This window comes from Pleuronectes platessa, chromosome 15 (assembly GCF_947347685.1).
Source record: "Pleuronectes platessa chromosome 15, fPlePla1.1, whole genome shotgun sequence".
In the NCBI taxonomy this organism is placed as follows: Eukaryota; Metazoa; Chordata; class Actinopteri; order Pleuronectiformes; family Pleuronectidae; genus Pleuronectes; species Pleuronectes platessa.
In genome coordinates, this window is record NC_070640.1 from 11,729,796 (window position 1) to 12,669,058 (window position 939,263).

Sequence of the window (939,263 nt, forward strand, 5' to 3'; positions counted from 1 at the left end):
ATTTACACTTCTGAGAGGTGTTATCATAACAGAGATTACATCTCCATACATTATTTAATGATGAAAAACAACCCACTCACAAAGTGGTTATCTGCATTCAGGTGGCAACTCCTCATAATAATTATTAGCTCAGGCTTTTAATATGAAATTGAGGTTTCAGGGGAAAAAAACATGAGTTTCTGTTAAGATCTGTATAATTTCAGAAAAGTAAAAGCATACAGACTTTTTTTTTAGGTCAGTCTAAAACAACCCAGCAGAGGTCAGTATTAGAGACCTGTGTTTGAGGGCCTCATCGTGCACCACACCAGATAGCACACACAGTTCTCTGTGACATGCATGGTTCATATGTAACAGGTGTCATATCTACAGCACTTACATTATAAAATACTAATCTGCTATAACAGCTGTGTTTAAGAACTGACCCCATGAACCTTGTTCAGAAGTGAGATAAAGACTAATACTGAACAGTGTTTTAACACCAGATGTTGCTGATGCAACACCGTATTCTGTACAAAAGCCTCCTGGAGACATCAATTATAAACCTGTATTAATATTATCACATGATTTCTCAGTCAATTCTTGATCATTTCCTCTCTTCTTCACCTTATTTTACCCAAATAAAGATCTATTTTACAGTAATAGATAGATAGAGATAGAAAGATAGATAGATAGATAGATAGATAGATAGATAGATAGATAGATAGATAGATAGATAGATAGATAGATAAACAAGTAAAAAAGGAATGACTTAAATGTGCATCTTGTCTAAATTGTGGGCCCCCTATGGCCCCCAATTAAGAAAAATCCTAGATCTGCTACGACTGAGAAGTGATATAAAAAAAGAACTGTAAACTTTAACTTTACATTTATTTTAGTTTTATGCCTGTTCTATTTTTTTCCCGTGTTTGTCTTGAATGGGTTTTTCTGCTCCAAAATTAGAAGTACTTTGCCTAGACAATGTTAAAATCTTGATAGATAGATAGATAGATGGATGGATGGATAGATAGATAGATAGATAGATATATGCTGTATACAGCTGAGGAGACAGAGGGATGATGATAAGCGCCTGTTGGCAGACGGATACAGATGCGCTATAAATACAGCAGCAGTGCGCTGTTACGTAATTTTAGCCACACACGAACACGCACACGCATCACATCCTGCGATCCTCAGGACGTGGGACTGGATTAGAGACCTGTGATGCCATCAGCATCACGCGCCAGCACAGTTGTCACAGGGTCGAGGTGGTGGAGAAAAGTGTGGCCATGCAGGGGACCACCAGGGGTCGTGTAGATAAAACGACAGGTTTATACGAGGATGTCCGTCTTCGCAGTGGTTGTAATGTAAAACAATCAGTCAGTCAGTCATCAGTGTGGACACGAGTGGGCTCGTGTGTATTTTTTTGGAATGCAGATAATCACATCCGTTGCGGAGATTTTGCTTAAAGGGCTTTGCAGAGCTGACGCACCGCGTCCGTGCCATGGCTGGTGGTCCCCGTGCCATGCCCATATATATACTCTGACGGTGAGTAACCACGTTTCTACGTCACTATCACTGCGATGACGCGGAGGGTGTTGCACACTCACAAGAATAAGGGTGCAGATAAATCCATTGGTCCTGCACCACATCACAGCTGTGCCATTCCCTGTTACTATTGGTTTATTTAGACGATATTTGTTTAGTCTAAATATTAGTATCGTACTATAGTATAGTATAGTATTTTTTTTTTTTGTATGTGGGCTTTGTGGCATGAGTTTACGTTATCATGATATTAAGTGATCCCCCAGCTAAATCTGTAGTGGTAGAGTAGTAGGAACAGATACAGGGTCGGGTCAGAAGGGGCACTGGACCTCAATCTGATTGGCCCCTATACTCCAACTTGTGTAAAGTTGGAGTATAGGGGCCCTTTTGGCCCCCAATTAAGAAAAATTCTAGATCTACCTCCGCTGAGTATTAGCTTTGATGAAAACATTTCAAATTTAAACTAGAAAATGTATCATTGTTTTATGCCTATTAAATTTTTCTCCCAAATTCTATGGTATTGGTTGTCAGTATGAGCTGCTCCAAAATTGGAAGAATTAGGCCGATTTGCCTTGTCATTGTTAATTCTTATTTAAAGATGACCAAAGTCTACAGTAGGAATCCAGAGACAAACCTCTCTGTCTGGACAAATTTCAGAAGGAGCCAATGTGAGAACACAACAGGAAATGCCCCAGGATTCACCGCAAGCGAATGAGTGTGTGGATGATGTTCCTAACATGAGACAGATGCAAAAAGGATAAAAACAAAACGAAAACAAATATGTCAGGATGAAAAAGCAATATCAATCACATAGACGACACTGACGAAAGATGCCAGGGGTCTTTTGGTCATATGAGTTCACACCATTGTCGATGTGCTCTGGACAACACACTTGATTTCTGTGGCAGAGTTTATACATTACAGAAAATGCTGAAAAACTTGTTCATGTGTGAAAGACAAACCCTGGAGAAAGTCTGTACCCAATTCTCTGGAGGTCATGTCTGAAATCGGTTTTACTTTTATTGTGTGTGGATGTTGGACATACAAATGAGGCCTCTGCGTAAATTGTGGCCTCTTTATGGCTCAGATTAAGACAAATACTAGATGTGCGATAATATAAAACTATAATTGCAAACTTGAATTTGAAAGAGATCATTGTCTTGTCTCCTATTTGTACTAGCTGTCTTTACATTTGTAACCAATTCATATTTAATCTTTTGTCACCAATGAACGGCTCCAACATTATCTCGGCAGATTTATCTTTTTACTGTTAATTCTTATTAAAGGGTAGCCTATGTCTACATTTAGCTATGCTGTATTTAAATAAAAAACTGAATGGATCAGCTTGGTTCTCTGGGATGTATGGACCCACCCAACTGAACCATCATTTTGTGGGTGTGCTCTGCGCCGCACAGGCCTCGGTGGCTCTGCGCGCAACAGCAACGCATCGCCGCTGCCCCGATCAGGAAGTGGATGTGAAGCAAATAAGCGACTGTGGAGGTAGGATGACATAGAGGGGGAGAGGTGTAAGCGAAGCGAGCAGAAGGAAAGAAGAGACCGTCGGAGGGAGGGATCGACCCTGTTTCTGGACCTGCACTGAGCTGCTGCCCTCTGGGATATAGTCCACTGCGCCGCCAAAAGATGCTCATAAAGGAATTGTAAGTAACTGTTTGTGCATGAGTGTGTGTGTAGGGGAGAGAGAAAGAGAGCGATAGCGAGGGGGAGAGAGGAGAGAGACTGTGTTAGCGGGTCCATCCGTCTGGTTACGCAGCGTTGACATTGTGACCAGTCGCCCTGGTGTGGAATTACCAGAGAGCGGCCAGGGTGATGTCGACATCCCGTATCTGTGTGACTCCATGTCCGTCATCATGGTGCACGCACACGGGTCTCCTCCAGCCCGACGTGCTCCATGCTTAAAGCGAGGGAATGTGAAGAAGCAGCGGCTGCAGTCGCATCAGCAGCCGGCGCAGGCGGGCATGGCTGTGCCCTTCACATTGAGCGCAACCAGCCCTCCAGTGAAATCGGGAGAATAGCCTTTCACTGTGGGGAATCACATTATTCCTTTTCTGCCGTGGTGTTAAAATGACGGACGGTGTGATAGGAGTGTTGGTGCATGAGGGAGGGACGGCTGGTGTGCGCCAGCGTCCATCCATGTAAGCAGCCGTGGCCATGTTATTGATTCGCGGTGAAGGTGAAACGACTGAAGGAGCGTTTACCTCCGGAGGAATGGGGGATATGCGAGGTGGGTGGTGCACCAAGGGTGGAGGGATGCTCGAGGGGAGCGGGGCAGGTGTCGGGGAGGCAAAGCTTTGGCACAGAAAAAGGCAAACGGCGAGGTTTTGACGCACCAGTCGGGCATTTCTGAGAATCTGACAGCTGGGCCGAGGGAACAGGATGGAAAGATAAAGTGGGATCTCGCGTGCAAAGGGAGAGATGTGGGGATTTTTGACACTAGTGCTGTAACACGTTCCCTCCGCAGGCCCGAGTGTGCTGTGAGGATAACTGACAGAGGCCTACCCATGAATCAGCTGGTGGTCAGAATAAAGGTTAAGGCCAATATCCCACTTCATCTGCCATTCATGGGCATTATACTCTTATTCCATAACCATTAGCTAACAAAGTGGGATGTTGTTGGCCTTCAGATGAAAAACCACACGTTACTAAGGCTGTTGACTCCAGACATGATGATGGTTCCATCATTTTAATGCTCTTAGCCATTGTGCCTCAATGAGCCATAGTGACACACCTGTAGAAACAGAGCTGTTTATTTTCCCTTTCATTTTTGAGGCTTCAGTATACTGCCAGACATATTTGTCAAAGTTTTCTATACATTTCTTGTATAAAAAGTAATTTCCCCCCATTTATTATCATATTTCCATTGTATATATTTGAGCTATTTGAGGTCATAGGTTACTGCACAATTGTCACCACAGGCAGCTTCTACAAACTATCTGATCTTGAAAGATCGATAATGATTAGAGTCGGCATGGCTTAAATGGGCTTAACATTTGTCAACATTGATTATTGTCTTGATTTCTCACCACGTGTATTAAATCAATAAATGGTTCTGCACCAAAAAATGCCCAGGAATCGGGGGTGATGGCATTGGCTGAAGATCTGGAATGATTAGGGAGAGTGTGGGCCTCAGCGTTCCGCCTGGAGATTAATTAAATCGGTCATGATTAAATGCTGAATTCACTACCCTGTCAACACATGGGTACAGAGAGACGTCCGTGAATGCACACACATACACTCACACCAAGATACCATCATTGGGGTCAAGAGATAGGGAATCGATCCATGTCCACAGGTTTGTTTTTCGACTCGGTAGTGCTCACCTGAACCACTGACCTAAATAACTCCTGATCCACTTTTTTCTGCACTTCCATAGACTTTGTCAGATGTTCAGCAATACCCTGTACACTGTATGATGTGATGAACAGAATAAATGAATGAATAAAAGAATAGCAGTCAAAGAGGAAGTACGGAGTGAATAAATGGAGAAGAGGAGAGGACAAAAAAGAGGAGTAAGTCAGTCGAGAAGAGGTGTGCCCTTAAGCAACAGGAAGACACCTGATATTTCTGTAGAGACGAGACAGAGCAACCAGGGGAGTTAAGTCCTTTAGTCTAAGTTCAGCAGCAATTAAAATATCCTCAGTATTTACATTTTCTCTGTTAAAACTTGACCATGTGCTACACAATAGACTCACTTTGCGGAATCCGAACATCTTGAAAGTTGAAGCTGCAGTACAGTCATTTTAATTTTGTCATTGGTGGTTTTCACTGTCGACCCTCTAATGCCAGACTGGGACTGAGACCCAGGTTACATTCAGTAGTGACTGGGACGCAGGGTTATAAGAATTTGGGAAATTCATTTCAAAATCTCAAAACAATCAACCCAGCTTTATTCTGTATATGAGTGTTGTGGGGTATAAAAGGAGTTCCGCTCACACTTTCTTCAATCAGTGCACACTCTGGATAGTTTGTCTCTTTAAAGCTGATACCACAGCACCTAAGAATAAAACCATTTTTTTTTTTTTCAATTGAACTTGAACCACAGCATCTTTTTTAAAGTATAATGTTCTCAACAAGTTATAATATCCATATTTCTGCATTGTAGCAAGTTGTTTAATGTTTATTTTACTTTAAACAATCTTAACTAATTTCAACTTGGAAATGAGTATTTATAAGTTTCAATTGGAATATTCAAAATGAAATCTGTGACGTTATTTAATGATTCATTGTTTCACTGCTGCCTCTCTGGCTCAGTCAGTGCAGGCATGGATGTCATTATATTGTGTGGTTTACCGACTTATGTGTCAGTATTTCCTGTTTGATTTCCCAACATCCTTTTTCTGGAATGAAAGAATGTTGGAGACAGACAAAATATGGCAAAAGGAACTCATGAGCCACAAAATGCAGATAACATATTCATAAACTTATTTTTTTCCCCCGTGTGATTAGATTTTATATCGGGTAAACATCTTTTGCAACCACATGCATGGTTAGTTTACACCCATTGTGAGGTGCTGGTGTTCATATGACCTGCAGATACATTCAAACATTTTCTGTAGCTTAAAAGAATTTAAGAAGTAAAGCAATGAAACACAATAAAATGTAGGACATAATGAGTACATTGGTTTCATGTTAAAAAAGCAGAACACAGATAATGTTGGAAACATCAGGATAATGACCAAGACCTGCAGTCGAGGGGCAGACCGATAGTTGGTTAGCGCCGAGCAGAGCAGCTTTTATAACCCTAGAAAATGTTAGCTTCAATTTATAAAAATTAACAGCTTCCACTGTGGTTACAAAAATATTAAAAAAATTGCATTGGCCCTGACAAAGATGTAGTCCAAAGTGCTGCATTCTACACAATCCCTAAACAAAAAGTAACAATCTTGCACTTCATCCAGGCCTTGTCTTTGTTATATAAATATTTTTAAATAACTAATTAAAAATCAATGTGTATCTCAAACACAGCATCCTCTCATCTAAAGTGACCTTTGTCATAAACCTTGTTAGATGAACAGCTCAGACAGTCGATGTGAAAAGCAGACCTCACACCTCTGCAGCTTTTCAATTTGATCTCGGCTGCTTTGCTGCTTCACTGAAGCAGATTCTCATCTTCTCCTCCGAATAGCAAAGAATAAATCATCTATTCTCTCCTGATGACTCAGTGTCACAGTGTCAAAGTGAAATATGTGAGATCCATACGTAATTGGCTGCTTTCTCTGTTAAATTTGGAAGCTGTGTTTTAATTTATCATCCCGTTATTAATAATAACAAAGGATAGTGTGTCCTAAAGTCCACTCTTTGGTGAAATCTATCACAAAATGTAACTTGTGAAGTGCTTTTCTGCGTTGCCATGACTGTGTGATCGTTATCTAGTAGAGTGTGTATAGCTCACAGGACATGTGCTGAGTCCCTGTAGCTGTACTCCAGCTCTTCTGACATAGTGTCCGATAACTGATCTCCAGATCTGTATTGAGCTGAACGGTTAAAGATGTGGTCAGTGTGTCACTCACAGGATTTCTTCAGGCTAATCCAGTCCACAGAGCATGAGTGTCATAATATAATGTCAGTAATGAACTTATCACAGTATTTGGGGATTTTTGCTGACACAGTACCATTATCAGTCTTCAGGGAGAGTAATGCCAGAGTAACTGGGTCTGAATGTCTGGTTTCCTTCACTGTATTTAATGGTGTGAATGAGTTTAACAGAATCAATGCCACTGAACTTCAAAACACAAATGACTACATCATGTAGAGCTCAGTAAAGGAACAAAGTTTCGGTTGATTGATTCATTTTGATGTTTGAGACTAACTTTCTTTTCTCTTCTTTCTAGTCGAGTGATTCTTCCCATCTCTGTGGAAGAGGTAAGTTTTATTTCAGCATATGTAAGTGTGTGTGTGTCTGTGTGTGTCTGTGTGTGTGCTTGTTTTTGATACCTTTTTTAAGACCTTTTCCAGCATAAAACTGACCTTGTCAGGACCAGTAGACCTCATGGGGGCCAAAGCCAGGTCCTAATGAACAAAAGATCCTTTCCAAGGCCCTGGTTAAGGTTAGTTGTAAGATGTGGATTGTGTTTAGTTCAGGATCAGGATCAGGGTTGGCCATGAATTGGTCATGGTTAAGGTTAGGGGTAATGTTTGATTAGGCTGTGTGTGTGGTCCAGGTATTACTCATACCTAAATCTGTTTATATGGTCACATTAGTGGGCGTGGTCTGACTTATGGGTGCAAAAATCAAGTACCTATAACGTAAATCATTAAAGTTAAAGCTGAAGATATGTTCTAAGATTAAGGTTAATGTAAAGGTTAGGGTAAGGTTTGTTTAAATTTAGATTAAGGATAGATTAGGTTAGGTTTAGGTTTATGGTAAAGTTTAGTCGAGGTTTGGGTTTATGTTTAAGATAGGTTTAGGTTTAGGTTAATATTAGGGTTACTCTAAGGTAAGCCATCACGTACCTGCCACCACTTAAATAGTTTTTTTTCTGGATAATGTTTGAGGTTTTACACGTGTATACATATTTAAATTATGCACAACTATAGGACTTTTTATATTTTCAGGAGTGGTATATCGCCAAATCCATTACATATGGAAAAATGCAGATATGATCACCTGGAGAACAACTTGTTATCTTGATATTCTGCATCTGATGAGCTTCCATCGTATCAAAATAGATTGCAGAGTGTTTTGAATCAGCACACTCAGCAAAGTCTTTCACCGTCCTCGTCCTCTTTTTCTCTGGCTGTCCCTCTGTCCCCTGTTATCCTCACTTCCATTGCACTTTGCTGTTCTATTCAGGCCTGCATGTTAAATGAGTCACCTGAAACTACTTGCCTGACACTGTGTGTATGCGTGTTTGTGTACCGTCCTCGCCCTGTGGATTATGTGCATTTACATGAGACACATTTTTCTTTCGGTGGAGACATATTGGTAGAGACCGGATAAATGTTTGAAACAAATAATCTGCTCTTACACACACTGAACTGTCTCAGGTAAGAAAACCTGTTTGCAGTCGAGATTAGAATGACACATGTTTTTACAAATATACAGTACGTGTGTATACAGGGAAATACAAGAAATACTAAGTATATGAACTGTAAATAAAGATGGATGACATGCCAGCTGCCTTAAAGTGAAGCCAAAGTGTCTCCATCGCCCCCTAGTGACCAGCTGGCCTCCACCATGTTAGTCGATTGGACATGGACTAAACCAAAGATTAAAGTAAATTTGGTCAAATCTGTTTTTGTGATTTTTGACTGGTCAAACGTTTGTGATGGAGGGACCTCGCTACCACAGCTCCATCCCCCAATCGCTACTGCGTAGACTCAATTATGCAAGATGGCAATGTGCGTATCCGTTATATTTTGGCTGTATTTCTGGATAGTGGGAGGAAGAGACGTGTCGTCCGTCTTTATATACAGTCTATAATAAAAAAGACATTTCGTACATGTTTCTTTTGAGCTGCATCCAAAGCAGAGTTGGAAACAGCCCTTGGTCTTGTACATGTTCCTTTTCAATCTGCCTCAAAACAAAAAAGTAGTGGACAGGGCAACATATCCTGATTCCCTCGGAGGCTTTAGATCTTCACGTGTTGCTTCTCATCAACGGTGGCGATAGCGTCGTCATATTTCTGCATATTAGGTCCGGTTGTGTCTCAGTTGTGTCGTCAGCGTGGTGTGTCACCATCTAAAAAGCTTTTTATTTGTCTGATATGTGATCTACAAAGCCTGAAGACAGCTGAGTAACATCCCACTGTCCCTTGAACCACATGCGCCCCCTCTGCCCTTCACATCACATCCCAGCACAGCCTCGTCTTCACCGCTCTTCAGTTATTTGCCTCCACATACTAGATATGGAAATGTGTTATTTGCTCAAAACACTAAAGGAATATTGAAACCATCTACCATTTTTTTATTTGGATTCTTTCTTTGATTTAGATTCTTTTACCCTTTCCACAATGAAATGTTATTCTTTAAAACGCATCACAATAGGTTAATGCCTTTTGTCTGGAAGTGTAATTGTCAAGTGAGATTGTTCCAGCTGTCGATAATTCACTGAATTGAATTTACAGTTTCTTAACTGAACGTGAACTCGTCCCACAAAGCAAGGGGGAATTATATTTGTCCGACACTGTAACTGTGGAGGCTTCGCTGTTCCTGCATCTCATTTATTTAGCAGCCGGTTGCGGCTTCTGCAGCGGATTTAAAGGGAACTTGCCTCCAGTTTGCACCTGACTTTCTCTTTGTTCCACAGTATGTGAAGGTCATTTGAACCAGCTCCGCACAGATCATCTAGGCCTTTGCTATTTTTGCCTTTCCTTGATGTTGCTGCAGAGGAATCCCTTTTAAAATGCACACTGAAGGTCACAATTAAGAGGGGCGACATCAGTATAGAAACTTTCCTGTTAATTTATGCTTTTTTTTCTTATTCATCTTCTTAATGTCATTATTATTCAGCAAAGTTAAATCATCTTGTCCCACTGCAAATACATCTAAGGGCCTTTAACTATCCCTGCTATTATAATGATATATGGGTTGCCAAAGTCTAATCAGTTTTTTGTCTATGGTCTGAAGAAAAAATGCCTTTCTGGAGAAACATTTTTACAGGATAAATTGATATGTAAATAGAATTTTACCACAGACAGTAGGTTCGGTATATATCCATGTCATCCATGAGATGTATTTGTGTTACAGTTTATTGGTAGTTTTGTTTTTGCAACATTTGTACATTTACTGTGCTTCTTAAAAACACTAGATCCAATCACCTCCCATATTTTCTCAAAAAAAAAAAAACAGTTGTGACTGGATAATTATCTTTATCGCTTCAATAAAGATCTAGATGTTGACAATTAAACTAGTTCAGATAGTTCTGTTTCAAATCAACTCTGGTTCCTAGTTTGGTGAACAAATCGACCACAAGAGGAACTGATGCTTCATTATTATACTTTCTTATTATCTAATGTACACGCATGTAACCTGTTATGTTCTCGTGGTTTGATTTTACAGAAGAATAACGGTAATCTCTTATTTTTAGAATCTGTAGAAGAAAAAAAAATTCTCACTACATCAACTTGTCCCATGTCTATGGATGTTGTAAGTGTGGCTGTGCTCTGGTCCAGCTTTGTGCAGAGGTTACATGGTGGATTAGAGGTGATTAAGAAATGAAAGGAGCCATTGTCCTGTGTTTAAAAACTCACGTGCACACATCGGGATCAGTAAGATGGGGGTTGAGATTAGGAATGGTATGACCGTTTGTGGTGCGGGTTGTGAATGTGGAAATAAATTGGGCGCAACATAATTAGACGTGACAAGAAGGACCTATGTGGAACAATAGTGTATGGAAGAGAGATTACGAGGATTCAGGGACATGGTGTGGTGAAGGTAGCGATCAGGGACAGAAGAAAAACTAATCCATCCCTTGAGATTGCAAAAGATGAGCTGGTATGAGAAGAAGGATTTTTTTTCTGTGTGAATGTGAAAGCTCACTAATCTTCAGGATGCTACATGACAACTCTTAAATGCATTCATTAAGGAAAGCTTGAAGGGAACGTCTACTTACGTCTCCCTGTAAACACTCACACTGTGTGTGTGTCTGCCTCAGTCCAACCTCCTTCTATTTCTCTCTTTTGTTTCCAGTACCAGGTTGGCCAGCTGTACTCTGTGGCTGAGGCCAGTAAGAATGAGACGGGTGGAGGAGAGGGAGTGGAGGTGCTCAAAAACGAGCCCTACGAGAAAGATGGAGAGAAGGGACAGTACACACACAAAATTTACCATTTGCAGAGGTAAGTTCATTCATATGATTCAAAGATGACCTCCCAGTTCAGTCTATGTGATGTAGTTGGCTGTAAACAAATACTTGAAGAACATTATAAGAAATATATTGTTATTAAACCAATATAAAGGTTAAATAAAGACTGAAATGTATAGTGTTGTGTAACTGTTTCTAAGATGTTTAATATCAGGGTTAAAGAAATAAAATACATTAGATTACTTCACGATAACAGTTGACTGAAGGTCAGGTAAAGGTAGCCTACATATGAATCGAGTCTCTCCTGATTCAAATCGAGTTAAATAAGTCGACATATCATTTTTAAAATAATGTTTTGTCGTTTTTTTTTTCTCTCTTTCCTGCTGTGCAGTAAAGTGCCATCATTCGTCAGAATGTTGGCTCCATCCTCTGCTCTCAATATCCACGAGAAAGCCTGGAACGCATACCCTTACTGTCGCACAGGTAACTCAAACTCACACACACACACACACCATTTACTAACACAAACTACACACTAGCACACATGCATCTTCTTCAGAATCCTTTTTTTTCATTATATTCATAATTGCGGCACCTGTTATAATTAGCTAGTTCGTTTTTTCTAGTTTTTTTCGCCACATCTGACTCACCGAGCTTTTGTGGTGCACCAAAAATAGCATTTATATAAGGGTTTGCGTATTTCATGCAAGAAAACCCTTCTTATTATTTCCGGTTACAGCAGTAGACACTATTAAAAGACATAGGTGATGAATTAATGAATAAAAATGAATAAATAAACTATATGTTTCTTAGAAGTGGGATCTTCTGTGCATAATGCAAGAATGTCATAGTAGCAGTAAAATCCTTAGTTATGGTTAAAAACAAAATCCTGACATCTTTGGAAAGGTCCCCGGAGGAAGTCCCACCCGCCAAACTTTTAATTCGTTCATGTTTTGATATACTTGTTATCTGAGATCTGTCCCCTAATATAGATTAAACAGGAATCAGAGGAGGCTCATTTTTTTTTTTAACCAAACCAGGAACTTCTTATCTGTTGTCATCACATTTGATTTAAAGGGAAATGATGATGTTCAACTTTATCATGTGCACTTTAATCCTGGAATTGTGTCAATGCAAATGCCTCAAATTTTAGAGGTGACAAAGATGCAGATCTGTCAATGGAGTTAATTCCACCCCTCTCTCTATCTCTCTCTCTCTCTCTCTCTCTCTCTCTCTCTCTCTCTCTCTCTCTCTCTCTCTCTCTTTCTCTATGTCTCTGTCACCTTGAAGCAATAGTTGAATAATTTACTGTGTGTCCAGTGAGAAGAGTCATGCAACCATTCGAGCCTTTCAGGCTGAGATCACACACGCACAGACATACAGACACACACACACTCACACACACACACACACACGTGCACACACACACGCGCGCACACACACACACACACACACACAAATGTTTGTGCTTCTATCTTAGTGAGGACACTCATTGACATAATACATTCCCTAGCCCCTTAACCTAAACCTCAACCTAATTCTAACCCTAAAACCGAGTCTTAACCCGGTCTCAACGGTTCATCTTTATTAAACCACACTAGTTATTATATAACTCATGTTTTCCAAACTCTTGATATTCTTTCTTTCTCTTTTTGCTCCTGCACATTATTTCACCCTGCTCTGCAGTCATCACTGTAAGTATTTATTTTACCTTTGTGCTTTAAATGTCATGTATGTCGACAAACAGCAAACTGTGATTCACATAGTGGCAGCAAATTAACCTGAAAGTGGAGAAAGAAATCTGAGCCATTTCAGTGATATAGTAGCCGGAGCAGAGATAGTCAGGCACCATTACTTTTGTGTGTGGTTGTGTATGTGTGTGTGTGTGTGTGTGTGTGTGTGCGTGCGTGCGTGTTGGGCGTCGGTGTTCCTCTTCACTCCAGTTCACTTCTCTTTTCTCTGCAGAACGAGTATATGAAAGATAACTTCCTGATCAAGATTGAGACATGGCACAAACCTGACACAGGACACCTTGAAAATGTAATTACCAAAGACCACCGAAGGTTTATATGTGTATGAGCTGCATCTGGAATCGGGAATATGTGTTGGTTTGGGCTTCATTGTAAATCATTCTGTATCTCACATTTGTATTTTGTTTATTACCATTTCCCACAGTCTGTTTACTTGTCTCCTAATTACAAAATTACTTTCTTGTCCAGAACACATAGACACAAGCCCCTTATTTAGGCTCTCATTTTCACTTGCGTCATCAATGCTTTCAAAAACGTTTTTCCCAGAGTCTCATGTTCTCGTTTCTGTCGTATCGTGTGTGTGCTGCCTGCAGAGACTTTGGTCTGTATCTATAGCTGAGCTCTGTGGTTCTGCTTCAGGTTCACGGGTTGGACCCAGAAACTTGGAAAAAGGTGGATGTAGTCTATATTGATATTGCGGACTCATCCCAAGTGGAACCCAAGGTAAATATGTTTAGCGTAAGATCCATATTCAGATGATTGCAGGAACTAGATCTCTGACCTCTTGTCGTCAGCTCATCCACGTGGTTCACTCTGGTTTTCCCTCTGTCGCTCAAGGACTATAAGGCAGAAGAGGACCCACGCAGGTTCAAGTCAGTGAAGACCAGCCGAGGCCCTCTAGGACCAGACTGGAAGGTACAGTGTTTTGTTGTAAATGTTGATTGAGATAAATGATAAACTAGAACTCGGTAGAGCGCATATCTCTACCAAGGCCAAATAGCCCCCTATTATTCAATTATGAAATATCTCCTCGGAAAACGTTGAATATGTTGAAAATTAAAGAAAAAGGATGTGATATCAAATTCCTGGATCAGATCCGCACCTAAATGTAATGTTTTTCTGGAATTCTGTCTAGTAGTTTTTGTGTAATCTTGCTAACAAACACACAATCAAACCAACAAACAAAGAAGGGAGGTAACAGAGACCTCTAACTACATTAGTTTTAACTATTGATGAACAAAAACTAAATTAATCACTTTCACATATTCTTGTTGCTTGGCAACTGCATCATTTAATCAGTATTGAAGTACTTAACACAAGACAAACATTTCTGTATTATGTAACCTGCGCCATAACCAATCTGGGGCCTTTTGGGTTTTAACGACCTGTGGGGGAGTTAAACTAAATTACAAACAGCCACTTGCAGTTTGTTAAGGTGAATATATTCTAGGATTTTTTACCTTGGTATATTTAAGTTGAACTGTTTTAGGACCACAAACAGAAAATAAGTGGATGAATAAATAAAGAATATATACCTGTCAATGTAGTGTACAGAAAGCTTTGAAAGACCATTTAAGTCGTCATATGAGCTCAAATCTACTGACAATAGAGCCAAACTCCTATCAGAATCTATGAAATATGAAAAAGTCGAATTATTTAAAACCTTAAGAACATTTTGCAGCTGTTGTTTCATCAAAATGTATTGCTGAATATTTATGAAATACATTCACGGAGATTGCCCTTAAATATATGAATGAAAAATTTAGCTTTGTGTACGTTTGTGTACTTGCAGAAGGAACTTCCTAACAAGAAAGACTGCCCACACATGTGTGCCTACAAACTGGTCACCGTCAAGTTCAAGTGGTGGGGTCTGCAAAATAAAGTGGAGAGCTTCATTCAGAAGGTTTGTTTACAGCTCAGACTGTGTTGTCAGCTTATGATCGTCATGACATCCAGGTGGCCAAAGCTCAAGGTCAGCTGCTGAGCAGGGATTATTAACAACCTACTGTTTAACATGATGATGTTGGTGTCACCGGAAACGCTGGTGTAAGTACGCTTCCTGGACAGTACTGTGTGTTGAGGACTGTTGAGCCACTGTGTGTCCTGTGCATGCAAACATAAGTGCTGTACCAGCCTCTAGTGGATAAACAGGGTAGAGCAGGATGGAATTGAACATCTCCGATAATCACACAGCTTAATTTGATTGTTAGTGCTTGAAGATTCACTTTCTCCAAATTACTATATGACTTTATATTTCATTTCCTGTTCTTTTCAGCAAGAGAAGCGTTTGTTCACTAATTTCCACCGTCAGCTGTTCTGTTGGATCGACAAGTGGATCGAACTGAACATGGAAGACATTCGCCGTATGGAGGAGGAGACGCGCAAGGAGCTAGATGAGGTTAGCAAAAAAAAAATTTCAATTTTAATTTCCCAGTAAGTGCATATGAACACATGAGTAGAACTAAGTTAAAAACATTATCTCTGAGTGATGAGCCAGGACAGGATGTGTGAACACTCGTGTGGCTGTGACAACATGCCAGTGTGCTGCATATGATGTGTTTGTGCTGTGTCTGTCAGATGAGAGTTAAGGACCCGGTGAAGGGGATGGTGGCTCTCGAGGACTGAGGTCGCGTCAGACTGTGAATGCTGCTGCTCATCAGGTGAGAGGAAGAGTTTTGTGAACCGTTAGTGTTTATTTGTATGTCAGTATTTTCAGGCTATTTCCCTGTTTGCTATCTTTAAGTTGTTTGTGTTTTTTGCGACAGTATGATAATCAATGTTCACTGATATTAAACATTAAAAATAAGAAGGTACTCACATTCGAGCATGGCGGATGTCTGTATCACTGTATATAGGTTATGTTGGCTGATAGGTAAGAGGATATTGCAGCCCAGAAATGCTCATGATATTCTTGATGTTAGTATTTGTCAAATGTGACGCTTACTACATGTCATGACATGTATTCAATATCCCAAGTTTTGCCCAAAGACCAAAACAATGACCTGAAAGAAGTTAAAAAGCTCTGTACAGTTGGATTGCAATGATCTGTGGGTTCATCACATGGTCTATTGTTAGTGTAACAGTATTAATTAATGCTGCGTTAACAGATCCGGAGTGAAATATACGTGCTTAAAAATATTAATAATAGTTTCAGCTACTAAAGTCATGCATGAGATGTGGCTGCATATTAGAAAAGCATATTGATGAGGGGTCAAAAGATTCCAGCAGTGTAGACGATGGCAGTGTCTTGTATACTTGCTCTCACCAGTGTGTGTCTCTTTCAGACCAGAATACCCAGACACCAGCGGATTCACATCCTCCCTCTCCTCCAACTGATACAACACCTGACCAGTCGCTCCAAACTCTTCCTCTCCCCGGTGCAATCTGGATTTTCGGGGACCTGGACCCAGTAAACTCCCAGTTTTTCAGACGATCTCCTCCACCCCATCCCACCTCCCCCGAGTCCCATCCGTCTCTCTTTCTTTTTTTCCATCCAGCGTCCCCATCTTGATAACTGCTCTGAGGCCTCTGGTAGCAACACTATAGATTTTGTCGGTCGGTCTGTCCTCTCTTTCTCTCTCAGTCTCTAAACCGTTCTAAACTACAGAGAATAGTGTCATATACTCTGCAATTTAGGATTTATTTCTACTTAAGATATCCCAATGTGTACATATACAGTATATCCGGGAGCTGAATAATTGTATTGAAATATATATATAAATATATAAATATATATAAACAGGGTTTTTAAAAATGATTTTGTCCCTCAGTTTGTCTGTGGATGTGTATTGTTCCAGACCAAGCTGTGTCTGCTCAGTGTTGCGTTCTGATCCTGTGATAGTTATTTTTTCTCGTTTTACTTTTATTTCTTATTTTTTCTGGATTAATCGTAGTACCTCCCTTTGCTCCATTCGTGTCATGTTTTATGCAGTGGGGATTTTTCGCCCTTTTTGTTGCTCAAAGTCAATTTGCTAAATCTACAAAACCGCAGCTGCACGGTCGCAATTGTGCTCAGAGTGTTATGTTGTGTCTGTTGTGCTCCTGGCCTACCACATAGGATTTCTTCGCTGTATATCCCTTAATATGTTGATGCGTTCATTAGGCTTTTCTGCTGCTTTGTGAGTTTGTGTGTGTGTGTGTGTGTGTGCGAGTGTATGTGTGTGTGTTTCTGTAGACATTGTAGGTCTTAAAGGTTTCCATACATATCTTTTTATAATTTTTCCTTCACCAGATCATTTCTAGCTCGAGGAACATTTCTAGTCAGGCTGTTCAAACAGTACAGTAATGCACACACACACACACACACACACACACACACACACACACAAAGAAAGACTCTCTTCTACAAAGTTAGAAGATGAAATGTGTGTAACGCTACAATGGAAAATGCACAGTAGACATTTAGACAATTAGAGGGAGTGTAGGACTGTCTCTTTTTTCTCTTAGTCTGACTATCTCTCCGTCCACATCATTCAAAGAGGTCAAATGCAAAACTTGTCAACATGGTGGTGATGTTTAAACGAACAGCCATCCAGGATATACAGTGCAGTAGAAAGAAAAAAACTAATGTTATTTGAAAACTTTACGTCCTCTGCATGATTTTATTTTTGCCCTGTCAGCCAGTCTGTCATTCCTCCAGTGGATAAATGGTATTATCCAGTGATAGCAATAACTACCATGACGCATTGGTTCTTACCTTTTATCATCGCAAAATCCATTTCACAGTTTGTTTTTATCATGACAACCGCTGTAGTGAAACAGTGTCCGAGCTGAGAGTCAAGTTGTTGGTGAAATATTAAAATGCTGGTTTTATTGTGATTGGATGAGGTGTTTGTTTTTTTTCTCCCGCTGGAATCTGAATCTGTTGTTTGTGACGGTGTTGGTTTTTTCGGTATATGCATGAGTGTACATGAGTGATGTATGGTGTCTTGTTGAAGAGATCTGATGCTGGCTGGGTAAAGAAAGGGAGGACGTATAGTGAAGCTAGAGGAGCGATCGCAACATGCGTTATACCTCTTCCTCTTGTTGATGTCTGTTTGGCCTATTTTGTCCTCAGTCACTTTTATTTTCCTCTTTTCCATCATTTCCTTCACCTCCTCCATATGTTCGTACAGTGTGGGAACTTCAGAGAGAAAGCAACAGAAAACCATTGGTATGATGCTGCTGACACAGGTATTCACTCAGAGTTAATACAATGGGATTGGATTAAGTGTCATGGACAAATTACTGCCATCAAAACATGTATTTATAGTTGTAAGCACTTGACATTTATAATCAAATAGATTACATTGAGATTTGTGGATATAAGAAAAAAATGATATTTTGCATTAATGACTGAATCACATACTGTATATCCATATTCTCATGTTTTTGAGCAGAGGTTTGGCATTTTACTGGATCAATTCAATTTACCCAGAATTCTAGTCAAGACTACGAAAGATAATTTCAATCGCTTGAGGGAAAAAAATCTTCTCTTTAATATCCATCTCATGACACTTCCTCCCTGTCTTGATGGAGTATCTGTTGCCTCCTCTTTGAAGAAGACCCTCTGTCCCCCCCGGTCGTCCCCCCTCCTTTCCCCTCTCTCTGTGTCCATCACGCATCTCACTCACTGTCAGTGATGGGGCTACCAACTGAATCATGGAGATTTTGTGGACGTACTGTATGTACTGACTTTGTAAATAGAAAATAAAGTAATGTAGATGAACACATAAATATATATATATAGACCAGACTGTCCTGCCAAAAACCTACAGCACCCCCTCTTGGCACTTGATCCTCTTATTCCGTCCGTCCGAAATCTTCAGCATCCCACAGACCAGAGTGACCAAGTTGCTCACAGAGGTGTTGTGAGGATGTGTAGAGATATAGTCGTAGTGCTGATAAGACCATTTCGAGGAGTACTGTCAGCTGTAGACATAATTAAATGAATTCTTACATATTGTTAGTGATTTTTTTTTCTTTTTCTGCTGGCTGCAGATTTTTAGGATGCGCCAGCAAAGCAGTGGAGAGAACAAAAATAATGAAAAGCAAAAAGCCTGCTCACTACTCCCTCTCCTCACGCTCTTCCCTCCTCACAGGGACCACGTCTCATTGACAGGACAGTGTATAGATATATATTTTTGTTCTGGGTGTTGTTGTACCTCTGTTGTCGGTCTCTGAACTACACTCGCCTCTCTCTCACGGGACGTATTCCATAACGGCAGCTTGGGTCAGGCCATTGATCCACATTACTCGCGGATGATGTCGGCACCACAAGTGGAGCCTGGGTTAGATTTGGATCAGTTTTGCCCCTCTTGTGATTCGTGATGGAGGGAAATTACTCCTCTGAGCAGAAAAAGGTAGATCCATTTTAAGAGCCTGACACACCACACCAACCGGCGAGAGAACGTGGTTTAACAGAGACAATCTCATAGATATCTGTTGTTAGATTCCTCAATTCATAATCAGAGTATGAAACCAGATGATTCCAAAACTGTTTTGAAATTATTAAATCTCTCTCTCTCTCTCTCTCTCTCTCTCTCTCTCTCTCTCTCTCTCTCTCTCTCTCTCTCTCTCTCTCTCTCTCTCTCTCTCACTCCTGTTGACCTGTCTCCTGTTTTCTTTCTTTTATTGTGAATTTGTGCCTTTTTGTCATCTTATCTTCCAATAACACTACTGTACATTGGAGACGTAAGAAATGAATAAAAAGAAGCAGAGCAACTGTACAGACGTTTTGATGTGAATGTTGTTGTTTGTTTGTTTTTACACAAAAACAATCGATGCAGCGTGTACAATGATACTTGTTAGGCTCGTGATAAAACCTGTGCGTCAACTATCCCACAATTACAGAAAATTATGAAAGTGGGAATTAAAAAATCATATTGCAATATATACATATTTTACACACATATGTATATTCATTTAAAATATAATTAATATATCAGTAAGATTGGTAATTCAACAATTTACTGGTGAAAAAACTGACTGTGGCAGGCCGTAGGTCCTATATGCATAAACCAGTGTTGTGCAAGTTCACACCTCTCATGAACTAGTTCAAAGTTCAGTTCATACAAGTAACCATGAATAGTTCACGTTCATAGTTCCCCATTTAAATTCTAAACTATTTCATAGTTCAGTTAATTTCATAGTTTGAAGGTGGAAAGTGAGAATGAAAGACTTGTTAAACTTGTTGTGTTAAAGAAAACCTTTACTGTCAGAATCTTTATCACACAATGTAAAATCCCTCTCTGCTTTCTCTTGCCATCTGTATATGAGACCGAGAGCTGTTGTGTTGCAGGTATGGCCTGCCCCTTTAAGGAAAGTTTGTAGTGTGTGACGTAGTGCACCTGGGTATTGTGGGAAAAGACACTAAAAGTGTGTTTATAACGAGAAGTTACGGAGCACCTAGAGGTGATGCGAGTGTTGCTCCTGCTGTATATTTGAGAAATAAAGTGGCCGCATTCCAAGTAAAGAAACATCTCCTCCTCCTTCTTCACGGAGCGGTCCGGACGGCTGGTTACCGGCCAGACAGCGAGCCAAGATAAGCAGTGACAGGGGCGGCTTCTGGTACAGGCGACATAGGAGACTGATTTATCATGACGTGACACATGCAATGTAAAACAATACATTAACATCACACCATCATCCTCTAACCCCGAGGATGCACCGGAGGTAGAAGCGTTGTGAAGGGCAGTCCGCCTGCTTTCCTCGCCCATGTTAAATACTTGGGCTGTTCGCACCGGCAGTGTAGTGCCGTGAAGAACCGGGAGGTGCCGCGGCCACACACACACACAAGCACATAATCTCCTGTCCCCTGTGAAGACCAGCATAATTTAACCCTGAACCAGCGCGGAGAAATAATTTTGATGATGAAAAATTACATATAAAAGAAATAAATATAAAATTTATTAAAAAAAATTAAATTTAATTAAATTAAATTAAATTAAATTAAAAAAAATAAAAAAACTGCGCGCGTACATCCTGCGCAGAAGCCCAGTGCGCACATTCTGCCCAGAAGCCCACTGCGCACATCCTGCGCAGAAGACCACTGCGCACATCCTGCCCAGAAGACCACTGCGCACATCCTGCCCAGAAGCCCACTGCGCACATCCTGCGCAGAAGACCACTGCGCACATCCTGCCCAGAAGCCCACTGCGCACATCCTGCGCAGAAGACCACTGCGCACATCCTGCCCAGAAGACCACTGCGCACATCCTGCGCAGAAGCCCGCTGCGCAGGAATTGCGCGCGCAATTTTTTTTAATTACATTTTTTCCTGTTTTTGTATTTAATTAATTTAAATTTACATAGTGTATGATATTTTGCAAATAATAGGAGAAATCCTTCCGATAATAAGAAAGCAATATATTACCAGCTAGAAGATAGTGACGTGTGGGATTCGAACCCGGGTCTTTCATATTGAAGGGCGAACGCTCTACCAACGGGGCCACACAGCAAGACTGCTGCTAGGAAAATGGATGGATAAATTATCGTCTGTGTGTCGGTGTCATTTTATGCTGCTTTAGATAAACACTTCCGAGAAAATATTTTCTACTTTACTACATATATTAGCCTTACTTAAAAGTTACTTTTATATTTTTGGCTTTTAGATACTGGATGATTTAACATACTTTAAGAACCTATTCTTAGAGACGGACGCCTTACAAGAATCACAGTCTGCTGTGATGTCCTGAGGCTGCCCCCTGCTGGCTGCTGGGTTCCTCTGCTTCTCTAGCTTGGTTTGTGCAGCTTGTGATTAACTAAAGTTGTCCAGAAAAGAAAATCTTAAATATCCTTCAAGGACAATTGGATGTACAGCATCAGTGCACGACAAAAATAAACCAATATATACAATGTAAATAAAACACACTATAAAAACCCTATAGACTTAGTAGCAGGGGGAAATTCGCTTTTAATAAATGAATTGATAAATCGACCAACAGAAAATTACCTGTCAACTATTTAGATATTCTGAAACATTTCATTCTACTTTTAATTTCTGGTTGTGTTTCTAATAATTATTAATGTTGGTGACATTTCCTTGATAAATGTGTGGAGGTTTTATTACCTCTGCTAAGGAGGTTTTGTACTCATCTCTGATTTGTCGACTGACAGGTTCATGTAATAAACTACTGGACCAATAACCACACAACTTGGTAAAAGGAAGCTGCATGGATCAGAGATGAACCTATAGGACTCTGTTGATCTCTACTGAGTGCCACCCCCCCCCCCCCCCCCACAGGGTTTGTAGTCTGAAGCTAATGAGGCGTTTTATAAAGATGTGATCGAAAACGTCAGACCAAGTGAATCCACTTTATTTCAGCATGAACAGAAAAAAAAGAAGGGAGTTTCATTTCACTTCACAGCAGTTCCTCATAGCAGCATGATGCATACAAAGAGATGTATAAAACCTACTTTTTTCGGCAGCATAGTAGGGACATTTGCTGATGTCACCACCCGTGGCTCCGTGGACAGGCAAGCCAGCATCTAAAACATCCTCCTGGATGGCTCCCTGTGTGAACAGTCAGGCGGCGGCTCGCACAGTATTTGCGCTTCCGCCTCAGGTGTGTCCCTGACGTACACGCTGCGGAGATGAAACAAAAAAAGATTAAATTATCAGGTGCACAATTCAGAAAGCACCGCAAAGTAGAGGAGGAGAAGAAAGAACAATATAGAGGTAAGAATCACCCCGAGTGTGGACATCATTAATGTTTATTTGTGTCAATATGACATGATATGCTATCAGTACAGGACTCTTTCGATATTTTTTATTATATATTTTTATTGTTTTTTATAGCTTACAGATTTGTCTGCCTGTGTGTGCATCTGTTTACAGTCCAAAAGTTATTGGGTGAGTTTCGGAGTTACGAACAAAAAGTGTGTCGTGTTCGCTGGACTTTAATAAAGTTACACATAAAGAGAGAAGTTTCCTGTCGTCTATACGCGAGGACGCTACAATATGAACGTGTTCACCATTCAAATTCATTATTTGTCATTGAGTTGCATTCAGTTCATCGTTCTCATAAAAGTAAACGTGTTCAATGAACGCATTCTTTTACGTTCGTTCATGCACAACACTGGCACAACACACACACCGACACACACACACACAAACACACTGTAGGCAGGGTAAAATTAATCAGGCTTTGGATGGCAAAGATTACTTTAAATCCTGATTGTGAGGCCGGAGAGGAACCAAGAGTGAGAACTGCTACATGTTTAGAGAGATGTTGATGAGACTCTTCCCAGTTTGTGGGTGTTTGAAAGAGAATCTTTCTCACAGCAAGAAAGTTCAGAGTCTGAGCTTTTCTGTGCTGAGTTTTTTCTCATGTTCTCCCCATGTACGCATGGGTTTTCTTAAAATGTACTCCGGCTTCCCACGATCCAAAGACATCCAGTTTAGGTTTATTTGAAACATTTAAATGCCTGTTTGTTTAAATGTGAGTGTCTCTATATGTCGAGAGTGTATCGCAGGTTCAACATACACACACAAACATTCACACTCATGGCTAATTTGGAGTCTCTAATGAATCTAACCCTCTGTCTCTGACCTGTGGGTGGAAGCTGGATCACCTGGAGAAAACCCACACATGGGGGTTTGAGGTCTTCTCAACTGCTGCTCAACTCATTGAATTAGGTTTTTCAAACAACACTAGCTTATTACCAGCTCTCCCAGCATGCATTGTTAGATGTTCAAACCTAATATTTATCTTTTCCCCATGACTGAATTGTCCAGAATCATGCCCTTTAAAATACGTTCTAGGTTGTTTGCTGTATTTATGTTGAAATGGCACACAGAGCGATGCAGAGCACATTCCATATGTTAAGAGAGTGAGGGATTATTTCTGAACATACAAAGAGGGCTTTAATGCAACAAACACCATGCGTCATGGTGACATTCAATAAACAAACGTGTCCATTCAAGAATAACATAATACTTTCTCACTGGATTGTCGGCCAACCTGGGATAAGAAGCTTGATCCGATGTTCCGCTTTAAGTCCAGAGCAGGTTGTGTGTGGGACTTTGCACTCGGGAGGAGAACAGCAGAGCGCAAAGTGAAGGCAACCGAAAAGAGAAGAAACAGTCAAACAACGGGACTCACCATCGGAAAGCAGATCCAGTCTCTCGACTCCCCTTTGGAGATCTTCATCATCTGTGCCCAGGGCGTCTGCGGCTTCTTCCCAACACCACAACAGAGAGTTACAGATAAAGGTACTGCCATGAATGGATGATGGTGGGGGTTTATTCTCAGCAGGTTCTTGAAAGGAAAGAAAGAAAAAAAACATTTAATACATTTTAAGACCATGGCTTGATTACACCAGAGTAAACATCTTCTTAAATAAATTAGAGGGTAAGGATCTTCCTGAAGATAAAACTTTTGAAGAACAAAGTTTTTAAGACAATCAATGGATTTGAGAAAAAAATCCAACAGATATAGAAAATGATCGGTTCCATTTGATGCAAAATGATTGGAGCCATTGTGTTACTTTGATAACCAAAAGATGCCAGCCTTTATAGAATCCACTTCCAGAAATAGTTGTATTTGCCAGTGATAGTGTGTGTGTGTGTGTGAGTGTGTAGTTTGTGGCATTAAAGTTTAGGTGATTAGGTTTAAGGAAAATATCAGTTACAACTTTACCAAACAATGTTTATTTTGACAGTGACATCAATATGTCAATATATACGTTAGCCTTAGCTACTTGCTGGCTTTCTAACATAGTGGAGCATTTAGCAGTTAAAGAGCCACGTAGCGTTTTCAGGTTTTTTGGGACATAAACAGAACTGAGGTGAGTGACTGATACATTTCTGTAGTGGCCAGAAACATTAGTTCATGCCAATGTTGCTAAACTGTCTACTGTTTACTGTTTGCAGCTTGCTATGATGCCCCCAAGCGGCCAAAACATAAATTAATGCAACTTTAACACAATGTCGTCACAAACGTGAATATTGTGTTTCCATGTGCGCATTGGATTTTAATCAAAAATGTTGTAAACTTTGGTTTTTCCGTAATCAGCCTGTCAAAATTGTCTATGGTGCAAAAGCCTCAAGATCCAAGCTGTTCTAATGTGGATTTTAATGGAAAACAACCTAATGGTATTTTTTTCTAAATATTTAAATGAATATCATATATAGTGCTCTTTTCTGAGACCTTTTGCTGTTTGGCCAATAAGCTTCATGACCCCAAAGCCAAATATTTATCATGGACAAAGTATAAAAATTAAATCTCTTTAAAACATCAGGAACATTTTCTTCCAATATAACTAAATCTATATAAAAAATAAATAAGTAATGTGCTTCTACATGTGACCTTCAGGGCGCTGTCACTTTCACGTGGAGGAAGTTAAGCGTGATTTGACATGATTACAAAGCCATTTCAGAAATGGCTTTCAGGCATCCCGGTCAGGTTTGGCTTTTGTCTGATTTATTGGGCTCTGGCTCTATTATTGTGCTTATGTATGTCCTGTTTGTTCTCAATTTGTTTGGGCACGTGTGTGTTTGTGTATCCGCAGGGGAGGAAATGAGCACTGGAAGATTTCGAAGTGGTGGGAAGGACAAGTGCAGGTAAGATACACATTCACCTTTTCTCCCACTGAGATCTCTTCTTTTTCTTCTTCTTCAGAGAGAAAGTAGCGATGAAAGTAATTGTGATAGAAAGCACGGACTTTAGGCAGAACAGGCTTTATACGTGAGTACAGAAAAAGAAGCTGGGACCCTCCTGTACATTTGCCTAACTAGTACAAACTTAAACCAAATATAGTCTTTTCAGGGCTCCGTGTTAAATCTGAAACAGTCTCCACTTCGTCACTTCTCACTGGACAAGTGAACCCCGGTCTGTTATCCACTTAACACTTCTGCTTGCTAAAGAATGTGTCCTAATTCTCTTCATGTGACACTGTTACATGATGTGACAGGGAGAACTGGGGCACCCAAGATTAGCACTTTATGTATTTTCTCCAAGCTCATTTCCACTGCTGTTTTCTTTTTCATCATAACACTATTGTCCACCACAGTGAAAACCCTGACATAGATAACTCATATAACTATGTTTTTAAAATGAATCCGTTAAATGCTATCAGGAATTTAATTGAATGATGCTTTGTGGTTCAGTGCATAGTGTCAGAATCAGATGTTTCAATCATTGATGGCAGCAAGTGTGCCAAAAAAACAAAACAGATAAGGATAAGGATCAAATAAAATGTTACATTAAAATTAATAATTAATAATTAATAAAACAGAGTCTATAAAGAGTCAGAGGCTTGATTGAACTTTCTCGCTGTTTCTAATCCCAGTCATTGTTCACAGAGCGGCACGTTTTCTAATTCTGGTTACTAAACTCTGGAACTAAACGTCTTACCTACAGCTGAAGGTATTATCCACATTCTTGTTTTTGACCTCTTAAATCGTCCAAATATATATTAACGTTTTAGGCTAAATATTCAGAGTCACTGATGGCTTCATGTATTACGACCTTCCAAATCCGTTATGTAAATTCACCCACTACTAACTGTGGCGCAAAAATAAAATTAGACTTTTAACTATTATATAAAGAAATTAAGCATCTGTGTCAGAGCCACATCAACTCCGTTTAACCCCCACCTCAATCTGGGTTTACAAAGATAACCTTTCACCTACATGCGGAGGGGCTGGATTGAGGCCAAAAGAAGCTAATGCTATTGTGCGCTGATGTCCCGTCACTAATACATGGCTGTAGCTGGGGCGCAGTGGTAAGTGTACTCAGCTGATGGGGAGAATGCTGGTTGAGTAAACCTCTTAGAGATCTGACCGGTTGCTCAATTGTTGCAACAGTACCCGCAAGGATGGAGGATCAGCCCCTGGTCCTCCTCTTCTATCCCCCTGTGACTCAAGGACAAACACACATTCACATGCCAGCGATTATGGTCCAAATCGGACTCGTTCTTGCCCACATTCCTGAGTCGACCCCACTGCTTTGTGAAGCGTTGCTCCATCGCTGCCTGATCACACCGGACTCTGCCACAGAAAGGATTACACCAACACGGAGGCGCAGAGTTTTCTTTCATGCTGGTCAGTTTGGAGGACCTGAAACAGACGCTCCCTGAAGCACCTGCAGAAGGATTTGACGAACGGGGGGGGAAACGAGTCACGTTACTTCCACTGGTCTGAGCAGAACGAAGGCCCTTCTCATCAAATGGCTGCAAACAAACCAGCTAGAGAAGTCTGAGGAGGAATCAAAGTCTGAGGAGGATTCAAGCCAAGAGCATTTGGTTCACTGGATTTGGCTCGTTTCCAATAAAGCGTTTTTTATTTGAACAATCCAAAATAACTTATAGGACAGAGAGGTAACAAAGCTCTAATAAGGAAGACCTTAGTTTCAGTCTAATATCCAAAGATGGACATCTTCACAGGCAGCATGCGTCTGCGCTCAGACAGCATGAGCACCTCGGCATCTCAGGGCTCGAGGTCCAAGGTGCTCCTCCGCCAGCGTCTGGCCCAGCTGCTGACCTGCATCGAGGACCTGAGCTCTGACGACGAGGCCAGCGAGGAGGTGTCCCGCTCACTGGACGAGGCCTTTCAGCTCTGTGGAAGCTACATTCCCACAGACGCATTCAGGTTGACACATGCATAATGGATGCTCACACAAACACACAGACATAGGGTCGAGAACTTGTTTTTACGATTTTGAAAAATGTGGATATCAAAAAAGTGAATCATTGATGCCTCTACTTTATTTTTACAAGTCATGTATTTAAGGAATTGTGACTTAATTTAAGGGATATTTGTTATTTTCTGTATTTCCATCACTTTGATTAATTAATGTCATTAACCAAAACCCAAAACTTCCAGGATGCACATGGTGACCTGGAACGTGGCCACAGCAGAGCCTCCTGAGGACATCACCTCTTTGCTGCAGCTGGATGTTCAACCCCCCACAGATCTCTATGTGATTGGGTCAGCAACAAAATATGGAACCTGGCACTTAATTTGTCACATTGGATATGACAGTATGCCAGTAATTGTCAATGTTTGTGTGTGTGTGTGTGTGTGTGTGTGTGTGTGTGTGTGCGTGTGTGTGTGTGTGTGTGTGTGTTTCAGCCTGCAGGAGGTGAGTGCTTCACCTGTGAGGTTCATCTCAGACCTGTTGGTGGAGGACTCCTGGAGCCACGTCTTCATGGACACGCTGGCCCCCAGAGGATTCATCAAGGTAAGAGCAGACAAAGGCAGGAAGAGGGAAACTAGTGTGTGGGCTGATATAAGTGAAAGAGTATGAAGAAAATGGTGCACGTGAACAACTGATATAAATAATACTAACCGGATTCCCTACTGTAAAAATAACAAATTCACATGTTGTGAGTTTTTTTGCATTTCATTGTACTTGGGTGTCTGTATTGCAATTGTTAAATAAACTACTCAAAGAACAACCCCAGTTTTTCTTAATCATCAAGCCATAGAAAGTGTACAGAAATAAGCATCACCTCTTATTCATCAATGTATATACAGAACACCAAATTAATATCATAGTACATTTCCCCAAAAAGCCTGAAATTTACATTAAAGATACATCCAAATCCAATCAAATCCCGAAAAATCTAAATGTAAAACTCACAGCTGCAAAAAATTTAAAAAAAATGATTCTCCAGACTCTGTTATGAAATTGAGAATGAGTTTAATTTCTTATTCTATTGTTCTCTGGTGTCTACGAGGATATACAGGTTGTATGGATAAACTTGCTTCCGTTGAAGACCGAGTTGTAAAACATAATTACACAATACTTTATTTTGTAATCAAACACTGCGCATGTACTTTGTGGTTGTTTGCTTGTATACCAATTAGGGTTAATAACATATATAACACATATATAACAAATAACAACTCTCTCTCTCTCTCTCTCTCTCTCTAGGTGAAATCAGTGAGGATGCAGGGTCTGCTGCTCCTGGTTTTCGCCAAACAAGTCCACCTCCCGTACATCCGAGACATCCAGACCACGTACACTCGCACCGGCGTCTTCGGCTACTGGGTAGGAAATCACAAGGCGCTGGTTAGCACTGAGCCTTAGAGATGACGACAACACGGTTGAGCCCTGCACACCAGGAATCCCACTAGCATGAGATGCGGTGGAGTTTAAAGACACTATGAAAGGCCTATTGTGTTTGTTCAGTGGAACATCAACAGCTTTGACTGAATGAAATCTCAAACAAAGAACACTCAGTGCTGGATCTGGTAAATCCGAGGCAAACACCTCCAACGCGAATGATCGAATGCATGATTCAAGTTAAAGGAAAAACTTTAGTTAATCAGGAATTTATGGAGAAATGGGAATTACTTAGTGTTCTTAAAGATACCATGACTCTGTATTCATGATCCATGAAACATTGTGATCTACTTCACAGACTCCTGTACATTCCTCCTCCTCTGTTTGTCTGTGTTAGGGTAATAAAGGAGGAGTGTCCGTGCGTTTCTCTTTCTACGGCCACATGGTGTGCTTCCTCAACTGCCACCTGGCGGCCCACATGAACTACGCCCTGCAGCGCGTCGACGAGATCGAGTACATCCTGGAGACGCAAGATTTCGACATCAGCGAGAGCCCAAACGTGCTGGACCACAAGTCAGCGCATTCACACTTGCACTGTGGAATATATGCACTGAGGGTTTGTTGGAAAGCACTGACAAACGTTGCTCCATCCCTCTCTCTCTCTCCCACAGGTTGGTGTTCTGGTTCGGTGACCTGAACTTCCGTATTGCCGACCACGGCTTGCACTTCCTCCGCTCGTCCATCAACAGTGACCGACTCAATTTGCTGTGGAGCAAGGACCAGGTGATGATGAGCACAAAATGAGCACAAGCACACTGACACACGAACACCATAATCCTCACTTGCCAACTGTCTGTCGTGTTCTTGCAGCTCTCGATGATGAAGAAGAAGGAAGCGTTCCTGCAGGAATTTGAGGAAGGCCCATTGAATTTTAAACCCACCTACAAGTTTGCCCGCAACTCTGACACCTATGATACCAGGTAACCTGAGCTTCTAGCAAGTCGCTAAAAACAGACACACACTTTTCAAACATGTATCAGAACTTTATCTGTGCTCCTCTTCCCATTTGAATTTTTTGCACAGCTCTCCGAAGACATGGTTTGGTTTTAAGTAAGACTCCTTTCGTGTTGCATGCCCCACGTTCCCTTATTTCTTAGTCTCTGCACCATCTTTCCTTTTTCCCCAAAGCTTCAGCCACCACATATCCGGTTGATATTGAACATGCACCCCCCTGAGAGGCGCAGACAGAAAACCCTAAGCAGCACACGCAGTGAACCCTGATGCTTAGAGGCAATTGGGAGCAGCTCCTTCTGTGAGTCATATCCGTTCCTGACATGAGCGCCGTGTATGTGTCTCTCTCAGAAAGAGCACTGTGGCGCTGCCTCTAACCATGTACAGACCCAGGCCCCTGCAGCGCTGCAGCACCACCCTCCTCTTCCTCCTCACCTCCCTCACATGGGGGCTGCTCTCTGTCTGGTTGGGGGCCTGGTACAGGGAGCTAGACCCGCCAAGGTGGGTGTCTCCATAGACATGCCCTGTTTTTTAAATTGGATAGGTTGTGTAATCATAAAAAACCTACGATGACAAAATAAGTGTAAATGACAAGACAAAAAGGGGATTAGTAAACTAATCACCACGAGGAATTACAGACGTGATCTGGAAACTCATGAGACCGGAGGCCGCTCCCTCCTGCACCCAGCACCCCACTGTTTGTTCACTGCATAATGTATGTGTCGCTTTTTATAGTGAAAGTGCTATTGACATAAGCTATATGTCAAATGCTATTGTCCACGCTCATCTGTCATTTCTTCACTGCTCTGCACCGCATGTGTGTCTGTTTTTTGTTTCCAATATTTCTGTATAAAATAATAATTGTTAGGTTGAAACGGACACTTGACACATGTGGAAACCAGTAGAAACACAGAATTATTTTTCAGCCTGTGGTACCAACACTTGTCTTTTGCGTTGCTCAGTGGCAAGAAGAGGAAACCAGCTTGGACGGATCGGATCCTCTGGCGCATCAAACCCAAAGACCTGCCATCGGAGGATGATGAGAAAGCATCCACTTGTACCGACGATGGACAAGATGAATATCCAATCATGGTCACCCAGGATAAGTACACCAGTGACATGAGCTATGGAGTCAGTGACCACAAGCCGGTCATTGCAACCTTCAGCCTGGAGGTGAGAGCAGACCTAAGACTCAGTTAATAAATCATATAAGCTTGCCTCTTTCATTCCAATACTTCCACTAAGTGAAGTTTTTTTTTGTTCATTGTCTAAACTCATCCTCCTCTTGTTGCTCCATCAGCTGAGGAAATGCTTTGACACGCCGATGGTGCACATCTCTCCTGAGGGTGTATGGAGCGCCGACCAGGATGCAGTTCTTACCTACACCGTCCAAGAGGACTTCATGTCCTCCACATGGGACTGGATTGGCCTGTACAAGGTACTGAGACCAACTTATATGGCAAAAGAAAACCAATGATATAAGACAGATCTGAACTCAAGAGGTTTATGTCCTGCAGGTTGGATTCAAGAGTGCGTCCGACTATGAAACCTTTGTTTGGGTGAGGGAGAACGAGCTGCCAGAGACAAATGAAGTCATCCAGGTAAATCACAAATGAGACTTTTCTAATTATATTGTATATAAGAAAAATAAGTTATGAGTGCAGGCTTCATTATCAGACACGCGTGTGTTGTGGTTGCAGATATCTGTGGATAAGGATGCGATCCCTCTGCTCGGTGGACAGTATGTTTTGGGTTACTACAGCACGAACATGCAAAGCATCCTCGGCCTTAGCTCAAACTTCCAGGTGAGTCATCTCTCAGTTACTTATTATCATTTCTCCACTGATGTAATAGTTGTATTTTTAGTAATTAAAGTAATTAATATTAACTAGTAGAATAATGAGAACTAGATGAAGGCAAAATATGGCTCCAGTAATAAACATATAACAGAATTTCCTATTTCAAGAAAAACTATACATAATTGGGCTTTACAGGAGCGGTTCGGCAGATCGTATAGAGGCCACTGTATTTTCAGTAGTAAGTGTGCATGGCAGTGGGCTGGTTGGTTCAAGGATCCCATCTTTGTTTTGATCTTGCAGATCCTGGAGTCAAAGCGTGCTGTAATGGAGGGCCTCATTCCTGAGGGCATTAACGGCATCAACAAATAAGAACAAATTCACAGCAGTGCCACATCGTGTTCCTCTCGCCAGCAGATCTACAAAGAACCGAACTTTCATATGCCTCATGATCAACTGGATACACGGATACAATCTTGTACTGGATAAGCTGACTCATTAAATAACTGCCATCACGTGTACTGGAAACTTGAGTTGTTGTTGAAATTTGCATGTTAGGAATTCACTTTAAGTCAGATTCACTCTTGCTGGAACAGTTCATTAATCGATGTTATGAGTTTATGCCTGTTAGAGTAGAAAATACTGTAATAAACATGTCAAGTGACACAGTTCATTCAAATGCAAAAGGTGTGCTTAAGTTTGGTCTTGAAAGTCGTGCAGAATGACATGCAATACAGGAGGAGGCTGTCCTGCTATCAGTTGTTTGCAGCAGCTTTTAGACCTTAATTTGTTGGGGTGGAATAAGGAAGATGGGAGAAAGATTAAAAATATAATGTACACATGAATCCCTCGAAGAACATGAAATGTTGATGTGGACTTTCACACTGAGGTGTTTTGAGTCATATATTTCTTTACAAACCGTTATCTGTGTGGTAATATAAAACGCGTGTGTATCATGAGGATAGACAAAAAATAAAAATATTAATCAAGTTTCTTGTCTTCAGTTCCTGCTTTTTTTTTTCTTTTTAGGGCCCGAGCACTGACATGAACGGTCAGGTGAGACCCTATTGAAATTGTAATGATTATTATCATTATTATCATTATTCAGGCAAATGAATTGGCTTTTTGAGGGTTTTAACATGCTCAAATTCTTACCAAAATTGGCAGAAAGTTAGAAAGTTGTTTAAATGTATGTATTCTGGAGGAATATTCAATGGGCGTCGAAAAATGGCTCAATGGTGCCCCCCGAGATCCCTGGAACGTGTTCACATTGACCGATCTTCTCAAAAATCGATACACAGGTGTATTTAGGGCCCGAGCACCTCTGGTGAGAGGCCCTATTGAAATTGAAAGGATTATTCTGAGCATTTTTCAACATGCTCAAAAAGTTGTAAAACTTTGCAGTAAATTAGAAAGTGGTGAAAATTCACGTATTCTGGAGTATTTGGAAATGGGCGTGGCAAAATGGCTCAACAGCGCCACCTACGGAAAAGCCCCTCATTTAGCATTCACTGATCCTCACGAAAATGAGGATAGTTGTGTATCATGACCAGATGCACAAAAAAGCCTCAAGGTCCATTATGAATTACGCAACAGGAAGCCCGCCATTTTGGATTTAGTGGCCATTTTGGTCATATTCCATATTTTACTTTGATGTACTTGTCGTAGAGCTTTAATCAGATCAACTTAAAATGTAGACGAGTGTCATCACAACAAAATGGAGATCCAAAGTTATTGAAAGATCGATTTTTTGTCATACCGTGTGACCGTGGCGTGACGTCAAAGTTTGATGAAAAGCCATCAAAACACGAGCTTATGTATCTCAGACATATTTGGTCCAATCGGCTCCAAACTACACATGTAAGACAAGTGTCGCGACTTGAAGACATCTAAACAGAAATCGTGACTTAAAATCCCAGCGCCCCCTTCTGCAAAAACTAAAACCTGAGAGCCCGTCCTATGTGGACTTGTGGTGCAGATGCTAATGTTGATAGTTGGGAGTAAAAAATCCAATATACCCATATATTGGCAAATATATATATATGAACATTAAAATAATTCAGACATAGCTCAACATAATTAAGACTTTGTATGTAATAGTTTTGCATATTTAAGACTTTTCCAACCAGCAGTAATTGTGGATTCACAGTTTTATTTCATTGTCTTAAACAATGTGAGTCAAAAGATTTATTTTACATTGTGCTGAAATCCACGATTATTAATCTAGATTTTTGCATTTTGTGATGAAATATGACTATTGAATGGAAACATGTAAAAATAAAGAAATCAAGGAATAAATGGAATATTCCAGAAGAAGAGAATTGGCGGCCATTTATGCATGTGCTCCCCCATTCTCTCTGTTTCCCTTTCACAATAAAGCCTATGTCCTATAAATAAAAACAACATAAAGGTTATAACGACCCAAAAATACAAGCAAAGGAAAAGGAGTCTTTAAGATCACAAACATGTTTAATGTTAAAGATTAAAGACACGTTCAATGTTCTATATATCGAAGGCTCATGCTCCTTTATCTTAAAGGTTCCATTGATAGGTCCTTTATAGCAAAATAAGATGAAGGGAATAAACTTTAACTTACTCAGAAATCTCTCCATAATAATTCTAACTTTCTATTTAAAACTAATAGAATAAACTAGTGATGGAAGGTTTTTTTCAACAAAACGTAGGGACTATTCAAGGCCCAGCAACGATTCTGCAAAACTCTATTTGTATGTCCCAACAAATAAGGTACCTCATAGACCTGCTGGCCAAGAAGAACACAGAGATCCAGGAGGAGAAGACTAAAAAGAACGTTCTCCAAGAAGAGCTGGATAAGCTAACAATTTCTCATCACAAGGTCTACCAAAGTCATACAACTGACCAGGAGGAGTTAAACCGTGAGCTCCAGGAGGAGAAGAAGATGAAGAACTCTCTCCAAGAAGAGCTTGAGAATCTCAAAGCTTCTTGTCAAGAGGTCTGCCAAATTCATGCAGCCAATCAGGAGAAGTTCGACACCGAGCTCCAGGAGGAGAAGAGGATGAAGAACAATCTCGAAGAGGAGGTGGAAAAGCTCAAAGCGTCTCATCACAAGGTCTGCCAAAGTCATACAACCACCCTGGAGATGTTAGACACCGAGCTCCAGGACGAGAAAAAGAAGAAGAACGATCTCCAAGGAGAGATGGAGAAGCTCAAAACTTCTCACCACGAGGTCCGCCAAAGTCATGCGACCAATCAGGAGAAGTTCAACAACGAGCTCCAGGAGGAAAAGAGGATGAAGAACGATCTCGAAGAGGAGGTGGAAAAGCTCAAAGCTTCTTATCACAAGGTCTGGCAAAGTCATGCAACCAACCAGGAGAAGTTGAAAACCGAGCTCCAGGAGGAGAAGAAGAAGAAGAACGATCTCCAAGAAGAGCTGGAGAAGCTCAAAACTTCTCATCACGAGGTCTGCCAAAGTCATGCGACCAATCAGGAGAAGTTCAACAACGAGCTCCAGGAGGAAAAGAGGATGAAGAATGATCTCCAAGAAGAGCTGGAGAAGCTCAAAACTTCTCAACACGAGGTCTGCCAAAGTCATGCAATCACCAAGGAGAAGTTAGACACCGAGCTCCAGGACGAGAAGAACAAGAAGAAGAATCTCCAAGAACAGCTGGAGAAGCTCAAAGCTTCTTATCACAAGGTCTGGCAAAGTCATGAAACCAACCAGGAGAAGTTGAAAACTGAGCTGCAGGAGGAGAAGAAGAAGAAGAATGTTCTCCTAAAAAATCTGGAGAAGTTCAGGGTTACTTCTGATGAGGTCTTCCAAAGATATAAACCTTATGCTTCCACAACTGAGCTCACTGAGGAAGAGGTTCTCTCCAATGTTCTCCCTGATCCCAAACCCAAGGAGACAGGGCTGCCTGAGAAGACAGAGAAACCTAAGAAGGCTTCATTGTGTAAGAGAGTCCGCCACCTTTTGGGGTTGTGCAGGAAGCAGAACAGGTCAGCGGTGCCAACATCCCCCAGCAACTGAGCTGACTTTACCTTCTTCACCTGCTGTAGGGACTGTCAAGGTTAATGGAGGGATTTACAATTTCATTTCAAAACATCCTAAAAAAAATATAATGTCCTCACAATGAAAGTATTTCACCAAATAAAACGATAAAAAAATAAATGTCTTGCACAAGTTGATGTACTTAAGATAAGGTAAGATAAGATGAACCTTAATTTATCCTCCATGGAGGAAATTCACAAATGACACAGCAGCACAAGAAAGTGTATCAGATACATCCTCCTGCAGAACCGGAGAACGGTTCCACATGTTCACATGCAAGAGTCTTGGAACCACAGTTTTAAGAAAGAAAGATTGCAAGTGGAAGATAATGGAAAAATAGAAACATTTATTCTCTCCAATGCCTTTATTTAAGTAATACAATAATCTTGAAATTCAAGGACGGCTATTTCCTGAGCTTTTACTTTTTTTTATCCTAGTGCTGTTGTTTGATCCGTATTGGAAATGTGTCAGCTTGCCAGGAAACTCTCCTCCTCTGTAGGTGTCCCTCTGATCCTGGTGTGTTGGCAGATCAGAATCGAGGCCATCATGGCTCTTGTCTCGGCAAAAGTTTTGTAAATCCAACTGAACTCGCTAAAGGCTGAAAGAATTGAGCAGGACAGGGGTGGGAGTGCTTGGTGCAGTAAAAGACTTGCGCTCCTGTTTGTCAGTAAGCCATCATAAAGTAAGGTGTCAAAAACTAAACAAAAATGTCAAAGTACAGTAAAGTATTGTCAGTTATATAAGAAGGAGCTTTAGCTGGAAAGCTAACGTGGGTATTCTATCATGGCTTCTGATGGCGACAATGGCTGCAAGTCTGCAGAGATGGTCAGGTAAGGAAGTGGGACGACAACTGTGAGTGACAGTGAATTTTGGATTAACAGTAAAACTGGTCTTACTCAAATCACTTAATGATTTTCAAAGTTGTTGATGTAAAGAACAAAAACTACTTGTAAACAAATTGTGCAATTTATTGTAATGTGAGGCATCAACATTTTGAATATAAAACAATAATTTTTTATTAACTACACATTTTTTGTTATTTGTTAAAAGACAAATAAAATCATCCGTTTAAATTATGAATATAATAACTAATATTAAAAATGCTTTCATATATTTTATTATAGGCAATTATGATCCCATGTTTTACCCTTTATGGGGTAAAATGTCCTTTGATGCATTGATCTGATCCTTTGATACTTTGATGCATGATCTGATCAGGACTCATAGAGAATAAACCTCTCTATGAACAAATCGCTTTGCTTCTTTGATCTTGAGATGAGCAGCTGCACTTTTCAAGACTCTGGAGCAAACTCTGCGATGGACAAAAAACACAGCAAGGTGAGATCATTTGACTTTACAATCCGTTGCACTGTAATATGTTATAATATATTCATGCTTGGGCTAAAGCTCAAATACATTTTCATAGAGTTTGTTGAGATAATGCATCACAATTTGTACTTCTGATATCCAGTGAGCTATATTAATAATACTGTACTTCTACAAATAAAATATACATCGTGGGATTTTTTTTATTTAAACTTTGAACAAACACAAATACGTAGTGTAGAGTAGGGATTTTGTGGTAGCAGGTGTTTTATTATAGGCACAAATGTTTAAAACAAAGCAGATATTTTAGAATTGTAATGTTTCTACCGAAGCTAAAAGGTAAACAAAAAACGACATTTATCGAAATAGCTTGTGAGGTTGGCGGCTAATATGTAGCAACTTCCGGTGTAAACGAGTGTATTTCCGGGCCAAGACTGTCGTTTAGCTCGTCGCACAGAGTTTTTTCTCCGACTGGTTTATTGTGTCACACGAGTACGATGTTTCTCCACAAAAAAATGAACTTTAAAAACGACACTTTTGTTGTTGTTTAAAACTAGGCGCCATTTTGTCTAAGCTGTCTACTAGCTAGCATCAGCCCATAGCAACCACATTCAAATGACAACAACACAGCTCCAACACCAAGCGGCTAATTACCATGTATCAAAAACACACATGGTGTCCATAACCGAAGCTCCTGCAGCTAATGATCATGCTAAGTCATGCTAACGACACAAATAGATACAGAAATAGATATCAAATCTCACCCTTTTCTGTTTTCTCCACTCGAATTTTCTTCTTCTTAGGGGGTTAACGCTAGTTCGCATCCATGGTGTTGCATTACTGCCCCCTCCTGGACTTATTTAACTCCTACAATGTCAGGGTGTCAGATTTGTCTCATCTGCCCTGTTCACTTATACAAACATTGAATAAGTCCTTCCTGCCTTGCCCACTTCCACCATCTTCATTTATTTTGACCCAGTAACATCTACACTGATGCTCTCACCTCTGCAGGAATCCATTTAGATACCAAGATTATTCATATAGACCCTGTAATGGCAGAGATGTGCACTATTCATTTTACGGTTGAGGGGGAAAGGGCCGTGTCAATAAGAGGATAATAAGCTGATTAGTAATGAAGATAGCAACAACTGTTTAACAGAGTTCACAGTTAAAAACCGGTGTATTAAAGGGCATTTGGTGCAACCAGCTCTCACTTCCTGTTTCCTGTATGGCGGATTCTGTATCGTGCTGGCTGATCGTTATAATAATGGCGGGTTCCTGAATCGTGCTGGCATCTGTTAATGGACTATGATTACAACAAGCCTGATGAAACTGCCTGATATATAATATTTCTCCTCAGATACTTGACCATTACTGACAATAATCGATCAATTCATTGACCTTCGGTTTTGCGACAAAGTGTTTATTCTTATCAATGCTGCAAATTCCCTTATCTTGCTGATGTTCTCCTTTACCTTGACATCTATTGCACTGCTGTCTGTCCTGGGAGAAGGATCACTCACATGTGGCTCTCTCTGAGGTTTCTACATTCTTTTCACCCTGTTTTTTTGTATAGTTTTCCCTTACTCTTGTTGTCGGGTTAAGGGCAGAGGATGTCACATCTTGTTGAAGCCCTATGAAACAAATGGTGATTTATGAATATGGGCTATACGAATACAATTTGATTGATTGATTGACTTCACAGTCAGGATTGACTCCTACAGTTAAACACTTGCCGCATGTTGTGTTAAGGTGGGACTGGAGTTTAAATCATGAATTCTATGTTTCATGTTTCAGGCCCTTGACGGAGCCCGAAGATATTCTATTGAGATGTCGCCAGTGGCGAAAAGGAAGTTCCTTCTGAGATCTGCTGGCACCAAAGCTCTAGGAGAGGGGACTCAGCCTGCTCTCCTTCCTGAAGAGCTCAAGAGGATCTGCCTGTCCTATAATACGCTGGAGAAATGGTGCCACATGCCCTTCTTTACCACCACTGTGACCGGCTGCTTCGTCAGGGTACTTACTGAAGCCGGCATCAGCGACCCAGCTCACTGTGTTGCTGAAATTGTATCTGTGATGGAGACGAAGAACGTCTACCAGTTTGGATCCAAACGGACAAACCAGGTATTCAAACTCAGGCACGCTGGTAAAGACCAGATTGTGACTCTCGGCTCTGCATCCAAGCAGGAATTCACAATAAGGGAGTTCCTGCAGTGGAAACTGGAGATGATCGCGGCTGGGATGAAAATTCCAACACCTAAAATGATCGCGAGTAAGGAGAAGTCCATCGAGAAAGCACTGGATCACACCTTCACTGAGGAAGATATGGACTTTATTGTCGCCCAGCAGAACCGATTCCGAGCAGCACGTCTAAATGTGGCCAAGAGGGAACTCCAATTACTTGATAAACAGAGCGCTGCAAGAAGTCACAGAGATGGCGACCTGGCGAAAAGGAAGTTCCTTCTGAGATCTGCTGGCACCAAAGCTTGTGGGGAGGGGACTCAGCCTGCTCTCCCTCCTGAAGAGCTCAAGAGGATCTGCCTGTCCCTTAACACTCTGGAGAAATGGTGCCACATGCCCTTCTTTGCCACCACTGTGACCGGCTGCTTCGTCAGGGTACTTACTGAAGCCGGCATCAGCGACCCAGCTCACTGTGTTGCTGAAATTGTATCTGTGATGGAGACGAAGAACGTCTACCAGTTTGGATCCAAACGGACAAACCAGGTATTCAAACTCAGGCACGCTGGTAAAGACCAGATTGTGACTCTCGGCTCTGCATCCAAGCAGGAATTCACAATAAGGGAGTTCCTGCAGTGGAAACTGGAGATGATCGCGGCTGGGATGAAAATTCCAACACCTAAAATGATCGCGAGTAAGGAGAAGTCCATCGAGAAAGCACTGGATCACACCTTCACTGAGGAAGATATGGACTTTATTGTCGCCCAGCAGAACCGATTCCGAGCAGCACGTCTAAATGTGGCCAAGAGGGAACTCCAATTACTTGATAAACAGAGCGCTGCAAGAAGTCACAGAGATGGCGACCTGGCGAAAAGGAAGTTCCTTCTGAGATCTGCTGGCACCAAAGCTTGTGGGGAGGGGACTCAGCCTGCTCTCCCTCCTGAAGAGCTCAAGAGGATCTGCCTGTCCCTTAACACTCTGGAGAAATGGTGCCACATGCCCTTCTTTGCCACCACTGTGACCGGCTGCTTCGTCAGGGTGGTTACTGAAGCCGGCATCAGCGACCCACCTCACTGTGTTGCTGAAATTGTATCTGTGATGGAGACGAAGAATGTTTACCAGTTTGGATCCAAACGGACAAACCAGGTATTCAAACTCAGGCACGCTGGTAAAGACCAGATTGTGACTCTCGGATCTGTATCCAAGCAGAAATTTACAAGAGGCGAGTTCCTGCGGTGGAAACTGGAGATGATCGCGGCTGGGATGAAAGTTCCAACACGTGAAATGATCATGAGTAAGGAGAAGTCCATCGAAGAAGCACTGGATCACACCTTCACTGAGGAAGATATGGACTTTATTGTCGCCCAGCAGAACCGATTCCCAGCAGCACGTCTGATTGTTGCCAAGAGGGAAAACCAATTACTCGATAAACAGAGAGCTGCAAGAAGTCAAGGAGAAGCCTACATGGTGAAGAGATCTAGGATAAACAGAAAACTTTAAACGAGGAGACAAAAAAACTTGACCAACTGAGGACGACAGAGAGCGGCCTGAAGATCACATTCCATCCCAGCACCGAGTGAGGATTATCACAATATGGACCCTTTCACCCGGAGAAGGACCAGGCCCATCATGTTCGCATGATGGGCCTGGTCCTTGATATTCTAGTCCGTCTGTAAAGCTGTTTACTCTGAGCTGGACTTGAGGTACGGCCCTGGGTTTCAACCAGAGTCCACCTGAGGACTGCGCTCCCCCGCCATCCGTCCACCACCTCCCAAAAACAAATATTTTCAGAATCAGAATCAGAAAGTATTTATTGCAAAGTAGGTTTACACCTACAAGGAATTTGCTCTGGTTATTGGTGCAAACAATGAACATAGAAACATAAAAACATAAAAACATAAAAACACAATAAATACAACACATAAGAAAAGCAATAAAAAGAAACAATATATATTTACTCAATATTTACTTCTTAAATACTCCCTTTTTCTAATATTTATACAAAGTAACATTTATTTAGACATAAACATATCTAAATAAAATATATATAATAGATAAAAGATATAAAAAGTGAAGTAAAAGGTGAAATGCAAGATGCAAGACAGTGAACAGTGTTAGATTGCAATATGCAGTGTAATGCAGTATAATATAATATAATGTGTTAATTTAACACATCCTTGAGGTGTGGGGGCAGAATAAAAGTCAGAGTCAGGTGAGGGTCGCGGGCCTTGATAGAATATATCACTTGATTTACACTATAAATAAATGATGTTAGATAACATATCGTTGTGATTCATTCTTTGTGATTCCTGCGGGTGATGGTTCACTCTGACAACTGAAAGTTTCCAAAAAGTAATTATTGGTCCAAAAAATCCAGTACCAGACAGACTGTACTTCATATGAAGAGCAAAGTTATCATGGTTTATTCAACACTCAAGAGTTTTTCCAATTGCACCTATACACTTTTTTGTTTGTCTGGTCAAGAATTTGAGCATGTTAAAGCCCTTTAAAAAGTAAATTCATTTGCCTGAAAAATTTTAATAATAATAATAATCCTTACAATTTCAATAGGGCCTCAGTGTCTGTCAGTGCCTGTCAGTGCTCGGGCCCTAAATATCATGATTGACAGCAGAGACTAACTCACAATTGGTCAAGCATATATATCTGCTGGACCTCGCTACGGCAGCTCCATCGCCCGATAGCTTGCTGGTTCCAAATGTGTAAGATGGCAGCGTTCCTATCCAAGATGTTTTGACTTTCTGGATGGGAGGTAGTGGAGACAAGGCATAAGGGGTCTGGAGGACCCTACATCGAACCACATCTCTAAAATTACAAAGCTTTTAGCACAAAGCTAGTGTCCTGGGCACGGACGTAATTTGGGGGGGGGACACGGGGGACATGTCCCCTGCGCTTTTTCAAAAGGCCGTTCTGGTCCCCTGCAGTTTTCACCGTCCGGAAACCATGTTACGCTATGGTAAACAGAGACTCGTCAGGCACTAGGACCAAGCGGAAACGGCCGCTCGAGCTGAAGCCAGTTTGCTTTCGTTTAGACCTGCCCACAAGCTCCTCCATTGGCTCTGCATTCCTTGTGTGATTGGCCGTCCCCGCTGTCACTCCATCAGGTTATAAACAGCACCAGGACGCACACCGGTCTGCCAGTTGGGGAGGAGGCCGTGTTAATCTTCCGCTGTAAATTGGGCGTTTGTTTTGCCTGGGCCACGTCAGCTGGAAGGATTGTAATATCAGAGGTTTCATTTACATTAACGTTTGAATCGGTGTATGTGTGTTTGGTAATTAGGCGCAGCCAGGATGTCTAAAAAAAGAAAAGTGGACATAAGAGACTTCTTTCAAAGTCAAAGTGTAAGTTACTCAAAGAAATGCGTTACACCATCCTGCGACACCTTCACTGGCTCCCAATAAAGCAGCACGTCCACTTCAAGATCCTCCTCATCAATTACAAAGCTCTCAGTAATCTTGTAAAGTGTATTTGAGTTTTATTGAAAGTGCTGATAAATAAAATGTATTGTTGTTAAAAAAAGGCGCGAAAATTTCTGGAGGAAAGCAGAGGTACCAGTTTCTATCAATCGCTCTAAAAACCCCATTTCCTAACTTTAGCCACATAAAATATATATGCAGACGTTCAGGAAGAGCTCAGGATGCTCACAGTGAAGCCGGTTCAATGATAGGAACTAACTACAGTTTGGCCAAAAATGCTTCGGTTTCAGTGGTTTGACTCTCAGCGGTGTCAAATGTCACAGGAGCCGCTGCGGGTGACTGCTCTGCTCTGATTGGTGGGCTCCACCAGGCCCTGACAAAATTTCTTTAGAAATGTTCTAGTTGTTGTTGTTATTATTATTATCATTATTATTATAACAGTAGAGCCTCAACAATGCAACGGATTTTAAAAAGCTTATATTTAATGCCAAAGAGATACACTTATTTTCATGTATTATTTTTTATGTTGAAAGGCAGCAACATGTTATGTTGTAAAACACTAACAATGAAAGATTTAGGGAAAAATACAATAAAACCTCCGAAGACAACATGTGTTTGGAAGCTTCATGTAGCTGAGAAGCCAATTTTACATTAATTTTAAATAAATTTGATCACTTGACTACTTACACTGAATTATGGACATTTTATTCAATTTCTCCCCACCTGTGATATTCCTGCCAGTTTGACCTGCCCACCACTGGGTAGTGCTATGTAAATGAGGTCTGTTTACCATATATTCCAAAAATAAGTGTAAAATTGGTGCTACTGAGATGGAGTGAAGTTGACTAACAAGGTGAAACACAGAATTGGGTGATAATGTTTTGCTACATGCTTTACAACCAGACAAACCAAAAAAGGGAACAGTAAACTTAAAAGTAGCAACAGAAAACTAGAAGAACTAGTAGAAAACACAGTGAACTGAAGAGTTTTATAAAAAATATTTGTGTCCCCCCCACCTCTGAAATCAAAGTTTCGTCACTGGTCCTGGGGCATCGTGAGGTTTTGTCCGACCCTGGTGTCATTGCAGTTTCCCATAGGTGATCATAGAATTTAAGGGGGTTCTCACAAATTGACTTTGCTGCGGACTTATGTCATGAACCGTTCTTAGGCACCCCCTCTCAGCTCGGGGCCCCTGGCAGTTGCCTGCTTTGCGTTCCCTGTTGCAATGGTCTTGCATGCGGAATACTAAATCATTTGAAATCCCAGTGCCGACAGTGTCAAACATTACTGCATACAAATACATTCTCAGAGCTGAAGCGGCAATTAGACCCTAGTGACTGGTTGAAGGTAATAGTTGCGTCATCACCGACCTTTACCGAATTTGCAAGATCACCGGACTGAGATAGTATTCAAGACCCTTGTTGTTCAATAAATTAGAGAATTGAACTGTTTCTCAATAAATGTTACCATGGACAACAGAAGACAGAGGCCCACTTGTAGCAAATGTAATCAGTCATTTCTCAGAGAACTTCGTTTTAGTGTTATTATATTACACTACTTTCATCCAAAAATCCATTTTAATGTATCTCCCTTCTCTGCTTATTAAAAGGAGATTGAGATGTTACTTTTTTACTATAGTTTGACGATAAAATTATGCATTCAGACCTCCTACAGAAAGATCAGAGTCACGTGCACCGAATTAAGTTTACTCACCAGATCTCAACGTAAGGCCAAGGACATATTGTATATTCAAACAAGAAAAATCGTTCACCAAGGACGGCAATCTAAGCAATAATTACTTTGCATCATAGTTTATAAATGAAATGTATAATAGCAGGGTCACCCTGACTGTCTTGTTAGCAAAGTTTAATTTGCAAGGGCGAGAAAATACCGAGATTATCAATCCACATAAGCAGAGGTTTGTTCAGATACAGAGAACTAACTAGAGGAAATGTGTGTGTGTGTGTGTGTATGTCGACTTCTAACTCTACTATTGAACATCAAAGTGATATTTTAGATTGTGCTTGCAGATGAACCTTTGCATGCTACATGTAAAGTATTATTGGTCTTATGACATTCTCATTATACAATATGTCCTTGGCCTTACATTGAGATCTGGTGAGTAAACTTGCTTCAAATAATTGTATTTATAAAAGACAGAATAAAAAAAAAAAAAAAATACAACATCGACACATGCAATGCATAACAAAGGATAGAAAACAAATGGTCCTGGGATACATAGAATACAATAATTCATAGGGAGACGACAAGGCACTCAAATTGAATTATAAATCAAAGAATTATAAAAGAACAGTTCTCTCTAGTTATGGTCTAGGTTTAGAGCCACTGAAAGACTTAACTCGATGCCCCCTCCTCTAGGACGCGTCCTTCTTCGTACTTCGCCCCTGAAACTTGACGTAGAAATAGCGCGCAGAAAAAGTTACCGAAACATTACTAGGATAAAGATGCGCAAAGGGGCAAACCACCGATAACCTCTTCCTGGTCTGCTTTCCCATGATCCATTGCGAGAATCCGTCCCCTCACTTGACTACCACTACCTCCGGGGCATCTGTCACTTAAAGGCTCCTCGGTGCTACACACGTGGGGAGTGTTAGCACGTCGCTGCGTTCCTGAAGGTAAAGTTTGATTTATAAACTAACTTGATATCAAACAAACCTGGAGACTGTTGTGTAAACAGATGACGGTACTCTTAGTGTCACGTGTTCGCTGCTATAAACGTGTCTGAAATGCTAGCTAGCAGCAGACTAGTGGTATTAGCTTAGCTGGTTGGGTTAGCTAAAGGTAAACACCTCATGGGTTAAGTTCATGTGGGACGACTTGGTCCAGATTGTTACAATAACCATTTTAAACATGGATCTATTGTGTGCCGACACTTTAATACTTTAATGAGCGCTAGTAAGCTAACTAACATGCTGTCAGCTAGTTCAGCTAGCTGTACTGTTGCCTTCAGGTCAACCAGGAAAACTCCACATCTTGCAGTGAACTCTATTAAATCTTCATTATATTTTGGCAACGTCAAGGTTTAGGGGTTAAAGGCATTCCCTATCCACCATCCTTAACTTTTAAAACATTGTCTGTCCACCTTTTCTGTCGTTGTAGAGACTACTGATGTATCATTTAGATGTTTCCCAAACCCCACAAGAGACTTCACTTTATTTACAAACTGTAAATCAACATAACATAACACAACACGTGATTATACCTCCAACTAAATAAATCTCCTGTTTTTATTAGGGTTGTATACAAACCAGATCGAAGATGTCGAGTGAGGACGTGGAGCGGCTGCTGATCCAGTTTCAGAATGAGGAAGGGGAGATTCTGGCTTCACCTTTCGATGTTTCTCTAGACATCACCCCAGACAAACTCCAGCTGGTCTGCAATGCCCTGCTACAGCAGGTAAGCATGTGGCTTTATGTACCTTCACCAGGACTTAAGGTGTGATGTTCACATGAAAGCCTGCCAGTCTTTCAAGAATTATGAATCATTGAGCTCATCCAAACATAACAAGAAAAAATACACATGCTGAAAATGCATCATATGTAAGTATGAAACACATAGATAATATCCAAGCCTTTAAATGGGATTAAGTAAGAAATTATAAAACTAGTGTCAAAATATGTTAAATATATAAAACATCAACTAAAATGCATAGATAAGACACTAGCATCTGTAGGGCTGGATCAAATACAAAAAAACTCTGCTTTACTACCCTTTATTAAAAGTATACTCACTGGTGTAGTACTGTTTACAGGAGGTAGACAGCTTTGGGATATGTACTATTGCCGAATCTGGTTCTTGTCTTAAAACTTTTCAGTCTCTTATGGGAAGGGAACATTTCACCATTTCAACTGGGTGGGACGGGTCCTTCAAATATCTAAGCCTGTCTTTTAAAGTCTGCCCTTGTACTTTCCCTCTCCCACCCAGTTATAGTTTACATGCTTATATGTTAATCCTGTTGTAGTCTTAAACACAGATCTCACTCTTCCCATGATAAGTCCCAATTACGAGTAATGATATTGCGGTAGCTAATGCAGATGTAATTATTACTCAACAGTTTAGATATACTATAAAAAGGCTGGGTTCTGTTTTCACCGTCTTAGCCAAACTTATGAATGTCGCATTTTGTGTTACATTTTGTGTAGGATGAGCCAATACCACTGGCATTTTTTGTGCGTGGAGAGTCCGAGGTGGTGTCCAACCTGCGGACTTGTGTGAAGGCTCTTTGCATCGAGACAGAGCAGGTCCTTCCAGTTGTGTACCAGCCCCAGGCTGTGTTCAGGGTCCGAGCTGTGTCCCGCTGTACCAGCACACTACAGGGACACACAGAAGCGGTCATCTCAACTGCTTTCAGCCCCACTGGCAAGTGAGTAACTCTGATAGAGAATTTGTTTGCTATTTTTCAGTCTTTTGTTCTGTAGAATTATCTTTTAGCCCCTTTTGATTTAGCAGCATCTTTTTTCACACCTCATAGGCTCAGATATGTTGGTAATTAAGTTGTCCTTGTTTGTGTCAGATATCTGGCTAGTGGTTCCGGTGATACCACAGTGCGCTTTTGGGACTTGTCAACTGAGACGCCTCAACACACTGCCAGAGGTATAGTCTCCACTGTGGTGCATCATGATCTGTAATGATTTAAACATACAAATTATAAATCCATGAATTAAAAAAACAATGAGCTTTATTCTGCTTAATTAAAGGACACACTCACTGGGTGCTGACCATTGCCTGGTCACCTGATGGCAAGAAACTGGCTTCAGGCTGCAAGAACAGTCAGGTATGTCTCCAATACACGTATATCTGATCTCTGTTAGAGGTGTCACATGACCCATAACTCTAACCCCAACATGCATTTATTCTTTTGTGGTTGTGTGTTTCTGCAGATCTGTATTTGGGATCCAGTGACAGGTGCACAGATTGGGAAGACTTTGACAGGACACAGCAAGTGGATCACCTGGCTGTGCTGGGAGCCTCTCCATCTGTAAGTAATCGTCATAACTTTCTCACATATGTATATTGCCTCCTATTAATTTGGCCAAATATATGGACATGCAGAGCGTGAATGCATGCCGCACAGAACACCATCTATCGCAGTTTAAGCCATCTATTGTGATATGTATATCGCGCACGTTGACATAGCAAGGACGAAACATTTCCGATATATATTGTGCAACCCTAATTAAAAATGTTTTTCAGTTTCAAAATGTTCTAGTTCTCTCTCTACTCCTCCTCTCTCCTCTTTCTTCAGATAGAGAGGCAGTAAATTACTGACAGAGATGCTAAAAACTGTATAAAAAAAATATTCGCAGTCCAAGCATGTATGAGAAGACTCCAAATTGGAGTGGCCTTAGTAGTTCTCCCTGGATGTGGCCGGCTTTGCGCCCTTCCCCAGCGGTTGAGCTGTCGTGGTCTCTGCATCTGTAGCCAAGGACTGTTAATGTTTATTTATAGCAAGTCATATCGCTATTTTCAACATTATTATCGCATGTTTTCCTAATATTGTGCATCCCTAGTTTTAATCGATCTGTCCTGATTTAATGTTTTTCTGATCAGTATCTCCCTTTCTCTTTCAGTAACCCAGAGTGTCGTTACCTAGCCAGTAGCTCGAAGGACGGCTCATTACGTATCTGGGACACCGTGTTGGGACGCTGTGAGAAGATCCTGACTGGACACACCCAGTCAGTCACCTGTGTGAAGTGGGGAGGAGATGGACTTCTGTATAGTTCTTCTCAGGACAGAACGATCAAAGTCTGGAGAGCCGAAGACGTAAGTGTGTGTGCATGCGTGTATGTATGACTGAGGAGAAAAGAGTGAGGAGACATCTGTATGACAGAGCAAGTCATAATGTGTGTAATCTGTTGATACAGGGTGTCCAGTGCAGGACTCTGCAGGGTCATGCCCATTGGGTGAACACCCTAGCTCTCAGCACAGACTATGTTCTGCGCACTGGTGCTTTTGAACCTGCAAATGCCACTGTGAACCCACAAGACGTCAAAGGATCACGTAAGGCCTTAGAGTTTAAAGTTTGAACTCACGTTTTCAGTTCAAAACATGTTTCTATGGAGGATTGTTTTCATGTATCAAGTATTATTTTCCCCCAGTGGAAGAGCTGAAAGAGAAGGCCTTGGAGAGATATAGTCAAGTCAGGGTAAGTTATTATCTGTTGTGAAGTATTGATGTGTAGAAGACTGTGTCCACTTTATATCAGTGCCCTTACTCCTGCTCCTCTGCTGCAGGGTTCCGCCTCAGAGCGCCTGGTGTCTGGCTCGGATGATTTCACCTTGTTCATGTGGAACCCTGCAGAAGACAAGAAACCTCTCGCCAGGTTGACAGGCCACAGCGCTCTGGTCAACGAAGTCCTCTTCTCCCCGGACACCAGGCTCCTCGCCTCTGCCTCCTTCGATAAATCTATTAAAATATGGGACGGACGCACTGGAAAGTAAGAAAATCTCTCAACCACAACATCTGGCATTTATGAGATGTCATAAATTATCTGTGTGTAATACTGCTGTTGTCCAGATGATGGGGCTGTAAGCCTGATAATGTTTCTATCACAATATAATGCCTCTGCCTGTTTATTTACCTGCAGGTACTTGTTGTCCCTGCGTGGCCATGTGGGATCTGTGTATCAAGTGGCGTGGTCCGCAGACAGCAGATTACTGGTCAGTGGCAGCAGTGACAGCACTCTAAAAGTTTGGGATGTGAAGACTGGAAAGCTTAACATGGACCTGCCTGGCCACGCTGATGAGGTGAGCAAAGATGTCACAGGAATCATGGTGGTTGAGTTTTTATTGTATTTTTCCCCCCTCATAGCAATGTTTGTTGTATCTGTAGGTTTATGCAGTGGACTGGAGTCCTGATGGACAAAGAGTGGCCAGTGGAGGGAAAGACAAATGTCTCCGAATGTAAGTGAAAAGGGAAATCTCTTTTTATCGGTTTAGTTAATCGTTAAATACCCGTGTTTCCTCTAATCTTGTTGATGTGTTGTGTGTTCCCAGATGGAGAAGATAGTCAGACCCCTGTTCTCCCGCCTGATGCTGGCTGAGGATTCACATCTTCTAACGTCAAGAAACCCGACAGCTGGAGCGAGGTTGACTAGACTGTTCCTAATCCACCATTTGGCTTTATTACACTGTCTGTCAAATGTGGCATTGTGTCAAGGAACTGTACTCTGGTCCCGATGCAGACGTCACAGGAATACTGATGAGTGTAAAGGTGTTCAGCTCAATGGAACTGAAGAATTCTTTCCATCACAACAAATAACCATTAAGATAATTTGAAAATAGAAGCTTTACTGTGCGGATTTCAGATTTGTGCTATGAGGATTTATATTCATGTACATACTGTTCATGTACCTACTGAATATACAGAAGCCACAAACAAGGACTTGTATTTAAAAGTGAATACATTTCACCTGCAAATTAGGAAACTTATTTCTCAGCAGCATGTTTGTCCCCTCCCTCACCTTAAGCTTCACAAAATGACCTATATCCTGAAGGTGACAGGTGGGAGCGCTAATACCTTCCTCTGTGATGTTAATGCTGACAGAGCTCGCCGTGCTCCGTCAGCCTTTAATCTCCTCAGTCTCTGGGTCAGTAAAGTCGCAACCAACTGTATTTTCTGCCTTTGTAGTGAAGCCAAGTTTTACCAACTCTGAACCATACGATTCTCATCAATGAGGAAAAACCAGGTTCACCATTCCAGCTACGAGATGTTTTATAATCTGTACCAACTTGCTTTGTGAATATTTACCACCAATAAATCTAAATCACAGCATTTGTCAATTCCAGTTAATTTACATAACTCATCTATGTAGAAAATTAAAACCTATAAGACAATAAATAGCATAAGTTTTCAGGTTCCATTCATCTTTGAATACAAAATTTGGGAAGGTTATAAATATGTTTGCGGGTTAGGGTTGTTTACAGCTTCTAGATGTTGCACAAGCAAATCTCGGACATAAACTAGAATGTCTCTGAGTTGAGCACATATTTCCACCAAGGGCCTACAGTCCTCTTCAAATCACCAAATTGCCGACACGATATATCAGTTCCCTAAATATGCCTGTATTTGAGGGCAATGAATTCCTCCTTAGAAAATTGGTGAAAATTTCAAAAGAAATAACCACCCCATCTCACAATGTCAAAAGTGAAACAAAAATCCTGGATCATCCCCTTTTTTCCAGATCCAGCATCTTTTCAGAGAGGGATACACGTGCACTGACGAGCACATGCACGTACATAAACCTGCTCCTCACGAGGCCATTACTCTATACCTTATGTTTAGTATCACTTTTACATTTTAAGACGTTTTCTACAATACTGGAGGCAGAACTTACCCAAAATTCCATATAATCATACACAGCCTCACAGTACATCCCATCATATTGTTAAATTATAATACTTAATTTTATTAATCTGATGTCTTGAAGCACATTTACCTTTGCTCAAATCATTTTGATACGTTTCAAGTATATTGAGACCAATGTAACCACAGTATTTCTTCAGAGGTTTCCACATCTGAACCTAAATCAAACTTTGAGCACTGAGTTTTTTTTTTTTAACAATATTCTTTATTGATGTTACCAACATGTTTGTTTCCCTTCAACTCAAAATGTTCAATATCCCTCACAGGATCTTCTGAAATGGCAATGATTACACAATATGAATATGCTGTATAAAGAGGTCCACATGGTGTTAACCTGCTTATACAAAGCAGTAAAGCAGAAGCACAAAGTTGGTAACACTGTAAAAAATGTGCTTTGGTGGATAAAACCAAAGTGGCAGCGAGATATTTTAGAAGTAGTTTGGCAAAGAGCAGGAAAAGGCTTCAGTGCGAGGCTGTGTAATTCAACTAGGTCCACAAAAAGCCTCACTAAAATCCTTGCTTTGCTATCAAGCCTCTGACACATCTACATTTCCCCCTGCTGGGGTTCAATGCATGTAAACACTATGTTAGACAAGAATAAGTGCATTCAAAGATGGCTAATGAACAATGTCATCAGTAAGCGTACAAAATACTTATTTTAGCTTGATGTAAACAAAGGATACTTAAGTGACGTAAATCTTGACTAAAGGACAGACTCTGATGTTTTAAACAATAAACGCAAGAAAACAACTGAAGGCTCAAGCGTGTCGGAGTCGTATGTCGGACATTTTCCCATCTTGTTATCTCGTGTGGAGAAGGGTTAGGGTTAAGTGGATCCACTTGTACATTTCCGGCAGCACACCAGCACATGGTTGGAAATACCAAAGAGTCTGCCTGACTAAATATGACTAAATATTAATAGTTATATGTTCCAAAAAGAAACAGTACAAATATTCATTTGTAGAGATCACACCGCCCACTGAAAACTTCAGGAACATAATTGATGTTGAGAATTTAGTCATTTTTCCAAGATGTGGACAACGAGTTCAAAAACAGACTCTTGACTCTTACTATTATAAGACTGCGTGTGAATATTTTGCTACATAAGATTTTTGCATCCCAACAATATTCTTTAATGTTGAGTCATGTCTGGTTGAAACTCAGGAGAGTTACACAGAGATGTGTTGAAGAACTGCACGCAGGCTGGTTTAGTGTCCGGTAGCATCCCGGCTCTTCCCTCAGTATTCAGTAGTAAGTACGTAGTGAATCAGAAGACACATTTATGGTTTCAGTACAAAGTGGTCACTCTACAACATGTACAGTAACAACAGTCATAGAAAGCTAAAACAATTTTAAAAAAAAACGAATGCCTCTTGAAATCTACTCAAGTAATTTTGTGCTGCTTCTCTAAATACTATAAAGTTATTTATCTTGTAATACGACTCAACAAACTGAGTCTACAATTTGGTCAGAGGCAGAGAATAACTCATCACCTACTTCATTTCCTTCTTTCCCTTTCCTGTCTCCTTCCAAACAAGGTGATCCCTCTTTATTCCCAAACCTGACCACTAGAGACAAAGAGAAATGCTAAACTGAGCTGTTTGTCCTGCAACTACACAGTCTCCCTTCTTTACTATCACCGTTTGTAGCTAGGTCCTGCAAAATGAATTGATTTATGAGTGGAAGCTGCTCACGATGAAGTGTCGTCTGTTCTCGGCGAATGCAGTGAGCTAGTATGAACTAGAGTAGAGGTGTTCAGTTGTGCGTAGCATGATGCACTGCTCCGTGCTTCCCTCTGGACCTCAGCCACTGAGTGGCTCGGTCTACTGGGTCTTCCACATGTTGTTGAGTAGTTTGACCACCTCCTCGTAGATGACAAACACTATGGCCACGTCCAAGCACACGCGGCCAAGCCTGGGGACTGTCCCTTTGTAGAATCTGCAGGAAGGACAAGGTGAGATGAGAGGGTTTGTCTGAAGCACGGAAAACTGATACAATGCAAGCCATGGATCAGGGTTACTCACGCTTGTGGTCCTTCGTGCTTCAAGATCTGGAAGGCACAGTCCATCGTGTTTTTGTAGCGGTGAGCCTCCAAACCCTAAAAAAACAAACAAGCGTCTTAAAAGAGGCCAACCTGCCGACAGTAAAATCACCAGTGGGTGGACTTCCTACCTGCATTCTGGTCTTCACCACATCCAGAGGTGTATTTCCAAAAACACTGGCGGCTCCAGCTGTTGCGCCGAACATCGCTGTGACAATCGGGTGCATGTCTCGTCTGGGATCATCCCCTTTGAGGCCAAATCCAGGAGTTGGATAAATGGAGGGTGAAAAGATGATATTGGGATTTCTTTAAGTGAAAGGACTTGGATCTTGGAAAAAATAGTTGATCGACATTGGATTTTGTTATTCTCACCTTTGTACCAATTTCTTAATGCATTCATCACATAGAACCGAATGGCCTGATTGCTTCCTTGTTTCAGCACTGTCGCTGTCAGGCCTTGATACGTCCCCCGCACACCTACAGTCAAACAGATGAGGTTTCATTACGGAGCACATAACATTCACATACAAATTGCCAGTTAAAGATGGAGTTTGTAACAACTGCTTCAATGTTTTTAGATTCACTGCTCTCTTTACCCTGTTCTCTAATAATCTCGCTGACGCCATGGAAGAAGCCTCTGTAGCGAGGTCTGAGGGAGCACTGGTCGTGGATCAGCTTAACCTGGAGCAAAAGGGGAAAATTTTTGAATTCACGTCAATGTTGATTAACAGACACTGGAAAGAAATCAGCAAATGTCAGCTCCACCGACCTTGAGTGTCTCCATGGGACAGACGACCACGATGGCCTCTGCTATCCCTGCTCCTAACCCACACAGGAGGCTCCGTGTGTTATCCAGCCGACCTGTGGCATCTCGCATCGGGTTGCTGAGCATCTCAAACGTTCCAAACCTGAGAGAAAGAAGGTGAGGAGACTCATTCAAGGATAAGAAATATCAATATAAGGTGCTATGTAGGTTTGCAATCAGTAGCATAGTTTCTTTAAGGAGCTAAGGTTTTAACCACTGTCTAATATAAAACATTTGGTAGTTACTGTATCAAATGTGATATTTGCTTCTTTTTTCTTAACATTGCATCTTTGTGTTTAGGATGCATCATTACATTTGATAATAATAACTTGTTTTATATAGCACCTTTCAAAACCAGAGTTACAAAGTTCTTTACAGTGTTAAAAGACGCAACATTCACCAAATCGTGCAATATGAAAATGTTCAAATCAAATCTCAACGGTTAAAAATATGACATTGGATAAAAGTGAGTCTGAGGAAGAGATTTCGAGGAAGACACTGAGTATCTAAGTTCTCCAAGCAGGGAGTTCCAGAGATGAGGAGCCTGGACAGCAAAGGCCCTAAAGACTTGCACAAAAAACACAATAAATAGATTCTAACAGAACTAATTAGTTGAAGCCCTTCACATTTGGCTGGCCTTACATTTAAGTACGGATAAATGCTGAGTCTGCGCTTTGACACAAGTCAACTGTTTGAGTAATTAATAGATTACAACCAATGAAGGAGCCAAATGCTGCAGTGTTGTTACACATAATCCAGTAAATAACCTGCTGTGTGTCATGTGTGCATCTTTACCTCACAGCAGATTTTGGTATTGATCCATAGAGCAGCGAGCTGAGTCCTCTGTACAACCCTCGGAGTCCATGATCCTGAACAGTCAACTTCACACAGTCCCCTGCGCGCACACACACACACACACACACACACAGCATCCAGGAGTGAGTAACCCGGAGCAGAGGATGAGCACACATCCCAGCAGTCAGTCACACACGGCCCAGTGACCTACCTATCCCTCTGTAACGCGGCGGGTTGGCTCTCTCGTCTAGCTGCAGCTGGGTCTTGACGTACTCTGTAGGGAAGGTGATGCAGATCTCGATTCCTCCTGCGATGCCACCTGGGTGAGGGCGAGGAGAGAGAGACAGAGAAGCACTGCATGTCGATATTTGTTGAGTCACTGCAACATGCACATTGTTTGTGCATGTTGCAATCAGGAGAAACCAGCATCTCCATTACAGTAGCCTATATGTAAAAAAAAGATTAGATTGATTAACTGCACAGTGATGCTGGGGATACCTCACTGCTGGATCTTTGTTTTAAATAAATGCTGATGTGACTATACAGCAGAACTGGGAGGAATGGCCGGGCTACTGAATGTAGCTGCCTCCATTCAAAATACAACTTTCAGCATTTGAATGTGTATTTAAAATAAGAAGGAGAATGTGAGCATGATGCTAAATAAATACGGAAGAGTAACACAACTAGACAATGCAACTGCTTGCCCAGTGCGTTTTGACCCAGTTCTGCATGGATAACCTTAATGGGCGACAGATTTGAGATCAGACTGCTCTAAGGGGGGAAATCCTGCATGCAAGATCCACCTGCAAGAATAGCCTTCCCGGGATGCGTCACTTTCCTCCCCCCGACCGCCGCCGCCGCCAGGTTCCTCCTGTCCGGGAAGGAGCGCTGGTGGGCCGGCAGAGATCCGCCCAGCCCCGCCGCGGCGCTCAGACGCCGGAATGGAGGCTGCTGATGCGGAGCCGGACTCGGGCATCCTCTCCTCACCCCACCGCTGCTCTCGCACGGCCCCTCGCACACCGCGAACGGCTTCAGCAGCGAAGACATGGCTGGTCGCTCGGCGGATGGTTCCAGAAGATCCTCCACTGGGTTGAAGGTCCCAGTCAGACAATGTCACACAACAACAACACGGGGAGGGCGGACCGACAGTGCCGGCAGAGACAGCATCAATATTCAAAGAGCGGTCAGGTGATGGATCAGGCCATTGGCTCACCACGCTGCCATCCTGTCATTATTCACGTCATGTGACCAGGCATGACTTTTGTGGACCAATCAGGTGCAGGATGCTGATGCGTTGATGTGTCAGACTCATTTCCAGTCTGACCAGAGGGGTGTGATCCTGTTGACAACCACTGTAATCAATCTGCTGCTCTGACCACTGAGGTTCACTAATGTTATATCATTTATGCATTTAGCAAACGATGAAATGATGCAATTTAAACCGGTCCGATACTGTAGGTTCTGTGTGGTGCGCTAGAGCAGTCATTAAAGATGAGATCATCCTTTATCAGTCCCACCATGGGGAAGTTTGCAATATTGCAGGAGCAAGATTCAAAACTAGCCATCAGTAAGTAATCATATTTAACATGCAGTACTTAATTGTTAAGATAATAATTACTAAGTTTACGGAAATATAAAAAAAATAGAAACATATGAATGGAATAAAAAGAAGAATAAAAGATACTGGTCATATCACATTAAATACACACATTTAGAAACGTAGGTTTATTTACTCGGTTTTCACCTGTATCCCTACATCCATTTATCTTTCATATACGATATTGATAATTCAGTCATAGATATGTCTACACATGCATACATATTGGAGGTCTTAATTTCAGACCCAGACATGTCTATCTACATGTACACATAGGATGTGTGGAAATTTCAGACATACTAGCCTATATCTAGATGTGCATGGTCCATGTAGATATTTCTACATACGTACATGGTAGGCTACATGTGCTAGCATGCAGAAATATATATTTGTCTACCTGTCTGAAATTTCAATATCTTATATATGCAAGCTCTTTTCTATTTCCTCTTGTTTCTATTTGTTTAATTCCATTGTATCTTATACACACACATTTAGTATGCAGGAGTATTTATTGTAGATTGTGAGCAACTATGTAGACATAAAATAAAAGACATTAAATATCAACAGTTACAATATCCTATGTTATTATAATGTTGAAACTATAAAATGTACAAGATTGAGACATAAAATAGACTTAGCTTCCTTGCTCATGTGTCATGAGCCGTGCTATCAGTTTGGTTTATTGCTCTTGCCTCTTAATCCCTGTTCCCTTTAAATAGTGCTCTCCCCATGCCAGAGCGTGCCCGAACACACACATACACACACACACACACGCACACACGCAGACACACACGCACAGAGAGAGCCTCCCCCATCCCCCTTTACAATGAAACTAGGTCAGTGTTTTCACTCACGCTCATACCCCCAGCCCCCAGCCCACAGCCCACAGCCCCCTGAGAAAAACAGTCAGAGTGTGTGACTCAGCCAAAACTCAACAAACTCAAATGATCAGTAATTGATCACTATGTCAATTAATCTGTAAAACAAACTGATTTCATGCTTCATTAGTTTCATTTGTTTGCACTTGCCATCTCTTCTACAAGCTCCAGTGCATGTGCTCAGTGTTCGTAAACAGTGTTGAGTTCATGGAGAGAAAAAAACCTTCCAGGAGGTAAAAAGTCAATATTTCCCCCAGATCCTCTTCCAGTCATTTCCTAGACGTGCTTGCAGAAGCCTCTTTACTTCCCTGATTTCCGAAAAAGCCCATGACTCTATGTCTCTGGACCTTCTGCGGTATTGAGGTCAAGGCACATACTTAGCCAGTAGCCAGTCAGTTTCAGCTGTCAATCATGACGTTTCACTTGTGGATCAAATAACTTCTTAAGATCAAAATCATGAACACTTGAACAAACATTAGTGTGATAAGAACTACCTAAAACAAGAGAAACTAAATTTTTAATGCATTTTGTCTATTTTGTTTGGTCCGTGACCAATTCACTTGCATTGAGGAAGGGTTTATTACTTATACTGCCGCCAGCCACTATGGCGGGCGATTTAGATGCTTTGCTTTACTTTGGGGAGCTGTCATGTCATCCATCTTTATATAAAGTCAATTGTCCTGAGCAGAGAATAGTTATTCTATCTCTTCACTGACTTCCAGTCAAGTCCCAGATAACTTACTAAATCCTTGTCCTCTCTTATAAAGCCCTTCATGCTCTGGTCCCTCAGCACCTATCAGACCTCTTCACGACTTTTACTCAGTCCAGGGACCAATGGTGCTTGGACACAGGTCTGCTCACCTTCCTTTGCATTAGCCCCCCCCCCTGGAATTTTCTCCTGGCAGATATCCACCATGTCCCTTATTTCAACACAACTTCTCAAAGCCCATTTATTCACAAGTTTTTGACCAATAGATGTATTATCTCCTAACCCTAACCCTAAGCAATATTACTTTCTGCTGTTGGTGTTTTACTTGTGTTACCTCTTCCAAGGAGGTTCTGTTTTTGCCCCCTGACCATTGGTTTGGTTGTTGGTTGGTTGGTTGGTTTGTCAGCAGCCAGGCAAAATCTAGTAGATGGGATTCCCATGAAACTATATGGAAGGACGGGACATGGGCCAAGAAAGAACTCATTAAATTCCGTTGCAGATCCGGACAAAGGGGCAGATCCAGGAATTATTTATACTTAATTTAACATAGTGACATGCTTTGGTGGCCATTCATGTCCGTGCACATGAGGCCCTCCCTGTGAAACTGCTGGCCCTCCCCACGTTCATATAAAACGAAACTGACCTACAGAAACCATGTTCTCTGACAAAAGCCCTTTTGCACTTTCCACCAACACATTAACATGCAATTTACGACACTGGACAAATTTATAAAATAATAATAATAAATGGATGAACAAAATTGTGTACAGTTCACAATCAAGTAATAAAATCGGAACTAAAATACGTTTGCAGGTTAAAAGTGATTGTTACTGTCACAAGCCGAGGTTGCATTATGAAACGAGGTTGTCCTGGAGACAGTGAAACCATTTTTAGCAACGAGTCACATCTGAAATATGAGACATGACTCAGGTCTAAAGTTGTTTTGCTCTGAACCACAGACAGTCATTGGTGGAGGAGTCTGTCAATCCCTTTAATACAAGATGTGATTGGACTGCCCTTCAGTGCAGTAAACAAAAGGCTAAGCACAGGACATATTTCAGACCATCAGTGTCAGAGTATTTGATTTTGATAATGCTGCCAAAAATCCTATGACTCGCATCTGTGTGGCCAAATGTCTGAAGAGTAAGACCAGCTGTATGACCAGATCTGGTAGTCCAGTCTGCATCAGGAGTGCAAGTGACGCAGCATTTCAAAACAAATATTCCCCTTTTCAAAACTTAAGTTACAAAGTTTCATAACCTTTGTTCCCAACGTATGCCCTCTAGTTTAAAGATCCCTATTTACAAGGTTTACTACCATGGCAAACACTGATGCCCTGAGAGAACAGTGAAGAAGGAACTGTCAAAGAAATCAGCCTAAAAACATCATGCAAGCATTTCAAATTCAAATTCAGAATATAGTGTATTCATCCCATATCTTTCTGGTACACATGCAGTTTATTTGTATGAACACATTGAACATATTACACAAATTAAACATGAACTCTACATGAAATAAGGAATGAACATGGCTTTGAGTAAACAGGCAGTTTTCACCAGCAGAAACAGATATTGAACATTTTGGTCCAAAGTCCTGGGTGCATTAACACAGCGAGTCGACAGGCCTGTTATTTTGTATTTATTGCAGGCAGCGTTTCTCTCTGACGATGACTCAGTTTATGCGTTTGAGTTCCTCTGCCCGTCAAACAGCACACACTTAGCCTGTGCACGGAGAGAGAGAAAACAGTCAGAGGCCCTCAAGTTAAACACAGTAACACAATCTGTGGTATTTTTTGGCGGGGCTTGTGCATCTCTTTTTATGTCGGTGTGTGTTTACAACCTCATGCCACCGCAGGGTATCCGGAGGCAAGCCCAGATGGCAGTGAGGACACGTGTGCATCTGGTTGGGCGCGTCCTGGTGCCGCTGCCCCCAGCAGGGCCCCTCGCTGCCCCACAGAGGGCGACACGTGGAGTGGGATGACCAGGCCACACCAAAGTGAGGGCGAGGGTCGGTCTGGTAGCTCACTTTCTGGCCACTAGAGAGCAGTGGTGACGAAGGAACCGAGTCTTCCTGCAACATGGGGTGAGTTGGGTCACCATAAAGGGAACTGCTCCAGCATAGAAATACACAGTATATTTTACAGCTCATTTTATGCCCCACATTCAGGTAAAACCAAATTGGACGGGATTTATCAAGTAAAATTCAGAAAGTCATGACTTGTCCTCAGAGAACCGCCTCCCAAAAGGTGCTCAATATCATCATGATTTCATGTCTTCATACTCAGCGCCCCGACTTGAAGGACTCAGTTTTCTCTTTAATGACTGTTTTGAATTATTAATGAACTGTAGAGAACTGTTTGACTTTTAACCTTGAAAACAATAACACCATGTTCTAATGCAAAAAACTGTCTCAGTGTTATTATGTAGGCTATTGAGTCAGAAATGTGGAAACCTGTTCCGGAGTTTCAGGACGATACTCTGAGTCGAGAGACCTCATGCAATACCAGCAGGGCTCGGAGGAACGATCTGTGAAGAGACAAACTGTAAGAAGTACACACACAAGGTCACAACTGCCCTGACCTGAGCACGTCCGAGCCTTGTGGCTTACTCTGTTTGTCGGAGGGATGAGATGACACTGAAGGGGGGGTCACCTCCTCGTCGGCTGGCAGGGGGGACGATGGGAGGCCGTCAGCATTGTCATGTGTCTTTGTGGGTGTCAGTCTCTCCTGTGGCGGGGTGTCTGTGACATCGATACATAGATCCTCCCCAACCTCCTGTCAATCATACAATACTGAAGCTCAACCTTGAATCTTGAGCATAAATTTGTGCCCATTTCCCCCTGGAAACTGTTTCCTTTGAGTTAAATAAATATACCTTTAAAATATACAGTAAAATACACAAAAATTAAGGTGTTGTGGTTAAATGGATAATTTTTTCTGCCAAACCTGACCTCCACGGGGTCAACGACTTCATCGCAGGCTTCGCTGTCGACCCTGTTGTCTCCGGTTGTCTCCTGGACGTGTTGGGCGCTGTCCTCGCCGCAGCCCCGGGTCAGTGTGTCAACCTGGGTAGAAGTCGTCCCACTGAGGTTCGAGAGAGAAGCGGCGGAATTAAAAAACATGCCCTCCTAACTGCCTGACGAGAAGGTTATCAGCCAATCAATCTTCAGCTGATTGCACCGGCTCAGGCTCTACTGTTACACTCAAGGAGGCTACCTGATTAGTCAACAACAATCAGTCTCTTCTTGCCTCACCTCTCCGTACTTTCTCCCCGGTCCTCCCTCTCTCCCTCCATCCCCGCTCATCTGTTTCCCTCCCAGGGTGCCTGATGAGTTATTTCCTCTCAAACCCACTGTTCTTGGACTTTTGCCTCTCTTCCTCAGCCCCCTGTGTGTGTGTGTGTGTGTGTCTGTCTGCCTCACCGCCCTCTCCCCCCCTCCCTCGTCGTGTGTGAAACGGAAACTCCAGGCTTTCAATAATTGATGTGTCTGAATAGCTCACAAGCAGGTTTCTGTAAAGACTAATCAGGTGAGGGCTCTGGTGACTCTGTGGTGGAATCCACGTGAACATAAGCAGGCCTGCAGAGACCGAGACTGAAAACTAGTTGAGTAGATTCCGCTCAGTTTGCATTGTACAACATCTCCATCCCGTTGTATGACATCTACTTGAAGGACTATTACTTAACTCAGCACCACAAGAACAGTAAAATTAAAATAAATCCTCTGACATTCAAAAATGTAGCTCCTCGCAATATTCTTTATTTGGATAATCGCTGATCACTGGTCTTTAATTCAGCAGGATTTCTAAATGTTCCCTATAGTTCCCACCTCATGAGCTTTGTGGAATTTTGCTTTTCTATGTCGCATGTCTCACATATTGACAAAATATATCCCTGGACATGGACATGTCAACTCAGACTGATCGAATGGCACTTATCAAAGCACATTCCTCCGCTAAGGCTCGACAGATATATTAAATTCACTAGATCCAGATTTTTTATTTTGGATCTGCAACTAATTGCACACACTTATAAACATCAGTCCTCTGAACGGATCTATGATTTATTCCCATGAGAAATCAATCTTGCAATTTGAAAATGTTATGGGTTCTTCTCTTGGTCATTCCCCACCTTCCCACCTAAATTCATGGAAACTGGCTCAGTAGTTTTTGTGTAATCTGCAAACGAACAAAACATAACCTCCTAGTTGGAGATTAATATTCAAGTTGCATTTGCTGGTTTATTGAAAAGTATGAACATAGCGTACTGTTGCAAATGTTACACTAGATAAAAAAATCAGAAGTACATTTACTCAACGCAGTTTTGAGGTATTTAGACCTAAGAGTACTTCTACTTTCGATGAGGCAAATATTGTGCTTTTTACCTCACTATACTTGTAAATGATTGTCATAGTAACTAGTTACATTTCATATTAAGATTGAACATGAAAGCATCTTGTGTGATTGAGTAGGTTTCTCTTTGTTGGATGAGGCGTGATTTAAATATTGTGTGCGTCACTCTGTACATCATGTTCATTCAGGACTTCCATCTTGTGTCCACATCAGCACCGTGACTGCAGTGTAAGTGACTCACCCTTCCAGCAGATGGAGGAAACACATTTCTTTTCTGGTTCATCATCCGCAGATGGACAAATGAGACCAGAGCCTCATCACTAACCCATACAGGGAATTTCTGTCTCACTCTCTTCTTCCCTTTGCTTACCTTGTACTCACCTAGTTCAAGAGCATCTCTTACATGAGCAGCTCCACATTTAGCTCTCTATTCACGCATATTCACCTCCTCATTAACATGAGAATGCCTTTACAAACTGGAAGTAATCTCATTAGATATGATAGGCAGCGCACATCAATGAACGCCATTTTTGACCATAATTATCAACTAAATGATGTGACTTGGGTTTTAATTTCAGGATGGTGTTGAGGAGCTGTGGAATGTGTGTGTGTGTACATTCTTCCATGTCCCTAAAGGGTGTGTGTGTGTTATGTGCCATTGCACACACTGATCTGTGTGTGTGTGCGCGTTTGTGTGTGTGTGTCTGTATGTGTGTGTTTGTGTGTTATCCTGTAAGTGCATGGCAGGTAGGGAGTAATTTGAATTTTTTCTCCTGTATATGTTTTTTTTTGCAGGAGGTGGGAGACGGGAACATAAGTGGCGATGAGTCACCAGTCTTTTGTGACAGTGGCGCAGGGAGAGTGCTTTTCACCCATTTGCCTCCCTTGGGGCTTGCATACAAAACAAGAAATGGAGAGAGGAGAAAGGAGAAAAGGAGAGGAAGATTGTGTGTTGGGGAGCATTAAGGGGGGAGAGGGGGCATGGATAACTGGGGGGGAAAGGGGAGAAGATGGGGAAGGAGGTGAGGGGTGGGATAAAGAAAGGGAAAGAGGAGATGAAAGGAAGGAGCAAACAGAATAAAACAAGGGGTTGCAGAGATCACAAACAAAGGACGGCGTTTCGAGGGACCGGCCTTTGTAGCTCGGCTTGCTTCGTCCAAATGGCTGGTAAAAGCATTTCTAATGAGCCGCATTGTGAGTTCAAAATGGTCGTTTAACAGACAAGAAAATTAACAAAGAGCAGGATGACGGGACCGAGATGAGCATCTTACCAGAAGGTTCAAACATTTTGACTCTTTTACTGGCTTTTACCTACTGCATAAACAACTGTGTCACAAAATGGATGTTTGCATGCTTCAACTGTAAACAGGTCTAATAACACTTCAAGCCATGTTGTGCTTCTAACACAAACTCTATACGTTTGCCTGGGGGTATTTATTGAAGTTATTTGACATGCGTAGTTTTCAGGGAATTTTTCCCCCAAAATCTCAGGTTTCTATTCTCGTAACAGCTTTGTTTCAGAACGCCGGACGAATGAGCTGCAAAATGTAAAATTGAAACCCTTACAGTGGATAAACCTCTTAGATTTAGAGCAGGAGAATAATTTCATACTTTGCTTAACAAAATCAAGAGTTATAAAGTAAACTACAACATCACAAAATCAGTGCGCCTCACACTTCTCACTTGGCGCACCAAAGCACCAATTTTTGGTAATGGCTTAATTAAAAGGACTAAAGAGTTCACTGGGTCAGATAAGGCATCCTGACTCGCCTCGTTGGTCTTTCACTAGAAAGTTATTTAATCACAGTTACAAATACTGCAACAAACTCAGGTCATGTTTCAGGTTAAATGCCAATTAGCAGCATTTCCCAGTGGCAAAAGAGGAGTGGAAATCAGCCCTCTGGGATGTGAGCGTTTTCAAAGCAACATGAGAAACTCAAACTCAACGAGGGCCAAATCATCTTGAGTCAAAAACATGGCAGAGCTAGAATGACTCTCAGTAGAGCATAGACCTCTTCCAAGGCCCAACAGTCCCCAATGAAATCACACTAAGATTCACAAGATCCTGTTGACAAACAAACAAACTAGAAGTGCATACAAAGAGTGGATACATCTGCCGTGCTATCAAGCCATGATCAAGAAAGTGATAACAGATTCCTGGATCGGCCCCCTGATCCGGATCCACTCCAAAATGTAATGTGTTCTTCCTTGCAATATGCAAATCATATCAAAATCTCAGTTTTAATAAGAGTCTTTGCCAGAAATAGCTGCAAAATGATGCTCAACACAGAGGCAGCTCACAGAAAAAAACAGGACAAAGAACACAGGAAATCCATCATCATCCTTTTACTGAACAAAAAATCGAGGCAAGCCAGTTATCATGCAAACAAACACGATCCATTTTTGTGTCAGCGTTTCCAATGATGATTTGGTCCCAGTTCATGTGGTGTCCATGCATAAACACATCCATTGCACAAACTCTTGCCGAGCCTGTGTTGGTCACTTTGTGTTACCACTTGTTATGCATTCAAAGTTAAAGGGTGAACCAAAGACCCACTACTAGAGCTGTAGAAATGTGTGATCATTATTTAATCAGATTTTGAAGGTCTTGTCGCTGTATTAATTCACCATTCATATTACTAATGGAAGCATTCTTTCTGCTTCCGTAAATGCTTTGGCTTCTTGGGGCCATTACTGATGAATGGCTGCGCTGTCAGACTCTTTTGTGCCAGAAGCTGGATGTAAACCAAATTTTGTGCCTGAGAGAGTTGGAAGCTTTTGAAAAATTCAAATTGCATTTTAATTATAGCACCCCCACCAGGCAAAAATATAAATGATTACTGTAAGGACATAATGTGATCTAAAGCGAGACACACAATTATGCTATTGTGCTGGCATTTTTTTATATTTCAGATCTCAATTGTGTTGTAAGTCACAGGAATACGAATGTGGGAATGTAAATAGCAGCATCTCAACAATGCCGTTTTTGTCCTCAGCTTGGCAACAAGGTGTAAGAGACGACTTAACAGCTCCTTTTCATCAGCTTCCTCTGCATCAGGTGTTAAGACCGACTCAGCCACTGTCACGTCTCCAACCTGGTGAATACACAGTTTGTGGGATAAATCCATCATGTAGAAAATAAAACAAGCTTGAAATCTGAATGAGGTCATTATTCTGCCAGGATCTCTCATCTGACAGGTCATATTTTTCAAACATCAATAAAAACATCAACCTATCATGAAAAAAGGATTCAGGATGTCACATTCGTTACTGATAGTATACCCTTAGGTAAATTTGAAATATTACATACGAGATATTTTGCCATATTAACTAAAAACTGACTGACCCACCACAGTTATTGAAGACGTCCCAGTCTCAGCTCCTCTGGCTGCTGTCTGCTCGAGGACAGACATCACCTGGTGGACGGCAGAGACCTGGGGCAGGGTGGACCCCTGTTGCCATGGAAGATGTCTTGTTTCTGAATGAATGCACTGACGTCCACGGTGATGAGTTGACAAGTGAGCAGTGTGTCGGTGCCTGTGAGATGAGATGTTCATCAATACACACTTTTGTGCATGAAGAGGAAGTAGATTGGATTCAATGTTTGAAAATGAAAATGACTTAATTTAAATGAGCCAAATTAAATAATCAACTGAATTTATTAAATTGTAAATATTGTATTTGTCATATCCTTATATTAAAAAAATGATTCACACTTATTTACTGTAAATAAAAAAGAATGGAAATTGAAATAATCAATTTGACTTGTATTAGGAATTCAATTCGTTTTTATCAGTAAAATCTATTTTAATAAAAAAATGAATTCATGTCAAATACCATTATGTTACAGTAAATCACAGATCAATTAATACTTAAATTACACATTAAATCAATAATAACTGACATGCTCCTAATTTTCATGTTTCTCCACTCTTAGCCGATACCTTCAAACTCCAGCTCTTTTGGGAATGCAGTCTCAGAACTCTCTGATCTTGTTGTTTGATCACCTCAGTGCAGAGGTGCCTCCAGAGTCCAGAGCCATAGATGTTTGCACAGTGTCCTGTTAGATCTGCAGAGATGAAAGCTATCATAATAGCGGATGGCGACAGCTGAGCATTTGGATAAAAGCATGTTATTTTGTGATGTTACTGATGGAGACATTATTCTGGGAAACATCCAAACACCAGCAGATTCGCTTCAACGTGTCAGCCTGTATGGTTCTACTCAGACTTGGTGACGGCAGTACAACTGTTAACTTGTTAACTTCTCTGTGGCTCATCTGCCCTGTCTCCCTGATGCAGGTATCTCTCGTTGTAATAAACCTACAGACAGAGATGATTTAGTAGGGCGCTAACGTTGTTGGACACAGTGGCCAGGAAGAAAAATATGTAGAGAACCAGAGATAATCTTGTCCTTTTAACTGTCAATACCTGCTGCCTACATTACCCATACTGCAACTCAAACCGTTCAGCTAGCCGCAAGCAGAGGTGAGAACGGATGTCGCTTCTTTCTAAATTTGCACCCCTAGATTTTTTTCATTTTCAAACCTTTTGTCCTCAGACCCAACCAATGAGGACTCAAGTGATATCACTTCAAAAAGGGGCTCAGCAAGAGGTGAGAAATTCCACTTTAGGATGAATACCAAGGCAATTTCCTGTATGTGCAAATATACATGGCAATACAAATAATTCTGATTCTGATTCTGATAAAAGGAGAAACTAAATATTCCATCCATCCATTGCCTATACCGCATATCTGTTGAGGGTTGCCGGGAGCTGGAGCCAATCCCAGCAGGCACTGGGTGAGGGGTAGACCCTGCACAGGTTGCCAGTCCATCACAGGGCCAACATACAGAGACTAACAACCAGCCACACCTACAGGCAATTTATTGTCACAAGTTAACTCTAAGGTTCAGTGTGTTTTAGGTGAAAAGGATCTATTTACAGAAACTGGACATAAAATAATCCTAGTGATATTTGCACTAGTGTGTTATCCCCTAAACTGTTAGAATTGTTGTTTTCTTTACCCTATAATGCATCGTTTATATTCAAATACTTACAAATATTTACATCGGGAGCGGGTCCTCTCTATGGAGGCCGCCATGTTTTTTACAGAAGTCCAAACTGGACCATTTGAGTTTTCTATGACATCTTAGGGTTACCACAGGTTGTCCTTCGTGTTTGGAAGGGGAAGGGGAGATGAGGGCTATTCAGCTGCAATATGCAACTTCACCACTAGATGTCACTTAATCTCACACACTGGACCTTTAAGGTGCATGTCTTTGGACTGTAGGAGAAAGCCAGAGTACCTGGATCAAACCCATTCAGACACATGAGAACATGCAAACTCCTTATAGAAAGGCCTTGTTTGGCAGGTTCGAATACAGAACCTTTCTTGCTGTGAAGGAGCATTGCCGCTGCACCACTGTGACCCTGAAACTACACTTTAAGAAATTAAATATTATTTACTATTAGCTAAAATAATTTTACGGGCTATAGATATGACATTATTATTGATCTTGTCTTGTAAATATCTGCAAAATGTTGAACTATTCCTTTACTTCTTCCCACGAACAACACAACCCAAGAATCTGTCATATTATTACACTTACATAGACTGTATGAATGGTACAGACAGGGTCACTGTACTGGCAGCTGCTCTGACAATCCTGCTGTTGCTGGCTGCTGTATCTTTTTCTTTATCGCAATGGCTGATGGTCACAGTTGAGACCACAGCGAATTAATATATTCATTCTTACAGTCAGCCGGTGAATGTCCAGCTGGGCTCTTGACAGAAGGTACATGGTGTGATTAAAAGTCTGAATTCATAAGATGGTGCTCAGGCATCGCTCAAGATACAGCAATGAAAGGTACCTTTCCAATCAATGTCGAGCAACCGGGCAAGATAGCATGCAATTAGGCCGTATTGACGGGCCGCTAATCGCTGTCAGTATTTGTACCACATCGGCGTGCGTAAGGTTCATTTGATACCAAATGAGCGGCAGCCAGGTGCACTTCAAAGAATTATAACTGGAGGGCATATTGCTCGTGTGAAGTAAGAGTGAGGAGGAGGTGTGGGAACAAGATATGGCAAAAACCTATCTACCAAACACCTTTCCAGCGGCCAGTCGGCTGGCTCCAGTCAGGAGGGAACACGACTCAATCTTTATCTTGAATGCCAGCAGCTAAATTACTATACAGCTCAAAGAGAATGTGTGTATGTGTGTGTCTGTGTATATGTGTGTCTTCGTGTGGGGGTGTGTGTGTGTTTGAGCATGTGGTCCTGCGCAGTAAAGTGTACAGATGGATGACTCATCCAACAATCATGTGACTCATCAATCACTGCAGTTACTGTTTCCCACCCTCCTTCAGATTTTTTTCCCCCCTTTCTTTTGCTATTCTTCCCTCTTTTCAGTCCCATTCTCGTGTTCATTTTGATCATCTGGGACTCTGATATACTCGGTCTAAAATTGTTCTTCTGCATTCGTCCCTGTATTGATGTAACAGTGACCAACGTGAGTCATATGAGCTGCAGCTGACTGTCTTTCTCTTTTGTGCATTTTGATTTGTTCCTCAAGAATCCTGTGTTCTTGTTATAGTTGCAAGTAAAAACATAGCACTCTCCAAAAAGCCATTAAAAAACTGAACTTTAATAAAATAATTGCTTTTATTTTTTATCATATAGCAAAACTAGTAATCATCATGCTGTTATTTACACATTGCACGGGCATATTTATTTCACACTGTACATCTTACAATGCTAAAGGTGACATCAACAACAACACTCTCCTTTTACAAGACAGATGGCTTCACTGCGGACACAGTGGCCCTCTTCCTTTGAGATTTCTTTTTTTATGTTCACAGTTTATTCAGAGAAAACACCCATCTTGGATTCTCCACACTGTTTTATTATTCTCCTTTTTTTTGTTCTTTTTTTTTGTTCATTTTTAAAGATGCAAGTAGAAAGACGTGCATTTAACCCTTTTTTTTTTTAAGCACAATCCCTGACTTCCCGGCCTGAAGCTCCTCAATGAATTTCTCCTGAAAATGAACAGAATTCTTGTAGCCTCTTGTTGGAGATCTGTTTAAAAAAGGCTGCAAACACATAGTGTCGTTTCAAGTTTTTTTTTCTTCTTGAAAAGAAAAGGAAAATGAGATCACGGATATGATACAAGAGTAAAAGTTTTAACTGTGGATGAGCAATCAGAGAAAATATATACGAAGGACTCCTCAATGGTTGAAGAGTGCTGTGTGGTGATTGTGGGTCTGCTATAAATACGTTGACACAATAACTTCTGGATCCCAAAATGGTTGAAAACCCTTAGTCCACCAGGTTGGAAGTGTTTAGTGTTTAAGTTTGTGCTTTAGGAGTCCGCAGGGTTTCCACATTGGGTCAGGCAGTGATGATAAAATTATGCATTATGATATTTCCCTTGTAGAACCATGGTGCTTGTAAGGCAAAAATCAGAATCTTCACTTTAACAAACTGAAATGTGTGTATCTGGCACCTTTGCAAATTGCAGCTGTTTAAAGTGGATCCGATTGAGAATAAGAAAGGCAACTACGCTACTGGTCAAACAGCTTAGAACACCTCCAATTCTTAAACTTTACTTTTTAAGTTTTCGTTTAAGGATAGAATGGATAAAAGTCAAGGAATCTTTAATCCTGAATTTAATCTATTTTTGTACCCATCTATCTTGGATGGAAATCAAAAAATGTTCAGAAAGTTTGTCCCAACACGGCATCACAAGCTCTCACAGATATGTTCCCAGTTTCGTCCAGTTCATCACAAACCAGCCTAATGGGGTTCAAGTTTGGAGACTGTGCTGGTCGTCCATCATGTGGAGACCCAGTCTAGTTTTTCCTCCATTATCCTGCTGTAGGATGAACCTCTGACCAACGAGTCCGTCTTCCTTTGTCACTTGTCTTTTTTCTCACTATTCTGATTGCCACCTATACAGCTCTACTTCCTGCAGTCCACTGTGACGCTGGGCCCATTGGCACAGGCATTCTTCTGTTAAAATGTACTCTTTTTTTTAAGTAGTTTGGTGTTCTTACATTTTTTTTTTGCCTAAGACATTTTTTCACTGGGTGTGTTGTCAAACCTTTGACCAGTGGTGTACGCGCACCACATACAACACAAATAAACTGTCAAATATTGTCACCAGTGTTTAGTTTGTTTATATTTGTGTAGATAAGAAGTCATTGAACTATTTTAGTTTGACATAAAGAGAATATAAAACAAAAAAAATACAAAATGATGTTGTAAACATGGTTCTCTTACAATGGGCACAGCAGCTTGTGAATGTGTCAGAAATGTGACTGTATGTAGGCATGTTGGTATGTGTGTGCACATGCGTGTAATTATGTGTGTGTGTGTGTGTGTGTGTGTGTGTGTGTGTGTGTGTGTGTGTGTGTGTGTGTGTGTGTATGTGTGTGTGTGAGTGCGTCATCAGGCTCAAAACACATATCTCATCTCAGTCTTTTTTTTCACCTCTCTTTCTTTTAGCTTTTCTCAAGCCACTGTATAACTATCCCACCTGTCTGTCCCTCTGATCTGACAAATGTCCAAAAAGTCTCTCAATACATTCTGCGCTTCATGTAGATCCTCTCAATAAAGTTCTCCAGCTCCTCCTCACTGTCCAGCTGAGGCACCAGCCCGTCTTCCTCATAGTCTTCTCCTGGTGTGATCTGTGGATAGTAGTACGGAGGACGCCTGCCTCTCCTTGGCGTGGTAACTGGTTTGGGGGGAGGTAAGGATTGGTAGGTCCGGGGGTGAGGAAGGATATAGTTAGAGATATAAGGGGTGAGAGGCAGGCGTGGTGGTGGCTGCTGCCTCCAGCCCTGTCCACGGTTCTTACCCCCGGCCCTGTGCCTGCGCCTTGGGGGCTGGAGGTCAAGTTCCTGAGGGCCGAAGGGCTGGTCTCTGGAGGGGGAGGGCTTGCCATAATATTGTGCTTTGGGGTATGGGAAATAAACAGGGTAGTAGGCTCGATATGGCTTCTGGTAGTATGGATAGGAAGGGAAGGCTAAAAACTGTTTCTGGGGTTTGTACCAATAATCAAGCTGCTTCTGAGGCTTATACCAATATTCCTGTTTGTATGACTTGACTTTGTCCTTGTGCCATTTCTTGTTGGACTTGTTGTACTTATAGGGGTTCTTCTTGGGGTTTTTTGAGGCTGTGTAGTGGTAGATAGGGGGAGCTGCCAGAGGAGGAGGTACCAGAGGCCTGAAGCGGGGGGCGACAGGGTTGCTGTTGATTGGCTGCTGTTGCAGCTCTTTTCTTTTCTTCTTTTTCTCCTCCACGTCACTAATAATCTCAATCACGTCATCAGCGGGCAGGTGCAGCTTGCTGCTGATCTCAATTAGCCTGTCAATCATTTGCTGGTCTAGGTCGTCTTCATCTGGGAGGACCTCCTCGGAGCGCTTGTCCTCAGCTGTGTTTCCCACAGCCCCGAAGCTGCTTTTCTCACGGGGCTTCATGTAGGACTGCTGCTTCCTTCCCATGTACTGCAGCAGCATGTCAGAGGCGATGTCTGCCAGCCTCTGCTCCTCTTCTCTGGCTCGCTCCGCCTCCTCCTGCTGCCGGAGCACCTCCTGCTTCTCTGCACGTGCTCTCGCCTCCTCCTGCATGTGGGAGAGGCTCTCCTCTTCTTCCTCAACCTCCTCCTCCAGCTCCTCTCCCTCATCCTCAAAGTCGTCCATGAAGTTGCCCCCCTTCGTGGGTCGGTTGCTGGACTGGTTCTCCTGCCAGTGCTGCTTCTTCCCGGCTCGTGCCAGCTGAGTGTTATATGCCTTGTAGCCCTTCAGTGGAGGCAGGATCTCGTTATCTTGGAGGCCCAAGTCAATATTTTGGAAGTAGCCTCTTATTTTGCGCTGCAGAGAGGATTCATCTCCTTGTGACGTGGAACTCAGTCTGGCTTTGACTAAGAGACTTTCTAAATCCTTCCCTTCCTCCTGCACCTCCTTTTCATCTTTCCTTTCCTCCTCACTTTCACTATCAGGTCTCACATCCTCCACAGACCACCCTGCATCCTCCTCTGACCTTGTGTTTTCATCCTCCTCCTCCCCCCTTTCCTGTAAGTCATCACCCTGAGCAGCTGTCAAATGGCCCACAATTAGCTGTTCAATAGCCTTATCAGCCCTTCGCCGCTCTCTCTCCTCCTCCACCCCCCTGTCTCCCACTGGCTGTCCTCCTCTCCTTATCTCACCACCCTCAAACCCTTCGATGGAGGCCAGCTCCCGACTCTGATCCTCTCCCCAGTCTCTGCTCGCCTGGATTCCACTCTCCCCTGGGTGGTCCAGGGCCTCCAGAAGAACGGCGAGCACCTGCACAGGGTCCATCACCTCATCTGACTGGCTATCATGACCCGGGCCCTGGTCCAGGGACCCGTTGTCGAGGCTGGAGGGACTCTGGGTTGGGGGCGAGAGAAAGGGGGCGAGGCTGTCCTCTTTGTGGTCTGTCCGGGTGCGCCCCTCCACCCCTCCCTCGCCTCCCTCGCCTCCCTCACCCCGCACAGGGGCGGTGCCAGCCAGCTGTGGAGTGACAATGAGCAGGACCAATAGGATGAGGTGGGCTGTGGAAGGGGCGTGATGACAGGTCATGACCATGCAGAACTGGCAGGAGGGAGGTTAAGCACCTGAAGAAGAAGAAGTAGGCAGAGGGGAAAGACAAAAGACATGAGAGATGATTTGTACATCATTCGTTTTTCTGAAATAATTATAATTTGGATTTTTAGTTATGATATGAGCCAATCAGGATCATTGAAATATACAAAAGGCCAATCTAAAATACTAAATTATGATTCATAAATACTGCACTTACATTAAAACACACAAAATGAAATATCCCTTAGATGACCAGTCTCTAATTTACAAACAATATATTTTCACCTCGAGGCAACCGAACAAAAGCACTTAACACTGTGAGCAATTTATATGCACGCACGTATGAGGACAATGCGCGCACCCATAGGCAATCTAATGAGCCGTGCCAAATGCAACAAAGAAAGTTGCGCGCTTCTGCTTGTCCTCTTACATTACAGATATTTTTATTCTAAACGTCTTTTGTGGAAAATCAAATTCTAGTGTTGTAGTATATGTTTCAATGTAATTTTTGCCATTGCTGTGTAGCCCCAGAGCGTCTGCAAGCAGAGATGGACGTATACGATGTGACCACAAAAACCACCCCTGATTGTTTAGATATTTTCTGCATGAATTCCCCGTGTCCGTCAGGGGGAAGGTAATCATTTGCATGCAGAAAATTGCGCTCCGATCCTGCACATGAGCCATTTCCCCTGTCTGTAGTCGTGCGTCAACCCAGTCATTATCTCCCCAGCCTGAATTTGAATTGATTGAGGAGAAATACTCTGCTGTTCTGTTTTGTCTTGTCACGAGATTTAACAAAACAAAACTGAAATAGTCAAGAAATGCACGTTAATGAATTGAATTTTCAGTCTAATTCTCTGGTTTATAAAAAAAAAAGAAAAAAAAAGCCTCACCTCTTTCTCCAAGTCAACCCAACCAAAACGCGCGCTCCTGCCATTTTAAACGTGTCTTTCTTAAACAGACAAAAAGCGAAACACAAACTGGTCCGAGGTTTGTGTCTGTACCAGCTGGGATTTGTGTGGTATTCCAAGCATCGAGCGATGTGAACGGGATACTGGAATAAATAGAGACGGCGCGCACGGGGATCTCATGCGTAAAACCGTCGGCTGCGGTTGGGTTATTTAACCCTGCGGTCCCTGAGTGGTCCATCCAAATTGTAAATGAGCTGGATGTTGGATTTCTGGGGGGGATGAAGTGGCTTTTTTTTTTTGCAGAAGGGACCGAGGAGCAGTCAGTGAGGAACGCGCCTTTGTGTCCTCGTGTGGTGGGAGCATGTTTTCCCCTCGGTGGCAGTGGTGGAATGCAGACGAGCGCAAATTTGGGCATCACCGGGAGCAGCGCAATATATCCCATTTTTACAAACCGGAGCTGGAAGGTGGGAAACGAACAAATCCTCTTAATAAGATAACCAACCCGCAGTTCATGACTGAGACTCTAATTTAATTACAAATGAATAGCTGGAAATTGATTCTTCCGATCCTAATGTGGCTTAAAAAGAGATTTTTTTCTTACATTCACGTCTAAAAAAAATCTGGAGCTTCTTTACAGCAACTGCAGACAGAAATATTTATTAAATATAATTGTCTACGCATTGTAGTGGCTTTATGCGTCACCCACATCAAAACAAGCAGGGAATCACGGATTTTTTAACATATATTAATTATTTCAGTACAAGCCTTAATACATTTATTTTAAAACACTTGATTTGTTCATAATTTTTTTAATTTTTTAATTTTGGGAAAATCAGATAAGAAATAAAAGATTGGCCCTTTCAACTAGACTATTTCTTATTATCTAAAGTTTAAAAATGTATTTCGTTTCACCTGATGATAAAAAGTCACCTAGAAACAGTCCTGGTTCACATCACTACCTTATAATCAGACCACCATCAGCTGCAGGAGTATGATCAATTATCATGATCAAGTTAAGATTTTATAAAAAACAAATAAAAACAATCTCCCACACTCCACAAACCTAAACCAAGCCTAACTCCACCTTTAAATCAAAAAATAAGCATCAACTAAATAAAAAGACACAAAGTAAAAACATGTCAGCAGCAATCAACAATCAACAACTGATGAATAATATGAGAAAATGAGATTTGGTCTCACTTACCTGGGGTCCCACTTTGGGGGTGGGGAAGTGGTGAAACTCACAGCGCGGGTAAAGCCAAGATTCTTTTTCATGAATAGCGGAGCACCTGAGAGAAAGTCTTGTCTTTTTCTTTCCTCCACCTCTCTCTCTCTCTCTCTTTCACTGTCTGTCTCTTTGTCTCTCTCCCTGTCTCGTCAGCTTGTGAACAACATTAGGAAGAAGAAGAAGAAAAAAGAAAAAGAAAACACACGCACGCACGCACACACACTGGCGCTTCTTTATTTCAGCTGTGTGCTGTGTTTTGTATGTGGCAGCAGCAGCGGCAGCAGCACTGGCGCTAATGTGCAATTGAGTGAATGTTTTCAGCACCACGGCCAGCGCAACTTTATTGTATATACCCTCACCGGACCACGTGATCATCACCCCCCAACCCCACCCCCCCAGCTGCAGGCACTGCTGACGTCACATCCATTGATAAGAATGTTGGTGTGGTGGAGATGGCACCGTGAGTCTGGGCTGGCCCCAGCTGATGAATGAACGGAAATGGCATGAATGAAATAGTACTTTTCCCTCAATGAAAAGAGAAAATTGTAGAGATAGAGCTGGTACGCCGCCATTTTCCTCCTCCCTGTATTAAAGGTTAGCATGCTGGTGCTTCTTAACCCCCCCCCCCCAACCCCTGTTGCTTCCTTCCTCTGCTCAGATTCACGAACACGAAAAAATACAGAGTGACCCTCCTCTCGCAGGGTATCAATTAGAATCATTTGGTGACGCGTTCCCTGAGAATGAGTGACTGGCATGTGCGGACAGACTCCCCGCCCCCCCTGCAGCAGTGGTTGTGACAGGCTTTTGTCCGTGGTGCCCCCCTCCCCCGGCCCTCTGTGCTGGCTTCATGGCTCACGGGCCACGGGAGCGGCCGTGCTCTGCTGATCAATGTTTGCTCAATTTCCAGGGATTGCACAATTTTCCACTGGCCGTCTCGCATCACTTCTGGCTGCCCTCCATCTGTCAGCACCACATTGTGCTCTTAACGCGGCCTCTCATCGCTAATCATCGTGTCATCACGGAGACACAATACAACAGTGTATAATAGGGCCCCAAAACACATGCTCGAGCAGTGTGTGATGATTTAATGCAGGGCTTACGATGAATCCCTGGAATGATAAAGTGGGTAAGACTTTATGTGATTAGTTAATCAACCCACAGTTGCTTTGTGCAATAATTCATATGCTGCCATATTCGCTGGAGTGCAGTTACGTGCAGATAAGAGCCTTGCATTTGACAGAGATCCCTATTCTCGTGAAGATTTGACCCTGGTCTTTCTTTATGCCGCATTTCCGAGCTGCAGCATGGAGGATGAGAGGTATATTATTGATATCTTTTGTTGTTGTTGAAGTGAGTGTTGAAAGCAGTAAAGTACCACTAGAAAGAAGAACTGGGTGTTAATGTCGTGTCAGGAATCTGAGCACGACTTTGTCAAAGTTACTCAGGGTTTTGAGGTGTTGGGTCCTGTAGATTACCTATGGTCACCAGTTTGATTAAAGTAAGTTTATTCCAGCTATGGTGTCTCTCCGGCTTGTGAAGACTGATGCTCAGTGAACACAGGTAACCAGATGACAGACAGGTACATCAGCGAATCATGATCAGTCGTCTATCAGGACGAGAAGAGGAATACAGCAAATAGGATTAAAAAGTGTTTCAGATACAAATCACCAACCTTACCTTTAATGTTGTGTCAGGAATCTGACAGTGACTTGGGTCAGGAGATTACATGTGGTTACCAGTTTAATTCATTCCAGCTATGGAGGCATGTGTACTAAATTAAGTAACTGTGGGATAACATACATTTAATGATGATTATTAAATATCAAATAATCAAATAAACCCTTAGTGACATGACAGATCCTATTAGGGATCAACAGGAATTCACGATACATCTCAAGCACGTGATTCAACCCTTTATGATAAAGTGTTACCTACAAATCAACCTACACTACATATTAAACTGTACTGATGGCAAATAGCTTTTTCAGAATAATTAGTTTTATGCTCACCGGCTCTAATTCTGATCACTATAAATGACAAGTGAAGGATAAAGACTTAGCCTTGTGGAAGAGAAAAAGTCCAGTCGGAGGTTGGAACCCTCCCTCGTCCTGCCTGAAACATCAGGATAAGAGTTTGAGGTTTGCTGAAGTAAATAACCCTGTGGTGCGGGGGGGGGGGGGGGGGGGGGGAGCTTTGATTACATGATCCACTCATGTGCACTCACCTGTGCACATGATTCAACTTCCCCTCCGTTGTGTTTACTATAACATAACAACAACATCCACTGCCAACCAGCCGGTCCCGAGGTCGGCTGTAACGTAGCATGGTCTAAATTACGGTTCAAGGGCTAATAAATAAATATGCGCTCATGTCTGGCATTCGGCCTTCTTGTTGTACTAAAGCTCCAGCTGCCGTGGCATTCCTGTGCTGGGCAACGTGGAAAGGAGCTGATTCACAAGCTCAGCGCCGCTCGATTCATTTGTCAATGCCAGGCCTCCGCTCTGGCCTTATGTGCCACTAAATTCAGCTGTCAGTCCTCATACGGGTTCGTTTCTCACTGCATTTCTATTTTCACACCTTTTTTTTCCCAGGCTGGATGTGTGAGTGCTCATGTCTGTGGTTGTGTTTTCTTTGCGTGCGTGTGTCGCTGTTTTCCTAAATCAGGGGCCACAATTTACACAAGAGGGGCCAATTTTATTTCCACAGTGCAATTCCTGATACAACGAGGAGCACGTTTGAGTTATTCCTTGTGTAATGATAGCTACACAGCGTTGAGGAAAGCCTCTGGTCATTTAATATATTTTCCACATTGTTCCTTGTTCAAGCACATTGTGTACTTGTACTGAACTAATGTCATATTGGTTCAGTACTAACAATATATTTATCGTTAGTAGTGTTCGTAAGTAACTAGTTTTCATTTGTTAAAAGACTACAGACCACCCCCCTGTCCCCACCCCTGGATCCGCCCCCCTGTGTGTTAATAACTGCACTGTTCAGTTGACCACAGACAGGGACACTATATTATCTGTGGTGTTCTAAGATTAATGGGATGGTTGCTGTGGAGATCAGAGTCACACAAGGCCGACTTTATTACATTATTATTGTGTGGCTGATTCAAAATGTCGTGCTCAGCTGTGGACGAACATAAGAGGATTTAATTATATATTTAATATAAAAGAAACTGGTAGTCACACTGCAGCTATGATACACTCCTGTTTTTTTCTGAAAGACACTTGCTCCCTCCCTACCCGGAAACTCAAATGGTGCTTTGTTTCTGTTCTGAGGCCGGGCTCGACTTGGTCTCCGTGTGCAAATATGTGTTTTGTGTTTGCAGACGAGATATGCACATCAAATGAAGTTGTAATTTGTTGCGATGGCTTGAGGCACCACATAACCTCTGTTTGATTAGATTTTGTGCAAGGGACTGTTTGCTGCAGAATGCAGAGTGTTTGCAAGGCAGTCAGGTTATTGTGTGTGCGTATGTGTGTGTGAGTGTTTTTGTGTCCGTGTGGAAATGCTTGATGGCAGCAGCAGGCTCGGAGAGGTAAGCATGGAGCCGGAGGGCAGATGCTGATATAACGGTCTGGCATTATCAACTGCCACTCAGCATTAGTTGGCCCTTTACCCTCACTCCATGTCCACACCCCCGCACTGACTCACACTCCGCCGCCTGCTTGGCCACTCACATAGATTAACACTGCTTGCATTTAATGGAATACACACAGTGGAGATCACACACACACGCACACACACACACACACATACAGATTTGTTGTTCCATTTCTTCTTCGGTAACGTCCCTCACACACACACATGCACTGAAACAAACACACTTCCCCTCTCTTACTGTAATGTACATTACCGACAAATGAACCTCGGTTGAGGCTACCGTGTGCAGTCGCTGACGGGTCCCTGTACAAACCGCTAAGACAAGAGGCGGTGACTGTATGTGGATGGCCTTTTGTTCCGTTTAATTAACTTTCTCTTTTGCACTGTTGGCGTTGAACTGAGGAGGGCTGCGGGGTGACATGCCTCCAACAAGGGGAGATAGTGGATGATGAATTCCTGGGATTTTGCTGACATTTTGGCCACAATTATGGTAATGCAGGCTGGGGATCTTTCGGCGAGTCTGCTAATGCAGCTCCCTCGCGCGGCGAAGGGGTCTCTACCTGAAAGTGATAAAATAGAGCTCATGATTAACAGAAGCTTTTCCGCCCACGCCACTTTGTCAGGGGGAGGGAAGGACAAGTAATTGCGCCGTAAGGTTCCTACAACACAATGCATAGCACCCACATGATAATCTACAGTTTCATCTGGGGTTTTCACAAGTTGCCTGCAGGCTACATTAACCTACACACATGTCTCTTGTGTATATTCAGTCAGAGGAAGCAGGAATGTTTGATGGTGTAATAATTAAAGGCTAATATGATTATCATTACACCGATTATGCTTTGCTTATATTAGGGTCTCTTACAGCCATCCAGCCCATTTGTCGGTGCTGAGAGACAGTAACAAGGTAGAAGTTGTCGGGGGCTTTTTTCCCCGGGTTTGTGGAAATGTCTATTTTCTGCACCAGAGCTCGATCAGTCTGTCCCTGTGAGTCAAGCGCTCATGTCCGTGTCAGAGGGTGAAAAACAGCGTTGCACAAAAAAAACCTGCTCCACTTGGTGAGGCTTGTTTGTTGGTGCTGTGTTACATTGTTATTGTGTGTGTTTTATAGTTCAGCTGCTCTTTACATCTGGAATGTGCTGTGGCAGAGAGGCTAAAGAGAATGTTTTAGATTGATATCTCCTTAAATGGTGAATGGTCCGTGCTTATAAAGTGCTTCCCTAGTCTAGATCCCCACTCAGAGCGCTTCACAATGCAGTTTTGCCATTCGCGCACATTCAGTGCATTTATGTGCAGCACTTTCTCTGTCATACATCAATCACACACTTGACCAAGGACACTTTGGCAAATGGAATGGGGAATACTGGGATTGAGCCGCTGACCCTCTGGTTAGTGGGCGCCCTGCTCCTGGGTCCCCAGCTGCCCACATGCATTATTGGATTTCCTTCTGGCTGATAGATATAATGTTGCAAACTAAACAGACTCTTTACATTACTTTTATAATTCTGAACTTGGTATTCGTTGTAATAGGTGTCAGTGTTCTGGGTGTAATGGAAGAGCGGAGCTTTGCCAATTCCCCAATATCAGACCTTTAACACCAGAATGGGTGAACCTTCAAACAATGTTATGAGAAAGTCCACATTCAATAAATTACTCAGGAGCCTGTATGGAACATTCGGTCTCCTGGTATTGTGCCCTGTGCAAGGATTAAACTGGGCTGTTGTACGCTGTAAAAAGATGCACTTTAACAGGTAAAACTCGTACAAATATAACTGAGCGCAGTGTATTTTTAGAAAGTCTATACTGTGATCACAAATCAAAAGCAGGGAACCTAATAAATCAATAACTGTCAAAGATATTTGTGACTCATGGGAAAATAAAAAGTCTTACAAATGATACCGACTCGTCTGTTCCAAGAATTTGTGCTGCCTCCCTCCACTCTGCACCTCTAAATGCTTTACTGGTGCTGCAAAGAAAAATGCCTCTCTGTCCGCATAGTACAGCACCGTGAACCCTTCATAAGTAATCTGTGATGGCTGAGCATCTCCATCTTGATGAATATGGTGTTAAAACTAATATTTGAATCCATCAGCCAATATAAATGATGTGAGAAAATAGGCTCTGAACAGCCACTGAATGCCAAACCTCTATGGCATAAATTAGATCGGGAGGAAGAGTTATGGTGGGAGTCGATGGACCCCTAGGGAAGTGGATCCTGTGTGAATAATGCGTGCGCATTGTGCCGATTGTTGTCCTACTCTCTCATTGTCTGCTACTCAGAAATTATTTACCCCCGTCGAATATTAGCTGTGAAATGCGCTCTGCAACCTTTGAGAAACCGGTGGCGTCGGTGACGGATGGCGTTGGAGGCCAGGAGCAGGCAATGAATTTGAGGTTGATGAGGCGACTCATATCAAAGCGTGCGACATCAGCGCTCACCATCAATCTCTTCCCCACACCACTGTAGACACCTGGCACATGCATCAGCAAACACACTATTTGAAATGAATAGAAGCCAAGCCTGACAAAAACACACATACATCCGGCTTCAGAGGCAACGCTGCACACCAAGGCCTCGGGACAAGACAGCCGGCCTGCAGCCAGATGCCTCTTATGTACTACAGTAGAACCTTGCGTGGGACTTTATTAGAATAATCGCTTGCATCCACATCATTTGTAATCACTGCACCAGAGAGCACAGATGGCAAAGCCACACACTGCAGATGTATTGGCAGGGACACCACACTATTGCAAACCTCCGTAATGTGCCAACTTTTCCCAAGCCAATGCATCCCTATGCATTGATGTGGTCACGTTCATTACCTCATGATTGTACTGTCATGATGCTGTCAAAACAACAGCTTTAATTTTCTATGGCAGCGACTCAGAGGTCTTTTATCTTCAGGGTGCGGAGTCAAAGAGATTTATAGTCCTACAAGTTTCAAGGAGTTATGTCACCCCGAGGCAAAATTATGTTAACCATTTTAAAAGCGCATACTTTTATTTTTATGATCTGTAAAATGTAGACCTAATTTATTGTATTTGAATTTATTCTAATCTAATTAATATGGAAGAGAACAGTTGTCAAAGTCAAAGTTTATTCATATATAGCAAGCTAAACACAACCACAGTTGACTTATGTGCTGAAAACGCTTAAAATATGAAAATAAAGGAATATATAAATATATTTAGGGGTTAAAGGGAAGAATAAATTACTAATACAAAAAGCAATTAACATACAAAATTATTAATTAAATAAGAGTTAAAATATTGCTCAATATCAGATTAAACAAGGTTTCAAACTCAACTCAATTTGAACGCCAGTCCGAAGAGGTGGGTCCCAAGGGATGACTTAACGTTTAGGGTCTGAGGGGCTCTTATACAAATACGCTGTACTCGAGTTTACAAAGGTCCAGTCACCTCCAATTTTGAGCCAAAAGCTTGAGGCTGGTCAACCTCAGTGCTCAGGATGGAGAAGGTGCAACAGTTCAAATAAATAAAGTTGTGCCAGCCCATTTTATATCTTAAAAACAAGTGATGAAAACAAAAAGCAGTTGATGTGTGCAAGTGCTGTTGCAAAATTGGCCAATATTTATGAGAAAAAGTCCCTTTGAAATGTTTTCAATGCTCTTCTACTCTAGTATGGTGAGGTAATAATGTTACTTTGAGCTTTCTGGCCTCCTGGATCATGTCCTACTACAAAAAAATGAAAAAATACAAGAAAATACAGAAAGACATTTCTACTTGGACAACACATACGTGACTTTTTTTTTAATAGCAGCGAATAAGTGTAAAACCTTAAAAATGTTATTCGACAGGGACACTGTGCAATAGCCATACAATCATTGCATCACATAGCCTATCACTACGTGACATTAAAAATAACAGCTAGCTTGGGGGAATTTAAACAGGCTGAGCAAATAGTCATTTGTAAAAGGCTGACACAAGTTGCATGGGTTCAATAATATTTAAATTGAGAATAAAATACACTCTCTTATCTCAGCTTTGATCTAATTTAATTGACATTGATATTTTGTATGATTTGTGTAAATATTAATTTCTTTATATGACACACACGTGTTGTTAAATCTGTGTAGGCTTCATCTTTCTTTCTATGAGTTTTACTTGAGCTTCTTTGATAACTGACAGATGTGATGTGACTTGTTTTGCCTGTTTCCTTAAGGTGCAGTGTGTTGTGCTCTCAGACTCATTGTAACTCGCTCCACCAGGCTTCTGGGATGTTACTGTGAGCAAATTAACATTGGAGGATTTGCTGCACACTGTCGTCAGATGCCTTTATAGGTATAAGCTACTGGGATGCCCTTTGCATCGGCGATAATCGTTACTCAGCTTAAATGAGCTGTTTTATGAAGTAAGACTAAGTAGGCTGTACCCTCCAATGTTTTCCCACTCGTCTCTTTAGTGGCGGATTCCTCCACAGTTTTGGTTTCAGCAGCACGAGCAGTGGCGGACGTATACCTCTGATGATTTCTTCAATCAACACTAAGCTTGTCTGTCTGTGTCGCAGAACTCCTCACTGTACTGGAGGCCTAATGCAAAGAGACACAGGCTTAATACCTCCAGTCGGACAAAACAGATGGAAACAGATGAGTCCTCCAAAACTCCTTGTAGAAATGAAAACTGTTATCAGTGATCAGCACGCCACCAACTGGGAGGAAAGTAATTTGAAAGCCGTTTGAAACGCGGTAATTTGCTGGAGTGAGTCATCGGCAACACCTACAGCGACAAAACCTCTGATCCTCTAAAGGATGAACAGAGCAGGGTCGCACGACTCGTGCAATAAACCGACAAACTGTTGTTTGAGGTTTCGTGATAATAAAAGCTATAGGAGCATATGAAGCTCCCATTGCATCAGTATAGATCAGACATATTAATTAGGATAACATTCTTATAACCTTCTTTTCATTTACTAATTAAAGTGTCTGAGATCGTAAAGGGGAACACGGTCTCTTTTATTTTTCCCAGATGTCGACAGATGTTTCTGTTGACAGCTGTGATTAGTTGTCCCGTGCAGAGTAATTTACTCCTCATAATACAAGACCACAGGATCTCTGTGGGCTGGGAAGGAAATCAGGAGGCTGAGATAAAATATACACTGTCTACATTTTGATATCAGACAGGAATCTGTGGTCCAGTTAATTTCATTTTTTATGAGAACCTGATGGTATCGCAGTAAAATAGGGCAGGGACACTTGAGATGTCAGGGTGAGGAAAATGATCATGATTAATGCAAGGTTGTGACTAGGCAGTAATGCATTCAGTCTCTCACTTGTAAATCGTTATCGCTCCCTGATTAATTTCAAGATTTAAAAGAAGATATCAAGCCTCATCGTGCTGAGCAGAGACCTGAGGACGTTCCATGGACACAGTTTGAAAAAAACATTCGTCACACATGAGCTGTAATTCAGTGAGTCATGAGACATGAAGCCCTAGAGTGAGCAACTCTTGCTAAATAACGTGTTGAGGATTAAATCCTTTGAATAAACAGAATTACCACTGTGCCGAACAAGATGGAAATAAGTACAGTTACATTTTTCTGTCGGTAAGAAGCTTTATTCGTTGTTTCAAGTGCCAATCAACCTCTCAGTCATCACCTTTCTTATGGTTCTGTCTGGCACTATAGCTACAGCAGATCAGTCAGCCAATCAGAAGACAGGCTCTGGGCCTGCAGCTCACACACAGCCAATGTCAGTATCGGGATTTCAGTCCTAGTGTAACTCACAAAAAACAACAATTAATAACTCTGGAAACTTCAATAAAGCCAGATTAACAAATTATACATCAACAGAATATAGTATAGGTAAAATATAGAGTGTAGGGACTGTATAGTTGTAACATCAGTTGGGGAAGTCCTGTTGGCTTGTATTACTTCATTATTATTATTGTTTATAATAATATTATCATTTCAATTTTTAGATAACTGGCCAATGTATTTCTGTTGGTTCTAAGGATGTTAATGCTGTGGAATTGTAATATGACTAAACTGTGTGAATTAGGATAACAGTTAAAAAGGTAATAAGAGGAAGACAGTTTTATTCTAAAAGCATTTTGAGATCATATTATTCCGGTTTCATTCATCCTAATTAAACACTAAATTGCATTTGAAGCCGAAGACGGTGCTTTAACTTATTACGTGTGATCTATTGTGGCCTGAGGCTGCGATTATGATCTCTAAACTGGACTTGGATTTGACTTTTGTTTTTGTCATGATTTGAACTGTAAGAGAAGATGATTTAAGTTAAGAGATAACGACATACTTTAGGTAAAAACTGTCAGTCAGGAAATGAGGGTAATCACTATAATCCTTTAGCTAATTAGAGTTTAACAGAAGTGTTTTCTCTAAATGTGGTGAGAATTCACTAAGTGAAGAAAACACAGGGAAAGTGAAGCGGTTCTCAGAAGGTTTGTGCTGCATGTTACACTTTAAAGTAGAATTAAACACTCACAACGTTGTCATTTGTAAACGGTGATGCTGCATTAGCTTTTACAGTGTCTGGAAGAGTGCTGTTTAAATGGCTTCAACATACATCAAACATTTACGTGTCATCTGCAAAATCTGTTCATCTGCGTCTGACAAGGCTCTTAAAAATGTGCACTGACTTTACAATGTAAGAATGCGTGGGAGTCGCCCAGATCCTGACAAGCAAATAAAATCCTAAATTTGGTCCAAAGAAGTCATAAAATCTGTGAAAATTATTTGTGTACTAGCTAAATATATTTATTTCCATATGATGTTTTTCTGACGTCGTTAATCGCATTGAAGTGTGTAGCAGCCTAATCCTCATATCCAACACATTTTGTTTGTTTTTAAATGGCAGAATTAAGCAGTGGGTTCAACACCTTCCACGTGTTTTTATGTCAGAAAGATGATCTGTTACAACCTCTTACATTTATACTTTGGCTAAATACGCTTATTTACTCATTGCTGGGAGTAAATAAGTGAGAAAATACAGGCTTCTGATTGGAGTGGAGTCAGTCCAGTGATGCAGTGTTAGTGCAGGGGGCTGCAGCAAAAACAACACAGCGTCAGCCTGGCAACAACAAAAAAAAAGTTGAACCTGGTTAAACTTCTGCTGCAATGCAATTAAATCATTGGACTATACGTTGCACTGGCCGATCAGATACAGTACATGCAAGTTCCCGGTGGATGTACAGACGAGTGAAATCATTACAACAAATAAGCCTTTACACTTCAATCTTTTCCAACTGGACTCAGTGGATCATGTTTCATCATCTCCAGAGCCACCTCCAACGTAGCCCCCAGCAACGTTGCTTTGTTATTGGTCTGAATCCCAACCTGGGGTAATTTGTCCTCTAAGTGCACAGAGCCAGGAGAGGGTTAGTTTAGCTTAGCATAAAGACTTATGACCAGGGTAATAATTTGCTATATAACCCCCCATAAAATCACCAGGTGGCGTTTATGCTGCAGTTTTTATATGGATGAAACAATGGAGACTAAGTCATAATTAGTGGCATTTATTGCTTCCCCCCTGTTCCCAGCCTTTGTGTTCAGCTAAGCTAACAAGCTGCTGGTGGTAGCTTCACATATCCTGTACAGTGTCTTTATCAGTCTTCTCATCCTACGGTTGGAAAGAAGTGTATTTTCAACTATGCCAAAAGAAATGCTCACATGTTCTCAGACACAATGTTCTCTTTCTTTTATATTCAAATTATTATAATGTTGGACTTTTCACGATGTTAGCTAATAGTTAAGGCTAAGCAGAGAGCAAGCACAGGAAATGGTGCGTAATGTAAGTGTGTATAATCACACTACAGCGGATGGACACAAGACCCTTTTTCAATGTGTACACAACAAAGACTGTTTATAAAGATGGACGACGTTGTCTCCATTTCCTCCCTCTGTCCAGAAATAAAGCCCAAATACCCTGGACACAAACGCTGCCAATTTACTCTGATCACATTATTTGGAGCCAAAACAAGTGACCTAGTGGTCGCTGAGTGGAGCCGTGGCAACAAGGTCCCGCTGATACACACCCTCGACCAGACGCCAGTCGCTCTCAGCCGTCAATGACGCTTCACCTCGTTTATGCATCATCAAATAACTAATGAAAACCAAAGTACGCAGAAGATAAGTTCTTTAAAAAACAACAGTGTGACAAGAACAACCTAAGATGACAGACCCTCTCTTTGGGAAAAACTAATTTCACATGAACTTTGACCAAGGAGGAGGCAGGGTGTATGACCTTTTCTTCCGCCAGCCACCAGGGGTCCATCTAGATGATTTGGCTTCAGTTTTGGGAAACAGTCGTCCATCTTTATATGTTGTATTCAGAGAGAACTCAACAAGATGGAGATTGTGGAGCAACTAAATCTAATTACAGACCAATAACCACATAAGGTAACCAAGCTGAGTAAAAATCAGGGATAAATAAACTGCTCATATAATATACATACAAATCCATTTGTGGCATTCACCTGTTTTTAAACTTCCTCTCAGTTTTTCAACATACGAGAAATTTGCTCATGTGATTAGGTTCAGTGAAACTGCCCTGGATCCCTGGTATAACAGGCAAACTTCTAGCAGGAAAATAAAAAGATATTATTGAGCATACAAACATGCAAAGGATCTTGCCCAAGGTCCATAGAGGTGAAGGGATGTGCATTCTGTTAATGGATGTAGATGCTTTGTCTCTTGTACATAGGATGTGTGGTCTGTAATATTTGTCTCTGTATTATCACAGAGGGAGTTAATGTGTTCAGTGTAGCCAGTGGGTAAAACCTGAGCTTGTAAACGTAAGAGGATTCAGGCGGTAAAAGGCTGAATAAAAGCTTAAATCCAGCCAGCTCAGTATTCACAGAATCCATTTCCCAGATAGCGGCATTCAATGAAATTTTCCCATTTCTTTTTCTGTCACTTCTGCTAATCAGACACTGATCTCCCTGAAACAAAGCTATGTTTTCTATATGTAACTGAATGTCATAAACACTTCCCTTGTCTCCTCTATCATTTCAACTCATCACCTCCTCCATTTTTGCGGCATGCCTTCATTAGAATTTCTGTTTCCCCACTTTTCTGTATCTCTCCTCTATATGTTTTATTTGCGGGCATGAGCAAGCTTATCTGTATTTGCCTGAGAAAGAGCAAGAGACAGCGTTGACAGCAGAGAGAAAGCAAACAAGAAAAGGGCAGCCTAACCTCTAAGAGGGGGGGATTTTCAGGCTTTATATGTAAAAAAAATTCTGATATGAAACCAGAGGCAGTGCAGTGACAGCAAAAAAGTTATTGATTCTAATCCCAGTTCATGATTCACAGGGCCATTTACATGGTACTCCAGCTTCCTCCCACTGCCCGAACACTTGCAGTTTGGGGTTAGGGTCCCCTGGAGACTCATTGACGTAGGTGTGATTGTGAATTTGTCTCTGTATATCAGCCACGCAATACACTGGTGACCTGTGCAGGGTCCACCCCACCTCTCGCCCTATGTCAGATGGGATTGAATCCCTGCGGTTTAGATGATGGATGGATGGATAAATGACACCAGTGTTGCCTTCCAGCTGCTTGTTCCAGCATTATTTTCATGCAGAGTTACTTCACATTTGAAAGTTTACTTTTAATGGATCCTCTGTGTCACAAAAACTCGGGAAATTGTCACTATTAATAAACGTATCTCTTGCTACAGTGGAAAGTACGTCAGCTAAAGTACAGCATAGCAAGAAGCCTGCCAAGCTCTCAGTAACAAAACTATTGTCACCCAATCGAATGTGGACAATGTCAACACAAATATATACAAACCTGTTTTTTTGTAATGTGCTGTGGAGAAAATCGCCTCTTTTACACCCAAATTAGTGGGTCTTGTGCAAAAAGGGCTATAGAGTTAAATAGCACTCAAATGTTGCAAACAGAGGGAAGAAGAAAAACCTTTTTATTGACGAGGGAGAATTTCTTGGTCCGATTCCAGTTATTTTACATGTGGAAATTCAAAAAGCTGCAGCATCAGAATGTTCACTTGTTTTCTGCTCCATATCTCTTTATAGTAAAATTGTTGATGAGCGTTACAGACCATAAATTTGTTTTGAAAAGGTCTTCGGTCAGCTGCCTCAGTCCCAGACTTGCTGCGTTCAGGCACCTCAGTGATGTATGTATTGATCTGTTCATAAAGAGAGGGAATCGGACAGAGCTGTAATTGAAACATTTTGTCTTGTGCTCTGTCCCCATCTGGACAGATGCCTGCCTGATAAACTGCTGCATTTTAGATTTTACCATGGAGAGGACCAGTCTCCTTCAAGAGAGAAAACACTGCCGGGTGATGGCTCTGAAACTTTGTTACCCTGACGTACCACCGGCTCACTTTCTATTTTTCTAACGATTAGTTCGAATTTATTATTTTTCAAGATATGTTGACTGAAGTTTCTGATATTGTCAAGACCTGTAGCTCCAGAGTTACCATCGAGTCTGTGATGTTTACTCTTCACTTGTATTTTCAAACCAAAACCAGATGTTTGTGGTCAGAGTTTGTTGTTTCTATTGTCAAGTCAAATTAATTTATTGAGCCCAGCTGAAGTCAACAAATTCAACTACACACAAAGTCTTTCAGCATGAGCCAGATTTGCCAACAGAAAACTGGGTTGGATACCTTGCACACATGCATGCATGCTATACACCCCACACTCTATTTTCTAACACAGTAATTAAGCCCTGACACTGAATCCACATTATCTCAGCTACACGTTGGTCGTAGCTACAGGTTTAAATACCCATTTGTTACAGCACAGCAGCTGAAAAGAGCCAACCCCTCTAAATGAAACCACATTTAAATCATTAGATTTGGATTTCTATTCACATCTGCACTACATTGCACACACTCAGTCCCCTAAACATGCCTGATTTCCTTCATGAAGTCCATCTATTATACCGCATGGGGAATCTGTGCACGTATTCATGCAGCACTTGCCATTCAGACGCGGTCGGCACACCCATTAAGGAAAATTTGGGGAATCTTGCCCAAGGACACTTCAGACTTCAGGTGCCAGGGATCTAACCAATGATATACTGGATAGTGGACAACCCTCTCTACCTCCTGGTCCACCCCTGGAACTATATGGGGTCTTTCTTGGCCCATGTCCCACCAACCTTGATGGAAATCCATTCAGTAGTTTAACCTCATCCGTAAACCAAACCAACCAACAAACAATTGGAAAAGGGTGAAAACATAACCTCTTCAGCGGAGGTAAAGACGAGGACAGTAGCTGAATAACTACATCATGTTAAATCCGTGCTTCAGTCAGCACAGTAAGTGCAGTGCTGCTGGAAACTTCATAATGATCTCTGCAGGTCAAACAGAAGTGTATGAACTCCTCTGTCAGTGAGATTAGCTATCCAAAGATATTATTATTATGAATCGAAATCAGTCACGAGTTACACAGCTGTAACTGCAGACATTCCAGTCAGTGTTCTGTCGACTCACTCACCAGTCTCCCCTGCACATGGCACTTCACTGCGGAACAGTTAAGACCTTGATTGTTTTCAAACATGAATAATTACACGCTTGAAAGGGATTAGGAGGAACCCCAATCAGACGAAATGTAAGAAAAAGTGGCAATTGGGCTATTTGTTGTAGAAACAGTAAGCAACAGGGAGAAGCACAAGGTCAACTTTATTTGTAATGACTTTATTTACAGCTTCACAGGGCCTACGTTATATTATGTAATACAAAGCATGTCTCATAAACCTTGCCTGGGAGAAACTTTGATTGAGCAATGAAGAGAACATTCAACATCATCTACAACAATGTGTTTTGATTAGCAAAAGCAAAGCAATTACTTGAAATGCCTCACTTTGAACTCACTCACAATTGGCTGTTTGTTTATCTGAAGGTCAACTTGGGATTGCAAAGCCTGTCGGAGCATGAGCAGTCACTGTGATCAACAGCTACCACCAGAGGCGAGGAGGCAGGACGAGTCAAGGACCACAAAGGGAACAGATCAGTACCCGGCTGCAGCCATGATGTGGAATGGAAAGAGGTAGGGGAAGGCATTATTTCAATTGGCAGACCCTCACACCAACATGCATCAGGTCCTTGAGGTTCATTTAGAGTAAGTACGAAGCCCCTATAGCTGAATCAATGGACTTGAGCAGTGGATACCTCTATACGTGTACAATGTCCATGTATGTCAGAACCCAAGTACAGAAAAGAAAGGGAGTTGGAGGGCTTCAAACATATGGCAACCAATCTTTCCTCTGGTCTAAGCCCGGATAATAGTGCTTGTTATTTAGGGGGCGTTCACACCTACCGGTACGAGTCAGGATCTTGGAACTTTCCAGTTTCGTTCCAACCAAAATACCAGATGTGAAAGGTGCCTCTCGCCACGGTCCACACCATTGGACCAAAACTTTGTACGACCAATTGAGTTGGTCTCAGTCCAGCTCATTTTGCTGGCAGCCAAACCTCGATGATACTACAGTGGCAACAAAATTAACTAAATCATGTACTAAACACTTTTTTCAAAAGGTCAGGAAATACAATGGCCAAATTGACAACATGCCAACGTCAGATGCCCCCCTGTCTATTAACAACATATGTCATCTTAGGTTTTTAGTCAGGTCTCTAAATTGTAATGTGAAGCCAAAACAAATCAGGTCAAATCTATGTGAAAACAATCCAATTCTACAGTGTCAAGGTATGTTAGAACCGAAGCATGAAAAGAGAGGGAGTTAGGAGGCATACAGCCAATCGTGCTTGTTTGTTCTTTAAAGTCAGGCCCAAATTTAAAGAGTCATTCAACTTGATTTCAAAAAGCAAGGAGAGGTTAGTGTCATCATCCAGAATACATACACCAGTTTCTATAAAGGGACAAAGAGTCTTAGTAAGGCAGTTGTTTTCATTGAATCAAGCTTCATCGGCATTAGATACACTCCATGTAGAAAATCAGTAGGACCCTGAACTGGTCAGATTTTAAGCCCACATTAAACCATTTGGAGAATTAGCTCCACTAATCCCAGCATGGAGACTACTTCAAAAATCATTAAACACAAACGACTGAGGACTGGTGGTCTGCAGTTTTTTAATTTTGACAGCAGGTGGATAAGTAGCCGTCATCGTGGGATTCAAGGATGCGCTGCAATATGTGGAGGGCGATGAGATTTGCAAAATAGCATGGTGCAAGCCCATGTAATATCACATCTGGCATGAATCAGGGGCCGGTGGGCGGACAGGCTGGACAGAATGGCCCTAATGCGGTTAGTTTAGAATTTGAGAAGCAGTTTCTTCGTAAGAGATTTAGGGTTAAAAAAAAAACTGTTGTATTAATCATGTGTTTTGATTGTTTGTTGTTTCTCCCATTGTAAATTATAGGTTGGTTTGAGTAGGGGGAAAACTTTGTTCGATGTGCACTTGAACAAAAAAGCGGGAGTGAGTCAGATCTCTGCTGTTTAAAACGTTGGGTGGTATTTTAGCCTCAGTTGACAGCAGATAGAGAAAGACAGGGAACAGACAGATTGGAACCACATGTAGCAAATGTCCCTCCCTCAAAATCAACTGGGGAGACTGCTATTTTATTTATAAGCAGTTTCACACCTACCTTGTTTGATCATGGACATTCAGAATTCTCAGTTGAGACCAAACCAAAATATGAAGTGTGGAAAGGCCAACGGTTTGGATCAAACTGATCCAGGCTCTGATGATGTGATGTTTGAATGGCGAGGTCGTTCATTAGGGGCAACTAATGTCGGGTACTGCGGTTGGATTTGGTGATGCTGGTAGTAATAGCATCATGATATAACAGTGACAACAACATTAACTGAACAACAACATTAATCTCATTAAACTCGCCAACATCAGACTCGTGCCGGTCAATGTCAAATACAGGGAGCTACAAGTGTTGACACCAGGATTTATAAAGTTCTTTAGTTTGCTCGATAAATTACAATATGAAACCAAAACTAACCAGATCAAATGTTATATAAATATATATATATATATATATATATATCATAACAAAGACATGGATCCTGGTTCAGACAAAACGTTCTTTATCGCTCGGCTTCCAAAACTCCCTTAGCTGCACTATATCGTGACACACAGGCAAAAATAAGAGACTGTGGTACAAAACCTTTTATTCAATGACATTCAGAAGTGAATTGAAGGTTTTTTTTGGCTGGTTCTTTCATGTTTCATGTTTATATAATCCCTTTCTTACAAAGACAAACCATACCAGTATTTTCCAGACTTTGAGCAGCGACAGCAGGCTGCCACCTCCCAGCAAGAAGGTTCTTGGTTCGAATGACCAGGTCCTTGTGTTTGTGTAGTCAATGTTTTGGTGAGCGTCAGTGGGTGAGGGTCTTCTCTGGGTTTTCTGAGGATACTCTTCCTTCCTCACGCACTCCACAGCCTAAAGACACAGAGTGTGCTTAGGCTTAATGGCATTACCGTTATAGGCGTTGCTAGCTGAAATGATGTGTCCCTGTTTTCCAAAATTGCCGACATTATGTTGTATTTTTGTAAGTTTGTGACTTGGGGAGAAGCTATTTTGTCTTTCAAGTCTCGAGATGACAAATGTTGAGAACCTCTGACTTATACGAAGGCGGAGAATGACAGATGAAAGTTGAAGTGACTCAGATCCAGGGGACGTCACCAAGACCTCAGAACAGGCAGAATCCTTAACAGAGGGAACGAAAGGCAACATTTGTCTGATAATGTGCTCATTATGGAACTCTCATCTGCCTCCACATCTGCAAATATTAATCATTTTTTCCACGCACATATATTCTAAGGATATAACTTTGTTTGTGCAGCTACTCTGACAATCTCACAGAGATATGTTCAGAAATTAGGCGACATGGGCTCCAGGCCATCATTTAAATCCCACACTATCAGATATCATCACTGTCTGACAGCGTTTGCTTTTTTTTTTTATGTGAGCTCGACTCTCGTGGGCTATTAAAAGTCTGTATTCTTCGATGTCTGCTTTAGGCAACAAGAAAATCAGGCCATAAATATTTCAGATGTTTGAAATAAATGTGGGGTACTCCAGTGGAGTAGTATCTAGTGCTGTGACGTTGAGTCATTCGCCCACTGCAAGGCTCAGGATTATCAGCGCCGAGGCGAGAGCTGTGTCGTCTGTTCACTGCATATGTTTAAAAAACAAACAGTAAGAAACTGAAAAGTTTCCTGTTGGTTTTTTTAAGCTACAGAAAAGAGGTGTCACACAGTTTGTTATCAACAAAGCACTGTCGTCTTCCAAAGCTCCAGAGCCACAGTTATACATTTTCCTGTGTTGGAGCAGAGGGATCTGTGTGTATTATTTATATTACTATTATTATTTGGGGTTAAATCACATGGTGAGAGGGAAGGTGGCTTTATCAGGAACGTCCAGGATGTTTAATATGCTCATGTTGGAACAAGATAAAAATAATACGTACACTTTGGGAAACCCTTGAACAATCAAGCCACGCGGCTTTGTTAATGAACACAGAGCTTACGGCATCTGTGAGCAGAATACCTTGAATTATCACTGTCGGCTCAGAGGATAATAGTGCATGATCCCCTCTGTCAAACCGAAACTACTGAGGCCAAATACAAAAACTATTGCAGTCGAAATGTAATATTTCATCAGTCAGCTTTGCCACGTATTTGCGCGTGCTCTCGCGGGGATAAAACATCTATGAGAAACACAAGCATATTGGCACACATCCGCTTAGCCACATGTTTTGTGTAACTAATTGGATAACCACACCAAGTAAAGCACGAAATTGCCTCTTCTTTTTTTTTTTTTATCCCTCCTGCAGCTGTGGATGCAACCCTCTCCGCAGGGCGTTGGTGGGGCACAGAGTCACACACACATTTATGAGTCATACATTTAATGTGCTCTCCCTTCCTACTCATATCATAAACACTCAGGGAGATGGAAAATGAAAAATTCCCCCCTGTTTTTTTCCCCTCTGCAACCACGTTGACGACTTTGTCAAACGGTCGAGAGAGATTCTCTCCTCTCTTTTCCTTTGAGTGTTTCTCAGCCTTACCCTCCTGTGCCCCCGACTCCTCTTCTCTTCCGCTGTCTGATACTCAAACATGCTGCTTGTGCTAATGTCCTTTTGCGGTATTGGTAGTGTGTGTACAGTGTGCATGGTGTGTCTGAGTGCGGGCTTGTGTGTATGGCTGAGGAGATAAGAGATTAGCATGAGTCAGGTAATGATTCAGGACGCCAGGTGGCCAAATGTCTGAAATCATGCTCTCTCTCTCTCTCTCTCTCTCTCTCTGTCTCTCTCCATCTCTTTTTCTCTTGTTTTGCTCTCACTTCTCCTCCACTCCTCGCACCGCACACGCTGTCAATCCCGCTCCTCTGCGTCGCCGTCTCCTCCTTTGCCTCCTGATGTCACCTCCTGTTCTCCCTAACGCCCCGCGACTGTGGCAAGCCTAATAACCGGCCGGTTCACGGGTGGGCGTGGAGAGGTTAACAGGGGGAGATAAAAAGGGTAAAGACAGATGGAGTGAAGAGGGAAGGTGGCGTGGCGGCGGTGGTAGGGGGACTGCTGTAGAGAGAGTGAAAGAGAGAGAGAGAGAGAGAGAGAGAGAGAGAGAGAGAGAGAGAGAGAGAGAGAGAGAGAGAGAGAGAGAGAGAGAGATGGCCAGATGTGGACAGATAAACGGCAGCGTGTCGGATCGAGGTGGAAATTGAGCACGAATCTCAAGGAGTGTATAGAGGGAAAAGGCGGCTGCTTGCATCGTGTGCGTGCCGTAGGGGGGGTGAGAAGGATGGTGGGTAATTTAGAAAGAGTGGGACATAGGAATGTGTAGTGAGCGGCAGAGAGGGTTATAGAGAGCCGTGTAGAGGTGGATGGAGGCAGGGATGGAGAGATAGAAGGAGGGGTGGTGATCCTGGGGGCCTGATGACTCATGGCTGTGCTGCGGTTTGTGCGTCACTGGCGCTGGCTGGAGGAGGAGATAGTGGAGAGGTCTACGCATTTAATTACAGCCTTCCAATTTAGACACACTGTACACACACACGGACGCACGCACACACTCACACTGACACACACTCGCGCTAAATAATATCACAAATAATAGTCTTACAAGTACACTAATTTGCATCACACGTACACAAGTGTTTTGGACATGCAGGGACCGAGGTGCACGCTGCGAGCACTCGGAGATGTTTGCAACGTCTTTGGCTCACACTCGCAAACCGAATGTAAATGTTTCTATTCTTTTTTTTTTTTATCCTTTTCTCTCATCACGCGGGCATCAGGCTGAAAACGTTAGTGAGCACGAGCCGGTTGAGCTTGCATGCTCTGCGCGTGCATCCATCCCATCCCAGACACACCTCAAGGCACAAAACTTATCAAGCCCCCCCCCCCCCAAAAAAAGGAGAATTCCAAAATACCAAATCGCACGGTTTGAGAAGTTGCACCACGAGGCTTGTGACTGGAATATGAAACAGAGGCACAGACATACAGAGGGACGTGCAGGACTCGCTTTGATGACGCAGTAAGGCAAAACTCTTCTGTCGGATTATTGCGCACGATCCAGAGTTTTGACAATACAACCTGTGCCACGTGATGTGCCACGTGATGTCATCCCGCTGGTTAAAGGTCATCCTTGTCGGAGCGGGGGTTTCTGCATCACCTGTCTTTGTGTTATACTGATTATTGATGCTCGTCTGGTTTTGAATAAGACATGCAAGGCTTGTGATTTCAAAATACCTCATCTGGCCTCGGAAGTTGTTCCAGATTTATCTCTGTGGCACGATATCACTTTAAGCTAAGCTCGCTGTTTTACCGCTTCTTCAGAAATTACTTCTCCTCAAGTCGAGTCAAGTTTATTTGAAAAGCACTTTCAACACCTGCTTCCTGTCGAGCGCTCGCTCCAAGCGTCTGACAGGGAAGAAAGGACACATGCAGATAAAACTGAGGGTAAGAAACATCGTGAATGCCAGGAAATGATGGCAGAGCTCGCGCTCCAAAAAGAGGAACAAAAGAAAGTGTGACAGCTGTATTAGACCGTGATGGCGGTGTGTATTTTGGGCCATGTATATTTCAGGCAGTGAAATGTATAGATACTTCCCACATGACCCCGAGCTAAATGTGAAATAAAAATATAACATATTTGCTTTGCAGGCATCCAGTATGATTTACTATTTCTTAAACTGCCGTTTGGAATTCAGTCCATGTTTACAGTATTCAAAACATTTGTTTTTTTTTGACAGATGCAATTACAAGCAGTGAAATGTTGTATTGAATTTATATAGGATTAGTTGTGACTCTCGTATGATCAACTAATAAATCATTGAATTAGGCTTTTAAATCAAGTTTTCTCACATGCGTTTTTTATTTTGTTTGATTTACTAACCTGTAAAAATCCAATGTGTTAAATCCAAACAGGCCTCAAAATGCAACATTACTCAAACGGGTTATTTACCTTTTTCAATATCCTGTGGTATTACTCTTGCAATCAGCTTTCCTTTGCAGGTTTTTATTTACATGCAGTGCCATCTGATTTGTGTGTAATCACATTCTATATTGTGTTGTTTTATTTTAGGAAACTGAAGGGTTGTTAGATTTCAAGAGCTGAATTTGCAGTTGATGTGACTTTAAAATAGCTCCAGGAAACAGAATATAAATCAAATAAAACTGAGTTTAAACACAGGCTTGATTTCAGAGCATGTTGGTCTCTTTAAATGCTCAAATTCAAATGATCCACAGCATCCCTCCCCATGTGCCCTTTTACCACCTCTCTCTTTTAATTTCTCTTTCTTTGACTTCCCTGTCCCTATTCGAACACATTACCCTCCTTGTGTGCCAATTATCCCCTGCGAGGCTGCAAGCCTCACTCTTAAACAATAGGAGCAATCAGTTGCCCTCTCTCCCTCCTCCCCCCCCACCCCCCCCCCCCCCCCCCCCTTTAAGCCACACTCTCCTCCAGTGGAGAGTGCAAAGGGAAGATAATTTTTCCAAACAACGGCGTGGGGAGGGAAATGGCAGAGGGAGGGGGGAAGAGGAGAGGCAGCGAGAGATAAAGGAAGAGAGAGGGGCCACTGATTGGCCGGGTCACGTCGGTACAGAGAGTCTAGAGGCCCATGTGACAATACCACACCGCATGCAGATGTTTGCTGTCCTAAGCCGCGACAAGCAAACACACAGCTGCTCTATAACCCTTGACACGGTTCCTCTAAACCCTTAAATACACACCAACACACATTATGATCGTGCAGCAAGAAGCTGAGGGAGAGCTTCTGCTTTTAGAAAAGTCTACACACGATATTTACACACAAACAAAGGCTGGTGGATTTCATTCATTTCTGACGTTAGAAATGTCTGACCTAATGTGCTTCAACTTGTTCATAAAGACTAAATAAGATGCACAAAGGATTTAGTTTATTACAGTGTAATTTCATTAACCTTCAAAATAAAAGAATCTCACGTTTCATTACAAATTGATAAAACAAGACAACATTAATCAGGTTTGTTGATTTATAGAATAAAGAAACAATAATGATTTAAGACTAAAAGATTTACAAAAAATATTGCGGATGCTTTATTTTTTTTAATTAATTCATGGGTGTTTCTTTACCCTGCAGTTTTCCAGGTCTTTCAATTTAACGCCTATTTCCCTTCTCATTCATGTCGGCTATTATGAGTCGTCAGTGGCTCCGTCCCTGGGGAGGGAAATCCCAGCTGTCACTAAATAACTTTTCAGATCACACCAATAAAGCTAATGTCCACGGACACTAAAGGCCGTGGAGTCCATTTAACAGCCAGTTAACGCATGAACACACAAGTGACACACACACCCACATACATATGTATGCCTGTGCACACACACACAGACAGATTGTTGTGGATTACTCTAACCAGGCTAATGATCTCCTCAATGGGACAACTGGGACTCTTCTGAGACCATCTTCAGCCTGAGGCCCCACAGGGACTTGGAGAGAGGCTCAGGGGTAATTACAATGTAAATGCTTTGTATGTGTGTGTGTGTGTGTGTGTGTGTGTGTGTGTGTGTGTGTGTGTGTGTGTGTGTGTGTGTGTGTGTGTGTGTGTGTGTGTGTGTGTGTGCGTGTGTGTGTGTGTGTGTGTGTGTGTGTCTGCGTACGCCCCAATGTGCAGGTCCAAGATTAGGTTTATCTACAATCTGACACTTTTTTCGAGCAAGTTTTGATTATGCCGGCTCTGGAAATCAATGACTATAGAATTTATTTGCAGCTAAATGAATAATTTTATGCATGTTAACAGATATGACCCTGATACGGTGCATGGATTTAGAACATATCATGTTATTTTCCATAGCTCTCCTCAACATAGTACATACTGAGATATCGAAATTAGTAACTGTAAATATAAATAATGACAATAATGTTGTTTTTCAGCAGATTTTTGGGGATTTTATGTGAGTTTTAAAACAGTAATGGACGAAATGTAGAAGCGCAAGCACGAAATATAACAAAGGAAAATAGTTTCTTTATATTTTCAAAACAATACCTTTTTAATCAAATCAACAATTCTCAAATCAATCAATTTTGATCCCAAATTCTTCAAATCAATTGTTCCGGGCGGCAAAGTGTATTGAAACAAGTTCCCAGTAAAATGCTTCCAAGCTCACTTACATATCACGTGAGTGCAAATGTGGGTTTGTGCATGTGTTTGCTCTGCATCACCTCTTAGAACGATTTTTATCGTTCGACTTAAGCTTCAGCTCCTGCTCTGTTAATTTTATCGCCACCTGCTCTTGGAGAGAAAACGCATTTGAAATGATGTCAAACATTCAGAATCAGTGACACTGACTGTGACTGTGGATGCAGATGACAGGAAAGCAGAGGACAAGAAATGGAGGGGAGAGTGTAATTGACAGAGAGGGAGAGAGAGAGAGAGAGAGAGAGAGAGAGAGAGAGAGAGAGAGAGAGAGAGAGAGAGAGAGAGAGAGAGGCTGTAAATGGCTGTATGATTGATGTGAGTTTTACGCTGGGAGTGAGAGGTGAGGGGGGAGAGGTGAGTTAGAAAATGAGGTGGCAGGCACAAATTGATCCTCACCTCTTTTTTTTCTTTGTTTCGACTCATGGCCCATCATCATCATCATCATTATCCCCCCCCCCCCCCCCCCCCCTCCCTCTCTTTCTCTTACTCCCTCTGTCACCAGCTTCCTTTCCCGCCCCTCTCTGCCAATCAGATGGTAACATGACATTATGGCTCATTATACCTGGGCTGGATGACGGGTCTGCTGCTGCTGCTGCTGGTGACCAGCCCTCTCAGGCGCAGCGTGCCTCACAAAACAGAAAAGCCACGTATGACATGTTCTCCAAACGTACACGTCCTGCGTCCTTTTGTCTCTTCATTTGTTGCGTCTCGTTTTGGCAGCGTGCGGACAGATTTGGACGAGACAGGGCGCGTTATGTAATCTGGGGAAAGAAAGCGGCAATGGGAAGAGATAGTGAAGAGGGTGTAAAGAATCAAATAGAAGCAAAGGGGGGAAAGGGGAGTGAGAAAATGGGAATCATAGGAGGGGTGGAAAGGTAGAAAGAGAGCCATGAAGGCTTAAGCAGGAGAAAAACATTGTGGTCATCTGCAGTGCGATGAGTCACCTGTAGGCAACACACATACATACACACACACACACACACACACACACACACACACACACACACACACACACTCACACACACGCACACACACATATACACACAAATCCAAAAGAGACAGGCTTTGCAATCACAGCCCACAGCTGTGTAGTTACAATGCCATATTGTCTCATAAACTGCATTCACTGGCAGCGTTGCATTGTCAAATCTTGTGCTGAATGAACAAGGGACAGTGTAAAAAGACTGAATTTAAGATCAAAAGAAAAACGACAAAATGATTCCACCTTTTTCAAGGCTCCCTGGTCAGGATCAAAGCCATTGACCCGATGATTGACATAAACGCTTCGACTCAATGTTAATGAAAGAGAGGAATCAGTGTGTAGATGGTTGTTGTAATTATTTAGAATGGAAGCCATGGACTGAATCCACCAGCTGTCTCCTGCATCCATACACATGTCCTCCTGCGGTCCTTCTGCTCCTCTTCTGTTTGGTCACTTTTGAAAAGGCTGTGTTGAATGATCAAACACAGCAGATACACACTCTAACGTTTTCAGGGCTGCGACCGATGCTTGTTTCTATTATTGACAGAAGGCGTTTTTTACACCAGAACTAAGGTTAGTGACTAAAGAACATCGGTCGTCCTATCGTCATCACCTACGTGGACGTCTGCCTACACTGGACATTGATTGGTTTGTAGACGGTCTTTCATTGTGTTGTGAATTCAGCTTGTGTATTAACTAACTTTATGGAATAAAGTGCATTGAAAAAAGGCAGTCTTTCCATTTGAATGGAGAATATGAATGAACTGCTTTATGTGAATCATTTCATTGCCAACGTAATCTGTAAAAGCAAAATCTGTTTCTATAATATTTCTCTTAACTATGATTCATGGGTTAATACAAGGTCAGAGAAAAAGGTTAAAAACGCTCATCAGCTTAAAAAAAACTACTTAAAATATATATATTTGAACGTCCTTTAAACCAAGAAAAGCAGCAAACCTTCGCTTGGGAAAACCACAATTAATTGATGATCAAAATCGTTGGCATTTAAATTACTTTTCATTCAGCTAATTTATTAACTAGCTCCCTCTAACAGCTCCTAAAGTTGTTTAAAAAAGCTTTTTTACTCAACTAAAAGGATCATACTTCTATATTTACCTCCCTCACTGTCCCATGTCTGCCCATGTGAGACTTTTATTAAAAACAGCTCGGTGCAAAAAAAGCAAAGAAGCAGACAGATGAACTGGGAGACAGAAAAAAAAAAGTGAAATGCCACTGAGAAAAGAATCAAACCGTAAAAGGTCACAAAGAAAAGAAAATAGCATCTGATGTAAATCACTTTAGCATCACTGTTACAGAGACGTTAACCAAAAAAAACTATAAATACCAGCAAAGTCAATCAATTCACACGGTTCATCAGGAAAGAAACTGTATGAAATTGCTATGAGAATATGATTTATTCACCAAAACATTACCTTCTACACTGTACAGTGAACTGATATAGATTATCTTGGATGTTTCTGTGAATCCGAAACATTTGTGCTTGTACATTGTCAATTTTGGTTTTGTAAAGTCAATTTAACAGCTTGGAGAGAAAAATCAATCCATGCTTTTCCTGCACAGTGTGATCAAACTTTTGCTTGGATTTAATATTGAATGCGTTGATTCCTTGGTCACAAAAAGTCTGCCTCATCTTCTGCATGTTCCTTCCTTTGACTTTGCAGCGAGGCAACATTTCAAACTGACCCATTATTCACCGGCTGTCCGATAGCACAAGGTTACTGTAAAACAAAAACACGGCCGCGTTTCTGCTGCCGCCTGTCAGAGAGTCAGGTCAGCTCGCACAACAACACCATTCCATTTATTTTCCAAATGTCACTTCATCCCTGAGAAGCAGCACAACGTTACATGTGCTCACATGGAGACAAGACGCTGCTGCTTCATGTCCCCTCCGTCTGCCTGAGTCCCACAATGAGGACAAAACGACGGGAGCAGATCTTGTCATCATTCATTCTAATTCTCCCTGCATTTAACTCACACTCTCCAGTCCTCCCCCTTGTCCTCCCCCGCCCTCCCTCCCAGCTTCATCTCTTTTCAAGCCTCATCACCAACTCACGGCGCCCCACCAACCATCCCACTCCCCACCCCCCCCCCCCCCTCCCCAATTTCTCTCCATCCTCTTTCATGTCCCCTCCGAACAAGAAGGACGTTAATTCAGTCTATTTGTGTCAGTAGTGGCTGGTCGTGCTGCCTTTAAGGTTCCCTTCCCGAGCCGGAAATCTCTCTGTCTGCAGAGGGAGCCGCTCCTCGTCCTCCATCTCCCTGCACGGCGTATACCTCACTGGTGTGTTGTCACGCTCCTGCCTCTGCAAATATGTGTGTGTGTGTGTACGCAGCCGTGTGTGCCTGCGCCCACATTCATACAAACCGTTCCCGCCACTCCTCACGGAGACCAACAATCTTCTTTCGGGAACGTTTTCCCGTGAAGTGCTCTAGTCAACTTTCAGGCGACGGGGGAACATTTCAGACGGGAAAGATCCCGGAGAGTAGGTATTTAGCTTGTTCAACGTTGTTGCCATGGCAACGGTGTCAATGAGAGACGTAGTGATTATTCATATTTTCCACTTGAGTCGGAAAGTTTGTTCTGTCGAGAGGCCGACGGGAGACGAGTGGAATCAGTTTCTGTCCAGGCCTCTTTTTTTTCAAGTCGTCAGTGTATGACCTGGCGACAACACTTTTTTTTTCGCACTCTGTGGTTTGTGACCTTTAACTGAGTCCGACCGCATATTTGACCAAACTCTGTTCAAATACAACGTGTAACACAACGGCAAACATCCGCTTTAGAAATAGTCCTGCCCTGGCCCCGGGACAATTGTGAAAATTCAAATGAGTAGTGGAGGTAAATCAAAGAGAAAACATCAACCTGCTGAAAGGCGATTATTAGTCCTCTCCTCCAATGTCCTTGTGTGAGTACGTAAAAGGGAGTGAGTGGAAGAAGAATGATGCCGTGGTTTCTTGAAGCATCACATTGTTCTGTAATAGATGCGATTACTTCTCAGTCCGTCACAGAGATTTAAAATGTTGTGTCGTCGGCAAGAATGTGTGAGAAGTGACTAAACAAAGCAAAGAGATTCATCGTTTGTGATTTCACTTCTTTGATGTGTAACTTTCACAGAAAAAGGGTCCAACACGAGCAGCAGATATTTTACACTGTTGTTGTGTGTCTGGACTCGGACATACCTGCTAAATCAATATTTTTTATATATTTTTCGTCACTTAAGTGATGTTTTATGTAATATAAAGTTTTTTAAATCACCGAATGAAAAAAACGAAACAAACACACAAACTGAGCGACTATTGTGTGCTGTTTATCTTTTTTTCTACTGTCGTCATCATCCTCCTCTCTCATCCAGTATGTTAATATCCTCTGGCTGCAGTGACACTCTGCTGATGTCATATTTGAGCTCTCCACATCTTTTATTTTTAATTACGTCGTTTTGCCACATGCTTCCTTCTAATGAGGAAACTGTGACAGTAAAATCCCGGAAACTTCGACAGCCGTGAAGGCTGGATATTAAGTTTAATGCTTCAGAGTAACGGCTGCCTCACAGCAGTTAAATCTATAAATGTTTACGCACGTTGATGCAGTATATGAATCATAAAGGGCGATAAGTTGAAGGGCTCAAAAATCTAATTTATGTTTCACAATCACAGCATTTCCTCGTTGTTATTTTCATATTTGATTTCATACCAAGACTTAAGACTTATAAAAACGCCATTATTTTTGAAATAAATGGAGAAGCACAAACTCACCCTTGCTGCTTTGGAAACTGGAAACTTTTTAGATTGGTCTCTGATCAGTTAGGGTTTCATGGAAGTTCTGTGTGTGTAGCCGAGCTGAATCTGGATCTGAAACAGTGCACACAACCGTACTTTATGTGTAAATTATGTATCTTAAATGGAGTTTAATACTCATTTTGCATTGTACCTTCACATTCTGTCATATCTACACTTCAGGTAGGTTTCCCCCAACCCCCAGCTTTTTGTTGGTGTTCATGCATATGTAGGATTTATTGTAGAAGTTCACAGTCCGGATTCAAGAGATAAAATGTAATTAAAACCTGTTTATCTTGACTCGTACTGTTCTATTGTCCTTCGCTAAGTGTGTAGATGGAGTCGATCCAATAATTCCTTCGTTTTTAATCGATTTCTAAAACCAGACCAGGTTATTTCCAGCTTCTCGTCAGGGCGAGCGAGGATCGATACTAAGAGCTGAGGGACTTTCAAAGTGTCACAAGCTGCTGTTGTGTGTGGGGCCCGGTGCACTGTGGGTGAGCCCCGGTCTCGCTCCTCTCCTGTGACTCTCATGTCGGCTTGTAAATCTCCTGCTTCACTTCCTCCGACGAGAAAGAAGCGGAAATAAAGCTCCCGAGGGTAAAAAGTGAAAGTGAGAGGAACAGGTTGCCTTCTCTCCAAGGTCAACCAGCCGCCACATCAATGAGCCTCTTCGCTCTGAGTCAACAGTGCACGGAATCACTTCCATGCAGGAGTTTGTCATGTATAATGCCGTCTTGTGACCCCCATCACGCCACAGGAGAACACACGGTCACACACAATAACACTGCGAGCCTAATGGCAGGCTGAGTCATACAAGACCTCCTCAAACACCTGTGTATTTACCATAATACTCCTGGATTTGTCCCCCTGGTCGTGTCCTTGCGAGCGCTCCCTGAGACACCCTTTGGAGCTGTCGGCTCGCGTTTACTCCTGCGGACCAACCCGCAGCTTCATCAAGGGTGCAATGGAGAGGACAGTGTGTCATGAGGGACGGAACAGCGCCGTGCCGCATTGTTTTAGAGGCTGGATGAGTCATGGAAGACGAATCGGGGCTGGTGGCATTTGAGAAGGCTCGCCCATCGCATCAGGGCAGCTCTGTTAAATTAACAATGGAATCTGCGCCGCGCTCCCACGACGCCTGTTTCAGCAGATCAGACAAGGAATTTATTAAGGCATAATCTATCCTAACAACCTGAGAGACGCGACGTTTACATGTTGCATGTCACGCTGGTGATTTGTTGTGGAAGAAGAAGAATATCTCTCCTCCGCCGTCTCTCGTCAGCCCTCCTCGTAAGAAGAAAAAAAAACGATGAAGTTAGAGCGTATTTATAGCACCTAGTACACAATGTGAGCGCGGCATCGCTGTGACTATTTCAAGTAATTTCTATATGACTCACCGAAGAGAATCGAAAGCATCGCACAACATCAAAGGAGCAGACATTTCCCCCCCCCTCCCGCTTTAGTCATGCCTGAATGACTTTTAATCTACAGCGTCAGTTTTGGCGAGATGAGTCCAGCAATATTCAAACGAAGGCCTCGACATTGTGGTTTTAAAAACAGGCTAGAGAAAAAAATATGTTCGACACCAAGTGGCCCGCCCACTCGTCCCACACGCACGCTCCCCCCTCCACCCCCACCCCGCCACTCCCGCTCATTCAGGTTTTCGCCACGTTTCAAAGATAATCCTTCTCAGTAGGGTTCGTCTTTTTTCCTGAGTGGCTGCCTTTGATTTATTTATCTTTCTCTCCCCGTGGTGATAAAAGCAAAATTACCCAAAATTGCTCACGTACAATTGGGGCGGCCGCGAATGCGTTTGTGTTTTGACTTCAGCTCACATCGCATACGTTCGTCCTGTACGTGAAGGCACCGCAATCGCAGGTCACAAGACTCCCCAGCATAATCCATTTTCCTCCTCCTCTTCCTCCTCCCCCCCCCCCCCCCCCCATCCTCCCCTCTGTATTTCCACCTCTGTCTCTCTTTGTGTCTCGCCCTGACCACCCTCACACACACTGCCAACGTGAGATAGCCATGTCTGTGTGTCCAGTGCAGTGTGTCATGTGGGATAATCTCTGACGTGTGCGTCACGTGCCAGCGGTTTTTAGGGTTCCACGAGAGGCTGCTTATTGTTGTTATCGTTTTTAGACATCATCATTATCAGCTGGAGCAGATGCGACGTGTGCCTATGCGTCATTGTTCCCTCCAAAGCCCCCTAGAGCGCCCGCCGCCAAAAAGCAAACCCTCAACCTAACCAACAAAGGAGGGGAGAGAACACGTCGAAAAAATCACCCTGGCTCTCTTTCAGCGCCCCCCCCCCCCCCCCCCAATCCATCCATCCTCTCATCCCCTTTTTTTTTGCCTCTCTATCAAATGTTCAGTTCTTTTGTCTCATCCACTCTTGTTCCCTTGTGCCATCGCACTCTATCTTTTCTGTGTGACACGCTCTGCCCTCGTCTGCTCTCTCCGGCCGCCATTATCTAAACCACCCATCTCCTCATCTTTCTTTCAATTCCCCACTCTCCTAGTCAGGAAAAGAGATTCACAACCTGCACACACACAGATAAACACACACCCAACACACACACACACACACATACACTGTGACACTATGCTTGAAAATACTCTCACCCCTCCCAAAACCTTCTTCCACGCACATGCTCACCCCCTCACCGCCACCCCCGCCACCATCATCACCACCTTCTACGCTCTCCAAACCCTTAACCCCCCCCACCCCCCCCCACCCCACTCACCCACCCTAATCCTAATCACACCACCACCACCGTCATCAGCCCTTATCTCACTCCACCAAATCTGCTGTGACTCAAAACAATTTCCTCTCATTTGCGATTTTTACTGCCCGCCCCCGCCGCCTACACCTCCATCAACCTGCCTACCCCCCCCTCCGGTAAACCCTCTCCACCTCCTCAATACCCCATCACTGCCCATCCGGCGCAAACCCCACCCAGGTGCACACGCACACTGACACAAACGCATATACAAATGCACTCACGTACACACACACACACACACTCTTGAAGCAGGCGCCGTTAAGAATGACGGCTCGTCATGTGTAAGCGGTGACTTGCCACTGTCATCCAGTGGAGCCCGAGAAGAACTGCAGTGTGACGTCACGGCGGACGCCAGCCCCTCTGATTGGTGGAACATATTTACGTGGACGTGTGGGTGTGTGTGTGTGTGTGTGTTTGGGATGGGGGAGCCAGGAGAATACAATTTGGTGGGTGGGTGGACCCGGTGGGCCTTGCTGCATCAATGAACCAGCAAAATGAATGAGAGCCTACACTAGGTGTCACCCCCCTCCTCTCCCGTTGGCCTCTGTTAATTTCCCTTTCTCCTTCCTGTTCTCCTCTTGTCCCCCTGACCCCAAGGCGATCAATGCAGGTGAAACTGCAGAAATCAACCGAGCGTTAGACAGTGTGTTCTACGGCGTGTCGCAGTTTTGCACGGCCGTGTGTAATGGCAGCTGAAGGAGAAGCAAATGCTTTTGCGATGGGGAAGCTGGTCAAACTTAGATGAAGCAGCATTTGTATTTCAACAGGAGCAAAACAGCACCACTCGATGGGAGCTTCTCATAGCCACAGCAGAGAGGAGCACATCACTGAGGGAAGCAGTGGATATGAGTGTGTGTGTTGTTTAACAGTGATTTATCTCAATGTGGGGGAAAACACAAATCTGTTTGACAATAAGATACATTTTAAAGATCTAAGTGCACGGCCTGAGGTGCAATTACTATGCTTTCAAATCCACTGTTGCTGGTTTGACAGCAGAAAAACATGCCATCGTGCCAAAGATTCACAATCTTTTAATTGATCCTGGGTGTGATATGGGTCTAACCTGCAATAAACCATCCAGCCTGTCATCTTCCATTCTCTTTAAAACCCAGGCAATGAATGCTGCGCCGCCTGATTTGAAATGATCTATCTGAGTTTGGAGAGGAGGGTTGTCCTGGGACCGGGGGGGGATCTGCCCGAGTATTCCAGACGTACGGCACATTCCGGGGCCCGGGCCATTTAGAGCTTTATAGACCAGAAGCAAAATGTAACTTTGAAGCAGCGAGAGACTTTTACAAGAGTTATGGAGATCACCTTTTAACTCGTTTCCCCTCCACTGTAGTAAATTGTCACCATCATAACTTCCAGCTCCCATCAATGCCCTGTTAATGTCAGTATGAAAGTGCTGCTGCTCAGACAGTTTTGTATTGACTGCAGATTTTTTTTACACTTCTACTGAAAACATTCAATCCTTTTACATTTTGGCAGCCGAGAGAAAAACGACCAGCTCTGTTTTGGCAGCATTTACAGTGCGCAGCTCATTGGTGGGTTGGGCGTGGAGAGATCTGACTTATAGCAATGCCCCGTCGTACTGTACCTGCCCACTCTCACAGGCAGAGAGCTCAGTGGGCAGGCTCTGCAGGCCTTGGTTATTCATTATTACCCAGGTAATTGGTTATTGATTGCTCCCAGCCTTCTTGTCCCGTGTCTGTGGGGTTTGTACTGTACGAACATCACTCAGTTTTTCAGGACTGAGTTCTGTTTTCCTCCAAAAGCTCATTTCAGAATGGAAGATTTAGCGACAGAAAAGTCATGTAAGGGAGTAAATGGACAGTCCCAAAAAGACAAATCACCTCCCGCTGCGGCTGCGGCTGCGGCTGCTCCCAGGGTTGACTCATGCTGCGGCTCCTGCCTGAGAAGGATCAAGCTCTGGATACCTGTGGACTACAAGAATGAGACTGTTCACATTTTAAAACTGGCAGGACCTGTGGTAAGATTGTGTTTGGATAAGAAAGTTGACAAGTTGAGTGAGATTTGACTCCAACAGACTTACACATTTTCAAAGCTGGGGGTTGTCAGGCTGCTGCGATATTCAGAGAGACTGAGTCGGAATCATATTTAGACATGGGAACAGGAAAATGTTATCTCATTGAGGATGATAGGACTGCCTTTTTCTATAACCAGGAATAGTTAGAAGTAGTTTGCCATGTATGCCATTTGGTACCAAAATAAAAGCAAATCATTGTGAGCTGCTTTTAATTTGAAAGGCTTAAATTTATGTGTAAATACCAGTAATTCTTTGCAATTTGCCACTAATTATCAACATATATTTTAACAGCAGTTGACAGATCAATATTTCCAAACCGGGATGATTTAGAAAAGTAATGGATATAAATGTTTAATGGTTAGATATGTTGCCATGATGAAGGCCTTGAGGCTGTACCAGACAAACACAATGCAATATGTTGGGTAACAGACCGGAAAATTGTTTAGTCGCACTCTATTAGCAGTTGAAGGTGTTCTGTAAAAACCTAGACATTTAAGAAATGAATCTAAATTATGTTCAAATTAATCAAATCACAGTTGAATATCAGATTTCTCTCATAATGTCCCAATTATACACTTCCGTGTCAATTTTGTGGCGCAAATATTAGCTCAAACTAGATTTTTTCAATATCCCTCAGAAATAAGGTGTATTTGCAAGTGTCTCCTCAACTGAAATCTCTATGTTTGTGCAAGTTTCCTTTTGTGGAAATGCTTGATAAAGCTGTCAAAAACCTACACCCGTAATTACTAGAAGAAAAGAGAAGTAGTGAAGATGTTAAGAAATACAAAGGAGCCGCAGAGAAACACCACAGCAGGGCACGTCAGCTGCCACAGCAAATAAGAACATTTCCTTAACTCAAGGCCTTTTGAAACAATGATTTTTGATATTTTTTCATGAATAACAACTTGTGCAAACGTGTTAAGTTTCATTCATGTTTGCTGAAGTTCATTCACTGCTTTGACGGTCATTAGATACACGGAGCATGTTTGTGTTTCCCAGTTTATTTCCCAGTTGATGAGCTTCCTGATCGGCTTCGTCAGCATGGTGTTCTGTGGTCACCTGGGGAAGACGGAGCTGGCCGGCGTGGCTTTGGCGATAGCGGTGAGCGGGTCCTGCTTTTGTTTCTATTGGCCAGGACCACTGCTCATTCTTTTTCATAAAGCACTGCTTTTAAATTTCACCATTTGTTTCAATCAGATTTACTTATTTGTTAGTGTTTTATTTTCTGTCTTTACTAAATTAATATTTATTATAATTTGGATATTTAATCTGACTACAGGTGATAAATGTCACGGGTATTTCCATTGGCTGTGGTTTGGCGTCAACATGCGATACACTCATATCTCAGGTATTCCACTCATCTTATTTATACAACCAGGTCAGACCCGACCAGATGCTGCTGTTTTCACAATATGTTCTTTCACATCTGTTTCCCTGGGCCAGTGTTGCTCTTTGTTTCTTGCACATGAGCAGGTATTACTTTGTTTTCCTGTTCCTCTGACCCGTTTCCTGCAGACCTACGGGAGTGGTAACCTGAAGCGTGTAGGGGTGATTGTCCAGCAGGGAGTGTTGATTCTGCTCTTGGCCTGTTTCCCCTGCTGGGCCGTGCTCATTAACACTCAGCCCATTTTGCTGGCTGTCAGGCAGAGCGCAGAAGTCGCCAGGTGATCGCTTCCCTCTTCCACATCACTGCGTCACAGATGCTACTTCAGATGCTACATATACACTTATTGCTCATGAGCTCCTCAGTTCAATTTTTTGCACTTATTTATCATTTCCTTTTTTCCATAAAGACTCTCACAGCTGTATGTGAAGATCTTCATGCCGGCTCTGCCAGTGAGTTCAGCTTCCTCCACGTTTCATTCTTTTGTATCTGTAGTGAATGGTTGTTGTGTGGCATTATTAATCTAATCAATCCCATTCACTGCACTGTCTTGGTTTCTGCAGGCTGCCTTCATGTACCAGCTGCAGGGGAGGTATCTTCAGAATCAGGTGCGTTAGCATGTGTGTAAGACCATCGGTGTGAAACTAAGTAATGTCTGAAAGTTTGTCTGTAAATAGATCATTTTGAGTGTGTGTGTGTGTGTGTGTGTGTCAGTGTGTGTGTGTTGGAAACAGTGAGAAAGGAACAAACAGCGGGTGCACTGTTGGGTTTGAAACACCTCGCTCTGGTTCACAGGGCATCATGTGGCCACAGGTGATATGTGGAGCCGTGGGCAATGTTTTAAATGTAATAATCAACTACGTCTTCCTCAATCTTCTAGACCTGGGGGTCCTGTGAGTATGAATCCATAACAGAGCCCATCATTACACTCCCTATATTTCAGACCTTTTATACCACTATGCAAGCTAGGACACATGTTGCCATTCCAAAAATCTTGGAAACCAAAAGAGACTAAGCCTCTGCCAGGAGGGCCCCTACACTTTGGAATGATCTGCCAGAAGAGATTAGACTCGCAGAATCAGTTACCTTTTTAATCTCACTTCTTAAATGGATAGTTCACCCAGAAATGAAAATTCACTCATTATGTACTCACCACTATGCCAATGGAGGCGGGTTAGAAGTGTTTGAGTCCACGAAACCCTTTTGGAGTTTCAGTGTTAAACAGCGTAGCAGCCGAATCTAATACAATTGAAGTAATTGGTGACCAAATCTTCAAACGTATGAAAATAACAGACAAAAAAATCGCCTCAAAACGAGGTAATTTCCACCGTGTTTTAAGCCTTAAAGTCCAACAGAAGTAGCTAAGCTAGCAGACGTTAGCAATTGCAACGGTCCCTGATCGCACCTCGTAGGAAGATCAGGGGACATTTAGGCTTAAAACTTGGTGTAAATGATTCCGATTCGAGTTGAATTTGATTGTTGGGGCTTCCAGACCACACAAGCAGTATGGAGGCATGTTATATTTATTTATGTTGTTTCTTTACGAATAAAGATAGTTCTTGGTGCAATGCTTCTTACCGCTGAAACTCCAAAAGGGTTTTGTGGACTCAAACACTTCCCCCACCCTTCCATCGGCATAGTGGTGAGTATATAATGAGTGAATATTCATTTTTGGGCGAACTCTCCCTTTAAGGCACATCTCTATAGAAAAGCCTTTATCACATGATGTCTATGACTATTATTATCTGTATTGACATTTTTATTATCTTTTACTCTGTGACTTTCAAACTTTTGTTAAACACTTTTACTGTTACTTGTATTTAAAAGAGCTACACAAATAGAGCTATTATTAATATAATCTTTCATATTTGAAACGATTCATTCAATCAGAGTAAGGATGCATAGATCATTCTGTTGATTATCAATTTCAAAAGTCAACTGAACTGATTCATTTATATGAGTTCAGTTTTTAATATTCTACTCCTTGCTTAATCCTTTTTACTCCACTAAAGTGGATCAGCAGCTGCCAATGCCATCTCTCAGTATTCCCTGGCTGTGTTCTTGTTTGTGTATATCTGCGCCAGAGGCCTCCACAAAACTACATGGGACGGTAGGTTTAGGGTATTAACTACTCTACTAGTCATCCCTACACTTTTATTTTGTCCACTCCATTTATATCAATAAATTAGCAGAAATAAATATCTGCATAATGCACTGTAGTGATAACCTTGATGAATGCAGAGTTTATTGCAGGACTTTTGTATTAAATCTGAGATGGAAATTATAGATGTGAGTCTTTAGTCTTCTGGTCTTAAATTTTCCACCTGCCTGTAGATGAAATTCACATTTCATGATGTTCAGCTGCATTTAACAGAACACTCCCTAGCTTTGTAATTAATTGGACTTAACTGAACTTACAGATATTATTACTATCTCTATTTTATCTATAATGGCCAATTGACAAGGAAATTCCCCCCAAAAATTAAAAAGCAATTCAGGTCCGTTTAATAAAGCGTTAGGGTAATTCAATATTTGTAATACTCCCACTGAAATGAAAGCATCCCATTTCTTAATGGGTACAACCACATTTTGCTGAATCCCCCATACTTCCTATATTCTCCCAGGTTGGTCTCTAGACTGTCTGCAGGAGTGGGGGTCTTTCCTCCGCCTGGCCATTCCCAGCATGCTGATGCAGTGTCTGGAGTGGTGGCTCTATGAGATTGCAGGGTTCCTGGCAGGCATCATCAGTGAGGATGAGTTAGGGGCTCAGTCTATAGTTTATGAAGTGGCTGTCATCGCTTACATGGTAACTCCTCCACATTGTTTTTCTGAAACTTCGTTTTAGTTAAAACCTTTTTCTTGTTTTCTGTGGATCGTGCTCAAATAAGATTTGTGGGATTTGTCCTGGAAGTGACGGTGTTTTCATTTCCATCATCCTGTCCCACAGTTCCCACTGGGTTTCTCTGTTGCTGCCAGTGTTCGGGTCGGAAATGCTCTCGGTTCTGGGAACACAGAACAAGCCAAACTGTCCAGCAAGGTCTCCGTCATCTGTGCATGTATGAACCTAATATGTAGCTTGACCATCACCACAGTGAACCAAAAGTGTCAAGTGATGTGGTTATCCTCATTTGTTCTGATCTACTACCCTATTCACCAAAAATCGTTTCTTTTCTCTTTTTTCTTTTTAAAATATTCTGCCTGGGGCTCTCATATGTTTTCCACCGTTCCTGAATAACACGCTGTGTTTTTAATGCCCAGGCATCGCCTCATGTTTCATTGGAGCCTGTGCTGCTGCGTCCAAGGATGTGATCGGTTACATTTTCACCACAGAGGAGTATGTGCCGATTCTGACACTTGTTTAACATTCGTAGGTTTGTGCATGTCTTAGCTTAAAAAAACAATAGCTAACAGCCTTGTGTAATATTAACCAGCGAAGTAAGCTCAGAGTTTGTTCTGTCAGCGTCTTATGCATGATAGATGCAAGTTATTTCATTGTCTAGGTTGGTATTTGATTCTCACACCTGTATTTTCCTTTCAGAGACATTATTCAAAGGGTGGCTGATGTCATGCTGATGTATAGTTTCATCCATGTTGCTGAGGCCTTTTCGGTGAGGCTCTTGGCTGTAAAGGTCATGTTATCCCACCGCTGAGCAACAGAAACCTGACTTCTCAGCACAGATTTTAGATTTCTCTTCGTTTTGCCTCCACAGTGTGTGACAGGAGGTATTGTCAGGGGAGCAGGGAAGCAAAAGATCGGTGCTCTGTGTAACCTGGTCGGTTTCTACTTCATTGGGTTCCCTATCGGAGTGTCTTTAATGTTCCCTGTCAAAATGGGGATAGTAGGTGAGACAGGCTGACACATTGTTTAGTAAGTCAGAGGGTCACTGCATTTTGTCCCTTTGAACTAATATACTTTCCTCTTTGTGTCTGTGTTGCAGGGTTGTGGTCAGGGTTTTTAATCTGTGTCGTGATACAGTCCCTATTCTTTCTAGTATTCCTGTGCAAACTAAACTGGAAGAAAGCCACTGAGGAGGTGAGTCACTCTGCATCTGGTTCGATGAATAGACAGATATCAATATATTTATAGGCAATGTTCACATGGACAGCAATATTCTGACTATTCACCTAATTCTGTTTATTATTAATTATTTTGATTATGATGTTAACATGTGTTTACATCCTGTTTATGTGTGAAAGAGCAGGTTTGATTATGACTCAAAATGTCATCAAATCACAAAAGAAAAGGAAAACACAACAACAAATTATAACGCACAATGGCAAATTTGTTAAATCCTAAATACAGACCATGCGTCTGTCCAATCAGCGAAGAGCTTTGTCCATAATAAGTACCCTCCTTCTCCATTAGAAGTTTATGCTATTGTGTTTTGTGATTACTCATGTCTACTTCTTTGCTGGTATATATTCTTATTTGTTATTCAGTTTTTGTATCCGTCGTCGTGCTTTCTTATTTGCTGCTGTTTCTTTTTCACTTGTCATTGTGTTTTGCACCTCAGGGCTTCAGGACTAAGTTGGGAATACTCCACATGTCTAAATGTGATTAGAATCAGAATCAGGGTTTATTGCCAAGTTGGTTTAAACACATACATACAGGGGCGGTGTGGCCAAGGGGGTAGAGTGGGTGTACTCCAACAAGAAGGTTGGCGGTTCAATTCCCCATCTGCATGCCGAAGTGTCCTTGGCAAGATACTGAACCCCTAAAAAAAAATGTAATATATAGAATATGCTGTTTACATGGCGGTGTCTTGTTCAGACTGCACTGATCTGGTTACTATCAGAACATTGTTGTCCATGTAATCACGTCTAATACCCACTCTTGTGTTTCTCATTCTTATATATATATATTTTTTTTTAATGATTTTTGACATGTCTCTGAACAGGCGCTGGTAAGAGCAGGAGTCCACATTACAGAGCGGAACCAGAACTTTGGGATAGAAAATAACGGTGAACACAAGCTACCAACAGATAACATGTGGACTTCTTTGTGAAAACTATTCCACAAACAGACCCTTTCCATTTTTTAAATCTCTGCCTCACAGCCCAGGAGTGTGGTGAGAAACAGACCCACATAGAGACGTGTGGATCCAGTTGTCTGAGTCCAGGAGAGGGGAGGCTGGAGGCGCTCGATGCAGGTCAGCAAACCTCACATGACAACGGGGCTCTATCTGTCAGGCAGCTGGTGGTGCGACGTGGGCTCACCGTACTGCTCATGTTCATCATCCTCGCTGCTGGAGTCTGCATCAGTGAGATGCTCGTCAGACTGCTCCAATTAGACGAGTGACCACGTACATGCAGCACCAATCAGAGCGCCGCGATTCTGCCTTCCAGATTACCGACGTACAGAATGTTCGTGTTTAGTGGTAAAGCATTTAAGGGGGGGGGGGGGGGGGGGGGATTTAGGAACACATGTAGTGAGCGAATCAACAGTCATCAGAGTGTAACACAACAAGTCCATGTTTGTGGGTAGCAATAATCACAGCTTACTATCCCCCCATCTAAAGCAACCTCTAAGGACAAAATTCTATTCCATACAAAATGTCAGATGTGTTCTAATAGAAATAAAGGTATAGCTGGCATTAGAAAGGTGCAGGTCTAACAATTAAATAAATATAATTTTATTGTATTAAATGAGTGGCATCTTCATTTTTTTGGAGCTTGAAAAGTTCATTCACCCTTTCCCTGATTCATATTCCTGAATCTATAAATGCATCTATTCAACAGTTCAACCCACTCACTTATGCAGCTGTTCCATTTTTGTCATCTTTTGGAAGATCTAAAGAAACAAAGCACGAGCTGAACTGAACAAATGCTGTAAAGACATGTCTCCTTTAGAGAAAAGAGACATTCTGCGTACCCAGTCAAGACACTGACAGAATATATGTCCTCATCCTGCAGAATATAGACGGAATAGATGCCACAATTAGAATTAGGATGATTAAATGCTATATTTAGGCTACAGCGCGTCTGTGGGTGTGTTTTCATCATCCAACACAGAAGAGCTGCTCTTTTCCTTCGGTTTATTTTCCTTTTGCTTTGATCTACGTCGCCATTTTTGGTTATAATGAAATGTCTGTGCGCTCCCACTGCAACAAGCCTGCTGGATGGAGACACGTCAGACCGAGCCAATCAGCCTCCTATTGCTCACTCGGAAATAGATAATTCAATCCTGCAGAAGAGCAAACTTTATAGTTTGAGAAATATCCTCATTCCTTTTCTTCTGGGCAATTATATAAGGAGATCGATCCATTTTCATATCTATCAGTTAATTGGGTTTGCTTATCTTAGAACAAAGACTAGAAACTCCCAAATGTCCTTTATAATTTAATCAAAACCAAATTTACACAATCAGGTATCAGTTCTCAAAATATGACTACATTTTCAGACCAATACACTCGGATTATTTCCTGGGAAAACCTTTGGCTTGTATCTGCAAAGGCTTTCAGGCTGGCTGCTTCCTGCAGTCCTAGCTAAGCTAACAGAGAAGTAGAAATCCCATCTAACTCTAATAAGAAAGCAAATTAGTTTATTTCCCAAAAATCGCTGACGTCATCACTTATAAGCCAACTAACGTGACTTTACAGTCAGCTCTAAATTAGTATTTTATTCATGGTAACTTGTTCAATTGTTGCTTTTGTCACTATCAAACACCACTGTTAATTGCAAACATTAACATTTTTTATTATTTATATGCCTGTCACACCTTTGCTCTTCATTACTAAGTTAAATATTGGAATGAGGTGTCGAGATGTGGTTTAAACAAACATTGTTTTTCAACATTCCAACTTCCAAGCACATTGAAGTTCAAGGAGCAGGTGAAAGCACAATAACCTTTGTACAGTATCTTCTGATTTATTCATTTCAACAGCTTTATAGGTCTGTTTCCATAAATATTTTTAAGCCAGTGCCCCCACAAGCCACTGCTCTCCTACCCCAAACCAACACCAGCAACAGATTGATTTCAGCAGTAGTCACATAAGAAGCTGCATATGAATTTATCATTATTATATGTAAATCAGGCTTGATTCATACATGGTTAAATCGTTGTCTGAGCCTCCGTCTTGCTCATCAGCGGAGACACTGACTCACAGAGGCCGGCTCCTCACAGAGACCGTAATCTTGGCCTGCTCACCTCCAGAGGCTGCAATCAGTAACATGCTGTGGCGTCATTAACAAGTGACTGTGTAAAGATCTCCTGTCACTGTTATACAACGACAACTTGTGATACAGTCAAGGAATCGCACATTAACTTCTGGGTTTTGTTGCTACGTGGTACAATGACAACTGGAATTTAATCAAGTTATGGCTGCAGTTAAAATAAAAGATTTGCATTTACTGCCATTGGATAGTGGACACATATATGATGTCAACAGCAAGGCCACAATAATTTGTGGTTGTATTCTTTATATTTTACCATAAATCATTTTTATTGATTGCAATCAAAGTGCATTATATCATTAGCCCTAAATATACAGTAAAAAAGAACTCTTATTATTTAACAAATACCTGTGTTATGGAAATATAGCATTGACAAAAGAAAAGACAAAATGATTTAAGAGAATATATGTCACAGTGCAAAATTTTAATCGAGACAAGAAATCAAAGAGTGTCTGTGGAAAAACCTTTGTTCCTTGATTCCCACATGGTCTCTTAGTGACAGGTTTATAACTAATGTGTCCTCTTTCTGAGCAGGTTAAAACATGATCTTTGTGACAAGACCTTTGTTCAAACTGTCACTTTCAGTCTCTCTTGATATTTCCTCGGCTGCTTCTGTGCTATATCTCAGCAGTGCAGAACGGACACATCTTTTTCTCTGTGTGTAAAAGAGGCAGCAGCCCCTGTGGAGCTTATGTTTTACAAAATGACAACCTGAGCTTTTTTCAACATGAGTTGTCATTTTGGGCAAAACTCAACACTTTTTTCACTTTAGTTGTGAATTGCCAGTTTGTCAGAACTGTATTCAGCTGCCACAGTCAGAGTTGAAAGTCGGCTCAGAGGCTCGGGGTCAGGTCCAGAGGAGCCGACGGGGTGGAAGTGGAGACATTGGCCCAGTTCAGGGTGAAGTTGGACATGCTCTGAGTCGAGGGCTCTGGAGCAGGGAACGCTATGTGGAAAGCAACACCTACGGCCAGAATAAGAACCATAACCGAGACTATGAGTCCCCGTCGCAAGATCAGCTGAGTGACGGAAAGAAGCTCTTGAGTTTTGGTGTTTGAAGTGTGTTTGCTCTGCTCGGCATCGCCACCAGCGCCTCGCGTGCTGGTGTTGTTGCCCTCGTTCTCGTGACCTGCTTTCAGCTCCTGATCCTGGGTGTTAACTGGACTGTAGCCATCTGACTCCTGAACGACTTTTCCGTCCGACTGGGCCTTCAGGGTGCAAAAGTGTTGCTGTTACTCGGTGTGCATGTGGAGTGTGATAAAACACACACATACAAAGAAGTGAGAACAATCTGCATGGTCTCTTACTTTGTTAGGGTCGTCAGGTACGTCAGATATCATCGCTTCACTCAGCACTGTACTCACAGGGCGTTTCGGTATCACCACAACTCTCCTTCCAGCTCGCTGTTGAGCCTGAAATCACATTAAAGGTAAATTCATGACACACTTTTTTATTTAGGTAGAAAAAACAATAAAATCTCTTTCAGAGGTTTCAGATTTGTCACTAATAACATCCGCTTTTCCTTTCAAAAGCCTTTATTAAGATTCATTTGTGACAAATTTGAGTATGTTTGTGTCTGTATACAAAATCATGTAAACAAAAGACTTTGGATCGATAATAATGTTGTAGAAAAAAACAAAGCTGTGACAAATTCAGTGGATACAGTGAAAGTGCTGTAAGGACGTAATGTAGTGATGGGACTGCCACCTAGTGGCCACAGAAAATTTACCCGATAAGACATTTCAGTTAATCCCATTTACACTCCTATAGTCAGTCTTTTCTGTCCAGATGTTTAAATACTGCAGTTTACAGGATGATAAGAAGATCCTACCTTTAATGTGACTTTCTTCCAATTTAGTTTGAAGATGAGAACGAGGAAGAAACCCGTCTGAAAGAAAACACATATCAGGAGACCCAGCCACAGGCCTAACAGGAGAAGCACACAAATGCAGATGATTTGAGTAAATATCTCCAGTGTTTTCACATCATAAATACAAGTAAAAACTGGATAACAAGAGAAAATGTACATAGTATTTTGTTTAAAAAGCTCCAAGATACAACCACTCAAGTAACTGACATGCAGATTTTTAGAATTCTAACATAAAATAAATAAATAGAAATTACAGTTGAAGTTAACGGTAATATCATAAGTTTTGTGACTTTATAAATATTCAAATTTAGATTTGATGATGGAACGGGGGGAATAGTGTATAGGTCAACCGGATGATTATAATACATCCTGAACATCCTGAACAAAATAAATATACATAACATAATGTACCAAATTTCATGTTATTCAATTAAGTGGCCACTGAGGCTCATTCCTCACTAATGTGTACTGAATAAAAACATATTGCATATCTTATTAGGATTATGATTATTTTTGCACTCTTAACTACTCTGAAAGATTAATTCAGATTCAGGTCTCCTCATGGAACAAGCACAAAGGTACACACCTCACAAGGTCAAAGCTTAAATGCACGTTTTGTGTGTGTGTGTGTGTGTGTGTATGTGTGTGTGTGTGTGTGTGTGTGTGTGTGTGTGTGTGTGTGTGTGTGTGTGTGTGTGTGCTCAGTGTCAGCTCCTGCCTTTAAGAGTAAAATGATGTATGTGTGAAACGTTTGTTTCTTCTTAATGGAGCGACGCTTGCGAACTGGTTCAGGAAGCCAACTTGAGCTGCGCTGCTCCAATCATCTGACACACATCATGTGACATACCTCACTCTCCACAATCATCTATAATACACACCCACTAAAAAAGTTAAGTGATCATTTTTCATCAAAATCCATAACATAAATAATAAAATTTCCAGAAACCGGAATCCTGAGCCCAAAAAGGGTTTGGTGTAAAATCGCAGTAATTAATAGCTCAATTTAAATTCTCACAGATAGAGTGAATATTACCTAATATTCTGAGCTTGGCAGCAAACATCAGAGCTATTCCCACTGGCAGACCGATGCAGTAGTAGCTCACCAGGTTGGACAAGGCAGCGATTTTCTGCATCCCAGATCCGACAATAATCCCGCAGCAGACGCACTGAGAACACACACAGTGAAACATAGAGGTATAGAGCTGTATGTGTGCTACTCGACATGAGGGTTCAGTAATTAGACCAGATCATCTGTTGTGTTCTATAATAATAACCTACCAGGAGAGAATCAAAGAATTGTAGAAATGTGTAGATCGTGAGGATCTCTGAGACAAGCTTCACAATATTCCTAAAAAAGAGTAGAAGATCGTCAGAAACAGAGTTGTCGTCACACGGTGCAGAATTGAATGGATGTTGGTGTGAAACTCACTCGTCAGAGGTAAATATGCAGCCAAGGTAGGGCTTACAGACAGCCACGAAGATGCCCAGGAGCACAGAAATCATTCCTGCAGCAAAGACATAGGATACAATACGTAAGACCTCCAGATTCACATTAAACATAACTGGTTGCATTGGTGTACACTGTATTTTAGATCTTTAACTAAAGCCATTTTCAGACATGAAGTCCGGAAAAGTTGGTCAAGATCAGATTCTTTCACATGTGAAGAACGCAGCAGGAGATGGTCCGGGTCAGACGTGTTCACAACAACAGGAACATTCAGGCGTAGGGTGGCTTCTGTGGAGAGCTTGCACTGACAACCTTGTCGGCGTGTTGATCATGTGTGGCAACTCTTTGTCATTTTTGTATTCTTAAAAAATATTTCAGAACAATTTCCTGCTGTATTCTCACATGAGCTCACTCTGACATTTTCCAAACATTTTATTCAGGCGCTGGCAGGACAAGTTCTGGGAAATGTCCAGAGCAACTGATTCAATCTTCTGTGTTCTCACATTTATCCAACGGAGAAAATTTGGGGGAAATGTTTGGAATTCAGTGCATGTTTGAAAGCACTGTTTTACGTGTATTATTATAAATTATACACCTGGCCATAATACAATTCTGTCTCTTCATACCTGTTAGAACCAGGGCCACTTTGCAGGTGACTACAGCCCTGGCGGTTTGTCCGGCCCCCAGAGTATTGCCAACTCGCACACAGGTAGCTGCATGAATACCCATAGGGAACTGCAAAGAACCGGCTTCAGTGTCATTTACACATTCAGGAAACCATTTGATAGAAATGCTTATTCTTCCAGAGAGTGTTTATCAACACTATTTTCAAGCCATGTGAATAAATCTTCAAACAAACAGACATTTTATATTGTTTTATATTGTTTTAAGCTAAGATAAATCGACTGGCTCCTTACAAGAGTTTTTATCAACAGTAAATAATTGCAAAGTAATTGGTAAATGATATAACTAATGGGTGATACATACCATAAATGTTATGGCTCCTAATTCCACCATAATATGCTGGGCAGCAAGATCCCTCTCACCAAGTACACCTGATATGATAAAGGTCAATTTAGTTTTTACTACAGTCCAAAACCAGAACTTTAACGTTTTTAAAGAAAACACTAACCTGAAAAGAAAGTAAAAATTTCCCAGATCCACCATTCAAAGCAGATCATAAACACACTGGGAATAGCCAGCTTCATGTAGGAGCCCCACTCCTGCAAACAGTCAGTGCTCCAGCCTGCAGATGGTTTCACAGAGAGAAAACATACTCAATATGGCCTGTAGAGGACGGCAGATGACTAAACACTGCTTACACGTTTCTTATGCCTTTTGACCTAGATGGCCAAAAGGCATGTGGGAGCGGTGCGTTTTGTTCCCTAATACAACAGGTGACGACATGTTTAGCCGCATGTTATCTTTTAACCGCTGGCTGTCGAGGTGGTGTCCTGTAAACGGTGTGGGCTTTGTAGATAATTGGCTAACTTTTTGGAGAAAACCTGGTCTTGTTAGGAGAGACGGCGTTCATCCCACTTGGGATGCAGCAGCTCTCTTATCTAGGAATATTACTCAGTCTATAACATGACAACCCATAGTTGGGACCAGGAAGCAGAGCTGCAGTGCTAAACACTTCTCTGCGCTCCCTCTGGATCAGTCACACAACCCCATAGAGATTGTGTCTGTTCACCGTCCGATTAAATTATTGAAATTAAACAAAAACAGAGCGAGAACTCCACACAAAAATCGAATACAAATTAAAACAACCTCTGAAACAACACAGGAAACCCAGACTTTGAAATGTGGTCTTTTAAACATTAGATCACTGTCAAAAAAGGCTCTTTTAGTTAATGAAATAGTCTCAGATTACAAAATAGATTTATTGTCCCTTACTGAGACGTGGCTGCATCCTGATGAATATGTCAGTCTAAATGAATCTACTCCCCCCAGTCATATAAATTTACAGGTTCCCAGAGAAATTGGGCGAGGAGGTGGAGTTGCTGCCATTTTTAACTCCAGTCTATCAATTAATCCTAAACCTAAACTCAGCTACAAATCATTTGAATGTCTGGTTCTTAGTCTTCCACGCCAATCTAGGAACCACCAACAGCCAATCATATTTGCTGTAGTTTACCGTGCTCCGAGGGCTTATTCTGAATTTTTAAAGGAATTACCTGAGTTTTTATCAAACTTAGTCCTAAAGACCGATAAAATTATTATTGTTGGTGACTTTAATATTCATGTTGACAATAATAAAGATTGCCTTAGCGTAGCATTTATTTCAATACTAGACTCTATTGGTTTCAGTCAGTGTGTGCACAAACCTACTCATTGTTGTAACCACACACTTGACTTGGTATTATCGTACGGTGTCGGAATTGAAAATTTAACAGTGATTCCGCGCAATCCAGTTCTCTCAGACCATAATTTAATAACCTTTGATTTTTCAATAACTGAATATATGCCACTAATAAAAAATTAATTTTCTAGATGTCTACATGATAGTGCTGTAGCTAAATTTAAGGAAATAATTCCAATTACATTTAAACCCATATTAGCAGTAGATATAAACAACAAATTCTTTAAAAACCTGAGCTCCATTGAGATCGACCACCTCGTTGATAGCTCTGCAGACTCATTACGATTAACATTAGACTCAATTGCGCCTCTAAAAAAGAAAAATGTAAAAAATAATAAATTAGCTCCGTGGTATAATTCCCAGACAAATGAGTTAAAACAATTATCAAGAAAACTAGAAAGGAAGTGGCGCTCCAGCAACCATGTTGAAAATCTAATAGACTGGAAGAATAGTGTTAAAGAATATAAAAAGGCTCTCCACAAAGCAAGAGCCGCCTACTATTCAAAACTAATAGAAGAGAATAGAAACAACCCCAGGTTTCTCTTCAGCACTGTAGCCAGGCTGACAGAGGGTCACACCTCCACCGAACCCAGTATTCCTGGGGGTCGCGGTGTTGGATCCAGTGTGGCGGATTCTGAGTTATGTGGGCTGATTGTGGTGCTGGCGGCGGATCCTGTGTCGCGTTGGCATTGGGCACGGGCGGTGGACCAGGACCGCGGTGGTGGCTCGTGATGGGTCCTGGTGGGCGGCGGTGGACGGTGACTGAGGACTGGAGTGGCGTCTGGTCTGGATGGTGGATCGTGGTCTGAATGGTTGCTGACCATAGACTGTGATTGCAGCGGGACTGCTTGGCATGTCATGTTGGGGTTGTCCTTCGGGATGTCTACCCTCATCAAATGCTGCTAGAGACTTTAATCTTTAATCTTGAAGACTTTAATCTTGATGATGTTTTCCTGCACGTGGCATCTATTGCACTTCTGTCCGTCCTGGGAGAGGGATCCCTCACATGTGGCTCTCTCTGAGGTTTCTACGTATTTTTACCCTGTTAAAAGGGTTTTTAGTAGTTTTTCCTTACTCTTGCTGAGGGTTAAGGACAGAGGATGTCACACCCTGTTAAAGCCCTATGAGATGAATTGTAATTTGTGAATACGGGCTATACAAATAAAATTTGATTGATTGATTGAGATGCATTTCTATAAATGTCAATTCTGACGTGGTCGCTTAGGATTTGGTATTCACGTTCGTGTGTATGAATTCACCTCCCCACGTCTGCAGATGGAGCTTCTTCCATCTGATGAAGCCAAACAACAGCAGGCAGAGGCTGATTTGAGAGAGGCTGTTGGCGATCACCGATCCTCTGCAAACACACACGGCAGAACATCTTTACATATTGGAGAGGTGTCTGCTGACGTCTCACTGTGACTCCATCCCTCTCTTCAGGCAAAGACAGGGGGAAGGAAGGAGTCACAGTACATCAGCACGGAGAAAGTTGAAGTTATAGTGGTTTGAGCACACTTCATGTCTGAGGGTCTTATCCTTGAAGACTAAGAGGAAAAACCAATGAATCAAATGTTTGTCCAGCTGGACTTGGATCCACTCCTGTCAAAGCTCACCCTCCTTTCTTTACTCGGGCTCCCTCTCTAAATAAAGTAAAGATAATAAACATCAGTGTCGGACTGACTCAATTTTATCAGATTTTTCTCAGATCAACATTCAAGTCTAATGAGCTCCGTGACCTCCTGTCCCCTTCTCTCCAAACCCACCCACAGGACCTCTCCTCTCTGAACAACAGTGAAATGATCAGAGTGAAATGATAAAAGGCTTAACTACTAGATTTCATTGGTCAGCAGAGAGGCAGCACTTACATGACGCCCCACTGGAGGCTGAAGATTAAGACGTAATTGACCCCCAGGTTTAAAATGTTTGCCGCTGCTGCGGTGTACATCTGAGGAAGAATAATCCCCTGCCAAACAAAAAGGACACACGATCAACTGCATGAACAACAAACTGAAACTTATTATTCCTCAAAGCAATGTCAGGAAAAAATTCCATTAACAAGACAAACACAGTCATGCTAGCACCTTGGTGAACTATGATGTTGTGAGGAGGTACAGAGATTTAAGATCAGCGCCGACATCAGCATGCTTAAATACTCACCATGTGACATGTTTTACTGATTGGCACTTAACACAAGTACAGCTGAAGCTAATGGGAATGTAATTTGACTTGCAGGTAAAAAAAATGTACTGTATAAAGATGGACAGCATGACTGCTCCCCATAAGTGAAGCCAAAGCGTCTTGATCGCATATATATATATATATATATATAGGTAAACCCCTTCTCTGTTTTGGATGACACTAAAAACTAAAAAAGTCAAAGTACACGTCAAAAAGATTTTTTTCAAAGATGTCCAGTTCTTATCGTCCCACTGATGAATTAAAATTTAATGTCTTTTATAAATCTTACAACAAATGTTGTTTACAACCAATGGATTGATAACCTATTAAGCGCATCTCTGATGCAATTCATGTGACTGATCATGATGTCAGCAGATTCTCATGTTTTTGTCCCAGAGTCCGACCTTTGCTTCGGGGACACAAACTCTTTGCAGTCTTTTTTTATTGATTTTTTTTAAAGGGAGAGCGTTTGCGGAATTTCAGTGCAGCGGTTTCGTAGACTTACTTGGTTTTGTAGGTAGGCAACCTGCAGGTTATACAGTAACATGGCCTGGAGCAGGGAGACACAAAGGGAACAATTTACAGAAAAGAAATGGCACAACTCTCAGATATCACGACTGTCTACATGTCCAATAATTGATATGTTGTGTGTAAATCATGTTAACATGCTAACAACATGATGAAAATATTAATGGGGAATTTTCAATTACGCCTCCTGACTTTTACTAGATTATCTGGGTCAAATGAAGGCAGTAATTGGAATAAATGCAACATGATGGATTACTCGTGTTGATTTTGAATCACTCTGGCATTCACACAACTTCATTGGATTACAAGAATTAAACATTTCACGATTCAACACACTTATCTACAGCTGTTGTTATGCCCTGCATTGCAGAGATACAGTTGCTCGCATTTTTCCATTATTGCTTTTAGAGAGAAATTAATTAAACAGGATTCAAATTTTGTTATGCCATTATTTTGTGTTTCTGTATTTATGCTGCAGTTCCAAAGATATTTCGGTTTAGCTGCCTCACATCCTTTACACAACATCCAGAGCATGTTCTAAATTCAGGTTATTGTTGAACTTAGGTCACGTCAAAGCTTTAAGCAAACATTGGTCAGATTATTAACAGTGGTCGGGTGAGAGAGTGCATGGTTTGAAAGGAGGCCAGGGAGTTTTGTGTTTTGTTGTCTTAACTGAACAGCACTGGAACACACATCAGTCTTTTGATGAGCTTAAAGACTTGATCGGAGTTGATTCCTTGCCTCATTTGCCACTTTGCATATTCTAGGGTTCTCTTTACACCTAAACTTGATTTGCATTTCTCTGTTTAGTACCGAGCCTCCGGCTGATTCAAATATGCCAATGCTGTGGCTCAAGTAACTGCAGAAATATAACATTATACAACATGTATTGAATACGGCAATAGAAGGTACGATCCCCTGGGAGAACAACACTTTCCGGGAGTGTTTTAGTTTAGTACACTTACTGGAACAGCTGGTAAAAAGGCCATCACGTAGAGCTGGGCAATTCTGAAGGAAAAGGAAGCAACATTAATTTAGTGCAGTGAAAACTTTGACAATCGGTCTACAAGTCTATATGAAAGCTTTGTTTCTAACCTACTTTGTTCCCTCAATATAAAATACAATGACATGAATCAAATTTTACTGCCTGGAGATGCATGTGTAATATTCACATATTTTTTAATATAGGGAAACTACAAATGCAATGCATGTTATGGATGTTTACATATACATTTATAAACGCCCATACAAAGGTGAACTTATACACATCCACACACGATACCTCTGTAAACACTAACCTTGAATAACGTAGATATCAGAGATACAGAAGAGAGTCAATTACATAATAAAAGCCAAGGCACCAAAGATAAAGGTAATGATGGCCTTTTTTTGTTCTATCCTTAAACAAACTCAATGGATTATGAAGGCGATGTGGTCAGTGTACCTCACCACTTCGGCCTCTTGGTGCAGGATGAGTAGTAAGTTGTGAGAGTTGATGAGAATAGCCCAGCAGGGCAGACAAAACAGCAGCATGATGAGTGAGCTCCTCTGTAGGATTACTCCCACACGTTTCATGTTCTTGCCGCCAAATGTCTGCAAAGCACAAACCACAATTATAACTGATTACACGTGTTCAAACGCACAACAAAAAATAATAAGGTGGAGATACGGCGGTTTGCTCACCTGAGAAATCAGCGTGTCACAAGCCACGGCAAGGCCAAGGCCTGTTGCAGTGGTGGTCATGTTAATGGTCTGACATGCGGGAAAATCAGACACAAACAAAATCTGCACATTAGGTTTTAGTTGTAACAATAGATTTCCTTGTTCTCCTTTTTTGTCCATGTCTTGAGTAATACATACATTTGTGTAATGTCTAGACACCCAGCTTTTTTACACCTCCAGTGTTTCTGCAGCTAATGTGAAGGATCCAGGCAGAATAGTCCAGCAGGCATTATGTTCACACACATCAATGGTATACGGAAAGAGCAGACACGGGGCTAAAGCTGTGCATGATGGTGATATGCTGACATAAAAGCAAAACAGCAAGGTAATGGGAAGTCTGCCCATTAAGTTTTACCTACTCTGACATACAGTATGATGGGCTTAATTTTGTTGATGGGGGAGAAGTGCTGTGTAAGTTGTGTTTTTTTTTGTTTTTTGGCTGAAACAACAGTATAATTGGTATTTTCCTGGCTGGGCACAAGCTTTGACGCAGTGTATGGACTGGACAGGCAGTAGCAGGTCTATCATTTGTCTAAAACAGGGGCTATAGGTTGTTTACGTTTAACTCTATGAGCACATTGTGTTCCTCCAAAAACGTAGAAAATTTAAATCTGTGTTTATTGTGAGTGTTGTTAGTAAGTGATTTCCAGGGTCAATCGATTTCAATGGGTGCCAGTCCTCCTCGGGCCTCACCCCTGGATCCATCCCTTGCATACAGGGCTTTTTGGCTTGCTTATTTACTCCACTGTCAGTGTGTCCGACCTCAGACCACCATGCTCTTACAAGTGGACATGGACGCCACACTCTGGGAAGTCCAGGAAGATCCTCAGACCAACTTTTCCAGGATATCGTGTCTGATCTACTGTATTTGCTCTTCACACATCCCAATTGGTCCGGCACCTGACCAGATAAGCGTTTACAGCCAGTTGGAAGTAAGAGACACCATGTCAGCAAGGCCTCTTATCTGTATTCACTCACTCAAATCTTCCAGCATTCAGGCATGACTGTCATAAACTGCTGTTGTGGCAGCTCAGGCTAACCTACAGCGATAAGCACATGGTTCGGTGTTTGAGGGCTTCTGTGGACAGTGACCAGGCAGTACATCAGAGCTTGTCCACAGATGTTGTGCAAACTGTGCACCCCTCTGGCTCAGCTCATTATGCTCTTATGTTGCCATGGGAGAGACAATTAAGACTTTTGCAGTCATGTGGTGGTTTAGGGGTTTAGCAGCTCGACCATACATCACAACATCCCACATTTAGAACTGCATTACATTTTCATTTCTCACAGCCTTTCCTGCCTGTGACTCAAACTTCTAAGAAAGGCATAAAATACCTCAGAGATTTGGAAAGGAGATTACTGAATTGACTCTTTCCCTGTACATGACTTAAATACCCCTGAGAGTAAACACCTTGTCAAAGTAAAAGGTGGCTCGATTACATGCAGAAACCCAGGGGGGGAGTTGCATAATTTGTTCCACATTACAAGTACAATGGCTTGTTTTGCGATAAGCTCAGATTGCCACACACGATTTGATTGTTCAGTATAGACTGGAGCTTCAGTCAAGCACAGGTTCGGCAGACAGTGTACAGACACACTGTGGCTGCCACCCTGTCTGTTAGTTAAATCTGCTGCATGTGTTGCTCTTATTCTTGGTAGTCCGTGTTTGAATTTGCACCTTTAATGTGAAAGTGTTGATACACTCCATTCCGCCGGGAGTCAACACACCCCCACACTGCAGCTTGTTGCAATTCTAAACTCCCTGATTTGATTTTCAGGTGGGGACCATAAGTCTCAGACATTTGAACCTCACTGTGGTTATGTTCTGCTCTCATAATTCCCTCATGCGAACTGTCATTATCACCTACATGGGTTTCTTTGACTTATACTTGACTTTGATTGGTTTGTTTGTGTCTAATTATAGAGTTACAACCAGCATCACCAAACTCAGGTACAGTACTCAACACTAGTTTAAATGTGCCAAATGAAAGCCCTTGTTGATTAAACTTTATATATTGGAGACTAAGACTGTTAGCAATCCTGACAAACGCTTCTGCCTCTTTTTCTTCTTCTATTGGAGTGAATCTGCTCAACTCCATTGAATTACCTTGTTGTCATATCCTTTGCTCTACATGTTTCTGCTGCCAGTCTTGGGTCTCGCAAAAGAGACATTTCTATTTTAATCTTAAAGAAAAAACCTACTTTAATAGAAACTAAAATTAAAAATATAAATGACAATTGGAGCAAAGGACCTTCATGCTACTTTGTTTTCAGGATGTGTACTTTGGCGACTCTTTGCCAACTCACAAGTGGTGGCCGTTAATTGTGAGCTCCAATGCTACGAGGAATAGGAACAAATCCAACACTCAAAAGGACTGACATTGATGTATGTACCAAACCATAAGCAGCCTGAGGCAGCTAAAATGGAGCCAGACTTTTTATTTGGACATTAACACATCATTCCAAGGTGCTGGCTGTAACCTTGCAGTCACATTAGATAAACAGCTTGAAGATGTTGTTTTTGTTCTGCTACACGGTAATTAGTTACCAAGCTGAAGTAGATGGATACACATCGTTAACGGTTCAGTTAACTGCTCTTCACAACCGTTGCCTCAGCTTGTGTGTCGCTGGAAGGTTGCTGATTGGTTAGGACAGCCAAATGCAGCATTTCAACAACGGAGTATCCTCCATTTTGTTTCGTATATACATCTGGTCCTCTTTTAAGACTCTGGACTTCTGAGAGGAGGTTTGAATAAGTGTTTCATTTTTTTATAGGTTTAATTGACAAAATGTGTGCTGAGTTAAAATACTTTTATTCTGCTTGCATAACAATTAGTTACGGTTTTACCTGTGTTCTCTGGTCTGTACCCCATGTGGCATGGCAGGCGTTGATTATAGCTTTTCTTTAGTTTACTCTCTGTGTTTTATGTTTTGTTTTGTTCCTAGTTTTTATTTTTGTTTCTTTTTCTCTTTTCTCTTTTTTCTTTTCCCTTTACCTAGAGGCAGATAGGGGTGGGACCTCTACAGGAGAAGGAGGTGTGTGTGGGTATGCGGGAGAAGGGCTTGGGGGGTTAATGTAAAATGTAAAAAATTGGAAAAATGTGAGCATTGTAAAATATCTATTTTATGCTCTCACTTTGTATCATTGTTGCTCAATAAAAAAATGTATGAAGAGTATTGTTTATGTATGATGAGGTAAGGACACAGAATCACATCAGTTATTGAAGATCTGTGATCTCAGTATGATATTGATAGCAACTGTTAGTAGATTTGCTATATAGAAGAAATTATAGCAATATCAATGGCAGCAAGAGAAGTATAAGTAGTGGTTTTATATGCAGAAGAATTTATATACTTAGAATTACAATTTGTCTATATGCAACAAAGGAGTATAGGTCGTACCGCTGAGGCCAGTGCAAATCCTGCCAGTTCTGCATTGCCAATGTGACCACAGAATATAGTGGTGACAAACGACTGGAGGAACCAGAGAATCCGAGACAGCAGCTGTAGAAATAAAAAGAGATGGTTTCCAAACAGCACATCTTTGATCAGGGGAAGCTGAACGAAGCAGCAAAGCAGTGCCGATAACTGTGTTCAGACAGCGTATCTGTTAACGTGAGTTAAAGAGCAGTGTTGTGCAATCAGCGCTGACTGACATGCAGCATAGAACCCATGTTATTTCAGCTTTTGCATACTGCATATACATTTCAGACTTGCTGAATGGTTGAACTGATCAGAAAAACATACCAATCCCCCCACCAGCGCTTCAACTTTCCCCTACTCACCAGTGGGCCCGTGAGTTTTAAGAGGTGGTAGAGTTCCACTCTGTAGGCCAGTGGCAGCCACCTTCTCACACATGCCAACTGACACAGTTTGGAACTGGCTGCTGCCGTGTCTTCGTCTCCCTCAGCCTCGGCCGCCTTTGCCGCAGGAAGCCCAGCGACGGGCGCTGCACCCGGCGAGGGTGGTGCAGGTTCCGGGGAACCCAGCTTCTCCATTCAATCACAGAGAAAGAAGCCAGATGAGTGAGAAGGGAGAACAACTACGGGACAGGGGGAGGGAAGGAGGGAGGGAGGGAGGGAGGGAAGGAGGGAGGGAGGGAGGGAAGGAGGGAACAGAGAGAGCTACGGTAAGAGGGTCAGTCGGCCTATCTGGGTTTAGAAACACAACACATGCACTTCTTCAATGTTATTGATTAAATAATGTGGTTTGGGGGGAGGAGAGAGTTGAGAGAATGAATGCAGGAGGTGTTGATATGAGACAAGGGGGATACAGAGGGTGAGTGAGTGAGTGAGTGAGTGAGTGAGCGAGTGATCCAGTGAGTGATCTTAATAAGGTTAGTTGTGTGTGTGTGCAGGGTTCAGCAGTAATCTGACGAGGAATGCCTGTTCGCACGCTGTACACAAGCAGCTCTGGCATCAACACTAAAAAAATTACCATTACAGTCATCCAGACGATTTAATTTCCCTTCGGGGATGAATAAAGTAATCTAACTATCTATCTAATGGCTTTGATTAGTACCAACAGGTTTTATGGTTACATTTGTGTGTTTGTGTTGGCAAAAGTAGTATCCACTTATCATATCTGCCCCTCAGTGTACTTTGACCACTGACATGGGGTTGCCAATCCTCAACACAGTCACATGCTCACCAGCTGCATTCGTAAATTTGTTTCCCCCCGACAGAGCTTATAACTTAGAAAAAGGCAGAACCAGGAAGTGCAGAGTTGATCATGTTTCATTTGGAAAGACAGCATCGGCCCAATTCCCGTCAGTCTAATTCAGTTGTAAAGACAAGGCGATCAAACACTTGTTGACCTTTAGTATAAGGGAGGACACAAGCAGCGATCGGCGTAGATAGTAAAGCTGAAGACACTTTAGGTGTGTATGTGGAGGGGCGGGTTACAAGCTCGACACTTGTGCAACATCATAAGGAACGCATTCTTCCGACATGTGCTGCAATAGCTGCAAACCTTTAATCTTTGATCCCACAGATTTGATTTAAAGAGCAGTTAGTAGAAGCTGTCCAAGGCTGAATATTACCAACAAACTTTTTTTTAGATCCTGTGCTTCTAATGCTTTAAAATTCACTTTTGAAGGAACCCTATGCTCAGTCAAGAGAGCAGGTATAATAAGCTGATAAAGACGGAAATCGGGGGAGGTAGGTACAGGCCTTACATTTTAAAGCCGTTTTCAGACATGAGCTCTGCAAGAATCCAGAAAATTCAGTCTGGACATTTTCACATATGTGTGAATGTCTGTTACAATGTGATCAACATTCCCACTCACTCGCTGTGAATTTCCCAGACGTTCCCCTGGTGTATTCTCACATTGGCTCATTCGTATACATATATGGCAGATATTCAATAACTAAATTAATGAAATAAAGGGTGTGAATACACATCACACCGAGATACGCTGAAGCATGAATGATTAAATTCATATCTTGTGAGACTCATTAAAGGTGCAGTGTGTCGAATTCAGTGACATCTAGTGGTGAAGTGTGTCATTGAAGCATGTCAGATACCCCTCACCTCACCCTCCCCTTCCAAACATGAAGGATATAAAAGGTAAATTGGTGTTTCGTTTTATAATAATAATAGTAATAATAATAATAATAATAAACAAGTATTTAAATACAATGGGCCCATTCTAGAGTAAAAATTCCAGAAAACAACCGATCGTACAATTTAGATGATTAAACACTAGTGAAAACATATACAATTTCTCTCAATAGCTCCCTTTCACCTAAACCTTACACTCTGAACCTACAAGTGACTGCAGCTGAAGAAACTGTTTTCACTTGATCAACGTCTCTCTCTAGTGGGGGAGAGAGGAACGGCTGTTGTACACAGTCACTACATTCCTACTGATCATGTGTGTGAGGCAGCTCGCTCCTTTGCTCTGCAGGAAAACTTTTGATGTTAATAAGGTTTGGTACGATCATGATGCCGCATGTTGCTGCTGATGGTGAAACCCAGCTGTTTAATTCACATTTGGCCAGAGTGAGACAGCTGCTGAGATGATGCAGAAGGGGACTGAGCTGATCTGACATGTCGGTTTGGGTTGTCAGGAGGCAAAGCACTGCCCCAGTGGGCTTCAAGGCCAAATATACCCAGGTTAACTTTTAATTATCTGGCTTCATTATAACAGACATACCAAACGTACACAATCCCACATTCACACATCGACAGCAGAACGGCGTGAGTCACAAACTAGGAATAAACTACATTAGACAAACAGAAATAATCTAAAGTCTAAAAGCATCAGCTGCAGCTGGAGGGACATCTGGAAAAGAAAAACACAAATGAATTAATTTCAGACCATGTGGAGGCCTAATAGTTAATAGGCTTTTAATATCACTGCCCCATTATCAAAAAATGAGCAGATCTGACTATAATTATATTTTTATAATCCATTAAATTTGCTCAGATGTATTCCTATGACCATTTAAACCTCATTCTAAAAGCTGCAGTCAAAGTGGTGTAGAATATTGCTTCCATGTCACTTGAGGCATACAAATTTGAACCAGTGGACTATCGGAGGACAGTGTACTATTTTATGTATTTCTAAATACCACAATTCTACCAATATTGACATGGATCATTATTCGGCTTTGGGTCGGAATTTATCATTTGTGGCCTCAAGTAGAATAATCTTTACATTAAATAGACTTTTCACTCTAAATATAAAATGCAAATTTAAAAGCACATATCATTTTAAACCAAAACTATCAATGCATTATACAATCATTTAACAACTGAAACTATAGATAAAACATTTAAATAAATCCTTTCCTCAACAACCAAGACATTATACTACCATTATTATGACTACAGCCAATAAAAAAAAACATTTCCTTGTGCTTACACATTAAACTGGGAGAGCGAGAGAAAGACGGGACGTGAGAAGATTAAAAGGGTGTTGACAGGGGCGGGCAACTGGAATGATGAGAAGGCCATTTAACAACGAGCGAGGGAAGTTATAAAAGTGTCCTCATCGACTTTGTGAAGCATATAAGAGCGGCTGAAGACGTAGAAAGTCCTCCACATTTTCATATTCACACTGAGGGGACATCAGGCATAACACGCAGACAAGAATTAGGAAAAAGTAACACTGTCAGGTAAGAACCTCTCAGCCATTTGTATGATCTTTATATATGAATACAAATAAGGTGTCTTATATCATTAGTTTTATAGGTACTTTTTATAGTCTAGTTTTATCAATGTAGCGCATTTATGAGTCCAGAGCGTTGGCAGTGTGCTGTTAAATAAAACGTATAAAAGAGGAACAAGTTACTCGAATGATATCTTAAAGAAAACACCTGTTATTTTGATATTGAGTCTGTCTGTAGAATACAAACTGTGTCTTCGTAGAAAAACAGATGTCTGAATTAATTGAAACACTGGGGAGAATTTAATCGGTAGGACTGTGAACAAAAATCTCAATGACAAGGATTGTCACAAATCCTGTGGTTTTTAACTGCTGTTTGGTAATCTTGACATATCTTTTGTCATACTTTGAATATTTTAAATACAGAAGAAGAATGATAGCCTTTTTTATTTTTTGCAAACCTAGTCCATTGCTTAGGTTATTAAAGGAAGGCACACGATTAAGGTTGGACTCAACTTCGATAAACTGAAAGAGAAATATAGTTTATTAATTCTGAAAGATGAAAGAAAACGTATTCACTGGGAAACCATTCAACACACAACCGGACAGGGATGAAGACATAGCTTCCTTGGCGGAGGTAATGAGAATTTGACATTAAATCTCTGTGAAAGCTCTTTCTGATCATCTGTGCTTTATTAACAGGTTCATCCGCACAACAGTAAAATGAAGCTGATGTCCATACCCCATCTTTTCCATTTGCTCCTCTTCTGTGCAACGCAGACATTAGGTAACTGTTTCTGATTTGCGATTCAGGTCACCTACAATTAATCTGACTCTCATTTAAATTATTCCCAGTCCTTTTGTGTAAATTGAGTTTTTACAGCTTCACGTATTGACCCCTTAAACTTCCATCCCTGCTAAGGCGTCAGGATTCAGTCTGACTCAGTTGTGGGCAGTGAGGGTGTGATTCAGATCGAGCTGGAGGGGACTGTGTCTCTGCTCTGCCTGTCTGACGGCGACTCTGAGCCCGACGAAGGCCTGGTGTGGCTGAGGAATGGCGCCATGGTCAGGTTGATGGAAGAAAATAAAAAGAATGGCAGCCGAGTATGTGTGACACCTGCCATCCAAGAAGATAACGGCGCCACGTTCACCTGCCACCTGAGCAGCAATGCCTCCGATAGTGACTCAGTCACCCTGAACGTCACATGTGAGTCCCTCTAAATAAATGCAGAGATTACTAATTTAAATAACACATTTCTTATTGTTAAATGACTTGTTGCTGTGCAAGGGATGCCAATGCAGGGGCGGATCCAGGGGTGGGGCCAGGGGGGCACCAGCCAAAGGGGCAATCTGATTAGCCCCTGTCAGTAGTCTTTAAATAAAACAAAAAATTGTTGTCACTCAGTATTACAACAGATATTATATAAGATATACCAGCACGTGGAGCCATGCCATTAGCGGCTAAAGATGTTACAAGATACACCTTCACTTATCTTTAAAAACAAAAACTATAATCAAAAGTGTTTCTAAGACCGCACTTTATCTGTTTTGACCTTTTCCCTGTTATGTTCCCATTCAGACCCCCCGCCGATCATGGGGTCCGAGGAGCTCGTCGTGGAAGAGGAGTCAGTGCTCGTCCTGCAGTGTGACATCCTGGCCAATCCACAAGTCTCCTCCGTGGTTTGGACAGTAAATGGAAGCACAGTGGATTTATTAGCAGGCGGCTTCACGCTGACCGATGACGGCGTTACGAGCCAACTGATTGCCAACAGCGTGGACAAAAGCCTGCACGCGGCCTCGTATGGGTGCCTGGCGAATTCTCCCCTCTATGGAGAGTTCAACAAGACCTTCCAAGTCACAGTAACAGGTCCGTTCACACAGTCAATAATGATGTCATTTTACTGAAATGATGAATTCGACCAAAAGTGGGCTGATGATCTCCTGATGATTCCTCATCTGCAGACAAGGTCATGAAGTTCCCGCTGATGCCCATTATAGCGGGGGTGGTGGTGGTGTGCCTCACAGCCATTCTTGCCGTGATTTCACGATGGAGTAAAATCCGACAGGTAACAGACAAAACACATGGAGTTATGACTCAGTGATCAGCTCGTGCCTCATTACAAACTGAACCCACTGATACGTGTTATCTCTTGGCAGTGCTGCAAGTAGTGTCCAAAACAGCTGGTCTTCTCGACTTCACCAAATGAGGCCCTGAAGACGTCGCACCTCTCCACAAATACCCATCTACGTAGGCCTAGTATTTAATTTTAGATTATGTTTGACATTGTTAGAGGAAAGGTTGAACATCATAGGAAATGCACTTATATTCTTTCTTGCTGAAAGTTTGGAGACCAATGCATTAGAGCCAGCATCAAGCATAAATACTAGAATCAAAGGGAAACAGCTAGGGAGAAGAAATCCTCATTAAAACCATGTGTAGTTTTCAAACTAGAGATGTAACGTGTTGATAAGTGATGCTGTCAACTGTAATGTTTGTCATGAAATCATTGATAATGACAGTGGAATCCAGGAAATGCTCAACATTGAGCTTTGAGATGATTCTTTTGTGTTGGTTACTTGTCATACTGTGATGATCCCTGACCCTGTGATGCAGAAGGGAGCTTTTAAGACTCCATCATCTTTATCCTTATTCACATCTTTGCAATAAAAGTACTTTTGTTCCCACACCAAGCTTGAAAGCTCCCTGACAATGTGGAGACCCCACTGGGAACAGAAAAGCAGTGATTTCAGAGATTGAGGATATAATTTGACGGCAGTGAATTAAAATTGCAGAGCAACATTATTCGACACTTGGCAGGATATGTGGTGTTACTGTTGCCCTCAAGGCTTATTTTAATTGAGGGGTTTAATTTACAGATTGACATACATATTCAACACTGCTGTTTTCTGATTGCTAATGTATAATAGATGCATATATCCTGCCCAAGTGTATTGGTCATTTTTCTCCACATGCTGTGTCTGTCTGCTGTGCCTCAATCTAGCTTAACTCATATTATAATCCAAAAGAAAAGTAGTTTCTCTTTTAAAAGAATAAGAACTTTCATTGTAAAAGTAGGGGCAGGTTTCAGAGACATATCTCAAACTGTTACAAATTAACAGTTTTGTCCTATGCATGTTCATCATAGAACATACAGAGAGACAAAAACTCTGTGTGTAGTTTTCACATCTGAACTTTAGCTCCTGACTCAACAATACAATCGAGGCTCGTTAAAATCATGTTATACATTTACTCTTAATGAGACAAAAAGGACCGGGACTACCAAGTCGTGGAGGTCAAGGTCTAGGTCTTTGCATTCTTAACCAATAAAATAAAAACACATAAAACAGAGCAATTCCCATCAGGGATGAGAGCACATTTGACAGGATTGCAGATGTTAAGTCAATATGAAGTCAGGCTTATTGTCTGAGTCACAGCTTTTATTGTGAAAATAAAGAAGCTGCCAGGTAATGCCTGGAGCTGTAAATCGAACACACCTGCAGTGGGATAATACGACAAAATGAGGATATGAAGGTTTGACTAATGACTTTTTTGAACAAACTCAAACTAATGACTGTGAAGACATGGATAAAATGTCCGTCTTTATTCATCTCAATACACTGATCTTTGCTATGTGTAATTAAGCTCTGCTGTCATGCTGGGAACATTGTCAACACTGTCTAACACCAGATGTAGCGGCCCATTTTGTCATGTTAAAAGTTGTTTTCCACACACAGGGTCATCACGATATTCATGAGACAAAAACACTTTTTTTATTAAAGTACCTCAGACTAAAACAAAAAAGAGGACATAGACCAAATGTACTTGTTCTCTGAAGCGGTTCACGTGCTGGTCTACAGTGACCTCTGTTGGACACTTTACTTTAAATCCTTTCCTCTCCATGGTGATGATATTTTAGTGTAAATGTGCAGAGACATTATTAAATATGAATGTGAGTGAATGACAAAGCTTCACTGTCTGTGACAATGGACAAATAATCTTTTTTCTATGTAAATGGTGTAACATATGAGCATGACTGTCTCTTTCTTTATTTAATGATTTTATAGTGAGTGCCATGATAAGAGAGGGAGATAGAGTTGAACAATAGACAATAAAGACATGATGAAATATTAACATATTGTTGATGACATCAGTATCAATGTATCTAAATGTAATTTGGATTTGGTGATATGCAGTGGTACTTTTGGAGGAAGATTTCATATGTTTTTGTTTTAAATAAAAGGAAAGTAATATAATGAATAACAGGAAAGATTATTCAGACAATCCCACACAGTAAAATAACAATAGACATGAACCCCTTGACTTGGGGACTCTGCTGTGTTGGACCATGTGAGATTGTGTTTGCCACATTGTGTCTCCCTTATGAATTGTACACACAAATTATTTGTAACATTTCTCAGTAAGCTGAAATTCAAAAACAGAATTACTTGGCCTCGAGCCAATTTTAATCAACATGTTTCTCACGTCAAGCCAATAAAGATGAAACATAATAAACTTCCCAATGATAAGCTTTATTGCTGGACTGTAATTTTTTTTGATTTATTTTAAGACACACAAATTCATTGATACGATAAAATTGTTTGTCCAAAATAAGAACATGTAGCCTCATTACATTCTTGCAATAAATTGTGTTATTATCAAATGAGGGGGAAATGTTAGTAACATCATTGCATGCGTATACAGTACAGTAAAGTGTATCTTCCCTCAGTCAGTGAATTTAGTTAGTTTATAATCTGTAAATTAGAGAACAAAATGAGTTTAATCACATTATATAATCAGACACTTTTAAGGAACTTGTCCTCATGGTGCCTCCGAGACGTAGCGTATGACGTCACTTTGGGGGCCTTTGCGTGACGGGCGTGGTTAATGCGTGTGTGTGTGTGTGTGGTTTTGCGAACCTGTGTGTGTCCGCCGCCAAATTCAAATAGAGAAAGAAAGACAGAGCAACAGGCAGAAGAAGCAGGAGAAGAAGAAGAAGACCAGCCGAGCATCATAACTTCGAGGTGAGCTAACGACACACGACGCTGTTATTTAACCGCGTCTATTTATCTTATTTTCACTTATTCAACGTTAATCCAATTTCGCGTTATCGTCAAGGAGCTAACGTCGTTACTTCTGATCGTCGTGTTTTCTCAGGAACAAACCTCCGTTTGTTTATCGACGTTCTTTCATTTGCTGCCGTAAAACTTCGTTATCGCTTAATGTGATTTAAGTTCAGTAATACCGTTAAATCACTGCTACTCTCGGTGTTTTTCAATGGAGACGTGTTGGTTAAGTTCAAACGGGCAGAGCATGAAAACCTCATCTAACAATAAACACAGAACAATAAAGAATGAATTCAGTTTGTATTTTTCTTAATATGTAGCTGTTTCTGCTTTGCATCTACTTTTATACATGTAGTGTGACGTGTTATCACCTCGTGTTTAAACGCAGTTACTTTTATACATCACATTTAGCTTATTTTATTTCAATAGTTCCCTCAGTGATGTGCAACGCTGTGGCAAACATATCAATAACATGTCTTTGAATCGTTTTCGTTGATTCACTGTTACTTGTTATTTCGTGAACTTTCAATAGAAAAAAAATAACATCTCAATTTGTTTTAAACCCCAACCCTTTCATACAAATGCATGTTGTAGTTATTTCTTTAATTTATAATTTATAACTCATCATAATTATCACTGATGAATCTATCGTTGCATTTATGGTCAGACCATATGTTTTAAAAAAAGGGAGACCATCAGGATTGGAATGTGAGGTTTTGAAATGGTGGCTCCCAAACTAGGGGTCGCCATGCAAAGAGGAGGGGCTGTCAAATTATTTTCCTAAATCAAAACCAAATAGAAATCATATGTTTGAGCCATCATACTCCTACACACTGTTTAACTGTTTGTGATTTATTTGTGATGTTTGCCTGATGAAGGTGTACCACCGCAACCTTGTAAACAAACCACTGCAAACAGTTAACTTTGTGTCCACTCCCCTTTCTCTTACAAGTGTGCCTCTCAGTAGATGTGCAACGGATCTTTCTGTTCAGCCATAACTGTAACAAAAGCTTAAAGGGAGTTCACTTTAAGATAAAACCACACAAATTAGATTAGATCAAATGAGTCATAACATAACAGGTTCATTATAGCACCATATAATATGTTACAGCATGAGCACAAATCAATACCCCCTCTACTTTTATTATATTATTTTGGGGGGCTGAATCTCAAAAAAATATTATGGATATTTAGTTTAATGATAAACAGAGAGAAACTAAATATCTCTGAAAGTGTAATTGCTGCACATCATTCAAGTCCTCTGTTTTCAAATACACTGTCATAGACTCTATTTTTGTGCTTCAGTTCAGTCGGCATGTCGTCCTCGGTCATGGATGGAGTTGGTAGAGCCGTGGTGGGAGTGTGGCGTGCACATACAGTCCTGGATGAGTCTGACGAGGCCGAGGGCTCCCCCGATGCCCCGGACCGCTTCCGTAAGCTTCGGTCCTCGTCTTCACTCAACTCTCTGCGAATGTCTCTGCGTAAGCGGCTCCCGCTACGTACTGTCCAGGCCGGCTCCCTCCCTGAGAAGCCCACGTGTGAAACCCTGAAGGAGCTTCCAAAAACCGGCACGGTTCGCAAGCTTACCCGCAGTGCCCGGAACTCCATCACCGACGTGTACCAGGTACATGGGCTGTGTGTGTTAGGATCCACGTCAATCAATTATTTTGTCCTTAATTTTGATGTAGTGTTGATCAACCGCTGTTATCAGTCATTTGCCTCCTCCTCAATATCATCTTTCCTTTGTGTCCTATTTCCCTCCCTCTTAGAGGCTGCAGAGGACTAAGGAGTTTTCAAGGGAGGAGTGTTTGGTGTCAACCCCTGGTCAGTCCTGCATCGAAGAAGAAGCTGGTGTGTCAAATCCTCGCACTCCCAGGTGTACCCCTCGCAGGGGTGCGACCCCCAAACGCACCCCCAGGGCATCAGCCACCCCTGGGCGCACTCCAGGCTCCAAAGGGAGAAAGACCCCTGAGGCTGGTGTCCGCGGGGTGAAGACGGTAGGAGGCCGGAGGCAGCTGGTCCGAATGGCTGCGTTACGGAGTCCCTTTGCCTCCCCAAACACACAGAATCAGAGGCAGTGAGTCCTTTTATTATTTACCTGCTGCAATGTCACATGTATACATATTGTTGTAGCTTTAATTCTTAGCAGATTTTCCTGCTCTGAGCGTTTTTTTTCCTCTGCTGTAACAGAGCATTTGACCAGGACTTAGAGTCTGTGTCCAGTGGACTCCGGAGGCTCAAACGTCTGTCCAAGGCCTTTGATGACATGATTGGAAGAGACAACAGGTAAATGCATCCTCATGATGTATAGAAAGAAATGTTGTCGTTCAAAATAGCTGTGTTGGTTTCTTGTACTTCTCAGAAGTGTTGTTGTTGTTGTAGAGAATGCATGATAAGTAGTAGCAGGTCAAACACTGTTTAACTGTTTCTGCATGTGTCGCTCAGACTGTCGTGTGTTTGAGGAAGCCACTGGGCCATATCCCATCGTTCAAACATATTCTGCATAGAGGCCACCACAGGAATCCAACGGCCTCCTCGCCCTCCCACCCAAAGAATCCCACTCTGCTGTGCAGCTTGTGGGTCTTAAGGACCCCTCCCCCCGAAACACATTCTTCCCGCCTCGGTTTAAAACTGGGTCCCTGTTTCTGGTATTCGGATGAGGAGGGAGTGAGCGGGGGGGAGTCGACAGGGAGAGGGAAGGGGTGTGGGAACTGGAGCCAGATGAAATGACGAAAATGTACTGTGAGAGCTAGTGGGTAGTTTCATCACTTCCTGTGTTGACATTTAAAATGTTCAGGAATCGATAAGGAATGGGATACTCTGCTAAAGGCAGGAAGGCTCATGATCAGTGGCCTTGTCTGTTATCAGTGGGAAAAACCTGAAACCACATGCTTCCCTCTCTGTATCCACACCTTATCTCCTGGGTATTTATACACAAGTTTGTTTTCCTCCTACAACAGGCAGTTCAACTATTCCCATATTGTGGAGTAGGGAAGAAGGTAAATGCAAACATCAACACAAACGTGCGATATGGAAGCATATGTTCTGAGTCTAACTAATTTTGTGGCATGAGAGTGTTGGCTTGATGCATGAACTTCTGTTCGTATGAAACCGTTAAAACCTCTGACCCGTTGCGATGAAAAGCTTTTTATGAATAACTGGCTTTGTCCAAGTGAAGGCTGCTCTTCTCCTCTGCCAGGCTCACATTTCCTTCTTCCTCTAATACCTTTTGCTTTAGGTAACGACTCGTGTTACCTTGCCAGCTCTTAAATACTTATCTGGGTGTCTGCAAATTTTCGAAAGCCTTAGAAATAGGAAATCGTAGTAAACACCAATCAAAACCATACATAGACTTTAAAACTGATAAATGTTGCGTTGTTTTAGAAGTTTTGTATTTTAAACTATGATAATATATGACTGAGCAAGAATATTATATTTCTTATTATCTAAATATAATTTGTATTCATAGCTAAATAAAGAAAATGTATCAATATAAACCATTGTGCAAACACAATGTGTTTCACTGTTCATCACATGTTTTTCATTCACTGCTCATAGCTAAAAACTAATACACAACGTACACTTACAATCAATAATTATTATTGTTTTAACTTAATATAACAACTTTCTATACACAAAAAATCAGTTCTGGCTAAAGGTCCATGGCAGTTATATAACCAACCATAAACCAAAAGGAAAGAATAGACAGATTTAACATCGGTGAAATAATTTAATACATTTGACAGGAGGAGAGAAGTGCATAGGTGCATGATTTCATTTCACATTGGTATTAATGTCCATGAGAAATAGTCCCCTCACCCTCTCTCTGTCTCTCTCTCCCTGCAGGACCGGTCCAGGGGGGCGCAGTGGAGGAGTGCTGATCAGAAAGTTGGACCCCAGTGGTAAACTCAGCTGCTCAAACCTCAACCGTCGAGCCAGCAACCTGTCAGACAAACTGGGAGGTTGGGCCCACACAGCCGTGAACACCATTCGCAAACCCAACTGAGCTGCGTGTGTGTGTGTGTGTACGTAAAACACAGGACCTTTTGTAGCCATGTTACACTTTTTGAGATGATACTGGGAGACTGTTACATGGCCTCTTTTTATATTTAAGCTGTGTGTAGTTAGCAGCACCTTTTGTATCTACAGTATATCTATAGTATGTAATTCTTGAGTTTACATGTCTCAGGTTAGCTAGCTGTGGGTAAATAATCCTCATTGTAGCTACCAAAGAGATTTCTTTATTGTGTATGTACGTGTCATAGCTGCTACAACCAAATGTCTTTAGTTACATTTTCACTAAACTAATAATGTCATTTGTGTTCAAACTCTGCATCGAAACTGTTTTCTAGTTTCTGAAATCTACTTTTAAAGAAACGCTGCATGAGACCAAATTTGTATCTGCAGAACAAACACTAGATTCACTGACTGAGGGAAGATCCACTTTCCTGTACTTTATACATATGCAATGATGTTACTAACATTTGTTATGCCTTTTTTTATATCTCATTGGATTATACCAAATTGTGAAGTGTATTTTCTATGAAAGGGGACATTGTATATAAGCATAGACAGATTTGAATTGTATGTTTCTTTCCCTTTTATATTCTTTCCCTGAGGTAGAGTTCCACACTATTGGTGGCCTGTGGATGATTCATGCACCAACAGTATTCGTATAAATCATCTTGTAATGTGATAAGAAAGATGTAATGGCTCATTATCTGATGATGATGATGATGTTATGAAGCCACATCCAGCAGGTCAATTATGTAGAGACTGTCAAGCAAACAGCCTCAAGAGAAGCAAAACGTCTCTTCTGCCATAGAGACAGTGTTTTAATGTGAAAAATAAAATAAAATCTGTAATCTTCCATCAACATAAATGTGAATGTCCTTATTTTCTTTATTGCAACATGTGTAATCTGAACCATTTACACAATTCCTGTCAACAACATTGCTGATGAAACTCTTGGTATTTTTTTCACAAAATGATGACACAGAAGTTTTCATTCAATATTAAATCACATGAATGGAAAACATTAAATATATGATGCATTGATATCAATAAACAATAAACTCTAAAGTGCATTTAAACTGCTGCCCTAATCATTGCCGGACACATCCGTCCAGGCCCTGGGGTATAACGTTTTTGTAGGGGCTTCTAATGATTTGTTGATTGATATCAAATTAATTAAAGTAGTTGAGGCTTCAAAACACATTTCTTTTAAAGGCTACAACACCAGGGCCACAGTATGGCCGATGAAGGACCCAACAGTGGAGTAAAGTTTTGACAAATTGGCAATCAATCCAATTATTTCGGCTAAAATGAAATGTAGTCATCCTTGGACTTACATACAGTATGGTCTCACCAGATGTTACTATAGACTGTAACCAACTCAGCTTTGGCCTCAACAATCATCTAGTGATATAATATATTTATACATAATCAAACTTTCTACAAATCTGCATTCAACATGATATATAACTTCTCTTTTGATCCTTTAATTTGCAGCATTTTGTTAATTATTGGTAACGCTATAAATAGTCTGGATACCTCCATCTATGGAGCCAACCCAGGGCCAATTATTTAGAAAAAATATATTTTGAAACTGAAAGTTCAATTTTTTTTGTCGAAGTTAGAAAAATGCAGGATGTGTAGGAAAAGTGTGTCGATTTCAATAAGAGTTTATTATTTAGATTTACTGGAATTCTATATTTACAGTAATTGTAAAAATAATAACCTCACTTATTTTTTTATTGAAATAAATAAGTGAGGTTATTCAAATTCAATTCCTGATTTTACATTATCGGATACTTTGTTTCATTGCTGAAAATCAAAGTTCTTTTTTTGTTTCAAAATCACAGTTTTATGTCACTTTAAGTATTTATCAAATCGACAGCGCCCCCCAGTGGAGCGTCTTCGTCCCCGCTGGTGAAACGCGAGCGACTCTGTTTATGAGCCTTGCTGCTACCCGTCCTTCGCTCCACGCCTCGCTGAAGAAGCTCCTCCTCGGTCTCTCAGGCTTTGTACCCAGAGCTGAACCCACGCCGCCGCTGACTTCTCCAGAACTCAGGGGCTGTTAAACATCAGAAAATGGCTCTCCACGTCCCAAAAGCACCGGGCTTTGCCCAAATGTTGAAGGATGGCGCCAAGGTGAGAATCAACCAGCGCGTCCGACCACTTTGTTAGCTCCCGGTGAAGCAATGTGGAGTTAGCATGCTAGCTAGCATTAGCACGTTTATTCGCAGTCATGTGGGAGAGTTCTAGAAAGCAGCAGGCCGATCGCAGGGGCTGGACCCGCGGCTGTTAGCATGGACCAAATAACGGATCTGCGTCTTTAAATGTCCACTACAGCGCTAAGTCCTATTCTATATATAAGAAAGTGATAACAGTCGCACTTAGTTAGTTTTTAGCTAACTGTCAGAGGCTTTGATGGCTGCCGCAGCTCATGGATGATAATGATGCTGGTTCCTGTTTCCTACGCACACATGCCCTTATAAATCCATTTCATTTTCTGATGGGATTTTTTTTTTGTGCTTTACTTATGGGTTAGGATATCTAGAGCTAACTGATGACCGTAAGGAAGTTGAATATTGAATTATAATTCTGATGTTTGCAGCACTACTCAGGGCTTGAAGAGGCTGTCTACCGTAACATCAAAGCCTGTAAGGAGCTGTCTCAGACCACACGCACCGCCTATGGGCCGAATGGTAAGCACCACCACTTCCACTAGCGATATGTTTTTTTTTTTATTAAATCCTTTTACCAGAGTAATCAGTGAGGGCTAAACTTCCACATTGTTGCCTTTCAGGTATGAACAAAATGGTCATCAACCACTTGGAGAAGCTGTTTGTCACCAATGACGCAGCAACGATTCTCAGAGAGCTCGAGGTGAGGGCAACTAACAGTAAAGAAATCATACTGGAAACTGGAATGATATGTACATGATGGAAGTTAACCACTTTATTTTCTCATAGGTGCAACATCCAGCAGCCAAAATGATAGTGATGGCATCCCACATGCAAGAGCAGGAGGTCGGGGACGGCACAAACTTTGTCCTGGTGTTTGCCGGAGCTCTGCTGGACCTGGCTGAAGAGCTGCTCAGGATGGGCCTGTCCGTGTCCGAGGTAAACACACATGACCACTGCTCGTCATCGTCCCCTCTATGTTGGGAAGATTATTCAGAAATGTTGAGAGCTGGTCACAGTCGGCCTAAGTGTACATGTGTCTTTGCCACAGGTGATTGAAGGCTATGAGATGGCGTGCAAGAAGGCGCTGGAGATCCTACCAGAGTGCGTATGTTCCTCAGCCTCAGACCTCCATGATGTGAAGGAGGCCACATCACTGATCCGTACTGCAGTCATGAGCAAACAGTACGGCAATGAAGACTTCCTCGGCGGCCTCATCGCTGATGCCTGCGGTGAGTCAGCCGTCCAGGCTACCTAAACCAAACTCAGGCTACGTCCATACTCCTGTTCTTATTTGTAAACCGCATTTGCAAACTAAAAGAATCCCTGTTCACACAAGCATTTTTGCTCTGTAACAGTTTTAATCCCCATCCAAAGTAACAAGCCTGAAAACACATCAGGTGACTACTCTGGTACACTGGGCATGCCGGTGTAAACAGGAAGGATTTCCAAGGTTCCAGATTTAGCGGCTCTATAATTCTTTAGTAGTATAGACACCAGGTGTATCAAACATGGTTTATTTTCAAATGAAGGCGTTTTATTAATCGAGCATTTCAGCTGTCAAAAATAATCCACTTGATTACAATATTAACTTTCCCCTTCTTTGAATGTCTTTTTCTTTACCATTATGTGCCACAGTGTCCATCTTCACAGAGACCGGCAATTTCAATGTTGATTGCGTCAGAGTCTGCAAGATTCTGGTAAGCAGCCTTATCAGTCAACTGGTTTCTTTCTGGGAGTGTGTTGGCTTTTGTCTAAATTGATGTCTTTGGTGTTTTCAGGGTTGTGGAGTGACGGCGTCCACCATGCTACATGGCATGGTTTTCAAGAAGGAGGCAGAGGGAGATGTCACATCTGTCAAAGATGCAAAGATTGCTGTCTACTCCTGCCCCTTTGACTCCATGGTGACAGAGACCAAGGTAATGAATACAGTAATGAAAAGATTCTTAAGAGACCTCTGGAATTTTATTCTCTGGCGTGCTATAATTTCCAGTTCATTTTGACCAGTGTCGCATGATGTGAATCTGTTTATAGTGTTATCTTGATAGCAAAGTATTATTATTGATTATGTATGTGTTATGATGTATTCAATAAAACATCATGCAACTAAGAACAGGTTTGTGAGCCACATTTCAGGGTTTATCACTGTAGTGGTGCTGACATCGATCTTCTGTGTCTCATAGGGCACCGTTCTGATCAACAGTGCTAAGGAGCTCATGGACTTCAGTAAGGGAGAGGAGGATATGATGGAGGCTCAGGTGAAGGCCATCAAGGCCTCAGGTGCCAACCTAGTGGTCACTGGAGGGAAGGTGGCTGACATGGCGCTGCATTATGCCAACAAGTACAAGCTCATGGTTGTGAGGTAAGACAGAGAAGACTTTTGATTATCCCAGTGAGTGTTTGTTACGTCCGCTCTGGAAGATATGTTTTCACCCCTTTTTGTGTTTTGTTAACAAGATTACAAAAACAGAGATTAGCAAAACATGGCAGAAAGGTGTCCCGGGGTGGGGAGAGAATACATTTAATTTTGGAGCAGATCCGGATCAGTGTGCGGATATATTTTGATTTGTTATCATTAACAATATACTTCAACACTACCATTTTTCCCAGGGAATCATTTATAGGCCGTGAAGGAAAAATCCAACACATTTTGTGGACTGATATCGATGATTGTGTGAGATTTGGTGCAGCTTGATTTATTTAAAGGGACTATTCGGCCCAGGTGGAGCCTGATATCGTTGATGGCTCTTTATTTAATAGAAACTAAAAAGGCAGGAAAGGTTCCCTGTAGTATTGGCAGTGATCTTATAAAGTGAGCTAAATGGATGCCTCCACACTGTGTTACTGACTTGAGTTCATGATGGTTTGCATTTTTTAAATAATCACAATAGATTGAATGACATGAGGAGATATTTCTGCATGTAAAACACTGGAAAATCTGCGGGATATTCATTCTATGGCTTTCTTTTTTGTGTAAAACTTTCAGATGAAGTGAGATCTAGATATTTGGTCAGTCCTTGTAATAAAATGTCCCGAAGACTATTATCAGATATTGTCAATATAGTTTATGGTTTCTTCATGTTATTCATTTAGGATGAACAATTGTTTTTAATGTTGTCTTTCTTTTCTCAGTATTGTACTGTTTCTCACAGTGTTCTTCCCGTCCTTAAATCGTCCTTTTCCCTCCCAGGCTTAATTCCAAATGGGACCTCAGGAGGTTATGCAAGACTGTGGGAGCTGTAGCACTGCCCAGGCTGGTGAGTGCAGACATGTTTTAATCAGGTCACCTAAATGAGACATTTGTTATATCTGTCATTTATAAAATTATTTTTCCTAGATCCCCCCAACCCCAGAGGAGATGGGTCACTGTGAAAATGTGTACCTGAACGAGGTGGGCGACACGCAGGTGGTGGTCTTCAAACATGGTAAATCCCTGTTTGCTCCAGTTTTGTGAATTTTCATTTTAATTCAGTGTTTGGTTTCTCGTTGCGTTGTAGGATTAACACATTGTCTGGTCTTGGTTGTTTCAAACAGAGAAAGAAGAATGCGCCATCTCAACAGTGGTGATCAGAGGCTCCACTGACAACCTGCTGGACGACATCGAGAGGGCCGTAGATGATGGAGTGAACACCTTCAAGGTTCTGGTCAGGGTGAGTCAGCACAATCAACCACTAAAGTTCTTTCTACCTCTGCTGGTTTTCACTCCTGTTTGTTTGTTGGTTGGTGTGTGAGCAAGATTACACAAAAATAACTGAACAGATTTCCACAAACCCAATTAGTTTTGTGGTCAGGATTTCTTCCCCCGTACTTTAACTTTGCGTGTCAGGGCTTTTTCAAATATTTGGCTCATTTCCCAGGGAATGATTTATGGATATCGATCAAATTAATCTGGCATGTTTTAGGGAACATCTGAATTAAATTTAATTAAAGGGTCTGCTGGTTCCTTGTGGATGTATGTGTTCTACAGAGGGCCATTCTAATTTATAACTTGAATAAAACTATAATAAGAAATGTTGTGCTACAGAAATCTGGAAATACAAGAGTCAAGAAGAAAGTTATCTACGTGTATTTAATAAGGGGCTTTCTGCAGAAAGGATCAACACAGGGAGTCCCAAGGATCTCAGAGTGAAGATAGAGAACAGTCAAATACAAGGATCTTATATAGGAGGACTGAGGGCTGTCTCTCTGAACCAATCCAGACTGGTTCTGTAGGCGCGGGAAGGAGAGGAATCTAAACACAGACAGCTGATTCACGTGTGTTTCCTAAGGTGATAAGCAGACATGCACTCCTTCCTGTGGTTGGTAAACAAGTGGCAAAAGGCTCTGGCAGCTTTCAGGTCATAAACAGTTCAGACCATAAAACAGCTGAGGTCATAAAAGTCTTTAGACAGGGCTGCAAAAGCTTACTTTCCAAATACAAAATAGTTTCAACCACTTAGTTAATTTTTCCAATACAGACGCTGAAGATTACTTATACTTAAATCAATAATATTCATATGTTGGAAGGTAAAAGTGGTTTGTTCTTAAACATAACATGAACATAAAACTATGAGTTAAAGATGAGAACTTATTTCCCCTTTTACTGTTTATCCTGCACAACAGCTGAAGTTTCTTTGTGATTCACTCTCTAGGACAAGCGACTGCTGCCTGGAGCAGGAGCCACTGAGATCGAACTGGCCAAGCAGCTCACCTCATATGGAGAGGTATGCAGATTGTACTACATTATATGAGACGGGTTTAAGACCGTGTCTCCTTGGTTTTGCTGCTCACTGGCTTACAAAAAGCAGAGTCATGACTTCTTCCTCTCTCTGTAGTCCTGCCCCGGTCTGGAGCAGTACTCCATTAAGAAGTTTGGTGAAGCCTTCGAGACGCTGCCCCGTGCACTGGCTGAGAACTCTGGTGTGAAGGGGAGCGAGCTCATCTCCAAGATGTACGCTGCACACCACGAGGGAAACAAAAACATGGGCTTTGACATTGAGGTCAGTATGTTTACAAAAAATGCCTGGAACACATTTAATAATGCATTCATCATGTGTATTGTCCAGAAAATATATCTTGAATCAATTAAGTTTTTCTAGCAAGCTTTAGCATAACAGTCAAGTTAGAATCAAATCTTCAGAGCAATGTTCTTGTTGTGCAGCATATCTTGATCAAATGACTAATGACATGTACATATGTGATGACTTCAGGGAGAAGGCCCCGCAATAAAGGACATGCTGGAAGCCGGCATCGTGGAGCCTTACCTGGTCAAATACTGGGGCATCAAACTGGCCACCAACGCTGCCATAACAGTACTGAGAGTTGACCAGGTGCGTACACAAGCACACAAATACTCATTACACACACATTATCAACACTATTCCCCACCAGGGCATAAGAGAGTTAACCAAGTCTTTAAAGGTCTTTAAAATATAACGCATAGGTACTTAATTATGTTATCACCTTACCGTCTTAAAAGTCCTCTGGAACCTGCAGAACCCCTCGATGTTTGTTTCTGCATCTCAACTGCACAAGTTCCTTTTTTGTTTTATCTAGCAGGATTCCTGATGGTGCCAAGGCTTTTACATTATGTTCATTTGAGTTTATAATGTCCTAATGTTCTTACATTCAGCAGGTGAAGTATCGTTTAATGTATTTATAGCTCAGGTAGTTAATGTTTGTGTGTGTGTACATATGTACGAACCAGATCATCATGGCAAAGGCTGCAGGGGGACCCAAGGCTCCCAAGCAGAGTGGCCATTGGGACAAGGACGATTGGGACGAGGCCCCAGAGAATTTTGATACTCACCATTAAAGGGTGCACACACACGCCCTCTGTCAGTAGGTCCTGGAATGCGTGTGCGATTTTTGACTTGGAAAAACTCACACGGATGCCCTCAACCTCTCACAGGCCACTGAAGCTGTGAAATGTGTGTCACTGCTAAGCCACTTCAGTTCACGTGTGTTTTTATTATTAATACAAAGCGTGTCACTGACGGCAAACTAAACCTGCATCGAGTGGATACAGTGTGGTGTGTTGGCATGCTGCATGCACTCATGAACACTTTTCCTTACAGTGAACGTCCTCCGGCTGCATGGGAAATTGAAGAGAGCATGTTATTAAGATGAAATGCGGCGCTCCAGAGGCTGAGGTGGCCTTTTGTTCCAAAGGGCATCCTCCTAATCAGATGTACTCCCATCACAATGAAGGCATTCTACTTCTTTAGTAATCTGTACTCTTTGGATCGCAGTCCATGTCTCGAGATACCAGTAGAATCTGAGCTTATTAAAGCCACATTCATCTTCCTGGATGAGAGTATTTCTCATTTATAAACTATTGTCCCTCTACCAGAGCTTCCACTGCCTGTCCCCTGTTTTCTTACTGCGGAGCTTTAAAGCTGCTCTGGTTACATTGAAGGCCTCTGTGGTGTTTCCATCAATTTTTTTCAGCATAAGTGAAAACGAAGGTTGCTCTTGGATTCATAACTTTGTCATAGATTTTTCTAATATGTAGTGAAAGTGCTGTTAGTTCATCACTGAACATAGCCGTCCGATCGCCCTTTTTTTACCCCCTGTAAATACTTTGATTGCCTGTGCTGCATAATTTCTCCTTGAGTAGCAAATTCTTATATATGCTCATGAATATTTCATCGCCATAAATGGCCTTTTAATGGAATCTCCAGGGGTTGAAATCACCTATTTTACTTTTAAATATAGTGAACGCCTTTTTTCTTTCTTTTTCTTTTGTGTGCGAATATTCTCTAATCACATGTAAAGAAACCCATCATCTGTCACATTGGCTAAACTGAGTCATTGTTGTCTACAAATAACACTTGATGCTACCTTCTGTTTGACAATTTTGTTTTAAAATGTCCGTCTGTATCCTCAGAGCCCGCAACCTGCGGCTTGTATCTCAGTGCTTAGCCAGGAGGGATTGACTGACTGCTGTTTTGTGTCCTTTCAGATCATCATGGCCAAACCAGCAGGGGGACCAAAACCTCCTCCCCAGGGCAAGAACTTCGACGATGATGAAGACTAAAAGCAGACGACGTCCAGTTGATGCACCTTTTCACCCTTAACGCTTCCACGTGGATTCACAAAACCCTTTTCTACTTGTTTATTTAAAGTTCAACAGTTCGGTTTATGTTGTTTAGATGACCATGCATTGGTTAACAAATACATATGTGAAAGTAAACTGTATGGATAGCACTGTTCGCTTTTTATGTTCCTAGGCCCAAATAAAAGGCACTGCTGTCATGTCTTGGTTTGCTCGTGGGTTTGTGCCTTTCAGCCTTGTTCTGTGATTGTAGTACTTTGTGTGTTCACTCACATTGTTAAATCCACCGGTGAGGTTGTGTTTGGTTGTTATTTAGCCAGCCACATTAACCAAACACTACTTAACCAGTTTTCATGAAGATATGTGGAGGGTTGGGACATGACCTGGGAAGGAACCCTTTAAATCTTAGTGTGTTTCCATTTAATGGGGCACATCGAGGAATGTTGCTTGACGTTCCATAAAGGGGATTTTTCTTGATTTTTCAGACAATCCTTCATGGATCTAAATGAAAAGAATCAGGCATGTTTGTAATTTGATTTAGATCCCAATAGGAATTTGGATCTAGCGGAATTCAATTTAGTGTCATAAGAGGACTTAACAGAGGTATGTGCTCTACTGAGTGCCATTCTAGTTTCATTACGGATTTCAAATTTTAATCTTATCGCGCTATCAGGGTTTTTAAGCTGTTCAGTTTGGACGAACATAAGTTGTCACGTTAGAATAAGTTTAAAGCCGTCATAAGGCAAGACTGTTTGTCATGTGCACAATAATTACATACAGCAGTTGCTGGCAATTAAATACTTGAGTCACAGGCTCCCTCGGACCATGCTCAAAAATATTTCGAAAGAATCTCGCAAGCAAAAATATAATAAATCTAAAATAGATATAAGAAATAATCAAGTAAAGTAGCCACAGCTACTTTAGATTTTCCTGCCATTTGATTCCACAATAGGTTGCACCTCCCGTAGAAGCTCATCTATCAGCTGCAGGATGCACTGACATGCATGAGATGACTTTACCCATGAAGCTGCCCTGTGGGGTTTCACTTGACATGTTGTGGAAGCAGAAATTATGCATGCACTGATTTATTTTTAGACCAAAGGGAAGTGAAGATTTGAATCAAGGGGTCGATTGAAGATTCATCCTTATGCACCGCAGCAGGAAGGATTGTTTTATTGATGCTTTATTTTTTTCCTTTCTGCAAATATATACGACCACGCAAATAATGACAGAAGATAAAAGACACTAGTGTAATTTCACTCCGTAGCTGTGTTCGCAACAGGAGCAGCAGGGGGCGCTGCACTCCCGCGGTTTTCATTGGATGGCGGGATGTGGGCGGATTTGCGCTGACGTTGAACATACCCGGGATTAACTTGTGTGGTTCTGTTATGTCGCCATATCTGTCAGGTTTTGCGCAGGACATCCCGATCACAGTCTGATCACAGTCCCGGTCTGTCGATAACAGAACGCCTCTTAATGCGTTAAATCCTTAAACTCGTCCGTGTGATGTGTATGTGAGTGCGTGTGTGGTGCCGTGAGGACGCGCACGACAATGTGAGGACGCACGAGGAGCGGATCCCGAGCCGATGTCCTGACGGGCTGATGGGGGCCGACGGCAGCAAACACAGGAAGGTGAGTGATTCCTGTTGCCAAGGTGTGACGCACTACAGGGGGTTCCGTGTTTCCATGGCGATGATGATGAGACCTAAAATCTCCAGGTAGTAACCATGGTGCCAGACATGGACGGTTCCTTCTGCAGTGTGTTGAACATAAAATAGTTTTTCCAGATAAATTCCTTATTTATTATTACACTGGGTGTCATCCCTCAACAGACTTTCTATTAGTGTTCCAAAGAAGGCTACTTTTATCTCTTTTGTACTTTTGTTATGCTTTTACTTTGAAGATAATATCACGCTTCCTGTATCGACATGTAAATCGATAGGGAATTGAACCCCTTACTATAAACCAAATTAAATCCTCACACTGGCTCCCTCTGGTCAGTTGTCAGGCGATGTCCCACTGAACAGTCTTTTTTGTTCCATCTGAGTGGGTATAGATTGGTCCATGTGTCCCATTTCTTTGGCTCAGATGATAATAACATCCTGCATGGTTGGTTGCTCTGCACATCTTGCACCACAGAGCATCAGATCTGTCGTGGAGCACAGGACCCTGGGGGAGAGGGCCTGTGTGACTGTGACTGCAGAATGGAGGGTGTTGTTAAATCACAAATGAGAGTAGGAACAGTCAGATTATTCTAAGCTGTTGGTCAATGAGCTCCACCGATTCTGTCTAGGTTGCATAAGTTTTCCTTTTCACCGTTTGCAACAAAGGTTTAGCACAGTTTTCCTACTGCAGTTCACAGTGTCATTAACAGGCCTGTGGAAATCCGAATATACATAACACAACTTAAATGACTCTGTATGAATTAAATGATGTCTGTTTAAATGATGAATGACATTTATGAGTTTTTTCTGCTAGACACATGGGTTTATTATTTATTTTTTTCTACAGCCGGTAGAAAGTGCATTACAAATAAAAACAAGAATACAAAACATCATGGAAACAAGAAAAATTATACCAAATCTAAAATAAAATAATCCAACATCATTTAGAAATAATGGTCAAACAAATTGGAGAAACATGAGTAATAGCAACAAAAATTGAAACTAACTGAAAACATTTTCTTAAAATACTTAAAAAATACTTTATACGGCCCCGATCTGAACATATTATATTAATATATATAATATATAATACAGCCCCAGTACTGTTAAATAAATAGTCACTTAACACGGCCTAGGGGTTGTCTCCTTAGAAATCACTGTAATAATCATATTCAATCAGGGAGTAACTCAACAGTGCGACTCGTTCTTTTTCTGGTTACCTGCAGCACCATTTACAAACCTGTACAACAACTTCTCCTCAGTGCCTCCATCTCCCCTGTCTCCCCTGCAGAGGCCCACTGAGGGGCAGGAGGACGAGCCCTGCCCATCTGGATGGCGTGGCTTCCTCTCCAGCATGGGCTTGTCAATCCCAGCAGCACTATGTCGCCTGGCCCCACCTGGCCTGCGCCTGGGCCAGCACCGAATGCTCCAAGGCAAGTCCCCTGACATCCCGGAGCACGTCCTGAGGTTGGCGGGAGTCGGCCCAGACAAGCTGAGAGCGGAGTGGAGCCTGCCGGGGTTCATTAGTATGTTCCTGCCCGAATATCCCCACAGAGCCCTTCCTGGGCAGGAACACTTTCAGGTAAACCCCCACTTCCAACAGCAGATGCCAATAATGTGTATGGCTTGATGTGATTGGATAATACATCCCGTGTGTTTTTCCCTTCACCAGGTGTTGGGTTATATCGCCAAAGGTTCATTTGGACCCATTCTGAAAGTAAAGGACAAGTCCAAACGGAAAACATATGCTGTCAAAGTGAGTCTTCTGTTTCAGTGAGTTATTAATTCCATTAAATACCAAGTCAGTTTAATATTTCCTGAGTCGTATACATGTGCACATATAGCATATACAAGCTTTTTTATAACTTAATATACAATATACGACCTTTGCTGAACATTTTTAAAGACTAATGTATCCTTAAAATTAACCAGAAATTCAATGTTGAAAATTGTAATCAAGTCAGGACTTGTTTATTTAACTAAGAGCATTGACACATACACAAAATCATTAAAGTTCCAAATGAGTCCTGTGTATTCTTATTTCATCTCAGTATTTTTGTTTGTCAACAGGTTATTCCTAAATCAGAGATACTGAGACTCGGGGTCTTAGAGCAGTCAAAAGAGGAAGTAATAATCCAGGTAAGCAGGACAGGCCTGGAAAATCATAAAGTATAAAGTTTTTGACCTTGCCTGTGAAAAGATGATTTTGGAGAAAACTCTTTGTTCTTAAGTATTAAAGCAATTAGAAGATTAATTATGTATCACTGCTTTGTAGTTATTTCATTTTTAGATCTAAAATACACTCAACACTCATCTATTTGGCCAGAGAAGAGAAAGCAACACTTCCTCTAAATATTTTTCAATGTCCTCGGTTTTCATGAAAGCTACATAGTTATATTAGTATGAGGAGAGAAATGAAGACTGCCCTTCAACTATCCCTCTATATGTAATCAACATTGAATAATTCATCTCATCTAAGGTGTAAAAATAGTTGACAGTCAACTTAAATGTCTTTATGCAGATGATGTATTATTATATATCTCAGATTAATTGGTCTAAGAAAGTGATTTTTGTTTACCATCTCTTAAAAAGTGATGTATCTATAAAGTTGAATTCTAGTTTTATGTCAGAGTTCTGGACCCTAGTTATCTGAGGAAAACTAGTCAGATGAATAAGAAGAACAGGACTTCTCTTTGTTCGAAGGCCAGAAGTGAGATTTTCCAGGTTGACCTTTCACCTTTGCCCGCAGCGTCAGGTTCGCCACCCATTTGTCCACGACCTCGAGGACTGCTGGCAGACACAGCGCCACCTCTACATTAGTGAGTCAGCCAGAGAACCAGTGACCCAACCCAACCCAGATCCCACTATCCAAAACCCCTCACTCCAATTTCTCCCACCTCAACACTGGTAGTCTTATACAGGATCTTCCCACAATCCCCATGCAGCACCTAGAATATATATAAGAGGAATTAAATACAAAGAGCTTCCTGTCAAGTATTTGAATTCTGGGTGTTTTGCTTGAACAGAGATAGAACCTTTACCCCCACAACCCCAATCTCCCACTGCCTGTGTTCCTCGTGGCTGATCTGCCCCCTTTTCTTCTCCCTCAGAGCATTTACCCTTTTTTCCAAATCAGTCACTGACTCAGAAAGTGTGACCCAGTTTGTTTGCTTCCCCACCCCCTGTGAAGAGACTGCATTAGCCCGCGGACCTGATGTGGAAAAAACTGCTGCAGCTCAACAATAATACGTGTGTCACATTCCAAAGAAAAGATGCCCCTTCTCACTATAATGATGACTCATCACTGAATCACAAATTTCAAGAGTATAAGTATGGAAAAGCAGCGTAAACGCAGCAGAGCATTTTGCTGTCTTCTCTTGTCGCGGCACCATTATTCCACATTCACACATATTCACTTCAGCATCCCAAACACACCTGATAGAACACGGACGGGAAAACAGGGGGCCGAAAACCACTGTTAGTTGATTTGTAGAGGAAGATGGTTGTTCACTGTCCTCACTTCCAGAGCTCACTCCTTTTTCCTCATTTCTCCTACCAGTGTGTGTTGCACATCCTGCTGACCTTCACTCCCCCTCTGCCCCTCACGTCACACGACACAGGCATGTCATAACGCTGTTTCTCCTCCTGCAGTGTGCGACTACTGCAGCACGGGAGACCTGTACACCTACTGGCAGATGATTGGTCAGTTCACAGAGGACACAGTACGAGTGTTTGCAGCGGAGTTGGGATGTGCGCTCGGTGAGTACGCTCAAAGGACTATTGCAGAAAGGGTTCAACCTACTTACTGTTTTATACACCTCACCTTTCCCCTTAAATAAGAACTAGATCTGACTTATCCAAGTGAATGTTTTAATTAATTGTAAGGTATTACAGAGAGGTCTAATTAAAATGAGATTAGCTCTCAAAGGACTTTCCACAGCACCAAGATGGGGCCAGTGTTTTTTTTAATGCCCTGTAGCACGACACAGGGATGGATTTGAAGAATGTTGACTAAGTTGTATATTTTGGGTTCCTCTCTTTTACAGGCTTTCTGCACGACTTTGGGATCATTCACAGAGATGTAAAGGTAAGACAGGGAAGAAAACGACAAAGAAAAGTTTATTCAGATTAAACGTACAAAATGAAAATAAATAAATGTTTATAACATTAGTCCTTATGAAAGAGGTAATGAAGGCAGTTTTATTCCTGTTGTGTCAAACTGCTGATTCATCCTACATGATGAGACACAAACATACATAATTTTTTTTAAATCCCATTAACACAGATACAATACCCAGTAAAAACCCAGGGGGGGTTTTGCTCATACCTCCGCCAAGGCCCGACAGTCCCCTCATGAAACCACATTTTAATCCAGATTATTATATGGATCTGCACCAAATTTCACACACATTCATAAACATCAGTCCCCTAAACACGGCAGATTTGTTTTAACATCAAGATCCATAAACTACTTTTCTGACAAATCAAAAACACCCTACCCGCAACGTCAAAGAAAATCAAACCAAAGAGTCTCTGACTCATACCACATCCTTCCTAAGGAAGTAATAACATTAAGTCGACATATCCGCATATAGTCTCAGGTAACAAGTCTATGTCCTAGATAACTTGTTCACCATAAAGCCTCCTCCACTTTAGCTTCCCCACTTACATGTTCCACATGTGACTGACTCAGCAGTGTCCATGTTGCAAAAATCTATTTCTGTTTTTTGATGAAACTATTTTCCATGGTTCCAAAACTTATAACTTATGATGTGACATGAATAACTTTTATTAAGAAGTTTGTTTCTGTGTGTGAGTGTGTGTGTGTGTGTGTGTGTGTGTGTGTGTGTGTGTGTGTGTGTGTGTGTGTGTGTGTGTGTGTGTGTGTGTGTGTGTGTGTGTGTGTGTGTGTGTGTGTGTGTATGTGTGGGATAAAAAATCACTGGCAACTTAATAATGACAAAAGGAAATCCAAGGCTCAGGAGAATCAGCTATAGGCCATTTATGCCATTTCGATAAAATACAGATGGTGTCTAATTCAGTCTGCTTGCTATTTTTTGTAGATGGAGAATATTCTGCTGACAGACAACGGTGAGTAAAAAGAGCCTGTTCCCAGCAGAGAGCAGCACAGCGCTGCACACAGACGCTCACATGGGAACATCCTGACTGTGCAGCTGTCAGTAATACAGATTAATGCAAACAGTACATCTGTTGTCACTGAGAGGGAACAGCCTGTATCCAATCATAAACACTGATCAGAACAGATTATGATGGGAACATCTAATGTTTCTGCATCAGTTGTTTTTGGAATCTGTATCCAGGGTCTCATGTAACATCATATTGATGTAGAGAAAATGGTCTGTTCCAGGACACCTCCGCTTAGCTGACTTTGGTTTGTCCCGTCGCCTGGAGAGAGGAGGACGAGCCTTTACAATCTGTGGAACAATCCAATACATGGGTGAGAAATGTGTCCGGGCTGATTCCTGACCAAGCTGCAGGCACTGGGACACATTAGTGCATTTTAATATATAACACCAAGAAGTGAATTATTCATGGTACAAATACACATCATGTCCAATGTGCTCTGTCTGTTCTGCAGCCCCAGAGGTGCTGAGTGGTGGACCCTATAACCACGCAGCTGATTGGTGGTCGCTGGGCATTTTGCTTTTCTCATTGGTTACTGGGAAGGTGAGCTCCTGTTGCCAGTAGGCTCACGATGTCTTGCATAATAATGTGATATTACACACAATTAACACTTCCAGTGACATAGCTGAGCTTGGATTTTGCTGTTGATGTAGTTGATGCTTGTTTCATGAGTTGAGTTGAGACCGTACCTGGCATTTTAATTCAACAATGTTATTTTTATTAAAAATTTTAATTGTTTATTATTGTATGTTTGTTGTTATTCCTTTTCTTTAAATAACTTAAAATGAAAACAACTTTTCTTCTTCATACTCCTCCGACTCTCCACAGTTTCCTGTGCCTGCAGAAATAGACCACTGCAGTATGCTGAGGAAAGTGCGGGGTTTCCCCTATGAAATGCCCCTGAGCTTCAGCTCCCCATTTGCCTTGCTAATAACCGAGGTAATATCACAAAGTGTAATACTTGTACTACTTGCACCAGGATCTAGGTGTTTGTCTGTTTTGATGTAAGATCATGGCCATCACCTGTTTGTCCATCCAGCTTTTGTGCAAGACTCCCGCCCGCCGCCTCAGGACCATCGATCGTTTCAAACGACAAACCTTCTTCTACGGATCAACCTTCGACCTCGCTCTGCTGCAGCGCCAGCCCGTAGAGGTAACTGATGAATGTCTGGATGTGTAGTCACTGTTGCTGTGCCCTTGCAAAACTTCAAGATCATGAGTCAGGCAGTTGAAGTGATGTTCAATGTGCAATCAAAGTGAAGTGACTTTTCTCCTCATCGTCATTGTTCCAGGTGATTCTGGAGCTGAGAGAGAGGCCTGACCGAGCCGCCAAAGCTCGACGAGGCCTCACTTTGTCTCTGCAGCCACTTAAAGGCTTCGACTATGACTTCCTGCTCAGCCCGCCAGCCACACCGGACACACAGCTGGACGCCGACACACAAACTCACGCTGTTGCACCGCTGCCCGGCCCGGCACTCCCACTGAAACCCACTCAGGAAAATGTCCCACACAGAGAAGTGTTTGTGTGATGGACTGAGAGTTTATGATTATTCACCACACTAAAGATAAAGGCCAACAACAGTATACTTCTGCACACTTCTTACTCACCCTGAGACACTGGTGTGGTGCGCCTTGTAAAATGTCTTATTTAGTAAAAGCCAAAATAGCTGATTACAATTTTATTGTATCTATGGTTTTAAAAGGAAAAGATTCAGTTCAGTAAAAAACAGTACATTCCCATTTGTATCGGCAAGTTCTCTTTTTTTTTGTGCTGTACTGAACACAATTTTTTACTTGTTTGCCTTTCTCCAACGAGCACCTTTTCACGCCTACAGTGGTTGCTCAACAAATGTGCAAGAAAGATTACACTATTGTCCATCTTCTTTCAGTTTTTACAGCTTTCTGGTCACAGTCGCCCTGTTAGGACATAATGTACGACTGCTCTGAAGTTCACTCCACAATGCACAACACGTCTTTTCTTTCTTTAAAAAAAGGGAACAAAATTAGGTAATTCTGAATAAGCCTGTCCTCTATGCGTTCTTCACACTGCGATACAACCTTTTCATAAACTTGACGTTTTTACTGCCTAAACTCTGTCGCAGCAGAAATGTCTCTCCTCCTCTTCTGTACTTTGTAAAAAATCAACTACTTTATCATTTACAACGTGTCTCAGGGGAGCACTTACTGGTTTTCTCAAGTCAGCCTTGACTCTGACTCCAAGATGGCTGATGCAGACCAGAGCTGGGACTGTAAGGGTTGAATGAACAACAATTGTTTACCTTCACTGACCATTTTGATAGATACAGGGCTTTTTCTATTGTCCATTATGAACCCTAGCCAGTAATCACACCTTCATGCACTTACCTGATCATCAGATTATGTAACTGTTCTGTAAAGCATGCCCTGATGTGTACCCAGAAGGCCTCACGGTGATCCCGACCTCGCTATTAATGGCACAAAGATCCTTATCTATAAATTCCTCTTTACAAAGTTTATATGAATATTTTGGATGCTATTTGATGTTATATGTTATGTTACGATGTATTTTTTTAATTACCATGTAGCACAGATGGAATATTAAACTCTTAATATACAGGGATTTTCTGGTTTTTATCTGCATTTAATAAGCACTGTGAATAAACACGCCCTGATACACTGGTGAACTGTGCATGGTGTAGTAAATAGTTGTTGTTATATCACAGTGAAATAATGTGTGGATGAGCACAGAAAGACTTATTCACATTAACCGACATCTTTTAGTTGATTTAGAATAGAAACTTTGTAAAAGACACTATTTGTTTCTTACAAACATGAGTCACAATACTACGAACATAATTCAGTTTTAAATCCTATACATTATCACATTAAAAATCCGCACAGATGCTGCAGATGTGATGTTTTATCCAGTGTCACGTCATTGAAAACTTGCAGAATCATGCTGCATGCACACGCCGGGCAGAGGAGACCCTTCCCCTGCGCATGCGCATCGGCTGTTCTTGCGTCGGCTCGTAACGATGACGCAGTTACGTCCGCCCCGCCCTGGTCTCGAGCACTTTAAATGAGTCACGTTGCGCTGCTGCAGTGAAACAGGAGATTGTCCCTCATCCGCCGAGCAGCACTCACCTGATCTCTTCACAGCCCGACAGCCATCAGCAGGTAACACACACACACAGACACACACACACTTTCTCCTAATCCCTTATCTATCCACCTACAAAGATTATAACAAAATGGACGAGGAAGATGAGGATGAAGAGGATGCTCCGCTCAACCCAATCCTAACTTAACCCTCCTCTCTCGTCGCTCGTGTACGTGGTGGTACATTTAGTACCCGCGACAGTAAACGACGTCGTGTGCTTTCTTTTTTGACGCAAAAACTATTACGACTCTTCCACCTTTTCGACGTATCTGTTTAAAGTGGCGCGTTTTGGGCACATTATCGAAATACGCAACCGGAAGAGCACCACCAAAAAAAAAGAAAAGAGGATGACCTTCAAGGGCGAGCCTGTTGCGTCAGTTCGGCTTGCGACCGCACGACAAAACCTCCAGTTTTACACGGTTAAATATGATGTAAGGCTAAAATAGATTATGTTCTTTAACATGGTGAGTGGTGTGATGGGGAGGGGGGGTGAGGAGGGGTGTCTGTCTGTGTGTATCTGAGCCGAGGCACGTAGACCTCCCTCCTCCTCCTCCTCCTCCTCCTCCTCCTCCTCCTCCTCCTCTCTGCTGTGATGGGAGGGAGGCGGGTGTACGTGCAGCAGTTCCTGCCGAGTGACACATCTGTGTAGTTGCAGCACATCCCGGTATATTTCCACAAGCAGACTTCATCCTAGAGAGATTGTCAGTGTTTGCTGTAGAGCTGAAATGATTTGACAATATCTGCAAGCTATATGTGCATTATTAATAGTATGGTGAAGAGATCATTGGAAACCTAAATAAGTTATATATATATATATATATATATATATATATATATATATATATATATATATATATATATTATAAGCACTGAAACTGTAACAAATACTTTATTTCCACCGTCAACTAATTTTCCAAGTATTTTCCTCACTAAGTGAATATTTAGGAAAATACTAAAAACTCTAAGAAGACTATTACCATTCATTTTTAGGCAGGAAGTAGTGAATATTTACAAAAATGGTGATTGACTGTTAATCAATTCATGATCATCAAATCCATTATTAAATAATGACATCAGCTATACAGGGTATGCAAATTTGTATAAACGAATATAACAGAAGATCCCGATTTTTATTTGGATCGGCACCAAATTACACAGACTCATACATTTTTTTAAATCAAGATAAATAAATTAAATTTGTGAAAATCACTCAATGTTAAAGATAATTAAAAAATATATATATTCCTGTACTGTATATAAATATTATAAATGAAGAATCATGTTTGTACAGACAGTACTAAATGTACTACTTTGTACCCTTAACCTAAAACTAGCTTTTCTTTATCTATATACTATGGAATTGAAAACATTTACCAATGTTCATGTAAATTACAATTGAAAAGAGTTAAGTTTAGGGTTGTTAAAGAGAGAATCATCACACTACTTTGTAACCCAAACATTGTTATCAGTATCAACCTCTCTCTCAACTGCATCGCGACTCTGACGTGATGTCTCAGAGAGCTGCATTGGAAACAGTGCTCTGGAAGCGCTGCAGCACCACGTTCTGAAAATACAAAGAGTCCAAACACAGGGACGTGCATCACTCTCAAGGCCAGCAGCTGTGTGGTAACAAAACGCTGCACAGCAAGCAAGGCTTTTCACTTTTGACTATCGTGCTGCTGTGGGAGCCATTTTACCTCCTCAAAGCTCTAGCAGCTTGCAATGTAGAGAAGAGAAAAAAGAAGGTGGGTCAATCTCCAGCTGGTGATGATACAGACATGGCAGCAAAAACGTGATCCTATTTTCCCTTCAAACGCTCCCATCCTCTCCCTACATCCTTATGACTATAATAACTACTACACTATATACTATTTACGGAGATTACCCACGCTGAGTCCCTGCCTGCAGCCTTACCAGTACTACATATTATAGTATGCAAGCTTCAAACACCTTGCAGTTCAATGCTTCAAGAAATGAGCTGCAGCAGGATTTCTAGAGATGCAGATTGAGTTGTTATACACACAGTATATTTGTGATCTCTTAGTGCATCCTTGGTTGGTAAGTGGACTGACAAGTAGACAGAAGCAGTAGGTACACTAGCCGGAGTGTGTTTCAGACAGGGAACATATGTATCTATTCTCCTCTTGTCTTAACCAGTGTCCAAATAAACCTTAAATTGAATTGTTGTTAAAATGTGAATTTACATATAAAGATCGTGATGCCAGTGGTACCGCATGACGCCACAGGAGGGAGTTGGGCATTACATCCTGATGTCGCAGTGCAGAAATGGCGTCTTGTGTTGGTCGACCACTGTGCAACAGGCTGAAGGGAAAACACCAGATAAAGACAATAAATAGTGATCTTCTCAGCTTTCTCACTATTATATCTCGTGGACATTTACTATTATATCTCTCACTATTAAAACTTGCTAAATCAAACAAATTTAAATGGATTTTTTTCTATTTTTATTTGTTTAATTAATAACGGCTTACATTGTGTTGTGTATGTCAAAGCAGTTTTTTATCAAATAATGCAGTGATGCTCTTTGTCCCAAAATAGCTCCTCCACACTGTATGAAAAGTGGAAGATAAACCTCGTCACCAGTGTTGCTGCGTGACAACAGCCACTTCAAATCATGTCAAAGTGACTTTTTTGTTGCAGGCTGCATTTCTCTTGATAAGGGAGATTATTTTCATGCCCTTGGAACAAATACAAACATGCATTCTCTCATCAGAGATCAAGAGGTTACCAGAATACGGTTGAAAGTTGTGAAACTTGAATCTCACTATATAAAAGCATTAAGCAAAAGTTATTGATTGATTCCAAGGATCTGTGTAACCACGACTGCATTTAATCAACTTAAGCAGCGTGGAGTGACCAATCTCAAGGGCATACACGGAAATCTATGAGGCCTGTCGCTATTTTTTTAGATTACTCCAGGAAATTAAGTCTCGGCCAGAATACTCGAATAAACCCATTAACCCAATTAATCGCTGTAGACAGCAGCTTATCAGACAGTATCTCTAAAGGAGAAGAACTCTCTCGCTTCACTTGACTGAATCCTTCATGTTGTTCCCACGTTCAAATTAAGCTCTGCTTGATGGCGTCACATTCTTCTGGTTGTCTTACCTCTGGTGCTCGTCCTAAAGCAGGTCTATTGCTGAGCACGCAACATAAACTGGATCCTTCATAGTGATTTTGGAGACCATTTCATTGAGACACATAAGGAGAGTGAAAGATAGAATAAACTAAATCAATGGACATTCAGCAAATGATGCTGTGTTGTCCCCCATCCAAATCTCTTTGCGAATTTACAGTTGCAGTAATCAGGTTGTAGACTTGTTGATAAAAGAGAGAAATTCAGAATGGGAGACAGGCCTGGTCAAAGTTTCAAAGTTAGATCATTGCTGGTTTCAGAAACTATAAATATACAGGCATATAAATAATACAATAAATAGATATAGAAAAGTGTCATTCCTGTGTAGAAAATACTTATCTTGTCTTGGACAGCATTGATGCTCTTACACTTACACAACTAATACTGACAAATGCAATATCTCCTCTACATGTGAAACATCCTGCGATGAGTCTGTTGCTGTCACTGCTTCCTCTTTGTTAGATTTAACCTCATATGATCATTTTAATTTTCAGAAATCTAAATAGCTGAATTTTTCTACATGTTTGGTTTTGCCATCATGTTTGGGTTTTTAAACCATTGGATATATTTGCAAACCAAATGGCAGAATAGTTAATAAGTAGAGCGGTGGATACTATATGTATGTCTAAGTATTTTGTACACAATATGTGTTCAGCAGTGATTTGTCACCGAACCGGCTGCAGGCGGATCACATGTCAGAGGAAAGTCTCTCTGTCCTTCAAGGTTCCATTTCACGCTCTCAGGTGATTAACAAACTTACCCACATATGGCATCATTGTGTCTTACAGCTCGCTGTCATTTGGTTCACTCAACATTGCGTAAAACTTAGACTTGATTATGCAAAGTTTGCAACGTTTTCTCAACACAAACCCAACCACACTGTGCCAAGAGTCAGCGAAACTGTATTGACGAAGCATGCAGGAACTCACAGAAGATAGCAGGTATTTGTTAGTGTGAGTTTCGTCAGGCTAATAGTGGTGCAGGGACATGCCTGCACTCTTCACTATCACGTTTAGACACTCTGCTTTAGATATTGAAGTAGTTTGTCTGCAGTGTAAACTCCCGCTCTAGCTCTTTCCCCTCAGGAGACGAGTTGTACCCTGCAGGTCGGGACGCCTCCTTTCCACCTGCATGTAGAATCTAACTATCAACAGCGAGCCGCGCTTGACATTTGTGTTGTGGTAACCACTCACTGTTTTCATTGACTGCCTTTGTGTGTGTGCATGTGCTCCAAAGGTTGTTATCTCATCTATCTTAAGCTGAGGATTAACACAGAGGATACCGGGAATGTCGGTCAGCGTCCAAACCAGCCTTCGTTGGGGATTTAAATGGTCACAAGAGTTTATAATTTAAAAGTGTGTAAAGAATAGAATGGAGGTGGACTCGCAGTTAAGACTCCATAGCGTCCTGCTAAGCCTAATTTTAACCTTCGCCATGAAGGTTATGTTTTCTTTGCTGTTAGTCTGTAAGCAGGCACGCAAATACTACTGAGCCGATTTTATTGGAACTTAATGGAGGAGTGCGATATGGGCCAATGAAGAAGCCAACAACTTTTTAAGCGGTTTCGCTTAAGTGAGTGAAACAGAACAAAAACCTTCAGTTTCTAACATTGTTCTAGCATTGTGAGATAGGGTGTTAGACTTCATGAAGGGATGCGCTCTATATTAACTGTGGTCAAACAATTATGTTGATTTCATTGTGAATAGTTCGGGCAGCAACACCTCAATACACGGCTGCGTGGGGCTGTCCATGCAAGCCTCAGTAAAGGTGTCACCTCCACCCATCAAACAGAGTCGTCTATAACTGATCCAGTATTGTGCACATACTCTGCAGCATACAGTGTGGCCGGGAGTTGGGATCGCCTTGGCAACTGGTGTAGTCGACCAGAAAGATAAGTCACAACTTGTTCCCTGGCACAGTGTGTATTAGTGGGAGTGGTGCGTTTAAGGGGTGGGTGAAAATGGGAATTTTAAAATCCCTTGTGTTTATCGTGTATGCATCCCTTTGTAGTCAGGAAGCAGAAGCAGCATTCTTCAGTGAGGAGGTGCAAGTGTGATATAAACTTAATGAAAAGATGTAAAAGGCATGTGTACGTGCATTGCATATAAAGGGGTCTAATGTCATTTGTGGGAAAACAGGAGAGGGCACAGTGTTGCTGAGGAGAGAGAAACTGGCCTCTGTGCATCCAGTCCTGCAGCCATAATGAGGACTGGCAGCAGGGTACACAGGAGCCGTGTTACATAATCGCTCCCTCTCTGTCTTCTGCGGATCAGAGGGGGCGGGGTTGGGTTATGCAACTGCTTATTTACGACAGAGTGGAGAAGGGAATAGGGAACAAAATAATCCGGTTTGAGGCCTTGTCGTGTGCGTGTTGGCACGTCGTGACAGCGTGGTGGCTGCTGCCACCAAACGGATCCTGTGTGACTGAGACCTGACAGCGCATCAAAGAGACATTGACTTCAACACAGTAATATTCAACCTTGGATGATGTAAATGCAAATGAGGAAGCTTTATGTGTCTATTCCTATCTGGCTCTTATTTTTTTCTTCGGCTCAAAGTCACTGGTATCACTCGCACGTTTTCGTCCTTGCCGCCCATCCCCCCTGCCCTCAGAGGAGCTCAGTCCTGCAGTGAGGTGGCCATGTTGGGGGACAACAGAGCGACATGAAATGAGGCCTGCGCCGGGCAGTCGTCCAAACCAGCACACCGTGAAACAATGCAACCTCTCACTCTCTTCCTCTTCCTCTTTCAGCCACCATGACTCACCAGTACCCCGCACTGACTCCTGAGCAGAAGAAGGAACTGCAGGACATCGCTCTGAGGATAGTCGCTCCAGGAAAAGGCATCCTCGCAGCCGATGAGTCCACCGGTAGGTGCAAGAGAGTCTGTGGTTGCAAAAATGTATAGGTTTTCTTTTCTTTTCAAGAGCTGGGATCCCCAGTTGCTTCAGGGGTGCTTCATTGTCCCAATTTTACTTAACTGAATGAATTATTTGTTACATCAACATTGGATTGTACATAATGTTCATCTTTTTTAAACCTGGTACAATATATACTTAAACTCCTCATGATAATGTGCCACCAAACCTTCTATTCATCATTAACAGAGCAAGATACATGGTTCAGCTTTGATTGTTAGTTTTACAGCATCACTATAAAACTAACTTTGGATAATTAATTAGTAAATTAGGACCCTTTCACATAGATTTTCATCTGAACAAATTTGGACACATTTTAAGTGATCACGATCGGTCAATATAGTATTTTATGATTACATTACATTACATATTGAAAAATATTTTTACAAAGCCCAATGTCATCTGGGAATGGCTTCAGCTGCCAAACAACCCTTGAATGATAAACAATACCGATATTTATGGAGCCCCTAAAGTCCTGACAGGGGATTTTTCCAATCCTATTGATAAAAATGTGTTCCAACATGATAAATATCTTGTTCACACTAAATATAAACATGTTTGCACCAGATAATGACCTTGTTGGAACAAGTTAATATTGGTGCAGCAACAATTCCTGCTGATGATGTCTCTGTACAATAGCCGCAAGAAATTTTTGATATGCTTAGTTGAAAATAAAACTTGATTAGCCGAGTTCTCTTCATCCTGGTGGCTGGGTGCATATGAAGTTATTATATAATATAATAATGCACATTACATTAAAAACCTGTCTGGACCTAGGGGCTCCGTAGTTATTGGATAGATGAATAATAAAAACTGCAGGCATTGTAAAACTGTAAAATTAACTCTTCAGTGACTGTATATCACACACGAATGACCTCTGTCTTCATTTGAACATGCATGAATCATTGTACCATTTACAGGCAGCATGACCAAACGTTTCAACCCCATCGGGGTTGAGAACACAGAGGAGAACAGGCGCCGCTACCGCCAGCTGCTCTTCACAGCTGACCAGCGCATGGACAACTGCATCGGAGGGGTCATCTTCTTCCATGAAACCCTCTACCAGAACACAGACGACGGCACATGCTTCGCCAAGCTCATCCAGGACCGCGGCATGGTTGTTGGAATCAAGGTAAAGTTGGCTAGGGGGTGTGGTCTCACAGTCCAAACCTCATCTTCTCTTTGTTATTTGTTGGCTGTTTGCTTGGGCTCTTAACGTACCCACATCCACTGTGTTGATGTTATACTGCAGCCTAGGATTTCAGTTAAGCTGGCAGAAAGACAGTGATCATGTGTTTGACAAGTAAAATGAAAAAGGCTCTGTATATGAAACACCGAATCACTGTCAGCATGTTTAGACAATCACACAGACCCAAAAGGAGAAGATCAGGTTTTGAGGACAGGCTGTGTCAAAGAGCTTTCAGGTCCTATCTGCAGTAGGTTGTAGAAATATTTTTTGAAGAAAAGATTGATGCAGTTGAGAAATTGGTGTAATTTCACCTGTACACAATGTAATTTTATAATAATTACTGTGTCTGTCTTTACAGGTGGACAAAGGTGTCGTGCCCCTTGCTGGAACAAATGGAGAAACCACCACTCAGGGTAGGAACCTTTAGAGAAACTCAGTTTAAAAAATTGAATAAAACCCACTGCTGCTGTGTTTCTGATGGAACGGCTCTGTGTACAGGTCTGGACGGGCTGTCTGAGCGCTGCGCGCAGTACAAGAAGGACGGCGCCGACTTTGCCAAGTGGCGCTGTGTGCTGAAGATCAGCGACACCACGCCGTCTGAGCTGGCCATCCTTGAGAATGCTAACGTACTGGCAAGATATGCTAGCATCTGCCAGCAGGTTGGTGTGACTAAGCATTTCAGTCAGTTGACTTACAGATTTATTCCCATAGGTTTTTCAAAAGCATTCCCCAATCCCAGTTCAAAATTGGAAGTGTATCTATGTAGAACCTGTCAAATAAGTATATAACATTAAAGCTATTCTTAATAATGTCTCCTAGAATGGTATCGTTCCTATTGTGGAGCCTGAGATCCTTCCTGACGGAGACCATGACCTGAAGCGTTGCCAGTATGTCACTGAGAAGGTAATTTAAAGAGGATTATATATGAAAAATGTCTGTGTCCTCATTTGACTACATATATGCTGCTACAGTCTTTTAACAATCAGTATATATATATCTGTCTTCTGCTGTTAGGTTCTAGCTGCTGTGTACAAGTCTCTGTCAGACCACCATGTGTACCTGGAGGGGACACTGCTGAAACCCAACATGGTCACAGCCGGACACTCCTGCCCCACCAAGTACAGCGGCGAGGAAATCGCCATGGCTACTGTCACCGCCCTGCGCCGCACTGTGCCTCCAGCAGTCACAGGTCAGAGACAGATGGATGTTTTAAAGATATATAATAAACTAGGGCGTAATTTAAAGGGGGAATGAGGTTGTAGCCCCCCCAATAATCGCCCTTTCACACTTAATGGAAAATACCGACAGTTAATGATAAATTGTTTGTTTTCTCGATTCAATTTATTTGTAGAATGGAAAGAGAAACACTTTTTTTTTGGCCCAATTATATTGCAGCTACTTTAGCTACTAGCTAGTTGGTAATATCTGGCAAGTATAATTTATAAATATCAAGAATGTAAAGGTACATTCTTGATATTAAAATTGGGAAAACATTTTTATAATAAACTGGCTAATCAGTTTATTATAAAATGGGAAAATACATAAGAAATGATTGATATTATTGGTTATTTATTTATCCATGAAATAAAGCATCAGCATATATGCGTGCATGTTTTGCAGTATATATTCTGTATTTATTGTTATCTATTGTCACATTAATTACTTGTTCATCCCATGCTCAGAAAAAGAGAGTAACAGATTAACATTTTCTTAAATCTGGTTCGAACAGGTCGATAATGTTCGTATTTCTTTGTGTCTGTCTTTTCAGGAGTGACCTTCTTGTCAGGCGGCCAGTCTGAAGAGGAGGCCAGCGTGAACCTCAACGCCATCAACACCTGTCCGCTCGCCAAGCCCTGGGCCCTGACTTTCTCCTTCGGCCGCGCCCTGCAGGCCTCCGCCCTCAATGCATGGAAAGGAGAGCTGAGCAACGAGAAGGCCGCCACCGAGGAATACCTCAAACGCGCTGAGGTCAGACAAAACAATGAATGCACGCCACACTCAGTCACATCCACTTAAACTTCCATCGTGCCTTATTCTTTTTTTCACTTTTCTTGTCTCTTCTCTGTCTTCTTCAGGCAAACAGTCAGGCTGCGCTCGGCAAGTACGAGTCTTCTGGAGCTGGTGGAGCATCGGCAAAGTCTCTCTTCGTGGTTGATCACGCCTATTAAAACATCGATCGTCCACATACTACTGTGGACTAGTTAAAGTCTATACCTGCTCTGCTATTTCCCCTCACGCCTCCATAAATCACAGGCCTGCGCTGTCTACTGTACTTTAGAGTTGTCATAGTTATTAAAATGATTAGGTATGTGTGTTAAAAAACATATTGTGAACCAAGAATACTAAAAGTATGAGATTTATGAGGAGAGGACAACTGTTTTTAATTTCTTGTCTGTACCTGTTTCACCGGGCTCAGAGACAGGAAGTTAGACTCTGCTAAATCTTATTATAGGATCAGATAATCAGTCAGTATTCAGTTCCTGCCTCCTCTGAACTGCAGCTGTCTCCACATCTTGTGCTTTCCGACTTCATCCCCCGCTCACGACAAATCTTGAACCAATCTTGAACCACTCCAGAGCAGGACAGATCAGCTTGTGTGTTGTCGCTTGTGTCTGAACAAAGTGCCGGCTTCAAATTCTCAAAATGCCTCACTAACCATCTCCCCAACACTGGGACCAAACGATCATTAGCAGCATCAGCACTATCCGGTGAGAGACGAAACAAAAGAGCCAGCGTGGAGTCATTTCCTACCCAGTTGATCTTTTGAGCGACTGTGGGTTGCTTGTTGTACTGTCAGACAGATGTAGCTCCAGCAGAGGTCAGTAGAGGCCCACGTTAACAACATTACACACCAGGATGCGTCCGTATGATTCAGCCTAACCTATCTGTTCTCACACTCCCAAGCCCAACTAACGTCTGCTCATGTCAATTCTAAGTATAACTTTCGCTTTAAATCACATACAGTACTCAATGTATTCAGTTGTGTGTGAGTGTCGATATTATGTGATGCTTGTGTGTCATCCCCCCTCCGCCCCTCTTCCTGATTCCCCTCATCCAGCTCCACGAGAAGAACACGTGGTTTCTTTTGACGTACGTATGATGTGGACCAACTCGTGGGGTCGGCGGCGGGGGAAGAGTTCACTGCTGTGTTGGATTTCTGTGATGTCTGTGATGTTAATATTGTTCTTGAAGCACTTGGTGTGTCAAATAGTGGAGACAAATAAACTAAAAATAAAAAAAGATGCAGAGATCCCTGTGTGTGATGTTTTGGCTCTTATGCTTATGAACACAATGTTATGATATATTCTATTCAGTGACATAATCCCAGCTGTAGTTTCAGTCAGTAGTGGAAAGTAACTTGCTCAGGGACTGTGCTTCAGTATGAATTTGAAGTAATTGGGTATTTCCTTTAAATGCTACTTTTACTCTTCTCCTTTCCAGTGGTAGAGTTATTTTCAGGAAGAGTTTTTCCTTTTAAGAATGACATTAACTACGCTTAGAAAAATATTAAAAATAATTGGTGTCCAAGTGTTCTGGCTTCAGACCCTTTTTCCCTTTTTATCTGGTTGCGGCCGCTTGTCAAATATGAACTGCTCTCCAGAGAACACAAGTATCTGTGAGAGCAGGATCCAGTGAAATACCTGTTTCATACAAAAGTAAAATCAATATCAGTAACTCCCTATTGAGGTGAATCTACATTTTTGTTTCCTCTCATGTTAATCCCCCCTCAGATCCCTCAGATTTATCTTGTGATCGCTTTGGACACAACCCACAGTTAAAAGGTTTTTTTACCCAACCAGCTTTAGCATTGAAATGCTATCTATGCATTGATGAATCAGTATTAACAGCTTAATAAACTAAACTTCAAATTATGCATCAGCCACAAGGATAAATGTTTTCCTTTTGATGCAAGAAAAATATTCCTCGGCTAACTTTTACATGTAATAGAATATTATTATATATGTTATATATTTAGACAAAGTATTTTAATTTCATGCTTCTTTGTGCAGCAACTCCGCCACATTTCACTGGTAAATATTGTTCTTTTTACACCACCACATTTATCTATTTGATCACTTTTCATATACAAATGATCAATTTAAACAGAATGATGCCTTGTTAAATAATAAAAATACCCAACTGTAAATGAAACAGGCTAAATCAGCTTCACTCAGGCCAACTAAAAAAATTCCCTGAATGTATTTATAATATATAATGTGTATATATATGATTACATCTATGATACTAATAACATCAATTAGAATCAATCTACACTAAAGAAGTTTCACAAGTAATACTGAGGTACTTGAATGATATTTTGAAAGCAGGATTGTTGTTGTTATTTCTACTGCTACTACTTGTGTCTTTATATCAAGCTGTTGTGTTTAGATTAAAGTAATAGAATTTTCCATGTCAGTTCTTATGCTGCTATGGCTGAAACGACCACACGGGGCGCTAGTAGACAAAATGTCCCAACGTTATGTTTGTGCGCTCCATATTTACACCAGTGAGGCCCGGAATGGCTCCGGATTGGGCGACGGTTACAGAAAGATGATATTAATACATGACATCATAGATTCCTCGGATCTATGAGCACTGACACTGTCACTACAGGAGTGGAGTTGTCTGTTGACGGCTCATTATCGAAGGTTTTCATGGTCCTTGTATGTCCTACAGAACATCCTGTTTGATGACATTACCGGTTTCTATGTGGGTCACGTGACTCCATAGCTCAAAACCAAACACACCTCGCCCAGTTCACTGACAGAAATGGCGACCGCGGAAGTAGGTGAGTAAACTCACATCTGCATTCTGTACGAGCTGTTTCTGTAAAAGAGGAATAATTAAAACCAATTCCGTAACTAACCACAGCCTCTTTAACGCGTACAACAGTCGTAGTGACGTAGTGGCTTGATGCAGCTGCTTTCCTCATGTAATTGTGAACCTCTGAAGCTAAATGCTAACTAGCCGCAGTAGCAGCAGTGATGTCCTCCCTATGTCCACTGAGGACACTGCAAGAGGACCTGCTGGTGTTTTTGTCATTTATTATCTTCCCTTCTTTATTACGCCCCGGTTGTCTCCAACATCTGAACTCTTAAACACCTGGAAACACATCAGTCCCCTTCACTCTTTGCTTGTGTAGCTTTAAAGCAAAAGCCAGGGCTTGCAGAGGTTTCCTGAATGTTGATAAAGTCGTCAGCAAATCTGCCATGTATCTTTATAAATGCAGCATCTAGCTAAGTCTAATGGTATAAACACATTGATGTAAACATATTGTAAGTGAGTCAAACGAGAGGAATCAATCTTCTTTGCTAATCTAGTGTAAAATCCAGGTATGTCACATTATAGTGCAATTCTTTTTTGTTGGCCACAATGTCATAATACAGCAAGGGATATTACAGGGACAACGGTAAATAGGGCTAATCAGACAGGCTTGACGATTCACAGGCTTTTAGTGATATACTGGTTTTTAATAACCCGAAATCACAACACCATCAGCAGCCGGCAACATGGATTCAGGCAGTTGATGACTAATTTGAAACTAATTAAATCCAGCCTCAGCAGAAATCCAAATAGATCAAAAGAAGTTAACCCCCCCCCCCCCAATCTTAAACCCTCAACTTTGCTGAGCATGTTCCTACCGCCTCACAGCCTCAGATTTCTGTTCTTGTGTGGCAGGAGTAATGTCCTCTGCTGTTGTTGCACATTTGCCTCATGTTTTGAAGTGTAATACTTTCTAAGATACTTTGTTATCCGTGTTATGGTCTGCTTACATTCAGCCTAAACCAGTGTGGTCATTCTCCTCTGATCTCCATTATTAGCCAGGCATTTGCTTCTTCAAACTGAGGCTCCCCAGATGTTTCCAAGCACCAACAATCATGTCAAAGTCATTGAGATCATGTTTTTTCACCATTTGGATGTTTGGTGTGCACAATAAAACTATTTTAGGCTGATCTGTGTGTCTGTATCTCTCAGAGCGTCGACGAGGCCAGCTGGCTGCTGTGTCCATAGCAGTGGTGGTCATCATCGTGGGAGTCCCTCTGTGGTGGCGGACAACTGAAACATACCGCGCATGGTTGCCTGTCAGTCAGATAAATGAGTTGGCTAAGCTGCAGGTTTGTTTGTTCATCCAATAATTACAACCCCCCCCCCCCCCAATCTTATTTCACTTTATCTTCCATGTGTAATACATGTGTACCTTTAATTAAATGTTTCCATCTTCATTTTTCTTTCTTCGCAGCTCCAGTTGAGTGCTGATGTGGAGGTTGTGTTTGCACGTGGCACTGTAACACCAGAACAACAGAAGAAGGTCCCACTGACGCAGACGCAGGATGAGGAACACAGAGTAGATGGTGATTTACTAACACTGTCTCTGATCTTATATGATGATGTCACACGTATATGAGGGGTGCAGTGTCATTATTGTGTCAAATTTATTTGTTTACAGAGGACACAGCTTTGAGGTACAGATATGAAACAAAGTACCGCACAGCCACAGTCATGGAGGAGGATGCCCTGAACCAGCCGACAGCTGCAGGTGAGATGCTGTCTGCCTGTAGAATCAGCACATGTAAACATTTAGTTATTTCAGTCAGACCTCAGATAGTAACCTCTCTCCGTCTCTCTTGCTTTTTCATGTGTAGAGGCAGATCTGGCTCTGCACACACTCAGCGAGAGTCCGTGTGGTTCTTTGGTTGTGTACGTGATCCCAGAGTCCTCTTCACTGCTGCCTCAGGTAGAAATTCCTCTAGATGTCCTGGAATTTTTCCTGCATTTCTGTCAAGAGCGTCCTGTTATTTATTACCTGTGGTGGTGAGAGGCCTTCACTAGATATTTCCTAGTTGCTTTTGCTTTTCATTAACATGTATTTGCTTATAAAAGGGTTGATTAAAGTCTGCGTATAGTTTAATGTTTTGATAAATGGATAAGTTGATTGATCTGTGTGGTCAAGCAGCATCTCCACATAAAAAATTATGGAAACTTTCAATGGTGCTTAATGTTGAAATATAGTTTAATATAGTACCTTATGCACTGATTGCAAATATAAATAGGAGTAATTTAAGAGAAGTTGAAGAAAATACAATAACCACCGGTCCCTTCATTCTTCTCAGGATGTTGACGTGTATATCGGTCAGAGACGGACGGCCTTGCTTCGTATTGGTGCTCAGATGAGAGTGGGCAAGACTCTAAATCAACTGCTGACTCACATGGAGCCTCGAGTTAAGCAGGTGCTGCAGGTGATGTCTTTCAGCCACACCGACATCACCGCTGCCCTCAGCGACCGAGTCCGTCTCAGCCCTGGCAGCAAGGAGAGCATCGCTGACAGTATGAGGGCCTTCAAATCCAGCCCAGGTTGGTATTTGTTTCACCACGGCCACAAAATGGGCCCACTTAGTTTCTGTTCTACTCAGTATACACCTCAAATCTATGGAGACTCATGTTATCTGCTTGTTCTTCTCTTTAGGTTATGAGATAACTTTCAGTCTGTTGAACCCAGACCCAAAGTCCCACCGGCTAAACTGGGACATAGAGGGTGCTGTGCAGACCTACATCCAGCCTTTGCTTACAAAACTGGCCCCTGTCGCCAACTTTAGCATCGACTCTCAGGTACTGCGTGTGTGCATGTGTGTTCATTTTAAGCTACTGCCAAGATACTCAGCCACTGTTCGTTAAAGCGTGTATTCTCCTTACAGACCTTATATTATGCCGTGCTTGGCGTCAACCCTCGCTTTGACAGCAGTCTCAGCTCCTACACAATCAACGCTGACAGCCTTGCACACGTCATCAACCCCGTGGAGGCCAGACTTGGTAATAGATAAAAGTCACACTGAATCTTTTGCAGCAAAGAGGAAACTTGATGTTTATTTTCTGGTGTTTTCATATATAAGAGTTTTTTTTTTTAACATTTGCAATCAAGGCTCGAATGCTGCATCTTCCAACCCAGTGTTGAATTTTCTCCTGTACGTCCCGGATGCCCACCATTCACCTCTTCACATCCATGACCGCAAGAAACAACAAGTGAAGTCTAATGCTTTTCACTCTCCTCGGTGGGGTGGAATCATGGTGAGATCCTCTTGTAATAGAGGAATTCGATTTTGCACTTGCACTATGTGTTGTTTTGGGTTTCACTCAACAAAAATGGTCGTATCAATGTTTTTACAGGTTTACAATGTAAATGATTTCTATGGACCAGAGGCTGCGTTCCCTGTTGACATCAACATCAACATGGCTAAAGTTATGGGAGTCTTCCTTGCTCAGCTTCGGTAAGTGGACACCACCAGGAGCCAGTTGTTCTTTTATACTTTTCCTGAAGACACGAGGTAACTTAGCTGTCCTGCATCCCGTCAGCCTGCTGCTCGGCGTGCAGTTGTCCTCCCCTCCCCCAGGCTTCCTGGTGGCACCGTGTGGCAGCGCAGGACTCGCTGATTGGGAGCTGGATCGCCTCATGTGGAGTCGGAGTGTGGAAAATATCGCCACAGCAACGACCACCATCACCTCACTGGCACAGCTGTTGGACCAGATAGGCAACATCGTGATCAATGACAACATTGCTGAACTGGTAAGATCCACACGCAGCTACATTTCTGGGTTGGCAATATATGTGCATTTCAGTGTGAGATGAGCTTCAAATATAGTCTTTGTGGAAATATAGTTTAGTATTTAAAAATCAATTGTGGATGTTCATATCAGGCGATGTACAGCTCCGTTCTGGGGGATCTCAGTCTAAAGTAGAAACTGACTGGCCTGGTTCCTCTGAATCAATGCTTACAGCTCATCCTTGTTCATGATCAAAAAAAGGTCTGGGGCCTCAGAACTGTTGCATAAACTCAAAACTGAGCATGAAATATGCGTACAGCTCCTCCCATGAAAAAGCTAAGATTAACTAAAACAGACCTGTTGTATAATTTGTGTACCTGTGCGGAAACTTGCTTCACGGAATAGATGTCGATCCTGTGAGTGGCTCTCTGGCAGAAACATGATTAGTGTACTAACGGCTCTGCGATAATTGGTATGTAAATATATAATAAAAGAAGAAATAATTGCTTCTCTTTGTTGCATCTGTTGAATCATTGTTTTTTTATTTTTGTATCCATCTTTCAGGTGTCCAGCGCTGTCACATCTCTGCAGCTGGCTGTGGCTGAGCTAGAGTCTGGGAACCTGGGCTTCGCTTTGCAGTACAGTAAAGAGGCCATCTTGGCATCAGAGAGGGCGTTCTTCGACCCGTCGCTTCTCCACCTCCTCTACTTCCCTGATGACCAGAAGTTTGCTATCTACATACCACTCTTCCTACCCATGTGTGTGCCCATCCTGCTGTCGCTGCTCAAAATATTGTCTGATGCTCGACAGAGACGCAGAGAAAAACAAGCCAAAAAGGACTGAGAAACACATAATTAGCTGTTTTGTGAGTGGCCTTGACATTTAGGTACAAAGGAAGCATGAAGAATGGCTTGTTTACAGCCTTGAACTGTTTGGTTTACAGTTGTGTATAATATTTATTGTTTCATGTGAGGGATGTGAGGGATTGTGTTTATCATAAGCTTTTATTGAAAGAATGCTGTGGCTGTCCGACACTGTACTATTGAAAGCTTGAATTGTTGTAAATTTGCAAACGTTTTATATTTGAATTCCACTTTATAAGTTATTAACAAATAAAGACCAAGGTGTAACTCGTTTTTGTGTTTTATACCTGACCGGTCTCTCGAAATACCTTGAAATGAGAATACCAGATTTGATATATATATATATAGATCCATATATCTATATATAGATATATATATATATATATATATATATCAAATAAAAATGGGAGGGACTTTTTTCAAAGCTGAGTGGTAAACGTTTTTTTTACATTGGAAAAACTAGTTTTGACAAATACAAGGTCAATTTACTGGGTATTATTTGAGCTTTTAATGGGATCTCACTGTTTTAGTCTTTTGATTGTTTTTATCACTTGGCAAACTAAAGCACTTTCTGTGTTTGTTAATCCATTATGTATACATTGAAGTAATGTGAATCTCTATTTAAACACAATTTAATTGCACATCTTGAACTTTTGATCAAATCACATTTTTTATTTATTATGTGATAGTCAGGTTCTTCATAAATATTTGTAGATGAACTTTGCTTTGTTGTATAGAATAGGGGTGTTTGATTTTCCATTTGTATATCCCGATAAAGATAACGTGATTTAGTCGAGAGCTCTGGAACACAACCCAACTGGATGTCGAGGTTTGACTTTGCTGTATCCAAGAATCCCCTCTAGTGATGAACCTGCTGTGCACCTCTGCTAGAGGATGTAACCTAGCGCTCCAGCTGGTGGCGCTGTGCGCATCTTTAAAGCCAGTTGCTGCACGCCATTTAGCACAAAGAAGAACACGTGTAGTAGGCGGAAGGCGCTGAACCACAACTCGCAACTTTGAGCCTTTGTTATCTGAATGCTTTGTCGTTTCCCTGGAAGATCCGCAGCTTCCAGTAAGACGCAGCCGTAACTAAATAATCAACGTGCATTCCTACGCGTCTCTTTGCGACCTAAGCGCCATTTTGTCGTCTTTTCGCGAGGAGAAGTGCTGTTAGCCGACTTGCTAACTTCCGTACATTAGCGAGTTTGTTGCGATCATGTCCGGCGTCATCCGTGGACCCGCGGGGAGCAACGACTGCCGTATCTACGTGGGGAATCTCCCGCCAGACATCCGCTCAAAAGACGTCGAAGACCTGTTCTACAAATATGGGGCGATCCGTGATATCGATCTGAAGAACCGGAGAGGAGGACCACCGTTCGCCTTCGTGCAGTTCGAGGACCCGAGGTGAGCCTGCGGTGCCCCGCCATGTCTCGGCGCTATCTCCCGTGTAGTTTCCCCCAAAGCCGTTTTACTAAAGCTGCAGCCACACACTCATAAAAAGAAACGGTTCATCTGGTAACCAATGCATCATATTTAAATGAATGGTGTTCCTTTTTTTATAAAGACGTTTATTCAACCGGATGGTCGATTTAATGGCGGGAAGTATATGAATCGATTACACTGGTGGTTGGCTAATCAGTTATAAACACATGCTCCTCAAATGTAAAAATCAACCACTTCCCCTGGTTTACACAGAATGAAACCAGTTTGACTGCATTCTATCTCTCATAAGACTCAAATAATAATGGCTATATAAAATATTCAGTAATTTATGTTCAATAATATTCACATTTTAACTATAAGCAATCTTCTAAATAACAAACGGAATAATTTAATCACTAATAACATTGTTGCTCTCTTGTGCATTGCGATATCGTTTATTTGTTATATTTCACCCCCTTACCTGCATTTCAATGCGAAATAAACCACTCTTGTGTAACGTGCTTTGATTCTGGTGCCAAGATTCAGTGATGGATGTTTTTACACCCTTCCCTCATACAAAGACGATCGTATTTCAAACAGCAAAGTCACTGAGATCGCTCAGTTCATCAAGTACCATTATAGGATGAGTAAAGCCCTTTCCCTGGGTCTGATACCATAAACTATTAAATTATATCAAGTAATAGTTTTATCTTCATACGAAGCTTTTCTAAAAACTGTATTATAATAAGCCCATTTGCACTGATACAGACTCTTAATTGTGAGATTAACTGGCTGCTGCACTGGCTTCCAAGCTAGAAATTACCAATATTTTGCAGTGCCAAGAGCGAGACACCATTTTAGCTCAGAACCACTTCACAATCTTTTTGTAATTTTCGTGTCATATTATACTCTTCAACTATTTCATTTTCAACAGCTCAATTTCTTGTAATCAGTATAAAATGAATCGTATAAGTTTAGTTTCTCCTGGGTTTCATAAGCCAGTTGGGTTGAATGATATCTTGGCTCTGTGTTTATTAAGCTCATTCAAGTTTGCTGATCTGTAACTGTCTGTTTCCACAGGGATGCTGAGGATGCTGTTCATGGGCGTGATGGTTATGACTACGATGGATACCGCCTGCGTGTTGAGTTTCCAAGAGGAGGGAGGGGAGGCGGTGGTGGTGGGGGCGGCGGAGAAGGAGGAGGAAGGGGAGGAGGAGGTGGTGGTGGTGGGGGTGGTGGTGGTGGTAGTGGAGGCATGGGACCCCCGAGGGGAAGGTACGGTCCCCCGTCCCGACGCTCTGAGCACAGGGTTATTGTGTCAGGTGAGTGTTGTGTTCCTCTCATTGCAGATTGTTCTTGAAACTAAAGTTTAAGAGTTGAATTTACAAATTTATACCCCATCTTCATGTCAGGTCTTCCCCCCAGTGGAAGCTGGCAGGACCTGAAGGATCACATGCGAGAGGCAGGTGACGTATGTTATGCTGATGTTTACCGTGATGGCACCGGCGTAGTGGAGTTTGTGCGGAAAGAAGACATGGTCTACGCTCTCCGTAATTTGGATAACACCAAGTTTCGTTCTCATGAGGTACGTAAAGTGTTACAGCGTTAAGCTATCTTGATAAGGAATGGCCATGGAACGCCGAACTGGAAGTTTTAATATTTTCTCAAATGAAGAAGGCAGGAGTGTGGAGTGACAACAACTGGGCAGTAAGTAAAGGCCAATGTTAAGTTTGAATGGTGAGATGATGTTGCTTTGCATCATAATTCTGCCTATGTGTGTCATTTGTCGAGTGATGGCGACAACAATGGTCTTTTGGGGTAATCAAAGTCTTGGGTGATTTGCTTATTTTTATCAGAATATTATGGCCAAAGGAACTTTAGACTTAAGAATATATAGTTGTGACGTCCAGATACGGTAAATGTGCAAACAAAAATGTATCCCGTTTGTGGCTGCAGGTATTTCTTTCTCATGTTGTAACTTGCACGTGGAAATTAATATTCCCTAATGTGTGTGTGTTCAGGGAGAGACGGCCTACATTGGGGTGAAGGAGGACGGTCCTCGCAGTCCCAGCTACGGGCGTTCGCGCTCTCGTAGCCGCAGTCGAAGCCGGAGCAAGAGCGGCTCACGCGGCTACTCCCCCCGTCGCAACAGGGCATCTCCACGTTACTCTCCCCGTCGGTCCCGCTCCCGTTCTCGCTCTCGCACCTAGACTCACCTGACCGTAACCAAAGTAATGGTGTACCTCGGAGCTGGAGAGGAAATCTTCACATCAAATTACAGATCATGTATACTGACCACGTATCATCTTGTTTGTGACCCCTTCATGCTGTTGTGTTGTGTGCTCGCTTTTCCCAACTTTCTTTTTCGCAGTTTTTTATTTTCGTTTTTTTTGCTGACCACAAGTACACAACCCATCTGGTCTGTGTACATGGCATTATTCACTATGCCATGCTTCCCTTTTTTAAATTCTCAAAACTATGTCTCTGCTAGCCATCTCTCCCCCTCCTTTCCACTTCTCCTGTGCTGATTGTGCTCGTTGTATGCTTCATGTTTAGTTTCTTTTAAGAATTTACTTCTTCAAGCATTTACTATTGTCCTTTGACCTTCTTGTGTGTCTCTCTGTAGAGATCAGAGGAACAGGATAGGATGGGAACAGAGGAAACAGTTCATATTAGGATAAACAGGAGGAGGAGGAGTCAAATATGGCACCAATGGTATGATGGCTGTGCCCTGTCATCTATGAAATCTGCATTATAAGGCTGTCCAGCTTCTTTTTTTAACATACACTTGACAGTAGAGCGCATTATTGAATGTTTTGAATATTGGCACATTCTGCTCACCACTTTGTATTTCAAAACCCAAAGCTTGTGTTCTTTGCTTTTGCTCATCTTTTACTATCTTAAGTATACCTTAGTTTTTGGGATTGATCATGGAAGTGTCCCTTGTTTTTCTCAACGTAAACTCCCTCATAGATGTATTCATTGACATTTTTAAGTAATTTGTGAAGGTGTGATTCTAACTTGCCTCCTTCTCTTTGGTTCTGCTGGTATTCTGAAGGTTTGGACTGGGCTCATGTCTCCCCATTCCGGAGCTGGATCAGGATTCAGGATCAGATCAGGATTAGGATTAGGCTTCGGGATGGATACATGGAGCAGGAGCATGGGAGCATTTTGCAGGGAGAGGATCCCGACCCCTGGCCCTGTCCACATAAACGCACAAACCGGAATCATAGTCGGCTATTCGAAGTAAATTGGCTTTCAAATTATCCAAATAATTTTTTCCAATTTCCTTTTGGACCTCAAAGACACAATTACCGACGGCGACATGACGAGCGAATTATTTTTTCGGATTTTTAAAAAGTGAATTAATAAGAGCAAAGCTTGGATCAAAACCAAGAAGCGGGCTGGGAAGTGCAGGATGGATCAAGACGCATAAGAAGTGGTAACTAGTGGGCAACCATTAACATCGGTGGAGGGAGGGAAGAGGGAGGCGACAAGGGATTGTGACCTTAACGTGGTTTGTATCTTTTTCTTAAGTCAGTCTTTCCAGAGAAGGATGATTTCTGGTTTATTTTCTTAGGTATGATCTTCAGTATCTCAAAGCTTTATTCTCTTTTAATAAAAGTTTCGATAACACAAGTAAATGTTAGTGTTTTTCTTGTTCAGTATTTTGGATGCCTCAAAGGGCTTTACACAAAAGCCTACAAAATCTGTATGCATGACATGCAATTGTGTTTTTACATTTTGCAATAATGTGTCAGTATTTAGGTCATTTAGGAAAATGTATTTTGATTTTAGTATTAAATATCTTTACAAAACTCATGATGCAGACTGAAGGTGTTCACACTGTTCTCATTATTACGTTCAACGAGCTTTAAGTCATTTTTTAATGTGCGAAAATAAGGATCTAGCGCTATAATAGTTGCCAAACAACATAAATGGGGTATATATATATATATTTGGTTCTTGTTTTTCAAAATATTAATTGACCATTGCCCTACAAAATAATTGTACGGGATCATTTTTTTAATAAATGTTATTCGGAATCTGGATGGGTATCCATAATAGTAACTGCTTCAGAAACATATTGACAGTTTTTTCTGCTAGGATGATTTCCCCTCTACCTTTGGGCATGGGATTTCTCAATTTGAAATGAGTAAGTTGGCATTAAACTGAACTTATATTATTTTCTTCATAATATAACAAAATGCATCTCGTACGCAAACATTAAAAGCCAAATTACAGATAATGGTTGAAATAGTTCGTTCAAACCGATAAGTCAAGCTTTTTTTTTTTTTTAATGTCCGTGGAATCCTAAGAACGTAGGTTGAATGGAATCAGGGGCGGCTCCTGGTACAAGCGACATAGGCGGTTACCTAGGGCGCAAAATGCTGGGAGGGCGGTACAGGAGACTGATTTATCATGACGTGACACATGCAATGTAAAACAATACAGTAACGTCACACCATCATCCTCTAACCCCGGGGACGCACCAGAGGTAGAAGCGCTGCAAAAAGCAGTCCGCCTCCTTTCCTCGCCCATGATTAATACTTGGGCTTTTCGCACCGGTAGCGTAGTGCCGGGAAGAACCGGGAGGCGCCGCGGCCACACACACACACACAATCATAATCTCCTGTGGGAGGAGGGCGGGCGGCTACAGTAGTGTAGGTCAGTCACCTGTGAAGACCCGCATTATTTACCCCTGAACCAGCGCGGAGAAATGATGACGAAAAATGTAATATACAATTTTAATTAAATTAAATATAAAAAAATAAAAACTGCGAGCGCACATCCTGCGCAGAAGACTACTGCGCACTTTCTGCGCAGAAGCCCATTGCGCAGGAATTGCGCGCGCAGTTTTTTTTTTTTTAAATTAAATTAAATAAAATTTTTCCTGTTTTTATATTTAATTAGTATACATTAGTAAGACATTTAGCAATTAATAGGAGAATTCCTGACAATTTTAAGAATTAAGTATATTGCCAGTTTGAAGATGGGAAAGTGTAACTAAGCACACAGCGTTACCTAAAAGTTACTTTTATATTTTTAGCTTTTAGATACTGGATGATTTAACATACTTTAAAAACCTATTGTTAGAGAATAACCCAGTACTTTTCAACCTTGTATCCGGACACCTTACAATAATCACAGTCTGCTGTGATGTCCTGAGGCTGCCCCCTGCTGGCTGCTGGGTTCCTCTGCTGCTCTAGCTTGGTTTGTGCAGCTTGTGATTAACTAAAGTTGTCCATAAAAGAAAATCTTTAATATCCTTCAAGGGCAATTTTATGTACAACCAGTATCAGTGCACGATAAAAATCAATTGTAAAACCAATATATACAATAAAAATAAAACACAATATAAAAACCCTATAGACTAAGTAGCAGGGGAAAATTAGCTTTTAATAAATGAACTGATAAGTCGACCAACAGAAAATTACCCGTCAACTATTTAGATATTCTCCAAATATTTTATATGTTTTCTACTTTTAATTTCCTGTTGTGTTTCTAATAATTATTAATGTTGGTGGCATTTCCTTGATAAATGGGTGGAGGTTTTATTACCTCTGCTAAGGAGGTTATGTTTTCATCTCTGATTTGTCAGTAAACAGGTTTATGTAATAAACTACTGGACCAATAACCACACAACTTGGTAGAAGGAAGCTTCATCGATAAGAGATGAACCTATACGGCTCTGTTGAGCTCTGCTGAGTGCCAGTCTAGTGAATGAATCTGGAATCTTCTCTCAAAAAACATTCCCCCCCCATAGGGTTTGTAGTGTGAAGCTAATGAGGTGTTTTATAAAGATGTGATCAACAACGTCAGACCAAGTGAATCCATTTTATTTCAGCATGAACAGAAAAAAAATAAGGAAGTGTCATATCACTTCACAACAGTTCCTCATGACAGCATGATGCATACAAAGAGATGTATAAAACCTACTCATTTTGGCAGCATAGTAGGGACATTTGCTGATGTCACCACCCGTGGCTCCGTGGACAGGCAAGCCAGCATCTAAAACATCCTCCTGGATGGCTCCCTGTGTGAACAGTCAGGTGGCGGCTCGCACAGTATTTGCGCTTCCGCCTCAGGTGTGTCCCTGACGTACACGATGAGGTGATAGACTGCGGTTAGAGTCAAAGATGAATCAAAAAAAGATTAAATTATCAGGTGCACAATTCAGAAAGCAGTAGAGGAGAAGAAAGAACAATATAGAGGTAAGAATCACCCCGATTGTGGACATCATTCATGTTTATTTGTGTCGACATGACATGATATGCTATCAGTACAGGACTCTTTTGATATTTTTAATATATATTTTTATTGTTTTTTTATAGCTTACAAATTTGTCTGCGTGTGTGCATCTGTATACAGTCCAAAAGTTATTGGGGATGCATGACAGTTTGTGTGTATGTTGGAGGGCTACTCTGGACTTCAGCCTGCAGCGAGGAACAAACAAGTTGGCCTTCACACATCCCAAACAGGAGTGTTTCCTGTCTTGGACCTCAAAGACACAGTCTCTGATGACATCCCGATGAGTGATTGTTTTTCAGATAAGTCTGTCTGTATTGTGGAGCAAATCCAGAAGGAGGGATCCATGCACATGAGGAGCGTGGGAATCCATCAACGGTGGAGGAAGGAGTGAACAAGGGAATGTGACCCTAGTGTTCTTTTTTTCTCTTAGGTCAGTCTTTCACTCCAGAGGCTTCAATAAAAGTTCCCCTTTATAGTTTCATATAATCTTAGTTTTCTTGTTTTAGTAGTCGTACATTCATAAATTACACAACCCACTGAAACGATTGGGATGAGGACACAAAACTACTGATAAGCTGTAAAGAGAAAGTGATTTTATGCAACTAGCCTGAAGGTTGTTATTAGAATGTTTTTATAATCATGCTGCAGGGCCGTTGTTAGTTTCAGTCATTCGATATTGTACATTTTTACAGGTTGTTGCTGCTGTTTGTGTTTTAACACCCATTGGTACACAAATGCTATTGGAAACAGGATGCCATTGCTGTTGTGTCAGGGTTTCAATTCTTGTCACCAAAAATGAAATGAAAACTGATACTCCAACCAACGTTTGTCTTTTATCCTTAAAAGAGAAAAAGTGCCCTCCTTTTTTTTCTGTTTGGGACATTACAACCAGAAGCAATGAACACCATGGCTGCTGTGAAGTTCCTAGTACAGTTTGTGTATCATTCCCACAACCTATCAGCTCCAAAACCTAATCCTATCCCCTTCGAAGTAATATTCCTCTGATGTCTGTTAAAAGTCTGCCCGTGTGTTGTGATGTAATTCTAGACACACACAACTTTATTGTCAATTCTGCCGTAGTACAGGACATAGACGGGATTGAAATGCTGTTTCTCTGTGATCCCCAGTGTAAACATAAGCATGCAGCATATTTGATATACTCAAAACATAGTATGCAGTTGTTAATGGGATAAGTGCAACCATGTGTTTAACCAATATTACATATGAAGTTGATTTGTGAGCAGGAAGTGTATTCAGTGTCTCATTTATCCACAAATACTTTAAATGACCTTGTTGGAAATAAATCCATGCCTCCCCCCCTTTGAAAAATACAGAATTTACAAATATGCCTCTTTTTAAATTAAAAGCTTTTCTGCTAGACCCAGGTTCCCTCTTGCTTCATTGTAGTGTTAATTCTCAGGTGTTTTGCAGACTGGCATCTAAACTCTCCTCTTATAGTAGGTGAGTGGAAGAACAGCCTCTGTATCTGCACATTTCTCAAACTGAGCCCGACAGGCCCTCTGTGACACAGGGTGATAAACCATTCACAGGTTTTCTTTAAAGTCATCCTACTGCCGGAAGGTATCAGAGTTTTATCTCGAGTGGGAAAGTCTTGAAAATCCAGAAAAGGGACATAGTGACCTGGAACTGTGAGCTGTAAATATGTCTGATCCTGGGTTCCTTCCGGGCTGCACTGACTATACGTTTAAAAACAAATGATTCAGAATGTTAACGCTTCTAACACTGCACCATTCGGGTGTAATCCAGCCCCTCACATCTTCTCAGTCATGTGGATCAACGGGATCAACACGATCGATCGACCTGATCACCTGGATCGATAACGCCCACACAGGAGGGGGCGGTTGCGTGCATAAATATGGATGCGTGTGCGTGTGTGTGTGAAAACAGTGCATTCTGGGTGGACATAAGATGCGGGCGTATTATCCGCGAGTAAAAAACGCCCACGAGCAGGGTGGAGGCTCGGCTCCGGCCAATCAGATTAGCGGCTGTGATTTGAAGGGCGGGGCGAGGGCGCACGCGCTCCATCCATAAAGGAAGTGCAAACTGCAGCTGCCTGTGACGCACACGTCTGATCACTATAACAGCACAGAGACGGTAAGAATCAATATATGTGTGACAGAGAGGAGTCACGGTTTGTTTGTGTGATAGAAGCTGTGCAGGAGGTGAGTGAACATCGAGGCCTCTGCTGCTCTCCTCTTGCATTTGTCCTGAGAAGGTGTGTATGTATGTATGGATGCATGCGTGTGTGTGTGTTTGTGTGCTCGCGTGCGTGTGTGTGTGTGCGTGCGCGTGCGTGTTGCTCCCACTTTCTTTGCACTGTTTGCAAACCTCCGAGCTTGATTAAATGATGGTAGCTAGTTGATTTCAAATATTGAAGCATTAACTCGTTGCACTACTCTCAGGCAAGCAGGTAACCAGATAAGCAAATTGCAACTAATGAGCATCTGATGTGGCTGAATTACATTGTCTTGTTTGTCTCGTCAACACTCTTCTTTTATTGCTTGCTTAGTGAGTAGCTTACATGCACATCAACTACATCTTGAGCGGGGATCACAGTTTTTAACTCCGTTATCCAGATGACTTTGTTAATCTGGTTTTAAGATGCCATTCTCACTATGCCCCCAATTTTTTTTAAATCATGAAACCAAGGTACGACTAAGTAGACTCCTCATAAAGTGACTTTCCTGGATTATATTGTTTTTAGCCTGTATTTATAGGCCTAGGATTCTGTTTATTGTTTGGAATCATTCTCACTCAGGCACTTAATTGCACTTTTCTTTGTAGAAATGCTGCATTAACAGATATGGGTCGAATGACCTAAATAAACTTGAGACTTCAATGCAGGTGCCATGGGAGTGCAAGGACAAGTGTCACTGGATGTATGAGCTGGAATTTGTGTGTGAGCTGTATGGAATAGTCTCAAAAATTCGCTTTTTCTTGTGCAGTTAAGAAGCCAACATGTCTGACAAGAAGGCAGTGATAAAGAATGCAGACATGTCTGATGAAATGCAGCAGGATGCTGTGGACTGTGCCATGCAGGCCATGGAGAAGTACAACATTGAGAAGGATATTGCCGCTTATGTCAAAAAGGTATGTTGGATCAAACATAATTATCACCAACATGAAACATTGATTGAAAGCCGTTTTTAATGGCGTCCTATCTGTGTTGTGCTCATCATCACCTCCCTTGCAGGAGTTTGACAAGAAGTACAACCCCACCTGGCATTGCATCGTCGGGAGGAACTTTGGTAGCTATGTGACACACGAGACGAAGCATTTCATCTACTTCTACCTGGGCCAAGTGGCTATTCTACTCTTCAAGTCGGGCTGAAATCCCAACGCCCCCTCCGACAACTACTTTTAAATTCAGCCTTTAATTCTTCTGTGCCATGCTGTACATTCGCTACCAACTTTCTGCAGACATGCCCACCTCATGGTTCCCTACTTTCTGCCGTCTGTTATTGTTTACCACCTACGATGTTACCACTGTTCTGGATGGTGCTTTAGTCCTGCCTGAACTGGTGGTGTGCTGTTCCAAAAAAAAATGTTAAACTAAGAGCGCCAGAATCCAGGCAGCATTTGCACGTCCGACAGACTTGACCATGAATCATAATTTTTGGATATAATTTCTGCTGTGCTTGTATGCACAGACCTTGTACATTATTTCATATGAATATGTTGTATAATAACTTATTTTTCAAGACATTAAAATGAGCAACAGAGTTTTTGTTGATGCCTTTTTAATTTTCAGTGTCAACTCAGATTGAATTAAAGAAGGAAAAATAATGCAGTTACTGTTGCTCACACTTAATAAAGAATACTGTATGCTAAGATTGAAGGCTTTTGTACATGTTTGAACATTCCTGTTTCCACTTCTGCTCCAAGTATTTGCAATGTTGCCGCTTTGTATCGCTGGACTGTAATTTAGTGTACACTTGGGTGTTGTGATATTTTCAACATGTTGAGCACAAAACAATTGAGACAGTAAATTGGTTCGACTACTTTTGTGTACCTTGAATTTTCTTCAGCTGCATTTACTTTTATCTTTATATAATTCCTCCTGTATTCTGACCTTAATAATACAGTACGTACTTTGAGGCAACAAACCAGTGTTGTTTTTTTGTGACATATTTGTAATGGCTAACTGGTAATATTAATTATTTGAGGTTAAGCAGAGGAAAGTAACATTAATAGTGTATTTTATGCCTATATTGTAATTGAAATAGTTTAGTCTTAATCCTTACACTTGCCTGATAGCCAGTATTAAATTTGGTACAATATAGTACGAATGAAATATAACCTACCTACCTACCTGTATATAAATGCAGAATTGGGTCCACCTTAACTAGCTGCAACAATCTATCACGTTAATTATTCATCATTAAACTTGAGTATATAATATGGACCAATACCACAGCTATCTTACAATGCCCATGTCTCTGTAAGAAAAAAAAGAAGGTTGAGTCTGTTTAAAAAAAGACAAACTTTTGATTGTTAATTAATGCGCTTTAAAGGGCCCATATTTAACATCTTTCACAGATTTAATTTGAGGTATTGGTTATCCTAAGATGATATATCAGTGGTTTAAAGAGAGAAAAAAAACCCACTGCTGCAATGTGTATTTCCATGTCCTCTCTTCTGCCTCTCTCTGGAGATGCAGACAGAACAGGCTGTTTTCACCTGCCTCTTGAACCCCTCTTCTGATTAACTGATCACTGGTCTCATTCTTGCCAGTGACTCTCTCTCTGGAAAACACAGCTGAAAGTCCCGTTATGTTTGGATACTTCTACTATAGAAGACCAGCCACATATTTACAGTCGGTTACAACAGGATGTTAAATGATAAGTTACACCATCCTCATGTTTGTTCAAGTTTCAGGTCAGTCGGCCAATGTAGGTGCAAGGTCCCTACTGATCCCCTTCAAGTATCGCAGTGTTGGATCCAGTGTGGCGGATTCTGAGTTATGTGGGCTGATCGTGGTGCTGGTGGCGGACCCTGTGTCGCGTTGGCATTGGGCACTGGCGGTGGACAAGGACCGCGGTGGTGGCTCGTGATGGGTCCTGGTGGGCGGCGGTGGACGGTGACTGAGGACTGGAGTGGCGTCTGGTCTGGATGGTGGATCGTGGTCTGGATGGTTGCTGACCATGGACTGTGATACCCTCATCAAATGCTGCTAGAGACTTTAATCTTGATGTTTTCCTGCACGTGGCATCTATTGCACTTTTGTCCGTCCTGGGAGAGGGATCCCTCACATGTGGCTCTCTCTGAGGTTTCTACGTATTTTTACCCTGTTAAAAGGGTTTTTAGTAGTTTTTCCTTACTCTTGCTGAGGGTTAAGGACAGAGGATGTCACACCCTGTTAAAGCCCTATGAGATGAATTGTAATTTGTGAATACGGGCTATACAAATAAAATTTGATTGATTGATTGAAGTAATTACGGATAGTAAAAGCCCAAAAATGTATTTTACACAATATGGGCCCTTTCATGATTATTGTAAAGGTGAATATCAAAATTTGGGATAGAGCATCAGTAAATGTATAAGGTGGTGTAAAAACATGAAAGGTGGGAGGAGGACCAGGAAGGAAGGAGATTTAAAATACAAAACTCAGTCACAGCCAAGAGCTTCATAGAAAGGAACAGAAGAGATGGAGTTCTTATAACAACACTAAGATTTGATCACACAGCCCCAAATGACACCTTGTTTATAATGGGGAAGAGGAACAGTGACAGATGTAATGATTGTGAGGTTAAAGAAAACACTGAACATGTAATCTCCCATTGTAATAAGCAGAACGACAAAGCTTCCAGGATAAAGTCTGGAAAGTGGGACAGGAGTGGGATCTATTGGGGAATTTGGGGACAGAAGGAGGAGGAATAAGAGACATCAGGAGGCACTCGTTATGTTTTGAAGACACAGGGCTGATCCATAGAATTTGACAAAATCTGTTAAATTACATGATATTACACACTCTTGTACAGTAGGGGGTGGTGTGCACCTTACATTGTTTGCGATCCGCCAGTCAATCAAGCGAGGAAGAAAAAGACAAATAAAAAAAATATTTTCCTCCCCTTTTGAATGGTGCCTGTGTTTCTGGTTTTCAGCGTTAGAGGCAGTAGTGAGCCTCCCAGTTTGGTGTCGAGCTGTAAATGCAGCGCGAGAACCACAATACAAGTGGTTTACTTCCGGGTGTGGAAAACATGGCTTCAACAACTGGGATGTCAACGCCGACTTTCGGGCGTAGCGGTGTCTCTGCCTCCCCGCCAGCGGCTGATGACGGCGAGCGGTTCGCCCCGGCGGGCTTGGATCGTTGGAGGCTCGGGGTCGCGTCGGACGCCGAGAAACAGTTTTCCCGCAGCGCCGCTAAACTCCGATCCGTGCGAGCGGACTCGGGCCAACTCCAAGAGGAGCTCAACCTGGTGTTTGACCAGCTCATGTCCGAAAACTACAACAAAACCATTTACCCCAACATCGACATCCGACCAGAGGTAACACACACTCCTCTGTCTGGTGGAGACGCCAGACAGAGACACCCCCCCACCCCCAAAATGTTGTTTTTTATTGATATGACAAGGTGCACCTGGTGCTATGGTAACAGGAACAACAACCAAGCCTTGACCAATGTAAACCCAGTGTGTGTGTGTGAAACTGGCAAGTTCAGTGCAAACCCAATCCTTTAACGGGTTTGACATACATTCCACTTTATTCTGAACACCTCAATAATACAGAGAAAGGCCTCAGCTCTTAATGTGATGGAATCAATGAGATGATCGAAACACTCATCGCTTCTGATGGAGAGATTCCACAGTCTTCCTGTGGGTCATTAGAAGCTGCCAGAACTGCACTTGGTATTCTATTGGTTGGTGAACTTTGAAAGACCCAAGAAATGTCCAAGAGCAGAGGAGAAATCTGAGTGCAGAGGAAGTGCCAGGAATCGATCAAAGCAACAAATCGTCTGAGTGCAAGCACATAGGTTGAGCACAGGCTGAAGAAGTCGAATCCCAAGCGGGGGCTACTTGAGTGCGAGTGCGGGGATTTGAGTGAAAGCTTTTTGAAATTTGAATGTGAAATCAATACGTTCTGTTCTCAACTGAAAGACAAAACTCTTAAATAAAAAAAAAGGGGGGGGGGGGGGGGGACGCACAGCATGAGTGCATCATATGGTGCATGTACACCATGCTTTGAGGCAGGACCGAATCATCTTGCTGGGCGCCGCCATTAGAGGATGGTTTTAAAGGGATGCAGAGCACATTGTCATCTACAACACTCTTTTGTTGTTGAGTCTGTTGCTACTGCAGCCTCAGACGTCTGTTATGGCCGACAGGAGTGTAACATGGGGACCGTGGTCTTGTTGAAAATTTGTGTATCAATAAGCAGATGTGTATATTTGCCAAATGTCCTGTATCTGTTCCAGCAACAGAATATCGACGGGATTTATGTGCTTTTATGCGGTTGTTGGACAAATAAACCCTAGCGTCTTTATTTATCCATTTCAGGATGTGTGTACGCTGCTGAAACGTGCCGTTTCTCTTGTGCCGCTGACTCAAGAACATTTAGTCATCAAACTCTGCCAGTTAATACATCATCTGCTCTATCAGCTCAAGGTAACAACTTTCCTTTCAGTAATAGTAGAGCTTAGCCTTCAAGTCCATCAATTAGCTATCAGTTCTTCTCACTCTTCTGTTCTCACTGATTTTTCTTTCAGGTCATAATGGATGAACAGACATTGGTTGTCCTGCTGAAGTATACATCCGGTGCATTGAAAGTGTGCAGTACATGGACACACTCCGACGTGCTCCTGGCACTCTCCACAGTAGTGTATGGGAATGGACCTCAGTGCCACCAGGTGTGTATTTGAAACCAGTGTTATGAAATTGTCTTGTAAATAAAGATAACCATTACATATTAACATTGAGATTCTTCTCATTCACAGCAACTCAGTGAACTTCTGCTTGAAGATGGCGTCCTTCTTCTGTATAGTGCGCCATCTCAGCCAAATCTGGAACTACGTCGTGTTGCTCTTACCTGTTTGGCAAACATGTTTTACAGGTACATTTTTGTCGACCTTTTAATTGGCAGACAGTTTGAGACGTGGCGTCTGTGATCTGATTTCGAAAAAGTTGTTTAAAATCTTGAGAGTCGTGGTTCCCCTCTTCCAATCCAGAAGCCAGAATTAATAAATATGTTGGTTTTGGTGTAGCTAAGGTGAAACAAGCACGCTAAGCATAATCCCTTTTTTTTAATTTTTTAATTTAATAACCTTCAATACCTCATCTAGATGTCTGGTACAATAACTAGACTAGTACTCGGTCGAGCAAATAACTCCACCAAGGCCAAACAGTCCCCTCAAATTCAATCCACCTGCATCACATTTAACTCATTTAAAGATATAAGTTCCGTAAATATATGTCTATCTCGCAATTTTAATGAAAGTGATGAAACATTTATGCAGCTGCCCTCTGGATTCACATTGTATGGGTTCTGCTGTGACCCATACCACACCCTTCCTCCAAGTTTCATCGTTATTCGTCAAGTAGATTTTGCCTTACCTTCCTTATAAACAAATAAACCAGCAAACAAAAGGACAGGGGTGGCGTTTAGATTTAAAGACCTTGTATTAAAATAGTTCTCATTCTAACAAGGCCAGTTGGTACGGGGCTGTGAAAAGTGGCATTAAAACAACAATTATGTATATTTCCTTATTTTCAAATTTGTTTTTACTCCAACAGTTGTCCCAGAGTTACTACTATCATACTATGTCTGAAATCCATTCATAAGGAATATCTATTAGCATTCTATCACAAACTGTCTTTAGTATTGTATTTTCATTTCTGCATAAGTGTTGCTTCTTCTTGGCTATAAATGTTTCTGTGCTTGGTTGAATTGTTTCTCTCCAGGATCCCTGGTCAGGCCCCTCTGGATGACCAATACAGAAGTCTATGTTTCAAAGTCTTTCTGGAAAATCTGCAGTCACCCATGCCCCCCGACACCGATGAGCTCTTCTACTGCATGGTACGGAGTATGTGTTGTAACATATAACATTTTGAAGAAAAAGCACTCTATCACATCCGACCCATGCCTGCCCCTCTCTCCCCTGCAGGTGATCCAGTCAGCACTGAAAGGACTTCATTGTTGTCTGTCTGGTGGCAGGTGGAAATTTGGTGGAGTGGAGGAGCTTGGATCTGTGCTGGCCACTATTAAGGTGCAAAGCTGTACCACACTTGTAGATTTTTTCATTTGCTCTATCATTTTTGTCCTTTTCCAGGAACACACGCTACACAACAGTTTTAATGTTATAAACCGGAGAAATGTACATGTATTCTGCAGAGGCTCATGTTCCAGGGAGTTCCAGGGGTGAATGTCGAGTGGCCGGATGTGCTTTACCCAGCTCCTCTTCCTCAGTATGAAGGTCTTTCTGCTCCAAAACCTGCTGAACCACCAGAAACCCCTGAACCAAAAAAGGATGCTGCTGTGCCGGGTAAAACCTCAGGGGTAAGACAAGCCTTTTTTTGTTGGTCTTATTTAAAGAAACGACCATATTCAAATCAGTTGTTTCTCTCCTAAGAGTAAAAAGAAGAAGTCCAGAGGAAAGGCGAAGAAGTTGAGCACCGAGCAGAGCAGAGGGGATGATGGAGAAGAGGGAGGCCGAGGTGAGGGAGAGTCGTTTACTACACCCTCCGATCCATCTTTCTACCCGTCCTGGAAGCTAAAGAGTTCAGACTCTGAGTTTTCCGATGCGGAGGGCAATGCACAGAGCAAATTGAGGTACATAAAGACACGGCATGTCCATTCACGTCACTACCTTCTCATTCCAGAGAATGAGCATGTATGTGGTTGTTGTTTTTTCATTGAATGTTCATTTGACTGAACTTAGGACGTCTTGAATTTATGATTCAGAAGTCCTGTGCAAACGAGCGTTGCATTTTTCTCTTTCAGGTGCCATCATGGTCGTGTGCGTCAGGGAGCTGTGCAGTGTCTGATAGCGCTGGTGAAAAGTGTAGAGAAACGGATGCTGTATGGCTATTGGTTCTCCTTCATCCCTGAATCTCCTATTGGCGGACCACCACCTCTCACTCTGCTCACGATTATACTGAAGGACCCATCACCAAAGGCACAACCCTAACCCTAACCTCACTCATCTTATAATTCTTATTAACTTATAGGACTGTAACATCTCTCTCTCTCTCTCTCTCTCTCTCTCTCTCTCTCTCTCTCTCTCTCTCTCTCTCTCTCTCTCTCTCTCTCTCTCTCTCTCTCTCTCTCTCTCTTTCTGCAGGTACGTGCGTGTGCACTTCAGGTATTATCAGCCATGTTGGATGGCTCCCGTCAGTTCCTGGCTGTGGCTGAAGATACGGCGTCTCCTCGGACATCTTACACGCCTTTCTCCTTCTCCCTGGCCACGACCATCAGAGAGCTGCACCGTGCTCTGAGTCTCGCGCTGGTAGCTGAGACCGCTACTCAGACACTCATACAGGTCTTTAAGGTACGATAAAAAAACTTCAATAATAAACCTTACTGTCATATGAGATGCCACTTCTGCTCTGAAAGTTACAGGAGAATTGCACTGTATTTACTGTCAGCAATCGTTCTGCATTGATCAAACTAAAAGCCAACAGCTGCCCTGTGAGGTTATGATGCTTATTTTGCAAAATAATCTTTGCTAAGAAAATAAGTTAACCTTAAGTCCATTTACTCACATTAGATCCTTACTACGTACAGTGGGAAAGGTCGTTTAGAGGGTAACCACAATAATAATCATTTGTATTGTTCATCCTATGAAAATCATATCTATGCTTGACTGACAAAGATATAGCGGTCACAGACTAATAATTACACCTCCCAGAATTACATCATATAGCATAAAAGGGCATAAAAGGTATTGTGCCTAGACAATGCCTATCTATCCAGGTTTATCATCCTAACAGTAACTCTCCTCGTTCCCTGTGTGTTAGTGTCTGGCCTGTCTGGTGTTTAACGCTCCCTACCACCGTCTCAGACCTGGTCTGCTCAGCCCACTCTGGAAGCAGATGCGTCCTTATTTGGGCCACAGAGGTTTGTCTGTCTTCTCCACATGGCTTCAAGTTACACGTCAGTACGTAAAGCTTTTTTAACACAACTGTTCTCTGTCTTTAGACGTGAATGTGCGTGTGTCCGTCCTGACCCTTTACGGGGCTCTGGTGCTGACTCACGCTCCTTTCCCTGAGGTGCAGCTCCTCCTCCAGCAGCCAGAAAGCAGCAGCGGCTCCTTCACACAGCATGACTCGGCACTCAGCTGGAGACGTAGAGACGGAGAGTCGTCCCCATCGCGCACACCTCTCACACCCTCCCCCCGCGTGCTTCATACACCAGGGGAGGAGGAGAGCTCACCGCCGTGGCTGCTGCAGCTCTGTATGTCGCTGGTGACTCAGCCCAGAGAGGACCACCAGTCAGACAGCGAGGGAGCAGGAACAGGAGGAGGTGTAGTTTTAGAGCCAGCCCCTATCCTAGTGGAAGCTTTACAGGTTGGTGAGACGGTACAAACAGAAATCCCCCTAATAGACATTTCTGAAATCTGAAGGTCATTTTTTATGGTGTTTCAGCTCCTGGCCCACCTGGTACGCGGCTACTTTTCTCTAGTCCAAGCAAGTCTGTTAGATATTGGGCAGATGTGCGCTCACTGCCTTGGGGAGTCAAACCCCTTCATGCAACTGCACGCGACAAAGGTACCTCTATTCAAGCTTTATTTACAGATGCTGAAAATATTTAGAAATTACATCATCAACAACTGGAAGGTCAAGATCTGGGCGCTGATATCTATGTCCTTGACTTTTGTTTAGCTACTAGTGGAGTTGGGGACGGGAATAATCCAGCAGTATTCAGCAGAGAGCAAAGTGCCTGAGAACTCGCGGGTCCCAATGAGCCAAGTACGTACAAACTGTCAATATCGAATATACTTATACTGTCAGACCTGTTTTTATTATTAAGAAAGTTTTTCCTTTTTATTGAGTTGGATTCTTCAATCTCTACTGTTGAAAAACACTGATGAACATGCCAATACAATAAAAAAGACATTTCTGAAATAATGTCAAAACTGTTATTTCTTCAGTCAAATCCTGAAGATTGTGATTATTGTAATATTTCTTTTGTGTGATCGCAAAACTTTCACGGTTCTGTAAAGCATTAAATGTTAATGTGTTTCCATTCATTTCAGGTGGTACAGTTTTGGTCTGAGATATTGAGTGGTCCGCTCAATGGTCCGCTGCAGAACGAACAACACACCATGCTGCAGATGAGCGCGTGCGACTCGCTGTCCTCCATCCTGCCGCAGGCCTTCGCACAACTGCCCGTGAGTTTCAATGTGACTGAACTCTGTCCGCAGCTGCACAGCTCAGACTGTGCTCCGTGAAATCTGTGTATGTGATCGTGTCACGTGGTTTTTAGGACAAGACCCAGATGATGTGCGTCACTGTGCTGCTGGGGCTGACCTACAGTGAAAAATATCTGGTGAAGAAGTCCGCTGTTAGGGCGCTTGGAGTCTTCATCCTGTTCCCTTGTCTGAGAGAGGTAAGGATGGGGCCGAGCACATATGACCACCAACTTAATATCTTATAACTTCTGTCAAGAGATTCAAGTCTGGAAAAACCCAGAAAAAATGAAAACGTGTGTCTGAGGTGTTGATGTCTTTGCAGGATGTGATGTTCTTGGCAGATACAGCAAACACTGTCCTCGCCGCCCTCAACGATCGATCTCCAAACGTCCGTGCCAAGGCGGCCTGGACTTTAGGAAATCTCACAGACACGCTTACTGTCAATATGTAAGAAAACATACAGAGTTGGGAGTAAATGCCATTGAAATCACACTGCTACTGCTACTGTTTATAATGCTACTTTGACATAATTTGATGTTGAGCCAGGTTTCCGTCTAAAGAAATTGGAATTAGGCCCTAAGAAACTTAAATATGTAAAAGATTTACGTAATAGGACTTGAATCGGTTAGCTATTTTCTTATGTCTTAAGGTATGTTCATTTAACTTTTCTTCTGTTGAGCTTTAGAATTTGTGGGATACATTTCTCTGCAGCCCACATAGTTTCAATGTCTCTGTGTTGAGTTTTTTGTCAGAGATACAGATAAATACAACCACAAACAAGAGCAATATGGACCTGATAACTACACTCAGCTTGTCTGTGGGAAAGACTATGAATACCTACCGTGCCTGAATGTAGATTGAGAGATAACGTGGCGTATTGAGGGCTATTCTGTACTGGGCTACTTCACCTTATCTGAAATTAAAGGGAGGTCTAAGTAATTATAGGACTCCTTCATATCTGTGATACTTGACACTGCTATTAAAATGTATTCTTTAGGATCTTAAAAGTTTTTGATATTCATAATTATACTTTTCATCATCAGACAATCGCTTGGAGCTAAGAATCATGTTTTTGAAAAGGAGGGGTGGGATATTCACTTGGTTGCAGTAAGCATCCTCACCACTAGCTGCCAAATCCTACACACTGGCCCTTTTAACGTGGATCACTTGCTTTTCTTTATAAATTAAATCCAGAAACCCAAACTAAATGGTTAAGATAAAACTGTATGTTATATTGTTATAATTTGTTTAGAGAGATTTGTTTTGTGTTATCTGTTTATCAGTGAGAGTGTTGGTGTTGACTTCCAAGAGGAGCTGTCGGACATGCTGCTGCTCAAGATGTTGCAGGCAGCTACTCAAGCATCAGATGACAAGGACATAGTGAGTGCATTCACACTTTCACTCGCACAACACTAAGCAGGTTGTTGACAGATCTCATGTTATTTCAAGATGTGTCTGTTCTGTCAAGAGTAAAAAATCTAGGAATGAATGAAAAGTATCTTCTCTGTTTTACCAAGCTCATGAATACAAGACCATGAAAAAGCCAGTTTTCCAAAACTTTCTATCGAAGTAGAATGTCACCCTTTCCTCCGTCGCTCATAGTTACAAAACGTGCCTACATTTTCTTTTTCATAAAGACCCCTGAAGTTTTCTCAGGGAAATGGTGAAAAGGTCCAAACACCCAATCTCCAGATATTGAAGCTAGTGTAAATATATTCTTAGATTCGCCCCCTGATACGGATTCACATCAAATTTTAAATGCTTCTTCCGTGACACGTTCCCTTCCATATTCATAACCTCCTTGGTGGAGATGATCAAACATATGCCCTGTGATGACATCATCTCCATATCTTCTTTTTGATTGCCTCTCATCTCCTTCCAACTTACGTCCTCTGCTCAACCCTCTCAGGTGAAGTCTCACGCAGTGCGAGCGCTCGGGAATCTGCTTCGATTCCTGAGAGAGAGTCAGCTGACCAAGTCGGCCTTTCAGCGCCCACTGGATGATGCCGTCCGTGCTCTTGTAAAAACTGTCCAAGCAGAGGCCATTATGAAGGTCAGATGGAACACCTGCTACGCCTTGGGAAATGCTTTCAGGAACCCCGCCCTGCCACTCGGTAAGTCTTTATTCCCGGGGCGACTGTCACTACTCTGATGTTTTTATATGTAGTTTATATATATATATAAAGAAAGTAAAACAACAGGATTCAAAGTGGAGGGTTAATCAGTAAGATGTATCTCTCCTATTGAACTTAACAGTTAATTTTGTTTATTTCTCTCAGACTCTGCCCTGTGGTCTCAGGACGTCTTCTCTGCCCTCTGCCACGTTGTTACTTTCTGTAAGAACTACAAGGTGCGCATCAAATCGGCTGCAGCGCTGGCAGTTCCCGCCCGCCGCGGCTGCTACGGGGACATAAAGCAGTTCAGTTTTGTGTGGCATTCCCTGGCCACAGCGCTCGAGAACAGTGAAGACACAAACGACTTCTTGGAGTACCGCTACTGTGCCAGCCTGCGACACACACTCTCACAAGCGCTTCTGCACCTGCTCGGCGTCAGTGAGTCTCAGGACATGCCGGCCCTCGGGGCATCGCTGGACAGCGAGGAAGGGTGTACCATCAAAAAGCATTTGACCAGATGTATCAGAGCAGAGGATGGAGGAGGAGAGTTGGAGGGAGAGAAAGAAATGGGGGGAAACAGTTTTAACACTCAGCAGAGAATTGAGCATCTGCAACTGACTCTGTCCAAAGTAAAGGAGTTGAGGGCTGAAGGGGACGGACGGAGAGAGGAGGAGGGGGGTAAGGACATAGTCGTCAGTTTTCTGGAGGATTGTTTGAAGACCTGTGAAGAGCAGTTAGAGCTACAGCAATAGGTTCTGGAAAACTGAAGTCTGGAGTCACAAAGGCTCCTGAAGGACAGAAGATGTTCAACCACACACTTAATCAGTGTGTAGTGACTGAAATCATCAATGAATGTGAACGTGTGTTATTATTCCACAAAATGTACTACATCATGTAAGCCAAAGGATTACTGAAGTCCTTGCTATACCCGGATATTTAAACAGAATGATGGTCCAACTGGAATTACAAATATTAAATAAATCTAAGTGCTCCATATAAAGCACATACAATGCATATTGATGGAATAGAGTTCTGTCAAGATTAACAAAGAAAAATTCACAAATTTGGTGAATGGTCTGTATTACTGTGACTTCTTTTTTTTATTAAGACATTGAAATAAGTCACTATATATCTGAAATATATACATATACATATATATATATATATATAAATTTCAGATACATTTAAAAATGAGATTATAAAGATATTAATTTATATTTATTTATATACTGCAGACAAATATAAATAAAATGACATGAAAGATTATATTTTATATATTTGTGTATTTCAGACATTTAAATAAGACAAAATATTGAGTTTATCTAGTATATATTCAGTTTATATATATACACAAACAAGGCATAAAATATCACATTTATTTAAGTATATTTTTCAGATCCTTTCAAATGAGACATTAAGTATTACATTTATATTTTTTGCAGACACTAAGACATTCAATATCACATTTAAATGAAAATACATGAAATATGGTTTTATTGTATATTCCAGACATTTAAATAGTAAGACATAAAATATAAAACATTTATATATATATTTTACAGACATTTAAATAGAAAGACATGAATTGTTCATGACATTTATTATTATAATTCTAACAGTCTGTGATTTGGTGTTGGGTGTAGCCAGTGGGGGGCGCCAGGGTTCAGTGGTGGACGATCCGGCTTGATTAGTGATGTCTGATCAGTGAAGACCACGCTGCTTCAAGAATGGACGCCTTCGATTTGTTTCGGAAACTCGGAGCTGGAGCTAAGTTTGACCTGAAAAGGTTTGGACAGGACGCGAACCGGTTCAAGGTAAATTTAACACGTGACGCAGATGTCGTATTACATGGAAATATCGCTCAATAGCAGCAGCACGAGCCATGGTTCAGACTATTAGCTAACCCCTGTGAAAGTGTGCTACGTGAAACGTGTTTGTTTTTACGGTATTTAGGAAGTTAAAGTTAGATTTGGTGCCTCAATACCGCAGTTCATTAGAGACATGGTGGAACAGGATGTTGTATTTACACATTCGGTGTTTTCTTCTCTGGTTTTCAGGTTGTCAAACCTCAGGGAGGAGAAGCTTCCATAGATCCCCTCTCTGCCATTGATTACTTCGGCGCAGGCCTGGCCAATGGAGCGCAGAGCAGCCCCACAGAGCTGGAGGAGCATGGAGAGGAGGATGAGAAAGAAAGTGACAGTGGAGATTCTTCTGCAGGAGTCAAAAGACAGAGAGAGGAAGAAGAAGAGAAGAGCCTGAGGACAAAGAAGAAGAAGAAGAAAAAGACGAAAATTAACCAGGTGGAAGGTAAAGAGCGTGTCTGACTGGCTACATGTTTGTGTCTTGTGTGTGTATCTATCCACAAACTGTGATACACGCACAAAAACATGAAAGAATACAAAAAGTTTCAGCCACGAGTTGATTGGTATTGTGAAACGGTCAACATCTGCTCTGTGGGATGTGGACATACAAACAGCTGGTGAAAAACATTAACCCCTCTGATAAAGCAGAATGATAAATAAATCTGTAAAGCACTGGACCGATTATCAACTCATGGTTTTACAAAGTCTCCTTGAACTTTTTAGAGGAACTCTGTGATTTTGTCTGGTCATTACTCCTTGTGTATATGTCACAGAGAAATTCCTAGAATGGTGTGTGTGTTGCTGTTTAAAATGAATGTGATGTAGCTGTGCAGCTCAGAGCCTCACTGCTGTTTGCTGTGTTCTGTCTGACTGAAGCTGGGGCCACAGAGGGAGGTGGCATCACCTGGACGTCCTCACAGGAAAGAAAGATCCTGAATTTGCCGACCGACGCGAAGGAGAAAAACTCTATGAAGAGGCTGAAACACCTTCATCAGCAAAAGGTTGCAGCAGTGACGCAGCTCACAACACAAAGAAACACAAAGTGAAATGGAATCTTGTCCCTCCTCTATCTATATGTAAAGCTCCTTTTCTGTTCTATTGATTTCAGGTGAACCATATTCGCTCCCAGCACCGTATAAACGTCCACGGCTGCGATGTGCCCGACCCAGTGTCCACATTTGACGAGCTGCAGTCCGAGTATCGTCTCCACACATGTGTCCTTCAGAACCTCAAAGACGCAGGGTTGAATTCCCCAACGCCAATACAGATGCAGGCGATACCGCTCATGATGCATGTGAGCACGCACCCACACGCCACACAAACCCGCACACGTTCAGTTTGTAAACAACGGCCTGTGGGTTTGTCAGGATCTAAGTGACTGGTTTGTCTGTCAGGGTCGGGAGCTCCTGGCCTGCGCTCCCACTGGATCAGGGAAGACGTTGGCTTTCTGTCTCCCGCTGCTCGCACAGCTGCAGCAGCCGGCCAACCTGGGCTTCAGAGCGGTGGTTATCTCCCCGACCAGAGAGCTGGCCAGCCAGGTACACATACACACACATCTTTTTTACTCTGATGGATTTTTCTAATACAGCTGAAGATTCAAGTAGATCACAGTCAGTATTTCTGTTTTCCTACATGAACTCCTAAAAATGTCTGGACAACAGGTTCTGGAATTTGCCCTTTCACACATGAAAAACTTCTGAATTGTACATAACAAAACTTTCTGGAGTGCTCAGGCAGTTGTTGGAGCAGGAGGCAGAACATATAAATTCCATGGTAGAGATCCTGTGTTTAATTTACAGCGCATCGAAAGTCTATAAGCTCTGAAATCCTCTTTCCAAGTTGACATCTTAGTGGATCTTTTTTTATCCTGTGATATTTATATGCTTTTTTCCTTTTTGTGTCTGTCGCATGTTAGAATTGTTATCAGCCCTCACACTTTCGTGTGGCGAGTCCTCTTGATAATTTCCTGCTGTATTCTCAGATGGGCTCATTCGGACATTATCCAGAGTTTTTACTTTGCACTGGCTGGAAAAAACATTTATTGTTGTTGTTGTTGTGCGTAGACCTACAGAGAGCTGCTCCGTCTGTCAGAGGGAATCGGATTTCGAGTTCACATTATTGACAAAGCCTCTCTGGCAGCGAAGAAATATGGATCACAGTCAAACAAAAAATATGGTAAGAAGGAAAAACTTTGTTTACAGAAGAATAAAATGTGATTGGTGAAATCCTCGCTGTTTACACCCTACTTTTCTATACACAGACATACTCGTGAGTACTCCGAACAGACTCGTCTTCCTTCTCAATCAGGATCCTCCAGCTCTCGACCTCAGCAGGTCACATGTTCCTCCTTTACTCTCACATTCTTAGATTGTTTCTATCCTCTGATATTTGCCCATTAATTGCAGTATGTTTTGTATGTGACCTTGATGGTTGTGTTGTGTTGCGGTTCAGTGTGGAGTGGCTGGTGGTGGACGAGTCAGACAAGCTGTTTGAAGGGGGTAAGACCGGCTTTAGGGAACAGCTGGCCACAGTGTTTCTGGCCTGCTCGGGGTCAAAGGTGCGCAGGGCGTTCTTCAGCGCCACCTGCACACCGGATGTTGAGCAGTGGTGTCGTCTGAACCTCGACAACCTGGTGTCGGTCAACATCGGACACAGGTAATAATCTACCTGTAACACTAATACTTACTTTGATGGAGGTATATGGGCTCTTGTTCTCACGTAAATCATCTATCGTCCTCTCAGAAATTCAGCAGTGGAGACGGTGGACCAGCAGCTGCTGTTTGTGGGCACAGAGAACGGCAAACTGGTCGCCATGAGGGACATCATCAAAAAAGTAAGGGCACATTAAGGAGGTAACCTTTCAAGGGTTTGAAGAAGACATTTTTTTCAGTCATTCTGTGCTTGAGATTATCCCACATCGTTAGTTTGATGAGCTTTTTCTGCCTGAACACAAGCTGTTCAGTATTATTTTGTGGAATCCTACTGACAAACAAGCAAAATAACAAACAGATGTGCCGGGGTAAAAACATAGTTCAAATGTGTATGGTTGGTAATTTCGAACACAATCTCGGAGCCCATCGGCTGCTCTCTCATGATAAATTAGTTTCTTTGGTTAACAGCCTTTATTTTAGGGTCCAACGTTTTTCCACATAAAACACAAACAGCGATCCTTTTTTTAAAGGTGCTTTAGATCCACATTACATTTTAGCTCATATCTGTTAACAGCTACCTGCATAGGAATGCAGATAAATAAAAAAAATCAACAGCAGATACATTTCAGTCAATGTGTTCTGCCTCTTCTTCTCACCAGACGGACTGTTTACCTGATCAAACATGATAGGTCAAACTACTAACCAAAACCAGAAGCCCTTCAACCCCAAATACTTGTCGCTCACCAACAGATTCTGCATTTTCACAGTCAGATTCAGTTTATAGTGACGAGTTCATTCATTAAATTCAGAAATGGTAATTACAAATGAGACTAACTCTCTAAAGAGAAACGACATTAACATGAAAGCATGTTCTTCTTGCTTTATTCCAGGGTTTCCTTCCTCCCATGCTGGTGTTTGTTCAGTCTATAGATCGAGCACGCGAGCTTTTCCATGAGCTGGTGTATGAAGGCATCAACGTAGATGTGATCCACGCAGACCGCACACAGCAGCAGGTACAAACAGACTCTCTAACAGATCTCAGTGTCGGCCCTCTATGTGTCACTGAAGTGCAGCCTGGTGATTAACCTCCTCTTCTGTTGCAGAGGGACAATGTGGTGAGCAGTTTCCGCTCCGGTAAGATTTGGGTGTTGATCTGCACGGCGCTGCTCGCCAGAGGAATCGACTTCAAAGGGGTCAACCTCGTGCTGAACTACGACTTCCCCACCAGCGCTGTGGAATACATCCACCGTATTGGTTAGTTCAATGTGATCATTGAGATGATTAACCAAATAGATAATGGAAAAATTTAGAAATTAGAGTCTTAATTAAATGTTTTATATGTGAAAATGAGATTTGAAACATTAATATAGCAGCTGACAACTGTTCAATAATGTGTATCTTTGTTATGCTCATTGATTCTGCCTTTATGGATGATAAGGGATGCGTCCGTTTCAAACAATGTAGCTGTCACTGCACACATGTGTCCTTTACGTTGGCTTGGTTTTAAGCAATGTCAGTAGAGACAAAAATGTCAACGGTTGAAGAGGTTGTGAAAATGTTCCTCAGAAGAAAAAGTTAAAAAGATTGTTGTCCCTTTTCCAAGGGGAATTTACTTCATATAGATTCATGAAGTTATGTACCAACTTCCGCCATTGATGAAATGTCTTCATCTTGCCCCCCCCCCGTTTTCTGCTGGTGATTCCATTGTATCCATAAGCTTTCAGAAAACGTGCAAAAATATGGCTGAAATGAAGGCAGAGTACAAACGGAAAGCTTTGTCCCTTTCCATATCTAACGCTGAGCATAAATTTGCCTTTTTAAGTAGTTGCTCGCATTCCTGTTTTTTCTTATCCCTCTGCTCATCTGTTCCTCACTTCTTCTCCTGTTTGCTGTTCCTCAGGTCGAACAGGCCGAGCTGGACATCAGGGGAAGGCCATGACCTTCTTCACAGAAGATGACAAACCACTGCTCCGAAGGTACAGTGATGCAGCACAAAAATATGAAATATTCAAACAATTCATCTGCAGTACTTTGACGTTACAATAGTAAAATATTGGATAGTGTTGGATTTGGTTTACTTTTCTCTTTTCATGAATTTGAGTCAAAGGGTGTTTGCAGAAACATGCTTCTTCAGCCTGTACAGTTTCCATGCCTGTTTATGTATGTGATGTTATCTATGATTCACTTTTCCCCTGAATATATTTCTGTCTCCATCTCTTTGTAACAGCATCGCTAATGTCATTAAACAAGCTGGCTGTCCTGTGCCCGATTACATGATCGGCTTTAAGAAGATTCACAGGTAAGAAGGATGATTATTAGGAATGTTTTCAATATTACTTAAATATTTAAAGCTGTTATTTGTCACTAAATGAATCAGTTGAAGTTTTGTTAATTTGGGTCTAACATTCTGTCTTCTGGTTTGTGTTTTAGCAAAGATAAGCGCAAACTTGAGAAGAGGCCTCCAAAGAGAAGCACCATTTGCACAACCCCTCGTTTCTTAATGAAGAAAACGGGCAAAGAACAAGGACAGAAAGAACAGAAGAGAGCAGCGGATGGAGAGCAGAAAGGAGAAAAGAAGACCAAAGGACTGAAAGTGAAGAAAAGAAATGAAACTCAAAAAGAAAGGGGACCAAAAAAACAAAGCAGGACGTCACAGAAGATGGGATCAAATTCCCCCGCGGCTAAGTTTAAGAAGTAAGTTTTTAATTTCCTCATGTTTTAAAATGGAACCATTGAGGAAACAGTCTTAAATAATTATTAAAACTAGATCATTTATTATGTTGTGAGAGTGGACCTGTCATCTGATGTTGTGCTTCTCAACCTGAGTTTTTGTTTTAAAAATTAGAACCATGGAATATATAAATCTGACACCTGGAATGAGTTTTTCTTTTCTTTCTCTTTTCTTTTCAGCAGGAAAGGAGGAAAGAAGACTAAGCCACAAAAGGAATAGAAGAATTGGTACAAACAGCCTGATATGAACTTGGATGTCAATGCTTTTTTTTTTTTTTCATTTTACGGTTTTATTTTACTGCAAATTTTTTTGTCTGTGCTTTGTGTTATCAGAGTATAAAATAAACTGTTTTATATATACATATATATAAATATATAGTTGTGTATGTTACATTTGCTCACCACTGAAAGAAGATGTTTAACAAATATTCTTCAATACAAAATGAAGAACGGAATAGATGGATGTTGTAATAGAATACAACAAAGTTGGTAGTAATCCACAGGTGCACTCACACATAACGGAAAATAAGTAAAACACTTTAAAGTACTAATTGAAGGGCAACTATATAAATAAAGCTTATAAGATAATACAATATGAGACTTAAGACAATGAGATACGAGCTGAACTATTGCATTTGGGGTGGTGCATGTGAGAGTTGAGAGTAGTATCAGATAGCAGTATAAAATATAAATTAGCGATTGCGTGATGTATGATTAATTTTAACAATATGGACCCAGTTACACTGAAGAAGGAAAAACATGATTATGAAAAATATAAATGTACCTGTTAATGCAGGTAATTCTGGGAGAGACGGGGAACCAAATTCCCTTCAATGTGTTTTATGTCCATCAGTCGCTCAACAATGCAATTTGTATCAGGCAATTCGGGAACAAATTTGAGACCGGTGTACATTTATATCATTTAAACGATAGATTGTACTTCATGTGCTTGATTGATGTTATTTGGATTATTGATGACCACACAACCACGTTGGGGAAATATTTTTTTTGGGGGAAAAAAGTAAGATCTAGACAAAAGTGACACTGCACAATAAACCAATATATGGACAGGACAACCTCACATACAGTAACACAACAGTGCAGAGTGTTTAAAGTGGGTGTGATTACTGATCGCAAGGCCCTGCAAAAGGTGGTGAAGACAGCGGAGCATATCATTGGCTGCCATCTCCCTTCCGTGCAAGGCATGTACAACACAAGATGCCTGAGAAAAGCACAAAACATCATCAAGGACCACAGGCACCCAGGCTGTGGACTGCTCACACTGCTGCCGTCTGGCAGACGTTACCTGAGCATCTGAGCACGGACTACCAGACTCAAAAACAGCTTTTTCCCCAGGCCGTAAGGCTTCTGAGCCAGCAACACTGACCCAATGAACAGTTACCATGCACATTGTGCTCCCCCACTCATACAACCACACTTGCTACTTACTTATTACATATATATTCATATTATTTAATTTAATATTCCTCACTCCTTCACCCTGTAAACTGCTGCTTCATTTTACTATGTTATATGTTATATGTTACAAGGTTATACGTAGGGATGCACCGATAAGGAAATTATTGGCCGATACCGAGGTTTAAAACAACAATATAGCCGATAGCCGATACCGATGTTTGTTTATTTTGTTTTTGTTGTTATTCATTCATCCTTTTGTGCCGGGAAAAGATTAAATCATTATTTAAAAAGCACTATTTAAAATTATTTCAGCCCTTTATCAAACTTATCTTTTAATGAGCACAAATTCAATCCGATTTATGAAACAATCTTTGTTTTAACTCAATTTTATTTAATGGAGACATATTATGCCCATTTTACCACAAGTTGATATGATTCCTTGGGGTCTTAATGAAATGTCTGTAACATATTTTGGTCAAAATACCACTAGGATCATTTGAAACAGCACCTTCTACCCTGTATAAAACAGCCTTCCTCAGATTGACCGGTTTTGAGTCCCAATAGTTACTCCCGCTGTTTACCCGCGCTTCATTGAATTTCTTCACTTTGACATTAAGAGCACTGGGCAGAAATCACATCGCGTCAACACCCACCTTGGGCCTTCGCGATGCTTTGTTTTAATTAAAGTGTTTTTATAGTACTTGGAAATATCCAGAAATGAACTGATTTGATTGGACACATGTTGGACCTTACTTTGAAAAATATCTTAATCTATTCAGTAAATATGTTTGATATTCAGTATGTAGGTAGTCAGAGAGGTCCTGAACACAGGCATGTCCGTCTCTCTCTGAACTTATTGAGCAAAGTGTTTTTACAGTACTTTGAAGTATCCTGAAACGATCTATTCCACAGTGAAAATATATATCATTTTTTTTTTTTATATATATTTTTTAATTTACAGTGTAAAAAATTGGGCAATGAATAAGGTGGTTGAAGTCCTGCCAACAGGACAGCCAGCTGAGAGCAGTTTGTGAATGTGACTAATTTGTACATAGACCGTGTAAATATAATTTTTAGCGAGATTCATAAACTCATTCCCTCAAGATAATGCGACTTGCTTTGCTATCGCGATACTTCAGTCATTAGTTCTCGCCCATGCATTATACTGCAGGAAACCCCGTTCAGTCTTCCTTTCTCAACATGGCACCGAAGGTGAAGAAGGAAGGTTCGTCAATCTGATCATTTTCTATGAATAAACCGCAGTAATTTCATAAATATCGTCTCTTAGCTTCAATAGCCGGGTCCGACATGAGACGATGAAGCTTTAGCGGGTTTAATTATATCAGTGTGTCACCGTCAACTGTTTAAATACGCCTGTAATTTAGAGAGGGGCTCCGGCATGTTAGCTGCAACGCGATGCCAAGCTAATGCTAATGCTAGCCTCTCTGGATGATCGTCACACTTACACGTAGATTTACGCTTGTTCTTGGTTTCTTCCGACACTGTTCATTGTTGAATCTAATCCAGTTAACCTCATTGTGGGGTCTCGTGTTAGATTTTGTAGGAGCTTACTTGGCATGTTAGCTGTGATTGTGGCGATGCTAAAGTCGCTGCTCACGTGAAACGTCACAGATCCCACATGTGAAACCTCACCCTCTGTTTTACCGTGAGCACGATTATATATTAAGAGTTAAACTTAACTCATCATATTAGCTGTCGATGATGGCTAATCCTGAGGTGTTTTAATGGCCACCAGGTGAGTCAGTAACGTGATAGTTTGCTGTTATTCTGCTAAATGCTAAAGTTGCAGTGCTGCTTCTGGCTAAATGACTATTTAGGGTATGATTAAGTTCATGTAGATATGATATCTTAGTATGCGGCCTCAGTGGTAAAACAAGAAGCAGTGAGCTGTTAATCATTATATTGATCTATATCGATTCATCTTTGTTGGTTAAGTAACAGTTAAAGATATAGGAAGTTGTTCTGGAAGTGTAATTGAGTGCTGCTACAACACTAAGGCAGATGTCATGCACAAGTGAAGCTTGGATCATCTTGTGACTCTAAACACTTGGTGAAGGCCAAAGGAGATGTTATTCTGTGGCCTATGACAAACTGTTAGAGCCCAAACAGCTCACTGACAAATGGTTCTCTCTGTTTCAGCTGTCCCGGCCAAGACTGAGGCCAAGTCAAAGGCCCTGAAGGCCAAGAAGGCTGTGCTCAAAGGCGTCCACAGCCAGAGGAAGAAGAAGATCAGGACTTCTCCCACCTTCCGTCGCCCCAAAACCATGCGTCTCCGCAGGCAGCCCAAGTATCCTCGCAAGAGCGCACCTCGCAGGAACAAGTGAGTTACAATGACTGCATGCTGCCACCAAAAGTGTGAAAAAAACAGATTCCAGCCTTTTAACTCACTGATGCACCCAACTGAAAATATTTTACATTTTCATAGTTAAGATAATAAGCAATCATCGGGTAGCATATTTAGAACGTTGAGGGTGTTTTGTTGACTCAATATATATGTTTTCCCTACAGGTTGGATCACTATGCCATCATCAAGTTCCCCTTGACGACAGAGTCTGCCATGAAGAAGATTGAAGACAACAACACACTTGTGTTCATCGTGGACGTCAAGGCAAACAAACACCAGATTAAACACGCGGTCAAGAAGCTGTACGACATCGACGTCGCCAAAGTCAACACACTCATCAGGTAGCCATTTTCACCCAGGCCGAGCTGAAGACTGGTTTTATGTTGTGGGAAACTAAGTCACTGGACTGATGGCATTACACCTTTGGTTTAGACCAGATTCTTTGAACAGCATTTTAGTCTCGCATTGTAAATATAAACTTTGCAATAAATTGGTTGTACCAGTCTTTTCATTGTTTCATCTTCTGATCTGTTTCCAGGCCTGATGGTGAGAAGAAGGCGTACGTCCGTCTCGCACCAGATTACGATGCGTTGGATGTTGCAAACAAGGTGAGTCTTCAAATTGTTTTATTTAGGTTAAACCAAATGGTTGCTTTCAGAAATTCAATCCTCTGCACATGATGTAAACTTAAATTTATCTGAATGTCTATGATGCATTCAAAGGAACCACTGATGCCAGATGATGCAGGCTCAGCTCTTCTCACTCTGTCTATGAACAGTGTGTAATTTTTGTTTTTTCCCTCCACAGATTGGCATCATCTAAACTGGCTGGAGAGACTAGTGGAAGAATAAATTTGTATAAACTCAACCTGATTTATTGTCCTGGTTTTTTTTTTATTTGAGTTTTCCATGTGATTGCAACTACTGAGAGTTAACCATTCAACAATCCCAGCTGCATAAAGTTAATTCCTAGTCTCCATCTTGCGAGTTAATCTGTATAGTTTCCTCACTAGTATTAATCCAGAAGAATTGGGGGGGGGGGAGAGAAGCATACGTTTCCAATAATAGTACCAATGTGTAAGTCATGCTCACATTCATGTAAACACTGGTCTTCATCAGTGTTACATTTTCTGGGGCTGTGATCATGACTAATTTAAAATTATTAATGGAGTTTTTTTTGTGTCTGTATGTAATATATATTACTAATAACCATGATTTGGATCAAGTTGTCTGGCAGTATTCAGACAGATTTTTAAGTTTATCCATTATGCAAAAAAGGGAACTCCTGGTGATGTTTTCACTGTTGATTCATCCTAATTGTACAATTTTTTGTCTTTTTTATATTTAAATACTTTTAATCCTCACAATGTAGGCAGCCATGTTTTGTACTGTAGCCCAGACTGGACAAACACCTTTTGAGTTTTTATGATAACTGAAGGTGTCAACATGTTTCATGTTTGGAAGGTCAAGGTTTATTCAGCTGCAACATGCAATTTCACCACTAGATGTCACTAAATTCTACCAAACCTTACCTCTTATGTCCACAACCTGATGAATTTCTTTCAGTACAAACGGTTCAATTCAAAGGGCCTTAAACCACACAAGATTAACTGAAGTCATGCTCACTGACCGATACAGGGTTTGAATTATGTTTATTAATATAGGTAAAAGTACCTACATTCACTATATGGTAACACAACTGACTGATATTAGTGCTGTCAGGGTAAATGCTGCTTTATCACCAAATGTCTGAGAAAAGGAGTTAAATGTTTAATTTGAACACTGGAATATTGTTTCCTATCAACAGTTTACAGTAAATGTTAAGCCATCACTGCTTCTCTATCCTCAGTTTTGGATATGACCCTTTGCTTGTTGAAAAGTCCAAAATTCAGCTTCTCAGGTCAAAAGAAGCAGAGTTGAGTAGCTATTGTAGGTGCGTCAAACCATGATTTAGGAGCCGGTCAGACACGTTTCAGTCTTGGACCAAAGCCAAGGATGAGAATGAAAACATTAAAATGGCAGCAAGTTCAACTTCGGTGATCTTTTATATTCACTTCACATTGACGACTGCGCCCTCACTGTAGTTGCTGCCTGTGCTTGACCCTAAATACATAAAGACCATCTCATTGATATTTATACCAGACAGACGAGTAAAAAAATTAAGCCTTACCATTGATTGTTTACTTCATGGCAGCAACAGCAAAACATAAATCATTTGATTACTTTGAGATTTTTCATATGGTTTACATATTGTGACATTTATGGATTCATATTTTTGATTCCATATAAACCAGCCCTACAATAAAAAACTGATTTATTGATACATGTAAAAACTTAAATAATTAAGGTGTATGGGAAAGTCATAGGAGAAGAAAAAAAGCAAAACCTTTCCAGGTAAAAACGTATATTGTATTGCTTTACATTCAATCACATCATGGTGAAACAAGACTGAGGGAACACAGCTCAGCCTCCTGGTTATGAGAGGAAGGTTCGGACAGTGCCTTTAACCAGTCCTCTGCAGATTGGGCACTTCCTAAGTGACGGTGCACACTCTTTGCACACCACCAGATGTCCACACGGGATGAAGACGATGTTGACCTCTTTATCCATACACACCTTGCAGGTACGCTCCTCCTGCAGGCGTCGCAGCTGCTCCTCCATGGGAAGGTCTGTGAAGGGAAAGAAAAATGTCTCCATTTTAACAATCTGTATTCCCGTTAGTTCCCAAAAACCGGACCTTGTGTAAAAGCTACAAAATCTCAGCAACACAAGTATCAAATTTTTCTAAACATCTACAGGAAGACCCTTGTGCTCAAGATGTCACTGGCAGATAAAACCTTTAACGTGAGCTTAAGTTGTGTGAAAATATTGCATTACTCTTTTGACAATACTTGGATTTAGAAATTTCAAACAAGAGCTACAAAGTGAATGATACAATGTCGAACAAGCCCACAACATTCATTTTGGCAGGACATGACATTCTCGGGTTTCTTCATACCTGAAAGATCTTGGCTCGGTGACGCAGCTTCATTTGACTGGGCTGAAAATGTGAAAGACAACATGGAGTTAGCTCTTAGACTAATTCTCCTTTAAGACCGAACACTTTTGTGCTGTGGGTTTCAACCTGGGCTTGAGTTCACTGAGCTGCAGTTTGATAGCTATGTGATTTGATTACATTTAAAAAAAGTCAAAAATGATGGTTTCTGTACAAGCTGATCCACAAACCCAACCCTTTGTGGCCAAAACATGACAAACTTCTTATTTCAATGTGAGTAAAAAATTACCCAAGAGATCCCTGAGTAGGTGGACATCATTTTTCTGGATCCAGTTGCGGAAGACTTCAGCCGCAGCGTTGCCCTTGGTGAGAACGAGCTCGATCAGCTTGGCAGTTTGCTGCTGGGCCGTAGTCTGAGCCTGGAGGCTGCTGTACTCCTCGGCAGCTGCAGGTTATCAGGGAAGAGTTACTCCTAATCGAGGTTTCACAACTCTTAGTGCTACAGCTGCATGATATCGGCTAAAATAAAGACTCAAATAATGATCTTAAATGCATAAATATTATATTGTTGAATAATATATCTGCATTATCTCAATTTGTATACATTTAGGAGGAAAACTGATATACTGATAATAAATAGTTTCAACTCCAGATACTGTCCTTAAATTACTGCTGAGGGATTAATACGTTGCGGCGGCACTCCTGTTTTGTTGTTGTTCTGACTGGAGAGTCGTCTGACAACCGTTTAACTCAGTGTAAATGTCAATCTCAGACTAAACCACAAAAGAGATGAGCTTACATAAGACATTTTGGTCTCTCAAATGCTCCAAGACTGGCTCGACACTCTTGAGACGCTGGATCAAAGCTGCCTGGTGTCTCTTCACAAACGTGAAACCATCTGAAAACAGAGAGAGACATAATGATAAGTTCATTTTTTTTTTTTTAAATAGTTCATCACTTTCATAAGGGTCCGAGGACAGCCGATACACTGGAATTTATGTCTGCTCCATTTTCATGTACCTGATGCCATCGCCTCAGCCACCATCTCGCGCTCCTCTTCCCTCTTCTGGTCCTCGGCACTCAGCAGGTCCAACACCAGCTCCTGGACCGTTCTGTAGTTCTCTCCGCTGGTCAGGATCTTGCTCTGGACTGTTTGCTTGACTAAACTCCGCTCAAAGCCCATCTCCAATGCAGACTTAATCACTGGGGTGTTCATCATGACGGCATCCTCAGACCGCTCCTCTCCTGGACCGAGGTGGACCACTGAGAGGAAGAAAGAGGAGACACTTCAGATTTGATTCCTCAGCTTCACATTTGAAACATTACATTTCACTCTGGGATACTTTGTATCCTTCACAATGTTTCATTTGATTTGATAAGGCCAATTAAGGCTCCAAATCAATGACAAAATGTATCACCGGGTGTTGTTGCACGGGATAGTTCAGCTGATTCTGATGTAGAGAATCTAGATATCTTGCCTAAATTCTGAGATTTTATGTAACTTCATGCTCACCAGGTGGATCCACAAATTCTCTGGAGTTGGTGTCTCCATTGTTTAAAAGCTTGAGGAAAAAACGGAAGACATTTGTAAAGGACTTGTTCTTGGCCAAATGTTGGAACTGAGAAAATCTTTCCTGCTATCGACTCACCTGCTCGAACAGCCGAGGGAAGCGAGCCTGGATCTGGTGAACAAATTCTTGTCCCTTCTCATGGAGTAAATACTCACACCTGAAATGAACCAGAGAGACAGGAATACATCCAGGTCAGCAAGCCGCTTCATGTGTATTTAGACTATTCAAATATCTGTTTAGTGGCTTTGAATTGCTGATACAAAATTATTAAATCAGCATCAAAATATCAACATAAATGAAAGAGTAGCACCTACCGAGGAAACCATTTAGCATGCTCCACCCAGGGATCATCTCCAGATTCCCAGCACCGAAGGCCTCCATCGCAGCAGAAACACTTGACGTCATCGTTACGACCTTGCGGGCAAACAAAGAGCTTTAAGTGTGACAAATGGTGTTTTAGGGGGTTTCAAGGACGGAAAAAAACTAAAAATAAAACCGTCCTTCCACAACACGTGACTGTTTGAACACAAATGATTACATTGTTTCCTATCGTTGTTTTTGTACTAGAGTTACCACGTTTGGGCCTAATGTTTAGAGATCATGAGATTGTGATGTTTATAACCAGGTGTCACTACCAATATTACTGACAAGGTGACACTGACAAATAACTGTTTGCAGTGGAATCCCCCCTTATGAGGGGGAAAAATCAAACTACTATCAAAACAGAAGAAATTACTTCATTTCAACACTTGATAGCATATTATGAATACATTCAGTGTGAGGTGTTCATAACCTTTAAATGGGAGCTTTCCGATTTTTATTTGAATTTTTGCATGAATGTTTTATCTGGGTTTTCCTATGTTAAGCACGTTGGAGCTGTTTTTGAAAAGGGCTCCATTATTAGAACTCCTTTTTATTTTTCATTGCCACTTTCGGAGAATATACACATGATGACATAATAAGGGTTATATTGGAAACACGCATACAACCACCTGATTAAATCCAAGTCCAATATTCAGATTCCCTATGAGGTCGATGAATAACTGTCTCTTGGACATAGTCCTTACCTACATAGTAGAAGCCAGCCTTAGCCAGCTGGTCTGGCCGGACGGGTATACGAGACGGCCAGTTGACGAAGGTGAGCCGCCTCTCCTCGCACTGCTGCATGGCTGGATTGGAGACGTTACTGAGAGTTGGGCCTCCTGCAGACAGCTGGGAAGTCGCTGCTCCGGCCAGCGACACATTGTCGGCTCTGTCTCCTCGGACAAAACGACAGTTGGGATAATGTCTCTGGTGTTCGGACACAGCTCGGTCACCTGGCTCCCAGTTACTCAACTGCCAATACAAAAAAAAAGACTTCTGTCACATCCACTTTTCCACTCGGATGTTAGTTATGCCTGTCATACAATTTATTAACACAACATAGAAGACAAGCAGGTTAAGGATACTAATCAATCCCATTAAAATGACAGCAAATCTTTTTGTATTTGAATATGACAGTGATGACACAGACACACACCTGTCCTCCGCAGCTGAAGCACGCCACTCTGTCACCCTGGCCTAAATAGTAGAAGCCCGCCTTGGCAAGCTCTGCTGGGGTGATGATGGAGAGCGTCCATGAGCTGAAGGAGTCCAGGCGATCTTGCTCTCTGCGCATGCCTGGGTTGTGGCATGTTGGTCTCTGGTGGGACATGTCCTCTACACCCCGAGAGGTCAGTGGGCTGGAGGGCGGCGGAGCAGAGAAACCCATATTTAGGTATACACCTGGTTCTTCACCTGGGTTTACTGTTGGGTTAGGAGCGGCTGGACCTGGACCAGAAAGCTAGAATAAAGAAAATTACAGTCAAAATATACTCAGTTAGCTAAATGCTACTAGTTTGGGCAACTACAGTTTTCAAATAATTTTGTTGTCAAGAAGGTTGAGTTCTTCAGCTATGATTTTTTCTAGATATAGGAAATATTGGAATGCCTTATTCTTTAAGAAACTACCAGTAAACTTACGGCTGGGGCAATGCGGAGTGGGGAAAAGGCAGAGTGAGACGAAGAGAGAAGGTTTGCTGTGGACGGGAGGCTCTGGATGAAGGAGCAGGAGGGAGAGAGCTGCCTGTGTTTCTCTGTCGGACAGTCTCCGGCCTGCCATCCGTCTGCCGTCACGTTGCACCTGAAACACTGCACGCGGTCGCCCACCCCTGTGTAGAACCACCCTGCCCTCGCCAGGCTTCGCTCTGTGACTCCCGAGGTCGGGAAACGAGCAAAGGTGGAGATGCGAAAGAGTTCTGCAGAGGAAAACGACAAATGATATTAGCATGTTATCTTAAGATTGGCAGATTAATACGACAATAAATTATAAATATATGTATCTGCTGAAATGAAAGAATAAAAAAGATTGGTACCTGAGGAGTTATCATACTGTAGATCAGATGGAGGTCCGTTACGACACAATCCCATCAAAAACGGGTTGTTTTTGAGTTGAACAAGAGTTTCCATTTTTTAGATTGAAGTATAGCTATATAAGGGAAAAGTGATGTCCTTTAAAGGGAGAGAGGTTTGAGAAAACCCAAGGTCTTTCCTTCACATGCACACTCAGTCACACAAAAACTGAAAATAGCAAGTGGGAGGTGCAACTCAGAAAAAGAAAGCTAAGCCGAAAGTCTATGTTAGTGTGAAACTAATGATTACTCATCACGCAGCATATTTATGTCCCTCAAACATCCTGTTCCCTGCATAGGATCTGGAACTTGGACCTACATTACCCGAAGCGCTTGGAGAATACCACCAATAAACATTTAACTGGTGAAACTACATTTATGTTTTAATTACAGGCCCATTCGGTGTAAGTCGAACAAAACATCCTGAGCAGTCAAAAAAAGATGAATTATCTTAAAAAGTGTCTTCCCAGGATCACCCAGGTTCCATGTAAGCTTTATTATCCTTTGCATTTATCAGAGACAAGTCTAAAACATAACCTGACCAGCTCAACCTAAACATGCGTGTGATTATATATAAAAACATTATAAACTAAATGATAAAGTAAATCAATGTCTCAAGCACTCACATTCACACAGACCAAGGGATGCGTGATCTCAAACCCCTCCCCCCATCATGGACACCCCTTTTGTAGGTGATTAAGCCTCCATTATTGAATATTTAAAGCCTACTAAGAAAAACGAGATCCTCCTTTGGTAGAGATAATGGGATCCGCTCTTTAGTTTTCTTGTTAGCAGCACCTGTAGGTATATACAAAAAAAACACAAGAGACAAAACAGAAAACAAAGGTTAAATTTAGTCAATGTAGAAATAATTTTTGGGGAATTTTAATCTCTATAAATTGTCTGTATTAGTTATAAAAATCGATCTTTGGCAGGTCCATCGATACAATAATCAATGTATGAATCTATGTAACTACTTTTTATTTTATTCTACTAATTCTAGTATAACAAACTATAGTTTAACATCTGACCCCAATGCAACATCTGTAAAAATGATTATGATCTCCTTGGATTAAATATTGGGAAGGAAAATCTTGTGCCATCATTTACAACTAAGTTATTACAGCGTGAAAAGTGATTCAACTAACAGTAATTTTCCACAGAAGTACATCCACCAAATACAATTATTCCTGGAATCATCTGTTAAATCTTCTAGATCTGTATGACCCAACAGTTTTGGAATGTTGACAACAGAAGCAGTGAATTCTAGCATTTGAGAAGCAGGAAATATTTAACAGATTCCCTTTACAAATGTCTTGAATGATTATCAGTTAAAGGATTACTCCAGAGATTTAGAGATACACTTCCATCGAGCTGGGAAAGACATAGTAGGCAGATATTAAAAGGAGTGGTCAAGATTGTACCAACAGATAACCTGATAGCTACTCCATAGTACGAGTCTTAATTCAAGGTACTACAATTCCCACAATGAAACCCAATAGCACATTCCTCATAGATAGAAATAACCCGGATGACCTCCGGGTTATTTTCTAAAACCATAGAGGTCTCCTTACAGCAACTCTCACAGAGAAATCCACAGCAACTACTTAGTGACAGATTCATAATTTGTTATTTTTTAAGCAAAAATGGCAAACACTGAACACATTCAAAATTAGAATAATTGCTCCTTTTTCTAATCTTCTATGATTATAAACTCAATGCATCTTGTTTCTTGCTGGCTAGTTAAGACTAAATAAGTCATTGCATTGTGTTAATATGGGCTTCAGGTAATAATGATTGGCACTTTCCCCATTTTTTTAAACTCTACGACCGATGCATTAATAAAAGGAAAATGTCTCACATTTATTGATAATGGAAATTGTGGCCTTGAAATCATATGATGGAACAAAATGACCGTACTTAAGATTTTCGGTGGCATTTTAATTTAATACATTTAAATGTAATTGAATATACAAAGCCCCTCTCTAAGAAGGAAAGAGGACCCCGGCCGAGCAGATGTGATGTTCCACTTCAGGTTTTACACATTTATAACGAAACCGCAGTTAATCCAACCCTGCACACAGATGTGGAGTAAAGCTGGCGGTCCGAGCTTAGTGGAAATTTGCTGGAATGCCCCATAAACAAAACGGCCAAACAATGTCTTCACCAGTGCTTCAAATTACAGCTGCTGACAGTCAAATAAAGAGTGTGTAGTCAATTACAGTTGTTTCCGTCAGGGGAGCTCGGTACTTTCCGCTGTGGGTCACTCTTCCTGTTGCTGCTCTGATTAATTTAAGGTGGAATTTAGCTTTAGCGGCTAACGTTAGCCGTGTCGTAGATATATTTAATATCAAAGACGAGTTCACGTGTTGAGTCAAACACTCGTCTATCGTGTTACGTAACTTCCCCCCCCCCCCCCCCCATAGAAACCGGTTTTTATAATACTATGCGATAGCATTAGCTTAGCGTTAGCAGGCGCTAGCAAAACAGACACGGAGTGTACATGAAACAGCTGCTAACGCTAATAACAGCGAAACTTTGCTAATGCCAAGCTGCGCGGCGACACGGGGAAAGGAAAACGAAAGTGCCAAACAGCCGGGACGACCCGGGGACAGGTCATCTGTCTCCTCCTCAGAGGCTGGTTCCACTCACCGCTTCACAGCCTCGCCGAGACGCCGTGGAAAGTCCCGGTGTTCACTGCGTAGCACCAGCTACTTCCGGCTGTGAAGGAACAGATATGATTCACCTGGTTGGAATTCCTTCATCTAAATACTCCCTAACGTATTAATAAATATATTGCATAACTATCAGAGATCATATGGGTCTGAATCAACCATTTAAAATGACTTGTTTTGGACAGCTGATCTATAAAATGTCTTTAATGCCAGCAGTCCAAAGTTGTAGAAAAAAATACTTTCATAAAATGAAGATCTACACTGCTCATTTTGTCACTTTTAACACATCATACCATACACATGTGTTTGAGAGCAAATGTTCAAGGAAAATACGATTTAAAGACACATTTCTGATTCATTACAACATAGATCTACCTCTGATAACTATATATTAACAACACATGATACTGTCTCAATTATTCAACAACAGTATATGTGTTAAAAAATGCGAACTTCAAGATTAATTCAAAAATAACCTTACAGGGAATAAAAGAGGAGAAGATACTTACAAGTGGAGGCCTTTGTGATTCAAGTCAGGAGGTTACAGATACCATGAGCTGTCATTTAAGAAGATTAGTTTCTGGTATTTCCACTCACTTCCTCCACAGACTCCGCCTGCTGCTATGTGTCACACCCTCCAGCTTGCCTCATTTTTAAATACCACATATTTATTTTCAAAAAGTGGTTGCCATGATTATCTCTCAGCATTTTTTTCCCACGTTCCATCAAGGCTAATGATAAGCTTTATTGAAACACCTTTCAAAACACTGTTACAAGAATTAACTAAGGGAAAAATTGAAGGCAAGCAATAGGTTAATAATAATTAAAAACCAATAATATGAGTTAATAGTGCTCTAAAGTATTAATGTAGGGGTACACAATTCCTTAAGAGGGTAACCAGAAATACACATTTATAAAGAGACTTAATCTTCCTTAATTAAATTTTTGGACCCCACATCAGCGAAAAAATTGTAATTGTTCTTCATGTCTTTTCTGTCTTATGCTGGTGAAGCACTTTTGTAATTGTGTTTTTCTTCACAGTGCTATAAGGAGTTTATTACATTATCATCATTCAAATAAAATATGAATGTTATAGGTTATGTAATAAGGTATGGTGACATTGAGTAACAGTACACATAACTGCTTCTGTGCTGTTCAAATTCAAATAGCCTTTAATGAATATAGATTTCTGTTTGAGAATCGCATTTCAAGATTTTACAAAAGGTTTAGTTAATTTTTAATCTTTTTTTTTAAATATACTGACAACCCAATGTTCCAACTGCTGCTCAAAAATCGAATGACGAGTTAAAGACTGGAGTTTGAAGCTTGCACATTTACAAGCAGTGCAATTCATTTTTTGCTCATCATACAGTCTTTGTGAGATATGTAAATAAACCTGCACTCCAACAAACTGATTGATGGAAAGGGTTGCAGGGTTGCACTTTATCAAATAATTGAACATTATTGAAGTATTTGCATATCTCAAGACACATTTTCCATATAACTGCTTTCAAATAAAGTTAAACTTAAAAAAAACTATCACGATATAAAGCAGTTTTATATAACACAAAAACATGAGAAGCAATGACTAAAGGTCAAGTGTATTTGAAAGTTTATTAAACAGAAACTTCTTTAAAATGATTACAGTGAGAGTATTTTATATAAAGCACATGCATAAAAAGGTATAAAACAAGTGTGATTGCCTCCAAACTCTCTGTAAATAACATAATGAACAGTATATGGAACATACATAGCGTCATGCATGCTAAGATAAATAATAGGCTAGGTAGTGTGTTGCATTATGTGTGTATGAGCCCATGGAACTTTAATTTATAATGAAATTACAAAAAAGATGACGTGGCTCTTTGTTTGGGGATGTTGTGATATCATTCTTTACCTCTATATACTGTGTGTATATATATATAAAAAGGAAGCTGGTTAGAAATAATGAGCTCACCAGTAATAAAACAGCTTCAAAATTAGATTAAATATAAACACACTGCAGAAAAAAAAACAGATTATGGTCTGTGCTTATATAGACCATATACTCAAAACTACATAGTTTAACTAAAAGTGGAGAGTTACAGCGCTCTCCCATATTGATGATTGCCCTCTGTATTACAGATAGCACTTGTTGTTAAAGCAAAATATAACAAGAACACAGCATCCACAATTAGTAAGTTGTGTTTCTGAGGAGGCGGAGCAGACTCATGCGAACCTGACGCCCATTTTTAAAGCACAATATTTGTTGTCATTCCCGCTAAAAACAACGCTCTACACTTGAGTCAAGACAGATTATTTAAGAGCAGGACGATGATGATTGGTATATGTGGCATTTATGGGGAGTTCTCATGAATATTAATATAAAATATTTATGACATGTCTTAATTTTGACCTTGAGATGAATCTTCATCTCGCTGTGTCTCAGAGTAAGAAACAATTCATTAAGACAGTGAGAATAAAAACTGTCCTTTTTATATCAGAGTTACATTATCATTGTTTGGGAATGCAATTTAGACTCTTCAAATCAATCTGCACCCAAATTGCTTAACTACAGCTGAAAAAGAGATGTAGACTTGATGCTCACTCTTAATGATGACTTTACTCGAGCAATTTTCAAGGGTTTGGTAATTAATTTAGGAAATTATTGGAAACAAATGATGCCTAAACCTTTGAGAAAATACATCTGAGTATCTAAATCTTTCCTCCATTCAGCCCCCCAAAAAATCCGCAATGGTATCAAGTGCAGATGATTTGTACATCACAAAACTAAAAAACAATACTTTGACTGGTTTTTATGTCATCCTCTGGGAGACAGCAGGTTTTTTATGACTGTATCAAACCATTAGAGGAAAAAGTGAGAAAAGGGAATAAAATGAAAACCAAGCATCCAGGCCGTGATGAAAATGATATGGCCCCATTTCTAAAACAAGGGGTGGACATAATAATATTACAACTGTACAATATAATGCAACCTGATAAAACAATTCTCCAATAAATACTACCTTTGTGACGCTTATATTCAATGATTGAGTGGGCAAAACAACCAGAACACTGAGCAGTAAAATGCAAACCAATACAAACTAAAATCCAGCATTAAAAAAATCTGGATATGAGTAACTTCAAGGACGGGGATTGTTTTGGCGCAGATGCAGGCGATTATTCTAAAGAAGAAACAAACAAACACTTGAATATAAGAAAACTAACCAGAGGGTAAAATATAGCTATTTCACACAGCATAGACTATATATTGTTTCTAATGAGTGGGGCTACTGTTGAAGTCGTCGTCTACCATCTAAATTGATCACAAGACCAGATGTGTGGGGATTACAGTTTCCTAGAGGAAACCCTGTATTGTGTTGGATTGCTTTATACTGACCACGTGTTCAATGACAGGAGACGTCAACAATACATTCCAGTGGTACCGTCTACCACGAGACACAAGAGATACAAACACACTTTCATGTTAGTTTCAATATGGAGTTCCTCGACACAGCCTCTACTTCTCTAAGTGCTTTGATTAGTTAGGAATGAGGCTTTTACTGTGACAAAAGACAAAGCTTATTCTCCTGAACTTTATTTTGAAAGAGATATGATTGGAGGATATTACAATCTTGGTTGTGAGCAGCCCCGAAGTCTTCAACACTGTGTTATAAATGACTCAACTAAAGAATGTTAAGTCATTTATTTAATACCTTTTTTGGATTGCGAGCACAATGGTGCGTCCTCTTCCTCCTCATGTTTCTGTGTCATTATAGTGTGTCTCTTTGAGCAGATATTTATGGTTTTGTGGAACCAATGTAGTGTTAAATAGTGTAGTTTCTTTGATTCGTCTCTCGCAACTCTGTTGTTTTCTGACCACTGTGAGCATGTGCATTGGAATCAGAGATCACAGGCTGCTTAGAGGTAGTAGCACTACTGCAGATGTCTAGTCTTTTGTCCCAAAGGCTTCTATGTCCTAAGAGTTAAATGTGATGCTACTTTTCTGTTACACTTAAATAAATATCTTTTACATGATTTCTTTGCATTTCTGTAACTTTTGCATGCAGAGTTTTTTTTTTAAACTTGACACTGTTCTGTAAAGGTTTGCTGGAAACCCTATTACCCATGTGGGGATAATAAAAGATCTTCTCCCCAAAATTAGCTACTACTTCACGAGAGATTTGGGGAGAATCAACTGAGGCCAATAACTAAAAATAAAAGGAGTGTTGTGAAAATTCTGATGCTCCGTCATGCACCTCAGCAAAACCAGGCCCCAAAAAAAGAGGAAAACACTGCAGCTTACCACCTTCGGTCAGAGTCAGGTATTTATATTCCTCTGGGTGAGTAGGGTTAGGTATCCATCACACAACAGTAGTGTTTTCTCTCAGTAATCTTGTTCTGTACCACTTCTGAAGCAAGAAAAAAAAAAGAAGATCCTCCAAAGTTCTCAGTCATGTTGTGACGTCAGACCACACGTCGGGGGCGGCTGGGCGTGTCTATAGCCAGGTGAGCAGGCTGTCCCTGTCCATGTGTGATCCAGAGAGAACGGTCTCCATGTCCATCAGAAGGTCTGAACTGAGACCCTCCGGGATGCAGGGCATAAGCTCCTCGCCCTCAGACAACGGGAGCACGGGCAGCGACTCCTGTAGGGACATCGAGGAGTTCTCACCAGAGTCACCTACACGAGTCAGAGAAAAAGATAAAATAAAAAGTCTGAACTGCGTTGAGAATTCAAAAGATTAAATCCATTAAGCTGTTTGGCCCAAAATTGAGGACTGTGTCTTTAATAAAGCTGCACATGGATCAAGTAGTATTTATATACAGAAATAAAATGTGCAATAAATGTTTTGTCTTGTGTTCAACAAACAAAAAAATCAATACAAGAAATAAGAGAGGGGAGCTGCTGAAAGCACAAATGTAGATAAATAAATAGATTATAGAGGCATCATTTGGATGCCACTTGATAAAAAGAGCAACTTGGTGTAGCTGCTGCCAGTCAAGTTGTGTTCTTTATATTTGTGCACACAACATACAACTTATTTTTGTGCTCTTGGCGATTTGTTTGGGAAGTCTATTCAATAGGGTTTTTTTAACACACAGTGATTGCACAACTAATAATAAATAAATAAAATGAATATAAATCTCAGGAGGTGTCATACACAAGCCATTTTTTCGGAAACTCTGGAAAATGTCCTGACCCAATTTTCTGGACATTGTCCCGAGTTCATGTCTGAGAAAGGCTTAAAATATGGAAAAATAAACATTAAACTGAAAAGTCTGCTCTTCCCCAGCAGAAATCCCAGGTCTATCTTTATCTATGACATTGTTGTTGTATGGTTTCCCCCTGTCTGTGTGTGTGTGTGTGTGTGTGTGTGTGTGTGTGTGTGTGTGTGTGTGTGTGTGTGTGTGTGTGTGTGTGTGTGTGTGTGTGTGTGTGTGTGTGTGTGTGTGTGCATTACCAGTGTCCATGTGATCCACAGAGCTCAACATGTGGTCCGATGTGCGGGGTAAGCTGCTGACACTCAGACCACTGTCAGTGCTCTCGTTGCGAGAGTGAGCGCTACACAACAACACATGCACATATAAACATTCTTGTATTTGTGATCATTATTAGCTCTTTAAAAAGGGAATGCATATTAGAAATGACATGGACATTTCATAGAAATTATATATACATTAAAATTTTCCTGGAACTGCGTATCTCTCACTAAACTGTGACAATGTTTCTGGAAAGACTTCTGTTAATATTCATGTGATTAGCTTCCTTGATTATTACATTAAGATACAGATTTTACTTTGATAAAAAGGTTAAAGATTTACTACAACGCTTTAGAAATCAAGACTGCAGTTATAGAACATGACTACATTCAACTCACCCGTTAAGAGTAGGTTCGTAGTTCGGGGCTCTGATCCTGATATCCAGAGATGGGACAAGCGTCTGAGCGTTCCTGTCATGGTCCATCCCACTGGTCATCTGGTTTCTTCCTCCTGCCTCCTACAAGACACACACACACACACCTCAAATTGTATTTACGTGCAACACCATTTTTATTACTGGTTAATCTCAACCGAATATCATAATGCAACCAGATAACAGTAACTTTAAAAAGCTTCTGTAGATTTTAATGCGATTTGAAATTGAACGAGTTTGAAGCAGCACATCCAGCTTCAGTTTCCTTTGACCTCTGACCTGTGGTGTGGTTTGCGGTGGGAGGCCTTGTTTGCACCTGAGCCTCTCCTTTTCCTGCCTTTGCTGCAGTGCCAAGCTAAGGATGCCAGGGTTCATCTTTTGTGCTGCAACATAAATATTAATAGAAAAATTTGCTTTTTTTTTTACAATTAAATAAACATTTCAAAGAGATAAAACAATTCAGTAATGGCATATATGAGGAAAAACATGTGAAAACTACTTTGGGATCTTTCTTCAATTTGTTGCCGCTAAACAGAAATTTGAGATGATGGACATTGGAACAATATGTTTCTCATTGACGAACAAGAATTGTCAATTTAGGAGACACAAATTTGATAGTGCGCTACCTAGACGCGGGTCGACCCATGCGGTGTTCTTATTTATGTGATCGATGAAGAACACCTCTCCATCAGCAGTCACAGCCTGTTCCCAGCCTTCAGGCATTGGACCTGAACAGCAGTGAAAGTACACAGTGAGAAGGCAAATGGTGGCTGGAGTGCATGGGGTGTTGGGAGGAAAAAGTAGAATAGCCCACGTCCTCTAATGTCTGTGTAACTTCTAGTTTGTAGAGATTTTAGAATAGAGGTGAAGGTTAGAGGGTAAATAGTTGAAGCATGTTCCTAAGAGTAAAACTGGTCTATGTGCACCAGGCCTAAATGCAGTTGGTGGGAGATTTTGTAAAAGATTAGTGTCAATACTAAGAGGGTTAATGCTCATTGTCAAAAAAGAGGGACTATTTTATTCTTTAAGGGTCTGTTCAACCAAATTACAACATCAAAATTCAACAACTCCGTTATTCCAGAAACACTGTACCCATTATTCTGGACAAAATATACTGTTTTTGGTCTCTACCACCTCCTGAGCGAAATGTGTGGCTCTGCAGCTGCTAAATGCTCTGCTGTTTACCCCAGCTTGTCTTTTACTGTGTTGCATGTTGCATTGAGGATTATATTTGCTAAAAACCCTTGTTTCTTTGTTGTTGTTTTGTAATTTGGGTGAACCGACTCGTTAACAAATTCACATGGATGGAATATATATTCAGAAGACAACAATGAGCAAACAATAAAAATGGCATATATTAATAATAAAAGTACATTCACCCATCTCTCTTTTAAATGCGGATTCCATCGTGCACTGTCATCAGGGAGACACCACTATAATTCTCCCTGGGTGTAAGCCATTAACATGATCGCTCCCAACCAAAGTCACCAAAAAACCACAGATGTTGACACCAAGAACTGAATCCCTGAAGAAAACACACCCAGCAAAGAGCTTGCCAGCTGGAGATGGAGTTTAACCATGAAAGGCAGGAGGGTTCTCTAGAGAGAAACTGGATGGGGAGACGGGGGGGAGCAGAGTGATACCTGTCTCTGGATTGATGTTTTGTGCTTGCGTAGCGGGCGCTGGGTTGCTGAGGGAGTGGGCATGGATCGGCGTGCCGGCGATAGGATGCTGGGTCGCAGCCGACTGAAGCTGCGACAGACGAGGGTCATGCCAAGTGGTTGTCTTATCCAGGTGACTGCAAGCACACAACAAGTCCAAACGTATCTGCATTTGTCAAACCATTGTAACCTGACGGATGAGATGCAAAAGGCTCATTTTGCCTCTGACCTGATTTACCTGTACAACCAGATGTGCACGTACATCTACACTTGCACAGGCAAAATGTCACTGCTCGTGCTGGTGTGGCCTTTGACACGAGTGTGAGCTGTCAGGCCATGTGCTCTCATTAATGACACGAGCTGAAACGGTTGCAAAACTAGTTGGAACAATTTCTGTCAGCATGCAACTGGTCGGGTTTGAGTCCTGGTGACATCTACACAGTTGCATGTGTCTCCTCTCTTTCCAGTCTTTCACTCTACTGTCTGTAGCAGGACAGAAATCGAATCATCTCAATGCTGGAATGTTTGTCAGTTATCGTTTATAATGATCTAGGTCAAATCAAACAAACAATTTTGACAATTTAATCTTAATCTTTTAAGTTAATAAGTTGGTTCCATGGGAGAATTCGCAACTTGTCAATCATTCAGAAGAAAACAATATTGATTTGGGCTTTTGGGAAATACTTTGCAGTGCTTTTCAACAATATGACATTTTTTTTAATTAATTAAAAGACAATTAGATACGATGCGTTCAATTGCAGAAATCTGTTTTGGGGGTTTTCCAAACAGAAACCCTTCGAGTAACCTGCAGAGCAACAGATCAAAGACGTTGATCAACAGAAGATAGACCTCTTACTTGAGGAAGTATCGTTGGCCAGTGGGCGTTTTTGCCATTTCCCAGCCGTGGGGGAGCGGCACGTCGTCAGGTATGATCGGCGTCGCTGCTGCATCCGCTGCTTGAGTGGAGAGGGAGTTGACGGGGAGGGAGGCTGGGGAGGAATGGGCGCGGACGTGATGAGGAGTGAGGGAGCCGCACACACCTCCATCCGAACTGGCCTGACGAGAAACAAACAGGGTTTACAAACTGCCATGACGAGCGGGGATCAGAAATGCAATGCGAGGCAGAAGGAGGAAGAAGGCTGGACGAAATAATAATAATTATAATAATAACTTTATTTGTGTAGCACTTATCTTAACGAGGTTACAGAGTGCTTCACACAAAAGTCCATGGCAACAATGAAGAATCGATTGGAATAAAAGATATTCTGTTCGGCCCAATTTAAGAGCCAAATCATGACATAATAAGGTTGAGACCTTAGGTTTGTAGAGAAATCCCAACAGTTCCCACTGGATGAAAACCAGAGTGAGAGAAGATGGAAAAACAAATGTTTAGAGGAAGAAGAGTGAAATTGGACATTCGCACGTCCGGTTGTTTTACTCTAAAAGATGGTTTGTGCAATGTAACAGAAAAGCAGTAAATCCTCACATTGGAAAAGCTGGAACCAGAAAATGATCAACATTGGTGCAGAATAAATGACATAACATACTTATTTATGATCAAGCTATAGCTGGAAGTATTTTACTTGATCGCAGACACTTACCGGCAGCTAATTTGGTTAAATTGATTATTTTATCAGCTTCTCAAATGTGAGGATTTTGTCCTCTCGTGTACGGCTGTATGATATCACCCTTAAATATATCAAGATTGAAAATATCAATGATATGTCCCATTCGTATTTATTTTAAGTTTAAAGACAGTTATTTTGCTCCTGAGTGAAGGTTGTGGTTTTAAACTCTTTTTTATACAAATATGATGTAGCTCAAATATGTTTACACCTCCTCACTGTATTTGCACAATGTATGAGCATTATATCAATATATAGTGGCCTTTTACCATATTGTTCTTAATGAAAACTATATCGCATGAGGGGTGAATTTGGGTAATCTGGGACATTGGGTAATCTGGGACACGTAAACTTTAGTCTGTTTATTTCCTGTTCCAACTAAATCCAGTCAACAGCACTTTTACTAAAAGTAAGCATGGATATCATGTGACTGAAATCACATCACTTCTTGGGGGTGATGTCACAGGAAGGGGCTGGGACAATGTTATTCAGAAGGATTGCATGACAAGGTCAATGACATAAGAATCTGATACGATTAATGTTAAAGATGTATATCTGTAATAAATAAGAAAATGTCCTGATTGTCATCAAATTATGATTGCGACATATTCAAGCAACAAAATGCGGAAAATATGTTTTAAATGTTTGTTTTTCCAAACTTTTTTTGCTGTCCCACTTTATCAACTATGATTAATCAGGTGGGACTGCATGCTTCTGGGAATCTGGGACAGTCATTTAAGATCTATAAATGGGAGAAATATGCATTTAGTGACTTCCTTAAGTGATTAAGAAAAATATAAATAAAGAGATGTTGCATGTGGTCTGCAGTTATCAGACAAGAGTTAAGGGTAAACACTGCCTGTCCGTGTCTGTTTGAACTGAGTGTCTGGTTAGCTAACTAGCACATAATCAGTTTTCTCTCTAGGACAGAGATGATCCAAAAAGCACAGAAGAGTGACTGTCCTGTGGTCTGCAGCCACTGGTTTCACCAAACATAGGGAGAAGACAATGGGCTGATCGTTGATGATGGACTCTCACCTGCAAGACTGTTTGTTTTTATTTTTTGGCACAAAGAACAGTAACAATACTCCTCGGAGTAAGATATCTCCATTCTTTCTGCTTGTGTTGTTAGAAAACATCTCAAGGAATACAGAAAGGAACAATATTTTGATCTAATGTGTACAACAGATATCGGAATAAGTCAATATTGCAAACAAATCTCCCAGATAACCCGAATTCACCCTCTTAATCATATATTATATCCATATATGTACATTATGGTGTATACAGCAGTACCTCTGTGCACCACGTATAGCTGCTGTTGTGTATCATGAATGTGGTGCCTATTTATGAAGCTGGTATCGATACTGGTATTGATACTGGCATTGATTCTGGTATTTTTAATGGCATTAGAACTGATATTGGTTCTGGCATTGATACTGGAATTGTTACTGGTATTGGTAATGGAATTGGTATCAGTACTTGTCTGGAGTGGCCCCGGGGGTCCGGCTGCCTGAAGAAGGAGTCTGGCAGCTTCCTCATCCTCATGGGCAGGGAGGCCTGCTGCTGTGTGGCCTTGCTGGGGTTCATCACGGCGCTGAACAAGGCCTCCAGCTCCGTCTGCGAGTCCCCGCGGACGTGCACGATCTGCTGCCCGGCCGGAGGCGCGCCGCGGTGCGCGTCCATGTCGCCCAAAAAAAAGTTTTGCTGGTGTCGAAGCAGATCTGGAGGAAAAAATAAAGTTCAACTAACAAACAATGACAATCCAACACGACCGGATGCGTGTGCGCGCGGTTCTAAAAGTAATAATGATCGGCTGTGTTTACACTCTTCGCCCTCAGACACCCCCCCTCCTCCCCTCCACCCTGATTTCTCCCGTCTCGTCGTTCAGTCTATTTCAAGCCGCAACAATCTCGGAAGTTTAATCGGCTCCGAAAACACGAACACTGTCCCGGTGTGTGAGTCGAAGTTGTGCGGTGTAAAGCGCCGAATCGCAGACAAAAAACAAAACCAAAGCTCCGCGGTGTGCAACACGTTACGAGCCTCCCACATACCTTCAAGCAGCCAGACCGTTTTCCTCCGTGTCTGCCTCCCTGTGTAATCCTGCAGGAAACTCGACCGAAGAATCACAGCCGAGCGAAAACACGCAGATCAACACTGGCCTCCGATGATTTCCCTTTAAAGCCTCCCCACGTAGAAAAAAAAGTATGGAGGTAGTTGGAGAAAAGTGAGAGCTCCAAACTTTTTTCTTTTTTTTTTCTCATCCAGTGTTGAGTCCAGATTCATGTGATAGTGCTGAGGGGCGGGGCTGTAGGCTTTAAAGCTGCCGCAGCTGCGGGGGAAATGTTTCACTGCAAGGACACACACGCAATCCCTGCACAGGACAACACTGCAAAGGACAACACACTAATAATAAGCCACACAAGTTGTTTATTATATTCACTGGCTCTGAAAATGTCCACTCACCCACCAGACGCTACTGCACAGGACAATATCCGGAGAACAAATTGTTTATCGAAGTTTTGTATTTTCACGTGCTCCGAAAAATGTCCACTCACCCACCAGACTCTACTGCACAGGACGATATCCGGAGTAAAACGAGTTGGATAGTGTTTTTATTTTCAGAGGCTCCGAAAAAGGTCCACTCACCCACCAGACTCTACTGCACAGGACAATATCCGGAGAACAAATTGTTTATCTAAGTTTTTTACTTTCACGTGTTCCGAAAAATTTCCACTCACCTACCAGACTCTACTGAACAGGACAATATCCGGAGTAAAACGAGTTAGTTAGTGTTTTTATATTCAGAGGCTCCAAAATACCAACTCACCCACCAGAGTCTCCTGCACAGGACAATACCCAGAGAACAAGTTGGTTATTAAAGTTTTTATATTCACACCCTCCGAAAAATGTCCAGTCTTCACTGCACAATACCCGGAGAAAAACTTGTTCACAGGCTCCAGAAATGCCCTCTCACCAGCCATCACAGAATAATACCTGGCTAACAAGCCAACAAGTGGCTGATCAGTGTTTTTTTATGAAAGATACTTTAAAACAGAACCATCACCCACCAGCCTTCACTGCACAGGACAATACCAGGAGAACAAGTTTTTTACGAATGTTTTGATAAATCAGAGTCTCAGAGCAGTTGATTTAGTCAAGCTTTATTCCAGACTCAGAGCCGTATCAATTTAAAAATAAAATAACTGCAAAAAAGTTACTAAATACAGCATGAAATATTGATGACAATCGTCACACATTCCAAGTACACAGGGATTAAAAAAACATATACATACGTTAGTTCCAGTGTTTCAGATAAGAGATAGGATAGGTGTATATAAAGTACATAGTCAGCATTTTTTCTCAATTTTTTTTTTCTCTCGTCATTCTGACCTGCCTGCTGCTGTAACCACTTAATTTCCCTAGTGTGGATCAATAAAGTTTTATCTTACCTTATCTTATCGTCCATGTAAATATCGGAAGGAGGTTTCAGGGGCCTCGTTCACACTTGGAACTTGTGGTTTTTTAGATCTGATCACATGTGAATAGCTTTAAGTACAGGTGTGAACACACTCAAATCGCATATAGTTCACGCCAGACCACATCCGGTCCAAATCTGTCCACATTCTTTTAGCAGTGTGAACTCAAGTCAGTACTGGGCCACATATGAAGGACCTCCTACTGAGCTGACCTCCTCTGACCTGCTGCAGTTTCAAACGTTTTCTCTCATGACTCGTCTCTCCACCTTTCTTTCACTAGCTCGTGCTGACACACACACACACACACACACACACACACACACACACACACACACACACACACAGAAATGATGCACTTATTTGTTTATATAGAAAGGGGAGGTGTTATATCTGAGATCCGATCATGAGACGCATGTGGGGCAACATATTAATACCAGCTGGGTTGTTGTTTAGACACATAAATACAACTCACATTTCCACTTCGAAGCACACAAACAGGCCTATGAACAACTCTGCAACTCTGGGACATGGGCCCTTCTGAGGATCAGTTAATGAACAGTCTCATCTGTCTGTGGGCCTGAGTCAGGCCTGCTGCATTTGGAGGAGGTGGGGTGGGGGCGGGGGGTCATTGGGACGTTGTATTGAGAAAACATCCGTCCCTGGTGGGCCAACCCCAACCGCGGCAGCCGCAGTGTCCCGCCCTCTAGTGGAAAACATGTGCAACGACGAGCCAGAACTCAGCTGGCCCACAAATTGAGTTCAATAATATAATGTCTGGTTCTATGTGGGACTATTATCTATTGTGTTTCCAATGACTCATTTAGTTATTTCTAATAATCCTAATTCACCCGAGTTTATATATAAAACTCTACCGGACATGGAGATTAAAAATATAGATCAATACTTATTGATAAACATTAGCTCTAATTAAATGCTCCATTTTTTTAATTTTAAAAATAAATAAATATCTCATATCACAATTTAACATACAGTTTGAAACACCCAGTGGATGGCTGTGGCTCATGGGATATAGAGTGTCGTCCACTAATCAGAAGGATGGTGGTCCAATCCCTTCTAGTTGGGCAAAATACGAAACCCCAAATGTCTCCTGTATGAATTATGTTAGCAAAATAAGCACCACTGCATTTGTGGTGTATGAGTGTGTGTAAAAATGGTTGAATGCAACTTGTTCAATCCATTTTGTCCATATGCTTGATAAACACACTACCAGTGGGCATGATTTTAAACATTGTTCAATCCAAGACATCTGCTTGAATGAATGGTGCAGGCATGAAAAACCTAAATCTTGTATTTAAATATAGTATTTCCCATTGTAAACAGAGTAATGCTAACACTCTGAGTTGCAATAAGATGACACTTAATAAGTATGAACTTATACGTTCTACCTTTCTCCTACTATCTTAGATTATTGCCTGTTTGGTCATGTGTATTTAAAGTAATAGGTTTTCAGGGGCTAAAACATAAACTAAATGTTAAAGAGTGAAAAGAGATTTTTTATTTAATAAGTTAGATTTCTCCACCTAATCATACAGTTTTCATGCACAGTTTCCTTTTACTGACTTTTAACAAAACATTTTGATGGTCTGAGGTCAAGAAAGAAAGTTTCCTTCCTACCTGTCAGCAACAAAGAGAGGATGACAACACAGAAAGCGCGGTTTAACAAAACCTGTCCACGCTGGTTAGTTTTGGATTACCCCTGAAAAGTTTGTTTAACAGCAGTTTCTTATGTGATGTACAAACACAATTTCTTCGCATATTTTGTATGCACCATGGCATAAAGCAAACATATATAAATGTAATGTAATACACGCCAGTGGGCTTTAGATGGCACTATCTCACCTTAACGCCTGCAGCATAATTTGTTTATTGTTACTGTCATAGTGATGTAAAGTAGGTCCACAAATACAATCCAGCAGCAGTTTGAACACAGAGAAGATCTGATTGTTTATTCTCTCTGCAGGGTTTAATCTATGTTCAGCAAAATCCTATCCACACTGCTTTCAACCAGCGGATGGTGCCCGTTCATACAATCAAAGCCATTGGGATAAAAAATATTGTTTCTAGGGCATCCCCCTCAATTTCATAACTAATCAAAAAGTATTTTTACACTTCTTATAACAACATAAAAGCTCTCTTAATGTAGTGTTTTGCACCGTTCATTTTTTATTGATTTTATTTTTTAATATTGATTGATATCAGGACTGAGATATACAGAGACTATTGAACAGTTTTTTTTTTCACGATTAATACAATAATACTGACTGATTGTCCAAAAAAAACTAAAGGATTGAGGTTGTGTATTTTGTCTGTTGTAGGAATAATTAGCATTATTTCAACTCACCTTATCAAATGTTTATTTTATTAAGTCAAGTTTATATTCAGTTACAAACAGCTCTCATTTTTTTAATCAACCAACACAGGTTGAATTTTTGTTTAGGGATATACATTTATTCACAAACATGAATTCTACATAAACATAAATTGTTCATCTTAACTTCTATTATATTTGAGGTTTGTGTCATTAGTTGGGTCAGTTTTGTTGTGACCAGTTTCTGTTGTGGTTCTGTTTGCTGTACGTTGGGTTACATTTTGTTTTGTTAACCTCTTTTAGGGCCTTTTCACTGGTAAATATATTTTATTGGGTTCAACAGTTTTTATTCCACAAAAGAAAGAGATACAAACCATATATATATGATTTAATAATCCCTCAAGAACAAATAAGCAACATACATCAAGTAAGTTGACAGATGTAAATCCCCATCCTCAGCACCCTGCAACCCACCAACCCACGCACAGGGTTACATGCAAATAAACACATATGGATGAAATTATTATGACATTTTAGAAGTAAAAAATAAATACACAAAATTTTATAAAATAAAACAATTTTGTAGTAACATCCAAAACAGAAAGGGGAGGGGGTGCTCTCTACTGTAATAGGACATTAATGGTTCCTGTAAAGGGTCACACAAATCTGTGAAGGGCCACGTCAGATCGAACATCTCGTATAAGGAGTGAAGTGGAAGCTATGACAGCATAGGGTTCAGGATTCTTTGGATAGAGGGCACACACTGAATCAGGTTTAAATCGGACTTCAAACATCTCAGTCAAAGCCTTGAAAACACCAAAAATTGGAGAGATGCAGACACAGTTAGATCATGTGCACTTGGTCAGTATGTCAGCTTAATATTCAGATAAATCCTTGTTTGGGGGACTTTAGTTTATTAGTTCACATGGACTTGTCTCATTTTTGTGGGTAAATAAAACCCCAAACCCGGAGTTGTGCGTCATGTTGCTGCGTCCATAAAACTTGAAACCAATTGTGGTTTTTCAAAGGTTTAAAATCTTAAACCGTTACAAAGACACAAGACGAGCAGATTAACACACTGAATATGTGGCCTGTTCAGATATGATGTGTCATTCACATGCATAGGTGGCTTTATAGGGCATGTAACATAGGACAGATGTGGGGGCCCCAGGGCTGAGGCACCAGGCTTTTCACATTCCTCTCTGACCGTGGCTGTAAACTCACACAGGTTCAGAACAACAGCGAATCTTTTCTTTGGCATTAGCGGCACAGTTTTCCGAGGAAGCAACAGGCTGGCTGGCTCCAGCTGGACCCCTGACTGGAATGTTCTGTAGCTCTCCATTGCTTTCCCACTTTCTTCACCTCTTAACGGCCCTGTTAACTGGCCTAATTGGTCTGACCCTCCAGGAGGCTGTTTTGAGATGTATGAGTCAGTGGTCATAGGTAGAGGAGAGTGGTGTAACAGGGAGGAAATATGAGCAGAAGATGCAGAGACACTCTACCTTCAGCTGCAGCTCCCACGCAAAGACCAGCCCAGAGAAAGTGTCGTACTGCATTAAAATGAGCTGCCCACTTCCCCTCTTTCCACATCTGTTTCTCATGCTGCTGGCAGGATATAACCTGTAAAACACAGACGGCTGGCAATAGACACGATGAGGGGGAAGGTAATCACCCCTCACCACAAATCTGGAATAAGCACATTCAGCAGCTTGTCAGAAACATCCAGACTTTTATCGCCGGCCTGTTTACGAATCTGACCTCATCTCATAGAGCATGTTGTTATGAGTGTTTACAAGAAAAAAGAGGGAGTGCCTGAGGGAGGTGGAGGAAGGTAGAGGGGAGAGAGTAAAGGTTGATAAGTTGGAGGGAGGAGGAGATGCAGGGACAACTCTGGCAGATGAGAGAGACAGAGGGATGGACACGTGAAGGGGAAAGTGCAGACTCTGTGGAAAACTGAGCCTGAATGGAGGAGTGGCTGCTGCTGCTGACGGAGGGGACAGGGCTCAGCCCCCTCGCTCCTGGAGGAAAGAAGCACAGTCAAACACGTCTGGCATGATGTGGACAACAATTGTCCTCCTGCTCCTTTTGCCTCATCCGCTCTCCTCCACAGTATGTACAATATGCTTGTCAAAAATGTTTTTGACTCTGGTCAGTTGTCTGTCTCGTCACTGTCAGGAATTATTATGGTGACGTTCTTCAGGAAACTCAGAGAGATTTAAGAGCTTGGATTTTGGCTTCGTGGATGGATGATAGGTCATGATTTGTCTTTTCTTTTACATCAATATTATATGTTGTGTGTAGTATGAGAGGATTGTTATAACTGATGCATTTAAGTTAAAGGAGCGCTTTTGTTGTTGTTGGTCAAGGTGGAGAAGACTCATGCTATGTGTACTGCTGTTTGAGCTCAGAAATCTCAATCGTATAATGACTTTTTTTTTACCAATAATTAATTCTAAACACTCCATTCTGCAGGCACAGAGTTATAATATTTCAAACTGCTCAAGAAATAAGTGTCTTTATCTTGAAAAACTCAAGAAATTACACAGTTTTTTGAAAGTGCTGATTCTAGAGTTGTTTTGTATTGAAATAAATATCAAAATATTCCTTCCTTTGCAAGAATATAAAACATACTTAATTCAGATGACAAATAAACATAAAGCAAAACAAAGAGAACAAAATGCTCCACTTTATGTCAACATTTTAATACATATATAATTTTTTTTAATTCAAATGTGGATTTTCTTCTCATTATGTCAATCTATCCAGCCTCAGTTGAAAAGAGAGACTTTTCAAGAGCTGACACACAAAGTTTAAGGGGAGTTCAATCTATGACAAAACATCACATGAGTGTGTCATATTTCAAGTATATGAAATCTGAATTTGTAAAGTACCTTCTGACAGATAAATACAGTGGAGAAAAAAAGTACAACAATTTGTAAGTGTGAAGCAGTTGACACAAGTTTTCTTCTACTGTGCTTAACCCGCCATGACAAGACCAGCAGACAAGGAAAAAACAAAAGAATAATAGTTAAATCTGTAATCGTCCATGCACCTGAAGTAACATATCCCAAGCTTCTCACAGTTATACATCACAGAGTGGTTGATACAAATTTCACTTTGGTTTTTCTCTTTATTTCCAGGACACAGAAAATAGCACAGGTTTTAACCAATCAGAAATAGATAGTGAGGACTTCTCTGACGCTTCTGTCAAAGGCCAGACACCTGTCGGAGGGGTCAAAGGTCGGGATACATGCTCCATTCCGTGTGATATCACAGTCAAGCTGCTGCGGGATGAGAAACATTCAGTGTGTGGTAAAAAAAATCCATCTATCTATCTATCTATCTATCTGTCTATCTATCTATCTATCTATCTATCTATTAAATATCTATCTAAAATGATTGTGTGTGTGTGTGTGTGTTTTTTTTTTGTGTGTGTATGTGTGTGTATTTGTGTGTGTGTGTGTGTGTGTGCAGGCCAGCTGCAGCAGTCTCTGTTGTCGTTTGGACGCAGCACCAGGAAGCTGATCAGGGATGTGATGGAGGAGCAGCAGAGGGCTCTGGACATCCTCAGCAGTCAGGTAAGGTCTAAGTCTTCTTTTCTCCTGTTAGCGACATGAGTTTCAAAGCACCCGATTGGCCGGCCTCGTATACAGTAGTGTCACACATTTCCAGGTCACGGAGCTGATGACCAAAGTGCAGACGCTCAGCTTCGAGGTTCAGAGGAGCAACAGTGAGATCTACTCTGTGAGACCTGTGCAGTCCCACGGTAACTCACACACAAACACATACAGCGGTTCAAGATTCATACAGTTGAGTCTTAAATATAAATATACGTTTTCCAGTGATGGAAAATAACTACATGGATTTACTGAAATACTGTACTTAGGTTTTTAACTTGAGCAAGTTTGCTTTGATCAGGACGAGACTGCAGCGACATCAAGGACAGTCTTGTGTCAGTCGTCCCCAAGATCCCCAGTGGGATTTACATCGTCCACCCAGAGAGCACTGACTCTTCATTTGAGGTACATGCTTCATTCAGTCATTCAGAGTCTGCCGCTCGCTCATCAGTCATCGTTATGTAGCTAAATCAAAGCTTGTCCTCCAGGTTTTCTGTGAGATGGACTATATGGGAGGTGGATGGACGGTGGTGCAGAGGAGGACTGATGGTTTGACTGACTTCAAACGGCCGTGGGCTGACTATGCCGATGGATTTGGAAACCTTGCAGGTTGGGCACTGCAGCACAGTAACCAGGGAATTTTTCCTGTCTGATCCATTTAAGCTACAGCAGCCAATGCAAGCTGTGCCACCTGAAAGTTCATCAACAGCTTTTGGGTGAATGATGACTGTGCAACCTTGATAATTTCCGATAAATATCATCACAAAGAAATAAAAAACACTTAAAACATTATATTAGTGAAAGAAACTTCACTTGCTGAGATGCGCTAATGGCAAAAGCTTGATTAATAAGCAGAATGTAGCAGTGTGTCAGAAACTATAGCTAAAAAGAGAAGTTTCACATCAGTTAGATGTTTGGCTTCCTCCCTCAGTGTTTCCCAAACTCCTGGAAACCTGCAACAAATTGCACCCACTTCAAAAAACAGTGCCTTAGATATCAATCAATCAATCATCTCAATCATCTCATAGGGCTTTAACATGGTGGGACATCCTCTGTCCTTAACCCTCAACAACTAAGTCTAACAGTTGGCAACCAGCAGGATGCTGAAGACATGTGTGTTTTAGTGCATTATGGAATAAATTAAACACAACTGCTTGTAAGATTATTTCTATGTATGTGTGTGTTTATGTGTATTTAGGAGAACACTGGTTGGGCCTAAAGAAGATGTTTTACATAATAAACCAGAAAGAAACTCGGTTCCAGCTTCATGTTGCTCTGACCTCCCAGGATGATGTGACTTCTTATGCATCATATGATGATTTCAGCCTGGACAGTGAAACCCAGTTCTTCAGTGTACACTTGGGCCGATATGCAGGCAGTGCAGGTAGGGTATGACTGAATGAATCAAGAAACACCCTCGGACAAATGTGGTCCCACTGTGAATCACGTGCTTTCTCCATACCCAAGTGCCTTTCAGTATATGTTTTTGTGCAGGCGATGCATTTCGTGGCTATGAACAGGAGCAGAACCAGGACACGGCTCCGTTCAGCGCCTCAGACGTGGACAACGACGGCTGCAACCCTTTCTGCTCTATCGACAACCGCACGGTGGAGAGCTGCAGCACTCAGCACAACCACACAGGATGGTGGTTCAACCAGTGCGGACTGGCAAACCTCAACGGCTCTCCTGAGGATGCAGAGCAGAGCCAAGGGCAGAGGACAAACATTCTGTGGGACACCTGGAGACAGAACGGCGTCCCTCACACCATCAAATCTGTCACGATAAAGATCAGGAGGATTGCAACCAACAACTGACACATTGTCAGGCACAGGTTCAGAACTGTATAAGTTGCACTGCATCTTTGTACAGCACAAAGTTTTAATAAAACCTTTTCTGAAAAAAAGTGGGTGTGTCTGGGTTCGCAGAGAGCTGTGTCCTTTCAGGACCCACATCATGATACATTTAGACTGCACCCTGCACCTGCAAGTATATGTATTTAGACAGAAATTAACTTGAAAAAACCTGTCTCCCATTAATATAAAGTTTTATTATCATATAAGATATTAAATATGAGTATTAATTTTATAGTAAAATTACAAACTTAAATATTAGATATCTGAGTATCAATTTAGCTAACAAGAGACTGAACAAACTGCCAAGTTTATTTTAAATGTCATATTTTCAAGTATTTAAAAATGTATAAAAAGGTAATCACTGATGGGAAATATATGTAGGCCAGTATCCATGTATACATTTATTTAATTTGTATCTATAGAATATATTACAGTCATTTGTTTTCTAAATATGTATCCATTGTCACCTATTCTATATATACAACCTGTTTAAATATTTGAATTACTTTTAAAGTGTGTGCTGCTGGAGTCACAACTTGTAAAATACATACACACATACATACATACAAATGAACAGTGTACTTACACACAATGTGGTACTTTTATATGAATGATGACTAGTTCTTTAGTCAACTAAAGATGAAAAACAATCTCCTCTTAATTGTGCTGAGATATTTGCATATCACTCAATAGTTTCTTCAGGCAGGCTCCATAAGGGCCAGTCTTGTTCGTTGCTGCTGTGGTCCTGAATTGTAATGATTTTGAATGTTAGAGCATGCTTATGCCTGGACCACTCAGGGAGGGAATTAGAATTCCTCAACTGAAATCTCATTCAGTTCAGACCCTTCACTGCAGGATCAGGTAATTGCTGATACAGGCCAAGCTAGGGGAGGTTAACCTTCTTTCACATTTAAACACAGCTTTAAACTTTTCCGGTGTCTGTAGGATTCCCCAACTGAAATCTCCATCCGTTCCGACCCTTCACTGCAGGACAAGATCATTCCTGATCTACATGCCGAGTCAGTGGGAGCTGAACCTTCATTGGACTTTAACCAGTGCCCTACATTTCTCTTATGGCGTGTCTCTTCATCCTATTGAGAGTTATTGGCTGATTCGTCTTGGTTTGGTGAATCGTTTGATTTTTCCAGATGTTTGGTTTCCTCTTCATAAAGCAGGTGAACCCCTGTTATAAAACGGTGATTAAGAGCATCCTTGGGACTAATTCTATGTGCAGCTGATGTATGCAGACAGCATTTCAGGAAGTCTAAAAAGGCCATATCTTCAGGCTTGTTTACTTTTTGCATCATCCAAATACTTGGCCAAGTTAAAACGTGTCCAGGCAATGTTTGTACGGCCAGGGTACTCCTGTTGTGTCCTTAGTCTCCAAACTCCAGTCTGATCATCACAGATGAAATACCTCCGGCTGTATTTTCCAGCAAGTAACTGTTGATCATCTGGCTGGCCCAGCAAGTGCACCACAGTTTCCATCCAATGATACGTACAGTGCTTAGGGAAGAGGTTATTGCCAAAGTACATATATGCCATGACACAGCCTACTCCCCACATATCGACAACCTCTGACAAGGGGAGGCCCAAGACTACTTCTGGAGCCCTGAATGCAGTAGCCTGCATGGTCATTCCAACTCTCAATTGGCTCACTGGAAGAGCCAGTCCTAAGTCGATCAGCTTGATTTTGAAGGGCAGATTTCTGTGATTGACAAGCATTATGTTGTCAGGTTTCAGGTCCGTATGAAGTATCCCAATATTCTTCAGGCCATCAAATGCCACCAGTAGCTGTTGAGTCACGTAACCAATTTCAGGGATCTTCAGGGTGGACTTATTCTCTTTCATCAGGGCATGAAGGCTCCTGTCAAGCATTTCAAAAGCCAGACAAGACACGTTTTTGAACGAGAAATTTTCAATTAATTTCACGATGTTGTTTTGGTCAGGGTCAAGAGCCTTGATCTTTTTTAACATCGCCATTTCTCTCTGAATGCCTTCCCCTTATACTTTTGTGTGGATTTTTATCTACACATGTTCTTTCGTGTATAGGTTGACACATTGGAATGGACGACTTTGCCAAACATTCCCTCTCCATTAAAGCCATATACTTTATAGCTGAAAATATTGCTGTGGAGTATATCCTCTATTTTTACTGCCTTCTCCATGCTGGTTCTCAATGTTGATGCTGTGTAAAACACTTTTGAAAGTAAATATTTTTTCCAAATGCTGTTGACTGAAAATAACCTGCCATTAAACATTCCCGCTGTTATATTTGATATCAATAGCGACATTGATCTCTTTGTTCAGTCATTGACATCATACAGAACAAAGTGGAAGATCAAAAATGATCAAAAGATCAGCCTAGCCTCAACAATTGAAATGCAATGGACAAATTAAAGGAAACACTGAATAATTTATTCACTTTTTAAGTTAATGATAGTATTTGTTTCTCTCTGTCATTTTGGAGATTTTTAGGAAAACAAAAAAATGCACTTCCTATAAATATTTGAACTAAGTGGTTTACTAGCTGAAATGTCCTCAAGCTGAAAGTTGTGATGATAATTAAAATTGTCTGAGGCATGTTTAAGTGGCGTTATTAAAGAACAATCTAAACAGTGACTGTCCCCATACAGGTATATGAAGCTACCTGTGTGTTATATTATTTTCGCCTGCGGCTTTGATCGAGTTCCTGCGATACAATAAAAAAACTGATTATAAAAAATAATAAACATTTTGACATTTTCATACATGTATATTTCAGATATAAATATCCTCCAACACTTTTTACACTTAAGACTCACCCACCCCACCATAGTGGTCAGTAGCTAATGGGGGAATTAAACATTAATTCATCACCACTGGAGGGAGCCAGCAGCTCTGTTCTGCCCTGCCATGCAACTTCCTGGCGTTAAAGATCCAGAGTGTGCGAGTGTGATGCAAAAGTTAAATAACATTATTACCTTTGAGGAAAAATTCAGCCAAGAGATGTAGCTGAGGTGTGATTAGCAAACACAGCTTTGTGTGAGTGTGCATGTGTGGATCCATTGGCAAAACGCAGACAGAAGACAAGACCACCCAAAGAGCCAGAGTTCCACCAATGTTATCACCAGAATCTGTGGTACTAAAACACACACACACACACACACACACACACACACACACACACACACACACACACACACACACACACACAGAGAGTTGCGCTTATCCACTCACTGCCCCCAAATAAGAGTGTGTATGTTTGAGCTGACAGTGTTTACATCCAAATCTTAGGTCTGTTCCGTTCCGAAGGGGAAGTCTTAACAAACTATTGCTGGTGTCATTTATCAGAGATTAGCCCTCTTACCCCTATTCTCAAATATGATGCGTTTACACCTTGAAACGTCCAAAGTGACTAAGCTTCAGCAACGAGGCCCTTAAAAGGCAATTTTCAGGGCCACAAACATAAATCAGAGACTCTGCTTTATCAGTTTTTTTTATTATTGTTGAGATAATCCTGTCATATAATGTGAAGTTTTTTTGGGGGATATTCATATTAAAACTGGGAAGGCGAACGAGTGTTGCAGGGCGCAGTGTACTATCAGACAAGAAAAGCTAAATTAAAGGTTTTTACAAGTGTGTGTGTGAGTGAGAGTGTGTTCTTGTCATGTTCTTGACTCACCTTTAAACTGCTGATGAGGTTATGCATGTTTGTGTTCTTAAACAGACATATATGTATACATATTGTGTTTGCGTGCCGAGTAAGACGTCGTTTTCCCACAGTGGACAAGGATCAGTGGAGAGTGGGAGCACACAGGAAGCAAAGTCTCCTAAGAATTTGAACCCTGGGGAATCTCATCTGCTGTTCATCAGCCATCAGTCACGCCACACACACACACACACACACACACACACACACACACACACACACACACACACAAACACACACACTGACACAATTGAACATGTACTCTAAACACTGCAGTTTAAAATAACGTTTTACAGCCTGAGCTTTGAAGCAGCTGCTGAAACCCAATATTTGGAGAATGCTCCACTGCTGAAAATGTATGTACATTTTTTACTGATTAGACGTCAGTGTGTTCATTCATAGCACTGAGCTGCCCTCCACATCTGTCCAGTTCAACGAGTCACGTAAATAAAAGTATAGTGGGACCCAGAAGGGAGCATTCTTTCAAAAAAGGACATAGAAAAAAAAAAAGGGGGGGAGGGAGACGGAGGGAGTGTCATTCCACAGGCACTTGATTACTCGCTCGCATCAAGCTGGAGCAGACCCTCAATTGTTGACCACTTGCAGGATGAACCACAAACCACTGGAGGCTTATTATAACAGCCGGCCTGTGGGTTACACTAACAGCCCGCGGGCCAGGAGCCGTGATAACCTATTGACCCACGATGATTTGGGAGAGGACAACTGCTGCACTGCTGGACGAAGCTTTGGGTAACTCTTTGATTTACTTTCCCTATTGAGGGGCAGATGTTCATGTTTTGGTCTAGTGTGTTTCTGTGCTTTGTTATCAGTATAAAGTGTAAAGTCCTTTTTCAAACTTATTGTTTTCAGCATACATGGTCCAAAGCTGTTCTGTCTATAAAAAAGATTCTAGATTCTTAAATATTAATTTAAAAGCCTTCAAAGAGATGGGGAAAAGGATTTTGTCCAGCATGTCTACTACATGTTCCCTGTATGAGACACATACTTCATTGTTTTAACACTGAAAAAACTGAATATGGTACATGATCCAATGATTCTAAAGGATCAAAATGTAACTTGGTGTTATCTGAAATAACGGTTTAAAACACATAATTCTAATAAGCTCTACTGCTTGAATACTTAATCTCTCTCTAGTAGTATATATACAGTATATTTATTTCATTTTCATTTAGATTTGGTCAACTATGTGGAAGTTTGTAGTCTCTCTCGTATTATGTTTAACGTGTAACTTGGAGATAATTTATTTTTATTTTAGAGCTACAGCTACAACCTTTGGATTCATGCAGTTTCTCTGTTTAGATTTATATTTACTGTAGTTAAATAAAAATAATTTATCTAATTTCATAAACTCTGGTTATTGTTGTTAAATGTGAAACTGAGATGAGACAAGCTCCTGATGAGTGGTTTCCAAAATGGCTTCAGTGTGTGTGTTTTTCATGTGTGTGGGTTTGTGGGTATGTGTGTATGTGTGTGCGTGTACAGGTCTCATGTTGTGGGGACATAAATATGTCACATTTTGGGGACTTTCCTTGTGGAGACAAAATGTCCTCATAACATAAATCATAAAATGTATAAAGGTTCAGGATTGGATTCAATTAAGGTTAGGGTTGGGTTTAGTTTGGGGGAAGTATTAGGGTTAGGCAACTATGGTCAAGGTTAGAGTCTCCGGGAAATCAATGTAGGCCAATGTAATTACCTCTGAAGTGATGAAGTCATGTGTGTGTGTGCAGGCCTATAAGCTACCATGTGGACCTTATATACTGTGTGTTTCTACAGCTACAGCAGCTCGGAGATGCAGCTCATGGCTCGCCTCAGTGCCGTTAAACGACGCCAGGCCCTTCGTGGTCCTTCCTACATGTTCTCTGCACCTTCAGTCAGCCTGTCTGAGGTTGAGCAGCGTTTCCTGGAGGCAGCCGAGTACGGCAACATACCAGAGGTGCGACGCATGTTGCTCGGCATGCCCAACTTGAATGTCAATGCTGTGGACTACATGGGCCAGAATGCATTGCAGCTGGCTGTGGCCAATGAGCATCTGGAGGTGACAGAGCTGCTGCTGGGGAGGGCGGATTTGGCCAGAGTGGGTGACGCCCTTCTGTTAGCCATCAGTAAGACGTGTCCATTTGAATGAGTCCAACTGCATTCTGCATTCTATTGGCTTATCCTTATATAATGTTGTCATGTACATCAGTCATATATTAGCACGATATAAAATGTACATACTACTTGTATAACAATTCCTCAATGTTTAGCTATTTTAATGTATCCAATAGCGCTTGTGCTGCATAAAGCTCCACATGCTATTTCACTGTTACAAACGGCTTCGTGCTGCAACTCAAAACCTATTAGACTGAGCTGAAACTGTAAAGTTGTGAGACCTAGAACAGAAATAAGAATGCTCAGAATACTCCGAGTTGGGTGATATTCCAATAACATGTTGCCCTGTGTCTGTCTGTGCGTCCGCGTTGTAGGTAAAGGTTATGTTCGTATCACAGAGACCCTGTTGAGTCACCCTGCATTTAGAGATACCCATCGTCAAACAGCGAGCCCTGCTCAAGTTGACATGTTGGATGACTTCTACGCTTATGATGAGGACGGGACGAGGTAAGACATTGGGAAGGAAGATGTGCGACAAAAAATTGTACACCAGTGACATGAAGATCTAAATTCTCTGCCATGTTGGGGAGTCCTGAATATATTGTATAAGGGGTTCGACTTACCTTTTTGTTGCTTTGTAAAATGTTCTTTGTGTTGATTCCCATAGGTTTTCTCATGATGTGACTCCAGTGATACTTGCAGCACACTGCCAGGAATACGAGATAGTTCACACCCTGCTGAGTAAAGGCGCTCGCATCGATCACCCCCATGACTACTTCTGCAGCTGCGACTCGTGTAACTACCAGCAGCAGTTTGACTCCTTCAGCCACTCGCGATCAAGGATCAATGCCTACAGAGGCCTCGCCAGTCCTGCTTACCTCTCCTTGTCCAATGAGGACCCAGTGCTGGCCGCCCTGGAGCTCAGCAATGAACTGGCCATGCTGGCCAATATTGAGAAAGAATTTAAGGTACACATACTAAAGATCATACATGACCACCAACAACAATTGTGCAAACACAAGTCCTCTAAGATGACATTGCACATTCGTTACTCCTACAATTTCCCCTTGTGGTGTTTGTAGAACGACTACTGCCGCCTGTCGAGCCAGTGTAAGGACTATGTGGTGGGCCTCCTGGATCTGTGCCGCAGCACAGAGGAGGTGGAGGCCATACTGAGCGGGGAAGAAGACTCTGAAGACAGCTATGGTCTCCCAGGCCGGCCCTCCCTCACAAGGCTCAAATTAGCCATCAAATATGAACTTAAAAAGGTTAGTATGCTCACAAACAGGGAACAACAGTGAGGTAAGGTAGAGTTAATGTATTATAGTCATGTAAGAGTTTTAATACAGACTAGAAACACAGTGAAAAAATGTCACTTTGTATTGTGACTCCGTGCTGACAACAGGTGGCAGGTGGCATTATATTTTCAGGTTGTCGAATGTCCTATTTCTTTTATACGATATCTCTGGAACACCTTGAAGGAATTTCTTCATATTTGGTACAAATGTTCAGTTGCACTCACGGATGAACAGATTCGATTTCGGTGGTCGAAGGTCAAAGACACAACGACCTCATGTAGACTTAGTTTGTTGACAACTGTAGGTGTTTCTGCTCTGAACCACTGTGTCCATGTGTCCTTCTCTCTTTAGTTTGTGGCTCATCCTAACTGCCAGCAGCAGCTGCTCGGTATCTGGTTTGAGAATCTCCCCGGCCTGAGACAACAGACCACTGCTATCAAACTGCTGGTGGTGCTGGCGGTGGCTATTGGACTTCCTGGACTGGCGGTGGCTTACTGGATCGCTCCGTGCAGCAGAGTAGGACCCTCATATTAACTCCTACACATCCAAACCTGACTTCAAGTCCCCACTGGAGGTTTTCTCTCATCCCACGGGTGTTCCTTCTCTCTCATCCAGGTGGGGAAAGTAATGCGCAGCCCCTTCATGAGGTTTGTGGCCCATGCCTCGTCCTTCACAATTTTCCTGGGTCTTCTCATCATGAATGCCGCCGACCGTTTCGCAGGCACCACCCATCTACCAAACATGACCCACCATCAGCACCCAGGAGGAGCACATCTCAAGTCGGACCCACTGCTGCTCTACCGCATGACCACAACGCCCTTCACATGCATGGAGATCCTGATCATTTCATGGGTCATCGGTGAGCATTAGATGATCGGGATCATTTAAAACGTCATGTCTTTCAGGGTTTAATGTTTTCAGAACTGCAGATGAGAGAGCAGGAACATGACTCTGTCATCATGTACTTTGTGCAGGTATGATCTGGGCTGAGGTGAAGGAGATCTGGAGTCAGGGACCGGGGGAGTATCTGGTCGAGCCGTGGAACTTCCTGGACTTTGCGATGCTGGCGATCTTCCTCGCTTCCTTTTTCTGCCGCTTCTCTGCTTTGAGACAAGCTGACTTAGCCCAGACCTATGTACACACACACTACACAACGCTGATTAATGTCACACTGCCCCCCGAGATACACTACTTCACACTGGGTGAGCATGCTCACACACCTGCAAAAATTAACAACCATCCTTTACTTCCTGTATAAAAGTACAAACAGCAGCAGTAAGTTAGCACATGAAGGTCCTGTACACAAAGGTGAAAGAAAAACTGCTTTTAAGGAAGAGCTGGGGCAGGCAGACGACAGGCTGGTGGCTGGGTGAGAATGTGCAGAAGATCCTGTGAGCTGGAGAAAAGGCAGGCGGGTTGGCCCTGGCGATCCCGAGGCACAGGAGGAAAATAGCATTAGGAGATTCACCGAGTTCAATAAAAAAGAGAATAAAACAGATGAAACGTTTACTAATCCCATTTTGAATTTAAAAAAATTGGAGGTGACCCTAAGTAGCCATTGTTTAGTTCAGTTGTTTCCATCATTTCATTTTGAGAGCCTGTAAAATAGACACACTTTACTAAGTCACAGATGGAACACACGTCTTTGACAGGAACTAGAAGCCACAAGGACCAAATACTATTCACCAATTTACATGAAAAGCTAAATTTTATATTTTTTTCGGGAAATGCATATTTGTGGAAAAGTATTTGGACTACGACATTTCTCTTTGAACTTCAAGAACAAAGTTCAAAGACTATTTTGTTTAAAGAGTCGACCGACAGCTATGTGAGCTGCGAGTGTTCCATCTTTACACACGTCCCTCTTCTAAACAGACAATGAGTTAATGTGCAAAAAGAGAAAGCATTTCCTTGTTACCAAAACTGGTTCTGAAGAACAATCTCAAAAATGTATTTACACATGGTGTTTTGTTAAAGCAGTCAAGCGCTAACGTTATTAGTTTGTTATATTCTTAAAATGTTGACTTTTAATACAACATTTTAAGTTTATTCTTTCTTTTTTGTTAGGGTTAGGTTTGTTTTTTTCCACCTTCTGTTTAATCCCTCTAATCATGATGAATTGACATGGACTGGCTTTATTCATATTCCTTCTCTGTGTCCTAATGGAGTTGTATTTATTAAAAAACCTCCTCAATCTGCAATGAAAGCACAACTACATGCCTGAAAAAGAAAATAGTTTTACAAAATTGATTTGCTGAAATTCACTAACATGTCCGAGCTTTGTTTTTGCAGCACGTATCTACTGGCTGCCGTCAGATCCCCAGCTGGTGTCGGAGGGCCTGTATGCAGTTGCAGTGGTGCTGAGCTTCTCTCGGATTGCTTACATCCTCCCAGCCAACGAGAGCTTCGGTCCACTGCAGATCTCTTTAGGGAGGACGGTCAAGGACATCTTCAAGTTCATGGTCATCTTCCTCCTGGTCTTCCTGGCGTTCATGATCGGCATGTTCAACCTGTACTCCTACTACCTGGGGGCAAAAGAGAACGACGCCTTCACCACGTGAGACCTTCAGATTTGTACACCACAATATCAACCTTAAGATAGGTCATACACATTTTATTTCCCGATCTGTTTTGTCAAAATCTAGCTTTAATGTGAACTCAGTCATAGCTTTAATTCATTTTTATCTCCACCATGGAGTTCATGTTTTCCTCAGCGTTTGTCTGTTTGTTTGCAGGCTTTCACAAAAGCTATTGAGCCCATTTTCGTGAAGCTTGGTTGAGGGATGTGGTTTGAGTCAGTGTAGGACGAACTCAATTTTGTTGCAGATCTGGATCAGGGGACAGATCCAGGATTCTTTTTCACTCTGTTGGCATTTATCAACATTTTTATTCATTTGCCAGAGAATAATTCCTGGATCTTGATGACACAAAATAATCTGACATGTTTAGGGACCTGATATTTATGAGTGTCTGTACTTTGGTGCGGATTTAAATATAAACCCAGACCTAGTAAATTTAAATGTGGTTTCATAAGGGGACTTTCTGGCCTTGGTGCAGGTATGCACTCAACTGAGTGCCATTATTATTACACCAGATGTGACAAGCTGGCACAAAAAGGTTGTAAATGCATGATTTACAGATGAATAAGAGCGTGTCTGAAAGTGAATCCACAGATATTTCAAAAGAGTGAGTTCCAACTTAACCAGGGACTGCTCCTCATTGGTCATGGATTAAATGTTGACACAGGTAGTCAGCAACATAACCTACTCAACCAAGGAGTGATTTGTCCTTCTCAAATTAATTGATTTGATGGATTTTTAAAGTCGGCGAGAAAAATAAAGCTAAATCCTAGTTGTATGTGTGAAATAAATTGTCACGTTAAGCTGGGAGGGCCCAGATGCAGGCAAGTTAAATTAGGGTGGTGAAGTTGAATGTGAAAAAAAAACAGCCACGGTCTCCAGTTGGCAGGAAAACAGCACCAAAACATTAGATATATTAATTAATGAAATCTGAAGTTAAACATGAGGAAACATTTTAAAAGACAAAGGGGAACCAGAGACCATATTCCCACAAAATATGCAGAGATACCGAACACAGGTGAAACACATTCAGAACAGAGGCAGACGATTATAAGAATAAAAAAAAAAGGACAAAGACAGGAAGTACAGAAATAAAAATTCAGCACACAAATCCAGAACTCCAATCACAAGGAAAACGAGGTGAACATCCGCAACAGAAAAAGTCCATAAAAAAGGAAACCTTTCGAAAAAGTTCAAAACTGTCTCTCAAAAGATCACAAGAGTTCCCTCTGCTTTACACAATGCATGTTACTGCATTTTTACACAGTTTATTATTGTTCATGAAAAAATAACTTAAGTAGGATTCTTCTTTGTGTGAAAGTTATGATGAAAGTCAAAAAAATGTATAACAGCTTTGATACGGTTGTGCAGCAACACAAACATCGTGTTAAAGACTGCAAGGATTTCACTGTGTGGCCTTTTTCTCACAGAGCGTCTTCAGCGTCTCCTTCATTATGATTAATGGTTGTCTGAACTCCAAAATAACTTTTCTCTCATCTCCCTCCATCTCCCTCTCTGTGCGTCCCTCTAGCCTGGAGGAGAGCTTCAAGACATTATTCTGGGCTATATTTGGTCTGTCTGAGGTCAAATCCGTCGTGATCAACAACGGACACAAATTCATCGAGAACATCGGCTACGTGCTGTACGGGGTCTACAACGTGACCATGGTGATAGTGCTGCTCAACATGCTCATCGCCATGATTAACAGTTCCTTCCAGGAGATTGAGGTGAGTCAAAGAAATGCTGTCCACATAATGACGTCATCATGTGCTTCACGTGCAGGATACATATACAGCAGGGTGCCAAACAAGAGGGGAGGTCAGTGGAGTACTAAGGCCCAACAGTCAATCAATCAAGCTGCATAAAACAAGTTCCACAAATGATTCCCTGGTAAATCAATGAAAAAAAGCCCTATCTCACAAAAAAAAGTTCCTGGACATGCACCAAAATGTGACTGGTTCTTCCCTGAACCATACGGTATCCTTCAAATAAAAAAATTCAAAACCACTTTATTTGGCCAACCATTCCTGGAGATACTGCAACACCAGGTCAATGTGCCAGTGGAATGAGCAAGCCCCTATTTCATCTTCCTGTTTCAGAAATCGAGGGGAGTATCATACATTGAACTGATAGCAACAGATACTACACTTGATCTTAGCCAAAAGGCCTAGAAGGGATTTCACAAACTTTTATGGAAATCAGTTAATTTGTTTTGGTGTAATCCTGCTGAAAAAACAAATGCTGATGAAAACATGAAAACCTCCTTGGTGGAGGTCAAAAGGAATCCAGGCCATAGATCCTTGTCAAAAAATTTGAAAGGAGGGTGTAGAGTTATATTTAAGCCATTTGAAGGCCATGAATATGTATTTTTTAGGGAACAAAGGGTTTGAGGGGCTTTAATAATCTGCTGGAGCGTGTGTGTCCAACGTCATGTGTTGCAGCCGGTGTGTTTTTCTCTTTCATCTCCAACCTGTTTTGTTTTCCCTTTTTAGGATGATGCCGATGTCGAATGGAAGTTTGCTCGGGCCAAACTCTGGTTCTCGTACTTTGAGGAGGGGAGGACGCTCCCTGTGCCCTTTAACCTGGTGCCCAGTCCCAAGTCCATGCTGGGAATGGGCAAAGGTATCAAGACCCTTCTGCTGTACTATGTGGCAGGACACAGAGAGGAGGAACCTGAGTCACAGCTTAATCAGGTACCACATACTGTTCTCATGTTGTGTATAATGCCTGTGCAGCCATTAAGTCCATGGAACCACAGTGGAGCTAGAGATGCAAAAGCCTGAGCACCTCCCAGTGGTTTCTCTGCTGCACTACAAGCTCTAGACCTGACGATAACAAGAAATTAATTTAACTTCAGCTTAATCTTCCAGCTCGGATCTTCAGGATATGGTGCTTCAACCAGCTCGACCAGGTATCAGGTATGTGTTTGTGTCCAGGTATTACTCATGTTGTGGGGACCTAAATCTTTCTACACAGTTTACGGACTGTGAAAGATCAAATTATTTATCAAAATTATTGTTTTAAATTGGGAGCATCTTAATGTTGTTAATTTTTTTTTCTTCCCTACACTGTTTGCAGAAGATCATGAAGCGACTGATAAAACGTTACATCATCAAAGCCCAAGCTGACAGAGAGAGCGACGAGATCACTGAAGGTAAAATCAGCAGAATTATCCCGAGACTGAACCGGTTTTTAATTGTTAACATTCATTTCGGGAATAAAGGTTTCTAAATGTTTTTGTCAGTTTGACTTTAATGTGAGAAACCTGTCATGAATTTTGAAATCTTCTTTTTTGACATGAAGCACTGTGTCTGTTGTTCACTCAGGTGAGCTGAAAGAGATCAAGCAGGACATCTCCAGTCTACGCTATGAGCTGCTCGAGGAGAAATCCCAGAACAAGGACACGCTGGACGGACTGCTGAAGAGAATGGGAGAGATCAGTTCAGCTTCATAGGAGGCAGCACACAAACGAAAAGGGCCTGTTCTGCATCCCTCGATGTAGATAAATAATAATAGCTTTAAAGCTTTGATATAAGAATGTATGTATGTGAATATAAATTTAAAAAAATGTAACTTATCACTTTATGTGGATAAATTATAAGTGGCAGCACATTGTTTAAAGAGGAGATTGTGACGTTTTCACTTACCTACGAAAAACACAGATCAATTTTAACTTAGACATTCACACAAATGGACGCATGTACTTAAAAAATTGTATTGTAAGTACTCGATTTTTAGATTAGTTTCAGGGAATATTTCGTGTAAGCTAAAGGGCAAAACTAGATTGGCCCAACGGTATTATTAACATTTAAATTCAATCAAGCTGCTGTTTAACACACTCATAGATATCAATTTGTAACCCCCATCGTTAATCGAAACAGACTTTACAACACAATAATCCTGCCTGCACACTGAATGAGAAATATTGACTGTTATAAAAAATGATTAAGCTGTTGGTTTTGTCACATCAATTTAATTTGCAGCACTAACAAAGACACCCCTATTTCTTTTGTAGCAACTTTGGCTACAAGCTAGATTGTATTATCTGGCAAGTATGATACATAAATATTGATTTTTCTTTCCTAATGTATAAGAAGTGATTATTCATTGGTAAGAAATGATAATATAGAAATTATCCAGAGAATTTGACTTTAACCTCATGTTCAACTCAAAGCTATGACCTTAGTAACATATTTGTGAGGAACCCAAAAACCATTAATGAACCATTTGCCATGTTTTCTTGAAAACAATAAACACACTCGCACACATTATGACTTAACATGAACAGAATCTACAAACATAAAGGGGCATCGTTTAGAAAAATAGTCGTCCTTTATTTAGACAGCATGAAATCTGACACACAGCCGGAGGAGGGCGTTATGGCAGGATTAATTCTGCTGCAGCACAGACAAGTGGACACTTCAAGTTATAACATATATAAGATTATTTACAAACATAAGTTATCAAGATTAATAGAAAAAATACTGTTTACAGGTACAGTACCTTACATGTAGCTTATAACATAAAAGACACTGATTAACATCTACTGTATTATAAGCTGCTTAATAACAAGGTAAGATTATAGTAGTCAGATACACACATCCTCTAGATACAGCCACAGTAGTCTGACATACACTCTGTCACAGTTACAAGATAAATATATTATATTATCTACAATCATCAGCACAGGGTCACTGGACGCACCCTGGATCCCTAAAGGCTACGCTAGGTCTTTATTCTGTGATGTGGGGATGACATCATCAGCTCCGTCAGAAGTAGGTGATGTAGTTTTCAGGTATGAGACCTGTTCTGCCATTGTACGTCGCCTGAAGCCAACCTGGTTCCACAGACGGGTACACTGCGCCAACAAACACACATAACTCAGAATGTAATGAATCACAATCGTCTCAACACACGGAAATGTCTCAAACACATCTATGTGACAACAAGAACACCTAGTAAAATGTTAACTTGGCATTAAAACATGATCTGTATCTGGATACATCATGTGGAAGAACACATGTTAATGGAACCCAAGCTTCCTGAGGAGATGAGACGTGAGAGTGGTTTTCTTACCGTTTGAGAACAGCGCCCCCTGTGGAAAACTGAGCTCATGGCTGTGCTCTGCTTCACAGGAGTAAAGAGCTTTTGCTTCCCTAAGAAAGCAAAAAACATTATCAGTAAAAACAGCGATTTTAAACATGAGTTAAAGGGGAACTTTAAATGATTTTTACTTTGTGTAAACTTCACATATCAATGACAACTTCAGAAAGTTGAAAAACAACGTCATAAATCAACGTACCTTCCTGAAGAACAAATGTCTAATGCTGAGGAGAAGACTGAGCTCTCACGCTGTGGCAGTCTGACTGACAGTCTGTGACACACAAACAGTACAAAGCTTCAAATACTGCGAAAGTACAGGCAGGTGTTGAGCTAATCAGAAAGATGTAATCACTCCTGCAATCAGACCAATGATGTCACAGTTTAAATCTAGTTAAAAATCAAACGATGTATTTTTCTCTAGTCCAACACATTTATGTCGATTCTCAGAGAATCACAGGACTGTAACAGAGCACGTTAATGTCCGACACTCACAGGGATCCAGGTCTCTGGTAGCCATTGCTGGATATGGTCGCAGAGTGTTTGGCAGTCACATCGGAGCCATAGCGGACGTGTGAGGGTTTGCGTGCAGGTGTCGTGCCTTTTGGGTCTAGCGACATGAGACTCTGAACCGATCCATGACAGCTTTTGTAATCTGCAATAAAACAGGATTAAATCAGACCTGGACATGCAGCTACATAATAGATGTTTAAACTCTTCACCCCGTCAGCACATTTAATACAATTGCCTAATTGCAGCGTTTCAGCAACTTCATCAGAATTGTACGCACCCTCGGAGATGTGCAGGGAGGTGAGAGAGGAGGAAGTGGAAAGTTGGTAGGGAAACAACGAAGAGGAGGAGGAAGAGGAGGAGGAGGCCATCCTGTAGGCATTCCTGCGTGAGGTAGAGTCCGTCACTTTGGTTTCTGTGAGGGTGGAGGAGTTGCTGGGTGCATTTATTTCATCAACTGAATGGACGCTCTTCAGAGAGGAGATGGAGGATGCCCTCTGAACAGGTTGACCCGGCCTGAGAGAGGAGGCGCGCTCCACTGACGCGTGCTGAGTGGCGGCGGTGGATGTGGAGGCTCGGGAGGGAGATCTCGCCTCTTTGACAGAAGACAAGGATGCAGTGGAGTTTCCTTTGACAGACAAGGTCCTCTCTGCAGAGACTAAAGAGGACATGGAAGAGGACACAGAGGAAGTCTGCTGGGCAGGAGTGAGCTGCGAGGACGTCCAGGAAGAGGAAGGAGTGAGGTGAGGGGATGCAGCACTGTCTGCCTGACGTTTCTGCTGCTGCTCGTTTGAGGAAATGTGGACATGGGAATCGGTGGGAGCTGCAGGGGGAGATGCAGGGGGAGAAGTAGGGGGAGATGTAGGGGGAGATGTTGGGGGAGAGGTTGGGGGAGATGTAGGGGCCGGGGAGGATGAGCTTGCCTCTGCAGCAGGAGAGGACGGAGGAGAGGTCTGAGACAAGCCGTTCTTTTCAGAGGAGTGTGAGGACAGAGACTCTTGGCTGCCCCTCGGCGTCGTGCTAGGGCTGCTGCTAAACGTGTCACCTGGAGGGAGACATGAAAACACATCATATAATAAAACTCCTGCTCTCTAGCCCATTCAGACATTTGTGAGTTGATTATAGTCAAGCATTTGAGGATTTTTTTTAATTACACTTAATAGAGCTGATGGAAAACACTTTAGGCAAAGGCTGGAAAACAGTTAGAACATTAATAGAGTACTGTATTCTATAATATGTCTCTTGATATAAAATCTTTACATGTCAATTAAATGTAAAGGAGTAAAAACTACAATATTTATCACTGAAAAGTTGCAGAATCAAAGTTAAGTTAACGTACAATTGAAACACTAAGTCAAGTACAAAAAAAATTTCAGCACAGTACTTCAGTAAATGTACTTAGTTACTATTCACGACTGATTTACTCACTGTCATTGTCAGCCAGGCAGAGGGCAGGAGAGTAGAGACGAGCCTTCCTCTTTCCTGATGACAGGCAGATGGCCTTGTTCCTCCGAGGAGTCGCTCGAGAGGACGAAGCCTGAGGTAGCGGCACTGACAGGTCCGGGGCCTCCCCAAATATCTGGCAGGAGCATACAGTATGCATGCCTGTAAGCGGTTTGTGTTTGAGCACATACCATAGAGTGTATCGGTGCATACGTGTGAGTGTGTGTAAAGGGTGTCAAAGTGCAAGCGTACCTTGTCATGGTTTTCAATGATTATCTCCACCACAATGTTTTGAAACTTGATATTCATCATGGCGGCCACGGTCTCTTCCTGTGACCTCATCAACGTGGGGCCAAAGATCATTCCCAGGTTGGACACGGTCATCAAGTTCTGGTCACTATGAGAGGAAACCCTGGACACAAACACACACACATTTTAACGTGTGTCATTTTAACGGTGACATGTCACCGGGAAATAAGAAAAAGCATTTGAATAAATTGTAAATTAAAACTGCTTTTACAATTTAACATGAAATCGCAACGTGTGTTTCCCCACATGTTAGCCTTATTTATCTATAGGCGTGTTAATAGACTTCTGATCATGCTTTGATTTGCTCAGCTAAAGCAAACTTCACCACACCTTGTACTAAAAAGGCTGTCTGAGAACCTTTCATGTATGTTTTTCATTGTTTCATTGTAATATAGTACTGGTCTGAAATTTGCCTGCTCACTATACCAACAGCTGTCAGATGTACTATAAACAAAAAAGGATAGGAGCTCTCTCCATAATATCAATATAATCATATCTGGGGGAGTCAGGAGGTTGGATGTCAAACTCAAACTATGTTCTGCCGCTGCAATAAACATTTATTTGGATTGTCCGACTATTGTGTACTTACTTGCGGAGGTGTTTAGTGAGGAGGTCCAACATCACTCTGTTTTTTTCTGGTAGTTTGTGAACAAGAGCATGAATAGCTCTCACTCTGTATTTATGATCATCATACTCTGTGAAAACAAGGAGAAGGTTATGATTTAGAGCTGAAAGGGCGAAAGGCTTTTGTCATTAAGTATTAACTTTGTGTTTTTAAAGTGTAAGATCTTACTTGCAGCCTTGATGAACTCTTTATGCAACCTGTAGGTCAGTACTGGTTCTGCCAGACACCTGGATTTACAAAATAGAAATCCTAAATTTAGAATTGAGTAGAAGTATTTAAAAAATGGACAATTTAGCACTGTACAGTATGTAACCTGAAATAGTTCTTAAGCCCGCTGGTGATGGTCTTGTTGTCCCAGGCGTCTGCGTCCAGCTGCATGTCAGAGGGAGCCGAGGAGGCTACAGGAAAGTGGAGACTTCATGATTCACCAGCAGTGACACATTTTAAATTCACAGTTTGAAACCTGTCATCAATCCTCTCACCGAACACACTCGTCATCAGCCGCTGCACTTTGGAGTTGACTCCTCCGGTTCTATACAGTCCCAGCGTGGTGATGCCTGCAAACACATACAGACATGTTTTTACACACCAGGTAAATAAACAGCCTGGAAGCAGAACCAACATGAATTGACCATTGATCATTTTACCTCTGCTTTCCACCAGCTCAATACACTTCTTAACAAAGTTGAAGCCCGCTGCATTGAGAAATGCTGTTAAAAACACAGACAAACATTACATTAATTTCCTGTGCATTTAAGGAATAATAATAGATGATCGATAAATTTATGAATATCTTCTGTGCTGAATCGAATATACAATTTAAGAACAGAATAAATCCGGGTACTTACTCTCCTCCTTTTTGCTAAGTAAAGAAGGAAGAGTGTAGATCTGCAGAAAGAAATTCAAATTTGATTGTGTTAAACATTAAAACAAATTACAAAATGTAAACTAATGTAATCTACTTTCCAATGCAGTAAGGTTTCATTGACAAACAATAAATGATGACGCTTAGCTGCAGAGCAAGCCTGTTGCACCTTTTTTGTGCAGCCTACATTTCCCTGATACAAAATTATTTAAAAATGCGTATAGTGTTTTCATACAGGTTCTTTTCCATCCATTGCCTCCATCCACAGCCGCCTGTTGGCCTCAGAGACCGCTTGCAGGGTGATGACGCCATGTCTGCAGAGAGAGAGAGAGAGAGAGAGAGAGAGAGAGAGAGAAACTTCAGTAGTAACGAGAACTTAGGTGTGCTATAGACACACAGACTCTCAGTCATCTTCCCCTCTCACCTCTCCACCACCTCGATGTCGAAGCAGAAGCGCTTGTCGATGGACTCGGTCTTCCTCCTGACACACGAGCGCAGCCGGAACATCTCTGGTGCGCCGTTAATCACGCCATTCTGTTATAGAGAGACGTGTTTTGGAAAATGTGTTTGGTATTTGGTATTAATAGATTATATTGTAGCAAAGAAACTGGATAGATGCAACTCAATGCTTTTAGGATCATTAGTATTAGCTCATCAGCTACTGAACTAAGTACTAAAACACTACAAAACTATCAGTTAAAAACCCTAGCTTTGTTGTTCAATTAAAAGTTGCATTGATAGGACTTGTCTATTCAAATGCTTACGAGAAACTGCAACACGTTTTAAGGCCAGTTGTATTCCCACACATTTTTAGAATGTTCTTTAAACTACATTAGCGTAGGACAATAACATACCTCAGGTCTGCTCAAGACTATTTTCAAAGTAAATAATTACACACGATTTTGGGGCTAAAAACATTTATCAACACTGGTGTAGTCGTTCGTCTGTGCAGCCAGCTCACCTGTCGGCTGGCTGGTCTGGTCTCTGTGTTGCTCATGGTGAACATCTTGGAGCTTTTCTCATACGTGCAGTAGTATCTGGTCCAAACACTGCCCAACGGACCTGGAATACGTGACACACGTTTTCACGCAGAAGCACTTGAGTTTGCGTAAGCGGGAAAAGAGACATAGAGAGAGAGGAGACACAATGACTTCTGTGTATCTCACGTTTCTCCTGGATGTACAGATATCCCTCTATGGTGAAACAACTGGGGGCTTGGAAGTCTTCTTCTGCTGATCGGATCCTCTTCATCAGCCTCTCAACCTCAGCACGTGTACTTTCAAAGTTATTGCGAGCCTGAATGATAAACATATACATAAAAACTGCATTTAGGGGATGCTTTCAAACATACAAGCAGTGCAGTTTTTACCTTCCCCAAGGAGATTATGTTTGTCTGGCAGTTATTTAGCAGGAGTATGCAAAAACTACTTTATGTATGCCCACAAAACTTGGTTAAAGGATGGGGTATGGGTCAGGTAGGAACCCGTTAAATTTTGGTGGCAAACCCAGGAATTTAACCATTAATAAAAAAAATGTAAAAGTTAAACAGTGAATGGTTACTTAGTCAAGCTGAGTAAGTTACTCCATTGTAAACGGTAATGATGGATATCTGAGACAATATAATGTAAATCCAAGCTGTGCATCCTTTTCTCATTTGCATTTTTAAAAGTGTCTGCTTTCATCCAAAAAGAAAGGCAAAAAAACTTGAGTCCCCAAACCATGATTGTGCAAAAACCTAAATGCGAAAGTAAATAAATTTCCCAGAAATTCTTAAAGAAAAAAATGAAGACCTAATACTTTCTCATAAGAAGCAGATAGACTAAATAAAAGCATAATCTCAGTAAAAAAAAATCCTCACACGTGATATAAGACCCAGATTCAAGCTTGAAGTTTGCAGTAAACACACACTCACATTCTGCAGGTTGAACTGAAGCTGCTGCTTGTAGGGTTCAAACTCACTGGCCAGCTCATAGCCCTCGTGGTAGAATGTAAACAAACCCTGCAGGAAGGCTAATAGCTGAAGAGCAAAGGGAGAAATCAACAGGAAAAAATGTTACGTGCTGAGATGATTACAAAAGAATGATCATCAGTCATCGGCTCAATCAGTCAAATTAGTCTCCGTCGGACCAAACAAAACCAGACGCTGCTGATTGTTTGGTTTTTCTACCCTTGTTTACTTTACTACAAAGAGTTTCCCTCTCTGTCTGGCGGAAGAGGTCTCAGAGCGGGAACTGCTGCAACAGCAACAGGAAGTGGGCTTTACTGATATGTATCAATATAACATTTTGATCACAGGCCAAATACTGTTTGTAGCATGTAGCTGCCTTTCCATGATCTTGTCTGCATGTACACACCTCTCGGCAGGAGGAAAACTGCTGATACTGACCAAACATCATGAACTGCCAATTAAATCTGTATCCCAACATGAAAATACACTTTTCACCTGCACAAAAGCAACATAAAAACATATAATGATAACAGATATTATAATATTGTTTGCATATCTGTGAACTTACCGGCTCCACAAATTCAAACTTCTTTCTTTCCTGCACTTCTTGGATCTTGAACACATACTGCAGTGATGCATCATAAAAAACCTGCCTGTCCTTACTCATCTGTATGTCAGCCTGCAACAGAAACAGCCACAACACACATACACTACTTAATGTTATCTAACACATGCGGGAGGAACTAGGTGTGTGTGTTTAGTAGGAGCTGGACAGTTCACCTCGTGCAGCTGGGATTCCTTCTTCTTGGAGGACAGACTGAGGTGTTTCTCCAGGACAGAGTAGTACCTTTCTGTCTCTTTGTCAAACTGCTTCTTTCCATCCTGGTGCAGACAAGGGGGGAGGACATGAGCAACAGATAACAGATGGCTTGTGAACTTTTACATCTGATAATAAACGTCTTTTACTGATAGTTATTTATGATTCATTTTATTGTTAAACTGTATAATATCAAGCCTGAATCACATTTCCCGGTTATAAGATTTTGATAATGACATCGCAGTAATCATTATTCTGTTTATATATCAGTCAACATATTGCTATTGAAGATCTTTTACTCAATATGGGCATCGGCATCTTTCGGGATCTGTTCTCTCTGATCTAAATTCAACTATTAGCATGAAGGGAATCCATCTCATAACTGTCAAGATATTTCACTCTGAGTCACAAACGTCAGGGGAAACATCACAGGCTCAGAAACACAGCCAGATTTATCCCGTGGGGACACCAGTGGCCACAAACAAATTTCATGTGAATTCACACACATTTTGTAGTTTGGACCACATCGGTGGTGTGACCCGCTGTCCAAGAGACTCGCTGCTGGTCTGCCTCAAAATATCACATTTCCACAAATCTGCAGTGGGATCACCGCATTCCTCCAAATATCCACCCACAACGTCCTGTATCTGATTCTTCACAAGTTCCCTAGAATTTTGGACTGAACAAACATTCCAGATCGGAGTTATGACTTAATGCAGGGGGACCATTAATAATCTAAATGAAGAGACTCTGACAAAATACTTAGGACAACAGCTCTTTTCCAAGACTGCACATGTCCAAACTCTTCCTTCCTGTTCAATGACGTCAGTGTGAGGGTTAACTGCTCACACTCTCCTGCTACATTCTGCAGGCTGAGGAGTCGCTTGCATAAGCAGGGGCCTTTGATTTTATTAGTTTGAGCTGCGACCAGTTCTATTTACCAAACGCTGCCTTTGACTCGAGACGGATATCTCTGCTTCAACTTCTGTAAGTGTATAAAAATACAGAAGTATACAAAGAAAAGACAAATGAGAAAAATGGAATCATTAGATCTGAGACAGCTGCTGAAACCAGACACCAGACTCAGTTTGTATTTACACTGCCTCACCGAGTTCAACTGTGTCTGTCTGCAACGCGGCCCCTGTCTTGTCTCCCAGCGTCCGTTCCCATGACCCTGCTACTGACACCGGACTGAGATGCATCATTTATCTGAACAAATTGGATTCTCTGACCACTGACTGAGAGGCTGACTGGGACCAGACCAGAGCGGGATAATCTGTCTGCTCACCACCCACAGTGTTAGATAACTAATGAATAATGATGTTCACAGACCGGCCTCGGTTAAAAGCTGAACAGAGACAGTGTGAAGTTTTGAGAATCAAATGTGCTCCTTTTATTTAAAGTGCAGATATATACCTTAACAGCTCCAATCTGCTCCTTACGAAACCTCTCGAGCGGTGAGATCAGCACGTCATCCGCGTTCTGGATCTGAGCCGAAAAAAACAAGTCAGGTCAGGGGGGGAAAACAGTAAATACTAAAACCAGCAATGAAAAAGAGATATTAGTTCAGTCATAGGTGATGACTTTAGTGACATTAGTTTCCTTCATGGGCAGATGTTGACACTGAACACTCAAATTCAAGGTCCATCTTCCTATGAATCACTCAGGGTTTCAAAACATTTCAAATGAGGACATTCAAACGTAAATTATATAACTGGGTCTCTTAATCAAAACATTAACAAAATACCTAGTTTGATGATGCTGGGAAGCAGCCTGGGATCTTGGGAGTTGATGTTGTTTCAACCATTGGGTTTATGGATGAGGTAATGTATAGAGGTTTTATTAATGTTAAGCAGCAAATGGCAACAAAATAATCCGGATCCATTGTGAGTAGCTACTACAAATAGTGGAAGGGAAAAAACTAAAGAAACATCATATTATCTTAAATAAAATTAGGGATTTAAAGTAAGTACACAAGTCAACAAATATATGACATACGTCAGGTCGCATTAAGATATTTTAAAGAAGGATTGTTACATATTTTATCTCTAACAAGATTTTAATCCATCATGAAGTTGTGTATTGGTACAAAGGCTAATAAAAAGATTTACTTCTATTTATCTTGTCTAGTATTTGAGTTAACTGGGAGCAAGCTTCATGCCATTAAATGCTCTAAATATTTTTTTAATCAAATTATCAACCAGCCATATCAAGAACAAAGCAATTGCAATAATATTTTTGGAACGGACTGTACGATGTGTATTAAAAACATGCGGTTGATGTTGAGGTTTGACAGAGATGTTATCAGAAGTCTGGTGTTTATATTTAGCCTGGGTCCTCTTTAGTCATGAGTCTACATACTGCACGTCTTGGTCATGTCTTGCTTTGTTCTGTCCTGTTGATTTAAGCATTACAGTTTAAATAACTTCCCAGCCCTGCATCATTACTTTAGTTTAGTGCTGCACCAGTAGCGACAAAAAGGCTTGATTTCTTTGTATGTTTTTTTTTAAAGCACATAACAATAAGCAGGATGAAACTGAAACTAAAAGAATGAGGGGCATTGTCAAATCTCTACAATAGTCCTCTCAGGTCAAACAGGTATTTCAGAGGAACCCATTTGCTGGAATTGCCCTTTAACTTAATAAGACGTATCAGCGGTGCTGTAGCAGTGGTGCCACTCCAGCAGACACACAAAGAGAGGGAGAGAGAGAGAGATAGAGAGAGAGAGAGTGAGAGAGAGAGTGAGAGAGTGAGAGAGAGAGAGAGAGAGGGAGGGGGGGAGCAGACAAACACACACAGGACCCTTTTATGGACTTTCCCAAGCAGTCAGAGCAGTACTCAGTCTCACAGGGGAATTGGCAGAATAGGTTCCACATGGTTCCTCTGTAACCAGACCATACACACACACACTGCGCACCACATACTTAGCCCAGTTAGCATACCTGCACATACATTGCACATGTATGGGGGTTAGCCTGCACAAAGGCTGTGCCAGAGTCCAATCACTCCCACACACAAAGGCCTCTCTGGGTGCTGGAGTGGCTCTGAGTCAAAGACGTTTTTCACAGAATCACTATGGAGACTCACTGCTGGCACAAGATGTTGTTTCTCTACTAAATGCGTGAATCAGACTTGTGGGAAAACCAGTTGAAGGCACAGGCATGAGGAAGCTGGTGTGATTCATGGAGTGAGGGCTACTGACAAAAACTATTACTTTCACTTGTTGAGAGTTGAGGCAGATTCATGCCGATAAAGCAGAGTTAAAGAGGGTGCACAACTACTGGTGGACAAAAGGAACTGTTGGGTCAGACTTCGTTGACAACAATGTGGGTGAGAAGGGTTTTGGGTTTAATGGTATACTCAGATCAACAAGATACGATTCCTTGACTAAGGAGAATCCTTCTCCATGTAAAGTTTTAAACAGATAAAAATAGTGTACAGAGGACAGTCTAAAAAAGTTTTCAAATTAATATATAGTGTAATCTGCTTAATTATTAATTAATTACGTTTTGAAGAATTAAGAAGTATTAGAAGAAAAAAGTTGTACCAATAGCCCTTTAAAATGTACAACACAAAGACCTCTCTCTCACACACACACACACACACACACACACACACACTTGTAGTACACAACGGTTTAGTCTTACTAGTCGTTTTCTCTCCTCTTCCATGGTGCTCAAGAGCTGAGAGAACTCCTTTAAGGACTGAGCTGTAAAAGACATTTGACACTTCAAATCTGGGAAGACTAATCATATTTTACACATTTCAGCTCTTAGTGTTTTATTTTCAACTCACCAATATTGACCTCATCATCGGTCTCAGCATCCCCAGTACATTCAAACTGGAACTCCTGGAGAGACTGGGAGAACCGCTGAACAGCAAGAGAAAGACCTGGCAGAAACACAGAGAGGATTTCAATCAGTCACTAAAAGCAGGTACAACAAGTTATTTCCACCACTCATTCCCTCATAATGGACAATAATGCTCTTTAAATGAGATTGCACTACATTGTGGCTCAACACAATCTAGAACTACTATTTGTCATAGACTGCAGATGCAGCTGGAAGACACGTCTCCCCTTCTTCCCACAGTACAAAATTCAACTCAAAATGTTCCAGATGTGGGGGCCACCATCTTGCACTTTCAACGTCATTTGGAGTGATTCTGTGGAGGTGCTGCCAATACACACATCAAACAATAGTGAGTCGGTCTAAGCTGTCGATTATGTTTCAACCCATTTCACAGCATCATATTACATATTTAAAACAAACTTGATTTAACAAATTTGATGTGTTGTTTGAGTTTTTTGTTTGGTCCAATTCCCATCCACTAACATGGAGGAGGCAGGGTTTATTACCTATACGCAGCCTGCCACCAGAGGGTGATCCACTTGATGTGGCTTCAATTGTGGGCGTTCTCCTGTTATTCATCTCTATATTCAGTCGATGCCATTTTCCTACAAAGCTAAAGGCGACATCACTTTTTCCCTCCTGTAATAAGCTAACACCACCGCAGGGACATGAGGTGTCAGAGTCGCATGTAAACAAACCGACACACCCTGCAGTAAACGCCACTTACACTGACTCGCCAAAATCTGTGTTTATGTGTCCAAACAACACTCCAATAACAGTTTAACACGCCCTTTCACTCTGTGGTGCATCAACACTTGGCACCACAATGCCGCATTATCTTACTCACACACTCATAACTCGTTTGCCAGCTGCTGTAAGGCACTATTTTAATCACACTGCGGCATTGGGCACTTACACTTAAACCATTAAAATATGATTCAGTTACAGTTTAAATAAAAGAACACAGCCTGGAGATCAGTAAAAAAGAAGTGCATACAAGTCCGGTGCATGAAAGTAGACACATGGGGAAGCAGAGCTATACTTTTTGATAGCTTTTCACTACTTTTAAATAATAGCTTAATTGCTATCAATGAGAACAGAGCTGTTGTCCTTTATTATTGATATCTAAAATATGCACTGCATGGAGTTCTTATGCATCTAATGTACAGCAGACTACATACTGCACTTTGCTTGGTTCAGTTTCGAGATGCTGAACTATTTTAGTTGGTGTAATTTTTATGTCATTGTTGGTCGATAGAATTGAAAAATCCCCTTTACCGCCATAACACAAACACATGTGAGATGAAAACACTGACAACACCAGATCTTGAAAAGACTTTCCAATGACAACAGAAATTCCAGTCAGTAAAGGTAATAAATATTGGCCTATCACAAATAACAACAGCACAACATAATGGCTGTATCATATCTCTGTGGCGATGGTGTATTAGTGTGACACGGCAATTTGTGTGTACGGTACACGCTAATGTATTCAACCAGCAGGTGAGTCAAAGGAACCACAGGCTGCGTGTCTGAGCTTAAACCTGATCAAAAGAAATAGATCAGGTTGAGCAGCAGTTAACAGCTAGCTCTACAGGAGGTACAGAACAATCTATGGTCTCTGATACATTTCAGATCCATCCCTGGCATTCCTCTGCCAAGGCCCAACAGTGCCCTTAGATTCCATAAAGCTTTACCAAATTGTTATTACCAAAACATACTGATGCACATGTCTTTACTCAAACAACCAAATGGCAACTTCTGAACTTTAACATTTTCAGTGATACATTTAACATTTACTGTTCTTTGTACAACTTTGTTGAGTCTTACGCACAGACCAACAGTTAGTCAAACTCTATGTATAAATTATAAATCTGTAGTTGTAAATGTTGATAAGAAACTAAGAAACCAGGCAAAGTGGGATGCAACCCGTACTCCCTTCTCGATAATTGGTAATAAGAAAACTCTAAAGTAAGTTGGGAAATTAAACTGCAGCTTTGTAAACAGGTCTTTGTCAGACAATGGCCCCCAAAGCCAAGTGCAGTTGTGATATTGTATGTTTAACACTGTAACTGTGTCATTAACAATGCTGTTCACATCATGAAGCACAGGTCAGTGTGATAGACTTTCAACAAGTGAGTAGACTAAACTCAGCACCCTGTCTGAACTGATGGCCTCGGGCTTCCCTCTGTTATCAGGCTGAGGGCAGTGTGTAATGCAGCGTGGATTGAACAGATCTCTACTTACTTCTCAGAGCAGATATGAGCATGTTTCCGTCTTTGATCAGGTCTTTGATAAACCTGTTGGTTCGCTCCAGCTCTATCTCGTGGCACTGCAGTCGCTCCCTGAACTCCGGACTGTCCAGGAACGAATCGCTGAACTCCAGCGTCGGCAGACCCATCGCTCGATCTCACTCTCCCCGGTGTCTGATGAATAAAGCACCGACTCCTCTGCTGTGGGTTCGCGGGAGGATGAGCCGGAGGTTCACTGCGCTCGGGGACGTTTGGTCAGAAGTTGGTTCCAGCTCCTTCTTTTCATGCCGCTCTCACTTTTTTCCGAACTTCCGGACACTGAATCTCAGCAGAGCCCCGCACACAGACGCTTTCGCTCGGCCACATACACGACGAGCCCCGCGCGGCTCTCGTCACCTTTTAAATGAAGTGTTCAAGTATAACGTCGCGTTGACTTGTAAGAAACTTCCCGGGAGACATGCGAAACCTCCGCCGCCACAAACAAAGCAGCTGCAGCCCGGATCATACGTCACACAGCTGTGGACCGAGGCTCCACACAAGGCTCCCACTGTAGCCCTGTTACTATGGGAACGGGAGACTCCTGCTGGCGCGCGATAAAATAAGTTTGCCAAATAAATAAAAAAAACTTTCTACACAGAGTGGACTGTACAAATGTCACAACGACAATTTCTCTCTCTATTAACATATTTATATGTGTATGCGTTTAAACATGTATCCACGTTTATTATTTATATATAAATATATATGTATATCCATATATGCATAGTGTGTGTGTGTTATCGTTTTATTACCTGTAGGACTAATCCAGTATAAACATTGACATTGTTAGGATCAGCAGACCTCATGGGGACCAAGGCCCCCATGAGATCGAATGTCATTTTTGAGGGTTGGGGGTGAGATGTGAGTTGTGGTTAGCTTTAGAAATGAATTGGTCATTATTAAGGTTAAGCTTTTGGTTGGGCTGGCTACAATGAATGGAAGTCAATGTAAAGTCTTAAAAAGGATAGATATGCAATCCTGTATGCGAGTGTGTTTTTTCCTGTACCTATTCCTTTGTGGGGACCATTTAAAGCATAGATGCTTAGAGTGAGGACATTTTTGGAAATTGAGGACATTTTGGCCGGTCCTCACTTATCAAAGAGGTGTTTGAGGGTTAAGACTTGGTTTTAGGGTTAAGGTTAGAAAAGGTTTAGGTTAGTAAAGTTTAGGGTCAAGGGCTAGGGAATGCATAATGCCAATGAGTGTCCTCACTAAGACAGAAGTACAAACATGTGTGTGTGTTATATGTACATACAATTTATTGACAGAGGAAGTGAAAGTGCTGAAAGGAAGTGTGATTGAATGATAACTCTACGTCCTCAAAGTCCATCAGTTCACGTACCAGTTAAGAATAGGACGATGTGAGTTTAAACACTATGATTAACTTACAGTAAAGATGCATTTATTCGTCCCAAACACATGCACAGTCATGCAAAGGCACACTCATGCAGGTAGGGAAATGTAATCTCTGCTTTTGACCCATCTGGTGCAGTACACACAGAGCAGTGAGCAGCCATGTACAGCGCTCGGGGAGCAGATGTTGGGGGAGTAAGGTGCCTTGCTCAGGGGCACTAGACAGGGTAGGGTACCTTACTGACCAAACTGACCATTCGACAGAGAACTTTTTTGAAAAGGAGGCAATTGGATTCCCTTATATGCTGCAAAGATATCCAATGACGGAAGATGATGATACTGCTCACATTACAAAGAAGAAGAGGGTCAATCAAGAAATCCGACAGCTGACCTTACAACAGTAATCTGTTGTACCTCTTTTGATATACAAAATAATGCAGCAACACCACAATTAATCAGATCAAATTCACCTACACATATGGTACCCATGTGTGTAAGTTTAAAATGTCGCAAAGAATTTTTACATTGGTTTTAAAGTTCAGTGTGTAACATTTGGTGACATCTTGTGGTAAATGTGCATGTTGCAGCTGAATACCCCTCACCTCTCCCTACCTTTCCAAACATGAAACGGAACCTGTTGAAACCTTCAGTAGTCATACATACTCAAAAGGTGTTGAGCTTGTCCAGTCTGGGCTGAGGACCCGCTCCCTGTAAATATCTAAATATAAATGGCTCATTCTAGGGTAAAGAAAACAACAATTTTTACAATTTAATTGAAACCCACTAGTGAAAACATCACTAGGATTATTGTATATAGAATTTCTGCCAATAGATCCCTTTCACCTCAATCTAACACACTGGACCTAAATAAGTGATATAACTTATAAACTGTTTAAAATATAGACATATAAACCATTTCTTACTGTTATCTGACTGTGAACTGTCCTTGTACAAACTACATAGCAAGATAATATAACTATGTGCACACACGATTGTGAAACTGTGGTAGATAAGGTTGTTACTCCCCTTTTCACAAGTATAAGGTTCCCTGCTGAGAAGAAACAGGCTCAACCATAGCCTCCGATGAGAAAGAATTATAGTTGGTATTTGTGCCAATTGGAAACCAGGCAGCTCAGAGCATTACTGAGAGCTGCCCCAATGCTTCGGGGCAACCACTTAATAAACATGTCTTCTCTCTTTTCTGACAACTTGGCGTGTGTTTGACTTAACACAACTGCAGTCTGATTTACTTTATCAGCGCTGTACTTGCTACGGTACAAACTGTAGATCACTGATGTGTTTAGACATGTTTCCTCAGATTAAGGCTCAGCTCAGTATATCTTTCTCTCTGAGAAGTGCCAGTCTACCTTTTTTAAAGCTGAGCAAGTGGCCACTGCAAAGCTTCAGCTCTCTGTTGGTGCTTTATTGTCTCAGTTGGTAACCACTGTCTGTGCGCTGTAGAAGAATAGGATGCCATGACTACTGTAGTAAACAACTTTCCACTCTATATAATGCCTGTCACACATGTTCACACATAGACGGTATAGGGAAACTGCAGAAGTATACCTCGTTTAAGGTAAGCAATACAGTCGATTACTTTTCTCATTGTGCCATTTTTAAATACAACTACTATCTCTGACTGAATACAATAAACCTCTGGTCATTTTTACAGTATTTTCTGCATCGGACATCAAAGATTGAGAGCTGCTGGCGATGCCAGTGAGCAAACAAGACATTCAGGAGCCGAGAGACAAAATGTTCATCCAAAATGCCAACCCACAGCAACCACGTCGCCACGATTTCCTTCTGCGTGGTCGGACCTACAGAGGGGAGCTGCCGTCTGTGGCAGGTAAAGGTCGGCTGCATTGCTAGTGATGTTCTGGGATCAGTAAACAAGATATATCCAATCAATATTTTATTTTGTCAAAGATGTATAATGACCTTTCATGTTGTACATATTGTGTTGTATTGGACATTATTTTCTGTCTGATCTATCTTGTTCCTAGTCTGCTAGTGTATTTGTGTGAACTATCAGTTGTTCATCACGTCAACAGACCTAAAACATTGTGATCTGATATGTTGTGGATCAGGTTTGTTCACAACCTCAATAATAAAAGATAATTAGACAACATAAAGAATATAGAAAGAATGTAAATAAGAGAAAAATATCATTTTTGTTCTTCTTTAAGTTTAACTAATATTATAAACATTCTGAATAAAAAAGTCAGATTGGAAGCATTTCAGTAAATATTAAGTGAGATTATACAGCGGGGACAAAGTGTAAATTGGAAATGGTATTCAATATAACTAATTTTGAAAATAACAATAACTTATTAGAAGTTCCTAATACTGTTTTGTGTTAAACATGCACACTACTTAAAAACAGAAAACAGTTTTTCCCCTTACGAAAGCACTTATTAGCGTCTTTGTTACGTCCTGACCTCCCCAGGATTCCTCCTCTATCCGGACACTCCTGCTAAGATGGAGACCACGTCACAAGAGGCGTTCTGCTCCAGGCCCGTCCCACGACCAGACAGAGGCAAAGGTCGCAGTGTAAACTCTATCATATCATATCTGTTTTGAGATGAACAGCGACTATTGTTTAAGTGTTGACAGTAAACATGCCGGGTAGCGTGTTGGGTGTCATATACATGAGAGGGTGTTTTGGAGAAGTTCATGTGAGTTAAAATGGTGTGACAGTGTTCCATTTAACAACTGGATATATAGACAAACATGATATGAGATAAATAATAATGTTAATATTTATGAATAATAGGGTATTAGGATCATCGAAGAAGAAAAGATTTCTGCAACTAAGTGTTTGAATTTTTATAAGTTTTAAATAAGTGAAGTTGTTATACATATATTTTTATGGATGAGGTTTCCTTACACAGAAAGACTTGCTGTTTCATTGCACATTTCAAATCTGTGTTGAAATGGAAACCCTTTAACAAGTTCACGAATACCTTCAGGAAGCCATATCGCACAGAGCACACAGCAGGAGTCACACTGTCCTCATCCCCCAACCTCGAGACAAACAGGAAGAGGAAACAGCAGCGGGGACAGGGAACCAGGGGAGGGAGAGACAGCCGTGAAAAATGAACAAGATACAGCAGAGATGCAGTCTCAGTATCAGACGGATTTCCCTCCTCCGTCCTCCTGTCGCAGGAGGCGAACACCCGCCCTCCCGCAGCCGGACAACATTGGCATCAACCCGGCCTTCAGGTGGGAGAGAGCTTTACTAAAACCACAGTGTACTTTAGCATTGTGTAGAGAACAGTTTATTAGAGTCTGTGTGTTTTGGTTCGCAGGATCGAGTTTAACACAGTTCAAAGAGAGACGTATGCTGGTTGGCCCGTCATGAACCCCAGGTATGCCGGGCCAGCGGACTGAAAGCAGCCCCCATCCTGACAACCCAACATGGCTTCTGAAAGAAAGTCTCTACCATATGTAAGAAATCAGCTCGTCACCCCAGACCGCTTGTAATATTTTCTGTTTGCTATTATTATTGTAAAATGTCATTGTATTGCCATGAATCCAAGATTGTCTCGGTGATGATGTCATAATCACATACCACCTTGCACAACAATAAACTGGATTTTACTAAGAGGTGAAAAGCATACCAGTTTTATGAGCTATTTTTTAGTTTGTTACCGACTCGTGAACTATGCTGTAACTTGTGATTTGTAATCTTACTCAGCTGTGACATGATTGGGGTGAAAAAGAAATGAGGTATGCGTGTTCTTTTCTCTGTTGCATCAGTTCTTCTCAGAATAAACTGTTTTCTCAGGATCAATTTCCTTTCGGGGAAAAAATGATGAATTTCCCAGCAGTGAGATCAATCTGAAGAGCTAATGGACCAATGATTCCACAGCCTGGTGTGTGCGTCACTGGATAAGACCTAATGCTGATAAAAGACCTTTAGAGTTAATATTGATGGGTTCAGACATACCTGCGGTCAGCTTGAGAGAAAACAATCCTCTTGATGACCCATACCTGAAACATGAGCTGCCTCTGTGGGCAGGATCAGGCATCAAACAGCTGCAATAAAACTCCACAGCACTGAGAGTTTGATGAGTTTTATATCACACTTTAAAAGTGACATCCTGCACATTCTTGTTCAGCTTTTGTCTCTACCACAGGCTGTAAATAAAGAGAAACAACACGTCTTCACATGTTATACAAAAAAATAAAGGTAAAATGTTCCACATATGGATGCTGTTTTTTCCTTGTCCAGCCAGCCACCAGGGGGCAATCCATCTTTTTAATCAGTCTATGGTCTAGACATGAGTTCTTGTATTTTATAGCTATACGTGTTGTTGTTTTCGTTTTCAAATGAGCTGTTTGGAACATGTCCGATAAACAACCACCTCCATTGGCTAAGAACAAAAATCCAACCTTAATTGTAACTAATGCAGTTTCCCCATTAATAAACAACATTGCTGGTGCAAGAAATAGCAAAAGATTACAAAAAGTGAAATGCCAAAAATGAAAAATAGAACAATAGGACATTTTTAGTAACTTAAACTAAAGTAACAATCTCTTGAGCATAGAACAAGTGTAGCACAAAATCCTCATCAGTGGGTTCTACCACATATGATGCCCTTCAAATGTCCTCATCGGTTTAAAGTCTGTATGACACAGAGAAGTTAAACTGTTAACCTGCCATACGTGTCCCAACCTGTGCAAACCTCATCAGTACAACTTTCCTACGCTTCCTTCTTGGCTTCACATTCGAGGAGCTGCAGCAGCTGGGCTGAACATCTGTCACAGGCTGCACATGAACCAGGGGAGAGTCTTCTTCTGCGTTTGGTTTTACTGCCATCAAGGTGGGAGTCACGGTTTCACCTCCTGTCCCGGTGCCTGCTCCTGTCCCGGTACCTGCGGTCGTCCCTCTCTCTGCCTCTGTCCCGGTCATCTCTCCTCCCTCTGCCGCCCCAGTCGCCCTCCCTGTGTCGGTCCCGGTCCTCCCTGTCTCTGGCCCCATGTCTCTCCCACTCCCTGCCTCCACCACCCCATTCCTGCCCCAGACCCACGGCGAGGTTGATGGGTTTACGGAAGGGCCTGTCCCTGCCCCCGAACCGCAGCTGGCCGGACTCCTTCTTCCCTCCCTGGCCGCCGCCGAGCCGCCGCGGGACCCAGCCCTTGAGGGTCCTCTCCTGTTCGAAGTCCACGAACAGTTCGTACTGGTCCACCACCAGTTTGTTGGCGTCCCGGCGGGCCCGGAGTACAGAGCGCTCCTCCTTGTACTCGATGAAGGCGTATCTCTTAGAGAAGCCCGTGACGATGTCCCGGACCAGCCGGAGCCGCTGGATGTCACCGTACTTGGAGAAGACCTCGTGCAGCTTCTCCTCGGTGGTCTCGGGGTTCAGACGAGACACGAAAACAATGAGAAGCGGATCTCCGACGACTCCCTTGTTGGGCTTGTATCGGGCACTCATAGCCCTCCACACCGCCCGGTCATGCGGCTCCAGGTCCGTCCCGTCGATGCTGCCAGCTTTGAGCGGGTCGTACACCTTCGCTATGGGATTCCAGTCAACCATGTTTACCCGAAACGAAGTTACAAGCGTTTCCTTTCGTACATGAGTTCTAGAGTGTTCCCTGAGAGTAACCGGGAGCTGTGCGTCCGTCCACAATAACACCGCGTCGTGAAACAAGCCCTTGTCCATCGCATTATAATGGTTCCTACTCACGCGTTGTGAGTTGAAACCAGTTTAACCACCAACGCTGTGGAAAGACGGCGTCAAAATTATTACCTGTATGGTAACCAATTCGCAATAATACTCAATTAAAGATATCTCATCATTTGCCGTATTTGTTGATATATCTTATATATAAAGTAACAACAAAAACATCAAATTTGTCACGTAGTAGTTCAAATCCAGAATTGTCTTGATAAAGGCTCTTTAAAATTATTTCATATTAAATAATCAGAACTCATGGCAATCTACAAATAATATACACTCCATATATACCTGCCTTTTCACCAAAAACTGTCCTATGACCCACATACAATATAATCAAAGGTTTGCACATGATAATTTGAGTTACAAAGTTGTAATGACATTTCCCATAACCATCCCAACTCAAGCCTCTTGCTAGTTGTTATGAGGATGGACCTCCACACGAGAGCTAAGAAGCTGTAAGGGTTTCATCTCCGACACAGTTGATATTTATTATCTGCATCTGCTGAAAAGTGAAGTGTGTAGGTTCAATCTTGACTTTGGGCAAAGTAATTTATTTTCAAATGTGTTACTTAAAAAACAAGAACTGATGTTTAAATGTCCCCAATGAAGTAATTGTGTGTACTTTACTGCTGCAAGTAATAGCATGTTGGACTAATAACCCCTGTTAGATTATTTGGATTTAAGGCAGGGACTTAAGTTATTTAGTAAGTAATATTAGTTATTAGCAATATTGATGATGGTTCCGTTTCATTAAAATGTTCCAGCTTTGGAGTCCTATCCATGCAAGCATGCTTAAAACCAAATGACAACACTTAAATGTCATCTTTTGAGGTTATTACATGTCAAGGCAGCATTTCCTGTTTAACCTGTGGTTAATTCTGGGGCTTGTTCGTCTGGTATGTGCGATCTGCCATTTTGATTTAGGAATAACTCAATAACATTTGAGACAGTATGGAACACCTTTCTCACAGTAAATTTGACCTTCACACATTTATAAAAATAAAATCATAAATAAAATCAAATATAAAGCTCGAGGGCATCACTTTACAAAAACGATTTTTAATAAAACTGTGAAAACACATCTCTTTTTCCTCCACATTGAATCAGTTCTTACGAAGTCATAAAGATACCGTCACCCTTCTGCTATGTACAATAAAGTTTGTATTTTACCAGTCTGTAGCTGTTAAAATAACAACTTTTCACTAGCACAGATTTTCTGTGTCACCTAAAAGCTCAGCAGCCCTGCACCTCAGCTCTGCTTGTAATTCAACAGCTTCAGATTTCCATTACATGTCCTCCACGCTCCATTTATAAGCCGCGTCCTGCATAGCTTTTTTATCTGATATCCTCGAGTAGCGCTTCTTCTCAAAACCAGATGACCTGCAAGAGAAATTAAATTCTGTCGTTAATTATGCAAATCACACCCTGATCTCCATCTTTAATTTGATGCACCCCAGCAAACTTTCAATACGGTGCCCAATCTTGTTCAACGTAAAAGCCCAAAAAGTGACCTGGACACAATTAGATGTAAGAGATTCATTTGAAGTTGTGGTCACATCAATCCAATTACTAATGCATCCCATTATTCACTCTCTTACAGAAACACACACTGTACCTGTCAACTCCATCCCAGCGATATCCTGGTGGAAGATTGAATCGGTTTGGAGGTGGTGGCGGTCCTTTATACTGAGGTTTTGCTGGCATATTTGAGCTCCGAACTTTTTTCCGTCTGAGCATCGCAGCCATCGGATCTCCATCCCTCTCCTGCTCTCTCAACATACGATCAAGGTCCTTGTCATCGGAGTGACGTGCCAGCGGCTTCTCGGATTCATGCAACGCATCCTCAAGTTTCTGCTGATGCATCTGGCCCTGGGCCAACCTATAGACATACGTTGACTTTAATTTACAGAAAACAAGTCAGAGCATAACATATTTCAATTTTAATTGACATGGCCATAATCACTCTCTGTAGTTTTCTCTGGTGTAGTGTAAGTAATAAGTGTTTGCAAACTCACCCTCTCCCCCACTTGGCGTATTTCTCATCCTTTGCTGCTTTTTCTCCAGCTTTCTTCTTGTGTTCTTCTCTCTCCGATTCCAGATCTCTCCTTTTACCTCCTTTGTCTCGGAACACGGTCCGGGCATTACGTGATTCATCTATTCAAAGCAGGAATACAGGTAAAACATAAATAACATTTTATAAGAACAAAGCACAGCTATTACCAAAGTAATCAGTATACTCTTGGAGTATCATGACTCATTTGAATGAAATATCCAGGGAACTTTGTAGTCAACAGCTGTGAAGGGTAAAGTTCATTAAAAGAGAAAAGCTGAGCCAACCTTCCAGCGGCTGGGGTACTCCGTCTCTGCGGCGCTTCTCTTCCTTCTCTTTCCGTAAAACATCTATAGAAAGCAGACCTGCCTGTCCACCAGAAAGTATCCCATGAAAGCAGACACACACTGTTAACACAGCTATCTGAGAATTAAAAAATGTATCTAGAATTTATCACATTTTTCTTACCTGTGACTGGCCAGGCCTACGAGGAGGTGACAGATCTTCATCTGAGACCCTTTCACTCTTTGGCCGCCTCCTGGGTGGAGACTGATCAGTATCGGGTTCTGGTTTTCTTTTTGAGGGCCTCCTTGGAGGAGATTGGTCGAGGTCTGTAGCTTCCTTTACTGGCTTCTTCCTTGGAGGAGACTGATCAGAGTCTGAATCATTCCTGTTCTGATCCCTCTTTGTCAGTGGTGAGCCACGGGGATCAGGTGAGCGTTTTTTACTAGGCTGTCTTCCAGTGGGTGAAGAATCTGACAAAGACATAATTACTTGTTTAGACAATCGTTCATATAAATGTTTATATCAATAAACACTTGTTGTACTATTAGGGGATGACAGGAAGGTAAAAGGTTGACTGGACATATAGAGATATATGCAGATTCCTAGGTTATCAAATTTTATTGTTATTTTATTTATATAGCATCATATACAATGTTGTTATCCAAAATTAGACTCCAAAGAAATTTCGAACTTTAAGTTATTTTTTACTAAATGATTTTTTTCAGCAATTCTGTTTTAGTTGGACAAATTCATCAAATGAGATGGATGTAAACGCGACAATAACTTAACCACGTATGCTGATGTCTTCTGGTTATCGTGATGTTGTTATTTTTGTTCATATCATATTGTCCAATGCAACAATAAAATAGATTTAGCCTAATATATTACTTCTCACCTTTACTTTGTACCTTCCCTGATTTCTTTGAGTGTTGACGTGAAGGCGACATGTCTGGCGAGTCATGGCGATCTCTCCTTGGAGAAGATTTGTCCGGAGAGTCGTGGCGACCTTGCCTGGGAGATTTGTCCGGAGAGTCGTGGCGACCTTGCCTGGGAGATTTGTCCGGAGAGTCGTGTCGATCTCTTCTGGTTGGAGATGCATCTGGAGAATCATGTTGACTCCCGCTTGAGTCGTTATCTTCATCAGCTATAAGAAGAGGACACTCAAAGTGAACAATGATCTTTACCACACTGGCAAATGTTCTCTCTGCCACTTTTACAAACAATTATTACCTCCAATCACTTTCCATCTATTGCCGGTTCTGAAGGCTTCCAGCTGTTTGACCTCATCTGGACGATCATCAATCATCTCCGCAACCTGAGGAGAAAAACAAGAGACTAAGATTAAAGAAAACATTTGTCAATACGGCGAATCAATTTAATAAAGAGGATATATTTTGCCAAAACAATCTATAGCATTTGTAACAATATTTTTTATAATCTCTGGTTGCACAACTATCTCATGGCAGTAATGGATATGATTTACCATCAATTTTATGATCAACCAATAATATTATCACAATTTAAGCGGAAACAATCAGTTCTTAACTGGCTGAATGAAAGTTTGAAAATTTCCCTCAGTCTAGCTTCTCAATTGTTACTTTTGATAGTTTAAAAAAGCCAAGGTAATATTAAAACTGACATAAATGGGATTAGAGAACCAGAGTTTGTGATCATGATCTCTCAGAGACTATTAGGACATTATTGATCAATAGGCAGATTATTTTATATATACTTATTGTATAATGAGTACTCTCTGCAGCTCGAGTTTAAGGTCCTAATCTCAACGTGTTGATATCGTGATGTGAAAAAAACACTTGCCATGTGACAGAGGACTCTTATCTCAAGACATGTTTGTTCTGGCATGATTTTCTAAATTTGATCAAGTTTTATTTATTTTTTCACAACAAACCATAAAATGAATCCCAGAGGAAAACAACAGAAACACGGATCTACATCATGGAAATGAATGGACTCCGGTTGAACAGCTAGTGAACGTTAGCAGTAAGTGAACTCACCACTGGAGCCTCCTCTTCGTCTTCTTCATCCTCCTGCTCCTCTGCCACCATCTGTTTCCAGTCTATATCGTCGTCTACTATTTTCAGTCTGAAACAAAACTTTTGCAAGTTAGTTGGGTGACGCTGCAAACACGATTCCATTCAGAACGTGGATTTGAAGAGATGAAAGCGCAAACACACGAACTAGCTTAACACCGATACGTTAGCCGGAAACGGCTCGTTTTAATGCGCCACTGAACTCACCCTCTGGCCGGGACCTTATTTCGTTTCTTTTTAAGCTTCCCTTTCGATTTTTTGGCATCTTCATCAGTAGATAAATACCGTTTTAAGTATTCCGCTCTCGAAAGTTCTGATCCCTCACCCCGTACAGCGGAGGCGGCCATTTTTGTGTTGTCGGAAACTACGGAGAGCATGGAGGTTCAAGCACGTCTATTGCTGCTCAGTCAAACTCCAGACGGAAGCTGGTTTGTTTCCCCTGCTGGCGAAATGTTTCAGCGATGATTTATGTATCTCATATTCACTATACTTATACAAACAAGTATTGTCTATCTTAACTATGCAATATTTATTCTGTCTGTGCAATACAATGGTCCATGTGCAATCAATTTATTCTACATATTCTCACAGTGCACATATTAACATGTCTGTACATATATTGTATATATGAGTTTTATTCTATTCATATTTTTCTATATTTTATTTATATATCCTTACACTTAAATCTTGTATGTTACCTATTATTACTTAGGTAACGCCTCCATCAGCATAGTGGTTGGTAGATAATTCATACATTACATTTTTTTGATGAACTATCCCTTTAAGGAAAGTACAGATACACACCAAAAAGTACAACACCTAAGTAAATGTACTTTGTTGCAGAGCCCCAACTATTGTCTGTATTTGTTTTGTTAATATCTGGAAGCAACATCACGTACCCTCCAGTTTTTTAATACAGTCCTTTAGTGAATAGTATGAAGTGCTCATTAAGGTACACATGTACCTATGTCTGCTTCTAACTTGCACATTCCCTTCTCAAAGTGCGGGTGTGTGTTAACGAGTGTTTGGTGTTACAACAGCGATGCGATTTAAAGAAATGTAACGGGACATGAGAGCACCTTCCACAACTCATAATTCACTTTATAAGTCTCTTTACACATGTGTATTTTTTAATTTTCTGCATCCCTGTACCTCCAAATGTATTCCTGTGCTGATGTGATGGAGTCAGTGTGAGGCTGCAGGGTGTAAGTGAGCTCTTTTAATGACTAGCAGGCCTGTGTTGCTCGTGGCCATCGAGAAAATGTTTATTTTGATGGATCAGTCCAGAGCGGCCAGGTGATTTCAGTTGGGAACAATACTGGAGATTCAGCCTGCATATGGTTTTGATAAAGCGCTCCCTCCTCCTCCGATTCTCAATCCCCTCGCTCCATCATCCTCCTTTCTCCATGACTCAAAGATGTGCATCATGTTTTATTGTTGAAGATTAAAAAAACAGAAAAAAGTTGGATAATCCCTGAATTATGGCCCCTGGGCTCCATTGTTTGCCCTACGGGAGATCAGAGGTGCTTCTTGGCCTCTGGTGCATATTAATCCTGCATTTGTCAGTATTAGAGCTAATGAAACTCAGAATAAAAAGTGCTCATATAAAAGACGTTGCATCCAGTTAGATAGAGTGGCTTGTATCTGCACAGGCTGCTGTGTTTGATTGTGTGCAAACAAGAAGGCATTTGTGAGCCACATGAGACATGCAAGAGAGTGTTTATGCATTTCCCATGCTATCAGTATTGTTGCACAGATCTTTTGTTTATTTTATTTTCACACTGAAGGACCCATGACTCTGAAATAAAGCTTAATTGACTTACTCTGATTTGATATTGTAAGAGAATAAAACACAACTGCTCCAAAAGGGCGTGTGCATTTGTTTATATGCAAGGTCGATCAGCTTGAGAACTCTTTAACCATTTTATTTGAAAACATTCATCAGATGTTCTAATTCTAATGCTGTAACAGATACGGCCTCATTATTGCCTCTCGGAATTGGTTATGTTTTTATTTGTGTTTGTTTGTTTGGCAGTTAGCAGAATCACACAAAAACAGATTTCCATGAAATTCTGAAGATGGGTAGGGCATGACGGAGGAACCCAATACATTTTGGTGTGGATCTGGACCAGGGAATTTTTGTCCACTCTCTTTAACATTTCAAGATAAGATATTTTTTCTATATTTTCCTTTATTTTTCAGAGAATAATGGATCTGGCACACACTCGTGAAAATCTGCCATGTTTTTAAGGGACTGATATGTATGAGTGTGCGCAATTTGGGGCAGATTAAGATAAAAATCTGTATGTGGTGAAACTAAATGTGGTTTCATAACCCCACTGTTGTGCCTTAGAAGAGGTATAAGCTCTACTGTCATTCGATAAAATTAGTCTCCAACAAAATGAAGGGTGTGTGCATGACTCAGCTTTAAAAAAAAAGAAGTGTAATATCCTATTTGACCTTCTTTCCCATGAGGAACATGGAATTCATAGCAAGTCTGACTTTAAACAGCAAATATTCTTTATTGAAAACAAACACTGCAGCTCACAAAGTAATATTTACTTGACACGTTACTTAGTGCAATTTTATACACATTCAATACAGTGTGTCCCTGCCGCAAAAAAGCGCATCTGGATACATTTCTGTTCAGTCATCTTCATTCATTCTAAAGAGAGTGATGAAAACAGATGGATACTACTTCAGTTGCCTCACAGGAAGAATACAAGGGAAGGAGAGTAGCTGCAAGCTGTTGACATCTTGTTAATGTGTGGTGTTATTGTCGGGATGTTGAAGGATGCAGAGTTTTGGTTAAGTGTGGTTAAGTATGGGCGTATGTGTGTGTTTCTTTAGCTCTGTGTGTGATAGAAGAGCAGCAGACAGGCGATCCAGGAGCAGGATCTCTTCACAAACACGCTTACAGCTGAACACGGGAGAAGTTGATCTGCAGAGGATGAAAAGTTCTCTGAAGTTTTCTCCCACTCACTTAGTCTCAAACACACTCCAACAAACAATCAATCCACCTACCTGCCTCCACATTGATATTGGCATTCTCCCCCGATATTTTGCATATGTAGGTGGTGTTGTGTGGAAGTGTGTCCGTGAAGCCGCTCAGGGTCAGTCTGTATCCCCGGGGCTCCAGCTCCTGCACGTAGCTCTTATCCTTGAAGACGCTGTCTGCAGACGAGCCGGACACATTGGTGTTAATGACGGACTCTTTGGTTCCAGGGGACCAGGAGAACTCATAGCTGTTGTACTTGTTGGATTTGAGCTGGATCATGCAGTCCACTCTCAGGTCCCTGTCATCCTCAACACACACAGAGATTTGATCGCTGCACTCTGCTGGGATCAGCAGCACTGGGGCAGAGCAGAGAAGGGCACAGGAAAAAACACAGAAGTAATTAAATTACTGTATATTTCCTTTCATTGCACCAGAAGCCTTTACGTAACTGAGCAGGATTCTCACCTCCCAGCACTCCACACAGAAACAGAGATTTGAGCATGATGGAAAAGCACCCATCCAACTTTTAGAACAAGAGAGGAAATGTGAGAAAGAAAAGCACATTACAAAGATCATCATGTAAAACTAAAACGTAAGCAATCCATGGCTTTACAGTGATACGACTAATCGAGTTATAATCCATTACTGCTTCTCAACCAGGCTCTCCAGGAAGTTGAGGTCACGACATCATTTATAGTAAAGGGATTAAAAAAGAACAAAAGGAAAAAAAGTATACAGCAAACACAGGTTGGTCACTTGGTTGGAAAAGGCTCAGATACTCTGATCTAATTTGTAAAACATTGTCTACAGAACCACCTGTGGGAAAATCGAATGACTGGACAGGATTCAAAGTGAAAGATGACATCGATTTTTTCTCTCTTCTGTTTAATCTCATATTTTCCCACTGCCCTTGGCCCAGTTTTGCTTGTATCACTATCCCGAGCCTTAGTTAATTTAAATGTCAAGTAAAAAACTTCTATTTCTTGAACTTGATTGTTTTCTGTTATACCCCCCCCCCCCCCCTACAAATATAGATGATCTAGCACATTCTTTGTCGTCCAGATTTAACCCTAGTGCTCACACAACTTCTCTGATCTGCAGCGGAACATCTCTCAGGGATCTTACCTCCTTTCAGGACTGGATGATGCGGGAGCTCTTGCCTATGTGCACTCGTCCGGTGATGGTATTTTGTGCCTCAGTGTGCAGCACTGCAGAGCATCTGACTTCTGAGGCGAGGTAGTTGCGACACGTTTCACAGAGAGGTGGCGAGAGAGTGGGAGGGCTGAAGGTGGACCGGAGAGCGCTGATTTGTCTCTCTCCTCTGCAGTGTCTGACGGAGGACACATGGGCAGGCTGGCGGAAGAAAACACAGCGTCAGCATCATTGTGTAATGACCTTGTCTCCTTTCCTCTCTGGGCCTCTCCTCACCTTTTTCCCTTCACAGAGCGACCCTGTTCTGCTTTGCCATCACATCTCTCCAAGTGATGTTCTCCCTCTGAATTCCATTTTGAAAGCTGCTCTGATAGATCATAGATGACTTACATGATGATTTAATCTTGTTTTTTGCTGTACATAACGAGCATGTAACTGTACACTTACTGTGGGGTAAAGATTTTGAAAGAGAATATAGAGCGATTTTACAGAAAGCATGCTTTCACAGTAGAAATACACACCATTACAGGGGGAATTTTTTATCCCTTCCACATCACTAGAAAAATTCTAGCACTGTCATTCCAAATGACTCATGCACAAACATGGCTCAGTGTCTCCACCTTAAGGCCAGTAAAGGGAACAAAGTGGGTTGGGTGCACGTTCACAGCCTGTATCACTAGGTGCCAGTGTTCGGCCATGTGAAGTTAAATAGGCTGCTGTTGTAGGGATGGATATGACCTACATTGCTTAAAACTACAGGAGGGTATAGAGTTTCACCTCATATCCAGCTCACTTTTTAAATGTTCACACTGATAAAATAAATATAATGTATGGATATAATCAACATAATAAGAAGTTAGATAATGTAGGATGAGCTTGCAGGTGAGCTTGTGAATCCTTTTTACTCCTTTTACCCATTTCATGATCTCGGTAGTAGGACGGTGCTGTTCCCAGCATGCACTGCAATGGGAAGGAATCTGGACAAGTCACCATCTCATGTAGAGAATAATTGGACACATTGATTGATAATCAGTCTGCTGTCCAAATGAGCAATGTGTGTATGAATGAGGGAGTAACCCCAGAGAAACATACACATAAAGGGTAAATTGCACATGGAAATAATAAGCAAAGAAGAGTTTCAGCACAGTGAGCACATGTTATTGAATACTGACTAAAGGCCTAATCACTGTGAGCAGTTTGTCTTGACAATAAAACAACATAAAATTACGGTGAGTTCTTTTAAAAAAAACAATTGATTAACAACAAAGATCTGTGTGATTTTCTAAATTGACATTTTCTTGATCTCTGGTTATAGATCCCAACTTAATATCTACACAAATACAACTACACAAATCTGCTTGTTGACAAATAATCATTTGAATCCTTTGAATTGATGCCATAAAGGAATTCATTTCTCTGTCACGATGCCTCCTACATCATCTTCCTGGTTCATTTTCATCATCAGACACTGTCTCACTCTTTCTTCCTGATCTCATTTTCAAGCTTCACTCATTTCTCACCTGCCTACAAAAGGTTTCTCTCCTGAGCTTCCCTCCTCTGCAAGTCACCCTGGACATGTAGATATGGCTAAACCATTAAAAGTCATCTCAGCAGTGTGTTAGTATATTAAATGCATGTGGGATATTTTTTGAGTGTTCTAACATTGTACTATACAACTCCCTGTACACGTACAAGTCTTTATTTTCAATTAATAGATTTATGTAATTTTTAGTGTGGTCCAAATGAGACAATATGACTTCCTGTTCGGGCAGCAAACAAAATAAAATAAGTTTTCTACATAAAATGCAAGCACAAAAAATACTAACATACTAACTAAATGAAACAAAAAACACACAATGAAAGCTTTAGACATCCCAAAAATATTACACAACAAAATGTGTAATGATTTGGTTGCAGATGTCATTCAGTTCATAAAATCAATATTTGCTAAAATGGAAGGAAACAAAATAAGAGTACAAATTAAGCTATTAGAGATCACAAATTAAGAAACGATGTCCATTCATTTGTTTTCTCCCACCACAACAATTTCCAAGCCCTTTAATTATCCATTTATGACCTCGAACGAGGAGATTATGTTTTCACTTCTGTCGGTTTGCTGGTTTGTTTGTCAGCAAGATTTTGCTAAAACCACTGAACAGATTTCCATGGGACTTGTTGGAAGAATGGGACATGAGATAATCAAGGATGGGCTAAGAGGGAACCCATCCAAATTTGGCATGATTCCAGACAAAGGCCAGATCCATTTTTACCCTCCATTTTATCAGGGAATAATTCATGGATCTTAATGAATAACATTAGCTAGAGGACTGATATCTATGAGTGTGAAGTGTTTGTTGCAGCTTGATTTAATTTTAGGGGAGTGTTGGGCCTTTCTATTCACCCCCGACGAGGCGGTTATGTTTTCATCTGCATTTGTTTGTTTGTTTGAAGACCAAATAAAAAATTGGTGCGGATCCTAAATATCGTTTACTGATTACACAGGGGGGAAATATATGGATCTTGATGAAAGAATCTGGCACATTTATGTAGCTGATATTTTTGAATGTGTGCAATCGGGTGCAGATCTGAATAATGTGTGAATCTAAAATCTAGTGAATTTAAACATGGTTGGACTGTTGGTCCGTGGTGGAGCTTTGCTCAGGACTGAGTGCCATTATAGTTTAGTTAATTCATACCCGGATCCACTCAGGGATCAAATCTCAGTTTTGTCAATGGATGATGGATCAGCACGGGGGCCTTCACTGGTCCACGGGATCCGATTCCTTTATGTAGAGTACGCCCCTGTCTGCAGTCCTAATTGAGTCTGCTCGTTTAAAACATGTTGACTGCGCCTTTTTGTTTTTCTGTAAATGTGCACACCATCCAGCTGAGCCCTCACACACTGACAGGGCTGACAGTGGACTGAACTGGGGAGGTAGGCTCTCTCTGAAATAATCTGCCCACGCGTTAAGCGGCTTTATCCCCGCCAAGCCTCAGCCGGACACTGCTGCCGCAGCCCCGTCACCAGTCGGCGGGGAGTCGGACTCAAAGCGGGAGAAAGAAAAAGTGACACACGCGCACAAACAGGCGGGGAGATAAGTTTGAGAGACATTTGTTGTTTTTGTGCAGTTTGCGGATCCGGAGTCAGCGGGAGCTCGGTTGGCTTTTTGGAGCGCTGAGGGGAGGAGGACTCACGGGGCTGAAGCTGAACCTGCAACCTGCACTCAGTCCGGGAGGCAGGAGGTAGAAAACAAGTGCACGCTGGGAATCGAACCACACAGAGAAGCTGGCACCGGTGGCATGGGCATGGAAAACACTGGACTGTGGATATTCCTGATAACAACCTGTGTTGTTCCAGGTATGGCTGCACTGCTTCTCTTCTTAGCGCCTGGCGGGTCTAGGATGGGTCTGGGGATGTCAGGAGCAGGACATGGTCGATTTATCTGTTTCTAATCTATAGCTACCGATCACTCACGAGGAGATCAGACACAGGGCAGAGACTGAAAGTAAAACTGTGCCAAAGAACAATTCAGAATCAGGATCAGCTCCAGCATGTTGTATATTCACTGTTCAGTAAACATTTCTGACATTAGGAGGTAAATTAAATTCAAAGTATTAATCATTGTGAAGGCCTGATCACCTGTTTAATTCCTATGTTCACAACCATCATGTATCTGAAACATTGACACTTTTAGATTCAGGTAATCTACTTAATATTTATATTACATGAATGATTAGAAATTCATAAAATATTTGATCTATTTTAGATTAGTAATGTGTAGCATATGCATGTTTAATGAATCAAACATTAATGAGTCTGTTAACTTCTATTATCTTCATCTTCACAATATCTATATCTTCATTATCTTCATTATGTGGTAAAATATAAATAAAAAGATCACCACTTTATACTTTACTATACTTTATACCACACAACTGAACTCAGTAAAAGTCCCCTTATATTCAATCAAGCAGCACCAGATTTCACACACTTATAGAAAACCGCTCCTTAAATACTCCTGAATCTACCTCCAGATACTGGTACACATCAATCATCAATATTTAATAGGTTCTTCCTAAGCTATAAAGCATCCTTCCACAATTTCATGAAATTCTGTCTGTTGTTTTTGTATAATCTTGCTCAGAAATGAAAAAACAAACACAAATGGATAGGGTTGAGAACGTAACCTCCTTGGCAGAGGTAATGATTGACTTATGTTTTATTTATATTTATAAACCATTTTAAATTGAAATAAGTGTATCACCTGCTTGTGGAAAATCCTTTTGCATGATAATCTTATCTGAATGTGGACAATGTGTTTCCATCTCCTCCCATTATTCATATTTTAAGTTTAAATATTCTAGATATGAATGCCGCCATCTTGCACATTTGGATCCAGAGTCTGCGCTGTAACTTTTAGGTGATGAGTCATGGTAACGAGCTCTTGTCAATACACGCGTTCATCCAATCACTGTTAGTCTCAGCTGTCAATCATGACATTTAACCTTGTTTTTATGACTAATTAAACAAAATTTATCAGAAAAATTTACATTTGAACAGACATCAATGTGATAAAAACACCCACATTTTTTAAAAATTGTTTTACTTCTTACTCTGGTCCATGTCCATAACGCTAACATGGAGGAGACTTGATTTATGATCCATACTGCAGCCAACCACTAGGTGGTGTCATGGGAATTTCTCAATAGTCAAGCACAAGTCATTACAATGTCTTTCTGGAAGTTTATTCTACATCTGCAGATGGGCATCAATGTACAAGACCATGGAATAGATTTCATACAATGAGCAATGACATACAAGAATTAGGAACACTTTATACACCTCCAAGCCCCTCCTAGTGAGGGAACAAATGTTATACATCAACCTCTTTGATGTATAGAATAGGTGATGAATATCCTGTCTTCTGCTCTATCTCAGACCCCTGGAGTGTAACATCTTTCTTAATGTCTACAACCACAACAAATCCCCCGTGCTGTAAAGTCTCTGTTAGGTGAATGTGAGGGTGAGAAAGTAACATACATCATATGGTGGATCAACACCCTGGTTTCTCAGAGAGACATTTGTCTTGTCTAAAGATCAAAGTTGTTCCTCATATTAATCATTGCCCTAATAGTAACATTTATATCACAGTGGCAAGCAAAACGCTTGAAATCTAACAACTTATCAGCAGTAAATGGTTTAATAAAACTATCACTGAAGGGATTTGTAACCGTTATTATACATTTTCAAAATTAAGTTTATTCTTCATGTGATTTATTCTGTAGCTTCAGGGATTTTCTTGTTTTCACTGATGTTTGATGTTGTATTTGATGCTCAGTATGGTAGTGTCAGTTTTAATCGTTTTCATCTGCAAATCTTAATGATTTACTTTCTGAAACTAAACAACTTTATTCTTGATCAATGCAAATTAGACAGCCTCAGCGGACTGGTGTGTATTTTTCAGTCGGTCCAAACTCCACTATGAACAACCTCGTCTTTGGCTGCTCCGGCAGATGGCCTCTGCATATTTTCCAGAGTTCTGTGTGTCTAACTCTTGCCTCATAGTAACAGGTGCATTGGTGTAATCACACTAAGCTGGGGGCCAAACATGCAGCTGGCATCAGAGTTGTAGCTGTGTATTACAAGGGGGGTGGGGCAGGGGTAGTACACAAGCTACGTCATGTCAAAAACGATTGTGGCAGCATACGGAAGTGTTCAGCTGCTGCATCTGCTGGGATTGCTTTTTTCATTCAGTCTGTGGTAACCCCCCATCCCCAGTTGGCCAGTTGAGCAGTAATTTGCTGGTGTGCAATACATGTGTGTATGTGTTATTAGCGAGTGTGAGGTCGCACCATGTGTGTAGGATTGTCATGTTGAAGGACAGACCAGTGGATTAGAGCGGCACAGGGAGCAGCAAGAGTGTAACTACGTGATCGCTGCCAAGTCCCATCAGCCGGCTGACTGTCGCTGCAGCGTGTCTGTCTGCTCCTACTCAGAGTGGCTCCTCGGGGCTGGCAGCGCCCTGTGAGGTTGCCACTAAATTGATGAGGGAGCTGTCACGGGGAGACACTAATATGTTTTTCCCCTGCATAGAAAAGTTCTCTGCGGAAAGACCCAGACAAGGCGGACAGACAGACATCCTCATGAATTTTAGCATAATCCACTGTCCACAGCTGGATCACACAGACGCTGCTCCACAGAAATAATCCAGCAGAAACACACAGCCCTTCTACCCCCCCCCCCCTCCATTTTGTGTCATTCACTTTTTTGCACCACAGTCTGCTCATTTGAAGCCCCATTTCCCCCTTTTCTCCCTCCTCTTCTCTCGTCCTCCACACACTTCTTTCTTAATTTCTCTCCATCTTTTATATTCTCCCTTCATGTCCCAAAACCCAGATGCAGCAGTAACAGTCATCGTAATCCTGTGAGCTGCCCGCTGAACACCGGCCAAACACACACTCCGGGTTCCTGTAGTGTCACAGAGATTACACACCCACGCAAACATGCAAACATCTACATGCATGCGTACTCGTCTGTGTGTGTGTCTGCACAGATACCAGTCATAAACAATGAGAGATTACAATCGTTTTAGGGACGGAAAAAAACGAGGGGAGAAGAAGAGTTCTCAATTTCAATCAGGAAAAAATGGGCAGCAGTGCATATCATTTGGTAAAGTGGATATCCAAATGTCAGAGTTCATCTTTGGTAAAGTTGCTGGTTTGCTGTGATGCTACGCAATCTGTTGAGAGATGCCATGTAAAATGTGAAAATATTTGAAGAGTAAAGTTGCAGGTGGTGGTGTAGAGTAGTCATATCACATATGAGTCTTTAGTTTGACCATTGTGTGTTTTTTCGCTCATTCTTCATTCTGCCTAAGGTTTCCCTACATTGTAAGTCACAAGGCCAAAGACACAAATACACAGTGTAATCCCAGATCAATCACAGATTTGATGGCCTAAAGATTAAACAGTTAATCTGTCCTCTACTCGTTCTCCCTGGGTTTTTCATTTTCTCGTCTGTTGCATGAGGTCAGAGGTTCTCTGTATCTGTAGCCGTCTGGTAGCCTGGTGAGGGAGGCTGGAGGTACATGTGGTTCGATGGGCCGTGAAGCATTGCAGTGTAATGTGATGATTTTTAGCATCACTGCAGACAATGATGTCACCTTCTTATTTTTAATCTGGACACATACTGCAAGCATGAAAGATCTGTTAAGACGTCCAATTTAACAGTACTGGCGATTGTCATTCCTCCTTATGGCTGCTGATGTTATGTAGTTTTTATGAACCTTAATGTGTGAGGAGCCTTTTCTTGAACTCAAATCAGTGTGATGCATGAAGTCCTACAGGGTCAGAACAATGCATTTGTCATTGTCTGTGCAGTGCCCAGTTGTTTAACTAGCAAATGCACTTAATCCCATGAGTGTGGTCAAATGCATTGTACACACACTAATCCCATTTATATTGGCAATCCACCAAGGTGAAAGCGCAACTGGGGTTTAAAGGGATTTGGTGATGGCATTCTGAATGGTTTATAACATAAAGACCATATATAATTAAGGATAACCCTTTGAACTATGCGTCTGGTGTAGTAATTTAAAAAAACAATTTAGATTGTTTAAATAGAGCCCTTACACTTAGTAAAATCTGTATCATTTTACATTGGTCTGTACAATTTTAGCCATACATTCATAGTCCCGAGAGGATTCATCTAGTGAATCCTGCAGGTTAATGTTGGTGGATTTGAGTGACTTCTGGATTGTTTTGGATGTGTGTGCTGATTTTATATAGAAAAACTACTTAGTATTTACAGCTACACTTGTTCACCAATCTCGAGGAAAAAGTGATATCACTTCTTTTCCTCTGGGCCGTGCTGCTTCTTCATCCTTTCATGTTGGATGCTATCATGTCACACTATCTCCTCTTGAGGTTAGGTTGAGTCGTGTTATAAAGCGAAACAGGCCAGGGATAGTTAACATGGTAACTTCAGTAAATATCTGTGTGACACAATACATGGACATCTTTGATGTAATGTCAAACGGTTATTTCATCACATTTTGTCGATAGTTAAAGATCTTTTTAATTTGAATATTTTAAATGAAAATACTTACACATAGCACCTTTAATGTTCCCTTCAGGTTATCTCTCGAATTCAATAATTTATATGACAACAAATACTATTGTCATATAAATTTTAATTCGGTGTATATTGTGATGTCTGTCTTATTTTTTGTAAATTTGTATTGCTGCATCTAGCTTACATTTCATCGTTGTGAGCTGAAATGTGAAACAGCCATCAGAGAGTGTATGTGATTGACATTACATTTTACATTACACACAAGTGTTTCTCCCACATTTTTTCATAATAACCAGAAACATCTGCCACTGTCTCTCCATTGCCCTCACAGAGAGACAAGAAAAGGCTGAAAATAGATTCACTTAATGAAGAAAGATGGGAGGATATCCTTTGCAGGATATAAACAAAAAGCCCAGCAGCATGCTGTGAAGCCCTTGCTGTTCCTACATGCTGAACATTCAAGTGTGAAACAATATTGCCATTGTTTTGGTTACGTTCCCATGATCGTCTCTTGCCTGTGTGCTGCTGTTTATGTATTATTGACCTGTCGACTGCTGAGCTCATTTCCTATAGTCTAAACAAAAGAAGAATGTGAATGGACCCAGCAGAAAAGAGGAAGGTGGGCAACGAGATATAAACGTGTGTGTGTGTGTGTGTGTGTGTGTGTGTGTCAGCTGTGGGCTCTCTTTCTGCTCTGCCTCCACCTAAAGCCCCTAATCAGCTCAGCCACAGAGCTCAGTAGGGGGACGACTCTCAGGCCACATCTACACTAAAACCTTTTAGTTTTCAAAAAATTCACTTTTGCTACATTTACACTTGCCCCACACTACTCCGGAGTTTTGGTGTCTCTAGATTTAACGTTCTGGAAACACTGCTGCCCCGTTTAGTGTGTAAACTCCGGTCCTGTATTAGGAACACATCCGCACCAATACATTTGGATTTTAAAATGTATTGGTGCGGATGTAGCTTTAGAGTATTGAGTATGTGACTTTGATGGGTCGTCTTTAGAGAAAAGTCCCATTGGTTTGGTTTTAACTTCACATGTGGACAGCTGTAAATTCAGGTGTGAACACAATTAAGAGTTATTGACCCATTTGAGATCCGATCACTGAGACTACATCCAGAGGGGTTGTGGGACATAAACAGCCACATTCTGGGCTCTGGTCTCTGGAGACACATGAGGAGACACATGCTAATGCCAGACGTGAACTGATGAACACAGAGCTGTCTGCTTGTGATGGAATCATTTCAGAAGTACACTCCTGATCAAAATCTTAAGACCAGTTAAAAAATTGCATGAATTTGCATTTTGCACTGTAGAATCTTAGGAAGGTTCTAAGTAGAGTTTCAAAATGCAAAAAGAAGAAATGGGAACAAGAGCCCAAAAGTAGTGAGCAGGCAATTTATTGAAAACAACAATTTAACTGAAGTAGGCTGTTCATCAGCTGATCAAAAGTTTAAGACCACAGCTAAAAAAAAAAAAAAAACTCCTAAAACAGAAATTAAAGTGTCAAAAACTGACTCAGTAATGAGTAGCTCCACCATTATTGTTGATCACTTCAAAAATTCGTTTTGGCATGCTTGATGCAAGTGTTTCCAAAAGGCTAGTGTGAATGTTGCGCCAAGTGGTGAAGATGGCTTCACGAAGGGCATCCACTGTCTGGAACTGAAGTCCATTTTTGTAAACTTACCTTGCCATCCATCCCCAAATGTTCTCAATTGGATTAAGATCAGGGGAACGCGCAGGATGGTCCAAAAGAGTGATGTTATTCTCCTGGAAAAAAGTCTTGGTCAGACGGGCATTGTGAATTGGAGCGTTGTCCTGCTGAAAAACCCAGTCGTTCCCACACAGACGAGGGCCCTCAGTCACGAGGGATGCCCGCTGCAACATCTCCACATAGCCAGCTGCTGTTTGACGCCCCTGCACAACCTGGAGCTCCATTGTTCCATTGAAGGAAAAAGCACCCCAGATCATGATGGCGCCCCCTCCACTGTGCCGCGTAGAAAACATCTCAGGTGGCATCTCCTTGTCATGCCAGTAACGTTGGAAGCCATCAGGACCATCAAGGTTACATTTTTTCTCGTCAGAGAATAAAACTTTCTTCCACCTTTGAATGTCCCATGTTTGGTGCTCCCTTGCAAAGTCTAAACGGGCAATTTTGTGGCGTTGAAGGAGACGTGGCCTTTGAAGACGTTTCTTGTTTTTGAAGCCCTTCCTTCGCAGATGCCGTCTGATGGTTATTGGGCTGCAGTCAGCACCAGTAATGGCCTTAATTTGGGACGAGGATCGTCCCGTGTCTTGACGGACAGCCATTCGGATCCTCCGGCTCAGCGCCGGTGAGCTTTTTTTGGGTCTACCACTTGATTTTTTTGTTCCATAACCCTGAGGATCTTTTAAGAAATGCAAAATGACTGTCTTACTGTGTCCAACCTCAGCAACCTCAGCAGCGATGGCACGTTTGCCTTTGCCATCAAGAGATCTTCACAGTGTGATTACTTGACAGGAAATGACATGGAATCCAAATTTTTGCACAGATTTTGGCTTTTAAAGGCTGTGGTCTTAAACTTTTGATCAGCTGATGAACAGCCTATTTGAGTTAAATTGTTGTTTTCAATAAATTGCCTGCTCACAACTTTTGGTCTCTTGTTCCCATTTCTTCTTTTTGCATTTTGAAGCTCTACTTAGAACCTTCCTAAGATTCAACAGTGCAAAATGCAAATTCATGCAATTTTTTAACTGGTCTTAAGATTTTGATCAGGAGTGTATGTTAATACGGGGTCCGAACAAAGCCAAAGAAATTGGTTTATTTCAGTGAAAGGTATTTTATCTCCTCATTGTGAAAGAAATATTTCAGTGGGATAGAATACATATTTTTATGGAGACAAATTATGTCTTAAGCTGAAGTATTTTTTCTTATTGCTGGAGGTGGATGCATCAGGGAAACCAGGCTGATGAGTCGTACAGAACAGGTCAACAGTTGTGTTGCCATCAAATCTGAGGAGTATTATAACTCCAGTAAATTACTTTTCATGTGGAGCTTCTCTGTTGGACAAATGTACGTAAACCCTGGCTCATCTCACCAAACCATTGTTGTGTCTTCTTTATCTATCTCAATGAAAGTCAGTGAATGTCCTCCTGTCCTCCTGGCATCCTACGGCTACTGACCCAGTATTAACACATGTTGTGTATAATCCTCTTCTGACTTTATTCTAGGTTCTGTCATACTGGGTTACAGAGGGGCACCAAAAAATAAACTAATGAAGTGAAAAATTATCAAAATCAAATTAACAAATAGACTTAAACCATCAAACCTTCATTAGAAGACAGGGCTAAAATTACAAACTGACTTGCTCGTAATCCATAATCAAAGTCCTGTCATCAATCTACCATAATAAGGTCAGTGGAGTTCAGAGTGTGTTTGACCTTAACATGAGATGGTTAAAGCTGATGAAACTGAGCCTGAGTTAATCACAGAACATTCACATAACATTAAACCAAGGGTTCTTCGTCTGCAACAGAAGCTTAAAAATGCACAAACAAATTTGTAATGGTTAAATCCACAATATTTCCGGCTAAAACATTTTGCAATCGTGATCAGCGTACATGTACACCATCAAATGGACCACAGAGTTTCCGATGCAGATGCGGTTTATTATCCTAAATGCTGTAATCTATTCCCACTGCTGGCCTTCTCCCCTCCCATTGACCCACACAAACACACAATGGGTTATAAAATACCACTCCAGTGCAAAACTATAAAACTCGTGGATGTCAGCAGTGCAGGTGGAGGAAGATAAAGGCGTTTCCAAGCTTTTATATGCATGTTTATATTTATAGAACATGCACAAACACACCATATACCAAATATTTGCATATTGAATTATTTCTTCTAGGATTTATATTGAAAACAAGACCAAACAAATGTAGGAATAATATTCTCGCTCTCTGATGATCTTCATCTAATTGAGGCTTTTGTGTTTTTTATCTTCAGCTTGCAGGTAAATAGTTACGTACTTATAATGTAACATGGTGTTTGTTTCCAATGTGAATTCGTGCTCTATCAGTGTATCATAAATCAACTTTAAATAAAGCACAAGATTCTGTCTTTCATCAGTCAAATTTATGTTTTTGTGATTTCGAATGAAACACTGATTTTGTACCTCAATTTAACCAATACTATAGTCAATACATTCTCTAAAATTGTGCAGGTCTTAAGTGACCTTGTGCAGTTTTAAAAGTGCAGTGACACTTAAGCTTCGGAGAATATGGTGTTGTCTATACTATTTTATATATATGTTTATATATATATAAATAGGATGTTTGTTGCTATCATTAATAACATATTTACGCTCTAATTGTTTTCATTATAACTAGTCAGAGCTGAAACCTGATGGTGCACAACTGTTCCTGGTCTCTCTCTCCTCTTTCTACCCCTCTCCTCCCCCTCCCCCTATCTCTCTCTCTTCTCTCCCCTCTTTTCCACCCATCTCTCCTCCACTCAACGGTTTCTCCGCTCACCCCATCCGGTCTAGTCTGGTCCTGCTAGAGGTTTCTTCCAGTCAATGAGAGAGTTTTTTCTCTCCACAGTCACCAAAGTGCTTGTTCATTGTGGGAACTGTTGGGTTCTCTATGATTCTTAAGGTCTTGACCTCCTATGTAAAGTGCCTTGAGATAATGTATATTATGATTTGGCGCGGTACAAATTGAATTAAATTCAATATATATAAACTGTACTATCGCCCACACTTTAAAACAGCTACAAGTATAAGAAGTTATACCTTTCATTGAACTTAATAAGCCTTATGTACAGTCTTGTTAGGTAATTTTTGTTGATTTAAATTAAGATCAAATTATCTCTCTACAGGCACATGACCTCGATTCTTCACTGTATTTCAGGGCTGATTGCCTCTCTATTCTCGTACAGAGACATCCTGTGCTTGACCTTTATTTGGGTTATTGTTGAAATTTTTTTTAAATGTCATCCAGTATAGTGATGCAATTTCTTACATTAGATGCTAACACCCTTACCACACCCCCACAGTCTTCAGATCTGACACTAGATGAACTCTTGCTCTTTCTATCATAACAAAGTGTGTTTTTGCAGACTTCTCCTCTGTCTCTGGTTCCAACTTGTTCTTTTAAAGAAGATTGTAAGATATTGTTTTGTCCTGACTTTAAATAATTGAATCTAATGCTAATAGAAAGCTAGATGTAAGAAAATATGTGCGCATTTCTAGAGGAAGCTGTAACAAAGCTGAGCCTACTTCATGGAGAACACTCTGGTCAGAGTGGTCAGCTGTAGTTTTGATGTCAGAGACTAGATCACTAATGGACTGATCAATACTCCATCAATAACCTGGAACTATTTTTCCGCAGGATGAACTCTGACTTATCGTATCATTTTTTTTTTTTCAAGCACAATATTTCAAACATATGAGTTACATTCACTCTTTATAATTTAGCAGCAGAAAATCTATATTCATGTTCTGGTTGTCTGGGTCGTGGTCTTATATGTTTGAGAGAAGTAACCGAAAGAATTTGTTGCAGCCAATGAAACCTTATCAAGTTTAATTTCCATAACAAAACCTAGGGTGTCCTTTATACTATTGTGAGGAATGGCTTTTTGCCATGATGACATTCTTTGAGACATACAAAATAAAATAATAGACTTTTGTGGTACTTTTTAAGATTCTTATTACATTATATTTGCACTGTCTTTAATTTTCTGATGAAGGACTTTTTTGGGCATTATATGTTTTCCATATAAGTAAAAATGCATAAATAACATAACAAATCATTACATTTATAATACATATGGGATAATACTTTCAGGCAAAGTTATACGTCTTATAACAATTTGAAATGGTTGAACTGTCCCTTGAGCATTTCCCCTTTATCAGCACGTATTATAAACTGTTTGCCTGCTGCCGCTTTATAGAGGTAAAGGGTTTTCAAACCGATTAACCAAAAAATAAACCATTTTTTATTTTTTTAAGTTTGTAAATATATTAATGAAAAGATGAGATGCACGCAAAGATGGCTGAGAGTCATTGACTGACGTTGAATGAGGGATATTGAGAATATTTGTGAACCTGTCAGATTGAGTATGATGCTACTTCAGCTGACAGACACACACGTGACTCGTGTACATTCAGGAAGCGGTTGTGGCTCTGCGGTGCTCAGTAAGTCAGTGGGAGCAGTAACCAAACAAATCGTGCTTATTTATACCTCACTCTAATCCACGACCTTTGACCTCAGCTCACCTCTCACGCTGCTAAAATGTACCATCTTTGACAGCTTAGCTCACTTTATAGGCTCAACGTGCTGCGCTGACTGTGAACAGCTTAGAGCGTGCCAGTCTGATGCTGCCAACGTGTGTGTATGCATATTTGTATGTGTGCCCAGTTTAGGTTAGCAGGTTTTCAGGTCTTTAACACTCAGGTTTCTCCCTCAGGAATAAAAACCCAGACTGTGGAGATGGATGACGGGAAGGCCGGGTATGTTGGGTCGAAGGTGGATCTCCGCTGTCGGTTCATCAACAGTTTCCCCCCTGTCAAAATCTCACAGGTATTCAGTTGTCCTCTTGAACGTATGGATTACTATACATTAAATAGAAAAACTCCCAAATCCGATGATACCATAGACACTCAGAGCACAGATTCCATGTTTCAGCATAAACTCTGTCCATGTGTATATCTGCTCTTAAGTTATCTGTTGAACCTACGTTCTTATACATTGAGTGAATCATTTAATTTAGCCATATTTTTGCATCAGAAACCGGATTTTGCATTGCGTATTAAACTGGATTATTAATGGTCGTTTCACTGTGTCACTGTGTGAAAAAGGCTTCGGGAATATGTTCTGAAAGTGACTGATCCTGAAATGATCCTTTGACTAAAACAAATGAATACAATTACATTTTTAATTCTAACATGCAGATTTTGCTGTTTTTTAAGACAGTCCTCAATCTAAAATGAGTCTAAACTCAACATTTTCAGTCTTAGTGAGCATCGTTTCAATAAATGTAATAGAATAAAAAGTTGAGGTTGTCTTTTTAGTATAAAGTCAAAGTCTTCTTAGCCCATCCTTAACTTACATTGGGTCCATCTCAGGTAACATGGCAGAAACTGGTGAATGGCACCAAGCAGAACGTGGCGATTGCCAACCCCTCCCTGGGTGTGTCCGTGGCCCCGCCCTACAGGGACCGCGTCACCTTCAAGAATGCGGCAGTGAGGCGACGAACTCCGACCCTTGAAGACACCACCATCACCTTCTCCTCGCTCCGCCTCACTGACGAGTCCAGCTACATCTGCGAATACACCACGTTTCCCGCAGGGAACAGAGAGAACGCTGTGAACCTCACAGTCTACGGTAAGACACACATGGGTGATGATCTGAGGAGAGGTTGTTGAATATTTGGATTTGTTGTGTTTATTATTATTATAGCATATTGTGGAGGTGCCTCAGTGAGCACCTCCAGGTAAACCATGGAGATTTGAGAGTAGATGGCCAATTAGCTCTCTCTGGATTCAAAAGGCAGCAGCAGGAACTTGAGAGACAAACACGAGGAGAGACTGAGGGAGAAGGACTGAACTAACCTGAGCTACAAAGCCCAGGTTCCAGCTGAAATAGCTGGCACTTTAAGTTGAGCTGTTTTTATTTATTTGGTTGTTTAAAGAAATAAACACAACTGGTTTGTCTCTGGCTGCTGTGCTGAGACATCATCATTTGCCACACATCTAAATATATGAACCATTGCTACATACAACAGGATTCATTGGCTAAGCTCCTTTGCAATGTCTGGCCATTCATAGACTTTTAAAATACATAATAGGAAACAATACAAAACAGAAAAGCTGTATCTTAATTCAGGGCCACATCCTTCAGAGCCTGTATTTGAAGACCGATTGCGTCACAGTGGCGTGACAAGACTGTACCATTTTGAAGGCTCCTTCAAATGTGGTCTATAAATGCATCCTTCCATCCCCTAGCAACAAAGGCTACAATAGTAATGTGGTAATTTTGCCAGCAAGCAAGGACACGACCAACGCCTGAGTATCACGCTTAAACTCAACTGCACAACAAATGGTACACAAACCAGGGGACATTCATACTCTTTCGAAATGTCCAACTTCATATCTGTTGCTAGGCAGCAGCAATAAGGACAGAACAAGCCAGTGCAGGGAAAGCTTTAACCTGTCCGCACCCTGGACGGGCTGTAAATTAAACATCAATACACCTTCTCATGTCTGATCATCTCTGTTCATTTTAATCCCCTCAGTTCGCCCGACAACTCAGATGAGTCTGTCCACCCCGACGCTGGTGGCTCGTTCGTCCAATCTGAAAACACCTGTGGCCACCTGCATCTCTGCCAATGGAAAACCAGCGGGTATCATTAGGTGTGTGTGTGCGCGTGTGTGTGTTTTTTTGTGTGTGTGTGTGTGTGTGATTTAGAGATGAGGAGTGTTTAGCCCTGCCTTTATCATGGTTGGCATTGCTACACTGTCCTAGATGTTTTTTTACCACTTCTACGCTTTTGTCTTATTGAATTTTAAATCTTCTGCTTCTTCTTCTCCTACAAGCCCATTAAGGAAACCCTTGCCTTTTATTTAGAGTTCATACATTTACAATATCTATCTACATCTGTGTTTGATTGGTTCCTCGTGGGTGTGAGCAGTTGGGAGACGAAGGTGCCGGGAGAGGCGACCACTCGAGAGTACAGGAACTCAGACGGGACGTTCACTGTTCAGAGTGACTACATTCTGGTGCCAAGCAGAGAAACACACAAGGAGACGCTCACCTGTGTCACCAGCTACAACGAGGAAGTCTATACTGACAGTGTCACCCTCGACATCCAGTGTGAGTCTCGCTCATTTGTAACAGTAACCTCATAACTACACAGTCTCTGAATCAAAATGAATTTTCCATTTGTGTGTTTACCAGATGAGCCAGATGTTTCAGTGGACGGGTTTGATGGAAACTGGTATCTAAACCGAGAGAACGTCCAGCTGAGCTGCCAGGCTGATGCCAACCCAACCGTCTCTCTGTATCAGTGGAAATTGTGAGTACAACTCTCTGTAACTCATTTGCTATTTCTTACTTTTAAGAACACAGAGTGAAATGGAGACGTGTCACACGTTTCCCCTGCACACACCTGCCAAATACAATGTTTCTTACCTTCACCACGTTGGTGTCTGAGGCTGTTAACGATGTGTGCAGGTAAAGAATTTGTTTCTCAATGTGTTTCCAGATTGCTTTGGTGTAATATTTTGTGTTCTGCAGGAATAATGGCTCCATACCGAACAGTGCTGAGATCCGTGACAACGTCCTCAGCTTTAAGGGGCCGGTCACATATGACCTGCAAGGTACATACGTGTGTGATGCCACCAACAGCATCGGCACACGATCGGGCTCTGTGGAGGTCAGCGTCATAGGTACGTTCACTTATGCTCTGGGGTCATTTGTTTTGATGATAAGTGAACAAGTATTGCTGACAATATTATTGCATCTGATCCTGCTGTTGCTTTGTGTTATACTTTTCTTTGCGCTCCCATGTATGTTTGAATTTTTATTATTGTGTCTTTCTCTGCAGAAAAGCCTCTACCGCAGATAGCATCAGGTGATGTCATCAGTGTAATCGCCTTGTTGCTGGCTGCCGGAGTGCTCATGGGCATCACTGTCACAGTCCTGGTGCTCAAAATCAGAAGTAGAAAGGACAACTCCTCGTATGTAAACACCACATTATCTTATCTTCCCTTTGTTTCCCCTGCTCTTTGTCCCTTTATGGTTCGTGTCCTTCAATACCATCCTCATCATCCATCTTTATTCTGTTTTCTTCCTTGATCAGAAATGATTCTCAGTCAGGAAAACCGTCCCAGCCGATAAGGAAAAGACCAGGAGACGATATCCAGGTACAGTGTCTTGTATCTATAATTCATATACAGCTGTGAAAAATATTTTCCCTCAGATTTTTATAATTTGTGATGGCAGTTCCACACTACCTATTGTTATATTTGAGTGTGAATTATAATGGTCGTATAATAATGTAGTTTTCAATTGAATTAATGCTGGCTGGTAATAGTAGAGTCATTGGCAGCTGATGCTGAATAATACATGAAGCAGCTGCTACAGAAAACACTTCACCCTCTCCCTTCAGCTCTTCTCAAAAGTTTTGTCACAAAAAAAAGAAGCCACTACAATGCATCACTTCACAAATTGCAAGTAGTCTCTACTCTACATCAGTCCTCATCTCTAATATTACAGTGAGAGGTTTCTGTTATATTTAGTTTCCTCACCAAAATGCATCATGTGTCAATGTGTTAATTGTGTTGAATGCACTATTTAGAACATTTTGAAACCTGTGGTATATACATCTATGTTTACTTGCATGTAGTTTTATTTTTCTATCTTTGTTGGCAAATTGCTGCATTTCCTGAAACAGAAACCGCAAACCGTAGGTCAGTGAAAAAGCCTTAAAACCTTTGGCAGGAAAGTTTATTGTGTCACAGATGAGCTCATCCTCATGAGCATGATGAGAAAAAACACTAGGGGATCAAACAGCCCTCTGTAGTAACGCTACAAGCTCAGAATCTTTAATAATAATGTGATCATAACAATAGGCTTTTAATCTTTTCTTTACCAAGTTACAAACGTGCTTCAAAATAGGATAAAACGTAAAAAATGAAATGAACATAAACAACCAAACAATGAGTAAGTAAGTAGAATATAACGAAATTCATCCAGAAACGAAATATTTTATGAAGGGATTTAAAAGCAGTAATAGATGTAACATTTCTGATCTCAGCTGGGAAGTTGATTTCAGAGTTTTGGGGCCTGTACTTTATCCTTTAGTCCCCAATTGGGATTTACCAGAAGACAATCAGTTGATCTAAGATGGCGTGCAGGCTCACAAGGAGTTAGTAAATCCGTGATATTCACAGATGCTTGGTTGTGTAAAGTTATCAATAATGTTTTAGGATAAAAGGGAAAACAAACAAGAAGCCAATGCAGCGAGGCCACAATCAGTGTTAGGCGGCCATGTTTTCTTAAACCAGTTATAATCCTCGCAGCATTTTGTGCCAACTGAAGGTGATGCAGGGAAGCCTATGTAAAACTATATGTGTAAATGTATTGTATAGATTTTGAGCTTTAACGTATAACTCTCATGTCTCCACAGCATTCAGGACGGTTTTATGAAGAGCTTCCTAACACAGCAGATTATGTGAGCTACAGACTGGCCTGTAACAAGGAGGACTACCCCGAGCCCTACTCCCCTCCCATCAACCCCCCGCTGTCGTTTCTGCCCCAGCACCCCTACCACTCCTCACTACCAACCACCGCGACCAGCAGCAGCAGCACCGACACGTCGAAAAACACCTTCTCTCCTCCCTCACACACCATGGCCATCTTTAAATACCCCCCAGTCCCAGGCCTGTCTTCTCCTCCCCCGGGAGTGGCGGCATACACTTTTCCTAAAGAGCAGTACGTCTGAACCGGCGCCTCGTCACAAACCTTGCCAAGGAGGAGGAGGCTGGAGATGTACGTTGAACCCTGGACTGTCAGGAGTTGTCTCTGCACTTGTCTGCACCATTGTGGACGGCTCTGGAACTCAAAAAGACAATGACGCTTTTGTTTTGAAGCATTTTCTCTTTTGTCCTGTCTTTTATTGTGGCATCTTATCTTTGAAAAGGGAAGATTGTTGAACCATGTTTTAGGTTAGGGAAAGTGGATTTGACTTTTCTGTGGAATGATTATGCAATATATTGCATGGACGTATTATTTATGAATGAGAAAAAACTTTAAACAGAATGTATGGGATTATCTCTTGATGTGACTGACTCTGTACTTTATCCTCCTTTGTATCATTTTGTAAAAAAAACAAAAAAAACAACAACAAATAACAAAAACCTATTATGGTTTACTTCTCTATCTCTAAAGTCAACATTCTCTGTATCCTAGCTGTGTTGTGCACTCTGACAATCCCAGATCTCATCTTCTGGTTGTACCTTCTGTCCTCATGTTGTACTTTTACTGTGCTTGTATTTTGAATGATTTATGTTTTTCTTTGCAAAGAAATTTTTTTATTTACAGAAGACATTTTTGTGATCTATGACGTTGATGTTTTTGTTTGTTGTATCTGTGGAATTTAGTATTCATTGACACTGGCTGTTGGATGAACCGTTACTTTTTAGCATTTGCTATGAATAAAAGTTATCATGTGAACTTGTATCAGTGGTGTACACTGGACTGAGAATTTTAATTTAGGCTGTTACTTGAAAGGGTTGAAGGCTCTAAGGTTCAGAGAACACATCACATTCCTCTGCTTTCCTCAGACTGTCCATTACTGCAGCTCCTCTCCTCAGCCTCTGTCTGAAACACTTGGTTTTCTGTCTCTATAAGGCCCCAGTCTGCTCTGATTGGCCAGCTGACCCACTCTGTTATGATTGGTCAACCACTTCCAGCACATGTAGGAAGTAGGACACTTTGAAAATAAATACCGGGTATGTTGTTCTTATCAAATACTTAAAGAAATATGTTTGATACTTAAAAATGGCAAGATACAAAATCCATCAAAATGTGTTACTGGATTACTGGATGTTATTATTTTAATCAATGCATTTCTTCTGAAAATGTTTTTTTTAAAATAATGTATGATTATTGATATGACTTATTTGTTCTAACAAATCATCTAAGCTGTGACACTATCTCTGTATATTAACCTAGGTCAGCTCTGACAACCTTCTTCACTCTTGCAGTCACTTGGGCAAATAATGGAAATCGCTGAATAAGCACTTAAACCATTTGCTAATAACACAATGGTTATTGGCACAGATCCAAAGTCATCACCTCAGACATAATAAGCTTCCCTCTGTGAAGTGCTGGGATACATTGTAGGTCCAGTTCACTTTTAAAGTGCACGTCAAGACCAGATCAGATAACTATTGAACAACCTCAGGAGAAACGACACACATAGTGTATAAAAGCATTGACGGCTGAAGTAAAAGAGGTGAGTGGCTATTTTCAGTTTGATTGTCCCCTTCCCCCGCTACACACGTACGCTCACTGGCCTTAACCCTTACAGCTTTAGCGAATTACTTCTGTTTAGTTCTGTCTCAACAATAACAGGATCAAGTGTCAGCTGAGAGTCGTCACTGTAAAAACAATCAGAAACGACAGGACGGCTGATCACTGCTGGAGACAAGCCAAAGGAAATTTGACTCTTGGACTAACTAGAATATGGAGGTAAAATATAACTGATGGTTACAACTTACAAACCACTAATTAGTGAGGAACAAAATCCTCCTTGACTCCATTAAAGGCTTTAAAGAGAAAAAGCTCTCGTGAAGTTAAATGTGGTTTCATAAGGGGGACAGTTAGTGGAGATGTGTGCTCTACTGAATGATCAAGGTTCTCCATGTAGTTTCACTTGATTGTTTGTTTGTGTATGGACATGGAGGAGAGGCTAAAACCTTCTTGCACTGTGGCCCCCAGTCGTCATCTCTGCCAGTCGAGGGAAACTGATCTCCGTCCTTTGTTCATTCATTCATGACGAACCTCTCACATTACACACTCACGGTTCCACTCACACGGTCTCTCCTCCTTCTCTTTCTCCCTTGAGAAACTGCTTCTCAAACATAAAAATTACCCCTCGTCTTTAAAAAACACAGAATGAGCGTTACAGAGATGAGATTGTGTGCAAGTGCAGGATCAGCATCTCATTAACTGAACACTGCAGTTTTTTGTTTTTTTTACGTCTTTAAATTGCGGCCTGCAAAAGGGGTTGGGATCACAGCATGTTCTGAGGATACCCAGAGCATCGCTACAAGATGCCAGAATTCTAAATCTATTTTAATCCTAATCTCATCAGTAGAGTTCACTCTGCTCTCTGGTCCCCACATGACCTCTGAAATTAAAATCTGGAGCTTGTAATTTTACAACTTGCCCAGACGACTGGAAGCAGAGGGAAATATCTTCTTATCTCGCTTTTGCTGCACAAAATAATTTCTTTGCTGTCTCCTCACCACCAGAATGAGTTTGAAATAGTATGTGAAGCATTCACAGTTTTTTTTTGTCCTTAAACTCGTACTGAAACAACCAAAGGGCAAAGAAAGAAATAAGATATAAATCCTTTTAATCCCTATTTTTATTGTGTGCTTCTACTGTAAGGCTGGCTTTATATATCCATGAGGGATTCATCAGTGTTTTTAAGTTTCACACATCACAAGATCAGAAGGATGACAAAATAAAATTCCCCACCACACATATGATAATAAAACTCCATCACAGCAAAACCTTTGAGAGACTTCCCCTTTTATGGTTTTTCATCGTTGACAGCACAAATTGAAGTCCTGTGTGGAGGAATGTTCATGTTGAGATCCTGGATATCACCAGTGTTTGCGTGAGTGTGAGCGAAAGACTAACCTGGCCACTCATGAGTCTCTCATGTAAAATAGATGAGCTCAGTACGACCGTGTTATTCTAACCCTGCGGGAGAAAGAAAGAGGGATGGAGGGACGGAGAGAAAGGAACAACACATGAATAATTGAGCCCAAATCAGTTTAGTGACCGTCTGTCCCTTCCTACTCTCAGTCTAATGAAGTCAGTGCCGTCGACTGGATTCTCCTACAAACTCCTGCAGTGAAGAGACAGAAATACGTGACCTAGGCCATCTAAGGGGAACCTTTTTTTGTGGTGAAAACTTTTGATCATCTCTTCTACATTTTGGGGATTGAAGAGGTTGTTAGACTCAGGATCATCATGATACCATGGTGGCCAAACTGCTAGGCCTGGCTTTTCTGTTTCTACCTGTCAGCTTGGTCACCTGTGCAACTCATGGTAAGTGTTTTACAGTCTTTAGATTCATTTGTACTTTTGTGATAGGCAGTAAATAACTGGTTTTATAACCTGATTTGATTGGCTTCAGAGGAATATGTTGTAGTTTTGTTGAACAAATTGAGCATTTGATGTAACCTACAGTATGACACTTGACACTGGGAGCAGGTTTTGGTATTTCAAACTCGTTTCAGAACAATTCATCCTCCAATATTCTTTTCATGTAAGTAAATACATAATAAACTAAAACCTTTGATAAAGATAACTTAAGTTTGGTATCATTATTTATACTAAGAAGAAAATGTGACAGTTAAACAAACCAAACAAAAACATTGTCTCTTTGGAGGCAAAAACGACAACACTGTTTTGAAGTTTCTTCACTTTCTGGACAACAAATTTCTTGTTTCTTTTTCAACACATGCACTGATACCTACATATCTATAGCTGGACACAAACCGACAGCTTTATCAGCGTGGTCAATTTAATGGACCTGCAGAAATTCTGAGCAACAACAATTAAACGCTGAAAAGAATTGTGGTATTGATTGTTTGACATGTGATGAGTTGTTTCTGATGTAATCAATAACAGTGGAACATTGCCCTCAAAGTCATTATTTATTGCTTTAAGCCATTCTGTAAATTTTTCATGCTTACCTACATAAATATTGAATATTGTGACATTTATTTCAACCATATCACCCAAATCTATTTCTGCTGAGTGCTTGGTAAAATGGTTACAGAGAAAGAAAATAGCTATGAAAGCAAAAGATGGTTTATAGACTGAATATGTCTGGAAAAAATTATTTGACTTATCCCTTATTAAACCATTAGAGCGGGTCTGTAACTTGCTGCGTAATCAACCCTGTAATTGAACACTGACAGGGCACATGACCCGACCATCTCCTTTTCCATCACGTACACACACACACATTTGGTTGCATGATTGTGTGTCTCCTCTTCCTCCTCCAACAGTGCAGATCAAGTCCAACTGGGAGGTGGTGTATCAGGACATCAGTGTGTATGGCGTTGTGGGAAAAGCGGTGATCCTGGAGTGCGGCACCACCTTACCCGATATGTACATATGGAGCTTCACCAAGCCCGGCACTGAAGCTATCAAAGCTGTGGTGTATGATTTGGGGAAAGGAACGAGGATCCAGAAGTTGGCCGTGACTCTGGGACAGTTGACGGTCATCTCAAACAGTGCAGCTGTGAGCATCGAGAATCTACCTGTGGCTGCACAAGGCCTGTTCACCTGCCAGGCCTTCTATGATATAGAACAGGAGCCCAAAGTAGTCTACCACTACGTGCACCTCACTGTCCGAGGTAAGACTTCACTTCTTCAGACAGGGGTGTAGCTAGGAAGTTCTCACCTCTTTTACCCCAATATCCCTATTAATTAGTTATTCCATCTTTTATTAACATCTGCATGTTTCCAAATCTAAAGGTCAACTAATTCTTGTCGGCCATTTTGGATTTTACAAACAACTATATCCTTAAGTAACAAAACCAAAACAACTTTGAATCAAAAGAGTAAACATCCTGGACAGATTCTTCCTCTGTCAGCTTGTAGTCCAACAGGCTACAGTAGAAAATGTAACATCTAACACGATCTGCTAAATACATACACAATACAAATACATTTGCCAATACATTTACGGGATAATGGTAATCTAATCACACCTCCATGTTGTATGTCTATGTCGGGTTTTCAGTTCCAGTCAGTAAGCCTTACCTACTGATGAGTGATGTGTCTCCAGTGGAAGGATCGACCATGTGGATGCGCTGCAATCTGGAAAACGGAACTGGACCGATCCAGTATGTGTGGCAACACGAAACCCGCACAGGCAACATATCCACCTTTGCACAGGGGAACACCAGCTTGATCAACGTGACCGATGTCAACCGAAACCACACTGGCTGGTTTCGCTGTGTGGCCAGCAACAACGTCAACAGCGAGCGCTCTAACCGGCTATGGCTAGACACAATTTGTGAGTTTTCTTTGGATGCTTTGGGGTTTGCCAACTACTTTTAAAAACACAACACATGTTCATATGTAATATAAATTGACCACTGAGCAAAATTAGTCTCTAATAATGTTGAATGGTGAATGTTTATTCACCAGGTTAATGCACAACTCCAATTGTTGAATTGTAGAAAAGACCAGGCTGAAGTTGCTCACCCGTATCTTACATGACTGTGGCCATCATTAATGTGTCGTGCTCATATCTTTTCTCCTCAGTTGGCCCAGACATTCCTCAGATAGACGTGACCCCGTACAGTATGACAGAGCGGGGATACTCAGCCCTGGAGAGAGAGACAGTTGCTTTACTCTGTCAAGCCCAGTCCAACCCGGCCAGTCAGTACGTCTGGTTCTACAACAACTCCCAGGTCTACACCGGGCCGCAGTTAACCATCACCAAGATCCTCCGCATGCACACTGGCGACTACGCCTGCTTGGCACAGAACACGTACCTTAACACCCGCTCCAGAAAAACCATCAGCCTGACTGTCTACTGTGAGTCTGATATCTAACCTTGGTCCACGCTGTCAATGCTTTGACTCCACCGCTGATCTCTCTACTCAGTCCTAACCTGTGTTCTTCTGTCTCGGTATTGCAAATGGCAAGGAGTGTAAAACAGTAATGACACCTATCCCGTTAACCAGAAACCTCCTTTGCTTCCTCTGTTTTTCTGTTTTAAACATTCAGCTTCGTCAATTCTCTTATTTCAAGCTCTGTTCTCACAAGTTTTCCAAACACTCCCAAATATCTTGCAAATGTACACACACTCGTACACTTACACAACGAACGCGCAGCAGAGTGTGGAGGTACTGCAGACCTATTCTCCTGATCGGGCTGTCTGGGATGTTGACGGGATTCTCTGTCAGGTACCTCGCTGTGATGTCACAGCCATGGCAAGCGCTGGCTGGCTAGAAAGCCGGTGCTTGCCATTTTTCTCTAATGTTTGATTTTTGCTGAGTTTCTGCTGATTTGTCAGTTACTCAGATGATGTATTTGATTTAATACATCACCCAAGAGAGACAGAGTACATTGCCTACTCATATGCATCTTTCGCAACCGAAAAAAAATATAGTTTAGGTTCATACCAAATATTCAAACTTCTATAGTCCCACTTGCCCTGTCTTTGGCCCCGATGACCTCATGCACCCCCGCTTTGCATATCACTAGCCTGTCATGCTGCACTTTATCTCCACAGACCCGCCCGATGGCTCCCCCTCCTGTTCTGTGCAGCCGGCTCTGAATCACACCTCCCTTAGACTGCTCTGCTCCTGGCCCGGTGGTTTCCCCTCCGCCTCCCTCCACTGGAGCGAAGACCTGAAACGACTGGGACAGGAGGAGGCAGACACGAGGCAGCAACCAAATCCACTGACCAACACTGCCATCTTGCTGCCAGCTGAAGGCCTGACTTCCAACAACAGCTTGTTTTCATGCATGGGTTCCCACCCAGCTCTCAAGCAGTCGATAGCGTGCAGCACGCGCTCATGTAAGAAACAAAGAGGAAAAGTGACACGTTTTTTTTTTTAAAGCTCCCTGATCACCAAACATGTGACAACTCTCAACTCTTTTCCTCCATCAGATGTTCCCCCTGCAGAGCCAGTGTGTTTTGCCTATGTGACCAACAACAAGCAGTATCTGATGCTGTCCTGCTCCTGGGATGGAGGGGCCCCAAAGGCCTTGGTGTGGTGGGAGGGCCCAGGTGACCAAGGCAAAGGCGGAGAAGAAAACTCCAACATCCTGATCCTTCGATATGGCACCGCTCGCAGCGAGAAGCCCTACACCTGCCATGCTAAACATCCTCTCCTGGTGCAAACCAAGACCTGCAGGCTCACACTGGGTCAGTAAAGATTGTGAATATCCCCTCACAACAAATGGGAGACATGGCTTGATCCTTGATTAATTTAATATTCATTCATCACATGCAGAGGCTCCTGTGTTGCTGACACAGCGCAGGGTTGTGTCTGTGTATGAGGGGAGTGATGTGCAGCTCACCTGCAACCTGAGAGCCAACTATCTTCCGGTCAGTGAAATCACATGGTTCAACAATCAGGGCGCGGACACCCACGACACCTCCAAGTACAAACTCCTGCGAACATCTGCATGGGCCAATCTGACTGTGAGAGACACGGATGAGACTGGAGACAGTGGAGAGTACAGATGCACCACCTCCAACGCAGTGGGAGGAACTGAAATCAATGTCACTTTAGTGGTCAAGAGTAAGAAATCCTTATATTTGTCAATCAATCACTTCACCACACAGTTTGACATCCTGGGAAATGCACTTATGCATTATCTGCTGTCTTCTGGGAGGTTAGATTAGTGGATTGAGACCGCTCAGTTTAGCATATTAGACAAGAGGAAGACTGGCATACAAACCTTGATTGTACCAATGACAAGTTTTGGTAAAAACACAATTTGCACTTTTTTTGTATATTTCTATTGGATTATATAAATAATAATTAATATGCTAATAAATTAGATTTAAAGGTGCTGGTAGGTCGATTTGTTTGGAAGGAGCAAGGCTGTAAAGCCTTTATGGTAAACTAAGCTAACCAGCTACTATCAGCTTCATATCTACTGCACAGACATTATCAATCACTCTTCTAATCTAAATTTTAGCTTAAACTTGAAAAAGCATTTTCCCAAAAAAGATACAGAGCTTACAGTGAAGGTTGGAGTCTGAGCACTGTCTGTCACAATCCAGCTGTATTCACACACATAAAAGCTCACAAAGGTTTAAACTTTTATGTATGACTTCATGGTGGTGCTATAATAAAAATGAGGACACCAAAGTCCATCCAATAATGATGTTGGCTGCCATCCGTCTAATGTATATTGTGATAGACCATATCAACATGCACAAACTGACAGGTCATACAGAAGTGCATATTTTTGTTTGGTTATGTTTTTGTTCTTCCTCAGGGCACCCCATGCCACCCAATGCAACCCTTATCAATGCGATGTACAACAGCCGTCAGCGTATCGAGGTGGAGCTGGAGTGGCAGGTGCAGAGCGAGGAACCCGGAGGGTGGACGGGTTTCCTCCTGGAGCACAGATGGGTGTCAGAGCGACCCGGGAGGAGAGGCAGCAGCAACGACTCCAAAGACGAAGCCGAGGACAGGATCGGTCCACCAGCCTGGTACCATAACTTCATCCAGGACCCCGATGTCAGAAGTCACACAGTACTAAGACTAACTCCCACCACCACCTACCAGTTCCGTGTCACACCTGTCAACCATCGCACCATTGGACACCCTTCGGCACCAAAGACTCCAGGTATAGTACGTAAACATAATGAGGAAAATGTAGTGAACTGAGCAAAGACAGGTGCCGTGGTTGGGGATTCCTTTACAAATCAATGATTTAAACAAAATGATGCTCTGATTGCTGTTACTTTGACTTTGATGACAGTCTAACCTTTTTTGTTTTCTTTTTTGTGTTATCCACGTAGGTGAAAGACTCATACACAAACAAAAAATCACACTAACACAATCACACTTGACCACTTCACTCCCTCTTTACCTACTTCCTTAACTTTCCTCAAACTGGCCCTGTGTGCTTCTTCCTGTAATTGCTTTGTGGAAATTTTACCATGTATAGAAGGATCTGATTAATTCAGGCCAAATGATTATTTAGGATGGATAAAGGCTTGTAAGTCAGGTTTAGGGTGGGATAGGTCAGTGGTTTTCAACCCTGCAGGAAAACAGACAGCTTTGGAGACTGGCTTGACTTTTGTGGAGCGGTCATGTCTTCATCTTTATATTCAGTCCATCAACCAGGCCAAGTGAGGCTGCATCAAAATCATAGAGAATAAAACTGACCATAGGTCACTCAAAAGCTTGAGCGGATGTAAAATGTCCAAACAATTGTGAATTAAGTGCATTTTGTGCCCCAAGACAAACAGACATGGGTTGAGAACCACTTGAAGGAGCTGAAATGTGATAAATCAAACACACTGTGCGTTATGTCAGAGGTGTACTGTTTTGCAATGTGTAGCTGTGATGTGTTGCAGCGGAGCCACGCTCCAACATGTACCCTGCTGTGATCGGAGCAGCTATCGGCGGAATGCTCTTTGCAGCCCTCCTCACGGCTCTGCTGCTCGTGTACGTAATCCGCAACCGCAACAACAATCCTCGTGAGTCCTGCACAAAGACACCAGCATCCATAATGAAGCATTTGTCCCTTAATGTGGCATTGATCTTCTGTTTTTCTTCTCCAACAGGGCTTCATGATATGCTGTTTGGCTTGTGAGTAGCTGTGTATCTGTCTGTGTACTGTATGGATATTAAGCATATTGTACTGGTGTTGACAGCTTACTATGTGTAGACATGCTGTAATAAGTGTTTCTGTGTGTACAGGCAGCACAGCCAGTCGAGGGAAAACATCAACTTCCCAGAGGATGACGTTGTTGGCGGGTCGGAGGGAGGAATAGAGGAGATTGGTGGATTTTCCAGTCCAGGTAGATGAACCCCCATCCAACACACATTCATATTACTGTTGGGGTAGGTAGCTAGCCAGGTAATGTGGCCATGACTTTAAAGGAGTGAGATGCAAGATTCGCAATTAACACCCAGAGTAGCTTGGATCAGCCAAACAATGGAAGGTGTACTTTTGTTACGCACAAGCAACCTTTAATAAATAATCATTCTTTTAGCTGTCCACTATTTCAGAGTAAAGTAAGTCATCCTGTCATCTCATCGTTTATGAGAAATCTGATTTGAACTAATAACCGTAGGACTCGTCTGCCTGATGCTAAACCTTGATGCTGGTCTCTTGCAGGTCCTACCATGGCTTTACCCCGGGCGGCTTCACCCCTCACCGCCTCGCCCATGAGTGCCACCCCCTCTGCAAGCCAAGGCCCTCCCCCCGGAGACGATAACGAACCTGTCAGCGTCACCATCACCGTCAACGCCACGGGCTCATAATCATTTATCACATACTGCCCCGAGTTGAGAAATTATTTTTTGTTGATGGTTAGTTTGAGACTTACCTGATCTCCACTAGAATAACATGACTTCATATATGTCACTACAATTGGTCACACCATCATTTGAAGCATCAATTAATTTCTGCATTAAAAAATATATATAGCGCATAGCAAACAGAAATGTCCTGCATGAGGTGAACAACTTCTGCTGTTTCCTTATTTAATAATTTTACACTGGGGCTTTTATATTCACATGGATACATTTTGAGATCATCACATATCTATCCTTAAAATGATTCTATACTTTGTCACTGGTCATGCTCATTGTGCACATTTATCATAGATCCTTTAGTGTACAGAAGCTCATTGTTTAATAATTTATTCAAGACCTTGGACTGTATCATGTCAAACATAACCAGAACAACTTAGTCTTCTCAAAGGCAGAGCATGGAGAGACAGACACCCCTGCTTATCCACCCACAGCTTCTTCTCCAAAACAAGTGAAACCTGGCTAATATGACAAAATACTTCTACAAGAAAGAAAGTACGACATAAAGACACAAGCAGGACACGTTTAAAAAAACGACACAACAGCTAAATATGTACAGGTTCTCTGTAAAGTCCATGGCAGTTTGTTTGTAGTCACAGGAAACTTTGAGGCTGACGCTGCTCATGTGAGTAAAATCTTCTGAGTGCTGATGATGTCACCGAGCTTCTGTTTTATCTTCACAAAGAGTCGTTTAAACTCCAGACCATCGCCCTGGAAAGACACAGACACACGTCAAACTGGTAATAACATATACTGGGGTGTTGTGTTTATGCTAGGTAACAACCAAAAAAAACTTTTCAAACAGGACGTTGCTGTGTCCTCAGTGATTCTTTTGTGGTTTAATAGCACATTTTGTGTTTCAACCTTTATGTCGAATGGAAAATTCACATTAAAAACACTTTGAAATGCTAAAAACCAACCTTAGACAGCCTGAAGTCCAGCAGCACTCTGTTATTCATCTCTAGCAAATGGACTTTGAAGATGAGTTTGTTATTGCGCTTGTCGAGTGTGCTCACAGTCACCTGAGGAGCAGAGACAGATTCATTAGACTGTGCTTGATGGTTCTAAGCAGCTGTAGGATCTGTGTGTGTTTGTGTGTGTTTGTGTGTGTGTGTGAGTATATGTCCCAACTGAAACAGATATTTTGCTTGTGTGGTGCACAAGGTGTTATTTTACTCAATTTCAAAGCATGTAATGATTCTACAATTATCTAAATCCTGTGAGGGCAGCTGTACCTGTTTGGTGCAGGTGAGTTTGAAGCCAAGCGCCAGGCTTTCACAGGCCTCTTTCAGGGCAGATAATGAAGCGTCGGCATTCACAGCGGTGAAGAAACGCGTCATTCTCCGCACTAATCTCTGCCAAGGAGACTACACAATAAAAAATAAGACAAGTAGTTAAGACATGAAATAATTGGAGGGGAAAAGATCCCGAGCCTGTGATGTTGATACAGATACAAACTGATATAGCACTGAGCATCTGATTTACCTGACTGGCTCCCGGTGTGCCCAGTAGCTGACTACCCAGCAGCATGTGCTCCGGCTTGGTCGGCTGGGAGAAGCTGACTTGTCCGTCGGCCTGACTGATTAACAACATGGCTTCCCAGCCACCTGCTGCGAGATCAGGCTGAGAGCTGGAAAACTGCATCCTGTCATCACTGCAGAGGGAGGAACGTGGTGTTGAGATGATGCAAACAAAAGTAAATACAACCTTGAATTATAATTTTTTTTTTGTGAAAGCTCCTGACCTATTGGTTCTGGATTTAAGTCCCACATCGGTTCGGAGAAGTTTTTTCCCTCCTGAACCCAGAGAAGCTGGCGGGTGCTTCACACCTGCAGAGAACCACACCGAGAAATCAGGCGATTGAACAACAAACTTCAGATTCAGTGGAATCTGTTTGTCCTGATACAAAAACTTGCCTTGTGTAAACCAGCGATCTTTCATTATGTCTGTGATGGTGATGCGTGCATCTGGACTCACCAGCAGTAATTTGGACAACAAACCTGTGCAGAGCGGATACATGTTAATTAAATGAACCTCAAAGACCCTCCCCAAAAAAGTAGTTTTCACAAGATTTACTTACTGAGTGGCATTGGTTGTATTTTCTTCCAAGGAGACAGATAAGTTTTCTTTTGAACCCAGTCTGAAAACTCTTGACAGCTCTCAGAGGGCTGGTCCCATGGTAACTCTAACAAAGAAGCAACATAAAGAAAGCAACAAAACTTATTTCACAGCCACAAAAATCTCCCTTCTGTAGTTTGGTATATAAATATAATTTACCAAAAGGTTTTGATAGTTTGACAATGTTGGTGACTACCAATTTGAAACTAGATCATCTTGGAGTCCAATTTGAAGAGGGAAGAACAGGATGGACAGATGAATGAATCTGTCTGTAACCTTCACAGTATCGAGGTTCTTACTATCGGAGCACAGAAGTGGGTATGATGCTGTGTCGACCCCCTGTAAACAAAGACTTTATGGTTGTACCTCCAGCCAGCATGGCAGTGAGGACTATCCCACAAGCCCAAATATCCGCGGGCTGAGCTTTGTACTCTGGTCGGCTGAGAAGCTCCGGGGCCACGTAGGGAAGCGTCCCACAGAGTCGATTCAGAGAACGCTCTCGTCCTTTGAATCGAAACATGGTGGCCAGACCAAAGTCTGTCAGCTTCAAGTTATCTAAGGTAAAGAAGAGCAACAGATGATGGTTTTAATACATTTTTTTTTACAAGTTATTTCCATGTAATGTGATGTAATATTTCTCATTGTGAAGACATTGTGTTTCCTCACCTTTATCATCCAGCAAGATGTTCTCTGGCTTTATGTCTCTGTGGGTGATGCCAATACTGTGGAGGTATTCCTGCAGGGGGGTGACTGTGAGTTTAATAACACCAGAAGCATGCAGGAGATAACATCATGGCACAGATTTGTTTCACTCACCACAGCTGCCATTAGCTGCTGGAAAAACCTATGAGCGTCGTTCTCTGCCATCCCCACGTCAGGCTCTACAGTGAGAGCAGGAGGACATTTCAATAACATGAATCAATAAGAGCATTAATAGATAATAGCAACAGATTGGTGATCAGGCTGATATTGTTAATGAAGCATGGGCTATCAAATATCTACTGCCGCTGTGTAGTTTTTCTATTTGGGTCATGTGCATTTATTATAATATAAAGAAAAGAAAGGCAACGATTGTATTTCCGCCCATGTGTCCAGTAAAGTTTAGATTAAATCAGTTCAAAGAAAAAAATTACTATAATTAGTCGGGAGTCAGGTATGAGAATAAATAGATATTTTATGTAGCTTTATAATCTCGTGATTCTTTGAATTATCTGTAATGTTTAAAGAGAAGTTTCAATCTGTCAGAGGTTTGGTCAAACCTAAATGAAAGTAGTCCTATGTTTGCCCCCATCTGTCTCACCGATTCGGTCGAAGAGCTCCCCTCCGGTGCAGTACTCCAGGAAGAGGTAGACCGTCGACCCTTCCTTCCGATGGCCAAAAAAACGCACAATGTTGGGGTGGGTGAGGATCTACCAAACAGCAGCAAATAGCGTTAGGTGCCCAAACAGTTGGCATAAATAGGTGCTTTCAGCCAATGTTTCTAGCTAAAATCAATTAGTTTTAAAAGTTTAATGAATTTTTTAAAAGCTTTTTAACCACTTAAAAAACACAGTAACTGGTCAACACACATTACATGTTCCCACTGCAGCCAGTAACCACAGACTGCACTGACCTACCTTATGGACGCACACCTCCTTCTTGACATTTTCAGCGCACTCTTTAGCCTGAGAGGTATCGATCACCTTCACCGCAACCGCCTCCTCCGTCTGCCGGTTCACCAGCAGCTTCACTCTGAGACGCAGGAACACAAAGAGATAAGACGGGTTCCATCACAGAGGACCAGGCGGAAAAGGAGACAGATAAAGGCAGCGGTGGAGAGTAAACGTTACCTTTGATTGAACAGTGTGAGTGAGTGTCAGCAGCTCAATTTGTTAACTGACTAACTAAACTGTGTATTTGTTTATGTCCACCAAGGAGGGTATGTTTGCACCCCCTCTGTTTGGTTGTCAGATTTCCACATACATGGGTCAAGGAAGAATCTTTTAAATTTTGTGAGGATCCAGATAAAGCCAGATCCAGGAAACTATTTTCCCTTTCTTAAACAAGATAACAATAGATGTGGATGAAAAACTTTGTGATTAATATTGTTTTATTGCCCAAACATGGTTTTAGGTAAACAAAATCAGTGTTTCTTAGACAAAATGCAGATTTATTCTCACTTTAATTTGTGAATATATATTAATTATCCCTGACCCTTAGAAGCTATTCTGAAGGGTCAGAGATAATTGCAGACAGCAACTGATATCTTATTTTGCTGCTTTTTCAAAGCTCCAGGGATTTATTTATGTAATAATCCTACACATCCAATAAAACACATTGACTCTACCGGTTGGATATGTGCTGCTATGAACAGTGGAAGAGTAAATAATGTTGTTATTGATAATAACAGAGGAGGATTCATACTCTCCGTAGGCTCCTTCTCCCAGTGTCTGCACCAGGTCCCAGTCCTGCACAAAAGGCACCGCCATGCTACAAACACAAACACACACTCATGTATTTTCCTCATATTTCACTTCCTGCGGACCTGTAAGCTTAATAGAAATTCACGGTTTCCTCAGTCAATGCGTTAAATGTCCCGGTCGAATCCACTCAGAGTTAAACAACCGACTCACCTGTTGTGTCAGAAGAACTTTCTCATGAGTCTAAGGCAGCGACTCTCAACAATCAGCCACAAATTTGGCGCCTTGTTTTTTCCCTGTTGATGACTTCCGACATCTTCGACACTTCCGGTTGTTCCTCTTCTTCTCTGAGGTTTAACGGCAGCTGCCCTCCTCACTGCCCCTCTACCGCCACCTAAAGGTGACTCCGACAGGTTTTTACAACGTTCATTTACACATTTTTTTTGTCATTTTGCTTCAACGAAATCTTTAAATAACAAAAAAACTGCATCTAAAATACAAAAATATAAAATTAAATTAAACTAAAAATATTAATTAAATTAAAGCCTTCAACAAGCCAATTAATTTGCCTGAATAATAATAATAATTCTTACAATTTCAATAGGGCCTCACTGTCTGTCAGTGCCCGTCAGTGCTCGGGCCCTAATAAATTAAATTAAATTAAATTAAATTGAATTAAATTAAGTGCACAGAAGTGGACATTTTTCTTATGTCATTTAATACTAGAAAATATCAAACAATTATTTTCCTTGGTCTACAGATGGAAACTATCTACTATTAAGTTAAGATTGTTAATATATCAAGCTTAAACAGGCCTTATATTCTATATTAACACATGGCACAAAATGTTGGATAACTAATTACCATTTTGAATACTCTCTTAACAGTGGTGTGGTTAATCCAATTGGAGGCGCTAGAGGAGAGACCATGTTATTGATCTTAGAGTCATGAATAAATCAAAGCAATAACTCATGGACAGAAAGCAGTTAAATGCAAGTGGAAAATGAAATCCCTATGGAGAATGATTGTACTATAAATCTGAATAATTACAAAGGAATTAGAAATCTTCCATACCACAAGACAAAACAAAAGTAGACGTACAAATCAGCCCATCTGAGTCAATACCTTCCACCTGGAACATTCAACAAGTGTGAGTCACAAGGTGTATTAAAAGAAACAACAACAACAGTGTCTTTGTGTAATATCCTGCATCAACACAGTGAGAAATCCAAACTGTCTGGTCTCTATCAGATGTGACGTCAGTTCTGTGAGATGCTGGAGACACACCTCACACAAACTGTGAAATCCTTACCACCATTTACATTTCTTGAAAACACACAGATATGGATGTGGTCCACTTCAGGCAATGATGCGGATCTCCTGGCCATTTTGTGGCTTGTTCAGAATGGATGTGAGCTTGAAGTGGCCCATTTGTAAAAGAGCAAATGTGGACCAATTATCCCAAAACATGTTTAGGACCTTTTTATCAAACAATCGGTGATCCAGGCAACTTGTAAACTGGATGTGAAGCTAAAGTGGCCCATGTGGTAAATTGTGAATACAGCCCGAATAGCACAAAACAAATTCAGGCCACCTTTGGTTGTCATACAGTATTTCAATCCCTTATTTAGGACCGATATGCCCAGGTGCCACGATTCCATGTAGTATTTGGGCCTGATGCGGGAACTGGGCCAAATCTGGGCCCAAACTATTTTGTAATGTAGTAAACTTCTGAAGGAAACACTTCAAGTAACTTATAAATAAGACGATTAAGAGTGAAGACTAGCTGAAAACTAGAATGGCAGTTGGGGTCCTGCACAGGCTCAGGGGGCAGAGTTCCAAGAGCAGCTTTGTAAGTGTTCTTGACATTTCAGTTTCCAAAATGTGTTTATTTATTTTAACAGTAAGTCTTTCACACCTTAAATGGATTATTAAAAATAAATAATTGGAAAAGTAATGAAAGGAAAGGGGGTCAATAAGATATCAGAGAGTGCGTCACCTTAAAAACGGCCCAGGGATGACGTCATTTAAATTGATGAATCAATGTGTGGGTGTGTGATGCTCGACAGTGCCTCTGGATTTTGGGAAATGATGAAGCAACTATTTGTACTTTGTCTTGGTTTCACAATTTCTTTGTTTTTTCATGCAGCATGTGACTGTGTGTGTACACATGGTGGAAAACCCTGGATCTCTGTCCTATTTATGGTCACACAAACACCCCCCCCCCACAAACACACACAAACACACAAACACACACACTCTAATAATCAGAATAATGTTTGGACTGAAATAAACAAAACCTAAACTGCACTGAATTTTGTTAAGTCTTCTCACTGTTTGGAGTAGGAGAAATAAGATTTTTTTCTATTTCTTTTTCATGAGTTTTAATATTGAGTATCTACGACAAGTTACAGTAATATATTTAAGAAGATACACACTAAATTATACTTGTTTGTCTTATTGATTATAACTCTTATTACTACTATTTATATTGTGTGTTATTGAGGTCTATACTCGTTTATAAAAAAAATCTCTGCAATATAAACCGTTAAGTGCAATTCCATTTACTCAACATATTTCTTTACACTGTATATACTGGTTTAATCACATTTATATATTTTTTCGATATATTATGTATATTTTTATTTCTTTATATTCCTCACCTAAGTACTGCATGCTCTTTATGTGTTGTCTACTGCTGCTATAACATTGCAAATCTCCCCATTGCGGGAATAATAGAGGACTTCTTATCTTATTCTATCTATAATGAAATGGTTAAAACTTTTAGTGGAAAAAAGTTGTCTTTGACATTCACTTATGATCTCCTTTTATTTGTCTGGAAGTTAATAAGTAGCCGGACAATCTGTGTTTGTACAGCCTCCTCTCTGTGAAATAAATGTGCATCCCATGAAAACCCCCCTCATTTTTATACCTTTCCCGGTTCAGGCTTCAACATGGGAATTCCTCTCCGCTGGAGCTGGTTTGCTGTTTTTTCATGTCTCCTCTGCATGGGTACGTTTATTATTACCTTAGATTTCAAAATACACACATAGGTAAATATTAGGGATGCACTGATATGGAAATTCTTGGCCGATACTGATACCGATATTTAAAATAACAATCTGGCCGATAGCCGATACCGATATTTGTTTATTTTCTTTTTGTTGTTATTCATTCACCCTTTTGTGCCAGAAAAATAATTAAATCATTATTTAAAAAGCACTATTTCAAACAATCTTTGATTTAACTAAACTTTATTTAACAGAGACATATTATACCCATTTTACCGCAAGTTGAAATGGTTCCTTGGGATCTTAATGAAATGACTGTAACATATTTAGGTCAAAATACCACAAGGATAATTTAAAACAGCACCTTGTTACCCTGTCTAAAACAGCCCTGTTAAAGTATCATAATAGAGAACGCTCTTCTCATTGATTTACGGTAGCAGTATTGCCCGTTTATTAGATGTGTTACGGCTTCTGTGTGTATGACGTATGTTGTCAATTCCCTTGTTACCTGTGCGTGAGACGGATGAATAGAGCCGATGCACATGCGAATAAAGTATTTAAATAAGTACAGACGCTACGCTCATACTTTTTACGCCAAGTTACACTGCGTGAGTCAAGATAACTTAACAAGCCCTCCTCAGTTTTACCTGTTTTTAGTGTCGGCCAGAAATCACATCGCGTCAACACCCACCGTGGCCCTTCACGATGCTTGTTTTAATTAAACAGTCGGATTCCCCTGGTCCGCACCAGTCAGCTGTGGCCGCAGGGTGCCCCCCCCGCGCGAACACAGGGTTCCCCCAGCGGTCGCCGTAGCTGAGGTGATCCGCGAGAAGAGCCCGACACGCGTCCAGAGTGGCGGTCAGCCTTCGGCGCCGGCGATGGACACCGCCCCGCGGTCCAAGAGAAAGAAAGCCCCCGCACCAGTGACGCCGTGAGGCGGCACCGGATGAGGACCTCCCGGTGCTGCACACTGAGCCTCCGGCGGCGCGGAGAGGAGGGCGACGGAGCGACTGCTCCCCCAGCCGCGGCACGTGCCCAGCGGTTTTACCACAAATATGAACATCGGCCAATGATATCGGTGAAAGTCAAGTTTATTACCGATAAGCCGATATCAGTAAACGAGGCGAATATCGGCCGCTACCGATGTTCGGCCGATAAATCGGTGCATCCCTAGTAAATATTATATATGGATAAATAGATAGATAGATTGAAGGAAATATAGGCATCCAGTAACTTCAAACACACGTTTAGACGTGAAAGGCACAATATTATATGTAATTAAAAAAATACTACTTTGGAACATAGATTATAGTAAACTTTCAAATCGATTTTTTTTCAAAACAGTTATATGTTATTTTTAAGTCACAACCGTTTAATTAATGATATCCATTGCTGTTACAATCCTATTTTTAATAGAAATGATAATGATGACATTAAGATTCCAGTGTATAAAAATATTTGGATATTTCTTCAGTAGTCAGAACGTTTGCTTTCTGAAATCAGAATGTTTTAACTGAAAAGGAATTTATTCATTGTTTGGAAGGACTTGTATTTAAAACATAAAATTAACAATTACATAATATCAGGTTCTGGAGGCAGCTTCCTAAAATAATAGAACCATGTAAATGATGGGCCCAAGAGGAACGGCTTTGTGGATCAACTTGTTTGATGGTTGTTTTTTGTGGAGAAAAAAAAGTACACAAATTATGTTTGAGTACTACCAAGTTATACTTCTTAGACATAGAGAAGGCAAGGGACATTTTCTTGTAACATAGAACCTGAACCTGTGACGCATTTTTTTTTACATTGCACATATCGAAACTCCTTTTGGTCTAATTTAGAAAATAAGATATTGCGTAACACAAATAATAATATTAACAGTGAGAATGTACTTGTATATTTTAATACGGACACTAACGACTTTGTTTTTGTTGTTGATATTCTATGGTAAATTAATTTACACAAAATTTTACCAAAATTACCCCGAATGTCATACGCTTATTTCGGAAGAAGATAAAAAAATAAAAAAGACTTGCGAAAGTCTAATAATCTCTTCGAGGAGGAATGGTGTGAGAATTATATTTCCTTCTTTCCCTCCCACATTTTCAATAAAGTCTATTCTCAATGTCCTTGTAATGGATTCTGTTATTTATCTATTTTAACTTAAATTAGCATTTAGCTAAATGTAAACAGTACTTGTCTGGTATTTTGTAAAATTTCCCTTCAACAAAATGAGAGCAAAATAATATAATATGAGTACCCAGCTAGATCCTGGCCGCCAATAATGTTTCTCTTCTTCTCAGGATGTGGGGTTTGGTGCAATTGCACAGAGGAGGGCATGCAGATAGAAGGAGGTCACTACACACTGACCAAGCAGATGAGGAGGGGCAGCATGATGATCTACCACTGTCCTGAGAACTTTTATCCATTTCCTGCCCTGACCCGTCTGTGCCAGCTAGACGGCAGCTGGAAACCCAGACCCCAAAGATTTAAACCTCAGAGATGCAGGAGTGAGTAATGATGATGATGATGATAATGATGATGATGATGAAGGTGTGTGTCTCTTTGCCTCAGGCCTCCTGCTCTACACGAGAACTCAGTTTTTTTGTTGTTGTTTTGCAGTTGTTGAATGTCCAGACCCCAATGTGCTGGTCGAGGGGAACGTCTTGCCTCCTCAGGAGAAGTACTTTGTGGACAATGAGACCACATATGAGTGCTACACTGGATACACAATGCGAGGCTCAAGCAGGCGTGTGTGCCTACCAAACGGGAAATGGAGTGGCTCCACTCCCATCTGTAGCCGTGACTGTGAGTCCTGAACACCAACCTGCTTCCCCACTCACTCTCCACATATGCACACATTCACATTCATAACAGTTGTGTGAGGGGCCTTTGTTGTTTACGTTTCCGCAGCAGGAGCTAACTGTGCTGATCCTGGAGTCCCAGCTGGAGCCTCAAGGATCGGAAACGTGTTTGGAATTGATGACACAGTGAAATACAGCTGCAATGGCAAACTGTTTCTGGTTGGGTCGAAAGAAAGAGTGTGTAGGGAGAGCGGCCAGTGGACGGGCAAAGAGCCAGCATGTTACTGTAAGACACCTACATACATGCTACTGCATACATGTTACTGCATGGTACAGAACATTTGTAACATTTTGTAAAAACTATAATAAAGTCAGTGAGGGAGTCATAGACTACAAATATGTTGGGATCTGGGTTGGGTCTGCTCACGTTGCACGCTGAGCAACCAGTAGAAATCACTATTCCAGTTAAATATACCTGATCCCTTACCTGAGAGATGAGTTCCGGTCCCTGCAGTGATGGGAGAGATTCTTTTTTTGTATCAATCCAACTCGTCACGGTGACTGAAAACTTCTGTCCATTTTGCTTCTTCCAGACAAACACACCTATGACAGTCCTCTGGAGGTTTCAGAGGCATTTGGCAGTGCGATCGAACAAAGCCTTGCCACTTTAGATCCCCTCGGTAAGTCTCAGGATGTAATGTTAATATTATAATTATATAAAGGGGACATATTATGCTTTTTCAGTATTTCCCACTCCTCCAGTGTGCTATATACAGTGCCTTGCATAAGTATTCACCCCCCTTGGACTTTTTCCCATTATGTACTGTTACTAACTGGAATTCAAATAGACTTAAATAAACTTTTTCCCGTTTGATCAACAAAACATGCATAGTACTTTGGAGGTGCAAAATAAATTTTATTGTGACACAAACAATAATGAGAACAAAAAAGTTGACATCTGTTGGGTGCATAAGTATTCACCCCCCTGTGTCAATACTTGGTAGAACCCCCTTTCGCTGCAATTACAGCTGCAAGTCTTTTGGGGTATGTCTCTACCAGCTTTGCACATCTAGAGATGGAAAGGTTTGTCCATTCTTCTTGGCAAAAAAGATGAAGCTCAGTCAGATTGGATGGAGACCGTCTGTGAACCGCAATCTTCAAGTCTTGCCATAGATTCTCTATTGGATTGAGGTCTGGGCTTTGACTGGGCCATTTTAAGACATTAACATTCTTTAATCCAAACCATTCCTTTGTAGCTCTGGCTGTATGTTTAGGGTCATTGTCCTGCTGGAAGATGAACCTCCGCCCCAGTGTCAAGTCTTTTGCAGACTGCATCAGATTTTCTTCAAGGATTTCCCTGTATTTGGCTCCATCCATCTTTCCCTCTATTCTGACCAGTTTCCCTGTACCTGCTGAAGAGAAGCATCCCCACAGCATGATGCTACCACCACCATGTTTCACTGTTGGGATGGTGTGCTCAGGGTGATGGGCAGTGTTGGGTTTTCGCCACACATAGCGTTTTGCATTGAGGCCAAAAAGTTCAATTTTGGTCTCATCTGACCAGAGCACCTTCTTCCACATGTTTGCTGTGTCTCCCACATGGCTTCTGGCAAACTCCAAACGGGATTTTTTTATGGATCCCTTTCAACAATGGCTTTCTTCTTGCCATTCTTCCATAAAGGCCAGATTTGTGGAGTAGACGACTAATAGTTGTCCTGTGGACAGATTCTCCCACCTCAGCTGTGGATCTCTGCAACTCCTCCAGAGTAACCATGGGCCTCCTGGTTGCTTCTCTGATTAATTTTCTCCTTGTCCGACTCTTCAGTTTGGGTGGACGGCCTCCTCTTGGTAGGTTTGCGGTTGTGCCATATTCTTTCCATTTTCTTATGATGGATTTTATGGTGCTCAGAGAGATGTTCAAAGCTCAGGATATTTTTTTATAACCTAACCCTGCTTCATATTTCTCCACAACTTTATCCCTGACCTGTTTGGTGAGCTCCTTGGTCTTCATGATGCTGTTTGTTCAGTAATGATCTCCAACAAACTCTGAGTCCGTCACAGAACAGGTGTATTTATACTGAGATTAAATTGCAGACAGGTGGACCCTATTTACTAATTATGTGACTTGCAAATGTGACTTGTGAATGCAATTGGTCGCACCAGATCTTTGTGAGGGGTTTCACAGTAAAGGGGGTGAATACATATGCACTTAACACTTTTCAGATTTTTATTTGTAAATAATTGTGAAATCCATGTAATATTTCCCCCCACTTCCAAATGATGCACTATTTTGTGTTGGTCCATTACATAAACTCACGATGAAATAAATTTTAATCTGTGGTTATACCATGACAAAATGTAGAAAAGTCCAAAGGGGGTGAATACTTATGCAAGGCACTGTAGGTCTTTTGTGTTGGTAAAAGGTGTTCAAAGGTAAGAGAACCAGCAGAGAGAGGTCTCTCTCCCACTGAAAACACTGCTCCTGAAGCTCCTGAAACATCTCCTCAACAGTCTCGTTTTTAGTTCCATGCCATAGTGATGTTTACGTCAGACTCAACGCACTGCAAATTAAGAAAACATCTTCATCAATTTTACGACACATGCGCTGCATTTTTATTAGCGTGTTTTCAAAATTTGCAGTTCGTGGAGCTCTCTTGTGCAGACGCTGTAATCTTAAACCCAAGAATATATTCAATACATGACTTTTTCATTCATTCAAACAAAACCCACTCATGTATACAATGATAATACTGTAGAAGCTCTCAATATATAAATCGTAGAATATTTCCTCTCTGTCAAAATACAGAAGACACAGTTCTGTCTTCTGTGACGCTTTTTTCTCTGTTGACAAAATAAAAAATGAAAACGTAATGACATGTTTAGGGAAAAATAAACATAATTTGCTTTGGCTTTTTCAGATGAAACACAGGAGGAGAAGACAATCAGGATTTTAAAAAATGGGACTCTTAACATCTATATTGCTCTGGATATTTCTGAGAGCATCAATAAGACACAATTGATGGATGCAAAAGATGCTGTCACCAAACTTATTTCAAAGGTAAGAAACAAACACAGTTAAAACGAAACAACGTAGGTTTTATGTTAAAGTTTTTGTGTTTTAAAAAAATGCTGAATTTGCAGTCAGCATCATTGTGCTGGAAGTAGGGACCTGAGTTATATTGGGATCGTGGGCTCAGTTTAAAAGATGCACATGAGGTGAAAGTACGAGCTGCTGTTGATGGATGTTGGCAATACATTTGCTGAGTTGTTAAAACATGTCACAATACAGCAGTTAGTGTGAGCCGTCTGGACATTTAATCAATCACTTGCTCTCGTGAGGAATAAAATGAAAATGTTACAGCTCATATTGTGCATGACACAGGAAGCCATTAGCCTATTAGTTATGGGTCAGAATGTCATGTAGCTATAAAATGCCTCCACATTCACATCAAATCAACAATCGCTTCATTTAATTTTTCTGTTCCTCTTAATTGACGAGAGAGACTTTTTGCCATGTTGCATTTTGAACTAAAATTATAATTAAGGAAAAACTGTGTCGTAAAAACATAAATAGATTTTATGTTGAAATGAAAATATGTTCCTTTGCTTTGAGAAATGATTGTGATGAAACAAAAACTGCTGAAAGGAAAAATCAATCAAAAGGTTTGCAATAAAGGTTATTGTGTAAAGAGGCTAAATGAATGAACATTTCATGATACATTTGGATTTGGACAAGTGGATTGGATTATTTCATTTGTATCAATATTTTGTATATTTTTATCTAGATTTATTTATTTCATTAAATATTTCTTACTCTCTTTGTTATTTATTTGTCAATGTTATTATCAACAGGCCGCCATATCTGCAGTGAAAGATTTGATATAGCTTTTTTGTAAAAAAAATTCGAACGTACATTTTTTGACTACTTAAAGAGTCATTAACTTAGTGCGTCTACCCCATTCTCTCTTGCCATTTCACCCTTATGCTGTCCTATGAGTAAAGGTACCCCCCCCCCCCCCCCCACCCCCACCAATCCCTCACCACAATTGAAGCCAAAGCGTCTTGATGGCCCCCTGTTGGCTGGCTGCAATAAAGGTCATAAGCCCTGCCTGCTCCATGTTAGCAGATGAGATGTGGCTCAAAGTGAACATTAATATTTCTTTCTCAAAGATTGTTCCTGTCATTTTATGTACAGTATGCTCAAGTGTTAATTTTCCCAGTCAGTTTGATGTTAATAAGTTATTCTATATAAATGAGGGGAAGTGGTCAAATGCATGTATCATCGGTAATTGGCTACCTTGGCTTGCCAATACACCGACTATGGCTCCAAAGGCTCGAGATAGCAGCATTCATATGCAGGGTATTTTGGATTCATTTCTGAACAGCTGGAGGAAGTGCAGATACATTGTTCATCTTTATATATGAATTTGAGGCAGCCGCTTGTTATCGTAGCTTAGCACAACGGCTATAAACAGGGGGTTATCACAACTACCTTGATTCCAGCTTGACTTTTAACTATATAAAACAAAACATTTGCATAATGTTGGACTGATGGTTTCAGTCAAGTTAGGTAGTTCTTATCACACTGATGTACGTCCAAGTGTTTATATTGTTTATGGATGTGACTGTCATAACACTGATCCCATTAAGAGGACGAGAGGAGTCGATTTCACTATCTGTAGTTATATGAATGACCATATGTTTGGTGTAAGCTGACATACGAGGCCTGACACACTTTTAGAATCACATTTGACCCGCTGAACACTCAACATGTACAAACATAATCTCATCCCATTGGACTGCCAGGACAACAGCCCATTAGAATGAAATTTCATTATGAATTACACATCATAATCTTGATTGATGCCTCTTGGCCAGAGTCCCCTGGCTTGAAGTCAATGCACACTATGGGAAAATCTTTCTGCTGATAAATGAGTCAATTACTCAACAAAAAAAAACAACCATAAGCAGTTTGATATATATGGAGGTGTTGCATTGACAAAATATTTCACAGAATGTGCCACGAGTTCGCATGTGCTCACAAAACTCAGATAACACTAAACTTCACAGACACGATATTTACGGTTTCACTTATGTCTCCTCAGATTTCATCCTTTACTGTGACTCCAAATTATGAAGTCCTCTTTTTCTCCTCTGAGATATACAAAGTTGTCGACATAATTGACTTCTTTGACGGCAAAATGAAGCACAAGGACAGCGTCAAGCAAGAGCTGGATAAGTTTGAAGTAGGCGGTGAGTAAAACAGATCAGAGAGTATTTTTTGATCAAACACAGCTTGAGCCTGATGTTGTGTTTTACTATGTGCTTGGATTCCCAGACAGAAACACTGCTGGAACTGATCTGAATCTCGTCTTCAAGACCTTCCTGGAGCAAATGGCAATGATAAAGACACGAGTGAAAGAGGAAGCTTTTAAGGAACATCGTCATGTCATCATCCTTTTTACTGATGGTAACATTCTAGATCACCGTCATGGCGACAACATTTATTTGTGTTGTCTTAGTTGTCTTAGTAAAAAAGTAAAGTTGTCTTAGTAAAAAAGCACAATATTTGTTTTGTTGCTACAATGCTTTATATGGGGCTGAACTATAGGGCTTTTATTTTTTATCGATGCTGGTGATTGCGCTGTATAACTGCTCCTTGACCTTAGTGCCACATTTCACACCAATGATCATAACATTTTGATCAATAGAGTAACGCAATGTGTCGGCATATCTGGAACTGCCCTTAGACGGTTCAAGTCATATCTCTCAGATAGACAAATCTCAGTTTCCTTTGGAAATAACACCTGATCCTTGGCCCCACTGATGTGTGGAGTGCCACAAGGTTCTATTCTTAGTCCCATACTATTTTTCGCTCTACATGCTCCCATTAGGAGACGTCACCAGCCATTTTAATGGGATATCATATTATTCCTATGCTGATGACACCCAAATATACTTGTCCTTCAAGCCAGACAATGTCAGCTGTGTTAATGTCCTAAATGCCTATCCGCCATTAATGAATGGATGTAACTTTACTTTCTTCAGTTAAATAAAAAACAACAACATGGCAGCCTACATAGTGAGGACCCTCTACCGATGTAAATATAAAGTATTTAAATATAAAGGGCCCATCTCTGCCGATAGCTCCCTTTCATCTAAATCTTACACACTGAACCTTTATATGTCCTCGGGTACACATAGACTTGTTGAACATCATTTAAACATATTGTCTTCCTTTATTGCAGGTGGATATAATATGGGCGGCTCACCTAAGCCCAATGTGGAAAGAATAAAGCAAATGATTTACATGAACCACACCAGTGAACCAGGGACTCAATCAAGAGAGGAATTCCTTGGTGAGTTTTATTTATGTGTTGCTGCTTTTAAATTTCTGTTGCTGTGCTGATGTTTGTGTTTTAACTTCTCATGCCATGCGCCCTCCTGCTACAGACATTTACATTTTTGCCATTGGAGCTGAGATCTATGATGAGGACCTGCAGCCGCTCACAGCAGGCATCGGTCTCCAGCATTACTTCAGACTGAAGGACATAAAAAATTTGCAGAAGACCTTCGATGAAATAATTGGTGAGTGATGTCAGAAGGATAAATGAATCTCGTGACACGTTTCCATTTTTTCAGTTCAATGATGCATTTGCGTGTTAACATACACCCCAGCATTCATCCCCATTCTCCTGTTTGAACCGCAGGTGATATATGATCATAACTGGTGGGGGGGGCACAGCTCTGTCTTGTTTCCTAAAGTGCTTAGGAGCAGGCGCAGTCATCACTCTTGATCTTGTCGTGTCTCTCTATGATACACAGCCTGACACCACTGCATGGACAGATGTGATCAAATCTCCCTCTGGATCACATTTAAACTTTACACGGGAATCATGTCTCTATCCATCAAGAGCATGGACCATTAAAAACTAAACAAAATTTCACATGAAGGAGGAATTGCACTCATGATGAAAACACCCAAATATATTTTTTCAAAGGCGTTTTCTGTCAGTTTCTGATGACACTGATCTTTCTTCGTGAACAAATTATTTATATTTTGCTTATTTGATGCTTTAAATAAATGTGTGCGATAACACCATAAGATCCACACATCTTTGAATCTACATATAATCTTGAAATGCTCGTTATCTATTCGCCTCGAATGCATAATTCCTTTCTAAATCAGGATTTACTAGTTACTGCTAAGACCTGTAACTTTAGTTGTGCTTGCTTTAAACTGACAGGATGACAGGGGACAGGTCACCTTTCAACTTGATGGGCAGATCTTATTTCTTTAAGATGTGGTCATACGGTTCAGATTGCATTTACCCTGTATAGATTCTGTTCACACATCTGGTGCAAATCCTGAGTATTTCGTCCACTGAACAATTTATTCCCAGCTCGAACATGTGTCATTGAAACATTGAAAATGTGTCTTGCACTTACAGTTTTTGTTGCAATTGAAAACTAATGCAGCTTCAGAGGTTAAATGCATTTTACTTAAGGTTGCTTTGGATGAGACCATCTGCCAAATGAATGTAATGTAATTTAATGATGAAATGGGTTCAAGACACTGAATCCCAAATGGTCCCTAATGTATGTGGAAAAATACGTCACGTTGGAATAAAAACCTTGTGACAAATGACTGCAATGTTTAATCTAATTGTTGAGTCTGATATAACCAAGAATGTTTTTGTATTCAGGAACATTATCTCCATTTAATTTATTCTCTATGGATTTCTTTAATACAGATGAAGGCGACGTTAAGGGCCTATGTGGTCTTCACAAGGAATATGACTTAGAAGATTCCAGAGAGAGCCAGAGGAAAATGTATCCATGGTGGGCGTACATCGTGGTCCAGGTGCATGTTTCAGTATTTTATTTAACTTCATAAGAGTGTCAGAAATGTTTGCAAGGCTGAAAACATGAATATTTACAACCTTATCCCAATGAATCTTTTTAATTATTCAAATTTAGAAGATTCTACTGGTTACTTAGAAATATTTGATGTAATGAAAACAGAGTAGGACATATTAGAAATTGCCTCCTGCTATAACAACTGAACTGTATTTATTTATCATCTAAAACTCAAGAATCAAGGAACAAGGAGGTGCCTCGGCTCTCTGGTGACCCCCAAGTTCATTCTGACCGCTGCTCACTGCTTCAAATTTGGTGATTTACCAGAGCACATTACAGTTGAGATGGATGATGGAAAGCACAAAGGTAATAGATTTTTATTTAATGTCTTAATGCATAAGCCTGCCTCTCATCTACAGGTTATCATCATTGTAGCAATTATATGAATTAGAATTAGAATTAATAGTTTTGCTTTCAAATATGAGTTTGACTAAGTTTTCTGCTCTCTGCATGAAGACAGTAAAACCATTACTAACATGTGACCTCATCTCTTTTGCAGCACACAGAGTAAAAACCTATGTATTACACCCAAAGTACAATATTAATGCTAAGGTGATGGAAGGTGTGGCGGAGTTCTATGACTACGATGTCGCTCTCATCCAACTGGAGGAATACGTTCAAATCTCCTCCTCCATCAGGTAACACCTCGTGCTGTCGTTTGTGCTTAAACTTGATTCTTAGTCCTGCCTGGAGATATATTGATAAAATAGTTCTTCTTACCATCTCACACATAAACAAATATCATGTGTGGAGTAGACTACTGCACTTGTTCTTTATTGCTAAATGTCCCATGTGACGAGTTCTTTCATGTCATATATTGTTTTTGCTGTCTCCATCAGACGTATTTGCATTCCGGGCACCCAGGAGACCAGTGACGCTCTGCAACTGGTGGGTAAATCCACCCTCAAGCAACAAGGTGTGCTACTTCCACCCACACAATGTCACAGTGTCACACAGCTCATTTGTGATTAAAAGCTAATTTAAAACAGGGTGACTTTTTGTGACCTTTATCAGCCCATTCCTGAGCTGCAAGTCACTCATCTGTCAATTCTCACACCACTTACAGTATATGCAGTTTTATTTATAACATTGATGGACGATTTACTCAAAAGCAGTGGGTCCTTGATATCAGACACATAGGGAGTACTCTTATTTTTCGCAGTCAGTCAGTCTTTGGCGAATTTTGATTAGGTTTTGCTGACTAGCTGATTAGGCTCATGGTCCATCAGTTGGAGAACACAGTATCTGAATTAATTTTAATGTTTCCAGTTCACTAGTTTATATTGATGGGGAATTTGTCTCTTTTGGTTCTGCTCCTCTCTGAGCGTTGGCATCCTAACAGTTTCTTTTTTCATGTGTGGACGAGGTTTAATAGCACTAAATTCATCTTTAATTTCAACTTTGTTAATATAGCACTTTAATTTCCAGCTTTCCAAAGTGCTTTACAATACATAAATAAAAGTCAAATTTAAAACTGGACAAAAGATATATCACTACCATCACCAATAAGAGTAATAACAATAATAACAATACAAACAACAATAATAATACTCACAACAATCTGCGCACATTGAAAGATTATGAATAAAAATGTGTTTCTCAGATGATTTTTGAAAACTTCTATCGAGGGGGGAAATCGTATAATGGTAAGGTAGCCAGCGATGGAGAGGGCCCTGTCCCCATTACACTTAAATTATGTATTGCTCAACCTAATGTCATGTATCTGCTGTGTGTACACAGGGTGAAGCAAAATGAATGGAGCAGCTCATGACTCGGTTCTCTTTAATGTTATCTTTCAGATTTTGGTTGTTGTTTTATTCCCATATATTTTGTAAATCACTAAGTAACCTTGTTTAAATACGTACTATGGGTTTAAAGTTAATATAAGTATTATTATTACTTCAAAAATAAAATAAATAGCAACAATCCTACATGGCCTCAAAATATAAATTCTGAATTCGAATGCAGGAGGTGAGTTGATTAAGAGAGCTCCTTGTCATCCGTCTTCTCCGCCTGCGTGTTAACTGTTTCTCGTGGTTCATAAGTAGTAGTTGTAATGTTAATATTATTGTTTTTATTTGAATTATTAGTATTATTCATATTTTAGCTTCAATGAGGCCAAAGCTTGACAGGCCGCAGGAGTCGGGTCAACAAAACTATAATGAGATGTTGAAGCGGTCTTCAAATCAAAATGCTTAAGTTTCAAATTTTTCTTACATCACAATGTCTCACGTGTAAATATCCTCAGACCAAAGACCCCTCAGTGAGTGTAATGTCATGCAACATAATTTCCCCTGTCATTTCAGTGGCCTTGCATCTGTTGAGCCTCTGTCTTTTTGTGTGTCTCTGCAGAGCAGCAAGTGCTGAAAAATCATCTGGAAAACCTCAGTTTCTTGACGAAAGTGGGCAGCAAAATCAGGGAAAAAAATGTCCACGCTAAACTTGGCGATAATGTGAGTTTAAAATCCTTGAGCTGTGATGTGCGTCTAGATTGTTCAACTCAAATCCTAAAGCTGTGGTTCTTCTCCCATGCAGAGGGAAGAATGTATCAGCCATGCACTACATGCAAAAGGCATAACCACGGATAATCCAAAAGTCGCTGTGACTGACAACTTCCTGTGCACCGGTGGTCGGACTCCTTTTAGAGATCACATTGCATGCTCAGGTATGTGTTAAGGTTATTGCTCTACTTCACAAGGAGCAGGTAGTTATCCCATAGACATCCTTGAAATGAGCTAAGATAATTTCATCGACACACATAAGGGGAAAATGACAGAAGAAGCAGTTTATACACTAAAGAATTGCCAGAATCTTAAGTCTATTATTCTTATTGTGACCATATGTGTGTGTGTATTTTTTGTGGACAGGCGACTCTGGAGGAGCTGTATTCAAAAACTACGAGCATCGTACGATACAGGTGAACAGCTGTTGTTATCCACGCACCGAATGTTATGCTGAGGTAACAGTTTGACCGTGTGAGTTTCTGAAGATGTAAAGTAACCAACGACCTCTTCCACAGGTTGGCTTGGTGAGCTGGGGAACCCATGATCTTTGCAAGTTGGAGGAAGTCGCTGAGTCGACTGACATCTCCAGAGATTTCCACGTTAATCTTTTCAGAGTCGTCCCTTTTCTTAAATCTGTCCTGGCTAATGACGCGCAGGACGATTTTGCACCACTTCAGTTTTTGGAAAACTAAATTCATATATTTGCTGCAGTTTGGTTCACCTTTTCATTTATATGATTTATTTTTTCAATAACATTGGTTTATATTATTTAGCTGGATGATTGAAAATGATTGAATTCATCCAACACTCAATCAATCGGTATTTTCAGACTGTGGGCTAGAATGGAAAGAGGCAAATTATAAATGTTCTTATCAAAGACATACATGTTCACAAATCTACATCATGTTATAAAACATTTTGGCATCACTTCTCAAAAGGATCCATCTTTGTCAGTTCTGTTTATCAGAGCTGTATCTTGTCTGCACATTAATTTATTCACAGTTTGCAGTGGTTAACCAGTTTGTAAACAACTCAATAAATCTGTATTAACCTGGGTCTTCACTTGTCTTTTTAATGTCACTGACTGACTTTATAATGTGTTGCTTATGATCATTTCATTTTGTTTTGTCAGGTACATTGTACATATTATCATGAATCATTGTATTTACTGTCTAATGAAACACTGAATTCATCCATGTCGTTATCTCTTAGTACAAATGCTTTGTGTCTGGTTTAAAGTTTCATTTTGACCAAGTCAGACACAAGTACCAATTTGTTAAACAAACAAATCAATGGCCTAGAATGGCCCTGAGCAAAGTACACAGCATACCTCAACGTAAGCCCAACAGCCAGCACCAAAATTCACACAGATTAGATCAAGAGATGAGATTAGTCCCTAAAATGAGAGATTTAAATATCAAGATCCATGAATTATTCTGGCTTCTCCATATCCGGATCTGCATGATTGAGGTTTCATTTCATATTTACACTTCTGCCTTGTTCTACTTCATGGGGTTTCAAATCTGCTATTAAATTAATTGGCAATAATCAGAGTTAAAACCGGAGTGGCACCTTAAATTCAATCAAGCTGAACCAAATTTCACTCACTCGTAGATATTAGTCCTCTAAATGAGCCCGATCTCACAACTTTAAAGAAAATGGATAAACAAAATTGTTGGATCTTCCTCTTCATCCGGATGCGTCAAAAACGTCATCAAAACGTAAAGTTTTTTTTTGTCTGATCCTTCGAACCAAAAACATAAACTCCATGTCGGAGGTAAAAAAGAAAACAGCAGCCTAAAATAACAGCGACCAACATTAAAGGTCCCTCAAAACCTTGCATGAGAGAGATAAAATAAACCAAACCTCAGTATTTCGTAAGTTGCACATTGATCATTGTCTCCATGCAGGGGAACATTCAGAGAATGATTTGAAGTAGAATTTGTTATTATCATAATTTACATGACGTACAACTTCAGCTTGTTTTATAGTTTTCTTCTGTCAGGCCTTTTCCACACATGCATCAAAAAGGGGAAAAAGAATTACTACAGCACTTAAAAAGGTTTCATTAAAACTCTTTTATGGACGCTGCTCTGCTGAGGGAGCCGTCCTGCTCCCCCTCAGGTCAGTGACTCAGGGCCCATTTCCAGCTCTCTGCGCCGCCCTACGCAATGCGGACACTCGGCCTGGCAGTGGGCCGAGTCAGATCATTCAAATTAGATTTAGTGGAAAGTTAAGTTCTTGTTTTGGTGGGTGATTAGGTTTTTTTCTTCCCCTCTCTGGCCTTCAGATGGGGATGAACTGAGTTTGACGTTCATGGCCCTGTTTTTACAGCCCACAAATAACTGTCCACGGAATGATTCATTTTACTCCGAGCCAGTTTATGGCTTCAAATCGTGTTATCTTACTCTGTAACTGGGATCGGTTTGACCATTACGCATTTGCCTCAGTGAAAACTTACATTTAGAAATTCTCTTTACCAAGGCATATTGGCTAAATGTCAGAACAGTGGGGAATTTTCAACATTAATTTTCTGACATGGTGAACCTCTTGTGTGCGTGTGTGTCTGTGTGTGTGTGTGTTGTGGTGGTGCGTCGGGTCAGTGATGTAGCGGCCTCCCATGGGAGCATTCATTTGGTTTCCCTTTAACTAATTGGGAGAGAGGGAAGAGGGGGTGGACGGAATGAGGAAGGGAGGCAGAGACAGAAGAAGACAGACTGTGTGAGAGGAGGGACGAATGGGAGAGGCATAATTGAATGAAACCTTCTCCTGGTCTCAGATGCTGTAAACCGAGGACCACTCCTTATTAAATCCCAGCGGGGGGTACTCATGAGCCGCTCTGTCTTTTTATTGTTTGGAGCATCAGCTGATAATGCAAACGTCCTGTCCCGGGCCTTCAATTTACACAAAGCTGAAACCCTTTCGACTTGAATCAATCTACACCTAAACGGATTAGTGTTTGGATAAAGCATCATCAATGGAGACAGCGTAAATATATATATATATATATTCAGGGTAGCCTCACTGACCCCACCCCCCCTCCCCCCTCCCCCTTCTTCCTCACTCCCTATTCAACGCAAGCACACGCAGCATATTCCTGATGAAGCATCCTACTGTTTAAACTCTGGCTGATCCGTCTCTCTGCAATCCCTAAATCAACCTTATGGGCCATTTTAGAAATTACTACCATTAGGAACTGCATACATACACTTTTCCGGCAATTTGTGCTCAGAAAAGCAGGTCACGCTGACATGCAAGGTTTCTGCTGATCCTGAAGCTCCGCTATCAAATTACAGACGGGGGAGGAGGTTTTCCTTGTTATTAAGCTGTAACGTCAAATATCCTTCTGGGTAATTTGTCCAAACTGAGTTTATGAAATACATCAAACTTGTCAACAAAGCCCCCCTGGTGGATGGCTGCAGTATAGGTCACGAATCCTTCCTCCTTCAAGTTAGTGAATGGGACATGGACCAAACTAAAAAGAAGGTTTCTGTAATTTTTGTCCAATCCACTCCATTCCACCAATTGCTATTGTGCTGACTCTTACTCCAAGTGTGAAGGAATGGCGGCGTTCATACTCAAGATATTTCGGCTTCATCTCTAGATAGTGGGTGTCCATCTTTATATAAAGTCTATGGTTTAATCTGAACTAAAGCATATTAAATAGTTGCTTAAGATTTAGCTAATTCACTGTTTTCCACCTCTCAAATCATTATTCTAAGATAATGCATATACTGTGATATGTCTGATTGTTGTAGAGACATGCAAGTGGTATTCATCAAATTATCAGCAAGAAAGCAAATAAGAGTATTTCCCCTAAATGGTGAAATTATATTATTCAAGTTTTGTAAATCAAAAATATTTTAAATGCCGATAATAATGGCAAATAGCCATTCATTAGATTAACAATCCCCTTAAATTAGATTGAGGCAGCACTAAATTACACACATTCATAGTCATCAGTCCTCTAAATATATCAGATGTTTTTCATTCAGATCCATGATTTATTCCCTGAGAAATCTGGAAAATATTTTAGACAAACGGAAAAGACCACACTTATCAAACAAAGTGATAAAAAAATGCCTTGATCCACCCATTTGTCCACATCCAGGTCAAATGTAATGGGACATTTATTGGGCCATGTCTCCTTCTTCCATCATGTTTCGCTGAAATCGGACAGAAAAAACAAACAGACAAATGGACAGGGTGAAAACATAACCGTCTTGCATGGCGGATGTAACAAGGACTTATATGATTGTAATTTGCACCATAGCAATTAATGTTTAGGTATTGTCTAATACATTTATACATTAGCCACTTCAGCCCCTGAAGAAAAATCCAACACCAACACATCCTTGAAAACAAACTACACCGTCTTGGTTTTTGTGAGAATCTCAATTTCTCCATTTGTGTTTCCGTCTGTCCTATTTTATGCAGTTTGAAGTGAATGAAAATTGATTGGTAGGAAGGTGATGTCATGACAGTTGTGAGAACGTTTGTTTTGCTCCAATGTCTCTGCTAATCAAAGCCGATGAAACCACACCTACACAGTCCAGATCAGATAGAAGATAAGATATTAATATCTGAACTTCAATCGAAAGATCGTTTGATGCAGAGAAACATTTAAGATTCAAAATCAAGCTTCAATATAGCTTGATTGAAGCTATATTGGAAGATCCAGCACTCCTCCTCATTGTCAGCTATCGCTCTCTTGCTCTGTCCTGAAACCTAATAAGCTACAAAACGAGGGAAAATATTTTTAAAACATTCCTGATTGAGTTAGAGGGGATCATTTTCATGTAACACTTTGGTAACGATAATACCCAGAGCTTAAGTAATAAAAGAAGGAGTGAAATCTGCCTCTTGTCAGCGTTTACGATGAGAAGCACTTGCATGATTAGATGTCTCCCAATCGATGCAGCCTCTTCTCCCAATCATTAAGACTGCTCTTAACAGATTACAGCCCCCTCCCAAACATGCACAGTCGGCTCTCCTCCTCCTCATGCTCCTCCTTCTGTCTCACAGACTCCTTCCCCCAGCAGACACACAAGGAGACTTGCATCTTTTGCACTTCTTTTGCTTTCTCTCTGAGTTTCCACCTTTTTTTCGGAGCATTTTTCGTACACCTGAAGCAGCAGCAGCAGGAGCAGAGTTTATGTCCCCTGAGCTCCACAGATGAACAGACAGAGGCATGAGAAAGACTAAACTGAAATACAAGAGGTGGTGGTGAACTGGTGACTACGACAGATCCCTCCATCCTACCAATGGATCTGCTCACAATCGTCATCTGTCACTTGCTGCTTTTGTTTTTTGATCCATCTGCAGCCACAAGCCTCATCACAGGTACGTTTGCACGCACAATACACACAAAAAGACACAAAACACAGCAGAAAAACACAACTCTGGATTGACTTGTGGATCTGTCTTTGGTCTCCTGATGGACATGCTGCCTTCCTGACTCTACACTGGATTTCTGCCCATGAAGCTGATATATTTGAAGCTAGAGGTAGGAGACATACTGCTACAAATAATATATTAATACAACTTCCAGAACTAATCCCGTATCTTTAGTCGTGTGTATGAAGTTCCAATAGATCAGTGCACATCATGTGTAACAAAGTGTGTGTATGTGTGTAGGTCAGCGTGTGTGCAAGGCAGGAAAAGGGAGGCCCTGTTACAAGCTGGCCTATTTCTCCGAGCTCCGGCGGAGGCTGAACTTTGTCGAGGCCGAGCTCGCCTGCAAACGGGACGGAGGGCAGCTGCTGAGCGTGGAGTCGGCGTCCGAGCAGAAGATCATAGAGCAGCTCATCACAGAGCTGCGCCCGACGGATGGAGACTTCTGGATTGGTCTGCGGCGCAACGGAGGAGGCGAGGACAGCAACTCGGACTGCTCCTCGCAGTACTACTGGCTGGACAGCAGCAAGTCCACATTTAGGTGTGTATAGACTAGAGGGTCAAAGAAATTGAAAGGGGTCAAAATGACAGATCTTTAAAACAATAAAGTAAAATGTCAAATTTACTTGACCAATGACGAATTGTGTTGAGGAGAGGCTTTCCTCATTTGTGTGGACCCCTGAAGGGTATAATGAAGGGTCTCATTACCAGCAAATTGGAGATAGATTCTAAATATAGCATTCTACAAAAATCGAGTTTTTAGATAGTAATTGTTGTCTATACCCTTACAAGATAGAACATATTCCGGGGGCCCCCTCATATAAATCCCTTTAAACAATTTGACATAACATATTTCTTTACACTTGTACTTAGTTAAAAGAGCAACACAAGATAAATGTCTTAGAAAGATAGTAGACATGTATTTCAAATATACCCCAGATATTGAATACCAATATAGCATGATAATTGTAATTGGTCTGCAGACACCATTTGACAACCACTGGTCTGAAGAATTTTTTAGACCTGCACTAATTTGCTTTTGAGAGTTAAAAAAAATCTAAATTTGTCTGACATTGTTTTCTTAATTATATGCATAATGTAAATAAACATGTTGGATTAGGATTCCTTGGAAGAGTTAGTACTTGTCTATTTCTTAATGGCCCACTTTTGTTCAGATGTAGATGTGTTTCTGTAATAAGCTAATTTGACTCTGATGCAGACTACCTCTAATGCTTTGCAAACACGAGCATCCTTACGACTTGGCCTTCATTATACAGTGGGAATGGATTTAAATGAGGAACCATTTGATCAAGAATATTTGAATACAAAATCAGACCAGGTTCGAGACCAGCTGTCAGCTCTTCATTACACGATGAGCAAGTACTCTTATTCTTATTTTCTGTTCTTTGTTAGTAAAATGTATTTATTAGGCTCTATATAAATCCAAATCATTATTAATATTATAAACATTATTAGTTCCGGCTTTTGACACTAGGTGCTACAGATCTATTTACCGACATTTCGAAATTTGAAAATGTAAATTCTGTACAGATGTCCATTGACAAAGCTTTGAAACAAAGGGACTCTGTTCATGTGTGTGATCGTTGTAGGCACTGGCACTGGGACGAGCCTTCATGCGGCTACGAAGTGTGTGTGGTGATGTATCACCAGCCGTCTGCACCCCCGGGTCTGGGCGGACTCTACATGTTCCAGTGGAATGACGACAACTGCGAAACCAAGAACAACTTCATCTGTAAATACACTGCAGGTACTACTGCTACGACTTGTTCAGAATTATGTTTCTTTGAAAATGCTTGAACTTAGTTGACTGGGATTCATGTTCTTCTCAGAGAATCCACTGGATCCATCACCCTCTCCTAACTCCACTCAAACAGGTAAGACTGCTCAGTAGAGGTTTTAGATACTTGCTGAATATAGAGTCATAGTCTGACCATCAGGATGACTCTCGTTACAGATGTCTTCCCTGCATCTGTGCTGCCATTGAATCCAACTGACCAAAACCAGGACAGAAGAACAGGTTGATTGCTATTGGTGACTTTTTCTGCAGAGGAGAGATGATCCAAACACCACGTCGGTCACTAAATCTCCATCTCTGTTCTCCATCTCTTTGTTTAAGCTATGAACTTGGTTTACATCATCATTCCCACCATCCCCTTGATACTGCTGTTGCTGACAGTGACTGGAGTCTGCTGCTTCAAACTGCTTGGCACACGGTGAGGGTCCGAAACAAGGCAAAGGACTACAGACAAATACAAGTTTTAATTCAACATAAGTTGAAAACAATTCCAACAACCACTAATTGAAACGTGAGCTTCGGTAATCTCTGTTCAATCATAATTCAAATATGAATCCATTCATCAGTGAACAGATCGGCTGCAGGCATTATGTTATCATATGTGTAATGCAGTTGTCATGTGATTATTTTGTTACATAGGAAACAATAGTCACAAATATTGTGACCTCATGTTAAACGTAAAGGATCAGTCTGGGGTTATTAGATATTTGACTTACGTGTGTCAATATTTTCCTGATCTAAAAACTGCAGATTTATAAACACTAGGTCATATATGCAGTAGAAAAAGAAAAGAAAAACACACAATATTTTCTGACCCAAAACCTTGTGAAGTTAAAATAGACACCTCTGTCTCAGATCATGAAATCCATCTGTTTGGATTCACATCAGGAAAACAGTTAGTAAACATCTTCTGTTAACCTTGTGCTTCTCTCTGTGACACAGAAGGAGAAAACAGCAGAAATCAGAGGTTTGCCAGACGGACCCGGGCCTCTGCCCCAGCCCAACCCCGACTGATGTCTACAAGGTCATTCACTCCCAGAAGGACGATGACCTGGTTTCAACTCGCCCGCAAACCAAAAACACCTCCTTTCTCTGCTCCTCTCCTGATACACCCACAGGCGACTACGACAACCTGGGGGGTCGGGACACAGAGAGCGGCTTTGTGACTCTTGCCAGCACGGAGAGCTGCTTCCTCAACTTCGACATCAATGACCTCAGCCTCGGACGCCGTGGCACCCGCGACTTCTACGACACCAGCTTGGGCCGCTCAGGAAAGAGGGAACTGAACGACGGCAGCCTGGGCCGCACCGGGCACAGAGAGCTCTATGACAGGAGTTTGGGTCGTCGTACGACAAAGAGCGAGCATTACGGCAGCAGTTCGTACGGGGACCACGGACTGTATGACAGCAGCATCAGAGGAGGGAGTGACCTCTATGATCCCAAACTGAGGCCTGGAAGTCAAACAGTGAAAGCTGACCTCTATCAGACGTACATCAGCAACGGCAAGGAAGATAGTTACCAGACCTGCCTCGGTACGTACGGAAACCGAAAGTCCTTCCAAGCCAATCCGGATTCCTACAGGAATGGCCTGAATCTTGACGGTGGGAGAAGATACTTCAATGAACAAGAATGGATCAACAGAGAAAGCTACTGATTCTCTCCAAGTCCTTCATTGTGTGTGTGTATGTAAAGTTGTGGACTGGGACATGAGCAAAAGACTGCATGTACGTGGTTATCATTGTTTGTTTGGTATGTTTCTAAAAACTTTTAGGTCCCGTACGAGGTGTTAATATTACATTTTGAGGCTGTATCATTTTAAATGATTTTGTGAATGTGTGTGTGTGTGTGTGTGTGAGAGTTTAAAGCAGCCTCTTTGCATGGCCTTGTCATGCTGCCCTTGTTCTAGTGAATATCTATGGATGTCTTGGACCATCACTTGTGCCTGAAGATACTGTGTTAATCACACCCTAGTTTGTCTGATATAAACAGGGTACCTCTTACAGAATGAGACACAAGTGTGTTCTGACATGGCCTTAAACTGAAAGATGTCCTGAAGTTATATTGTTAAATACACGCATTCCTTTATTTTTAATAGTCTTGTATCTCTTTTAAAGTAAATCAAACAATGCTATTGAGAGTAAAGTTGGTCATGCAGTGAATTAAGCTCGAGCGCCTGCAGCACGACCACAGTAACGGCATGATATCGAGGAGAATGATCAAATATATCATCATACTGATATTATTTATTCTGAATGTCTAATGCCTTGACATCTCTCCTGTAAGTGAGAGTGCTTTGTATGTTTGTTACATCTTCAAATAAAATGAGATTACGGTGGAAACGAGGATTGTATTCACAGTCAGTCGTGTTTTATTCATGTCAACTTAAATTAAGAACAAACTATTGACTCTGTTCATCTAAACGCTCACACTCAACAGCACACACAGGAAAACACTGTTCAACTGCAGATGAGCAAACACTACAAGATTTCACAGACACATTGTTCAGAAAAATTCTTCCAGGCCGCGTTTTCAAGTGACGTATAAAAAAAGGACATTTGTGTGTAACGGCCTGTCCTGGGCAAAAATCTTGTAGTTTGCGTCAACTATAATGCATTCAATTACACACACAGACGTAATGTCCTTAAAGGGTCCGATATCTTCGATTGTTTCACGAGACAAATACTTCCAAACACGTCCAACAATCACACACAAATACCAGTTTTGTCGAGGGGAAGTCATTGATTTCTGTGGTCAGGATTTGGGGCGGGGCTGAGGTTCAAAGGTCAGCCGTGTGTACGCTTACGAGGCTGCTTTTGTCGCCGGGGTTTCAAGATGACGTAGCGCCTGTAGGTGGTGTGATGGTCTGATATAAATGGAATGTAGAAGGCCCTGATGAGAGGAGAAGACCTGAGAGAGAATAAAACAGTGTCAGTCTCAGGATAAAAGGAAGTGAAAAGGAAAACAATAGTGGGGATGCTGAATCAGAATTGGTTTTATATTCATTGTTGTCAGTTAATGTGCTCGACACTAAAATTCTCCAAGGATATAGCTGAATTTGATCAGTTTCTCACCCTTTACTTTTTTACTTTTTTTTTTAAACCTTAAAATCTTTAAACTTCTTTGTGTAAATGTTGTGTTTGGGAAAACACCTTGATGCTTGAAGAAAGGGCTTAAAGGCGATGACGTTCCACTCCTCTTTGTTGGCTGAATAGCGTGGCTCGAGTGGTGTCTCTTCTTCCAAGTCCAGGTCTACTAGGTAGTGGCACTGCCGGATATCCACCTGCACAAAGCACACATTCAAAAATATCATGCAAATGCTCTTAAATACATTGTCCAGGCATCAAAAAACGTGGCCGTTTCTGAGTGACTTACATATCTACTTGGCTCCTCCAGGTTCTGGTCATTCATATTATCTGGGATGAGCTGCGTGGCCTGAGGACCGGAGGCGTATGGCTGAGGCAGCTGCCCCTTAAACTCAGACTGTATGAAATGCAGTTGCCAGCTGGAGATTAGAAACAGTATCTATCAGGAATTGACTGACTCTGAGTATACAGTTAAATCTGGGGGGAAAAAAGGTAATCTCTGCTTGGATGTGTTTGAAAAGCATTTATATGTCAAGTCCCAGTAGAAGAAAAAGGACTGAGAAGGATTTCAAGATTCTGCGCAAATGCAATATCCTGGATACTGACTTGTGTGGCAGTAGGAAGCTGCTCGGGAAGCGGTGCCACTCTTTGCCCACACACACTGTGACAGGTCTGCCTTCAGGGACTGAGTGAAGAGTCGGATCCTTGGCAATGCGGTGAAACTCTGGGTACAGGTCCAGAGGGGCATGGTAACCTGTAGACATAGAGGGCAATATCTCATTTCATCCATCTTAAACTCTTGTTTTTGTTGTCCGACACTGGGTCTCAGGAGAGCAGAGCTTTTGTGCACACGCACCTTTGAAGAGAGCGACGGAGCGAGACAGCGACAACACTGCAAAGACCACAACAGAACTTAGAGCCAGCCAGTTGGAGGAGACCGTGTAATGCTCCAGCCGGTATCGCTGGAACAGGAAGTGGTAGCATTTCTACAGGGAATAAAAAAAAAAAGTAAACTGACTTTACCGGCACATCTATGACTCAAACAGATGATGCCAATGATTAGACTATTCTTTTGTGGTTTAAGCTTAAATATGAAAATGTCAAACCCCACCTGTAGAGAGGAGAGGGCTACTGCCCCGCTGAGACAGATGAGAGGGTAGATGGGGAAGAGGAAACGTTCTTCTTTATGAGATCTGGTGAAGAAAACCAGCATCCAGAGATACATGGGAGACAGAGTCAGCCAGTAAGGACGGCCCAGGTTCTGCACTGTAGAAAACATATAAGTCCACATGAACATGTGATCACAAGAGATGCTGCTCAGAAGATTAGGATCTCAGCCAGAATAATCTCTTAACGCTGAATTAGATTTGATTCAATTCTTGTTTTTTCAATATACATTATATGAAACAGTATTGAAGAGGACTTGGGTACAGAAAAGCATCAATTGGGATGGGGATCATTTTAATTTAACAGTTGGCATCTGTTCACAGTTAGTGACAGGAAATAATGAACAGAGTACTTCTAATCAATTCTTATAAAAACTCAGTCTATTTCCCAGGTATACTAACATGCATTCATAGTTTTGCTAAGGGTTAGGGCCCCTCTCCTCCCTGAGTTCTCACCATTGAACCTATGTAACAGTGTCTCCATGAGAGCGGTGAGTGGAAGTGAAAACAGCGCCAGAGCAAACACCAGATTGAAGTTCAGGATCCCATTTACAAAGTAGAAATGCCACGGCTCGGTACCTGAAAATGAAACAACACACAACATAAAAAAGGTCACAACTGGTGTAAAGGCTAGCACAATAAAAACAAAATAATAAGTGAATAGTTACTGCATGATTTACTTAAAACATATAACCATACATTTTATTAAGATAAAACACTGAATACTGGTGGAAGAGACAAAGTTTCCTGTATTCAGTTATTTAGATATTTTGTGAGACTGATTAAATAAATAAATAAGTTATTAAATGAATAAAAACTTAAACACTAAACTCTATAACAAATTAGAAGGAAAAAAAATTCGCCAACGTGATATAAATAAACCCTTTCATTACGTCTGTGCTCTTGTGTATAATTACCATAAAGATCAGGTCCATGAGATGTGAAGACATTGTACAATAGAATGTTGAGTGGAGCAATGACCAGTTTTCCATAGAAGAAAGAGTCGACTACCACCAGTGGAACCTTAGAAAGACACACAGGATAAACAGAGGGGAAGGTGGCTGAGCCAGTTTTGTTGTAAACATTTACATTTAGCATAATATAAAAAAATGAATGATGAATGAGAAATACAGATTTAGTGGGGCCTTACTGCTGTTTTGGGGGGGGGGGCTTATGCCAATATCGATATTAGGGAGTAAAAAAATAAGCTCTACTAATTTGTTATGAAGCGTTTCTAAAAATTCTCTCACCAGCAGTAGAGTCAGAGCAATGAACGACCAGGTGATAAAACCTTTCCACTGCCTCTTTATCACCAGCAGGTCAAAGGCAATTGGAATCCTGCAGATCAAATAAACCAGAACCAATTTAGGAGCAATACATTTTGACAGCTCTATCTGGAAAAAGCATTGCGGACAACTCTGTATTTTAGTTTACAACCCTACCCGATCAGAGCAGAGAACGGCCATCCGACAATGGCACCGGCAGCCACACCTGCAATGGCTAACGGCGTTGAGTCCTGAAACCACCCGGTCATGGCAACCAGCGTTGTATACATACAGAATGAGGAAGGTAGGAAGGCTGAGGCAAAAGAGCAAAAGACAAGGGGGACAAATTGTAAGCAAAAATACCTCTTTCCGTGTACTGCAAATACCATCACAGGCCGGAAACGCCTCTATGGTAAAGGTTAATGTTAAGAACCACAAAGGGCTGGAATAGAGAAACAAGATACACAACATACAGAGAAAGACAGTATCAATAAACTATGTGAATAAATGTGACCAACCTGCAGATGAGCAGAACATTCCTGTGCCGAGGACAAGGAATGCCAACATCAGACGGCCCACGTGCAAGCCGAACTTCTTACAAACTGCCCTGTGTCACATACACACACACACGGGTCAAATGGTTCACTTTGTCTTTGTATACTGTATCAGACCGCCAAGGAAGTGAGTAGGACGTCAACTTTCATATTAGAGGAAGATAAAACTCACTTGTAGAAATAGAGTTCACAGACACAGCAGGTGAAGGCCAACACACATCGTACAAAGTAGAACACCAGCACCTACAACACAATTATACCACAAGCTTGAAACCACTGCACACGTTCCAGAATAATGACCTGTGGGATTCAGATATGGTTTTCAGTCACTGATTTTTACTGATACAAATATTTTATTCTTAACAAAGACTATATACTGTTACAAGTATAAGGCAGATTCATAGAACAACAAATGTTGAAATGATAGGAAGTTTGGAATTGTTACCTTGTTTGTCTGTAGAACATGGGCATGCAAACAAGCAGGGAGAGCATGTAGCCATAAGTAAGCATACGATCTGATGGCGTACAATGGAGAATATTCCCACGTTTGCATCCCTGTGCCGTACAGCAGGTAGTGCATCTGCAAAAAACAGTGAACACAACAGTTACAGACATGAGCAGTTGAAGAAGGGAAGTATGAGATGAAAATTATAGACAGATATTAGAAAATCCCAGGAAGGGACATGTATGACGCCATATTGTGGATTTCTTATACTAGTGGGTTGTACTCACAGGCTCCCAGTAGTTGAAGGTTTCATCGCAGTCTGAGATGTTGCTGAGCAGAGCTGCACAGAAACGTGCAGAGAGCAGACACTTAAAAGCAGTGGAGCCCTCCGGAGCCCAGACCTGCCCCCCGCGACTGGTTGACCTGTTACAGAAATACACACAAAGCACAATCAGCCAGCAATAACAAATGCATAATGAAAATCCATTTCAGTATCAAATGTTATAAAAACATCAAAATATTCTGGTCTTACGAGACCTGAAAGTACATAAATGCTGTGGTGCATAATGTGCCGGAATGAATGAGAACAAATAACTTAGAGAATGGTACTTAAATTGTTATAGTAAAACTATAGTGATGGATGGTCCGGGCTGCACAGTACAATAGCATGTGAAATACACAAGGAGAATAAGCTGTATATTGGAAACACTCATGACTAACACCATAAAGGTAAAGTATGAACACAAGTCACATGATTCTATATGATGGGAAGTTATGCAAAGAAGAGATGATGAAATAAATATTTAAATACTGTATAAATATGCAGAGAGGAAGGATGTGCACATTGTAAGCTATACATACACATACACATACATATACATAGAGATGTGTTTGCATGAGCAGTTTGCTGAAGATAATCATTTAAAATAATACCACAATAGTATTATTTATCGATAATCATTATAATCCCCTCCCAGATGTGGACAGCTGTGAGCTCGGTCTTTAGATAGGAATGTTTCAGAGCCAATTCCCTTCATGTTTATAAATACTGTGATAATCTCAGATCTGTGTCTGCCAGTGTTTCCTCCGGTTCACAGCCACCATCTGATTAGTTCGATGAGCTGCAGCTCAGCGTTGATCCTCACACTCCCTGTCACTAAGACACGTCACCTTACACACTGAACACGTCCCTGAAAACACTGGAGCGAATCAACAACAGAGATCCCTGCTGAAGAGTGAACCTGAGTGTGTCCGAGGTCAGGCTGAACTGGGGTCAGCTGTGGGAAGTCTGGCTGTGGACGGGTGGGAGAATGAATGACATGGTAACTTAGCTGCGATGTGTCGCTTTATCAAAACATAAGCGATGCAGCTGAATATTAGTATTGAGGAGGAAACCCAACCGAGCAGCCATTGCAGATGAAGGCGCTGTGCAAACGCATCCCTGCAGGATGTCAGCTGAACGTTTCCAGTCTTTGTTTTCGGGGTTTTAGAGCCACAACTTCACGGTAGCTAGCTAGCTAGCTGCAACCGGCTCAGGCTGTCAGCCAGACCGGGCAACGGAGCCTGTCGCACCGGGAAGTCTCGCGCCTCTCCCCCGGGCTCGTACTCACTCTTGCCGGGTCTCTGTGGTTTTAGGGTCGTCGCCGCCTTTCTCCTCTTTAGGTGTCCGGGCTTCGGCGGAGACGTTCACGCTGTTCGCGTCCTGTCTGCCGCCTCGCCTGCTGCGCTGCCGGAGCGCCTTGGCCGCCATGTTCACCGACGATGCTCCCGAGGCGGACTTCGTTCATTTTCGTCTCTGTCCGGTCACTGACAGCGCACCAGGCTCTGAGGGACATTTCTGTCTGTATTGTTTAGCAGAAGGCATGAAGCTCTGGTCATATATATGTACTGTATTAATAAGTATCAAACATATATATTTAACCAGCTACAATTCAACATATATAAAGAAATGTTGGATCACAAATAAAAAATTCACTAGGGTTAAAAAAAAAAAGTTGTTCTTTAAATTACACAAATTCTTCTTATAAATAACGCACAATTAAACATCATTAACAATTTCATTACTTTGTCTTTATTTTCCTCATCATTCCAGGAAAGTTAATTAAATGCTAGGGTATTAAGTCACCTTCATGTCACAATTACATAACATCATTAAAATAACTTGCTTTGCTTATTTCAGATTATGTTAAACAGAGCTGCGTCAATGCAAAACTACTTTTATTCTTCGTCACAACACGTACAACATATATGATTATGACTATTAGGGCCGAGCACTGACAGGCACTGACAGACAGTGAGGCCCTATTTAAATTGTAAGGATTATTATAATTATTCAGGCAAATTAATTGGCTTTTGGAGGGCTTTAACATGCTCAAATTCTTACCAAATTTGCAGTAAATTAGAAAGTGGTGAAAATGTATTTTCCTTTATTTTCTGTTATTTATTTATTTAGTTATTCATAATTGTGTTGCGCGGAAGTGGCGCACTTACTGCACCGAAGCGGACTGCGCAGGATTCATTTAATTTGATAATTTTTTTCAAATTTCTTGTTGTATTTAAATTAATTAATTAGTTTATTAAATTAACATAGTATAAGATTTTGTGCAATGATTAGGTGGTTGAAGTTCTGGCAAATTTGAGTTCAGTAAAGGACACTTTAGCATGCAGATGGGGAAGAGTGAGATTTGAACCGCCAACCTTCTTGTTGGAGAACAGCCACTCTATCCCCTAGGTTTCACAGACTGCTCATTCCCATGAGAAACTATGCACATTAAGAAGATGGACACATTATTGTGAGTGTGTGTCTGTGTCATTTTATGCTGCTTTTGATACACATTTCAGAGAAAACCATTGTAATTTCTAATTTACTACATATACTGACAGCCTTACTTAAAAGTTACTTTTATATTTTGGATTTTAGTTACTGGATGATTTAACATGCTTTAAAAACCTATTGTTAGAGAATAACCCAGTATGGCTTCTGACGCCTTACAAGAATCACAGTGTGGGAAACCTTTAATTTAATATAATTATGAAAATTCATGCAAAACCTTTTATTTAATGTTCGGTGATCAAATAAATGACATTTTAACAATGATTCTTGACGGACCACACGTTCATGATAAATTACTGGTTTATTGTACGATAATTTACACAAACACAGAAACGTAGAATTCCAATCACTTTCAAATACCATCATCAATGCCTCAGCTATTGTAAACAACATTCTCAGTTTTGTGGATTAGATGTTTATATCTGTAGTAGCAGTCATAGACAGACATGGACCAGTAATGATAATATCTCTACTAATAATAAAAATAAGAGATCAAATCCCTGCTCATCCTACTGATATGTAACTACCTGATGGTGACTTTCAGCCGAGATAAAAGTAAAGACTCCAAGTGTTTGTGAAACATTAGGGCTTGTGTGTGAGATAGAGCATGTGTGTGTGTGTGGTAGATGAGTCTGTAGCAGTAACTGGTCTGGCTCAGGTCGGGATGAGAGAACGTGTCAATGAGTTTAACTTGCTCCACAGTTCCCTGACTGGCCTCTCTGACTACGGCATGGAACTTCTTCTCTTCCCATGTCGGCCCCGTCCAGAAGCTGATGTCAAAGTTGTAGTGCTCGGGGAAAAGGGAAAATGTCTGGAAGGATGTCCCAGGTGGCGTGCGAGGTCCAAATTGTTTCATGAGGCGTTGGTCATGTGACCACAGCAGCCGCCAGTCGGGAAGGGAAAACAGAAGCACGGCCAGAAGGTCCAAATTTAGGGACAAAGTAAAGCTGACATGACTTGTGTTGTCATCTGCATTGCATGCAAACGCCTTACCAACCAAACCCATTGGTTGTGCCATCAGGCGCAGACCTCCCTCCTCTGTTATCAGAGAGACCCCATACGGTGCGAGCAGTGTTTCTAGCCTTTGTCCAAGAGATCTGATTGGCTCACAATCCGATGGGAAAACGCCTCTGAAGAGAAGCTCGTGAAAAACAGGCAGGGCCCAGAGGTTGATGGGGACGTTCCTGAACACCAGGCCGCTAATGCCAAATAACAAGCTATTTACACCATTAGAGACACCACAGGGCTCCTCCTGCTTATTTCCTTCAACACTTTTACTGTTCGACTTTGTTTCCCTATCATTCCCTGCGTTGTTAATCAACTTTTCTTTTTTAGTCAGAATCTCCTCTACGTGAGGGAGCAGGGATGGGCGCAGCATATAAGGACCATTTTCGCCTTCAGGATCCACATCATGATCACATGCAGACCTTAAACACTCAGCACCTTTACTCCTCTTCTTCTCTGAGGTGACAGAGGGGGCGGACACTAGAGTATCTTGTGTGTCTGTGCCTCCTTGACTGTCGGAACACGTCGACGGATCTTTTTCCTTGTCTGCAGAGATAGGAATGTCGGTGTCTTTCCGAAGTAGGTGGATCGAGTAGCAGTGTGAACCGTCTATATCACGGCAGCTAGTCTGCAGCTGTTTGGCCTGGATGAGAAAAGGAACCGTCTCTGTCATCATGGAGACTGGCCACTTCTCCGTCAGTCCTTCGAGAAGAAAATCTTGCACCAATCTGACCGGGTGGACGGAATCCGAGCAGAGAAATCCTCTGATGAAAGGGAGAAGAGAGTGAGCATGTGGTTATGTCACTTTCTTTGCGTTGGTGTGCTTTTGTACGCAAACAGCATGAGTGCTTTTGCTATACTGTACCTGAACATATAATCACTGAGTTCAGCTGGCATGTTATAGTGGACTTTATCCCCTTCAACCACCTCCTCCACCTTCAGCATCCCAGCAGAGACGTAAGGGAGGCTGTGAGTAAACACATGCAGCAAAGCTTTCGCCACATGAAAGCCTTTATCCTGGCTCCTGCACGACACCAACATCCTCATTAGATGATCTGAGTATGCAAACACACATCAAACACGCGCGCGCACACACACAAAGGGCTGTTTCTATTTGTACACTGCAACACTCAACTTTACTGCTTACCTGTATCCAGTGCATTTGTAGCTCTGGTGTTTCTCACTGTCAAAAGGACGGATGTCACTTAGGATTAGGTGTGCTTCTGCTGCCATGGCAGCCACCTGCCAACTGTTGTGCCACTCCCGCCTCGGCTGGTCCGCTGGTGTGCCGCCCTGTCCGTTACACAGGGCAACATGAACCTCGCCGTCTTCAGCCAACACCTGAACACAACTGGAGGAACGTAACAACTTTTATCAGTTCATAAAAGTACGGAGACAATTCGGACATCAACAGCCCTCAGTCATATTTTTTCAATTAATCTATTTATTTATCTATATTCCACATATGTTTTACTTTCAGCTTAGCAGGCATACAGTACTTCATATTTATGATCTAATATTTAACACAGGTAACTTTTTAAATAATTTAAAATGACTTCTCATTGTTCTGAAACTTTATTCCTGACGTTTTCTTTTCTTTTGCGTGCCATACTCTAGTGAAAGACACATTTCCTTTATGCCTGCATTATTGCACAGTAAAGTTTTGAATCCTAATAGTTGTCAAAACTTGGTATTGATACTTTTCAATCAAAAAAAGCAATAGAATATTGTATATTGTTTGTTTTTTTAACAGACAGTGTAAAGGTCCTTTGAAAGGACTGAGTCCTGAGGCATGATGCAGTTATACCTGAGGAAGAAGTTTCTCAGGAGTTCTCGGTTCTTTTTGACCCCGCTCTTTCTGCCTCTGTGGGGGAAGTTGAAGAGCACACGGTCAAACACGCGGCCCTGCAGGGAGGCGCATTCCCCCAGCTTCGTGCAGTCCACCCCGAAGAGCACGGTTCCACCTGAGCAACACAATCACACCACTCGAGTTAGAAAAGACAAGAAGTGCAGCCAGTGGAATGAACGAACGCGTCCAAGCAGCAACAGGCGTGTACCGGAGTCCTCGATGATCCGGACGTTAGCGGCTGCACCTTCATGCCGCAGTGCCTCGTCCTCGCGCTGCAGACAAGTGGCCGTGACGCCGGTGTCCGTGTCAGCGTGGCTCTGACTCATGGACGCAGAGAACGAGAAGTTCCCTTCTCCCACCAGAAGAATGGACCGTGAAGGAGACATGTCCACTGCGAATAGAGATGGGGAGAAAACTCCCTGTAATAATAAAAACAACCAAAAACGTGCTTCTCCTTCAGCGGCTCTGAGAGAGAAATGAGGAAAGATGGGACAGTGGGCGTCAATCTCCCTCACCGACGCAGTAAAGGCTTATTAACGATATGTCCGGGTGTGGTGTCAGTGACTGTCTCGGCTCATAGACACGGAGGGTGAGGTCGATTAGAGATGTTGATCCTCTCCTCTGCTCCGCTGCGGAACATGAGACGTGACTCTCACCTGGACACGGTGGCGTTGGTCGCTGTGTCTCACACTCATTCGTCCGGGATGAAACAACACGCGAGGAACGTTGCGGTGCTCGCCCGGGCTCACAAACATGCACCTGTCCCAAATACAAACAAACGCATTTCACGTTAAAAGCCACGTAAGTGAATTTGTTTTATACGCATCTCTTTAACATATTATAAATGAGTTGATAAATAAGCGCAGGAAAATCTGAGTGTTTGTTTCACTCGTGTTTCCGGGGGGACGTGATGCAGGGTGGAGCGTCACATCTGGAGGAGGGAGCCCCACTCACAGCATCACTTCATCCCAGCATCACCTGCCATCGTTTACTAAAGGGTTTATTGAAGAAGAACGTGCGGCTGACAGTTTATCTGATGTGCAGCGATCAGTTCCTCCCGGAATTCTGAGGCGTTTTGATCGCATCGGACGTAGGTAGCAACGTGTGCGTACATGCATGTGATTTTGCTGTTGCTAAGGTCATACTAGCTAACGGATGTTGCTGCACCTGCACATGAAAACAACAGACAGCCTGACATGATGCAGTGTAGCGACTATCTCTGTTAATCAAGCTTCAAATCTAATGCAGACCAATTACAAATATTATGTTTGAATATTACATTTTCTTTGCATCCTTGAGGATGTCATTAACTTATGAGTAGCTGTCTCTAGGTGTATATGTTGGTGCAGCAACAGACCTGTACATATGCTATTCATAACTATACCTATATACCCAGGTTATTTATATATATTAAACTGTCTGCGTTCAATATATATATTGTGTGTAAGATGTCAGGCTTGAGTAAAACCACAACTAGCCAAGGAGAAACTGGATTTTCTGTTCTGTTTTACATGCTTTATGCTCGACCTCTGTTCTCTTCATGCAGGGACAGAGTCTGGAAGATCCAATTGCAGACGGTCATCTTAAAACTGTCCTTTGTGTATTTTTTTGTGTGATGTAGGAAGTGTTACACCCACATGGGCAGCGTCCTGGCTTTGACCTGTGGTCCGGGCCATCAGAACTGGCCTTTCTCCACGGACCCCCCTCCTCCTCGCTGGGACACACATCCTGCTCACTGGGACAGTCCACCGCGCTGGGAAAAGAGAGATGGCCGCCTGCCCAACCCAGGCAGCTTTCACTCTCTCCACAGAAGCTGCAAAGGTACATCTTGGATAAACTGCATGAGGTGTGATATGTACACTTGAAAAACAGAGTCCCAAAACTGAACACTCGATGCAGAAGGTCAACATCTTTTTTGATGGTTCATAGGCTGCCAGATGTGTCAAAAGCTATTCAAATATAATTGCCCCTTAATATAGAATATATTTACATCTATCGCAAAAGTGTACATGCACTTTATGCTCCTAAAATAATGTGTAAAAAGTAAAAGAAATTCAGCTGTAGCTGTGTAAATGTCAGTTTTGTTATAATAATGCTGCACCAGCCAAAGAATTTGTAAAGTCTTACTAAAATCAATCACCATTATAAGTGCAGAATAATCAGAAGATAACAGTACCTGTACCTGTATGTATTTGTACCACAAACCTATGATTAAAACCCTAACCTAGTTAAAAAATCAAAGAATAAAATCATTCTCCTTTTCTTCTCAGATGTTTTTCCTCAACAAATTGAAGGAGTTAAGATGATCATTAATAAAACTCTGAGCAGCTTCTTCAAGGTGACTCTTCATCATGTGACATTCATTTACATGCAAACCATTTGTTGCAGGTAAAGACGTAACGAGTATAAATGTTGTAATACCCGATGTTTACTTTGTGTATGTTTGTGTCCAGGCCAGTCACACTCTGCATCTCAGTGCTGTTAGTCCTTCGCACTATCGGTTCCACGTGGAGCATCTGCAGTCTGATGATTACAGCAAAGACAAGGTCAAGCACGGGTCATCAGATGATAAATATTTTACTGCGGTTTTATCAGTCATGTTTTTAGCTTCTATATTGGAGAAGAAAGAACTTCTTCCTTTATGAGTTGTCGGGTTGCACACTGATACCTCCTCACATTTCAGGATGCCCCAGCACTGATCGGTGAGGTGGACTCTTCAGGTAGCCTGAACGCTCACGCTCTCGTGCATCTCACTGAGCGCGTACGAGCCAGGTCCGTCTTCCAGGTGAGGTCCAAATGTCCAACTCTTTCCACATATGTATCTATCACAAAGCACATTCACTCTCCATGTCTAAAAAAAGTCAGTTATTTTACACTAAGTTCATGCGCTTTGCTGAAAAACATCTCAACAGTCAAACTCTTGTGTTATAGACTCAGCAGTCCCAATTTGTAACGTGGCAGTTTGAGACCGAGTACAGAGGGAATGACTTCACTGCCGCTGTGACAGTAGCCAACCCGGATGTCCTCAGAGAGTCAGGTGATAAATGACACGTGGAACATTTAGAGCCTCACCTGAGCATTACAGTAATTGCTCAATTATTTTGCACCTGCAATTGTTTGAAGACAAACATTTGCATATCAATGTTGGCTGATAGGTTTGAGGAAATTATATTGTTTCTCCTGATATGATATGTTGATATTAGCTTTTAAAACTCAGTGGAGCCTGACATATTTATTAGTTGGCATATATGAATTATGATAGCTTGCACAAACAAACAATGCAGAAAAGATGTGCATTTATCATTTAAATTTTACAAGAAAAGTACATTTATTTTCTTAATTCAAGCTCTACATTTTTTGGTTGTACTGGTGTTTTCGTTATATTTAGAATCCTTTATAATGAAGTATATGGTTAGACTATGAAATATCCCAACCTCAATTACATTTCTCTCTCATGAGGGTTTGATAATCACATCTAAGGAATCATTGGCAACATTTAAAAAATGTATAAACTTATCAGCTGATATATCGATCATGAAATCTTTTTACACCCTAATCTCGGTATTGGTCCCCAGAAATCCAGATCAGTCGGGCTCTAGTCCTTCCTATCTGCCTTCAAACTGATTTATGGTACCACTTTACCTAATCTAATCTACTCTGTGTCTGCGATGTATCTGTGTGTTACTCTGCTACAGTTATCCTTGTGGCACACTTCCTGCAGAGTGTGTCTTCTGGGCTGGTGTTGGGAGGAGAGCTGGTCTACCATCGCGGCAGATCGGAGGAAGGAGGAATTCTCACTTTGGCTGGACAGTACTCTCGTGAGAATTTATTTTTATTTGTGAATCCACTTTTAGGCGTATGACTTCATTTAGATGGCTCATTCTCTGAACTTTTCTGATTCATCGAGCAGCAGCATGTTTCTTCCTCTTGACGCAGGACCAAACTGGGTGGCGACACTGAATGCGGGAAAAGGAGGTGCCCACGCCAGCTACTATCACAGAGCTAACAAACAGGTACAGCAATTACCACCAGAGTGTATAAATACAACATATGCTGCATTTTGCAAAAATGATTTTGCATGTTCACCAGATCCAAGTGGGAGTGGAGTTTGAAGCCAGTACCAGGACACAAGAGACCACAGCCTCATTTGGGTATCAGATGGAACTCCCAGAGGCCAACATGGTGTTTCGAGGTAACTTTCTTTCTGATGTCATGTTTAAAGAAAATAATTTTGAAAACATACACAGACATTTTTCCTGTGTGTGTGTATCCAGGTATGATAAACAGTCGGTGTATAATAGGAGGCGTGTTGGAGAAGCGCCTGACCCCGCTCCCTGCCACCTTGATCATGGGTGCCTTTGTAAATCACAGAGGTGACAAGCTACAAGTGGGGCTCGGTGTCAATGTGGGATAATCCTCCACTAACCCCTGCTGGTTATACTGCCCAACATGGGGAGGACCGTCCAGGGACCCGTTCGAGAGGCTTCTCAATAACCCAACCTTCAAAGTTTTATCTGCTTTGGTAAAACACTTGGAACCAGCAGAGTATTGTGGATTTTTTTTGGCCGTTGAAGCCCAAAGTGTTTCCGTAAAACGATGCATCTAATCTTGCAACCTACCTCTTGAAATGGTGATGATGTTCTCTGATCGTGACAAGAGGATTACACTTGATTAACATTTGAGGTGCTCCACATATGTGACTTGAGATGAGTTTTCATCTCTCCCTGAAACCAGACTGGACAATGTGGACAATGGAAACAGAAAGGAAAAGAGACATACTGTACTTTCAACTGAAAATAAAATACCATTTTATACTGTAGCTAGACATAAAGAAAATATATGTTTAAAGATTGCATTCAAAGCTATGTATGTTTTTATGTCTTTGACCATTAACTATGGTTTGTGTATACCCGACTTGGATGTTGACACATTTCTCCAGCACATTATTGTGGTATGTAAGAGCAATACATAATCTTCCCCATCATCCATCAGTTTGATTCTGTGCAATTGCCATTCTTCCTTCTTTGCCAGGGTATAAAAGTGTGTGAGTGCTCCCCACAGGAACAATTGAACCGTTGTGCTGCGCATCATGTTAACCCCAGGTGAGGGTTGTGTGAGCAACTGTGCTCTGTGACTCCATTGAACCAGAACTCTACTGTATGTGTATAGATGAAGGTCATGTGGAAACACTGACCTGTATGCAACCTGCACTACCCACGCTGCTTCTGGGCATTTCCATTCCTATTTAAAAAACTCAATGTTTTTAATGTATCATTTATACATAATGTATTATAGGCACGGAGAGAGTTGGAGGGGAATGACTGTATTTTTGGGCTTCATTTAATAAAGATGTTATTTCTATTATAGTTAAACTGTTTTTTCTTCAACATATTGTAGTTCTGTACGTATAGTGCTGCACATTCATTGAGTTTTAAAGCCGCTATCAGCAGTTCTTTATACTGTATTAACTGGACCAATAAATACATGTGTCTTGATGGGGTTTGTTCTAAGTGACAAACTAACAGAAAACTTTCTTAACATAATTAAGACATAATTCTTAACTGAGCTTCTAAGCCGCCTTCAACCTATTGTTTTGTCCTTGGTTTGAATTCTAGTTTGGAGTTGGCATGTTCTCCACTCTTCTGCATGGGTTTCGCCAGGGACTGCCACCCTCATACAATCTAAAGACATGCAGATTGGGGTTGGGTAATTTGAAGACTGTCCCTGTGATATGCTGGCGACTTGTCCAGGGTGTTCCCCGCTTGCTCATTGTCAGCTGGGATTGACTCCAGGTAGATAATGGATGGATGGATCTTTTTGTCAAACTTGTGCTTCCCCGTGCTTAACATACAAATATGATACAACATTTTCTCTATTAGAACTAAACCAGACATTTAGAAAATACATGATTAAAACTGCAAAGCAACCACAATATTGTAAAACCCATTATTCGTAAGTGGGCTTTTAAAACCTTTTAATACAAAAATGATTAAAAAAAAGTGATATTACTGTACATCCATCTACTGTATATACAAATATATTCATATGTAAGGTCTGTAAACATTTGACTTGTTGATTCTGATAACAGCACATGTGGTGACATCAGCTTCCAGTGGCAGAAATAAAAGCTGATTCTCAGTCCGTTTAAACTGCTGGCAGTTATTTGTCTTTGAAAAAGGAGAAGAATCTCTTCCCTGCCTCTCCCTTCACTCTCAGGGATTTGCTTCGTTGGAGTCCCACTGTCTTTTCTCTCTCCTGCTCTTTGTCCTTCTCTCTCGTCTCCTCCTGTTGCTGCACCTGCTGACTGATCACCAACCGCATGTCCTCCTGCAACAAGGCAGAAAAGAAGATCAACCTCAATGTGTTTGCCAAAAATCATCAATTAGAATTTTGGATCCATGAACAAAGACACACCTGCCAGGCTTCCAGCTCCTGAGACAGCGCCACCTTGTGTTTGATGGTGTTGAGAAGCTGCTGAGTAAGCGATTCTTTCTCCTGGCGCACTGTGGCCAACTCACTCTCCAAGGAACTGAACATTGATGACCATGGGAATTAGTTAAACATACGTCACTGTGGTTTCTAATGCAATCAGTTCATATCAAATCAACACATGTGATGCTCTGTATCATCACCTGTAGCTCGGCTTTTCTTTACTGCCTCCGAACTGCTTGACTTCTTCCATCAAAGTCTCCAGCTCTTCTCGCTGGGACTGTAGCTGCAGAGTGGGAAAGAATAAGGAATAAAAAAGTCATCATAATATTATATTTTTCCTTTTTCAGCTCCTAAGCTCCAAGACACCCTTTAAAATAATCTCCTTTGAAAACTGCTTTGTTGTTTGATGAAGACAATTCACTTCTTATTCGCTGCTCCAAAATCTACAAACATGCATATATCTTCTTGAGTACTGGACACAAGAACTGAAAAGTCTATTATCAGTGTTTGTAAGTTCACTTGATAGTGGACCACAGCTTTTTCTTTAACTTTTCAGCAATTTCCCAGAAAATATTTCATGGATCTTTATGAAGAAAATAAGGAATATGTATAGGACTAATATGTGTGTTTGTGCAATATGGTGCAAATCCCACCAAAATCGGGATCTAGTGGATTTAAATGCGGTTCCATGGAGGGCTATGCTTTTTTCAGACTCAGTTTGATAATGAATGTGTAGCTTTAAGATAACGAAATGTGGCCTTAGCTAAAAGCTCGTTTGAATATTAGGTCACTGTTGGGCCTGTATACCGCTCTACTGACTGCCTTCTAGTTTCTATTGTAACATTTGGTAGCGAAGATTTCACTTTTCACAGGTATTCATAACCCACTTAAATGGAAACCAGCAACAACTCATTTTGTTTCCTCCACTCAGTCAATCACCATTTTACATTGTGTGTGTGTGTGAGTGTGTGTGTGTGTGTACAGTTCGACAGACCTCCTCTTTGAGTGTCTGTATCTCTTCGTCTCTTGCTTGGAGGACTGTGGAATGAGCTAGAAGAGCATCTTTAGCCTGAACAACAGGAGAAACAGACAGAAGGTTCACAGCGGTCACAACATATATTAGTAGCTTTTTGTGCTTTTGATGCATGATTTAAAAAAAAAAAAAAGACATGTAATGATGCAATGACAAAAAAGCAGTTCAGTATCAAAGTAGTTAAGTGCGGATGTGAGTACAGGGTCAGAGTTAGTGCACAAGTAAGACGATGCAGTTATTGTGCAGATGCCGGTGTGTTGTTTGTGTGTCTCTCTTTTGTGAGTACCTGTGATTGCTGAATCTCACTAAGCAGAGACAGAGGTTGTGTGTGAGCACTGTCCAGGAAGCTGTCCTCTCCCAGGCCCAGAGCTTTTTGCTGCAGAGAGCGATTCAATGTACGCAACTCAAACACCACTCCCTGCTCCTGCTCTATCTACATGTAGACACACAAACACACATGCAGTGAGACACAGCCAGACGAATCAAGAGCTGACAGCTAGTCGTGTTAGTGTCTTATTCTGTTAGTGGTGAGTGACACCTCCTGCAACACACGGTTCTCTCCCTGCTCCCTCAGCTTTGTGTTTCAGTGCAACACCTCAGTGACTGATCCTCACCTCTGATTCTTTGTCCTTCAGTTTCATCTGCAGGTCAGACATTCTCTCTCTCTGTCCCTCTCTCTCCACTCGGAGTCTGTCGCCGTCCTCCTGCGAGGCTTTGAGTTGTGCCTCCATGTACGACAGCCGCTCCAGCAAAACTCGATTCTGTGCAGGAGGGAGGGAAACATGGATGGAGATAGGAGACTTGGCACTCATGAGACAGGCACTGGCTGTAGGATTGTGCTTCTGATCAACATTCAAATATAATTTAAATTAACATATTCGAAGCTTTGACATATACACACTTGCATAGTGAGTAATGTGTCTGTAAAATCTTAAGGCATTTACTCAATATTGTGCTTTTATATCCTCGCCCCGTTCCTTTCTTTTTGATAGGGGTGCTTTTTGCAAGGATTATTTAACGGATTTCGATGAAACTTTGTGGAAGGATGGGACTTTGGCAAAGAAACAGCCCATTACATTTTGGCACAGATCTTAACAAGGCCGCAAATCACTCTCTTAACATTGCGACATGGTGCGTTCTTTGAGATTTTCATTGGTTTCCCATCAGGGAATAATTCATGGGTCATGAAGAAAATAAAATTAGGCACATTAAGAGGACTGATATCTGGGAGTTTGATGCAGCTTGATGAATTTGAAGGGACTGTTAGGCTATGGCAGAGGTATGCACTCACGTCAGAATGAAGCCACCCAAACCATCAAGAAGCTTGAGACGTCAAAGCAAAAATCTTTGCATTTTGAGAAACATAATTACTTGGTTTTCTTTCATAACAAGCCATATATTACAAACAGGTGCATGGTCCCTACAAAACGCTGCTAGTTTGAAATGTCAAGTATACCTCTGCTTGAATATTCTGTATCTGTGAGAAGCTGATATTTCTGCTGAAAGACGATTCTTCCATCTCTTCCCTGAGGGAACGAAGCTCAATCCGCAAGGAATGCTCCAGTGTTACAGCCTGGATGGGAGGGAGATGGAAAGGTTTTAAAAAAGGCTGTTATTCAACGAGTGACAAAGAGAGGACTCCCAAAACCTGCTTGTCTGCATTGTTCTCGCCTGTGAGAGTGTGACGTGACACCACAGCGACGCAGACACTTCCCACACACAGACACACCATACACATACACCTAGATTCTCTTCATTCTAACTGCATTACAACAGAATCATGACGTCTCTCTTAGGCAGGTATCAAGGCTACCCTCAAACTGACCTCTGCCAGCTGCTCCACCAATCGCTGGTTGTGATTGGACAACTGAGTCAGTTGCTCGCTGTCGTCCTTCCTGCGGTCTCTTCCATGGCTGTGATGGCGCTCCACCTCGGCCCTCAGGGAGAACAAATCCGCCGTCAGTTCTGCCTCTTTCTGTCCAGAGTCCATTTCATTCATCTCCAGCCTCCTCTGAAGAACATGCTTCTCCTGCTGTAAAACCTGAGACAGTGAACGCAACATGAACTGACTTTGAGGCACCATGAAAATATCAGATACTGAAATAGATGGATCATTTTATTTCTGCCTTCTTGTTGCTTTGAATATGAAGTAAAATAGTAACATATGCTGGTTTCTATAGGCAGGTTACTCTTGGCTTAGGGAAAGCACAAGTATTACATTTTGAGTGCCCAAGGCTCTGTTCTATTCTGCATTACAGGAAGCTATGAGAGTGAGTCTGAAAACACAATGACATGTCCCTGAAACTGAGACAGCTCAATGGAATCCAGCCAACAATAATGTTATAATTGATATCTGGTTTCCTACTGTCACAGGTTATATTGACTCATTATAATAGGCGTATCATAGTGGCAGCTTAACACTGACAAAGCAATAAATGTATATGAATGTGTCAATCTTTTACTCAGAAAAAAATTTAAAGAATAAACAAGCGTTCAAAACTGTTGCAATAACTAATAATGTTTCTCCTCATTAGCTATAGTCCTTATTCCGATATATTTTCTGCGTAATTTGCAAAAACAAAAGTAGCGTAAAGTAAACTAAGGTAAAATGCATTTGAAAGATGTAATGTTTTTTTTATATTAGTTTAATATTCTATGTTTTTTAAACCTATTTGAGTGCATTAGATGGAATTAATATAAAATGGAATGAGGTGAGTTAATTTTAGAGAAATAAATAAATAAATTCCACACAAATATTCCACTGCAGACTCGAGTCACTAAGGTGTGATTTGCTTGTTGGTAAAAGTTTGCAGTTCCCACCTTCCTATGTTTTTTTTTATGTTAGAAAACTTGATTATAGCCGCCTCATCCTTACCTCCAGCTCCCTCTCCCTCTGCTCCAGAGAGGCAGCCAGCTCCTCATTCTTCTCCAGCAAGGCCTGTCCCAGCTCCGCAGCCAGGATCAGATCTGTCTCTATCTCACCTGTGCCATCGAGACATCCAGGAGAGGAGGTAGACGAAGGGAGAGCAAAGGAGAGAGACATTGAGGAAGATGAGGACAGAGGGAAGAAGGAGTCCTCCATGCTGGGGGAGGGCAGACTGCTTTTCCGCGGGGTGAACATTGTTAACAGTTGCAGGTTTGTAGGTCTCGGTTAGAAAAGCATCATCCCAGTTCTTGTAATCCACTCATACAGGTGGCAAGAAGGCAGCCATGATCTTTGTTTGTGTACAGTCAGGAATCCAATTGTGTAGTCCAATATGTCTCAGGCAAACTCCCTCACTGGGATGCCAATGGTCCTGATGCTGGTGGCAATCAAATCTCTGTCTTCACAGATAACTCTGTGGGCAAAGGAAAGACCTTCAGTAACACAGAAGAGCACAATAGACATATTTGTCAAATTTAGCAGTGAAAATCAGGACATGTACCAGGATGATGTGAAAACCATACGAGTGGTTTTCTAGTAATACAATCACACATGGCTTTTAAGGAGGTCTTTTGTCTGAGGGGCGCTTTTGTTACTTTGACCGAAATACCAGCTCCTCTGTTGTGTTTGGCCCCCTCCCTAAATTCCAAAGGCATTGTGCTCCACAGTTTCCTACAAATACAACAAAGTAATTAACTCTTGTCATTACAGTCTCTAAAATAGTCAATATTAACCAAATCACTTAGATGTAATGACCACCACATCTACCTTCTAAGTCAATAGTAAGTCTCCATGAGAAGTTAGTACCAGGTTGTATAGTTTCCTGTCATTATTCTCTTTAAATAGAATTTCATTCTGAAGTCTCCTCAGTTTCACCTCAGTCATTTCTGTCTTGACGCCTGATGTCCCCATATGTGTCCTCACCTGTTATGGTAACACCCCATGTAACCGTGCTGTCAACCAACTTAAAATCATTATGAAAACAAAATAATGAACTTGTTCTTACTCCAGTTATAATTAGCATGTTTTCATCATCTGAAATGAAATAATAAATTGTAACTCACATGATTAAAGAACAAATGTTAAAGCTGTCTTACCTGCCAGTTCCCAGCCAACGCGCAGTAAACAGGTACAGTCTTCCTGTTTGGTGAGTGTGCGTCTGTGTGTGTGTGTCTGTGAGTGTGGGTGTGTTTGTACAAGAGAGGCTCAGCTAGTTTCCTTGGCAGTGGAAACATACAGCATGTAAATACAGCCAGTGGCTCCACCTCTAAAGTAAAGGTAAAGGGAGCGAGCAGAGGGAGGAATAATCAGTGAGCAGGGAAGAAGTGGAACAGAGTAAATTAGCCATTGCTCTGACACCTAGTGGTTGAATAAGGTCGGGGGAAACATACAGTAAATTAACTCTGAGGAATGTGTTGTTGGAAAGTCCGACATGATGCAGTTTGAGAGGGGGATAAAACAGGGTGGAGGTGGGGTGAGGGGGAGGATAGGAGACAAACCAGGGTCTGTGTAATCTGGCCCTCCTACTCCTCCTCGTCATCCCCCCCATCCTGTTTACCTGCTTGTAAGTTTTGAAAGGAGCTCTGTGTGACTGCATGTGTGTGTGTGTGTGTGTGTGTGTGTGTGTGTGTGTGTGTGTGTGTGTGTGTGTGTGTGCGTGTGTGTGCGTGTGTGTGTGTGTGTATTCATTTAGGGGGTAGGGAGAGCAGAAGAGGGGACTGCTGTCATTACACCTCTCGCTCAGAGACGGCGAACAGACAAAAAAAAGACCACAGGATCAGTCGCTGCGTTCACCTACAGTCATGACTTGCAAACTCTTGGCCGCTTTTTCCATCTGGCTTTTGCTGGCAACATGTGAAGCTGGAAGGCAGATGCCAAAACTCTCCGAGAAGAAACTCTGCACTGATTCTGACTGCAGCCGTGAGTAGCACAACTTCCTTTTACCTCACATGTTGCACGCAACAGTGCTGCAGCCACTGTTGCATGCAGACCTAAATTTGCACATAAATATCATGAACTGCAAAAGTCCTTTCTAGGATGCCTTCTATCGTAACAGACATCACTCTCTTGCATCTTTTCTGCTCAGATCCCATCTTGATAGCTCGTGCAGTCCAGGACTACTATCCTGGAGACTGCAGGTTCATCCCCATCAGACAGGGCCAGCTGGTTTATGTATATGCAATGCTAAAAGACAGAGGGAACCTCTTCTGGGCTGGCAGTGTAAGTAGAACAAACATTGTTTATACGGGATAATAAGTAGAGTACATAAAACACCCATGTGGAGCAATAACATCCAGTGGTGCTGTCAACAATGTTTGTCTTTTTGCAGGTTCAAGACTCTTATTATGGACAACAGGAGGCTCGCATTGGTCACTTCCCCAGCAGCGTTGTGGAGGAGACGCATCCTCTCATGCCGGCCAGCACTGAAGTCAGAACTACTGTAGGTGGACACACACCTACACACACACACACACACACACACACACACACACACACAAGTACATGATATTTTCATCTAATTCTACCTCTCTTTTTGTTTCAAGAAATGGGACTTCTACTGTAACTGATGATGCATTTACCAATGAAGAGGTCAACCTTCAAATACAGAATGGCTTTGTCACATGATCTTACACACAGGGTTGAGGGTACAGTTGATGTATAGTGTAGGTCCACAGCGGATTATCTGTAGGGAAACATGGGCAGCAGCTTAATTTAACTACAAATAATTGCAGAACGCATTTATATTTTAACTCTAGTTACCATTAGCTTCATTCAGTTATCAGTGCTGAATTATGAACCATTGCTGTTGAATTCTTTGTATTCCTCCTCATTATTGAATTCATAGAAAATACTCACAGCCTGCATTCTTTGTAATACTCCCTCATACTGTTTATGTCTGTTTTGCAAGTATTAAATGTGTTTAAAAAATTTGAAATTGTGTATATTTTTTCTCCACTACTACAGTACTTGTCTTTTCTTGATTGTGTATCACAGAAAATCTGAATCCAACTCATAATGTTGTCATCAAAGAAGTGGTAGTCTGCGTTAATCCCCCAGTATTGAATGAAGGAATTATGGGATAGGGATATTTTCAAGACAAGCTACTTGTGCTTATACAGTATATTAATTCAGAAATTGGAAGTCTAGACCCGACAAAAACAAATAAAAACTGAATGCATAACGTGATGGTTATTCACATGAAGCAACTTTATAGAAAACCTTTGTTCTTTTGTTAATAAACAGACAAAAAACACAGCAGGCCCGTTAATTTAAGTTTCAACGTTTATTCTATTTGGTATATTCTGTAATAACATGCCAAAGGGTTTTTGCCGATATAAAGGGGCGATAGAGCAAATCATTTCTGCATCTACAAACAAATATGCGCACACACCTACACAAACACATACACACACTTTTCGTTAGCAGCTCAGAGTCCATGCTCCAGTCCTCGCCCTCTGGAAAAGGAACCCAGTGATCAGTTCCAAACATTAGTTGATTCTTTCACTGTGCTCTACTTTCCCTCCGGCTCATTCACCCTTTTCCTTCCTCTCTACAGAATACACACCTGGTCCCAAGTCCTTTGGTGACGTTTTATGTTCCTACTGAAAAACCATAATATTTCTGAATATGCCTCCAGAGAACTCCTTCCTCATGACACACACTGAAACCAACACTAATCTCATACAACGATCAAGTTGGCATCTTACTCATACCCACACTGACACTATTGTAAAAACAATTCATTCTAAGAATTTCAGTCTGTTATCATCTTTAGTTGACAATTTTGACAGGAATTCACATTTCATCTCCTTTAAATTGACTGTTTAGCATTTCCAGTACAACTAATAAATGCTGAAAGATGTGTTAGGTTAGAATAAAAACAATTACTTTTACTTTGTCACCAAAGTGCAGGTACGGTTGAGACATGGCATGTGTTTTTTATGTAAAACTCTTTGAATTGCCTTGTTGTTGAAATGTGCTGTACAAATAATCTTGCCTTGCCTTACATGCATGGTCGATGTGATTTTTAATCTAAAAGTTATTTTGATAGAAAAATAAACTACAAGTCACCACAGTGTGTCTCTGGATAACTTCAATATGGTGTCATCTCAACTCAACATGTTAGTCTTTTATTAAGGCAACAATTTGTCTCGCTGTGACACCATCAGGAGTTACTGATTTATCAGAAGCCAAACACCTGCAGACATCTAGACATGCATGTCCCACCTACACGTGTCTAAACTGAGACAGGTTAAACACAACAACAGGCAGCACTTTTGGTTAGAACTGAAACAGCACCGGCCGTGTCAGGTTTTGCTCTACATTTTCTGTTTCGGTGTCCCATCCTCACAGGAGATGGGAATATTGCGCTCTTGTCCAGGAGATGACCGAGGTGCAGTGATTGTCAGCAAACCATCAGATGACAGACTGGAGGTGACATCAGCACCCGACACGCCTGCAGGAAGCCTGTACTTCCTGATAAACTCTCTCGACACAAAGCCATGGTCGTCCTGGAAACAGATTTAGAGTCATGCATCAGTAAGGTGTCACCGAATCTGTAGGATTATTTCTGCAGAGCCGTGCAGTCCCTCTGACCTGTCTATCCTCGTGTTTGCCATGTATTGTGATGAACTCGTCACTGACGTTGATAGAAAGCTCGTCAGGGGAGAAGTGCTTCACATCCAGATAAATGACAAAGCGATCCTTTTCTATGCGCATCTGTAAAGACAGCACAGCTGTTAGGACCAGGACTGACAAATGAGTCAGTCTGCTGTATTTTGACTCAGTCATCATCAATGGTCTGTTACATCATGTTCCGTAGTATATATAGGATAAGAAGTTATGTTGGCAATACATTTTCAGCAAGCTGTAATTTCACCAAAGATGTCAGATTGCATTAGGGACACATTCATTTTACTTTACCTCACTGTGTCCATTGTCAGGCCAGTTGAGCCAGCGCATGGCCGACGGGCGCATCCAGGGCAAGGACCAGGAAAAGGGCCACATGTGGGGCCAGTCAACAAAAGGCTCTGCCGGGGGGAGGTCAGAGAGCCGATGAGGGAAGGCCCGGCGGTACCAAGGATACTGGATGGGGATATCCATGATGAGATTTCAGGAGAGGTGAAAAAAACAATGGATCTGAGCGAGGCTGAGTCTTGGTTTGATTTGGTTTGACATGGGTGGTGTTGCACCTCATTTATAGGCCTTTGCCCGAGCCTCTGTCTGTGGTCACATCCTCTGCATGTCCCCTCCCCTCCACAACCTCCCATCCACACTTGCACAGTGACTCTGCCAACAGGCTGATTTTTCTGGAACAACGATGTCAATGTTTTATCCCTCAATCGCCCTCATTGTTTCATCTGACCGCCTGTGACTGGTTGTCTCTCCCTTCTCCGGGTCATGAGGTGACACTGGCTCAGAGTACTGCTGATGCCCCCATACTCGTTTCCCAGGAAATGCCCCTGTCTGGTGTGGGTGTGATTTGTTTGAGGAATAGCTGCCAGAGCATTAGCTTGCTGTGCTCCGAGTGCCAGAAGCTTTAGGTTTGTGAGCAGAGTGGAAGTGTGGGTTGAATGGGAATTGATGAGTTTGTAAGGGGCAGTATTAGGTGACACTGAGCATCATTTTGCCATGAGCTCAGATGAAAAATATGAAGTCCCTTCCTACCATGGTTCAGTTGTGTCAACCAAACATCTTTCAACGACTGCTTCGTTCTCCCAGTCGTGTTCTCAACCACCAAGTGTTAGTTTATGTGACTTATTCTATTAACACATATCATTTTACTTTCCGTGCTGAGCCAGGTTACCATGCAATGGAACCTACTATAAATGGGCTGTCATTTGGACAGCCAAAAGATGATTCATCATGACAAAGCAACCCAGTTATGTTACAAAAAGCCAGCAATCACTATTACAGGATAATAGCGGGAGTAGTCAAAAGCCTAAATTGCATGTATCTATTTATAGCTGTAACCACCTATCTGACAAACCGGAACTGTCATGAAGTGGAAGTTGTGAAAACTAAAAGTTGTCCTTTATTCCTGTGTACACTTTTAGTAAAGCTCTACGACACATAGGTTACATCGGTTAAAACAAAGGTAATAATCTAGAGTACACATAATGATCACACATCGAAATATAAAATGCACATAATAAATACATATTAAATATAAAATACACATCACAATAATCACATATTAAAATATAAAATACATATAATCGCCCGTTAAAATATAAAATACACAAAATCATGAATTACAAGTTGTGAAGAGACTGCCTGCCAGTTCCTGTGCGTCGTTTCCATGGTAACAGGCTCAGCCTCAGTTTGTTGTTGGGCACGGGAGCTAGCATAAACACGTTAGCCGGTTCAAGTTAACTTCGCGGCTCCAGAGATGGAGTTTCCGGCTTCATATTACGGGAAACTTGATAAAAGAAACCCAGTGGTCTCAGCGTTTGAACGGGACATTAACTCGTTTATGACTCTGATGAAACGAGTCGCCTCTTCCAGCAGCAAAGACAACAGCGACTCGTATGTTAGAGGGTAAGACGCTAGAGGTAGAGCTACCGTCAGGTTCAGTTAGTTACTCTACTTGCTGGTTAAAGTTAACTCTAGTTACCATTAGCTTAATTCAGTTAGTTACTCTACTGACTGGTTAAAGTTATCTTTAGTTACCATCAGGTTCATTCAGTTAGTTACTCTACTGACTGGTTAAAGTTAACTCTAGTTACCATTAGCTTCATTCAGTTAGTTACTCTACTGACTGGTTAAAGTTATCTTTAGTTACCATCAGGTTCATTCAGTTAGTTACTCTACTGACTGGTTAAAGTTATCTTTAGTTACCATCAGATTCATTCAGTTAGCTACTCTACTGACTGGTTAAAGTTAACTCTAGTTACCATTAGCTTCATTCAGTTAGTTACTCTACTGACTGGTTAAAGTTAACTCTAGTTACCGTCAGGTTCATTCAGTTAGTTACTCTACTGACTGGTTAAAGTTAACTCTAGTTACCGTCAGGTTCATTCAGTTAGTTACTCTACTGGCTGTTTAAAGGTAACTCTAGTTACTGTCAGGTTCATTCAGTTAGTTACTCTATTGACTTATAACTTTGACTCATTTGCAGGATTAAATTCTTAGTGGATATATGGAAAAAGTTCAAACATCGACTGCCTTCGAAGATGTATGAGGAGCGTATGTTGCAGGTTGCCGACTTTCTCTTTGGAATAAAGGTAATTTCACCTGAGTCTATTCTATTTTGTTGAACACAAGTTGATACAACTTTTACATTTAATCAAAAACTAATTCAAACTTAGCTTCGTTATTTCAACACTTAACACGTTCAGGTTGGTGAAATGAACCCAAGTAAGTGTTGTACAAAGTACACAGTATGCATGATGTATATGTGTGTCTATATTTATATGCATATATATACACACAAAAACACTATATAAAAACACCAAATATATGTCTGCTATTGCTCAGGTCTTAGCTCTCCTCAGAGTCCATGTATAGATAACTGCTGAGTGTTGGTCCCTTTATTAGCCCAACTGACTGCAGCCATTCTAAGGAGTTTTCTGCCCAGCAAACATCCTTACTTTCCACTAAGTCTTTCTTCTCTCTCCTCTTCATCTTTAGTTATACCAGTTAGCTCTTTGGCAGGGCTACAGTCACCACCTGCAACAGTTCAACTCAGTGTCAATAACTGACATTACAAGTGTGGACCACTTCATGGCCTCCTTCTTCCCTAAAGGTTTGGATACAGACCAAGATGTCTTTGCCATGAAGGTACGCTGTGATATGTCAGTTTCTCTGTTTTTGATATGTCTGACTTCTGACTAAAGTAAAAGGGTGATTGTTGATACTAAGAAATGTGGCCATGTGTGGAAAGGTCTTTGCTATTCTGAGTTGTTTGTACCTGAATCTTGATGTGTGTATTTGTGCCTGTGTGTTTGTGTAGATTCGTGCAATGCAGGGTTGTGCGCTGTGTTTATTTGAGCTGGAGAAAAGACACAGCGTTCTCCGGCAGGATGGACTCAGTAAACTACTGCGTGTGCTGAACTTCACCCGGATCATGATGCAGGCTCTTCAGCAGCATGAGCACCTCTGCTGGCATATATATAATGGTATTATTATTATTAAGTAGTTTAACTTATATGATTTTGCCCATAGAAAAATGAGGAGTAATATTCACTAAGTAATATTCACTAAGTCAATAAGGCGAACAAATTAAAATAAAACAAATGTTTAAAGGATATATTAGTATTCCCAGAAGTTTTATCAATCCTGCTGTATTTAATTTCATATTGTTGAACTAACGTCATACTGTCCATCTGTATTATTCTCTCTAATCTTTTCCAGGTTCAATACAGATTTACACCATCTGTCGTTATCTGATGACCATGAACTATAGCTCACAGGTACTTAGATGAAGCTTGTGACTCTATTTCTTGCTGCAGCTGTTACAGACATCTTACAAAGAGTCTTTTCCAAAGATTGTTTTTGTCATGTCTAAAATTAGTGTGAGTTGGAACTGTCACAATGTGTGATCCTATTCAGGCTCTGGAATATCTTCTGTGGGCCAGCATCAGTTTAGAGCTGTCCGTCCCTCTGATGACTGTTAAGTATCTGTCATGGATTGTCACACTCTACAGTGCTGTCTGTCACTGTTACTATGACAACCAGGCTGCAGTACAGGCAGAGGTGAGAGACGCACGTCATCAGCATTCAGACACTTACAAACACAATCATCCAAATGTCAACAACTCGTCACAGGCCAATGAAACAAGTTTTAAATATCTAACTGTCATCTGCACTCAATCTCCCTCAGGGTTTTTGTTAGCTGACTTGCTGGTCCAAGATCTAATCTATCAATACTAAATTATCTATGACTATATCCTACAATTCGGCGTGAGTGTTTTGATATTTGCTGTATCGCTTTTAATTAGCTAAAATAAAATACTTGTAACTTGTTGGCAAAATATGCATGTATAAATATATATCGATGTGACATAAAAAGGGTTCGTACGATAAATTTCAAAATTTTTCTGAAAGTCCCATTCCCCTTTTTTTGTCTTATTTGTGTGTCTCTTAATGCTTTCAGAAATTTGCAAGGAGAGCCCTCGGTAAAATCAATGAGCTAGCAGAGTTCGAGGGGAAGAGTGAAGCTCCTGCCACTAGAGAGACTCAGAGAGCTTATAAAGAAGCCTCAATCAAGGCAGGAGGATCCTCTCATCCACATATACTCACAATATTGTTGCTATGATGTAAAATTTTCACTCTTCTCACTTACTGTGTGTTACACATTCAGAAAAATCTAAGGCCAAAATAACATTATTTTCATCACGCTTGTTTTGCAGCTGGGTGCCATGATGTTCAAGCGGGCAGTGCATGAGTCTAAAAGGAAACCCAAATTTGGGGTTAAAGTCAAACCTAAAAGCAGCCTCAAAGACATCCCTAATGTAATAAGATCTGCTTAAATGCTGTGTCATCATATTCAATGTTAAATGTCATACTTAAATGCTGCTTTAAAGGGCATTGCATAGTTAAGACCTTCTTAACAAATTCTAAACTCTGTATCAACGGTAGGTGCCATGGCCCCGAGATCCAACAGAGCGCCTGCTAATGGCCCAGTTTGACAGCAGCGCAGCACAGTTTTTTTGCATCTTAGAAGCACTTTGGGACAGCACCACTCACCTGCTGCAAAAAAGAATGCCGGAAGAACCAGAGCTTCAGGAAGTGATTGTGGAACTTCTGTCTGCTGGCATCAGTATCTTATCTGGTTTGTAAAACAAACACGTAGCTAAAAACACTGCTGTTATTTCAGTGAGTTCATCACCAAGAGCAAATATACAGATGCAGGAAATGAATAATAAAAATGTAATTGTGGGTTTAATTGTGGATGGTGTGGAATCCTCACTTTATATTGAATGTTGAGCTTGTGTCATGTGTGTATTCCTATGTGCTAAGGAGTTGCAACAACTAAAGAGCAAAAGAGTGATAGCCAACCACCTGGCTGTCTCAGTGCACTGACACCAACATCCACTCTAATGGATTTAGCCATTACAGGTAAGTTCTGGGTCTTTTTTTCTTACATCACAATCAGCATGTTATACACCACTTTATGTTGTCATGCAAGACGTTTAATGTGTGCAGTGCTCTGGAAATGCTGTGCTACAATGATGTGATCTGTTGTGTTAACAGGAGAAAATAAAGTTCCTGTCATGTCTGCGGTGAGGTTTATCAAGCTGTTATTTCTCTACAAGCAGCCAGACGCATTCACCGAACTTTCCAGAGAGATGCTGCAGGTTTTGTCTGTGAGTAGCAAACAAACAATCAACTGGAACTGTCATTATTCAGAAAAGAGGGGGGTTATTCCAGCTCTATCGGTTCTCACTTGTGCATTCTTGTGTTTTCAGGTTAAGTTTAGTATGTTTCTCTGAATGATCTTGAATATGAGTATATCTTTGTGTCTCTGTGTCAGGGTGTGGAAGGTGTGTCCTTCAGGAAAGCAGAGATTGAGCTTGCTTTACTTGACGGTTTCAACAGTCTGATGTCTTCCGAGAGGAGCCGTCCCAAAGACAGCAACATGACCGATGGTAGCGAACGTTTGGAATTGTGCCACAAATGGACCTGTTATTGCTGGCTTCTTTTCTTGATTGCTTGACGTTACTCCCTAAAATAAAGTCCACAAATTATGAGGACCAATGCTTTACTGTGTTGCTAGGCTAGGTTTCTTAACCTACTTACTGCCTGCTGATTATTAGCTGATAAACATTGAAATTGGTTTCCATGGTCGTAACTAAGCATTGTTAAGGTTCTAGTATGGTTTCAACACTGGGATATAATTACTTGTTCACAAATAATCTAAGAGAAATGAACTATCCCTGAAATTATACGTTATATTGGTGTTTAATGTTTCCAACAGACAGACACAAGGCCTCATTGTCAATGAGTGATGAGTTTGTTTGCCTGGTAGACACCCTGCACAAGTTGGCTTGTGGATCTGCCCTGGTAAGTTCCCATTTTGTGTGTGTTTGTGTTTGTATTGATTTGGTAAGGATGAGGGTTTAGATTAGAATTATGACTTTTTCATGTTTTTATGTTTATACTGTGTGTGTGTGTGTTTTTGTAGGAGGTGCAGCCAGATGAAGACCTTGTTTTGGATGTCATGTTATTTCTCTGGGGTAGAGTGAAGGTGGTGATGCAGAGGGATATCATTGAAAACCCAGATTTAGCTAGCTACCTTGAGAAGGCAGATAAGGACAACAAGGTACTCATTTAAATTTATTTAAAAGAAAACATTTCTTAAAATGGTAAACTGAGTATACATTTTCGTATAAATGCAGTATTTAGAGTATAAGACTGAGTGTGACTTTGTATTTACCTAAAAGTTTTACTGTGTGTTTAAAGCACACATCCCACTTATTTCTGTTAATTTGTGTGTGCTATTATTTTTGCAGTGGCTGTGGTCTCTGTCTAGACTGTGTGAGGTGGCTTTTGTCCATGACCTGGCAGCTGTTGACTGCATAACGATGACCGAGATGATCCACACTTTGGTCATATTGCTGGAGAGTGCAGCTGAACGCAGTAATAAAACACCACGTCCAGGTGAGGCATTAGGGAACACACATGCATATACACATGCACACACACCATAGCTATGAGATTACGATTATTCTCAACTTTTCTGTGCAGAAGCTCCTGAAGCAGTCTGTGGTGGTGTGACGGCGAGCTCCTTCTCTCTGCCTGAGGTATTTTAATGATTAATATGTATACCAACCATCAAATTATATTTTGGTTAAAAACAAGGACATGTTCTGTCTCAGGTTGCAAACATAAATTCATTTTGTTAAGTGTGTGGGTTTGTGTGTGCTCGCAGACTTCGAGTTCAGATTTGCTCCAGAAGGTGTGTGAGATGGCGAAGAGAGGTCTTACAGCTCTAGCAAAGGGTATAGCTACACTGATGCCACCAGACTCCTCAGCTATCACAGATTCTGTCTTCATGCAGGTAGGCAGTCAATCTGTCCAACACTTATGTAAAAGAGTTTGATGAATGTTCAATGGGTAATTTACTGATTCTACACCAGGTGTTGTCTTGAGCTTTAATCTTTGTTGTCGTTGTATGGCGTATAGGAAGAGAAAAGTTTAAATAATGCAGATTGAGAATTGGGAAATGGTACTGAAACCTATTTTTTTCTTCTTCTGATAGAAATGTTGTCCCCTCCCTCCATTGTCTTCCCGCCTTTCTTCTGAGACACGGTCAGAAAAGGGAAACGAGGATGATGGAATTAGCGAGAAGGAAAAAGAGCAGATGGAAACCAAGACAGAATCAGATATTAAAGACTCTCGAGACATTAGTTCAACAAGTGTGCTATTGCTGGCCAAAGACCTTCATCAAAAGCTAGACATCATCTACCACCGAGCTTCCCTCAAGTTACTGCAGCTTAATGCAGGTCAGACTCACTGCTGCATTGATTGATTTGGCCTACATTGAGTTTCTATTGAATTTTATATTAATAGAAATGGTGAAAACTCTTAATGCTGGTGTATGTTCATACTGATGTATAAACAGAAGTTGAAGTAATGGTTTGTTAGCTTAAATATTTGATTTCCCTATTTGATGTGTACCAATAATTCACGCTTATTTTTTGGGTCTAAGTAAGGTGGCTTGTATCGATTGTTGTGTTTAGTTGCAGAGTCGGAACTGATGGATCGGATCAAAAAGAACAAGGTGTCCAAAGCTCTTCTCCTGATCCAGAAAGCCTTGCTACTGTACAACAGCATGGAAATAGATAAGAGCAGAAAAACAAAGAATCTTCTAGAGGTGACACACACACTCACAAACACAAACATTCATGGCTTCTCAGACACACTCACAAAGGAAGTTTAAATACTTCATGTCATTTATTGATTAGATATATATAGAGCCATTATCCTGGTAATTGTTGAAAAGCTTCAGGTTCCTAAAAAGTAAAACTTAAAATTGTCAATTTTTTTTTAAAACCTTTTCCTAGTGCCTTCAATTCTAGAATTTGTATTTCTTGACATCCTGTTAGCGCTGGCCAGCTACTTTTACTAAGGACTGGAGGTGAGCTTGTAATCAAAATGTAATTTGTTTGGTCTGTGTGCTTTTGCCAGGTGGCTTCCTCCTTGATAGAGAAAGCAGAAGTAGAGGAGAGAAGACTCTATATCTCCACCATCTCTAAGACTCCAGCTGAAGATTTAGACAAAGGACTAAATGAAGAAGAGGAAAACACTCCTCCTCCCCCCATCCTTCTCTCACGCACCGACCATGCCTTGACCTTTGCCCCAGCACCTTATAACTTGGAGGGACAAGTGAGATTTGCCTTTAATTATGTTGATAATTTACTAATCTAACAAGTAGTAAATCATCCAACACAATTGACACATTATCCATCTTTAACTTTGTACTTTTCCCCCACCAGGTGTGCTGGTACCAGCTCTGTGGTCTTGCAGCTGATGGCATTAACAGGAAAGTCCGCCTCAGAGACTGCTTCCTGCCAGGAACTGGAATTTTGGTAAAAAAAAAATCTTTTACAGAAAAGACTGGTTGATTTTTTTTTTTTTTATCAAACCTCTATAACCTGATTTGTCTCCCTGACACTGTCTGTTTCCAGGTACCAGCAGTATCTTGTGAGTGCGTGCTGAGAGTGGAGGGACTGGTGCCCAACCAGAAATATATATTTGCTGTTGCAGCCTACGACAGCAATGGCAAGCTACTGGGCAACAGCATTGGGCGGGCAACATTCCCATTGCTGGCAGCTATGCCTGTTCCACTGCTTTCTACATGGGCTCACCTGGCTCAGGTACACCGAGTCAAAACTCGTCCCAAGAAGTATCTCGATACTAGTTTGTCACCTCACCACACTTGTTGCTGTGTACAAACTCAGAGCAGAACCTTTGTTAGACACTTTTGCTCAAACAAAATGTCAGCAGAGCATTGATTCACATTGACTCACACAGCTGTATGTTGATCTTGGGGATTTGGTCGAATGGGAAACTGACAGACACCTTAATACTGACGCCCACAGAACCAGTGAAAATAATTATGGGTGTATCTTTTGTGACTCCCTCTTCAGGTGGCTTTTCAAACAGAGCAGTACACCATAGCCAAGACAGCCTGCAGGGAACTTTGGAGCCACTTCACCTTACCTGACCCTGGGACTCACAGTTCACATGATAGCCTGGCCACCAAAAGGTAAAAGAAGAGAAAGACATTCAAAGTTCATGTAAAAGAGTCTGAATTTCGTGGCATCCACTTTTCTTCTTCTACTCTGTTCCCAATTTTCATGGTAAAGGCTGTGTGAACAGACCCTTGAGCTCTCCTCGCCCCACCTGCGTAAGTTGTTCCTGATTTCCATCTTCATTGAGACAGAGATCAACATTCAGCAGGGATCGCTCTACTATGGCTGTAAAAATGGACCGTTCATCTGGGAACAGGTGACAGCTCGATCTGGATAAGAAGTATCTGTATATTTGCCAGATTTAATCACTACAACATATAAGAGATAGTTTCAAAGTTATTGTTGATACCAGCATTACACTGTTGTCCCTTGTGTTGATGTGAATAAGGAGAACTTCAATAACATGCTGTACATGAGTGGTATGTGCTTATGTGTATGCAGGAAGTCAGACTGGCAGAGTGTGAGCGAGTGCTGGTGGCGATGGACTTAGCAATGTATCTGGAAGATGGGCTTGCTGCCGTGCAAGCTGTAGTAAGCTGCTATGGCCTTTTGGCACCTCTAATCTTCCATCAGATTCCTTGCAAACCTGTCGTACGAGTATGCAAAAACTACATCCATACTGTGTTTATAATCTAACATATAACAAATTACAAATAATTCACTACTATGTGTGTTGATGCCTGTGTCTGTGTTCTGATGTTCAGGTGCTGAAAAAATGCTTGATAGTTTTGGAGAATTCAGATCGTCTCAAGCAGAAATGGACAAGAAACATCTCAGAGGCACTAATGCACATGATAGCCTGTATAACTTACTATCTGTCAAAGGTGTGTTTTGCATGTGTATACATATTTGTTATTTATTCTATTTACGACATTGTGTTAAAATAATAGTTCCTGTGGCCTTAAACATGTTATTCGTCACAACTGTAGCTGGTCATGATTGTGATAAAAAAATCTATTCCATTGAAGCAATTTCTCATTTATAAACAGTATAATCAGTCAACATAACTCTTGCTCTGCATTAAACCACTCTTTCAAATTCAATGTTTACTACATTAAACAGCTTTTTTACAGAAGATTTCAAGGGGATTACAAGCATCATTACTTTTTCAAATTTGATGGCAACTGTTATATAGTATTACCAGTACTTACTTGATTTACATTTTACATGTTTAGCCAACCATCTCATCCACAGTGACTTTTGATATTTTACTGGGAGCTTTGCAGAAAATAATTTATCTCTCTGCATCCTTCCTGAAAAGGCGTGTCGTGCTCTCAGGGAGCCTCCCATGGCCGGTTCCATGATAGACTGTGGTCGCAGGCTGCTCAAGGAGGTTTATGATGTTCAGCTGCAGATCAGGAGAGGAGATCGTGCTATAGTCAAGTTTGAAAGAAAGTCAAGTCTTCAGTTAAAGGCACTGCATGTAAAGAACCAGAAAAGAATCCTGTCTCAAGCAGCTACCAGCACAGACAATGGTAACACACACACACACATGAGTAGTGCGGTAATTCATTTTTGTTTTAAATGTGACAATGTGGAAGAGATTGTGCTGTGCATAGCGAGAAGTTAGCAGTCGCTGACTTTTAACTAATTTATTTTTTTGTAATTAAAGCTGTATTGTTTGAAAACGTGTAAACATTATTTTATTTCAAAGCTTTGGGAAACTAAATAATATGGTACGCTCTTTTATTTTATATATACATATATATTATAGATATACTGTATATCTATAATATATATATTTCTATATTGTAAATTTGAGGTTACTATTGAATGATATTAAATCTATAACATATGCTTGCTGATACTGCGTCGTGATCAAAATAGTGTTTTTTCTGTAGAGATTTCAAGCCCACTGACAAGCTCTGAGGATCCCACCATTTTCTACGAGGTGATCTTCTATAACCCATTAAGAGATGCCTATGAGAATGGTAAGTACCATGTAATCACATGTATGCACACATATCTCTTTAAATAAATAATGAATGTTGTTAATGCACATGTTTCTGTTTGTGTGATTCCTCGACAGTGATGAGGGTCAGACGCAAGGCGTACTTCCCTGAGTATGCGGCGTTACTACTACAGAGAACCCTGAAAGAAGGCTGCCTAGACCTTGTATTAAAATGGGGGCAAAGCATATTTGAATACCTTGCCAGGTAAATGTTCAACATACAACTCCCTGCTTTAGATTCTGCAGTAAGTTATTGAGCTTATTAAGGATATTTGGTGTTTTGCTAATAATACAGTTTGTGAATGGTTCCCTCCTTCTCAGACGTGACAAAGTGATTTTGGAAGCTTTGGAAGGAAATGGTCACATTAAAAGTGATCAGGTTCCAAAAGAAAATGAATCACCCCAGGTAAAAATACACATTTGCACATATATATGTACATATAGGTACAGAAGGACATATACCTTCCTCAAAATATGTGCTACACTCAACATAGATCAAGCTTGAATGCACATTATTTATTTTATAAGGAAGTAGTCTGGTTTCTAAATCTCTAAAGTGATTATACAGTGTTACTTATGTTCAACAAATTCTTTGTGTAGCGCTCTTAATTTTAGAGCTGTATTTTTATTGTAGACAATCATAACAACTACTTAAATTACTGCAAAAATGGAATGTACAATTTTTTAAGTTATTTAGGCTGTTTGTTGTGTTGTTTTATTATTAAACTCACGTGAAATACTTTGCCCTGCTTTTTGAAACAGAACAAGAACACAACTAAAGATGACACAAGAAATAAATTAAAGCAGAAAAAGCTACACAGCATGTTTCAAAGAGTCATAACTAACAGGTACTGTGTGTGTGGATATTTGTGTGTCTGTGGCTTTGTGTTATTTCAGCTGTACGTGTGGGTTCATGTAACTGCATGTTCATCGCCCTTTTTGTATATCTGTGTAGGGAGTTACAGTCTGTGGAGAACCTGCTAACAACAATGTCGTCTCTGGTACAACGCCGCAAGAAGCAGCTTAAGCTGAGGAACCTGTACTGTGAGGAGAGAGTGTGGAAGTCACATATTAACTACAGCATTGCAAAGGCACATCTGGCTCTATTTTATCAGGGCCTGGATCAGCTGCATGGAAGCATCCTGCAACAAAGGTTTACACAACACTTCACTTTTCCTGTGTTTTTCTGGTAATTCCTCATCAGCTTCGTCAGTTGCATGAACTGGCCCAAGTGGTTCCCACAATTATTTGTCAACAGAGATACTGTTGCTCATTGCTGCTAAGCAGGATTGGAAGATGTTGCTTTTGTTATCTGAAGTCATATATTTTAATTTGTAGCCAATTTTGTTAATACATAGTGCATAAACAACCGAAATTATTACGTATATATTGTATACTCATGTTTGTATGGCTTTAATATTGTTTGCTGTTTGTGCTTTGCTTAGGTTCAGTCAGTTAAATCCACTGTATTTCTCTCTGGCCTACTCTGGTGTCCTGCTGCGGAGGAACTCACAGCAACAACCGTCTACTGAATATGGGATCGTCTCAGAGAGAGACTCATCGCATCCTGTTGTGCGGGTCCATGGGGTTGCTCGCAGAGGGAAAGATGAGGGTGAGAAAAATGGCACGCTAGAAAATTGTAAGAAAAAACATACTGTACTGAGATCATCACTTGTCCCTGTCATTTCTTTCAGCTGTTAGAGTTGATAAAATTGCCAAAGAGGAGAACTGTGAGGAGCAAGATACCTCCTCTAAAACTGCAGAACAGCAGATTGAGAGGAAAAGACGAACTGCTTCCATGATGCTGGACTCAATTAGCAAATCTGCTTTACATCTCAAAAGGGCCATGGTGCTGTTCACACATACATACACACATACATTCACAGTTTACTACATGTCACAATACGTTGTAACTCCAGACTGGATTTTGCGTTTGTTGTTTTGCAGGTGTTGGCACATCGTGGCAGCCACTGGACCACTCTGCAGCATGTGTGTCACACTGTTTGGGACCAAAGTTGCAGAATAGCTTCCCTAGCTCAGACAGCTTCGCACCTTGAACCTGACTCCCCTTTAACAGCAGAACAGCTGCACACCACCATCACCCAGCTACTGTCACTGGCTACTGACTTAATCATGGACATGATGAACAGCCTAGGGGTGTGTATCACATGTTGCTATTTATACACACATCTAGCTACTTGTTTAAAAACTCACAACTTTCTTATGTATAAAAACAAAGAGCAAAACCTCTAGATTTCATTTGCTGCGTCAATGTGCATCTTATGAAGGAGACACTGTCCTGTTTGTGACATTGGTTTTTCATCTTCATCTTTTTCTCTACCAGCTGTGGAGTTTGTATGACAGTGACTTGACTGAGGAGGAACTCGAGTCCAGCCTTCACTTCTCAGCTTCAATGGATGACAGCACCCATGTGGACCTGCGTTGGGTCTGCACCTTGGTGTTGCACACTCTGGAGCGGCTCCATGATTGTGGCAAATGGGAAAGCCTGGCCCATTTTGCCTTACTTTTCAACTCATACACAAAGTAAATAATACAGATTTCTTATTTGTAAAACACATAGATTACAGATTACAGAAAAGTTTGATTATTAATTGGTTCGTATAGCAACAATTATAGACAGAGAGGATATAGTATTAAGAAACAGTTATAATTCCAGATGAATGAGTCACTCCGAGAGTATATGCCCATGGTTTTATGTTGAGGGGACATGAATCTGTAAAAACAGTTACACTGTTGGGACTCGACTTCCATTTTGGGGACAACGATTAAGTCCTGTAAACGTTAGGTCATCAGGAAATGTGCGTAATACAATGTAATTTTGTCTGAACATGACTATATGTGTATATGCATGTGTTTCAGGGAACGCTATGTGACGGTCACAACTCCTTTGCTCGTTCATGCTCAGAGGAGGCTGCTTAAAAGGATCAGCTGTTTTGGAGGACCAGCAGCTCCACAACCACATCATGCCAGGACACAGAAGGTCACTGGAGAGGAGGTAGTACACATCACAAACATGTTCAAGCTCCGTATGATACCATTGGGAATCAAACCAAATAAAACTCTATGATAAAAACAGAATGGTATTACATTGATTGATTACCTTGTAAGATAAAATAGATACACAACTGATATGTTCCTAACATCTGCTGGTGGTTGCTAATTTTAATTAGTGCGGTAGACCTTCAAACATACAATTTGTCCTTTGTTCTAAAATACCATAAATACATGCAGTTTGAAGAAAAACTCTAAAACTAAAGTAAAAGGGTCATTTAGTATCATAGAATCTTAAAATATTCTCACATTATGTTTTTTTTTCATAATGACAGTATAGTAACTAGTGTGGTGCTTTCTTAATTATATTTCAGGTGACTTACAGGAGCTATGCAGGCTGCCAGCTTCTCTGTGGGTGGACTCCTCACCATGCACAGCAACAGCCCAGTAACATAAATTCAGAACCCGCAAACGCATCTCGTCAAGAGGCAGTCGAGCTGAAAGGTTTGAACAGCCATCTTCATGTCATGTCAGCATATTTTACTCACACAAACAGTTACGTGTCTTAAACAATTCAGCCTGCTATATAATTGAAATGCTTCAAATGTTACAAAATAGCAGAAATGGTGGAAGGGTCAGGTGCAATGATTAAACAAAACATTGTTTTCATGCATATATGTTTTATATCTAAGATGCAGAAATGCAGAGCTCCATGTCCCTGGTGTGTGTTCCACTGGATATAGAAGACACACTGAGCTGTTACCATCAGGCTTTTGAGAGAAGACCAGATTGTCTTCGCGTCTTTCAGCACAGTCGCTCCTTACTGATGAGGCTTCTGGCAAATACACAACCCTGTGAGTTCAGTTCTGATTGAGTGGACAAAAACTCATACGACATCTGTTTCTTACCCCTCATCATTTCTTCCTAGGCTTTGCAGCACAGCTGCAGGGTCATTCTGAAAACCAGGTGGATTTCAATCCCAATGTCATGCCCACTCCAAGCGTCCAACCCTGTGAATTGACAGAGGAGGACTACAGTAATCTAGATGCTCTCTACGGCCTCCCTATCAGCGCTGACCACTTGCCAACTGTCACTGCTGCATACTCCTCTTCCATTAGTAAGGCCCTGTTCAGACCTTTCATTAACTTATGCCTTGGGTGATGCAATCACAAGTGGACAGGTCCAGGTATAAATGTGAATGCACCAGAAATGGATTGAGGTATTGAGGTTGCATTTGAGATCCAATCACTCAGACCACATTCAGAGGCGGTCTGGGCCACATGTGGCCACAATTTTCTGGCTGTGTCCTGGGCCTCAATGAAGGACTACCTAGGTCACGAGAAAATACTCATATGTCATCATTGGCTATAAACAGCATTGCATTTGGTCTTTGCAAACAGTAATGGTGTAGCAATAATAGGTGGTCACTGGACACAGAATTATGTGGAGGCGAATTTTAATGATAGCTGAGAACTGACGTACTTAGAGCTGTCCACTTGCCCTTAGATCACTCGAGACAAATGTTAATGTTGTATGAACAACACCCTGTTACTTTAAAATTTGTATGATCTGATAATAATATGGTATATCTGGATAAATATGTGTCAGGCTCTCAAGGTCAAAAAGGTTTAACTTTTCTTTCCATACCATCCAACTTGTCTTCAGAGTATCTCCAGGCCAACAGTCAAGACTCCCTCAGAATTCAGGCGCTGCATGAAATGGGAAACATACATTTCTACAATGGAAACATACGGTTAGAAATCAGTTTTATACCCCCCCCCCCCTCCCCCTCCCAGAGTGTGTATGTGTGCCTTGTATTGTATGCATTCTTCTGCAATTATATAGCAAACATTTTGAGCTTTTCATGATTTTTCATACATTCTTATAATAAATAAATTCCTGTCCCTGTTTCATCTCCAGGGCAGCACACTTGTCCTGGAGTAAAGCTGTAGATTGTGCCTTGCAAAGCTCAGGGGCAGTAGAGAAATGGGATGGTTTGTCGTTTGGGGGTTGCTCCCTTCAAGAAACCTTGAAACAGGCTGGCATCTGGGGATGTCTACAGGCTGCTGCGCTCACTGCTAAGATTGCTCAGTAAGTCTCAGTAAATTGATATTTTTGATTTGTTGGCTTTTATGCTCATTGTAAACATGCCTAAATGTACTTGCTTATGAGGCTTTTGCTTTGATCCACAGGCATATCCTGACCTCTGATATCTGCCAGCGAACCAAATACTGTCTTATTTCAGCTCACCTCTTCAAGGTAATACTTCCAGGGGATATTGATCCGTCTCCTCACAAACACCTCAACGATGCACGAACAAATACTATATTGTAGAGCAAATAACAATACAGCATGCATTGTAACTAATGTCTCCTAGTTTTAGAGTTAACAACCTGTAGCTACTGTTACTGCTGCACATGCATACACAGAGCGGACAGCAAGTGACTGTGACGAGATATGTTGCTGAATTTGCCCAAAAAGTAAATTAGAATAGCGGATTATTCCTTTAAGGAAAGGTGAAAGGAGTTGTTTTTGCTTCAATAACTGTCTGCATCTGCACTTATTCTAACATGCCTGTGTGTTTGATGCTTCCTTAGTGTGTGCTGTGCTGCTCCATGACCCAACCCCAAGATGACCTCCTGTATGCCTCCTACAGTATCGGAGATGAACTGCTCCCTGGGGTTGACCTTTTCTCTGAACCTCACAGAGTTCACCTTGCTACCACTGTAACCAGCCTTAACTTTGTCTGCCACTGGCTTTTCACCACAGGCTACTGGATGACGGTATGCAAATAAATACTGTCTATCTCTCCTCATTTTGAACTGAAATAATCAGGATACATTATTTACTTAGTGTTGAATTATGTTTGTAATTTCAGCTATTGCCCATGCTTGCAATTTACCTACATTTTGTGGGGACCGTTTGCAGAGATGTCGAACGTTTTGTTGAGGGCAAAATACTCAAGGTTAGACATTTTGTGCTGTCTTCTATACGCACATGTTAATGTTTTTCTTGTTATGGTCCTAACTGAGTTTTTAATCTGGATGGGTGTTTTCTGCAGATACATGCCCTGACTGAACTATGTCTTTACACTGAAGCTGTAAAAGAGGCCGGACAGCTTACACAGGGAATAGGCATCCTTCTGCCTGATGGACGCCACATTGCCAAAGATGAGGATCACCAAGTATGAGTTCACACTTAGGGGCACACACACATTCCCTGTTTTTCCCTCGTAGCCTTTGTCAACTGATATGGAAAGGTGTAGCATCTCACTGTTGTTTGCACATCTTTCGACTTTTAGTAAAATAATCAATGCAATGAATTTGACTCTTTTAGGGTATTTTTGAGTGTTTTCCATTGGCAACAAGTACTTGTGATTTCAGAAATTCTGTCATTTTGACTTTAGAAAAACATATGTTTGTTTATACATGTCACAATCTATATAGTTATAAATGTTGTGATTTTTCTGCAGCCTATGAAGACATTCTACAGCAACAAGTCTGTAATGGAAAATGCTGAGGTAAGTTCTATATCAGATTGCTTTAGGTTTCTGAAGAAAATATTTTGTTTGTATTCTAATTTTAAGTAATCTCTGTGTCCGTGGCACCGTTTCATAAATTAAAAATGAAGACATTTTTTCCCCAAAGGATGCTTTCTAAACTTGCTTACTTTTTGATTTTATGAATGTGCTTTGTGGTTAGGCTTTGGAAGAACTAATGAACTGCCACTGTGCACCAGTGGTCCGAAAATTGTATGGATCCACATTATGCCTGCGATTCAACCTGGCTCGAGTTCAACTAGTCCTGGCTCTCACTAACACCGTACCTGGGCCGTCTGTCTCAGGTCTGTGAGAAAGATCTATGTCTTATTGATATAAACATGCCTTGATACACTTAAAATATAGAGAAATGTATCTTCGTGTTTGTTTATTCAGTCGGTCAGTTTCAATTAACTTTAGTTTCATAACACAAAATGAGAGTCAGTCACATCTGCATATTGGCCTGACTAACTATTGCATTATATTCATAACTTTTATTATATTTTGCTGTAATTGTGAACTAAAGCATTCACATTAACTTAAAATACAACCCATTGGATTTCATTCTAAAGGATTCACTTTGGATACAAATTTGTATGAATGTATTGGGAATTTCTTTCAGATACTGCTGTAAGCGAAGCTTCTGCCAGTGGAACAAGTATTTCAATTAACTCAAAAAGCAGTGAGAGTGGAGATGCTGAGAGCCACCGTCCGAAGACGAAAGAGACTAAAGTGCTGGATCTTGTTACAGATAAGATGCTCACTCCAGGAAGCATGAAGGTGGGGATATTTCATTCGATTTTTACATCAGATGTTTGCAACCTCGAATTTCTGGATTAAACTATTTTATTTATTGCATTGACTCCAACCTATTTTTGTGTAACTTTTGCATATATATAATATCATCTGTTTTAGTTCCTTTTGTTAGAAGGAGTATCCTCCTTGTTGCAGTCCATATCACAGCAGCTCACAGCACAGGGCCGTAGTGAAACAGAGAACCTGGAACTTGCAATAGAGACTAATCTTCTGAAAGCTAACCACTACCTGCAGCAAGGACATGTTGAACTAAGGTACATTGGAATTGTGTATGTAATCTTTGCGTGTGTTTGTGTTTGTATTTCCTGACTATCTTAATAATTGTAACATCTTCCTTCAGTTCTCAGATGGCAGTGTCATCCTTGGCATTGCTGCAAACCTCTCCTGGAAGATCCATATTTGACTCTAAAAATGCAGAGCCTGAGCTCCCACATCCCAGGACTGGAAGTGAACAGGTAGCATGCTTAACATTACAACCATCAGACCCACATGAAGTGAAACTACTGAAGACACCAACATACTGTAAAAGTGGTTTTATTCTAAGTAAGACTTTTTTTCTAAGGTGCACATGGTTTGTGTGTTTTTACTTGTGTGTTATATTCCTGTCTACAGGGGATTAAAGATTGCTGTGTGTCAAATACCCTGCAAGGAGACTGTCCAAGAACAATAGAGGCTAGTGAGAAAATAGGAGTTTCTCTGTGGCTGCGTTGCCGCTTGGCTCTGGTCTGCAGCCTCACTGCTCAAAGCTGTGGCACTGCGACCCTTTTTTCAGGTCTGGTCACGTGCTGTTTTGCTCTTTCATTTTTTTCTCAGGGATATATTTGGGGCTACAATAGTATGACTAATGTAATAAACATCTCAAATATCAAAACAAATGATTAATTTTCGCTGGTGCACAATGTAGTGTGAGATGCACATGTGGAAGATTTCTTTACAATGCTCCTTTACATTATATGACATAAGAAGGCTTGGTATATTATGCCCAACGTGCTGCATATAGTTTTTGAAAGAATAATGAAGTATGTTTAATCTCTGTGTGTTTTTTTGCAGGTATATGTCCATACAAATATTTCTAGATGTTGTATGCACTAATTATAAGTCTCTTTTGATAAAAGTGTCAGCTAAAAAAACATGCAATGTAATGTAAAGTGTGCTTGTGTTTTTTTAAGGTAAGAACATGAATGAGGAGGCAGCTCGGATGTTACATGAGGGTCTTAATGAATGTGCTCAATGGGGAGACACTGAAAATCAAGCCCTTTTGATGGTCGAAGCTGCAGAGCTGGAAGCAAAGAGAGGCAACACTGATGACAGCATGGCACTACTTCAGGTAACAGTAATCACAGACATACACACGCAAAGATACACAAACACAAACACTCTTAAACAACATTGGTTTTAAGCGGATGGTGATTAGCCATTAGATTCAAAGACAAAGTTTGTCTGGGGAAACAAGATGAGTGTGGCAAGAATGGCAAAGAACAACATTGGTTTAATGAAAGCTGTAACAGAAATGGAAAATTAACATTTTTAAATTGAGTTGAGACAGAGATTTGGAAAAGTGAAAAATTAAAGTTTGTAGGAGTAGGAAGAAGGCCCAACAACAAGATTGAGTGAATGATGGCTTTTAAATAAGGGTTCTTTGTCGTTTTTATCTTATGGCAACAGACCTTTAAACTATCATTTGGAGAGGTGACTCAAATACCCGGTACAATTTGAAGGTGACTGAATAGAGACAGAGATTTGGACAAGTGAGAAATTGAATTTTGTTCCGAGCTAGCCATGAGTCGAACCTTTGAATCTTCTGATCCGTAGTCAGACGCGTTATCCATTGCGCCACTAGCCCTTGTTGATACGTGAGGTTTGGGAACACACTACATGATCAAGAGTTGCATGGAAAAGGTTGTCGTCCTGTACTTTTCGAAAAAGGGAGGAGAACGCTGGTCGACTGACCTGTCAAGTTCAATACAGGATTTCATTCAGAAAGCTATGTTGGCTCTGGTGAGTTGAAAGGTTTGGAGATTGAAATAGGGCCTAGAGTACCTTAAGCATTAAAATAAAAAGGGAAGCCCTGTCTGTAGTTTTGCCGTGACCCGGATTTGCTGCGGCCACAACGCAGAGTACTAACCTCTATACGATCACGGCAGGTTGGCTTGATGAGGAGGAGCTCTTTATTTCTGTAGTAAACTAACTAGTTTGAATTGCACAAATTCTATTATTTAGCCTGTTTGAGATATTATATCTCATCACTCTTTTATTGTTTTAAATGAATCAAAGTGAAAGCCCAATAACAAGATTGAGTGAATGATAGCTGTGAGATAAGGGTTCTTTGTCGTTTTTATCTGATGGCAACAGACCTTTAAAGTATCATTTGGAGAGGTGACTCAAATACCCGGTACAATTTGAATGTGACTGAATAGAGACAGAGATTTGGACAAGTGAGAAATTAAATTTTGTTCCGAGCTAGCCAGGAGTCGAACCTAAAATCTTCTGATCCGTAGTCAGACGCGTTATCCATTGCGCCACTAGCCCTTGTTGATACGTCAGGTTTGGGAACACAATACATGACCCAGAGTTGCATGGAAAAGGTTGTCGTCCTGTACTTTTCGAAAAAGGGAGGAGAACGCTGGTCGACTGACCTGTCAAGTTCAATACAGGATTTCATTCAGAAAGCTATGTTGGCTCTGGTGAGTTGAAAGGTTTGGAGATTGAAATAGGGCCTAGAGTACCTTAAGCATTAAAATAAAAAGGGAAGCCCTGTCTGTAGTTTTGCCGTGACCCGGATTCGAACCGGGGTTGCTGCGGCCACAACGCAGAGTACTAACCTCTATACGATCACGGCAGGTTGGCTTGACGAGGAGGAGCTCTTTATTTCTGTAGTAAACTAACTAGTTTGAATTGCACAAATTCTATTATTTAGCCTGTTTGAGATATTATATCTCATCACTCTTTTATATTTTTAAATGAATCAAAGTGAATAACAAGATTGAGTGAATGATAGCTGTGATATAAGGGTTCTTTGTCGTTTTTATCTTATGGCAACAGACCTTTAAAGTATCATTTGGAGAGGTGACTCAAATACCCGGTACAATTTGAATGTGACTGAATAGAGACAGAGATTTGGACAAGTGAGAAATTAAATTTTGTTCCGAGCTAGCCAGGAGTCGAACCTAGAATCTTCTGATCCGTAGTCAGACGCGTTATCCATTGCGCCACTAGCCCTTGTTGATACGTCAGGTTTGGGAACACACTACATGACCAAGAGTTGCATGGAAAAGGTTGTCGTCCTGTACTTTTCGAAAAAGGGAGGAGAACGCTGGTCGACTGACCTGTCAAGTTCAATACAGGATTTCATTCAGAAAGCTATGTTGGCTCTGGTGAGTTGAAAGGTTTGGAGATTGAAATAGGGCCTAGAGTACCTTAAGCATTAAAATAAAAAGGGAAGCCCTGTCTGTAGTTTTGCCGTGACCCGGATTCGAACCGGGGTTGCTGCGGCCACAACGCAGAGTACTAACCTCTATACGATCACGGCAGGTTGGCTTGATGAGGAGGAGCTCTTTATTTCTGTAGTAAACTAACTAGTTTGAATTGCACAAATTCTATTATTTAGCCTGTTTGAGATATTATATCTCATCACTCTTTTATATTTTTAAATGAATCAAAGTGAATAACAAGATTGAGTGAATGATAGCTGTGATATAAGGGTTCTTTGTCGTTTTTATCTTATGGCAACAGACCTTTAAAGTATCATTTGGAGAGGTGACTCAAATACCCGGTACAATTTGAATATGACTGAATAGAGACAGAGATTTGGACAAGTGAGAAATTAAATTTTGTTCCGAGCTAGCCAGGAGTCGAACCTAGAATCTTCTGATCCGTAGTCAGACGCGTTATCCATTGCGCCACTAGCCCTTGTTGATACGTCAGGTTTGGGAACACACTACATGACCAAGAGTTGCATGGAAAAGGTTGTCGTCCTGTACTTTTCGAAAAAGGGAGGAGAACGCTGGTCGACTGACCTGTCAAGTTCAATACAGGATTTCATTCAGAAAGCTATGTTGGCTCTGGTGAGTTGAAAGGTTTGGAGATTGAAATAGGGCCTAGAGTACCTTAAGCATTAAAATAAAAAGGGAAGCCCTGTCTGTAGTTTTGCCGTGACCCGGATTCGAACCGGGGTTGCTGCGGCCACAACGCAGAGTACTAACCTCTATACGATCACGGCAGGTTGGCTTGATGAGGAGGAGGTCTTTCTGTAGTAAACTAACTAGTTTGAATTGCACAAATTCTATTATTTAGCCTGTTTGAGATATTATATCTCATCACTCTTTTATTGTTTTAAATGAATCAAAGTGAAAGCCCAATAACAAGATTGAGTGAATGATAGCTGTGACATAAGGGTTCTTTGCCGTTTTTATCTTATGGCAACAGACCTTTAAAGTATCATTTGGAGAGGTGACTCAAATACCCGGTACAATTTGAATGTGACTGAATAGAGACAGAGATTTGGACAAGTGAGAAATTAAATTTTGTTCCGAGCTAGCCAGGAGTCGAACCTAGAATCTTCTGATCCGTAGTCAGACGCGTTATCCATTGCGCCACTAGCCCTTGTTGATACGTCAGGTTTGGGAACACACTACATGACCAAGAGTTGCATGGAAAAGGTTGTCGTCCTGTACTTTTCGAAAAAGGGAGGAGAACGCTGGTCGACTGACCTGTCAAGTTCAATACAGGATTTCATTCAGAAAGCTATGTTGGCTCTGGTGAGTTGAAAGGTTTGGAGATTGAAATAGGGCCTAGAGTACCTTAAGCATTAAAATAAAAAGGGAAGCCCTGTCTGTAGTTTTGCCGTGACCCGGATTCGAACCGGGGTTGCTGCGGCCACAACGCAGAGTACTAACCTCTATACGATCACGGCAGGTTGGCTTGATGAGGAGGAGGTCTTTCTGTAGTAAACTAACTAGTTTGAATTGCACAAATTCTATTATTTAGCCTGTTTGAGATATTATATCTCATCACTCTTTTATTGTTTTAAATGAATCAAAGTGAAAGCCCAATAACAAGATTGAGTGAATGATAGCTGTGACATAAGGGTTCTTTGTCGTTTTTATCTTATGGCAACAGACATTTAAACTATCATTTGGAGAGGTGACTCAAATACCCGGTACAACTTGAATGTGACTGAATAGAGACAGAGATTTGGACAAGTGAGAAATTAAATATTTTTTCCGAGCTAGCCAGGAGTCGAACTTAGAATCTTCTGATCCGTAGTCAGACGCGTTATCCATTGCGCCACTAGCCCTTGTTGATACTTCAGGTTTGGGAACACACTACATGACCCAGAGTTGCATGGAAAAGGTTGTCGTCCTGTACTTTTCGAAAAAGGGAGGAGAACGCTGGTCGACTGACCTGTCAAGTTCAATACAGGATTTCATTCAGAAAGCTATGTTGGCTCTGGTGAGTTGAAAGGTTTGGAGATTGAAATAGGGCCTAGAGTACCTTAAGCATTAAAATAAAAAGGGAAGCCCTGTCTGTAGTTTTGCCGTGACCCGGATTCGAACCGGGGTTGCTGCGGCCACAACGCAGAGTACTAACCTCTATACGATCACGGCAGGTTGGCTTGATGAGGAGGAGGTCTTTCTGTAGTCAACTAACTAGTTTGAATTGCACAAATTCTATTATTTAGCCTGTTTGAGATATTATATCTCATCACTCTTTTATTGTTTTAAATGAATCAAAGTGAAAGCCCAATAACAAGATTGAGTGAATGATAGCTGTGAGATAAGGGTTCTTTGTCGTTTTTATCTTATGGCAACAGACCTTTAAAGTATCATTTGGAGAGGTGACTCAAATACCCGGTACAACTTGAATGTGACTGAATAGAGACAGAGATTTGGACAAGTGAGAAATTAAATTTTTTTTCCGAGCTAGCCAGGAGTCGAACCTAGAATCTTCTGATCCGTAGTCAGACGCGTTATCCATTGCGCCACTAGCCCTTGTTGATACGTCAGGTTTGGGAACACACTACATGACCCAGAGTTGCATGGAAAAGGTTGTCGTCCTGTACTTTTCGAAAAAGGGAGGAGAACGCTGGTCGACTGACCTGTCAAGTTCAATACAGGATTTCATTCAGAAAGCTATGTTGGCTCTGGTGAGTTGAAAGGTTTGGAGATTGAAATAGGGCCTAGAGTACCTTAAGCATTAAAATAAAAAGGGAAGCCCTGTCTGTAGTTTTGCCGTGACCCGGATTCGAACCGGGGTTGCTGCGGCCACAACGCAGAGTACTAACCTCTATACGATCACGGCAGGTTGGCTTGATGAGGAGGAGCTCTTTATTTCTGTAGTAAACTAACTAGTTTGAATTGCAAAAATTCTATTATTTAGCCTGTTTGAGATATTATATCTCATCACTCTTTTATTGTTTTAAATGAATCAAAGTGAAAGCCCAATAACAAGATTGAGTGAATGATAGCTGTGAGATAAGGGTTCTTTGTCGTTTTTATCTTATGGCAACAGACCTTTAAAGTATCATTTGGAGAGGTGACTCAAATACCCGGTACAATTTGAATGTGACTGAATAGAGACAGAGATTTGGACAAGTGAGAAATTAAATTTTGTTCCGAACTAGCCAGGAGTCGAACCTAGAATCTTCTGATCCGTAGTCAGACGCGTTATCCATTGCGCCACTAGCCCTTGTTGATACGTCAGGTTTGGGAACACACTACATGACCAAGAGTTGCATGGAAAAGGTTGTCGTCCTGTACTTTTCGAAAAAGGGAGGAGAACGCTGGTCGACTGACCTGTCAAGTTCAATACAGGATTTCATTCAGAAAGCTATGTTGGCTCTGGTGAGTTGAAAGGTTTGGAGATTGAAATAGGGCCTAGAGTACCTTAAGCATTAAAATAAAAAGGGAAGCCCTGTCTGTAGTTTTGCCGTGACCCGGATTCGAACCGGGGTTGTTGCGGCCACAACGCAGAGTACTAACCTCTATACGATCACGGCAGGTTGGCTTGATGAGGAGGAGGTCTTTCTGTAGTAAACTAACTAGTTTGAATTGCACATATTCTATTATTTAGCCTGTTTGAGATATTATATCTCATCACTCTTTTATTGTTTTAAATGAATCAAAGTGAAAGCCCAATAACAAGATTGAGTGAATGATAGCTGTGACATAAGGGTTCTTTGTCGTTTTTATCTTATTGCAACAGACCTTTAAACTATCATTTGGAGAGGTGACTCAAATACCCGGTACAACTTGAATGTGACTGAATAGAGACAGAGATTTGGACAAGTGAGAAATTAAATTTTTTTTCCGGGCTAGCCAGGAGTCGAACTTAGAATCTTCTGATCCGTAGTCAGACGCGTTATCCATTGCGCCACTAGCCCTTGTTGATACTTCAGGTTTGGGAACACACTACATGACCCAGAGTTGCATGGAAAAGGTTGTCGTCCTGTACTTTTCGAAAAAGGGAGGAGAACGCTGGTCGACTGACCTGTCAAGTTCAATACAGGATTTCATTCAGAAAGCTATGTTGGCTCTGGTGAGTTGAAAGGTTTGGAGATTGAAATAGGGCCTAGAGTACCTTAAGCATTAAAATAAAAAGGGAAGCCCTGTCTGTAGTTTTGCCGTGACCCGGATTCGAACCGGGGTTGCTGCGGCCACAACGCAGAGTACTAACCTCTATACGATCACGGCAGGTTGGCTTGATGAGGAGGAGCTCTTTCTGTAGTCAACTAACTAGTTTGAATTGCACAAATTCTATTATTTAGCCTGTTTGAGATATTATATCTCATCACTCTTTTATTGTTTTAAATGAATCAAAGTGAAAGCCCAATAACAAGATTGAGTGAATGATAGCTGTGACATATGGGTTCTTTGTCGTTTTTATCTCATGGCAACAGACCTTTAAACTATCATTTGGAGAGGTGACTCAAATACCCGGTACAATTTGAATGTGACTGAATAGAGACAGAGATTTGGACAAGTGAGAAATTAAATTTTGTTCCGAGCTAGCCAGGAGTCGAACCTAGAATCTTCTGATCCGTAGTCAGACGCGTTATCCATTGCGCCACTAGCCCTTGTTGATACGTCAGGTTTGGGAACACACTACATGACCAAGAGTTGCATGGAAAAGGTTGTCGTCCTGTACTTTTCGAAAAAGGGAGGAGAACGCTGGTCGACTGACCTGTCAAGTTCAATACAGGATTTCATTCAGAAAGCTATGTTGGCTCTGGTGAGTTGAAAGGTTTGGAGATTGAAATAGGGCCTAGAGTACCTTAAGCATTAAAATAAAAAGGGAAGCCCTGTCTGTAGTTTTGCCGTGACCCGGATTCGAACCGGGGTTGCTGCGGCCACAACGCAGAGTACTAACCTCTATACGATCACGGCAGGTTGGCTTGATGAGGAGGAGGTCTTTCTGTAGTCAACTAACTAGTTTGAATTGCACAAATTCTATTATTTAGCCTGTTTGAGATATTATATCTCATCACTCTTTTATTGTTTTAAATGAATCAAAGTGACAGCCCAATAACAAGATTGAGTGAATGATAGCTGTGAGATAAGGGTTCTTTGTCGTTTTTATCTTATGGCAACAGACCTTTAAAGTATCATTTGGAGAGGTGACTCAAATACCCGGTACAACTTGAATGTGACTGAATAGAGACAGAGATTTGGACAAGTGAGAAATTAAATTTTTTTTCCGAGTTAGCCAGGAGTCGAACCTAGAATCTTCTGATCCGTAGTCAGACGCGTTATCCATTGCGCCACTAGCCCTTGTTGATACGTCAGGTTTGGGAACACACTACATGACCCAGAGTTGCATGGAAAAGGTTGTCGTCCTGTACTTTTCGAAAAAGGGAGGAGAACGCTGGTCGACTGACCTGTCAAGTTCAATACAGGATTTCATTCAGAAAGCTATGTTGGCTCTGGTGAGTTGAAAGGTTTGGAGATTGAAATAGGGCCTAGAGTACCTTAAGCATTAAAATAAAAAGGGAAGCCCTGTCTGTAGTTTTGCCGTGACCCGGATTCGAACCGGGGTTGCTGCGGCCACAACGCAGAGTACTAACCTCTATACGATCACGGCAGGTTGGCTTGATGAGGAGGAGCTCTTTATTTCTGTAGTAAACTAACTAGTTTGAATTGCAAAAATTCTATTATTTAGCCTGTTTGAGATATTATATCTCATCACTCTTTTATTGTTTTAAATGAATCAAAGTGAAAGCCCAATAACAAGATTGAGTGAATGATAGCTGTGAGATAAGGGTTCTTTGTCGTTTTTATCTTATGGCAACAGACCTTTAAAGTATCATTTGGAGAGGTGACTCAAATACCCGGTACAATTTGAATGTGACTGAATAGAGACAGAGATTTGGACAAGTGAGAAATTAAATTTTGTTCCGAACTAGCCAGGAGTCGAACCTAGAATCTTCTGATCCGTAGTCAGACGCGTTATCCATTGCGCCACTAGCCCTTGTTGATACGTCAGGTTTGGGAACACACTACATGACCAAGAGTTGCATGGAAAAGGTTGTCGTCCTGTACTTTTCGAAAAAGGGAGGAGAACGCTGGTCGACTGACCTGTCAAGTTCAATACAGGATTTCATTCAGAAAGCTATGTTGGCTCTGGTGAGTTGAAAGGTTTGGAGATTGAAATAGGGCCTAGAGTACCTTAAGCATTAAAATAAAAAGGGAAGCCCTGTCTGTAGTTTTGCCGTGACCCGGATTCGAACCGGGGTTGTTGCGGCCACAACGCAGAGTACTAACCTCTATACGATCACGGCAGGTTGGCTTGATGAGGAGGAGGTCTTTCTGTAGTCAACTAACTAGTTTGAATTGCACAAATTCTATTATTTAGCCTGTTTGAGATATTATATCTCATCACTCTTTTATTGTTTTAAATGAATCAAAGTGAAAGCCCAATAACAAGATTGAGTGAATGATAGCTGTGAGATAAGGGTTCTTTGTCGTTTTTATCTTATGGCAACAGACCTTTAAAGTATCATTTGGAGAGGTGACTCAAATACCCGGTACAACTTGAATGTGACTGAATAGAGACAGAGATTTGGACAAGTGAGAAATTAAATTTTTTTTCCGAGTTAGCCAGGAGTCGAACCTAGAATCTTCTGATCCGTAGTCAGACGCGTTATCCATTGCGCCACTAGCCCTTGTTGATACGTCAGGTTTGGGAACACACTACATGACCCAGAGTTGCATGGAAAAGGTTGTCGTCCTGTACTTTTCGAAAAAGGGAGGAGAACGCTGGTCGACTGACCTGTCAAGTTCAATACAGGATTTCATTCAGAAAGCTATGTTGGCTCTGGTGAGTTGAAAGGTTTGGAGATTGAAATAGGGCCTAGAGTACCTTCAGCATTAAAATAAAAAGGGAAGCCCTGTCTGTAGTTTTGCCGTGACCCGGATTCGAACCGGGGTTGCTGCGGCCACAACGCAGAGTACTAACCTCTATACGATCACGGCAGGTTGGCTTGATGAGGAGGAGGTCTTTCTGTAGTAAACTAACTAGTTTGAATTGCACAAATTCTATTATTTAGCCTGTTTGAGATATTATATCTCATCACTCTTTTATTGTTTTAAATGAATCAAAGTGAAAGCCCAATAACAAGATTGAGTGAATGATAGCTGTGACATAAGGGTTCTTTGTCGTTTTTATCTTATGGCAACAGACCTTTAAACTATCATTTGGAGAGGTGACTCAAATACCCGGTACAACTTGAATGTGACTGAATAGAGACAGAGATTTGGACAAGTGAGAAATTAAATTTTTTTTCCGAGCTAGCCAGGAGTCGAACTTAGAATCTTCTGATCCGTAGTCAGACGCGTTATCCATTGCGCCACTAGCCCTTGTTGATACTTCAGGTTTGGGAACACACTACATGACCCAGAGTTGCATGGAAAAGGTTGTCGTCCTGTACTTTTCGAAAAAGGGAGGAGAACGCTGGTCGACTGACCTGTCAAGTTCAATACAGGATTTCATTCAGAAAGCTATGTTGGCTCTGGTGAGTTGAAAGGTTTGGAGATTGAAATAGGGCCTAGAGTACCTTAAGCATTAAAATAAAAAGGGAAGCCCTGTCTGTAGTTTTGCCGTGACCCGGATTCGAACCGGGGTTGCTGCGGCCACAACGCAGAGTACTAACCTCTATACGATCACGGCAGGTTGGCTTGATGAGGAGGAGGTCTTTCTGTAGTAAACTAACTAGTTTGAATTGCACAAATTCTATTATTTAGCCTGTTTGAGATATTATATCTCATCACTCTTTTATTGTTTTAAATGAATCAAAGTGAAAGCCCAATAACAAGATTGAGTGAATGATAGCTGTGACATAAGGGTTCTTTGTCGTTTTTATCTTATGGCAACAGACCTTTAAACTATCATTTGGAGAGGTGACTCAAATACCCGGTACAACTTGAATGTGACTGAATAGAGACAGAGATTTGGACAAGTGAGAAATTAAATTTTTTTTCCGAGCTAGCCAGGAGTCGAACTTAGAATCTTCTGATCCGTAGTCAGACGGGTTATCCATTGCGCCACTAGCCCTTGTTGATACTTCAGGTTTGGGAACACACTACATGACCCAGAGTTGCATGGAAAAGGTTGTCGTCCTGTACTTTTCGAAAAAGGGAGGAGAACGCTGGTCGACTGACCTGTCAAGTTCAATACAGGATTTCATTCAGAAAGCTATGTTGGCTCTGGTGAGTTGAAAGGTTTGGAGATTGAAATAGGGCCTAGAGTACCTTAAGCATTAAAATAAAAAGGGAAGCCCTGTCTGTAGTTTTGCCGTGACCCGGATTCGAACCGGGGTTGCTGCGGCCACAACGCAGAGTACTAACCTCTATACGATCACGGCAGGTTGGCTTGATGAGGAGGAGCTCTTTCTGTAGTCAACTAACTAGTTTGAATTGCACAAATTCTATTATTTAGCCTGTTTGAGATATTATATCTCATCACTCTTTTATTGTTTTAAATGAATCAAAGTGAAAGCCCAATAACAAGATTGAGTGAATGATAGCTGTGACATATGGGTTCTTTGTCGTTTTTATCTTATGGCAACAGACCTTTAAACTATCATTTGGAGAGGTGACTCAAATACCCGGTACAATTTGAATGTGACTGAATAGAGACAGAGATTTGGACAAGTGAGAAATTAAATTTTGTTCCGAGCTAGCCAGGAGTCGAACCTAGAATCTTCTGATCCGTAGTCAGACGCGTTATCCATTGCGCCACTAGCCCTTGTTGATACGTCAGGTTTGGGAACACACTACATGACCAAGAGTTGCATGGAAAAGGTTGTCGTCCTGTACTTTTCGAAAAAGGGAGGAGAACGCTGGTCGACTGACCTGTCAAGTTCAATACAGGATTTCATTCAGAAAGCTATGTTGGCTCTGGTGAGTTGAAAGGTTTGGAGATTGAAATAGGGCCTAGAGTACCTTAAGCATTAAAATAAAAAGGGAAGCCCTGTCTGTAGTTTTGCCGTGACCCGGATTCGAACCGGGGTTGCTGCGGCCACAACGCAGAGTACTAACCTCTATACGATCACGGCAGGTTGGCTTGATGAGGAGGAGGTCTTTCTGTAGTAAACTAACTAGTTTGAATTGCACAAATTCTATTATTTAGCCTGTTTGAGATATTATATCTCATCACTCTTTTATTGTTTTAAATGAATCAAAGTGAAAGCCCAATAACAAGATTGAGTGAATGATAGCTGTGACATAAGGGTTCTTTGTCGTTTTTATCTTATGGCAACAGACCTTTAAACTATCATTTGGAGAGGTGACTCAAATACCTGGTACAACTTGAATGTGACTGAATAGAGACAGAGATTTGGACAAGTGAGAAATTAAATTTTTTTTCCGAGCTAGCCAGGAGTCGAACTTAGAATCTTCTGATCCGTAGTCAGACGCGTTATCCATTGCGCCACTAGCCCTTGTTGATACTTCAGGTTTGGGAACACACTACATGACCCAGAGTTGCATGGAAAAGGTTGTCGTCCTGTACTTTTCGAAAAAGGGAGGAGAACGCTGGTCGACTGACCTGTCAAGTTCAATACAGGATTTCATTCAGAAAGCTATGTTGGCTCTGGTGAGTTGAAAGGTTTGGAGATTGAAATAGGGCCTAGAGTACCTTAAGCATTAAAATAAAAAGGGAAGCCCTGTCTGTAGTTTTGCCGTGACCCGGATTCGAACCGGGGTTGCTGCGGCCACAACGCAGAGTACTAACCTCTATACGATCACGGCAGGTTGGCTTGATGAGGAGGAGCTCTTTATTTCTGTAGTAAACTAACTAGTTTGAATTGCAAAAATTCTATTATTTAGCCTGTTTGAGATATTATATCTCATCACTCTTTTATTGTTTTAAATGAATCAAAGTGAAAGCCCAATAACAAGATTGAGTGAATGATAGCTGTGAGATAAGGGTTCTTTGTCGTTTTTATCTTATGGCAACAGACCTTTAAAGTATCATCTGGAGAGGTGACTCAATTACCCGGTACAATTTGAATGTGACTGAATAGAGACAGAGATTTGGACAAGTGAGAAATTAAATTTTGTTCCGAGCTAGCCAGGAGTCGAACCTAGAATCTTCTGATCCGTAGTCAGACGCGTTATCCATTGCGCCACTAGCCCTTGTTGATACGTCAGGTTTGGGAACACACTACATGACCCAGAGTTGCATGGAAAAGGTTGTCGTCCTGTACTTTTCGAAAAAGGGAGGAGAACGCTGGTCGACTGACCTGTCAAGTTCAATACAGGATTTCATTCAGAAAGCTATGTTGGCTCTGGTGAGTTGAAAGGTTTGGAGATTGAAATAGGGCCTAGAGTACCTTAAGCATTAAAATAAAAAGGGAAGCCCTGTCTGTAGTTTTGCCGTGACCCGGATTCGAACCGGGGTTGCTGCGGCCACAACGCAGAGTACTAACCTCTATACGATCACGGCAGGTTGGCTTGATGAGGAGGAGCTCTTTCTGTAGTCAACTAACTAGTTTGAATTGCACAAATTCTATTATTTAGCCTGTTTGAGATATTATATCTCATCACTCTTTTATTGTTTTAAATGAATCAAAGTGAAAGCCCAATAACAAGATTGAGTGAATGATAGCTGTGACATAAGGGTTCTTTGTCGTTTTTATCTTATGGCAACAGACCTTTAAACTATCATTTGGAGAGGTGACTCAAATACCCGGTACAACTTGAATGTGACTGAATAGAGACAGAGATTTGGACAAGTGAGAAATTAAATTTTTTTTCCGAGCTAGCCAGGAGTCGAACTTAGAATCTTCTGATCCGTAGTCAGACGGGTTATCCATTGCGCCACTAGCCCTTGTTGATACTTCAGGTTTGGGAACACACTACATGACCCAGAGTTGCATGGAAAAGGTTGTCGTCCTGTACTTTTCGAAAAAGGGAGGAGAACGCTGGTCGACTGACCTGTCAAGTTCAATACAGGATTTCATTCAGAAAGCTATGTTGGCTCTGGTGAGTTGAAAGGTTTGGAGATTGAAATAGGGCCTAGAGTACCTTAAGCATTAAAATAAAAAGGGAAGCCCTGTCTGTAGTTTTGCCGTGACCCGGATTCGAACCGGGGTTGCTGCGGCCACAACGCAGAGTACTAACCTCTATACGATCACGGCAGGTTGGCTTGATGAGGAGGAGGTCTTTCTGTAGTAAACTAACTAGTTTGAATTGCACAAATTCTATTATTTAGCCTGTTTGAGATATTATATCTCATCACTCTTTTATTGTTTTAAATGAATCAAAGTGAAAGCCCAATAACAAGATTGAGTGAATGATAGCTGTGACATAAGGGTTCTTTGTCGTTTTTATCTTATGGCAACAGACCTTTAAACTATCATTTGGAGAGGTGACTCAAATACCCGGTACAACTTGAATGTGACTGAATAGAGACAGAGATTTGGACAAGTGAGAAATTAAATTTTTTTTCCGAGCTAGCCAGGAGTCGAACTTAGAATCTTCTGATCCGTAGTCAGACGGGTTATCCATTGCGCCACTAGCCCTTGTTGATACTTCAGGTTTGGGAACACACTACATGACCCAGAGTTGCATGGAAAAGGTTGTCGTCCTGTACTTTTCGAAAAAGGGAGGAGAACGCTGGTCGACTGACCTGTCAAGTTCAATACAGGATTTCATTCAGAAAGCTATGTTGGCTCTGGTGAGTTGAAAGGTTTGGAGATTGAAATAGGGCCTAGAGTACCTTAAGCATTAAAATAAAAAGGGAAGCCCTGTCTGTAGTTTTGCCGTGACCCGGATTCGAACCGGGGTTGCTGCGGCCACAACGCAGAGTACTAACCTCTATACGATCACGGCAGGTTGGCTTGATGAGGAGGAGCTCTTTCTGTAGTCAACTAACTAGTTTGAATTGCACAAATTCTATTATTTAGCCTGTTTGAGATATTATATCTCATCACTCTTTTATTGTTTTAAATGAATCAAAGTGAAAGCCCAATAACAAGATTGAGTGAATGATAGCTGTGACATATGGGTTCTTTGTCGTTTTTATCTTATGGCAACAGACCTTTAAACTATCATTTGGAGAGGTGACTCAAATACCCGGTACAATTTGAATGTGACTGAATAGAGACAGAGATTTGGACAAGTGAGAAATTAAATTTTGTTCCGAGCTAGCCAGGAGTCGAACCTAGAATCTTCTGATCCGTAGTCAGACGCGTTATCCATTGCGCCACTAGCCCTTGTTGATACGTCAGGTTTGGGAACACACTACATGACCAAGAGTTGCATGGAAAAGGTTGTCGTCCTGTACTTTTCGAAAAAGGGAGGAGAACGCTGGTCGACTGACCTGTCAAGTTCAATACAGGATTTCATTCAGAAAGCTATGTTGGCTCTGGTGAGTTGAAAGGTTTGGAGATTGAAATAGGGCCTAGAGTACCTTAAGCATTAAAATAAAAAGGGAAGCCCTGTCTGTAGTTTTGCCGTGACCCGGATTCGAACCGGGGTTGCTGCGGCCACAACGCAGAGTACTAACCTCTATACGATCACGGCAGGTTGGCTTGATGAGGAGGAGGTCTTTCTGTAGTAAACTAACTAGTTTGAATTGCACAAATTCTATTATTTAGCCTGTTTGAGATATTATATCTCATCACTCTTTTATTGTTTTAAATGAATCAAAGTGAAAGCCCAATAACAAGATTGAGTGAATGATAGCTGTGACATAAGGGTTCTTTGTCGTTTTTATCTTATGGCAACAGACCTTTAAACTATCATTTGGAGAGGTGACTCAAATACCCGGTACAACTTGAATGTGACTGAATAGAGACAGAGATTTGGACAAGTGAGAAATTAAATTTTTTTTCCGAGCTAGCCAGGAGTCGAACTTAGAATCTTCTGATCCGTAGTCAGACGCGTTATACATTGCGCCACTAGCCCTTGTTGATACTTCAGGTTTGGGAACACACTACATGACCCAGAGTTGCATGGAAAAGGTTGTCGTCCTGTACTTTTCGAAAAAGGGAGGAGAACGCTGGTCGACTGACCTGTCAAGTTCAATACAGGATTTCATTCAGAAAGCTATGTTGGCTCTGGTGAGTTGAAAGGTTTGGAGATTGAAATAGGGCCTAGAGTACCTTAAGCATTAAAATAAAAAGGGAAGCCCTGTCTGTAGTTTTGCCGTGACCCGGATTCGAACCGGGGTTGCTGCGGCCACAACGCAGAGTACTAACCTCTATACGATCACGGCAGGTTGGCTTGATGAGGAGGAGCTCTTTATTTCTGTAGTAAACTAACTAGTTTGAATTGCAAAAATTCTATTATTTAGCCTGTTTGAGATATTATATCTCATCACTCTTTTATTGTTTTAAATGAATCAAAGTGAAAGCCCAATAACAAGATTGAGTGAATGATAGCTGTGAGATAAGGGTTCTTTGTCGTTTTTATCTTATGGCAACAGACCTTTAAAGTATCATCTGGAGAGGTGACTCAATTACCCGGTACAATTTGAATGTGACTGAATAGAGACAGAGATTTGGACAAGTGAGAAATTAAATTTTGTTCCGAGCTAGCCAGGAGTCGAACCTAGAATCTTCTGATCCGTAGTCAGACGCGTTATCCATTGCGCCACTAGCCCTTGTTGATACGTCAGGTTTGGGAACACACTACATGACCCAGAGTTGCATGGAAAAGGTTGTCGTCCTGTACTTTTCGAAAAAGGGAGGAGAACGCTGGTCGACTGACCTGTCAAGTTCAATACAGGATTTCATTCAGAAAGCTATGTTGGCTCTGGTGAGTTGAAAGGTTTGGAGATTGAAATAGGGCCTAGAGTACCTTAAGCATTAAAATAAAAAGGGAAGCCCTGTCTGTAGTTTTGCCGTGACCCGGATTCGAACCGGGGTTGCTGCGGCCACAACGCAGAGTACTAACCTCTATACGATCACGGCAGGTTGGCTTGATGAGGAGGAGCTCTTTCTGTAGTCAACTAACTAGTTTGAATTGCACAAATTCTATTATTTAGCCTGTTTGAGATATTATATCTCATCACTCTTTTATTGTTTTAAATGAATCAAAGTGAAAGCCCAATAACAAGATTGAGTGAATGATAGCTGTGACATAAGGGTTCTTTGTCGTTTTTATCTTATGGCAACAGACCTTTAAACTATCATTTGGAGAGGTGACTCAAATACCCGGTACAACTTGAATGTGACTGAATAGAGACAGAGATTTGGACAAGTGAGAAATTAAATTTTTTTTCCGAGCTAGCCAGGAGTCGAACTTAGAATCTTCTGATCCGTAGTCAGACGGGTTATCCATTGCGCCACTAGCCCTTGTTGATACTTCAGGTTTGGGAACACACTACATGACCCAGAGTTGCATGGAAAAGGTTGTCGTCCTGTACTTTTCGAAAAAGGGAGGAGAACGCTGGTCGACTGACCTGTCAAGTTCAATACAGGATTTCATTCAGAAAGCTATGTTGGCTCTGGTGAGTTGAAAGGTTTGGAGATTGAAATAGGGCCTAGAGTACCTTAAGCATTAAAATAAAAAGGGAAGCCCTGTCTGTAGTTTTGCCGTGACCCGGATTCGAACCGGGGTTGCTGCGGCCACAACGCAGAGTACTAACCTCTATACGATCACGGCAGGTTGGCTTGATGAGGAGGAGCTCTTTCTGTAGTCAACTAACTAGTTTGAATTGCACAAATTCTATTATTTAGCCTGTTTGAGATATTATATCTCATCACTCTTTTATTGTTTTAAATGAATCAAAGTGAAAGCCCAATAACAAGATTGAGTGAATGATAGCTGTGACATATGGGTTCTTTGTCGTTTTTATCTTATGGCAACAGACCTTTAAACTATCATTTGGAGAGGTGACTCAAATACCCGGTACAATTTGAATGTGACTGAATAGAGACAGAGATTTGGACAAGTGAGAAATTAAATTTTGTTCCGAGCTAGCCAGGAGTCGAACCTAGAATCTTCTGATCCGTAGTCAGACGCGTTATCCATTGCGCCACTAGCCCTTGTTGATACGTCAGGTTTGGGAACACACTACATGACCAAGAGTTGCATGGAAAAGGTTGTCGTCCTGTACTTTTCGAAAAAGGGAGGAGAACGCTGGTCGACTGACCTGTCAAGTTCAATACAGGATTTCATTCAGAAAGCTATGTTGGCTCTGGTGAGTTGAAAGGTTTGGAGATTGAAATAGGGCCTAGAGTACCTTAAGCATTAAAATAAAAAGGGAAGCCCTGTCTGTAGTTTTGCCGTGACCCGGATTCGAACCGGGGTTGCTGCGGCCACAACGCAGAGTACTAACCTCTATACGATCACGGCAGGTTGGCTTGATGAGGAGGAGGTCTTTCTGTAGTAAACTAACTAGTTTGAATTGCACAAATTCTATTATTTAGCCTGTTTGAGATATTATATCTCATCACTCTTTTATTGTTTTAAATGAATCAAAGTGAAAGCCCAATAACAAGATTGAGTGAATGATAGCTGTGACATAAGGGTTCTTTGTCGTTTTTATCTTATGGCAACAGACCTTTAAACTATCATTTGGAGAGGTGACTCAAATACCCGGTACAACTTGAATGTGACTGAATAGAGACAGAGATTTGGACAAGTGAGAAATTAAATTTTTTTTCCGAGCTAGCCAAGAGTCGAACTTAGAATCTTCTGATCCGTAGTCAGACGCGTTATCCATTGCGCCACTAGCCCTTGTTGATACTTCAGGTTTGGGAACACACTACATGACCCAGAGTTGCATGGAAAAGGTTGTCGTCCTGTACTTTTCGAAAAAGGGAGGAGAACGCTGGTCGACTGACCTGTCAAGTTCAATACAGGATTTCATTCAGAAAGCTATGTTGGCTCTGGTGAGTTGAAAGGTTTGGAGATTGAAATAGGGCCTAGAGTACCTTAAGCATTAAAATAAAAAGGGAAGCCCTGTCTGTAGTTTTGCCGTGACCCGGATTCGAACCGGGGTTGCTGCGGCCACAACGCAGAGTACTAACCTCTATACGATCACGGCAGGTTGGCTTGATGAGGAGGAGCTCTTTATTTCTGTAGTAAACTAACTAGTTTGAATTGCAAAAATTCTATTATTTAGCCTGTTTGAGATATTATATCTCATCACTCTTTTATTGTTTTAAATGAATCAAAGTGAAAGCCCAATAACAAGATTGAGTGAATGATAGCTGTGAGATAAGGGTTCTTTGTCGTTTTTATCTTATGGCAACAGACCTTTAAAGTATCATCTGGAGAGGTGACTCAATTACCCGGTACAATTTGAATGTGACTGAATAGAGACAGAGATTTGGACAAGTGAGAAATTAAATTTTGTTCCGAGCTAGCCAGGAGTCGAACCTAGAATCTTCTGATCCGTAGTCAGACGCGTTATCCATTGCGCCACTAGCCCTTGTTGATACGTCAGGTTTGGGAACACACTACATGACCCAGAGTTGCATGGAAAAGGTTGTCGTCCTGTACTTTTCGAAAAAGGGAGGAGAACGCTGGTCGACTGACCTGTCAAGTTCAATACAGGATTTCATTCAGAAAGCTATGTTGGCTCTGGTGAGTTGAAAGGTTTGGAGATTGAAATAGGGCCTAGAGTACCTTAAGCATTAAAATAAAAAGGGAAGCCCTGTCTGTAGTTTTGCCGTGACCCGGATTCGAACCGGGGTTGCTGCGGCCACAACGCAGAGTACTAACCTCTATACGATCACGGCAGGTTGGCTTGATGAGGAGGAGCTCTTTATTTCTGTAGTAAACTAACTAGTTTGAATTGCAAAAATTCTATTATTTAGCCTGTTTGAGATATTATATCTCATCACTCTTTTATTGTTTTAAATGAATCAAAGTGAAAGCCCAATAACAAGATTGAGTGAATGATAGCTGTGAGATAAGGGTTCTTTGTCGTTTTTATCTTATGGCAACAGACCTTTAAAGTATCATTTGGAGAGGTGACTCAAATACCCGGTACAACTTGAATGTGACTGAATAGAGACAGAGATTTGGACAAGTGAGAAATTAAATTTTTTTTCCGAGCTAGCCAGGAGTCGAACTTAGAATCTTCTGATCCGTAGTCAGACGCGTTATCCATTGCGCCACTAGCCCTTGTTGATACTTCAGGTTTGGGAACACACTACATGACCCAGAGTTGCATGGAAAAGGTTGTCGTCCTGTACTTTTCGAAAAAGGGAGGAGAACGCTGGTCGACTGACCTGTCAAGTTCAATACAGGATTTCATTCAGAAAGCTATGTTGGCTCTGGTGAGTTGAAAGGTTTGGAGATTGAAATAGGGCCTAGAGTACCTTAAGCATTAAAATAAAAAGGGAAGCCCTGTCTGTAGTTTTGCCGTGACCCGGATTCGAACCGGGGTTGCTGCGGCCACAACGCAGAGTACTAACCTCTATACGATCACGGCAGGTTGGCTTGATGAGGAGGAGCTCTTTATTTCTGTAGTAAACTAACTAGTTTGAATTGCAAAAATTCTATTATTTAGCCTGTTTGAGATATTATATCTCATCACTCTTTTATTGTTTTAAATGAATCAAAGTGAAAGCCCAATAACAAGATTGAGTGAATGATAGCTGTGAGATAAGGGTTCTTTGTCGTTTTTATCTTATGGCAACAGACCTTTAAAGTATCATTTGGAGAGGTGACTCAAATACCCGGTACAATTTGAATGTGACTGAATAGAGACAGAGATTTGGACAAGTGAGAAATTAAATTTTGTTCCGAGCTAGCCAGGAGTCGAACCTAGAATCTTCTGATCCGTAGTCAGACGCGTTATCCATTGCGCCACTAGCCCTTGTTGATACGTCAGGTTTGGGAACACACTACATGACCCAGAGTTGCATGGAAAAGGTTGTCGTCCTGTACTTTTCGAAAAAGGGAGGAGAACGCTGGTCGACTGACCTGTCAAGTTCAATACAGGATTTCATTCAGAAAGCTATGTTGGCTCTGGTGAGTTGAAAGGTTTGGAGATTGAAATAGGGCCTAGAGTACCTTAAGCATTAAAATAAAAAGGGAAGCCCTGTCTGTAGTTTTGCCGTGACCCGGATTCGAACCGGGGTTGCTGCGGCCACAACGCAGAGTACTAACCTCTATACGATCACGGCAGGTTGGCTTGATGAGGAGGAGCTCTTTCTGTAGTCAACTAACTAGTTTGAATTGCACAAATTCTATTATTTAGCCTGTTTGAGATATTATATCTCATCACTCTTTTATTGTTTTAAATGAATCAAAGTGAAAGCCCAATAACAAGATTGAGTGAATGATAGCTGTGAGATAAGGGTTCTTTGTCGTTTTTATCTTATGGCAACAGACCTTTAAACTATCATTTGGAGAGGTGACTCAAATACCCGGTACAACTTGAATGTGACTGAATAGAGACAGAGATTTGGACAAGTGAGAAATTAAATTTTTTTTCCGAGCTAGCCAGGAGTCGAACCTAGAATCTTCTGATCCGTAGTCAGACGCGTTATCCATTGCGCCACTAGCCCTTGTTGATACGTCAGGTTTGGGAACACACTACATGACCCAGAGTTGCATGGAAAAGGTTGTCGTCCTGTACTTTTCGAAAAAGGGAGGAGAACGCTGGTCGACTGACCTGTCAAGTTCAATACAGGATTTCATTCAGAAAGCTATGTTGGCTCTGGTGAGTTGAAAGGTTTGGAGATTGAAATAGGGCCTAGAGTACCTTAAGCATTAAAATAAAAAGGGAAGCCCTGTCTGTAGTTTTGCCGTGACCCGGATTCGAACCGGGGTTGCTGCGGCCACAACGCAGAGTACTAACCTCTATACGATCACGGCAGGTTGGCTTGATGAGGAGGAGCTCTTTATTTCTGTAGTAAACTAACTAGTTTGAATTGCACAAATTCTATTATTTAGCCTGTTTGAGATATTATATCTCATCACTCTTTTATTGTTTTAAATGAATCAAAGTGAAAGCCCAATAACAAGATTGAGTGAATGATAGCTGTGAGATAAGGGTTCTTTGTCGTTTTTATCTTATGGCAACAGACCTTTAAAGTATCATTTGGAGAGGTGACTCAAATACCCGGTACAATTTGAATGTGACTGAATAGAGACAGAGATTTGGACAAGTGAGAAATTAAATTTTGTTCCGAGCTAGCCAGGAGTCGAACCTAGAATCTTCTGAGCCGTAGTCAGACGCGTTATCCATTGCGCCACTAGCCCTTGTTGATACTTCAGGTTTGGGAACACACTACATGACCAAGAGTTGCATGGAAAAGGTTGTCGTCCTGTACTTTTCGAAAAAGGGAGGAGAACGCTGGTCGACTGACCTGTCAAGTTCAATACAGGATTTCATTCAGAAAGCTATGTTGGCTCTGGTGAGTTGAAAGGTTTGGAGATTGAAATAGGGCCTAGAGTACCTTAAGCATTAAAATAAAAAGGGAAGCCCTGTCTGTAGTTTTGCCGTGACCCGGATTCGAACCGGGGTTGCTGCGGCCACAACGCAGAGTACTAACCTCTATACGATCACGGCAGGTTGGCTTGATGAGGAGGAGGTCTTTCTGTAGTAAACTAACTAGTTTGAATTGCACAAATTCTATTATTTAGCCTGTTTGAGATATTATATCTCATCACTCTTTTATTGTTTTAAATGAATCAAAGTGAAAGCCCAATAACAAGATTGAGTGAATGATAGCTGTGACATAAGGGTTCTTTGTCGTTTTTATCTTATGGCAACAGACCTTTAAACTATCATTTGGAGAGGTGACTCAAATACCCGGTACAATTTGAATGTGACTGAATAGAGACAGAGATTTGGACAAGTGAGAAATTAAATTTTGTTCCGAGCTATCCAGGAGTCGAACCTAGAATCTTCTGATCCGTAGTCAGACGCGTTATCCATTGCGCCACTAGCCCTTGTTGATACGTCAGGTTTGGGAACACACTACATGACCAAGAGTTGCATGGAAAAGGTTGTCGTCCTGTACTTTTCGAAAAAGGGAGGAGAACGCTGGTCGACTGACCTGTCAAGTTCAATACAGGATTTCATTCAGAAAGCTATGTTGGCTCTGGTGAGTTGAAAGGTTTGGAGATTGAAATAGGGCCTAGAGTACCTTAAGCATTAAAATAAAAAGGGAAGCCCTGTCTGTAGTTTTGCCGTGACCCGGATTCAAACCGGGGTTGCTGCGGCCACAACGCAGAGTACTAACCTCTATACGATCACGGCAGGTTGGCTTGATGAGGAGGAGCTCTTTATTTCTGTAGTAAACTAACTAGTTTGAATTGCACAAATTCTATTATTTAGCCTGTTTGAGATATTATATCTCATCACTCTTTTATTGTTTTAAATGAATCAAAGTGAAAGCCCAATAACAAGATTGAGTGAATGATAGCTGTGACATAAGGGTTCTTTGTCGTTTTTATCTTATGGCAACAGACCTTTAAAGTATCATTTGGAGAGGTGACTCAAATACCCGGTACAACTTGAATGTGACTGAATAGAGACAGAGATTTGGACAAGTGAGAAATTAAATTTTTTTTCCGAGCTAGCCAGGAGTCGAACCTAGAATCTTCTGATCCGTAGTCAGACGCGTTATCCATTGCGCCACTAGCCCTTGTTGATACGTCAGGTTTGGGAACACACTACATGACCCAGAGTTGCATGGAAAAGGTTGTCGTCCTGTACTTTTCGAAAAAGGGAGGAGAACGCTGGTCGACTGACCTGTCAAGTTCAATACAGGATTTCATTCAGAAAGCTATGTTGGCTCTGGTGAGTTGAAAGGTTTGGAGATTGAAATAGGGCCTAGAGTACCTTAAGCATTAAAATAAAAAGGGAAGCCCTGTCTGTAGTTTTGCCGTGACCCGGATTCGAACCGGGGTTGCTGCGGCCACAACGCAGAGTACTAACCTCTATACGATCACGGCAGGTTGGCTTGATGAGGAGGAGGTCTTTCTGTAGTAAACTAACTAGTTTGAATTGCACAAATTCTATTATTTAGCCTGTTTGAGATATTATATCTCATCACTCTTTTATTGTTTTAAATGAATCAAAGTGAAAGCCCAATAACAAGATTGAGTGAATGATAGCTGTGACATAAGGGTTCTTTGTCGTTTTTATCTTATGGCAACAGACCTTTAAACTATCATTTGGAGAGGTGACTCAAATACCCGGTACAACTTGAATGTGACTGAATAGAGACAAGTGAGAAATTAAATTTTTTTTCCGAGCTAGCCAGGAGTCGAACCTAGAATCTTCTGATCCGTAGTCAGACGCGTTATCCATTGCGCCACTAGCCCTTGTTGATACGTCAGGTTTGGGAACACACTACATGACCCAGAGTTGCATGGAAAAGGTTGTCGTCCTGTACTTTTCGAAAAAGGGAGGAGAACGCTGGTCGACTGACCTGTCAAGTTCAATACAGGATTTCATTCAGAAAGCTATGTTGGCTCTGGTGAGTTGAAAGGTTTGGAGATTGAAATAGGGCCTAGAGTACCTTAAGCATTAAAATAAAAAGGGAAGCCCTGTCTGTAGTTTTGCCGTGACCCGGATTCGAACCGGGGTTGCTGCGGCCACAACGCAGAGTACTAACCTCTATACGATCACGGCAGGTTGGCTTGATGAGGAGGAGCTCTTTATTTCTGTAGTAAACTAACTAGTTTGAATTGCAAAAATTCTATTATTTAGCCTGTTTGAGATATTATATGTCATCACTCTTTTATTGTTTTAAATGAATCAAAGTGAAAGCCCAATAACAAGATTGAGTGAATGATAGCTGTGACATAAGGGTTCTTTGTCGTTTTTATCTTATGGCAACAGACCTTTAAACTATCATTTGGAGAGGTGACTCAAATACCCGGTACAACTTGAATGTGACTGAATAGAGACAGAGATTTGGACAAGTGAGAAATTAAATTTTTTTTCCGAGCTAGCCAGGAGTCGAACCTAGAATCTTCTGATCCGTAGTCAGACGCGTTATCCATTGCGCCATTAGCCCTTGTTGATACGTCAGGTTTGGGAACACACTACATGACCCAGAGTTGCATGGAAAAGGTTGTCGTCCTGTACTTTTCGAAAAAGGGAGGAGAACGTTGGTCGACTGACCTGTCAAGTTCAATACAGGATTTCATTCAGAAAGCTATGTTGGCTCTGGTGAGTTGAAAGGTTTGGAGATTGAAATAGGGCCTAGAGTACCTTAAGCATTAAAATAAAAAGGGAAGCCCTGTCTGTAGTTTTGCCGTGACCCGGATTCGAACCGGGGTTGCTGCGGCCACAACGCAGAGTACTAACCTCTATACGATCACGGCAGGTTGGCTTGATGAGGAGGAGCTCTTTATTTCTGTAGTAAACTAACTAGTTTGAATTGCAAAAATTCTATTATTTAGCCTGTTTGAGATATTATATCTCATCACTCTTTTATTGTTTTAAATGAATCAAAGTGAAAGCCCAATAACAAGATTGAGTGAATGATAGCTGTGAGATAAGGGTTCTTTGTCGTTTTTATCTTATGGCAACAGACCTTTAAAGTATCATTTGGAGAGGTGACTCAAATACCCGGTACAATTTGAATGTGACTGAATAGAGACAGAGATTTGGACAAGTGAGAAATTAAATTTTGTTCCGAACTAGCCAGGAGTCGAACCTAGAATCTTCTGATCCGTAGTCAGACGCGTTATCCATTGCGCCACTAGCCCTTGTTGATACGTCAGGTTTGGGAACACACTACATGACCAAGAGTTGCATGGAAAAGGTTGTCGTCCTGTACTTTTCGAAAAAGGGAGGAGAACGCTGGTCGACTGACCTGTCAAGTTCAATACAGGATTTCATTCAGAAAGCTATGTTGGCTCTGGTGAGTTGAAAGGTTTGGAGATTGAAATAGGGCCTAGAGTACCTTAAGCATTAAAATAAAAAGGGAAGCCCTGTCTGTAGTTTTGCCGTGACCCGGATTCGAACCGGGGTTGTTGCGGCCACAACGCAGAGTACTAACCTCTATACGATCACGGCAGGTTGGCTTGATGAGGAGGAGGTCTTTCTGTAGTCAACTAACTAGTTTGAATTGCACAAATTCTATTATTTAGCCTGTTTGAGATATTATATCTCATCACTCTTTTATTGTTTTAAATGAATCAAAGTGAAAGCCCAATAACAAGATTGAGTGAATGATAGCTGTGAGATAAGGGTTCTTTGTCGTTTTTATCTTATGGCAACAGACCTTTAAAGTATCATTTGGAGAGGTGACTCAAATACCCGGTACAACTTGAATGTGACTGAATAGAGACAGAGATTTGGACAAGTGAGAAATTAAATTTTTTTTCCGAGTTAGCCAGGAGTCGAACCTAGAATCTTCTGATCCGTAGTCAGACGCGTTATCCATTGCACCACTAGCCCTTGTTGATACGTCAGGTTTGGGAACACACTACATGACCCAGAGTTGCATGGAAAAGGTTGTCGTCCTGTACTTTTCGAAAAAGGGAGGAGAACGCTGGTCGACTGACCTGTCAAGTTCAATACAGGATTTCATTCAGAAAGCTATGTTGGCTCTGGTGAGTTGAAAGGTTTGGAGATTGAAATAGGGCCTAGAGTACCTTAGTACCTTCAGCATTAAAATAAAAAGGGAAGCCCTGTCTGTAGTTTTGCCGTGACCCGGATTCGAACCGGGGTTGCTGCGGCCACAACGCAGAGTACTAACCTCTATACGATCACGGCAGGTTGGCTTGATGAGGAGGAGGTCTTTCTGTAGTAAACTAACTAGTTTGAATTGCACAAATTCTATTATTTAGCCTGTTTGAGATATTATATCTCATCACTCTTTTATTGTTTTAAATGAATCAAAGTGAAAGCCCAATAACAAGATTGAGTGAATGATAGCTGTGACATAAGGGTTCTTTGTCGTTTTTATCTTATGGCAACAGACCTTTAAACTATCATTTGGAGAGGTGACTCAAATACCCGGTACAACTTGAATGTGACTGAATAGAGACAGAGATTTGGACAAGTGAGAAATTAAATTTTTTTTCCGAGCTAGCCAGGAGTCGAACTTAGAATCTTCTGATCCGTAGTCAGACGCGTTATCCATTGCGCCACTAGCCCTTGTTGATACTTCAGGTTTGGGAACACACTACATGACCCAGAGTTGCATGGAAAAGGTTGTCGTCCTGTACTTTTCGAAAAAGGGAGGAGAACGCTGGTCGACTGACCTGTCAAGTTCAATACAGGATTTCATTCAGAAAGCTATGTTGGCTCTGGTGAGTTGAAAGGTTTGGAGATTGAAATAGGGCCTAGAGTACCTTAAGCATTAAAATAAAAAGGGAAGCCCTGTCTGTAGTTTTGCCGTGACCCGGATTCGAACCGGGGTTGCTGCGGCCACAACGCAGAGTACTAACCTCTATACGATCACGGCAGGTTGGCTTGATGAGGAGGAGGTCTTTCTGTAGTAAACTAACTAGTTTGAATTGCACAAATTCTATTATTTAGCCTGTTTGAGATATTATATCTCATCACTCTTTTATTGTTTTAAATGAATCAAAGTGAAAGCCCAATAACAAGATTGAGTGAATGATAGCTGTGACATAAGGGTTCTTTGTCGTTTTTATCTTATGGCAACAGACCTTTAAACTATCATTTGGAGAGGTGACTCAAATACCCGGTACAACTTGAATGTGACTGAATAGAGACAGAGATTTGGACAAGTGAGAAATTAAAATTTTTTTCCGAGCTAGCCAGGAGTCGAACTTAGAATCTTCTGATCCGTAGTCAGACGGGTTATCCATTGCGCCACTAGCCCTTGTTGATACTTCAGGTTTGGGAACACACTACATGACCCAGAGTTGCATGGAAAAGGTTGTCGTCCTGTACTTTTCGAAAAAGGGAGGAGAACGCTGGTCGACTGACCTGTCAAGTTCAATACAGGATTTCATTCAGAAAGCTATGTTGGCTCTGGTGAGTTGAAAGGTTTGGAGATTGAAATAGGGCCTAGAGTACCTTAAGCATTAAAATAAAAAGGGAAGCCCTGTCTGTAGTTTTGCCGTGACCCGGATTCGAACCGGGGTTGCTGCGGCCACAACGCAGAGTACTAACCTCTATACGATCACGGCAGGTTGGCTTGATGAGGAGGAGCTCTTTCTGTAGTCAACTAACTAGTTTGAATTGCACAAATTCTATTATTTAGCCTGTTTGAGATATTATATCTCATCACTCTTTTATTGTTTTAAATGAATCAAAGTGAAAGCCCAATAACAAGATTGAGTGAATGATAGCTGTGACATATGGGTTCTTTGTCGTTTTTATCTTATGGCAACAGACCTTTAAACTATCATTTGGAGAGGTGACTCAAATACCCGGTACAATTTGAATGTGACTGAATAGAGACAGAGATTTGGACAAGTGAGAAATTAAATTTTGTTCCGAGCTAGCCAGGAGTCGAACCTAGAATCTTCTGATCCGTAGTCAGACGCGTTATCCATTGCGCCACTAGCCCTTGTTGATACGTCAGGTTTGGGAACACACTACATGACCAAGAGTTGCATGGAAAAGGTTGTCGTCCTGTACTTTTCGAAAAAGGGAGGAGAACGCTGGTCGACTGACCTGTCAAGTTCAATACAGGATTTCATTCAGAAAGCTATGTTGGCTCTGGTGAGTTGAAAGGTTTGGAGATTGAAATAGGGCCTAGAGTACCTTAAGCATTAAAATAAAAAGGGAAGCCCTGTCTGTAGTTTTGCCGTGACCCGGATTCGAACCGGGGTTGCTGCGGCCACAACGCAGAGTACTAACCTCTATACGATCACGGCAGGTTGGCTTGATGAGGAGGAGGTCTTTCTGTAGTAAACTAACTAGTTTGAATTGCACAAATTCTATTATTTAGCCTGTTTGAGATATTATATCTCATCACTCTTTTATTGTTTTAAATGAATCAAAGTGAAAGCCCAATAACAAGATTGAGTGAATGATAGCTGTGACATAAGGGTTCTTTGTCGTTTTTATCTTATGGCAACAGACCTTTAAACTATCATTTGGAGAGGTGACTCAAATACCCGGTACAACTTGAATGTGACTGAATAGAGACAGAGATTTGGACAAGTGAGAAATTAAATTTTTTTTCCGAGCTAGCCAGGAGTCGAACTTAGAATCTTCTGATCCGTAGTCAGACGCGTTATCCATTGCGCCACTAGCCCTTGTTGATACTTCAGGTTTGGGAACACACTACATGACCCAGAGTTGCATGGAAAAGGTTGTCGTCCTGTACTTTTCGAAAAAGGGAGGAGAACGCTGGTCGACTGACCTGTCAAGTTCAATACAGGATTTCATTCAGAAAGCTATGTTGGCTCTGGTGAGTTGAAAGGTTTGGAGATTGAAATAGGGCCTAGAGTACCTTAAGCATTAAAATAAAAAGGGAAGCCCTGTCTGTAGTTTTGCCGTGACCCGGATTCGAACCGGGGTTGCTGCGGCCACAACGCAGAGTACTAACCTCTATACGATCACGGCAGGTTGGCTTGATGAGGAGGAGCTCTTTATTTCTGTAGTAAACTAACTAGTTTGAATTGCAAAAATTCTATTATTTAGCCTGTTTGAGATATTATATCTCATCACTCTTTTATTGTTTTAAATGAATCAAAGTGAAAGCCCAATAACAAGATTGAGTGAATGATAGCTGTGAGATAAGGGTTCTTTGTCGTTTTTATCTTATGGCAACAGACCTTTAAAGTATCATCTGGAGAGGTGACTCAATTACCCGGTACAATTTGAATGTGACTGAATAGAGACAGAGATTTGGACAAGTGAGAAATTAAATTTTGTTCCGAGCTAGCCAGGAGTCGAACCTAGAATCTTCTGATCCGTAGTCAGACGCGTTATCCATTGCGCCACTAGCCCTTGTTGATACGTCAGGTTTGGGAACACACTACATGACCCAGAGTTGCATGGAAAAGGTTGTCGTCCTGTACTTTTCGAAAAAGGGAGGAGAACGCTGGTCGACTGACCTGTCAAGTTCAATACAGGATTTCATTCAGAAAGCTATGTTGGCTCTGGTGAGTTGAAAGGTTTGGAGATTGAAATAGGGCCTAGAGTACCTTAAGCATTAAAATAAAAAGGGAAGCCCTGTCTGTAGTTTTGCCGTGACCCGGATTCGAACCGGGGTTACTGCGGCCACAACGCAGAGTACTAACCTCTATACGATCACGGCAGGTTGGCTTGATGAGGAGGAGCTCTTTCTGTAGTCAACTAACTAGTTTGAATTGCACAAATTCTATTATTTAGCCTGTTTGAGATATTATATCTCATCACTCTTTTATTGTTTTAAATGAATCAAAGTGAAAGCCCAATAACAAGATTGAGTGAATGATAGCTGTGACATAAGGGTTCTTTGTCGTTTTTATCTTATGGCAACAGACCTTTAAACTATCATTTGGAGAGGTGACTCAAATACCCGGTACAACTTGAATGTGACTGAATAGAGACAGAGATTTGGACAAGTGAGAAATTAAATTTTTTTTCCGAGCTAGCCAGGAGTCGAACTTAGAATCTTCTGATCCGTAGTCAGACGGGTTATCCATTGCGCCACTAGCCCTTGTTGATACTTCAGGTTTGGGAACACACTACATGACCCAGAGTTGCATGGAAAAGGTTGTCGTCCTGTACTTTTCGAAAAAGGGAGGAGAACGCTGGTCGACTGACCTGTCAAGTTCAATACAGGATTTCATTCAGAAAGCTATGTTGGCTCTGGTGAGTTGAAAGGTTTGGAGATTGAAATAGGGCCTAGAGTACCTTAAGCATTAAAATAAAAAGGGAAGCCCTGTCTGTAGTTTTGCCGTGACCCGGATTCGAACCGGGGTTGCTGCGGCCACAACGCAGAGTACTAACCTCTATACGATCACGGCAGGTTGGCTTGATGAGGAGGAGCTCTTTCTGTAGTCAACTAACTAGTTTGAATTGCACAAATTCTATTATTTAGCCTGTTTGAGATATTATATCTCATCACTCTTTTATTGTTTTAAATGAATCAAAGTGAAAGCCCAATAACAAGATTGAGTGAATGATAGCTGTGACATATGGGTTCTTTGTCGTTTTTATCTTATGGCAACAGACCTTTAAACTATCATTTGGAGAGGTGACTCAAATACCCGGTACAATTTGAATGTGACTGAATAGAGACAGAGATTTGGACAAGTGAGAAATTAAATTTTGTTCCGAGCTAGCCAGGAGTCGAACCTAGAATCTTCTGATCCGTAGTCAGACGCGTTATCCATTGCGCCACTAGCCCTTGTTGATACGTCAGGTTTGGGAACACACTACATGACCAAGAGTTGCATGGAAAAGGTTGTCGTCCTGTACTTTTCGAAAAAGGGAGGAGAACGCTGGTCGACTGACCTGTCAAGTTCAATACAGGATTTCATTCAGAAAGCTATGTTGGCTCTGGTGAGTTGAAAGGTTTGGAGATTGAAATAGGGCCTAGAGTACCTTAAGCATTAAAATAAAAAGGGAAGCCCTGTCTGTAGTTTTGCCGTGACCCGGATTCGAACCGGGGTTGCTGCGGCCACAACGCAGAGTACTAACCTCTATACGATCACGGCAGGTTGGCTTGATGAGGAGGAGGTCTTTCTGTAGTAAACTAACTAGTTTGAATTGCACAAATTCTATTATTTAGCCTGTTTGAGATATTATATCTCATCACTCTTTTATTGTTTTAAATGAATCAAAGTGAAAGCCCAATAACAAGATTGAGTGAATGATAGCTGTGACATAAGGGTTCTTTGTCGTTTTTATCTTATGGCAACAGACCTTTAAACTATCATTTGGAGAGGTGACTCAAATACCCGGTACAACTTGAATGTGACTGAATAGAGACAGAGATTTGGACAAGTGAGAAATTAAATTTTTTTTCCGAGCTAGCCAGGAGTCGAACTTAGAATCTTCTGATCCGTAGTCAGACGCGTTATCCATTGCGCCACTAGCCCTTGTTGATACTTCAGGTTTGGGAACACACTACATGACCCAGAGTTGCATGGAAAAGGTTGTCGTCCTGTACTTTTCGAAAAAGGGAGGAGAACGCTGGTCGACTGACCTGTCAAGTTCAATACAGGATTTCATTCAGAAAGCTATGTTGGCTCTGGTGAGTTGAAAGGTTTGGAGATTGAAATAGGGCCTAGAGTACCTTAAGCATTAAAATAAAAAGGGAAGCCCTGTCTGTAGTTTTGCCGTGACCCGGATTCGAACCGGGGTTGCTGCGGCCACAACGCAGAGTACTAACCTCTATACGATCACGGCAGGTTGGCTTGATGAGGAGGAGCTCTTTATTTCTGTAGTAAACTAACTAGTTTGAATTGCAAAAATTCTATTATTTAGCCTGTTTGAGATATTATATCTCATCACTCTTTTATTGTTTTAAATGAATCAAAGTGAAAGCCCAATAACAAGATTGAGTGAATGATAGCTGTGAGATAAGGGTTCTTTGTCGTTTTTATCTTATGGCAACAGACCTTTAAAGTATCATTTGGAGAGGTGACTCAAATACCCGGTACAATTTGAATGTGACTGAATAGAGACAGAGATTTGGACAAGTGAGAAATTAAATTTTGTTCCGAGCTAGCCAGGAGTCGAACCTAGAATCTTCTGATCCGTAGTCAGACGCGTTATCCATTGCGCCACTAGCCCTTGTTGATACGTCAGGTTTGGGAACACACTACATGACCCAGAGTTGCATGGAAAAGGTTGTCGTCCTGTACTTTTCGAAAAAGGGAGGAGAACGCTGGTCGACTGACCTGTCAAGTTCAATACAGGATTTCATTCAGAAAGCTATGTTGGCTCTGGTGAGTTGAAAGGTTTGGAGATTGAAATAGGGCCTAGAGTACCTTAAGCATTAAAATAAAAAGGGAAGCCCTGTCTGTAGTTTTGCCGTGACCCGGATTCGAACCGGGGTTGCTGCGGCCACAACGCAGAGTACTAACCTCTATACGATCACGGCAGGTTGGCTTGATGAGGAGGAGCTCTTTCTGTAGTCAACTAACTAGTTTGAATTGCACAAATTCTATTATTTAGCCTGTTTGAGATATTATATCTCATCACTCTTTTATTGTTTTAAATGAATCAAAGTGAAAGCCCAATAACAAGATTGAGTGAATGATAGCTGTGAGATAAGGGTTCTTTGTCGTTTTTATCTTATGGCAACAGACCTTTAAAGTATCATTTGGAGAGGTGACTCAAATACCCGGTACAACTTGAATGTGACTGAATAGAGACAGAGATTTGGACAAGTGAGAAATTAAATTTTTTTTCCGAGCTAGCCAGGAGTCGAACCTAGAATCTTCTGATCCGTAGTCAGACGCGTTATCCATTGCGCCACTAGCCCTTGTTGATACGTCAGGTTTGGGAACACACTACATGACCCAGAGTTGCATGGAAAAGGTTGTCGTCCTGTACTTTTCGAAAAAGGGAGGAGAACGCTGGTCGACTGACCTGTCAAGTTCAATACAGGATTTCATTCAGAAAGCTATGTTGGCTCTGGTGAGTTGAAAGGTTTGGAGATTGAAATAGGGCCTAGAGTACCTTAAGCATTAAAATAAAAAGGGAAGCCCTGTCTGTAGTTTTGCCGTGACCCGGATTCGAACCGGGGTTGCTGCGGCCACAACGCAGAGTACTAACCTCTATACGATCACGGCAGGTTGGCTTGATGAGGAGGAGCTCTTTATTTCTGTAGTAAACTAACTAGTTTGAATTGCACAAATTCTATTATTTAGCCTGTTTGAGATATTATATCTCATCACTCTTTTATTGTTTTAAATGAATCAAAGTGAAAGCCCAATAACAAGATTGAGTGAATGATAGCTGTGAGATAAGGGTTCTTTGTCGTTTTTATCTTATGGCAACAGACCTTTAAAGTATCATTTGGAGAGGTGACTCAAATACCCGGTACAATTTGAATGTGACTGAATAGAGACAGAGATTTGGACAAGTGAGAAATTAAATTTTGTTCCGAGCTAGCCAGGAGTCGAACCTAGAATCTTCTGAGCCGTAGTCAGACGCGTTATCCATTGCGCCACTAGCCCTTGTTGATACTTCAGGTTTGGGAACACACTACATGACCAAGAGTTGCATGGAAAAGGTTGTCGTCCTGTACTTTTCGAAAAAGGGAGGAGAACGCTGGTCGACTGACCTGTCAAGTTCAATACAGGATTTCATTCAGAAAGCTATGTTGGCTCTGGTGAGTTGAAAGGTTTGGAGATTGAAATAGGGCCTAGAGTACCTTAAGCATTAAAATAAAAAGGGAAGCCCTGTCTGTAGTTTTGCCGTGACCCGGATTCGAACCGGGGTTGCTGCGGCCACAACGCAGAGTACTAACCTCTATACGATCACGGCAGGTTGGCTTGATGAGGAGGAGGTCTTTCTGTAGTAAACTAACTAGTTTGAATTGCACAAATTCTATTATTTAGCCTGTTTGAGATATTATATCTCATCACTCTTTTATTGTTTTAAATGAATCAAAGTGAAAGCCCAATAACAAGATTGAGTGAATGATAGCTGTGACATAAGGGTTCTTTGTCGTTTTTATCTTATGGCAACAGACCTTTAAACTATCATTTGGAGAGGTGACTCAAATACCCGGTACAATTTGAATGTGACTGAATAGAGACAGAGATTTGGACAAGTGAGAAATTAAATTTTGTTCCGAGCTATCCAGGAGTCGAACCTAGAATCTTCTGATCCGTAGTCAGACGCGTTATCCATTGCGCCACTAGCCCTTGTTGATACTTCAGGTTTGGGAACACACTACATGACCAAGAGTTGCATGGAAAAGGTTGTCGTCCTGTACTTTTCGAAAAAGGGAGGAGAACGCTGGTCGACTGACCTGTCAAGTTCAATACAGGATTTCATTCAGAAAGCTATGTTGGCTCTGGTGAGTTGAAAGGTTTGGAGATTGAAATAGGGCCTAGAATACCTTAAGCATTAAAATAAAAAGGGAAGCCCTGTCTGTAGTTTTGCCGTGACCCGGATTCGAACCGGGGTTGCTGCGGCCACAACGCAGAGTACTAACCTCTATACGATCACGGCAGGTTGGCTTGATGAGGAGGAGCTCTTTATTTCTGTAGTAAACTAACTAGTTTGAATTGCACAAATTCTATTATTTAGCCTGTTTGAGATATTATATCTCATCACTCTTTTATTGTTTTAAATGAATCAAAGTGAAAGCCCAATAACAAGATTGAGTGAATGATAGCTGTGACATAAGGGTTCTTTGTCGTTTTTATCTTATGGCAACAGACCTTTAAAGTATCATTTGGAGAGGTGACTCAAATACCCGGTACAATTTGAATGTGACTGAATAGAGACAGAGATTTGGACAAGTGAGAAATTAAATTTTGTTCCGAGCTAGCCAGGAGTCGAACCTAGAATATTCTGATCCGTAGTCAGACGCGTTATCCATTGCGCCACTAGCCCTTGTTGATACGTCAGGTTTGGGAACACACTACATGACCAAGAGTTGCATGGAAAAGGTTGTCGTCCTGTACTTTTCGAAAAAGGGAGGAGAACGCTGGTCGACTGACCTGTCAAGTTCAATACAGGATTTCATTCAGAAAGCTATGTTGGCTCTGGTGAGTTGAAAGGTTTGGAGATTGAAATAGGGCCTAGAGTACCTTAAGCATTAAAATAAAAAGGGAAGCCCTTTTGCCATGACCCGGATTCGAAGCGGGGTTTTTGCAGCCACAACGCAGAGGATTAACCTCTATACGATCACGGCAGGTTGGCTTGATGAGGAGGAGCTCTTTATTTCTGTAGTAAACTAACTAGTTTGAATTGCACAAATTCTATTATTTGGCCTGTTTGAGATATTATATCTCATCACTCTTTTATTGTTTTAAATGAATCAAAGTGAATAACAAGATTGAGTGAATGATAGCTGTGACATAAGGGTTCTTTGTCGTTTTTATCTTATGGCAACAGACCTTTAAAGTATCATTTGGAGAGGTGACTCAAATACCCGGTACAATTTGAATGTGACTGAATAGAGACAGAGATTTGGACAAGTGAGAAATTAAATTTTGTTTTCCGAGCTAGCCAGGAGTCGAACCTAGAATCTTCTGATCCGTAGTCAGACGCGTTATCCATTGCGCCACTAGCCCTTGTTGATACGTCAGGTTTGGGAACACACTACATGACCAAGAGTTGCATGGAAAAGGTTGTCGTCCTGTACTTTTCGAAAAAGGGAGGAGAACGCTGGTCGACTGACCTGTCAAGTTCAATACAGGATTTCATTCAGAAAGCTATGTTGGCTCTGGTGAGTTGAAAGGTTTGGAGATTGAAATAGGGCCTAGAGTACCTTAAGCATTAAAATAAAAAGGGAAGCCCTTTTGCCGTGACCCGGATTCGAACCGGGGTTGCTGCGGCCACAACGCAGAGTACTAACCTCTATACGATCACGGCAGGTTGGCTTGATGAGGAGGAGCTCTTTATTTCTCTAGTAAACTAACTAGTTTGAATTGCACAAATTCTATTATTTAGCCTGTTTGAGATATTATATCTCATCACTCTTTTATTGTTTTAAATGAATCAAAGTGAATAACAAGATTGAGTGAATGATAGCTGTGAGATAGGGGTTCTTTGTCGTTTTTATCTTATGGCAACAGACCTTTAAAGTATCATTTGGAGAGGTGACTCAAATACCCGGTACAACTTGAATGTGACTGAATAGAGACAGAGATTTGGACAAGTGAGAAATTAAATTTTTTTTCCGAGCTAGCCAGGAGTCGAACCTAGAATCTTCTGATCCGTAGTCAGACGCGTTATCCATTGCGCCACTAGCCCTTGTTGATACGTCAGGTTTGGGAACACACTACATGACCCAGAGTTGCATGGAAAAGGTTGTCGTCCTGTACTTTTCGAAAAAGGGAGGAGAACGCTGGTCGACTGACCTGTCAAGTTCAATACAGGATTTCATTCCGAAAGCTATGTTGGCTCTTGTGAGTTGAAAGGTTTGGAGATTGAAATAGGGCCTAGAGTACCTTAAGCATTAAAATAAAAAGGGAAGCCCTGTCTGTAGTTTTGCCGTGACCCGGATTCGAACCGGGGTTGCTGCGGCCACAACGCAGAGTACTAACCTCTATACGATCACGGCAGGTTGGCTTGATGAGGAGGAGCTCTTTCTGTAGTCAACTAACTAGTTTGAATTGCACAAATTCTATTATTTAGCCTGTTTGAGATATTATATCTCATCACTCTTTTATTGTTTTAAATGAATCAAAGTGAATAACAAGATTGAGTGAATGATAGCTGTGACATAAGGGTTCTTTGTCGTTTTTATCTTATGGCAACAGACCTTTAAAGTATCATTTGGAGAGGTGACTCAAATACCCGGTACAATTTCAATGTGACTGAATAGAGACAGAGATTTGGACAAGTGAGAAATTATATTTTGTTCCGAGCTAGCCAGGAGTCGAACCTAGAATCTTCTGATCCGTAGTCAGACGCGTTATCCATTGCGCCACTAGCCCTTGTTGATACGTCAGGTTTGGGAACACACTACATGACCAAGAGTTGCATGGAAAAGGTTGTCGTCCTGTACTTTTCGAAAAAGGGAGGAGAACGCTGGTCGACTGACCTGTCAAGTTCAATACAGGATTTCATTCAGAAAGCTATGTTGGCTCTGGTGAGTTGAAAGGTTTGGAGATTGAAATAGGGCCTAGAGTACCTTAAGCATTAAAATAAAAAGGGAAGCCCTGTCTGTAGTTTTGCCGTGACCCGGATTCGAACCCGGGTTGCTGCGGCCACAACGCAGAGTACTAACCTCTATACGATCACGGCAGGTTGGCTTGATGAGGAGGAGCTCTTTCTGTAGTCAACTAACTAGTTTGAATTGCACAAATTCTATTATTTAGCCTGTTTGAGATATTATATCTCATCACTCTTTTATTGTTTTAAATGAATCAAAGTGAAAGCCCAATAACAAGATTGAGTGAATGATAGCTGTGACATAAGGGTTCTTTGTCGTTTTTATCTTATGGCAACAGACCTTTAAACTATCATTTGGAGAGGTGACTCAAATACCCGGTACAATTTGAATGTGACTGAATAGAGACAGAGATTTGGACAAGTGAGAAATTAAATTTTGTTCCGAGCTAGCCAGGAGTCGAACCTAGAATCTTCTGATCCGTAGTCAGACGCGTTATCCATTGCGCCACTAGCCCTTGTTGATACGTCAGGTTTGGGAACACAATACATGACCAAGAGTTGCATGTAAAAGGTTGTCGTCCTGTACTTTTCGAAAAAGGGAGGAGAACGCTGGTCGACTGACCTGTCAAGTTCAATACAGGATTTCATTCAGAAAGCTATGTTGGCTCTGGTGAGTTGAAAGGTTTGGAGATTGAAATAGGGCCTAGAGTACCTTAAGCATTAAAATAAAAAGGGAAGCCCTGTCTGTAGTTTTGCCGTGACCCGGATTCGAACCGGGTTGCTGCGGCCACAACGCAGAGTACTAACCTCTATACGATCACGGCAGGTTGGCTTGATGAGGAGGAGCTCTTTCTGTAGTCAACTAACTAGTTTGAATTGCACAAATTCTATTATTTAGCCTGTTTGAGATATTATATCTCATCACTCTTTTATTGTTTTAAATGAATCAAAGTGAAAGCCCAATAACAAGATTGAGTGAATGATAGCTGTGACATAAGGGTTCTTTGTCGTTTTTATCTTATGGCAACAGACCTTTAAACTCTCATTTGGAGAGGTAGGTGACTCAAATACCCGGTACAACTTGAATGTGACTGAATAGAGACAGAGATTTGGACAAGTGAGAAATTAAATTTTTTTTCCGAGCTAGCCAGGAGTCGAACCTAGAATCTTCTGATCCGTAGTCAGACGCGTTATCCATTGCGCCACTAGCCCTTGTTGATACGTCAGGTTTGGGAACACACTACATGACCCAGAGTTGCATGGAAAAGGTTGTCGTCCTGTACTTTTCGAAAAAGGGAGGAGAACGCTGGTCGACTGACCTGTCAAGTTCAATACAGGATTTCATTCCGAAAGCTATGTTGGCTCTTGTGAGTTGAAAGGTTTGGAGATTGAAATAGGGCCTAGAGTACCTTAAGCATTAAAATAAAAAGGGAAGCCCTGTCTGTAGTTTTGCCGTGACCCGGATTCGAACCGGGGTTGCTGCGGCCACAACGCAGAGTACTAACCTCTATACGATCACGGCAGGTTGGCTTGATGAGGAGGAGCTCTTTCTGTAGTCAACTAACTAGTTTGAATTGCACAAATTCTATTATTTAGCCTGTTTGAGATATTATATCTCATCACTCTTTTATTGTTTTAAATGAATCAAAGTGAATAACAAGATTGAGTGAATGATAGCTGTGACATAAGGGTTCTTTGTCGTTTTTATCTTATGGCAACAGACCTTTAAAGTATCATTTGGAGAGGTGACTCAAATACCCGGTACAATTTCAATGTGACTGAATAGAGACAGAGATTTGGACAAGTGAGAAATTATATTTTGTTCCGAGCTAGCCAGGAGTCGAACCTAGAATCTTCTGATCCGTAGTCAGACGCGTTATCCATTGCGCCACTAGCCCTTGTTGATACGTCAGGTTTGGGAACACACTACATGACCAAGAGTTGCATGTAAAAGGTTGTCGTCCTGTACTTTTCGAAAAAGGGAGGAGAACGCTGGTCGACTGACCTGTCAAGTTCAATACAGGACTTCATTCAGAAAGCTATGTTGGCTCTGGTGAGTTGAAAGGTTTGGAGATTGAAATAGGGCCTAGAGTACCTTAAGCATTAAAATAAAAAGGGAAGCCCTTTTGCCGTGACCCGGATTCGAACCGGGGTTGCTGCGGCCACAACGCAGAGTACTAACCTCTATACGATCACGGCAGGTTGGCTTGATGAGGAGGAGCTCTTTATTTCTGTAGTAAACTAACTAGTTTGAATTGCACAAATTATATTATTTAGCCTGTTTGAGATATTATATCTCATCACTCTTTTATTGTTTTAAATGAATCAAAGTGAATAACAAGATTGAGTGAATGATAGCTGTGACATAAGGGTTCTTTGTCGTTTTTATCTTATGGCAACAGACCTTTAAAGTATCATTTGGAGAGGTGACTCAAATACCCGGTACAATTTGAATGTGACTGAATAGAGACAGAGATTTGGACAAGTGAGAAATTAAATTTTGTTCCGAGCTAGCCAGGAGTCGAACCTAGAATCTTCTGATCCGTAGTCAGACGCGTTATCCATTGCGCCACTAGCCCTTGTTGATACGTCAGGTTTGGGAACACACTACATGACCAAGAGTTGCATGTAAAAGGTTGTCGTCCTGTACTTTTCGAAAAAGGGAGGAGAACGCTGGTCGACTGACCTGTCAAGTTCAATACAGGATTTCATTCAGAAAGCTATGTTGGCTCTGGTGAGTTGAAAGGTTTGGAGATTGAAATAGGGCCTAGAGTACCTTAAGCATTAAAATAAAAAGGGAAGCCCTGTCTGTAGTTTTGCCGTGACCCGGATTCGAACCGGGGTTGCTGCGGCCACAACGCAGAGTACTAACCTCTATACGATCACGGCAGGTTGGCTTGATGAGGAGGAGGTCTTTCTGTAGTAAACTAACTAGTTTGAATTGCACAAATTCTGTTATTTAGCCTGTTTGAGATATTATATCTCATCACTCTTTTATTGTTTTAAATGAATCAAAGTGAATAACAAGATTGAGTGAATGATAGCTGTGACATAAGGGTTCTTTGTCGTTTTTATCTTATGGCAACAGACCTTTAAAGTATCATTTGGAGAGGTGACTCAAATACCCGGTACAATTTGAATGTGACTGAATAGAGACAGAGATTTGGACAAGTGAGAAATTAAATTTTGTTCCGAGCTAGCCAGGAGTCGAACCTAGAATCTTCTGATCCGTAGTCAGACGCGTTATCCATTGCGCCACTAGCCCTTGTTGATACGTCAGGTTTGGGAACACACTACATGACCAAGAGTTGCATGTAAAAGGTTGTCGTCCTGTACTTTTCGAAAAAGGGAGGAGAACGCTGGTCGACTGACCTGTCAAGTTCAATACAGGATTTCATTCAGAAAGCTATGTTGGCTCTGGTGAGTTGAAAGGTTTGGAGATTGAAATAGGGCCTAGAGTACCTTAAGCATTAAAATAAAAAGGGAAGCCCTTTTGCCGTGACCCGGATTCGAACCGGGGTTGCTGCGGCCACAACGCAGAGTACTAACCTCTATACGATCACGGCAGGTTGGCTTGATGAGGAGGAGCTCTTTATTTCTGTAGTAAACTAACTAGTTTGAATTGCACAAATTATATTATTTAGCCTGTTTGAGATATTATATCTCATCACTCTTTTATTGTTTTAAATGAATCAAAGTGAATAACAAGATTGAGTGAATGATAGCTGTGACATAAGGGTTCTTTGTCGTTTTTATCTTATGGCAACAGACCTTTAAAGTATCATTTGGAGAGGTGACTCAAATACCCGGTACAATTTGAATGTGACTGAATAGAGACAGAGATTTGGACAAGTGAGAAATTAAATTTTGTTCCGAGCTAGCCAGGAGTCGAACCTAGAATCTTCTGATCCGTAGTCAGACGCGTTACCCATTGCGCCACTAGCCCTTGTTGATACGTCAGGTTTGGGAACACAATACATGACCAAGAGTTGCATGTAAAAGGTTGTCGTCCTGTACTTTTCGAAAAAGGGAGGAGAACGCTGGTCGACTGACCTGTCAAGTTCAATACAGGATTTCATTCAGAAAGCTATGTTGGCTCTGGTGAGTTGAAAGGTTTGGAGATTGAAATAGGGCCTAGAGTACCTTAAGCATTAAAATAAAAGGGGAAGCCCTGTCTGTAGTTTTGCCGTGACCCGGATTCGAACCGGGGTTGCTGCGGCCACAACGCAGAGTACTAACCTCTATACGATCACGGCAGGTTGGCTTGATGAGGAGGAGGTCTTTCTGTAGTAAACTAACTAGTTTGAATTGCACAAATTCTGTTATTTAGCCTGTTTGAGATATTATATCTCATCACTCTTTTATTGTTTTAAATGAATCAAAGTGAAAGCCCAATAACAAGATTGAGTGAATGATAGCTGTGACATAAGGGTTCTTTGTCGTTTTTATCTTATGGCAACAGACCTTTAAACTATCATTTGGAGAGGTGACTCAAATACCCGGTACAATTTGAATGTGACTGAATAGAGACAGAGATTTGGACAAGTGAGAAATTAAATTTTGTTCCGAGCTAGCCAGGAGTCGAACCTAGAATATTCTGATCCGTAGTCAGACGCGTTATCCATTGCGCCACTAGCCCTTGTTGATACGTCAGGTTTGGGAACACACTACATGACCAAGAGTTGCATGGAAAAGGTTGTCGTCCTGTACTTTTCGAAAAAGGGAGGAGAACGCTGGTCGACTGACCTGTCAAGTTCAATACAGGATTTCATTCAGAAAGCTATGTTGGCTCTGGTGAGTTGAAAGGTTTGGAGATTGAAATAGGGCCTAGAGTACCTTAAGCATTAAAATAAAAAGGGAAGCCCTTTTGCCATGACCCGGATTCGAAGCGGGGTTTTTGCAGCCACAACGCAGAGGATTAACCTCTATACGATCACGGCAGGTTGGCTTGATGAGGAGGAGCTCTTTATTTCTGTAGTAAACTAACTAGTTTGAATTGCACAAATTCTATTATTTGGCCTGTTTGAGATATTATATCTCATCACTCTTTTATTGTTTTAAATGAATCAAAGTGAATAACAAGATTGAGTGAATGATAGCTGTGACATAAGGGTTCTTTGTCGTTTTTATCTTATGGCAACAGACCTTTAAAGTATCATTTGGAGAGGTGACTCAAATACCCGGTACAATTTGAATGTGACTGAATAGAGACAGAGATTTGGACAAGTGAGAAATTAAATTTTGTTTTCCGAGCTAGCCAGGAGTCGAACCTAGAATCTTCTGATCCGTAGTCAGACGCGTTATCCATTGCGCCACTAGCCCTTGTTGATACGTCAGGTTTGGGAACACACTACATGACCAAGAGTTGCATGGAAAAGGTTGTCGTCCTGTACTTTTCGAAAAAGGGAGGAGAACGCTGGTCGACTGACCTGTCAAGTTCAATACAGGATTTCATTCAGAAAGCTATGTTGGCTCTGGTGAGTTGAAAGGTTTGGAGATTGAAATAGGGCCTAGAGTACCTTAAGCATTAAAATAAAAAGGGAAGCCCTTTTGCCGTGACCCGGATTCGAACCGGGGTTGCTGCGGCCACAACGCAGAGTACTAACCTCTATACGATCACGGCAGGTTGGCTTGATGAGGAGGAGCTCTTTATTTCTCTAGTAAACTAACTAGTTTGAATTGCACAAATTCTATTATTTAGCCTGTTTGAGATATTATATCTCATCACTCTTTTATTGTTTTAAATGAATCAAAGTGAATAACAAGATTGAGTGAATGATAGCTGTGACATAAGGGTTCTTTGTCGTTTTTATCTTATGGCAACAGACCTTTAAAGTATCATTTGGAGAGGTGACTCAAATACCCGGTACAATTTGAATGTGACTGAATAGAGACAGAGATTTGGACAAGTGAGAAATTAAATTTTGTTTTCCGAGCTAGCCAGGAGTCGAACCTAGAATCTTCTGATCCGTAGTCAGACGCGTTATCCATTGCGCCACTAGCCCTTGTTGATACGTCAGGTTTGGGAACACACTACATGACCAAGAGTTGCATGGAAAAGGTTGTCGTCCTGTACTTTTCGAAAAAGGGAGGAGAACGCTGGTCGACTGACCTGTCAAGTTCAATACAGGATTTCATTCAGAAAGCTATGTTGGCTCTGGTGAGTTGAAAGGTTTGGAGATTGAAATAGGGCCTAGAGTACCTTAAGCATTAAAATAAAAAGGGAAGCCCTTTTGCCGTGACCCGGATTCGAACCGGGGTTGCTGCGGCCACAACGCAGAGTACTAACCTCTATAGGATCACGGCAGGTTGGCTTGATGAGGAGGAGGTCTTTCTGTAGTAAACTAACTAGTTTGAATTGCACAAATTCTGTTATTTAGCCTGTTTGAGATATTATATCTCATCACTCTTTTATTGTTTTAAATGAATCAAAGTGAAAGCCCAATAACAAGATTGAGTGAATGATAGCTGTGACATAAGGGTTCTTTGTCGTTTTTATCTTATGGCAACAGACCTTTAAACTATCATTTGGAGAGGTGACTCAAATACCCGGTACAATTTGAATGTGACTGAAAAGAGACAGAGATTTGGACAAGTGAGAAATTAAATTTTGTTCCGAGCTAGCCAGGAGTCGAACCTAGAATCTTCTGATCCGTAGTCAGACGCGTTATCCATTGTGCCACTAGCCCTTGTTGATACGTCAGGTTTGGGAACACACTACATGACCAAGAGTTGCATGGAAAAGGTTGTCGTCCTGTACTTTTCGAAAAAGGGAGGAGAACGCTGGTCGACTGACCTGTCAAGTTCAATACAGGATTTCATTCAGAAAGCTATGTTGGCTCTGGTGAGTTGAAAGGTTTGGAGATTGAAATAGGGCCTAGAGTACCTTAAGCATTAAAATAAAAAGGGAAGCCCTGTCTGTAGTTTTGCCGTGACCCGGATTCGAACCGGGGTTGCTGCGGCCACAACGCAGAGTACTAACCTCTATACGATCACGGCAGGTTGGCTTGATGAGGAGGAGGTCTTTCTGTAGTCAACTAACTAGTTTGAATTGCTCAAATTCTATTATTTAGCCTGTTTGAGATATTATATCTCATCACTCTTTTATTGTTTTAAATGAATCAAAGTGAATAACAAGATTGAGTGAATGATAGCTGTGACATAAGGGTTCTTTGTCGTTTTTATCTTATGGCAACAGACCTTTAAAGTATCATTTGGAGAGGTGACTCAAATACCCGGTACAATTTGAATGTGACTGAATAGAGACAGAGATTTGGACAAGTGAGAAATTAAATTTTGTTCCGAGCTAGCCAGGAGTCAAACCTAGAATCTTCTGATCCGTAGTCAGACGCGTTATCCATTGTGCCACTAGCCCTTGTTGATACGTCAGGTTTGGGAACACACTACATGACCAAGAGTTGCATGGAAAAGGTTGTCGTCCTGTACTTTTCGAAAAAGGGAGGAGAACGCTGGTCGACTGACCTGTCAAGTTCAATACAGGATTTCATTCAGAAAAGCTATGTTGGCTCTGGTGAGTTGAAAGGTTTGGAGATTGAAATAGGGCCTAGAGTACCTTAAGCATTCAAATAAAAAGGGAAGCCCTTTTGCCGTGACCCGGATTTGAACCGGGGTTGCTGCGGCCACAACGCAGAGTACTAACCTCTATACGATCACGGCAGGTTGGCTTGATGAGGAGGAGCTCTTTATTTCTGTAGTAAACTAACTAGTTTGAATTGCACAAATTATATTATTTAGCCTGTTTGAGATATTATATCTCATCACTCTTTTATTGTTTTAAATGAATCAAAGTGAATAACAAGATTGAGTGAATGATAGCTGTGACATAAGGGTTCTTTGTCGTTTTTATCTTATGGCAACAGACCTTTAAAGTATCATTTGGAGAGGTGACTCAAATACCCGGTACAATTTGAATGTGACTGAATAGAGACAGAGATTTGGACAAGTGAGAAATTAAATTTTGTTCCGAGCTAGCCAGGAGTCGAACCTAGAATCTTCTGATCCGTAGTCAGACGCGTTACCCATTGCGCCACTAGCCCTTGTTGATACGTCAGGTTTGGGAACACAATACATGACCAAGAGTTGCATGTAAAAGGTTGTCGTCCTGTACTTTTCGAAAAAGGGAGGAGAACGCTGGTCGACTGACCTGTCAAGTTCAATACAGGATTTCATTCAGAAAGCTATGTTGGCTCTGGTGAGTTGAAAGGTTTGGAGATTGAAATAGGGCCTAGAGTACCTTAAGCATTAAAATAAAAGGGGAAGCCCTGTCTGTAGTTTTGCCGTGACCCGGATTCGAACCGGGGTTGCTGCGGCCACAACGCAGAGTACTAACCTCTATACGATCACGGCAGGTTGGCTTGATGAGGAGGAGGTCTTTCTGTAGTAAACTAACTAGTTTGAATTGCACAAATTCTGTTATTTAGCCTGTTTGAGATATTATATCTCATCACTCTTTTATTGTTTTAAATGAATCAAAGTGAAAGCCCAATAACAAGATTGAGTGAATGATAGCTGTGACATAAGGGTTCTTTGTCGTTTTTATCTTATGGCAACAGACCTTTAAACTATCATTTGGAGAGGTGACTCAAATACCCGGTACAATTTGAATGTGACTGAATAGAGACAGAGATTTGGACAAGTGAGAAATTAAATTTTGTTCCGAGCTAGCCAGGAGTCGAACCTAGAATATTCTGATCCGTAGTCAGACGCGTTATCCATTGCGCCACTAGCCCTTGTTGATACGTCAGGTTTGGGAACACACTACATGACCAAGAGTTGCATGGAAAAGGTTGTCGTCCTGTACTTTTCGAAAAAGGGAGGAGAACGCTGGTCGACTGACCTGTCAAGTTCAATACAGGATTTCATTCAGAAAGCTATGTTGGCTCTGGTGAGTTGAAAGGTTTGGAGATTGAAATAGGGCCTAGAGTACCTTAAGCATTAAAATAAAAAGGGAAGCCCTTTTGCCATGACCCGGATTCGAAGCGGGGTTTTTGCAGCCACAACGCAGAGGATTAACCTCTATACGATCACGGCAGGTTGGCTTGATGAGGAGGAGCTCTTTATTTCTGTAGTAAACTAACTAGTTTGAATTGCACAAATTCTATTATTTGGCCTGTTTGAGATATTATATCTCATCACTCTTTTATTGTTTTAAATGAATCAAAGTGAATAACAAGATTGAGTGAATGATAGCTGTGACATAAGGGTTCTTTGTCGTTTTTATCTTATGGCAACAGACCTTTAAAGTATCATTTGGAGAGGTGACTCAAATACCCGGTACAATTTGAATGTGACTGAATAGAGACAGAGATTTGGACAAGTGAGAAATTAAATTTTGTTTTCCGAGCTAGCCAGGAGTCGAACCTAGAATCTTCTGATCCGTAGTCAGACGCGTTATCCATTGCGCCACTAGCCCTTGTTGATACGTCAGGTTTGGGAACACACTACATGACCAAGAGTTGCATGGAAAAGGTTGTCGTCCTGTACTTTTCGAAAAAGGGAGGAGAACGCTGGTCGACTGACCTGTCAAGTTCAATACAGGATTTCATTCAGAAAGCTATGTTGGCTCTGGTGAGTTGAAAGGTTTGGAGATTGAAATAGGGCCTAGAGTACCTTAAGCATTAAAATAAAAAGGGAAGCCCTTTTGCCGTGACCCGGATTCGAACCGGGGTTGCTGCGGCCACAACGCAGAGTACTAACCTCTATACGATCACGGCAGGTTGGCTTGATGAGGAGGAGCTCTTTATTTCTCTAGTAAACTAACTAGTTTGAATTGCACAAATTCTATTATTTAGCCTGTTTGAGATATTATATCTCATCACTCTTTTATTGTTTTAAATGAATCAAAGTGAATAACAAGATTGAGTGAATGATAGCTGTGACATAAGGGTTCTTTGTCGTTTTTATCTTATGGCAACAGACCTTTAAAGTATCATTTGGAGAGGTGACTCAAATACCCGGTACAATTTGAATGTGACTGAATAGAGACAGAGATTTGGACAAGTGAGAAATTAAATTTTGTTTTCCGAGCTAGCCAGGAGTCGAACCTAGAATCTTCTGATCCGTAGTCAGACGCGTTATCCATTGCGCCACTAGCCCTTGTTGATACGTCAGGTTTGGGAACACACTACATGACCAAGAGTTGCATGGAAAAGGTTGTCGTCCTGTACTTTTCGAAAAAGGGAGGAGAACGCTGGTCGACTGACCTGTCAAGTTCAATACAGGATTTCATTCAGAAAGCTATGTTGGCTCTGGTGAGTTGAAAGGTTTGGAGATTGAAATAGGGCCTAGAGTACCTTAAGCATTAAAATAAAAAGGGAAGCCCTTTTGCCGTGACCCGGATTCGAACCGGGGTTGCTGCGGCCACAACGCAGAGTACTAACCTCTATAGGATCACGGCAGGTTGGCTTGATGAGGAGGAGGTCTTTCTGTAGTAAACTAACTAGTTTGAATTGCACAAATTCTGTTATTTAGCCTGTTTGAGATATTATATCTCATCACTCTTTTATTGTTTTAAATGAATCAAAGTGAAAGCCCAATAACAAGATTGAGTGAATGATAGCTGTGACATAAGGGTTCTTTGTCGTTTTTATCTTATGGCAACAGACCTTTAAACTATCATTTGGAGAGGTGACTCAAATACCCGGTACAATTTGAATGTGACTGAAAAGAGACAGAGATTTGGACAAGTGAGAAATTAAATTTTGTTCCGAGCTAGCCAGGAGTCGAACCTAGAATCTTCTGATCCGTAGTCAGACGCGTTATCCATTGTGCCACTAGCCCTTGTTGATACGTCAGGTTTGGGAACACACTACATGACCAAGAGTTGCATGGAAAAGGTTGTCGTCCTGTACTTTTCGAAAAAGGGAGGAGAACGCTGGTCGACTGACCTGTCAAGTTCAATACAGGATTTCATTCAGAAAGCTATGTTGGCTCTGGTGAGTTGAAAGGTTTGGAGATTGAAATAGGGCCTAGAGTACCTTAAGCATTAAAATAAAAAGGGAAGCCCTGTCTGTAGTTTTGCCGTGACCCGGATTCGAACCGGGGTTGCTGCGGCCACAACGCAGAGTACTAACCTCTATACGATCACGGCAGGTTGGCTTGATGAGGAGGAGGTCTTTCTGTAGTCAACTAACTAGTTTGAATTGCTCAAATTCTATTATTTAGCCTGTTTGAGATATTATATCTCATCACTCTTTTATTGTTTTAAATGAATCAAAGTGAATAACAAGATTGAGTGAATGATAGCTGTGACATAAGGGTTCTTTGTCGTTTTTATCTTATGGCAACAGACCTTTAAAGTATCATTTGGAGAGGTGACTCAAATACCCGGTACAATTTGAATGTGACTGAATAGAGACAGAGATTTGGACAAGTGAGAAATTAAATTTTGTTCCGAGCTAGCCAGGAGTCAAACCTAGAATCTTCTGATCCGTAGTCAGACGCGTTATCCATTGTGCCACTAGCCCTTGTTGATACGTCAGGTTTGGGAACACACTACATGACCAAGAGTTGCATGGAAAAGGTTGTCGTCCTGTACTTTTCGAAAAAGGGAGGAGAACGCTGGTCGACTGACCTGTCAAGTTCAATACAGGATTTCATTCAGAAAAGCTATGTTGGCTCTGGTGAGTTGAAAGGTTTGGAGATTGAAATAGGGCCTAGAGTACCTTAAGCATTCAAATAAAAAGGGAAGCCCTGTCTGTAGTTTTGCCGTGATCCGGATTGGAACCGGGGTTGCTGCGGCCACAACGCAGAGTACTAACCTCTATACGATCACGGCAGGTTGGCTTGATGAGGAGGAGCTCTTTATTTCTGTAGTAAACTAACTAGTTTGAATTGCACAAATTCTATTATTTAGCCTGTTTGAGATATTATATCTCATCACTCTTTTATTGTTTTAAATGAATCAAAGTGAAAGCCCAATAACAAGATTGAGTGAATGATAGCTGTGACATAAGGGTTCTTTGTCGTTTTTATCTTATGGCAACAGACCTTTAAAGTATCATTTGGAGAGGTGACTCAAATACCCGGTACAATTTGAATGTGACTGAATAGAGACAGAGATTTGGACAAGTGAGAAATTAAATTTTGTTCCGAGCTAGCCAGGAGCCAAACCTAGAATCTTCTGATCCGTAGTCAGACGCGTTATCCATTGCCCCACTAGCCCTTGTTGATACGTCAGGTTTGGGAACACACTACATGACCCAGAGTTGCATGGAAAAGGTTGTCGTCCTGTACTTTTCGAAAAAGGGAGGAGAACGCTGGTCGACTGACCTGTCAAGTTCAATACAGGATTTCATTCAGAAAGCTATGTTGGCTCTGGTGAGTTGAAAGGTTTGGAGATTGAAATAGGGCCTAGAGTACCTTAAGCATTAAAATAAAAAGGGAAGCCCTTTTGCCGTGACCCGGATTCGAACCGGGGTTGCTGCGGCCACAACGCAGAGTACTAACCTCTATACGATCACGGCAGGTTGGCTTGATGAGGAGGAGCTCTTTATTTCTGTAGTAAACTAACTAGTTTGAATTGCACAAATTCTATTATTTAGCCTGTTTGAGATATTATATCTCATCACTCTTTTATTGTTTTAAATGAATCAAAGTGAATAACAAGATTGAGTGAATGATAGCTGTGACATAAGGGTTCTTTGTCGTTTTTATCTTATGGCAACAGACCTTTAAAGTATCATTTGGAGAGGTGACTCAAATACCCGGTACAATTTCAATGTGACTGAATAGAGACAGAGATTTGGACAAGTGAGAAATTAAATTTTGTTCCGAGCTAGCCAGGAGTCGAACCTAGAATCTTCTGATCCGTAGTCAGACGTGTTATCCATTGCGCCACTAGCCCTTGTTGATACGTCAGGTTTGGGAACACACTACATGACCAAGAGTTGCATGGAAAAGGTTGTCGTCCTGTACTTTTCGAAAAAGGGAGGAGAACGCTGGTCGACTGACCTGTCAAGTTCAATACAGGATTTCATTCCGAAAGCTATGTTGGCTCTTGTGAGTTGAAAGGTTTGGAGATTGAAATAGGGCCTAGAGTACCTTAAGCATTAAAATAAAAAGGGAAGCCCTGTCTGTAGTTTTGCCGTGACCCGGATTCGAACCGGGGTTGCTGCGGCCACAACGCAGAGTACTAACCTCTATACGATCACGGCAGGTTGGCTTGATGAGGAGGAGCTCTTTCTGTAGTCAACTAACTAGTTTGAATTGCACAAATTCTATTATTTAGCCTGTTTGAGATATTATATCTCATCACTCTTTTATTGTTTTAAATGAATCAAAGTGAATAACAAGATTGAGTGAATGATAGCTGTGACATAAGGGTTCTTTGTCGTTTTTATCTTATGGCAACAGACCTTTAAAGTATCATTTGGAGAGGTGACTCAAATACCCGGTACAATTTCAATGTGACTGAATAGAGACAGAGATTTGGACAAGTGAGAAATTATATTTTGTTCCGAGCTAGCCAGGAGTCGAACCTAGAATCTTCTGATCCGTAGTCAGACGCGTTATCCATTGCGCCACTAGCCCTTGTTGATACGTCAGGTTTGGGAACACACTACATGACCAAGAGTTGCATGTAAAAGGTTGTCGTCCTGTACTTTTCGAAAAAGGGAGGAGAACGCTGGTCGACTGACCTGTCAAGTTCAATACAGGACTTCATTCAGAAAGCTATGTTGGCTCTGGTGAGTTGAAAGGTTTGGAGATTGAAATAGGGCCTAGAGTACCTTAAGCATTAAAATAAAAAGGGAAGCCCTTTTGCCGTGACCCGGATTCGAACCGGGGTTGCTGCTGCCACAACGCAGAGTACTAACCTCTATACGATCACGGCAGGTTGGCTTGATGAGGAGGAGCTCTTTATTTCTGTAGTAAACTAACTAGTTTGAATTGCACAAATTATATTATTTAGCCTGTTTGAGATATTATATCTCATCACTCTTTTATTGTTTTAAATGAATCAAAGTGAATAACAAGATTGAGTGAATGATAGCTGTGACATAAGGGTTCTTTGTCGTTTTTATCTTATGGCAACAGACCTTTAAAGTATCATTTGGAGAGGTGACTCAAATACCCGGTACAATTTGAATGTGACTGAATAGAGACAGAGATTTGGACAAGTGAGAAATTAAATTTTGTTCCGAGCTAGCCAGGAGTCGAACCTAGAATCTTCTGATCCGTAGTCAGACGCGTTATCCATTGCGCCACTAGCCCTTGTTGATACGTCAGGTTTGGGAACACACTACATGACCAAGAGTTGCATGTAAAAGGTTGTCGTCCTGTACTTTTCGAAAAAGGGAGGAGAACGCTGGTCGACTGACCTGTCAAGTTCAATACAGGATTTCATTCAGAAAGCTATGTTGGCTCTGGTGAGTTGAAAGGTTTGGAGATTGAAATAGGGCCTAGAGTACCTTAAGCATTAAAATAAAAAGGGAAGCCCTGTCTGTAGTTTTGCCGTGACCCGGATTCGAACCGGGGTTGCTGCGGCCACAACGCAGAGTACTAACCTCTATACGATCACGGCAGGTTGGCTTGATGAGGAGGAGGTCTTTCTGTAGTAAACTAACTAGTTTGAATTGCACAAATTCTGTTATTTAGCCTGTTTGAGATATTATATCTCATCACTCTTTTATTGTTTTAAATGAATCAAAGTGAATAACAAGATTGAGTGAATGATAGCTGTGACATAAGGGTTCTTTGTCGTTTTTATCTTATGGCAACAGACCTTTAAAGTATCATTTGGAGAGGTGACTCAAATACCCGGTACAATTTGAATGTGACTGAATAGAGACAGAGATTTGGACAAGTGAGAAATTAAATTTTGTTCCGAGCTAGCCAGGAGTCGAACCTAGAATCTTCTGATCCGTAGTCAGACGCGTTATCCATTGCGCCACTAGCCCTTGTTGATACGTCAGGTTTGGGAACACACTACATGACCAAGAGTTGCATGTAAAAGGTTGTCGTCCTGTACTTTTCGAAAAAGGGAGGAGAACGCTGGTCGACTGACCTGTCAAGTTCAATACAGGATTTCATTCAGAAAGCTATGTTGGCTCTGGTGAGTTGAAAGGTTTGGAGATTGAAATAGGGCCTAGAGTACCTTAAGCATTAAAATAAAAAGGGAAGCCCTTTTGCCGTGACCCGGATTCGAACCGGGGTTGCTGCGGCCACAACGCAGAGTACTAACCTCTATACGATCACGGCAGGTTGGCTTGATGAGGAGGAGCTCTTTATTTCTGTAGTAAACTAACTAGTTTGAATTGCACAAATTATATTATTTAGCCTGTTTGAGATATTATATCTCATCACTCTTTTATTGTTTTAAATGAATCAAAGTGAATAACAAGATTGAGTGAATGATAGCTGTGACATAAGGGTTCTTTGTCGTTTTTATCTTATGGCAACAGACCTTTAAAGTATCATTTGGAGAGGTGACTCAAATACCCGGTACAATTTGAATGTGACTGAATAGAGACAGAGATTTGGACAAGTGAGAAATTAAATTTTGTTCCGAGCTAGCCAGGAGTCGAACCTAGAATCTTCTGATCCGTAGTCAGACGCGTTACCCATTGCGCCACTAGCCCTTGTTGATACGTCAGGTTTGGGAACACAATACATGACCAAGAGTTGCATGTAAAAGGTTGTCGTCCTGTACTTTTCGAAAAAGGGAGGAGAACGCTGGTCGACTGACCTGTCAAGTTCAATACAGGATTTCATTCAGAAAGCTATGTTGGCTCTGGTGAGTTGAAAGGTTTGGAGATTGAAATAGGGCCTAGAGTACCTTAAGCATTAAAATAAAAGGGGAAGCCCTGTCTGTAGTTTTGCCGTGACCCGGATTCGAACCGGGGTTGCTGCGGCCACAACGCAGAGTACTAACCTCTATACGATCACGGCAGGTTGGCTTGATGAGGAGGAGGTCTTTCTGTAGTAAACTAACTAGTTTGAATTGCACAAATTCTGTTATTTAGCCTGTTTGAGATATTATATCTCATCACTCTTTTATTGTTTTAAATGAATCAAAGTGAAAGCCCAATAACAAGATTGAGTGAATGATAGCTGTGACATAAGGGTTCTTTGTCGTTTTTATCTTATGGCAACAGACCTTTAAACTATCATTTGGAGAGGTGACTCAAATACCCGGTACAATTTGAATGTGACTGAATAGAGACAGAGATTTGGACAAGTGAGAAATTAAATTTTGTTCCGAGCTAGCCAGGAGTCGAACCTAGAATATTCTGATCCGTAGTCAGACGCGTTATCCATTGCGCCACTAGCCCTTGTTGATACGTCAGGTTTGGGAACACACTACATGACCAAGAGTTGCATGGAAAAGGTTGTCGTCCTGTACTTTTCGAAAAAGGGAGGAGAACGCTGGTCGACTGACCTGTCAAGTTCAATACAGGATTTCATTCAGAAAGCTATGTTGGCTCTGGTGAGTTGAAAGGTTTGGAGATTGAAATAGGGCCTAGAGTACCTTAAGCATTAAAATAAAAAGGGAAGCCCTTTTGCCATGACCCGGATTCGAAGCGGGGTTTTTGCAGCCACAACGCAGAGGATTAACCTCTATACGATCACGGCAGGTTGGCTTGATGAGGAGGAGCTCTTTATTTCTGTAGTAAACTAACTAGTTTGAATTGCACAAATTCTATTATTTGGCCTGTTTGAGATATTATATCTCATCACTCTTTTATTGTTTTAAATGAATCAAAGTGAATAACAAGATTGAGTGAATGATAGCTGTGACATAAGGGTTCTTTGTCGTTTTTATCTTATGGCAACAGACCTTTAAAGTATCATTTGGAGAGGTGACTCAAATACCCGGTACAATTTGAATGTGACTGAATAGAGACAGAGATTTGGACAAGTGAGAAATTAAATTTTGTTTTCCGAGCTAGCCAGGAGTCGAACCTAGAATCTTCTGATCCGTAGTCAGACGCGTTATCCATTGCGCCACTAGCCCTTGTTGATACGTCAGGTTTGGGAACACACTACATGACCAAGAGTTGCATGGAAAAGGTTGTCGTCCTGTACTTTTCGAAAAAGGGAGGAGAACGCTGGTCGACTGACCTGTCAAGTTCAATACAGGATTTCATTCAGAAAGCTATGTTGGCTCTGGTGAGTTGAAAGGTTTGGAGATTGAAATAGGGCCTAGAGTACCTTAAGCATTAAAATAAAAAGGGAAGCCCTTTTGCCGTGACCCGGATTCGAACCGGGGTTGCTGCGGCCACAACGCAGAGTACTAACCTCTATACGATCACGGCAGGTTGGCTTGATGAGGAGGAGCTCTTTATTTCTCTAGTAAACTAACTAGTTTGAATTGCACAAATTCTATTATTTAGCCTGTTTGAGATATTATATCTCATCACTCTTTTATTGTTTTAAATGAATCAAAGTGAATAACAAGATTGAGTGAATGATAGCTGTGACATAAGGGTTCTTTGTCGTTTTTATCTTATGGCAACAGACCTTTAAAGTATCATTTGGAGAGGTGACTCAAATACCCGGTACAATTTAAATGTGACTGAATAGAGACAGAGATTTGGACAAGTGAGAAATTAAATTTTGTTTTCCGAGCTAGCCAGGAGTCGAACCTAGAATCTTCTGATCCGTAGTCAGACGCGTTATCCATTGCGCCACTAGCCCTTGTTGATACGTCAGGTTTGGGAACACACTACATGACCAAGAGTTGCATGGAAAAGGTTGTCGTCCTGTACTTTTCGAAAAAGGGAGGAGAACGCTGGTCGACTGACCTGTCAAGTTCAATACAGGATTTCATTCAGAAAGCTATGTTGGCTCTGGTGAGTTGAAAGGTTTGGAGATTGAAATAGGGCCTAGAGTACCTTAAGCATTAAAATAAAAAGGGAAGCCCTGTCTGTAGTTTTGCCGTGACCCGGATTCGAACCGGGGTTGCTGCGGCCACAACGCAGAGTACTAACCTCTATACGATCACGGCAGGTTGGCTTGATGAGGAGGAGGTCTTTCTGTAGTCAACTAACTAGTTTGAATTGCTCAAATTCTATTATTTAGCCTGTTTGAGATATTATATCTCATCACTCTTTTATTGTTTTAAATGAATCAAAGTGAATAACAAGATTGAGTGAATGATAGCTGTGACATAAGGGTTCTTTGTCGTTTTTATCTTATGGCAACAGACCTTTAAAGTATCATTTGGAGAGGTGACTCAAATACCCGGTACAATTTCAATGTGACTGAATAGAGACAGAGATTTGGACAAGTGAGAAATTAAATTTTGTTCCGAGCTAGCCAGGAGTCGAACCTAGAATCTTCTGATCCGTAGTCAGACGCGTTATCCATTGCGCCACTAGCCCTTGTTGATACGTCAGGTTTGGGAACACACTACATGACCAAGAGTTGCATGGAAAAGGTTGTCGTCCTGTACTTTTCGAAAAAGGGAGGAGAACGCTGGTCGACTGACCTGTCAAGTTCAATACAGGATTTCATTCAGAAAGCTATGTTGGCTCTGGTGAGTTGAAAGGTTTGGAGATTGAAATAGGGCCTAGAGTACCTTAAGCATTCAAATAAAAAGGGAAGCCCTTTTGCCGTGACCCGGATTCGAACCGGGGTTGCTGCGGCCACAACGCAGAGTACTAACCTCTATAGGATCACGGCAGGTTGGCTTGATGAGGAGGAGGTCTTTCTGTAGTAAACTAACTAGTTTGAATTGCACAAATTCTGTTATTTAGCCTGTTTGAGATATTATATCTCATCACTCTTTTATTGTTTTAAATGAATCAAAGTGAAAGCCCAATAACAAGATTGAGTGAATGATAGCTGTGACATAAGGGTTCTTTGTCGTTTTTATCTTATGGCAACAGACCTTTAAACTATCATTTGGAGAGGTGACTCAAATACCCGGTACAATTTGAATGTGACTGAAAAGAGACAGAGATTTGGACAAGTGAGAAATTAAATTTTGTTCCGAGCTAGCCAGGAGTCGAACCTAGAATCTTCTGATCCGTAGTCAGACGCGTTATCCATTGTGCCACTAGCCCTTGTTGATACGTCAGGTTTGGGAACACACTACATGACCAAGAGTTGCATGGAAAAGGTTGTCGTCCTGTACTTTTCGAAAAAGGGAGGAGAACGCTGGTCGACTGACCTGTCAAGTTCAATACAGGATTTCATTCAGAAAGCTATGTTGGCTCTGGTGAGTTGAAAGGTTTGGAGATTGAAATAGGGCCTAGAGTACCTTAAGCATTAAAATAAAAAGGGAAGCCCTGTCTGTAGTTTTGCCGTGACCCGGATTCGAACCGGGGTTGCTGCGGCCACAACGCAGAGTACTAACCTCTATACGATCACGGCAGGTTGGCTTGATGAGGAGGAGGTCTTTCTGTAGTCAACTAACTAGTTTGAATTGCTCAAATTCTATTATTTAGCCTGTTTGAGATATTATATCTCATCACTCTTTTATTGTTTTAAATGAATCAAAGTGAATAACAAGATTGAGTGAATGATAGCTGTGACATAAGGGTTCTTTGTCGTTTTTATCTTATGGCAACAGACCTTTAAAGTATCATTTGGAGAGGTGACTCAAATACCCGGTACAATTTGAATGTGACTGAATAGAGACAGAGATTTGGACAAGTGAGAAATTAAATTTTGTTCCGAGCTAGCCAGGAGTCAAACCTAGAATCTTCTGATCCGTAGTCAGACGCGTTATCCATTGTGCCACTAGCCCTTGTTGATACGTCAGGTTTGGGAACACACTACATGACCAAGAGTTGCATGGAAAAGGTTGTCGTCCTGTACTTTTCGAAAAAGGGAGGAGAACGCTGGTCGACTGACCTGTCAAGTTCAATACAGGATTTCATTCAGAAAAGCTATGTTGGCTCTGGTGAGTTGAAAGGTTTGGAGATTGAAATAGGGCCTAGAGTACCTTAAGCATTCAAATAAAAAGGGAAGCCCTGTCTGTAGTTTTGCCGTGATCCGGATTGGAACCGGGGTTGCTGCGGCCACAACGCAGAGTACTAACCTCTATACGATCACGGCAGGTTGGCTTGATGAGGAGGAGCTCTTTATTTCTGTAGTAAACTAACTAGTTTGAATTGCACAAATTCTATTATTTAGCCTGTTTGAGATATTATATCTCATCACTCTTTTATTGTTTTAAATGAATCAAAGTGAAAGCCCAATAACAAGATTGAGTGAATGATAGCTGTGACATAAGGGTTCTTTGTCGTTTTTATCTTATGGCAACAGACCTTTAAAGTATCATTTGGAGAGGTGACTCAAATACCCGGTACAATTTGAATGTGACTGAATAGAGACAGAGATTTGGACAAGTGAGAAATTAAATTTTGTTCCGAGCTAGCCAGGAGCCAAACCTAGAATCTTCTGATCCGTAGTCAGACGCGTTATCCATTGCCCCACTAGCCCTTGTTGATACGTCAGGTTTGGGAACACACTACATGACCCAGAGTTGCATGGAAAAGGTTGTCGTCCTGTACTTTTCGAAAAAGGGAGGAGAACGCTGGTCGACTGACCTGTCAAGTTCAATACAGGATTTCATTCAGAAAGCTATGTTGGCTCTGGTGAGTTGAAAGGTTTGGAGATTGAAATAGGGCCTAGAGTACCTTAAGCATTAAAATAAAAAGGGAAGCCCTTTTGCCGTGACCCGGATTCGAACCGGGGTTGCTGCGGCCACAACGCAGAGTACTAACCTCTATACGATCACGGCAGGTTGGCTTGATGAGGAGGAGCTCTTTATTTCTGTAGTAAACTAACTAGTTTGAATTGCACAAATTCTATTATTTAGCCTGTTTGAGATATTATATCTCATCACTCTTTTATTGTTTTAAATGAATCAAAGTGAATAACAAGATTGAGTGAATGATAGCTGTGACATAAGGGTTCTTTGTCGTTTTTATCTTATGGCAACAGACCTTTAAAGTATCATTTGGAGAGGTGACTCAAATACCCGGTACAATTTCAATGTGACTGAATAGAGACAGAGATTTGGACAAGTGAGAAATTAAATTTTGTTCCGAGCTAGCCAGGAGTCGAACCTAGAATCTTCTGATCCGTAGTCAGACGTGTTATCCATTGCGCCACTAGCCCTTGTTGATACGTCAGGTTTGGGAACACACTACATGACCAAGAGTTGCATGGAAAAGGTTGTCGTCCTGTACTTTTCGAAAAAGGGAGGAGAACGCTGGTCGACTGACCTGTCAAGTTCAATACAGGATTTCATTCCGAAAGCTATGTTGGCTCTTGTGAGTTGAAAGGTTTGGAGATTGAAATAGGGCCTAGAGTACCTTAAGCATTAAAATAAAAAGGGAAGCCCTGTCTGTAGTTTTGCCGTGACCCGGATTCGAACCGGGGTTGCTGCGGCCACAACGCAGAGTACTAACCTCTATACGATCACGGCAGGTTGGCTTGATGAGGAGGAGCTCTTTCTGTAGTCAACTAACTAGTTTGAATTGCACAAATTCTATTATTTAGCCTGTTTGAGATATTATATCTCATCACTCTTTTATTGTTTTAAATGAATCAAAGTGAATAACAAGATTGAGTGAATGATAGCTGTGACATAAGGGTTCTTTGTCGTTTTTATCTTATGGCAACAGACCTTTAAAGTATCATTTGGAGAGGTGACTCAAATACCCGGTACAATTTCAATGTGACTGAATAGAGACAGAGATTTGGACAAGTGAGAAATTATATTTTGTTCCGAGCTAGCCAGGAGTCGAACCTAGAATCTTCTGATCCGTAGTCAGACGCGTTATCCATTGCGCCACTAGCCCTTGTTGATACGTCAGGTTTGGGAACACACTACATGACCAAGAGTTGCATGTAAAAGGTTGTCGTCCTGTACTTTTCGAAAAAGGGAGGAGAACGCTGGTCGACTGACCTGTCAAGTTCAATACAGGACTTCATTCAGAAAGCTATGTTGGCTCTGGTGAGTTGAAAGGTTTGGAGATTGAAATAGGGCCTAGAGTACCTTAAGCATTAAAATAAAAAGGGAAGCCCTTTTGCCGTGACCCGGATTCGAACCGGGGTTGCTGCTGCCACAACGCAGAGTACTAACCTCTATACGATCACGGCAGGTTGGCTTGATGAGGAGGAGCTCTTTATTTCTGTAGTAAACTAACTAGTTTGAATTGCACAAATTATATTATTTAGCCTGTTTGAGATATTATATCTCATCACTCTTTTATTGTTTTAAATGAATCAAAGTGAATAACAAGATTGAGTGAATGATAGCTGTGACATAAGGGTTCTTTGTCGTTTTTATCTTATGGCAACAGACCTTTAAAGTATCATTTGGAGAGGTGACTCAAATACCCGGTACAATTTGAATGTGACTGAATAGAGACAGAGATTTGGACAAGTGAGAAATTAAATTTTGTTCCGAGCTAGCCAGGAGTCGAACCTAGAATCTTCTGATCCGTAGTCAGACGCGTTATCCATTGCGCCACTAGCCCTTGTTGATACGTCAGGTTTGGGAACACACTACATGACCAAGAGTTGCATGTAAAAGGTTGTCGTCCTGTACTTTTCGAAAAAGGGAGGAGAACGCTGGTCGACTGACCTGTCAAGTTCAATACAGGATTTCATTCAGAAAGCTATGTTGGCTCTGGTGAGTTGAAAGGTTTGGAGATTGAAATAGGGCCTAGAGTACCTTAAGCATTAAAATAAAAAGGGAAGCCCTGTCTGTAGTTTTGCCGTGACCCGGATTCGAACCGGGGTTGCTGCGGCCACAACGCAGAGTACTAACCTCTATACGATCACGGCAGGTTGGCTTGATGAGGAGGAGGTCTTTCTGTAGTAAACTAACTAGTTTGAATTGCACAAATTCTGTTATTTAGCCTGTTTGAGATATTATATCTCATCACTCTTTTATTGTTTTAAATGAATCAAAGTGAATAACAAGATTGAGTGAATGATAGCTGTGACATAAGGGTTCTTTGTCGTTTTTATCTTATGGCAACAGACCTTTAAAGTATCATTTGGAGAGGTGACTCAAATACCCGGTACAATTTGAATGTGACTGAATAGAGACAGAGATTTGGACAAGTGAGAAATTAAATTTTGTTCCGAGCTAGCCAGGAGTCGAACCTAGAATCTTCTGATCCGTAGTCAGACGCGTTATCCATTGCGCCACTAGCCCTTGTTGATACGTCAGGTTTGGGAACACACTACATGACCAAGAGTTGCATGTAAAAGGTTGTCGTCCTGTACTTTTCGAAAAAGGGAGGAGAACGCTGGTCGACTGACCTGTCAAGTTCAATACAGGATTTCATTCAGAAAGCTATGTTGGCTCTGGTGAGTTGAAAGGTTTGGAGATTGAAATAGGGCCTAGAGTACCTTAAGCATTAAAATAAAAAGGGAAGCCCTTTTGCCGTGACCCGGATTCGAACCGGGGTTGCTGCGGCCACAACGCAGAGTACTAACCTCTATACGATCACGGCAGGTTGGCTTGATGAGGAGGAGCTCTTTATTTCTGTAGTAAACTAACTAGTTTGAATTGCACAAATTATATTATTTAGCCTGTTTGAGATATTATATCTCATCACTCTTTTATTGTTTTAAATGAATCAAAGTGAATAACAAGATTGAGTGAATGATAGCTGTGACATAAGGGTTCTTTGTCGTTTTTATCTTATGGCAACAGACCTTTAAAGTATCATTTGGAGAGGTGACTCAAATACCCGGTACAATTTGAATGTGACTGAATAGAGACAGAGATTTGGACAAGTGAGAAATTAAATTTTGTTCCGAGCTAGCCAGGAGTCGAACCTAGAATCTTCTGATCCGTAGTCAGACGCGTTACCCATTGCGCCACTAGCCCTTGTTGATACGTCAGGTTTGGGAACACAATACATGACCAAGAGTTGCATGTAAAAGGTTGTCGTCCTGTACTTTTCGAAAAAGGGAGGAGAACGCTGGTCGACTGACCTGTCAAGTTCAATACAGGATTTCATTCAGAAAGCTATGTTGGCTCTGGTGAGTTGAAAGGTTTGGAGATTGAAATAGGGCCTAGAGTACCTTAAGCATTAAAATAAAAGGGGAAGCCCTGTCTGTAGTTTTGCCGTGACCCGGATTCGAACCGGGGTTGCTGCGGCCACAACGCAGAGTACTAACCTCTATACGATCACGGCAGGTTGGCTTGATGAGGAGGAGGTCTTTCTGTAGTAAACTAACTAGTTTGAATTGCACAAATTCTGTTATTTAGCCTGTTTGAGATATTATATCTCATCACTCTTTTATTGTTTTAAATGAATCAAAGTGAAAGCCCAATAACAAGATTGAGTGAATGATAGCTGTGACATAAGGGTTCTTTGTCGTTTTTATCTTATGGCAACAGACCTTTAAACTATCATTTGGAGAGGTGACTCAAATACCCGGTACAATTTGAATGTGACTGAATAGAGACAGAGATTTGGACAAGTGAGAAATTAAATTTTGTTCCGAGCTAGCCAGGAGTCGAACCTAGAATATTCTGATCCGTAGTCAGACGCGTTATCCATTGCGCCACTAGCCCTTGTTGATACGTCAGGTTTGGGAACACACTACATGACCAAGAGTTGCATGGAAAAGGTTGTCGTCCTGTACTTTTCGAAAAAGGGAGGAGAACGCTGGTCGACTGACCTGTCAAGTTCAATACAGGATTTCATTCAGAAAGCTATGTTGGCTCTGGTGAGTTGAAAGGTTTGGAGATTGAAATAGGGCCTAGAGTACCTTAAGCATTAAAATAAAAAGGGAAGCCCTTTTGCCATGACCCGGATTCGAAGCGGGGTTTTTGCAGCCACAACGCAGAGGATTAACCTCTATACGATCACGGCAGGTTGGCTTGATGAGGAGGAGCTCTTTATTTCTGTAGTAAACTAACTAGTTTGAATTGCACAAATTCTATTATTTGGCCTGTTTGAGATATTATATCTCATCACTCTTTTATTGTTTTAAATGAATCAAAGTGAATAACAAGATTGAGTGAATGATAGCTGTGACATAAGGGTTCTTTGTCGTTTTTATCTTATGGCAACAGACCTTTAAAGTATCATTTGGAGAGGTGACTCAAATACCCGGTACAATTTGAATGTGACTGAATAGAGACAGAGATTTGGACAAGTGAGAAATTAAATTTTGTTTTCCGAGCTAGCCAGGAGTCGAACCTAGAATCTTCTGATCCGTAGTCAGACGCGTTATCCATTGCGCCACTAGCCCTTGTTGATACGTCAGGTTTGGGAACACACTACATGACCAAGAGTTGCATGGAAAAGGTTGTCGTCCTGTACTTTTCGAAAAAGGGAGGAGAACGCTGGTCGACTGACCTGTCAAGTTCAATACAGGATTTCATTCAGAAAGCTATGTTGGCTCTGGTGAGTTGAAAGGTTTGGAGATTGAAATAGGGCCTAGAGTACCTTAAGCATTAAAATAAAAAGGGAAGCCCTTTTGCCGTGACCCGGATTCGAACCGGGGTTGCTGCGGCCACAACGCAGAGTACTAACCTCTATACGATCACGGCAGGTTGGCTTGATGAGGAGGAGCTCTTTATTTCTCTAGTAAACTAACTAGTTTGAATTGCACAAATTCTATTATTTAGCCTGTTTGAGATATTATATCTCATCACTCTTTTATTGTTTTAAATGAATCAAAGTGAATAACAAGATTGAGTGAATGATAGCTGTGACATAAGGGTTCTTTGTCGTTTTTATCTTATGGCAACAGACCTTTAAAGTATCATTTGGAGAGGTGACTCAAATACCCGGTACAATTTAAATGTGACTGAATAGAGACAGAGATTTGGACAAGTGAGAAATTAAATTTTGTTTTCCGAGCTAGCCAGGAGTCGAACCTAGAATCTTCTGATCCGTAGTCAGACGCGTTATCCATTGCGCCACTAGCCCTTGTTGATACGTCAGGTTTGGGAACACACTACATGACCAAGAGTTGCATGGAAAAGGTTGTCGTCCTGTACTTTTCGAAAAAGGGAGGAGAACGCTGGTCGACTGACCTGTCAAGTTCAATACAGGATTTCATTCAGAAAGCTATGTTGGCTCTGGTGAGTTGAAAGGTTTGGAGATTGAAATAGGGCCTAGAGTACCTTAAGCATTAAAATAAAAAGGGAAGCCCTGTCTGTAGTTTTGCCGTGACCCGGATTCGAACCGGGGTTGCTGCGGCCACAACGCAGAGTACTAACCTCTATACGATCACGGCAGGTTGGCTTGATGAGGAGGAGGTCTTTCTGTAGTCAACTAACTAGTTTGAATTGCTCAAATTCTATTATTTAGCCTGTTTGAGATATTATATCTCATCACTCTTTTATTGTTTTAAATGAATCAAAGTGAATAACAAGATTGAGTGAATGATAGCTGTGACATAAGGGTTCTTTGTCGTTTTTATCTTATGGCAACAGACCTTTAAAGTATCATTTGGAGAGGTGACTCAAATACCCGGTACAATTTCAATGTGACTGAATAGAGACAGAGATTTGGACAAGTGAGAAATTAAATTTTGTTCCGAGCTAGCCAGGAGTCGAACCTAGAATCTTCTGATCCGTAGTCAGACGCGTTATCCATTGCGCCACTAGCCCTTGTTGATACGTCAGGTTTGGGAACACACTACATGACCAAGAGTTGCATGGAAAAGGTTGTCGTCCTGTACTTTTCGAAAAAGGGAGGAGAACGCTGGTCGACTGACCTGTCAAGTTCAATACAGGATTTCATTCAGAAAGCTATGTTGGCTCTGGTGAGTTGAAAGGTTTGGAGATTGAAATAGGGCCTAGAGTACCTTAAGCATTAAAATAAAAAGGGAAGCCCTTTTGCCGTGACCCGGATTCGAACCGGGGTTGCTGCGGCCACAACGCAGAGTACCAACCTCTATACGATCATGGCAGGTTGGCTTGATGAGGAGGAGCTCTTTATTTCTGTAGTAAACTAACTAGTTTGAATTGCACAAATTCTATTATTTAGCCTGTTTGAGATATTATATCTCATCACTCTTTTATTGTTTTAAATGAATCAAAGTGAATAACAAGATTGAGTGAATGATAGCTGTGACATAAGGGTTCTTTGTCGTTTTTATCTTATGGCAACAGACCTTTAAAGTATCATTTGGAGAGGTGACTCAAATACCCGGTACAATTTGAATGTGACTGAATAGAGACAGAGATTTGGACAAGTGAGAAATTAAATTTTGTTCCGAGCTAGCCAGGAGTCAAACCTAGAATCTTCTGATCCGTAGTCAGACGCGTTATCCATTGCGCCACTAGCCCTTGTTGATACGTCAGGTTTGGGAACACAATACATGACCAAGAGTTGCATGTAAAAGGTTGTCGTCCTGTACTTTTCGAAAAAGGGAGGAGAACGCTGGTCGACTGACCTGTCAAGTTCAATACAGGATTTCATTCAGAAAGCTATGTTGGCTCTGGTGAGTTGAAAGGTTTGGAGATTGAAATAGGGCCTAGAGTACCTTAAGCATTAAAATAAAAAGGGAAGCCCTGTCTGTAGTTTTGCCGTGACCCGGATTCGAACCGGGGTTGCTGCGGCCACAACGCAGAGTACTAACCTCTATACGATCACGGCAGGTTGGCTTGATGAGGAGGAGCTCTTTATTTCTGTAGTAAACTAACTAGTTTGAATTGCACAAATTATATTATTTAGCCTGTTTGAGATATTATATCTCATCACTCTTTTATTGTTTTAAATGAATCAAAGTGAATAACAAGATTGAGTGAATGATAGCTGTGACATAAGGGTTCTTTGTCGTTTTTATCTTATGGCAACAGACCTTTAAAGTATCATTTGGAGAGGTGACTCAAATACCCGGTACAATTTGAATGTGACTGAATAGAGACAGAGATTTGGACAAGTGAGAAATTAAATTTTGTTCCGAGCTAGCCAGGAGTCGAACCTAGAATCTTCTGATCCGTAGTCAGACGCGTTATCCATTGCGCCACTAGCCCTTGTTGATACGTCAGGTTTGGGAACACACTACATGACCAAGAGTTGCATGGAAAAGGTTGTCGTCCTGTACTTTTCGAAAAAGGGAGGAGAACGCTGGTCGACTGACCTGTCAAGTTCAATACAGGATTTCATTCAGAAAGCTATGTTGGCTCTGGTGAGTTGAAAGGTTTGGAGATTGAAATAGGGCCTAGAGTACCTTAAGCATTAAAATAAAAAGGGAAGCCCTTTTGCCGTGACCCGGATTCGAACCGGGGTTGCTGCGGCCACAACGCAGAGTACTAACCTCTATACGATCACGGCAGGTTGGCTTGATGAGGAGGAGCTCTTTATTTCTGTAGTAAACTAACTAGTTTGAATTGCACAAATTCTATTATTTAGCCTGTTTGAGATATTATATCTCATCACTCTTTTATTGTTTTAAATGAATCAAAGTGAATAACAAGATTGAGTGAATGATAGCTGTGACATAAGGGTTCTTTGTCGTTTTTATCTTATGGCAACAGACCTTTAAAGTATCATTTGGAGAGGTGACTCAAATACCCGGTACAATTTCAATGTGACTGAATAGAGACAGAGATTTGGACAAGTGAGAAATTAAATTTTGTTCCGAGCTAGCCAGGAGTCGAACCTAGAATCTTCTGATCCGTAGTCAGACGCGTTATCCATTGCGCCACTAGCCCTTGTTGATACGTCAGGTTTGGGAACACACTACATGACCAAGAGTTGCATGGAAAAGGTTGTCGTCCTGTACTTTTCGAAAAAGGGAGGAGAACGCTGGTCGACTGACCTGTCAAGTTCAATACAGGATTTCATTCAGAAAGCTATGTTGGCTCTGGTGAGTTGAAAGGTTTGGAGATTGAAATAGGGCCTAGAGTACCTTAAGCATTAAAATAAAAAGGGAAGCCCTGTCTGTAGTTTTGCCGTGACCCGGATTCGAACCCGGGTTGCTGCGGCCACAACGCAGAGTACTAACCTCTATACGATCACGGCAGGTTGGCTTGATGAGGAGGAGCTCTTTCTGTAGTCAACTAACTAGTTTGAATTGCACAAATTCTATTATTTAGCCTGTTTGAGATATTATATCTCATCACTCTTTTATTGTTTTAAATGAATCAAAGTGAAAGCCCAATAACAAGATTGAGTGAATGATAGCTGTGACATAAGGGTTCTTTGTCGTTTTTATCTTATGGCAACAGACCTTTAAACTATCATTTGGAGAGGTGACTCAAATACCCGGTACAATTTGAATGTGACTGAATAGAGACAGAGATTTGGACAAGTGAGAAATTAAATTTTGTTCCGAGCTAGCCAGGAGTCGAACCTAGAATCTTCTGATCCGTAGTCAGACGCGTTATCCATTGCGCCACTAGCCCTTGTTGATACGTCAGGTTTGGGAACACAATACATGACCAAGAGTTGCATGTAAAAGGTTGTCGTCCTGTACTTTTCGAAAAAGGGAGGAGAACGCTGGTCGACTGACCTGTCAAGTTCAATACAGGATTTCATTCAGAAAGCTATGTTGGCTCTGGTGAGTTGAAAGGTTTGGAGATTGAAATAGGGCCTAGAGTACCTTAAGCATTAAAATAAAAAGGGAAGCCCTGTCTGTAGTTTTGCCGTGACCCGGATTCGAACCCGGGTTGCTGCGGCCACAACGCAGAGTACTAACCTCTATACGATCACGGCAGGTTGGCTTGATGAGGAGGAGCTCTTTCTGTAGTCAACTAACTAGTTTGAATTGCACAAATTCTATTATTTAGCCTGTTTGAGATATTATATCTCATCACTCTTTTATTGTTTTAAATGAATCAAAGTGAAAGCCCAATAACAAGATTGAGTGAATGATAGCTGTGACATAAGGGTTCTTTGTCGTTTTTATCTTATGGCAACAGACCTTTAAACTATCATTTGGAGAGGTGACTCAAATACGCGGTACAATTTGAATGTGACTGAATAGAGACAGAGATTTGGACAAGTGAGAAATTAAATTTTGTTCCGAGCTAGCCAGGAGTCGAACCTAGAATCTTCTGATCCGTAGTCAGACGCGTTATCCATTGCGCCACTAGCCCTTGTTGATACGTCAGGTTTGGGAACACAATACATGACCAAGAGTTGCATGTAAAAGGTTGTCGTCCTGTACTTTTCGAAAAAGGGAGGAGAACGCTGGTCGACTGACCTGTCAAGTTCAATACAGGATTTCATTCAGAAAGCTATGTTGGCTCTGGTGAGTTGAAAGGTTTGGAGATTGAAATAGGGCCTAGAGTACCTTAAGCATTAAAATAAAAAGGGAAGCCCTGTCTGTAGTTTTGCCGTGACCCGGATTCGAACCGGGTTGCTGCGGCCACAACGCAGAGTACTAACCTCTATACGATCACGGCAGGTTGGCTTGATGAGGAGGAGCTCTTTCTGTAGTCAACTAACTAGTTTGAATTGCACAAATTCTATTATTTAGCCTGTTTGAGATATTATATCTCATCACTCTTTTATTGTTTTAAATGAATCAAAGTGAAAGCCCAATAACAAGATTGAGTGAATGATAGCTGTGACATAAGGGTTCTTTGTCGTTTTTATCTTATGGCAACAGACCTTTAAACTCTCATTTGGAGAGGTAGGTGACTCAAATACCCGGTACAATTTGAATGTGACTGAATAGAGACAGAGATTTGGACAAGTGAGAAATTAAATTTTGTTCCGAGCTAGCCAGGAGTCGAACCTAGAATCTTCTGATCCGTAGTCAGACGCGTTATCCATTGCGCCACTAGCCCTTGTTGATACGTCAGGTTTGGGAACACACTACATGACCAAGAGTTGCATGGAAAAGGTTGTCGTCCTGTACTTTTCGAAAAAGGGAGGAGAACGCTGGTCGACTGACCTGTCAAGTTCAATACAGGATTTCATTCAGAAAGCTATGTTGGCTCTGGTGAGTTGAAAGGTTTGGAGATTGAAATAGGGCCTAGAGTACCTTAAGCATTAAAATAAAAAGGGAAGCCCTGTCTGTAGTTTTGCCGTGAACCGGATTCGAACCCGGGTTGCTGCGGCCACAACGCAGAGTACTAACCTCTATACGATCACGGCAGGTTGGCTTGATGAGGAGGAGCTCTTTCTGTAGTCAACTAACTAGTTTGAATTGCACAAATTCTATTATTTAGCCTGTTTGAGATATTATATCTCATCACTCTTTTATTGTTTTAAATGAATCAAAGTGAAAGCCCAATAACAAGATTGAGTGAATGATAGCTGTGACATAAGGGTTCTTTGTCGTTTTTATCTTATGGCAACAGACCTTTAAACTATCATTTGGAGAGGTGACTCAAATACCCGGTACAATTTGAATGTGACTGAATAGAGACAGAGATTTGGACAAGTGAGAAATTAAATTTTGTTCCGAGCTAGCCAGGAGTCGAACCTAGAATCTTCTGATCCGTAGTCAGACGCGTTATCCATTGCGCCACTAGCCCTTGTTGATACGTCAGGTTTGGGAACACAATACATGACCAAGAGTTGCATGTAAAAGGTTGTCGTCCTGTACTTTTCGAAAAAGGGAGGAGAACGCTGGTCGACTGACCTGTCAAGTTCAATACAGGATTTCATTCAGAAAGCTATGTTGGCTCTGGTGAGTTGAAAGGTTTGGAGATTGAAATAGGGCCTAGAGTACCTTAAGCATTAAAATAAAAAGGGAAGCCCTGTCTGTAGTTTTGCCGTGACCCGGATTCGAACCCGGGTTGCTGCGGCCACAACGCAGAGTACTAACCTCTATACGATCACGGCAGGTTGGCTTGATGAGGAGGAGCTCTTTCTGTAGTCAACTAACTAGTTTGAATTGCACAAATTCTATTATTTAGCCTGTTTGAGATATTATATCTCATCACTCTTTTATTGTTTTAAATGAATCAAAGTGAAAGCCCAATAACAAGATTGAGTGAATGATAGCTGTGACATAAGGGTTCTTTGTCGTTTTTATCTTATGGCAACAGACCTTTAAACTATCATTTGGAGAGGTGACTCAAATACGCGGTACAATTTGAATGTGACTGAATAGAGACAGAGATTTGGACAAGTGAGAAATTAAATTTTGTTCCGAGCTAGCCAGGAGTCGAACCTAGAATCTTCTGATCCGTAGTCAGACGCGTTATCCATTGCGCCACTAGCCCTTGTTGATACGTCAGGTTTGGGAACACAATACATGACCAAGAGTTGCATGTAAAAGGTTGTCGTCCTGTACTTTTCGAAAAAGGGAGGAGAACGCTGGTCGACTGACCTGTCAAGTTCAATACAGGATTTCATTCAGAAAGCTATGTTGGCTCTGGTGAGTTGAAAGGTTTGGAGATTGAAATAGGGCCTAGAGTACCTTAAGCATTAAAATAAAAAGGGAAGCCCTGTCTGTAGTTTTGCCGTGACCCGGATTCGAACCGGGTTGCTGCGGCCACAACGCAGAGTACTAACCTCTATACGATCACGGCAGGTTGGCTTGATGAGGAGGAGCTCTTTCTGTAGTCAACTAACTAGTTTGAATTGCACAAATTCTATTATTTAGCCTGTTTGAGATATTATATCTCATCACTCTTTTATTGTTTTAAATGAATCAAAGTGAAAGCCCAATAACAAGATTGAGTGAATGATAGCTGTGACATAAGGGTTCTTTGTCGTTTTTATCTTATGGCAACAGACCTTTAAACTCTCATTTGGAGAGGTAGGTGACTCAAATACCCGGTACAATTTGAATGTGACTGAATAGAGACAGAGATTTGGACAAGTGAGAAATTAAATTTTGTTCCGAGCTAGCCAGGAGTCGAAACTAGAATCTTCTGATCCGTAGTCAGACGCGTTATCCATTGCACCACTTGCCCTTGTTGACAGGTCAGGTTTGGGAACACACTACATGACCAAGAGTTGCATGGAAAAGGTTGTCGTCCTGTACTTTTCGAAAAAGGGAGGAGAACGCTGGTCGACTGACCTGTCAAGTTCAATACAGGATTTCATTCAGAAAGCTATGTTGGCTCTGGTGAGTTGAAAGGTTTGGAGATTGAAATAGGGCCTAGAGTACCTTAAGCATTAAAATAAAAAGGGAAGCCCTGTCTGTAGTTTTGCCGTGAACCGGATTCGAACCCGGGTTGCTGCGGCCACAACGCAGAGTACTAACCTCTATACGATCACGGCAGGTTGGCTTGATGAGGAGGAGCTCTTTCTGTAGTCAACTAACTAGTTTGAATTGCACAAATTCTATTATTTAGCCTGTTTGAGATATTATATCTCATCACTCTTTTATTGTTTTAAATGAATCAAAGTGAAAGCCCAATAACAAGATTGAGTGAATGATAGCTGTGACATAAGGGTTCTTTGTCGTTTTTATCTTATGGCAACAGACCTTTAAACTATCATTTGGAGAGGTGACTCAAATACCCGGTACAATTTGAATGTGACTGAATAGAGACAGAGATTTGGACAAGTGAGAAATTAAATTTTGTTCCGAGCTAGCCAGGAGTCGAACCTAGAATCTTCTGATCCGTAGTCAGACGCGTTATCCATTGCGCCACTAGCCCTTGTTGATACGTCAGGTTTGGGAACACAATACATGACCAAGAGTTGCATGTAAAAGGTTGTCGTCCTGTACTTTTCGAAAAAGGGAGGAGAACGCTGGTCGACTGACCTGTCAAGTTCAATACAGGATTTCATTCAGAAAGCTATGTTGGCTCTGGTGAGTTGAAAGGTTTGGAGATTGAAATAGGGCCTAGAGTACCTTAAGCATTAAAATAAAAAGGGAAGCCCTGTCTGTAGTTTTGCCGTGACCCGGATTCGAACCCGGGTTGCTGCGGCCACAACGCAGAGTACTAACCTCTATACGATCACGGCAGGTTGGCTTGATGAGGAGGAGCTCTTTCTGTAGTCAACTAACTAGTTTGAATTGCACAAATTCTATTATTTAGCCTGTTTGAGATATTATATCTCATCACTCTTTTATTGTTTTAAATGAATCAAAGTGAAAGCCCAATAACAAGATTGAGTGAATGATAGCTGTGACATAAGGGTTCTTTGTCGTTTTTATCTTATGGCAACAGACCTTTAAACTATCATTTGGAGAGGTGACTCAAATACGCGGTACAATTTGAATGTGACTGAATAGAGACAGAGATTTGGACAAGTGAGAAATTAAATTTTGTTCCGAGCTAGCCAGGAGTCGAACCTAGAATCTTCTGATCCGTAGTCAGACGCGTTATCCATTGCGCCACTAGCCCTTGTTGATACGTCAGGTTTGGGAACACAATACATGACCAAGAGTTGCATGTAAAAGGTTGTCGTCCTGTACTTTTCGAAAAAGGGAGGAGAACGCTGGTCGACTGACCTGTCAAGTTCAATACAGGATTTCATTCAGAAAGCTATGTTGGCTCTGGTGAGTTGAAAGGTTTGGAGATTGAAATAGGGCCTAGAGTACCTTAAGCATTAAAATAAAAAGGGAAGCCCTGTCTGTAGTTTTGCCGTGACCCGGATTCGAACCGGGTTGCTGCGGCCACAACGCAGAGTACTAACCTCTATACGATCACGGCAGGTTGGCTTGATGAGGAGGAGCTCTTTCTGTAGTCAACTAACTAGTTTGAATTGCACAAATTCTATTATTTAGCCTGTTTGAGATATTATATCTCATCACTCTTTTATTGTTTTAAATGAATCAAAGTGAAAGCCCAATAACAAGATTGAGTGAATGATAGCTGTGACATAAGGGTTCTTTGTCGTTTTTATCTTATGGCAACAGACCTTTAAACTCTCATTTGGAGAGGTAGGTGACTCAAATACCCGGTACAATTTGAATGTGACTGAATAGAGACAGAGATTTGGACAAGTGAGAAATTAAATTTTGTTCCGAGCTAGCCAGGAGTCGAAACTAGAATCTTCTGATCCGTAGTCAGACGCGTTATCCATTGCACCACTTGCCCTTGTTGACAGGTCAGGTTTGGGAACACACTACATGACCAAGAGTTGCATGGAAAAGGTTGTCGTCCTGTACTTTTCGAAAAAGGGAGGAGAACGCTGGTCGACTGACCTGTCAAGTTCAATACAGGATTTCATTCAGAAAGCTATGTTGGCTCTGGTGAGTTGAAAGGTTTGGAGATTGAAATAGGGCCTAGAGTACCTTAAGCATTAAAATAAAAAGGGAAGCCCTTTTGCCGTGACCCGGATTCGAACCGGGGTTGCTGCGGCCACAACGCAGAGTACTAACCTCTATACGATCACGGCAGGTTGGCTTGATGAGGAGGAGCTCTTTATTTCTGTAGTAAACTAACTAGTTTGAATTGCACAAATTCTATTATTTAGCCTGTTTGAGATATTATATCTCATCACTCTTTTATTGTTTTAAATGAATCAAAGTGAATAACAAGATTGAGTGAATGATAGCTGTGACATAAGGGTTCTTTGTCGTTTTTATCTTATGGCAACAGACCTTTAAAGTATCATTTGGAGAGGTGACTCAAATACCCGGTACAATTTCAATGTGACTGAATAGAGACAGAGATTTGGACAAGTGAGAAATTAAATTTTGTTCCGAGCTAGCCAGGAGTCGAACCTAGAATCTTCTGATCCGTAGTCAGACGCGTTATCCATTGCGCCACTAGCCCTTGTTGATACGTCAGGTTTGGGAACACACTACATGACCAAGAGTTGCATGGAAAAGGTTGTCGTCCTGTACTTTTCGAAAAAGGGAGGAGAACGCTGGTCGACTGACCTGTCAAGTTCAATACAGGATTTCATTCAGAAAGCTATGTTGGCTCTGGTGAGTTGAAAGGTTTGGAGATTGAAATAGGGCCTAGAGTACCTTAAGCATTAAAATAAAAAGGGAAGCCCTGTCTGTAGTTTTGCCGTGACCCGGATTCGAACCCGGGTTGCTGCGGCCACAACGCAGAGTACTAACCTCTATACGATCACGGCAGGTTGGCTTGATGAGGAGGAGCTCTTTCTGTAGTCAACTAACTAGTTTGAATTGCACAAATTCTATTATTTAGCCTGTTTGAGATATTATATCTCATCACTCTTTTATTGTTTTAAATGAATCAAAGTGAAAGCCCAATAACAAGATTGAGTGAATGATAGCTGTGACATAAGGGTTCTTTGTCGTTTTTATCTTATGGCAACAGACCTTTAAACTATCATTTGGAGAGGTGACTCAAATACCCGGTACAATTTGAATGTGACTGAATAGAGACAGAGATTTGGACAAGTGAGAAATTAAATTTTGTTCCGAGCTAGCCAGGAGTCGAACCTAGAATCTTCTGATCCGTAGTCAGACGCGTTATCCATTGCGCCACTAGCCCTTGTTGATACGTCAGGTTTGGGAACACAATACATGACCAAGAGTTGCATGTAAAAGGTTGTCGTCCTGTACTTTTCGAAAAAGGGAGGAGAACGCTGGTCGACTGACCTGTCAAGTTCAATACAGGATTTCATTCAGAAAGCTATGTTGGCTCTGGTGAGTTGAAAGGTTTGGAGATTGAAATAGGGCCTAGAGTACCTTAAGCATTAAAATAAAAAGGGAAGCCCTGTCTGTAGTTTTGCCGTGACCCGGATTCGAACCGGGTTGCTGCGGCCACAACGCAGAGTACTAACCTCTATACGATCACGGCAGGTTGGCTTGATGAGGAGGAGCTCTTTCTGTAGTCAACTAACTAGTTTGAATTGCACAAATTCTATTATTTAGCCTGTTTGAGATATTATATCTCATCACTCTTTTATTGTTTTAAATGAATCAAAGTGAAAGCCCAATAACAAGATTGAGTGAATGATAGCTGTGACATAAGGGTTCTTTGTCGTTTTTATCTTATGGCAACAGACCTTTAAACTCTCATTTGGAGAGGTAGGTGACTCAAATACCCGGTACAATTTGAATGTGACTGAATAGAGACAGAGATTTGGACAAGTGAGAAATTAAATTTTGTTCCGAGCTAGCCAGGAGTCGAAACTAGAATCTTCTGATCCGTAGTCAGACGCGTTATCCATTGCACCACTTGCCCTTGTTGACAGGTCAGGTTTGGGAACACACTACATGACCAAGAGTTGCATGGAAAAGGTTGTCGTCCTGTACTTTTCGAAAAAGGGAGGAGAACGCTGGTCGACTGACCTGTCAAGTTCAATACAGGATTTCATTCAGAAAGCTATGTTGGCTCTGGTGAGTTGAAAGGTTTGGAGATTGAAATAGGGCCTAGAGTACCTTAAGCATTAAAATAAAAAGGGAAGCCCTTTTGCCGTGACCCGGATTCGAACCGGGGTTGCTGCGGCCACAACGCAGAGTACTAACCTCTATACGATCACGGCAGGTTGGCTTGATGAGGAGGAGCTCTTTATTTCTGTAGTAAACTAACTAGTTTGAATTGCACAAATTCTATTATTTAGCCTGTTTGAGATATTATATCTCATCACTCTTATTGTTTTAAATGAATCAAAGTGAATAACAAGATTGAGTGAATGATAGCTGTGACATAAGGGTTCTTTGTCGTTTTTATCTTATGGCAACAGACCTTTAAAGTATCATTTGGAGAGGTGACTCAAATACCCGGTACAATTTGAATGTGACTGAATAGAGACAGAGATTTGGACAAGTGAGAAATTAAATTTTGTTCCGAGCTAGCCAGGAGTCGAACCTAGAATCTTCTGATCCGTAGTCAGACGCGTTATCCATTGCGCCACTAGCCCTTGTTGATACGTCAGGTTTGGGAACACAATACATGACCAAGAGTTGCATGTAAAAGGTTGTCGTCCTGTACTTTTCGAAAAAGGGAGGAGAACGCTGGTCGACTGACCTGTCAAGTTCAATACAGGATTTCATTCAGAAAGCTATGTTGGCTCTGGTGAGTTGAAAGGTTTGGAGATTGAAATAGGGCCTAGAGTACCTTAAGCATTAAAATAAAAAGGGAAGCCCTGTCTGTAGTTTTGCCGTGACCCGGATTCGAACCGGGGTTGCTGCGGCCACAACGCAGAGTACTAACCTCTATACGATCACGGCAGGTTGGCTTGATGAGGAGGAGCTCTTTATTTCTGTAGTAAACTAACTAGTTTGAATTGCACAAATTATATTATTTAGCCTGTTTGAGATATTATATCTCATCACTCTTTTATTGTTTTAAATGAATCAAAGTGAATAACAAGATTGAGTGAATGATAGCTGTGACATAAGGGTTCTTTGTCGTTTTTATCTTATGGCAACAGACCTTTAAAGTATCATTTGGAGAGGTGACTCAAATACCCGGTACAATTTGAATGTGACTGAATAGAGACAGAGATTTGGACAAGTGAGAAATTAAATTTTGTTCCGAGCTAGCCAGGAGTCGAACCTAGAATCTTCTGATCCGTAGTCAGACGCGTTATCCATTGCGCCACTAGCCCTTGTTGATACGTCAGGTTTGGGAACACACTACATGACCAAGAGTTGCATGGAAAAGGTTGTCGTCCTGTACTTTTCGAAAAAGGGAGGAGAACGCTGGTCGACTGACCTGTCAAGTTCAATACAGGATTTCATTCAGAAAGCTATGTTGGCTCTGGTGAGTTGAAAGGTTTGGAGATTGAAATAGGGCCTAGAGTACCTTAAGCATTAAAATAAAAAGGGAAGCCCTGTCTGTAGTTTTGCCGTGACCCGGATTCGAACCGGGGTTGCTGCGGCCACAACGCAGAGTACTAACCTCTATACGATCACGGCAGGTTGGCTTGATGAGGAGGAGCTCTTTATTTCTGTAGTAAACTAACTAGTTTGAAATGCACAAATTATATTATTTAGCCTGTTTGAGATATTATATCTCATCACTCTTTTATTGTTTTAAATGAATCAAAGTGAAAGCCCAATAACAAGATTGAGTGAATGATAGCTGTGACATAAGGGTTCTTTGTCGTTTTTATCTTATGGCAACAGACCTTTAAAGTATCATTTGGAGAGGTGACTCAAATACCCGGTACAATTTGAATGTGACTGAATAGAGACAGAGATTTGGACAAGTGAGAAATTAAATTTTGTTCCGAGCTAGCCAGGAGTCGAACCTAGAATCTTCTGATCCGTAGTCAGACGCGTTATCCATTGCGCCACTAGCCCTTGTTGATACGTCAGGTTTGGGAACACACTACATGACCAAGAGTTGCATGGAAAAGGTTGTCGTCCTGTACTTTTCGAAAAAGGGAGGAGAACGCTGGTCGACTGACCTGTCAAGTTCAATACAGGATTTCATTCAGAAAGCTATGTTGGCTCTGGTGAGTTGAAAGGTTTGGAGATTGAAATAGGGCCTAGAGTACCTTAAGCATTAAAATAAAAAGGGAAGCCCTTTTGCCGTGACCCGGATTCGAACCGGGGTTGCTGCGGCCACAACGCAGAGTACTAACCTCTATACGATCACGGCAGGTTGGCTTGATGAGGAGGAGCTCTTTATTTCTGTAGTAAACTAACTAGTTTGAATTGCACAAATTCTATTATTTAGCCTGTTTGAGATATTATATCTCATCACTCTTTTATTGTTTTAAATGAATCAAAGTGAATAACAAGATTGAGTGAATGATAGCTGTGACATAAGGGTTCTTTGTCGTTTTTATCTTATGGCAACAGACCTTTAAAGTATCATTTGGAGAGGTGACTCAAATACCCGGTACAATTTGAATGTGACTGAATAGAGACAGAGATTTGGACAAGTGAGAAATTAAATTTTGTTCCGAGCTAGCCAGGAGTCGAACCTAGAATCTTCTGATCCGTAGTCAGACGCGTTATCCATTGTGCCACTAGCCCTTGTTGATACGTCAGGTTTGGGAACACACTACATGACCAAGAGTTGCATGTAAAAGGTTGTCGTCCTGTACTTTTCGAAAAAGGGAGGAGAACGCTGGTCGACTGACCTGTCAAGTTCAATACAGGATTTCATTCAGAAAGCTATGTTGGCTCTGGTGAGTTGAAAGGTTTGGAGATTGAAATAGGGAACTAGAGTACCTTAAGCATTAAAATAAAAAGGGAAGCCCTTTTGCCGTGACCCGGATTCGAACCGGGGTTTTTGCAGCCACAACGCAGAGTATTAACCTCTATACGATTACGGCAGGTTGGCTTGATGAGGAGGAGCTCTTTATTTCTGTAGTAAACTAACTAGTTTGAATTGCACAAATTCTATTATTTAGCCTGTTTGAGATATTATATCTCATCACTCTTTTATTGTTTTAAATGAATCAAAGTGAAAGCCCAATAACAAGATTGAGTGAATGATAGCTGTGACATAAGGGTTCTTTGCCGTTTTTATCTTATGGCAACAGACCTTTAAAGTATCATTTGGAGAGGTGACTCAAATACCCGGTACAAATTCAATGTGACTGAATAGAGACAGAGATTTGGACAAGTGAGAAATTATATTTTGTTCCGAGCTAGCCAGGAGTCGAACCTAGAATCTTCTGATCCGTAGTCAGACGCGTTATCCATTGCGCCACTAGCCCTTGTTGATACGTCAGGTTTGGGAACACACTACATGACCAAGAGTTGCATGGAAAAGGTTGTCGTCCTGTACTTTTCGAAAAAGGGAGGAGAACGCTGGTCGACTGACCTGTCAAGTTCAATACAGGATTTCATTCAGAAAGCTATGTTGGCTCTGGTGAGTTGAAAGGTTTGGAGATTGAAATAGGGCCTAGAGTACCTTAAGCATTAAAATAAAAAGGGAAGCCCTTTTGCCGTGACCCGGATTCGAACCGGGGTTGCTGCGGCCACAACGCAGAGTACTAACCTCTATACGATCACGGCAGGTTGGCTTGAAGAGGAGGAGCTCTTTATTTCTGTAGTAAACTAACTAGTTTGAATTGCACAAATTATATTATTTAGCCTGTTTGAGATATTATATCTCATCACTCTTTTATTGTTTTAAATGAATCAAAGTGAATAACAAGATTGAGTGAATGATAGCTGTGACATAAGGGTTCTTTGTCGTTTTTATCTTATGGCAACAGACCTTTAAAGTATCATTTGGAGAGGTGACTCAAATACCCGGTACAATTTGAATGTGACTGAATAGAGACAGAGATTTGGGCAAGTGAGAAATTAAATTTTGTTCCGAGCTAGCCAGGAGTCGAACCTAGAATCTTCTGATCCGTAGTCAGACGCGTTATCCATTGCGCCACTAGCCCTTGTTTATACGTCAGGTTTGGGAACACACTACATGACCAAGAGTTGCATGTAAAAGGTTGTCGTCCTGTACTTTTCGAAAAAGGGAGGAGAACGCTGGTCGACTGACCTGTCAAGTTCAATACAGGATTTCATTCAGAAAGCTATGTTGGCTCTGGTGAGTTGAAAGGTTTGGAGATTGAAATAGGGCCTAGAGTACCTTAAGCATTAAAATAAAAAGGGAAGCCCTATTGCCGTGACCCGGATTCGAACCGGGGTTGCTGCGGCCACAACGCAGAGTACTAACCTCTATACGATCACGGCAGGTTGGCTTGATGAGGAGGAGCTCTTTATTTCTGTAGTAAACTAACTAGTTTGAATTGCACAAATTATATTATTTAGCCTGTTTGAGATATTATATCTCATCACTCTTTTATTGTTTTAAATGAATCAAAGTGAATAACAAGATTAAGTGAATGATAGCTGTGACATAAGGGTTCTTTGTCGTTTTTATCTTATGGCAACAGACCTTTAAAGTATCATTTGGAGAGGTGACTCAAATACCCGGTACAATTTGAATGTGACTGAATAGAGACAGAGATTTGGACAAGTGAGAAATTAAATTTTGTTCCGAGCTAGCCAGGAGTCGAACCTAGAATCTTCTGATCCGTAGTCAGACGCGTTATCCATTGCGCCACTAGCCCTTGTTGATACGTCAGGTTTGGGAACACAATACATGACCAAGAGTTGCATGTAAAAGGTTGTCGTCCTGTACTTTTCGAAAAAGGGAGGAGAACGCTGGTCGACTGACCTGTCAAGTTCAATACAGGATTTCATTCAGAAAGCTATGTTGGCTCTGGTGAGTTGGAAGGTTTGGAGATTGAAATAGGGCCTAGAGTACCTTAAGCATTAAAATAAAAAGGGAAGCCCTGTCTGTAGTTTTGCCGTGACCCGGATTCGAACCGGGGTTGCTGCGGCCACAACGCAGAGTACTATCCTCTATACGATCACGGCAGGTTGGCTTGATGAGGAGGAGGTCTTTCTGTAGTAAACTAACTAGTTTGAATTGCACAAATTCTGTTATTTAGCCTGTTTGAGATATTATATCTCATCACTCTTTTATTGTTTTAAATGAATCAAAGTGAAAGCCCAATAACAAGATTGAGTGAATGATAGCTGTGACATAAGGGTTCTTTGTCGTTTTTATCTTATGGCAACAGACCTTTAAAGTATCATTTGGAGAGGTGACTCAAATACCCGGTACAATTTGAATGTGACTGAATAGAGACAGAGATTTGGACAAGTGAGAAATTAAATTTTGTTCCGAGCTAGCCAGGAGTCGAACCTAGAATCTTCTGATCCGTAGTCAGACGCGTTATCCATTGTGCCACTAGCCCTTGTTGATACGTCAGGTTTGGGAACACACTACATGACCAAGAGTTGCATGTAAAAGGTTGTCGTCCTGTACTTTTCGAAAAAGGGAGGAGAACGCTGGTCGACTGACCTGTCAAGTTCAATACAGGATTTCATTCAGAAAGCTATGTTGGCTCTGGTGAGTTGAAAGGTTTGGAGATTGAAATAGGGAACTAGAGTACCTTAAGCATTAAAATAAAAAGGGAAGCCCTTTTGCCGTGACCCGGATTCGAACCGGGGTTTTTGCAGCCACAACGCAGAGTATTAACCTCTATACGATTACGGCAGGTTGGCTTGATGAGGAGGAGCTCTTTATTTCTGTAGTAAACTAACTAGTTTGAATTGCACAAATTCTATTATTTAGCCTGTTTGAGATATTATATCTCATCACTCTTTTATTGTTTTAAATGAATCAAAGTGAATAACAAGATTGAGTGAATGATAGCTGTGACATAAGGGTTCTTTGTCGTTTTTATCTTATGGCAACAGACCTTTAAAGTATCATTTGGAGAGGTGACTCAAATACCCGGTACAAATTCAATGTGACTGAATAGAGACAGAGATTTGGACAAGTGAGAAATTATATTTTGTTCCGAGCTAGCCAGGAGTCGAACCTAGAATCTTCTGATCCGTAGTCAGACGCGTTATCCATTGCGCCACTAGCCCTTGTTGATACGTCAGGTTTGGGAACACACTACATGACCAAGAGTTGCATGGAAAAGGTTGTCGTCCTGTACTTTTCGAAAAAGGGAGGAGAACGCTGGTCGACTGACCTGTCAAGTTCAATACAGGATTTCATTCAGAAAGCTATGTTGGCTCTGGTGAGTTGAAAGGTTTGGAGATTGAAATAGGGCCTAGAGTACCTTAAGCATTAAAATAAAAAGGGAAGCCCTTTTGCCGTGACCCGGATTCGAACCGGGGTTGCTGCGGCCACAACGCAGAGTACTAACCTCTATACGATCACGGCAGGTTGGCTTGATGAGGAGGAGCTCTTTATTTCTGTAGTAAACTAACTAGTTTGAATTGCACAAATTCTATTATTTAGCCTGTTTGAGATATTATATCTCATCACTCTTATTGTTTTAAATGAATCAAAGTGAATAACAAGATTGAGTGAATGATAGCTGTGACATAAGGGTTCTTTGTCGTTTTTATCTTATGGCAACAGACCTTTAAAGTATCATTTGGAGAGGTGACTCAAATACCCGGTACAATTTGAATGTGACTGAATAGAGACAGAGATTTGGACAAGTGAGAAATTAAATTTTGTTCCGAGCTAGCCAGGAGTCGAACCTAGAATCTTCTGATCCGTAGTCAGACGCGTTATCCATTGCGCCACTAGCCCTTGTTGATACGTCAGGTTTGGGAACACACTACATGACCAAGAGTTGCATGGAAAAGGTTGTCGTCCTGTACTTTTCGAAAAAGGGAGGAGAACGCTGGTCGACTGACCTGTCAAGTTCAATACAGGATTTCATTCAGAAAGCTATGTTGGCTCTGGTGAGTTGAAAGGTTTGGAGATTGAAATAGGGCCTAGAGTACCTTAAGCATTAAAATAAAAAGGGAAGCCCTTTTGCCGTGACCCGGATTCGAACCGGGGTTGCTGCGGCCACAACGCAGAGTACCAACCTCTATACGATCACGGCAGGTTGGCTTGATGAGGAGGAGCTCTTTATTTCTGTAGTAAACTAACTAGTTTGAATTGCACAAATTCTATTATTTAGCCTGTTTGAGATATTATATCTCATCACTCTTTTATTGTTTTAAATGAATCAAAGTGAATAACAAGATTGAGTGAATGATAGCTGTGACATAAGGGTTCTTTGTCGTTTTTATCTTATGGCAACAGACCTTTAAAGTATCATTTGGAGAGGTGACTCAAATACCCGGTACAATTTGAATGTGACTGAATAGAGACAGAGATTTGGACAAGTGAGAAATTAAATTTTGTTCCTAGCTAGCCAGGAGTCGAACCTAGAATCTTCTGATCCGTAGTCAGACGCGTTATCCATTGCGCCACTAGCCCTTGTTGATACGTCAGGTTTGGGAACACAATACATGACCAAGAGTTGCATGTAAAAGGTTGTCGTCCTGTACTTTTCGAAAAAGGGAGGAGAACGCTGGTCGACTGACCTGTCAAGTTCAATACAGGATTTCATTCAGAAAGCTATGTTGGCTCTGGTGAGTTGAAAGGTTTGGAGATTGAAATAGGGCCTAGAGTACCTTAAGCATTAAAATAAAAAGGGAAGCCCTGTCTGTAGTTTTGCCGTGACCCGGATTCGAACCGGGGTTGCTGCGGCCACAACGCAGAGTACTAACCTCTATACGATCACGGCAGGTTGGCTTGATGAGGAGGAGGTCTTTCTGTAGTAAACTAACTAGTTTGAATTGCACAAATTCTGTTATTTAGCCTGTTTGAGATATTATATCTCATCACTCTTTTATTGTTTTAAATGAATCAAAGTGAAAGCCCAATAACAAGATTGAGTGAATGATAGCTGTGACATAAGGGTTCTTTGTCGTTTTTATCTTATGGCAACAGACCTTTAAAGTATCATTTGGAGAGGTGACTCAAATACCCGGTACAATTTGAATGTGACTGAATAGAGACAGAGATTTGGACAAGTGAGAAATTAAATTTTGTTCCGAGCTAGCCAGGAGTCGAACCTAGAATCTTCTGATCCGTAGTCAGACGCGTTATCCATTGCGCCACTAGCCCTTGTTGATACGTCAGGTTTGGGAACACACTACATGACCAAGAGTTGCATGTAAAAGGTTGTCGTCCTGTACTTTTCGAAAAAGGGAGGAGAACGCTGGTCGACTGACCTGTCAAGTTCAATACAGGATTTCATTCAGAAAGCTATGTTGGCTCTGGTGAGTTGAAAGGTTTGGAGATTGAAATAGGGCCTAGAGTACCTTAAGCATTAAAATAAAAAGGGAAGCCCTTTTGCCGTGACCCGGATTCGAACCGGGGTTGCTGCGGCCACAACGCAGAGTACTAACCTCTATACGATCACGGCAGGTTGGCTTGATGAGGAGGAGCTCTTTATTTCTGTAGTAAACTAACTAGTTTGAATTGCACAAATTATATTATTTAGCCTGTTTGAGATATTATATCTCATCACTCTTTTATTGTTTTAAATGAATCAAAGTGAATAACAAGATTGAGTGAATGATAGCTGTGACATAAGGGTTCTTTGTCGTTTTTATCTTATGGCAACAGACCTTTAAAGTATCATTTGGAGAGGTGACTCAAATACCCGGTACAATTTGAATGTGACTGAATAGAGACAGAGATTTGGACAAGTGAGAAATTAAATTTTGTTCCGAGCTAGCCAGGAGTCGAACCTAGAATCTTCTGATCCGTAGTCAGACGCGTTATCCATTGCGCCACTAGCCCTTGTTGATACGTCAGGTTTGGGAACACACTACATGACCAAGAGTTGCATGTAAAAGGTTGTCGTCCTGTACTTTTCGAAAAAGGGAGGAGAACGCTGGTCGACTGACCTGTCAAGTTCAATACAGGATTTCATTCAGAAAGCTATGTTGGCTCTGGTGAGTTGAAAGGTTTGGAGATTGAAATAGGGCCTAGAGTACCTTAAGCATTAAAATAAAAAGGGAAGCCCTGTCTGTAGTTTTGCCGTGACCCGGATTCGAACCGGGGTTGCTGCGGCCACAACGCAGAGTACTAACCTCTATACGATCACGGCAGGTTGGCTTGATGAGGAGGAGGTCTTTCTGTAGTAAACTAACTAGTTTGAATTGCACAAATTCTGTTATTTAGCCTGTTTGAGATATTATATCTCATCACTCTTTTATTGTTTTAAATGAATCAAAGTGAATAACAAGATTGAGTGAATGATAGCTGTGACATAAGGGTTCTTTGTCGTTTTTATCTTATGGCAACAGACCTTTAAAGTATCATTTGGAGAGGTGACTCAAATACCCGGTACAATTTGAATGTGACTGAATAGAGACAGAGATTTGGACAAGTGAGAAATTAAATTTTGTTCCGAGCTAGCCAGGAGTCGAACCTAGAATCTTCTGATCCGTAGTCAGACGCGTTATCCATTGCGCCACTAGCCCTTGTTGATACGTCAGGTTTGGGAACACACTACATGACCAAGAGTTGCATGTAAAAGGTTGTCGTCCTGTACTTTTCGAAAAAGGGAGGAGAACGCTGGTCGACTGACCTGTCAAGTTCAATACAGGATTTCATTCAGAAAGCTATGTTGGCTCTGGTGAGTTGAAAGGTTTGGAGATTGAAATAGGGCCTAGAGTACCTTAAGCATTAAAATAAAAAGGGAAGCCCTTTTGCCGTGACCCGGATTCGAACCGGGGTTGCTGCGGCCACAACGCAGAGTACTAACCTCTATACGATCACGGCAGGTTGGCTTGATGAGGAGGAGCTCTTTATTTCTGTAGTAAACTAACTAGTTTGAATTGCACAAATTCTATTATTTAGCCTGTTTGAGATATTATATCTCATCACTCTTTTATTGTTTTAAATGAATCAAAGTGAATAACAAGATTGAGTGAATGATAGCTGTGACATAAGGGTTCTTTGTCGTTTTTATCTTATGGCAACAGACCTTTAAAGTATCATTTGGAGAGGTGACTCAAATACCCGGTACAATTTCAATGTGACTGAATAGAGACAGAGATTTGGACAAGTGAGAAATTAAATTTTGTTCCGAGCTAGCCAGGAGTCGAACCTAGAATCTTCTGATCCGTAGTCAGACGCGTTATCCATTGCGCCACTAGCCCTTGTTGATACGTCAGGTTTGGGAACACACTACATGACCAAGAGTTGCATGGAAAAGGTTGTCGTCCTGTACTTTTCGAAAAAGGGAGGAGAACGCTGGTCGACTGACCTGTCAAGTTCAATACAGGATTTCATTCAGAAAGCTATGTTGGCTCTGGTGAGTTGAAAGGTTTGGAGATTGAAATAGGGCCTAGAGTACCTTAAGCATTAAAATAAAAAGGGAAGCCCTGTCTGTAGTTTTGCCGTGACCCGGATTCGAACCCGGGTTGCTGCGGCCACAACGCAGAGTACTAACCTCTATACGATCACGGCAGGTTGGCTTGATGAGGAGGAGCTCTTTCTGTAGTCAACTAACTAGTTTGAATTGCACAAATTCTATTATTTAGCCTGTTTGAGATATTATATCTCATCACTCTTTTATTGTTTTAAATGAATCAAAGTGAAAGCCCAATAACAAGATTGAGTGAATGATAGCTGTGACATAAGGGTTCTTTGTCGTTTTTATCTTATGGCAACAGACCTTTAAACTATCATTTGGAGAGGTGACTCAAATACCCGGTACAATTTGAATGTGACTGAATAGAGACAGAGATTTGGACAAGTGAGAAATTAAATTTTGTTCCGAGCTAGCCAGGAGTCGAACCTAGAATCTTCTGATCCGTAGTCAGACGCGTTATCCATTGCGCCACTAGCCCTTGTTGATACGTCAGGTTTGGGAACACAATACATGACCAAGAGTTGCATGTAAAAGGTTGTCGTCCTGTACTTTTCGAAAAAGGGAGGAGAACGCTGGTCGACTGACCTGTCAAGTTCAATACAGGATTTCATTCAGAAAGCTATGTTGGCTCTGGTGAGTTGAAAGGTTTGGAGATTGAAATAGGGCCTAGAGTACCTTAAGCATTAAAATAAAAAGGGAAGCCCTGTCTGTAGTTTTGCCGTGACCCGGATTCGAACCGGGTTGCTGCGGCCACAACGCAGAGTACTAACCTCTATACGATCACGGCAGGTTGGCTTGATGAGGAGGAGCTCTTTCTGTAGTCAACTAACTAGTTTGAATTGCACAAATTCTATTATTTAGCCTGTTTGAGATATTATATCTCATCACTCTTTTATTGTTTTAAATGAATCAAAGTGAAAGCCCAATAACAAGATTGAGTGAATGATAGCTGTGACATAAGGGTTCTTTGTCGTTTTTATCTTATGGCAACAGACCTTTAAACTCTCATTTGGAGAGGTAGGTGACTCAAATACCCGGTACAATTTGAATGTGACTGAATAGAGACAGAGATTTGGACAAGTGAGAAATTAAATTTTGTTCCGAGCTAGCCAGGAGTCGAAACTAGAATCTTCTGATCCGTAGTCAGACGCGTTATCCATTGCACCACTTGCCCTTGTTGACAGGTCAGGTTTGGGAACACACTACATGACCAAGAGTTGCATGGAAAAGGTTGTCGTCCTGTACTTTTCGAAAAAGGGAGGAGAACGCTGGTCGACTGACCTGTCAAGTTCAATACAGGATTTCATTCAGAAAGCTATGTTGGCTCTGGTGAGTTGAAAGGTTTGGAGATTGAAATAGGGCCTAGAGTACCTTAAGCATTAAAATAAAAAGGGAAGCCCTTTTGCCGTGACCCGGATTCGAACCGGGGTTGCTGCGGCCACAACGCAGAGTACTAACCTCTATACGATCACGGCAGGTTGGCTTGATGAGGAGGAGCTCTTTATTTCTGTAGTAAACTAACTAGTTTGAATTGCACAAATTCTATTATTTAGCCTGTTTGAGATATTATATCTCATCACTCTTATTGTTTTAAATGAATCAAAGTGAATAACAAGATTGAGTGAATGATAGCTGTGACATAAGGGTTCTTTGTCGTTTTTATCTTATGGCAACAGACCTTTAAAGTATCATTTGGAGAGGTGACTCAAATACCCGGTACAATTTGAATGTGACTGAATAGAGACAGAGATTTGGACAAGTGAGAAATTAAATTTTGTTCCGAGCTAGCCAGGAGTCGAACCTAGAATCTTCTGATCCGTAGTCAGACGCGTTATCCATTGCGCCACTAGCCCTTGTTGATACGTCAGGTTTGGGAACACAATACATGACCAAGAGTTGCATGTAAAAGGTTGTCGTCCTGTACTTTTCGAAAAAGGGAGGAGAACGCTGGTCGACTGACCTGTCAAGTTCAATACAGGATTTCATTCAGAAAGCTATGTTGGCTCTGGTGAGTTGAAAGGTTTGGAGATTGAAATAGGGCCTAGAGTACCTTAAGCATTAAAATAAAAAGGGAAGCCCTGTCTGTAGTTTTGCCGTGACCCGGATTCGAACCGGGGTTGCTGCGGCCACAACGCAGAGTACTAACCTCTATACGATCACGGCAGGTTGGCTTGATGAGGAGGAGCTCTTTATTTCTGTAGTAAACTAACTAGTTTGAATTGCACAAATTATATTATTTAGCCTGTTTGAGATATTATATCTCATCACTCTTTTATTGTTTTAAATGAATCAAAGTGAATAACAAGATTGAGTGAATGATAGCTGTGACATAAGGGTTCTTTGTCGTTTTTATCTTATGGCAACAGACCTTTAAAGTATCATTTGGAGAGGTGACTCAAATACCCGGTACAATTTGAATGTGACTGAATAGAGACAGAGATTTGGACAAGTGAGAAATTAAATTTTGTTCCGAGCTAGCCAGGAGTCGAACCTAGAATCTTCTGATCCGTAGTCAGACGCGTTATCCATTGCGCCACTAGCCCTTGTTGATACGTCAGGTTTGGGAACACACTACATGACCAAGAGTTGCATGGAAAAGGTTGTCGTCCTGTACTTTTCGAAAAAGGGAGGAGAACGCTGGTCGACTGACCTGTCAAGTTCAATACAGGATTTCATTCAGAAAGCTATGTTGGCTCTGGTGAGTTGAAAGGTTTGGAGATTGAAATAGGGCCTAGAGTACCTTAAGCATTAAAATAAAAAGGGAAGCCCTGTCTGTAGTTTTGCCGTGACCCGGATTCGAACCGGGGTTGCTGCGGCCACAACGCAGAGTACTAACCTCTATACGATCACGGCAGGTTGGCTTGATGAGGAGGAGCTCTTTATTTCTGTAGTAAACTAACTAGTTTGAAATGCACAAATTATATTATTTAGCCTGTTTGAGATATTATATCTCATCACTCTTTTATTGTTTTAAATGAATCAAAGTGAAAGCCCAATAACAAGATTGAGTGAATGATAGCTGTGACATAAGGGTTCTTTGTCGTTTTTATCTTATGGCAACAGACCTTTAAAGTATCATTTGGAGAGGTGACTCAAATACCCGGTACAATTTGAATGTGACTGAATAGAGACAGAGATTTGGACAAGTGAGAAATTAAATTTTGTTCCGAGCTAGCCAGGAGTCGAACCTAGAATCTTCTGATCCGTAGTCAGACGCGTTATCCATTGCGCCACTAGCCCTTGTTGATACGTCAGGTTTGGGAACACACTACATGACCAAGAGTTGCATGGAAAAGGTTGTCGTCCTGTACTTTTCGAAAAAGGGAGGAGAACGCTGGTCGACTGACCTGTCAAGTTCAATACAGGATTTCATTCAGAAAGCTATGTTGGCTCTGGTGAGTTGAAAGGTTTGGAGATTGAAATAGGGCCTAGAGTACCTTAAGCATTAAAATAAAAAGGGAAGCCCTTTTGCCGTGACCCGGATTCGAACCGGGGTTGCTGCGGCCACAACGCAGAGTACTAACCTCTATACGATCACGGCAGGTTGGCTTGATGAGGAGGAGCTCTTTATTTCTGTAGTAAACTAACTAGTTTGAATTGCACAAATTCTATTATTTAGCCTGTTTGAGATATTATATCTCATCACTCTTTTATTGTTTTAAATGAATCAAAGTGAATAACAAGATTGAGTGAATGATAGCTGTGACATAAGGGTTCTTTGTCGTTTTTATCTTATGGCAACAGACCTTTAAAGTATCATTTGGAGAGGTGACTCAAATACCCGGTACAATTTGAATGTGACTGAATAGAGACAGAGATTTGGACAAGTGAGAAATTAAATTTTGTTCCGAGCTAGCCAGGAGTCGAACCTAGAATCTTCTGATCCGTAGTCAGACGCGTTATCCATTGTGCCACTAGCCCTTGTTGATACGTCAGGTTTGGGAACACACTACATGACCAAGAGTTGCATGTAAAAGGTTGTCGTCCTGTACTTTTCGAAAAAGGGAGGAGAACGCTGGTCGACTGACCTGTCAAGTTCAATACAGGATTTCATTCAGAAAGCTATGTTGGCTCTGGTGAGTTGAAAGGTTTGGAGATTGAAATAGGGAACTAGAGTACCTTAAGCATTAAAATAAAAAGGGAAGCCCTTTTGCCGTGACCCGGATTCGAACCGGGGTTTTTGCAGCCACAACGCAGAGTATTAACCTCTATACGATTACGGCAGGTTGGCTTGATGAGGAGGAGCTCTTTATTTCTGTAGTAAACTAACTAGTTTGAATTGCACAAATTCTATTATTTAGCCTGTTTGAGATATTATATCTCATCACTCTTTTATTGTTTTAAATGAATCAAAGTGAAAGCCCAATAACAAGATTGAGTGAATGATAGCTGTGACATAAGGGTTCTTTGCCGTTTTTATCTTATGGCAACAGACCTTTAAAGTATCATTTGGAGAGGTGACTCAAATACCCGGTACAAATTCAATGTGACTGAATAGAGACAGAGATTTGGACAAGTGAGAAATTATATTTTGTTCCGAGCTAGCCAGGAGTCGAACCTAGAATCTTCTGATCCGTAGTCAGACGCGTTATCCATTGCGCCACTAGCCCTTGTTGATACGTCAGGTTTGGGAACACACTACATGACCAAGAGTTGCATGGAAAAGGTTGTCGTCCTGTACTTTTCGAAAAAGGGAGGAGAACGCTGGTCGACTGACCTGTCAAGTTCAATACAGGATTTCATTCAGAAAGCTATGTTGGCTCTGGTGAGTTGAAAGGTTTGGAGATTGAAATAGGGCCTAGAGTACCTTAAGCATTAAAATAAAAAGGGAAGCCCTTTTGCCGTGACCCGGATTCGAACCGGGGTTGCTGCGGCCACAACGCAGAGTACTAACCTCTATACGATCACGGCAGGTTGGCTTGAAGAGGAGGAGCTCTTTATTTCTGTAGTAAACTAACTAGTTTGAATTGCACAAATTATATTATTTAGCCTGTTTGAGATATTATATCTCATCACTCTTTTATTGTTTTAAATGAATCAAAGTGAATAACAAGATTGAGTGAATGATAGCTGTGACATAAGGGTTCTTTGTCGTTTTTATCTTATGGCAACAGACCTTTAAAGTATCATTTGGAGAGGTGACTCAAATACCCGGTACAATTTGAATGTGACTGAATAGAGACAGAGATTTGGGCAAGTGAGAAATTAAATTTTGTTCCGAGCTAGCCAGGAGTCGAACCTAGAATCTTCTGATCCGTAGTCAGACGCGTTATCCATTGCGCCACTAGCCCTTGTTTATACGTCAGGTTTGGGAACACACTACATGACCAAGAGTTGCATGTAAAAGGTTGTCGTCCTGTACTTTTCGAAAAAGGGAGGAGAACGCTGGTCGACTGACCTGTCAAGTTCAATACAGGATTTCATTCAGAAAGCTATGTTGGCTCTGGTGAGTTGAAAGGTTTGGAGATTGAAATAGGGCCTAGAGTACCTTAAGCATTAAAATAAAAAGGGAAGCCCTATTGCCGTGACCCGGATTCGAACCGGGGTTGCTGCGGCCACAACGCAGAGTACTAACCTCTATACGATCACGGCAGGTTGGCTTGATGAGGAGGAGCTCTTTATTTCTGTAGTAAACTAACTAGTTTGAATTGCACAAATTATATTATTTAGCCTGTTTGAGATATTATATCTCATCACTCTTTTATTGTTTTAAATGAATCAAAGTGAATAACAAGATTAAGTGAATGATAGCTGTGACATAAGGGTTCTTTGTCGTTTTTATCTTATGGCAACAGACCTTTAAAGTATCATTTGGAGAGGTGACTCAAATACCCGGTACAATTTGAATGTGACTGAATAGAGACAGAGATTTGGACAAGTGAGAAATTAAATTTTGTTCCGAGCTAGCCAGGAGTCGAACCTAGAATCTTCTGATCCGTAGTCAGACGCGTTATCCATTGCGCCACTAGCCCTTGTTGATACGTCAGGTTTGGGAACACAATACATGACCAAGAGTTGCATGTAAAAGGTTGTCGTCCTGTACTTTTCGAAAAAGGGAGGAGAACGCTGGTCGACTGACCTGTCAAGTTCAATACAGGATTTCATTCAGAAAGCTATGTTGGCTCTGGTGAGTTGGAAGGTTTGGAGATTGAAATAGGGCCTAGAGTACCTTAAGCATTAAAATAAAAAGGGAAGCCCTGTCTGTAGTTTTGCCGTGACCCGGATTCGAACCGGGGTTGCTGCGGCCACAACGCAGAGTACTATCCTCTATACGATCACGGCAGGTTGGCTTGATGAGGAGGAGGTCTTTCTGTAGTAAACTAACTAGTTTGAATTGCACAAATTCTGTTATTTAGCCTGTTTGAGATATTATATCTCATCACTCTTTTATTGTTTTAAATGAATCAAAGTGAAAGCCCAATAACAAGATTGAGTGAATGATAGCTGTGACATAAGGGTTCTTTGTCGTTTTTATCTTATGGCAACAGACCTTTAAAGTATCATTTGGAGAGGTGACTCAAATACCCGGTACAATTTGAATGTGACTGAATAGAGACAGAGATTTGGACAAGTGAGAAATTAAATTTTGTTCCGAGCTAGCCAGGAGTCGAACCTAGAATCTTCTGATCCGTAGTCAGACGCGTTATCCATTGTGCCACTAGCCCTTGTTGATACGTCAGGTTTGGGAACACACTACATGACCAAGAGTTGCATGTAAAAGGTTGTCGTCCTGTACTTTTCGAAAAAGGGAGGAGAACGCTGGTCGACTGACCTGTCAAGTTCAATACAGGATTTCATTCAGAAAGCTATGTTGGCTCTGGTGAGTTGAAAGGTTTGGAGATTGAAATAGGGAACTAGAGTACCTTAAGCATTAAAATAAAAAGGGAAGCCCTTTTGCCGTGACCCGGATTCGAACCGGGGTTTTTGCAGCCACAACGCAGAGTATTAACCTCTATACGATTACGGCAGGTTGGCTTGATGAGGAGGAGCTCTTTATTTCTGTAGTAAACTAACTAGTTTGAATTGCACAAATTCTATTATTTAGCCTGTTTGAGATATTATATCTCATCACTCTTTTATTGTTTTAAATGAATCAAAGTGAATAACAAGATTGAGTGAATGATAGCTGTGACATAAGGGTTCTTTGTCGTTTTTATCTTATGGCAACAGACCTTTAAAGTATCATTTGGAGAGGTGACTCAAATACCCGGTACAAATTCAATGTGACTGAATAGAGACAGAGATTTGGACAAGTGAGAAATTATATTTTGTTCCGAGCTAGCCAGGAGTCGAACCTAGAATCTTCTGATCCGTAGTCAGACGCGTTATCCATTGCGCCACTAGCCCTTGTTGATACGTCAGGTTTGGGAACACACTACATGACCAAGAGTTGCATGGAAAAGGTTGTCGTCCTGTACTTTTCGAAAAAGGGAGGAGAACGCTGGTCGACTGACCTGTCAAGTTCAATACAGGATTTCATTCAGAAAGCTATGTTGGCTCTGGTGAGTTGAAAGGTTTGGAGATTGAAATAGGGCCTAGAGTACCTTAAGCATTAAAATAAAAAGGGAAGCCCTTTTGCCGTGACCCGGATTCGAACCGGGGTTGCTGCGGCCACAACGCAGAGTACTAACCTCTATACGATCACGGCAGGTTGGCTTGATGAGGAGGAGCTCTTTATTTCTGTAGTAAACTAACTAGTTTGAATTGCACAAATTCTATTATTTAGCCTGTTTGAGATATTATATCTCATCACTCTTATTGTTTTAAATGAATCAAAGTGAATAACAAGATTGAGTGAATGATAGCTGTGACATAAGGGTTCTTTGTCGTTTTTATCTTATGGCAACAGACCTTTAAAGTATCATTTGGAGAGGTGACTCAAATACCCGGTACAATTTGAATGTGACTGAATAGAGACAGAGATTTGGACAAGTGAGAAATTAAATTTTGTTCCGAGCTAGCCAGGAGTCGAACCTAGAATCTTCTGATCCGTAGTCAGACGCGTTATCCATTGCGCCACTAGCCCTTGTTGATACGTCAGGTTTGGGAACACACTACATGACCAAGAGTTGCATGGAAAAGGTTGTCGTCCTGTACTTTTCGAAAAAGGGAGGAGAACGCTGGTCGACTGACCTGTCAAGTTCAATACAGGATTTCATTCAGAAAGCTATGTTGGCTCTGGTGAGTTGAAAGGTTTGGAGATTGAAATAGGGCCTAGAGTACCTTAAGCATTAAAATAAAAAGGGAAGCCCTTTTGCCGTGACCCGGATTCGAACCGGGGTTGCTGCGGCCACAACGCAGAGTACCAACCTCTATACGATCACGGCAGGTTGGCTTGATGAGGAGGAGCTCTTTATTTCTGTAGTAAACTAACTAGTTTGAATTGCACAAATTCTATTATTTAGCCTGTTTGAGATATTATATCTCATCACTCTTTTATTGTTTTAAATGAATCAAAGTGAATAACAAGATTGAGTGAATGATAGCTGTGACATAAGGGTTCTTTGTCGTTTTTATCTTATGGCAACAGACCTTTAAAGTATCATTTGGAGAGGTGACTCAAATACCCGGTACAATTTGAATGTGACTGAATAGAGACAGAGATTTGGACAAGTGAGAAATTAAATTTTGTTCCTAGCTAGCCAGGAGTCGAACCTAGAATCTTCTGATCCGTAGTCAGACGCGTTATCCATTGCGCCACTAGCCCTTGTTGATACGTCAGGTTTGGGAACACAATACATGACCAAGAGTTGCATGTAAAAGGTTGTCGTCCTGTACTTTTCGAAAAAGGGAGGAGAACGCTGGTCGACTGACCTGTCAAGTTCAATACAGGATTTCATTCAGAAAGCTATGTTGGCTCTGGTGAGTTGAAAGGTTTGGAGATTGAAATAGGGCCTAGAGTACCTTAAGCATTAAAATAAAAAGGGAAGCCCTGTCTGTAGTTTTGCCGTGACCCGGATTCGAACCGGGGTTGCTGCGGCCACAACGCAGAGTACTAACCTCTATACGATCACGGCAGGTTGGCTTGATGAGGAGGAGGTCTTTCTGTAGTAAACTAACTAGTTTGAATTGCACAAATTCTGTTATTTAGCCTGTTTGAGATATTATATCTCATCACTCTTTTATTGTTTTAAATGAATCAAAGTGAAAGCCCAATAACAAGATTGAGTGAATGATAGCTGTGACATAAGGGTTCTTTGTCGTTTTTATCTTATGGCAACAGACCTTTAAAGTATCATTTGGAGAGGTGACTCAAATACCCGGTACAATTTGAATGTGACTGAATAGAGACAGAGATTTGGACAAGTGAGAAATTAAATTTTGTTCCGAGCTAGCCAGGAGTCGAACCTAGAATCTTCTGATCCGTAGTCAGACGCGTTATCCATTGCGCCACTAGCCCTTGTTGATACGTCAGGTTTGGGAACACACTACATGACCAAGAGTTGCATGTAAAAGGTTGTCGTCCTGTACTTTTCGAAAAAGGGAGGAGAACGCTGGTCGACTGACCTGTCAAGTTCAATACAGGATTTCATTCAGAAAGCTATGTTGGCTCTGGTGAGTTGAAAGGTTTGGAGATTGAAATAGGGCCTAGAGTACCTTAAGCATTAAAATAAAAAGGGAAGCCCTTTTGCCGTGACCCGGATTCGAACCGGGGTTGCTGCGGCCACAACGCAGAGTACTAACCTCTATACGATCACGGCAGGTTGGCTTGATGAGGAGGAGCTCTTTATTTCTGTAGTAAACTAACTAGTTTGAATTGCACAAATTATATTATTTAGCCTGTTTGAGATATTATATCTCATCACTCTTTTATTGTTTTAAATGAATCAAAGTGAATAACAAGATTGAGTGAATGATAGCTGTGACATAAGGGTTCTTTGTCGTTTTTATCTTATGGCAACAGACCTTTAAAGTATCATTTGGAGAGGTGACTCAAATACCCGGTACAATTTGAATGTGACTGAATAGAGACAGAGATTTGGACAAGTGAGAAATTAAATTTTGTTCCGAGCTAGCCAGGAGTCGAACCTAGAATCTTCTGATCCGTAGTCAGACGCGTTATCCATTGCGCCACTAGCCCTTGTTGATACGTCAGGTTTGGGAACACACTACATGACCAAGAGTTGCATGTAAAAGGTTGTCGTCCTGTACTTTTCGAAAAAGGGAGGAGAACGCTGGTCGACTGACCTGTCAAGTTCAATACAGGATTTCATTCAGAAAGCTATGTTGGCTCTGGTGAGTTGAAAGGTTTGGAGATTGAAATAGGGCCTAGAGTACCTTAAGCATTAAAATAAAAAGGGAAGCCCTGTCTGTAGTTTTGCCGTGACCCGGATTCGAACCGGGGTTGCTGCGGCCACAACGCAGAGTACTAACCTCTATACGATCACGGCAGGTTGGCTTGATGAGGAGGAGGTCTTTCTGTAGTAAACTAACTAGTTTGAATTGCACAAATTCTGTTATTTAGCCTGTTTGAGATATTATATCTCATCACTCTTTTATTGTTTTAAATGAATCAAAGTGAATAACAAGATTGAGTGAATGATAGCTGTGACATAAGGGTTCTTTGTCGTTTTTATCTTATGGCAACAGACCTTTAAAGTATCATTTGGAGAGGTGACTCAAATACCCGGTACAATTTGAATGTGACTGAATAGAGACAGAGATTTGGACAAGTGAGAAATTAAATTTTGTTCCGAGCTAGCCAGGAGTCGAACCTAGAATCTTCTGATCCGTAGTCAGACGCGTTATCCATTGCGCCACTAGCCCTTGTTGATACGTCAGGTTTGGGAACACACTACATGACCAAGAGTTGCATGTAAAAGGTTGTCGTCCTGTACTTTTCGAAAAAGGGAGGAGAACGCTGGTCGACTGACCTGTCAAGTTCAATACAGGATTTCATTCAGAAAGCTATGTTGGCTCTGGTGAGTTGAAAGGTTTGGAGATTGAAATAGGGCCTAGAGTACCTTAAGCATTAAAATAAAAAGGGAAGCCCTTTTGCCGTGACCCGGATTTGAACCGGGGTTGCTGCGGCCACAACGCAGAGTACTAACCTCTATACGATCACGGCAGGTTGGCTTGATGAGGAGGAGCTCTTTATTTCTGTAGTAAACTAACTAGTTTGAATTGCACAAATTATATTATTTAGCCTGTTTGAGATATTATATCTCATCACTCTTTTATTGTTTTAAATGAATCAAAGTGAATAACAAGATTGAGTGAATGATAGCTGTGACATAAGGGTTCTTTGTCGTTTTTATCTTATGGCAACAGACCTTTAAACTATCATTTGGAGAGGTGACTCAAATACCCGGTACAATTTGAATGTGACTGAATAGAGACAGAGATTTGGACAAGTGAGAAATTAAATTTTGTTCCGAGCTAGCCAGGAGTCGAACCTAGAATATTCTGATCCGTAGTCAGACGCGTTATCCATTGCGCCACTAGCCCTTGTTGATACGTCAGGTTTGGGAACACACTACATGACCAAGAGTTGCATGGAAAAGGTTGTCGTCCTGTACTTTTCGAAAAAGGGAGGAGAACGCTGGTCGACTGACCTGTCAAGTTCAATACAGGATTTCATTCAGAAAGCTATGTTGGCTCTGGTGAGTTGAAAGGTTTGGAGATTGAAATAGGGCCTAGAGTACCTTAAGCATTAAAATAAAAAGGGAAGCCCTTTTGCCATGACCCGGATTCGAAGCGGGGTTTTTGCAGCCACAACGCAGAGGATTAACCTCTATACGATCACGGCAGGTTGGCTTGATGAGGAGGAGCTCTTTATTTCTGTAGTAAACTAACTAGTTTGAATTGCACAAATTCTATTATTTGGCCTGTTTGAGATATTATATCTCATCACTCTTTTATTGTTTTAAATGAATCAAAGTGAATAACAAGATTGAGTGAATGATAGCTGTGACATAAGGGTTCTTTGTCGTTTTTATCTTATGGCAACAGACCTTTAAAGTATCATTTGGAGAGGTGACTCAAATACCCGGTACAATTTGAATGTGACTGAATAGAGACAGAGATTTGGACAAGTGAGAAATTAAATTTTGTTTTCCGAGCTAGCCAGGAGTCGAACCTAGAATCTTCTGATCCGTAGTCAGACGCGTTATCCATTGCGCCACTAGCCCTTGTTGATACGTCAGGTTTGGGAACACACTACATGACCAAGAGTTGCATGGAAAAGGTTGTCGTCCTGTACTTTTCGAAAAAGGGAGGAGAACGCTGGTCGACTGACCTGTCAAGTTCAATACAGGATTTCATTCAGAAAGCTATGTTGGCTCTGGTGAGTTGAAAGGTTTGGAGATTGAAATAGGGCCTAGAGTACCTTAAGCATTAAAATAAAAAGGGAAGCCCTTTTGCCGTGACCCGGATTCGAACCGGGGTTGCTGCGGCCACAACGCAGAGTACTAACCTCTATACGATCACGGCAGGTTGGCTTGATGAGGAGGAGCTCTTTATTTCTCTAGTAAACTAACTAGTTTGAATTGCACAAATTCTATTATTTAGCCTGTTTGAGATATTATATCTCATCACTCTTTTATTGTTTTAAATGAATCAAAGTGAATAACAAGATTGAGTGAATGATAGCTGTGACATAAGGGTTCTTTGTCGTTTTTATCTTATGGCAACAGACCTTTAAAGTATCATTTGGAGAGGTGACTCAAATACCCGGTACAATTTGAATGTGACTGAATAGAGACAGAGATTTGGACAAGTGAGAAATTAAATTTTGTTTTCCGAGCTAGCCAGGAGTCGAACCTAGAATCTTCTGATCCGTAGTCAGACGCGTTATCCATTGCGCCACTAGCCCTTGTTGATACGTCAGGTTTGGGAACACACTACATGACCAAGAGTTGCATGGAAAAGGTTGTCGTCCTGTACTTTTCGAAAAAGGGAGGAGAACGCTGGTCGACTGACCTGTCAAGTTCAATACAGGATTTCATTCAGAAAGCTATGTTGGCTCTGGTGAGTTGAAAGGTTTGGAGATTGAAATAGGGCCTAGAGTACCTTAAGCATTAAAATAAAAAGGGAAGCCCTTTTGCCGTGACCCGGATTCGAACCGGGGTTGCTGCGGCCACAACGCAGAGTACTAACCTCTATAGGATCACGGCAGGTTGGCTTGATGAGGAGGAGGTCTTTCTGTAGTAAACTAACTAGTTTGAATTGCACAAATTCTGTTATTTAGCCTGTTTGAGATATTATATCTCATCACTCTTTTATTGTTTTAAATGAATCAAAGTGAAAGCCCAATAACAAGATTGAGTGAATGATAGCTGTGACATAAGGGTTCTTTGTCGTTTTTATCTTATGGCAACAGACCTTTAAACTATCATTTGGAGAGGTGACTCAAATACCCGGTACAATTTGAATGTGACTGAAAAGAGACAGAGATTTGGACAAGTGAGAAATTAAATTTTGTTCCGAGCTAGCCAGGAGTCGAACCTAGAATCTTCTGATCCGTAGTCAGACGCGTTATCCATTGCGCCACTAGCCCTTGTTGATACGTCAGGTTTGGGAACACACTACATGACCAAGAGTTGCATGGAAAAGGTTGTCGTCCTGTACTTTTCGAAAAAGGGAGGAGAACGCTGGTCGACTGACCTGTCAAGTTCAATACAGGATTTCATTCAGAAAGCTATGTTGGCTCTGGTGAGTTGAAAGGTTTGGAGATTGAAATAGGGCCTAGAGTACCTTAAGCATTAAAATAAAAAGGGAAGCCCTGTCTGTAGTTTTGCCGTGACCCGGATTCGAACCGGGGTTGCTGCGGCCACAACGCAGAGTACTAACCTCTATACGATCACGGCAGGTTGGCTTGATGAGGAGGAGGTCTTTCTGTAGTCAACTAACTAGTTTGAATTGCTCAAATTCTATTATTTAGCCTGTTTGAGATATTATATCTCATCACTCTTTTATTGTTTTAAATGAATCAAAGTGAATAACAAGATTGAGTGAATGATAGCTGTGACATAAGGGTTCTTTGTCGTTTTTATCTTATGGCAACAGACCTTTAAAGTATCATTTGGAGAGGTGACTCAAATACCCGGTACAATTTGAATGTGACTGAATAGAGACAGAGATTTGGACAAGTGAGAAATTAAATTTTGTTCCGAGCTAGCCAGGAGTCAAACCTAGAATCTTCTGATCCGTAGTCAGACGCGTTATCCATTGTGCCACTAGCCCTTGTTGATACGTCAGGTTTGGGAACACACTACATGACCAAGAGTTGCATGGAAAAGGTTGTCGTCCTGTACTTTTCGAAAAAGGGAGGAGAACGCTGGTCGACTGACCTGTCAAGTTCAATACAGGATTTCATTCAGAAAAGCTATGTTGGCTCTGGTGAGTTGAAAGGTTTGGAGATTGAAATAGGGCCTAGAGTACCTTAAGCATTCAAATAAAAAGGGAAGCCCTGTCTGTAGTTTTGCCGTGATCCGGATTGGAACCGGGGTTGCTGCGGCCACAACGCAGAGTACTAACCTCTATACGATCACGGCAGGTTGGCTTGATGAGGAGGAGCTCTTTATTTCTGTAGTAAACTAACTAGTTTGAATTGCACAAATTCTATTATTTAGCCTGTTTGAGATATTATATCTCATCACTCTTTTATTGTTTTAAATGAATCAAAGTGAAAGCCCAATAACAAGATTGAGTGAATGATAGCTGTGACATAAGGGTTCTTTGTCGTTTTTATCTTATGGCAACAGACCTTTAAAGTATCATTTGGAGAGGTGACTCAAATACCCGGTACAATTTGAATGTGACTGAATAGAGACAGAGATTTGGACAAGTGAGAAATTAAATTTTGTTCCGAGCTAGCCAGGAGTCAAACCTAGAATCTTCTGATCCGTAGTCAGACGCGTTATCCATTGCCCCACTAGCCCTTGTTGATACGTCAGGTTTGGGAACACACTACATGACCCAGAGTTGCATGGAAAAGGTTGTCGTCCTGTACTTTTCGAAAAAGGGAGGAGAACGCTGGTCGACTGACCTGTCAAGTTCAATACAGGATTTCATTCAGAAAGCTATGTTGGCTCTGGTGAGTTGAAAGGTTTGGAGATTGAAATAGGGCCTAGAGTACCTTAAGCATTAAAATAAAAAGGGAAGCCCTGTCTGTAGTTTTGCCGTGACCCGGATTCGAACCGGGGTTGCTGCGGCCACAACGCAGAGTACTAACCTCTATAGGATCACGGCAGGTTGGCTTGATGAGGAGGAGGTCTTTCTGTAGTAAACTAACTAGTTTGAATTGCACAAATTCTGTTATTTAGCCTGTTTGAGATATTATATCTCATCACTCTTTTATTGTTTTAAATGAATCAAAGTGAAAGCCCAATAACAAGATTGAGTGAATGATAGCTGTGACATAAGGGTTCTTTGTCGTTTTTATCTTATGGCAACAGACCTTTAAACTATCATTTGGAGAGGTGACTCAAATACCCGGTACAATTTGAATGTGACTGAAAAGAGACAGAGATTTGGACAAGTGAGAAATTAAATTTTGTTCCGAGCTAGCCAGGAGTCGAACCTAGAATCTTCTGATCCGTAGTCAGACGCGTTATCCATTGCGCCACTAGCCCTTGTTGATACGTCAGGTTTGGGAACACACTACATGACCAAGAGTTGCATGGAAAAGGTTGTCGTCCTGTACTTTTCGAAAAAGGGAGGAGAACGCTGGTCGACTGACCTGTCAAGTTCAATACAGGATTTCATTCAGAAAGCTATGTTGGCTCTGGTGAGTTGAAAGGTTTGGAGATTGAAATAGGGCCTAGAGTACCTTAAGCATTCAAATAAAAAGGGAAGCCCTGTCTGTAGTTTTGCCGTGACCCGGATTCGAACCGGGGTTGCTGCGGCCACAACGCAGAGTACTAACCTCTATACGATCACGGCAGGTTGGCTTGATGAGGAGGAGGTCTTTCTGTAGTCAACTAACTAGTTTGAATTGCTCAAATTCTATTATTTAGCCTGTTTGAGATATTATATCTCATCACTCTTTTATTGTTTTAAATGAATCAAAGTGAATAACAAGATTGAGTGAATGATAGCTGTGACATAAGGGTTCTTTGTCGTTTTTATCTTATGGCAACAGACCTTTAAAGTATCATTTGGAGAGGTGACTCAAATACCCGGTACAATTTGAATGTGACTGAATAGAGACAGAGATTTGGACAAGTGAGAAATTAAATTTTGTTCCGAGCTAGCCAGGAGTCAAACCTAGAATCTTCTGATCCGTAGTCAGACGCGTTATCCATTGTGCCACTAGCCCTTGTTGATACGTCAGGTTTGGGAACACACTACATGACCAAGAGTTGCATGGAAAAGGTTGTCGTCCTGTACTTTTCGAAAAAGGGAGGAGAACGCTGGTCGACTGACCTGTCAAGTTCAATACAGGATTTCATTCAGAAAAGCTATGTTGGCTCTGGTGAGTTGAAAGGTTTGGAGATTGAAATAGGGCCTAGAGTACCTTAAGCATTCAAATAAAAAGGGAAGCCCTGTCTGTAGTTTTGCCGTGATCCGGATTGGAACCGGGGTTGCTGCGGCCACAACGCAGAGTACTAACCTCTATACGATCACGGCAGGTTGGCTTGATGAGGAGGAGCTCTTTATTTCTGTAGTAAACTAACTAGTTTGAATTGCACAAATTCTATTATTTAGCCTGTTTGAGATATTATATCTCATCACTCTTTTATTGTTTTAAATGAATCAAAGTGAAAGCCCAATAACAAGATTGAGTGAATGATAGCTGTGACATAAGGGTTCTTTGTCGTTTTTATCTTATGGCAACAGACCTTTAAAGTATCATTTGGAGAGGTGACTCAAATACCCGGTACAATTTGAATGTGACTGAATAGAGACAGAGATTTGGACAAGTGAGAAATTAAATTTTGTTCCGAGCTAGCCAGGAGTCGAACCTAGAATCTTCTGATCCGTAGTCAGACGCGTTATCCATTGCCCCACTAGCCCTTGTTGATACGTCAGGTTTGGGAACACACTACATGACCCAGAGTTGCATGGAAAAGGTTGTCGTCCTGTACTTTTCGAAAAAGGGAGGAGAACGCTGGTCGACTGACCTGTCAAGTTCAATACAGGATTTCATTCAGAAAGCTATGTTGGCTCTGGTGAGTTGAAAGGTTTGGAGATTGAAATAGGGCCTAGAGTACCTTAAGCATTAAAATAAAAAGGGAAGCCCTGTCTGTAGTTTTGCCGTGACCCGGATTCAAACCGGGGTTGCTGCGGCCACAACGCAGAGTACTAACCTCTATACGATCACGGCAGGTTGGCTTGATGAGGAGGAGGTCTTTCTGTAGTAAACTAACTAGTTTGAATTGCACAAATTCTATTATTTAGCCTGTTTGAGATATTATATCTCATCACTCTTTTATTGTTTTAAATGAATCAAAGTGAAAGCCCAATAACAAGATTGAGTGAATGATAGCTGTGAGATAAGGGTTCTTTGTGGTTTTTATCTCATGGCAACAGACCTTTAAAGTATCATTTGGAGAGGTGACTCAAATAGCCGGTACAATTTGAATGTGACTGAATAGAGACAGAGATTTGGACAAGTGAGAAATTAAATTTTGTTCCGAGCTAGCCAGGAGTCGAACCTAGAATCTTCTGATCCGTAGTCAGACGCGTTATACATTGCGCCACTAGCCCTTGTTGACACGTCAGGTTTGGGAACACACTACATGACCAAGAGTTGCATGGAAAAGGTTGTCGTCCTGTACTTTTCGAAAAAGGGAGGAGAACGCTGGTCGACTGACCTGTCAAGTTCAATACAGGATTTCATTCAGAAAGCTATGTTGGCTCTGGTGAGTTGAAAGGTTTGGAGATTGAAATAGGGCCTAGAGTACCTTAAGCATTCAAATAAAAAGGGAAGCCCTGTCTGTAGTTTTGCCGTGACCCGGATTCGAACCGGGGTTGCTGCGGCCACAACGCAGAGTACCAACATCTACGATTACGGCTGTCTTTGTAGTTCTGCCGTGACTCTGGTTTGCACAAATTCTATTATTATGCCTTTTTCACTTATACTATATAGTTTCAGATAGTGTTATTTTGTTGTTTGACATGCTTTGTCTTCTGTGTTTTCATGCATGCATGTAGGAGGTGGTGAGTCTGCTGTCAGGACGACCAAGCATACCCCCAAGGTCTTGTGTGACTCTTGCTCGGGCTATTTTGCTTTTCTCTGACCTGAAAAGTGCAGAGAGCACCGCACTTCTAAAAGTGGCGCAGAAACTACTGCAAAACCAGGTACACAAAGAAACAGACACATACATATTCTCATATACATATATTCATAGTGCAAAAGGACAGGCAAAGTTAAAAAAAATGATCATGTAATGTTTGATTTTTTCTTTCAGCTGTGTGTTTTTGGTGAGAATGTGGTGTTGGAAGATGGAAATTTGTGTTTCCCTCCTCCTGGACCCTGCAACATCTACCTCCCGTACCGTAGCATCTTGGAACAGATCACTTTGCAAATCACTAAATGTATAACTTGATATTTTTTCATCAGTTTTGGTGGGAACAAGAAAACGCCAGGCGAGAACATCTATGGCTGTCTGTTAACAATTATTTGAGTGTTAGTAGGTCTTATTCTCTCAAGTATGTGATCTTGCATATGTCAAGGGTGATGACTTGAAATTGCTTGTTTTTTGTCTGACTCGTAATTCATTAAACTGTCATTAAAGACCAAGAAAATCAGCATGTTGTCCTCCTTTTAGAAGCTGTAATTACTGAACCTTTGGCCTTTTAATTCTGAAACAAATAGCATGATCAACCACTCTGTCAGGAAAGGAGTTTGTAAGTTGCCGTGCATACATGCAAAGTCAACACCCTGTTCTTGTTGCTATGCTCTATCCTGCACTGGATGTGACCTGTCACTACTCCGCCAATCCCAGTGCCATGGAGATTCCAGTCTGTGCACAATCATTACGATCCACTTCAAGTCCAGCAATTTGAAAGTGACTCCAAAGCACCAGTGTGATCTCTGAGCAACCAAAGCACTCATAAGATGTTGCTGTTAGATAGCTGGATGCTGAAGGCCACATTCAGGTGTCTGTTTCTGTTCCTGGGAATGATTGTTTTGATGGAGATAAAGAGTGCTATGAAATCTAATGTACTGTATTTGTTAAGAGGGCATTACATGTCTATTTTTTATATTCATGAGCATTTAAATGCATATTATATCTGGACATGCAGACAGCTTGATCAGCAGAGCAATGATACTTATGTTATGTTATGGTTGTTCTCAGTTACTGTAAGTTGTTATTGTCTGGAATATACCTGATAGATGGTAGCGGAGGAAGCCACAGGAACCATCAAGTAAGACTCATGGTACACTCATGGTACAGCTATTTAACACATTCTGCTTCTTTTTTAATCCTTTCAGCTGCTGGTTATAATAATAAACAATATGGGAACCCCAAAAAAGGAAAAGTGGCATTATTTATTCACAATACATTTATAAAATAATACAAATATAACATCATATAAATATAAAATTGTTCTTACAAAAGGATATGTGGCAATATCAATCCCGGAAGTCTTCCTGTGTGGTATTTGCATTATGAAAATTGAAACCGGAAATGGTGTAAGTCTGTGTGACGGTGACTTGACTCCGGTTTTCAGAGTAACGGTAGCTGCTCGCCGGTGAACCTGCAACTGTCCCGGTGTGTTGACGTTTGTTGCAGCGGTGTTGTAGAGGGGGCGGAAGGGACTGTTGTCTCGGGTGAGGCTAACCGGCTCGCTAGCTTAAATGGGTGCGCGAGTGAAAAGATGATCGCCTCACTCTCGAGAGGAAGTTTGCTGGACGAGGTTCTTCACGGGAGCTCCAACGAGGTAACGTTCAACCGGCGTTACTAATGTCCCCGTTCACTACGGCAGGTTAGCTAGAAACTACTCCGCCTGTCAAACCTGCGAGCAAACTACTGGTCAAACGGGCAAACTACTCCGCACCAGGGTTCCATGTAGTAATAAGTCACTTTCTCCACATCCGTTGGTGGTGTTTTCTTCCGCTAGCACACGTCTATGTTCATTTTAAACCAGAGAAACTCACATGAATTCTGACTGTAGTGTTTTCATACGCGAACTACCACGTTAAGAGCGATGTTGGAATGTGACCACCGACTGGTTGTAATGTGAGTTTTTTTAAAGCTGTAGTAATGTCGCCATCACCTTGAGTTCAGCGTTAAGCGAGTTGTTCTGTTGTGTGGAACGGGGCGCGTTCTCTGTAACGTATCCCGGACGACGGGCCGTCACGTGACCGGGAGGTGAAGGTGGGTGCACGGTGTGAAATCCGTGCGCGTACTGAACATGACATGAGATGTTAGAGCTGTTCAGTTAAAGTGAAATGTAATGAGCAGCGGGACAATGGGCTGACCCTGCACCCCCCCCCCCACCCCATCCTGTCCCAACATAATAAACAAAGGGACTCGTTTGTCATGCCCTCGTCTGTCAGCCTGGATTTGGGCCCCTGCTCTAAGCTGTGTATTTGTGTATGTGTGTGTGTGGTTTGCTTGATTTGTGCCTGTGTCTGATTTGGTGAATTGCAGCAGCAGCTGGCAACGTATCTTTCCTGGGTGAACTGTCAGCTGAAGAGGAAGCCGGGCCTGAAGCCTATCACTAACCTCAGGCACGACCTGCACGATGGGGTGGTGCTCACACAACTCATAGAGATTGTTGGTAAATAAACGCATGCGCGCACACACACACGCAAACACATTCACAAAAAACTACTCTGTACCTTAAAATGTAAGGATTTAAATCATGGGGACTTCATTGTTGTCCCCATGAAAAAGACAAGTCCCCATAATGTAACTGTAAACGGATTTACGTCCCCACAACATGAGAAATACCTGGAACATTCACACACTTACACCGACACAGTTGTTTCTCCATGAGTTGGCATTGCCCATCTGGTACTATAAAAATACCTAACTAATTGCTGTATAATCATTTTTAATCCATTAAACTGGCAGCTGGAGAAGTGCTGGAGGGAGTATTCGTGACTCCTCAAAACAAAGATGAAAGCAGGAAGAATGTGGAGCAGGTCTTGCAGTTCATTTCCTCCCGACACATACGCATGCCCCACATATCCGCAAGAGGTAAATCACACACATCAGTTTCACGCTCCTTCTCCTTACATTTTGAGAAGGGTTGCTCTAAGGTTTTTTTGTATGCTCCTTTTCTGTCTGCAGACATTGTTGATGGTAACCTGAAATCTGTTATGAGGATAATTCTGGCGCTGGCTGCTCACTTCAAACCTTCAGCCAACCACAGGGCTGCTACTGGAAGGACCTTGACAAGAGGCCATGCCAGTCACAACCCTCTCTCGCCTGTGGCATTGGCACAAGGGGCCGCTGCTGCACTGGCGACCGCACATTTTGATGCCTCACAGCCTGCACGAGTCACACGTATCCACAGGTACATCTGGTTGCTACAACCTTAAACAGCTATACACACCGTTGTCCACCGCAAAACCATTTCCGTTATATTCAAATGTTCTGCAGCAATTCTTTACATATATGTGTGGTCTTTGCTGGCCTCTAGTGGACAAACAGAGAACAGCAAAGGACTTGCATACTTTTGAAATATGACCTGTCCCTGTGCATTTGTCAGAGTTGTAGAAGCTGTAGAAAATAAATGAGTAACATCTGCTTTGTCTGCCATCTCTCAGTGACTGGGGGTTGGACAAGGAAAAGATTGTTTGTGTCCGTGCACTGGTCAAGCAGTATGAAAGAGAGCAGGACAATCCTCAGCCCAGCAGGTAATCTGCTTTTACATCATCTCAAGCCTCTCATAGCAAGTCCAGAACAAGTCCAGCCATGACTCCTTGAATTTATAAGTTGGTATTTATTGATCTATTGCAACAGCAGTTCCTGTACATTGCCTGGATAGTGAGATTAAACAGCATACAAACATACATACTGCCCATACATGATTGGTTTTGTGTACCTCTCTGTCATGTAAAAGGCAGATTTGATTCAGGCAAGCATCATACCTTCAGAATAAAAGTAGATATCTAGCCTTGTGGTGCTCTTAAATGCAGCATGTAAACATATAACAAGCTTGCTGCAATATCAACAATTTGCAAGCTGTCAATCATGATGTTTCACCCCATTTTTATAGCATCAAAAAACTAATTTATAACCAAACATCAGCTTGTACATGAGGCGATTGAGACGTATTGGCTTTACTTTGGGGGGAGATGTAATTCCCTCCATACTTATATAGAGTTCTATATTCTCATACATCATATGGGCTGGATCCTGCCAAGAGATTGCATCATTTTAAGAAATGGTAATAAAGTCACAGTAAAACAAAAGTTTAAAACCAACCACAATCTGGTCTAAATACATCAAGGAGTTTACTGCACTGTTTGGCGGCCTGAGGACAAATGCTACAATTATGTCATAAAAGCTGTTTTTTGTAAACAAAAATGTGTATTTTTACATCAAATTGTGCAGAAAACAAACTTCATTCTGTTGCTATTTATACTGTTACAGTTGATTCAGTTCAGGTCTATGCTGACAGTTCATTTTTTTTCTTTCTGCTATCTGCCATCTTTAACACTTTCTTTCCCGCACTTTGCAATACAGTAGAGTACATTCTGTGTGTCTGTGAGCATGTGACTTTGGTTTCTGTGTGTGTGTGTGTGTGTGTGTGTGTGTGTGTGTGTGTGTGTGTGTGTGTGTGTGTGTGTGTGTGTGTGTGTGTGTGTGTGTGTGTGTGTGGAGGCTGATTATGTGGATGATAGAAAATAACACAATCACTCTTTATCTTCTCCAATCACATGTCCCATTTATAGTTAGCTTTTGTCGTGTTCGTTCACCACAGTTACAAGTTTGTATGTTTATAGTAACAGAGAGAAGTGCATGCATTAATTATTTATAGAAAGAAGATGGGGTTTTCTCTCTAAGACATATTAGACAGAACTGCCTGATGCTTCAATCACACATGTAGCTTCATAAAGTGAGAGCTGCTGAGCAGTGTCGCTGAGTTGGTTGGCGTGTTAATATGTAAGTTAGCTGGAGGGCAAGTGATGGGGGAGTGTCAGAAAGAGGAAAATCATAAACTGTCCCGAGCTTGCCGAGGCGCTGAGGCCAGAGACCCACATGCGGGTGTGAAAGTTAGAAACCTTGGAAATAATATGCACTTAAGCTTGTGATGGGGGGGACGCAGATGAAATGGTAAGATACGATGCTGCATGGCAGCTTGAGTGTGTGCAAGTGTGTGGATCGATGTGTAAGTGTGCGAGTTAATGCTCTGTTCACTATGCACGTAACAATTCTACAGTCCTACAGTGTGAAAGATGTTAAATGAAGTGCAGTGACTGTGTTCACTGTGTTCACCGTGCAGCATGTAAGTGCTTGGTTTACAAAAGGCATGCCCAACGATTTGGGCTTTTCATGCCAAGTTTCAGAACGTGGGTCGTGATGATAGGTTGAATTTGTGTGTCCCCTCTCTTTTCTGACAGCCCATCCGTCAAACTTGAGTCAGAGTTTCCGCAAATAAGAGTTTCTTTCCTATCTTTATTCAAGAGCATGGTCTTTTATAAAAAACAGCATTAGTTATTTATTTCAGATTCAGATTTTCTTACTCTGTGCAGGACAAATTTCCAGTGCTTCGGTTTGAGTCCACCTCCTCACACTTCGGCTGCCTCCTCGCGCTTAAATTTCTGCTCTTAGTGAATGAATCCAAAATTCCTGTCACACGAGCTCCTTGCAGGCACATTTGCTTTACTTCTCACAAGAGTGCGATCGATATGGATTATTGTGGGTTGATGCCAATATAATATAGTGGAGTAAAACATTCTTAGTACCAATACATTGGCTAATATGTATTGGCAATGATTCTTAAGATGTCGTTTTCAAACCATGATGACAAAGGAATGCAATTAAGGCTGCATACACTTTATTATAAATAATTATAAATAAAAGAAAACAAATACAATCAAATAATAAATACTTGAGTTAGGATGTTTTTAATGTAAAATATTGTATTCATTGTTTATTCAGTAAAATAAAACTTTTCTTGTTGGCATTTATCCAGAAACATAAACACTGTCTATGATATTTCTATGAAAGGCTCATATCGGCCGAGTTTATTGGCCAACTGATAAATCGTCGGGCTTTCTTTCTCATCCCTTATGGTGGTTACTCGTTGAACACGTGCCAGCAAGGCCTCTATGTTATAGAAGGTTTTGCTCACACATGCATACACCCCTGTGCCTCTCTAGAATAAATCAGTGTCTTTTTCTTCTCGAGCCTTAGCTCCGTCAGTCCAGTGTCGTGTCCAAAAGCTCCAACCAGCAGCCACCCAGACAGATCTGAAGATGACCGCCAACAACCGCAGAGCAGCGGTGAGTTCTGTCTCGCACTACAAGCCGACAAAGCATTTCGTTAGCAAGCCCCGAAACATCCAGTGGAACATGTGCAATAATGTGTGTACATCTGTGTGCCTTCAGTGGAGTCATCTCATGCTGTAGTGGAGACGGCGTGGGAAGATTCTCTTAATGAAACTTTGGAGAATGACGTACAGGAGACAAGAAAAATGGTGTCGGCTCTGCAGGTATATGATAACTGTGGTTCTAATTTAATTCAGGTAATGTTCTATGTATAAATACAGAGGGTTTTCTTTGTTTTCATCAGGAGCTTTTAGTTGACCTCCATGTTAAAGATAGATTCCCGGTTGTGTTTTCTATATTTTCCCCCAACATAAGAGAAATGGGATCTCAGAAGTCTGAATGGTGCTAATGTTGCATCAAGGTTATACAAAAAAAGAAATCTACATTGGTGAAACAACACAGTAGAGTCCAGTGTTCCATTTGTGACAGACAGTTCATCATGCACACGCCCACTCTATATGCATCAGACAACCTATCAGCTACTGCCTCATCTGGTCAGAGCTTTTCTGAACACGGCAACTTCACTTCAAAATTAAAACCTGGTCTCACATGTTTGTGTTATTCAGGCTCTACTGCTTCATGGTTCTCTGCCTGAGGATGAGAAGGACGTGTCTTTGACTTTGGACCAGTGCAACTCGGAACAGCAGCTGGTAAAGAAATCTTCTCCTTTCATTTTTCAGTTTTAACCCCTACATTTATTCTTGATTTTACATTCTGTGCTTGCCGGCTCTCTCTCTCTCTTTACTGTGTCCCTCTCTTCTCTGCTCGGTTACAAAAGCTCTCTGTGTTCAGATCAGATCACATTTCTTTTGCTATACTGTGTGGGTTTGTGTGTGCGCGCGTGTGTGTGTCAGGAGGGGACACGGGTATCAGTTTCTCTTCTTTCTCAGGCCATTGTGGTTTTTACACGTATCCTTTTGTTCCGCTCTCTTTCCAGGTAGTCATTCGAAGTCGCTTGGATCAGAGTATGGAGGAGGCACAGGAGTTAAAGGTAAAAAAGACACGTATCATTTATCTCTTTTCAAACTTCAGGAAAAACATGATCTCTGTTGTTATTAGTAAACATCTCTTATTACTGGGAGAATAAACTTCTTAAATATTTAATTCGGACTGTGTTGTTTGCTGTTTGCTTCAGAAGGAACTGCTGCACTGTAAGCAAGAGATGAGAAACCTCCAGGGAGTCAAAGTAAGACAAAGAATACGATTATAACTGCTTGGTAGAAACCTTTCTGGCTGGTAAATGACGTTCTGTTGGTTTGTAAATGCTCAGGGCGCCCAACAGCAGAGGCTGTGCACTCAGGAGGCTTCAATCCTGCAGCTGAAGCAGGAGCTTCTGCGAGCCAGCATGACAAAGGATGAGCTCAACAACCGGAATGTATAAAATATATAATATTGGCTTTTATTAAAGTGAATGTAAACTGTGTTACAAATTGGATGTTTTGTAAATTCCCCACTTGTATTGAAATGTGTTGCAGGCGGAGCTACAGTGGAAGATGGAGGAAAATAACAGACTGTGGGGCGAATGCAAGGTGAGGAACTTCAATGCCTCTCTGTTAGTGGGCTGTTGTAACTTAGTCTAATCATATGCGTTATGTGGCACAGCATGTGTTTAATGTAACTACAGTCAATAATGATGTTTTCCTGTTCTCACTGGTGCAGAAAGAGATTGGACAGAAGGACAGACTGCTGCAGCAACTTAAACACATGCTCGAAGAAAGCCAGAAACAGCAGGTCTGTCAGTCTCAGGATTTTAGTTGGAGTGGCCACAACATGTTCTGTCCACTTTCATGCATGGTGTCAAAATATCAGACCAAACGTTTAATCATTAAATTAAAAAGTTTTCTTTCAACTTTCACTGCGTCTCTTTGACAGAATGAGTTGCAAAGAGAGTTGGAGCATAAAAACAACTTGCTGCAGGAGTTAATGGGCAGAGATCTGCAACAGGTACAGAAGTGCTCGGTCTTTACTCTTTTTTTTTAAGTTAAGGTTTTGTTTTCAGTCTGCTCCACACGGTCATACATTCAGATATACATTACCTAGCAGATACTTTTTTCTTGTTGCTTGTTTAAGATTCCCTGCGGCACAGAGAACAATGGATGTTCTTACTCTGGAAATCCAGCTCCCTCTGTGTCAGGTGTAAGTATTGTTTCTGTGGATATGTCTGTTCTGTGTATGTTTACATTTCTACATGCTCAGGTTTTAAAAAAGCATAACACAGCCACCATGCATTATATTGTGTTACAACATTAAGGCTACACAGTATAATTTGACCACATGAGGAACTAGCAACACTATACTAACTATAAAGAATCAAGCTTGTGAAATGATTGTGCTGGGACTGTAATGAGTTGTACGTTGACTTTTAAAATATGGTTTTAGGACAGGTGAGGGTTTAATAGTTACAAAGCATGGTGTGAGACTTAAAGGAGGTGGAGAGTGATCAAATGAGCTTCCCGTGTTTAACAGGGTTGTTTTGTTTGTGCTCTGACAGCAGGCAGATGAGGTTCAGCTGCTCAGAGACGCACTCCGGAGTTTGAGGAACAACTTCAGGGACCACGACCCGCAGCACCATACACTGGACACCCTGGAGCAGGGCATAGTGTCACTCATCGACAGACTGCATGTTGTCCACACAGACAGGGTACACATGTTTTACAAGCATAAACACACCTGAGTGTCATGTTTGAGGCCATCACGGAGACTGATTTGATAACTACTCACTTTTTGGACAATGAGCTAATTCCCAGATTTGATCAGAGAGTGAGCACCAATGAAAGAGTGTCCTACGATATTTATTTTAAAATCTTCTTAGTTAGAGTTACCTATGACAAAATGCATAGATGTAAGATCACAAGAGGTTTTTGTCCAAATACTGCAGGGAAGAGGGAAGTCTCCAAGACGCAAAGGTCAACACACAGACTCTGACCCCTGGTCCTGCACAAGTAAGTCGTTCACCACCCACGGACCTACTCCTCACGCATGCACACAGGGAATATGTATGTTTTTACAAATGTTTCTAATGGTCATTACAGAGATTGGTCAGTCCCACAGTGGCTCCTCTGCCTCGACCAAAATCCTTTATTTCACTGGAAAATCCCCAACGCCTTCCATGATCAATATTCAGAAAAGGTTGGTGTCTGTTTGTTGGGGTATTTTCTTTCTCAAATATTTGAAAATATTGCAGTTTTTTAGCTAAATTGGCCTTACTATTTTGTATTTGGCCACAGATGCAGATAATTCTAATATATAGTTTTAAGATATTTGGTGAAAGGCTAAAACTAAAAAAGTGTTGAATTTCACAAGATGTCAAGGTGAATCATCAACCTTGTAATCATCCTACAGGTTGGGTGAAGTAACTCTGAAGGACGTTAAAGCAGCTGTGGATCAAGAGGGAAACTACAAGTATCACTTCAAGGCCCTGGACCCAGAGTTTGGCACAGTGAAGGAGGAGGTAAGAAAAGACAACGATAGTATAATAGGACAGTAACAGGAAACACACCAGTCCAAATGAAAGAATGTTGTTTTTTGGTGACAAATAGTTATACGTACTTAATAGTTATAACACTTAATTATCCGAGTTTTGGTCAGAAAATCTGCGGATGTTAAATAGTCATAAACAGCACTGAGTTCAGTTCCTTCTTAAAAGGTTTATAAGGTATTTAAAAGGCTTAAGTCTCATTTACAAATGTCTTTGTTATATCTCTGCCTGCTGTACTCAAAACATTAGTTATAACTTTTCATGTATATTAATGCAGGCTGTTGCGAAAACATTATAGCTCCAATAACTACAAGTTAGACTGACAAGTCAATAGATTGTGCATGCAGGAATTACTCTTTAATTGCTTTTTGTGGAGTTATTATATGCTGTTATTAGCTGGGGAGTACTGACAAAATTGGGATATTAATGTATTTGATAAAACCTTTTTTAATCTCTATTGTCTATGCCATGTTTCTGTAATTGTTTTACTGGTATGATAATATACAAAAATATACAAGATTGCTTTCTACTAGATATTCATAAATTCTTAAACAGGTCTTAGATTGAATTTTTGACAGAAATTATACCTATTTTGTGCTACACTCGAAATCATTAATAGAGCAGAGTGGCCGTACCTTAACATCTTGTTTCTGTGTGCAGGTGTTCCTGGATACAGCAGTCGTTCCAGGCTGGGAAGGTAAAATCGTGGCATGGGTAGAAGAGGACCATGGAGACGACCGGTAACAACTACTTAATCAAATAAGTGTCATTCTATTTATTTTCCTGATTCTCCGTTTTAAACCAATCATTCTCTTTTCTGTCTCAGGCCATTGTAGGTTCGGGCTGAGGGGAATTGACTCTGTCTGTGCACCTGGTTACTGTGATCCCAGAGGCACATCAGCACAACATTTCAGAAAAGAGGCACAAGTGGACAATGTTGTTTATTTAGATTTGACCTTTAAGCAAAATACTGTAAGACTATACTGTATGAGATTTAGGTCAACCATTCTGAGCCCGACCTGCTTTAGAGAATGTGGGAGATCTCTACAATATCGTAAAACTCAGTGCCTAACAAAGGAAAGCTATTTCCATCTTATTGCCAGGCTGCATCTGCAGCATTAAAACTAGACTCAAAGAAGAAACCTCATGCAGAAGAAACTTTCTAAAACCACAGAGTGTTGCTCACCCTTCAAAGTTTTTCACTGTTCACTGTTACATTTTTGTTCATTGTGAAGGAAGGTTGTAGTTAAAGAAACATCAGATATGTATTATTGAATATTCTTTAGCCCAGTTACACTTCAGTCTTCACTGTGAATGGGATATTTTCTAGCTTAGTAAGGAATAGAGAAATACTGAGTTAGAAAGAAAAACTATACTATTGTAACACAAATGTGACAAAAAGAGAAAAAGGACAAACTGTGTAAACAATTCATTTTGTTCTTGTACTCCACAATGTTTCAATAGATACAACAGCGGAAAACATATTGACCACGTACCAGCAGCTACATTACTGAGTATTACGTTTTTTATTAATTAATTATACATAACGGTTAAAAAATAGGATGATGGTGATGCTAAAACAAACTTGAATATATTCCAGTGGGACAGCAGCAGACTTATGCACAGAACAGGCTCTTACTGAACTGCTGTCAGTGAATAGCAATGATGCTGGAATGTTGACGTTTATTGGAAATGCAGATAATCAGCACTGTTACTTTTTTTTTTACTTGTTTTGTACATTTGTGTAAAAATAATTTCACTGTCTTCTTATATATTTTAAGAATATGAGAGAGACTCTTGTGATATGAATGCTCTTGTTACAAAGATGCAGTGGATGTGAGGTTTAAAGGGGACTTTGGTCCGGAAACATGGACCTTCCAAGTATTTATGGTGTGTGTGGGATTGTGTGTGTAGGTGTGTGTGTTCACATTTTCTTTCAATCTGTCTCTTACTTCCCATTGGGGAGCAATTTGTTTGCCTTCACTCACAAGCCAGCTAAAATATGCACCTTCATCTTCTTTCAAACTTAACCCATTTGAATGCCATAACTGCCTGTACTGTAAAATGTACAATTTGCTGATGAGATGGTTGTTTAGCATTTGTTTGTTTACTTTACAGAATATGGATACTGTCTGTTTAAAGTACTTGTTTCAATGTTAGAAAGACATATTTTGTAATAAAACATGAGTTTTTTTTAGAGATGAAATGTCTCTGCTCCAGTTGTTACGGTGATTTGAAGACTGTGATGACAATAAATGACAAAAAACAATTGTTTTTAATAATTTTTTAGAAATCCTTGATCTGCTTAATTAATGGTTGAGGTAATATATTATTTATATCTTAGAAATAAATGTCATTACATGCTTCTTCTGATAAACCACTACCGGTTTTAAAATCATTCATTATTATACATCATGTGGTCACGTTAACATTGTATTATTAGTTTTAGGGCCCGAGCACTGACAGGCAGTGACAGACAGTGAGTCCCTATTGAAAATTGTAAGGATTATTTTTTTTCAGGCAAATGAATTGGCTTTTTGAGGGCTTTAACATGCTCCAATTCTTACCAAAATTTGCAGAAAATTAGAAAGTGGTTAAAATTTACGTATTGTGGAGAATGAAATGAAATTAATTTTGAATGTGAGTGGCAAAATGGCTCAACGGTGCCCCCGAGACCCCCAGAATGTGTTCACATTGACCGATGTTCACAAAAATCAATACACATGTGTATCATGACCAGGCCATATTCCACATTTTGCAATAGTTCCTAAAATGTCGTTATCGAACTCTGAAATCTAATTGAGGCTGGATATTTTATAAATTAACCATAAACTTGACGGATTAGTTCATAAACTATGAATACAAATAGAATAACACTAAGATAACATTAATATATGTTTATTTTTTGGATTCATATATATTTCAAATTTATTTCAAAGGTAATATGCATCTAGTTAAAGGAGCTGCTGCACAGATTGAAATGAAGTATGAAATGTTGTACTGCCATCGTGTGGACACTAATACATTTGCTATAAAATATTACCTTTCCCCTGTTGACTTTCATTGTTAATAAAAAGGGTATTTGTATCATCACGTGTTTTAATTTCACTACCTTTGATTTGCTCAGTTTTATTCAGGACGGCGGTTATTTGGTGAATACGTTTGAATAACCACAGTTTACGACAGCTCGGTGCGACAGCCGGCAGCAGAGGGAGCAGTGCCGTAAACCGCAGTGTTTTGGACAGGAGGAGGTCATTAGAAAGTGAGGAGAAGGATCAGCACCTCCTCAGAGACTCCGGCTTCCAGCTTATCTCTGATGTGAGGATAACACACAGGTCATCGGCTCTATCAAGTGTTCCACCCGCTGCACAATGCTCCGTCTCATCCTGCGGCTCCGGCCGTCCTCCGGGCTGCCATGTCCCCGTGCCCTCCCCACCGGGCCTGCTGCGCTCGGCTCCCGCTCCGCGCCCGGAACCGGAGGTCTGCGGCGGCTCCACCGTGGAGCAGCGTACCGGGCCGCCTCCCTGAGCTCCGGCCTCGGCCACAGAGCGATGGTGCTGCGGTGTCCCCCGCTGTCAGGCTCCTATCAGGCCAAGAGGTTCTACTGCCTCCCGCCCCACCAGAAGGTAACGTCCCCTCACCGGGCTCCGGCTGTCACTACAGCACCTGCGGTTACAGCTAGCATGACCTCCCCCAGCTAGCATGAGGTAGCCCCGGTGCGAGCAGAGCAGCTGGTGCCTCTGCTTCTAAATGTTAAAACCAGGATCAAGTCAATGTGTTGACAGAGGTTTTAAACTGTCAGTGATTTTTTCTCAGCCGGAAGTCCCAGATTTAAGTTGGTGTCATCAGGTGTCAGACTTTTAACTTTTGAGCTAAAGTTAAAGGGAAATCCCATTTCTGTGAATTAAAGCGTTCAGTCGTTCAAACCACTGGATCCAGTGACCTCTGGGAAATGGAGATGTGCCAGGACACTCAGCTCCTGTATCCAAATGAGTGGGGGGGTCCCAGGAATGTAAATCAGGCATATTTCATATTTATACTTTCTTAGACGTCATGTCAATGAGTGAGGAAATACTATGATCCTTTATTAAAGTATAAGAAACAATGTGGAAATGGAGAAGTCCTGCATAAACACAGAAAAAGTGTTATTTGCTAAATCTAATGAAAGAACTGGTTAAAATAGATCTCATTACACGTGACATAATTAGATAATAAATACTGGAGCATCAGTGTGTGAGCAGCTTGTTGCTGTTGGAGCTACTTTTTTTTTTATCTATAAACAGCTTATATGCACTGGGACAGGAAAGAAGAGAAAACAATCAGTTTTTAGTGTTTGGACTTTTTCATTAAACCTAAAGTTTTGGTGAGATATTGAAAATATACCGTGTGAGATATAAAGAGGGAAAAATCATTTTCATCATCAACTCAACACAGACACCTTAAAGGTCTGATGTTTGGAATCAGAAGCCCATATTCACAAATCACAATTTGTAGGATTGAAACCTCTGAGTTCATCTTAAAGAATATATTCTATTTTAAAAGCATGTTTTACAATTTTGTAATTCATTCAGTGTCAAATCTTCATCTTGAACCTAACTAGTAAATAAAGCTGTACAATAATTGTAGTGAAGTATTGTACAACATTTCCCTCTGAAATGCAGTGGAGAGGAAATATAGCATAAATGGAAATCCTATAGTAAATATATGAAGTAATTTTCCACTGTTATAAATGAGATGTATGATGCTGTGTATCATGTCTATACTGCATACTATAAGTATAAATAAGGTTATACTCAAGTTAAATTGTACTCACTTGCATGAATGTGGCAGCATACCTATTACAATTCGGAAATTTGATGTAAACCTGTTAAAGACGGAGGAGCTGACATAGAAGGCACACATTTATTTCTTGTTTACTAAATTCAAAAGCTTTCCAAAAAAAGATGTACAAGCTGTTGCATTCAGCAAGCACCCTCTTTTGACTCAGGGGACACTAGAGGGTTCACTCTCTCAGCTGTGATCTCTCCCCCTCCTCCGGTCGGATGTAGATCTGTCTGAGATTCACTCTTTGTCGACGCATATCCCTCCACTGCTAGCACTTGTGTATGTCTGCTACATGTTGCATAACCTTGAAAGCGACCCTCAAACATCCCAGACGTGTGTAATACAGCTGTGTGTGTTTGTATTGAGCAAGAAAATGAGGTGATGATGACTCAGCAACTGTAGAGACTACACCTGATGATCGGTCGTGTTTGCTCTGCCCTAAAGGCCAAATGACTGAAAAAAGGTTTTTCGGATTAAATATGGCACTTTTCTCATGTCTCCTTCATTCTTCAACTCTTGTTCCACAGGTGGAGCTCCCTGCGCTGTCACCCACCATGCAGACCGGAACGATCGCTCGCTGGGAGAAGAAGGAGGGAGAAAAAATCAGCGAGGGCGAACTCATAGCTGAGGTGAGGAGAAGCCACATGTTTGTGTGTGTGTGTGGGTTACCAGATTATTATTTTAAGAACTAATCAATTAAAAAATTTGTAATGTTAATATCTGTGCAGGTGGAGACTGACAAGGCCACTGTGGGCTTTGAGATGCTGGAGGAGTGCTATCTGGCAAAGATCCTGGTGGCTGAGGGGACCAGAGATGTTCTTGTTGGTTCAGTAATCTGCATCACGGTTGAGGAGTACGTTTCTGACAGAGGACGACTTCAAATACAATTTGTCAAACCTTTTCTGCTTCTCTAGTCTAGATGGGATTGTGTTTTGAGTAAATTTGTGTGCATTTCCCCCGCAGCCCTGACCTCATCCCAGCCTTTAAGGACGTAACGTTGGACTCACTTAAAGCAGCCGGTGCCACTCCTTCCCCAGCTGCCTCGGCTCCACCTCCTCCTGCTGCTGCCGCTCCTCCTGCAGCCCCCGGCAGCTCGTATCCCACACACATGAAGGTCTGTTTATAGCCGTAGTGTAGCTGAAGTATTATCCGGGATTGTTCACTCGGATCGTAAGCTCGTTCTGTAGAAACAGGATCATCCTTTATCAGTTTTCTGCTGTATTTACCACTTCTACCTGAGAGCACGAGTATCGTCACACATGCAGATGTCCACTTAGTTATTATTGCAGTGAGTAAAAACAAAATCAGGTCATTATTATTTTTGGGCGGTAATTTGATTTAATAGCTTTATTTTCTCAGACATTGCTCAAACCGAAGTCCCCGAATCAGGAATATCACAGTATCAGGATTTAGACATCTTTGAGTTCTCAAGATCTTAGATATCCTCCAACCGCAAGTGTGTGTAACCAGTTTCCTGTACAAAATGGTCAGCCGGGAAGCTACAGTGATGATGTCTATCCTCCTTGAATAAATGTTTGTGTGTCTGACGTGTGTGTTACAGGTCACACTCCCCGCCCTCTCTCCCACCATGACGATGGGAACAGTGCAGCGCTGGGAGAAGAAGGTCGGAGAGAAGCTGAGTGAAGGAGATCTGCTGGCTGAGATCGAGACTGACAAGGCGACCATTGGTAAACTCAATCATCTTAGTCCTGAAATATAGAATTCTTGTTTTTATTTGATGATGCCATGTGTCATTGTAGTGTCACCCGCCTGAGACAAAACTGAAAATGTAATCTATCCTGAATTGAGTCATCACAGCTTAACCTCAACATGGTTCTTCTCATGTGTCTGTGTCCAGGCTTTGAGGTGCAGGAGGAGGGATATTTGGCCAAAATAATGGTGAAAGAGGGAACTCGGGACGTACCCCTGGGAATGCCACTCTGCATCATTGTAGAGAAAGAAAGCGACATCGCTGCCTTCAAGGATTACGTAGAAACTGGAGTGGCAGAGGTTTCCACACCCCCCCCAGCTCCAGCGCCCGTGAGAAACAAAAAGCTTCTACTTTCACAAGTGATCTTTGTACCTGAATACTCAACAGTCACCTAGGGAATATGGTCTCCACTCAGCTTTAAGACTGCTCGTACAGTTTCTACCTGATTTGTGAGCATTTAGTTTTATTTTGTAGGCGGCAGCTCCAGTAATTGCAGCAGCCACTCCTGCAGCCGCTGCCCCAGCAGCCTCCAGGAAGGGGCGTGTGTTCGCCAGCCCGCTCGCCAGGAAACTGGCCTCTGAGAAAGGAATTGACCTGGCACAGGTCGGCGGTAAGTGACGAGATGACAAAGATTTGTGATTGCTTAAAAACTAAATTTAACGTAATAAAAAAAAAAAAAGCAGTGTCAATTTAGTGTACTGTAAATATGTTTCTTATATTGAAGTGTTTTCCGTTTAGGTTCTGGTCCTGATGGACGTGTAACCAGGAAAGACATTGAGAGTTTTGTTCCACCAAAGCCTGCACCTGTAAGTGAAGATCCTACTTTTTTCAATTTATTCTATAAATCTTATGGAAGAAAGACAATGTCCATACCTAGTGATTGTCTTAATATGCAATAGTGTTCTAAATGTTTGTATTTAATATTAAATGTAAAATGTTCTCTTTCACTTTATTATCTAAAATGCCTTAAAAGTTCTTCACTGTTTTCTCTTCTGTTCTATCAAATTTCTTTTAATAGTGGATAAAATCTAAAAACCTTGAATCGTGTGAAATAGTGAAAAACAATTGTCACAACTTTTAAACACTTAATAGACTTAATCATTTTGTAATGACTTACACGTGTTACACAAAGATAAAAAGGTTTTGATTTTTAAATCCTTCATTCTCTTGAAATACATCATCACGGTCTCAAAACCTCTGTGTTGCACTCTTTGTTTTGTTGTGATGCGTTTCGATGCAAATTGAATCATTTCCGTTTGCAGGTTGAAGCTGCTGCTCCTATTCCAGCCGCTGCCGCTGCCGCTCCTGCTCCTGCTGCTGCTCCTATGTCCCCAGCTGGAACCTTCACAGACGTCCCCATCAGCAACATCCGAAAGGTAAGAGCCAACACACGTCGTAGCTTCCTCTCCTGCTCCAACTCCTCAGACAGCAGTCTAGCGTCACTCCTTATCTCTGAACTGTGCTTCCACGTTTTTCCCTCGAAGCTATGAACTGAAGTAACACTCCTCATCTCTCTCTACAATAATTTTGGGGTCAAAGCTGGAGTTCATATGTTTGTCTGTCCTGCAGGTCATTGCTCAGAGGTTGATGCAGTCCAAGCAAACCATCCCACACTATTATCTGTCTGTAGACGTCAACATGGACCAAGTGATCGAGCTTCGGAAAGAGCTCAATGTTGTGAGTTTATACTATAATATACTAGGAAAGTTTTCTTTTCCTGAACTATTTATTAATTATTTCCTCTATGTCTGTGCAGGAAGTACACGCCCAGAATATCAAACTTAGTGTGAATGACTTCATCATCAAAGCCAGCGCTCTGGCCTGCCTCAAGGTTCCAGAGTGTAACTCCTCCTGGATGGACACAGTCATTCGCCAGTAAGTACATTTATATAAACAATATCATCTTAACAGAGATACATGTTGTTTTGCTCCAGTGAACAGGAAACATGTTCTCTAGGTTTGTAGATCAACTTTTCTTTTGAAACCTTCACAATCTTCACATATTCATGGCAGCACCCAGAGTCATTTGAAGAAGGATATTAGATATCGGTCCCCATAAGTGTAGCTGCACTATTATACCACTAGGGGGCACCCTGAATACATTTTTCAACTCCTCTCTGTTAAGAGGTAAAGTCACATTGACCAAACTTGTCAACTTATTCCATTACTTATACCAGTTTATTTTTCTTTCCCCCAGGAACCATGTGGTGGACGTGAGTGTAGCAGTGAGCACAGCCAATGGTCTGATCACACCAATCGTGTTTAACGCCCACACCAAAGGACTGGCCTCCATCTGCTCCGATGTTTCTGCCCTTGCTGCCAAAGCCAGAGAAGGCAAACTGCAGCCACACGAGTTCCAGGTACAGCACAAGAGGGTGTATGTAGTGGTTCTGGTGTTTTGATTGTGTCATAGTTATTGTGTTCATCTACCAGGAGTACACCAGCAAACTGTAATGTTCCTCTTGACTGTGTTTTTCACACCAGGGAGGCACGTTCACAATCTCTAACTTGGGGATGTTCGGTGTAAAGAACTTCTCAGCGATAATCAACCCTCCTCAGGCCTGTATCCTCGCTGTGGGAGGCTCAGAGAAACGATTGATGCCTGCTGATAACGAGAAAGGGTCAGTGTCTTGACAAGTGTTACAACAAACTGGACATACTGCATTTAAGAACTCTAATCTGACGTTGTGTGTTTGGGTTTCGCAGGTTCGACGTAGCCAGCATGATGTCAGTGACACTGAGCTGTGACCACCGGGTGGTGGACGGTGCAGTCGGCGCTCAGTGGCTCGCAGAGTTCCGCAAGTTCCTGGAGAGACCTGTCACCATGCTGTTGTGATCGGACTGTTCTGTCATTCAAAACTGCAGCCGCAGGCTGAGGCCTCTCGCCGAAGTGATTAGATTTGTCTGAACCTCCTGCGATCCTCCTGTGATTGGCCAGCCTGCCACCAGGTCACTCCCAGTTACCCTGAAGAGGAAGAGGCAGAGCTCACTCCACTTACCTGTCTGTCTCGCTGTCTGTCTCTCCTCTTCATCTTTCTCTCCTCTCGCTGCCTCACTCATTCTATTTATTGAGGCCGCATCTCATGAGAGACCAGAATTAGGTTTAATTTATCCTCGAATATAGAGACTGGCCACATGTCACTAAAACATCTACAATATTTTTTAAAGGGAAGTGTTACATGAACAACCAGCGACCACAGTTATCCCAAAACGTGTGTGTGTGTGTTTGTGTGTTTCTACACACATTTATCTTTGACTTTGTGTGGATGTGAAAAGAGGACAGGAGGTGCAGTAATCTCTGGACTCCAGTTATTTAAGTAAAGGATAGTGGTTTTTGTCTGAAAGCAAGAAAACAGACCTAAATGTAAGTTTGTTAGAGTCCAGATGTACACACACACACACACACACACACACGTTCAGTAGTCCCACTCACACACACATGAAATGTTTAAGTAGGCTTTTTGTGAGTTGATGCTACAGTGTGTGTATATCCTTCACTGTGGGAAGAAAACAGTTCTGTATATATATATGTATATGGTGGTGAGCTTCTGAGGAGGCCTCACCATGTAGTTAATATCTGTACAGACCTGAACGAAAACAAACCATCTTAAAAGAGAAACTCAACGGTTTTGCCCATTCTCTCTCTTCAGTGGGGATGTTTTATTTCCTTGTCTCAGAGTAAAACACAATATTGTGTACTTAACAGCTTAAACGCACAAAGCTGGTGCTGGATATTATTTGTTCTTTGAATAAAGTGGGAGAAGTCAACCGTGTGCCAGAGGCTTTTCAGTTTTTAAAACAATAATTATTATAAGAGCCCTAATTAAAGCAGACCTTGATAGAAAACAGTATTTATAATGTGATCACAAAAAATCTTAAAGGTTTATGGGAATAAAAAAATAAAGTGGAATCTAAAAGTCCAAGTTACTACTGACTGACTTGTATTATACGTGCTGCAAACCAAAAAGCTGCAGTCAGCCTCCTTGTGCATCTTCTTTTTTTTTTGTGATTTCTGTCTTTACTTTTTTTCCCCATTAGTAATTTATAAAATCACCATGGTAACCTGTGTTTAAACGAAATAAGGGAAAGAGAAATATGAGTTCAGGTGGAGAAGGAAACCAGATTGTATCGGTAACAGGAGGATACGGACATCATTGAGGCAACACAATAAAAGGTCAAATTCAAGAACTTGAAAAGATCACGTACTACATTTTGTTTATGAACCAAGTTTTGGTTCAACATAACTTGAACCTCCATCTTGTGTTTGTGTGTGTTTGTTCATTTGAACTTACTTTGGTTCGGTGAATAACACCATGAACCATTACATTACTGTAAACTTCAACAACCAACATCACTTTTTCTAGTTCAGCTTCTTAACATTCTCTAGTTTAGTTTCTTAACTCATCAAGAAACCAAAATCATCCAAGTCTATTTGTGTGTGTTTACCCATGTTGTGATATGAGACGGCATTACATCTGACAAATGTTTTGACTGGTGTGAATTTCGGCCCTCGTGGCCTGACGGGAGCAGCATGGGACATTTGGCTGTGACTGCTGGCGTGCACTCAACTCTTGGACCATCAGATTAGAGCTTGGCAGGCAGACAAATCCATCCAACCACTAAATGATAACTATCACCAGATGATTTCAGCTGTAAGAAACCAGACTGAATGTTTTCTTGCACCACTGACAATCTTGGGACTCTACTGAGGTGATAGGCTTCTGATGATAAATTACATTTTTTCCCAGATTTTTTTCCTCCAAAATCTGTATTTACATGTAATGTTGTCAGTGTGTTACAGACAAATAGTTATTCCTCTAGAATTGTGAAGCAGCTTTGGTTCTCAAGCTTCATGAGTCCTCTTAACTTCTAACATTCACAATAAAATGGAGAAAAGGCTCTGAGGGTTTTCCAGGGTCTGCAGGTCCCTTGAATGAGGATCATTTTGTTCATCTCTATCTATCTATAAATGTCAACTGATTCAAAGTAGGCTGTGTATCTACTTCAGTTTTTTTTTGTATTCAGGCTTTTGACATTTCCATTAAGAAAGTACTTGTGGAATTTGAATTTAGATTAATGATTCAGATCAAAGTAATTGGTTGAAAGGTGGATTTTCAAATGCCGGAAGCAATAACTTTATGCGTTCTCGTGAAAAATTATATTTTCAAACTAGACATATTTTTTTAACAAAGCTACTGTTTGTGCAAAGGAAATTTGCACATTTGAATCTGAAAACTTCAAACAGGAAGCCTCCACGGTTGAACAGGAAACCTTTTATTCTGAAAGTGTTAGCAGAAGTCCCTTGTTGAGCTGTCGGTGATGTCAAGCTTGTCTCTGATTCACTTCTTTACCTTCCCCTGTGAGTCACTGTCCGACATGTTGACGTGTTTCTGTCCCTCAGATCAATAAAGATATCTGAGTTTGTATCACAGTTTTAAATATGAGTTCTCTCGCTGCTCACGTAAGCTACTCAGTGAGCTAGCGTTAGCCAGCTAGCGTTAGCTACCGGTTGCCTGACAACGAAGAGGAAGCCAAACAAACTGGGGCTAGCTAGCACAGGCTAACGAGCTAGCTGGATGAGAGTCGAGCCGAACCCCGGTGTCTCTTCAGTGTCGAGGCCGCCGAGCGGCTGGTGAAGAGGAGCACACATGGCGGAATACGGCCGGCGGGGAGAGGAGGATGAGCGCGGCCCCGGAGCCGCTCACCAGGTGTTCGTGGTGATGGAGTGTTTACTGGAGAAGCTGAAGCTGTTGAGTTACGAGGAGGAAGTTTTGGCCAAACACAACATGAAGAATCTGACCAGGTAAGAAGGCAGGTGGGAGAAGCAGGTCCCAGGTTTCCATGTGATGTGGGAGTAAAGTGAACTGGGTCTTCAGGTGTCAACATTTAAACCTGTTTCCTTTTGTTTGACCACAAACTGTGCAGCAGTGGAAGCAGTTTCCACGATCATGTCCTCGTGACACTGACACTTCATCATGGCTCTCATTTAACACCAGTAGAGGAAATAACATGTTAACAGTCCACATAGAATTAGTTATTGACGTGTACATGTCGACATGTGATCTGAAAAGGTCTGGACTCTGGACCACTGATGTTGAAGAACATCACATCAGATGTTGGACATTTAAGACACATGAGTCATTTGGACACAAACTAGTGAGTAAGCAAAGGGAGCAGAACCTCCATTGGGTCATGTGACATGTTTGTTTATGTTCTTTATCATGTCAAAATGGCTGCTGTCATGAAGGAGGATTGATGTCACCTCCAGTCCAGTGGATGGGAATTTTAACTTAAACCATAGTTGTTGGGTTGTGTATTTACATTTTCCCCAAATGACTCCAGTCATTTGAGAACCTGAAGAAATCTATAGTTTCATTCATGGTAACACTCAGTGGCACAGTGGCATCATATCCCCTGAGTGCATGTATCAGCATTGTGTTTGTCTTCCAGGAGAATCAAAATGTACGTTTTATCCAGTTTGAAGTCACATTTGTACTTTTAATGTAACTATATATATATATATATATATATATATATATTTTGACGATGAGAGATTCTAGCCCCTCAGAGACATCCTCCTGTGTCTGCTGAGCAGCGTCAGAGAAATACTTGGGAGAATCTTCCTGGCTGTTGCTTTCTTTTCATCTCATCTCTGTCCCCTCAGACATTATTTTGTCTCCAGTCCGTATCTGGATTCCAACCCTGGCGAGCAGTTCTACATGTTCACCATCATCGCAGCGTGGCTCATCAACGAGGCAGGGCGGCCGTTCACCGAGCCTCAGGAGTACGACGAACCCAACGCCACCGTCTCCAACATCCTGGCAGAGCTCAGGGCTTTTGTAAGTGATGTTGGATTTAAAATCGAGGCTATTAAATGTCAAAGTAAAATCCACCTTGTGATAATAACACCCACATAGTTGCTATCATTCTGCACCTGTGAACCTTTCTCATATTTCAGTGTCACTGGTTTTAGAAAGGTTACAAAAGTCTTATTTGCAGACACTCAACGATAAAGCAGGGCTCTCAAAAAGCTCTTTAACTTGACAGATGAATTGGGATAGAAACGAATATATAATATATGAATGAAAAATGTAACAATTAATAATAATTAATATTCCAGTGTGCTTTTGAGCCTGACATTGATCCGTTATTGTCAGTCTCTGTTAAACTGTGAGACTTATCTGTCTCGTCTGTGTTCATCAGGGTGTGAAGGTGGATTTCCCGCCCTCCAAACTGAAATCAGGTTCTGGCGAGTTTGTCTGCTTTGTGCTGGACCGACTGGCGGAGGAGGCTCTGAGGAGGAAGGGATTCTCCTTCAAAAAGTACTTGTGACCTTCTTCCTCTAATCTTATCTTTGTGAATCAGGCCGACCTTGAAAAAGTCAACTATGCTGTTATTCCATCACGTCTGGATTGGTGTTCCACATTTTGGCCAAAAGCCGCCTCTCGTCTTCAGTGTGTTCAACATTTTGCTGCCCTTGATTTGCAAATCCCTGTTTCCTCTTTTAAGTCAATCACCAGAGCTTAGAAATAGGAATATTTTGCTGCCAAAAGATCCATTTCCCCTATATCTTAAAATTTAATTTCTTTACTAACTCTGTGATCATTTATACCTTTGTTGTTTTTTTACCCTCCTCCATGTTTTTTATTTGTGTTGTAAGTATGTAAAACTCTTGTTCTGTAAAATACTATGTTAAAACACTTACTGATGTAGTTCTTATTAAATCAGACTGAACAGTACATAGAGGGAGACCTCTGTTAACTGTTTTGACCTCCTGACTTTGTTTCTTTCAGACCAACCTACCCGACAGAAACCACAGAAGAAGAGTCTGTGATGGAGGATGATGCAGAGCTCACACTCAGCAAAGTGGAGGAGATGATCGTAGGCGTCCTGACTTTACTAAACCTGTCTCTTTATTCCTCATGCCAAGTGCTGATCGGCTGTGTTTGATGCTTTTTACCATTTTAGTTCACATGTTTATTTATCTGGTTTTAACCTGCTCAGAGTTCAGTGTTGGCTGCAAGTTTTGTTTTCATGACAGTGCTTTTACAACTTAACCTGTGAATCATAGGATTCTTTGAAGTGATGACAGTTAAAAAGGATCTGGTTGTGCATTTTGATGTTATCCAGAAATGATACGTTCAAAAAGATCCGTGTCACACTGAGGCCGAACTAAAATAAGAATTATATAAAAATGCTTTCGTTGACTCGATGTTTGATTTGTTGTGTGTTTGTTTGGAACATGTTGAGTGAACTTTATTGACATTGCAGGAGGAGCCTGATGATGATGATGATGAGGAGAACATGATGGATCTGGAGGCTCTGAAGTTACGGACGGCTCACACCGTGAGTTCACCTGCAAATGTGACAATTTAGATTCTGACCGCTGGACATTTTAGTGATGCTGTCATTTTCAGTTGAAACCTTGAAGTGTTTTTTTCAAACACTGTTCTGCTGTTGGTTCTCAGGATGCAGAGCTGTCCTCGAAACCGGACGAGATTCTGGAGTCGACGGTTGATGCAGCGGAGTGGAACCTAGAGGTGGAGAGAGTCCTGCCTCAGCTCAAAGTCACAGTCAGGACCGACAACAAGGTACCAACTCACCTAAGCTCCGCCTCTTCTCCACCTTTTCTCTGGAGATTAAATAATGGAATTATTTTCAGTGTTTCACAATAAAAGCATTCCTTTGAGTAGAGGCTTTTATTGTAAAGCCTTTGCAGAAAGTTACAGTCACTCAAATTTAGTATAGTTTAAATGAAATAAAATAATAATTGACATATAACTACCATTTTTCAGTGGATGAGCTGCTAAAGAGCTACAGTCTTTGTTTTGTTTTTTAACTCAAACTAGAAATTGTGTTTGTTGTGTATCAGTAACAAAAGATGAGTCACTAAAAAGAAAATAAAAACAAAACCCATAAAAACAAAAGAGAATTGAGTTAAGATGAAAAAATTCAAGAATATTCACACATTGTAGAAATACATATTATGAGGCATATCTTTGTTTAATGGAAAAGCCTTTCTATGTAGATATAAAACTATCAATGACAAACTTCATTGTGGCTGTAATTTCTCAGCACATTCCCAGCTTGGTTCTAATTTTGGTTGTAACGTTGTTTGTTGGTCGGCAGGACTGGAGGATCCACGTGGACCAGATGCATCAACACAGAGACGGAATCAAGTCTTCGCTCAAAGAGGCCAAGGTGTGTTCACTGACCAAGAGTATGAGCAGAATATGTCTCCTTTAAAAATGAGGTTTCATTCAGTTTTGTGTCCTCGTCTGTAGAGCTACCTGGACAAACTGCAGGAGGATATCGGTAAAACTCTGGAGAAAGTGAGCAGCAGAGAAAAGTACATCAACAACCAGCTCGAAAATCTGATTCAGGAGTACCGCAGCGCTCAGGCCAAACTCAGCGAGGTAAAGACCAGACACTGTACACCTGTATCTGAACGGGACGCAACTCGACTCAGAAACACAAGCATCTTGAAGAACGTTGTTATTTTTATTTTGTATTATTATTATGACCTTCTTCTCTCCTCCAGGCCAAGGAGCAATACCAGCAGGCCAGCGGAGGGGTGACAGAACGAACCAGAGTCCTGGCTGAGGTCAGTGAACACATCACACAGCAGCATTTTAATTCCGGTCACGTGACCAGATATATCCCACGAGCAGACACCTCTTCACAGTGTGTGTGTGTGTGTGTGTGTGTGTGTGTGTGTGTGTGTGTGTGTGTGTGTGTGTGTGTGTGTGTGTGTGTGTGTGTGTGTGTGTGTGTGTGTGTGTGTGTGTGTGTGTGTGTGTGTGTGTGTGTGTGTGTGTGTGTCTTTGTGTTTCCCTCCGATCAGTTGTCTGTCTGGAGCTGAACTTTCCACTGCACCCGTCTGTCGTCTTAGGTCCTCGTCCTTGTATTGTTGCCCTCACATGTTCATCACACTTCTCCAACAATACAGATTCCTGATCAGATCGATAGGCTCTGTCTTGGGGCAGAAAAACATCACTACACTACTGAGTTCTTTCCTGCTCGTCTATTATTAGACACTGGAGTGGTTCAAAGTTTTTGTGAACAGTGAACATGAAGAACAAAAATCAAGAGAAGAACAGCATCAGTAAATTAAAACAACTTTTAATAATAGCACATGTAGAGGAATAATAAAGAGTTTAGGTTGAAATTAAACAGCTGAATAACAAAATGAGTGTAAAATGCAGTAGGAGTAGAAGCCGTCAGGGATTCATTTCAAACCACGACTCGATACAGACAAGTTTCTGGAAATGTCACCTGCAGACGACGCAGACCGGCTGTGAGCTCCTCCTGTTCTTTGTGCCTGTGTTTCAGATCAGCGAGGAGCTGGAGAAGGTGAAGCAGGAGATGGAGGAGAAAGGCAGCAGCATGTCTGATGGGGGTGAGACTCAGGACCTGAACTGTCACAATCTGACGTGCGCTCGTGCATAATTAGTTCTCACGTTCCCTTCCTCTGTTTCTGTCACACAGCGCCAGTGGTGAAGATCAAGCAGAGTTTGACAAAGCTGAAGCAGGAGATCGTTCAAATGGACGTGAGGATCGGCGTCGTCCAGCACACGCTGCTGCAGGCCAAACTCAAAGAGAAGTCCAACATGACGCGCGATATGCACGCCACCAACATCCCCGAGCCCGCCGCCGGGCCCTTCACGTAGTCGGAGGCTCCAGAAACTCACTTTAAATCCTGGTTTACTAATCCTATCTTCACAGTTTTCCTGTGCTGACCAAGAAAAACAGCAGGATCTTCCACTGAGATGCTGGAATCAATAAAATCTTTTATATTTATGCTTAAAAAATAACTCGATTGATGAATTATTTGTTAAATTTAATCAATAAATCGATTAAAAAACTGCTACAATTGTTGCATGTCTGGTTTTCTTTAAATTAATATTCAACCCTTCATCAATGTGACACCAGAAGTTCCATAAAAAGGAAAGATGGATTCAATAGCAACATTACACTCACACAAGCAAGACCCTGTGGCTGGCTGCAGTGTTGGTCATAAACCAAACCAGCCTCCTCCATGTTAGCAGATGGGACATGGACCAAACTTAAAAGTCCACATTAAGTACATTGCTTTCCCAAAGTTGGTTTCTGTCATTTAAGATCGTTCTTATCACACTGGTGAATGTTAAAGTGTTCTTGTTCCTAATGAATACAAAATTGTATTAAATTATTTGACGCTATAAAAATTGTGCAGACACATTGTGATTGACAGCTGAAAAGGACTCAGGGTTGAGTCCAGTCCACTGCAGAATCAGGCTGCAAATGAAATCAAAAGCACAAGTTGGCGGCACCGGCATCAAAGATGTTTCGGCTTTATTTTTGTGAGGAATGGGATTCGTCCCGCTTTATTTACAGTCTAAGATCTTTTCCCTTGCTCACTTTAATTACACAACTGTGGATATGAACTTTGAGGTTTCATTTTGTCAATATCTTGGCAGGTTGAGAGATTTGGAGCAGATGGGATCAGCAGTCAGACGCAGGAAGGAATCTACAGTCGCTCGGTGCAGCGGCTGTTTGGAGGGCAAACCTGCAGAAAGGATGTCTGTGTCCATGGCAACCAAAGCTATAAAGCTGCTCTACATCACATTAACATCTTCTAGGGCAGTGGTCCCCAACCCCCGGGCCGTGGACCTGTTATAGGGGATGTTTTCAACAGAGCAGCAGCAGCAGTGGATCTTTACGTCTAGCTGACTAAATAGGCCACAATCTGACTCCTTCACACATATCCTCATCAATTAGAGTTCCACAGCCATGTGATTCAAACAGACAATGAGACAGAGATAATGAAGGGAGAGTGACAATAAAGGAGGGTGGGGTTGGTTGCGTCGCTCAATAGATTAATCACGCATGCCTAGTTTTTTTGGCCACGGCCGAGGGGAGCAGGGGCCGCCGCGGTGCTTCCTCTCAGCGATGGGTTCTTGTGGAGGATGGATGCTGTGGACCCTGTGTGCGAGCTTCACTGCTCTGGAGACCGGTGAGTGGGCCCGTCGAATTAGTTCTGCACGCAGAGTTTTGAGGGATCAGTGAGAATTGTCTCAACTTTCTCACATGGATTTGTAGTTTTTGTTTTTGTTTATTTCAGTGCTCTTGTGAAAACGGGGATCACAGATCCTTTAAATCTACAGTCTGGAGTGTGAGTTGAATCTCAAGCCCTCAGTTTCGGCTCCAAACGATCAGACACAGGTTTGACTGTGAGGTTGCAGATTTCTTTGAAAACAGAGACTGTAAAATGTGTTGTAAAGTGTTGTATAATGTACAAACCTTTTAACTACAAATGAAATCATTTCAATTTGTAAGAATGAAGAGCTTCACTAAACTTTTGGGCTGAAGAGATTTAATTTGTGTTTACTGAACTTATTTCTCAACTGCGAGATCGATCAAACCCTTTTTTTATATTATACACAAGTAAACTTCTTTGATGCACTGAAAGTTTAGAAACTGGTGACAAGGTAACGATGCAGTGAATCGACAGAATAGTTTCACGAACGGCTCCCAGTGAAATGAGCTGTTGTTCCACTTCCAGTCTGTGATCGGTTTGGCTCAACCTCAGAGCTGTCAAGTGTAATTAACAACTAATATGCAAACTGAGTTCCCACACACGCACAAACACACACACACACACACACACACACACACACACACACACACACACACACACACACAAAAGGCCTGGGGATGACCGGGAGGTGGGGGACAGCATCATTAGTAATGAAGGAGGGTGAGGCGGTGCAGTCTGCACGTCAGCATTGACACTGGGGGAAGTGAATATTTAGACAGTAAACATGAGGGAGTTGATTGAATTGAAGCTCCTTTACTTTTAAATCGTGACAGCTGCACTCAGGGTGACCATGAGGGAGGAGAGTGTGGAGGTGGTTCGGGGAGATTTTGTCGTCCTGCCCTGCTCCTTCTTCACCTCCAGCCCCCTCTCCAGACTCAACATCATCTGGACCCTGGCCCCCGTCTCCAGCCCAGAAACACCAATACAGGTCAGAATGGCAACACACACACACTCACACACACACGCACACACACTCGCACACACACGCACACACACACGCACACACACACACACACACACACACACACGGTGGACAGCAGGTATTTCATTATACCCTCAGTGAGAGGTGGTGAAATACTTTGTCCTGAAAAGTGAACGTTTTGCTGAGACTTGCTGTTGTTCTGTCCTCTCTGTATTTTAAAATCATTTCTCCAACTTGGACTTCACTGCAGTTATTCGGTCGCTGTAAAAACAACTAACCAGATAAAAACTTTATTCTAAGGGAAACATAATCCTTAAACCCACAGTAAAATAAATGTTATTTTGCATTTATTTTTAAACCTACTGACTCTCTCCCAGGTGATTGTGTATGACCATGGTCAGGTGATTGAAGACCCCGCCCTCACTGGCAGGGTGGGTTTTACAGGTATTATCTCCTTTCTTTAACCAAGTTGGTAAGTTTTTCTCATTTAAAAACACATGACAGCTTGTGTTTTGCATGTACATTTCTCCTCCCGTGCCGCAGGAATCCCCTGGAGTGCAGATATTGTCCTGAATGACACACGAGTATCAGATGCTGGTGTTTACCGCTGCATGGTCAATAACCCCCCCGAGGCAGCAGCTGCTGGCATAGGAGAGCTGGTGCTCAGTGTTCTGGGTAAGGTACTGAGACTAAAGGAGTGTACAGAATCCATGTAGTATTTGAGTTTGATACTCATTTCACTGGATCATCCAAACTGGTAGATATAATCAAGGACTTCATTTAGCCAAAGCAGCAACATTGAAATAGTTCATGAACTGTCAGATTTATCGCCATGAAATGTTGTACAGATATTTACCAAACCTCCATTTGTAAATATTGTTCTGTTAATTCAACAGTGAAATGTTGCAGTCCCAGAGAAATAACTGAAACTAACTGAAACATCAACAGCTTGATATTATGGGGTGTGTGGATCCGTCTGTTCATCCCTCCATTTGTCTGTCTGTCTGTCCTTCCCTCCCTCCCTCCATACAGTTCTTTTACATATAGTTGTTCAAAAATCAAATCCAAAATTAGTAAATAATCATCAGGCTCATTTTAAAACTTCTTGTTGTCTCTCTGTAAAGAAATACAACTATGTTTGTTATAGAGAAACAATGAGCTAAACAAATACGTAATTTCAGGTCTGATATCTGACTGTGGAACATTACCAAGAATTATTCCTGAAAAAAACTAAAAACTAAAAAAGAAGAAGAAGCTAACATCTGTGAGAGCTCCAGTGCATTTCATCCTTTCTGCTAATTGACCTCTGCAGAGCCTCCGTCTCTGCCCATGTGCCAGTGGGACGGAGACATCGACCTGGGAGGAAGCGTCACGCTGACCTGCTCCGTGACAGAGGGCGTCCCCACTCCTGAGATCCACTGGGATAAACTGAACCCGGAGGAAATCTCGCTGCCCATCAACATGGAGGGTCTGTGCCACACACACGCACGCACGCACGCACGCACGCACGCACGCACGCAGGCAGGCAGGCAGGCAGGCAGGCAGGAACTAGAAGAAGTAGAGTGAGTATTGATTTTAGCTGGAAAGTCAGAGGGGATTTGTTTAAAATAAGATTGAAGTCAGATCTTTAGTCCCGTGTTCGGGTGAAGATAAAAACTAATAAAAGCAGGATTCTTCATTTCCCATTATAGATATCTAACCCTGTGATCCGTTCAGTGTCATTAAAGTGACTCTCTCTCTCTCAGGGGATCTGTCAGGCTCCGTCCAGATCATCAACGTGTCCTCTCAGACGTCCGGCCTGTACCGCTGCTCTGCCACCAACGTCCTGGGCACAGAGAACTGCTACGTCAACCTGTCCATCTACAGCCGTGAGTCCACCCGTCGTCCCTCTCACTGCAGCCGACCCAACGGTTTCATTTCTTCATTCCTGGTTGTCTTTCCTCCTGCAGCCCCGGAGAGGCCGTCTGGCATCCTGCAGAGCGTGCTGCTGACCTTGTCCATGAGCCTGGTGCTGCTGGCGCTGCTGCTGCTCGTGATGTGGCTCCACCGCACGGGGCAGGATGGGAGGTGGAGGGAGGGCAAAGAAGAGGAGGACGAGGAGTACAACGAGATACGCTACACGCCGTCCCTGATGAAGCGCTCGTTTGTTTGATTTCTCATCGTCAACAGGACTTTCAAAACAAAGAGAAAAAAACACAGGTGTCCAGCAAACAACTGCCAGGACTCTTTGTTTCATGTTGATCATGGGTTTTTACAGCCTGATAAGCATTTCTGTACAGCATTAACCATTCTGAAATAAATGCCCTGGTTCTGAGAGGTGTGGTATTTCCTTCCCTTTTAGCTGTTGGTTCTAATATCTTAAATCAAACCCCAAAACCTTGTCATTAACTTTTAAATCCTTACGGGTCAAACTGAAATGATAAATCTGCCATGAGGCACCAACGGTCATCTTGTCAAGTAAGCACGCATATGTAGAGATAATACATAGAAGAGTATGATCATATAATTTTCCATTACAAAATTCAAATTTAACATAATATTAAAATCATTTACGGATAGTGGCTTGTTGACTACATTTGTATTTTTCTTTTATAAATCTTGATTGGTCTGTATTGAAAATTAACCAACCTCAAATATTGTGGTCAACAATTCTGAGGTGTACTTTTCTTGAGTATTTCCATTTTCTGCTTCAGATATTTATTCATTATACTATATTATATTACTTTTATTTATTCAAAAGGGGCAGTGCACATTACAAACAAGGAGACAGCGAACAAACCACCGACAAATGGACAAGAAACTTACATAAATATTATATTATAAATGTATTTCATAGCTTGTTAGGCCACTGCTAAATTTACCAATTCAGAATTTGAAAACACATACAATACAAAATATTATGCATTGTTATAAAGTCAATAAAATCAGTAGTATATGATTACAACATTAAATAAACGCTAATTTTCTAGTCTATTTTTATACTGTGTTTTATTAACATTGTATGTATTGGTTTATTTTTGTCGTGCACTGATTGCTGGTTGTACATCAAATTGCCCTTGAAGGATATTAAAGATTTTCTTTAATGGACAACTTTAGTTAATCACAAGCTGCACAAACCACGCAAGAGCAACAGAGGAACCCAGCAGCCAGCAGGGGGCAGCCTCAGGACATCACATCGAAACAAGCAGCAGCTGACTGCTTAGAAATTAAGCAGCAAAGATCCAGGGATTTGTTGTTGTTGGGTTAGGGTGCAATAGTGAGGCCTCGCCTGGTCTGGGCATGAAGTGGAAGTCAACCTGAGACAGGCCCGGGCACAGACATTTTGGGGGGCAGGTGCTCAAACCAAAAAAAAGGGCACCCATCGCCAAAATTATTTATGAACTTAAAAATAATAATAATAAATAAATAAAAAACACAGTAGGATATTTTCAACTTATATATATATTTTTTTAACAAACTAACTCAAATTATCAATTTGAATAAATAAATTAATAACAGGCAAAAACAGACAAAACAAGGCCATATTGAATAACCAAATAATATGTTAGGGTTAGGGTTAGTGATGTGATGGGCTCCTCTTGACCAGGTAGGGTTACTGATTCTCCCTCATCTGTTTTACTAGTTCATGGCCTGATCCAAGATAAAAGAGAGCTGCTACTCTGACCTGCTTGCTGAAGCTCCCTGTACTTCTGCTTTTGGAGTCTCTCTTTTCTTGGCATTAAGCTGCACATTTTGTAAATGAGATAAATCAATGTTGTGCATAATTATCAAGAGTGACTTACATAATCTCTATAAAGCTGACAACACAGTACACACACATTTTTTTTTACTGTTTTCTGACAGAGTTGAAGCATAAGCAACATTACACTAGTAATATACCACAATATACATCACCAGACTGTCATGTAGCTCAACTTAAGACCTACCTTTCATTTCAATAATTACAACAAAAGCAGTGAAATTGTCTAATTTGTAGAACAGTAAAACTGCCTTTAAATTATCTGTCTGTCTGTCTGTCTAACTGTCTGTCTGCCTGTCTGTCTGTCTGTCTGCCTGTCTGTCTGTATTTCTCTCCCTCTCTCTCTTCAGTAAACATGACAAACGTCAGTAAACAGCTGGACAAGGCTTTGAAATCACAGAGTTTTTTGTTTGTTTATTTTTTAAGAAACGTCGGGCCAGTTGCGACGTAATGTTTCAGCAGCGCTAATGTTGTGGTTCATTTATAACCAACAACGTCGGGGGATTGCACAAACACCGTCATTACCTGTTTGTTCATGGAGAAGCGGTAGACTAGAATGGACTCCACGGAGTGACAACCAAAAAAACATACCTGGATGGAAAACACTTGGATATGTCCAAAAACGTCCAAGAGAACTCTCCCTACCCACTGTCTAAGTGCCCCTGAGCAAGGCACCTTACTCCCCCAACATCTGCTCCCCGGGCGCCGTGCATGGCTGGCTGCCCACTGCTCTGTGTGTCCTGCTGTCTTCACCAGATGGGTCAAAAGCAGTGGACACATTTCCCCCTATTTGCAGTGTGTCTGTGTGGGATTAATAAATGTATCTTATCTATCTTATCTTATCTTTGTCTGATGCTGCAGGCAGTGTTGTGCAAGTTCACACCTCTCATGAACTAGTTCAAAGTTCAGTTCATACAAGTAAACATGAATAGTTCACGTTCATAGTTCACCATTTAAGTTCTGAACTAGTTCATAGTTCAGTTCATGTCATAGTTTTAAGGTGGAAGGTGAGAATGAAAGACTTAACTTGTTAAAGAAAACCTTATCCATCACTATCCCTTGCCTTTAGTGTCAGAATCTTTATCACACAGTGTGTAAAAATCCCTCTCTGCTTTCTCTTGCCATCTGTATATGAGACCGAGAGCTGTTGTGTTGCAGGTATGGCCTGCCCCTTTAAGGAAAGTTTGTAGTGTGTGACCTGGGTATTGTGGGAAAAGACGCTAAAAGTGTGTGTATAACGAGAAGTGACGGACCACCTAGAGGTGATGCGAGTGTTGCTCCTGCTGTATATTCGAGAAATAAAGTGGCCGCATTCCAAGTAAAGAAACATCTCCTCCTCCTTCTTCACGGAGCGGTCCGGACGGCCGGTTACCAGCCAGACAGCGAGCCAAGATAACCAGTGACAGGGGCGGCTCCTGGTACAGGCGACATAGGAGACTGATTTATCATGACGTGACACATGCAATGTAAAACAATACATTAACGTCACACCATCATCCTCTAACCTCGGTGACGCACCGGAGGTAGAAGCGCTGCGAAAAGCGGTCCGCCTCCTTTCCTCGTCGACGTTAAATACTTGGGCTGTTCGCACCCGCAGCGTAGTGCCGTGAAGAACCAGGAAGCGCCGCGGCCACACACACACACACACCAGCACATAATCTACTGTGGGGGGTTGGCGGCTACAGGCTTGCGTAAGTCAGTCACCTGGGAAGACAGGCATCATTTACCCCTGAACTAGCACAGAGAAATGATGATAAAAAATTAAATATAAAAAAGAATTAATATATAATTAAATATAAAATAAATTAAATTAAATTATTATTATTATTATTTTTTTAATTAAATTAAATGGGGGAAAAAAAAAAGAATGCGCGCGCACATCCTGCGCAGAAACCCAATGTGCAGGAATTGCGCGCATTTCTTTTTTTAAATTTAATTTTTTCCTGTTTTTATTTTTGAATTAATTTAAATTTATATAGTGTAATATATTTTGCAAATAATAGGAGAAATCCTGCCAATTTTAAGAGTTCAGAATATTGCCAGCTTAAAGAAGGGAAGGAGTGGAATTCGAACCCAGGTCACTCTTGGTGGAGAACGAACACTTCACCGACTAGGCCACACCGCCTGATGATTGCCATGAGGAACAAAACCCACTAAGAAGATGTACAAATTAACGTGTGCGTGTGTCCTCATTTCATGCTCCTTTTGATAAACACTTCAGAGAAAATATTTTCTACTTTACTTATCCATATTTTTGGATTTTAGATACTGGATGATTTAACATACTTTAAAAACCTATTGTTAGAGAATAACCCAGTACTTTTCAACCTTGTATCCGGACGCCTTACAATAATCACAGTCTGCTGTGATGTCCTGAGGCTGCCCCCTGCTGGCTGCTGGGTTCCCCTACTGCTCTAGCTTGGTTTGTGCAGCTTGTGATTAACTAAAGTTGTCCATAAAAGAAAATCTTTAATATCCTTCACGGGCAATTTGATGTACAACCAGCAAAGAGTGCACTACAAAAATAAACTAACATATACAATTTAAATAAAACACAATGTGAAATGAGATGAGACAATATAAAAACCCTATAGACTAAGTAGCAGGGGAAAATTAGCTTTTAATAAATGAATTGATAAGTCGACCAACAGAAAATTACCCGTCAACTATTTAGATATTCTAATTTGAATTTCCTGTTGTGTTTCTAATAATTATTATTGTTGGTGACATTTCCTTGATAAATGGGTGGAGGTTTTATTACCTCTGCTAAGGAGGTTATGTTTTCATCTCTGATTTGTCAGTCAACAGGTTTATGTAATAAACTACTGGACCAATAACCACACAACTTCGTAGAAGGAAGCTGCATGGATCAGAGATGAACCTATACGGCTCTGTTGAGCTCTACTGAGTGCCAGCCTAGTGAATGAATCTGGAATCTGCCTGTGTGCATCTGTAAACAGTCCAAAAGTTATTGGGGATGCATGACAGTTTGCGTGTGTATGTTGGGGACTTGTGAGCATGTTGGGGCGACATTCTCACAAGAACTCAAATAAATGCCCTGTCAGATATCAAAACACATTTGGGGGGAATTGATGACACAGAGAGTAATTTGTATTCTTAAATATTGATGAATGAAGAAAAAATTGGGCTCCAGCAGAAGGGCACTTTTGTCATCCATGGCAAAAAGGCCAGTGCTTGAGCACCACTAGGAGTCTATCTGTGCACGTGCCTGACCTGAGAAGCTAAACTTGAAGGAGGACATCCAGAGGGGGACAGAGAGACAGCTGACAGCTCACCTTCAAAGTAAAAGTTCAGGAAGCCGGAGGTTTGATTTGATTAATGAGTAATGAGTGACCCTTACTCCTTGTGCTAGTTGATGGGAACAATGTCATTTATTTGATCACCAAATATAAACTGGAAGGTTTCGTATGAATTTTCAGAATTATATTAAATGTGTCCCACACTGTTGATTTCTGAGAATCAATGGATCGATATCAAGCGTGTGAACGATTTGGTGCAGCTTGACTGAATTGAAGGGGACTGTTGGGCCTTTGTGTTGTCTGCTTTTTGTTTCCATCAACTCCTGAGGAAAATATTTGGATTTTTAACCGCTACCTGTTAACTTTGTCTGTGATTGGCCATTTTCTAGGTAGTGGGCTGTGGGTTTTTCTGGCTGCTGCAGATAAAAATGAGAGTGGAACAACAAATTATATTTAGGGTCAGATAGATTATAGTCCAGCAAAGTAGCGTTTTACGACCGACCAATTGTAAAATAATTTTTTCCAGCATAGATCATTTCTATTAGGTGTTGAAATCCTAGTTTAGGAAATATATTAACTTCTCATCAATCCGAGATGTGTGCCAATAAGGCAAGGCAACAATACACCCTAATGGAGCTATTTTTGCCTTTACTCCTATAAAAATTTCAAACTAAAGATCATCTCACAGAAACCACCAGGACAAAGTCAAAAAGAAAATCACTCGGAGCAGCTGATTTGCAAACAGACACAAAAACCTTTAATTTAAATAGGAGAAAAAAAAATGAAAAAAAAGAAAAGAAGTCACATAAAAAAAACTGTACAGAACATTTAACATTGACTTAAAGTTCTTAAATAAAAGACCCCCCTCCAAAAAATATTGCTAAAATAACAAAAAACAATATCGGAGTGGGATGGTGTATGATACTTTTTGTGCAAAAGAAGTTTGAATTGATTCTTCCCAAACTGCACATTTTGATGTGACGTTTCTCTCCACTGCTCAGCTCTGCCCTCTGATGGGTAAACACAGGAGTCCCTCCCCTGAACCTCAACATAGTGTCTTCAATTTAAAAGAACCCAAAATCCAATAATAATAAAATAGATTTATATTTTAAATATAGATTTATATACGAAACATGCTGTACAGAATTTCAGAGATAAGAAATCCCTTTTTTATTAAGACCCAGGTCTGTCCGTTAACTTGTGCTTTCCTCGCTGCCAGCAAAGTAAAAATCATAATATTTAAAACAACCTTAACTCCCTTGGTTACACGATGGATGAGGAGAAGAGAAAAACAGAAAACAGCACTGATCACAGTCTGTTTTTCCCTGAGTCGAGGAAGTTACTATCGGTTTTGTTTCAAGAGGGAAGGTGATTCACCTTTCACCCGTTTTAACTTCTTCGCAGCCGAGACAGAAAGAAATGTCAGGGCTGCGGAAATATTTTTGAAAAAAGGGGGTGAAAAGAAAGAAGCTTTGTGTCCCTTGTTCAAATCTAAGCAGAGAAGGTGGAAAGAAGGACAGAGTAACTGAACAGCATGCAGTGTGTAGAACGTACTTTAACCCAGAGAGAATAAAACACTGTAAAAGTGGCATCTTTTGTTAACATTAGCATGACCCAGTATTCAATGCATGTGTCACACTTTTTTTTTAAATCCCCCTTTCAGTTCTCTGCCTTTGGACAAAAAGTCTTCCCGCAAAAAAAGTTGATTTCTTTCCCGTTACAGACCCTGAGAATGCTGGCCTGCTGTCAGGTTTCCTACTGAGGAACACTGCCTCTGAGTGTTGGTGAGAAAACAAGAACACAGGTCGATTTCTGATACGCAGATTAACCCTATGGCATCAGGTTGTTTCCGAATCTTGCCGCAGACAACTGGGCACAAAGCCTCAGGAGCTGGGGAAATGTTTAGGGTCAAATGGATTGAACTGCCGGCTTCTTCCTTCTGTTGCATGATGTACTTCAACCATCAGGGTTTTCCTTTGCTTTTCACAGAGTGCACGAGTGGGAAAGAAACCAACCTAAAGTGACTTCTCAGGGATACTTCCAGTTCTACTACAGGTGTAAAAATAAAAAAAAGACTCAGCTATCGTTGAGATGATACAAATGTGATGACACCAAACAAATTGAGGGAGGGGAGGGGTATACAGTCGACAGAAGGCAGAGTTCCAACTCGATATAATCAGCACACCATATAGACAAACCCCGTTAAAGATATCTGTAAGACAATATTAAACAATAAATATTCCACCTTTGCTTTTCAGTATTTATTCAGCTTTTGTCTATTTCCAACTAAAACGCTGGATTTAACTGTGGGAGGAGCAGTAGTAGTGGGTATATTAGTAGTAGCAGGAGATGCAGAAGCAGTAGTATAGTAACGGGAGGTGCCGTTCTGCAGGCAAAGAAAACAGAGCTCCCCACACAGAGAGGCCTGGATCCCTGCGGTTGAGAAAGTCATAAGCTGACTGAATCTGATCGAGGAGTTTTTTTTTTTTTTTAAATCAAGAAAACAAACTCAGTGCCCCTTAAACACAGAGGAACTCGTGGTTCTTCAAGTAAAAACAATAAAAAGGACATTCCACTCACGAAAACAAAAAAAGGCTTTATGTTTCTCACACTACAAGTTTGTCGGTTTGTGATCAACACAGTCATCCTCCAATCCTTCCTGATCCAGCGGCGCCAGCTCTGTCCGACATTGTCCCACATCTTTGTGTCGCTCATCAGATTCAGGACTCGCACATTCTAAAATGAGGTGAAAGTAACACGTGCTGGCTGGGATGGAAGGGAGTTTTTTTTTTAAAATTTTGATCCCACCTGAAACCTGCTCGGTGACAGAGCTTCTGAGCGTTGATGTTGTCAGGCACCTCTGTAGGAAACAGGCCAGAGGACAGAGATAACATTTGGGTGGGAAGCTTTTTCCCCCCTTCCTTTCCTTGTTGAATGTTGCATGTATGATGTGCACGGGGGAATAAGTGGAGCCTGTTGAAACTGTTCAATATGTATTAATAAATATTATTATCTCTTCACCTGCACACACAGCGACATACTGGTCCTTTTTTGATTTGATTGGTTATGCAAAAAAGGAAGAATAAAATAACCCTGCTGGTTCAAATGTCAAGTGAGAGAAAGTCAGAGTTGATCCTCTGTTGTCCAGTATAAAAAATAAACAATCCTCAAGCAAAAAAATCCCTTTTAATTGCACTGGTCTTTCTGGCCTGCCACTTCCAACCCAAAGGTTGTCCATAGAGACACGGAGTGCCTTTATTTGGAAAACCAAAAGTTAAAAGTGAGTTCATCATTGGAACTTGTGAGTCTCGATGAACGCTGACTTTGGCTGAAATCATTTCATTATCCGACGAGCGTCAGCTCAGCACTCTATTAAACGTTTGACTCCTTTGGCTGCAGAGGATAGGGGTGATGTGTATAGAGCCAGACCAATACAGTACTGTAGAGGGCCATTACATTACAGGATTTTAGTCACTTAAACAAGGAGTTGATGGAATGAGTGCAGAAGGCTGGAATGAGTCCAGTCTGGGCGGCGCTGGACCAGGTTCAACCGCCGTGTGCTTTCACTGCAAAAAATGTCTGTCAGGGTCTCATCGCAGATGCTCAAGTAAAGGCAGCTCTGTGGATTCCTCCCGGGGGGTGGGGGGGTCGCTGGCACTCTGCAGGGTGGGGTCCAAAGTCTGAGTGGCGCCCAGAGGATCTTGTATTGAACTGAGCTCTTGTAGGGGAGCAGGAGGAGTAGGCTGTGAAAGACCAGACAGACAAAAAAAATATTTATCACAGAAAATCAACACAGCCATTTAAAAAACAACATCACTAACCACAGACTGTAAATAAAGATTAAGAACATATCTCCACTTCCTCCCCCCTTCAGAAATGAATTCAAAATATGCTAGTCATGAACACTGTTGTCTTACGTCTATAATGTGCTTTGAGCCAGAGTCTGTGCAATAGAGATCATGGGATTGAGCCGCAGGATAAAAGTCACACATATACATGCACTTGACCAATAATGAATCAGTTTCATGACATTTCACCCCATTCAAAAAAGCCAATTAAAATCAAAATGAACCAACAAATGTGTGATAAATAACATTTACATTTCCCATTTCATGGCTTTTTCATTATATTTCATCATTTTTAATTTACTTTATTTACCACATTATTCTCTGGGGTGGAGTCAACGGTAAACACACTGTCAGTCTTCTCACCTGTGTGCGTATGGTCTGTACTGTTCCTCCTTCTCCCTCCACTGCAGCTGGTCCATTGAAGCCCTTTCTGCCTGAAAAACTCCACTTGCCAAAGTGGCTCTCGTAGTGTAGTGCGCTGCCATGACCGAGGCCAGCCCGCTGGCCCGCTCTGTGCCCCGAGTTCTCCAAGAGGCTCGCCGGGCAGAAGCGCTCTGAGCCTTGCAGAGGAGTCGGCATCATGGAGCTGCTGAACGAGAGCTGGGAGCTGGACAGCTGCTGTCCCAAGAGCCCCTGGATGGAGGATGTACGCTGTAGGGATGTGAGCAGGCCCGCCTCCATCCTGCCTTCTGATTGGCTGAGCAGAGCTAGTGGAAGAGGCTGGGGGTGGTGAGGCCAGTTCTGTGTTGGACCTACAGGGTTGTCTGTGCCTGAAATGCAAGAAAAGTCTCTTTATTTACACACGAGTACCTCATACAGGTTCCAAATAAAAAATGTAGTTAAAAATGAACTACAGGATCAGGAAAGCAATTGTGTCTTTGAGGTCGTACCCATGGAGGGCTGGATAGTGGTGATGTGTGGCTGAGGAAGGCTGGAGGCAGGTGTACTCTGCGTGGTGTGAATGGCTGGGTTGGTGGAGATGGAGGTGGAGCCGCCTCCACAGTCAGAGTCTTCGATGTTTCCTCCGCTGTTGCAGCCTGCACCACAACCTTTCTGTAACCTGCAGGAGACACATTATATACATTAGAGTTTAGATGTTCAGATACACCACTGTCACTGAAAGGTTCGTAAGTTGTACACAGATGAAGTCAAGATCCCGTACCTGTCCCAGCTGCTGATGAGCCACGTGTAAATGTTGTGTGGGCTGATGGGTCCTCCCCACACAGAACGGAGCTGGCTGTGGCCCCCAGCGTATGAGGTGGTGAGGGGGGACACATAGATGGGGTAACCAATGGGCTGGTCGCATGAGGAGTTAATCATATTCCTCAGCGCCTGCTTGGCGTTTTGAATGCTGCCACGCTCTGGGTTACGATTGCGTAGGAAAACCAGCTCTTGCTGTTGCCCTGCCCACAGCCCACGAACACACTCTCTGTTGACCTGTGAGGGGCGACACAATGAGGGGTCAGGAGTGGAGTGCAAAGATTGACAAGCTGGATAGAGATATCATAAACGCACAAACTGTCGAGCGAGACAAGTGTGATGTTTCCACACCGTTAGCAAAGAGCCAGAATAACAACTTGAGCAATTTATTAGTGGGGGGAACTTCTAGTGGACAATTTGTGGACTGTTGCAGTTTCCCCATAAGATTGCATTGAAGCTTCTGCCACTATGTTACCAGCGGAGATGATCTACTCGACCGATTTATGCTGATTGTGTCCTTTGCTTACTAACACATCCGCAGTAAACATAGAGCCCAGGTTGAAAAATACTGCAATTCACCTTTAGATAAGATGTGATTCAAACAGACCCAAGATAACAGGAGCCAGAGTTATAAACAGAAAGAACTGCTACCTTGATGACTCTGAAGCTGAGGAACCTCTTGTTAAGCATGATGATCTTGTACTCGTCGCTGCCGTCATCCATGATGTGGCGCAGTGCCAGCAGTGAAGGCATGTTTGCTAGAATGGCGCTGCGCCACACCGGGTCACCCTCGTGTGATATCAACATCTTCTCCTCGTTGGCAGTGATGGCGTCATACAGAACCATCGGATCCTCATACTCATCCGGTGATGTAAAGTGGTCCTGGAGGGAAATGCAAATCACTGGGTCAGTTTCAATACAGTGACAAAAAGAAGAATCATTATGGTGTGTTAAAGTTCTACCTGATGCAGCTTGAGGGACATGCGCACTCCAGGTGCCACGACTCGATTCAGCAGGTCCATATCTGCAAACACCCACTCATCCCGAGGAGACGTGATGCGAAAATCTCCCTTGAAGAGTGCGTGGAGGCCATAGAGAAACGGCTCCAAGCTGTCACATAGATAAACAAATATAACCCTTGTATCCTGCTGGCACATATTTGGGTAATGATAGGTGCTGTTAGCCACAATTGTAGAGATTGTTGCCTGGTGGCCTTACCTTGCAGACATGCTGTGAGAGGCTGTGCCCAGAGCTCTTCTTCCCAGGATACACAGGCCAAAGCAAAGGTTGACGAGTGGAGAATCTCTTTCACAAGTAACCGACTACAACATAGAGAATTTAAGAATTACAAAAAAGAATACGTTAAATGTATTTTCTGTGTTTTATTTTAAATCAACTAAAGACAAAAGCCCCTAAGGAGAAGTATGAAAATGGACGATACAAGCTGTTAGTATTAGAAAGGGAAAAAAAATCAGCTTCTGCTTCATTTAGTATAACCAGTTGTAGGTAAATGCAGAACCCCCATCTTATTTTTTTCAAAATTCCCCTTTTCTGTCCTCAGGTTCAAAATAATTTCTTGTTTCTTGCAGAGCAATGCTGCATGTTGTTTAACATTTGGTTACAACTCAGCCAAAGTTTAGAAAGTGGGCAGCTAGCAGAGGAATAAAAGATAAAAACAACCACATCAAAGTAGGATACGAATTTGAAGAGGGTCTAACCATTTGACGCCTGCTGTTGCAATACTGAATCCAGTCCAGGTAAATCATGCAGAATGAGGAGAGGGTAATGCCTGAGGCCCTGTGGTCATAGTCCTCATCGATGTTCAGGTTGAAGGTGGGGTCACTGTCCACATAGTTCGGACTGAGACAAGGCAGCAAAGCCTCCTGAACCGTCTCGTTGGTCAGCCACTCTTCCAGCTTAGAAGATCGACTCACGTAGTAGATGATACTCTGTACGAAGAAAAAAATATGATCCAAATTAATTAAGACAAAAAAAGTCTTCTGTAGCTGAAAAAAGGGGGAGCCTCTGTGATCAGTTACTCACTTTGACATAATATGTGATCAGGATCTTTCGAAGGTCAAACACTTGCAACATGGAGGCTGCGTTGTTGTCGCTGATGCTGTAGCCCTCTAGTACGTACTTGGTGGCGGCCACTTCCCACGCCAGCCAGCGCTGTCCGAAGGCAGCGTTGAATGACAACATGTGAGGCAGGTGACCTGGTTCACAACAGCAGCAGCCCTCGTCCTCCTCCACTCCCTCGGTGATGGCCTCTACCTCCCTCTGCTGACAGTAGGTACCTGGATACATGTGATGCACATGAGCTCAGCTCCATAAGCACTTTACTTTATGTGGTTGTAAAGTGTGGATCACTGACAAAATAATGTAAATAATGTATAAACACTTTCCGTGTGTGCATAAATAATAGCCAAATAATAAAATAAGGTGGCAACCTCGGCAGAGTGTGCCACACATCGGTTTTACTAAGCCCTGAATACAAATAAACCTGCAGCCATACACACAGAATAAAAAGATAATATAACAGGCAAAAAAAAATTACAAAATAAATAAACAATGATTATGGGAACAGATGAGAGCCATTTACATATAAAGGTTGTTGGTGAGATTCTATCATATTTTTCAAGGTTCACAGTAGCTTGACCTCGTCAGCTGCCAGTCTTTACATGACTGAATGAGCTTTAATAGCGTGATCTCTAAAAATAAATACTACTCTGTAAAATGTTCTGCCCCCATCATCCCTTGCTGCTGACCTCTGAACTCGAGACCCCTCAGCTGGAAGGTGACAAGGCCATTGCCGATCTCGATGATGTGCACCAGGGCGTTGAGGTAGTCCGATGCGAGGATGAAGCAGTCGCCCGTGCTGTAGTTACCCCAGCGGCCGAGTAGCAGATCTCCGCACAGACTGTGTTGCAGCGAGCGTGTCAGGTGCTCGTAGAAAATCGAATTCAGATTGTTGTCGTCCGCACCTTCAGGAAAAGAAAAGACCATATGTCACCATAGCTACAGAACAAGAGGAAAAGTGGGTCAAATTGAGATGATTCGATTGTGAGAGAACATTATAGCGTTACCTGGGTTGCGGTCTAATTGAGTGGCAAGTCTGGTGTTTGAGTGATCGACCCGCTTGGTGCTGCAAACACGACACAACAGATGTTTTAAGAAAGAGACAACTTTAAAAGAATCCTAAAACAGAAAACATGCCAGAGATGACACATACTGAACTCATACCCCTAATATTACACTTTTTTACTCTATAACGGTCGAAAAGTGAATTCATTCAGACAGGGGCCATGTCTTGTTAAAATAATTCACAGGGAGCGTAGTCAAGAGGGCTGCAGAGTGGCAAGATTTGTCATTAAAAATGTGTCGAAGGAAATACTGGATTGCACGAGCTGTAGGGTGACAGTTACACAAATAATTTAATCAAAAACATACTTGTAGTCGCGCTCCCAGAATTTCACAGGTCTGGTGTACGAGGTGACAAATACAGCGCTGCCTAGGACGGGATTGAGAGGGGTGGAAAATACAGCAGAGAAAACGGCCTGGACGAAGAGCACAGCAGAGTCTGAAGTAGCATGAGTTAAGGACATTTCATACAACAAAACAGAATCTTGTGAGATGTCTTGAAACCAGACAAGGGGGAAATACTGTACATACCAGAAGAACTAAATAAGAGAAACATGCCTAATAAAGTCATGTAGTACAATAACCCTGCAACAAAAAATAGGTTAGAATTTTCATCATTTTGCTGCTAAATTATGGGAAATGGGAACTTGTGTATTATGGCTGTCACAACATTAAAGATCCTGAAGGATACGGGGCACAGCAAAGGGTTGGGCAAATGCGTGGAACGCCGACCCCCACGTGATCTGCCAGGGGGCGATGTAAGTCAACACAAATCGAAGTTTGTAGAGCAGGTCCCACATCTGAGGATTCAAAGGATAAATCAAAATCACAGAGAAAACCAGCTGTGTTTATACACAGAGACTGACACACACACACTACTGTGGAACCACTTCTAAAGGTAGAACACAGTTTCATCTTATTAAGGCTGATATAGTGTGCATTCTAACCTTGCTGAAGAGGATGGACATGAAGTAATAGTCGATCAGGAAGGTCTCTGAGAAGTGTGGATAGTCAAATTGGAAGAAGAGCGTGGTGAAGCACAGCGTGACGTACTGCTGCGACGGTGCACAGAAGGACGAACGCAGCAGCTTCATGCCTGCTACTGAGATGAAGAGAGCTCGGCTGCTGGAGGTGATGAGAAAGACAGAGAAAGAGACAGATAATCAGCGTCACACAACGACTTACACATAACGTAAGTGTTCTACAATATGTTTTAGATTTGTCTGTAGGATCTTGATCCAAGTCACATTTATGAACAAACACTGTTTTTTTTTACTTGACGCCAAAACAAATCAGAGTACTGTTTTTATGCATATTGTCATTTAAACATTCACATTGTAGGTTGGATAGCAAATGAAACTAGATTGGAGGTGTTTTCACATGAAGCATCTCCTGATATCAAACACGCCTCACAGGAAATGGATCTCAGAAATATGACAAACGAGAATTTGTTCACTTTCGTGAAACTGGAAAAGATTCAAATGGTAGCAGTAAGACAAACTGAAATGGTTCAGCACTTTGGCCACACTCACTTGAAGTGAGAGTTACACAAAAAAATGTAGACAAAAATGCAGAATATGCAGAGAGGAGAAACCCAGAGTAACATCTGAGGCTTCACTGGAGCTGGTTAACGTCTCTGTGCAAGAGTTATCTACACTCAATCATCTAGGGAAAAAACATCACTGCATGCTTGAGGTTTGCTGAACAGCACTGACACTTCACAGCACTGCAGAGAAATGTTTAGTGGACTGATGAAATTAAAGTTGAATAGTTGAAGAACAGACAGAAGTAACATGGGAACAGTGTTAATTTCGTTGACGAAGACGATGACGAAATATATTCGTTAACGACCTTTTTTCCATGACGAAGACGAGACGAAGACGTAACGAAAACGAATCTTTGAAAATAAAAACTATGACGAAATCTATTTTAATTTTCGTTGACGAGACGAGACGAAAATGTTGGTGGTTGACTAAGTCACAATAATTTTTAAAACATCATCGTATCAGGCCGTCATGAAGTATCAGGAGCGGGCGAGTGAGTGTCTCTGTGTGTGTCTGTGTGTGTCTGTGTGTGTGTGCGCCCCAGATAGCGCTCCGGTCCGTAGCTCCGCCCCCCGCCTCGCGCACTCGCTCAGAGAGACACAGTGAAAGCAGAGCGCGTTCTCGTGGAGCAGCCTCTCAGTGACCGACTGCTTCTTAACTATGGAAACAGTGAAAACCAGAGTTTCTATGGTCTCAGCTGCTCAGAGATCAGCGCTTCAGCTTCTTCATCAGAGCAGAAGCTGCAGTTGGTTTGTACCGATGTTCAGTTTCTGTGTCCGGCTCCAGTCTGACCTGCTCTCCCTTTTTGTTTTCACATTTAAAATTAAATATATATATTTAAGCTATTAGGCTGCAGCTATATGTTTTTATAGAAAAGGAGTTTAATGTGGCTATGAAATGTGACTAAAACTAGACTAAAATGTAATTAGTTTTCGTCGACTAAAACTAGACTAAAATGTAATTTGTTTTCGTCGACTAAAACTAGACTAAAACTAAGAAGGATTAAAATGACTAAAAGGTGACTAAAACTAATATGCATTTTCGTCAAAAGACTAAGACTAAGACTAAATCAAAAATAGCTGCCAAAATTAACACTGCATGGGAAGAAATATGTAATATATTTTACCTGAGAGTTCTGGTGTGCATATTTGTTTGAGGTTATCATTGCCAAAGTGAGTTCAATGAGAAATTATATCCAAGTATTCACTTACGTATTCAATCAACGATGTGACTGTTTAGTGGTTGTCTTCAATAAAAGGGACTAAATATTAAATACTTTTTCTTTTTTAAAATCAGCTTGAGCACATTGTTGTTTGTCTATTTCTTTGACTCTGACAAAGATCCGATAACATTTTATGACCAATTAAAGCAGAAAACCAGGGGGTATGAAAGGGTTCACATGTCACTAAAAGCTTAACCTACGGAGAAATTAGAAACATGAGATCTTAAATGAAAATGTATTCCTTTACCTAGATTACTCTACAGACTGCCTGGTTTAGGAGGAGAACAAAGGGAAACAACTGGGAGAATATACGTTCTGCATCTTGTGCACCTGGGGTGTGGTTCAGTATATCCATTAATTTTATGTTCTACGGTTCCAAGACACAAAGCTAAACAGAATATTTCCCCAGGGAGCAGAGATGGGAGTGTGAAATATGGATGTGAGATAGTATGCAGACAGAATGAGGAAAGGCTTACTAGATGTCCAGCTCCTTGTGGTTCTGACCCACAGTTCGAGCTTCAGTCGTCAGGGAGTTGAGCACCACGGCCGGGTAGATGAAATACTTCTCCACACACTGCAGCCAAGCATAAAGCTTCTCAAACCACATTAGCTGAGCAGCATCTGGGGGAAAGCAGAAAGAACATGTATCATACTTCTCAAGGACATCCAGATTCTAAAGTCAAATGTTCCCTCTACAGCTTTTTCCACATGTGAAATTAATGTGGCAGACACTTATTCAAACAAAAGATTCGGAAGATGTTTAAATAATGAGTGTTATGGTATTCAATTGCTATTCTATTCCTGACTTGCATAGCTGTTATCAAGTACTGAAAATGGATATGTTCAGGATGATATACGATGCCTGGGAGGAAGATGTACAAAGGGGCACAGGCTGCACCATCATGTACGCACAGGGAAGTTATTTTACTCTTCTAACAAACTTTAAATTGCATGAATAAAAAGTTCTATTGTAGCTCTTCCACTTTATTTATATATTCTTATTGTACAAGTGATACTCAGAATATGCATGCTTGTAAAAAAAAACTACACCACTTGATGATGCCTCTGTAAAGCTTCCCAAGACATGACCGAGATTTGTGTTTTTATCTAGAGCACTTCAATGCGAGATCGTAGTGTTTTTCATTTACTCCATGCAGCTTTTTCCAGCGGGGATACTTACAATGTTCCACGTGTTCATATAATAGCTTTTCTTCTCACTTCCACATGCGTGTTTGCGTGAGAAGATAAAACAGCAATCAGACACTCACCTCGAACCTCAAACTGACTGTACTCTCTGGAGCGGAGCACGGGGTGAGCCAGGCAGAACCATGGCAGCTGTTTGCGGAGCTGCGGCAGGAGATAGTGTGTAATGAAGCCTATAACTCCAGCCAGGATGTACAAGACAAAGCTAAGAGCAGGCTGTTGATCAAGAGCAAAGAGAGGAGATTAACATAATAGGTCTTATGCCATTTGTCACTGAAATCCTGTGAGAAATGTTTTGGAAGAATAGGATCGTAAACTCTGCTCCAACTAACTTGTAAAGCGATGAAAACTGTGCTGGCACTGATGGCAAAGGTAATCACAGCCATGAGGGGACACATGACGAGGTCAGAGTGAAGAATCTCGTTCTGCAAAGAGAAAGTGAGAGAGATCAAGGGTATGATTTTAAATTTGAAGACGCTACAACATCACAAGTAAAAATGTAAGTCTGTGCAGGATGCGAGAGAGGAGGTGATATTTACCACAGAATTACGCAGCTTCTCAGGGAGAGGGTCCTTGATCTCCACAGGGGGGTCTTCTGGTGTTCGGTTCTCCAGCTCAGGGAATAATTTAGATCGGACCAGTGACCTGATGAAAGACGTAAGGGGGGAAAAAGAAAATAACCATGAGAGCTACAGCAAAAAGCTCAGGTCCAACCTCAAAGTCTACAACGTCAGTGTAGTGAAAGCAGCAAGTCAGCAGCAGAGGAGCATCAATCAGATTTAAAACACTCCAGGTCAGTTTAATGCGTAAAAGCACAAATAAAGGCAATATGTAAAACATCCTATGCAGTATTGATTAAAAATGTTGTTTCGTCACTTTAGCTGAAATGCTGTGTGAGTAATCAGACCTTAAGCCACTACTTCAAAAGTAAGAGTTGCAATATATGTGTTGACATCAATAAAAGAGAATAATATGGAAAAATATACTGACCACACAATGGTGGGATCACTGCTTTGGCGGCTGAGGTGGTAGGATAAGGCCAGGAGTAGGCCACAAAACACAGAGAACAGTACTGGCACATGGGCGTCCCCCCACGGTGCCTGATCAAGAAACAAACAAACAAATATTAAGGAATCTTCTATGAATTCCTACTCTAAAACAGAGAGACGTTCATGCAGTGTCTTAGTTCCACTTACATTGATAGCACCGAGGCAAAATCCATACAGCAGAGCAGCCACCAACATGCTGCGTATGAGGCTGAAGAGAGATGAGAGGGGGCTGGTAGTGGCTGACGAAGGAGACATGTAGAGAAAAATTAGGAAGAACCTAAACACGAGTAATAACATGCAGTTTACACATGCACTTACACATACACTTCCCCCTATTTCCCGACAAGGAATTACATAATCATCATCATCCTCCTGTCCGTGTAGAAATGTTCTTACCAGTTCCACCAAAAATGTGCATGTCTATCTGCTCCAGCAGACACATCACAAAAGTATTGACCTGAGGTAGCAACCCAAAGAGGAAAATGACCGGGAAACACAAGGCAAAGACTGTAGGGAAAAGAGAAGGAAATATTTATAATTTTTTTAATGTTATTCTGGTGGAGACAAACATTTGAAAAACTCTGCAGTTTTCTTCCAACTAAAACTCTCCAACAAGTGTAAAATCACTAATCTATCCCATGCATGTAAAACTATGTATGGGTGTTCCCTTACTAAAGTACAACTCAAAAGGATATGCCAACATGTCACGGTAGGAAAAGCACAGGTGTAAATAACGATGATGAACTTTTTACTTGAAACAGAATAACCACATTAACACAGATGTCAAAATAATCAAATTTATGAAAAAGGGTTAAAGCCAGGTTAATTTTATAATAAAAGAAAATATATGATTGAATTAATTAAGGCTCAAGTGTTACCAGAGGATGCATCTCTAATACGTAGTGGGATATTGTTCCAATTCTTTGTTGTATAATTACTAGTCATGTGTAAGAACTAACCAATTAGCATGTCCCTGACACAGAGCAGGAAGTGTCCAGAGAAGAAGGTGATGCCGTAGAGGGAGAAGGGTTGAAGACTTCCAGAGCGCCCAGATAGGTCAAAGATCCAGATCATCACACAGCATAGGCAGAAGTAAACCGGCCGACTGTACACAATGATCCAGTTATGGCCCTGTCAGGTAATACACAACAAACCACAGTCACAAATAATTCACAATAACACAATCATAACTTACTTGGGGTTTGAGCTTTGAGAAATGTTAACATACAAAACAGTACTCACGTGCATGGGAGAAGCTGCATCTGGTTGTACGCTCTAAAAAAATAAATGAAAGGCAGGCAGGCAATTTAAGTTTCCACTAACTTTTTCCATAAAAAACATTTTTTTTAAAAGAGGAGGAGCAACACAGAGATGATGGGGAAATCACACTCAAGATAATGTGATACTTACATTGTGTAGCATATTGCAAACATTAGAAAAAAAACTATGCCTTAAATACTAAGTGGAGGAAAAATACTTAAGCCTATTAAGCTGGGAAGACTATGAATTATGTACACATTGATTATTAATGGAAATCGATCTCTACAACAAGAACCATGGTTTGATTGTTGGATGGCGATCAACGCCTGACTGATTTGCCAGAGAGATCAACAAGTATTTTGCATCTTGTGTCTTCACAGAGGCTGTGATACCAATAAAACGGAACTTCATGACAGAACGGACAGAGCAGGTCATCTTCAAACATCTTCACAACCATCTGTGGGTTGATTTTGTGTTAAACTAGCTTTCTCTTTTCTGACATTATTTGACGATGCAGCTGTTTGGAATAAAAAATTATTTTCATTGTCATGGGTTCTTTCTACAGCACTCATGTCGTTGCTGGCAGAGAGGTGACTAAAATGTCCTACCATCAATACAATCATTCAGTCTCTGCCAAGATTATGACATATGCAACACGAAGAAGATCAATATAAATAATGTACTTCAGCGGATATCTACCTTCAGTAAGGAGTACTGGCAGCTTGCAATGACCAGGCAGAACTGGAAGACCCAGATGTCCCTGAAATAGCCGTGAAGCAGCAGTATGAACCCCAGGAAGGCCACCAGACTGGCCAGCACCACAGCAAACACGTTCTCACCCACACGACGGTTCCTGGCAACAGAATTCAGAGAAAACTCAACAATAATATTTTCACTGTCATCTTTTTACATAAATATCATATCCTAAATGTAATATGATCATGTTTAAAGTAAGTTACAATGCTTTCGGACATCAGACACAAAGGGTTATCTTTAAATACTAAAACAATCATGCTGCATTAACATAATCTACTGTAGGAGCATTAGGCCACACACAAAGCTGTTTTGAGCCATGCACTGAACTCCAGACATTTTCCTGAAATTATCCAGAGCAGACGTATGATAGAATACAACGCAAATAATATGTTAAGTTGGAAAGACAGTTCACATAATATGTCTTGCCTCCTTTCCTGTTGTTGTGAACACATCTGCCACGCCCAATCTGGTGCGGCATTCTTCATATGTAAAATGCAAAAGTCTAGACCCAATATTCTTGCCATTGTCTAGATTTCATGTTTGAAAATGGCTGAAGAGTAGAACAATACATTCAGTAGGAGAAGACGTTTTATTTACATGGCTAACAATTGTCACGATCCTGTTTAGGTTTTAGCTTTTTTCCCCTGTGAAACTTAAGATCCAGGAAGTGATGAGGTTAAGAAGGTTATGACTGTATTTTGCATGAGCTTGTGGTGGAGTGTGCAGCTTCCAGGAGATAAAATCCCTAAAGTCACACTGAGGAGAAAACCACCGTCACTCAGATGCTTTTAGTCGCATATAAAAATATAGTATCTTCTTATTTAGGAGGTGGTGTTAAAGCTGTATATTTAGATTACACCCACATTGAAGAATTTAGTTTTGCCTTCAGGACTGAGAGACGCAGATACAAACCCGATATACCAGAAATATTAATATCCCTTGATGCAGAGAGTTCCGATGGATTGGGATTATCTTTTATCTACCCTTAAACTATATGAGATTTGTGTCTTGCATAAGGCGGCTCTATTCTTACTCACTATTGGCTGTCCAAATTTACACCATATCCCACTCCGCAATAGGCAGGGCTACCCCTTTTATTCACAGTTTTAAACTGTTAGCGATGGCATTGCACAGTTACAGCAGTATTAACAGTTTACTTTGCCGATAATGTCTAATGCTATTTGTAGTCAGACTATTACAATTTGCCAGCGTGCGAGAGGGACGTTGACAACAAAGCAGAGAATCAGAGAAAGAAAATGTTATATTCCAATCGTTTCACTACAGTTGTGTTGCAGCCCAGAAACTACCCGAACAAATGTTCATCAAAGAAAAATAAAAACAGAGGGAAGGGTCTCTTTAGATAAACAGACACCAGACCCAGTGGGACATTAGTGATGATGGGGAAAGAAAAATGATTTCTGAGAACATTTTCTTTTCTTATGGCAATGACAGACAGAGATTCTATTTCAATGCATTCATGTCTGGATTTATAAGTAATACAAAAAGACTTAAATAGGTCAAAACATGCTACAGCGGCACCATCAACTCAGACTCTACCAAAGCAAAGAACAGAGAAGCTCAAATCCCAAAATACTCAAAGGAAGTTTGACTTCATTCTCTGCTCAGTTCACCATTTCTCCACCATAGCTTCACCTAGAAAATGTTGGCTGCAATGTTAATGTTGAGCTGTCGTACAATTTTAGCCATCAATAAAATACTATTCTAGCAAAAACAAAGAAGATCCAAGATACATAGGTGGGATGTAGATCTAGGATGCATTATCTGTCATTATTCCTTATCTCTGAGCTCCCAAACATTGTCTCATCATAGATAACCACTCAATCATCAATGAGCAGCTGCCTGTCCACAGATAGACTGGGGTTTTAACTGTTCAACTAAGTCAAAAAATATACAAATGGTTGTGCATGTCTCTTTGGCTGGTTTGGGTCTGGAATAGTCTTTATGCTCCACATATAAAATGATTCGCTTTGTTCGAATTTAAATATTACAGTTTTACAAAAAAAATTGTAATCAAATGGACTTAGTGTATCAGTTGTTGATATCTGGGTACAGCAAATAGAAAATGCTTTGCTTTGTTTTATAGAACATGGTAAAACAAACAGAGAATCATTCTTCCTCTACTCAGAGTCTGTCTTACCTGTCCAATAAGGCAAGGAGAGCCAATCGATCATATCGAACCCTCAGCCACTTCCCAGGGAGCACCCAAAAGCGATAGTACTGTTTGGGTTTGGCTTTCTCCTCAATCATCAGAGTGTTTTCCTGGGACTCCTGTAGAGACTCGTGATCCAGATCAAACTAGAGATGAGGAGAAATAAGCAATGAATTCAGAGGGAACTACATGGACAATCTGGGGTAGTTTCATTTTGTATAGGGACTAGACTGATTTATGTGACATTCTGCCCAAGATAATCTACCCTTTCAAACATCAAACTCTGCTAACCTCAGGCATTTCCAGAGGCACCCTGCGCACCTGCATGCCCTGTAGAACCACTGGTCTGGGCTGCAGCATGGACAGAACCGGTGCTCCTTCCTGGACCTCAGTGGAGGTGAAGCTTGATGACTGGGACTGCCTTTCCCGTTCTCTTTCTCTCTCTCGCTCTCTTTCCCTTTCCCTTTCCCTGCAAAGACAAATATGTGTATGGTATTAATTGTCATTTTTCACTTGGTTTTATAAAAGCAAATAAAGCAAATAAAAACTATAACTTACTGAACTGGGTCTTCATAACCACCTCCACCAGTGCCAAACGTGTAGGACCTCTTCACCCCTGTTAAACAGTTAGACGACTGAAATGAAATACTTTAGGAACCAACATGACATAAAAGATGAATCTGTGTTATTTGATTTGCATTCATTCAACACATATCTAAATAAAATGAAAATGCCTTGTTGGAGAAAATAAATCTAGTAAGTCTATTTCCCAAAATTCAGAACTAGTCATTTAAATGGACTGGCTCACCACTCTCGTCAAAGAAATAGTGCACTGCTCCCTCTGTTGTGTCGTCGAAGGTGGAGGCCTCATGGATGCCACCGCGAGGCAGTAGGAGCGAGGAGGCAAACTGTAAGGCTGAGGGGAGTGTGCGAGTCCGCGAATGAGAGGAGGTACGAACCCGCTGGAGGTCTTGCAGACTACAGGGGGGGAAAAACAAAAACATAATGTGTTCAACAATGTTGTCTAATTTTAGCTTTAGGATATCATTTTGGCAGTCTAAAGCCTAAAATCAATCAGTCGTGTTAAAGCTTACATATTTTGTAATTGGCAGTTTGAATGAATTAACTCATTATCATTCATTTCTCCTTAAATTGCAGATTTTTTATTTTGTGGCAAATCCCCAGAAATATATCCCCTAAAGAACTATTTAAATCAGGATTTCTGATTCTTGCAATAGCAATAGCTTTGACTGCTGCAGGCTTGATTAGAGAAATTGAAATTCATAGTTGAGATAAGGATTTAACTATAAACTTTTACTCAGGTTTGCTTAGTGGACTGACCTGGGAGGGGATCCCATAGTGGACGGGGGCGGTGTAGGGTTGCTCCCAGCATTGTGTCTCCTGCGGATGGCCTGGGTCCTCTTTACACTGCTGACCGAGTCGTGTTTGTTCCCGTCCTCTGGAACCATGGCTGTAGAAGGGTTATTGGTTACATTGGTTTATAGTATTAATGTTCAACCATACAAGGCATCATTTGGACACAATATTTAAATGAACCCGTTTGATTTTCCTTTTGCCATTGTAAAATATGCATTTAGATGTATGCATGTCAAATACCCTGAATTACTTATTGATGGACGATCAACCAAGCTGATCCCTCTGCATTTCTGCAGTCATAAAAAAACCTCAGTCCATGTTGACAACTAAAACAAAGCTTAATGATGCATTACTGTTCATGGTCATCTGTGGCGTAAAACAAATAAGCTCCATTAGCGTTTTCCTCAAATAATTAGAGGTTACAGTAAATGAGGCACATCACAAGCTATGGGCAATATTTTAGTGTAATAAGGCTGGTCTTTATCTTCATCTCGAAATCCACTTTATATTTACTTCATGGTTTGTAAATGATGAGGCCGAGTCACAGATATAGAGGTCAGCACTGATCTAAGGTCAGTAAATTAAGTTAACTTTTGCATTAGTGACTCAGATGAGCTTTGAAAAGATGGCAAAAAAATATCACCCTCTTTCAAAGAACTACATTTGTTGAGGATCAAGGTCTGCGTCATGCAGCAAATTCCATACTGTCAGATTATGCAGGGTTAAGATCTGACAGTGCCGGAGCATTTTTGGGCAAATCCTAAACTGACTTAACAGAGAAAAACATGCTGAAGGTTTTCTACTGGAAAAATGGATTGTCCCAAAAATAAGACAACATTTTTTTCAATAAAACTTTAGTTAAAAAAAGTTTTGGTTATTGATTTGGAATAATGTTGCAGTATGGGCAGTTTGTAGCCATATCATATTACTAGGCTAATTGCTAGTACTGAACATTTTGTAGCATAGAAGTAGACTTTGTGAGCCCATCAATAAAGTCATTCATATCAGCCTTAAAAGTGTTTGGTCAGTCCTGCTGCCACAAAGGAAATAAATTCACGACGAGTAAAAATAAGTTACTAGTAGGGATGCACCGATATGGAAATTCTTGGCCGATACCGATATTTAAAATAACAATCTGGCCGATAGCCGATACCGATATTTGTTTATTTTCTTTTTGTTGTTATTCATTCACCCTTTTGTGCCAGAAAAATAATTAAATCATTATTTAGAAAGCACTATTTAAAAAAATGTCAGCCCTTCATGTGTGGGCCCTCTTATCTTTTAATGAGCACAGATTGAATCAGATTTATGAAACAATCTTTGATTTAACTAAACTTTATTTAACAGAGAGATATTATGCTCATTTTACCGCAAGATGAAAAGGTTCCTTGGGATCTTAATGAAATGTCTGTAACATATTTTGGTCAAAATACCACAAGGGTAATTTAAAACAGTACCTTTTTACCCTGTCTAAAACAGCCCTGTTAAAGTATCATTATAGAGAACGCTCTTCTCATTGATTTACGGTAGCAGTATTGCCCGTTTATTAGATGTGTTACGGCTTCTGTGTGTATGACGTATGTTGTCAATTCCCTTGTTACCTGTGCATGAGACGGATGAATAGAGCCGAGGCACATGAGAATAAAGTACTTTAACAGACGCTACGCTCATACTTTTTACACCAAGTTACACTGCGTGAGTCAAGATAACTTAACAAGCCCTCCTCAGTTTTACCTGTTTTTAGTGTCGGGCATAAATCACATCGCGTCAACACCCACCGTGGCCCTTCGCGATGCTTGTTTTAATTAAACAGTCGGATTCCCCTGGTCCGCACCAGTTCTCAGTCAGCTGCTAGGCGCCAGCCGGAGGGTTCCCCCAGCGTTCGCCGTAGCTGAGGTGATCCGCGAGACGGGCCCGACACGCGTCCAGAGTGGCCGTCGCTGACCGCGTACCCTCCAGCGCCTTCCGCGCCGGCGATGGACACCGCCCCGCGGTCCAAGAGAAAGAAAGCCCCCCCACCAGTGACGCCGTGAGGCGGCACCGGATGAGGACCTCCCGGTGCCGCACACTGAGCCTCCGGCGGCGCGGAGAGGAGGGCGACGGAGGGACTGCTCCCCCAGCCACGGCACGTGCCCAGCGGTTTTACCACAAATATGAACATCGGCCAATGATATCGGTGAAAGTCAAGTTTATTACCGATAAGCCGATATCAGTAAACGAGGCGAATATCGGCCGCTACCGATGTTCGGCCGATAAATCGGTGCATCCCTAGTTACTAGCATCTCCTCACGTCTTCACTAAAAAAATTCACTAGGGAGAAAATCGGCCAGTCTTCTTGCAAACACAGTGAGAGTATGTGTCACGTTACCATGTGTAAAAATTGTAAAAGATTCTGTGTAAAAGTTGTATGTGGGAGCAACCCGGTAGCCAAACTGTTAAAGCACAAACCTTATGGGCGCATATTCCCTGAGAAGCAGGTCCCCAGTTCAACTCTCCGCTGCACTGACAATTTATTAAATATCATTCTACTATTTTCTCATCCCGTTTTCTGTCTCTCTGTCACTTTTTCTATCAAATATTTCTAGAAGGGTAGAAAGCAGGGGTTGTGCAATTCATAAAGCTCTAAACTAAAGCGACGAAGGCCAACCTTCATTGGCTATTCATAGTATGATAAAAAAGCTTCTAAATTAAGCAATCTACTATATTTGATATCAACCTAAACATTTTAAAGTTCAATAAATTAGTTTAAGAAAATAATATCCACATAATTTTGGCTTTTTTGTTTCATTTGAGAGACTCTCCATGTTGGCTATTTTTCTTCATTAAGAATGGGACATCTCTAAAACACAACTCTGCACCATTGATGATATATAACTCACCTCCTCCCACAGCTCCCTCTTCAAGCAGCTCTCCTACCCTCCATCCCATCTGGTTGCCAGTCCAAGAGCCGCCCAGAGAATCAAGTCGATGGTGAAGAGTTCCAGGGAAGCCATCGGTATGAATAGTGCGGGCTTCCAGATCAGACTTGGAGATGGTTAGAGTCCGGGGTGCAGGGGTGGAGGTGGAGGGCATCGTAATCAGAGTAGAGGGCTGAGCTGCCGTGTTGCTCTGGCCACCACCGGCACCGTCCATACTTAGCACTCTTGCGTGAGTTTTAGCACTAGCCGTGCTAGAAGAGCGTTGAGCGGCACGAGAATGAGAGGGGCCAGCAGTTTCAGGTAAATCCCCTTCCCTTGGAGTGGGCAGTTGAGCAGTAGGGGAGAGTGGGGATGTCATGCCAGTGTTAGCGAGGTCTGGGGAGTAGCAGGAGGTAGAGGAACTTGAATCATCGTCGTCCTCATCGTCGTCTGAGCTATATCGACGCTGGGAGCCCAGACTAGAACCAGCGCTCATGTCACTGCCATCATCCTCATCGCTGGAATCTTCAAACAGACTTTCACTGTACGCCTTGGCGCCCAGTCGGCTGCGCACAGGGATGTAATCTCTGTGTTGTCTATGATTGTGATGACGCCTGTAAGAGCCACAGTCAAAACTACTGCTTCCTGCTCCAGCTCGCCTTCGTGGAGCTTTCCTTCGGCCCGGCCTGTGCCCTACACTACTGCCGCTGGCCCGCAGCAGCTTTAAGTCTTTCGGGCGCACAACCTGCTGGGCTTGCAGAGCAGGCTGGTCAGACAGCAAGAAAGGGGTAGAGGATATGGGCAAAGCAGGCTCAGAGCACACTAGACCCAGGGCCAGCCCTGAGGGCACTGAATTGGCCTGCCGAGGTGGGGGTAAAGGAGGAACTGGGAAATTTCTGTCTAAATCGCAAACCTCTGATTGGCCACTACTTGAAGGGGAAGAGTTCTGGAGAGGAGGGGGCTGTGCAATATCAGAGGGTGCAGGGGTCAAATCCTCTCCTTCAACAAGTGTCCTGTCTAGCCCCTGGCTAAGGGAAAACTCTTTGGAAGGTGAACGCAGTAGCACACTGTCTGACAGGTTGTCTGTGTCACTGCCACCCTGTCCTGCTGGATCTTCCCTAGGCCCAGGGATGTAGGAGCCTATTGCTTTTGCTGAGGCAGACAGCTGTCCGTCTGCAGGTCGTGACTGGCTGAACGAAGGGCTTTCCAGCTGAGTAGAATCAGTTTTTTCACTGCGGTAACTACTAACAGTGCTCAGCGTTTCACGGTCTGTGGTTGTGCCACCTGCACTGAAACAGCTGTCCGTGGATCCGGCAGCTAGTGCCACCCCGCTGCGGCTGCCTGGGTGCTCAGTCCCAGGTGCAAAAGCCACAGGGTCAAGGCCCAAACCCAGGAGGTTTTCACTCAGCTCCTCGCTTAAGCTGCTCTTTATAAGGGGGCTGAGGGGAGTATCCCCCAGGCTTTCAGATTCAGCAGAGGGGCCAAGGGGATAATAAGCCACCAACCCATTGTCCTCTGGACTCCGTTGTTCCTCCACTTCCTGCAACTGCTCTTTCTCACCCCCATCTTCTTGACTGGAGGGTGAAGGGGGGATAGACAAGCAATCTCCATGTTCTCCAAATACAGCAGACACACCAGATACTCCCACAAGACCAGAGAAATCACCTCCCAGACCAGCAGTAATGCAGGACTGGATGACACAAGGAGCTCCTGTACAGTAGAACAGACGAAAATGATATTGAAAATTACTTTTAGGCTGTAACACAGAGGTTTCATATTGTGCTTCTGAAGACCCAATGCTTTTTTCATTCTTTCATGTTAATCCATGCACTAACCTTAATCCCAACAGAAAGAATTAAGAGAAATGCTAACAATAGAATGTGTACAATAGTTTTATGCTAATTGACTGGACTCCATATTGCGACTCATTTACATACAGGCACAATTAGGCGTTCAGTTTGAGCAATGCTCTTTCTGGTCAGTGATTAATAGCAGACTTACGAATGGTGTCCTGGGAGCTCTGTCGTAGGATATCCCTGTGAGCTGACGTAACAATCACATTATTGCTTCCTTGTTCCCGCATTAGTTCTTTGATATCTGAGGTCAAAATTCAAAAGCAAGAATGCATATTCAACTCATAGTGATGTGGCACACAGACTTGATTGTGTAATGACATTGTGCGGAAGCATTTGAAATTAAACATTAACCCCTGTTTAAAATAAATACCACTCAATTTTGAAAAGCAATATGGTATTAAAAAAAAAAGGAATTGAGGAAACGCTTACCCTTAGTGCCCCCTGTATCCTCCAGCTGGGGCAAGAACTCCTGAAAATAAGGACAATTAAAAAAATGGAGTCAGTTAACAAAAATAGCAAATTCACATCAATATAAATTGTAACAAAACCATTACAACACTTGAATATAAAGAGAAAAAAACATTTTAAACATGTTGAGTTGGGAAAATGATAAAGAAGGGGAAAAGGGAAACGAAACAACACTGCATGCTGCAATGAAATACAGTTACTCTCACCGACACTTGGTTCAACCCAAACAGCGAATGCTGGGAGCTACAGCGCACCGGGGGTGTTGAGTTGACCTTCCGAAACACAGTCATCTCCACACCAACATGACTATCCCTGTAGAAAAGTTATACAAACCGAAAATTTAAAGCACTCCCCACTGTAGAAAATTGTGATTTCTGCATTAATAGCTAAATAGTGACTACTCATTTTTCATCATGACACATATTTTTGCAGATATAAAAAAAAAAACACTTAAAAGAAAAGTAAAAAACATAATAAATCAGACAAAAACTATAAAACTGTCTGATTTCATTAAATTAGTCAGAAAACACCTTCTTACCTGCGGTGATTCCCATCATGGACACCTGAACCTTCATCTCCCTCTTCTGTTCTTGGGGCTTCAGCTGTGAGTGAGGCCTGCTTCTTCTCTATAATCTCCCCAAGGTCGAACATAGTGTGGAGCCGGTAATTCACCACCTTAATGGCGGTGAAGAAAACTGCCACCACAGCAGAGTAGACGCCTGCTACTATCAAGCTTGGGGGTAGAGCCTGAAAAAGAAAAAAAGAAAACAATAACAGAAACTGAAACTATTCATAATAATGTGGCAATGAAATCCATTTCAGGGAATGAGTGCAAGGAATAATGATAATGGCTGGCAAATAATAAATTCTAAAAAGGCACTGAGAAAATCTGTTATGTACTTATCGTAATGAATGAAAATCAACAGTTTACAGGCACCTGTGCTATAACACAATTACTTATTAAAGATGGTAGGAAAGCGAGGTTTACCACAATTAGACATTCAAACATTAGACTGTATCAGTTCAATTTAAAGGTATTTTAGATATTCTTTTTAAACGAGGTTGTGCACAGAGAAACCACAAATATTCAGACTGATTTTAAACAAACAGTTTTCCCAGTTTCAAACTCTGTTACTGAACTAAGGAGGGACATGTTTAATCGTTTACCCCCACTGTCAGGTATGAATGTATGAGATCCTCCAAACTCTTATTTCTGATAACGATCTAACTCACTTGCTGCTGTTTTACATGTGCACACTTTTACAGTTGCAATGGATCAGTGAAATGTACATTTTGATGCATCCACTTTCACTGTCAGTTCTAATGAAGCTGGGAAAAATGATTATGAGAGTGTGTGTCTGTAGTAGTGCCATCATTTATTATTGAATGTAACCTGCTGTGTAAATGTGCTTACCATGAACAACAGAAAGGGGAAGGTCAGAAGAAATATCCAAAGGTAGAGGTGGAAGCAGTTGGAGAACGTGCTCTGATGGGGGTCCACATACCAGCCTCCACTGAGCGAAGCCCACACCCCCTGCCGCAGTATCTGAAGAGCCTGGGAACCCATCTCCGCCTTCAGGTTCCACCAAAAGCTGAAATGCTTCTTTCAAGGCTGTAGCCAAAAAAACTGTGCAGCAATTCAAGCCACAGTGTCTTGTGTCTACGATGGCACTTCCATTGGGGATGGCTTGTTAACCAAGACTGTTTCATCAAGGACAATAGTTCTGGGTCTTGGATATGTATACTTCAGATGAGGTCAAGAGTCCTTGCACATTCTGGTGCCGGTGTGTTCTCCCTCCGTGCGCCAACGTTGCCACACTCTAGCCTAATCCCTGTTGGGTAATCTGGAGAGTGACTTTTTGGCACATTGGTAACCCACTGAATGTAAGAAAAAACATTCATCTGCAAGAAAGATCAAACCTGGATAAGTTCCTTATATGAAGCTAGACTTCAAACATTGCATTCAGTAGGGATATAACATGCTAGATAACAACCCACTTGTAAAACTACACTGGAAATCCCAAAGTAATTTGAAAAACTTAATAAAAATCAGTCTATAGGCACATACTAGTTATGGAGCTGTGCATCTTTCAGTGGATTTCTAGTCTGTGTCACTTTTAGCTTTTTCTTAAATCCCATGATTATGAAACCATATATCACAATTTCCACTTGCCCTGAACACCTTTAGCTTAAGATAACAAGCGTGTTGAGTCTAACTTTAACTTGATCATGTATCTTTTAAAAATTATACATTAGTTCAGAGTAATAATTATTTAATAAACCGAGCTGTAAAATATTCCAACTGAGCACTCAAAAGGAAAGGTGAGATTCATATGAAATAACACAGGCAGGCACTAGTCACTATAACACCTTCTATACAAAAACAACGCAACATAGAAGATAAACAACATCGTTCCTAAATGTCCACAGATTTCAGGGAGGATGACAGAGCTTAAAACAGCCTCCTTTAATGTCCAGGCCAGATCTGTGCCAGCTAGATTAAGTTTTCTGGCTGACATTAGCAAGCTAACACACAGTTTAGCCTAGCTCGCGAACATGTCGGTGCTTATCTAATCGGTGAAATGTGCCCCGTTTAAACCATTAACACCTTCGGTCACCCCGTCAATATGAAAACATGACCCACAGCAGCGGTACACTTCTCCAAACCGGCTGACAAACGTTTAACACCTTCAGATAGCGTGATGCTAGTCACCAGCTAATGCTAGGCCGCACATATCAGCACTTGAGCCGCGGTGATGTCCCTGTCGCTAGCTGGGTGACTAACAGCAGCCTGCCGACAACAAACTAGCTTCGCCGAGGGTCGCTAAGTGAGCATTAGTTCAGCCTGTCACTGGCTAACGTTAGCGGAGGTTAGCTCGGTAGATTTGACAATGGTGCTCACTGTGAACTGTGAAGCATCGCTTACAGTTAGCATTAGCTGTCCAGCTTGTCTCATATCCTCCTTCCGCATCCAGTCATTAGCGGAAAAAAAAATCTCAGAGCCTTCCTTCCTTCCTTCCTTCGCAGGAAAGCAGCAGCCGCCTGTCCAGAGAACCACTCGCGTCCCTCCGTGTGGGCTTTAGCTAACTTCTCATCGTTCTCTCACTGCCCCTCGTCCTCTCTGGCATCAGGGGCTGCGGGCGGACATGCAGTGGCAGCGGGGCTCCTCGCTCATAATGAACAGCCGCTGTGTGTTGGCACAAGCGGTGCCGAGAAGACCATGTTTCACTGAGCTAGCTCACTGTGACCGGGCAGCTAGCGCTAGCTAACAACTAGTTGGCACGCGCACACGCACGGAGCGCAATAAAGCGAGAGCGCGACATATTTATATTTACAGAGAGAGAGAGGGGGAGAGAGAGATTCCCATGACGCCGATTGGCCGAATGCGCTGACGTAATGGGGAGGGCACTTTTCTCTTTTTAGTTTTAAATTTATCCCGAACATCATCACATTCAGCCCTGTGGAGAATTTCTTAGCTTTTAATTGATCAACTAACTTCATACCAAGTGCAATCAATAAAAGCAGTTCTCCTCAGTGCACACATGTCACCTGGCAGGTTGTTCCATGCACCCGGGAGAAGATGTCACATGATTCCCTAAGGCTGTCACAGAGTCTTCTTTCTCCTCATGTCACCTCATACTGGCTTCATCACGTCGAGACCTCTATGGTTGAGACCAGGACTCTGAAGGGACCGAACCACCTGCTGCAGGACTCCTTGTCCTTCTGGATGAAGATATGTCTTCTTTAAAGGGATAGTTCGCCCAAAAATGAAAATCCACTCGCCACTATGAATTCATATAAAGTGTTTAGGGGAAAAATGATTTGCAGCCAAATTAAATACAATTAAAGTTAACGGTGAACACATCTTCAAACGTAAAAAAAAAACAGAAAAAAAAACAAAAGGCCTCCATGCTGCTCCTGTGGTGTCATCCAAGTGTCGACAAGTCCTGACATTCAATTAGACTGAAGATGGGCTCATTTACACTGTGCTTTTTGCCCAAATGTCCACTGTTATCAACTAAAAACAATATCATGATTACCACAACAAACCTTTAATCAATATCAATATAACAAAAGTCCAACATATATCAATATAAGACGATTGTATTGTGCAAGCACAGTTAGCCTGGATTGAGTCGAACACAACAATCTGTAAAGTCAATGAAAGAAATTGAAAAAAAGTGCTCTTGAATACACAATGCCAGATTTCCACAACTAGCAGATTTTATGAAGGTATGTGACCCCGGCCTTTTCAGGTATCATTCAGCAGCACCTAGTCATTTTATTTACAAGAAAAAAGGTAGAAAAACAAATTCTGTTATATAGTAAACACTGTACAGTTCCAACCTCTTGAAGTTTAACTATTACTGAAAATGAGTGGCCTTAGAACAACTCAAAGGAAGGCTGATGAATAAAGTCACCCTTTTTGTGATCTACAGTGTAGTTCCTGTTGTTTGTCCTCCTTTTGTATGTTATCACCTTCTCTTCTGTTCGTTGAACAGTGTAATCACCGTGAGCAAGATTAACAAACACATTGATCATTTTGGCCCAATCCTCTGGGCTTTAAAGTTCATCCAAAAATGCACTCATTATCAACTCACCACTCTGCCAACGGAAGGGGTGGCTGAAGTGTTTGAGTCCAGAAAAAAACTTTAGGAGTCTCAGGGGTAAACAGAGTTGCAGCCAACTCCAACACAATTTAAGTAACTGGTGACCATATCTTCATATATATAAAAACAACAGGAAAAAACACAAAACTCCTCAATACTGCTCCTGTGGTGTGAGCAGGGTAGTGAAGAGCAATATATAAGAGTGAACATACAGATAATCTATAAGGCAAGTACTGACAGGATGAAGAAAACCTGGCTTGGAGGAACAGGGGCAGGTCAGAGCAGATATGACGTGGTGGTTTTTGTTGAATTAGACTTGTGACATCTCAGCAATGCTCAGCAGCAGCGTATCACATCCTGGAGCCACCCTCCTTGATGCCTGATGTCGACACAGTTCAGACATCACCTACTCCGCACCTGACTTAGCCCACACGAGTATTCTCTGCTGGATTTGAAATACAATGCCTCCCAATTCTTGTATTTGTATTTACGTCATAGAAAAATTTATGGCTGCTTTAGTGAGCGCAACTAAGGCCTGCATATCTCAACACTGTGTTGGCCTCTCTCTCTATCCTCCAGTTCCTTATGTTCTCAGCAGGGGGTAGTCAAACAACACAAACCCTGTAACTGCTCACAGCAAATATTGTTCACATTGGGGGAACCTTTTTGTAGAAAAAATCTTCAAGTCAGGAGACAAAGTACAAAACAGGACTTTGTTCTTTCATTATTAGCCATTGTGCATATGGCATTTCTACACTGTTACTGTAAAGAACGCATGTGTTAATAGTGTAGCATGTGGGGTCAACTAAATCAATTTCAATTTGAAGTTATAAATTCTGTCTTTATTGGTATTATACGTGAATGTAATAGCTCATATTCAAAACCGTTACATTATGCTGAGAATTTAAAGGAGCACTTCATCCATTATCTGTGCCTCACATACTGTCCTTGTATAGTCATATTTGGCTGCCGGTTACAGGCATCCATCTTTTATCCTTACTACTGATCGTTTGAGGGTTGCGGGGGGGGGGGGGGGGGGGGGGGGGGTACACCATGGCCATGTCACGTGTGTATCCTAGGATCAAAAGGGCCATCAAATCCCGAAATGGGATTCGAACCAGGAACCCTCTTGCTGTGAGGTGCATTTCCATTTCACCATATAGAGGCAAATGGAAAAGTAAGAAAGTCAGTGGTGCAGAGGGTGAGATGATGAAATGTGTTAGTGACGCTGCCTGGTGGGCCCCCCCCCAACCTTCACACTTTGCTCCAGATTCATGATGCAGGCTCTGTGTTAAGCGTTTTCTGCAGATTTCAAGTCCAGGCCAAGTTCAACACTGATAACTTTAATCTGAGTTCATGAACTTAAGTCTGAACCTATTTCTGTGTGTTGTGAATCACCAGTGACACCAACAGGAGTTCAGCTGGTGTAATATTTTGTTTGATATGAGCTTCAAGTTAGAAAAAAACTCATAACTGACATCGTGTACGGCGCAGAAAAAATACTTTAACAGTTCATTAATGAATAATGGACATGATACAGTGACACACCAGAGCTATGTTCTGCCAGAATGAGACAGAGAGAGTCAGAAAGACAAAGAGAAAGGGGGAAGAGAGACAGAGAGAGCGAGAGAGTGAGATAGAGATGATGAAACTCATCGCAAGACACATTTTTAAAACATACTGCAATTTATATGAAATGCTGTTTCTTCACGTTAAACATGTTAACTTATCTTGTTGGCAAAATGTCACCTTGGTAGGATTACATCATTGTGAGTTAATTTCGTTTCTTTGATCTCAAAAGACTCAGAAATCTCAATGGCTGAATCACCCAAAAATGCTGACAGTACATAACATTTATATTCAAAGTTTGTGGCCAGTAGAGCGCCACTTGTGCTGATTTATACCAGAACTTTGGCCTGGAATTCTAATTCACCTCTGTATTTGTTCACCAATAAACGTCAACAATGTCTGCATCCAATGATGAACGGCAATTCAAGCGAATTGTCTTTGTGCATCCACAAAAAGCAACACACAACACGGGTGTGTACAAAGTATATAATCAAGTGTATTTTCATCTCCACGTTCTGTACACATATTAAGATCAATTTCACATGAACACTATACAATAGCAATGAGTGAGGAATGGTATATTTTCTGAGTGCTGAGCAGCTCACGTTGAATGGCACTTTCATAAAAAAAAGAATAACTGGAAATCACAGCATGAATAAGTAAATGTAGACATAACTCAACAGAGAAAATGGCTTTATATTATCAGATCCATTGAGTAACAGATTCAGCACATATATAAAATGCACAATGCAACGAAATCAAACGATTTGTTCCGTCCTTGTGTTGTCTCTGCATAATCCCAACTGTAAATAATGCAAACACAAAGATATATTTGCAGCTATCAGAGTAAAGTGTGCTTCTTCTCTGGATTGAAGTAAAAGGCAATCTAAAATGTAACATTTTAAGAAGAGTGGTAACAAGATACATCGAAATATCAGAGAAATATCAATACAATTCACAAACCTTCAATTAGTCATCTCATAGAATAGTCTTTTAGTAACCGATAGAATAAAAAAAACAATACAGTTTTGGCTGATTAACAAGGAATATCTATGTCTCCGAGATATGTTTACATTTCATGTGTGCTTTTTGAATTTTCCCATGACAGTTTGGAGGAAAGGAGAAGATCAAGAGTGAGCCAGACTGTTGAGGAGGGTCGGTTCTCCCTTTCCAGGAAGCAATGAGAAAACCTTCCTCAAAACGTGATTCTGTGTTCCCAGAACCTCCTGTGATGTTTTTTTTTTGGGGTGTGGGGGGTGGGCTGCAGCGGTTTTTCATGTTTCTGTGAAAGCTTTTGGAGGGGGGGGGGGGGGTTATCGACACCTACTCCCCCTGCGTACACAATGCTTTTTCAATCCGCCAGCCTCTATATGTACATACAAACAATGTTTACAGAGAAATACCTTCACTGGTGTAGTCAGACTTGTTCACAATTACCCCTACTTGGAATGACATGGCTCAATGACTGGGATGTCTCACATATAAAATATTCCATCATGATATATGCTTCACTGACAGGAGTGTGTTGAGTGATTTAGTAATTCATTTAAAATTGCTGTATTTTTATTTTTTTACCAAAGCGCTTGACATGCTTCATTTATGATACTGCACTGGCAACATAATACCATCTTCTGTGATCAGAGGCAGGGTGACTGGGGAGTTTTAAAAACCACACAACATAAGATGGAGGCTGCGGAGATGATGTCTTATCCAAAAAAAGGGCTTTCTTTTTTACTGTTGTCAGAAATCCTGGGCTTCTCTCTGCTCATCTACCATAAAAACTCGATAATTGGCCTGTTCTGCCTCATATATCATAATGGGGACACTTGTTGAGATAGAGCATTACAAAGAACAAAGAGAACATTTAGGCAAACCTGTCCATTTCTCAGCACTTTCTCCACTGTACCATATCCATGCTATATACAAAGCCAAAGTGGATATGCTTCTTCCAGCTTGTTAGAAACATAAAAAAAATGATACACTAACAAAGAATCTGTGAATGCAGATTGGAGCACACCTTAGAGCACGGAGGATGAGTCAGATCTCGTGTTCTGGATGAAGATTTCATCGGTAATAGGCTGCAGCTGTTTTTATGTGGCCCGTGAAATTTCACTGATGGTCGACCTGACAAAATCGGGGAGCGAAACGAAAGCACTCTCTCTCTCTTCCTCTTGTCTCAGTCCAAACTACTCGCCCTCCTCTGCGCTCTCAGACGTAGTATTCTTTGTCTTTGTTCTTTTTGCCCTTTGTGATTGCCTTGGCCACAGAGGCCGTCGCTGTGCTTTTGTCTTTGACTGCTCCGTTGCCATCCACAGTGGAATTGTTGGCAAAATTGTGGCTCTGGTCCGTCTGGTAGGAGCCCTCATCCCGGTTGCGGTACTTGTACATGGCATAGAGGAGGATAAGAATGCAGAGAGCAGCAGCAGCCACGATACCCACCACCATCCCTGTGGTGCTACTGGACTCCCTGATCACCTCCACGGCACCGGGTTGGCTCTTTTCATCAGAGACTGTGGGATTGGCTGTGGGCACATGGGGAAAATTGGGAGGGTAAGTTAGTCCTGGTGTGTTTCGGGAGGAGGGAGGAGCAGGGGGCAGAAGCACCTGGTCACGGGTGTTCATTTTGCCTGCGGGGATGTGGAGCTGGTCAGGGTTGGTGGTGGGAACATAAGGAGGTAGGGGGCGGGGTTTCTGGACTCCACCCTCACCGGCGGCGGGAGGTGGAGGAAGGACTGTCCTGTCAGTGACCATGGGGGAGTTATTTTTGTAAAAGTCCTCGTCGTCAGATTCCGTCATCTCCCCAGAGCCGAAGGCCGAGACCTCCACAGGGTCACCACAGTCCTCCTGGTCCGGGGGGCAGGAGGGATGAGGGGGGAGCATGAGGGACTCTTTGGTGGTTTCAAGTGGGGAGAGGAGGGTGGGGGGAGGAGGGATGACAGGGTAACGGGTGGCGATGGATGGGGGCTCAAGGGAATCCACTGTTATAATAGGCAACACTAATTCACCTCCTGGAAAGGAAACAGAAAAGGTAGGGGATCCTAAATTAGAACAGAATAAAAACAAAAATCCTGGCTGAACAAGCTGTGCTCATAAACGTGGAGCAATAATCGGCTCATTATGTCGAAAATATTACTACGGAATGAATTTAATATTAGCTGGCTTATCACTGGTATTATTTATTATGATTGCACATAATAAGCAGATTCCTTTAATACAAAGTTATTTACATAAACATTTGGCAATCGCAGGGGAACAAAATAAACCACCATGATGCTGAATTGTATATGCAGTTCTTGATTCTTCAATACAGATTTTTAAGTTAGTGGAAACAAAGAAGAGCTCACATGTAGACACAAACACACAAGATGACCCATGAAAGGCGGCAGCTGAATGAAGAGCACATAACAAACAAAAGCAGTGCATTAAATTGCCATGCCACTGAAGTCACATCTGTAGGCAGGGGTTCAGGGGTTGACAAGAGAGATCACAAGGTTATTTAATTTAGGAGTCACACATGGAATATTGTGGCTTATTGAAAGCAATTAGTGCGACCTGTATATCACCACATGGACTAAATCCACTCGTATATATAACTTTATATGTGCTCTAACATCATGCATTGGCGATTGACTTTGATTGAGAGTCATCTGGTCCTCCAGTCGGCAGTTTGGCTATTTACGGCTGCAAGGTTCTCTTTCATCATTATTTGAGGCACACTTCTTAGGGCCAGTCAACAACACACAATTCTGATAAGGTCAAATTAATAATTGAGGCACCCCCGATAAGGGCAGAGTCCTCCTTAAGTTTCACAGCTGGTTTCTGTCACAGGCCTGATGTGCCTTCTACTGTCTTCCCCTCTAAATGACTGCCACGCACCTCATTAAGATGTCCTCAAATCCAATCTAATGAGTTCCAGACATGACTCAGAAGCTGATACACAGTTTGAATTAATGCTTCTTGAGTCTGTAACGACAATTCAAATGACGGCAGCTGTTTGACAGTGACCCTGAACAGATGAGTGTAAGGCAGATGCGGAAACATGACGCTGGGAAGCCACTGAGAATTTTGAAACAACGATGGCTGCCTGATGTTGATGCCTTTATCTAAAATTTTGGGTAAAACTATTACGCCCCTTTCAGTCATTCACTGAACTCTCGATAATCTCCTGACGTTATCTGGAGGGGCTGCATGTGAGAACCCAAATGTCCAAGTGAGAGGATCTGGACTTTCTGCGGAGCTTCTCCAGGCAGCCCTCTGGTAAAAAACTCAGGATAATGTCTGAATGTGCTCCACGTGCCCAGCAGGAGATTCTGCGCGGGACTCAGCACGAGCAAGTGCGTGAGTTGATCATGTGTCTAACACGCGACAGAAGCTAAAATGAAAAAAACTAAAAGAAGACAAATATCTCAGGATGAAAAAGTGGTGCCATAGATGTAGAAGACACCAATAAAAAATGTCAAGATTTTGGTGATTGGCCGACACTGGTGTTGATGTGCTGTACACAAAAACATGCGTTCTCAGCAGCTGAATTAACACGTTATGTCTGGCCTCTGCTTGCAGTGCCATCCCTCACCTGAACCCTCCTGTGTTGTTGTGAACATGTCTGAGCAGAGAATCTCCTGTTGGGTTGTTCATTTGTTTAAGGCAAACTCCGGAGAAAGTCCGGACCCACTTGTGCGGACATTCTCCGGAGTTAATGTCTGAAAACGCCTTTAGTGGGATAAGAGCTGTAAATTCCCATCTTTTTTGTCCTGGCTGACCCACCTGTTCCTGGTTCACACTCCTCCAGGTCCTCATCGTCACTCGGACACTCGGCTGAGGCCACCAAAATATCATCAGAGTTCTGGGGCTGAAATGAAAACAGAGGAAATGTTGTGTTTTAGTTTTTTTGGGATAAATCTAGCTTTGTTCTCACTCTTTTATGAGCATGTTTACAAGCAGACTTTTTGCATCCCATCTGAGGAATAGCTGCTGCACTGTATCACTTTAGTGCTTTGGCTCGGAGCAACACTAGTGAGACTACACATCTGAAATGTGCCTATATGCAGTTCTTCTTTACCCCTGTGGCCGACTTCATGTGTTGATAAAAAGAAAAGCAAGAGCACCACTAACGGAGGGGAAAAGTCTCAGTGGGCTAAATGTTGTACATGTTTTTATTTGATCTATTTCCATGTAAATTTGCAAAGACAAATTCTCACACGCTGCATCAGTACTTCAATATGTCTACATTTGATTTTAGGGCGCACAGTGTCGCAGAATATTGAAGCAGAGCGGGGAATAGATGGTCCACTAATGGATTACTTGGTTAAATTGAAAATAGCGAGATGCCAATTTCAGGGAAACTGGACAAGAGAAATGTGATGAAAATGCACTATGTATTTTTATTAGGAGAGGCAGTGGTTTTGTTTAAAACCGTAGGACACCAAGTGCTGCTGAAATCCTTCCAATTTGGCAGGTCTGCTGCATTTGGATTAAAATCCTCTCATTTGAAATGGTGGTCGGTATCACTCACCACTCTGGATGCAGGATTGTGACTATACTATACGAGTTCAAAAATATATTGAAGCATGAATCTAACACACTTGAAGTCAAGTATGAGATCATTTTCAAAACCACATGATCGACCAAACCAGTTATGAATATTAATGATGTAAGACGTACGAAAACATTTATTATCATTTTATTATTATGTTGTGGAATATGGAATATTAATTTATTCGACTTTTTATTGCCCTAATGTTCTCTTCCGTCAAGGAGGTTATGTATCCATCTGCGTTTCTTAGTGCAGATCCAGAACAGGATTTTTTATCGCACTTTCTTTACACTACCATTTTTGTTGATTTCTCAGTAAATAAGTCATGGAAATCAGGCATGTTTGGGACTGATATTTGTGAGTGTGTGAAATTTGGTGCAGATTAAAAAAAAAATCAGGATAGTGAATTTAAATTAGGTTTCATAAGGAGACGGTTGGGTCCTTTAACTGTAGGTATTTCTTTTAGAAATTTCGGTTAGTAATATATAAAGTCATTGTGTCAATAGACGTTTGTTGCAAATCCAGAGGGACACTACTGTGTTTTCAGGTTGAGACTCTCTCACACCCTAACACACGCACGCACGCACGCACGCACGCATGCACGCACAAACGTGTGCTATATATTACACAAATATCCCTTTATAGTTTCTGACCTTTGAGATGCTCTCCCTCAAGCTGGGTGATCGCTGCCTGCGGGTGGTGGTGGTGGCCATAGTGGTGGTGGTTTCCATGATGGTTGTGGACATATCGGAGACTGCCAGCGGGGTGCCAGACGTTGTGTCGGTGGTCAGCACAGAGAGTGAGTCCCCGACCAGACGCAGGTTCCCATCCACCTGAATACTGGGATCATTTTCTGCTGCCAGTTTGAGCACCTGGAGACCATTGTAATACAGCCCTGAAATCTGACCCTGGAAGGGCCGACCCTTGTCGTTGCCGCCAATTTTAATGGCCGCCTGGCTGTTAAAGATTGTCAACTGTCTCCCTAAAGATAGACAGAGACATAGAGAGAGAAAAAGGTGGGGGAAAAAAAGGAGAGAACGATAGAGAAGACATGGAGAAGTCATATGGGAGAGATTTCACATCATTTGAACCAAGTGGACTTTATTAATTATAGCATTAATAGTTTGTAAATTAACTTGATTTAGATATGAACTTTAAAGTGTCAATGTTAATTAGTAGCAAGTCTATAATTTAGTATTTACACATGCAGGTTAAAATCATCAGAGGAGGTTTAAAAATCGATTTAGGTTCCTATTTAAATGTTTGACAGTAATCTTTTGTAATATCATCAAGTTAGCAAATGTATATCTCATACTTTTGACAGAGATGGGCGAATTATTAAAAAGGAAGTTTACAATCTGTGTAACGCTATCAGTCAATAAAAGCTAAACACTCCACCTTCCCTTGACTTCATCAACCATTAAGCCATTCAAAAATACTCCGCTCTGGGTTCAGCCAGCTCCTTTCGTTTCACCTCCTTAAAGGAGCAATGATATTTAACAGCACTACTGTCAGCAGCTTCCCCTGATAAGTGGTGTTACGCCGGAGGAGGAGGCCCGTTGTAATGGGCCCATTTCCAGAGAATACTTATTAGCAAAGTTAATGGATCCAAACAGGGATCTACTTAAACAGCCGGTCAGCGCCGTTTTGTCACAGCAGAAGACTTAAGTCTGGGGAGTCTGTAGTCGTTGTAGTGCAAGGTAACACAGTACAAGGTTGGAGGGGAGACGGAAAGGGGACGGAATTTGGTTCATGATTTAAAATGTTCAGTTTAAGAAAACAAGACATGGTCAGCTTAAGGCGTTAAAGTAAATGTGACACAGCATTTTAAGGATTTTTAGTAGAATCATTACACACAGCAACTAATTACACACAGTGGTTAAGAGGGACAATGGAGGGTTAGACAAGGGTTATGTGTTTTTAGTCGATTGGTTTAAAAGGTTGTTAAGGTGCAGCTTTTCCACAAGGTGCAAGGATGACAAAGAATAAACGGCAAGTCTGCCATACCCCTTTGCTTTGAATTCCAGTTTAAATGACATCTGTGGTCATTGAAATCCACAGTGCAGCCAAGCGCCAATTAAAATGGAGGCATACATCAGGGTTACTTGTCACACTTGTCTTCTGGGACTGCACCTCTCATGGGGAATGGTTATTCACTAGTTATCTCAAGGGTTAATTATTAATCAATTAATTTTTACCTTTATCGAGTAGCCACTCGTCAACTACCCGACCAAGTCTGTATGGGATTCTTTGTCTAGCAATAGCCAGTCGTTCATTATCATAGTGTCCTTCAAAGAATTTGGAGAGACAGATTAAAGGTTAAAGTCTGCAAGCTGAAAGATCAAATGGTTAGAAACAGTGTTAGAATGGCTAACAGGTTTAACAAGTTGTCAATTTTAACCCTGCTGCGGGTTAAAAGAAACTTGTGCTTTACGTATCTAGTTATTCATAGTAACAGAGTTAATGCTTATTAGAGTTACGTTTAGGCTATTTATAATGTACTACACTAGTTAGTGTTATTTAGCGATTTTAAGCAAAACAAACCAATTAAAGTAAGGTCTAACATATTTTATGCACTATATAAAATAAAGGTTAATTCAGGTTAACAAAAGAATTAAAAGTCAAATACAATGATTAAAACAGTGGTTTCATTTAAACATCATAAACAAGTCACAGCAGTTTATTATCCGTTTCACTTCTGTTCCACAATGAATTTTGTTTTAAATATACATGAAATGCAATTTGTCTGGTTTTTACTGCAGCTCCCACAAGATATTGATAAAATGTCCTTATCAAAAACTAATGGGATTAGGACTTTCAAAAAGGTCAATGAAATAGTAAGTAAACATTAAGCTCTAACCCCAATACCTAATTGCAGTTTTCTTTGGGGGGTATGAATGAATACATCTTTAATACGCAAAACTACATTGTGGAATCAGGGCTAATAGGACAAAAGCTGCTCCCAAGTGGGACTTAAGCTCTTTATTTAACTCATGCAAACACAGAGGAGTAATTTGTCCAGTGTGAACTTTTACAGAAAATACATCATACAAACTACAACAGCTTGAATTATCAGCTTCTGGAAGATAGCAACCCAGAACATATTAGTGCCATGAATACTCTTTAATCATTCTAGTGTAGAAATCGTTTCTATCACCAGCCACAAGGTTTCCACGAGCTTCGGACTTCTTGTTGACACTTTTTTAATAAAGGACGTCATGCGTACAGGCACCATGGCCCATGCATAGTTTGTTACAGACAGTTAATCTGTAAACATGTTTAATCCACACATGAATACAAATGTAAATATGTGTTAAACCATGTTCGAGGACATGGGATCGTGTGAATGGATAAAAAGGATTAGGATTAAAGAACAGCATGGAGGAGGTGGCATGGTAAGTGGAAGTGCATGGCAGCTACAGTGACGCTAACCTACACAATGTTTTTACTTTAAGCTTTAATATAGAGCTGGTTGTAATATAAATATTTTCTCTTCTAAATAAATATATATTCAATGCCACAACAAAAAAAGTCAGTTTCCTCATACTCTTCATTGTCACCACTGACACCTGAGTGAGAAGTCTGTGCACCAGAATGTCCATCACTATCACACAGTTCAGATTTATGCACGACAGTGGGGTGTGCATGTGAGCCTGCAGCACCAGCTGGAGGCAGAGGACTGGGTTTGATGGCAGCTGGTGCACCTGCTCTAACTGAGGTAAATTGGTTGATTGCTACAGGTCTAAGCAAAGCTGGTCGTTATCAGATTGTGAACGGGATGTGTTTGTGTAACTCTCTCTTTGGATGTTTGCCTTCGTGCATATGCAGATTTAGTCAACATTTAAGAGGGCATGACTTAAATTAAATATGTGTGTGTGTGCGTGTGTGTGTGTGTGTGTGTTGTTAAGAAAATGTTGATGCAGTACTTTACATTGCAGTAGTTATCTGGACAACATTCAATCGAAAAAGGAAAACATGTGATGTGGACATTATAGAACTGTGCTTTTCTGTATTAATTTATTCAAATCCATTCATTTGTCTATGAAAAAAATACGACCTTTACATGTTGTGAGTGTTCAGTCAGGAGATGAAAGTAAATGTCGGCTGTGCAAGATCACTGCCAAGTTCTCAATGTCAACAAGAATTCCTCAGCTGAATAAAAAATAGACTCTCTTAACTATTAATCAAAAAGAAATAAATAACTAATATATTAGAATTAGGACAAAAGTGGAAATGTCAAAAAAAAGAATCACACTTTGACCACGTATGCATATCCTCAAAACGTATGCATGAAAGAAGAATATTGTTTTCCTTTCTTTTCCTTTTAGAGGCTGATGAGAATTAGATATCAACTGAGGCCGATGTATTAACATCAGATTATTAAATTGTTTTGGCAACACGGCACATCCGGTTGTTTTTTTGTAAACAATACATTTCACAGCTGCACATTGGAAGATTTCTGCTTGTTGGCAGACATGCAATCCTCTCTCACTGATCCAGATGCTCAATGCCATCTGTCTACACGTCATTGTTCCATTAGTCTTACCTGGCGGATAACGCTCAATGACTGGATGGTTGTCCACCTGGAGAGTGGCATTGCCACCACTGCGTGTGAAGCGTACAACATGGTACTTGCCGTCATTTACTATGACAGCAGGCTCGTCGATGGTGATGTCATCTGTCCCCACATTGAAGATGACACAGATTTTCCCTTGATCCTGTGGGTGACAAACAATGACTAAATGTGACACGGAGAAGAAAATGACAAACGTGTCATCATAAACACTTTAAATGTGCACAAAGCGTATTTGCACCAGTGTCAGACATGTCGAGTCAGAAACCTTTTATTTAGGCAGTAAAAGCAAATCCTTTGTGACACCAACAGTGTGTTTAGCTCTTTCTTTAGGATTCAGCTCCACTCGCCCTCAGAGGCAGGCCAGGTTTCCTGATGTGAATCACTCTTGACAGAATCCTGCTGTTTCCCTTTTGGTTGACCAACTTCTCTCCCTGTCAGCCTTTCCACGCTCCTGCCAACCTTCCCCAAAGGTCAAAGCTGCTTCTCGAGACAGCCTTTAGGTGGCACTGATAAGAAACACTGGAAACAAACTGCGTGGGTCTCAGTGTCTGCATGGCCTCAGTGCATTTGCTGCCATCTGTCAACGCTGATATTGGTGAAATAGACATTTGTGAGGCATGGCACATGGCTCTGCAGGAAGACACAGTTTAGATTTTACTTTTAGATTGCAATAACCATATTGACAGTGATCATAAATGCTTAAAACATATCTTAAAATATAAAAAGGAACAGACTCTGTCATCCTCAAGGGTAGGAGTAGAAGTAAAGTTTTGACACTGAATTACAATCGGTTTTTGTTCCTCATGTGACAGGCAATGGCGAAAGCAACCCTGCAACCCTCAAAGGCTAAACGTGTAGATAATGGATGGATGGATGGATCAGTTTTGTTCTGTGTGGAGTTTGCATATTCTCCCTGTATCTATGTGTGTTTCTCTGGGTGCACGGCTCCATGCAGGCTAGGTTAATTACCGACTCTAAATTGCCCATGTGTATGTCAACGGTTGGTCTCCATGTATCAGCACTGTGATGGACAGCCTGTCTGTCAAGGGCGTCCCCCGCCTCTTACCCAATGTCAGCTGTGATTGGCTCAAGCTCCCTCCAGCGACCCTCAGCGGATAAGCGGTGTTGATAAAAGACGGATGGACGTGACAGGCAGTTGAGTGCTTATGCAACGAGTACCTGTTGTATAGTATGTCACGTGTGCTCAAGAGCATGTTGTCTACACACGGGCAGAACCTCATTATCATTACGGAACAATAATGACTCTCAAGCTGTGTAGTTCCTCCTCGTATCATTTGTCTCTCAGCTGTGAACCATCGAGCACCAAGAGTCTGCAGGTTTTAAATCAAACTACCTCGGCCCCAGCAGCTGGCGGCACTACATCACACCTTCAACCAGAGAGAGGAGAGAGAAGGTAGAAAGAGAAAAATACAATTCTGCAGTGTGCTGCTCCTGCACGGCACACAACATGCATATTATAAATTTCCGGCCATTCAGACCTAATCTAAATATCTTCCGCACTGGATTTGTATTGCTTTTGAATTTTCTGTCTTCACTATCAGAGTGTACTCCTTGACATTCTCCATTTAACATCAGTAATGATTGTTCTCTTTCTCGTACCTCCAATATTGCATTGACTAAAAGACCATCAATTCTATATGTAGAAAGAAATACATATTTTTCTGGCCTGCTTGATGTTGGCCATTGTGTATAAAGCCTGTCTCCAAGATTGCCCCCCCCCCCCATAATTGCAATCACGTAAAACATTCCAGGAACCTTTTAAATTTCAACATTTATTAATGCTGAGATGGTTGGCATTAAGTGCCGAAGTGTTAAGTATCCCCAGAGACCTTGAACGTCCCATTAATAATATAATATTAAGCTTGACAAATCAAATTTCAAGTCACTTTATGGTATAAAGGAGCTCTATAAAGCCTTCACTGTAAAACTGTAAAGCTTTCAGTCGCAGCCGTCAAAGGGTCATTGGATTCTTATCTCCCTCCATTCACTTGCAAGTTGTCCTGAACCGAGGACTGATTCATCACGCTTGAACTACAGCTGATTATTAAATTCACACAAATCAAAAAGACTTTCATGAAGACTCCTTTATGAAAAAACGTCTGCCCACTCACTGCTACTCACCGTGAGCCTGGGAGCTAATTACAGTCAGTGTTAGGTTAGTAGGAATCTACAGGGTGTTCTGCTATAAAAGACACAAGTTGCATTTTACCAAATTATGTCAAGACACCAAGTTATCACCATTTTGTCCATAACCCTTGTACTATCTGTAAGAAGGATCTCTCCCATTCCTTGTTTACTTATATTCTGTACACGCAGAGCTATTAACTTGTCCAAATTTTAATCATGCTGCCCAAGAAGCAGAAGTGATGAGAATTCATTAAGTAACTACAGCGTTGTGTGGCCTCGGGTCAAATTCAGCCGATGTCCTCTAGACAACAATTAACATCTCCGGGGGCCGGCCGAGTCAGCCAGCGGCTCTGTGTGGCTCCGACACAGGCATTTCTATTTTGCTAACTCGGGTCTTTGAGTGCAATTACAGAACAGCCCCAAAGCTCTATTTGACAGCTGGCCCAGCAACACTCGTACGTTTTAGTTTCAGTAGAGTTTGGCCTTTCCACTCTCCATGTTGTCTCTGCAAGAAGCTGCTTAGCGCTCACGTGTTTCAGTATAAAGCCAGTCAGGCATAACCTCATGAAAGGCGGCGCAGTCTCCCACCTACTATGTTGACATCAGCTCTGTCGGAAAAAGAGCGTTTCCTTTAAGTACTCCCTGCTCGCTGGAGCTTTGCAGTGGGATCTCAGATCTCGTCTCAGCTGCAGCCTACTCCAATTCATCTGAGAGGCAAAGGATTGATTATTATAAGGACGTGGTATTATAAGGAGTTATCTTTGATGGGGTGCAAAGACGAGAGGACTATAAAACTGATGATTCCTCTGTGATACGGCTCTGCTGCCCCCTGATACATTTTTAAACAAGCAGCGCTTAGATTGGACAGATCAGATTCTTTTAAGAGGGTCAGCATATCTGTCTCTGTATTAAAAACCTTGAGACTCTTTGCTGAAGCTTTCTCCTCAGAGGCAGATGGGAGTTTGCATCAATAGCCTCAGATATTATACTTACTATCTCTTTTAATATAACAGTGACAAAATATCTCCCGTCCTCATACTCCTCAGCTTCTACGTGAAAATATCTAGATAAAATCTATTTGATCCCTGCAATACTTAGTGACAAAGGTGCACACGCGTCATCAGATTTGTCCCAAACTTATCTTTACATTTCTAGAGAAAACTCACAGAGAAGAAGAGTAGGAAGTCAGTTTGAGCTCTGCCTTTCAACGTGCACTAAAATATACACATACATAAGTTTTGTGTGAAGCATTACCCTCCCTGCATAAAATAAGATAGAATATTTATGAACAAAGACTTTCCTATTCAGAATATAATTTTGCCCAACTGATGCATTATGTAAATGCATAAGAAATCGACTCATGGAACTGGCGAGATCCACGTTCAAAACTCGACATCTTCATCCATTCCTCTGTAATTTAAATCTCGGCCGTGCAGCGACACCTCTCCCGCATTTCTAATCACTCCGCACAATGAATCCTCTGGTTTTGTTTTATCTTTTAGTCACTCATTAAAAACATGACCATTTGAAAGTAGAATCAGTCTCTCTAATATACTCCCTGGTGACTTTGGTGATGCTTTGTCTCTTTTGTACAGCGTAATTGGCCTTTGAAGCCCGTGCGCGCAATCCGCAGTTTACTGTGCAGTTTCAAATGGCCATGTCACCACTTTAATGCAGAATGGAGTCGTGTCTGGAGTTATCTGGATTTGAAATGTTTTAATAATATCGAGCACTGACTATGTATGCTTCATTTGCACCGGTTAATTGAGTTTATTACAAATGCATGGAAAGTTTTTACCATTTCATATTTTAGTTTTGAATGGAAAGCTTTCATGTTATTGGAAGATGACCAAAATTGAATTCTGTTGGAAGCTACCGCATCTTAAAACCCCCCAAATCCCTGGGACAAGAGGCTTTTAGGGCCATATTGAAGGAAAAATAATCCTGAGATTTCGAGAATAAAGTCATAATATCACTTGAATGAAGTCATAATCGAAAAGTAAGTTGTAATATCATGGGAATAAAGTGGTAATTGAAAAGAAAGTCATAGTATCACAAGAATAAATCTTAATTTATTGAGAAAGTGGTTGTAATTTAGGGAGAGAATGAAGATTTTTTTAAGGAAATAAGCTGGAGTCCTTCTGGATCCAAAATCCTGATAATGAATCTCTTCTTGAGAAACAACAAATCCACTTTAAATATTACGCAGATGTACCAACAACAACCTCACAGTCGACCACTACCAAACATTTCCTCCTCCACAAAAGAGACAATTTTGTATTTCATTATCTGTGAAACTAAACAAGATGCTCCATATTCCTAAATTCAAGGCTAGGCGACAGAATGATCCTTTGACCTCCAGCGTGGCACATTGCCTAAAAGTATGATTTTATTCCTGTCGTCTAAGATTTCTTTTCCCTTTAAATGGCCCAAATACTCAGGCCTCCTGAAGAAGATAAAGGTCATATAGTTTGTTTCCTTTACTATTTTCAACTATCCCTTGCGGCCGGGGTTTTTTCAGACCGGTTTTTCTTGTGCTGCTCCTGCCTGTCATCTTCCTCAATGGGCAAACATTTGAAAACAGAATCTGGTCTTAAAATGTCGTATTAATGACAGATCCAAATAAATGATGTGAACTGGCAGCGAAGGTCTATATAAAACAAGAAGGTGTGATTATCAGGCTTAGTTAGACGAAGGGAAAGAAAAAGACAACCCTCAACACCCTCTGAACTCCTTTCGATTCCCCTCTGCTGAGCAGTAACAAGGTGTCAGAGTAAGCAATCTGTCAGGGTGCAAGGACTTGGCAGCTCCTGGAGAAAAAAATATTTTCAGCTGGCTCTGCACCCAGGCAGCAGTCTTTGCATTTACTAGCAACAGGCCACGGCTGGTGAGGTCAGTTTCACACGTTTAAAAATGGAAACGCAATTTACATGAGATGGTTCTGAAAATCATCCGGGGGAGGATGTTTGTAGCCGACATGTGGAATAAGTGTAAACTCTCAAAACACACACGCAAATACATGATACTTCAATTACAAATACTTGATGTCAGATTTAGTATAAAAGGTTGTTTTCACTCTTTGTACCTATTTGTACCTTTCTTGTTCTTAGACGATTTTTTTTCTTTTCGCGAAGGCACAACTCTGAAATACTCGGGGTGCCGTGGAAATACTGTTCTTTTATCTCTCTCTCTTTTATCATTACCATTATTACACATTACAGCTGTCATTTATAAATACAGTACCTAATACTGAAAATAATTTATCAGTATTGTTCATATGAAGAAAAACTCAAAATCTGTCCTGACAAAATCTTAAATGTTTTGTTTTTATGACAGAAATAGCAAATTTCTGAAACTTATTTTATGTGGTACAACAAAGTGTGGGCTAACAACACTGGACCCACACATTTGAATTGCATTAACACATTGGAGAACCCAACACTCTTGATGACTAGAATGAATAATTTCATGCTTGGGACACACAACATAGTCAACTAATTTATTATTTATTTTAAAATCTATTCAGTGGAATCTTATTGTTTCTGTTTATTGTTTGGTTTATTCTTAAGAGATCAGTCAATAGTAAAACAGTGCACTAACCTGTGTGAAAGGTGCTATACAAAGAAAGTTTGCTTTGATTGATTAACGTGATGTGATGCGTACGTGTGAGTCCTGCCTAAGAGTCTCCCACCCCCACTTCGGATTCTGGTCCCGTGCTTTGACAACAGGTGGGATTTTAATTATTACACCGCTCGCAGACGTTTGACAGATCTCGCCTCAGCTTCTCATCGCGCCACATCTGTCCTGTGGCTCTGAGCTGAAAAGACTGATTTCCCTCCAGAAAAGACGGCCGCTGACAGCTGCTGAGGAGCCAGTGTGCTCCACCAACACACACACACACTCGCACGCACAAACCTCTCTCATGTCTGACTCCACTGACTTCTGCTCTATCGTAGCTGCTCCTCCAGGTCATTATTTTCCTGTTACCATGTTATTTTCGCATTTGGATTCAAATCAGCGAACAAGCTGTGAAAACGTGAATTTAAACATCGACCATTAGATGTTGATTCATATTCATTTATGTTCCACTTCGTTAAATAAAACATTGTGGCATCAGCAGTCAACCAGACGGCCTTTTTTCTTTTGCTCAAGTGAGATCATTTTTTGTGCCTTCATCAACATATCAAGGGAAGAGGCGGTGATATCCTCATCATTTCTGATGAGGCAGCTTTTTGTCACCGTTGCATTTTCCTCTCCCCTTTCCCAGGTTATACAACGTCTTCTTAATTGCTCCCAGAAATACTTTTCCGCTTGTCTGCCGCGGAGCCACTTTAATATCAAGTGAAGAAGTGTATGTCTTTTTTGATGATGTGCTTTTTTTTTTTTTTTCACTTAAAAACAATCTTTCGTTGCAGCTTCTTTCTATGTCTGAGTGGACTCATTTCAGTTGGACACCCATTTTAAATGGCCATGATCTTGACTTTGAAGTCTTTATTCACAGAGTAAAATGCTACTAGTCTAATAAAAAAATTGCCAATGTGAGCCTCATCCTAGGGAGGAGGTTGAATTGAAGCTTGTGGATACAGGATGCAGTTGGTGTGAGTCCGTTGTTTTTTGTTGATACATGTAAAAGAAACTATAATCTATGATACAAATTATCTGTGAATCTCACAGATTATTGCCTATTTACCTACAAGTGCAGAAATATTCACCTGTTTGTCTTATAATGTCTTATAATCACATGAATGAAATATTTAGATTTTTAATCTTCTTTACATTTTATTCCAAACTGTTCCGTGATACTCCACCCGTCTTCCGGTGTTACATTCACGCTTAAAGCCCCCGACTGTGCTTCCCATCCTTACTATATGCAGCTGAAGATAGTCTCCGAGCCCATGGGTGCTCTCCACTCGCACCAAGATGGCGTCCTTCTGCTGGGAGCTGAAGCCCACAGCCAACCGGTCGGCTCGGGTGCTCGGCCGCTCATTGGGAGCCCAGGTGAAGGTGATGAGAGCGCCCCCTTTCCCAAAGATGTACGTGGTCCCAGCTGAGAACAGAGACAGGAAGAGAAACAAGAGGATTAGACATTAGACATTAAAGACCAACTTATGTTTATCTGTTACCGGGTACTATCGATGCTTTCTGATTAAATCCCATGTTAGTCTGTGGTTTTGCTGTTGAAATGATTATGCGTTGTTCATTTGGAGATATCGACGTCTTCAAGGGCAAGCGTTCTAATATCACTTGTTATTTTTAGTTTTTAAAGTAACATGAGATGGGACGAGGTTTTCATTGGTCCTCTCACCAGCTCACAGTGGACTCAAACCCTCTAAAGCCCTGCTCGACAATATCTTTATTCCAAAATCATTCAGTGGATATCTTTAACTAGGAGGGAAGGAGCAAAGAGTTATTTAAGAGGTTTATTTAAGAGCTTGTATCTTTTATATTCCTGTTTCTACTGCAAATCCTGAGTATGGGTCCAACACTATGTGAGGGGAAGAGGGGTTTAAGGCAATGGTTTCACAATATTTATAACCAACTACTCATGTGCAGTATTACTATGTAACTATGTTTTACTACTGTCTCACGTAACCTATTCTCATTTCTATTGCTATTTCTATAGGCACTGGTTCTGCATTTACTCTGTATCCACTTTATATTTTTATTTTCACTTATTTTATTTCATTTTATTTTTCATATATATATATATAGTATATATATACATAGTATATACTTTATACTCTTTCATTTTATTCTGCTCTATTGCATATTGTGCTGCTAATCTTAGGGCGAGTTTGCACAGTAATTTCATTAAGCATTATTAAAGTCTATTTATCTTATTAAAACAAAACATAATCCAGGATGTATGCAGCTTTGTACGATTATTTTGTTAATTAATTATTTGCTGTCTATTTCACATAAATCTACACTGATCGCAGAACTTATCAATCTAATATATATGTTTATAATTAACATTTATTCTGGTTCCAAAGACTTGCTTTAGGCTTCAAGTCGCTGATACATTTGTGTGCTTGTCTGGGTATTCCATTCATAATTTTTATTATTTTTTGCAGGTTTGCAGACCTACTGATATTCATAATGCATGAATAATAGAGATGGCCTTCACCGTCCTGTTCAATTTAATATGAAACAATGTGAAGGGACTGTTAAAAAAAACATTGATTTAAATCTGATACAAATTCTTCCACCTTCTCATACAGTGTCTCGGCTGCACTGCAAATCAATAGTGTCTGGTTAAACTTTTATCATGTGAGTTATTCATCTGCGCTCAGAGAGACTCATGTCTGCTTCAGACGAATGAGGCACATTGGCGTTGATTTATAATTTACAAGTCTTGCTGGAATTACCGAGATACCTGAGAAAATCCATGAAGATTTGGGCTTAAATCTATTTGCTGATTAGCGGGTAAATCAAACTCCTCTTCGTGATATGATGCGATTTATTCCGAGTGTCTAAGACAGCTCAGACAGTCAATTAAATTGACTTACAAAAAAAATAATTGTAATTTCTGACGACAGTTGAATCTGAAAAGTAATTCAATTTTGTATAATGCAAGCAAATGAATAGTTTCAATCTAGGCTTTCTCAGAGGGACGCTGTTCTTTTCGAAGATTTAGGATTGCAGGTGTTGACTGCAAGTAGGGAGGGAAAGTTGACAGCTATCTGTGATTGTTCAGCAACAACATGCTGTTCTGGGTTCCTTTTAACGCCTGAAACCCGATTGTTGTTTCTACAACTGGCCCTTTTCAGCGCTCAGATCTCTTAAGTGAAGGAGAGGAGCACTTGAAACAAAATTGTAGCCTCAATTTCAACCACGCACCAAGACTTGAGTACTGCTGCGCTTGGCATAATGGTTGCTCCCACGATATTGACAGGAGCTCGCTGCTGCCCGGGTGCGTTCTTATCGCTGAGCACTCACTGCTTGGAGTTGAAACCACCTTGCCCCGACTTTGAATTTAATTAAAAGGGCAGGTTTGTTTCAAAGCAATTTTTTTCCCTTCCTGCAGTAATCTTAATGTCTGGGATTTGCATTCAAATGTGACTCTGTGACATTAGTTACCTCAAGGAGCCTCAGTGAATGGGTTTATTGGATTCCTCCTTTCAGCGAGCGTTATCTGTGTTTGGCCTCTTATTTGCCCTCGTTTCTGCTAAATTAAATCACTTTTTGCTCTATTTGACGATCTTATAGTGTGGACCTCATCAAACAGGAATTTGGAGGGAGAAACTAATCTTTTCCTGTTAACTTACAGACCCAGTGAAACGGATGTCAGGGCACTTTAAATTCTGCATGAGAAAGCACTGGTTGCAAAATTAGTAAGTGCAGGATGAGCCATAAAAGAGTTTTGACTGTTTAACAGGTAGAAAAAAGAAAGATATTGATATAAGATATGATGATATTTTTTTTATTAACATATTTGGCATATATCAAGAGATAATTAGCACAAGGACACATGGTTGAAACTGGGAAGACATTATTTTCATAATTTCACATTCATTTAACTTAAAATGTACTGTTTTGATTTCAGACCACGGCAGGACTTATAAGCACAAGTTGTTCCTAAGAGTTGGACTTGAAATGATGAGTTCGATGAATGAGTTCATTATTCTCAATAAATGAAGCTTTGAATGAAAAAAAACAGGCATATTAATTGACTTCAAAGCAAACTCATCAGTGACTTTTCCCTCTTGAAGTTTGAAGAAAACACACATCATGTAAGCTTCCTGTGAAGGTTGATCGTGGCTGTTTCTTTTCATGATAATACAAACAATATTTGTTTTGAATTCAGTCCATATGAACACAGTTATTGTTAAAAGCCAGTGTTGGCTTTTGACTTTGTAATGACTGTCTTACAAATTAGCCTCAGCAGTTTCAGTTGTATGTTTGTCGAATCAAATGAACAACAGACTCATTACTCTCTCTCTCTCATGAGGCGATGTGAGAAGAAACGAGTCTGTAATGACTGTCAAAACGCTTCATTTGAAAACTTCAGTGCAATTTGCTTCGGTAAAAATGGGAGTAAACTTGAAATGGCAGCTGACATCTTAACTCGAAAGTGGAGAAAATTGTGTGAAATGTTTGATGAAGAAAAACCAGTTTCTTTGAATGGATGATGTAAGATTTCAAACAATAAATTGAAACGAAACCTATATTTTCGGATTTGAAACAAATCTAATCTTCAAGTTGGGCTAACTAAATGTTTAAGGCAGCAATTGAACTCAATTTATTTTATTTGTAGGTTAACCAACAAGAATTATTTTTAGTGTTTGCTTTTGACACAATTTACTGGGTGGTTGGTGTTACGCTTAAAAAATGTCTGTATTTGCCTCTGTAACAATAGTCTGTACTATAGTGGAAATATACAACATAATGAAGACACAAGCCAATAAACTGTAATATAGTTATACCAGACCTGCATAAATACCACTGATCGTGTATGTATATATTATATGAATTTCCACATTACAGTTCATAAACACCTCAAACTGCAGCGATCTAACTTCACACTTCACACTCTGGTGGTCTTTGCTGAAGGGCTGCTCCCGGCTTTTCATTATACCCTAAAACGCTTCATTATTTATGGCCTATATAGCCTATAGCTTGTTTGTTCTTGTAAAGCCAAACAAACAAGCACGTAAACCATGCTGTGGTTAATCAATATAGTCTGAGAACCACTTTCACAGCGGGTCTTATTTATCTAAGTTTCACTGTGCAATATATCCTTGAACACCAATTTAAAATGTACTCAAGAGACTGAAACCTGATGAACCTTATTCACCCACTTTCAGGTGTCATGGTAGATCATTGCACACTTTACATTCAACAATGTAAAACAGAATGAGACATTCATGTGTAAAACGGAGTGATACGTATTCTTAAGTCACGTAAACGTGAAATGTTGTTTAAAACATTAGCTAATGGAAAGATGGATGAAAACTGATGTGGTTGATTCCACTGGTTTGTGAGTGATCATGTTAAGCTGTATGAATACAGAGATCTTCATGTGAGAACTAAAACAATGTGCAATGGCAATATAACAACATATAGAATACATTTGATTTTAATAACATTGTGACATTTTTATCTTTTAGCAGATTTGGGTAGATTACAAGTCAAACATATAACTTTTAGAAAAATGATTTCCCTGTTGTTATATATAACGTATTGAATAAGGGCATCCGCGATACATATCCCCTGATGTGCACTATGAATCACATCAAAATGGCAGCATCCACACAAACGAAGAATAGCTTCTTTGTTTGCTGTCGTCTTTTCAAATGGAGTCCATTTTTGTTTCCCATCTGATACACACAGTCGGTACCAGTCGTGCGGACACAAGAAATTGGTGAACACACGACATTCTCGCAGAGCTTCGCTTCCGCCCACTGACGACGTGCTGCACGTCATGCGAACCCTCATGCCCCCAGAAGACAGAACACTGGCTGCAGGTGTAACGTGCACCGCTGTGATGTACATCATGAAATATGGAATACCAAGGCACTTGTCTGGAGACAGCAGTAAGTCCTGCATTAGTCATACGTCAGCATTAAAGCATGTCATTACACCTTTCTGCCTTCCTGTTCTGTCTTATTCCGTTTCCTGTCTTCTCTGTGTGATGGTGGATCTGCATCAATTTAAGGCGGGCAGTAAATCGGTCTTGTTACGATTATTTCTATAAACATCCCTGTTCTCGTGGAGCAGCTCTGCTCCTTCTCTGCTGTCTCTCTCTCTCTCTGGGGAGCGCTCGGCTCTTCTCTCATGGCTGTTCGATGCATCTGTGCATGAATAATAGGCCTCCCTTGGAGATCTCAACTGCAAAGGGTGTGCTGAGCATCACATCATTATTAGTAAGGAGCCTTGATAATTAATTACACTGTACACGGGCATTGAAATACTCCTATTATTTATGAATATTATATTGGGGGTGTGGTCGCATATGCCCTGAAAACGTTTAGTTGTGAGGCCTTTTTGTTGTTAAGTGATATTTACACATTCATCTGCTTTTCAAAGGCGCTATAATTGTGTCAGTGACGCGCTCGGATTGATTGATTGGTTGTCGAGTCTTAATATATCCCTGCACAATAAATAGTATCAACAGCATGGATTGTTTGTTTGCACCAAGATGCACGCAACCCACTCAAACTTCCTGTCCTTCATTTGTGCTCTCAGCCAGCTGCTCATAGGACTTGCAAATACACCAAGAAGCTGGTGAAAATTTGCATCGCACACAACCGCTCAGATGTGAAAAGTTGTGTGGAATAACACATTTCCTGAGCTTGCACTAGGGAGGAAAGTGGGAAATTCCTGCAGCCCTGAGCTGCATGCGGCAACTATTACCTCTCATTATATTACTAATCATGACTTCTAAGAGGCTGAACAATAATTGTGAATCAAACGAATGGCAACTGGTATCGGCTGCTACCTTATAAATAAGCGGTGTAAAGGTGAATTACTCCCGCTCGCCATTTCGACCATTTGTGGCGATTATGAATCCCACTGGCAGGGTGTATGATTGCCACAGTTAGGCTGTGTATGGATGAGGATATTCACTGCACTTTTCTGGATGCCGTACAAGCTTCCAGTAAAAGGACAAATGTGTTTGAGTGCAGCACAGTAAAGTCTGATCTGCTGTGTAGAGTTCATGTTTGTATTAGGGTCCCTTTAGGAAAACTAAGGTGATAGATAGAGGACGTAATCTTTGCAGCTCTGCAGGAATGGAGAGTTATGGAGAGATATTAAGTTCTGAATTTGCCTTCTGACTTATGTTGACTGAGGCACAAGTCTCCCACAGTCTATCAAATACGGCTCAGTGAAATTATGAAATTGAATAGTAAATCCTGACAGAGAGGACATATGGTCTTCGGGTTAAAACATGGCGTTTGAGTTAGAAAGTGGCATCGCACACTTAGCACGGTGAACACAGAGCCTGGAATCAAATCAATTACACTAGATGAATTCAGAGCCATATTGAAAAGCGAATGAAAAAAAAAATGACTGCAGCTGGCACACATAGACGTCAGCTATATAATCGTTGAATTGCTCTTTCTGCACCTATCAGCAGCATGTATCTAGACTGTCGGTTTTAAAATTGAATGTCTTCAGCTCCCAGCGCCTTGAACCACCATTTTCCTCCGTAATAATGTTAAGGTTTTTCTCTCATTCAATTTCCAGATGAGTTGGGTCATGGAGAAGCTGTTTCGAATCAGTTGCGTCTCTGAAATATTGCATTAATGCTTCATCTCCATCAGAGCGCTGCAGGCTTCCAGTCCTACAACCTGGAAGTAAGTTAGCATATTCACACTTCTGGTTCCCTCATCTTGAAGGTGATGGGTTTTTAGAGTAGAGGGGGGGTTTGGTTAGAGGCCAGAAATCAGGTCTGCGGTCGACAGAAGTTCAAGATTTGTTCATGTTTTATTCTACGACATACAGTGTGTCAGTTAATACAGAGTTTTTAGGCTTTTACGTGTTTTTAAAGAGGCGGTTGAGAGCAAGTGGCTCAATAAAACCACTGTGGTTGTCAGGAACATTAAAGATCATCAGGCTGAACACGAAAACCAATCGACTCCCTGGTCTGTCTGTACAGCCCGGTGTTTGTACTCACACGCTTGCAGACCGACTATCTTAGCAGAAAGGCTCTTGCAGAAGAGTCGGAAGTTGGAAGCGTAGTGTTGGTGACGCTCAAGTCTTGCAACCATGGTTTAGTTCATTTATAGACTAAGGTTAGCTTTTTAGCTCTGGTGATTTTAATAGGCCCTAAAAAAAAACACCACCTAACCCAAACATGTAAACTTCGTAAACCTTTGTCAGAGCTGATTTTCTGCAGTAAATTAAAAGCCAATGGAAATACCCCATTGGCTGTTTATCAATCTAATCAGGCGGATGCTAACTTCTGCTTGGCCCAGAAATGTACAAGTATACCTGTATCAGTCTAATGAAAAAGACACTTCTCATAATTGCACAATCATTTGTAATGAATACACCCACAGATTTCCATGACAATGTTATTGTGGCCTTTAGTTTTCACAAATTAAACAGGGATTTCCTATATTGCCCCATTAGATCTGTAATTGTAACAAAATCAAACCAAATTCTGATTGTAAATGAATGGCGTTTTTTTCTGCTTTTAGTGTATACCTGCAGTAATGAGCTGATACTGTTGAAGTTTCAATTGGCAGTTGCAGTCACAATTCCAACGCTTGATTCAAGTTGCTTCCACATTGCGGTTGCATTATGGGTAGTGTAGGCATTAGGTTTTAACACAATCTCTTGTTCTGGTGAAATGCAAACACGTGACTCTAACACGTCGGTTATTCTTTGAATAGAATACTGTTACTGCCTGCACTGCTTGGGTGTAAGTATTCTTTATGTGAAAACCTTGAGTCTGTCCTTCATTCTTATTGTTACTGCATTTGTTAACAGTATTCATGCTTGTTAGCATTTTGCGTATGTGCAGGTTTACAAGACTATGCTGATCTCTCATTCCCCATTCACATCTGCAACCACACTCAAGGCTATGCTTCTTAATGGGTTGGAGAAAAATCACACACACAAAAAAAATAAAAAATTCACACCACTGCTGGCTGTGTTGGGTGACTGGTGATGCTCTATTTCTATTTCCCTATATTTGCTGGTTGATTTAAACACAATTCACAGATGCAGTCATCACATCATATCCTGTTTTTTTAACATTCCAACATCTGATTTGTGCCACTACATATTTTAGAAAAATAATTTACACCTCTTCAATTGCATTTAGAGTACAGAGCAATTCAATTATTACACACATAAATATATGTGATAAGATTATTTTGCAGGGAATTTAGCCCTTGCATCTCTTCTATGACTTGGTTTAGCCATTACAGCGAAGGCTTTCTGCTCCTCAGTTCAGTTTCCATTCTCGTGTTTATTCTGCTTTGCTGCAGATCTGGAGCAGAGCAGTGTTAACCTTGGACCCTTGTTTCTGTTCTTACATGTCGTCCTCCGCCTCATCCACTCGTTTCACCCTCAACAAAACAAACAGATATGATGAAGATGATGATGATAATAATAATAATGATATAATCATACCTATAGCATTAAAACTCTCCAGCGGCATTTGGGCAAATCCTACAGTACATGCAGTGGGAGAGATTGGTAGTTTTTGTGTTTATGATAGTACATGCGGTGCAAGTGAATGTAGGCCTGCCTCACTATCATCCTTGAGGGTAATGTAATATGTGACCTGGAGGAAATTGAACTTTCTCTGATAGACCTTCTGATGCCCCGGTTCCTTTGCTTTCCCTTTCTGTCACTCGTATGATACCATTCATTCTGTTTAATTCTGTCTTTAAATACTGCATGTTGCTCGACGATATCATCACTGAAAGAAGCTCGCTAAACAATTCCCCCCACTTGAGACATCTCTCTGGAAGCATTAGCTGCTGTTTGTATCGCTACAGTCAGACAGTTCCAACACCAACATGGGGGCCCCGGAGGACGGAGCACGGCAGTTTTTCCCCCCCAGATTTTTTCGGGAGCATCACGAGGGGTCAGCTACAGTGCAATTTTTCTATCATTCCACTTGAGAGCACACAAGGTTTTTGGCACTGATGATCATAGCATTAGCGAACAAGCTCACTACTTCAGTGGTCAGAGGGGTTGAACAAGGCAAGGGTCTGAAAGAGCACTGCATTTAAGATGCATGGATGCAACTACTTCAGGATGGGTGGAAAAATCACTGCAGAGTCGGAATATGAAATGTGTGGATGTTAGTTGTTTAATATCACAAGTTGGAAAATCAATTTGTTAACAATTATGTGATTTTAATATCTGGTGCACTCAGGCAGCGTTTCTGTTTCCTGGAGAAATAATTTATTATTTAGATACAGGGCCTGTACTTTCATAAATCCATATTAACGAAAAACACAATACAAAACTGAGTTTGCTGGTTGTGTTTTTTGAAGACTTCATCTGAGGACTACACAGAAAGGGTAGAAAAATGAAATTACACCAATGCATCAGTGTGGCCTTCTGAATTAATTATCTTGATGTATGTTTTTACTGTAGCTATGTTTCCATCAAACTGCCAAACAAATGAGGGAGGAAGATGCTTTTTCATGAGATGGCTTGTTGTGAATATGGAGTTTATACGATTTAATCAGATGTTTTATAAAGTGATTAAGTCATTAAGTGTCAAATATCATTATGTTGAATATCATTCAAAGTATATTAAATTCTTATCAATGGCTACCCAGCCAAGCAGTGACTTGTCCTTCAAGGCAGAGTTCTCATGGTGGTAATATGGTAATAAAGGTACTGAAATCTTAAATTTGTATTACACTTTATCGTAAAATGGCAAATAGTCTAATCAATTACTGATAATTTAGAAAGATCACAGAAAAGACGTAGCAAAAACTTAATAGACCATGATGATGGTTTCAAGTTGTCTAATGAGATGGCATTGATTTAATATAAACACTGGAGAAGTTAGAATCACAGAATGTCATTGAGGCAAAATTATAGTAACTTATAGTTTGAATTTTTATATTGTTGCAGTACTAAAAACTCACCTCTGATCAAGTACTAATTGAACGCCATCCAATCCCATTATTTCACTTTGTACTTTTTTATGCCCTGGATGACTCCTCATAGTCATATTGTCATCATCGTGATTTATTTAAACACAGTAATGCTGTGTGTAAGAGCCTGTCACATACTGTAACCAGTGCACTGAGACAATACATGTAATATAACCTGTGTTTAGGATGAGGAGTGTGAGGCATTGCAGCAGGGTAGGTGGCCTATAAATAGCCATAGCTCAGGGACCTCTAGAAGTCTTTGACTAGCCTTGACACAAACACACACTTATCTGATTAGATTAATGTAAGACCCCCAAAAATGATCATAGTTCAGCTGATGCAATTGTTGCATTTGTGACAGTTTAGGAATTAAATTTTTCAAATGCTTTCATGCTTCTGTGATGACGGTTACATAACAGAGTACCATAGTGAACATTATGCCAATCAATGTTAATCTGTATGCACTCTTCACTCTGCATTATAGACATGACTTGTAAATCATAAGTACTGTCCGCATGTTGCAGTAAATTAGATCAGCTGCTCGGAAGCACACACTCCAGAACAACCTACAGTACAACATCCACAATGGAGGTTATTGGAAATTTATCAGTGGCTTCTTTGAAGTGTTTTCTTTTTAACGGGGCCTGTTTGATCACAGGCTTTGCTGTGCCTGTAAAAATGCCTGGTCCAGAATGATATGGCTTTAATAGCGCAGCAGTAATTCATCACATTTTAGACCCTTTGCAACTGACAAAACTGCGGCGCTGGAGAAGACACTACAAATCCATTGGAGCCCCTTTTTATAGGGCAGAAAAGGGAGTCTTGGGTCAGAAATGTCAAAATGCGGTATGTATGGGATCTGGTGTCTGTGCTAGGAAGGAGCTAATTTAGGTAGCGTAGCCAATTTAACGTCAAGTGATGACTCTCGACTGTTAATACCCTATATCCCTGAACACAAGGAATATCCATCTTAGAAAGCTGAACATTTAATCGAGAAAATATATTCTCCGCACCAGTGAAGAGAAGCGTCTGTCTCTAACTCTTAACATGGTTAGCGCCTGCTGTTATGTCCCACTAAATATAGTACAAATCACCTTTGAAAGAAATCAGTTCCCTGACAATGAGTGCATCACGCTGCTCTAACAAACAAGACCCTTGCACGGAGAGATAAAGAGATTTGCAACAATGATTCATCACACCATTAATGTGTGTTTGCAGCTTCAAAAAAACGCAGGTCTTCTGAGGATGTAGCATCTTCAAACGAAACATGAGGAAAGGGCCAACCGCTACTGATACTGATGGAGTGATAAAGGGATTAATGATGCACTGAGGCTGCAGCACATTCACAGTTGGTGAAGAATCTATCAAGCCACACTAGACCTCCAATGGGGCCACCAACATAAAACCTGTCTATCTCTAAATTGCCAAAAACGACAGACAAAAACAAGTAAAGCCTATTCATCCCCCCTGACATTTCCAATGATGCAGTAGTGAGGAAGCAAACAGAAGTTGAGGAGGTTAGAGGGAAACGTCTTACCATGTCCTCCTCTGGTAAGAAAAGGCATCCGGTTGATGGCAATAGGAACGGTGCCGTGCTTATTGTGGAAATGGTGGACATGGTGAGTGGTGCTGAGACTAGAAGACACACGTGCTGTTCCAGTCTGGATGGGCAGTAGAGTGAGCAATGCAAACCAGAGTACTAGCCTGGAACAATAACTCAGGCCCATGCCTATGCTAAAGTGTGAACAGCTCCTCCGCTGTCCGAGCACAGGGGCGGCTGCAAAGAGTCGACCCATGTGTATTAGATCCTCGTTGGCCCAGGACAGACAACTTGGCCAAGCTTTGGCCTCTGATAGCTCAACGTGCAGACCACGGGGCATCTCAGAGATAATCTGGGCCCATTTCTTTCATAATCCCTCTGGTTTGGTCGACGATGCTGCAGAAATATCCATTAAAATTGGTGAGAAAAAAATCTGCAAAAATGTATTTTCTAGACGAAGCTAAAGAGCCACCAGCTTATCTAGTCTAACGTTTTGCCATGACTACTGCTCAGAGAAGCCAGTGTTAAGAACTGACTGAAGACCATTCCAGATCACATTCTTCAGAAACTGTTTTCCAAAAACGCAGGAGAGATACACATCCAGACGAAGAGCGGAGACGAATCCACAGCTGATTTCAAACCGGCATGTTGCTGGACCATGGTATTCAGGCCTGAAAAGTGGCAGGACTGGGCTTCATGTGACAAGAATTCTGATAAGAGTCTCCATCGCCCACAGGTAGAGCTTGAGGACTGCTGAGCCTGCCCACTAAGAAGAAGAGTGCCGCTCCACCGCAACAGCAGAAGACATCATCACACGCTGCTGTGGGAAACCGGATCATTTCATTAAGCAAAAACGACAAGGAGATAAAAAATACGCACGAGGGAAGATTTTCAGCGATGAAGGGTGATGCAGGAAGCTGCTCTTTTGTTCCCCTTTAGCCAGGGTAATGGAAGAGAACAGAGATAGGGAGGTGGGGGGAGAGGAGAGAGAAACAGAGAGAGAAAAAGAGAGAGAGAGGGAGAGAGAGAGGGAGCGGGTATCTGCAGCAGCGCAGTAAAGGAGAAAATCCAGAAAATAAATAAATAATTTCTCAGCAGCGCCTCAGTCACTCTCTCACAGGCGCAGCAAATCCGGCGAACGGTAACCTCTGGTGAAGGCAGAGATCCCACCACAATGCAGCCGTGACACGAGTCTTTCTATTTCAAATGATCCTCCCCTCGCCGCTCCACCTGCTCAGTCTCATGCAGTAAAAAGACTGCTGCTGCATCCCCCTCACTGCTGCTCCTTTTTTTCCATCCCTTTATCCTCTCCTCTCCTGTCTCCTCTCCTCCAGATCTGCTGTGCCGCCTCAGACCGAGCGCGGTGGACGTGACAGTTGCCCCTGGAGGAGGGCAGGTGATTCTCCTCAGCTCTGCCAGAGACCGAGATGTTGCCTTGGACTGCTGCACCAAAAAAAAAAATTATGCTAATCAGAAAAGGACTACCGCTCCGTTATGAAATCCCGGATGGATGAAATTCCAGAAGAGTGGTGTATCCCAAAACAAAAAAAAATAACCTTGGCTTGGAGGTGTGGTCTAATGAAGGCCAGATAAAGGAGGTCTTCTATAAAGGCATACTGTAGTCAGAGGCTCTGATCCAGCGATGCACAGCATGCGCCTCCAGCGTGTGTTTGTGTGCGCGCGCCCGCGTGTGTGCGTCTGAGAGAGAGAGTCTGAGCAAATGAGTGTGGGGGTAGATGGGGGGGGGAGTTTGAGTGATCGCAGCAGGGAGGGAGGAAGGGGGGGAGACAGGAAGAGACGGCGAAAAAAGAGAAAACAGGCAGCCACGGAGCAGGCACGCAGGGGAAACGGCGAGGCAAGAAAATGGGCTGTGTGAATAAATACATGTTACGGATTCACAGCACACGGGCTTGCAGGGTCCTGGAAGTAACACGCAGGAATCATACTGCAGAGGAGGAGCCTGATTTAGGTGAGCTGTCAGAGCTGTTACAGAATCCACACAAGGGGTTATTGGTATGGACGTGCTCCTATAACATGGCAAGCTACAATAGGCATGAATGGCAGAAACACAAACTCCTGTCAAATTGATATCATACAGCTCACTAACCCAGGATGAGGAAAGCCACGCAGGCCGTGGTAGGAAATCCATTTTGAGGATATCGAGAGCTTGCATCAAAATTCAATCTAAAGCTTCTCTTTTCCAAGCCTGTCTCTGCGATACCTTTGCTGTTTTAACACTCCAAATCACTTTCCTCTAATCCGTGCGCCTGACGTGTTCACCTTATATCAGTATACAAGTCACCCCCCTGTCAGGGAGCTCAGCAGCTCTCTGCTCTCATGCTGCCTAACCATGCAGAACTTATTCCTCTGCTGTGAGTGATACGAGTTCGGAGGTATCCTGACAGTTTGCCGCCTATTGGGGTGGGGTGGGAACGTGAAGATGAATCTGAATGTATTGACACTTGAGAGGATGAGCACGTTATCGGAAGTGGGGAGACAAAGTGGAGGTGCGGAGGAGGTGGAGCGAAAGAAACGAGAGAGGAGAGAGATTGCAGGGGAGCGGCGGAGGGAGAGGAAGAGGAAGAGGGACTGCATCTGTATCAGCTAAATCACGGTCGATAGAGATATCAGCTGGGATTGCCGAGTCGGTTGAAAGGACACGCGTGGAAACAGGAGGACAGGGGCGACCCATGCAGCACCACCTCTCATAGTGACAAGAAGTCGACGCAGGCCATTACTCAAGCAGTGGAGGAGGATGGGGTGTGTATGGGGGGCAGCACAGCTGATTGAACAAAAGAGAACAGAGGAGGGTTGAGTGCAAAACACTCCGGAATGGCAAGTGCCCCGACCACACGTAGACATTCGTCTGCTGGAATTATGATCAGCAATAAATTGAAGAATCGGAGTCAGAGGGAGATTTCCCTCCTAGAACCTCGTCTATTCTGTATGTGCTGGACGCCAGCTTAATTAAACTGTGCAGCTGCAGATCACATGCAGACACATTCACAGAGCTGACACAATTACACACAATAATCCTCTGCTCGTGGTTGTGTTTATGTGTTTTGTTCCGGATACGCGTCTTTATTTAGTTTTAGCAATGACTTGTACTTCTGTGCCTTCGATGTGCTGCACGCCTGTACTTCAGTGTTCATGTGTCAAACAGTTATGTTATTGATTTGTTAATCATCTATGCTGATTGTCTGTGTGTGTACTTCTGATTTCGTTTTCACAACAAATCCTTTTGTTTGTTTGATGGTTGGTTTGTTTCTTTGTTTGTAAGGAGGGTGACACAAAAGCAGCCAAATGAATTACAACGAAACTTCCAGATGCAGGATTTCGACACAGGGTACTTTTTGACATTTTTGTGGATTTTTCACATAATAAATCATGGATCTTGATGAAAAAAAGAATCTGGCATAATTAAGGGACTGATATTTATGACTATGTAATAAAATCCAGTCATGAATTTAAATGTGGAGTCAAAAGGGGGCTCAGCAGACATGTGTACATGTGTTTAATGTATGTATTTTTTATTATTATTTTTTTTTACCACCAACCTGTCGGGGACTGCAGTTGAAAATTAGCCTGCATGGCTAAATCCGGGACATTCACATGTTGGTTTTAATAATGAATGTTAGATAATGGCATTAATTGCATTCTCTCCTTTCAATTTCCATCCATCCATCATCTATATTGCTTATCCCTTGTGGACCGCGAGGCGAGAAGGAGCCGCTCACTGCTGACATTAGGCGAGAAGCGGGGCACACCCTGGACAGGTCGCCAGCCAATCACAGGGGGGGAAAGAGAGAAAACAACCACTCACACTCACGTTCATTTTTAGAGTCAGATCAGCCTGTCTTTGGTCTTTTAATAAATAAACTTAAACACTAACAATGGAAAAGTGTGTTTCATTTTTAGCTTTAAAGTTTCAGCCTTTTTAGCTAATACACTCATAGACTCTGTATATGAGGAATAAGAAGGGGATGATTTACGACCAGTGACTTGTTCAGTCAGAATCTCTGGTATGAGCACATCTTTGGAGGCAGAGGATATCTCGATATCACGGTGAGAGCTGTCGAGAATGAAAGAGTTGCATTCATCAGCTGACGTGCTTGAGGGTTGCTCGACATGATGAAAGCCGCCCTATCTGGACAACAAGGGGGAGGCTGGGCCACGGTAACCTTGTGTTGTCCTTGGTTACTTCATAAGTTGGGCATCCCACGCAGCTCGTCCTATCAACACACACCTCATAGAGCATACATCAAATGCACGTTTGATGTATGATGATGTATTTGATGACGGGCTTTATTCTTAAATTAAATCAAATAGATTTCTCTTGGATTTTGAAAAGGAACGACTCTCCTATATCAGCTCTTCCTGCAGCTTCAGTTCAATAAACCTTTGATTTGCATTTTCATATCTTCCTGCAGGCTATTTGAAACCTTTCTTCCCCCCACTTATAGATCAGTTTGGCAGATCTCTCTGAATTTACATAATCACATTATTGTTGCCTATATGGAACAACGTATAGCCTTCGAAGTACAAACTGGTGATGTTTAGATTCCTTTGTAGGAAAAAACACGAGAGATTTTTGCAAACTTGCAAATGACATGATGTGAGAAGACGTGCACAGCGTTTTAAAGACCTAAGAAACCTAAATGTGAACTGTTTGTTCTCAGGAGGATTTGTGAGAGAAGACTTTTCACAGACATCCAGTCTCGCCCCAGGGGGCAAAGTAGCAGGATTAATCATAGCACTTTCAGATTAATTACTCATAATATGAGCATCCTCTGAAAGGCATGGCCTGCAGTTCTGATGTTTGGTTGATTTCATTAGGCTCAAAGCACCAACACCTAAAATAAGCCTGGCCTTAGATGGTGCAAGGAAAGGAGAGAGAATGGAAAATATCAAAGTGGGAGGAGAGGGTTGTTGGGTGAATTCTTGACAGAGGAAAATATCAGAGAACTCATTTGTATTGCCAGGTGGAACAAAACAGAACAGAACCACCCAATTTTTTAAGATTATTAATTACACCCTGTCAACATGAACGCAGACATTCTGCAAAACAAACCTTTTTCTCTACGTAATGGCCTCATGTGAACAAGCAGAGAGCATTTCTGAGGCCACTAAAATGGAGACACCATCCAAAGTGCAGATTTTCCAAAACTTGCCAAAACTTGCTTTGTGAAACGAGGTTGCGCCAGAAACAACAACATCAACAGCGGCCATACCGGTTTCTCTACGTTGGGTTAGCAGTGCTAGGTCTGATTCAAAATGTGCAGCCAAATCTAGCCTGACTGAAGCACATTACTGGTGGCTTCTATCCAACATTAATATTTTGATGGATAGTTGGCGTAGACCTCATCGCTACCTCCTGGCCCAGCTTGTTTGTTTGAGTGTTTGTTTGTGTGTTCTTGTCTGGTTTGGAGATATTTTGAAAAATTAGGTCATGTAGATGAAGTGGAAAATATCTGCAGTTGCGTAGAAAAAGGCCCGAATGATTCTCTGATAACAATTGCAAACACTTGGAGGTTTCAGTTGTGCAATTGTAAACAAAAAGCGAGACACAAATACTAAAGGGCGTCGGGTGACTACACAACAGGCCCAGAGCGCAGTGGAATAACGGGGGGCTCTCACAGAGTTACTCTCACAGAATTTTCTCCTCTTGATTCACGTCTGAATCAAACGCGATCTTCCTCATTGTCTTAACCCACTTTAGCGTCTTGGAAGGCTCTGTGCAGTCTCCTCTGAGATGACACTGCATGTGACAGTGGGTTGTACATTGTTGGCTGCACATTGCGCCTGGGCAAAAAATAGATTCTGTTTGCCTGTTTGCTTCAGCATGTCTCCATTGAAAGGAGGAGAGCTGCAGGATTCCTTGCAATGCATTATTAATGCAAGTATCCCCAACAAGGAGGAGAAAAGGCAGCAGTCTATTCACTTCGATCAGGCAGATACATTCCTAAATGTTTTGCTATGAACTGATGCAAGTGAGCAAGAGGAGCTGTTTCAAACGTTGTCCCTCGTCCACATTTTAGCTTTGGCCTTCACAAATAAAAAAATCAAGTGCAAAAGAAAGCTATCAGCCGTCGCCACTGAAGAAAAATAAATATGAATTTGCTTGGCCGAGTCGTTGTTCCACCCCACTCTCAGCACTAATATTCATTTTGACTCTAAAAACACATTAGCAGGACACTTTGCCATAGATGTGGTCCGGCCTCCGTTATTTGCCTGATGTAGGTTTGCTGATTGGCATGTTGGTCACAATATTAACTTTAATGAAAGCACTAGCAGAAATGCATGGCTGATTTCGCAGTTGCCATGGCTGCAAATCTTTAATGGAGGCCTGAGTTGTGTCCAACATTGAAACCCCTTTAGGAGATCTATAAGATGTGGAGAGTGATGTACGGCCTCAATTATGAACATTTGCAGGCCAGCCTCTTTATATTCATGATAAGATTATATATTTTTTATTCATTTTATTGCACATTTAGGCCTTGTAGTTTAATGTGTCTTGAACAGATTAAGAGTTGTTCCAGTTGGAAGCGGTTTATTTTGCACAGAGGACTTCCTGTTGGGACTCTTGTACGCGATCCACTCTGCAGAGGCTTGGCTTCATTTTCAAATCCTCTGGTCGGAAACTGTGCATCAAGTTCTTGCCTTTTTTCATGTCCTTCTAGTATCAAGTTTCCTATGGTTACTACACAATGATATCTCAGGCATTGATATTTCTCTGAAGTAATGAAAATGTGTGATATTCCAAGTCTAGATATCTCAACACTCAGTAGGTCAGCCATAGTTGAGAAAAGCCGCGCTGCCGTCACATCTTGATAAATCAGCTGCTGGCAGTGACAAAACTGTAATGGTTTGTTTAAATCACTGTAAAACAACCAAGGACAAAATGTACTCCGCTCTTCTCTGTAATAAACAGAGTTTAGAACCATTCATTTTGTGTTTCTCGTTTCTGATAACATAAAGTCTATGAGTCACAGTGAAAAAATCTTGTTCAAAATTCAGCAGCGTTTTTATCTAAGAGCAGAAAAGCTGCCTTTTATTTAACACCTTGTTATTTATTATTCATGGTATTGTTTGCAGTGAGATCCCAATGCAAGATAGTCTCCCGTACCTCAGATGTATTTCTAGCCGTTCTATACCAAGATAAGAGGGAACCGTGTAAAGCGCCTATAAATTCAACTGTATGAGCGTTAATGTTGGATTTTAGTTGGACGTATGAGCAGTAGTACATTTGGAGCCATGGTGTTAACAGCTCAATTTGTTGACATGTTCATTGTGTTTTTATTTCAGGGGGAGATATCGTTGATGTCAGAAATTCTCATGATGTGAACAGTTTTTCCTATATGGCTGCATTTAGTAAAAAGAAGATGAGATGAGTGCAGCATTATCTGGAGATTACCCAATATGTAATAACAATATGTTATAAACATAAATAAACACAAGAAGCAACTGAGGAACTGATTCATTATTATTGAGAAACACAAGGTGTGGAGAGAAAAAACCCCACAAAGAAAAGAAAAATAATTAAAAAGTGAGATGTGGAAAAAATTAAGTAAAAATGATGGTATTAGAATGAAAAGAGCCCAAAAATATAAATAGAATAAGAGTACATACTGAGTGGAAAACAGAATAAAATGCAAAAGGGAAAAATAAATGAACTCCATGGCAATGACCCGAGTAATTAAAAGAAGCCTAACTGTGTTTTTTTGTTCTGGGTTCAGGTGAAATTAGTGTCTAATAAACAGGTAGGATCAAGACTGATAAGACCTTTATACACCAGTAAAAGGATTTTAAAATCAATTGTAAATCAGATAGACATTAAGAGCACTGACTGGGTGTGATGCTTGATCTCTTACTGGTCTTAGTCAACACTGGAGCAGAGTTATGAAGCAGTGATAGTTTTTGATAAAAAATAAAGTGCATTTCTGTTGCAGAAAAGCAAGAGTCCTTGTTTAACTGCAGTAAAATAAAATGATAGAGTGTCCAACATTGAGAGGGAACATTTGTTTCTGACTTTTAAATTTTAAAGAAAACAAAAATTACCATAACAGTTAACTAAAAATGTTTTTAGTTCTTTCGAATTTAAGTTAGAAATTGTGTTAATAAAACTTGTTGTGTGTTACCAATTAAAGTGATTTTTTTTAGAGGTTGGTCCAACAATCATCTTTTTAGTAATAGATTTTACTAAAGGGTTCGCTAAGACAAATTCTGATACTGATGGCAGAGATTGAAAGTGAACTATAAATCTCTCCAACAGCACCTTAGCCACCTGAAACAAAGTGGTGATACTTTAAATTCAATAGTCGAGATTGGCTAGCAACCATCTCACCACACCTCACCAAACAGCCACCAGACCGTAGCAGAAACCACTGATGCGGATCTGAACGTGTTAGTAACATGTGTCCTGAGAGATCCGATCACGAGAGGTCAACGCTAAGTAGATCTGTTCACACCTGACATTACAATGTGTCATGCATGTGTCTCCTTTGACCCTTTGTGATTGGATCTCACATTCTCGCCCTATATATGCAAATAAACACCACTGTCATTTCTATTGAAGGAGGACCTATAGGACATACGAGGACCACATGATGTGCCCGATGAAAATGTTTGTGAGTGTGTGTCGGTGTGTCAGGGCGCACAAGAGAGATGGAGAGGGAGGTGTGAATGAATGAATGAATGAATGATTTTGACCAATCTAGGAAAAGTATCAAACATTATGTGGTGTTGATATTGTGTTGGCGGCCACAAGCAAATCAATACAAGTCCACCAAGGAGCATAAATCAGTTTAAACTGTAGCGGTTCTGAGACGTCAGCTGAACAGACGTCCTTCATTTGTGGCCACAGGACGAGTTTCCCTTCACACAACAGAACAAATGTGTCCACAAGCGTCCTGGACCACCAGTGAGCGTGGTCTGAGTGATCAGCTCTCATGACACATTCAGGATGCATTTAGGTGCGTTTAGACCTAACCTCAGTTCTGACTATTTGTTCACTCAGGATGGTTGGCGATAACAGGTCTGAATGGGGTCAGTGCTGCTGCTGCAGGAGGCGGAGTCTAATGTTACCCGCACACTCAGATTGGATCAGTGAACCAGTTCCCCTCTTGTGATTTGTATTTGTACAAAAACACCAATGTTACGGAATGCATCATAAAAATGTAGTGGAGCAGATATTTGCTTTATATGTAGCGGACCAAAGATCTACAGAAGTAACATTCAGATGTATGGCTAACAAACCTAAGTAACGTATCAAAGAAAACAAAAGGACTTTGTTCCATCACAGCCACTGGAAATAGTCACAGTTGTGCTTCTTTTCAATAGAGAATGTATCATCCCTCGACAGAATGTTTTTCAAGATAACAATTTGCTTTTTCAGAGCGTCTGAACACTGTGTTGAATTCATACCGTGAAAGCCCACATGACAGTAAAACGACAAACACGTCTCCGACTGTTGTAAAGATGTGAGACGTCCTGCTGGGAAATGACTCTCGTTGCAATGGGCACAGATCAGCATACTGTTGTATTGATAGGTGTGTGAAAGATGCATGGAACTCCTTCAGGCGTCGAAACATAGCGTCACCGCTGTCAATGATTGTCATGATTCAACAATGGTGCCCGTCGTGCATTGAAAACAGTACTGTATGGAATCAAATCAAATAAAGACACGTGTGATGAATATAACATTTATCGGCATTACAGTCGAATCATAGGATAAATTGTATAAGGGACGCTTCATAGCGCCACCATAGGACCAGAGCTGAGCAGATCTTTTTGTTATTCACTGAGCATAGTGGAAAGTGAGAGAACAATCTATCAAAATGAATTGGGAGCAAAGAAGAAAATATAAAGGTTTTCTTTTGCTGAGCGAGCAGAGGCTGCCGCTTTGTTGTACAATGACCAGAGAGGGAGCCAGGAATAGAGACGAGGTGACAAAGAGAAGGGGGAGATAGAGAGAAATGAAAAAAGAGGCAGGGAATTGAGGGTTTGTTTGCGTCTGAGAGAGAGAGAGAGAGAGATGGGAACAGAGAGATCACTACTACATTTGCAAGACACACAGTTTATATCAAAGGCAGGATTCTGTGACCTGCAGCCAAATATGAGCCAGCTCACGCACAGTATTAGAAAATTAACTCCATCTAATGTATGTGCAGACAAATTTAGTGGGTTACAAGTTCCTAGATGAAGTCGCACCATTGGACACTTCATTCTCGACTACACACCAGAGAATAATGAACCAACTGACAAGACCATCACACAACAATTTTGTCTTTAAAATGGCTAGAATGCTGATGATAAATCACAACAAATAGGGGGTAATCATAGGCCAAATTGCCTCATTAAATCTTTGGGTTTGTCGTTATTTGCACAAGCACTGCAATGCAACACACCCTGAGTTCACTCACATTAAAATGTGGTGTATAATGTCAATTAACTTGCTGAACATGACGTCAATAATTGTCATTGTACATTTAAGATGGACAAGACTTTGTAAAGATATTTTTGATCAACTATCTGCTTCACATTTTCAAGTCCACCAACATGAAGGAATCTCTATCAGCAGCTGTGACAAGGACAACCTGGACAACCCCAAAATCCTGCAAACTAACAAATCCAGGTGAAAACTTTTAATAACAACATCATAATGAAGGAACACACTAGGAGAAAACCTTGGTAAGAATGGAGAAGAAATAACATACATTACGATTACAATAATAAAATAGATAAAAGAACAATAATGACCTCGCACCTCGAGAAAATTCAAGAATACGCCTTCCGTAAAAATCACGTTTCAGCCGAGGTCAATTGAGGCTGAATGTGGATCACATGACTCCTCGTTCCTTGAGGTGGGTTTTCACAGAACAGAAGTTGACATTCAAGTCAAACCATCCATTTATCTATAATTCCTCTAATAACATGGGTTAGTTACAACGACTTTTACCATTAACGCTGCGCAGAACGCCAAGGCTGTAGGACTTGCCTTGTTATGACCCGTTTCAATAAACTAATCTGCCCAATGGCAATCTTATATGGATGGTGAGTTTTAATAGGTTACACAAGTGGGCTGGGGAAAGTGAAGGATTAGTACATGGCTCTTTATCAGGCCACAGAGGAAGCTCCAGCAGCTGAAGACAGCAGCCAGTTGCTCAGGCTGAGTGGGGGAGACGGCAGTCGTGACCTCAACTATATAAAATCCATCTTATGTTGAATCATATCACAAGTGATGTATAGTCTGCACAGTTTGCCACAGTCCCTTCAGCCACTGCATGTGAGCCTGTTTGGAGCTTGTACTGTTTGCGTCAGTATGTACAGATAATCCAAGGTGACATCTCTTTGGAAACGTAAACACTTTATGATACTAAATATCACCATGTATCATAATTTAATGAGCAATTTAAATTATATTTTCATTTACATAAATTACCCCGGGTGCTTTTCCCTGAATACATAGAGAAAACTTTGAGACAATCACCCATTAAATGTGAGCTGGAACTGGCTGAATATTCACTTTTCCTGTTATGTACGTGTTGGATGTGTTTCTGTTACATTTATTATGATCCTCGTAAGTGATGCAGTTTGGTGACTTTCTTCCTGATATCACATTAAATAGTTCTGCAGTTTCATTGCATCTGTAAACTGAGCACATATGGTCTGTCTTCAAAGGCCCGTAAATCCTGTCATGTTGCCTTAAAAGCAGAGCTGAGTGACAGCTTCGTTTTATAGCTGCAGAACCACATCTTGATTTTTGATCAGGGCTGTGCTCGTGAAATTAATTCACAGGAAAAGTCCTGCACATAACATATTTAATCAGATCTAAACAATAATGATGGTTATAATGTTGATGAATGCACTCATATGCATTTACTACAAGTTGTTGCTGATGTTGTGCACTAAAGTCCAGACACACTGGAGGGAGTGTATGTGAGAACACAATGTTATTTGCTCCGGACATATTCCAGAGCTTCTCCCAACAGCCCCCCCCCCCCCCCCCCCCCGTTAATGTAATGTAAACAAATACATGATTTCCGCAGCAGAATGTTGACATCATGTCCTGCTTCTTTATCGACTCTTCTCATAAAGGCAAACGGCAACCTCCAGAAAATGTCCGGACGCAGTACTCTGCACATTTTCAGAATGAGGTGATGTCGTGTAGACGCAGGCTTGCCACAGTGAAGACGCCCACAATGACATCACATCATTGCATGCAGCTCTGTCTTCTTCAATTCTTCATTAGGTTTTTTATAATTGTATCTCCCACCGAACAGACTGAGAGCTCCGACTCTGCGAGAGGAAGAGTGAGTGAATGATGTATAAGTTAGTGTGTGTGTGCTGGTGAGTGTTAGCGAGGATGACAAAGACAGAAACGAAGGCAGAGAGAGGCAGGCTCTGAATGTGAAGGCCTCTTTGTGTGAGTGTGTGTGTGTGTGTATATGTGTGCGTGTGCGTGTGTGCGTGTGTCTAGCCTTTATGATGTAAACTGAATGTAACCTTTCTTCACTCTCGCAGCCCCTGCAGTAGGGACTTGGAAGCCCCCCTCTCCACCAGCAGCCAGCATAGACTACCATTCATCTGAGGCTCAGCTGCTGCGTGGTCTGGGTGTGAAGTGAAACCCACCGTGTTCCCATACAGAGCGGGGCACAGAGGGACAGTCAGAGCTGGGTGGGGATTCACCATTTTGGAAATCGAGCCTTGCATAGTGTCAGGCCCCAAACTGGACAGTGCCCGGGAGACACTTTAGGGAATTTCGTCCTGGAAAAATTGCACAATGAACAGAGGCACTAACTGCCAAAGTGAGACAATTCATACTTCATCTTGTATCTCCACACACCCACAGCACTCACCGTGTGCAGAAGCACCGAGCCGCTTGGTGAGCCGCTGACCCCACTCTTACACCGCTTATTGCCGTAATTATATGTGCTCCTGCTTACTTCACCTGCAGGCATATTATGATTGCTGTTACTTCCTCGGTTAGTGAACAATCCATTTTGAAAATGCATTGTTTTAATAAATAGCCTTCAAATGATTATTGTTTCCAAATATCCTCTTTAACAAATTGCCCGTTATTATAAAAGAAAACGCTCCTCTCTGATGCAAAGAGAGCCTCTGCGGTCACAGCCCTGCAGCCTCCTGGCCGCCTCTTATCTCTGTCTGCAAACTGCCTATGGGTGTTTAAATCGGTCATCACACCGAGGCTGGTTCAGGTTGATTTACAGCCATCTGGTAGCTCTTTTAAGGGAATATTTCAGTTTTATTGTTCACTTATGATGCTGCAATAGAGGCCTTCCCCTCAGTCTACCTCTGACACACATAGTGGGATGAAGCTGGGGCAATATAGCTATGCCTGTATTCCTTTTCTTTTACATTATTTTTCTTCGAGGACAAAACTGAAGTAGCTTGAGATCTTTGTTCTCAGTTTCTATATGAAGTGTTAGTGTATTATTGACATTTTCACCCAGCCATGCCCTTAAGCATCTGTTATGATCTGTTATGACCATATATATATATATATATATATATATACTGTTTATAGATGGATGGATAGCTACTGCAAACACCAGTGGATAAAAATAGTATAACACACCATATAGGTTAACCAAGACTTGATATAACTATGTCTTAAACCACTACTCAAGTTCTACATCACATGATCTCAGCTATTAAATAATAAAAAACTTTTTCCAATCACAATCACATATTGTCTCGGGTATCTCTGAGCCAGTAGCCTAAATTACCGGGCCCTGCTATGAACTTGCTGTTGTTAGCATATTTTCATCTTAATTATTTTTTTGGCTTGAATTAGAAAATTAATTCAGTTAACTGTGAGCTGCTGAACAGATGTTGCACTCAAGGTACCTTTGCATTTATTGTTGTTTTAAACCATAGAGATGGAGGACATGTTTACGCTTCCTCCCACTATCAAGAAATAAAGGAGAAATATCCTGGATACGGACGTTGCCATCATGTGTATTTGAAGCCACAGCCTGTGGAGTAGCACTCTGTGGATTGAGCTGCAGTAGCGAGGTCCAGCCAATATGTGCTCAATCAATTGTGAGTGAGTGTAAGCTGTCAATCAAGACCTTTCAACGCATCTTTATGCATCTAATGACTAATTAAAAACAAACTTACCAGAAAACACTAGGACAAACATCAGTGTGATAAGAACTCCCTAAAATGACAGATCCCATCTATGGGAAACATGTATTTCCCATACTCCAGCCAGCCACAAGGTGGCGATCAAAGGTGTTTCGGTTTCACTTTTGGGGGAGCAGTCATGTCGTCTATTTTCATATACAGTATGTTTAAAACACAGTTACACTTAAAAGAGAAGAAGGGAGTTTTACAGTATAATATGATTGTTATTGATAATTATGAAGCCTATGTACAATATGAAACTTCAGCCACTAGGTGTCTCTAAATCAAAGAAATAACAAAACAGCTATTTTGATGATGTCGTTAAGCAGCATGGGTTCACCGGGGTTTGTCTTCAATGCCACTGCCAATTTAAATCTACCTGAAAAGACTCAGGCACAAATCCTGTTCATGGATGAAGTAATATATTAAAGTGTAATTCATGCTAAGCAGTGACCAACACAAACAGTGGAAGGACGCAAAAGTAGACTGGCTAACTGGCAGCTTGAGATGTTTGGGCAGAGATGAATAAAGTAAACATGACCCAATTAAACCAAAATGAAACTTGTCCTTGGGTATTGGATGATTTAGGAACACAAGTCAACAAAATGTAACATGGTTCTGGTTGTTTTTAGACATTACACTGAATAATAATTACATATATTATTTAACAAGCATAATACTGATATAGTTTTAGGTCTGTTTAAACCATTTGGAAGGAGAGAGGAAGCAGCTCTATCATAAAATAAGCTCATATTATTATAAACATTATAAACAAGATGTCCAGGCTGTTGACACAAGCGAGACGAGCGCCACAATGTGTTGGATTGAGTTTCAACGATGCAGCTGTTTACATGCGACGTGTGATGGTAACAGATTGCAGCCACAAATGGAGGAAGTCTCTCACGGATGCTCTCAGTCAGTGCGCGTTGGCTTCGTGGCAATAACACGTCAGCTCAGCAGCAGTGAATTCTCCTCTGTGAAGTATTTTAATGTTATTGAATGAACTCCATATGAGACCAAGGAGAGGAATGATTTTCCTGCACAATCTAACATATCTGATTTAGCTGTGCACTGGCATTACTGTTATTTCAATAACTACCAAAGTTAAATCATCCAGTGTTTACCGGTATATGAGGATCTGGGTTCCCATTATAATAAAGAATAATGATTATGAATGGGCTTCACATGTGAGTCGTGACATGGCTAATTAAATAGCACACGAGCAGTGATGATAAACTGCAAAGTCTAACTGTAGAGAGATCTTAGAACAAATCAGCTGCACAGAAGCTGAGAGATGGTCGGTTGTTAGGTTGTTAGATTAGGTCGATGCATGTCCGGTCTCCAGCCTGCTGACAGTTGAAACTCTGAGGTGGTATATATAATGGAATGGCTCTGGGGTCAATGTAATTATTATTTACTGTAAGCTCAGCAAAACTCCCATTAAGTTCACAAATCATATTTGGCACATACGGACATGCTATAAAAGCCATCATAACTCATAAAAGGTATGAGAGTATGTCTCACACAGTGAACAGTGACTCTCGGCTCCAGCGTCTGCAGGGCGATGTTAGATTGCCTCCTGTGTCTTGCAGTCTCATACACTTTTACCGTGTTTTGAAATCCTTGGTGGACGAGTGAGTGAAGTGTGTGTTATGGCGGTTTGGATATTTCTCCTAACTCTGTTAGTCAGTGTGACATTGGCAGCAGATTGAACTCCCTCTCCAGCAGTCAGTCTTTGCCGGGTGAGTCATAAGAGACCATGACTAATCATGAAATAACCTGTCGCATATCTGAGTGAAGCTGGCAGCGTGGCTTGTATTTTCCAATCTGTTAAACATAGCTGAGCACAACCCGCGTCTGTTTGCATCCTAATGAGCTATCAACTCGCATTAAATTATCCCCGATACGTGACCCCTCGCCCAGCGGTTACGAGAGGTCAGGGAGGAAGTCTGGTGGCTTTAAATAATGAGCAGGTTTATTTGTAAAGAACAAATTACTGATTACTGACGATGTCAATACTGGGGGCTAACGAGCGCGTGGAAGTAGCCTACTGGGTACGATTGGACTGTTTTCAGTGAGAAATACTGCTTCAATCGTTACCCTGAAAACAACAGCGAGCCTGCAGCAACAAGAACAGGACAAATAGAAATGAGTGGTCTGCACCATATTTCCATGGCAATCCATCTAGTAGATTATTTCAGACTCAAACAAAGTGGTGGACCAGACAGACAGAGCCATAGAGCCGGCTGACTCACGTTGCTTAAAAAGCACATTCACTACATCAGCGGTTCCCAAGCTTTCAGCCCACGACCCCCCCAAAACAACTTGACCCCCCATTATCCCAAAGGATACTGACTACATTTACATGGACACAAATACTCCGATATTAACTAGAGTAAGACAATAGTCTGAATAAGACACTGACATGTTAACAGCAACATGTCCTCCTATTAGGACATGTGGAGTTTTCTGACCTCAGTCACATTATGTAAACATGAACATCTCTTAATCGCTTTAATAAATACTATAAGAGTATTAACAGCCTTTTGCAACATAGAAATACGGCAGTTACCAACATGGGCGTAAACAAGATGGAAAAATGTTCATAGGAGCTATTTCAGAATTAGAAAAAAGACACTTAAAATATTTAATGGTAGCATCCTACATTAAACTATTTCAGATTAGGGTTTTTAAACTGGCAGAATAACATCGGACATTACAGCTTAGTGGACGTAATGATGTCTGTCATAATCGGGGCTATGCCCTTATTCCAAATAAGGTCAATAGTCTGAACATTGGTATCTATTAAAAACAGCGGTGCTCCCTTATAATTCATCTACATTCATTTATTGAAATGTTTCCTTTGGTGCTGTAAATCCACCTGCTGTACTTGATGCTGTCATTAATCTATCGTATTCACCTCAGTGGTTACACAGAGATTAAGAAAATGTATTAATTGATTAATTATCTTAAATTTAACTAGTATGTTTAAGCTTTGTGGCTCACTATGATCATGAGAATTGTGTCTGATTTGATTGAATTACTGGGAATCATCTTGTGAGCCTCCTTCTGTGTCTCACGATCCCCCGGGGGGTCCTGATACCTATTTTTCTAACCACTGCACGACATGATGGTTAGGAGAAGGCAGAGAATAAGTTATTATTAGATAGAAATGTACGGAGGTAAAAGAAGAGTTGAGAATACTGATATAGTGCCTCTGATATATAATATGATCATTTCCATGCAATGCAACAAGAATAAGAAGACTGTAAAATAGGGGGAAAAACACATTACTATTCTGTGCAAAGACATAAATCCCTGGTGACAGCGTTATTAACTTCAGTGTGTTCTGTTTGAAAGTGTTGTGCAATATAGAAAGCACATCTTTTTAACCGGCTTAACAGGTAAACAAACCCAAATCAAAAATACTGAAACGTATTTTTACAAATGTGATTTTGAATCTGTGGAGCAATAGAACTAGAAGCTCCACCATGAGATATTTTTTGATACATACAACTGACTCAAACCAATCACTGTTATGTGTGAATGGGTTACAAACTCGGTTGATCCCAGAGTGAATCAACACCCCTATGTTCTGCCGTCACCTGCTTTCATCCAATCAGCAGAACGTTACAAAACTGTAACACAGGTTAAGCTGCAAAGAGAGTAAAAAAAACAACAGATCCTGGAAATCAGGGCTTTGCTGCTCCGTTCATCTTGCTGCACATTACGCGGAGGGATGTATGTTTAAATAACGAGCACAACATGCTCCTGCGTACTGTATTAAAAGAAACACAAATATATTTGGGCGCATGAAAAAGTGAGCACTCCCAAGCAATTTCCAGTCTAACAGAAATCCATTCAGTTTAAAAACCCTTCGCTTCAGCCGCAGTGGAGAACATTGCGGTCCAAACAGCACACATCAGCGGGCAGAGAGGAGATGATTAGACCATGGTTTTCACTGTGAGTAACTTTGTGAGTGCTGTATTAGTAATACATGTTGTGAAAGGCTGTAATTGCATCTTTCTAGTGTAGCCTCACGCAGGTTTGAGCGAGCAAACTGTGTATTTCCTCTACCCTGCGGTCTTCCGCTGTTACATGGTGTTATGTTAAAGCAGTAGACAGCGAAAATGGATGACTTTGACATTCCATTGAGTCTGTTAGTGGGGGTGTTTTGAATCACACCACCGTTAATACAATTACTTTGGTCTTCTGCAGACACACAAATGGAACCGAGGAAGCTGGAGGCAAATTTCTGCCCCTTGGAAATATCTTAGGAGACGTTGAACTTTTTCATGTCAAACGAGAAAGGCAATCAGAAGAGTGCATTCCTCCACCGAGACCCAAATGTCCCCTTAGGAAACTTTATATAAATCCACCCGATCTGGATCTTTATTTGGATCTGCAGTAAATTGTCTGTTTTTTTGTCATCAAGATTTACACATTACTGCCTGGGAAACTGGTGAAAAAAGTCCCTATTTTCGCAATGTTAAAGAAAGTAGTTCTTGGTCTAAGTCCCATCCATCCAACAAAGTTAAAAACGGACAGGAGCCGAAACAGAACTTCCCCGGCAGAAGTGAGAAACTATACCGAACCTAAAACACTACTAGTAGTCAAATTTGACTTGACAGAACAGCAGGAGGTGTTAATAAGGCAATCAAAAAAAAAAGTATAAATGTTGACTTATTTTCATTTAAAAAAAGTTTAGATATCCCTCTCATAATAAACTGAGTAATAATAGGCTGTACACTTTGTGATAACCATAACTAAACTGTCCATTTTGCTCACATGCAAACGAAAACTAATTTCATGAAATCGGAAGGATGAAAGGAACAAATTAGATTAACAGAAAAGTTCAGCCATTGCTCTTTCTTCCAGACGCTTTTCCCTGGTTGCTTATCTGTGTGTTAAATGAACTGAACTTTTGAGTTTCCTCTGTCTTTTACCTAATAAAGTGACGATTGTATAATTTAGCAATCTTTCATTTCTTTTAGTGCCATCCTCTGATATTTGTAGGGATGTAATTCTCAAAAGCATGCGGCCTGATTTGTTTTCTTTTTCTGCCTCAACTCTCTTTCTTCCGTTAGCACATCTTCACCCTGGTAAATATAAGAATAGTTGATAAACAGAGTATTTCAATTAATTCAGCTTTAACACATTTTAAATATCGATATATCTGTATTGCATCAGCCCCTAAAGATCCAAGTCAATCGTTTTGTGTTTTTGTAAACACATTAATTCCTTAACAGCTTAGTAAACAATATGAATGTGTCACACTAATCATTCCACGTTGTGTAATATTTGGTATTTGGACATTTTCTTTGTTATCTGCATCCTAACTCTGATGACAAAATAATGCCCTTTGGAGAAAACCCCCCTGAAAATACAACACATAAGACAACAAAGACGTTTTTTTTTTTAATGTGAGAAACTGCGACGACAGAGAAACACAAATAAGCCAAACGGGACATTATTCCCTCAGGTGCTCGACTTCGTTTCACATCTATGTAAATGTCAAACGTCCCCCACTCATGCCTGAAAGGCTAAAAAGCTGTAAATATGCTGTGAGTGGTGAGACAACGACCTGTGGTGTGTTTCAGTGCAGGGCTGGTTTTTGCCTGATGTTTTAGCTTCCTGTAAGTCCCAGGTTAACTCTTATAACTTCTTCTAAGCTCTGGCAGTGTCTGACAGATTGCTCGAGCTTTTCTACCTCTGTATTGCAGCTGTGAGGAGCTGTGCCGGCAGTCTGGAGCTCAGGTTCCATATGAGTCACAGCGAGCAGGGATGTGGCGGAGACGATCATTTGTGGGGAGACACTGTCTTAATGTTGAACACAGCTGAAGTCGGGAGGCTGAACTGAGGGCTATGTCGACTGCAGGAAAAATCTAAACATCTTGGGATGTCTGGGAAAAAGTACTTGAGCAAGGAGGATTTCTATATAGAAAAATGAATCACGCACGTTTATGTGAATGTTTTCAAGTTATTGCCTTTGCAGAGGAGGTTATGTTTCCACTGTCTGTTAGTCAGCAGGAATCTGTAAAAACTCCTGGACGGATTGTTACAAAACTTGGTGGAAGGATGCATTATGGGACAGCAAAGAACTCATTACATTTTGGTGCAGATTGAAAGTAATGGGATTCTTATTTCACTTTCTCTGCAGCGTTTCCAACAAAATCCATTCAATCTGTGGCGGTAGCAGCGGTTCTCACACATTCGTCCCACAAACAGGGTGAATCAGCACGAGCTGACAAGAGTCACGGCAAACCGGTCGGAAAGGATGCACAGTGAATAAAGCCTCCGCGCTTGAGTGCAATTTCCACTTATCAAGAGAATCAGTTGGCGGTTGCTTCCTGAGGAGGACGATTGCCTGTGATCCTAGAAATGTCTTGTTTGAAAGTTGAAAAGCAGCAGAGACTAATGCGTCTCTGCAGCCAGTGGACACAGAGATCTGTTAATTGCTCTCCGAGGTCTCGCGGATGCTGCTGCAGACACACAGCGCCGTTACCTCAGAGCGGCAGGTAACAAGGTGAACGGGGCCACCGGCGGCAGAGCTCTGCACAAGCAGCAGGCCAGACGTTTGCCCTGAGGAGGTTGAGACCTTTTCATAATGATAACATCTCTCCACCTGAACTTCACTACATGGTCGACGGATGTTTTCTCAATTCTAAACGCAGCGGATCATGTAGGATGTTGTGTAAAAGGGTGGGTGGGATTTTTGTTATGTGATGTTGAAGCAAGCGGGAGGCAGAGCTCAGTCGGGACGTGGACTCGACCACCTAAAGGTTATTGTGGGGAAACAATGGAAGGTCAGACTCCCTTTCAATTTCAACGCCTACATGGCTATGAGAACGGTGAAATACTGTTGGCCTGACTTGTTCAAGATGTAATGTGACCAATGTGCTCGGCCCTAATAATTTGCATGATTATTTCTACAGACGGCCGTCTCATTTTTACAAAGGCTCAATCAATGTTACACTGTGCGAGCTGCACTGAACTTGATGTTTTAGTGGTTGGCAATGTGGAATGAATGTCCCTGTGGGAGGTGCCGGCCTCCTCCTCCACTCCTCCACTCCTACGTACCTCCATGAAATGGCCTCTTGTATGCTAACAATTCATAGAGTGAGTGTATATATATTAAAATGCAATCTGTTGGATATGTCAGTCTTAATAAAATGAGTCATAAAGTGGACATAATGTTACAGAGAAATGTTAATCTTGAGATCATTTATGTTTTCATATTGTACTTTGGTAACATTTAATATCAAGTCTCATTAGTATAATGTGTATATATGTATTAAATGGTTTATTTACAGTCAGTAAGAAAATATAAAGATGTCTATAAGTGTTCATTCATATACAGGCAATGTACCCCTTTTTTCTCCAACTCCAAAATTTCTCAAACATATCCTTGATGATTCTGTCGCTAATAAGGGAATCCAGAAATCCTTTCGTGTTTGCCGGAGGAGTGGCAGTTTTTTAAACAAATATAATCATTGAAATATAATCAATAAAACTACATTCACTCTGCTGGAAATCTTTTTATTACAAGTCTATATATCGGTTATAAATAATTAGTTACCCTGTACTTCACGTAATCCCTGTGTAAAGTGCCCGTCATGTCTGTCTGATCCAAGCTTCTCCAAACACAATCCATACCATTGACTTTATATAGTTCAGACCTAGAAGTGGCTCACCAGTCTATTTCGGGTAGGTCACCATGTTATGAACAGCAATATGTTTTCTTGAGCCTCGGTCCCGGGGCACAAGATTAAGTCTGAACCTCTATCCTGGATTATCCTTGTGGCCTTTTGGGACACACTCATAATCGAGGATGACTCCACCTGACGTGAAGGTCAAAGAAAAATTGGGATTTGATCGAGCACTTTTTATACAACTTTTGTCACAGTTTGTACGACATTACAACAGAGTACAGGCCACTTCCTGCACACAAGTGTTTTACACAAAGATCTAAACCCAAACATTTCCCAAAAGTTGGAGAAGAGATATCTAAATGACAGTTTCTTTGATCTTAAAATTATACATGTACTCATATATATATATATGTTTAGAGGAGGATAAATATAGGTTCTGCTGGATAACGCTAAACCTCAGCCAGCTCTCCTGAGGAAACGGAAATCAATTTGTTTTGACAAATGAAATGGAGTCTGAATACAATGCTTGCTAACTGGCATTTGAAACAGGAAAGGAAGACAGCTGCTGTCTAGTGCCATGTTACTGTACCTTGCCTGCGTGCCTGCAAGCTATCAGCTCCAGTCTGCCTCGCTTCCCTGGGAATTCAAAGGAAATATTGACTTATAAATGAATGGCGGATGTTGGTTCCACTCGGCAGATAGATGATGCTAGTGTAGTTACGTAAAGCCATGTCAGGTGGAATGCCATGTGTTTTACACACAAACACACACATATATATATATATATATATATATATACATATATACACTAACCCTAAATCTTAATCTCAGGAGGCACCGATTACGCTGGAATGATCAAATCATATGATCAGTCTTACAATTTCATTTTCATTACTGTACTTCATTAACAACCGGTATTTAAATTTAAAATCCTTTGTTGTTACTTTATAATTAAAAACACAAGTTTTTGGTTGGTCTATACTTTATCAAAGTAAACAATTAAATGCCTGGTCATATAGACAAAGTTATGTTGAAAAATAAAATACCAAACAATGGCATGGTTAACATTTTCTAATGTCTTTTAAAACGTGAAATCAACAGAATAAAATAAAAAAGTTAGTTCATACAGAAAAGTAGCAAAGCTTCGGTTGCAAGGCTTCATAGAGAGGTGCAAAAGTTTACATTTATACTTATTAGGACATTGCATTTACTTCCATTCATTGTAGACAGTCCAACCTAAAACCATTTCTCATAACCTTAACTGGGAACAATTCATACCTAACCCTTACCTAAACACATTTCATATCTGACCACTAATCTTGACCAGAACCAAATCCTGCCTAGCTGTTACCTAAATCCACACATATCACACATGCACACATGCACACACACACACACACACACACACACACACACACACACACACACACACACAAACACACGCACACACACACAGAGCCAGCAAATGAATTTGCCAAAACCATCATCTATAAACGGCAGAGGTTAACCAATAATTACACTCTCCATATGTTTACAGAAAGCAGAGCTGAAAATTGAGCACAGAACATCATTGGTGACTTTGGTGATGAAACGGTGACCTCGAGGTAAATGAGCACAGATGTCTGAGGCACACTGGCTAAATTGCTTTCTGTATATGAATATAAATGTAGTGGAGCACAGGCCAACAAAGGAATATTCGTTGTTAAACAAGCTCCTATACACTTTTATGAGGTTATAATATTGAATGATGCTCAAGCACCAGGAACACTCGGCGATTGCATTTCTTTTTCATGCTGGTTTCTGGGAGTTTTCTGGAGCGGCAGACGGACACGGGCTGGATTATTTGTGAGGCGAGATAAGCGAGGCAGCAGATTGTGCATGAGCCCGACACACTTTACCAGCAAACACTGACGGCCGCGAACCCTTTGTCCTGTCTATAAATTTGTCTGTGTTTTATTTTTTATTGTCACTTTTCCCATTTATTTTAATGACTCTGATGATGTCTCAATGTGAGGCATGGGGCTTGTTATTTCCTTTCCAGTCAGACTGATGTATTGGTTTGACCTTTGATATCGGCCAGCCGTGCCATTTACCACCCACATGATTAAGAGTCCTCTCTGAACACTACTAGATTAAAATGGAAAATGTTGCAATGACTTGTATTTTCTTTGAAAACTGTTGTTTTTGCTGTCAATTGCGTAACAATAGGCTTGTAAATGCAGGGATATATTTTGGGTTAAACCCTCATTGTGATTCCAGACGTTAAACCTATCTGAATAGAGATTTTGATTATCAGACATAATATAGAAACCATCCAAGGCAAACTTCCCTCAGCCACAGGATTGTGAAACAAGTTTATATGCTCCCGTAGAAGCCACAAGTCTGTATATGATTTCAACGTGTTTTATTTGCAATGTCACGAGAAGGAGAATCACTGCTCTACCCACAATCCTCAGGGTTAATAGTGACATCTCTGATTGGTGGATCTCACTGTTACCATGGAAACGTTCACCAAAACCACAAAGATCCTGTCGGCTGCATTGGACTAGGATCAGATAGTTCAGGGTTACTTCACAAACTAAAATGTATTGCAACACTATGTTAACAACAAGGTTAAATGCAAGAGGTAGCACGCTGGAAGTCGTTGTTGGTTTCTGGGATGTTCAGTTCCTTCAGTCTCAAAATATTTTGCACAGAGTCTTGTACCTTTGCCTTTTTTTCTGTTTAGAATGTTTTTTGTTTTGTTCTGAATAAATTGTTTTATGGCCACAACTCATCTCAGAGCTGGTCGGCCTTTTTTCCAGGATTAAAACTCTTTTAATACGGATTTTCTGGAACGTCAATGGAAAAAATTACTGGGAATTTTACTTCTGGAACCCGAGCCATTCTCAAAGCGATCGCACTCTTTTACGCAACATGTGTGCAGCTCCTGTGGTTCTTAAAGCACATTTTGATTTGACTCAAAATACAGATACTACACATGAATCCTGTCTGTGTTCAATGTTCTTTAAACAGCCTCTCTCTGTGACAACCAAGTTTTACTGTAAATGCTTTCATGTCAAAATCCCCTGTTAGAAATAGTCTTGTAGAGGTTTAGCCTTAGGCGGTTGTTTGAAACTCTCACTCAGAAGATGTGTGAAAGACTCCAGGATGGTTTTCAAGGGCTGCTGGAAACTGATTTTAATGGCGAGGCCTTTGGAATGCATGATTGAACAAGTGCATACCAGCATCTCACCGGAATCTTTATCAGGTTTAATAAGGATCAACATGCTCCTCGTCCCACACATTGCTTTGCCAAACCGCTATCTGCCTGGAAATAGACATGAAGAGTTTAAAAAAAGCTGCACTGTCTACAGCACTTAGTTATAAAAAGTGTAGAAAGTCAATTTTAAGAGATACCGAAGTGAGGAGGAAAATCAATACACAGAAGTCCTGCGGTCATCAGACAACACAGAGCATTTATTTTTTACTTAAACAGAATGTATTAATAACTGTGTTAGACCTTGGTTGACTTCTTGGTCATGCAGACAGCAAAAATCAGCTCGAGCAGCGTCCTGTGGTATATGTTCTATCTGGGTCCTTGGACAGGGCAGTGCAGAGGACGAACTATTGAACTGCGGGTTAGATCGATAGCAGTGAGCTGATTTGGCCATGTGAGTACATGACGCTAGAAGGAAGATGGAGGAGGAGAGCAGCTTGTGGATTTCAGTCTAAAGTACAGAACTTCCACCAAGCCTCCTGGTAAACCGTTGAGTCGTTTTTGTGTAATCTTACTTACAAAAAAACACTAACAAACCAGGTAAGAAACAAGAAATCCCCAAATAAGACACAATAATATTTGTTGGTTGATGCTCATGTGCCTGAATTTTTTCCCATAAAGATGATGAAAACGGTGAAAAAGGCCTCATCTCATACTCTTAAAGAAAGTAAGTAAGTAATTCCTCGTTCATCACCAACATTTAATGGGTTCTCTCTAATGTGGAAATCTGTCCAGTAGTTTTTGTGCAACGTTGCTTTAAAACCAACCAACCAATAAAAAGGACAGGGGTGAAGGTTATAATTAGACCACTACTTAAAACTGTCCAGCTAAAATAATGACACCGATCAGTGAGGAAAATGTCTTCAGTGTGCAGGAATTACAAGATGTCTCCTTCTGGGGGAACGCAACTTTCTGGCAGTTATCCACAAATTATCCTCAAATAACCCCCCTGCAGAGTTTACACAGTGTAATGTCCTTTCCCCTCTAAAAACACTACTGCGAAAGCAGCACATTTCAATAATGATTACCACAAAGGCACAATTGTTGCAGTTATTCTAAATGACTCTGCAGCAAATGAAGCTTAACTCGCCATGACCACTGGACCAATGAGCTTAATGTTAATCTCTTGCTATTATAAGTATGAAAAGCTTCTGGTAAAAGTCAGGCTCCATTATGCTGGACATAGAGGACACTTTATAGTGGAAGAAAGCAGAGCAATCAGATTTGAGATTTTCTTTTTGAAATGTGGTGATGTCTATGGGTCGTGGGGCAATTGATGTGAAAGTATCCACTCAGTTCCTCGAGCTAGAAAGACAGTACATCACCCTGTGGTCTAATGCATGAGGTGAACAGTTAATGTCAGTCTGTGTGTGTCAGTCTGTGTGTGTCTTTGTGTGTGTGTGTGTGTGTGTGTGTGTTTGTGTGTGTGTGTGTGTGTGTGAAAAGTTAGAGTGTCACTTAAAACTTACAAGTTATTGTTATTGGAATACAAATCAATCAAATACAGCAAAAAGGTGGTCAGTAATTGATGTTGACTTAATTATTATCATACAATAGTACTATTATTTGGGGTTCTCTTGCATTTTAGTATAAAAAAAGAGCGATCATGTTCTCCTGCTGTCTGACTTACGTCAGTTTTGTGAGAGCAAATTAATCTTGAATGTTGCTTAACTGCATTCAGGCCACATATGTTACAGGAGTAATGAAGAAAAACGAAACGCAGCAGTCAGTTCTGCTAAATGTTCCTTTTGCTTTTGAGACATTACATATGGTCAGTTCTTCATAACAGTAATAATCACAGATGATAATGTATCCTGGCCATAAGTAAAGATTTCCTATGCAAAAGCTTTGGAAACCAAAGTTGGAGAAACTTAGATAGTTTGATGTAACCTCGATATTAATCTCTCAATACTACAGCCTTAATATATTTAATTGTCGACCATTTATTTAATAGTGCGATCTGATCATTATCAACGCTTCCATTGTGTTGATATGTTTCCTATTAAAGAGTAAAGAGTCCCCATAGGTCCAACCGCTCAGAGGTAATAAAGCTGCACTTACGGTCACTGCAGAACGGCCCCCCGTAGGTGGTCATGGTGCAGTCGCAGGAGAAGCCCTCCCACAGCTGCAGACACACTCCCTGCTGGTGGCAGGAGTCCTCTGTGCAGGTGGTGCTGGGACCTGCAGAGTGTGGGCAACAGGATTAACATACGACATCTACTAGGTAGCAAAGCACAGCAGATCAGGAGGTAAAGACAGAGAACCAGATTGTCAGATAATTATTGGTGCACAGTCACACTCTCAGGAGGAGCATTGGGAAAACTCCACTCGTGGTGGAGAGCCTGAAAGCACCATCGGGCCACAGTTATTTTCCACTTATCAAATGTCCTCACTGATACTGGTATAAAATTGACTTTGCCCATTCCTATTCCAATGTAGAAGAAGCCTTTTCATTTTGGAGACTCCGTGAGTCGGACCTTTGGGTGCTCTCATGTAACTGTTGTTTCTGTTTACTGTTGAATGAGCGGCGACCGGCAGAGATTATTTGAGATTATTAGGATTTGGCAGAACTCAGTGCTTCACTGATGTCTTTTGTTGTTTGATTACGAGACAACAAAAGCAGCTGGATTTCTTGACTGCAGAGTGATATTGTTGCATGTAAGCCTGTGTAATGAGAAAAAAAGAAACCACAAAATGTGTTTACTGGCCAATCATGGTGGAGTTTTCAGCAAAGTAGTTTCATTTCATGTGAGGTTATTAGTTTTCAGTGAATCTGGTTCCATCTATGCCCTGGATGCTGGGTATATTACGAAATCAGATTAAAGGGATGATAAACGGGTGTTTCACACTTCCTCACCTCCGCAGCCGCGCTCCACCTCCCCCACCTTGTAGAGGGCGTCTGCCAGCAGGTCGGGGAGTCTTCCGTTCAAGTCCACAGATGCCAGGCAGCCCTTGTATCCTTCCCGTGACGCTATCAACCTGGGCAGGCTGCTGTACATGCTCTTCCCAAGACCACCGACGTACAGCTCCCCTGTGACACAGGAAAAATCACATGTTGGTGATTGTTCTAAAACACAGGCCGGTTCACATAGTAAAGGGATAAAATAATTATGTGTCATGGTAATATGCTAATTCTAGCATTAATACTCAGAAACTAGTTTATTAGGTAGACCTGAATACATTTATACAGATTATTTTAACTGTGCTGCCTTAAAGTCATGGATGGGTAAATATAGTCTAACCCACATGTGTTTTTGGGAGGAAGGTGCTAATACTATTAGTAGGTAGTCAAGAAGTTCCAATATATATACAATACATATATACATACATTTTTTGGCAATGATTCCTAAGATGTCCTTATCAAACCCTTATGAAAAGGAAATGTAATTGAGACTTGATATTTAACAATTTAACCATACATTTTTATTATAAATAAAAAGAAAACACAAATATAAAACCAAATACTTAAATCTTAAAATTAACAAATAAAACATTTCTTTACGTAATATGTAAACATAAATGCACAAGTGTTAGGCCTATGCCTTTTTTAATCTGTAAAATAAAAGTATTATCTGCAAACGCTGATACAGATATGTCTGTTAAAGGCTCATATCAGCTGATCTCTTATCAGCCAACCGATAAATCAACTGGGATCCAGAGTTAATATAATGATATGGTTAAAATATCAAGGTCATACTTATAGTGAGGGTGTTGTAATGGCCGGGATTACATTCAGAGGTGTTCCTTATATTCTGTCCTCCTCATGTATGTAAGGACAAATAATTTAGAAACACTCATTAATTTAATATATGGTCCAGTGACCTCAATAATAAACAGTTAATTGAATTTATGCATTTCTGACAGAGTCAGCAAAACTGAACATTATAAATTCCAGAGCCCATATCCCACTTAATGTTGGTGCATATTAAATATAAGGAGTTTAAACCTTTACAAAGTTAAACGTCAGTCTGTGTGTGTATTCCTTTTAGAGCGATATTAGAACACTAATATAAAATCAAAACTCCACAACAATGTCAATTGATCATTATATCCGCTAATGAATTGGTTTGTTCAGAGGTTCAGATGAGTTACCTTTTAAATCCAGGTTGCGTGCTCCGTTGGTGTGTTGTGTGACAGTGCGGGCATCAATCTTCAGGATGTGCATATTGTTGTTGTCGCGGGAAATCACCACATTGTGCCACTGGTTGTCGTTGAGAGGCTTGTCTGAGTTTCCCTTCATTAGTGACGGCCCATTTCCCAAGTCAAAAACGTAATGGATGTACCTGGAGAACAGGACAATACAGATGTAAACATTCAGTATTTCTCACCTAGTGTCATTTCTCCATAGTTAACATGACATTTACAACACGGCATTAAGGATGATTGATGACATAATGTCATGAGGATAGAAAAAGAAAACTTCTGTCGTGATATGCATGATTATTACCTCCGACAAGATGGCTACATTTTCACTGGCTTTGTTTGTTACATTTTTAGCAGGATTACGCAAAAACGAAAGGACACATTACCACAAAACTTTGAGGAAGGATGCATTATGGGTCAGGTCCAAGTTATTTTTTTACTTTCTTTAACATTATGAGATACCGTTTTTCCACATTTTGGTTGATTTCTCAGAGATTCATTTATGGATCTTGATGAAAAGAAACAGGCATGTTTAGGGGACTGATTTAGATTGCCTCTGGATTCAGAGGCAACGTCCTTGGAAAACCTGGTACACTTCACAGATCGAAGCATTGCACAGCCTCAACACTATGACACAAGCGTTTGAAGAATCATCATTTATTAGTCTGTGCTGTGTGAGAGCTTCTCGTGAAGCAGAGCTCCCGAGCTGAATGAGGCCCGCCGCTGACTAGTTACTGAGAGGACAACGAGGTTTGACTGTGGGATGCTCACATTTATTTGTGACTGCGTCAAGTTGGCAAATGTGCTCGAGTCGGTCTGAGTGTGAGAGCGACACTGGTTCAGTTGTAACAGTGTCTACTGTGCACTCAGGCTTCCACTCCGTGCTTCTCTCCTTTTAACAAATTAATTCAAGATGAACAAATGTTTTTTTTGCGTTTCTCTTCAGTGCTGCGGGCTGACGAATTCAAGATATAAATCATGATTATGTAATTTTAAGCCCAAAAAAGAGGATAAGCTCATTTTCAAGTGGCTCGAGTATTGCACTGAAATAAGATTATACGAGTACAAAACGAGGTATAATTGTTTTTGCAGCAAAAAGTCCCTTGTATCTTTCCTCAGCCCCAGCCTGGTTGCACTGCATGCACATTATAACCAGCCCTTACCCTTTCACCATCTCCACCATGATGAAGTCACTGCCATCTCCAGTGTTGTAGAGGATGAGGCCGTCAGGGCTGGTGGTCCTGAACTGGAAGAAAAGATGCATGGAAGCGTAGGCCTGCAACGTAGAGAAGGCCAGGTAGCTGGCCTGGGTCACAAAAGTTACAGGATTGGCCACAATGTGCCTCATGCCGAATCGAGCATTCAGCTCGCAGAAGGAGATGTCTCCGTTCTTGCACTGGTCCAGGTACAGCATCCCATTGAAGGAGAGGGCCTGCAGATGGCCGATGAAGTTGGAGGGCACCACCGAGATGAAACGCCGCTCCGACATGATCCCCGTCTCGATGTTGTTGAACTCCAGGCGAGTGTGGGCGCCGGTCATGTGGCCTGCGGAGCAACACGTGAAGGTTAAATCACAAATACCTTTCAACATCTTAACTCCTGCTACCACAGCCCCTTCATTCCCCAGGTACCTTCCACAGTGACATTGTCCACAGAGAGCTGCAGACTCTTCCCACGCCGCGCCACCTTGACCGCGTGCCACTCGTTGTCGTTCAGCTTGTCGCCAACCAGGAGCACCTCCGGTCCCTTGCCTGAGGCGTAAACAGCATCAAGTGAGAATCGTAGCTAAATCGGCTCAGAGCACTTTTTCCACACGAAGCTCTCAACATGAGCCGCAGTCTCTCCCCAGGGTGCACAGCCTACATTCACCTGCTTTCAGAATCAAACACACACACACACAGCCATCAGGATTTGTATGCAGCTATTAATTTGCATTCGTTCAATACACACTTAAAGGAGAAGTGCGACACGTAAATTAGACGGGTAGCTCTTATTTCAAAATGATTTTTGTTGTAAAATCGTATGATGCATGCTTCTCTTTGCAGTGGCATTTTATTGATGTCTGCTGGGGGGATTATATTAAGTCTTATCTTGAGGCTTGGCCCCTACATACAGCTTTTCTGCACCATCCTCTGCATTTTTCTGCCGGTTTCAAAATAGGTCACAGTGCAGAGGCTTGCCACTGCTGCACCGTCATCCCGAATCAGTGGCTATGCAACAGGCCGACACGGCAGTTCAAAGGAGTTCTGACATCGCTTGGGAAACTAATTGGCCATGCCTAAGCTGACTTCGCCTTTAGGGGTTTGTCTGTCTAATTGAGCTCAGGGTGCAGGAGAGTTACAGGGGACGCACAGAGGGCAATAAATGGAAAACATCAACGGGTTTCCAAACACTTCACTGTTCCTTCCTTGGGGAAATAAAGCGGCAACTGGGGAGGGGGGCTTTGTACTGGGCTGCATTTCAAGCGTCTTTACAGAGCACCGCATGACACCACCATCCACCTGCTGAATATCGACTACGCACACCAGACAGATCAATGACAGCCAATCCCCTCCACATTTGATGGGTTTTACTTGGGTAATGAAAAAAACTAAGCAGTCGCTGGAATCATGTCCGACAGTAAGACAGAAATGTTTAGCTTGTAAACATCACCAAAACACAGGTACGGACAGGATTTACTCCAATGAAAGAGGAGAATGTGGGATCACTGCTTGTTATCTGTGTTTCCGGGGGAGCTACTTAATGTCAGCGTCTAAACCCAAACACCTAGATGAAAACAGAGTGAGGATTCTTCTAAGGAAAGTGGGGGATTTCTTGTTTGTGGTATGTATATATATTACATTCCTCACATGAAAATCTGTTAACAAATCTCATGGAGAACTGAGGCCCATGTAAAAAATCGGCCTTTTGTGTCTCCTGAGGGGGTCTGGCAAAAAAAACAGGGGCAGATCTAATGGTGGGGTAAGGGGGGCACTGGCCCAAGCGGAATTAATAATCCCCTGAAGTGCCCCTGTTCTGTTTTTATGAACAGAAACTAGTCACTTCCTAACAATACATTTATGCAGTTTTATCCAATCAGGGTTTCATCTGCATTGTATATCCGATCTGGTCTAGTGTGCCTTATTTGCATGGGTGGAAATATGAATAGCCCCACTAATGCCTCTGTACTGAGGCCAAATAATATCATCGGGGTTCAGGACTAATCCTTGAATTAAAATAAAACATACATAATTATTTGATTGTGATGTGTATTTCATATTTATACATAATAGTTTTTATTTTTCTTTCTCGGTTATTTTTTTAATCCTATGTAAAGTGTCTTTGAGAAACATTATAGTTTGGCCCCTTAGAAGTACACATAGTAAAGCTGACTTCCTGCTGTGTTCACATTGGCGCAGTGTAGAGTAGTGGGCAGTAAAATGGTGGATTATAATATGTATTCACACAGACACCTGACTGTAAACCTTTTGAAATGTGGGCTCCATTCAAAGTATGTGCACTTTTCAAGTTCTCTGGAGAGCGAGCTTTGCCTTTAAAGGATCTATTTTGTCCAGTTTGATCTCACATTATTATTGAAACAAATAATTTTTTTCAAACAAGGAGAATTTCAAGGGGCCCGGTGCTCAAACAGGTCAGCAGTACGGGTGAGCCGAGCCATTGAATGCAGAATGTGCGTGGTAATCTAAGCATGATATGGTAATTGGGGTAATTTTGCACAGCGTACGCCTCATTTCCAGAAAGTGTGCCGTGTACCATTATTCCCCAGATTCCAGAGAATTACTCATGAGCACCGCAGCAACATTTGTTCTTGCAGCTATTACCCTCCCACGGCGGATCCAGCGGTGGACGACTTCCAAGCAGCTGCTGCAGACGCTCTACCTCTTACCTTCATGAGATCTGCTACTGTACCTGTACAGGAAACGTCCTCGGTGAAACCTGAAGACTTGATCCTACACTCGAGTTGTAAACTAATCCTGATACTCATAATGAGTCTATGGTGCAAAGTGTAAGTCTCCCCAATGACAGCGCTCACTAAATAGTGACTGTCTGAATCGTTTAGGCCGATAATCCTGCAATTTTAAATTTGGCTCCATTTGCTGTTAACCGTTATAAAATCCATTAACAAGCCATCCATCATCACATCTGCAGTATTAAGCTCTTCAGAGGCCACTGACGCACCACGTATAGTGTAATTGATCAGGAAGGTGATTCATTTTGACACAGGAAAGTGGAGATACAGTTTGCATTTTCTGCAGACTGTGCATGATGGTACAATGCCATCTGGTGGCAGAGGAGGCAATGAGTTGTCAGATATTTGAGGAGATAAAGGATACGAAGCCTTTCTTCCAATATATTTTTTATCTTTGCTATTAATTCACTTATTAATCGGCATATTTTATTTTCTAATTAATAAAACAATGCTATAAATCGCAGGTTGGACATTGAATTTACGGAGACAACACTCTCTTCTTTCAAAACATTCCATACACACACATGACCCCACACACACTACTCACCTTGATCAGAGAAAAACAGTGTCATCCATTCAATTTAATGGACGCTTGCTTGGGCTCATACATGTGTCGTAAATCTCTAGTAACAGCTAAAGTGTCCCTTTTTGCTTTGCAGCCTCTAAACCTTCGGATCAATAGATTGAGATGAGACAAATTTACAGTGTAGACTGTTGGTTATAGATTTTTCCACACGTGTAAAGTTAAAATATGTGTGAGAGAAACAGTCGCTGCAGCGATCATAAATACGATCTAACGGCTCCAATATTCAAGCGGCTGGAAAAATGAGCAGTTAAATGTTTTATTTTAGAGAAGCCAGGAAATATTCATTCATGAGGAGTGGAAACAAGCTTTCAGCCAGCACTCGATTATAGCGATAACTTTTCATAAGCCTCCTCTGTATTGGATGATCTGTATCAGAGAGCCGCTCACCTCTCCACTGGCAGCAGCTTTTTATCTGTTTCTCACCCCGAAACCTAAACTCAAATTGCCTGTCGCTCGCTATCAGGTGAGAGCAACAATCTGCATCATAAATTCCCACATCATCACGCCGCGACCCCAAAGTACCTCTCCATTTCACCAGAGCGTAGGAAACCAGTAAAAATCCATCCCGCTAATACGGAGGAAGATTTGCCGCTGGCGTTCATCTGCCTTTTAATCAATCGAATTATGTTTGCTCATTTAAATTCATGAAAATGCATTTGATGGATGCTTTTCACTTTATGGTCAGGTTTCCCGGACTGTTCTTGAACTAAGCCATTTTTCATGTTGAAGGATTTTATACATTTCATACATTTACACAGTTTAGTCGATCTGCGTTTCCTCTGCATTATCTGAGCTGGTATAGGGGGCTTTTTACACAGGGGCGGATGCAGAGGTGGAGCAAGGGGTCTGCTAGGCTCCTGTCCTGTCTTTCTTTTTGTTAATAAAAAAGAGCAGTTACAATACTAACAATAAATATATGAATTTGCTCAGAATTGTTATTTCCTATGACAGGGAATGATTTACAGTAAATGGGCATCTCATAACAGGAGTTGTACATGGATGTCAGAAATATAATTGTCTTCTCTTTGTAAATTGTGGTACCGTTATGGCCCCGATTCAAAAAAATCCTCTGGTTCTTCGATTAAACCCTTTAGTGCATAAGAAGGAAGGATAACAGCGACTGACTTCAAAGATTCCTCATTTAAAACATCTGATGTTTGGCTCTTCTTGAAGAGAACATACCCTAGAAAAAATCATCTGCAACAAACTATTTGCTCTCACACTTTTCAACACACTTGTCTCGTACTTACCTATCGATCAGATATCAGGCTAACCTTTAAATGGATCTCCGCGCTGCCACCGCACTGTGATTAACCACTAATGAAATCCATTTTTCCCTCCAAACTGAGACCAAGCACTGCTTCTCTGCCTACAAATTACTGTTGATTGCACTTGAACTGGATTGAACCAAATTATCAGATGTTCGTCAAAGGCAAATAAATGATGGTGTTATTGGCAGCACTACAGCATGTCAGATTTGATTAGAACATTATTACATTGCAATTATGAGACAATGTGGAATTTAGATTGTTGCTGAAATGTGCTTTCGATGAGCGCAGTGCGGAAGTATGCAATTATATTGTGGCGTACAACAGTAAAGGATTATTCTTGTTCTTATCTTTGAGATGAGCAGCGGAGCAGCAACAGTAAACAAGGAGAATTGTGGGGCAGAGTAAATTAATTATGTTCTGTTTCATAAGGGAATAGAGCAAGAGGCACATGGTTACACCACAGAGCATGTTCTCGAAATCACGTTAGAGTAAATAATCAGAGGAGACACTTACTGAGATTACAGTCTATCCTGATACAATCTGGTGAGAGAGAGAGTGAGATGGTGAGATTAAAGGAAAAAAGAAAGAAACAGCACAAAAAGAGGAGAATATTTCACATCCTTCAAGGTACATTCTGCAGACACTTCAGTGCTTTTCAGAGCCCACCATCCGGGGACAGCCTCGAGAGTCTAAACCGCCACTTTCCTCCCCACAGCGAACATAACATTAGAGAAACCGGGGGGACGTCGAGTGAAAGAAAAAACCTCAGCATGTGGTACTGCTGGCACTGCTGGAAGGACAATAGAGCGGATTGAGTTTGGATCAATAAGAGTTATGTTGGCCATAAAAGTAGAGGTGCACCAGTAAACGTATCTTAGCGTCGGTATCGACTCTTGACACGGCTGCATACGTTTCAACAGGAGCAAATGGATTTGACTGTTTCTGATAGTCTTTCTGATATGTGCTTTGGAGTAATTCGGCAAGCGTGCACTGCCGTGAGGAAAATTGTCTGGCACAGATAACGGCAACGAAAAAAAGAAAACCTCTGCCGGCTCTGCGCGAGGTAATGATGAAAATTTAAACATCTGAAATAGAATAAGAAGCAGCACATTGATGTTACTGCAAAGAGCAGGTGTGAGTGGCGACTGAACAACACGGCAATTACAGGAATTATGCACAATCTGCAATAAACGGTTTCTCAACAGATATAATCATCTCAGCTTCGAGACAGATCATTTTCTGAGTGTGTTTTCTTTCAATATTGTGTTGACGTCTTGTTGACTCAAGTATGAAATTCTCGAAATGAATAGAGTGTATCTCTCATAAATGAAAGATTTTATTTCGGCAGAATTTACAATTTATTTAATATCCTCTATGAAATCGCACAGTTGTAGCCCCAAGTACCTCTGGCAATCCATAGCACAACATTTAAACATTATCGGTGCCATATTTTAATACGTCATCTCCAAATGGCTGATATTTGAGATGTCTCAACATAAAACTCCTTTATTTCACTATATATATGAACTTGATCTAAATACAACTGTCTATCAATGAAAGCGATGTAAAATCTCTCTGAATAGCAGCGTATTCACAGGGTCGTAGTGGCAGCTGAGCTCTCACTCACCCAACACGTCGGATTGCCTCCATAACATCATTAGAGATGCATAGATTCATGCGGGTGATCAATTTCACTCAGATCTAGGGAGAAAGTCCAGAATGTGTGACTTTATACGTCTGATCTACTTTACTGGAGAACCTCTACTCAAATGGCCGAACCTTGTTATTCCCTCTTGAACTCAAACCGCTGTTAACTGAAGTCTCCTGCTTGTTCTGCAGGCCTGATGTTAACACATTTCCCACGTTAAATACAGAGGAAAGAGGCGATTTGCACAACCTGCAGCCACAATGAGCCTTACACCATGAAACACATGACAACAGCCGCTAGCGTTTTCTCGTGTCTGCAACAGCTAATATTTTCCAAACCCATCTGCAGTATTTAATTATTATAGCCTTAAAATGGATTCTTCTACCCATCAGTTCCATGTATCTGAATAATGCAATCAATTTATTCAGCTGTACATGAATATATTGGTGTAAGTCGTGTGGCTGAGGAGTGCTCTCGAACTGTCAACCATCACAGAGCAGTGGATACAGACAGCCAGAGACCAGAGTGACTTTCTAATTCACGTGTGTGTGTGTGTGTGTGTGTGTGTGCGTGTGTGTGTGTGTGTGTGTGTATGTGCGTGTGCGTGTGCGTGTGCTTGTGCGTGTGTGTCCTATGTTCAGGGAAGCAACTTTAAAGTGGACAGGGCCGTGAATGCGAGGTGAGGGAACTACAATGGCCACATCCACGGCACGAGCAGCCTAAGTGGTTATGTCTCAGCATAATGGCGGATCTGGTCCCTGACTGCCTTCTCCTTGAACTGCAGACAAGCCATTGAAGGGCTGAAAGAGCTGAGATGGTCAGGTGGGACCTGACCAGTGGATGAACTGAGAGAGAGAGAGAGGGGGCACATAGAGAAAAGGCAGAATATATATACACACCTACAGTTGCTTAAAAGGGTACTTGAGTTTGAATACACCTCCATATAAATTGTTTGTAAAGATTAATGTTTTCTTGATAAGTTGAGTTTTGTATGGTACCTACATGTTTTTATTTTCATTAAAGAAAGCACAGACTGTAAATGAAGATGGACGACATGACTGGTCCTGAAAAGGGAAGCCACAATGTCCTGATCACCACCTGGTGGCTGGCTATACTATAGGTCATTAACCCCGCCTCCTCCATGTTAGTGGATGAAACGATTACCAACCTAAAAAGAGAAAAGGTTCTCATCCACATTTTGACACACCACAGTAGATGAATGCTCAAAGTGCATAACATATAACAACGGATGTCCTTATTTGTATTCCGGTTGTGAATCTTTGCTACATCTCCTCCTCCTCCCTCTCAGTCCCTGTCAGTTTCTATCTGTCTCTATATGGTCAGATTTCCAATAAAGACAAAACTATCCTACATAAAAATAATTCTACTAGACGTTATAATATTATCTATAAACTAACCTAAATGTAAAATATCAATATGATTATTTTGTATCTGTTTTTCTTATGCATGATGCACGTCAGACCTCAGTGTGTTGTGGTGATTAAAATAAGGAAATCCTTTATTGATCCCCGGGGGGGAAATTTGGGTATTAATTAACACTGCATATAAACATAACTTGTTTCACTACAAGGACAATCACGCAGTGTCCTTGAATTTGTCATTTAAGAGTAATATTTAATTTCGGGATTGAATCCAGAAGATATCAACATTTTTCATTTTTTAATCAATCATTTTAATTGTTGATACTCTGCAAGCATCATGATAAACTGCTGCCAGGGAAAAAGTGCGTGTCCCAAAAGGACTAATTATATCTCTCAATCCCATCCATAAATGAAGCACTTGTGAAATCCAAATATAAGTTGAAAAAAATATTAATTTAAATGGAAGTTCAAGTTCTAATTGATAAAAAAATTTCATCTACCGTTTGCTGTATTTAATGTTGTATGGAAATTATTAAATTAATCAATACCGAAGCTGTATTTACTTTAAAAAAAATATCTGTTGGGAGCAGAATATGCTATCCAGGGAAATAGGCAGATTTTAATTTTAGTTTTAAAAATTGTAATTACTTTATTTCTTATAATTAACTAACCAACGAGTAGCTGATAGAAATAATGTTGAAAATGAAAATTAAATCTTTGTTATACAATAACAACCTAATTGACTAATTTCCAGCTCTATAGATTTAAATGGGATACATTGGAAAAAACCTGGGGTCTTTTATTAAAGATATTTGCTTTGCTTTAATTTTTTTAAGCAACTGTAGTTATTGTATATGTGTGTATGGGTATGAGAGAGTCTGAGTCAGAAACGAATAGGATGAGAACTCTTGCTGGGTCACACGTCCTGAAAGGTCAAGTAGAATTATCTGCTGGCCTGTGCAGCAGCAGCAGCATTACCCAGGTTCACAGTGAGTTTGACTCTGCCTCCGTCCAGCTCCAAACGCAGGGTGTCCGCTGACTGGTGAGACGTGGTGGCCATCAGCAACCCAAAGGCCCTCTGGGACATGAAGCGCAGGGACACGTCCTCGGCCTCCGTGTGCAGCGTCCTTGGCAGCACCACCTTCAGATACATGCTGCCGTCATAGCTCACCGTGGTGGCCTCTGCAGGTTTCAGAAAACACGAGGCATTAGCACACAGTGAACACCAGAGGGAATCACAACAGCAAATGAAAACCACAAAGTGGCATTTATGGTGTGAAACCTAATTTCTCTTAGAGCTTATCTCAGGTACACCGTGATATAATTTCAGATTGCAGTTTTCATCAGCCGCACCAGATGGCAGAAACAGCCTGGAGCATGCAAAGACAGCAGCAAGATTGCAGCAGCAATCAAATTTCTGAAGGATTTATACCCATCATAGCGCAATACAAGAGGGATTTCCATATATCCCTCATGCTATTAGCTGCCAATAGATCTGCATAATTTGGCCTCACTGTGAGAAAACCATCTGCATGGTAAATGCAGAGTGATTCCGGCCTGAATCACTCTGCCAGAGCGGCACAGCATTTCTGAAGAAACACACATCACACTCATAACCTCATGATACTGACACTTCATTAATGAATCGCTGCACTGTAGGAAAATACTGTAATTTATTTTGAATCAAACACTGCTGAATTTTCTATTGTCTGTATAATGTCTCCTCGACTGCTTAGCACAGGAAAGAAGAGGTTGTTTTGTCCTGATATCATGGTTCTCATTTGAATCGACATGACATCATACAGCATGTGGATGATCGTGCTGCAGTTGCAAATAAAATAATCATTGTTGGCAGGTTTCAGCATTAAGGTTTGATAATGAAATGTCTTTGCATCCACATCTTTTCATCTGTGCAGGCACTTTAAAGCCACTATGCTGCTGGGTTGATAAATAAAACACTGGCCAAGGTGTGTTAAAAGGTTTGCAGCAGCAATTCACCATCACCTATCATCCCCCTCCACCACCACCACCACCACCATCCTTCTCATGAAATCTCACCCTTATCACAGCTCAGACCGAGGTACCCAGTGCCATTGCAGTCACAAATGTGGCGGTTCCAGCCTTCTCTGCAGTGACCGCCGTTGGGACACGTGTCTTTGGCACACCGCGTGTGAGTCTCTCTGGTGCAGAAGCTGCTGACACCTGTGGCGCTCTGAACCTCCGCCAGCCTCCACAGGTTGCGGCTCTGTCCGTCAATGAAGAGGTCCCTCACGCAGCCAACGTAGCCGAGGCCGAGGGAGGCGGTCCACACCTCAGGGGGCAGCATGAGAGCTTGGCGGTCCTCGGGTAATCCTCCGAGATACATGTCCCCATCTAGGTCGAGGATCTCGCTGCCTTCATTAGTGGCGAAGGGGATGCTCTGGCTGTTCACGGAGATAAAGCCTGTAGGGCGGGCATCAGCAGTGAGTCAACCTGGACTGATACAACATTTTTGTAGCTGAAAATGTAGACAGGTGTGTGTGGGTTGTGCTAAGTGAAAAGTGAGAGCACACTGTGAGAATGAGGAAGTGGGCACCGGCCTCCGCTTCTTGAAAAAGACAAAGAAACTGCACTGCCAGTCTCTGGGAACTGACACTGCAACTAAAGCTCTCTCTGGAAAGTTGAAGAATTAAATGACAAATGTGCATTGTCACATCCGCCTGAGAAGGAGGGAAACGTATTTATAGAATTGTGAAGGAAGCAGGCGAAGACAATGTGTGTAATCATTTTTTGCCTCCAACTAATAAGGCAGACATTTGGATTGCACTAATAAGGCAGACATTTCCTAAGTTGAGGTGTGTGACCGCGTAATTGGCCACTTGTGAAATAGGTTAACACAGATTTCAAAATGTCATACATATATTATAGCAACTAAAATATTGTTCTAATTAAATCCTAATATGCAACCACATTTTTGCAAGGATGTGCTGATGTGACTGTATCCGTGATAGCATATGGCAATTTCACAGACTGGAAGCTTTTCTGCACCACAGCTCAAACTGGAGACACGGTAACAGAAGCAGACAGGAGGCTCCTTCTGCCTCCACAAACAGCCTGGATTATCTCACCGTTGCGCCCTTTCCTGTGGAACTCCACGTGGCACCACTCGCCACCACTGAGCCTCACGTTACTGGCTTTCATCTTGATGCTGCCAGAGCCCATGTCCATGACCAGGTAGAGCAATCCATCCAGCAGCTCTATGGCGAAGAAGTCGGCCCTGGGCTTCTTGTCGGGCTGCGTTCCCTGCAGGCTGCCGTGACTGAACAGCAGCAGGCCGCTGGGCTCTGTCGTGCGGAAGTCGAAAGATATGGCGCCCGTCTTCTTCGTGTTCCACCTGGGCAATGTCAAGTAGGCCGACGGCGTGTCGAAGGTGACCGGCTCCAGGGCCTCCACGTTCTCGCAGCTGAATATCAGGTCCCCATGGATGCTGATCCTGGAGTCCTGCTGCTCCGCCAGCCGTGACAGTTCCAGCCTAAACTCATTGTTCTTGTAGACCACCTGATAAATGAGAGAGATGTCACAGTGAGAAGACAGTTGGAAAGAGCAATTGATTCAGTGCAAAGGTTGACTATGGCTCATTAATGCAAACCAGGATCGATAGGACACAGTAACGTCCACAGGGACGAGCATCTGCAAACACGTCGAATCCTCCTCTCACTCAGAGCTGTGACACAAATGTCCTGAGGCTTTAATTCCCAGAGATGTGTTATATAAACCGGCATCTTTAATTATAAAGAGGAAGCTTGTAAAACTGAACACTTTGTATTATACTGCTACTCAAAGTCCAGACATTCTTCTTCTCAGCATCTGGGTTGGTTGTTTCTTCTGGACATTTCTGCTTTATCACACAATACTTCAAAACTGTCACGAGAAAGAAAAGAGCTGAAAAGTTTAATAAATTCAGAAAATGCATTTAGATTAAGACGCAAACATTGCAGGCCTTTAGCTGACTCACTTCTGTTTGAGTGATGTGGAAGGGAGAGAGGTGGAATCGACAAGCGTCACACAATTATTTATGGTCGTTATTTAAAGAGGTTAATGTAAGAGGGCACACGTTTTCCCTCTTGTGTGTTTTTCTTTTGGAGCTCGTGATGCAGAAGCAGCTCAACAGTGAAGGAAAAATCTGATTTAACTGCAGCGGCTGAACAACAGACCTCCCACTGCCACAGTGTCTGTTGTGGCTATTGATTTGATATTCGAGATCAATCACAGGAAGCGCAGAAAGCCCCAACCCCCATTTAAATATACATACTTAAACCAAATACATGATATATAATACCCTGTTGATACTCAAAGCATACTTCAATACAACGCCCGGCCCGGCTTTTCTGTGCCGACGTCGTGTTATTTCCCACTTCCTATATTCCGGGCTCATCAATATGCACAGCAGGAGACAGCAATCCTTGTCTCATTTTCTATCAGTGGTAAGTCACCCCGAGCCCACTGTTATCTGCCACATCACTCTGCGACCAGCCACTGCCCGAGGTGACGCACCACACTGCACGGAGGACTAACAGCGGAGCCGAGAGGCAATTTGAGCCAATATCACACTTCACACTGGCTCAGTGTGACTAATTAAGCAGTGAAATCAGATGGTGAAACCGACCATCGAGAAAAGGGTGTAACACGCCGTTTTTCAACCGGGAAGACGGCCACTCAAAGCATCACAGGCATTGTTTAGAAACTACAGGAACATTGCGTCTAACAAAAAATGCATCGATGGCTACAGAACTGCAAGCTGTGACCTCCACTAGCATATTCTATAATCCAAAAGGACAATACAGGAAGTGGAATCCTATTTCACCACTTCAGTTGGCTCAGGACCACGAGGATAACACACGTCCAATGTCGACTGACAAAGTCCCAAAGAGTCGCGCGTGCTCAAGAAGTGAAGAAAACAGCAGCCGGAGAACGCATGACCTTCTCTGCTGCTCACACATTCTTCTTAGCCAAATTGAGAACCATCTCTGAAGCCTTAAAGCAGAGGAACCTAATGATGTTGTGTGTGGGATATCCTGTGGGCACACACACTGCAGACCAGGACGACTTCAGAGACCAATTCATCTCTCCCCGCTCGTATTCGTAGTCTTGACATTCGTCTGAAAGTGGCCATTATTTTTTATGTACCTGATGAACCTGATGGCCTCCACCCAGCAGCACTCACATCTATTATCATGTGACGTCTAAAGAGATTAGTCATGGCCCAAGCTCTCTGCGTGCAATAAGATACGTCAGTTATCCCGCTAAATATATCCACTGCTTATACAATAAATATGTTAGGAGCTTCTCACTCATTTTAAATGAATATGTATGTCTTTAGAGTTTTGTTCCCCTGGTTAACCAGCACACTCACGGATCGGGCTGGGACTAACCCGCCTTTGAACCGGGCTCCTGGATTTTAGCTGGCGGGCGGATCACATTTGATCATCTCTGCCCCTGCCGCCGCTCACCCTCTGTGGCGGGAGTCCTCCGGTTTGTCATCCCTTCATCGTCACTCGATATCCTGTCATACTCCGCGTGCCCACAGCGAAATCTGTGTGACACAGTAGTAGTAAGTCTGAACACCACCACCAGCAGCACCGCCGCCCACAGAGCGGAGGTTGCAGCGCGGAGACTAACAATAACCTGTCCGTAAATAACAACTCATTTTCATTTCAGTGTATTCACGCTGCAGAGTAATTATGCAGCCTCTCCATGTAAGAATCATCGAGCAAATGCTTGAGTGCTTTCATATGTTAATTTGCTTAATTAACAAATTCTGCTGAAAGTGTAGCACACAATACTAATTACCTCGATGTATTTACTGGAGAGTTTAATGGACACAATTATATCGCTGCAAACTTCCATGCTCACTATGTGCTACACATTTACATAATGCTAACTAGCTCATGTTTATAGCACCTCACCACTCAACTTTAAGTCTGTTAGAGCATGTTAACTAGAGTCACAATCTGTAGAGCACATTCCTCCACCAAGGCCCAACAGTCCCCTTATAAAACAACATTTAAATTCACTAGATCCAGATTCGTATTAGGATCTGAATTTTTTTTTTGAAATATCAGTCTTCATCGAATGAATTATCATCTGAGACATAAGTGAAAAGGTTGAAAAACGCTTAATATCACAATGTTAAAGTAAGTGAAAAAAAATTCTGGAAGCGTCCTGTCATCGGGATACAAACCAAAGTTTTATGCATTTTTCGGACCCCTACCACATCTTTCCACCAGGTGTCCTGGTAATCTGTCCAGTACTGTTTGCATAATCTTGCTAAATGAATGATAACAGACAAACAAATGCAGACTAAAACCTAACCTCACTGGTAGATGTGATCTACACATAATTTTTCCAGCGCTTTGGTTATAGGCCAAAGAGAAGTTTTAACCTGAAGATGATGGAGGAAAATTCCAGGTGAAAAAGTCCTTAAAATATTATTAAATAATAAACAGTTTTTGAGCCATGTTATTTAAAACCACAAATGTCAACCTCATGGTGGCGCTAGAGGAATTATTAAGGGATAAAGTCTGCATTATTCATCCCTAGGGCACCACAAACATTTGTCCAAATGTCATGACGATCCATGTGATAATGGCCTAGACATTTCAATCTGGGCTGAAGTGGACATTAAAACTTTCTATTAATGCGTCATCATGGGTCTGAACTTTGAAACACACATAACTTGTTGTGAATAAGATTCACCACTCTAAACACATTCTGTTCCATTCAACGATATTCAAACGTGTCATCAATCTACTTTTAACAGGGCAACATGACCGTGTCTTCGTAATGCGTCAAGCTCCGACTCTCACACACATTGAAGCCGCTGTTCGTTATGCTTCGCTCTACAAGCCGATGCTGTTACTAGCTTACTCAGGTTATTTCTACTCTGTGCATTGAGCATTTTGTGTATCCCATTTCTAAGGGATGCGTCCGTTCTGTCCTTGGCACTTTATGCTCACGGCTGAATCCCATGCAGCCGGCCAATGGGCTTCAAGTGCAGAGCTTAATACCGGTTTATAAGTGTTTACGGAATGAATGGCTTTAACTCTTTTGGTCGCAAGTGTCTCTGAGGTAAGAAAAGTTATTTGTTTAAGTCGGGTATTGGCCCTAAAAAAATGATATACACTGTGATGTCCGTGCACTTAAGTTCCACCTCATTGAAACATCAAACTACAGCTTTTTTTTATTGATGTCTCCTCCAAATCCCTCTTCAGGAAGGGGAAAGAATGTCTTACTTTTTCATGCACACAGCACATCATTTGCTTTTTATGAGATTGCTCACTTCATTAAAAATTTGTGAGACCGGGCTGGAATTGGGCATTAACCCATAATTCATTGCTTTGCCTACACTAATTTTATTGCAAAGTACATGATCTTAACTTGCTTGCTCAAGATAATCAATGTGACAGGAACAGGCCGGTGCTGAAAAGCTTCTAAAATGTGAAAGTGGAGATGGAAATTCAGTTCAGACTGTTTCAGGGATGAACCTGAGAGGATATATCTGTTTCTAACATATATTAGGTGCTACGCTCTCAAAGGGATTCCCACAGGAATCCATAAATGCATACGCTCAGCCTCTCAGCTAAATGTTTCTCCTTCAAACAACCTACAACCGGGGAATCAATACGAATGTGAGGGGGGGGGGGATTTCAATGCGCAGAGCATGCTCTGCAAAGAGGAAAGGGTTAGGGGAGGGCAGGATAGTATTTCCAGCGAGACCGAGGTCAAATCTGTACTCACGTCTTTCAGACAGCCCATGAAGTTGTTGCTGACTGGGGAGCCTGGCAGGTCAGCTGTGTTTTGGCTGCCCCCTATGTAGAAGAGATCATCGGAGCCCAGCATGGTGTAGTCCTCCTGGGTGTAGCCCGTGGTGGTGAGAATGCCGTCCACCAAGATCGTCACCTAGAGGATCCATGTGGGGAGTGCGAGGAAAACAAAAAGCGAGACATGAAGAGACCTGAAGTCAAACAGAAATAACTGCCCTAATTATTTCATGCTTTAGTTCAATATTCTCTGCAGAACCAGGTTTCTGATTTACAAGCAGGGTTACAGGCGAGGCAGTGTATCATGAAAATGACTTCAAATGGCTCCAGAGCAATATCAATGCTACGAGTTTCTCAATTTATTTAAGATTAGAGATATGAAGATGGCAATCTACATTACTTATATTTGCAGCAACAAAAGACGATTTAGTAGCACGAGTCTCATTAGCACAAAGGCACAAAGGAAAGGAAGACATTAGTACACAGAGACAATGGGAATGAGCAGGGCTATATAGGTAAAAAATGATACGCCTGTTGCCATGACAATGAGCCTACAGTTATCGAGTATTGCTGCAAAAACATAACAGCTCCCACTTTGGAATAATGAGTGAAAAATTATGATTATTTGTGTGTGGGGGGGGGAGATATTCAGAATAATCTACTGTAAAATTATTTTTTAAATTGGATGGCCTGTGATGAATTGTATTTTATTTTAAAATGAGAAATAACAGCTCTTACAAGACACATGCACATGCTTGTTCAAATATTCAGTTAATTGGTCTCAAGCCATTCACCATAATTTTTAAAACGGCAGGGCGTGAGTGGAGAAATGTCATTAACACAATTCAAAGTCGAAATCAGGGCAGTATCAAAGAAAACTAAATATCAGAGAGCAATTTATACGTAAGGAGAGGGTCCTTTTGTTGTCTGGTAAAACAGCCGCTGCACCTTCACTACACATTATTTAGTGTTGAACAGTTTAATCTTTAACGGGGTATGATTTAGGGTTTTTCATTTTATGTTATCAAAGAAAATAATTTGTACCCATTGCAGTAATGTTATTATTAACACAATGAATATGAATACGAATGAGGGCAAGTCTATTAAATGGGTTTTTAGAAAGTGAATAAAAAAAAAGTCACTGAATATGCAAGCCTTGTCTCCTCAGGCAGGTCTTTCAAAAGCAGAGGGGCCCTGATGGCAAAAGCACTGAGCCTCCACTTTAGTACGACCAACAGGGCCCCACCTTAGGGTCTAAGACTGTCAGCCAAGGTGAGTCTTAATGGTGATCAGTAAAACCTTAAAATCAATCCCAACAGGTAACCAGTGGAGCCCATCAACACCGGCATCGGTTCTAATTAGGGCGATTTTTCCCCAAAATATTGCGATTGCGATTTAATATGCGATTTTTTTTATTTTATCCTCTTTCCCCCCCCAAAAAACCCCCCGTAATGAATGATTTAAATATGACCAACACAATATTAGATACATTTACTGTACAATATTCTTTCCCACATTTTTATTTAACTTCTCATTACAGAAACAAGAACAACAAATCGGTGTGCATTTAAGTAATTTAATCAAAGTCATTGTAAGTATAAACACAAGCCATGCACTTTTTAAAACCTGTGTGCAAAATTTACCATCTTGAGAAAAACATTTTTTTAATTATAGGTGTGTTACTGCTCCCAAGTCAGTAACATTGCCAGTGTTGGGAAGGATACTTTCAAAATGTATTCCGTTACAGAATATAGAATACATGCCTAAAATGTAATCTGTAACGTATTCCGTTACATTAACTAATCTGAGTAACATATTCTGAATTCTTGGATTACTTCCACATTGAATTGCATTTTATAAGTGTAGGAATGCGGCGTTGTTATAGTAAGTGGAGCAGCAGCAGTTTAAGCTCTGTGTCCGCGGATGCGGCAGGCCAGCTGGATGCGATGGCAGGGCAGCTTGCGGATCAGCAGCTCCGTAGATTCCCGTTCATGTCCGGGTGGTCGTGCAGCAGTATAGAGGCGCCGGGCCTCAGCAGGAACACCCCCATGCTGAACACCTCCGTCTCGCAGATGTACATGTAGGTGACCGGGGGGCTCTGGAGCCGCGCCGCCCCGGAGCTCGGCTTGCTTTTCTGGGGAGCGATTTTCAGGTCCGCCAGCCGCACCGTGGTCACCGGCGAGATGAGCTCGCTCTGTGAGTCCGACACGTCGGCCGAAGACTTTGGGACCCTGTAGGTGATGCAGGCTTGCTTCGCTATCTTCTGGATCGGAGGAGTTTTGTGGTCCCGCGGCATTCTTGCTGCGGGTGAGGAGAGCATCCCAGAGCCCTACTCTCTTTCGCACGTTTTAATCGCGCACGTTGCGATTAGAAAATCGCGTTTTATCATATCGCGATTTTATCGCAAATGCAATTAATCGTTCAGCCCTAGTTCTAATCACCAAAAACTCTCAAATCTCTTGTCACTTTGTCTGCGTCCTCTACATGTTTGACACCTTTTTTGTAATCCTGAAATAGCCTGTTTGTATTTTTTCAGTTTTGCGCGTTACGTGTTGGAAATGTGTGTAACACGCTTACTCGCTTGCTATGAATTTTCAACACATTTTCCTGCTGTATTCTCTGATGGGCTCACTCAGACATTCTTCCGACATTTTTACGAGGGCCTGGCAGAAGTTCCGTAAAATATCCGGAGCAAATGACTCAAATGACATTGGCCCTCTCACATACAGTCCCTCTGGGTTGTGTCAGGAGAATGTCCAGACTTCAGTGCATGTCTGAGAGCAAAACACTGATATGTAAGTGGAGCCAATAGTTCCACTGAGACAAGAGCGATGTAATTAAAGGGAACAAAAGATATAGTGGGTGTATGTTAGCAAATAGTGTGTAGCCTACTCCACAGTCCTGTAAATATATGCATGCATCATTAATAAAGGTCAGAAGAGGAGAGAGAAAAAGCCCCAATCAGTTTGACCATGACAGCAGAAGAAGAGATGGATGGAAGGGGAGATGGAAATAGGTGGAATTCTAGCCTGAAAAGCTCCACCGGATCTAATAAAATGTTTCCACCAGCACTCTCTTGAGAGTTACAGTTCCTCCTATCAACGTGTCAGGGACGTAACTTATCTGAGGGGGAAAGCAATTTACACAGGGATCAAATGCATGGCTGAAAGCATATTAAGGGTTAAGCATTGGATTTCCGCTCCTCTGGAAGCCAGGGTGAGGAAATAGATGTGGAGGAAGATGGAAGATTATATGCAGGTTAATACGACAAGTTCAGAATATATCGGTGGGGATGATTAGAGAGTTAGATACGAAATGAGTCCTGCTTTCGCAAAGCAATTAATCATTTAAATTCATCGCTCTGTGCAGAGAAACATGTTGTCGCCGTGGCTTAGATACACTCGTTACAGTAAGTGACCAGAGGCAAATTTTTGAGGTGAGAGTATTAAATTACATCTTTGCTCAATGGAGTTCTGTTTGAACTGATGCCATTTGTGTCCCTCAGCGGTCTGCACCCGCTTCCCAATATGTGCCAAGTGCATTGTCAGACTGATGCACAAAAAGTTAACAATATGCTGACACACAGCGTAAATATTAATTAAGCACAGCTCCGGCATTTTATTACCGGTGTCATCAGGTCCATCTGATGAATATGTTAAACGTATACATTACAATATTATTAGCTGTGTTCGAAATATGTTGAGAACACTGCAACTTACAGTGGCTGCACTTTTTTTTCTGGAGCGGATTTTAGGGGCAAAAATGATGGTAAAAATACATCGCACACGACCCGTCCAATGAGAAACTGTCTGTGAGTAACTGGTGAACATACTGGAGCATAACTGTGGAATTTAGTGCAGCTTGACTGTTGGGCTTTGAGGTATGTGAGAGCCATTGTACTTGGTAAAAAAATAAAATAAACGAGTATAAGGTGTATGAACAAAGCTGTTGACACATTTGAAGACTGCTAAATTAGCATTCAGAGTTTCGGTGTAATGCATGTAATTCTGATATTTACTCTCTTTTTTGGTCTCTACCAACTCCCGAGGATAATATCTTTATGTTTTTTTACCAGGCAGTTGTTAATTCTGTGTGTCCACAGTTTGTCTTGCTGTGCAGCTCAAGAAGCCTCTTTATCAAAACTGCTTTGCTGCTTGTCAGCCACTCTTACTCGAAACAAGACGGATGATACAAATTTGCAAATTAAAAACACTCCATAGACCTGCATTAATGGGTTATGTCTGTAGGTTTTCACTGAAACTATGTTATTAATTCAGTGTTAAAATAAAACAGCATTAATTAGTGAAGCTTCAAGGTATCGTAGCAAGACTTCTTACTGTTTAACGACTGAACACTTCCAAAAGGGAACATTTAACGCAACAGACACATCCTCGAAGTGAAGTAGTTTGGAAGTCCAGCGCTGTGCCCTGTGCCCTTTAACTTTAATGAATATGAAACCTTATGGCCAAGCTGTACTTAGCTGGAGTACAGAAGAACAATGTCTGTCTGGAATAAGCAGTAAGTCAAATGTAAAAGCTGCATACTGAATGGAGAAGCGAAACTTACAAGTAATTAAGATAAATAACAAATGAACATGTACTCAGCTACGTGAAGATTGAAGATTTAGACTAAAATAATTCCTAGTGACTGGGGTATGACTACTTCACGCTGCATGAGCATGTATTCACGTAAGTGGAAAATGTTAATTAGAAAGACATTGGAAATATCAGTGTATAATTTGTTATATTTCCTTTCGCTTATAAAATGTAAAAAAAAAAAGAGAACTACAAGGTATGACACATGCAGTGGCTGAATTCAGTATACAAGCTTCACTTTGTCCTTGAATGACCTGCTCCTGCAGTGCTGAATAGCAGCCTACAGCCACACAAATTTGTTTGGGGCATGTTGGTGAAGTTAATTTAGTAAAAGTCTGAAAATCTGTGGGAGATATTATTGATCTGTAAAGATAGCGAATGAACAGGCTCCAGAGACTTCATCAGGCATGCAGGATAAATGAAAATGATGGATACTGCTCTAAAACGAGTTTTTCTTTCAATAAGTTAAAATGACCTTTATAGCAATCTTGCTAGTGCAGAAAAAAGCGAGTCGGTGATTATAAAGGACAGACTTCCAACAAAGCAATCTATTTCACGAGAACGAGGGCCATGACCTAACGTGAGCTTGTAATATCTATCAGAATGTGGAAAAACGGGAGAGTGGCAATCCAGCACAGCAGAAATATTAAACATTCGAACAGAAACCAATACAGTACAGTGGTGGTCGCCTCAGGACTTTATCACTGTTTCCATCAAACTGGTATTACCTGGATCTGATCAAAATGTTCAAGATAAGGTATATCAGACATATATGATTTTTAAACCATTTCTATCAGATGCTGACTTTTTGACAGGATCAACAAAACCTGCAAACTGTATCTCTTTCCAAAAGCATGGAAGATATACATGGTATACACACCTGGCGGAGGTTGCGTGTCACTCGAACGTCATGCCAGACGTTGTCATTAAACTTCCCACTGGCAGGCTCCACCAGGGCCTCAAAAGCACCGGAGCCCAGATTGATGACCAGCCACAGAGCTCCGTTCCTCAGGGACAGGTTGACATAGTCAGCGGATTTCCCCGTGTGAAGCAGCAGGCCGTTCCTCTGGAGGGTTCGGAAGGACAGCGTGATCTCGTCCAAGCTGCTCTGAATGGGAGTCTGGGACAGGTTGTAGCTGAAGAACTCATTGCCTTTGAACGTAGCAACTGACTCCTCCTGTCCTGTGTCGGGAGGAAAAACATCTTAGATTGCTGATGCATTGTCATTAGACTTATCTTACCTATAGATCCACTACCACAGCGGGGGCTTTAGTTGGGGAAATGAGGCTAAAACGAGTTGATTAATATCAATTCAAATTCGAACGCACCCTTGTAGAGCTGTTCTCATAAACGCAACAGAATCCCTCTACATTATAATAGATGAATGTGCTGTCAGTGGGAGATCTGTGTATTGTTTACATATTGTAGTATAAAACTGGTGATATTCTCAATTTTTTCTAATTGTCAACAGAGCCAATACATCCAGCAACAATTGATCCTAACAAGCATTTTCTGTGCAGCCAACACAAACGGTAGCTTTATCCTGTTTCAGAGACCGCCATAGAAACTGTGGTGAGTCATAGTGCTACACTGGGTGACATGTTGCTTCACTACGATGAACGATATTATACTTTAGTTGATCCCACATACACGGCTCTAGTGCTGTAAATACTCGTTAGTTTACCCAACGGCCCTAAACAGATGAACTGTTGACTCCTATTCTAGCGTAGTTTGATAAAAACTACAATGTCCAGCTATTCAAAGAAAATGACTGGGTCCATTTTACACAAATAAAAGAATTTCAGAGGGGGGCCATCTTAAAAAAATATCAATACAAATGTGTCAGGCTTCGTAAAACAATTCACAGTGAGTGTGTTAAATGTTCAGTACAATTCTGACAGCACGTATATTTCCCCCCATATGAGCAATAAAAAATGTAGTTTACCTTGCCCACACATACAGTACCGTGCAGCAGTACCTTACAGCATTAACAACATTCTGACATTCACTCTTAGTTTTCACAATATTTCAATCCACAGTATAATCTGCTATTCCATTGCGCTAACTTTTGGTATTTACATTTTTACATTGAACCACAGAAATTATGCTGACCATTGCATAAACAATTCTTTAAAACATGAGTGGGCTGTTTTAGGTCAGCATAGACCAGTTCTCTCCATGTTAATATGATGCAGCCTGCGAGCCACTGAGCAAGCCGTTTCAAGCAGGAGGGATAGGCTGTCTCTTAAGCCCGTGTTTGTGTGAACAGTAAATGTTGGCTTCTGAACTCCAGGGCCAATTTAAGCCAGAAGGATCAGTGGTGCCATTAGTCTCTATTGTTTGAACAGTGTAGTTACTCAACTTTTGAGCAGACAGCAGCTTGTTATGCTGTTGTTGTTCAGTTTAAATGTGAAGTTCCACATGTTAAACTTAACCTTTAGTGGAGGACACTGATAGTAACAAACACTGATTGAAAAAAGCGATAATGGGACACCAGACAATTATTATTGAAACGTAAGTGCTTCAAGATAATGACCCCAAAGGCATTGTTAACATTTAACCTAATATTGAAGAAAGGATATGAGATTATCCATTTAACAAGAGCATTAACAGTATAACCATGGTACATCCTATCATTCCCAGCTATATATAAGTAAGATGCCACTAGCATATGACCCTGAAGTCCCCTTGAAGGTCTTTGAGGGATCAGAAGTGTGTGGGAGGCTATTAGATTGGTAGCGGGCCATATATCTGCTTTCCTGCTTACCTTGCTGACTGTAGTTGTCTGCAGCAACAATATTTACCAGCTTGTGAGTGAGGCAATATTGGCTGTGTTTGCTCTCGTACCTACTTTGGCACCAACTGCAAGGAAATGGCATTAGAGTTACTGACTGGAGTCTGTGCCCCAGCTGAGAGATGCTGCATGGAGCAGTTTTGCACTGTTTGCATGCTGCAGCAGACAGCTATCAGCGGGGGACAGAGCCATCAACCTTCTACCTTGGCTGCAGCTATATGATCATTGCACTGCACCATCTCTCCATGCAGATGGATCGCCATATGAACGGAAAGGGAAGGCTCAGCAGAATAAGATGGCAGCGCTAACATCTACATGACTCTGCTGCTTCTCCTCAGATTGTCTTCTCTCTGCATCACCCATCTTATCTGTATCCTCTCTAAATTCAGGGTACAATGCTAGTCAGTCCTCAAGGCCCTGTTCACAGCCAATTCAATGAAGTGCACAGCAACAAAATAAAGGTGGAGATAAAGCGTCTTGTGTGCCACCTTAACATTGTACAAGTTATACTTTGAGACAGTTAACAGCAGTCGCTATTGCCCCTTTGCCCATGTCCAAAATGTAGTATCTGTGAATGTGCAGCCCAGAGCTATACATTAACTCCTAGCTGTCACAGTATAAGGCCCATCAAACCGTAAAGAAAATGTCTTGCCATTAGGTGGGAAGACATTATCCGCAACAAATTCATATTAGCCCACCTGTCCTTGCCTCTGTTACGGTTATATACTTTGCTGCAGTGGCCATACCACATGAATAAAGGCCAACATGTGGATTGCTCATTAATATTAAGTTTTACGGCTGATTAATTTAAAACTGGTACAAAAGCCCGGGGCACAGATGGCAGTTGTTGACTTTGTCCCCTGCTCAGGGGACAGGGAATCAATTATCGGCTGGTTGCACCCAAACCTAAGTCAGCCAGTGTGGGCATGTGGAACAGTGGGGCAGCAGTGTGCCCTTCTGGTCTGGAGGCCGAGGTGCGAACGTGCAAACACTTTAGCTGCTCAATAGGCACCTGTTTCTGAATAACCTTAACACTGACAGCATATCTGTATGTCTCAGTATGCACAAGCAAAGTGGGCAGCCACTCCTGGATTCACTGCAGTTTGCTAGAAGCGTTTAATTCATTGAGAAAGTACAGAACTCCTTTTAGAGAGGGACACCTGTGTTGTATAATTGAGATGAAATTAGTTGTGGCCAAATAAACACAAACCAAAACTAAACACAGTCTTGAATACACCCTCAGGCAAGGGTTTATTATACGGGAGAATATAACTTTAATGAGTCATATGCAATCAAGTCACTAAAGTATTATAGAAAGTGAGTATTGTTTGGTGAGGTGTTTCTACACTCATTTACTAACTTATAATTATTGATGCATGAAATGGAGCAATTACATTCAGGCCTCATTTCACAACAAACCACATAGTGGTCTGCTCTTCATACACAGTTGCTGTACAATTTACTAAATATTTGAGGCAGTGGTAAAATCAAGTACATTCAAGTGCATTGTTCTGTCAGTACACATTTAAGTATGAGCTTAACTCAAACATTATCTTTTGGCCTTAAATAGACTGATTACTTCTTCTGAGCACAAACGAGTTTGTCCCAAAGCCAGTAAAGAACCCAGACTTTAATCTTTAATTTCACAGTCAAGGACGGCCTCAAGCTGCACCATTTATAGTCGCTGCAAAACTGGTGTTATCAAAATGTTAAGTATTCGCTTACGCCTTTTCATACTGTAAATGACCTTAACATTAGTGTTAATCAGTCCTCCACCGGAAAATGTACACGAGAACACCCAGGCTACTGCCACCCTTTTTTTTATCTGCGCATATTTGTGTTTCAAGGGAGTGGGAAAAACATTATTCAAACACAATATCAAGAGCTATTGTTATTTACAGCCACAAAGCAGCCTATATAATGATGTGTTATTGAAAACAAAACAGAATCTGCTAATGAATGATTATCCTTTATGTGGACCTGTAAAAAGAAAACAGGCGCTGTTATGATAACAAAACAAATATGTGGAAAACCTTTGTAAGAGGTTTGTTTTGTCAAAAATTCATGCCAAGGAAATTCTCGGTCGAGATAACAGAGAAAAGGAACATTTCAGTGATGAGGAAAATGGAGACTTGAGCAGAGTATTATACTGTCAGTGGGTCATCAAAGCCACTCTCTATGTTTAGAAAAAAAAATTATTACCATGGAGACAGGATGGAGGCTTTTATCTCAATCTCACAACATGTGGTAGAAACCCAAAGCACAAGTAAGTAGACTTAATGTAGGTCAGAGCTCCCGACACGAAGCAGTAAGAGCGTCGACTTTCTCTCAAAGTCTTTTACCTACATTGAACTGGAGGAGAGTGTTTTTCTCTTCTGAGATTTTAAATTAGAGTGCTTGACTATAATTCAGATATCATTCAACACTCCAGTTAATCATCGCTTTAGTGATGTACGATCCTGCCAGCTACGTGATTTGACATCTCTTTTCTTGAATCTGTAATTATACGCAACTTCAATACATAAACACTTACGCAATGTGACAATGATTTAAAGCCAATGCTATTTTCAACCCATTGATCAATGATTATACACAACCCAACGATCACACATTTGAGAAAAAAGCCCTATCTGGTATAACTGTATTAAAATGTGCACAACAGCCCCAAGAATGAACCAATTACCTTGATGTGTTATTCTTTATATGTCTGATCATTTTAAAAGGAAGAGGCAATTACATTTCTTTGTGTGTGGTCCTGTATTTGCAGTTTAATCCGTTTGTACTTTATTGTTGACACCTGTTCACTTCCTCTGAAAACATCATGAAACCAAACCGAAGAGATGCTTTGAGCGTAGATGAATTACCTTGGCGAAAAACTGCAGAGGTCAAAGGTGATGTTCCAGTAGTTCAGTCAGTGGTCAGGACAAGGGTTTGACGGACAAAAATTGAGTGAGTAGTGAGCATAACATGACAGGAAGCAAAAAACGAAGAGGCAAGTATATGAGAAAAGAGGAGAGGAATTATTAGTGCAGCACATTTAACTCAAATGATTTCAGGGGAAGGGGGGAATGTTGTGATCAGGTGGCTGGGAAGGAAAAGCAAACCAATAGACCCCATACCTTGGCGGTTTAACATCAGGTGCGCCAGACCTTGAGGGAAAGAACAGAAAAAAGGATACGAAAACAGGAAGTTCATAAAGAGGTTTGGGAGAACAAAAGCATTGTCACAATGTTGGACTGCAGTTTGTGACAGACATCCTGGGGAAGGTACGGATGTCAAAGTTCAAACTAAAAAATAGAAAAGGGGAAATTAAACCAAAAACAGACAAACATCTCAAGGGAGGAGAGGGAAGGCAAGGAAAGAAAAAAACATCTTGATCGGTGCAACCCTTAAAAGGTAGTTGCTCACACAGATGCTTTTTTCTAAATGGAACACATACTGTATGTTTACTTGATGCAGACAGCGTTTGAGATGTACCAAGGTTTACATAAAACCTGCTTTTACACCCGATGTTTTAAAAAGTTGTGGTGACCTCTGATCTCTAATGGGGCTCCACAGGCTTCGGCCCGTCATCTCCACTTCTCCACACAATGAGCCTATTTAAGCTACTAGACAGCAGCGTTTATGAAAGGGCACAAGTGACACTGCTCTTCATCCACCGACTCCAACTATCTCACCGAGGATTTACCATCTAATAGACCTCGATAGATTTTGGGAGAGGAACGCAGGGAGTGTGGCCCTGTCACAGAAGGACATAATGAACGTCATGCAACAGATCAGCCAGCAATGACCTGCCCCACCTGACATTCTGGAGAAAAAGCAGAAGAAAGCTGTGACCATGAAGCTGCACTGACAATAAAACATCATAAACAGATTCAGCCAAGGAAAAAAACACCACATGCCACCTCCATACTGTGTCACAGTGCAGGGTTTAGCTCGATGCAAAGGTCAGACTGCACTGGCCAACACTTACAGGTCTTAATTGTGTAACCTTTTAAAACTCTAGGACAGTAAATCCAAATTAGATGTAACATGACACTTTATGCAGTTGGAGTACAACTAGCACCAATCTAAGGAAATAAACTGAACATGCGCTGAAACCCATCGACCACATTATGCTGCCGAGCTCTTAAAGGTTACAGCATATGAAAGTTGAGCCAGCTTGTGGACCTCCAGCCTAAGTTTCTCACCCCTATGTACTGCTCTCAGACAAGAACACCGGAAAATGTCAGGAGAATGGGGTCCGGACTTTCACCAAAAATGTCCAGAACATTCAGTTGAGGTGAGGGGAGGAGTCTGACATCAGCATCAACCCCTACCACCGAAAGTTCTCGATTCTCGTTGCCTTTCGAGGGTTGTCATCTATGTTGGCGTCTTCTACGTGTTTGGCACCTCTTTTTCATTCCGAGATATTTGTATTCTTTTTTTTTTCAACGTTCCCACTCGATCGGGGGACGTCTCTGGACATAATCCTGCTTTATCCTCACATGAGCTCACTCGGACATTCTCTTGAGTTTTTATTAGGGGGCTGGCAGGAAAATACTCCAGGGCCTCTGCTGATTTGCCAGGTCAATTACAGCCACTTCCTGGTAATTTGAGGAGAATCTCCAGAGTTCAGTGGATGTCAAGCAGTAAGAGAAACACAGACAAACATCTCAACCGGCACTCCTCACCTGCTCCTGTTGCCAAAGGGGAGATGGGGATGACACAATGCAGCGTCCCTGCTGAGCACATGAGCCTCACGCAGCCAGCCAACACAAACACCTCTCATCAGTGCATTAGCACTCGGAGATTCTCATACAGCAGGTCCCAGTTCATTCATTAGCCAAAACTTTATGGAGGGGCAAGTCACTGCTGCGCAAATCTCCTTCACACTTCTGAACAAGGCTGCAGCTCCTGATGTGGATTGGACATGATTACCCCTGGGAAGGTCTTTTGTCTGCCAACACGTAGGCTTCTGTTACAGTGTCCCATTGCAAAGTCAGTGACTGAGCCTCTACTTAGACGAGATTCGCCCACGATCCTGTCGACATACCAAAGAGCCGCAGTGTGCACCCCCACTGTGGCTGTGCCTTCCACATGACAAGCCAACTTCATGTAAATTATGCAACCTCCTCTTCCCCTCACCAGCCCTCTGGTGATGTCATTCTCCCTAGATGTACTAAGATCTGACTGGACATGAGCTGGTGCATCATCTTCTTCTAGCGTCCGTTTCCTCCTTCTTATGCTTTTAAAAGCGAATTGCAAAAGACATGCAAAGAGGACAGCGCACGATTTTGAGCCTTCTCTGACAAAGAGATCAGGAGAGATATCAGGTAACAGCTCTTTCCATCTGTCTTTACTACAAAAGGGTAGTTGGGTAGGCAGCCCATTGTCCAACTAATGACCAGAACCAGCCACAAAGCCAGAAGCCATTGCTTTGTCAAGTTGAGAATGCCCCAGTCGAATCCTTCACTCCAGTGATTTCTGTGTAGCTGGAAAAAAGGAGCTTTGACCTGGAGAATTTATTGCAAAAATGACTCCAAACACTTTTGATTTTCGTCAAACACTGGGGTGAGGAAAACTGACCTGCATCCCTGACTCAAGCACCTCTGACTAATGGGCACTGATGCTGGTGATCGAAAATGGGTCAGGGTGGGAAACACTTGAAAAGAGCTTCAGCCAACAAAGCAATCTTTGACTTTGGCTTTAGTTAGATAGAAACGTGGATGAGGAGTTGTGCCATTGCCACCGCTGTACTTGAGCAGCCACCAATTGAATATGCTCATCCGGTTGAGCCTTACATCCAAAGCCCACTGTGTGGAAATGCAGAGATGCCTGTAGAATCCCATTAGAGAGGAAAGCCAGCTTGAAAATAAACTACCTCTGCTTCCAGTAATCTTCTGGTTGTCTATTTTTAAATACGAGCCACCTATAGCGGACCAAGTTGAATACCCGGGTGAAGAATAATTTATAATGACGTGATGGATAATTATTTTATAAAAATGTATACATACAAGGATCCAATTGACTTGGTCTCACTTCACAACAATATTTATGTTATATTTTTAAACTGTCAAAAGCCCACTCTGGTCGTCTGTTTCAATCTGTAAATTGGCTAATTTTGTTTCTGGATCTGACGTTGTTGACTTCACACATTGAAACATTGTGAACAGCATCCATTTATGGGTAACATTTTTGCTGTTAATACATTTTTTTTCTTGTATGCATATGCTGACCTTGAGTAAATCCATATTAATTGTAAGATACCAAAAAACCTCTGAAGCTGAATGATGCTTTGTGTAGTCAAACCTCCGGCCCCGCCCCAGCTGATTATGTGAGCGCTGGTTTGAACACTGAAGGACGGAGGTTTGAACCTACACAAAGTTTTTTGACCGGTGTGATTCAGTGTTGGTTTACCAGGAAAACAAGTTAGCCCTTGAAAAGATGACAGATACAATGAGTGATGATAGTATCCCACAGAGGTCTGCCATGTTGGGTAGGTTTTCCGTGGTTTAGAATATTGGCCATAATAAATATTGCTTTAGAAAAGTAAAAACATTACTTATAAGGGTGCGCCAACTAATTTTAAGAGCATATATTGACAGGCATGTATTTATTTCCATGTGGTATTTTAGTGACCTCCTAGACTTCTGTTTCACAGATTTTATGGTTTGGTGTTTTTGTTAAAACCTCTTTTGTTTTAACCTTTCAACCTACAACTATCAACAATATCTTAAATCCCAGAAAGTGCATACTATGATAACAAAGGGTTAGAAATCTTTAATTAAAGAAATAGCGTAGATGATTAATGCCAGATTGGCTGCTAAAAAGCTATATAAATCTTTATTTATTTTTTCCCTAACTGCTTATTACAGCATGAACCTTGACTTCTAACAAGTAAAGCGCTGCTATTTTTAATTGCTTTAATGAATAAATATAGTGAAATATCTGAAAAGCAGATGTTGAAAGACCTCTCAGTCATTATTGGGACATTAATTAGCAGAAATCTAAGAAGAAAGAAAGGCTGCATGAGGATTACGATTTGCCGTAGTTGTTTTCCTAAGTACAGTATTATATAGCGTGCTGTAATGAGGGATTAGACCAAGGTCACTGCTGCTGAAAGACGGGAGCCCACCAGGACCCAGCCTCCCTTCTTTCAAAGATTACCATGCTTTATGAGTCATCCCTGTATTCTTAGAGTGATAAAGCTCTTACAAATGAAACAATGGACATGTCTGTGCACTTGGCATGTGCGTGTGGTGTGAGGTTGTCTGGTACGTTTGAGAGATTTCTCAGTTTGGTATCTGCCATGTGAGGTGGCTGCCCTTATCTCTTCTTTACAGACCTGTTTTTTTCTCTTTTTTTTTTTCTTCAAAGGGTGCTGCACTCTTGTGGCACTAGAGTGTGCCCCACTTGGTCTTTGTCCACTCGGATCGATGGGAGCACACGTGCTGCGTACTGTAGAGGAACAACTCTGGAGACTCACCTGCTGCGGCCCGGGGTTTCACGGCCTTAGAGCAGTTCCTCAGACAAATGCAGATAATTCCCGCACCGCTTAAAACCCACAGCCAAGACCAAATATAGCATATGGGTTACCATCGTAGCCATCTCTGAAGGGAGAAGGCGATTTTTGCTATTGCATACATTTGTCTTTTTCCGTCAATGCAAGGGAAAGATAGACTTGCAGCTGAATAGCGCATTGAGTGGTTTGAAGGACAGAAAATAAGACATCTGGTGAGTGTGATTTTGCTGTTGTCATTGTTGTTTTCATGCATTCTGCACTGGGAATTGTCTCCATGTCAAGCATTAATCCAATAAACATTCTGATGTGCTCTCTTTGCGGCATGTCATTTAATAATGCCTGCCTTTTGGCTGTGAGCAGATTCATACCATCTCTGCTCATATTTAACACTGATTACCGCTTGTTTGTGAAAAAGTGCAAAAATGAGACCTATTAACTGATGCAAATCACAGTCACTGAGTCTTAGAATATATATGTTTGTGCTGTCATTAAATCTACTGTACTTGCAGTACCATTAACATTTAACAGACAATAACATTTTGCGATCTTTAGTTGAGTCTATTTGTGTGTCAGAGGATTTTGGGGAGCAGGTGTGCACAGGTCTGTGCATTTTGAGCCGGTAACAGTGATTTATAATGTGCGGTGGTTCAGTGCACCTTGTGCTCGTCTCCTGAGCCTGTTGGCTGCCCTTTCACAGGAGCCAGCCGTCCTTACAGAGGAGATGGATGTATCACCCTGATGCCAACTAAACAAATCTCCCGCCTCACTTTCAATCTTCATCTCACGTCCGTTGTGTGCACCTCATTAGAAACCAATCCTGTGTGAGTCTGGTCAGTTGAAATGCTGACAATAACGTCTCTTTTCCTCCTAATTGTATATGCACCTATGAAAAATTATTTATTATTACAAATATAAATATTAAGCAAATATCATTATAATTTGATAACTGTGAAGGCCTCAGTACTCAGTTGTTACCAGAGGATTCCTGCCATCATGTCCACATACTGATCTTAGAGAATATAAGACTTAATCTGTACAGCAAACAGTAGTTTACATTTAAAAAAAAAGATCTGGAGAGTGAGAGGGAAAATACAGTAGTTATAAATAATAGAACAAAGTATTTCTGTACAGTCAGTTTCTCTGTATATGAACGCTTCCCATACTCTGAGACACCCTGCACTGCAGGCCTGTCCAGTCACCTTGAGCCCACTGATTATACATACAATGAGCATTAGGCACATTAAGCACTTCCTTAGTGACCTTGTGACCAATGATACAGAGTCTCCCTTTAATTTAATTTGTCGGATGTCAGAACTGCAGTCCAAACTGACAATAACAACCTGATAATAACCAGGCACAATCTCTCTCTCTCACACACACACACACACACACACACACACACACACACACACACACACACACACACACACACGGGGAGGCTGTGGTTATAGCCTCTGCAAATAAGAGCATCACAGCACACAAATTATACTCATCATTATCCTCCTTACATAATACACTGTCTTACCTTCCACTTCTTTCTGGACAGCTGCTGGAGAATAAAGAGAAGACAGACATGTTTAATGCTCACAGAACGACGTCCGCAGTCCAGTACAACTGATGCAAATGATGGATATGTCATGTTTTCTTCTGTTTCCCTTGCATGGTGACAGATGTTATACCAGAGGCTGTCAGCCTGGTAATTTATTCTATCAGTATATTCAAATTTATATTACTGACATAAATACTGGCAATAAAACCTATAAATAGTATATCTTTGACTTACAATCACAGGTAGACAGGTAGTAGTTATGGAATAATTGCAAAAGAACTTCAGGTAAAATCTATATCCATTATTCACTCCAGTATTATGAAATCACTTAAATAAAGCATGCATATAAAAAGGCAGGTTGTCATTCAAGACTATATTATTAGCTAATATAGTGATGTTCAGCAGAAAGTACTTATAATGAATGCAAAAAAGAAAAGAACATATGGCTTCAAGGTTGTGACTCCACTGTTTAAATGAGGGAACCTCTGGCTTTATAACCAGAAGCGTCTCCACCCATGACCCCTGACCTTGAGAAAGATGGCTGCAGCGCTTCAAAGTCAAATGTGTATTAATGACTCAAATTTACTGAGAGGGAATCTTGTAGCCTGGCGTCACCTCAGTTCAGTTTCGTTCTCCAACGTATCAATGGTTATAGAACAGAACAACAAACAGCCAGAGTAAGGAAATGTGGCAAACAACAAAGAGTACAGCAGTTGTTTGTTTTTCTTTTAGAAAAAAACAAATCATCCAGTTTGTTAAGTGGCATCCATCTTGGCTTTTACTATGTCAGTCATCATACCAAACCAATCCCATTTTGTAGAACCATCAGCAAATTAACATGAACCCATTGATTGGTCTGGTTTCTGAAGTAAGAAACTTGAGTTGACTTAGATGACACTTTCACACCGATACTTTGGTTAGTTTTGACCTTCGGAGTTTTCAGTTTTGTCTGACCAAAACAGTTGGTCTTGGATGAAACAAACCATGGTTCAGGTGTGCGCAGTGTGAAAACATTTTTTGGACAAATTGCAGGAAGCTGAGAAAGAATAAGAAAAAAGAGGCCGGAGCGGCTCTCAGCCCTTTTTTGTCGTCTTCACTTCTGATGATATAATGTTTGAATGACAAAGACGTTGATTTTTCTGGGAGTAATACCATAAGGATATAACAGTCTCCATTAAAAAAGAAAGACTAATTTTGTTGCCACGAACCAATCAAATAGGAAGATGGAGCATTTGTAGGTGATGATGACAGGAGGTTTATGTCTTATAAACTAACCGCATCAATTAGCCTTTCTGTTTTGTCGACAAAACATACTAATAGCTGTCACATTGTGAAGATGTTATCCTCTGTGACATTTGAGGATAATTAGAGAGCTGGACTCCCCCACCCAAGCATCTCATACAAATGAGTCAACTCACTGACTCCATAACTCTTTCCCTCATTTGGTGTATAATTTATAATTCCCTTAAGTGTTAACCAGTGCTGTAGTGGTAAATAAAGGTGGGTAAACAATCGTTTTTCCTTTTACCCTTGGTTACAGAGTCTCACATCGGAGGAACAGCTGATCTGTGTATGGCTATAAAAAGGGAAAATGCACTGTATGTCTTAGTCCTGAATGGAAGGACCCACAGAAACTTGGTCAGTGACTGGACTTTGAGATTGTGCGAGTTATGGAGCTAAGGAGCTAAGGAGATGGGAGAGCAGGGATCGGGGACAAGGTGAGATTGTGCTCTGAACTGTCATATAATGCTCAGTAGACAATGGTGTTCAATTTGAATTCAACAAATTAAAAAAATTGGCAATAATAGGTGAATAAACCACCATGAAAAGCTGCATAAACGCTATTTTGTATTTAAAAATGTACGTAAAGAGCTTTATGTGTTATCTTCAATCTGTTGACTTTAGCACAAAGCCACAGATCAGCAAAACAATATTTCAGAGCTGCATATTCAACTATTAAATGTTAAACAAACACACAAAACAGAATTTTGTCATTAAAAATACATTTTGTCTGAAATAGAAGGATGGCCTTTTTCTCACCTTCATGGCAGTACCTTCCCCTGCTGCTGCTATTGATGCAGTCACAGAGGACCTCTCCTTGGCTGACGGAGCACAGGCCATTGCTGCAGGGAGAGTGTGCGGCACATATGTACTCCAAATCACCGAGAACAGCCTGACCGTCCAGCAGCAGTGGAAGCGCCTCCCCCAGTTTCAAATTGACAATGAGGCCCTGGAACGGCGGCTCATATTTAACCGTGCTTGACGTCAGGGCGGAGAGACGGACGTCCGGTGGAATCCCGCCCACGTAGAGGTCGCTGGCCACAACCATCTCTTTCCTCTTGGACTTCACCTCGGACACTTTCTCCTCGTTGTCCACCACCAGCCTGGTCTCTCTGAAATTGCGAGAGAGGAGGACTCGGTGCCACCGCTGGTCGTTGATTCGTGTCTCGGTGTGCAGGGAGGCTGGTTCGGCACAGTGGATGGTGAAGCGCACCTGGAGCCTCCCGTCTGCGATGAGGAGCTCCAGGAAGTCGCAGTTCCCTCCGTCATCCAGATAGAGCACCAGGGCTTTGCTGGCGTTGCTTTTCAGAATAAAGCTGAGCTCGCCTGTTGTCTTGGCGTCCCACTGGCCGTAGCGTGTCCACTGACCAGGAACCCCTTCATACTCCAAAGCTATTCCTGTCAGCACCAGCCCAGCTAACAAGAGTAGCCAGGAAGCCTTGCCTTGACACCAGCCCATGATGAATACTATCAAAAACTACTGGCTTCCTTATTGTCTCTGATCCAACACAGCTGTGTGGAGGAAACTGTTTTCTAGAGTCCACACTTCTTTTGTTATCACCTTCAAATTTTCTGAAATACGAGTGCAAATCCCACATGCAGAAAAAAAAGTTTCTTTAGCCTCGAATGACTATCCTGATTCTTTTTGCCATCTCTCCGTGCGTGACAGGGTGAACAAAGGAGGCACATCGCACAACACTTTGCATCTACTTTGGATCAGCTAAGAAAGAGAACAAATAACACAAGTGAGCCTGAGTACTGTGTGCTTCCTCGCATTCGCCATCCAATGTCTTGGCCTCCATCCAGTACTGTTCCTGTCAGTTCTCCACGGGCTAGCTCGGCACGCAGCCTCGGTGCAGCCGCCAGTACTCCTCAGCCTCTCAACATCCTACGACACAAAAGAAGAACATGTAATGAATAGCCGTAAAAAGATTAATAACAATCTACTGTACAAATACATGTAAATGATCAACAGTCATTTTGAAAAACAAATCAAACACCCAACATCTTTAAAATGGCAGAGGGGTAAACATGAGCCGTTTACAGGCATGAACGCTCAAAAAAGTGGAGGGAACTCAGTGTGGAGTTTGTCTTTCACATAAAAAGAAAGCAGCAGGAGATTGAACATGTCAGATACGTTCCCAACAACAGGAAAAGTCTGGAACACTTAGGCGTGAGATGGCGCCTGAGTAGAGCATGCAGGAGGCAGAACATCATGTATAAATCCTGCTATAATGGAAATCACAAGTTTATGTTTCGATTCAAGAACTTTTAATTTTAATATTAAATCTAATCATCAAAAGCTGTCAAATCTCGTTGTCTTTTAAGTTGACAACTTGGTCTGGGACTTATATGTGTATATATTTGTATAGGTTTTAACATTTCCTGCTGTAATCTCACATGGGCTCACTCTGATATATTCCTGGAGGGGCTAGCGGGGAAGAGTCCTGAACAATATCTGGAGCAATTGACTTGGATATTTGCGTTTTCACATACAGCCCTTCTGGAAAATTCGGCGGAAATGTCCAGACTTCAGTGCAGGTCTGAAAGCAGCTCCGGAGATGAGAATAACAGAGTTTTATTGCTCTTATTCATTCATCACTGGAATCACATTTTTGAAGGAGATTTCAAACGGCTTGGTGTTGACTGCTGGATATCGTTAAGCAGCCGCCTAGACACTCAGATATCAGACCATCACAGTGATGCTTTGGTCGAGGCTGTGTCTCAATCCCATCATCTCACTTTGTGTCTTAACGTTTGGGCAGAGAAGCAAAACCCATTCGCACCGAGCTTACTAAGACCTGCTCTGATTTCCAAGAAGCTGGTGGGAGAAGTCTGTTTCATAAGCACCCCCACAGATGTTTTGCTGCAATGCATGGCCTCACTAACTTCAGTGATGTTGAGCCCCTTAAGCCCTCTGCACTTCCCGGGCTCAAGCTAAGACGTTACAGCTAAACAGCATATGCAGGCCAGAGAATGGGAGGGAGTGGAGAGGAGAGGAAGAGGTCCGTCTTAAAAACCAACAAACAAACAAACAAACAAACAAAAAATTCAATAACCTGCAATAACAAAGGAGGTTATGTGCCTCCCAGGCATGAGCACACAAACAATGTAGACCAGTCTTTGGCTGGAACTGGAAATCTTCTCGGACTCATTTCTAACAGGCTGAAAGCAACGACGTGAGTCCAATCATCCCGTGGAACCACGTCTTGGGAATCTGCAAATATTCTAAGAGCCAAAATTTGTATTTAAAGGATGAGACGGGAGTTTATTTATCTTTTCATTATTAGCAATCATTTCCCCACAGAGAACAGAGCCAATAATGAATCTATCCTACAGACAAGTATTGTGTGCATAGTCACAGCCTGATGTAGCTTATTGTGCCTCTGTGCCAAAGAACCCGCCGCCGTCCAAAACCCATTAAAACCACATAAAAGAGTAATACCGTTGTGTGATCCAATTAAGTGATCAAAACCAAAATCAGAAGCTACAATCTATTACATCCACTTTACATAACTGAGTGGTACAACGCTGTAGATTTCAAGGATGTACATGCTGCATACCAAACATCATACATCTGACCCAACTCACAAATTGTTTGATGTGGAGAGGTGTACAGTGAATGTTGAGCTCTCTTCTCTTAACATTCACGAAATGTACCAATGTCACCCAGTCTCCTCAGGAAGCGAAAAAATACAGACGCTGTGGCAGTTAACATTCAAGGTGTTGATCCATTCAGTCAATACGTCTGCGATAAGTAGGGACAACTGTAAAGAACGTTAGGTTAAAGATCGAGGTTTTCACACGAACCACAGACAGCTAATTTGTCTGAAAGCGGGAAGTAATCTTTATGTTATGTTAAACAGAGTAGTTCTTTCTCATTCACAGATGGTCCCCGGCCAGAAGCAAAGGCGTTTCATGCAAGTGTAACCCAATTTCCTCTCCGCCACAGTGAGAGAGATATAAAATGTGTTTTGAGTCTCTGGAGCCTCTATTGGTTCTCTTGCTGATGAGGGACTGCCAGAGTCGGGTTTATTCGCCGAAGGTAGACATCGCAAGAAAGAGTGCATCACATCAAATTCACAGTTCTCATCACAGTTTCTCCCCAAAGTATCAAAAAGCTCCAGGCTGGGAGAAAACCCTTATAGCTGTATCCTGGAAGGTCATAAAATCTGACACCCTCCTCACAGGATGAATTGCAATTTGCCGGGGCCAGGCGTGCTGTGTGAAATGCTTCTCAGAGCCTGTTGGGGTTGTGCATATACTGTCGAGTTCAGCTGCTTTTTCAAAAGACAGAAAACCAACACGTCTGTATTTTTTGTATATAAATAAAATGATACATAAACATGCCTCTTGACTATTTTCAGAAATCTGCAATTTACATTAAATTAAGAACATTGAACAGCATGGAGACGTCGCTGAACAACACATAACAACACCATAATACATAAGTAGTGATATCCAGGAACCAATTCAAACTGCAAAATATTTTATAAAAACATACATTTTTGAACAAACACATGCTAAATTTCAGTTAATTAACTACAGCACATAATCAGCCAATTTGATATCCTGAAACCTGCAATATTCACATAGAGCAATGTGTTTAAATGCCACATAAATAAGGTTTAGTTATAATAAAGAACATAAAAATTGCATATGACCATGGGCTATGCTGACAATAGCTCCAATGGAGATGTATTGCCTGTATATCCGTCTGTAACTCTGACATCCCTTATGTTTCCTACAGTGACTCCCAATCTCCCTTTGCTCACATTAGTTTCACAAACACTAGGAATGTCTCAGGGTCTATTATGCAAACACACACAGGGCAGATGAAACAGGCAAAGGTCCATTTGTCATTGGGGTTTGGTGGTGCTAGTCTGGCAATGCCGTTTCCATTTGACCATTATTCATACCCTGTTGTTACAGTAGCAGCCAACAATATGTGTATCCTTGGTAATCTATAGTCATAAAACCGTGATAGATCGTTTATTTTCAAAAAATGGTATGAGTTATAGTGAATTTGCATATAGTTTCATTCACATATGATCGAAGGAACATTTTATAAATCCTGTCAGTACAAACGATGCAATGCAGAGGATAATAAAATGTCTCCTGACAGTAAAGAGGCTTCAGAGGCACACAGTTAAAACAGGCGGAAGCTGATCAATATATTGATCTATAAATGATATTGACATTACAAGAGACTTGGTTTTTTATATGTATGTACATTGAAATATTTTGGAAAAGGGTAATTTGCAAGTTGTACATTTTACAGTAAGTCCCATAAATCAACATTCATACTATTATTACTTACTGTATATCATAGCTGGAGAGTGTCTCAAAAAAGTAAAGCTAACAAACCCAAAATGAGGGGGGGGACAATTACATTTTTCAACCCTACACCTGGCATTCTCTTGATTGGACAATTTTGGATAGATTTGTTGCACCAGCAAACCCACGACAGGAGGAGCTGTACATTGACACAGGCTCTCAAATATCGCTGTCTTTCAAAGTGGACATTTTCTTCTCTGTTTTCTAGGTGTATGACACCTCTTCTTCATCTGTAGATATGTGTCCTCAATACTTTATCAATACATCCAATCGCTTCAAGTGAAATCTCTGGATAACATCCAAGTGTATTCTCACATGGACTTTTTTACCAGGGACCTGCAGGGAAAAACTCCAGAGAAACTCCAGAGCGACTGACTTGGACGTTTGTTTTCTCACATACAGCCCCTGCAGAGGATATCAGGAGATTATCTGGAGTTCAGTGCATGTCTGAAAGCAGCTTTATTAGCAATAAGCAAGAAGTTACTGCTGCTGAAAGTCAAACAACTTCCCCAGAGAGAAAAAGCTGGTAGATGCACTAGAGGTTCTAGAGTTAATGATGATACAGGGAATCCATGATTCCACGGCTGACACCGACATCAGGGATCGTTGGTTGATACTAATGTTTCGATGAACACGGTGGCGATTTAAACGCAGTTCTGTGAATAATCAGTGAGTTAACAGGTGAAAGAGTCCAACAGGAGGTGGGCTGTGAAAGAAACGGCAAACACTTAACTGCCACAATTATGCAAATTCGACTATTGTCTGCACTTTGCTATGCTTTGTGTGAGGCAGTCCCTTTTTGTCAGAATCAGGTTATACAGAAGCACGGCTCCAATGTCTTCATATGCTATTGTTGCAGTTACTTTATGTATTTTTTTTTTACCTGAGCAGGTTCTGGGGGTTACAGTGCAGAAGAATGCGCCATTTGTCCCCCGATGTACGGCGCATTTATTGCTCCCCGGCTGTTACGCTCTATTCTTTTCACTCATCAGTTTTCCAATTAGAGGACCAGCAGAGGTTGAACGCCCCGTGATTCTCTAAACGGAGCCTCCACGGATATGAAGGCAATTCCAATAGACCTATAGGAGCAAATTTGAGGAAAGCCAGACTCAATATGCACGGCCAATCTACTAGAGGTATGGGTCTGTCATGGGTTCGTGCATTGAGGAAAAGTTGTCCTAGAAGTAACGGCTTCTCACCACACCTCTGTAATCTTTTACCCCCCCCCCCCCCTCCTCTCAACCTTTGGCTTCATAGTCTGAGTGATGCCCGAAGCAAAATAGGGCATATTTAGGGAAATGACTTGCCAATGTAAGGTAGACATATCTAATGACTTATCTACAGCATTTTGGCAGAGCATTTGTGTGCACGCATAATATTCTCTTTGACTGTGCCAGTGCGATTCCAGGAAAACTAGAATGCTACAGAAATAACCTGTATTCTTTGATGGGGTGAGACTCGATTCTTGAGTTTAACTCTCAAGTTTCTTCTAGCGCTCCGGCAGCTGTTAACTCAAGTCTGCGGAGATTTCATAATAAGCTTTTCAATTGAGGCAGAGCAGCTCGCTCCTCGCTGTGAATGATCTAATCTTCCTCCTACGTTTATGTATTATCATTCCGACTCCGAGCTAAATTAGTTGACTTTTATCAGAACTAGAGATCCACGGGGAAACCGGAGTCAACAGCACGACTCAAAAAGAGAGGAGAAGGTTCCCAAAAAGCAAGGTTTTTCACCAGGGAGTTTGGAGAGGAAACATTCACCAAAGCAGGGCGAGACGAAAGCAAGGTCGAAAAAGCAAAATACCAGGAACATGAAACTATGACTATCTGAACACTTGACTGAGAGATGGAGATGAAGTGACACAAGGGGCAGAGAACACACAAAGAAAATGCACAAGGAGATGGAAGAGAGAATTAGACCCGGGTGAGACCCAAAGAGCAAGAAACACACAAAGACAGGGGGAGACCTCCGATATAATGACAGTTGCAACCAAATTTGTATCTTTTGAATCCTGAGAACACACACACACACGCACACACACACAAGCACACGCTGGCACACACAACACGATGAAGTCGAGATGCATGACCAAACACTTTAAACAAACGATTTCTGAGTGGCGATTCTAGAGAGCTCACAGAAACCTGGGCGATGGAATGTGACTTCAGAGTAAAAACAAACATAGAGGAGGACCGTCGGCGTCGTCAGTTAGTTGTGCTTATATAACCAACAGGACATATTAAATAAGCTTTGCTCATACTGTTGCCACAATTTCACACGTTTGTCCTCTTTCCTTTTTACTGTACACCTGGTATTGGAAACAAAATATCTCCTTTATGCTGTAGGGCCAGGTCTGGGTTCAGCTCAAGTACGCTACTTTCGGTTGATGACATTTCCCCGTCAGCTTGCTCCCCGATTTCAAATCATAAATATCAAACATATTTAAGCTCTGATTCAGTCGGTGACGTCAAGATGATGTCTGTGAACTTCTCACACTGCAGGATAATTTGTCCGGATCAACCTCAGATCGGCAACGCCCCTAAATCTAAATCGCAATCGATCTTCTACCGATAAACTAGGTTTACGTCAAAGTTTTGGAATAAATAATATGATTTTATGATCCTTCCTAAAGGGTTGTTGATGAAAACAGACTCAGCCATTAAACTCAAGGAGCTCGAAGCAGATAAAAGCTGCACAGAGCTGCAGACGTTTGTTGGCAATAAAAGAGCCCGATTTACATCACACAGGATCTTTTTTATTCTATGTATAAAATATATTGGAGGAAATGATGATGCTGTGGAATTACTTTTAAGCTTAGTCGGTCAAATATGAACATGACACACTTGACCAATCGGTGAACCCGCAAAAACCCTCCATCACTTTATCCCCGGCTGAATGTCTGCAATTTTGGCACACGGGGCAAAAATGATGCTTCATAATTCAGTGATTGGAGGAATACTTAATGTCATATTATTCCGTCTGAAGTTCAAAGTCCTCTGAATGATTTACTTTAGGATACTGACAAGACGTATCTTCTGAATGAAACATCACAGACATACATGTGTCTGTGATGTTTGTTTTCAGAATCACCAAAGCATTTCATGTCATACAAGAAAAGAGCCATGATGGTTATAACCCGACAGAAAGAATGAGTGCAATAACAGCACACGCTAATTGGTCCTGATATGGAGAAAAGAGGGGGTTGACCTATGTACAATGGTTCATTTTCTTTTTTGGAAACAGTGGATTAGAGATAAAAGATGCCAGACATAATGGCTGCTGCTAATGGTGGCTAATTACACGTTTTGTTGCTCGATCATTTATAGCACAGGCTTTCCTTAATGGTCTAACAATTTGTATTCTTTGTTTGCTGTTTTGTAATGAATCATACATCTGTCTATTTGCTTTGTTTCAGTAATAAAAGGGGAGCTGGGAATTGATTTTTCTAAAAACACAAAGACTCATTTCAACATGCAAGCTTCTTATAGAGGATAGAGTAAAGGTACATGTATAATTCAGTGTTCACCGATAACTGGGAAGAGACAGGTTACTAATGTCATCCTGCCTCCTCAATTACAGTTCAGAATGTATTTACGTCTTCATATTTAATCAGGGGGAAATCTTAGGCAAGCCATCATCTCTAATGGATAGACATTAAGTACAAATAGATTGTAGGAAGTAATAAATATTTCAAAAAACAGATCTAATGTTTGTTTTTATGAATGCGGTGGAGTAACTCTAAAATTGCTTCTTTTTTTTTTTTGTTAAGGCTGTTCTCCTCCACTGGGACAACAAGAGACAGTCCGGGTCAGCACAGCAAGAAGTACTGACGCATAACAGACAAAGAGAGTGACCAGGAGATTTTCAATGCGCCACCGAATCCTAAGTCCACGGCACGTCAGCATTTCTGCTCCCAAAGGCAAAAATGTCAGTTTTCTGGTTTTATTAAAGATCTTCACAGTTTAGACTTTGCTGAAATGGTATTAACAATCAATCAAGTATTTATTTTATTTTTTTTCACATTATGCTTGACTGTACTCGTTTATCTTATGAATATACAATTTACAGTAGGCAATAAAAATCCGACCTAACTACCAAAGAGAGATAAAATCAGGGTGAAGCGGTTTGATGCCATGAGTGTGATCTGAATCTTTAAGTACCTCACTGCAGGTCACAGTGTACGCGCCTCCGGGGATGTGCCCAATATACCTCCTCGTCTTCTCCACCTTATTGTTCCTCCCACCACACCATATTCAGCCAGCAGGAGTCTGCATATGAATCTGTGAGCCTTTGTTTATTAATGACATGGATAAGATGGAATATAGCTGCCTGAGCGATAAGTCAATTATTCAACGTCAATTAATTTGACACTTTATACGGTCCATCAAGAAAATAATGATGCGATTAACTGATGATTATAGCAACTATTATAGAAATGTTATCTACGGTTAATCTAATGAGGAAACAGGAATAAGACGCACAACCTAAATGGCTATCAAAGTGATCGGAGAGCACTTACAATATAAAAGTAATACTATAGACATTTTTGGGAGCCACAATTAATCCATTTAACATAAAGAGTTTAAGCTCAAGGAGATTGTGGTCCGTTGAAATAAAGTTTAATCGTGGATTCCGCTGCATCGAGATCATATTAATAGAGTATGCATGCAAAGATAAGCCAGCAAAAGGCAGCAGGGGGTTGTCACTCACACGCTGATAAGCGCCTGGGGACCTACAGCACAGATCCAAGGACAGCACCCGTCCTCCACCCTGCAGCACCCAGGACAAAGCAGACACAGAAGGCTGCTCAGCTGTGTGGGATCACTCTAACAAGCTGCTCCCTCGGTCTGGCCCAGCTGAAGCGTCTTGCACTGTTTGCCGGGCGCCGACTAAAGCTGCCTCAGTGAGCTGTTGTCGCCGGGTTTTGAGTTGGAATAAATTCCGTCTTGTGTTCGCCATGCAGCTGACTCCTCTCTGTGAATCCGCTGCAGTCTGGAAGAGGAGCTTCCTTAATGCTGGAATTAGAGACATCCACGTTTTTGTTCGCCTTATAAAAAAGGTACCTGAATTACAGCTGGAGTTATTTGAAGAAATTTGGGTCAGGGGGAAATGGCTTAAATCCCTGTTCTCGTGTAAATAATGTTTTCTGTCTTCAATGTGTGTCACAATATGCAAATTATATGTATAAAATGCAATTCTGTGAACGGCCTTCCAACAAATAAGGCCAATTTAAACATGTTATTGCGTCTAATGAATTGTTTTCTCTACACATGTGCAAGAAGCTGTGATTTGTTTTGTGTTCATTTAATCTAGTATCTAATCTCATCCACACAATATGAATCTAATTCATTTGACTGATCTGTCTGTTGTTGCGAGCTGTGTCAAATCTCCTCTTATGGCAGCTGCGTTTTATGGCTGAAGACATCGTAATGGTCTCACTCTTAGGATTTATCCAAAACAGAAACTTTTAACCATTGCGGGTTACTCTGCAGATCATTTTGTTGAACTATTGTCCTTGTCTGATGCTAAAAAATCTACAGATTTGCATTGTAAGTAGGTCTAAATATTGAGCAGGGAATTGAGACTTTCCTTTCGAAAACGAGTTGCTGCAGCTGACAGAGTGCAGCAGGGGTGACATATACCCAGAGTCAGCGTCAAGTTGGGCGCCTCGACAAAAAGCTGATAGAATATTCACATTGGCTTTTGGATTACTGCACCAAATAAACCCCTGGAAAAAAAACAAAAAAACATTCTGATATTAACAAATTTTTGAAGGCCTTGATACAGTCCCCAGAACTTGAAAAATAATGTAAGTCTCAGAACAAACAAGAATAACCTACCTCTCCCTGGGCGCACCAGTCCCTAATCACGCTGCACCAAATTTTACAGAATCATAAATATCAGTTCCCTAACAATGCTTTACTTTTTTAATCAATATTCAGGAATTCTTTCCTGCTAAAACGGTGAACATTTAAAAAAAAACCCCTATCTTGCGATCTTCCAATCTGGATTTGCACCAGAATGTAATAGGTTCTCAGCTGACCAATAACACAGCCTTCCACCAAATTTCGTGGAAATCCATACCGTAGTTTTTGTGTGTAATTGTGCGTAAAATCACACAAACTAAAATAAAAACCAACAAACAGGCAGAAGGGTAAGAAAAACCTCCTCGTCCGAGACAACTAAACAACAGATGCATAACTTCAACGCCACCACCACTAAGCTCTCGCCTTGAAACTTGATTTGACTTTCATCTGTTTTACAAATCCCTTTCCTCTTTAAAGTGAGTGAGCACCAGTTACTTAATCTGTGAATGCAGTAGAGTTAGATCGTTTTCGTGTGCGAGCGTCGTGACATTTAATGTCCCTGACAACCTCAGCTCGCATTACGTCTAACTTGTTTGCCGCCTGTTTTAAAATTCAAGGACAAAAAAAATCATGAGTGGGTCAAGAAAACAGGAAGTGCAGAAATACTTCTACGTGTTTTAAGATTCATAGAGGAACATTGTTTCCCATTTAAAAACAAAATAGTCGTCGTTATACGGAACCTAATCCATGACCAATCTCCAAGCTTAACTGCATGTTATTATTGTAATGGTGACAGTGAAGGTCGTGTTGGCCACTGCTAGTAAACACCACGTATTTAATGTTGCTACCGTGACGACCAAGGTCCAGTGCGGATGCTGCCATAGGGCTGCTATTTCAGGAGATGCTCCCATGTGTGGTATCAGAGGGTGGGAACAAACAACCTATGCAGATGTTCAGGTTGAAGCTGCTATCAGCGGCCACTTACATCTGCGTTTTAAAATATGATATTATAAGTTATTTAATGTCACAATGCAGCTTCTGAAGTTCCACCTGGTATTTCTCACTGTCTGTGGAGTGTGCATTTCAATTGCACTTCATTTTAGGGGGGTGCAACACTGCAGCAGGATGTTCACCATAATTCCAAGGTCATTAGATGTAACAATTGCTGTATTTCCTTTTTTAAATTGTTAAATATGAATTCGCTTCACCAACTTCCATTGAATTCAGTGATAATCTACATGTTGAGTTGATAAATAGGTGAGCATGAACAAATTAGTAATTAGCACATCCCAAAACCACATAGCAATTAGCTCTTATGTACTTTTCACAAATACTAAAAACTATAGACATAATCGATGTTTGCGCTGCTGACACTTACTTTCAAAATCAATTCCCCCTCGGTCTTACTGTTCTCCATCGCAATTCCTCGTTCATAGCATTTTCTGCAACTCAGCAACCACCTACCGGCCCCTGTTTACACCAGCACACACCCAGCGTACGTGAATGGTTTTGTGATATTCGTTTCCCAGTGTGAGATCATTTTTGACACTGACCAAAAATGCTTTTTTGGACACTTCGTCCCTTTTCTCCCTTTACCAAGCTGTAACACTTCTGTCTGAGCGAGCTGCTCCTGAGAGAGAAATACATTGTTTGGAAGGAGTTGTCAGATATGGTCTTTGATGTATGGACTCAGACGGGCACATAGTTTTTACTCGCACGTAAAGTAGCAGAAATAGCGATGCATCATCAATTCATCTCATACACAAGAACACAAACCTTTACATCATGGTCCACAATCCCAGGTGGCTGTGATTCAACCACATGCACACACACAAAACTATATCACTAGGGTGCTACTGTGGTATATTGTACATTGCGGTTTTCTTTCTTGCATGAGTGATGTATATATCACACGTATATATCACACTGTACAGCCCTGCATGGACTGGTATCATTCTTCCAAACTATCTATTTCCAAGAAAGCTAATTGACATATTTACAAGTGGATTTGACGGCTACATGCTCACGTGGAGTTAATTTTCCTTTCATTTTGTCTAAAAGTGCCAGATTTTTATTTGGTGTCACCCAGTGAGGAGCCCCGGTGATATTTTTCCTCCCAGCAGCTCAGGGATGAAATGCCAAGGTGAAGCCTTTTCTTTTCACACATGTCACCTTGGCTCTTGTCTCTGAGCTTCTGTAGTGCACTATGTTGCACTCTGTAAACACTATACCCCCCTCTCCCCCCGCCGTGTAGGAAGACATGATTATTTGGTGGAAGTCATAATTGGAACATACCGATGTTGTTTCATGCTTCCTATGGGCATCTGCACTGGTGGATCCAGACGCTCGGTGCCAGGTAGTGAGATTCTTATTTTCCACAGGGCCTCCACTTCAAATGTGTGTCATGTTGCAAACAACACTCTCTCTTCCTCTCCCAGCTTTATGAATCTTACATTTCGTTCCTTCCACTTCTTCCTCGGCCCTCTGTCTTTTCCTGGTGGTGACTTCATTGGAATAACTCAATTTTTCATGATGGTGATGCACTCATCTATAGTGGCGAAAGCAAGAGCTGAAACTTTAATTACTCATAGGTGACATATGGTGTTTATATTTGTCTGGATTTTGTTGTTGTATTTCTGTCCCATGTGTTTTCTGTGAGGGGAAGGGGGAGAGGACTGAGCTGATTTGCTGCTCCATCAGCGGAGATGGAGTCAAAATCTCGTGTGTTACTCTTCAGTGGTGTCAGTATGAGTTTTGGCAGAAAATAAATGCACCCATCTATCATTTACTTACCATCAAAACAGCCTTCTCCCCTCAGACTGGTACCTATTGAATGATGATTTTTCTTTCAGCCCAACAACAATGAATTCAATTTGCCGGTGAGACCGCTGCTGGGAAGAAACTATGTTGTGCAGGAGTCAACGTGTCGACTTCTCCTTTATTCTCCATTCTTTTTAAAGTGAGGTGTTTAGGGAACATTGCCGAGGGTTTTGTGTGAGGACACAGCAGATGTGTTGTGTGAGGACAGGCAACACATGTGCTGTTAGAGCGTTTAATGATCACAGAAAAAAGAAAAGATGCTCGCCAGGCGGGAGCTCGCAACATGATGAGAGCATTCATTTCTCTTCATTTTCAGTTCCAGTAATCACAGAAGCAACCCGGTCTAATAATGTTCACATATGGAGAATTCAGTGCTTGATATTTAACCTAAAAACTGTTAAAGTTGGTTGATGAGATCCTTTGCTTAATCCTGATCTGCTTTTTATTTTAGTGGATATTTTAGAGGAGGAAAGCTCTTGTATCGATGCTTGTCTTAAGACACTTAGTAAGATATTTATTCCCTGCTGAGATTTAGATCAGAAGACTGACCCCACTCTCATATCTCTACATTAAATAGGATGCTGCGGCCAGTTGCTTGATGAGTTCAGATCCGGTAAAGACTGGAAACAGGGAAATTGAAACAGAGCTTAAGTTCTCCAGTTGTTGCCTGGCAACTTGTGACCAAAAAATAGCACATAACCCCCTGTAAAATGGCGGTCTGTCATTATTATATGTCAACACAATGTGTCGATCAGTGAGCTTTATTGGTGCATGTAGGTGGATTTTCGTATACCTTGGACAGAGCCAGGCTTCTGTAGTTTTCAGCAAATTTCCCACAAATGTAATAAGTCCATGATTGGTTCGGTGGACTGATCCAATTGTGGTGCAAGCAGATGCACAACCGAAGGGGAACCGGATCGAAGTGCTCATCTAGTCGCCATTACAAGATATCTGACTTGTTTTTCTTTTCCCTTCCTGTGAGCATGAATTTCTCAGCAGTTATACTATATGTTCTCATCTGAATACTAAGACTTAGAATGGCCTTTTTTCCTCGTCTTGACATTCCTGTGGGTGAACTGATAAACTGATGCTATCATGGGTAAAAGTTGATGAATGTTGCTGGTAAAGAGGAATTGATAAGTTGCAACAGGATACCCGATAGCATGTTTATATTCTGTAATGCTGTTTGTGTTTGCAGTAGCTTTTCTCTAAAAAAGCTCATGTGTTGCAGGTATTTGATGCTGTTAGTAATACGAGTGTTGTGATGTCTGTTGATGCAATGATATAAAGAGCACGGACCAATATGTATATTCTGGGGCAAATGCCAACATCGATAGAAGGGTCTAGAAAATGTCAGATATACTTATTTGTCAATAAGACAATACATCTACATCTTTTATGTTTTTCACATGAGTAGATATTGGTAAACATAAACAAGTAATTGTCAGTCGATCTCTGATTTGTGTTATTAGGACAACTGGTTTGATTATTAGTTCTGCCAGCGTTCTCATACTGTGATCACCATCATTTTGAACCCATGTAAACAACATGTATCAAACCCTAATTCAATTGTTAATATGTTCGTAAACTTATGTATATCTATTTCCTATCTGTTTCAGAAAACATACCTTCCTTTGATACTTTCCATAACTGGGTCAATAATGGTTCATTTCCTTTGATAATGCTGCATCGGGACCTGGGACTGTGCTGTAAAATAAAAAGGGCTTTGTAGAAAAACAAGTCAAAGTAACTGACAAATATGATTTTGATAAATGCACCAAATCAATGTAAAATACTGGCACAGTATAGGCGACTGTCAACATTTGCTATTTCTCTGCATTTTTCCCTCGCAAATGTCCCTTGGAAAGCTTTTTGCTTCAGCTGAGAGCTTAAGAGATATAATCACCAACCTCATCAACATCTGCATCAGCAGAATCCTGACCCCCGCCGCCAGGTATACACGTAGTCTTCATCAACACGGCCATCATTATCCTCTCCCTCATCATCCACTTGACCCTCTTCTTGACCGTTAGCTCATATCTCTCCATCAGCTGTTATTCTGATGATTTATAAGTTGCATAATTTACAGAACGATGTACGACCCTTTTCAGAATCTGTAGGGCTGGAAATGAGATGTTTGTACCTGCGCTCTCTTCACAGTGTGATTTTTTTTCCTCAGAGACATGAAACCAGTTGTTTGAAAATATGGTTTGTAAAAGTACCTTTTCAACAATTGCACATAAACACACTAATGGTATTGAAGGGGGAGGCGGTGGACTAGTGGCAGAAACTTGGACTATGGGCAGAAAAGGTCTCTGGTTCGACTCCACGGAGAAACAACAAAAAGATTAACCTGATTTCCAAAAAATCCAAGAGGATTCTCCCCACACTGTCTAGTGCCCCTGAGCAAGGCACCTTACTCCCCCAACCTCTGCTCCCGGGTGCCGTACATGGTCGCTCACTGCTCTGTGTGTCCTGCACCAGATGGGTTAAAAGCAGAGGTTACATTTCCTACATAGCAGTCTGTGCACGTGTTTGGGACAAATAAATGTATCTTATCTTATTATCTTATCATGATTTGTTATGACACGCGTGTGTGTGTTTGTGTGTGTGTGTGTGTGTGTGTGTGTGTGCGTGTGTGTGTATCCGTGTAAGCGAGCGTGTCTGTGCGTGTCTGTTGTTCGTCTCCACAAACTGCCATTTTGTCTTCCTCAGAAAGCTCTCACACATTCAGGATCTCAAAGAGACTGTCCTCACTGCACCTGTACATTTAAGTCTGATAAATATGGGCTGAACAACCCACTTTGAGTCTCTGTCTACTTGCTGAAACAGTATACAGGCCATAAACAGTGAGAGCACGTGAAAAGAACAGGGGTATCTATTTTCTCAGTGGCGGGGGGGGGGGGGGGGCAGCAGTAACAGCTGACATTTTCACAAACCAGCAAGCCAGGTAATTAGATACAAGCTATATAATACTAGCTACAAGCATAAACATGGCAATATGCACAGTACCCTCATTAGGTAAATGTAAATGTTCTGTAGGCGTAAGAAAGGATGGGCTGTGGCTATCAGCGGCTCGGCTCAGACACAAAGTCCACCAAACACCAGCAGACAGAGTGTAGCCGTGGCATGTCTGCTGTTAGATTTATTCACTCACACGTCAGTGCTCGAGGGGGGAAAGGATTGCATACGGAACATGATCGCCACTGAACAGAACTAAATGTCTTGGCTTTATTTTTCTCAAAACACCGACTGAAAAGACATTCTCCGCCTGCCACCCACTCCACCCATGGTTCAACACATAATGACTCGAGTGATGTGTGTGGACGAGCAGAGGATGATGCCATTTAGTCAGACACCATCAATTTCTATCGGCAAAGAAGGAATGAGTGGAAGAAATGTTTTAGCCTCATGAATGCATTTGATATTCTGAAATTGCAGTGTAATATCTCTCTGTGCTTTTGTTGCATGGAAATGCTTCCTGTCTAAGACCAAGTTCAGCTTTAAAACAAACTAGTTGGTGGGCTGTGTTCCTTTTGGTACTGGTCGTGTAAACAGTAAAACTGTAGCATTTAAATGCAGACATTTGGTCAGTGCAGGGCCTGACACGGCCTTGCAGCAGAAGTCGAATTAGGTTTGACCTTTACTGCTGAATGGCGTTATGTGTTAAATTAGACTGACTTTCATTAGGTTACGTTTGCCAAGGAAATTATGTTTTCACCCCTGTCTTTGTTATTTTGTGTGATTGTTCGTAAGAAAGATTACGCAAAACTAACTCCTTAAAGTTTGGGGGCTGATCCAGAAAAAAGGGGTGGAATCCTCTTTATATTTTGTTTAACACTGTTCGGCAAAATATCGAACTATGTGCAACTTGGTGCTGATAAAAATCGGTACCTTGCTGATTTAAATGCCGTTTCATAGGAGGGTAATTTTTTTCAGCTCCTGTACGTAAACAAATATGGATAGAAACCTGTTACTACCACAAATGTGTAGCTATTCGGCTTGTTTGAATATAAGGTGATTGCTGGGCCTTGGTGAAAGTGACACTCTATTAATCCTCCCTCCCTGTTTTCCTCCCGTCTTAACCTTTTCTTTCCCATGAGTTGTTTATCCACATCTGACGTCTGTCCGTGTGTGTGCGTGTAGCTGGATGGGTGTGGCTTCCTGGTCCCAGTTCACCTGCACACCTGAAGCAGGTAGATCCCACATGACAGTGCCACTTCATCATTCGCTCTCAGGGGTAGAAACCTTACAGCTGCTTCTCTCTATATAGTCTGCACCAGTCTTGACCTGCTAACACCAGTTTGACCTGTGTCTGGGATCACATGCCTCTCTCCATGAAGTGCCAACCTCAACCTGTCTCACGCTGTTCTTTTTTTGTTTGGATGTCTGCCTGCTCTATTGCCTCTGTTGGATTCGGACACTCTGAGATTTTATAACAAACATCTTCAAACTCTGTCTTTCTCTGTTTGTGTGTTCTGCATTTAGAGTCCAGCCGATCCTCAGAGACATGCATTAGTTTAAACCAAATTTTCGTAATATGATTTCTGTTAGTTTTACTCTTAACAATGCGAGACATTTCTGTTAAGTGGCATGTCAGTCTTTCCCATCATTATTTAGCTTTAATTTGTTGACAAAACATGTGATGCATTTTGTCATAAGTCTCATCTTTAAAGGTTACTTTTTACTTAGTCTTGCTCTTGCCTTTATAGTGGACAATTAGGTCAGTGACTAATTTTCGTCATAGTATCGGTTGCCAGAATTAACACTGCTGGATTTTTCTTCCAGTCCCCTCTGTGTTGGCACCCTCTCACTTCTGCGTCATTCAAACAAATAACACGGATAAACGTTTTTCATGCAGAGCTAAATGATGTTGATCTGCGTGGTCGTTCTACTTTGTGATACTTATATAATGAAGGCAAAGGTCTGCTGGTCAATAGCGAGCATTCCCTTCTTCTCTTATTGTATTCACTTAAGCTAATTACATCATTGCAACTGATGCCTCACTATTTCACTATTGATTAATCTGTCCATTATTATTTCAATTAATCCATTAGTTGTTTGGTCCATGAAGTAAAGATGGTTGAAAAATCCCTATCACAATATCCTAAAGGCAAATAGACTTTTTTTTCAACCAACATTATAAAAAAAATGCATGATGAATAAATTATGAAGTATGAATAAATAATTACTATATATCATTATTTGATAAAAGCAGTTGCCAATTAATTCTGTATAAACTAATCTATTAATCGATGAACTCATTTCTATGAAGTCATTGTACCAGCATGTTGGAAAGAAGAAGAACGGCGAAGTGAATTTCTATCTCGAATGATTAAAAAAGTAAATTACATTCTCGCTCAGCTAGCTGGTTTTAAAAAATCTTTAATAGGCTCACTCTCGTTTACCAATGAGGCAGGGTTAGCATTTAATGGCAAAAGAAACTATCCAAAATAAATAGTAAATCTCAAAAAATGAAATTTAAATATTGACAGCACTTATTAAGTCAGTTGACGACAGTGTGCGAGAGTGAGAGCTCACTGTGGGGAGATCCCTGGAACTTCTAAAAGAAGAACTCAAGCAACTACACATAGGCACACAACCGCACACACACACACACACACGCACACAACGAGCCGAACTGCTAAGATGTCAGGTTTTTTTTTAACTGTCAAAACATACACTGATCCAAATGCAATGACTGTCAGGGAGTTAACATTTACAGTGCAGATATCAAAGATCAATGGCGTCCCTCTGTTACTGTTGAAAAATGAGAAGTGCGCACATCTTTCAAATTGCTTTGGAATATGCAAATAAGCCGAACATCAGCATCATGAAAGCGGCCCATGTGAGTTTTACTACATAAGACAAGCCCCTTCTCCACGACTCAGAGGAAGTTTCGTCTTCGATGTGTGTTCTATAAATTAGCTCCTCATGAAGACAAATATATGCACCAAAAAAATCCAAGGAAACTGGTCCCTGTTGTGCTTCAGTGACTTTTCCAGGAGCCGTCATTCAACTCCGCACTTGCGCAACCATTTATACGGTATAGCCCGCTACTAGTGATGGAAATGTTTGCCCTTGAAATCTCTGTTAATAAGCAGCTATGCTATGACATCCATGATTAGATCATCCAGTGCTGTCACATCTCATCCAGAGGAGGATGCCACCAGACAAAAGGAGAGTGGGAGCAAACAAGCATCCGGCTCTCGGTTTCTTTACACACACAAACACGCACAGACAAACACACACACACACACAAACACACACACAGACTCTCACAGACACACACGTCTGCTCTTCAACAGCTATGCAACAGAAAAGCCTGGGTTAATCTTGGGTAACAGCTTCTTGGACAGGATCAGAGAGCTCCACTAAGACCCAATGAATGCTGACATTGATACAGCACAGAGCCTCCTCACACAGGTAGCACACGCGAGACAAACGCCTTTACAGATGAAGCCGCCTCGGGGCAAGGATAAGATTGATTTTTTGCAATGTAGCATTGGATGAGATTTCCGATGCATACTATAACAAATTAACGTGAATCTGTTCCCCCATGAGAAACGCCTGCAGACACCGAGTGAATTGAAACAAATGACTGTCCCAGTGTTTACCACACCATCCCCCCCCTGCTGCAGTCGGTCGGCCGTCTAAGTGTGACAGGTCCGGTTCAGGCACAGCAGAGATCAGCGTGATGGATGGACAGCCGGGCAGCTGCTAAAAATCTCCTGATTTACGTCCGGCCCGATGTGCCACTCACTGATCAATTGCATCCACGTAAATCTGCCAGCCGGGCCCGTACTGTGACATGATAAGGAAGGAGGGAAGAAAGAGACTCTGCCCCTTTAACCCCAACTCTTATAATGCAATTTACAATGGCTGGCCAGGTTTTCTGTTCGTATTTCCCCCCCCACGCAAGCCAACCCCTCAGAGACGAGCCTCCCATGCGAGAGGATATTACTTCGAAAAAGGTGAATACCTGTGTCGTTGAAAGTTATGACAAAGAAAGATTCATCGAGCGATCTGGAACCGAAGATAGTACAAGACCTCTGTACTATCAGCCCCACCGGAGGTTCCGGCATCAGATCTGATGGAAGTTCAATCAAACTCTATCTTTTTTCCATCCATACCGCTTATCGTCTAAGGGTGGCAGGGGGAGCTGGAGGAAATCCCAGCTGACATTGGGCGAGCGGCGGGATACACACTGGACAGGTTGCCAGAAAATGTCAGGGCCAAGATACAGAGACAAACAACCACTCACACTCACATTCACAACAATCGCACATTTCAGAGTCTCTGATTAACACAATCTGCAAGTCTTTAGACTGTGGGGGGGAGCCAAACCACCCAAAGAAAAACACAACAAGACACGGGGAGAACATGCAACCTCCCCACAGAAGACCCCGACCGAACCAGGATGCGAACCGGCAACCTTCCTGCTGTGAGGTGACAGCACACCAAACCACCTTATTTAATTCTCTATTTTTTGTCGTATGCAACATTTCAAAGTCCACCGGTGCTGAGATGATGCACATGAAGCGTATTATCAAGCTCAGATATCGCTACGTGTTTGATCATCCCCATGTCACCGGTGTCTCAGGGAACTACTTTACCTGCTGCACTTGTTTCTATTAAGGTGAGGTCCCTGTAAATGAAGCTGAATGTAGAACTATCGTGAACAAGGCAGATCTGATCAGACTGTTTGTTGGCTGCCGATTTAGTTTTCCGCTGACATTTTCAACTAATTAATTATTTGCATTTAGGGACAGCAAAAAAAAAGAAACTTGACAAACCCAGAATATCACAGTGCTCTTGATTTAACACCTCCTTCACATCTTGATACATTATATCAATATACAGTAATGTGATGATATTTAAAAAAAGACTGGTTCTTTCACAGACAATTAAGTTTTCCAATTAGGGCCACTTAACTGTAATTTAGCTTTTGGGATGAGGAGGACCGCACAGAAAGCATTTCATGATGTTACTGTACGACAAACAAAAATGCCACACACTTTCTACAGCACATCCAATCACCACGCTCTACCAGTTTAGCAGGGAAGTGCAGATAAAAAAACCTAGAGCATGTTTTACCACCTATAGAGCTTCTATATCATCTGTGTGTTGGGGGCTTCGTGGCTGTCCTCCGAGCACTGTAACTGCATTATGTATATATCCTGACAGGGTGATATTGTGTTTTGTACCTCTAAGGGCACTGATTATGCTGCCTGGGCACATTTTGGTTAACGGTGCAGTTTCGAACTTCGTCAACTTCTCCCGTGCTGTCACACAGTAACAAAGACAGAGGAGTTCAAATGCGTACATTTGCAATGTAATGCAACATTTCTGAATACGCCGAAGACACCTGAATGAAAGAGAAAGACAAAAGCCGTCTTTCTTTAGCTCCTGGGTCACATATCTGATGTGTAATTGGGAATGCTTATTATAAATATCACCTTCAGGGGCTTTCATCTAAACCCTCTCTAACAGCTAATTATTTTCTGTGCTATTTCAGATCAAATTAACAGAACTGTGCAAAGTTAATAAACGCTGGTATTGAACATTTATATTAGTTCATTATTGGTCCCTTTTAATATTTCTAATCCTCAAAAGCCTCACAGACGACACTTTCAGGAAGTAAAACTGAGATTTGTGTTGTGCGGTTTTTGTGTATCCGTGTGTTAATGCCAGAGCTTACTTCATATACGCCCACAGTTGCTTTGTATGACGAGCATGCACCAGAAATAACAACAATTGTGGCTATTAACTGGTTTCTCTACATTTTCTTTGCACAGCTAGGACTGATTACAAGTTTCAAGCGAATTTTGCATAACTGCACAACATTACCGGCATTCATGGGCATCTGCCGAGCCCATTATTACGGCCATTCTTCACTGATATTGACAGTGATGTAGACGTCATCACCACCCACTGGACTGGCCTGCTTGTTTGAGCATTTGTAGTATGTTTTGTGTTCTTGTCTCGATTGAAATGTTTTGTAAAACTAAGGCCATGTCTTTTCTTTCAAGAACAAAGCATAAAATATATTTTCCAAAAAAATATCTGCAATAGTGAAGACAAAGCCTTTATCAAGACCAGAGGCTGATTGGAAACTGAGGTGTCAACAGTTTTAAAAGCTATATGTCTCTACACTTGTATCTGCTGTACTCAAATGTGCTTTAATCAATACTAAAACTGACAGTTTCTGCTCCTTGAGCCGGGTCCTGACTTCATAACTGAAACTGGAATAACACTCAGTCAAGCGGCCAAACAGTCTTCTTATGTTCAAACAAGCCTTTTAGCTGAGGACTCAATTACATGGTTTCAGCGACACATTGGCTGTAGTTTCAGGTTTCAATTCAAATATGTAACCGTACAGTTACAGAAATAAAAGCCTACCTTCCTATGAATCTACATTTATATCTGCTAGAATTGCACACACTCATAAATATTGCCCCCCCCCCCCCCAAAAAATGTCTGATCTGTTTCTCATCGTGAATCCATGAATTATTCTCTGAGAAATCAACGATAATGTTTAAAAACACCCTATATCACAACGTAAAAGAAAGAGATCTATCTATGATCTGGATCTGAACCAGAACTGAACAGGTTCTTCATTGGGCCATGCCCCACCCCTCCACTAAATGTCCTGGATATCAGTCGAGTAGATTTTGTGATAACCTTGCTGACAAACAAACAAACGCAGACACAAACATAACCTCCTTTGGCTGAGGTGAATATCTAGGATTTGATATTTCTTCATACTTTCCCTCATTCTACTTCGCACTGAAATAACATACAGGATTATTTTACATCGAGGTATACTACTGGGTCAGCCGTACTGTTTCCTTAATAGCAGCTAGGCGCATTACGTCCATGAACGAGATACAAAAGAAACCATTTTCATTTGTCAAAATGGCTGCATTGTCTTAAGCTCAAATTTGATGTGGTGTGTTTTTCCTTTTTTTTGTCACGCACATATTAAATGAATCACAGCTGTCACCGCCTCAGCAGCTCTGACAGGCTCCAATGTACCAACCTTTGCTGAATCCTGAGCAGCATTCTGCTTCCAGAAAATTATAGACCACCTTCCGCTCCATTCTACCTACTCTGCCACCTGTGGAGAAAATAACTGGCAGTTCGCTGACAATTATCCCACAGATGTATAACAATATCAATCAAGCCTCCCAAATCACCTTCCGCAGTATGTGTATGTAAAAATGTGACGGATTTCTTTTCTGGACTTTCTCACTGTTTTTACAATCTTCCAGCGACTCCTAAAAACAAGTGGTACAATGACCTACATTGTAAAACTGTAACCAGCAGAGCGCTGCTTTTGTGACAACTCTGACTCGGCGGCTCGCAGCTACATGCCTCGTATTGTGTGCAGGATTCCACTTATTTGTTGTCTCTGTCACTTGAGCAAACTTCGTTAGAACAAAATCACAAATAAATAAATAACCCCAAACTCGCCAAAGGTGTAACGAGACAAATATCTCAACAATGACCTTTTTTTTTTGTCTTCACCATCCAGGGACATAATCCCTGTTTGGCTGTGCAGCTGGCATGCAACTGAGTCACGCGTCAGCCCTGATTAGAAGCAGCAGTGGTCCGCGGGCCCCATTCCTCTGCCAGAGCCAGGAGTGGAAAAGGCCAGGGCCACCACTTTCAGTCTGTGGATATGACCTTGATGTGGTATGATAGAGAGGAAGCGACACGATTCGCAATGCCACACAATATCTGTAACCTTCCCCTTCCACAGAATGCATGTTGAAGCTATTGAGCTGTGACACACACCATGTCAACTCCACCCTGTCGTTATTTCAAGCAGTCTCCTCCTTCATGTCATCTCATCGTCCATCTCTCTTTGCATATTGGCTGGTGCTTTGCGGCCGATATCTTAATTCCAAATATTAGCTCCTTCTCATTCTGAGCAGCTGCCACGCTGATGGGAAAGTCACTTAAGTGCAGCTTTAAGAGATAATTACTTAAAGAAGTTCAAATATTAAGCTGAATGTGAAGTAACAAGATGTACCGCACAGCTTAATTCCATTAGGGGCCATAATATTACACCACTAGTATGCTAGTATCGGGTTAGATGCTGCCGTGGCAGCAGTGACACCATTTTCTTTTTTTGTGCTGCTAACATGACCCAAACACTTAATCTCAATGGAAGGAGCGATAGAGACAGATGTCGTATGAGTCAGATCGTAGCAACACGAGTGTGGTGAAGATGGCACTGAAGGCACCGAATATACTGAGCGCTGAGCAAAATCTTGGCCGCAGCACATCCGTGTCAAAACAGAGCCGATGGAAAAACAAAAATAAACACAGAATTGGACTGAGCTGCAAACATAAATGAAGCATGACTGAGGGAAAAGAAAACGCGGTATAACAAAAAGGAAACAAAAAGCCAAGACTGTGACACACCCTGCTGTTGCACTGCTGTCTAAAAATATCACCATACCAACACTATATGCACAAAAAGTCGCCACACTCAGCAGTGCACAAGTACATTGTGTGTGTCAGGAGGCCCTGCAAGCCAGGACTTCCATGTCGTCAACACGGCCCCTCATTTAGGAAGCCAAGTGGCTCACTACAGAACCCAATAGCATTTAAATGAGTCTGTCATCCGAATCAGCAGGGATTTAAGAGTGCAGCCAAACAGCAAGTGTTAATGAGGGAACATGCAACAGATCTGAGACGCGACACTTGTGTGCTGTCCGCATGAGGCGCTGGAACATGGCGCGAAGCAGCCGAGCAAAGGCGGTCACCCCCCTATTCAGGTGATCCGAGCTGACAGTGCTCGTACACCTGTACGGTGAATACAGATCCCACTGTACAGGAAGCTCGGCGACAAATCGTATCGTGTTACTGTTGAGAGAGAAATTTGCAAAACAAATATGGCGTGCAGGAGGCGCAGGGGGCTAGGGCAGGGAGACGCACTCTGAATCTCGGGCAAAATCCCTCTTCAGCTTTGTGATCAATGAATGGGATTGGTATCAGGCAGTGGGTCCAGGCCCCTTTGCTATTTGCCACTTCAAATTAAAGTCAGTCCAACAAATAAATATAAAGCCAACACAAATTTTGACGGAAATTATAACATATAAATTCCACAATACCCCCAATTTAGACAGCCCACATTAAAATAGACAAAGAATAGGCAATCTGCCTCCCTCTGTTCGCCGTTCATTCCCATTCATCCACCTGCTGTTCTGTACATTGACTGAACGCTCTATATATTTGAGGCCAAGCTTGGCTGTGACACCACGTCCTCAGTGCCCCCCCCTGAACCGGTGCCATACAATCTGCTGAGTGGAGGCGTGTGCGGCTTTTTTACGAAACATTATCTCTTCCCTCGAGTTGGGGAACATTTTTTATTTTTCCAGCCCATAACTTCCCTCCTGATTTTTACGGATAATAAATACAAAGCTGTCTGGGGTTTGCAGCCTGTGTTGCAGATGATGGGGCAGCTTCTTGACTCAACTCCGGTTCTCCCCCTCCCTCCTTTCCCTCTCTCTCTCTCTCTCTCTCTCTCTCTCTCTCTCTCTCTCTCTCTCTCTCTCTCTCTCTCCCTCTCTCTCTCTCTGTCTGTCTCCCCTCTTTCCTATCTTTAAACTGGCCAATCCTCTGGCACCGAACAAGAAATCCCTCTCAATAATAAATACGCTACCTCGAGACTCTCTGGGAGACAAGGGCCCTGGATGCTGCATGACTGGGAAAAAAAAAGCCCACCTCAACTTCTACTTTTATACACTGTAAATGTATAATAACCCGCTATCACGAGGCATCTGGAAGTCCTCAATCAACTGGATTGTGGCTGGTTTCCATATTTGTGTCCAGGCTGCAGCTCCTTTAATATTCAAAGCCAACGCCACCACTGTAGGTGATGTAGCCCAACCACGGGCCATGTCTTCCGGCACGCAATTAGCCGTGTTGGGTTTTGGGAAGCCTCTCCTCCATCACATCCATCCATCCATCCATCCATCCACCTCCACTGACTGTAGTAACAAAGAAAGGTGAGGTCCGACCGCGTCTCGGAGTGAAGTGAGCTCCCCACAAGGAAAACCTCAGGAGAAAGTGGCAATCGTTTGGGGAGCAGGAGCCGAACATTGGAAAAACAAACACTGACATTGAAAAGCACACATGTAGAAGAGCTCCACACACACACGCAAACACAAACACACACACACACTGGCTCTCATTGTCAGCTATTCTACCGCAGGATGCTGTAAAGCTAATTACTCCCATGCATAAGGTCGTCTGTGTGTAGGAGGTGTGCGTTTACCTGTGCAGCATCCAGCGATCCGACACATGGACGGAGGCGCCGCGGTGACGGGCTTCGGTTATTCCAGTCAGGCAGAGAAAAGAGAGGGAGACACGGGGAGTGAGGGATGGAAGGAGAAGAAGGAGAAGAAGAGGAGGAGGAGGAGGGAGAAACAAATCCAGCGGCAGCCAGAGATGAATGCGGCGGAGGATCAGTGCGACCTTTGCCTTCACAAAGAATAGTCTTCTTATCGCTCAGACGTGTCGATGGAGGCGGCGGCGCGCAGGGAAGCTGCTGCTGCTCCGCACGGACAAAGATGCTCTCTCTCTCTCTCTCTCACTCTCTCTCGCTCTCTCTCTCTCTCTCTCTCTCTCCTCCGCCGCACCGACAGCAGCAGCGGCAGCAGAGCCGTCGTCCCCCCGACACTTGACGGTAATAGTTTGGTAGGTAGCTTCCACGGGTGGAGGGCGCGGTCAGCCGCTGTTGACCAATCCCGCTCCCCATCGAACCCACAGCGGCGTTGCCATGGAGGATTGATCGCGCGTCAAACCAGCAGACCTCGTGCTAGACGCGGCGCGGCATGTGTCACATCACGGTGCTCGTCAACAGAGCATCCTTACACACGGACGGTGTCAGCCTGCCCCCCCCCCATGCACCTCCATCGTCAGCCCCACCCTGCCTCCTCTCCATGCTGCCGAAGCGCCCCGCAGCAAGGCACCAGGTGTAGGGCTCAGCAGCTGCTAACTGGGACGCCGTTCAAAAGAGCCTGGCCACGTTTTTGAAGACGAAATATTTGTTTCTAATTCCAGCAGGGTACATAATCGCCAATGTCCTTGATTACCCCCCCATCTGGATCACATCCATCCTGTTGACTGAGAGGCAAACAATTGCAGAAGGAAACAACCTCTCAGACGGAGGTAAAAATAATATAATTGCAATATAATTTTCAGCACTATAACAAAGGCTCAATATCAATAACACATAAGCAGAGTTGATTTCCATGTGTCACATTAGCACTCATCATAGAGCATCTCCACATAGGAAGTATCCTCGTACACACTGACAGTTTCACACTGCCCCCATGTACCTTCCATCATCAGCCCCATCCTGCCTCCTCTCCTACGCTGCTGAAGTGCCCTCCAGCAAGGCACTAGGTTTAGGGCTCAGCAGCTGCTAAATGGGATTCCGTTCAAAAAGGCTGGTCACGTTTTTCAAGACAAAACCCTCATTCCTAAATGACTCATGTAATTGTAACTGAATGTAAACAGGTTAGAATCCAAATTATGCTTCTATGGGCAATAAAGCAACATCAACCAGAATGGTACCCAGCAAAGTGCATACTTTCACTAAGGCCCGTAAGTTATTCTCTGAGAAAATGTTGAATATCTCACAAGCTTAAGGTAGTGAACAAAAATATAGATGGACAGAACATTTTCATTGGTTCTTTCTTGGTTCATGCCCTTCACGAAAATTTCAGGGAAATCAGATAAGTAGTTTTTGCCAAATCCTGGTAACTCACAAACAAGCACATGCAGACAAAAACACAACTGCCTCGGTGGAGGGTAAAAATGATAGTAATATAATTTTCAGCAGCATAACAAAGGTCGAATATCGATAACACAAAGGCAGATTTGATTTCCATATGTCTCATTGGCGTTCTTCATCGTTCAGCCCCACACTGCCTCCCATGCTGCTGAAGTGCCCTCCAGCAAGGCACCAGGTGTAAGGTTCACCAGCTGCTGGGATGCTGCTCCCACGTTTCTGAAGACAAATCCTTTATTTCTTCGTGACTCATGTTTCTCTCAAAATATATTCACTACACTGTGAAATTGGAAGTGAATGTAAACCGGTTCAAATTCAAATTCAAATTTGTTCCATAAGATGTGTCACATTTGAGGGTAGGCAATAAAAAAAAATCAACTTTGATGGGACCCAGTAAGCGTGTGCTCCCACCAAGGCTGACAGTCCTTTCATGACAAGACATTTAAATTCACCACATCAACAATTATTCTCTGAAAAATCAACAAAATTATCAAAACCTATCATAGCAAAACTGAAAGAAAAACCTGGATACGACCCCAGATCCGCACCAAGGATAGGTTCTTCTATGAGTCATGGCCCACCCACACACCACATTTAAAGGAAATCGGTTAAGGAATTTTTACATAATCCTGCTAACAAACAAACGCAGACAAAAACCTTAATGCTTAATAATAATCGTAATATGATTCTCATCAAGAGCCATATGACGAAGGATACATTTAAATAATATATCGTTTATGAATTGTGCAAGTACAATGAGGAAGTGTTACACATTATTGATCAGATTGGTCAAATGTTTTGCTGTTTATCTTGTGTTTGTCATTTTCTGGTGGATTTGAAACCAAAAATCTGAGGAGCAAGAAACCATCCTTAATTTAAAATAAATAATAATTACATTTTCGGTGATAATTATTGATATCGACAAATATAACATTTATTAATCTTGATTATTTATAGATTTTTGGCCATATTGTGTTGAGATATTTTGTTACATCACGTAACACATATAGTTTCGATAGCCTACTCACAATGTATACATATTTAGCATTTTGTCATATTCGAGATGATAAGTTAATAAAAGTTGCACAAAAACTTTAGTAATTCTAGAAATGCTACATCTGACACAGCTTCCATTTATTCACAGGTTGTGTAAGTCAATTTGTATTTGGTTTTGTGTCACTTATCCTGGAATTGTGAAATTCTTTTGTAATGGCCACTATAGAGCTGGAGCTATAGAGCTTAAGTGCTGCGGCCACCCACCTTCCCAGGCGTGCTCACAGTAATGGCAGGGAGAGAGATTTCAGTGCTGCAGACTTTCCGTTGAAATTATACAAAAAGTGGAGGTGGAAGTGTATTCCATCTGCCATGATTGAAATGTATATGCTTAAATTATGATTTAGACATGAAACAAGCAAAGGTTATTTACTGTATATAATACATTTCCTTCATTAAAGCACGTTGCAAGGTATTACATGATGGGAACAATAAGAAATAAGGCATTTTTTAAATACATAAAGGAGGGTTACTGATTTTAAAAAGATATTTGCCAGATAGATAGAATAGGAGGGGATCAAGTTGTAAACACAACGTGAATAAATATGTTTGAACATCAGTCCAAGTAGAGCATTGAACATTTAATGAATGATTCTGCTAGATGTTTGTAGTTCAGTAACTATATCACGACTAAACCAGCGGTTGCCAGCTCACCTCCACCTGCCTGGTATATGTGGTAAAACACACGGATGTATTTTGGCTCCAGCTCCTCCAGAAACACGTCAAACACATTATCTTTTTTAAAGCTCAGGTTTAACATTCACTGTCTTGTGCTATAAAAATATGCTGGCGTGTAGGATATCCTGTGACGTCTGTGTAGATTATTTCACTTATCAGTGACAGTTGACTCACCCGTGAATGTCTAAAAGCCTCGGTGCAGGCCTGAGCCTTCCTCGCTGTGAGACAGATAGAATCAAAGTAATCTGGAAATCTGGGGATGACGTATGAATAATGAATGTTCTGAAATGTTTTTGCCTGCGAAACAATTCAGCCTGAGTGAGTAAATGGGGATGAAAACTTGTGCAGCTACATTTCAAAAATCCTGACTGGTAAAAAGCAACAATGTACCGGTGGTTATAATGGAACACTTTATGAATGTATTTATGTTCCATTATAGTAGAAAATACAACCTTACATTTACTAAGTAGAAATATTTCAACTTTATTTTGCAGCACGTATGAATACGAGCAAAATTAATGAGCGGCAGCTTTTATGGGCATAGCAGTAAACAGTTAATGTGTATGCAGTGCATTATTACATTCACATCTGTCTTTTGAAATATTTTTTTTAATGGTAAGTAAAAAACAAATAAACCAAAAGCCTAGTTTCTGAAGTAAGAAATGTCAGACATCATAATACACCCCCCTCGCAGACAGATAGTGGTGCACTGTAATCCGAACCATGTCCTTATCAGAGCTGCTTCAAACTCTTCTCTGAAGAACAAAGTTCACACACATTTTAAGGTTAAATGTCCATCGATGGTTTTCTGCTGCTTCTTTACAACACAGGTCAAGTGCTTGTGAATTTCCTGTCGTGTCATCCTCTTATCTCCAATTCAGCCTCCTCTTCAGCCTTTTTACAATTTAATATCTGTGCAATGCTTCGGCTGGGACTACTGGCTCTGTGTGATTATTACAACCGGGAGAGACTTTGTGACGAAACAAAGGAGAATGAGCAAATTAGAATGAGATTAAATGTAATGTGGGAAAAAAGAAAGGAATAGACTGGTTTGCACATCCCAGCAGGGGTTCTGTGGAGATACTGTGGAAGTGGTCCAATGAATTTAGTGCGTCAGATGTGAATATGAAATGATTCCCCAGGAGTCTGGACAGTGGTGGTGAGAAGTTTGTTTGGGAACAAAGCCAGCAAAGTAGAAATGTGATGCTTTAAACACATGTGCCGAAACATCCCCATCACAAAAGAAAAATATGGGAATCGTTTACGTTATTTTGCAGAAAAAGATCAGAGGTAAACATGCTGTGTTTGAGGTGATCTCCGAGCCCATTGGCAATCGTCTTATGACAAATTAGCCACTGGGGACAAATATTTTTAGGTTTCCTGTGTAGACGGCAGATATCCGGGCCAAGACTTTGGTTTCCATTTGACAAACACTGTCTACAGGCTGACCAATTTTGTTTATTACAAAAGTCAACCTATTTCCACACAATAAACAAGCAGGGACACTTTTTGTAGGTGCTTTAGGTCCAGAAGATATTTTGGTTAATTTATATTAACAGCTTTCTGCATATGAACGCAGATCGAATTAAAAAGCTGATGTATTTATATGAATGTGTTCTGTCTCTTTTGCTGTCCACACATACTGTTTACCTTCAGAAATCAAAGCCAACTCAAACGTGATTGGTCAAACTGTCTTTGAGTCGACCGCATTTTAATCATCACATTCTGAACGTGTCTAAAACAAGTTGAGCAGAAAGTTGACATCTCGTGCTCTTGCGTGTGTAGGTCAGAGGAACATGTGACTTTGCATACACTTAAAGCCTCTGCTGTATTTTTTGTCAATTTGCTAAGCAAATTCAAAACAATGGACAGAAGGGAGCAGTGAAATGTCTTTGCAAGGACGTCTCTTCTTTTAAAAGTGAGGCGGTCTGGCCATCTGTCCCCTCAGTTTTAGACACGCTAGCGGTGTGGTTCCTGGACGGCAATGTCATTCTGCCGCCCGGCTCCTATGGTCCCGGTCAGACCTGTTGAGTGACCTGACGCAATTTAAAATATCAACTATAGTATGGATGCCATTCATTATTTTCAAGCAAAGATATTGAACATCTAAATATCAGCTTGTTAGCATAGTCACTGTAAGGATGTTAGCCTGCAGACATCAGCGTTCAGCTCACTTTGATAACGTGCAGACACAAAGAGCTGCTGATGTGGCTGTGGACTCTCAGTCTCGTTGTGTCACAAGTCGTGCAGCAGCAAATATGATGTTGTTGTTTTTTTAAACCCTGCTAAGGAGAATTATTGCAAATAGAAAGGAAATACAAGTAGAATAGAACAGGGTGTTTTACAGAGCTTTCATGCACTAAAAGATAATTATGTTAATTCAGCCATCTGTCTGTTTTAGGTCCCTACCTTTGGGGCACAATCATACTCTGACCCATATGTTTATTATGAACATCTGGGGTACTTCTGACCTCCACACAACACACCACAGAGCTGCATGTGTGCGTTAGTGACCTGTCTGAGGCAATTATTGATTTTGGTGCTGGTCTAAGGCAGAGTAAAGCTCTGCGGCCGGGATGAGGAAATAAAGGGTCTCATCTGTTGTGCACAGAGATACGAATCCGCAACTGCAATAAAATATTGAGCAGCATCCGTATTAGGAGAAAGCCCTCGGGATTTAAGTAGAGCATGCATGTTACTGAATGTGCTTCGTGGCATTAGCAGCAAACGGCAGGTTATCCTAATGTATAAGGGTTAAATATGGGCAATGTATTGATGAATGATCAATTTCCTGCGTTGATGATTGCTTTTTTTCAGATTTGATTTGAATGAATCCAAATTTACAGTGTCACGCATTGTACAAAGATTTAGTAACTATAAATAAAAGTTTTTTTTAGTTTTGAGTCAATGCATTTAAAGGTTAGTTCTGATGTTTCATTGGATAAAGAGATCTGTAGGCCATGAATATATTTATTTGGGAGGTAGATTTCTGCACTTGCCTCGGTTCCTCTGTGGATTAACACTGTGTCTTGTGTGGATCGTAAACCCAGCCTCACTTCATGATCTGGGATCTGTCGGGACCAGAACATCTGCTGCAGCGCGACTTGTTCCTCTTGCGGCAGGAGATTGTTATTCATGACTCTGGTTGCATGTTTGGGGTCATTGTAATGCTACTGAATGATTTTGGGACCAGTTAGTCTCCTCCTTAATTGGTCTTCATGATGGATGAGAATCGAAACATGTGCTCTGCCTGACACTCTTTGACATCAGCCTAAGACAAATGAAGGGAGAAGATCAATAGTTCAATAGTCAGCCAAAACAAATGATCATCTCCAGTGATTTAGGGTTGTTCCTAAATAACATTAGAGCGTCCACAAGGTAAAGATTAACCTAAAAAAAACTGCTGGATCCTACACTTCTCATAATGCAATTCAAATTGAGTCATTCATTAGACTCCATCAAGACCCTGAGGATCCTCCTAACCAGAAAAGACATTAGACATCTGTTTCCGCAGGGTGGCTCCTTGTGATGAGTAAACTGAATCTCATAATGTTGGTGCTGTGGCCCTTTGATTAGTTAATGTATCTCCTTGTGTTAATTGTTAAATTCTCACTACTAATAGGTGTTAGTGGCGTTTGTTCGTCCCCAGACTATTACATCACCAGATTTACCACCAGGTGCCAGTATTCCTCCTGTGTTGGCCACATGTTGGCAGGTTCACACACACAAACACACACACGCACGCACACACACACACACACACACAAACAATCACGCATGCGCGCACACACACAAAAACAACATAATCATTTGAGTCATACACTGCAACTTCACAACAGCCCTGTTAACCAAAGCTCCCTGCAGAGCTCATCAGATCGTTGGTATTCTACAATGCGGTTTTAACTCTACACAACAAAATAATGTCGGTGTGGATGCAATTAAAAGCCTTTTTACACCATCAGAGATCAATTTTATTTTTTTCCTAATCTCACCTTGAACCCGAACTTAAACACAGTTGACATTTTACCCCTGAACTTAACCAGGACCTCAGAAAATATGTTTTGCCTCATTAGGACCAAGCTTCGGTCCCCATGAGGTCTACTGGACCTGACTAGGCCTCTTATCCTAATCTTTACCATCACAACCAATTGCATAACCTTAGTCCTCATCCTAACGTTAACCGAATTGTAAACCTAAAAATTCTGAAACCTCAAACAACCCATTGGAGTGGATTATAAACGATATATTTGATCTATTTTTGACATTTCTGCCGGTCCTCACTTTCCCAAAATGTGCTCACTCAATAAGGTTTAGGCTTAAAATGGTCCTCAAAAAGGTATCTGTACGCACACACACACACACACACACACACACACACACACACACACACACACACACACACACACACACACACACACACACACACACACACACACACACACACACACACACACACACTGCAGCAACAGTGGAGATAAATGATGTTTACGCTGTTTGAAGATTAATTGAGCAAGTTCCGAATTTTACAGTTTAGCTGAACACATTTTCAACAATGTAACTCCATTAAAATCCATTACATAAACAATCAGACAACACTAACTCTTAATTACAATTGTTGGCTTCAGAAACAAATGCACGCCAGGTGTAATACCTTGAGTCTAGGACCTTGGGTGAGGTATAAACAAAGAGGCTCATTGTGGGAAAAATGCTTTCTCACCAACAGACTGTGTGTGAGTATTGGAACGTCTGGGAGTTGATGTGTGAAAGAGGATGAATAGAAGAGTTGCTGCCAGATCAACTTGAGCTTTTGAGCTGTAATGATGAGGCTGCTAAGCTCCTGTGCGGAATACGTTTGGTATAAAGCCATTAAAAATGTACAGGAGCATTTTAATTGGCACATCGGGTGAAATATAAAATAATGTAGAGTGGAACTGGCCTCACTCAGTGTGTTGAGGTGTGTGTGCCCTGAATCACACGCCCGCGCTACATATTAGGTTATTACTGTATCTGATGTCAGTGTATTGAACCAATGGCACCGCGAGTGAATTCACCCAATTCGACTTCTTTCTCTTTCCCTACAAGATTCTGACAAGTCTCATTTCTATTCTTTCATGCTTTGCTTCCTCTGGCTCTAATCCCATGACTCCCGAACGCTGACATTGTGGAAATGAAAATGAATTCTTTCCTTCACCTGAAAAGAGCTGAATGCACCAGATAACACAAACCACAGGAACACCGAGAAACCTAGAGGAGAAAATCCGCTGCTTGAGAAAAGGATGCAGAGCAACATAGTGTTGGAGACATGGAGACACAGCATTGCACCTGCAGATGTTAGACATTATTCCTAGTGACAGCTTTCAGATACATTTAGGACTGGGTGAAGGGGTGGGGATGGTGGTGGTGGTGGTGGTGGTGGTGGGGGGTGTTGTTATAATGTCAACTTCAGGTTTTTGAAGAGTGCAATATTGGAAAAACATAAATCTATCGAGAGCTTTCGTTGTTCTCTGCCACAGCTCCGACTGAGCAGAAAAAAACAAACTTTAAACTTAATCAATATGTTCAGAAAACACCATTTTAAATATTCAGTTCCATAAATGAACAAAAACAAAAAGATTGTTGAAAAACAGAAGATCACTCTTGACTGGATTAAACATTTCTTAAATCAGGGATCTTAATAATAATAAAATCAGGTACCATCAGGGGATTGATATCTTCGAGTGTGTGGAATTCGGTGTGGCTTCATTGAATTAAAGCGAACTGTTGGGCCTTGGTGCAGGAATGTGCTCTCCTGAGTGTCATTGTTGTTTAAAATGGCTTGGTGAAAAGATGGGACATGAGGCAAGAGAACCCATTCAATTTAGGTTTAGTTTCAAATCAGAGGACAGTTCCAAGATTTTTTTATTCACTTTCTTTAACATAGGGCCATTTTTGATATTTCCCAGGGAATACAAATCAGGTACATTTAGGGAACCATTATATACGATAGCAAGCAATTTGATGCAGCTTGATTGGATTGATTGGGACCGTTGATGGAGGTTTACGCTCTGCTGAGTGAAATTGTAATTGTCTGATTGAATAAGAAGTCACAATGAATAAACACATGTTAAAGAAAAGAAGAAAAAAAGGCCTTAAACTGTATATTTCCAATAGAACCAGACAGCATTTCTCTTTCTAGCCAAACTTCTGCCATACACCACAAGCACTTTACTAACTGCGGTTACTGTTGGTCAGTGAGGTCATTCATTAACATCAGCGTTGATTGACTTAACGTTGCCTCGGGGGGATCAAATTAAAAATAGAAATTAATTACACTTTTATGCGACTTCCTGAGTGTATGAACGAGAGGTCATAAATCCCAGCGTTAGGTGGAGACCAGAGAAAAACGTTGTGCTCGTCTGGCAGCTTGAGTGTTGTAACAATTTCATCAGTTTTCCTTCATGTCAGGATTTTTGTAAATCCTCAGGATTCCCGCAGACAGTTCACTCACTCGCTGCAGCCTTGAAATGCTTGATGTACCATTTGACAGAAGGGCCAGTAGACATGTAAGAACATAATTTGCTCATCATAATGGACAAATCAGGGGCACGCCAGCTTCAATCTCTGTCAGCTGTTGTGTGATGGTTCCTCCGGTCTGGGGGTCATTTGGCACGCAGAACCATTAAAATGAACATAACAGGAAATGGTGCAGACAGCAGCATAAGTGTATGATACTGTGTTAATTCGCAAAATTCTTATTGCAGCAATTGCAGACCGCTTCAACATCGGCTCTTTGAATTTCTTTCAGTCTTTGTCCAGATATTGTGCTGTTTGACAGTCGTATCTTTTCTTTCCTCTTTTTGCATCCTATCATCAAGGGAAGCTGCAAATGGTTAGAAAGACGCGCTAATTGTAATACTTTTCCTGTTAACATTGATTTAAAGTGCAGTTTCAACCAGCTTTCAACCAATTCCAGTACAAAAGGCAGAATCCCAAGAGGATAATAACCAGGCAGGGCTGCATCCCACTACAAACAACCCAGCACCGCCTTCCTCCTTATGCTGCAGCCCGACTCATACTAATACACCAGTGTTGTCTGCCGGCTCTTGCTGACATTAACAAGATATGCCTTTCAAATATCATGGCCTTTGGGACTGGGTCAGAGTTACTATTAATAGAAGGTCAAGACTTCATGATAGTTTGGCACACTAGAGTGATAACTGAAAATAGAGTGTGTTAGAGTTGCTCTGCTGCAGCTGATTTTCGGTGTGTTACCGCTCCAGGCTCTGGAACAGATGTGATCTCTGGATGACTGGTTACTCAGAGTGCAGCTACCTACTGTACACGGTGCATGACAGTACTATGAACACGTCGAACATGGCAAACATGCTGATCGGGTTTCAGAGACGATCAACTGTCCACAATGTGGATTCATTAAACACAATCTGTCCTGTAATGAGCAGATGTAGTCACACCCTACAGTATGATAATTACCAAACTTTGCAGTGCTTTGCTTTTTTTTTTCTTCATTTTAATATACTGCTATATCTGCTGGCTCAGCCTCTCTTGCCAACTGTGGGGGGGAAACAAGTTAGCCACAGTAGCTGCCAGATATTATTATCACTGTGTCTTTCTTCTGCAGTATCATTCAGACGATACTTTATACAGGGCTCAGGAGTAATTACACTGAAAACTGTTTCTAGACATAGGAAAGTTTGGGACTTTATCTTCATTTTATTCACATTTTGATGATAATAATGAATAATTTAATCATTGTATGCTGTCAGATTAAAGTCACAGTCATCCTTTATCCATCAGTATAATAGAGACTGTGAATACAAAGAATGTTCCTGTATATATAATTCTCTTTATTTTATCTTACTTAATCATTTTGATTTATCTATTTATTGAATTGTAGTTATTTTAACCCTTCTTTTTTTTAAATAAAATAATTTTTTTTATTATGAATCATCATATTCGATTTATCTATATACTCCATTGCTCATTGTATTGCTGCATTGTTTTATTCAATTGTATTCTGTCTTCAAGAACCTCGAGTCACAACTTGCTCTTTTCTTCAGGTTGGTTTTGTTCCGTTTAAATCGAAACAAAAAACTAACTGAAAAGTAGATTGAACTCAATGAGCTCGTACTATTCATAATGTTTTCTTGGCTGTGAATGTGGTCGACTTGGTGCCAGTCTCATATCATAGATGCAAGCTCAGTCTTTTAGTTACTGCAACCTCTACCCACAACAAATGCCCAACCCTTCACCCACTATCTACAGTCCACTCCCCCCTCCACTGAATATTCATGAGGGTGCCTTTAAATTGCTGAACCTGCTGCAGTGCTGTTGGTGCCTCTCTTGCTGTGTGTCTGGGCCTGGTGGTGTGCCGTCTCACTGTTTACATTCTCCCATAGTCGTAGAGCCCTGAGCCGCTGCCACTCGTAGCACCATGTCCAAACCCTTGTCTGACCATGACAGGAGGAAACAGATTTCTGTGCGGGGCCTCGCCGGCGTTGAGAACGTTTCAGAGCTGAAGCAGAACTTCAACCGGCACCTGCACTTCACGCTGGTCAAGGACAGGAACGTAGCAACCAGGAGGGATTACTACTTTGCCCTGGCCCACACTGTGCGGGAGCACTTGGTTGGCAAGTGGATTAGAACCCAGCAGCACTACTATGAGAAAGATCCCAAAGTAAGTTCAAGTCAGAGCAGCAGCCCGAGGGACGAGATCTGAACTCACATGAATATGTAGATTCATGAAATAAGTGAGTTATTTTAACAGCTGTAAAAGATATGACTGAATCACATCTTATATTTGCGATAAAGGAAGCTATGGAGCTTATAGTGTAAACCCAAGTATATGGGGGTGAATACTGACATTAATATTTGATTTAAGAACTGCAGCACACCCTCAGCATATGTAGAAAAGCCTTTTAGACCGTCCTCAATGTTTTCATTATCATTCTGTACTGCAACCTTGAATAAGATACTGAACATAAACTAAAGTTTTGAGGGACTTGGCCTGTACTGTGTGTATATGTGTATTGGACAGATACACTTAAAAAACACGGTAACATTATAGATTGTGATGCAATGTTAAAGATCAAGCAGTGATTTGCAGTCTGATGAAGAGCCCATTGTTTTAATTGGAATGACTAATTTACTCCTTAAACATTTCATTTAAATAAGAGAAAAAAGAAATCATTATCCTGTATCAAATTGAATTTTTCATTGCAGAAATGGTAGCACTGGATCAAACTAACTGTATTTAAAGTACTTTACAGTTAATCCACCTCACACAGATACAACAGTTATGTTTCTTACACATGGATACATGAGCATCTATGATCTTATGTAACACATGATATAACAGTTTGTTACTCATGATAGTTAAGCACATATACTGCACAGAACTTTTATTTGTAATAGATTTCTACATTCATACAAGTTGTACTTTTACTCATGATATTTACATATACTGCACATACATGTGCATAACTTTTACTTATAGTTTACTTCTACATTCATTGTAATGGTACTTTTACTCAAAGTAATGACAAATGCGGCAAATACATTTATCTACAGAACCGTTACTTGTAAAAGATTACAACAACATTAATTGTAATGGTACTTTTACTCAACATAATTACATGTACTTTACATACATTTATGTGCATCATTTTCACTTAGATTACTCCTCCATTCAACTGTACTTTCAACAGCCTGACATCAAGTCATGACATTTAAACTTCACCCGGGCTTCTCAGAGCTCTGCTGGTATGCTGCAGCTCTTACAGTGTGTTGAAACATGAAACCAACCCATGACCCTCTCTGTCCCATCATCTCTGACCATAAAGTACACAGCCTTTACTTGTGTCATATGAGCGCATGCCTCTGAGGGCAGCCAAGTTCATCTGGGCAACTGCAGGGGTATAAACAGCTCCAGAGAGAAACCTTAGTGGAACAATGGGAAGCTGGCGTCCCAAGAAAAGAAGCTGCAAATTTGCAGACGCCACCACATTAATGCTCGAACGATGTCACAGGAAACCGTGTAATTTTAATATAGGGTTTTGGAAGCAGAGGGAAACTCGGCGTCAATTGAATTTACAAAAAAAATGTTCCCTTGTAAAAGTGCAAGATCATTAATAACCCTGCAGGATAAAGGACGATCATTTTTCTTTTCGCGAGCAGTGTCAGGAGAAAGTTTCCTTGCGAACCTCGGCTTGTACCAAACTATCAGTGCCCTCGTAGCGAGACATTTAATCCTCCCATTTAACTTGTTTATTCTTCCATGGGGTGACCTCTAACTGTGAGACCAGTTGAGCCCCTGCCTTGTGGCGCTGAAAGGTCAAAGATGAGTTCCTCAAAGGTCTTAACGGACACATGGACAAGAACGTTTCAGCTCAGTGTAGGTTTTTGTGTTCGAAGAGATCCCACACTGATCAGAGCAACGTTACTGTTACTTGTAGATGAATTCTTCCCACGTTGCTGATATGCATGGTTGAATAAAAAAGAATCTGCATAATCAGCTGAAGCAAGGATTAAAGTCCGATAACATTTGGAACATAGGGAACATTTATACTCCAGGGGATCCTGTTAACCACTCAGTGATGCTGCCAACAGTTGAATTCATTAATATTTTACTCATCTCTCCGAACTGCTTCTCCCATCGTCCCAGACTTGAACCCCCTTTAAATGAGGGATCAGGCTCAGGCTGACCTTTACAGCGACCTCTACAGGAGCTATTTGTGTCCGGGGCCCAAATGTGTATGTGTTATGCAATACCTAAAGAACCCCCCCCCCCTTCTCTTCTGCCAATCCTCAGCATGTGTCTGAACCTCTGTGTCAGAGGAGGCCAAATAAAAAGGCACCAAATGGCAAAGGCTAAACACGGGCTCAGGTGGCTCATTCTCTGTCCTCAGTGAAGCAAAACTATGAAATTCAAAGGTTTCCTTGACGGACTGAGGCGGATGCAACTGTGACATTTGGCATCGGACGTCTCAGGTTTTCGGTTTCACTGCTGTGGAGAGCTTTTCTACAACTGACAAAAATATATCGGATTGTGTTCATATTTCAGCGTCTGGCTCTTCATTCGGTTTGATATTGATTATTTCTCCCTTTCTCACCAAACTGTAGCGCGTGTACTACATCTCCCTCGAGTTTTACATGGGCCGCACGCTCCAAAACACCATGGTGAACCTGGCGCTGGAGAACGCCTGTGATGAGGCCACCTACCAGGTCGGATAAACATCCATTGCTCTTTATACATGTACAATCTTTACAAGCTACCGCAGCAGCCTCTCGGAATCACTGCTTCATTCGTCCATGTTGTGATTATGCCCTCCTGTGTAGCTGGGTCTGGACATGGAGGAGTTGGAGGACATGGAGGAAGATGCAGGTCTGGGTAACGGTGGACTGGGTCGTCTTGCTGGTGAGTAAATCCCCCCCCCCCCTTCATATACGTTAAATAAATTTAAAAAACAAAATATTTTTGTGTAACACCATGTCAAAGGTTGATCGGTTTTTGTTTCCCCACGTGCCATCTCTGGATTTCAGCCTGTTTCCTGGACTCCATGGCGTCCCTGGGTCTTGCTGGCTATGGTTATGGTATTCGCTATGAATTCGGTATCTTCAATCAGAAAATCGTCAACGGCTGGCAGGTTAGACATGTTCAGCTTCCAGGCCTCTGGTTGTCTCGGGCAATAACAGCCGCTCGTGTTTCTTCTCCACTTAAATCACCTGCGAGATGAGTTTCCTTTATTGTTACCATGACCCGAGGTAACTTCGTCAGAAAGCTGTGGCCTTAATGAGCGTTTCTTTCTCCCCTGCAATAAATGTATGTCATTATCCAGGTTGAAGAGGCTGATGATTGGCTGCGCTATGGCAACCCCTGGGAGAAGGCACGTCCCGAGTACATGCGTCCTGTGCATTACTATGGCAGGACTGAGCATCACCCTGACGGCATCAAATGGGTTGACACACAGGTAAGAACGCGACTTGTAGGAGACACAGACACGTGAAATGTGTTTTGTGAGGCTACAGTCGTCTGAATGTGTGTTTCCTGCTGTGATTGGCAGGTGGTGCTGGCTCTGCCCTACGACACCCCCATCCCTGGCTACAGGAACAACGTTGTCAACACCATGAGGCTGTGGTCTGCGAAGGCGCCCTGCGAGTTCAACCTTAAAAGCTGTACGTGTCCGGTCAAGGTTTTCCCAGCATGCAACAGCTGTCAAATGAGAATGAACAAACGTTTATTTCTCTTACAGTCAATGTTGGTGGCTACATTCAGGCTGTGCTGGACAGAAACTTGGCGGAGAACATCTCCCGTGTGCTGTATCCCAACGACAATGTGAGAAATTATGACTAAATTACCTTTTAATCCCCTCAGTATATGACCATGTACACATTAGTCTGGATTAGAGCTGAGAGGTATAGCGACACAGGAGCTGGGGCCTGTATAGGTCCTGTCTGACTATACATGTATAGGGTTTATCTTCACTCCACTGTGGTAGCGGATTTCCATAATTTGGACCCCTTCTTGAGTCTTCTGACTTCCTCCAGAGCCACCGTGTGCTCTTTCAGCTTCCTCCGACACTGTCCTTTATCTCTGCAATAAGACCTGACCCCCGCTTGCCGGATCCTTGGAGGCTCGAGCAGGAGGATTTAGGAGATAACCATCTAACTCTCGATATAACTCATGTCAGGTCTGCTAATTTATGTCGGTGTAAGTGAGAGCAGAATCCATAGCGGGGCTGACACTCCTGCTCTGTTCAAGTCGTTGTAGGCTGAGCTGCTGCCGCTGTCAAGCTGTGTGTGTCTGTAAACAATATGGAAGCACCACAACAATTAGCTGAATATATTACTTTACTTTCATTTCCCCCATAAAAAAACCTGAGAGTAGGAATGTGTTTCTCGGCTTTTACCCCTAACCCAGTTATTATCAAATTAATATCTTTATTTTTTGTGCCTTATAATGTGAACTCCAACACTCAAGGAGAAGGAGAATAAATCTAAGTTTTTTAAATGAATATATATAATACAGACTCTTAAATTGGGAATGCTCTGGTTCCAACAAATTCAGCCTCTATAAATATCTCATATTTATAAAAAGAATTGCACATTAAAGCCAACAATATTATTGAGCAACATAAATGGATGTTTGATGTAATGCTGAAATCATTATAATTGCATGATGATTCCATCAGATTTTGGCTACAGAGCCACTGCAACCTTTTTCTGACATGTTCACGAGTCACTTATATGCAGAGCTTGATGTTTAATGAATAAGAAAACCTTCTGTTTGCCTGCAGAAGAGAATCAGACAAATATGTCTCTTTATGCTCAGTTCTTTGAAGGGAAGGAGCTCCGTCTGAAGCAGGAATACTTTGTGGTGTCTGCCACCCTGCAAGACATCATCCGCCGCTTCAAGGTCTCCAAGTTTGGCTCCAGGGAGGTTGTTCGCACAGACTTCAACAAACTGCCTGACAAGGTGAGGTGCAAAAACTCGACAAAATGGTTCCTGTCAAAAGTGGAAAGATTTCCCCCCCTGATGTTCTCGCAGTTCCTTCGTTAAATTGCTCCTGTCAGTGTGTGTAACAAATTGTTGGTGGGTTTTTATTGTATCTCATCGGAGTGTTTGAGATGAACAGTATCTACACGGAACTTGTTGGTTGGTGTGTGTGTGTGTGTGTGTGTGTGTGTTTGGGCCATTTCTGTGTATCTAATGACGCTCTGCGTGTTCAGGTTGCCATCCAGCTGAACGACACTCACCCTGCCATGGCTATTCCTGAGCTGATGAGAGTCCTGGTTGATGAAGAGAAGGTGCCTTGGGATGAGGTGAGGAAGAGCAAACCCTGACACAAACACAGAAATTCAAGTTTAATTTCAACACAACTTTTAGCATTTGCAACCATGAACATGACACTTCTCTTTCATATGCATCAGTCAATTGGGACATCATTATTATCATGTCATGTTCATAAACAACAAAAGCACCAGAACAACAAATGCATTTTTCTCAAACTTGTTAATTTTTATAACAATTATTTTAAAATATGATCTCACACAGTAACCTATGTACTTTATACTTGTGTATTCCCTGGTGGTGTCCAGGCCTGGGATATCTGTGTGCGTACCTGCGCCTACACCAATCACACCGTCCTCCCCGAGGCCCTGGAGCGTTGGCCAGTCGACCTGTTCGCAAATCTGCTTCCCCGTCACCTGGAAATCGTCTATGAGATCAACCGCCGCCACCTGGAGGTCAATACTGTTCAGTGCAGCACTTCACAAAATCCATGTTACATTGAATGATGCGTCCTCGTGGCACCTCCTCTCCGTGTGTAGCAGAGGAAGCACCAGCACACTGTGCCTGTTCTCTGTGGAATAACAAAATAATAATGCCATTGAATAAAATAGTCTTATTTCTCTGTACTTCTGAACACAGGGTACATGGTGAAGACATAATGTCAAAACTTGGAGCAATCAATTAATTTCAGTGAGGCTAAATTCAAAATGGGAGTAACCTTTCAAATGAATATGAAATTAAAAACATGAGGCTAGAAAAGCAGTTTTGAAATGTTGATCTTTGGTCTGACTTTCCCTGTGGTAAACTACAACAGTAGAGAATGGTGTGAGCACCCACTGTTAATGCTGCAGTGTACAGTGAATGTCAAATAACAAACACAAAAACACTCCCACCTCCAAGCTGAATGGGAAATGAAACGCATCCAACATGAAGTGAAGGGGGGGGGTTTAAAGAGACTGGGACAATACACGGATTCTCATTTATAAACGTAGATACTAATGGAAATCCGCCTGTCCCTGCCAACTTATTATCATTAAAGAAAAGCTGTGATGACCTGCTTTAGTGTGTGAAGATAAAAAAAAAGCTATTCAGCCGGCCAAATTAAATTTAAATTAAAAACGTATAATACAAGCTGCTAATTCATTTTGGTCGGTCTCATGTTCTTTTTTTGATTTGGCAGAGAGTTGCAGCCAAGTACCCGGGTGATAGTGGTCGTCTGAGCCGCATGTCTCTCATTGAGGAGGGGGGGCAGAAGAGGATCAACATGGCCCATTTGTGCATCGTGGGTTCCCATGCTGTCAACGGCGTGGCCCAGATCCACTCCGACATCCTCAAAGCCACAATGTATGTCCTTAAAATAAACACTCATTTGCCTGATTCATCATGGTGATTCATAATTAACGGCAAACCATACAGTGCACGTAGCGCCCATCTATTTCACAAGTCCCCAGCCTCGGCGGTTTGATGTGCAGCTGCATTATCTGACGTATGTGATTCTTCTCTCCGCCTGCAGTTTCAAGGACTTCTTTGAAATGGAGCCAAATAAGTTCCAAAACAAGACCAATGGCATCACTCCTCGCCGCTGGCTGGTGATGTGCAACCCCGGTCTGGCTGAGGTCATCGCAGAGGTCAGCTGTGGTTCATAACACTAATTTAATATAATAATTTGAATAGTTCAGGACGGAAACTGACGTGTGTTATATTCACCCCGTCTGAATTTTTGCTGATCAGAGAATTGGCGAGGACTTCATTCGTGACCTGGACCAGCTGCAGGGTCTCCGCCAGTACGTCAACGACGAGGCTTTCATCCGTGACGTTGCCAAAGTGAAACAGGTGAAATAGCAAAGGTGTTATTCTATATCTACTGCAGAGTAATTGTGTGAGTTTGAAATTTACACCATCATTTTTGAGGCGCAAACGTGTCGCATATATAAAATTAAATAAACATTACTTTATTGCCTCTGAGAAATTATGTTTTCTCCCCCATTACATTTTGAGGCAGATCAAGACTTTCTTTATCATGTGCAATTAGTTTTTTTTTCAAAATGTTTACAGATTTCTCAGAGAATAATTTATGTCTCTTGATGAAAGAAATCAGGAACGTTAAGGGGACAGACATCTATTAGTGTGATGAGCTTGATTGAATTATAGGCAACTCTTATAGAGAGGTATGTGCTATGCTGGGTGCCATTCTAGTTATAACTGAATGTAGTAAATCTGGCTACTGTTCTAGAAGAAAAAGAACAGACTCCACTTTAAAAGACCTGTGGCCCTTGTTCTATGATGCATCATCACATACTATGACACAACTGTTTTACTGCATCCTCTGCACCAGTGTTGGCAGTATGTATGAACATCCAGGAGTGTGTTTTCTTTTACACCTCTGTGGTTTTCAAGGCTTAATGATGATGTATATTTTCACTGGGATATTGTCGATTTTATCTAACAAAGTTCCGTTTCTGACGATGCAGGAAAACAAGTTGAAGTTCGCTGTGCACCTGGAGGAGCACTACAAGGTGAAGATCAACCCCAACTCCATGTTCGACATTCAAGTCAAGAGAATCCACGAGTACAAGAGACAACTGCTCAACTGTCTGCACATCATCTGCTATTACAACCGTGAGCATATGTTTGAAATCCTTCATTCCGTGATTTAAATGGATTTCAGAGCTTTTTCACACAAAACACACACACACACACACACACACACAACCACACACAAACACACACAAACACACACAACCACACCTCAGTAGTTTAATCTCCTGATCTCTTTGCCAGGCATCAAGAAGGAGCCCAACAAGCAGTGGACTCCAAGAACTGTCATGATTGGAGGCAAGGTTTGTAGATAAACAAAAAAGGCATGAGCTTCAATGACAAATCCACCAATCATATTCATCTAACATTATTCCTCTCGCTGTCTGTTTCTTGCAGGCTGCTCCCGGGTACCACACTGCAAAGATGATTATCCGTCTGATCACAGCCATCGGGGAGGTGGTCAACAACGATCCAGTGGTTGGAGATCGCCTTAAAGTCATCTTCTTGGAGAACTACAGAGTCACACTCGCAGAGAGAGGTAGTTACCAAAGCTGTCTCCCATTCTGATGCCTCCTTTCTCTATTTCTATCTTTTCTAATGCTCATCCTCCTCTTCACTTCCTCCTCTGCAGTCAGGAGTTTTAGGATAAACGGCATAAAAACTCAAACTCAAAAATCCATATCAAAGTCATCAACCCTCTGTACGCCTTTCCTTTTCCAGCCGTCCCCGCAGCCGACCTGTCAGAGCAGATCTCCACAGCCGGCACTGAGGCCTCTGGCACCGGCAACATGAAGTTCATGCTGAACGGCGCCCTGACCATCGGTACCATGGACGGAGCCAACGTGGAGATGGCCGAGGAGGCCGGCGACGACAACATCTTCATCTTTGGCATGAGAGTGGACGATGTTGATGCACTGGATAAGAAAGGGTGAGGAATGAACCCCAATCTATTGTTTTTTATACTTTGTCTAGCATGAACATGATTACCTCCACCAAGGACATTATGATTCTAAGCAAGAATATGCAAAAAATATAACACAGATTCCGTGATTTCCGTGAAACTTGGTCAGGAAATAACCCATACAATTTTGGGCGGGTCCAGGATTTTCTTTTTTTGCTTTCTTTTGTTGATTTCTCAGATAATAATTAATTGATTCTGGATGTTAATTAAATCTAGCTTAGGAGACATATTTATGAGTGTTTGGTACAGATGCCAAAATAATAATACAAGATGATCTAGTGAATGAGTGAGGTTTCATAAGGCCACTGTTGAGCCTTGGAGGTATGAACTTCACTGAGGGTTTGATCTGGAGCCAATGAACCCACATCACCTTGTGATATCCCTCGTCAGTTCTTCTGCACTTGGGTGTTGGAAAAACACCAGCTGAGGGTTTCTACACTGAGAAGGTGTGGCCTTGGGGAGCTGCCTGTGCCTCTGTGTCGGGCAGGCACTGACGACTCTCCTCTGTCATGAATGGGCTGGTTACCACAGCAACAGGCTCGGGCTTGTGTTTTTTCTGAATGTGTTTATCATTTACTTTTGGGTCCTGCTTAGATACCACGCTGAAGAGTACTACAACCGCCTGCCGGAGCTGAAACAGTCTATTGACCAGATCGCCGGAGGCTTCTTTAGCCCAAAGCAGCCTGACCTGTTTAAAGAAATCGTCGACATGCTGATGCACAATGACAGGTAAAGGCACATCTAGCATTAGCAGCCCGAGGCGCACGCATGCATGCACACATACAAATAAGAATGTGTATAAACTTGCATGCTGGTGTGAAAAAAGGAAATTGAAAGACAAAACAAGTCGTCTGTTGTCTTCTGCTTACGCAACAGAATTCAGTACTACACACACGTACATACATTTACAATATACATGTTGTATACCGTAGCTTGTATGCTGTTGTTCGGTAAATCCATTTTTAATCACATTTTCTTCCACAGATACAAGTGTTTCGCTGACTATGAAGATTACATCAAATGCCAGGAGAGAGTCAATGCTCTTTACAAGGTATATTCTTTAAAAGTTTAATTTCCATGGTCATATTACCGCCACTAGAAGGAGAGACAGAGCTAATTATCTCATTAATTACTGATCTGATTCATTTCTCGTCCCTCCTCACTTCAGAACCCCAAGGAATGGACCAAGAAGGTGATCCACAACATCGCCGGATCTGGCAAGTTCTCCAGCGACCGCACCATTGCCCAGTACGCTCGGGAGATCTGGGGGGTGGAGCCCACGCTGGAGAAAATGCCCGCCCCTGACGAGAAGCCCTGAAACGGTTCACGTGACAGCCGACGCCCCAACTCTCGCCCCTTGTACTAAGACAAACCCTGCATCCACATGTATTAGCATCGAGCAGGCAGAAAGTTGATATTCTTCATAGCTGCATATTTACAGTATCAACTGGACGGACTGATGTAGTAAAAGCATTCCCCTCGAATTATTTAGAGGGCTGCAGAAATCAATAATCAGCTGTCGTTAACTTGATAGAAGAGCTTTGTGGTGGGTTGTGAATTTACTGGTGGTAATGTTTTTATAAAAAAAAAAAGTAAACTACAAAATTCTCACATAAACCCATTCTGAATAAAACGTGTCCTACAACGGTCTTTTTTTCTACTTTTGTCATTCAATTCAAGGAAAACCACAAATATTCTGATTATTATTTATAAGTATTAAGCACATATGCACATTATGTATTTTGTTGAAAATATAATTCTATACAATATAACACAGTTATTTTGTTGCTTGTTTTACTCGATATATATGAACTTATACACAAAGGAAACAACCCAACACTTTGATTAAATGATCTGAACTGAAGTGATTCATTAACCAACATAGTGGCGAGAATAAGAACCTGTGAAATTACCTGGTTCTGTGCTGATTGTTGATAAAGTATGACTCTGTCCTCGTCACAATGTGTTTAAACTGAAGTAAAACTGATTTCGTGCTGGAGAGCATCTCACCACTTATCACTGTTTCATTCAAGTTCAACACCAAACTTTTCATTCTCTCAGCAGCACATGCTCAGCACTGGTGTCACCTTCTAATTGTCCCCCTGTAAACACTGGGCAGGTAGGAACCAATAGCATGGGGGATGTAAATTAGAAACCTAATTACACAAATTCACATGGACATTTTTTATTTCTTTATGATATACTATATACTTATATAAAACAATTATATTTACTAAAAAAGTAGTTTGTCATAGGATTCAATAATAGGGTTAGGGTTAGTGAGTATGAATTTAATAATATCGTGTTACAAACAATATCAAGACAAATGCCTACAGTATCTATGGTTATAATAATTATATCGCAGAAACAATTATATGATCTTTAGGATCTTTATTCAACATTCAATATGATCATATATATTCTAGCACGACCATCAGATATATCTTCTAACATGATGATAAGATATACAGTATGTTCTAACATGATGTTCAGATGTATGTTCTAAAGAGATGTTCAGATATATGTTGTAACATAATTTTCAGATATATGTTCTTACATGATGTTCAGATATATATTCTAACACGATCACTACATTTAACTGCCTCCATGGGCATGTGACAGACAATGAGCTTCTTTCACTCCATGACACCATAACTGATATCCAATGGAGGATTCCATTGCTGCTGTCATCAGTTTATCAACGCTGACTCTATTTTCTAATGGATTCAGTGTTATTTCAGTGTAAGTATGGAACCTGTCAAGTTAATTCATTATCACATCCGATGCATCAACCTTGCCAGAGTGTAAGACTGAAAATAGAGAACTTTCTGTTGGACCAAATTCTGCTGTGGACCATGTTCCTGTCACTGTACACACAGGGAAGCGTCCAATTCAAAGTGCTTTTTGCAAAATTGTGAAATTAAAAAAACAGGCCAGAGACTCCAAAATTAGAATGATGTTTCTGACACCTCAGCCAGTTCCTCTGAAAGTTAATAAAACCTGAGAGGCAGCGACTGTGATTCGGTTAACTCCACACAGAGGACAGCAGTGACCAGGCTGCACGCTATAATCCTCACAGCATTAGTCTGTAAACGCTGACATCCTGTTACAGCCTATTAGTCTGGTTTGGCTGTTGAATCCTGCTGCCAGACGCATCAACATCTATCACTCCGCCGCCTGAAAAATGCAGCAAATTGCCCACAGAATGTTTCACTGGCACAGATGTTTAATCACGTTATCAAGACATCTTTCAGTAATGCCTCATTGTGGCCTGCACTGTAGCCCAGGAAACTCATAGGGGATAATCATGGTTGATCAAATTCTTTGATGTATTATAATTCATTGTTAATGATTATTTGAATTTTAAAACATGTGTCTGAAATCTGTCCAGAGACTTCCCCATGTGTAGTGCAGTTAATTAGATATTAATCACTGTTTTCAGTTGCCTGTTGGGGGCGCTGTTGATGCCAGAATGAGAAAAGGCTAAAGGACCTTATGACTCATGTGTGTTATAAGCCCTGGACTGCAGAGCCCCTGTGACGTCACTTCACTCTTCAATTTAGTTAACAATTAAACATTAAAGAATACAAGTAAAGAGAAGTGGGACACAAGCAGGTTGAAATTAACAAGAATAAGGAATCTTTAGCGTCCATTAAATAGTGACATCCAACTCCTGGATAGTTGAGGTGAGACTTCTCCTCTGCAATTTTCTAGAAGACGCTGACACATTTTAATAGTCATATTAATATCATGTAAAAATATTGTAAACTAATCTATACTAGCTAACTGTTTGACATTGAAAACTGATTTGCTGAATTATTGTCATTGTGTTCTTATTTCTTTTTTTCTGGTTTCTCCATTACTTTCATTGTTTGGTTACATTTAGGCAAAACATCTGATTGTTAGGTTAATAAAAAAAAGATATTAGTAGGTTTAGTGAGGGAATAGGTTGGGGATAGGAATTTCCCCTGTATTTTCTTATTTTCCCATTTTTACTTTATGATTATTTTACGTTTCACCCGCTCTTTGCTTAGGTTTAGGATTATACAATAACATAAATCCCTAGTCAGGTTTGCCAAAAGCCCAAGAAATCGATCCTACAGGTAGGAACCTAATTACATTGAACCTTGGAATCATGGTTGAATCCTTAGCCCTATTATTTAACCCTCTCAAGCGAGAACACTCAGTCAAACACAGTGATTCACTCATTATTTCATCTTTTACCTGCTGCTCGTATTCAGCTAGCGACAGTAAACAGTACTGCTGATCTCTCTCTAATGGCTCAGGTGGGTGATTGTTGCTAAACAAAACAATGTGAAGGCTGTCTGCCGCCCCGGCTCAGCCCTCCAACACCCGATTGTGATAGCTGTGATAAACTGCTGCAGTTTTCACGTGTGGGGTCCTCACTGATAACATCACTGCTGTGGCTCTGCCTCTTCCTCTGCCAGCCCTCCACTGTCTGCATGGATAACCTCTGCCAAGGAGGTGATGTTGTTTTGGGCCCTGTCTGTTTATTTGTTTAATTGTAAGACAGATTAAACAAAAACAACGGAAAAGATTTCCACAAAACTTGGTGGAAGGACGTGGTATGGCTCAGGAAGAAACCCTTTACGTTTTGGTGGAGAATCCGTATCAGGAGGCCAATCCAGGAATCAGTTTATACTTTTTTAAACATTGAAAGATGGCTTTCCAGCATTGTCAACATTTTCCCACGATAGGATTAATGAATTTTGATAAACTCACTTCGGGAACTAATATTTATGAGTGTGTGAAATTTGTTGGAGATGCACCCTCTGATTTTAGTCATTCATCATGTCATCAATAATAGACTACATTTATTTTAATTCGATTTTTTCGACCTATGTCTCCTTTACTCATAAACGTAATCGTAGCCTATTATGTGGTTACATAACTTACATCTTTTACTGTAGTTTCAATGTCTACATCTGTAAAACGTGCCAACGACATAAAACATATATACAGCCTTTATGGCATGTGTTAACCATGTGCTACATGTGTACTGTGTAGTCAGCACAGAAAGCCAACGCAGCCAGTAAGTACATTATGTAATGAGTAAGGAGGAGAACTTTTCCTGGACTCATTGTTTCATGCATTTTGAAAAACATGCTCATGTTTTGCGTTCCACCTCAGTGAAGGGATCTCTGACCAACTTTGAAATCATAATTCTGCCCCTGCCTCGAACAGACTTTGCGTTCGGTTTGACAGGAAAAGATTTCGCTCTTTGAAGGCGCTTTCAATAATCAGAGCAGCAACGAGGATTCTGCAGAGAGTGAGTGAAGCCACTGATGAACACACATGATAATAAATTGTTGAATCAACAAATATATGAAAAGCCACACGAGGAGGAGGCGGAGCTTGTGCAGGGAGCTGCAGCAGTAAACGACGCTGGCCAGGGAACGTGAGAAAACGAGGAGTAATAATGTTACATGTCAAGAATAAATATGCAATGAGTGCTCTGCCTTAAGGCTCCATCAAATCGCATATTAGAGTAATTGACTGCAAAAAATATTCTTGCTAGTATTCCACCTGATCTCTGAGGACCTTTCAATACTTCCTCTGACTTAGTTCTCAACAAAAGGTCAAAGTGTCATGTGTTAACTTAGGTTTGTTTGCAATGATTGACAGAGAAAGAGACGAAAAAGTGTGAGTTCATATGTAATGTGTCACTGTTGTCAACGTGATAGCGGTGTTTGCCTGGCGGTTTAGTGCTGTAATAAAATGTAAGATATCTCCCATTCTTCAGGGTCTGTCGCTGAGTTGAAAAAGTTTAAAGTTTAATCTCAAACGGTCATCCAACAGCGTGAGATCCTTCACTAAAATGATGTCACTTTTAAAAATATCGATACTTGGAATTCTTCTTCTCCGAGTGCAGGGTAAATGTCATGTTCACAAAGCAGGGTGTTATGGGTAACTGCAGGTCGCAGAGGCTCACAGCAGGGCAGACGGGCTGTAGGCAGAGGAGTTGCATACACAACCATTATACAGATTAAAATTTATTTCATCGTGAGTTTATGTAATGGACCAACACAAAATAGTGCATCATTTGGAAGTGGGGGGAAATATTACATGGATTTCACAATTATTTACAAATAAAAATCTGAAAAGTGTTGAGTGCATATGTATTCACCCCCTTTACTGTGAAACCCCTAACAAAGATCTGGTGCGACCAATTGCATTCACAAGTCACATTTGCAAGTCACATAATTAGTAAATAGGGTCCACCTGTCTGCAATTTAATCTCAGTATAAATACACCTGTTCTGTGACGGACTCAGAGTTTGTTGGAGATCATTACTGAACAAACAGCATCATGAAGACCAAGGAGCTCACCAAACAGGTCAGGGATAAAGTTGTGGAGAAATATGAAGCAGGGTTAGGTTATAAACAAATATCCAGAGCTTTGAACATCTCTCTGAGCACCATAAAATCCATCATAAGAAAATGGAAAGAATATGGCACAACCGCAAACCTACCAAGAGGAGGCCGTCCACCCAAACTGAAGAGTCGGACAAGGAGAAAATTAATCAGAGAAGCAACCAGGAGGCCCATGGTTACTCTGGAGGAGTTGCAGAGATCCACAGCTGAGGTGGGAGAATCTGTCCACAGGACAACTATTAGTCGTCTACTCCACAAATCTGGCCTTTATGGAAGAGTGGCAAGAAGAAAGCCATTGTTGAAAGGGATCCATAAAAAATCCCGTTTGGAGTTTGCCAGAAGCCATGTGGGAGACACAGCAAACATGTGGAAGAAGGTGCTCTGGTCAGATGAGACCAAAATTGAACTTTTTGGCCTCAATGCAAAACGCTATGTGTGGCGAAAACCCAACACTGCCCATCACCCTGAGCACACCATCCCAACAGTGAAACATGGTGGTGGTAGCATCATGCTGTGGGGATGCTTCTCTTCAGCAGGTACAGGGAAACTGGTCAGAATAGAGGGAAAGATGGATGGAGCCAAATACAGGGAAATCCTTGAAGAAAATCTGATGCAGTCTGCAAAAGACTTGAGACTGGGGTGGAGGTTCATCTTCCAGCAGGACAATGACCCTAAACATACAGCCAGAGCTACAAAGGAATGGTTTGGATTAAAGAATGTTAATGTCTTGAAATGGCCCAGTCAAAGCCCAGACCTCAATCCAATAGAGAATCTATGGCAAGACTTGAAGATTGCGGTTCACAGACGGTCTCCATCCAATCTGACTGAGCTTCATCTTTTTTGCCAAGAAGAATGGACAAACCTTTCCATCTCTAGATGTGCAAAGCTGGTAGAGACATACCCCAAAAGACTTGCAGCTGTAATTGCAGCGAAAGGGGGTTCTACCAAGTATTGACACAGGGGGGTGAATACTTATGCACCCAACAGATGTCAACTTTTTTGTTCTCATTATTGTTTGTGTCACAATAACATTTATTTTGCACCTCCAAAGTACTATGTAAGTTTATTTAAGTCTATTTGAATTCCAGTTAGTAACAGTACATAATGGGAAAAAGTCCAAGGGGGGTGAATACTTATGCAAGGCACTGTATATATGACTTAAGTCATCTGGGGTTGTAAGGATGCTGCAGCCAGTCCAAGACAATGGGGTGTGGGGGGGGGCTGATAAGTAGTTTAAAGGAGAGAGCCAAGAAACCATGAAAGCGTTTACTAACACGTAGCCATGTTGAAGTCTAATTCCAGCTTTAGATCAAACTTTCCCTCTCAGAGGATTTACACATACCGACACAGATCTCTACGTCTCAGACGTCTCCTGGACTATCTCTACTATTAGTGGATAAAAGCTTGTGTGATGTTTAAATGCTTTTTTTGTGTAGTGCTGGTGTGAATATGACCCTCGCTGTTGGATGTGGTCAGAGGTGAAAGATTCAAGCAGAGAGGACTTACACACTTTAAAAAAGGTCACTCCTCAGTTTTAGCTTTTTGAGCCCATTCAGCAGGTAATCCTCCTGAAGTCTTCTTTTTTGTTAAAGTAAGTGAGTGAGATAAAGGAAGTAGGTAATCAAATTTCTGCTGTGTACTCAAACCAAATAAAAAAAGACATTATATAACATTAAATGAATGACACAAACAAATTCCAGCGGTTAATACATTATCACATTTAACCCTTGTATATATATTTTATATATTATAATCTTATAGAATTGAATTATGATTTATTTATCCAGTGACTTTTCATATTTTTGTTTAGTTTGACTTATTTCAATGAAAAGTTGGTTTTATGATTATTATGATTGTGCCTGTGATTATTATTATAATTAGGATTATGATTATTTCAAACATAGAATGCCCTCATGTTATCCAGGTCCTAAAGTTAAGGTAAGGTAAGATGTAAATAATAATAACAATAATTACTTAAATTTGTATATGGAGACAAGGACGCTTTACACACAGTGCCTTGCATAAGTATTCACCCCCCTTGGACTTTTTCCCATTATGTACTGTTACTAACTGGAATTCAAATAGACTTAAATAAACTTTTTCCCGTTTGATCAACAAAACATGCATAGTACTTTGGAGGTGCAAAATAAATTTTATTGTGACACAAACAATAATGAGAACAAAAACGTTGACATCTGTTGGGTACATAAGTATTCACCCCCCTGTGTAAATACTTGGTAGAACCCCCTTTCGCTGCAAGTACAGCTGCAAGTCTTTTGGGGTATGTCTCTACCAGCTTTGCACATCTAGAGATGGAAAGGTTTGTCCATTCTTCTTGGCAAAAAAGATGAAGCTCAGTCAGATTGGATGGAGACCGTCTGTGAACCGCAATCTTCAAGTCTTGCCATAGATTCTCTATTGGATTGAGGTCTGGGCTTTGACTGGGCCATTTTAAGACATTAACATTCTTTAATCCAAACCATTCCTTTGTAGCTCTGGCTGTATGTTTAGGGTCATTGTCCTGCTGGAAGATGAACCTCCGCCCCAGTCTCAAGTCTTTTGCAGACTGCATCAGATTTTCTTCAAGGATTTCCCTGTATTTGGCTCCATCCATCTTTCCCTCTATTCTGACCAGTTTCCCTGTACCTGCTGAAGAGAAGCATCCCCACAGCATGATGCTACCACCACCATGTTTCACTGTTGGGATGGTGTGCTCAGGGTGATGGGCAGTGTTGGGTTTTCGCCACACATAGCGTTTTGCATTGAGGCCAAAAAGTTCAAATTTTGGTCTCATCTGACCAGAGCACCTTCTTCCACATGTTTGCTGTGTCTCCCACATGGCTTCTGGCAAACTCCAAACGGGATTTTTTTATGGATCCCTTTCAACAATGGCTTTCTTCTTGCCACTCTTCCATAAAGGCCAGATTTGTGGAGTAGACGACTAATAGTTGTCCTGTGGACAGATTCTCCCACCTCAGCTGTGGATCTCTGCAACTCCTCCAGAGTAACCATGGGCCTCCTGGTTGCTTCTCTGATTAATTTTCTCCTTGTCCGACTCTTCAGTTTGGGTGGACGGCCTCCTCTTGGTAGGTTTGCGGTTGTGCCATATTCTTTCCATTTTCTTATGATGGATTTTATGGTGCTCAGAGAGATGTTCAAAGCTCTGGATATTTTTTTATAACCTAACCCTACTTCATATTTCTCCACAACTTTATCCCTGACCTGTTTGGTGAGCTCCTTGGTCTTCATGATGCTGTTTGTTCAGTAATGATCTCCAACAAACTCTGAGTCCGTCACAGAACAGGTGTATTTATACTGAGATTAAATTGCAGACAGGTGGACCCTATTTACTAATTATGTGACTTGCAAATGTGACTTGTGAATGCAATTGGTCGCACCAGATCTTTGTTAGGGGTTTCACAGTAAAGGGGGTGAATACATATGCACTCAACACTTTTCAGATTTTTATTTGTAAATAATTGTGAAATCCATGTAATATTTCCCCCCACTTCCAAATGATGCACTATTTTGTGTGGGTCCATTACATAAACTCACGATGAAATAAATTTTAATCTGTGGTTATACCATGACAAAATGTAGAAAAGTCCAAAGGGGGTGAATACTTATGCAAGGCACTGTATTTGAGGGAGGAGGACACATCTAAGGTGATAAAGACATAGACAAGGACAGATGGCATCAGACCAAGTCATATACATAATGAAAACTGGTTTCTCTCTCTTCATTTTATTTAGCTGTTGAACTCACAGTCTCTGATCTGTTGCAACACTCAACTTTCATTTGACTGTTTATCTGTTGTCAGTATTTCCAAAAAAGCCCAAAGCTCCCAGACCATCTGTTACCAAATTTACTTTAAAATATTTGAATCTATTCTGTCAGGTCCTGCTGGTTCTTCAGGGCTCCGACCTGAAAGTATTCTGAAAGAGCAAGAACCTGGACGGATCTGTTCCCTGATCGGAGACTCACAGCTGAGAAAACGGAGAGTTTATTATTTTGCTTTGGTGCACCTGCAGCTTCATTCAGCCTGACATCTCATGCTGATCATTACACAAGCCGACACATTCCTCAAAACTAGTCACCAGGACACAAACCATACAAACTGTCATATTTTAGCCACATGAACTCAACAAAGACAGTTCGAGTGTAACATTAAAATGATTAAATGGAATTAGAAGTTTTTGCATGCAGTTTTGTAGTAATTTTACTGTTTTGGTTCTGTATCATGATGCTTAGTCTGAGTTACGTGACTGACAGAAAAACTATAACTTTTCTTGTTTGAATAGTCACACAAAGTCACTTATTGACTCCAAATTGTGTTTTATAACACAAAGGTGAGTACGAGGAAAGGTCAACGTGTTGAAATGCATTTGAATAGCTGGATACGTATTGTTTATCAGCTCCTCATGGCAAACATTTGTCGACTTTTCTTTTTCTACTTGGATAAATGTTGTTTAATCCACTCAATCCCTCCATCTGATCAATATGAATCAACGAATGAATCAATTAGGACCTAATAAAGATATAGATAAGGAAACAATAGTTAAACCAGCTTTATTTGATTGATACACCGATGGGAACATTGACACACACACACACACAAACACACACACACACACACACACACACACACACACACACACACACACTATCACCCTGCACCTTAGATTAAGTAACCAATAAAGTGTGGGGAGTGTGTCTTGGGGCAAAGAGGGGAGAGAGCCGAGCACACACCATGCCCACCCCTGATGCTGGAGCTCACTCGCAGTGAAACACTTCAACACAACATTGTTCACACACAGCGAGGACTCAGTACTCGGCTGGAGTGTTCAGTGAATGAGCTGCTAATACCTCCAGAGGTTACATTGCACTTCCAATAATCCAAAGTTCAGGAAAGCTGCTGGAATTTGAGAGGCTATTACACACTTGAACCCAGTGCTGTTACAAGACGACTTTTACTTCTGTTTGAATTACTTTTTTTATTTTTTATTTTTAGAGGACATCTCTATGGGACATGTGGCAAGGATTTGATATGAGCTGACGGTATAGTGTCCTTATTGTCCTCGATGAAAGTGTTGCACTTTGTGAGCCGGCTTACCGATTGCTCTACTGGAAATTCTGTGTAGCCGGATGAGAGGAGGTGAGTTTTTATTATTAACACATTTAAATGCACAACTATTGTCAGCTGCTTCTATCAACCTTTCCTTAATATTTCCACAGGTGCTAGAACAACATATTATTTTCTACACATCCAGCTATTTTTAAGTAACCAGCCAACAGCAGGCTCTAGCAGCACCCGTTAACTTTGACAGACCTTTTGCAGAGAACTATGCCATTTAGTGAGCTCCTAGAGCAGGTGGGCAGCACCGGACGCTTCCAGGTCCTGCATGTGACCCTCCTGTGTATCCCTGTCCTGATGATGGCCAGCCACAACCTGCTGCAGAACTTTGTGGCCACGGTGCCGTCTCACTACTGCAACGCCCACGCAAACCTCTCCCAGGCCCAGCTGAGCCTGGAGGAATCGCTGCTGATCACAGTACCGTTGGACGGGCAAGGGAGGCCGCAGAGGTGCCAGCGTTACGCTGCTCCACAGTGGCACCTCCTGGGCAAGAATGGGACCTCCGGCTCGGGGGATCTTGCAGATGCTACAGAAGGTTTTGATGCTGCCCTGCAGGAATGCACAGATGGATGGTTCTATAACAGTACTGTCAGGAGCTCCACAATCATATCTGAGGTTTCTTTTTTCAGTCATATTACTCTCATTCACAGTGCAAATGTGAATATGATTTCCTGTCATGTGTTGTAACTTGTGCTGTTGTTTCTTCAGTGGCATTTGGTGTGTGATATGCACTCATTTAAACAAATGGGACAAACCATTTATATGGGAGGTGTGCTTGTGGGAGCTCTTCTGTTTGGAGGCCTTTCAGACAGGTAGCGTTCTTTTATGGATGTAACTTTACTGCTAAATCTTTTATCCAATGTTATATGAAAACTTAGCTCTTCTTCCTATGTTTTTGTATAAAATTGCAATTCATTCATATGTGTCACAGTTAATAATAATATACTTTAGTATGGCCTAACTGACAAAACTCTTCTTCTTGGGCTTCCAGATATGGTCGCCGTATCCTCCTGCTCATCTCCAACCTGCTGATGGCGGTGTCAGGAACATGTGCCGCTTTCTCCAGCTCCTTCTCCCTCTTCTGCGTGTTCCGCTTTGGTTGTGGCTTGGCTCTGTCTGGCCTGGGACTCAACACCTTCTCACTCAGTAAGTTATTTATTTCTGGATAGAATGAAGGCTAAATATAAACAGTCACACTGAATAATTGCATGTGGATGAAGATGACAGGCCTGACACTTATCCCAGTACATAGAAGTTCTAATCATTTTAAATTCTGTAAAACGTGTTTTCTTCTGTGATTATTTCTTTTCAAGTTGTGGAGTGGATCCCCACTCGCATCCGGACTGCGGTGGGGACAGCTACCGGCTACTGTTACACGATAGGCCAGTTGATCCTGGTTTTATTAGCCTACTTCATTCGGGACTGGAGGTGGTTAACCCTGGCTGTATCTTTGCCCTTCTATGTCTTCTTCCTCATTGCATGGTGAGTTATGTGCAAAGAGAACATGTGCATTGCCCTAAACATTGGATTACTAACCAAATATCTCAAACAGGTGGTTTCATGAATCTTCAAGATGGTTAGCCCTGAGTAACAGGACCGAGCACGCCCTCAAGAACCTCAAGAGTGTGGCCAGATTTAACGGACGCCACGAAGAGGCAGAAAAATTAGACATTAAAGTAAGAGAGCACGGTGTGTTTGCGTTATTGCACCACCTATCTGTTTATAACTGTATTTGAAATACATTTCGATTACGAGAACTCTCTCTTCATTAATAGATACTGCATGAATCCATGAAGAAAGAGATGTCCAGTACTAAGGGCTCCTACTCTATCCTGGATCTTTTCAAGACACCCGCCATGAGGAAGAGGACACTCTGCCTCAGTGCTGTCTGGTACATTTCCTTCCTATTGTACAAACACCAGACCTCTAAGCATCGTCTTTGAAACTACAATGATGCAATTCATGTTTTCTACACCCAGGTTATCAACCAGCTTTGCCTACTATGGTCTTGCTATGGATCTGGACAAGTTTGGGGTGGACATCTACTTAATCCAAGTGATCTTCGGTGCTGTTGACATCCCCGCTAAAGTTGTCGTCGTCGTGTCAATGAGTTTAATTGGGAGGCGTCGATCCCAATGTGCTGTTCTTGTCATCGCTGGGATCACTATTTTGCTCAACTTACTGGTCCCTTATGGTATGTTAGCTTACTGTTATCCTAATTTTACTAAACATATTTGATACATTCCTGTCTGGCTTCTCTGCTTGGTTTGTACATGTGTGAAACTGCTGTTCTCTCCTGTGGTGTGCAGCAGAGTTCTACATTGGGTCCATTACCATTTGTTCTGTATACGCCTCAGATAAGTCGTACCATTGGCAAATTTAAAGGAATAGCTCACCCAAAATAATTGCATTTGCTTTGCAGCCAAGTCCAATACAATGGAAGTAAATGGCGATCAATTCTTCAGGCAAAACAACAACAAAAAACGTATCAAACTTTTTTTACGCTTTATTGGTTGTTTTTGTTATTGTTGTTGTTTTACATGGACTTAAACACTTCCCTGACCCCTCCGTCAGCATAGTGGTGAGTATAGATAATGAGTGAATTTAAATTTTTTCGGTCAACTATCCCTTTAATGTTATCTCATAACACCGTCATGCTGATGATACTCAGCTGTCTGTGTACTTTAAGGATAATTAGAATGATAAATTGTCTGTTTTGCACTGTTGAGAACAACTCTCCCAGCTAAATGTAGATAAGACTGAGGATTGCATCTTTGCTCCAGACCACATAGATTTGCATGTTGCTCAATTCAGCTGTGCAGCCTAATCTTTGAAATCTCGGTGTTAGGATTCATTTGAAGGTATTTGTCTTTAGGCAGCCCTACATGGGCAGGCACCTGCATACAACTCTGACCTACTGAATCTTTATATCATTAGGAGGTCACTTAGGTCTTCTGGCTCATAAACAAAAGTTGATAGTGGCTCAGACACTGTGGAATTTTCCTTCCAGAGGAATACCATCTTTGACCGCTGTTGATACCTTCAACAGAAATGAATTTAATAAAAGCGTATTTGTATAACGTCGAATCATAATACAAATGATCTCAAGGCCTTTTACCTAGAAGGTCAAGACCTTAGAATCAAAAGAAAAACTCAACAGCTCCCACAATGAGCAGCACTTTGGCGACTGTGGAGAGAGAAAAAAAATCCCTCATTAACTGGAAGAAACCACAAGCAGGACCAGACTCAACTGGGCGGCCATCTGCTGCGACCGATTGGAGTGAGCAGAGAAAAAGAAAGGGAAGAGAAGAAAGGTGGATGGCAAAGAGGGGAGAGAAGAGAGAGAGGTAGGGGGGAGAAGAGACAAAGATCAGGAACAGTTGTGTAAGCTGAAGACCGCTGAGGTTTGCAGCTTTGCATGTTCTTCTGTCCTACTTCTGTACATATTTTCTGTGTTTTTGTACGCTGTTTAACAATGTGTCACACATACATTGTGTGCAAAATATACCACAATAGTATTACACACTGCAGAGACAACAGAGTGATCAAATGCATATTCCACCTGTGTGCAGATAAACAGACGATTCGCACCTGTCTGGCTGTGTTGGGCAAAGGTTGCCTCGCTGCATCATTCAACTGCTGTTACCTTTACTCTGGAGAACTGTTCCCAACAATAATTCGGTAAGTCTTGTTTACATATTCTCAATTATTTTGTTCACTGAGGTAACTCAGCTACATTCAGTTAATTAATTTACTCTCGCATCTATTGAGGAAATCTCATTGTATAAATGAGGGTTTCTCTGGAACTAAATCAGCCTGATAAATTAAAGGAACTATGGGACACCTCGTATTTTTCTGGACAAATTGGAAATATGTGCAACGCGACAAAATGTCTAGTACCAAGCTACTCAGAGTAAAGGTCGTCAATTAGAACACTGCTCCAGGAGAGCTGCAGGTTTTTTATACATAACTCCTTTGTGTTGAATGAGAAGCCACTTGTAGCCATAAAAAAAAAAGAAACAAAGGTTCAGTGGAAACTGCAGAAGGTGTTTATGTGCCCTTTCTTGTACAGACACATTGGCAGCAGAGCAGATAAATATTAACAGTGTCAAACAGTAGCTTCTACTAAGAATGCATGAAGGCTAAACAATAACAGATCATTATGAACTCAGTGACATTTTCATTATGTACGAGGATGTGGCTTCAACATGGTAACATTGGAAACATATTTTAGGTTTTAGTTAATGTTCATGCACATGTTCAGACACATGGTCTCATAAAACTGTGATATGTATTTTGTGACTGACATTAGTATAACAATACTCAACACTTATTGTTTCTAGTAGCAGAAGAGCTGCTGAATAAATTACTTGGTTTATTATACCCTTCAATAGAAGCTAAGAATACTGTTGTAATATTTAAAAAATAAGGTCATAATTGTGAAGACAGTTGTAGTATTGCATAAATCAAGTTTTAAATGACTGGGGGAAATAGTAAGAATAGTATTACATGGAAAAACATTTTAAAGGTAAAAAACAACCAGTCTTTGTCAGAATTCAACTCTTTGTGGATCCAAAATCTCAGTAAAGAAAAGAGGCAACTTCCTCCAAGTCTGTGAGGTTCTTTTCTTCGGAGTAGACTCAGTTTCTAACTCAATCTTTTGAAAGACCTGATACTTATGATAATGTGGTGCTGATCAGCCAAAATATCCCTTATACTTAAACAGGATAAGTTTACAAGATGCTCCACATTCATCAATGTAATATAATCTAAAATCATGTGACTTTAGGACTTTAACTTTGACTTGATTCTCAAATTCTCTGATATCCTTTTTCCCTTTAAGTGGCCCCAGTAATGTTAATTATGACAGACATCAGTTCCATTGAAATATTCCGCACTAAGCATTAACTTAAACCAATCTAATTGAGACCATCTGACTGTATTGCAATTCTAAATATCCATTAAGAGGAAAATTATGTGTGTATTATTAAATGAGTTGTGCCTTTTTTTGGTATTTAACAGTTCTTCTCTGTCTCTCAGTCAGAACGGTATGGGCTGGGTCTCCATGATGGCCCGGATAGGAGCCATGGTGGCCCCTATGGTCCTCCTCACCAGGGACTACATACCATGGCTACCAGGTTTAATCTACGGAGGAGCTCCCATCCTCAGTGGGCTGGCGGCAATATTTCTTCCCGAGACACTTGGCTCACCCCTTCCTGACACACTGCAAGATGTGGAGGAGAGGTAAGATCGGGCTGCGGGAGACAGGACGTGTTAATTCTTGTATGTCTCTCACAACATTCATTTTGAAACAGCTCACAAGATGACTTTAATGCACATTTATAGCTTGCTTTTTGTGTTTTCCACACAGTGAGTCTGGGAGAAGATCCAAAATGTCGCCAAAGGAAACGATAACCTTGCAGGACAAGCAGGCGAATCTCCTAAAGCAGAGTGCCTGAGGGCGTATGTAGTTCACTCCCTTAGGTTTTAACTGTCCGGCCTGTTTATCTGATTTCTGTGAAGAGCGTATTGTGTCCTGTGACTGCTGGACAAATGGAGTTGCTATATTATATTTGAACAGGTCAATACAGTGAAATGAATAGCTGCAAATAATCATGTTTATTTGTCATACAGTAGATTGGAGGTTTTGAATCTAATTCTATTTTATATTTTATATATCTGTGTAAAAAGATGATTATTATGCATAAAATGATTCTACAGGCTATGATCTGCTTTAACTGGTGCTTCTTGGTGGTTGATAAACACAACCCTGCCTTTTAAAACAGAACCACTCAGTTTCCACTTGGTCGCCGGCGACCAGGTAACATCGATGTAACTTGTACAAATATTAACCAGCTACACACAGTTTGATTCTACACAATTCAACCTTTCAGGTCTTTTAACAGAAGCCATGAACCATGAACCATGAACAAAATATGAACAAAATAAATATAATTCATTCAGATTTACAAACTTTGTGAACTAGCAAGACTGTGAAATGTTGGCCTCACCTGCAGTGAGTCTGTCCGTCTGTTGCTTGATTATTTATATCCTTGTAGTCTATCACCTTTAAAAAATAAAGGCTTTTCTCTTGATATGTATGGATATTATTATTTATTTGCAGCACGTCACCACTATTCTGCGATTTTCTCTGCTCTCTGGATCTGGTCAACATTTTGTTATGAGTATACTGCAGTTAAACGTCACGATGCAAAGTTCTGTTCAGATTTGACCCCATGAGGCTCATGTGAGGACTGTGAGGAAAGAACAGAAGCACACACTGATCTTCTGCCAGTTGTAGAATAAGTTGTTCGTCAGACTGTTCTTCAAGCAAGACTGTTCGTCAGTCTTGCTTGAAGACGGAGGCAGGAGAAGGTAGCTGAGTTCTTCTGACCAAATGTTTCATCGTGCGAGAGGTGTTTTTGAAAAATAAATAAAAATAAAAGAAGAGATTGGCGTTTTTTGGAAAAATATGAAAAGGTTTTATCCGCATCTAAATGCTTCAGTGTGTGTCCAGTGTTTCCAGATGGGGAGTAAAAGCCCGATTGGAGACACTCGAGAAGAACACTGACAGCACAAAGTAAAAATGTATGCCTGGTGGAATTTACCTATGTCTTTTTTTTCGACAATATATGGAAGATATATATTTTTTATGTTTTTATATAAAGTAAATCTCGAGATTTATTTTCAAGTGAAGACGAAAAAGCCATGTTTCATCTGATGTAGCTTAGCAGAAGATTTTTCCTTTCCAGCGATGTATCATGTACATATTTTGTCCATGCATAGAAAAAGGTGGATTTAATCGACACCTATTCATTGATATCGTCTGTGCTTTTCTTTTCTCATGGTCGGTTGAACCACGCATCATGATTTCTAACTAATGTTCCATTTAAACAGGCTGAGTCACTGCCACTGTAAATTAACTGAAGGAAGTCAGAGGTGAAACCTGTTTGAGCAGCTCAAGGATTCAAGAATCTGAATGTAAACACAGAGAAAACAGCACCACCCGATGGGAAAACAGAAACTCAACGGCTGGTGGCTTCGCCTTTCACTACCTGGACCTGATCCATTGTTTCTGAAATAAATAAATAAATGAGTAAACCTCATGATGTTATAACATGTTTTCCCCCAGGAGACCTTAGGGAAGTGTTGTCAGACATTAACTCTGACAGTTAAACTGGCACGCACTCGTTTTCCGTTTAACTTGACTCCAGCAGTCAGTCTAGCTAATGTCTACAGGAATTCTAATGGAAAAAGTCCATCCAGACATATTATATGGTTAGGGTCTTTGGAAACATGTGGGCAAAAATTAGCGAGCAGGGCGGTTTTTCACATGTAGATTATATAACACTGGGACTCCTCTGACTAACTGTATTAAGTGCTATACAAATAAAGTTATTATTATTATTATAATTATAAAAGATAGGTTTGGATTTGCCCCTGAATCAGATTCACTTTCATTTTGAAAGGATTACTAAATACTTATACACTTAAACAAGTTTTTACATATGAAACTGTTCATTTGATACATAATAACTCAACTACAGAGCAGCCAATAAACAGCCGATGGTCTGCACATCAAACCTAAGCGCAAATCTTATAAAATGTTCCTATAGCTTTTATGTAAATGCAAAATGTTATGAACTGTTTTTTGAACTGGAGCATGAATGGTCTATACTTGCAGCGATGGAGGAAGTTTACAAAATATTTTACTAGAGTAGAAGTGCTCAAGTAATATTCAGAGATTCATAACCAACTACTTCACTTCAGTAAAAGTAAGTACTTGCTTTTGCACATATACTTATTGAAAGCAAAAGCACTTGCTGAGTGCTTTTACTTGGTGGTGTACCTGCTGTTGTAGGCCTCATTATGTATGCATTGTAAAGATGTAGTGGAGTAGAAAGTACAGATATTCGCTGATTGTAAAAATCATATAGAGAAGTAAAGTACAGATGCATTAACAGACACTTAAGTACAGTAAATAAGGAAATGTACTTTGTTATGTCCTACCAATGCATATTTGGTATGTTGGTTCAGTAGTAAATGTTCCAATCTAGTTCTGTAGGACTCTTCTAATGAATGCTATATCTATACAGTGTATTTTTATTAAAGGGGAAATACAACTGTATACAAGTCAATTACACTTTGTGAGAAAGTGAACTGCTCTGGTTTGGTGGCTGACAGATCTTGCTGTTGGGTCACCATCTAGTGGTGAATTGATGGAAGTGCTTTAGAGGAACTGAACAGAATATCAGTAAAAACGTTTGAACTAAAATGTGACGTGACATCTAAACCTGTATTTCCTGACAACATAAAGATTCTCGCTCGTAGAGGTTTTTTAATTAAATGAAGTTGCATAATAATATTCAGTGTTAGCTTCACTACGCATTAGGCCTTTATTGAAGAAATAGGCGTTGGTGTTGAACAAGAACTGGCAGTTATGAGATGATTCTGCATAATTATAGTTATGCACAGTTGTATAACTCAACACTGTTCAGCTCTCACGGAGGTCGTGGGTTTTTATGTGCATCTGGCAACAACTGTGAGAGTTGTCCCCTCTGAGAGCAGAGCAACCATCTACAGCTTCTTTATAATTTACAAACCCATATTAAACTGATCATATTTCACAATCAGAGTTTATGTGTGTGCTTGTCAGTGGCTGTGTGCATCGTACGCATCGTGCCAGATGAAGTCCAACCTTAGGCCTAGGCAGGTGAGAGGCGCCTCAAAATGCAGAGCGAGGCATTCTACACAAATAACTACATCGTAAAGTGATATGAATAAAGATTTATTTTCTCATATGAACAGGTGGATTCATTTTTCATTTTATTTTACAATCTATGACAATCTCGCAGTTTTTTTCTTTTTTTCTAGCATATTTCAGGAATGACATGGGGGGGGGAGGTTATTTTTTATTGCTGAATGTTAAATGAAATACACTTTCACCGACTGAAAAAAAAAAAAAAAGAGAATTGTCTGCTGCTTTTTTTTTTTTTTTTCTACCATGCACCCATCTAACCTTGACCACAAGGACATGCAGAGGAGAGGTGTTCAAACATTTTCAAGCGAGGGCGGGGAAGTGGGGTCGAGGTGGGGCGGTGTAGGTTGTGGGTGAGGGGTGGGGGTCTTAAAATCAAACAGAAGATAGCGGCAGGAGGCGCCTGGTAGTCTGAATCAGGCGAGAGGGCTGGGGGGGTTATCCACGTTGAAACCACAGCAGTGCCATATTCTTGCACTCTTTCAGATGTACAAGAGACCCCTCTCTAAAACACCACCACTTTGCATTTCACACGTGGCAGATATAATCGGCCTTTTGATTGTTGATTTTCATTTGATACTTGAACTTGTATTTGTTGTCTAACGAGGAGCAGAGAGTGATGACACCTCATCAGCGGTCCTCTCACCGAGTCACGTCTAATGGGTTCTTTGAGTTATCACCTCAATATTTCCCTTACTGGAGGACAGAGGGCTTGTATTGGTATCGTTTGGCCTTAAAATCATCACTACTGGCGGGAATAACTTTGAAAATGACTAGATCCCAGACAAAGCAGTACTATTGGAGGAGACGTTCCTCGGCCGTGTGCATGTAAAGTGGAGCGGTCTAAACCCGGTGACAAACCAAAGTCATGGACGCAGTCACTCAATGGACGTGAGGATTTGGAGGACAGAGAGGCTGACAACGGGATAGATGGCTGCATAATGGCTTTAAAAAAATAACTCAGGTAAATATGCATTTATATCATGTTATTTCATTCTGCACTATAGGCATCACACAGCTTGTTCACACACAGCACACGACAGACACCTCTTAGAAAATGATGTAATCAAACAGCAAAATAGAAAGATTGCATATTTTTGCATTGTATGATCCTCCACGGTTTCACAGCTATTCCTCTTTATGTCGTCTGGTCTGTTCTGCACTGCTCTCCGCCGAGCTGCTTCTTTCTCTAACTATGCGAGTGTTCAGGGAAGTGGTTGACGTGTGTTAACATCTAGGCCCTCAACATCTGAGAACCTTAGTCTTAGGTAGACCTTAAGTACAGGAAGTGGGGTGAAGTTGGGGTGAGGTGGAGGTGTGGGGGTACGGTGGTGCCGGTGTGTGCGTGTGTTCGTGTGTGTGTGCGTGTGTGTGTGTGCGTGCGTGAGTATGTTTATGGGGGGTGTGGGTGTCATGTGGAAATCCTGAGACACTGTGTGGCCTTTTAACACAAGCCACAAAAACAGAATGGACACAGAAGGATGATGAGGCATGGGATTGGGGTCAGAGTTGAGTGGAAACAGATGCAATCTTTGCTTTTGTTTTGCCACCACCTCTGATGGCGGGGGTCACCCTGTGCCAAGCGGTTCAGTGTCTGTTGTCCTCATAACAGGCTAACGTGAAGAAAGCCTGCCGAGAGATAATAGGGACCCGACTGGGGTAGGCTGGGAAAAGGGGGCAGAATAGCTGTAAACACATCAAGCAATGACCTGCATAACATACAGCCCTACAGCAGTCTTATCTGTCCACCTGCGCCGGGGGTCACTGGTCTGATAAAGCACTATTCTTTGAACCTGTGAGACTCTCATCTATCACCTCGGCTGAGACGCCAGCACACCCACACATCAGATGTTACCACAACAATAAAGTTCATCTAACAATCACAAATACATGCAAGCAAACTGACATGCGCACACGCACACTGACAAGGACACACGCACGCACACGCACACACCGTCTCTCTCTCACCCTCTCTCTCTCTCTCTCTCTCTCTCTTTCTCTTGGTAGACATTAGTCAGAGGGCAAAAAAAGGATTTACATTGTATTTATCAGGCATTTTCTATTAAATCCCAAATCATAAACCCTACAGGTGAATCATATTAATGTAAACATACACTTTATGTTGAAGTGGTTTATATTGCGTGATATGGAAGGGGTTATGTTCCAGTGGGGCTAGACTCCTCAAAGAATGCAACTTGAAAAGAAAGTAAAACAGGAAAAAAAACAAAAACATAAAACGTGTATAAAAAACGAGGCGTCCATATAAGAAAGGCTACAAAAACCTCCACTGGCCCTCTGGCATCGGCATACAGCAAAAGGCACCACAATATTACTCTATTTTTTTACGTTGTGAAAAAACTGGCACATCTTTTTATGCTGTAAATCAAAATGTACATATAAATAGAGTTTTCCCTATAAAAAAGTCTTTGCTGTTAACTAGTAGACAACTTTTGCTAAAATGAAAATAAATATTTCATTTGTTTAGAATATCTGTCAGTTATATAAAATAAAAATATTTCTTATAGATGCAGGTCTATACTACATTTATTTTTGTTGGTTCATTTTCACTCTTTAATGGGGTGTATTGTCCGGTTTGGAGCGTGAGTGTGTAAGTCTTGTATGCATGTTCCCATGCGCACTGTGCCGCCCCGACGAGTGAGAAGTCCGACTGTCCACCGGCCTGTAGATGGTGGAGGGCTCAGCATTCATATTCTGCATACTGAGGAAGGGCGTGCTCTCACCGTCTTCCTCTGACTCACTATCCGTTAGGCAGCTTCGAGACCCATAGTCCCGGGATGCCTCATATCCACGTGGGGCCACATGGCCGTTCAATCTGGATCTCCTCCAGCGCCGGCTACCAGCTCCACCGGACCCACTTCTCTTTGGTTGCTCCCCTCGAGAGGAGAGATACTCCTGGGTGGTCTCATAGTCTTCTTCCTCAGCCAGCCGGTAGGGGCTGGCGGGCAGGCTCCCCCTGCTGTCATTAAGATAAGTGCGACGCTGCTGGCGGTAAGGCTCCTGGCACTGGGCATCGTGTAGGGGCACCTGGTAGCGGCGCAGCAGCGGCTGGTCGTCCTCCAGAGGGTAGGGGTTGTGGACAGCAGGAGGGAGAGACAACGCATGGCTGGTATTGGGGGATGTGATCTGGAAGGTAGGCACCTGTGGGGGCAATGAGTAATGGAAATCCACTGGCGAGAGGTGGGCTGGTGTCGTCAGGGCTGACACGTATCTGTGGTTAATACAGAGGAGAAGAAACAGTTATGTAGAGAACAGCAAAGAACAGAGGAGAAGGGAGGGGAGTGTATAAAAAGCAGATTGAACATCTTCTGTTAACTGGATGAACATTTTACCTTTTGTGCCAACCAGCAGCTAGAAAACTGTAAATTGACACTCAAATATTAATGGAAAATAACTACCATACATAAAAAAATGCATAGAAATAGCTGACATGGTACATGGCGGGTATATATATATTTAAAAAATATATATTTTTCAGTTTTGAGGCAAACATTTTTTTTGTGTTTTATAAAACTTCAGCAATACACAATATATTAAAGTGTAGTTAGTTTTACATTAAAAATTAACTTAATTAAATAAATATATTTTATAGATTATTGATATCCTGACAAAGGAATAAATGGAATGAAATCTATTGACAGCATTTGGAAAACCTTCCTCGGGTGTCCCACAAGGATATATCCGAGATCCACTAATTTTGTTAATATCCATCTTTATCTACTGAAATTATTATGATTCCAACCGGTTTTACTTTAAAAAAATGAACTACTACACACCGTACTCCGGTTGTTACCTTTGGAGACTTTGAAGGAACTTCAGTCATCCCTATGTGGTGACCACAAACCTTCCCCTGCGCCCATTCAACTGAAACCTTTCTAACAATGCACCTGGCAACGCTTTTCTTCTGATGAACCACCAAAGCAGAATTGGACATACTACATATACTACATACTACTACAACAGAGCACGTAAGACGTTAAAGCCTTAGATTCACTGATGATTCAGCTCATACAGAAACTGTGGTCATGATCACAGCGACTTTTGTAACCTGGAAGGACACTGACAGAATGTCACATATTCAATCTGGTTCTGCATGAAAATGGCCCTATTCATATGTTCATGCTTGCTGTTTGCTGGTATTGATGATGTCTTAAGATCTTTAGCACCCAAAAGAAAAGGGTGGCGGGGTGGAAACGTCTGAGACGAATATGTATAGGTGCTGGTCGTTTGCTTTAAATAATGATAATAAAGAATTATTGCCATAACTGCACAGCACACATTCAAACGTTAAGTTCTTGTAATTTAGATTATATTAAAGTTGAAAAAATGATGGCTTTAGGAACCTCTTTGCTGTATTATTTTCATCTTTACCAACTTTTTTAAGCATGAGTGCTGGTTTGCATGTTCAACTGTATACATCTTGTAGGAATAATCAGCCCTGCATTAACACTTACAACCTATTCTCTGATATATATGACTCTGGGAAAGAATGCAAACAAGGGTATTTCCCAAAATGTCACATTGTTCCTTTTGCCAATTCGAGTTAAATACTGGCAAAGGAATCACGTTGCAGTCGCTGGATGCACAGAGCTCCCACTGAAATCTGCACTGTTTGTCACGCTCGCCTACCTTAGCGTATTTCATCATCACGCCTGCTGTGTGTCACTTTCCACTGAATCTCTCAGAGTGCCCTGACTGGCCTCTCGAGGAATCTTCTCAAAATGTTCATGACATGTTTCCCACCTTTCACTGTGCGGAGAGTCCCCCAGCGAGTCGAAGGATTCCCCGTACTGCAGGCCCGGCCGGTGGGGGTCAGGGTAGCCACAGTGTGCAGCGCGCCGTGCCCGGGCCTCCATGCACGCGGGACTGCTGCATTTACTGGTCCCCACGGAAGATGACATCATTCCCGGCGAGTCAGACAGGATGCTGTCCGAGCGTTCCAGGCTCCATGTCCGCTCCTCGTGTCTGACAAGTGAAAAAGGTGTTAACACTAACACACACACACACCCCAATGTATCCACGTGTGATGGTTTATTATATCCCATTTGCAAAACTAAATATGCCTTTTGAAAAAAGAGGGCCAACTGATACCAAATTGATAAAACTCTTTATGTGTGATTCTCTATTCGAAGAGAGTGATGGTGCTGGGTTTTCTCTGAGGTATATATGAGGGACAACACACATGCGATGTCTGGTGAATGCTTACCTGTGAGTTGATGAATGGGCGCGTGTGGAAGAGTTGTGAGATCTTGAAGAGGCATGGCTGGCAGGGAAGGACCCCTCTGTGGCAGGCCGTATGACTCGCTCAGTTGCAGGGACATTCTTTGATATGTACTGTTTCCATTGGAAAGGGACAAGAGAGGGTTATATAACGAATCAATAACTCATCATCCAGTGTACATCTGTGTGCATACGCTTTCATAACAAATCTTTTCTGTGACTCACGTCTACCATGGGGATTTCCTCTGGGCCTGGTCCGGGGTGATTGGGTCCGTTCGCTAGGTTACGATTGGGATGCTCTGGACACATGTTCTGTCGCAGATGATTGTGCATCTTCTTTCTTTGTTTCCTGTTGAACAAACAGGATCAGATGAGCCGGTGCTATTTTTGCAGCAATGATTTAGCCCTGTGCTTTAGTACTTAAAGTAATAACTGCATACACAGTTTTTCCTTAAAATCGGTCAAATAAAATGACAGATCATATTTACAGTCATATTTGTACGACTGTTTTAAGGTAACAAAGTTGCAAAGTGTTGCTTTAAATTAGTGAACACAATATCCTATTAGTCGCATATACGCTGCACATTACAGGCACTCTAGAGAGTAGCTAGCTGTTTGTGAAGGAGCAGCTACATGTTCAGATCTCACTTACTTGGTTTTACAGTAGGCAACCACACACACGATGCCCACGACCAGCAAAGCCACACAAATACCCGTGATTGTCAGGACTCTTTTCTGGTAGAGTTCCTCAGCCTCTGTCAACATCACACCCACAAACACACAGACGCACCCACACACACACACACACACACACACACGCACACACACCACAGGAATCACAGAAGAAGGAAAACAGAATTAGTCTCTTAAAGATGCATGTTTCCAATTTTTGTCATTGTACATCTACATATTTTGGGACTAAATCCTGAGCAGTATGAAGCTTCATCTCCCCTGTGCGCTCCCCCTGCTGCAGTGACGCAGCGTAGGTGGGCCCAGGGGCTCAGCACTAGTTCGACTGATCCCTTAAGCAACACTTTTCTCTCAAATTCTATGTTATTGCAAATAACATATGGTGCTATAATGGTTCAGGTTTATAATTTATGACCAGAAGCTGCAAACTGTGCAGGTGTGCATCAGTGCACATGAGAATTTGACACAAGCCACATTGACTAGTTCTATAAATGTACAATCATATCTCTCAGTCTATAAGGGTGCAGATGAGTTCATCTACTCAGGTAAACACAGTGATTATTGTTACAATGGATTATGAATTAGATAAATTTAGAAATGAAATATCATTAAATATGAAACTGTAGACATCTTGACTGATGCCTTTTTCTTTTCCAGAGAAGAGCTCATGTGAGGCTGAGGTAGAGTCTTTGTTTCCCAGGGGGAAGCGAGACATATTCTGGTCTCTGTTAAATAATGTAATAACAAAAAAGGAATTTGTACAACTCCCTCCATTCGAGCTTTCCTGCTTTTATCCACATGCAGATATTTTGCATCGTGACGCCAAATTTGCTTCAAGTTCTTGATTCCTATACGAAAATCTGAAAAGTCAGTTTATTTATAGAAGTAAACTGGTTAATATTTTACTTGTATTACTTACTAAATACTGATAACAACAGAGGAAATTACTCTTGTGCTAGTACAGCCGCACAACGTCCTCATGGTCCAGTAAATAAAAGCACTTTTATAATGAGATGATCTTTGTAGAGACACGTCTCTTCTTTTCATTTAATTTTTTTTAATTCAATCTCAACCACTAGAGCACTTTCCTGGAAAAGACAACTTCTAACAATGACGGAGGATGGAATTAGCAGCAGACAGACGAAAAAACACGACTGTAGGTTCTAAATATAGCATTGCATGCTCACATCACAGCATCTACTCATTAAAGGGTAATTCAAAGCAGTAGACACAGATTTAAAATTTTCTACTTCAGAGTTACATTGCAGCTACGCTAACATCGGGGGTGATGCAGGAGATATGGATAAGACCACACGTAAATAAGAGAAGGGATGGCATATCAAAAAGAGAAGACAAACACTATAGAGGCATGAGGCTGAAGGGATTGGACAGATAGAGATGAAGAGTGAGGACAGACATCTGGTAGCCACAAACATGATGTACCATGCTTGTTACAGATGGAATGAAGAGGAATAAATAAAACAATCAGTCCATAAAGGAAAAAAATAAAATGCTTTGTTAAACTCTTAGAGTTAATAGTTCTAGATTTTTCAGTTACACATGTATGAGAGGTGCAGGTGGTTACATCCATGTTAATGATATTTGATGGAGGATCAGTTGCAGTAACTGAGGGTTTGTCATTCTGAGGAGTTACGGAATGATTGATCGGGAGCTCGATCGGTTAATCGGGGGACAATATGGTTTAGAGTTCACACCAAAGACGGAGCGGGAGCATGTCAAATCGGAGGACATCCATTTAGTAGCTCTATTCTACAGGGACTGAGATTCAAAGTGGTTTGTTCCATACCCATAAATTCAATCCCAAGATGCTCTGCCATTGCAGAGGGTTGACAGTTTGGAAGAGAAGAGAGAAACAAATAAATACATTTAAGAACAGATCAAGAGAGCGGCACCTTCTGGCACAGAGTGCAACAGCAACTGGGACAACAAACGCTTGTGAGTAATTGTCAGGACAACAACGTGGTCAGTGACGTCACGAGGACACACTTACAGCATGCAACACAGACTTCAAACCACACTACACACATACACAAACACACAGCTACTGATTATTAGAACTAAGAAACTCTAATAAAACTACAATATTTCCTGACGTGTGAAATGTGGATCTACTGTATGTCTCAACACAGTCCAGTAGCTTTTGGAGGAGGCCCCTCGGTTCTACATTTTAGGACGGACTCTTGAAAGACGTTTTAGCGGAAAGTTCCATTCCATTACATAACCAGCAGGATCTCCTGATGGTTATAAGACTTATTAGGTGCGTGGCCACTCTTGTTATACTGTTTGAGAAGAATATGTCTCATCTCTCGAGATTAGCTTTGCTTTCAGTTTTCTGCTTCGTAAAACTGCCACAGTGTCAGCTCTGGCTGGAACACACCCATCACATGAACAGGCATGTTTAAAAGATATTTGCGTCTGTACAGTATCTGACTAATCGTTCCGAAAAGGAAGAATTAGAGCTGGACTTCATATTACGGAGCGGAATGAGGCCGTGGGGAAGTTGCACCAACCAGCTGAGTCCATAACCCTGGCAGCCCGCTTGCTTTACTTGGGTCGGAGCGGGTCCCAGCTGTTCTTATGACAACATGCTCTTGTTAAGCCAAAGCCTTATGGCCAAGGAGCAGAAGCCATCCTCCTTCTCTTTGGAATCTCCAGGGGATGGGAGGCGCCCGCTCCAGGAGGCGCGTCTTTAAATACGGAAAGGATGTGTGCGCAGACATGTGCCTGTGCTTTGAAAATTGATTTATTCTCCTCGATTGAGAGCATAAAATGTCAAATATGTGATACGCTATTAGCAGCTTTCCAGGAAAAAGGTAAAAATGTAATGGTGGAGCCATAATGCTCGCTTGAAAATCAACATCCATCCCATCGATCATGCATAGACCTAATTTATATTGTGCATCTGCATTTTTTCAGATATTGAAAAGTTGATAGCCATACGTGGAAGGGAGGCTTTATTTTCCTTTTTTTGAAAGGATAACTTTCCAAAAAAGTTCTTTCCATGACAGACAGATAACATGTATGTTTCCTCTTTGTATGGGGTGCACGGCGACAGGTGTGAATGCATGTTGTCCAAGCATCAAGCATCAAGTCACCGATTTCGCACGTAAACCAAGCAATCCCAGCTCGCTCGGTGCTCATGTGGCTGGAGGGGAACTGGAAACACACGCTGTCCTTGATGCAGTCGCACAGCTGCGCCGAAGTTAAGCAGAATGCGGAGAAAGTGATTGAGTGTAGGAAAAGGAGCTCCCACACACCATCGGCTCCTCTGCCAAAAAAACAAGTAATTTCGGCACAGCGCATTACGACTTAATGCGAGATGAATGACTCGTAGTTAAGAAAGGGGTTTTTCACGTTGTGCGCCGAGCCAACACACAACAAACAGTGTGTGTGCGCCCTGCGAGTCAGACAACAGGATGAGATCCGAGTCCAAAAAGCAGATGCAGTTATTTTCTAACTGAATTGTAACCACATGAGCCTGCAACAACACGACGCCGACATATACGCAGTGAGATTCTTTCTTTCTACTGCTGTTCATCGACGTGAATTATAGACTTTGTGTTTAACCCTATATAATTATTATAATAGAGTATATTTAAGTTTGCATAACTTTACTTCAGCGAACCAAGCTCTGTCTTCATCATATCTCAGTTGTTTATGTTGCATTAACATTGGGTCACTGAGTCCTTTCAAAAGCCTGTGAGGTGCTGTGGCAGGTATCACGTGGAACCAATGAAAACTGCACTGATTATGGTAGGAAGCATGAGTCCACATCACTTTCAGGGTTAAAAACCTCGAGGGTGCGATCCATCAAACCGGAGCTCTGCTCGAACCTTCCTCCAACATGAGCAGGAATCTGCACTTGACAGATGTGTTTGCTGATGTTTCAGTGGAAGGTGGCACCGGGTTGACTTCTCTCACCCCGGGCTAGCGGAGCAGTTTGACACGGCGCTCCTAACATCGCGTGTAAACGCTGCTCCCAACATTTCTAATGTGAGAGCCCCATTTTGTTGCTGCGTCACAGGCGGCGTGTGTAGAGGCAATCAGCTGAACGTGCTTGTGTGTGGACTTAACAATGTTCAGTGTTTACTCGAGACCGGCTGGAACTCTTAAACTGGATCTTTTCGACTGATCTGAAAGCGAACAAAGTTGCGCTCCTTACTCGCCATTCCTCAAAATGATTAGATGTCGAGCTCGTTAAACTCTAGATAAAGAAACTTCCCCTTATTATCTTTAAAAACCTCTGTTGTCGTGTTGGCCCATATACGACCTCCTACACACACAGATTGATTTATATTTATTCAAATGGGCTCGCAGTTCATATATTTATGAAAGGTCCCACATGTTTTATCTGGAACGCGAGTATTCAAAACAAGAGGGACTCATTTCTGAGCTGCAGCTAATCAGGTCGCGTCAAGTGGCCTTTTGAAAACACGTCTCTCTCCCTGAATTATTTCTCATGCCTGTTAGTCAATGCTTATTGTTCTGGCTCTGCCTCTCCATCCATGGACCGGCTCCAACAAATCATACGTGCTTTGTGTTGGTCGCTGATTGCACATAACAAGCACCATAAATGAGTGAGCCGAGGGCGGGGCCTTTTAGTGATTGTTCTGCCATTAGACTGTGTTGTTACATGCAGCTGCCTGTGTGCGCGTCGACTTCCACAAGGCGACGATACTCGCCCACTATCTGTTGCTATGTATTTTACTATCGGCTCGTATCGTGGGAGTGCACATGCGATACACTGCGAGTTCCATGACACACACACACAGTATCACATGCAGACACACAACAGACTCTGCTAAACTCTGCCAGCTTGTAAAATGAGTCACCACGTACACAACAATTAGGTAATAACAGAAAATGAATGCGACCCCTCTACACCCGGCATGCACGCGTCACACGTAGACAGTCTGACAGAGTGACAGAAGAGGAAATTGACATACGGTAGAAACTGGCCATAACGTAGGTTTGACAGCGATCACCAGTAAAGTCATTTGGACACCTAATGGAAAGAAACAGAAGCCACAGAAAGAGAGGGAGGAGATGGGTGGTGGATGAGTGTAGGAGGAGAATGGAAACAGAGTAGAGAGAGGGAGGGAAAAGGTGGAGTGAAAAAAGGAGAGTATGCGTAAGGAGGGGGGGGGGGGGGGGGGGTAGGGAGAGAGGAAGAGAGACACAGGATTAGAACAACGGCACAACTACGAACAGCAGAAGCAGAGTGTGTTCCCATGGATGGACACCACCGTGAACATGGGGTAGTGCACAGCTCATTGCGTGTTGACCTGAGGAGAGGGAGAAAGAAGAGAAAGAGGAGAAAGAGGAAGAGAACTGGGGGAAGGGGGGGGGGGGGGGGGGGCAGCGGGAGTCCACAGAGGTAATCCAGTGACAACTGTGTCTCTGTGCTCAGCTGCTCAAAGCAAGTGAACATACTTGGATTGGGCATGGACAACCGCAGCGGCTCGGTCTGTAAGCATCGGGGGCCAAAGTATCCACCCGGACATCTGGGAAGAAGCGAACAAGTGTTATGAGGAGAAACACACAGGAAGTGAGGTGCAGGGTCAACACGATGGATTCACACCCCTCCACACACATACATCAGCACAGGTCACAGTGGAGCCGTGGTGCAAAATAAATACAAGGAAGTTATGAAAGTAGGAAGTGCAATCTGTCAATAGCAACAACAACAAGATCAAATCAATCAATCAAAACAACAACATTAATAGTGGAAACACAACAAATTTCCTTCAAAGTGTTAATGGGTTCATGCATATACCACGTTATTAATGACTGTGGCATTGTTATGGGTGGTTTTACTAGTACTATTACTACTACTACTACTACTACTACTACTACTACTACTGCTACTACTACTACTAATAATAATAATAAGAGTAAACTGATAATAATAAAAACATTTTGAAACACTACAAAGTACCACCAAAGTGTTAATCTGTTAATACACCACATCGATGAAGACTGTGGTAGCTGTTCATTACTATTAAATTCTTATTACTATTACTCCTACTGAGAAACAGCATTTCAATCCTTTCCATGTCCTGTACATGTGGCAGAATTGACAATAAAGTCGACTTTGACTACTACTAATAATAGAAATTGTTATATTTTCAACATTAAATATATATGATGATATGAGGCGTGAGTTAAATCAAAGTTAGTCAATAAAATCAACAATTAATTAACAGACAATTTGACAAGAACAGGCTTCAAATGATAAAGACATGATTATGTTAATATAAGGGAGGTATTATATAGAGATCAGCTTCAGGGGCTCAGACGGCGACTCCAACTCTCTCTTTGACTTGAGTCTGGAGGATGAGTGAAGAGGGACATTCCTGAGAACATGGACAAACAATGGAAAGTCGCTGGGGATTAACCATGCGCTGCTTTGTATCTGATCAATAAATCAATGATTGGGAGCGTTTGCAGAAAAAGCAGGAAATGGGTGAATGCAGTGTCTGTTCCTGGTGCCTGCTGGAAGCCTGGTCGCTGTGATCACAACCTGCAAATGAGACAGTTTTATAACAGACACCATTGGACAGTGAGGAAGAGATTAAAATCAGAAATGTTATTTCAAGTTCTGGAAGAAAACAATTTGAACATGTTGACGGCAGACGGAACTCTTCCATGGAAAAAGCTGCACCGGACGTCTCTGCTGGCAGGTTTGTCTAACGCGTAGTTTTATGTTTTTATAAGTGAAGACACACTACTGTATCTGCACCATCAGGTGAGTCGGGCCAAACTATGCTTCCTCATTATAAAGTCATTATGATGAGTGCTTGGTCTTTCAGGGGCACCAACATTCCACGCACAGTCACAACTAGACCACCAATCCAACAAAGGTCACTGCTGGTGATTTACTGGTTTCCCATAACGCCTCCCAGGAGCACCATAACTTTCAGCATTAAATTACTCATCGTGAGTGATGGTGTTTAACTGGGGGAGAGCACCACCTAGACCAGGGAGACTTTGCTGAGAGATGAAAGAAATAAACTGTCACTACATGATTCAAAAATCAGATGAGCGTGCAAACGTGCACCGTAGTGCAGCTGCAAACTCTATCATCACTCTTTTATCTTAGGTTTTAAAAAGGGGGAATAAATCATTGTCATCGTTTTCTCTTTGACGAAGAATAAACATTTAACTTTAGGGAAAAGAAAAATGAAGTTGTTCCATGTAGGTGACCTGAACATGGACATGAAAAATATTCTGCACACTGTCCCACAGAGAGACAGGATTGGTAAAAGTCTGTGCATTTTGTTAACCTGCCTCCATTACATTTTTGATTTCATAAAATATGTTTACCTTTAAAGAGAAGAAAACAGTAGTTTTCTAATCTACTGTTCATCTAATTGTGTTCGTCACTTTATAATACAAAACTTTAGGACGAAAAAAGGACGATTGAAATATATGATCTATATATTTATGAATGATAGATCCTGATTTATGTGGAGCATATCATAGGTTTACTCTAATGATTGACTTTCTTAGGGTCATTTATTAACCTTACCCCTCCCACAAACAAAGGTTACACCCTCAAAGTGAAGGAGCTGAGCATTAAAGTAGGGCTAGCTGTGTGCACGACTTGTTTAGTCAGAGAGCAGTACCGACCGAAGCCTGGCCTATATTGAATAAGATGGCTGAGGGGCAACGAATCCCCGCAGGCCTTCACTTCATTATCCAACTTTTCTGGACCCGTGCCCCGGCCGTGAGTGAATTAGCTGCAGCAATTGAGTTATTGCTGCCTCCGATTTGTACACAGCGCATTGAACGGCTGTTGCAGTCATGTCCTCATTGCTTGTCGAGCATTCTTCCTTGGGCCAACTGAGCGCCAGAAGCCCCGGCCAACGCTTGAGCCCTGAATCCAACCATCCGGAGGCCTTATGCTATGTTGACATATGGTCCAACGGAACAGGCAACATAATATTTGACAACCATGACCAGAGATTCTGGGTACTTTTTGTATTATGATATAGTTTTACAGGTTAAGTTACAGGCTCTCGGATTGGTATTACACTGATTTAAACACAATCAGTATCTTTTGGTTCGTAAAAAGGCAGTTTTTAGAGTTGCTTGTTTTTTTCCCGATGTATTCTTCAAAAGAAAATTACCAGCCGGCAGCTAATATTCACACTTGAGAGTAAAACCTTTAACGCTTTATCCACACTAATGCAGCCATCTTGTAAGATGATTTAACCTCTGAGTTTGGGCCTCTCGTCCATTTTAACAAACAAACATTTGGGAAAAAGATGACATCACAACTTACTTTGCACGATATATATATATATATACAATAGTATCCGCAGAAGTTAGAAAAGGCCTAAAATAAAAATGTGTGCTTAAATTAAAATTAATAAAGTCTATTCTCCCATTAAAATAATTGATTCTTCAAACTAATCATTGCGCGCCTTATTTTTTTTCTTAAGTTCTGAAAAAACTGAGAAGGGAACGAGGAAAAAATGTTTGTGTTTAAACGTTAACTTCAACAGAAAGTCCCCCCAAATAATGTTTCTTGACCTCGAGTCTAACACAAACTAAAATGTAAATGTCAAAGATAAAATGGAGGTTGTTTCAGTGATAATGTCAAGCCGCTCTCTTGCTGAAAAGCAGAGATACGTGGTCCCTCCAGCGCACTTCACACACGGGTCTTGATCTCCTCTGCCAAGGACCTCAAATGTAAGCAATGATTCTATTTACCTCATTGGGGGCCTCTAACAGGCATAAATATTTGCTCACTACTAAACCGGTGACTCATGACATTTTGAAAGGGCTTTTAATGTGCAGCCCTCCTGTACACTAAACATGAGTTAAAAGGATGAGCGCACCCCCGCCTCACTCCATTATTAGTGTTAAAATACACAACAAGTGGGTAGTTAGACAGACTGGCAGCATTTCCCTGTGATGTGTCGCTGCTGCTGCTGCTGCTGCTGAAAGAAAGAAGAACGGGAATCAAGTGCTATCAGGAAAATAAACAAATGGGGAGAAAAAAAAATGTGAGAAACACACACACACACACACACATACGAGTACAGGCTTCGAGAATGTTCGACGAGGAATCTTCAAAGACGGTTGACAAGGAAATCTCAGAGTTCACTGTAAATCGAAAGAAAATACAAATAGAAGTGACCACTCACTTGCAGGAGAGCTGATTTACACCATCGATGAAGTAACAGTCGCCGCCATTCACACAGTAAGCCTTCTCTGTGTCGTTGCATCTTCTGGTGTGGCCTGAGCCTGGAGATTGCGTTGTGGTGACTGAGAAAAAAGACACACAAAGAAAAAAGAAAAACACGTTACTACCAGCATAAATCCAAATTTATTTCCCTCTTCATCGCCCCATTAAGTTGAGTGAGGTATTATCTCAAGACATGATCATGAAACGTATAAACTTTTGATTTCTATCGCCGTGATCGCCTTGTGTCTCTCAGCTTTACTCACATTATACACTTGTATTTCCACGAGGACTCTTAGTTTTCCATCCACAAATGTAATTGTGTCTCTAAGCAGTGTTGACACTATCTCAAGAAGTTTCTATGAGCAGAGATAAACATTTCCCTGACATGGCGTAGGAGTTGTTTATGCCTTGACTCAGGTCCTTGGAATGGCCCAAAATGTCATGCATCTGCACTTAATCCCCCCCGAATGATTAGATATAACGTGTTGGGGATGAAGTCTGTTTCCTGGGTACGAAGAAAGAAGGGACGTTTGAGGTAAGGGGGGGAAGTGGTGAGTGAGGCGCCACACATGAGATGCTGCTGACACGTGATTGCAGCCGTAGCGGACATGTATACCTGCTGTCAGGCGCTATTAGCAGCTTAGCAGAGTGGGACAGTTTGTTGGGAGGAACACAGAAGTTTCCAGTTGGGAGCCCCTTTACAACTCCAGTATATCAGCTCCAGCAGCCTGATGCTCGTGTCATCCGGAATGACAAGACATTGCATTAGGATTTTTTCCACTGCTGGGCCACTGACACATAGTCGGCCGCTCGCCACCACGTGAACGAATACTTGTTGAAGTCAGCTTGACTGCTCGCTCATCCGACCTGAGGAGTGAGCTCTGCTTCATTCAGGGTAGAACATTTGGGTTCAGCTAAAACAACATAGGTTCAATTTCCATGTTGGTTAGCATAACAAAGCAGACAGATGACATCAGTGTGTGCTTCACTGGCCAGAATGATTCTGTGAAGAACGTGGATAAGTCAGCGGCGTGCAAATTCGAAAAACGCAGCACTTTGTCTATCTAATAACCCCACATGTATATATGTCTGTGTAAGTGGCTCGCATATGGTAAAATGGTAAAGGGCCTTTATTTATATAACGCTTTTCTAGTTAGGACCGGCTCCAGCTCTCCCCGTGACCCTCAAAAGAAAAAACATAGATCAAGTACAGATAATGGACCGATGAACTGTGGCTGTGCCGATACTGAACTTTGAATAAACAGGTGACCATCTGTTTGTGCAGCAGCGGTGGTGCAGCTTCGAGACTGAGTCCTGCTGCTGGTCTTTACTTACTGCGGTTCAATTACTGCAGGTCACGTTTACAGGTTCAGACAGAGAAGCTATAAGCAGCATCACCACAGATCAAGTAGACAGCCCATTACATCAAATTTAGCAAATATCAGCAGCCCTCAAAATAAGATGTAATTTACTGTCATTGCTTTCTGACCTCAAACATAAAGTCTGGATATTTTAGCTGGATGTGATTATATTCCTCAGATCTTCATTTAGTCGGACAGCATCAGTTCAGGGGGGGGTTCTCTGGCAGATATTTAAAGTTTATTAGGCGCACATCCATCCAAAGACAACAGAGCAGAGCCCAAATCTACAGCTGGTTTGTTCTGATGAAACACAATGATATGAGGAATATTTATAACTGACAGGCTGGCGTTAAACAGCATCTTGCATATTTCGCTTTGATTCAAAATGTGTTGTTTTACTTTTTCTGTCAGAGTTCATCGAAAAAACAGCCCAAGCTTTCCGATATAGCATGTCACCGATCCACCGTCACCTCCACACTTTCCCCAAAATATTTCCAGGTTCACCAGTTAATCAGAAATACCCTAGTCACACCTGACCTCTCACTCAGAGTGCTGGCATGTTAAACACCTCGTAAAAAAGATCAGACAGAGCTGTCAGGGAGACGGAGCCTGAAAACATTGTAAAAACCTCCCATGCTCAAAATAGAAACCTTGTGCAGCCGTTAGCCGGGACACACGCGAAGCGAAACGGCGGCAAAACCAGTCGCATGAGTGTCTATGCGGGACAGCGGGCCTATCCCAGAGGGCCCTGGTGGGTGGAGGGGAGGGGTGGCCTCCTGGACAGCTCATCAGTCCTCCGCAGGCCGGGCTGAGCGCACAGACAATCACACCCACACATAATCTCCTGTCCACCTGGTTTACATGTGGCTGGAAAACAGATGACCCGCAGAAAACCCACACAGGGAGGCGGAGAACATGTAAACTTCACACAGAAAAGGATCAAGGCTGATATTTGAACCCTGGACCTGTACTGCTGTCAAAGTTTATAAGGCTACTGCTGGTCACAGCATATCCACTTCGCCGCACTCACTTTACTCTCCCTCGTTTTTTTCTGTCAGAGAGATTCTCTTTTTGAGAAGAGAGTTTGGGTAAAAACAGATGTGCTATGATATAATCTCTTTACACTTTATATTCAAATATTTTTCAATTGAACACTTAAAGGTTCTGCTGGCCACCAACTGCACTCTCCTAACTTTATTTGTTTAGGATGTTTGGGTTAATCTTGAAACAAATCAAAGGTAGGGTCGGTAACTTGTGTCTGAAACGCTTTTTTTCAAATTTTTGGAAATCCTTTTCACGTCCTGAGAGCCAGAAAAATAAAGTAATCTGGAAAATAGAATAGAAAAATAGAATAGGGGTCTGTGTCCCTCGCAGGACTGTACTAAACACGACCAACAATTTCAAATGGACAGAATGAAATAACTCAATGGCGTACCTCTCCGTCACATACCGGCCGGCCTGCCTACCTTAGCTTACCCCGTCTCTTCCACCCAAAGAGACATTTACCACTGAAGCGGAGCCAGATAGCCAGAGGCTGGAGAGCGCGTCACGGAATTCTTTCTTTATAGCAGTTGTCAGTCAGCTCACGTTCATGTGTTCTGGGAGTGTAGCTCCGATGAGGGGCCTGATTGGAGGGGCATGGCGTGATCTGTTGCATATTCTCAAAGTGTAGCCTGCTCTTGCTAGCTTGTTAGGTTTCCTTAACTGTGCTGATCAAATGCATGGACCAATTGAGACCAACTGTTAACAAGGGTGAATTAATGACGTCTGTAGAAGGACTTCAATCTTTATTTGGATTATAACAATGTCGGTTTGCACATTTCCTGTATGATAACTAAGCACAGTCTGTGAAAGACCTTGGAGCTGCTGATATGGTTCTAAACACGCTGCAGCTGCACCTCTCTCCACAGGTTGTTTTGTGTTGCCATCCAGCTGAACGCTCGCAGGTGGAGAGCCCACACACTCTCCCTCAGCAAGACAAGGTCCATTTGCTGAAACAACAAACAGCACCTGCCCGTATTCAAGAAGCTTAAAGCAGGAGCATAAAGACTTGACTGTGGAGATTATTTCACCCTGAATGAAGTGAAAAAAAGTAAGTTTCCCTTGGGACTGTTCAATGCCCTCTGAGCTGACAGTATCAGTCTTTCAAAGCACAAGATATACTGCATCCATTCATTTGTCAATTTTCTTCAGCTAACATCTCAGAAAAGATGACAAGCCACATGCAAACAATACGAAAACATTGGCGGTATTCCATGAGGGCTTAGAAGTCAGATCCCGGGTTTAAACATAACATCAGTTAAATGCAGGGGTGTTGCAACAGGGTTAGGCAAAGCAGGTCATTGCATGGGGCCCGCAAGGTGAGGGGGGCCCCCCAAGACAACGGCTGGTTACGTTAGTCCACAGCAACAACAGTTTTGTGAGAATGGTCAGAAGCCCCCTCCCAAACTAGGCCCCAAGCCACTACATTTTCAGTAATTTTAGAGGTTTGGTTGAAAACTGGAACGTCTCAATGAAATGTGTGTATAATGCGACTATAGGGTAGTGCTGGGGTTTGCACCTAAACTATACTGATTTACTATGTATGTGAATGCACAGTATGCACTTTGTTAATTATTTTGATTTAAATAGAAATGTTTGATGATGAAATGAAGTGGTCTGGTACCATGTGTTTCTTGGGGTGGATGGGCGGTAGTTTGGTTTGATGTGGGGGCCCGCCACCTCCCTTTTGTCTCAGATCCCCAGAGTCCCTTGGAATGCTCCTGGTTAAAAGCTTAAAAAGGTCAAAAGTACTTATTATTTGGCTATAAAGTACTTTACATTGCATTTGTAAGGCCTTGTAAGGTGTCTCAGAGGAATACACAGGTATGGCTACACCCAAAAGTTTCAGAACAACAGCATTTCTTTCCCCCAGAATCAGCTACATTCATGTAACTGCTGCATCTTGATTTCAGTGGCTTCAAAGAACGCACACGTCCCAGAACTATCAAAAGAAATCCATTGGGGAACATTTATTGGCCTGCAGTCATCAACTGACATCCAATCTATGACGCTGCACAGTTAAGAGTCCAAATGTTCTTCTCCTCTCCTCCTTCGCTCGGCTGTCCTCCCTCCTTTCTGTAATCCCCTCTGTTGTAACTCAGGGAGTTTCAGAACATCTTGTACAAAGTTAGCGTCATTCCATGTCCCAAGCTTAGTCAACTATAAAGCATTTATACCTTGATACATTTAGTTTGATTGAAAATACCATATATTTCTATAGCAAGAATCTGGGTACGGGAGAAGCCTATGTAAGAAAAAATGTAGTCCACATACGAGCCACTGAACAACTTGAAGGTAGCACAGTTTCCACAAGTAGATCCAACGGCTGATATTTTTGTCAAGTTATGTCAAGTTTAATGGTTTGAAGTATGGCTAATTTCATTCAAACAGCTGGAGGGCGAGCTGGACGAACTACAACTGAACTGATGCACTCAGCCTCTATAAATCCCACATGTGGACCCTCTTCAGGTTTATAATAAACTTGTAATCCTTGACAAAAGTATGTAAAAACCTGCTGAGCAGCAGTAAAACGTCCAGCCAGGACTTTATGCACGGGAATATGTTGATGCTTTTAATCTCTTCATCTGCAGCGGGGGTGTCCAGCTGAACGTCCATGTGCATCGTATAAATACTGTAACTGAACTCTGCAACTGTTGTTATGTAGAACCTGTAGGTCAGAATGGAGTGATGTGCACATATCAGTGGGAATGTGATGTTTTTAGTCATTATTATGCAACCCAGTCTTCCAGAAATTATGTTTATATATATATATATACCTACAGTCACTTGAATTCGGATGTAAATGCATGGAACATAACAAGTACTTTGAACATATATTTTCACCAATATCATCCACTGCTAAGCATAATTTAACGACAGTAAAAATGTTGATCTGCCCCTAAGATAACTACGTGGAGTCAGGTTGTTAACCCTTACATTTTGAATTACTATCCAATTATCAACATGATGGTTTTTTCCCAGTATTCCTGATGATCACAGCAATGGGTTAACCGGGATGATTCCCTCCCAGCCTTGTATACACCCATGTCAGAGTGACGCTCCACAAACACCACCACACACTCTGATGCATACAGGACATGCATCCAGTGAGAAGCCACAACATTCTGTGCGCAGTGCAACACAAAGAGTGCTGGTGATTTCTATGACTACAGTAAATAGGGCCGATACCTTCCCCTGCAAATCCTATATTATTTCAGATATTTTCTAAATAAAACCAATAAAGAGAACAGAGTATATAAAATGGATGAAAGGACCACCGCAGATATCACACGCATTTTCTCACTTCTAAGAAAACTCAAAGACCTTGTCCCAGTGAGGAAACAAGAACAGTTCTCTTTCCGAGGTGATCTGGTTCAGCCAATAAAGTGTTTACTCATGCTGCACCACATGTTTACTCAACATTAAAACTAATGACAAGGCCTAAAATGTATTGACACGATCTGAGATACAAACACACAAGCAACAGAGAGGGGGCCAATGATGGGGACACAAAGTTATATTTAAATATTTGTGATGGTGTGGTTGTAATACAGCTTGAAATTAAACTTTTAAAAGGGACTTTGTGGATATAACTATAATCTGTCAACGAGTTCAGACATCTAATGACAAACTGAATACAACAAATCCAAAATGCATATTTTTTCATTTGGTGAGAGCTGGTATCGTTTCATAAATAGGATTGAATTTGTGCAGAATCTTTAAAAAAAAAATCGTCCATTATATAGATATGTTATTGAGGAGGACAGTTTGGCGTCTTGTTCTCAACATCTTGTTTTTGATTTTTATTTTCTGATGTTATATGTTGTTGTAGGTTGTTTTGAGTGACAGGGTTACACACATAACCACTGGTTGTGATCTTCGTGAGTAATACTGTGTATTTTTTTTTAGGGGGGGGGGGGGGGGGGGGTCGCTCACTAATTTTAGGCTGGTTGGTTTAACCCCGGCTGCTCCAGCCGACACATCTAAGTAACCTTTAGAAAAAAACGGGTGTACATGTTTAAGTGCAATCTTTGTCTGATCGTATGTGGTGGGTGTCAGTTGAATAATATATATATATTTTTTAAATGTCATTGCATTTGTGTTTTGTAATTGAATTGGTTCTAAATAATATCCCTTCTAGCTCTTGTCTGAGGATGATTTACTAAATCATATTGTGTAAATATATACAGTAAGGGGGGCTAATTGATGTGATGATTTCAGTTGTATATGTTACTATGCTCTTATATATACGGTATACTAGATTGCAAGTTATTGTATGTGTATACTATGTTGAATCCAAATGGATGATCTGAAGTGGACTCATCGGTAATCATGACGGGACGCTGCTGTGAACAAACCACAGCGATTTGTGTTGACAGTTGGTGTAATAACATGTGTAGCGACTGCTTTGCCTGAGCATCATTGCCCTGCAGAGCAGCCGCATGTCACACGGGTTACAGTGACAGTGAATTTCTGCACGTGTCTCCGAAAGAAAATCCCTCAGAGATTGCATTGCATTGTCATGTATGCTACAAAAAACAATCAAGTCCTGCTCCACTTATTCCAACCAACTCTGTATTGTTTTTGAAGGGATCATTAATAGAAATAACATTTTGAAGCAGCATTACACAAAAATAACATTATCTTATTTGGAAATGTTATAACTTTCCTTGTGTGCTTGGGTGTGTTTATTGGTTGTCACTATCTTTCTAATGTTGAGGCTAAAAACGGTTGATAAAAGAGACACTTTATTCTGATCAGGACATTTTCCACTCACCTTAGATCGCAGTGCAAGGATGAATGTCCGAAATGAACTCTCAACGATTAAAATCATTACATGAAACAGAGAATGCATAAAATACCTGAGTCTCAATGACTCAACTTCCATCAATTTGTTCTGGTGCATTTCTCCGCCATGCCATATGGTGCTGTCTGTCTGCAGCCAGGCAGCACGATCCCCCACCTCACCAAGGGACCAGAGTTCAGGTGTATTCGACAAGGCCGCCTCCACAGCGCGGGTAAACGGAGGGAGGACCAGAGTTCGTTTATTTGCACTTATGTGGCCAAGCTTTAGTAAAGTTTGCTCGCTTTCTTTAACCTCAGGTTTCAACTTTCCTTGGTCCTGTAGCCCAGGGGCTGAATCTAAGTTCGAGACTTGCAGAGAGGTTCCCTCTGGGTTCGCAGAGAGCCACAGTGTTTAGCCATCAGCCCTTGCCACTGACTTTGATTAATCCTTCATGGCCGAAGAACTGAAGAGAAAAGCTGGGGGTGCAAGCAGGACCATCTGGAAACCTTCATAAACATGTCTGTCTTTCCACGCTCTCCAAAGGATTCTAGGAAAATCGTAAAAATGAAAAGAGGGGTCCCCATTGCACAGCTTTTTCCTCACGAGATACCCTGTGCATATGAACCAAACAAAATAGTCATAGCCCTCGCAAAACCCGACCTGAAAGCCAAGTTGTGTCGTGAAATACATTTTCAATTGGCCTGTCTGGGGTGCAGAGTTATAGACGTCTCTCTAATTTATGACAAATGTTGATAATTTACTTCAGCTTGGCCTGATCTTTTTCACTTCTGCACTGCGATTGAACAGAAAGCCATTTCCCAACACGACAGAGTCTTGATTCTGTGCAGGGAGAGAGCCAGGGCAGTTATTCAGCGAGTGGTGGATCCATCTGGACTTTGTTATGGCTTCGTGTTTCAGCTCTCAAAAGCAATGTTATCAAGATAAAAAGTATAAATTATGTAGCCTATTCGGGAGTGTCAGTGATCGAGAGCAGTGCGCAGGCCAGGTCCATCTCTGACAGTCAGTGATTTCTGCAGGGAAGCCTAAGTGGATGAAGGCCTGTGAAGGAAATCAATATTCCCCTCTGTTAAGAGCCATGTGAATACATACATTTATAAAACTCTATGATGTAAATTAAAGACATATAGTAGTTGGGTAGTAATATGTCAACAGGTGGCACCATACTGCAATATTACCATCTAAAATATCATAGGCTTTCACTGTTTCTTTTTTTCTTTTTAATCAGATAATGAAGATCATCGTCACAATTCAAACAAGGAGGACAAATTAAAGCGAGGCCATGACAATAAGATGAGTGAGTGAGAAATGTCTTAAGTACAGACCCTTCAGCGGTCACATAAAAAGCTTTGTAATGACTCTGCCACCCAGACAAGCTTTTCCACAAGCCAGTTTTATGTACCAGAAAAAAGCTCTGCACCGTGCCCCCCCCCGCCTCACCTCTCGACTCCTGGCAGGGAATGTCTGACATGTCTCCTGTTACTGCCGGGACCCAGATCTTTTATCTCTGTACGAGAGGCCGATTCCTGCTGCATGCATTCTTTCTACACTTGTTCAGACCGTATTATGTCCCCTCCTGCAACATTGTCTAATCTGGATGGAATGGGTAAATGAGATAAACAGATAAGGTGGAGAAGAACAAAAGACCAAATTGGTGATGTGTGGTTTTGGTTGAATGGGAAGTTGCTGAGAGATGAGTCTGAAGTGGTGATGGAGGATGTGAGGCGACGGTTGAGATTAAGCAAGCATGTTCGAAAATCTCAAATAAGTTTTAGCTTTTCACAAGATAAACACTGGGAACTTGCTTCCACGTAAGGAAGACTGTGCATGGTTTTGTATGCATGAAAGTCTGACCCCCCCATTTACATTTTGTTCATTAAACAAAGAGTTTAAAGAGTTTTTATTTTCAGATTTAGAGCCTCAACCTATTTTGACAGGAGCTCAAGTTCTGACAAATGGAGCAGCAACGGAAGAAAGGATGAGATACGGCAAAAGAAGATTTGTCGTCACGAGCCTGGGATGGAACATATCCCAGCATGCCAAAGCCAACATAAAATAAGCATGCACCCATTTCCACACATAGGCACACCCAATCAATAGCAGTATCCAGTATCTGTCGCTTCAAGCATTTTGTATTGAGTTCTAAATACGCAAGAGAGATTTCATGACAAATACCCAAAGATGAATTAAATAAATATTTACTGTAGGCAGGACGCACAAAAGAACCCATTATGAATGAGAGTGCACTTTTCTTTTTTCAATAGGAAAATTATCCACAATTCAAACAACTTAAGTTTGAAACAGGAATGTTTAGAAATGAACAAAATGGATCCTGCAAGGAGCATTAATCTACCACCCACTCCTGCTGCCACTGCCACAACCAGTGTGTCTTCTTTTATATTCTTGTCTCCTCTTACCATTTTTCAGCCACATAGCTGATATGCCTGGTCTTGTCTGCCTCAATCATCTCAGCACTGAAGTGAAATCAAAGAGCAGCCCGGTGTTGCGATTGCACAACAGCTGCTCATGCACTGCAAAAGTAGTGCGCTTATGGAGGGCAGGGTATGGCGCGGCTGCAGAAACGGGCGCTGATACGGCTGCTGGCGGGCACCAGTGTGTGTGTGTGTGTGCAGTTGGCAACAAAGTGACACATGGTGTTTTCTGTGGCCCAGTTCCAGACGGGGTAGCTCCCCGCTCTGTCTATTCAGGAGCAGCCCGCGCGTGGTTCTTTCAGCTGCTGCTGCATCCATGATGCTTAAGATGCTTTCGTTCCCTGAGTCATGGCACCAGTCTGGTCTGTATTGTTTTTCCTCAGAGACATTTGGTCGTCCATGATAAAGCCACTCTGTCATCTTCCAGCCTGTGTCTAAACTCACCTGAAAGACGGAAACACTGGTTGTAAAAGTCGGAGGAGTAAATCTGTGACTTGAAGGGGACTCATTCGAGGAACAGATGGAATAGTCGGTGTAAATACTCTTGTGTTCCTGCACCATGTGCCAGGTCCTTCACATCTGCTTTTGAACACTCTTTAGGAAATGTGGAATAATTGCATGCTTGCTCTTTTTGTTCATTTTTTGCCACTGCAAGGGCATTTAATGTAAACACTTGATAAAGTGACCCAATGTATAAACTCATTTACTTTCTTGAGGCGACTCTGCTTTTAATTGGAATTTTATGCAAAAATAATTGGGCAATAAGCCAGGGAGAATCTACAAAAATCCATCTGATTTTAATAAAATCTTCAATCTAATCAACACCACCACTGGGAAAAGTTATAGGATTCAAACTTGAACAAGATTGAAGAAAGAAGTGGGAAAGACGACGGAGAGGCTATGTAGAGTAACTTAAAGGTTTTATACACATACCACTTTTTCAGGTAAAGATACGGAGGAGTAATGTATCCTGAGCAGAGAAGTTCCCCTCCTTCAGTGTGTGTTGTGTGTTTTGGTAGCCAGCCTGGGTATGCGTTCATGTTTGTGCATGCGAGTCCCTCCCTGTGAAACTCTTGGCCATCCCAATGTTTACGAAGTGAGATGGCTCCAACCCGATCGGCAGTGATGTAAACACCGATAATTTTCTGCTCTCTGACGTCTTTCAGAGCTTCTTACCAAGGTGCCGTCAAACTAGAAACACCCAGGCTACAACTTAGTGTGTCTGTGCCAATCAATGCTGCCTAGCTGCTAGCTGCCACGCAGGCCCGCCGGGTGTATGCTGCACCCAGGAAAGGGAGGAAACCCCTGGACTAAGTCTTAGGAAGTCACATTTACCGCCTGAAGCGGCTAACATGGATTCTCCACCACCGACAGGAGCACCGACTGCCAGAGGAAACGCCACAGATCAATTTTACCAGTGTGTACAGCAGCTGGCTGGGTGGATTTTTGGCCCTCGAGTACAAAACGCAACTTCTTTCATTCTGATCGTGTAGCGCCGCTTTGAATGTGGTCACAAAACCCTTAGACTGTATTGGCAACACCTTGCTGAGAACCTTGCTGAAGGAAGGTGTGGCATTGGTTTGGGTTCAAGATGCCGACATTTAAGGGCAAACGAATATTGTGTAAAAATGCATTAATAGCCGACAGAACTGTGTGTATGTAGCTTAAAGACTGGGTGCCACGTTTGTGTTTATGTGGTTTTTATGTAGACATAAGTGCTTCTCCCTTTATGCGGTCATCGATTTCGATACATGTGACTAATGAAGACATTGGGATTGTGGGAAACCATTATTGGCCACGTAGTTCGTTTGTTTTAGGGTGGTGTTTCAGACAGTGGCTAAGGATCTAAGTAAGGGGAGTGACATTGAAGCAGATTACATGATTTCATTGACAAAAACAATGATGAAAACAACTTCTAACCCACTGTTCAAGGCTCGGTGGGTAAGAGACATTTTTCAGGCTGGACTTGATGTCAAGTTTAAGCTATGAAACGTTTCCTATTCCATGTCTCTATCTGCTTCAGAGGATATGTTGCCAGCTTTTCAGAAAACCCTGTTTTAAGTCTGCACCTTAGGTCTAAATTGTTTAAATGTAATCTAGGAATATGATATGAATAGTACAGATGATGTTACCGCTTTAAAAAGGACAAAAAGTGAAGTAACCGTGTGTCCTTATTGTCCTCCACCTTCAACAGCTGGCCGTCATTTCTGAGAAAGGGCAGACTTTGCAACCTTGTACCAGATACAGGCGTATTCCACAGGTCCTTATTTGGGTCTTGTGTTCACAGCTACAGTAGTAGCCAGCTGCTGCATGGTTCTCCCACAGCTATTCCCCCGAAAAGATAGAAAGCACACAATCTTCTGCGTACATATGTGTGTGTGCTGCAGCCCTCCTTCACTCTTATATACACACACCACCCACACTCGCTGTACGTCCTGAAAACAGGCAACGGCGAGCACCGCTGTTTTGTCAGGCTGCCCGCTCTCTGTATACTAAAGGATGAGTTCACCATGAGTGTATCGGTAATTAAAGCGAGGGCCGTTCCCTCCACGCTCCACACCTGCACACTCCAAAGGGGGGGAGACGGGCCCGCTGCTCACGGAGGCCCCGAGAACCTGGTCACCCCGACAGACAAGGGGATGCGGTGAACGCAGTTGCAAAATCACTGACAAAAGGAAGAAGCATGATGGAGTAATGGGAGGTTTAGGATGAGGCACAGCTGTGGCAAGCAAACTATAGTACTGTGCTCCTGACCTACAAGCGGTGGAATGGTAAGTATACGTTTCTCTGGTGCTCAAAGAAAACTCGAGCACAAGGAAACAGGAACAGGGATTCTGTTTGATGTGGGGTGACAATGGTTTACTCACCGACCTGTTCTCAACATGTTGATTGAGCTCGCCGCACTTCCAAGTAACTGCAAATTATGACTGACTCTGTACAAGCAAGCTTTTTACGACAGATCATGCCTAATGATGTTTTTTGGCCGCTAGCTTCCCCTCGTATCAACAAACACAGCAGTTGCTTGTTCGTTATTTGGAACCGAGTCCAGCACAGTCACCCACAGTTGGGGTCACCATCGGGAAATAGACCACCAGGACAGCTGAGGGGCGGCTGAATGGAAATCTTTTATTATGCTATTAAATGAAGGCCCAGATAGGTTTCGTCCTCGAGCCCCGGGAAGAGTTAACAAAGCCCCGCACACAGCAAGAACCTCATGTCACCTCCTGCTCACATCACTCAGCTTTTCAAGTGTAACAGCTGCTTCCGTCCGCACACATAGCAATATCCTCACTCATTCACACTGAGGGGCTTAAGTGTCCCGCATAACACAGCCAGATTACTGGATACCCTAACAAGTGAGATGCGGTTTGATTTTTCAATAACTTAGTTGTTCCTCTCAAAGGGATTGGATTGAGAGGGGCCCGCTTACCACATCGGATGGATAGGATTAGTGCAAGTTTGACATTTGTTCTATTTCTTTCTTCCTTTTTTTCTCCGATTCTTACAAATGATGGGTTCCAGCAGCTGCATCTTCTCCAACACATTAGCACATACACATCAAACGCCGGCGACTCATACCACGCATAGCCTTTGTCCATATGCAATGAATTACTGACATATTAGAGAGCTGATGTGTGTTTTATGCGTCAGCCACCTCGAGTTACTTGTCCTCTGTCGGATTAACCTGAGGTTAAAAGGACGTCTCGGTAAATTTTCCTCAAATTGCTGTGTCAAGAAAAAGGGATAAATACATAAAAAACTAAACAAAGATTAAGATCAGTCTTTGGGAACTTCCCTCGTAATTGTTGCAGCAGCTTTGCTCAGTCGCACAGAGACTAAGTGTCGTCACAGGCAATTATTACATTGTGACACGCATGATGAAAAAGCACATTGATTTAAGATTCCATTGGATGATATTCAAAGCATAGTGTTCAAGTCCTCCTCTGTCCTGTGATGCATGTAAACACTGAGCCCATTTGATGATGCCTCAGTGATGCTGCATGACAGCATGATGCGTGTCTGTACGATGCCGTGGGCGTTCGTCCGCCCCGTGACATAAACCTCTTCCTTTTACTCTGGATCTTCCCGTCGCACCAGATGCTGGCCACTAACACAGAAAGGCCCCGATTATAAACAAAAACAAGACACTAGTGTGGGCGAAGTGACGATTTTATGACCGCGCCAAAAACTAAACATTGTTGTGGGTGAACTTCAAAACAAGGTTTGAACTCTGATAGACTCCAGCTGTCCTGAGGTACCATGTGATGTCAGACAAGTAATAACATCTCATTAACAGTGATAACACTCTAACATGGACTGTGGAAATTATAAATACATTTTAAACTGTTAGTTTTCTGTTGTCAATGTAAGGACACTGTGCATTGTTATCGAATTGCGACACTTTTAAGAGGGAGCAAAATTAAGATTCTTCTGTTTTTATCTCAGATAACTTCTAAGAAAGTTTGTTTCCTGATTTCCAAAGACTAAAATCCGGAGCGGACCCTTTTGAGAAGGTACACATAAAGCAGCATTTCAAAAACAGCAGTCTAACAACAGTGTGTTTCCTCCTATGTGTTTTTTAGATTACGATATCCTATTTGCTCCACAGAGCCCAAACTGGATCCTGATCTTGCCATCAAACCCGCCCACTGACAAGACCTGAGATTCCAGAGCAATCACAAAGGGCCACCTCGGAGGAATGTCTGTCCAGACCCCAGGACTGAGCATAATTTTGAAAAAGTGAGCATGACTAATAGCCCGGCGGCTTGATCCACAGAACCTGACAAGCTGTTCTCCAGTGGCCTGTAAATACACGCCGCCTGGCAGATGTGAAGGCCTGTTCCTCTCAGACATGGCTGCTGCCGTTGCTTACCCACAGCGATCAATACAATTGACCGGCTTACAGATGCTCCACATTCAGCCACGGCCACCACTAACATCCTGTAGCGTCATTAGAGATGAGTTTATCTTGTTGCTTGCGTAGTAGGGGTGAGTAAGTTTTGCTTTTAGAAGAGAAACACAGAAGGAGAGGAGGAAGTTTTTGTTTATCTGGTTCAAAGTAGCACTTACTGTAATGTTTCACTTACGTAGAACAGCTGTAAAGACTTACTGGAAGAAAACAGAAAAAGATCTGTGGGAGTTTGTTTTTACTGGTGACTGTGATGTCATCTGCTTGACCCCAACTATCTTCAGCAAATATTAAGAGTGAACCTGACTATAAAGGGCATTGAACATGATTTTAACCAGGCTAAAATGGCAAGTAAACAAATAATGATTCTAATAATGCTTGAATAACGGAGTTTAATCTGAAAAAGTAAAATAAAGCCAGCATCATTTTATGACATTATTTTGAATGAAATATGCAGAAATATGCAATACTTGTATGTCTGGGTTTCTAAACTTCATTGAGTCTATCAATCAACCTTTAGAAGTAGGGTTGGCAACTCGTTTCCAAAAGACTTTATCTTACTTGTTGTCCCGATAACCATCAATAAATAAAGTTGCCTAGAAATAGAGACAAAAAGCCATTGTCTGTGGCCCTCACAGGACTATGAAAAACACGACCAATCATTTCCATCCAACCCGATGAAATAATTAGTTGGCAAACCCGTCAGTCACTAACCGAACTGCCTGCCTCCATGCACCCTGCATGTGCTCTTAATGTGCTATAGCGGGCTCTTCACAGACCTGAGAGACATAAACCACTGAAGCTGAGACAACAGTCAGTTAACAAGTGAGTCATGGAAATGTCGTCTTCTAGCAGTTGTCAGTCAGTGCATGTTCATGTGTGTTGTCGGCTTAGCTTTGATGAGAGGGCTGATGGGAGAGGGTGGGATGTATTGGCTGCATATTTTCAAAGTGGAGCCTGCTCTTGCTAGTAGCTTTGCCAGGATTGCCAACCCTAGCTTTAATTCTTGACACGTAAACATCGATTGATGAAACAATGGCTTTTCTGTGATGTGCGATGAATTGATGAATTGCAAACAAGGCGGTACAGTCACGTCCTGCTGTGGCCAGATTCAGCATGTATGGGATGTGAGGGATGAGGTAACTGGGAGCAGAGGTTAAACTGTGATATGAGTTGTGATATGAGTTAAAAGTGACAAGCGTTTCTACGGGACCCTGTAGAGTTTCTATCTCAACAAACGGTTTGCTAAAATGTTGTTTTAGGCCTTAGGTTTTGTGATGTGGGTGCGGGGGTGTGGGGCCACTGTGTTTGACTTCAGGATGGGGAGTGAAAGCGTGTAAAAGGTATGTGCACACGTATGTCTGGGCACCAATGTGGGTTGGGGGGCCGGTGTGTGTGTGCGTGCGTGCATTTTGTTGCTGGTGGGCCCCAGCATGACTGCTGAGGTTGGAGCAATCATATGTTCAGCTGTGATTTCCATCAACACATTCCTGGACGCTCACACACTCTCTCAGTGGAGCTGCGCACAGCACCCCCCAAGGATGTGACCTGCAGCCCGCAGACACATGACTGCCTCACAAGCGCTTATCACAACACAGCAGCCTGTAGGATAATGGCAGGCCTTAATCTGAAGCCACGTGGAGCCGAGCAAACTTTGACTAGCGCTGCTCCTTCACACTGGCCTTATAGAAAACAGTTGATGATATACTACACCGCTGCGCTGAAGGCCAGCAGGTCTTACCATGCCAGACTGATTACAGGGTAGAGGTCAGACCACATGGACAACAAATGGTCCCTGGCCCTCTACTCTGGGGGGGTGTTGTGCATGAGGCTGAAAACAGCGCTCTGGAAAAGGCAGCAATCGTTACAGAAACAGCTAAAACACACACATGATAGTTTGGACCACCAGGAGACACAAGCAGACACACACATCCTGTATACTGTTATACATTTTGAAACAATGCAGAAGTTGGCAAAACAGTAAAAAAGCATAGAGGAAAAACCTTGTGGCTTCAGAAAAGAACTTAAACATTGATCCAATGATTGATCTATGTCATGTTGCTAAAGTGCGGCCAAAGAGAAGATGAGTCTTACGGCCGAGACGTCGATGACAACCTACTCAGCAGAACGTCCAGCTATCCGCGCTGAATAATTCCACATAGACTGACGGCACGTGTTTCTCTTCTATTGGTCAATCAAAAAGACAAGAACAAAATCCCCATACACATCCAATCATTCAACGGCTGGCATGAGGCCACAAAGTGCTGTTTGTGCTTTAAAATGCATGACGGGTTAAACGTCTGGTTTAGGTTCAGCCCTGAACTTGTTTTCTTTACACCCAAGGCGACGTATAACACTAACGATGAAGCAACTCGGCTCAGAGTTCCAAGGGTGTCGCATTAGTTTTGCTACACAAATATTGATAAGGGTGGAGTAATGACCAGCGACATGCACCATCAGCAATAAGGGTTCATTGGCTTTTTATAGCACGCGGCAGCGATTCCACATACACCTTTACATGACACACTTTACATTACATGGGATTTTTATTTGAGGAATGTGGAGGCAGCTCTGATTTAATCCCTCCGCGGGGCTGTCAGGCTCGTCTGGCACTCCTTGTGTATTCGATAAATGTGGAGATCACGTCAAAGTGCCTTTGTTCAAACTCGTTGATGAAATGCCTCGTTGTGTTTGGTGCAGCTTCATTATGACAGTGTTCCCATTTCAACACGATCAGATGCAAAAGAGGAACATTTAAATCCCCAAAAATCGGGAAAAATATAAAAAATGTAATTAAATAATGTAAAATCCTATTTTAAGAGATCAACCTCTCACACGCACACACATTAACGCAACACTGACTCAAATCAGTGCAGTGCAGGAGGCTGTGTGAGCTGCTGAGATGGGCTGTGGTGGCCTGTATTCACCATGTGGTGGAGCTGAGTGATGGTTTCACAAAGTCTGCCTTTACCCGAGCAGGCAGCAGGCAGGCACAGCCATGTGCTCCACTGTACCTCACCGAGCGGCTCAGGATGATGCCGCCGTGCCGAGCTGCTCTTTTCACCGGATCATCTCTGATCGCTCGTTTTTCTGTGTCCAGGTCCGGTATCTCTTATGAGGGCACCCTCACATTGATGAAGCACAGTCGAGTTCGTCTCGCACGCCCAGACACTGAGAGAGGTTACAGCACAGGTGGAGAAAAAGCTGTGCACCTCCCACCTGACAGTGGACATCAGATACAGTGGGATGGTGCCTCACACAAAGCTGTGGTGAGCACTAACTGCATTTCTAAAATGGGTGTGAAATTCTCCTCCGCAACACAGCGGGCTCTTGTCTTCCTCCTCTTCGTACTTTTCTCCCTCTCTTCCGCACAGTCTTCCTCTCATCCCTCCCTTCTCGCTCTCTACCCCGTCTGCTTTCTGTCATGAATTCCCCCCTCGTTTTGTACCCCCCCCCCCTCACCCCCATCCTCCTTTATGGACGCTCTCTTCTTCTTTCTTTTTTTTTTGCTCTCTCTGTCCATCTACATCTGCACCCCTCCCCTCGCTCTCTTTCCCTAGAAGGCACACATACACAGATAATACTGCGGCTACATGCTGCTTCGGCAACATACTGCAGCAGGCGAGCGTACTCCACTGCAGCCCTTGAACACAATAGCCGTTTCTCTTAAGACTTTCAGGAGGAGAAGCAGCTCTCGTTCTAACCAAATTACAGCTCCTCTGCATTGGAATCAGGCAAAGCAACACATGTTTGTTTATTGAAATCCGACCTCAGGAATCACATTATTGTCTCAGTCGTTCACTGTCCAGCATCTGTCCGTTCCAGCCACTCATCAGCACATGATGATCACAGCAATGTGCACAATTTGCTGCCATTTCCCTTTATTGACGTGTGTAGCTCCAGCGGAGCCCTCCCCCTGCCCATGGACATACCTCCCCCGATTCGCCCTGTCTTGCCTTCTCCCCTGAAGCATGACGGAACTAGGCGTGCTGCTGTAACACAATGGGACTTTTTTATTGAATGGTGAACAAACACTCACACACACACACACACACACACACACACACACACACACAGACACAGACACAGACACACACACAAGAGACAGACATCTAGCGATCACTGCACATTATAGGACATACAATGATGCCATTGTAGGAATATCCAGGAGTGATTTGAGCGAATGTCAGTGCTGACAGACACTCGCACAAAGAACACACAGGGATGCTTCCTGCAGACACACACACATACAAACACACACACACACACACACACACACACACACACACACACACACACACACACACACACACACACACACACACACACACACACACACACACACACACACACACACACACACACACACACACACACACACACACAAATAGGCAACTGTGAGTGAGAAAAGTATACACATGCTCTTTGGCTTCAAACCGTAGCCCACATGTTGCAGCAGATGCAGTGATATCACGTTTTCTTCGTCCTGAAGAGTGTGAATGAAAACACAGCACACTCGTGTTCTGTATCATTGCACGGGGAACTTCTATCCATCATGGCTACTGTGCATCATGGCCCACTTGTTCATTGCTTTGTAATATAAGATTTGCTTTGATATTGCTGTATTAGCAGCACGTTTGCCTGCAAGGATCATCATATTGAGTTTCATGGGCCTCTGCAGTTTATAAGCCTTCATTGAACACGCAGGCAAACAGGTGCTACCACCAGGGATTCCCCCCGACCTTTGCTGGGCGCAGAGCACGATTTAACCTCTTTTATTTAATTGCCATAATACATGATTATGAGTCAGTGATAGCTGTCACTCAAATAAATATTTAAGAAATGTGAGCCCTGCATGTGTGACTTGTCATCTTGAGTCACTTCCTATTTCGAATATTACATGCCTGTGAGTAAAAGAAAATATATCACGGAAATGGAATGAAGCCAAGTGTCATAACAAGCGTAAAGTATAAGTCACACGATCTGGCTATAAAACCCTGCTGAAGCTTTTTACATGACGGGAAAATAAAAATAGAGGAAATGTGCAGCCCCATTTAAATTGCAAGATGGATGACTTCTTCATTTTACAATTTTTGGGTTGAAATCAAACTTTCAAGCTGGAGGAATATGGCGGGTCTCCGCCTTTTTGAGCACAATGGGCCCTTTCTTTATTTGAAAACAGCCGCTATACTCAAACAATGCAGCCCATGCAGCTTAGGTGTGTTAACAGTAAACAATGGCTCTAAAAGGTGGCCCTGACCAAATGTAAAGCAAGGAGGGGGAGTGATTACTGTGCCTGAATGTTAATACAAGGACACTGAGTGATGGCTAAACTCCAGTCCCTCCCTGTCCCCCCGGCAGCTACACCTCTCATGCCAGTGTGAGGATGTTTACAAAAAAAAGATAGAATCCGCCCGTTGTCAAGGTCAGCGATGAGAATGAGAGTATCTCCTCCGTGGTGTGATGAGAGGAACCTCCCTTGGTGCATCATTATTTTCACAACTCATCGATTCTCTAAAAGCAATGCAGTATAGTGAATGTATAGACAAACGCTGTTTATCATCATTGTTACTTTTGTTCCATGAAAGCTCAGCACACCTTACTGTGACGCGGTCAAAAAAGGTCCAAGATGAGGTTTTATGGGATGTTTATCACCTTAAATGGATAGAACAGAGTAAGGTTGGGAAAAAAGGATAAAGAGAGAGTGGGGGGGGGGGGACATTCATACAGGGCCACAGGTAAGATCGAACCCCGGCCTCTGCGGCTTGAGGCCTTGCCCTGATTTGTGTGCAATTAACTATAGCTTAGAGTGAAAGGTGGTGGTCAAATAATGTCGGAGCTGGGGATATCGACAAAGACCATGGAGGTAGTTGATGAAACTTAGAGAATGGACGAACTGAAGCGCCTGTCTTGTTTGTTTGTTCTATATAACTGTATATATGTTGAATATATCAATTTATGAATCTGTCCAACGCCACAGCCTCTTATCTCCACCATATCAACGTCTCGAGACGTTGCTCAGCAGTCCTCAGTGAGAGAAGCCAGGTGAACCCGGCTGGCCGACAGGAAGCTGCAGCTCCTCGAGCACACCGAGCCCTCGTCCTGACTCATGTGTGCCAGACAACCAACCGTACGGTTCTTTGACCGTCCGGCACCAGATAACATCAGGTCCTTCCTTAAATGTTTCAGCTGTGCAAGGCTCTTATATCTTTTTTTTTCTTCTTATAGCGGCTCCATCCACTCAGACAACAAGCTACCAACAGCAGCTCCACACACACACACACTACCCACACTGGTCGGAACAAACACAAACTCACCACCTCACCAGATGGAGACAGCTGCTATCAAAACTCTTTCATCTGCTGCGGCGCTCTGCACAACTCACACACACTGCTACTGAGGGAGTGTGTTCGATGCTATCACACACGCCGACGACTTCTTTATTGCAACTTTCGTCTTCTGTCGAGTTACGTTTTAGAATTAGACTCTGTAGTCTGCTGCGTCTGTTATGTGCCAGTGACAGAGGAGCAGGGTTTTTACCCTTCCAGCAAACTGCAGTGACTGAGAGACCAGGAGGTCACACCACACATAGCATCTCAACTCCACTCAGCTCCTGAGCACGATGCTCGGTTCCACTGATTAATGGGCCCGGAGGCACATGTGTGGACAGTTGTTCTTCATGCATGTTACCATCGTTACATGCCTGTTTGCAATGGCTCCTCTGGATCTCTCAATTGGCAAGAGAACAGTCACAACAGCAACAACAATGCCAGTACATCTGCGCCACTTCACTTGTTGCTTAGGAGTCGGTACTCACTGCTTTGGACGTTTACGGTGCCAGTGGAGTTCTCCTTTCCCAGCGGGTTCTCCACCACACATGTGTAATTCCCAGAATCCTCCAGTTGAGCTTTGCTGATCTGGACTCTGGAGTTTTTCCTGTGGGAGAAAAACACTCGCACAGCTGAGTCAGGGGAATCGGGGCAGGGAGGAAGCAGCATGGAAACGCAACAAGTGGAAACACGGGGGACAGGGAGAGGCAGGGCACAGGGCGAGCGGCAGCGTGGCACAGCCTCTCCGCCTCCATGCACGAGTAATAACTTCGTCTGACGCCAAATTTGAAAGAGAAAAACATCTTGCACAAACAGAACAGCAGAACCACAAGTTTGGCATCTACACAGTGAATCATCACTGGCTGCACTGTGCTCTAAGGATTGTTACAGGATAAAAGCATGATGATAAGTTGCCTCTATTATATTATGATTAGCCGCCCTGAATGAGAGAGAGTGGACCATGGATGCATTAATTGACTGGATACTTTGGCACCACTCACAATGCTGCCAATATTCCCTAATGCCAACTGTGGCACTGCAACTAGTTTACCGTGCAACTCCCAAAAAGCATTTCACCCAAAATACTCTTTTAAGAGACGTCAGTAAAACTTTTGACAGGACAAACTAAAACAAGGTCCATTATAAGTCTCTGTGTTATTAATGTCTAAATGTAAATATCCCATTTACTTTGTCATATATTGTCAGGGCTGTTGTTTTTTTTTATCCAAAGGAAAATCTTGCATCCAGTTCAGATAACACATCCATGGAACCATATTAATATCCTAATTTCATTTCTGTATTTATGAGGATTTTTCAAATGGCAGCTTTTTCACTTTCTTTTCATCTCACACAACCTGAGTAATGTTTACAGGACACGGGTGATTTGTACTCACGGGCTGTTCCGTATTTTGACTTTTTTGTTTTTCTTCAGCTCGGTGCCATCTTTGAACCATCTGTAGGTGGGGAGAGGGTTCCCTGTGGCCTCACACTTTACTGTGAGCCGTTTCCCCTCGTCCACTATTATTGGATTCCTCATCGGTTTTAACTTGGGAGCCGCAACTGAAAGAGACAGAGAGAGAAAGAAAAAAGACTCGAGGTTATTAATCACAACAGACACAAACTTGATTGTAGTTCGGTTCTCGATATATAATTGCGTATTTTAGCAAGAAAGCGTGAGAAAAAGCGATAGAGCCGGTCATCATCTTTGTGGGCCGAGCCAACAGCTCTCTCATGTGACCGCCAGATGTTGTCACTAGAGACCTGATCAACTTTGCCTCAGACTAATAGACAGGACAAGTTTCACTGTGGCTTTGCTGCAATAAAAGCACCTGAAGTAATATTTAACATCACAGCAAGATCACCAAGATTAGTAAGAAAAAGCTTTCATCACAATTCTTTAATCTCCGGCGGTACTTAAGCAATACTGGAAACCAGTTAAATTCTAATACAATTTAATTTAAACTTTTTAATCTCTTTTATTTTCTTGAAATTTCCTTTCAACTGTTCTTTCTTTTTTTAAGTATATTTCTATTAATTTCTCTGTGTTGTTTTTAATGTCTCTGTCGAGCACCTAGTATCTACCTCTGTGTGTGATATGTACTTCATAAATAAATAAAACTACCTTGCCTTACAAATTTAAAACACAAATTCCCATTCTTTTTTAAAACAATTTAGTATTCTAAAGAGTTCGTGCATATTTTATACTCAGTTGTTTGTTATATGTTATGTTTAAGACAAATAATCATCATCTATGGTGATAACTTTTTGTCCTCTGGGGGGAAAAAAACACAAAAAAAAAAAAAAAGGTGATCTTTGTCCAAACACACACGTACACATACATACAGCAGACTCACTCACCAATACTCTCCAGCTGACAGCTGCACACATGTTTAGGAGAAGACTCATGCGAGGCGGAGCGAGACGAGGTGAACAAGGGTCAACCGGGGGCTGGCCAATATGCACCCCCCCCCCCTTGTACACACAAACACACACTGACTCCCTCTCCGAGATTTACAATTTCATGCCTAGGCTGACCTGAGCAGCCCCTACAAATTACAGCTGTTTGCTGTGCATCACCTCTGGAGTACCGACGGCCCAATCATAGCAAACATGGTACGACAAGCACACTGAAGTACACTGTGCATAGATAATGACTTCAATTAAACATCCAAACAAAGGCTGCACCAAAATGATCCCCCGATGTCCTTTTCTTTAAAGAATGTCCTACTTCACTGACCTGGTAAAGAACACATGTCTGCACAGAGAGAAAACCCCAAATGATGCAACACTTTTCCCCGTCTGTGTAGATTGAACATTTTCCCGCTTCAACTGAACAAATGACAATGTGATGTCAAGTTTGATCGATTGAAAGATGATGCAAAAACAAGTTTAACGGATTTCCACGGAACTTAATGAGGAAACGTGGTGTGTGTCAGGAAGGAACTCACTACATTTTGGTGCTGATCCAGGATTTCTTTTTTTTTTACTTTCTTAAACATTGCGATGTTGATTATCCAGGGAACAAGGCATGGATCTTGATATAAAAAAATGTTGACACATTTATGGGGAACTGATCAGAATGAGAGCGTGCAGTTTGGTGCGGCTTCATTGGAATTTAATGTGACTGTTTGGCCTGAGTGCCTGAGCTTGTTTGTCAGTCAGCAGAAACCACTGGTGCAGATCTGGATCAGGGGGCACATCCAGGATTGTTGATTTCTCAGAATTTCATGGGGAATGATATTTATGAGTGTGTATAGTTTGGTGCAGATCCAAATAAAAATCTGGATCTAGTGAATTGAAATGTGGTTTCGTAACAGACCTTTATTGTTAGGCACGCCTCGAACTGCTATTAAAGTGGATTTCTGATCCTCAACCACATCCACGAGTTCATGTACAAACAGCAGGCGGTTGTTCAGCTCTGCGTGTCCTGCAGGTGTGGACATTAAAGAGCTCCGTCTGCAGCAGCGAGTGTCTCCTGTGTCTCACGCTGCTTCCTCTCGTCTGAACAGACACTGAAACACTGCTCTGCCTCCTCTGGTCACATTTAGCACTGATACTCCCGACAGGAGCCAGAGGTCACAGCTGCATGTGCCAACCATGGATCGCTTTGGACCAGTGTAAACCCATTTTTGTCCATTTTAATTTAGAAATATATATTGTGATTAAAAACTTTTTGAGCACGTTGAAGCCCTCAAAAAGCCAATTCATTGTGCGGTGAATAATAATAATAATAATAAGAAGAAGAATAATGCCTACAATTTCAATAGGGCCTCTCACCATTCGGTGCTCGGGCCCTAATTACCTTGATTTTGTAATGTAAAAGAGCCCTTCACAGATATATTGATGTCAACTTATATTTTTGCCAACGTTAATAACGACCGTCTTTGACTTAAGCAGCATCAAGTTTAGTTCATTTAAAAAAAGGCACCAATGACAACTTTGGAAATACAAAGGCAAGTCTCATTCAAGGCAGGCTACTGAACAGCACTGTCTGACGTGCACTGACGAGCTGATTTCCACTGGAATCAAAGACTGCGAAATGTCACATTTAAAATAGCTCATAAACGAGACACAGATCAGTGGAAAAACAAGTATTTTTAGATCAATCGCAGCTATTTGTTACTAAAATTATTTCCGAGCGAGGGGTACAGTGGACTTTTATCTGTGACTGCGGCTTCCTGTTGGAAAATGTGAGTGATGATATTCGTGGCTTTTGGAAAATAAAGACACAGGGCGGGTGTGTCGCTGCACCATGGAACTTGGTGGCTTTTATTAGCTTCTTTTTCAAGATGGATTTTTGTGCTGCAATACTGCCTCCAAAGGGGTCCGGACATTGAAGTTAAAGTATTATATAGGCTGAAAATATACTATAGTATAGGAGCCATACAAAATCCCCTCTACAGGTGGTATGTGTTTAACTATGCGAGAAGTCTCCTGATGATCCAGATGTTCCTCATTAAACACTCTCTGTTGTTTAGCAAATACAATGTTCAGATTTAACCATCCTGAAAGGGTTTACTATGAATAAAAAAGTGTATTCCCATTAGAAGCAACTCTGCAAGTAGGGTGGGTTTATCATTAGCCTCCAACAAGACCATGTAAGTCGTTTCCTGATGTTCCAGATGTTCCTCATTAAACACTCTCTGTTGTTTAACATATATAATGTTCAGATTTAACAATTTACATTAAAATCTAAACATTATAAAGGCTGAAAATAATGGTACATTCCCATTTAGAAGAGACTGCAAGCAGTGAAGGTTTATAGCCTCCAACGAGACCATGTAGGAAGTTCCCTGATGTTCCAGATGTTCTTCATCAGACACTTTCTGTTGTTTAGCAAATATAATCTTCTTTATTGGACTTGATGTTAAATAAAGATCGGATTGCACAATGCCCTATGGTCTACCATCACATGATCCCAGTGGTTTCCCGTTACACTGGTTAATAATAATACACATTCGTATCGCTGCATCAGTGGTACTGTCGGAAATGACTCAGGGTTTGGCGACGACACCTGTGTCACGTTAGCTTCATCGCATGCTTTCATAAACTGTCATCTGATAAGGAAACTTTTTCTTTGAATGTAATTAGAAGAACTGATTATTATCTTATTTTTTTACTGCTGTATCGGATGACTTACAAAACCCGCGGAGCAGAGCAGCCCGTACGAGTCCAAGGTCCCAAAGCCTGCACAAGTGAACTACTGTACACCATCGCCATGCCCACTTTAAGCTCTGCCAGACTGGCCTCAGCACAGCGCCCCGAGGAAAGCCTTGTCAGTCATAGTCAAGAGAACTGCAGGAATGGGGCTGCAACATTAAGACAAATGTTTAGTACTTCTCCTGGACACGGGTCAGTCCCTGCCAAGCTAATTAAACAAGCTTTGTCTTTGCCTGGAAAAGTTACAGGAACCCGTGTCTGCACTTCTCATCAGCCCAGTGCGCCAGATGTGTACTGGGTCTGCTCCATCTACAGGATACAGTCCTAATGAAGACACAGGAGTCCATCAAGGCTGTGTGATGCAGATGTTAAATATCACACTGCGCACCGATTAGTCTTCGTACTCAAGGTAAATAATGTCTGGACAACTTCAGTAGTCCTTTTTTTAAATGAGTAACACAAAGTAAATGAAGCGAACAAGTGGGTTAAAGGTCTATATTAACTTGTAGATATCACAGAGGACTGAGAGCCCCGGCGGGGATATAGTCGTTCCTCATGTCTGAAATGACAGATGAGCCTCATGGACACGACTCAACTACATTCAAAATCCTGTCAACTGTAATTCCACTTACTTGCAATTCATGTTTTCCAACAAGAAAGCAGAGCCACTATCAATGGAAATAAAACCATTTCTCAGAGACAAATGGCTATCTCATTTTCCAATGCAGCAGTGGAAAGAAGTGTCAGGCAGCGATGATAACCCCCCCGCCTCAACAACAGCCTGATTCTCTCAGTTTGAAGCGGAGGGGCAGCTGCAGACATGGACTATAAAAACCAAATTTGAGAATAGAAGCCCATCCGGCGTGTCAACAGCTTATGCCTTGGGTAACAGTTGGAAACCCCGGCCCAGCAAAAGAGCTTCAAAAACAAAAGCAATTTGATGAATTAACAATCCGCCGCCCGTATTATTGAGTTAACATTTCTGTTATACTTCCAGGAGCTTAGAGAAGGAATCCGAGGCATGCCTTTGTGTTTCCCCTTCTAGACAAAGTATCCCTGATTACTCTGGTGTTATGTCACTTCACCGCACGTTGTCAAAAGACAAATTACATGGTGAGACAGCTCGAGAAATGGCTTTTGCATGTGGGAATGGTCTTAAGGCCCCGCACTCTAGTCACTGTAACACAACATCTGTTCGGAGAGATCATTTCAACAGCCTCCCACCAGAACCAATACACTTCCACCCAATAATGATCTGGCACATTGTTTATATATGACTCAAATTGCGCCGCTTCTCTCGGACTTAACTCAATAGACAGGGTCCTGTTACTTTTAAATGAATCGTTACTCCTCAAATTACAAATAAATTCATATTTCTCTGTCTGACAATGCAAACTTTCATCATTCCTACTACTCTGAACCAGTCAACCAAAAATCGTAGTTTTTATATTTGTATGAAATTTGAGTACAATTACTGTATATTGATTTAGGATTTTCTCACTTTTAATTTCTAATAACTTCAAAATGCATTACTGACACTTTAGTGTTCCTGGTTTCTGAGCACATGAAGTCTTCATAGTTTTCTATAGATGTTAATTGGAAAGGTTTTTTTTTTAATCTTTCTATTTGTTTTACTGTACAATGAAAAGCACAAAATAACCATAGCACCTTCTGCCACCTATAGGTCAAATGATGTATGCCTGCTCGAACTACATCTCTGACAGTAAAGGTTTGAAGGACACTGAAGTGATGGAGGAATGTCAACAAGTACTGTATTTAAAAACAGATGTCTATTTCCGTTGACAGGGAATTCAGAATGAAATGGCTTGAGGCTGTGATAAACGAGAGTACTCTGGGTGACATATTCACTGTACAAGCAGCAGAACAAGCCTCCATTTACAGTTTGATGCCCTCGACATATCGGTGCCAACATTTTGCCAACTGGCCCCGGTTGTTATATTTCTCTGCCGTGGCCAAAGACCAGTTTTTCCTGTATGTGAGGGAAGTGGTTGTTTTATCGTCAGCGATCTTGTACTTTTTGCAAACTTTTTTTCTTGTGGACATGAAATATTCAAAATGCTTTAAAAGTAAAAAAGCTGCACTTGTATTGCTTTTACACAAACCTCTCACAGATAACATGCCCTTTTTTATATGTTTGGCCGATGGTTTCAGATCAACCACATTACAAACAGTTGAGACAACAGAGTCATGCAGCAGCTCACTGTGAGCGTGAAATGTCTGGATGATAGAACTGCTTGATGAGAACATGGTCCTGTAAAGTGTGAATATCTTGGCTCACAGTCAGCACTATGAGGATACACAAGAAAGTGTCAAAGTTTTGTATGGAAAATATAATTAAATAATACAAGATTACTTCTTAGCTGCTATACCTAGTTTCTGATTAATGCTTTTTTTGCAGTAATGTCACTTTCTATGAAGGAAAGTGCATCACTGTTGATTGTGTTCATGTTCACGCTAGATTTCCACAGTTTTTTGTAAAGCATAGTCACTGCTGTGTTGAATTCTCCAACTGTGTCCGGATATACAAATGCTTCCTTGACATTTGCCTCTCATTGGCAGCCACACGACGACAGGCAAAGGGAAATAATTGTGTTACACAAGTTCTTTCAACACAATATTTGACACTAAAAGTTTGTCCAATGAGAAGTAATTTGGGTATCTGGGAGTGAAATGGTAATACATGTGAAATGTTAAAATACAGACTGGTGCAGGAAATTTGAAAACGGACCAAACCAAGGACTTGTTTGTAAATATTTCGGAGGAGTTGACCTGATCAAATACTGCAGTAAGCTTTAACAGTTGTGAAAAGAGAAGTCGACATCGGAGTGTTCATGTTGTTTCGTTTCTGATGCTCAGACAAACACGGATATAGCTCATTCTCATCTTACTTCCTCCCAACCTCGGCTTCACATTGGTTGATGCACATTTATATTAGGGAATGGGAATATTGCTCAATAATGCAGTTATTCATGCACAGCCAGGCTAATTTACAAGGAAAAGCAATAACATGAGAGAGAGATAGAGGGAGTGAAACGGAGGGACAGGGTAACCACGCACTAATGAAAACACACAAGACTCCAAGTTACACACAGGATTTTTTGCTAAATGTGTCGGTATAGAAAAGTAATTATGTGATACCAACAGGGTGGACAGAAGTGGTCAAAAGTTGTTGGCATTGTAACAGTAAAGCAAATTTAAGTTTAAATCAGGAGCTCCCATAGCCCTGTCTCTTAGAAATCACATTAATATACAATAATTTGCAAATAGTAAATATGTTTTAAATGATTATGAGTGGGCTCTCCCAGCACTCAATTAAGGGAATATGGAGATACATATAGAAAAAAACTAAAACTAAACCTAACCAGTGCCTTTGTTGGGAACCGTGGATGTTGTACACTTCGTACTCACGCTACCACCTGAACCACCTTAGAGCTGTACAGTTCACACTTCAACTGTAGCACTTCAAACACATAAAAACGTTATCATTATCCGTGATTACATTTGTCCCCAGAAAGTAAGAACATATAGAAATATGTCTGGTTGACTAACATGGAGTAACTTTGGTTAATCAGCAATTATAAAAGTCCAACCTACAGATTCCTTTCAAATTAAAAGTTGGTCAAATTTTATTTCTATTCTCTTTGAGAACCACCTGCAAAAGACTTTGTTTACATTTCTGTGGTTTGTGTTTATATTTCAGACTTTATCACTGCCAGTAGAGTAAAAACTAAAATGTGTGCTCTCTGCAAAAATGTCTCTGTGTCTAACAGGCATTTTAAAACTGTATGTATGGGTCTGCGTTTTTTTTTAGAGTGAAGATCTTTTAGCTTTGTTTGTGACGAGTTTTCCTATTACTAGAGTATTAGAGTTGTTGCTAGTCGCGGCAATGCCAAAAAGCAATTTTGTAAGAGCAATTACATGGAGCAAGAACACACCTGGATGGAGTCTTCATCACCTCCGCTGACTACCGGTCTCGATACACATTGAATAATTTAAGAAGCGCTTCATTTACAAAAGGTGTGGTAGGTGTTGGGTCATGATGAAGAGAAAGCATCTGGCACACAATGAAGTAGCCAGCTCTTTACTTCCGTAACTAACTATTACCAGCGTCACTGAGCACTCAAACCCAGTCGAACAGAGAGGAACATGTTGTGTTCTGTCTCGATGGTAAAAGTTTTTGAAATATGCAAACAAAAGCCTATTTCTTTGGTCAGGCAGACTCCACAGCGACTTCTAGCAGCTACTTGAAAAGGGAGATACAAACTATTACACCCATTACATTGTACTGATGACAGATTTGATGAAACGCCTGGAGCCTTTTTACTCTCCTCTTCTTATATCACAGGAAAGATCACAAAGTTGCACAGTTTCTTCCCCTCCCTCGAGTGTCTTTTCTTTCCAAGATTTTAGCCCTGATGTCTGTGTTAGGGTTTGCAGGAGTTCTCTCCGTCTAACCGTGCGTCTGTTTCATTAAACAAAGTCATGCAACATTCCGTGAAGAGTGTCAACTTTCAGCCACAATACACACAGCTTCCAAAAAAAGATGTGTAGGGAAATCATCATGTAACATTGAAGCAGGGGTAAAACCCTGAATCAACATTTGGACATATTTTCTAGTCCGAATGCTGAAGACGTCATAGACAGTGACAGAACAATTATAGCCGAGGATTACCTGCTCTGAGGTCATCTCCATAAATAAATGTGCGGAACTAAGTTCTCTGGGAACGAGGGAAGAAGACAATACCGTCTTGTTCATGTGCTGAAGGTGAGGATTGACTGACAGTTTAACAGCCTCAACGGATTGCTCATTCAAAATATATTTTTTCACACCTCTTCCACGCGAGCACATGCGTACATGCACTGACACATTGTTTAATGCATTGTCCACAACACGGACAATATTGCACTGGTGCCAAAAAGTTGAGAGCTGAAATGACAGCTAGAGAAACATTTGAAAGTCTAGCAATTAATGAATGCATTGTTATGACAGCAGTATTAGCAAACACAACCATGTGTGCTGAATGAATTTCATTCAAATATATAATCCAGCAAGTCCCCCATTTTGAACACACCACTGATATGACCCATAGGAGCTTCCCAGCAATGGCAATGGCAAGAGCACAGTAGCTTCAACATCATGATTCCAACTGTTAGCATGTTGCTAAGTCAGAGTTTAGTTTAAATACAAAAGCAGCTTGGGTAGCTTTTGAGAAAGATGGCTAACGATGGGTAACGATGGCTAACATTGGGTAATCCATTAAGTTTAAAGGACCTTATGAGGACAGTCAGTTTGAAACAGTTTTTCTTCGCTGTCCAAATCCGTCCACCCGAACCGTGTCCCAATGTGAACAATGCTCATATTTACTAGGGATGAGCGAGTACAGCATTATCTGTATCTATATCTGTATCTGTTAACCATATGAATTATCTGTATCCGTATCCGTAATCGGAGTGGGCGGGGCCTAACCCGGAAGTGGGTGTGATTTAACCCGGAAGTGGGCTGGATTTAACCCGGAAGTAGGCCAGGTTGTCTTGAAACGGGCGGGGCTTTAACCAGTATGTTATTTTAAGCATGCAATTGATATGGGTTGATCAGAAATTGTTATATTTATTGCTGATTAGAAAACTATTACAGGACAGCATCAGCATTGAGCTTCAGCTCAATGATTTTGATCACAATAGCAAACGAACTATTTACAGAACAAGTTTTGCAACAATGAATACAACACATGCTGTTGCAATTATGAAGTGAAATGTAATAACAAGTGTTTTAATACTCAACATAACTTTCTTTTTTAACTTTGAAATTTTTTTATGATTTTTTTTTTATTTATTTCCACACCAGGTGTGTGTGTAGCTTAATTTGTAATATTTTTTATATCACTACTACCTAGAAAGTGTCAGACACTCAGTGCGTGAAGTAAAATAAAACTGGTTAGAGCCAACTGACGGTTTAAAAAATAAATAAAAACTCCAACGACCGGCAGAGAGAGGGAGTGAGAGAGAGAGAGAGTAGCCAGACGCTAGAGAGTAGTCAGACACTCAATGCGTGAAGTAAAAAGAAAAAAACTGTTTAAAAAAAAAAAAAAAAAAATCTCCGACAGGCAGAGATGCAACGCGAGTCGCTTTCTACCAGCACCGCGTCTGAACGAACCCACGTTTAACAGAACTCTACTGGTTAATAAGTAAGTACAAACTGAAATAAAAACAAACTTCAAGCTGAAGAAACCCTAAACGTTAACGGAAAAGACCCGCGAACCTGAGTGACTGAGAGACAGAGGGCTGTTCTGTGAGTGAGTGAGCAGATCGGTGTGTGAAGGGGAGGAGCGCTGTGACGCTGTGCGAGGATTTTCATTCAGTCCGAGCACAGATATTGACTCGTATTACTCGTATAATAATCGTGCTCAGCAAAAGTGCTTTATCCGTACCGGATACTCGTTTCAGCCGAGTATCCGGCTCATCTCTAATATTTACTATGGCCACTAGAGGGCATCTAGGAATAAAACATAACTATAAGAAATTACCTATCATAACAGGTCGCTTGTACAGATGTTAAATCAGTTCCGCTATGGCAGCCTTGAAACCTATTGTGCAGGAACCAGCAAACATATAAAACAGACCTAATCTAAAGGTCATAATGGTTTAATTTACGTCAACCTGTCAGAAAATAGTTTTGTGTGATAGACGGTGAGAAAATATAAATATGTATATCTTTATAAACAGTATAAACATCTTATATCACAGAAACTAACATGCGGCAAGAGAGGCGCTTATCTGTTTGCAACTTGGCTTGCTTTGACGTACTGATCGACATATAGGCTAGCATACTGCTGTGATGTATTCTATAGTTCTACACTACAGACCTCTTTTTAATGTTTACAAATGATTACTTTTCAACTTTTGATAGATTTTTCTGATTAACCACATCTTTGATCAAAGTGTCTGGTACCAATAATCTGGAAACATTTATTAAAGAGCCCAATCAGAGGGAAGTAGTGCATGAAAGAGTCGTCCTCTCTGTTCCGTCTTGGCTGACCCATTTTGGAGCCTAAGGCCCTGAACACACCTAACATGGTGCATGTACTAGACACAATAAGCATCACCCATGAGTTTGTCTTGATTTTGACCTACTTTAAAAGCTCAATTTTACAGCAGGTAAACTCATACTCTCACACGGTTTACCTATTAACAGAGTTTTGTGATGGATCAATAATGGAGGTCAATAGGAATGTAATGACCACAAATCAAAATTTCACGATAAATGTCAGCCGCTGCATGTATTAGCAAGGAACAGCAGCAAAGACACTCACAATGAATATCAATAAACACAATGCGTATTGATAAAATTCAATACTTAGGCAAGACAAGCGCAGTTCATTGACTCTTGTGCCATTTTGTGAGAAGCAGAGTGAAAAACCCGGAGTATACTCATCACTCACACACACTTCTTTTCTATGTTTACGGCAGATGTGCATGTTGATTAACAAAGATGCCAAAAAAGCGTTCTGCAACTACTCTTTGTCCAGTGTGTTTTGGGGAGCTGTTTATCTTACGTGTTTATAGATTACAGTCAAACGTGGGGAATCAGTAATTATTTATATATTCGACTTTGCACGGGTAATAAAACAAGAAAAAAAGCCACAAACACGAGCTCCAAAGACAACAAGATTAGCACATGTGCGCTGAAAAAGAAGATGCTGTTATATACAAGTCCTGCAAAGCATCTTCTCCCAAGCAAATCTTTGCCAAACCCAGTCTCGAGGGTTATCTGCTGGAAGCTGACTGGTGACTACAGCAGGTACAAAATGGCTACCCACATAAAGAGATGCTGGGTAAGATGCAGTATCTGATCCAACACAGAGTGAGGGATAGTAGCTCCAGTGATTAACATGGTATTGTCCTCAAAGTGTCAATTAAAATGGGGGTTGGGCTTCCCCATGACCCGAGGTCAAACTACAGTGACATGCTGTGGCTTGTAGGATCCACCACTGAGCAAGCACATTGCTACGTAAGTGACTGAAAGACTAGCAGCTCCCATGCTCCTCCAATGTTAAAGTATCTCCCAGAAACTATTTGATGACTTACCACAGACACTGAATTCAGATACTCAACTGTTGAATTATTAACCCTTTCAAAAGGTACATCATGAGATATTGTATTCTCTTTCCACAACAACCACCTTCATTATAAAACCACTAAAACTTTCTTTTCCAAATGTGGGACATGTACCGGAACGTCTGTGCAGACATGACCATGCAATAAATCAACAAAAAGCTTCAAAGCACCACTTAACAGTCAGTCATTTGTTTTCATAGGGGTCATAACACAACTGTGCTATGGCTCTGTGAGGTGCCGGCTTTAAAAACAAAAAAGAAAGAAGAAGAAGCCTCAGTTGATTTTTGAACACAGGTCATATCATTTGACTTCCCTGCAATTCCAAAGTGCTGCCAAAACCAGATGTGCCTCTACACCCCGTCCACATTAGGAGACCGATCCATGTGACAACCTGGCGGCAAGCTTTGACAAGCCAAGGGGATACTTACTTGGTCCCACACTTCCGTAATACAGAAACACAAACGTAATCTCACTGTTTTCCCTCCACGTCTCTCTCCCTCTCTTTTTCTCTCTCTCTGTCTCTCTCTGTCTCTCTCACACACACACACACACACACACTCATAAATGTATACCTATACATACAAAATGCTACACCGAAACTCCCTTTAAGTTACATTTACCTTTGGTTGGATCAGCCTCTTTCTCCTTTTGTCCTTTCTTACCCCCCTTCTTTCTCCCTTTCCTATCTTTCTTCTTGCTCTCCGTCATTGCTGCCAGCACAAAGTAAATCCTCTCACGAAAAGACAGAAAAGAAAAAAAATACACAGGTAGTCCTACTGGGAACGTGTGGCAAGTGGGCACCACCAGACTCTGAGCCTGTTAGAGCGCCTCTCCTCCTATATAGACTCACACCAATCAGTACAGCAAGGAACCACCTACTCACAGCAGGGCAGAGGGAGAGGGAGAGGGAGAGGGAGAGAGAGAGAGAAAGAGAGAGAGGGGGAAGGGAGGGAGGAGAAAAAAAGGGAGAGAAAGGTAGAGAGGCACTGCTGAAGAAACCGAGAGGGGAAAAAGTGAGAGAATACAGAGGGAGGCTCCAATGGGAGTGAGCAAGGCATTTCCCATTGCTTTGAGGCAAGCAACTGGATCTATCAGATAAGCAGTGGCCCTTCCAGGCCCTGCAGCCACGACAGAGGACAGAGAGAAAACTGGTCCCACAGAGTCCAAAGAAACTCTGAGGTTGGCCCGTGCATGCTCCCCCCCCCCTCGTAGCCAACTCTTTTCTCCTCTACCGCCCGAGCATCTTGTCCTTCGTAATGACCCGTGCAAAAGTGGAGCTCAGTTGTCCCCTCTGCACCGCTGACCCCACCCAGATAATTCAGGCAGAGACCTGCCTCTGCCGGGTTGATGTCGGGGGTCCCAAAACACCTGACATCTGGTTCACATTTGCCAGGCACAGCTTCTACGGATGATACGTGTAGGGGAGCTGCGTGTGTGCTGCCTGGATGTCCGATTACAGTGTGCGACACGCCGCTTTTTTTTCTTTCGCAAAATTACAAATGATCATCTGCTCCCCTTCCTCACCTGTTTTGTCTGTCAGTTCCCCTTTCAGCACTGCCGACAAGTCCCGGCACGTCTGTGGTTGTATCTCTCTCTTGCACTATCACTGTTAGCGAGGTGCCATCAATGTCCGTGCAGCATTAGGAATTCAGAGCCACCCAAACCAGCTTTTGTTGCAGATTTATGATACTTGAGAGACGTGCAAAGAGATTTTTTTTTTTTATACATCTGATAGGTGAGAAGGCATCTCAACTTTTCTTTCGAGTTTTTATTACAAATTGGGCAAAGGGAGACACATGAGATAGAGGCAGGACAGAGCTGCCAGCAAAAAAATGATCTAAGTACCAAACGGCTTCCTGTCTGACATGTATACAACAAGACGATATTTTATTCAGGTTTATTCGACACAATATCTATTGCAAACATAACTACAACAAGAACGCTGCGGCTAATCTGTTTATTTTCCTTTGACGGAGCGGCAACTGTGACTACATGAGGATTGCAGCATTATTTAAAGCTGCTGTATCAGTGTAAGGTTTTCTGATTTCATGCTCACTGAACCTCGCTGTCCTGCTAAGTGGAAGGAAAATAAAATGCGTCGAAACAACAGCGGAGTGACTCTCAATGAAACTGGTGTGTTCAAAAGGAAATCTGGAGATGAGTCATCTGTGGGGCCCTCCCGAGGTTTTTTCGCACTCCAGCCCTCGGAGGATTCTCGACGTTACAGGGGAGGAGGTGTCAGCGGCAGGGATTGGAAGGGGCAGCAGAAGGGTCCTGTCTTAACAGGTCAGCACACCCAATAGCACAAGTCTCATCTGTGGGCAGGAAAACGCCGGAAGGTCAAATCAAAGCCAAGGCTCAACGCGTCAATCAGGTCCAATGTAGTGTCTTTCACGAAATGAACGGCACTTTCCTCTCGCGGCTCCTCTCAGCAGTTGTTCCCGATGATCTAATCTGTCAGAGGAGGTAACTGACGACTGGCAGGGGCTACAGTGTGTCTGAGAGCTGCTGCCCTACAGCCCTATCTCCCCCCAATCTCAACACTCACTTCCTCCTCTACTACTCGACAAGATGAGACTCGCTCCCAGGCCCTGTGTGTCTGTGGGTGGGCATGTAGTTTATGTATGTGTCAGAGAGGTGAGTATCTGTGACGTAGGGACAAAAGAAATGTGACTTTCAGGTTGATTGTGTATAGATTTGGAACAAGTTTCTGTGGTTCGGGCGACTCTCGGTCTCATTTGTCAAACTGCTTTTTCTAAAATCCCACACCAAGCACGGTCTCCAGGAGCTGACGCCTCTCTCCAACAGGAAATGCGTTTTTAAGGAAACCTCATCTCTGGCTGGATGACGCTCAGATGCAACATCATTTTACGATGAACGTTACTGACAGAAGCAGAGTCGTCAGATCCTGTCCTGAGTCATTTCTGTTGTTAGCTTTAGGCAAGAAAAGCACTCTGGTTAAGTTAGAGAGAAAGATCATTGTATTGGTTAACTGTAAATAAACACGTTTGTTCGGACGTCAATGTGAATATTTTCTGTATTAAACCACAGAGACTACGATCTTTACCCAAACATTAACCAAGAGATAACCACAAAAGGTTGAGAAAGAGTGTGAACAGCGCTATGTCGGGAAACATCTTATTGATATGACGTGCTGTATGTGGCAGCGTATTTGCGACATCGACACTGTTTCTTCACTGTGGATTGAAAACGTAATCCAGTCACGATGACCTTTTATTAAAAGCAGATTGGCTGCTGCAGCTCAGTTCCATAGAAACTTAACTTTTACGAGACGGTGGTTATGTTCACGCACAGGCCACCCACACAAGATGTAAATTGGTAATAACTACCCCCTGTACCTCAGCTAGTGTAACAATAACTTTAACAGTGGCTGGTATGAGTTCCATACAACATGGATATGTGAAAATGGCAAATACACATGAAAGGGGAAGAGGGAAGCTGCAGTTTTTTTCCACAGGATTGTGTGATGCGCTCTGAACTGGGTTGACCATCTGCGCTCTATTTGACATTGTAGGTAAACACCAAGAGTCTAAAAAGACCTCTTTTCCCCCGGACACAAATATGGTCATGGAAATGTGCGTCTAAATCTCCTTCTCTCTTTTTTTTTTTTTCCTACTCTCCTCGAAAGCATCTGCTGTTTTTCAACAGCCGTGGGCCGTCCTTGGAATCAGGGTCTGGAGATGGAGGGGCACAGTGGGCCAGCGTGGGAGGAGCATGACTTAAAGATCACATCCCCACAAAAAAAAAAAAAAAAAAGGATTTCAGCCAACCCCTAAAAGTTCTGACATGGATTCTCTGTATGTCCTGCTCATAAATGCCTCACAGGCCCCATCTCCGCCTGCCCCCTAATCCCTCCTGGCTGCTCCCAGAAAAGGGGAGACAGCTTCCCCGTATGATGGAGTTGAGCAGCTCTCTCCTAACAACAGCATACCTGCACATCATCACGTTGACGCCCCTCAACAGTTCAACCGCTCAACCGCAGTCCTGCCCTTTCACAGGCACGAGAGTTTATCTTTTTAGACATAATGGCTTTAAACAGCCATTAGGTTACGCTGTTTACGTCTGTCTGCTTTTCTTTTTTTGCCAACAATGTGTGTGTATGTGTGTGTGGTGGGGGGGCTTAAAGTGGGGTATAGTGCCTGCTTTTAACGCGCATCTGTAGTCGTTACTCTCAGAGATGAGACAAGGGCAGGGAAGGAGAGACGGAGAAACAGGAACAAAAGAGGATAAATGGCAAGCAGTGGAGCAGGGGACGAGGGAGGAGAGGGAAGGACAATGAGAAGAAAGAGTAAAAGAGGCATTTGGGTGTGAGAATGTCCTCTTCTTCTTCGCATGGCAGAAAGCAGCCCCACCTGCTGAGGTTCACCTCTTCCCAAGGCATCTGCTTCCTCGGCTGACCACGCACTGAGGTGTGTTGCTGTTTGATTACTGAAATATAAACCTGCTCATCCGGCTGTTGAGCATAAACATGACCTGGCTGTTGCTGCTTTCCATGAGTGTTTATGTGTGGGATGTGTGCAGTGTGCGTGTGTGTATGTATGTGTGTGTGTATGTGTATGTGTGTGTGTGTATGTGTGTGTGTGTGTGTGTGTGTGTGTGTGTGTGTGTCTCTGAATGAATGACAGGCAAAAGATGAGAAGAGTGTGTGGAGACGCTGAGGACTTATGTCACCGGGCGGGCTGGTGAAGCCCCCTTGAGGGGAGACACGACACAAATCAGAGTGGGTGACATGTGGAGGCCCGAGGAAGGGGCCATTTCCTCAAGGTCAGCGGTGCCAAGGTCAACGGAGATTCCAAATCTAAGTGTTACTAATGACTGCTGAGCGACAGCTGAGAACCGGATCGCACAGAGAGACCAGAAATCACTCCCCCCGTCCGCCTCATTCACAAACGGCTGATGCATTTAAAATCAAGGCCGCCTGGTATTTACAGAGAGCCGCGAGAAATCAAGGCGAAACAGCAAGAAAGAATTGAAGTGTTAAAACAAGGAAATGATCCTGGGTGGATTCGGCTCTTTGACGTTTCCGCAGCACATAGCTGTCACCATGGTAACCGCGGTCTTAAGGGTAGCAACTAGAGTGTGTGAGTGAGTGAGAGAGTTAGAGAGAGAGAGAGAGAGAGAGAGAGAGAGAGAGAGAGAGAGAGAGAGATGTGGAAGGGCGGAGTGAGGATGAGACGGCGAGAGAGGAACAAGAAAGGATGCGAGCGAAGAAAGTAGGAGATAATGTGTAAGAAATACAATGGGAAGACAAGTGGAAGAGGTGGCACTAAAAGACAGGGGCGCAACGGAGAGAGAGAGAAACTGAGAAAAGGAGTGATACAACAGAAAGGCAGAGAGGTATCCATTGAGCAGCTGCAGCCCGTCCACTGTATCGCTCCAGGAGAGAGATGTCCACGAGCAAGCCGGTGCCAAGCCTGCCGGGAAGCACTGCAGCAGCATCTCGCAGAGGGAGACATGACAAACACCAGCACTGAGCATGCTCCACTCTCAAGGCCACTGAGAAAAGGAGATTTCAGCTCTTGAAGCCTCTCACTTTGTTAAGTTCTCCGGCTCCGGTCTAGCCTCTGTGTGGCGCTGCCCGGCCCGCGTGCTCCACATCCCACTGCCTGCCCCTCAGGTGTGGCTCCGCAGTGGTCAAAGCCCCACCGATGTGCCCGATAACCCATCGATCTGCGATGGCGAGGGGGCATCTTCCCCCGCTTACGGCCGCGCTGACTCATATTGTGACAGATTTGATTGGGGCGGAGAGGAACAAGACATGAGCATAGCAACTCATCAGCCAATGGGGCATGATACTGCAATGACAGGCCGGCACCACAGCAGGCACACACACACACACACACACACACACACTCAGCCCCTGTTACCAGATGTGATCTCTGCACCTCCAAACTCTTACTGACAGTCTTTCCTTGTCTGGGCGACTGCCAGAGGTGCACCGTGGAATGACAGCCATACATTTGTGTCAGAGCTACAATTAAGTTGAGGTTGATTTATCTAATTTTATTTTATTGGCCTTTATGCTCGTCCTGCAGTCAGACATAACAGACACACCCACACAGAGCTACTATTGGGCGCTTCTTCTTGTTTCCTCACATCCTCCGTACAAATGTATGCCTCTCTTTGGCACCAGTCATGGTTTACGTGATGAAGTGTATGGTCATGTGTGTGTGTGAGTGTGTGTGCCAAAGGCAAAGTTAGTAGTTGGAGAAGACGCTGTAGAGGATGTCAATTGCCACTCAACTTCCTCTGGGACTAAAGTACTGAGCGCTGTAAAATAATTTTCTGCTCGCCGATGACATCGCTGATACCACGTCTTCACTTTCTACATGTCTTTCCCAGAGATAACAAATCGCCTCTCAATTGGACCATTATAGCTCATTGCACTGGTACTGAAATAGTGCAAATGTTTTTAATGACAGATGTTGTCTGAGCATGACTTTGATGATCCTCTTAGACAAAAATCCGCTCTATCTTCTTAAAGCCGTCTGATTGAACCTCTCGGCCTCGCTTTCCCCTTCTCTATTTTCTAAACGTATTTATTTTCCTGGAGTCTCTGTCCGTCTGTCTCTCTCTTGGTCTGTCTCCCTCCCTTTCTGTCTCAGGCCGGGATAAAGAGGTTTGTGTGTGACTGCGAGCGAGATTGACTTGAAGATAGAGGCTGGAAGCAGATCTCTTCCACCTCCTCATTCTGCTCCTTCTCTCCTGCTCTCACCCAGATGAATAGACAAACAATCTCCCACATGCTCTCACAGTTTATCAAACACACACCCACATGGAACCAGGTCTTCACGCAAACACATATGCGCAGAGAGAACAACACACACTCAATCTAAGTGTCCCAGAGCCGACAAAGTATACAATGTCACACTCAAATACAAACACGACCCCTCAAACACACGCATACGCATACGCAGACAAACACACAGGTGCATCCAGTTGTAAATAGAAGAAACTCATGGGTCATCGATGCGTTAAAATGGAGTTGTTTTCCACTCACAAGGTTTCTAATACAAATCGTCTGCATGTATAAAAGCTTCATTTTTTTTATACGACATCTGAAACAAACCACAACAACTTGATTTTTCCCTAATTATTATTATTATTATTATTATACACTAACAGAATAAGTTTTAAATGGTACATAATACATTAAAACTCAAAATGTATCTTTTTTAAAGAGGACATATTATGAAAATTCCACTTTTGTAGCCCTTCTACACGTTAATTTGGGTATCTGGGATGTCTACCATCCCAAAAACTCTGGAAAAAAACAACTCCTGCGATTTGTTGTGGTTCCTCTATGTCAGAAACGATACGCTAGAGTGCGTTGAATGGGATTACGACCGAAATAAACGTCATAGTCACACCATGCCCATGTAGGGAGTCTTGCTACATGGCCTTGAACGAGCGAGCTAACGCTAGCCGGGCTCCAACGGCCTGGTTAGCTCCCTAGGGACTCCCCCCGGCTAGCGTATACTCACGAGCTAACCGGGCCAGTTGAGCCCGGCTAGCGTTAGCTCGCTGCTGCTACCCGTCAGACATTGAAGTGGCCGCATAAACAAGGGACCCCCAGATCACCTCTAAACGTTGACTTAACAGTGTGGAAGGATGCTGCTGCTGCGCCAGCTCAGGCTCCCACTGCTCCCACTGCGGGGCTGCCCTGGGGAGCTGGGGCTCTCGCAGCCAGGCTCACCGGGGGTAAGGGGGGCGGGGCACTCAAAACAGGTCAATCTGAGGAGGGCTGTTTTAGACAAGGTAAAAAGGTGCTGTTTTAAATGATCCTTATGGTATTTTGACCAAAATATGTTACAGACATTTCATTAAGACCCCAAGGAACCATATCAACTGTGGTAAAATAGGCAAAATATGTCCCCTTTAATGTTTTCTAAATACTCATTTTGATTTTCATTTTACATGAGGTTTACACATGAACCACATGACACAGTACTCAGGAAATATAAAAGAAAACTCCTTAACATTTTTTACTTTTATTTGAAGTAAAACTAAAGCGCAAGGACATTTAAATTGTTGATTTATAAATGTCAGGGAACAATATCACTTTTATCGTAAATGTATCTAGGAGTCAGCTTTTCATACTTGGTTAAAAAACTACTTTAAACTGCAGAGATGTAAATTTACACGAGGGAAAACATGGGAAGGTTGTGCTCTTATCAGCGACCCGCTCCTTCCAAAAACATACGTGCATCCGCTCTGTGCTTTGCATTCTTCGCATCAAATCAAATTCCTCTTGCGCTCTGCACTTGTCCTTTATCTCCAGAATGTGCTTTCGGAGCAACACAAACATGTCACAATGAGGACAGTGCGAGGAGTTTCACACAGACAGAAACCAGCTTCTTGGTCGGATCATTTGCATTTCTGCCTGTGCCTCTTGTGGCTAAGCTCGGGCTTATCTAGAGTCTCTCTTATCTCTTTGTTTGTTTTTCACCAATGTAGGCTTTTCCGGGAAAACAGGCCACTACGCATGTGTAAGCTTGGATCATGCTTTGGCGGCATTAGCCCACATCAAGGTGGCCTCAAATTGAGTGAACTTGATAAGTGGGCAAGAGAGTGGCTCCGGCCGATGGTGCCAGGATGGCCTCACGCCGTGCCCTGGCAAAGGATGACGTGGCTGAGAGGAAGCTCGGACTGTGGTCGGGTCATCTCGGAGCGACAGAATGACCGCACAGGCCCACAAACCCTCTCCACTCGTCTAGAAGCAGTTAAACCAATCGCCCAAGCGCACCAGTGACTGACAACCCCCGCAACAAGAAGGAGGTCAAAGCTAGCTAAAGCAGCAATAATTCTAAATAGGCAAGCAGCTGCCAGTGAGAGCAGCTTAATGAAGGACGAGGTACCAAATCTTTAGCCTAAAATAGTTGAGTTTTGGCCAACAGAGAATTAATCGTTGCTCAAAAAGCCACATAGTAATAATATAATACTAAACCATGCTAGCGAGGATAAAGATGAAGTGCAGGCGAGCACATGATTGCGCCAAGTCGTTTAGTGCACGGCAAAACTGAGGTCAAACACTTGACCGCTGGTTTAATCAGAGTGGCGTTTTCTCGGGAAGCACGCAGGTCTGTCGTCTGTGGGATTTTTCAGGTACACTTTGTGTTGTTTTGTAATTCTGGCTTGCCTACAGTGGTTTCCTGGCCCGTGGCCATTTGCAGTATGATAACCGCCTGCTTGCAAGCGTAATGTCAAGGAGAAAACAAGGGAATGAAGAGAAACATGCCTAGACAATGCGAAGCAAAAGTACACATCCCGAAAGATGTGATGGAGAAAAGGCGGAAAGGGGACTACAGGGCTCACGCTACAGGGACTTTCTGTAACACCGATCTTACTGGCTTTCACAAGTACAACAGACCTCTGTGAGGAATGCTGCTTTCTCATTTAGGGTAAGACACCCCTGGAGTTAAGGGGTATCGATATCACAAGGGAGATATATTCCTCTTTTGTCTGCATTTGCTGCAGTGAGGTGATGGTTAGTGTGCTGGTCTGTGGGCCAGCTGGGACACATCTCAGTTCACCCGTGCACACACACACAGCCCCACACACAAACCCACACACACACGCACACTGGAGCTTGCTCTACGCTGTTCACTATCTTTCAACAACAAGCCGAGCAGGGACCAGACGGAAAGAGGTCCTATTTGTGCAGGAAGATAAATACACTTCTGCACCCAGTCCTGTCCCCTCCAGATTAGACCAACACAATAATGAGCAGGAGCACTGGTGGAAGGTCAGAAGAAAGCACGGGTAAAGGATAGAGTAACAGGCTATTACCAAAACACACACCCCCGCATCCACACACATGCAGGAGTAATCGCACACAGACACGCATGGGTTTTATCTGTAATTATCAAAGATTACTATTTAATAAATTTGCTTTATTCCGTCTTTTGTGCTTTACTTTGAATGTGAACCTAACCACTGAGGTGTGTTGGGAAAAAAAGTAAATGTACCCCTTTTCAATATGAATGAAACCCCAGTGGGAATTCACAATATCTTTCCCAAAATCACCCACTCCGGAAAGGCTCAAGGACTTCGGAAGGGGCTCGATGGCGTCACGGGTTTTGGAAACAGACAGCACACGCAAGAGTCACTGTAAGTGTCAAGTATCTGGTCATGTAGCAGTGGGATGAAAAGGTGTGTAAATATTTGCAGAAATACTGGTATTACTCAGGAAAACTGAGTTCGTCGACCTGTTGTTTACAGCTGACTCTTTTGTGAGTCAGTTGTGTCATAATCTTTTATCAGCTCCTCCTCTGTGTTGCATTCGGGGATGGTAACACTGGAGCACGGACCGCAGAGTTATGAGATTCACCTCCACTATAATCAATGTGCGCTGAAACAAAACCTCTGCCTCAGAACAGGAGACCCCCTCCACCGCTGAAGGGAACATGATTTCGTCTTGGTCCACTTCCAAACCCGGCTAACAAGCCATTCCATTCTGTTTAAAGTCTTTTCATGTTAAGACACACATCAATCCACACCTACAACATACCTGAGGAAACAAACCTTCTCAGGATATGTACTGTGTGTATGGGGTGAACATGGCCGGACACGTCCCTTAAACACACCGGGAGGCGCCCAGCGGGAGTGCCGGCAGCCCCTCTTTTCAACACTTCGGCACGCTGCACACAAACACAGTTGCCCTTCCCATGGTCCTTTTGTTCCCTATCGTTTTGTTGAAGTTCCTGTCATGGACACTGTCAGCTTTCTCTGCATATTTACAAACGGATTCTAATATTACACTTTGGGACCAACATGCACTTCATGTATGATTTCCTTTTCCAGCCATACATCATGCTTGAATCTTTGCACGAATTCAATTTGAAAGAAGCCACGTCACAACAGACACAGGGAAACATGCATTTGCTTGCCAACACAGAATTATAGCAAAAGAACATTACAGACATTCACACAATTACCAAAAGAACATTGCAGATATTCAAACAATTACCAACAGAACAACACACCCAAGTGTTGGCAAGCATCCGTACTCGGCCGGGAGGAAAAATTGCTTAAACTGCTTGTATTCCTCTGCGAACATTCAGACAAACAGATTCATGGGGAACGACTTTTGGATTATGTAAGTTTTTTTTTTTTTTTTAAAGGTTGTAAAAGGTAATACATGTGGCTAAATATACCTTTGTAGCTGAATGTGCTCGGCTCTGTAAATGCTCCGTTTCCCATGATTAGAACAACCGATCACACAACGTGTTGAAATCCACAGATAAAACCAGGAGAAACCTGGTGGGAAGACATGTGGGTAGAAAGTGGTGCATGATGGGAAACGTACAAGACTCCATATAGAGAATCCTACAGTGTTATGCTGCTTCCTGTGAATCTACTTAGCAGCTCGCTGAGGTGATGCTGCATGAAGACACATAATATTTCACAATTAAGCAATCGAAAGCAAAATGCTACCCAACGTGACACACAAGTATTAATTAGCTGAACTATTCCTGCCTGCAACCTGAGAAACATTCAGATGGATTTTTACATTCAAGAGTTATGAGAAACTTTCAAACTTCCAGTCAAAACATGTTGCTTTGATTTCATCATGAATTCATACTGCCACGACGGGGCGATAAGATTTGTTCTTGAGTGTTGTTTTTCGAAGGCTTCGAGCGGGACGACATGTTTCACCGACACAGACTTAAAATTGTGAAACAAATCCACACGCTTCATCAGGTCATCACTTGACACTGGCAATAACACGATGCACATATCTTCTAAAATCCGTTGTGACGCTGCACTATAAATAAACTGCAGCGGGGTTTGACACTGACGACCAAAAGCTGTTTACACAGACCTTTTGATACCCTGCACTTGAGGAGCCCTGTTGTCATCTGTGGACCTGTGCATGGAATATTATGGAATGTGTTGTCTGTGGCGCTACGCCCACAGCTACAAAGATCTACAAGAGAAGGAACGTGGAAATGTGTGCCCGCCAGCTTCACCCTCCCTCCTTGGAGTGAGCAAGTAGGTTACTTCTACAACAACATGCCGAAACAATGTTGATCTCAACAGTAATTTGTGTGATCCTGACACTCCCGACGACAAGCCCGGTGTTACATGCAATTATGCTGTTCATACAAAAAGTATCTGTTAAATGTGAATCACAAGAAAACCTTCGTGTCAGTGTGAGATCTCAAAGACAACAAGCAGGAAGGGATTGTGCGTGCCACAGCGACCAGTTTCATATCAGAGGGAATCAAGCAGCTTATTCGGGTTTCAGATCATTGAAAAATGAGCTTACCTGGGTTTCTCAGAGTTATGCATTGATCCAGAGCTGGATTACCAGACTAAACAGGGTTAATAATGGGGCTGTCAATAGATGTTAACAAAGCCAAATGCATATAAAACAAGGCTAATAGCCCTGGAACACATTATTGGCAGCTTTTTCCCCCCTTCCAAGCTTTAGTCAATCTGCTGGATACATATATACTGTGTATGTCGAGGAGATTTAGGGCATGGACCTGCTCTATTTTCTGAACACAAGACAGAAGAATCAATGCCAAAAAGAGACAGGAAATAAGGTTTTATTAGTGATGAATGATTGATTAGTCTCCTGTTTTTTTTCTCTCCTGGTTGAAAGGCTTTAATACACACTGTGTTCTTCTTTAATACTGAAATACAATAACAGGTAGCGAGATCTGCTTTTCTGTGTGTTGTTATAAGATGCATAGTGCTTGTTTATTTTTTGCAGATTCCTGCACTATATATGTATTGTGTTTCCTCGGCTCTGGCTCCTGTTTGTTGGTTTGCCGCTGGTCGTATTTGTGACTTTAAAGGGTTAATTTTGTCGACAACCTTTCATGCTGTGCACAGGAAAAAATGCTTTCAATATTTAATAACATGCACCGGCTGCAGCCTGTGAAGGAAGAGTCTTGCAGCCCAAGATAGCTGCAAATTACTGAATGATTCAAAAGACACGGGTAAACTTAAACTGCCTTCACAAAGCCGGAGAATCCAGAGTCGTAAAGAGCAGGCTGATAAAAGCACGTAGATAAAAAACAACAGAGGATGTGAGGGGTCGGAAACATCAGCAGGTCAAATTATAGAGCAGGTTCTGGTCCTGAGATTCACTGCAGATTGTCTTTCATGATATTTAATCTTTACATGTATTGTCCATTGCTATTTGTAACTGAAGAAAATAACTGCATTTTTCTAAGGTTTCAGTCTCATCTCATGTGTTTTATTTTATTTTCTTATTTGTTTGTACTGTGGTGCTGTGTAGTACAGGGGGCCTGTGGATGTTTTTACTGCCGGGCACCTTTTTGGCCACGGTCAAACACTGTGCACGACCGTCTCTCCCCGAAGGACACACCATTACGGTCAGTTTAATCACAAACACATCCACTTCCAGGCAGACTGCAGCGCGGCTCCAACTCCCGAAAGATGGCCTCCTATTCTGAACAAAGTAAAAAATCGGACTTTGAAACACAGCGACTTCCACAGTTGTTGTCCTGCACATATCTCCCACACTGTGCAGTGACTGTGGGCCTCAGAGCCCCTCTTTGACACGGCTCCAGCCACAGGGCCAGGGAATCTAACAACTGCTGCGACATTCCCAACGGACTCATCCCTTTCAACTTTTCCCTGTTTGTCCTGCTTCCTGATCCTGATCATATACTGCCTCATTGTGGTGAAGGCAACATTCTTCAGTGGGTGAAAAGCTCACAGCCCTAATTATTGGAAAGGCTGAGCAGGAGAGAGGAACTGTACAAAATCCAAAAAACAGACTTTGTGGAGACTGTTCTACTTTTTTGTAGAACATTTACTGACACGTCTTTTCAATCTCAGTTATAGTGAGTATACATTTGTTTGCTTGATACTGAACAAACAGCTGTTTTGCAGCTGGTATCATTTAAAGAGATAAAAGGACAAAAACAACTTCACTGTATAAAGGATTTTTTTTTCAGTGTAGAGTTATTTTAGTTCTACAACTAGAATAAAACTGGGCTATAATTATGTCTGCCTGTTTCTCTATTGTTCAGTTTAGCACAGCTTATCTGGAGGCAGATGCTAGATGTAAAGTTTAATGCACTTCATTCTAGAAATATCACATACATCTCAAGTTATTCTGAAAATGTTAAAACCTTAAATATGTGGGATGGTAAGTCTATTCATAGCAGAGGTCATATGTCCAAATGTGTCATCCAAAGGTAGAACTAAATGCCACAGTATTCATGATATTTAATATCTCTATTTAAGTGCTCTCATGCTCTGATTATATAAATCCGATTAAGAATAGACACTGAATTATTTTAATTTATAGGCCTACTATACATTACTCTAAAGCACATTCTTCACTCACATATAATAGATATATCATATTTACAAAGGTAATTCCTCCGCCAAAGCAACCAGACGTAGTGTGTATGTCTATGTCCTCTCTGGAAAAAAAGGAAAATTCTGTTCAAATAGTTTTGCTGATCCAAAAGCAGCTTTTATCCCATGAATTCAAGCCAGATTAATGGAGATTATCGGTTGTGACATTATGTACTGACTGTGAAACTAATCTGCGTTCACACCACCAGCAGCCGACCCCAAACCGGCTCCTCTGTCTGGTGACGGATTGCTGCTGCTTGCAAGCACAGTTTTGCAGCAGAGCTGTAGGCAATGCTGTACATTGACTATTATAGGAACTAAAGTGTGATAAATAAAAATGTTTCTGTAATGATCAAAGATGGTGACCTGCTTGTCAAGTCTCTTGAGATGCAAATGACTGTACTGAATCACCAAATGCTTATTCAAAATTGGCTCTTTGCTCTAATTCAAAACAACATAATAAATATAATCTTTGAATCACTAACCTGTTAAACATTAGTACAAAAATAGATCTTATTAAATATTGTAACAGATTGGTGATATAACATTGCACAGTGCATATTAGACCTTTTATGTTGTGTAAGAAAAAGCATTTCTGCGGAAGCCTTTTTGCTGACTGTTATTTTACAAACCTCCCCAGTCGCAACATTTAAAAAGTTATGATTAATGGAGAATCTCAGCAAAACTATTTGAATTTATGTGGATCACGTGTTAAATTTGATATGAAACAACAAGCCTTAAATGGCCTTACACACTACACACTTGTCCTCACACTTCTTATCCTTCAGAACTTGGAGTAACCCCATTATCCTCCATGAGCCCAGACGTAATTCTGTATTACGGCATAAACATGTATAATCATCCAAAGCATTGCTTTGGTGGGTGAGCAATCAAAGGGGAATGTTAATCAGACATCCACAACTGTGGAAAACACAGCATCTGTCACAGCAGAGTGGGGAAACCGCTCACGCAGGACTAAACTGATACTATTTTAGTTTTGTGGTGCAGCACGTTAGGGCCGAATTAGCAGGTGATAACAACTTGGTTTTGTGTCGTGTCTAGAGATTTTCTGGCATCACAAACAGCTCTGTAGTTAATCAAAGGAAGGGGTTTTCCATCAGAAGTGGTGAAGAGGTGGTGATAAGAATATGTACCGTATAATCCAAGGTTTTTTTGTTGGCTTACTGTAGTCTATCATAACACAACTTTGTTTTGACTCTTTCATTTAGTCTTTGAGTATAATCCTGAAAATCTCCAGGCACACAAGTCAAGATCTTAGAATTCCCTTACTTCAATATGAATCTCAGAGCACTCAAACCAATGTTACCAATGACAAATAAATGATTATTAAATTTGTTATTTTTTAACCACCAAAATGAAAAAATGACACTCGTCTTTTTTGGATGATTTTGGACTTTGGCAGGATGACTATGAAACCTTGTCAGACTCCCGTGCTCATGATCTCCTCTGTGACATTATCACATTCTGGATCTATTTGTAAGAGCTCAGCTGGTGTGAAATGCCAGACAAGCTGCTTAGACCTCTCTGGAGGCAGACATTTTGTGTAACTAATAGCCTTAATAATGGCTGCATTCCATTTAGGTGAGTACGTCCCCTGACGTTGTGCACGCAGGCTTATAGCTAACTGGAAGGTCAGAGGAGCCACTGTTAGAATGACCAGTCAAGTAATGGATATCACGTCATGGATGACACTGATTCCCGGTCATAGACTGTATATGAAGATGGACATGACTGCTCCACAAAAGTTATTGATTGCCACCTGGTGGCTGGCTGCAGCATGAGACATAAACCAAGCCTCCTCCATGTTAGTGGATGGGACTTGGATCAATAACATAGTACACAACAGAATACACATCAAATAAATTTGAGGCTATTAATACTATTATTATTTGGTGCTACAAAACATGTGGAAATGTCAAGAATGACTCACGATTGGTCAAGCCTGTGCATCATGTGATATCCATCTCTATACAGTGTATGGTCCTTCTCTAAACACAGAGTTAACACCAGTGGTGAAAATGATATGCAGGCATTTGATTGGCAATCATTTGTAAAACAGAGTCCAGAGCAGTTTAGTTTGATCAGGTTTTCAGTTTGAATACAAACTAGTGCTACTTTGCATCACTGTATTAGTATCAAGTGGACCTACAGTACACTTTTCTTATATAAGTGACTATTGTGCCATAACTTAAGGAGTCTCATCTGACCTATTTATGGACTGAAACCAAAGAAACACTGTATAGGACAGTGCATATATCATCTGAGAAGGTTCACAGTTATTCTGTTTGCTGACACATTTTCTATAAAAAGAAGATAACATGCCAGGTCTATGTGTCTCTTAACGTGTTGTGATCCATTCCAGCTCATTTTAACTCTCTACCATTAAGTTCTATGAACTTTCCAGATTATTGATATTCATTTTATTTAAAAATCTGTATTTATACTTGTGGTATTTTCCTCTGTTATATTTGCTTGATTTCACATTAGCGGAGGAATTGTCAAGTTTGATTACAGCAAACAAAACACTGGTACGCCCTGGCAAAAGCTCATCATAAATGTTGTGTATGATTTAGATCTAATAAGTTTGAATTTGCCAAAAGCTATATAGCTTTGCTAGAAGTCTACCGTAAAAAACATGTAGGTGGAAAAATGAATGGGCATAAATATTTAATAACTACCAAAACAGACACTTCTCGCCCCACTTGTATATGTGGTTAAAAACGAGGTGGTTATGCTACACATAATGTATATATATACGGATTAGTATTAGATTAGTGTTATGACGGTGACAGACAGCTTAACCAACAGTAGACTAGATCCTCTTAACAATACACGCAAGGTCTCTACCCGGATTATTGCAGGGATGTATTAGTTTCATCTATACAGCATCAGTACATTATATGCACATAATGGGACTGTATAGCATCTGCACATGTCTATGTATTTGTTTACGCACAAGAAGCAAAATTCCACTGTACAACACGCAATGAACACACTGTAGCTGTAATAGTATAAAAATATTTGTTAAGATTAAATTCTGAAATAATTACAATATACGGATATTTTGAAAATATGATCTAAAACATTTCTAATCTATCAGATGGATTATGTCTGTGAGGCTCTTCTAAGAAAAACGCTGAGGAGACCAAAGTAGGAGCAGAAGAGGAGTTTAAATTCCTCACTTCTGTAGAAGTCATCTAACCTCATCTCACATCCCGTATTGTTACGAGCTGCACTGTGCTGTAAAGAATAGATGAATCAGCAGACACTGTAGAAAATTAGACAAACTATTGGCTCAAAAAGAATACAGCCACTAAACAACCCACTCAACTTAAGACTGTGAAAAGACAGCGGCTGCTTTTGCTTTTTTCTCTCCGTCCCTGTGCGATACCACTGGGCAGCAACGGTCACAAACACCACCTGATGACATCAACCTGATTTAATATGGTTGCAGGGTAAAGCCCAGTGACTGAGAGGCTGCGAGCACAACACTTACTCCCATCCCACATCTGCTTTGTAACAGCTGTGGTATCAACTCTGACCTGAATCAGTAAACCTCGACTCTACAATGAAACCAGGCCTGTCACTGCAGAAGTGTGACTTAAGTAGAGGATAGACAGAATGGACGCTGTCATAAATATGGCTTAAAACACAGAATATTCAGTGTCTTAAGAAATGTGGAGAAGAAGTCTGAGTGATTGTGAGAAAGTGCCCTAATAGGACAGGAAAATGAGCCGCCAATTACTGAAAATGGCCATATCGCTTTTATATACATCTCATAAATATACATCAAGCCATGTTGTCCAAGTAGAGTCGCCGAGCGGATAATCAGCGGGCGGAAAGTCGACATAAATGACCCGGTGAGCATGGAAAACGGTCCCCGAAAAAACATGCAGTGTAACCTCTGTCAAAACGATCCGTGTTGCCTGCTCCGCACACAACATCACTGACAGTGGAAAACACTTCAATCACGCTAGTATGAAACAAACGCACACATCCCATACATGACAATGACAATAATCTCAAGTGGTGAGAAACGATACCTGAGCACCTTTTGTCACAATCAGCGACTGTTTGCCGAAATTGCCCTTGAGGGTGCCGTTCGGATACAATGACCAACGTGCAGACGCATGTTGATTCATGCCGCCTCCACCAAACTAATTTGTGGGATAAGCACAGAAGCCAGCAGCCATCAGCAGCTGTCATTCCTATTCTGTGACTAGCTCTTCTGAGGAACTCTCTCTCTTCAAGGAAAGATGCATAGCTCGGGGCAAAGTCCCGCCTGTCTGCCACCTCAATGCAGCAGCTGCGACCTGCATACAGTGGGACTTCACAGGGACAGACTAGTGATAAGAGTGTGCGTCCACCACAACACTTACACTAATTAATGTCAAATAAAATCAATGGCCTTAATTAGCAACACAGAAATACTCAAAGAAGGGAGAATGATTTGCCTAAGTAAGGACGTGGACCTTTTTTGTTTTCCCAGCGTTGCACCGATTTGTACTGTCTCACATTCATACAGTGCTCCCACCAGTCTGCATACACCCACACACATGCAGCCACAAAATGAAATTATGTAGGTCTCCTCCATGGAGTCAATGGATAGACTCAAAGCCAGAGGCCTCACCTACCACATCTGTTTCACGATTTCTGATTCAGGCTGCGCCGCGAGGGACACTACTAACACTATTGTTATGCTAAGCTAGAAGGCAGATGTGACATACTTGAGGTTACAGCCATGTCTGATTCGACTCCAATCAAAAATATGTCCACTCGCATGAGGACACGTCTCGTTTTATCTCAGACCCTCAGCTGATCTTTAAAAAGTAATAAGTGGCAAAAAGCTCAGCACACAATCAACAAAGTTTGGTTCATCCATCCATTATCTCATACCGCTGGTCCTCCGATGATTGAGAGGGGAGCTGGAGCCAACTCAAGCTGATTTGGGGCGAGAGGTGGGGTCCAGCCTGGACAGGTCGCCAGCGTATCACAGGACCAACGTACAGAGACAAACAACCACTCACTCTTGCACTCACAACTATGAACAATTCAGAGTCTCCCCTAACATGCATATCTTGGACTGTGGGAGGAAGCCGGAGTACCCAGAGAAAACCCACACAGACATGGAGAGAACATTGACCCAAGACCTCGGCTAAACCACAATTCAAACCTGGAACCTTCTTGCTGTGAGGCTCTAGATACTCATACTACAAAGTTGGTAATGAAAGATAATCAGGGTATACAAAAAAATATCTAGCCCTCTCTGCTCCTATCGTTAAAAGGCATTCAGTGTGTCGATGGATTTGATTTCACTCAGGACAAATGAATGAAAGCATGAGAGTAGAGAAGACGCCCTCTGGTTCAGTGCTTCCACACCAAGCCTACCAACATGCACCACACACTATCAGGAACCCCTGTACTCCTGCTTATCTGTGCAGCTATCAGCCAATCGTGTTCAGGCAGTTCAACACACTATAAACCATGTTGGTCAGGTGCTTAATGTTCACATCAAATATCCAAATGGGGGAAATATGTGACGTGAGCGACTTTGACGATGACATCATTGTTGAATGGTATTTCTGGAACTGATGTTTTTCAGCCCAAACCAAAAACATCTGGTAAGCGGCTGCCGTGTGGATGGAAACATATTTTTGATGAGAGAGATCAGAGGAGAGTGGTTGCAGGTGACAGAATTGAGATGGTAACTCCACTCATTATAACTGATATACATATAAAGAGTATTTGAGAGACTTAACATCAAGGTGGATGGGCAACAACTAGAAGAAGACCATCTTCACCATGTTTTACTCCTGTAAACCGAGAGGAGAAATATGAGGGTCAGCCACACGGAACAAAATAGCACACCCTGGTCTGATGGACGTGGGTTTTTGCAGAGGAACGCAGATAATAGGGACAGACTTAGGGATCAATAGATTGAATCTGTGGACCCAACCTGCCTTGTGTCCACAGTCCAGGCTGCTGCTGGTGGTGTAATGGTGTGAACAATGTTTTCTTGGCACACTCTGGGCCTCTTAACACAGTCACAGCCTATCTGAGTAATGTTGATGAATATGTACTTCACAACCTCGTCCAATGGCTATTTTCCAGCATGATGAGGCAGCATGTCACAATGGAAAAGTCGTCTTAAACTGGTTTCATGATCATGACAGCGAGTTCAGTGATCTTCAGTTGCCTCCCCAGTGACCACATTCGAATCCAATAGAACACCTTCGGGATTTGGTAGAACGGGAAATTGGCAGTGTGAACGTGCAGCTGATTATTCTGCAGACATGATGTGATGCAATCGTGTCAACATGGGGCAGAATCTCAGAGGAGAGTTTCCAGCATCTTGTTGAATCCATGTCACGGAGAACAGAAGCTGTTCAGAGAGCACAGAGAGGATCTACTCTGCATTAGTATGGTGTTCCTTACAAAGAGCTGTAGGTGAGTGGACATTCAACCGGCTAAAACAAAGACTAAATACTCTAAAGACAGGGCTGGGATCCCAGCAGCCATAACACCCATCGACATGGTGATGTAGCAACCCATGAGCACTCAGTGGTAATTACTAGATTATAACATGGGTAATCATAAATCGTGAGTCAGACCACACTCTTTCTTGGCCATCATAGTTATCTCGGCTACACACCTGTGAAATTTCCTAACTATCTGCCCAGTTGTGATGCTATCGCAGTGACACAATCTGTCCACAGACACACAGACATAAAAACACCAAAGTACTTAAATCCTCCTCTGTGGTAGTTCCTGCTACAGTCTCCAGGACACAGACTTTGCCGTGATGACACACACTCACACACACCCACCTGCACACACACGCACAGGGTGAAAAAAACACCAGCCAATCTGCCGCGGATGGTAAGAAAGTGTGCACTGAGGAATAGGTCATGGCTTTATAATGTCATTTCAGGTGGCTGCAGTTATATACTTAATTAAGCCATCTGTGAAACAAAAGTATGTCAAATATTCATTTTAAATACATGTTAAGGAACACTTGCCGCTTACAGTCTATACACTGACTCTTTACAGTACAACAGCCTCAGAGACTATATTAAAGTTTCAGATACGATATGATCTGCTTTTGACACTGGCAAGAAGTTTGATCCAATTATCCCGCGTTTGCATATTTTTTGTGATGCTGCATGTTTGTTGTAATCAGTAGAAACAGTACATCAGTAAGTCCCAGCTGACTCAGGAAAGGGTGCAGGCGGTGAGCGCTGTTTTTCAGGCGACCCCTTAGGAACAAGAAGACAACAACTGCATCACGTTGTGAGCTGTACAGTATGTACATTCAGGGCCTTGATTCCTACGCTTGGGAGCTTGTGTTCTTCTGCACTACAGGGATTTAAGGCAAGTTTGGGATGTGTGCTACTGAGTGGGTCCGGACTCAGAGACTAAGCCCAGACAAAGCTGCACATGCACCAGTGTGAGGTTGACAGGGTGGCCAATAAAATATATGCACTTAATACAATGTTTGGGGAAATTAATATGAGGGGTAGAGGTAGTCAACACAACATTTGCGACCTTGAGCCACTGCTGAATGACAAAGGGAACTCAAAGGGACACAAGGATGTCAGGGGACTGACTGTTTATGTTTCTGTATTAGAGGCTAGCTTGAAAATGGTTATGATTGGGGAGAAGAGGAATAATCCCCTCAGTTACAATGGCCCACCAGAGCCACATTAGCTATGTTGCTGGCTACTTTGAACCAGATAAAGATATACACAGCCTAAGGAAGAAGGTGCGGCAACTCTCTCAGGTGACACTGGGAGGTGGCCGTGCCAGTTCAATCACACCACTGACAAGCTCTGCTAAGTGGCAGAAGAATTCATGGGGGACATTTGGACTGCTCAAGAAACTCAAGTGGTAATAAGGTACATTTTATGTTACCTCTCTAATGGGATGATGAGTTTAGAAGCCAGAGTGAGAGTGGCAAAAACAAGAAGAGAGGGGAGAATTTGTGTCTCATGAGTGCAGGGTAAGTGACTGTAAGGAGGCGGCAGTATAGAACACACATTATGTTCTTGGCCACAACACTTGAGCGGAAGCCCAACTGTGTTAAACATTACAATGGAGGTCAAATATGTTGCGTGTTACTGGTGCTCTAATTAGCTCATTACATTCAAAGTGTAAGAGGAACTACGACTTATTGAGATTGTGCGGGTGCTGACTAGCGTGGGACATTAGCTGAGAACAGAGTTAAGGAGTGGCTCCGTGATAAGATCCTGTGGTGGTCAAATGTGTTTCCACTACTTTATCATTAAAGTAGTGGAAACACATTTTATCTGCAAGTGAAGAGCAAGAAAACTTTCTGTGACACCCCACAGATCTGGTCACTTAACAATACGTTGCTCCGTGCATGAATTAAGGTAACCTATTTGTGTGCGGCGTACTGCAGCAACAGTGTGCTGCATTGTACTTAATCAATAGGTTGCAAAGCCTCAACAATATCCTCACCCATCATATTTTAAATTGGGGAATCCTGCAGCAAGCCTTGTTGTCATTTTGTTCATTTAACAATATAAATACACTTGAAAATCAGGAGTGACAATAAAAGAGCACCTTACTACAACATAAAATGTGCCGGATGTTTAAAATGACTCCCTGAGGGCGACGTCTACTGACCACAGTCCATCCCTGAACTTCTTGTGCGTTGATCTTGAAAAGGTGTTGGGTGATGAAGTTGATTATTTCATATTCTCAACAACATCCTCAGAGGTTGTAGGCTAGGACTGTAACACACAGTGCTATGGCCCTCTGGTGGCACAGAAAATGTGTGTGTGTACAGGACAGAACCGCAGGCTATGCCAAAGTGTAGGGTATTAAAGCATTAAAGCAGGTCGTGAACCTAAATATAGACCAGGAACCAGTTTGCATAGGGCACACGTGATACCAGCGATACAGGCCGCTGTCCCTGGTGCTGAAATTGTACCGGGTCCATGAAATGCATGAGGTCTGTATGTTCCCACGAGAAGCAACATGTTGGTAAAACAGAAATCTATCTGTGTGTCAGGTCAACGGAGTAAGAGATGCACCGCGAAGTGTCAATAAAAGGTTAAAAGTGTAATGCGGGTTTGCAGGATGCAGATAGTTCGATACACACAAACTGCAATTCCTCACACGCAACAGTGCGAGGCGCATGTCTGATGCAGTTGAGGGGAGAGAGAATAGCAGAGGGAAAGAGAGAAAGAGAGTTTGATTGATCATGTGGGCTATGGGAGCCTGCGAGAGTTGTCGAAAATTGCTGCATAGACGCCCCTTAGGCACCTTATCGGGCACCCACCGACTCCAACCCATGCTGTGGCCACAATAACCACAATTCAAAAGAGCACCTGTTACCAAAAAGCCCTCTAAGCAAGGCAGCTGTTATTAGAGCGTTCGTTCTTCCGGGTTTGGACTTCACCGGTGATCCACAATGCATTAACTTACCGCAGTCCACACACAAGACCTTCCCAACATCCTTTTTTAGGTTCTTCCCAATCGTGTCCAGAGGCGCAAACGATGCCTTGAAAACCAAGGGCTGGTCAGTGGGGTCCATGAAAAAAATGTACTTGTGGTTCTTCTTCACTTTGGTGCACGGCGCCTCGGATCCGAATTCCCCCACGGTGACGAGCTGCTCCCGCTCCAGACCCCCGCTGTTCAGGGGCCAAACATCCAGCACTTTGACATTCACACGGTACGTCTCCGCGGAGACGTTCCCAGGCGTGGACTGCACCTTGCCCTCGATCACCACGGCGGATTTGTAAGCCTGGTCCTGCAGGGAATTCAAACTCGGGGAGTAGCAGGCGAATGAGACCCCGATGACCAGCATGGATAAATGCACTGAATCAAGCCTCATGCCGCCTGCTTTGGCTCGGTGGTCGCTGGTCGCGTTGCGGCAGGGCTCTCTCGGCTGCGGGGCGATGGCGACGGAGCTGGGTTGAATGAAGAGACAGCGAGGAGGCTCCAGTAGCACGGCAGCGCGGCGGCAGACCTTGCATAAGTGTCCATGCCATCGGGATCCGCTGCTTCTTTCGAGTGATTTGCAATGGGTAAAGAGCAGCTCTCAGACGGGGGGGAAACCGCGGGATGATGCTGGGGGTTCAAATCCACTCACTGCTGTCCGCTAATAATAATAATGATAATAAGGCATTGTAGATGCAGCCAAGCGAGGAATCGGAGGGTTCTCTCCCTTCCAGAAGACGATGCCCCCCTTATGCTGTCATAGTAGCCTTAGAACTGCAAGACGACGCCACTCTTATCTTTGCCCAAAAAATGCAGTGGTGGGGCATCGCTATATGATGCCTTTCCGTATATTCTGCAGCGGAGGGAGAAGACGCAAAATGCTGCAGTGGAGCACAAGTTTGGTCCGCTCGCAAGAACAAAAAGCCACGTTTCATTCCCCTAAAAAAAATAAAACAGTTTTTCCCCTTCCTGATCGGCAGCTCTAGCGCTAATACGCCGCCTTCCACCGCGGCTCTCTCTCCGCCTCCCCCCTCTATACAGTCACAGACGGGGAGGAAATAATGCCGATTGCCAAGGGGATCCGTCAACAACAAAAAACAACAACAAAAAAACGCAGGATCGGAGCACCGAGACACGATGGACCGAAAAAAGGTCGATCTACCGTGTGCCAATCACTCCATGGTGTTTTATCAGCGGCGATCTCGCGTTAGAGTGAAATCCTAAATCCATGACTGTCCCTCCTCAAAATCGCATCTTACTGTAGCCGAGGCATCACTCCAAATAAATAAAAAAATCAAATCGCTTCACATGCAGCCGCATATATACACACACACTCCGCCGGGCCTGGGTGAAATCATATGGCTGCGATGACTAAGGCTGCGAAAGCTTTCTCACATTCTTCAGGAGACTGTTTTGAATGAGTTTTGCGTCTCATCGCATTAAGTCATGCCCTGCATTCAGGTCACATTCGCTGCTCTGCCTCTTGCAAAAAAAAAAAAAACTGATGTTGAAGCACCGCATCAAATCCATACTGCTAAAAACTAGTAGGAGGTCTTTTGTTGGATCCAATGCAGAGAAACGACATTGTTGAATCACTTCAGAGTGAGACACATCTGGGAAAGTGTGTTTTTACAAAAATGGGTTCACGTGGTAAAGTAGCTCTTTAAGGAACTGGACCCTAAATAAGATACATCATATACTATGGGGATATCAACACGTTGGTTTATCATTTAGTGCTATGTTTGGGAAGTTATGATAGTATTGGTTGGCTTTGGATGGGAATGCGGATGCAGCTATTGTACTGACAGTATTCACCAAGAGCGACATCTGCTGACCACTCTATTTGTGACAAATCTGACACATATACACACTTGCTGTAAATCAAACTACACAAGTACCTATAACTCAGGAAACCCACATTTGAACTCAGTCCAACAAAAAGGCTCAGTGATTTCTGAATAATGAATTTGGGACAATAAATAAATACTTATATCAAATTAACAGGGGGGCCATGAGTGCCGGAACAAATCTTTGTTTTAAGTTTACATAAGAAAATGCACCTATACCTGTGAAAACCTGTAAAATGAGGCTACATTAGTTTTCATGTCCTGCAGAGCTGAAGCAGACCTGGCTGCTCTCCGTGGTGCTGAAAGTTTACAGGGCCTATAAATTAGAGCTTCAAGCTGATGTCAGACACAGACACACAAACTGTGTGTGTGAGATGAAACCCTAATCACTGTGACAATAACTGCTCATGTGAGGTGCTGGTTTTAAAACAACACAACCTGTTTGCACTTTATTTGGGAAAATGTGCACAATTGCAAACACAAACGGCACAATGACTACACATACATAATCCATACAGTTAACGTTGTTACTTCATTTGCAACGAATGTCCCTTTGCACCTTTTAATGTATATCGTTTTAGTTTTGTATTGTATTTTACTTTTGCTTTTATAGTAATCTCTTTCTACCTCCTTTTGTTTTCTATTTGTTTAACTATTGCACTGCTGAGCTGACTGGTTGCTTCTTGTCCAACACCTTTCATTGTCCTGTTGACTCAGTGTTAACTTGCTTATGAAAAATAAAACTTGAATAGGTTTTGTGCGCGGGTATGACATGCATCCCCTGAGGGATTCAAACACGCTGTGAGTGAGACGTGGCTTTTATCATTCAGTTCATTTAAATAGAAATACTCATTTAGACGTTCACCTCCATTATATTGCTTAAACTGCTCCCCTGTCTTATTTTAACCACCAGGGGGCAAAGCTGCAATTCCCCAATTGTGCCAAGGGGAGGCGCACGTCCGCCGAACGAGTGACGGAGTGCGTGTTGACATCAGAGTTGAAACGTGCGTCGTTGAACTGGTGCGTGTGTCCGTGCCACGACTCGCCGTCTCCTGTCCATCTTGTGGAGGAAGCAGCAGCGGTCCTCTGTGTTGTCTGAGGCCTGGTCGTCTGCCTCCTCTGCCCCGTGTCTTCTCCAGCGGCTCCCCGGTGAGGCTGTGCGGCGCAGCGGCTTCCCACTGAGCGGCCTGGAGCGGTAGGTCATCGCTTGTGGAGGAACCGACGCTGTTCTTTTTGACGTGTCATTGGGGTTGTTACTGTCCCGCGGCCGCTTAATTGTCTTATAACGCGCAGCGCTGTGCGTGATATCGCTCTGGCGGAGTTTGCAGAGCCATTGCATTGCAGCTTATGTGGGCGTGCACGCGTCTTGTGTGGAAATGAAAAGGGGGCACACACAGCTGCATTTGGAGCAGAGCCACATATCGGTGTTTGGGGTGCAGACTAAAGAGTGTGAGGTGATCAATAAAAAGGCCTTTTCAGTCTGATATGTGCGCTGGAAGGGGCCTCGGCATCCGACCAGAGTTAACTTCTGTGATTCATATTCATGATTAGAAATTGGAGAGAAAAACAGAAGAAATGCTGATAGAGTAGTTGAAGTGACAGGTTGTGGCCTGTCAAACATGCACATAGACCAGGTCTGTAGGTAAACCAGACAGAAATAGAATATAGTCCTTCGGGTGAGATTTGGGATAAAAATGTTGGATTAAATGACGAATTTAGAATTGTATATATTACAGGTTACGTATAAATTAAGTGTCCGACAACAACAATATTTTTCTCATTATTTTTAAGAAATGACTCACCTGTTTTGCAGACTTGCGTGTGTCATATCGCCTGCACCAAAGAGGACAGAGGAGAAAGAGCGGCAGGTGAGCTGCAGCTTTAACTTTGGAAATAAAATAAACAAAGTAACGTAAGTTCTCAAACTGACATTTTGACTCAGAAAAACTTAACGAGGCGACGATGTAGCTACAAGGAAGGTCCGAGACAACGACGCCATAAAGCGCCAGCATGCCTCAGTCATCTCTGCATCAAAAAAGTGTGGTCATCATGCTGCAGAAAAATTTGATATTTTGTATCACTTGGATTAAAGCCAATTTAATGCTTATTTGAATGTTGGTTGTGTGTCATTATGCTCACTAACTATTTATTCCAGCAGAGAAACGGTTACTGGATTTTGCCGCACAGGAAGTGATGAATGCTGTGGAGCTGATCAGGAGGCCCCGAGACCTTTGAGGGAATATCAGGTATATTTCAATGACTTCATATGAAATAATAAATAAATAAATATAATAAAATGAAAAGAAACAAAACAAAACAAAAAAAAAAAACAGAAAATGGATTCCAGGCCTTCACGCTCACCTCGCCTCATTTGCAACCAGTAGTTTCACGTTTTGGTCCAATCTCTACTTTGAGCAATATATTTGTCTGATAAATGGATGTCATTTATTTCTAAGATTGTTTATTACAAAAAGATTCGGTAGTTTTTTTTTAAATAAATTAAATAATTTTACCTCTTCAACATGATAGGCTATTTATTTATTTAATTTTGTATTGTTTTGGCCTAATAATATACTAGCATGCTGATGAAATAATGAGTTTATCTCTGAATGTCATCAACTTAGTATCATGGTCTATACTCGTCCATTGTATATTATTTATTATTCCAGTGTCGTTTCAATGAATGGTTGAAAGTTACATTTACAAAAGCTTAATCAGTATTATGCATTTATATGCAAGTGCAAAGCAACATATATAAACCTTTTTAATGTGTGTTTTAATATTAAGCCTTAATAATTAATATCTATAAGTAAGTATACTATAATAAGAAGCCTATCTAGAGGGAATTTTATGAATATTAAAATGTTGTACAGGCTTAAGTTTCTGGGATTTACAGCCAATGTGATACTGAACTCCTCTAAGGCCTCAAAACAGCCTTTAACACTTTAGAAATGTACATGTTGAAAAGGAACGTAGTCTTTTATTCATTCTGAATAAAGTGGCCAACGTGATAGATATATTTCCTTTTAATGCAAACAATTTAAACAATGTCCATGTTGTAACAATACACAATGAAATAAAATACCACAGATCAAGTTGCACAACTGACCTATATCACAATCAACTTGATTCAAGCAGTATAACACGTTAAAGACCACCACGTGATTCATATCTGTGAAGTGCATAACGAATATTGACTGAACGAGCTTAGAGACTTATTAACTTTAAATGCTCTCACATAAACACACACACAGATTGAGATCGTCTTTAACATATTTAACTGAAAAAGGAAAGAAGGCGTGTGATGAGTCTTTTTGGTGCAGCCCGAAACGGAGCATTGTTTCAGCCTGCTGGTCTTTTTTTCCTTTCTTTTTTACTGATTCTAATGACTATTTAAATCAACTTTAATGGCTGAAATTATTTACCTTGTTGGCTTGATTATATCTTATCATACAGATAAAAGGTATGCGTAAAAACTGCTGCTTTAATGACTCGTATAATAGTTGCTTTTTTAATAAATGAAATACTTCATTTATAATTTTCTTATGCTTGAGGTACTAACATTGACGTGACCCGACATAATCTACAGGGATTTACAGCTAAATAAAATTATAATAAAGAAGTATACACAATATATCCCATTCTTCAATTACTCTGTAAAGTAAGTATTGCCAGCAAGGGGGCAGAGACGTCGTGTTTGGTTTATTAAACCATTAAACCCTTTTGGAGCATAAATAAAAATAGAAATCTAAGGTGAAATTTCCCATGAGACGTGTCAGCAGCTGTTTGTAGGCTTCTTCTACCTACTTTGACATTAGCAGCCTGCTGCGGCCTACACGTGTTTTAATGGCCTGTCACACTCACATGTTTTGGTATACTAATGCTCGACATGCTGCTGTGAACAAAGCCGCTCTGACATCGGTCACATGCCTTGTCTGGCTGTGACAGACTGACAGACACACAGACCGCCAGTAAGACAGACAGACACACAGACACACAGTAAGACAGACAGACACACAGACACACAGTAAGACAGACAGACAGCTGACTTAGGGAGAGCCAGGCCTCAGCTGTTCGCTGTACACCGTGCACGCTCAGGTCTGGATACCTGATGACACCTTTAAATAGACTGGAGACAGAGGTGCAGGACTGCAGTCATGAAGGCGGCCTACATTATACAGAGATCCTAAAAAACACTACCCGACCTGACTGTCGCACCAAGGCCAAAGCTTAAAAATAAGGCGATTGCCTCACGTGAGCGCGCGATCGAGACACGAGAGCAAACGTCGGGCCGAGCCGGTGTTACATTATTTGGCGGAAGCAGACTAAATAAGAACGGACGGAGTGATTTAGGTCATGTTCAGACCAAGTATAAAGATCCGATCACAACAGCTCCAAGTTACAACTGACATTAAAATGCATCCTCAATCGATTCCTTAAGAAAACTCCGATATATCTCTTCCTTCTGAAAAACGTCAAGATGACCACATTAAGGAATGAAACAATAATAATAAAGTCCTATTAAAAAGATGCATATTATCGGTTTAACTCCAATGAGAGTCCAGTGACATGCACCAATGTTGGAAAGTATCCTGATCACTTCTGATCCGATAACACGTTTAACAGTCACTGCCCAGCATGTAAGATGATATTTCACCTCACCGCCATGCCAGGTAAGTGGATTTGATTTCAAGATTAAAAACGGTAAAATTCTGTTTGAAAATTAAATAATTACTAATATGTGATAAAATGACCTATTTTTTAAATATATTATAATGGTTTGTTATTTCAGGCTTTTTACATGACCTTAATGTTTAACTCAAGGTTATGTCGGACTAGTCTTGTTTTGTAAACTTTGTAGAATAAAGTTTATAAATTTTAAAAAAGTGATCTGTTGCGGATCCTGTGCCACTTTGTATATGCAGCCCTGTAAATGGGCACATCAATTATTCTTATTGCCTATTAACACTATTTTGTTGCTAGTATTTATATAATACAATTGCGTTTTCTTTTCAAAATATGTATCTGTGCATATTTTGTTTGATTGGCTAAATATGTGAAAGTTTAAGAACACGTGGGACCATTTCTGACCTGCAAAATCAATGACTTTCGGCCAGATAAAGAAAAAGATCAAGTAGGTCATTTTACCACAGCTTTATTTTACATAGTTTTAAAAGCAATCAGCACATTAAACGATCAAAGCACGTGCCATGTTAATTATGGATAAGTTATATATTCTTTTATCTTTTTGAACTAAAACACATGTTAAGCTACAGGGTCTTTCCAGGAAGTTAAACACACCCTAGTCTCAAGACGCTGGGTCCCGTGGATCTGAACTATACCTGGGTGCAGAGGTGCAGATCTCTTCAGAATAATGGTTTCCATTTAAATCACACCATCTTAACTTGTGACGCGGGCCCGTGTCGAGGCACTCCGGTGAAAACCCTCCGTCTCTCCGCATTGAAACGTTTCCCTCGCTGTTTTTCGTACCTCTCTGTGCAGATCTCGCGAGAGCGGCGGTGCTCGCAGTGGCTGTGCCGTGGCTTTGCAGCAGACAGAGGGAGAAGGCAGGCAGGCAGCATCATGGCGGACAGAGACAGTGGAAGTGAGCAGGGAGGAGCAGCCACGGGCCCAGGCTTCGGCTCCATGCACCTGGCGACCGGAGCGGCGGGCTCGGCCACCGGCCTCCAGCACGAGACCCAGGAGCTGGCGTCGAAACGGGTTGACATCCAGAACAAGCGCTTCTATCTGGACGTGAAGCAGAACGCGAAGGGCCGCTTCTTGAAGATAGCAGAAGTCGGGGCCGGTGGAAACAAGAGCCGCCTCACTCTCTCCATGTCCGTGGCGGTCGAGTTCCGCGACTACTTGGGGGACTTCATCGAACACTATGCCCAGCTGGGTCCCAGCAACCCGAGCTTGGTCCAAGACGAGCCCCGGCGGGCGCTGAAGAGCGAGTTCTTGGTGCGGGAGAATCGGAAATACTACATGGATCTGAAAGAGAACCAGAGGGGACGGTTCCTGAGGATTCGGCAGACCGTTAACCGGGGGCCCGGTTTGGGATCCACGCAAGGCCAGACCATCGCTCTCCCGGCCCAGGGACTTATTGAGTTTCGTGACGCTTTGGCTAAACTTATTGACGATTACGGTGTAGAGGACGAACCTGCGGAGTTGCCCGAAGGGTCGTCATTGACTGTGGACAACAAGCGGTTCTTCTTCGACGTCGGATCCAATAAGTATGGTGTGTTCATGAGGGTAAGCGAGGTGAAGCCCACGTACCGCAACTCGATCACCGTGCCCTACAAAGTGTGGTCCAAATTTGGGAATACTTTCAGTAAATATGCCGAGGAGATGAAGAAGATCCAGGAGAAACAGCGGGAGAAGAGGGCAAGCGAGCTGCAGCAACAAGAGGAGATGCAGGCGGACGATGGAGACGAGGATTGATATAGAGAGGAACAGAAAAAAGAAAAGATGCAAGAGTAATGAAAATAACAAGAGAAATATAATTAAGAACTCTACTGTATAAAGAAAGAAATCTAAAGATTTAACTGTAATGGTTTAACTCCAAGGGAGCATCACCCACAATATAAGAAACCTCCACAACCTGACAGTTATGACATGTTGTCACTCATCGCTGGATGTTACCCCACTTATCCACCATTAATACAGTTAACAGGCTGCTAAACAAAGTAATAACATTATATTTGAACATTGTTTCCTACTTGACAAACAATATTGAACTGAGTGTTTATTTCCCTTATTAACAGAACTTTTGTACCGTTAAAGTTATTGTAAAAAAAAATATATATAAGTGTTTGCAATGTTCAAATGGAATTATTGCCTAGTTCAAATGAAAAACGTTTCCTTTTCATGTGAGCTAATGACTTCAGCACAAATCAGACGTTTTAATTTTTGAACCAAATTTCAAAAAGACTTCGTAAAAGGTTGTCACATGCCATCCTATTAACCTTTACCTGTGAGTAGAGATGTGTTTACACATGAATCATACGAGGGCTAGGCCTGCTTCGGAAACTGGTTAGATGTATGTATAAAAAGGAATATGTAGGCTTTTTCATGAAATGAAATAAGTGCTCTATTTGTTGTGCAATATGCATTGCATAAAAGTCTAAAATATATTGAACTGATCAATGGTTCCAGATATGATGACATTTGCCAGAGGCATTCAAAGAAAAATTAATATTGTAATTTTTGTTTCAGTTGAAATTGTTGCCATGCAGATGGGTATATTATAGACTACCTTTGTGTCTCGTTGTCAATGCAATGTGTTCATTTTAAAGGTACTAAATGTGTATTTGATAGAGGAAGTGCAGTGACAACATGTAGCAAATGGCCTGAGTTGCAGATAATAAGACAAACACCCCATTCATGCTGTGTTTCCGCAGCGCGTCATTGGTCATTACGTCCGAAACAAACATTTTGTGATGTTGTTCAGTCATAAAAGTCTATATGGTGCCAAGGAGTGCTGTTGCTGCATGTTAATCTGCACTAAAATAGATTTCGTTGGTCTCCCAAAATATTGGCTCAAGGACCCTTCTAATTGTATCTTTATCTGCCTATATTGTACGAATCTTGAGTTCGAGTGCTGGGTGATTCCCTCCAAAGGCTTGGTGTAGTTGTAGTGGAAGTTTTTCCGAGGAGTGATCTCGCAAACTGTTATTACAATATCACCATCACACTATGAGGAGGGACATTGAGAAGAACACCTGGATAAGCTAACGCCTGCCGGTTGAAAAGCGTCCAGTTGTGTGTCAGTGGATGTGCCCATCCCTACAAATTTACAATCTGTTGGTGTGAGGCCCAGTGGGGCTGCTTCGGATACATTCTCATAGCTCTACTTTGGATTTGTAAGCCCAAATATCTACCTGGGGGTGATGAGATTCTGTTTTGGTCTAATTGTAAATATTTGGGCTGCCACACGGAAAACAACTGGTTCTAAACCAGTTTAGTCGCATCTCATAGATGTGTGATAGCAGTTTTATAAACTCCGGAGAAACTGGCAACAATCAGATTAAGTCAGATTTACCTCAGCATCGAATACAATGACTGCTCCCGTGTTTAGATTGACTGGAAACCAGCAAACTAGACTGTCCTCGACCACCTATTTTTGGAGCTTCTGGTACAGACTAAAAGAGACCTGATTGGGAGCATCCTCTTCAGCATATAAACAACCTGGTGCCTTACACACTCTGCATGCTTACACGCTGGCCTGGTGCATTGGATCGCAGTTTGGCTTCTTTTTGTCATCGTTTCTTCTTTCTTCCATTCGTTTGTGTCTCAGCCACCTTGTGTGCTAGCGCACGACTCGTGGTGCTAAAGGGTTTGCTACAAATCCTTGTAAAAGAAAAAAAGCAGAATTCTTAACTTTTTCTGCTACCTTCCTTCTTTCCTAATGTCATTGCCATCCCCGTTTCCCAGCCATCCAGGCATCGGCCTACATGTAAACATGGAAGCGGGTGGTCACCTAGACGCAAGATGATGCAGAGGAGTTGGCTCTTTACCAGCCGAGCGCGTTAGCAGGGAGAGCAGGGGCTGATGGGAAACATCGTTCGTGGGTTAAATGTTATAAATGGATATTGGTGAGCCCCCCCCCCCCCCCCTTTCTTGAAATGCTAGTTTTATGGCTTGGGTAGTTATGTGTAAGTTGTAAGTTGCTCAATTAATGGGGAGTAGCAAGCATGTTTTGTTTTTGTTTTTAATGTAGTTTTACCTTTCAGCATTATTCCACATTATTTGTAATTTTGGAATGTTTCTGCCCACAAAAAAAAGATCTATTTTTTCTGTGCAACATTTCATCACTGTGTGCAATATCGGATGTGCCAATGGTGGCAATATATGTATATCAATTAAATATATGATTACTATTTGAAAGCATGTGGCTGAATTCCATGTTTATTTCTCATGAAGGAGTTGTAGGCCTTTATTTGCACTCAAAGCTCCATCCTGGAGGAAAATATATAGTAAACCAAGGTCTTAGTAGCCTGTGGGGTCGAGCAGTTCACACCAGTTCTTTAACTTGAAATAGAGCAATGTATGCCTCTCCCTCAGACCAGCGTGAACTTGGCTTATTGTTGAAAGTAGACTATAAACACAATGACGTTTTTGTGAAAAAGGAAAACTTAAAAAATCTCCATTTTAGCTTTAAGCTAAGATACGGTGCTTCAGTCCAATCCTCATTAAGGTGTATGGTGAACTGTCTTCAGTGGTTGTTGTGTCTAGCACTTTGCTTCTCCCAGGTTAATGAAATGCCTGACCAGTACTTGTTTAAAAATGATCTCAACAAAGAATGTTACTCTCTCTTATGTTGCCTCTTTATAAAAGAGCGTATTTGATTTTCTCGTTTAGTTTTTGATGCATCAAATATAATTTATGTACATTTGACAAATTTTAAAATAAATTTTATTTACCCATAAGGGGAAAAATCTACATTCAAAATCGAATGTGTTTTTCATGCTTCATTTCTTGTTGGAAAAGAAAACAACTTCCCAAAATGTCCATTATTCATGGGTGAAAAGTCTGTTTAATGTTGTATAAAATGTCTGACTCTACATTTGCAATGATGCTAATAACAAAAGCTTAATTTTACAGCCTTTTAAAATGCAAACATTGCAATGACAAGTACCTGATGATTCATGTCTTAGAGATTCCTACATCAGTACTGTATGTGTAATACTAGGCTGTAAAATAAAGCATTACTTTGGTCTCTAACGTCCTGACTACGCAGTTTGTGATCATCTGTATGTAATGATTGCTCTTCTGGGAACTTGGGTAACGAGAGTTTATCGATCATGACCCAACACGACCTGTGTCTTGTCATTTTGTGGATATTTCCATATTTTTTTATAAAGGTATTATGTCTATAGCCATTTAGAAGGTCACACTTTTTTTTCATATATTACTTAAACAACATGATGTAAATTATTGTAAATAGAGGAACGAGGCCTTATCGTTCACCAGATCACCAGCCAGCTGCTGTTGCCACGGCGATCTACACAGAGGATGTTCAATTACTTTAAGCTGGCCTGGACCTTCCTCCTCGGTCTCCCATACCAGAGGAAACCACATTATTGAAAAGTCATTCACTATACAGAGAGGTCGGACGTCAGGGGCTGGATGTGCTCTGAGGTTATTTCTGCAGAAACTGTGTGTGTCCAGGTTTTGTCGTGCGGTAGATCTCAGGTCTCTCAGTCTATCGTGCCCCGTGTCGACCAGGAAGGAGGGTTAGGAGTTGCCCAGATGCCAAACTGGAGAAGCCAGATTGAGGACTGGTTTCGACCATCGTTGGGAGTACAATGCATCATGGCCATTAATTACATTCACTCAAACCTCTACTTGTGTTATTTTGGTGTAAAGCTATAGATATCCATTTATTGTTGATCTTCATACTTTAGTCATTAGCACAAAGGACAACAACTGCTTGGAGGAATGCTGCTGGGGAGGATTCATCTAACAGGTTTGGTCTGATCTTCTTCGCTGGGAGAACACCACTTGATCAAATTCATTTCTTAATTTGTGCTGCAACATGGTCATCATCCCCCCCCCCCCCCCCCCCCCCCCCCCAGCACTCCCTGACACAAATGAAGATCACGCTCAGCTTGTTGCTATGTACAACATCCGGACCCTGCGTGTTTATCTGCTGCTGCTGAGCCGTGCCCAACCATGAGGTGGCACAATATGTTAAGAAATGCCCCCTTTGCGTTAACCTTGCCTCCATTTGTGTTCTACTTTGCAGTTGAGTGCTGTGTCCTGAAGCAGTTAAGCACGGGCTTTAGGTGGTGACGTAATGCAAGGCAGGCCTCTCTGGTGTTTGGCCACTAGAGTGTGCTCTTTACCTAAAAATGACAGGCACGTGGGCGAGAGAGAAAAGCAAAGGCGTCTCAAGGGAGAAACCTCCTTTGTCCTCAATGTGGGAGAATTAACGACAAACAGGGTAAAGTAAACAGGCACTTAGAGCAATGCCACCGTGCACATGGTTTAACAGAGCCTCCAGTGATGTGGAATATGTTCCTGCAAGAATCAATACATACCATTTCAGCCACAATTCATATTTCATGGCTTGAACTTTCGCTTGTAATGTTTCAATAGACAGTGCAGTAATATTTGGTTTTGATGTCGCAGTACCAGGAAAGTCATTAAGACGTCATTCAAATTTCAGTCATCATTGAAATGGAGAAGAAAGAAGAAAGTGTGTGTGTGCAGGGACACATTTCGTTTGAGTGTTTCATATTCTGCCAATTCTGCAATCATTATTTTAATGCACAAAGCACTATTCAAGAGTTTTCTCCACTTCAAATGTTTGGATCAATATCCTGCAGCACCAGTAGGGTGGACTGGTCTCAGCTTCATTCAGTAGCCTAACACAGTGACCCACTTGATTTTTTTGCATGGTTCAGTACAGAGTGGTGGGATGTTCCAAGGTACAGAAGATTTACTTCATTACTGTTGTTAAGTAAATGTTTCATGTATCTTTACTTAAATAGGTTAATTTGATTTAAAAACATCTGTACTTTCTACTCTACTACATGTTTACAATGTATTGCCTGTATATGTTCACATTGTTCTTATATATTTGTTTTAAGTAATCATATGGAGAGGGGAATTGGTCCACTGATCCAATCAGAATGGGCAGGTGACAGTGGACCCCGCCCCCTGGTGAGGAAACACATGAAATGGATTTGGAAGAGGTCACTGCTGAGACTCATGTGACGTACAACAATGGAAGTGTTTTCATCATCTGCAGCATTCTTTGTTAGAGTCTGTGGGCTGCTGTTCTTGTATTAAACAGAATAAACAGGTGGTAGACTGCTGCATGAGTAGTTTTACTACTTTGATTATATTTAAAAGCAGGAACAGTCTTACCTTCACTCGAGTGGAAAAGTTCTTGTGGCCCTTTCACTTAGTACATTATTTTGTGTATTGTCTATGTATATTGTGTGTGTATTCTATGTGCTATGTTTCAGTACTTCCTCCATCACTGACTGTGTATGTATACAGCTGCAGGTTTTGGCTATAAGGGATAGTTCTGTCCAAATTGTTCTGCTTAAGCTATTTTTACATTCACTGCTGGGGAAGAGTTTTAAGAGTGGAGCTTAGAAGTTTGAAGTTGGGATCTCTCTCTGTCTCCCCCCCCCCCCCCCCCCCCCCCCCCCCCCGCTCTCTCTCTCAGTTCCCCCCCCCCCCCCTCTCTCTCTTTTACAACCTCTTCAGTGTGTGATGTCAACTTGTGAATTGCTCTCTTCCTGTTTCTTAAATTAAGTGTGTGTGTGTGAGAGAGACAGAGAGAGAGAGAGAGAGAGAGAGAGAGAGAGAGAGAGAGAGAGAGAGATTGCATTTGTAAGTGTGTGTGAGAGAGAGAGAGGGAGGGAGTGAGATTATGGAATGCTGTGATGTCATCAGCCCAGTCATACACACACTCACACACACACACAAAGACGAGGAGGACCCACAGGCGCTCTGACTCTCTCAGCTTAGTTAGCACACACTGCTGTGGAGCCGCTGTCTTCATCCCACTGTGAGTACTTGAGCAAATTCTACACTCGTCTTACGACTCCTCTCCCTTTGGTGTCCCCCGCTCTCTCTCCTCGCTCTCCCTCTGTCCCCGGGTTTCCGTCTCGGCACCCTGCACTGTGTTCAGCAGACGCCAATCTGTATTCCAGCAGTGTGGTACTTCTCAGTCTCACACAGGCTTCCTTTCCCTCCAAGTGCTGCTTATGTGGTAGCCATTGTTTAACTACCCACTGTGAATGGAGGAGTCGGTTTCATTCCCCTTGTTAGAGAAGCCGGCTCATGCTGTCCTAGGCTGTGACCCTGTGTGTGTGTGTGTGTCTGTGTGTGTGTGTGTGAGAGAGAGAGTGTGTGTGTGTGTCTCCTTCAACCTAAGACTGGCTATGTTTAAAAAAAAGGAGCCGCTATGTCATGGGAGAAAGGAACAGGGTTTTGGGAAGGGATGTGTGTTGGGGAGGGGAAGGGTGGGCCACTGATGACAGAAGCAGCTCCATTGCTGTGGAATCTCCTCCCATTTCAGACTAGAGTCTTTCTGTCAGTGTAGAAACCGAGCTCCGGCTCTTCCGTATTCATGAAGGGAGGGACAAGATAACCGAGTGGCTTCCCAAAAAAGGAAACACTTGGGGAAAGTTTCGGATTTGAAAGAAAGGTAGTGTCAAGACACATATAGAACACTGACAGTTTGAGAAAGCTGTAGACTCTGTGGGGAACAACCTCAAGGATCTCCTGCATGTTTGTAAAGAAGCTGTTCTTTGTTTTTTTTTCTTCTTTCTCGTAGATTGTCCCTGGGATGACCACGGAAGACAAAGGAAACTGATATCCGGGCTGGGGAAACTGTCAGCACAGCACAGAGAGGAAACAGGATTTTGTGTGCGTGTGTGTGTGTGTGTGTGTGTGTGTGTGTATGTGTGTGTTTTTGTGTGTGAGAGAGAGAGAGAGAGTGTGTGTGTCTGTGCGATGAATATATGAGTGTGTGTGTGTGTGTACAACAGCATGTGTGCCACTGAATCATGAAGAGCATATTCCGAGGGATTCCACGATAAAGGACAACATGAATGTCTTCTAACGCCATGAGACTATAAACCGACGCTCGTCCACCTTCGAGAAGCTGCTGGTCAAAGGTCAGCGCCCCTTCCCTCTGACCGCCCGACCGGGTGGTGCCGATTCGCCAGTGACCCGCCGCTCAGCCGCCAACATGCTGCAGCAGATCTTAAAGGACATGTACATCGACCCCGACGTGCTGGACGCCCTCAACGAGGACCAGAAGAAGACGCTGTTCCTCAAGATGCGCCAGGAGCAGGTGCGCCGCTGGATCGAGCGCGAGGAGAAGCAGGAGCGGGATGAGGCGGCCGGCGAGTGCAGGCGAGCGAAGCCCAAAAAAGGTAGCCATGGCAACCCATCACCACCACTAACACCAGCGCCGCCTCACCTTTGTTAACTATTCTTCTTCTCGTTCATCTGGTGTGACAGGGTGCAGCCCCGAGCTTTTCAGGCATACAGACTTTTAAACAAAGCTTGTGACAGAAGAGCCTTTTAAGGAGAATGAAACCTTTTAGTCGAGATTGTTTGCACAGTGTGTGGTGTGTTACCGGATGCACACAAGAGCTTGCACACTGCAGAAGCATGTGTGCGTTGGTTTTGACAGATGCCGCGGGATGTGGTGTAGCTCGGCTCCTCCATCATCTCAACAGCTGTTTGCCAACACAGGCCCAGCGTTTACCTGGAGTTTAAAGTTTCCTAGAATACAAATCTGAGCTGACACACAGCAGCTGCTGCACATTTAAAGTCCCGGTGATGTAGCAAATGGAGACTTGAAAGAAGACAACACTCGGAGTGATACACAGCGAGAGACCGAAGAGCTTTTGTACTTCGCTCCACTTCCGACATCTATTTATATCTCGAGTTCTAAACAGTTTATCAGACGGACGATGCCGAGGAGTTAATGTTAACATCAGACTTAAAGAGGATGTAATATTTACACAAGCAGAGCACAGGGAACCTCACGGCAAAATGATATTCACCCTGAGTGTTGTAAGAGACGTGGCTTGGTGCTATTGTGATACCTGTGAAAAAAACAAAATGTACGTAAAAGCATGAATGTGAGGTATGGGCCCGTGTGTGTACATAGGCTCTCACGAAGATCACTTTGTTCCCAGTCGCACCTCACCCCCACAACCTGAGAGCAGCAGAGAGGAACGTTCATAGGGTCAGAGACGTCTGGAACGTGTGTTTGATGGATGACAGATGCAAACATCAGCGTGACAGATGGAGGCGACGAGAAGGGAAATACCCGCGAGGGGTTATGTGAAGAAGTTTGCAGGCACCATGAGCGGCAAATGGGTTTATCTGAAACTGGCTCCTCCTCCAAAGTCAGAGTCAGAGTAGGTACATGCAGCAACCGACAAAACAAAACCACCAGAAACTCAGGAGGCCGCAAGTGTGTCTTCAAACTGGTTTGACACACGCTTCAGAATCTGGCCTGTCTGCATTTTCTCTGTGCTGGTAGCGAGTCGCAGATTGGGAAGTGGTGTAATGACTCTTGCATAATAAATGACATTGGGTATTTTTATAATAAATACCATTCCAAATAAGGAATTGCAGATGACGCAGGCAGACTGCGGAGGTTTAGAAGGAAACTGACAACCCACCGGAATGACTTTTAACCAGTGGACTGCAGTTGCCACATTAACTCTGATTGACGCAGAAATGTGATCCTTCACATCTCAACCAATAACAAAGCTCTTACTATCAGCTGTTGTGTGAGTGAACAGTGCTCGTCTCTGTCTCTCAATGGCCGATGCAGCTGTCCCACGCAGGCCCGGATGGAGGCCGGCGATCACATGGTCCCTGACTCCTAGACAGGCCCTGCGTCTGTGGAGCGGAAGAAAATGTTGTATAGTTCATGTTTCTGTGTAAAAATAGGAAGTGAGTCAAGACTCTATCCTTCAAAACAATCAGCGGGGGAGGGGGCGAAACAGGAAGTATCCAGGAAATGTACGTGTTTGACAAAACAAAGGGAGTTTGAGTTTTATCGGCCTTCTCGGAGAGCTGCCAGCCAAGTTTGTTTTTATACATAGAGCGAAGCCGGCATCGCTCCCAGCAGCACAGATTTAGCCTTTGGCTGTTTCAGTTGACGGGACTTTTGCTGTGGTTTGGCCGACTTAATAGCTACGTGTGCGTACAGTACGACGGTAAGCTGGTGTGGTAGTGTTTATGTGGTATAGGCTGACGGGTGACATCACCAAATCTACTCAAAGAGAGCATATTACTCCGATTTTAGCTTCTTGCTGGTTTCTATTGGCTTCCAGTAAATATAAGAATTGATTATAGATTTTATAGAAAAGATTTTAATGCTGACCTTTAAAGCTCGTTCAGGACTTGCACCTAAGAACATTTCACATCCTTTGACACCACATGTGCCCGGTCGTAACCATGAGGTCCTGAGCGAAGGCCCTGCTCACCATTCTGAGAACCAGAGGTGACCTGGCCTTTTCTGTCAGGACCCCCCCACACTGTGCAACAATCTCCCTGAGCCAAAATCCTTATCCTCTTTTAAATCTCTCTTAAGGACACATTTTTATAGGTGTGCTTTCACCTCTGATCTCTGATATTACCGACTACATTTATAACTTTTATTTTATCTTGTTTTTAAATCCTTTCTCCTCTGTAACATTTTTACTTCTGTGACTATGATCTAATTTCTGTGTGATCTTCAAAATGCTTTCCTATTTTTTTCTTTTCAAACTGTCTCATATTGTTTATTATATTTTTATTATATAATTTATTATTATTTACTTGTCAAGCATGCTCTAAATGTCATTCTCATTATTGCTTTTCACATGAGGCCAAACTGCATATAAGTCAGTTTAGAGTTTCTCTGACTTAACGTTCTATTAGATATAAGATATCTTCAGATACAGAAACCCAGTCTCTCTCATTTGAGAAACATTATTCTGTTCACCTTGTCAAGGCACTGCAGCACACGTATCTGAAAGGGTTTTAACACAACTATTACAGCAGGACCTAGGGCATGTGTCAACACAACTGGCATATACAACACTTCTAAATGCCAGCTGACAGGATTCGTCTCACATGCACCTGACAATGGTGTTTCCGTCAGTTTGGGCTGTCAGCTTGTTTACCGAGTTATGTTGTGACTGCTGTGTTTTCATAGTCCTCCTGGTATGCCCTGCTGGAATGCGATCCACAGGGCAGGCTGGCAAAACCAGTTTGTGCTGGGAGCTAGTAATCCTGATTCCTGCCCAACGAGCTCTCTCTGTCTTTCTCACCCTCTGAACTGGTGTCAGCCGGGTCATCGCTGTAAAGGATCTGCTCTGTGCTCCTGAACACGGTCACAAGGCAGTGGCATGTTTGTATATGCGTGAGCGAGTGTGCCTCTGTGAGTCGAGGCTCCTGAGGACTCACGAGGAAAGACAGAGGAGGAGAGGCCAAGTGAGAGAGTCACATGACTTCTCACTTGTTGATATGTCTTAGGTTTGGAATTAGCACTTGATTTATGGCAGGAAATTGAAATATGATGTCACATCAGTTGGGCAGAGTCTCACGCTGTCATACCGGTTTATGTTGATGTTCTTTATAAATGTCTGATATGTATATGAAATCACGTGCCGTTGCTCCTTATTAATACTGTAATTCAAAAAAAATTCTTTACATGTATGACTGGAAGTAGTATTTTTACAAAATGTTACGTTTTACCACATAAACTTCCTACCTGAGTAAAAGTGAGTATTTGCTTTTATACTTAAAGCATTTCATGTAAAAGAACTTGCAGGGTGTTGCCTTTTCCCTAATGCAATGAACCAATACATCAGTATCTGTATATTTTGCTTAATACAAGAATAGTACAGACTGTAGCTGAGAAATAGGGTCATGGGTGGGATTTATCTAAAGTCTGAGACTCAGCAGAGGCCTCGTCATCACCAGTGATGCTGCTACTGCAGGAGGCGGGGTCTAATCTGATTGGATCAATTGCTCACTTGATTACTTTTAAAATGATCAAAAAAACAATGTGAACATGTAACACAATGCATTGTTGTAGAGTACAATAGAAAAAGTAGTAAGAGTACAGAGTAGATTTGTACTGATATAAGCAGTGCAGTTAAAGGGAAAGGGACCTGACAATAAAGGTAAGTGCAGATACATGAAAAAGGTACTTAATTAAAGTAACAAATACATGTACTATGTTAGATCCCACCACTGTATTTCAAAATTTTGAAAAAATCCACGAGAGCAGAATTTGTATAATTCTTCAAAGCCCAGTAACATTTGGCGGAGAAAATTAATATGTTGCATATTTTCTGTCAGTTATTTTGTTTTCCTATGGATCTTTTTACAATCTAATATATTTCAAATGCTGAAAGTGTTTGAAAAGCCCTGTTTGTGTTTTTCCCCGCAGCCAAGAGTAAGAGTGTGAGCTGGCTGCTCGGCCGGGACGGAGACGTGGCCGTGATCCTGATCGGGGAGGTGGATGAGCTGAGCTCCAAATTCATCTGCTCAGGATTTGGAGAGAGAAAGGCGCCGAGTGTCCAGAGCAGCACATAGTAATACACTTCTGTAATTTCAAAAACACACAGGGATTCATTCGATTACACAGAGTGAAGCGTTGATTCATGTTTTTTTGCAGACAAATTCAGGGAGTTTAATGAGTTTCTGTTTTAAACATGTTTATGACACATCACGCAAGAGAATATCGGTGCTACTGTACACTGTACTGTATATATAAAGAGAAATTACATTTTGTTTTACAGCCTGCAAACTATCTTGAAGAGCAGAAACACCACAGAGCCTGTCAGAACGGAGAGAGAGAACATCCTTCATAAAACACAACCTGGAATCTCACTGAATTTAAAGGTGTGTGCTGCTTGTTCATGGCCCCAAGAACATTCTGTGTTCCGGGTTGATGCTCGGGCTGGGGAACAGGGATGATGTCGAAGTTTGAAATCTTTCTTCACGTGAAATCACTGTCTCCTAGGGTTTCTGTGATTTGATGAGACACAGAGGGTCACTGCTCTGTCAGATCAACTCACACCAAGGTCCTGTCCTGTCCTCTTTGCTTCTCAACTCATCCATTTCCTCATTAATCCGACCGCTCCGTCTCTAACGTAACATCCCCGTCGTTTCATTGTCACTTTAACCTTCAGTGCACTTTGTGAAAACCAACTTCCCCTCTTCTAATTCCAGCCTCTGTCTTCTGTCCGAATAATCAATGGGTGTGGATCACGCGCAAGGTGGTGATAGTTAAGGGTGTGTGCGTTTTGTGTGCACAGTTGGTGGTTGTGGTGTGTGAGCTGTCGATTTTGGATTTGGGGGGGGGGGGGGGGGGTCCCTTTTTTTCTACGCTATCTTACAAAGAGATTTGCTGCGTCGTCATGGCAACGGTGCACACACTGAGCCGGGCTGGATGCTGGATGCCGGGTCTCATCTGGCCTGAGCCTGTGATGCTGATGTGAAGCTGAGGCTGCCGCTCGCTCACACAGGCAGTGGCTTCAATGCAGCCACATCATTTATTCATGTTTATTTAATTGACAAACGTACAGAGCTCATTGATCAACGGGCAAAAAACTGAAAATAAGCTGTTGTTTTGCTGTATAAGCCAAGTTTCATCCGGTGTCCCTATAGACAGGGGCGGGATGTCTGCGTGTCGAGTTAAACAGGTTTTCTACCTTCATGGATAAACTACAGCAGCGCTCGACAACTGGGTCAAACCTCGAGTCGAAATGACGGCCACCTCATTTTCATAATCTCATTTTTTGTATTTCACTTCCTGTTTTGTAACTTGTCATCAAAGTAAACATTCGCCACGCATTCATTTTGATGACAATTATATCAAGCCGAATTAGAGCTAGAGTTCCGAGCCTGGTTCTGGAGATGGCAACGACATGTAATGTACGAACAGCAGCTCAGTAAATCAATCAGACATATAAATAAACCACACATCTGAACATTAATAAAGCTTGTTCAGTTTAATGTTATTGACTATGAATTCTTCATTGCAGATAAACCAGGTAGGATGAACGTAAAAATGTTCTAACTTCCCTATGCAACATAAACATATAAAAAGCTCTGCACACAACTTCCAGCAGACAAAACAATAAAAAGTGAAGTAGCTGCAGTGGTTTAACACAGGACAAAAGAACAGCCCATTCCAAACAGGCAGGTTTAGAACAAGTGCTTTCGAATCGTACAATTTTACAATAATTCATTTCCTCCTTCTTTTTTTTTTTTATCCCTTGAAAACCTCTTAAACACTCTGGCAGTTGTTTTCCCTGCTGTTTCCAATTACTGAACCGACTCAGAGTTGAGCAGGATGACGTGTCGCCTCTCGGATCATCTAACATGGCACTGTGTCTCTCTCCCCACAGGAGAAACGCGAGGAGACAAGCCCTTCACTCCCTCTGCCGGTGAGTCCAGGCCGCCGCACTCCACAAACTGAGCTGTGTATTCACGGGTTGCATCACGGCCTGTAGCACTCATGTAATGTCTTTGTTAAACCCACAGGTGTCAGTGAGCGAGCATTCATCACCTCCAGCAGCAGAGAAGGTACCTGTGATTTCAAGCAGTTGTTGGAAGATTATTCCTGAATTCCAGATGAATGCATTTTGATTCAATTGTTTTATTGCTTAGTATTCAGTATAGTCAATAATATATTTTTTTGGTAAAGCAAAACAAACTGATTGTGTATTGATGCAATCTACACAGAACAACACACTATGATAAAAAGCCCCTGAATATAATATAAAAGGAGCGATAAACAAAACGGAGATCCACGTCTTTAGCTTCTTGAAATGTGACCTTAAAGTGCCGGCGCGTGTTTTTTCAGGACAGTCCCAACCTCGTGCGAGTAACAGGAAATGGTGGTTAGGCCAGCTGTCCCCTCACTCCCCAGCCCTCTGTGCGGATCATCTTTCTCCCAGCATTCTCCCTGTCCGCGCGCTGTCTCGTCTGAGCCGCCGCACCCCTCAGAGCTCTCTCTGGGGAACAGCTGAACCGAACTGTCCTCCCACTGGCTCCATCAGCGCTCCAGCCTTTGGGTTGTCGGGGGAGTTTTCTGCTCTCCATCTCCCCCTCGCTTTCTTTCTTTTTCTGTGCACTTGTGCGTGGAAGTGCATGTGTGTTTTAGTGTTTTAGTGTGTGTGTGTGTGTGTGTGTGTGTGTGCAGGTGACACACGCCGCAAGAACAGCTGAATCACAGAGGCAAGGCAGGATTTCTGGACTGCCCTAGAACAGATGGTTGATGAACTTGATCGGGGAATTAAAACGCCAGAGATAGAGAATGCGTCAGTCGCAGATGGATGGGATTGTGGAATAGTCTCCTGAGGTTTGGGCGCGCGTGAGCTCTCCTCTATCCTCGTTTTTTCCGTCCTCTTTGCCACAGAAGGAAATGTCTCTCCCTCTCTTACTTCTTATATCCGTTGCCGGCTCCATATAGCAGGCCCGAACAAAATCTCTCTGGCCAACTCATGCTGATGTGGCTATGAACATCCACACCTTAGGAGGTCTGGCCAGTCCGGCAGACAAGAATCCAGCGCCTAAGCCTCCTCTCACAAGATTCATTACTTTGCTGAGTGTCTTGTTTGTAGATTGAATGATTTGTTCCTTGAAACAGGAAGGGGGTTGGTTAGGTGCTGCAGATGTAGCAGGAGCACTGCTGCAGGTTTTCTCTCAGTTGACATAGAGAGGACGCAGTCAGCATGATAGAGGAGGGGATTGCAATTGCTGATTAAGGAGGCGTAAGATCAGGGAAGAAGATTAGCAAGGCAGCTTGATTTCCAAGTCACCTTATAATTTTCTCTCCACACAACCTTAAACTCTTAATCAGTGGTCATAGTTCTGTGTGATTCATTATGCCGCAGTGTAGTCGCTGGAGAACTGTAATTTGGTGAATCATTTATCCATTGATTTAATCAAACATGACAGTAATTCCACTGTATGTGAATTAGCTGTCAACACTGATCGCGTTCCCCCTGTCCTCCTTTGTCACTCTTTCCCTCCACAGCCCGAGCAGCAGACAGTCGCTGCGACGGAGGACAAGTCAGTTCCCGAGCCCTCCATCTGCTCCAGGGCTCCCGTGAGAGTTAGCCCTGTCAACGTGAGACCGGCGTCTGCAAATGCAGCACCAGGCTCTGTCAGCGGGCGGCCCGGCTTCACAAATCTGAGGCTGGCCACCGCCGCGCCGTACTCAGCCCCCAGCAGCACTGTCAAAATAGACTCTGGGTCGAGGGCACCCACCACGAGTGGTCTGTGCTCGAAGGAACCACAACAGGCCAAGGAAGCACAAGTCTCGAAAGGTGAGTGAGCATAGCATTATGGGTGAGGGTATATGTTGGGTTTAAAAATAAATAAATATATACATAAGTTAATTATTAATTATGTTAGGTGTTTTTTTTATATTTATTGTGTATTTTTTCTGCGATCTTTCCCTTGTGGAATAGTTATTATAGATACATGAATGGCAACATTATAAATGGCTGCTGTATTCATGGTTAAACACAACTAATAGAGACGTCCCCTGAAACGTTGCAGTCCCTGAAACTTTACTGAATACAAAGATGGACGACACTTCCACGACCTCCTCTCATGTTTAAAAATGATGCCAAAAATATCCTGGATACAGGTGCCGCCATCTTGTCTTGACATATGTATTATACATTAAAACCAAAGAAAAATAAACACATGAACAAACATAAGTGTGGGAAGAGCTACCTAAAATGATATTAACCATTTTTGAGAAAAAAATATTTGTATTACTTTGACTTTTTAATTTGGTCCATGTTCCATTCACTAACATGGAGAAGTCTGGGCTTTATTACCCACACTGCAGTCAGCCACCAGGTGGCGATCGAGAGGATTTGGCTTCACTTTTTGGGAGCTACCATGTCGTCCATCTCTAGTTACAGACTATTAACTTTCTCTATAACTTCTGTTATTTTTCCATAGTTAGATCTTATAGGTTCAGTGTGTAGCATTTAGGGACATCCGGTGGTGAAGTTGCATATTGCAATCAGCTGAATGCCCCTTGCCTCATCAACTATTTTCGGCATTTGGGAGAAACTATAGTGAAACCATTTCCCCCCGTAGATATAAATTGGTAATTCTAGGGTAACGAAAACACAAAGGTTCGTAGTTTCAAGTGATCACACACTATTGAAAACATAATTATGAATATTGTCTTTCATATCTGCCGATATCCCTCTACACACTGGACCTTTAAGATATTAGAGTAAGACAGAACACGGATGTGGGTTGAAAATGGAGTCAGCAGCATCGCAGATAGCTTACATGAAAATCACTACAAGCTGCAGAGCGGGCAAGAAAAAACACTTTCCCACCGCTCCTCTTCTCTGTGTGATAATGGCTGTGGTGGAGGGCTGAGCACAACCGCTCTGAACAAAGTTCGTACTAGACAGGCTTCTCAGTGCTGCGGCAGAGAAGGAGGATTTATTTCCCCAAACCCGGTGTGCTCGCCAAATAGTGCCTCAGCCTGCTGGAATCTTTATGGACTGGCAGAATGAAAAGAGGCCGGCCCGGAGGGGAAGAAAGCCTGTGTGTCTGGGATTTGTGTCGCGGAACCCTTCGCCCCTGTACACCTGCTCGTCTGCTAGCCTCTCTGTTGTCATGGGTCTATGTTAGAAGTACAACTTTTAATGATTGGTCATATAATAAAACTGAATTTGATGTTAGAGAAAAGTCATAAGACCCAACACTGGTCCTTTAGAACCAATATTTAATGATTTTGATATAAATATAATCTGAAAAAAATCAACAGCAAACCACTAAACCTACTTTATCATATTTTGTATCTACTGTTAAAAGGATCAGTGTGATTTAGGTGAAAGGAATCTATTGGCAGAAATTGATTATAAAATAATCCTAGTGATGTTTCACTAGTGTGTTTCATCTAAACTGTACAAATGCGGTTTTCTTACCCTAGAATGAGCCGTTTATATTTAAATACTTTATATTTACATCCGGATGGGGTTCTCTCTATGGAGGCCACCATGCTTTTTTAAATGGCCTAGACTGGACAAAGTAAACACCTTGTGAGTTTTTAAGACAACTGAAGGCTTCCACAGGTTCTCTGTCATGTTTGCAAGGGGAGGGTGGGGTGAGGGGTGTTCAGCTGCAACATGCATCTTTACCACTAGAGGTCACTGAATTCTACACACTGATCCTTTAACATTTAAACATTAAATGTGCGGTTTGGGTTTGGAAAAAATCCTTACTTTTCCTTGTGGTTCAAGTCAATCAGTTCCTTTAACATTGAATTTTTTAATGAAAAAACAGGCGTATGTAGAAGACTGACATTGTGTGTGCAATTTGGTGCAGATCCAAAATAAAATCTGGATCTAGTGTATTTAAACGTGATTTCATCTGTGGACAGCTGGGCCTGGGTGGAGGTTTGTCCTCTGAAATGTTCTGACCTCACACAAAGTAAGAGTCAGTAACTTTGTAACACATAAAGACTTTTACAAGGCCCTTAACAAGCAACACATATGGTTACTCCCTCTCTTTATCTTCCTGTGCTACTTGCATATTTCTGCCTTTGCCCATGATGTCTTTTGTATAGATGTAGTGATTACTTTCTTAATAAATATCTTGTGGCCTGACGTGGATGTTACTAGGTCTCTTACATCATGCTCTGCTGAAGTTTGAATCATCGTGATCTTCACACTTCCTGTCTGGGCCACAGCACAGCAATTCATGAATTGACCAAACACTTCATTCATCATACAGTCCCTCCAGTTATGCAGAAGAAAATGCACATTGTGGAGGTGAATGCAGCACCATCCAGTGGAAAACAGCGATACTGTAGAAAAAAGAAACACTAGTTGGTTGAAAAACATCATCTCCATAAGGTCCCTCTGCTGGAAAAATGCTCTTCCTACATCTAAGTCGGAGAAACGGGTTCGCGCTCCTTCATGTTACCCTGCAACGTCTCCTGGAGGACCTCGTCTTCTCAGAAAATGTAATTGAGTTTAGAAAGTTTAGAGCAAAAGTGATAATTCTCCTCCATTTCTATTCCCTTTTCTAATGAACATTGATGGTGAGGTTAGCAGGCCAACACCACGTTTAACCAGTGCGGTTTCAAATGAATTTGAAATAACACTTCCAGCTCCCAATAACTCCCTATATAATGACACAATGGCAGACAGTTCCTCAAGGTTAAGTGTATTCTTTGCGCATCCAGTTTATTCAAACAGCTGAATGGATGAAAACATATTTTTCCTTTTTCATCCTCTCTTTAGTGTCTGGTTCATTCTGAACATTCCTGGCAGGTCTGTATAGAATCTCTCAAAGAAAACGAGACACAAAAAAACCTGGATATTGTTGCTAATTTAGGTTCCCCGCTATTGACCTGACCTGAACATACAATGGTTATAATCAAATAGAGCTTTAGGAGAATTTCTGCTCTAATGGCGTCAGGTATAAAGATCTGTTGGAGGAGACGTGTTCAGCGAACTCAGGGGTTATTAATCATTTGGATGAGGAAGTTTCACTGAGCACAATCTGCACAAAAGATTGAGCTCCAATAAACTGCGGTGGCATGGGCATGTGCAAGTGTGTTGCCTGCGCCCACATTAGTCACTGGATATGAGATCTGTGGGCAATGCCAGGGCAGCGAATAGCAGGAGAAGATGGAGGGACGAGGAAAGAAAAGGGAAAGGAACAGCTGGTGTGGTGGGAGTCGAGGTGGGCTGAATAAATGTGTCTCGACTCCGGACGCAAAAAAAAAAAAAAAATACTGACAGAGTGTCTGTTCCTGACAATGGCAGGAAGCTTGGTCCGAGGGGAGGAGGAGGCAGACGAGGATGAGGCTCATGCTTCAGCTGTTTTCTTTTGAACGCGGGTAATGACGAGGATTTCTGCATCCGGTGAGCGGAGAGCGTGGCCGACACTTGTAGAGGATGAACTCAATAATCTGCTGCACTGCATTTAGCAATGGAATATTGGACTAAACCTGCTGTTAATTCAATAAGTTGTGCACGAGATGAGACTCCGGGGCATGGTTATTGTTTCTGTAATAACCAGGGAGACGACAGTAAAAGGTGTCACCAAAGAGAAAGTATATATTCTAGCTCTTGTCAAACATCAGGGACACAACATGCAGGGATGAGTTAACTCATGTTGGGAATGAATTGTGATATATTTTTTTAAGGGACAGAATAAGATTAAGATTTTAGACAACAGGTGATTCAAAAATCTGTGTAAAAACCATGAATTTATTTTAATGTTATATAAAAAACTTGTGTTTTTATCTGCGTTTGTCTGTATAAAAGCGGAATTATGCAAAAAACATCAGACAGGTTACCACCAAACTCGGTGGAAGGATAGGACCTGGGTCAAGAACGAACCCCATTGGTGCCGATACAGATCAGGAGGCTGATACAGGAGTTTTTCCCGCTTTCATATTCAGATAGGGCATTTTGTAACATTCGCTTTTATTTCTGAGGGGAAAAATCAGGCAGGTTTAGGGGACTCATGTATATGAGTGTGTGCAATTTGGTGCAGATAGATACAAATGCAAACTATCGTAGGTTTTCCTCGCTCTCTATTTCCTCTTCAGTTTCTACATGAAGCCTTTCCTGTCAACGTCACAGGAGAAGTTAATTCAGTACAACCTGAAAAGATCAAAGTCTCCTTACAGCAGAGAATAACCATATTGGGGAAAGCGGAGGTAGAGATTCTACATTGACCCATGATGGCCCAAACTGATAATTTGCACTCTATGTCGAAGTTGAGAGTCATCTGCATACAAACTGAAGGGAGGAATAACGGACGAGCCCCCAGGTGATCGAGAGAGAGAGCGTGTCGAGTCTAAAACGGAACCTCGAGATGCAGAAATGTGTGTCGTGTTAGCGCGTGTGATAATTCGAGCATAAGTGCGTGAGCCTCAAAGCGTATCAGACTCCAGCAGCTGGCGGCGTATATGTACGTACGTGGAACCGTGTGTGTGTGTGTGTGTGTGTGCGTGTGTTCGTGTTTATAAACCCTTCTCTCTATCTGTTGGTCGGCTTTCCTCTCCTCTCTCTTCACCTTCAGAGGGAAGGACACACATTCCAGCACTGCTTCCCGACTCTAGCCCTGGGCGACGCTCAGCCAGAGCTGATAAGTGACAGGGGCCCCAGCCCCCACGCAGGAGCCTAGCCCCCCCACCACCACCACCACCCCCACAGCTCTTGCTATCACACACACACACACACACACACACACACGTACACACTGACACACACACACACACACACACACCTCCTCTCCTGCCTGCCCTTCAGGCCACAGACGTGCTGCTCGGGAATTCTGCCCTCTGCCCCAGTTCTGCAGCCCACCTCCCCACCTCAGCGACTGCCCCCCCCCTCCCCTCTTTCTCGCCAGAGACGTGGAGGTCTTTAAAGAGATAGATTGGTCTTTAATTTCTGTGCTAGCCTGGTCGGTGACACCGCTCTCTCGCCTCCCTCTTCTTTGTCCTCCCCTGTACGTTTTACGAGCTCGAGACGGAGATGTGAGGAGTGGCGTCGGTAGAAAAAAAAGAAAGAAAAAAGGCCTGATTGGGAAGATTATTAATCAAACTCGACGAGTGATTCAACACAGAGATTCCTCTCTCGTTCCTTTTTATAGGTGTTTTTGCAGGTAGCTGTTAATGAGCGTGACTGCTGACGGAGCTGAGAGTGCATGCAGCTGCTGGGGAGAGTTTCCGGCAGAGAAAGGCGTGGGGGTTTTTGAGCATTTCTTTTTGGGGTGTGTTAAGACAGGTTTGTCAGGTTACCTGCGGGGAGGAATTAAGGTAGTGATTCAACATATATTCTCATAAGATACATACAGGTTTATATATATTTGTATTGTATCTTTAAAACAGTCCAGCACCGGCTCGCCTTCCTCCTCCTTCTGTCGGTCTGTCTCTCTATTAAGCATTCCACTCAGACCTGCACCAAGGCTCGGAGCTCAAAAAACTCTCTGACCACGAGTGTGTGTGTGTGTGCCTACGTCAGTGCGTGTGAGTGTGTGTGTGTGTCTGTGTGTGTGCACTCAGTGCGTGCCTGAATGCGTGTCAGCCTCAATTGCTGGAGCCTATCCAAGGTTTCCGTGGTGACCACACAACACAACGAGACAATCAGAGGCAGGCCCACGCAGCGCAGCGAGAGGACATTAACACAGGAACCGCGGGTCAGGGGGCAGAGGAAGGCAGGGCAAGACGGAGGGAGGGGAAGATGAAGAGGGAGGCGGACGGAGGTGTTAGAGCCACGAGGGGAGGGGGCGGGAGGGGCCCAGGGAAGAGGGGAGAAGGGAGAGTAAACAACAATAAACAAAAACACAACCTTAAAGGCTACTTTGGGTCTCTCCCTTTCATGCCTGCACGACTTCAAGAGCTCGAAAGGTTTCCTGGCCCCAGGAGTGGCTGTGTGGTTTTGGCTGTAGACCCCCCCTCCTGTGTGTCTGTGTGTGTGTGTGTGTGTGTGTGTGTGTGTGTGTGTGTGTGTGACTCTGTGCTATGCCGTGGTGTTAGTCAGAGATGGCTGCATCATGCGTGACTGAATCTATGAGCAGGAAGGCTATGCAAGAGTGCAGGTTTGTGTGTGTGTGTGTGCGCATGCATGTTTGACAGAGCATGCACAGACCTGAATGTAAGGTGAGAACGTGTGTGTGTCTTTTGCAGTTCAACCGTTAGAAACTGTGCGTTTGTACTGTTTTTCACTTTATTTTGTGTGTGTGTGTGTGTGTGTGTGTGTGTGTGTGTCTGTGTGAGCTTGTGTGCGCCTGGAGCCGTGCACGTGGGCGCTCTCACATATCTCTGTCCCCCGGGGATGACGCTAAAAATATGTGGCTCCTCAAGCCTTCTGGTGTCTGAGCAGCGTCTGTCTGCTCTCCATTGCCGTCCCTGTGGCCCTCCCTCCTCTCCGTTCCTCCTGTTCCCTCCATTCCTCCCTCAATTACACCCTCTTCCAAACACAGTATCTCAGCGAGCGCGCACACACACACACCAACTACACCCAGCTGTGTCCCCTCTTCCACCGAAGATGACCTCTGCTCCGTCAGAGTCGGATAAAGGGAGGTGGATGAAAAGGGGGGAACAAGAGTGATGAAAGACCCAGGCACAGTATTTGGATGATACTGGATATACTGGATTCCAACAATAACACATAGGAGCTGAGCATGCCACTCTCAGTGCTCATGATGTCACCAGATGTTTTTCAATGTTCAAACTGATTCTGACTCAGATTTTGTGTTTTCATGACCTCACAATTCAATGTTTGCTGATGCAACAAGACACAACCACTGTAGTTTACAGTAAACAAGGTCCCCCCTGTGACAGGTGCAGCCCAGAAAACTGGTTTACACAATGCAATACACAGAGGGGAGGAAAACAGAGGGGAAAAAACTCATGAATTGATGATCATGTACTAAAATACCTAATTAAGAAAAAGTTTATGAATATCTAAATGTAGTGAAACACTTAAAAGAAGGAGACTGCTTGTGCAGAAAAACAAACTTCAATGACAAGAAAATTACAAATACAATTTCCATTATGTTTACATAGATTAAGAAGTCAATATGTTGCAATATACACCTATTTTATTTTAAATATTCACAATTAACACTACAAATCACATAAAATAGTTTGTCAGTATGTTTTAGACAAAAAAAACGAGAAAATAAAATGTCAATGTCTCCTCTGTATCTGACGAGCAGATTGTCACCCATATGTCGCAGCTCCTGAGAAAAATCTCATCCTCCCTTTTTTATTTCAATCTGTTTTTACAGATATCGGCGCATCACAAGTATCTGAGTGTGCTGCCTCCGAGGAGACCGGGCCATCGGGGAGCGCACCGACCTGCGCAGGGCGTGGCCGGGTGGCCCAGCTGATGAAAACCTTCAGCACTGACAGCGCTACACCCCCCAGCCGGGGCATCAAACCTGCCCTCCCCTCGAAGCCTAGCCACTTGCGTCTGACGACCACACCCAGCGTCAGGTAATCCACGCGCTCCGACGTGCAGACGCCCACCCAGTGTCGCCCAGTGTCGCCCAGTGTCGCCCAGTGTCGCCCAGCGTCGCCCATCTGAGTTCTTCAAAGAAAACCAAACCGGACACCAATTGTGAAGCATCAGCCGACGGGCCAATGAGACTCTGATCGTGCCCCTCAGAAATTATGAAGCTCACAATGTCCCTAAGTTTTACTGGGGAAATGCTTGAATGTACATTTGTTTTAAACCTTTAGATGGTGCAGCACTGTTAACATTGTGGGGAGAGAAATTCCAAAGCAATCAATTGCAACTAAATATTACAATCAAATCATCACTAGAACCGTTTCTTCTACCTTTTCTACTGTATTTGCCTTAATCACGACCACGTTTTCACTAGATTCTCTGCACAATCCCTCATTATAAAACACACACACACAGTTCTTAGTCCAATTCACAGAGCCTTTACACACAATATTGTTTACACATGAATTCCATTACTTTCCCCTGTTATTGTGAGACAGTTTGCTTGTGTGCAGCGTCTCCTCTTTTTAATTTCTGCCTCCTTGAACAAAAGAGTGAGGACGGGCAGCCACAATGGGTTGAACTAAGGTACAGTAGGTCCTCCTTCATCTTGCTGTCTCCTCCCTGGGAATAGTGTAGGGTTGTTTATTTGTCACAATGCAATGTATGTTTCCCTATGCCACCTGGCAGGAGTCTCAGTGCGACCTGTTGTGGACCAGTGACAGTGCCAAACGCCTCATCTGTCATTCCCAGTGGATCAAATCCTGGCAGGTTAGACACTAGCTGCCAAATAATCCAGCTTTGTGCTCCTTTTTTACTATTGTTTCCCCCCAGTGCTATTTTAGAGAATTGTGGTTGTATTTTGTTTGTTTGTTTTTACATTTTCTATAGGGAGAAATGTTTTTTTTTTTATGGGATATTTAAATCTATCCTACAATGCTGACTTGTACACTGAGAGGTATCTGTATGTCAGATGTCAAAGTTCCATGGTGAAATCAAAGAAGCAATACAAATTGTGTAAATTGTAAAAAAAAATTATCTTGAAAGAACTTTAATCTTGTGTCGTTTCCCTTTTATAAATAAAACAACATACTTCTTGATCATATCTTGTCGATAACAAATGGAATCAACATTAATAACAATATTAAAACTACATCGTCACTGAGTAAAGTGTTAATATTCACCAACGGCCCTTTTTTACACCTGGTTTAAATTCACCTGATACAGCTTTCTTTTTCAGATCTTCACCAAAGTACACACACCCATAAATACTAGCCTACTCAACAGGTCTATTGTTTCCCATCAACATCTGTAAATTAGTTTTTGAGAAATTAACAAAAACATTTGAAAACGGTGTGTTAAATAAACCACATCCTTTCACCAAGTTGTAATCCTGCTAACAAACAAACCCAACAAACAAAATATATTCTTAGGTAATTATTAATTATTTTAACTGGACAGAGTTGCCGTGCAGCTCATTCAGCGACAATATATTCTGAATGTCCAGCCCCAGAAAAAAAAATCACCGGCATGCTTCACCAGGATCAGTGTAAATTTTTCACCTGTATTTCAACAGGGCCACACATCCAACCCCGGGCTTGTTATTACAGCGCTCACACATTTCTTGCACAAATTCTAGTAAAAAAAAAATGCTCCACGAGCTTGTACATGACATTTCAATATTTGCCAAAGCCTGAACTATGAGGCATATTTCCACATTCCCATCAGTGATTTCCATTGCAGATCGAGGGTCTCTGCAGCTGCCAAAACCTCCATGTTTGGCAGCTGGCTAATCTGTTTAAAGAAGATCTCCACTGGAACAAATCAGCTCAGTGGGATGAATAAAAGCAAAACTCCAACATTGTATAAATGGATGCACCACTCAGGGATTAATGATGGAGTGATAAATGCTGAACACCATCTTCATTATCAAAATTTAGACAGTGAGTTTCGACTGAATTAAAACTGAATAAAGTCAGAGTCATTCAGTTGAGTGTAGCACCTGTCTCATAGGAGCTATAGGATTTAATTGTATAATTAAAAAAGTATATGTTTCCTACTTGTGAATGATTTGTCGGGAGAGATGAATGGAAAGCAGCACACACACACACACACACACACGCACACACACGTGAGAGAAAGTGAGCATGGTGGTGTTTCATTTCACTACATTTGCAGCAGTGGACCTGTAACATTATACACTAAGACAGTTAAGTAGGGTACAGGAGTCACTGTATTCTCTGCAGGGGGCAACGTAAAAATGTGTGTGTGTGTGTGTGTGTGTATACATGTGGGGGGTCTCGGTATACCTCATGTTTTGGTGACATTAATCTGTATTGACGTTTAGTCTCCACAATAAAAAAAAAATTGATGTTAAGGTAAAGACAAACCAAGGGTAAGGTTACGTTTAGGTTAAACTTCAGGTTAAGGTTGAATTTATGTAATTTACCGTAACATCCTCTCAAGTTAGAGAGAGGTGTGTGTGTGTGTGTGTGTGTGTGTGTGTGAGAGAGAGAGAGAGAGGGATTTCAATCACTCCCATCATCACTACAGCAGTATTATTCTATTGGGCTTTTATAAGCATCACTTTGGGTCAGGCTGAATGGGGATTTCACATCTCAGACCAGATGTGGCCCCACTTGACCCCAGATCAGGCCCTCAAGGAGAACTCCTCTTCAGCTCCTGATGTTTTCTAGAGCAGACATTAAAATCAGAGGCAAACTGCTCCCCTAACGAATGCAACTTTTAAAAATAGCATGTGCATTGGAATCTTTTAAAATTATTCTATTTAGTACACAATAACTCAAGATGAATGAAAACGACTTTTACTTTGCTGTTCTGTTCAGTTCCATCTCTTCATGTCTGGTGAGAAACATCCCAGAAGTGAAAGAAGAGGAAAGAGTCGCATTGAATTCTATAATGAGCTGTTCACTGAGGTTATACCGTCGAGGCTCATACTTAATAAAATACATCATATCTAACATAAGATAGATAAACATAGAAAGATTCAAGTATATATATATATATATATATGCCTAGTCTCTTGCATGTGAATTTGCAGAATCTGGAGGCGCGGTACAAGATTCCCTGGTTTCTGTTTGTGTCTATGTGGAGAGCGAGAGAGCTGTAGCACATTGACCGGAATTTATCGCTTATCAGATTTTAATTTATCTGCATTCATATGCGGAGTGATAGAGATTAGCCAATGTTGTCTAGAGCACAAACAAGTATCAATGCTTGTGTTTCATGTGGAGAAACATTTGACTTGTCGGACTGTGTAGTGTAACAGTGTAGGGTGAACAGAACAGGAGCCTACAACGTATCGGCCGCTGCCCCCAGAAGCCAATTCATTGCTGGACGACAGCTGATGGATTGAGTCAGGCCTAACCCTCAGGGCAACCTGCCGCAGTAAGATTTATTTGCTAAAACTAAATTATACACAAGTTCTGTCAAAAGCTTTTTGATTTATTCACAAAGACCAGATACACTTGACCTAATCTCTGTGTCAAACATTAGACTTTGGAGGCGAACATGCAACGCAAAACGACACAGTGCTGTCCGAACACACGGGGATGTTGTCGTGTCCGTGAAGGCCCAGCTCAGAGGTGCAGGCACAGGTCTGTTACACTGACGCTCACTGACACAGGCTGCAGGGGGTCCCACACGTCTCACTATACGTGTAACTGTGTACCATCAAATGTACGGGAGGCTCCTCGTCCTGAAGACTCACAACATAACACATCATGAAATGTATAAGGTCCCATTGTGCACACGCTGTGTAGGTGCTCGTGCAAACGATGAAGCACGCAACTGTGCGATGCCGCCTGCATCTCCCGTCTCCCGACGAGCCCAACAATGGCCGTGGCTGTTCTCTGATGCGCAGAGACATCGTCGGGCAGTTTCCAGGAGATATCTGTGGCGAGTCCCTTGGTATGCCCCCCCCCCCCCCCCCCCCCACACACACACACACACACTTCTCCTCTTCATCTAGTGAGCCCGGCCACTGCTGTCGTCAGGGCCCTCCGATGGGAGATAAAAAAAGAGGTTGTTGTTGTCTCCTTGCATGAGAGATGGATGCCTGTTTCCCTCTCTCTCTCTTTCTCTCTCTCTCTCTCTTTCTTTTTTCTGCCTCACTCGCTTCACACCCACAGAAGGGGAAGTGAAGAGAGGAAGAGAGGAAGAAAAAAAGAAAAAAACAGTGTGGAGGAAAGAAAAGAAAGGCTATGCTGCGTGCTGTGGCGTTCCACCACACCACCCATAACCTCCCCCCTCCTCCTCCACCACCAGCCCCATCCACAGCACCCCCAGTAGAGAGAGAGAGGGAAAGAGAGTGAGAGCGAGGAGAGATGGGAGGGGGGCCAGGGCCATGTGATACGGAGAGCATGCGGGCACAGCTTCACCCCCAGGCAGAATGAACGGGGGCCTGCTGTGTCTCTCCTGCATGATTAATCTGGCTGAGGGGCAGGAGGACTGCCACAGCCCTGCCTGCATTAACTCCCTACTCTCCAGTCTGCGTGAACACACACACTCACACACTCACGCACACACACAGCAGTGGACCCATGGTCAGATACAGGTTGATATACTCATAGTGCCGTGTGTGTGTGTGTGTGTGTGTGTGTGTGTAGCAAGTAAAGAATAGGGCCTGGCACAAGAGTGGATTCCTATTGAGGTATCGGATTCTGGCCCCATTAAGTTTAACTGTATACTTGTCTTTTGCCAAGGGCAGCGTCTCACTGTCGTTTATGCACTGACACGACACTAATCCTTCTGCATGTCGCCAGGCTGTAAAGAGCACCTTGATGCGAGGGCCGCTCAATAGTGTTGGTTTCTGGGTAGTTCTGGGTTACTGTGACTCATCCTCTCATGTGACCTCTGTCTCCCAGGCAACATTCTGGATGTTTCCTGGTGCCGGTCGCGCCTTTTGTGTAATTCACACGAGGCAGATGGTTCAGGAAATGTGGCTCACTCTTCCAGATTCTCCCAGACAAAGAGTATCTGGCGTGTGATGGTCAAATTTTCAAATCACCATGACAGCTTGTGAGGATTGCACAGCAGGCCTGTCATATTGTCTCACGGTATTACACTCAGCTAATACAGACATGATACAGGGAAATAATGTATAGTGTAACCGTCCCTCCCACGGCTGACAGGACCGATTTCTTCCATAAGAGCGTCCTGGAATGGTTAAGCGGCCGCACCGCTGCAGAGCAGGAAGTGGCGGTGAGGACTGCGCGGTGTGCAACAGTGGAGCCGGAGCATCAAGAGGCAGTCAGAGGGTTAACATCCTGCAGTCCGCACCACATTAACTGGAAAGGAATGAAGTGTCAAGCATGTTTTCACCACAGCGAGACGGTCAAAACCCTACCCTCCCACCAACCAGTCACCCCGCAAACCCTCTCCCCCACACGCCTCCCACTCCCAACCACCTCCCACAGCCATGACCAAATTATTTTCCAGCCTCCCAAGATTCGCCGTGCCAGACGAAAAAATCAGCGGCACGGTTCCTGATTCGGAGCGGAAGCGCACTCATCCTCCCTCGCCTCTCAATGCTTCTCGGCTGCCTTGTAGAAAATAGCTTTTACCAACTTCTGTGGTGACGGCCATTTGTGTTTTTTCTTGACAGATTTTAAATTTGCAACAAGTCGCCTCTACTTTCTCAAATTGAAAGAACGAAATGATACACGCACATGTGGTGCCGATACAGGTGTTGCGTCTTCAACGGAAGTAGTGATTGAGCGGCAGCCACAGGGAGAGATAGGGGAAGCACGAGACAGAGAGAGAGAGAGGACGGGCGCTCCGTGATTGAGGGAATAAGTGAAAGGGGGGAGTAGAATGAGAGTGAGAAGAGACAGAATGAGGGAGGGAGAGAGAAAATAAGCCCCACCAGTGAGCAGGCCACACAGCCCTGCCAAACCGCTCGAAAAAAAAAAAAAAAGAAGCCCCCTCTGTTTTATTTATAGTGCGCTGTATCCATGGCAACCAGAGAGGTCAGGCAAGCTGGGCCTGCGCTTCACCCGACTCGGGGGATTAGGATTTCACAGAGGTTCTCAGATGTGAGGAAGGTGGGCTCGAGCGGCTCGCTGCTCGCCAACGCAGCCCTCCTGCCTTCTGGTGGAGTCCGGGCCCTTCGAGGGAGAGCGCGGGGCGGAGAGTCATGGGAATACTGTGGGAACGCTGGCTTGTGGTGACGGGGCCGGGGAGGAAGGGGACTAGCACGGAGGTGAAACACGCATCTGAGCAGTCGCATGCAGAGCCTGTTTTGATTAGGAACCCTCTGTCACATGAAGGCTAGTTGTTTTTTGGGGGGGGGGGTTGAGGTTTAGTTGTTTTGGTTCTTATAGCTGTATTTCAAAAAAGGTCACGCAAGGTCATGGGAAACTTTCTCTTCTGGCAAGATACATTAAACTCCTACACATTTGATTAATGTTTCTGGTTATACGATAATATAAAAGTAGTTAATAAAAACTGAGGACTTGTGACAAATACACATACTTAGAATGTTCCCACTAATAGTTCAACTTTGCCAGGTAATTTGTTTGAATTTAAGCAAAATGCCTCTGCCCCCTTTTTTCTAGAAAAAGTTTGTCATTTCCATTCCAGAGCGGACTCCTTCCAGCACAGCTGAGCCAGTTGGAAGAACTGGAGAAGCCGAGCGAGGTAGGGCGAGAGAGTGAGGGAGTTGGAGAACGAGACGAGGAAAGAGCTGATTGCCCTCCAGGAAATGCACGGTGTGACTACAGCCGAGACCCCCCCGATCCCTCCTGGGGCAGAGGACGTGCGTTGCTAGGAGATGGTTGTTGGGCTGGTGTTGCCATGCGTGGATGCGGTTGCCTGCCATGCTCCGACGTGCGGGGGGGCAAGGATTCAATACTCGTTCAGGGAGCACGTGTGGATGGACCGTGGAAGCCATGGAAAAAAAATAAACTGTGGTCCATAATCATCATCACGGACTAGTAATGTCTTCCCCTGTCTCTAGGGGGCACCCTTAGCACCTGAGTCACAGGAGCAACAGAGCCAGATAGCCCCCCAGCCCCCCCCCCCCCCCCCCCCCATAACTGTGACCAAGCCATCATTTGCGGTTGCCAAGAATAGATGTCACAGGCACATGATCATTGTAGCTGCCACGGAGGTGGTCAGTCCGCCCTCCTTAGAGCCCAGTACGGCTCTGGAGGGGGGGGGGTGTAGGGTGTAGGGTGAGATATCGACATGCAGAAGAAGCGAGGCTTTCAGGCCTCATGAAAATTGGCTAACGGCTATGGGTTTGGAGAACTGAGGCATGACAGAGGAAAGTTTGTGCAGCGGCAGTCAGAAGCAGCGCTGGTTTAGATTATACACAGTTTGGACTGGAGTAAAACACACTCAAGAAGAGTAAGTTCTCAAAGTTTTGAATACATTGTGTAGCGGGGAATGCAATTCAATACAAAGCACAAAGCTGCAGGGACTCAACAGAGTGACAAAGCAGGAATATCAACACTGAGTTCAGAGATCAGGGAACAATGATCGCACTTATCCAGATTACAGAGAAATGTTCCCACACATACCTGCGCATACCTGTACACAGTGAGAGATAACACAGTGGCGGCACATAGTGGAATTGTTCACTCGGAGAAATAACCATTCAGCCGGTGGGTGAAAACCTTGACACGGGAATGTGAAGGACTTTAAATTTCTACAATTTGCCCCACATCAGAAGATGAATTGAAATTACTTTTAATTTCTGTGTATGAAACAAAATTTTCATTGTTGATTCATCAAGTCGGAGCTTTGGGTTGTCAAACCCACAGATCAAGGAAAATGCCCTCCTGTAAATCCATTAAATTCCATTTTACGGCCCATCACATTTCTATGAATGAAAATAATTGGTGAATCTTTTCTTCTTTTTTCCCTTTAACCCTCTCAGGGTGCAGGTGTCGGTTTTATGTTGAATTTTTCTCCTGATTTTCATTGCATTCAAAGAACATCAAATCAACACACACTTAACCCTTTAACAGCCTAAATATTAGCTTTTATGGACATATATGAAATGAGAAATCGGAAACGTTCAGTCATTTAATGCTTCTGGAACAGAGAAATTCTTGTTAACCCGCTATTAGTGATAAAGATATGACGTTTTACAATTCTTCATTAAAAGGTCCCCCCCCAAAAAAAGAAGTTTGGGTCCTTCGATTATCAAAATAATTTCTTACAATGTTTAAACAAAACAAAAAAAATGACAAGGTAGCGGGATGTGTAATTTTGGTCGCCTTCCTATTGCATCTTATCTGCTTTACCTGTGGCTTTGCTCGTCTCTGCTATGACTTACTACGAATGACGAAGACCCCAAAAAAAGGATCCACGACGATTAACCACAGATATATTTGTGTATGTATGACCGAGTCCTTAAAATGGATATAAGCTAGCGTAAGTATTGAGTTACTGTTTTGATTGCGAGACCCCTAGTGGCAGAAGTTTCATATTGTAAGTTCAAAACATTATGCTCGGTCTAAAATTATATTTAGAGCTAACATTTAAGCAGTGAAGCTCCTATTGGTGCATAAGTTATGTACATGTTATTAGTGATTGTGGTTTATCTGACCCAAACACTGCACCACGGTGTAACACAGATACAGCGTGACGTCTCCGTGAGATAAGAAATCGGTCGTAATGATTTTTTACACTTCACCAGGTTCAAAGGAGCGGAATTATATTACACATTTACTGTGAATAGGGAGTACGGGTGTGTGTGGGTAAGTAGTGAGACAAGTCTTTCAACCTGAGCAGCTAAGTTCATGCCCCTGCACTGACTCACAGCCCACCTGCTCCAGGCTGCTGTTTTGCAGCCGACCCTGTGGACCGACCTTCGCTGTGGAGGAGAATCCACCTCTAAAATATTCTGCTTTCATCTATTTATTTAAGACGCCGACCCTGGAAAGAAAGTGCCACGTAAGATGATATCGCTAGGATGGCCCGCGCGAGAGATTGTGATACTGTGACATTGGTTTCTGTTTTGCACTTTTCAAAGACTCATTACTTGAGCGTGTGAACAGACAGTAGCCCAGGGAAGCTCCGGCGACTGTTGCTCTGGCTGTTTCTGAGCAGCTGGTAGTGGGTATACAGCGCATGTTTGATCGTGGGAATAATCCTCTCCGGTGGACAGAAGCGGATACGTTACCACCAGAAGCAACGGCAGCAGCAGTGATTGAAATCGATACGAGAGGACTTCAGCAGTTAGCATACGCACTCGTAGCCAGCGTGGACGGACAGATGAGAAGGGTCAGTTACCTGCAGAAACAACAACATTAGTAAATGTGTCACAGAAACGCAGCGATGACAGATTTTTTTTCACTCAAAAAGCACAAGTAAACATGGAGCTCCAGGATCAGCGGAAAAGAGTTCAGACGTTCTCACGTAATCCAATCAGGAGGAGGGAGCTTAGCGAGGCCAGGAGCACGTGATCCCATTTGTCCAAACTTTGATTGAGTCTTTCTACTTTCTTAAATGAATAACGGAAAATGCAGTTCATCTGGATGATAGCGCCTTTCTGCAAATGCTCAGCAGCACATTAGAGGATGAAGCGGAGGTTTAGGGTCTGGGTCTGGGGGGGGGGGGGGGGGACAAGGGTGATACAGATCCATTTACTGAAATATACACGCGGTCTTTTGTGCAGCGAGCCTGTGTGATAAGTGGGGGCCCCTCATATTTACTCTTACTAAACACCAGTCCGTGGAAGCAACCCGATACAGATACTGCTCGCAGCGCTGCATTGATCCTCCAACATACACCTCATTTCATTTGATTCAGCAGCCAGCCAAGAGGTTTTTTTTTTCCACTTGTCTATCATTTATTTATTTCTTCTTCAACTCACACCAACTTCAGATTCTACTCAAATGTACAAGGTTAAGATTGTTTCTATTTCTTTATTTTGTGTTAGTTATTTGTATTTGTAGTCGTTTCCCCCAATTAATTCCACACGTGGGGATGAATATTTTGAAATGTTTTACGTGGGATGAATAATGTTGTAATACACTCCTGGCGATTTAGTATAGTTCCTAAGGCTTCTCATTATAAATAACGTTACATTGCTACAATAGCTTTACATATTTACGACCCTTATTTTCATATCTGATAAACATTTTAATTACATAATCCCAAAGTAGGCTTACAAATGACTGTTAAAAGTATTGTATCCAGTTCTTTCTATATGGTTCTTCTTCCTTCCTGTTTGATACTAACTAACGACAAAGGTGACCTAACCTTCGAAAGTGACTTATTTCAACCAAAATCTTCACCACGTTGTTTTTGTGCCGACATTTGAAGCAAACCATGACTATTCCACGAGCGTGTTTATTATTGTTACCATGACAATGAAGGTCTGGTGCACTGCCGCAGCGGGGGGGGGGGGTTCAGGAGACGATCCTGTTCTGTATCAGAGGGACGGGACAAATCATCTTGGAGAAGATGTTGCGAATGAATCCATTGACTTAAAAATATAGGAGGAGACGTTGGTATATCTTGAATACAACATATATAATGTTATTTCAATCGAAATAAGAATGTTTCGACTTTAAGATGAAATGTCAATTTTTTTTCTTTTGTCGTTTTGGCCACTCTCCTGTGTTATTTTTTCCTTCCATCCATCTCTTTCAGTTGTATTGTCCAACCATTCTGTTGATGTCTCTCTCTGTTTTTTGCTCATTTTTCTTTTTCCTCTCCCAGCACTGGTCGATTGGGGACTTGTGTTTGGTCTGTGGAGGGAGGCTTCAGCCAGCGCTGTGTGGAGCTCAACTTGGTTCTGCTCTGGTTCTGGTGCTGGCTGACCGGCAGGGGCCTGCGGCTCAGGCCCAACTCCAGGACGGGCAGTAGTGGAACGGACAAAGGACTTCATTCTCTATGGGGGGGGTGGAGGGGGGTGGATGGTCGGATGAAGGGGGGCGTTAGGCGATGAGGAGAGGGAGAGAGAGAGAGGAGAGAGAGAGAGAGAGAGAGAGAGAGAGAGAGAGAGAGAGAGAGAGAGAGAGAGAGAGAGAGTGAGGGGGGGTGCTGGAGCCCAGCGCAAGGGGTCTTATCCTCCCGGCTCAAACACATGCCACCAGCTGCTGCCCCCTTCCTGTGCTTTCATTAAAAAGCCTCCCTGTGCTCCGCTGGGTAATCCACATGCTTTCCTGAAAAAAGTGTGAGGTAAATACAGTACGTCTTCCCTTTCCTCTACCTCCACCATCTCTATTTTGCCATCTCTTTCCCTTTGTTGCTCCCTCTTTCTCTCTTTCTATGATGTGCTCTGCTGGGCAGTAGAGAGCAGTCCATTCTCTGTATGCAAGCGTGTGGGAGTGTGTGTGTGTGGTAGTGTGTGTGTGTGTGTGTGTGTACCTGTATCTGCGCCCATGGAGTCTGTCAGACTCTCAGCATTTCCAGCACTCAGCCCAGAGCCAAGGCAACCATTGCCAGAGGGAGTGCCTGCAATGTAGGGCGCCCAGCAAGCTGGACGCAGGCAGAATATCAACGCCACACGGCCGACACTCCTCCCAGCAGCCCACCTGCTGACTTACGTGATCCAAATGTGAGGAGGAGGAGGATGAGGAGGAGGAGGGGGGGGTGTTTAGGTGGAACGAAGGTAGCGGAGGAGGATAGGCTAGAGGAAATTGCCAGGTACTTTCCAGACCCACTTCCCTGTGTTGCGCCCAATTAATCAGGGCTACATCTGTGTTGGATGGACCTCTCCCCAAAGGGGAGGGGGTGGAGCAGGGACGTTTGTGTTTTTGTCTGAATGTGCTCACGAGCTTCGTGCGTCCGTGCATGTGAGCACGCGTGTGTACACGCGTGCCACCTGTGAGAGTGCACGGTGCGCCTGTTGGACGGTAGGGGAGGGGAGGGAGTGAAGGGGGGTTTGTGTGTTTTTCCCGTGGAAGCGGGAGGCGGTTGTTGATGCTGGGCTTTTTGCAGCCTTGCAGTGAAAATACAGTCATGGGCAACCTTCTCTCATGCACTGTCCTCCTCCTTGTCCATATTAATCTCCTTGTTTCAGTGTAAGCTACCTCACACCCCCCTCCCCTGTCCCACAAACACGTGCACATGCACACACACACACACACACACACACACACACACACACACACACACACACACATTCCTCTCTGCTTTCCTGGGCCTCACTAGGAAAAGGATCATTTTTCAGCACCTGCGTAGCCGCCTGTGTGTTTACTTCCTGAAGCTTCTGGCACACCTGGACCTGAGCTACCCCTCCTTCTTTCATCTCCGCTCTCCAGGCCCCCCCCCCCCCCCCCCCCCCCTCTCCCCTGTTTGGCTTTAATGTCTCCAGTCTCTTTCCAAGTCTATTCATATGAATAACAAATGAAATTGAATAATACGAGGGCAGTCAGTGCGTTAGTCTCTGCAGAGAAAACAGCAGCAGCTTCTGCCGGTTTCACTTATTCGTAGTAGAGAATGAGTGGGAGGCACAAACATATTTTCATTTAAAATCTTAACTTTAATTATCTGTCAAACTTTTTTTTATTTTTTTTTTTGTCTTAACGTCTCTTTCTATAGTAAAAGTATTATATTGATTTTGGCCAATATGGAGGGAGACGGCTTAGAAAGTCATAAATGTGTCAGTTTGTTAGTAACAATTGGTAAGATTTAATAAACCCCTGATTTGAAACATGAAACTATTGATCACTGTCTTAAGAACAACAGAATCTGCAGTTTGGTTGATTCCGTGCTCTGCATCAATAGATCCAATCTGGCTCCTCGATCAGAGAGAATCCTTCCGACATCACACGGTAAAACTATGAAGACTATTGTGCTTTGCCGCGTGTTAATGCAGGAGTGTGCGAGTAGCTCGGGATCCTGTGCGGAGGCCTGGCATAGTGTGGTGCAGTGCAGAGTGGAGAGGAGAGACAGCTGCCCTGACAGATGCCGGGAGGCAGGACCCCACTGGGAAGCAGAGGGAGGGAGCTGGCACTGTCTCACCCCAGCGGAAACACCATAGGCTGCAGAGGAAGTGGGCAGGGGGACAAACCAGGGGCTCAGTGTGTGCGTGTGTGTGTGTATGATCTACTTTAAGAGGACCTTAGTAGTTGGTCATGTACGTGCTCTGTATATACGTAATATGCGTGCACACACACACATAGAAAGCAGTATATACAGTAAATAAGTCCAAGCAGTCAGGCGGGCTACACACTCCATGCTGTGCCCATATTAGTCCAACCTCCGCTTAACAGTGGAAAGCAAACATGGTATCAAATCATATTTGATATAAATGAACTATATTATTTCTTACATAAATAAGTTGAACCCACAAAAGCTTCCCTTGAATTTAATCTATATGTTTCATCAAAAATATTACTGGCATCTGAAATAGTAATATTATCCATAAAAGTACCTGATTTTGATTTTATGTATTAATGTACATATTTTGCCTTTATTCTCAGTATCTTTCTGATTTAATTTGATAAACTGTTTGTCTTGTTTCTGGATTTTGAGATGATTCAGAGAAATATCAAAAGGTGTAAACCAAGTTCATTATATGAGGAGTGTGTTGGGTTTATTCATGATTAGAAGCTGAAATTATATTATGTATATTACTCAAATGGCACTTAGTAGAGTTTAAACCTCCACTAAGACCTAACAGGCCCTTCTTGAAACGCATCAGTAGATTTGGATTTGTATCTGGATCTGCACCAAATTGCAAACACTCGCAAATATTTGTCCACTAAACATGATTTATTTTTTTCATCAAAATCCATTAATTATTTCCTGAGAAATCACCCAAAATGTTGAAAAACTCCCCATTTCATAATGTTGCAGAGAGAAAAAATTATCTGGATCTGCCGCGTGATACAGATCCACAGAAAAACTGAATGGATTCTTCCTCGGGTCACCGCCACAGACCTCCACAAAACTGAATAGAAATTTGTTTTTACGTAATCCTGCTAATTTACAGACAAACCAAGTGAAAATACAGCCTCCTCTGCTGAATTCATAAGATTTAGGTCCTAGCTCAGTGGGTAAAGGTTGAGGTAAGAGGTTGGGAAATGGCGAGTAGTTGGGCATCAGTTACAGCCAACAGAAATAATATCAACTTAATTAGATAACTTTAACAGCATCCCGATACAAATTATTCATGAGCGCTCCAATGAACTCAGTCACACTTTGACACTTGCAGCATGTGACAGACCACAAACAATCTATTTGAATCCACAGTCGTGGAGTAAGCGTCTCACCAGAGTGACGGGTGACGTTATACCTTCTGTGGAGGGACATAAAAAATGCACCATGTCCTGATCTGTAGTCTGCTTACTAGGGAGTCCACGAGCAGTGGTTTAGATTTTGTCCATCTGCAGCAGTGGTTCTTGTTTGTAATCATTGCAGCAGTGTCTCTATCCAACCTTTACATTATTTAACGCTTTAAGTCGGTATTTGATCCAAACCATAACTTTAACATCGCTGAAGTTTACCTCTCCGGAACCCATGAAAAGTATTGCAATATATTTGGTCTACTTTTAAGAAAATACACTTGAGTACACTATTCCACACATGTCACAAGTATTCACTGTCCGAGTTGATGTTGTGTTATAATAAACTTGGGAAGAAAACCACATATCCAGTCATTAGCACTATAACTACATAGTCATACAATTACCCTGTGCTCTGTTTGCCTTGTACTGAAGAATCTCCCTGACCCATCACTTTGACTGAAAACTGAGAATTAAGAAAAAAAGCTTCATGGTTTCATTACACAGACCCTAAAACTGTGCTTCAAGCTCATTCTGATTAATTAAAGAGTGCAACATTTTATCTGGATATTTCATAGTGAGTAATCTGAATATCAGCTGAGTTTTAATACTGTGTCGGTGCTGATGCTTTTCCCCACGTCAGCTGACTATCACCAGTTACTTTCCATTCCAATGAATGCAAATTCAGAGCCTCCCAGTCATCAACAAGGTTTCGTATTATTCAAAGATCAGAGTATGGCAAGTTTTCTCTACCACATCAAAAACATCATAATCCACAGTGTGGTTGGACAAATATGTCATTTTAAAATTCTTAAAATTCTTGGTTTATTAAAAGCTGTTCAAAGCAGATTGAAATAAAGCCTCCAACAGCCAAAGTTGTCATCTCTGCCAAGTGCTGCAACAATGTGTTGAGTTACTGTTCATCCCCCTGAATTAAGAGATACTTCTGTATTTCACCTTGTGTAAAGTCACTGAATTTACAAAGATATGATTTAGTCTTTATGACAGAGGTGGGGAACCTTTCTCCTTTCAAGGGCCATTTCAATTTTTATAACATCCTTCGAGGGCCATTCTAAATTATTGAACACATATATCACACTAACCTCTGTGATGCCATTGCCGGAGCTGCTTCTCTCTGTCGGTGGCGTCTGATGTCAGATGGTTATGATGATGGTGTTACGGCAGAAGCTGAAACCTTTGGTAGAGACAACCATGTCAAGCAAAGAATGAATTTTTTCCCTCACATCAAAGTCAGCAGTGATTCCCCACAGGAGTGTCTTGTTGGGTTGTATTTTAATCACAGGCGAAAGGAATAAATCTAGGTATCTTTTTCAATAACTCTCGTCAAATCAGTAATTTACTCTACAACGGTTATTTGAGACAAATCCACACTGGGACATTTTTACTTTGTCTGGTTTCAGCACCTCAAATTCTACTGAATGATGTTTGAGCTCCTGGGACGTTAACTTGCTGGCGACAAAACAAAACTGTAAAACATTATCTCCGTCTGATGAGCATTAACTTGCTCATCAGATCAAGCTGCAGGTTCTCAGCTGTAAAGATTGGCCTTTTTCAGCCAGGGCTCACCGGATATTCTTTTTCTTTCACAAGGGAAAAAATTGTTATCGGCAAAAGAAAAATCGACTTTGCTTGACTGTCGCCATGATATAAGTCAGGGATGACATAGAAAAGCAGAGGATCGAATACAGAAATATATATACTATTAAGACCGGTGGAGCAGAGCTGAAAAGGGAACATTTTTAGTTATATTTAAAAGATGGTAGTGTTGTAGTGTAAAAGCTAAAGGCACTTTCACAAGTTTTGGTCGAGAGCCCGGGTAATAACCAAGCGGCCTCCTCCAGATGTTAGAGGTAGGTGTAACCATAGCCAGAGACTTGTGCAGTTCATCGGGTTGTTAAAAAATTGGAAGTTATGCGTGATTATTTTGTTTGCTCTAGCTTATATTCTGCTTTCCCTGAAACTCCTATTGTACTGGACGGAACTATTTCCTTCCTTGATTCTGCCTGGTGTCATTGATTTGTGTGTATGTCTCTGTCGATGTTCACGTCTCTGTCGATGTATACGTCTCTGTCTAAGGAAGAAAACCAGTAACCCTTCTGGGGATTAATAAATTTCATCCTACCCTTAAAAAAGGGTCTAAAAGAGTCTGACATATTTTAACGATTTTCTGGCCAGATAGCAGCAGGTGGCCCCTCTGGTCTGAACTGCAGAGGCTGTAGCACGGCTCGTGGGCAGCTGCTCGCTCGGTGTCACCAACGAAAGACCCTGAGCGCTTTGTACAAAAGTACAAAGCAGTGATTCAACTCTTTATCCTTCATCTTTGATTCAATAAATTCTTGAGATTCATGAGAAAATAAACACACCTACAAAAAAAGAAAAATACCTTGAATTCCACAGAAATAATGAAATACTATCTGTGAGGTGAGATGCGTGTTTCAACAACTAAAACTCACAGTTACAGGATACATTTCTATGATTGTGTGTGTTTGTACGTGCCGAGGAAGGGATGCGTTTGTGGGTGTATACTTTTGAGGGGTATGTATATGTTGGCGATGCTTTAGGCCTGGTTTCCATGCTGTTTGCAAAAGGCTGCAGGGCCTGCACAGTGGGAAGTGTTGCAATGGAGAGCCAGGTTGCCGGGGCCAGAGAGACCACCCCCCCCAGACCACATGGCGCATCATTGTGCATGATTACGGCACACAATTGTGACAGAATTGTGGTTTAAATACACAAAACAACAGATAAACAGCTGTAGCAATAAAGCACTAACTCACTGCACTTCCTCCTTCCTCCTTTCTTGTGATACATGCAGTGACGTCCTCCGAGAAAACGTCCACTGGGACCAGTACCGCAGAAGCTCAGCCCACCGAGAGACACGGTGACACAGTCCAAGTACAACGTGTCCGTTATAGTCATCCATGTGTGACGAGCTAAAGAAGGAGGGTCTAATGAGGTGTTCATTTCTCTGAGGGGTTTCAAACAAAGCAGGGTGACGGGCAAATGTGCAAATGCTGAAAGAAACGGTTTTACATTTTGGGAAGATGTGAATATCGATATCATTCTTTGCCCTCTTTCAGGTTTGAAACCCTGCAGCCTGCTCCCTGAGAAGACTGAAAACAGGGCAAAAGAACAAACATGGGTCCGTCCAAACGTTACAAAATTCACCTACTTGCACATCCGTTCGTGAGAATGTTCAGTTCCTTGAATATCACAACCCAGCAATGGAGGGATACTTTTTGCCTTTGGAACCTATTTGTTCCAAGAAGAAATCCTGCGGTATCTTTGAGCTAACTATCTAAGAATTAGCTCCGTTTGTACCATGAATGATAAGCAATGAATTGTCTCATTTTACTCTGAACAGGAAAAGCTTGAGGAGTTTAAGTGTTATCAAGATGAACCTGAAAGGCTAACTCATGCTTCCCGTGTCTTCGTGTTCACAAGGACTGTGTGACGTAAATGTCGTCATTCGTCCATGTCATTGAGGGACCATGCAGACCCGTATGCGGACATGATGAGATGATTCAACAGCCTCTTGCCGTGGTCCCACTAGGTGTCTGGAGGAAAGTCGTGAGGTTGTGTCAGGTGGTGAATGCAGCTCATGTTGCTCCCGCTGTGGACAGCTGCCTCGGACAGTTCCCACTTCTTCCACTGATTGAGTGTGGATTAAGAAACGCACATACAGGGAACATCACACCAACCCAGAGCCTCAGTTCAAGTATAAATTGACCTCTGTGTGTCCATGAATGAAGTACGTCCTCAAGAAATTATTTAAAACAAAGTGCCCTTATCCTCAGCTCAGATTGTGACGCAACAGGAAAACATTTAGTAATAATGCTTATGTGAAAAAATGCTGTGGGCCTAAGATTATTCTGTTCCTATGATTATGTGAAAAATTACATCCAGAGATGATTGTTTGAAAATAAGTATTTCTTTACTCACAAATCAACACCCCCTAAACTCTTAAGACGATTATTTATCTTTTGTTGTTAATAAATTCATGTTTCCATTTTTAATCAGCACCCCTTCTTTAAGCAACAGTCTCATAAGGTGTTGGATTGGTTTTAAATTTCTTATTTAGTGTTTTATTGTTTTCACCCACACTTGAACTGAAATTAAACACACGTACACACCTGCATAGCAGCTACCTTGGAGAAAGTCCTGAGAATTAACTACAACCTCTTGTTGATGAATATGTTTTTTAAATTTTTTATGTGATAAGGGTATTAGTTATGCTAAGCAAGGTTAAGTTGTGCATAATCAGTCTTATTTTGTCATTATTTCCAATGACAACATTTTATCAAATTACTATCAAGAAGTGGGCAGATAAACATACATGTTTATCTGCCCACACGTTTACCTGAATTGTTGTAGCCGTGAATTGATGAAATACAGCATTTAAAATAAAAGGACCTCTGCCAACTTTTGTGATTAGGAATTTGTGAGCATGTCTGGTGTCCTCAGTGAGCAGTGGGTTTAAGGTGAGAGCTTAGATAAGGCCATGACGGCAGCATAAAAGTAAACAAAAATTGTAGCCTGTGCTGTAGCTCTGGTATGTATTTAGGAACAAAATAATATGGAGAATAACCATAGTACCACACCAATAGAAAGCCACAGCTGGAAAGAACGGCCCGATGACTTTGTGTCACTGAGTGTTGTTAAGATTGATATTGAGTAAAGAAATTATCCGAGATGTCGGAGTCTGAGCGCAGGTGAGAGTGTAGGCGGAGTGTCAACGTGTGACAGCATAATGACTGCACCCTCACCCAGCCTTTCTCTGTTTGTAGAAGACGCCCACCTTAGTTCAACAGCCTGTGGATTTGTTAAATCAGAATCTCCGGGTGAACATCATTCGTCAGACGTAGTACGATGTGGAGCATGTACCATAAAGGCTTTGATCCCCATTTCAGGTGAGATACGGTCATCCTGTCAAGATGTCAAAGTATGACTCAAGCTGTCTTCTTCTCGCCTCTTTAGGGCGTAATGGTCTGCAGATGTTTTAATTTCAATAAGGAAACTATGAATTATCAATATGTAACTGATTAGTCAAATAAATCAACAGTATTAAAAATTCGACAAAATATTCCGAAATATGTTGAAAACTAAGATAATGATTTTAGTTTGATAATTCATTCGAGTATCTATTCATCAGCTATTCAATGATGTTGTCCACGCCATCAATGATGTGAAATTGGGTAAGTAAACAGCTGCATTTTCCATATTTATTTAATTATTTTATATGTATGTTCTGTGTGTGTTTCTGTATGTTTATCACTCAAATACACAATAGCATCTCCCCAAGAAGTAACACTGAACTAGTCTAGTCTGAGGTTAGACAAAAGGTTTTCTCTTCTCTCAGTCTGGTAGTTTCAGAAACTGATCACACAAGGTTTCATGACAAAATAAGCTTTTACCAGATTTGTTTCATACATTGACAGATAAGACACCACAGTTCCCATTCATTAAAAAATGTGTGTACTGACATCACAAGGTAAACCAGTTAATGGCCAAGAAGCCGAGACGAACAGAGCACTGATAATTCTTGGTAATCACTTTGGCAGCTCCCATTGATCATATTCAATTGCTCTGAAGTTACATCCATCTCTTCATGTTCCTGTTTTTAACCACTCATCTGACAACTGCCCGCCCTGGATCTCCATATCCATTTAGCCAGAGCTGTGACACATGAAAGCCTGTGAAGCTCTAAGGTGATGTGAAGTGCCTGAACGACTGGCTAGCACCCAAGTCTGAATTTTTCTCATGCATAAAAGTGGACATGGCATAACTGCTACCGTTGGCAAAATTGCATAGTGCGGTGCAGTTGGACGGGGAACAGATAATGGACGGAGTCTCTTCTCCACAGAGGAGACATCTAATCAAGTTTTTTTATGTTTTTAAAATGTTGGTTTGTGAAATGGCAAATGAAGAACTCCCAGAACACATTGTGTTGGCCTCTGCATGTTGGTGGTTTATAAGGTTAAAGAGGCAAAATTTGAAATTAGTGCTGATGTCAAATATCAGAGATCTGTGGTTTACTGTGTCAGAGTGAAACTCTACAAACATCACGGTATAGATTTTCTAATACGCATTGCACAACATGAGGCAGGTAATTCAGCATCGAGACTTTTTATGCAAATCTGAACTGAAAACAAAGAAATTTGTCCCCCTTGATATAAATGTCATACACCCCGCTGCAAGCATCAAGGAAGCCACTGGAACTTAATGGTGCCCATTGTGATGTAGAGTCGCCCATTGTGGAGTAAAGGTGCAAACTATGGGCATTTGTGTGTGCATGATATTCAGAAGAACAAGTGCATTTGTTTGTTTTTGTCTTTAGACAGAATGAAACATAGCCATCAGGAGCCGGCACAAACAAACTATGAAAAGCTGCTTAAGCTAATCAATTCTGCAAAAATACTAAGTGAATCTAAAAAACAAAAACAAGATTTGTGTTTGTGAATCTCGGGAGAATGTTTATTCATAGCTCGGTGTCGGGTTGAAGTTATCCATGGTACTTTTCATTTTTTCAAATTTCTCCATTCAACTCACTTTACAACTGAATGGAAGCTTCCGGATGAAAAGTGAATCCGGGGCCGATGAGTAAAAGGTCAAATTTTAAATAGAGCATGTAGTTAAACATTTATACATATTAAAATTGACGGTCCTGCTGTTCATACAGTTACTGTCATCGGGAAAACAGACAAGGTGCATACTGTCGTTCATTAAATTAAAGCAAGGGTTGGTTAGTGAATGAGAGAGGTACGTCAGCCAAACGTTTAATTAGGTCGGAATGAAATGATTGGGCCACAGACATCGGCCTTTGTTTAATTTTCAGACGATTTTATAAATAGATGTGATCAGAACGCGAAGAGAATTTCAAAAATTGAGAAGAAAAGTGTTTCGAGTGCATGGTACAATTCTCACATTGTGTAGAAAAACATTTCTACATTGGTTCTCCGTTCTTTTTTTTTTATTCCCAAAAATCTGAATTGCCTTTACTCCATTGATTTTTACATTTCAAATTCTATTTACAGGACTAAAGCACATGTGAATAAACATATTTTTTATAAAAAGGCGTTTTATGGATTCAGTAAGAAAGAAGTGAGCTTCCCAGACCTCTCTAGCCCACTCCTCCTCTTTGCTAGAGGCTACAGTGGCTTGAGGCTAAGTCAGAGGCTCCTGGTGGACCACAATTGAATCTGGGGGCAATCTGGGCAAACTGCATCTTGGGTAATGCAGGTCCCAGGTTTTGCCAATGAATACGAAATATCTGATTCTGCAGATCTTCAATTGTTACTGACACCTGCATTTTAAACACAGACGTAAAGAGGATCACAAGCTGCTGCAGTCGGATTTGCGAACGTCTGGGACGGTTCTTGATGTTTATACCGTATATAAAATTGTCCGTCCACATTTTGGCCTTTCTACTTGTTTGGAGGCTGTGTTTGTATACATATGCTCACAGATGCCCGGCTCCTGTGTGAGAGGACAGACTGCAGCAAGTATTGTCGGGACATTCACACACATCTCCTCCCACCAGTCCTGGGGGAGGATCCATTCCCTTCCAAACGCACACCATCGCCTGAGGGGTAGAGTGACCGCTCAAGCAGTGACTGCCTGCCTCCACACACACACACTCACACTCACACACCACACACCACACACTAGGACTCTCACACACACAGAAACACACCGAGGCAGATTCGCGTTGAGCCGTGGTAACATTCAACCCAATTGATTAGAGAATAGCGAATGCCAAATGGACTGACCACTTATTAATGATTAGCAGTGACCAGCCCGCGTACAAGGTTTGCTGTTCTCCAAGAAAAAAAAGAAAAAACACATATATATCATTTTTTTCCTCTTTCCATTTTTACCCTACACCCTTATTTATCCATCATTTGTCAATGTCAAAGTCACACTACATGCTTCTACTGTGTATTTTCTTTCATGAATAGTTAGCAGCCTTATTAGCCCTTACAAACAAAGAGCTATTGCAACACATGTACAAGCACTTCCTCCAATCCCTCTTCCCCACAATCTCCATAGCTGCCCTGCTGTTTATATCTTTGTCTCACTTTGCAGCTGGACTCTTCCTTCTTTTTTTTTTTTTATATCTTAGCCACGTCTCTCCTCAGTCCTCTGACTCATGTCCTCCTCACTGGCGTCTTCTTTCCCCGCTCTTTGCAGGCCCCGTGCCTGACACCTTCCCCAGCCCTTTGACATGCTCCACTTCAAGTTACGAGCATCACATGCCACCTCGTTGGGTTCTGCGTCTGCGTGTGTGTGTGCGTGCGTGTGTGTGTGTGTGTGTGTGTGTGTGTGTGTGTGTGTGTGTGTGTGTGTGTGTGCGTTTTTATGTGTGTACACATCTCGAGTGCATGTGAGCGTTTCCCGCCGGAGGTGAGCGTGAAGAAAGGAGAGGAGAGAATGAACAAGGAGGGAGAGTTTATGCATTTAGCCCAAGTTTGTTAATAATTAATGTGTCACAGGTTTGCAAAATTGCCTCAGACTCCCGCCGCTCGAGCCTCCCTCTCTCCCTTCCCTCTCTCCCGTTCACTCTTCTCTCTCCACCTCCCCGATGGCGTGGACTATACCTCACCCTCTCCATCTCAATCTTTCCCCAAACACAGCGCTCTGTCTTGTGCTGCGAGGGAAGAGGCAATGCTAATGCAGTCACGGGGGAAAGCAGGCAACATGCGTCTACAGCCAAGAGTCCCACTATGACACCATCCTCCTGACCAGCAGTGGACCAGTCCTGGTGACAGTGTGCTGCCATAACAACAGGGGGATGTCAGGCTCACAGCGACATTTTGGTACCACTGTCGGTGAAAATTAAGGCTCCTTCACTGGCTCACATGTCTGCACTGTGGACCCCGCTGCTAAGTTGCTTGTAGGCTCCCAGTTACATTTACACATGAAATAAAGCGCTTATTTTTCTAGGTGTTAAAAGCCGACCATCGCGCATAAATGAAAGACATTGTGGCCGTGTCTGTGCCTCTCCCCTCCTCTCACTGCAGTGCCCGTCAGTATGCCAGCCGTCTAATGCTTCAGGGTGCTGGACTGCGCAGGCGGCAGGTGCCACGGATTTCAATAAAAGGGATTATAGATGTGGGGACTGCAGAGAGGAAAAACAACACATTCGTGTCTGCATTTAGGGCAACAAAAACATGCCTGGAAATGTGCAGTGTGAACATAGAAAACATTTTATTTTGTGGTACATGGTGAAATTAACAGAGGTATAATAGTGAATCTGTAAACGTCCCTGTATTTAGAAGTCTGAACCTGAATAAAGAAAATGGTTAGAGTGTTCATTCAACCTATCTAAATAATTCCACTACTTACCTGTTATTTAATTCACAATATGTTAAATCCCCATATTTTCTTAGCTGAACCTAATCAAACATCATAATCTATAAACCAAATATCTGTTTAGGCGCTGGAGGAATCAATTAAATTGTTGTATTGTGTGCAATCAACACACAAAACAACAACGCGCAACATATCAACGTGCTTTTATTTTTTAAATATTGTTCGTTTTAAAAATAATATCCAAAAAAATTTGTATTTTCCCTTTGCACAGACCAACTTTTTTTTTTTTAAACGGTAAATGAATATTCTTCCAATATATATTGTTTATTGTACAAAATTGGGCCATTACTTAGTCTGCTGCAATTATGTTTGGACCCATGGAGGCCATGTGACAGCAATTTAAATGAAGAGCCTCTCAAGCTTTCCTCATATTCCAGACCCTTTACAGTGTGCCCGTTGTCAGGTGCCGGACTTATGGGTCTCAGTAGGTGGACAGAGGACCACGGTGTGACCTGCTCGGGACAGCTGCTGACATAATGAGGCCAGTAAACAAGCATCTGTCTCCCCCACTGAAACGCGGACCCACTCAGACCAGGCCATTCCTCTTCCCTTCTCCCCTCATTGACAGCGCAAGCCGGGATGCTGCAAATGGTCAAACTGCTAACCATAAAAATAAAGAAACTCCTATAAGGTTATGGGCATAATGTAGCAGTTAATGTGGCCTCGCTCTGATTTGCAGATGAGAATGTTTGAGATATTTTTACTTGCTGCTTCATTAATGGTGTGTATGATCACGGTCAGCTCACTTCCTCCTGGATCGAATGTTTAGTGCCACAGTCGAGGTGGTCACTGCAGGTTTATCATGGAGGCAAAAACCATCTACTTTAGAGGTTCACAAGTTTATACTCGCATTACTAAAGTCTTAAAATATTCAGTTGTCGAGCCGCGCAGACAGAGCCAGTTGAACATGTTCTTATACTCGCCTGTACGAGGTGATCTGAAATCATGCTGGTCAACGATGAGTAGAGGATGCAGGGCATTGTGGATGCTTCATGTTGGACACTGTAAATATTCCGCAGCAGCAGATCACAAGCACGCTAACGGAAGAATGCAAAAGCCACAACTTGACTCAAAACAACACAAATACAAAAGCCACATCTTGACCGCATGGAGCCAAAACCCAACTACAAAAAGCCAAACAACAGAAGTACAACCAGGAAGTGAGCTACAACGGATGTTGAGAAAGAAACAAGCAGATTTACTTCAGCCAATCACTACTTAAATGTTATGCTTGCCTGATTGAGGTGTAACAGTAAAGATGGGGTTTTCTTTTATGTGCCTCAAGTACCAGTCCAGTTCTGCTGGAGGTGTCTTCTTGTTAAAAGGGAGCTTTTTTCTCTACATATTAATATGTCTTTAATTTTGTAATTTCAGAACTTACTTTATAAAAGACCCTTGTTGAGTCGAATAGTGAAATTGAATGAAATCATCATTCACTTAGTCAATGGGATACACATCTTGATGCATCGCCAAAAATGCCCTACACTGAACATACTGTACCTACGGAGCAGCTATTATTGACACAGTACTTAATGGCGCTGTGGCATAGTCTGTAAAGTGCGTGCGTCTGTCTGGAAAAATCGGACAAGTCACCAAACCTTTTAATGTCTGATTTGGAGCAATTGGGTGGATTCTCATTTAGCTTTTCTTCCTCCCTGATAATCCCCGACTCGCCCGGACACGCCCGCCTCTGGTCAGAGGAGACGAGAGGGAGCGCGTGAGACACTTTTAGACAGGAGGAATTAATCTAAATATAAAATCACTGGTCACAAATCGTTGGTCATATTAAAGACGCAGGGCCTCTATTAGGAACTATATTTAAATAACCCCGATTTGACTGATGTAGAGACGTCAGTAACCGTGCATCCTGAGTTCATCCTGGCACCGTGATACAATCAGGGGGGGTTGAAGTTGTTGCTGATTGAGGGGACGAGCTGTCGAGTCTTTTCCTGTAGTGTGCGTCATTGTTGGCAACCTGACTCTCCAGTCTGATTGCCTTGTTGGGCTGGCTTCTGGCTTGGTGGCATCTCCACATATCCTCTCCCGAGCCTCGGCTCCATGATATTTATGGGGTTTCTAGTAACGTTCTGATGCAGCGGTGGTGCAAGTAACATTTGTCCTATATGGATATTTTGAGTTATAGACAACCTTTTTTTTATCATCAAGATCCAAGTTGCCTTTGTTTCTTCTAAATATTTACTGTTGAACATTTTGTACTTTAGTGTTAAACGCCTAAAAACAACTAGACCTGTGTTACCTACTTTGTTGACTCGTGGACTTAAATTATCCATAAAGTTTTCCAACATGATAAAGGACACACAATTAGCCAGTCGAAACTTTTTTCTTTCAACGATTTGTATTAGTCCCTCGTAATGGATCTGTTAAATAACTTAAATGAAAAGTTATTACTGGCAGCTGAGTCGCGTCGGGTAGATTTGAGCCTGCGATGGCAGTGAGGACAACAACTCCCATGATCCCATGCTGCTTCACAACAGCATCAAACTAGGTCTTTTGTTATTGTTTTGATTGTGAGACCCCTACACGCTGTAGTTACATACTGTACGATATAGGGTTAGGCTTTTACTTTAAGATAAAATTAAAGCAAATTCATCTAAAAGAGGAGAAATATTGTATATGGAACGCATTAATGGGACTTGATTGATATTAAAAACAGATTACAGCTATGATGAGAGGCAAGTGAAATTAACGATTTGGAAAAGGATTAAATTAAGGATTGAATATAAATCTATTGACAAATGCCAATCTATAAATGTAAGACAAAGGATCCTGGGGATGTGGGGTCGATTTTGGGACGGTGATGTGCATTCTGCAAAACAGGTTGTGACGCTGCAGTTAAGGCTGCAGAGAGAAGGTCAATCCTGGATTTGGGACGCAGGGGAGAAGAGTTGGGGCTGATGTAGGGCCGATCAGACGAGGAAGGACCGAGCGAGAGAGGGAAGCAGAGCGTAGAGTGCGAGCGGCGCGCAGGGCTGGAGCATCGCCTGGAGGTATGGGGGGTGCGGCTCCCTCCGCAGCACTGTATGCCTGCACCATGGTTTACAATCCATTACGAACAACCACAGACAGCCAGTGAGCGGAGCGATGTATCGACAACACAGCGAGCAGAAAGGTCTGTGGAGTTTTCACTTGTGCAGATAGAGAAAAACAAATGTGACGGCCTCTTACTATGTAGAGCAGTGTAGTTTGGAGCTGATGAAAAAATTCAAAAATCCCTTTATTTTTTACCTTTTTCCTGAAAGGAAATATATTTGAATAAATCTCAAATGAATCAATGAGCCTTTGTGTTGTTGTGCTGTTGGGTGCATGTTTCCAATAAGCTTTAAACTGCATGAGGCCCGTGGTCCAGCAGAACGAATGACGTGCTCCTCACAAAAATCACACAGTGTCTTTTGTGTTTTTCAGCGGCGCTCCACGTTCTGTTAAACACAGCAAGGAGCATGTGATTGGCAGCAGAAGCCTTTATTAAGTTGCTCAGGTCTCAAACAGTTGACAGCAGAAAATTGAATGATTTTTCTTTTAATTTCTGAACTTCCACTTCTGCTTTCACACTCAACTTTCAGTTTTGGTGAAATAAAGTAAAACATATTAATCACGACTTGCTTTTTAATGCTCATCAAGCCATGAAACATAATATGAATGTAGCTGGAGATTATATTTGATAGAATATTAAATGTCGACGTTTTTACATATTATAAGATATATGATGTGGAAACATTTTCTGATTTAATATAACTTCTCTCTATCCATGTTGCTTTGGCAAATTTGATATTAGACCACACACACACACACAGGGGTGATAACAATACCTTTGCCGATGGGCAGGGTTTTGAATGTTACATCACTGAGACATTTCTTGCCCGAGTCTGACTCTGTGTTAAAATACACCTGCACACTTCTGAGTGACAGGTGCAGGGAAGATAAGAGAAATTAAAGACCATGAAAACTGTAGATTATTTTTGATTTAATCTCACATAAACCCACCAGCTGCCATAAATCCCAGAACCAAAGCTGTGGGTGAAAACGGGCACCAACAAACCCCCAGTTTGAATAATGGGGGCAGAACGGGGTCAGGCTATTTGGGAAATTAATGAGCCCTTTTTTAAATGAAGCTATATATTTGTCACCTGATGTGTTTTAATTTCAAACTTTATTTAATCACCTGACATTTCAGTAAGAACCAATGTGCTTTGGGCTGAGAGCCATAAACTGGTGGAGGAATATTAAAAGTACTGAGAAACTTCTGGTCTTTTTATTGAATTGTTGACAGTGAATCAGCAGCTTTATTCTTTGAGACTGATGATCTGTTAATCACTTAGTAGGACTGAAGGGTTATATCTGCTTTCAAATATGATCATAAATACACATTTTCAAGAGTAGCTGTTTGTGAGAATGCAAATGTCAGAGTCAGAGGCGCCGGACATTCTCCTGAGTGTTTCCTGCCAGCCCCTGGATACTGTCCAATGAGCCTCTGTGAGAACACAGCAGGACATCATCCGGAGGATCGCCACAAGTGTGAGATGATGTTTGTAACACATGATAGACGCAGAGCTAAAAATCAACTAAAAGAACACAAATATCTCTGGAGGAAAAATAGGTACATGTAGAAGATACCGACAAAGATGGAAGGATGAGATTTAAAAGTTCGGTGTGATACAGGCCGGCGTCGGTGTGAATGTGCTGCAAAAACATGTGATCAGCACAATTAAGTTCATGTCTGAACACGGCTCAGGACGCAAACTGCGACGGTGAGTGAAAAGCACTTTTAATGCTTTACAGGCTTGAAATCAAATCTGTGGTCAATGGCAGAACACACATCTATTTACAAATGGATATTTTGAGTTATAACATGATATAGAAGAAAACTTCAGCAGTTAGGGTTGGCGCGTGTGTGTGTGTGTGTGTGTAACAGCAGGGAGAGATAGAAAAGCTTGGGGGCAATCTCAGGGTGCTTTCTTAAAAAGGTGTTTGGAAAACAACTGTGGCAGCTCGAGCCAGCACCACAACACATGCCAACACACTCCTACATGTACAGTAGAGATGTCACTTTTTATTTCAATTTCAGCTAACACTCGAATTGACCGGGACCAACAGTTGGTCTGTAATGACTTTGGGTCATTCGAGTGCGACCGGCCGGGTGTTTGAATCCCACTGATTGTCTTTATAAAATCAAATCACTATGGACTCCTCGTCAGTGTCCGTAAACGAATGGATCGAAGGAGAAAACAGAAACAAACTGTTCCATGACACCAAACTCAGAACTTATGTGTGGAAACATTTTTGAATATGAACATCCTGGAAGTTATAACATTATATTATCAGAGGTGAAGACTACAAGTTAACCTGCGAGCCATTTCCACCTCTGTCTCATCTTCTGTTGTTTACAAGGTCCCAACTTCCTGCAATTGGTCCGAAATTCCAAACTATCCCGAAAAAGTGTTTTCACACTGCAAACCAACAGAACCATGATTCAGTTTGGGTCTGGATAGAGACCACCTCTTTTGGTCGTATACAATTTTGGTCTGTCAGGCAACTCTTACCATTGTTAATTTTGTCTGGACTAAATTGAAAAGTGAGAAGGTCCGGTCAAAAACAAGACAGTGTGAAAGTGCCACCAGATATAATGATGGTGTGAGGTGAAAACTTAATGCAATCACCAAAGTCAGGAGGATCCATCCTTTCGGGTCCATGAACGTCTGTATAAAAAAATAATGACAATAATCCATCCAACAGTTCAGTTATTTCAGTGTGGATCAAAGTAGTGTATGAACAGACCAACACTGACATCCCCAGAGCCAAACAGCCAGCACGGCTAAAGATTATGATCCTACCGTCCCCACTGATCAAAATAACACAAGCGTGTTCTCAGCAAACAAGCCACTAAAAGCCTCAATAGTCATGGGATGTTACTTTTACACCTCAGCTGCAATTACTGTCCCCACCACCAATCAGAAAACCTTTACAGGTCTTTATTCCATCTTCACAGGGAGAGCTGCACAGACGCCAGGAGATGCAACACTGTGTTTTCCCATTTGACTAGTACCTGGAAAAATAAGTCTGACAGAGCAGGAGAGAAAAGAGAGGAAACGGAGCAAAGAATGATAAAGGGACAAAGGAGCAGGGCGGTGGGGGTGGAGGGGGCCATCGGGGGCATGATTTGCAATCTTTGTCGAAGGGGACCTTGATTTAATGGGCGGCTCCGTGGAGTGCAAACAGTGAGGAACTGTGGGCGAATGTGGAGTCTTCGAACCAGCCACCCCTCTCCCTCCATCTCTGCAGACAACTGAATCACAGCCTGTCTGCCTGCCCCCGAGCCACAATGCAGACCAGCTACCACTGTGGACCGAGCACACTGCGACACACTCTCAGTGCAGAGGCACCCGGTGATCAGCGTTTTTTAAGAGTTCATCTCATTCGATGAAATGTGGTAAAAACTGCTGAATGAAAGTTCTTCTGTAACCCACGTGGAAACAGATCCTACAGGTTAATAATGATAATAATAAGAGCAGTACAGTGTTCAAATTTAACAAACTCAGTGCAGCATCAGTGTACAGTCGAAACCGACACCTTAAATAGAAGTCTTAACTGCAGCGTGCACTAGGTTTATGTTGCACTGTTCTATTTCAGTTAGCCAACTCACATTGTACTGTGTCGGGTATGTTGGTTTAGGCTCTGACTTTTTCTTCCCCAGAAAGAAGACCCTGGGCTCAGCAGCCGACGCTGGAGTGACAGAAATAAATTTCCCCCAAAAACCTCATCAGATATAAATCAGATACTGGTTGTTACCTGATGTACAGCATGTGGGTACACACCAGATGCTGTACGGCCATTCCCCATCACTTTCACTGAACAACAGAAGGTTCATGACACAACAGAAAGGAATAGGCTCATATTCACTACTAATCAACATGTGTCAACTTTCCCCGCTTTACAAAAAACGAAGCCCAACTATCCAACATGTGGTTGTCGTTATCTTGCAAAAACGTATTTATGACATGTTCCTTGGATTGTCCCATCTGCCCACATGGATGAGGCATTGTTTATGACCTATACTGCAGCTAGCCACCAGGGGGCAATCCAGATGTTTTGGCTTCACTTTTGGGGAGCTGTCATGTCGTTCATCTTGATATGCAGTCTGTGTTATACAGCGATTACAATTTTTTTTTTAAACAAATTTGTTAAACATACAAACAAGTATATATATATAATATTTTTACTTTTTCAGTATCTATTTGATGGCAGCTGAAGTCAAATGAAACATTTTAATAATTTGCTTTTGCTGGCGTCTAGACCAGTGAATGCACCAGTGAACTATAAATGACACAACTAAGAATTTCTGAACCTTCTCACTCAATAAAACGAGAAAAATAGATAATTTCTTATTTTAACATTTTCACGATATGACACAGGTAAAGGTTTGATATATCTTTATGTATTTAGTCAATTCATTAAGTTTGATTCATGCGTTCATACTAGTTAAAACAATCAATACGATGAAAAACATTGGCAAACCAAGGGAAACGGTTTATATGGATCAGCCTGTCTGATGCATCCCAACACTCCGGTCCAGAAGGGACAGATCTGCTGGTAACTGTCGGAGAGGAGATTTATAAATAAACACAAATCAATAGAGATGTCTTCTCACGTTCAGGCAAGGCCCACTTTTATCTGAGCTGGGTAGCTCAGTATCTCTGCTAACAAATGTTGACATCATCTAGGGGGTTAGGAGTAGAGGTCCATATGTTACATCACCTCACTACAGAAAACAGAGAAAGACGTTTACAAAAATCCGGGGTTTTACTGTCCATTTTTTTTTTTAAACCTGTTGATTATACACCAGTCGAAACTGAACACAGACGGATGTGAAAGGACATGTTTGAAAACAGGCACGTGCTACAGGCTACTGAATACAAATCTGAGGAGCAGACAGACATGACATCACAAAACGTGAGCATCGGTTTGTTCCTTCAAGAGATTCTATATTAATAACACAAGATCTTGGAGGTCAACACATGATCAATATGTGCATAAACATTATTTTTAAAATAACTTGCCGTAGCATCAGTGCCTGAGGGTTTATAACAGCAATGCCGAGCCGTTCCCTATAAGTGAATTTTTTGCCACATGTGCCTTATAATGTACATCTCTGTGTTTAAAACCCCTTTCGCCATCATTGAGTGGTGGAGTATAACAAGGTGCTAGTGCTCTGGTAATAAGGGAGCTAAAAGATGGACCAGAGGAAGCGGTGGTGGGGATGTGTGGTGATGGGGGGGGTGGCAGAGCGTGAGGCTGCGTCAAAGCTATGATTAGCGCCGACCACCCTACGTTCTTATTGATTGGCACAGTGGAGACACTGGGCTGCCTTCCACCACACTCTAATGAGAAGCCCTGACCTCGGCTAGTCAGCAAGGTCACCAAAGCCTACTGTAATTGCACTTTCTCTAATGGCGTCAGTCACGCACGCACTCCAACCCCAGTAATGACAATTACCATAATGTCATCGGGCTCCACAGGGGCCTTCCAATCATCCGTCACTTTGGGAGAGGGGATGTCGGCCGGCTGCGGCTGGAGATTCAAAGGGTGCGCGACGCCACATTTGATTATGATGCGTCCGTCCACTGAAATCCGTTTCTTCAACAACACGCTGCAACAGGCTACATCAGATCTGAAATTGTTTTCTTCCACCAGCATGTTTTTTGTATTGAATATTCATCAAAGCCTCATCTATCATCACTTTGGTTTATTTCCATTATTTATCCTCGGTTATTCTATTTTATTTGTTTTTCAGCCTCATGGTCTGTCACAAGACATTTTCATATATTTGTCTTTTGATCTGAAATCTGAATTTGGGAGACTTCAGTCAGTTGTTTTCAAATGTTCTGAGTGAATTTCATCTGGTGTGCACACATCAGTAAAGCACATCTTTTCCATTTTTCCACATATTTCAATAACGCTGACCATGTAAAAAAAAAAATACCCCCTGATGTCTAAACAAGCTCAGGCCTCACGGGATGCTATGTGCGGTCCTCTGCGACGCTCACACGTACTCAAACGTTCACTAATGTGTGCAATGTGACGCTCTTCTGCCAAGAGGCTTTGACACCTGCATTTTACCACCACGCTGAGTTAAGGTGTTGCATCCGTGGCAAAGGTGAGGTCACCAGTGGGTCAGGAGGTGGTGGTAAGTAGGGGCGGGCTGATGTGAGATATCCCCTCTAATGGCTCAGGGTCTGTCGGCTGTTCGGGAATAAGAAAAACCAAAGAGAAAGACACTAACGACTGGAAGTGCCGTGTTGCTCCCAGCAAAACTGCCTTAAAAGACTTTGACGGTAGCATTTGTGGTTTGGGCCCATTAAAGAGAAATTCTGAGAATTACAAAAGGCATGCTCGCAATTTCATGAAGGATATTATCCTTGTTTGCATTTGAATTAACATTTCATAGGATAAATTGTTTTTCCAAATATTTTATAAAAAGCCATTTTCAGTTCTCCACAGGCTCCAGGCTCTCTCCACAGTTTGCCTTTCACACATGATCAACGCAGCCAGAGACTCTGATCAGACGCGTTCACAACAGCCACTAATCCTCCACAGGATTCAGGTGAGAGATGGTGCAGCAGGCAGAAGCAGGAAGTGAACTATTGATTCTGCTGCGGAGATCGTGATTTTGTTTACAGCACATCGACACCACAGCATCAGGTCTTACAGCTACAAACGCTGCTTTTTCCTCAAGAGATGTTTCTTTTCTTTTTCTTTTTTTCATTATTAATCCAGCGGGGGATCCCCTGCTGTGTTCACACATCAGATCTGCTGACTTTCTGCACACTATATACCAGGGGGCAGTGTGTGAGTGTGTGAGTGTGTGTGTCTGTGCGTGGGGGGATCCATAGATAGGAGATCATCGCCAAGTGATAAACTTTGGGTCAAAGGTCAGGAAAGATGAATACAGAAATACATATTGCTCAAGATGTCTCTACAAATAATATAGACCAATCTAAAAACTGGTATATGAATCACAAAATGATTCCCTATCATATGATGCTATATGAAGAAGTTGTGTTATGAAGAAGTTACTATGAAGTCAGAAACAGATTTTAGACCATGTATTACTGCATTCACTTTCTCGGTAACATTACAGAAAATCTACAGCTTTTTTAGATGATCCAGTCTTTTGACAATATATGGTATAAATGACATCATTATGACGTCTTCATATAAAATATAAAAAGTTAGCATTGCTTAACAGGTATAAACAGGTAGGGTATGAATTGATGCTTTTCATTTAAATCGTTGCTGTTCAAAGGACAAAGATCTCCATTGCAGATACACCAGGTAGGATGAACACAATGTTTTTTTAACTTCACTCTGAACAGAAGACTGTGAATCAAAAGCTCTGCTCACAACATGCAGCGCACAAACAACACAAAGAGCCGGTACATTGCAGAACAGCTTGTCTTCCTAATGACAAGGATTAATTCTGAAGAAGCTGCAGAGCTTTAACACAGGCCCAGAGAGAAGGCAGGTTTAGAACAGGCACTGAACGAGTTAATATCAATTACAGTATATTCCCTTCACATGAGATAGAACATCCTCACTGATTTTATTACCTGAAACAATGTAACATACAACTGAAGAAAGTTTTAAGGCTCATCAACTGAGTCAAGCAGTGAACTCACCTGGATAATCCTCACCATTAGGAATGAAACACACATGGTAGTTTCACTGGACGATAACTTCTCTCCCAAAGTAGTTTGGTAGTTTCCTGCGTCTGTCCCACTTCAACTCCTCAACATTATTTAGGTTCCCTCCAAACTATTCAGTCGAGTGCACGTGTTCAGCAGCAGCAGCCGCTCTGTAGCACCGACGGATCGTTTGAAGGTGATGCGTTTAAGGGGCCTCTGTAAACTACGGAAACTACACACAGCTTCAGGCGACGCATTTAAAGAACATCTGTTACTGTGTAAACTACAGAATAAAACCTGGGTTAAACGAGGATCTGTGTCAGACCCGGATGTTACTCTCCTAAAACTGAAGATTATTATTTTCATTAGAACAAACCAGTCTGACAGAGATTAAATGTGATGGTTTTACAACTGTCCCTCCTCTCTCTCCTCTCTCCCCTCTTTGCCACCCACCTCTTTCCTCTGCGCCATTCTTCTCTGCTCACTCCATCCGGCCGAGGCAGATGGGCTTAAAATTTAACTGCCCTTTAGGTCATTAATTTTTAGCCATGGATTTTGTGACACTTTGTAACCTTGTTTAGATAAGTTCTATAGAAATAAAGGTAATATTAATATTGTTATAAAAAGTTGTGAAATAGACTTGAGGTTATTTACTGTGGCTATGTATAGTTACCATACTACTATGGCATTTTCAAACTAATACAATCTCTGTCCATATGGGGGTTTTGGCTCAGTATAAGTTTGAAACCCCGTCCAAACTAACACACCTGAAAATGTGTATCAACGTGACAACTCTGAATTGTTGCTCACGTAAACAGCTGTATCTTTGTAAACGATTTTAAATGCACAACAGCTGTTAGCGGAGACAACGGGGTCAGCAACGCTTCTAATTGATTATCTAGTGGTGTTCTACACTGGTAGAGGCGTCACTTGTTTTCTTCCAGAAGAGGGTCATTCGATAGGAGCCTGACGAATCAGCGGAGGTTATGTCATGACCCGAAAAGACCCCGTCAGCAAGCGGTTGTGAGTGTCTAGGTCACCGCTTACACAATTCTCTGTTTCTGCCCGTCCCGACTATCGTGCTGCCCCGAAGTTTTTAACTAAAGTGGGCCACCCGCTTTTCCAAACTCAGGAGAAGTGTGGACGCTAGGCGAAGCAGAGTTGATGCCGTTTCAAACGTGGTAGTGTGGACTCTGAGGTTATATCCTAAAAAAGTTGTGAAATACATCTGAGGTTATTGACTGGGACTCTCACACCAATGCAGCATTTTATAAGCCACCTGATGAACCTCACGAGTCAGCTAGACTGGCACCTCTGTTGTTCCTGTTCTCTCTTGTCTCATGCTGTTGTTTTGCATCATTACTCTTTGTGTTGTTCTGCTAATTAGAGACGATGAATGAATTGTGGAGCTAAATATAGTCATGTTAAATCAAGATCATCTTTGCGGTGCCAACATTTGGTCAAATTACAGTTTTAATACTGTTTGTTTGTTTATTTCTACCAGTTTTTTTAGTAAAGAGTATTGAGTCTCCAGCAGAAGCCAAATGGAGCTGTGGGTGTTTTTTAATGGCTTACTGTGTTTGGCTTGTGTTTGTGATTCATTCAGTGTTGAAAAATATTGTTTTCCCCCTTGTGTCTTATCAATGAATCATACTTATTCAGCTTTTCAAAATAAGGAATAAAGAAAAATTGGGTTTTAAATAAAACAACGTTGAAATGCAAAAAAAAAATTTACACTAGCGTGCAGTCTGAGTTGGCCAGTTGCTTGCAGGCTGATGCACCGGAAAAAACATATGAACATAAACAAAGACTTCAAGATGTTGCAAAGTTAAACTCTGGGGAACAAACACACAAACAAATCAGTCCGAGTGAGGACAATTCAGATTTATGTCACGTTCCACACATCATAGAAAACAGATTTTCTGACCTCCCGCTGGAAAAGGATCAATGGTACACCGCTCTCCATCTTCTCGGAGGAGCCGCTGTCTGACATCAAACAACAATGGCGACATCCACGGCAGTGTACACAATAAATTGTAAACTCTTAACCAAACATTTTACCAGAAGTATATTTATCAGTATTTAATTAAAATAATCATGTCTGAAAACCTGTTTTTCATGTAAATTTATGCCAAAAAGTTACCTAATATTAACAAGTAGCTGGTTACTTTCAAATCTACGTGTGTGTGTGAAAGGATTTGTGGTCACCATGTATTTTGTTTACGCTCAACGTCTGTGACTGCAGCATTAAATACAAAATGTATGTATAGGAAATATGGGCAACAGGTGAAAGTAATAAAACAGGAAGTAAAACAACAAAATACAGGTTAGAGATTTCAAAATAAAACAGGAAGCATAGTCTCCCTATGAAGTTACTCAGAGGGGCAGATCATGACACATAATGCCGTCCTATTTTTCTGTTACATTTGTCTGTGTATAAATAATGTGAGTTGTTCTGTGGATCATAAAACTTGCCTTTAATTATGGAATAACAACAGATGTCAAACTGCCGTCAATCTACAGCTTCAGTCTAATAACAACAGCCCCGATAGTGCTAATGGCTCATTAGACACAATTCTATAAATAATGATACGACCAACATATTAAAACCATATCAGGGATTGAATATAAATAGGTGAGTACAAACCTTGCCATCCTTAAACTCTGGTCATCTGTGGGGAATCTTTCTCACTCATGTTCAGAGGAGGGTGGTGTGTATTTGCTGGGAACAAGGGTTGGGATGTTTAATTCCTTTCCACAAATCAGAAAGCTGTAGCTATTTCTTTAAATGTGGAGTGTGGCTGTATTTCCATTATTATGCTTGCTGTAAATATATTATTCTGAGATAGTGAGAGAGATTGTTGCATCTTTTGTATATTTGTATCAAAGTAAAGGAGAGTGTCCAAAGAACCTTTATGGAGGGCCTTGTTTTAAAATAAATATGGATATTTAAAGCAGTTAACAGGTTTAAACGTCAACAAATGTTGGGGAACATTCTCTGGAAATTTTCTAGGGTTTTCCTTTCACATATGAAGAAAGAATCGGGAGATTGTCCAAGTCTGACATGTTCACTTTACAGAAAAATGTCCAGAGCAAATTATGTACATTCTGTCTGGAAAGGGGGGGGGGGGGGGGCTTGAAGCTTTCACTTACATAATAATTATGAAGCTTACTTGAGATTATAGTTTTATTACTATTTATTATAGATTTGATTCATTATATCCTGTTTTTTCAAAGTCTGTTTTTTTGTGTTAAAACCAGCAGGAGCACAGACAGAAAGAGGAGCTGTGCAGGAAATCTTCACAAACACCAATCATCATCTCGGTCGTGGTCGTGGTCAGGATCAGTGGTAGAAGTAACAGATCTGTGAAAGTGCTGCAGGAAAGAGCGTGAGCCACTCCGGCTTGAACAGACCGACTTATTGTCAGTCTGATTGTAACTTGCGTGCTCATGGGTCAGCTGATAGCATGCATGACTGATTGTCCTGTATGAGCTGCCTCAAGCTCCATTATGGTAGAGTCTGGACTTTTTAGACTAAGCCTAGCCCCGTCTACAGGTGGAGCAGGCGTCTTCAGAATGAGTTCTTATCGAGGGCCTGAACCTGAAAAAACATGAATTAGAATAACGTTATCACTGAGGAAGTCTGCAGAACTGCACTGTTCAGCTGGTACGTCACACTATCATGATTCATGGCTTCACTCTGGAATGAAAATACCTTTTTTAATTTTTCTTTTAGAACATGAACATTTTTGTACATTTCTGCAGACAATACCTGATAACACGTGCCTGATAAGGGGCGGGGGTTGAAGCTGTTTGGCAGAAAATGTGCGATCACGGCCCACAGAATTATCGCCGCGACTCTAATTTCAGCAGGTTCACATATTTAAGTGAGAGCTGAGGTCATACAAAATCAGGGAAGGGAGAAAGAAAAAGTAAAAAAAAAAGAAAAAAAGATGGCCTGGGTAGGTGGTAGCTAAATCAGTGAGAGCACAAAGAGGCAGGCGTCTGAGAGGTATTGACCCTGCATTGATCTTTAGAAGCTGCGTGGTGGTATTGACCAGATGAGAGACCTGGGGAGGCAGCGCGCAGCTCCACCACTGAGAGAGGGAGAGAGGGAGAGAGAGAGAGAGAGAGAGAGAGAGAGAGAGAGAGAGAGGGAGAGAGAGAGAGAAAAAACTGAGAAAAACAACCATATACACTGCCTACTCTGACCTTGTGGGCCGTCGCTGTCCTACAGCCCACGCCACTCAACCCCCACCTCACACGCAGATGTGTGTGTGTGTGTGTGTGTGTGTGTGTGTATGTTTGTGTGTGAGAGAGAGAGAAAGAGAGAGTGAAGGAGAGAGAAAGACCCCTACAGCAAATCATGCAGAAGGATCTGCTTTATCTTACTGGGGCCATTTCCTATTGTGCCTCATGAAGCTTCGCTGTAGCCCCGGTAAACACTGCGGCAGTTAAAAATCCACAGGGCCTTATGCTACCTCCGCTACACACACACACACACACACACACACACACACACACACAATCACACACATATGTATACTTTCAATTTCTAGTCGTGGACCTCTGTACAATAGGTCAGTGTATTTGTAATGGTTGTGACTTGATGAATTATTAACCTCTACACACGTGCTTTTGATACCCAAGCGTTATACTTTCTTAAATCTTAACATCCCTCTCCGCAGACAACAGGTGCTGGAGCCATTTTCCTGCAGAATAGGTGGCACTCATGTAACAAACAAACATGGACAACACAGTCAGACGGTTGATTGCTGCATTGTTGATTACGGGGGTGGAGGTGGAGCGTTTTCTGTCTCGTGACGGGAGCGAGGAGAAGGAGTAGATCCGGAGTCGGAAGGCGCAAAACAATATTTTGTGACCACTGGCCTTGATGCCGGTCAATAAACAGGCATTATTTAGTTGTATACATGCATAAACAAGATGGGTATCAGCGGCGTGCAGCCACAGGAAGCTGAGTGTGCAGCACCAAATCCACGAAAGTCATGGGGTAAGAAAAAAAAAGAAGCAGGGGGAGAGGAGGGGGGTCATTAAAGTAAAAACCAGGAGCCGCATGGGAGGCAGAATTTTAAATGACTCCCCTTGTAGCAAGACCAGCCCAACAGAAGGACTAAACCCCGCTCGCTCTCCCTCTCTATCCATCTCGCTCTCCCCCTCGCAGAGATGCAATTAATTCGGATAGAGCGTGCCAAGTGTGCAGAGATAGAGCGAGCGGGATGCGCCCTCGCACATGCTGGAGGGAGGACAGTTTCGCATTCCCCAGAACACATCCAGATTTGGGGCTTGCGGTCCAGCGCATCACGACCAAACTCAATCTCATCATTTCCACCTTGACTCTCTGGTTTTTTTTTAGCGAAAGGGCTCAATCTCTCCGCAGCGCAGACAGGAAAGAAAAAAAGAAGAAAGAAGGGATCTCTCTTCCACCTGCACTGCTGCAGCACACCACCCAAACTTTTCACACCTCACAAACAAATCCTGTTAAAGATGCTGCATTAACCTAGATTTTGGGGAGTTTTTTTTTTTTTTTTTAACGCCCCTCATCAAGAACCCAGCTGTTGATGTGTCTCAAGGCCAGGTCTTGGGGGGGGGGGGGGGGGGGGGGGCTGCAGGTGCAGGAGAGAGCCAGGCATTGGGGAGAAGGTGCGGTGGAGTGTGAGTCATGTCATGGTACACAAAGCACGTACCATGCAAAATGCAGGAGGGAGTGTAGCTCAGGGCCAGGGAGGCCATCGATACCAGGGAAATTGATCGTAATCAACCAAGTTACAGAGACTGAGCAGGGATTGGCCAATGACCTTCTTTCCCCGGCGTCTCCTCCTCCCCCCGCCTCCTCCTCTTCCTTTTCCCCTGGTCTTCTTCCTCCATCTTATGCTGCGTTTCCTGATCCAGCCCGAAGAGAAGAACGTTAACGCACTCAATCAAACACGGACCCCTTCCGGTCACGGGAACAATTATTCATGAAGTCACGTTAATTACTTCATTTTGCGGAAGTATTGTTTTAATATTTAACCGAATTGTCCCTTTTGTCACTTCCTCTCTGTAAAAGTCCATTTGATCCCAAAAATCCAAAAGGAAAGGCACAGGAGGAAATAAAAAAAGGTTCTAGAAAAATCGGTTGCATCTCCTTTGCCGCGGCTCCTCTATAATTTCTCATTTGAAGACCGAGGCATACCTGGCAGTGCAGCTGCACCGTTAAAAAAGCTGGCCCAATTATAGCATAACACCTAGCCTTATGGTTTCCATGGCTGCACGATGCATTTTCCCGTGGGACGCACCGTGGAGAAACGAGCGTCTTATCAACCATCACCCTGGTAATAACACTCCCTCGAGCCTTTGCCGCATGTGTCAGACCTTAACGAGAACCCAGGGTGAAATCTCTCTCCCAGTCCAGCCACAGCCATTGATTTGGACTTAATCTGTTCCTACGTGTCCTCGTGAGTGTTTGTGTGAGTGTGTGTGTGCGTGTGTGTGTGCGTGCGAGAGAGAGAGAGAGAAAGTGAGAGAAGGAGAGGGAGAATGAGAGAGTGTGTGTGTGTCTTTGTCTCTTCGGAAGTCTATGTGTTTATGTTTGTGTATAATTTAGTGCATGAGTGAATTTCAAACCTCGCCCCTTGTTCTGTTCATTGTGTGTGTGCACGCAGCATGTGTCTGTTTTTTGCACACCCAAACAATTATTCTGACCATGCAGGAGATCTTCTGACCTTTGTGCACCTTTATGGTGGAGTTACAAGTAAAATATGAAATCTGCGGTTTGGTTTATTGGTTTATTTCTTCTTTTTACGTTCTAGGCTTTCAGTCTATTTGCAGAGAACATTACTAGACGACGCTTCAACACCCGTGTGGTTGAGAATGATTTATTGAGATTTATTTAGCTTTAGCGCAGACTCAGAGTCCGCGGCTCGCGTCGTCCAAGGTTGGGGGAGATTTTGGCAGCGAGCCTTGCAGGAGAGCCTCTCGGGCCGCATACAAACAAATGGATATTAAAACCCTGGCGATTGAGCTATGAGCCCTCGTCAGACACGGCCTCGTTCTACTGGTTGACCTATAAGGCAGCGTGCCATTGGTTCAGAGTCAGGTCCTTGTATATTTTGATTTTCATAATTCAGGGGTTTGAATACATCTTCATGAGTTAAGATGGAAAGTGTGTTATTTTAGAGAGCAAAATAGGACGTAACAAACTTTACTATCAAATTAGTCGAAACTAGAAATTATATTTCATTCATTATTATTTTCTGACAAACTCTAACGAGGATTAAAGGAAATAACGCATTGGTTTGACTTTATTTTGCAGTGCAGTTCTGTACTAACACTGTAAATTACTTTCCAATAAAATCCCATCAGGATCTAACAGTGGGTAATAGTGTAATGTCCTGGCAGCAGCGTCCACGGCTACTGAGGTTTGAAAACATCGCATTAAATGCTCTGATAACGGTCCTTATTACAGACAACTGGGTTTATTTAATGTGTATTGAAGAACATGTTATTTCCATGCTAGTGCACTGTATATTAAAGTGACCAAAAGTGTGTCTTACTGAAAGTAATTACCCACAAATTAACAATGTGATTTCCATTCACAGCTTGTGAAAAGTCTGTTATTGTCCGTCGTGATTGAAACGTGTCCGTGTTGGACGGGCACTGAAGGAGCCTTTTAAAGGGTCACGGCAACAAGTTACTCTCTATTAACCTTCTTGATCGCACAGGCCCGGTAAGTTTCTGTGTTAATTGTTATTTTAACAATGGGAGTAATTAACCTGTGAGTGGTTTTGATTACACCGGTTGTTCCAATAGAGTCGGGATGATGTTTTACCAGGTGTAGGACACAGCTTGAAAAAACCCGAAGAGGAGCTAAATGGCTTAAAGGCCCCCCTGAGCAAGGTCACTCGTAAATTGTGCTGATCCTCTGTAATTTTCTTTCTGATGAACATGCTCTCAGACATCCCTAAAGCTCCGCTGCTTATCAATAATATATTCCAACAGTAGAAACTGATGGAGGGAGAGAAATCTGCCGGCAATTAATCTGCCAGATTCGGTTATCACTTGTTTTATTGATTTCCAGATGTATCAGACTGCCCTTAACTATTTTTCATGTTGTGTTACAAAAATACTAATGGTCACTGTGTGGTTTTATATTCAAATAAAAAACATAAGTGTGTGAAAAGCAGAAGATCTCAAATACAAATGTCGGATCATTCAACAAACAGTAAATCGTCCACTTTTCTTCTCAGTGACCATATATTTCATTATTTGATACCTAATATAGAAGATATATGGTTATTTGTCAGCTTACGTCCAATTCTATGAATGAAGGTGAATTCTACGTTCTGTGCATTGCAGGTGTGGACCAGCATTTATTACAATGATTCCAATGTAACAGGCCCTGAGCTTCTTATTTGATTTCTCTTTAAGAGTTAATAGTAACCACTTGGAACGAGAAGTTAAAAAGACTGAAACTGAACAGCTCTCCACCAAATACAGATTATCACAGCTTCTAATTCTTTTTTATGGCATATTAGCAAAAATACTCATGATTCTAACTATCTGGTGCGTCAGGTTAAAAAGGTCAATCAAATGCTGAATGAAAGGTCATTGTGATTCTAACACAACTCCAGGTTGGGTTAAGATAGATTGTGTATTCATTCCAACGTATGCGCACAATGTTTGACTCTAGATTATTCAGAAGTGTAAGACTTTAGTCTTGTGAGAGCTTTGTATCAGCTTCTGTATATGCTACTGTTTAGAATAATGATGCAGTGGATTGGTTAATGTAATAATATTGTAATATCTGTTTGCATGAGTTCAACAAATTGATACTAATACCCTGACAGCTTGAAGGAATCTTCTCTCATCCAGTAAACTGTACGTGTGTGTGGAGAGGTGTGTGGGTGGCCTGTGGTGGTGGCAGCGGCTGAAAGAGTAAACATTTTAATCACTCATAACCAAAGGGAGATTCACCCTCAGCTAGTTAACGCGTTGAGCTCTAATGTCACTGCAAAAGTCACATTTATTCTCATGAGATAAAATGTCATGTGGTCCCTCGATAGACACATAAAAACATAAAAATGTGTCTTATTTCCTCACTCAACCAAGAAGGTTTGTCCAAGTAAGTTTAACCATGCTCAAAAACGACATTAATTGTTGACACACACACATATATATATATATAAGTATCTGCTGCACTTTCTTTAGTTGCCAGTTTTCTCATCTGCCAGTTGCCTTTAAAAAAGGCACTAACTAGCAAAATATTTAAATTAAATATTTAGATTACTTCCTTTCCGAAACTTTTTTGAAGAACACATTGTGCTGGAACAGGGGAACACTTTTCAAAATATATTCAGTGATGAGTTGTTTTGGTCAAAGGGACAGAGCTTACAGCAAACAAGGATTGACTTCAAAGTGCACCTTGCTGAATCAGGACGTGTGCATGGATGTTGGACATATAATTGGCCCCTCTGCGTAAATTGTGGCCCCTTTATGGCCCCTGGTTTAGGAAAATCATAGATCCCCCACTGCAGTGACGCTAGAGTTTGGTGACAGCGTCCTATCAGTTTATTTTATTTAACCTGAGGATCGCTACAGCTGTTGTTATTGTTAGTTATCTTGTCCATGAAGTAACGAGATTAGAACTTGAATGAATCTGAATTGATCAGTATTTTACAGGAGTGTAACTGTACTGATTTCTGTGGTGCACACAAACAGAGCTCAGCACAGAACAGATAATATGTGTAATCAATAATATCCCTGTGCCTGTTTACAATTACGCAGTAGAAGAGTTTCGTAGCCTAATCCGTATATTTCTTCATATACCATTGAATTACATAGACTGTTATACAAAACTGCTAAAGTGGATTTACATGCATATAATTTAAAAAGGACAGAGTTGTGTTGTAGTGTTGTTTGCACAACAACTTGTGCAAGTCTGTTGTCTTTGTTTTTGCTGTTGTAACTTCCTGGTAGAACAAGTAGTGAGAGAAAAATAAAGTGAACGCTAAGGCAACAAACTTTTTCCTCCTTTTCCTGCATTACAAAAATAATCACAAAAATAATCAGAAATAAATCTAAATGTCACTTATTTAGTAATAACTTTTTAACTAATAACATTCCCACTATTTTAATCATCGTCACTGTCCATCGAGAATGAAGTGTATTTTCATTCAGTGAGTCTAAACCGTCTAGACAACAACTTGTTTGGTAACACAACACTTCGGAAATTGTCTCTTTATTTTCCTCGTGTCACATTACGTCCGTCTCTGGGAGTTGATTTACATTTAACAGTCGACCAGTAAAACGAGGGTCAGCGCCGGCTCCTCAGCGCCCTGGCCCTAATAACTCACTGTGTTTTTTTCACTTCACGCTGGCCACATTTTACGGGCAGCATTCCTCCCTCCTCGACAATTGGACTGCATCAGTTCCTGCTATCTCCCCTCGTCTCGAAGAAGGTGGCAGCCGAGCCGAGGAGGGGGCCAGCCTGTGCAGGGGCATTTGGATGGGGGGAAGGGCATGTCTGCTGGCAACGAGGGTGAGTAGATCAGTGCGGCTCAGTGTCTGTGAGGCGGTGATAAGATTCCAGGATTTTCCCAGTGTGACAGGCCTGCTCACCAAGCCGTGCACCCCTCTGCATGGAGACAGCCCCCCGCCGCCGCCACCACCACCTGACCCCCCGCCCCCGCGCCCCCCTCCCCCTTCCTCCACGCCACTGCTCTCCCGGGCTGCTTCACCTCAGCAGGCAGGAGCCACGCTCACCTGCAACCACCACACCCAAAGCCTCCTCTCTCCCCAGCTGGAAATCTTAATCTGGCGCAAGTCGTCTCGTGTCTCTTTTTCAAGTGTGAGCGTTGAGGAAGAGTCGGCGAGAGTATTTCTACTCTACAGTGGTTTCTGCTTCCACACTCTATGCTGGTCGTCTCGTTCTTTCTCTCTGGCTCACTTCTCTTTCTTTATCTCAGTCCCCCCCCCCCCCCCCCCTCCCTCTCCCTTGGATGGCAGGTCAGGCAGTGAGCTGTGCGGGCTCAGAGGAGGTAAGGACGCCGCGGTGCACATTAATAATGAAAGGCCTCAGCCGAACCCCCCCAGACACACAGCCACACACACACACACACACACACGCACATACACATCTCATGCACACACTCCCCTCATCGCCATGGCGATGGCACTAGCCCAGCACTGTCACAGGGGGGGGGGGGGGGGGGGGGGGGGGGGTATAGCTACACTCTCCAACCCTTCGCTCGCCAAGCTGATCACGAGCTCATGCACAAGCCGACCACACTGGGCCTTCCACTGTGGATATCAACTAATTAAAAACACTCAGTAGATCGGCTGCGGCAGAAATCTGCATCCACCTCCCCACCTGGATATGAAAGAGAGACTACAGGGCCGTGGAAAAATAATCACTGAAAATCACCACTTTGCAGGAAATGGAAATTCACTCTAGTGTCACAGACCTGAGGCTTTAGAATCAGTAATTACATTAAGACCCATGTGAGACTGACCACTTTTTTTTGAGAGTTTTTTAAAAACGCTCAGTGCTACTGTCACTTATCTTTAGCCAAACTTTCATTTACCCTCTATAACGCAGCCCCAAACACACACAAACACGTCACCCAGACTTCTTCATTACAGGCTCTAGAGCTCTGATGGCAAACCTTCCCATTAGTAAGCCATGACTATGTATGATGTCCTGCTTGTGTGTTGTGGCTGTAAATGTCAGGGAGTAGCCTGAATGTCACAAAGGGAATAAAATCATTGAGTAAAAATAAAAAAAACGCCATTTAGCAGGAGGTTTCAGGAGGTTTCATGCATTTTTGAAGAAACACCGCAATCAAAATAGTTCTTATTCAAACATCTTTTAAATAATTTTGGTTACATTTTAGCATAGCAAGGTCATTCCACTATATTATAGGAAGTTATTACATAGGCAGTGAGAGAAATATCTTTGTCAAACCCAGGACATGACGGTGATCCATACCGCCGCCTGATTTACTTTTAATGAGCTCCTTTCCTGGGAGGATCTTTCAGATTTTTTTCTCTTTAACATCCAATCATGAAAGAAAATGGAACAGTTTCAACCAATTTATGGAAAATTTTAACTCAATATTTCTTCTTTTTTTTTTTATCAAACCAAGTTGTTTTTAAAAAAACATGCAAAATAGACAAATAGACAAACATCAGAGCTCTAAATTTTCGACACAAATACATGCATTCCTTTTTATTCACAAAACCAGTCAAATTTTTCTAAACGAATACAAAGATTGGTTATTTTTAAAAGCTGTAGCTACCCAGCAACGTAACTGGAAGAAAAAAAACAACAACATGAAAATATAACAAACAAAAAACAAACAAAATGAAAATAAAAAAACAAATGTAATCTTGTCTCAGTGCGTTCAGCAGGGTTGACTCAGAGCAAGTGCTGTCTCTTAGTGCTATTGCCCTGAGCAGCATTGGCACGTGCTCAGTAGGGCCACAGTAACGTAAGGCTGCCAGTTTCACTATAAAGGTAAAGAGGAGGGCCGGTTGAGGCTCTGGTGAACGGCGTCTTCAACCCGGTGACAGGTCGCTGGAGATCTGCCCGATAGCGTGACATTTTATTTTTCAAAATTTCATCCAAGTTCCAAATTGAACATTTTCATTAGCCTTCTCAAAGACGACCACTGGTCCGTTTACGAGTCATCAAATCGACAAGGGTAACATAACGGTGAAGAATTACAATAATGTTTGCCATTAGCCACTAGTTTTAAAATATAGCTGTAAATTTACATTCTCTACACAAGTACTGTATCTTTCCACACATGAACAACATTAACACCAAACACAGAAATTAGTTGATTGTCCACACTCAGTCCGTCATTTCTGTTTCTGGTAATGAACAGTTCCATGTTTAAGCAACGGAAGAAAAAAAGAAAAACTGCTGGAAAAAGGACAAAAGGTACCAAAATGGGAAACATAGAAAAGGGAATGAAAGTTGCCATAGATGCTTTTCTTTATGCTTCATTTTTGGTTCAAGGAATAAGTAGGTGCATCCATTACCCGATTGATTTTTTTTTCTTCTGTTTTTCGCTTTTGTTTTTTTTGTCTGTTTTTTTTTCCTATGTTTTTTTTGTTTGTTGCTTGTTTGTTTTATAAGCCAGTGTCCGTTCCGGGAGACAATCCAGGAGTTGGCATTGCACTTGATGGCAGAGCTTTGGGTAGGGAGAGGAGGACGAGTCCTACTGGAACCACCGGAAAGCCGCTCCTGTCGGTAGCATCACCTTCTTGGAGAAACGGAGGACAAGGAGGGAGAGGAGGAGAGGAGAAGGGAGGAGAAGAAGAGAAAAGTTGGAGTTGTTAATGCACACAGCACATAAATGTTTGCAAATAAAATCCTAAAAATACAATTTCTTCACACCTTCACAGAGACAAACACATAATGTTGCCTTCCTGTTTCTAAGTCTCCCATTGCTACTGACACTAAAGATCATTGTCATCATTGATTAATTGTCATTTAATCGCTAAATATATGAAATATGGAGGACAAATATTGAAAAACTTAGGTTACCAGAGGCAAAGATGGACTCTTCAAATTTCTTATTTTGCAGTAAAAAAAACTAAGATAATCCATTTGAATCAAAATCTGATATTATCTCTATTGGGTTGTGTTTATCATTGGACATCTTCGGAAAGTTAAAAAAACAAATAATGCAAATAAAAACACTTTTATACTAATTTCAGACTCAACTGGTTGTTGCAACTGAATTAAAGAGCACCGAGGCTACATCCTGGTACTGGCTCCTCCAATGTAAGCACTTGTATCATTTTAAAACGCAGAACTTATCGGCACAACAGCTTTTAGCAAAAGACAACACGGTGATTCTCCATGTTGTGTTCTGCACTGGTAGCCGAGGCTAACACTGCTTGTTGTGTTCTTACAGAAGGGCGTCATGTGATAAGCTTGAGGAATCAGCGAAGGCTACGTCGTGACCGAAGAGACCCCATCGACGAGCGGTTGAGAGTGACTGTGTCACTGTTTACAGCCTGGGAGTTTTCAATCTGAACCGGGGCCAGCAGCGTTTCCAAGCATCTCAGTTATCGCAGCTCTATAACCCCGAAGTAGTGTGGACACCAGGTGTATCTGTGGCAGAGATGATGCCTTTTCAAACAAAAATGTAGTGAAGTGGATTTGGCCTGAGGCACCTAACAGTTGAACATTGGTTAAAAAGTCCCTTCTGCCACTTTATAAATACGAAAACAATTTGTCAAATGACTCAAAGCTCGACCGCCGTTTGCTGAGCACTTGTATGAAGTTGTTTTTAATGAATGTGTTGATACTAGAGCGATATATTCGATGGACCAAAATAAAAACGTCCAGTTTACAATCAAATTAAATGATCAACGGCAAATCAATGCAGCGCTGGCTCTACTCCATTCTTTATTTCTGCATGAGTGTTAAATCTCTTCATCCAACATTGTCTGGTCCATCAGTCCCCCCCCCCCCAACCCCCTCTCAGCACCACCACAGGAACAGGCTTCAGTCCCGGCTTCACACAAAACCCGATATGCCACATTTATTATTTAACCACCACACGCGTTGCTCTCCCACACCATCATCAATGATGATGTCGTTCCCCCCCCCCCCCCCCCCCTCGTGCCCCATCACCACCACCACCACCACCGTCCCTCTCTCACTGTGCTTATCTCTGGGTCTGATTGCAGCGAGAGTGAGCGGCACACATGCATGCATGCAGCTGCAGGGCTCAGCGAGCAGCCCTGCCTGCCAATCCGGAGACTCAGAGGAGCCACTCGGGTCCCTGGGGCTGCGGCGCGGCTGGCGTCCTCTGCAAACTCCATTCTGCAGCATGGATTCTTCCGTGAGCCGGCTCATGCCTGGAGCGAGGCAGGAGGAGTGAGGCAGGAGGAGCAGGCAGGAGCTCGGCGAAACATTTATGCACCCACACACACTCTCCCACCAAACCAATATGTATTCAAGTGCAGCCACACACCTCCACACACAGTGGCACGTTAACCGACACTCACGATACACCCCCGAAAAATCACACCAAACAGTGACTGCTGGACTAAAAGTCTCATACACAATGGAGTCACATTCACTTTTCCAGGAGAGCGCGACAGCAGAAGGTTTGATGAGGACTCATGCAAACACAAATACACACAAAATTATAGTAAAGAGATGGTAAAGTAAAAAAATCCTTTGTGATTGTGCGTCATGTCTCTTGCACAGCCGCAGTAAAATCACCAGTTGTATGAAAAAGGTGAGTCAGAGGTAAATGGCCCACTAGTTCAGAGAAGTTTGCTCAGAAACAACACCGGCCCTAATTACTTTTCCAGCCCACTTAAACCAGTCCTCCATACCCTCGAATCAGCAGCGCAGTGTTGCCTTTCAGCGCCATTGTTCACAATCCGGACATGAAACCGAGTGGCAGCGGGGATCGTGCTCCCCAGGTTTCATTTACTTTCATTTTAAAAGTTAACTCCTGCTGACAAAAATAAAAACGCTTTCGCTCGGGTAAAAAGACTTCACACGAGGTAATTACTCCGGTTGATCTCAGTCAAATATAGCCCACACTGAGCTGTATTTGTTAAATTGGCACAATCATGAATAATCTGACAGCGGAGACACTGGGTACCACAGTGCAGTTCATTGCCAGTTCACATCATATCTCTCGATTTCATTATCAGCCTCTCAAAGACGTGAATGTTGAAGTGCTTGTGGAGCTGTTTTTCTCTGGAAAGTTAGTTTACTAGAGCCGTAAATGAATATTAATACGAAGCCCAAGCCTGGAGGTTAACAGCAGCATATTGCCAACATCATTTTATGGTCCGTGTGTTAAGTATAGTCAGCGCCTCATCCGTCTCCGTCATGACCTTTCTGCAGCGGCACTCAGCTGTTCAGGAGACAGTCAGAGGACAGCAACATCTGGCGCCGGCCGGCCACAGATGTCAAAAATCTGGAAAAAGGCCGCACTGACCGTGACGTAATGCGTGGGAAGGAGAATCAACACGTCCCCCGGTTGAACTGGAAATGCTGTTTTTTTCCCTCAATATCGAACATGTGCAATCAATGGAGAAATGGCAGCAGCTCAGGAACGGAAATACCCTGCGTTCGCCCGCACTGATTGCACAGGTCCAAACAGATGGGATCTGTGGGTGTGAAGTGGCCAATCACTGCAATCGATGGATGTGGTTTTTTTCCTTCCTGCAAACCGGGCGTTTGTCTTAGCGTTGCTCAAACAATCTCCGTGTCACATTCCACAAAACATCCAGTGCTTTTCCAGACTAACTGCTTCTTAAGCGAGTTAAATCACCATCGTGTACAATGGGGCTTTCAGAGCGCGGCGAGCGCTGTTAGATGTTGCAGATGCAAATTCCTGATAGCCAGTTTAAGCCATCATGAATTCAGCTTTTTGCCCCAGGGCACCGCTGAGCAGTCTGGTTATTGTTTTCATGGCTTTATCATCAACAATTTTGAGGATTCCCTTATGGACACCCACAGGAAGAAAAAAAAAAATACTAAAACACACACTGACACAATGTACACAAAGCATCTCCACGTAATGTGTATTGAATGTGGGCTGTAACACTGTCTGCTGCTCTGAGAAGCAGGAGGGAAAACAAGCGAATCAAAACACCGGTGACCTCTAGTTGGTGGAGACACTCAGTGTTGATGTGGCTGAAGGGGTGAAGCTTTCTGCTAAGCCTGCTCTCCTGAGTCGATTATGATTGATATGTAAATACACTGATACCAGTCCTCTTACTTGACCCATACACTTATCTCAGAGCCAGAGCCAGAGCAGGAGCTCACACACACTGACACACACACACACAAAACACACACATACTGCCACACTCACACACACAATCTGATCAATTAGTCCAAGCCATTAGACATATATTAGGTATTTATACAAGTCCACATTAGTGGTGTCAATGGACGTGCAAGTAATAATTATTTTCTTACTACTCTTATGTAGTCAAAGGACTACATGTTAAATTCAATTAAACTATGTAGCTATGACTGAATTACTTAGTCGATTATCTTAGTAGTTGCAGATTTATATTTTTGGTGCTCAACTAATCAATGAATCGACTAGAATGGGATTAATTTGAGTGCACAAGCCTATCGAGGCAGAACAGGGAGAATTTCCGAATCAAGATCAATTAATTAATCTCTGAGAAACCAATGAAAGTGTTAAAGTGTTATTACGCAACTTTAAAGAACACAAGAGGGAAAATCCTGGATCTGCCCCCTGATCCAGATCTCAATTTAAAAGATTCTTTCCTGACGCAGAACAAATCCTTCCTCTAACTTTCATGAAAATCCGTCCAGTGAAAACACACCCGATGGAGGTAACTAGATACTAATTAGTAATTGTGGCAGCTAGTTATAAATGGAGACAGTGCTAGAAATGTTGACTGAATGGTGGGAAATAATGCAGCTAACAATCCAATCCTTTAACACTGGTGCAAAGTTAAGACTATGTGACTTTCAAACTTGTCTGATCACCTCGGGGTCACACCACACATCTTGCTGTCTTGTGATCAGGAGTCGCAGGTTCCCACTGCACCAGAGTGGTGACAGGGGGTCACACACTACATGATCTTTCACCGGGAGAAACTCACGAGTGTCTGAACTCCCTGTCCTGCGCTCTGATTGGCTTTGGAAGCGTCAAGATATTTAGCTGGCTAGAAATCTAGTCAGAGGATCCTCCATGTCGGTGAGGTTGAGTCGTGTCTTCGAAGAGCTCACACATAGATTGGTGATTTACCTCCTATCAGGGCGAGTTACAAGATTTGTCAGCGACTGGGAAATCAGACTGAGAATCGTGTTGTGTGAACTAGACATAACCTTCAATACACAACCAGTAATTACATTTGGGTATCAAGGTTAAATCTGGGCTAATTTGGTTGAAGTAAACAATATTTAAATGTCAAGCTTTTATTTAATGACGGTTTTAATAGCAGTTAAATGACCACATTTCAAAGTTGAAATCAGGTCACTGAAATACTCTTCTTTTGGCATGCAAATGACACAATCTTAATTTAGCCTGATTTATTTTTCCAGATAATACCACTGTCTCTATTTCAGTGCCCAGCGATTCGCTCACTCCTCGGCTGCCTCCCTGCTTTCTTCCTCTGTCCGTCTTCCCTCAGCCTTCCCCGTCCCCTCCACCTTGTCCCCGCGTCTGCCCAGCAACTCTCCCACACATCCATGTGTCTCAGTGTCAGTCTGCATGCCTGTCAGTTTGCATGAGGCTCCTCTGTCCTGACTGTCTGGTGTATGGTGTCTGGGAGGCAGGAAAGGCCGCGAGGGAATATGCTGCTCCCATATCAGCGTCTGGCACAAAGTGGACCCTAATCAACAACAATAGTATGATCAGGTGCTTGCAGATGCACGGCCTTGACACAACCAGTGAGATATATTTATCATAAAACCTCAAAATACGCATGTGTAGACGAAGACAAAAACACAGCTCATGTCTTAGAAAATTTAGAAAATCGCCCACCAGCGCCCCGATTGTAAAACACTGGCATACGAGTAAAAACAAGGTACAACTACAACTTCCCAATCCTGACTCTCCTTCCCTCGCTCCGCGTTGAGCAGCGTCACTGAGACTGACACTACTGGAGGGTATTCAGACGCCCGAGCAGAAAGGAGCTGCCTTCCCACTTATTTCTCTCAAATGCAGCATTCCCAGAATAAATCCAGACATCTTCAGCCACTGAGCTATGAGGTGGCAAAGGCCTCCGCATGCTAACTCCCCCTCACTTGCCAATTTTACGCTCTTCTTTGAGCTGCCGTGAGATTTCAATGGAAACCGTCAACACCCTTAAAATAAGCACAGTGCTGCCGGACTGCACTTGTGTACCAGCGCGTCTACGCTCAAGGGCTTCTACACACACACACACGCGGGCAGAACCTCTCAATGCAAATGCAAGGGGGAAACACAGGCCCGGGTGCTGCTTCCAGTCTCTTTGTTCACGTGTTCGTGCACACATTGAGGCGCTCTGGAAGGCAGTCAAACCCATCTGACAAAACTGACCGCGAGACTCACGTGTTAAATAAGACGTCATGCCCCATTGGAGACGGCACGCTGAGTGCAGCAGCCATGGCAGACGGGGATCTGGCGGCTCCCGTCTTTGAGTGAAGGGGAATGTGACACTCAGGGGCTGTTGGAGCTGCAGCTGAGGCACGCTGCGGTTTCGCCCTGGACTCTGGGAGCCAGCAGGATCTGCTCCTCTGGCTCAGGTGCTGCCCCAAGTTGCCCCCTACATTTGCATTAAAGGCATCGACGGGGAGCAGGAATTTCTCCCACAGAGCTCTTGTTTACGGCGACAAAACTATACACTGTAATCGACCACCGCACATCATCTACTCAATATCGACATTTAGGGATTTACTGCTGACTCTCCGCTCGCCACTTTCTCTGTGGACGCAGCACATCCTCCATGAATCTGGTCCGCGTGACATTTAGCTCGTAGCGATGACATCACGCTGGCCGGCGGCGCGGCGCAGGCTGCATTCTCTGATCTAATCACCTGCGGAACAAGAGCTGTTGACTTAATAACAAAGTCAGAGCTCTGTACAAAGGAAAGGAGGTGACACTGTGGCTGTCCAACAAAATGCAGACACACTTGATGGAATCCTGACTGAATGAGTAGGAGGAGCTCGTTATGAGTTTAGGCCCATTTACCATTCAGAGCGGCTTTCAGACGGGCACTGGTGTCCCAACATTTTCCTGAAATGTCCTTGAAAAGGGGCTGTGTGTGAGAATGGACATTTCCCGGAACTTTTCCTGCCAGCCCAGCTACTACAATGTGAGTGAGGCCATGTGAGAACAAAGCAGGAAAATGTCTTCCGTATTCACAGCAAGCAAGTGGCAGTGTTGATAACATTTCTAAAGCGTTACGGAAGCAAAACTGAAAAAAACCCTAAAAGAATACATATATCTTAGGATAAAAAAGAGCAGCCATACATAAATATCAAACTTTGAAATTTTTCTGAAAACAGCTCAGGTGTATTTGCACATTTTGTCAGCTGTGTTGAAATTCATACATGATCGGCTGCTCGATGTCCCCGTTGAAGTATATTATGTACACCACAGTATTCTGCACGGAGCATGGGTCCATTAGGTTTATGAGGAAACGTCAGAGGAACAGCATCAGGATTATTTTGTCACAAAGACTTTACTTCTTGTCGTCAGGTTGTCAGATGTTGGAAGATGAGGTTTAGCTTGTGCTTTCTGAATGAGTAAACGAGCAGGAGTCTCAACACTCAGGTGTAAACGTCTCTTGCCTTTCCCATATCTGCCGACCTTCAGTACAGCTGTGCCACTGCACAATGTTCACACCTCTCACAAAGCACTGACTCCATCATCGTTGACACACTGTAATATTTCATCTATTGAAAGCCGACAAAACGCTTGTTGTTTTGTTAATTAAAGAGACCGCTCATTTATTCACATTCATTTCTGTTGAATGCACAGGTCGGCTGTAGTGTCACGGTCCACCTGTCTGCCCAGTGAAACACAATAATTAATAGTTTATTCCCATGTTTCACAGACCAGTTCAGGCAACGTTTAAGTCTGAAAAAAGGGTTTTCACAGTTTGCGTCTGACAGCAAAACTAATGTTGTGCACCCAGGAATGATGTGGTAGAGAAGTCTTGCCCACACTCCAGCTGTAAACTTTTCAAACCCCAGATATTATCCTTCAACAATTGTCATTACTCTAATATTGTAACACTATGTAAATGTGAAATTGAATTGCCAGCCGAGGTGTCCCGTCTCATTCCCGGTCTGAAAAAGAGGAAATTGCTTGACAGACACATTAAATAAATGAGCGGGTGGATTTGAGAAGTAGATCTTCTCAAATGTCAGGAGTAAGAAAAACACGTGTGCAAGGTAATTACAGCCCATGCAATTACTAAAGTCAATAATCAGACTGCTATTATACTTGGTGCTCGGAGGCCTGGCAGGTCTATGCTACCCCGGAGTTCCGTTCATCAGCAGACTGTGACGTTACAAGCAACATGATGACCTATATCAACCGTCATGAATATTCACAGCCATTTGGGTTTGGCACCGCTGGTGTGAACGACTGGTATCAGAATAGCCGGCTACGCCAACATCAGTTACAACTCATAAATTAAGATTGAATTCCTCTTTGCTACAGACGTTGAGACGTACCACCTACATCACAGGTTGACACATCTCACCGTGGTGGTGAATCATCATCGGAGACAAACAAAGCCTCTCGACAATTTGCAGTTGAAGAATACAACACAAAAAAAATAAACACAAATCATGAACACGATCAATTGTCGCCCAGTATTTTCCAAATTTTCACATTCAAGTGTTATAGATCTGTTCCTCTCCATGTTTGAGGCGGCTAACTGCTTTCCACTAGTCTCTGTACGGTGCCGCAGGGCTGCAACTAACAGTTATTTTCATTATTGATGAATCTACCAATTAATGTTTGATCAATCATTTAGTTTGTGAAATGTTCTTTTCTTTTTTTGTAAAAGAAAATCACCGTCACAGCTTCACAGAGCCAAACACAATCTCTTTAAATGTCTTGTTTTGTTCAAGCAGGTGTAGAATGATATGTCACAAAGAAAAACAGGAAATGTTCTTCTTTGAGATGTGTAATCACAATATTTGGCATTCAATTATTAAAACTATCAACATAACTGCCAAACTCTTTTCTGTCAAACCTCTTATCAACTAATGGACACTTGTTTCACCTCTAGTATAATAAATACTCCCAAAAGCAATGTTCATATTTCCATTCATAGTTCTTGTTTTAAAAGTCTACACATACATTACCACTCAATACACACCTGACGGACCCGATCCCCGTTTTACTTGGCGCTTTTCTTCAATTAGTTTGACAAAAAAGTCTCGCATTAAGGAAGCTATCCCTTTAAGGAGCTTTGCACTGTGGATGAACAAAGTCAACACATGGGGATTGGACAACAAAACTTTCAGCCCACAAACAAGAGGCCCGAGTTGTCACCCTCAATCATCATCAGAAGCAGAAAGAAGTAAAGCCTTTTGGAGTCCGAAGCCAGGATCCTGCTTGAGTCAATTAGACCAGAGGCCTCTCTGCTGGTTCATGTTCAAACCAGGTTATATGTCTATCAATTTATTAAGTAAAGCCAAAGTGACACCGTTATCCATTGATCACAACATTTTTATTTCCTTTGAGATGGAACATCTGCTGGAATTGATTCCCTGATTGGTCGTTCTGTCGCCGCAGCCGGGGTTAGTTAGGCCACCGGGTGCGATGGCGGTAACAGACAGGAAGTTGGGAGGGCCGTTCAGATGAGCCGGGGTGTCGGCGGAGAGAAGGACAGCGGCAGCGAAAAGGAGGGCGCATGTGCCACACTGACACCTGGTGCTCCAGATGACAGCTCTGTGGCCAGATGGGCCTTGTTATATGCACAAACATACTCATACCCACGCATGTGCACTTACACACAAACACATACTGTACACATATTCACGATTACCGCAACCTTGCATATACACACATTTTCTGTACAAACAACATATGCTGAAGTAAGGACACGGAGGATGCACATGTGACCAAACCCAAAATGCTCCTCTGAACTAGGTATTGTGTGTCTCTGTCTGGAAAACAGACACAACCTTGTGTGTTTGCTGAAAACGAAGTCTTCTGATTGAAAGACATGGCCGTGGTGATGGTGTGGTCACTGTGGACAGATTAGAGAGACCCCATAGCGAATGCTTACACTGCACACGCCCACCGCTCTCCTCACCACCTGTCATATCCCGGCTTGTGGAGCCGTCATCCCACCAGAAAGCCCCCCTGCACTATATCCCTTAAAGGGGAAGGACATTCAGGTATGAACCAAAAGATGTTCTTGTATTTTCAGGTGTGAAACGGAAATATCATTGGGACATCTACAATTCTTTACTTTTTAAACAACTTTTGTTGATCATCTCAAAATTTTAGATTTCAAGATTATCTATCTTGCTTTCTACGCAGAGCCATGGTTAATGCCCCTAAATATTGTTGGTAACTCTTGTGATCGAAGCCTTTAAACCTATTATTGGACGGCCCTTAAGAACGGCTCAAAAAGTAAAGGTTCATTGTAACCACCACCCCCTTACCTCCAGAGCAGCAGATGGTTTTTTCTTCAGTTCCTCACATTTGCGAAACTTGCAGATCTGGTGGCCTGTTTTGCGATTCCGGCAGCTGCTGCACTGGTCGCAGTTTATCCGCCGGCGGCAAGGTGGGCACATGCCGCAACGTTTTCGCTTCTTTTTACCGGAGTTGATAGCAGAGGCCAGCTCGCTCTGCGCTGGGTACTCGGCCAGGCTGGCCATGTGTAGAGCGCTGTCTGCCAGAAACACTCCAGCCGGCGTCATGATGAAAAGCCCGGGGTTGAAGGGGAAGCCACCCCCTACTCCATATGGGAAGTCAACAGGACCACCTACGGCATCCGTGACAGACGTACCCTCCAAGTCGCTACCCCCCCGAGCCTGCGTCTCCGCCGCCAACTCCCACTCCCATGCCCCCGGGCAGGAGCATGTGCTCCATACCGGCCCGCTTTAACAGTGCTGCTGCCTGGGCAAAGTGCAGCAGGCCATTCTGTCCCTCTAGAACCTGTTCTAGGGTTCGGTCCAACTTGGCTGCTGTGAGTGCAGAGACAGTGGGCTGGGGTTGCGGGGGTGGCTGAGGCTTGGCCGAATGGCGCTTACTCTCAGTATTGTCCCTGTGTCCATTGTTGGTGGCAGAAGAGACTGATTTGTACTGGGAGAGGGTACGGGAGTTCTTAAGGCTCTTACTGAGCGGCTCACTGAGGATGCCACTGCGGTTCCTGCGCTCAATAACAGGAGAGTCCTGCTTGCAGCTACCTCGCTCCAGGTCCTCTGTCCGGCCCCCCTCCGACAGCCTGGTAGTCATGGTCCAGAGCGTACGTGCCTGGGTTGGGGGTGAGGGTGGAGAGGGGACAGGGGTGAGCGAGGAGGGGGAGCAGAGACCTTTCCTCGGTCCGTTCTGTGTCCTGGGGAGAGTGGTGCCTCACTTCAATGGACCAACCAACCAACCAGCCAACAGGCAGGCCCCGGAGCCTTCAGCCCGCACTATAGCTCAGCCCTCATCCACGTTCTTCCATGGGTCGTCTGCAAACTTAACACAAGGGAGAGAAGAGTGTTAATTTCCCATCAATGATTACCTCACCAAAACACTGAAAGGCTCAAGACAAACATTTTCCATTTTTGTTCAATTGCGGGTCAACATGAATTATACTCCAATCCTAGACATTAGTAACAAGTTGTGACTATGAGATTAATATATTATCATTTTCAATTTGTGCATGAATAAAAGCCAAGTAAAAACGTCATATCTTTAAAAAGTGTCAGATGTCACATGACTTCAACGTTACTCGAGCATCATGAAATTGATCAACAAGACAAAACCAACTTTCCTGATCCAGGCTGAAAAACATCAAACATCTGACTTATAAAATAAATTATAATAACTTTGAACTCAGACCAAAAATATACATGACCGTAATTTAGTAAGATTTGTTGTACTTATTGACAGTGGTTAACATGCTCATTGATCTGAATGTGTACCTTAGTGATAAAGAATGTGAGAAATAAAATGTCTGACCCTTGATCCACTACCTGACCCAACGATCCAGAAACAGAACCAAGGAAGCAGATTTTCTGTGATTATCTTTTGATCTATTTTGGCGGCTGTCAGTTGACAATGTCAGTCAATTAATTATAATTCAACCAGTTTTAAAGACCAAACCTGTAGCACAATATGTCTTGGTTCTATGCTTGATTTAGTGGAGTGGTGAGGCTTATGTAGAGGATTCGCCAGGCTACTAGAAGCAGAGTGTCCACTGGAAAGAGTTGCATGCATCCATCAGGCCTTTAGCACAAGATTCCTGTGACTGCTCATCTATGGACAAAAAACTCTGCTGCTGTTCTCCTGACCTGTCCGTGTTCACAAACAAGCATTCCACCTCCCACAGAAAAGCTGAGGAAATGGCCGGGCCAGTCCTTATAAGGAAAACAAAGGGAGCGGGAGGGGAAGAGGATGGTGGTGGTGGGGGGGTGTCTGTGCAGTGTGTGGAAATTGGAAGGCCAGAATTAGTGGGAGGTAAAGCTTCAAAGGCAAGAGCACAGCCCCCACATTCTCACCAGCTCAGGGGGATGTGGCGCCAGTGAACCAGAGCCAGCTCCGCAGCCCCTCAGCCCCATAGTTTCAGTTTCTCCCGCTACAGCCCTGACCAGGGTCCGGTTTCCCAAAAGCATCTCATCACTTACTGCATCTCTGCTCCTTTGTGGGTGAATGCATCACAGCACTGCAAATCATCAGAGCCATACACAGGGATTTGTATTGTTTTATTTAATGTTGGACCTAAAAAGTGTGATACATTCAGTTGTCAACTATGAATACTTTACGGTTGTTGAGGTGGCTGTTTAGTGGGACGTTAACTGAACTCTTTGGCAGCCGTGCATTGAGAAAAAGTAAATCTGAGAAGCTGCTTGTACAACATTATTTCTTGATTAATCGTGGCCTGGGAGAATATCCAGCTCGGATCCAACTGCTTCATCAATGATCCAAATACTGTAAATGTGCTAAAAGACTTGAATAGTCCCCATAATTAATGAGGTGGCACATTATCAATAGATGGAATAAATTAGTTCTCAAATCAGCTACAAAGTGTCAAAGTTGGCAATCGCCGCTCGTGAAAACTGTTTCAAAACTAGAGGGGCACCGAGAGAGCACATTACTCCCCAAAGGCCCAACAGTCACCTTACATTCAGTCAGGCTGCAACACATTTCTCCCACTCATAGATACCAGTTCCTTAAATGTGCCTAATTTTTTCCCCTTCAAGCTCCATGAATTATTCCCTATGGGAAATCAGTGAAAGAACATTTCTTGATCTGCCGTGTGATTCGGATCAGCTACCAGTTTCATGGGTTCTTTCCTGAACCACAACACATCCGTAAAAATCCATTCAGCAGTTTTTTTTGCGTAATCCCGCTAAATAACAGACAAACACAGACAAAAACAATACTTCCATGGTTGATGTAAATATCCCTGATCAGCTGAGATACAATAATTCAACAAGGACACCATTCCCCCACCAGCCTGACATAAGACCACCCAATGACAACACCACTGTTTTCTCACTCCTGACAGCACGATGGTTTCCATGACGAGCTTCGCATCAGTCCCAGCAACACCTACTGGGTGACAAGCATGCGGTGACACACTGTTTTTTTGTTTCCTCAGTAAAATAAATAATTTTCCCATTCATATAAACGACAGTAACTTTTGTGTTAGGTTTTCAGGAGGGTTTTATTGTCACAGGAACCGAACACATCCTTTCGACAACACTGCCTCACTGCTGTAATTCACCTAACAAATGTGACAATAGAAAACCGGGTCAGGACAATATGATAGCCAAACGCTGTCCTATCATTGTCAAGACAGAAACAAATGAACACATTTTTATTGATTAGCAAGTAGTGCTAGCTAGACAGTGTTGATATAAGGTGGTTTTATGCCCAGTTTCATGCATCAACAACATTTTGTTGCCAGACAGAAACTAGAATTGCACTAAATTGAGCCCATTTCTCCACCAAGTCCAAACAGTCCCATTAACTTCAAGCTGCACTAAATGTCACACACTCGTAGATATCAGTTCAATTATTATAATTTTTCATATTTTATTCTCTGAGTAATCTTGAAAAAACACCCTCTCTTAACGGCCCCTTTTCACTGGTCAAAAAAACCACAAACACCCAATCACATCTGGTTTTGTCTGCGATGGGAATGGAATCAATGGGAATTCACTCCCACACAGGTTTGTATCGGCTCCGGCTAAGATCGACAGTGACGGAAACATGACACCTGGGTGAACGTGCTAATTTCAGTTTTTTAATCTTTATTTTGACAGTCTAGACGCTGACACTGCACCTTTATTTGAGTGGTGACGCCCAATGAACTGTCTTTAAATCATGAGAACAACGTGCAACACAGATTTATTTGTCTGTATCATGCAAGATGAAACACTGGATTGCATTTGCTGGACTGCACTGCAATTAAAAATCCCATGAAAACCAACACATTTTGGAGTTAGCGGTAAAGAAACAAAGAAAAGAATTCCTGCACCTGCCCCTGATCCGTATGCACCAAAATATTTAATGGGTTCCTCACTGACTCATACCACACTGTACCACATCCACCAACTTTCATGGAAATCTATTCAGTTGGTTTTGCGTGATCTTATTAACCATAAGGTTGTTTACAGGTTGGGTTTACACTGTAGCTAAAACGTGTGCACCCCACCACATAGGGTAGGTTTGGTCTACCACACCGTGTAACCAATGGAAAAAAGGGCTCCCTTCTTTTTTTTACTCCATAATCACATTCCTCGGCTCCGTCTGTGCACATCTGCAGTTTGTCCCGCTGACCTATCAGTAACACTCGTTCCCTCATCGTCACCCCAGAGTCTTTGGTGGATCACCCCCCCCCCCCCCCCCCCCCCCCCCCCACTTCCAACATCAAGGCCCCTCAGATCCCTTCCCCTCATCCTACAGAAGAGCTTTATGTCCTTATATGAACTGTCTCCTAAACCACAACTGCCCCTGCTACTCCGAGGGCCACTGGCGGAAAACTGCTGATAAAAGATAATTGGTGCTGTTCGGTCATTTAACTGTGTTTTAATCACTTTCCAGTGAGGTTATAGAATTAATGCTGTGGTTCACATTAAAGTCTCACACATCAGGTTTCTCACATCGGCACATACCCAAACCTGCTGCACAGGATTAGAATGGAGACGGATATCTGCATATAAATGGTCCCGATGATCGATATGGCCCAACGACCGTGTGGAGGCTTAGCATAGGTGTGGCCTGAGCGGCACGGAGCAAACCACATTATTGGTGGTCAGATCTGCAGCAGCACTTCCCATCTCTATCACCGTGAGAAGCTTCTCTGATGCCTGATTGCCATTAAAGACAAATCTAAATAGTTTTTGTTTTGGTTGAGAATCCGTCCCTTTTTTATGGTCAATAAATGTGTCCGTAAAAATATTGACAAGCCTACATCGCTTTTAATGTGATTATAAATGTTGCCGTTCATTCAGTAAAGGCGCTTATAGGGAGACTTGACATTAATTGGAGCATGTTTTGTTGACTCAGCTGAGTGATGTCACTCGGTGGACACTTAGTCAGCAGCAGCTGATCTGCAGAACATGAGAATCTCAATGAGAATTTCCAACCATTATGGTTAATATGGAAAACAGATGTCAAGTATAGAAATTAATTTGTGGTGATGTTTTTATCATGGAATCTCCCTTCACATGTACTGTGGCAGCTGTGTCAGTGATCAGACAGTTTATATTAAAAAAATTGAAACAGGTTAATCACATGCAAAAGTCGTTATTTGCACCCTGGCATGTAGATTGTTTAAATCTAATATCTTTCATAACACTTGTGTCTCAGTGTCAGTGCCCAGAGACAGACACTCAAAGTTACAGTTCAACATTTTGGCAAGCACTGTAATTCACTGTCTTGCCAAGAATTAGATCAAAAAATATCAACACCACTCATGTCTGTGAGTTGAATATGAAACAAGAATCGGGGGCGGACCTGCTTTGCTTAACATATTCTGTTTTCAAACGTTAACTCTGGAAACTGTTGGGGAAATAGGGTGGGGGCATTTTCCAGAGTTTGTGTTTCACATATCAGACGCATTCAGAACAACAGAAAAATATCCGGATCTTTCAGGCGTGGGTTGGCAGCTGGATAGAGCATGCAGGAGGGAGGACATGACCAATACATTCCGCTGCGGAAATCATGTGTTTGTGACACCGGTGTCAGTCCCTATCACCAAAAGCTGTTGAATCTGGTTTCCAAGATTATATCTTAGTCTGTGTCTTCTACGTGTATGGCTCCCCGTTTTCATCCTGAGATATTCTTTTGGTTCTTCTTTTGTTTTAGTTTTTTCAGTTTTGCATGTGTCGGATCTTAGAAACATTATCAATGCACATTTTACTGGGGTATTGGTGGGAAGAGTTCCAGAAAATGTCAGGAGGAACTGACTTGGACATATGAGTTCCAAAATAGAATCCCTCAAAATTACCTAAATCTACCTACTAGCACCTCTGAAGCTCACATGTTCTGTCCTGTTTGTTCAATCTGGTCCAAAACCAACAATTCACCATTTAACTGGGGTTAAGTGCAAAACTCTTTATTGGTCAGGGCCGGTTGCTTTGCAACCAGTGGAGACTCCAGGAAGATACTGGTACTGGCCAAGAAATAGTCCAGTACATATGAATGTATAGTGAATGATCTTCTCCACAAGCGTCTCGCTTTATGCTTTATCCTAATGAGATATCAATCTTCTAAAACTCTGTAAGAAAGAAAATAAGATTGTTTTCAAATAAAACGGTCAGTCAAACAGAGATCTTCATTTAACGTGGAATATTAAATTGAATATTAAAGTTTAAATCGCCTAAAGTCCTGTAGGCCAAAAAAAGATGAGCAGCTCCAAACAGCCACAGTGAGTTGTGTCAGTACTTGTACGAGCATGAACAGCTCATGTGATGCTCATTAGCAGATCTCAGGTTTTTATAGTTCCAAACTTTTAACAGTTAACCTTGAACAGCTATACATCTTTTAAACATGATTTTTCTCCACAGATGCCACATTGTGCTGAGACGCAACAGACAGGAGAGTGTCAGTCCACAACACAGTGACCACACTCATGGATGAATGGTTGGTTCAGTCGTCGACTAGTTTGATCAATAGGTGATGGGGGAATGCATTTAGAGCCTGTGTGGATTGTTCTAGGATTATAGGTCTATAATCGAACTCATTTCCGGAGCTATCCTTATCTGGACATACGTTGTGTGCAGCCGAACTCAAACCTTATCCCTGGAATTAACCACGACCATTTCCTGCATAACCTCAACCTAACTACAATTCAGCCCTTATCTTAAAAAGGAACTCAGACATTCTGTTTGCCTCTTAAGAAACGTGCTATGGTCCCCATAGGGTCTGCTGGTCCCGACAAGATCAGTGTTTGTACTGGAAACGGTCTTAAATGAGTACACACAACCACACACACAAACACACTCACAATTCACATTGACATGGCCTCATATTACCTGCTCCAGTCACTTATGAGTTCAGTGAAACCACATCAGTGAGCTACGGCTCTCTATGGAACATTTACTTTCAACCCTGAATTATTTACATTTTTAATTAAACTAACAATTTGCCCTCTAATTGAAATCACAGATCAAGTCTGACAGCTCATCTCTTTTAAACCAGTCAAGCTTAAAGTTTCCATTTGGAAACCATCACAAGCGTTAGAAATGTGTGTGTTGTGTCGGTCACGAGCACAACTCTGGAATAAGTTCCCTTCACTGACGTCAGTGCACGCGCAGGTGCCAGGTGATCACGGTGGTGTTTTTACAGAATGTGATGGAGCAGTGTTGTGTTAATGTCCTGCAGGGTTGTGTGTTGTCTGGCGCCGAGCAGCTGACTCCACCTGGAGAGACAGGAGGACTCACTCCGAGCGTTAAGTTCAGGCGACTCACGGACGCAGCGTCCAGACGCGCGGGGCTGACTGCGGACTCATCGCTCGTCTCCGGCGAGCAGCACATTTCACCCCGTTCCTCCCACCGCCTGTCGACTGACTGGCGCGCGCGCACACTCGTGCGTGGACACGCAGACGCACAAGCGCAGAGGAAGTTAAAACGCGTGGTGACAATGGACTCGAGGTTTCATCCATTGTCCACAACCTGCCGCCCCCCCCCCCCTCCCTTATTAGACTGCGCGCACGAGAAAAAGTTGGAGAAATAGAGCGGCGCCTTTCACACTGAGACTTCAGGTGATTCATGAACATATGGAGGAGTCGGGGCAGCGGCAGGATACTGCTGGAGGGTCGCGGTGGGGGGGAGTAAATGGTGAATCACCGGGTAAAGCACGGTGAACGCTACCTGGGAACTTTCTCATAAAAAAAGATGGAGAGAGATCGCAGAAAAATCGGACAATTATGAAATTTGGATTTAAAACTCGAATTAATTTTCGTTTTTACGCGCGTGGGAAACAGCGCTATCTGTTTACTAAATGGCTGCACGACAGCGCTTTCAAATAAAAGTTTCAATTAGAGTCGCGACCGGAGAGTGTTGTCAGATGCAGACATGATCCCGCTGGAACGCGCGCTGATCGTCTCTCTCATTAAACCGGCACCACCAAGTTCAGTGCGCATTATTACCGAGCAGCTGATTCACAAGAAAGCACTTCTCCTGGCTCCTGGTCCAGATCCGTGCTGGTGACGCGTGTGCGCGCCGCTGGACACTTGAATGAAATAAAGACGAAATGAAGATTGTTCCTGAAAAACCCGAGAGCAGCTTGTACAAATATCCGCTTCACCCACACGCGTAATAATCCATCCAACCTCCGTGCTTAGAGTTACACGGCTTTATTACTGTTATTATAATTATAGTCATTAAGAGTGAGGGTCTGTCTAATCGAAGCCGCGCGTGTGGACTCGGCGGTGGCAGCACGGTCGCCTTCCTGCAGAATGAGCATATGTTCTGCAGCCGCACGTTGGAGGATTTGTATGTCTCCACACACACACGGGAGCCCCAGTTCCCCCACTTGATCCTACAAGAAGATGACATCCCAACTTTCAGCAGACTTCAACAAACTATGATCGCCCCCCCACCAGCCTCACCCTCTCCCCTTCTCTCCCCCATGTTATCTGCATATTTTGCCCCACACGGGCCCATTTGATTCGCACCTACCCAAGCCGATCCGGGCGGAGGGGAGGGCTCCCTCAGTCCGAGCGGTCCGTCTCTCAGCCTGCCGTGCAGAATGGTGACAAAAAACCCAGAGGGTGGAAGGAAAAGGGGGGGGGGGGGGGGGAAGCTTATTCTCCGGAAACACAATCCCACAGAGTGGCTGTCCGTTAATGACAAAATGTGGGAAGAAGAAAAAAATTATTCACCAGTCAGTTATTTTGGGAAAAGCGTACTTTCTCGGAGGCTGAACGCGTGGGTTCCCCCAGCTTCCTCGGTGCTCGCGATCCCACCTCTACATCCCCGCTCGCACAGAGGAACATGCAAACACATTTCATAGATTTTTGGAGCCTCGCGGAAAAACCGAAGTGGACTTTCGGTGGTCGTGTGTGTTCGTGCGCGCTCCAGCTCTCTCTCTCTCTCTCTCTCTCTCTCTCTCTCAGCAGCTGAGGCCAGAAGGAGAGAGAGATAGAGAAAGAGAGAGAGAGAGAGAGAGAGAGAGAGAGAGAGAGAGAGGTGTCAGTGTTAAACTGTGAGCTGACACGAGAAGACTGTGCTCTGACTGTGTGGGATATCTTTGATTAAATTATGCTCTGGCTGAAATGTGTCTTTATTTATATGTGACATATTATATATAGGTTGTTTGAACAACAGAAAAATATATGATGGCTCGTACAAAGACAATTTCTCTGAAATGTTGAAATTAGCAGAATATGTTTTTTAAGGAGGGAAATCTTTGTCACGTTATTGCCAATTTCATACATTAGCAATACTGTTACATTGTATATATGATGATTATATGGGATAGAGTATTTCCCTTTGTTTATATTGTGTGTTTACTTATTTATTACTTTTACTCAGTGTTGTAATCATTATAACAATCATGAATATCATCACCATTCATTTAAATTTCATTAATGTGCAATACAATAAAATATATACTTTCTCTACATTGTACGTTTTATTTTCAATTTTCAATTTTCTTGTGTTTGTATTGTGTTGACTCATTTTGTGGTTTTACGATGCTATCGTAATAATCATTGTCATTATTTTCAATGATCTATTTGCAATAGGCTTTCACTATATATCTTGTTTACATTGTAGCCTATATATTATTTTCTATTTTTCTATTTCATTGTATTTATGATCTTCAATTTAAATGTCATACTGTACATGCACAATACGGTTGCTACTACTACTACTACTACTACCACTACTACTACTAATCATATTACTACTAATAATAATAATCATCATCATCATCATCATCATCATCATAACAATAACAATAATAATTTAATTTCTGTGCGATATTGTTCCATTGTATACGTATATAGTGTGTTAACGGTTTGTGTTGTTTATTGTCTGTTCTTACTTCAGGGAGCAGCCCCCTCTTCCTCTCCCTGCTCCTCCTGCTCCTCCTGCTCCTCCTCCTTCTCCTCAGCCCCAGAGTCCAGTCCACCTCTTCGGGCCGCCCCTGTCTGCTGGCAGGCGGCCAACCTAAGTGTGTGGAAATGACACCACCAGGGCGGCAGAGATTTTCCTTCATTTCTCTCCTTCCCGATCGCAGACTGGCTGACATTGGCTAGAAAGTGGAGCAGCTCGTCAGGGACAATCAATGCGAATCGATCGAGCTGCGCGGCTGAGGCTCCAGAGCTGGAAAATATCGCGGCAGCTGATGAGAGAGAGAGAGAGGGAGGGAGAGAGAGAGAGAGAGAGAAAGAGAGAGGAGGGGGTGTTCTACCAACTCTGCCAGTAGCCAAACAACCTCCCTGCAAACAAATATGATCTCACTCTCGTAAACATGACACTTAGCTACTTAGTAAATACTAAAGTAAAAAAAAAACACAAAGACTGTCATCATCCAATTTATCATCCAAATAGAACCAGACAAATCCATTTATATTGTTCTATGTTTAAAATAATTTGAATTAATGAACTGAAATAAGAAAAAGCTTGTGAATGATACACGAGGCATCTTTACTCGTCCTGATAACTTTCTGCCATTGTCACAAGATATAACTCTCAAATGGAGATGTATAAAACAAAAATCGAATTAATACAAATACAAATATAAAATCAAAAGGCAGCAAAACAGGAGAAAAACTGGTTATAACATTTCAGCCTATAAAAGAACGAGTCTCATTGATTACAGTGATGGGGGTCTCCTTACGGAGTAACTCCCTGGTTAAGAGCTAAATTGAATCCTCGTCAAGATATGATAAGTAAAATGTGTACGTTGTGGCACAGGGTCACGTCCTCCTCAAAGATGTGTTTTTAGGCAGCATCAACAACACAGGACATTAGTACAAGCCTGACGAGCAAAGCAGAAAATCTACATTTCCTTTTCAGAAAGCTAATTTAAGCCCCACAGATCACCTCCACGTTCACACTCCCCCTCTCCGTTTAACACTGTTTTTTCAAACTGATTCTCTCAGTTTGAGCTTCGATGACGTTTCAAAACAGAGAGCTCATCTAAATAATAAATCACACTGTTCAGGGTGTGAACTTGATCTGTAAAAACACTTCCAAGGGAAAAGTTAAATTTAAAAAACAACACGTTTACACTGGTATGTCCTAAACATGAGAGTGTTTGCAGTGATTTTCATTCAAAATACATTCCGCGGAGAAATGCCAGGTCAATGTTTCTCATCAACACGTCAGACATGTTTGTATAGCATCTTCATAACCTTCACTAACATGATTTTTCGACATTAGGGGCCATAAAGGGGCCACAGTTTATACAGAGAGGGCAAATATAGGTCTACCACCCATGCTCTTTCCTCATTCAGTTAGATTCACATTTAAGTCTTTCTTTGTTCACAGTTAGCTCTATTAGCTCTATTAGCTTTCAGCAAAGCCACACATCCCTGTCTTTATTTTGAAATTTGTTCCTTGTTAATGCACAATGTGAACAATGTATAGTATTGTTACTAATAAAGGCTACTGGCAGGACAGGTGGACTTCAAGGGCCAATGAGATTGAATCTAGGGTCAGTGCCCCCCTTGCCCCATCCATGGATCCGCCCCTGTAAAGTGGACAATCAATTTCTGTCGTATGTACAGATGTGGACACGGTGAAATATGACATCTATGTGGAACATATTGTTCTAAGACCCCGGATGTGACACTGATGTTAATGGCTGAGTGTCTAACTGCATTCAGAGTCGACACCTTTACCTTTGGCTGCATGTAAACAACCCATTTCTTTGCACAGTTCATCGGCACCGAGTTTCTTAATGAACACATTTTCACCCGATTCGTGACTTTCATTTGAAAGTTGCGTGTGTTTGCCGAGGAAGTGCTGTAAGGCCGGGTTCATGTGATGTTACCCAGGGCTCTTCTGTTCTGCTCACTACTCTCTTTGAAGCATTCGCATTAAGCCCACTCAATGCTCGATCAATCCTGGGAAAAAAACGCTGATTCCCAGAATTTGACTAATTTGAAGAATGCTAGATGAATGCAGCCACAGATCCTTGTTGTCATCCAGGGAAGCTGTTATCATCGGGGTAAAGCCTTTGATTGCTACTTAGTCACCGTCAAAAATGATTTAGAATGAAGGTTATCAATTTTAAGAATGCACGATGACGTGACCTTGCTGGACTTAGACTGTTTAAGAAAACTGTTTTGTATTTTACAGACTCTTTCCAGAACCTGTGTATATTTATTTATTTATTTGAGAGTGTTCATGAGCAACATTTTAAAGCACACAACATGAAAACATGCCAGATGTCGTCTCTAGGCAGGGAACAGACAAAGACAGATGCCTCACAAGCAACAACACCCAGCATCAGGCTAAAAACAGGCGAAAGATTGATGTATAAACACATGGTCAATGTAACATGATGCAGTGCTGCTCTGTAGCTAAACCAGGTTTTGCTTTTTCAAGTCCAGAGATACTCCACGTCTCTCTTCCATCTTCTCTATTGTCCACAGATTCTGGAGAAATCAATAAGTTTCGCTGTTGTTTCAACGTTGACTATATCAGGCCATTTTTTCTGTATTGTTCTACACAATGTCTAATATGGTTATATAAAATTAAATACGGAATCATTTTGTTTCTATAAAAGCACCTCTTTACACATTCTCTTCTGGTTCATACTGCGTCTCCTGTCTTTTGACCTTCGACAGTCGTGGTCCAGAAAGGCAGGAATATTAAACCCTCGTACATTTTTTCAAGTTGCATTCGTACATGTCTTTCACAGGTTGAAAACAGGGTCATGGAGAGACAGCGAGGGAGACGAGAGGAGTCATGCATGGATAGACGGGAGCAAGAAGTGACTCTTGGACATGTTCTGGTGGGTGCACTGAACCCCGGAGGCTGCAGCTACACTCGGCTCTTTGTTGTTTTCGCTCTGCACAGGGAGGCAGGGTACTTTCCTGAGCTGGGGAGGAGGATTAGCGTTGCGTGGCCTCCATCCCCAGCTGCACACATGACCGGCACCGTAGGAAAGCCCCCGAAGATGGCCCAAAAAGAGGTACGTAAGGCATGGAGGGAGCAGAGCGAGACACGAAACACTGTGGAATGTTGCAGGCCCTGAAAAGTCTCCTACTGATCACTGCAACACACCCTTAACACCCCTTTAATTTCTGAGTGGCCGATTTCTTGTTTCCCACAGTGTCTCCTTCAGCTTACACTCACAAATGTTCTTTTCCCTCTCATTGTTCAGCAGCAAAAACTAAATCCTCCTGTTGCCTTAATGCTATTTTGAGTCCAGAGAAGAAACTATTAATCATTCTGTGGAAAATATAATTACACTTACTAAATTAACCCGTGTTGTTCTAGTCGCGCTAAACATGACGTAATAGCTCTAAACTAAACCAGTCTCTCCCTGTCTCCTTTTGGCCTAATGAGTTCTCTATAGATCATCTATACCGTTCAATACCATACCATGAGCCCTACCATTCTGTGCGGAACCATACCGTACCATACAGTACTGTTCAATACCATACTGTACCCTTCCATACCATGCCATAAATTTGAATTTATTTTAAAACATTTCCTCTTTCAAAAAGGAATTTACTGTTTCTCTTGATAAAGTCATCCAAATAGCTTATTTTGCCCAATAGCACAAATATCGATTTTTAACAATTTAGTTCTGCTGTGCTCTTTCCTCCTGTGCTAGCTAGCTGCGCCTGAAGAGAAATACTACCAGGCTCTAACTCAACATAAAACCACGATTGGACTCAAATGGACATCTATGGGAGATTTTGTAAAAGGTCTGTATTTCTTCAGCGCTTTTCTAGTCTCCTCATTACAGTTTGTTTTTTTTTTTGGGGGGGGGGGGGGGTATTACATTCACACACAGATTCAGAGAGGCAATTTGAGGTTCAGTATCTTGCCCAAGGACACTTCGGCATGCAGATGACTAAGACTGCGATCAAACCGCCGACCTTCTTGTTGGAGGACATCCACTCTACCACCTCAGCCACAGCCGGCGGTGGAACTATCATCCAAACATCCAATGAGGGCTCATCTTCTAGAGGAGAATGGTGTTCATACCTCCAGGAGAGTCCAGAGACTTATAACAGTTCTGGTGACTCAACCCATCACCAGGACACATTATCCAGTTTTTTCCATTAGTTTGTGACCCCTCTGTATAGATTGGCCCAAAAATTGTAATTCATTTTGCTGAATAACTTTTGCATTCATGGTTGAAGAGCAGTTTTAAAAGCACTAATGAGATTATTATGCTGTGGAACAGTTAGAAAAAAATGTACTCATTATACCACAAATTAATCCAAATTACCTTATGTGGAAGAGAGGAATCCATGGAGTGTTTTTTTCCCTCGGGACTTTGTACACAGAGGAACACAGGTATCATGTAAATGTTGTAAAACGTTTCATTAATCAATATGACAGATTTGATTAAGAGACTTGAGAAATGACGGCAGACAAAAGATGCATTAATATACTTGTGAATTGTTGGAATTTATGAGCCGGGACGTTTTTCTGTGATGTAATTGATTCCTATACAATATGGCTTGTGATTAAATTAACTGCTTCTGCTGTTGACAGGACATGTAATTAAGTGTGAGTTAATTACGTGGGATAGCTGGATAAGCCACCGTGTGTCGGAACAGGCCATTTCTTTGTGCCATTTTCTGCCGCACTTGTGCCAGGAACAACACGCCAGCGAAAACAGTGTTTGAAGCAGGGGTGGGGGGGGGCAGAGGTGTCAGCAAATGTAGCTGCCAACAGGTCACTGCTGCTGCAGACATCCTTTTAAGTCAATCCGATTTTTTTCCCTTATTCTTAACAGTTTGCTGTTAAAAAAACAAGCAAAGTAATGATTTTTAGACAGTAAATTAAACTTATTATGAATTTTTTCTGTATCGCACATGTACACAGCACAATAAAACATGGCTGAAGAATTTTGTTTATTTGGTCTAGAATACAAAGAATCAGAGAAAGGCACAATCCATTAATTTCAGGTGACAACTCCGCATTAACTAACGTCACTCCACAACTTGTCGGTTGGATCCAGACGGCCTTTATGTTAGGGATGGAGACTTTAGTCATATATTTAGTTTAGTCTTAGGTTATATGGTTACAGGTAGATATATTGATGTATGTATAAGGTATTTCTTCTTTGTATGGATGTGTTCGTGTAAAGCTAATTCTGGATGTTTGTTTGTCTTTCTTCACTATCCTAAGTCAATTTAACATCCCCTTTAACATTTGTGAAGACAAATAAGAGAATACTTATCATAAGAAAAGGAGAAAATCCAGCATCCTTACCTTTGTTTTTTATTACCTCTCTCTGGTTTATGTGGCCCGGCCTCATTGGAAACTTCAAGGATATCCCACAGGCACCCATAGGACAGGTATTGGACACTCGGCTATCAATTGAATCTCTAAAGTGTTATGGATTTTGAGATGTGTTTTCCCGTAAAGCTTGAGCAGGCCGGAGTCAGTCGTACCTTTTGTGCAGGTCTCACAGTTCCACACTGCCTGATGAGCGACACTGTCTCTATGATTTCTAGAGATTCATTACTCATCCTGCCACTTATCACACGCCCAGTGTACGCTGTCAACGAGCAATGGTTCTATTGTCTTGACTGACAAAACATGACAAAATAACGTCAACAAACTGCTCAGCTTGTGGCACTAAACACAAAGTGTCACTGCCTGCTCAGATGATCAAGTCTGTAAATCTAAACATTCATGAAGCAGTACCAGACACCAGCTGCTGCTGCTGCGGCTAAAATCAGGGTTAGAGCCCCATCTAGTGGTAGGTCATCACAGAGGGTGTTTGAGAAATAGCTTAATGAATGAACGTGAACAGGATCCTGCAGTATTTGAAGTATGGTGGTGGGATTACCATCACTGGATTTCTGCCTTGAAAAAGCAGTTTGAGTATTGTGAATAGTTGGAAATGCAAAAATAAGATTAACAGTAAAAAACTGCAGTGAAAGAGAAATCTGACAAAACTTAGAGTTTTCTATATATAAGAAATATACCAGAAAACGGAATGCCTCCCATAATGACATAATTGAGCAGAACATTTTAAAATGTAAGCATGTAAATTAGTTCTAAACAAAATAATACCTGAATTATAACAAACTATAATGATAAAGAAAACAATGGGAAGAAATCTGTGCACAGAAATGCTGTCTATCAGACAAACATGTAACCAAATAAAAAGAAATTAGATCAACAAACCAGATACGGATATCGATATATATAAGTTAAAATGTAACGTTTACATCTGCAAACAGGCTTTTGATTCACCTCTGTTTTCCTATAGTGTGGATTTAGTAATGGCGCCAAGCTGGTTTTCTTCCAAGTATTCATGCAAACACGTGCAGCCTAAATAGCCTCGAGATATTGTGCATATTTATTTATGTATCTGGTAACATATCCTGAGTCTGAGCATCAAAATACAAGATTAAGATGCAAAAGATTAAAAGTAATCTGAGAGTCAACATTTCAGAATCAGGCCTCATCTATTCTCCTACACTGTGTTTCTCAGACTCCCACAAAATCCAAGCACACAAAAACCCAGCCAGCTTTCCTGCTGCTCTTCTGCTGATCACCCAGGGTACGTTCAATGAAACATTTGGCAGCGGGTTGCATCTTTACTCTGGTTTAACAGCATGTTTCCTCCTTGTGTGCAACCATCCTGATCTGTTTGCTTCTGTTTGTCAGGTGTGTTTCTAAAACAGTGCACGCATGATGACATCTCATCACAGCAGTGAGAAGGACTCACAGAATAGTAGCCCCATATTATGCATTCAAACATTTCAAACTATTAAACACATCTGAGAACTACTGGAAAATGACAACTTGTGTTTGCTGTTGAAAATGAAAGCACAAAACTAGTACTAGTAGGGGCTCCATACATCACCCATTTATCCAAAAGACTTATTTATTTAATAGCTTCTACATGTGATGTCCTAGACATCTTTTAAGGAAAGCAGCATTTAATTACCATTTCGTAACACAGATGACATTTCAACATCACATGACTCAGGTTCAGTTTGAGTAATAAAAAAATAAATATATAAATAAAATGTCACTTGTTGCCAAAACTCTAACAATGAAACCTAAGAACAGAAGAAAAACAAGATAAGAAGATATAAAGCCTCCAACCGAAGCAGTGTGTTTTATTTAGCTTTTATTGCCCGTAGCAGTAATGAAGATGAAAAGGCGGCGAGGGTCACAAGAACTAAAAAGAGTCACGCTCATGTTTCAGGCCACTTATTATAACTGTTGCTGACGGCAGCGATAAATCAATTGGTAGTGAAGATGCCGGGAGTCTGATTTCAACAGTAAGTGATCAGTGGTCAGTTATATACTGGACTTAAGCTCTCAGTCGTTGAGGTAGACAGTTTATACTACAAATGGTGATGAAATATTTACATGAATATGAAACTATAACTAGAAATATTCAAACTGAGATGAAGCTTTGAAAAACAAGCAGCATATTTTGTCAATATATAGTATTATATTATAATATAGTAGTATTTGTACAACACCTTAACTATGTATGTTGTTTTTTTACTTTTTTATTGCATTTTTATTAAGGACTGGTTATAATTATAAGAGGGTGACATGTATGAATCCCCAAAAATCGCATTGCACAAAATAAATTATTATATTTAATTGAGGAAGAGCTGAAGGTAAATCTCTCCTGCCTCTACTGGTGGATTTCAGGAACTGCAACAGACACAACAAGGAACATCATCTCTAAACATGTGTAAATCTGTAAATATTGGTTCATTGTCTAATGATATTTAACGAGATTAAATCAAGGCTCATGCCTGTGGGTTCCTGAGACTGAATGTGTTAATGTGGGATCATTAGGTGAGAAGAGCAGAACAAGACACAGCGAGAGATTCAAAAGATTCAAAATGAATAAATAAATGTTACATAGGCTCAAATCCAGGTTGTGGTTGCAACAGCTTGAACAAGTGAGTAAATTGATGGATTATTGGGAGTTAAATTGGTAGATTAATTTATTGACCCTATGACTTTATTTATTGACTGTGGCACAAAAGAGCAGAATTATGTCTCATCCCTGCATATATAAAGTTCTGGAGCTTTCTACATTGAGGGACATAGAAGACCCTTGATTCAATCTCAGTCATTCTTCAATGGGATCATTGTGTTGGAGGAGTAAGGAAAACACACAGATGCGTCATGAAGAGTGGAGATGAGCTGACATTCAGATCTAAGGGATGGAAAGTTCAAATATAAATCCCGGAGTACTTCAAGTTTTAGATGAATGATAAAAAGTTATCCTCATCATCATAAATATGTTAATAATTATTAACATTGATGTGATGTCTGAACCAGAACCTAAAGATTTAATAAACAAAGGAATAAATACATCTTACATAGGCCCGAATTCAAGTTCTGGTTGCAGCAGCTATAGTAATTCCATGGATTAGTGTGGATTAAATTGGTGGATTAAATTATTGACCTATGTGGCAACAAAGCAGAATTATCTCTCATCACTGCATATCTAAAGTGCTGGAGCTTTCCTAATTGGGTTACTAATAAGACCCTTATTTATTCCCTCAGTAATTCTCCAATGGGATCATTGAGTGGGAAGAGAATATCGAGAGAGTGAAGATTAGCTGACAGTCAGAACTAAGGGATCAACAGTCCAAATTGAAGGTTCCCCAGTATTTGAGGTTGTATATTATGAAGGATACATGATGGATACATGAATTCATATTGACGGATGAACTGCTGAGGTTTTCTAAATTGCCCTGTGTTGGCAGATTGTAGGTGAGTGGCTCAATTTGCACAAACTGGTGGTTTGTCGCCACCAAGTGACAAGTCTCCGCCTCCACTGCAACAAACCCAACTCCCTATTCGTTCGCGTGCACGTGCGCTCGCGTGCATGATCAAAAACGTTAGAATAGATGTTACGCATGTTTTTATGAGCAAGGTCCACGCACTCTCCTCTCGTGAAGGCGACACAACACATTTGGAGAAAAAAGGTGAAAAACATGGCGCACCGTGCGTGCGAGTGGGGCAACCCCCAGTCTCAGCGTCCATCTGATGGCAGCATGAGGCAGTCCCGCGAAACATTTGCGTGGGAGTTCCCTCCACCGCCATGTCGGGATAGTGCACGTCCTCTCTCTCTCTCTCTCTCTCTCTCTCTCTCTCTCTCTCTCTCTCTCCCACGCTCTCTCTCTCCCTCTCTCTCTCTCTCCCTCTCTCCGTGCATCCTCCCCCACATCAGCAGCTTAGCCCCGCAGCAGCAGCAGCAGCAGCCGCAGCAGCCGCAGCATCAGCAGCAGCTCCTCCAGCATCCAGCATCCATCCATCCCTGCTCGGGGAGCCGCAGCATTCTTTACCCGGCGCAGCAGCAGCAGCAGCGGCGGACGCACGGAGGGGGTGCATCATCTGAGTGATGCCACAGCATCATCAGTCGCATCTCGACAACAAACACAGCAGAGAGTAAGATCCGGAGAGGAGGAGGAGGATAGAGAGAGAGAGGGAGAAAAACCGCTTTCAGCCTCGAAGACAGCAAACTGCCCATGAAGATGTCTAACGCTGACATCGTCTTAAACGCCACCGATCGGATGGTGAAATGTAAGTTCGCCCACATCTTCTTCCCCGGTGCTGGCTGTGCAGATATTACATAACATCTCAAGTGTTCCCTGCTCCTTGCAGTTCAGGCAGAACATGGCCTTTATTTCCATGTCGTTCATGAATGTGTGTGTGTGGTGGTATAGTGGGCTGCAGGAGCTTTGATGTTGATCAACAATCCGGTTCGAAGCTCAGAATCAGCACCGGGGCACCAGGAGATGTGGAATATATTCAACCGTGCTGATTTATGTTATTCCTGTTTTAATGTTCGTGGTCACGACTCCACTGCATCTTTTGGCTTGGTTAGAGGCAAAAAAAAAAGGAAAAAAGCAGCTGAATATATAGGAGCTGCATGAGGCAGTGATGCAGCAGGATTTCACAGGGCCAGTGGAGGAGGAGGAGGAGGAGGAGGAGGAAGAGGAGGAAGAAGAAGAAGAAGAAGAAGAAGAAGAAGAAGAAGAAGAAGAAGAAGAAGAAGAGCATGAGATTGATGTTAAAAGGAGGTTTTTTTAAAAGACCAGGAGCCAGTCATGTTTTTGATTTCATTAGGAAATGTCTACAATGAGCTGCATCCATGGACGTGGAGAAGGCTGCTCAGTCAAGAGAATTAGTGAGGATACAAGTTGGATCAATGGAGGATGATGAAGTGCTCACAGTCGTGCCAGAACTCATTTAGCTCCTGCTCCTTGTGACTGAGGATCAGCTCACACACTCAGAAGTGTGCATGAATACGTTCACATTCAGTGTGTTAGTGTAGTGGCCGAGCAGCTCAGTCAGCATTAACAACTTTGTCTTTGCACCGTGCGAGACAATGACTGCAGGCATGTACTATAATGATTGAATGAGCTGTATATAACAATATGGATGCAGCCAGGTCCTTCCTGCAGGACCTTTAACGATGTTTTATTGTGACTCATTTGCAGTGTGAGTATGAGTGTGCCATGACAGATTCAGGACATCTGCATGTTATCATATTGTTGACATATTTTGTTATATTTGCCCTGCCTGCAAAAAGCCTTTGCGATTATTTCTTTGGCAAAAAGCGATAATGACATCCAGACAATTCAAATATGTCAAACAAGAGTTTTGTATCAGCAAACACGGCACAGCCAAGAATTCTGACTCTTGCTTTTGTAACAGGATCACGTAAAATGTTGGACTTTCATACAGGTTTATAACGCTCATAGCCCACCAGGTTTCATCCCATTAATTGGGATGAAACCTGGTGGAAGGTTGTGGTATGTGGCAGGAAATAACTCATTAAAATTTGCAGGGGATCTGGATCAGGGGGCGGATCCAGCATATTTCTTCACTTTCTTTAACTAGGCATTTTCACTGATTTCCCAGGGAGTAATTATCCCTGATGGTGATGAAAGGATGAGGCATATTTAGGGAATTGATATCTTTAAGTGTTTGAAATCCTGTGCAGATTGATTGAATGTAAGGTGACTGTTGGGCCTTGGACTCTGCCAAGTGCCATTCCAGTTTATGATTGAAAGGATTTCTATTGCTTGACAAACATATAATATTCATTTTGTCACTTTCATCCAGGTTTTTGTGGATTGAAATCCATTTGGTAAAATCCCTAAAATACAAAAAAGTAAAAAGCGACGGAGAGCACGAGAGACGTTAGAGACCGTATCATGCATCCTTCAGGTGATCAACGTGAGCTATGAAGACACTGGTGGATCTGAATAGTTGAGACGGACGCCTCTTGCAGTTATCATGTGCAGTGCGGGCAGTAAACTACTGAGCACTGATACTACAAGCTGCTCCGAGCTATTTTTATCCCTGTGTACATGTACAAGTTTCTCTCTGCTTCTCTTTTCCCTTTACACGCTGTAACCTGACAGAACATATCTAAAGAGATAACTGCTGGTCTGTGCAGTTTGTTTTTCCACAGCACAGCAGCGAGAGGCAGATTCAGGTCAGTTATTTCAGGGACAGGATCCCACGTATGTCCACCTGTGAAGTGTCTAACTTTCCTCAGATTATTGACTTTAAGAAAACTTGATATCGCCGTTTTCTGAAATGCAGTGTGAAAAAAAACAGTCACAGGAACAGTTTCCCTTATGCAACAATATGAAAAGCGTTGCACTGAGACACACAACATCAGCTTTGAACTCAACAGGCCGCGCGTCAGGCTAAAATATTTACTCCAGCTTTCAGGGGTAAATATGCAGATTGGAGTCAACAACACTCGGAATTAATAATTTATTAATGGTAACAATGCGGCAATTTTTGCGTTCGGCAGAATAGATCTGCTTTAATGTGCACATTGGAAATTAGTCATGCAGCCCCTCAAGTATAAGAAGATCACAGCAGGTGGAGCTGCAGAGGGTGTGGGTGAAGGCAAAGCAGCGAGATTTCCATGACTCCGGGTCTGTGTAGGATTACTGGACCCTGCAGAAACGCACCCTATCTGGTCCAATCAAATTCAGTTCAAACTACACCCCCCTGCAGAACGGAGTAACCGAAAACACCAGGTACAGACCGAACTTCACGCCGACACCGAGGGGTCTCAACCGAGTGTGTTTACAGTACGAGCATTTCCTACTGCATCCATCTGAGCCCCCAATGCAAATTGCAGTTTTCCGTGGCAGTACTGGCTGTACTCCAACAGTCAGCTGCTGCTGCTGTTGCCTGGCAACATACAGTATTTCATAGTTCAATCCTGCTTGGGTGCCGAGCAGAAGTCAGCTTTTCATCCCTCCACCTTACATCTATATCAGTGGGTTTGTGTATCTGCAGCTACGTATGTGCGTCTCTGTAAAATGTCTTGTTTAGGTTCATTTGTCAAGTAGCGTGTTTGGAAAAAAGTGTGATTTGGATTTCTATATCATCCTTTGCTGCCATTTTAGTTAAGTGTACATAAAATTATAGTACTGGCACCACTTTGATTTAATTTGAGTATGTCTGAGTAGCTGCTTTAAGACATGCACTAAAAGATTTTCCAGAGATTATCTGGAGGGGCTATATGTGAGTAAAAATCAATGTGCTGGTCACTAGTCACTTGCTCGGGAAAATCTCGCCCTGGTAAAAACTGGAGAATCTCTGAGTGAGCCCATGTGAAATGACAGCAGGCCATTCTCTAGAGAAGTCAAAGCGAGCGAGTGGGCACGTAGGGGATGTTTCTAACATGCGACAGATGCGAAACCCAAAATAATATACAAATATTTCAGGATTTTGTATAAAAAGAGGTGCTGTACACGTAGAAGGCGCTGTTGAAGATGTGCGAATTCCTCAGTGCACAGTGACGTTCACTGAAACCAAACTTAGGAGAACACGAGTGGTGACTATGCTGAGCTTGTACTCGCTTGTAAAGTGTCAAAGCCCACATCTCCATCACAGATACACACTGCGCACTGAGAAAAATGTTAGTCCCATTAATTCCGCTGGCCAGGGCTCACCTCATTATCGCAGGAGCAGAGACTTTGAGATTTCTCCAGTCGGGCATTCATTATTAAAGACCCTGTTGGTCGCGTTCAGTTAGGCCCGAGCTTTGAGACTCTTCCTTTGTCTCCACTACATCTGGGTGCTGCTGCACGGCCCTGCTTGCTATCGACTGGTCGAGCATGGCCATACTCCGGAATGAACCGTTGCGGCTAACAGTTTGTGTTAAGTGTATTTATGTGTGTGTTTGCGTCTTGTTGCTCTAATGATCTGTGCGACTGGACTTCATTCATTTTATTTCTTCCCATGTCAATTATTTATGACTCCGACACTTAGAAAGAGTTTTTTTCTGTGTTAAGCCAGATGATCTGTAGATTAATACGTGTTCCCTGAAAGCTTGTGGTCACAGCACACGGAGATCAGCGGCAGATCTAATGAATGACCCTCGATGCCCCTGAAGTAATGATCTGAGCTTGGATTTCACAGCTTCCCAGTCTGTCGGTAGGTGACTGGTGCATTTTAATGGCCACGGGCTTCAGCGATCCAGGGAGAGTGTTGGGTGAATTGAAAGTGCTTACATGTTTTATCCAACACTCAGAAAATACTGAACAAGTCGCTGCTCATCTGTGCTGGAATCTCTGTTCTCAAATAACATTGTTTCTGTGTGTCAATCGTTTCTAGCTACCGATCTCCCCTGCTGACATTCACATACATTTAAACTGGAGTTGGTCATATGAGCAGGGATATCAGAGGCTTTTATTTTTCTGTATTTTGCACTGTTCAATAAATAATGCAACATTCAATGTGATTTATATGTAAACTTTGTATTTTAAGTAAAGCATATGTTGTTTTGTTTACAAATAGACATTACGACGTATTCAAAACACATGCAAAATTGACTACTTTGTAAATATAAACATGTACAAATAACGATAGTGTTTGACATGTACTGTATATTTCTGAATAATTCAAGATTTTGAGTTTGTTGTTTGATTCGAATCAGCACATACTCTGTGGTATGTAAAGCAAAGCCGTGTCTAATAAAGATGCTTTCATGCCAAAGATGTACGTAAACTGTCAACAAAGATGTGGGCGGCGGCTTCACATTGTTGCCTCCAGGGCACCACGTGCATTGGTGGGTTTCTAAAATAGGATTTCTGCATCAATTCCTTGATAATAAGTTGTGTGTATTATTCACGGAATGATGTTTACGCCGTGTCTCTCTCACCACAGCGGCAGAAACAATCAAGGATTGTGTTCGTCTCGACATGAGAAGCCGCCTGACGTGCCTGTGCTCTCTCTCTCTCTTTCCCTCTCCCTCTCCTCAGCGGTCCCCTTCCCCCTGAGCCACCGCCTCACTTTGAAGGAAGTGTTTGACTCAGAAGGCAAGCCTCGGGTGGATCTCCTGAAGGCCCACCTCACCAAGGAGGGCCGCGTAGAGCAGGCGGTGGCGCTGCGCATCATAGATGAGGGGGCGGCCATCCTGCGACAGGAGAAAACCATCCTGGACATCGAGGCACCGGTTACAGGTATGAAGCCTGTTAGAGACATGAACCTGCTGCAGTTGGCGTGTTGTCGGCTGCAGGAGGCCACATGGGGAAAACCCAACGATTCAACTTTTTGGTTCTAAATATTTCACCTGATTAGATATAGATGACAAAAAGCATGAAATTGGTATAATGTATGTATGACATGCATTAAACTCAGGACCCTCTGCATCTAGAAGTGAACTACAACACTGGGTTTCTTTGTCTTAGCCACTCTGCAACACAATTATTGCCACGTTAGTTTAGCGTGGTGGCATGCTAACTTTAGCTAATTAGCACGAGGCAAAGTGCATTTGACCCTGAAGCCATAAGTGTCTGCATTCGATCAGCAGCGTGTCAAGAGACTTTGAGGGCCTGGGGCAAAAGGGACCTGGGGGGGGGGGGCAACATCAAACTATTAACCCCAGGAACACATGACGCCAAACCACATAATTCTATTCCTCAAGGGATTATTTTGCAGTCAGAATTAGATACAAAGTGCATACTGTGTATTCAACATGAATAACAGTTTAAGTACAAACCATCCACCACTGTCCCAGACACATCATCAACAGCCATCGTCATACAAGACATTCAAGTCTTCAACCGAAACCTCAAACCTCTAAATTGACTTTGGGCAGAACACTATAGTGGCCCTTGTTGGGGGGTTTCCGACCTAGTTGTCATGGCAGTCGTCGGTACAAAGCCAATCTTAGAATATCCCAAAATTGTTGTTGCTATGGACGAATGTAATCAACCATTCTCCCCCCTCTTAGCCCAGGACCTGAGGCAATTTCCTGTTTTGTCCACCCTGTTGCAAGGCCCCTGTATTTGGTCCTAAACATAGACTGTACAAACCCAAGTATTGGAAAACATATAATTATCACTTCCAGGTAGAATCTTCTTCTGGTGTTTAAAATAGACAAAGCATTTTCAGAAACGCTGTATCTCTCATAACAAGTCCTCTCATCACAAACTGCAGAGTGGAAGGGTTTTAAAAACAACTGTTCATATCGCTGAAAGTAAGTAAGTAATAAAATTATTGTGTCGCAGTTGGTGGCTAAACCCGAACCCTGTTAGCACCAGTGAGACGTGAGGCAGAAGGCATATGTAGATACAGACAGTTCAAAGGATAATAGTAATAGGATGAGAGTATAAAGTAGCAAAGCAGAAAAACTTAGTTATTTAAGTATGTGATGATATGATATGAGTAGAGAAGTAGAGATTAGGATAGATTAACTTGTGCGTGTGTGTGTTCCTGTACTTATATCTTTGTGAGGACCATGTTAAGCATAGACCCTACAGAGTGAGGACATTTTGTCCGGTCCCCACAAAGGGCTGATTGAGGTTTAAGACTTGGTTTTAGAGTCAGGGTTAGAATTAGGATAGGGTTAGGCTTTTAGTTTGGATGGTTAAGGTGAGAGTAAGGGGCTAGGGAATGTATTATGTCAATACAATTCAAATGTATTGTGTAGCGCCAAATCATAATATACATTTTTGACCATGTAAGGTCAATGAGTGTCCTCAATAAGATAAAGGTACAGTCATGTGTGTCTGTGTGTGTGTGTGTTTGTGTGTGTGTGTGTGTGTGTGTGTGTGTGTGTGTGTGTGTGTGTGTGAGTGTGTGTGTGTGTGTGTGTGCGTGTTTTTTGGATGCTTGTGTGTGATGGGAGTGATCTTGGACAGGTTGCATGCGCTGCGGAAAGAAAGTTTTGTATGGTATTACCGTTTATAGTGGTGTTATTATTATTATTATATTATTTATACAACAACATTGTTATGTTGTATTTTTAATACAACATAACAATGTTGTTGTATAAATAATATGACAATATAACAATTAAAATAATATTTATGATATACAAATTAATATATAAATGATCCTGTTGAGACTTAATATGAGACTGCAGCAATGAGGTTGGATTCAAAGTGAGACTGCACAGTCGGTTTCAGACATGACATGCGGGTAAAATCTGGATAATTGGCAACGGAGTTTACCTGCAATCTACCTTTCCCACATCCACACCACAGCAGGGGGCTCTCTGCACAAATCCTCCGCATTATTCAGGTGAGAGGTGAAGCCGCTCAAAGCACCACAAACTCTCTTGACATCTTCTACGTGCGTGTCACCCCTTTTTCACCAGGAATCCGGCGGGGGGAATCCCCTGCTGTGTTCACACATCAGATTCTCCTGAAATTCGACTGACTTTATACTGGGAGGCCAGGAGGAGAAAGTCAGAAGAAAGTGAGGAGCGTCTCACTTGGACATTTGCGTTCACACATGCACCTCCTCTGAGAAAATACAGAGGAACTGCGCAGATCAGTGCAAGTCTGAAAGCAGCCTATGATACCACACAACCACAGAGTTGATGGTTGAATTCCGGGCAAAGACCTGTGTTGCTTAAAAAATCAGATGATTCTTGGTCCTATGTGACTAGAGCCCATGATATCCCTGCATATCAGAAGAGTAGTCTAAGCATTTTGCTCAAATCAAAGTTATTATTACAAATTAAATCTTCATACATCTCTGTGAACATGGGATGTTGGTGCATTATGAGCCCACACACACTTAGGTTCTCTTTACTTCAGCTCGTCATTCAGCCTCACCCAAAACTGTGTGATATTAAATATACATGTCATTATGCATATGATTAGCTTTACACCGACATAAATGTCCTTCTTCAGAGAAAGTACATTGTTTATCTGAAACAAAGGTGACAAACTGATGAACGGCGCGTTGACTTGAGGAGAAGTCTCGGGCTCCTCATCACGTCTGGCGTCAGGAAAATGGAGGCTTCATGTATTAAGCATGAAATATGGATGATGAAGTGAGCGTTGTGTACGGGAGTGAGTGTGGAGGTCTGTTTTATATCTTTGTGAGCTGGAGTTGTGTTTGATTGTCTATGTGTGTTTGTGTGTGTGTTGGATTCATATATTATGAGGCATTTATTCACTTGTGAATCTATCCTGGATTTGTTCTATGGGTGTCTGTGTATGTACGTGTGTGTGTCAGTACGTGTGTGTGTGTCCGTGTGTGTGTGCATGTGTCCGTGTGTGTGTGTGTGTGTGTGTGTGTGCGTGTGTGTGCGTGTGTGCATATGTATGTGTTTGATTGCTTTAGTCACACAGGCAGTCTCCCACTCACATTGCTCTAAGCTTTGAGTGGGCGAAGGCCACTGTAGAGCTGATAGAGGAGCCAGAGAAGAGAGAGGAGATGGAGGATAAGTAGGAGAGAAGGAGACAGAGAAAGATGATAATGAAAAATTGAAGGCAGCGAGGAAATGAGATGTAGGTTTGCACTCTGGAGCAATAGTGTTCACTGTGAAAAAGTGTGCATCACCCCGGGGGCTCGAGCTTTTCCTGACTCTTTGAGGTCTGCTGAGGGCGAAGACCTTTCAGCCAAAGAGCACGGAGAACTCTCAAGACGATGATGACCTTAGACAAATGATTTGATCATGTCCACGAATCAAAGAGCTCCAATATTTTAATAGAGTCGGTAGGGGCATAATTGGAGATGAATTATACTTTACATTCTTGCTGCAGGAATATTATTTTCATAACTCATGGCCTCTTCTGTAGCTCCACTCAGACATTTGAGAATAGCTAAGGTCCAGGCAGTCACTAAGCAGTTAAGAATAAAAATGTTTATAATTATAATATTACAAAAATAAAGAAAGGTTCGGTTTGACAAAAACATATTTACAACTGCATCCATATTTATTTAAAAGGTTTTCAGAGGCTGCCCCCTCAACCTTGTCGACCTGGAGTGAGGCTACCCATTGTTTGACTTAATCAATGGATGATGCCAAAATGATCAATTGATAGCACAGAGATTAATGTACAAACACACACACAGACACACAAAACACAAAGATATTGAGTGAGTTCCTTTGATTATGTAACGGTTGATTGTCTTCCAGTGTGTGGGGACATCCATGGGCAATTCTTTGATCTTATGAAGCTGTTCGAAGTGGGAGGATCACCAGCGACAACACGCTACCTGTTCCTCGGGGACTACGTTGACCGCGGCTACTTCAGTATTGAGGTAAAAACCATTCGCATATATTTCAAGGACAACTGAAAGCCTATTTATTCCATTTGGCTTTTGATCGATTTAAGCCTCTCATACTGGTGAATTTGATTAACTTTCCATTTTAATTGTTAATTTGTATGGTTAAATGCCTATTCCTACAACGTTTGCATCAAAAGAACTCTATAAATGCAGTTTTTTAAAAGTTATTATTATTAAGTATGAAAAGGAAAACAGACAACGGAGAGGTTCCTATGGTTACTTTAACATGCTGTACTGGTTTTCGCCATTGAATGCACATAAAGATGGACATTACAGCTCCCAAAAAGTGAGGCTAAAGCATCTCAATTCTTGGTAGTTTGGTGTTTGTATCCGGTAAATTTGAGCTTCATTTCTGGATGGTGGATACGTGTCGTCCATCTTTATATCCAGTCTATTTTTGGATCCTTGCACATGAAATAACATTTTGTCTATGTGTTTGATTCAACAGTGTGTTTTATACCTTTGGTCGCTGAAAATCCTCTATCCAAAGACTTTATTTTTACTTCGTGGAAATCATGAATGTAGACATTTGACAGAATATTTCACCTTCAAACAAGAATGTGAGTACCCCCTCAATGTTTTACATTCTCCCCTCTCTCTCGTTCTCTCTCTCTTTTTCTCTCTCTCTCTCTGTCTTGTAAATGTCATGCGTAGCTGGGAGCACTTTCGGTAAAAACAGAAGTAATGCACCTGTCTGTGGGAAGTTAATTCTGTCTGACAGCACAAAAAAGGGGGTTGAAATTCCGAAAGAAAGAATGTGTGAATACGTTAAACTTAAAAAAACGTAGAAAGCAAAACACATACATGTCCCAATATGCACACATGCACACAAATGCACATATAGAACACAAAAAAAGAAATATGGAGAACATAAAGAAAAATAAATGAACCAATTATCATTATTGTTTTACGCTTATTTCATGGCGTTGTTAATATTACCTCACCTCTTTTTGATTTGTGCATATTGTGTTTGTCTTAAGTACTAGACAAATACAATTGTTAATTATCCTAATAAAAAGTGTTTTACTCTGTCCATGTAGTTGTTATGTTATGATTTTGAAAACTTAACATTTGTGTCTCTTCTCAGGTAAAATCAAGTACTCAGAGCAGGTCTATGACTCATGTATGGATGCATTTGACTGCCTTCCCCTGGCTGCACTCATGAACCAGCAGTTTCTGTGTGTCCATGGTGGACTCTCACCTGAAATACACACCTTAGATGACATTAAAAAGGTAAAGGCCCAGTGCCTTGTCACTACCAGTTTCTCACAGTACAGTCCCTGTGTGTTTGTGAGTTCTTAACGACCTATACGCTCCCCGTTTCTTTACGTTAAAGCTGGACCGATTCAAGGAGCCCCCAGCCTTCGGGCCCATGTGTGACCTGCTGTGGGCTGATCCTCTGGAAGACTTTGGCAATGAGAAAACCCAGGAATATTTCAGCCACAACACAGTGCGAGGCTGCTCCTATTTCTACAGGTGAGCCGTTTCTGCTCCTCCCCCCCGATTCGCTTCGGCCCACATTCACCAAGTGTTTTCATCGCTGCGGCTGTTAGTTTGTCAGCAGGATTCTGCTAAATAAACTGAAAAGATTTTTCTTGAAACTTGGTGGAAGGATGAGGCATGAGCAAAGGAATATTACATTTTGGAGGAAATTATGACAAAGGAGATTTTCAACATTTTTGTAAATTTATTAAGAAATAACTAAATCTGCCATACTTAGAGGACTCTTAAGTATGAGTGTATAGAATTTGGTGGGGTTTGATTTATTATAAGGGGACTGTTGGGTCTTGGTGGAGGTATGCACTCTATGTAATACCATTCTAGTTGGTTTGTGTGTTGGTTGGTTTGATTTTTAACTGGATAATGAAAAAACTACTAAACCAATTTCCACCAAACTTGCTGGAAAGATGGGACATGGGCCTAGAAAGAAGCTGCTAAATTGTAGGGTGGTTTTTTTCTCTCACTGTGACTCTGTTTGATGACAGGTCAGAATGACATTTGGTACAATGTTATAGCAAAATGAACGGGTTCCTCCCTCACACATATCGCATCGTTCCTCCAGGTTTTGAGCAAATCCAGAGTTTTTGCATAATCTTGTTTACAAACAAACCAAACGGACAGGGGTGAAAACAAAACCTCCTTGATGGAGATTATACACAATTTAGGATATGAGACCACTTCCTTTTTTTCTATTATATTTGCACTATAAGAACTAGATAATCATGTGCACCTCATATGCGCTCTGTAGTGGGCCATTGTCTTTTGTAACGTCAACACTGTTGGGGTTCTTACTTAGCCTATAAACCTGTTCAAATAACCGGCGCAGCTTTGGAATCTAAAGTTACAGGAGGACACCGTGCAGTGTTGCTTTCACCCGAACTTATCGGTGCTGATGAGATCTAATCTAATCCATCGAGAGAATTGCAGGAGAACACGGTGAAATTTGACTGTTACAGAGAAGCCTCAGAACTGAACTCTTTATATCAAAAATAGATGGTGAGCTTGTAAATTATTAATAGATATCAAAGATTTATTGCTTCTTGAGCATAAAACCCCCACAAAGAACCAAACAAACAATAGATGCACACTTAACACCACATGGATGGAATTAGACGGGAAGCAGAGTGTGTTTGAACAGACTGAATGATTGAAGAAACGTTATCCTTAAAACTTATGGATAACGTTTGTGTCTGTGGGTAAATAGGTCATATTGCCTTGTGGTTAACAATTGTTTTACCGACAAAAGGATTAGCTGGGTGAACCTGATGTCAAATGAAAATAGAGGCAGAGAGAGGACGGAGCAAAATACAAGAGTTAACAGCGAGGCAAATTGGGAATGGGTCTGTTGTGCAGCTATTAAACCTCGGCGACAGAGCATGTAAAAGGAGGAGGAGTGAGTGCTGTCCTAATGTTGTGAGGGGGAAGCGAGCTGTGGAAGTAGGTGGTGGTGGGGAGAAGAGATTAGGTGGCAGTTGTGGTGAGAGTTTTCTTAACGAAGGCTCAGAGCGGCACAGATTCCTGCGTGGGAGTCGCAGCTCCACTCAAATCACCAAAAAGTGAAGTCGGGAAGATTTATTCCTCCACTTAAGTGGAAATGACATCCTGGACTGGGGGTGCAGGAGAGATGCAGTTTAGATTCACATCTCATTTAAGTGGTTTCTTCAGAAGAAAGAAACGTTTGCTTCAAGAGATATCAGATGAAATAATCAAAGTGCAACAATTTCTGTAACACTATTTACTCCAATGCAGGCGAGATCACCTGGTGACTTTAAGATGAAACCAGAATCCATTGTGACAGTTTTCTGGCGCCATGCACACTGCTATGCATTACTGCTGGTTTCTTTCTAGTGAAGGGTATATTAGGTTATTAAACAGGTGCGGCAGGGTGGTGGACAGCACTGTCTCCTCCTGGTTCTAACCAAAGTTTAAATGAAGGATCCGTCAAATGAGAAGAACATTGGGGGCATTCTCACAATGTTTTAAGCATAGATAATGGACGGATGGGTTTTTAAATGTGTTTTTTATTGAAGTCACATTATTTTGTGCAGTTCCACCTCAAAGAACGACCATTAGAGAACTCTTCTGTTGCTCAAGACCATCTGAAACTTGATTTTATTATGAGCCTGAGATGAACAGGTACCAATACCAATACTAAAAAGTATAAAGTGTTAAAAAAGGTAAAATCCCAGCTGACCCATGAGTGAATGGTAATAATGGTGTTGTTCACATGAACCCATGGCGATGTGATACAGGAAAAGCCCATGTGAAGGGTGTTTAGTTCCCACTCTCACTGCTGTTAAATGGTCACGATAAGAAAACAACAGAGAGAGAGAGTGGAGCTTAGTGAGGATTATTCTGTAGATGTGTGGAGGATGCTGCTATAATAGTCATCTATCTCCCAGTGGCTTTGTTCTGCCCTCACTCTCAAACTTACCTCTCCATCATTATGTCTCATGCCAACGATACAGTATGCAGCACCGAGAGCCGCACTCTCCTGAGGATTTCCGGGAAATGCAAGGAAATCTCTTTCTGAAACAGAAGTAGATAAAGCAGGAATAAGAAAAAAGGGAGGGACATTACAATTCAATCCCTGATTTGAAGCTACACATTGACAATGACTGATTGTTGCAATATGAGGCTGGTGCACTGGGCCGTGTTATTTTCACTCCCTAAACGTGTTCTGTAAAATCAATACTGAGCAGTTTTGCTCCGTTCCTCAGAGCTGAGGAGAATGTTTAAAATATAGATTCAACAAATTTTGCAGAAAATCCGGTGCCTCCAGAGTTCTGTACAGTAAAAGTCTGCTCCTCGCTCTTTTTATGGTATAACACTGTTTTGGAGGTAACTGTGAACAAACGGATGAATTGGGCCTTCACAACTGAATACTAGATGTCCATGGCCCTGATTAGATGAATGGTAAATGGTTTTGTATTTATATAGCGCATTTCTAGTCTTGATGACCACGCATCTATGAGCAGTACTTTTGTTGTTCTATGAGGGCCAAATCAGGGCTCAGCATCTTGCCCAAGGACACATCGGCATGCAGATGGGGAAGACTGGGGATCGAACTACCGACCTTCAGGTTGGAGAACGACCGCTCTACCCCTCAGCCACAGCCGCATGAAATGTATACTCGTGAAAAAATCCCCGGAATTTTACACATGATAGCTTATATAATATCTATGTGAAGGCACAACCCAACAGCTTATTCAGTGATGCATAAGACTTGATATATGTCTCTTGTCACATAACACTGGCCACACAATGTGATACTTTTTGTTCTTTTTATCACATCCACCGTGGAGGTTTTGTTTTAATCAGTGTTTGATTGTTTATTTGTTTGTTTGTTTATTTGTGACCTGGAATACACAAAAGCTACTCAACTAACTTCCATGAAACTTGGCAGGAGGATCTGGGTCAGGGAAGAACCCATTAAATTTTCATTTTTGGTGCAAATCAGGATCAGGGGGGTCGGATCGTGTTTTTTTTCACTCTTTAACATTCTGAGAGACAGTGTTTTTATGAGGCATTTTCACAGATGGCCCAGGGGATAATTAATGGATCTTGATTAAAAATGAATCAGGCACATGTATGGGACTGAAATCTAGGAATCTTGGCGGTGGTATGAGCTCTACTGAATTCCATTCTAGTTTTGTCTGGGTTTGTTTGCTTCTTTGTTACCAGGATTATGCAAAAACTACTCAATCAAATTCCATTAAAACCTGATGGGAGAATGAGTTACAGGTCGGGGAAGAACTAATTAAATTTGGGTTGAGATGTGGGTCGGAGGGTGGCTCCAGGAATCTGTTTATGTTTTTAACATCCTCGCAATGTTTTCACATTTTGACTGATTTCTCAGCGAAATATTCATGGATTTTGATGAAAATATTGTTATTATATACTGGGGGATATTAATGTTATGGTCATCAGCTCGACAGATGGGTTTTCTCAGGGGAAAGAAAGAAAAAAAAAACTTTCTGTGAGTTTCACACTCACAACACAACACTTCCATCTCTCTCTCTGTCGGATTCACTCATACACACTTGTCAAATTTTTCGCTCTCTCTTTCCTCTCTTTCCTCTCTCTCTCTATCTCTCTCTCTCTCTCTCACAGGCCCACGACACATAATTGTGTGTTTTCACAAAGGGGGGAGAAGGAATGCGAGCCGCAGGCAAGCAGTGTCTGCACTGTGTTCCCTCGCACTAATCAATACAAACCATTGGATCGGACAAAAAATAAATTAAGACATAAAGTGCAGTAGAATTCTTATTTGCGCATGACGTTTATGCACAAGACTGCGAGGGTGAAGAAAATGCTGCTTTGCAGCCACGATGGACATAACGTTTAAAAGGTGCAATGCAATAATTGGCCTTATTTCTGAGTTGGAAATGAATTGTGGATGTGGTTTTAATAGAGACGGTTACGTAACATTCTCGAGAGCAGCGTTTTCCTCTTATGTTCGGCTGCACTGTCAGTCATGGTGGAAAGAGTTGCAGCATATTCATGTGTAACGCAGCCATTTCTATATTGGCCACCAAGGGAATGATGTAGCCTTGTGACCTAGATACAGTATATGAGCATGGCACAGTTTCGCCAGGTGCCCGGGACACAGCAGTCTCATTGTTTTTCTTTCTGGTACAAACCTTTTTTAATATTTTAAACACTTGTGAAGGTTTGATAGGTCCATGGACAGCAGTGACGACAAAGGGCCAGACGATGGGATTGTTGCTGGGGTGGATATCCTGTTATACTGAATGTTATTGTAGGTTAGGATGAAAACAAGACTGGTGTTAAATTGGTTGTTGGTTGTCAATCAGTGGTCAGAAATCTAAATGATCGATATGGAATTGATACAACAATCTTCTGGTGTCTTAATATTGTTATGTATGCATGGATTGATGGAAGATTGGCTGAATGGATGGATGGATTGATGGATGGATGTGGTGTCAGAATGAGGCGATACTGACTTACATGACTCGTTCTAGTCTTAAAAGAGCTTATCACACTATTATCTATATTAATTTTTATCAGGGAATAAGGGGATGAGGCATTTTCTGAATGACATAACACAACTTTCTGGGCATTGCATAAGAGTTGTGTTGAGAGCAGCCTAATGATCGCCTGCGCTCACACTGCAGCTGGACGTGTCCTAATTCTCATTTCTTGTCCCTCTTGGGACACAGGTCTGATATACTTCCTGGGCACTTCACTCTCTCTTCTGGTGCTAAGTCTGCTCCATGTCGGATCCACAGCTAACACAACTCCACTCTGAGGTGTCACACAGGAAGTCATGTGTCATCTTCCTCTATTGAACAGCTCATTGTCCATCTGGCCAGAAAAATGTGGAGAAATAACAGAGATGATAAAAAAGATAATATCACCATTTTAATTAGTCCATGGGAAATGATTCAGTTATTAGCATCACTTTTATACGACAAATAATTCAGTGTTTGAAGGTTATATTAGTGGATTTAGTAACATCATTTTTTGAAGATAGAAGCCTAACATATGTTGTTATTGGTCACTTAGGGAATAAAACAAAAAAAAAAGCCAAATCTAAACTATATTTTAGTATATTTTAATGTACTAAAAAATATTTTAATTCTCAATTATTTCTGATATTTAACATTTCATTGCTTTTGTATCACTGACATACAGTGACCAAAACATTCCCACCTACAGTCATTTAAGATTCTCCAATAAACCTAACTCCTATCTGTCTTTGGACTGTGAGGAAACTGGAGTACCCAGAGAAGGACTTTCTCCTCTCCATCTTCTATCGTTTCAGTGATTCGCTGCGTTCACTCATGTCATTTCATTTAGATCCTCAACATTTTCTTGATCCCATCAACCACCACCAGTGTCTAGATCTGTGCCAAATAGACGCATTTATATTACATCACTTTCGTCTCTTATCATACCCCCAAACAAGTTTCAATTGCAGTATCTCCTGATCTAAATACTTAGCTTAGGCGAATCAGTGATCGCCAGCATCTTAACAGGGACTAAACCCTTTGATGATACAAGATACAAGATACATTTATTGTCCCACACACATGCACACATGCACACCACATGCAAGGGGGGCAATTTGTTTTTCTGCTATGACCCATCTGGTGTACACAGGAGGACACACAGAGCAGTGGGCAGCCATGCACGGAGCCCCGGGGAGCAGGTGTTAAGGGAGTAAGGTGCCTTGCTCAGGGGCACTTAGACAGTGGGATGGGGCAGGCACTTTGACAGTGTGGAACAGATCCAGGTGTTGTCCAGGTGTTGTCCGTCCAGGTATGTTGTTTTTGTTGTAACTCCGTGGATTCGAACCAGAGACCACCGTCGGATTTCCTGCCCACAGTCCAACTTTCTGCCACTAAGACAAACTGTCAGAAGCAAAGAAACTCGTCTTTTAGCTTGAGGTGCAACAAAGTGACCTGTGAGAGATGGGCAGCAGCAGTGGGAAGGGTTGGGCCAGTAAACAGGATCATGTGCTTTTTAACAGTGGCAGATGAATTGAATGTGTGGAGCGCTTATAGCTTCACTAGACCTCATGGCAAAACTTGCATTTTATATACAATACATTCACAGCAGCAACATTATACCACTTAATTACACTTAATTGTGTGCTCACAGGCTTCACTCCCTTCCAGGCACGTTTCTTGTCAGAGTTCAGGGGCAGGAAGATGTGACTGCCTCTTTCTGGGTTAGTTTTGTGTCTCACTGCAACAGGTAGCTTGTGGACTGGTTTTTCACAGCCTTGCATCATCCTCAGCGCGGCTTTCATAAATGCATTCATGAGCGCAGATCTTTGTTTTTTCCTTTTTTTAGTAAGTAAAACTGAATTAGGAACCTGCTGCTTAAAAGCAGTGCTGCTGTTAGATAAAATAGAAGATATATTTAAAAAATCTGTCAAGTTGTAAAGAGATGGTTTTCTTAAATCCGTTGATTTGTAGTCTGTCCTTCTCTGTTCTCTCAGAGCTTTAAATGAATGTTCGGTGACGTCTCTAACACCAATGTCTTCTCCCTCTTTTCCAGTTATCCGGCTGTCTGTGAGTTCCTACAGAGCAATAACCTATTATCAATTATTCGAGCGCATGAAGCACAAGATGCAGGGTATGTTATCCCCACAACACACATACCTGTGCCGAAACAAAAATAGAAACATATCGACACGTGTGAGAATGAACTTCTCTTCTGTCTTCCCCTCCACCCGACTGCCTTGAAGCTACCGCATGTACCGCAAGAGTCAGACGACTGGATTCCCCTCGCTCATCACCATCTTCTCAGCGCCCAACTACCTGGATGTTTACAACAACAAAGGTCGGAAAATGTCTTTGTTCGTTTTATTGCTTTTTGTTGTTCCTGGATCAGATCATTCCCCCTCAAAGAATCACAGATAAACTAAGAGGAATTATTCCAGCTGAGGAAAAAAAAGAAAATATATATATATATATATATACTGTATATATGATATATGATGTCAAAGGCAATATAATGGCAGAAGTACAGTCTGAAGTGATTAATTTAGTGAAGTAAATGTTAAAGCAGGAAACAGAAAAGCCTGTGTTGAAAAAGGGAGTTGCCACCTTTGAAACGCCTGCACTTCTTTAACTTATAACTTTCCCTTTGTACAACTTGGTGTTGAAGAAAGAGACACATTATGGGAAACAAATCTAAGAAAGATGTGATGTATGGGCTCCTCTGACTTGTCCATAAAAACGCTTTTAACAGCACAACCTACAGTGTTTGAGTTAATGAACGTGTGTTTGGCTTGTTAACGGGCATTAGAATGCATCAGGGAGCCCCCGTTCTGTTTTTGTTCTCAGACCTGTGCCTTGGTTGCCATGGGCTGTGGGAGATGGGGAGTGTGGGAGGGACTGTCTGCATCGCTGACTCTCTCCATGTGGCTTTATCCCTCTTGATGTAACAGTGTCAGCGATCCCTGGCCTCAGCTGGGCCATCTGGTGGCTGAATGTCTCATTTGCTGCTCTCGCTCTGCACATACACAAGGGGGCTGTTTGTATAAATATGAAAACACCACCAAACATAACAAACATTTGAAGCATATATGAAATATTGCTGTGCATTTGGCTGTGAGAGTATGCAATGAATAGACCCTGCACAGAGCACACTAAAAAAACTAAGTGACAGTGGCTGTAAGGGTTAGGGTTAGTTCTGTTTACCATTTACTAAAAACTAGAAATAGAACAATAATATGCAAGGGGATATAGCAATGTCCCTAAACAATATTTTTATTTTGATGAACTTACTCAAAACGTCTGTCTGAGTTGTTTTTTATTCATGATTGTAGCTCTACATTTTAATTCTTTATTTTATCATTTTATTTTATTGACTTATGTGTCGAAAAAAAGATTTAAGGAGTACATGTCTCTACTGATTTATCTGTGATAAAGACACATTTTCCAATAAAATCTGCGGATCAATACCTTGGTCATGATTAATGAGTGCTTGTGCCTCTTCATGCCAACATGCTAGTAATGAATTGATACATTACAACCGTATCTCTCATGTTTTAATGATGTTGTATGAAGGCAGCAGAGCTTATATATAGTAAATCATGTAATCTTTGGTATTGGGTTTTTCTTAAATAAATCTTTGTCTTTATCTTAAAGAAAAGCATTGTTCAACTCTGACCATCTGCTTCCCCACCAGCTGCTGTGCTGAAGTATGAAAATAACGTCATGAACATCCGACAGTTCAACTGCTCCCCCCATCCCTACTGGCTGCCCAACTTCATGGACGTGTTCACCTGGTCTCTGCCATTTGTTGGAGAGAAGGGTATGAAACCTTCTGAAGTCTGTCTGGTGTTTTTAAGACAACACCACATCTTTATCTTTTAATTCTCTCTATCTCCTCCCCATGCAGTCACAGAAATGCTGGTGAATGTGCTGAGCATCTGCTCCGATGATGAACTCATGATGAATGATGAAGAAGAAGAAGAGATCTTTGATGGTGAGAAGACTTGCAATTAACGATTGAATGATTAATTATTGATTTTTATCATCAGGGCATCACAAGTTCATTTCAGACGGCACAAACTAAACAAACTCCTTCATCAGACGAGATGTGTACATTCCCACTGTTCCCATCTGAACTCTTCACACTACGCGTCTTCCATTATCCAATGTGCCAAGTTGTTTGGATTGTTAACATCGCTTTCTCACCAAGAGGCAGAAATGACAGGCATCAAATTATTCTCTTTTCCATGTGCTTCTACAAACTTATCCCTTTTAATTTTGTATTGTTGTAATGCACCACATTGAAACACAGTAGATTTTGAGTTTTTGTCACGCAGTCATTAATACCATTCCCCTAGATCTGCAACAGAAACAGTGTTAAATGCATTACAGCAGCCCAAATTATCAATAAAATATAAAGTTGTTATCCAAATTACCACGAAACACATAAAATCTGGTTTTAGTTATTATTATTTGTATGATTATTTCATGCATCCTAAGGCCCAACATACACAAAAGCATATGATGACAATGTGTGTTTAAATATTCCTTTGTAGCCAATGCAGCTGCCGCACGTAAGGAGGTGATCAAGAACAAGATCCGAGCTATTGGGAAAATGGCCAAAATGTTCCAAGTTCTCAGGTAAAATTGATCTTAGTGTGTTTTCAGATTGGAATCTGTATTGGTTTTTTTTTGTGTGTGTGTGTGTGTGTACATGAACATGAACAGAGGGAGTGGATGTGTTGTCGGAGTGAAGTATGAAGTTGTTTTTTTCTTCTGGTCTGATCAAGGTTCATCAAAGTTTTCTGGCCTGTTTGCGTGTGTCTGTGTTTTCCTGCAGAGAGGAGAGTGAAAATGTGTTGACGCTGAAGGGCCTGACGCCCACTGGCATGCTGCCGAGCGGGGTTCTCTCTGGAGGCAGACAGACACTGCAGAGTGGTGAGCTCAAGGCTCAGCATAAGCCTTTCCTCCATCATTTCCTCCATCTTTCACTTCCTTCCTCTCTCCTTCTCTGTCTCTGTCTCTGTCTTCAATGCAGAGCTGTCAGCCACCTTTGTGTTTTACCATATTTATCAATTTTCTACTCACTTTTAGGAGACTAAAAGAAGATCCTCGTGTTACAGAGTTGACCGAAAGTGTTTTTTCTTTTGAAAGCGCTGCTATGGATATGCCTGGTGTCCACACTACTCTTAGAGCTGCTGAAATGGAGAAGTTTGAAAAGACTGCTGGCCCAGTTTTAGTTTGAATACTCCGGGGATGCGATTGAGTCTGTAGGGGCAGGAACAGAGATGTTTGGAAACGATGGCATAGACATTCACAGACTCTTGCTGACTGGGTCTTTTAGGTAATGACATAGCCTTCCCTTATTCGTCAGGCTAAAACAGTCCACCATGCAGAAATGCAGAAGACTATACAACAATGATGCTATAAAAACCGAGAACACTTCAACAACAGCAAACCAGGGACCTTTTTGGGGGGGTTTATTTAGACCCTGGTCCCTGTGGTGGTAATAACGCAAGAAGAATCCCGCAAAGGTTCCAAGTTGAAAAGAGCTTCCATCATAGAACCAGACAATGTGGGTAGAAATAGGTAAAACAAACTCACCCTCATACCCATTGTCTTACAGGTTATTACAGCGTGTAAAAGTGTTAACAAACAATTGTTTATTTACACAAACAGGTGACAGAACATGTGAATTCACTTGGAATTCTATTTCTCACCCTCACAAGTCTACTACCGGTTTTTTAGTTGCACCTTGGACAGTCTGTCTTTAGCTCTCTGGATCTTCTCCAGCTCTTTACCTCAGCACTGAGCCACTTCACATGAACAACACAAGATTCCACAAAGAGCCCGGATTCTATTTAGAGTTTAAATCAACAAAGTATTTTCAAATCAAGGTTTTTGCTTGTGTGCTTGTGGTATCCATGACTGTGTCACTACCGGTGTGCTGACAGCAGCGATAGAAAGAACTTTCATTTAGATATTATCAAATTTTTTTGGGATGATAAAAAATCCTTTTAAAATATTGAGAGCAACGCCAGAAAAATTTATTTCTATCCTCTCCTCTTTCCATTACTCTTTCCATGTCAATATCTCTGTCACTCATTCTCACATGAGTTATTTTAGCATTAATGCACCTCTGGGTTTGGCTGTATTGCCGGTGAACACGTGTATCTCATCTAACCTGAAACGAGCCGCCTTCACGCCGGGGCTGCTTTTTTAACATTTGCATGGCTTTGTCACGAGTAACCTGCTCCCCCTCCTCCCCCCCAGCCACCATTGAAGCCATTGAAGCCATCGAGCCGCCTGATGAGGACGGAGAAGGTAAATCCGTGCTCCTCCTCCAACCCATATGAAAACACACATCTCTTGCTGCAGAGGCCACCTGCCGCCGACAAGTTCATGCACTCAACAACTCACATAATAACAATTCAATCCAGCGACATTTTGTACGGCCAGCACTTTACTTTGCAGTTTTTATTCAAACTGAAATTCTACTTAATGAGTGGGTTTTAAATTTTAGAGTGTGAGGATTATTTTAGAGTGGATGAAGATACTTTTTAAAATTAGAATGGTACTTAGTGAGTGCATACTACTGCCAGGGACCAACAGTCCCCTTAAATTCCCTCAAGCTGCACACTCATAGGTATCAGTATCAATCTGGGAAAATGGATCAGCCCTAACATCATATAAACCTGCTAACAAACCAGCAGAAACCTAACTGACTAAAAATATTAATTTAAATGAAATAAATCTATTTTTTTTCTAACATTGTCCACCTCATGCACATTAATAATTATCAGAGAATGCTTCCTGGCTGGTAAAAGGGAAAAATAACTCACAGTTGACAGTATATGCAGGATGGGAAGCAGGTGAGGGATCATGATCTTGTCGCTGTTTGGTCACACATGTGCTGCTTGACCAGGCAACAAAGAAAATAACATGAATTGTTGGACAATCAGTGCATTCTAGCTTTCAGACTAATGAAAAGGAGTCACAAGGTTTAACCCTAACCATAACACTAGAAAATAAATGAAAATTAAGGAAAGGGAAAAGCTTTTTAAGGCTTGAGGGAATGTTCATTATAAATTTAAACACTGCAAAGTCAAGTGCTGCTAAGAGATGCATGATTAAAATACTGCATTGTTTGGGTTTGGCTTGTAAATGGCCTCCATCTGGTTCTAAAAAGTGTTGCATGCACAAGAACAGGAAAGAGACCAGAGCATCAACATGAAATATGCATCTTGAAGCCTCAGCTCCTTGTGATATGTCGATGGTAATCACTGCTCACTAACCAAGATCGTCCATGATGAGACAGCGACCATTACCATCACAAGTACTTTTTTTTTATTTAAATGCATATTTTATTTAAAATATATAGAAGGATGGAAAACATTGACCATGGTTGTTTTTTTACACATTGAGGGTTAAAGCAAATTTTCTTGCAATCATATGTGTGTGGATAATTTAGGAAATAATAGAATACAAATATTTCAAGTTACAAGCGACTACTGGATTGTGGAAACTGCTGTGGGACCTGTAAGGTGAGGATATCAGTTGACAGGAGGTTGTTTTAGTCATATTTCTACATATGGCAACTTGCACCATCTACAGGAAAATAACCATTGCACTACCGGGCCATCCTGCCGATGTTGCCTCCTAAAAACTAAAGACGCTTTATTTTGTCTGTGGGGTCAACTTTATAGTATATGTATTTGAAATATCAAAGTCTGACATTTCATCTTAAGCTTGTTCTTTGCCCTGTCACTAATGTCAACTGCAGGAATAACTGAACAGCTTATACGGGTAATATGTGGGGGGAAAAAGAACATTTTAATGCATCATATAATATATTTTATATGTACATCTGTCATTGAAATAGGCTCAGTTGTTCTCTTTGGTGACAATGCCTCTGAATTGTCTTGTATTTGTGCTATTTTCATTCAAGAGCGTGGTAGTTCAGTATCAGGACGCATTGACTTCAAATTCAGATTTTGTAATGCCTTCACTCCAAATATAAGAATATTATCAGCTTCATCCCTGTTTATGCGTCTTCTCTTTGCAGCGATCCGTGGCTTCTCCCCCCAGCACAAGATCAACAGCTTTGCCGAGGCCAAGGGCCTGGACCGCATCAACGAGCGCATGCCACCTCGCCGGGATGGGGTGAACCATGTGGGTCACTCCATGGGGAAGATGAATATGTCGGAGGCAAATGGCACGGATGACAACAGCAACATCCAGTGATGGGCTGTCTGAGCCTCAGTACTGTGCCGCTGTTGCGCTGCGCAGCAAGACATTGCCAAATCGGGAATTCAGGCCTCAGAGCATCGAAATCAAACAGGCCCAAAGACAGAACATGAATTCTGCAGCAAATCTAAAATGAGCAAAAAAGGGTCATTTTTTCCATGACAGTGTCATTGCACGGTTGGGGGAGGGGGGAGCTGGGGTTTACGGTAGACGGCAGGGGGGTGAGTGGAGGCCGGCAGGCTGCAGCTTGTCTGGGAAAACGTGTGATTTAAAGTCGTCTCTGCCTGTCGTTCCCTTTTGTCAGTTCAATTACAGACTGAATTGTTGGGGGCTGTGTTGTTCTGAGCGCTGACAAATGTCTGCTCCGTCCTGACAGGGCCTGACAGAAGACATAATTGCAGTATCCATGCCACACACATCATTTTACTATTTTCTAAAGTGTTTATTATTATAGATCACTCACAAATTCACTTCTGAGCAACATAATCTTGTTTACCTACTTGTTTTGCTAGTATTACCAAGTCACGCCACTTTTTGAGACAGAAAGCAAAAAAGAAACAAACTGTATACCTTTGAAAACTTGCAGCGCAATCTTGCCAGTGGACATACATTGATTGATTTACCTGGGTATAAGATGCCACCATCTTCCTAACCAGCAAAGCCACTGCAATTTAAGATCAATCTCCTCCTCCTTCCCTCTCCTCCCTTATTATCAGTCATCTCCTAGCTAGAAATAACTTGGAGGGGATGAGGGAACAAAGGGAGGGGACGAAAGGAGTAGTAGTCAAATTTGAGTCTGATTCTTCCTGTAGGAGCCTCAGCAGATGAAACCTTGAGATTTAACATCTGAAAATTGCTCCAAAATGGGACAACAGCCTCTTGCACGAAGACGAATCTCCATCCAAACTCAGAGGATTATTATTTCATCCAGAACATCCACAAAGTTATTTTCTTCCTCTCCACCAATTATTCAAGCCTCAGAGAAGCATGGCATTTGATCGAGCTATACCTCACACACTTCGCAAATTATCTCTCTGGAAAGTATACACTGAAGGAGGCTTTGAATCATGGTCTCTTCTGCATTGCTATGAATGGCAACAAAGCGGCATTTAACGTCTATTCTGAAACACGGGGGGGGGGGGATTTTGAACTCTGGGACATCCTCTGCTGTCACACACTACCTGATTATTTCTCACCCGCTTGTTGCTTAAGAGAAAGTAAAAGAATCTGTGCAGTCATCAAGTCCACATTTTTCCGCCTTTTACTATTTTGCACTTTTTGCTGCGCGACCAATTCAGTGAGATGCGATGCAGAGGAGCTACACAGCGTGATATAACGCGAAGGGAATTCTACTAATTTGAAATTTAAAATATGTTTTTGTTTGAAGAGAATTTAACAAACCACACATCGTCTCATTTGGAATCTAACCTGAAATGCATTGAAAAGATTTGAAAAATGCTTCTAGACAAAAATTTGGTTAATGAATGTTACTTTTGAGAAAACTATTTAGTAAATTTTTAGCAGTCAGAAGTCCTTCCCTCTTGAAAAACTAAGCACAGTGCAGACAGGGCCATCCAATATTGCATTAAAATGTGTGAATCAGTTTGATTCCTTGTTTTTCAGTCAAATGTTCCAGGCTACGCTCATGATAGTAGAGAAACAGGCTGAGAAAAGCACCCACACTGTGATTCAAATATCCAAACATTAACTAACGTGTCAAAATCCTTTGATGAGAAGTCGGTTTATCATAAAATGCCAAGTGGCACTGAAAGGCTTTCCTTTGACTGATAGAGGAAGAGAAAAGAAACGAATGACAAACAGGAAAACATCCCGTTCCTTTCAAAACACGCGGTTCGGGAAGGTTGACATACCCCAACACACACTATCACATACATTTCTAGAATTTCCTTTCATGCATCCATATTGTTTCTACCTTATTTTCCATCTTTCTATTTAAAGATGAAGGTATGACAAGAGAGGATGGACAGGCGATTTTTAACACAGCATTTATGGTACGGAACGCATCAATGCATGCAGTTAAGTTCCTAATTGTTACGTGAGATTATAATTGTGATAGTTGTGTTTCAAATAGTAAACTTGAATTCTTTTATTTTTTTGAATTATGTTTGTTGTTTGATTTGTCTTGTTTTACAGATTTTATAAATAGGCTTCCTTTGATTGTTCTGTCAATTTTTTTTAATTCTGTTATTTATTACCACTGCTTTTAATTTTATATTGATTTATCGTATGAAGAGATGTGAAGCCTTGTGTTTATTTTCTTTCTGTTGTACTGATGTACAGAAATTGTTCAATAGTGTGAATGAATATAATCTCAGTGAAAAGCAACTTTCAGGCTGCCAAAGCATGATAGCATGGTCTTCAGATGTAAATGAAATGGACACAAAGAAAATCATGTGTCGCACTAACATTTAACAGGAAACATTGTACTCTGGTTCTATTTACTGCTGATATTATTATTGTTACAATTTAGCTTATGGTTATTTTCCCTCCTCTGTTTCTGGTTCTTGTATGGTCTACATGCATATTTCAACAAACAAGTATAATGGATTTTATCTTGCAACATTTTTTATTATCTATTGAAATATGTTTTGGCATTTGACTTCCTAAACAATACACACATTGTAAGCATGCCCTATGGGACAAATCACATTTTTTTACTATTGAATAAAATATGCATGAATAAAAAATGTGTGGCACCGTTTCCTTCTCAGGGTGGAAGTATTAATGCTGATGTTATCTTTCTTTAGTCAACCAAGAATATACTAAAGATGAACTCAACCGGAAGCCTCGAGTGTCTTGTTCGCCCCCTGGTGGCTGGTTAAACTATAGTTCCAAAGCCTTGCCTCGTCTTTGATACAAGATGTCATATACAGGATACTATGGGTAGTGGCGGGAAGTGGAGAACTCCATCTTTATTTATATACAGTCTACACTTCATAGCCACTGCACTTGCATACACCACGAACAAAATACCTTAAATGCAGCAGCAGCTTTACTAGACACCTGCCTCACTTGCTAACAAACACAAACCCATGTGAATAACAAAACAAGGTTTTCTGGAGGTTTCAGACCACGAAAACTTAAATCAATGTTCAAATCACTCAATTTATTAGACAACAAAAAGAGTAATGAGCCAGTGGATACTAAAAACACTTGTTAGCCTGAAACGACTAACTAAACCTGTTTTCATATGCATGTGCACCCATTCTGAAGCAGTAGGCGGCAAATGAACGCAGCTGAAAGGCTGAGGTATATGGTTAGGTATATTCCTGCTTTGCATATTTATAACAGGTCGAGGTAGATGGCCACCAACATTGAGTCTGGCTCTGTGGGGACATGAAAGAGAACCTGTGGTAGCTTTCAGTTGTCATAAAAACAAAAAAGGTGTTTAGATTGTCCAGTCTGTGCTACAGTAAAAAACATGGCGGCCTCCGTAGAGAGGTCCTGCTCCTGATGTATATATAAAAATATGTAAATATAAAATATTTTAAGATAAACTATTGAAGAGTAAAGGGCCCATTCTAAGGTAAAGAAAGCAACAATTCCTTTAATTTAGATGCAACACACTAGGATAAGTGTATATTCTGTTTCTGCCAATAGATCCCTTTTACCTAAATCGTACACACTGTGTACTCCAATAAGTTTGAATTTTTTTTATCAATAATAATAATAACACAATTTATAAAAAGAAATAATACAAACAGATCTTGTGCCTCTGATGTGATATCGAAGTTATACCTGATTTTGTTGTGAATATGCTTACAGGTAAAGACAGATGAGATTCAGACCTCACTCCACAGGAAGTGACGTGTTGTCACCGCTCCAGTGGCTCGCTGTATTTCAGCTGTGGCCCTTTAAACCCAGCAGAATCTAAAAAGAACACAAGTGTTCAAACCCCCCGTCCTCAGACTCGCATCTTTTTAAAAACCATGGCTCAGCTGCAGGCCTGCTCTCCGCCTGACACCCTCCGCCGCCGCCTGCTCCCCGGACAGTGAGCTGCTGCAGCCTCGGACCCAGCCGCCGTTACGCAGCTGTCAGTCAGCAGGCTAAGCTAATCGGCTAACCCGGGGCCCCGTCGCCGTATGCCCGCATTGACGCACGTTTCACCGGGGACAGAGCTCCGCAGACAACCACCAGTGTCGGCCCAACGGCCCCAGTGACGTGCCGGGGACATGGACAAGGCGGAGGCGGACCGGCTGATAGAGAAGGCCAAGCTGTGTCTGCGGTCGGGGCGGAAGGACAAGGCGCTGCAGCTGTTGCACGAAGCCCAGAATATATACCCCAGCACCCGGGCCAGAGGTAACATTAGCCGCCTGCTAACGCTGCACCGCTATGTCAAGCTCACCCAGCTCCAGTGACTGACCTACTCGTCTGTTTCCACATCTCAGAGAATCGTTATTTGCAGATTGGTATTTATTTAACATTATTCAAGGCTGTTTGTGCAGGATACTACAGGGATTTATTACTGCTGCAGTTCGCAGACGGACAGTGAGGAGGCGCTGTGTGCTAATCCCGTCGTTTCTCTGCCTGATTACTGATTAATAAATGTTATTCTCACATGTATATTTAACGAGATCCTGCACAGATACACGTGTTTCTGTGCTGTAAACCAAATTATGTAACTGATATGTGATAAAGCGAATAAATGCTGGTTCTAATATCACATTTACTAGCAAGTGTATTAAAATAAATCTACTTAAATGGGTGAAACAAGGCTCATAACGCAACCTAGTATTTAAAATCATCTTAAAGACGATAAAAATGTATGTATGTATGAATGTTTATATGTGGGAAAATGTCCACTGATCAAAGGCTGGGTGGCCCCTCACCACCAGCACAGACTGGTGTGGGGATCTGAACCAAGATAACTTTGGAAATGGAAGTTGTTTTTAATTTCCAGCAAGATGCAATTAAGCCTTAATCTTTAATAGATTTCTTTAGGCCCTTTGAACACAACGTTTAGGGCAAGTAAATGTCAGTCTCAATGTGATTGTGCGAGGGAAGACTTTTTGTTGTTGGTGTATTTTGCATGGACAATATCACTCTCCTCATACTATAAATATGGGTGTCAGGAGAAAGGATGAATAAACACATGGACTTCTGTTCATTCTGCATGTTCTTTCATGCTGAGTTCAAGGAAACACTCAGGGCAGGGTGATAAGTATCAATAATTATGCAATATAGTTTTTATCAATAGCCATATAACAGTCCAATATATATTGATATAATAGCTGTGAATTGTGCAAAACACAATTATATAAGATATAACAAATAATTGATGACATATTAAAAACCAAATCCTTCCACTCAGGAACAATTATTATTTAAAATAAATAACAATGTGACATTTATAATTATTATCAATATCGACTGATATTACAATGATTGTTTTCAAAACAAATTTGACCGCATCGCCCAGCTCTAGAATGGAAGAAATTATTATAGTATGAACATTATGCTGAGCAAATACTATGCCCTTCAGCTTCAGCGACTTTTGGAGCAGTTTGTCAGACAGTGCTCTCCACCACCATCAGAACAACACAGTGGGAAGAATTTCAAGAATTGTCGACCGAACTCTGACACTCTTCTCTGTCTGTAGTACTGATAGATGCCATAGTGAGGAATGGAAGCAGTGAAGCCCCCGAAACGAACCACGTGCCCCCGCCATCAGGCTGGAGAGACGAGGACCTCAGAAACGGTGAAGCGAGTGGTGACGAAAAGAAAACCTACACTGAGGATCAGCGGCAGGGCGTTCTCAGGTGAACGGGGACTCTGTTCTCACACAATGGTTTTTCACACTGATGAGAGTCTGTTCTCTGTCGTTGGTCGGCACCACATCCCAGCTGCCAACATGTTAATGGTTCAGTTTTCAAGTATCCGCATCAGATCAGTGCATCCCCACTTTGCATGTAGATATAATATTGACTGTTGGATGGAGCTCCCTGTAAATGTCCATGTAACTACCACATGAATATGTTCAATAACATTACTTTCTTATTGCAGGATAAAGAATTGCAAGGATTTTTATGAAATCCTTGGTGTTACCAAAAATGCCAGCGATGAAGATTTGAAGAAGGCGTACAGGAAGTTGGCCCTCAAGTTTCACCCTGACAAGAACTTCGCCCCAGGAGCCACAGAATCTTTCAAAGGTTTTACCAACAACCTTATCTTTGTGACTGGTTTCAACCATAATATTGATCATTGCTCTCATTTAATGAAAAGACTCAACTGATTCCACAATAATATTCTAAAATATATTATTTTCTCAGTTACCCAACGTTCACCAAAGGCTGACCTCACAGTCAGTTCAAGAGCAGCATTCTCATGCCTGTTGTATCTTGTTTAAACCAACCTCAGCAGGGCAGAGGCTCAAAGCTTGGTCACTTTATTTTACCAGTTTTAATCCTGTTTATGAATTCTGTGTTGAGCTTAGTTTCAAAGAGAGATATGACAGAGAGATGCTGCAGAAGGTGAAAGGGACAACCGTGTGCCAGTTTTCTGAAAAGAGCACAGTCAGCAGTTACAGGCAGCCGTAATGCTCGTAATACACATCAGCTAACTTAGGTCCAACTTCAAACAGCTTCTCAAAGTCATAACTCAGACAAAACCGAATTCTGATGTCCGTTGCCAATATAGACCTAAAGAAGATAAGAAATCAGAACAAAAATTGCATTAGAATCATTGTATACATGATGCATCTTTATCTGGATCTTCATCTTCTATCTCTCCCAACAGCAATAGGAAATGCATATGCAGTACTGAGCAATCCAGAAAAGAGGCAACAGTATGATCAGTATGGAGACCAGTCTGCCACTTCGAACCAGCCCCAGCCATCCAGCCACAGTCGCCACGGACACTACCGGAGCTTCAACAGAGACTTTGAGGCCGACATCTCCCCAGAGGAGCTCTTTAACATTTTCTTTGGAGGCAGGTTTCCCACAGGTGAGTTGTGAGGGATTTTTGATTTAATATTAAAATCTCTGTAGTAATCTTCTATTAGTGTGTCAGTCTTGTCTTGGATTGCTGCTGTTAGCCACTCTTAAAACAGCGTAGATGCGAAGTGTAGATGTTCTAGAACAGTGTGTCTCTCTCCACAGGAAACATCCACGTGTACACCAACCAGGGCGCCTCCTACTCTCAGTTCTATCAGCCTCGTCGTCGACGTGCTTATGAAAGGCGCGAGGAGGTGGTGGAAGACAACCAGAGTCAGGTCAGTGACTCACGGAACAAAAAGATAAATCCCTTTTTCGACAGCCGCAGTGTTATATTGAGTGTTGTATTGTGATCCTCCTGTGGAGATCCTAATCATTAATGTGCAGTGGAGAACTGTGGTGAAATGAGGTTTTTGATCATGCTTTTAACATGGCTGCAGTCGATAACCATTTATCTAATATCACTCATTTACTTGACCAAAGTGCTTTTACTGCTGTGTAACCTCCCAGTTCTCTTCAAAGACACAGAAGTACCACGCTGGCATGAACACAGAGTATCAGTGCGGCCTACATAAAGTATTACATGCTTTGTAATCTGTGCTGATTTTTTTCTCTTCCTACAGAACACCTTCACAGCACTCCTGCAGCTTCTCCCCGTGCTTGTGCTAATCCTCATATCAGTGTTTACTCAGATGATGGCCAGTACCCCAGCCTACAGTCTCTTCTATAAGCCGTGAGTCCGCCGCAGCATCGGCGTTACCTTGGTGACATTTAAATATAACCACTTGGGTTCCACTGCCATTGTTGCACTGAATAAATGTAAATGATGTGGTTGGGTTTCAGGGCCTTGGGGCTGGTGGTGTCCAGGGAAACTCAGCACATGGGCGTACCGTACTACGTGGATAAAAGTTTTGAGAAGGAGTACCGCGGAGCTGCGCTGGATGAACTCGAGCAAACAATTGAGAGTGACTATATTGAACACCTGCAGAGCAGCTGCTGGAAAGAGAAACAGCAGAGTAAGTGAGCAGCTCACTGGGCCGAGACAAGGAGTCTGTATTTAGTTACAGTGAATTCTTGATTCATGTGAAATCTCTTTATATTGTTTCCTGTGAGAGAAGCAGACACTTCCTTTGTATCTGTGGATTAAACTAACATTAGAGGTTTTAGTATGTGGATTTTGTAAATGTTGGTCATGGTTGCTGGTTATAACGTCATATTCCCCGTACAGATGCAGGAGTCGGTTCAATTTAACCCTCTGTCATCAGTTGTTTGATTCAGGCCTTTTGATTTTTCAGTTTAGTCTGAACCAAAATATCAGGTGGGAAAGGTTCCTTGAATAACAGTCCGACCCAAAACGTAGTCTGACCGGGAGAGCTGGTCTCAGTCCAGATAAAACTGAACTATAGTTTGGTTCCTTAGACTTTTGGACCAGTTGCATGATGTAGAGACGGCAATAAACAAAAGAAGAAGAAGTAGCGGAAGCAGCTCTCAGGATTGGATGCTGTCTTTGCCTCCGACGATCTAATGATTGAACGACGAGGATATTCATATGAACAATCAAACCGTTGTTGAGTGTTGTGCCTGAAGTTGTGATGCGATACCACAATGATATTACTGTTGCAACAAAATTAAGGAATTCACCAGTGTGTAGAAGTGTTGAGTGTAAAAAATAATGTTTTTTACACTCCATTTCAGAGTCCGACTTGGCAAACCTCGGACAACTTTACCGTGATGAGCGCTTGAAGCAGAAGGCCGAGTCCATGAGGCTGGACAACTGTGACAAGCTGCATCGACTGGTCGGCCGTCAAAGAGGCAAATGAGGACTGTTATGAGGGCAGAGCACGTTTCTTTACAGACTTTACAACAGTGCATATTACTGAAGTGTGTATTGATCCAATCTGGCCACTTTGTACAGAGATCTCCGTGGGTACAGCGCAGTCAGTGGGAGATTATGCCACTGGAAACAATGTGCCTTCTCTCCTGTTGGATGGTAGAAATGAAGATTTGCATGATGGCTGTCTGATGGTAGCAGCATTGCGTGCAGACTCACTGTCGCAGTGCGTATGATGTGTCGGAGCCTTTAAACTTTCTTATAGAAACGGCATGACACACGAGTCTCCCTCTGGGGTTCTGAAAGCAGTTGTATGTTCACACACACGTTCTATTTGTTTAGGTTTTGTAGTTATTTATTGTCTTGAATGTTTTTTGTGTTATCGCTTAAATCTTAGGTATTTATTTAATAGTTAACTGAGTGAATGTTACTACTGAGCATCTTGGCTCATGTTGTTTTTCTGTAGGAATTAACTGAGAACAATAATTTAAATAATACGGTCGTCTTAAGAGAAATGGGAGAGCTTCTGTACTGTGACGTGACAGGAGGAGTCAAATCAAATGTTAGATAGGATACTGTGGTTTATCAGACAAATTGACTTCTGGCACCATAGAAGTAAAGGAGCACACAGTAGAGAAACATTTTACAAAATGCAACCACATATTTCTGATCGATGTATTTTGCCAAAAAAACCTGAGCTTTCTTCTACAGTAGAGCTTCCTGCTCCTCGCACGACTGCTTCCATACGCGTTCGGTCATTCAGCTTCTTCCATTGGAGAACGATTCGTTTATAGGTTCAAGTTTGAGAAATGACTGTTGTGTGTCGTTAGAAGGCTGTTACGGAGACGTACTTTGGATCTGGCACAAGCAGCTTAGATCAGACAAAATGCCCCCCCCTCCCTGTGATGTTACTGGGGCTTTAATGTAATGCAATACCTTCCTTTCAATAACCAGTCAGAAGATAACATATTGCGCCAGGAAAATAAAAAGCTTTTCATGTCCAATTTCTAAATATTTTATAAACCCTGCACCTTTTTATTTATATAATGTTTTATATAAAAAAAGAGAGACTGTGTTTTGGAATCTGAACAGTATTAACCGTTAGTCCCGAAGCTAGCTAGTGAGGTTCACTAACTTTGTGAAGCTGTAAATTCTTTAAATCAAACCCTCAACAGACATGAAGACTGGTCGCTGTGCACTACGACTGCCAAACTGCCTTAGCTGTTCTCGTATATGTGAAAGATTCAGGTTCATCTCAAGCACTTTTACGTTCATAGTTAACCCCGTGTTCCATGTCATGACTGTTGCATGCATCCTTGTGAGAGAGTGTTATTAGTTGCATATTTATTTTCTTGTTTCAGTGAACACACAGACACACACATGACTACTGACACACTAAATGTTACTAAGAGAGTATTCAGGGTCACACTAACTCACAGACATGTCAAACTGTAACTGTGATATACATACACACTGACACACACACACACACACACACACACACACACACACACACAGAGATCAGGTTTTGGTGTCAGTTAGTGTGGTTGTACACTTAAACCAAAAGTACCAGACAATTAAACGTGTATCCAGAATGTGCTTTGACTCGTTCATGTGTGATTCTGTGGTTGGTTTGTCTCAGTGTCTGGTGTGTTTGCTCACATTATTGAGCAGGTAAATAAAACATACAGGTGACACAGGCATCTGTACAGTATGTGAAACTGACTGACTGACAGCTACACACTTACTTTTTCAGACCGAGCTTCAACTTTAATTTCAATTGATTAAAGACACATGATTTCCAATCAGTGGGAGACGAAGGTTTTGTGGTTCAAAGCTAACTAGACAGATCCACCAGTCCAGTCCTATGTCAAATCTTACCTGAGATCAGATCATTGGCTGACTTTATGTCACCTCATCAGCCTGAGAAGTTATAAGGCATATGTTTTAGATCGTTTACCTGCTTGAGGAGGAAATACGGCTCATAAAGTTTTGACGCATTTCTTCTGAATCTGAGCAGTGAACACTCTTGTATATTTCTTCATTCATCCTGCAGCTTCTATCAGCAGTGAAATCATAGTCACAATAAAACTTCCTTGCAACAGAGATGAGTGGCATTGGGTTTCTCTACACTTTCCTTTCCATCTAGAGAAGCCTGTTTTTCATTTCATTGATTCATCCCACTGCACTTGTTTTTAGGGCCCGAGCGCTGACAGCAGGGGAGGCTCCTGGTAAAGGCGACATAGGCGGTTTCCTAGGGCGCAAATTGCCGAGAGGGCGGCACAAGAGACTGATTTATCACGTCGTGACACATGCAATATAAAACAATACAGTAACGTCACACCATCATTCTCTAACCCCGGGACGCACCGGGAGCGGCCGCCTCCTTTCCTCGCTTCACACACACACAAGCACATAATCTCCTGTACTGCGGTCAAGCCAGCCGACACTCGAGTCTCTGTGGTCAAATCAGCCGACACAGAAATTCTACTGCACCCATATACTGATATTTATGGTAAACGCATCCGAACCGCCCAGAACGGGAACAGGGATATTTCAAAGTACTATAAAAACAGTTTGCTCAATAATTCCAGAGTGAGACTGATATGGCTGTGTTCAGGACCTCTCAGGCTACCCACACACTGAATATTATACATTTTTACTGTATAGATTAAGAGATTTTTGATAGCAGTCTTATAAAGTAGTTCAGTTTACAGTTATTAAACTGACCCTAATTCCACCTATCCTTAAAAAGGGAATATGTGCATATGTCCTGTAAAAACCATATGATTGTTTGATAGACCTATAGATTGACTTCGAAACGGGTATTACATGCAAATACACAGGTTACAAGTCTTTAACCTCAGATCATCAGCTTTGTTTTTTGGGATATACACTCTCTCAATCTGTTAGTTTAATACAATTCAAACTCTTTCCACTTTAAAATAGGGAAATTACACTTCACTCTAATGCTCTGCAGCATTCATGAGATATCCTTCACCAGAAATCTTTTAATCTGAATCAAAGTGTAGGACTGGGAGAGGGATACAAATGTCACACTATTTGATTTATTAGGGCCCGAGCACTGACAGACAGACAGTGAGGCCCTATTGAAATTGTTATTATTATTATTATTATTATTATTTTTGAAATATATATATATAAATGCAATATAAAAAAAATAAAATTAAATAAAATTAAATTAAATAAAAATAAATTTAAAAAAAACTGCGCGCTCACATCCTGCGCAGATGCCCACTGCGCACATCCTGCGCAGTGGACTTGTATTAATTTAATTTAAATGTTTCCTGTTTTTTATTTAATTGATTTAAATTTACATAGTGTAAGATATTTTGCAATTAATCAGTGATTGAAATCACTGCCAATTTTAAGAGTTCAGTATATTGCCAGCATGAAGATAGGAGAGAGTGGGGATTGAGCCCGGGACCATCTTATTGCCGAACTGCCGCTCTACGGACAAGGCCACACCGCCTGCCGATTCGCATGCGGAACTAAGCACACTAAGAAGATGGACAAATTATCGTGTGTTTATGTCCGTGTCATTCTATGGTGCTTTTGATACAGACTTCAGAGAAAATAATTTATACTTACTGGATGATTAAACATGTTTTAAAAACCTATTGTTAGAGAATAACCCAGTAGTTTTCCAGCCTTGACTTCTGACGCCTTTCAAGAATCAAGCTGCTGCTTGTTTCCATGTGATGTCCTGAGGCTGCCCCCTGCTGGCTGCTGGGTTCCTCTGCACTCAAGCTGTTGTCCTGCATGAGCTTTGCTAATGAAAGAATACTGTATAGTCACATGCAGTATGCGTTGAGAGCACAGCATCCTGGTTTAAATGTTACTACCAACACATCTCCTTGAAAATTTAAATTAATTCCACTGCATAGAGTACAAGCGACACATTTTGTACTAACAGGAGAAAACTTTCTTCAAGTCGTACACAACACAATATGGATGATGGGTACACAGCTGTAGCGATGGTAGATACTTGTGTATTCAAAAAAATGAGCTGTTAAAAGACCTACCTCTCAGTAACCGTCAAGTAGATAAACTACAGGCCTATTATAAGAATGAAGATAAACCATTAATATTAGAAGAAGAGAATTTCCTTCTCAAACAGAGAAACTGTCTCTGTTTACACCTTAATCCTAATATAGCTTAAAAACCAAAAGCAAAGAATTAAATAATTTCAACATGCATCAGTAGAAATTCAATTATCTGAAATAGTTTTAATAAACCATGCACTTGTCAAAGTGTAGGTGTGCTATGTCTTGAAAAACCGCTTCGGATACCTATCACTTGTCTGTGCACATTAACTAACTTTCTAGAGGCCAAGTATTAATTATGAAATGTGAGAATGGATTTTTTAAAAAGAACTGTACTTGTGTAACAGTGTATTGTGTATAGGTGCATCATTGTCAGCTGTAGAGCCAGTTACAGTTTTTAAGTGGGTCGCATCAAAAAGTCATTTCAAGTTAAGTTGAAAAAATTATTAAAATCAAACTATTCACACAATGTGCTTCTGTGCCAATATCAGCAAACAGCTCCAGAAGGTTTTGAGGTGTGACCAGACACTCTGAAGGGAGATAAAATGGAGGGATATTCCAAAGGAAGCGGAGAAACAACACATCAAGGCATAGCATGAGAGATGGATGGAGTTGATGTGCTAATAGTCCAATAAAACCAAGTATATTTCCTGTCAGCTTCCCTCTTAAAAAAATATTAAATTATCAGGTGCACAATTCAGAAAGCACCACAAAGTAGAGGAGAAGAAAGAACAATATAGAAGTAAGAATCAGCCCGATTATGGACATCATTAATGTTTGTTTGTGTCGACATGCTATCAGTACAGCTGATTTCAGACTCTTTTTATATTTTTTATAATTTTTTTTTATAGCTTACAATTTTGTCTGCCTGTGTGTGCATCTGTATACAGTCCAAAACTTCTTGGGGATGCATGACAGTTTGCGTGTGTATGTTGGGGGGCGCCAATTTGAAATCTCGC

At 41.7% G+C, this 939,263-nt stretch overlaps 50 protein-coding genes, 1 long non-coding RNA gene, 223 other non-coding genes and 1 pseudogene across 300 annotated transcripts; 36 read left to right on the forward strand and 239 right to left on the reverse strand.

Moving 5' to 3' along the window:
- Window positions 1-2,965: 2,965 nt before the first annotated feature.
- Window positions 2,966-19,757, forward strand: pitpnab (phosphatidylinositol transfer protein, alpha b). The gene is made up of 12 exons (XM_053441283.1): window positions 2,966-3,179; window positions 7,371-7,401; window positions 11,170-11,315; window positions 11,673-11,764; window positions 12,968-12,975; window positions 13,247-13,321; window positions 13,672-13,755; window positions 13,870-13,947; window positions 14,825-14,935; window positions 15,308-15,430; window positions 15,610-15,692; window positions 16,317-19,757. Exons 1-11 carry the CDS (start codon window positions 3,163-3,165, stop codon window positions 15,655-15,657), a joined length of 813 nt encoding a protein of 270 aa, XP_053297258.1. The 5' UTR covers window positions 2,966-3,162; the 3' UTR covers window positions 15,658-15,692; window positions 16,317-19,757.
- A 4,239-nt stretch (window positions 19,758-23,996) lies between these two features.
- Window positions 23,997-32,202, forward strand: inpp5kb (inositol polyphosphate-5-phosphatase Kb). Its single transcript, XM_053442051.1, has 13 exons — window positions 23,997-24,225; window positions 25,524-25,575; window positions 27,838-27,942; window positions 28,087-28,195; window positions 28,892-29,008; window positions 29,421-29,596; window positions 29,695-29,806; window positions 29,894-30,003; window positions 30,997-31,207; window positions 31,335-31,472; window positions 31,552-31,635; window positions 31,735-31,839; window positions 32,134-32,202. The coding sequence occupies exons 1-13, from the start codon at window positions 23,997-23,999 to the stop codon at window positions 32,200-32,202; spliced, it is 1,617 nt and encodes a 538-aa protein (XP_053298026.1).
- Window positions 32,203-45,317: 13,115 nt separating this feature from the next.
- On the forward strand, window positions 45,318-50,587 carry nle1 (notchless homolog 1 (Drosophila)). The gene is made up of 13 exons (XM_053441204.1): window positions 45,318-45,429; window positions 46,049-46,210; window positions 46,957-47,177; window positions 47,328-47,407; window positions 47,512-47,588; window positions 47,695-47,792; window positions 48,385-48,577; window positions 48,679-48,814; window positions 48,913-48,959; window positions 49,048-49,250; window positions 49,401-49,560; window positions 49,646-49,716; window positions 49,810-50,587. The coding sequence occupies exons 2-13, from the start codon at window positions 46,073-46,075 to the stop codon at window positions 49,820-49,822; spliced, it is 1,437 nt and encodes a 478-aa protein (XP_053297179.1). The 5' UTR covers window positions 45,318-45,429; window positions 46,049-46,072; the 3' UTR covers window positions 49,823-50,587.
- A 1,854-nt stretch (window positions 50,588-52,441) lies between these two features.
- slc25a1a (solute carrier family 25 member 1a) lies at window positions 52,442-55,866 on the reverse strand. Its single transcript, XM_053441535.1, has 9 exons — window positions 55,623-55,866; window positions 55,031-55,138; window positions 54,820-54,919; window positions 53,989-54,127; window positions 53,816-53,900; window positions 53,592-53,696; window positions 53,351-53,466; window positions 53,203-53,276; window positions 52,442-53,116 (listed from the first exon to the last, which is right to left on the reverse strand). The coding sequence occupies exons 1-9, from the start codon at window positions 55,864-55,866 to the stop codon at window positions 53,002-53,004; spliced, it is 1,086 nt and encodes a 361-aa protein (XP_053297510.1). The 3' UTR covers window positions 52,442-53,001.
- A 52,800-nt stretch (window positions 55,867-108,666) lies between these two features.
- On the forward strand, window positions 108,667-115,610 carry LOC128457186 (multidrug and toxin extrusion protein 1). The gene is made up of 16 exons (XM_053441760.1): window positions 108,667-108,870; window positions 109,927-110,028; window positions 110,207-110,275; window positions 110,443-110,591; window positions 110,721-110,763; window positions 110,875-110,919; window positions 111,107-111,204; window positions 112,324-112,421; window positions 112,936-113,117; window positions 113,259-113,367; window positions 113,570-113,645; window positions 113,850-113,919; window positions 114,022-114,154; window positions 114,250-114,344; window positions 115,210-115,273; window positions 115,369-115,610. The coding sequence occupies exons 1-16, from the start codon at window positions 108,667-108,669 to the stop codon at window positions 115,608-115,610; spliced, it is 1,779 nt and encodes a 592-aa protein (XP_053297735.1).
- Window positions 115,611-117,153: 1,543 nt separating this feature from the next.
- Window positions 117,154-131,607, reverse strand: slc47a1 (solute carrier family 47 member 1). The gene is made up of 17 exons (XM_053441793.1): window positions 131,377-131,607; window positions 130,994-131,095; window positions 127,553-127,621; window positions 127,314-127,462; window positions 126,835-126,877; window positions 125,847-125,891; window positions 125,029-125,126; window positions 124,423-124,520; window positions 121,934-122,047; window positions 121,789-121,856; window positions 121,428-121,536; window positions 120,784-120,859; window positions 120,633-120,702; window positions 120,388-120,520; window positions 119,316-119,410; window positions 118,792-118,896; window positions 117,154-118,692 (listed from the first exon to the last, which is right to left on the reverse strand). Exons 1-17 carry the CDS (start codon window positions 131,587-131,589, stop codon window positions 118,318-118,320), a joined length of 1,962 nt encoding a protein of 653 aa, XP_053297768.1. The 5' UTR covers window positions 131,590-131,607; the 3' UTR covers window positions 117,154-118,317.
- An 89-nt stretch (window positions 131,608-131,696) lies between these two features.
- On the forward strand, window positions 131,697-137,386 carry tmigd1 (transmembrane and immunoglobulin domain containing 1). Of its 2 annotated transcripts, none has more exons than XM_053441522.1 (6): window positions 131,697-131,720; window positions 135,405-135,489; window positions 135,625-135,909; window positions 136,282-136,569; window positions 136,665-136,768; window positions 136,860-137,386. In XM_053441522.1, the coding sequence occupies exons 2-6, from the start codon at window positions 135,426-135,428 to the stop codon at window positions 136,869-136,871; spliced, it is 753 nt and encodes a 250-aa protein (XP_053297497.1). In that variant the 5' UTR covers window positions 131,697-131,720; window positions 135,405-135,425; the 3' UTR covers window positions 136,872-137,386. The 2 variants fall into 2 exon arrangements, with proteins under 2 accessions (XP_053297497.1, XP_053297496.1); XM_053441521.1 differs by lacking the exon at window positions 131,697-131,720 and adding an exon at window positions 131,769-132,750.
- Window positions 137,387-139,601: 2,215 nt separating this feature from the next.
- On the forward strand, window positions 139,602-144,633 carry LOC128457007 (uncharacterized). The gene is made up of 5 exons (XM_053441481.1): window positions 139,602-139,724; window positions 141,072-141,390; window positions 141,536-141,843; window positions 141,957-142,052; window positions 143,613-144,633. The coding sequence occupies exons 2-5, from the start codon at window positions 141,082-141,084 to the stop codon at window positions 143,770-143,772; spliced, it is 873 nt and encodes a 290-aa protein (XP_053297456.1). The 5' UTR covers window positions 139,602-139,724; window positions 141,072-141,081; the 3' UTR covers window positions 143,773-144,633.
- Window positions 144,634-145,747: 1,114 nt separating this feature from the next.
- cct8 (chaperonin containing TCP1, subunit 8 (theta)) lies at window positions 145,748-153,190 on the forward strand. 2 transcript variants are annotated; one of them, XM_053441761.1, is made up of 15 exons: window positions 145,748-145,919; window positions 146,386-146,476; window positions 146,578-146,657; window positions 146,744-146,893; window positions 147,006-147,186; window positions 147,593-147,654; window positions 147,736-147,873; window positions 148,138-148,316; window positions 149,145-149,211; window positions 149,292-149,379; window positions 149,489-149,604; window positions 150,586-150,657; window positions 150,769-150,933; window positions 151,144-151,263; window positions 151,641-152,866. In XM_053441761.1, exons 1-15 carry the CDS (start codon window positions 145,860-145,862, stop codon window positions 151,746-151,748), a joined length of 1,677 nt encoding a protein of 558 aa, XP_053297736.1. In that variant the 5' UTR covers window positions 145,748-145,859; the 3' UTR covers window positions 151,749-152,866. The 2 variants fall into 2 exon arrangements, with proteins under 2 accessions (XP_053297736.1, XP_053297738.1); XM_053441763.1 differs by lacking the exon at window positions 151,641-152,866 and adding an exon at window positions 152,898-153,190 and having other exon boundaries at window positions 145,749-145,919.
- A 1,188-nt stretch (window positions 153,191-154,378) lies between these two features.
- On the forward strand, window positions 154,379-162,462 carry rskrb (ribosomal protein S6 kinase related b). The gene is made up of 14 exons (XM_053442075.1): window positions 154,379-154,397; window positions 154,510-154,622; window positions 155,946-156,236; window positions 156,327-156,410; window positions 156,725-156,793; window positions 157,404-157,473; window positions 158,306-158,413; window positions 158,701-158,741; window positions 159,718-159,745; window positions 160,023-160,112; window positions 160,254-160,342; window positions 160,628-160,738; window positions 160,839-160,952; window positions 161,092-162,462. The coding sequence occupies exons 1-14, from the start codon at window positions 154,379-154,381 to the stop codon at window positions 161,326-161,328; spliced, it is 1,464 nt and encodes a 487-aa protein (XP_053298050.1). The 3' UTR covers window positions 161,329-162,462.
- Window positions 162,463-162,812: 350 nt separating this feature from the next.
- aldocb (aldolase C, fructose-bisphosphate, b) lies at window positions 162,813-173,452 on the forward strand. 2 transcript variants are annotated; one of them, XM_053441451.1, is made up of 9 exons: window positions 162,813-162,955; window positions 168,848-168,964; window positions 169,933-170,144; window positions 170,560-170,614; window positions 170,700-170,860; window positions 171,021-171,104; window positions 171,216-171,390; window positions 171,970-172,169; window positions 172,277-173,452. In XM_053441451.1, exons 2-9 carry the CDS (start codon window positions 168,853-168,855, stop codon window positions 172,367-172,369), a joined length of 1,092 nt encoding a protein of 363 aa, XP_053297426.1. In that variant the 5' UTR covers window positions 162,813-162,955; window positions 168,848-168,852; the 3' UTR covers window positions 172,370-173,452. The 2 variants fall into 2 exon arrangements, with proteins under 2 accessions (XP_053297426.1, XP_053297427.1); XM_053441452.1 differs by lacking the exon at window positions 162,813-162,955 and adding an exon at window positions 168,396-168,584.
- A 1,283-nt stretch (window positions 173,453-174,735) lies between these two features.
- On the forward strand, window positions 174,736-179,869 carry pigs (phosphatidylinositol glycan anchor biosynthesis, class S). Its single transcript, XM_053441284.1, has 12 exons — window positions 174,736-174,990; window positions 176,178-176,317; window positions 176,443-176,554; window positions 176,650-176,739; window positions 176,846-176,937; window positions 177,314-177,554; window positions 177,667-177,809; window positions 177,896-178,010; window positions 178,120-178,265; window positions 178,365-178,465; window positions 178,551-178,761; window positions 179,304-179,869. Exons 1-12 carry the CDS (start codon window positions 174,972-174,974, stop codon window positions 179,580-179,582), a joined length of 1,689 nt encoding a protein of 562 aa, XP_053297259.1. The 5' UTR covers window positions 174,736-174,971; the 3' UTR covers window positions 179,583-179,869.
- A 691-nt stretch (window positions 179,870-180,560) lies between these two features.
- On the forward strand, window positions 180,561-184,846 carry srsf1b (serine and arginine rich splicing factor 1b). Its single transcript, XM_053441007.1, has 5 exons — window positions 180,561-181,006; window positions 182,105-182,346; window positions 182,437-182,609; window positions 183,046-183,310; window positions 184,083-184,846. The coding sequence occupies exons 1-4, from the start codon at window positions 180,819-180,821 to the stop codon at window positions 183,232-183,234; spliced, it is 792 nt and encodes a 263-aa protein (XP_053296982.1). The 5' UTR covers window positions 180,561-180,818; the 3' UTR covers window positions 183,235-183,310; window positions 184,083-184,846.
- Window positions 184,847-189,289: 4,443 nt separating this feature from the next.
- On the forward strand, window positions 189,290-191,298 carry dynll2b (dynein, light chain, LC8-type 2b). 2 transcript variants are annotated; one of them, XM_053441358.1, is made up of 3 exons: window positions 189,290-189,391; window positions 190,243-190,387; window positions 190,491-191,298. In XM_053441358.1, the coding sequence occupies exons 2-3, from the start codon at window positions 190,256-190,258 to the stop codon at window positions 190,626-190,628; spliced, it is 270 nt and encodes an 89-aa protein (XP_053297333.1). In that variant the 5' UTR covers window positions 189,290-189,391; window positions 190,243-190,255; the 3' UTR covers window positions 190,629-191,298. The 2 variants fall into 2 exon arrangements, with proteins under 2 accessions (XP_053297333.1, XP_053297334.1); XM_053441359.1 differs by having other exon boundaries at window positions 189,346-189,459.
- A 2,199-nt stretch (window positions 191,299-193,497) lies between these two features.
- Window positions 193,498-203,023, forward strand: heatr6 (HEAT repeat containing 6). Its single transcript, XM_053441903.1, has 20 exons — window positions 193,498-193,785; window positions 194,794-194,901; window positions 195,003-195,143; window positions 195,231-195,346; window positions 196,195-196,309; window positions 196,398-196,499; window positions 196,625-196,789; window positions 196,863-197,062; window positions 197,234-197,408; window positions 197,574-197,780; window positions 198,250-198,349; window positions 198,431-198,798; window positions 198,877-198,999; window positions 199,114-199,200; window positions 199,488-199,622; window positions 199,718-199,840; window positions 199,966-200,090; window positions 200,927-201,023; window positions 201,553-201,757; window positions 201,923-203,023. Exons 1-20 carry the CDS (start codon window positions 193,498-193,500, stop codon window positions 202,507-202,509), a joined length of 3,567 nt encoding a protein of 1,188 aa, XP_053297878.1. The 3' UTR covers window positions 202,510-203,023.
- Window positions 203,024-203,415: 392 nt separating this feature from the next.
- On the forward strand, window positions 203,416-210,329 carry ddx52 (DEAD (Asp-Glu-Ala-Asp) box polypeptide 52). Of its 2 annotated transcripts, none has more exons than XM_053441904.1 (15): window positions 203,416-203,571; window positions 203,815-204,064; window positions 204,496-204,620; window positions 204,728-204,913; window positions 205,014-205,157; window positions 205,683-205,794; window positions 205,880-205,952; window positions 206,071-206,274; window positions 206,362-206,452; window positions 207,161-207,283; window positions 207,374-207,524; window positions 208,171-208,246; window positions 208,498-208,569; window positions 208,701-208,964; window positions 209,181-210,329. In XM_053441904.1, the coding sequence occupies exons 1-15, from the start codon at window positions 203,485-203,487 to the stop codon at window positions 209,218-209,220; spliced, it is 1,998 nt and encodes a 665-aa protein (XP_053297879.1). In that variant the 5' UTR covers window positions 203,416-203,484; the 3' UTR covers window positions 209,221-210,329. The 2 variants fall into 2 exon arrangements, with proteins under 2 accessions (XP_053297879.1, XP_053297880.1); XM_053441905.1 differs by having other exon boundaries at window positions 209,184-209,269.
- Window positions 210,330-211,566: 1,237 nt separating this feature from the next.
- Window positions 211,567-213,651, forward strand: rpl23a (ribosomal protein L23a). Its single transcript, XM_053441045.1, has 5 exons — window positions 211,567-211,644; window positions 212,580-212,760; window positions 212,949-213,125; window positions 213,323-213,392; window positions 213,592-213,651. Exons 1-5 carry the CDS (start codon window positions 211,575-211,577, stop codon window positions 213,604-213,606), a joined length of 513 nt encoding a protein of 170 aa, XP_053297020.1. The 5' UTR covers window positions 211,567-211,574; the 3' UTR covers window positions 213,607-213,651.
- On the forward strand, window positions 213,455-213,521 carry LOC128457681 (small nucleolar RNA SNORD42). The gene has a single exon (XR_008341965.1). It is a non-coding gene; the product is annotated as a small nucleolar RNA SNORD42 (small nucleolar RNA).
- Window positions 213,652-214,418: 767 nt separating the features above from the next.
- birc2 (baculoviral IAP repeat containing 2) lies at window positions 214,419-223,062 on the reverse strand. Of its 2 annotated transcripts, XM_053441043.1 has the most exons (14): window positions 222,963-223,062; window positions 222,431-222,499; window positions 219,743-220,576; window positions 219,351-219,625; window positions 218,869-219,171; window positions 218,417-218,684; window positions 217,664-217,763; window positions 217,428-217,506; window positions 217,292-217,340; window positions 216,799-217,041; window positions 216,578-216,676; window positions 216,068-216,223; window positions 215,782-215,823; window positions 214,419-215,452 (listed from the first exon to the last, which is right to left on the reverse strand). In XM_053441043.1, exons 3-14 carry the CDS (start codon window positions 219,834-219,836, stop codon window positions 215,259-215,261), a joined length of 1,902 nt encoding a protein of 633 aa, XP_053297018.1. In that variant the 5' UTR covers window positions 219,837-220,576; window positions 222,431-222,499; window positions 222,963-223,062; the 3' UTR covers window positions 214,419-215,258. The 2 variants fall into 2 exon arrangements, with proteins under 2 accessions (XP_053297018.1, XP_053297019.1); XM_053441044.1 differs by lacking the exons at window positions 222,431-222,499; window positions 222,963-223,062 and adding an exon at window positions 222,001-222,412.
- Window positions 223,063-224,048: 986 nt separating this feature from the next.
- LOC128456883 (transcriptional coactivator YAP1) lies at window positions 224,049-233,957 on the reverse strand. Of its 2 annotated transcripts, XM_053441289.1 has the most exons (9): window positions 233,687-233,957; window positions 233,115-233,356; window positions 230,864-231,063; window positions 229,990-230,144; window positions 228,973-229,074; window positions 228,626-228,729; window positions 228,312-228,430; window positions 227,895-227,995; window positions 224,049-227,113 (listed from the first exon to the last, which is right to left on the reverse strand). In XM_053441289.1, exons 2-9 carry the CDS (start codon window positions 233,316-233,318, stop codon window positions 226,932-226,934), a joined length of 1,167 nt encoding a protein of 388 aa, XP_053297264.1. In that variant the 5' UTR covers window positions 233,319-233,356; window positions 233,687-233,957; the 3' UTR covers window positions 224,049-226,931. The 2 variants fall into 2 exon arrangements, with proteins under 2 accessions (XP_053297264.1, XP_053297265.1); XM_053441290.1 differs by lacking the exon at window positions 228,973-229,074 and having other exon boundaries at window positions 233,687-233,956.
- A 5,461-nt stretch (window positions 233,958-239,418) lies between these two features.
- angptl5 (angiopoietin-like 5) lies at window positions 239,419-242,923 on the forward strand. Its single transcript, XM_053441738.1, has 8 exons — window positions 239,419-239,549; window positions 240,581-240,752; window positions 240,915-241,018; window positions 241,113-241,206; window positions 241,359-241,462; window positions 241,546-241,666; window positions 242,256-242,441; window positions 242,552-242,923. Exons 1-8 carry the CDS (start codon window positions 239,493-239,495, stop codon window positions 242,869-242,871), a joined length of 1,158 nt encoding a protein of 385 aa, XP_053297713.1. The 5' UTR covers window positions 239,419-239,492; the 3' UTR covers window positions 242,872-242,923.
- A 4,217-nt stretch (window positions 242,924-247,140) lies between these two features.
- On the forward strand, window positions 247,141-256,548 carry trpc6a (transient receptor potential cation channel, subfamily C, member 6a). Its single transcript, XM_053441018.1, has 14 exons — window positions 247,141-247,351; window positions 248,399-248,727; window positions 249,091-249,223; window positions 249,384-249,684; window positions 249,799-249,984; window positions 250,366-250,530; window positions 250,630-250,873; window positions 250,989-251,216; window positions 252,307-252,571; window positions 254,125-254,320; window positions 255,086-255,286; window positions 255,464-255,511; window positions 255,672-255,747; window positions 255,920-256,548. Exons 1-14 carry the CDS (start codon window positions 247,209-247,211, stop codon window positions 256,045-256,047), a joined length of 2,643 nt encoding a protein of 880 aa, XP_053296993.1. The 5' UTR covers window positions 247,141-247,208; the 3' UTR covers window positions 256,048-256,548.
- On the reverse strand, window positions 254,605-254,771 carry LOC128457672 (uncharacterized; annotated as a pseudogene).
- A 355-nt stretch (window positions 256,549-256,903) lies between the features above and the next one.
- arhgap42a (Rho GTPase activating protein 42a) lies at window positions 256,904-270,837 on the reverse strand. Its single transcript, XM_053441017.1, has 24 exons — window positions 270,309-270,837; window positions 268,006-268,101; window positions 267,858-267,919; window positions 265,627-265,698; window positions 264,174-264,275; window positions 263,962-264,072; window positions 263,358-263,462; window positions 262,612-262,741; window positions 262,407-262,507; window positions 261,870-261,979; window positions 261,681-261,759; window positions 261,429-261,468; window positions 261,228-261,290; window positions 261,063-261,137; window positions 260,894-260,978; window positions 260,749-260,807; window positions 260,545-260,650; window positions 259,899-260,058; window positions 259,632-259,782; window positions 258,484-259,248; window positions 258,189-258,348; window positions 257,896-257,967; window positions 257,670-257,749; window positions 256,904-257,451 (listed from the first exon to the last, which is right to left on the reverse strand). The coding sequence occupies exons 1-24, from the start codon at window positions 270,460-270,462 to the stop codon at window positions 257,363-257,365; spliced, it is 3,027 nt and encodes a 1,008-aa protein (XP_053296992.1). The 5' UTR covers window positions 270,463-270,837; the 3' UTR covers window positions 256,904-257,362.
- A 3,419-nt stretch (window positions 270,838-274,256) lies between these two features.
- LOC128456726 (uncharacterized) lies at window positions 274,257-281,106 on the forward strand. The gene is made up of 4 exons (XR_008341885.1): window positions 274,257-274,383; window positions 274,678-274,930; window positions 275,017-275,155; window positions 278,993-281,106. It is a non-coding gene; the product is annotated as an uncharacterized LOC128456726 (long non-coding RNA).
- snrnp35 (small nuclear ribonucleoprotein 35 (U11/U12)) lies at window positions 275,769-277,367 on the reverse strand. The gene has a single exon (XM_053441021.1). It carries the CDS (start codon window positions 277,246-277,248, stop codon window positions 276,550-276,552), a length of 699 nt encoding a protein of 232 aa, XP_053296996.1. The 5' UTR covers window positions 277,249-277,367; the 3' UTR covers window positions 275,769-276,549.
- bud13 (BUD13 homolog) lies at window positions 278,432-282,160 on the reverse strand. Of its 2 annotated transcripts, XM_053441020.1 has the most exons (10): window positions 281,986-282,160; window positions 281,743-281,830; window positions 280,958-281,042; window positions 280,770-280,871; window positions 280,623-280,733; window positions 279,911-280,197; window positions 279,730-279,811; window positions 279,408-279,546; window positions 279,008-279,271; window positions 278,432-278,772 (listed from the first exon to the last, which is right to left on the reverse strand). In XM_053441020.1, the coding sequence occupies exons 1-10, from the start codon at window positions 282,153-282,155 to the stop codon at window positions 278,679-278,681; spliced, it is 1,422 nt and encodes a 473-aa protein (XP_053296995.1). In that variant the 5' UTR covers window positions 282,156-282,160; the 3' UTR covers window positions 278,432-278,678. The 2 variants fall into 2 exon arrangements, with proteins under 2 accessions (XP_053296995.1, XP_053296994.1); XM_053441019.1 differs by having other exon boundaries at window positions 280,623-280,871.
- A 6,642-nt stretch (window positions 282,161-288,802) lies between these two features.
- Window positions 288,803-306,225, forward strand: nectin1a (nectin cell adhesion molecule 1a). Its single transcript, XM_053441567.1, has 10 exons — window positions 288,803-289,286; window positions 300,458-300,570; window positions 301,116-301,374; window positions 302,285-302,402; window positions 302,681-302,862; window positions 302,947-303,064; window positions 303,286-303,437; window positions 303,596-303,728; window positions 303,851-303,914; window positions 305,180-306,225. The coding sequence occupies exons 1-10, from the start codon at window positions 289,229-289,231 to the stop codon at window positions 305,492-305,494; spliced, it is 1,512 nt and encodes a 503-aa protein (XP_053297542.1). The 5' UTR covers window positions 288,803-289,228; the 3' UTR covers window positions 305,495-306,225.
- Window positions 306,226-308,364: 2,139 nt separating this feature from the next.
- Window positions 308,365-315,776, forward strand: LOC128457055 (V-set and immunoglobulin domain-containing protein 10-like 2). The gene is made up of 12 exons (XM_053441568.1): window positions 308,365-308,844; window positions 309,807-310,157; window positions 310,547-310,822; window positions 311,074-311,349; window positions 312,050-312,337; window positions 312,431-312,688; window positions 312,777-313,067; window positions 313,774-314,127; window positions 314,864-314,986; window positions 315,074-315,098; window positions 315,210-315,310; window positions 315,631-315,776. Exons 1-12 carry the CDS (start codon window positions 308,769-308,771, stop codon window positions 315,774-315,776), a joined length of 2,565 nt encoding a protein of 854 aa, XP_053297543.1. The 5' UTR covers window positions 308,365-308,768.
- Window positions 315,777-316,141: 365 nt separating this feature from the next.
- Window positions 316,142-322,121, reverse strand: chek1 (checkpoint kinase 1). The gene is made up of 14 exons (XM_053440833.1): window positions 320,558-322,121; window positions 320,349-320,414; window positions 319,562-319,676; window positions 319,246-319,354; window positions 318,762-318,826; window positions 318,612-318,681; window positions 318,312-318,500; window positions 317,908-318,012; window positions 317,744-317,827; window positions 317,572-317,656; window positions 317,313-317,481; window positions 317,063-317,194; window positions 316,748-316,849; window positions 316,142-316,538 (listed from the first exon to the last, which is right to left on the reverse strand). Exons 2-14 carry the CDS (start codon window positions 320,411-320,413, stop codon window positions 316,449-316,451), a joined length of 1,380 nt encoding a protein of 459 aa, XP_053296808.1. The 5' UTR covers window position 320,414; window positions 320,558-322,121; the 3' UTR covers window positions 316,142-316,448.
- Window positions 322,122-323,196: 1,075 nt separating this feature from the next.
- Window positions 323,197-337,638, forward strand: LOC128456609 (complement factor B). The gene is made up of 18 exons (XM_053440834.1): window positions 323,197-323,356; window positions 325,659-325,865; window positions 325,978-326,163; window positions 326,269-326,445; window positions 326,753-326,839; window positions 329,078-329,217; window positions 331,265-331,412; window positions 331,498-331,629; window positions 332,408-332,518; window positions 332,613-332,747; window positions 333,914-334,023; window positions 334,256-334,385; window positions 334,579-334,717; window positions 334,919-334,995; window positions 336,432-336,532; window positions 336,615-336,744; window positions 336,947-336,996; window positions 337,099-337,638. The coding sequence occupies exons 1-18, from the start codon at window positions 323,299-323,301 to the stop codon at window positions 337,273-337,275; spliced, it is 2,295 nt and encodes a 764-aa protein (XP_053296809.1). The 5' UTR covers window positions 323,197-323,298; the 3' UTR covers window positions 337,276-337,638.
- Window positions 337,639-341,053: 3,415 nt separating this feature from the next.
- On the forward strand, window positions 341,054-346,136 carry layna (layilin a). Its single transcript, XM_053440835.1, has 8 exons — window positions 341,054-341,926; window positions 342,069-342,089; window positions 342,221-342,518; window positions 343,588-343,745; window positions 343,828-343,872; window positions 343,953-344,015; window positions 344,115-344,211; window positions 344,736-346,136. Exons 1-8 carry the CDS (start codon window positions 341,848-341,850, stop codon window positions 345,445-345,447), a joined length of 1,473 nt encoding a protein of 490 aa, XP_053296810.1. The 5' UTR covers window positions 341,054-341,847; the 3' UTR covers window positions 345,448-346,136.
- Window positions 346,137-346,138: 2 nt separating this feature from the next.
- alg9 (ALG9 alpha-1,2-mannosyltransferase) lies at window positions 346,139-352,062 on the reverse strand. Its single transcript, XM_053440837.1, has 15 exons — window positions 351,917-352,062; window positions 350,594-350,729; window positions 350,307-350,441; window positions 350,034-350,104; window positions 349,826-349,914; window positions 349,485-349,620; window positions 349,293-349,380; window positions 348,960-349,065; window positions 348,499-348,621; window positions 347,988-348,142; window positions 347,733-347,862; window positions 347,483-347,630; window positions 347,166-347,295; window positions 346,943-347,073; window positions 346,139-346,700 (listed from the first exon to the last, which is right to left on the reverse strand). Exons 1-15 carry the CDS (start codon window positions 352,054-352,056, stop codon window positions 346,577-346,579), a joined length of 1,842 nt encoding a protein of 613 aa, XP_053296812.1. The 5' UTR covers window positions 352,057-352,062; the 3' UTR covers window positions 346,139-346,576.
- Window positions 352,063-353,421: 1,359 nt separating this feature from the next.
- Window positions 353,422-356,824, reverse strand: fdxacb1 (ferredoxin-fold anticodon binding domain containing 1). The gene is made up of 6 exons (XM_053441574.1): window positions 356,509-356,824; window positions 356,202-356,384; window positions 355,952-356,108; window positions 355,292-355,495; window positions 355,010-355,168; window positions 353,422-354,908 (listed from the first exon to the last, which is right to left on the reverse strand). Exons 2-6 carry the CDS (start codon window positions 356,377-356,379, stop codon window positions 353,663-353,665), a joined length of 1,944 nt encoding a protein of 647 aa, XP_053297549.1. The 5' UTR covers window positions 356,380-356,384; window positions 356,509-356,824; the 3' UTR covers window positions 353,422-353,662.
- Window positions 356,825-356,936: 112 nt separating this feature from the next.
- si:dkey-71l1.1 (uncharacterized protein LOC569883 homolog) lies at window positions 356,937-361,319 on the forward strand. 2 transcript variants are annotated; one of them, XM_053441580.1, is made up of 10 exons: window positions 356,937-357,097; window positions 357,615-357,814; window positions 358,264-358,331; window positions 358,447-358,539; window positions 358,677-358,778; window positions 358,925-359,030; window positions 359,689-359,811; window positions 359,930-360,006; window positions 360,083-360,185; window positions 360,268-361,319. In XM_053441580.1, the coding sequence occupies exons 2-10, from the start codon at window positions 357,631-357,633 to the stop codon at window positions 360,405-360,407; spliced, it is 996 nt and encodes a 331-aa protein (XP_053297555.1). In that variant the 5' UTR covers window positions 356,937-357,097; window positions 357,615-357,630; the 3' UTR covers window positions 360,408-361,319. The 2 variants fall into 2 exon arrangements, with proteins under 2 accessions (XP_053297555.1, XP_053297556.1); XM_053441581.1 differs by having other exon boundaries at window positions 356,937-357,087.
- A 608-nt stretch (window positions 361,320-361,927) lies between these two features.
- On the reverse strand, window positions 361,928-367,634 carry bicdl2 (BICD family like cargo adaptor 2). 4 transcript variants are annotated; one of them, XM_053441576.1, is made up of 11 exons: window positions 367,479-367,629; window positions 366,884-367,053; window positions 366,334-366,796; window positions 365,284-365,499; window positions 364,915-365,031; window positions 364,073-364,219; window positions 363,745-363,891; window positions 363,420-363,494; window positions 362,626-362,708; window positions 362,408-362,522; window positions 361,928-362,320 (listed from the first exon to the last, which is right to left on the reverse strand). In XM_053441576.1, exons 3-11 carry the CDS (start codon window positions 366,577-366,579, stop codon window positions 362,153-362,155), a joined length of 1,314 nt encoding a protein of 437 aa, XP_053297551.1. In that variant the 5' UTR covers window positions 366,580-366,796; window positions 366,884-367,053; window positions 367,479-367,629; the 3' UTR covers window positions 361,928-362,152. The 4 variants fall into 4 exon arrangements, with proteins under 4 accessions (XP_053297551.1, XP_053297550.1, XP_053297552.1 ...); XM_053441575.1 differs by lacking the exon at window positions 366,884-367,053 and having other exon boundaries at window positions 367,479-367,634; XM_053441577.1 differs by lacking the exon at window positions 366,884-367,053 and having other exon boundaries at window positions 366,334-366,815; window positions 367,479-367,610.
- A 328-nt stretch (window positions 367,635-367,962) lies between these two features.
- On the forward strand, window positions 367,963-369,316 carry mia (MIA SH3 domain containing). The gene is made up of 4 exons (XM_053441583.1): window positions 367,963-368,301; window positions 368,468-368,601; window positions 368,711-368,821; window positions 368,925-369,316. The coding sequence occupies exons 1-4, from the start codon at window positions 368,184-368,186 to the stop codon at window positions 368,946-368,948; spliced, it is 387 nt and encodes a 128-aa protein (XP_053297558.1). The 5' UTR covers window positions 367,963-368,183; the 3' UTR covers window positions 368,949-369,316.
- Window positions 369,317-369,645: 329 nt separating this feature from the next.
- On the reverse strand, window positions 369,646-371,529 carry LOC128457063 (alpha-crystallin A chain). The gene is made up of 3 exons (XM_053441582.1): window positions 371,305-371,529; window positions 370,978-371,100; window positions 369,646-370,892 (listed from the first exon to the last, which is right to left on the reverse strand). Exons 1-3 carry the CDS (start codon window positions 371,482-371,484, stop codon window positions 370,701-370,703), a joined length of 495 nt encoding a protein of 164 aa, XP_053297557.1. The 5' UTR covers window positions 371,485-371,529; the 3' UTR covers window positions 369,646-370,700.
- Window positions 371,530-372,751: 1,222 nt separating this feature from the next.
- On the forward strand, window positions 372,752-493,919 carry LOC128457410 (cilia- and flagella-associated protein 54). Its single transcript, XM_053442076.1, has 55 exons — window positions 372,752-372,921; window positions 373,502-373,607; window positions 374,014-374,163; window positions 374,336-374,501; window positions 374,737-374,795; window positions 374,935-375,078; window positions 375,479-375,592; window positions 375,735-375,836; window positions 375,964-376,156; window positions 376,345-376,443; window positions 376,579-376,691; window positions 376,859-376,973; window positions 377,303-377,388; window positions 377,510-377,629; window positions 377,838-377,985; window positions 378,073-378,128; window positions 378,257-378,385; window positions 378,587-378,830; window positions 379,068-379,201; window positions 379,516-379,713; window positions 379,824-379,916; window positions 380,016-380,204; window positions 380,478-380,596; window positions 380,697-380,838; window positions 381,024-381,179; window positions 381,287-381,406; window positions 381,844-382,057; window positions 382,424-382,513; window positions 382,612-382,738; window positions 382,855-382,939; window positions 383,302-383,381; window positions 383,489-383,686; window positions 383,979-384,145; window positions 384,228-384,382; window positions 384,481-384,690; window positions 384,878-385,077; window positions 385,414-385,549; window positions 385,920-386,069; window positions 386,252-386,399; window positions 386,474-386,662; window positions 387,211-387,298; window positions 387,466-387,636; window positions 387,738-387,804; window positions 388,143-388,328; window positions 388,424-388,510; window positions 388,607-388,729; window positions 389,018-389,065; window positions 389,247-389,388; window positions 389,706-389,863; window positions 389,999-390,153; window positions 390,240-390,354; window positions 390,512-390,671; window positions 391,069-391,226; window positions 493,525-493,671; window positions 493,782-493,919. The coding sequence occupies exons 1-55, from the start codon at window positions 372,773-372,775 to the stop codon at window positions 493,917-493,919; spliced, it is 7,536 nt and encodes a 2,511-aa protein (XP_053298051.1). The 5' UTR covers window positions 372,752-372,772.
- Window positions 392,356-392,428, reverse strand: trnar-acg (transfer RNA arginine (anticodon ACG)). The gene has a single exon. It is a non-coding gene; the product is annotated as a tRNA-Arg (tRNA).
- trnah-gug (transfer RNA histidin (anticodon GUG)) lies at window positions 392,667-392,738 on the reverse strand. The gene has a single exon. It is a non-coding gene; the product is annotated as a tRNA-His (tRNA).
- Window positions 393,046-393,118, reverse strand: trnar-acg (transfer RNA arginine (anticodon ACG)). Its single transcript has one exon. It is a non-coding gene; the product is annotated as a tRNA-Arg (tRNA).
- trnah-gug (transfer RNA histidin (anticodon GUG)) lies at window positions 393,357-393,428 on the reverse strand. Its single transcript has one exon. It is a non-coding gene; the product is annotated as a tRNA-His (tRNA).
- Window positions 393,736-393,808, reverse strand: trnar-acg (transfer RNA arginine (anticodon ACG)). The gene has a single exon. It is a non-coding gene; the product is annotated as a tRNA-Arg (tRNA).
- On the reverse strand, window positions 394,047-394,118 carry trnah-gug (transfer RNA histidin (anticodon GUG)). The gene has a single exon. It is a non-coding gene; the product is annotated as a tRNA-His (tRNA).
- Window positions 394,429-394,501, reverse strand: trnar-acg (transfer RNA arginine (anticodon ACG)). Its single transcript has one exon. It is a non-coding gene; the product is annotated as a tRNA-Arg (tRNA).
- On the reverse strand, window positions 394,740-394,811 carry trnah-gug (transfer RNA histidin (anticodon GUG)). The gene has a single exon. It is a non-coding gene; the product is annotated as a tRNA-His (tRNA).
- trnar-acg (transfer RNA arginine (anticodon ACG)) lies at window positions 395,123-395,195 on the reverse strand. The gene has a single exon. It is a non-coding gene; the product is annotated as a tRNA-Arg (tRNA).
- trnah-gug (transfer RNA histidin (anticodon GUG)) lies at window positions 395,434-395,505 on the reverse strand. The gene has a single exon. It is a non-coding gene; the product is annotated as a tRNA-His (tRNA).
- Window positions 395,817-395,889, reverse strand: trnar-acg (transfer RNA arginine (anticodon ACG)). The gene has a single exon. It is a non-coding gene; the product is annotated as a tRNA-Arg (tRNA).
- trnah-gug (transfer RNA histidin (anticodon GUG)) lies at window positions 396,128-396,199 on the reverse strand. Its single transcript has one exon. It is a non-coding gene; the product is annotated as a tRNA-His (tRNA).
- trnar-acg (transfer RNA arginine (anticodon ACG)) lies at window positions 396,514-396,586 on the reverse strand. Its single transcript has one exon. It is a non-coding gene; the product is annotated as a tRNA-Arg (tRNA).
- On the reverse strand, window positions 397,208-397,280 carry trnar-acg (transfer RNA arginine (anticodon ACG)). Its single transcript has one exon. It is a non-coding gene; the product is annotated as a tRNA-Arg (tRNA).
- On the reverse strand, window positions 397,519-397,590 carry trnah-gug (transfer RNA histidin (anticodon GUG)). Its single transcript has one exon. It is a non-coding gene; the product is annotated as a tRNA-His (tRNA).
- trnar-acg (transfer RNA arginine (anticodon ACG)) lies at window positions 397,901-397,973 on the reverse strand. Its single transcript has one exon. It is a non-coding gene; the product is annotated as a tRNA-Arg (tRNA).
- Window positions 398,212-398,283, reverse strand: trnah-gug (transfer RNA histidin (anticodon GUG)). Its single transcript has one exon. It is a non-coding gene; the product is annotated as a tRNA-His (tRNA).
- trnar-acg (transfer RNA arginine (anticodon ACG)) lies at window positions 398,595-398,667 on the reverse strand. The gene has a single exon. It is a non-coding gene; the product is annotated as a tRNA-Arg (tRNA).
- Window positions 398,906-398,977, reverse strand: trnah-gug (transfer RNA histidin (anticodon GUG)). The gene has a single exon. It is a non-coding gene; the product is annotated as a tRNA-His (tRNA).
- trnar-acg (transfer RNA arginine (anticodon ACG)) lies at window positions 399,292-399,364 on the reverse strand. The gene has a single exon. It is a non-coding gene; the product is annotated as a tRNA-Arg (tRNA).
- Window positions 399,986-400,058, reverse strand: trnar-acg (transfer RNA arginine (anticodon ACG)). The gene has a single exon. It is a non-coding gene; the product is annotated as a tRNA-Arg (tRNA).
- trnah-gug (transfer RNA histidin (anticodon GUG)) lies at window positions 400,297-400,368 on the reverse strand. Its single transcript has one exon. It is a non-coding gene; the product is annotated as a tRNA-His (tRNA).
- Window positions 400,680-400,752, reverse strand: trnar-acg (transfer RNA arginine (anticodon ACG)). The gene has a single exon. It is a non-coding gene; the product is annotated as a tRNA-Arg (tRNA).
- Window positions 400,991-401,062, reverse strand: trnah-gug (transfer RNA histidin (anticodon GUG)). The gene has a single exon. It is a non-coding gene; the product is annotated as a tRNA-His (tRNA).
- trnah-gug (transfer RNA histidin (anticodon GUG)) lies at window positions 401,685-401,756 on the reverse strand. Its single transcript has one exon. It is a non-coding gene; the product is annotated as a tRNA-His (tRNA).
- On the reverse strand, window positions 402,067-402,139 carry trnar-acg (transfer RNA arginine (anticodon ACG)). Its single transcript has one exon. It is a non-coding gene; the product is annotated as a tRNA-Arg (tRNA).
- On the reverse strand, window positions 402,378-402,449 carry trnah-gug (transfer RNA histidin (anticodon GUG)). Its single transcript has one exon. It is a non-coding gene; the product is annotated as a tRNA-His (tRNA).
- Window positions 402,761-402,833, reverse strand: trnar-acg (transfer RNA arginine (anticodon ACG)). Its single transcript has one exon. It is a non-coding gene; the product is annotated as a tRNA-Arg (tRNA).
- Window positions 403,072-403,143, reverse strand: trnah-gug (transfer RNA histidin (anticodon GUG)). Its single transcript has one exon. It is a non-coding gene; the product is annotated as a tRNA-His (tRNA).
- On the reverse strand, window positions 403,458-403,530 carry trnar-acg (transfer RNA arginine (anticodon ACG)). Its single transcript has one exon. It is a non-coding gene; the product is annotated as a tRNA-Arg (tRNA).
- On the reverse strand, window positions 403,769-403,840 carry trnah-gug (transfer RNA histidin (anticodon GUG)). Its single transcript has one exon. It is a non-coding gene; the product is annotated as a tRNA-His (tRNA).
- Window positions 404,463-404,534, reverse strand: trnah-gug (transfer RNA histidin (anticodon GUG)). Its single transcript has one exon. It is a non-coding gene; the product is annotated as a tRNA-His (tRNA).
- On the reverse strand, window positions 405,157-405,228 carry trnah-gug (transfer RNA histidin (anticodon GUG)). The gene has a single exon. It is a non-coding gene; the product is annotated as a tRNA-His (tRNA).
- On the reverse strand, window positions 405,539-405,611 carry trnar-acg (transfer RNA arginine (anticodon ACG)). The gene has a single exon. It is a non-coding gene; the product is annotated as a tRNA-Arg (tRNA).
- Window positions 405,850-405,921, reverse strand: trnah-gug (transfer RNA histidin (anticodon GUG)). The gene has a single exon. It is a non-coding gene; the product is annotated as a tRNA-His (tRNA).
- Window positions 406,544-406,615, reverse strand: trnah-gug (transfer RNA histidin (anticodon GUG)). Its single transcript has one exon. It is a non-coding gene; the product is annotated as a tRNA-His (tRNA).
- On the reverse strand, window positions 406,930-407,002 carry trnar-acg (transfer RNA arginine (anticodon ACG)). Its single transcript has one exon. It is a non-coding gene; the product is annotated as a tRNA-Arg (tRNA).
- Window positions 407,241-407,312, reverse strand: trnah-gug (transfer RNA histidin (anticodon GUG)). The gene has a single exon. It is a non-coding gene; the product is annotated as a tRNA-His (tRNA).
- On the reverse strand, window positions 407,935-408,006 carry trnah-gug (transfer RNA histidin (anticodon GUG)). The gene has a single exon. It is a non-coding gene; the product is annotated as a tRNA-His (tRNA).
- trnar-acg (transfer RNA arginine (anticodon ACG)) lies at window positions 408,317-408,389 on the reverse strand. Its single transcript has one exon. It is a non-coding gene; the product is annotated as a tRNA-Arg (tRNA).
- On the reverse strand, window positions 408,628-408,699 carry trnah-gug (transfer RNA histidin (anticodon GUG)). The gene has a single exon. It is a non-coding gene; the product is annotated as a tRNA-His (tRNA).
- trnar-acg (transfer RNA arginine (anticodon ACG)) lies at window positions 409,011-409,083 on the reverse strand. Its single transcript has one exon. It is a non-coding gene; the product is annotated as a tRNA-Arg (tRNA).
- Window positions 409,322-409,393, reverse strand: trnah-gug (transfer RNA histidin (anticodon GUG)). Its single transcript has one exon. It is a non-coding gene; the product is annotated as a tRNA-His (tRNA).
- trnar-acg (transfer RNA arginine (anticodon ACG)) lies at window positions 409,708-409,780 on the reverse strand. Its single transcript has one exon. It is a non-coding gene; the product is annotated as a tRNA-Arg (tRNA).
- Window positions 410,019-410,090, reverse strand: trnah-gug (transfer RNA histidin (anticodon GUG)). Its single transcript has one exon. It is a non-coding gene; the product is annotated as a tRNA-His (tRNA).
- trnar-acg (transfer RNA arginine (anticodon ACG)) lies at window positions 410,406-410,478 on the reverse strand. The gene has a single exon. It is a non-coding gene; the product is annotated as a tRNA-Arg (tRNA).
- Window positions 410,717-410,788, reverse strand: trnah-gug (transfer RNA histidin (anticodon GUG)). Its single transcript has one exon. It is a non-coding gene; the product is annotated as a tRNA-His (tRNA).
- On the reverse strand, window positions 411,103-411,175 carry trnar-acg (transfer RNA arginine (anticodon ACG)). Its single transcript has one exon. It is a non-coding gene; the product is annotated as a tRNA-Arg (tRNA).
- On the reverse strand, window positions 411,414-411,485 carry trnah-gug (transfer RNA histidin (anticodon GUG)). Its single transcript has one exon. It is a non-coding gene; the product is annotated as a tRNA-His (tRNA).
- On the reverse strand, window positions 411,797-411,869 carry trnar-acg (transfer RNA arginine (anticodon ACG)). The gene has a single exon. It is a non-coding gene; the product is annotated as a tRNA-Arg (tRNA).
- trnah-gug (transfer RNA histidin (anticodon GUG)) lies at window positions 412,108-412,179 on the reverse strand. The gene has a single exon. It is a non-coding gene; the product is annotated as a tRNA-His (tRNA).
- On the reverse strand, window positions 412,494-412,566 carry trnar-acg (transfer RNA arginine (anticodon ACG)). Its single transcript has one exon. It is a non-coding gene; the product is annotated as a tRNA-Arg (tRNA).
- On the reverse strand, window positions 412,805-412,876 carry trnah-gug (transfer RNA histidin (anticodon GUG)). Its single transcript has one exon. It is a non-coding gene; the product is annotated as a tRNA-His (tRNA).
- Window positions 413,187-413,259, reverse strand: trnar-acg (transfer RNA arginine (anticodon ACG)). Its single transcript has one exon. It is a non-coding gene; the product is annotated as a tRNA-Arg (tRNA).
- Window positions 413,885-413,957, reverse strand: trnar-acg (transfer RNA arginine (anticodon ACG)). The gene has a single exon. It is a non-coding gene; the product is annotated as a tRNA-Arg (tRNA).
- trnah-gug (transfer RNA histidin (anticodon GUG)) lies at window positions 414,196-414,267 on the reverse strand. Its single transcript has one exon. It is a non-coding gene; the product is annotated as a tRNA-His (tRNA).
- Window positions 414,567-414,639, reverse strand: trnar-acg (transfer RNA arginine (anticodon ACG)). Its single transcript has one exon. It is a non-coding gene; the product is annotated as a tRNA-Arg (tRNA).
- trnah-gug (transfer RNA histidin (anticodon GUG)) lies at window positions 414,878-414,949 on the reverse strand. The gene has a single exon. It is a non-coding gene; the product is annotated as a tRNA-His (tRNA).
- trnar-acg (transfer RNA arginine (anticodon ACG)) lies at window positions 415,265-415,337 on the reverse strand. The gene has a single exon. It is a non-coding gene; the product is annotated as a tRNA-Arg (tRNA).
- On the reverse strand, window positions 415,576-415,647 carry trnah-gug (transfer RNA histidin (anticodon GUG)). The gene has a single exon. It is a non-coding gene; the product is annotated as a tRNA-His (tRNA).
- Window positions 415,962-416,034, reverse strand: trnar-acg (transfer RNA arginine (anticodon ACG)). The gene has a single exon. It is a non-coding gene; the product is annotated as a tRNA-Arg (tRNA).
- Window positions 416,975-417,046, reverse strand: trnah-gug (transfer RNA histidin (anticodon GUG)). The gene has a single exon. It is a non-coding gene; the product is annotated as a tRNA-His (tRNA).
- Window positions 417,358-417,430, reverse strand: trnar-acg (transfer RNA arginine (anticodon ACG)). Its single transcript has one exon. It is a non-coding gene; the product is annotated as a tRNA-Arg (tRNA).
- Window positions 417,669-417,740, reverse strand: trnah-gug (transfer RNA histidin (anticodon GUG)). The gene has a single exon. It is a non-coding gene; the product is annotated as a tRNA-His (tRNA).
- Window positions 418,363-418,434, reverse strand: trnah-gug (transfer RNA histidin (anticodon GUG)). The gene has a single exon. It is a non-coding gene; the product is annotated as a tRNA-His (tRNA).
- Window positions 418,745-418,817, reverse strand: trnar-acg (transfer RNA arginine (anticodon ACG)). Its single transcript has one exon. It is a non-coding gene; the product is annotated as a tRNA-Arg (tRNA).
- On the reverse strand, window positions 419,056-419,127 carry trnah-gug (transfer RNA histidin (anticodon GUG)). The gene has a single exon. It is a non-coding gene; the product is annotated as a tRNA-His (tRNA).
- Window positions 419,439-419,511, reverse strand: trnar-acg (transfer RNA arginine (anticodon ACG)). Its single transcript has one exon. It is a non-coding gene; the product is annotated as a tRNA-Arg (tRNA).
- trnah-gug (transfer RNA histidin (anticodon GUG)) lies at window positions 419,750-419,821 on the reverse strand. Its single transcript has one exon. It is a non-coding gene; the product is annotated as a tRNA-His (tRNA).
- Window positions 420,136-420,208, reverse strand: trnar-acg (transfer RNA arginine (anticodon ACG)). Its single transcript has one exon. It is a non-coding gene; the product is annotated as a tRNA-Arg (tRNA).
- Window positions 420,447-420,518, reverse strand: trnah-gug (transfer RNA histidin (anticodon GUG)). The gene has a single exon. It is a non-coding gene; the product is annotated as a tRNA-His (tRNA).
- On the reverse strand, window positions 421,141-421,212 carry trnah-gug (transfer RNA histidin (anticodon GUG)). Its single transcript has one exon. It is a non-coding gene; the product is annotated as a tRNA-His (tRNA).
- On the reverse strand, window positions 421,523-421,595 carry trnar-acg (transfer RNA arginine (anticodon ACG)). Its single transcript has one exon. It is a non-coding gene; the product is annotated as a tRNA-Arg (tRNA).
- Window positions 421,834-421,905, reverse strand: trnah-gug (transfer RNA histidin (anticodon GUG)). Its single transcript has one exon. It is a non-coding gene; the product is annotated as a tRNA-His (tRNA).
- On the reverse strand, window positions 422,217-422,289 carry trnar-acg (transfer RNA arginine (anticodon ACG)). The gene has a single exon. It is a non-coding gene; the product is annotated as a tRNA-Arg (tRNA).
- On the reverse strand, window positions 422,528-422,599 carry trnah-gug (transfer RNA histidin (anticodon GUG)). Its single transcript has one exon. It is a non-coding gene; the product is annotated as a tRNA-His (tRNA).
- On the reverse strand, window positions 422,914-422,986 carry trnar-acg (transfer RNA arginine (anticodon ACG)). The gene has a single exon. It is a non-coding gene; the product is annotated as a tRNA-Arg (tRNA).
- trnah-gug (transfer RNA histidin (anticodon GUG)) lies at window positions 423,225-423,296 on the reverse strand. Its single transcript has one exon. It is a non-coding gene; the product is annotated as a tRNA-His (tRNA).
- Window positions 423,608-423,680, reverse strand: trnar-acg (transfer RNA arginine (anticodon ACG)). Its single transcript has one exon. It is a non-coding gene; the product is annotated as a tRNA-Arg (tRNA).
- trnah-gug (transfer RNA histidin (anticodon GUG)) lies at window positions 423,919-423,990 on the reverse strand. Its single transcript has one exon. It is a non-coding gene; the product is annotated as a tRNA-His (tRNA).
- trnar-acg (transfer RNA arginine (anticodon ACG)) lies at window positions 424,305-424,377 on the reverse strand. The gene has a single exon. It is a non-coding gene; the product is annotated as a tRNA-Arg (tRNA).
- Window positions 424,616-424,687, reverse strand: trnah-gug (transfer RNA histidin (anticodon GUG)). Its single transcript has one exon. It is a non-coding gene; the product is annotated as a tRNA-His (tRNA).
- trnar-acg (transfer RNA arginine (anticodon ACG)) lies at window positions 424,998-425,070 on the reverse strand. The gene has a single exon. It is a non-coding gene; the product is annotated as a tRNA-Arg (tRNA).
- trnah-gug (transfer RNA histidin (anticodon GUG)) lies at window positions 425,309-425,380 on the reverse strand. The gene has a single exon. It is a non-coding gene; the product is annotated as a tRNA-His (tRNA).
- trnar-acg (transfer RNA arginine (anticodon ACG)) lies at window positions 425,695-425,767 on the reverse strand. The gene has a single exon. It is a non-coding gene; the product is annotated as a tRNA-Arg (tRNA).
- trnar-acg (transfer RNA arginine (anticodon ACG)) lies at window positions 426,378-426,450 on the reverse strand. The gene has a single exon. It is a non-coding gene; the product is annotated as a tRNA-Arg (tRNA).
- On the reverse strand, window positions 426,680-426,751 carry trnah-gug (transfer RNA histidin (anticodon GUG)). The gene has a single exon. It is a non-coding gene; the product is annotated as a tRNA-His (tRNA).
- Window positions 427,060-427,132, reverse strand: trnar-acg (transfer RNA arginine (anticodon ACG)). Its single transcript has one exon. It is a non-coding gene; the product is annotated as a tRNA-Arg (tRNA).
- Window positions 427,371-427,442, reverse strand: trnah-gug (transfer RNA histidin (anticodon GUG)). Its single transcript has one exon. It is a non-coding gene; the product is annotated as a tRNA-His (tRNA).
- Window positions 427,746-427,818, reverse strand: trnar-acg (transfer RNA arginine (anticodon ACG)). Its single transcript has one exon. It is a non-coding gene; the product is annotated as a tRNA-Arg (tRNA).
- Window positions 428,439-428,511, reverse strand: trnar-acg (transfer RNA arginine (anticodon ACG)). Its single transcript has one exon. It is a non-coding gene; the product is annotated as a tRNA-Arg (tRNA).
- On the reverse strand, window positions 429,136-429,208 carry trnar-acg (transfer RNA arginine (anticodon ACG)). The gene has a single exon. It is a non-coding gene; the product is annotated as a tRNA-Arg (tRNA).
- On the reverse strand, window positions 429,447-429,518 carry trnah-gug (transfer RNA histidin (anticodon GUG)). Its single transcript has one exon. It is a non-coding gene; the product is annotated as a tRNA-His (tRNA).
- On the reverse strand, window positions 429,822-429,894 carry trnar-acg (transfer RNA arginine (anticodon ACG)). Its single transcript has one exon. It is a non-coding gene; the product is annotated as a tRNA-Arg (tRNA).
- trnah-gug (transfer RNA histidin (anticodon GUG)) lies at window positions 430,124-430,195 on the reverse strand. The gene has a single exon. It is a non-coding gene; the product is annotated as a tRNA-His (tRNA).
- Window positions 430,503-430,575, reverse strand: trnar-acg (transfer RNA arginine (anticodon ACG)). The gene has a single exon. It is a non-coding gene; the product is annotated as a tRNA-Arg (tRNA).
- On the reverse strand, window positions 430,814-430,885 carry trnah-gug (transfer RNA histidin (anticodon GUG)). The gene has a single exon. It is a non-coding gene; the product is annotated as a tRNA-His (tRNA).
- On the reverse strand, window positions 431,189-431,261 carry trnar-acg (transfer RNA arginine (anticodon ACG)). The gene has a single exon. It is a non-coding gene; the product is annotated as a tRNA-Arg (tRNA).
- trnah-gug (transfer RNA histidin (anticodon GUG)) lies at window positions 431,491-431,562 on the reverse strand. The gene has a single exon. It is a non-coding gene; the product is annotated as a tRNA-His (tRNA).
- trnar-acg (transfer RNA arginine (anticodon ACG)) lies at window positions 431,870-431,942 on the reverse strand. Its single transcript has one exon. It is a non-coding gene; the product is annotated as a tRNA-Arg (tRNA).
- On the reverse strand, window positions 432,181-432,252 carry trnah-gug (transfer RNA histidin (anticodon GUG)). The gene has a single exon. It is a non-coding gene; the product is annotated as a tRNA-His (tRNA).
- Window positions 432,563-432,635, reverse strand: trnar-acg (transfer RNA arginine (anticodon ACG)). Its single transcript has one exon. It is a non-coding gene; the product is annotated as a tRNA-Arg (tRNA).
- Window positions 433,246-433,318, reverse strand: trnar-acg (transfer RNA arginine (anticodon ACG)). The gene has a single exon. It is a non-coding gene; the product is annotated as a tRNA-Arg (tRNA).
- trnah-gug (transfer RNA histidin (anticodon GUG)) lies at window positions 433,548-433,619 on the reverse strand. The gene has a single exon. It is a non-coding gene; the product is annotated as a tRNA-His (tRNA).
- On the reverse strand, window positions 433,929-434,001 carry trnar-acg (transfer RNA arginine (anticodon ACG)). The gene has a single exon. It is a non-coding gene; the product is annotated as a tRNA-Arg (tRNA).
- trnar-acg (transfer RNA arginine (anticodon ACG)) lies at window positions 434,613-434,685 on the reverse strand. The gene has a single exon. It is a non-coding gene; the product is annotated as a tRNA-Arg (tRNA).
- trnah-gug (transfer RNA histidin (anticodon GUG)) lies at window positions 434,924-434,995 on the reverse strand. The gene has a single exon. It is a non-coding gene; the product is annotated as a tRNA-His (tRNA).
- trnar-acg (transfer RNA arginine (anticodon ACG)) lies at window positions 435,981-436,053 on the reverse strand. The gene has a single exon. It is a non-coding gene; the product is annotated as a tRNA-Arg (tRNA).
- trnah-gug (transfer RNA histidin (anticodon GUG)) lies at window positions 436,292-436,363 on the reverse strand. The gene has a single exon. It is a non-coding gene; the product is annotated as a tRNA-His (tRNA).
- On the reverse strand, window positions 436,674-436,746 carry trnar-acg (transfer RNA arginine (anticodon ACG)). The gene has a single exon. It is a non-coding gene; the product is annotated as a tRNA-Arg (tRNA).
- On the reverse strand, window positions 437,357-437,429 carry trnar-acg (transfer RNA arginine (anticodon ACG)). The gene has a single exon. It is a non-coding gene; the product is annotated as a tRNA-Arg (tRNA).
- Window positions 437,659-437,730, reverse strand: trnah-gug (transfer RNA histidin (anticodon GUG)). Its single transcript has one exon. It is a non-coding gene; the product is annotated as a tRNA-His (tRNA).
- Window positions 438,040-438,112, reverse strand: trnar-acg (transfer RNA arginine (anticodon ACG)). Its single transcript has one exon. It is a non-coding gene; the product is annotated as a tRNA-Arg (tRNA).
- On the reverse strand, window positions 438,724-438,796 carry trnar-acg (transfer RNA arginine (anticodon ACG)). Its single transcript has one exon. It is a non-coding gene; the product is annotated as a tRNA-Arg (tRNA).
- Window positions 439,035-439,106, reverse strand: trnah-gug (transfer RNA histidin (anticodon GUG)). The gene has a single exon. It is a non-coding gene; the product is annotated as a tRNA-His (tRNA).
- trnah-gug (transfer RNA histidin (anticodon GUG)) lies at window positions 440,410-440,481 on the reverse strand. The gene has a single exon. It is a non-coding gene; the product is annotated as a tRNA-His (tRNA).
- trnar-acg (transfer RNA arginine (anticodon ACG)) lies at window positions 440,789-440,861 on the reverse strand. Its single transcript has one exon. It is a non-coding gene; the product is annotated as a tRNA-Arg (tRNA).
- Window positions 441,100-441,171, reverse strand: trnah-gug (transfer RNA histidin (anticodon GUG)). Its single transcript has one exon. It is a non-coding gene; the product is annotated as a tRNA-His (tRNA).
- On the reverse strand, window positions 441,475-441,547 carry trnar-acg (transfer RNA arginine (anticodon ACG)). The gene has a single exon. It is a non-coding gene; the product is annotated as a tRNA-Arg (tRNA).
- trnar-acg (transfer RNA arginine (anticodon ACG)) lies at window positions 442,156-442,228 on the reverse strand. The gene has a single exon. It is a non-coding gene; the product is annotated as a tRNA-Arg (tRNA).
- trnah-gug (transfer RNA histidin (anticodon GUG)) lies at window positions 442,467-442,538 on the reverse strand. Its single transcript has one exon. It is a non-coding gene; the product is annotated as a tRNA-His (tRNA).
- trnar-acg (transfer RNA arginine (anticodon ACG)) lies at window positions 442,842-442,914 on the reverse strand. Its single transcript has one exon. It is a non-coding gene; the product is annotated as a tRNA-Arg (tRNA).
- On the reverse strand, window positions 443,144-443,215 carry trnah-gug (transfer RNA histidin (anticodon GUG)). Its single transcript has one exon. It is a non-coding gene; the product is annotated as a tRNA-His (tRNA).
- trnar-acg (transfer RNA arginine (anticodon ACG)) lies at window positions 443,523-443,595 on the reverse strand. The gene has a single exon. It is a non-coding gene; the product is annotated as a tRNA-Arg (tRNA).
- On the reverse strand, window positions 443,834-443,905 carry trnah-gug (transfer RNA histidin (anticodon GUG)). The gene has a single exon. It is a non-coding gene; the product is annotated as a tRNA-His (tRNA).
- Window positions 444,216-444,288, reverse strand: trnar-acg (transfer RNA arginine (anticodon ACG)). The gene has a single exon. It is a non-coding gene; the product is annotated as a tRNA-Arg (tRNA).
- trnar-acg (transfer RNA arginine (anticodon ACG)) lies at window positions 444,899-444,971 on the reverse strand. Its single transcript has one exon. It is a non-coding gene; the product is annotated as a tRNA-Arg (tRNA).
- Window positions 445,201-445,272, reverse strand: trnah-gug (transfer RNA histidin (anticodon GUG)). Its single transcript has one exon. It is a non-coding gene; the product is annotated as a tRNA-His (tRNA).
- trnar-acg (transfer RNA arginine (anticodon ACG)) lies at window positions 445,582-445,654 on the reverse strand. The gene has a single exon. It is a non-coding gene; the product is annotated as a tRNA-Arg (tRNA).
- On the reverse strand, window positions 445,893-445,964 carry trnah-gug (transfer RNA histidin (anticodon GUG)). The gene has a single exon. It is a non-coding gene; the product is annotated as a tRNA-His (tRNA).
- On the reverse strand, window positions 446,268-446,340 carry trnar-acg (transfer RNA arginine (anticodon ACG)). The gene has a single exon. It is a non-coding gene; the product is annotated as a tRNA-Arg (tRNA).
- Window positions 446,952-447,024, reverse strand: trnar-acg (transfer RNA arginine (anticodon ACG)). Its single transcript has one exon. It is a non-coding gene; the product is annotated as a tRNA-Arg (tRNA).
- trnah-gug (transfer RNA histidin (anticodon GUG)) lies at window positions 447,263-447,334 on the reverse strand. The gene has a single exon. It is a non-coding gene; the product is annotated as a tRNA-His (tRNA).
- On the reverse strand, window positions 448,638-448,709 carry trnah-gug (transfer RNA histidin (anticodon GUG)). Its single transcript has one exon. It is a non-coding gene; the product is annotated as a tRNA-His (tRNA).
- Window positions 449,017-449,089, reverse strand: trnar-acg (transfer RNA arginine (anticodon ACG)). Its single transcript has one exon. It is a non-coding gene; the product is annotated as a tRNA-Arg (tRNA).
- On the reverse strand, window positions 449,328-449,399 carry trnah-gug (transfer RNA histidin (anticodon GUG)). Its single transcript has one exon. It is a non-coding gene; the product is annotated as a tRNA-His (tRNA).
- On the reverse strand, window positions 449,703-449,775 carry trnar-acg (transfer RNA arginine (anticodon ACG)). Its single transcript has one exon. It is a non-coding gene; the product is annotated as a tRNA-Arg (tRNA).
- Window positions 450,384-450,456, reverse strand: trnar-acg (transfer RNA arginine (anticodon ACG)). The gene has a single exon. It is a non-coding gene; the product is annotated as a tRNA-Arg (tRNA).
- Window positions 450,695-450,766, reverse strand: trnah-gug (transfer RNA histidin (anticodon GUG)). The gene has a single exon. It is a non-coding gene; the product is annotated as a tRNA-His (tRNA).
- Window positions 451,070-451,142, reverse strand: trnar-acg (transfer RNA arginine (anticodon ACG)). The gene has a single exon. It is a non-coding gene; the product is annotated as a tRNA-Arg (tRNA).
- Window positions 451,372-451,443, reverse strand: trnah-gug (transfer RNA histidin (anticodon GUG)). The gene has a single exon. It is a non-coding gene; the product is annotated as a tRNA-His (tRNA).
- trnar-acg (transfer RNA arginine (anticodon ACG)) lies at window positions 451,751-451,823 on the reverse strand. Its single transcript has one exon. It is a non-coding gene; the product is annotated as a tRNA-Arg (tRNA).
- Window positions 452,062-452,133, reverse strand: trnah-gug (transfer RNA histidin (anticodon GUG)). The gene has a single exon. It is a non-coding gene; the product is annotated as a tRNA-His (tRNA).
- Window positions 452,444-452,516, reverse strand: trnar-acg (transfer RNA arginine (anticodon ACG)). Its single transcript has one exon. It is a non-coding gene; the product is annotated as a tRNA-Arg (tRNA).
- Window positions 453,127-453,199, reverse strand: trnar-acg (transfer RNA arginine (anticodon ACG)). Its single transcript has one exon. It is a non-coding gene; the product is annotated as a tRNA-Arg (tRNA).
- Window positions 453,429-453,500, reverse strand: trnah-gug (transfer RNA histidin (anticodon GUG)). The gene has a single exon. It is a non-coding gene; the product is annotated as a tRNA-His (tRNA).
- trnar-acg (transfer RNA arginine (anticodon ACG)) lies at window positions 453,810-453,882 on the reverse strand. Its single transcript has one exon. It is a non-coding gene; the product is annotated as a tRNA-Arg (tRNA).
- Window positions 454,121-454,192, reverse strand: trnah-gug (transfer RNA histidin (anticodon GUG)). The gene has a single exon. It is a non-coding gene; the product is annotated as a tRNA-His (tRNA).
- trnar-acg (transfer RNA arginine (anticodon ACG)) lies at window positions 454,496-454,568 on the reverse strand. Its single transcript has one exon. It is a non-coding gene; the product is annotated as a tRNA-Arg (tRNA).
- On the reverse strand, window positions 455,177-455,249 carry trnar-acg (transfer RNA arginine (anticodon ACG)). The gene has a single exon. It is a non-coding gene; the product is annotated as a tRNA-Arg (tRNA).
- On the reverse strand, window positions 455,488-455,559 carry trnah-gug (transfer RNA histidin (anticodon GUG)). The gene has a single exon. It is a non-coding gene; the product is annotated as a tRNA-His (tRNA).
- trnar-acg (transfer RNA arginine (anticodon ACG)) lies at window positions 455,867-455,939 on the reverse strand. The gene has a single exon. It is a non-coding gene; the product is annotated as a tRNA-Arg (tRNA).
- Window positions 456,169-456,240, reverse strand: trnah-gug (transfer RNA histidin (anticodon GUG)). Its single transcript has one exon. It is a non-coding gene; the product is annotated as a tRNA-His (tRNA).
- On the reverse strand, window positions 456,548-456,620 carry trnar-acg (transfer RNA arginine (anticodon ACG)). The gene has a single exon. It is a non-coding gene; the product is annotated as a tRNA-Arg (tRNA).
- trnar-acg (transfer RNA arginine (anticodon ACG)) lies at window positions 457,241-457,313 on the reverse strand. The gene has a single exon. It is a non-coding gene; the product is annotated as a tRNA-Arg (tRNA).
- On the reverse strand, window positions 457,934-458,006 carry trnar-acg (transfer RNA arginine (anticodon ACG)). The gene has a single exon. It is a non-coding gene; the product is annotated as a tRNA-Arg (tRNA).
- trnar-acg (transfer RNA arginine (anticodon ACG)) lies at window positions 458,630-458,702 on the reverse strand. The gene has a single exon. It is a non-coding gene; the product is annotated as a tRNA-Arg (tRNA).
- Window positions 459,323-459,395, reverse strand: trnar-acg (transfer RNA arginine (anticodon ACG)). The gene has a single exon. It is a non-coding gene; the product is annotated as a tRNA-Arg (tRNA).
- On the reverse strand, window positions 460,016-460,088 carry trnar-acg (transfer RNA arginine (anticodon ACG)). The gene has a single exon. It is a non-coding gene; the product is annotated as a tRNA-Arg (tRNA).
- Window positions 461,405-461,477, reverse strand: trnar-acg (transfer RNA arginine (anticodon ACG)). The gene has a single exon. It is a non-coding gene; the product is annotated as a tRNA-Arg (tRNA).
- Window positions 462,098-462,170, reverse strand: trnar-acg (transfer RNA arginine (anticodon ACG)). The gene has a single exon. It is a non-coding gene; the product is annotated as a tRNA-Arg (tRNA).
- Window positions 463,096-463,167, reverse strand: trnah-gug (transfer RNA histidin (anticodon GUG)). The gene has a single exon. It is a non-coding gene; the product is annotated as a tRNA-His (tRNA).
- trnar-acg (transfer RNA arginine (anticodon ACG)) lies at window positions 463,475-463,547 on the reverse strand. Its single transcript has one exon. It is a non-coding gene; the product is annotated as a tRNA-Arg (tRNA).
- trnar-acg (transfer RNA arginine (anticodon ACG)) lies at window positions 464,168-464,240 on the reverse strand. Its single transcript has one exon. It is a non-coding gene; the product is annotated as a tRNA-Arg (tRNA).
- On the reverse strand, window positions 465,166-465,237 carry trnah-gug (transfer RNA histidin (anticodon GUG)). Its single transcript has one exon. It is a non-coding gene; the product is annotated as a tRNA-His (tRNA).
- Window positions 465,543-465,615, reverse strand: trnar-acg (transfer RNA arginine (anticodon ACG)). Its single transcript has one exon. It is a non-coding gene; the product is annotated as a tRNA-Arg (tRNA).
- Window positions 465,854-465,925, reverse strand: trnah-gug (transfer RNA histidin (anticodon GUG)). Its single transcript has one exon. It is a non-coding gene; the product is annotated as a tRNA-His (tRNA).
- On the reverse strand, window positions 466,233-466,305 carry trnar-acg (transfer RNA arginine (anticodon ACG)). Its single transcript has one exon. It is a non-coding gene; the product is annotated as a tRNA-Arg (tRNA).
- Window positions 466,544-466,615, reverse strand: trnah-gug (transfer RNA histidin (anticodon GUG)). Its single transcript has one exon. It is a non-coding gene; the product is annotated as a tRNA-His (tRNA).
- Window positions 466,930-467,002, reverse strand: trnar-acg (transfer RNA arginine (anticodon ACG)). The gene has a single exon. It is a non-coding gene; the product is annotated as a tRNA-Arg (tRNA).
- trnah-gug (transfer RNA histidin (anticodon GUG)) lies at window positions 467,232-467,303 on the reverse strand. The gene has a single exon. It is a non-coding gene; the product is annotated as a tRNA-His (tRNA).
- trnar-acg (transfer RNA arginine (anticodon ACG)) lies at window positions 467,611-467,683 on the reverse strand. The gene has a single exon. It is a non-coding gene; the product is annotated as a tRNA-Arg (tRNA).
- Window positions 468,300-468,372, reverse strand: trnar-acg (transfer RNA arginine (anticodon ACG)). Its single transcript has one exon. It is a non-coding gene; the product is annotated as a tRNA-Arg (tRNA).
- Window positions 468,602-468,673, reverse strand: trnah-gug (transfer RNA histidin (anticodon GUG)). The gene has a single exon. It is a non-coding gene; the product is annotated as a tRNA-His (tRNA).
- On the reverse strand, window positions 468,981-469,053 carry trnar-acg (transfer RNA arginine (anticodon ACG)). Its single transcript has one exon. It is a non-coding gene; the product is annotated as a tRNA-Arg (tRNA).
- trnah-gug (transfer RNA histidin (anticodon GUG)) lies at window positions 469,283-469,354 on the reverse strand. The gene has a single exon. It is a non-coding gene; the product is annotated as a tRNA-His (tRNA).
- On the reverse strand, window positions 469,662-469,734 carry trnar-acg (transfer RNA arginine (anticodon ACG)). Its single transcript has one exon. It is a non-coding gene; the product is annotated as a tRNA-Arg (tRNA).
- trnar-acg (transfer RNA arginine (anticodon ACG)) lies at window positions 470,355-470,427 on the reverse strand. The gene has a single exon. It is a non-coding gene; the product is annotated as a tRNA-Arg (tRNA).
- Window positions 471,037-471,109, reverse strand: trnar-acg (transfer RNA arginine (anticodon ACG)). The gene has a single exon. It is a non-coding gene; the product is annotated as a tRNA-Arg (tRNA).
- Window positions 471,339-471,410, reverse strand: trnah-gug (transfer RNA histidin (anticodon GUG)). The gene has a single exon. It is a non-coding gene; the product is annotated as a tRNA-His (tRNA).
- On the reverse strand, window positions 471,716-471,788 carry trnar-acg (transfer RNA arginine (anticodon ACG)). The gene has a single exon. It is a non-coding gene; the product is annotated as a tRNA-Arg (tRNA).
- Window positions 472,708-472,779, reverse strand: trnah-gug (transfer RNA histidin (anticodon GUG)). The gene has a single exon. It is a non-coding gene; the product is annotated as a tRNA-His (tRNA).
- trnar-acg (transfer RNA arginine (anticodon ACG)) lies at window positions 473,090-473,162 on the reverse strand. The gene has a single exon. It is a non-coding gene; the product is annotated as a tRNA-Arg (tRNA).
- trnah-gug (transfer RNA histidin (anticodon GUG)) lies at window positions 473,392-473,463 on the reverse strand. The gene has a single exon. It is a non-coding gene; the product is annotated as a tRNA-His (tRNA).
- trnar-acg (transfer RNA arginine (anticodon ACG)) lies at window positions 473,771-473,843 on the reverse strand. Its single transcript has one exon. It is a non-coding gene; the product is annotated as a tRNA-Arg (tRNA).
- On the reverse strand, window positions 474,082-474,153 carry trnah-gug (transfer RNA histidin (anticodon GUG)). The gene has a single exon. It is a non-coding gene; the product is annotated as a tRNA-His (tRNA).
- Window positions 474,457-474,529, reverse strand: trnar-acg (transfer RNA arginine (anticodon ACG)). Its single transcript has one exon. It is a non-coding gene; the product is annotated as a tRNA-Arg (tRNA).
- trnah-gug (transfer RNA histidin (anticodon GUG)) lies at window positions 474,759-474,830 on the reverse strand. Its single transcript has one exon. It is a non-coding gene; the product is annotated as a tRNA-His (tRNA).
- trnar-acg (transfer RNA arginine (anticodon ACG)) lies at window positions 475,138-475,210 on the reverse strand. The gene has a single exon. It is a non-coding gene; the product is annotated as a tRNA-Arg (tRNA).
- Window positions 475,831-475,903, reverse strand: trnar-acg (transfer RNA arginine (anticodon ACG)). Its single transcript has one exon. It is a non-coding gene; the product is annotated as a tRNA-Arg (tRNA).
- Window positions 476,829-476,900, reverse strand: trnah-gug (transfer RNA histidin (anticodon GUG)). The gene has a single exon. It is a non-coding gene; the product is annotated as a tRNA-His (tRNA).
- trnar-acg (transfer RNA arginine (anticodon ACG)) lies at window positions 477,206-477,278 on the reverse strand. Its single transcript has one exon. It is a non-coding gene; the product is annotated as a tRNA-Arg (tRNA).
- trnah-gug (transfer RNA histidin (anticodon GUG)) lies at window positions 477,517-477,588 on the reverse strand. The gene has a single exon. It is a non-coding gene; the product is annotated as a tRNA-His (tRNA).
- On the reverse strand, window positions 477,896-477,968 carry trnar-acg (transfer RNA arginine (anticodon ACG)). Its single transcript has one exon. It is a non-coding gene; the product is annotated as a tRNA-Arg (tRNA).
- On the reverse strand, window positions 478,207-478,278 carry trnah-gug (transfer RNA histidin (anticodon GUG)). Its single transcript has one exon. It is a non-coding gene; the product is annotated as a tRNA-His (tRNA).
- On the reverse strand, window positions 478,593-478,665 carry trnar-acg (transfer RNA arginine (anticodon ACG)). Its single transcript has one exon. It is a non-coding gene; the product is annotated as a tRNA-Arg (tRNA).
- On the reverse strand, window positions 478,895-478,966 carry trnah-gug (transfer RNA histidin (anticodon GUG)). Its single transcript has one exon. It is a non-coding gene; the product is annotated as a tRNA-His (tRNA).
- On the reverse strand, window positions 479,274-479,346 carry trnar-acg (transfer RNA arginine (anticodon ACG)). The gene has a single exon. It is a non-coding gene; the product is annotated as a tRNA-Arg (tRNA).
- trnar-acg (transfer RNA arginine (anticodon ACG)) lies at window positions 479,963-480,035 on the reverse strand. Its single transcript has one exon. It is a non-coding gene; the product is annotated as a tRNA-Arg (tRNA).
- trnah-gug (transfer RNA histidin (anticodon GUG)) lies at window positions 480,265-480,336 on the reverse strand. Its single transcript has one exon. It is a non-coding gene; the product is annotated as a tRNA-His (tRNA).
- On the reverse strand, window positions 480,644-480,716 carry trnar-acg (transfer RNA arginine (anticodon ACG)). Its single transcript has one exon. It is a non-coding gene; the product is annotated as a tRNA-Arg (tRNA).
- On the reverse strand, window positions 480,946-481,017 carry trnah-gug (transfer RNA histidin (anticodon GUG)). Its single transcript has one exon. It is a non-coding gene; the product is annotated as a tRNA-His (tRNA).
- On the reverse strand, window positions 481,325-481,397 carry trnar-acg (transfer RNA arginine (anticodon ACG)). Its single transcript has one exon. It is a non-coding gene; the product is annotated as a tRNA-Arg (tRNA).
- On the reverse strand, window positions 482,018-482,090 carry trnar-acg (transfer RNA arginine (anticodon ACG)). The gene has a single exon. It is a non-coding gene; the product is annotated as a tRNA-Arg (tRNA).
- trnar-acg (transfer RNA arginine (anticodon ACG)) lies at window positions 482,700-482,772 on the reverse strand. Its single transcript has one exon. It is a non-coding gene; the product is annotated as a tRNA-Arg (tRNA).
- Window positions 483,002-483,073, reverse strand: trnah-gug (transfer RNA histidin (anticodon GUG)). The gene has a single exon. It is a non-coding gene; the product is annotated as a tRNA-His (tRNA).
- Window positions 483,379-483,451, reverse strand: trnar-acg (transfer RNA arginine (anticodon ACG)). The gene has a single exon. It is a non-coding gene; the product is annotated as a tRNA-Arg (tRNA).
- Window positions 484,371-484,442, reverse strand: trnah-gug (transfer RNA histidin (anticodon GUG)). Its single transcript has one exon. It is a non-coding gene; the product is annotated as a tRNA-His (tRNA).
- trnar-acg (transfer RNA arginine (anticodon ACG)) lies at window positions 484,753-484,825 on the reverse strand. The gene has a single exon. It is a non-coding gene; the product is annotated as a tRNA-Arg (tRNA).
- On the reverse strand, window positions 485,055-485,126 carry trnah-gug (transfer RNA histidin (anticodon GUG)). The gene has a single exon. It is a non-coding gene; the product is annotated as a tRNA-His (tRNA).
- Window positions 485,434-485,506, reverse strand: trnar-acg (transfer RNA arginine (anticodon ACG)). The gene has a single exon. It is a non-coding gene; the product is annotated as a tRNA-Arg (tRNA).
- On the reverse strand, window positions 485,745-485,816 carry trnah-gug (transfer RNA histidin (anticodon GUG)). The gene has a single exon. It is a non-coding gene; the product is annotated as a tRNA-His (tRNA).
- trnar-acg (transfer RNA arginine (anticodon ACG)) lies at window positions 486,120-486,192 on the reverse strand. The gene has a single exon. It is a non-coding gene; the product is annotated as a tRNA-Arg (tRNA).
- Window positions 486,801-486,873, reverse strand: trnar-acg (transfer RNA arginine (anticodon ACG)). The gene has a single exon. It is a non-coding gene; the product is annotated as a tRNA-Arg (tRNA).
- trnar-acg (transfer RNA arginine (anticodon ACG)) lies at window positions 487,484-487,556 on the reverse strand. Its single transcript has one exon. It is a non-coding gene; the product is annotated as a tRNA-Arg (tRNA).
- On the reverse strand, window positions 487,786-487,857 carry trnah-gug (transfer RNA histidin (anticodon GUG)). The gene has a single exon. It is a non-coding gene; the product is annotated as a tRNA-His (tRNA).
- On the reverse strand, window positions 488,167-488,239 carry trnar-acg (transfer RNA arginine (anticodon ACG)). The gene has a single exon. It is a non-coding gene; the product is annotated as a tRNA-Arg (tRNA).
- trnar-acg (transfer RNA arginine (anticodon ACG)) lies at window positions 488,851-488,923 on the reverse strand. The gene has a single exon. It is a non-coding gene; the product is annotated as a tRNA-Arg (tRNA).
- trnah-gug (transfer RNA histidin (anticodon GUG)) lies at window positions 489,162-489,233 on the reverse strand. Its single transcript has one exon. It is a non-coding gene; the product is annotated as a tRNA-His (tRNA).
- trnar-acg (transfer RNA arginine (anticodon ACG)) lies at window positions 490,928-491,000 on the reverse strand. The gene has a single exon. It is a non-coding gene; the product is annotated as a tRNA-Arg (tRNA).
- Window positions 491,239-491,310, reverse strand: trnah-gug (transfer RNA histidin (anticodon GUG)). The gene has a single exon. It is a non-coding gene; the product is annotated as a tRNA-His (tRNA).
- trnar-acg (transfer RNA arginine (anticodon ACG)) lies at window positions 493,005-493,077 on the reverse strand. The gene has a single exon. It is a non-coding gene; the product is annotated as a tRNA-Arg (tRNA).
- A 1,079-nt stretch (window positions 493,920-494,998) lies between the features above and the next one.
- Window positions 494,999-505,572, forward strand: LOC128457233 (dixin). Of its 5 annotated transcripts, none has more exons than XM_053441842.1 (21): window positions 494,999-495,258; window positions 495,972-496,101; window positions 496,398-496,523; window positions 496,617-496,842; window positions 497,096-497,185; window positions 499,668-499,780; window positions 499,886-499,989; window positions 500,392-500,475; window positions 500,763-500,816; window positions 500,961-501,011; window positions 501,096-501,200; window positions 501,301-501,354; window positions 501,485-501,556; window positions 501,698-501,769; window positions 501,896-501,961; window positions 502,317-502,466; window positions 502,704-502,767; window positions 502,858-502,954; window positions 503,168-503,276; window positions 503,964-504,043; window positions 504,130-505,572. In XM_053441842.1, the coding sequence occupies exons 1-21, from the start codon at window positions 495,196-495,198 to the stop codon at window positions 504,137-504,139; spliced, it is 1,920 nt and encodes a 639-aa protein (XP_053297817.1). In that variant the 5' UTR covers window positions 494,999-495,195; the 3' UTR covers window positions 504,140-505,572. The 5 variants fall into 5 exon arrangements, with proteins under 5 accessions (XP_053297817.1, XP_053297819.1, XP_053297820.1 ...); XM_053441844.1 differs by having other exon boundaries at window positions 502,320-502,466; XM_053441845.1 differs by having other exon boundaries at window positions 499,686-499,780.
- A 948-nt stretch (window positions 505,573-506,520) lies between these two features.
- On the forward strand, window positions 506,521-513,761 carry dlat (dihydrolipoamide S-acetyltransferase (E2 component of pyruvate dehydrogenase complex)). The gene is made up of 14 exons (XM_053441948.1): window positions 506,521-506,929; window positions 508,655-508,756; window positions 508,856-508,980; window positions 509,091-509,241; window positions 509,689-509,815; window positions 509,986-510,167; window positions 510,313-510,448; window positions 510,577-510,644; window positions 511,101-511,214; window positions 511,408-511,515; window positions 511,595-511,713; window positions 512,036-512,198; window positions 512,323-512,459; window positions 512,545-513,761. Exons 1-14 carry the CDS (start codon window positions 506,675-506,677, stop codon window positions 512,672-512,674), a joined length of 1,917 nt encoding a protein of 638 aa, XP_053297923.1. The 5' UTR covers window positions 506,521-506,674; the 3' UTR covers window positions 512,675-513,761.
- A 1,370-nt stretch (window positions 513,762-515,131) lies between these two features.
- ift57 (intraflagellar transport 57 homolog (Chlamydomonas)) lies at window positions 515,132-520,711 on the forward strand. Of its 2 annotated transcripts, none has more exons than XM_053441424.1 (11): window positions 515,132-515,641; window positions 516,503-516,677; window positions 517,042-517,160; window positions 517,632-517,719; window positions 518,110-518,184; window positions 518,307-518,429; window positions 518,968-519,039; window positions 519,123-519,254; window positions 519,380-519,442; window positions 520,171-520,237; window positions 520,327-520,711. In XM_053441424.1, the coding sequence occupies exons 1-11, from the start codon at window positions 515,487-515,489 to the stop codon at window positions 520,506-520,508; spliced, it is 1,251 nt and encodes a 416-aa protein (XP_053297399.1). In that variant the 5' UTR covers window positions 515,132-515,486; the 3' UTR covers window positions 520,509-520,711. The 2 variants fall into 2 exon arrangements, with proteins under 2 accessions (XP_053297399.1, XP_053297401.1); XM_053441426.1 differs by lacking the exon at window positions 515,132-515,641 and adding an exon at window positions 515,689-515,994.
- A 1,058-nt stretch (window positions 520,712-521,769) lies between these two features.
- On the forward strand, window positions 521,770-524,991 carry zgc:165604 (uncharacterized protein LOC792578 homolog). The gene is made up of 7 exons (XM_053442310.1): window positions 521,770-521,833; window positions 522,691-522,845; window positions 523,217-523,283; window positions 523,383-523,514; window positions 524,152-524,307; window positions 524,585-524,707; window positions 524,789-524,991. The coding sequence occupies exons 1-7, from the start codon at window positions 521,770-521,772 to the stop codon at window positions 524,989-524,991; spliced, it is 900 nt and encodes a 299-aa protein (XP_053298285.1).
- Window positions 524,992-530,572: 5,581 nt separating this feature from the next.
- LOC128456749 (pecanex-like protein 3) lies at window positions 530,573-557,159 on the reverse strand. 5 transcript variants are annotated; one of them, XM_053441087.1, is made up of 36 exons: window positions 556,756-557,159; window positions 555,244-555,731; window positions 554,368-554,576; window positions 554,036-554,141; window positions 553,791-553,830; window positions 553,507-553,602; window positions 551,488-553,215; window positions 548,573-548,702; window positions 548,040-548,209; window positions 547,790-547,847; window positions 547,553-547,700; window positions 547,220-547,377; window positions 545,005-545,158; window positions 544,288-544,320; window positions 544,005-544,176; window positions 543,442-543,552; window positions 543,193-543,284; window positions 542,987-543,096; window positions 542,536-542,641; window positions 542,329-542,421; window positions 542,062-542,212; window positions 541,270-541,414; window positions 538,975-539,152; window positions 538,719-538,827; window positions 538,337-538,466; window positions 537,973-538,031; window positions 537,655-537,870; window positions 536,930-537,183; window positions 536,605-536,835; window positions 536,105-536,208; window positions 535,849-535,996; window positions 535,538-535,768; window positions 534,849-535,123; window positions 534,577-534,746; window positions 534,050-534,456; window positions 530,573-533,581 (listed from the first exon to the last, which is right to left on the reverse strand). In XM_053441087.1, the coding sequence occupies exons 2-36, from the start codon at window positions 555,394-555,396 to the stop codon at window positions 533,429-533,431; spliced, it is 6,828 nt and encodes a 2,275-aa protein (XP_053297062.1). In that variant the 5' UTR covers window positions 555,397-555,731; window positions 556,756-557,159; the 3' UTR covers window positions 530,573-533,428. The 5 variants fall into 5 exon arrangements, with proteins under 5 accessions (XP_053297062.1, XP_053297061.1, XP_053297058.1 ...); XM_053441086.1 differs by having other exon boundaries at window positions 538,975-539,149; window positions 547,523-547,700; XM_053441083.1 differs by having other exon boundaries at window positions 547,523-547,700.
- Window positions 557,160-561,333: 4,174 nt separating this feature from the next.
- LOC128456932 (neurexin-1) lies at window positions 561,334-644,772 on the reverse strand. Its single transcript, XM_053441369.1, has 17 exons — window positions 644,748-644,772; window positions 639,715-640,016; window positions 634,217-634,378; window positions 629,548-629,977; window positions 628,499-628,882; window positions 627,419-627,622; window positions 623,924-623,950; window positions 619,215-619,334; window positions 618,747-619,128; window positions 617,533-617,723; window positions 616,298-616,471; window positions 615,502-615,621; window positions 577,131-577,312; window positions 570,088-570,259; window positions 566,195-566,523; window positions 564,773-564,851; window positions 561,334-562,530 (listed from the first exon to the last, which is right to left on the reverse strand). Exons 1-17 carry the CDS (start codon window positions 644,761-644,763, stop codon window positions 562,217-562,219), a joined length of 3,588 nt encoding a protein of 1,195 aa, XP_053297344.1. The 5' UTR covers window positions 644,764-644,772; the 3' UTR covers window positions 561,334-562,216.
- Window positions 644,773-690,812: 46,040 nt separating this feature from the next.
- Window positions 690,813-701,382, forward strand: LOC128457027 (glycogen phosphorylase, muscle form). Its single transcript, XM_053441518.1, has 20 exons — window positions 690,813-691,143; window positions 693,588-693,689; window positions 693,804-693,882; window positions 694,008-694,111; window positions 694,304-694,435; window positions 694,529-694,640; window positions 694,718-694,800; window positions 695,797-695,940; window positions 696,195-696,287; window positions 696,564-696,710; window positions 697,436-697,599; window positions 697,769-697,883; window positions 697,987-698,088; window positions 698,727-698,874; window positions 699,037-699,095; window positions 699,190-699,331; window positions 699,514-699,721; window positions 700,349-700,483; window positions 700,739-700,805; window positions 700,923-701,382. The coding sequence occupies exons 1-20, from the start codon at window positions 690,901-690,903 to the stop codon at window positions 701,070-701,072; spliced, it is 2,529 nt and encodes an 842-aa protein (XP_053297493.1). The 5' UTR covers window positions 690,813-690,900; the 3' UTR covers window positions 701,073-701,382.
- Window positions 701,383-710,938: 9,556 nt separating this feature from the next.
- Window positions 710,939-717,191, forward strand: slc22a6l (solute carrier family 22 member 6, like). 3 transcript variants are annotated; one of them, XM_053441598.1, is made up of 11 exons: window positions 710,939-711,304; window positions 711,385-711,898; window positions 711,992-712,095; window positions 712,275-712,429; window positions 712,597-712,765; window positions 712,836-712,959; window positions 713,059-713,174; window positions 713,263-713,477; window positions 714,856-714,964; window positions 716,324-716,527; window positions 716,655-717,191. In XM_053441598.1, the coding sequence occupies exons 2-11, from the start codon at window positions 711,494-711,496 to the stop codon at window positions 716,740-716,742; spliced, it is 1,689 nt and encodes a 562-aa protein (XP_053297573.1). In that variant the 5' UTR covers window positions 710,939-711,304; window positions 711,385-711,493; the 3' UTR covers window positions 716,743-717,191. The 3 variants fall into 3 exon arrangements, with proteins under 3 accessions (XP_053297573.1, XP_053297572.1, XP_053297574.1); XM_053441597.1 differs by having other exon boundaries at window positions 711,477-711,898; XM_053441599.1 differs by having other exon boundaries at window positions 711,488-711,898.
- Window positions 717,192-722,069: 4,878 nt separating this feature from the next.
- Window positions 722,070-770,351, reverse strand: nrg2a (neuregulin 2a). 3 transcript variants are annotated; one of them, XM_053441849.1, is made up of 11 exons: window positions 769,979-770,351; window positions 757,457-757,622; window positions 756,551-756,669; window positions 735,146-735,266; window positions 730,937-730,995; window positions 727,777-727,800; window positions 725,932-726,034; window positions 725,505-725,628; window positions 725,266-725,393; window positions 724,803-725,024; window positions 722,070-723,270 (listed from the first exon to the last, which is right to left on the reverse strand). In XM_053441849.1, exons 1-11 carry the CDS (start codon window positions 770,064-770,066, stop codon window positions 722,613-722,615), a joined length of 1,812 nt encoding a protein of 603 aa, XP_053297824.1. In that variant the 5' UTR covers window positions 770,067-770,351; the 3' UTR covers window positions 722,070-722,612. The 3 variants fall into 3 exon arrangements, with proteins under 3 accessions (XP_053297824.1, XP_053297826.1, XP_053297825.1); XM_053441851.1 differs by lacking the exon at window positions 727,777-727,800 and having other exon boundaries at window positions 769,979-770,350; XM_053441850.1 differs by lacking the exons at window positions 727,777-727,800; window positions 730,937-730,995 and adding an exon at window positions 731,424-731,494 and having other exon boundaries at window positions 769,979-770,345.
- Window positions 770,352-800,632: 30,281 nt separating this feature from the next.
- Window positions 800,633-804,781, forward strand: puraa (purine-rich element binding protein Aa). Its single transcript, XM_053441742.1, has one exon. The coding sequence runs from the start codon at window positions 800,642-800,644 to the stop codon at window positions 801,497-801,499; it is 858 nt and encodes a 285-aa protein (XP_053297717.1). The 5' UTR covers window positions 800,633-800,641; the 3' UTR covers window positions 801,500-804,781.
- A 2,581-nt stretch (window positions 804,782-807,362) lies between these two features.
- On the forward strand, window positions 807,363-825,677 carry zgc:100829 (uncharacterized protein LOC445149 homolog). Of its 2 annotated transcripts, none has more exons than XM_053441662.1 (8): window positions 807,363-807,584; window positions 808,356-808,959; window positions 812,994-813,138; window positions 813,346-813,448; window positions 814,960-814,998; window positions 815,096-815,137; window positions 816,594-816,885; window positions 824,354-825,677. In XM_053441662.1, the coding sequence occupies exons 2-8, from the start codon at window positions 808,773-808,775 to the stop codon at window positions 824,563-824,565; spliced, it is 1,020 nt and encodes a 339-aa protein (XP_053297637.1). In that variant the 5' UTR covers window positions 807,363-807,584; window positions 808,356-808,772; the 3' UTR covers window positions 824,566-825,677. The 2 variants fall into 2 exon arrangements, with proteins under 2 accessions (XP_053297637.1, XP_053297638.1); XM_053441663.1 differs by lacking the exon at window positions 807,363-807,584 and adding an exon at window positions 808,087-808,226.
- Window positions 825,678-871,068: 45,391 nt separating this feature from the next.
- cxxc5a (CXXC finger protein 5a) lies at window positions 871,069-891,056 on the reverse strand. Its single transcript, XM_053441441.1, is given in 4 exon segments — window positions 871,069-872,142; window positions 882,021-882,386; window positions 882,388-883,041; window positions 890,700-891,056. Coding segments are annotated over 3 exon segments (840 nt in total). The 5' UTR covers window positions 882,817-883,041; window positions 890,700-891,056; the 3' UTR covers window positions 871,069-872,097.
- A 10,634-nt stretch (window positions 891,057-901,690) lies between these two features.
- ppp3ca (protein phosphatase 3, catalytic subunit, alpha isozyme) lies at window positions 901,691-925,450 on the forward strand. Its single transcript, XM_053441609.1, has 14 exons — window positions 901,691-901,745; window positions 906,464-906,664; window positions 910,582-910,706; window positions 911,182-911,293; window positions 911,821-911,966; window positions 912,070-912,209; window positions 919,263-919,340; window positions 919,453-919,547; window positions 920,901-921,026; window positions 921,114-921,200; window positions 921,763-921,847; window positions 922,047-922,144; window positions 923,480-923,530; window positions 925,272-925,450. The coding sequence occupies exons 1-14, from the start codon at window positions 901,691-901,693 to the stop codon at window positions 925,448-925,450; spliced, it is 1,578 nt and encodes a 525-aa protein (XP_053297584.1).
- A 4,168-nt stretch (window positions 925,451-929,618) lies between these two features.
- Window positions 929,619-936,327, forward strand: dnajc18 (DnaJ (Hsp40) homolog, subfamily C, member 18). The gene is made up of 8 exons (XM_053441195.1): window positions 929,619-929,773; window positions 931,074-931,233; window positions 931,478-931,623; window positions 932,210-932,416; window positions 932,572-932,684; window positions 933,030-933,139; window positions 933,250-933,422; window positions 934,102-936,327. Exons 1-8 carry the CDS (start codon window positions 929,647-929,649, stop codon window positions 934,224-934,226), a joined length of 1,161 nt encoding a protein of 386 aa, XP_053297170.1. The 5' UTR covers window positions 929,619-929,646; the 3' UTR covers window positions 934,227-936,327.
- The last annotated feature ends 2,936 nt before the right edge of the window (window positions 936,328-939,263 follow it).

Excerpts from the sequence above, each read along its gene's own strand:
- pitpnab (XM_053441283.1), top strand. Across the intron at positions 11,316-11,672 it reads AAAATTTACCATTTGCAGAG|TAAAGTGCCATCATTCGTCA; the intron begins GTAAGTTCATTC and ends CCTGCTGTGCAG. Across the intron at positions 13,948-14,824 it reads CTCTAGGACCAGACTGGAAG|AAGGAACTTCCTAACAAGAA; the intron begins GTACAGTGTTTT and ends GTGTACTTGCAG.
- inpp5kb (XM_053442051.1), top strand. The coding sequence starts at position 23,997 with ATGTTCCGCTTTAAGTCCAGAGCAGGTTGTGTGTGGGACTTTGCACTC. Across the intron at positions 31,473-31,551 it reads ACTGGATTGGCCTGTACAAG|GTTGGATTCAAGAGTGCGTC; the intron begins GTACTGAGACCA and ends TATGTCCTGCAG. Across the intron at positions 31,636-31,734 it reads AGACAAATGAAGTCATCCAG|ATATCTGTGGATAAGGATGC; the intron begins GTAAATCACAAA and ends TTGTGGTTGCAG.
- nle1 (XM_053441204.1), top strand. The coding sequence starts at position 46,073 with ATGTCGAGTGAGGACGTGGAGCGGCTGCTGATCCAGTTTCAGAATGAG. Across the intron at positions 47,793-48,384 it reads TGCTGGGAGCCTCTCCATCT|TAACCCAGAGTGTCGTTACC; the intron begins GTAAGTAATCGT and ends TTTCTCTTTCAG. Across the intron at positions 48,815-48,912 it reads ACAAGACGTCAAAGGATCAC|TGGAAGAGCTGAAAGAGAAG; the intron begins GTAAGGCCTTAG and ends ATTTTCCCCCAG.
- slc25a1a (XM_053441535.1), bottom strand. The coding sequence starts at position 55,866 with ATGTCTTCGCTGCTGAAGCCGTTCGCGGTGTGCGAGGGGCCGTGCGAG. Across the intron at positions 53,901-53,988 it reads GTCCCATGGAGACACTCAAG|GTTAAGCTGATCCACGACCA; the intron begins GTCGGTGGAGCT and ends CTTTTGCTCCAG. Across the intron at positions 53,117-53,202 it reads AAGCACGAAGGACCACAAGC|ATTCTACAAAGGGACAGTCC; the intron begins GTGAGTAACCCT and ends TCCTTCCTGCAG.
- LOC128457186 (XM_053441760.1), top strand. The coding sequence starts at position 108,667 with ATGGAAGATTTAGCGACAGAAAAGTCATGTAAGGGAGTAAATGGACAG. Across the intron at positions 113,118-113,258 it reads TGGCTGTCATCGCTTACATG|TTCCCACTGGGTTTCTCTGT; the intron begins GTAACTCCTCCA and ends CCTGTCCCACAG. Across the intron at positions 114,155-114,249 it reads TGTCAAAATGGGGATAGTAG|GGTTGTGGTCAGGGTTTTTA; the intron begins GTGAGACAGGCT and ends TCTGTGTTGCAG.
- slc47a1 (XM_053441793.1), bottom strand. The coding sequence starts at position 131,589 with ATGGAGAAGCTGGGTTCCCCGGAACCTGCACCACCCTCGCCGGGTGCA. Across the intron at positions 125,892-126,834 it reads CCTTTTTACCAGCTGTTCCA|GCCATGTTACTGTATAACCT; the intron begins GTAAGTGTACTA and ends TCCCTGCTCCAG. Across the intron at positions 118,897-119,315 it reads GGAAGAAAGTCACATTAAAG|GCTCAACAGCGAGCTGGAAG; the intron begins GTAGGATCTTCT and ends ATGTGATTTCAG.
- tmigd1 (XM_053441522.1), top strand. The coding sequence starts at position 135,426 with ATGAAGCTGATGTCCATACCCCATCTTTTCCATTTGCTCCTCTTCTGT. Across the intron at positions 135,910-136,281 it reads AGTCACCCTGAACGTCACAT|ACCCCCCGCCGATCATGGGG; the intron begins GTGAGTCCCTCT and ends GTTCCCATTCAG. Across the intron at positions 136,570-136,664 it reads CTTCCAAGTCACAGTAACAG|ACAAGGTCATGAAGTTCCCG; the intron begins GTCCGTTCACAC and ends CCTCATCTGCAG.
- LOC128457007 (XM_053441481.1), top strand. The coding sequence starts at position 141,082 with ATGTCGTCCTCGGTCATGGATGGAGTTGGTAGAGCCGTGGTGGGAGTG. Across the intron at positions 141,391-141,535 it reads CCATCACCGACGTGTACCAG|AGGCTGCAGAGGACTAAGGA; the intron begins GTACATGGGCTG and ends CCTCCCTCTTAG. Across the intron at positions 142,053-143,612 it reads ATGATTGGAAGAGACAACAG|GACCGGTCCAGGGGGGCGCA; the intron begins GTAAATGCATCC and ends CTCTCCCTGCAG.
- cct8 (XM_053441761.1), top strand. The coding sequence starts at position 145,860 with ATGGCTCTCCACGTCCCAAAAGCACCGGGCTTTGCCCAAATGTTGAAG. Across the intron at positions 146,658-146,743 it reads CGATTCTCAGAGAGCTCGAG|GTGCAACATCCAGCAGCCAA; the intron begins GTGAGGGCAACT and ends ATTTTCTCATAG. Across the intron at positions 150,934-151,143 it reads ACATGGGCTTTGACATTGAG|GGAGAAGGCCCCGCAATAAA; the intron begins GTCAGTATGTTT and ends TGATGACTTCAG.
- rskrb (XM_053442075.1), top strand. Across the intron at positions 159,746-160,022 it reads TATTCTGCTGACAGACAACG|GACACCTCCGCTTAGCTGAC; the intron begins GTGAGTAAAAAG and ends GGTCTGTTCCAG. Across the intron at positions 160,343-160,627 it reads TCTCATTGGTTACTGGGAAG|TTTCCTGTGCCTGCAGAAAT; the intron begins GTGAGCTCCTGT and ends GACTCTCCACAG.
- aldocb (XM_053441451.1), top strand. The coding sequence starts at position 168,853 with ATGACTCACCAGTACCCCGCACTGACTCCTGAGCAGAAGAAGGAACTG. Across the intron at positions 170,861-171,020 it reads ATGCTAGCATCTGCCAGCAG|AATGGTATCGTTCCTATTGT; the intron begins GTTGGTGTGACT and ends AATGTCTCCTAG. Across the intron at positions 171,105-171,215 it reads GCCAGTATGTCACTGAGAAG|GTTCTAGCTGCTGTGTACAA; the intron begins GTAATTTAAAGA and ends TTCTGCTGTTAG.
- pigs (XM_053441284.1), top strand. Across the intron at positions 177,555-177,666 it reads GGCCTTCAAATCCAGCCCAG|GTTATGAGATAACTTTCAGT; the intron begins GTTGGTATTTGT and ends TCTTCTCTTTAG. Across the intron at positions 178,266-178,364 it reads CTCGGTGGGGTGGAATCATG|GTTTACAATGTAAATGATTT; the intron begins GTGAGATCCTCT and ends ATGTTTTTACAG.
- srsf1b (XM_053441007.1), top strand. The coding sequence starts at position 180,819 with ATGTCCGGCGTCATCCGTGGACCCGCGGGGAGCAACGACTGCCGTATC. Across the intron at positions 181,007-182,104 it reads GTGCAGTTCGAGGACCCGAG|GGATGCTGAGGATGCTGTTC; the intron begins GTGAGCCTGCGG and ends CTGTTTCCACAG. Across the intron at positions 182,347-182,436 it reads GCACAGGGTTATTGTGTCAG|GTCTTCCCCCCAGTGGAAGC; the intron begins GTGAGTGTTGTG and ends TCTTCATGTCAG.
- dynll2b (XM_053441358.1), top strand. The coding sequence starts at position 190,256 with ATGTCTGACAAGAAGGCAGTGATAAAGAATGCAGACATGTCTGATGAA. Across the intron at positions 190,388-190,490 it reads TTGCCGCTTATGTCAAAAAG|GAGTTTGACAAGAAGTACAA; the intron begins GTATGTTGGATC and ends CCTCCCTTGCAG.
- heatr6 (XM_053441903.1), top strand. The coding sequence starts at position 193,498 with ATGGCTTCAACAACTGGGATGTCAACGCCGACTTTCGGGCGTAGCGGT. Across the intron at positions 199,000-199,113 it reads TGCAACTGCACGCGACAAAG|CTACTAGTGGAGTTGGGGAC; the intron begins GTACCTCTATTC and ends ACTTTTGTTTAG. Across the intron at positions 199,623-199,717 it reads AGGCCTTCGCACAACTGCCC|GACAAGACCCAGATGATGTG; the intron begins GTGAGTTTCAAT and ends CGTGGTTTTTAG.
- ddx52 (XM_053441904.1), top strand. The coding sequence starts at position 203,485 with ATGGACGCCTTCGATTTGTTTCGGAAACTCGGAGCTGGAGCTAAGTTT. Across the intron at positions 204,065-204,495 it reads GAAAATTAACCAGGTGGAAG|CTGGGGCCACAGAGGGAGGT; the intron begins GTAAAGAGCGTG and ends GTCTGACTGAAG. Across the intron at positions 204,914-205,013 it reads CGATACCGCTCATGATGCAT|GGTCGGGAGCTCCTGGCCTG; the intron begins GTGAGCACGCAC and ends TTTGTCTGTCAG.
- rpl23a (XM_053441045.1), top strand. The coding sequence starts at position 211,575 with ATGCATTATACTGCAGGAAACCCCGTTCAGTCTTCCTTTCTCAACATG. Across the intron at positions 212,761-212,948 it reads AGCGCACCTCGCAGGAACAA|GTTGGATCACTATGCCATCA; the intron begins GTGAGTTACAAT and ends TTTTCCCTACAG. Across the intron at positions 213,126-213,322 it reads AAAGTCAACACACTCATCAG|GCCTGATGGTGAGAAGAAGG; the intron begins GTAGCCATTTTC and ends ATCTGTTTCCAG.
- birc2 (XM_053441043.1), bottom strand. The coding sequence starts at position 219,836 with ATGGAAACTCTTGTTCAACTCAAAAACAACCCGTTTTTGATGGGATTG. Across the intron at positions 216,224-216,577 it reads GAGAGACCAAAATGTCTTAT|CTGCCGAGGAGTACAGCAGC; the intron begins GTAAGCTCATCT and ends GATAACCTGCAG. Across the intron at positions 215,824-216,067 it reads CCTACTCAGGGATCTCTTGG|CCCAGTCAAATGAAGCTGCG; the intron begins GTAATTTTTTAC and ends TCACATTTTCAG.
- LOC128456883 (XM_053441289.1), bottom strand. The coding sequence starts at position 233,318 with ATGGACGCGCACCGCGGCGCGCCTCCGGCCGGGCAGCAGATCGTGCAC. Across the intron at positions 228,431-228,625 it reads CACCGCAAACCACACCACAG|GAGGCAGGAGGAAGAAACCA; the intron begins GTCAGAGGTCAA and ends TGTGTCTTGTAG. Across the intron at positions 227,996-228,311 it reads TACGAACCTACTCTTAACGG|CGCTCACTCTCGCAACGAGA; the intron begins GTGAGTTGAATG and ends GTTGTTGTGTAG.
- angptl5 (XM_053441738.1), top strand. The coding sequence starts at position 239,493 with ATGATGTGGACAACAATTGTCCTCCTGCTCCTTTTGCCTCATCCGCTC. Across the intron at positions 241,019-241,112 it reads TGGACATCCTCAGCAGTCAG|GTCACGGAGCTGATGACCAA; the intron begins GTAAGGTCTAAG and ends ACACATTTCCAG. Across the intron at positions 241,463-241,545 it reads GCACTGACTCTTCATTTGAG|GTTTTCTGTGAGATGGACTA; the intron begins GTACATGCTTCA and ends CTTGTCCTCCAG.
- trpc6a (XM_053441018.1), top strand. The coding sequence starts at position 247,209 with ATGAACCACAAACCACTGGAGGCTTATTATAACAGCCGGCCTGTGGGT. Across the intron at positions 249,985-250,365 it reads TCAAATATGAACTTAAAAAG|TTTGTGGCTCATCCTAACTG; the intron begins GTTAGTATGCTC and ends TTCTCTCTTTAG. Across the intron at positions 252,572-254,124 it reads GAGAACGACGCCTTCACCAC|CCTGGAGGAGAGCTTCAAGA; the intron begins GTGAGACCTTCA and ends GCGTCCCTCTAG.
- arhgap42a (XM_053441017.1), bottom strand. The coding sequence starts at position 270,462 with ATGGGTCTGCCGACGCTGGAGTTCAGCGATTCGTTCCTGGACAGTCCG. Across the intron at positions 261,980-262,406 it reads CCAGACCAGCCAGCCGACAG|AATGGCGTGATTAACGGCGC; the intron begins GTGAGCTGGCTG and ends TCTCTATAACAG. Across the intron at positions 261,138-261,227 it reads TGAGCTGGTGGAAAGCAGAG|GCATCACCACGCTGGGACTG; the intron begins GTAAAATGATCA and ends ATGTGTTTGCAG.
- snrnp35 (XM_053441021.1), bottom strand. The coding sequence starts at position 277,248 with ATGGTTGACTGGAATCCCATAGCGAAGGTGTACGACCCGCTCAAAGCT.
- bud13 (XM_053441019.1), bottom strand. The coding sequence starts at position 282,155 with ATGCTCTCCGTAGTTTCCGACAACACAAAAATGGCCGCCTCCGCTGTA. Across the intron at positions 279,812-279,910 it reads GTAGGCCTGGCCAGTCACAG|GCAGGTCTGCTTTCTATAGA; the intron begins GTAAGAAAAATG and ends TCTGGTGGACAG. Across the intron at positions 279,547-279,729 it reads AGTACCCCAGCCGCTGGAAG|ATGAATCACGTAATGCCCGG; the intron begins GTTGGCTCAGCT and ends TGCTTTGAATAG.
- nectin1a (XM_053441567.1), top strand. The coding sequence starts at position 289,229 with ATGGGCATGGAAAACACTGGACTGTGGATATTCCTGATAACAACCTGT. Across the intron at positions 301,375-302,284 it reads TGTGAACCTCACAGTCTACG|TTCGCCCGACAACTCAGATG; the intron begins GTAAGACACACA and ends TAATCCCCTCAG. Across the intron at positions 303,729-303,850 it reads AGTAGAAAGGACAACTCCTC|AAATGATTCTCAGTCAGGAA; the intron begins GTATGTAAACAC and ends TTCCTTGATCAG.
- LOC128457055 (XM_053441568.1), top strand. The coding sequence starts at position 308,769 with ATGGTGGCCAAACTGCTAGGCCTGGCTTTTCTGTTTCTACCTGTCAGC. Across the intron at positions 310,158-310,546 it reads CGTGCACCTCACTGTCCGAG|TTCCAGTCAGTAAGCCTTAC; the intron begins GTAAGACTTCAC and ends TCGGGTTTTCAG. Across the intron at positions 312,338-312,430 it reads AGCGTGCAGCACGCGCTCAT|ATGTTCCCCCTGCAGAGCCA; the intron begins GTAAGAAACAAA and ends TTCCTCCATCAG.
- chek1 (XM_053440833.1), bottom strand. The coding sequence starts at position 320,413 with ATGGCGGTGCCTTTTGTGCAGGACTGGGACCTGGTGCAGACACTGGGA. Across the intron at positions 318,501-318,611 it reads CATCTTGCTGGATGATAAAG|ATAACTTGAAGCTGACAGAC; the intron begins GTGAGGAAACAC and ends TCTTTACCTTAG. Across the intron at positions 317,828-317,907 it reads AATACAACCAATGCCACTCA|GTTTGTTGTCCAAATTACTG; the intron begins GTAAGTAAATCT and ends CGCTCTGCACAG.
- LOC128456609 (XM_053440834.1), top strand. The coding sequence starts at position 323,299 with ATGGGAATTCCTCTCCGCTGGAGCTGGTTTGCTGTTTTTTCATGTCTC. Across the intron at positions 331,413-331,497 it reads GGATAAGTTTGAAGTAGGCG|ACAGAAACACTGCTGGAACT; the intron begins GTGAGTAAAACA and ends TTGGATTCCCAG. Across the intron at positions 332,519-332,612 it reads ATCAAGAGAGGAATTCCTTG|ACATTTACATTTTTGCCATT; the intron begins GTGAGTTTTATT and ends CTCCTGCTACAG.
- layna (XM_053440835.1), top strand. The coding sequence starts at position 341,848 with ATGGATCTGCTCACAATCGTCATCTGTCACTTGCTGCTTTTGTTTTTT. Across the intron at positions 343,873-343,952 it reads TCCTAACTCCACTCAAACAG|ATGTCTTCCCTGCATCTGTG; the intron begins GTAAGACTGCTC and ends CTCTCGTTACAG. Across the intron at positions 344,016-344,114 it reads AAACCAGGACAGAAGAACAG|CTATGAACTTGGTTTACATC; the intron begins GTTGATTGCTAT and ends TCTTTGTTTAAG.
- alg9 (XM_053440837.1), bottom strand. The coding sequence starts at position 352,056 with ATGGCGGCCAAGGCGCTCCGGCAGCGCAGCAGGCGAGGCGGCAGACAG. Across the intron at positions 350,442-350,593 it reads CCTTCAACTACTGGGAGCCT|ATGCACTACCTGCTGTACGG; the intron begins GTGAGTACAACC and ends TGTTTTTTGCAG. Across the intron at positions 347,296-347,482 it reads AGCTTCCTACTGCCACACAA|CTGGCAACTGCATTTCATAC; the intron begins GTCAGTATCCAG and ends TCTAATCTCCAG.
- fdxacb1 (XM_053441574.1), bottom strand. The coding sequence starts at position 356,379 with ATGTCTCCTTCACGGTCCATTCTTCTGGTGGGAGAAGGGAACTTCTCG. Across the intron at positions 356,109-356,201 it reads CCGGATCATCGAGGACTCCG|GTGGAACCGTGCTCTTCGGG; the intron begins GTACACGCCTGT and ends TGTGTTGCTCAG. Across the intron at positions 355,169-355,291 it reads TACAAATGCACTGGATACAG|GAGCCAGGATAAAGGCTTTC; the intron begins GTAAGCAGTAAA and ends GGTGTCGTGCAG.
- si:dkey-71l1.1 (XM_053441580.1), top strand. The coding sequence starts at position 357,631 with ATGGGCAGCGTCCTGGCTTTGACCTGTGGTCCGGGCCATCAGAACTGG. Across the intron at positions 358,332-358,446 it reads CTCTGAGCAGCTTCTTCAAG|GCCAGTCACACTCTGCATCT; the intron begins GTGACTCTTCAT and ends GTTTGTGTCCAG. Across the intron at positions 359,031-359,688 it reads GGATGTCCTCAGAGAGTCAG|TTATCCTTGTGGCACACTTC; the intron begins GTGATAAATGAC and ends ACTCTGCTACAG.
- bicdl2 (XM_053441575.1), bottom strand. The coding sequence starts at position 366,579 with ATGTTCACCCCGCGGAAAAGCAGTCTGCCCTCCCCCAGCATGGAGGAC. Across the intron at positions 364,220-364,914 it reads TACAGAATATTCAAGCAGAG|AATCGAGTTTTGCTGGAGCG; the intron begins GTATACTTGACA and ends CCTCCTGCACAG. Across the intron at positions 362,523-362,625 it reads AAAGAAAAGCCGAGCTACAG|TTCCTTGGAGAGTGAGTTGG; the intron begins GTGATGATACAG and ends ATCAATGTTCAG.
- mia (XM_053441583.1), top strand. The coding sequence starts at position 368,184 with ATGACTTGCAAACTCTTGGCCGCTTTTTCCATCTGGCTTTTGCTGGCA. Across the intron at positions 368,602-368,710 it reads ACCTCTTCTGGGCTGGCAGT|GTTCAAGACTCTTATTATGG; the intron begins GTAAGTAGAACA and ends GTCTTTTTGCAG. Across the intron at positions 368,822-368,924 it reads GCACTGAAGTCAGAACTACT|AAATGGGACTTCTACTGTAA; the intron begins GTAGGTGGACAC and ends TTTTGTTTCAAG.
- LOC128457063 (XM_053441582.1), bottom strand. The coding sequence starts at position 371,484 with ATGGATATCCCCATCCAGTATCCTTGGTACCGCCGGGCCTTCCCTCAT. Across the intron at positions 371,101-371,304 it reads CTGACAATGGACACAGTGAG|ATGCGCATAGAAAAGGATCG; the intron begins GTAAAGTAAAAT and ends CTGTCTTTACAG. Across the intron at positions 370,893-370,977 it reads GCAAACACGAGGATAGACAG|GACGACCATGGCTTTGTGTC; the intron begins GTCAGAGGGACT and ends ATCTGTTTCCAG.
- LOC128457410 (XM_053442076.1), top strand. The coding sequence starts at position 372,773 with ATGGAGTTTCCGGCTTCATATTACGGGAAACTTGATAAAAGAAACCCA. Across the intron at positions 385,078-385,413 it reads CTTTTCAACTCATACACAAA|GGAACGCTATGTGACGGTCA; the intron begins GTAAATAATACA and ends CATGTGTTTCAG. Across the intron at positions 390,672-391,068 it reads CACTGCGACCCTTTTTTCAG|GTAAGAACATGAATGAGGAG; the intron begins GTCTGGTCACGT and ends TGTTTTTTTAAG.
- LOC128457233 (XM_053441842.1), top strand. The coding sequence starts at position 495,196 with ATGATCGCCTCACTCTCGAGAGGAAGTTTGCTGGACGAGGTTCTTCAC. Across the intron at positions 496,843-497,095 it reads CGAGTCACACGTATCCACAG|TGACTGGGGGTTGGACAAGG; the intron begins GTACATCTGGTT and ends GCCATCTCTCAG. Across the intron at positions 502,955-503,167 it reads ATGATCAATATTCAGAAAAG|GTTGGGTGAAGTAACTCTGA; the intron begins GTTGGTGTCTGT and ends ATCATCCTACAG.
- dlat (XM_053441948.1), top strand. The coding sequence starts at position 506,675 with ATGCTCCGTCTCATCCTGCGGCTCCGGCCGTCCTCCGGGCTGCCATGT. Across the intron at positions 510,645-511,100 it reads TTCCACCAAAGCCTGCACCT|GTTGAAGCTGCTGCTCCTAT; the intron begins GTAAGTGAAGAT and ends TTCCGTTTGCAG. Across the intron at positions 511,714-512,035 it reads ATGGACACAGTCATTCGCCA|GAACCATGTGGTGGACGTGA; the intron begins GTAAGTACATTT and ends TCTTTCCCCCAG.
- ift57 (XM_053441424.1), top strand. The coding sequence starts at position 515,487 with ATGGCGGAATACGGCCGGCGGGGAGAGGAGGATGAGCGCGGCCCCGGA. Across the intron at positions 517,161-517,631 it reads AAGGGATTCTCCTTCAAAAA|ACCAACCTACCCGACAGAAA; the intron begins GTACTTGTGACC and ends TGTTTCTTTCAG. Across the intron at positions 518,185-518,306 it reads AGTTACGGACGGCTCACACC|GATGCAGAGCTGTCCTCGAA; the intron begins GTGAGTTCACCT and ends GTTGGTTCTCAG.
- zgc:165604 (XM_053442310.1), top strand. The coding sequence starts at position 521,770 with ATGGGTTCTTGTGGAGGATGGATGCTGTGGACCCTGTGTGCGAGCTTC. Across the intron at positions 521,834-522,690 it reads CTTCACTGCTCTGGAGACCG|CTGCACTCAGGGTGACCATG; the intron begins GTGAGTGGGCCC and ends AAATCGTGACAG. Across the intron at positions 524,708-524,788 it reads CAACCTGTCCATCTACAGCC|CCCCGGAGAGGCCGTCTGGC; the intron begins GTGAGTCCACCC and ends TTCCTCCTGCAG.
- LOC128456749 (XM_053441083.1), bottom strand. The coding sequence starts at position 555,396 with ATGGGTTCCCAGGCTCTTCAGATACTGCGGCAGGGGGTGTGGGCTTCG. Across the intron at positions 539,153-541,269 it reads CACAAGGAGCTGGACATCTA|CAGCCGAGCTCTCTTCATCT; the intron begins GTAAGCCTTTCC and ends CATCACCTCCAG. Across the intron at positions 538,032-538,336 it reads TTCTGGGAGCGCGACTACAA|CACCAAGCGGGTCGATCACT; the intron begins GTATGTTTTTGA and ends TCGTGTTTGCAG.
- LOC128456932 (XM_053441369.1), bottom strand. Across the intron at positions 616,472-617,532 it reads ACGCAACCTGGATTTAAAAG|GGGAGCTGTACGTCGGTGGT; the intron begins GTAACTCATCTG and ends CCTGTGTCACAG. Across the intron at positions 564,852-566,194 it reads TGAGGGAGAGCATCTCAAAG|AACTCTGATGATATTTTGGT; the intron begins GTCAGAAACTAT and ends TTTCAGCCCCAG.
- LOC128457027 (XM_053441518.1), top strand. The coding sequence starts at position 690,901 with ATGTCCAAACCCTTGTCTGACCATGACAGGAGGAAACAGATTTCTGTG. Across the intron at positions 694,641-694,717 it reads CGAGTTCAACCTTAAAAGCT|TCAATGTTGGTGGCTACATT; the intron begins GTACGTGTCCGG and ends TTTCTCTTACAG. Across the intron at positions 700,806-700,922 it reads GAGTCAATGCTCTTTACAAG|AACCCCAAGGAATGGACCAA; the intron begins GTATATTCTTTA and ends TCCTCACTTCAG.
- slc22a6l (XM_053441597.1), top strand. Across the intron at positions 711,899-711,991 it reads GCTCCACAATCATATCTGAG|TGGCATTTGGTGTGTGATAT; the intron begins GTTTCTTTTTTC and ends TTGTTTCTTCAG. Across the intron at positions 712,430-712,596 it reads ACTCAACACCTTCTCACTCA|TTGTGGAGTGGATCCCCACT; the intron begins GTAAGTTATTTA and ends TTTCTTTTCAAG.
- nrg2a (XM_053441849.1), bottom strand. The coding sequence starts at position 770,066 with ATGACGGAGAGCAAGAAGAAAGATAGGAAAGGGAGAAAGAAGGGGGGT. Across the intron at positions 730,996-735,145 it reads GTAAATCAGCTCTCCTGCAA|GTGTCCAAATGACTTTACTG; the intron begins GTGAGTGGTCAC and ends TCTTTCCATTAG. Across the intron at positions 725,629-725,931 it reads GTTGCCTACTGTAAAACCAA|GAAACAAAGAAAGAAGATGC; the intron begins GTAAGTGAGATC and ends TTTGTTCAACAG.
- puraa (XM_053441742.1), top strand. The coding sequence starts at position 800,642 with ATGGCGGACAGAGACAGTGGAAGTGAGCAGGGAGGAGCAGCCACGGGC.
- zgc:100829 (XM_053441662.1), top strand. The coding sequence starts at position 808,773 with ATGCTGCAGCAGATCTTAAAGGACATGTACATCGACCCCGACGTGCTG. Across the intron at positions 813,139-813,345 it reads AGTGTCCAGAGCAGCACATA|CCTGCAAACTATCTTGAAGA; the intron begins GTAATACACTTC and ends TTTGTTTTACAG. Across the intron at positions 815,138-816,593 it reads CACCTCCAGCAGCAGAGAAG|CCCGAGCAGCAGACAGTCGC; the intron begins GTACCTGTGATT and ends TTCCCTCCACAG.
- ppp3ca (XM_053441609.1), top strand. The coding sequence starts at position 901,691 with ATGAAGATGTCTAACGCTGACATCGTCTTAAACGCCACCGATCGGATG. Across the intron at positions 901,746-906,463 it reads CACCGATCGGATGGTGAAAT|CGGTCCCCTTCCCCCTGAGC; the intron begins GTAAGTTCGCCC and ends CCCTCTCCTCAG. Across the intron at positions 919,341-919,452 it reads CATGAAGCACAAGATGCAGG|CTACCGCATGTACCGCAAGA; the intron begins GTATGTTATCCC and ends ACTGCCTTGAAG.
- dnajc18 (XM_053441195.1), top strand. The coding sequence starts at position 929,647 with ATGGACAAGGCGGAGGCGGACCGGCTGATAGAGAAGGCCAAGCTGTGT. Across the intron at positions 929,774-931,073 it reads CCCCAGCACCCGGGCCAGAG|TACTGATAGATGCCATAGTG; the intron begins GTAACATTAGCC and ends CTCTGTCTGTAG. Across the intron at positions 933,140-933,249 it reads TACAGTCTCTTCTATAAGCC|GGCCTTGGGGCTGGTGGTGT; the intron begins GTGAGTCCGCCG and ends GTTGGGTTTCAG.